This window comes from Odocoileus virginianus, chromosome 6, assembly GCF_023699985.2.
Source record: "Odocoileus virginianus isolate 20LAN1187 ecotype Illinois chromosome 6, Ovbor_1.2, whole genome shotgun sequence".
NCBI lineage: Eukaryota > Metazoa > Chordata > Mammalia > Artiodactyla > Cervidae > Odocoileus > Odocoileus virginianus.
Genome location: NC_069679.1, coordinates 50,501,927 through 51,655,359, shown reverse-complemented (window position 1 = coordinate 51,655,359; position 1,153,433 = coordinate 50,501,927). Strand labels below are relative to the sequence as shown.

Sequence of the window (1,153,433 nt, the reverse complement as noted above, 5' to 3'; positions counted from 1 at the left end):
GTTTCACAGACATATACTTATCTCCCAAATCATTAAGTCATATACACTAAATATGTTTTTGGTATGTCACAATATCTCAATAAAATTGTTTTTAAAATATGTCCTATATTCCAGACTCATGTGAGGTATCTTGTCACTTAAAATTCTTAACTCTGGTACAAATCAGTATTGGGATAAGTCAGTGGGCACACGGTGGTCCCATGCTCTTGAACTCAAAAGGACCTGCAAGTTGCCAGCTGAGAAACAGATGTTGGCATGCAGCAGGGCTATAGAGCTGGGAGCACACTTAGTGAGGAACTCTGGTGAGGGAAGTCAGGATTCATTCCTCAGGAATTATATTTCCTATTGTTTTTCCCACCAGATATTCCCAAAATCTCCTGTCCCAGCCATCTTTTGGAGTTTCGAAATGTGGCAATGTAGACCTTGAACTGGAATCTACTAAACAATTTTCTTTTCGAGGACTTTCTTTGATAATTACAGCAACTATCTCTTCGAGTAGAGACAAGTAAAGGGGGCATATAAGAAGACCTTTTACAGCAATGGATTTCTTGACTCCAGAAAATAGCCTCCAGAAAATACACATCAAAATGTCTATCTGAGGCTCTTTCCTGACTGCCACACTGAAGAGGTTCCTCCTGACCACTCGCAGAGCTCATTTCTGCCCTTGATGTAGCAAGTATATTACACAGCCTGAGTATGGAGTAAATGCTCAATGGAGATATATGGGTGTTCAGGGACTAGACTGTTATCATTTCAATAGCTTCACATTATTGAAGAGAGATGCTCTTTTACTTGGGATTATTTTGGTTTATATTGCGAAGGATGCAGTGAATAAGTGAGAATCTTTTAAGCTTTTTCTAACCTACTAAAATCTTGGATTGTTGTGGAAAATGGAAATGAAATAAGAAGGCTTTCTTGATCTCATCACTGAAAAAAATTTTTTCTATCAAAGGCAGAGCTACTAAGCAGAACTGACATTCCAAAATCAGTGGTGACAATAATATCTCCTAAAATAAGGTAAAAATCTCTATTTAGTCTCCATTAATTTGGAGTTTATTATAATATGGAGCCAAACTGGACAGAAGTTTACTTTTAGAAAAGGTTTACCACCAAAAAAATGCAATAAAACAAAATGTTATCATAAATAGCTCATGTCAATTTAGGTTATTTTTCAAGGTTCTTAAGCAAGAGCATTTGCAAAAAAATAATTTAAAAAATTAAGCAAGTAAAGAATAACATGTGATGTTCCTTTATTCATTAAAATGTCAGGATGACCCCTAATAAAAGCTTGATATATTTTAATTTTGGCTAGTATTCATATAGGTACCAATGATTTTTAAAGACAGGATTACAGAGAAGGGACCTGTATCAGTGGAGAGATATGGAGAGAATGTGTTGGTGCCAATCTATATTAAGAGTGGCTGATATTTATTGACTGTTTAAATATGAGCTATCACTACAGCTGCATTATGAAACAATTATTACGATAAACATGGCAGGTAGGCACATCCTTATTATGTTTTATAGACTAAGATACCATAATTTAAACAGTTAAAAGCAACTTGCCTCAAGCCAAAAGTTTAATACACAGACAGACAGGGCTTAGAGACAGATTTGTTTGATACTGACACATGTGCTTTTTATTATTCTGAAATATTATTTCTGTATTTAAGATTACAAAACATTTTCCACGTGTGATCTCAAGTCATAGCATTAAGACATTAATAAATTCACATACAAGAAAGTCTAAATGATGTGCAAACTCATGCATAGCCCATCAGAATTTTTAAAACCACATTTTGATCATTATCAGGTATTCGTTCATATGTGTGTAGTAGGGACCAAAGCACTAATGTTGGGAAGGATATCAGCGGAATAAGTGAGGGGCAACAAAGTGAAAATGGGCAATGCAGGAGGTCACCTTAGAGTTGTTAAAATAAAAAGCAAAAATTTAGTTCCACAAAAATTAGGCTCCAAAGATCCTATTATCACAAGGTAAGGCCATTCCTTACCTTGTGTATAGAAATCATTGGTGAGTATATCCTTTAAGAAGTTACATCAATATCTTAAAAGCTTGTTATTACTTCAAAATAAAATTAGAAAATCTTCTTTGGAGAGAATAGAATATAAATATATTTGTAAAAAAATATTTTCTTAAAATAGCATAAATTCATATATCACTAATTTAGACTATCATTCCCTCAAAAACTGTGAGCTAAATGAACCTTTATGTTGTCCCTGAGCAGAATCTGACTCTAAACTTCTTTGGCACAGCAAACCACTATTGAACCACACTAAAAGAAAAACCACTTAGGCTTTTAGAAAATAGACTGTAAGAGCCTCAAAGGACACACTACTGGCGCTGCTGTCAATAATGCATGGATTAGAGTCTACCCACAGGGTTTGATTTGATAGATTACAAGATACAAATGATCTAAAAAGCACGTATTAATGCATAAAAAGAAAATTCAATATTTGCCTGGACTCATTTTTACACTTCTTTTTTTTAAAGTTTAAGACATAGTTTGCACTTAAGGTAAAAGTTGGCTCTTTCTTCCTCATGATCTTCTCACAGCCCTTTAAGAAATGAGAACTAAAGAGAGAGCAGGGGAGGAAAGGAAGGAAGAGGGGAGAAAGAAAAAGGGAGAGAAGAGAAGAGGGAAGCGAAAGGGGAACTGATGAAAATAATATCTGAGACTTACTTGTCACTGACCAAAGAAGGATAGATGGATTAGTGTATGAAAATCTATGCTCATCCCAAGGAGAAAATTTAGGACTGGATGGGATTTAATTCTCAATGTTAGTCATTTGTCAAGCTAAACTACATGAGGAATGAATATGTACTACTTGGAAACCTAAACCTGGACCATCATAGGAAAGTGAAACTCTGCAAAGTAGGAAGGGACACTGTGTATGATAAGTGACATGATCCAGTTGCCACTATTTCATCAATTTGTATTTGTGACTAGATACCTAACAACCAGATGGGAAACACTGAATAATGATTGAAGAAGCAAATATAAATCAGGGACTCTTCCTTAGAGGAGTTCAAGTCTAGCTAAAGAGATAAGATATATACAAATATAACTCAGTTAAGTGTCCACATGCTATTGATTAAATTGTGCCCACTCAAAATTCATATGATAAAGCCCTAACCTCCAATGGGAGGATCTCTGTATTTAGAGACAGAGCTTTAGGAGATATATAAGGTTAAAGGTTCTGCACAGCCTGACACATAGCTTCTTTGAGTTACACAAACCCCTTCACCACAAGACTGTGATGTTAAAACTACCATACAATTGTGTTCCTTTCATATGCCAGCAAGATTATGCTCCAAATCCTTCAAGATAGGCTTCAGCAGTATGTGAAATGAGAACTTCCAGATGTACAAGCTGGGTTTAGAAAAGGCAGAAGAACAAGAGATCAAATTGTTAATGTTTGTTGGATCATAGAGAAAGCAAGGGAATTCCAGAAAAATATCTGCTTCATTGACTATGCTAAAGTCTTTGACTATGTAAATCGAAACAAACTATGGAAAATTCTTAAAAAGATGGGAATACCAGACCACCTTATCTGTCTCCTGAGAAACCTGTATGCAGGTCAAGAAGCAACAGTTAGAAATGGTCTTGGAACAATGGAAGGGTCCCAAATTGGGACAAGGCTATATATTTCACCCTGCTTATTTAACTTATACACAGAGGACATCATGTGAAATGCCACCTGGATGAAGCATAAGCTGGAATCAAGATTTCCAGAAGAAATATAAATAACCTCAGACATGCAGATGATACCACTCTGATGGCAGAAAGCAAAGAGGAACTAAGACTCTTGGTGAGGGTAAAAGAGGAGAGTGAAAGAACTTTCTTAAAATTCAACATGAAAAAAGTTACAAACGTGGCATCTGGTACTATCAACTTCATGGCAAATAGAACAGGAAAAAGTGAAAGGACTGACAGCTTTTATTTTCTTGGTCTCCAAAATCACTGTAGACGATGACTGCAACCATGAAATGAAAAGATGCTTATTCTTTGGATGGAAGGTTATGACAAACCTAGACAGCATATTAAAAAAGCAGAGACATCACTTTGCTGACAAAGGTCCATACAGTCAAAGCTATGGTTTTTCCAGTAGTCATGTATAGATATGAGAGTTATACCATAAAGAAGTCTGAAAGCTGAAGAATTGATGCTTTCAAATTGTGGTGCTGGTGAAGACTAACAGTCCCTTGTACCACAGGGAGATCCAACCAGTCAGTTCTAAAGGAAATCAACCCTGAATATTCATTGGAAGGACTGATCCTAAATCTGAAGATCCAATCCTTTGGCCACCTGATGGGAAGAGCTGACTCTCTGGAAAAGACCCTGATTCTGGGAAATATTGAAGGCAAAAGAAGGGAGTGGCAGAAGATGAGATAGATAGTATGAATTTGAGATTTGAGCAAACTCCAGGATGTAATGGAAGACAGTGGAACCTGCCGTGCTGCAGTTCATGGGTTCACAGACAGTCAGACACAACTTAGTGACTAAACAACAGCATAAGGTAAAAGGAAGCCATAAGAGTGGGATCCTAATCTGATAGGATTGGGGGCTTATAAGATAAAGAGAGAAAGCTCTCTACATACACACACACCAAAGAAAGGTCCTGTGAGTACACTGCAAGAAAGAGGTCATATGAAAGACAGGAAGAGAGCTCTCAGTAGGACAGACTAACCAGTCAGTACCTGGTTCTTGGACTTCCTAGCTCTCAGAACTATAAGCAACATATGTCTCTTGTTTAAACCACTCAGCCTATGGCATTTTGTTATGGCAGTTCAAGCAGACTAATACATTACATAAAGAAGGAACTTATTTTTGACCAAAATAAATGTTATAGATAATTCAGAGAAAACCATTGCTGGGAAATTCAGGGAGGCTTTAATGGAAGAGGTAGGTCTTGGGCATTCCTGCTTTAAGGAGTAAAACAAAGAGTTGGATATATATATGAATTGGACCTGGGAGAAGGCAATGGCACCCCACTCCAGTACTCTTGCCTGGAGAATCCCATGGACGGAGGAGCCTGGTAGGCTGCAGTCCATGGGGTCGCTACAAGTCGGACATGACTTCACTTTCACTTTTCACTTTCATGCATTGGAGAAGGAAATGGCAACCCTCTCCAGTGTTCTTGCCTGGAGAATCCCAGGGATGGGGGAGCCTGGTGGGCTGCCATCTATGGGGTCGCACAGAGTCAGACACAACTGAAGTGACTTAGCAGCAGCAGCAGCAGCATGAATTGGACCTAAGAAGGGAGAGGTGGGCTGAGCATGTGTAGAGGGATGGAGGAGGATGGAGTCACAGGACTAGAATGAAACCAGACCATGGCATTTTCAACACCAGGCTAAGGAATCTAGATGGAGCAATGAAACAAACTAAAAGCTGAAGAAGCATATGGGGCGGATGTGTATTTGAAGGATTGGAGATGGAGTAGTGGTAAAGCAAAGAAACCAATTTCAATGGTTTGCTTTAATTTAATCAGGAGATAAGGAGAGGTTTCCCTGATAATGACAGCTAATCAAAGCTTACATCGTCTCATGAATTAGAAGAGAGTAAATATAACTATTACATTTTCATGACACCAACTTCTGAGGGGATCTAAGATAGTTCTCAGCTCAAGGGAAGCTGTGAAAACAGCAAAGATCAAGGCACAGTCCAAGGAGTTCTGAAGGAAAGCACAGGACCATGTACAAAGCTACACTTGAAATTTATTATTGAATGGTGATTTTATTTTCCTGACTGGTACTTTAATTAACTCCTATAAACATTAAGGATTTACAAATTTGTTCTCTAAATTATACTTATATCTTTAGCTGTTTCAAGGAGTTTTCCCAGTGCCTTACTGGATGCCCCATGAATATCAGAGCTCTCCAGAAACCTGGAACCAACAGGATGATAGACAGATAGATGGACAGATGACAGATGGGCTTCCCTGGTGGCTCAGTGGTAAAGAATCTGCCTGCCAATGCTGGAGATTAGGGTTAAACCCCTGGGTCAGGAAGATCCCCTGGTGAAGGAAATGGCACCCACTCCAGTATTCTTGCCTGGAGAATTCCATGCACAGAGAAAACTGACAGGCTACAGTCCATGGGATCACAAAGAGCCGGGCATGACTTAGTGACTGAGCAGGAGCACAAGATAGATAGATTGATAGACAGACAGACAGACAGACAGCTAATAAATAATTGGCTCATGAAATTATGGGGGCTGAGAAGTCCAAAGATCTGTAATCTGAAGGCCTGATAACAGGAAAGCCAGAAGTGTAAATTTCAGTCTGAGCCTGAAGGTAGGAGAAGACCAGTGTCCCACAACAGAAACCATCAGGAAAAGATAGTGAATTCTTTCTTGCTCAGCATTTTGTCCTATTCGGGCCTTCAGTGGAGTGGATGAGAGCTGCTTACACTGGGAAGGATGGTCTGCTTTAGTTACTCTATTGATTCAAAGGTTAATATTATCCAGAAACATTCTCACAGACACCCCCAGAATACTGTCTAACCAAATATCTGGGCATCCTATGGCCCAGTCAAGCTGATACACAAAATTAATCATCACAAAGTAAAAATCACTTCAAAATCATCACTTCATGATTAGTAAAACATTATAAACTGAAATGACCTTTTCCATTAATATGGAAATAGGACTCTATATCCTATAGTTCTATCCAATAGGTCCTGTATCTACATGAACAGAGTCACCGCCAACCCACCAGCCCAAGCTTCATGCCCCCTGCCTTCTGTATAACATTCCACTGCCTTTTCAGATTTCTATCTTCAATGGAATGGAATATTGCAAAATCTAACTTCTTGGTCTTCTTGCTTCTTTTTCTAATCTTACCCATGTTACAAATTTTTCCATTACCATAAAGACTAATTTTCCTAAAATGTAATTCTGACTATGCTATTTCTCTGTTTAAACTCACCCTTGATTCATCATTATCTGAAAAATAATTCCAAACTCTTTACTATGACCTTACCCAAATTTGGATTTTGACTACCTTCATAGTCACATATTTCCCCATTCCTCCTGGTGCATCACTTTACCCTATAGTTGAATCAAAATGCTTATAAATCCATGAATACATATGTTATGCATGAAATTTATCACCCTCAAGTTCATATGTTGATGGTCTAACCCTGAGCACCTCAGAATGTGACTATATATGGAAATAGGGGCTTTAAAAAGGTAATTAAAATTAAGTCTTTAGGGTGGTCCCTAATCCAATATGACTAGTGTCTTTATTAGAAAAGGGAATTAGGACATAGACACATAGAGGAAAGACCTACAGGAGAAGACAGAAAAGATAGCCAACTGTAAGCAAGAAGATTCTTTTCAGAAGAAACAAACCCTGTTAACACCTTGATCTCCAGAATTGTGAAAAAATAAATTCTTCTTACCTAAACCATGCAGTCTGCTGTACTTTCATATGGAAGCCTTAGAAAACTAATAACAAAATAACATTCATTCAACTTAATTCATTTAATTAAATTCACTTAATATTGTCCAACACAATGTTTATTAAATGTTCTTTGCCCTTAAGCTAAGATTCTTTTCCATGTGTTGTTGCCTTGGTAAAATTCCAATCATCCTGCATGACTCATTTCAATTTCATCTGAGAAATGCTCTCTTTGTCCTCTATGAGTACTTTATATACCCTGTTCTTATGGCATATATCACATTATGCTTGAATTACCTTGTTAGTATGATTTCAATTGGAAGAATATTTTGGACTAAGAATATTTTGGACTTAATGTACTACGGAAGTCTGGAGTTACAGAATTTCCAGATTAGGCAAGATATTTTAGTGGATTTTTATTGTAATAAACAGAATCATGTCATACTAACTTAGACTCCTTTGTTTCAGACTGTTTTCCCCTTCGTGTCTACTTGATATTCACGATGAAAAATTCAGAGTGTTTATTTGCTTATCTATTAATGCTAAATAAGAGGGAGAGATCAAAGCAATAAGGTGTTTTAGCAAAACTTAAATGAGCGATACCCTTGAATGAAGTGTCAGAAGAAGATGGAAGATAAACTCCCAAGACGAGCACAAACCATTTTACAATGATTAGAATCCAGTTTCTACTGATAATACTTTCTCTACCCACTTCAACACCATATCACAAAATAATTGTTATTAATTTAGGGAAAATGTTGACAAATATTATCTGTAGCAACAGATAGTATGTATTTTAAGCTCTGTGGGACATATATCTCTGTTGCATGTATTGAAAATGGCCATTGTAGCACAAAGCCATCATAAGAAGTATGTGAATAAGTGTTTCAATAAAATTTTATTTAGAAAACTAAAAGTTTAGCTTGATGAGCCAGATTTGGCTTGCAAGTCTAGTTTGCTAATAATTTGTTTGGGGAATAGTGGGAAAAGTGAAAGGACATTCCTTTTACTTGGCCAAGTTAACTCTTAGTGTGTTGTCTTAGTTGCTTAGTCATGTACAACTCTTTTCAACCTCATGGACTGTAGACTATTAGGGACCTCTGTCCATGAAATTCTTCAGGCAAGAATACTGGAGTGGGTAGTCATTCCTTTCCCCAGGGGATCTTCCTGACCCAGGGACTGAACCCAAGTTTCTACATTGCAGGCAGATTCTTTACCATCTGAGCCACCATGGAAGCCCAAGTCAGCCCTTTACCGATATATTAAAAACAACAAACTCTAGGTATTTGACATTATTAGTAGAAGCCTTTCATAGAGAGTAACAGAAAGATAAGTCTTAAACTTAATTCTTAGAATATTGCTATGATGACAAGTCAAGAAGAATAAATGGAAGGATAAAATAGAGGTTGGCTAGATGAATACGCTGATGAAGAAATCTTCTTAACCATAAATCCCTTTTCATAGTAATTCTTCTCTACCTCTTAATTCATATAATCCATGTCTCTGAGTCAGGAACTGTGTGTTTCAACCCTTTATAAATTCAGTCACAGTTGCTTTTTTACAGTACAGGAATGCCCTTTTGATTCAACAGTAGGCTCTGTACTGCCTAAAATATGTAGCAATACAAGTAAAAGACAAAGATGAGTTCTAATCCACTCTACATGTTCTTTACTAAGAGCATCCCAAATTTGTTCAGAGTAGCAATATACTTGGCTAAGAATTCCAAGTTCTACCTTACCACTTAGCATAGCCAATGTGAACTTATCTGGGCAATGACATAAATCTGAAAAGGCTGAATGGGCCTTCTGGAAAAGCTTTGCAAAGATGTCATTTTGCTGTCTGCTCACTCATATCTTCATCTTCCTCCTTCTTAACATGAGGATGAGTGGAGCTACCTTACAACAATAAGAATGAAAAACATCTGCTAAGAATAATAGAGCAAGAAGCTAAAATGAGTCTGGGTTAGTGTGAAACACTTGGACAGCAGCACCTGCCTTGGGCTGCCTAACTCTGGATTTCTTGTTACACGAGAAAAATGAAACTTTATCTGTTCAAGTCAGTAGTAATTGGACTCAGTATTTTTTTCTGCCTACATCCCAAACTAATAAGATGGTTGTACCAAACAATCCATGGTTGTACCAAACATAAGAACGTGGCAGTATTAGTTTTCTATGTCTGCTGTGGCTACCAGCTTAGTAGTTTGAAACAATTTAGACTTGTTGTTTTATACTTCTTTAGGTCAGAAATCTGATGTAGATCTCACTGGGTTAAACTCAAGGTGTTGGCAGTTCTATATTGCATTCTGGAAACCCTGGGGAGCTTCCTTTCCATTTCCCAGCTTCTAAAGGCCACACATATTTCCTTGGCTCATGCCCACATTCTTCATCTTCAAAACCACTCCTTGGTAGTTGCCTCTCTCTCTGACTCCAGCCTGGAAAGGTTCTTTGCTTTTAAGGACTCACTTGATTAGACTGGGCAGGGATAATCCAAGACAATCTCCCTACACTGGGGTTCTTAATTTAATCACATGTATAGTTCCTTTAGCCAAGTAAGGTAAATTCAGTTTCTGATAAAAATTCAGTTTCTGGTGATTAAGATTTAGATATCCTGGGTTATCTATTATTCTATTTACCAACAACTACATAAAGAAAACCATATAAGATTAAATGACCTTATTTCTTGGTATAACTCAATGTTGTTGTATAGAGTTATGCAAATAAGAGAGATAATAAAAAATAATTATTTTTATCAGACATAAGAATTATTACACCATTTTTTAAAAATTCCATTCTAAAGTAATATTATTATATCAGCAAAATCTACCTTTGCAGGATGGATAATGAGCCTGAACTTCCTTTAAATTGGGAAAGCTAAAAATTGAATTAGGCAGAAAAAATGAAAAATTTATATTATTCACACATGGGTTGCTGTAATTTTTCAGCAGGACAGATACAGAGGTAGAAAATTTTATAGAGCAAATGACTGTTTCTCAAAAAAAGAAGTAGTTGTAGAAATCAGGAAGTGAAAATTTATATAAAAACTTATGTAATAAGTTTTAAAAATATTTTACAATTTATAATGTGATTTTTTACACTATTCCTACATTTTTCCTAGTATTATTTGATTATTCTACTCTCTCTTCCATATATTGTAGACCACAAAATTATTTGATAATTTTTCAGGAAATCCTTCTTGTTTCCATGCCTTTGCTATATCCACTGTCAACAATCATGCCCAAGAAAGACATAATTTAGTTTTTATATTGCCTAGTCTATTTGATCTTAAAATCTTACCCCTATATTACACCCCACATGCTGTTGTTAGAACAACCCTAGAAACATAAAGTTTTACAATATTTTAGATTTGTAAAGGATACATTCATTTAAGGGAAGTTTGAGAAGTAGCTATCTATCCATTGGTTCAAATCTTCTAATGACAGGTAATGTTGTTTTTCAAAGTTCTCTATACTATGCATCACTGGTAAACTTTCTAATTATTTGGAAAACGTCCCTTCCTATTTTCATTTATCTCTCCATATTTTTGCCTTTTAAAGCAATATGCTCTAAATAAACTATTTCTCCAGCATAATATATTTTCACACATTTTAAGATAGTTATCATATTTATTTCACAATCATATATTGTCTCAGTAAATTTTTCATTTATCCAACTCATCCTTGTTGCAATTGGAAACAAGATTTTTCTGTTCTCTTCTGAGTACATCACAATTAATCAGTGCGACACTAAAAATATTTTTGATTGAGTTAAACTGAGTACTCCTAAGACAAGCATACTGCAGTATATGGGGAGCAGGTAAATCTGGCCATAGTTTTTTATATTGCCTATGATTCATGAATTCTGTGATTTCATGTTAGATTTTCTTCCATGACTTTCATATGACTTACTATCAAATGTTCTCTCCCATCTTGATCTTTTACAGTTTATATTTTTTTTAAAAATATGTCTTATTGCACAGGCAATACCTATTCATTGTAGAAGATAAAGATAAGTAAAATGAAAAAATGAGAAAATTGGCATTCAAAGAATTATTAACCACTTGAACCTAAATGTGAAAATCATTTGCTTTTTAAAAGTAGATTAAACAATTTGATCAATCTTCTCACCAAGGACAACTAGAACAATTTGATAGATAGAAAGATATAAAGGTATATAAATATCCTTAAGCACTAATAAAATGAAGACATTTTAATGGTAGAAATCTAAAGACAGCACTTGGAGCAGCTTTTCTGCTGGTAGTGTCTGACATGCTGAGAATGTGAGAAGCACTTCTGAAAACATCTTGGGGCAGGAAATAAATCTTTGAAGTTCAGGGTTCAAAAAACATGGAAGTCTTAGTAATTCTAAAACTGAGGATGAGGACTCTAAAAGGCTACAACCTAGCAAAAGAGTGACCTGGAAATAGAACTAAATAGACTCACACAGAAACTTTGAAAAAAAGCTTCAAATATTCTCAGTGCCTAGGAGGGAAATCGAAGAGGGAGGGGACATATGTATACCTATGACTGATTCATTCTGATTCATGGCAGAAATTAAGACAATATTATAAAGTAATTATCCTCCAATTAAAAATAAATTTTAAAAAATGCCTGGGAGTTGATTAAATTAATCTCAGATTGCTAGTGTCCCCAGATACTTAGCAGAAGTAAAGATGAGTACTCCATGTAGGATTATGACACTGTTCTAATCCTCAAATCATTACTACAAAAAAATTTCCAAATACAATGAAAGTTACACAATCAAAATGATCAAGCCTACAGGAGATAAGATTACATGAATGACCTATCACTTAACACAGATCATAATATAAATTACTACATATGACAAAACTCAGTTTTAAGCAACTTGCTTAATGTCTCACACTGTAAGGCTCCTCTGTCCATCCAGGCAAGAATACTGGAGTGGGTTTCCAAGCCCTCCTCCAGGGAATCTTCCTGATCCAGGGATCAAACCCACGAGTCTTACATCTTCTGCATTGGCACGTGGGTTCTTTACCACTAGTGCCACCTGGGAAGCCCATAAGTACAGAAGTAAGTTTCAAACTAAGGCAACGTGACTGCAGCATCTGTGTTTTAATCAATATAATAAACTGCTTCTTAATCAAAATGTGTAGGTGAGAAACAAAGGAGAAGAAAGCAAGTGTGTTATCTGGACTGGAGTCAGATTCCTTGGGCTTAGAATTTGGCTTCATGCCCTTATGTAAGGTACTTTACGTCACTTTCCATCCATAAACTGTGCATGTTGTTAGTACCCACCTCGTATGAATTCTGTAAGGATTCATGAAAATTGTGTACAGTGTTTCCATCACCATACACATATACATATATATACATACTAGTATTTTTTATCAATACGTGCCCCAAACAAAAGCCATAACGTTTAAAATTTGTTTTGGAAGAAGGGAGTCACCATAACTGACTTAAAATATTAAAATAAATGTAAATGAGGTAGAAAGGGAAACTATTTCTTGAACTGCCTTCTACAGAAATGAAAAATTACAAAAAGAGAAAGAAAATTATAAAAGGAACAAACCTGTCGAGAAAGACTAAAGATAAAGAATATTGGCCACTCTTATAGTTATCTCACTTATTATTCACTTCAGTACCACAGGAAAGTGCTTTTATTCACATATTACATTGAGAACATTATTCTGTTGATTATTACACAGTGAGTAAATGGCAAAACCAGGAGGATTTGAAACCATATCTCCCTGACATCATAGCTCTAATTTAAAAAGAGACAGAGAAAGAGAGACTATATAAATGAAAACTAAAGGAGGCAAAAAAGAAAATAAACAGAGTAAAAGGGGTTCAGATATTGGAATTACACCTCACATAGTTTAATATAGGAAGTAAGTTGAAATAACAATATGAAGGGAGATAGATTTGAAACAAAAGAAAACTTTTATAACTTTTATAAAAAATAATAAATATAAAATGAAGGATCCAATGAACAAATTTAAGAAGGTAATCTCTCTCATAACATAAAAGCAAAAGTCTTTATTAATGAAATATTAGAACATTGAATCCAACACTAAATTAAAAGGATAACACATCATGACAAAGTGAATTTTTTCCAAAAATGCAAGTTTGATTTAACATTTGAAAACAAATCATTACAATTCACCTCCTCAGTAAAAAAAAGGAGAAAAACCATAGTGTTCATTCAATTACAGCACAAAACAAAATTGATAAAATTTAATTTATTCTAAAAACTCTCAGCAAACTAGGAATATAAGTAAAGGTCCTTAGTTAAGTTCAGTCGCTCAGTCATGTCCGACTCTTTGCAACCTCATGGACTGCAGCATGCCAGGCCTCCCTGTTCATCACCAACTCCCAGAGTTTACTCAAACTCATGTCCATTGAGTCCGTGATGCCATCCAACTATCTGATCCTCTGTCGTCCCCTTCTCCTCCCACCTTTGATCTTTCCCAGGATCAGGGTCTTTTCAAATGAGTCAGCTTTTCGCATCAGGTGGCCAAAGTACTGGAGTTTCAGCTTCAGCATCAGTTCTTCCAATGAACATTCAGGACTGATCTCCTTTTAGATGGACTGGTTGGATCTTCTTGCAGTCCAAGGGACTCTCAAGAGTCTTCTCCAGCACCACAGTTCAAAAGCATCAATTCTTTAGCAATCAGCTTTCTTTATAATCCAACTCTCACAACCATACATGACTACTGGAAAAACCATAGCTTGACTAGATGGACCTTTGTTGGCAAAGTAATGTCTCTGCTTTTTAATATGCTCTCGGGTGGACAGGGAGGTGGGAGGGGGGATCGGGATGGGAAATACATGTAAATCCATGGCTGATTCATGTCAATGTATGACAAAAACCACTACAATATTGTAAAGTAATTAGCCTCCAACTAATAAAAATAAATGAAAAAAAAATATGCTGTCTAGGCTGGTCATAACTTTTCTTCCAAGGAGTAAGCGTCTTTTAATTTCATGGCTGCAATCACCATCTGCAGTGATTTTGGAGCCCAAAAAAATAGTCTGTCAATGTTTCCACTGTTTCCCCATCTATTTGCCATGAAATGATGGGACCAGATGCCATGATCTTAGTTTTCTAAATGTTGAGCTTCGAGCCAACTTTTTCACTCTCCTCTTTCAATTTCTTCAAGAGGCTCGTGAGTTCTTCTTCACTTTCTGCCATAAGAGTGGTGTCATCTGCATATCTGAGGTTATTGATATTTATCCCAGCAATGTTGATTCCAGCTTGTGCTTCTTCCAACCCAGCATTTCTCATGATGTACTCTACATATAAGTTAACTAAGCAGGGTGACAGTACACAGGCTTGACATACTCCTTTTCCTATTTGGAACCAGTCTGTTGTTCCATGTCCAGTTCTAACTGTTGCTTCATGACCTGCATACAGATTCTCAAGAGGCAGGTCAGGTGGTCTGGTATTCTCATCTCTTTAAGGATTTTTCAAAGGTCCTTAATCAGACAAAAATTCCTATCAAAACTGCATCTAATAATCTACTGAAAAATTTACCTTGATCCAGGAATAAAACAAGAGTTTTATTCAAGGTCAACTATACTGATTTGTTTCACATATTATACTGGAAGTCTCTGTCAGTATAAAAAAAGCCATAAAAAATGTTTCTGGTTTTGGCTAAGATAAAATAGCCCCATTCTTCCCAGGCATTGCCTCTTCCAACTGAAAACTCTGGACATACAAAGGACAAGCCCCAAAAGGCCCAGAAAGGTAGAAAGACGAAGGCAAACTGCATAGGGACCTTGGAACCTGAGGACTGGCAAAAGAGTGAGTTCCCTGGCTTCCTTATTGATTGCCGTACATCCCAGCAGGGTGATGCAGAAGCCTTCAACCCAAGACCTACAACAGGCAGAAACAGAAAACAAAATAAAAAACAAGTTCCAATAAAAGCCTATTTTACTAGTCTAAGGACCAGAAATATGTGGCCTCTAAACCAAAGTCTTTAGTGGCAATACCCAATCTACTCTGGTCAAACACCAACAGAAAAAAGTGCATGACTCACTGCAAGATTTCAGAGGCTGAACAGGAAGCTAATCATCTACCAACCCTATCCCAGCCAAGCAGAAACCAGGCAGCAGCTTTCCAATTCTCTCCCCAGTGGTAGGCGTGTGGTCAAGCTGGGAGCTAAACTTTCATCCGCAAACTGGCCAAAGCTGGTAGCACTCTAATTCCCTGATAAAATAGTATCATTGTTCTGAGTCTGGAGCTCATCTTCTGTGCTCTGTATTCCTACGGGGGATAAAAGAAGCGCCAATTCCCTGATCTCCCACCCGGAAGCAGGTGGCACTAAAACAATTCCACCACGGTAGTGTCAGTGAGGTTCAGCCACAAGCTGAGACTCCACCTCTTCAACAGCACTGAGACTGTATAGGCAGCGTGAGTTGGGACTAGTCAATACTCTAGGTTTTCCTCACCCCTGTTGTTTCCAGTGCCCACAGGGAGCTGAACCTCCATACCCAACCAGCAGCAATGAGGTTGAATGAGGCAGTTCAAAGTAAGGTTAACTGATGTGAATCCTGGCCATCTCCTAGCATTGGTGGGGCCCGGTGGAGAGCTGAGCCTCCACCTCACCTAGCACTATGAGGCAGGATGAGCTTGTTGGGACAGGCATGGCTAGATGGCACTTGCTTCCTCTGCGCCCTTTTAATGGTGTCTGTGGGGTCCAGCAGCGAGCTGAGCCTATATCCCTACTTGGAGGCAACAAAGAAGTATAAACTGATGTCCCAGTTTTACCAAGAAGGTGTCAGTGTGGAAGGGAGGAAACTTGAATTTGTCTGAATTAATGTAGTGTGAGTTGGCACTCCATTTTTGATAGGGTAGTTTAGGCAGGGCCTTGCCTGAAGCAGAACAGACACATTTATTAATACGTGCCTCAGGTTCCAGGCTTCCTAGGTGGCTCAGACAGTAAAAAAAATTCTTCTGCAATGCAGGAGACCCAGGTTCAATCCCTGGGTTGGGAAGATCTCCTGAGGAACTAAATGCCAACTCCACTCCAGTATTCTTGCCCGGAAAATTTCATGGACAGTGGGGCTTGGTAGGCTATAGCCCATGGGGTTGCAAGAGTTGAACATGACTTAGGGACTAAACTACCACCAGAAGTACACCTCAACAGGGTACAGTAAGTAAGGGTACTGCTACAGTAAGAAGATTATACAGTATCCAAAGTTTCATAAAATAATATCCAAAATATCTAGGGTACAGTCAGAAATCACTCATCTTACAAAGAACTAAAAAATCACAACCTGAATAAAAATATACCAGAATATAACACTAATATAAATCATATGTTGAAATTTTGTGTAAAGGATTTTAAAGCATCCACCACGAAAAGGCTTAAAGAAGCAATTGTAAATCTTCTTAAAGCAAATATAAACATAGAAAATATCAACAAACAGAAATTATGAAAAGGGAAACACTGGAAATTATAGCACTGAAAAATGTAAAATTGAAAGAAAAAAAAAAAACTGTTTGATGGGCTTAATAGTAGAGGGGCAAAGACAGAGGATAGAATCAGTGAAACTGACATATCAGTAGAATGTACCCAATCTGGACAAAATGAAAAAAAGACTGAAAAATAAAACAACAACAAACCCAGAGTCTCAGGAACCTATGGGATTATAGCAAGAGAATTAGCATTTGGAATAATTAAAATCTTGTAAGAAGGGAAGAGCGAGAGTGGAACTGAAAAACTATTCGAGGAAATAGTAGTTGAAAACTTTCCAAATTTAGTGCAACATTTAATTCTACAGATTCAAGAAGCTGAGCAAACCCAAAGTAGGATAAACCTCAATACCAAATGCTGTCAAGGATATGGGGAAACTTGATTATTCATATATTGATGGCAGAAATGTCAACTATACTCTGGAAAATAGTTTGGCAGTTTCTTAAAAAAAAAATTAAACATGAGCTCACCATATGGCTCAGGAATGGCATTGTTGGGCATTTATCCCTAAGAACTAGAAACTTTTGTTTACACAGAAATCTGTACATGAATGTTCATAGCAGCTTTATTCATGATAGCCCCAACCTGGAAATAACTCATTTGCTGTTATGGTTAGGGAATGGTCAGACAAAATATGATACATCCATACCACAATATCAGCAAAAAGAAGGAATAAACTTTGAAACAATTTACATATTGTATGATGGGTCTATCACAAGATCATTATGCTGAGAGGAAAAAAAAAACAGTCTCAAAGTTTTCATTCCATTATATAACATTCTTGAAATGAATGAATTATAGAAATGAACAAAATTATAGAAATGAACACTGGATTAATGGTTGCCAGAGCTGAGGGCAGGTAAGGGGTTGCAGTCAGAGTTAGGCAACTGTAACTATAAAAGGGTAGCACAAGGTATCCTTGTAGTAAAACTCTTCTGTTTTGACTGTGATGGTGGTCGCACGATAGCATAGAACAAAATACACAGATACCCAGGTGTCACTAGTGGTAAAGAACCCCCCTGCTAACGCAGGAGATATAAAAGAGGTAGGTTCGATTCCTGAGTCGGGAAGATCCCCTGGAGAAAGGAATGGCAACCCACTCCAGCATTCTTGCCTGGAGAATCCCCATGGACAGAGGAGCCCCACAGGTGGGCTACAGTCCATAAGGTCACAAAGAGTCAGATATAGACACACACACATATACAAAGGAGCACATGCAAACTGTTGAAATCTGACTAAGATTGATGGGTTGTATCAATATCAGTTTCCTGATATTGAACTATAGTTATGTAAGATCTAATTGTAGCAGCAAACTGGATGAAGGGTCTATGGAATTGTACCATATTTTTTCTTACAACTGTATGTGCATATCTAATTAACACAAAATAAAGTTGCAAAATGAATAAAAACATAAACTTCATAAATTAACAAATTTTATTTGCAGATGACAAGATTGTGTGTATAAGAAAAATTATCCAGAAGAATTTAAACTGTTGAAAATAATCAAAGTTTCAGGATATAAGTCAATATTCAAAAATAATAGTTCTCTATACCAGCAGCAAATTTCCCCTGATAGCTCAGATGGTAAAGAATCCACCTGCAATGCAGGAGACCTGGTTTCAATTCCTGGGTCAGATCCCCTGGAGAAGGGAATGGCAACCCACTCCAGTATTCTTGCCAGGAGAATTCCAGGGACAGAGGAGCCTGTGGGCTATGGTCCATGGGGTTGCAAAGAGTTGGACATGACTGAACAACTAATACACTACACTATATACTAGCAGCAAACAATTATAAAAGGACATTTTAAAAAATGTATCATTTATACTGGTTTGCCTACGAGTAAATGTAATACAATATGTGTAAGAATTATACACCAGAAACTGCTCAAAAAGAATTTAATAGCCCAATTTTAAAGGATTAGAAAACCTTATATTAGTATGAAAATTCTTCAAATTTCTCTCTGAATTCTCTACAAACATAGCCTATTGGGGGCAGGACTGAAAAGCTGATTCTGAAATTTAGATATAAGTGGAAAGAACCTAGACTAGCAAAGACAACCTTGATGATGAATAACAAAGTTGGAGGAATTCCACCATAAAATTTTAAGACTCATATTAAAACTAGTATAAATAAGAAAGCCTAGCTTGGCATATGCATAGAAACACAGACTAGTGTAACAGAATAGATAAGTCATTAACAGATGTGCAAATGAAGAGCTATCAATGGCTCCAACTCTAATTCACTGGAGGAAAGGATGTCTTTTTAATAAATTATATTGGAACAATTGCCTATTTATTAGATAAAAAAGAGGAAGATAGACTCTTACCTTACATGCTCATGGGATAGGTACAAGTTTACTCAAGATGGATCATAGGACTCCCTGCAACTGGTAAACAATAAAGCTTCTATAAGGAAAGAGGACGATATTTTCATATCGTTGGTGTGATTAGGTAAAAGATTTCTTAAACAAAACCCCAAACCACTAATTAAAAAGAAGATAAATAATCCTTTGATTTTGTGAAAATTAAAAATTTTTACCAATCAAAAGATACCATTAACTAAGTGAAAGATCATAGACAGGGAGAAGATACTACAATTCACATTTCCAACAAAAGATATAACTAGAATATATAAGTCACTCCTGTAAACAACTGAAAAAATAAAAACACCTGATGAAAAAGGGCAAGTCTTGAACAGGGACTTGATAAGAGGGAATTCAAATAGTTAGTAAGAATAGGAAAATGTGCTCAACATTTTTACCCACAAAGGGAATGCAAGTTAAAACCATAGTGCCATATCACTACACATTTCTTCTGAAAATTCAGATTCCAAAGAGTCACAATACTAATGTCAGCAAGAATGTGGAATAACTGGAACTCTCACAAATCAGTTAGGAGTGTAAATATTTACCATCATTTTGGAAAATACTTTGGCAACATTTGCTAAAGTTATATCACTCCTAGTCATATTCACAAGAGAAATGACTAGATAAGTTCTCACAAAAACATAAACAAGAATATTTCATAATAGCCCCAAACTGGAAACAACCTTAATTTCTATCAGCAGTAGATTAATAAATTGTAGAATACTGATACAGTAGGATGCTACAAAGCAATAAAAAGAAACTGTGAATACATACAAAAATATAGATGAACCTCATGGTTATGTTGAGTGAAAGGAGTTAGGCATTAAACATACAAATGACTCCATTTATATTAACTTCAGAACAAGCAATACTAACCGATGGTGGGATAAGTAAGAATATTGAATACTCCAGAAGGATGAGAGAACCTTCCAGGCTTCAGAAATGCTCTATATCCTAAAATGAGTGGTAATAGATGAATGTATTTACAATGTATATGAATTTATTTACAATGCTGTAAATACATTCTATAAATACAATGCTGTAAATATGAAGGTATTTACTAAGCTGTACACTTAATGCCTTTTATACAATCAATCTATAACATTTAAGTTACACCTCTATAAAACAATTTTTTAAAAATCATAAAAGCTCTTGACAATACCATCTCCCTCCAAGGAGAGCTAAGAGTTTTCTGACAAGCAGATAGACTTCTGGCAGAGCACTGTGATTGTATAGAGGCCTTAGGCTTCCTTAGGACTGCTCTTCAGAGTTTCCCTTACTCTCAAGCTATTAATTTTTTTCCTTTGGGGGAGGCCCTAATTCTTAGGACATGGCCTTTCTGGAGTCTCACCTGAAAGTCCAATGTGTTTATGAAGCCCCCTTAATTTAAATGCTTGAATTCCAACTTTTGTCTCCACAGCACCACATAGATACTAAAGTCTCTGTTCAACTTTTCAACATTCTATATTCATATTTTACTGAATTCTAAAGTGATTTATGATACATATAGCTTAAGCATTGGCTGAAGATTCACAGGAGTATGCAGGCAGATTTTTCATTGTCTTTCCTGGATTGTCCTTCTGTCCAGAATTTAGTCTGTAAAGTACGAACAGATCTGAGTCTTCTCAGTCAGTTAATTCTACCAATTTCCTTTCCCTAGCAGCACAGTTTGGAAAATGCCCTCAGAAGATAAAGTTGGGATAAAAATGGAACTCGCCTTCTCTTTTTTTTCTTCTAAAGAATCACTGACCATAAAGCATTGCTCTCCATTGTCTTTCAATGTATTTTTCCCCCTGAAACTACTTTCTCCAATTCTGTATTCCTACCTACTACTAAACTTCCTGTTCCCTCAGTTGGAAAGTTAATCTGATACAAGCTATTCTGTCATTGTGACAATTTGAAGTCTATTTATTTTCTTCACACATGGAATATAACAAATTTAGGAGTAAGGAAACACATCACATACCTTTTCTGTTCTTAAATTACCTAATTCCTTTTTCAGGTCACAGTTTCTGCTCAGAAAGTTTTTTGATTGCTTCATTTGTGCTTGAATAAGAGGCAGGAAAACTGTAGGCAACAGTTGTCAGCAAATTACTGTGACAGTGAGAGAATCTCAGTTAAATTTAATATTGGGTAGAGAAGGACTAATCTTGTATCTCTATCTGTGGGAATGAGCCTTCAGTAAATTATGATTCTCTAATGCCTCTCTGTGCACCTTCCATGAAACAGTGCAGAACAGCAATCACAATTTCTTTTGCTATTGTATTTGTGGTCCATAAATATAAATATATACTTTACTGAGATGTTTTAGAAAAAATATATAACAGGTGAGGAAACTGAGAAACAGAAAGAATTGGAAAAAGTAGAGAAGGGAAGCCAACTGTCATTGAATCTCCACTGAGAATCACTGTGCAGATTTCTTTTACATAGTAACTATTTTAATTCTCACAGCCATCCTAGGGTTAACTGGTTTGTAAATTTCAAAGGGCTTAGTTTTTCCCCCAGCTTCTCAAGTTGTAATGAACTTGAGTGCATCTGGAACTTGAATATATCTTCTAACTTATATTCCAGTGCAGGTTCAGATAGAATATTAATTAGTGCACACTGACTGTAGAATAAAGCATGAAAAAAAACCCTCTTGAATATCAAATTTGAGGGTCTTAGAAACAAAATGTCTAAAAATAACAAAAACTGCTGATTGACAGGAAATTTAAGAAGTTCTTTGTGATGCAAAACCATTAATAAAGAATTGAATACCAATGTGTGTTTTGAAAGAACTCTATCCTTTTCTAAACATACAAACATTATTCAAATGCTACATCCAGTGTTACATGTAAAACTTGAAGATTACTTGGAAGATCATACAATAAAACTAGAAAATATGAACCTGACACCACATAATGTCCAATATTTTTTCTTGTGTATTATTTTATCTAAAGGTAAATTGTTCCCACTTGACCTAGATCAGCACTGTGAAGTAACACAGACACTTTAATTGAAACAGAAATTTTTTAAAATTACTAAAAATTATAGGCACTCTAAAATGTGTTTACAGTTGATCAACAAGATCAACTCTTGTGACAGTTGGTCACAAGAGTCAGGCTGACTTAGCAACTAAACCACCACCACCACAGCTGATCAAAGGATTTATCGCATCATATCCTTAATATTTGGCCCTTCAAGAAAAACCATAACCATGTTGGAAGTAAGAATTTTTTTCTAGTGCATAAAAATGATTTTGATAATTTCAAGTAAATGAATTCAGTAAAGGTTGTATTCTTTGATTATGAAGTATCATAAGGATTTTTCAATTTCCCACATGTGCTTCAACTGCACAACTAGATTTTGATTAGGTGTACAAATGAGGGAGCCTGGAGAGCCAGACAGAGGGATAAAAGAACATTCTGGCCTTTCAAGGCTGACCTGCTCCTCTGTGTGCTTCATAAAAATTGTGCTAGGAGAACCACCTTCTCTGGGGAGACCTGGCCACAATCTAGTCTGAATTTCACTAGGTCAAACAAGGATTCTTGACTTTTAGTAGAGAAAACTTGACCTTGCAGCCATTTTTTTCTTCTAAGGTATAAGATTTTTCTGCTAAGTTTTAACACTCCAAAATCTAAGTTGTTGACACTGAACTCCTTCCTGAAACATACTAAACTTGCAAAGATCTAAGGTGATCTAGCTGTTCCAATGAATTCTAAGAAAGCCTAATTTAGCAAACAAAACCTAATATAGGGCCTTGTTTATAGAAATCCAAATCCTTTGACATATTATTATATCTCATTTATCAAAAAATATTATTACAAAAGATTTTTTCTCAGAAAACAAATACATATCCATTCTTGCAAACACAGAGTATTGATATAGGTTCTAAGCTACCACAGTTTTAATAATCCCTTTTTAAAATATGAAACCATTCATGAAATATAAAAAAAAAAACTGGTGATATGATTCTAGTACCATGCTTACTATTTGCAGATAAACTTTTTCTATGCTACTTCATATTTTCATCTAACATTTCTTTTAGGGAATTAATATTTTAAAATGTCATGACTTGCAGACATATTTTATGTTTAGCCTTTCTCACTGGTACTTGTTTTTTTTTTTTTTTAAGATTAACTCTTCTTGAAATTTCAATCTTTGTGTCTCTGGAACTTCCAAATTGTCCACAGGATGCTCTTCCAAATTCTTGACATTAAATCATCCAAATGTTGGTACCTTAGTAAATGTTCTCTTCTCCATAAGGAACTCTTTTCCTTGAAACTCCATGCCTCCTACTCTTAAGTCTCTCTCTTGTTTCATACTTTTGACTAAATTTATTGACAGTGTGGTTTATGTTCATTAGTTTCTTATTTTTTCAATTACAACTCACTCCCAGGATGATTTTGTTTTTCCTTAGTTTGTTTTTCATTTCATCAGCTATGACCTCTTAATGGCCCAAATCTATTTTAGTGGCTAAACAACAATGAAAGCAAATTCTGTTATTAGTCCTACACTATTGATCATCCCCTCCTCAGGTAAGACCTCTGCTCCCTTAGCTCTTGATACACTATTTTCTCCTAGCTCTTTTCCTCACTTTTATACCTATTCTAGCCAAAATATTTCCATCCTGCTACCCCTTTTAAGGTTTATGCTTTAGAGGTAACTGCCCTTTGAAGTCTCTTTTTACAACAAATGCCTTTTTCAAGATCTTTCTATAGGCAGACATTTTATAAAAGCCTATTTTCTGAACCAACTCCCCTCTTGAACTGCAATTATCTACTGGATAGCTGCACCAAACTAGTACTTACAGATACCTAACATACTAATTGCTGCAAGAGGCATTTGATCACATAGTTTTATACTTCTGTACATCTCAAAGATTTCATCAAATGCACCGATCAGTGTACTTCATTTCACTAGTATACCATTCCATTTCACCAGTGGCAAAAGTTTGACAACTGCATGCTATCCTATTCCAGAGACTATCTTTGCTACCACCAATGATGTGTTCTGCCTTGCTAGATATTAAATTCAAAATCCCATTTCAGAGCTATCAATTGTAGAGCTTTTCATATTACATACAGTGCTAACACATATTATTTTGACATAAAAAGCTATTATAGCCATTACAGTAAATTTAAAACAAGTTAGATGGTTTTAAGAATAACTATTTTTTAAGATCAGTATCTGCCAGAATTTCTATTTCCAGCCTGAAAAATATGGAGGTATAGGGAGAGATTTAACATCTGTATAGAAAATTTAGAAGTAGAAGGCTCTGTAGGAATTAAGAGAAATTGTGTTTGAATCTTAGTTTCACACTTTAAAACAGTTTTAAATAAGTCACTTAATATTCATCATTTGTAAGGTGAAAGAAAGTTGCTCAGTCATGTCCAACTCTTTGCGACCCTGTGGACTATACAGTGCATGGAATTCTCCAGGCCAGACTGCTGGAGTGGGTAGCCTTTGCCTTCTTCAGGGGATCTTCCAAACCCAGGGATCAAATCCAGGTCTCCCACATTGCAGGTGGATTCTTTATCAGCTGAGTTACAAGGGAAACCCAAGAATATTGGAGTGGGTAGCCTATCCCTTCTCCAGTTGTAATAAGGTAGTAAAATACTATTGAACTGTTTATATAATATCTGCTTTCTCTGGCATGTAAGAAATACTCATTAACCATTCATTTACAAGTTGTTCTGGGTGTTATTAGCTATTTTTGGTTTTGCGATCATATTTGCATTGTTATTGGCTTTATTATCATACTTTATGAATACATAGAAAGAAAAGGAAATTATCACATCTACTTATTTACCTCCTGACCCACCTTAAACCTTTGGAGCTTTGGTAGAGAGTTTTCTATAAATCCTTAAGTTTTATTCTAGTTGAACCATGTTATTTCATGGTTAGGCAAACTTCCTGATTATACAATTAAAAACAAATTATCAAAATTGGCAAATGCTGTTTATTTCTGTTTGTTTTCTTTAAATATCTAGCAGTAGAGAATAGAAGTATAAACGAGCAAGACTAGAGCTTGCAGTTTACTGATACGGTTTTAAATGCTTTGATGTTTGACATTAGAAAACTTATTTGATTTCTTTCTGATTCAGTTGATCTGTGAAATGTGGAAGAATACTAGCAACTACTTTCTAAAGCTGTTGAGAGTTGAATGAGTGCTTAGAATAGAGGACGGCTCAAAATTAGCACTCAACAAATGTTTCCTCTTCTTCTCAGAGTACTAGAAGATAGTGTCTAATTTACCATATATATATATATGAATATTGTTACTTTAAGTTTACTCACTGGGTCACTTTTCTGTTGAGTCCCACAAGGATGCTATGATCCCCAGATAGTCCAACATTTTCTTTTCAGTTATCAAATGGATAGGAGTTCAGACTTCCTTTCTTCACTAGCAACGCCAATGATATAAAACTACCTGTCTTCACAATTTAGAAAGTGAAGGCTACATGGACGATAACCAGCAAAAACATTTATTAAATATTCTACATTGTCTTTTTCTTTTTAATCAGAACAAGATTTTTATGGGGCATAGATTGGAAAAGGACATAATTTTGGTTATAAATAGAGTTTCAGGGTGGTGTCTTCTGTAATAAGATTGAAGGTATAAAGATTGAAGGTATAAAACACAGACCCTGCAAACCATCTGAAAAAAGATCCCAGTTAAGCATTATACATATTTCAACAGTACTAGATCTCACTATCTCAGTCTTGTTTTTAGTTTTTTCTTGCTAACACTACTGGAGAAGTAAATGGCAACCCACTCCAGTGTTCTTGCCTGGAAAACCCCATGTACAGAGAAGCCTAGTGGGCTACAGTGTAAGGGGTTGCAAAAAGTTGGACACGACTGAGCAACTTAACATTTAGCACTGCTAACACTTTCTATTTTATTAAGTTAATAAAATATTTTTACACTTGGTTATTTGTTCTATTGCTTTGTCTTTAACCACTCTGCATTTGCTTTTATTGACCTCAGAAATAGTTATCTCTGTATTCTCCTTAGTATACACTATTGTAATAATTGGTGAAAGAATTTGATACTGTATCTCAGTCTTTTTATTATTACTTTTTATTTATTTTATTATTACTCTTATCTTCATTATATATCAATCAGCTGTTAATGATAGGTGACTTTTATTGAATTCATATCATGAGCCAAGATGAACTTTATATGTTATTTATTTTTCACAAATTCCTTTGAGGTAGGTGCTGTCTACACCATTTGCAGATAAGATAACTGATGTTCAGATTAGATCAGCTCTTGGTGCTATATTTTCTCTTAGTATATTCTGTACCTTTTTATAGCATTTGTCATAATTTATAGTTTTGGATTATCTAATCCCCCACAATAATATAAATATATTCAGTGAAGGGACTTAGTCTTTTTTATTCATGCTTCTTTTTCCAGTACATAGCACAGCACCTGGTATACAGCAAGCATTTAATATTGAATAAGTAAATATAAATGAACTGAAAATTGCTTTAAAGATTTTTTTTTTGCCTGATAATCTCCCAAGAGGGAGAAACGTTTGTCTCTGCCATCTTTCTAATGAAATGGTCATTATTTCCTACCATAAGAAGATCTAAACAACCCAAGGAGAGTCAAACACAGCTGAGAATTATTATAGGATTTACTTAAAAAACAGACAAAATTTTCTATTCTGATATAATTACAGATGCTAGGAAACTGCAAAAGAAATGTACAAAAAGTCCCAGAAAATTATTTTTAGTACATAATTTATGTTCATCAAAGAGAATTTTTTAAAAAGTATAGACCAAAATAATGACAGAAAGCAGTGACCATTGTTGATGTTTTAGTGCATTGTCTTTCACAATTTTCTATGTGTAAGCATTTCTACAAGAATGAAATCAAATCATACATGATTAGTATCCATATTATGAAATGAGGTAACTCTGAAAAATGCCACTATAATACCTAACCAGTATCACTTGAAATGAATGTCATAAATAATTTACTCATTCTATTATCATGGAATAATTGATTTGTTCATAATTTTACTATTAAAATTATATAATTTGAAAAATCATCTATGACAAAGTTTTACTTGTTTAGGGTAGACTCCTTGATATATAAATATTTTTAAATAATATGATTATATTAGGTACTCTTAATTTGAACTGAGAAATTTCTTTCCAGAAAACTTTAACTTGTTTATTTTTATGCAAGTCGTTTACGGGAATAATTATGTCAACTGATCTTTATCAAAAATTTATATAGATATAATAAAATAATAAAAATAAGAATAAAGGCTTTGCTAATTTGATCAACAAAAAGTAGCATTTTATCTATTGTTACCTGGGGCTTCCCTGTGGCTCAGATGGTAAAGAATCTACCTGCAATGCAGGAGACCTGGGTTCATTCCCTGGGTTGGGAAGACCCGTTGGAGGAGGGATAGGCTACCCACCCCATTTGCCTAGAGAATTTCATGGGTAGAGAAGCCTGGCACGCTATAGTCCGTGGAATTGCAAAGAGTCAGACACAGCTAAGCAACTGACACTTGTTCCTTTTCACCTGAAAAGCATACTATCAATGGTGGGAATGGCCTTGTTTTGGAGCCAGCAAAATAGCTGGTGTATCTGGGTCCAGGTAGCAAGCTGCATCTAGAATTACAGCACTATATGAAGTTAGCAGAAACACCAGGCTGCCTTTTAGAGATGACTTCATCATATTTCTCTAAATATTCAGATCTTTGAAGAACAATACTAAAGAACATTTAAGGACAATCAGACACCAAGAAACCATCCAATGGCATTGGATAGGGTCAGCACGCTAGGCAGAATAAAGACAGAAAACCCATCATGTAACCAGGTCTTTGGAAAGAATCGCTCTCAGCGATGGTGGGCATGACTGCATCCTAGGAACAAACACTCCAGGAAAAGGTGACCAAGTCAACCTACCTCACAAAAGAATCTATATACCTCCAGCTGCTCCAGCTGCTGACGTGTTGTGAAGAGTGCCTGTCATCCACCCAGGAATGACATTCACTGCTCAAGCCAGCCCAGCTCCTTAAACTTTCATGTGGGGATATTTTGGGAGTTTTTTCCTGGAGCTGCCTCTGCCCCTTAAATTTCATGCGAAACAAATAGGGTAAGGTCCCATTCTCTTGCCAAATGAACCTCTGGGGCTTCAACTAGGAATTTCCTTTGGGTTTTTGCACACAAGGAGGAACAATGTTTATCAAAACCAGGTTTTGAGTTCAGTATTTTTCTACCCAAGGATTCCTCTCATACAGAACTGTGCTTTTCTACATTCCTTTATCCCATAACTAATTCCCCAGTTACCTCCAGCCCTGATGAAGTCTGCTGCCACAGTTTTGAGCACTTATTAATTCCCCTTATAAAACATTCTGAAAAATAGGGAAAATATAGCCTAGTGATTACTTACTGTGAGTTCTGCCAGAATATGCTTTAATCTTAACTTTATGTACTTATTAAGTTTATTAATACATACTTCTTAGTTCATAGAACATTTATCATTAACTCAGGCAAGGCCTCTCCTTTACTTTTTAAACTCTTTAACCCCAAAGCACAATGCTACCAGTCACCTATCAGGTTATATTTCACAAAGATCCTTAACAATGTACACACATAGAACATCTGTTTCTGCTGTGCGGAACAACTGCCTTGCCCTCATGCCGTAAGTGATTAGAAATGACACAAAAATATACTAAACAACATAATTTGACTGTAGTTATTGCATGGCAGTGATTCCTGAGAGAAAGAAACAAATGAAGTGAGTTCTATGATCATCCTTGTTTTCCACATGGAAGACCATTCCGGTCTGTGAAAGAAAGACAGGGAGTTTGAGCAGAGATTAGACAAGGACAGGGGAAAGACTAAGGTGGCTGGGATTTATGGGGTGGAGAAAGGAAGGGAAATCAGCAACAATAGCTCCAGAAATTGGTGAATTGAAAGCCCTGAGTCTGTTCCAGACCATAAATTGTATGCATATGGTGAGACTGCAAGCAGCTGGCACCAGCAAAGAATTATAAGCTGAATAATTTCTAAAGCTTAGAGTACAAACTGTACACTTAAAATGGGTGATTTATATTGTTTATGAATTATAATTCAATAAATGTAATTTAAAAAATGACAAATGTGTATAATCTTATATATAATGGTGTTTCAGGTGTATGTTTCTAATGTAACTAAAGTTATACCATAAATCTCATATTTTTAATACTTTTTTCATTCAATAATCTTTCCCCAATATCTCTGTGTTTATTATTTACTGTTTCTGGGTATTTAAATTGTTTGTAAATAAATTATGATTATGCTTATAGTAGATATTTTAAATCTGCTATTTGTATGTTTAGCTTCTTATCTTTCCTAATATCATATGTGTCTTCCTCTGGTTAAAAAAGGAAATGTCAATTAAGTTTTATCTTTTAGTCTTCCCTAAGAAACAACTTTTGTCTCTTAGTCTTCTCGTGAATCTTTTGCTCTATAGCTGACTGATTATTCCTCTAATCTTTACATTCTTTCCCCTCATTTATTTCAGGTTTGCATCCATTTTTCACTTTCTTGGGTGAGACATGTAATTAATAAATTTTATCATTTATTCTTTTTAATAGAGATCTGTAAATTTTCCTCTATAAGTGCATTCTATTTGAGTGTATCCTGTAGTTATGTGTATTTTCATTACTGTATTTTTAAAACTAATCATTCTTAAAGCATTAATAAAAATCAAGTTGCTATTACATTTGTCATTTATCTACAGTAAATAGCTAATGAAACCAAAAATTATCTTTGCACTTTTTTTTTTTGCACTTTTACCTATAGGTAAACCATATATATGTTGCTGTTGTTTGGTCGCTCAGTCATGTCCGACTCTTTGCAACCCCATGGACTGCAGTCATGCTTCCCTGGCCTTCACCATCTCCCAAAGCTTGCTGAAACTCATGTCCATTGAGTCAGTGATGCCATTCAACCATCTTGTCCTCTGTTGTCTCCTTCGCCTTCCACCTTCAATCCTTCCCAGCATCAGGGTCTTTAATGAGTCAACACTTCACATCAGGTCACTAAAGTATTAGAGCTTCAGCTTCTGCATCACTCCTTCCAATGAATATTCAGGACTTCTTTCCTTTAGGAAGGACTGGTTGCATCTCCTTGCAGTCCAAGAGACTCTCAAAAGTCTTCTCCAGCACCACAGTGCAAAAGCATCAATTCTTTGGTGCTCAGCTTTCTTTGCAGTTCAACTCTCACGTCCATACATGACTACTGGAAAAACCATAGCTTTGACTAGATGGATCTTTGTCGGCAAAGTGATCTCTCTTATTTTCAATATGCTGTCTAGGATTGTCAAAACTTTTCTTCCAAGTAGGAAGTGTCTTTTAATTTCATGCCTGCAGTCACCATTTGCAGTGATTTTGGAGCCCAGGAAATTAAAGTCTGTCAGTTCCCATTGTTTCCCCATCTGTTTACCATGAAGTGATGGAACCAGATGACATGATCTTAGTTTTTAAATGTTGAGTTTTAAGCCAGTTTTTTCATTCTTCTCTTTCAGTTTCATCAACAGGCTCTTTGGTTCCTCTTCGTTTTCTGCTGTAAGGGTGGTATTATCTGCATATCTGAGGTTATTGATATTTCTCCCAGAAACCTTGATTCCAGCTTGTGCTTCATCCAGCCTGACATTTTGGAGTGATGTACTCTGCCTATAAGTTACATAAGCAGGGTGACAATATAGAGCCTTGATGCAATCCTTTCACAGTTTTTTTTTTTTTCTTTTTTTAATGCATTTTTATTTATTTATTTTCATTTATTTTTATTAGTTGGAGGCTAATTACTTTACAATATTGTAATGGTTTTTGTCATACATTGACATGAATCAGCCATGGATTTACATGTATTCCCCATCCCAATCCCCCCTCCCACCTCTCTCTCTACCCAATCCCTCTGGGTCTTCCCAGTGCACCAGGCCCAAGCACTTGTCTCATGCATCCAACCTGGGCTGGTGATCTGTTTCACCCTAGATAATATACATGGTTTGATGCTGTTCTCTCGATAAACATCCCACCCTCGCCTTCTCCCACAGAGTCCAAAAGTTTTTTCTGTACATCTGTGTCTCTTTTTCTGTTTTGCATATAGGGTTATCATTACCATCTTTCTAAATTTCATATATATGTGTTAGTATACTGTATTGCTCTATGACCCACCTCCCAGAATTTTGGAAATAAAAGCACAAATAAACAAATGGGATCTAATGAAACTTAAAAGCTTTTGCACAACAAAGGAAACTATAAGCAAGGTGAAAAGACAATCCTCAGCTTGGGAGAAAATAAATAGCAAACAAAGCAACAAAGGATTAATCTCAAAAATATACAAAGCAACTCCTGCAGCTCAATTCCAGAAAAATAAATGACCCAATCAAAAAATGGGCCAAAGAACTAAACAGACATTTCTCCAAAGAAGACATACAGATGGCTAACAAACACATGAAAAGATGTTCAACATCACTCATTATCAGAGAAATGCAAATCAAAACCACAATGAGGTACCATTACACGCCAGTCAGGATGACTCCTATCCAAAAGTCTACAAGCAATAAATGCTGGAGAGGGTGTGGAGAAAAGGGAACCCTCTTACACTGTTGGTGGGAATGCAAATTAGTACAGCCACTATGGAGAACAGTGTGGAGATTCCTTTCCCAGTTTTGAATCAATTCATTGTTCCATGCCCAGTTCTAACTGTTGCTTCTTCACCTACATTCAGGTTTTTCAGGAGGCAGGTAAGGTGGTCTGATTAGCATAGTCAATAAAGTAGAAGTAGATATTTTTCAGGAACTCTCTTGCTTTTTCTTTGATCCAATGGATATTGGCAATTTAATCTCTGGTTCCTCTGAAAAGGAGAAAGTGAAAGTGAAGTTGCTCAGTCGTGTCCGACCCTTTGCGTCCCCATGACCTGTAGCCTACCAGGCTCCTCTGTCCATGGGATTCTCCAAGCAAGAATACTGGAATGGGTTGCCATTTCCTTCTCCAGGGGATCTTCCCAACTCAGGGATCGAACACAGGTCTTCCGACTTGCAGGCAGATGCTTTACCCTCTGAGCCACCAGGCAGCTTGAACATCTGGAAGTTCTCAGTTCACATACTGTTGAAGCCTAGCTTGGAGAATTTTCAGCATTACTTTGCTAGCATGTGAAATGAGTGCAACTGTGTGGTAGTGTGAACATTCTTTGGCATTGCCTTTCTTTGGAATTAGAATGAAAATTAACCTTTTCCAGTCCTGTGGCCACTGCTGAGTTTTCCAAATTTGCTGGCATATTGAGTGCAGCACTTTAACAGTATCATCTTTTAGGATGAATTGCACTTTAAAGGCATTATCTTTTAAGATCATACACATAATACTCCACTAACTGATATCATAAAGGAGTAGTAATTGAAATTAAAATTAAAATATAAAAACTCACACATAAGATTAATGTATAAGTAATATTTACCTAAAAGTTTTCTGAAAGTATAGTTCCATCTAACTTTAATTTGAATAAAAGGGTAGTCTCTTAAGTAGTCAGCAATTTCTAAAATTGTAATAAAAGAGAAATCTAGACCCATCTTGATGATAGAGGAAAATTTCTCAAGTTTTTTTGAGTATATTTCTGGAAGAACAAACAGTTGGTTTACTTAAAGTTTGAATTAAATTTGAAGAGAATCTCTCTATTTTCAGGACTGAAGTTGATGGAAAAATCAAGTCCGTAGAGAAAAAGGACTTCCACAATATACCCCCACTTTTTGAAATGAAATTGAGCCAAGGATAAGCATTATGGGTAGGTGGTATGTCTCTTGGCTCTATTTTTACATTTTTATTGATGTACTATATGCACACTCTCGAGTGGTCTTTCCCTTAGACAGATCTCTTCTATTTATTTTTTACATTTGTATTATTGATGAGATGAGACATCCTGTGAGGTATACATATGGATATAAATGTTCCTCTGATGACTGATGTAACTGCATCCAACAGAAATTTTGATATGTGATGTTTTCATTATCATTCAGTCTGAAGTATTTTAAAATTTTTCTGGAGAATTTTTTGACAAGTTATGTAAGAGTGAATTATTCAATTTCACATGCTTCATTCTATCTTTTTAATATGGCTACCATAAAAATCTTAAATTATATTGGGTTAGTCAAAAGGTTCCCTTGTTTGTTTTTTTTTCCACTCCCAATGCAAGGGGCATGAGGTTGATCCCTAGTAGGGGAACTAAGATCTCACATGATGAGTGGTGTAGCCAAATAAATTTTCTTTTTAATTTAAAAGCCTAATTTGAAACAATTTTGTTAGACTACATTGTGACAGCTGTCATACAGCATGCATTTTAAAAAACTTAACAAAATTGGTAAATTTTTGTGTAGCCGTTTTATACTGAAGATGGAAAAAAAGGAACATTTTTGGTTTAATATGCTTTATTATTTCAAGAAAGATAAACACAACTGAATCGCAAAAACAGATTTTTGCAGTATATGTAAAAGGTACTATGACTGATTGAACATGTCTAAAGTGGTTTGTGAAGTTTCTTGCGAATGACGCTCCACAGTAGGGTAGACCAGTTAATAGCGATCAAATCAAAACATTTATTCAGATCAACATCATACCACGTGGGAGATAATCTACACACTCAAAATATCCAAACCAGGTGCTGAAACTTTTTTGCACCAGCTTAGTCATATTAATTGCTTTGATGTTTGGGTCCCACATTAGTTAAGAGGAAAAAACCTTCTTGACCATATTACCACATGTGATTCTCTACTTAAACAAAACAAAACTGTTTCACTTTAAAAACAAACTGTGACAGGTGATGGAAAGTGAATACTGTACAATAACATGGAGCAAAAGAGATTGTGGGACAAGCAAAATGAACCACCAACATCCACACTAAAGTCTGGTCTTCAACCAAAGAAGGTGATGTTGTATATATGGTGGGATTGGAAGAGAGTCCTCTATCATGAGCTTCTTCTGGAAAACCAAATGATTGATTCCAACAAGTACTGCTCCCAACGAGACCAACTGAAAGCAGCACTCAATGAAAAGCTTTTGGAATCAGTCAACAGAAAATGCTTAATCTTCCACAAGAATAATACAAGACTGCATGTTTTCTGATGACCAGTCAAAGACTGTTACACCTTGGCTGGGAAGTTCTGATTCATCCACCATAGTCACCAGACATTGCACTTTAGGATGTCCATTTATTTCAGTCTTTAGAAAATTCTCTTAATGGAAAAAAATTTTCAATTCTGTGAAAGACTGTAAAAGGCACCTAGAATAATTCTTTGCTTAAAAACATTTTGGTAAGACAGAATTATCAAATTACCTGAAAAATGGCAAAAGATAGTAGAACAAAATGGAGAATATATTGTTCAATAAAGTTCTTGGTGAAAATGAAAATTGTGTCTTTTATTTTTATCTTAAAACCAAAGGAAATTTTTGGCCAACCCAATACATGAAGAATTTAAGTTATTGATTCATACTACATATGAGCTTTACAGCATGTTTCTATTAAAGAGCACTGTTTTATTTTTACTAATTTTTAGACTGATTTATGAGTTATAAGAGAGGTATGTTTGACTTGTATCAAGTTAAAGATTATCTACTGTATTCCTAGTTTTCTGAATGTTTCATCATAAATATTGCTGAATCTTATCAAATTATTTCCCTGAATCTACTAAGATAATCTAATTTTCTCCTGCAGTCTAAAGGACTGGTTAATTACATACTAAAAGGAAATATCCTATTGTTGATTTAGATTGCATGTTAAATCAACAGTTAAACTAAAAATTGAAGACAGAGTATGAGAATTCAGAGTAAGAAAAATAAACTTCAAGATAGTAGGAGTCAATGAAACCAAGGCTAGAGATTATTTCCCCTCCATTGAAAAAGAATGAATATTCAACTAAGGAGATTACTAAAGGATCATTACAAAAGTTGTACAACACAAAAGGCAAATCTGAAAGATTGATTTTGCTGTGATTTTGTGGAGTAACCCAAAATAAAATGATTTGAGGATATGGTAGAAGGTGACAAAATAAGAACCAAACTTTATCATCCTCATTTATTCACCTCTAATCCACAGGTCTGTTTCATGAGGAGAAGAAAATCTACACCATAACAAATCTATCTTCTTCATCCTAAGTATCATCCACCCATTTCCTCACAGACACAGGTCAAAAGGAAAATTTTCCTTCATGTCTCAGAAAAATAATATGCACTAGAGAGTTAACAGGTGCAAATATAATTGTTTATCATCCTAACATAGCATGCTCTCAGACACTGCCTTCAATTTCAAAAAGCTATTACCATAAATATAAAGCAGAAAGTTCTCAAGAAAAAAATTTCTTTCTATATGTTAATAATATTTTATGAAGTAAAGCCTCATGTGATCTTCAAACAGAGAAAAAAAGGTCACATTTGGTAACCAAAGCCATTTTCCCATTTCTTATAAATAGTGAGCTATTATATTACTTCCCTATAACAACCTAATTCTCATTGATATTCTACTAAGCTCTCTCCAAAACTAAGATGTTAATCAAGACATGGATCGGAAAATGATGTAAATCTTTATGTTCAACACCATGACTATCTTGTTTATTCCTATGTAATGACTTAAATGATCTTACCCCCCAGGCTTTAGACCAGTAAAAAATACTATGCATTATTTACTAATGCATAGTAACCCAGTCCTTATCCATCGTTAATGTTAGAGGTATTTTGAAGAAAAAGCATTTAAAACAGTAATGGGATTTATAACCTTAATGAATAAATTATCTTTTCAATATGCTTCTATATTTATGATACAGTTCTTACTTTTATATTTTCCTGTCCAATGTGAATTTTGAGATATTAGATGATAAACCACAAGCAGTTTTCAAATTTATCATATTAGGCTCTTTTTAAATTCTTGGCAAACTTCACTGCTTATCCACTTCCAAGACTTGATGCTAGTGTGTTTGAAATCACATAACCAAATATTGATAGGTGAGAAAAAACAAATACTGTACATAAAAGTTTCACTACGTTTTCTGTTTTTGAAAGGACTAAATAATTATCTTACATCAAAACAAAATATGAACTGTCATGCTTTCCTTATCTTTAATTTTTTGTTATAGGTAATGGAAATAATTGATCTTTTCAATCACTACTTACAGGAGGATATAATTGTACTTGTAAACTATAATAAATCTAGAAATATTACATTTTGTGATTGACTTTACATGCAAATAAAAAAATTCCTTCCTTGATATATATTTGTATTGTCTTTATAAATTTTAGAGCTATTATGTAATGTATTAAACTGAGTTAGAAATTATGCTATGCATCTTGTATTGCATTACTGAAATTACAGGTGCTAAAATTACACAGAAATGAAAATGCCCACTTTTCATAAAAATTCCTTTTTAAAACAAATTTATGTCCAGTAAGTCAGTAAGGCTAAGCTGATATGTCACCACCACACATGTATACCAATATATAGAAACATCAGATAAAATATGGGAAACTATTTATACAATAGAAGTAAGCTTGAAACTAAGAAGAAAAATATCTAGGTACCAAAAATGTTTTACCAATGATTTAGAAGAGAATCCAATTCCATATAAGAGAGGAGTTCAAACTAAGTATCTGCTTTATATGATTAAAGCCAGGATATCCCAAAACACTTCTCTACACAAAAATAAAGAATAGGAAGACTACCTACTGATCTATAAAGGAAGCAAGGAGGTTTGCCATCCTTCTGGGGCCATAGGTAGAAATAAAGTACATAGCAAGAACACTGAAGTTCCTTCCTGTGCCACATCCACGTGTGAGCCAAAACACACAATCCTTGTGGTGCGGAATCTCAAGACAAACATTTAACATAAAATAGTCTAATCAATAAAATACATTAGGCCTAACAGCAGAAAATATGAAATCATCTCTTCAAGTGACTTTTATAACTTGCAAATTGCAAAGAAAATAAGTATCAGTGATTTTAATTCATAATAAAAAATCACAATCCATCATTTGTGAAATAATAGACAATTCTATACCAGAATTACTAGAGTATTTAAAAGTGACATTTAGACCAAGGATCTCTAAATGTTCACAGGCAATTTAAAAAATGAAAAGGAACTGTAAAGACACTACGAGATAACAGAGTAAGTCTTTAAGTTAAACGTTCAAAAAAGACTAACATGTGCCCCTAAAGATTGGGATCAGTTTCTGAATCTAGTCTGAAAAATCATAAAGGAATGGAGACTGGTGGACCTCCTGATGTGAAGGTCATGCTGAAGGTAAAGTGCTTTGCCGTTTTAATATAGACTCTCAATGTCTTTCAGGACCACGGATGCATGAGTGACCCCTTTGTACTGGATGTCAGTCATGCAGAAGAGAGAACATTCCTAGAGGAATAAACATATTTAGAATTGGAAAGCTGACATATTGCTAGATAGACAGGCATTTAAGAAAGACACAGCAACAGGCTCTAATCAGAAGACATTCTCCCTAATTTACAAAATGCAGATGGGAGTTTCCCATAAATTAGGTGGGGATGAAGGAAAGAAAAGAGAAAATATTTGGAGACCCATCAAAGTACTCAAAGTGAGAGAATTAGAGTTACAGATTTGCTCCTGCTTTATACTCTTGAAGGCTCACCCATATGAGTTACCTCAAGCCTTTAGCTGTTGACTGATTTCAGTCAGAGGGAAAAACCCACAGGATATTTGGGAGTTTGAGAAGAGTGGGATGAAACAAAACTTGCTTTATTTATTCTCTTAGTTTCTTCTCTGCTTTCACTGTGGCTTGGCAGTGTGTGTATTTCTCCACCTCATTCCTAAGCTGTTAATGGGTGACCAAGTATGGTGGTGGATCTTCACTCTTCCTAGCCATGAGGTGTTTCACTTTTCCTTTTAAAACACTTTTCGGCAAGAATACTGGAGTGGGTTTCCATTTCCTGACCCTGGGATTGAACCAACATCTTTTATGTCTCCTGCATTGCAGACAGTTTCTTTACCACTGTACAAGGGGCATCCCTACCTACTTTATATCTTTTATCAAAAATCTTAGATCTAAAGCAGCAATGCTAAACTTTTCAAAAAATTGTGGATGTGTGGTATATGAATATTTATTATATTATTCTTAATTTTTTTTAAATTTATTTTTGGCTTTACTGGGTCTTCATTGCTACATGTGAGCTTTCTCCAGTTGCAGCGAGCAGAGGCTGCTCTCTAGTTGAGAGGGGTGGGCTTCTCATTGTGGTGGTTTCTGTTGTTGCACATGGAGCACAAGCTCTAGAGTATGGTCGTTAGTAGCTGTGGCACTCAGGCTTTGTTGCCCTGCAGCATGTGGAATCTTCTGCATGGGATCGAACCTTTGTTTCCTGCATTGGAAAGTGGATTCTTAACCACTGGACCACCAGGGAAGTCCCTATCCTTGATATTGTTTCCTCTCTCTTTTTAAAACTGGGCTTCTTAATGCTAAGTCCATATATTCTTCATCTTCACAAATTTCACTATTGTTTAAGCCACAAAAGCTTGTTGCTTTATTCAGCCAGCCTGAGAAATGGCTACTATCATTTCTTAGTTTACAATCTGCTTGGAAACTTCAAGGGTCCTCACAAGGCAGGAATTCAAAACTCTACTGTAACGATATAAATGCTAATGGGAACTAAATGACATTGTTAACTACAGCTAATTTTGCAGTTATAATTAGGGGCAGCCAGACATGGGCCTATAACTCAAGAATTTAATGGGAATCCCTGAAGCAGAACTGCTGAACTGACAAGTGTGTCTGTAAGAACTAGACAAAACATACTGCAACAAGGCTCTTTCACTGAAATGACTTCCTTGATCTGGAAATCGACACTTGTCCACCTTATGGCTTCAGTTATGAAAAAGAATTTTCCTTACTTCACAAACCACTCCAAACCATTCAGTTAATATTAAATTGCTATTTTCCAATTTTTTTTAAACCTCCATAGAAGCATTTTTGCCTTTTGACAAGACAGTTCCCATGATTTGAGAAAGATTAATGTGCACTGAACTTTGATGTGACCTAATTTAAACTAGGCCATTGGTTGGCCAATGCCAGCCAGATACCAAAACTTAAAGAAACTAATATCAACACCTTACCCTCACACCAGAAAATAAATCAAACAAACAGAAAAACAACAGAATAATGCAGTGTAGTTCTTGAAGCCTACTGACAAGAAACCAAAAGAGAAATTATATTAAAAAAAGCAAAACTTTCCAAAAATTTTATCTAAATCTAGCATAAATTGCTCTCATAACATGGTACCTACTCCCTAAACTCTCTTCTTCTCAACATTACTATTTCTACCCCACTCCTGTTACTCCAACACCTCCTCACATCTATTCTGCCCTTCAGAAAGGACTCTCACATTCTTTCTATTCTATAGTGAAAGTATCCCCTTTTACTAATTATTTAACCTCTTCAATGCAAAAACCCAAGTGGAACAATAAAACCCGTGTTCAGTAGATCATAAAAAGAATTTTCCTAGGAAAACTTGGTAGAAGGGACAGAAACTTGCCAGGTTTTGCAAATAAAGATACAGGATATCAGTTAAATGTGCATTTCAATTAAAAACAATTATTTTTAGTATAAGTATGTCCCAAAGAGACATTTTGAAAGTGTTTATATTAAAAATACATTTTTATATGGAATTAAAATTTAACTGATGTTCTTTATCTGCAACTTAAGAGGGATTTGTAAATATATTTACACTGTGTTTTTGTTCTTGTGAAACCTATAAAACACAAAGATTCAAGTAACACCTTATTCATTTCAGTATGTTGGGATATAAATTATTTATGATAGGACTACTTCAATTCATACAGAAGCCTAGGTTTGTGTGGTTTAGTTTCCTAAACTTTTCACTGGCATTTCTTGATATGTTTGATGCTTATAGTAAAATTCTGCACATCACTCCAGGAAAATATTGTCATTTTTTAATGCCCATTCTAAACAACAACAAAAAATTTATAGATGAGTATAAAGAATGTCATTCAGATAATTCCATCATGGACAGGAAAGGGTCTCATTATTGTATTTGCAGTCAAAACCTGCATTAATAATACTAGGGTCTTCTCAGACTATAAAAGAGAAAGTTAAAGGAAGTTAGAAGAACTCAACTTCTAAGATACAGTGAAACTGAGCGTAAGCCTCATTGATGTGTTCTAGAACATTCATATTCTATTCCTGAACAGAATTAGATGTATGCTCCAAGTTTCCTTCTTAATTTTTCTCAAAGAAAAAATAAAACCTCCCTTAGCTCCCTTAGTTACTTAATGGCTAGAGATTTTATAGTAATTGACTTAAAGTTCCCTCCTCTAGTGACTTTCGTGCTAATGTACTTGGGCCAAATGATTTTAAGTTGTAAAGCGACAGACCGAAGACAAATTCACTGTTGTTATATGTCATTGCTAGTTACACAGACCATGTGCACTATTAATTAGAGGGGTAAAAACACATCTTGTGGCAAATAGCATAGCACATTTAATTTTAGAAGTTGGATATACAAAGGTTGATTGGAAATTGAATATGCTTTGACTCTCACTAATGATATATTAGCTAATGGATAGATTTTAAGGAGAAAAAAGAAGCAACAAGTTAATAGCCACAGAATTTATTGTTTTTAAAGCATATTCCATTGTTTGATTTTTAGGTTTGAAAAAAGAGGGAAATGATGTACTATTGAAAGTTCACTTATAACAACAGCATATAGATAACTCTACTGGTTCGTGGTGCTGTTTTATAGGATACAATGTGCCATTTAAGATAGGAGCCATAATATGGTTCTATTTTCTCCTTAGAAGCCTAGGTACCAAAAGAGGAACTGATTTTTCTATTATTCCTGTTAACCCAGTTGAAGAATCTGATTCCTGTTTCTACAACTTTGAGCTCAATGGATTTACAGATCCTAAAGCCCAAGAGAAGAATGTTTTTACCAAATACTATCATGGTTCAAGGGATTTGGATGCTGCAGCCACTACTGGCCATTTTAGCTCATAATGTAAACCAACATTCAGAGAAGGGGGTCATTTGACTGATCAGAGTGGTTGATCAAGATTACTTAAGGCCAACTGTATTCGTGGTTTTTCCAGTGGTCATGTATGGATGTGAGAGTTGGTAAAGAAAGCTGAGCACTGAAGAATTGATGCTTTTGAACTGTGGTGTTGGAGAAGACTCTTGAGAGTCCCTTGGGCTGCAAGATCTAACCAGTCCATTCTAAAGGAGATCAGTCCTGGGTGTTCATTGGAAGGACTGATGCTGAAGCTGAAACTACAATACTTTGGCCACCTGATGCGAAGAGCTGACTCATTGGAAAAGACCCTGATGCTGGGAAAGATTGAGGGCAGGAGGAGAAGTGGATGACAGAGGATGAGATGGTTGGATGGCATCACCGACTCGATGGACATGGGTTTGGGTGGACTCTGGGAGTTAGTAATGGACAGAGAGGCCTGACGTGCTGCAGTTCATGGGGTTGCAAAGAGTTGGACGTGACTGAGCGACTGAACTGAACTAAATGAACACAAGGAACACTGTTTGGATCCCAGGTAACTGATAGTATTCCCTTTCTCAACAGTCAAGATAAATGGGAAACGGCAGCAACCTCATAAAGATAAGGCCATCAAGAACTCAGGTCCTATAAGAATGAAGCACTGTGTCACCTAAGAGGTATGTATCACTGTTCAACTTATATGCTGGCAGATGGGATGGGCAATATGGAATGAGTGTTGGAAGAGTATAGGTATTATTGTTGAGGAGGAGTACCTCTCATTAGCTACAGAAATGGTAGCAATGGTCTGTGTAGCAGCAGCTGAGAGGGTAACAGGCAGGAAGGCCAGGGGTCTCCAAATGGAGGAAATAGGCTGCAAATGCCAGACATTTTTATCTCTCTTAAGCGCAGGAGGAAACAAACTGGCAATATTTTTTTTCCTTCTCTATACAAATTTAAAAGGAAGTTTCTCTTAAAATGCCGTGTTGCCATGACACCTGGTTTCACCTGAAGCTAACTATTCTCAAACCCTGAGTTAACCAATACATTTTTTCTTACAGAAATGTTTGTCTTAAGCTATGTTAATGTACCCCAGACTCTGTCTTCAAGTTCCGCCAAATGGCTCAGAACCTACTTGACAAACCAGTATGTTATACTCAGATATTGTTCCCCTAATCTATGTAAACTAAACTATTTGTATGGTAATCTGCCCTTCTACAAGATTCAAGTCAATCGTTTTATGGCCTGGGATGAATCATCTAGTGTCAGGATTATCACAAAACACAATTTATGGATGAGGGGCCTGGTGCCATTCTGAGTTTTAAGACATTCCTTTCTTTTCATTAGCAGACTGCTAATGACTATATAACATCCAGCTGAAGACTAGCAGGGGGGGTACTCTTTCTGCCCCCTTCTGATGTCTATGTCAGAAGCTTTCTCTATCTCCTTTATACTTTAATAAAACTTTATTACACAAAAGCTCTGAGCGATCCAGCCTCGTCTCTGGCCCTGGATTGAATTCGTCTCCCCCGGAGGCCAAGAATCCCAGCGTCTTATCGTTCAGCAACAACCTTTCACAGCTATAGTTTATGTTGATTGTTTTATGATCCTTGGTTTTTCCATTATATAAATGTGGCAGCTAAGCTTTTCAGTTTTAGACAGAAGTATAACTAAATTGATATCACTACATGATGGTATGGTAATTGACATGACTTTATATGCTCTCTGTGTTGGGTATGTAAATTTTTTATCAGAGTAAGTTAAGGATGTGTGTATAATGAAAGGAATGGGGTGAGATATGCTAAATAATTGCCTTTTACCCTCCATCCACCTTCTACTTTCCTCAATCTTGCAAGGGCTACATATTAGCTTGAAAAACCATGGGAAAGGTATTCAACTTTAAAATATAAAATTCAATGTGCTGTTTTATACATATAAAGACATAATATTTACATAAATCTTAAGACATGTAAAGAACCAATATTTACCTGTTTTAAAGCTTAATTTAATTTTTTAATTTTTTTTTTTTTTTTTTAAATTTTGGCTGCATCACACAGCTTGAGGGATCTCAGTTTCCTGATCAGGGATTGAACCCAGACCATGGAAGTGAAAGCACTGAATTCTAACCACTAGAGCACAAGGTTAAAACATGAGCCTTGTATACAAAGAAAAAAGTAGAATATGGCCATCATTTTTAATTTTGTACTTTTCATTCCTTTGCTTCTGGTTAACTTTTACAAGCATTTGTTTTCTCATATATAAAAACTTATCAACCTCTTTATCATAAAATCTCATTGGTTCAGTCTTTAAAATATATCCAGAATCTGATCACATTTTGCTACCTCTACCACTTAAACCCTAGACTCCCAGGTCAAGTCACCATGATCTCTTCTTTCAACTACTGCTGTAACTTCCTAACTAGTCTCTCAAATTTGTCATCTCCCTGCCTTCTATTCACCCTATAATAGCTAAAATGGTTCCTTCAAAATATAAATCAAATCATGTACCTCCTCTGCTCAAAACCTTATAATAATCATTTCCCATGTCACTCAAAATAAAATCCTAACTTCTGGCAGTGGCTTAGAAGGTGCCACATGTTCATGTCATTGCCTCCTGCTCTAACTCCTACTTTTCCCACTCTTGCCTCATCCAATCCACTTTAGCTTCCCTGATCGTCTCTACATTTCTCAAAACTGTCTGTTAACACTCTAACTTTTGTATTCACGTTCTTTCTGACTAGAATGTTCCCACACATTTCCCCAAAGTTCATTACTTCCCTTCGTTTAATTCTTTATCTTTTCAAAAGCCACCTTCAGGCTTCCCTGGTTCCTCAGTGGTATAGAATCCACCTGCCAATGCAGGAGACAAGGGTTTGATCCCTGATCCGGAAAGATTCCACATGTCACAGAGCAACTAAGCTCGTGTGCCACAAATACTGAACCTATGTTCTAGAGCCTGGAAACCACACCTTCTGAGCCCACAAGCCACAACTACTGAAGCTGGTGTGACCTAGAACCCATGCTCTGCAACAAGAGGAGCCACCGCAATGAGAAGTCCCCACCCCACAACTAGAGAGTAGCCCCCACACTCTATAACTAGAGACAAGCTGGGCAGCAACAAAAAAAAGCCATCTTCACAGAGAAACTTTTCAGATAACCCTACCTAAAATGGTACTGCCTTATCTCATTATCTCATCAACTCCTTATCTCTTTTTCCTATTTGCCCTCTATTTTGTATTTGTTGGAAGTATATTATCCATGTTTACAATGTAAACACAACAAAGACAGGGACTTTGGCTCTGTTGTTCACCACCGTGTTTCCAGTATGCACTGCAGTGCCTGGCCCAAGATAGTGATAATTGATATGCTTGACTTTGGGTGGCTAAAGCCCCCAGCCTGTTTGCTTGAAGTGACCTTAAGTGGTCACTACAGTGTACTAAATATCATTGCCTAAATGTACTGCAATATTATAATGCAAAGTGCTGTATGGGCTTGATTACAGAGAATAAAATAAGTATAATATACACATTCAACTCTTATGCAAAAACTTTTATGACAGTCATGCAAAACCTGTGAAAACACAGGAGACGAGTAAACACAATACACAAAACACTGTGTTAACACATGCTTAATTCACAAGTGAATAATTGAAAAATGAATGTTTTTCTAGGCATTCAATTTGATGATAATGCACCAAGGGATGACAACAAAGCTTTTTGAAGGAGAAAAAGTTGACATATAAATATCCATAACAAGATTTTAAAAATCTATGAGATAATGAACCTTTAAGTGAACACTAAAAGATCAATGGAAGAGATTTTAAAATAATGTAAGAAGTTCCTGAAGATATTTTTTTGATATGCTGTTTATTTCAAAATACTGAACATTTACAGGAAGGGCACCAAAGCTAAATGGCAGAAACAGGTTACTTTGGTTTCTTTGAAAATATAGGTTTACAGTCAGATTTACATTCACTTTAAAAGAAAACTTATCCCTGGAAGGAAGCCAAACAAACACGTCTTACAATAACTGAAGGCATTTTAAGGACAAATTCCATAAAAGAATTCTTTCAGAAGTGTCTAAATATAAATCTTCAGAAAAACAATTCTGCATAGATACAGATAATTAGAGATGTTTGTCCTTTTTATAAAAATCTTCTGAGAGTATTCAAGTACTATAACAAAATATTCCTTTCATTTCAGCATAAGATTTCTCCTATTTTTGAAAGTCTTCACAGTGAAAAATAAGAGCTGCATTGTCAGCTACCACCATCAACATTTATTTTCACTTCTGCCAAGTCAAGCAAGGAAAAATAAAAATATAATAAAGATAAAAATTTTTTAAGGCACGAGGAACAGAGTGAGAACCCAGGTTATAGCCTAGGTAGTAGCACACAGTGTATGCAAGGTACCCAAAGAAAATAGTTTTCAGATGATACTTTGCAAACCCTAAAATGTGTGATCTTCAGCTCATTTACCTTTACTTATGAAGTATCTGTGATCTCCAGTGAACAATACAGAGCTCAATCAACTAGCCAAATTATGACCAAGAAGCAAAATGTTTGTATGTCAGGTATACAACATTCACTTCTTAAACTATCCACAAAATTGCATAAATTCAACTATAATTTTTTTTAAACATGAAGGCAACATAATTATTTTTTACTTCTGTCAAAATATTTTCAATATTGTCCTATCAGTATTAGTATCTTTGTCATAGACGCTTCATGAATTTTCAGCATAAAATGGAGCACAGATGTTACAGAGGGGTTATTAATCTATCAAGTAAATAGTAAATAGTGTTAATTTCAAGCACATATACTGTCATATCACAATCCATAAAAATTACCAAGAAATTCTAAACACTGTCAAGTAAATTCTGACAGTATCTCACTATGTCATAATGAAAGGATATATATATGGAAGACAATTCTAAGAGAACTTTGTTGGTATATTTATGGTGAACATTGTATAGTGACAATTCCTATAAATTATTTTTATTCAAAATTCATGTAGCAGTCACTCAATAATAGATTTTGTATTACATATTGTTTACACTTTAAAAAAACCAGGAAGAGCTGAGCTGAATTATTCATTTTGTGTGGGAATTATTTGTGTTTTGTCTCAAGAAATATTTAATATTTAATACAATTTTTCTTATCTTTTATGAAGACAAACATGTCAATAATTTTCATTAGAAAAGTATACCCAAAGTCATAAAAAAGTATACCCAAAGTCATAAAATTCAACATATTAAAACAGGAAGAAGGTCCTTACATTTAGAGAAGAAAGTGCACAGAATTACGTATCCTCATTTTTCTGTTACTATTTATTTTAAAACATCTCCAACTTGTCAATATATGTTTACTCTCTTAAATTAATTCACACTTCATTTAGTTTTTCTTTAAACTATTCCAATTCTTGTTGTACTCAAAATGACTCTATTTTATCATATACAACAGCAAATTTTTAGACTCTGATCTATGAACTTAATCAAAATCATTTGATGTATTCAGTCACTTCATCTTTCTTGAAACAATTTCTTTATTTGGATTTCAGGACTCAATATTCTGATTTTACCCATAACTCAACGTCTGTTTTGCTTTTTGTTTATCAGTGTCTCTTGTCCCAGACCTCTGCACATTAACAGCAGCAGAAGAATGTCCTCCTTGATCTCTTTTTTTCCTCTGTCTATAATCATAAATTAATACTGCATTGAGTTCTATGGATTCAAATACAATCAATATACTTAGCAAATTTGTACTTTTGGTCCTCACCATTTCTCTAAGTTCCAGAATAATATCCCAGCTACTTACTAGAACTCTTGTGCCAGATATTTTCTACTTGCCCCTCCAGACTCACTTCTCAACCCTCTCTACTCTGGCCTCTATCCTGAGAAGCTTATGTACTTCATGTGTTTGGCATATATAAACAGTGTCTTTATGACCTTTGACTTCCATTGCCTTCACATATTATTAGAAAAATGTTAGTTAAAATCATACTGTGAAACAAATATTTAAGAGGCAAATTAGCCAAAATGAGAGAGGGGCCAAGGGTAGATACAACGAAGGTATAAAGAAGTTAGAACTCTCTTACACTGATGATGTGGGGTACAAATTAATACAACCACTTGATAGCTTAGAATGCAGAGTAAATCTGGAAATATAAAAACCTTAAGACCTTTTAAATTCATTTTTACATCAGAGAAGACATACACAAATCAGAAAACTGCAGCTTTTAAAATCAAAAACCATGGACTAGAATGTTCATAGGCTACATTTAGCAATACTTTCAAATTGTAAACCGCACAAATATCTATAAAGCAGAGGATGGGTAAAATAAGTGTGGTATATTCACACTATAAGATATTGTACAGTAACAAAAATAAATTACTTCTAACATCATGTAGCAATATGAACCATTGACATACACATAATATTAAGCAAAAGATCCAGAAGAGTATATATGCATTATTACATTTATATAAAGTATAGAAAGGGGCAAAATTAATTATACTGTTAAAAGTCAGAATGGCAGTTACCTTAATTGCCAGGAAAATTAGTTATCTTTGTAGAAAAAAATTAATTAAGTCTCCATCTAAAGCCATAAAATAGATCAATTCCAGATGGTTGAGATAATAATGGAATGAAAAACAATCAGGACTTGAAAATCATAAGATATCTTTAAGCTTTCAGGGACTTCCTTGAAGACTCAGTTGGTAAAGAATCTGCCTGCAATGCAGGAGACCTGGGTTTAATCCCTGGATAGGTAAGGTCCCCTAGAGAAGGATATGGAAAACCACTCTAGTATTCTTGCTTGGGAAATCCTATGGATGGGGAGCCTGGCTGGTTACAGTCCCTGGGGTCATAAGAGTCGGACATGACTTAGTGACTAAACCACCACCACTACCACCAAGCTTTTAGGGGAGAAAAAGATTTCTTTAAAAAGATTAAAAAATTTAAAATATTACTAAATTTGGACATATTAAAATTTGAAATCAGTTTTTCATCAAAAATAAAATATAATGAATATAGAGAGGTAAAACACAAACTGGAAGAACATTTTTAGAAATCATTTAATCTAAAAATATCACTTGCCAGATTATATACAGGGATTTTATATGGAAGTTAAAAAAAAAGAGATAATATAAGAATGTCTTTGAAGGAAGAAACAAATTAATGGTTATATATAACTACCGCACAATTGCACTCATCTCACACACTAGTAAAGTAATGCTCAAAATTCTCTGAGCCAGGCTTCAGCAATATGTGAACTGTGAACTTCCAGATGTTCAAGCTGGTTTTAGAAAACGCAGAGGAACAAGAGATCAAATTGCCAACATCTGCTGGATCATCAAAAAAGCAAGAGAGTTCCAGAAAAACATCTATTTCTGCTTTATTGACTATGCCAAAGCCTTTGACTGTGTGGATCACAATAAAGTGTGGAAAATTCTGAAAGAGATGGGAATACCAGACCACCTGACCTGCCTCTTGAGAAACCTGTATGCAGGTCAGAAAACAACAGTTAGAACTGGAAATGGAACAACAGACTGGTTCCAAATAGGAAAAGGAGCATGTCAAGGCTGTATACTGTCACCCTGCTTAGTTAACTTATATGTAGAGTACATCATGAGAAACGCTTGGCTGGATGAAGCAGAAGCTGGAATCAAGATTGCCGGGAGAAATATCAGTAACCTCAGATATGCAGATGACATCACCCTTATGGCAGAAAGTGAAAAAGAACTAAAGAGCCTCTTGATGAAAGTGAAAGAGGAGAGTGAAAATGTTGGCTTAAAGCTCAACATTCAGAAAACTAAGATCATGGCATCCAGTGCCATCGCTTCATGGCAAACAGATGAGGAAACAGTAGAAATAGTGGCTGACATTAGTTTCTGGGGCTTCAGAATCACTGCAGATGGTGATGGCAGCCATGATATTAAAAGACACTTACTCCTTGGAAGGAAAGTTATGATCAACCTAGTCAGCACATTAAAAAGCAGATACATTACTTTGTCCACAAAGGTCTGTCTAGTCAAGGCTATGGTTTTTCCAGTGGTCATGTATAGATGTGAGAGTTGGACTATAAAGAAAGCTGAGTGGTGAAGAATTGATGCTTTTGAACTGTGGTGTTGGAGAAGACTCTTGAGAGTCTCCTGGACTGCCAGGAGATCCAGCCAGTCCATCCTAAAGGAGATCAGTCCTGGGTGTTCATTGGAAGGACTGATGTTGAAGCTGAAACTCCAATACTCTGGCCACCTGATGCAAAGACCTGACTCACTTGAAAAGACCCTGATGCTAGGAAATATTGAAGGCAGGAGGAGAAGGGGACAACAGAGGATGAGATGGTTGGATGACATCACCAACTCAATGGACATGAGTTTGGGTAAACTCCAGGCGTTGGTAATGGACAGGCAGGCCTGGCGTGCTGCGGTTCATGGGGTCACAAAGAGTAGGACACAACTGAGCAACTGAACTGAACTGAACTGTTAATATATATGTGGGCTTCCCTTGTGACTCAGCTGGTAAAGAATCTGCCTGCAATGCAAGAGACATGGGTTCAATCCCTGGGTTGGAAAGATCCCCTGGAGAAGGGAAAGGCTGCCCACTCCAGTATTCTGGCCTGGAGAATTCCATGGACTGTATAGTCCATGGGTTCACAAAGAGTCAGACACGACTGAGTGACTTTCACTTCCAATTCCATAACATATATGTTACATATATAGTTTATATATGTTACATATGCTTCATATATATGTGCATATATGAAAGCAGTGATAAACTTCATAAGTAATGAATAAATGTGAATTAAAATCACAATGATAGCCAATACATTGGTAATAAGTAAACAAATGTGATAAGAATACAGGCAGAACAAGTTGTAAGACAACAGGAGCTATCATTCACCATTTATAATTATATAAATTGGTGTGATACAGTTAGAAAACTATTTTGAATTATCTTATAAATATATAATTGAGTTTAATCATAATTTAAAAATTCCACACCTATGCATATTCCTTGGACAAATATGTTTATGTGCTACAGGAAACATGTTCCTATATGCATTATCTTTAATAGCTAACATGGGGAAAGTTCAATGCCTATCAAGAGTACAATAAGTACATTGTTTTACGTTCATACAAAGAAATGCAATGCAGCAATAAAAAGAATGATTCACTGATATACATGGTGATTCTCAAAGGCATAGCAAGCATAAAAAATACAAGCCACAAAATAGTATGTCCCATATATACATTCATATAAAATGAAAAAAAGAACAGAAAAAATTTCAAAATTCTTGTCTTAGACATGATGTAGATGGCAAACCAATGAAGAAAAGCAACGGGAGGATGGAGGAGGGATCTGTTCATGGAAGGAGCCACATGGAACTTCCGTACCAGTCACATTCTTGTCTTTCTCATGCTGATGTCTGATAGTGTTAACTTTTATTATATTTTACATTATTTATCCATTTTACACCTTGGATAAAAACTAAATGTCACTAAATAAAAACAAATATGAAATGACAACCTTTAACATTCCTATGGAGATTCCCATTTGAAGATAATGATAAAAACTTGACAATCTCTAGTTTGAATTTATCCAAGTGTTACAAGAATTTTTTTTTAATTACACAGTGCACTGGCTATGTGTAAGGGACACAGATAAAGAATACTCAAAGCATCACAGAGGAGGAACTGCTGCCATAGGCAATGGAAACAGGAAGACATGTTCTTGGGAGAATGAGGAGAGCAAACACTGAAGCTAATCATAACAGAAAAATCAGCAGCATTACTTCCCGCAGTTGAAAAGTCCATCCTAAGGCATACACCATAAAAATCTATCTTTGTAAGAACAGAAAAGAATAAAAAAAAATTTTATTTGCTTAGATTCATGAGAGAGGAAGGACTGTGCTGGACATTTCTTTAGCTCTCTGTCCTGTCAACTGCGGCAGGCTAGTGTCTGAGCTGGATAAGAAGTTCCAAATACAGTTGACTCTTATCCTTGGCCTGTCTTTCTACATGGCTAATGCAGGCTTCATCCCAAAGTAGTCTGACCTATTCCAGGTGGCTGGCTTAGTAGTGAGTTTCAACATTTCTAAGGTGGATAAAAGCAGAAGTTGCAGGTCTCTTAAAGACTGGCCTCAGAAGCCGTACAGTATCAGTCCTATCAATTCTGTTAGTCAAAGACAGTCACAGCCAGATTCAAAGGGAAGGATGATACCGCCATCACTCAGTTCTGGTGGAGTGTGGCAAAGAACCTACAGCCATCTTCAATCTACTACTCTACAAGAACATAATTCAATAAAATAATACTGAAAAATTAATGTTATTTCATATGTTGAAAGTACATCCTGTGTTCCAGGAAAAACAGAACCTAAGTAACTGCCATTAAAATATCAGCTTATAATTTTCACAGACTCCAAATTATACAAATAAGCTATCACGTACTAAGACTGTCACATAGTAGCTATATGCCAGACATAAAGTTGCCAGATTTAGCAAATAAAAATGTCTCATGCAATGCTTGAGGCATACTTACACTGAAAAATATTTCTTGTATATCTGAAGTTCAAAATTTAACTAGACATTTTATATTTTATGTGGCACACTTTCTGAGCAGTAATTTAAGCAATGTACTAGAGGTGGAACTCTAGCCAACTGAAAAATAATCATAAAACTAGGATAGGACTTCGCTGGTGCCTCAGTGATAAAGAATCCACTTGCCAATGCAGGAGACATGGGTTCAGTTCCTGGTCTAGGAAGATCTCGTATGCCGTGGAGCAAATAATCTGCTGCACCACAACTGTTGAGCCCATGTGCTGCAACTACTGAACACTACATGCCCTAGAGCGCATGCTCCTCAGCAAGAGAAGCCCATGCATAGCAGCTAGAGAGTAACCTCAGTTTGCTACAACTAGAGAAAAGCCCATGTAGCAACAAAAATCCAGCACAGCCATAAATAAAAAAATATTTTTTAAAAAGTAAGTAAAACATCTGGCAATAAGCATTAAATGTATGTAAGAGAATGGCAAGATAATAATATATAGTGATATATATATATATATGTATGTATGTATGTATGTATATAGTTGACTAAAACAGTATATTCCCTGACTATGTAGAAAACATAACTAACAAAGGGGTGTGAAAAGTGAGTGGTAGCATAAATGTGCAGAGTTCTTCATTTTCTATACCAGGAATTAGAATTTATAAGTTAGAGGTGACTATTCAAGTGACAGGACTTCCTCGATTGCTCAGCAGTAAACAATCTGCCTGCCAATGCAGGAGACACAAGAGACTTAGATTCAATCCCTGGGTCAGGAAGAATCTCTGGAGAAGGGAACTGTAACCCACTCTAGTATTCTTGCCTGGAAAGATCTCATGCACAGAGAAGCCTGGCAGGCTACGGTCCATGGGGTCCCAAAGAGTCAGACATGAGTGAGTGAGTGAGCATTCAAGCAACAGACCTGTAATCACAGTTAACAGCACAACAATAGACACTGAGAAAAATCTCACAATTAGTTAAAATCTGGCATTGTGGGAGAGTGACAGACAGAAGAGAAAAGTAATTATGCTAATTTTATCATTTCTTATAATAGGTCATATCAGTCAAGGGGCCCAGCAGGAAATAGATGGCATACTAAAAACAGAAAAGTTTGAGGTAGGTTTATTTTCAAAGGAACAATTTTAAAAGTGTAGGTTTAATGAAATAACAAGGAAGAAAGCAAGAACCAGTGTTCCTACCTTTAGCCTAGAAAGAATGAGCGAAGCAATACAGAGTATTTATTTAGAATCAGTCATCGTAAGAGAGACTGTGATGGTAGGTCAAGGGACATGACTATTATCTCCATCCATCTTATTTCCTGCCAGTTGTCATCAATGGCTGAGCACAACCAAAAGACAGACGTCATGGAATTTACTGATATAATCCATTGGGTCAGACTTCTGGACCAAAGAAAGCAAGTTAAAATATGGAAAGTGAATCTGGAGGGGCAAACAAGGTATGTGTCATAGATAATTAACAAATAATGCTGAAGAAATAGACAGATAGAGGATAATATAACATTATAGTTATAAAAATATGACTATGGCAAAAATAAATGTATCAAAGGAAATCTAAGTTAAAAAACAAAACAGAGAAAGAGCCAAATCAAAGATTTTTACAAGCTATCAAAACGGTTATTTTAAAATACTTCAAGATAACCTGAACACATATGCCATGTCAATAAACAAAAATGGCTTATATTCACTTGGTAAAAGTAAAAGACATTCCCATTACCTTACAAGTAAAAAATACTGCTTACATCAGTTTTTAAGACACAATTGAAAGCAAAGTGATTTGGAAAAGTAAGGAAAAGGATCTGCAAAGAAATGTTAGTAAAGTGCAAACAAACAAAAAAGAACAGCGGGTATGATCTTCATATCAGATAAAGATACATTCATTTACAGGCATCACATAATCATAGAAAGGTACTTGCAACAATTTAAAGCTAAATGTATGATGAAGTAGCAGACACGGTTACCATAACAGAGCACTGACAACCTTAAAGCAAAGATTATAGGAGTCAAAACTAACTGATAACAAAAAATCAATTAGCAAAATATTTTACTTCATTAATGTCATTCTATAACAGAGCAAATGAATATTAAAAAAAAAAAAACCTAAGAAAACAAATGACTTGAATGCTCAATAAGTTGTATGCCTATCTAAAATGAGTTGGGAAGAATACCCACCATTCCTACTTTCTGAGATGGTCTATTACTGGTATTTTTCATCCTTAAATATTTGATAGAATTTATAAGCAAAGCTATGCGGCCTTAGAGAAATATTTATATCTATCAAAACTTACTCTAAAGAAACAGAAAATCAGAAAAGACAACCATAACAAAAGAAAAGATGTCACAGAGCTAGTCCCCAAAAAGCACAAAGCTAAGACAATTTTAAGAAGAGATCTACATTTCTCAAAACCAGACAAATTAATGCTATTTAAATTTTTCCAAAGCACAGAAAACCTTCCAAATTCTTAGTGTGAAATGAGGATAATTTAAAAACAACAACAAATATCACAAGACAAAGTAATGTAAACAGATATCACCATGATAATTAGTAATAAATTCTAACTAAATTATTTAAAAAACAGAAACAAGCAGCACACACACACACACAAAACACTAACACCAAGTGGGATATTTTTCCCTAGAAGCTCAAAAATGGTTAGAAAGAAAAAAGAAATCTATTTATATAGTTAAATAATAGTTTACTATTTATACAATTTAATTAAATGCATTAATAATTCCAACTGTAAAATTAAGTAATCCCTACAGATCATTAACAGATATCAGTAATATTAATCATCCATCCCTGATTTCAAAATTTTAATAAAATAGGATAATGCTATTATCATGACTTATACAGTTAACTCCAAAGACAGCATATGCATAATGAGGAAATATTCCCCCAAAACTTGGAAGCAAAGTAAGATGCCCATTGTCACTACTATTACTTAGCACTGTTCAGAGAATACTATTATTGCAATTACAAAGTTAGGAAAGGAGAATGGTGTGGAATTATCTCTACTTTCAGTCACCAAATTCTATATCCAAAAAGGGGAACTATCACTGAAAAATCAGTAACAAATATAATTCCATAAGGTGAGTAGATAATAACCTCATGCACAGAAATCTGTAGCAGCCATTTATTAAGACAGCAAGAATTTAAAAGATAAAGTAAATGTTCACTTTTGGTAGATAAAAAATGTTGAAGTATATTAGGCATAATTGATTAAGAAATATTTAAGATCTATATGGATTGAGCATGACATTTTTCCTGAGAGATTGCAAATAAGGCTAATGGAAACATATCATTTTTTCTTAAATTGGAAAATTCAATATCATAAAAAATAAAAGCTTTTTTAAGAGAATCTTTAAATTTAAAGCATGCAAGCATGCTGTCACTTCAGTCCTGTCTGACTCTGTGCAACCCTATGGACTGTAGCCCCCCAAGCTCCTAGTCCATGGGGATTCTCCAGGCAAGAAGACTGGAGTGGGTTGCCATGACTTCCTTCAGGGGATCTTCCTGACCCAGGGATCAAATCCACATCTCTTATATCTCCAGCATTGACAGGCAGGTTTGATAACTTGCCTGAATGATCATCTCCAAAGAAGAAGATGTAGCTTTGGGACCAGGGACCAGGCTTGATCACTCAAAAGCCTTTGGGTAGCAGAGTTTTATTATAGTGAAAAAAGGACAGAGTAAGCTTCTGACATAGACATCAGAAGGGGGACAGAGAGTGCCTCCCTTGATAGTCATTACAAGGGAGCAATATACTTTTTTAATTAGTTATTACAATAAAGCAAAAGAATCTCAAGGTTGTAAAAATTTTACCAGATCCACTCCCACAATTTACATGTTAAGTTGACAGGATTAGAACGAACAATAGAAAGATCTTACTAGACTCACTCCCACAATATATATTTTGAGATAACAGGATTAGTCAGAAGGTTTTCAAGAAGGACAAATCATCCTCAAGCAGGATACATTATTGTTATATATTCTTCAGTTCAGTACAGTTCACTTCAGTCACTCAGTCATGTCCAACTCTTGGCGACCCCATGAATCGCAGCACACCAGGCCTCCCTGTCCATCACCAACTCCTGGAGTTTACTCAAACTACTCATGTCAATCGAGTCGGTGATGCCATCCAGCCATCTCATCCTCTCTCATCCCCTTCTCCTCCTGCCCCCGATTCCTCAGAGCATCAGGGTCTTTTCCAATGAGTCAACTCTTCACATGAGGTGGCCAAAGTATTGGAGTTTCAGCATCAGCATCAGTCCTTCCAATGAACACCCAGGACTGACCTCTTTTAGGATGGACTGGTTGGATCTCCTTGCAGTCCAAGGGACTCTCAAGAGCCTTCTCCAACACCACATTTCAAAAGCATCAATTCTTTGGTTCTCAGCTTTCTTTACAAATCCTTAGTACTTGTTATATAATCTTGTTAATGAACTTCTAGATGTTCAAGCTGGATTTAGAAAAGGCAGAGGAACCAGAGATCAAATTGACAACATCCACTGGATCATCAAAAAAGCAAGAGAGTTCCAGAAAAACATCTATTTCTGCTTTATTGACTATGCCAAAGCCTTTGACTGTGTGGATCACAATAAAGTGTGGAAAATTCTGAAAGAGATGGGAATACCAGACTGCCTGACCTGCCTCTTGAGAAACCTGTATGCAGGTCAGGAAGCAACAGCTAGAACTAGAAATGGAACAACAGACTGATTCTAAATAGGAAAAGGAGTACATCAAGGCTGTATATTATCACCCTGCTTATTTAACCAACATGCAGAGTACATCATGAGAAACACTGGGCTGGAAAAAGCGCAAGCTGGAATCAAGATTGCCGGGAGAAATATGAATAACCTCAGATATGCAGATGACACCACCCTTATGGCAGAAAGTGAAGAAGAACCAAAGAGCCTCTTGATGAAAGTGAAAGAGGAGAGTGAAAATGTTGGCTCAAAGTTCAACATTCAGAAAACTAAGATCATGGCATCCGGTCCCATCAGTTCAGTTCAGTTCAGTTCAGTCACTCAGTCATGACTGACTCTTTGTGACCCCATGAATCACAGCATGCCAGGCTTCCTTGTGCATCACCAATTCCTGGAGTTTACTCAAACTCATGTTCATTGAGACAGTAATGCCATTGAGCCATCTCATCCTCTGTTATCCCCTTCTCCTCCTGCCCCCAATCCCTCTCAGCATCAGGGTCTTTTCCAATGAGTCAACTCTTTGCAGGAGGTGGCCAAGTACTGGAGTTTGAGCTTCAGCATCAGTCCTTCCAATGAACACCCAGGACTTATCTCCTTCAGGATGGACTGGTTGGATCTCCTTGCAGTCCAAGGGACTCCTCAAGAGTCTTCTCCAACACCACAGTTCAAAAGCATCAATTCTTCAGTGCTCAGCTTTCTTCAGAGTCCAACTCTCACATCCATACATGACCACTGGAAAAACCATAGCCTTGACCAGATAGACCTTTGTTGGCAAAGTAATGTCTCTGCTTTTTAATATGCTGTCTAGGTTGATCATAGCTTTCCTGCCAAGGAGTAAGCGTCCTTTAATTTCATGGCTGCAATCACCATCTGCAGTGATTTTGGAGCCCCCAAAAATAAAGTCTGACACTGTTTTCACTGTTTCCCCATCTATTTGCCATGAAGTGATGGGACCAGATGCCATGATCTTAGTTTTCTGAATGTTGAGCTTTAAGTCAACTTTTTCACTCTCCTCTTTCACTTTCATCAAGAGGCTCTTTAGTTCTTCTTCACTTTCTGCCATAAAGGTGGTGTCATCTGCATATCTGAGGTTACTGATATTTCTCCTGGCAAACTTGATCCCAGCTTGTGCTTCTTCCAGCCCAGCGTTTCTCATGATGTACTCTGCATAGAAGTTAAATAAGCAGGGTGATAATATACAGCCTCGACGTACTCATTTTCCTATTTAGAACCAGTCTGCTGTTCCATGTCCTGTTCTAACTATTGCTTCCTGACCTGCATACAGGTTTCTCAAGAGGCAGGTCAGGTAGTCTGGTATTCCCATCTCTTTCAGAATTTTCCACACTTTATTGTGATCCACACAGTCAAAGGCTTTGGCAGACAAAATAAAGCAAAAATAGATGTTTTTCTAGAACTCTCTTGCTTTTTTGATGATCCAGTGGATGTTGAAAATTTGATCTCTGGTTCCCCTGACTTTTCTAAAACCAGCTTGAACACCTGGAAGTTCACGGTTCAGGTATTGCTGAAGCCTGGCTCAGAGAATTTTGAACGTTACCTTACTAGCGTGTGAGATGAGTGCAATTGTGTGGTAGTTTGAGCATTCTTTGGCATTGCCTTTCTTTGGGATTGGAATGAAAACGGACATTTTCCAGTCCTGTGGCCACTGCTGAGTTTTCCAAATTTGCTTGCATATTGAGTGCAGCACTTTCACAGCATCATCTTTCAGGATTTGAAATAGCTCAACTGGAATTCCATCACTTCCACTAGCTTTGTTCATAGTGATCCTTTCTAAGGCCCACTTGACTTCACTTTCCAGGATGTCTGGCTCTAGGTGAGGGAGCACACCATTGTGATTACCTGGGTCGTGAAAATCTTTTTTGTACAGTTCTTTTGTGTATTCTTACCACCTCTTCTTACTATCTTCTGCTTGTGTTAGGTCCATACCATTTCTGTCCTTTATCGAAACCATCTTTGCATGAAATATTCCCTTGGTATCTCTAATTTTCTTGAAGAGATCTCTAGTCTTTCCCATTCTGTTGTTTTCCTCTATTTCTTTGCACTGATCACTGAAGAAGGCTTTCTTATCTCTCCTTGCTATTCTTTGGAACTCTGCATTCAAATGGAAATCACTTCATGGCAAATAGATAGAAAAACAGTGGAAACAGTGGCAGACTTCATTTTCCTGGGCTCCAAAATCACTGTAGATGGTGATTTGCAGCCATGAAATTAAAAGACACTTACTCCTTGGAAGGAAACTTATGACCAAACTAGACAACATTTGAAAAGCAGAGACATTAATTTGCCAACTAAGGTCTGACCAGTCAAGGCTATCATTTCTAGTAGTCATGTATGGATGTGAGAGTTGGACTATAAAGAAAGCTGAGTGGTGAAGAATTGATGCTTTTGAACTGTGGTGTTGGAGAAGACTCTTGAGAGTCCCTTGGACTGCAAGGAGATCCAACCAGTCCATCCTAAAGGAGATGAGTCCTGGGTGTCCCCTGGAAGGACTGATGTTGAAGCTGAAACTCCAATACTTTTGCCACTTGATGTGAAGAACTGACTCACTAGAAAAGACCCTGATGCTGGGAAAGATTGAAGGCAGGAGGAGAAGGGGATGACAGAGGATGAGATGGTTGGATGGAACACTAACTCAATGGACATGAGTTTGGGTAAACTCCCAGATTTGGTGATGGACAGTGAGGTCTGGCCTGCTGCAGTCCATGGGGTTGCAAAGAGTAGGACATGATTGAACAACTGAACTGAACTGAACTGAATCCTTAGTACAGAGTTTAAACTGAGTTGTTTGTTTTATAATCATCAATTCTGGGGTTAAAGAAAAAGACCTTTTATGTGACTAAGACTAAGGAATGTAAAGGAAAAAGGACCTCCTCCTTGAGAATTGAGATCCTTATCCAGACCTCCTCGAGAGCCCCAGGCCTCTTTCTCCTCATCTTCAGTGACCCCAGCCTTCTCATCAACCTGCTGAGGAATTGACTCTGTCTGGTTCTTTACCACTAGCGCCACCTGGGAAGCCCTTAAATATAACACAATCACAATTAAAATGTTAAGAGCATATACAAGGTGATACCAAGGTCATATGGAAATAATCAAGGATAGTCAGAGGACATAAGAAAAAGAATATTGAGAAGTAATTAGCTTAAGCAGATATACAAGGATATTAAAAATATTAAATAACAAAACCAATACTGATTTTGTTCATGTAAAATAGATATATCAAAGGAATGGAAAATTATATCAATATTAACAGATCCAAAACCAGATAGCAATATGATAAAGTGAGTATTGAGATTAAAAGAAGAAAATTGAATCATTTAACAAAGTATGTTAAAAATCTATATGAAAACAATAATTTTATCCAGTTCAAGATCCAAATAAAGCAAACATTTACAGCTAAACATGTAAATAATAATTAAATAAAACCATAGTATTATTTGAAGAAACCATAGGAGGATTACAAAATTATATATGTATGTGTTTGATTGTATATGCTTAAAATATTTTTAGAAAAATATTTAGAGGGCAGAAATACAGTTTGCCTATAGTAGGGGAATTACTTGGCTGCAATCAAAGAAGAGTTGAAGATGCTTTGCTAAATATTTTTATGTAATGTTTGGATTTTCTACCATGTATATGTATTACCTATTCAAAAATATACACAATTTAGACAAAAATAAAATAAAATGCACAAACTGAATAAAAGTAATTCTTAATCCCAGATAATCAAATCATTGGCATAAATATTTCATGCATATTATGGAAGGTGTTCCAATACCTAAAATTACTTTCCTGTTTTCTTTCTGCTTCCTCTGACTACAGATTTTAGCCTAAAAGATTTCTGGTTTATAATGTCCTATTCAGCTCCTATATTTTAAGGACATCTGATTTTATTGAAAGATGGAAAAAAAAAAAAGAGCAGTTTACAAATGTTTTTTATCTTCTTTGAATTATTGCAATTTAAATGAAAAAATACAAAGAAAAGTTAATATATTTCACAGACTATATTAAACTTTCCATAAGCATAGAGATTTTGATATTGAGAATTTTATTTCAGGAACCTGGGTCTGGATGGAAACCAAGTACCCACTGGCAGATGTATCTGATGATCTCAGCCAAGGTCCTATTAGAATGATCTGAGACTCCTTTGTGGATGGTTGCCTCTGATACAAAGCAGTCTTAAGTCAGGATAGATTTATGTGCGTTGGCAAAGCCAAGTAACAAACGAAACATGTTCTCACAGTATGTCTGGCCTGAGCCTGTGTGATTAAATTCTGACTTTGATGAATCCCAGACCTTCAGGGAAGAGAAAATAAAGTCCAAAGACAGTTGGTTAATAAGAAATTACCGAATCGGCCTGGATCTAAAATATTGTAGCAAAAGGAACAACATTTAATAGGTCTGCAGAGAAATAGAGGGAAAAAACTAGAAAATAAAAGTTATATTTTTTCCAAAAATGATAGTCCATCTTCCCCTCAATTTTGCTTTCATCACATTTTGTATATTATAGATATGTAGAATATTTTATGATCGAAACTGGATCTTTTATTAAATTCAGAGAAGTTGCTATTAATAATTATATAAGGACAACAAATATAATCTAGGACTGCTCTGGGAAAATCGACTTATATATGGCACTGATTCCAAAGCATTAAAAAGACAAAATCAGAAAAAAACTTCAGCACTCTACAAATTAACCAAAGGCTAGCAGAAAAACAAGATCATTTATTCAAGAAAAACAGCAGAAAAAAAGTTTAAAATATTTAACTTACCCTAATCCTATCTTCCCTTCCTCCTAAGCTTTGTAGTATCTTTGAAAACCAAAACCCCACCATCACAATAAAAATGAATAACTTAATAATCACTAAAGGGGGCCATAAAGGGTTGGGGCTATTTCAAAGGCCCATTCGCAGAGAATTTTTATTATTGACTGGTCTGGTATTTCCTTGGGATATCTCACTTGCAAAGTTTTCTTTACTTAAAATGACCCAAAGATTATACACAAGAGGCTCACCAAAAAGCTTAAAAGAATAAAGCATAAGACGTTAATAGGGGGTTTGGCAAATCCCTGATATATTTCTGGTAATATAGAATGCCATGCATGTAGGATGTTATACATTCCCAGGGCTATTAACTAGTTCAGGACATATGTGAAAAGGTCCCTACCCTCTTCACTACTAGTTATCCCTAAAGCTCTGCACATGCAAGAAATGAAGGCTAAGGCCGTTTTAAACTCCCCTGGCTGAGTGTCAAAGGCTTCACTAACATGTATAAGCAAAAGTGGGATGTCAAGTTTTGTTAATGACTATTCTGCTTTGTTTTTATTCCACAAAGATATAACATATTCAGTTTGGGTTAGAATTCACATCAATATAGTGAATTTCCAAGCCCCCAAATGAGGATGGGGGCTTCCTTGGTAGTTCAGCAATAAATGATCTGCCTGCCGATGCAGGAGACTTGAGTTCTATCCCTGGTTTGGGAAGATCCCCTGGAGAAGGAAATAGCAACCCTTTCCACTATTCTGATTTTTCCAGTAGTCACATATAGATGTGAGAGTTGGACCATAAAGAAGGCTGAGCGCCGAGGAATTGATGCTTTTAATTGTAGTGCTAGGACGCTGGGGAGTCCCTTGGACAGCAAGGAGATTAATCAGTTAATCCTAAAGGAAATGCTTCCCTTATGGCTCAGCTTCAGCTGGTAAAGAAATCACCTGCAATGTGGGAGACCTGGGTTCGATCCCTGGGTTGGGAAGATCCCCTGGAGAAGGGAAAGGTTACCTCCTCCAGTATTCTGTCCTGGAGAATTCCATGGATCATATAGGCCATGGGCAGCAAAGAGTCAGACAGGACTGAGAGACTTTCACTTCACTTCACTTCACTTCACTCCACTTCACTTCAAAGGAAATGAACTCTGAATGTTCATTGGAAGGACTGATGCTGAAGCTGAAACTCCAATACTTTGGCCACATGATGCAAGGAGCCGACTCACTGGAAAAGACCCTGATGCTGGGAAAGATTAAAGGCAGGAGGAGAAGAGGGTGACAGAGGAAGAGATGGTTGGATGACATCACTGATTCAATGGACATGAATTTAAGCAAATTCCAAGAGAAGTGAAGGTCAGGGAAACCTGACCTGCTGCAGTCCATGGGGTCACAAAGAGTCAAACATGACTGACTGACTGAACAACAAAATGTATACAGAGCACTTTGACAAACATTGAAAGAATTCTTGGTTTCAAGCATCTAAAAAATCTCTGGGCAATCATTATCTGACCACTAAGCTAACTGAGCAGAAGCCTTAGTAACCACACCTGACAAATAATACAAACTTAACAGAATTAGTTCAGAAAAGTCATTAAACAAACTACAACAGAAAGCAAAAGCAAAACCCTGATAAGAAAAACAATGTTATTTTCAGAGTTTCCTCTTTTCAATTTAAGAAGAAAACAAAAGCAAACAAACAACAAAAAACTATGTGGCATGGAAAGAAGCAAGAAAATATTGCCCATGTTGCAGGAGATCAAACCAGCAATCAGAATCTGCCTCTGAGAAAGCCCAAAAGTTGGAATTATTTGACAAAGGCTTTAGATCAGCTTTTCAAAATATGTTTAAAAAACTAGAGTCCATATCCTAAGAAATATAGGAATATATGAGAATGATAGAGGATATTAACAAAGAGATGAAATGACAGAAATGAAAAGTTCACTAGAGAAGCTCAACACCAGATTTCAGCAGGTACAGGAAAAGATCAGTTAACTGGGAGATAGCTTAATTTATTATCCAGTCAAAGGTTAAAAGAAAAAATAGTAAATAAAATCAACAGAGCCTCAGAGACTCACAGGACACCACCAAGCATATCAGGGTACACATAATGCAAGCTCTAGAAGAAAAGAGAGGAAGAGGACAAATGAATTATTGAAGAAATAACTAATGAATGTCCAAAGTTTGATTAAAGCAATGGTCAACTATTAATCCTAATTCCAGCCCCTTCTTCCCTCTGGAAAATGGGGTGAGGGACTAAAAATTCCAAGCTTGTAAGCATGGCTTTGTCTTTGCGGTGACCAGTCCTATCCAGGAGCCATTCAGGACCCCACTCCTAGCAAAAGAACGAAGGGCATTCCTGGAACCCAGGAAATTCCAAGGAATTTAGGAGCTCAGTGTCAGCAACCAGTGCCAAAGAGCAAATATCAGAAGAAAAGATGCTCCTAATGTTCTTATCACTTAGGTAATTATAAGAGTTTTAGGAGATTTATGCCAGGAACTAGTGGCCGCCACCGCCGTCAAGTCGCTTCAGTTGTGTCCGACTCTGTGAGACCCCATAGACGGCAGCCCACCAGGCTCTGCAGTCCCTGGGATTCTCCAGGCAAGAACACTGGAGTGGGTCGCCATTTCCTTCTCCAATGCATGAAAGTGAAAGTGAAGTCGCTCAGTCGTGTCCGACTCCTAACGACCCTATGGACTGCAGCCCAACAGGCTCCTCTGTCCATGGGACTTTCCAGGCAAGAGTACTGGAGTAGGGTGCCATTGCCTTCTCCGCCAGGAACTAGAGATAGAGACAAATATATTTATTCCCTATTATTTCACAAAAGGTTTTGTATTCTATTAAATTTGAGTTGATATCAATCTAAATCAGATTTCTATGCATCAAAATATTATTTGCAAATCCAAAAAAAATTATTTTTTTTCTTCAGCTTTGTAAAACAGTTAAAAAATGGTGGGAAAAAATGACAAGAGGATAAAAATGGTAAAGCAGAAAATGTCTATTTAACATAAAGGAAACTAGTAATGAACGAATAGAAGAAAAATGTTTAAGATATTAAATATAGGAACCTTACAGATATAAATCCTATCTTATCAGTTCAGTTCAGTCTCTCAGTCGTGTCTGACTTTTTGCAACCTCATGGACTGCAGCATGCCAGGCCTCCCTGTCTATTATCAACTCCTGGAACTTGCTCAAACCCATATCCATCCAGTTGGTGATGCCATCCACCATCTCATCCTCAGTTGTCCCTTTCTTCTCCTGCCTTCAATCTTTTACAGCATCAGGGTCTTTTCCAATGAGTCAGTTCTTCGCATCAGGCAGCCAAAATATTAAGAGTTTCACCTTCAGTATCAGTCCTTCCAATGAATATTCAGGATTTATTTCCTTTAGAATTGACTGGTTGGATCTCCTTGCAGACCAAGGGACTCTCAAGAGTCTTCTCCAACACCACAGTTTAAAAGCATAGATTTTTTCATTGCTCAGCTTTCTTTACAGTCCAACTCTCATATCCATACATGACTATTGGAAAAACAATAGCTTGGACTAGAGGGACCTTTGCTGGCAAAGGAATGTCTCTGCTTTTTAATATGTGGTCTAGGTTGCTCATAGCTTTTCTTTATAGCTGTAAACACCTATATTAAAAAAGAAAAAAAGAAATATGAGAAATAATCTTCTACTTTAAGAAATCAGAAATAGAGAAGGAATTATGCCTTCAGTATGCAAAAGGAAAGAAATAATAAAGATTAGAGTAGAAACAAGTGAAATACACAAACCCAAAAGATGGTTCTATAAAAGCCAACAAAAGTGATGAAGCTATAGCTAGATTATACAAGAGAAAAAGAGCAAAGAATCAAATTATTAAAATAGGGAATGAAAAAAATGGGCATTACTAGAAATGAAAATTATTGCAGAGAATACCAATCCTTTACAAACTCTTATAAAAAATAAAAAGAGAGGAAATATTTCCCAACTCATTCTGTAAGATTAGTAAAGAGACATAGAAAAATCATTTGATAATATCAAACATACTTATATAATTAAAAGAAAAATAAACAGTCAAGAAACTAGGAACCAAGGGAAATTCCTCAACCAGATAATGGACATCTAAAAAAGAAATAATTCCAAAACTAATATCGTGCTTAGTGGTAAAAGATCCAAGTATTTCCACTATGATTAAGAAAAGATGAGGATTCCCACTCTCACCACTTTCATTCAGCATTGTACTGCAGTCCCTGGGCAAGAAAATTAGCAAGAAAAATAATTTAAAAAGCATCCAGATTAAAAAAAAAAAGCATCCAGATTTAAAGGGACTAAATAAAACTGTCTCTCTTTATAGATGATATTACCTATAATATAGAAAATCCTAAGAAATCTAGTAAAAAGAAAATTATTAGAGCCAATAAATGAGTTCAATAAAACTGTAGGATACAAGATAAGTAAACAAAAAAAAAAAGTAAGGCATATTCTGAAATCATTGGAAGAAATTAGATACCTAGATGAATCAAAAGACATCATGTGTTGAATGAGAATGCCTTAATACAGTTAATGCACCAAAGTTAATACTTTGTTAATACAAAGTTATACAAAGTTAATACTAATACAGTTAATACTCCCCAAAGTGGTCTACAACTTAAATGCACTCCTTCACACAATATCATTTCTTTATAGAAATTGACCTGCTTATTTTAGCATTTATATGAAATTTCAAAGGACTCAGAATAGACATAACAATCTTGAAAAAAATAAATAGTAGAAGGAATAACACTTCTGATTTCAAAAGTTACAAATATCTGTGGCAATGAGGATGAATGGCTCTGGTCAAACACTGACATATAGATCGGTGGAACAGAACTTAAACTTCAGAACTAACCCCAGATGTTACTGTCACTTGATATTTTAGTAGTGTGCTAAGATCATTCAATGTGGAAAAATGGTACTTTGAATAAATGATGATAGAACAGCAAGACTTCCACAAGCAAAAGAATTAAATTGGATCCCTAACCAACACTATACACAAAAATCAAGATTAAAATGAATCAAAGACCTTAATATAGAAGTTACAAGTATAAATTTTTTATAACAAAATATCATGGTAAATATTTGTGGCCTGATAAAAGTAATTGTTTCTAAGATATGATAACAAAGCACAAGGAACCAAAGAAACAAAAGTAAGTTGGATGTTATCAAAATTAAAATCCTTTGTGCTTCAAAGTACATTATCAAAAAATTGAACATGTAACCCACTGAAAAAGAAAAGACAAGAAAGAATGAAAGTGAAATTGCTCAGTCGTGTCCAACTCTTTGTGACCCCATGGACTGTAGCCTACCAGACTCCTCCGTCCATGGGATTTTCCAGGCAAGCTAGAGTGGGTTGCCATTTCCTTCTCCAGGAGATCTTCACGACCCAGGGATTGAACCTGGGTCTCCCTCATTATAGGCAGATGCTTTACTGTCTGAGCCACCAGGTAAGTCACAGAAAGTGAAAGAAGTCAAAGTGAAGTTGCTCAGTCATGTTCGACTCTTTGTGACCCCATGGACTATAGCCTCCCAGGCTCCTCTGTCCATTGGATTTTCCAGACAAGAATACTGGAGTGAGTTGCCAAGAGAAAATATTTGTAAATTGTAAATCTAATAAGGGGCTTATATCTAGAACAAAAACAACAGAGGACTCTCACAACTCAACAATAAACCACAAATAATCCAACTTTAAAATGTTCTAAGAATTTGAGCAATAATTTCTCCAAAGATAAACAAATGGCCAACAAACACATGAAATGGTTCTCAACATCATCAGTTATCAGGGAAATATAATTAGAAACCACAACATGATATCACTTCACACCCACTAGAATGGTTGTAATCAAAAGACAAGCAATAACAAGTACTGATAAGATTGTGAAGAAATTAGAATTCTCATATATTGCTGTTGAAAATGTGACATAATGCAGCCACTTCAGAAAAGTGTAGGGCAGTAGTAAGTAACTCAAAAAGTTAAACAATTGTGTGACTCATCAATTTCACTCCTCAGTACATAACAAGAAAAAAAAAAATATATATATATATATACATATGTATCTCCACACAAAAACTTACACACAAAATATCATTGTACAGTTTCCAAACCCAAAGAAATGTACAAGAGTGAACTCGAGGGAAACTATGGGACTTTGGGTGATTATGATGTGTCATTATAAGTTACCCTTGGTAAAAAAATTACCATTCTGGTGGGTGATACTGACAATGGGGGAGGACATGCATGTATGGGAGACAGGGAATATATGGGAAATATCTGTACCTTCAACTCAATTTTGTTGTAAAACAAACTGTTCTAAAAAAACAAAGTCCTAATTTAAAAAAAATTACATTTATGAATACTATGGCAATATTATTCATAGTAACCAAAACATGGAAATTATTCAAATGTCCTTCAACTGATGAATGGAGAAATAAAATATAGTATATCCACAGAATGAACTATTATTCAGTAATTAAAATTAATACCATACTAACTGAAGTCATGTGAAGAGCTGACTCACTGGAAAAGACCATGATGCTGGGAAGGACTGGGGGCAGGAGGAGAAGGGGATGACAGAGGATGAGATGGCTTGCAACCAGCTCGATGGACATGAGTTTGAGTAAGCTCCAGGAGTTGGTGATGGACAGGGAGGCCTGGTGTGCTGCGATTCACAGGGTCGCAAAGAGTCAGACACAACTGAGCGACTGAACTGAACTGAACTGAACTGAACTGAACTGAAGTCAGAAAGATGAATGCCATATGATATCATTTATATGTGGAATACAAAATATGACAAAAATTGCTATCTACTTAATTAGATAAAAATTAGATAAAAAGTTATCTACTTAAAAATAGGAAGAAACTCACAAAGAAAACAGATTATTGGTTTCCAAGGGGGAAGAGGGAAGGAGAAGGATGGATTGGGATTTGGGATTAGCAGATGCAAAATATTATATATATAAAGAATAAACAATAGGTCCTACTGTATAGTACAGAAAACTATATTCAATATCTTGTAATAAACCATAATGGAAAATAATAAGAAAAAAATTAAACAAAGAAAAAGAGAATGAAGTATTGATACAACATGAATATATCTTGAAAACATTATGTTAAATGAAGGAAGCCAGTCACCAAAGGCCACAATTGCATGATTCTACTTACTTGAAGTGTCCTGAATAACAAATCCATACAAATGGAAAGTAGATCAGTCATGATGAAGGTTGGGAGAGGGTTGTCAGGGAGTGAAAGCTCTGAGCTGAGAAAAATGTTCTTGAATTCAGAGATGATGGTTGTAAATTATTGTGAATAAACTGGGAACCACTCAATTGTATACTTTAAAAGGCTGAATTTTGTATTATGTAATTTATATTTCAAAAAAGTATAAGAATTTATTAATGTGAATCACTACAGATTAAAGAAAAATTACAAGTTATCTCAATTTATGAGGAATAAATATTTGATGAAGTTTAATACAGTAATAATTTTTTAAATTAGCAATAAACTAATAATAGAATGCCCTACTTAAATTGATAAACAGCATTCAACAACATAGCAAATAACCTAAAAATAAATCCAGAGTCCACAAAAAACTTCTACCACTAAAATTTTATAAATCTGACACTAAAAACATATCATGTACATACAAGCTGTTAGAAATATGTGACCAAATACCATGGAGTGAGGGGAAATTGGGACACTATAAAATTAAGCCTCAAAATTAACTTAAATATTAACGGTTGCAAAATTGGACTTTAAAACACTTATGATTAATATGTTAAATGAAATAACTTACAAGGTAGAAAACTGTGCCAGAGGACTCATAACAAGAATATCAAATGTGAATTTTAGAACTTAAATTACTATAACTGAAGATGAAAATGTAGTATACAGATTTTAAAACATTGAAATGTAGCAGATGAAAAAGTCAATTGATTAATAATAATTTAATAGATTATATCCAGACTGAAGCACAGAGATAGAAGGGTATGACCAATTATCAAAAAGAAGGTAATAGATTTGTGGACCATGTGACAGAAGAGAAGTTCTAAAATACCTAGAAAAGAAGTTTCAAAGGAAAATAAAATAATGGACAGGATAAAAACAATAGTTGAAACAATACTGGGCAAAAATCTTCCAAAATAGAAGAAAACATACACTTAGAGGTTTAAGTAGCTCAATGAATCATAACAAACAAAAATACAAAGAAAAGCATGCCTAGACAAAGCAGAGTCAAACTACTTAAAGCTAAAGACAGAAGAAAATTTTATAAGCAACTGAAAAGAAAAGATAGGCACATTGCCTTAACAGAGTAACAAACAAGGCACAGCTTACTTTCTAACAAAAATGATGGAAGCTAGAAAAATAAGAAATAGTTTCTTTAAAGTGCTGAAAGAAAACAACTGCCAAACTAGAATTCTATATGCAGTGAGAATGTTCTTCAAAAAAAGGCCACATGGTACTTCCCTGGAGGTCCACTGATTAGAACTCCACACTTTCACTGCCAAGAGCCCAGGTTTGATCCCTCCTAGGGGAACTACAATATTAATCCTAGAAGCCACAGGGGGGGACCAAAAAAACAAAAAGCCATAGGAAGATACTATTCAGAAAAAAGAAAAACTGAAAGAGCGAATTCTTCACCTGCTGAACCTTAGTAAAAGATGTAATAAAGGCACAAAGTGAATTCTTTGGGTAGTAGATGAAAATACAATGGATGCTCAATGGAAATACAAAAAAAAAAAGAAGGCAGATTTTAATGGTACACATGTGGTTAAGTACAAGTAATTATTGACTATATCAAAAAATAATATTAATTTTGTGGGTTAAGTTTATGAAGAATTAGAATCCATGACTCTAAAGTACAAAAGCTGTAGGCAGATAAGTAGACCTGTATTGTAAAGGTTCTAGTTTTATCAGTAAAGTTGCAAACATTCTAATTTAAGTTTTAATATATCAAAGATATATGTTGTAATCTAATGGGTAACCATTAAAAGAATTATTTTAAAAATATATAACTTTTTATTTAAAAAAAAAAAAAAATAACACAGAATTTTACAGAATAATTGATTAATCCAAAAAGGTCAAAATACAGCAAAACAATATAGAAGTAGCAAAGAAGAAATAGTATGATTTAATTCCAAATATATATACAATTATATGTGAATGAATTAAATGTTCAAATTAGATTTAAAAACAGCATTGTATTACATATGAGATAACATAAATGTAAGAATATGAAAAAGTTAAAATAATGCAAAAATGTATTGCATGGAAACACTAATGAAATAAATGCTAATACAGTTGTACTGTTAGACACAGGAGACGCTGAGACATAAACATTATTAGATATGCAAATTATTTTCAAAATAGTAAAGGATCAATCTTTCAGAAAGATATTCTAAATCTGTATGCACTGGATAATTTAAAGTCAGAAGTTATAGGGATATACGAAAGAAGGTGCTCAGTCACTCAGTCCTGTCTGACTCTTTGCGACCCCATAGACCATAGCTCACCAGGCCCCTCTGTCCAAGGGATCTTTTTCAAGTAAGAATATCGGAGCAGGTTTCCATTTCCTTCTCCCAGGGATCTTCCTGAACCAAGGACCAAACGTGCATCAGGGAAAGAATACTGGACTCAAAAAGTCAAGAGTAGACATCCATGCACATAGATTATTTACCCAAGTATAACCATATGCTGGAACATAAAGAAATCCTCAAAGATTCTCTTTGATAAAAGTAGAAATAAACTAGAAATCTATAACGAAATGATGTCTGGAAAACCCTTAGATGTTTAGAAAGTAAGTCTTTTACTTCTACATCACACAATGGCTAAAGTAGACAATATGAGGACATTAAAAATTGAATAATAACTGAAGTATTGCATGAAAAAATCTTTGATATATACAGTTAAATCATCTTAGAGAAAACAGAGATTAAAATTCATATAAAAGAAATAAGGCCTAGAAATTAATGTAAGTTTTCATTTTAAAAAGTTAGTGAATGCCAGAAAATGAAATTCAAAGAAAATCACTAAATGGAATGACAGAATAATAGCACCCATTAATGAAAAAGAAAACAAAGGTACAACAGGGAAAATAAATAGTGATAAATATTGGTCTTTGAGAAGAGAAATACAATTGATAAGCCTCCAACAAGAGTAACGAAGAAAAAAATCACATAAATTAAAAATGGGACATTACTGCAGATTCTACAGTTATTAAAAAGATAATAAAAACAGACCCTGGAGAAATTCAGCTAGTAAATACCTGAAAAGTCTATTTTATTAAATAAATCAAAATAGCATTTAAAATGTTCCTACAAATAAAGCCTAAAGCCCAGATGCTTCTTTTCAGGTTCTTTCAAAGTTTTAATAATGAATTAACCTCAATCTTCTAAAAACTTAAAGAGTATAAAAAACAGTGGAAATACTTCCACTTCATTTTAGGTGGCCAAAATGAACTCAAAAAACCTGAAAGGACCACAACAGGAAATAAAAATGTAAAACTAATGTTTTCATTTCCAGTCACGAATTCTATTCCAGTAATAGTTAACTGAATTTTATAATTTATATAAAATACAAACAGTTTAAGTTATTCCCTGAGTATTAGCTTGGTTCAACACTTAAAAATAATAACAAATGTAATTCACTGTGCTAAAATAAAAAAGAAAAAATATGAAATCATTTTAACATGCAGTAAAGTTTTTCATCAATTTAGTTATTTGTGATAGAAACTCTTAGCAAACTACGTAAATAGTCATTGAAATATACACTTATGACTTGTGAACATTTTTGTACATATGCTAATTTTCACTGGCAAGTTTATATTCTAAATAAACAGACGAATACACTTGAACATCAGTTCAGTTCAGTCACTCAGCTGTGTCTGACTCTTCGTGACCTCATGGACTGTAGTGCGCCTGGCATCCCTGTCAATCACCAGCTCCTGGAGCTTGCTCAACTCATGTCCATCAAGTTGGTGATGCCATCCAACCATCTCATCCTTTGTCGTCTCCTTCTCCTCCCACTTTCAATCTTTCCCAGCATCAGGGTCTTTTTCAATGAGTTTGTTCTTCATATCAGGTGGCCAGAGTATTGGAGCTTCAGCTTCAGCATCAGTGCTTCCAATGAACACCCAGGACTGAGCTCCTTTAGGATGGACTGGTTGGATCTCCTTGCTGTCTAAGGGATACTCAAGTGTCTTCTCCAACACCACAGTTCAAAATCATCAGTTCTTTAACACTCAGTTTTTTTTATAGTCCAACTCTCATATCCACACATGACTACTGGAAAAACCATAGCTTGGACTAGATGGACCTTTGTTAGCAAAGTAATGTCTCTGCTTTTTAATATGCTGTCTAGGTTGGTCATAACTTTTCTTCCAAGGAGAAAGTGTCTTTTAATTTTATGGCTACAGTCACCATATGCAGTGATTCCAGAGCCCAAAAATACAGCCTGTCACTGTCTCCATTGCTTCCCAATCTATTGGTCAGGAAGTGATGGGACCAGATGCTTTTATCTTAGTTTTCTCAATGTTGAGTTTTAAGCCAATTTTTTCACTCTCCTCTTTCACTTTCATCAAGAGGCTCTTTAGTTCTTCTTCACCTTCTGCCATAAGAGTGGTGTCATCAGCATATCTGAGGTTATTGATATTTCTCCCGGCAATCTGGATTCCAGCTTGTGCTTCAGCCAACCCAGCATTTCATATGATGTACTCTGCATATAAGTTAAATAAGCAGGGTAACAATATACAGCCTTGACGTACTCCTTTTCCTATTTGGAACCAGTCTGTTGTTCCATGTCCAGTTCTGTTGCTTCTTGACCTGTATACGGGTTTCTCAAGAGGCAGGTCAGGTGGTCTGGTATTCCCATCTCTTGAAGAATTTTCCAGTTTGTCATGATCCACACAGTCAAAGACTTTGACATAGTCAATAGAGCAGAAGTAGATGTTTTTCTGGAATTCTCTTGCTTTTTCAATGATCCAACAGGTTTGGCAATTTGATCTCTGGTTCATCTGCCTTTTCTAAATCCAACTTCAACCTCTGGAAGTTCACGGCTCACGTGCTGTTGAAACATGGCTTGGAGAATTTCGAGCATTGCTTTGCTAGCGTGTGAGATGAGTGCAATTGTGCAGTAGTTTGAGCATTCTTTGGCATTGGTATTCAAATGAAAACTGACCTTTTCCAGTCCTGTGGCCTCTGCTGAGTTTTCCAAATTTGCTGGCATATTGAGCCCAGCACTTTCATAGCGTCATCTTTTAGGATTTGAAATAGCTCAACTGGAATGCCATCACCTCCACTAGCTTTGTTTGTAGTGATGTTTCCTAACTCCCACTTGACTTCACATTCCAGGATGTCTGGCTCTAGGTGAGTGATCAGATCATCATGATTATATGGGTCATGAAGATCTTTTTTGTATAGTTCTTCTATGTATTCTTGTCACCTCTTCTTAATATCTTCTGCTTCTTTTAGGTCCATACCATTTCTGTCCTTTATTGTGAATGACCAAATTCTCCCTATTTATTTTCTTGCTTCTAAAAAAGCAAGTAAAAAAGTAACCTAAAAGTTACTTTATCCAATCATTCATTCCCTATATTTGAATTATGAGTACCACCAGTATTTGAAGAACATCTAGTTATTGAAGGTACAGTATACTGTCTTGTCCATTTTATTTGGTTTGCTCATGTGACTGCTCTGATCCTGCAATGTTAAGGAGCTCTACCCAATAGAAGCTTTTCATATGCTGTAATGATTTAATTTAGTCCCTCATGTTTCTGCCACAAGTCATGAGAAGTTCATGTCCTGGGTATCACTGATCCAAAGAGAACAAAAAGACAGTTTTGAATCAAGACATCAGCCAGGAGCAGACATCAGTGAATCCCAAACAAAGTTAGCAGAAGTATACAGCCTGCTTGTACACTGTGAAAAAGAAATAGATGCTCTTCATGGTGAACCGTGGAATTTTAATTGTTTCAATGCAGTGCTATTTCAGCTGAAATCTGATCAATATAGCTTTCAAAGATTTGATGGACCCATGGTTAATTCTTAATTTACATCAGTAATTCACAAGGCTTTTGTGAAATTAAGCTAGAGGTCATGACAAGACTGGGAAGTCAAATAATACTGGGTAGTTGAAATAAAATAATATTTTAAAATAATTAATACTTCATGCCACTGTTTTATAATATTTCACAAATTTTGGTGCATTAATATATAGAAGTATATGTGTGATTATACTGTATATGTGGTGTTGGGTGCTGGTGGAGGGAATGCTTTCTTTCAATAGAGTAATCCAACTTTGCCATTCCTCTACCTCTCAGTGAAAGCTAAAAGTATTGGTAGAGTTCTTATTTACTTCTGGTGACATTTCTAACTATTCCCCTATTGTATTAGTGCGGTTGGAGGCTGTAAGTAAATGCAGGGAGAAGCTAAGAACAGACATAAAAATTGGTTCTCTGCTTTTCTTTGGAAGCATTTGGAATATTACAAGGTGCATTGCTGGTTTGCACACACACATATGCACACAGATCTCTGACTCTGTCACAGCCATCAGTCTACTGCACAAATGTTCCTTTTTATATATCTTCACATGACTGAGCGCACACACACACACAACACAATGTGCCATATTCCTGTTTCTTCCTCAATCATATCCACCAGAGCTGCTACACAGGTATAATTTTATCACCTCTTCCTCTATTGCTGCCAGTAGCAAATGAGGTAGCAAATCCATTCTAGGCTTTCACACCAAAGTCTATTAGCATTTTGCAAAGCCAAAACACAGATGGGTACTATTTTTAATTTAAAAGCACAGTCAGATGTTGAAAAGGATAAAAATTATCCCTCTAAACCACTAAGATAAAGAAATATATTTTTTTAAAAAAGACTCATCATTTTTAATTTGCCCCAACTTATAATAGCCAGTCTTATTTTTAAATATCTTAATTATTATTGGAGAAGGAAATGGCAACACACTCCAGTATTCTTGCTTGGAGAATCCCATGGACGGAGGAGCATGGTAGGCTACAGTCCATGGGGTCGCAAAGAATTGGACACAACTGAGCGACTCACACTACCGCACAATTGCACTCATCTCACATGCTGGTCATGTATGGATGTGAGAGTTGGACTGTGAAGAAAGCTGAGCACCGAAAAATTGATGCTTTTGAACTGTGGTGCTGAAGAAGACTCTTGAGAGTCCCCTGCAAGGAGATCCAACCAGGCAATCCTGAAGGAGATCAGCCCTGGGTGTTCATTGGAAGGACTGATGCTGAAGCTGAAACTCTAATACTTTGGCCACCTCATGTGAAGAGTTGACTCACTGGAAAAGACCCTGATGCTGGGAGGGATTGGGGGCAGGAGAAGAAGGGGACAACAGAGGATGAGATGGTTTGATGGCATCACCGACTCGATGGGCATGAATTTCAGTAAACTCCGGGAGTTGGTGATGGACAGGGAGGCCTGGTGTGCTGCAATTCATGGGGTCGCAAAGAGTCGGACACGACTGAGCGACTGAACTAACTGAACTGAGCAACTTCACTTCACTTCACAGTCTTGTTTTATTCACATTGTTACAGTGTAAAATACTTATCTTGTTACACAAATGTGAGCATAACCACACACATCTGTTATAAAAATTCCTAATAAGATGTCAATTAAAAAAAGAAAATATAAACTTTTATTGCTAATACCTATGTTAGGTGCCAAAGAGGTACATAGCAATTTTCATTTCATTCAGCTCTCTTATACTGTTTAATGCACAGAAGTATACAAATGTTTTTCACATTCTTAAACACTGCAAACTCTGCAAATCAAAGTTTATTTCTTGTAGTTGTGAATAATTATGACATTCACTCATCTAATCATAGAACTCAAACCTACTATATATTTGTTGTTGTCCTATATTTTTCTCTATTCAGAAGATGAAAGTAGGAATAATTTGGGGGTCTTTTTTAAATTACAAAATCCAATCAGACTTAACTAAGATTTATGTTTTTTTTTTAAATATAACATTTTGTGATACATGCTGGTGCACGTATAATTGTAAAAAATATCACAGAGATCTAATGTTCACTTTACTAATCCCCCACCACCTCAAAAAGCATCTTTTTTAAAGCATTCTATAAATAAACCATAATACATTATCACAATTACGATATTGATAGTGATACAGTCAAGACATAGAAGATTTTCATCACCACGGGCCTCCAGTTGCCTTTTATAGCCACCCTCACCTTCTTCCCTCAGCCACCTTCTCCGTAACCTGTGGCAAACATTAATGCATTCTCCATTTCTATAACTTTTGTCATTTAAATAATGTTATATAAGTAGAATCATGCAGTATGCAACTCTTTGGGATTAGCTTTTTCACTCAGTATAATTCTTGGAAGATTCAACCAGGCTGTTGCATGTATCGATAGTCTGCCCTATTTTATTCTAAAATAGTATTTCACATTGTAGATGTATCATAGTCTATTTAAACATTCACCCGTTGAGAGAGATCTACATGTGTTCCAGTTTTTGGCAATTATAAAGCTTTTAAAAACTTACATGTACAGATTTTTCTGTAAATAAAAGTCTTTGTTTCTCTGGAATGCATACCTAGAAATATAAATGCTGGGTCATATGGAAATTGCATGTTTAGTTTTTTGTTTTTGTGTTTTTAATCTAACAAGCTATTTTTCAAGGTGAAATCAGCCTTTCATGCCTGGAATAAACACACCATAGATACCATATACAATCTTTACTACTGCTAGATTCTGTTTGCTAATATTTTGTCAAGGACTTTTACTACTATATGTATGAGGAATATCAGTCTGTAGTTTTCATTTTTTGTATGGTTTTTGTCTGGTTTTGATATCAATCTAGTACTAACTTCTAAAAATTAACTGGGAAGTCTTCTCTCTTCTATTTTCTGAAAGACATTACGTAGAATCTGTTTCATTTCTTTTTAAACATTTGGTAGATTTCAGTAGTGAAACCATATGGACTTGAAGATTTCTTTTTTGGTAGTTTTCAAACTACAAGTTAAATTCCTTAAGAGGAGTTTAAATTAGGCAATTTAAATTGCATATTTCATAATGGTGAGTTATGGTAATTTGTGTTTTTAGAGGATTTAGGCTAATTTGTCAAGTTAACATACAAAGTATAGGGATAGTCTAAAAGGGATTGTGTGTGTTCTTACTCATCCCAATAACCAGCAGTCTGAAAACTTCAAATTCTATATGTTAAAAAGAGTTGTTTATGAATCTAAAAGCATTGGTTGGAGTAGCAGAAGATGGTGGAAACACTTCCTGGTGATGGAGGCAATGAAGATAACATTGTCCTCCTTGCTTAACCTGCTAGACAAAGCAGAAAATCTTGGACATGAGAACAAGTAACTGAGGTACATCCTGAGTGTTGCTGAAACCAGAGAGTTCTGCTAGTTGCAGCACTCCCTTCCTCCCTGGTTGGGATAGCCTGGCATGAATGATTGAGGCATTCTCCTGCTTCCTAGTTAAAATCTGCAAGTGTGAGCTACCATGACACTCTCTCACCCTCTGGCTGGGCCTAGCAAGTATGAGGAGTCTCAGTATTATCCTCTTCCTGCCAAAAGTCAAGTCAACACTCTTTAGTCTTCTGGTTGGGGCCAACGAAAGCAAGCAGTCATGGCATCCTCCTGCTACAATCAGAAAGCTGACATGTAGACACAAATAAGGCACTATCACACTGCAGTGCTGAAGCCCACAGGCACATCATTTTCCCAGTGATTTCCTAGAACAAGAGAGCAAGCCTTCCCCCTGCACTTTCAAATTTCCTAGCTAAAGAAAATGGGTATATGCAATCCACACAAAGGATACTCCTTGACTTCCTGGCCCTCGTGGCCAAGGGGACTGGTGATTCCAAGCTCCACGGTACCACAACAATCAGAAAGAAAGTTATTGGCAAGCTATCACAGAGCAGAAATTTCACAGATAGAAGACAAACACAGTCCCAGACTTCCTGTGAAAAAGGACTGATAAGAAGAAAGACTAGTGTTTGTGATCTTACCCAAATATCTGCTAAAAAAAATCTCCTAGCTATTTAACAAAATGTGATTTTTTTTAAATTCATGTATTCAAGAGAGGAAAACATTAACGATGGAAACGACAGGAGTTTGAGTTGGGTAAGACAAATGGACAGAACTGGCATTTACTGAGCATCACCTAACTGTTATGCACTGTGTTAGACAACCTAAAGTATTAATCACTTTTTCACCATTTTCTTATCTTTGTTGCAGAGGTGAGTAAAACTAAAGATGAAGGAAATGAGCCAGCTGGCCCAAGATTACACAACTTGTGAAGAAATTCATCTGCAAAATCCATGATTATTCTCTCTTTCTAATTTATTTATTAAATTAATGGTGGCTTTGTGATTGACCTGAGATATTTCCAAATATCAATAGATATGCTAACAACTCTAAATAATTTCCTAAGTCAACCAAAATCATATCAAAATTGAATGCCAAATTCATAACTTAAAAGATAAACTTACCTATAAAATGAAATCTTAAATACTATCTTTAGAAAACATTATTTACTTGGAGAAAACTCCTTGGTTTTCAATATTCTTAAATTTAACAAATAACTGAAAAACAATATTCTCTCAACTGGACATAAGAGGCCAAAAGATATAAGTCCCAGGATAGGATCAACCATAGGGACTGAGAGCTAAGAGAAGAAGTGGTCAGAGAAGCTCAGTTTGATCTTCCAAAGGAACAAGTGCAGCTGGGGTGGGAGTTTCATCAAACTGCCTCAGAGGATGAGTACTAACTTTATTATATCTGAGATCTTCAGAGTCTCAGAGAGGGAAGGGATGATGAACTCATCACTGATGGAGAGACACTGACAGGCTGTTATTCATCATAAAAAGTTGACCTAAACTAGTCAGTAATTGTCAACAAGAAGAGGGATAACAGAACTTAGAACAGGGAATATAACTTTTTTCTAGCAAGTATGAAGGAAGAATCTCAGCTCAGGAGAGCTATTATACTACTCAAAGAAGTAGTCAGTGAAGAACTAAACATTGCTATTTTTCACAATAACTAGAAAGGGAAAGACAAAACTTCAGATGGTAAAAGGAGATTGCAAGGGAGACTGCTATGGAGGTCCTCCAGAGTTCAGGTTTGCGAGTCTTTGAAACACGTTATTACTAGGTGTTTCATTATGGAAAAATAGTTAACCTTTCTGAGTCTGTTTCTCACCTGCAAAATGGACTATCATGAGGACTGAATAAGGTTTTTAAATATAAATATTATAGTGTGAGCTAAGAGGTTACTGAATACAAAGTGAGCACTCAGAACATTTTTGCTATTAACTAGGGACAGAATGTGAAGACTGGAAACATGTGATCTGGATAGCAACGCTATTCTGTCACATGAATCTCTCCACCTCTCTTTCCTCTGACTCTTCCTATAGCTGCATTTGTGCATGCTCAGTTGCTTCAGCTGTGTCCAATTCTTTGCAACCCCATGGACTGCAGCTCTCCAGGCTCCTCTGTCCATGAGATTCTCCAAGCAAGAATACTGGAGAGGGTTACTGTTCCCTCTCTCCATGATCTTCATCACCCAGGGATTGAATTCACAGTTATTATGTCTCCTGCATTGGCAGCCAGGTTCTTTACCACTGGAAACCCACGGACTGTAGCCTGCCAGGCTCCTCTGTCCATTGGGATTATCCCAGCAAGAATACGAGAGTGGGCTGTCATTTCCTTCTCCAGATGTTACTACCCTAACACCACAAAAATGTTGGCTGCCACTGGGGGAGGAGAAAAAACTCCTTTTGTTCTCCAGATGCTGCTATGATATTTATATAAAGTAGAATGCTACTGCCCACTGATACTAGCAACGGAATCAATATCAACTTGTCCCTCACCACCAGTAAAAGACCAAGTTAGGCTGCCATGGGAATGGAGGCAAGGGGAAAGATAACCCATCCTTGTAAAAGTCACAAGTTGTCTACCATTAGAGAATGGGAAAAATGGAAAAAAATCTACCCCTGCGATTTTGTCTGCCTCACACACATAATGTCTGCTTCAGACTGTTGTATTAGAACAGAGATATCTCCCTATAACCACCATGATCCTTTACCAAATCCTAGGCAATAGCAGTCTGACAAAAAAAGGAACTAAAGCAGAATGACTTTGTTATGAAAGCATATAGGGCAGCACACAGGGCCTGCTGAAAGCTTGGGGTAGAGAAGAAATACTGGGAAAATCCTCTGAAACTCCAGCCCACAGACATGGGCAAGCTAAGACAGTTCACTACAAAAGAAGTCTGAAGACTTTGGTTCACTGAAGGTAATCATAGAAACAAAAAATGTAAACCCAGTACAATTACTAACAAGATTGACTTTAGCTACATACAAATGGCTTAACAGAAGTGTTATTTATGCCCATTACTGGGCATAAGTAATATATACTTCAGTTTCTATTGTTCTTTTATCACAATGTACATCATTTTTCAAGAATTATAAGACATACAAAGACAAAAGAAAAAAGTCAAGAAAAATGAACCAAATGTCAAGAGATAAAAGAGTTAACAGAACCAGGTCTGCATATGCCCAGATATAGAAACAATATTGAAATAAGCATGATTAATATGTAAAATGGCTTCGCTGGGGTCTCAGATGGTAAAGAATCCAACTGCAATATAGGAGACCCAGGTTCAAATCCTGGGTTGGGAAGATCCCCTGGAGGAAGAAATAGCAACCTCACTCCAGTATTCTTGACTAGAGAATTTCACAGACAGGGGAGACTGGCGGGCTATAATTCATGGAGTCACAGAGTTGGACACGACTGAGCAAATAACACTAACTAATATGTAAACTAATCTAGTGGAAAAACAGGACAATAAACATAATCAGAATTTTTAAATGGAGTTAAGAAACTATTAAAAAAGATCAAATGTACATGTTAGAAATTTTTAAAAATACATCTGACTGAAGAATTCCTCTGCTGGTTTTATTAGCAGATTGGATGCAGCAAAGGAAAAAAAAAATTATACTTTAAGATAGTTTAATAGAATGATCCCTATGAAACAAAGAGGGAAAACAATTTTAAAAAAAAGTTAGCTAACAGTAACGAAGAGAAAAATGCATTCAAAATCTGTGAGACAAAATAAAACATAATAAAATACCTATAACTGGAATCCCAGAGAACTGAAGAGAGAGCCAGACAGATACAATAGGGCATACAAAATTATTTAAAGAGAAAGAGACCATGGTCAATGATTTTTCAATATTTTCATATGACAATAATATACAAATTGAAGAAGCACAATGGATCCTAGAGAGAATAGATTAAAATAAAAAACACTCCTAGGCATTTAATAGCTAAAAGGTGAAGATCCAAAGATAAAAAGAAAATATTGAAGACTGCCATAGTGTAAACATTTCAGTCAGAGGGACAAAATTAAAATTATAGCATACCTCTCCTCATACACTTTCCAAGTCATAGAACAATAAAATATCTTTAAAGTTCTAAAAGAAAATGTCAAATTAGAATCCTATACACAGCAAACACATCTTTTAAAAGGGTATGATTAAACAATTGTTGAGAAAATTTATTGGGTTCAGTGGGACATTGAATCAGAAAGTAAGCTCATGTCAGTGACTTCATATCTTGCTTTAAAGTTTGACTTTATTTGGCGGGTTATAGGGAATCTCTGAATTACTTTTTACCTCGAAAAGCAGAGGTCTACCCTCCTACACTGTTGGTCAGAATGTAAACTGGTACAGGCACTGTGGAGAACAGTATGGTGGTTTCTTAAAAAAACTAAAAATAGAGCTACCTGCAATCCTATACCTGGGTATAGATCCATAGGAAACAGAAGAATGGATGAAGAAGTGGTACATATATACAATGGAATATTACTCAGCCACAAAATGAATAAAATACTGCCATTTGAAGTAACATGGATGATCCTAGAGATTGTCATATTGAGTAATATACAACAAAGACAGATATCATATCATATCTCTTATATGCAGAATCTAAATAATAGTACAAATGGACTTATCTACAAAACAGAAGTAGAGTCACAAATATAGAAAACAAACTTAGGGTTACCAGGCAGTAAGGGGAAAAGGGAAGAGAGAAACTGAGAGATTGGGATTAAGATACATAAACTACTATATATAAAATACATAACTAAAAAGAGAAAATAGGTAACTAATAAGGACCTACAGGTCACTCTACTCAATACTCTAATGGTCTATATGGGAAAAGAATCTAAAAAAGAGTGGATATATGTATAACTGATTCACTTTGCTATACACCTGAAGCTAATACAACACTGTAAATCAACTATTTTCCAATAAAAATGTGAATAAAGTCTTTTAGATATTATTTAATTTATTCCTAAAAATAGTTCTATGAGGCAGATGCTATTCCTCCTGCATGCAGAACACATAAGCAAGGCCCTAAGACATTAAGACAGATGATGGTGAACTGGGAGGCCTAGGTACTCTGGCTCTTTGTCTAATCCCCGTTCTTTCTGTCTCCCTCACCACAGATGCACTTCCCAGTCTTTCCCACCCTGCTGGGACCCTGGAAAGCTGACTTGAGAGTATGGACTCCAGAGAAGATTTCTCTTCCCTCCATCTTCTGGTTATGTTCAACCAATAAGGAGAATGGAGGAGAGGGATATCTGCATATTTATTCCTCTGGCTTCCTCCTTGTAAGGTGGCTGCTGGCATCAGGCTTTCCTCCATCCAAGGTTACTTCTATTAGGTGACATATCCTCTCTGAGTTCTGGTTAACTATTGCCCTGACCTCATTACTCTGGAATTTCTAGGTATAACACTTTTTCTTTAAAATATAAGGCACCTAGAGTGCTTACACACACTTCATATTGAGTGTCTTCTTAAATTTTGTGCCTTCAGTCCTTAGCTCTATCCCTGGTCACTCACTATCTAGCATTCCATCTGTTTTCTGCTGAGACACTGACCAGTACATGTTCTAACCATGATCTACTGATCTATTCTGCCTCCTAAAATGCTAAGAAAGAGTAAGTTAAATAGCCCTGCCAAACGATGACCATGGGGTCAAGGCTAAGAGACTCAATCTAGAAGCAACACATTTTTAAATAAAATAATAAAAAGAAGTAGCATCTGCCAAGTTGATTTTCATGACAAAATTACCTGTCTACTCTGGAATGATTTGAAAACCATTGTGCCTCTTTCCCCATGTAGTTTTCAAACATTACCATTGAATTCAAAGCTTTTAGCAGCACAGGCATCATCACTGACAGTTATTTACACCACTTATAAAAACTTCCATGTCCATTGAAATTATCTTGGAGTTTGTAACATGCTGATCATCAAGCAAATTGCACACAGATTCTACTTTAGTAGCTCTGAGGTGGGATCCTGAATCAATATTTTAATAGGCATTCCAGATGATGCTGATGCATAAGATCCATGGATTACACTTAAAGATACAACTAGGCTATTACTCTACTGATGGTTCATAGGATTGGCATATCTTTTGCTAATTCCATAATATTTTACTTTCTCAATTATCCATACCATCACCAGGTGCAACTAGGTTCAGTTGATAGAAGCAATGGAAATGTTAACTGTGGTGGCCAGAAGATAGGCATATTCTGGAGTGTAGTGGAAAGTCTCACCTCCAATGGAGCATAAAACAAAATAAAATAATAACAAAAACAATATACAGTATTAGTGAATAACAAAGACTTAGGAGTAAAGATTCAAAATAAAGATAAAGATTCATAATAAAGATACTTTATTAAGTGATAGAATTAAGGTGCTATTATAGTTCAGTGGATGAATCTGTTTTTAGGTAGACTGCCTTTTTACTGGCACACTAATCTTATTTCATGGGCCTATATAAATCTGTCAAGTTCACTCTGGGTATATTACTTGTTTAGTTGCTAAGTTGTGTCTGACTCTTTTGCAACTCCATGGACTGTAGCTCACCAGGCTTCTCTGTCCACGGGATGTTCCAGGCAAGAACACTGAAGTAGATAGCCCTTTCCTTCTCCAGGGGATCTTCCAGACTCAGGGATTGAACAAGCATTGCAGGCAGAATCTTCACCACTGTGTCACTGGGGAAGCCCATGGTATCTTACTAAACAAAGTTAGACAGATCTTCAAAAGCACTAAATTTCTATCTTCAAGTTTCAGTAGTTTATGAAGATTAAAGATAAGAATAAATGCTATGAAATATATGACATAAAATGATTATTATTCCTTGTTGGTCCTTTAATGGACCGGAACCTGGAGGTCTGGAGTCGAAGATGAGAGAGTGAAAGAAGTAAAGAGGCTAATATTCCCTGGGTTACGCAGCTGGCTTCCGCGCTCCAGGGAATCAGCCAGAAATAGACAGAGAGAGAGAGAAAGAAAGAAAGACACTGGGACCAGAGCTCTGATGGAGCAAAGGTGTTTTAATCAACATGGTGTGAGCATATATACTGTAGTTATTCTCAGCAAAGATAAAGATTAAAATTCCAGACTTACAAAACACAAGGCTATCCCTATTAAAGAGAGAAGAGGGTACTTATCACCACAATGAGAAACTAACAAAGGAAATGCCTGGATTCCTCAGCGCTGGGAAAGGTGTGCCTCTCCTCTTAATTCCTGAATATTCAGGAATTAATAAGGGCCAAAGGTTTCCTGACAGATCCATAACAGCACACGGGAAGCCTCCTGTTAAATGCTTCCTGACACTTCCTTTATATACTCTTTTCCAATCACATTCATTATAACGACATTTATTATCTACTTAAAATAGTTCCTATACTTCAGTGAAAAAATTAAAATAAATATAAATAAAATAAAATATTTCCTTTCTTTGCAATACATACTTTTCATAAATAATATATATGAGAGAACTCTGAGTATAAATTCCTTTGTTTTGAATGACAGTTTGCATGTTTTGGTAACTTTTGCTTAAACAATACAGCATTAACTGCCCTAGAGGCTCTCTCTTGTAGTTGTTTTCTATTTTGCATGAGGAAATTTGCAAGCTGAATGCTATAATAACATATTCATTTAATGAGGCCATGAGATGACATGTAAAACACTGACTGTCCCTTCCCTTCCAAATATTTAAATAGAAAAAAATATTCAAATTGTAACGTTCAAGTTTTCTGTCAAATGACATCATGCAGCAATTTAAGGGTAGATTTGGTGAAGCAATAATACAACTTCGTCATCTCACTTCTCTCAGTATAAGCAAACCAGGTTCTGTTGCTAAAAGTTTTGAAAGATTCTAATTTTTTTGGTAAAGAAAATAACTGGAATTGTGATGTTTTAAAGCTACAAAGCAAATAATGTCAATCTTGGAGAGCACTGTTCTGTATCACCTGACTTTCAGAAACAACTATTTCATAAAAGCACCATTTACTTTTGTTTTAATTTATAATTATTGAAATTTTAATAAGGATTTTGCAGCAATATCAGCCATCACATAATGCCAGGAAGGAATTATAACTTTATTGCAGCCCACACTGACAGCCAACTCATAAAAATGAATGACATTCTATATCATAACATCTCATAGGCTGTTCAGAATGTTAACAGCTTACTTCATCTTTCTTTAGCGGAATGAGGCAGACAGTGTAACAATACTCAATGTGAAAATGAAGATTAAGAAAATCTGAATTAAGGTAGGAAAGTAACATTTAACAGGATTCAGACAACATTCAGATTAAAAGTTTCAATTAAGACACTGTTAGCAAGCTTTTTAATCACAAAAGCAAAGCTTTGTCACCGAAGACCAATCACTATTTTGAAGAATATTTATTTATCTGTAGACACACTTAGCTCTTCTATTCTTCTATTTTTCACTCAACTTCTATTTATAAAATGTTACAAAGTTACTACCAGCACTGCAGAATTCTTTGACTCAGATGGAACTATAAAAGGTCACTGAATTAAAATAACTGCAAAAGAACCTTATAGACACATAACTGAAATAATACTTATCTCTATTAAAACCATTCTTTAATCCAATAGCCTTAAACTTCTACACATTTTTAAATTCTATAGTTTACCTTTGGATTGAGATAAATCCAAAGACAGATGAGTGTACACAAGTTTTTTCTTAAATGTATATATGATTTATAAATATAAATTTTATATAAATACAAAAATATATTACATAATAATATGCTATAATATATATGATTTATCAGCCTTCTCCAATGGCTTAGAAAGTAAAGAACTTGCCTGCAAAGCAGGAGACACATATTTGATCCCTGGGTTGGGAAGATCCTCTGGAGGAGAACATGGCTACCCACTCCAATATTCTTGCCAGGAAAATCCCATGGACAGAGGAGCCTCGTGGGTTATTGTCAGACACGACTGAAGTGACTAAGTGACTGAAGTGACTAAGCACATATAATTTATAAATATAAATTCTATATAAATACAAAAATATATTCCATAATAATACATTATGATATTACACATATATAATATATATGTGTATATATTATTATAATATATTTAATATTATATAATAATATAATATATATATATTCCAGTTCCATGTTTATGGGACTAAAAATGTAATAACCATGAATAAATAAAACAAAGTGAGATACTTCTAGTAGCACATAAAACTTGAAACTGGTTGTTCATCTTTGTAAAACTATACAGCAATACAAAAATTGAGTATTTTTAAATCTCTTTAACTTTGTATTGAATTGAGAAATTCATTTTTGTCATCTTGCTATGCACTACACAGAATTTTTTAGTTAGTTGGGTTGCCCAAACTGCTGAAATAAAATGGGCAAAGAAAGCAGTCAAGGTTAGTCACAGATGAGGCATAACAGATTTTTCATTCTGAAGTTGAATACAAATGGGGGGAGGTAAAAGTGATTAGAGGGGCTTCTCAGGTGGCACTAGTGGTAAAGAACCTGCCTGCCTATGCAGGAGACATAAAAGATACCAGTCCGAACACTGGGTCAGGAAGATCCTCCGGAGGAGGGCATGGCAACCCACTCTGGTATTCTTGCCCAGAAAACCCCCATGGACAGAGGAGCTCAGCTGGCTACAGTCCACAGGGTTGCACAGAGTTGGACACATCTGAAGCGACTAAGCACACAAAAGTGATTAGGGACAAATTAGCTGTGCCTAATAGACTTCCCGGAGAAGGCAATGGCAACCCACTCCAGTACTCTTGCCTGGAAAATCCCATGGACGGAGTGGCCTGGTGGGCTGCAGTTCATGGGGTCTCTAGGAGTTGGACACGACTGAGCGACTTTACTTCCACTTTTCACTTTCATGCATTGGAGAAGGAAATGGCAACCCACTCCAGTGTTCTTGCCTGGAGAATCCCAGGGACGGGGGAGCCTGGTGGGCTGCCATCTATGGGGTCACAGAGTAAGACACGACTGAAGTGACTTAGCAGCAGCAGCAGTAGTAGACTTCTACTACCACTAATATAATAAGAGAATGATAATGTGTCATTTTTGAGAGTTGTCACATTTCTTGTGTGGATTATTTATGATATAAGAAGAAACTAAAATACTAGAAAATACAATAATGTTATTTCATACTTTAAAACAACTAAGATTTATTATCATGAAATTAAATTTGTTCCTCATTTATCAAGGTGTTAGAATAGTGTCAATCCCCTTTAATGAGTGCTATGTCATCATTAGCGATTCGATATTTTCAAAAAACTTGTCTATTTAGTAACATTACTTAATTTTTTTTCATGCTTCTTTATTTGAATGATTTTTTTTTTCTATTCAGAGGAGTGCAGAATTTCTTGACCATACCAGCTAAACATTTTTAAAAATTTTGCAACTTATGCTAACTGCACATTTGTTTTCATATATTATCTAATTGTAAGAAATCTTAAAAAAAAGTTTGCATTTTCATTCAGTTCTTCAGTTACCATGAACTCTTATGGATAATTAAAATTTTTCTGATGATACAATTATACAGCTACTTTTAAACATATTTAATGACTTGTTGAAATCTTTGAATTTATCAAATTATGTTAATTTTTCTTGGAAAATCTCCCTATATCCTTCAATTGTATTTAATATTTGTTCTATTAATGCATTATAAATTCTTTTATCTGTGACATCTGACTATGAATAAAGGGAATACTTGCTTCCATTCTCTTTCATTTTCATTATCAACCTAGCTTCATGCACTATGACACAAACTATATTTTGGATCCTAACCTTAGGAAATCAAAGTTTATCCTTCCTTTTTAGAAATGGTGACCCCTAAACTTTATCCTTTTACACAATATGTTTTTGTTTTTATTTTTTTATGTTCCAAATATGATGGGTTTATTTTATTTTATTCTGATGCAAAACCAAAGATTCCACTATTGTACAGAGGCAAATATATTACAAGGTCATAAAAAAGTGGTATATGACATGTAGAATGTGATGGACAACTGGAGGGTTGGATCAACTTCTTTCTAACATGACACTACACTATTGCTGAGGAAGACATTTAAAATAGCACTGCAGAACTGAACTGAAATGCAGCAGGAAGGTGACAACTTCAAGACATTCCTTCAAGTACCTCCCTTAGGATGGACTTGCTAGGTAGGCCTCAGTGTGGAGAGGATTACAATTCTTCAGAATAATAAAAAGTTCACACTACTGAAATTTCACAGAAGAATTTTAAGGCCAAATATAGTGGGTTCATTTCTATTCATCTCTAGGGACAAAGCTGATGCTTTACTCAAAACGTAGTTCAAAACCCAGCCCAAACTTGTGGCCTCCTGCATTGAAGTTCTTTCCATCAGTTAGAGCTGACAGGTGAGTTCACTCGGGGTCAAAGTGTCTGAGTATAACCCAATCCAGTCAGACTGGTGTTATTTATCAGATAGAGAAGTTCTATATCCAGGTTATACTTAGCACAGATGCCGAAATATCTGTCACCACTGCTGGTCGTCCACATTAGGTTTATTGGTGTTTCAATCATCTTGTTCATCTTTTGGTAGATGGACCCTCCAAATTCAGTGCCATTGTTCATGTGAGTGTGCAGCTGGAAGTCTGCAGCCACGTAACCCAGGGGAAAATTAATTTGTGACTGTTTGGATTTGGCTGTGTCAAAATTCATCCGATAGCGTGCAAACAAACTTTCAAAGGCCAGCATAGCCCAACCATAGATGGTTGGTCTAGAAAAATCTATATCAATGTTACTGTCAAGACCGAAACAATCCTGTTCATATGAGGCCTTTAATTTCCCACTCTTCTTTTCTTTTCTTGATACCGTTTTTAAAAACGGTATCAAGAGTCAGTTTCAATCCTTCAGCCAACTTATTCTCCAAAGAGATTTCTCTTCCAAGAGTACTGTCTGTGTACCACTTTTGGGTGAGGGTCAGTCCACAGTTACAGATTTGTATTTGACCTCTAGGTTGCCCTCCCTATATTGGTATAAGCATGACCAGAAGTAGGAAATTCCACTCCACTACATAACTTGGTTCTCAGATCTATCTGACCATGCCAAACCCCTATCCTTTGTTGAAGACATCCTTAGCAGCCTTTTCTAGGTGACAGTAAGTCAGTGTTACACATATCTCCAATCACAGGGCCTGACAGTTAAGTTTTAAGTGATATCTACCCAGGTGGCTCAGGGTTAAAGAATCTGCCTGCCGGTGCAGAAGACACAGTTTCAGTCCCTGAGTCAGGAAAATCCCCTGGTGAAGTAAATGGCAAACCACTCCAGTATTTTCGTTTGGAAAATCCCATGGATGGACAGAGGAACCTTGAGGGCTATGGTCCATGGGATCACAAAAGAGTCAGACACAACTTAGTGAATAAACAACTATTGTTAAAGAACATAATTTAGCTGTTCACTCTCACAAAGACAAAGACAACATATACTTTCCAAAGAATTAAAATGAAAAGAGAGACCTCAGCTTCCTTTGCTGGCCCTAGTCCTCCTTGCTGATACCTGGATAAGTAACTTGATATTTTTGAACATTAACTTATCTCACACATAACATGGGCATATCTTTTTTGTTTTACCTTGGTAAATAAGTATGCTAGATTGAGCTATTTTTCCCTCCTTTCTTGTCAAATTTGAGCAGTTTTAAACACTGCTAAATTTCACAAGAGTAAAATAATTTTCAAGAATGATGTGGATCAAATCAAGGAGGGAAGGTGCAAAGAAGGGGCAGGGCAACCACTAAAATAAAACAGTCCAGAAATAATGAGTTAGATGTCAAGTGTGGCCCAGAAAAGCACACATTGTGGTGGCTAAAGAATGGGTTTTAGAGTCATTTGGACATTGTGGCTTTTGACACATTGTCGCTTACCTCTTTGTGTGTGGTTTTGTTTTGTTTTGATAAATAAAATACGGATAATAAAACCTGCCTCTGAATGTGGGTATAAGAATTAAATAAAATCATGGAGGTGACGCATTTGGCACAGTACCTAGCAAATAACTATTTGTATTTCTATTTACTAGCCTTCATTCATTTCAGACTTAATGACAAGATGGCATGAAGCAAAGAAAACACAGTCGCAGTATAACCCAAAAGTGATCTTTCTGTTTCAGAATACTTTAGTACAGTTTCCCACCATATTTGAGAGACTTCATTTATGCAAAATTCAAGCAGCTCATCTAAGAAACAGCTCAAACCTTGTGAAAAATGCATCTTTCTGGAAGAAACTGAAGATGATGAATGTAAAACTGTCTAGATGTGCAAATCTAGATGTGCAGTTTTCCAATGCAGCTGTAGAATTAATCTAATAAGATAACATTATAAATCACTGCAAATGTATACGTGTAGTTTCTAAAACTTAAATTGACATTCTTGTCTGAGTTGTGAAAATTATGTAATATGGCTTAAGCTGTTTCAAGTAAATGCTTCTGGTGGAGTAGGGAAAAGAAAGATGTAAACCAAATCTATCTGACTAATGATTTAAATAAAGGTATAAGATTTAATTTGAATCTCATTGATCCCAACTCTAGTCAACTTTGGATTAGCTGTGAGTGGAGATGCATAAGGCAAACAATTCAAATAATTTAGGAACTGATGTAGCAAATGATGTTATGTCAGTCAAAGAATCTATAGCCTCTTACTCTATGAAAAGAGACTGGCTACTCACTAGAAGTCATAAACTAACTTAAGTGGTATTCAAGAGATATATCCATAGGTAATGACAAAACAGGTTTATCATTTGGATGACCAAGTCATAGACAGTATAGTAGAAAGAAGATAGCTTGGTTAGCTTATGAAGTAAAAATGAAAAGGGAAAGAAAAGACCAAAGAACTCATAGATAGATACATCATCTGAACAAAACTTTATGGCAGTACCCTGGCTGGCTGAACTCATTGGCATGGGATCCAACCCAAATTCAATTTGAATATTTACACAGTCACTTATTAACCATGCTATCTATAGTAAGTCACTTAATATCTCTGAGTCTCTAGTTTTGTCATCGATAAGAATAATAACACTTCATCTGCATTGTTTTAAAAAGGTCTACAGATAAAATATGCAAAGCCTATTACCAAAACAGTAAGTACTTCATAAATGGTAGCTATTCTTATAAACTGATAATATGATGATTACCCCTTGCTACAAATTGCCCAATTTTGAGAGCCCTTAAAATTATTTTCTCTTGGGAGGCTGTCCTTTATGTTTAACTGGATTGCACTTACATATAAATGAATGAAAATAGAAAATAAATTTGAATTTCTAGAACCTTGTATTTCTACCGCTCATGCCAACCTCCACTCTGGTTGATACTTAGAAAAGACAAGAAGCTTATGCAGAAAACATCACCTTTATTCTAATCAAGCCTGGTCAAGAATGGAGAAACCAAACCTCATTAGTTATCTTCTACAAAATTAAATGAAAATACTTATACATGGCAAGCTTGTAATTATATAATGTGCTAAGTCACTTCAGCCATTTCCAACTCTTTGAGACCCAGTGGACTGTAGCCTGCCAGGTAGCTCTATCCATGGGATTCACCAGGGAAGAATACTAGAGTGAGTTGCCATTTCTTTCTCCAGTTACAAAACAAGGTCATATTATTTGTTAGTCCTGAAATTACAGAAACACAAAATTGCATCCCAGTATTCTGCAGCAGTTTGTTCATTGGTCTTACTTCCCCAAATAGTTTCTAGATTCCTCAGAGTAGGCATATACATTTCACTTCACCTGAAGCACAAGGTGAACTACCTATTGCACAATGACATATTCTTTCCCAACTGCCCTTATTCCAAAGGCATTAACCACATAGTTCAGAGAGAAAAACACCTCATGTCCACAACCCCAGTTTATCTATCCAGTCCTCATTTCTTGTCTCCTCTCGCAAGAAAGATTTATACTCAGCATTTCCAAAGCTCTCAAAGGATACCCATCTCCACATCTGAAGGCGAACCTACTTGATGGATATCCATGGAATGATTCTGGCACACACAATGGCAGGATATTATATCCTAAAGCTAAGTACTGATCCAGTTTTGGGACACCAGTTCTGGTCCAGGTTGAGCTTCTGTTGCCCAGCCCAATCTCCTTTTTACTATTTTTCCACTGCTCTGGGGTGAAAATCAGGTTTGCATACCTTTTCTTACTATCTCTGTGACACCTGTTGCCAATCTAATAAAATGACTTGTTGGACAAGATAAAATACAAGCATTCCTCCCAAGAGTAAATGAAAATTTTCAGGGATGATGAAATCTAAATGGTTACATAAAAAAGAAACCATTACTTGACCACAAGGGAGAATATCTGCATAGTCAGACTCCTATTCACATGTACGAACCAGAATACTTGGCTTTCTAGTCTTAAAATATCTATTCACTGATTTATCACTGATTTTTAGGAGGAAAGTTTATATTTCTTTTGAATTTCAGGGATAATCTGTAACATTTCTTAATAATCTACATTAAAACTTTTGACCTTCAGTAACACAAAGAAAAACTTAAAGGATTCTTTTTTAACTCATGCCTTTCTCAGGAATAATTGTTCAATACTTGCTTTATATTTGCATAATTAAAGATCACAGTTTTGCAATTTTTTCATTAAAAAGAGAAACCTCAAAGGTAAATTCGTGTCACAACCTCTTTAATACAGAAAACTGCCCAAAGCTTTGAAATTACTGTCTTCCATAAACATTTTAGGAATTTTTTTTAAAGTAATATTTTTTAAGAGTCTCATTACAAGCATTGAAGAGAGGTAAATAAAAGAAAAAAAAAATTTCCATGCTAATCTAAATAGGAGGTTTGCCTCCAAGAATAGAAGTCTGAGAGAGATTTGATTTAAGCTGGAACAAAAATAAGGCTTCCAAGGTAGAATGTGCATGTGTACTCAGTCACTTCAGTCCTGTCTGACTCTTCATGACCCCATGGACTGTAGCCCACAGGCTCCTCTGTCCATGGGTTTCTCCAGGCAAGAATGCTGGAGTGGGTTGCCATGCCCTCCTCTAGGGGTACTTCGCCACACAGGGTTTGAACTCAAATCTCCTGTGGCTCCTGCATTGCAGGGGGATTCTTTACTGCTAAGCCACCAGGAAGCCCAAGGAAAGAATATATATCAGGGGGAAAAAAGTGTTTTTTCTGGGAATCAAAAAAGCAGAAATAGATAAAATTGATTGTGATCCTTATGAATATACTGCATAGCAAAGTAATATTAATCTATTCACAGAACTCAGCATGATGTGCTTTTCCAATTTGGCATAATGATTTTCAGTCCTAAATCTTTCCTGCTCTAACTACTGAAGCTACTGTAACATTTAAACAAGTGTTAAGAATATGTGAGAAATATCGTAAGAAGAAAGAAAGAAGAAATCTCCCTTGAAATGTGCACTAAAAGATGATTTTTCAAACTACAGCAGTCAGGTTCTGGGAAGAAATACACGATACTCTTAAATGGGGATATTTGAATACAGTATAAAAAAATGAGCTATTTACAAGTTGTGAGTAGATACACCAAAAAGTATAATGCTGCTGTACTGTGCAGCTGGTACTGTCTCTAGGCCTAAAGGGGCAGAGAATAACAGACTCATCACAACCTGGAAACAAGATGTCTGTGTGAAGAGAGCCACCTTGAAGAGCAGTGATTTTTCTTTTGAGGAAGATTCCTGCTGTGATCACCCAGAAGAAGAGAGATCTTTTATCTCCTTCCTCGATGATCACTGACAGCACCCAGCCAGAAGTCAGAAGACAAGTGAGCACATTGAGCTGCTCCGTATCAACAGATTCCCAAGCTACAGGAGTACATGCGAAACAATCAAGCATGTTCACACACTCCACTTGCTTGGTTTTGAGCCATTCAAGACATGGTTTGAAAGTGGAAGAAGGCCATAGAATTGTGGATTGGTCTACTTAGTATATATACTTTCTTATATACAATTCACACAAACATGTAGAGTTTCTCCATTATAATTTTAAAAACAGAATTAGAATACCTGAGAGTGTCATTGGCTCAGAGTGTAACTAACTCAGAGGTAACCACAAAAGAGGCAAAATAAATTTTAATTTTCATGTGTTACAATTTCTCCAGTGATACTTTGAAACAGCTCTGTCAAACACTACTATCTTTCACCCATGGTTAGATTACTTATAATTCAAACTCTATATTAACATCTGTCAAAAGAATCAAGCTAGGGACCCCTAGATGGGAGAACACTACAGAATGTGTCCTTGCTATTATTGCTGCACACTATCATACCCATGCATAGACCTCACAGATAACCCCAAAGAGAGTAAATACGTATCACACTATTTTGAGGAGAAAACACTCCAAATAATCCATCCTTTTTAAGAAATGTGTTCTTTTTATACATCACATGTTCTAGTTATATGTATTTGATTTTTATGTGTGTGCCAATTTATTATATATAAACGTAATGATTAGAGATGTCCAGCAGATCACATTGTTATAGTCTCTCTCTTTTCTTCCCTTCTCTTCATTCTGTCTTTATCTCTCTTTCTTTATATATATATATATATAATAAAGATGTATATATATAGAACGAACATATATAGAGATGTTATGCCCGATGTCCGAATCCCCGAGCGGGAAGAGAGAAAGCTACCAAGAGACCATGCAAAACGCAAGAAGGAAGTTTATTGCTAGCTCGAGCTAGGGCCCCCGCTGTGTCCAACGCAGTGGCGCACAGGCTGAGAGCCCCGAGCCCGGTTTTCTACCCATATTTATAGAACATCCAATTTCAAACATAAGCAGGGGTCATTTAGCGAAGCGGATTGGTTACATGTTCGCGGGGGTCTTTTCATTGGTCAGACATTCGCGCGCGCGGGATCTTTCCGTAAACAAGTTCTGATTGGCTGTATCTGGGTGGCCTGATAGTCTCTGACTGGTTGTGTCTTGGTGACCTGATAGTCGCCTTAGTTGCCAGGGTGAGGGCCTGGTCTTCCTGCTTCTGCCTCCTATCATGGCGTTATGTTTACTCTTCCTACATTCCGTTTGTTCTTCCTACAGAGAGAGAGAATGAAGAGAAGGGAAGAAAAGAGAGAGACTATAACAATGTGATCTGCTGGACATCTCTAATCATTAGGACCATCCATGGGTCAGCTCCACAGAACAAAGATGCAAAACATGATTAGCTAAAACTAGGTAGTTTGTATCTCCTTCACATTAAGCCTACACTGGTATGGCAGCCTGCATCACAGGGTCATAAGAAACCAGGTACGGATATGGAGCTCCATCCATGCTGCAAGGATCCAATTTTTTTCTATGTTGCCCAAGAACGTTGTACCACCACATCTTTATCATAGCCAGAAGGTAGGGGAATATAGAAAGGAAAAGACACATCTGTTCCTTTCAAAGGCATAAATGTGAAATTGCCCATATCTCCTCACTGTCTCATCCTTTTGTCCAAAACTTATTCATAGGGCCACATCTTTTGGAAAGAGGCAAGAAAATATAGTCTTTTGGGGGATGGCCCACAAATTCAACTACAGAAGAAAGCATGGATATTGAGGAAAAGGAGCCAAAGTCATTTGGAGTGACTTACCAGGCATTTGCCATGAAAATCGGTCCCTTTGTATAGGAAAGGAATGTCACAGGGATTCATTCTCATTTTTACCTAAATATACCCTACAAGAATTGTTGACCAAGCACCAAAATACTCAGTGCTCACTGTCTACTCACATAAATTGCTCTTAAACATCATATAGATGAAAGATAAATTACTACAAACCAGAGAAGGAAATCATAAAGAAAAATCATTAGCATTGGCAAGACAAGCTAGGGTAGAAAAAAGGAAGCTAGAAGCAAAGAGTGGGGAGCTGTGACAGTACAATAAACAACAAATCTAATCAAGCACTGGAGATATGGAAATGTAAACATATCTTGATTTTAATTAAGAATGGCAAAGAAGAGAGAAATAAATAAGATGCAATGAAATGTACATGAATAAGTTATTTACTACTGTGTGTGATTATGCTGGAGACTCTGAAAGATATAAACATACCTATAATTTTGACCTTATAACTGTCCACCCAAGTAATGAGAAAACTTGTGTTTTACTTATGATTTCCTGATTTTATTTACTGAGTATTGTACCCGGAAGCATCAACTTTCCAGCATTTATTGTCTTCCAGGAAGAATGACCAAAGAATGCCCTCAGGTAGGAAGGTGTGGAAATAGAAAGTTTTTGGAATATAAAAGAAGGGTCAACTGGAGGTGCAGGTGATTTCTAGGATGGCCTCAAGAGACATGAGTAGAGGATGAACAGCATCTGTTAGAGGAAGTGACCAAGATGTACAAAATGTCTACTTTTGTGGATTTTATAATTCATCATAACACACAAGTAAATAAATATATGGGTGAGATAATTCCTGGGAACAAAAGACATTTGCTATACAAATAAAACAGAATCATGTGATAAAGAATGACTGGAGGACAGGATGAGCGAAAGAAAAAGGAAAGAGAAGCCAGATTAGGTTCAGTTATCAAAGGAAGTTTCTGAGAAAGAGGAATTTGACATAAATTCTGCAAAAAAACAGGGAATAGAACATTCCAGAGCAAAATATAAGAACAAAAAAAACCCAGAGGTAGGATCAATCTTGGCATGCTCGACAATCAGAGAAAAGGAAGCAGAATTGGGGAGGTTGACAGTGATAAGAGATGACATTGAAGAGGGAGTCACATTACATGGATCATTATAAGAATTAAAATGGTAAAACTCATTTATATTTTTTTTAATCAGTTGGGTACTCTGTAGAATATGCATTTTATGGGGGCGAGAAGGAGGGGCATTATCACAGTAAGTAGTCCAGACAAGAGACAATGTTTGCTTAGACAAGACTGGCAGCTCTGGAGGTAGATCGGGATATATTCATGATCTTCAGTTCACTATGTTTTGATAGATTGGAGCACAGAGGGTAAATGATATTCTACTCTTCACTGAAAGAGAAATACAGAGGGAAAAAATGGAGTGTTGGGAGTTCAGGAGACTTAACTCTTGACTTGACTCTGAACCTATCTAGCTGTTTAATTGGAGAAGGCAATGGCACCCCATTCCAGTACTCTTGCCTGGAAAATCCCATGGACGGAGGAGGCTGGTGGGCTGCAGTCCGTGGGGTCGCTACGAGTCGAACATGACTGAAGCGCCTTAGCAGCGGCAGTAGATGTTTAATCCTAGGTTAGCTGAACAGCTGTTTTAGGTTTTCTGCTTTCTCACTTCTGAAATGGTGTCTATCAGTAATAGCATCTCTATGCCAGAGTTTCTAAACTTCAAAACTATAGAGATAAAAGAGACCTGACAATTTCAGTGTGCTATATAAACTTAAGGTATTATTAGGGATGTCCTAAGTTGCTTTTAAAATATTGTATGCTATTATTTTTATAACCTTTTATTTATGATAATTAATGTGATTAGTGTGTTAATTTTCTACAGCTGCGCCCTGGGGCAGTCATGCAAGTTGTAATTTAAAAAATTCGGCAAATAAGTAAATGTCAACCTGTAATAAAATCCAAATGAGTCCCTGATGAATGTTGATGGCAACTGGTAATTTACCTTATAAAATATTGTAACTGCCCAGTTACCTTGGAATAGCTGACTTTTCAAAATAAATACCTTGTTCTGCCTAGTGAAGTGTCATCTGAGGGAGTTTTAACACATAGTGGTGATTTTTAATTTGCTGATTTAAATATCATATTTATTAATGAAATAGTAACATTTTAATTTAGATTATGTACAAGGAGAGAAATGCATGTTACACACTATAGAGTGCCCTGTTGCAGTGATAAGGCCCGCCCTTGGTCCTTTGTAGACAATTAGCACTGCTGTGACTTACAACGGAGTTATATGTAACTGGTACAGTAAAAGAGGGCTGCTCATTTCTTACATGTTTTTAACTACCATTTATCAAAAAAAAAAAAAAAGAAAGAAAAAGAAAAACGCTCCTCCTAATAAAGATAAAATCTTATTGGAGAAAGAACTAAGAAGCAAATGAATACAACATCCTACCTGGAACAAAAAAAAGTCTTAAGTCTGAGACATGACATATTTAAGAAGTCAATCTTTAACTTTTTATTTTCTGAGAGTCATATGTTATTTCATTAGATCTGCAAACAAACTATAGAATCATAGTGACGGTATGGAGTTCTAATATTTGCTATGATAGTGTTCACTGCTCATCAAATTTTTGACTTTCGGTTAACTTTCTGTTTTGCTTTTTAAAGCATAATTCTCACAGATATCATCAGTTCAAGAAATCCAGGGGAGGTGGGGAAAACAGCTTAAAATCCTACTTGAAAATGAGTTAGTCATATGACCCAGCAATACCACTTCTGGGCATACACACTGAGGAAACCAGATCTGAAAGAGACACGTGCACCCCAATGTTCATCGCAGCACTGTTTATAATAGCCAGGACATGGAAGCAACCTAGATGCCCATCAGCAGACGAATGGACAAGGAAGCTGTGGCACATATACACCATGGAATATTACTCAGCCATTAAAAAGAATTCATTTGAATCAGTTCTAATGAGATGGATGAAACTGGAGCCCATTATACAGAGTGAAGTAAGCCAGAAAGATAAAGAACATTACAGCATACTAACACATATATATGGAATTTAGAAAGATGGTAATGATAACCCTATATGTAAAACAGAAAAAGAGACACAGATGTACAGAACAGACTTGTGGACTCTGGGAGAAGCCGAGGGTGGGATGTTTCGAAAGAACAGCATGTATATTATCTATAGTGAAACAGATCTCCAGCCCAGGTGGGATGCATGAGACAAGTGCTCAGGCCTGGTACACTGGGAAGACCCAGAGGAATCGGGTGGAGAGGGAGGTGGGAGGGGGGATCGGGATGGGGAATACATGTAACTCCATGGCTGATTCATGTCAATGTATGACAAAACCCACTGAAATGTTGTGAAGTAATTAGCCTCCAACTAATAAAAACAAATGAAAAGAAAAAAAAAAAGAAAATGAGTTAGAGAATCATAAAGTAATTCCCTGGAATAAGTGTATGGAGACTTGGATAAATAATTATAAAGGGACCAAAGTAGACTGAAAATTAAAATAACATTTTTTAGCATGTTTGGGAAAACCTCCTGAAGATGTTCTTTCAGCATGACCAATAGTAGCTAAAGATCAGTTTTGGTTTTTATATCCAGTCCAGAAAAATGATAAATTCTCTAACAGCTGAAAAGCTCTTGTCTCTTGCTCTTCAGACTTTTAATCAGTAATCACAACTTTACACATTTTATTGGAAATATATAGATTATAAAATACTATACATTGTGTATGTTTGAATTAACCCTTTCAGTTATTTGAAAACTAAAGATGTAAAACATTAGCAGAATATGAAATAATCATCTTTTAATTTAAAAATTAAAAGGAGAAAAAGACCTGAACAAATGCTTGAGCAAAACAGATTTACAAATAGCCAGTAAACACACGAAAGGACAATTCATATTTTTATTCATTAGAAAAATGCAAACTAAAACCAAAATTGAATGGTTTTATGAAGACACACAGGACCTCCTAGCATTAACATTCCCAAAAAATGTCATTTTCATTATAGGGAACTGGAATGCAAAGTAGGAAATCAAGAGATACCTGGAGTAACAGGCAAATTTGGCCTTGGAATACAGAACGAAGAGGGGCAAAGACTAACAGAGTTTTGCCAAGAGAATGCACTGGTCATAGCAAACACGCTCTTCTAGCAACACAAGAGATGGTCAATACCAAAATCAAATTGATTATATTATTTGCAACCAAAGATGGTGAAGCTCTATACAGTCTGCCAAGACAAGACCAGGAGCTGACTGTAGCTCAGATCATGAACTCCTTACTGCAAGATTCAGACTTAAATTGAATAAAGTAGGGAAAATCACTAGGCCATTCAGGAGGGACCCAAATCAAATCCCTTATGATTATACAGTAGAAGTGACAAATAGATTCAAGGGAATAGATCTGACAGAGTTTCTGAAGAACTATGAACAGAGGTTTGTGACATTGTAGAGGAGGCAGTGATCAACCATGTAACCACCAGTAAAATCAAAATACAGAATATTTCCATCATCCTAATAAGTGCCTTATGTACTAAATCCCCAACTTCTACCTGTGGGCCCTGGTAATCACTGATCTGATTTCTGTTTCTATAGTTTCCCCTTCTCCAGACTATCATATAAATGGAATGAAATTGTTTGTCTTTCTTGATGTCTTCATGTAAGATTCATCCATGTTCTTGCATTGATTTGAAGTTTGTCCTTTTATAATTGCTAACAATCTATTGTTTCTATGTATTACAATTTGTTTATCTCTGGCTGATTGATGTACACTTAAATGAAAAAATGAAAAGAAATAGAGGATAAAAATAGAATGGGCAAGACTAGAGATATCTTCAAGAAAATTGAGAGATCAAGGGAATATTTCATACAAGGATGGGCATGATAAAGGAAAAAAAAGATAAAGACCTAAAAGAAGAACCATATATCTAAAAAGGGTGAATTTTAATAAATGTAGATTATGCATTAATAAATATGCTATTAAAATTTTATTAAGATGACTAATAACTAAGATGACTTTATTAAGATGATTTATGACTACTTTTATGGCAATAATTTAAACATAGTAAATAGATAAATATCAAGAAAAATACTACTTACTAAAATAGACACAAGAAAAAATCTGAGCTAAGTGATATATTATGAAATTAAATGTTTACTATTTTTAATTTTGGAGTACTGATGCCTGAATTCACTTATAAAATTTTTTAAAGATTTAAGAAAATAATAATTATTGTAGGCTAACATTTACAGAAAATAGAAACTGTGAAAACCCTTTTCAGAACATTTTATGAACTCAACATAATCTTGATAGAAAATCTGAAAATGTACCTACCACATGAAAGAAAAGTACAATCTAGCCTTACCATAAAAATTGATGCAATGCAAAAATCCTACACAAAAATTTTACAGAAAAATGCCAGTAACATATAAAAATTCAAAACAGCCTAAAAGATTTCTTTTTTAAAAAATTAATTTATTATTTTAATTGGAGAGTAATTACCTCATATTATTGTGATGATTTTGGCCATACACTGACATAAATTAGCCATGGGTGCACATGTATCCTCCCATCCTGACCCTCCCTCCCGCCTCCCTCTTCATCTTATCCCTGTGGGTTGTCCCAGAGCACTGACTTTGAGTGCTGTGCTTCACGCATTGAACTTGCACTGGTTGTCTATTATACATATGGTAATATACGTTTCATTGCAATTCTCTCAGATCATCCCACCCTTGCCTTCTCTCAGAGTCCAAAAGTCTGTTCTTTACATCTGCATCTCTTTTGCTGCCATAAGATTGTCATTACCATCTTTCTAAATTTCATACATATGCATTAATATATGGTATTGGTGCTTAAATACAAAAATGTTTTAATTCTTAAATAGAAATAAGTAAACTTTGATAGTTGTACTTTTGATTTTGACAGTTGTTGGGGAGATATCTTAGGAGAGTTCTTAGGAAAACAGACTAATTATTAATAAATGGATTAGAGATACCAAGGGAACATTTTATGCAAAGATGGGCTCAAAAAAGGACAGAAATGGTATGGACCTAACAGAAGCAGAAGATATTAAGAAGAGGTGGTAAGAATACACAGAAGAACTATACAAAAAAGATCTTCATGACCCAGATAATCATGATGGTGTGATCACTCACCTCGAGCCAGACACCCTGGAATGTGAAGTCAAATGGGCCTTAGGAAGTATCACTATGAATAAAGCTAGTGGAGGTGATGGAATTCCAGTTGAGCTATTTCAAATCCTGAAAGATGATGCTGTGAAAGTGCTGCACTCAACATGCCAGCAAATATGGAAGGCTCAGCAGTGGCCACAGGACTAGAAAAGGTCAGTTTTCACTCCAATTCCAAATAAAGGCAATGTCAAAGAATGCTCAAACTACTGCACAATTGCACTCATCTCACACGCTAGTAAAGTAATGCTCAAAATTCTCCAAGCCAGGCTTCAGCAATACCTGAACCATGAACTTTGAGATGTTCAAGCTGATTTTAGAAAAGGCCGAGGAACCAGAGATCAAATTGCCAATATCCACTGGATCACTGAAAAAGCAAGAGAGTTCAAGAAAAACATCTATTTCTGCTTTATTGACTATGCCAAAGCCTTCGACTGTGTGGATCACAATAAACTGTAGAAAATTCTGAAGGAAATGGGAATACCAGACCACCTGACCTGCCTCTTGAGAAACCTGTATGCAGGTCAGGAAGCAACACTTAGAACTGGACATGGAACAACAGACTGATTCCAAATAGGAAAAGGAGAACGTCAAGGCTGTATATTGTCACCCTACTTATTTAACTTATATGCAGAGTACATCATGAGAAACGCTGGGCTGAAAGAAGCACAAGCTGGAATCAACATTGCTAGAAGAAATAGCAATAACATCAGATATGGAGATGACAACACTCTTATGGCAGAAAGTAAAGAAGAACTAAAGAGCCCCTTGATGAAAGTGAAAGAGGAGAGTGAAAAAGTTGGCTTAAAGCTCAACATTCAGAAAACTAAGATCATGGCATCTGGTCCCATCACTTCATGGCAAATAGATGGGGAAACGGGAACAGTGGCTGACTTTATTTTTGGGGGCTCCAAAATCACTGCAGATGGTGACTGCAGCCATGAAATTAAAAGACACTTACTCCTTGGAAGCAAAGTTATGACCAACCTGGATAGCATGTTAAAAAGCAGAGACATTACTTTGCCAACAAAGGTCCATCTAGTCAAGGCTATGGTTTTTCCAGTGATCATGTATGGATGTGAGAGTTGGACTATAAAGAAAGCTGAGCACTGAAAAATTGATGCTTTTGAACTGTGGTGTTGGAGAAGACTCTTGAGAGTCCCTTGGACTGTATGGAGATCCAACCAGTCCATCCTAAAGGAGATCAGTACTGGGTGTTCATTGAAAGGACTGATGTTGAAGCTGAAACTGCAATACTTTGGCCACCTTTTTCGCCATTTGAAAAGACCCTGATGCTGGGAAAGATTAAGGGCAGGAGAAGGGGACGACAGAGGATGAGATGGTTGGATAGTATCACTGATGATGGACATGGGTTTGGGTGGATTCCGGGAGTTGGTGATGGAGAGGGGGACCTGGCGTACTGCAGATCATGGGGTCGCAAAGAGTCGAACACGACTGAGCGACTGAACTGAACTGAACTGAACTATGGATAAAGGGAGCAATGTTGCCAATTACTCTGCTTTAGAAAGAAAAAGAGTGAAAACCATAATGGGGAAAATTTATGCATTTGGAGAATCTGAATGTATGGGAGTTTTTTATATTTTTCTTGCAACTTTCCTATTAGTTTGAAATATTATCCCCTTTCCCAAATTTGCCAAAATTAAATTTAAAAATCAATCAGTGTAATTCACTAGTGAATGAAAAGAAATATCTATGAAGAATGGCATAGATTAGAAATAAAAACCAATTCAAAGTCATAACCAACTTATACAAAAGCTGAGAAAACTATAGTAGATTTTTAATTTGATTAGCATCATCTTCAAAAAATATGAGAAAAAAATCTGAAATTTTAAAAGTTTTCCTTCCAAGATAAAAAGTGAGGCAATATTAGCTACTATCATCATTTTCATTCCATTTCATTCTATTTTACCCAAAGCCAATGCAAAGACAAGGGATAGAATAGTAATGATGAGAAAGGGAAAAATTTCACTTTTGATTGCAGTCTATACATTTGTGTTCATATACAAGAGAACTTTCTGCTAAATTATTATAAATAACATAGTCAAGCAGTAAGGTTAATATTTAAAATGTTATTTCTTTATACAACAGAGAGAATACTAAAATAAAAAATGATACTTTTTAGAATAGCATCAAAACATCAAATACCTTGAAATAAATCTAATCAAATTTATGTAAAATTCCAACAGAAGTATAGAGCATTATTGAGTAAAATTTAATCAAACCTAAATAAATGAAGAGATAAAATATGTTCACATATTTAAAGCCCAAATGTATAAACGTGACCATTGTCCTAAAGTAATCAATTGATTACAGTGGCAATCATAGTTCTAGCAGACTTATTTACTTTCAAAACTGACACATTAACTCTAAAATTTAGATGAAAATACAAAAGCTAAGAGTAGCTAACATCTTAAATAAGTAGACTAAAGTATTCATAGTACAAGATATAAAGACCTATCATATAAACTGAAGACCTATAGTACAAGATATAAAGACCTATCATATAAAATGAAGAGAAGAAGGATTATTGCAAGGGAGAATAAACCAATATGACAGAATACAGTCTTGAAAGAGAACAACCTGGTTCTTTGACAAAAGGGGCAATGTCATATAGGAAAGAAGATCTTTTCAATAAACAATTTTTAGCAATTGACTATCCATAAGAAAAAACAAAAGCAGATTTTTTTACCACATATCAATCCTCAGAATCACTTTCATTTATTATAGATCTAAATGGGAAATGTAAAGCGATTATAATTTTAGAAGATAACATGGTAGAATATCTTCAGGGCATTGACAGGCAAAGATTTTTAATAGGTAATAAAACATTAATAATTTGAACTATATTAAAATTAAATATTGCAGTCCTGCAAAAGGTACCAGTAAGAGTTAAAAAGCAACCCAATTAGAATATTATTTGCAACTCTTAGAGGTGACAAATGGTTTGCATGCAGAATACACAGTCTCCAACAATGAGGCAACTTATCAGAAACATAGTAAAAATTTTGAAGAAACATTTTCAAAAGAGGCTCTACAAATACCCAATAGATACTTGAAAAAATACTCAAGTTCACTAATCCCCAACTAAATGATAATTAAATCTACCTTGAGAAACCACTACACACCCACCAGAATACCTTTTAAAAATGGATACATGTATGACTGAATCTGTTTGCTGTTTTCTTGAAACTATCACAACATATATTAATTGGCTCTACCCAAATACAAAATGAAAAGGTAAAAGGAAAATTTAAAGTGTTAATGAAGTTTTGGAGCAACTGGAAATCTCTCACAGAGCTTCTGGGGATGCAAACTGAACAACTACTTTGGGAAAGGGTTTCATGTTATCCACTACATTTTACACTTACTGTATGACTCAGGAATTTGGTTTCTAGGTATCTTACCAATAGAAATATGTGTATATATGCATTACTAGAAATATTTATAAATGTTCACAAAGATTATTTATAATAGCCTCAAACTAAAAACAATGTCTAACAAGAGAGATAGAAAAGAAAAAATAGTATGATACACACATATTGGACTACTAAACATCTAGCAAAATGAATATGATAAAGATACAATCATGTAAGTGATTCTCAGTCATAATATTAAGCAAGAGGAGTAAATAAACACAAGCACATTCTGTATTAATACACTTATATCAACCTTTTAGGTTTAAGTGGTTCTGTCCCATTAGAAATCAGGACAGAGTCTACATTGTGGCAGAAGGGCCAGGATAGTGATTAGGATGGGCAGGAGGAACCTTTGAGGTCCTGCTGGTCTTCCACTTCTTAACCTAGTGTGTAGATTCAACAGTCTATTCACTCTGCCCTAATTCACTGAACTGCATGCTTATGATTTGTATAATTTAATATATGCATATTATATTCCATTGAAAAGTTTCAAAAAGAGAAACATGATAAAATGTCATCATTTTATTTAGTGGAGAAACAGGATTATGTCACAAAGATAGAAAGGTTTCCCGCAGGTCAACTGTGTGACAACTTTAGCCTCAAAAAGAAAAATGATTTTAGTGGGTTGGAACACACTGGATCAATGAAAATCCAAGAGTCCATAATGATTTTTAAAAAAGAAATGCTAAAAAAATTCGTTTGTCACCCTTTATCCTTTGAGGCAGCTATTACAACAACTCCTTACTTTGAAAATTGATAACAAAAGATAAAGATTTAAGTACTCACATTGCCCTTCCAGTAAAAAACTATATTTTAAGGTAACAGACAGATAGAAATGGAACTATACCTTTATGTATAACCTACGGTAACTTCCCCTATGTTATAATTTTGTATGTTTACTCTTTTATGTTGCTATAATAAGCATAAATATTAGCTTATATATATTAATTTTTAAATTTTAAATTTCGGATTAAAATTTATTTTCAATTAAATATTGGCTTTTGGATTTATTCAATAGTTATACATTATACCCTTTTATATTTTGTAATTCATTCCTTCCCATTTCCACTTTTAATTCTCATGTATCCTTTTTTTTGATCCATTTCACTGTAATTTAATTCTTTACTTGAATACTTTGTTAATTTAAGTTTTTCTTTTTTATGTTAAATTATTTATTATAAATAGCCTCTGAATGCTGCTACAGCTATGCTAAATTTTTAAATCATGGTGTTTCATTATTACTTTCTAGTTAGATTTCAGTTATAATTTGGATTTGTTCTTTGATCCAATAAGATGACAGAATCTTCTACACCAACTGGTATAAATGGTTTGCTTACAATTGTTATCATTAATATCTAGTCATATTACATTATCATCATGGATTAAGCTCTGCATTGCTTCTCCTTTTTTGAATATCCTGAGGTCTTTCTTGAGGCCCAATACTTTGTTGACTTTAGCTTGGTCCATGAACATACAAATGAATATCCACCTATTAGTTCTCCCCGCAACAGTTATTTTTACCCTCCTTAATCTCACTGTTTTGTCCACTTGATCATTCATTAGCTGAGAAAAGAGCACTGTAAATTTTCTCTTAAAAATATGTTTCTACTTCCTGAAGTTTTTAATTTATAAATTTTGTAGACACAGTATTTAGTAAATTAATATTTATAATAGTTATTTGTGTATATCGTCTTTGTATTAAAATATGTCTGTATTTGTCCATTTTAGCCTCCCTTGAGGCTCAGTGGTGAAGAACCTTCCTGAAAGTGAAGGAAATGTGGGTTTGATCCCTGGGTCCAGAAGATCCCCTGGAGAAGGAAATGGCAACCCACTCCAGTATTCTTGCCTGGGAAATCCCATGGATGGAGGAGCCTGGTGGGCTACAGTCCACGGGATCACACAAGAGTCAGACAGGATTAGAGATTACATAACAACAACAACAATTTATCCTTTTAATATTTTTTACCAACCATGAATCAATCTAACTTGATATTAAGATTATGATCCATGCTTTTCTCTTAGTTTCATTTGCCTGCCTTGTCTTGACTGAAGTTTCCCTTTCAAGCTTTTTGAGTTAATTTTTATTACATTTCTTATACACAATAAATCAGTGGCATTGATACTAGAGATAATTCTGAAAGAAATCATGATTCCTCTCTGAGGTTCAACTGTAAGAACTAAATAAAGAGCTTGTTTACAGAATTATAGCTAGGATTTTAAAAATTCATGAGAGAAAACAAGAGATGCTTGGGAACAGAGACACAGCAACTGCAGTAAGCCATAAAGGGACAAAGGGATGGAAAGTGTCACCAAAGCGATTGCTGGAGCTATGAGGAAAGGCCCCCAGCAGAAGCCATACATGGAGACATGCTGCCAGAACACAGGACCAAAGCAGGGAGGAAACAGGGAAGAAATACCTTCTTCTCCCTCCTCCGAACTTGAACCCTGCTGACGTCACCCACTGAGAGGATTCTGCTAGAATTCAGACCACAAATGGACCTGGATGACCAGTTCTGCATCCATGACCTAAAAGAAAGCTGGAGAAGGAAAGAAAATAGATCTAGAAAGCAAACAGAAAAGTACCAGATCACTGTGCCCACTTAGTATTCATTTTTGGCTTTTACTGAGATTAAGAAAATTGTATCCCCAGTGCAGGGAAAACTACAGTTCATGATGACTTAAACTGTGACAGAGTATCAGAAATTCAGCCATACTTCCAGTTGAAATTTAAATTCTAATGTTACCCACCATCAGTAATCTTCCTATAAGATAGAAAAGAGTATGGTAAGAGGAAAGAAATGCTCAATTAACATAAAATAAGCTAATTAGATGCTACTGTTCTTGCCTTTGATCATGAAGCCAATTTGGTCGTTAGAATTTTTTTCTATTATCCATTTCATGTTCAAAATACACTTTGCTAAACTTCTGAAGGACAAGAATATTTGTCTCATGAGATGACCCAAATCTTCTTCTCATAGTCTTTCACAGTCTTTGGCAAGTCTGTCTTCATTTGGTGGCCAGGTTGTTTCACTGACTATTTTTATGGGACATGTAAGTGATAAAAGGCTGTGTAGTGAATCCCCTAGACTCCAGACTAGTCCTTCTAGCTCAATTTTCTCTTGTTACAGAATTAATCATAGAGTAAACTTCATTGTTGCCAGTTCGGTCACTGGCATTAGAAGCGAAACATCATAAGAGTATAGTTTTAAAACCCAATTTAATAGATACATAGACAGAAGTCTTCCTTCCTTGGAAGAAGAAACCCCCAAAGTCACCTAGTATGTACAAGGTTTCAGGAAGAGAAACAAAATTTTATAACTAGAATATTAGGTAAAACAATGAGAAAGATTCCTCTCAATTATACCTCTTAGTTCCAGGACCCTCATGTTCTGGCTTTGGGGCATATGGAAACATGAATTGGCTGATGGTATAAACCATTAGGCAGTACTACAATTTCAAACAATGTTGTCTCCCAGCTGGCACTGTAATCCAGGAAGCCATCCCATCATTCTATCAGGCCAGCAGCTTACTGGTGATTGGACATGTGGGGAAACTTGAATTTTATGGCTATGTATCTGTTGTAACAGTTCCTTGTTATAAAATGAGTTTCCCCATCAAAGGCAATATAATGTTGGACATTATGGCAATGAACAAGACATTCTATAAGGCTATGTATGGTGATACTGGTAGAAACATTGAGGGCAGGAAGAGTAACCCATTTCCAGAATGCATGTCTATTTCTATGTGGAAAAATCACTGCTTATTCCATAATGTAAAGAGTTTAATGTAATCACCCTGCCACCAGACTGGTGGTCCCTAAGGAATGGTAGCATATTAGGAGCTCAGCATTGCCTCTGGTAGTAGTTGGCTCGACACTGGCAATAGCTGCCAAATCAGACTTACTAAAGGGTAGTCCATTTTGTTCAGTTCATGCATATTCACCATCCATGCTACAAGGATCACCACATGGACCCAATAAGTAAGCACCAGAGTCACGTAAAAGAAGTTTACAGATAGCCATCCATGGGAGAGGTCATACATCTGACTCACCTGATTACTGAACACCTTCTCTTCAGATGATTATTCTGATAAATACAAATGTGGGTTGAGGGAGATTCAGCAAATAAGTAAGCATACACTGTAGGAGACTGAATTACCTGCTTATTTAATGGACTTGTGATTCCCATACCTGTTCAGGCCATTTCATATAAATAATTTCCATTTTATAACTTATAATGCTAATGTACCTGCACTTTAGGATTTGATAACTCAGAGAGCAATAACACTCAGTTGGTATAAACACTTCAAATCACATAGTTACCCAGTATCCCATTCTCAAGCATTTTATTTATTCCTGAGCCCATTAGCAAGTCAGAAACTGCTTTTCATACAGAGAATATTTGAAAAGTAGGTGTGGCTTTGCTTCAAAATCTTAGCCAAATGAACTGCAATACTCCTCTAGGAGCTAGCTGGAAACTTCAAACAGCATCACTCTCAGTCTCAGAGACTCTCTGCACCATTAGATCTAATGAGTCATAATGTCTTCATGGCAGGGGAGCTTACAGGACCAACTGGACCTGCTGCAAAGTGCTCTTTCTGCATGTTGGGCAGTACAAAATGCCATTGCTTGGTTTTCTCTGTAAAAGAGAAATTCTTCCATACTTCACTTTGTAACAGCCACTATATCAGTCAGTATCCTTGGAAGAAACCAATTTCTGCTTCAGTGGTCCACCTTACAGACTTAAGTGAAGGGTCTATTTTCCTCAGTGTGAGCAGAATTTAGGGACTCAGCAAAGGGTGCTACAGTACTCAGAGACTAGAAATCGTGGAAAACTTTTAACTTAGACCTGAAGAGACAAAGGGTATAGATAGCATTATTTAAGCTCAGAAAGAGCTGGTCATGTTAAGAAGGGCTATTTGGTAGAAAGTATAGTCATGCAGAATCAGCAGGGAAATAAAGAAGAAATGCCATGATTTTTCTCTCTTCATGCTCTCTGATCTCCTGCTAGTACCTTGAATTAACCCAATTTGACTAGAAGCCAGCTGGCAGGAGAACGAAGTGATAGAGTTCGAAGTTTGCCTCCCAGAGTATACAAAGGAGCAGCAAAAGTTGGAGAAGGGATCTGGTGGAAGAAATGGAAAAACCAACACTTTTTTCTTGTCCAATATGAGTATTTTTTTCTCTCATTTTTATTTCATTTACATATACTAGTAAAGATATGTTTGAGTTTTGTCACCTTATGTAATTGTTTCTCCTTTGAAGGGTTCTACTTTTTTACATGTTCCTATAATATATCCCTGTATGTATACATTTGAGTTTATTTCCTATCATTTTATCAGACTATGAATCAATGTGTATGTATTTGTTATAAAGGTTGCTAGCAAAAAAAATTAAAACTGACTTTTAAATATGCAAATATCTATTAAGTAGACATGAACCAAATAAACGTTTGGTCAGAGGCTGAGCATCAAATTCAGCGTTCACCTGAAGCTAAACATTACTATCATAAAATTAATCCAAAATCTTATCAAATTCAGTTGTAACTAAATTTGTTATTGAAATTCTGCTAATGACTACATTTTCCATTATTGTACTTATGATGACATTGCCACAGAATTATTACTTTTTCTCCCTTTATGATATTAAAGAACTAGGGTACAGGTATGAACATTCTGGATCCTCAAATGTGGTTGATGGTACTGATACGGTTTTATTGGTGCAATCCTGTTAGGGAACTGCTGACTCAAACTGCCCACCTTGGCCAGGCACAATAATAATCGCTTGCATGAATTGTCTCACAACAGAATGACCTGATAAGAAGCATGGTACTGCCTCAGAAAACTAACTGGCAGAATTTGGGAGGGGCTACAAGCAGGGAGGAGATGCCAGCCCATAACATGTCCTGCCACCTCCCAGAACATCTCACACTAGAATCCATCTTGGCTGAGAGATGCATGAGTTCCCAGGAAGGAACCTGAGTCAGACCAAATATGGACACAGGCAAGAAGACTGGCCAGAAACAACCTAGAAAGCAAACCACCACCATCAGACCGGAGACTGTGAGCCACATGGCAGAGAAGTTCTCCTGGGTTCCCTTACCCTGCTACTGTCTGCCTGGGTGCCATTTTGCAATAAAGTCTTTTGCTTTGTCAGTGTGTTTATCTCCTTAGACAATTCATTTCCAAGTGTTACACAAGAGCCCACTTTGGGGCCCTGGAAGGAGTCCCCCTTCTGGTAACAATCCCACCAACCAAAGCTTTGCACAATGACAATATTTTCAGAAGCAGAACTAGGATTGTTACCCCAACTTAAATCTTCTTATTTCTGTATTTGCCTGTACTAGTTGCTCCATGAAATCACTTCAGAATAATTGTCTATAAGTCTTGGTTTTTAAAATGTGGCAATGGAAGAATGAATTTGATTTTTAAGATAAAACACTTGTCCCTGAGTTTTCAGCCACATTGAAACTTTCATCATACACACTAATTTACCCAGGTTAGGATAACAAGATGGTCTTCACAGCAGGTATTTTATAAGAAATATGTACATTCTATTGGCATATTGCATTGGATATTTTCTCAGCAAATTTCAGCAAATAATTAACTTCTCTGCAAACAGGCACTGGATGTCAACAAGTCCTTTTATGCAAAATACTGTTATTAAGGTATGGTCCAGCAGACGTTGTAATGTGTAATTGTTGCTGATTCATATTACACAGATTCGTGATAAACCAGTTCTAAGACTGTATGCATATCACATAGTATGTCTGAAGATTTTAAGGTTCCAGCTAGACAAATCAACCTTTGAAAGTAAATATTCAAATATTTATAGTAAATCTTAAGGATTTTAAGATCATTGCTCCCGGGCAAGTTCAAGGATGCCAGAAATGCAGGTAGAATAGGTTTATCTAATTTGGTCTCCCAAAGTTTGAGGGTAAATCTGAAGGCAAATGGAGATTTGAGCCAACACAGAGTGTTAAGCCAAATGTTGGTGCATTTTCTTTTTTTAAAAGGAAGATAACTGTAAATCTGTACATTTTGTAGCTTTCCTGCAAAGCTGGTACAATTCAACTCAGTAAGTTTCTTTTTCTTTCTTTCTTTTAATTTATATTTGGCTGCCCTGGGTCTTTGTTGCTTTGTGCAGGCTTTCTCTAGCTGCAGTGAGCAGTGCAGGAGCGTAGAGAGGTACTCTTCATTGTGGAGCACAGGCTTCTGGTTGTGGTGGCTTCTCTTGTTGTGGAGCACTGGCTCTAGGCATGGGCTTCAGTAGTTGCAGCAAATGGGCTCAGTTGCTCCCAAGCTTATGGAATCCTCCTGGACCAAGGATGTCCCTCATATTGGCAGGCAGATGCCTAACCACTGCAACACCAAGGGAAGTCCATGTTGGTGCATTCTTTGTGCATGTGAGTGTGTGTGTGTGTGGGTTTGTATATAACTGTGCACACATGTGAGTGTCTACATGTGCTTATATGAGAAAGGAACTCTCCAGGGCCTGGAAAAGTAGTGACTGAGATAGCCTATTCAGGAGCACATGAACACTGACATTTTCTTTATGCATGGGAGATACTGGTTCATGGGCTAAATCAAATTCACAGAGAAAGATTCTGAATTTCCAATACACATCAAATAATTAAATGAGGTATTGTTGAAAGCTCACTGCCTATTATAGTGGAAGGAAAAGCTCAAAATAATGGCATTATGGATGATTTGATGGCTCTGTTAGTATCCTCCACCTGGTACCAGTAAGGGTGAATTTCCCAATTTTTGTGAATTTGGGTCTTTGTTCTAAATTAGGAGTTGTCATATTTCTGGAACTAAAGAGAAAACTACAGCCAACCAGAATCTAAACTTTCAATCCAGCCAAGAGTTTACTTAATTCACTCACTTAAAATGTTAATTCTTTATAATACCTATTCATAATCTCTTTAAGCCCATATTTTCTCCATTATGTACAACTCCCACCTATCATCTGTTGATTTACAGTGAAAGCTATTTTTTAAAATAGTAGAATTAATTTTTGAACATGTATTCCCTAATTCTATAGACTCATAAAATCCATATTCACCTCTGTTTCATTGCTTATCCATCCAGAAACAGTGGTCAGAAATAAGATAGAGTGTTTCACATATAACTCATTCACCACCTTTCTTATTTCTTTTGTTCACTAGACAAGGGAGCATCAGGGAGCAACAGGACTTGGGGAGGAGGGCAGATAACTGAAAAAATTTATGTATGATCCATCTCTTGAAAAGGTAGTCTAATGTCCTACAGGAAGACGATCCTACACCTCTATCTGTAAATCATTAACAATTCTTCCAGTTACCAGAGGGAAACTTTTATTTATGTTATACATTGTTTAACTTGGAAAGGTAAAATAAGAACTTTGGAATAACACCTATGATAACCATCTCATAATAATTGGTGTAATCAAGTAAAATAATCTGTTTTGGAGTTTAAGATTACTTAAAAAAATTGAGCTACAACTGTGGAATGTTTGATGTAAGGAGTAGAAACCAGGTTATACATACCAAGAACAAATAAACAATTAGAGATGTTTAGCTTGAAAGAAAGATTTTATGATGATATCAAAGCTGTCTTCAAATATTTGAAGACTTGACAGTAGATGAACTTGGAGACAAATTACATATTGCAATAATGAGTAGATAAAGGAATGATATATAGGAGTTTTAGAATAGTAAATTTGAACTACTATAAGGAATTAATGGTAACAATCAGATAATGATTGCTTTCAGGGGTTAGGAATACAAATAGAAAGGTCATAATAGAGTTTTGTTGTTAAAAGATGCTGTAGAAGAAATTTGGGCACTGAAATTTGGGCATTTGGGGAGTTAAATTAATTCAATTTATTGACCCTTTCAATTCTGATGTTCTGTAATTGTATGAAATTATAGAACTAACTCTAGCAACTTGGAATTAAAATATCTACCAAAACTGGGCCTTAGTTCTTGTGCTAAAAATGATGATTATTATACCATCTATCTCACAAGATTATTATGTGAGTTAAGTCAGATAGAGCATATTCAATTTAGCAGCACTTAAAGATGACCTAATGTGTGCCAGACAGTCTTACAGGCATAGACTCAAAGACGAGCAAGATGCAACTACAGCCTAAAATTCTGCTAGGGTTTATGGCACATAAAAGATAGCTATAATTCAACAGGGTTAATGCTATAATAGAGGTGAATCAAAAAGCATTATATGAAAATATAAAGTTGGGAAAGGAGGGTGGGTTTGAGAAATGAATTGGGGGAAAATGCAGAAAAAAAGGTGCCATAAATCCCTTAAGATAAACAGAATTTAGGCAATATGCAAATAGCATACCAAAAATATTCAGCATGAGAAAATGCATAGTGGTGAAAATAGTCTGCTCAAGGTCTTCCTCTCTCCCAAAATAATAAAATGTAAACCCTATCTGGTGAATAGCAAATAATAAAGGCTGATTTGATTATGTATTTGAAAACATTTAGTATGGTGCACAGCAGAGAGCAGGTACATAATATGTGCTCTTTTAAAACCAGAGTGTTTGATTTCTGGTTCTAGTCATAACAAAATAATGGATTTCAGGCTATTCTTCTGCAGTAAACGACTACAATGCTAGAAAAAATACATGATGCAATAGTTTTCAAGCATTGTACAGCAAACAATACAGAGTTGTGATTCTTAAAGTGAACTCCATATTCAAGGTTGAGTTTCTATATATAGTTACTTTTAAAACTGCAATAAAGGAAGGAGAAGACCAAATAGATAAAAGTAATTTTTCTAGATAGGGAAAGAGATTATAGGATGAAGCTGAGGTGATTGGAATTTATGAATATGAGCAAGGTCCCAGAGAGAAACGAGCTGCAGCAAAGAGGAAATCCAAAACCATACATATGAATCATCTTGAGTTTTCAACTGAATACTAAATTTCTATGGACACTGAGTAAGATTTCACAAGGCCAGCGAGAAAACATTTACTGAGCACCAATTAACTGAGAGGCTGTACAATGTTGGGAAATATTAGAGTTTTCAACTAGTCAAAGTGAAAAGACCTCACTAAACATCCTCAGGTGTTTAAGAATTCAGAAGAGTAATGCATAATTAGGGACAATCTAGCCCTATCAAAAGAAATGATCTAAGTTTTAGAAAGCTTAAAATCAAGTATAACTGAATCAACTTTACCTGAGAGTAAACTAACTACCTGCTCAGAAAAAAAGTCAACACAATTTCATAGAAAACAAAAATCAAGACATTCAATAACATAGCCTGAAAAATATCAAGCATCAAAATTTAAAAGTTATTAAACACAGAAAAAAACAATAAAGAGGAAACTGAAATAATCAGAACAAATAAGCTACAGAAGCAGACCTGTAGATAAACAGAACATTGTCAATAGAAGATAAGCTCATATTAAATGTTAAAATATGGCAAAGATTTAAAGTTTAAAAAAAAAGAAAGAAAAAGAAGACATAAGGAATATCAGGAGAGAAATGAGAATTTTATATTGTAAATATATCCAGCTGGGAAGACACATAATATAAAAGTGAATGATGATAAAGAATACTACTAACTTCTTATCAGAACAAATTTATGCCAGATAACAACTGAAAAAATATTTTAAGCACTGAAAAGAAGTATCATTTCAGACTTACATACCTAGCAAAAACAACCTTCAAAAGCAAAGGCAAAATTAAAAATTTCTGGATTAAAATAAAAGGTAAGAAAATTTGTTACCAATGGAACAGCACTAGAAGAAATATTTTTAAAAAGATCTTTGTATGAGAAGAGTAGTGATACAAAATGTAAACTCAAATATACTAAAGACATAAAGAGTGTCAGAAATGAGAGATATGTGGATAATATTTAAAAAGATAATTTTCATAATTTATTTAAAAACATGACTGTTCAGTTAAAAACAATAGTAATTTACTGCGTGGTATATAACATATGTAGAAATAAAATGTATGATAGATGTATCAGAGAACAGGAATAAATGGATACAATCACACTGGCACAAAGACTGGCACGTGTGTGGACATGTACCTTGCCTCCTTAAGTATGTCAGTCCATCCTAAAGAAGATCAGTCCTGGGTATTCATTGACGGGATTGATTTTGAAGCTGAAACTCCAATACTTTGGCCACCTCATGCGAAGACCTAACTCATTTGAAAAGACCCTGATATTGGGAAAGACTGAGGGCAGGAGAAAGGGATGACAGAGGATGAGATGGTTGGATGGCATCACCGACTCAATGGACATGGGTTTGGGTGGACTCCGGGAGTTGGTGATGGACAGGAAGGCCTGGTGTGCTGCAGTTCATGGGGTCGCAAAGAGTCAGACATGACTGAGTGAACTGAACTGAACCCGCAAGTTTATATCGCTATGCATGGTGACAGTCCCAGTGCAGGAGATGTGAGAGATGCAGGTTCAGTCCCTGGGTCAGGAAGATCCCTTGGAGAAGGAAGTGGCAACTCACTCCAGTATTCTTGCCTGGAAAATCCCACAGACAGAGGAGCCTGGCAGGCAACAGTCTATGAGGCTGCAGAGTCGGACATGACTGAGCCACAAGTTTAGGCCACAAAGTTCTTTAATGAAGAAACATTTCCTTGATCAAACATTAAATGATAGTTTATTCATGAACATGTTTGCTATTTACCATTTTTTAAAAGGGTAATTATAGAAAGACACCTCAATTTATTGGTTTTAATTATATATTTTTATTCAATACTGATGTAACTTAAATAAAATTCACAGAAAAGATCCTTTGCATGTTAGTACTGACTTACCTGTCTACATATGAATATTCATATTCTATTGCAGGTAAACCTGAATAAGAGAAAGAAAACTACAAAATTTCTGATAATTTTTTTTTTACTTTAAAGCAAAGATTTTAACACATTTGTCCTTTAGATTTTTAATTCTTCATTCAAATATCATTCATTACATTTGTTAGTAATTCATTATCAGATAGTGCTGTTTTACTTGTAAATAAATTTAAATAATTATGGCCAGTTAATTTTCTTACTATGAGGCTGGGTTTCTACACAGGGTATCTGAGACTCAGTGTCAATTTTTCATATTTTTGATATTAATTCGAGTTATTTAATACATCAGTATTGTCATTAAAATTTTAAACAAAAGCTATGTAATTTCAAAATAATTTAAGAAGTGAGGTTTATATTTTGTTACACAAATATTAGAACATGGTTTGCTGAAGTTTATTTAAGATGAAGTTCCTGATGGTTTGTTATTCTATGTAAATATCTTTTTTTACCCTCATAGAGTGAGAACAAGCTTAGGGAGTAAAATAAATAAGTTTTCTCTTTTTCCTTTGTTTCTCTTTCCACAACTAAAAACACATTGAGATTTTAGAAAAAGCAATATGAATTCCTAAACTTGTGCATCACCACAAAAATTTATCTGAATATTGGGGTTTAGATCAGGAGTTCAGTTCAGTCGCTCAGTCGTGTCCGACTCTCTGCGACCCCATGAATCGCAGCACGCCAGGCCTCCCTGTCCATCACCAACTCCCAGAGTTTACTCAAACTCATGTCCATTGAGTCGGTGATACCATCCAACCATCTCATCCTCTGTCGTCCCCTTATCCACCTGCCCCCAATCCCTCCCAGCATCAGGGGTTAGAATAGGTTTAATAGTCCTATTGATTATTTCTCGCCTTCTGTTATAAGTAACAAACCAACTCCTTCCTTTTGCCATGTTTGAAGTATTAAACTGTTTTTATATATAACTGAGCCAACTCCAAATGAAGAAATTCTATCATTGAGGTCTATATAACACTTTATGATCACAGTAATAAGACACTGGCAGAAGCATTAGAATTTTTTTTCAGTTCTATATGATAGAATATCTGACAGAATATACTGCGTGTACCACATTGTACCAAGTTGAGGAGTAGGAAGCAAAAGAGGAGAATAGAGAAATGATATTTATTGCTTACATTATGGACTAGGCTTGTGATAGATTTTTCTGTACATGTTATTTATTCACACAAGAACCTTATAAGCTGAAAATCACTCTCACGTTACATACAAGAAAACTGAGACTCAGACAAGTAAAGTAACTCATCCAAGGTCATATTAAGTAGAATTTCTATCCATATTTGTCTAATACCAATGCCCATTATCTGACTCTCAGGAAGGGAAACAAACTGGAGAGGATAAAGAATAAATATAGCAGTGAAGTAAGGAATCTCTAAATTCTGTAATTCAGTCAGGATTATATAGGCATCTTTCTGGACCTACTACACATGAAAATATAGCCCTCTCCCAGTATCTCTTACCATGCCTTTGTAATATACCATTTCTTTGTAATAAGCTACAGAGAAACATAGGTCAAGGTCTCATCTGTTGGTTAAATGCTCCTAAGTGAATGTAAATGTAAAATCTCTAGGTCTTGTGCAGGCCCTGATCTAGGGTGGGCCAGTGAGGCCCTTGCCACATGTGTGGTGCCAAAAAAAGCTAAGCACTCAAAGTAAACAATATTTTAATGTAGTATTTTATTAAATCAAAGTTTATTTTAAAAAAAAATCTATGATAAGCAACATAGCAATATTTTTTAAAAGACACAATCAATATTACCGATTTTTCCTTTTCCTTCAGGCTCCCACATGACTTGGCAAGGTACTGTTACCAAGCCTGTCAGATTACTAAGAGTATCTGCTAGAGATAACAGGTAAAAAGGCTGAGTTGAAGATTAGGCACATTATAAACTCAGATAATTATCATGTTTAATAACTAACTATGCCCTTTTACGTTTTAACAGATTTGAAATTAGAATGTCTCTCAGAGTATCCTATATTGCAATCACTGATGGTAAGGCAGCAGTCTTTCAATAGTTGTCACTGTTTCAGTTCAGTCGCTCAGTCGTGTCTGACTCTTTGCAACCCCATGGACTGCAGCACGCCAGGCTTCCCTGTCCATCACCAACTCCCCGGAGTCTACTCAAACTGAGTCACTGAGTCAGTGCTGCCTTCCAACTATCTAGACAGAACATTATACAGATTCTATAGAAAGGAAACAGTTTACAAAAGATATTCTAGTGGTCCCAATTAGTACAATAAAAAAGAATTTACATTTAAAGAATGTAAACAAATGAATAAAATAAAAAGAATTTACACAATCAAAATAATTTACATTTATAAAGACTACAAAGAAAATATAAATATTTTAAAAGGATCTGGCTATGTGCAAAGATCCAAAACTAACTAAAATCAGAATTAAAAGTAAGTTTAAAATGGTAGCTGAAATTATGACAAATGCACAAAAAGTAAAAATTGCTTACCTATACATAGGCAATTGGAAAATAAAATTTTTTAATGTCATTTAAAGAACAGCAAGATTATATAATTATACACAACATCAACAAAAGATGTATAAGAACTTTATACTGAAAACTATGAAAGAGTACCAAAAAAATTAATCAGATCCACAAACAAAATAGACCATACTGAAGGATTAGAGGGTTGAATAACATTAAAGTGCCTATTCCTCCAATATTCAACACTTTTATCATAGATACAGATATGGATTTAGCTTTAAGTGTACATCTAAGGTACAACAAAGTTGGGGGAAAAGGAGAAAGAACAATATGTTATGTATTATAAGTTATGTGTGTTTTGCTTGCAAATTAGAAATAATGCACCAAAAATGGGAAAAGAAAGGAGAAGAAATAATTCCATCCTTTTATTGTGTACCTACATGCTTCTCTTGACTCATCCTGGTATTGGTCCTGATATATCTAATAAACACAAAAATTGTTCACTATTCATTAGGGAAATTCAATTTAAACTATAAAGAGATACCACTGTACACATAGTAGACTAACTTGTATTAAAATACTAACAACAATAACTATTAATTAAGATATAGAACAATAATTCTCAAACAATGTTGGGAAGAAAATAAATGTGAGCTACTCACTTACACATTTACACTATAAGACAAGTGTATATATATTTAGATATTCACAGCAGCATTATTTGCCTTAAATAAGAAAAGGTAGAAAAAATTTTAAAACTCTATATTAAATATTATATAATGAAAATCAACAAATTAGAATTTCACTGATTAAAAAAAAAAGGACTCTATACTAGTTTACTGTGGTTCTTCTAAAAAATTACAATAAGTTTAGTAGCTTAAAATACAGAAATTTATTCTTTCATAGCTCAGGCTAGATGAGGCTGGAAGTCTAATGTCAGTTTCCTTAGCCCAGTTTCACATAGCTACACTCCCTATGGAGACTCTAGAAGATAATCTGCTCATTGCCTCTTCCAGCCTATCAAGTTACATTCCTTGATGCATGGCCCTATATTACTTTTCAAAACGAGCAGCATCACACTTTCAAATCTCTTTGCTTTCACTGTCACATTGCCCCCTGCCTTCTTTTATTAAAAAAACTTGTGATGACATTTAAAGAGCATCAAGACAACCCAGGACAATCTCATCTCAAAATCCGTAACTAATTAATAAACTTTACAGGGATTAAGATGTGGGCATATCTTTGGGATCCATTCTCAGCCTGCCACATAGTAGATACATAAATTCCACAACCAAGGAAAGAATACTCTGAACAGTGGATACCTTTGAAAACAAAGTAAGAAGTAATGGTATATTTTTCAGAAAATGTTTCTAATAGTTACGGAGGTATTTGTTTTGTGATAGTTCCTTTAATAGGGTAGATTTTGTGCACTTTTAAGTTTTTGCTATATATATGTGTGTGTGTGTGTGTGTGTGCATGCACGCACATGGTAAGTTGCTTCAGTTGTGTCCAACTCTTTGTGACCCTATAGACTGTGGCCTACCAGGCTTCTCTGTCCATGGGATTCTCCAGGCAAGATCTAGGGGATCTTCCCAACCCAGGAATCAAACCTGAGTCTCTTACATCTAACTGCATTGGTAAGCATGTTCATTACCACTAACACCACCAAATATAATTAAAATTTAACAAACCATCATGACTCAATCATCTCATTTCTCTTCTCTTAATGAAAATGTGAATTTTACAGGAAATAATGCACTAAAGGAAATAAATATACTACTTTTACCTAAAATAGATTCTCAGAAATATCTCTTATCTTTCGTTACCTGTATATGTCTGTCTTTCATACACACACACACACACACACACACACCAATCAATCCATTCAAATTTTTAGGATATATGAAATTTGAACCAGAGACAATTTTATAGCTTTTATAATGATAGTTGTGTGTGTGTGTGTGTGTGTGTGTATGTATGTGTGTGCGTATGCATGCACACAAGTGTACTCGGCCAAGTCCAGTGCTTTGTGACCCTATGGACTGTAGCCTGCCAGGCTTTTCTGTCCTTGGGATTTTCCCATCAATGGAGCAGGTTGCCATTTCCTCCTCCAGGAAGTCTTCCTGACCCAGGGATTGAATCCGTGTCTCCTCTATTGGCAGGCGGATTCTTTACTACTGAGCCATTAGAGAAGCCTTATAATGACAGTACATGCTTATTATTTTTAAAATTTAAACAATACCAAAAGCTACTAACAGGAAACAGAAAAATCACCAAAAATGAACTTTGACACTTAGCACGATTATATCTGGCAATTTCAGGATAACGTGTTTCTTTCTTTTTTGTACTTTTTGGATATTGTTCAAATTTTTAAAATGATAAGCATGTAGTATTCAAAGGGAAAGTTATTACTATAAAAATCACTTAAGCGAAACGGGCTTCTCTGGTGGTTTAGAGGGTAAAAACGTCTGCCTCCAAAGCAGGAGACCGGGATTTGGATCTCTGTGTCAGGAAGGTACCCTGGAGAAAGGAAAGCCAAGCCAATTCAATATTCTTGCCTGGGAAATCCCATGGACAGAGGAGCCTGGCAGACTATAGCCCATGGGGTCACAAAGAGTCAAACATGACTGAGTGACTAACACTTTCACTTTTTTCATAGATTATAACAGTGAGAATAACAAAAAGAGGGATTGCTTTTTACATAGCAACTTATTTAGTACCTAAAGTATATTATGAATTATTTTATGTGATTTTAATTGTTTTCTAAACATGACAATAATTTGATAAGAGAGACATGTAAAATAGAACGTCTCATCTACACTATATAGGTGAGGAAGCAGAAGTGCTTTGTAAGTAAAAGTGGCACAACCAAAAAACAGTTATGACTGAATCAGATGAGGTTGCTGGCATTTCATAGGTATAGTTGTTCAGTGAACCCATCATGAATTATGTACATTTCTGTGATGTACATTATGTGATGTACATTATGTACATTCTGTGATCTCCCTAAATCTTGCACTCCTTCTTCATCCTCCATTACCTAACCCCTCCCACAAAATACACATGTTACACACAAATAACAATTGTTCCTTGGTGGCTCAGGGGTAAAGAATTTTCTGCAAGTACTCTTGCCAGGAAAATCCTATGAACAGACGAGCCTGGGGGGCTATAGTCTTTGGGGTCACAAAGAGACATGACTGAAGCAAATGAGTGTGTGTATATATATATATATACACACATGCAGAAGCACTGGACCCAAAACCAGAGCTTGGATAGTAGACAAGTAATCTCTTGCCTGCTTCCTATACAAAAAGATAAAGTCCATGAAGCCCATAGCTGCCATATCCAGAGGTTACAACAGCGCCACTATAAAAGCTCTCACTACTATTATCATAGTTTCCATTAAGTGAGGTCAACTTAAACCGAGGAAAGGCAGAAAGATTATCAAACAAAAACAAATAAGATTCTGACCACATTCTCTCTTTCAAGAATTTGCATCTGAGAATACCATAAAGGAAAGCAATTCAGAGGTAACTGCTTGTTTAATATGCAAATCAATAACATGCTAGTCTAAAGCTTGACTTCATGAGATTAGTGCTATATAAATGTAGGCAAATGGCAACCCACTCCAGTACTCTTGCCTGGAGAATCGCATGGATGGAGGAGCCTGGTGGGCTACAGTCCACGGCGTTGCAAACACTTTCACTTTCAAATGTAGGCAAAAGAAAACCACCAGGAACCAAAACTGTCTCTTATCAGAGAAAGTGCATAAGTCTGTATTTTCACAAAACTCCAACTAGTACTTATTAAGCCAATATGAATGCAAAGCAGCTACAGCCACAATGTTCAACCTGCATGAGAAAACATAAAAACAATGAACTCAAATTTAATATTCCTAATTATCCCAATGTAAGTAACAGTCAATGAAAGAGCATACAGCCCTTTCCAATAACAAAAACACCCTACAGGCAAGAATTCTCCAACCTACGTTTCAACATTATGTGAACTGAGAACTTCCAGATGTTCAAGCTGGTTTTAGAAAAGGCAGAAGAATCAGAGATCAAATTGCCAACATCTGCTGGATCATAGAAAAAGCAAGAGAATTCCAGAAAAACATCTACTTCTGCTTCACTGACTACACTAAAACCTTTGAATGTGTATCACAACAAACTGTGGAAAATTCTGAAAGAAATGGGAATACCAGACCACCCTACCTGCCTCCTGAGAAACCTGCATGCAGGTCAAGAAGCAACCATTAGCAAAGAACAAGGAACAATGGACTGATTCAAAATTGGGAAAGGAGTACTTTAAGGCTATATACTGTCATCTTGCTTGCTTAACTTATATGCAGAGTACATCATGAAAAATGCCAGACTGGATGAAGCACAAGCTGGAATCAAGATTGCCTGGAGAAATACCAATAACCTCAAATATGCAGATGACCCTTATGGGAGAAAGCAAATAGGAATAAAGAGCTTCTTGATGAAGGTGAAAGAGGAGAGTGAAAAAGCTGGCTTAAAACTCAAGATTCAGAAAATGAAGATCATGGCATCCCAGTCCCATCACTTCATGGCAAATAGATGAGGAAACAATGGAATCAGTGACAGACTTTATATTTTGGGGCTCCAAAATCACTGCAGATGGTGACTGCAGCCATGAAATTAAAAGACACTTGCTCCTTGGAAGAAAAGCTATGACCAACCTAGACAGCATATTGAAAAGCAGACACATTACTTTGCCAACAAAGGTCTGTCTAGTCAAAGCTATGGCTTTTTCCAGGAGTCATGTATGGATGAGAGAGTTGGACCATAAAGAAAGCTGAATACCAAAGAACTGATGCTTTTGAACTGTGATGGTGGAGAAGACTCTTGGGAGTCCCTTGGACAGCAAGGAGATCCAACCAGTCCATCCTAAAGGAAATCAGTCCTGAATATTCACTGGAAGGACTGATGCTAAAGTTGAAGCTCCAATACTTTGGCCACCTCATACAAAGAACTGACTCACTGGAAAAGACCCTGATGTTGGGAAAGGTTGAAGGCAGGAGGAGAAGGGGACCACAGAGGATGAGATGGTTGGATGACATCACCAACTTGATGGACATGAGTTTGAGCAAGCTCCAGGAGCTGGTGATGGACAGGGAAGCCTGGCGTGCTGCAGTCCATGAGGTTGCAAAGAGTCAGACACAACTGAGCAACTGAACTGAAATGAACTGAAAGGCAAGAATTTACAAAATGTATTTATAAAAATCACTAAAATGAATGCACCAAATGATTTCCTTTCACATTTGCAATGTTTTCTCAAGTTCAGATGATCTTCTCATAAAATCAAGTTCCCCCAAAACTAAGTTTGTCTGCTAAGTTTATAATTAAACTCTCTATCCAAAAATATTCCCTTTCTTGTCCCAAATCTGTTCCCCTCAAGATTGAGAACTATCAAGGGAAAGGAGGGATTGAAACCATATACAAAACCCTGTGTTCCTTTCCTTTGAAGTAGACTTTTGCTTTATTTTCCCAAGCTTCTTCTGAGTCTCAAACAGCTGGTTCAAGAGTTTAAAATTTAGACTATAAATCAATCACACAGCACAGTCACTGAAATCCCAGTTCCCTGAAAGATATAAAGGACTGACACACTTCCTCAGTTGTTTTTACATGAAGCAGACCCATCCCCACCCACCCAGGTGAAAACTGCTAACCGAAAGCATGTAGGGCCATGATAGGTTGAAACCAGAAGACTGATAACACTTGAAACTTCACCTTGATGCCAGTACATCACACAAAGTTGGTTGACTTGAGCATGAGTTGATGATATGCCCTGAAGCCCCCTCCCTCACACTGAGTTTTTTAAAACCCTACCCTGAAAGCCACTAGGATGCTGGGTCTTTTGCACATAAGCTGCCCATTCTCCTTGCTCTGTGCCCTGCAGTAAACACCATGCTTTCCTTTACCACAACCCGGTGTCAGTAGATTGACTTACTGCCAGCAGGCAAGCAGATCCAAGTCCAGGTGTGGTAACACTCACTGCTGTATTTTTTTTTTATTTCTATATATATATTCATGTAATTATTATTTAGAAATATTGAGCTCTAAAAATATTTTCCTCAATTAAATTTCTTAGAATCAGGAATGTGAAAAGAATTCTAAGATATAAACATTCTTATAGACTAATAACTAAATATTACTCCTAATTGAATTAAAATGTACCTTTTATCTGTGTTCCAAGTAAAATAAAATGGAAGAAAATGAATATTTTAAGAAATGCCAGTTTTCAGCATTTATTTCTCTTTGCACCTAGTAATTCACTTTTGCATAAATAACCGCTCAACACTCTTCAAGAACAACTGTCACTCTGTGCTGTGCTTAGTCACTCAGTCATGTCCAACTCTTTGCAACGCCATGGACTGTAGCCCACCAGGCTCCTCTGTCCATGTGGATTCTCCAGGCAAGAATACTGGAGTGGTTGCCATGCCCTCCTCCAGGGGATCTTCCCAACCCAGGGATCGAATCCAGTGCCCACATTGCAGGCAGATTCTTTACCAGTTGAGCCACCAGGGAAGCCCAAGAATACTGGAGTAGGTAGTCTTTACCTTCTCCAGGGGATCTTCCCAACTGAGAAATCAAACCGGGGTCTCCTGCAGTGCAGGTGGATTCTTTACCAGCTGAGTTAGCAGGAAAGCCTTCATTTCATTCTGACAAACAGTCAAATGAAACAGATACAGGCTTTCAAGGTGGCACTAGTGGTAAAGAACCTGACTGCCAATGCAGAAGACTTAAGAGATGCATGTTCGATCCCTTGGTTGGGAAGATACCCTGGAAGAGGGCATGGCAATCCATTCCAGTATTCTTACCTGGTGAATCCAATGGACAGAGGAGCCTGGCAGACTACACAGTCCATTAGGTTGCACAGAGTCAGACATGACGAAGCAACTTATCACGCACAGATATGCCATCCTTGCCTCCAGTAAACAGCAAAGAGTAAGAGACAAAACTGACAGACAGTGGAAGAAAGATGATTTGTTCTCAAAGACAAACATGTAAGGTCAAGGTATGAATTTTAGATAGACAGGGGAACAGTTTCTCTTGTGAAAAGAGAAAAAAAAAACACTTGGTGATATATAATACACTTGCAATGTCAGAAAAAATAAAGTATTACATTTCAACTTCAAAGTATCAGGTATGGTACAATACTTAACTCAAGGGATGTTAGTTTTAGGGAGAACAAAGTGACCAAGAGCCAGACTTGGCTGCACTGCTTCCAGATGCTTCCTCTGAGTCTTAATCAAACTAAGGACCTGTTACACTTGGGAAATCACCACTAGAACTTTAATCGACTTTGTTGTTGCCTTTCATCTACTTTGCTGTCTCAGAACTGGATTGATTTATTGATTTTGATTTTGAATTGTAAGAATTTCAAGAAAGATCTTTTAGTGCCAGACCAAGGTATCCAAGTTAAAAGGTGCTGGAAATATTTTGTGAAGATGCTGCCTTTCTACTGAGTTACTGAAAAGCATTTAATTGGCCCCTAAAATAATAAGTTTGATTTAGAGGCCTGATGCCACGTTACAAAGTGCCGGATGGCTTAGATCTGTCCCTTTCAAACTTAATGAACAGTCTTTGTTCAGTTTCCAAACACACCTTATGGTTCATACTTGATAGAGCACAATATTTTCATTCAGAAAGGAAAGATCAATACATTTACTCATAACTCCTAATTGAACAGCCAATTTAGAGTCAAAATTTAGTCTCTATGTCTCTATTAATGTATATATTTAGGGGAGTTTTAGGTTCACTGGGTTCTGAATCAGTTGTATAGAATGTGCTGCCAGAACGTGTGATTGATTTGGTTTCACTGCTGATATTCACAAAATCTTGATTTCCTCTGACGTCCCACTCAGCAAGCTAGTAGAGAAAAGTAATAGTGAAATGACGTAGTACTTTTCTTCGAGGAACACAAAGTTTTTTTCCAAATATATCTTCATTAATCCTTACAACATTCCTATGACGTTAACCAGTAGAGAGATTATTTCTGTTTTATAATAGGGACCAAAACCTTATATATATAGCAGTTCAGTTCTGTAGCTCACTTGTGTCCGACTCTTGGTGACTCCATGGCCTGAAGCAGGCCAGGCTTCCCTGTCCATTACCAACACCTGGAGGCTATTCAAACTCATGTCCATCGAGTTGGTAATATCATCCAACCAACTCATACTCTATTGGCCCCTGCTCTTCCAACCTTCAATTTTCGCAGCATCAGGGTCTTTTCCAATGAGTCTGCTCTTCACATCAGGCAGCCAAAGTATTGGACTTTCAGCTTCAGCATCAGTCCTTCCAATGAACACCCAGGATTGATCTCCTTTGGGATGGACTGTTGGATCTCCTGGGAGTCCAAGGGACTCTCAAGAGTCTTCTCCAGCACCACAGATCAAAAGCATCAATTCTCCGGCTCTCAGCTTTCTTTATAGTCCAACTCTCACATCCATACATGACTACTGGAAAAACCACAGCCTTGACTAGATGGACATTGTTGGCAAAGTAATGTCTCTGCTTTTTAATATGCTGTCTAGGTTGGTCATAACTTTCCTTCCAAGGAGCAAGCATCTTTTAATTTCATGGTTGCAGTCACCGTCTGCAGTGATTTTGGAGCCCAGAAAAATAAAGTCAGCTACTGCTTCCATTGTTTCCCCATCTATTTGCTGTGAAGTGACAGGACCAGATGCCATGATCTTAGTTTTCTGAATGATGAGTTTTAAGCCAACTTGTTCACTCTTCTCTTTTACTTTCATCAAGAGACTCTTTATTTCCTCTTCGCTTTCTGCCATAAGGGTGGTGTCATCTGTGTAGCTGAGGTTATTGATATTTCTCCTGGAAATCTTGATTCCAGCTTGTGCTTCATCCAGCCCAGCATTTCTCATGATGTACTCTGCATAAAGTTAAATAAGCAGGGTGACAATATACAGCTTTGATATACTCCTTTCCTGATTTGGAACAGGTCTGCTGTTCCATGTCTGGTTCTAACTGTTGCTTCTTGACCTGCATACAGATTTCTCAGGAGGCAGGTCAGGTGGTCTGGTATTCCCATCTCTTTCAGAATTTTCCACAGTCTGTTTTGATCCACACAATCAAAGACTTTGGAATAGTCAATAAAGCAGATGTAGATGTTTTTCTGGAATTCTCTTGCTTTTTCAATAATCGAACAGATGTTGGAAATTTTATCTCTGGTGCCTCTGCATTTTCTAAATCCAGCTTGAACATGTAGAATTTCATGGTTCATGTACTGCTGAAGCCTGGCTTAGAGAATTTTGAGCATTATTTTGCTAGCATGTGAGATGAGTGCAGTTGTGCAGTAGTTTGAACATTCTTTGGCATTGCCTTTATTTGGGATTAGAATGAACACTGACCTTTTCCAATCCTGTGGCCACTGCTGAGCTTTCCAAATTTGCTGGTATACTGAGTGCAGCACTTTCACAGCATCATCTTTTAGGATTTGAAATCGCTCAATGGGAATTCCATCACCTCCACTGGCTTTGTTCATATTGATGCTTCCTAAGGCCCACTTGACTTAGCATTCCAGGATAACTGGCTCTAGGTGAGTGATCACACCATTGTGGTTATCTTGGTCATGAAGATCTTTTTTGAATAGTTCTTCTGTGTATTGTTGCCACCTCTTCTTAATATTTTCTGCTTCTATTAGGTCCGTACCATTTCTGTTCTCTATTGGCCCATCTTTGCATGAAATGTTCCCTTGGTATCTCTAATTTTCTTGAAGAGATCTCTAGTCTTTCCCATTCTATTTTTTCACTCTATTTTTTTTTTGCACTGATCACTGAAGAAGGCTTTCTTATCTCTCCTTGCTACTCTCTGGATCTCTGCATTCAAATGGGTATATCTTTCCTTTTCTCCTTTGCCTTTCACGTCTTTTCTTTTCTCGGCTATTTGTAAGGCCTCCTCAGACAACCATTTTGCCTTTTTGCATTTCTTTTTCTTGGGGATGGTCTTGATCACTGTCTTCTGTACAATGTCACATGCCTTCATCCACAGTTCTTCAGGCACTCTGTCTATCAGATCTAATCCCTTGAATCTATTTGTCACTTCCAGTGTATAATTGTAAGGGATTTGATTTAGGTCATACCTGAATGATCTAGTGGTTTTCCCTACTTTCTTCAGCTTAAGTCTGAATTTGCCAATTAGGAGTTCATGATCTGAGCCACAGTCAGCTCCTGGTCTTGTTTTGGCTGATTATATACAGCTTCTCCATCTTTGGCTGCAAAGAATATAATCAATCTGATTTCTCTATTGACCATCTGGTGATGTCCATGCGTAGAGTCTTCTCTTGTGTTGTTGAAATATGGTGTTTGCTCTGACCAGTGTGTTCTCTTGGCAAACTTTGTTAACTTTTGCCCTGCTTCTTTTTGTACTCCAAGACCAAATTTGCCTATTACTCCAGGTACCTCTTGACTTCCTACTTTTGCATTCCAGTCCCCTATAATGAAAAGGACATCTTTTTGTGTGTGTTAGTTCTAGAAGGTCCTGTAGGTCTTCATAGAACCATTCAGCTTCTTCAGCATTACTGGTTGGGGCATAAACTTGGATTACTGTAATACTGAATGGTGATATTGAATGGTAATATATCAGTTACTTATCCAGAATTTTGTAAACTACCAATGTAAAATCAGGGTGAGCATTAGGTTTCCTATAGCTCAGATACCCATATAATTTATTGTCCAAACTAGGACACTGTGAAATGGGCAATAGTAATAAGAATGTTAATACTAATATCAGAACTACAGTCATAAACTAAGACATACAGTTACATGACATATAGTCCACTGAATGGAATAGGGATAAAGCCACAATGCCTAGTGGAAAGTCAATGGTTTAAAACATACATTTTGAACTTACTGCTATGGAGAAAATATATAAGAACATAAGTAGTAGTTCAAAGGATTTGTTTCATTATTTACTATAAAATTCCACTACTGGTAGTTTGTTGCATTTACTTTTAGACTTGTTCTACACAATTTAGAAAACAGTTGAAATTACACACCATATGTAAGTTAGTCTTCAGAATTTTGAACTTGACAAATCAAAAATATTTTTCCAATTTATTAAAAATGCTTCGTGAACTTTTAAAAGTTACCACATTATGACCCAAGATATTCAAACACCATAATCAATATCAGTCAGTTCAGTTCAGTCACTCAGTCATGTCCGACTCTTTGTGACCCCATGAATCGCAGCACACCAGGCCTCCCTGTCCATCACCAACTCCCGGAGTTTACTCAAACTCATGCCCATCGAGTTGGTGATGCCATCAAACCATCTCATCCTCTGTCGTCCCCTTCTCCTCCTGCCCCTAATTCCTCCCAGCATCAGGGTCTTTTCCAATGAGTCAACTCTTCGCATGAGGTGGCCAAAGTATTGGAGTTTCAGCTTCAGCATCAGTCCTTCCAATGAACACCCAGGACTGATCTCCTTCAGGATGGACTGGTTGGATCTCCTTGCAGTCCAAGGGACTCTCAAGAGTCTTCTCCAACACCACAGTTCAAAAGCATCAATTTTTAAGTGCTCAGCTTTTTCACAGTCCAACTCTCACATCCATACATGACCACTGGAAAAACCATAGCCTCGACCAGATGGACCTTTGTTGGCAAAGTAATGTCTCTGCTTTTTAATATGCTGTCTAGGTTAGTCATAACTTTCCTTCCAAGGAGTGTCTTTTAATTTCATGGCTGCAGCCACCATCTGCAGTGATTTTGGAGCCCAAAAAAATAAAGTCTGACACTGTTTCCACGGTCTCCCCCTCTATTTCCCATGAGGTGATGGGACCAGATGCCATGATCTTAGTTTTCTGAATGTTGAGCTTCAAGCCAACTTTTTTTTAGTATATGTGCTGCCGAAGCGAGCACTAAGCCAACTTTTTCACTCTCCTCTTCCACCTTCATCAAGAGGCTTTTTAGTTCCTCTTCACTTTCTGCCATAAGGGTGGTGTCATCTGCATATCTGAGGTTATTGATATTTGTCCCAGCAATCTCGATTCCGGCTTGTGCTTCTTCCAGCCCAGCGTTTCTCATGATGTACTCTACATATAAGTTAAATAAGCAGGGTGACAACATACAGCCTTGACGTACTCCTTTTCCTATTTGGAACCAGTCTGTTGTTCCATGTCCAGTTCTAACTGTTGCTTCCTGACCTGCATACAGGTTTCTCAAGAGGCAGGTCAGGTGGTCTGGTATGCCCATCTCCTTCAGAATTTTCCACAGTTTATTGGGTCAGGAGGGGCAGCCGTGAGAAGATAATCAATATAACCATATCAAATTACTGCTAATAACATTTTAGATTTATGAATAGTGCTATGATGAGAACTTTAGCATACATTTTTAATACAGTTCTAATAATTTCCTTAGGATATATTTTTTCATTTCCTCCAGCTATAAAGTGAATCCCAATTTACCATTGTTTCTATTTCTTTATGCTTTAAGTTTATATTTTTGGGGAGATTTATGCTTTAATTTTATTAGGAGTTGTTCAGATGTTTGAAGGGAAATTCAGGTTTTGTATCATTGTTATTAAAAAAAATTCTGATAGTTTTATCAGTTGTTCATTTTTTTTTCAGTTTTGTATTATATTAAAGTGTTTTTAAATAATACCATCTTTATTTTACTTTTCTTAGTGTCATATAGATTGTTTTGAATTACTATTATGAACTCTTCTGTTTAGCTTTGATTTTCTTCACTCATGGCAGCTGTTTAATGCTATACACAAAATTCTATGTAGAGCTATGGTCTCTTCACCAAAGTCCTAAAACACAGTGTTGGAGATTTCCTGAATTATGTTAGTTATTCTCTTTCTTTTAGCTTCCCCTTTGAAGGTCTCATTTTGTCAATAGTCTTAGGGCTTTCACTTTTTATTTTCTCTAGATTACCTATAACTTTCAAATTATTACCTCTCATTTTGGTGATATTCAGCATTATTTCAGTTCTTAATCTTGATTGATGGTTTTAGGTTTTCTTATGTAAATTTTGTATTCTAATTTCCAGTTTGGGAGCATTTTTCTATAAAAGATGAACATTTTATAGTTTGGATTTTGATCTCTATATAATTGCTTTGGTATTTAGAGGATCACATTTATTGATATACCTATGGTGAAGGAGGAGATTTGTAGAGTAAATTATGTCAACAAGTAGCCTCAATTTAGTTTTATTTTCCCTGAACATTTTCTCAGCAACTCAGTAATCTGTGGGAATCATTCTTTTCATGGCCAGCAGTAAACTGGTCTGGCTATATCATTAATTTAGCCTTGGAAACTATGACCACTGAGCTCAATATAGATATGAGATAAAAAATCCACTTAATGTCATTTAAATATCTAGAAAAGTTATGACTTTGGCAGATAATAAGAATATAAGATGTACTCTGACAAGAATCACACAATAAATAGATTTTTAATCCAACTTAGTCCTTAAACAATCTGAGCAGGGAAATTAATTAAAATCAAACTGGATATAAGATAATGTGAAGAAGATATTGGTATCATGAATCTAATGAACATGAGTTGTCCCTCCATCACTTCATCCTTCTTCAGAGTTCATAGACTTTGAATCACTATTTATTAGCATAACTTTATAAAAGGTTCAAATTTGTTCACCATATTTATAGAAGAAATCACCCTGAATATCTGCAACTCCAGAAATCAATATCCAAGTGAAATGTCCATTAATGAAGCAGCCTATGATGGTAGCTACAATTTACTTGAATTGAAAAATCCCATTTGCTTAAGAGAGCTTAATTGTTTACATGGTATTTTTTCCCCTGGGAAAAGAATTTTAAAGTAGAGAAATAATTAAATAGATTAAAACCATAATATTCATATTTTAAAGATGCTATACATATCAATAATTGATGTTAGTAATTTAAATATCTACAGATTAGCACTTTAAATTTACACTTTAAGTACATAACTGAGTGATTATTTTAAGCATTGCTTTTTGAGTTGAAAGATATAAGAAATTTTACTCAGTTGGCAGTAGTGTTTTCACATTTAAGACACCTTAAGATTCACCAGGTTATTAGTTTGATTTATTATCTTTATAAGGACTGTTTAAGTACTCTGGAAGGTTTTGTTTTTTAGATAATTAAAATGTTCACAAAGATAATTGAGCACACTAAATTTATAAATGTAGTTTAAAAACTTTAAGGGAGTCTAATTAAGTTGTAAATGGAACCAAACATTAATCAAAGTCCCCCTTTTAAATTATTTTTAAATTTATTAGATTTACATAGAATAAAGCTTCCTAGTTTAAAATATAAAATTGTGTTTAAGAAATTTTAATATGCTGCATGTTAACTTAAAATATTGTACTTACTGTTAAAGACTCCTTTATATATTCAAAAATCACAGGGAAAAACAGTTCAACATGCTCACTGATAGCTACTGTAAAACTCTTGTTAGCTATAGATCCTGTATGGATTTTAATCTACATGATCTGAAGATCACACATCAATTCTTTCTTATTTTATTTTTAATTTTAAAATGTTATATTAATATATCACACAGGTTAAATAGTCAAATAATTATTCAAATCTTATTATGGAAAATGGCAATATCCTATCCCTTGCAGCCTGTTTCTCCCTCCTCAGAAAATACTACTTTCAATTACTTTAGCATTGCCTTTGGATTTTGCTTTTGTATCTCTAAATAACAGTCTAACACTGAAACTTCATTATTGTTGATCATTAAGTATTTTCTATCAACACTACTGTGACAGCTAAAGATTTAATTCTTCTTTCCATACTCTCAATATAATTATATCTAAAAGTTGTTTGGTCAATAGTTAGTGTTCATATTATTATGACTATGTTAATGCTACTCACAACTGATCCATTTAAGTATAAATGATCGTATTTCTTTCCAATATTTTCCTTCCTGAGCTGATAATCCTCTTATTTTTGTTTAGTTTTGTATATATGAATTAAAAAATGAGCTATATCAATATATTCAAAAAACAAATTTTATCTCTTTGAAGATTTTTTCCTTTACTTCTAATATACACAGATTATCACTTAAATATATTCTACTTCTTTAACAACCTGGAGATTCCTTGTACACTGTGCCCTTCTCTTTCCTCGCTTACTGTTCAATTTAGTAGAACATTCTTCAGTAACTTTCTAACATACTATTCACTGGAAGTATCATTTGGAAATCTGAATGTCGAAAATGCTTTTTGTGATTTTTCTCATATCTGTTTAATAGTTTGGCTAAGTATATTATGCTACATTGGAGATAATTTTCCAATTTATAAACTTTTGCTTCATTGACTTCTAGCTTTTGACCTTGCTTTTGCTTTTCATTGACTTTTGCTTCATTGACTTCATTGACCTATTTTTGTTTTTCCTCTCAAACAGAAGGAATTATCTTCTGTTTTTTCTCAAAGAGCTGATTTTTTTTCATTATTATTCTTAGTGTTGATAGGTCTATTTTCATCTACTGGGTTGAACCCTGGTGTAAAAATTCAATTTGAAAACTTATGAACTCTAATTGTTATCCATTAAAAATTATTTAATTTATGTATACCACACTTCATTGTATTATCTGCTCTTTCATTACAGAATTATTTCACTATATATTTTAGTTGCCGCCCTATTGGACTGATCCTTTACTTTACCAAACAGTTCTTTCCTAATATCCATCTCATATTTTTCTCACTTTCTCAGGAAATTCAGTCAACTTTATCTTCCAAATCTATAATACTATTAAATTATATTATTGCAATATTTTTTTAATTTTCAATAATTTTATTTTTAGTGATTCATTTTATGTCACATCTTATTCTTGTTGTGTAGGTGTATTATCTCTGAAGAGATTAATGGTAAGTCTCATTCCTCCCTGTATAAACTTAGTGTATTTCTAGAGATTTTATTTAGTTTTGTCTCTGTCTTTTACCTTACTGGTTATTCCTAGATCCTCATAACTGTTATGAACAATGCAACAAATGTTGATAATAATCTCTAAGTTAATGAGGAGTATTTTTCAACGGTGGCTTCACTACGGGTTAATCTAAATGGAATATTTCCTTGGGACAGCCCCTTATAACATATCCTTTATTCTATTTCACTGGACTAAAGTAGATTATTCAAAGCAGATTCATTTTCCTCCTCTGAAGATACAAAACTAATAGATCTTGATATTGTGAGCCCACAGAGGATTAAAGATTGGAGATATCTCAGCTTTAAGTATTAAATGTTTGTTTTAGCTCCTATTTCATGTATCACCAAAAAGTTGATATCTCCCATCCCAAGATTCCCTTTTACCTGTTCAGAGGATAAACCTCCATTCTTCTGGCAGAGGGGCCAAAAGGCATTCACTAGACTTGGTAATCTGAGCATTAAAAACATACTTCTAACCAATTTTCCTGAGTTTTATCTTTGCTTTTCTCTATACTTCCAATGGTATCTTATACCATTAATTCAAGAGATTTTAGGGAGATCAGATTTCCCCACTGTCAGTGTAAAATTCAGTTCTCTTTAATCTCTTTAATATTTAGATATCCTATCTTCAAAAATATTGCTGTTTTCTCTTTTATCCTGTGAGTGTATATCATTTTATTAAACTATTTACCATCAAATTATGGAGTTTCAAGAGAGACTAATCTACATGTATTTGATATGACATATTTGTTCAGATGTCTGCACCTACTCTTGCCTTACTTTGAAGAACAGAATAAATTGTCATGGCATTGAGCAACTATTCCTCAGAGTTTGCTTAAGGATTTTTTTCATGGTGTTTATTTTTAACATAACTGAGTTTTGTGTTTTTTGTATTCATTTTTTCAGTTGTTTTAATGACGAAAAACTGTTATAAGTCACATTTTACCTCTTTTTATCTTATGTATCCCCTATTATAATCACAGTTATTTTTACTACTTTTGTCTTTTATATGCCAAAGAATTCAAACTACTGCAAAATTAGACTCATTTCATATTCTAGCAAGGTAATGTTGAAAGTCCTTCAAACTAGGCTTCAAATAGTACACGAACCAAGAACTTCCAGATACACAAGCTGGATTTAGAAAAGGCAGAGGAACCAGAGATCAAATTGCCAACATCCGTTGGATCACAGAAAAAGCAAGAGTTTCAGGAAAATATCTACTTCTGCTTCACTGACTACACTAAAACCTTTGGCTGTGTGGATTACAACAAACTGTGGAAAATTCTTCAAGAGATGAGAATATCAGACTATCTTACCTGCCTCCTGAGAAACCTGTATGTGGGTTAAGAAGCAACAGATAGAACCTTATATGGAACAATGGACTGGTTCAAAATTGGGGGGAAAAAGGGAAATATTGAAGGCAGGAGGTGAAGGGGATGACAGAGGACAAGATGGTTGAATGGTATCACCGTCTCAATGGACATGAGTCTAAGCAAACTCCAGGAGATGATGAAATACAGGAAAGCCTGGTGTGCTGCAGTCCATGGGGTCGTAAACCTTCAGACATGACTGAGTGACTGAACTGTCTTTTATATGCCAGCTTTATAAGTGATGAATATACTACTTTTACCATATATTTGCTTTTCCAGTGAGATTTTTTTCCTTCAATGTATTCTTGTTACTAACTAGCACCTTTTCTTTACAGCTTACAGAAGTTGCTTTAACATTTCTTATAAGACTGGCTTATTTCCAGCTTTTTAAGAAATCTCCACACTGTTTTCCATAGTGGCTGTACTAATTTGCATTCCCACCAACAGTGTAAGAGGGTTCCCTTTTCTCCACACCCTCTCCAGCATTTATTGCTTGTAGACTTTTGGATAGCAGCCATCCTGACTGGTGTATAATGGTACCTCATTGTGGTTTTGATTTGCATTTCTCTGATAATGAGTGATGTTGAGCATCTTTTCATGTGTTTGTTAGCCATCTGTATGTCTTCCTTGGAGAAATGTCTGTTGAGTTCTTTGGCCATTTTTTGATTGGGTCATTTATTTTTCTGGAGTTGAGCTGGAGGAGTTGCTTGTATATTTTTGAGATTAATCCTTTGTCTGTATGACCCAGCAATCCCACTTCTGGGCATACACACCGAGGAGGCCAGATCTGAGAGAGACACGTGCACCCCAATGTTCATCGCAGCACTGTTTATAATAGCCAGGACATGGAAGCAACCCAGATGCCCATCAGCAGACGAATGGATGAGGAAGCTGTGGTACATATACACCATGGAATATTACTCAGCCATTAAAAAGAATTCATTTGAATCAATTCTAATGAGATGGATGAAACTGGAGCCCATTATACAGAGCGAAGTAAGCCAGAAAGATAAAGACCATTACAGTATACTAACACATATATATGGACTTTAGAAAGATGGTAACGATAACCCTATATGCAAAACAGAAAAAGAGACTCAGATGTATAGAACAGACTTTTGGACTCTGGGAGAAGGCGAGGGTGGGATGTTTCAAGAGAACAGCATTGAAACATGTATATTATCTAGGGTGAAACAGATCACCAGCCCAGGTTGGGTGCATGAGACAAGTGCTCGGGCCTGGTGCACTGGGAAGACCCAGAGGGATCGGGTGGAGAGGGAGGTGGGAAGGGGGACTGGGATGGGGAATACATGTAAATCCATGGCTAATTCATTTCAATGTATGACAAAAACTACTGTAATGATGTAAAGTAATTAGCCTCCAACTAATAAAAATAAATGGAAAAAAAAAAAAAGACTGGCTTAGTGGTGGCGAACGCTAACTTTTGTGTGTCTGGAAAAAGCTTTATATTTCCTTCAATATTGAATTATAGCTTTTCCAGGTTTTCCTGGTTAAAAGTTTTGTTTTCTTCCCTTCAGCACTTTAAATATATTGTGCCAGTGCCTACTAGCTTACAAAGCTTCTGCTGAAAAACCTGTTGTTAGTCCCTTGTACATAATAGGTTATTTTTCTCTTCCTGCTTTTAATATTCTTTCCTTGTCTTTAAGTTTTGACATTTAATTATAATATGTCTTTATGTGAATATCTTTAAGTTCATTTTATTTGAAATTCTCCATGTTTCCTGGATCTTGATGCTTGTTTCCTTCACAAGATATGGAAAGTTTTCAGCCATTTCAAATTTAAAATTTCTATCCCTTTCTCTCTCTACTACTTCTCTGAGAAGTTGTTATATATAATATTCACAGTGATCATAAAGCAAAAGCCTGTAATAAATACAAATGAGATAAAGAAATATAAACATATGACTAAAGAAAGTCATTAAACCACAAAAGAAGAGAGCAAAAGAGAGGAACTACTAAAAGAGTCAAGAAACAACAAAATGGCAGTAAGTACAAGCCTATCAATAATTACTTTAAATGTAAATGGACTAAATTCTCCAATAAAAAGACAGAGTGGCTGAATATATGAAAAAATAAGATCCATCTATATGCTGCTTACAAGAGATTCACTTCAGATGTAAGGATATACACAAAATGAAAGCGAAGGGATGGAAAAAGATATTTCATGCAAAGAAAAAAAAAAAAAACCTGGGGTAGCCATATGAAATGGAGCAGGAACCTACAGTCCTCCCCTGATCTTGTCTACAGCCCGCCTTTTGTCTGGGGAAAATTTTTAGCCAAAGAATAACTTTAATCAGAGAAATGAGAAAATGCAGAAACAAAAGAAAGCAGTTCAACAAGACTAAATAATAATAGTTTAGTCATTTAGTCAAGGACCTTTAGCTCCTATGCAATGGCTATTTTTTAGATAATATTCTGAGCCATATTCTTGAGTTATCTTATAGATACTAAAACCCCTTCAGGTAAAAGAAGTTAACTATGATGACCAGACTGTGGCTATGCTATAAGCTGCCACAATTCCAATGACCTGTCTCAAAGAGATGGAGACAAACTGACCCTGGAACTAAGGACTAAAAGTTCTTAAAACAATTAAGATGACACTGATCAAACCATTGCATGACTAATATCAAGATGACTATTAGAGTTGATTGTGCTGTTTCTGCCTGGATCCCCCTCCCTCAGTCTATAAAAGCTCTTGCCCACTGATTGTCAAAGGACTGATTGTTGGCCTTTGACCAGGAGTCTGTCACCCCCCATGGTTGCCTGCATCTGAAATAATGCAAATCTTCCTTTCCACAAAACTTGCCTCTTTACTGGCTTTTGAGTGATGAGTAGCAGACCCCACTTAGTAACATACTCATATCAGATAAAATAGAGTTTAACAAAGTAGCAAGAGACAAGGCAGGTGTTACATAAAGGGTCAATCCAATAAGAGGATAAAACTGGTGATCTTCTCAATAGATGGAGATAAAACATTTGACAAAATTCAACAGTCATATATACTAAAAGCTTTAAATAAAGTGGGTATAGAGGGAACATACCTCAACATAATAAATACCACACATGGCAAGCCCACAGTTAACATCACACTCAATGGTCAAAGGCTAAAAGCTTTTCCTCTAAGATCAGAACAAGATAAGGATGCTACTCTCACCAATTTTATACAAAATAGTGTTGGAAGTATAAGCAAGAGCATTTAGGCAAGTAAAAGATATGAAAGACATTCACGTTGGAAAATAAGAAGTAAATCTGTCCCTATTAACAGATTGCATGATATTATATATGGAAAAATCTAAAGGCTTTATCAAAAAGCTGTTAGAACAAATGAATCTTTTTTTAAAATTTTTTCTCTCTTTTTTTTTTTCAAATAAATCTTACAGTAGTGAATAAGTGAAGTCCCTCGGTCATGTCCGACTCTTTGCAACCCCACAGACTGTAGCCCACCAGGCTCCTTCATCCATGGGATTTTCCAGGAAAGAGTATTGGAGTGGATTACCATTTCCTTCTTCAGAGGATCTTCCCGATCCAGGGATCAAACCCAGGTCTCCAACATTGTAGGCAGACACTTTACCATCTAAGCCACCAATCTTATAGTAAACCTATAGTATATAAAATAAACAGCCAAAATGTGTTGCATGTCTACACACTAATAATATATTATCAGAAAGAGAAATTTATAAAACAATCCCATTTAAAACTGCACCAAAAACGAGTAAAATATCTATAAATAAGTTTAACCAAGGACATGACAAATATAAGACACATACAAAAAGAAATGAATATAACACAAATAAATGAAAAGATATTCCATGCTCATGGGTTGAAATAATCAATAGTGTTAAAATAAACATACTACCCAAAGTAATCTATAGATTAAAAGCAATAATCCTAAAACTGGTATGGGCCACAAGCAACTCAGAACAACCAAGTGAATCTTGAGAAGAGAACAAAAGTGGAGGCTTCATGGTCCCTGATTTCAAACTATATTTTAAAGGTATAGTGATTATTAATAAAAGTATGTACTGGCATAAAAACATAGATCAGTGAAACAGATGGAAAAGAAATAAACCTGCACATATATTGTCAATTAATTTATAACAAAGGAGCCAGGAATATTCAATGCGAAAAGGACAGTCTTTTCAACACGTAGTGTTGGGAAAATGGGATCATTATAGCAAAAGAATGAAACAAGACTACTGTCTTATGCCATACACAAAAATTAATTCAAACTCAATTAAAGACATGAATGTAAGACATTCTGAAAACACAAACACAAATCTTCTAGAAGAAAATATAGGTGGTAAGCTGCTTGATATAAGTCTTGGTGATGATTTTTTTAATCTAACACCAAAGCAAAAAAAAAAAATCAACAGCAAAGGAAAAAGGCAACATACTGAATGGGAGAAAATATTTGAAAGTCATATAGTTGATAAAGGGATAATAACCCAAATATATAAAGAATCCATAAAACACAATAACCAAAAAACAAACAGTCCAATTTAAAAGATGGGCAAAGAATCTGAATAGACACTTTTCTAAAAAAAAAAAAATACAGATGACTAAACATCATTAATCATCATGGAAATGTAAATTGAAACCACAATGAGATATCACTTCACACCTGTTTCGAATGGCTATTATCAAAAAAGACAGGAAACAACAAGTGTTGGCAAGAATCTGGAGAAAAGGGAACCATTGTGCTCTGCTGGTGGGAATGTAAACTGGTGTAGGCACTATGGAAAACAGTATGGAGGCCCTCAAAGAGTTAAAAATAACTACCATATGTTCCAGTAATATCCCTTGATCACTGAGTATTATTTACAATAGCCAAGATATGAAAATAACCTAATTGAAATACATTTCAGCCTATTCAGAAATATTATTCAATATATAATACTGTTCAAGAGTATCATTCAAATTCATATATACATGAGTATTCAGTTCAGTTCAGTTCAGTCGCTCAGTCGTATCTGGTTCTTTGCGACCCCATGGACCACAGCATGCCAGGCCTCCCTGTCCATCACCAACTCCCGGAGTTCACCCAAACTCATGTCCACTGAGTGAGTGATGCCATCCAACTATCTCATCCTCCATTGTCCCCTTCTCCTACTGCCTTCAATCTTTCCCAACATCAGGGTCTTTTCCAGTGAGTCATCTCTTCACATCAGGTGGCCAAAGTATTGGAGTTTCAGCTTCAAAATCAATCTTTCCAATGAACACTCAGGACTGACCTCCTTTAGGATTGACTGGTTGGATCTCCTTGCTGTCCAGTGGAATCTCAAGAGTCTTCTCCAACATCACAGTTCAAAAGCATCAACTCTTCAGTGCTCAGCTTTCTTTATAGTCTAACTCTCACATCCGTACATGACTACTGGAAAAACCATAGCTTTGACTAGACAGACCTTTTGTTGGCAAAGTAATGTTTCTGTTTTTAATTTATGAGTATTACTGATTCATAAAAAACAATGAAATCTTTAACACAGACAATGCAGATGGACTTTAAGGGCATGATGCTAAGTGAAATAAGTCAGAAAGAGAAAGACAAATACTATATGAGCTCTCCTTATGTGGAATTACAGAAAAAAAAACAAAAAAAAATGAAAAACCCTGAGATACAGAGAACAGTAACATATTGCTGGTTACCAGAGGCATGAGGTAAAGGGTAACAGAATGTGTTAATTTTTTTATTTAATTAAAAATTAAAAAGGAAATAAATTTGTGAGATCCTGTAATCAAGTTAAAGGGAAATATTTCCTCCAATTTAATTAGCTATGCATATTGCTATGAAAATCAAAATAAAAAAGAAAGCAATCTTAAACACACACATAGATGCACACTTAAAGAGAGAGCTATATTTATTTCCTGTGCACTCACTAACAAGAAAAAACCTTTAAACAGCACAAGAATTAACTTTTCCGTTAATTTTAATAGGGTCTGCTTGAAATATTCATGTGAGCCTTAAGCTATTTGAGTGGTATTACAACTTTTTCCATTTCTTCTATGTTGTTGGAATATTCAAAAAGTTTTAATTTCTCTCAATTCAGACTTTTTTTTTTTTACATTTTTTCTAAAACTTAACCTTTTCACAGACACTTTAAATATGTTGGCCAATATTTACATACTGTATTCTTCAGAACCATTTAAATCATCCAGTTTCTCTTTCTTCTTGATTTATCTATTTATATTCTTTCTCTTTTGGGGTGAGGGGGTGTCTAATGCATTTGTATGAAAAAAAAACCAGACTTTGATTTATATTAAAATTCTGTTGGTTGCTATGGAGGAAGGTTAATATTTTAAATGGAAGCATGTTGTTTTTCAGATTATGAGTAATATACATTTACTGCAACATTTCTTAAAGCAGATAGTGAAATACTCCCTGCTGCCATGTTTCTCCAAAGGTTACACAATTGGACCTTCAGACTGAACAATTCTTCCTGGTCTAGGACTGTCTGGCCCAATGCAGGATGCACACCATCTCTGACCTCTACTTGGTAGTAGCAAGCTGTGTCATTGATTCAACCTAAATACTAGTCATGTCCCAGTCACTGATTAAACCTAAGATGTCCTACATTCCCAAAAGCATGTGAGGGGAGTGGTCCTGAGAAACATTTGAAAATTCTCCACTCCCCTTCTCATTTCAGACCCAATTAAATAATGGAATAAATATGCAAACCAATATATGAAAGGTTTTTCATTATACAATTGTTTACAAATGGATAAAATGGAAATGCCATAAATTTTCATCAATTATAACTTATTTAAATATAGGCAAAAGGAATTTCATGGTGGTCCAGTGGCTAGGACTTTGACTTCTAATGCAGGGGATGTGAGTTTGATCCCTAGTCAGGCAGGGAGCTGGGATCCCACATGACTCAAGGCTAAAGAGCCAAGACATAAAACAGAGGCAATGCTGCAACAAATTTAAGAAAGACTGTAAAAAAAAAAAGATCCATCAGAAAAATCTTAGAAAAATAAATATAAGTTAAAAAAATAGCACTTTACAGACATTTTCAAATAATGGTAAGATATTCAATGTATTTTCTAATGAAATGTCAGAAACTACATATCATAAATAGTATTTATACATATGTATGTATACATATGATGTAATCTAAATTTTTACCAGTAATTATGAAGAGATGACATATGGCACTTGGAATTACACAGAAAATGATATTTTAACTTGTACTTAATCCACTTAGTCCATTCTGGACTGTTAGAGTATTTACAATAATCATTTATAAAATGGTATTTCAATTTTTTTTTAAGGGAATACCAGGTAACAACTGCAGCCATTCTAGTATTCATAAATGACTATTTCTTGCCTTCATGTCATGGTAATGGGTACATATTAGGGAAAGAGGCAGATTCCACACTGCACGCAGTGAGGATATAAGAATAAGCAAAAGGAGGATTACCCAACTATGTGCCCTGGCTTCACCAGTTCCTGAGCAAACTGGGAAGCCACACAGTCCAAGTTTACATATACACTAGTGAAATGTTATTTTTGCCAAAGGACATTTTCTTGGCAGTGAAAACATCATGTTAGGTAAGAAAAAAAAGTACATTAACTATGCTAAAGAAAAACTGTGGTTCAGTGACATTTTCAGTCCCTTCTGAGGTCATGTAGTTACAGCAATAATACAAGCTAAGTCTGTCTCAGAATGATTTCTGGCCTTCTTTTTCCTACCTATTCACCACTATTCTAAAATTTAAGCAAAAACAAATACTAAAATAACATCCAAGAGTATACAATTAAGCTCTATGTTTTAGGGGACGGTTTATAAGTATGGAAAAAACTCAAAAAGGACAGTGATCAAGGAGGGAATAGTTAAGAATGGGAACAAAAATGCAATCCAGTCAATGAAGGATGGCTAATAGTTACTGGCAGGATGGAGAAGAAAGAACATTCTCGGCCAGGAGAACACAAAAGAGAAGTCATGGGTTTGATATAACGATAACAAATAGGAAGAAAGGAACAGAATACTCTATGTGCTTAGGAGCCGAGTTAAAAAACTAAAAAGAAAAAAAAAATCTTAGTTAAGTACTATAGGACCAAGGAAAGGAGAAAGATTAAAGCAATGAAGAAGAATTTAAATATAAAAAAAAAATTGAGAATATTTGTAGGTTTCTGACCAAAAGATGCAATGATTAAAGACACATTATAAATTATTCTATCCACAGAATTAATGATGGATTGAAAGGGATAAAAGGAAACTAACCACAAGTTTCTCTTTTAAGTGACTATAAGTCTACTTCAGAACTTAAAGAATTCACATATCTAAATTAACCAAGTACTTTCTGTATATGATTTACACAAAAGTATCTATGTATACATTTAGAAACCTTCTTAATTGCATGTTCTCTGAAAAAGTAAAATAGGGGATTGTTATTACTTCAAGTAATGTTCATTATAGATCAACCCATGTCTTCCTCAAAAATATCTTGGTTAAGGATTAGACTTCACTATCATGTTTCAGATTTGATTTCCTTTCAAAAAGGTATTATCTGTTACTCTGTCATTTAAACCAAAGGGGCATAATTAATGTGGCTCATAGCTAAATTCAGCTTCAACATAACAGTTGTCTATTGAAACATTCATCTTCAAATGGTTTCCTTCTAACTGGAATCTTTACTTTAGAATTAACTTATATTTTCATTACCGTCTCTACAATGAAATTATTTTAAAATTCTTCTTTAGTTTAAAGAATATGAAACTATTTTGTTTTCATAATAGAGCTAGTCCTTCAAAGAAGGTAGAAACTATTATGACAGGAAGGTTAATATATGTCCTACAGTACACAAAATTGGGTGAAAATTGAATATTTAAGTTAGTGACATGAAACACAAAAGAGAAAACTAAAATTTGTCACAGAATGGAAACAGCCTTAAGTAATTAAAATCACAATGTATGAGTTACAGATTTTGCCCATGCTACTCTGAGGAAGAAAGTAATGACCTTTATATCATCATAAAAATGTAAATAGAGATGTTTTAACTTTTCCAGTGTGTAGTTTGATAACAGTTCAGTCAATTTAGTTCAGTCACTCAGTCGTGTCTGACTCTTTGTGACCCCATGAACTGCTGCATGCCAGGCCTCCCTGTCCATCACCAATTCCCGGGTTTACCCAAACTCATGTCCATAGAGGTGGTGATGCCATCCAACCATCTCATCCTCTGCTGTCCCCTTCTCCTTCTGCCTTCAATCTTTCCCAGCATCAGGTCTTTTCCAACGATTTAGTTCTTCGCAACAGGTAGCCAAAGAATTGGAGCTTCAGCTTCAGCATCAGTCCTTCCAATGAATATTCGGATTGATTTCCTTTAGGAATGACTGGTTTGATCTCCTTGCAGTACAATGGAATCTCAAGAGTCTTCTCCAACACCACAGTTTAAAAGCATAAATTCTTCAGTGCTCAGCTTTCTTTATGGTCCAACTCTCACATCCATATATGACTACTGGAAAAACCATAGTTTTGACTAGATGGACATTTATCAGCAAAGTAATGTCTCTGCTTTTTAATATGCTTTCTAGGTTGGCCATAGCTTTTCTTCCAAGGAGCAAGTGACTTCTAATTTTATGGCTGCAGTCATCATCTGCAGAGATTTGGGAGCCCTCAAAAATAAAGTCTGTCACTGTTTCCCCATCTATTTGCCATTGAGGGACAGGATGGGATGCCATGATCCTCGTTTTCTGAATGCTGAGGTTTAAGCCAACTTTTCACTCTCTGCTTTCACTTTCATCAAGTGTCCCTTTAGTTCTTCTTCACTTTCTGCCATGAGTGATGTCATCGGTGTATCTGAGTTATTGACATTTCTCCCTGCAATCTTGACTCCTGCTTATGCTTCATCCAGCCTGACATTTTGGATGATGAACTCTGCAAATAAGTTAAGTCAGCAGGGTGACAATATACAGCCTTGACATTCTCCTTTCCCGTATTGGAACCAGTCTGTTGTTCCATGTCCGGTTCTAACTGTTGCTTTTGACCTGCATACAGTTTCTCAGGAGGTAGGTCTGGTGGTCTGGTATTCCCACCTCTTGATGAATTTTCCATATTTTGTTGTGATCCACACAGTCAAAGGCTTTGGTGTATTCAGTAATGCAGAAGTAGGTGTTTTTCTGGAACTCTCTTGCTTTTTTGTTGATCCAACAGATGTTGGCAATTTGATCTCTGGTTCCTCTGCGTTTTCTAAATCCAGCTTGAATATCTGGATGTTCGTGGTTCACGTATTGTTGAAGCCTGGCTTGGAGAATTTTGAGCATTAATTTGCTAGCATGTGAGATGAGAGCAATTGTGCAGTAGTTTGAACATTCTTTGGCACTGCCCTTCTTTGGGATTGGTATGAAAACTGACCTTTTCCAGTCCTGTGGCTACTGCTGAGTTTTTCAAATTTGCTGGCATGTTGAGTGCAGCACTTTCACAGCATCATCTTTCAAGATTTGAAATAGCTCAACTGGAATTCCATCACCTCTACTAGCTTTGTTCAAAGTGATGCTTCCTAACACCTACTTGACTTCACAATCCAGGTTGTCTGGCTCTAGATCAGTGATCACACCATTGTGATTATCTGGGTCATGAAGATCTTTGTTGTATAGTTCTTCTGTGTATTCTTGCCACCGCTTCTTAATATCTTCTGCTTCTGTTAGGTCTGTATCATCTCTGTCCTTTATTGTGTCCATCTTTACATGAAATGTTCCCTAGGTATCTTTAATTTTTTGAAGAAATTTCCAGTCTTTCCCATTCTCTGTTTGACCACTTCCAGTTTACCTTGATTCATGGACCTAACATTCCAAGTTCTTATGCAATATTGTTCTTTACAACATTGGACTTTACTTCCATCACCAGTCACAGCCACAACTGAGCATTGTCTTTCGTTTGGCTCCGTCTCTTCATTCTTTCTGGAGTTATTTCTCCACTCTTCTCCGGTAGCATATGGGCACCTGCCGACGGGGAGTTCATCTTTCAGTGTTCTATCTTTTTGTCTTTTCATACTGTTCATGGGGTTCTCCAGGCAAGAATACTAATTGTTTTGCCATTTCCTTCTCTAGTGGACTACATTTTGTCAGAATTCTCCATCATGACCCATCTGTCTTGGGTGGCCCTACACAATATGTCTCGTAGTTTCATTGAGTTAGACAAGGCTGTTGTCCATGTGATCAGATTACTTTTCTGTGATTGTGGTTTTCCTTCTGTCTGCCCTCTGAGGGATAAGGATAAGAGGCATATAACAGTTAAAAAAAGAATTTTAAAAGCTCATTGCTATAAAATGGGAAAAATATTGAATTACAATGTTTATATAATACTAGTGTTCTATACATCATATACATAGAAAATCAGAAACTAATAGAAATTTTCTAAAATAATGCAAATGAAGAGTACTAAGTGACGTTAATGTGAACTTTAGTCATAAAAAATGAAAATTGTGGTAGATTCTCTGTTTAAATAGAATTGCTAACATTATATTAAAAACTTTCTCCAATTATTCATTATATTAAATTGTTCTAAGAATGCCTGCTTACTTTGGTAAAATTATTCACTACATATGTTCAGGAATCAAGCAAACTGCCTAAACTTTATTTTTAGAATTTATGTGTTAGAGATTTAAAAGCAAAGTATAGCTTAAATTCACCCAAGATATTGTTGTATTTCTGGATAAACCAGCTCTCTCTGTTAACTCAATGACTATAGCCATTGAATGAATTTTAAATTAAAAATAGACAAGCTCCTGATAAAACAAATGAAGAAAAGATGTTCAAAGTCAAAACTGAAAGATGGAACTTCTCTGAAATAAGATCTTCCCTAACAATGTAAATCTTACATAAAAAGCAGAATTTATACATTCTTTCACCAAATGAACATACAACCAATTAGTAAGTAGCTGATTTTTACATGAATCTTTATTACATGTTGGTTAAAGTCACAGAACCAGATGATTTCACTGCAGAAATGTGTGCAATATATAAAAAAGAATCAATGGATAAGAGGGTAGCAGAGGATGAGATGGCTGGACAGCATCACCAATTCAATGGACATGAAATTGGGCAAACTCTGGGAGATAGTGATGGCCAGGGAGGCCTGGTGTGCTGCAGTTCATAAGGTCACAAGGAGTCGGACACGACTTGGTGACTGAACAACAACAAAGTTAGTCAGACTTACAGAGGTCAGTCAGTCCAGTTGCTTAGTCGTGTCCGACTCTTTGCGACCCCATGAATCGCAGCACGCCAGGCCTCCCTGTCCATCACCAACCCCTGGAGTTCACCCAAACCCATGTCCATTGAGTCGGTGATGCCATACAACCATCTCATCCTCTGTTATCCCCTTCTCCTCCTGCCCTCAATCTTTCCCAGTATCTGGGTCTCTTCAATTGAGTCAGCTCTTCACATGAGGTGGCCAAAGTATTGGAGTTTCAGCTTCACATTCAGTCCTTCCAATGAACACCCAGGACTGATCTCCTTTAGGATGGACTGGTTGAACCACCTTGCAGTCTATGGGACTCTCAAGATAAAGTAAAATTAAATTTCCCAGGGAAAGGCAGGAGAGAGAAATAGGGAGTTGGCTTTTCAATGAGTTTTATATAAGAAGATGAAAATAGTTGACAATATAGTTGACAATACTGTTCTGTACACTTAAAAATTGTTAAGAGGGTAGATTTCATGTTATGTGTTTCTTATCACTATAAAAATATTTCTATTGAACAGACATTTTATGGGAAAAGACAAATAAACTAGTAAACAGTAGTCTTAAATGCTGTAAGCATATCCAAAAAGAGGAATCAAGAATGTGAGTACAATTTTAGTTCGTAAATATTTCTGTATTAAAATAGTATATGAGCAAAGAACTGGGGAGCAAGGAGGTAAACATGTGGAATGCCCAAGGCATCCAGTAAGACAGACAAAGAAAAGAGTGAGGATAAAGACTGTGAAGGGAAATCATGCTTGGCTTACTTCAAAACAACACCAAGGACACTGGTGTGACTGACAGGAATGATCAGTGGGGAGGCTGGTGAGTTTTCAGAGACATAGCTGAGGGACAGTACCCTAAAGGCATTTATAAGCTCGCTAAGAACTTTGAATTTAATGCTAGATAAAATGGGAAGCCGTAGAAAGCAGATTAGTGTTTTTAAGGAGAAAGGTGAAATGATCTGCCTTATATTTCAAAGGGATTATTCTATTGTAAGGAGCAGATGTTGTACTGCAAAGCTAGAAGCACAGTCAGTTAGGTGCTTACCGCAATATTGTTATGTGAGAAACACTACAGGTGATGAGAGGTCATCAGCCTCCAGCTGCCATTTCTTCCAGACATTAGGCTCAAAGACTTTCGGACTCTCCAGAGTTTCTTCACAGTTCTTACTTTCATTTCTCATGTGCTAACATAATCCTTTTGCTTCTGCTACATCTTAGATCGAGATCCTGTTTAGAGAGTTAGCAGTCTATTTCAGTTTAAATGTTTTGATATTATTTGATATAGTAATATAGAGTACAGTAAAACAGAGGTTAGAGAAATAGTGAAGAGGGAAAGTTCCTCTCCTATGTCAACACCAGCACCAGAAGAATAAAGAGAGATTTCTACACGGTTTTCCTATTGGCATAGGTCCTCATATTCTGTTAGCAAACAATTATTGAATATAAATGAAATAAAAGAGTTTTCTTATTTTCAGGATGTCTTTTCTTTGCCACAAAAAAAAAGAAGTCAAGGCATTTTTCTTCTACTTATTGCTTTTTACAAATTCACCACCATCTCTCATTAAGTTATCGATGCTTTTCCTCAAATTGTGGCATACTGTGGTCCTATATACTAAATTTTTCATGGCCTGAGTTCTCACCTTTTCAGTTCCCTCACGTTTATTTTAGTAAAAAGTTGGGACCAGCTGCAATGGAGTCACCTAATCAGATTTTTTTAATCCACCATAATTTCTGAATAAGGAAAAAACATCAACACCTTTTCTCCTGAATTTGCAAAGAATTTCCAAGGAGAGGAAAAGAAATCAAAACAGCTGCAAAATGTTACAAACCAAGGGACCATATGAGGTGAGAGTTAAAATGAGAAAAATGTCCACATTACTTTGGGCAATATAACTCCAGGGAAATAGTAACTCAGCATCTGAGAGCTAAATAATTCTACAGAAATAAATATATATTCTGATATTCAAGGGGAAAATGACATCATGGAGAGACCGGGTCTATTAAAACACACATTTGTAGACATGTCAGTGTGAAAATTGCTTTCAGAGAAGGGAAGAGGAGAAAAGCTCGTCTTGTTTATCTAATAATTCTATTGGGTGCTTTTCACTAAAAGAGAATCATCCATACATTTATAATAGCAAGAATGTGAATTGCAATACATTTCAAATTACATGAGAAACTAGAGAAAATCTCTCAGTTTCAGGTCATTGAGTAATGCTTTCTTGTTTAGTGTTTGCCCCTAAATTTTGTGATTTTATGAATAATTTAGAACAATGACTTTACCTTCTTTTTTTACCACTGCACTTGGCAAGTTTCCACTTCATTTTTGTTGCAAAGAAACAGCTGAGGTTCTTAGAATGGAAATAATATTTAGAATGTATTTTTTTCATAACAAAGAATATTATGAAAGAGTCAACTAAGATATAGTTTAGAGGTTCTCAATACAGATACTTGGAGAAGGAAATGGCAACCCACTCCAGTATTTTTGCCTAGAGAATCCCGTGGACAGAGGAGCCTGGTGGGCTGCCGTCCATGGGGTCGCACAGAGTCGGACACTACTGAGTGACTTAGCATGCATGCATGCATTAGAGAAGGAAATGGCAACCCACCCCAGTATTCTTGCCTGGAGAATCCCAGCGACAGAGGTGCCTGGTGGGCTGCCGTCTATGCGGTTGCAAAGAGTCAGACAGGACTAAAGTGACTTAGCAGCAGCAGCAGCAATACAGATACTAACAGATTTAGCCTCAAGGAAAAACAGCATCTTGGTAACTGTAAGAGAAAGAAGATAACATTGAGCCAGATGAGAAAGGTGATTCAACTCAGTTACAGATCTGTCACCCAAAGCAAAACAAAGTCAAGCCTGAATGAAGCTGCTATTGATACTGAAACATTTATTTGATACATAGAGATAGTATCAGACAAGTATGGCCATGTGAGTGATTTTATTTTACAGACTTCAGCTACTGGAGGGCTTCCCCAGGGACTCAGTAAAGAACCTGCCTGCAGTGCGAGTTCGATCCCTGGGTCGGGAAGATCCCCTGGAGGAGGGCATGGCAACCCACTCCAGTATTCTTGCCTGGAGGATCCCATGGACAGAGGAGCCTGGAGGGCTACAGTCCATGGGGTCACAGAGGGTCAGACACGACTGAGTGACTAAGCACACATGGACACACTAGTTACTGAAACATGTAACCACAAGGCACTAGGTGACTTATGAGTATATCAATCAAACACTTGGGAGAGTAATGTAGATCCAGCAGGGGAACCGCACTGATATGTAATCAAGGCAAAATGAATTATAACTAATGGGAAAATCCATTAGACTTGGTTAGTAAGAAACTGATGATTCATTGTGAACCATGATGCTGGACTTAGAGCAGCAATCCTATTTCCAGATCTGCCTGAATTCTGGTTCAATCTTCTCAAATGCTTTCAGCCTTTGGCAGGGACTAGCTCAATACTGAAGGTAGTTGAGTGTGCAGGTGTCTACCTGGAGCTGCAAAAGGCCAGGAGAAGCACTATTTAATACTTGGAAAACCTGACCTAGAGTTAATATCAGTCCCATTTCAAATGGAAAAGAAGCGTAATTATAAGAAGCTGTTATCCAATAACTGATGGATAATTCCTTTCTTCACCAAAGTCTTCATTCAGTAGCAATCTTACCACCAACCTCCCAGATAATCTCAAGGGTTCAAGGAAACTAAAAGCAGCTTCCTGTTGATAAAACTAGGAAATCTGATATTGTGCAAGAAGGAAATTATTCTATGTCTTGCTATGACTTTCTTCTAATGTAACCTGCAATCCCTAAGCACCAATCAAAACTGATGCAAATTTTCTAAGAAATTTTCCTTGCATTTCAGTAAGTTCTTTGTGTTTCTGACGTGTGTATTGTCAGGCGTTTAGGTTAGCAGTATGGCTTTCCAAACTTAAATCTATCCCTATCCTCTACCATTATCTTCACTTCTCCCCAAAATTAGCACATTGTTCATAAATGTTCATTAACCCGAACTAAACATATAATTGTTCCAAGTTCCTCAACCTACATAAACACCACATATCTACACTCACCTACAACAGCATAAGATAACTTTTTATGTCAGTTACATATTGCTAACAATTGCTCAAACATCATACCCAAGCTTCACATTAGACATCAAAACTTGCCAAAATACACATATTTAATTTTATAATTTGTATGGAAATACAAAGCACCTCAAATAGCCAAAGTAATATTGAGAAAGAAGAATGGAACTGGAGGAATCAACCTGCCTGACTTCAGGCTCTACTACAAAGCCACAGTCATCAAGACAGTATGGTACTGGCACAAAGACAGAAATATAGATCAATGGAACAGAATAGAAAGCCCAGAGATAAATCCACGAACCTATGGACATCTTATCTTCGACAAAGGGGGCAAGAATATACAATGGAAAAAGGACAACCTCTTTAACAAGTGGTGCTGGGAAAACTGGTCAACCACTTGTAACAGAATGAAACTAGAACACTTTCTAACACCATACACAAAAATAAACTCAAAATGGATTAAAGATCTAAATGTAAGACCAGAAACTATAAAACTCCTAGAGGAGAACATAGGCAAAACACTCTCCAACATAAATCACAGCAGGATCCTCTATGACCCACCTCCCAGAATATTGGAAAGAAAAGCAAAAATAAACAAATGGGACCTAATTAAAATTAAAAGCTTCTGCACAACAAAGGAAACTATAAGTAAGGTGAAAAGACAGCCTTCAGAATGGAAGAAAATAATAGCAAATGAAGCAATGGAAAAAGAATTCATCTCAAAAATATACAAGCAACTCCTGCAGCTCAATTCCAGAAAAATAAAAGACCCAACCAAAAAGTGGGCCAAAGAACTAAACAGACATTTCTCCAAAGAAGACATACAGATGGCTAACAAACACATGAAAAGATGCTCAACATCACTCATTATCATAGAAACGCAAATCAAAACCACAATGAGGTACCATTACACGCCAGTCAGAATGGCTGCTACCCAAAAGTCTACAAGCAATAAATGCTGAAGAGGGTGTGGAGAAAAGGGAAGCCTCTTACACTGTTGGTGGGAATGCAAACTAGTACAGCCACTATGGAGAACAGTGTGGAGATTCCTTAAAAAACTGGAAATAGAACTGCCATGTGACCCAGCAATCCCACTCCTGGGTATACACACTGAGGAAACCAGATCTGAAAGAGACACATGCACCCCAATGTTCATTGCAGCACTGTTTATAATAGCCAGGACATGGAAGCAACCTAGATGCCCATCAGCAGACGAATGGATAAGGAAGCTGTGGTACATATACACAATGGAATATTACTCAGCCATTAAAAAGAATACATTTGAATCAGTTCTAATGAGGTGGATGAAACTGGAGCCTATTATACAGAGTGAAGTAAGCCAGAAAGAAAAACACAAATACAGTATACTAACGCATATGTATGGAATTTAGAAAGATGGTAACGACAACCCTGTATGTGAGACAGCAAGAGAGACACAAATGTATTGAACAGTCTTTTGGACTCTGCGGGAGAGGGTGAAGGCGGGATGATATGGGAGAATGGCATTGAAACATGTAAATTATCATATGTGAAATGAATCACCAGTCCAGGTTTGATGCATGATACAGGATGCTCGGGCTGGTGCACTGGGATGACCCAGAGGGAAGGGACGGGGAGGGAGGTGAGAGGAGGGTTCAGGATGGGGAACACATGTACACCCATGGCAGATTCAAGTCAATGTATGGCAAAACCAATACAATATTGTAAAGTAAAATAAATTAATCAATTAATATAAATAAATAAATAAAAACAATGTATAGCAAGTGCAAACAGAACCCAATAAATGCTTTAGTTTATTGCAATACCTGCAAAATATTAATCGTTCTCCTGATATTGCGTTCAAATGAAAAAGATTTTATCTAACTTGAAAAACAAGGTGTTTTGCTATGTTTATTGAACTGAAGTGTAATTGAATAGAACTCATGTTCTAAGTTTTTCCTCAATGTTAAAATTAAATGTTCTTCCATGTGATTCTTTGTTTGTATTCTTTTCTATTTTGTTGTTAGAATTTGCCTCTGCTACTATGATCCATTTAACATTCTAAGCTGTCTGCTCTTTTTGAATGTATGTATATTTTTGATAAGAACCTCAAAGTTTCAACCTTTGGGCTAGAAACATTTTTGAAAAACAAATAGTATTTGTAGTGAATCACATATTTTAGCAAAAATTTGCCTGTAGAAATATAGCCTCAACCGAAACACCTAATAGCTGACTGACATTTACAATGGCCAAGTATACTCTCTATTCTCAATATTTTATTTTCGAGCATATATACTGGGTATAGGAAAATTGGACAAGGTCAATTGTCTTCAGTCTCCACTTCACTTGTTTTTCACTTCTTTTTTAAACTATGTTGCAATATCTACCTTTATAATATCACATATACATTAAATGTAGAGTTATAACACTCTACTTCTTTCAAATTTGGATTGAGCTATGTATAAAAGAGGTCTTAGTGACCTAGATAACCAAAATGGTATGGTCACTCACCTAGAGCCAGACACCCTGGACTGTGAAGTAAAGTGGGCCTTAGGAAGTATAACTACGAACAAACCTAGTGAAAATTATGGAATTCCAGCTGAGCTATTTCAAATCCTAAAAGAAGATGCTATTAAAGTGTTGCACTCAATATGCCAGAAAATTTGGAAAACTCAGCAGTGGCCACAGGACTGGAAAAGGTCAGTTTTCATTCTAATCCCAAAGAAGGAAAATGCCAAAGAATATCCAAACTGCCACACAACTGTGTTCATTTTCAAATGCTAGCAAGATAACTCTCGAAATCCTTCAAGCTAGCTTTCAACAGTATGTGAAGGAAAAACTTCCAGATGCAAAAGCTGGATTTAGAAAAGGCAGAGGAACCAGAGTTCAAATTGCTAATATCAATTGGATCAAATAAAAAGCAAGATAATTCCAGAAAATATCTACTTCTGCTTCATTGACTATGCTATAGCTTTTGACTGTGCAGATCACAACAAACTGTAGAAAACTCTTCAAGAGATGGGAATACCAGGCCACCTTACCAGCCTCCTGAGAAACCTGTATGCAGGTCAAGAAGCAACAGTTAGAACCTTAAATTGAACAATGAACTGGCTTAAAATTGGGAAAGGAGTACATTAAGGCTGTATATTGTCACCCTGCTTATTTAACTTATATGCAGAGTATATCATGTGAAATGCTTGGCTGAAATCAAGATTTCTAGGAGGAATAACAATCTCAGATTTTCAGATCATACCAACCTAATGGCAGAAAATGAAGAGGGACTGAAGAGTCTCCTGATGGATGTAAAATAGGAGAGTGAAAAAAACTGGCTTAAAACTCAACATTCAAAAAACTAGGATGATGGCATCTAGTCCCATCACTTCATGGCAAATAGATGGGGAAACAATGGAAAACGTGACAGATTTTACAAAACCACTGCAGACAGAGACTGCAGCCATGAAATTAAAAGATGCTTGCTCCTTGAAACCAACCTAGGTATTTTGCTGACAAAGGTTGGTCTAGTCAAAGCTATGGTTTTTCTAGTAGTCATGTACAGATGTGAGAGTTGGACCACAAAGAAGGCTGAGCACTGAGGATATGATACTTTAGAACTGTGGTGTTGGAGAAGACTCTTGACGGTCCCTTGGACAGCAAGGAGATCAAACCAGTCAATTCTAAAGGAAATCAACCCTGAATATTCTTTGGAAGGACTGACGGCTGAAGCTCTAATACTTGGCCACCTGATGCAAAGAGCTGCCTTGTTGGAAAAGACTCTGATGCTGGGAAAGATTGAATGCAGGAGGAGAAGGGAATGACAGAGAATGAGATGGTTGGATGGCATCACTGACTCAATGGACATGATTTTGAGCAAACTCCAGGAGATGGTGAAGGACAGGGAAGCCTGGCATGCTATAGGCCATGGGGTTGCAAAGAGTCAGACATGACTTAGCAACTAAACAGCTGATAATGGCATAAGAATTAGCATTTCAACCATTATTCATCTACTTCATTTTCCTTCTTACTTTCTGAATTTCTGCATCATTGTTCACCTTCACATCAATTGTATATGACACAGTAATTTCATATCTTATATTACCTAACTTTAAAGTATTATTAGAATTTATACATCTACAATTTTCCTCTGCTTCTGGGAAAATACACTTTCATTGGAGCCTGTTTTCTTATCCTTTTTCAAGACTGATTCACAATTATTGTTCAAAGTCCTGGTCCCTGAAATAAGTAAAAATTTTCACTAAATTATTTCATTTAACGTGTCATGTTTTCTCATCTGGATTCAATAGGAAATACTAATAGCATTCCTCAGCTAAACAATAAGCGTTGGGAGTGCATCCAGTTAATGCTATGTTTCTTAAATTCTTCTCTGATCCAGAATAACAAATACAATTGGGTGAGAAGTGGAGAAAAGAAATTAAGTGTATCTACATCTGCAAGCAACTGTTGCAGCCACTTTGTCAAGGGTAAAACAATCATCAATGAGCAATACAGATTGTTTGTCACCAGAATAACTGAATCAAGAAGTTCCAATTCATTGATTTCTTTCATTCCCATATGCTTAAACATCTGGGACACAAAGAAACAGTGCATGTATGTTAATAGGCAATGCAGTGGTAATGACTTCTACCTAAACTAGAAACAGTTATCCATTTTTTCTTTAATATCTAATTTTACATTAAAATACTTCAGATGAATTCTGATGGAAACTCAGGAAGAACAAAGAAATACATGAATACAAAAGATATGTAGCAGTGGAAGAAAGTGAGAGCTTAAAATTTTTTACAAGGACAGTATTGTTAGATAAGCTTTTGATAATTTTGATTTGAAATGCTATACAGCTAACAAAGTATAATCAACTTTTAAATATGTATTTTTAAAAATTCAACAGCTAGGGTTTATGGCAATAAAGAATTTAGAGAATGTTAGATTGGATCTTAGGTTTATTTCATGTTTATTTCTCTTGTCAGATAGTACCACATTTCATCAGGTGTTCAGTAAGTAAACATTCAATCTGTGAAAACTATCACATGAATTATTGTAGAAATATAGTAGGAAATACACATGTGGCTCATTGTATTTTCAAGTTTATAAGTCTGTGTGAAGACTACACTATATGTGTGTAATTATGCTCATAATTGATTTTTAAAACATGCAAGTTAATAATATGGACTGAGTGCATAAGTATGGGGGCACAGCATGAAGCAATGACCATGCAAGTGAGAGTGATCAAGAAAGGGCCTTGGAGGAAGTGAACTCTAAGCTGAATTATATTTACTTATTTAACACTCAATATTTTCTAATTACAAAAATAGTATGTTCTCATGGTAGCAAGTTTGCAAATTCAAAATTTGTGACTTAAAAGAAATTAAGAATCTACTGTCCAAAGATAATCACTATTCAGATTCCACTATTTTCCCCCAATTTTGTTCTTTGACTTTCCTTTTACATGGCTACCATAATATTACATATTTAGAATTATAACATTCTTTATGTTTCAGCAGGGTCTTAAGGTACAGACATTGAGTGATACAAATGCCTCATTAAAATCAAGTTTAATGCCATTCAAAATGTGTCATATTCATAAATCATTTGCCTACAGCTGAACATTAAGGTTTTTCAAAATTTTTGTTAAGACAAATAACTTTAAAAATCATCATTATTTATGCCGTTTTACCCTAGTATTATTTTTTAAGGTAGACTTCATGATCAGAGGTCATGATCATTTTAAGGTTCCATATATCTCTATACCGTCAGCAAAAACAAGACCAGGAGCTGGCTGTGGCTCAGATCATGAACTCCTTATTGCAAAATTCAGAATTAAATTGAAGAAAGTAAGGAAAACCACTAGACCATTCAGGTATGACCTAAATCATCCCTTACGATTATACAGTGGAAGTGACAAATAGATTCAAGGGATTAGGTTTGATAGACAGAGTGCCTGAAGAACTATGAACAGAGATTTGTAACATTGTACAGGAAGCAGTGATCAAGACCACCCTCAAGAAAAAGAAAAGCAAAAAGCAAATGGTTGTCTGAGGAGACCTTACAAATAGCTGAGAATAGAAGAGAAGCAAAAGGCAAAATAAAAAAGGAAAGATACATCCATCTGAACGCAGAATTCCAAAGAACAGCAAGGGGAGATAAGAAAACCTTCCTCAGTGATCAATGCAAAGAAATAGAGGAAAACAATAGAATGGGAAAGACTAGGGATCTCTTCAAGAAAATTAGATATACCAAACGAACAAAGCTAGTGGAGGTGATGGAATTCCAGTTGAGCTATTTCAAATCCTAAAAGATGATGCTATGAAAGTGCTGCACTCAATATGCCAGCAAATTTGGAAAACTCAGCAGTGGCCACTGGACTGGAAAAGGTCAGTTTTCATTCCAATCCCTATGAAAGGCAATGCCAAAGAATGCTCAAACTACTGCACAGTTGCACTCTTCTCACACGTTAGCAAAGATAGCTCAAAATTCTCCAAGCTAGGCTTCAACAATACACAAACCATGAACTCCCAGATGTTTGAGCTGGATTTAGAAAAGGCAGAGGAACCAGAGATCAAATTGCCAACAACTGTTGGTTCATCGCAAATGCAAGAGAGTTCCAGAAAAACATCTGGTTTATTGACTACACCAAAGCCTTTGACTGTGTGCATCACAACAAACTGGAAAATTCTTAAAGAGATGGGTATATCAGACCACCTTACCTGCTTCCTGAGAAATCTGTATGCAGCTCAAGAAGCAACAGTTAGAACCAGACAGGGAACAGCAGACTGGCTCCAAATTGGGAAAGGAGTACATCAAGGCTGTATATTGTCACCCTGCTTATTTAACTTATACATCATGCAAAATGCCAAGCTAGATTCTAGCACAAGCTAGAATCAAGATTGCAGGGAGAAATATCAATAACCTTAGATACTCAGATGACACCACCCTTATGGAAGAAAGCAAAGAGGAACTAAAGAGCCTCTTAATGAAAGCGAAAGAGGAGACTGAAAAAGCTGGCTTAAAACTCATCACTCAAAAAACTAAGATCATGGCATCCAGCCCCATTACTTCATGGCAAATAGATGAGGAAACAATGGAAACACTGACAAACTTTATTTTCTGGGGCTCCAAAATCACTGCAGATGGTGACTGCAGCCATGAAATTTAAAGATGCTTGCTCCTTGAAAGAAAACCTATAACCAACCTAGACAGCATATTAAAGAGAAAAGACATTATTTGCCGAAAATGGTCCATCTAGTCAAAGCTATGGTTTTTCCAGTAGTCATGTATGGAGGTGAAGGTTGGAATCTAAAGAAAGCTGAGTGCCAAAGAATTGATGCTTTTGAACTGTGGTGTTGGAGAAGACTCTTGAGAGTCCCTTGGACAAAAAGGAGATCAAACCAGTCAATCCTTAAGGAAATCAACCCTCAATATTCATTGGAAGGACTGATGCTGAAGCTGAATATCCAATACTTTGGCCATCTGATGTGAAGAGCAGATTCATTAGAAAAGACCCTGATGCTGGGGAAGATTGAAAGCACGAGGAGAAAGAGAATGACAGAGGATGAGATGGTTGGATGGCATCACCAACTCAATGGACATGAGCTTGAGCAAGCTCCGGTAGTTGGTGACGGACAGTTCTGGAAACCTGGCATGACGCAGCCCATGGGGTCACAAGGAGTCAGACACGAATGAGTTACTGAACTGAACTGGTATCAGTATTATATAAGTAATAAAAGCTATCACTTCTTTGTAATTACTTATTTTTGTTTTATATTTGATTGCATTGATCTGAATTCTCAGAAATATCAAATGCTAATTATTAACTCTAAGATTCCTGCTCATTCAATAGTAATGAATTTAATAAAATGATACTGTTCAGAAATTTTATTGGCATGCTTGATATATCTTTAAGGATACTGGTACTTCTACTTTTCAAGAAATTTTTTGTTTCATTTTAAATCAGAAATCAATCTTGAGTTTTGCTCAATAACTTTATAATATTTATTCCAATTTTTACATTACTTTACTTTAACTCAATGTCCCCATTGAAACATCACTTTTATGTAACAGAATAAGAGTGACCTCAGCACACACTGTGAGATATCAATACACTGATATTCAGCTGCATTAAAAATGCAAAATATCCACACAGATATTCCCAGTACCCAATGTGTCACAGCTTGAAAAACTTTGTGATTTTCCAGATAACAAATAACAAAAATTTGTATTAAGATGTGGCAATGGAAATGGTAATGAAAGGATAGATACTAAATACATTTCAAAGGAGTAAGAACTGGCTAGACTTGACAAACAGTTACACAAGGCATGGAAGAATCAGGAAGCAAAAGAGTCTATAAGGATTATGAACCAAAGTGAATGGGAATAATATAGCATCATTTTTAACGGAAAGTTTCAACCTTAGGAACTGAGGCACACAAAGTGTCACAAGGATGTACTGCTGTTAATAAAGTCTCATAATTATGAATAATTTAGTTTTCATGAATTAAAGAGGATTTTCAAGTTTACCCCCACATGCAACAACTTGTTGGACTATCCTACTCCATCTACTCAGAATTAGTGCTCCCTGCACTTTGCACTTGATTCTTTAAGATTCCTTCTTCTGAAATGTGAATCTCTTTTTCATGTTTATAGCTGCAATACCCAGTAGAAGCACAAAACCTAGTTCAGTTACAAAATGGATGGTCTCTGAGGCCAAAACAGTCTTCTGCATTTCACTGAGAAATTTATATTAATTCACATTTCTTTGACAATTAATTTTTATTGATATTAATGAGGATGGGCTATTAATTCACTACTGCTATTGTATCTGTTTTGTAAAAGATATACATGGCTGGCAGAAAAGAAAATACTTAAAAGATAAATTATATGCTTTCTTGAAATAAGACTATATTTTTCATGAAACATATTCAGTAAACATATGCTTTCATTAATATATGCTATTATTACAATTACTTTGCTATGTGTTGACTATACTGATGAAATGAGAGGTAGTTTGAAGCTGTAGACTTTCAAAACTGAAAATGTATATATAATGTACAGTGATACATATCATACATCATAGCATCTTATTATTAATACAATTCTTGAGTTCACTGTCATTTTTAAGTTTAATTATCCTAAATATGACTGGGGGATTTTAATGGCTGGCTATAAGTCAAATTATCTTTTCTATTTTTCTAGCATTATTTCAATCTATTCCTGAAAAATTAAATTTTCACTGTTCAGCTAATCAGGATCCCAACATTGTTAATTTCATTACCCAATCTTTCCTGACTGAAATAATGTCAAACTTATTGCAGTCATGCATTTTACACCAGTTTATTATATCTTATTTAAATCTTAAGGAGAATTTCATTTACTTTTCTATCCTTTAATAAAAAAGAATTGAGTACTTTGACCTTAAATGCAAAAATAATGTTTTCCTAAGTAATTTTTCTAGATCCTAAACAAAATAATTTTTAAGGAAAATATTTTAAAAGATAATATTTTAATTTTTTTAAATGAATATTTATTACGAGAATTTGTTAAGAGAGTATTGGAGGTTTTCAACCAAGTGAATATCTTAGGAAAGATAAAATAATGCAGTACCAGTTTTTAAGTTTTGGATACACAGAACCACAGGTATCTATTTAAAACAATAATAATAATAATACCAGAAAAATTCAAAAGGTAGCTGTTTCTCGTGGTTTAGAACATATTTTTGTTTGGGGTTTTGCTCACATATATTTCAAAGTCATCTGCAATGACTGTATTATAGTTTAATTTTTAAAGATAATTTTATTTACATCAAACTTTGTATGTTTCTTTCATTTTACAGCAGAGACTTTGTAATAGTAGAAGCAACTATATTTAAAAATGGATCCTCATAAAACCCTGATTCTGGACTAGTATAGTATGCCTCCTCAGTAATGAAAGCACAAGATTATAGCTGTAAAATTATTTTAAGCACGGCATACATATATCTATCCTTATTTTTTTAATGCAGATCAATAGAAAAAATATATGGTTTTATATGTTGGATTTCAAATTAAGGACTACATTTTAGACATTCTTTCACTTAACAAAATATATCTGTATTCAGAAAAAAATTAGTTGCTGTGAAGCAGAGTAAAATTGATCAAGTATACAAAACATAAGTTAAACTTATTTTTTAGGAGTTATAGATTATTATCCCCGTTTGGATTTTACACCACTATAACTTCACGTATGTGCACGCTCAGTCATGTCCAACTCTTTGCAACCCCAAGGAATGTAGCCCGCCAGGCTCCTCTGTCCATGGAATTCTCCAGGCAAGGATACTGGGGTGGGTTGCCATTTCCTTCTCCAGGGGAATCTTCCTGACCTAGGGATTGAACCCACATTTCTTGCATGTCCTGCATTGGCAGGCAGATTCTTTACCAGTGTCACCTGGGAAACCCTATACATGCAACCACATAAAAATGGTTCTCAAAGTGCAATCTGGGACAACTGGGGGCCCCCAAATTCAAGACTATTTTCATAACAATGAAAATTATTCAGCTCAGTTCATTTCAGTTACTCAGTCACGTCTGACTCTTTGCGACCTCATGGACTGCAGCACAACAGGCTTCCCTGCCCATCACCAACTCCCTGAGCCTACTCAAACTCAGGCGCATCGTGTCAGTGATGCCATCCAACTATCTCATCCTCTGTTGTCTCCTCCTCCTCCTGCCTTCAATTTTTCCCAGAATCAGGGTCTTTTCCAATGAGTTGGTTCTTCGCATCAGATGGCCAAAGTATTAGAGTTTCAGCTTCAGCATCAGTCCTTCCAAAGACCATTTAGAACTGATTTCCTTTAGGACTAGTTGGATCTCCTTGCAGTCCAAGGGACTCTCAAGAGTCTTCGCCAAGACCACAGTTTAATAATGCTAGGAAATTCTTTTCCTTTTGCACTCTCATTCTGCTATAAGTGTGCAATGGGATTTCACAGAGGCTATATATATGTGATATTAGAACAGATTGAATCCAGACACAATATAAGATTCCCAGGATCTTCCATTAAGCCAAGTTTTGAAGAGATTTGCAAAAATATAAAGCACTGTTAATCTTTTTACTGATCTTTTTTTTCCTTTGGAAAATTAGTTATTGTTCAAAGAAGTCATTTGTTTTAGTGTGTAATAAGTTTATTGTCTATTTTAAATGAAGTAATATACAAGTAATTTAAAAACTTTTAATTTCAAATATGATAAATACAGAATGAACACAAATAAAAGTTTTCTAGATTGTAAAGTTGTCCTGACACCAAATAATCTGAGTACACCTATACCACCAAGTTTAAGAAACCACTTGGTGACAGGACTATTTACTTCTTATGTTTGTAATATTAGATCTAGACCTTCTTCTAGACCAGAGATAAGCAAATTTCTTCTCTTGGCCATGCTCAGTCAGCTGTGTTCAACTCTTTATGGCCCCACAGACTCTAGCCCACCAGGCTCCTCTGCCCATGGGATTTTCCCGGCAAGAATACCAGAGTGGGTTGCCATTTCTTCCTCCAAGGGATCTCAGAGAGGGAACTAGCATCTCTTGCATCTCCTGCATTGGCAGACAGATTCTTTACCACTAGCTCCACCTGGGAAACCCCTGTTGGTCATATGGGCCTATAAATATACTTTAGGCTTTGTAGGCCATATAATTTCTACTGCAACTAGTCAAATCTGTCATTATATTGCTGAAGCATCTATAGATACTATGTAAGCAAATGAGTGTGGTGTTATTCAAATAAAACTTTGTTTACTAAGATAGATGGTGGGCCAGATTTAGCCGCAGACTATAAATGACCAACTCTCGCCCTAGTTTCAAATTTACTGTTTACAGTGTGTGTGCATATGTGTACATGGTGTGGAGGAAGAAATCAGAAAGAAAAGTAACATTTATCTCTTATCTCCTTAGCATTTATTAAGAACTATATGCTTTATAAATTATTTAAATGGTTACACTTCTGTGAGTTGGTTATAGATACTAATTGTTAATGCTATTTTATAGATGAGGAAATTATGATATAAAAATATGACATGCAGTAAGTACAAAAGTGACTTGGATTTGAATTCCAGTCTGTCTGACTTTCAGTTTGGCAGCATGCTTGCTATCATCATCAGCACCAGCACCAGGAGCAGTAAAAGCAACAGGGAGCATCTCCACAGTACTTCTTAGTACACAAGATGCATTCACATAGATTACCTCACTGGATCTTCTTACACACACACACAAAGAGCCAAAGCCTCTGCAACAGGTAGAACAAGTGTTACTATTTCCAGTTCACAGAAGGAGAGAATCAGGTTCAGACAGCAAAGCCACAATTCTGACCCATATACTTTTTTGTTCCTAATTCAAATGCTCTGTTTTTATAGATCACTTTGGAGGGTTTACCCATTTTAAGATTTCTGGAAATCAAATATTTCTCCTTTTTTCTTTTTGATAACTAATCTTTTAGCACAAACTTCAAAGTTATAAAATGTCCATTTCTCTGAAATGTACAAAATGGAACACAGAGTAAAAATGTGCATTTTATCTCCATCTCTATGAAATAGAATTCATGCTGAATCAATGGGAAAGCATCAAAGGTCAAAGAGATGGAAAAGACCTCAGCTTAGAATTAGTAACAATTTCAATGAGGTATTCTTCTTTGAAGCAGAAGGTAATGGGGCTACTAGGACATTCAAGTGACCCAGAGTTATAGTGGCTTTCATTCCTTTATACCTACAATAAATGAGAGCAGAAACCATTGCGTCCTGTAGAACTGTGATGGTAATCTGTGAGCCTCTTATTGACCATTTTAAAAGGCCCCGATATACAAGTTGATATATCTCGTGGTGAAATATGTTTAGAACATGATAATGTTAAGGATCCAGTGCGGATAAATATTTGCTTTAGGTTAAGAACAATTTACAAATCTATAAATTGAAATATAGTTTATATATGTTTCTTCTGAAAACACTGATAGCTAATTTAAGAAAGAACATAAATAGAATAAAATCTAACTTTATCATAAGATTATAAAAAATGAAAGTGAAAGGAATATTTAAGGTTCCAAATCCCCAGCATATTTTCCCGATAGGGTCAATTTTAGCTAATACTATCTTTAATGGCCTTCCCTTATCTCACTAGTCCTTGTAATGAGTATTCCCTTGCTGCCCATTAGCTATGCAGAGATCACCCATTGTCTAGATTTTTCTTCTTCTAATTTAATCTTACATGCTTTCCCCCACCCACTCAAAGAGGAGTTCTAGTAAAATAGCAGTAGGGAAGTGAGACAGATCACTTCCAACTTCCATCATCAAGTCTTCAAACATCAGAGGCCAAGAGATGATTATTTAATGAAAAGCAAGTTGACGTTATTTTAGTCTGTAGTATTTAGTATTTTATGCAGTATTTAGTATTTTAGTATGTAGAAGGCAATATATAAGAAGGTATGAAATAATGAAAAATATATAATCTGGTCTCTTCCCCCTGTATCTGGTATGTTTTCTCTTCCCCCTGTATCTGGTATGTTGCTCCTAAATCCTTTATGATGGCCTAAGACAAGTTTCATTGTTGCTGTTCAGTCACTAAATTGTGTCCAACTATTTGTGACCTCATGGACTGCAGCACACCAGGCACCCCTGTCTTCCACTATCTCACGGAATTTGCTCAAATCCATGTCCACTGAATCAGTGATGCTATCTAATCATCTCATCCTCTGCTGCCCCTTTCTCCTTTTGCCTTCAATCTTTCCCAGCATCAGGGTCTTTTCCAATGAGTCAGTTCTTCACAGCAGGTGGCCAAAGTATTAGAGCTTCAGCTTTAGCATCAGTCCTTCCAATGAACATTCAGGGTTGATTTCCTTTAGGATTCACTGGTTTGATCTCCTTGCAGTACAAATGACTCTCCATCACCACAATTCAAAAGCATCGATTCTTCAGTACTCAGTCTTCTTTATGGTACAACTCTCAGATCCATTCATGACTACTGGAAAAATCACAGCTAAGAGAAGCAGAAATATCTTTCTTTTTCTAATATTTGGTCTCTTTGACCTTGTTTTCTGAAGCTCCCAAATTCCTTGGAATTCATTGGACAACAATAGTGTCTTTAGTTCTAAGGAGACAATTCTTGGCAGGCCCATCAATAACTTCAGGTTGGGGGCTAACCACTCAGACCAAGCCATGATTAGAAGCTAGAAACTCAAGGCCTCACCTTTTATACTCCGGGAAGGGGAGAGGGACTGGAGACTGAGTTAATCATTGATCATGTTTATGTGATGAAGTGAAGTGAAGTGAAAGTTGCTCAGTCATATCCAACTCTGTGACCCCATGGACTGTACAGTCCATGGAATTCTCTAGGCCAGAATACTGGAGTGGGTAGCCTTTCCCTTCTCCAGGGGATCTTCCCAAACCAGGGATTGAACCCAGGTCTTCTGCATTGCAGGGGTATTCTTGACCAGCTGAGCCACAAGGGAAGTCTATGTGATGAAGCCTCCATAAAAAACTCCAAAATACAGAGCTGGGAGAGCTTCTGGGTTGACGAATACATCCAGGTGCTCAGAGGGTGGCACACTCCAAATAGAGGGAGACAGACACTGGTGTACTCAGAACTCTCCTGTACCTTGCTCTACATATCTCTTCATCCGGCTATTTATCTATATCATTAATTATATCTTTTATAATAAACCAGTAAACATAAGTAAGTTTCCCTGCGTTCTGTGAGCCATTCCAACAAATAGTAAAACTCAAGGAAGAGATTATGGGAATCTTGGTGTATACAGCCTGACAGAAGTACAGTGACAACCGGAATTTATGCTTGGCATCTGAAGTGGGGGAAGTCTTGTGGGACAGAGCCCTTTACTTGTCAGAGATGAAGCTAGTGATATATCGAGGCAGATAGTGTCAGAACTGAATTGAATTATGGGACATCCATCTGGTGTTGGAGGACTGCTTGATGTGTGGAAAACCCACATATCTGATGTCAGAAGTGAAGTAGGTAGTGGTGTGAGAATAGAGGACACACAAAGCATATTTTTGCAACTTAGAAGAAAAAATTAAGTTACATACCCGGTAAAACTTTGATCCTGCAACGATTAATCAATTACAGAAAACCGAAAGAGTAGCAGAAACCAAATTGCTCAAATCACTAAATTCAGCAAAACACCTGGCAACCTACCACAATAACCAAAATCTCCCCAGCAGGGTTGAAGCCTAGGTGGTCTAATAGGTGTTTTCCGTCATAATTTTCACACTTCTCTGATAATTGTAACTTTGCTTTCCTGCTATGTTATACTTCCCATTCTGAGAAACTACTTAGAATTCTTGAGTGAAATCTTGTAGAAATCAAGCTGAGAGGACTCTGAGAAGAAATGGTGAATGCTGAGCTATTCAGCCACTTGTGATTATTTTATTTAAAGCCAAATATTACTAAAATTTTGACAAGCTGTCACTGTACTATTATTAAACTGCTTGAAGAATTTCAAAATGGAGACAAGCATAACTTTAGAAATGTGAAAAGCAGGATGACAAAAATCAGTGGTTGATTTCTTAAGCTGATTTGGCCTCTGTGTGTGAAATCATGAATGCAGGAGGAACACAACAGACTATTTGGCAACCATGTAATGGATTTTGTCTCAGATGCAATACAATCTTAAAATGGAATAGCTTGAAAAGAGTCCATCCCATCACAGAGGAGCTCCAAAATTAGGTTTCCTTATGACAATTTCTGTTCCAGAGAACTTTGGCTTTCAACTTCTAGTGTACCTAAAAATTGCTTTGCTTCAAAAATAGTATGCTGAGAGAAGGAAAACAGAAACAATTATCCATGGTGGGTTCCATGTTGATAAGGCTCAAGAATAGATATAACCAACGTATGTTGAGAAAAGTCAGAATTGTGCCTAACACAGTTGAAGTACTGAGAATTGACTGAAAAAGAGCAAGATGAACTTCCTGGGATAACAATAAAATTGCTCTACATCTTGTTCTGGCTGGTCACCACACATAATTTACTACATACAGTTATGTCTCCATAAAGTATTATTTAAAAAATAATCTACTGGCTATCTAGTTAGAAATGCAAATTATTAAAACTCAATTATCATGAATACTAATTCAGGAGATATAGGAGGATGAAGTCCTCAAATCCACAATTTGATCTTCAGTGGGGTAACTCTTAGATCACACTTTAAAATTTGCTGATAGATTGAACAACACTTAACTTTTAAACAGAGCTACCTAGGGCCTTCCAGAGCATATTGGAGATTTCTTCTCAGCTTTAGGAAGATTACACTAGGTTCCCCCCGTCCTATCTCTGCATTAGTCAAGTGGACTATTCTCTTATACCTCTAGTCTTCCGAGGATAATTAAAATGGAATAATAATTTCTGTCTCTTTTTTTTTTTGGAAGTTTGTTTGGTTTTAATTCTAGCCACTGAAACCAACATGGAAGTTATTGCTTAGATAAATAAACCTAGTCTACCAGGAAAAACAAAAGTGGGTAAAGAAAACAAACAAAAACCTCAAAAGTGAAAGACTTAAGCTCCCCAATATGGTAACAGAGTAAACAAGAGAAATTCCTCAAATGAGGACTTAATGGGCCCTTCTGGGCACAGTAAACCCCAGGAAGAGGTAAGATTTTAATGCTGTACATGAAAAGGTGCAAGCGCCAATCCTTCCAAACTGGTGGGAACCCCTGCAAAAATAGTCAGCGTTTCAAACCTCAACAACCACAAACAGCTCTTAAAGAAAAAAAAATAAAAAGTGTTAAAAAATTTTTGTCATTTTTTTTTCTTTTTTTCAAAGAGTTCTGGAAAAATGATCCCGTAAAGAATAGAAATAGCACCGTTCACAGGCTGTAATTTCTGTCTCTTATCTCACTGTTGTGTCTCCTGATCTATAGGTTCTCACATGAGCTGATCATGGAGTTGAATCCTAATTTTCATGATTGACACCAGAGATTGCTGTATTTCCTGTTCGCAAGCTTCTACAGAGTAATTGGCAGAGCTGTCAGGGGTCATGGAAAGATGACAAAATTTTCGAACATTGATGAAAAAAATATATATATACATATATGGAATTGTTATTACTTCTTTTTTCAACAAGAATGTCTATTGTCTGGAAGCTAACAAATCGTAAAGATTGAAAACATGAACTTTAAAATGAGGTATTTTCTATTTCTTCTAGTTTTATTTTTTAAACTCTTATTTTATTGATTTGTTAAAAGTAAAAATGATTGTTATATATATTTAAATAAAATTAAATCAATCTACCTTAATTGATTAAAAACTTTAGATAATTACCAAAATAATTATTACTATAACTATCTATACACAAAAAAGTGCAGCTTTATATATGATTTAACACTAATGAATTTATGAATTAATACAGAAGCCATCAAATTTAACCAAACTATGAAAATACAGCTTTAAAAAAGCATTAAAAATTGGCAACTTTTTACATAAATTTCCAGTATTATTTCACAACTGTGAGGTTTTGGAGGAAAAACCTCCAAAGGAAGAAGTTTTAGCAGAACTGAACAGAGAAATAAACAGTTCTACAAGGGGAATTGGAGATTTCAATACCCCTCTTGCAATAATAGATAAAATAAACAGACAAAAGATAATAGAGGACTTGAACAGCACAATAAACCAACCAGATATAACAGGTATATGCAGATTCTTTACCAAATAACAAGCAAATATATATTCTTCTCAAGTGCACATGGGTTATTTTTCCATACAGGACAATGTTAGGACACAAATAAAGTCTCCAACACAATGATATGAAGTTAGAAACCAGTAACAGCGAAAACAGAGGAATTCACAAATCAGTAGAAATTTTTAAAAAATCAATTAATCAAAGAATTCAAAAGAGAAATTAGAAAATACTTATAGACCAATGAAAACAAAAATACAATATATCAAATTAATGGGACACAGTGAAAGGAGTGCTGCTGCTGCTAAGTCGCTTCAGTTGTGTCCAACTTTGTGCCATCCCATAGACGGCAGCCCATCCGGCTCTGCTGTCCCTGGGATTCTCCAGGCAAGAGTACTGGAGTGGGTTGCCATTGCCTTCTCTGAAAGGAGTGCTAAGGGGGAAATTTTTAGCTATAAATGCTATAAAAAGAAACAAGATCTCAAATCAGCAACCTAACTTTACAACTTAAAGAACTAGAAAAAGAATAACAAACTAAACCCAAAGCTACCAGAAGAAAAGATATAATAAAGGTGAAAGGTTAGTACAGAGATAAACAAATGGAGAACAGAAAAATCAACAAAACCAAAAGTTGGTTCTCAGAAAAGATTAACAAAATTAGCAAACCTTTAGCTAGATGAACTAAGAAAAGAGGAAAAAAGACTCAAAATATTAAAACCAGAAATGAAAGGGAGGACATTACTGTGGTATTGAGATCCATAATAAGAAATATATATTTGATCTTTGGCCCAGTTTCTGACACAGAATTCCTAAAATCCTTGAGATTTCTTGCAATAAATGTGTCTTTTGTTATGTTAATGAGGTTACTTTGGGAACAGGATTGGTTGGTTGTCAGTGGAGCCAACTTCCCACTCCGAACTTTTAGTCAGTCCCATTCCCAACTGCTAGGGAGAGGAGAGGGACTGGAGATTAACCAGTCACCAATGGCCAACGACGTAATCAATCCTGCCTATGTAATAAAGCCTCCATAAAACCCCAAAATAATGGGGACTGGAAAGAGTCCAGGTTGGCAAACACCTAGCAATTTAAGGGACAGCATTGCAGCTAGAGAAGGCGGGAAAGTGCCACACACTACCCCCATACCTTGCACCATACCTCTTCTATCTGGCTACTCCCGAGTTATATCCTTTCATAATAAACCAGTGATCTAGAAAGTAAAACATTTTTCTGAGTTCTGTGAGCTACTCTAGCAAATTGAGGGTTTCCCAGGTGGCTCAGTGGTAAAGAATCACCTGTCCAATGCAGGAGATGCAGGAGACACAGGTTCAATCCCTGGGTTGGGAAAGATCCCCTGGAGGAGGATATGGCAACCTGCTACCTGCTCCAGTATTCTTGCCTAAAAAATGCCATGTACAGAGGAGCCTGGTGGAACACAGTCCATAGCGTCACAAAAAGTTGGACACAACTGAGTGACTGAACATACACACATGTAGTAGAACATTAGTCAAACCTTCAGAGGAAGTCATGGGAACTTCTGAATTATACTCAATCATTCAGAAATATAGGCAACAACCTGGACTTGTCACTGGTATCTTAAGTTCAAGAAAGCTGTTTTTGGAACCTCCAATCTATAGCAAATGGAGCAGAAACACCGGTGATAACCTGCTGATACCTGAGAATTGCTTGATGTTATGTGGGAAATCCCCACATGAACATTGGGATTGAATCCAGAAACCCAAAATAATTACTAAAAATTCTATAGAAATAAAAAGGACTATACAAAAGTATCAAGAGCAATTATACAAGTATAAGTTATATAATCTAGATGAAAATCCTAGAAACACAAAACCTATCAAGACTAAACCAGAAAATCTATGAGACTAACCAGATAGAGAATATCTGAACAGACTTATAATTAGAAAGGAGATATGTACCAAACATTTAAAGAACTAAAATTCTTTCTCAAACTTATCCAAAAATTGAAGAGGAAACTTCCCAACTAGTTCTGTGAGGCTAGCATTACCTTGATAGCAAAGTCAAAGACACTGGGAAAAAAACTACAGATCAATATCCCTTAAGAATATTGTGAGGCAAAACCTTCATAAAGTACTAGCAACTGGAATTTGATCACATATTAAAAGATTATACACTATGACCAAGTGTGATTTATTTCTGGAATGCAAAGATGGTTAACATATAAAAACCAGTTGATTAAATAGATCATATTAACAAAATAGAGGACTAAAACAACACAATCAACTCAATATGTGCTAAAAATAAAAATAAAAAGCATCAGACAAAACAACACATTTTCACAACAAAACACTCAAAAAATTAAGAATAGAAGAAAACTACCTCAATATAACAAAACCAATATATGAAAAACTCTCAGAAAATATCATACTCATTATAAAAAACTGAAAGCTTTTCCTACAAAGTCATGAGCAGAGCAGTTAACCTGCTTTTCCCACTTCTATTCAACCAGTACTGAGATACTTGGTCAGAACAATAGGCAAGAAAAACAAATTTAAAGTGTCCAGATAGGAAGGAAGAAGTCCAATGATCCCTGTTAACAGATGATATGATTATATGTATATATATATATACATATATATATATATATATATATATAAAACTTCAAATATTTAAAAAAAGGTTAACAAAAAACCCTGCTGGAACTAATAAATTCAGAAAAAGAAACGGGATAGAAAGTGAACACCCAAAACTCAGTTCCTTTTTTCTTTTTTCAGTTCCATTTTTATACAGTAATAATGAACACAACTAAAAAGAAATTAGGAAAATGATTCCATTCAATGGTATCAAAAAGATTAAAATACTTAGGAACTAATTTAACCAAGGAATTGAAAAACATACAAAGAAAACTATAAAACAGGTGAAAGACATTAAAGATATTCTTAGAAATAAAGCTCATGTTAGTGGATTAAAAGACTTAATATTACTTAACATTCTTAAAATGATAATATTACCTGAAATGATTTACAGATTTAATATAATACCTATCAGAGTCCCAGTGAGTTTTTTGCAGAAATGGAAAACCCATGCTAAAATTCATATGAAATCTCAAGGGACAGTGAATAGCTAAGAGAATCCTAAAACAGATCAAGAAAGCTAGAGGACTTACGTTTCCTGATTTTAAAGCTAAATGCAAAACAAAACTACAGTAATCAGAAGAGTATAGTACTGGTCAATATAGTCAAATGATTTTCAATAAGGATACTAAAACCATTAAGAAAAAACACAGTTTTTTCAACAAATGGTGGCAGGAATACTGGATATTCACAAGCAAAAAAAAGTTGCATTTTTACCTAACACCATATACAAAAACTACTTCAAAACAGATCCATGATCCAAGCTTTACAATGTCAGATTAGCAACAATTTCTTGGGTATGACACCAAAGGCACAGATAACAAGAGGAAAAATAAACATATTCATGATACTTTTTTAAAAAATTGTATATCCAAAGACACTATCCACAGAGTACAAAGACAACCTAGAGAATGGGAGAAAATATTTGCAAATCACATTTCTGATAAGGAATTAACATTTAAAATATACAGATAACTCCTAACACTCAAAAACAAGCACAAAATAACCCAATTCAAACACAGGCAAAGAACTTGAACAGTCATTTCTCCAAAGAAGATATACAAATTGCTAATAAACACATAAAAAGATGCTCAACATCATCAATCCTCAGGAATATGCAAAGCAGAACTATTCAATACAATGAAATACTACCGCACACCTAGTAGGATGGTTGCTATCAAAACAAAAACAGAAAATAATAAACATTGGTGAAGATGTGGAGAAACTGTAAACACTTGTACACTGTTAACGAGAATGTAAAATGATATAACCATTGAGGAAAACAGTATGATGCTTCCTCAGAAAAATAAAAATTATCATAAAAATAATCCAAACAATTTCACTTCTGGATGTATACTGAGAAGTATTTGAAGCAGAATCTCAAAGAGATATTTGTACATCCATGGTCATAGCAACATTGCTCACAATAGCTAAAAAGTGGAAGCAATTGAAGTCTCCATTGGTGGATGAACAGATAGGCAAATGCAGTAAAAGAAGGAAGGAAATACTGTAATATGCTACAATATGAACAAACACTGAGGGCATATGCTAAGTAAAATATTCCAGTTACAAAAAGACAAATACTATGTAAGTCCATTTATATGAGGTCAGAATCATACAGAGAGAAAATGAAATAGTATTAATAGTTGCTCAGGGAAATGGCGGGGGCGAGGGGGGGGATGGGGAGTTACTGTTTAATGACACAGTTTCAGTATTGTAAGAGGAAAAGAGTCCTGGAAAGGATAGTGATAAAGGTTGCACAAAAATGTGAATGCTTCCTAACTAATGCCACTGAATTGCACACTTAAAAAAAATGTTTAAGATAAAACTGTACATTTTACGACAATAAAAAAATTGAGGACTTCCCTTATGGTCCAGTGGCTAAGAATCCACCTACCAATGTGGGGACATGGGTTGTATCCCTGGTCTGGGAAGATCCCACATGCCTCGGGGCAGCTAAGCTCCTGCCCCACAACTACTGAAAGTCACACACCTTATGTTCTGCAACAAGAGAAGCCACTGCAAGGAGAAGCCCACTCACCCCTAGGAAGAGTAGCTCCCATTCGGCGCAACTAGAGAAAGCCCACACACAGCAATGAAGCCCCAGGATGGCCAAAAATGAATGAATGAATTTTAAAAACTGAATTAATGTACTGTAAGACCACTAAGGGTTGTGCTCTCAAAATAAGTGGAATACAAAGGTATCTGGAAACTTCCAAATGGACATGCAAATACATTGATATGCTAAGTTACAGGTTATTTATTTAACGTACCTTTCATTTTAAAGCGCAGAATACTATTTATCATATAACAAATCATGTAACAAAAATCCTTGTATGTACTATTCATATTTAAGCGACACTTATAGTTCACTATATTTGTTTCAGACTACACTCTTCATTTATAGCAATAAAAATGTACAGATACAGCTAAACCCACAACAGATCCATTTCTCTTCTCTTCTCAAAAGGAACTACTATCCTAAAGCCAGGGAAATGATTTTAATTCATGTTTATATAGTTCTATCAAGTATGTAGGCATCTTGAAACAATACATGTGGGGAGGCTATTTACATAAAGGGCATTTCTCGTTTTTTTTAACTTTTTTTCATTCTGTATCAGGTTTTTTAGTTTTATTTGCATAGATTTGAAAAAAACAAAAAACAAGAAACCTCGTCTGAGTCTGGCTAGGTTACCGGAGCCAACCTGAGCAGTCAGCCTGACAAGACAACTTGAGGGGAAAACCTGAGAAGACCATCTGAGAGCTCAGAATTCACGGGTCCAGCCTAGGAATTGTGGGGAGGCTCCAGAAGTACCGCCAGGGCAAAGGCGCGGTGTGGAAAACCTCGTCTCCTCACAGTCCCCCTCCGGCGTGTCCCACATACCTGACCCAGAGCTCAGAAGACAGGGAGTCGCGCCTGTAGACGCTGACCAAGGACCACAGGACTTCGGGAGCCAAGACCAAGTCGTCGTGGCGGCGGGACGCTCACACGGCAGGCCCTCACAGAGAAGCGGTCATAGCTGCGTCCAGAGAGCACCACAACTGCTGGTTGCACCTGGGACGCTGACAACCAGGGGAGGAGCGACACGCAGAGCGGAAGCGCAGGGAGGCCTGGGTGGGCGTGGTTTGTCCCTGCGCTCTGCCCAGAACGTGGCCTCCAAGAGGTCCCACACCAAGACAGGCTCCTGTCTAGCCTCACCCAGAGAATAACCCAGTAGAGCTAGTTAAATCACTTTGATTTCAGTATAATGTTTAGTTGATTAAATATATCTCATGGTATTAAAAAAGTCGTTTGCGATTTTTCCTGTTAAAATGTTGCAGTAAAAAGAAATCCGACTATATGTATACATGTACAAATTTTTTTCTATGATAGAAAATAAGAGAAATTAATATATCATAGGGGCTTCCCCAGTGGCTTAGTGGTAAAGAATCTGCCTGCAATGCAGAAGAGGCAAAAGGCAAGAACCCTGGATTCCATCCCTGGGGCTCTCTGGGTTGGGAAGATTCCCTGGAGAAGGAAATGGCAGTCCACTTCAGTATTCCTGCCTGGGAAATTTCATGGACAGCAGATTCTGGCAGACTACAGTCCATGAGGTCACAAAAGAGTCTAACACAACTTAGTGACTAAACAAATACAATGTATCATAGAGCATGGTCATCTTAAACTTTAGGAGGTATTCTAAATTGCTCTTCAAAGAGATTACTTAAAATCATTCTTTGTTTGCATAATTCTAATGTATTAAGAAGGAAAGCAACAAATTTCTTTAGAAAGAGACTTGGAAAAGTCACATGGATCAGGCCAACTTAATTAGAAATATCTCAGCACCATTTTCTTCTAGGAGAATTCATATTCAAAAACTGGTTAAGACAAACATGCATCTCATTTAAAATGCCTATTGGTACACTGCTAAGAAACCTTTCTAATGACATGGGAGAGAGAAAAAACTACTGAGAATTCCAACAATAAATTCAAAATATGTCTTCACTAAGGAAATGAAATAGATGCATGAGCAAAGTATACACACAATTGCTCACACTAAGACACTTCAGTAATGTCCGATTCTTTGCAACCCTATGGATGGTAGCCCTCCAGGCTTCTCCGTCCATAGGATTCTCCAGGCAAGAAGACTGGTGTGGGTCATTTCAAGTCAGTTTTCATTTAAAGTGTGAAACATGTGCTAATATGTGTTGAGGTTCCTCTTTTCTTTTTCCCATCTTTTTCTTTTTTTTAAAGTATGGAGATATCCAGTTGTTCTAACACCATTTGTTCAGAGACAACCATTTGTCTATTAACTGGCCTATGCAATTTTATAAAAAATAAACTGATCATATATGTTGGGGCCAATTTCTGGCCTCTGTAATCTGTTCCATTTTCTATGCATTACATCCTTTCAACAACCACATACTTTTTTAGTTACCACAGTTTATGAATAATCTTGAAATTAGGTAGTTTGAATACTCTAACTTCATACTTTTATGCAGAATCATTTTATTTATTCTAGTTGCTTTGCCTTTCCATATAAATTTCAGAATCTTCTTGTCAATATCTATAAAAATGCTTGCTGAAATTTGCATTGAGATTGAGATAAATATATAGATCAAACTGGAGAGAAGTGACATCTTAATTCTCATCTTCAATCCCAGAACACACACTATATCTCTCTCATATTGAGGCACACATAGCAGAAACTGTATTTCTTTTATCAGTGTTTTGTAGGATTAGGAGGCTTTATTTGTATCAATCAGATATGGAAACAACTCAAATAAATGCTCATCAATACATGAATAGGAAAACAGATTTTGGTCTCTGTACAGTGAAATACTACTCAGCAGTAAAAAGAAGAAACTATTGATAGAAACATACAAGAACATATCGGGATTTTAAAAGTAATTATGCTCCATGAAAGAAGTCAGTCAAGAAATACTGCATACTGTATGATTTTATGTATTTAAAGCTCTATAAATGTTAAGCTAATCAATACTGACAGAAAGAACATCAGTTATCCCCTGGGTATGGGTTGGAGGTTGACGGAAGGGAGTAGAACTGAGGATTTACAAAGGAACACAGGTAAACTTTTGGGGATGATGGATATGTTCCTTCTTTTGTGGAAATGGTTTCATGGGTGTACACATAGATCAATACTGATCAAGTTATATAATTTAAGTGCTTACAATTTGTTGTGTAACACATATAACTCAATGAAGCTTGTTTATTTTACTTTGCATTACTAAATTTGGTTCTGCATATTTGACAACACACTAATAGCCATTATATCACCTGTCCCATATTTTCTCCCAAAAGAGGAATTTGAAGACTTCATGACAGAATCAATACATGGAGCTCTAATAACAAAACAGGACCAGTTCTCATAGGTCTACATTTTCTAAATATATTCAGATCACAAGGTAACCACATAATCACACATTTATAACTAAATACTCATCTAAGTTAAAGGAATATTTTTCTCCCTGGAAGTCATAAATTGTAACAATATATTGCATTAGGTAATCACAATTTTGAAGAATAGATGGTGTCCCATTCAGAGTGGTTACTTAGGACATTATAATGGCAGTGTTCCATTCATCACAGCATATAGAAGACATGACACAAATACAATAGAAAGGTCATTAATGTAGAAAGGTTTTAAAACTGTCATCAGATCCATTAGATTTGCTACCAGTATTTTACATAAAAATTGCCTGCTGTGAGAATACAGTACCTGAGATTAGATATTTGAAGAAAATCAAATCAGATACTTGATTGCTAGATGGCATAGCTGTTAAAAGGCCAGACACAAATATATATGAGTAGAAGCTTGATGCATTGAAGGCAGAAATGTCAAGAGACAAATTTCCTTGAGAAATAGGCTGATTCTTTGGTTAGGAGCTGAAATAAGATGGAAACCCATTTTTCAAAACAAACCTGAGGATTATCATTTTTGTCTATCATGGAAAAATATTCATCAATGTGTTCATATACTGTGGGTTCAGCCAAGTAATTCAATCAAGTAAGTTGTCAAAGTGACCTTTGTTCTCTTCTTTTTTAAACCTTGACGTGGAAAATGTCACTAGGAAGCTGTTCAAACTCTTAGTCTCTCAGTGGTAGGCCTCAAACACAATATTAGGTTTTTCTTTCACTCTTTTCACATTGGGGCTTCAGGTGGCTGAGTGGTAAAGAGTCCGCCTGGCAATGCAGGAGACATGGGTTCGATCCCTGGGTAAGGAAGATCCCTTGGAGAAGGAAATGACAACTCACTCCAGTATTCTTGCCTGGGAAATCCCATGGACAGAAGAGCCTGGTGGGCTGTAGTTCCTGGGGTCGCAAAAGAGTCAGACATAACCTAGTGATTAAACAAACAGCAACATTCTGACATTGATTAAGGCATGTACTCTGGTAAAGATCCAATATAAACAGATTAGTGCAGAGTGTACTCCAGTTTTTAATAACCAGTATGCTAGAAGGTGACTTCCCTGGTGGCGGAGGTTAAAGCGTCTGCCTGCAATGCGGGAGACCCAGGTTTGATCCCTGGGTCGGGAAGATCCCCTGGAGAAGGAAATGGCAACCCACTCTAGTATCTTGCTTAGAGAATCCCATGGACAGAGGAGCCTGGTAGGCTACAGTTCACGGGGTCGCAAAGAGTTGGACACGACTGAGCGACTTATTCTATTCTATTCTGTTCTATGCTAGAAGGCTAGTGTGTGTGTGTTCAGTCATGTCCAATTCTTTGCAACCCCTAGGACTGTAGCCCACCAGGCTCCTCTGTCCATGGGATTTGCCAGGCAAGAATACTGGAGCAGGTTGCCTTTTCTTTCTCCAGGGGATCTTCCTGACCCAGGGATCGAACCCACCTCTTGCAAGTCTGCTGCATTGGCAGTCAGGTTCTTTACCACCAATGCCACCTGAGAAGCCTGCTAGCAGGAGGAATTCCATTTAATACAAAACTATATACATCTGGTGTCTGTCTGGCAAGATGAGCTTTTTAGAGTTCTGGAATGAACTTTGTCTTAGCCATTATGTTCAGTATTATCAGAATTATTCGGAATTTCTCTGAGGCTACTACATTTCTTAAGCTCAAAAAAGAATAGATATTTTATAAGGCAACAACTGAAAGAAGAAGAAAGTTTTGCCCAATGGGTTATCAGAATAGGATTTTAATAAATCTATGTCAGGGCAGTGATACAATCTGGTTAATTCTCAGATCATTCTTTCACCTACTTGAAAATTCATTCATACCTCTTCTATGTTTAGGATCACTAACCAGGATGAAGTCACAATTCTACACAGAGCCCAGGGGGTTCTCACTTAGCTAGAATCTGAATGCAAAACATGTGAAAAACGAATTAGAATAAAACCACCAGTGAGTATGCTAATAAAGCACTGTTGCCTTGAAAAGCAATATGGTTGGACTTAAGACAGCCCAAGAATGGTTCAAAGCTATTCCCTCTTGCTCCTGCCTTTTCCCCTTAATTAAGGATACTGGCAGTAGATGGGGTGACTTACAGAGTGATCCCTCTCAATTTACTGGACACCTAGTCCCAACAACCCCTGTACCTTTCTCTAATTCTGTAGTCATTTATGCTCTACCTGTGGACATACAGTTGATAACACTACAGTCTGCATTTATACAGTATAGTACTAACATCAGGGGATTTCTGAATCATTTAAATCACACAATTCATCAAAATGTTCATCACTGAGAAAAAAGACCCTGTGTGGGTTTTCTTTTCTTTTTTCTGCTTTACTCTATATTTAGAATATTTCAAATGAGTCTGCTCTCATTTTTCAAAGAGGAAAAGCCAAATAAAACTTTAAAAGATGGTAAATTCTAAACACAGAAGAGTAGTTAATTACAGGGAAACTTTAAATGAACATTATACATATGACCAGAGAAGGCAATGGCACCCCACTCCAGTACTGTTGCCTGGAAAATCCCATGGACGGGCGAGCCTGGTAGGCTGCAGTCCATGGGGTCACTGCGCGACTGAGCGACTTCACTTTCACTTTTCACTTTCACGCATTGGAGAAGGAAATGGCAACCCACTCCAGTGTTCTTGCCTGGAGAATCCCAGGGACGGGGGAGCCTGGTGGGCTGCCGTCTATGGGGTCGCACAGAGTCGGACACGACTGAAGCGACTTAGCAGCAGCAGCAGCAGCATACAAAAGGCCATTTGGATACAATAATGAAGCAAAAGAGGAAGAGGAATGACCTACCATCTGACAAATCGCTGCAACCTTCCAGTAAACATCTTTAGTTTAGGTCATTGGTTCCTAATTCATCATTTCGTGTAAATGAGAATTTTTACTTTACATTCCTTTGAAAGAAGAAGGAAATCTTTATTTCAGTTGGTAACATTGTTAATTGCAGACTATCTGTTTTGTTTCTGTGGTCAGTCTCAGGAACAGTCTGTGAGCCAACTGGTATTATTAGTAAAAGAGGGTGCATTCAAATGAGAGGCAGAATACTCTTCATAGGTCTAGTTTGTGATAACCTTCCTCTTAATTCTATTCTGTGGTCTGTAAACCATTTAAATATATCCTACTTTGGGAATGTAATTGGAAATACTCCATCTAAACTGTTTTTAAATTGACAATTTAAGTTGGGAAATTGCTCTGAGCTATTTATTAATAACTTATTAGGATTACATAATTCTTAGACTCATTTGTTCATTAATGGTCTCAAATAAATTACAATCCATCATGATTTTGACTCTGATGGTGAAATAATATATAACTTTTATTCCAAATTAACACTTAGTTCATAACATGAACAGCTCAGTTTTGCACACATGAGTATATATATTTATATATTCTGGAATAACCAGTTACACATAGTTGTATCAGTTTATTTCCTTTTAATTCTCTTTTCGATATTCTTTAATGCCATTTAAACCACCACCTCTAGCTGATTAACTGCTATTAAAACTGGTTAATTAGGAATGCAGATTCCTTTGATCAATAAAAATACTTTCTAAAAATATAGCAAAAGTAGAACCTTCTGTCTTTTACATTCAGTTAAAATTTCATTACCTCATAGCCACTTGAAAATATATTCTTCTGCCAATGCTGAAAATATTTCTAATTTTAAAAAAAGAAAGAAAACACCTGTTTTGGGTCCAATTATGAATTGCAGAGAACTATCATTCCTAATTACTAAATAGCTACAGAATTCCCATTTAAGTCAAATCAACTACACTTGAAAATAAACCTAGAATTTAAATGTTATAATCATTTGTAATTCATTCTGCTTCTGCACACAAAAATAAGGCTTGATTCAAAAGCAAGCCAAGGGTAGGACATGTACTTTGCGAATCTCACTGGGTGGTTTTAACATGGATGACACTAAATTCTGAGAAATTGAATGAGAGCTTTTTTTTTTTTCTTCTAGCACATTTTGTAAATTAACCTTAACTTAATCTTAATAGCCTCCTCTCCCCCACCCCAAGAAAAGATAACCTGTAATATTTCTAAATGTATTTTAATATTACCAATTAAATCTTCTAGAACCCCAATATGGAATTATACTTAAGAATTTCTGGGCATAATATAAAAACTTACTCTTAATTTATAAGAATGAGTATAATTAGATCTCAAAGATTGAAACAGATAGCACTTGTACTTTAGGCAAATCAATGAGCCAAAGAAGTCCAATGATACTGTCTCAGATAAAATTACTGAGGATAGAACTTTTAGACCTAAAATACAGTTGATATTCTCTTGGGAAAGACTCCCAGTATCAATCTTTAATGTGTAGACATATTTCAATCCCCCTGAACAATACAAATCAGTTCTCCCAATCTAGGCCTCTTTCATGTTGATTTGTAAAAAAGAGTATTTTAGTCATTGCTTCATGCCATGTATCACTAAAATACATATATTATAATTACATTTTTCTTCAAAAAGGCATTTAACTATACCCAAAACAATATGGGCTGCTATAAGGAATTCTAGTGGGGGGAAAAAGAAATCAATGGCCACTTTTTAGAACTTGGTTTTGTTAACCAAGTCTTCATCTATAGGTTATTTTAGAGATGTTTGTTTGCTGCTACTTAAAATAAGGTCACACATAACCTTGCTGATTATAGAAGTTCACTTCTGAAAACCACCTGACACAGCACATATTCTGACAGAAGCACACCTTGCAGAGTTGATTTATAGAGGAATATGACAATGTTCAGGTTAGGTAGGTGGCAAAGTTTAGCATTCCCTTAAGGCTCTATGTGTACATGCTGATTTACAATCAGTTGAGTGTATCTTAAATTAAAACATGTATATACATCAACAACAAAAACATAAATTTCTGTTATGATTTTTTTTTCAGTTTGCATGCCCCCTTTTCTGTATTTTTCCATGTAAGTAGTGGTGTTTTTGAGTCCACAAATAAAGGAATGGATTTCTAGGCCTGCTGAGAAAACTAGGATGATCCTAGAAATGCTCACTAATCCTTGGTAGGGATTAAAAACAAAGCAAAATAAAGAAACAAAGAGAAATGTTGTCTTGCTCCCGATATGTGGATCTGGGAGGGAGTCAGTCAGTAAATATGCCTCATTCTCCAGCTTTTTTTCTAATAGTAAAGAAATTATTTAAGCACAGACTTTGGAATTGGCAGACATATATTTGAGTTCCGGCTTTGCCACTCACCACATGTGAGATTTCAGTCAGGTCACTAACATTTTTAGATCTTAGTGTTACCCCTCACTAGGATGGTGATAAAAATTGTACCAAATTCTTAGAGAATATATGATACATTGATGAAACAATACATGTAAAGAAATTAGTAGCTGACACACAACAGTCACTAAGTGTTACTATTAGTGTTATTTCTGAAAGTCACAATCTTTTATTCAGCTTTACAACATACTTCACCAGTGAATTTTTACAATGTGTACAGAAACATAACCATGACAATCACCATAAAATAGAACATTTCATCATCCTAAAATGTTCCCACATAAAGTCACAAACTTTTAAGACTTTAAGAAAATTGTATGGCATCTATCCAGTGTCTTTATGTTATACACAAGGAAGCCAAGGTCCTGTGCAGTATAGAAAATTATGCATGCTTAATCTTCTTAATGACTGTTGTATGTCAGCTACTACTGTTGTGTGACACTGCTTACCTCAGTAGTGTCAAATCTGTTAAATATCTCAAATCTCCTTCCTCTGGATTTTGTTCTCTTCTGCTGTACCACACTGCCTCCAGGGAGCCACCCTGCAGGGAAGGCTCAGCACCCTACAGAGCTAACCACAAAAATGTAACAACACATGGGACCAGGACCAATGGACACAGAACCAGTGAGCAGCAAATAATGCCCTCATTTGGAATGTGAGCACTGGAGAGATTTCTTGCTCTTTCAGTCTGGAAGAACCTGCAAAATTTACTTTATTATTGAAGTTCAGAAATGTCAATAGTGTTTGCCAAGAGCAACATATTTAAAGAAAAATAATACATACATTAAACAATGAAATTTGGGGATAATGTGGGTGTACCTTAGAAAAAGACATTGTATTGGAAAAAGAGAAAGATTCCATGTACTGTAGATACAAAACAAAAATCTTATGGGTTTTGGATCAAAGTCTTGTTTTTAGAAGGATCTGATGCTTCATTGTTGGGCGAAACATTGACTCATTTCACGCCAAGCTATGATGACCTTGTATCCTAATTCGGGCTTTTTAAGCGTTTAGAGTAGGTCAGCCAGGATTACAGAATTCCACGCTGCTGGTTCTTTTGAGATAAAAGGGCCCTGCACTTCTATCCTTCATCAAATGTCTAGGTGAAAGAGATGATATCTACACACCATAGATGAAAATAGTGACTTTCTAACATTTTATTTATATTCTCTAAAATAATTTTGAAAACCTATGAATCATCTTGCACATTTTAAGTTGACATCCAAAATTTCCTGTCATTTAAGTTTAAAATAGTATTTAAAATGTATAAGATCTGGTTTTTTAAAAAATATTAACTTTTAAAAACAAAATTAGTAGATTTCAAACAATTGAAACATATTTCAGATATTTTCAAGGAAATCTAATTATAGTTGTGATTTTAATGCCTGCCATCCTCTATTAAAGAAGAAAAAATGAATAAGGTATTTTTTGAAAGCCTACCATCATTCCTTCTCCATCTTTTTCATATAGTTCCATTCTACTTCCATATACAATCTGTTCTTTATAAAATAATTTAATGTACGAAAGTCTTCTCTAGATAATCCTATCACACTTAATTTCAGCTTGCACATATGAACAAATGTATTTGTTTATAATTTTCTATGATCATCTATGTTGACAGAAGCAAAATAAATATATTACCAATTTCAATAATCACTAAGGATAGTTAAGTAAAATATAACTAAGAATGCATTTCTTAATGAAGTACATGATGGATGCTCTTGATTTGTTTCAATTAGTTTATGCACCCTCTTTTAACAATTCAGACTCATTTCTTTTCCCATTTTTTACTTGACATATTCAGTGAGATAACCCGCTCTCCTCTAAAGAGATGAGAATTCAAAGAATTTCATTATGGCAATGAAACAATTCATTGAACTCCTTTCAAGTTATGAGGCAAAATCACATATTGATCTCTCATTAAAAATATGTCTGCAATGATCTAATTACTAGATTAGTTTCTTCACTCAGTTTTATCAAAAGCAAAGAATTAGAAGCCACCGGACTGGCAAAAGAAATCATTTCTCAGTCATCAGTATCATTTAAATTATCCCTTTGATTGGGCCCTCTCACAGAGGTAATGTACCATATGAAGATTCCCTTTGTATGAAATTTATGACTTCCTATGGCAAAGTGGGAGAAAATTAGAAAAGAGTAATTAAGAAAGTATAACAGACAAAAAAACTTTTAGCACGATGCATTGGCCACCAACAAACTGTCAGGCATATTCATTCTAGGAAACCTCACATGTGGCAGGTTGAATATTTGGAAATAGATTTCCCTACAGCTATTCTTGCTTAAGTACCTGGCGGAACATGGACTCCCATGGGAAAGTATATATTCCAGCATGAAGACCACTGGAGTAACAAATTGAAGACTAATTTTATTCGTGCAAATTTTTTTCTATCCTGCTCTTTAGACCTCTATTAGTTTATATCATATGAAAGCTACGTGTTTCCTAGAACCATTCCTCATTGATATATATATTCCTGATTTTGAAGGCCAAACAGTAAAAAAAATCATATACCATTACTAGGAGTATGATAAACTCAAGACTGCAACTTAGGGCCAATTGGAAAAAAAGAGGTAACTTTTAGAGGTAATGTTAGCATTTTCTGTAAAATGCTCATTGAAAATAATTCAGTTACATTCCTCTCATTAAAGTCTCTTGCAATAAATTCTTTCCACTAATTTGTACTAGAAAATTTTTGTCAGTCTTGAATAATTAATAGATTTTATTTTATTATGAATAAAAGGTTATAGAACATTTTGTGCTTCTACTTTTATCTTAACTGCTAGGATACTTACACCCCAATTTAGAGTTAAATCATTGTCAATATTTCTTAACTATAAAATATGCTTCTTCCCATTTCCTTATGATTTTATATTTTTTCAATAGTCTTATTATATATATGCAATTCATTTAAGCCATAAGTCTCTTTTTTGAAGATTTAAGGTATACGTTAGAGAATGGAGGAATTGAAATAGAAATAATTAAAATATTTACAATCTGGCTATATAGCTGAGGAGGTTAGAATTTGTTCTTATGACAATTACTATCTGTTAGGAAAGTGGTATAAATATGGTATAGTCTGAAATGTTTTTCAGATTAGCAGTAGTATACTATACATAATTATTTATAGAGTTGCTATTGGTCTCTGATTGGAGCTGCTACCAGAACTTCTGACAGGACTCATGACCACAAAAGCAACCATAGCTAGAAACAGCAATGGTAGAGACCTCATTCCCTTGCTCTACTTTCCATCAATTTTGAAAGAAAAAGTTCTGCAACCTGTCTAATCCATATGGGTATCAAAATACAAAGAAACAGTTTTGGGCATTGCTTTCATCAATGACATCATAATTTATTGGTTAACAATTATGTGAGTTTGGAGACTAAGATGCCCAAGGTAGAGCCTTGACCCCATTGTGAGAACCTAATCAAAGAAATCTCAGATTTCAGGATCTAGGTAGTGACTCATTTAAAAAAAAAATGGCTGAATATATCAGATTAGAAGTCAGTTCACAAAGCACAACTGTTAACTGGCTTTGGGATCCTTTTAAATTAAGTAACACATTTATATATTTTTAGTCTATTAACAGATTTCTGAAAGAATACTAATAATCTTAACTGAAAGCAACAATAATTATCACATTTATTGTGGTTCTAGTTGTACCTCTAATGCAAAAGAGTTGTTTATAGATTGGATAACACCCCATTCTTTGAATGCAGGTTTAAGAGGGAAAAATACTTTAAATTTAAGTTAATTTAATGAAATTAAAGTCATTAAATCCAGACATACTTGTAACATTTATGAACATTTTATTTTCCTGATAGATATCATTGGATGATAAACCATTAGAGACCTGAATTTAAACAGAGGACTGCAATGAACAATCTAAGTATACACATGATTTTAAGTATTAAGTTGGCTCACACCCATTTATAAACTAATGTCCTGCTTATTTCTTAAGTTCTACTAGACATATTGTACAAGAGAATGCCATAAAAATTATAGTAACCTCAATATAATATATGATCTCAACTCTAAAAAGAGTTCACATGTACATATTAAGTGTGAAAATACTGGAAAACAACATACATGTATTAGTGGCTATTAGAGAATACAACTGATTTTTATTTTATTTTCTGTGTTCTTCTATATTTTACAGATCTACTATGCATGCATAAATATATTGTAATATATAAGAATAAAATTAGACAGATATTTCTAAAATTGACAGGATTCTGACAGGTTTTGGGGGTTGTGTTTGGTTATTGGTGGAAGAAAGAGATTTAAAGTTAAATATAGCATAGTTTCAACTTAACCATTTGAGGGTATATGTCTTTACAGGATCTTGCTTTATTATGATGCCAGATTGCAGTATTGGGAGGACACATCATAAGGGAGGTGGCTTCAGGATCTTCATTACCAAGTTTCAAGTCTGCACCGGTTGCATGTTTATTGAGTACATATAAGATCAAGCTTACCATGCCTAACATGTCCCCCTGTCTCTCCAGCCTTCCTAATACTGATTTGAATGTCCTTGCTCTAGGGAAGGCAAAACATGCAATTATCCCAATGTGCAGAAAAGTAATTAACTGAGTAAAAAATATGACTAGAGTCCATATGAGATGAAGCTTTATCCAAACATTTTCTATATGTTAAGGATAACTAGGCAGAAGATAAATTCTAAACAGTCTAATAAAGTAAAAACAACTGGGAAACCCCCTTGTAACACAAATGCAATTGCAATAGAATCATGTTGGGACATCCCAGCTTAAATAATAGAAAGTATAGCCACAGAAGAGACCAACTCTGGGACCACCTTGTAATTCCACTAGGCCTATAGGATGAAGGAGGGTCCCATTTTTAATCATGCTCTTGATAACAGATGTTACACTATTAAATAACTGCACTTATCTCCAGAGAGAAAACATGGCACAATATGAAGAAAAATGTCAGGTGATCATGACTTGTATAACAATGTGAATAATCAAATTAATAGTGTGTTTAAAAGCATGAATTTTATGAAGTTTTATCAAATCTTCTATCCATTCATTTGTTTATTCATCCATTTACCAAACATGCATTGAACACTCTTTTGGTATGGGGATGAGCTCTAGACAGTTCTAAGAAATAACTGAAAAGCGAAGAATTTGGAGAAGAGTATGCTTTTTTTGGCTTTGCATTCTGATTCTGACATAAACATGTTGTATAGGACAAACTGAGGTTTGGGGGTCCAAAGCTTGTATAATTTATGGGATCTTCTATATGAAAACAAAACGAAATGGGGACTATGGGCCATGCAAGTGAGGAGCCCTGAATCTTCATCAACATCATAGGCATCCACCTTTGTAACTGGGTTTGATCTTGAATTTCAATTTCTTCAATCCATGGTCCTAATTTAAGACTCACGGGTAGTAAAAATCTGTATAAGTGACTGCATCTTTCACATGGAAGACATGCAACTCATTGTTAGTTCTAGATCTGCCTGATCTTTGACTGCGTTTTGTCAATATGTTCACCCAGAACTATCCCTGGAATTTTCTGCCAAAGCAGTCGACAGAGTGACCATATAACAGGGGTGCTGGCTGCTGCTGTTAAGTTGCTTCAGTCGTGTCCGACTCTGTGTGACTGCAGAGACGGCAGCCCACCAGGCTCCGCCGCCCCTGGGATTCTCCAGGCAAGAACACTGGAGTGGGTTGCCATTTCCTTCTCCAAATAGGGGTGTTAGACTCACTCAGAATAAGGGTTGTTAGGCAAACATGTGCATGTTCACTCACTCAGTCATGTCCAACTCTTTTGCAACCCCATGGACTATAGCCTGCCAGGCTCCTCTGTTCATGGATTTTCCAGGCAAGAATACTGGAGTGGGTTGCCATTTCCTCCTCCAGAGCATCGTCCCAACCCAGGGATCAAACCCACATCTCCTGCACCTCCTGCATTGGCAGGTGGGTTGTTAGCACTGAGCCACCTGGGAAGCGCACTATGAAAAACAGAGGACACCCAACTGAACTTGAATTTAAAGTAAATAATGACTAATTTTGTAGTGTAAGCAATGCTTGACTATCCTGTGTTTGCTAAACCTTGCAACTAACTCAGAAGTCCTGTGCTCGATTCTTACCTCAACTGCTTAACTGGTTGTGTAATGTGACCTTAAGCAACTCATTTAACTTGAAACTGTTTTCTGTAAAATGGAGGTAAACATTGTTCCTTACAGTACTGCTGTGCCAGTTAAATGAGACCATAATTTTATGTACAGTGCTTTTCACAGTGCCTGGCATGGGTGGGCTTATATTAAATGGTAACTAGTGGGGCTGCAGACAGAAGCCACAGAGTGAAGCTTCTGAACAGTTTACACAAATCACAGCAGGCATGAGGTGCTCCCTTTATTTATTTATTTTTTTCCTCCCAGAAAGTACATACAGTCTAGCTGACTTCTCAGAAGCCCAGACAAATGCTAGAATGCCCAAATAAGCTTAAACAATGTATTGACGCTCTGGGAAGGAATAAAGGAGTACATCTGGCCTTAGTTACTCTTTTCTGCTCAGTTAATTGGATTCACTGAACTCTCTTGTACAATGACAAAAAGCAAATGTTTGGGATAGAAACCTTTCCTCTGTCTAGTACAACACCACTATTTCAAATAAACATTTTGATCAAACATTTCATCACCTAGACCCTGTTTGCCCAAAAAGAAGCTTCTACACCTATGTGCACTGGTTTTCTCCTTCCCAAAATATTGGCTGGGCATTTTCTAGACACAGATTGAAGGCACCAAAAATAAAATATTTTTATTTCTTTTCTGTTTCTTTTTTTAAAACCATCAATTGTCATTGCTTAGTGATTTTTTCCTTAGTGTTCTAGTCAATAAAAGGTACACAATGAAGAATATTTCACCCTGACTGAATGAAACCTTTTTTAACTTTGTTCTCTGTTTAATTTCCTTACTCCTTAGCTTGAAATTCATGATATGTCTCTTTCTTCCCATGTTTAGGCCGAATTCCACATCCATATTATTCCTCTTCATTGGTCTCATAATCTTGATTATCTTAGTTATTCAGCAAAACTATTTTCCAGATAATGTTTAGACCCAGAAATACCAATAGGCTTCATTCTCTTCTCCTAAGGTGCACAAAGCCTAGAGGAAGACAAAGGAGTAATGATTCCACTATTTTGCTAAAAACTCTATCACAGAAATATATCCTACATATTAGGGAAGTACAGGAGACAAAATACCTAAATGTGCTAGAAGATGGGTTAAGGTTAGAAGAGATAAGAACAAGGGAGGTAAAAATACAGCCAAGTTTTAGAAATTTAGATATGGGTTCATAAGGGCTCCCCTGGTGGCTCAGAGGTTAAAGTGTCTGCCCGCAATGCAAGAGTCCTGGGTTCAATCCCTGGGTTGGGAAGATCCCCTGCAGAAGGAAATGGCAACCCACTCTAGCATTCTTGCTTGGAGAATCCCATGGGGGGAGGAGCCTTGTAGGCTACCAGACCCTACAGCCTGGTAAGGTCGCCAGGGGTCAGACACAACTGAGGGACTTTACTTTCTTTCTATAGGTTCAAAAACAAACAAACAAACTAAGAAACAATGAAAGTGTCAGTTGCTCAGTCATGTATGATTCTGGGGGACCTCATGGATTGTAACTTTCCAGGCTCCTCTGTCCAAGGGATTTCCCAGGCAAGAATACTGGAATGGATAGCCATTGCTTTCTCCAGGGGATCTTCCTGACCCAGGGATTGAACCCTTATCTCCCTCATCATGGGCATGTTCTTTACTTTCGGAGCCACCAACATTAAGAGTGCTGTAATGACAATTAACTGCCAAGTGGGGTGATCTTATGCGAAGCTACAAGGCACATCAGGGGAAGCAGAACTATTTGGTAAATAGTTCGGTAAAGCTGAAGCACAAAGACTCATAAAATAGGCTGTACGTGGATTCCTAAAAGACTTTTATGTTATTCTGAGGAGGTTAGCTTCTATTTTGTAGAAAATTAGGAATTTAAGGCAGGATTTGTGTTTTAGAAGATCAATCTGGCTAGAAGTTCTGTGAAAGCTGAATTGGCAGAGAAATAGATGAAGCAAGGAAAATAGCTATGAAGCAATGTAAATAGTAAAAACAAGAAATGACTACTAAGGCAAGGTAAAGACAGTCTGAATGTGGAGGAGAGGATGAATTTAAATGTTTTCTAGCAAGCAGAGTGAAAAAATTTAGAGACAGGTAAGTTTGGTTGGTTTCTGAATTTCTGCATCTCTTTGTGAGTCTTATAGAGAAATTAGACACAGGCACCCATGCAAATACACACACAACACACCAAGGATAATATGGCTCTAAAAATATGTTGCGTGTATAAACTGCAGTAAAAGTGCCTAAGCAAATTGCACCATTAAATGTGCTTAACCATTTATGAATCTTTTATTAATATTTAATTAGTGTGTTACTAATAGAACATGAGGCAAGAAAGTTGCATGGCAATTTTCAGAAAATTTGTGATTACTTACAGGTTTTATCCCCCCCAAGAAAATTGCCAAGATCTATTAGGTTTTTGAGAAGAATTTGTTTATATATGAAATTTTAGTCTAGCCATTTGCTAAACTGGAGTAAAATTTAATATTTTTTTCTTTCTTTTCATTGTGGTGTTATTCTGTTTTAATTTTTAATGGTTTTATTCATTATAAAATATTTCTGAAATTATATTTATAATGTAATGAAGTATAAAGAGTAATAACTGAGGATCCATGTATTCCCATACCCCACTCTAGAAATAGACTATGGCCAACACTTTGAAGACCTTGTGTTCCCCTCACTTACCTAACAACTTTCATTCTACCCAGCCTACTCATAAATAATACAGATTTGATTATATGGAGTTAATTATCTCTTTAACTTTTTCCCAATATTATCAATATTCTCAGATTCTTAATCAATAGTGATCATTTTATATACAAATTAAATCCTACCTATGTATTCTTGGTGATTTTTATCTTTCACCAGAAAATATATTCCTGAAATCAATCCATGCTGATGTATATAGTGGAGCTCATTCTTTGATACAGAGTGTATGCATGTGTGCTAAGATGCTTCAGTCATGTCCAACTCTGTGACCCTACAGACCTTGGCCCACAAGGCTCCTCTGTCCATGGGATTCTCCAGGCAAGAATACTAGAGTGGGTTGCCTTTCCCTTCTCCAGGGGATGTTCCTGACCCAGGCATTGAACCCATGTCTCCTGCATTGCAGGCGGACTCTTTACCACTGAGCCACCAGGGAAGCCCTCTGTGAGAGTACACCATGCCCGATTTACTGAACAAAGGCACATACGCAATGCTGGAGAAATATCAGGTGAATGAAAGAGTGTTTTAGCCTGCTTTGTTTTCTACTAGGGCCAATCTGATAAACTTATTTGGGTTAACTTGTTCAGGCTGATAAAAAGGTGATCATATTCAGCTAATGCGTGCATGAGTGCTAAGTTGTGTCTGACTCTTTGCGACCCAATGGACTGTAGCCTGCCAGACTCCTCTGTCCATAGGATTCTCCAAGCAAGAATACTGTCATGCCCTTTTCCAGGGGATCTTTCTGACCCATGGATCGAACCTGTTTCTCCCTGCAGCTCCTGAATTGCAGGCAAATTCTTTACCACTGAGCCATTGGGGAAGCCACATTCAGCTGATGGTTAAATATTTAACAGAGACTCAAAACGTTTTTTACAAAGTGTTCTGTGTAAATGCTAAGGAATTTTAGACCAAGTTACCAGGCCTAAGGGCTTCCCAGGTGACACAGTGCTAAAGAATCTACAGGAGACACTGGTTCCATACCTGGGTTGGGAAGATACTCTTAAAATATACTCTTAAAAAATATTAAGAGCATACTCTTAAAAAATATTAATTTAGGCTGCACTGGATCTTAGTTGCAGCATGTGAGATCTTTGTTGCGTGATGTGGAGATCTTTAGTGGCAGCACACAGATTCTCCAGTTGCGGCTCAAGGGCTCCAGAGTGCATGGGCTTCGGTAGGATTTATTTTAATCATTCCTTAAATAAATTTTAACACATACTAAAGAGAGATACTCTGCCTTAATGGGAAGATATTGACAACAGATATAATAAATAAGAAAAGTATGTAATATTTTAGAATGTGTTAAGTGCCATGGAAAACTATTTAGAGCAAAATGAGAATTCAAAAAAGCAGAAGAAAGAAAAATTAAAAATTCATTCATTAATTCATTTATTCATTCAATCACTCAGCCAGCACTTCCCAAGCATCAGTGTTGTCCTTAGCATTTGGAATATAAAGTCTCAGTAGACAAGGCCCTGCTTAGTATAGTTAACACACGTGAACAACAGGAAGAGCCAAACTATTGCTTTGTAAATGCCCAATAAAAATGGGTTTAGACTGCTAACTGGGGTTCCAATAGCAACTAGCAATTCAGGGAAGGATTCAGAGATGAGAAAATTTTACCTGAGATCTTAAGAACTGGGTGAGATTTAATCAATAGAAAGGAAAGAAAGGACAATCCAAATGGCAGAAACAGCTTACGAAACAGAATGGAGATATGAAAGAGGATAACAACCCAGAGAGGTAAAAAGTTTGTTGTTTATAATTACAACAGAAAGCAAACTAGGGAGTGTGTGGTAGGGTCTGGTATAGGAAATGGGAGTCGCTTTGCCCGAGATGAACCTGGAAAGGAATCTATCTTCCCAACACATATTGAGTTTTTACATATACTGAATGCATTTGTATGCTGCCCTGTAGTTTGATCATAGGAAATAGCAGGCTTAAAAGTACTACGGAACAAAGCATTATACTTTTGTTTTTACCGTGGGTGTGCTTGGCTTTAACTTAGACTTAGCATACAAAAATCTAGACCTACAAACAGATAAAATAGGATGTGATTATTTTCTGAATAAAGAGATGCCTAACTTTATAAAAGGATTTACACTCTTTGTTCTCAAATACAAAAGTACTGCCTGAGCTTGCCAACTCTCCGGATGTCAGGAGTCTCCCATAATGGATGGGCTAACTTCTTACAAGCTCCCGATTCTTCAATAGAACTATTTTCATTCCTGCTTTGTTTCTAAAGTTAAAGTTCTCCGTCTACAGAACTTAAGACCGATTCTATAGAAGACACAGATGTGTATTTCCAATGTGCGTCTAGTAAATATTGTGTTTAGCTTCCAACTTTCCCTTCCTTTATCCATAAACAAACTGAAGACAAAAAGGGAAAGGAGTCATTCACGTAACCCCCATGAGGTCAGATCAGAACACCCCCGAGACAGGCCTCGAGAACTGAGAAACAAAGCTTATGGTGGAGATGAGGGTTCACAAGTTTATAGGGAACACAAATGGGGCCGCTGGCACAGTGTAATAATTAGCACCAAAGAGTCCTAGTAATGAAGGGAATTTGGGATATAGGGAAAGCAAGGATAATAATACAATTGTCTTGACTTTCCTGGTTGGTACAAATGGAACGATCACAATCTTATAATGGGCATATGTATCTGGAAGATAAACTTCCCAAATTCCTTAATATAGTGATGTTTCATGAAAACATAATGTTGTTAGTCAGTCTTTGTCAGTTGTTATTCTTTCCTGTTTGAACTTTTAGAGAACTGTAGTACTTTGGTAAATTTAAAAATAACAAACAAAGGTTTTAGGAATGACCTCTTTCATGTACTCTTATGACCACATCTCTTCAAAATACTAGTATTAAATTCCTTAATTTGTTAAAGGCTCAAAACTGTAATGTTTGAGTTGATAGATATTAATACTTTAAAAGTAACATTTAAAGGGTAACATTAATAAGGGTTCAAATATGTAAGCCATTCACCTCATAATCAACCAAATCATGTTTTTCCATATGTTAAAATATGTGTGTGCTTCTTAAATGAAAAATGTAAAGAAACAGAGGAAAACAATAGAATGGGAAAGAAGAGATCTCTTTAAGAAAATTGGACATATCAAGGGAACATCTCATGCAAGGATGGGCACAGTAAAGACAGGAAAGGTAAAGACCTAACAGAAGCAAAAGAGATTAAGGAGGGGTGGCAAGAAAACACAAAAAAATCTTACAAGAATGTTCTTAATGACCTGGATGACCATGATGGTGTGGTCATGTAAGAACTCTATACTTAAAACTGAACAGCATCGAGAGACATTGGAAGAATATTTAAATAAACAGAAATAAACCATTTTCAAAAATTGGAAGGCTCAAACATGGTAAAATGTTCATTTTCCCCAAATTGATCAATGTACTTAATAAAATCTCAATCAAATTTACAGCAGCATTTTTTTGTTATTGTTGGTGACCTGACTCTAAAATTCATATAGAAAAGCAAAGGATTTAGAATAGTCAAAACAATCTTGAAAAAGAACAAAGTTGGAGGATGTACACTACCTGATTTCAAGACTTAGAATATAGCTACAGTAATCATGATAGCATTGTATTGATATAAGGGTAAGCTTACAGAGAGCAATGGAAACAGAATATAGATTCCATTAACACACCATACATATATACATAATATACATATACATAATATATACACATATATATATAACATATCATACATACCATGAGGGCTTCCCTCATGGATCAGCTGGTAAAGAATCTGCCCACAATGCTGGAGACCTGGGTTTGATCCCTGGGTTGGGAAGATCTCCTGAAGAAGGGAATGGCTACCCACTCCAGTATTCTGGCCTGGAGAATGCCATAGACTGTACAGTCCATGGGGTCACAAAGAGTCAGACACAACTGAGTGACTTTCACTTCACTTCACCATACATATATGTCAAATAATTTTTCACAGAAATATCAATTCAGTTCCATGAACTAAAAAGTCTTTCCAACAAATGTGCTAAAACAATTGAATATCCCTATAGAAATTAATGAACTTCAATCCAATATCACAATATACACAAAATTTAATTCAGAATGAACAAAAGACCTACATGAAAAAGCTAAAACTCTAAACCTTCTAAAAGAAAATTCAAGAGTAAAACTTTATATCCCTGGGGTAAGCAAAAATTTATGAGATAAGATATAAAAAGCATTGTCCATGGAATAAAAAGACAGATAACAATCTTTACCAACATTAATAACTTCTTATCTTCAAATAACATTATCAAGAAAATGAAAGGATGATCCACTGAGAAAAAATATTCGTGATACATTTATCTGACAAAGAACTCATATACAAGTCATATAAAGAATCACTATAATGCACTAATAAAAAGTCAACCAACCCAATAAAATATGCACATTCTCTTGGACACCTACATAGGAAAATATTCCTAACAACAAAAACCTCCTTTTCTTTTAACTATTATCAAGATAATCTGAGCTCCAGTTTTTTATCATAATTATTTTTGGTGATAACAACCCAGTGATAGGACCCAATCAGGATGCTCTGAAGTGGAAGCAGAGAAGCCCCCTGAATATAGGTAATAAGGTTTTAATGGGTTCTACTACCCTTGCACATACTCAGCCCATTACAGATGTACCATTTAGCTTTATGGCATCGCAATCATATACATGCTAACTGTAGGACTTCGTACTCTTTCCTGTACCCTGGAATTTTCCTAAGGGTATCCATTAAAAAGTCTGATCTAAAAACCCTACAGAATTGTGATGAGAATTTTATGTTGACTTAGCTGAATAAATTGGCAAAAATACAATCTTTTTATTGGATTAAGAAATAAAGATGTGTAGAACTGTTATTGAATTGATATTAGCATATTAGTATAATCAGATATAATCAGAATATAATTATTTAATTACTGTTTTGTTATATAAGTAAGTGATGTCTATTTAAGCAAGCCTCTTAAGTCTTAATTCATGATTACACAATCCTAAGAAATAAGTTCTTATTATTTTTCTTAGCAGAAAAAGGTTATAAATAGGGACACCTCATACTATGCAAAATACCACCCTCAAGTTTATAAACCAAAGTATTACAATTGAATCAACTCTATTTCCTTCAGTGGTTTAAATTTGGCCCTATATTTTTTTCTGATTATAAAAGTAATATATACTCATAAGAAAATATGGGGTATATGAAAGTATATACATTTTTCTTTCAATATGAAGATAACAAAATTATTTGTTTTATTTTCTATGTATTTTTAAGGCTCTGGAATTTTTTACATAACACTGTAATTACCTGTTTCTTGCAAACTCAGAAAAACTTGCTTGTAAAAATTTCTTAACCAAGGGCTTTTTACAGCTACATATATAATAAGAATTTCAAGTTTTCTCTACTCTATTTTTTTTCTTGCATCAAATTAGGACTTCCTGGTATACTTGTATACAACTATGCATTAAATTGTTGTGTAAAGTTAAAATCTGTCCCCTTTGTTTTTTATACTTAAATTTTAAAATAATTTTCTTTTTAATAATTATATTTCCTAAAGATATCCTTTTAAGAAAAATCTACATATTTTTATCTATCCACACTTTTTTCTATTTAGTAATTTCTAACTTTGGTCTTTCCTGCTTTCCTTGGGGCTGCCTTCTTCAAAACTTTCTAACTTCATAAAAATGCTTATTTCATTCATTTTATCTTTCTTAAATGAAAGCCCCTAAGAATATGTTTACCTTTGAATGTGTATTTTTAACTCTCCCAGAAATTTTGATACATACTATTCTCAATTCAATTATGTTCTAAATACTTTTTAATTTCATTTCTATTCCCTCTTTAAGTAAATTGCTATCTAATGGAATCTTAATTAATTTTTAGTTTCATTTATTCTTGGACAAAAGATGTAATCCTGCCCATCCAGTTTCCATTTTTCAGAAAGTTGAGGTTTTTGCATGGCTTTAGATATGAATAATTTTATAACCACTCCTCAGGCATTTGACAAAATATGTATTTTCTATCTGTGAGTATGCTGTGATATTGCTCATAAGTGTCTGTGCATAATCACTTTGTGTCTTGATTAGTCATAGTGTGATAGTACTAAGCAAAGGCACTTCACTATAATTGTTTTTTATGTCAAATTACTTCTAATATTTTTTGCTATATTTTGTCTCCATGGAGATTTATTACTGTTATCCTTTTATAATGGATTTTATCAATAGAATTTTCCACTGTCTTGGTCAATATGTTTTTCCCCTTGAGTTCCATTTTGATACTATTATTGTGACTCTGCCTCCATCTCTTTCTTTCTTTTTTGCACTTGCAAAAAAGAGGAGTTTAACTCACATATAAATGTCACAATATACTTAATCTCAGTTTTATTTTATAACTTCTCTATTTTTTTTTGCTTACTACCTACTCTTTACTTCTGCATTTAATTTTGTAAACTTTGCCTAATTTCCTTTTCTTTTTAGTTTGCTAGGTATCTTTAATTTCTTAGAAGTTGTCAAGTTTTTCACATATTTTAATGACTTATTTTTTGAAGTTAATTGCTTAGAAATATGCATTTAAAATAAGTGTATTTAAACTGAGACCCAAATGATGTTACACATAATTGGAGTAGGGCACAACATAATAAATGAACGTTATTAATACTTCTCGGTAAAAAATTGAAAAAAGTAACTATTTACTATTGGTCTATAACAGGTTAATAGAAACACTTGTTATGATTGAAGCTGTCAGAGAAGGAAAAAAGTTTGAATCAAAATGATGATTTTCTTGCCACTATTTTCCCACCAAAATGTTATGACCTCCTCCTTTAGATCATGTTGCAAAAGCACCAGTCTTTACAACTCATGCACTTAAAATATATTTAATAATTTCTGTTATGTTTAAGGACTAGAGAACTAATCAAATATGGTTCCTGCCATTATGAAACATATAGCCTCATTGGAGAAACAGATAATAAATAAGTGAAAAAGGAACACACATGTGCACACACACCCCTCTTGTCTTTTGATTGTTTTTCAGGTATATTTTAATGAGGTGAGAACAGACCTCATATATTAAGTAATATATATCAGTAAGCCCATATATTAATATGGAAGTTTTTTCTTCAATGATGCTTTCATTGCTTTGCCTTTCAATGAATTATGATCCTTAATATATTCACTTGAAATTTCCTCTATCAGAATTTCTGCTAACAATACTTTTTCTTTCACAGAGAATGATACATCTGAAAGGGACCTTAGAAATCTTTTAGGCCCAGGATGTTAAACATAGGCAAACTCATACCTCCTATGTTCATGAGACACTGGCAATCAATCTTAATGCATGCTTATTTTGTTTTTTTTAATTTATGACTGGATATAGGCCAAAAATCACTTTCATCATACCATTCTAGTTTGTATTAACCACTTTAAAGCTTTTTAATGAGACTTGTTTGAAAAATTCTTATCTCAAAGTAAATAAACTTGTTAACTAAAATTTAAAAAAAATAGTAGTAAATCCATAAGAATGCCCTTGAATAACAATTTTGTAAGATGAAGTTTTTAAATAGGGATTTATTTGAAAGTGAGGTAAGTTAAAATGTCATGCTGCTCATTCTTAGCCCTATGCCTCTTCCAGACAATTTTTACCACTACTATGGAGATCTTGAACTAGAACTGTGGCATTAGAACATCATATCCTACCTACATTATCTCAGAACAACACTCTTCTGGGGAATGCAGATCCTTTCTCTGATTTTTTCTCTATAATTCACTCTTCATTTCTCATACTATTTAGGATTACACTCTGGTATATCTACATGGCAATGTAAAAACTCATGTAGCCATTGAAGGCTTATTTAAGAACAGACATTGCACAATTGAGAATTTTATTATTTATTCAGTAAATATTAATTATCTTCCATGTGCTAGGCAATGTGCTAGGCTCTTGAGGTACATCATTAAACAGAAACTGAAAGGATTCGGACTGCTGTTGAGCTTTCTAGGTGGACACAGCAGAGGCAGAGACAGATAATAAAAAGAGCAGTAAATTATGTCATATATTAGAAAGTGGTTTTTGCTCTAAAAAATAGTAGAGTAGAAGAGGGAGATTGGGAATACTGAGGATGGTGATGGGGTACGGTTTTAAATAGGACATTATGGTGAAATTTAAGCAAATATTTGAAAGGGGTAAGAGACTTCGCGTACATACAGCTGAGGGAAAGATGTTCCAGGCATAAGGAACAGTAGCATCTGAGGAACAGCAAGGATGCCAGTGTGCCTGGAACAGAGGGAACAGAAAGAGAGCAATAGCAGAAGATGGAGGAGGCAGAAGAGGAGGGGAGGGACAGATAATTTAGGGTGTGTGTGCACAGACAACCAAAATGGTATAACTCAAAAAAAGATAGATATTAAACATGTTGCTGTAGTTACTATATGCATTAAGTGTATTTAGTAGGTTTTAAACCAAAGGACAATAGGAATCGATGTCCTACAGGAATCCCCTCTCCCTCTTAAGCCCTTAAAGTTTTATCCTCATCACTGCTTTAATTAAATGAGTTCTACTTGTGAAATTTCCTTTTCCCTGATCTTTGCAAACTGCGTTAACCCTATGCAACACTTTTCTAAATGCAACCTACATAACACATTTTCATATCGAGGGTTTGTGTTTTTTGACATCAAACGAAATTACCTGTGAAGTATCTTGTGATATTTCTGCAAAATAAATTATATTACAGTGCATTTTGGGCTCCATTTACTACCTAAAACAATTGATTTGAGTCCAGTGCATCCTTGGCATAATTATGTGAACTGAAATGGATGTCATTAAAAATGCTAAAGTGCCTCATGCATACCCTTCAGGCTTCTCTAGTGGTGTTGAAATGAGCTAATGATTTCATGCAAACTCAGCCAGCAACCTAAGTGTCTCTGTACATCTGCATTCATTGCAAGAAGAGTGAGTCTCAGCGCTCACGGAGGCAGCATTATGCCTGAAAATTCAGCATGAGGAAGACATAGCCTTCCTCCCAATCCCCATCCTTCTAGTAAGAGCCGCGCTTCAGCCATGTTCCAGGGCACACAGCGTCCACCCACATCATGGACAGCTCCTGTGTGGCACAGTGACTCTGCCCAGCACTGTGGAGGATACACTAAGATAAGGCAGCCCTCATATTTTTAGCTTTTGTATTATAGATTATAAATTTCAAAACATACTCATGGCTTTACCCAGAAAAGATACACAATATGCTGCCTTTTGTTTTTTTAATTGGAAATAACTGGAGAGCCAATGTTTGCATATGTTAAATAGACAGTTATCAAGTTCCAAACTCTATAGCCCCCACTATAATCGCTCTTATCAGGTGGAGTCAGCCTGAGTTTTGTGAATACATTTTGGGAAGGACTTTATACCTCAACAATTTGCAAACAGAGATCCTGATTGTACTACTTTCTAAATCTAAGACTCTGGATAATTTACTGAAACTCCTTGTGTTCAATCTCCTCATCTGTAGGTTTGGTCCAACTAGAAACCACCACGCCTAATGCAAGGAGAGTCTTAATAAGTGCTTGCACATTAGGGCTTGTCGCCTTGCAACAGCCTTGCTTAGAAGCCAGCCATTATGCTGTAAGGATGCCCAGGCTATACAACAAAATGAATGAAAGGCCAGAAGAAGGAAGGCATTAGAGGTTGAAAGGTCATGGTGAATGTTCCAGACACAGCATATCTTCCAGCTGAATCACCTCAGCTACACCAGGTGGAACAGAAAAACCATGTGATTGATCTCAGTAAGTTCACAGAACCATGAGAAATAATAAAATGTTGCTATTTCCAGCTAATCAATTTTGGAGTGATTTGTTGGCAACAAACGATATTTGAAATAATTATTGTATTCTTCTTTTAATGTTGATATTTAAACTTTTAGTTTAGATTTGACCTTTGCAATATACTTTATTTATTATACTGGTTCAGACAATAGCAAGTCAAGGAGATAAGAGAAAGTCTGTAACTGGTCCTGGGAATGATACAAGAATTTGATGTAATGAAGTGAAGAAAAAAGCAAATTATTTCTGTCTGACAATAGAATTTATTTTAGGCCCAGAATTGCACTTGTTTAAAAAAAAAAAATCCTTTGGTAAGTTTATCAAGTAGGATTATATTTGGCATCTTGTAATAGAAAAACACATGCAACTTAATAATGGTGGCTTAAAAAGATAGATGTTTATTTCTCTTGAGTTCATAAACAAAACCAAGACAGTCTAGAGCTGATACAGTATCCTCTGTTTTTCTGGAAATCAGACTCCTGTATACTGATGCTTTGCCATCTAAATGTATTGACTCATTGTCCATGATAGCTGTTCAGCCCCTACAATTCTGGTCTGTATGTCAGCTAGCGTGGGGGTTGAGGAGGAAGAAAATGATAAACACACAGCCACAAGGAATGAAGAGAAATGTAGTCTTTTACACTGTTACACAGTATGTTATGTGAAGACTTCATATGGCCAATAGCTCTTCTTAAAGAATATCTTATTCAAATTACTTTGTATATATCTTATCTGTGTGTGTGTATTTGGTGAAAAGACTGAGTCATATATGGGAAGATGTGAATGGCAGAGTGACACCAATATGAGAGAAGATCCTACAAGTGTAGGTGACCAACACAATGTAAGCCTCCTGGAGTTTTGTGAATACATTTTGGGAAGGACTTTATACCTCAACAATTTGCAAACAGAGACTCAAGCAATCATTTCTTTCTTTACTTTTTATTGTATAAGTTTTTAAAACATGCACAAGATTAGAAGTAATGATATAATACAAGCGTTAGTCACTCAGTCGTGCCCGACCCTCTGTGACCCCATGGACTGCAGCCCTCCAGGCTCCTCTGTCCACGGGACTTTCCAGGCAAGGATACTGGAGTGGGCTGCCATTTCCTTCTCCAAATAATATGATGAACCCCCTACAAATCCATTATCAATTTCAATAATTTCAAGACATGGCTAATCTTGTTTCATTTACACATCACTAACTTTTCCCCCTCCCAACACTGGATTATTTTGAAGCAAATAATAGATATCATTTCAGAGGCTAATGTTTTCTCAATCACAAAGGATCAAAGACTCTGAAAGCATCTGGATTAAATGTGGAAAAATGTAAAATCAATGATTGTAGAGTCAAAGGGCAGAGTTGGCCAGCATTGAGAAAAAATAGTGGATAGTAAGAATAGTTTAGAGCTGCATAAAAATGATTAGGGTGATTAGCCCTCCCAACTGGTGCAGTGGTAAAGAATCTGCCTGCCAATGCAGGAGACACCTAAGATGCAGGTTTGATCCCTGGTCAGGAAGTTCTCCTCTAGAATAGGAAATGGCAACTTACTCCAGTATTCTTACCTGGAAAATTCCATGGACAGAGAAGCCTGGTGGGCTATAAGCTATGGGGTCACAAAGAGTCGGACACAATTAAGTGACTGAGCATACACATTAGGGTGCTTAAGTAACTGGTACAAGAACAGGCAATGGATTTGTGAAATAAAAAAAAAAGACACAGAAAGAGAGCAGAAAATGATTCAGATACAGAACATTCAAGGAGTCGCCAACTGGATAGCAAACCAGGACCTAGAGGACGAAGATGAAAGGGAAAAGTGAAGATGTCAATGGTAAACATACTTGGTATTTGCCTAATATCCATCTTTTTCTTGAGTAACAGAACTTAACAGTATTCAGGCAGCAATGCGTCCTGCTGAAAGTAACATTTCCCAGCTTCTCCTGTCACACAAAGTAAGTGAAATTCATCTAGTAGAGCTTGGGAAAGATTTTTCAAAGAAGACATTCACCTGGATGGGCTTAGTTTTTACCCTTTTTGCCCTTTATCCTTTTCCCTCTGCCTCAAGCACATAAAGGAGAAGGGATTACGGAGTCCCAACAGACATCATCAGCTAAGAGGCAGTGCAGAGATGTTGGAGTTTGCATTCCTGATGACTGTGGGGCTAACACATTGGATGTGGCCTGCTGAACTCTGCACTCTGATACAGGAGAGACAAATGAAAACCACTTCTGAGGGGAAGCAGATGTTTGTGTCCAATTCACCCAAGACTAATTGATACAGGTACAGTGAAAGAAATAGAGTAAAAAGTCTTTGAAGGAAGAATGATAATTTTTATTGAGCAAAGCAAAATGAATAAACCATTTTCCATTGATCAGGAGATGTTGCTGTTGTGTAGACAGTGTCTCTCCCAATTGAATTTTTAGCTGAAAAAGGTTAAGCATCAAACATTTATTGCAGAGCAGTTCTTCAAAGCTGAGTCAGAATCAAAGATTCAATGGTGTTACCTATTATTTCTTATTAATTATTACTATCAGTACTAACCTCTTAAAATTTGACAACACTGTCAATTTCACAGCACTTGCATATAAATTACCTTATATCCCTTCATGCATTTAATATTTTTGAGCTCTTAATATGTGCAAATCATTGTAGTAGACAAGAATGGGGGATAAAGCACTGAATGGAATCATTGTATCAAGTGAGGCAAAAAAAAATATTAATAGTTACCATTTACTGATTGAGTATTCTGTACGAGATACTGTGTGAAACATTTTACAGGTATTTCCTTATGTAATTTCAAGACAACTTTACGGGGTGATTAGTGTTATCTCTCTGTTTTAAGGTGAGAATTAGTTTAGAGAAATTAAAAACTTACCAAATTAACTCAACTAATAAGCAGAGGAACTGAAATCCAAATCACGGAAATTCAAATCATGAACTATCTGACTCTCTCAAGTCTCCAATTAATTTTAATTCAAAATGGAAAATATTATACATCTGAAAAGGATGTAAAAAATGGTACAAGTAAGAGCTTAGAGATTTATAAAGTATATGTAAAGGGTTTGTGCTCTTTTTCTACAGAAGAAGAAACTAAATCTCAGATAACTTAGTGATTTACCTGACTTGCTTTATTTGTCCCTTATGTTTCAATGAAAGTCATACAAATTATCATCTATCCTCCCCCTCCCCTTTCGTTTCACCCTCTATAAATCCAGGTGCCAGAAATTGGAAAGGATGTGAAAGGGGCAAAGAATATTCATCTACTGCTGGCAAAAGGATTGTGAATGACAGGGGAATACTAGATCAAAAGGAAAGAACAGTCATCAGCTTAATCCAATCTACTATTTGTATGATAAATAGTAGCATGCTAAGATAAATAGTAGCATGTAATCTCTGGCAGTTGGTAATGGACAGGGAGGCCTAGTGTGCTGCAGTCCATGGGTTGCAAAGAGCCCGACACGACTGACCGACTGAACTGAACCGACTGAAACATTCTGTGTGACAATGGGAAATTCCCCCTGGAGGAGACTTATGCTCTGCAACTAAATCTTAGAAGAGTCACATTATTCTCTTTTCTTCCATATGGAGCAAGGCATCAGCCCTAGGCCAGCAGTGAGGGATCAAATCTGACTTTAGCCTTATGTAAAACAAGGCTAAAAAGTGAAAACATATTAGTTACTTTCAATAAAAACTGAGGCAGGGGAAGGGTAGTGGGTCAGGGGAAAGTTGAAGAACAGGAAAATGCACAAGCAACAGAAAAGTCAAACAGGCTTGTCTCATTGAAAAAAATAAATATATGGTACCCAGTTAAATCTGAATTTTAGATAAACAATAACTATTAAGACTAAGCATGTCTCCAAATCCCAAACATTGATGACTCACAACACGTTGAAAAATAGACAATTTATTGTCTCAAATATTGCATGGCACAGTGATTCATACTTAAAAATTATTATCTGAAATTCAAGTGTAGTTGGGTTATTTTATCTGGTAGCCCTAGTTGAAAAAGAAAAAAAAAAAGCAGATAGAAAAATCTAGTTCTTAATTTCAGCTAATAGGGCCTCACAGAGCTTGAGAGACTGGGCCACATTTTTTATTTGTTCTGAGGTTCCAAATATGGCAAAATGTGAAAAAAAGTTTACAAAGTATATGGAGAGTTTATGTATATTTTTCATTTTACGGATTAACACTTCTAACTCAATGAAAATATACTTTTGCTATTCACTAGAAAATTATAGAATATATATTTTTAAACTATTATACATTTTAGGGACTATAAATATGGATAGTGGGAAACAATTTAATATTTCAAGTTTCTTTTTTTTAATTATGAAAGTATGATAACACATTTACAGGGGACTTGGAAAATACAGAGCAAAGTTGCATTATAGTTCTAGTATATATTACAATTATTTTAAGTAGATAAATTAAGATTTTTTAGTTGGTGGTTCAATATCAAAATCTCAAAAATTATAATAAATAGAAGATTTATAAAAGTGTATCTCAGTTTGCATTTATTGTTTGGAAGTAATGACAAGGTCTAAAATGGAAGACTTTTCTATAATATTATGTGTGTGCTCGGACATGTCCAACTCTTTGCAACCCCATGGACTATAGCCCACCAGGCTCCTCTTTCCATGGGATTCTCCAGGCAAGAACACTGGAGTGGGTTGTCATTTCCTCCTCCAGGGGATTTTCTTGACCCAGGGATCAAACAGGAATCTCTGGTGTCTCCTGAGTTGGCAGGAGTGAGCCACCTGGTAAGTCCCTATAATATTGTGCTAGGGGTCAAATGCCCCTCTCCTCTCCCAAATGATTGGTTCTGCCAGCCACAAAAGAGGGGCCTGACCAACTGTTGGAAGATCTTTCTTCTATTTCATTCCCAGGTATAGAAATCATTTCTAGAGGTGGGGATTGTATTCATTTTCTTTGGCTGCTAAAACAAATTTCCACAAACTTGGTGGCTGGAAACAACACACATTTATTTTCATACAGTTTTAGATGCTAAGTTCAAAATCCCTTTCCCGGACTGAAAGTACCAAGCAGTCAGAGCCATGCTCCTTTAGGAGGCTTTGGGGGAGAACCCCTCTCTTGCCTCCTCTAGCGCTGGTGGCACTCGTAGGCTTGTGGCTGTATTACTCGAATCCTTGCCTCTCGTCATACTGCCTCCTCCTCTTCTGTGATGAACGTCTGTCTCCCTCTAATAAGGACATGTGATTTCATTTAGGGCCCACCTTGACAATCCAAGCTAATCTGCCCTCAAGATCCTTAACTAGTCACATGTGCAAAGTCCATTGCTTGCCACATAAGGTAACATTCACAAATTTCAAGGATTAGGATATGGATGTCTTTGGGAGTCATTATTCAGTCCTCTACAGGGACTGAGGGGATGGCTTGCACAGACCAGGGTCCCTGAAGAACAGAAATCAGTTTGTTGGTGGCCTTAGCCAGGGGTCAGTTTAGGTGGGGTTGTCTTTTTAGACTAGAAAGATCTCCAATCCAACCTTGAAGCCTTTGCTGTCTCACACACCTGAAATCATGAGCCTGAATTGTGGCCCTCACATGGTTCAAATACAGGTTACAGGGTGGGTCCATGATACCCCAAAGAAAGCAGTTCTGGTGGTGTCAGGGCCAATCATATGCCATTGATAATGTAAAATTCTTCTCATTTCATTACTGTCTTTTTTTCCTGCTATGAAACTAAGTGTAGATGAATAAATATGCATTATTTTAAAATATTTGCTAACATTTCTTAGGAGCAAGGGACTGTGGAAAGTCACATAGCAGGATGATTAGACAGCAGCTTCTAAAACAGATTGTCAGGAATCTAATCTTTGCTTCACTCATTACTGGCTATGTGACCCTGCTTCTTCTGTCCCTCTGTTTTCCATTTATAAAATAGTCTCCATATGGTTGTTGGGTTGTTGAGCATTAAATGAGATTTATATATATACATATGTCAAGTACTCAGAACAATAACTGGTTGTTAGATGCTGTCTCTAATAAATGTTAGTTAATATTTATTTCAAAGGAGAAACCAAAGAAATAAGAGTCCCTGTGTAAGACACAAGGATAGCTGAGGCAAAATATATGCCAAAAGAATTTTAAGTGTAAGATTTCAGATAATAAGTATTATAAGAAGTCTGAGCATAGATTTTTTTTTTTTTTTTTTTTTGCTTTGAACTTAAGGGGTCAAGAGTTACAGAAGAGGGTATGAAAAGGGTAAATTTTTCTCTTTGGAGGAGAGCTGGTTGGGCAGGTTGTCTGCAGAGCTCGGAGGTAGCTTTAGGATGTAGCACTGGACAGTCAGGGCAGGCTGGATAGTCAGGGCAGGATGGTGATATGATAACACCAGCGCAGCTTATGCTAGCCTGTAGAGACACTGAGCCTCAGTCCAAACACTTAGCAATTCAAGCTTAATGACCATCACCAAGGTAGAAAAAGTAGGAAATACCTACAAATAAGACTCGTTTTAAGTATTACATTAAGGAATGCATGTGAAATCACCCAAATAAAACGCAAAAAGCTTTGTTTTCTACATGACCTATTTGTTGGGATACTGGCGATTCCACACTTCATTCCTTTAAATACTGAGCATATAATATATAGTGGAGACTATACAAGAAGCTGCAAAGAAAGTTAGGGGCATGACAAAGTTCTGCCTAGAGAAAGTTATGGGCCAGTAACAGAGGCAGGTGAAGGGAGAACACCGAATGGGTGGTAAGCACTATCATGGAACTATGAATAGTGCTCAGGGAGCCCTTGGAAAGAAATCCCTAACTCTGCAAAATAGGGAAAAGTGAATATAAAAATCTTTTTATAGCAACAGCAAAAAGAAAGGAGTGGGGTCAGTAGAAAATGGTATTTTGGGTAAAAAAAAGGTGTTCAGGCATTTTGCTGGGCTTTTTGCATTTGGAGAAAGCTGGGCTGACAGACCATCCCCAACACCCAGGGAATAGCTGCTAGGTAATTACTGGGTGACACAGGGAAACAAATGTCTACGAAAATTACATCTTTACATATAGTACTCAATGCCTAACCCATCGCATTAACAACATCAAAAGGATGGGTCCTGTGTCCACCAGGGGCTGGGGGAACACAGGCGAGGACCTAAAGGTCAGTCAGCCGCCATGCTACCCCAGGCTGGACCTGGTCTCCTCTTGGAGACGGTGGGTTCTCCGAGTCGAGGTGGGGGCTCCGGCAGGGGAAGTTCGGAGCCGCCGGAGCGGCAGAAGCACGTGGGCTTAAAGGGGTGGGAGGACGCAGACGGAGGAGTAACGGGTGGAAGTGTCAAAGAGGAAGGAGTGGAGGGCCGCCGAGGTGACAGGGTGTGGTCTGTGGGGGAGCAGGCGGGCCGGGGGAGGAGGGCAGCGAGCCGCATCGGGGCTGAGGAGGCAGCGGGGAGCGTGCCTGCGTCGCTCGGTGCGGGGACAGCGAGGAGCGCGCGCGGGGCCGAGGGGCGAGGGGAGTTTCCCGTGCTCGCCAAGTGGAGCCCAGCTCGGAGCTGCGCCAGCGCCGTCAGCCCTGGGCCCGCGGTGCCTGACACCTGCCGAGTCCGAAGCGGGAGTCCGCCCCCGAGTAAGTCTTGTCTTTTCTCTCAATTCTCCTCGGCCGCCTCAGCCTCTTTTATCTGCGCAGCTCGGAGCTCCCGTTGCGGGGTGCCGCGCGAAAAGCGGACCAGAGAGCTCCGCCGGCGTCCGGGGATGCTCCAGCCTGCGAGCGCGCCCCGGCCGGCACCGGGACCCGGCCGAGAAGCCCCGCCGCCGGGTGGCCCTGCGCAGCGCAGACGGAGGCGGCGGCAGAGTTGTTGGCAGGGATGCGACCCGTCTTTTGTGTCCTGCCGGATCCCAGAGCCGGGCCAGGCCGGGGAGGGAGCGGGGGTGGGGAAGCAGCGGAAGCCACTTTATGGCTCCTGGCCCCACCTCTTGCCCCCACCCCAAATCCTTCGGGATTTCAGCCTGCCGCGGACTCGGGCGCAAGTGAGTGCCTACGCGCCCTTGCCGGGCCAGTTGATTCGGGTGGGCAGCGGCCGGACCACTATGCCGCCCCCTCTTTTGGTTTTCTTTTTAGACACAGCATCTTTAACAGCGGGTGTTGAGAAGGAGGCTGACTGGGTGCTCACGGGAGTCCGGGTGTGGGATCCACCTACCTTCTTGCTTTTCTCGGGGTCTGGAGGGGAAAGGACGGGCCGCTGAAAGCCCCGAAGCTCCAGCGTCCCGCGCTGGCAGGCTCGCGCGCGGCCGGCGAGCAGGCTTTCGCTGGGTGGGTCCCTTGTCTGGCTCATTGTTCGCGGTTACTGTTCTTGGGCCCGGGCTGAGCGACAGACGCCGCTCAAGGGGCTATACGTACAAGTGACGACTCGGAGGAGTGAGGTCAAGGGTGCCTGGAGGAAATGGTTTACCAGTTTGGAAGCGGACTCCTTGGAGCTGGGAGGGCAACGGTAGTCAGTGAAAACCGCTGCTGAGTGTGAAACTTAGCTCTGACTCTAATTCACGGAGACAGCCTAGCGAACTAAACCTTCAGAAACACGGCGCGATATTTCCCCATTGAATTTGTTTACAGAGTAAGGAAGATGGAGTTTTAAGTGTTATTGGCAACTGGCTGCTTTCTGTTGCTGGCACCTGTTTCTCTTCTAAGGTTTTTGGGTGGGGTTTATTTTTTTTTTTTTCACCCTTTCCCCCTCTTTTGGGGGAATATGTGTTTATCATTCTCTGTGCCTTCAGCCGGTCGAGTTGCATGGTTTCGGGAAAAGAATCCGTTTTTAGGACAAGTGCAATTTCCACTTTACAAGGGGCCAAGCGCTGGTGTAGACATTGCTCCCCCACTCTAGCCGCATGCTAACATTCATGGCAGACATGTGCACCCAGAGTCAAAGGGAACCAGCTATCCCTAATTGGAGACGCCAAAACATAACTAGTGTATGCTCATTTTGTTGAATACTAGGACACTCGTTTCCCCAATTCCCTAAATTGCAGTGATACCTGATAGACATCAGGTATATCGTGGTGTCTGTTCCCTAGCCCACTACAAAGGAAGGTGCATTTTCCTGAGAAGGATGTTCCTTCTTTTAGGAAGGTCCATGAATAGTAATCAGAGTAAGCTGATCCAACAAGAGAGAGTTTTTAAAATTATATACATGTATATATATGTGTGTATGTATATGTATATTTCTGTAAATCCCAGTAGTTACTAACACACCTAACCGCGCTAGTTATATTTACTTTGACTTGCCTGATGGACTTGCTAAGTGCATCAGTCTGCTGAAACCTGAAATTCCAGACCCCAGGAGAAATAATATGAACACCTCTCTCTGACCATAGTCTGATTCCACGAAACCATTGCAATAGAGTGTTACTTAGGGTATTGAAAGCTGTGTGATTTATTCCAAGGAGGGAAGCAAGAGTTAGGTAGAAGAAAATAAAAATGGAAGGCCTGAGTAGACATCCAAATCATAGTTCCACAAATATATATGTGGAAAGTATAGTATGTTCTCTCTCCTTTTATCACTTAGTATTTAGATCCTTAATGCTTTTTCATCACAGTTTTGGTGCCTCTTGTTAGTGAGGGATTAGCTTTGAAAAATGGTTATATATTTTCAGTCTCATTATTTTAGATTTTCAATATCCATAGTGTTCATTGAATACATAGACCTATCTTTTATACAGTTCTATTGTTTGTCTCTGCACACGCCATGTCCAGTTTAGTATGGGACCACAAGAGCAATGAATCAACCAGGTTCTAATGAAGATTAAAATATGAAAGGTATCCACAACTATGTATAAAATGTATACTTATTTAACCATCTTCCCACATGACCAGTTTTAGCTACTTGCTTGTTCATCTTCTGAAGTCTCCAGACTCCAAATTCTTACCCAGATTGATTGCTACACTAAATCTTGATTGTACAAAGACAGAACTTAATTATTTTGGTCTCATTTATCAGTCAGCAATGTTTAGTGTTGCCAGTTTAATTATATCATTGAAATATGCATGACTTTAAAGTATGTTGAGAAATTGAGAAAGGTCCTTTTAAACTTGTTTCTTCATAAAAAAAAAAAAAAAGTCCTTGTGAAGCCATAATTTCACTGCTGTGAGGCCCTCTAGCCATTTGTGTTTATGGAGTTTACTCTTCCACATGAAGAAAGAACCATTGTTTTGTTGTCTAGGAGCTGAAGGAAGATGGAAAGTGAGAAAAGAAAATCAAGCACTTTAGAATGCTATTATTTCCTCTACTTGGGAAAATGTTATTTTAAGTAAATAGTGATTATTTTCTTAAAGACATACTAAAACCTTATTAAAGGATCCCTAGGAAAAGAAATTTTCAGGATAGAAATGCTGGCTGTTACTAAATACTCATAAAAGATTGGTGCATACAAGCACATGCATTTTTGAACCAATCTCATAAGACATTTTCTTCTTTCAATAGAATTTTGAAATCTTATTAAGTCATTGTTATTAAAACATTGAAATCTCATCAAAATCTATATTTAAATATACTGTCTTTTTGCAAGTGCTTTAATTGTAATAGCCTGTTTGTTGAGATTAAAAAGAACATCATTGATGTCATGGTGTGCTTTGCATTTTAAAATAGTAGCTAATGAATTACAAACATTCATTACCCCACAACCACTTGCTGAAATTTCTCAGGACCCCCAAATAGAGAATTATTTGTGCTATATACTTCCTATCATTCAGACCCCTTCTGAGTTCTTGTTGATCCCCTTTTCTTCTTCAAAATTAATTGCCTTTTAAATTAATACCCTGTTGGTTCTGAATCTTTTGTTATTTTTCTGTGTCATAAGTTTATCTGTAAATATCTTCAGCATTGTCTGGCTAGGGAATTTGCTGTTGAAAATGTGGGAATTAAGCTTAACACAGAGAGGGCAGGTTTCACCTCAATAAAATTCATTGAGGAATACTTCTTTGACCTTTAAAAGTCCAAGCTTTGTAGCACAAAATTTACATTTGGGTAATTCAGGTACTAACTTCACATATGGTAAGGCAAACAGTAGAAGTAATAGAGTATCACAATGCCTTTGCTTTGTTGCATATGAATGGTGACTTTAATTCCATTTATTTTCTTCATACTAAGTAATGAAAACTACCCACTGCTTTCTTATGGTTTTTCTTTCTTTCTTTTTGGGCCAGGAGGGGTATTGGTGGGAGGGGAGGTTATTGTTATTTATGTACCAATGAAAGTTGTCAGTGCTTATTTTGGAAAAGTTTTATTTAAAAAGTTCAGTTTCTTCTGTGAATTTAGTGCTTATTCAGTGTTTACTGAGGAAGATGGTTTGACACTCAATTTTCATAACCAGATGCAACCAGAAATAGATTGGTTAAGTGATTCAAATTAGTGCATTTAAATCTTAAATTTAGTTTTCCTTCCCATAAACTAATATGAAGAAAAGCATTCAATTAGGTTTTATTTTTAATAATCAATATTCATTTAGATTATCTTGAAAATGGAGATGAACAGGATTAACAAAAATGTAAACATTTATGAAATGAGGATATAAGGGACTGCAAATTAATGATTGTATATACTTTTAATATGTAGCTCCCCTCCCCCCCCGATGAATTAGTATTTTTAATCTTAGGGGTGATGTGAATTTCTTAAGTGATCACATTTTCTCTTTGACCACTAAAAAGCTTAGAGCCAATCAGAGATCTAATTTATTGATCATATAAGGCTCTACAGAATGCATTTGTGTGTTATCTTTCTGAATGACCTTATCTTGTTTTACTTATATATTTTCTCTGTCAAGATGTCCTTTTTTTTCATTGTGGAAGAAGACAGACCATCAAAATTAATTTGAATAAGTGTTTAGAAATACAATTAAGTCTGTAAATATCATTAAGGTCTAATATTGCAAATGCTAAGGGAATGTCAGGGAAACTATTTCTGATGCTAAAGATACTTATAATCTAGCTGGATATAGAAGCCATAAACACATAACAGATTAGCTAATAATGATTCAATGTATATATACACATCTGTTGCATTAAATTGAAAACCTAGACCTTATCTTTAATGATTCTCAGCTTCCACTTTCTAGAAAGCACTATTAATAGTACCAACTGGTAAAGCAAAGTAACCAAATATTTTCATTAGAAAGAATTCCCCTCTGGGTATACTGAACTCCAAATAGTCTGAGGATGATGTGAGGATGAAAATAAATGTTGAAAAGTCATTGTGATTCTGTGGTAATGGACTGGAGACTTCCAGACATTTATTTTTCCTTTCTCTTCTTTCTCAGTCTCCTACTGGCTTTTCTACTTGCTCCCCAGTCAGCCAGTAGCTAGACCTGACTGACAAGTGTGGCAATTCCAGTGTCAAGCTAAACCCCACCAGACTCCTCTTATGAAATTTCTTGCTATGTAAATACAATATTTGTTTTAAGTACCATAAGTACTTAAATACAGTAGTTAAGTTTAAGTGCCCACTGGTTGTTTCCCTTTGTACTTGAATCAACAACCATTTTCAGCTTTTAGAAGGGACTACAGCAAAATCAGCAAAACCATTCTTTTTCACTATAGAAAAACTCAGGGAAAGAAGAAAAAAAAAAGGTAAAACCTGTGGGGAGGGGGGAATAACTAAATTATTGACCCAGGGTGACATATTTATGGCTAAGACCACAAACTCTGAATTAAACTTCCAAATTTAACCAGCTACCTCTGGGTATAAATCTGATTCTCATCTTCTCTGTCTCCCACACACACACCATTTTTTTCAGACATCTCAATTATAGTTAGTGTTAAAAATAATTTAAAGTCTAAAACACAGATTTGTTGTCTTGAAGTGAAGCAAACTATCAGACTATGATAAATACTGATCATTTAAACTTGGTCTTTAAAAAAGCACATTGGGTACAATAAAATACATGTGGTACACTTACTGTGCTTCCACTTATGATATAAATAGTGCACAGAGCTTTAAAATTTTCATGGAATTAATGTTTCACTGACATGCAAATTAAGTACTGACATCTAAGGTGCATGCCATATGATTGTTCCTAATTGGCAAGTGAACCTCAGAGGATTATTTATAGATTACATTGCAACAAAGTGCTGGAGTAAATTCTCATTGTGCAATTCAATTTAAATTGATGTTTTGGCTTTGATTCTCTTTACTTTTTTCACATCCTTTTTGATCTCTAAAAAGTCTCAGAAATAAGCTACCTAAGGTGCTAAATATATAATTAATAACATTTGGGCAAAGAATTTGTCTTCAGATTATCCTTAAGAGATTTGGAGACCAGTTAAGTATCCCTCACTAGTTTGTTCAGACATGAATAACTCTTGGGGCTGTGAATTTGAATTCAAAGATTTGGTAACATTCATTTCTATCCAGAGCGCATAAGATAAATGTTCACATAGAAAAAGTCAAGAAGAAACTTGAATATTTATCAAATGAATTAATTTTTTAAGAATAGCTGCCTTTAAAGATCTAAGTGGAAAGTCTATTTTATTCTCTAATGGCAATTAAGGTTTCTTTTTTATCTGTACTTTTCATTATATTTTGTGTATGGGGAATGCAGTAAGAATTAGAATGTATCTGCAATTCCAATGTTATGTTATTAGGTCAAAATTTGGCTTTTATTTATACTATGTCTTTGTCTGCCTTAAGGTAGAATGACCAAATAAAAATGAAGAAGTAAATTCTTCATTTATTCTGCATATTTCTATTCACTATGGATTTTTGTTCACAATCCAATAAAGCAAAGCTATATAAGCTATAAATTTCTGCCTACAAAGATAAGTTTGCAATTTATTAACTTTCAGACATCTTTTTCATTCTGTAGTCAGCCTGGAATGTTCTACTTCTCCTACCCATTTGTGAAATGCCTATCTTTTTGTAAAGATTTACTTAGAAGACACTTTCTCTTTGAAGGCACCCCTGCCATTGCATTGGAATTTGGCATTTGGGGGGGCAGGTATGTGTATATATGAGTGTGTTTTACAGTCTTATTGTAAAGCTGAAAATGTTTACAAAATTTAAAGAATTTTATTCAAGTTGAAAGTTAATATTTTTCTAACACTTTTGACTAATAGTTGAAAAATTTGTTCTTAGGCCTGTTGCTTGTCATTGACAAAGTCTTCACTAGTCTTGTATGGTGTGGTGTAGTTATGATCAAGGCAACTTGTTTTCTTGCTGATGAAGTCTATCAAAAAATCTATCCCTTAATTACAAGCATTTACTTTCATTAATAAACATCGAATGAGGATTTATTGTGCATTATATATTGTGCATCATATGACATGGGAAATGAGCATAAAAACAACCAATAAAGAGATCCTTCCCTGAAAGAATTGAGTCAAATGGAGAATAAAAATATTGAGTTAATGTGGTAAAATAAATTCTACAGATCATCAAGGGATATTTGGGGAGCTGTAAGGACAGGGGCTATGAGACAGGTGTGTCTCAATTTGAGTGGGAGGGGAATGGTTTAGGAAAGTTTAGTAGGGGATTTGAAGCAAAAAGGGTAAGTACAACTCTAGCAGGTGAAGAAGCAGTAGATGGGGGTCTCTGGCACCAGAGCTCCTGGGGAAAAGAGCAGTGAGACTTATATGGGAAACCCAGAATTTCACTAGACTTAAGACCAGTTTAGTAGATTTGGAGGTTTAATCCTGATTAAATCCAACACTCTTATACTATATTGTGCACTCATGCAGCTCAGCATATCCAGGTACACAACCATGTTGTCATTTCATATTCCTTCATCTTAAATGGATTCTTAAAATTATCAGATAATCTTACTGAACTAGCCTGCTCCATTTACTCTCCAAGGGGACTATATATCAGGTTTCCTCCTATCTCTTCCAAACTCTCAGTACCTCTGTCTACATCCTCACTCTCAGATGAAGCCCCTTCTTCCTATTAACTGATACTGAGCCATCAGAAAAACCTTTCCACAGTCACCCACTACCACATTTATCTACCTGAAAGTATTTGCTTCCACATCATCTACTTTCTTGCAGATTTTCTCACATAACACTGGTGTAATATAAGCGGTTACAATTCAGTGGAATCTGATGTAGAAATATGTAAATGCAATTTATTAGTAAAACTATTCCTTTAGATCTTGAACTTCCATTTTTAGTTGATTAGTACTGAGAAATAATCATAGTTTGAGGCACAGATTTATGGAAAGTATGTTCGTATAATGAAAAAAAATTAAACAACAGACCAGCTCAAGGATAGGAAAAAAAGCTAATAAAGTACAGTACATTGTTATGACAGAATGTTAAGCATCATTTAAAAAAATTTTTGTAAATAATGATATAATGTAAAAAAACCAAACTGAAACTATTAACTATACAAAGTACATGATGCAGTTTTGTTATATGTATATAGAAAGACCAGAAAAATAAATGAACCATGTTAAAAGGTTCTCAATGTCCAAAGAATCTTCATACATTGAGATGAAAATTGTTCTGTATGACAGATTCTTGGAAAATGCACTCAGCTTGGAAGAGAAAGGTTTTTGACGGGAAGATCCTGGTGACACAGAAAATGTCCACTGAATAAACACAGTAGTGAAAGGGTGATTTGGCTGTCATTGAAATATTGGTCCCCATCAGGCATTCCTCTGGCTTGCAACATCCAATCCACCAAGACTCATAGAATTTACTGCTCAAATGTATCACACATTTATTTAATTTTCACCATCTCTACTGCCATCCTTCTATTGTGAGACATCATAATTTTCAGCCTGGATCACTGCCTTAGCTTTCAGCAGGTTCTTCCCACTCTTGCCGTTGCAGAAATAACGATCTGAGAGGCCCTATTGCATAGTGTTCAAAGCTTGGACCCCAGGGGTGGGCAGCCCAAGTATGAATCCCAGCACTGCCGTTTACTGACTGTGAGACTGGGGGCCAGGTACTTGAGAGCTCTTTGCTTTCATTTTCCCATCAATAAGATTAAAAGTATTAGTACCTATCTTTTAATGTTATGATGAGTATTAAATAAATGTCTAGCTTAAAGCAAATACTATTATGTATTTGTCAAGGTCTAAATCAAATTATAACCTTCTTTGTTTAAAATCATCCAAGGACTTCTCATTGCACTTTGAATCAATAATCTAATCCTTATAATCACCTTCATCAACTTTATTAACTCTTGCTAATTTCTGTTTCTCCTTTTTCTATGAAAACATCAAATCCTGTTCTGTCACTGGGCCTTTGCATATGTTATATCCTGTGCCTGATATACTCACATCTGACTCTTCCCATAGCTTCTTCTTGTCCTACAGGTCTCAACGTTTGCCACATCCTCTAAGAGTCCTTTCCTGATTTCTGATCATCTAAAGGACACTTCCTTTTATTCTTTTTTCACTCTCCACATTTTATTTTTCCTTTTATTGTTTTAGTCCTTTTATTGTTCCATTGTATTTTATTGTTTCCTTAATAGTGAAAGTGTTAGTTGCTCAGTTGTGTCTGACTCTTTGAGACTCCATGAACTGTAGCCTTCTAGGCTCCTCTGTCCATGGAATTCTCCAGGCAAGAATACTGGAGTGGGTTGCCATTTCCTCCTCCAGGGGACCTTCCCAACCCAGGGATTAAATCCGGATCTGATCTTTACAGTCTGAGCTTCCTTAATAGATCTTATCATAATGTGAGCTTTTTGTTTGTCAACCCTCCCCACTCCGTGTTTTGCTGCTAGAATTTAAATTCTATGAAGCAAATATATCTGTCATGGTTATTTTTGTTTCCCTGAATACCTACCAAAGAGTCTGGCATGTAGTCCTGAATAAATATTGGATGGCTGGCTCAATGACTGGCTGGTTGACTGGTTGACTGAGATTGTCACTATTGTCATCTTGGAATTTGCATTTCTAGAAGGGCTAGCTTCATATTTGTAAGGTTTGTATGTCACAAAGGAGATATAGAAGGTCAACTTGTTAACACTTGTTATTTTAGCTCTGGTTCACAGGGCCTTAACAATACTCATCAGTACACAAGTGCATTTTGAAAGCGGTAGAGAGTTTGAGAGTGGAGAGAAAGAGCGGTACATGAATTGGGGCACCTGAGATATAAATGCTTCAGACTAAATGGAAGCTTCAGTACTGGGGGCATAGAGTGAGCTTGGGGTGAGGTGATAGAATGGTGGTAGTTCAAGCATTCAAGAGGAAGTGTCAGACCAGCCTTTCACAAAGAACCAGGTTAAAAATTCTACTTAAAGTCACTTCCATATAATTTTTACTTCTTAGCTTTAGAAAATGTTGAATAAGTCTCTGTATATACACAAAGCCAAAATAAGTGGATGAAAGATTTTTTAAGGTCAAGTTAGTTATTTGATGTCATGAAATAAAAACAGAACTGTTTTCTTTCTTTGATTCAACTGGTTTCTGAAATGGAAGTCAGTCCGACCTGAGTATTATACGTATGTGTCTGTCTTTGAAACTCTTGTTTTTTTCAGACAGAAAAACACTTCATTTGGAAAAGATGTTTTCATGTATTGTTTTGGATCATAAAGTTGTAAAGGCTTGGAAAGTTTTGTATCCAGTGACATTCCCTTTCTCTTACCAGGAGGTGTCACTACAGCTCACTCAAACTTACCAGTGCATTCTGTAGGGATAGACTAGTTGCTGGCATTTGATCAGAATGTCACCCACAACTTCTTTACTGAGTTGCTTGAAGGAAATTTGATGAAAATAGAATTCTTTCAGGTGCCTGTTTCTCCTTCAAACAAATGTTCCTGTCATGAACTAGCTGAAAATTTAAAAGACATTGTTTAGTATCCTGCAGACAAACAGCATTCTTACTTTCTTTGAATGTTGAGTAGGGTGGGGTAGGGGGTGCGGTGAGGAGGAAAAAAGTAAGAGTGGGATAAAGGAGCAGAGATGAACTGAGAGAAACATAAAAGCATAAAAAGAAGTGAAACTGAAGTGTTTTCGGTGATAACACACTGCTTAAAGATCTCTGAATACACAGTTCTCTCACCCATCTGACTCGCATATATTGTGTCTTCCCCAGCCTTCTTCTCTGTCCATATAAGACCAGCTTGCGCTGCCAGAACCGTTGTAGTTACATATGTTTATGTGGTATTGAGGTATATACTACCCCAATTATTTATGCATAAACTTCTATTTTTTCTGATGACTTTATAAAATAGGTATTATTACTAAAAATTTTTCAAGTGAAGAAAATGAAAATTGGAAAGCTTGAATGATTTTTGTCATAGACTCATCAGATTTCAAAAGCATATCCTTGTTCTTTATACTATGCAGAGGCCCCCCTCCCCCCTGGAGGGGGAGACTTTCCTAATGTTGTTTCACACCTAATCTATTTATATTTCCCCTCTCTTGGTCACACAGCATCTAGTACTTAGCCCATTGTGAACACTCATCACGGCTGAGCCATGAGCCTCTGTATTTTTTGTCTCTTGCTTCACCCAGAGTCAGAGCATTTTAAGGGTGAGTGCAGTGTCTTGTCTTTAGAACAGAGCATGAAACCCCTAATATTGATCAACTGGAAGGACAAACAAGAGAACAGGTGCTCCAAAAGATTTGCTCCAATGTATATGAGGGTGTGGGTAAAGAAGGGACAGACCATGGTGCTACCAGTCTTGCCCTATTTCTGTTGGCTTCACTTGCTCCACAAGCAACTGAACGATGAAGTGGAAAGCCCCAGCATCTAGGGAGTAGGAAGAACAGGGTTAAGTGCCCAAGAAGGAGGGAGTATTCAACACACCCCACACCTTGCAGCTACTCTAGAACTGGAGGGAAGACTGTCATCTGAAGGGCTGTGTTTCTTGCTGACCTGCAGGTGGCAGCATGGCCCAGCTGTGCGAGGCCGGCTCAGTTCTTAGAAAGCCCTCTGGCTGCTGTGGACTCAGGGCTGTTCTCAGGGCATTAAGTGCCCTGGGAATGATGGATGGCGCTGCCCATTCATTGTACCCTGAGGTAATTGAGCCTGCAGTATTTTGGAGGCTGCAGAGAGACTTCCTGAGCCTCTCTTTATGGTGGGACTGCAACATTTTGGATATTATATCCCTTCAGAGACATCCCAGAAAACTTTGTTGTATTTAGAATGCAGTCATTGGCAGAATGCTTTGAAAGGGGTAAAAAAAAAAAAAAGGCCCACCACCATCCTCCCTAAAATATGAGGAAATTGAATAGTCTTAATGTTTTTTTTTTTCAAATGTTTGGTTTGCTATGCATTCTGTATTCTTTTTTTCTTCTTTGATTCTGAAATAATATTCCTTTCCACCTCACTTAAAGTAAATCCTCTGGAAGGTAGCTTATGTTAATTGATTGAGTATTTTGAAAGAGTGGAGACAGAGCTGTGTATAATGTCTTTATTTAAATAAGATCAAAGCCCTTTTATATTGTAGACTGAGGTATTTAAAAGTAAGATGATTGGAAATTTCTAAAGTTGCACACAGTTCAAGAGAATGTAAAATATTTCAGAAGGAGAAACTGACACACGAGTACAGTGTCCATTTATTCTAAATATACATGTAATATCCATTGTATAAGACAAGCAACAAAAGATCTTAAGCTTGTCAGATTGGGTTTGTGTAACAGCTTCTTTTCATTAGAATTTTTAGTAACTGAGAAAAATGCCAGATGCTAAGCCCTGAAAAAAGGTATCTTGAGTAGGATATACTGGTAGATCTTAGCACTGTTGGGGAAAAAAAGTCACTTGAAGATTCAGAAAACGTTTCCTCATTCATGCAGTCAAATGGGAAGTCTGGACCTCTACCTTTCTGCACTTTGGATTTAAATAGGCTTGGTGGTTGGTTTTAAGAGCTTTTTCAGTGGTTTTTAAGATAATATCACTTTGGTGTTTTTGAGAACAGTTGTTCTTCACTCAAACCTGTGAGGTTTTACTCTCTAACAGAAGACTCTGTTGTGGTGGAATGTGATGATTTAAAGTTGCGTTCTGTATGAGAGGTTACTTTCTAGATGTTTAGAGAGCCAAACTTAACTGGCTTTCCGTGAACTGACACTTTATGCTTTAGGAGGCAATACATTTGGTTTGTTTAATTTCTTGGACTAGAGAAGAAAATCAGAAGGATGATTAGAATGGCCCGCAAAGTCTATTTTTAGATTAGATTGCAGGTGTTGCACAGACTGCTATTCTGTCTGCCTTTGCTTTGTTACATTCCTCTGTGTGTGTGTGTGTGTGTGTGTGTGTGTGTGTGTGTGTGAAAACCTAGGCTAGGAATTAAAAGTGAGAGTTGCAGGTGGAGAGTTAATTGAGATAAGTTCACAGTGGTTTAGTCACAGCCTCTGATTCAACTCTAACAAGAATATAAGTAAGGAAAAAAGCCCCAGCATAGCCTCAAATCCTGCTCGATGATCCACGACTCGTGGAAGGACTTTTTGCAGCCTTCTTGTTGTCGTTCAGTTGCTAAGTCATGTCCAGCTCTGTTTGACCTCACGGACTGCACCGTCAGGCTTCCCTGTCCTCCACCATCTGCCGGAGTTTGCTCAAATTCATGTCCACTGAGTTGGTGATACTATCCAGTCATCTCATCCTCTGCCACCCTCTTCTCCTTTTGCCTTCAGTCTCTCCCATCATCAGTATCTTTTCTAATGAGTTGGCTCTTTGCATCAGGTGGCCAAAGTATTAGCTGCTTTGGGAAACTTATCAAAAAGTCTTAATTTTATTTTTTAATATAAATATCTCCATTTCCATGCTGCCTTTAATTAATATACTGCTGAATATGTAAATATTCTATCTTGCTTTAAGTATCATTATATATACTTTGTATTTTTTATAGTATTTCAAAATACAATTTTTGTCAGTGTCTAATTCATATTTCTAAAAGAACAGTTTTTAAATATATTGATGTCATTTCTGAGGCAGGGTAAAGAGGCCTTAGAAAAGGACACAGTTCGTACTGTCTTAACTAAAGTGTCCATTGTTCAACTTTTCATTTCAAAGTTTAATTTCTTGACTTCCTTAGCATAATAATATTCTTGAAAACCAGGTATTGTTGAGGAAAAAGGATTTTCGAAATCTTTTAGCTTTTAGGAAATCAAGAACCAAGACTGGTGGAATAGATCAGAGAGTTTTAGTGCATTCCAGGAAATAGAACAAACTCAAGATGAGACAGAAGAAATGGAAAGCCCACTCTTTTGGCCCTAAATAAATGTGGCAGGAAAAAGTTATGGAACTAGGGAACCAGGATGATTTATTTAAGATCCTGATCTTATTTTTTTGAGTTCAAGATCAGAAAAAGAGCAGAATTCAAAAAAAATACTAGGTGTAGTTGCCAGATATTTGGCTTTAGGAGGAAACTGCACGATTTTAGGGGGAGACCCAGTATGACCTGGACAACAGCAGAGCAATGGTGGTGATGGTCTGCTTGGTTGATGAGCCTCTAAAAATGGATCCAGAAGACATGTCCCAATGATGGCATAGGGTAGCCAGTAGATTAATGGTAATCTGAGGTCTGAAGGAAGAAGCTGCCTGCCATGGATGGAATCTTAAGGGTTAGGGGTCAGGGTTTGTGCATGTGGACACCAATGAAGGGCACCAGCATTTTCTTCCAAAAGACTAGTTGGGATGATCAAATTTCAGTGGTTTACCCATAGGCCTCATTTTAGCAGGTCTGCCATGGCATGCTTACATCATTTGTTTACATTCAGTGTCTGCTCATTCTGACAGTTTTTATTGAACTGGCATCCATTTTGTTTGGTTGGTGCCATGCCGTACCCATTGTTAAATATTTTGAATTTACTCCAGGTTTTCCACACAGGGAATAAACTGGTCCTTCCACTCTATATCAGGGACCTGAAAACATCTGAAGTTCTGGTGTGGATTGGAGCTCCCTTCCATTCACTGTCATAAACCCGGGGTCAATCCCGGAATTATCTTGGGGAAGAAAGGAAAAGAGGAAGAAACAGAATACTAAACATTTATAATGAAAAGACTATATCCTCCAGAAAATGACTTTATAAATGGCTCTATTGAGGAGTTAATTTTGAATAGAAACAATATTTAAATTTAAGGAGATTGCTTAAGCTTGAACATAATTAAAATATTGTGAATTAGTGAGTGTTTGTGGGCTAGAGCAACTTAAAGAAGAATCGTATGAAAGAAACGAAATATTCTTTTCGCGTGTCTGAATAGGATGAGTAAACTTCCACCTACCTCCTATAAACTCTTGCTGAGCCCTCTGTAGTAATAATAACTTTGGAACTGTGGCTCATGCTGACTTCAGATTCCTTCTGTTTGTACCTCTTGCTTCTCAGATGTAGAGAAGATAGTGAAATAAGAGCAAATAATAACACCGAGGATCCTATCTTTTTCATCTTTTTTAAAAAGTCTTTATTGAATCTGTTATAATATTTTTTTCTGTTTTGGTTTTTTGGCCATGAGGCATGTGGGATCTTCGTTCCCTGACCAGGGATTTAACTTACACCCCCTACATTGGAAAGCAAAGTCTTAACCTTTGGGCCACCAGCAAAGTTTCCTCTTCTTCATCTTTGAAACTCTCTCTGCTTATAAAGGCTACTGCATTGTATAACTCCATGATGAACTTTTAACATTATGGGTATACAAAACAGGGACCTGGACTCTCATTCACACTTTGATGATTTTTTTTTCTTTTGTCTAGGGGAGGGTGAGATGCTTAAATTGTTAAGCAAGAGAGTCAGTATTTGAATTTGAATTTTTTAAAATCTAGACCCCCCCATTTTAATTCTACTTCATTGGCACCAAAAATTTTATAAACTGTTCATAGCAAAGGATAACAAAAATATATCATGACAGGAGAGAGAGCAGTTAATATCAGTATGTTTCTGTATCTCTCTGAAACCTGTAATGAAATTTCAGTGGGTACAATATGGAGTCCCTTGTTGGGAAGGAACTTTCTCTAAAATGTTCGCTCTTAGGACTTGAAACAAGAAAAAGAGAGATGTGGAAGAGAACAGCACTAACCCCTTATGTATCTCTCCCTTGTTGGATTTGACTTTACTCATCATTTGCAGTAGACAGTTGACTCTTAAGGCCATTGAAGGTTTCTAGCTTCAAGTCCAATTGTTTGTTCATTTGTTCCTTGCTCTTTAATTCTGAGCTTTCCATAAAAATGTTTGAAGTAGCAAATCTGTTAGGATAATTCATTGGACCTATTGACTAATAAGGAGATTTGTATTAAGATGGGGAAGAAATTTATGAAAATGGATTGTTTCAGCTGCTTTCATTACCGACCGTGAATCACACCACCTGGAGAACTCTACTATTCCTGTGAATTATAAACAAGATGAAAAGACAACCCTCAGAATGGGAGAAAATAATTGCAAATGAAAAAACTGACAAAGGTTTAATCTCCAAAATATACAAGCAGCTCATTCAGCTCAATACTAAAAAAGCCAAACAACCCAGTCAAAAAATGGGTGGTAAACATATCTCCAAAGAAGACATACAGATAGCCAGCAAAGAGATGCTCAACATTGCTCATTATTAGAGAAATGCAAATCAAAACTATAATACAGTAAGATATACCTCACACGAGTCAGAATGGTCATCATTAAAAAATCTGGAAATGATATATACTGGGGAGGTTGTGGAAAAAAGGGAGCCCTCTTGCATTGTTGATAGAGATGTAAATTGATATAACCACTATGGAGAACAGTATGGAGGTTCTTTTAAAAAGTAGGAATAAAACTACCATATGACCCAACAATCTCACTACTGAGCATATACCTTGAGAAAACCATAATTGAAAAAAAGACACATGTACCCCAATGTTCATTGCAGCACTGTTTACAATAGCAAGACATGGAAGCAATCTAAATGTTTTTGACAGATAACTGGGTAAAGAAGTTGTGGCACCTAAATACAATGGAATATACTCAGCCTAAAAAGGAATGAATCTGAGTCAGTTTTAGTAAGGTGGATGAACCTAGAATCTGTTATACAGGGTGAAGTAAGTCAGAAAGAGAAAAACATATATATTAACATGTATATATGGAATCTAGAAAAATGGTACTGATGAACCTAATGAACCTATTTATAGGGCAGTAACAGAGACACAGACATAGAGAACAGACTGTGGACACAAGGGGAAAGTGATGGTGGGACGAATTGAGAGTATCATTGAAACATATACATTACCATATGTAAAATAAGTAACTAATGGGAAATTGTTGTATAACACAAGGAGTTCAACCCGGTACTCTGTGACACCCTAGAGAGGTGGGATGGTGGAGAGGGAGTTTCGAGAGGGAGCGGATGTATGTATACTTATGGCTGATTCATGTTGTTGTATCGCAGAAACCAACACAACATTGTAAAGCAATTATATTCTAATTAAAAATAAAATTTTTTAAAAATCTGTAAAAAATAATACTTTTTCATCAAGGTGTTTGCTGGACAGCCTTGGTGGGCAGAGCAGGTTTTGTGGTAAACAAGGCAAAACTTAACACAACTCACAACTCTATGTGAGGAAGAGTGCATGTACATGTACCTCACTCAAAATGGCAGAGAGTTCCAGCATTCCTGTTTTACTTGGAATACATTTTAGAATGAACATTTAAATATCTAGGTAGGTATGTCCAAGTTTCTGTGTGTGTGTGTGGTATTTTAGCAAGTCTTTCAAGAAAATTATGCAGTCCCAGTGTGAAAACCTAACTGAGAAAGAGCTAAAGATATATTTTTCCCATCCTGACTCATGGTCAACTCCACCCTGGTAAAGCACTCCTCAAAGAATTCTTTTCCATAAAAACTCACTAATCTGCAGAGGATCCCTCTTATTTTCTACCTTCTCAGGAACAAATGTAAGATTTATTCTAGGGTTTGTGTGTGTGTGTGGATGTGAGCTGAGATGCCCAATAATAAAACTAGGTGAATTTAAGGACTTCATACTATACACCTTGCACTGTGCTAGGTTATGTAGTTGCATGCATTATTTTATTTAGTCCTCATTGTGAAAGGTCATATTGTTAACACTCTTAGGCAGAAGATGAAACTGAGTCTTTGAGAGGTTAAGTACCATGTCCAACATTCGGATGGTTGGGAGTGGAATTGAGGCCAATTTCAGAGACCACACTCTTCATCATTATGTTCTGCTGCCTCCTGAAGCAAAACAAAATGTTCAGTAAAGATGAAAGACATTCCTCAAGGAAGGAGCGCAGAGATGTTATCTATGTATTTAAGATGCTGTGGGAGAAGGGAAATGGCAATGTAGTGAATTAGAGGAGCTGAATTTAAATTCAGCTCCCTTACTTCCTCACTATGTGAATATCTGAGTATTTACTTTGTTGGATTGTTGGGAAGACAGATATGTTTGTGAAAAGTGTTATAAGACTATAAAGGGCAAGACTATAAAGGTACAAAGGACAGTCAACTAACCAAGTAAATTTAAGAGGTACTTCTGGGGGAAGTTGGCAGTCCTTTTCTGGCTGTGGTATTATATTTTTATAAAACTCAAATATCAATTGGAAACAAAATGTTTACTAAAAAGTATAAAATATGCCTGGAGTAAATTCAAAATACTACTTTTAATTTATAATTCTTAGCATCTGTCAGTGTTAGCTATGTTTAACTATTTTATTCTAATGAGTGGCTAAAATACAGGAAATTAATTTTACACTATTCTAACAAGCTTAAAATCCCTGAGTAAAGCCATTAAAAATTTCAACCTGGATTTAGACTAAAATTGCCCATTTAATTTCATTATCTATCCTGTGCTGACATTTTGAGGATAAGTTAAAAATGCGTGGAAGTTTATAAAACTACCCTATAAACATGTAAACATATTTTACACATTTATAACTGTAAAAGATATCAGCTAAAGTTAACTTAGAATGCCGCCCCCAGGTTTTCTGGTTTCTGTGCTCAACAAAATAATTGTTGGTTGTTTTGAGAAAAGTTATCAGAAAAATATGATGAAAATGATTTTTTTCTTCCACCAGAACTGCATGGTTTCTTTGAGTGTGCTTAAAGGGACAGAGAGAAGGGAAGGATAGAATGAGTTGATATGTAAGTGGTAGTCAAGGTAGTCTGTGTCTTCGTAGAACTAAGATAAACCATCTTTCGCCTTGTTTTGTTCATCTGTTTAGCAGAAAGCTTGTGCAATTTGCATTTTAGAATGTGCAGTCCTTTTAATTTACTTGTAAATAATTTGTTTCTACATTATGCTGCTTTGTTTGTAGTGAACAATACTTACACAAGTGTTTCATGAAGTAAAGTGAACTAACACAGCACTCTCCAAAGAGAATTTCAAGATAAAAACCATTAAGGATGAATGGAGTGCATTTCAGAAATCTCTACCATATGTCTGAATGGGTCTTTGTATCACGCTTATTTACAAAATTCAGAGGCACTAATTGTTCTAAGAAATAGGATGCTTTCAAGCCAAAGAAAAAAATAAAAACACAATAAATGTAAAAGACACATTAATAATCTTTTCTGTGAGCATGAGTTTGCTCTACTGGATTATCTATTGAGTCATATCAGAAAGATTTGCTTAATAATATAGAAATTATCTGGGCTCCACAGCAGTTTGGCAGTATGAATTCCTGGAGAAGGTAGTTTGGAGGATGAACTACCAATGTCACTGCATTTATAAAAAAGGAAATTTTGACCAAACTTTAGGAAATTCCATAATCAAAGTATTTCTAAGAAGTAGAGTCTATCTACTGTAGGTATATAAAACATATCTCAGAGACATTTTCCCTAAAGAGACTGGCCATCTCATTTCATTAAAAAACAAAGAATGAGAAAGGCTTATGTAATTAGATACCTGAAGAAGGAACCAGCAGCTCACTCCAGTATTCTTGACTGGTTAATCTCAGGGACAGAGGAGCCTAGTGGGTTATAGTCCATGGGGTCACAAAAAGTCAGACACGACTTAGCTACTAAACAGCAGCAGCAGTTAGATACCTAAGTATTTTTTTTAAGTCATTTTCAAAAGGAGCATGAGCCCTTGTATCTTCAACATCATGTTCTGAATCTGCTTATTTGTGTAGACTATTGAAATGTGTATGTTTTAAGAGTTATTGCATTCATCTCATTGCTTTGTGTATATTATGAGAATCCCCATTTTCCTATTTGTTTATTTAGGAGACTAAATATTGTAAGTTAGTGTCTTGTTTGTATCAGTATTTTTGCATAGAACATAATTATTGTAGAAAGAAGAAAATATAGAGTAGATAATACAAAAGAATTTGGTAGTATAGAATCTCTCAGTAACACTAAGCATTAGTGGCAAATCTCTTGTTTGAGAAGAAAGTGGCATAGCACTTTGGACCATTGGAACTTGATGAAATCTCAATGAAAGAAAAGTCAAATAGTTATAAAAATACAGTTTCCCAGGAATCAAACTGGGGTCTCCTGACTTGCAGGTGGATTCCTTACTAGCTGAGCTACCAGGGAAGCCCTTTTGTCTCTATAGGTGGTCTTTAAATGTTGTTTGTGAGGGACACTCACTTCAGTTGTTAGCACTGTTTAATTTTGACTGTAGTTCAGAAATGATTATCTTAAGATATTCATGAGCACTAAAGTCAAATTCAGCACAAAATTCAACCCACTGTGGCACTATGACTTCCAACTACAATATTAGTAGAGACTTGAAACTTCTCCATGTGAGGTATAGAAATAAACTCACTTTCAGAAGATAATTCATATGTGTGAGGGTCCATTTTGTATGTGTACAAGTTCATTAATGAGCCACAGTAAAATACAGGGCAAGGTCTTATTGCTTATGATATAATTGAGGTCTTATCTTCACAATACTATACTATTAAGTTAATCTTTGTGGAAATGAAGTGAAGTGAAAGTCGCTCAGTCATGTCTGACTCTTTGCGACCCCATGGACTATACAGTCCATGGAATTCTCCAGGCCAGAATGCTCGAATGGGTAGCCTTTCCCTTCTCCAGAGGATCTTCCCAACCCAGGGATCGAACCCAGGTCTCCCGCACTGCAGGTGGATTCTTTACCAGCTGAGCCACAAGGGAAGCCCATGTGGAAATGGTGACTATTTAATAATGACCATTCTAAGTCATCTAGTCTGGTAAGGTATGGATGGAATTGATAGATTTGATCATTTATTTTATACTAGGAAAATTTGCCTAGTACATTTGTTTGTTCTTTTCCCCCCATTTTCGTTCCCCTGAATATCATCCAATAGGAAGTTAATACTGTAGGGAGACTGGACATAGGTACTAGGCCTTTCTTTAAAGCTGGAATACTATAATGCTGCTGCTAAGTCACTTCAGTCGTGTCCGACTCTGTGACCTCATAGACGGCAGCCCACCAGGCTCCCCCACCCCTGGGATTCTCCAGGCAAGAACACTGGAGTGGGTTGCCATTTCCTTCTCCAATGCATGAAAGTGAAAAGTAAAAGTGAAGCCGCTCAGTCATGTCCGACTCTAAGCGACCCCATGGACTGCAGCCTACTAGGCTCCTCCATCCATGGGATTTTCCAGGCAAGAGTACTGGAGTGGGGTGCCATTGCCTTCTCCAGCATACTATAATAATACAATATAAAATCGAAGAAGAGTAGAGAAGGAATTCCCTGATGGTCCAGAGGTTAGGTGCTTTCACTGCTGAGGGGCCATGTTATGATCCCTGGTTAGAGATATGTATGGGATCCTTTAAGCTGCCTGGTGTAGCCAAAAGGAAAAAAAGAAAGAGTTTATAGATCATCTTAATGGAAATCCCAAATCTCTCACCTATCAGCTTTATGACCTAGGTCAATTATATAATTTCTCTAATAAATGGTGTATAAAGCAGATTTTGTAAGAATGACAAAAATTAATATATTCAATGTGTGGCATATTTTAAGCTTTCAATTAATGATATGTGTATTTGCTGTTTTTGAGGGAGGATTAATATTGAGAAGTTAAAGATGTTGGTTTGTGGGACTGATGAAAATTTTCAGTTCAAGAGATTTGAATCTAAAGAAGATAGTGCATAGGCTTGAGGGATGAAGAAGTAAAAGTCATAAAAGCACAGCTTATTAGGTAACTATTATGCTTTGAACACTGTATGTGTGCTTAGTAACTTCAGTTGTGTTTGACTCTTTGTGAGACCGTGGACTGTAGCCTACCAGACTCCTCTGTAGGATTCTCCAAGTAAGAATACTGGAGTGGGTTGGCATGCCCTTCTCCAGGGGCTCTTCCTTATCCAGGGATTGAACCTGTGTCTTCTTCGTCTCCTGCATTGCAGAGAAATTCTTTACCCACTGAGCCATCTGGGAAGTGGCTTTGAACCCTTTGAACACTGTAATGGGCACTCAAAAGAAGAGAAAGCCAATATAAGAGGAAGTAGGAGAACTTTGGAATTAGTATTAGTTCTTAATTAGTTCTTAATTTCTTTTCAAATTTTCTGCCTCTCAAAATACCTATAGAAGTAGTTTTCTCATTCATGACATGATTTAAGAAACTAGTTCTGATAATTGGAGATTTCTAGTATATTCTGTTCAAAATATGCCATGAAAGAAAAATAATGATCTATTTTCTGTCTTCTCCCTTGCTTCTTTACACATCCTAAAACATACTGGGATGAGGCAGTGACCACATATGTTTTCACATAGATTTCTCTCTTGAAAAAGTAATCCATTAAAGGAAAGTATAACTTTTTACAGCCAGGACCTAACATGTCATTATATAGTTGTCCCCAGTGAAAGGTTTTTGAATGCATGAATTAATGCGTGAGTGTGTTAGCATGAATGAATGAATAAATGAATCTCCAAGTTAGGTCCAAAGTTTTAATGAGCAGGGTCAGAACATACTTATTGAGAACCCTTTGTCATACACATCATTGTTACTCTGCTAGTTCTGAAATGCATGATATTATATCATAAAAATGATCACTGTTAAAGATGGTGAAGTTTTGGTTAAAATGATGTGCTGCTGCTGCTAAGTCACTTCAGTCGTGTCCAACTCTGTGCGACCCCATAGACGGCAGCCCACCAGGCTCCGCTGTCCCTGGGATTCTCCAGGCAAGAACACTGGAGTGGGTTGCCATTTCCTCCTCCAATGCATGAAAGTGAAAATTGAAAGTGAAGTCGCTCAGTCGTGTCTGACTCTTCGAAACCCCATGGACTGCAGTCTACCAGGCTCCTCCATCCATGGGATTTTCCAGGCAAGAGTACTGGAGTGGGGTGCCATTGCCTTCTCCGTAAAATGATGTATGCTGGTGGAATTATTAGTTGATAATCCCTTTATAAAGTAACATGAAAGCTTGTATGTAGCAAAAGCCACAAATTTAATCATATCCATTGCCTCTAAAATTCTTCTCTTATGGGAAAATTTGAACAGAAACAAAATAAGCTGAACATAAAAGAAATTACTGTAATCAATATTAATGGCAAAAATTTGAAGACAAACTAAAAGTTCAGCAAAATAATGTTTTTATAAATTATGGTACATCAACACAGTTTAATGTTATGAGTCATTAAGATAATTCTATGGGAAAATCAAGGTATATTTAAGAGATAATATATGTAAAAATAGTGAAATATGAAGTTCTATGTATACCATTATTATAGCAATATAAATACAGTATGGGTGTCTAGATAATATGCATAAATATAGTAGTTGTGTCAGGATAAGATAATTGGTTTTGCATTTTAAAAACATTTATTCATCTTATATTACCTTTCAATACACTTCTAAAATTTATCTTCTTTTCTTTTGTCATAAACAGATACTTTGGTGCCTTTTCTTCTGATAATTCAGTGTCTTTATAGGGCTTGAGATTCATTATCAGTTGCTGTCAACATCCTTGTATTGACAGTTAGCATTACATAGAGGACTGGGTTGTGGTTTAGTTGCTGTCATGTCAGACTCTTGTAACCCCATGGACTATAGCCTGCCAGCCTTGTCTGTTCATAGAACTTTCCAGGCAAGAATAATGGCATGGCTTCCATTTCCTTCTCCAAGGGATCTTCATGATCCAGGGATCAAACATGTGTCTTCTGCATTGGCAAACAGATTCTTTACCACTGAGCCACCAGGGAAACCCAGATGACTGTGTTTAAAGGAATATAAAACTTAACTCCGGCTATATACTTTGAAGTTTGTTTTAAAAAGTAAACTCCCAATATACATTCATTTTCTTATATAGTTTGTTTTTCCTGAAAGTCAACTTAAGGTAAAAAGTCAAAGGCTTTTTATCTTATAGATATAAATATGCATCTGTCTTTGTTAATCTGAAGGCAGCACATTAAAACGGAAAGGAACACTTGGGCAACTGTTTGGATCTGTTGATTTTACAGATGAGGGAACCCTAGGAGGCAGGGATTTGGACCAGGATTCAACGCCAATTAATGGCAGAGCCAGGAGTAAAATGTACAGGTTTAGAGAAAGTTGAGAAGGTTCCCATCCACTACTCAGTCAGAATGCTTTCCCCATCATCCTAAAATGAGCTGTCAACTTCCTTCTAGCTTCAGAGCCCATGACGATTTTTCTATACCTGCAGTGTCACAGCTGTACTACATTCCCATGTCTAAAGAGAACAGGATTTTTCCTCTCAGCCAGAAATTGCTGCTTAGTACACCCTTGCACAGAGGTAAATGCTGGCACTTGGGTAGTCTTGTCTAAATGTACTCGTTGGTTGCCTCTCCTCAAAATCAGGGGTTCTGCTTCTGAGTGTACAGCGTTAATGTGTTTGCCTAGTGATAGCATTCCTATCTGTCTTAATAGCCTTTCTGAGTTCCCTGCCCTGCATCATCCACAAGCAGAAATCCTGGTCACAGGAAGTGGCTCCCACTGGGGTAGCTTCCAAAAATCCAGAAAGAACAATTAGTGTCCTTAATTTGTTTCAGAAACAAACAGCAAAGAAGCCTCTACAACATGCTTGAAAAAGAAAACAAATAAGAGAGAGAAAATAAGTTCAAGGGAAACCTACTGCTCCCTTCTTAAAGAGAGCTCTAAGGAGAAGACTTCAAAAAAGATGAATGATTGCTGAGGACTGCTTGCCCATTAGCCTATGGTAGGCCAATTAGGCCGTAGTGGAAGGGAGGATGAATGGGTAAATTCATTTGAGGGTCCTATGGAATCAGCTTTGAAGGAATTAAAAATATGCTCATTTTATTTGATGAATGTAGTCAAATAGACCTAGGTGATTATATTGAATTTCTAAATTGATATGTAGTCTGTTAAACCAGGCATTATTTAAACATGGCTTCCTCCTTTGCACCCATTTGTTCTTGTCCTTCATGTTCCTTCCTTTGTGATAACGTGGTGATTAAGTCCTCTTGCTGTGTCTCCTATGTACGGTGTTGTGGAGAAATTTATGACTTTTATAATCAGGCCAATAAATAATTATTAGTTAGAGGACCCTTCTTAGTCTCATTGGAAAAACTATTCTTTTATTGCCTTTTCTCAATAATATTCACCCAGAAACTTAGACAGTAAGTACTAACTGAACACCTACTATGGATTAGGCACTAGTCTCGAGATTCCCAGGTGGCTCAGTGGTAAAGAATCTGCCTGCCGAGCAGGAAATGCGGGTTCAGTCCCTGGTTCAGGAAGATCCTCTGGAGAGGAAATGGCAACCCACCCCAGTATTCTTGCCTGGGAAATCCCATGGACAGAAGAGCCTGGTGGGCCACAGGCTGTGGGGTCTCAAAGAGTTGTACATGGCTGAGCACACGTGCACTCCCTTGCCATCATCAAAATCACTGTGGGGGTTAACTCTGGCCATGAAATTAAAAGACACTTGCTCCTTGGAAAGAAAGCTATAACAAACCTAAACAGCATATTAAAAAGCAGCGGCATTCACTTTGCCAACAAAGGTCTATCTAGTCAAAGCTGTGGTTTTTCCACTGGCCGTGAATGGATGTGAGAGTTGGATCATAAAGAGGGCTGAGCACCAAAGAACTGATGCTTTCAAATTGTGCTGGAGAGGACTCTCGAGAGTCCTTTGGACAGCAAGGAGATCAAATCAGTCAATCCTAAAAGAAATAAACCCCGAATATTCACTGGAAGGACTGATGCTGCAGCTGAAGCTCCAATACTTTGGCCACCTGATGTGAAGAGCAGACTGACTGGAAAAGACCCTGATGCTGGGAAAGACTGAGGGCAGGAAGAGAAAGGGGCAGCAGAGGATGAGATGGTTGGATAGCATCACCAACTCAATGGACAAGTTTGAGCAAACTCCGGGAGACAGTGAAGGACAGGGAAGCCTGGGGTCACAAACAATCGGACACAACTTAGCAATGGAACAGTAACAACTAGCCATCATGGAAGATCCAGATTTGACTAATGTTTTGTCCTTGTCCTCAAGGATTTCATAGTGTGAGAAAGGAATTTGAAGACTTCCCAGGACCAGGTGCTAGTTTAGCCAGTCTAGTTACCCTTTGTGTCCTCTCTCCTCTCATGGCTCCTGTGAACACAGGCAGTTTCTTTAATAAATAAGGCAGCCATCCACAAGAGAAAGGCTCTATATCAGTGGCTCCCAAACACGGGTCCTTGGATCTGAACCTCCAGGTGAACCTGTTGTGCTTTTTGAAACTACCTAATTTAGTATAGGGCAGAGTACCTTGACGAGAGGACTACTGTGACTATTATAAAGATGTTCTTAAGGTGATTCTAATACTTCATCAGATTTGGCAATTAACAGTGGATGAATCCATAATGGACAAGAGGGCATGAGTGTGGAAATGCATAAGGAAAATAACCATCAGCAGACATCTACAAGGCAATATACTTAATGGTTAAAGACTTCAGCCTGTGAGGTCAGTCTCCCTGAGTTTAAATTCTGTCTCTGCCACATAGAACTGTGAGATTTGGGGCAAGGTTTAGAAACTAACTGATCTATAGTTCCCACAGTTTGTAAAGTAAGAAAAACAGTATTACCTACTACAGGATTATTATAGGGAGTAAATGAGTTAACATATTAAAAGCAGTAAGAACTGTGCTAGGGAGAAAGTAAACATTCAGTGGGTGTCATTACTACTATTACTACTGGTTATTGTTGTTGTTTTTCTTCTACCTATTATTACTATGATCATATGAAAGTTTATGCTTAGACTCTTCCAAAAATACATATGAGAGATGATAGGAGTTCACCTTTCTGTAACCCCCCACCAGATAAAATAAAGCAAAATCCCCTTCCATTTTAAGCTGGCTATAGTAATCTTGGGCTATGTGGACCAGATCCACATCAAACCAGGACCCCCTCTACCCTTGGGGCTGCCTTGGGTACCACCCTCTCCTGCACCTCTGGCATCTTAGGCTAACAGGGTCTCATCCGTGCATTTGAGTTCTCCCACTTCTCTGGCTCTGACATCATTAATTTGGCCAAGAAGAGAACCAGCGCTAGTCCTGCCATTGAAGGTGCTTGGCAGCCACACAAATTCCAATGGTGGATATGATCTTTGCCAACACGGCCTTGCCAAGGTGTAGCCCTGAATGCCCACACCTCGCTTTGTACACTTTGTGATTTCCATTAAGGCCAACTGGATTGACCCCACAGCTTCTCTGAGGCCGTATTTGTCTCTGAAGTGAAAAAGATGCAACAGGAAACGCAAAGCCCCAGGAGCAGTTGACCTTAGAGCCATATGAAAAAGACCATCTCTGGCCATAGGTGTGTACATGCCACACCCCAGCATGAACTGAACCCCAGCACCATTTGGACTGGGATAGATTGTGTTGCCACTGTTAATAACTACTCTTGCTGATTTAGACTAGGTGATTTTTTTTTTTTCACAATTATGATGTTTATTTAGCAAAATAAACTTAAAGAAAGTTTTCTATTAAAAAAACATGAGAATTACATTCAAATTTTAGTTTCCCCATCTTCTTTGGTATTCAAATCAACAGTCAAATATAAAATATTTTATTTTGAAGTTAGTCATTGGATCTGTAACTGTTTTCCATAGAAGGAAAATAGGAAATTAAGTTACCTGTAATTGTTTTACTTATAGGTGATTTTTTTTTTTACTTGTTCTTTAGATACCTGTAGGCTGTTCTCTGTTTTCTGTGCTCAGTGGGTGGGTAATGTTCAGCCACTACACTGTCCAGTACTCTATACTGCTACATATTCTATTGTTTTCCACTGCTACAGTTCAAAGCATTAGGCACACTAGAAATTATTAATCAAAGAAGAAACATTAAACATTTTTAAAATGTCTTTAATTGTTCATTTCTCACCATGGTCCTAAATGGGCCCAAAGTAACATTAATGTACACTTACATTTGATTCAATCAGTAGTCTTTCTGCTCATCAATGGGCAGAAATTGGTGTGGGCTGCTAGGAAGTACTCTGGTATCAGATTCAGAAGACTGAGTTCTCAATCCTGACCATGAGAGTGGTCTTTGGCATTCATATCTCTGTTATTTTCATTTATAAATGAGATTGGGTTGATCTCTAGGGATAAGTAAAGAGCATCCCCTTTCCTACTAGTAGGTTATTCACTCTGCCTCTGATCCAGATTTGGTTGACAATAAGGCAAGAATATTTACCAATAAGGAGCATAATTACTCTAATTTCAGGATACTGATTGGGCCACAGACCTAGCCTGTGAATCTCTTTTCATCTGCTCTCTCTTTGAGATACTCACTGTTTTCTGTGGTAGCTGGACCCACGATCATTATATTATTACTGACAGAATTATCTTGTGTTTCCTGAAGTATTGTCTATATAGAATATTGATTCAATGAACTATTAATAAATATATCAGGAAAATATTTCCATGATCAAAAGATTCAGAAATAAGACATTAAGCAAATTTAAAATGTTTTTGACTACTCAGAATCTGGAGTAGATCTATACTGTGAATTACCCATATGAAAATATAATACAAAATGCTTCCAAAATATTTTGATCATGGGATCCTAACCTTCAAGAAATATCCCAAGAGATAAATTTTCCATGGAGTACACTTCTGAAAATGTTGGAAGACTATTTACCTGTTTTAGCTTCTAAACAAGTGTCAACCATGTAATAAACTAGTTTTCTCTTAAAGGGTCTATGATGAAAAAGTAGATTACCCTAAGAGATATTCACTGAAAATAGCAAATTTGAAAAGTTTGTATATTTATCCACTACTACAACATAACACATTCTATCCTTTCAATTCAGAGATCTTGGAAACACTGTACAGTTTCTGACTATTTTATTTAAGAATGTATATGAATGTGGGATGTGAGGAAGAAATCTTAATTAAGCCCAAATCATTTCTTGGTCCCTGTTGCCTGGCTAAGTCTGTTGTACTGATCCTCACCAGTGCTTATGTGCCAAACAAAAACAGAACTTAACTCCCTGACAGCCAGTTTCTAAAAGGCTGTCAATCCTGACTTAGTCTTTTGTATAAAAAAGAAAAGATTAAAATTGTTACTCATGTTTGATTCATTGGACCAAAAGATCAAATGCTAAGGGCTCATCAAACTCTTTAAATGTAATGGCTGGCAGTTCTTGTTCCAGAATGACTATTAGATTTTTGTCCTGAATGAAAGAATATTTGCTACACTCCCTTCCTTTAAAAAAGGCAAATAGAATAAAGAACATGAGATGACATCTTTACTTGTAATAGGTGTTCTCTTCCTGGAAAGGTGCTAGGTCTGTTCCTTTGTGACCTCCCATTTGTTTCAATGTAGTTAGCGTCTTAAATTCTATAGCATTTTGTCAAAATAATAGGAGATTTCTTTAGCTTTTACTACATCCAGACATTAGCGGGACCTTGAATAGATTTCAAATAATAATTCATCCAAGCCAGATTTGAATCAAGGAACGTACAAAATAAGGTGAGGTTTCTCAAAGTAGTCATATTAGTGGCTATTATATGACTTCTCTTTCTTTGAAGATGTAAGCCTTGTGTTTTCATTTTTTTCACAATAGGCAATCATGACCAGTTGATGCTTCTTTGACCAAGTAGTTATGTTCCCAAAGCAGTATTGCTCTGTCAGTTTAGAAGGCAGCCCTTCAAAAATATAGTTATTTATCAATGTGAATTTAACAGAGCAAATGATGGCTCAGTTAAACCTTTTGTCAATAATACGAAAGATAGTTTTAAAATAGCATGTACTAAAACAATCAAAAATAATATATACTCAAGTCAGTCAGTCAGTTCAGTCGTTCAGTCGTGTCCGACTCTTTGCGACCCCATGAATCACAGCACGCCAGGCCTCACTGTCCATCACCGACTCCCAGAGTTTACTGAAACTCATGCCCATCGAGTCAGTGATGCCATCCAGCTGCCTCATCCTCTGTCGCCCCCTTCTCCTCCTGCCCCCAATCCCTCCCAGCATCAGGTTCTTTTCCAAAGAGTCAACACTTCGCATGAGGTGGCCAAAGTACTGGAGTTTCAGCTTCAGCATCAGTCCTTCCAATGAACACCCAGGACTGATCTCCTTTAGGATGGACTGGTTGGATCTCCTTGCAGTCTGAGGGACTCTCAAGAGTCTTCTCCAACACCACATTCAAAAGCATCATTTCTTTGGTGTTCAGCTTTCTTCATGGTCCAACTCTCACATCCATACATGACCACTGGAAAAACCAGAGCCTTGAGCAAACAGACCTTTGTTTGCAAAGTAATGTCTCTGCTTTTTAATATGCTATCTAGGTTGGTCATAACTTTCCTTCTGAGGAGTAAGTGTCTTTTAATTTCATGGCTGTGATTTTGGAGCCCCCAAAAATGAAGTCTGACACTGTTTCCACTGTTTCCCCATCTATTTCCCATGAGGTGATGGGACCAGATGCCATGATCTTAGTTTTCTGAATTTTGAGCTTTAAGCCAACTTTTTCACTCTCCTCTTTCACTTTCATCAAGAGGCTCTTTAGTTCCTCTTCACTTTCTGCCATAAGGGTGATATCATCTGCATATCTGAGGTTATTGCTATTTCTCCCGGCAGTCTTGACTCCGGCTTCTGCTTCATCCAGCCCAGCGTTTCTCATGATGTACTCTGCATATAAGTTAAATAAGCAGGGTGACAATATACAGCCTTGACGTACTCCTTTTCCTATTTGGAACCAGTCTGTTGTTCCATGTCCTGTTCTAACTGTTGCTTCCTGACCTGCATACAGGTTTCTCAAGAGGCAGATCAGGTGGTCTGGTATTCCCATCTCTTTCAGAATTTTCCACAGTTTATTGTGATCCACACAGTCGAAGGCTTTGGCGTAGTCAATAAAGCAGAAATAGATGTTTTTCTGAGCTCTCTTTCTTTTTTGATGATCCAGCGGATGTTGGCAGTTTGATCTCTGGTTCCTCTGCCTTTTCTAAAACCAGCTTGAATATCTGGAAGTTCTCGGTTCACGTATTGCTGAAGCCTGGCTTGGAGATATATATATATATATGTACTGTTTTTTAATAAAAAGAAGTAGGCTAACAGAAGTGGATCAAAATGTCAATGCCCATATAATTTCTGATAATACATGATAAGAAAATTTAAACTGTATGTAAGTACAAAATAAAGTATAAGTGTTTCGCCACCTTACCCTCCACAGAGAAAGCTACTATTGACTTTTGTGTGTATGATGCCTAACAGTAATGATAATAATAACAATAACATACCAGAATCCATTCATTGCTCTCTCTCATCTGTCAGTTTGACAACCGTGAAGATTTTCAGGTTGCTTAAAAAAATTATAGCATATATATAGTTGTACATTTGGTTGTTTTCACATAACTTTATATCTTATATCTCTTTCCTTTCTAGTAATGGATTTAGTTCATTCTCTATAGTAGTTACATAATACTCTGCTCAAGATCTAGCATAGATTATTCAATCAGGGGGTACAGTTTTTAAAGTTATCTTGTATAGAAAATAAGGATATATTTTCTTCACCTTCAGTTCAGTTCAGTTCAGTAGCTCAGTTGTGTCCAACTCTTTGCGACCCCATGTACCGCAGCACGCCAGGCCTCCCTGTCCATCACCAACTCCCGAGGTTTACCCACACTCATATCCATTGAGTTGGTGATGTCGTCCAACCATCTCATCCTCTGTTGTCCCCTTCTCTTTCCACCTTCAATCTTTCCCAGCATCAGGGTCTTTTCAAATGAGTCAGTTCTTTGCATCAGGTGGCCAAAGTATTGGAGTTTCAGCTTCAACATCAGTCCTTCCAATGAACACTCAGGACTGATCTTTTTAAGAATGGACTGATTTGATCTCCTTGTAGTCTGAGGGACTCTCACAAGTTATCTCCAACACCACACTTCAAAAGCATCAATTCTTCAGTGCTCAGCTTTCTTTATATATCAACTCTCACATCCATACATGACCACTGGAAAAACCATAGCCTTGACTAGACGGGTCTTGTTGGCAAAGTAATGTCTCTGCTTTTTATTATGCTATCTAGGTTGGTCATAACTTTCCTTCCAAGGAGTAAGCGTCTTTTAATTTCATTGCTGCAGTCACCATCTGCCGTGATTTTGGAGCCCCAAAATAATAAAGTCTGCCACTTTTTCCACTGTTTCCCTGTCTATTTGCCATGAAGTGATAGGACCAGATGCCATGATCTTAGTTTTCTGAATGTTGAGCTTTAAGCCAACTTTTTCACTTTCCTCTCTCACTTTCCTCAAGAGGCTCTTTAGTTCATCTTCACTTTCTGCTATAAGGGTGATGTCATCTGCATATCTGAGGTTATTGCTATTTCTCCCGGCAATCTTGACTCCAGCTTCTGCTTCATCCGGCCCAGTGTTTCTCATGATGTACTCTGCATATAAGTTAAATAAGCAGGGTGACAACATACAGCCTTGACATACTCCTTTTCCTATTTGGAACCAGTCTGTTGTTCCATGTCCAGTTCTAAGTGTTGCTTCCTGACCTGCATACAGGTTTCTTAAGAGGCAGGTCAGGTGGTCTGGTATTCCCATCTCTTTCAGAATTTTCCACAGGTTATGCTGATCCTCACAGTCAAAGTCTTTGGCATAGTCAATAAAGCAGAAATAGATGTTTTTCTGGAACTCTGTTGCTTTTTCAGTGATCCAGTGGACGCTGGAAACTTGATCTCTGGTTCCTCTGCCTTTTCTAAATCCAGCTTGAACATCTGGAAGTTCACGGTTCAGGTATTGCTGAAGCCTGGCTTGGAGAATTTTGAGCATTACTTTACTAGTGTGTGAGATGAATGCAATTGTGCGATAGTTTGGGCATTCTTTGGCATTGCCTTTCTTTGGGATTGGAATGAAAACGGACCTTTTCCAGTCCTGTGGCCACTGCTGAGCTTTCCAAATTTGCTGGCATATTGAGTGCAGCACTTTCATAGCATCATCTTTCAGGATTTGAAATAGCTCAACTGGAATTCCATCACCTCCACTAGCTTTGTTTGTAGTGATGCTTCTAAGACCCACTTGACTTCACATTCCAGGATGTCTGGCTCTAAGTGAGTGATTACACCATCATGATCATCTGAGTCTTGAAGATCTTTTTTGAACAGTTCTTCTGTGTATTGTTGCCACCACTTCTTAATATCTTCTGCGTCTATTAGGTCCCTACCATTTCTGTCATTTATTGAGCCCATCTTTGCATGAAATGTTCCCTTGGTATCTCTGATTTTCTTGAAGAGATCTCTAGTCTTTCCCATTCTATTGTTTTCCTCTATTTCTTTGCACTGATCCCTGAGGAAGGCTTTCTTATCTCACCCTGCTATTCTTTGGAACTCTGCATTCAAATGGGTATATCTCTCCTTTTCTCCTTTGCTTTTCGCTTCTCTTCTCTCACAGCTATTTGTAAGGCCTCCTCAGACAGCCATTTTGCTTTTTTGCATTTCTTTTTCTTGGTGATGGTCTTGATCTTGTACAATGTCATGAACCTCCGTCCATCGATCATCAGGCACTCTGTCTATCAGTTCTAGTCCCTTAAATCTATTTCTCACTCCCACTGTATATTCATAAGGGATTTGATTTAGGTCACACCTGAATGGTCTAGTGGTTTTTCCTGCTTTCTTCAATTTAAGTCTGAATCTGGCAATAAGGAGTTCATGATCTGAGCCAGAGTCAGCTCCTGGTCTTGTTTTTGCTGACTGTATAGGGTTTCTCCATCTTTGGCTACAAAGAATATAATCAATCTGATTTTAGTATTGACCATCTGTTGATGTCCTCGTGTGGCGTCTTCTCTTGTGTTCTTGGAAGAGGGTGCTTGCTATGATCATTGTGCTCTGTTCGCAAAACTCTATGAGCCTTTGCTGTACTTCATTCTGTTCTCCAGGGCCAGATTTACCTGTTACTCCAGACAAATTTGCCTATTCCTACTTTTGCATTCCAGTCCCCTATAATGAAAAGGATATCTTTTTTGGGTGTTAGTCCTGAAAGGTCTTGTAGGTCTTCATAGAACCATTTAACTTCAGCTTCTTCAGCATTACTGGTTAGGGCATAGACTTGGATTACTGTGATATTGTATGGTTTGCCTTGGAAATGAGCTGAGATCATTACAACGTTTTTGAGATTGCATCCAAGTACTGCATTTTGGACTCTTTTGTTGACCATGATGGCTATCCATTTCTTCTAAGGGATTCTTGCCCACATTAGTATGTATAATGGTCATCTGAGTTAAATTCACCCGTTCCAGTCCATTTTAGTTTACTGATTCCTAGAATGTCAACGTTCAGTCTTACCATCTCCTGTTTGACCACTTCCAATTTGCCTTGATTCATGGACCTAACATTCCAAGTTCCTATGCAATGTTGCTCTTTACAGCATCGGACCTTGCTTCCATCACCAGTTACATCCACAACTGGGTCTGAGCCCATTGATAAGATGAGCCAGTATATTTCCAATATATTTCATTATTAAGATACATATATATTCCTTAGGTGTGTAATCCTAATTTGATAATCTTTGAAATATACATAGCCTAAATATCCATTAGCATAAATAGTATCTATAGGAGATTCAAAAGTCAGAATTGGCAGTTATTTTCCTAAATACATACATAGAGAGAATTTGAATAGAAATTTTGTCTTTCTGCAGTGATCTTGAATCAAAGAGGAAAGCATTGAACCAAATCTACTTGCAATCATAATTTATAATGTAATCTGACAGACCAAGGAGATAAAAGTAGGAAAGGGAGAGAAGGAAATAATTGTCAGGTGAGTTTTATGTGCCAATGATTGGGTTAGGTGTTAAAACATATGCTAGGGATTATTGTTATTATTTAGTAACTAGCTTTCATAAAGTTATTTCCAGCCTCTATGAGATGGATATTGTAGGCAGTCAGGAGTCATTATTACTTCCTTAAGTGTACTCTCATCCATAGCAGTTCTGCCTCTATGACTGATGATAAAAAGTAGAAAGGAGAAAATATTAAGAAGGCCAACATATACTGAGATTCTTTCTCATGTTAACAATAACCTGACAGAGCTGTAAAAGGTGCATGAAAATTAAGTTATTCACCCAAACCTACCAACCTAGCAAATTTTAATGTCAGCCTTGCAAATGATTATGATCACCAGATATAAAGCTTAGAGAAAAAATTAACAGGTACTCAAGGATAATTAAGAAACAGGCAAATTAAAATTTAAATGAGGACTTTCAATAGTGGCAATGCATTTCTTCACTGACTGATATTGGACATTATCTATTCTTTCATTACTTTGTTGTGTGTACCTGTGAAAAGGCATTGGGAAATTTCACTTTAAGAAGATAAGAAAGAATCAGTCAGACCTTTCTGCTTCTCCGACTGCTGTTTTCTGTCTGCCAGTGACACTCTCACCTGGACTTCAGAGGGTGGGTGATTATGAGCATGAAGCATTAAGCACAATAAGGATTCAATAAACAATAGCTATTGTTATGATGCTCACCATCACTGCAGTTTTACTTTTGGTAATTCACTCCTTTCTAGCTTCCCTTAATAATGAAAATTTCAGTCATTCATTTTCTCTAATTCTGTTTCCTTTTCAGTAGATGTGCTGTATGCTTAGTTGCTCAGTCGTGTCCAACTCTTTGCGGCCCCGTGGATTGTAGCCCACCTGGCTTCTCTGTCCATGAGGATTCTCCAGGCAAGAACGGTGACGTGGGTTGCCATGCCCTTCTCCAAGGGGTCTTCCCCACCCAGGGATCGAACCCAGGTCTGCTGCATTGCAGGCAGATTCTTTAACATCTGAGCCACCAGGGAAGCCCATGAATACTAGAGCGGGTAGCCTATCCTTTCTCCAGGGGATCTTCCTGACCCAGGAACAACTAGGGTCTCCTGCATTGTAGGTGGATTCTTTGCCAGCTGAACTACTGAAGTAGATAAAATCTCTCAAAAGAATACATTTCATATGTTTGTTGCCTGATATATAAAGGAGCATTTCCTTTGTTTTTATGTGCCTTAATGACATGACACCTCATTCTTTTTTACATATATATTTTACTAATTATTTTTTTAATTTGTAGCTGTGCTGGGTCTTTGTTGCTGGTGCAGGCTTTTCTCTAGTTGCAGCGAGCGGGGCCTACTCTCTACTGCTGTGTACACGCTTCTCATTGAGGTGGCTTCTCTCATTGCAGAGCACGGGCTCTAGGGTGTGTGGACTTCAGAGTAGTTGTGGTTCCCAGGTTCTAGAGCACAGGCTCAACAGTTGTGGTGCATGGGCTTATTTGCTCAGAAGCATATCAAATCTTCCCAGACCACGGATCGAACATGTGTCTCCTGCATTGGCAGGAGCTTCTTTACCACTGAGCTGCTAGGGAAGCCTGACCCCTCATTCTTTCATCTCTCTTTTTTTTTCTGATAAGTCTATGTTGACTGTGTGAATACCATTTGTGATTATATTGATGTCAAGGAGTAGTGGAAAGAGCATGGCATAAGATGTCCTGTAGATGTAGACTCAGACCCTTCTTCAGTCTCTGCTGTTAGGTCAATAGCAATTTGAAGTCTGTGAGGATTAAATGAAATGACATATGAAAGGACTGTAACAAAGCATTTAGCAGATAGTAGGTGGGGAGAAAATATTTTTCTGCTCTAACACCATCCTTATTTCTTAGTTTCTGCCCTTCCTTTTCACATTCTAGCATAAGGGATCCTATGGTCCTAGAGTAGCACCATCTAATAGAACTTTCTGCAGTAGTGGAAATGTTCTATATGGTTGCCTCTAGTCACATATTGCCATTTAAATTTATCTTAATTAAAATTAAATTGAAATTTCAGCTCCTCATTTACACTAACTGCATTTTAAATGTTCAGCAGCCACAATGTTAGTGGCTACACATCTTGGACAGCACAAATACAGAACATTTCCGTTTTCTTAAAGTTCCCTTGGACAGCATTGCTCTCAAACTATAGGTGGTAAATGTAACTCATGTGATTGCAGAATTGAGTTCTTCATTCCTATACTTTTGAATTCATTTTCATTTAAATTCAAATAGCCACAGGTGGCTATGGGCTGCCACATTTAATGGCGCAGTTCTATAGTATCACAAGCACTCGTCCACAGCTTTGCAGATTTTAGTTGGCATTTTTAGATTTTATCTGTTGCCAGGGGTTCTGAGAAATGGGTAGATGAATTTATCAACTCCAAGAGTTGTAATGTGTTTCTGGTTTCCTCTTCTCTAGTATGACTAGGCTAAATTCCACCCACATCTGATGTTCTTACCTGCTTAGCTGTCCCTGGTTTTTAAATCAATAACTTTTATATATCTCATTGGATTTTACTGATCTCACTTATTGTTAAACCTAGCCTCAAAATCAATAAAGGACTGTTTTGTAGTATGCCTAACATCATCTGGTGACTGACAAGGTTCAGAGAAAGTATATGAGAAAATGAAAGTCTGTTACAAGAGGTCTTAAGCACAGAGATACAACACACTCATGAGCTGTGATCACTTCTGAGGTATGCAGAGAGTAATTTGTTGCTGTTAATAAAGTGCGAACATTTGCAAATTATTCCCCTTTTGATTTTAAGAAATTCAAACAGTCAATCACTGGTATAATGATGGTGGTCTTACTTATTTACATCCTGTCATGCTCTCCCTTTTGGGAAAGAAAAGTGTGGTGTGTAGTTATGTCTGGCACACGGGAGTTGCTCCCAGACCTGGCTTTGCTTACGAGACTGTCATTGATCAGAATGTTACCCGTGTGTGCCACAATGGCAAAACTGTTCAAAACATTACATGCAATATGATGGCAGGCAATACATTATTCTGATACTTAGTCACGGGGACTGAATATTTCTCTCTCACTGCCTGAATCTTGTTTTTTAAAAAAATTAAATGGCAGTAATTTAATAATTAGACTGTTACAAGTGTAAAAAGTCTGTTTTGTGTTTTCAAGGTGAAGTAGGGTCAAGGATTCATCTTGTTGACAGAGAGAAGAGCAATGTGATGCAGTGGAATAAGTATTGGCGGTGGGGATTAGGACAAAGTCGAAAAGCACAGAGTCTGGAAGGCTTCACGAGCAAAGAGAGGTTTAAACATTTAATGGGAAAGGAGGAAAAGATCATAGGAAGACATATCTGAAGGTCAGAAAACAATATAATATTGCTAACAGCATGCCAGATGATTATTTAACTGAATTCCCTGAAATGTGTTTATTTATAGACTCTGAAGACACTTGTGTTTAGAATACAGAATGAGGGTGAATTTGGCATTTGTTCTTTTCTAGTTCCTTTCTTTTATTTATGGGCAGAACAAAATTGTGCTAGAAAAAGATGCATGTTAGAAATTCTCATTGGATTCTATAAGCCAGTGAGCCCAGATACAGGTAAATGACCATCTACCAAGAAAACTGTGGAAAACTCTAATCACATTTAATTTATCTTGTTATTAAGGTAAACTGCATCAGAATATTTATATTTCACAGTTTTCTCAGGAAAGAGTCTGAGTTCATTCTGGAAAATGGCAGATGGACACAAAGATTATATCAGAACTTCCAACTGCTGGAGGAAGAGGGAAGTTTGGCTAATGTAGTATCTTCTGCCCATTTAGTTTGTTCTTTATTTGCGGACAGTTACAGGGATTTGAAAGCCCATTGGGGGAAACCGTGTTCTGTCTGTAAGCAGGAAAGTGCATGAGCTGATGACGGTTCTATAAACAGACCTAAGCTTCATTCTAGATAGGAATAAGTTTCATTTCTTTCAGGGAGGCTGATTATAAATGGGAATGATATTCTTTTTGATGGACAATTCAATTGCATTTAAATTCAAATTAACATCTGGTGTTTATGCTTTATATCATGCCATCTACCTGAATCTAGACAGAAGCTATTAAAGATCTATGGCCACGGAATCTTTGTTCTCTGAAGACTTTAAAGGAAAACCAGAGGGTTTTCTAAGCCCTCATGAATGGAACCAAATTATAGTTGCCCCTGAATCTAAGATACTTTCTTTGTTCACTGTGTATTAAAGGGGGTTTTGCAAATATACACAAACACATTTTGCTACTAAGAAGATGCTAAAAATATTCAGCACTTTTCAAATAATATGTGTTTTAAATGAATAACACACATTGTAGTACATATATATTTTTGTTCAGTTACTGTCTTAAGAATTTAGTTTATATATATTTATAAGTACATTTTACTCCATAGATATAGTAATTCTATTTATACATGAGTTCATTTATAGCTATAGTTCATATATATGAACCACATACTTATAGATGGAAATATTTATAGTTGGATGGATGTATGCACATGTGAAGGGGTTGCCATGTGGCTTAGTGGTAAAGAATCTGTCTGCCAGTGCAGGAGACTTGGTTTGATTCCTGGGTCGGGAATCCCCTGGAGGAGGACATGGCAACCCACTCCAGTATTCTTGCCTGGGAAATCCCTTGGACAGAGGAGCCTGGTGGGCTACAGTCCATGGGGTTGCAAAGAGTCTGACATGACTTAGCAACTGTGTATGCACACGCACGTAGAGATATGCATGTGTGTGTGTGTATGTGTGTGTGAAAGTATTAGTCGCTCAGTCATTTCTGACTGCGACACCATGGACTGCAGCCCGCCAGGCTCCTCTGTCCATGGAATTCTCCAGGCAATACTTCTGGAGTGGGTTCCATTCCCTTTTCCAGGGGATCTTCCCAACCCAGGGATTGAACCCAGGTCACCTGCATTGTGGGCAGATTCTTTACCGTCTGAGTCACCAGGGACGTGCATATGTGTGTGTGTGTGTGTGTGTGTGTGTGTGTGTGTATAATATTTATTATATATACAATATTATATTATATATATATTTATATATATATATATAATAAGTTTCTCAAAATTGCAAAACTGGAAATAATTTACTGTGACTCATGGTTTTGGGCATTTTGGTTTTCTTTAAACTCTCGCTCACTTACAGGTCACATGCTAATATTATAGATATTATGAGTTTTAAATGTTGCTAAATGCCTGAAGAATGGGCTTTTCACCTGAAAAGCATACAAAGCACAATGACACCAGAGTAGAGAATCAATACTCAAGGATCACTGTAAAGTTATCAGCAAAGAAGTATACAATCCACATATTACTGTTACTTTTTATTATAGAAACATAAAGCTGGTATTTCCCCAAAAGTAATTAGACAGTTTATAAAATGATGAGAATTTCTTATGGCATTAAAGTTAAGTCCTGACATCTAATTTAAAGCATTGAAGAGAAAACTAATCCTGTTGAATGATCAATTTTTTTCTTTTAAACATAGTACTAGGATGATTTTCCTTATTATTTGATAAGATGTTAATGTGAAATAAGCATAAGGTTATTTAAAAATACAACATATTTTGCATGAACGTGAATAAACCCCAAGATCTTTGAAATATGTAACTACTAATTATTTGCTTGACAGATTATGGTTTTAAAGCTTCAAAATATGTAAACAAATGTTAATCATGAACAGCCCTGAACTGAGATGAGTAAATGTGAGCCTTTATGAGGATCCCAGGATGGGCACAGGGTTCATAGGGTTAGTGTCCCAAATTCCTCCAATCTTCCTTGTGCAGTGTCTAATCTATTAAAATGTTAAAAGCTGTCTCCCCAGAATTCTTACTGGTTTACAAAGACCCAAGCCCTACCTTTACATTTTCTCCTATGGATTCCCAGAATGCTCCTGAAAGATGGAATGAAAGGGTGAAGCAGAGGTTGGGGAATTGCCAGAAGAAGCTGACTGGCTGGCAGACGGGACACATTGAGCCGCTTTGCAAAGTAGCGGGAGCTTGGCGCTAATAATGACCCCCTGTATTGCCCTCAGTCTTGCAGGATCAGAAAATGATTTCTTAGTTCATCAAAAAATGATCTGTCTCTGAAGGAGTACTCAAATTAACAAAAATCCAAAAACAAACATATTTACACAAACACGCATAATTCTAAATTGTTGTTTTTTAGTCGCTCAGTCGTGTCCGACTCTTTGAGACCCCATGGACTGCAGCAAGCCAGGGTTCCTTGTCCATCATTATCTCCTGGAGTTTGCTTAAGCTCGTGTCCATTGAGTCAGTGATGCTATCCAATCATCTTGTCCTCTGTTGTCCCCTTCCCTTCCTGCCTTCAATCTTCCCCAGCATCGGGGTCTTTTACGATGAGTTAGCTCTTTGCATCAGGGGGCCAAAGTATTGGAGCTTCAGCTTCAGCATCAGTCCTTCCAATGAATATTCAGGATTGATTTACTTTAGGATTGACTGGTTTGATCTCTTTTCTGTCCAAGGGCCTTCAAGAGTCTTCTCCAACAAAACAGTTCAAAAGCATCAATTCTTCAGTGCTCAGCCTTCTTCATGGTTCAACTCTCACATCCATACATGACTACTGGAAAAACCATAGCTTTGGCTAGATGAACCTTTGTCGATAAAGTGATGTCTCTGCTTTTTAATACGCTATCTAGATTTGTCATAGCTTTCCTTTCAAGGAGTAAGCATGTTTTAATTTCATGGCTGCAGTCATCATCTGCAGTGATTTTGCAGCCCAAGAAAATAAAATATGTCACTGTTTCCATTGTTCCCCCATCTATTTGCCATAAAATAATGGGACCAGGTGGCATGATCTTGGCTTTTTGAATGTGGAGTTTTAAGCCAGCATTTCACTCTCCTCTTTCACCTCGAGAGGCTCTTTAGTTCCTCTTCACTTTCTGCCATAAGAGTGATATCATCTGCATATCTGAGGTTTTGATATTTCTCCCTGCAATCTTGATTCCAGCTTGTGCTTCTTCTAGCCTGGCATTTCGCATGATATACTCTGCATATAAGTTAAATAAGCAGGGTGACAATATACAGTCTTGATGTGTTCTTTTCCCAATTTGGAACCAGACTGTTGTTCCATGTCTGGTTCTAACTGTTGCTTCTTGACCTGCATACAGGTTTCATAAGAGGCAGGTAAGGTGGTCTGGTATTCCCATCTCTTTCAGAATTTTCCACAGTTTTTTGTGATCCACACATTGCTTCATAAAGGAACATATAACTTTTATACATGCTCAGAATATTCTTTTTAAAAAATAATTTTATTTTTTTGTTTGCACTAGGTCTTTGTTGCTTTGTATAGGCTTTCTCTAGTTGCAACGGGTGGGGTCTACTCTCTAGTTGCAATGTACAGGCTTCTTATTGCTGTGGTTTCTCGTGTTGCAGAACACAGGCTCTAGAGCGAGAGCTCAGTTATGGCCCAAGGGCTTAGTTGCTCAGTGGCATGTGGGATCTTCCCGGATCAGGCATTAAACCAATGTCTCCCATGTTGGCAGGCAGATTCTTTACCACTCAGCCACCAGCAAAGCGCCACACATGCCGTAATATTCTTAATATTATGGTGATTTAGTTGCTAAGTTGTGTTCTATTCTTTGTGACCCGATGGACGGTAGCCTGCCAGGGTCCTCTATCCATGGGGTTTCCCAGGCAAGAATGCTAGGGTGGGTTGCCACTTCCTTCTCCAGGGGATCTTCTCTGACCCAGGATTTGAACCCTGAGTCTCCTGCATTGGAGGCAGATTCTTTACCGACTAAGCTATGAGGGAAACCATAGCATAACCAGAACATGATCTCTTGCAAGCCAATATAAAAGAAAATCAAATCGTAATCAGAAATTTGCTAAGAAGGCAAAGTGGCTGATTGTTAAAAAGTGTTCCAGAAAAAAATATGCAGTACCCATGAAAAATAGCCACTTCCTTAATTTTCAAAGAGTTTGTACAAATAATTAAGAAAAAAAATTAGTGTCAATTTTAAAAATGGGCAAAAATGTAAATAAGTCAAAATAATTCACAGGAAAATAAATACAAATGACAAGTAATATAAAAATGATAAACATCACACATAATTAAAAAAATGAAAATTAAAATAAGGTAAAATTTTTATCTTGTGAGTTCAGCAGAAATTTTAAAATCTAATGATATTTAGTACTGGTGAGGATGTGAGGAAAGAAATCATCTCAAACAATATGAATGAAGTTAGAAACTGAAAGGAAATTTGGCATTATGGATCAAAATTCTAATTCACACAACCTTTGAGCCAGCAGCTTCACAGCTCAGGATCTACCATAGTAATATACTTGCAAAAAGATGCTAAGATATCTGAATGAGATGTACCTTATTAACAGGGGATTGTCAATAAATCAAGCTAATGTACTGAACAGAATACCTTGCCTCGATAAGAAGAGTAAGTTAGACCTACTGGTGATAATAAAGAAAGAGCTTTATTAAGTGATATACAAAGTATCTATTACATGTTCTCCTTTGTGTACATAATTGTTCTTTAGTTCCTAAGTCGTGTCCAACTCTTTCGCGACCACATGCACTGTAGCCCACCAGGTTCCCCTGTTCATGGGATTTCCCAGGCAAGCATACTGGAGTGGGTTACCATTTCCTTCTCCGAGGGATCTTCCCCACTCAGGGATCAAACCCAAGTCTCCTGCATTGGCTGGCATATTCTTTACCACTGAGCCACCACCAGAGAAACCCAAGTAATTGTTATCTGCATGTTACTGGAAGAATACAGATAAAACAATAGGTGGTGGGAGATTTTTAGCTTTCATTTTATACCTTCCTGTGCTGTTTGAAAAAGTTCATATCATTTGCCCAGATTTCATTTAATTACAATCAAATATTTATTTAAATATACACCTTATATGTATATGTATGAATACACATACAGAAACACTTTTGTAAAGTAATACTTAACCAAATAATTTAAAATAATTTAAAATAATTCAAAACTGAATAATATAAAAATGCTACAGCCTGAAGTCTGTTAGCTGAAATATTTTTTCTGGTCACTCCTTGATTGGTCACTGACTTTACAACATTCAAAATGCTCTACTTTCATTATTTTCTTATTTTCTTATGTTATGTGACGGACAAATTAATCTCTCTGAACTACATTGTTTTATTGTGGTTCTAGGTAGAATGAGAGAAATGCCTTTGTCCAGGAGATTCTATGAGCATTAAATAATAAAGCTGCTATGCACATAGTTCAGTGTCTGGAATCTAAAGGACATGCCGTAACTATTAGTTTTTTCTCTCATCCATTTATTTTTTCTTCACAATGCCCCTTCTACCCATCTTCACTACATCTTTGTTTTTAACCATACGGGACTCTGCTCTGAGACCCAGAGTTAAAGTACTTTATAGTCAACCATATTATGGGCCAAATATACTCTTCTGAGGTGGCTTGAGAATCTAACCACCATCTATAAAATTGTTTCCAGAAAGTGACTCACAAATTAAGTTTTGGAACACAACCCTTTGAAATTGGAGGGTGCCTGGACTGTGACTAACAGCATCAAACAAAGATGCATTCTTTCTCCACTTTGCTTATTATCTACAACTCAGTCATGCCTTTCACTTCCTCCAAAGAGTGTGATTGAGCTTTTGATAAAACTCTTTCAATTTAAACAGTATGATAGCCAAAGCAAAGTGTTCATGGAGATTATGCCTTGCCTTCAACATAGGGAACTGGCAATGTAGATTTATTGAACACTTGCTATGAGACAGACACCGTGTCAATTGTTTGATATGCATTACCTCATTTAATCTTCACAATAACCCTATGAGTCTATTGTAGTTATTACTCTTACCATCTTCTAAAACAGGAAATGGGTTTAGAGAAGTTAAGCAACATGGACAAGACCATTTAGTGTATTTTTCCTTTTAAATGAATTTTATTGGAGTATAGTCAATCCTAAAGGAAATCAGTCTTGAATATTCATTGGAAGGACTGATGCTGAAGCTGAAACTCCAATACTTTGGCCACCTGATGCAAAGAACTGACTTACTGGAAAAGACCCTGATGCTGGGAAAGTTTGAAGGCAGAAGGAGAAAGGGATGACAGAGGATGAGATGGTTGGATGGCATCACTGACTCAATGGATATGAGTTTGAGCAAACTCTGGGAGTTATTGGTGATGGACAGGGAACCCTGGCTTGCTGCAGTCCATGGGGTTGCAAAGAGTCGGGCACAACTGAGCAGCTGAACTGAATGATTGTTGATTTATATTGTTAGTTTCAGGTATACAGCAAAGTGAATCAGTTGTCCATACACATATGTCCACTTTTTTTTAGATTCTATTCCCTTATAGGTCATTACAGAGTGCTGAGTAGCATTCGCTGTGCTGTACAGTAGGTCCTTAATAGTTATCTGTTTTATATATGGTATCGTGCAAATGGCAGAATCAAAGTTCATATTCAGATTCTCTGGTGCCAAAGCCCATGCTTTTTCTTTTTTTTTTTTTTGCTTTTTCTAGTGATTGCTAACTGAATGAAGTCTGCCACTCTATAAAGATTTTTGCATTTTATTTTCAAAAATGTTATAAATTTTTGTTGTTAGCGTTAGCATTACAACATTTAACCCATAGATAGTCCTCCTATACAGCTTTAAACTTACTATTTAAGGAAATAAATCTTTTTTTAACCTTGGTAGGGTAATTTCACTGTTTTATAGAGGAATAATTTTTTGGTTGGCAGGAGCCATTATTGTTTGAATCGTTGCCCATCCTCGCATTAAATGATCTGGAGTTAGTAGTAGATTTTCTACAAGTATACTGTGTCAAGATGCTCACCATTTCTCTCCACAGCTGCCAGAGGTAGACCAGGACCTGAAGTCTCCAGCACATTCATAGAAGCATACTTACTAAGATTTCATGAAGGGTCTAGAGGTTTCCAGGTCATAAACACTGTTGTTTTACCATTGCTAAATTCAAGATTTTCAGAAACATGTTTTAGGATGCTTAAGAGTATGTTTTTATTGCATTTTTCTCTTTATGGTTACCTTCCTCATCCTGTACTGTGCCTCGGTCTGTAAGTGTACAGTTGAATTTTTGTGCTACTTCCATTTTGTGTAACCTGTCAAAATCCCCTACTTATTTTTCAAGTGCAGAAGACCTAATTTTATTTTATGCTACCCACATTTCTTTCCATATTATGGACACTGGGACCAGATAGAGTTATATCCTGTGCTTTATTATATCAATTAATTATTACTACATAACAAGTTACCTCAAAAAACAAAATCCATTTATTTTGCTCATGATTGTGCAGTTCAACAATATAAGCTAGGATCTGCTGGATACTTTCACTTGTCTGGGATAGACTTCTTTATGAATTTATGATCTGCTTAGGTCAGCTGTAGGCCAGCTTTACTGATCTTGGCAGGGTTCTCGCGTGTCTGGGGCCTTGGCTGGGACACATGGTCTAATTTGATTCTGATCCACATGGTCTCTCATCCTCCAGCAGCCTAGCACAAGCTTATTCACATGACAGCTGGGCAGGATTCCAAGAGAACTAGCAGATATATGCAAGGTCTGTTAAGGTCTGGGCCTAGAACTCTGGTATCTCTGCCATATATTATTGTCCAAAACAAGTTGCAAGGCCACCCCAGATACGGAAGTGGGGTAAGTATGTTCTACCACTTTAAGGGATGACCTATAAAGCCATGTTACAAACAATGTGGATATAGGAGGGGATGGAGATTTGGGTCCTTTCTGTAAGCAATCATCCAAAAGTACTTTCTTTTTTTTTTTGCTCTTATCTGTCAAGAAAGTAATTTTTAGCTCTTGGGTAATCTGTGGCCAGGTGCTGTTCTGGTGAGCTAGTTAACTGCAGTGACAGATACACAATAGTTTATTTGTGATGCTTAAAAAAGATACATAATGTAAGAGACTGTGATGAGAGTGGTTACCACAAGTTGCTGTTCTCAGTGGAAAGGCTACATGTAAGCCCTCTCATCTGTCCAGGACACAAGCTGACTACTTGGGATGTCTAAAATCCCTACCAGAGAAGTTTGGAGTCCTGAACCAGGTGTGAGGGGATGGGCTCCCCAAAGTGCTGTCATAGTTTGGGCACTTTCTCAACTACCTCTGATAAAAAGCAGGGCAAGTTATTTTTTCTTCACAACATTTATTCTGAACTCTCACTGCTGCCAAATAAAGTTGAAATCTGGTCTTTCTGGTCTCTCACATGTTTTCTAATATGCTTCCCTGGCTAGACAGCTAAATAACTTGATGCAGGTAAAATACATGTCTACAGAAAATCCTAAAGTAGTATCAGGAAACTTGTTCTACAGACTGTTAATCCTCCATGATGTTTCTTGGAAAATGGATCCTAAGACTGCTTTGATCACCACTGCTTATTAAATTAATAACCAATACATGTGCTGAATAGCTACAGTACATTTTTTAGTATATGTTGAAATATCTTGAAAAATCTGCCCTAAAGAATCATAGCTAGCTAATGGGCTAGTTTTCCTGGTGTATCTTCCCATACCGCTCCATTGTCCACCCTTCTGGGCCCTGTTCTGGTCCCCTGGGGACTGTCCCTTGTGAAAAGGCTCACCCAGGCTGTGTCAGCTGAACTTTTATTGGATTTGGCTGATTGAGGACACCTGCAGAAGATAAAATGGGCAAAGGAGAGTGATTGTTTCTTCCCAGCATTTTTGCTTTGATGCCGATTCTCTGGCGGTAGCTGACTTCCTCTATGACTACAACTCTTTTGGGCAGGTCCGATCCTTGACTCCAGCTTGCGGTGGGCTCTAGAAATATGATTTCTTTTTCCCTTCTTTCTGCCCCAGGCTTACCTATTGTGGCTACTCTCTGGGTGCTTCTGCATCCCTTAATTATTTTATTAATCCTACCTGTATTTCCTTAAGCAGTCTCTTCGTTAAAGTCTTTTCCTAGGGATTCTTAGCCTGAGGGTCTAAGGACATCTATAGATAGAAAACAGGGGATTGGAGAACTTGGATGGGGAAAAAAATAAGCTTTGAGGTTGTCAGTAAATTACTCCTTTATTTTCACTAGCCTCTAAAAGAAATTTAGCTTTTCATCCAGCTATAAATGTAGGCAAAAGAGATTAGCAGCACCTCTGGCTTTTTCATCAGCAGATACTGCAGATATTTTCATATCATGCTGTAGGTTTTGTTGATACCTTGAAATAGTATTTATTGTAATTACTACTTTGAAACTGCATTAGTTTTGAGATCTGATGCTAGATCATGTTATTTAAATAGGTCAGTAAAGAAGCATATTTATTCCTGTACTAATATTTGTTTTAAAAATATTTTGTTAATTGAATATCAATTGGAAACCTTTTGTAATCTTTATGTATTTTATTAATCAATGAAATTGATTTCATTGACTTCATCAAACTCCTGAGGGTTTCAACACTTCCCCCTTCCCCAGCACACACACACACACACACACACACACACACACACAAGATTAAGAACTCCTAAACAATCTGAGTGAATTATAATTCCTGTAGGGCCATGACTGATATAACAGGAGATGAGCTTCCCAATTTATTTGACCAGAGAACCCATTTTTCATGTTCATGGATTACTATTTCATGGAACTAGTCTTTCACAAAACACACTTAGGAAAAGACATCCTACGGGAATGACCCATCTTATGATATTTCCAGAAGTAGGAGCAGTCAGTCATGAAGATGTCAGGTCAGAAAGAGACTGTAGCCCCTCAAGTCCCACTGGGTGCAGGACACAGGCTTCTCAGACTTTCCCTGCCACATGTACTTTGCCCAAGTTATTTTCTTTCCACGTGCCAGGTATTTTCCTCTTAGGTTTCATGTTCTTGCCATTTGTCCTTTTCCCCTTTATAGTCTGTGCTTGCACCCCTCTCCAATGTCCGGAACTCTGTTTCACAAGCCCTCCATTTTCATTCCCCATGGTGAGAACACATTTGCGAATTATATTTTTGCTATCGCCAAACATACTCAAAATAAAAATGGTGACCTGATAGTACCAAGAAGGCTCAATGTTCATTTTCAACCTGGAACAAATCTATTAGTGACTCTGCTTTTGTCACTGAAAACATAATTTAATCCTGTCAGGATAGTCAAACAGTGTCACATATTTTTTTCTTTATCTCTCTGGCTCCCTTCTAATTAACCACAAAGAGCTAGACATGACCACTACTGTGATACTGCAAATGCATCGTCCTCTCCATTAACTCTGCTCTCTGAGAGCAACATTTCCTTTCTATTTATTTTAATATTCTGAGGTCCTAATACCAGGAGTTCAATTATGCCTATTGGATGAATAAATGAGATGCAAATTTAAGCTGGGGCAAGGAGGCTTTGCTTTGTCAACAGATTTAGTGACTAAAAAACCATGCTAAGGGAACTTTAAGAACAGCATTCATATTTTATTCATCGTTAGACTCACTAAGGATCATATGCATAGTGTTGAATACTTACTGACTGGGCCATGATCACAGGATCCAGCCATATTTCTCAGAGGCAGAGCCTTTAGAAAGATTAACTACAATGCTGACCATTCTCCCTGAATGTTTTGTTTCTTTGCAGTATTTACAAAATCTTTACAAGGGTTCTGATCCTCTTTGATTTCTTTTTTGGTCCCGTACAGATAAATGCTAAAACCTTTTATGCTAAGGCTAAACTTCCAAATAATATTTCTTTCTTATTTTCTTTAAAAAATAGACAAAGTCTACATTTATTATTTTAATTACATATACATAATGTATCATACTGTATATATAAAATATTATGTTATATATAACTATTCCAGAGTTTTCCTTCTTGGTTAATCATCCATTTTCATTCCCCTGCCTTTTAAACCAGACTTCTTATTTGAAATATGAAAAATTGTGTTATAGAAATTATTAAAGTACTAGGAATCATACCTAATATTTTCATTTATGAATTATTTGCATCTTTTACAGTTAATTTGTCTACCACGCTGGCCCTTTGAGGCATATTTTCTACTTTTCATCTGTTCTTTCTGTTAGTGTTGTAACTTTTTCTACCAAAGATGTTTATAGTGTCTTTTCCCCCCAGGGTTTTTTTTAAGGATCTCACTGAAGTTTGAGTTCTCTCTCAGTTTTCTCCCTTTAATTTTCTTTTTCATTTTCTCTCTTTTGGTCACCTGTGGCAGCACTCTTGAAGGTTTTTTACATTGAAGTCAGTATTTTGAACTGTGCTTCACATGGCCAGTTTCCCAACATCAAACTTTCGTCTTATCGTCTACTGTCAAATGGTTCCAAGTTACTCTTCAACTTTGAAAGGAGAGGCTTGAAAATTGCCATCCTGTGTGTGAGCTCTAACCATTTGATAGATACAGTGATTGTGTGGTTCTGTCTTGCTCTTTTTGGTGGTCACTAGCCTTACTGTGAAGTCCAAAATTCTGTCTGGTTAAGTAAAACTCTAGACAGGTAGAGAAATGATGTTGTCTAACAAAATGTTTGTTGTTATTGTTCTGTCACCTGGTCATGTCCGACTCCTTGCGACTTCATGGACTGCAGCACACCAGCCTTCCCTGTCCCTCACTATCTCCTAGAGTTTGCCCAAATTCATGTTCATTGTATCAGTGATGCCATCCAACCATCTCATCCTCTGACGCCCTCTCCTCTTTCTGCCCTTGATCTTTCCCAGCATCAGGGACTTTTCCACAGTCAACTGTTCACATCAGATGACCAAAATACTGGGGTTTTAGCTTGAGTTTCAGTCTGTCCAGTGAATATTCAGGGTTAATCTCCCTTAAGATTGACTGGTTTGATCTCCTTGCTGTCCAGGAACTGTCAAGAGTCTTCTCCAGCACCACAGTTTGAAGGCATCAATTCTTTGGCATTCTGCTTTCTTTACTGCACAGCTCTCACAACCATATGTGACCACTGGGCAGACCATAGCCTTGACTATCCATACCTTTGTCAGCAGAGTAATGTCTCTCCTTTGTCACTGCTTTCCTGCCAACAAGCAGTCATCTTCTGAGTTCATGGCTGTAGTCAATGTCCCCAGTGATTTTTGTGCCAAAGAAGAGGAATCTGTCACTACTTCCTTTTCCCCTTCTATTTGCCATGCAGTAATGGGGCCGAATGCCATGCTCTTAGTATTTTTTTAATATTTAGTCTTAAGCCAGCTCTTTCACTCTCCTGAAAAATGTAATTCTTGGGTTTACAAGTGACCCATATATTTCTCTGAACCACTTTTTATGTCTCCAGTTACACTTCACTACTCTAATCTCCCTTTACTTTTTGAAGTAACATCTGTAACAATTTATGAACTTCAGCAATAACTGAAAATTATCATTTGTGTGTTTGCTACAAGACTTTGCTGAAAATGCCAGAGCATTTAAATTCTGGACAATTTCAGTATCTAAGGTAGAAAAGATGGAAAATTATTTGTTACTTAATTTCTTTTGCTTCATCTCTTGTCTTAAACCTAACTTCAAGGATCAGTTTGAATATCATCTCATGGGTGATTCCATTCTTACACTTTCCCCATTAGAGTTAATTCTTTTCTCCTCTATGGTACATATATGATCATAATAATATTGATTATTAATATATCCTAACAGTAATAATTGCACTTATGGCACCTAATGTTTTCTAGGCACTATGCTAAATAAATACTTTCCATATACTAACTTTTCTTTTAACAAAACACTATGATCAACTATTATTATCATCTCCATTTTACACATAAGGAAACTGAAGTACAGCTAGACTGTGCAAATAAAATTTGATCTCAGGCCTTTTTAACCTCAAAACCTTAGTAGCCACTCAGGATTGTTATCTCCAAAGAAAGATTGTGACTTACCATTTTATTTCCAGTCGCCAAAACCCTTGTCACGTGGTAGATGTTCAATGAATAACTGTTGAGCAAATGAAGATGAAAGGAAATTCTTTACATCAACGAAAATTATTCAGTTGAACTTACAAGTCTGGGACCTACAAACAATGACAACTCATTAAAAAATTACTTTTATCCTTACTTAATCCCATTTTGATTTCCTACTTCCTGTCACTCCAAACCAATTGTCCTATCTTTCCTATCTTCTATGCACTGTCTTTCCTTCTTACTGCTCTGTGGAGATATGGGGATGACAGAGGAAACCCTGCTTGGTTGTGTGGTGGCAGAAGATCCTTATTCTGATTTGTGAGATTCTAAGTGCTCTTCTTCCTGTCCACATTATACCCTGGCTGGGGAGTCTCTGGCCTCTCTCAGTCTTGGCACAAATAGAATGCCAAGCCCGTGAGTCTTATGGTCTATTTAGATTTGATGGGTTTCAACACGTTTTATAACAGAGAATCCCACCATCTCTGGTATCCTGAGTAGGACCAGGCCTATCTCACAGGGTAGGCGTGTTTACATACACACATAGAAGCCTAAATAGAGTTCCTTTTCTTTTACAGAACACCCCGCCCGCGCCCCCCAATCACAGAAACATAATTGTTCTGGGTTGAGCTGTGTCCACCCCTCCCAAAATTCTGAAGTACCTGTGAATGTGATCTTAATTTGGAAAGAGGACTTTTGCAGATGATCAACTTAAGATGGTGTCATTAAAATGTGAGCCCTCATCCAATACAACTGTGTCTTTATAAAAAGGGGAATTTTGGACAAGACGACATGTGGAGAATGCCATGTGAAGATAAAGGCGGAGATTTAGGTGATGCATCTCCAAGTTGAAGAATGCCAAAAATTGCCAACAAACCACCAAAAACTAAGGGAGAAGCATAGAACAACTTGTCCCTCACAGCCCCTAGAAAGAGCCAGCCCTGCTGACACCATGACCTCAGACTTCTAGCCTTCATTAACTTCTATTGTTGAAGTCCCCCAATGTGTGGTACTTTGTTATGGCAGATCCAGGAAAGGAATGCAATTATCTCTCCAGACCTGACCTACTTCCTATTTACAGAATAGATGAAATCCAGAAATAAATGAAGTATTTGAGTAGCCAAAACAGATGTCATGTGTGTTCAGTCATGTCCAATTCTCTGCAGCAGCATGGTTCCTCTGTCCATGAAGTTTTCCGGGTAAGAATACTGGAGTGGATTGCCATTTCCTCCTCCAGGGTGTGTTCCTGACCCAGATTTCAAACCTGTATCTCTTGCATCTAGGAGATACCACCTGGGAAGCTCATCATAGACATACCTAAATATTTTATTACCCGTAGAACCTCAGTCAGAGCTGATTCACTCCTTTTTAATTTACACTTCTATCATCTGTCTTTCTATTTTTCAAGTCCACAGTTGCAACAGACTATTACAAGGCAAAGGAGTTTCCACATAGACATTGACAGTGAAAGGTAGCATTATACACTGATAAGACAGCAAGAGAGGAGTCAGAGAACCCAGGACTAGCAAACAGTGTATTATTGTATATTGAAGGAACATTAATGCATGTAAGGAAGCTACACAATGAACAAGATGAGTAGGGTCTGGCTCATTATCCATAGACTTTGCCTTGGAGTCTCCCTTTCTAACTCTGCAAAACCCATTCCTCCATCCCATTCCGTATCTTTGCTTTGAGTTGCATCAGGTATTGTGCTGGCTTATTTTCTGGTTTCATTTTTCTAATTGTCCTTCCAGGCTCAACTATGCTTTCCATTCTAAGTTTTTAACCTGGTGAGCCCATTGGTGCAATATGTGTCCTATAACCAAGCAAGATTTTCTTACAAACAACCTCCTTCCAGGCAAGGGAAATGGGACTCATTTGTTAAAGTGCCCTTGACCACTAAATCAAAGTAATCAGAAGCTCCTTAGGGTAGAGGTATATATCCTTGAACATATGATTATCTTTAAGGGCATCGTGGTGTTTTGCAAAATATTATGTTATTATCATGATGACCCTGGGCTGTAAAAATATTAAAAAGACAGATACATATATAATAATGCGGCTTAGAAAAGCTTCCACTTTGTTGTGTAAATTGTTAAAAGCACAGTTGGCTTAGAGGCATGGTGGTTCAAATTAACTCCTTACAGGTATTGGAGAGCTGTTTCTGCCTCTCAGTTTTGTTTTCTTGCTCTTATTCTCCCTCTCATTATCCTTCCCTCTTGTTCACTTCCTCTCCTAGTGGGTGGGTGGAGGGGAGAGACAGAAAGACACACAGACACACAGACATAGACACAGACATACACACCCTTTAAAGATGTAGAACCAGAAGAACATGTATACGGGACTGGAATGAGACTCACCTGCCCTTAAAGAATCCCCACATTCACCTGATTGTCATTCAGTACTATACAGCCTTTTTTTCAGTCTTTTTTTCATTCACACAGTGCCATAGGTAAATATGAATGAAAACAATGCTGGCTAGTACCGAATGGCAATCAGGTGAATGTGGGGATTCTTTAAGAGCAGGTGAGTCTCATTCCAGTCCCGTATACATGTTCTTCTGGCCCTACATCTTTAAAGTGTGTGTGTGTGTGTATTGACCTCTGGCATTGTGTGGGCCTGCTGGTGGCTCAGATGGTAAAGAATCTGCCTGCAGTGCAGGACAGACCCATGTTTGATCCCTGGGTCTGGAAGATCCCCTGCAGAAGGGAATGGCAAACCACTCCAGTATTCTTGCCTGGAGAATTGCATGGACAGAGGAGCCTGGCGGGCTGTAGTCCATGGGATCGCAAAGAGTTGAACACGATTGAGTGACTAACATTTTCACTTTTCATGGCATTGTGTGAGCAAATATTCTTGTGGCAAGAATCATGAGTAAGCGCCCAACTTGGGCTGTAAGTCTCCTACTTTGAACAAAACCAAAAAGGCATGTTGGAATGAAGTTGCTGAAGTTGACATTGTTATACATAAATTGAATATACTTTATTTCTAAAGCAATTATTTGTTATTTCAATTTTATTCATTGGTTTACCACATAATGGAGAAGGAAATAGCAACCCACTTCAGTATTCTTGCCAGGAAAACCCCATGGAGAGAGGGGCCTGGTGGGCTATAGTCCGTAAGATCACAAGGAGTTGGACACGAGTAAAGAGAAGCACTTCACTGCAGCACATACCACATAAATGGTTGAAACATACTGGCAGCCTGGAAACACCTATGAATTAGCTGGTTTGCTGGAAAGAGTGTTAGTTTAGTATTAAGACAAATTCAGATTACTCCTGACGCTTGCATTTTGGACCTGGACAAGTTCACTGCCTACTCCTTGTCTCAGGTTCATCTATGTGGATAGCAAACTGTTGTCATGATGATTATGCAGATCAAATAAGATGATACATCACAGAACTTAGCTTGACAGCATCAATAAGCCTGGATAAATACTTATTTTCTTTCTCTTTTCTTTGTTTTATCTGCATCAATTTCTGATTGTAGTTATTAACACATGGAGGGAAAAAAAGATTGAAGCCCATCTGTACTTTCAGGTTTTTCAACTGTAGCTCCCTCCATGTTTAGGGCTTTGACATTTTTGAGTTGTCAGATGAGTTGATTCTCACCTTGGAAGGCTAAGTCAGGACCCCTAGGGAATGAAATGCAGACAGGTGGAGTTTCCTTGAGGAAACTTACGGGAAGGGTGAAAATAAAGGAGAGGCAGCAGATTGGCTGGAACCAATTCTGGCAGCCTGAGTGCAGTGGACCAGAGGCCAGTCCTCTATGGAGTGTTCAAGTGAGTCTCTCTGTGTAAGGATGGGAAAAAGGGAAAGTATTTGCTTCAGAGTTTTGCCTTGTGATGAATAAATATCTATGAATAATTAACTCTCTTTGTATCCATCACAGCTCCTCACAAATTGCCTTACATATGGCAGGCTCTCAGTACGTGTGTAATGAATGAACGGTTTATTCAATTAATCACTGAGTGTTAAATTGGAAGGGGCCTGAGAAATCATATAATCTCGAACTACCACAGTACAGCAGGAAACTGAAGCCCAGAGACTGTCTCACTTGTGAGGAGACTCAAAAGACCTGGACCCAGGCCTACTAACCCCAAGACCAAGTCCCCAATGCTCTAGCACAGATCTTTATTTCAAGCTAGAATTGGAAAATGCATTGGGACCAGAGATCTACTTCTTTTCTATTTAAAGATACACCAATCATCAGTCTGGTTATTTGTCTTAAGGGCTCAGAATGTTTGGAGACCCTCTGGCATGCTTTGCATTCAGATCTCTCCATGTGGTCCTCATGAAACTGAAAAAAAATAGAGATGGTTTTATATAGAGAGATATAGATAGATACATAGACATTGATGAGAGTTGGTAGTTAAGCTCCAGGAAGCTATATAGCTGTGAGGGAGCTGGCTCTGTCAGTCATAAATATTCCTTTCCTGTTTGCCTGCTGTGTTTTGTCCAGACACTATACTTCATATTCATGCTGTTCTCTTATGCATAGCCTTGACCCCAGCTTTTGACTAATCAAATCCTACTCACCTTCAGGACCAGCTGTGGTCATATTTGCTGATGATGCTTCCCTTCCTAGACTCTTCCAGTTGTACTGGTCTCCCTTACTGCTTCACTTTTAATGCCTTTGCTGTTTGGTCATCCTTTTGTCTCATGTGGCACAGAATATGCTCTATACTTCTATCTTTGTAAGACTGAGGACATATTGAATGTTCATTGAATGAGTGTTTGGTCAGAGTCTACTTTGATTAGAGCTGCCAGATAAGACACAGAACACTCAGTTAAATTTGAATATCAAAACAACAATTAGAAACTTTTTAGTATAAGTTTGCTCCAAATAGTGCATGAAACATTTATATTAAAAAGATGCATAGTTTATCTGAAATTCCAATTTTACTGGGTGCCCTATGTTTTTATTTGCTAATTCTGGCAACTCTAACTTGGATGAATTTTTACCTCTGGTGTCTCCTAAAGAAATTCTTCTTTGGAATAAAGAATATTTGGGGGATTAAACAACCAAGTAAACTTTTATCTTTCAACCCTTGGAGCCCAGGCTCTACCAAGATCTCTTGATTTATCTGCACCAGCTTCCTCATACTCTTATTTGATATAATTTATTGTGAGACATGTTTATTTCTTATACAGAATCTGATATATGCAAAGTTGTATATCTTGGACTGAAATTCACAGTAAATTTTACTAATCTTGGATTTCCATGGTTACATTTAAGAACAATTAGCATGTAAAGTTAAAACAAAACTGACAACAATTGACACCAAAATGCATAAACATGAGTGTTCTGTCTGCTTGAAGAGGGTAAAGATTTGCTGTAGTGCCTGACTCTGTCTCTAATCTCCAGTAACTGGCACAGTTCGTCCGTGCTCTGTAAGTAATTGGCTCTGTCTGCCTTCTCTACCCTCATCCATCCTTGTGCACTCATCAGGCCATCAGGATTTCTTTCTTTGTACCCCGCTTTTCTCACTTGGTGATTCTCAAAATGTGGTTCCCGTACCAGCAACTTTTAGCTATACCTGAGTATGCTCTTGGTAGAGCCCCATTCCTGACCAGCTACCTGAGAAAGCCTAGATGGGGCCAACAATCTGTGTTCTGACAAGCCCTCCAGGTGATCTCGATGCATTCTTAAAGAACTGCTAGGATGGCAATGGTTTCCTATGTGTTTGTGTATAAATTACATATAACTGATGTGTGGATGATTGTCACACTGCTTCATCTACTTGAAACAAGTAAGTCAAGGTAATTAGTCAGTTTGGAATAGATTCTTACTGTTTTACTTTCTTTTTCCCCTCTCCTATTATCCTCCTTCAAAGTAAGTCTTGTTTCTTCCCTTTTGCTAAGTAGATATGTTGCAAAGAAAAGGTCTGGTCATCTTTACTTTCCTCCTCTCCTCCCCATCCTCCTTTGCTTTCTCATTCCCTTCCCCCTTCTCATCACTCCTTTTCCTTTCTCCTTTTCTGCCTATCTTATTTGGTTGAATTTCCACTGGAGCCATTGAAATCCTTCTAGCAGAGAATTCTGCCATACTTGTTTTGCACTCACATAAATGACCCCAGATTAGTATCTTCTTTGCTAATGCTGAAATCTCTTTCTCAGCTCACCTGAACCAGCCGGTCTTAACTAGCCTTTCTTGTCTGTCTTTCTAGTACTCTAGCTTCTAACCACTTCTCTCTTTATCATATTGCTCTGTCTTAATCTTTCAGATCTCTGCTAGTACTTGCTAGGCTAGCAAGTCACCACCTAACAAACAATCCCTATTTGTTTTATGTGTTGCTATTACCAAAATCCACTTTTCACTGCCATTACTCCCACTTTTTCCAGGCAGGGGTACTTTTAAATTGACACAGTTATTTGAAGACAAGAAATTTGTTGCATATACTTTCCAGAATTGGCTGTTCACTAAGCTTCTATATTTCTAATTCATAATTACTTTTGTTTCTTACATAGGAAAATTCTTCTATTTATTATTACATGAAATTGTGCCCCAGCAGTTTATCCCTTCAGGAGATGTCAATTAGAAAAAAAAATATTTCCTAATTCTTATCCTGCATTTGTTGTTCTCAAAGAACTATCTGAGAGTAACCGATAAGCTCGATGGAAAAATTAGAATCTTTCTTTGGCAATTGATTGTTTTTAACGTAAAATTCAAATAATATAAAATTCACCATCTTAAACATTTAAAAGCTTACATCTTAGTGATTTTTAGCATATTCACAGTATTGTGTAAACATCACTATATCTAATTCCAGAACATTCCAGTCACCCCAAAAAGAAACCTCATGATTGTTAGCGTGTGTGTGGGCTCAGTTGCAGCAGTCGTGTCTGACTCTTTGTGACCCGATGGATTGTAGCCCACCAGGCTCCGCTGTCCATGGGGTTCTCCAGGCAAGAATACTGGAGTGGGTTGCCACATCCTCCTCCAGGGCATGTTCCCAACCCAGGGACTTGAACCCGCATCTCCTACACTGTGGATTGATTTTTTACCTTTGAGCCACCAGCGAAGCTCATGACTGTTAGCAGGCAGTCTCAATTTCTTCCTCCTAGCCTCTGAAAACCACTCATCTTCTTTATGTCTCTTGATTTAACTTTTTTGGGCATTTCATTTATATGAACGTACAATGTGTGGTCTTTTCTTTATCTGGATATTTTTATTTAGTAGAATGTTTGAAAGTTTATCCATGTTTTAGCATGTATTAGTACCTCAGTCTTTGTATGGTTGTATATCTCACTATAAAGATATGCCACATGTTGCTTATTCATTCTCACTTGATGAACATATAGGTTGTTTCTAATTTTCAGCTACTATATAGTGAATAGTAATGTTATAAACATTTATGGTGAAGATTTGGTGTGAACAGTTCTCTTGAGTATGTCTCCAGGAATGGAACTGCTGAATTTTTGAGAAACTGTCAAACCATTTTCCACAATGGTTTCCACATTTTACATTCCCATCAGAAATGTATGAGATTTGGAATTTATCCACATCCCCTGTAACACTTACTGTTTTATTTTTTGTTTTGTTTTTTATTATAGCCAATATAGTGGTTGTGAAGTGGTATCTCATTATGGCTTTGATTTGCATTTCTGTAATGAATAATAATGTTGAAACTTTTTTTCATGTTTTTATTTGCCATTTGTATATATTGTTTGGAAAAATGTCTATTTAGATCCCTTGCCAATTTTTTAATTGGGTTGTTTTTATTGTTGAGCTTTAAGTGTTCCTTATATAATCTATATATTTATCAGCTATACAAAGCTACTATACACATATATATGTATCCACATATTTTCTCCCATTCTGTGGATTGTGCTTTTACTTTCTTCATTGTGTTCTTTGACACACAAAAAACAAATTATGACAAAATCCAATTTATTAATTTTTTTCTCTTGTTGCGTATGCTTTGGGTGTCATATTTAAGAAACTGTTGTCTGATCCAAGCTCACAATATTTGTACTTATGTTTTTTTCTAAGAGTTTCATACTATGAGCTGTTCCATTTAGGTCCTTAATCCATTTCAAGTTAATTTTTGTGTATGGTATGTGATAATGGTCCAAATTCATATCTTTGCAGGTAGATATTCAGTTGCCCTGCCACCATTTGTTGAAAAGAGTATTTTCTCCTAATAGTATAGTCTTGGCACACTTTATTAGAAATCAAGAAACTACAAAGTGGACTCTCAATTTTATTCTGTTGATCTCTTTAGCTAGTCTTATGCCAGTACCAGACTGTTTCGATTACTGTACCTTTGTGATAAGTTTTGAAGTCAGGGTATGTGAGTTTCCCAACTTTGTTTTCCATTTTCAAAATTATTACCATTTTCAAGATTATTTTCATATTCAAGGCTTTTGGGGTCTTTTGAATTTCTGTATGCATTTTAGGATCATCTTGCCCAGTTTTTCAAAAGTGGCACTTAAAATTTTGATAATGATAACTTTGTAAATTACTTTGGAGAGTAATGCCATGTTAGTGATATGTGATTTTCTAATCTGTGAATGTGGAATGTCTTTCAATTTGTTTGTCTTCTTTAACTTATTTCTACTATATGTTTTATAATTACTGTGGTACAGATCTTTCATTTTATTGCTTAAATTCCTTTCTAATTATTTTACAGTTTTAAATGTTATTGTAAATGGAAATTATCTCAATTTCATTTTTAAACTGTTCATTGCAAGTGTAAAGAAATATTTACAATGGATTTTTATTTATTGATATTACATCCTACAACTTTGCTGAGTTCCTTTATGAGCTCTCACAGTGATTTGTGTGTGTGTGTATTCTTTAGATTTTTCTATGTAAAATATATGTCATCTACAAATGGAGGTAGTTTTATTCTTCCTTTCAAGTTTGGATGTCTTTATTTATTTTCCTTAAGTAATTGCCCTGGCTAGAACTTCTGGTAAAATATTGAATAGAAATGGCTAGGACATATATCCTTGACTTTTTCTTGCTCTTAGAAGGAAGTATCCAGTGTTTCATAAGTAATCCTGATATTAACATGTGTTTCTTATAGATGCCTTCTATCAAGTTGAGATATTTCCTTTCTGTTCCTAGTTTCTTGAGTATTTTTACTGTGAAATTGTGTTTTGTACTGCTAAGTTCTTTACTGCAACTATTGAGAGGATTATGTGTTTTTTTTAATTATATTAATATGATTTATTACATTGATTGATGTTCATATGTTGAACCAAAATTTCATCCCTGATATAAATCTCTGTTAGTCATGGTGTGTAATCCCTTTAATAATGCTTGATTGAGTTTGTTAACACTTTAGCATCTACATTCACAGAGATTATTAATATGTAGGTTTTTGTTTCCTGTGATATCTTTGTCTGACATTGATGTCAGAGTAACACTGGCCTCGTAGAAAGAGTTGGGCAGTATTCCTTTCCCTTTTATATATTGAAGAGTTACATAAGGACTGGTGTTAATTCTTTAAAAATATTTGGTCAAATTCACCAGTAAAATCTTCTGAAAAGAAAGTCCTGGGATTTTCCTTGTAGTGTTTAAATTACTAAGTCAGTCTCTTTACTTGTGATAGGTAATTGTTCAGATTTTCTATTTCTTCTTGAGTCAGTTTTGATAGTTTGTGTATTTTTAGAACTTTGTCCATTTCATCTGGGTTATCCACTTTGTTGGTACATGATAGCTCATAGTAGTCTCTAACATATACATTTTTTCCCCTGTATAATCAGTAGTAACATTCCCATTTTAATTTCTAAATTTTAATAATGTGGTTATTCTCTCATTTTTTTCTAGGTCCATCTAGCTAAAGGTTTGTCAACTTTCTTCATCAGTTCAAAGAGCCAACTTTTGGCTTCATTGATTTTCTCTATTGTTTTTCTATTCTTTATTTCTATGTTTTGATCTTTACTATTTCCTACCCTCTGCCAGCTTTGGGCTTAGTTTTCTTTTTGTGACTTTCTTAAATAGAAGTTTAAGTTATTGATTTGAGATCTTTCTTGTATTTTTAAAGTAGGCATTTGCAGCTATAAATTTCCCTCTGAGTGCTACATCCCATAATTTTTAAAAATTATTTTAATTTTATTATCTCAAAGTATTTTCTGATTTCCCTTTTGATTTTTCCTTTGACTCATTAGTTATTAAGAAGTGTTTATATAAATCTCTTATTTTTCACATTTGCTTCTCTTACTGATTTGTAACTTTATTTCAGTGTGGTCAGAAAATATATGATTTAAGTATTTTTAAGTTTACTGAGATTGCTTTGTGGTCTAAAATATGATTTGTCCCAGGGAATGTTCCATATGTGCTTGGAAAGGATGCATATTCTTCTGTTATCAGGTGGAGTATTCTGTAGATGTTGTCTGTTAAATCTAGTTGGTTTACAATGTTGTATGCAGGGTTGTACAAGTCTTCTGTTTCCTATCTAATCATCTGTCTAGTTGTTTTATCTACAATTTAAAGTGAGGTATTAAAGTCTCCTTCTATTATTGTTGAAGTGTCTTTTCACTGCTTATTTTTGTCAGTTTTCATCCGTGTTTTGAGGCCCATGACTAAGTACATACAAGTTAATAGTTTCTGTAATTCTTGAAGAATTGACTCTTGTATCATTAGCTACTGACTCAGTTTGATTTTCACAACAATTTTTGTGTTATACTCTATTTTGTGTAGCTACCTTAGCTCTTTTTTGGTTGCTGTGTGCATGAATTATCTTTTCCAACCTTTTAGTTTTAATTAATTTATGTTATGAATCTAAAGTGAGAATCTACTCAACAGCATTTAGTTGGATCTTAGAGAAATTACCAACTCTAGGCCTGGGACAGAGCAAATACAAGATAAGCCTGAATATTTTGTGTCGGGAAGCAGGAGAGTGCTCCCAATTCATATAGCAGCTTTATTAGAATTGATAAACCAATATTAACCCATTATTATTAACTAAAGTTCAGAATAGTTTACATTATGTTCACTCTTGTACAGATCTATTTATTTTGACAAATGTGTTTTGATAATGTCAGTGAAACTGTTCTGTATACTACCAGACTATCTTCCAAAAGGGCTGTGCCATTTTGCATTTCTGTTAGCAATAAATGAGAGTTCCCATTTCTTCATTCTCACTTGCATTTGGTTTTTTCAGTATCTCAGATTTTATCCATTCTTTTAGGTGCGTAGTGGAATCTCATTGTTGTTTTAATTTGCAGTCCCCCATTGGCATATAATTTGGAGCATCTTTTCATGTGATTAGCTGCTGTCTGATTTGTTTATCGTCTTTGGTGAAATGTCTGTTCTACTCTCTTGTCCATATTTTAATTGGGTTATATATTTTATTATTGTTGGGTTTTAAGAGTTTTTTTTGTATATTTGAATGCAAGTCTGTTTATCACGTATGTGTGCTGCAAATACTGTCTTCCACTCTTTGACTTGTATTTTTATTCTTTTAATAGTATCTTTTGTAAAGTAGAGGTTTGTGATGTTAATGAAGTCTAACTTACCAACTTTTTCTTTCATCAATTGTGTATTTTTGGTGATGTGTCTAAAACTCATTATCAAACCCAAGAGTTCCTAGATTTTTTTCTATGTTGTCTTCTAAAAGCTTTATACTTAATTGTGTATTGCAGTTAATATCTATTATTCATTTTGAGTTATTGTGAAAGGTGCAGGATCTATGTCTAAATTTACTTTCTCTTTTGTATATCAAGGTGTTCTAGCGCCATTTGTTGAGAAGACTATCCTTTCTCCATAGATTGCCTTTGCTCCTTTGTCAATATCAGTTGGCTGTGGGTCCATTTCCGGGCTCTCTATTCTATTCTGTAACTTTATAATAAGTCATGAAGTTGAATAATGTCTGTCTTAGGACTTTGTTATTCTTCAATATTGTGCGCTATTCTGTGTCTTTTGGCTTTGTGTATAAACTATAGAATCAGTTTGTCAACATCCACAAGTAACTTGTGAGGGTTTTGATTGGGGTTGCCTTGAAACTATTCATATAGTTGGAAAGAACTGACATCTTAACAATATAAACTTTCCTATGTGAGAACATGGAAAATCTCTCCATTTATTTAGGTCTTCTTTGATTCCTTTCATCAGCAATTTTCCCTTTTTTTCAGTTTTCCTTGTATAGGTCTTGTGGGCTTTCCTGGCGGCTCAGATAGTAAAGAATCCACCTACAATGTGTGAGATATGGATTCCATCCCTGGGTTGGGAAGACCCCCTAGAGGAGGAAATGGCAACCCACTCTAGTGTTCTTGCCTGGAGAATTCCATGGTTATAGGAGCCTGGTGGGCCCTAGTCCATGGTGTCGCAGAGTTGGACACAATTGAGTGACTAAACACATACACACATATAGATCTTATACATATTTTCTTAGATTTATATCTAAGCATTTCTTCCTTCCTTCCTTTCTTTTTTTTTCCTAATGTAAATGGCATTTACTAACCAAAACATTTTGGGAAGAAAAGCTGGGGAATGAGATGTTTTGGGAAATATAAGGACTTTGAAGAGCTCTGACATTTTCCTGGGAGTCTTAGAGGTCCTGTGCAAGCCCAGGGCTATGCATAAGCTCAGAAAAGACCTGAGGAGGCCCAAAGCTCTCATCAGTGGATAACCTCTAGGTTCTGTGCAACCAGGAGATAAAGACTAAAGCAGAGGCTAGAACATTCCAATGTAAATTTTTTTTTTACAAAGTCCAGAGGGGTAAAAGCTGTAAAATTTTAGTTAGATTCTAGGGTTCTGAAATACTGATTCCAGTAGTCTTTACCATGTTTTTCATTGCTTTTATAGAGGGACAAACTTTTAGAGTTCATTAATCTGTCATTTTCTGTAACAGCTGAAAATTTTCTTGAAGAAACTTGAAATCCCTCTTTCTTGGTTAACTAGAGAAGTTGATCACATCCACTAGGTATGCTTAGTCCTGCCAGGAGAGAGAGAATTCATGTGGGGTTCTCTCAAGTCCCCTGTCTCCATATTTATCCATTGTTGAATATAATTCCAAGAATTTAATATTATAATTCACAACATTCTGTATGATCCATATCAGTAATATTATAATTAATAACAAAATCATAAATTTACACAGCCTTTTAGTATTCTAACAGTGATAATGTATTTTACCAGTTTATTTTTTATCTCTCTACCATACTGTATAAGGAGGTTATTTTTTTTTAACCTTTCAGCATAGAGGACAAAAATATTTATGAGGAAATAATTCTGACTGCCTTTAGATAAACTCTGCTATCACTGAAGGTTATCAAGAAGAATAATTGCTCAACAACATTTTGTATGGAAAAATTCTGCTATAGGTATGGTTAGGTTAAGGACCTGTTGCCTTATAGAAAAGGATTAGAAAATGCTTAGGAAATCTTTGCCTATCTTACACATCAGCTATACTCTTCTATAGAAAGGAGATGAATATAGTTATGAAGCAACTTATGCGAGTATCACTGGGCTGGGAATCAAAATAGAGTTCAAATCATGAGTGTGTTTCTAATTTACTGTATACCTCCTAATACTTTCTGAAGCTGGATTTACCATATAGCTATTGAAGGGGTTTATTTAGACCCAAACTACAACAGGAGGCAGTGACATTGTGTATATTCTACTGGTTAATACTCATCTTTTGTTGAATCAAATATATATGCAACAAAATACCACCAGCCTTTGGACTATTTTATGCCTTTGAACAGTTTTATCAGAGTGGTTCAATGGTATCAACAAGGTTATATAATTCAATACCACTCTTAGAAATACAGTTGAAAATTAGAGAACGGCCTAGCTGTACTGTCTAGAATCCTGCTAAAGTTCTCAATGTGGCCAGACTCCCTTTTGGCTGCCAGAGCTCAAGGTAACTAGTAGTTTCATATGTGTTATTCCAAGTGTAAGAATACAGAGTAGACATCTTGGAGCTGTCTGCTTTATTTATCGGTCCAACATGCGGTAAGTATACTAGGAATATCTAACAAACCACAGAAGGGTTCTCACTTGCCAAACTTGGAAAACAGACTCTCATGATAATGTTTCTAATAATTTTGTCTTTTGTCCTTCCTTCAAATTGACCTATGTAGGGAGGCAACAAGCAGTGTAAAGTGATCACTGGACAGAAGGGATAGGAATATTAGTTCCAGCTTCACTGCTACCTAATTCTGCAGCCTCAGCCACTTTCATTGTCTTGTTACTTTGGTTCCTGCATCTATAAAGTGAACTGATCAGTGGCTATCCAGTTGTGCAGAACTCAAAGAGGTCCGTGGAGTTACTTCAGGCTCTTCTAGGATGTGAGGATAGGTCTGAACAGGAGGGACTCCATCTTTATCCCTTTTTCAACCAAAACAATTCTACTTTTGTTTGTTTTATATATTTGAGCTTCTTGATGTAAAGCCCTTGAGGGAAGATTCTAAGGCTCTGAAAGTCTGTTTCTGGATGACTGCTCTTATGAATCTTCTTGGCCCGTTGTCTCTGAACTCCATGTTTCTAGTTTAAGCATGACAAAACTGTACAGCTTTAATAGTGGGGGTTCTGCAAGTAGCAGCCAAACAATCAGCAACACCCTTTAAGAAAAGTCAGTGGTTAGAAGGAATTGTGGAACGATGTAGTGTATAGAGCATGCTTGTCAACCGTGCATTTATTGATAATGATGATGACACAAGTATTCTGACAGTAGCTAGATATTTTTGGTGTATGCATGTTCTTTTTTGCTGTAGTGCATTTTTATTTTTGTCATATTTTGCCAAACAATAAATAAAGACAATATTAATATTCATGAGAGGTTGCAGAAAGAAAATGTTGAGTTTATTTTGCTCTCAGGGACACAAACCACTGAAGAGAAGATGCTGTAAACTCATAGTTGGAGAATAAAATAGCAACAACAATAATAATGATCTATCTAATTCTCCAGGGTACATTAAAAGCACACAGCATTGTCTAAGCTCATTTATGAGAGTGAAACACATTGTAAGGCCCCATATCTCACCTTTATGTGCATGATTTGACCCCCAGAGTATACCTGAACCTGTTAGAATTTTCTCATATAGCAGAAACTTGCACTTGGGTACAGAGCTAAAAAGCCTTCTTAGTATTATACCATGAATTACATACCTGCCAATATTTATATTTCCCCCACTACATTGTGCTTTTCTAGAAGACAAGGAGTCTTGAGTTCCCCAAAGCACCAGCATAGTATTTCATAGCATTTGGCCCATAATTGGAACTCAGATACATGTTTGTCAAAGTAAAAAGCTCAAAGAGGTATAGATCAAAAGTTTGTCTTAGGGAATAAAAGCATTTCTGTGGAACCCATGCAAGTATCATAGTCCTGGTTTACTGGCAGCCATGCTTAGCCTAGAGCCTTTGGCAATGCCTGAGCCCTTAGCCACGAGTCAACTGATAAATCAGTTGAGAACTGATACGAACTTTATTCCAAGCAACAGAGAAGGTGCTAATTGACTCTTTTAGGATTCACTAACATTTGGACAAAAGTAGGCAACTCAACTGAAAGCTCCTTCATTTTGTATGCATGATAAAATGATCACACCCTTCAATGAAAGTCCTGCCCACCAAATGTTCTCCAAGTTATTTAATGAGCAGCCAGGTTGAGAAACATGAAGACTGAGAAAGAATGCTGTCTTTGGAGTCCCAGCCCAATGTTCAGATTCTTCCATGGCCACTCACTCTCTATATGAGACTGAGTATGGAATAGTGCTTTAGGCCTGGCTGTTGGGGCCAGATTTCCTGGATTTGAGGAGGCTCTTTAGCTTCTCCATGTTTGAGTTTCCCATGTGGTAAATGGGTGTGATACTAATGCTTACCTCTAGAGTTATTATGAAAATTAAATGTTATATATGTAAGATATGAATAATGTATAAGAAAGCACTTAGTACTTGGCCCATTGTAAATCCTAAACAACTGTTTTCTATCATTGTTGTTATTGTCTAGGCTTCATCTGTCTAGGCTTCAGTTACTTCATCTATAAAATGAGATTATAATATTTACATTTAAAGGTTACACAAGGCTTTGAAATAACATTTTCAGAGTCCCTAACATGTCATAAGCATTCAATAAATTATTTTTATAGCATAATTATTATAAATTCTGATCTCAGTTATATGATGTATAGTTGGAATAAGCCTGATGTCCTCCTACATATGGAGTGATTTGTCATCCCCAAGGGTTTTGGCTGAATCTCTAAACCAGGACCTCTGATGGAGAATCTGTGGTTTCATAACAGCCACACCACAGTTCATACTGTACTTCACTGCTTTCCTCATATATACATTTAAACCTTTCTACTAGTTTCTTTTTTCTTTTCAAGATTATTTCCAACATCAGCGTTCAGTCTCCACATGATTATATAGGTTTAGTATACATACTGCTTTGGCATTGACATGGAATCTTTTGCATCTTGATTTCTTTTGTCATTAGGGGAATTTTAGTCCAACAGAACAGTGTTTTAATGCTGTTGAATATTAACGTTTATTTTCTCACACTTAGTTAAACCAGATTGCTCTGACTATGGAGAAAAAGGAAGATATTTGAAACATTTGCATAATGATTGCCATTTGCCAGAAATTAAAATTCATTGATTAGTCACGGACAAACATTTTGGGATCATGCTAGGATTTAGGGAAATTAATCCAATTATATGGATATATTTCCTTTGTGAATCTTACTGATGACTGTCTGGGAAAAATAGAATATGAAAACATAAATATGGTTCAGAGAAAAATCTTTTAAGCTGAAACATTATGAAAGGTTTTGCTATAATCCACTAAGAAATTCAGAAGAGTAGATTGTATGTATAGTCCTTGCTTAACCACTAAGGAAATTAAAATACCAAAAAAAATGAGAGATTCATCTCTCTCCTAGCACGGCAGGGATAGAGCCAGGATTAGAATGTAAATAGCACTGTTATCCAGACTCATAAAACAATGTGCAGCCCAAAATGTGTATTTTAAAAATATACTTAGTATTAAATGGTTCTGTTGGAGTGTATTTTCCCTCTAATTTGTCAATAATCTATTCTTATTTAGCTCTAGGAGGCACTATTAAAAAACAGAATGTCAAACATGTAGGGAGCCTTAGAAATCACAACCCATTCCTTGGATTTCTTGAAGGAAATGACTGAAAGCAAGAAAAGGCCAGACTATGAATAAGTGGTCACCAACTACAGGATAGATAAAAAGTGTCCCTACATTTTTTTTTTAATCCTAGAAGGATTATTTTGTTTGTATAAAACTATAGTAGAGTTCTTGTTTTCTGTCTGTCTGCTAGCTTATTTTAGTGCACTCTGGTTTCAGATATATTCTAGGGCTAAGCATATTGAATATAGATGGGGAGACAGTGGAAACAGTGTTAGACTTCATTTTTGTGGGCTCCAAAATCACTGCATATGGTGATTGCAGCCATGAAATTAAAAGACGCTTACTCCTCGGAAGGAAAGTTATGACCAACCTAGATAGCATATTAAAAAGCAGAGACATTACTTTGCCAACAAAGGTCTGTCTGGTCAAGGCTATGGTTTTTCCAGTGGTCATGTATGGATTTGAGAGTTGGACTGTGAAGAAAGCTGAGCGCCGAAAAACTGATGCTTTTGAATTGCGGTGTTGGAGAAGACTCTTGAGAGTCCCTTGGACTGCAAGGAGAGCCAACCAGTCCATCCTGAAGGAGATAAGTCCTGGGTGTTCATTGGAAGGATTGATGCTGAAGCCGAAACTCCAATACTTTGGCCACCTCATGCGAAGAGTTGACTCATTGGAAAAGACCCTGATGGTGGCAGGGGTTGGGGGCAGGAAGAGAAGGGGACGACAGAGGATGAGATGGCTGGATGGCATCACCGACTTGATGGGCATGAGTTTGAGTAAACTCTGGGAGTTGGTGATGGACAGGGGACCTGGCGTGCTGCAGTTCATGGGGTCGCAAAGAGTCTGACACAACTGAGCGACTGAACTGACTGACTGACTGACTGAAGCATATTGAAAGGAAATACCGTAAATGTGACCCAGAGTTGGGCTTGATTTAGATTGTAGAATCAGCAGGGTTAGGGGTAAGGGAAGGAGGATGGTGGAAGGGAGGGAGGGAAGGAAGGGAGAAAAAAGAAAATGCTGAGAAAAGAACTCTTTAAAATTAATCTATGACCCAGAGCACTGCTTATCAGATGTGCATCTGGTTCATGAGAATTCTCTAGTTCTGCTTAAATATGCATTTTTCTCATTAGGTTTCTTTATTCAAAAGAATCTTATCAGGGTGGATATAAGGGCTAGATGATATAGGGAAAGGAACAAGTTTTCCTTGACTCCCTGACTGCTGTGAAAGTTAACAAATTCCCAAGACAGACTAGCAGGATAAAAACAAATGCATTTTATTGAATTTTTTCATGCACATAGGCACCTTGACAAGAATGAAGATCCTAATCGGTGGCCAGAGCAGGGAACTCTTATACCCTTTGACAAAGAAACAATAAATTTATGAAGAATTGACAAGGCAGAGGAGTTTGGGCTAGGGGTAGTAAATGATGAAGCAGTAACTAGGAAGACAAGGGTTAGTTTAATTAAACTAGGGTTTAATTAAAGACAAGGGTTAGTTTAGGTAAATTTTAATTTAACAAGGGTTAGATTAAGTTTGTTTGTACAGATTTCTTAGCTCTCCACTCCCTGTCTGTGTTTATAAAGATGTCTTCTTTCTTCCCGCTACAGGGGGGTACCTTTCACACGGGAGATTTAGCTCCTGCTCTGAAGAGCAAGGGTGGAGGTCAAAGTATCCTCTTGCTACTACCATTTTCTCAGACTCCTTCAGCTTAAGATATTCAATATGCCAAGGTGCCATATTCTGGTGTGCTATGTTCCTGAACCCCACCATTGGATAGAAAATTCTGTAAGATATTGGCTACTTCCTTGCACTTCCAACACTGATTCCATGAGTTTCATGGCGGAGACAGGATTACCCAGTGTGGACCAGCTGGGTGTAAAGAAAAGGACTGGAGTCTGGAGTTAGAGAAACAGGAGTGAATTCCAGTTTTGCTATTTACTAATGGCAACCCACTCCAGTATCCTTGCCTGGAAAATCCCACGGACTGAGAATCCTGGTACGCTACAGTCCATGGGGTCGCAAAGAGTCAGACACAACTGAGCGACTTCACTTTCACCTGAGAGAGTTAGACCATAAAGAAAGCTGAGTGCCGAAGAATTGATGCTTTTGAACTGTGGTGTTGGAGAAGACTCTTGAGAGTCCCTTGGACTGCAAGGAGAACCAACCAGTCCATCCTAAAGGAACTCAGTCCTGAATATTCATTGAAAGGACTGATGCTGAAGCTGAAGCTCTGATACTCTGACCACCTGATGTGAAGAACTGACTCATTGGAAAAGACACTGATGCTGGGAAAAATTGAGGGCGGGAGGAGAAGAGGACAAAGAGGATGAGATGGTTGGATGGCATCACCAACTTGATGGATGCGAGTTTGAGCAAACTCTGGGAGTTGTTGATAGGCAGGGAATCCTGGTGTGCTGCAGTCCATGGGGTCGCAAAGAGTCAGACATCACTGAACTTACTGAACTGATTTACCACCTGAGTGACCTTGGGCAAGTCACTTAATCTCTCTGAAATATCTCTTAAAATGTACATTAAAAATAGTTTGTACTTCGCAAGGTTGTTATATGTTGTAACAGTGACCAGGCTCAGAGGCTAGCAAAGATTAAGTGCTTTAATATGATGACGATGATGATGATGAAGAATGTAGATTTAGATATGTTGAGATATCAGAGACATCAAACCATTCTTGACATTATCTGGATTTACTTTCTGTAGTTACCTTATGAAATTTTCAAGGTTCTCAAAGAGGCAGGATTTTGCTCTCAGTTGTTCCTTCATGTACTGCATAATGCTTACAGATTTGGTTGTGTGTGTATGTGTGTGTGGTATGTGCTCAGTCATGTTGGACTCTTTGAAACCCCATGGACTGTAGCCCACCAGGCTCGTCTGTCCATGGGATTTCTCAGGCAAGATTACTGGAGTGGGATGCCATTTCAGTCTCAAGGGGTTCTTCCCAATCCAGAGACCGAACCTGAGTCTTCTGAGCCTCCTGTGTTGGCAGGCAGATTCTTTATCACTCTAGCCCTGGGAAGTGCTCAGATTTGGTTAGGTTCAATCAATTAAGGTTTTTTCTCATGACTTAAGTTATTATGTGATGAAAAAGGAGTTATGGGTATATGCAGACTTTGAGGGTCAGGTCTGAAGTTTCTTTACACCTTCAAAAAATATATTGAGTTAAATGACAAACTAATGGTTAATTTTCTTAGGGGTCTGAAGGAGAAAAAAAAAATCCTCAGAGAAAAGATTATTTGTATCCTTATGATCAAATATGCCCTGTATTGAAAATACATTTGTTTTCAGGTAATATTATTTCTAATTATAAAAGCAAGCTCTGTTAATTATAGAAAATTTAGAAAAATTAGATAAGTAGAAGTAGACATTCTTAACAAGAGGGTCTATTTTAAGCATTATCTATGCAAATATATTATGCAAAGTATATGTGTATACATACTATATAAACAATTTTTAGAAAACTAAACTATCGTTTAATATGGTTTCTGATTAAACCTCTTGATCATAGATTGAGTATGTGTGTGCGTGTATACTGAGTCATGTCCGACTCTTTGCAACCACAGGGATTGTAGTCTGCCAGGCTTTTCTGTCCATGGGATTTTCCAGGCAAGAATATTGGTAAGTTGCCATTTTCTCCTCCAGGGGATCTTCCCGACCCAGAGATTGAACCTACATCTCCTCCATCTCCTGCACTGACAGGCTGTTTCTTTACCACTGAACCAATTGGGAAGCCCTATTTGAGGATATGGTAGCCATATATTACCTTTTTGAAACTTTCCAATGTAACTTCAAATACTCTGGACACATACACAAACAGGCACTTGTGCACACTCAAAATGCTATATTGAGCATGTTTTGTGAACTACCTGAGAAATGGGAACCTACAAGCCTGAGTGGAGTTTAGAATTTGAGAAGCTACCTGGGGAGAAATACAATTTTAATTAGCAAAGTGGAAGATGATTTAAAGTAGAAAAAACAGCAAAGAATAAAATCCAGACTCGGACATCTCACTGTTGCATATCTAAATTTGTTGACAGTGGTTTTACTTCACTCTCAACATCATCTTAACCTTTCATGGCATCAACTCATGAACTGATTAGCTGTGTATATTTTGTGTTCCAGTACAACTAACTTCTTACCCCATCACTATTTGTGTTAAAATTAGAGAACCTGGAAGGCAAGAACCTGGACAACTTAATTTAGTACTATGCCAAAATAAAAAAGAAATGGTTTGTAATGATCTTATGAGACCCAGCTCTTCAGGAAGAATTGATTTGAACTTGCATAGCTATGTGATAGAAAGAAATAAAAATTTTAATTAGGCAAATCCAAGTCAATATAGTTATGTTCAATATAAAACAGGTGATAATAATTAGAATTTGAAATACACCAAGAAATGAAAAGAGTTAGTTTTAAAATAAAATGGAAATGCTAGCAAAGAATCAGGAATGCCATGATTAGCAGGTATGATTTGGGGTGTGCTAGCAAATGTCAAACATAGTAAATTTTTAAGTAGGAATAGAACATAATCAAAGTGATAGAAAGTGCTTTTACTTCTCTGTATACAATGGTTTGATATGGAAAATGACTAAATGGAATAGCACAATAAAGGGTGATCTCTCTGGCATGTGGGTTTTATGTGCTGGTAAATGGTATCTATGAGCCTTAAAGAAAAAAAGCTATGTGGAGTGTTTGTGTTAAATGCATTTATTTTACAATATTTGTTGAGGGAGAGGATTTCATTCATCCATTCACTAATTTATTCATTCACTCATATATCGTCAAAAATATTTTTGAACACCTGTAGTCTTCTAGGCTGCATAATTTTACAGGCTATAGAAACTTGGATATGGGAGTGGACATAACTGAATGAAATCCTTATTTGGGTGGAGTTTACTCTCTCAGTGGGGAATATGGAAAATAAGAAAATAAATATACATTATGATAATCAGGTAGTGATGAGTGTATGGTAGGAAGAAAAATAAGGCAAAGTTCTCTGATGTGTGGTTGTGATAATTTAAGTAGGATATTTGAGATAAAGGGGAGAGAAGAGCCAATAGTAATGTAAGGAAAATGAACCTTGGGGATATTGGCTGAATACTGGGAAGGGCCATGGGAGGAATGGAAGAACTCAGAATAAAGAGGTCACAGCATGGATTTTAGGCTCAGGGTGTTCTGAGTTTGAATCTCTTCTACTGAGCAAGAACTTTGTGACTTTGCCAAAATTATGTAAATGCTATGAATCTCAGGTTCATTATCTACCAAGGAAAATATCTTTCCTGTAGAGTTATTAAACATTAATTCTGCATGAAAATATATGACTTAATTTTCTTTATAGTATCCTTATCTCATTTACTGATTGTAAATGGGTGTTACAAAGCCCTTTTTAGATACTATTTCATTTAATCCTCACAATAACCCTGTTGTAGATGCATTATCCTCATTATACAGAGGTGAACTTAAGCACGAAGAAGCTAAGTAAACATGTCTAAGTTTGCACAGTTAAATAATGAGCCATGTTTTAAACTCCTAGGAAACCTGACTTCATGATCTAGCCCTTAAGCACTACACCGGCCTACCCACCACAGCATTTTAGGGCTTTAAGTAAAATCCATATTATTTAAAGGAAGGTTCTAGAGTAGATAGGTCCTCACCATAATCCATTCTTGGAATCTGTGATCCATGAGCACAGTGAGAAAGTAAATCTTATCTGAGAAGAAGTGAGGCCAGAACAACTGGACAGGGCCAGACTTGGTTGTTCTGAAACATTAGCTTCTGGCCACAGTTCAGAATGATCTGAAATACTTGGATATTTGTACTAACAAGGAAGGCGATTTGCTGTTTTATACCCATCTTATTATTTGCAGACTGCCTCTCATGAATGTGCCTAATTTGCACATTTTAAATATGGAATGTAGCTTAGCATAGACAAATTCACGATCTTCGTGATGCTTGTTCTGAGAACTTGATCCTCTTGATTTTTGGAGAACTGGATCCTCTTGTTTGTGTTCTAAATAGTAAGTATAAAAGAAGATAAAGAAAGATTCTGAACCTAAGAAACTGCAAGCACAGAGAGTAAGTATCCACCAAGAAAAAATATTTGTGTGTATATGACAGTAGCGAGGGATGAGAACTACTGCAAAAATATAGCAATATCACAGAATAAAGTAGAAAATCATAGACATGCTTCATGGAATGAAAAAGTGATTAAAAAAAAAGGGAAACTTCTTCAGGGATCTCATGATTTCTCATGACCCTCTCCCATCTCTGTGCTAAATGTTGCTCTTCTAAGTCTGAATGAACTTTCAGCAACCTTTCATAATGCTTTAAGGAAACAGGGCTGCTTCGACCTTGGTCCTAGCAGGAAACCAATTAACTTTCAGTTTAGTTCAGTTCAGTTGCTCCTCTGTGTCTGACTCTTTGCGACCCCATGAAGCACAGCATGCCAGGCCTCCCTGTCCATCACTAACTCCCGGAGTTTACTCAAACTCATGCCCATCGAGTCAGTGATGCCATCCAGCCATCTCATCTTCTGTCATCCCCTTCTCCCTGCCCCCAATCCCTCCCAGCATCAGGGTCTTTTCCAATGAGTCAACTCTTCGCATGAGGTGGCCAAAGTATTGGAGTTTCAGCTTCAACATCAGTCCTTCCAATAAACACCCAGGAATTATCTCCTTTAGGATGGACTGGTTGGATCTCCTTGCAGTCAAGGGATTCTCAAGAGTCTTCTCCAACACCACAGTTCAAAAGCATCAATTTTTCAGCGCTCAGCTTTCTTCACAGTTCAACTCTCACATCCATACATGACCACTGGAAAAACCATAGCCTTGACCAGACAGACCTTTGTTGGCAAAGTAATGTCTTTGCTTTTTAATATGCTATCTAGGTTGGTCATAACATTCCTTCCGAGGAGTAAGCGTCTTTTAATTTCATGGCTGCAATTGCCATATGCAGTGATTTTGGAGCCCTCCAAAATAAAGTCTGACACTGTTTCCACTGTTTCCTCATCTATTTGCCATGAAGTGATGGGACCAGATGCCATGATCTTAGTTTTCTGAATGTTAAGCTTTAAGCCAACTTTTCACTCTCCTCTTTCACTTTCATCAAGAGGCTCTTTAGTTCTTCTTCACTTTCTGCCATAAGGGTGGTGTCATCTGCATATCTGAGGTTATTGATATTTCTCCCGGCAATCTTAATTCCAGCTTGTGCTTCTTCCAGCCCAGCGTTTCTCATGATGTACTCTACATATAAGTTAAATAAGCAGGGTGACAATATATAGCCTTGACGTACTCCTTTTCCTATTTGGAACCAGTCTGTTGTTCCATGTCCAGTTCTAACTGTTGCTTCCTGACCTGCATACAGGTTTCTCAAGAGGCAGGTCAGGTGGTCTGGTGTTCCCATCTCCTTCAGAATTTTCCACAGTTTATTGTGATCCACACAGTCAAAGGCTTTGTCATAGCCAATAAAGCAGAAATAGATGTTTTTCTGGAACTCTCTTGCTTTTTTGATGATCCAGCGGATGTTGGCAATTTGATCTCTGGTTCCTCTGCCTTTTCTAAATCCTGCTTGAACATCTGAAAGTTCTCGGTTCACGTATTGCTGAAGCCTGTTCTTATATATTCCTAAATAAAGAGGCTTAGTTTCCCATATTCTAAGATTTAGCGACTCAGAAACAAAATAATTAAAAATTATAAAGGAAAGGCATCCAATAAAGCATCATTTCCCATTCACAAGTAAGGAGTGAGAAAAATACAAAAAAAATTCCCAAAAGTTATGAAAGATAGAATTTGTGCATTTAGGAATATTCATCCGTCAGGGTCATTTCCTGCCATATAAAGAGCACACTTTACTCCAAAGTGCCCAGAAGGCACCACTTTGTATGGGATGGAATAATGAATGTTAGTAATGATTATATTAAATTATCACAGAAAGGTTAAATTATGTTTGCTATGATTTGCTCAAGACAGCAGGGATATATATAATGTATTCTAAAAAGATATTCCTTCAAAATGAATGGTTAAAAATGGTTAAAAATTTAATGGCATTGTGAAACTTTGAGAATTATTTGGAAAGCATAGCTCTCAATAGCTGAAGTTTTATTATACTACTCCACTGATTTACAGTATGGAAAGTCAGAGATGACAGTCAGTCATTTGTCTGGCTTCCTAACACACGTGTGTTTACAGAGTCGAGTCTAAAATAATGGAGTCCTCCGAGTATTGGGTGCCTTGTCACTGTGTTTGGAGAAGTTTGGCCAAACTTGTGTTTAAGACTTGAAACTTTCAGTAGCACAGCCAAGGAGGTGAGCAGCCCTATGAGATGATGCTTAATAAAAAAAATTACCATGTTCTGCTACTTCTGTGAATAGTGTGCTAGTTGTGTTCTAGGATCCTATATTGTTATGCCTAATGAGAGTTCACCTATGTTGCCCACAGCCCATTTGCACACATTAAACATGGATAAATTTCTACCCTGTACCAGGCATGGAGTATTAGGCCTGTGTTAGGCATTGGGGATATAAAGGTAAATAGTGGAATAGCCTGAAAAAAGTGTTGATTTTAATTTTCTGTAGGTTCATTATAAACTCCTACCCTGTCTCACACACACACACACACACACACACACACACACACACACACACACACACTTCAAGAAGTTATATGATGCCATCCTGTGTTCTAGGCCTTCTTATGTTCTAAGAAAGAGCTCAAAGATTTGTGATTTAGAAAGTTTAGATTCAGGAGATAAAGACTTAGACTGTGGACCAGAAACTAAAAGGTAATTGAATATATGCCCCAAAGGTGGAAGGACCTGAGAAAGGACACTGAAAAGATGTGGCCTAGTAGAGCCACTAGTTTTAAGAGACATGGCAGTTAAAGGGCCTTGGCCAAATAAAGCATAGGGAAGGGGATTCTATGAGCAGAGGAGTTTAATAGGATCACTTAAATGTGGTTAATAAGTTTCTCAAAGAACTAAAACCAGACACCATTCTCTATATTTCTGTACAGTCTAAATATCCTGGGACTACTGAAAATCACTGGAAGTGGTGAGCAGGGCAGATTCCTAGTGAGGATTTAGAACAATATTTAATTTGAATTTGAAACATAAAATAAAGTCATATTCATGCTTCCCTAGTGTTGTGATGCATATTCATATCCATCAGAAATGAGTAGGTCGTGGATCCTGCCTTAGAGGAGCTTGCAGCCTAGAAGGATAATTCCTATAAATAATAACTAATCACTGTCCAACTTTACTGACTGATTCTCTGATGTTCATGATAAAACCTGAAAGGTGAAAATAGTCTATTTTACAATTGATGGAACATACAGGATGACACATATTAATGAAAGTGTATGAGATGTCTGTAAATAGAATAACAATAACAACAACAAAGCAAATGCTAAAAGAAAACACTTTTAAGTGTTACTGTGGAGGAATGGCTCCATTATATTTATTTGTTTAAAAACTTTTTTCACACAATTTTCCAAATACTTTGGAAATTGTATAAAGTGAGTGACAGTTCCTTTAAAAACAATTGATGTCAGTAGCTCTCAGTTTGATTGAATGTTATCTTTAGGGAACAACAACAACAACAAAAAAGAGTAAACAGTTTCCACTGTGCCCTAAAGGTCTACCAAAGAAAGTGATCTGTACTGCCCCAGTGTTAAGATCTGAGGACCAGAAGGAATGAAGGTCACCACGTGCGGCTCACTCTGTCAAATGCCAAATGCTCTTTGACACAATTGTGGGAGCTCTAGCGTGAAAAGATGCATGCTTTTGGCTTAAAAATTTTTCACTTGCATTTTCAACAAGGTGGAAGGATTACTTGGAAAGGATCTTTCCCTGGTTCATAATATAGAAAGATATGATGTGAAATAGTTAATGCATTAAAAGACTAAGGAACTTTGATTCTCTTTGTTTTCCATCTTGAAACACTGGATCAAAGCTACCTGAGACCTGTCTTCAAAACAGCTTCTCTCAGAGGAAACTGATATAAAGGAATGGGTCAGAAGGTGCCAGCAACCCCAACTACAAGATAAATGGCAATTAAAACTAGCCAGAGGCCCTTCCTTTTTTAAAAATCAGAATTCTAGGTAAATAGACTTTCAGTTCAGTTCAGTTCAGTTGCTCAGTCGTGTCTGACTCTTTGTGACCCCATGAATCACAGCACGCCAGGCCTCCCTGTCCATCACCAACTCCCGGAGTTTACTCAAACTCATGCCCATCAAGTCGGTGATGCCATCCAGCCATCTCATCCTCTGTCATCCCCTTCTTCTCCTGCCCCCAATCCCTCCCAGCATCAGGGTCTTTTCCAATGAGTCAACTCTTTGCATGAGGTGGCCAAAGTATTGGAGTTTCAGTTTCAGCATCAGTCCTTCCAATGAACACCCAGGAATTATCTCCTTCAGGATGGACTGGTTGGATCTCCTTGCAGTCCAAGGGATTCTCAAGAGTCTTCTCCAACACCACAGTTCAAAAGCATCAATTTTTCAGCGCTCAGCTTTCTTTACAGTTCAACTCTCACACCCATACATGACCACTGGAAAAACCATAGCCTTGACCAGACAGACCTTTGTTGGCAAAGTAATGACTCTGCTTTTTAATATGCTATCTAGGTTGGTCATAACATTCCTTCCGAGGAGTAAGCGTCTTTTAATTTCATGGCTGCAATCGCCATATGCAGTGATTTTGGAGCCCCCAAAAATGAAGTCTGACACTGTTTCCACTGTTTCCCCATCTATTTATCATGAGGCGATGGGACCAGATGCCATGATCTTAGTTTCCTGACCTTTAAGACAACTTTTTCATTCTCCTCTTTCACTTTCATCAAGAGCCTTTTCAGTTCCTCTTCACTTTCTGCCATAAGGGTGGTGTCATCTGCATATCTGAGGTTATTGATATTTCTCCCGGCAATCTTGATTCCAGCTTGTGCTTCTTCCAGCCCAGCGTTTCTCATGATGTACTCTGCATATAAGTTAAATAATCAGGGTGACAAGATACAGCCTTGACGTACTCCTTTTCCTATTTGGAACCAGTCTGTTGTTCCATGTTCAGTTCTAACTGTTGCTTCCTGACCTGCATACAGGTTTCTCAAGAGGCAGGTCAGGTGGTCTGGTATTCCCATCTCTTTAGCAGTCCACAATTCTAGTCACTCTCTGAACTAGAGACATTCTTTCTACAACATCCTTGACAGAAAGTTAATTCTGCCTCTGTCTGAACTCATCCTGTACATTATAAGTCAGATTGATTAATAGGAAAATTGTTGCCATGGAAGTTCTACTCATAGCTCTTGTTTCTAGAACATAGTATGTAATCTACTTCCCCTTTTATATGACAGCCCTTAAATAGTTTAGAGACAACTATGGTCCTTCTCCCCCATAACACTTTAGTCCAAATCTATTCAAATATGTCATTCTGTTTGTTCTCTCATTGATGTGCTGTCATTTCCAGTTTCCTTCTTAAATTGTGTGTAAAGGAATGAGGTATATAATCTGACTAGGTTAGTTGAGTAGAATTATTTCTTATTTTGTACTTTATTGATCTTTCCAAATTAATGAATTTATGATCTTTCAAACAATGCATTAAGAAATTTCAGTTACTACAAATAAATATGAAAAACAAAGCCATAACTCAGCCAAATTCCCTCCACTCATAAATAACTACTTTTCACATTTGGTGATTACTTTAGACATCTCTCCATGCATATATGCACTTGACTCTATGTATAAATTGTATCTTAAGCATGTCTCTTACTCTTCCCCTCTATTTTTTATTGCAGTGATGTGTATAGTTATACCTCATTTGGTTTAAATTTTCATTTCCCTGATGGTTAAGGATAATGAATCTCTTTTCGTGTGTTTATTTACCATCTGTATATCCTCTTCAGTATATTCTCTTCAGAAATCTCTGTTAATGTACTTGTCTATTTTCTATTTGGATTTTTAAAACATTTACTATTGGATTTTAGGATTTCTTTGTACTCTGGATATTATTCTTATTTTGGTTTTGTGGTTTGTAAATATTTTCTCCCAGTGTGTGGCTAATCTTTTCACCCTCTTCACATTGTCTTTCAAAGAGCAAAAGTTTTAAAATTTATCAATTTTAAGTTTTTAATTTTACCAACTTTTTTTATGGATCACTCTTTAGGTATCAAGTCCGAGAGCTCTTTCCTTAGCCCTAAAATCTAGAAGATTTTCTCCTGTAGTAATTTATAAAAGTTTTCTAGTTTTTTGTTTACATTTATATGTGTGATCCATTTTGAGTTAATTATTGTATAAGATGTAGTATTTTTTATTGAGATTTATTTTTATTGCCTACAGTATCCAGTTGCTCCAGCAACCATTTATTGAGAAGTCGGTCCTTCATTAAATTACTCTTTCACTTTTTTCAAAAATCAGTTGAGCATTTTGTTTAGGTCTATTTCTATATTCTGTTCATTAGTCTGTGTGTCAGTTCCTCCACTGAACTTGATTAATGATGCTATATAGTAAACCTTAATATTGGGTAGAGTACTTTTTCTCACTTTATTTTTCTTTGTCAAAATTATTTTAGCTATTTTAAGGCCAGTGTCTTTCCATACAAATTTTAAAATAACCTTGCCTCTTTCTTAAAACACTTACTGGGATTTTGATAGGAATTGTGTTAAACCTATAGATCAACTTGGGAAGAATGGCTATCCTTATTATGATGAGTGTTCCATTCCATGAATATAGTATGACTTTCCATTTGGGTTGTCTTTGATTTCTTTCATCACCATTTTATAATTTTCAGCATACAGATCCCTCTGCAGTTAAGTATTGCGTTTTTAAAGATTACATTTGTTAAGTAATATCTAAGTTATATTTTCTTTGGAATAATTATAATTTAAAAAATTTTTTCCACATGGACAGTGTTAGTATACAGAAATGTGATTGATATTTGTGTGTTAATTTTGTATCTTATGACTTTTGTGGAAGCACTTGTAAAACTAGATTTTTTTTTTGAGGATTTCTTTGGATTTTCTGTGTACACCATCATGTCATCTGCATATGAGAGTTGCTTTCTTTCTTGCCAATCTGTGTGATTTTTGTATACATATTCATTTGTATATTTTATATATTTTGTATGTAAATTCAATTATTTGTCTTATTATGCTGGTTAGAACTTCCAGTGCTATATTGAATAATAGTGATGAGAAAATAAATTTTTGCCTTCTTCCTAATCTTATGGGAAAGCATTCTGTTTTTCATCATTGAGTATGTTAGCCATAGGTTGGTTTTACATATTCTTTACCAAGTTTAGGTAATTCCCTGTATTCCCAAGTCTTATTATGAATGAGTACTGGATTTTTTCAAGTGTTTTTTTCAGTTTTAATTGATATAATCATTTAATTTTTGTTCGTTAGACTGTTGATATTAAGAGACAAGAAGTGATCTCTGAGTTAGGAAGATTTCCTGGAGGAGGGAATGGCAACCCACTCCAGTATTCTTGCCAGGAGAATTCCATGGACAGAGGAGCCTGGTAGACTTAGCACAAACAGCCTGTTGATATAGTGGATTACATTAAATGGTTTTCTAATTGAACTAACCCTGCATATCTGGAATAAATTCTACTTGATAATGATATATAATTATTTTTATACATTTTTGGATTTTTTTTTTTACCGGTATTTTGTTGAGGATTTCTGTGTCTAAATTCTTGAGAGATTACTGGTCTATAATATTCTTTTTTGCATTTTCTTGGTGTAGTTTTAATATCAGAGTAATAATATTGGTCTCATGAAATGAGATGGGAAGTGTTCCCTCTTGTTCTGTTTTCTGGAAGTGATCGTGCAAAATTGGTGTTAATTCTCCATTAAATATTTAGTGAAAGTGTCCAGTGAAATCATCTGAGTGTGGAGTTTCTTTTCCTAAAGATTTAAATTATGAATTCTATTTCTTAAATGGTTATAGTGCTTTTCAGATTCTCCATTTCATCTTGGTTGAATTTTGGTAATTTGTGGGTTTTGAGGAAAGTCATCAAATGGATTTGTGTAAAATTATTTGTATTATTCCTCTATTATCCTTTAAATGGCTACAGGGTCTGTGGTAATATCCCCTCTGTCATTCCTGATGATGATATGGGTGTTCCTTCTTAAATTTTCATTGAGCTTGTTACAGGTTTATTAATTTTTTTTAAACTGCTTTTGTTTTTTATTTTTAATGTCATTATTTCTATTCTGGTCTTTATTATGTTCATTTTGCTTACTTTGTCTTTTCCTTGTTTTTCTAGTTTCTTTCTTTTGGAACTTAGATTATTGATTTAAGAACCTTCTTTATTTCTAATTCAAGCATTTAGTATTATGAATTTCCCTTTCAGAACTGCTTATGCTGTGTCTCACATATTTTGATATGTTGTATTTTCATTTTTACTCAATTATATGTGTTTTAAATAGACTTCTGTTTTTGAACTAGGGTTCTTTATATGTATGTTGTTTACAAATTTTCCTAGTGTCTTTCTGTTATTTGTTTCTCGTTTAAGGTCATAGAACATATTCTGTTTGGTTTTAATTCTTTAAATTTTAAGTATGTTTTCCAATATATAAGGTGTATCTTGAATATAACATGAGTACTTAAAAAAAGTGTACTTTACTGTTTTGAGGTGGATTTTTCTATATATGTCACTTGGATTCTGTTGCTTGTATTTTTTAGATCTACTAATTTTCTGATTCGATGGAATTGCAGGAGTTCTGAAGCCCCCAGCTATAATTATAGATTTGTCTATTTTTCTTTTCAGCTCTATTGATTTGTGCTTCATATATTTGAGACTCTGTCAATTAGTACATACACATCTAGGACCATTGTATTTTCTTGGAGGATTATTTTATCATTATATTTGTTCCTAATAACTTTCTTTGCTCTGAAGTTTACTTTGTCAGATGTTAATACAGCCACTTGTGCATTTTTTATTAATGTTTGCTTATCTTTTTTAATCTTTCCATTTGAAATAAGTTTTCCAAACTTCATTCAGAGTGGTAAACTTTGAATTTCAGCCACTTGTTAGTAGCACATACTTTGGTCAGTTAGTTTAAATCCAAAGTGCAGTCTTTTTCTTTTGATTGATGTATGTTTAGACCATTTACATTTAAGATAATCGTGGTTATGTTAGTACCTGATATATTTATATGCTTAAAGTCATTTCATTATTTGTTTTTCTGCTTGTCTCCTCTCATTCTCTTTCCTCTGTTTCTCTTTTCTTCCTTGCCTCTGCATTATTGGAACACTGTTTTAGGATTTCATCTTTATTTATTAGTATTTTTGAGTACATATCTTTCTACAGTTTTTGTAGTACTGACTCTTTTGTAGTGCTGGGTATTATACTGTATATATGTGATTTATTCCACACTATGGATATCAACATTTTACCACTTTAACTGAAATATGGAAACCTTTTAATAATTGTGTAGACTTTTAGGAATTATCGATTTCATTTAGGTTGTCTAATTTGTTGATATACATTATCATAGTATTACTTTATAATCATTTTTTATATTAGTAGTGTCTTATTTAGTAATGACTTATCTTCCATTTCTTAATCCAGTAATTGGAATCTTCTTTGTTCTTCTCTTGGTCAATATAGCTTAAGATTTATGTTTCCCCTGGTTGCCATTTTATTGCCACAAAATGGGTGCCCTAGATAGCTGAAATCCATTCTCTCACAGTCTGAAATCAAGGTGTGTGTAGGGTCATGCTCCCTCTGGAATCTCTAGGAAAGAACCCTTTTTATGCCTTTCTCCTAGATTCAGGTGGCTGCAGCAATCCTTGGCATTCCTTGTTACATCTGAACTCAGATTGCCTCCTTCTGTTTCTGTTCTCCTGTTTATCTATCAGATCCTCCTATGCCTTTCTCTTATAAGGACACTCGTAATAGCATTTTGGTAACATCTTGGATAATTCAACTTAAGCTCCTTTTCTCTAGATCCTCAGTGTAACCACACTTTTTCTATATAAAGTATCATTCACACGTTCCAAAGATTGACATGAATATTAATTGGAAAGTTGAGGTGAAGAGTGATTTTTCAGCCCTTAACAAAAGTCAATTTTGTTGGCCTGTCCAAAGAAGCAGCTTTTTGTTTCATTTATTTTTCTCTATTAATTTTTTAATCTTTGTTTAATTTCTGATCTAATTTTTATTATTCCTTACTTTAGGTTTAGTTTTCCTTTTTTTCCCCCCCAGTGTTTAAAGGTAGAAGGTTATGTTATTGATTTGAAGTCTTTTTTTTTTTTAAATGTAGGCATTTCCAGCTGTAGTTTGCATACAGTAAGTTTTGGCATGTTATGTTATGTCTTTGTTTTCGTTTATCTCAAAGTATCTTCTAATTTCCATTGTGATTTCTTCTTTGACCCATTCAGTAATTTAGAAGTGTGTTAATTTCCACATTATTTATAGCCTGCCAAGTTTGTGTAACTGATTTCTAATTTCATTCCATTGTTGTTGGAGAATACACTTGTATTCTGTCTGTACTTTTAAAAGAATTGAGGTTTGTTTTATGACCTAGCATATATTCTACTTGGAGAATGTTTTATGTACACTTAAAAAAGATACACTCCTGTTGTTGAATGTAGGTTTATTGTGTCATTCAGGACTTCTGTTTCTTTATTGATACTTGCTTAATTTTGTTACCTATTTTTGAGAGTAGGGTGTTGAATTCCCAACTATTGTTATTGAATTCTCTATTTCTCCCTTTACTTCTATCAGTTTTGCTTCATAATATTTGGTACTCTGCTATTAGGTGCATAAATATTTGTAGTTATTACATCTTTCTGATTTATTAATTTTTCCTATTATAAAGTACCCTTCTTTATCTCTTAACATTTTTAGTTCTAAAGTGTGTTCTCCCTGATATTGTTACAGCCACCCTCTCTTTCTTATAATTGCTGAATATATGATATATCTTTCTTTATCTTTTGAATTTTAATGTTTATATCTTTGAATCTAAATTGTGTCTACTATAAACAGCATATAATAGTCTTGTTTTTTTACTCCATTCTGACAATCTCTGCCTTTGATTGGATTATTTATCTAACCACATTTAGTATTATTATTGAGATAGCTGGATTTACAGATGCCATGTTTCTTTTGTGTTCTATATATTTCATATATTTTTGTGCCTCAGTTCCTTTATTGGTTTCTTTTAGCATTAAGTGCATATTTCATAATGTACCATTTTAATTTCTTTACTGACTTTTTTTCCCTAGCATTTTTGGGAGTTATTTCCTTAGTGGTTGCTCTTGTGTTTACTATGTACAGCTTAACTTTTCAGAATCAGCTTTAGATTTTTACTAACTTAATTCCATTGAGCAATAGAAATGCTGTTTTTTGGGTAGATGTATACCTTTACACCATTTTTGTGCATTGTATGTGATCATATTATATCTCTAAATTTTACAAACACAACATATCATTGCTGTAGTTTCTGCTTTATAAAATTTAATGTCTTTTAAAGAAGCTGAGAGAGGAATAGAGAGCAAGTATGTATTTATAGTTTTTGTTGTATTAACCTTCTCATTTAATATTTCTGATTCTCTTTAGTTGTTCCTGGGGAATTAAATTAGCATCTGGAGTAATTTTCTTATATCAGCACAGTTTTCTTCCCACCCTCCTTTTTGTGCTGTTATTTGCAAATTTATTACATTTAATTTTATATGATAAACTATATCCATGTTGTTTCGTACACTTGCTTTTAAAATTAGTTAAGAGAAGAAATGATTCACTTATACTTTTCTTTTTTAATTTGGATTCAAATTACTGTTGGGGTTCACTTGCTTTCAGCCTGAAGAACTTCCTTTAGTATTTCTTATATATCATTTTCTGTTAGCTAGCAACAGATTTTCTGTTTTTGTTTACCTGATATGTGTTAATTTCACCTTCCTATTCACAAGATAGATTTTTTTTCTATATAGGCTTTTGGGTTGACATTTTCTTCAAGCATTTAGAATATATTATGCTACTGCCTTTTGGACTCCATGTTTTTCTATGAAAAGTTAGCTGTTAGTCTTACTGGGGATTCCATACAAATTATGTGTCCTTCTCTTGCTGTTTTCAAGATTTTCCCCTTTGTTTTGTTTTTGAACATCTTTACTATGATGAGTCTATTTATAGATTTCTTTGCATTTATCCTGCTTGGATTCATTGAGTTGCCTGGGTGTGTAGACTAATGGTTTTTTAATTTAGGAAAATTTCAGCCATTATTTCTTTGAATATTTTGTCTGCTCTTTTCACTTTTTCTGGCTTTTTTGTTACATGTATGTTTATAATCTTAACTGAGTCCCACATTTCTCTGAGGCTCTGTTCATTTTTCTCAATTCTTTCTTTTTTTCCTATCCTTTGGATTATGTAATATCTATTGATTTATCTTCATGTTCACTAATTTTCTTCTGCCAGTTCAAATCTACTGTGAAACTCCTCTAGTGAATATTTTATTACTGTGTTATTACCTAAAATTCCAAAATGTCTATGTGATTCTTTAATTTTTTAAAAAATCTCTTTATTAATATCTTCCATTTGGTATGGTGTTTTCCTCCTACTTTCCTTTACTTTAAACATTGTTTCTTTTTTGTTGTTGTTGACAATTTTGAATGTATTTATAATGGCTGCTTTTAAGATTTGTTAAATCTGACATCTAGTTATTCTCAGGCAGTTTCTGTTACCTGCTTTTTCCTTTTTTTCTTTTTCATTTGTGCATCATTCTTTCCTATTTCTTTCTAATTTTTGTTTGAAACTGTACATTTTAATATAGTCAATTTGGGTATTGATTCTCTACTCTGGAGCTTGCTATTGTTATTTATTTGTTTAGTGACTGGCTGGATTATTCTGATGATGTCTATATCCCTCACACAATATTAAGTCTCTGATATTGCCCCCTTGTAAAGTAATGCTGAAAATTATCCAAGCTAGGCTTCAATAATACATGAACCGTGAACTACCAGGTGTTCAAGCTGGTTTTAGAAAAGGCAGAGGAACCAGAGATCAAATTGCCAACATCTGCTAGATCACTGAAACAGCAAGAGAGTTCAAGAAAATCATCTATTTCTGCTTGATTGACTGTACCAAAGGCTTTGACTGTGAGGATCACCACAAACAGTGGAAAATTCTGAAAGAAATGGGAATATCACCAGACCACCTGACCTGCCTCTTAAGAAATGTGTATGCAGGTCAGGAAGAAACAGAACTGGACTGGAATAACAGACTGGTTCCAAATAGGAAAAGGAGTACGTCAAGGCTGTATGTTGTCACCCTGCTTAGTTAACTTATATGGAGAGTACATCATGAGAAACGCTGGGCTTGATGAAGCACAAGCTGGAATCAAGATTGCCAGGAGAAATATCAATAACCTCAAATATGCAGATGACACCACCCTTATGGCAGAAAGTGAAGAAGAACTAAAGAGCCTCGTGATGAAAGTGAAAGAGGAGAGTGAAAAAGTTGGCTTAAAGCTCAACATTCAGAAAACTAAGATCATGGCATCTGGTCCCATCACTTCATGGCAAATAGGGAAACCGTGGAAAAAGTGGCGGACTTTATTATTATTATTATTATTTTGGCTCCAAAATCACTGCAGATGGTGATTGCAGCCATGAAATTAAAAGACGCTTACCTCCTTGGAAGGAAAGTTATGACCAACCTAGACAGCATATTAAAAAGCAGAGACATTACTTTGCCAACAAAGGTCTGTCTAGTCAAAGCTATGGTTTTTCCAGTAGTCATGTATTAATGTGAGAGTTTGACTGTAAACAAAGCTGAGTGGCGAAGAATTGATGCTTTTGAATTGTGGTGTTGGAGAAGACTTTTGAGAGTCCCTTGGACAGCAAGGAGATCCAACCAGCTCATCCTAAAGGAAATCAGTCCTGAATATTCATTGGAAGGACTGATGTTGAAGCTGAACTGGAAGGAAAAATGATAGGGAGCAGTTCATGGTATTTTGATTCAAATACCATAGACTCTTGGTGTCCTTATGAGGTTTTACTAGGTTTTCTTGAGTAAATGTTTTCTTCTTTTCTGTTTGTACTTAGGACGACTTCCAGAAGCTTTAATGTTGTTTTTAAATATTTTTCACGAGTTCCACAGGAAAACAAGTCCACAAAGCTCCTCTCTGTGTCATACCAGAAACAGAGCAGCCTGCAGTAATTTTAACACGGCTTTCTCCGTTCCTGGGACTTCCCAGGTGGCTCACGTGGTAAAGAATCTGCCTGCCAGTGCAGGAGATGCAGGAGATGTGGGTTCCATCAGTGGGTTGGGAAGATGCCCTGGCGAAGAAAGTGGCAGCTCACTGCAATATTCTTGCCTGGAAAATTCCATGGACAGAGGAGCCTGATGGGCTACAGCCCATGGGGTCACAAGAGGTGAGCATGACGGCAAATGAGAGCACACACACGCTCTATTCCCAGCCTTTTAATTTTCCTTTATGCTTTCGTTTGTTGTAGGTGATGACTAAATCATTTGTTTTTCTGGGAGGAGTTTGTGTGCATATTCTGAATTTTTTCATGATCAAGAGTATCTCATTGTTGTATTTGTTTTTTTTTTTTTTTCCCATTTATTTTTATTAGTTGGAGGCTAATTACTTTACAACATTGTAGTGGTTTTTGTCATACATTGAATTAGCCATGGATTTATATGTATTCCCCATCCCGGTCCCCCCTCCCACCTCCCTCTCCACCCCATCCCTCTGGGTCCTCCCAGTGCACCAGGCCTGAGCACTTGTCTCATGCATCCAACCTGGGCTGGTGATCTGTTTCACCCTAGATATACATGTTTCAATGCTGTTCTCTTGAAACATCCCACCCCCGGGTTCTCCCATAGAGTCCACAAGTCTGTTCTATACATCTGAGTCTCTTTTTCTTTTTTTGCATATAGGGTTATCGTTACCATCTTTCTAAATTCCATATATATGTGTTAGTATACTGTAATGGTCTTTATCTTTCTGGCTTACTTCGCTCTGTATAATGGGCTCCAGTTTCACCCATCTCATTAGAACTGATTCAAATGAATTCTTTTTAATGGCTGAGTAATATTCCATGGTGTATATGTACCACAGCTTCCTCATCCATTCATCTGCTGATGGGCATCTAGGTTGCTTCCATGTCCTGGCAATTATAAACAGTGCTGCAATGAACATTGGGGTGCACGTGTCTCTTTCAGATCTGGTTTCCTTGGTGTATATGCCTAGAAGTGGTATTGCTGGGTCATATGGCAGTTCTATTTCCAGTTTTTTAAGAAATCTCCACACTGTTTTCCATAGCGGCTGTACTAGTTTGCATTCCCACCAACAGTGTAAGAGGGTTCCCTTTTCTCCACACCCTCTCCAGCATTTATTGCTTGTAGACTTTTGGATAGCAGCCATCCTGACTGGCGTGTAATGGTACCTCATTGTGGTTTTGATTTGCATTTCTCTGATAATGAGTGATGTTGAGCATCTTTTCATGTGTTTTTTAGCCATCCGTATGTCTTCCTTGGAGAAATGTCTGTTTAGTTCTTTGGCCCATTTTTTGATTGGGTCATTTATTTTTCTGGAGTTGAGCTGGAGGAGTTGCTTGTATATTTTTGAAATTAATCCTTTGTCTGTTGCTTCATTTGCTATTATTTTCTCCCAATCTGAGGGCTGTCTTTTCACCTTGCTTATAGTTTCCTTTGTTGTACAAAAGCTTTTAAGTTTCATTAGGTCCCATTTGTTTATTTTTGCTTTTGTTTCTAAAATTCTGGGATGTGGGTCATAGAGGATCCTGCTGTGATTTATGTCAGGAGAGTGTTTTGCCTATGTTCTCCTCTAGGAGTTTTATAGTTTCTGGTCTTACATTTAGATCTTTAATCCATTTTGAGTTTATTTTTGTGTATGGTGTTAGAAAGTGTTCTAGTTTCATTCTTTTACAGGTGGTTGACCAGTTTTCCCAGCACCACTTGTTAAAGAGGTTGTCTTTTTTCCATTGTATATCCTTGCCTCCTTTGTCGAAGATAAGGTGACCATAGGTTCGTGGATTTATCTCTGGGCTTTCTATTCTGTTCCATTGATCTATACTTCTGTCTTTGTGCCAGTACCATACTGTCTTGATGACTGTGGCTTTGTAGTATAGTCTGAAGTCAGGCAGATTGATTCCTCCAGTTCCATTCTTCTTTCTCAAGGTTACTTTGGCTATTCGAGGTTTCTTGTATTTCCATACAAATTGTGAGATTATTTGTTCTAGTTCTGTGAAAAATACCGTTGGTAGCTTGATAGGGATTGCATTGAATCTATAGATTGCTTTGGGTAGTATAGCCATTTTGACAATATTGATTCTTCCAATCCATGAACACGGTATATTTCTCCATCTGTTTGTGTCCTCTTTGATTTCTTTCATCAGTGTTTTATAGTTTTCTATGTATAGGTCTTTTGTTTCTTTAGGTAGATATACTCCTAAGTATTTTATTCTTTTTGTTGCAATGGTGAATGGTATCGTTTCCTTAATTTCTCTTTCTGTTTTCTCATTGTTAGTGTATAGGAATGCAAGAGATTTCTGTGTGTTAATCATTGTTGTATTTGTAATTGAGTAAGATTAGCCACTTAAAATATTCTTGGCATATATTTTTGTTTTCCTTACAACTTTGGAGACCCTTCACTTTTCTTTTGACATTGAAATATATTATGGAAAAGTTTGGATCTTGTTCCCCCCCCTCCCCCACACCCCCTCTCCCCCTCACCGCTTTGTGCTAATACATAACTTAATTTCTTCTTGTGTACTTTTCTTTCTTAATTCTTGAAATTAAGTAACTTTTCAAGGATATATTTTAACTTTGACTGTTTTACCTTCTGATGTATATCCTTTAAAGGGATGGATTCATTTTTTTCATCTTTTAAGAGAATTTCTCCATATGTCTCTAAACATTTTTATGATCCACTTATTATATTCTTTAGTTAGGAGATACCCATTATCCAAACTGAATTATCAATAATACTTATGTCTATCATTCTCTCAATATTTGCTTTAATCCTTTTGATTTTTGTTTTTTGTGGTTCATTCTGATTATTTAACAACTCTAATATGTTTTTTTTTATTTTTTATAAGTTTTTATATATCTGATAGTATTTTGGTTCTCTGTCTTTCCCCCTTAGCTTAGCCTTTTCCTTTTCTATTGTTTTTATCTGTTGCTGTACTTTCTTTTTGAGCTGATGTTTTACCCATTTCAAATTTCTGTTAAATTCTGGAACATGCAACAACTTTCCAGACTCTGATACCTTTTCCAGCTGGATTACTTGACTTTCTTTGCTTTTATTTTCTTTATCTTCCTTTGTCCTTTTTTATTTAACAAAATACATTTGCATGATTTCCATGCTTTTCTCCTTTTATTTTTCTCAACTTTACATTATTGGTTCTGTTTAGACTCTTTTTTTCCCCATAGTGTGATCTTCAAACCGGAGACATTGATATCACCAGGTTTATTAGAAATGCAGACGCAAAGACCCCGCCCAGGACCTACTAAAACAGAAACTGTATTTTAACAAGACCCCCCGGTGATACTTTTGCACATTAATGTTTGAGAGGCACTGCTCAAACTTTCACTGTAGTTACTGAGGTAACTTGGGGAGCTTTGAAGAATACTGATACCTGAGATTTTTATTTAATTGGTATGGGGTATGGACTAGGCATGATGATTAATCTAAAATACAGTAAAGCATGATGACCACTGACCTAGATCTTCCATTTATTTCTGGTATTGTGTGGGTTACTTATTTTTGTAAATTTTTCTCTATTTAGTATGTTACTTCCCCTCCATCCTCCTCTGTACACACCCTAAAATTGAATACTGCCTTCTATTTATTCTGTAATCTGAAAGGAGTGTTAAGAATGTGGAGGTGGAAGGGATGAAGGTAGTTCACCTAGGATGGTGAAACTGGGTTCAGCTCTTTCTTCTGAGATCCCATGAAGCATCTAACTTTACCAGCTAGGATGGATCCTAGTTCTTGTGGATGTCATCTTGGAAAATGGCAAGCACTTATGACCATCCCATTTGAATTCCGGGAGTTTTCAAAGATCATTTCTTTACTCATCTCAGGACCTTAAGGATTAGTCCTTTACTCATCTTTGGACCATATCTATGCACTTTCTGGGACTGTTTCTCCCTACGTTGTAGGAAATTAGTGAACAGTTCTTAGGGGTTAATTGATGTGCCTTCTTTTCTTAGTCCTACTTTGGTGGGTTGATGGTTGGGTTAGGAGTTAAGTCATTTTATAAGAGAAATTTCTGTTTCATTTTTTAATATTTATGAGTCAAGATTATCTATCACTCTTTCCTTTTACTGCTGGTGAATTTTCACCCTTTTTCCCCCTTTTTTTTTTTAGAGAATTGATTAGAGAGTCCCTGCTTAATTTTGCCATTAATCTAGATGCCACATGGCTATTCATTACAAACTATACATGCAGTTGTATTTTAAGCAAAAATACTTAGTATTTTGACATACATTAGGCTATAGTACATTCTGTTCAGAATTTCTTTAAATCCCAGCCATTTTATATTTGATTTTAGAAGTTTTTCTGTATTATGCTTTTATTATATATGCTTTAATTTTAAAAATTACTAGGTTATTTAATAGATACAAACATGTTTCTAAATCTTATACATATATGACTGTGTGTAAGCACTATAGCACATATATGAAAATGATTTGTCTTTCACATAAGACTACCAGCATATTCAGGAATGTTCATATTAATACTATTGTCAGTGCAGTAGATGAGCCATTTCCATCTCCAGAGACGAGGTCTATCCAAGGATAAGTAAATCTGATTTATATCTTAAATAGAAGTGTAGCTCATCATTGAAAAGAAACATTAACGGTTAAAAATAGAACTCAATTAAGAGCTAAACACTTATTTTTAGAAGAAAGTGAATTTCATTAGAGATTAAATTTATATCTTAATGTACAATATGGTAAATTGTTTTAATTTACTGTACTTTAATTTGAGATTACTTTTACTATATTTTAGTCTCACTCCCCTATTTTAAAATTATATGAATTAATATTTTATTAATTGAGTTGTTTTCAGCTTTCCTAAAGTTTTTATGGGTCAACAAAGGTCTGCCAACTGAATGTCTAATGAGTAACAGTTCAGCAATATGTCTGAGGTTACTGACAAGATTTATGAACACAGATGACACTGAAATCCAAGTTGCTTCACTAACTCCAAGCTCTTTTCTTTTTTTAATGATATTTTGCAAATTCAGCATATTAGATAGATTCTTGTTAGTTAAAGACTAGCTCTATTGTCTTTAAAAGTCTCCAAGAAATCTCAATATCTGAGTACTCTCTTATACATCTTAATTATTTAACATTTTATTTTTGATATCCTAAGTCTGAGGTCAAGAGAATTGAGTTGAAATTGTGAATCAACTTGAGGAGAATTGACATTGTTTATATATATATATATATATATATATATATATATATATATATTTGTCTAATTCAAGAACATGGTATAGCTTCATTTATTTAGATCTTTATTTCTCTCAGAAATGTTTTTGTAGTTTACAAAGTAGAGATTTTGAATATCATTTATTATATTTATCCCTAGGTATTTGATTTTGTTTGTAATGTTTTAGATGCTATTTTAAACTTTTATTTTCTAGTTATTTGTGCTGGTAGTATATAAAAATATAGTTAATATTCATATATTGGCCTTTTATCCTATGACCTGGGTAAGTTCTCTTACTGGTGCTAGTAATTACTTTGTAGATTCTTTAGAATTATCTCTATAAAGAGTTCTACCCTTTGAAAATTGAAACAGTTTTATTTTCTTTATTAACGATTTATATCTTTTATTTCCTTTCTTTCCTTACTGCACTCAATCCTTTAGTACAAATTTTAATAGAAATAGTAACACAGACTATCTTTGCCTTCTTCCCAATCTTAGAGTAAAAGAATTCAATATTTCACCATTAAGTTTGATGTGAATACTAATAAACTCACCACCGAGATTTCGTAACTACCCTTTATTGAGTTTGCCTAATAACTAACTATTAAAAATTCACTCTTTTATGGATGGATCAATCTGTCTTTTAAAAAATATATTTCAAAGTAAATTCAGATATCCATTCTTCTTACCTCTAAGCAACTTACGTGTTCATATCATTAGCTATGTTTCATATTTATATTCCTTTTTTCCTTTGGGGGTAAAATTTGTATTTCATGAAATACACAAATCTAAATTATATCGTTCCCTGATTTTTTGACAAATGCATGCATCTGTGTTACAGAACTCCATCGGAGGACAAAATGTACTGAACGATTAAGGAGATGATTTTATTCAAGCTATCAAAATAGGGGAAATATTCATTAATGAGGAACATCCTAAAGAAAAGGATGTAGACTAGGGTTTTACAGAGGTAGTTAAATAAGGGACTCATTCAAAAGTCTTACATGAGAGTCATGATTAAAAATAGAGATGGATCTTCTCTGGAAATGTGAGTGGGCAGTGTGGTTATCATGCAGGTATGGGACAGTTTTTAAATCATCTTTGTATTGTGGGGAGTAGAGAGCTCAGGTTAAGTTCAACACGGTCGATCTTCATTTTTTCTAGAAATATTATTTGTTATGGTATGACTCAGAGAAGATAACAGACATCCTGGGTGGGACATAGAAGAGACTCAGAAACAGTCCCTCAAGGACTCTTGCTGATGTCATTTCTATAATCAGACCATCTTTGAAAGCTGATGGCAAATGTGAGTTTAGAGCCCTAGAGATCAGATATTTTAAAAAGGCATGCATGAAATGAAAATGAAAACTATTAATATAGAAAGTTGTGTTAATGTAAAGAACCAGGAGTAGAATCTTGATGGGTACAGTCGATTTTAAGAGCTAAGCAGAGGGCAGTCTTTTGGTTATGCTGCAACACTCAGTGAATTTCTTGAAGCTCTCAAATTTGGATGTGGATGCTCTTGGTGATATTAGCTACATTCCGGGAGTTTGTGATGGACAGGGAGGCCTGGAGTGCTGCGATTCATGGGGTTGCAAAGAGTCAGGCACAGCTGAGTGACTAAACTGAACTGAACTGAACTGTGACCCAAGTATTCAGCCAAACTTTCATTCCAAGGAGAATTTGGCCCCTGCATGACTTGCAATGGTGAATCTGTGGGGGTTTAAGCCATTCATCTTGCAGGACTTCTTCAGATTTTGAGTAAAAGGGCCAATAATAAGGCAGCATAGAACCCAGAAAGAAATCTGGGCAGTCAGATTTTAGGTTTTGGTGAGGATGCTTGGTGAGTCAGGCAAGAGGGGAAAAAACCCTGAAAAGTTAGTTTGGAGGATTGTAGCAAGATACTGAAGAAAGTTGGAAGAACTGAAATTTTGATAAGAACTGTTGATTTGTGCAAGTAGCAAAATCCAGTCCAATGTAGGTCTGAGTACCTAAACTGTTTTTTCCCCACAGTTGGGGAGGAAGTCAATTAAACCACGACCAGATGAGACACTGTGCATATCTGTCAGTTCCCTATAATTTACAAAGAGTTGCAAAAAAAGCTTAAAGACCTTGAATAGGGTTAGACTCTGATAACTCAGAAGAATGTGCTATAGATGATGAATAGTTTTCTGTTGAAACACAATACTTCTCTCTATAGTCACCCTTCTTTTGATCAAAAATAATCTCAAATTAAAAGATACTTCCTCTTTGGAAGAAAAACTGTGACGAAACTAGATAGCATGTTAAAAAACAGAGATACCACTTTGCTGACAAAGGTCCATATAGTCAAAGCTGTGGTTTTTCCAGTAGTCATGTACAGATGTGAGAGTTGGACCATAAAGAAGGCTGAAAACCAAAGAATTGATGCTTTCAAAGTTAGTGCTGGAGAATTGGTGCTAGAGAAGACCCCTTGAGAGTCCCTTGGACAGCAAGGAAATCAAACCTATCACTCCTAAGAGAAATCAGTCCTGAATATTCACTGGAAGGATTGATGCTGAAGCTGAAGCTCCAATCCTTTAGCCACCTGATACAAAGAACTGACTCACTGGAAAAGACCTTGATGCTGGGAAAGACTAAGTGCAGGAGAAGAGGTCACAGAGGATGAGATGGTTGGAACCCATCAATGACTCAATGAACATGAGTTTGAGCAAACTCCGGAATTTAGTGAAGGACAGGGAAGTCTGGCATGCTGCAGTCCATGGAGTCACAAAGAGTTGAACATGACTTAGTGACTGAACAACACCAATCTCAAAGAAAAATGACTCTTGATCACAAAGTAAGGTGGTCATACATAAGTATAGCAAGAATGGTAATTTACATTGTAGACTTTAAACTTGCTTTGCTGAACTTTGTATGGGGAATCTCAGATTGAACTTTTAAAGACATTTTAAGGATAGCAGGCCAAGCCGAGAACTTGCTACGTGACTTCACCTGTGGTATCTGTAAATTAGGGTGAATTCCTTTTTTCTCAATGTCCTTGAAATTTCTTCAGGTTCCTGGGCCTTCTAGGATATCAGCTTCCTCAAGCCTCCTGTAAGGTTGGGAATCTTCTCAGCTTATTCTTATTTATAGCATTGTTTGTTCACTAGTTTGTGGATGCACCATTTACTGTGGTCTTCTACAGAATTCTAAGGGAATATGTGTCCTTAGTTTCACCTTTGATTTCCAATTTTACTGCCTTGAGGGTGAGCTAACCCTTCTGAAGTGGGAACCCTCTTTTGTTCTGCCTTAAAAAGAAAAAATTGGCCTGCAGAAGTCTCCAGCACTTGGTGCCCAAGCCTGTTACCCAGACAACAGCAAATGCATTCGTCTCTTGTAGCCTTCATTTTAATAGAGATTTCCTGGGTTCAGCACTTATAAAATGTAAGAAGGACCTGAGAAAGTATCAACAATCTGTTCTGCCCATGTTGAATAAAAGACTTTGAAAGTGCTAATAGTAATATAGAGGGCAAAAATCCTTACATAAATGAATATTTAGCCTCAGATAAATTCTAGTTGTTAATTCTATAGACTTTAACCAGAGTTCTGTCCTTACTCAGAATATATTACACCCTACATAAAAAAATAATCCTATTATACTTCCAAAGCACTTAGCAACCTTTCCTGTGTCATTCAGGTGTAAATTAGTGGATGTTACTTTTCTAATCACAGTTGCTATCATGATGTATTAATAGGGGAAGTTAACTGAATAGCAAAAATCTTTGAAAGCAAAAATAGCTTTTCAGTCAGTTCTAGTTTACCATATCTTGGCAGCATTTCATTAAATTCTCTGTACAACTGATTATTTAAAATGTACTAATTGACTGTCAGTGGAAAAGAAGTGTTATGCATAGTGGTGGTGGGGAGAGACTACATATTTTATCAGTGGCTAATCTACCTGCTGTTTTTCTCACAGTCAGAGCATCTCCTTGGTATGGGACAGAGGGAAGCTGAAATGTACTAACCCCTTTGTAGAGCTGGGGATAGGGACCTAAAGTCTTCAGAGAAACATAGCACATGCTGGGCAGCCCACAAAGCCCCCATTATTGCTGTGCGGCATCTCCGTTTGCATCTCATTGAAAACATTGACCTGCTCATCAACATAAGCAATTAAAAAATAAAAGAGGAAAAACATCCCCCTGCTTATTTAAGATGCTCAGCAAAAGAAGGGAAGCTTGAGGTTTGAGAGAAAAGGGAAGGTTGTAATATCAAACTTCTGTCCTCACCCCCTCCTGAAACTAGCCTGTGAAGCTACTTTCTAAAAAGCCTTGAAGAGGAGGGGAAAGTTCTGAAAGAAGCTTTCATATCTGCCAAAATGTAGGTTCATTAACCAGTATATAAAGAAATGAAAATTTGGTTCACTTGCTGACATATTAATTTCAAAATAAATTGAATACAGTGTATTTAACATCTCAGGATTTTCCTCCAGGGCATAAGTTCTGTTTATGAGCTCAGTAGGTACATAATACCAAATCTGGATTGATAGAGACATAGAAACATAAAGCTAAGAAAAATTAAAAAAGGAATGAGAGAATTAGGAATGTAGAGTAAAATATGAAAAGAAAATGGGATGAGAAATGAGGGAATGGAACTGCTGTGAAGATTTTAAATGTATGTAAAGCCTGAGGGGAGGGGAAGTAGAGAAGTGACCTTCAGTGCCCGCCATGTCTCTTCCACCTGTCTCCCCAGCTTGGTACCACCTGATGTTCCATCACTTCAAAGGTTTTTCACCTGTGTGCTTTGGACCACTCACATCAATGAAGAAGTTCAAAGATGTTCCAGTTGCCAGTAGGTGGGTTTGTCTATGGAGATGAGGAATCATGCATTACCTAAACTGCAGGTAACTTCTAACAGAGAAGGGCAGGTTCTCCAAAAAGGCTTGTGGGTGCATCAGCACTGTGGCTGCAATTTACAGCTATGGAGAAGGGGGCTGTGGTTTGCACAATGTGAATGAGAATAAAGCAGGCTATATATGCTCTTGATGAGAGTGAAAGAGGAGAGTTAAAAAGTTTAAATGCTGGCTTAAAACTCAGCATTCAAAAACCTAAGATCATGGCATCCAGTCCCATAATTTCAAGGCAAATAGAAGGCAAAAAAGTGGAAGCAGTGATAGATTTTATTTTCTTGGACTCCAAAATTACTGCAGACGGTGACTGCAGCCATGAAATAAAGATACTTGATCCTTAGAAGGAAAGCTATGACAAACCTAGACAGCATATTAAAAAGCAGAGATATTACTTTGCCAACAAAGACCCACATAGTCGAAGTTATGGTCTTTCCAGTAATCATGTATGGATGTGAGAGCTGGACCATAAAGGAGGCTGAGTGCTAAAGAATTGATGCTTTCAAACTGTGGTGTTAGAGAAGATTCTTGAGAGTTCCTTGGACAGCAAGATCAAGCCAGTCAACCCTAAAGGAAATCAACCCTAAATATTCATTGGAAGTATTGATGTTGAAGTTGAAACTCCAATACTTTGTCTACCTGATGTGAAGAGCCAACTCATTAGAAAAGACCATGATGCTCAGAAAGATTGAGAACAGGAGGAGAAGGGGGCAACAGAGGATGAGAGAGTTGGATGGCATCACTGACTCAATGGATATGAGTTTGAGCAAACTCTGGGACTTAGTGAAGGACAGGGAAGCCTGGCTTACTGCAGTCCATGGATGCGCAAAGAGTCAGACATGACTTAGCAACTGACTACCACCATCAGCAACATATGCTACATACAACTGACTAAATCTAAACAAAATAGGCAAAGAAAACATTAACAGGATCTGCTGACATCCAACCTCAGAGGCTATGGTGATGGTAGTCCAGTAAGAAGAAATAATGCTAACTAATCATGCATTACAGAGACAGGTTGTCACATTTGGATTAAGGGTTGCCTGAAGTTTCTGTGACCAACAACTGTAACAGGTTTAAAAAGGACACTTACAGTCATATCACAAAGATGGGCGATACATATATATATGTGTGTGTGTGTGTGTGTGTGTGCTGCCTGAGAAAGTGGGAAGAATGAAATTAACATTATTATTAACAGTCACTGTTAGTTCATATCATTTGTTATCCCTTTAAATTTCACAACACCTCTATGATGTAGATATTCTCCTAATTTTATCAATACAAACAACTAAATTAAAGCACATGGATATTTGCCCCAATTATAGAAATAATGAGCAGCTAAGGTAAATCATAGTTTAATTCAGCTTTGTTTTAACACTGGAACTTATCTTTTCTCCACCACAATGCTATATATTTTTCCAGGCAGGTTTACATTTATCCTTATTACTATAAATAACGTGATAACAGTGAGCCTAGCATCCTGCTCTTTAAACACAAAGAATGCTTGTGTGCAGATGCGTGTGTATGTTCTCCCTGAAAGTAAGACATTGGCTAATTTTGACACGGCAGTTATTGTTTGGAACATCATCAACTCCCCAGAAACCTCGTCACTACCTACCCCCAACCAAGTGTTTTAGCTATATTGACTTCTAGTAGTGTAAATGCTTTTCACCTGTTTATTGAACTTACAAATGGAATTACACAATATGTACTCTTTTGTGTTTGGCTTCTTTTGGTTAACATTATGCTTGTGGAATTTACCTCTGTTTTTTTTTTTACCATAGAATACTATACAAGAATGAGAACAAATAATTACAGTGTTCTATTAGGTTTTACTACAGTTTACTTACCCATTGTACTATGGATGAGCATGTTGGTAGTTTTTGGTTCTGGCTGTTGTGGATACAGCTGCTACTCTTTTGTGCAGTGTGTTTTGGTAAATGTATGGACATATTTCTGTTGGACATATTCCTCAGAGCAGTATGGGTGTAGAATATGCATATATTCTATTTTGTACTGCTTCTAAATGTTCTGTGAGTTGTGAAGACTATCTTATTTCAGTGTTACTCAAGGAAATTTTCCATAAAGGAAAGGTGCTAACATACTCTGAGAGTCAGTTATGTGTCAGACACTCTGCTGGATGCTTTCCTGGCAGCTTTCAAGGTAGATGATGTTTTGGTCTCTTGTCTGTATCCTTCCTATGCTGTTATTTCCAGAATCAGCTCCAAGGTTCAGACCATGTCTTTTCTTGTTTCCAGGTGATTCTTACTAGCAGCATGTTTGCACAGGAACTATGCCTTATATGTGTTCACCACCCCAAACCCTCTCCTCCAGCTGTTTCTCTGGCCCCTCTGCTCCCTATTCCCCACTGTCCTTGGTGCCTTTCAAATCTGTGCAGTCTTACCCTTTTGGTCTATTTACTGTGATTCTGAGATATTCAACATAATAGAATCTAAAGTTTCCAGACCCTGGAGTGTGTTTTAGTCTTGTTTCTTCAGAGGCCAAACTGCAAGTAAGTCTTCCACAGCAGTTTCCTTTCTCTTATTTGAGGAACAGTAGTGTCCATATTCTACCTCATCCCTATCATCCTTTTCCCTAAATTCGAAAGCTCTCTAAATCCCAAAGTGGCAGGACCTGGAGTGTGGTCTTTTGACAGACACATGCAAGAACAAAAAATCAGTAAGAGAAAGAGAGAGAGTATCTGTGTGTGTTTTCACTCAAGTACATGCCATGTCCTGAATCACTAAATTTAGACATCCATGGAGGCTCTGACACCGCTAGAGTCAGCTGTGTGGCATTGTGGGTGCTAGGCAGAGACCAGGTGATTGATCGGATCATCCTTTGGCTTTCAGTTGAAGGCTTTGGTGTTTACTTACAGTTAACATCTGTCTTTTCTCACTCAATCCCTGCTACTGTTCTTCCCATACTCTCATCTTTGCCTAAAACTCCCTTACTTCAGTGACTCTCACATTCTGCTCTAAGTAGTCAGAGGTATCCTCAGGTCTAGTTAACCCCAAGAGGAGAGACAAGCCTCATCAATGGTGGATGGGCTGAGGCTCTGGTTGCTGCTTAAGTTCTCCTATTGTGCTTGGAGGTGTGCCCAGATGGAGAAAATTTGGGGCCAGACCAGAAATACAGCAAGCAAACCAACTTAACACTTTCCATGGTGTGGGCCTCTCTCAGCCTTGTAGAATTTAGTCCTAGCCAGCCCATCTACCCATCCTGCTGCAGCTGGCGCACACAAACTCTTCACAGGCAGCATCTGCCCCAGGCTCTTTTCCTAGACAGGGTCCTGGTTACATCTGCTCTTCTTGCACTTGCCTCCCTGGGGCAGGAAGTCTTGGGTCCATAACCCCAGTTTCTAGTTGACTGCCTATTTTTAACTCCCTTTCTTGCCTTTGTGGGCTTTGGCTTCTTTTGTATTATCAACTCTACCCTTTGGTCTAATTTTGGTTCTCCTGTAGATCCTTGACCTTAGAAATCCCCCAAGCCTAACTTCTGCCACGAAAACTACCACCCATCCCTGCAATGCATCTGATCCAGGGGTTGTAGGCAGTAGTCCTCCTTTTTTAATGCAAGAGCAAGAGGACTGCATTAAACAGGGCATATAGCATTGTAGATGTGACGGGGCTTGCTTGAGCATGTGCTGGAAGATAGACTTGAACTTATTGTTTACACAGTGAAATGTTTATCATTAACATGATATTATTTTAAAAGAATTTTTAAAAAGTCATACAGTATAAAGAGAAAGGATACTAGGTTATGCTGAGTCTACAGTCCTAATCTGTGTCTTCCACTGGGTCTTGGTTTCTGAACTACTCACATAAGTTTATTATAATGGGTGATTCTTTTGGTTCTTTCTAAGTGTATGTCAGAAATACTATGATTCTATCAGCAGTCAAAAATGGTTACTTTAGGATCTAAGTTCTCCTGTAAATTCTAGATTTTACTGTAATTTTTTTTCTCAGTTGCTGTAGTATTAGAAAGGAATAAGACCAGTTTTCTAAGATAGTTACAAAGACCATGTCCTAGTGAGTGTGTTCCAGAGTTATGAAAAGTTCTTACTCTGAGGCACTGGCTGCCATGACATTCTATTGTCAGTTTTTTGCATTATTTTCCCTATCGTCTTTTTAACCCAATTTCTTGTATTTTCTAGCAGAAATAGCACACGGTTTCTTAAAAGTGTAACAACAATGATTTCCTTTATCATTCTGTGCTTTAGAACTTTGCTTCAGGTACTTTTAAATGAGCAGTCCCGAAATCTTGAAATTAAACTGCCAGTTATTAGAGATGATATTTCATGCCTCACATGGGGCGCACCTCCTTTTCATATTGCGTTTGTGATAGACAGTTCTTTGCATGAATAATAGAATGGTCCTGAATGAATTCCCGTCAGCTCTGCCTCAGGGAGAAACGCAAGGTGAGCTCGATGACTCCTAGTGTGATCTTTTGCCTGTTGACATTACTTTTAAACTTTTCTTCCTTAGGCTGCAGCCATGTGTATTAAATAAATGATAAACACCATTTCTCTCATAAGGGCCGTCTCACCCTTTGAGCTACAAAGAATGCTTTGCAGGTAGTTGAGAGGTTAATATTACTGAATTATTTATTTATTCTATATAGTTTAAACATCCCTATTTTCTGCCTTTTTTTTTTTTAACCTTTCTGGTGACTGATTCAAAGTGGAGGAAATATATAATCTTTAGCAAGGACAGATTACAAAGACAGCCTTTGTCTTTGGTGGAAGGGAAAAGAACACAAGTAACAAATCTTGTTCCTTACTTTACTGGAGGGGAGTTCCTTTTTTTTTTTTTTTTCTTTCTACAGGAAAACAGTTGAGAAAATATAGATGTTTGAAAAAGAGAAAAAGAAAGGAAAAAGGTAGTGGGATGTGCTACCGTAAGGACAGACCTCGAAGCTGTGCAGGTCTCCTAAAACCTCTGTTGTATATTATCTCCATCCCCTTCCTGATAGAATTCTTTATATTATTATTATTCAGATGAAAGGTAGATAAACTGAACAAGGGCATTCTTGAAGGGTAAATAAGAGAAGAATTGCAAAAAGCAGCATTCATCCTAAGGAATGAAATTGCCAGGCAGCTACTCTGTATGCTTTATCATTCTTTTTAGAAGTCCTTCAAACATCTCCAGATCTGCAAATAGAAAAATCACTGCCCAGATTCTTTCCTTTCTTTCCAGTCCCGTATCTGTCTTGTCTTTATACCTGAAATGATCATTTTCTTATTTCTTTAGCTTTTACTGACATTTTGTGCCACATTGGACAACCATTTTCAAAAAAGAGTAAAATCTTTATGATCACTTTCACGAGTGACAATGAACAAAGCTAGGCTTATTCACAGCAAAATCATTCCATTCCACATAGTGGTTCTGTTCCTGTCTCAACATACATTTCCCTAAAAGGACTTATCTAGACTTTAGAACTCCCAATTGGTCCAGGCTAGTCCTCATGGTCCCTTATTCCTCTGCTTCCGAACCCGCTTGTCTAACCTGCAGAGAGTATGAGAACTTAAGTTCTGAGTGGACTTTTCCAGTCTACAAACATTCTGGAGTTCCATCTCGAGGTCACTTTCCCAGCTCACAGAAGTTCCAAGGGCTGTATATGATTAACATATTGGTCTAAAAAGTAGTCATTAACTTTTTTGCTCTGAAGAAAAAAAATTATTGAAAATAATTTAAAAGACTGATACTAAATCTTTGAATATCAGAGTTCTAGCTCATATGGGCATCCTTTGTTGTTGTTCAGTAGCAAAGTCATGTCTGACTCTTTGTGACCCCATGTACTGCAGCACACCAGGCTTCCCTGGCCTTCGCCATCTCCTGGAGTTTGCTCAAACTCAAGTCCATTGAGCAGTGATGCCATCCAACCATCTCGTCTTCTGTTGTCCCCTTTTCCTCCTGCCTTCATCTTTCCCAGCATCAGGGTCTTTTCCAATAACTCATCTGTTCACTTCAGGTGAACAAAGTATTGGAGCTTCAGTTTCAACATTAGTCCTTCAAACGAATGCTGCTGTTAAGTCACTTCAGTCGTGTCCAACTCTGTGCGACCCCATAGACTGCAGCTCGCCAGGCTCCCCTGTCCCTGGGATTCTCCAGGCAAGAACACTGGAGTGGGTTGCCATTTCCTTCTCCAATGCGTGAAAGTGAAAAGTGAAAGTGAAGTTGCTCAGTTGTGTCCGACTCTTAGCGACCCCATGAACTGCAGCCTACCAGGCTCCTCCGTCTATGGGATTTTCCAGGCAAGAGTACTGGAGTGGGGTGCCATTGCCTTCTCTGTTCGAATAAATATTCAGTGTTGATTTCGTTTAGGATTGACTGGTTTGATCTTGCTATCCAAGGAGCAGCCTAGGATTTTTTTTTTTTTTTAACTATAGCTCATTACATCTGTTTCTTTACTTGCCCTACTGTCTTCATTGTTCTAGCCATCTGGGTCTGAGAGCAGAGGAGAAGCAAGGCCAGTTGAAGTCAAGGTATAGCCTTCATTGTTCTACCCCAGGATCAGCTCTGTCCCAGCCCTTATCTGTTTGGTTTTTGGTTTAGTTGTTAAGTCATCTCCAACTCTTTTCACCTCCATGAGCTGTAGCCTGCCAGGCTCCTCTGTCCATGGGATTTCCCAGGCAAGAGTACTGGAGTGGGTTGCCATTTCCTTCTCCAGGGTTCTTCCCAAGCCCAAGGATCAAACCCACATCTCTTACATTGGCGGGCAGATTCTTCTCCACTAAGCCACCAGGGAAGCCTGTCCCAGCCCTCGTACTTAAACCTAAATTGCCCCACGGGCTAACTTCATTTCTTTGGTTGCTAGTTCGTCAGTGACATCACCATTCTCTGAGATTTTCCAGTCTCAGAACATTGAGGTATCTTTGACAGTTTCCACTGATTTATCATTCACCCCATTCTAGTTATTTAAGAAACCTCATATCTGTCAATTCTTCTTAACTACTACAGCTGAAATTTCATTCTTATCTTGGCTTTATGCTTGAAATACAGGCAGAAGTCTGAAACTAAATAACATACCTCCAATTTTTCTCCCACATTTCAGTGACACATGGTGGAAGGAAAATTTGGAATGTCTAACCTGGGCAATCACTGTAGTGGTTGTTTTGCATATTCTATTTTATTTAATCCTCACAATATTTATTTAAAGTATAAGTATTGATAACTTGATTTCACCAATGTTTAAGTGAAGATCTAGAAAGTTTAAGAAAATTTGTTTAGAATGGCAGAGATAGAAAGTATTGGAGCTAAGATTGAAATGAATGTCTGGTTCACCCCAGAGTCCATAGAATTTCTATTAACAGCCTGCTGTCTCTCAATAAATACTTAACTGAGTGGATAAGTAAGGGAGTGAGTGAATGAATGAATATATACATTCATGCATGAATGAGAGAAGTAACAGGCAAAAGACTTGTAATAACTTTACGCCCTTTTGCAAACAGAGGACTGTGGCCTGTTAAGGGCAATTATGTAGTAGCTGCTGTCACCACTGCTCTGAATATTCAGCATTCAAATCTGTAATGTTCTTCCACCTGTGTACTCCATAGTCTGCCTTCTTACTTAGGACAGCACAGTGCAACTTAATCAGCTAGTATTGAAAAAATTCCTTTTTCTTTTTTTTTTAAGAATTCTGATTGGGAGCATACTAATGCTTCCTTCAATTAGTTTCCTCCGGAGTTAATCCCATTTACTTTTCCTGTTTGGGCAACCAGCTGTTTGAGGTTGCCGAGCAACCAAGAGTTGAAGAGAGGGCGGTTGGTGAGAACTGGAGACCCCGAAGCTTTAACCAAGGTGAATAGTAAATGAGAATCAAATGTCAGAGAGGATTTATCTTAGGGCACAAATGGATCATTTCAACGTGAACATGTAAAGGGGGAGCTAACTTCAGTTCAGAACTTTTTTTTTTAGTATTTATATTCGCAACATAATCTAGTTTCTCTTCTCAAGCACTGTGGCAACAAAGAACCAAGGGGATTAGATTTTGAGTGAAAGGAAAAAAGTGTGGCTACAAGGAAAGCAAGAGTGATTGTGAAATGGCGGTTCTCCTCTGGGATGACTGTGTTGTTTCTGTAGAAGTGGATTAAGAGCTGAGTGTGTTCAATCCTGCAGAAACTTCAGAAGAACAAAGCAGGAGGCTGGATATTACAGGAAGTACTAGTACTGTGGAGATGGAAATAAATAAGTAAAATCTCACGGTTGGTGGGGTGTGGGGGATTGGACATTATGTACAGACACCAAAGGAAATACAGTCGGGGCATTTATGCCCTAGACCTGTACATTCTAGGTACTCATCCCTCTGCATGTTAATACTGGGAGTCTTGATGGTGTCAGGCTGGTCCTTGGAAGGTGGGTGACACCACTATAACTTCATCCTGGGAGGAAAGAAATAATAGCCTGGGAAAGACAAACTCTAAGATGCATTGACTGAGGGTAAAAGGGAAGGGGGCAGGACAGTAATGTAAAAGTGAAGAAAAATCTCTTGATGATCTTAGGTAAGAAATGTCTTTCTCCTTAGAGGCTCTGCAATATGTCTGCAACATGCTGCCTATTTGACAGAGACATTTTTCATCTAAAAAATACAAGAGGACATTCACATCTCTGGTTAAGGCCTGTACATAACAGAAATAGCAGGAATCACTGCAAAACTTCAACTATAGCTAAAATTCCAAAGCCTACTGAGGTCATTATGTCACCTTTGGCATGTCAAGCACTAACCCAGATTTGAAACAATGCAACATTCTCTTTTCTGAAAATAAAACGAGAATGTTTCACTTTACTTGCAGTCCTATACTCTCAAAGAGCAATTAACGTCCACCACTTCCATGGAAATTTAACTGAAATGAAAGAGAGAGAAGGCTACTGATAAATGGGGAGATTGAGAATTATTCAGTTCTGTGTAACCAGAAGAATAACCTGTTTGAAATATAAACAACTATATGTCTTTTAATTAAGTAATAATGATGAAAACATTTTAAAATGTAAAGTTAGATATGTATAAATTATTTACATGTATATATGCCACTGGTCATCCCTGATTGCTCAAGTGGTAAAGAATCTGCCTGCAATGCAGGAGACCCAGGTTTTCTGGGTTGGAAAGATGCCCTGGAGAAGGGAATGGCTGCCCACTGCAGTATTCTTACCTGGAGAATTCCATGGACAGAAGCAAGCTTCAGTCCATGGGGTCACAAAGAGTCGGACATGACTGAGCAACTAACACTTTCATTTTCATGCCACTGGAAGTGGTTTATATTTAGTAAATATAAATTTACTATGCTATATAATACAGATTCATTTATATAAACATATTTCAAAATTTTGAGTGAATACCCCTTCTATCATGCTAGTATCAATTTGCTTGTTTGAACAAGTAACTGAGACATCAGTGACCACAGCTTCAGGAATTAATACTTTCCATTAGTTCTTTTCTCTCCAATACATACAACCAATATGTGGGACCAGAAATACAAAAAGTACACACTCACACATGTACACAGAGTAAGTAAAACTCTTGTTGCATGAGATAATTTGTTGTAAGAAATTTTCAGCCAAATGAACAGAGTTGTACTAGTCAGGACTAGCAGTAAAGATACGGAAATAGTCGTCTTACGTAGAGCCATTTATATGGTGGTATCTCTTATAATGAATTTCTCTGTTTTGATGAGCATCCCAACTAGCCCAGGTGTCCTATTGGGTTCTAGGTCTTCATTCAGAGCCTTGAGAGAAAGGATCACAGCATAATATTCTTCACATTGAAAAGTAGGTCTAACCACATAATTATTCAACATCAAAATATTTCTTTGGTACCACTTTAAAAAGAGGTCCTTCCTAAAACTTTGAACCAAAACACATCACAAGTCATGGAATTACTGAATGTTAGTGCATTGATTTATTATCTCCCCGTGTCCTTGTAAACATGCCATGTTTAGATGGCTTGACATTATGAATGATTTCTAATATATAGTTTAGTGCCTCTAAGCACAGAATTGGTTACTTACAAACTTAAGCAGTTTTCCTGTCCAGGTAGTATTAACACTCAAGGCTGGGAGGAGAAATTTGGAAGGGACTGGCTCCTGGAACTGAGACACCTACTACTCCTGATGCTTTCTGCATTTTCATAGTTCAGAACAAAAGCACCATAGTAATAGATCCTTGAGAACTAAACAAAAGAAATTTTATCAGCCTGTACTCTGGGTGGTGATTGGCAGCATTTTCTCAAGCCAGAGATCCTTAAATTTACTTTATGATCCTTCTTGTTGATTCAAAAGAAACAGAAGAGCTGGTTGGTTCCCAATGAGTAGTATTGATTGTCCACTGGTCTCTTCGAAACTTGGACCTGAACTTCATGGATGTGGATGGCCGTGGTCATCCAATCATTGTTCCCATGGTTCCATGGTCCCATTTGGGATCCAGGAGGCCAAAGGAACTTATATGTTTTGGAAGTAACTCATAGTAGATATATTTCTGTCTGCAATTATTTATTCTCATGTTTCCTATAAGAGAATTAAGTATTCCTACCTTTACTGGACTTAAGTTGGACAAATCACTTATTAACTTGTAGGACAGATTACTTATTGACTTAAGCTGGACAAATTACTTGCTTTAGCCAATGGACTGTGCAGGGATATAGCTCATACCAATTCTGTGTAGAAGTTTTGAGAAGCGTTGTAGGTTTCTCCCACCACTTTTAATCTTCCCTTTGCATGTTTCAGATTTGGGCTGCTTCTTCATTCCTGAATGACAAGGTAGGTAGAAAGCCATAGCTAACTTGTGTCCACCTTATAATATGAATGAGAAATAAATCTGTGTTTTGGTAATCCACTGAAATATGAGGATTATTAGCTGACTAATAAGATGTTTACCTTAAACTATCTGCTCTTTAACTTCTAAATATAGCTGGAGAACACATGCAGCCCTGATATTATCCACTTTAAAGCATTTTTGCTCATAAGCTATTGCCTGTATTCCTCCAATTGTGTCAGCCACTTTAATTTTTTTTTTAATTTTTATTTGGATATTAATCAATTTTTTAACCTCAATTTACAATGTTGTGTTAGTTTCAGGTGTACAACAAAGTAAATCTATTATACTTTTTATTTAGTTATTTATTTTTAATAGAGTATAATTGCTTTACAATGTTTTGTTAGTTTCTGTTGTACACTGAAGTTAATCAACTATATGTATACATATATCCCCTCTATCTTGGACCACCTTCCAGTTCTGGGTCATCCCAGAGCACTGAGCTGAGCTCCTCATTTTCTATATCTTCATGCCTATTCCTGCCCTGCAAATAGGTTCATCTGTACCATTTTTCAGATTCCACATATATGTGTTAAAGTGTGATATTTGTTTTTCTCTTTCTTATTTCCTTCACTGTTAAATGTTTCTTGTGATCTGGTCACAGTAATGTAAATAAATGAGTTGAAATAAACGATTGAATATTTTCTTAAACTCTTGTACTGTAGATACGAAACAGATGAGACGAAGAATTTGTCCTCATGGAAAAGAGGGCCAGTGAGGATGATAATGCAGTGTGATCATTGTTATGGTAGAGGCACATTCAGGATATTATTTCAGTGCTTTCATTCACTTAGCAGTGAGTGAATAATGAATTCTTCCTTATTCTCCATCTACAGTTTTAAGCTCCACAAATTAAAGGACAGAGTTATACCTGAGGTGACCCACAGACTACTCCAGCTCTTGACTACTCTCTCCCCTCAGCTTCATTTTCTCAAATACCACATCTAATCGTTTAAAAAAAATTCTTGTTCACACTATCTTTAGCAGATATCCAGAATCTACGATCACCTGTCACCACCCCCACTGTCAACTCTGGTTCAAGTTAACAACATCTCTTAAACTGTTACTAGAGACTCCTAAATGGCTTCTCTGCTTCTGGTCTTACCCATCCTTCTCCAGCTCCCACCAACTAATTTCTACTGAGTAACTAGTGGAGAATTTTCAGCTATGAATCATTTAATAGATCATGCTACTCCTGTCTTCAGAACCTTCCATCAGCTCGCCATTTCAATCTAAAGAAAGCCCAAGTCCTCTCAGGTGCTTACCAGTCACCTGTGTCTCACCCTCACAGCTGTCCCTTCTCTGAAAACTTCTACCACACTTGATCCTGCGCTCCCTACTTCATCTGCACTCTCATCTTTGCTGCTCTGGCCTGTAAAAGACAATGTCTTACCTGTGTGCATGCATCCTAAGTCGCTTCAGTCGTGTCTGACTCTATAGTGTCTGTGCACTGTAGCCCGCCAAGCTCCTTTGTCCATGGGGATTCTCCAGGCAAGAATACTGGAGCGGATTGCCATGCCCTCCTCCAGGGGATCTTCCCGACCCAGCAATCGAACCCGCATCTCTCACATCTCCTGCATTGGCAGGCAGCTTCTCTACCACTAGAATCACCTGGGAAGCTCCCTCTTACTTGCAGGACTTCTCAATTCTGTTCCTTCTTCCTGCCGTGCTCTCCTCTCTACACCTGCATGATCTGCTCCCTCTCTTCATTCAGGTCTCTGCTCAGTGTCACCTCCTTACCGTAGATTCCCGTGACCAACAAAGTCTACCCTATGGAGACTAGATTTTACATCCAGAAATTAGATGGAATATTAGAAAAGGAATATTCACCAGGAGATTTTTTGCACATTTTTTTTGGCTAAAAGGCTGATAGCAAAGAACAACAGTTAGCAGTTAAAAAGCAAACACAAAACTCAGTGTTAGTCTCTGAAGATATCTGGCTTAGGTGCAGTTTCCATTCTTTTTAAACAAAAGGTGTGCATGAATAATGGATGAAGTGAAACATTTTCTGGATGAATCGCTCCAACTTAGATATTTGATGGCAGACAAATCAGCAGGGGAAAAAAAACCCCAGGTCTAAAATGGAAACTGTTTGAAGGGCCATGAGAATTTGAATGATCCTGTCTAGGGTTCCTGTCTACTGTCTTGAGTGCTACAGAACAGTAGGAGCTCCCTTTCTCAGAAAAGTTAGAAGATCATATATAGTCTTCATGTCCATATATTGCAGCCAGAGGAGGAGCCTGGACTGATGCCTTTGGTATCAAGTCTATTATTTGAAGCCTCATTATCTTCTCCCCTGCCATCCAACCCCTGTAATATGAGGACTGAGCATGGAGGCTTAGAACCCTGGCACACAGCTTAAACCCATGGAGTCATCTAGGATAGAACCAAAAACCTAACTGGAGACTTTATTCAGCCCATATTCTTGTCCACCTTTTCTTCACCTGCCTTCCTCATCAACTTCCTTTGTTTGAAGCGTTTGTCCCAGTTTCCTTCCTATGAGAGTTTTCGAGGATAGGAATCATTTCCTTTTAAACCAGTATCACTTTTCCTCCCAAATACTTCACTCTGCGCTATGAGCCATTCTGTTGTTCCACCAATATCTCTTGTTGATGTTGTTGTTTGGTTGCCAAATCTTTGCAACCCCATGGACTGTAGCCCCCGCAGGTTCCTCTGTCCGTGGGATTTCCCAGGCAAGAAAACTGGAGCAGGTTGCCATTTCCTTCTCCTAAATCTTCCCGACCCAGGATCGAACCTACGTCTCCTGTTTTGGCAGGTGGATTGTTTACCACTGAGCCATCAGAAAAGCCCTCACCAATATCTGTAACTCTTTTTCCATACATCTGAGTCTCTTTTTCTGTTTTGCATATAAGGTTATCGTTACCATCTTTCTAAAGTCCATATATATGTGTTAGTATACTGTAATGGTCTTTATCTTTCTGGCTTACTTTGCTCTGTATAATGGGCTCCAGTTTCATCCATCTCATTAGAACTGATTCAAATGAATTCTTTTTAATGGCTGAGTAGTATTCCATGGTGTATATGTACCACAGCTTCCTCATCCATTCGTCTGCTGATGGGCATCTGGGTTGCTTCCATGTCCTGGCTATTATAAACAGTGCTGCGATGAACATTGGGGTGCATGTGGCTCTTTCAGATCTGGTTTCCTTGGTGTGTATGCCCAGAAGTGGGATTGCTGGGTCATATGGCAGTTCTATTTCCAGCAATCAGGGCAGAAAAAGAAGTAAAAGGAATCCAGATAGGAAAAGAAGAAGTGAAACTCTCGCTGTTTGCAGATGACATGATCCTCTACATAGAAAACCCTAAAGACTCTACCAGAATCATTTTCTCTCTACACCTTCTACCAGTCACACATTTGACATAATTTTAGAAAGTTATTTTTACCATAATCATTTTTTATGACATCTTAACACTGTGATAGGCTTCTTGCTGTTTCTAAGCCAGATCTGTCTTTAGCTGAATGACCTGTCTTTTCTTCCTCAAGTCAAAGTATGCCACAGTAAGCAGAAGTTTGGCCCCAGATCTTCTGCAAAACCGTTATCATGCTCTTAACTATTGCATTTGTAAAATAAATCTTGGGTGTATGCAAACATCGTACAGAATTTCTACTCTTTATTGCTCAGGAAATCTATTTTCCCCAATATAGAAAAAACATTAAGATGGATACATAAGTCATGTTATTTTGGGGAAACAGAAAGCCAGATAAATGTGTGATTAGAAGATGCATCGTTTCATCTTGAAATATTGATTGAACATTGAACATTGATTGAAAGGCTGTTGTGTTCAGGGAAGTGATAGAAAATAGAAAGTATGTAAAAGTTTTGATACCTTCCTTTTGAAAGGTTTACAGTGGGGTTTAGAAAAAAAAAAAACCTGTACAAGTGAATGGGTGTATATTTGGTTGATACCTACTGGCTATATAAAATTTCTTTTGGACATGTTTCCTGATTCCTCATAAAACAAAGACTTAATAAGTTTGCTTGGCAGCTGATGGGCAAAGTTTAAAAAAAAAAAATCAAATAAGCTTTTTGTTTTCCTTTAAGCAGTTCCTGGCAATGCTTGCTTTCTTTTTTTTTTTTAAATTTTATTTTAAGCAGATGAGTTTTTAAAACAATGATTGCATTTAGGACCGTCAAGAAAGCTTATAAACCACAGATTTGAGGAGCTGGGTCCTGAGACCTGAACTGTGAGCTGGCTTGGTGCATACACTGCAGGACATCAGGAAGGTCTGCTATTTCCATGCACACAGGCAAGCAAGCACAATAAGGGCCCACATCAGCCAAGCACCCTCTGAGTCCTGAGCCTCAGCATATATTTTGCAGCTCTGAGAAACTGGCTTGTTAAACCAGAATCTGGGTCCTGGGTACAGGGTGAGCAATAAAGGCTGACCAGACTTACATGGAAAAAAAAATATTTGTCATTAGTTTTGATAGCTGTTTCATTGAAATCCTATTTTCTGAGTGCACGAGTATACCAATTTAAATACTCGCCAGTCGTTTCATGTTTCTTGGCTGTCTTTTTTCCTTTGTACCGGGACACGTTCGCCTGGTCTCGCAGTCTGTCTCCCAAGAGTGCTCTTGATGAGATTTTTTTTTCTTTATCAGGAAATTGATTTTCTTGCATCTCTTTCTGAGATTACTGAATCCAATCTTGAGGTGAATAACTCAATTCTTGGAAAAATGTCTAATTTGGAAACCTGGTGGCTGATGTTTTTTCCTTCCAGGCCGAAGCATCAAGCCATATGAGCATATACCAGTAACGGGTGAGGTAGATGCCTCCTAGACCGCCGGGTCCTCCCTCGTCTCAACCAGCCTGCCTCCTCTAGCATAGCTCTTCCTCACCCTGGGTTCTGAGCACCCTCTTTCTACCCTTGGCGCGTCCTGCTCCTGTGTAGCCTCTCACTCTCTTTCTCTAGTTCTAAATCTTAGTTGAATTTTCTGCCTTATTTCTTACACATTCTGGCAATTCCTTCCTGGGCTGTCTGCCCTTACAGTGGTTCATTTTTGCCCTTTTGGTCAGAATGGCCTAAGTTCACCACTCTTTGGACTTAGTGGCCCAAACTCTAGATTAATAAAAGCTGTATTTCTGAGTCGAAGACAGGCACAGCTGGTTGCACTCTGGGTCTTTCCAAAAGAGACACTAAGCAGTTTTGTATGTGTCAGGTCTTTGCCATGATACCTTTGAGAGGGACACTTTGTATATTTATATCTCACCTTGATGTTTTATTAATGACCAACAGTTGTTGAGTCTGCAGTGGCAATAGGGAATTGGAAATCAGTCTATGTGTCTGAGCCTAGTTTGCATAGGTCCAAAGTCAGAACTGGTTCGGTGCAGCACATGGATATGATTATTATAAATAATTATGCTGAGAACGCCCACTTTTCTATAATTAAAATGTCCAGTGTTATTCAATTCATTGGCTTTTGCCCTGTAACCATTGTGATGTTTCTATGTTAAAGAGTGCATTCAGTTAAGTCTTGCATGCTGTGTACTTTGTCAATCCAAAAATGTTTTTTTCTCAAGTTGCTTGTGGTGGTGTTGGTATTTATTCTGCAACATCAGCAGTGCTTGGGGGCCAAATGCAGAGTGAGGATAGCAGTTGAAGCAACATTTTTTTTTTGTTGTCCACATTCCAACATTCTTAAGAACAAACTGCCTGAAAAGAAACGCTGGAACTGTATTCTGAAAGTACTTTTCAGAGCCTTGTACTACCAGAGAAGTTAAGAACCTTAGAATTCTAAGGCGGGAAAACAACTGTGGGAATCTCTCTCCCACTCTCTACTTTATGACAGTGCTAACTCATTTAAATCTCTTTCTCAAAACTAAAATTAAAAATGTTTTAAAAAAGAGTTGCTGTGTTGTTTCTGGGTCTGCCTCTGGGTCTCTTCTTGTGGGATTTTACCTTGGTTCTTTGCAGAGACTTTATGTGTTTTCCCTTCTCACTGCAGGTATAAGGTATAAGGTAGAATGGGTGTGCTGCTTTAAGCTGTATTGTTTTCTTCTCAGCTGTTGTCTCTCAGTTGACAGAGACAGAGATGGGAAGCAGAAATCTCAACATTTGAGAATGTTTGTGTCTCAGTTTCTGCCCAGAATGGAACAAAATCTGAAACACTTAATTCTCTTGTACAATATTTCCTTTGTCTTTGCTGCCTGTGTTTTGAAAGGAATCATTAAGACACTTTTAGCCTTAGCCTAGCCCTAGGCTGTTAATGGAGCAGAGGGAGCCAAGAGAAGCAGAAAGATAGCAAGGCTGGAAAGAGGGGACATTGGCTTGGAGTGACAGTTGCTCGGGCAATGGCTGGCTGAAAGGCCTCTATTCTCTGCAACAGTTGAGCCAACTATACAGGGAAGGCAAATAAATGGAATTATTTATTTTATAAGGAGGTTCTTAAAAATTCTATATTTTTGTGTGTGTGAGAGTATCTGGTGAGATCATGTGTGAGAAATCACTTTAAAATCATAGGTTAGATAAATATGAATTACTTAGCTTATTTTCCTAACTTCACGGAGAGCCAGGATTCCACAGTTTGAAGACAGAAGCCTCGTTCCTTCCTACTCTGCCTTGCCTAAATCGGCGTATGGGTTGGCACAGTTTGGTCTTTTTCAAGGTCTAATTTCACTGTGAATTTACAGACTCAAACTCCATTGAGAATTATTGATATATCTTTTGAGAGAGTAAGAAAGACCTATCCATTGAGATAACCCGTGATGCATGAATGAGGAGAGCTGTTATGCACTGAGGTGGAAATCTTTAAGCAATAACAGGGATTATATTCAAAAGCAGGTACAGAATGCCTGTTATGGACCATTTGATTATAGTATGAAAGGTCAAATGTTAGAAGTCAGCACAGAGTTAAAATTTGATGTGATAAATACTTGGCCCCACAGTTAAAAGCCATTTTTGTTGGGGGCCAACCAAATGCTGTATAATATTGTTTCTCCTGATATTAGCTAAGATATTTTTCTTACCTTTTCAGGCACTTGTTACAAAACTGTTCCATTTTTAGCTCCACCTTTAAGAGCTTGTCTCTCTCTCTCTCTACATATGCATGTACAGTATGTACATCCCCAATACTGCCTTGTTGCCTTCACGACTAGCCTGTTGTTCTTCTGCTAGCTCGCAGATCTGGAATTTGGTGGTGTTTTTCTCTTGAACTGGTATCATTAGACCCCTCTTGACCCCGAAGGCTCCAGGCGTTCAGTTTTCTAATTTAATCATGTTTTTATGCTAATATGTTGGAAGTAGAAATCTATGTATCAAGTGTCTATTTTAATTAAGCACTTGCAATTACATTCAGTCCATTCCTGCACCTTTCCATTACTGCCTATTTTTCTTGCCTAGTTTTTTTTTTTTTTTCCTCACGTATAGAGGACTTGCTATCCAGTGTAGGAGGTAACAACTACGGACCAGAGCAATCTAATGATGGTTTTGGGAGAGATGGAATAATGGTGTGTGAGTGTGTGTTTGCTTATATACAGCTATTAGCCTAACATCATTGAGGTATGGTTGCCTGTAGAAAAGCAGCTGCTCCCATGTTGCCCACTTTTCAATAAATATTTGCTTTATGACATTATGAAAAATAGATATGACTTTAATGTAGCGTGCTGAAAATTAAAGTCCTCAAACCCACATCTGTGTATGCAACCAAGCCTGTCTGGATAACCTGGATAACCAACCAACATTTATGCATTCACTGAAGTCTGTGTAGATGAAACAGAAAATAAAGCAAGAGGAAATGTTAACTGAAAAACAATTTATGTGCCTGAACATATTTTATAACACTGTAAAAGTAAAGAACTAGATACTGTTTTAACAGAGGATTCCTTTAGAAAGGCAGAATATAACGTAGTGAGTGTTTTATCAAGATATGAAACTTACACTGGAAAAATACTCTTTCTTTTAATGAATGAGCAAACTCTGCCATAAATATTCACACAGTTGGTCACCAAGTATAATTTAGGGCCCTGTTTGAGGAACATTTTCCATATGAATATGCTTTCACACCTGCATCCCTGTAAAGCTCACTGTTTAGTAAGGGGAACTGATAAGCACATGGCTGGGAGGAGAAGAAGAGAAACAAATGGAATTCTAAAAATCATCTTTATGTTTTTGTCTGTAAAAAGGAAAATGAAATTACTGTAATTATAACACAGCCCTCCCCCCCAAAAAAGAAAATGGTTCTCAAGCCCATTTTAAGAATGTCTTCCCACTTTGTGAAATGAGTCATCTAAGAGGAGGTATTTTCTCTTGTTCAGGGGCATAAACCTCAGCTAAAATCCCTGTTGGAAACATTTAGTGAATAGGTTATCATTAGAGATGCACAGTGAAATGCAGAATCAGGTATTTTAAAATGGAATAAATAACATTTACAAATATGTATTTATCTTGGAAATATTTTGGCCCTAAATGAACTAAACATTTTTATCATTTATCAACTGCTTTACAAAGCAGAATTTCACCTACATATATTTGTTAGTTCTCAGTCCTGTTTCTTGCACACAATTCCAGAAACTCTTTTTTTTAAACAGCTGTCATCAGGTGATTTAGTTCTAATCAGTGATTCTCTGGCTTTTTTATGCAGCCTATTATTTTCTTCCCTCCCACTCTGTTCTATGTGATCCCGTTCCTATCCTCAAATAATGTGTATAAAGAGATAGCATAATTATAAATCATCGTGCTTCTTTGCATAAAATGGGAAATTCTGGAGCAAAGTGTTGGTTTATTCATTCATTAAATGTTTAATCTCTGTCGACTCTGTTCCAGGCACTGACTGGCCTAGATACTATGGATACATGGTTTAGAGGTTCTTCCTCCCAAAGAAGTATAGTTATTATTAAGCAAGAAAATAAATACATATACAAAATGAGTACTTATTGTGATAAAAGTCCTAAAGGTAATAAAAATAGTGATGAGGTAGAGGGGTATTACTAGGGGTATTTTAGCTAAGAGTCTCTTTGTGCAAGGTGATCAGGGAAGCCTTTCTGAGAGTGTGACATTTGAGATATGTACAAGTAGAACTGTGGTGCTGGAGAAGACTCTTGAGAGTCCCTTGGACAGCAAGGAGATCAAACCAGTCCATCCTAAAGGAAGTCAACCCTGAATATTCATTGGAAGGACTGATGCTGAAGTTCCAATACGTTGGTCACCTGATAGAAGAGCCAACCCAGGGAAAAGACCTTGATGCTGGGAAAGATTGAAAGCAGGAGAAGAAGGGAGCAACAGGGGATGAGATGGTTGGATGGCATCACTGACTAAATGGCCATTAGTTTGAGCAAACCCGAGAGATAGTGAAAGACAGGGGAAGCCTGGTGTGCTGCAGTCCTTGGGGTCACAGAGTCAGACACTACTGAGAGACTGAACAGCAACATCAAGTCAGCCAGGAGGGCCAGTGGGAAGACAGTTCCACATAGAGGGGAAAGAACACAAATGGGGAAGGAAAGTGGTGGTGTATGGTCAGGCCTGCTCTCGTTTTATGTACACCCCCTGCCCGATCAGTGCCTGCCTCACCTTTACCCTGCTCACATGACTGTCCTTCCTGCATATTGTGTGTGTTAGTCGCTCAGTCATGTCCAACTCTTTGCAACCCCATGGACTGTAGCCCTCCAGGCTTCTCTGTCCATGGAATTCTCCAGGCAAGTATACTTGGATTCTTGGAGTGGATTGCCATTCCCTTTTCCAGAGGATCTTCCCAACCCAGGGATCGAACCCTGATCTCCTGCATCACAGGCCTGTTCTTTACTGTTTGAGCTACAGGGAAGTCCATGCATATTGGGTTGGCCAAAAAGTTCATTTGGGATTTCTGTACCATCTTACGGGAGAAAAAATGGACTTTCTGGCCAACCCAGTACTTGGCCCATGTCCCAACTCTTTGTTGATTGTTTTTATTAAAGAGTTGGTGAGGAGTATGATGCCTACTGGTTTCCCTGGTAACTAATGAGATCACCTAACATCAATTCCCCTGTCACTGGTAATCTCCCCTTCCCTCCTAGAACGAAGGCTGCCACTAAGTACTGCCCACCAAGTGTGACACACAGTGAGGTGTCACCCCAGGACCTTGCATCAGACATGTAAGCTCCCCTCATCCATTAAGCCATTGACGTCTCTGTTGCTGACTCCAAGGTCTTTAGTTTTGAAGCTGGGCAAGCATAGGCCCTGTAGGCCTGTGGGATGCAGCCCAACAGTTGGTATACTGGGTAAAGAGAAGATAAAGCTACCGGAATAAGGGATAGAGGGGTCCTAGATGAGTTCAGGGGCTTCCCAAGTGGCTCAGTGGTAAAGAATCTGCTTGCCAAGCAGGAGACGTGGTTCAGTCCCTGAGTTGGGAAGATACCCTGGAGAAGGAAATGGCAGCCCACTTCAGTATTCTTGCCTTGGGAAATCCCATGGACAGAGGAGTCTAGCAGGATACAGTCCATAAGGTCACAAAGAATCAAATTCAGCTGAGCACACACACAATGGGAATAGGTGATGAGAAGTGTTCACAGGACACTGACCGGTCCAGGACCCACAGGGTCAGGGGTGGAGCTTGCACTGGAAAGAAGACTGTGTAATGACTGCCATCCTTTACCTTCCTGGAGCACTTAGGCGTGGCTCTTGGTGACCAACTTGGAAATTTCAAAGCTTGGCTTAAAACAGACAAAATTTTTTGTTTTATTTTTTCACTGGACCTACCATACCTTTATTCTAAACACCAGTAAAGGGAAAGTAAAAAAATGACAAAGGTATTTAGGGCAGTTGGCAGCATGAGCAAACATATGTAGGAAACAACTGTTTGATATAGAGTAAGATGAGATGTAAAGTTCTCCACCATGTGACAATGACTGAATTCCATCCATTGGGTGGAATATTTACCCTCAACCTTCCCTGGAAATCATCTTATTTGCCCGGTGGTGAAATGGCCCATTATGTCAGAATAATGCTCCATAAACTCTTTTTTCACATCTAATTCTAGCATGCTGAAGGGTTGGCAAGAGTTCAGGCTTATGGTAATGTTTCAGGTTTCAACCCCAGATTCATTTTCTCACTGCAGAGACTCTGCTGACCCAAGTTCTCCATCGCCCTTCTGTCACCCTGCCCCTTACTTTGTGCCAGTTGGTGAAGAAGAATGATGACAAGAATGATGATAATAATTTTAACCATAATAATATTAACTTGTGTTAATTGAATATTTACTGGATTTCTGACATTGTGCTTCTTTATCTGTATTAACTCATTTATCCATGAAAGTATCCTTAAATTTGAAAGATATAAATTATTCCTGTTTTAAGATGAAAACTGAATGTCAGACTATGATTTGCCCAGGGCCACTGTGGACCAGTGGAACAGGCAAGGAGTCTGGAGGAGAGACAGGGCTCTGCATGAAAAGTACAGAGGGAAGGTTGGGGTGGAAGATGTTGAGGACATTGCTTGCTGGGTGGATACCAGGAGAACATGTGGGCCAGTCTAGCCATGCTGACACTTAGCACATAAATGAATCATGCAGTCTTGAGAGACTAAAGCAGACACATAATTTCTTTCAAATGAATTGTTTTATTTCCCGGTGTAGGTCCACACAAAATAGCCAGTTTGGGACAAAATCCAGTCTGCTTGGAATAACTTCAACCTCGGACCTACTTAATAAGCCAAATATCCCTCACAGCCCATAACCTTTGAGGACTGTTTTTACCCAAATTAAAGCACAAATGGTGCTCATCCAAATTTTCATTCAGTGTAATTTTGGATTCCTTTGGGGTATTTACCTTTGGCAGGGAAAGTAAAGCCAATCTGCATGGCCCATAAACAACAGTTGTTTCAGTCGAAACTGCAGGAGGGCTTTCGTTCAATGAAGATGAAAATAACAAGTAAATTCAGCTTATATGGAGCTTCTCCAAAATATAGACTATAAGGGAATAATTAATGAGTCTGACATAAATCAAAATATTTATGTTGTTATCCCTGATGACAAACCACCCTCGATGAAGTCTATTAAACATACTTGAGTAGTCTGCATTCTACCACGAGCTGTTTCTCCATTAGACGTTACAGTCTACCAGAAGCCATCTTATAATAAGATTCTGTAGATATTGAAAAACTGCAGGCTCATATGTGTGAGCACTGAAAAAACAACAGAGTTAGCATGGAGAACTCTAAGACATTTCCATTAGTTCTTTATTTAAGAAATCCTTAGCAACTGGATAGAGGAGGCTGTCTCCTTCACTAATGACTATGGGGTGTACACATTAACAGATTAGCATAAATTTATCCTTGATGTAGCTATTAGTTGGGTGTTAGAGAGCCTCAGATTTGGAGATTCCTATTAACCTGAGCAAACTTGGAGAACAACGGGCTCATCAGATCTCAGGGAGCAGATGTATTCTGCCTGGTCTGTGCCTTCCATGGCTTGGTTGCAGTGCTTGCCTGCTCCTCATGCTGAGGACTTTCCCAGCAAGTGCTTTTAATGTCTGCTTTTCCAGTCTTTAGGGCATTTCATTCTTGGCTGATTGCTTTTGTATTGTCTGTAGTGCCAAGTGAACTTGGACCACTTGAAAAATCATGAAAAAGGAAATTAAGAGTTTTGCCTTTTTTTAGGTGGGAATAAAAAGAATTCTGTCAAGTTAAAACAATTGTTAAATGCCTGTGATGTGTAATTCCCAGTGTTGAGTCCTGGAGAAGGGGGATTTACGGGGAGACATAGGGATGACCAGAAGGAAAAAATAACACCCAACTTCAATGTGGTCCTTGCGAGTGAATCATATGCAAGCTTATGTCCTTCAATCTTTATTTTTCTATTTGTATGGCTAGGTGTTTTTTTTTTTTAATAAAACGGACAGATTTGACATTTGAAATGATTTCCCTTGAGGCTCTCATTCTGGTACCTGTAGGTTTCACTTTATTAATCGGTGATAGGTGAGTGCTTGGGATCATGTAATTGTGGATTCATTTTTCAGAGAGGTTTGAGGAATATATTTACTTGCCTTTCCCTGATTGCTCACCAGCTTTTCCTTTTGTCACCCATCTGCCTTCTGTTCAGTTCCCAAAGGCTGGTTAGGCCAACACAGCTGTTGCACGTAATGTTATCAAGTCCAGTCCACGGCACTGCATGTTCAATGCCATGTTGTCCCTGATCATCCTTGCCATGGCGCCGAACCACCCACAGAGAGGTACTGCATTTTATTAACTCCAGTATTTTCATCTGTAAGAAAGGAATGTTTTATATTAAACTCTGGAAACAACACAGCTAGCTACTCACCTGCTCCCTCCATGCAGCAAGCTTATCTCAAGATTCTAAGGAGAAGCACTAAGGACTCCAAGTGTGGGTGAGAGAGGTGCCGTAGAAACAGAAGTAAATTGGGAGTAAGATCAAACAGGGTTCTGCTCTTATCGATAGGCATACCACTCCCAAAGGAGCAGCACGGGTTGAAGATTGAATGGCTATATGACTCCTGCCCGCAGAGATCAGAGAGAGGTAAATCAGTGTAAACAGTGGCAGCTAGACTTCCATCATGCCCAGGGCTAGCATGGGTCTAGACATGGGTCTGCTCCAGAGAGAACAGAGGCTTTGGGATCCATGCCATCCAAACCATCCAACATAGCAGATACTAGGTATAGTAGACCTCTAGTATTGAGGTTTCTGGGACTTCACACCAACATAAGAGATGAACTTGAGACTCATCAGAAATTGAGCAGAAGCAACAGCAGGTAGCTGGTGCTGTTTCTTCCACCCAGGATTTCTCTGAAGAAGCAGGTGGCCCTGAAGGTCACCAGGCATATGTCCAGCTGTCCCAGGGATAGTCTGATCTTCAGTGTCACTGCTCACCTGATCTGAGCTCACTGGCTGCCTTTAGCAGGAGGCAGGAGCTTGGCTTCTGGGCTGCAGCCTTTCTCTGTGCAGACAGCTGCTGCTGCCAGTCTGCCAGGTGACTGTCTGTCAGCAACAGCTGAGAGGGAAGAAAAGAGGGGCAGTGACCATAGGGCAGTTCTCTTAAAAATAGCTTCAGGGTTCATGCCACAGCACACAGAGTTGGCCTTTGCATGGATTTAATTTACCACAGTGAGTTCAACAGTCCCCCAAGCTCTGGAGGAGAGAAAAGCAGAAATGTTTATTTAGGTCAGATGCAATATTTGGGACTAGTTTACATAGAAAATAGTTTCAGATATTAAAGTTTTTATTCAGAGAGTAGATTAGAAGAGTTAGGAAGCAAGTGAAAGAAAAATGTTGATGGTGATTAAGAACAAAAGATAACAAAAGTGGCCAATGTAGGCCACTGCCATGTTAATCCGTATGGCACATAGTTTATCCTCTTTAATTCTCATAACCCTGAAAGGTTACTTTAAAGAAATTGAGATTCACAGTTGTCAATTAATTTGCTCCAATTTACACATTATTAAAATATCCAAGGAGGCAATGAATAAATTCCTTCATTTTTTTTTCCTTTTAAAACCGTGTAGACATATGTTGCCTTTTTAGGAAATATCATCTCAGAAAATAATTTTTGTTCAAATAACTGCCCAGATAAGTAAGAAACCTTTCTGTCCCTTGCCATTTTTTGCAGTGACTAATAACAAACTTTTCTTATAAAATTTGATCAGCTTCTGAAACATGAAAAAAAAATACAAAATAGGTATAACTATAGTAGACAGAATAAAAGCCCCCAAATATACATCCTTAAATATACATCTTAAACCTCAGAATCTATAAATATGTTACTTTACATGGTAAGAGACTTTGCAGGTGTAATTAAGTTGGGACTTAGAGGATACACTGGATTACTGGGTGAGTCCAATGTAATCACAAGGATCCTTAAAAGCAAAAGAGAGAGACAGAAGAGGGCCTCAGGCAGAGTAGTAGATATGGCTTCAGAAGCAAAGTCAACTTCTCTTTGTTAAGCTGTGAAGGTGGAGGTAAAGGGCAATGGACCAAGGGTTATGGACAACTCTGGAAGAGAGAAATGGAGAGGAAACAGATCCTACCTAGAGTCTACAGAAAGGAGCGCAGCTCTAGCAGCTGATTTTAGCCTCTACCTTGATTTTAGTCTGGAGAGTCCCATGTTAGACATCTGACCTATAAGATAATAAATTTGTGCTGTTTTTAAGCCACTGAGTAAGTGGTAATTTGTTACAGCAGCTACAGAAAATGAATACACTAACCAGTAGTAAGTCTCATAAAATCATCAGAATTATTCATGGCAGAATTTATGACTCCTACTCTGAAAACTGAGCTGGTCCTGTGCTCACATTTGTTGTTTCTAGGCAGACTAAGGATTCTGATTTAATTTATCTTTCTTCATCAGATTTATTGGAGAAATTGTCCTTTCTTGGAGAAAAAGGAAAGACAGGAAGACAAGTACACCTAACATAGTAGCCAGAGATTGACACAAACCAAAACTCACCACAGTCTTGCTCTCCAGAATCCTGAAGCAGCTGATGAAGTTGTGGAATTACTGAAAGCACAATTCTCAACAGTCTGATACTTTGAGATAGGTGTTGGTGCCTGTGCTGTGAAGCCACATCCCTGATTCAGATGCCCAGGTTTTGAGGTCTCTCATGATCTCCATGTCTCTTTGCACCTGCTGTTCCCATTCCCTAGAATGTTCTCCCAGGTGACTTCCACGTGATTCGCCTCTTCACTTCTTCCAGTCTTCTAAATGGTACCTTCTTAGTGAGACTCTTCCTAACCAATTTATTCAGGATGATGTGCCGATCCCTCCACCCTTGAACTCTCCACCCCTTTCTTGCTTTATATCTCTCCTTGGCTCTTATCACCATTGGATGTAGCATATGTCTGGTATTTATTTTCTCAACTTTTTTCTCCTCCCATTAAGATATATGTTTCCTAAGGGCAGGGTTTTTATGTTTGGTTCACTTATGAATTACCAGCATTGTCTGACACTTAGTAGATAGATACTCATTCAATATTTGTTGAGTGAATAAAGAGAGACTTTGGCGGAATGTTGATGAAGTGTAACTCTTCCCTTCTGAATTATGTAAGTTCAAGCCCACTCTTGGTGATGGAGCTATTTTCTTGGTTCCACAAAAGACCAGTCAAATGATGGGACCCTGAGCTATTATGCCTAAGAGCTTAGACTGGTTTTTGCCACCTCCTTTGATGCTGGAATACTTCCCTCCCCGCCCCCATCTCTACCTGTCCCTTACCCCAACATCATTATCTGGCTAGTCTGATCACAGGGAAATGCAGGTAGGATATTAAGGTTGATTGACTATGCAGGATAGTACATTTAAATAAACTGCCTAAGGGTGCATTTAAATGTACTGATTACAGTGTTTTAGCACAAGTTTTACACCATTATGTGTAAATAATGTTTTTACTCCAGAAAGAGTTGTCATGTTATCTTAGTAATAAGAAGCACCTCTAGGGATTCTCTTTATAAAAGCTTCTGTTAGAGTCCTTAACAGACCTAGTATTTATTCTCATCTTGATTTGACCTGAGAATTCCTCCCAACTGGACTATTCTGCTCAATGTAAAGGCACATATTCTTCCATGACAAAGGACTAAAACCCAGAAACAAACAAAAATATGGTCAATAACCCGTTGATTTTTGAGAGAATCACTCTAGGTCTTGTCCATCTTAGCCACTTTTGTCAAAACAGTCCAAAATGCTTGAAAATTTCACTTTAACTTCTGCTACACAGCTTTACATTACTTATTTACCTATTATTTGTAAATATAAAATTACTATATATTCTCCTGCTCTGAAGATGGATGCATATTTTTCTTTCTTTCGTTGCATTTGAGTGGAATGTGTGAACAAACTCTTATCTGAACTATCACCACACACCTCATCGCCTTTGAGTAAATGTACAGTCCACTATACTGCTGATGACTGAGGCTGTTCTGATGATGTGAAATATGGGAGGAAATTTGCTTACAAGACCTGCCAAGTTTGCAATCAAATATATTCAAAACAATATTCAGTCTTGCTGAATTATTAATGAAGCAAAACTGAAAGATTTACCCTTACCATCTCTACTCAGATGAGAATTTATAAGGCAAACAAGAATATATGCTGAGTGTTGTGATACTAGTACCTGTTTTTCATTTATATCCGTCATAAAGGCCAAAAGAATAACCTGAATTACTTATTAAAAATGTAAATTCCTGGGCCTCTCCCCATACCAACTGAGTGAAATTCTTCAAATGTAGGGTCTGGAGAATCTGCATTTTTCAACAAACTTCACAGGTGATTATTATGTGTTTTAAAATTTGGTCCCCTGTGTTAGAATATCCTGCCACCCTTCTATTGTAAACATTCTCCTTGGTTGGTGACCAGTGGGTGAACAGATTGGTGTGGCACTACCATATGGATTTCCATGGGTGTGGCCCATAGAATGACCTGATGACCGCAAAGTCATTGAAAATATCTGTAAAGAAACATGGCACTGATTTCTGGGTTATAACTTCCTTGGGCCATACCAAAGCTACATGGTGAAACAAAATGTGATACCCCAATGGTTATTTTCCCAGAAATAGCATCATCTGGTAAAGGAGAGAAGAAAGAGCTGCCCTTTCCTTGGTTACGAGATTATGTTAATTAATGGTAAAGCTGTCACATTGTAGAAAGCTATAATTTGTCCTGGTGGTTTTGTTCCATCTTAGTTTTTGTAATTCTGTACTATAATGAATTCAGTAAAATTGCTTTAAGGTAGTATTTTTTTCCTTATGAAGACATTTTATTGGAGAATTTTCCTAACTTGCTGATTTTGTTTTCACCATCATAACAATACTGCTTCAAAGAAGCGCTGCAAGCTCTGATCTTTCCTAACCACATGGAAGCTCTGGATTTTGGACCAGAAGTCAGGATACTTCTTAAGGGTTGAGTTGCCACGAGGGTAGTCAAGAGGAACAGCTTACTCAAAAGTCCTTCCCATGTAGAGCCGGCTGCTCCTTCCAAGCCACTGCACTCTGCACTTGTTCTTCACCTTCTTCTCCTGAGTCACAGTGAATAATAAAATGAACTGCAGGTCTGATGGATAATACCTAAATAACATGTGCAAACTTGTTGCAAACTCAAGTGATGTACAAAACCAAAGGTTTTATTGAAGCAGGTAGGTGAGACTTCTAAGGGAGAGAGAGTCAAGGTTTAGTGGTAACTCATCTTCTAGCTGGCTCTGGTATTAGAGGGTTCTCCTAAGAATTTACCTTCTACATTTTTTCCTTTTTTAAAGGGTTTTAATTATTCAAACAGTAAATATCCATTGTGAAAAGAAATAGAGAATACAATTAAAATTAATAAGCATATGTATATACAAATAAAAATAGAGATCAGTCATAATCTTACCAACTAGAGACAACTGCTAACGTTATCCTTCCTAATTTTATTTATATATATATATATCCCTTCTATAAAATAATTTATAGGACATATGTGGCTCGTAAACTCAATACAGATAGATATATCTGCAATTTCAACAGCAGGTGGATATTTTTTGGCATAATGCTTTATGTATGAGCATATTCTACTTTGGTAGCAGTATATTGTAGTATTAATATTTCAGAACACAAGCACTTGAGCCAAATTTCCTGCATTTGAATCTTAATTTCATCTCTAAATAGATGTATGACCTAAGGTAGTAACTTAAATTCCCTATGCTTCCATTTCCTCATCTGTATAATGGGGATAATTATAGAATCTATAATTGTGGTGAATATTAGTGTGATTGTTGTGAATATTAGTGAGATAACCAATTATGTTAAGCACTTAGAATAGGGCCCTACACATAAGGAATAGTGAATAAATGTTAGCTGCTATTATTAATTAATTTCTTGTTGTTGCACATTTAGATTAAAAGAGTTATTAACTGCAAATGTATAATGTCATTTGGGTAAATGGAATCTCTTATAATTAGCCCTTATATTGTTATGCTTTTGCTAGGAACTGAAGACTGTTAAGTGTCAGGGAACCTAAAAACACAATATTAATCATGGGTTGTACATTTGAGAGATGCATGGTGATGAAATTGATGGGTACTCTCATAATTTTTCTTTATAGTTTTCTCTGTCAATTCCTGCTTAATCCTAGGTCTAAGAAAAAGTGATGAATTTTCTCAGCTCAATTACTAAAAGGATTTTTCCTAAGTTCTCTAGGACTCACAAATGTGTAAAACTGAGAAAGGTAAATGGCCAAACTTCATAACGTAAAGCAGGAAAGATGGTGACTGTTACTATGAATGGAATATTCATTTAAGTCCAGCTGTTTGATATTAGAGGAACGGTTAGGTGAAGGAAGTAAGATAGGGAAAGAAAGCAGTTCTAATGGTTTTGGTCTTTATCTCCCTCTTCATCTCCAGAACGTCTTTCATTTCCTTCCAAGTAAAAAACAATGAGTAACTGTGACTTGTAAAACGGCAATTATGCTAATTAGGCTTCACCATTTAAAACCATCTTCTTGAAGATGATTTACAAGAATTACATAAAAGGGATCTATGTGTGACATACTTGTTGGATTGAAGCATATTTTGTTTACCAGTTTAATTAGAAATAGTATGATGAGGAGAGAAGTTCTGATGTGTTTTGCATGTTCGCTGCCTGCTAAAATGTATGAAAATTTGACCTGGCTATTTTTTTTTTTTTACCCTCAAAATAGTTGAGAGGTAAGCAACTTGACATTAAGCTCATACATTTCAGGACATATTTTATAAAAAGGTGAGACATCAAAATAACGATTTCTCAATGTTTAAATACTGCCCTATCTGCAGTCTTTTCTCCTTGGTGTGTTTTCTACCTAGCTGAAAAGACTTTCAAATCCAAGCCCTTGCCACATAATTATTGTATGCTTTTGAATAAATTACCATTCTTTCTAGGCCTCAGTTTTCTCAGGTGCCAAATGGGAATGTGCCATCGTGGGCTTAAAAGAAAATAATGTTTACTGCATTTGGTATAATTTCTGTCATGTAGAAGATAATAAATCTTAAAGCTTTACCCATCCTTATCTGTTAAATCTTAAATCATTGTCCTTTACCTCTAATCTCTGAAATAAATGAAGGTTTGAGTAGGCTCATCTTCTTAATTAGACAAACCAAGAAAATCTCCTTGAACTCTTTAGAACTAATCTTCTGAGACACAGTTTCATAATTACTTGTCAGAGGAGTCTTTAGACAAATGACTCAAGTGTGCCTACATAACAGTATCGGCAATGGCCTCAAAATATTGGATTGGGCTCTTCATGCACAATGTAAAAAGACCATAGTGATCATTGACAGAAAATTGAAGTCAAATTTTACATTTTTTCTCTTATAACTGTAGAAAGAGAGTTTATGGGAAAAAAATGATGGTCAGTGCTCACTTCTCTCCATCAGATCGAATCTATTTTCAGACAGAAGCTGAAATCAAATAATTGAGTCTGCTCTAGTTATTTAAAAATTGTTTATCCCATTTACAAGTTTTTATTTCCTATCATTTGTTGGTTTTCCATCATATGGATGTGATCAAAGTTAAAACACACATCTGTCTGCCTAAATCCCCCTAATTTAATCTTTCAAGCATAGCATTCAGGTTGTTCCTCAGCAGTACTACAGACTGACATTTACTTTCTGGTACACATTTAAAAAATTATAAAGTACCTTATTCTTAAGGGTGATATGGGATCATGATTCTCAGAAGAACCCTTGACTATAAATCCTTGTACAGGCAAATGGGACATGGTTCATCTTTATACTCATTTTCTGCCTCCTTGCTACAAACTTCTGAAATTCTGGTAAGTGTCTAGTGTGAGAGAGACCCTCATGAACATGTCCTTTTAGGTCTGTGGTAAGTGGAAAAGATTGATGAAGTGCGTCTTTTTCACATGGCAAGTGTTTGCTCTGTACTGACAAAACCATATGCCCAACACTGACTTGGACATGGAAGGGCTGTGAGCTCAGCTTACATTTAGAGACCATGCACTTCATCATAAATATGAACTGGAAGATGAGATAAAAGCTGCCAGTCACAGTGGAGTGTGAGGTGGAGCAGAGATGATGGAGGCTGATGTGGAAAGACTGTTAAATTTCTCATCTAGGTTGTATTTATACCATAGTCTACATTTGGTAAGCTAGGTATGTCTCTATTTTTGTATGTAGTACAGTACTACATACAACATTACTACATTTCTCATTTGTTCCCATAATCTGCCAACACGTAGACTATTTTGAAATAGGTGGTAAGGTTCTGAAGGAATTGCTTTGGAGCAAAATAATGGTCTAAATATATACAAGCATAGTTCATGATTTTTTTTCTTGTTTTTTTCCTAGTTTAAAAATTTTAACCTCAACTTACGCACCCTTTGTATAGTGAAAGTGAAAATTAGTTACACAGTCGTGTCTGACGTCACACAGTCGTGTCTGACTGTTTGCGATTCCATGGACTGCAGCCTGTCCTGTTCCTGCATCCATGGAATTCTCCAGGCAAGAGTACTGGAGTGGGTTGCCATTTCCTTCTCCAGGGGATCTTCCCGACCTGGGTATCGAACCAGGTCTCCCACATTGAAGGCAGATTCCTTACCAGCTGAGCCATAATGGTAGTTATTAATATTGTTATGAAGAATCTACTATGTACTGGACACTTTGATCTCACTTAATCCTGGAAACAGTCCTGTGAGGAGAGATGGTATTTTCTATAAATTACCTGTGAAAAAACCAAGAACTAAGATCACACAACTACTTTGCAGATGTTGCCCTGCCTCATAATCTATGGAGGGACTGAGGTAAAATCAGAAAGAAAGAAATACCTGAACATATCTATGGATTTCACATCTGTGGATTCAAGCAACCCCAGGTCAGAAAATAATTGGAAAAAAATTCTAGAAAGTTCCAAAAGGCAAAATTTGTATTTGTGGTGTGCCTGGCAACTATTTACATAGCATTTACATTTGTATTTACAATCATTTGCATAACATTTACATTGTATTAGGTATCATAAGTACTAATCTAGAGATGATTTAAATTCTAAGGAATAATATGAGAAAGTTATATGCAAACACTACACCATTTTCCAAAGAGCTCTGGAGCACTGGGGATTTTGGTATCCAAGGGTGGTTCCTGGAACCAAGCCCCCAGGATACCAAGGGGCACCTGTAACCTGCAGAATTTGAAGATATTAATTCTAGTTCCTCCATTGTGCTTTTCTTAAAAAATTGATGAAGTGTCCCTACCATGGGTTTATGGCTATAGGTGAGCATCGGATTTCTGAAGATTTATTGCCTAACTTCTTAACTGAAACTGTACAAAACAGTGCAAACTTGGGGAGATAAAATTCCAAATAGTGTCATGGTGCTTTGATTTGGAATTTCAGCCAAGGACCAATCATTAAAGACTTCATTGTCCTCCTCTTACCTGTTCTAGATTTCCTGTCAGCACAACCTGGGAAGAACTGACCCAAAAGAGCTTGACTTTTGTTGCATCATCTACACACTTTTTTCTTTATACAGTGACTTAATGGTTGGTCCAAGCAGTGAAAAGAATGCATAATGCATTATCTTCCATTCAAAGAGCTGCAGATTTAGTTGCCTGTGAGCTCAATATGACACCCTTTGTGATAGCTAGCCTGGTTTTTTTTAAGGATTCAGGGAAGTTATTAATGTAATTGCTATCTCAGAGACACAGCAGTCATTTTAATACTCTTTTTTGTCAAGCGTTTTCACCTCTTGATTGCTAAATACAATCTACTTTAAAGCCAACATGGGATCATGAAAGACATTGAATATAACTCTTGAAGGAGGGATTGTGTGTGTGTGTGTGTGTGTGTTTTAACATATATTTTGATGTGTTCAGTTCCAGAATCAGGTCATCTTGTAGATCAGCATAGTGATATTTACCCTGAAGTAAAAGATGTATCTCCGTCTCTTCTACAAATTAAAAGTTATCTTTTGGATTTGAGCATTTGAATCTTTTAACTTTAACTTTGGGTCTCATTAAAATAACAGAAACAGGAATGAAAAAAAATCTATATATAGCTTTTTCTCTCACACAGCAGTTAGCAACAGAAGTCGAGAAATACCCTAGGCTGTTCACATTTCTTCTCTGCCTATGGGCAATCTCTCTCTGTGGGTTTTATCCTGTGTCTACAAGAGGCAAACCAAATGTCTGCAGGAGCTGAAAGATGCAGGAGACAGTTCCTGGCAATGGCCTTAATTATGGAGCTGTCTTCAGCGACCTTGCTGTTTCCTGAAGCTCTTGTGAAGACTTTCCAGTTTGCCATCTTCAGCAGTTTTGATCCAATAAAGCACATCAAGTGCTTGTTAAGTTAGGAAAATGGTGTGGCCTCAAGTTACCGGTGTCTCAGCTTTGAGTGTGATGTTGACCTGTTCACCCCAATGATGGGCTAAGGTTTAAATTGCAGTTGCAGTTGACCACATTCATTCTTGCTTAGGCATCTTTTTTTTTACAGTCTTTCCTAAGTTTTCCTTTTCCTCTTCCCCTTATCTCACCCTCATCTAAAAATGTATGATTTCATGCTAGACAACAGCCATTGCTCCCGCTGCCTGCTTGTCTTTTGCAGTCCCTTCCTCATCATGTGTACCAATAACATATGTTCTTCCTAAAGCAATGTGCTTGTCATGATATGACCCTTTCCAGGTATTCTCTGTTTTATACTGCATGCATGTTTAGCCACAATCATTTATTATTTACCATAAATCAAATTCACTTCTTTATACATGTTCACCTTTTTGTGTATGTGCTCCAGTCAAGCTATTTTCCTCATCACTGCTCTTTCAAAATAATAATTGATTGCATCTTTAGTGCTTCTGTTTTTTTCTGCTCCTTATCTCAGTCTCTGGACAGCCTTTATCTCCAAACACATGCCTGACTACTCTTGCTTCCCTCTTTACATCTGGAAACTCTTTCACACTGCTACAACTAGAAACTTTAGACCAGCATCAGCCAACAGAAATATAATGCAAGCTATAGATGTAATTACTTATGTGATTTTAACTTTCTAACAGCTATATTAAAAAGTTAAATATGAAAAGGTGAAAAGAATTTTAATAACTTAATCCAGTATATTCAAAATATTATTATTTCAACTTATAATCTGTATACAAATTATTATTAAGATATTTAACTTTTTTCAACAAAATCTTTGGAATCAGGTGCATTTTTACACTTAGTGGCATATTTCATCCTTTTTTTTTCTTCTGAACTTTAAATTTTATATTGGGATATAGCCAATTAACAGTCTTCCCAGGTGGTGCTAGTGGTAAAGAATCTGCCTGCCAATGCAGGAGACATAAAAGATGTGGGTTTGATCCCTGGGTCAGGAAGATCCCCTGGAGGAGGGCATGGCATGTCACTGCAGTATTCTTGCCTGGAGAATCCCAGGGATAGAGGAGCCTGGTGTCGCAAAGAGTAGAACTGAGTGAAGTGGCTTAGCACTCAAGCATAGCCACTGAGCCAGTGTTGTGATAGTTTCTGGTGAATAGCGAAGGGATTCAGCCATACCTATACATGTATCCATTCTTCCCCAAGCCCCCTCCCATTCAGGTTGCCACGTAGCATTGAGAAGCGTTCCATGAGCTACAGCATAGGTCCTGTTTGGTTATCCATTTCCTATGCAGCAGCTAGCACTTTTCATCCCTGCAGCAGCTAGCACTTTTCATCCCTGCTAGCCATGTTTCAGTTTGCCTCCTGGTTTAGTGACTGCCATGTGGGACGGTGGAGCTTGAGACCACTTTATGCCGTGCTTTTCTTATTTGCTCTGGCTTTCTGTTGCCCGCATTTCTCTGACCACCCATTGAATATGTCTACAGAGATGCTTCTCAGGCTCCTCCAGCTCATCATATCCAAGGAAACTTCATGAGTTTCCTCTCTGCATTTCTCATCCCAGCATCATCCACTCAGCAGCGCTAGCCAGAAACCTTCTAGCCACTGTTGAAGCCCTCCTTCTTTACCTGAAGGGTTCTGCTGTTAGTAACATATAACAATTTTCTGACATGTCTTCTTTTCTTCTACTGCCCTTGTTCCATATTTTATCTTTGCAGTAGCCAAAATCATAGCCCTCAGTTTCACTTCATATGCAGCGATTGCTTATTATCTATTTTATAAGACCTGAGTTCCCCAATGTGTCATAAAGTTGCTTCCCTCGCTGGCCCTGATCTGCCTTCCCAGCCATAACCTCTGACCTCTCTCCCTCTGTACCATATGTTACAGTTATTCACACATTTTATGACATCTCACACCTTTCCTCTTGTCATGCTTTTCTGACTTAATACTTGCCATTCTCTATGAGTAAGCAGCCCTTTCTCCCAACTTACGTTCTTTCTCTGAAAATTCCCTATCATCCAATAAGTCTCAGGTCAATTATCATCTCTGCTCTAGTCTTTAAGTGCCACTTTAATACTTCACTACCTGTATTGCTTTCTTAAAAAGTTTCTTAACTAATCCCTTAGACTTGTGAATTCCTTGAACGTAGAGTAAGTATGCTTTTCATTTTTATATCCCTAATACCAAGCAGTACATTAATAACAATGATTCAATATGCAAATCTTTGCTGATACACTGACCTGTCTTTATGGCCTGATGCTTGCATACACTGTAATTACTTTAGAAATATTATTTTTGTCCTCCATGCAGAATTATGAGCTACTTGATCATGAGATTCTATCTGTTGTTACTTACACAGCATTACCAAATACAAGTTAATTTCAAAAATATATACTGTGTATCGTAGGCCTGATTAACTCAGTTCAACCACAGGAATCTCTTCTTTCTGGTGAGGAGTATCTGGTGTGGTCTCATGGATTCACTTCCATGTTTTATGCATCTATCTCTTGGTAGGTCATATAAGACAAAACTGAGTTATTCAAATTGCAGACCTTAGAGCCACCTTAGAAGGGGATGCAGAGAGAAATGGCTGTGGGTTTTGACTGGATATTTTAAGGGTAGATAATGGAATACATTTATTTCATCAGCCACAATTCAACAATATCTACTGAGTGAAAAAGATGGTCATTAGCCACAATTTTATAGTCAAAAATGAATGGTTTATGTCTGTTTCAGTGTTTTCACTCTCTATAGACACCCCATTGTATAAGCCATGTATTATTGTCATCATCTTTATTTATATATTGTTCCTCATGAGAAATGATCCCATAGTATAATGAACATACATTTGAAGAAGTGTTAGTTCTTTATGAGAAAAGTCATTTTTACCTCTTAATATAAGGAGCTAGAGCACATAGTTGCATCATGTTCCTTAATTCACTAGTCAGCACAAATTAATGTATCCAGCCCTTCTTTAGGTATTGGCCATTTATACTGTGATTGATATTCACAGAAAATGAATAGATAAACCCTTTCAACACTATTCAATGGGTTTATTCTTTAAATGTTTATATTAAAACAGTCTCTGTCCCCCTCTGATATTCTGCAGAGAGAAGAAAATTCCTTTCCTGATTGGAGGGCACCATTAAATCAGTTGGAGATACTATTAATTTAACCCTGCAACTTGTGAAGTCTCTTTTAGCTGTGCTGTTAAGATTCAGTGTAAGTCTGCTGCTGCTGCTGCTGCTGTCATTCCAGTTGTGTCCGACTATGTTTATATAAAACAGAAAACTGCACGCGAGGATTTCAGTGTTTCTTTGATATCTATAGAACAAGAATTAAACCCAGAAAGAAGGCATAACAATTTTCCCCGTTTAAATTCTTTAAATGTTCAGGTAATTGAATACTTACTGAAAAGTTCCAAAAACAATACAGAAAACTAATTAATTGTATCCTTAACCTAGCTTTCCCTAAATCTAGGAAATTAATGTTGGTAAAGTACTATTAAGTAACCTTCAGACCTTATTAGAACCACCAGTTTTTTCCTTCCCCTCATGTTATTTTTCTGTTGTAGGATTCATTCCAGGATCTCACATTGCATGTAGCTTCTGTGTCTCTTTAGTTTACTCCAATTTGTGACAGTTCTTCATATCTTGACACTCTTACTGAGACCTGGCTGCTGACTTTGTGCAATGCCTCTTAAGTTTTTCAGAAGTTTCTTCATGATTTAATTGTGGTTATATACTTTGGGGAAGAATACCACAGGGGTAGTGTCACATTCTCAGGGCATTATATCAGAGCATATACATGCTGTCTATGTCTATTATTATTGGTGATAGGAACTTTGACGACTTGGTGAAGATAATATCTGCTATATTTCTCCATTGTCCAATGACTAATTTTCCCTTTCTAATTGATAAATATCTTAGAGAAGATCTTTTAAAATTAATACTAGCATTCTATTTCCTCTCAAACGTTTGTACATTGATTTTAGCATCCACTGGTGAATGTTGCCTGCAACTGTGGTGTTTGCCTCATGGTGCTTTTGTATTTCCCTCAGATGACAATTATTTTTCTCTCTTCCCTGTGAGAATATATTGCTGCATCTACCTAGACACCAAGGAAATAGTCTAATTCAAAAGTTGATATATTTGCAGAATTGGCTAATGTACTGAATTTTTTGGACCTGCTCAGTCTGATGTCTGTCTTACATTTGTCATAGTGTTTTTCTATCTAGCCATCCATTCATCCACCAGACTATCTATTTATATATTCACATCAATATACTCATTATTAAAAAGGTCAGATTATTCAGACCATGTACCATTTACTTAGCCAAATATTATAACTGGTAAATATACATTTCTCACCTTTTCATATTGTCTGGGTAAAGTGTAGCATGTATTTGTACTTCAAATGCCAATTGGAGTTTTGGAAGTCAATACAAAAAAAAAGAAAAGGAAGAAGAAAAACAAAGAAACAAAAATGAAAAGATGGGAGCTAACTTACTTCTCTTTTTGTCCCCTAAAATCATCACCTTTTTGTTTTATCATCTTAAAAGTGAACTTCTTTCTGAGTTGATAAATGCCATTGATGAAAGGAACAGGCATAAGGAAAAAAAAAAAAAGAGAGAAATAAGGGAACAAAAGACATCTATGAATGGCCAGAAGAAAAGGGACTCTCAGGGGAAAAACAGGAATCTGCCAGGTTTATCATGGTGCTGTGGTATTGTGACAGCTAAGAAGAAAGCACACATCTAATGTTAAGAGGCACTTTGTTTGGGTTGTCCTGGTTTTCCTTTTTTTTTTATTAAGGTACATAGACTCAGAGACCAAAATAAATTCAAACATTAAAGCAAGTAAAAGACAATCAATACATAATATATGAGTTCATACAGAATTTCACAATTCAGAGGTAACTGCATTAACACTTTGTTGTGCCTAGTTATTTATCTAAGTGTTTTTCTTTTATAAATATGAATTTGTAAATCAGTAAAAATAAAATTTAGTTTGGTGTCATCTTTTATGCTTCACCAAAACAAAGTGAATTGACCTGTGTTTACATAATTTAGATAATTGTATGTATTACGAAGTCAAGGAGGAAAGCATATTAGCTTCAAATATAAATACCAAATAAGAAGAGTTAGAAACAGATCTGCAAAACTATAGACTTCAAAACTTCATAGTCAATAGCTATCCATATGGAAACTACTACTGTAAGTTCTAAGGTGGATAATAGCAGGTATTTAGTTATTTAAAAATAGTCAATGATTCTCTTAAACACAGTAAAGCCAACTACTATATGATATATATATACATATGTATACACATATATACGTGTGTGTATGTATATGTGTATATGTAGTATATATAAATTGTCTTATATATAAATGTATATTATTTGTGTGCTCAGTTGCTCAGTCATGTCTGATTCTTTGAGATGCCATAGATTATGGCTTGCCAGGCTCTTCTGTTTATGGCATTCTCCAGGCAAGAAATACTGAAGCAGGTTACCATTTCCTCCTCTAGGGGATCTTCCCTACCCAGGAATTGAACCTGTGTCTCATGTCTCATGCATTGTCAGGCAGATTCTTCACTGCTGCACTACCTTGAAAGCCCCATATGTTATTTATGTTATGTACTATTTATAGTTCACATACTTATTATATGTATTTCTAAGTGTGTATGTATGTATATATATATATATATATATATATAGTAGCTGTAGGGTTTTATTAATATGTATATATGTTTATATATGTCTAGATGTAGTTAAGTATAGGATATGATCTTTTATTATCTGCTCTTTTCACTTAGGTATACATTTTAAATCATTCCATACCAATAAATATAGTTCAGTATCACTTTAAAGGTTGTTATTCCATGGCAATGAGATTCATTAGTTTATTTTAAAACTTCTATTCATAGCATTTGATTTTTGGCTTGAGTGTTTGCTATTACAGATAATCTTGTGATGAACATATGTTTGTGAAGCTTTTGAAAGAATATGTCAGTTTTTATACAAATTTCTGCAAGTGCCACTCTAGAAAGGTGGTAGTAATTTACTCCCCTGCCAGTAGCATATGCGCATGCCAGGTGTGCCACACCTTCTCCAAATAATGGTATCACCACTCTTTGTAATCTTTTTGCTAGGAAAATAAAATATAACCTCATTTAAAATTTTTATTTCTCTGTTTTCTAGTCACTTTGAATATTTTCCCTTGTGTTTCTTGGCCATTTGTAATATACTTCTCTGAATTGCTTTGCTCAGCATAATTCCATGGGGGGAAAAAAAAAGAAAGTATTCTCTAAATTGATCCTTATCATAATCCTCCCTTGCTCAATGCAGAGATTTTAGACTCAACCTTGCCGCACTTCCCCAGCTTACTCACTTCATTGTTTTTCTCTGGAGTAGGCAACACTGAATTATTCATTGTTCTTAACTATTATTTACTCTTTGGAAATAAGAGCAGGGGTTAGAGGTTTTCAGATCTAAGATCGGTCAGTATTATTTCCTTTCCCATATTCTAATGACCTGTGACAGAACACCTACCCTTTAAAATGCATTAACTACCAAGGCCTCTGCTCCAAAGATGAAAAAACCTTGAACCCTCTTTCCCATTAAAATCGCCTTTATGTGGCTCCTTGGCCACAAGTACATCCATTTCTTTCATTTCTTATTGTCCTGGCTCCATTATTAGTTGTTGGGTCTAATGTTTAGTGTCTCTATTCACCATACCCTTTCCCCGTCTGCACCTCCTCTGTGCCTGGAGTTGCCAAGTCTTTAATGAAAGGACCGATTTGCATCTTGATATTTCATTTGCAATTGTCGTTTTATCTTGAGAGCTTCTTTTGTAGTCAAAAAATAAAAAATCTAAAAATTGCTTATAAGAGACATGAATTTGCTGCTTCGAGCAGTTGCCCAGGTACCAGGAAAAAAAAAAAAATCAAATCTCATGTAACTAGTTATTAGAGCCTACATCAGTAATTGGATTTAGATTTATAGGAAATTCAGATTTTCCAGAAAAATGGCTGCTGTTAAATTACTTTGAACATTAGGGGTCCAAACCAAAGCGACTGTCCATGTTTCCTTGTGAAAACCTCCCTAAACTGTACCGCTTCAGAGAGGATCCATGTGAGAAACCATTACAGCGATAGATTCTCAAATGCAGTTTTCATTAATTTCTTTACTGCTGAGCGTGAAAATATCAGAAACTAAATTCTGTCACAATCATGCCTAAGATCTCAAAACAGAGCAGTTCTAAAGGAGTTACAAAAATGTTATAGGAAGCTTTATTTCATTTTACTTATGACAATAACCGTTCTGCTATTAACCGGTGCAGCAGTCATAGGACTACTCTCAATCAGGATAAAAAAAAAAGAGCTATCATTTCATCTCATCTGGGCAGGTCTGTTAAAAGCATTTACTGTGCACGTTCTTATTCAAAAAGTGTTGCTTTTTAATGCATTCGCTTGGTGTATGAAGATCAAAATCGCAAATGGGTCAAGTGGGAAGTAAATCTTCTTCCCCTTTCTCAGCGTTTGCTTACTGTCTTCAGCCTGGTTTACATTTACATTTTCATTAGTAAGGGCTGAGTTGTTTACAAGCAGTGTTGCCATGTGAACCTTGAAAATAGATCTGACAGGGAATTTTGAAGATGCCAAGCTGAAACTCAGAATGTGGGAATGAGGTTTGTAACATGTTGGTTGCTAAACACTGATTACTGTAAGAAAAATCAGTGGCTTCCTTAGATGTGTGTTTTAGTAATTGGGGTTTGTCATTTGTCAGAAGACGAAAAGATTTTTCTCATGCCCAATAAATCTTTTTATCTCCCTCCCCTCAGCCTCACCAAAGCCATGTGAGGCTGGCTACTTATGTGATTACAGTGAGTGGGCCACCAACATCTCTCTGGAAAATTCTAAACATATATCCCAAGATTTTAGGTCTATGCCCTTGACATCTAATGCTTCCTTACCTATAAAATCCTGATAACCACCTCTAACTCATAGCATTATTGTAAGGATCAAATCAGATAATAAATGTAAACCACTCAGCCTAATGCCTGGCACATAATAAGCACAAGATAAACTGTAGATATTTTAAATACAGGCTTCCCTGGTGGCTCAGTGGTAAAGAACCCTGCCTGCTAATGCAGGAGACACGGGTCAATCCCTGGGTTGTCAGGAAGATTCTCTGGAGAAGGAAATGGTAACCCACTCCAGTATTCTTGCCTGGGAAATCCCATGGACAGAGGAGCCTGGTGGGCTGCAGTCATGGGGTCGCAAGAGTCAGACATGACTTGGCAACTGAGCATGAGCATGATTTTCATGATATTAATAGCATTGCCCCCATATTTTCTAACTTTTTAATTAAAATTCACCAGTGAGGAGCCACTCTTCTCCAAGATCCACGTTTAGTTATGATATGTTTGAATTGAAGGTTGTGATTTCTTCGTTTCTATTTAAATATTTTAAAGTTGTTTTAAGAAGCTATGTGAGCTGAAAACCTATCATTGTACATACATTCAAGCCTATTTCAGATAGTATTTTTTGTCCCTTAACTTGTGATTTACAAGTAGAAAATATGAATACCAAGGTAAATGTCAGAGAGAATGCAAGCAACAATAAAGGACATTATTATTTAACTGAGAAATGTTTTTCTCATTCAGGAAAGAGAAAGCATGGTATGTTGGACTGGGAAATACTGAGAGAGTACTTCTGCATAATTTTCAATGTTTAGATACGCAGGAGGGCTTTGTCAGCAAACTAAGACCTTTTCTGAGAAGTAGGATGGGGAAAGAAATAATACTTACTGAACACTCACTAAATGCCAGAATCATGGTACTTTTAGTCCTTTCCCCATTTATTGTTCACAGAGTTATACCTGTGATTTTTGTTACCTTTCTGTCCATCTTACACATGAGGTTTCATGGATATATTGCAAGTCAGTGGCAGAACCAGGACTGTGCCAGATGGGCCAGCTTTCAGGTGTCACCTCCTCCTGACTGTGGGTCTTAGCTCACAGTCCAAGGGAAGCCACAGTACAACCTGTTAAAATCTGATAACTCAGATACAAAGACAACTAATCTTGAATATTGATTCTACATCCCTTAGATGGAACAAAGAAGGCAGGAAACATGTTTCTCAGGATAACTATGTAGCAAGCAAGCATGTGTAGGCTCTTCTTTGATGCCAAGCTGAGATGAATTCTAAACTCCTCATCAAGAGAGTATTTCAGAACACTTAGGGAAACTTTTCCAAAACAGTGTTCCTTAGACTTTGTCCCTGAAAAATCTGGATTTTCCCACCCAAAGGAATAACTATACTGATCAAGTTCAAGGTCTTGATGTAGCGTTGAAGGTATAAAGCATCCATTTTAAGTCAGAAATCAAAGATAATACCTGAACTGCTATAGGTCAAAGGGCAGCGTTTATTTTAGACTGTTGTCAGAGCATCTCCCAGTACCCCTCAAATAGGTGACCAAAACATGGTCTGTGGCTCCTCTGATCAGATCTCCAGCTGAGATCCTTCCTATGAATATGATCCACCTTGATGCTGCTGGCAATGCTGTTTCTCTTCATCCCCAAGCTCTGGTGTACCCCTCGGCTCTTGGGGTCCTCACCCTCTCACTAACTTGGTGCTAAGTAAGAAGGAAAGAAGTGGACTATCGCAAAGATGACAATGGAAGACATTCCTATGCCTGTTTTATCATTTAAGTGTTTGGTATCTTGTCATTCAAGTATTCTCCCTTCAGTCAAGTCATTGGAGTAGATTTTCATCAATCAAGATAAGAGTTCATTCATTTTTTTCAGTAAATCTAAGCTGCTTATTTCATGATTCTTCTTTTTGGTTAAATTATCTTGGAGTAGATTTTTATCACTCAATATAAAGCTTATGCATTCTTTCAGCAAAAATTTTCAGAATGTAAAATATATCGGACTCTCTTGGTGTTGGACATACACTGTTGAATAAGACAGAGGAGATCTGTCTTCATGGAGTGTTCCAAATGGTGAGCAAGACAGCATGGTGGGCGTGGCGGGTAGTAAGTAATTTCAACTGTTAAACAAACACTAGAGAGAGGAACTGCAGAGGTTTTTGTGAGGTAGAAGAAGCTGAAGAATCAGCTGAGGGATTTGTGGAAGGAGTGTTTAAAATGAATGGAAAACCATTCTCTTACCGTTTTCTTAACCTCTTCATTTATGAGCCATGCAGCTCATAGCGTGAACCTATATCATGGTTCTCATGGTAGCAGTATATATATTCCAACTTACATATAGGCTTGTATATAAATGGATTTACAAAGTTTCAGCCTCATTATCTCAAAAAAATAAGTAAAATTAATGTCAGAATGTTTTAGCTGAGTACCGTAAATAAATAAGAATTTATAAGTAAATAACATAAATAAGAATTCTGATATAGGAAACTGTACATCATTTGGGTTATTGTAGGTAATTTAGCTCACTGCCTCTTCCCTTCTTTTGTGTCTCTTTTCTTTTTTTGTGTGTGTCTCTTTTCATTCATTCCCTTTATAGCAGTGTTTCCTTTAGGAATGGCCCTCAGATGTATCTCAGCATTTACTTGAGTGGTTACTAAAAATTCTGTTTCTTGACCACTACTACACACAGAACCAAAATTATTTAGGGTAGGAATATCTGCATTTTTAATGAGATCCCAAGACATTTCTCCTGCACACTAAAGTTTGAGAAACATGCTTTAGAGCTATTTATTTCTCCTGTTGTCCCATTAATGTAGTCATCATTGCCTCCATCAGCTGATAAAGATGCTGTTTAAGAACTGCATGCTGCTTTTGTGACCAGTCTGATGCCTCCAGGTAGCCCACTTGGTAAAGTGACAGATTAAAAGGAAATAGAGCTAAGCTGCTCATCCTCTGCTGCCTCTGTTTATAACTAACAACTGGTGGTGCTTTTGCTGACTACACATTTACCCTCTCCCTCGCCCACCAGGGCCCTGTGTCTCACATGCAAAACATTCATAGTTTCTTGTTATGCTTTTCATTCTATAATCTGCATTCTCCATTTATTTATTTATTTTCTTTTTCTTTCTTTTGGCCTGACCTGGGACTGTGTATATGTTTATTTTCATCTGAATATTGAAATGAGTGATGTCTGTGTGTTTCTGTGTGTGTACATGTGCACGCATGTGTGTGTGTTCACATGTTTGAGTGTAGCATGATGTAGGTGACCCACAGTGCATTGGTAACCAGGCACTCGCTTTTTTCTCTGTCTGGGATAAGGCATTGAGGGGAAGATATCTCATGTAAAGGATCATTATGTAGGTTAGAGACCTAAGTAGTTGGCTAGCAATAGTAATAGTGACCAGATGGTGATCAGTGATGGATGGGGAAGCTGGAATGACCAAGGAAGCAGGTATTAAGATGGCAGTCTCTAACTCCATATCTTCCATGTATTAAACCTGGCTGGGAAGCCTGTTGGGTTGATGGGGTGAGTGGCTCACTCTGCATGGTGTTACCAGTCTGAATTGCTCCTTCTTAGTTCTGCCAACATTTATCAAACTTCACGCATATACCAGAGCCAGTAGACCTACAAAAATAAATAAGACATATTTTCTGGAGTATTATTTGAGAGTAATCTGCACACAGAATACTGCTTTCTCAATACAAAATATCATGGGGCCACAGAGGTAGCCACAATTTTCTGGAAATGTAGGGGAAGGCTTCTCAGAGGAAATGACTTTCAAGGTGGGCTTCAATGAGTGCATGTAAAATTCCAGGTAGACAGAGAATTTCTGTTTAGTGGACACGGGATGTGGACATGTGCAAGGACACAGTGTATTGAGAATGCATGTTTAGTTATAGATGTGAAAGCATTACAAGCCATGCTCAGGATCCCGGCCCCTCCTCCATGTTACATATCCTTTTTGTTGTGTTGCCTGATCTGTCTTTAGCTGTTGCAAGAGCATCAAATCTGAATAGTTGAGGTCATGAGTTTAATTTCTGACCCTTCCTCAATCCATAGTAGCAAATTCTTCTTGCCCTTAATTTCATAATGTACTATACCCGTGTCCTAGGTCACAGGGCAGAAGGGTCACCATAGAAAAATCTGAATGTCTTTTGAAACAGTCCAACCCTTGACCACATTATTCTTGTTGTTGTTGTTGTTTTTTAACTTTCCTTGAGCTAACACTCATGAGCATTGACCTGAGACATGAGCATGTGTTTTTCTTTGCCAATCATGTATATGTGCCAAGATATATACAGAAAGATATTCAATCTAGTGGGCTTCCCTGATAGCTCAGATGGTGAAGAAGGAGACCTGAATTTGATTCCTGGATTGGGAAGGTCCCCTGAAGAAGGGAATGGCTACCCACTCCAGTATTCAAGGGACAGAGCAGCCGGGCAGGCTACAATCCATGGGGTCCCAAAGAGTTGGACACGACTAAGTGATTAACACTTTTACTTCTTCAGTGTAGCATTACTTTTAATAGTGAAAAATTTCAAGCAGTTTACCTAAGCAAATATTGTACTTTCATATGACAGAATATGATACAGTCTCTAAATTTTATTTTCATCTTAATTATATGAGAAAATGATTATTGTATTCTTTAGACAAAACAGGATATGAAGCTAAATATATAATATAACTAGTTTTTGAAAAGAAATAGTGCATAGACATACGTATAATTATGAGTATAGGGTCAGGAGTATGTAAGGAAATACGGCAAAACAGAATAGCAGTAGTATCTTCGGATGGTATAATTAAAGGTGATTTTTATTGTCCTGTCTGTTTTTTTCTACATTGTCAAATTTTTCCATAATGAAAATATTATTTAAAAATGAAAAGACTGAGGGGTAAATAAAAAAGGAAGTCAAGTATAGGCCTGTGGTGAATGTTTCTGTCTCTAGCCATTATGGGGAGAGGCAACATAGGAAGATATATTAACAACCTCAATCTGTGTTTTCAGTCACTTAATACATTTCCAGTTCTCATATTGCACCAGCCACAGCCTGATGCAGTGATGACTGAATCAGTTACAGTCTTGGAATGAAGAGCTCAGTAAAACAGCCGTGACGTTGCCCTAAATCTGTGCACAGCTCTGGCAGGAAACTCACCTCTCTTCCTCTTCATTATCATTCTTCCAAAGTGTTGGATTTTGAATGAGAAGTGCTGAGACTAAAGTCTGTTTTTAATTAGCTTACTTATCTGAAGAATGAGTGTAAATGGCATTAACGCACCTAACAAGACATCTTTGGTAATTCTACTTTTCCTTAGCTAATAGCACTGCAGCCTGTGGCAGTGCCAACAAACACTGCCCCCTTGTTTACATGATAACTGAGCTTTAATTGGTTTGTGCATATTAATGTGACCTTGAGCAGAGATCAAAAAGTGCTCGTGAGACTGAAGAAACTCTCAGGTTCCTACCCCAGCTTTGGACATGTCAGCCAGGGAAAGGCGCTACTGGAAAGGCAGGCAGCAGAAACAGTCTGAGCATTGAGTCCGTATCGGAAATAGGTTCTGGCCTTGACAGCGTATTTTTAAGCTCAAGGCTTTCACCAACTGTCTGTTGTCCTATGTTGTTTCTATGGTTAAATGTAACCAGAAAGAACTTGGGAATGTACCCCGGGTGGCACAAAAAAGGGAGATGGCAGCTTTCTTTTACCATTCAAGCTGTTTTTTTCCCCCTTTGGGGATGAAATTCAAGATGATTTTCTAAGTGCACTTAAGCTTTAAATCAAGAGCAGAGCTCTCCCTCTGGAATCTAGTGGTGGCTATGGGGTCAGTCATTCTTAAAGAATGATATGCGTGAGAAAGACATGCCTGTCCACAGTCTTAAAAGCCTTGGCCTACCAGGTTATGTCCCCTGGTGCCCACAATAACCAAGTTTCTTGGATAAAGGATTGTGGGGTAGATTAACCCCATGTGGAATGGGTCCTGAATCACAGAACAGATCTGCACATATGCACAATATAATACCCCAAACATAGGAACCATTCAGCCATGTGCATGAGTATCCGGTCATGTAAGTATTGCCACTCCAGTGGCTGTTTCCTGTCTTTTAAGTTGTGCTACTGGAAGAAGCTGATGGAAGTTACATGGCTCAACAAATTCAAACAACCCTTACTGTAACCTTACATAATTCAGTAATAATAAGATAAGAACTCCATACATGGAAGTGGTCATTTTGTGATTGTTATATATTATTTTTATTGGAAAGACTTCCTTAGTGAGGTGGGAAACTGGGTCTGGCAACTTTTGATTGTTGCTTATGACTTTTTAAGTTCATAAATTTTAAGTATGCTCTATTCAAACCTACAAGGGTTACTCCAGTTAGATTATGGTTAACTATGGCTAATAAAGATTTAATGAGTAAATATTTGTTATTGATAATAGTCCACAGTATTCTGACATGCAAGTCATAATGAAAAATAGTTGATCAAAATCTGAGGAAAATTGGTGAAAAACTTCAAGAGAATGTTTTTGAATTATAAGTGAGACTGAGGCATGCTAATATATTTTCCTAGTTTGGCCTTAATACTTCAGATCAAAAGGCTGTAGACAAGACCTCACTGTTTCCTTTGTAGCAGTTTATCCAAGTGTCTAGATGGCAATAGTCTCATTCATATTGATCCCAGAAGTAATACCTAAAATATGATGGCATGTATCATAACATGTAATGGAAAATTAGGAAGTTAATTTGATTTGATGATATACATCATTTATTCAGTCAGTCAGCAAAGAGTCAGTGAGCACTTCCTTTTTCTACATATTACTCTAGTTGCTGGATATCATCAGGAAAACAAGACAGGCAAAATGCCTGCTCTCATTGAAGTTACCTTCTAACTGGGAAAGACAGAAAACAAATGAGTAAACAAATCAGTTCAGTTGCTCAGAGGTGTTTGACTCTGTGACCCCATGGACTGCGGCACACCAGTAAACAAATAAATAACATAATATTCTAGGTGTTCCCAGGGGCTATAAAGAAAAAAATGAAACTGGATACGGAGAATAGTATTGGAAGCATGAAGGTCACTGTTTTTTATAGGGTGGTCTTTAATAAGGTGGAAAAGACCTAAGTAAAGTGAAGAAGCAAGCTACATGGCTATCTAGGGTAGAAGACATTCTTTGTACTTCAGGGTATAAAGGCCCTGAGGTAGAAGCATGGTTGGTAGTTGTGAAGAAGAGCTAGGATATGGAGCAGAGTAAGTGTAAGTTAAGTGTTAGTCGCTCAGTCATGCCCAACTCTTTGCAACCCCATGGACTGCAGCCCACCAGGCTCCTGTGTCCATGAGATTTTCCAGGCAAGGATACTGGAGTGGGTTGCCATTTCCTTCTCCATATGGAGCAGAGGGGCAGAATTAATAGTTGCAGGAACTCAGGTTCCAGAGGTGTCTGGGAGCCTGCCGATGGGTGACAGGCCATTGTTGCAGAAGAAACTGCTGGAAAAATTAAGAAGGGGGAGAAAACATTGGAGAAGATGGCAGTGATCCAAGTAAATCATTCCTCTGGAACCAGCTGTGTTCTTGAACTAAGCAAAACAGCCTACTTAGGTGCAAATCTAAAAAAAAAGTCAAAGGTTTGCTTGGGACAATGCATAACTGGAATGATAATTCTGCCACACCTTCTCTAGGAAGAATAGAGGACTCTGGACCCTTCTACTTGGTCATGTATTGTTATCTACTCCGTTTCCCCTTTCAGGAAAGTGGTCAGCTCCTGCTCTCAGAAGAAAATAATACGTATTTATGGCTTTACGTCTCTAATTGAGATCATTCTTTTTAGATGATATTTACTTTTTTTTTTTCAGGGGCCTAATCTGGAAGCCCTCAGCTGAATCCATAGAGTTGGTTTCAGTTGGCTAATGGAAACATTGTGTAGATATAAGACTATGGAGTTAAATGGTGTTATTAGCACCATAACCCCAGGCAGTAGGAAAGCACTGATTCAAATAGAAGTTGAAACACCACTCTGACCTGTCTTAGGTTTCTGGTGTTTACTGATTTAATATCCAAAATCCTGTCATACCATTGGAATGGGAGGAACTGTTGGGAGTGTTGAGAGCTGAGAGATTTATAAATTTAGCTTAAATGATCATTCCAAAGCTATCTAGAGCAAGTAGGACTTTTTAACCCATTTTGAGTTTTAGAGTGTTGGACCTTTTCTTCTCATTTAAAAATGTCCATATATATGAAATCATTTTAGGAGACTTAGTGACCTCTCAACCCTGCCAGTGGATTCAGCATAAGTTTTTAATGCTACTAGGGATAAAAAATAGAATTAGAAATGAGACCCGAATTTACTTCTGCATGTTGTAAATAGCACAGGTTTGGGAAATAAAGAGATACGTGTTCATTTCCCAGTTTTGCCATTTAGCAACTTTATAATTTTGGACAGGTCACATTCTCTCACAACCTTCTCATTTATAATGTAGAGATATTTGTAACTCTCTCTCTCTCATTTTATCTCAGTGTTAAAGTTGAGATAAGATGTGATCAAGTTCTTTCTTAACTGTAAAATTATAAATAAATACTATTAAACAGCTTTATGGGATTTAAAGAATCATTCTGCAGTGATCTTATGCACAATTTGAATGAGGCACATTATTCCAGAAATAGTTGCACAAATCTAAATCTATTATTATGGGACTTCAGGGCCCTACTTTTCTGCTTGTGATATTTCTTACAACATCTGGGAAGCAAAGTGTCCCTAATATTAAGCTCATGTTTGCTCCCTCCCCACTCTCCTTCCACCTACAAATTTGAAAGATCACTGCGTGACTCTGCCTGACATATTTGGGCCTGAGCCTTTGAAATTCAATGAAATTGTTCCTTGTTTGCCTTAGACACCAAATTACTTTATTCTCAATCATTTAAAAAGTAATGAACAATAGCATCTATTCTTCAGTAGTTTTTGGAAAACACTATTAAGATGTTCTCAATAAATAAGTTCTACAAATCTCTAAGTCTTATCTCCTAGAGCAAGAAACTTGAGCAAGTGTTTATTGAATTGTGCTTAAAAGGTATTATGATTACTTTCTGTATCATAGTATCCTGAACACGGTTTAACTTTTTTTTTTAATCTACAGTTATCATTAAGAGCTAAATTTATAATGTTCTTTAGTACAGTGATTAGCAAAATAACTTTTGCTGGGTACAGTCCCCTTGACTCTACACTAAATATTTTTACACGGGACTAATACACTACACACAAATTACTTTCAAGGCATCTAGATTTTTTGCTTTCTTCCTAGTGTCACCTATGGCTTCCCGGTCGATCTCCTTTCAGTGTAAGCCCTTACCCACCTTTACTTTTAATTTACTTCCTATTATAATGCTTTATAAACTAACAATTTTAGTACTACCTTCAGGCTTCTTGCCACATTATCAATTTATCAGCATTACATTACATGTGTTACTTTTAAAAATAGACTATTTTTTACCTACAGGATTTTATAAGAAAATTATATCACTTTTGCATTACCAGTGTAATTGTCAGTTGTGTTTTAGTGTACATTAAAAGAAATACATAAGGACTTCTATTTCTAGCCAAGATGAAGTAAAAAAGAGTAGGTTTATAGTCCTGTCTGAAGCAACCAATAAAATGGATAAAATGTATGTAATAACAGTTTTCAAGATGTTGTATGTCAGGCAAGGAAGGACAGTGATTCCTGAGAGATGAGAAAAAAACAAGTTGAATCTGTGATTGCCCCTACTTACTCTCTTTGGAGAGTTTCCTGGCCACAGCACAAGGAGGGGAAATCAAGGAGGAGCCTGATATACTCCCTGAGTTGAGGATATGAAGCTCAAAGTTTCTAGAGTTCCTAGGGCAAAAGATCCCGAGGAGAGAGAATAGAACAGAGAATGCCAGAGATCTGCAGAGTGCCCCCCTTGATAAATTAGTCAGTAATTAATTCAGTTAATTACTCATTAGTGCAATATTATACTGGAAATTCTAGGTGGCATAGTATGGCAAGAAAAGAAAATGTCATCTAAGTAGGAAAAAAGAACTAAAGCTCTTTTAATTGCAGGCAACATGAATATCTATATAGAAAACCTAGTGAAAGTCACTCAGTCATGTTTGACTGTTTGCGAGTATACAGTCCATGGAATTCTCCAGGCCAGAATACTAGAGTGGGTAGCCTTTCCCTTCTCCAGAGGATCTTCCCAACCCAGAGATCCATCCCAGGTCTCCCACATTGCAGGCAGATTCTTTACCAGCTGAGCCACAGGGGAAGCCCAAGAATACTGGAGTGGGTAGCCTGTCCCTTCTCCAGGGGATCTTCCCATCCCTCCGGAATCGAACCGGGGTCTCCTGCATTGCTGGTGGATTCTTTACCAACTGAGCTATCATCAAAGCCCTAGAAAATCTAGTGATATCTACCGAAGGGGAAAAAAACTATTTAAGAACTGAGTTCAGCAAGATTACAATATGTAAGATCAATAGTGTTATGTGTTGGCAATGAATTTTTGTTAATCAAAATAATCAAAGCCGCTTAGAATAACACAAAAATATGAGCTACTTAGTAAATATGCAAAAAAGATATGCATGATCTATACATTAAAAACTATAAAACATTATTAAAAGAAATTAAAGAAGATCTAAATAAATGCATACATATACTGTGTTTATGAGTTGGAAGACTTGATATTAGGATGTCAATTCTCCCCCTATGGGTCTATGGATAAAACACAATTCCAAATCAAATTATAGCAGGCATTTTTGTAGAAATTGAAAACTCATTCTAAAATACATATGGAAATACAAATGACTTAAAATTCCAAAATGACTTTGAAAAGGATAAACTTGGAGGACTGACACTACAGATTGTAAGAGTTATAAACCTGCAGTAATCAAGACAGTATGGTATTAAAGTAAAGGTAGACAAACAGTTCAATGGAATAGAATAAAGAGTGCAGAAATAGATCAACTCATATATAGACAGTTGATTTACAACACAGGATCAGAGGCATTTCTGCAGAGAAAGTATTAAACAAGTGATGTTGGAACTAATAGATAGCCATATAAAAAAAATAAAACAACTTTGATCCATACTTCATACCATACATAAAAAAATTACTAGTAAGCAATATACAAAAAAATTAACTTGATTTTTGGATCACAGACCTAAATGTAAAACTCAAAACTAAAAAACTTCAAGAAGAAAACATAAAACAGAAGAGAAAACCTTTATTTCCTTGTGTCAGGCAACGATTTCTTAGGTATAAAACCAAAAGCATAATCCATAAAAGAAAACATTGGTAAAGTGGATTTTATTAAAATTAAAACTTTGAGTTTTCAGCAGACAGTGCTAAGGGATTGAAAAGACAAGACACGGATAAGGCATCTATCTGATAAAGAGCATAAATCCAGGACTTAAAAGAACTCTCAAAATCAATAGTAAGATAACAAACAACTCAATTAAAAATTGGACTAAAGATTTGAACAGACACTTCATCAAAGTAGATATACAAGTTGACAAATAAACACATAAATGATGTTCTATATCATTAGTCATTAGAGAAATGCAAATTAAAATCACAATGAGATATTACTAAATATCTTTTGGGATGTGAAATTAAAAGACTGACCATGCTATGTCAGGGATTTAGATAATTGGAACTTTCATAATCTCTTTGTGGAACTGTAAAATGGTACAACTATTTGAGAAGATAATTTGTCATTTTCTTAAAAAGCTAACTAAATAAACAGTCATTCTATGCCTAGATACTCACTAAAGAGAAGTGATACCATGTGTTCTTATAAAGAACTGCACATTAATGTTCATATATGTACAATTTATTTACATTTACATTTATTTCTCATGGCCCCAAACTAGAAATGACCCAAACAATTGTCCGTCAAAAAGTGAATAGTTAAACAAACATTGTATAACGATACAATGGAGAACTACACTGCCATTATTAAAAAAATGCACTATTGATATGTGCAACAACATGCATGAATCTTAAAGTAATAAAGTTGAGTTCAAGAAGCCATACCCCCAAAAAATCATATTGTATGATTACTTTTAACAGAATTTTAAGAAATGTGAGCTTATCTATTGTAACAGAAAACAAATCTGTGTGTCTAAATATATATCTTAACATACGGACATTTTATTACATTGATTATACCTCATACAGTTTTAAAAATATTATATACTCCTTATAAAATGTTGGTTGGCAATGTATATACCACCATCAGGAAACTGTTGCTTTCTGTATGTCAAAGGAAGGATGAGACAAAGACTTAGTTTAGTAATTTCAATTTTGCCAAGCCATATTCCAACAGTGAACTCTGTTGGCAGGCATGTCCATCTCTCCTACTAAGTAAAGGGCCCCCAGGAGACTGGCTTTTCATGTTGCTCAGGCATTCCTTTCAAAGGCAGAAAGCAGTTTTGGAAGGCAGTGGAATAGTGTCAGCAGACCAAGGTTGTTGCCCTGGATCACCTTGCCTTCATTTGTTGCCCTGGATCACCTTGCCTTCATTTGTTCTTGTGTCTGAGAAAGTCTTTTAATATCCCTGGACTGCATATGGAAAACAAGGAGCTTAAATTTGATCCCTAAAACTTCTTCCATGACTGTCATTTTGCCTCCAGGTTGTAGCTGTGTTTGAAAGGATTGAGGTGACTGGAAGTTCAACCACCAGATGATAACACAAAGTATAAGGGAGAAGAGTTTCATGATTTTAAATAAAAATCAAATAAAGGCAATTCAAACTTAGAAACAGAATAATTATAGTGATATTCTGTGGTGACATAGTAAGAGTTGAATAAAAGATTTGCTAATCTCTTTCTCTATTTTTATATTTTAAAAAAAGAGTTTTAAAAGTACAATCTTCTCATCTAGGAATGGTGCCAGGTTTCTGTCTTAAGTGAATTTTTGTGGGTTTTTCTTTTTCTTTCTGCATTAAACAAGAAGTTAATACTATCCCACCCAACTCTAGCAGAGTCCCACCCAACTCTAGCAGAACTGGTATTTGCATAAATGATGACAACCTATACTCCTACCATAGCTTTTGTGATTCCATTGAAGCATATTTCTTTTCTTTCTTTCTTTTTCTTTTTTCTTTTTGTTTATTTTTGAACATATTTCTTAACAGAAAGCTGACTTACCTTGGAATGGCAGGGATAATTTTTGAGTAATTGGTAAAAATGAAAACCGAAGTTAAAACCCAACCCCACATAGTTGGCATTTCTTCCAATGAATGAAGACCTATTCACAGCCAATGCTGAAAATTAAATGGAGCAGACTCTTCTCACAGAAAGACATAGCTATTTTCCTCCAGGTAACAGTTGAGAACATTGATCAGAGTTTCTGGTCTTTTCAGACTATAGTGCTTATAGTTACTATGACCTGCTGGGCATCCCTAATCACAGTGCAGGTACTAGATGGCTGGAACTAACTGGAGATACTTGAAAATCCACTGCTAATAATGAATGTCCAAAGTAACAGTGTTTTGCTGTATGTTTTCTTCTATTAACCTAGTGAGAATCTGCTCCTTTGTCCAAAAGAATGAATGCAGGCCAGATTTTTAGAGCTTCCCAGGTGGCACTAGTGCCTGCCAGTGCACGAGACATAACAGATGCAGGTTCGATCCCTGGGTTGTGAAGATCCCCTGGAAAAGGTGATGGCAACCCACTTCAGTATTCTAGCCTGGAGAATCCCATGGACAGAGGAACCTGGCAGGCTACAGTTCAAGAATCTGCTCCTTTTCCTGAAAGAATGAATGCGTGCCATTTAAATAAACTGGATAAGAGATATGTTCTATTTATGTTCTTTCACTCCCTTCATAATTTCTTTTCTCTTTCACCTTGAAAAACCAATAGTCACACATTCCCTGCATTTCTCTAAATAAATTTAATCTACTGCACATAATAAATCATTATTATTTCAGTGTCAATGATCTTGGGCTTCCCAGGTGGCACCCACCTGGGAAAAATCTGCCTGCCAATACAGGAGACACAGGTTCAATCCCTGGATCAGGAAGATCCCCTGGAGAAGGACGTGGCAACCTATTCCAGCATTTCTTGCCTGGAGAATCTCATGGACTTGGTATATTATTTCCAGAAATTCAGCCATGTCCCTGTGGTAGAAGTTAGAAATATATGGGGAAAATACTTTGGGACAGGAGAGTTTCTGAGGTTATTCCATCTTGCTGCATAAATATCTAGATACTCTGTTTGAGGCAGTCCCTGGCTTTTGCCCTTCTTCTATTCCGTTAAAATCTATTTTTAAAAATGTAGTTCAATAATCTAATTGGAATAATTTCAAATTTTGCTTCTTAACATGCCCAGCATACCTATTTAGATATAAAGCTAAAATAATATATGTGCTGCGATTTTTCTACTTCCTCTTCCTTTACTTCACTCAACAAATACCTGTTACACACCATGAGCTCTAGAGCCAGACTGCCTGGGATTAAATAGAACCTGTGTTGGTTATTTGCACTGTAACTTTGGAAAAATTATCTAATGCCTGTATTTGTGTTTCCTCTTGTGTAAAATGGAGACATTGGGGCTTCACCCTAGAATTGGTATGAGGATTAATGACAGTATATAAAAACACATAGAATATAAAAACACTGTACACGTGAGGACTATACATACAGGCCATCACTGCTACTGTTGCTGTCTGCTCCTATAAAGGCACTAATCTCATTCATGAGGGCCCCACCTAATCAACTCCCAGAGTCCTCCCCTCTAAATACCATCACTTTGAAGATTAATGTTTCAACATATGAAGTTTTTGGAGGGACACAAATATTCAGTCCATAACAATGTATAATCTCATATCTCAAAATATCTATGAGAAAAGTTTATAGGTAAGGAGACAGAATTGTTGAGTTTTAAATATTGTGCCCAAGATCGTGCAGCTGGTCATTGCCTAAGCCAGTATTCAAACCCAGGCCTTCTTGATTCTAGCACGTGCATACACACACACACACACACACACACACAGACAATTGTTTCCTGCTATACCATACCATGCGTGCATGCTAAGTCACTTCAGACATGTCTGACTCTTTGTGACCCTGTGGACTATAGCTTGCCAGGCTCCTCTGTCCATAGGATTTTCCAGGCAAGAATACTGGAGTGGGTTCCCATGCCCTCCTCCAGGGAATCTTCCCAACCCAGGAATTGAACCCACATCTCTTATGTCTCCTGCATTGGCAGGCAGGTTCTTTACCCCTAGCACCACCTGGGAAGTCCTACCACCAGTAACGAATTCTACAGGAGGACTTAGGAATACCTTTCAGAGGTGATGTTTAGGTAGTATCTTGAAGAGACAATGAGAGCTGTTCAGTAGACAATGGGAGAGGCATTTGTGATGGAAGAAACAATAGAATTACAGAAATGAGAAACCGTGTGACTGGCCTTGTTCTTAGCCAAGAAGGTGCTGTACTGACCCTGTGGATCTGTGCTTCAGGGATATGGGCTGGGAAGGCTGAGGAAAGGACCAGAGCATCTACTGATGGAATCTAGTGAGGTCCACCTTCCACAAATGCCAGAGCAGATCCTGGAGGAAGGACCTCGGTTTCTTTGTTTTTCTCTCCACTGTGTGAATGCAGAGTGATTCAGCCCACAGTCATTTATCTAAGCCCGCTTCTTCCACACAGAAGAGAGTCATATTCCTTAGGAGCAATACTGCTAGGCATGTTGATAACTTTCTTTAGAAAAGCAGGAGTTTTTGTGGATTTGATTTGATTTCTTCATCAGAGGATGTTATTTGAGATTTTGCAGGTGCAGGGTAGCATCTCTATGAGGCAGAAGTGCTTTGTTTATTTGCTCACTGTTCATGACTCCACCGGGCATGTTGGTGCATCTGGTTAAGCCCAGAGAAGAAACATTTGCAGGATCAAGCCTCACCACCTTATCAATATGCCACGATGTCTTGAATGTAAAGACAGGGAATATTATCAAGTGGTTCTGCTGCTTGAAGGGTCTTTTTCTGTTTTAGAATGTGAATTCTATTTTCATAGAAAATATTGTGTGGGTCTCTAGTATAAGTAAAGTGTTATAATGAATTTTAACTGCATTTAAGCAGTCATTGCTAGTACAAAAAGATGCTAGAAAGTGGAATTGAGATCATTATAAAAAAATATGAATCTAGAGATAAGGACTAATATAAAAACAGATTTTGGTAACTGCCTGGAGTAAATTGAAATTTGGTCTCAATGCTAATGTTATTGGATACATTCAAGAATAAAAGACTGGCTTGATCTTGGTTATTGCTCCTTGGAGATAAACTCCTCATCCATGGAAGATGAAATAACCCTTGAAGGTTTCATACCACTGCTGTGTAGTGCACAATAACAATACAACAACAAATTAACAAAGTAGGGTCTATAATTGGAGAATGATTTCACGTCAGCTTCGGAGCAGTTTACTCATTTCAGAAGTCAGTACAATAAAGAGCATTTTATTTCTCCAACATCACTGAGGAAATATGTGTGTGTGTGTGTGTGTGTGTGTGTGTGTGTGTGTGTGTCTGTGTTGGGTCACATAAGTATGTTTTCATGATAAACCAGTCATGTCCCGTTATCACGAATCAAGTTTCTAATTTCACTGATCTTGATCTAAAAAATTGTGCAATTTCATAGAATAGATATAAAAACAACAACTGGAGATTAGTAAGCTTTTAACAAATTAGTCATTTATTCTTGTAAATGGAGAAGGAAATGGCAAGCCACTCTAGTGTTCTTGCCTGGAGAATCCCATGGACAGAGGGGCCTGGTGGGCTACAGTCTATGGGTTTTCAAAGAGTCGGACACAACTAAGCAACTAACACACACACACACATACACACTTTCTTGTAAAACCTGCTCTGAACTCCTAAACTGGGGCATTCAGTAGGGCAGAAACTCATCTAATAAAATAGGGGCTTATATATACCAACCCTGTATTTTATGTATTGTTGTTATGTAGTTGCTAAGTTGTGTCTGACTGTTTTGTGACCCCAGGAACTTAGCCTGCCAGGCTTCTCTGTCCATGGAATTTCCCAGGCAAGAATACTGGAGTGGTTGGTGTTTTCTTCTCCAGGGATCAGGCTTGCATCTCCTACATTGGCAGATGGATTCTTTACCTACTGAGCCACCAAGGAAGCCCCACTTTACATATGGCATCATATGCTAAGCTGCTAAGTCACTTCAGTCGTGTCCGACTCTGTGCGACCCCATAGACGGCAGCCCACCAGGCTCCCCCGTCCCTGGGACTCTCCAGGCAAGAGTACTGGAGTGGGTTGCCATTTCCTTCTCCAATGTCATCATATAGCAGCTACTAAATAAATGTTGGAAAATGAATTTGGAAAACTGAATTGCAAACAGTAATGTTGAATATAGGGTCAAACATTTGTATATTTTTGGGATTTGATACTCGAGGTATTCTGTTAGCAAGGGTTTATTTTCACGTGGCCTCTAGTGATAGCAGCAAACCACAGACCACTCTGTCATTACCACCAGTCTCCATAGACAGACATGGCCCTTCTATTTAAATATAACTTTCGATGTTTGCTTTATTATATCACTTTCACAGAAATTTGGGGGATGGGGAAGGAGATGAAAATTCATATTTCTAATGCAAAAATTGGTTCACCTGTACTTGCATTTTTATTAAAATACCTAAAATGATTGGACAACTAATGTTTAATAGTAAAACTGTAGCTGTTTTAGTTATTGCTATTGAGCTTAGGGCAGCTGTTGCTGATTCAGACAGTTTGAACTTTAGTGTAAATATAAATTTTAAGAGAGTGGGATCATGAGTGGCTTCTTTAGCTTATCAAACCATTCAGTTTATAATGTTTTCTGTCCCAAGCAGAAGGTGGAACCTTATCACATATATCGCTTAATGCTATTTTGGTTACATGATAACATCCATCATCAAAACTCCTCAACTACTGTACTTTTCCTAGAAAATCACCATCAGATTCCTGTGTTGCATGGATGTAGTGGTACGCCTTGACCTCTCTCTTCACGTACCCTGCCCAGATGTCAAGCTGAGCAGCCTCTTATTCCGTATCAGTACCTGATGCTTTCTTGGTTCTACCTCTCTATACCTCTTCTTCCTTCTAAAGAAAATGACCCCCCTCATTTCCATGTATTTATATCTTATCTCTCTTTAATGTTTTAACTCAAATGTCAAAATTCTTTGAAGAGTCTCCTGATTCATACATTGGACATGATCACTCTCTCATTTATAAAATATCTCATGTATTAAATATAAAATATCTCATTTTGTGATACTATCTTTTCTACTCTACCATTAAGAATGAAGCAACAATAGTAACAACGATTAAACCTTGTTGTATGATATGAAAAATTCCTTGTGCACATTACCTCACACAATCCACAGAACAACCCCATAATGCAAGTGCTATTATTATTCCTAATTAACTTAGGAAGAGTCTTAGAGCAGGCACAATAATTCAAAATCAAATGGATGCTTTTAGATCTGGAATCTTAATTCATAGACCTTATTCTTAGCCAGTAGGCAAGACTGTGCTTCCTGTACCTCCTTTTGCTTGTAACTTATCACTTTCTACTTTGTTATGTAATTACCTGTGACCTGAATTACTATAGTTATTGTTCCTTGAGGGCTAAAATTACGTTTGATTTTTCTTGGTATTTTAAACATGACTCAACTCAGTGTTTCACACAAAAGTAAGGGTGGGCCAAACCTATTTGGTGAACAACTGAAAAATTTGGAACCTTTCATATATCCTTTTATAGCTCTGACATGGAAGATTTCTTGAGAGAGGAAAGTACTATGTTTAACTGTCATCAAAATAAAATGGAAAATATAGCTTTGTGCAAAAGAAATGACATGTTCTGAAAGAATAAAATTAAAACAGGATTTTAAATCTATTATCTAGTCTATCTGAAAATAAACAAGGACAGTTGCCTGATTGAATGAATAAATGTCTTTAAACTTTCACAGTCACTGTGTAATATTCACAAACATGCAGTTTGGATATCTGTTTCCCACTGAAGAGAAAGATTATACTTGACTGAAAGCAGATATTAATGAAAAATAGCTAATATTAATGATATTTTAATAATAAATAGAACACTGAATATTTTCTATTTATTTATATTTAGATCACGCAGAGAGATAACTGATTTTCCTCATTATGATTGTCACTAAATTTACAGAGCCTCAATAACTGAAGCAGGAGAGGGTGTTGAAGATAAGATATCTTATCTGAAGACTAATAACCTTTTTGTCTTTAACGGGCTACCTTATCTTTACTACTCTGTTTTAGAAGCTCAAGAGAGTAGTAACCTTGAATAAACACTGCTATTTCCAACATCGTGTCCTGAGACTGATTCAGAGAGGAAGTGTCTCACTAGAAGGATGGAATGTAGCTCTGACTTATGAAGTAGCAGATGGGGACTTCACATTCTAAGAGTGTAGAACCTTCTGATTTATCTCAGTCATCCTAAATTCACCCCTAGTTTCACAATGAAACTAGGGACTTCCCTGGAAGCTCAGATGGTAAAGCGTCTGCCTGCAATGCAGAAGACCCGGGTTTGATCCCTGGGTCGGGTAGATACCCTGGAAAAGGAAATGGCAACCCACTCCAGTACTCTTGCCTGGAAAATTCCATGGACGGAGAGGAGCATGGTAGGCCACAGTCCATGGGGTTGCAAAGAGTCGGACACGACTGAGCAACTTCACTTTCTTTCTTTTTCACAATGAATGCTAAAAAGAGTTATTTTAAACTTCCTTCAGCTAGGGGCTTTCCTGGTAGCTAAGATGGTAAAGAATCTGCCTGCAATGTAGGAGACCTTGGTTCGATCCCTGGGTTGGGAAGATCCCCTGGAGAAAGGAATGGTAACCCACTCCAGTATTCTTGCCTAGAGAATCCCATGGACAGACCATGGGGTCACAGAGTCAGACACGACTGAGAGATTAACACTTTCTACTTACTACACTATCTCCAGCTTCAGGTGGTTTCTTCAGCTATCTCCTGTTCATTCATGAGGTTAAAAAAAAAGAAAAAAAAGGTGAGGATAAAGGCCTATTGATTGATTTTTAAAATTATATTCTTGAGGGTATAATTGAATAGTGTGTCCTATAAAACTTCCTGAACATTAAGTATATTCCCAATATTGGATTGGAGAAGGCAATGGCGCCCCACTCCAATACTCTTGCCTGGAAAACCCCATGGACGGAGGAGCCTGGTAGGCTGCAGTCCATGGAGTCGCTAAGAGTCAGACACGACTGAACGATTTCACTTTCACTTTTCACATTCATTGGAGAAGGAAATGGCAACCCACTCCAGTGTTCTTGCCTGGAGAATCCCAGGGACGGGGGAGCCTGGTGGGCTGCCGTCTATGGGGTCACACAGAGTCAGACACGACTGAAGTGACTTAGCAGCAGCAGTGATATTGGATATATTGTGCTACAATGATCCAGTCACCTAGGAGGATTTATTCTGATTATTTCTGATGTATACATAGTTAACATCATGTAAACATAACGAGCCTGATTGAATTTTCATGAAATAGTTGTTGGATGTATATTGTTTGGATACTGGGACATCAATATCTCTGACTAGTAATCCTCCATACAAAGGTCTACATGGCCAAATAATGACACAGCTGAAGAGTGTTGTGAGAAGTACTATTAGGGTCCTGATTTACTGCTTTCTTTTCTTTTGACAGTATATATATATATATACATATATATATATATATAAAACACACTAAGTCGCTTCAGTTGTGTCCGACTCTTTGCAACCCCATAGACAGTAGCCTGCTAAACTCCTCTGTCATGGGATTTTCTAGGCAAGAATACTGGAATGGGTTGCCATTTCCTTCTCCAGGGGATCTTCCCGATCCAGGGATCGAACCTGCATCTCTTATGTCTTCTGCATTGGCAGGTGGTTTCTTTACTACTAGCACCACCTGGGAAGCCCATATATATGTATATATACTAATTTCATACATACATACTTATAGATGTATATATACATGCTACTTTCTGTCAATTCTGTTCGTAAAGAAATCTTTTCAGATTACCCCAAGGGCCTCACAAAAGACACTGAATTTTTCAATGCAAATTAAACTGATACTTCCTAAAGAGTTCTGTGTTTTTATAATGGAGGCTTTAGATTCCTTTAGGCCTGCATTGCATTTCTGAGTACATGACCATACTATGGGACTTCCAAGGTGCCTCACTGGTAAAGAATCCACCTGCCAGTACAGGAGATGCAGGAGATGTTGGTTTGATCTGTGTCGGTAAGATCCCCTGGAGAAGGAAATGGCAGCCCACTCCAGTATTCTTGCCTGGAAAATTCCATCGTCAGAGGTACCTGGCAGGTTACAGTTCAGAAGGAGGTTGCAAAGAGTCGGACACGATTGAGCGACTCAGTAGATTTCACAGCCCACGCAGGGAACATGCTAATTTCATCTTTGAGTCCACCATAGCTCTTAGGACAATATCCTAAAAAGGTTGGGAGTAAATATTTGTCAGGGAAAAAAACAAGTGAATTGTCATTTTCCTAAAGACAATAATGAAACCAGTTTTGTACTAATTTGTATTGCTAAAAATAATCGGATAAGGTTGTCAAGATTGTTGCACACAGAATCTTTTCCATTTTTATTGAGGCCATTGACATGGAGACAAGGACTGTGCAGACAATTATGAAGGACATATCTTGAGATAAGTAGTTAGAACGAATTTCAAGGTTATATGTTTCATAAGGAACCAGACTTTAAAATATTATTTAGTTCTTTGTCTATGGAGTTCTTAAATCATCTCCACTGATAAGCACTCACTCTCGCTCTCTGTTTTTTAATCTTTCAATTTCTAAGGTAACTTTTACTGTTTTGGCGTCATTCCATGGTCTTTGATGTGCTAGTACTTTTCTTATAAAGCCCGTTTTGAGGCTATACTTTTTGGTGATTTAGGAATAGAAAGAAGATGTAAACAATACACCTTCCTCATTGAATGTCATAATAGTTTTCAACACAGAGGTGTATTGCTCATGATTCCAACTCCTACTTTTCCCAGGGTAGAAAGAATATAGATCCACAAATACTCTTCCTTTAACTTAACTGTACCATTCTGTAATGTCTTTGTAATGGGAAAACAATGGAAACAGTGAGAGACTTTATTTTTTTTTATTTTTTTGGCTCCAGTATCACTGCAGATGGTGACTGTAGCCATGAAATTAAAAGACACTTACTCCTTGGAAGAAAAGCTATGACCAACCTAGACAGTATATTAAAAAGCAAAGACATTACTTTGCTAACAAAGGTCTGTCTAGTCAAGGCTATGGTTTTTCCAGTGGTCACGTGTAGATGTTAGAGTTGGACTATAAAGAAAGCTGAGTGCTGAAGAATTGATGCTTTTGAACTGTGGTGTTGGAGAAGACTCTTGAGAGCCCCTTGGACTGCAAGGAGATCCAACCAGTTCATCCTAAAGGAAATCAGTCCTGAATATTCACTGGAAGGACTGATGCTGAAGTTGAAACTCAAATACCTTGGCCACCTGATGTGAAGAACTTATTGGAAAAGACCCTGATGCTGGGAAAGATTGAAGGTGGAAGGAGAAGGGAATAACAGGATGAGATGGTTGGATGGCATCACTGACTCAATGGACATGAGTTTGAGTAAGCTCTGGGAGTTGGTGATGGACAGGGAAGCCTGATGTGCTGCATTCCGTGGGGTTGCAAAGAGTCGGACATGACTGAGCAACTGAACTGAACTGAATGAAATAGTTTCTGAATGGTTTGATGCAGGTGTGTATGCTGAATTGGAGAGGAGTACCAAGAATGAGATGAATGTGAGAGGTCAGGGATGGGCACGAAGCAATAATTGAGACTTTACAGTCATGGCAGAGCCTTTACCAATATCTAGTCTGTGGCTCTCAGTCTTAGGGAAAAAAATACTACTGTGCTTCCCTGAACCCTTATGTTGCTTCTTGCAAAAGCTGAATATAGCCTGAATCTTTTTCATGGTTCTCTATTTTACTTTAAATAACATATAGCAGAATGTATCATCAACAAAGTCAGTAAGGTCTTATCCAAGTTAGGTATACCACATTTTCCCCCTCTGTATTACTTACAGCTTCTCCTTGAACAAATTTAGCTGTACCATTTCAGGAAACAAAGGTTAACCAAAATCCTCAAGCACTTCTGGTTTAGAGGGATCTTCACTACAGCACATGCATGTAACACTTTCCAGCATTCTGTATGGTGAGAGGAAATTCTGAGAAATGTACATCCCAAGAGTATGCCTGAATTGTGTCTACCTGATGCGGAGCACTTCGTCAATTTGTGAATAACTGGTAAAAAAGTGTAGAAAATTATAATAGGACATTATGAAAATTGGAAAGATGGTGGATAAAAGTCCAGATGGGTTCACTGATTTTTATCAGTATCATTTCACCATTAATTGACAAAGTAAGGACTCCTGACTCCTGGTTCAGTGGTCCCCTCCATCATACTATTATCAGAAAGTGTTAGTCAGTCAGTCATGTCTGACTCTTTGCAACCCCATAGAGTGTGGCCCATTAGACTCCTCTGTCAATGGGATTTTCCAGGCCAGAGTACTGGATTGAGTTGCCATTTCCTTCTGCAATATCAGGAAGAACTAGCTTCAAACAAATTCTCTGCTGCTTATTCAGATGTTTCTTGAACAGACATAGAAGCTTTAAGTTCCATCCCGTCTTCCACTAAGATGCCTCATTCCATCACTAGAGAGGTCTTACTGTTGTTTAATATAATACTCTTATCATTCTCAAAATCAAGTTTTTTTTAACTGCCACCCACTAGACCTGGTTCTTCTACTTAGGGCCACACACATCGAACCCATTCCTTCTTTCCAATTGCAGCAGTTCAGTTATTCAGAGACAGCTGTGGTTTCCTTGTCCCCACATCCCAAGCCTTCCTGTAATTTTCTTTTCCAGGATAAGTATTTCGGTTCCTTTAGTCCTTCACATGAAGAAAACAGAAAGTTTTTTTAATTTTTTCCCCCACAACTTAATTGGTTAACATTTACCCCTTTGTTTTTAATTTCATATTTTGTCTCTAATTTTTACAAATCACACTTAACAATTCTCATGGGTCAGTTCTCCAGCCCTTTCCTCCCCTGAGTCCCTCTGATCTTTTATGAGGTTGAAATTTAAGATGAGTTCTCCGTTGTTTGGCGGATGAAAGGCAACTTGGGATTTACCATTGAGTGAGAATATTTCCTTTTCCCTGTGAGTTTTCAGTTCCCTTGTCTCCCCTCCAGTGAAGAGGGGGTAGGGGTGAATCCACAGGCTGGTGCCAACAATGATACAAGCACATAATAGTTATGGTTAGAAGTGGCTGCTTGCCATTCTGCACAGAGGAGACTTCTGTGGTCAGCAAAAGGCCTTGCAGTTCACATTGTGTCTCTATTGCTGGCAGCATAAGTACAGGAAGAAAAAAACTTGAAAAGTGGGCTTATTTAACAGCTTTAAGCTGCCTAGAATGTGTGTTTCCAGCCGTGGGGGACAAAAATCATTCAAGAATTTGTAAAATTGTTCCAATGAATTCATCAGATTTTTTTGCATATTATTTGAAACCAACTTAAGAAAAGATTTAAGAGGCCAGGAAGAAATATTTAAATTCATGTGATTAAAGATGACAAGGGTTTAGGATTTTCCTTCTCAGATATCAGACTGTAACTTTGTGTACCAAATTTCCATGTTTTAAAACTCTCTTCTCTTTAGAGATCTTTCTTGATGCTTGGGTTAGAGGGGGAAGAATAAAAGACTGAGGGGGTGGAGAGGGAAGTGGCAGCAGAAGAGATGGGGCATGTAGTTATGGTTATACATGGCAAGTAATGAAGGAATGATTCAAAAAACCCAACTGCCAATCAATTAAATCTAGATAAGAGAGATAAGATAATAAGAGAGATTATATATTATTATATAGATAATATTCAGGAATCAAAGAGCAAAGGTGGGAAATTATTCAGTTTAGATAATTGTCAGAATAAAGATTGTGTATATGTGCCTGTGAAAGAGGAAATTTTTAGGAATGCATTTATAATTGTCATCTTTTTAGGGACAGACATCTGCTCTAGCTTCTTAGTCTTGTTATATCCTGTTACCTTCCTTTCCATTTACTTTATCTGTCAGGATCATGCTTACCTACTTACATAGCTTTTAAATCAGCTCTGAGAAAGGGGGGAAGAAAGGGCTCAGTGCACTTGACAGTGGAGTTAGAGAACTGTCTCTTAAATCCAGCAGCAGTCCCTTGTGATTTACATTGCAGATCAGCATGCATCAGACCTTCCCACTAGGAGGGCATGTGAATTAGAAGGCCATGTTTTCCCAGTGCAAAGATTATAATTACAGAAACAATTTCAGGGGCAAGATTTTGCTGTTTTCAATTGCTCTTCCAAGTCTCTATTGACGATATTTCTTAGTCAAAAGCGACATTCTACTCCGGATACCACTGAGAAGGAAGGAAAGCTGTTGAATTTCAGAGCTCCAAATGGGGACAGTCTAACCCAGAGGGAAATTCTGAGAAAACAGTGGGAGTTGGCAGCCTCCTCAGTCCTCGTTGGTTGTTCCTATTGTACCAAGTTCTCTTCCTTTGGTCTCTGTGTTCTTTACTTTTCTCCTCTCCCTTCTAATTGTTCATTTGAGAGAGATAGGCAGAGAAAGGGAAGAGGACGGGAAAGAGAAAATATGGGCCTAAATCCCTTAGGGAGGATTGTTCTGAAAATAGAAGAAAAATTGACTCCAACAAATGTCATTAAGTACCTAGTAGGTTTCTATCCAGTTCAAGACAAAATAGACAAGGTCCCTTCTCTGCCCACTGAGGAGAACAGAATTCAACAGTGTAGAAGACTTTAAGATTATCTGATAAACACTTTACAACAGTGCCTCAGAAGACACATAGAAACACATTTCAGAGCACATTAATGCTGGGAAAATCAAGAAACTTTGAGCCCAGAGTTTTTAAAGAACAGGCATGTATTTATTTTTGGTTGTGTCGGGTCTCAGCTGCAGCATGCAGGATCTTTTGTTGCGGTGCTTGGGCTTCTCTCTAGTTGTGGCACGCAGGCTCCGTAGTTGCATCCAGCAGGCTTCATTGCCCTGCAGCGCATGGAATCCTGTTTCCCCCACCAGGGATCAAACCTAAGCCCCCTGCATTGAAAGGCAGATTCTCAACCACTGGACCACCAGGGAAGTTCTTGAGCCTAAATTTGAATGATCAGTTCACTAAGGTACATACTATGGGAACATGAGGAGGGAGAGGGGGACAAAAAAACTTTACAGAAGTGTGATCATAGGATGTGAGAGCTGGACCATGCCTTCATCTCTCATTTCACAGAAGGATAAAGAAAAATTGAGCCAAGTTTCTATTAAGGTTCAAGTACAGATGCATAGGCGAGGCATCTATTAATCAGGAAATGCATCCATCTGTCAGGCCTGTCCACACATCCATTTATTCTTTCATCTCCCCCTTCATCCACTTGCTCTTCCATCCTTCCTGAAGGACCCAGAGTATGTTAGTAGTACCAACACCCTTCTCAGTCCACTGCTCATGTATAATCATGCCCCAAACCATTTTATTTCGTCTATTTAGGAATGAGAATAGGGAGGGTCAAACATCAAATGTTCATAGACATGTAGGGGAATAGAGATGTTGATTATGCCAAAAGGTCAGATAATCTTCAAATCCCTTCTATTAGACTGTGGACAGATTTTAATGCTTAGATAAAGTGGGGGTTGTGTATGACATTTTGATAAAACACTCCAAACCAAAAACAAACAAAAACTCCAAACCCCAGAATACCAAGACCCAATGAGAAGATCAGAGGAATCTGAGAAATGTGTACATAGCCATTTGCTGTGTTGACATCATAATATGGGACAGAGGCCAACACCTTTCCACCCTTCAGACATATTAGCAATGCCATCAGCCGATTCAACACAAAAGATGATTTTAGTGGGGAATCCTCTCCACAATTATCCTTACTAGGAAGGCAGATATTACAAGATTTATTAATATATTGCAAACTAACTAAATATATTTAAACTCAGTTTAGAAGAAGTTCCTTGTTTCTGTAAAAGTTGGGAATTTTTAGAGAAACATTTTTTCAGAGTCCCACAATGTATTCTGTGCCCGGGCTCTGAGTTTTCAGTCTAGGCAGTTGATGCTGTTTTCCAAACTCTTCATTTGACTCTCCAAAGAGTGTGTGGCCGCATGTGAAAGAGTGCCTTCCCATATCTTTGAACAAAATAATGTTAGTGGCCTTGGTTGCTTAGTAGTTACTTTTATATGGAGAATGATCACCATGATCCAGAGTTATGAATGTTATTATATAATCACCATTTATTTCTTGGCCTTTTGGTTCAAAATCTGTCCCTATGTGCGTAGTAACTTTGGTCTCTCCACCCCCAGTTTATGTATAAAGAAATCTTTTTGAAAGTAATAATAAAGTGACAGTGTATAGATTTAGTTTTTTACTGTAATTGCTTCCTCATGATGATCCTCATAGAAAGATAGGAACTTACCATGGTCTGTTTGGAAGGAGGAAAAGGAATGAATTAGGATGATAGGAAATATGCTTCTTATTCCTTTATTCCCTGCTTTGCCCCAAAGCTTTCTGAGTCATCTGGTGAAAGGATCATCTTTATATGTATATCTATATATCTAAACCACTTTCCTGGTTTCTGAAATGGATAGGAGACCACCTGGCTCTAATTGACTTCCTGGGCAGAAGTGGTAATGTGTGAATGAGGCTCTTTCAACACCCACATGGGTGGAGATCTGGATTCCATCAGTCTCACAGGAAAGGACTAGGTGTACTCCTTGAAGCAGGGCCCTCGATGGACATCATAGCTACAGCTGCTTTATGCATAAGAGCAGTAAAGTATTTTATGAGATTATTTTCATGTTTTAGACATAAATTTAGGGTGCCCACTGCTGGGGAGTAGAGACATAACACTGCTGACATGTACAGTTCTGGGAAGACAGCAGAGAGAAGACAAGAGGGAATTTTCAATCTCATATTAAGAACAGTTTTAGTTCTGACTATACTTGGTCTGGGCTTCGTGGGTGGCTCAGAGGGAAATAATAATGCCTGCCAATGCAGGAGGTATGGATTCAAGCCCTGAGTCAGAAAGATCCCCTGGAGAAGAAGATGGCAACCCACTACAGTATTCTAGCCTGGAAAATCCCATGGACAGAGGAGCCTGGTAGGCTACAGTCCATGGGGTCACAAGGAGTCGGACACAACTTAGCAATTAAAAAACAACAACAAATACTTGGTCTGCCATGATATCTTTTATAGATAGAATTTATCATGTCTTCTGTTTGGATCTTAGGAAGCCAGATGCATATCTTTTCCCCTCCCTGGAGAGGGACATTCTTGAAGGTAAGAACTGTAACTCCCATGACACCTAGCACAGTAGCAGAGAACAGAACGGGGCATGCATGCTCAGTCATGTCCAATTCTTTGCTTAAGCTTCTGAGAGGAAGCTACTTTGCAGTTAGAAGACATATTTATTATATACTTCAGTCACTGAAAGTTATAAAAATTCAGATACTTTGTTTATGCCAACTAAAAGAAATATCTTCCTAGGGATTAATATCACTTGACAGAATGAAAATACAAAAAGAGTGAAAGAAAAAAATGATAATCACATTTCTAGTTAGGTTATAATAGCTTTTATTCTTGATTCGATTTTAAAATTTGCTTCTGTTTTTTGACAGATTTGCTAGGAATATTGTGAGACTTAGCACAGTTTGGAGGTGATCAAATAGAGCTGGGGAAAGGAAAAACAAAAGCTTTAAGTAGATTCTAATGTGGCTAAAAAAGAGAGTGATGATGGATTACTCTCACACTCATGGACAATGCCTGGTATGATTTGGCCCAAAGAGGATTTTAGAAGTGCTCTGTGTTTGGCATAGTCATGGTCCATCAGGCTAAGAGGGTTTTTTTTTCCCCCCCCCCCTTCCTAGCTTTCTAAACAAGGATATAAATTTTCCGGAATGTTCATTCTGCTGGTAAAATAATGTGACACAACCAGCCATATCAGACAAGTGCATCCTGCTCATCAGTGAAGGGATTCTAAAACTTAATGAATCCTTAAGTCCACTAATGATGTCTGGATGTTACTGAAGCTATTACCCTAGATTGCTTCTGACATTTGTGTCTTCATATCAGAGTGCCAGCATTCTTCAGTTTCTCCCGGTATGCATTGAGCATGCTTAGCAGATAAATATAGGTCTTTGTGAGCAGCTTACATTTACAGAACTTTCTAGACCTGTGCTGTTCAATATATTAGGCATTAACCCTCAGGTGGATGTTTTAAATTAAAATTAAGCAACATTTAAAGTTGTTTCTCTGTCATACAAGCCACATTTCAAGTCCTTATTAGTTATAGATGTCTGCCAGCTACCATATTGGGACAACACACACTGGAAACATATCTATTATTGCAGAAAGTTTTATTGGATGATGTTGTCTTAGATTACAGGTATAAAGCAAGAAAAGTTACCAGTTGCCACTAAAGAGCTAGTTATCCTATTTTAACAAAGCCCAATCTTGGGACTTGCTTGGCGGTCCAGGGGCTAGGACTTTGCCTTCCAGCGCAGGGGTTCAAATCCTGTTCTAAGAAAGCTAAGATCCTACATGCCTCTCATCCAAAAAAAAAAGAGATAAGAAACAAAACAGAAGCAGTGTTGTAATAAATTCAATCTTATGTGTGCACACTCAGTTTGCCCACCTCGTTGTGACCTCACAGACTGTAGCCTGCCAGCTCCTGTGTTCATGCGGTTATCCAGGTGATAATACTAGAGTGGGTTGCCATTTCCTACTCCACGGGATCTTCCCAACCCAGGGATGGAACCTGCGTCTCTTACATCTCCTGTACTGGCAGACAGATTCTTTACCACTAGCACCATCTGGGAAGCCTTATAAATTCCATAAAGACTTTAAACATGATCCACAATAACAAAAAAAACAAAACTGACCTGTGAAAATGTTGGCTTACCAAAAAAAAAAAAAGAATAATTTAGGAATATTTTATTCTCCTCAAATGGCAGTTCATAATAGATTCTATTCAACTACCTCCACTGATGTTTAAGTGTTTATGGATCCTTAATTACATGTAGAGAGCAATTAAAAAAAATAAATATAAAATACAGTGAAATAAAATGTAAGACTTTAATGCAGCACTAAGTCATAAGAAAGTATGAAGCTGAAAAATTTTATCAAAATGGTGGAGTGGATATTTGAAATATATGTCCACATATATATTTGAAACTGGCCAACCTGGATTTGGGTCTTAATTTTGCCTCTTGCTGAATGGAGGCCCTTTGGGGCAAAAATGGGGAAAACTCACTACACAGGATTGTCTTGAGGATTCACTGTGAAAGCATATGTACAACATAGGAGCTTGGTAACTACTTTTGCAACAAAGGGTTTGGGTCCTTTCCCAGTAGCTCTCCTCTTCCTTACCTCCTCAAGGTTTCTCTGCCTTCTTCCTCCCTTTCATCCCGGAGCCTAGAACTTTCAGGCTGGCCACTCTGTATTTCAGGATGCTGCTGTGCTGGCCAGCTAAGCTCTTCTGTTTTTCTGTGGCATCACTTGACCTTATAGATAACACCATGCTTTCATTCCATCAAAATCTGCATGTACCCTTAGGAAGCAACACCAGAAGTGGGAAGCTTATGCCCCGTGGCAGGGCACCGATGGAGACAGTTTGGGCAACTTCACTCCTTGAGTTACATCAACAGGAGTAAACAGCATTAAAATGAGAAATTAGAAGATCTGGGTATCTCAGTGATGACAATGATTTCTGCAAATCCTGTATCTCATGGTAAAATTCCTCATTTATTAAATGGAAAGGTTGGACTAGAAAGTCTCTTGCTTCTCATTTCCATTCATACTTTAGTAAGAACCACTATCTCCCAACGAGACTGGCAACTCTGTGAGGGCAGTGGCTTGGACTGCCTGCTCCCTGCTGTATCTCCCAGGGTCTAGTAAAGTGGTGGTCGTTTAGTAGCTACTCAGGGCATATCCATTTCATTCCAGTCCCAAAGAAAGGCAACGCCAAAGAATGCTCAAACTACTGCACAACTGCACTCATCTCATATGCTAGTAAAATAATGCTCAAAATTCTCCAAGCTAGGCTTCAACAGAACATGAACCATGAGCTTCCAGTTGTTCAAGCTGGTTTTAGAAAAGGCAGAGGAACCAGAGATCAAATTGCCAACATCTGCTGGGTTATTAAAAAAAGCAAGAGAGTTCCAGAAAAACATCTATTTCTGCTTTATTGGCTATGCCAAAGCCTTTGACTCTGTGGATCACCACAAACTGTAGAAAATTCTGAAAGAGATGGGAATGCCAGACCACCTGACCTGCCTCTTAAGAAATCTGTATGCAGGTCAGGAAGCAACAGTTAGACTGGACATGGAACAACAGACTGATTCCAAAAAGGAAAAGGAGTGCGTCAAGGCTATATATTGTCACCCTGCTTATTTAACTTATATGTAGAGTACATCATGAGAAATGCTGGGCGTGATGAAGCACAAGCTGGAATCAAGATTGGAGGGAGAAATATCAATAACCTCAGATATGCAGATGACACCACCCTTATGGCAGAAAGTGAAAAAGAACTAAAAAACCTCTTGATGAAAGTAAAAGAGGAGAGTGAAAAAGTTGGCTTAAAGCTCAACATTCAGAAAACTAAGGTCATGGTGTCTGGTCTCACACTTCATGGCAAATAGATGGGGAAACAACGGAAACAGTGAGAGACTTTATTTTTAGGGGCTCCAAAATCACTGCAGATGGTGACTGCAGCCATGAAGTTAAAAGATGCTTACTCTATGGAAGAAAAGTTATGATAAGCCTAGACAGCATATTTAAAAGCAGACATTACTTTGTCAACAAAGGTCTGTCTAGTCAAGGCTATGGTTTTTCCAGTAGTCGTGTATGGATATGAAAGTTGGACTATGAAGAAAGCTGAGCACTGAAGTATTGATGCTTTTGAACTGTGGTGTTGGAGAAGATTCTTGAGAGTCCCTTGAACAGCAAGGAGATCCAACCAGTCCATCCTAAAGGAAATCAGTCCTGAATATTCATGGGAAGAACTGATGCTGAAGCGGAAACTCCAATACTTTGGCCACCTGATGTGAAGAACTTACTCATTTGAAAAGACCCTGATTCTGGGAGAGATTGAAGGCGGAAGGAGAAGGGGATGACAGAGGATGAGGTGGTTGGATGGCATCACTGACTCAATGGACGTGAGTTGGAGTAAACTCCAGGAGTTGGTGATGGGCAGGGAGGCCTGGTGTGCTGCAGTCCATGGGGCTGCAAAGAGTAGGACACTACTGAGCGACTGAACTGAACTGAACTGAACAGGACATATCTGTGGGATGAAAGGATAACAGAGGTAACATGCCTCCCTCTATGTGCTTTTCTGCTGGACCCAATGTCTCTGTAATCCACTATTCCACTCTATTCAGCCTCCTGTGCCCCACTATTTCTGGTATCACCACCGCTGTACATTTACTTTTTAGAAAGTCCTAGGAGCTCCAGTGCATTGCCCCGTCATTTCTGATTTTTCCATAAAACTGTGGCTGGAAAACAAACTGTACTGTGTAATTATCCTTGCTACATTCTCCTCGAAGGCTTCCAATTTCATAGAATTACCAAGATTTAAAAACATTAAAACAAAAATGAGCTTGTTAGAGTAAATTAGGCTTCATAAATGTGTTTCCCTTTTATTACAAAACATTGATTTCTGTGATCACCTTCTCTAAATTATTGAAAGCTGAGTGGACTGCCTTAATTGGCAAGGAGAAATGTCAGCAAGCAACTACCATGGAAACCAAAGAGGAGATACATGGCATGAAGAAGATATAAAGAAGAATGGGGGACAGAGCTGCTACATGGTCAAGTGAAAGTCATCACAAGGAAACAGACACATGCCTGCCTTGGCGCAGCTCTGTTGGAATATTAATACGAGTCTGGGAGAAGAATGGATAAATAGTATGCTAAGGGTCAGCATAAATACAGAGCCTCATGATTCCATAGCTAGAATAGGAATTCTTGTTTCCCAGGCAGGAAAAATCTTTGCTCCTGATTTTGGAACTTGGCCTTGGCCTTAACACAGACTCATCAGCAGAAACTGCCCTGGGGTCTCACTTCTGCCCCTTTCCAGGATGGCTTTGACCTCTGAACTCTGAATGTCCCCACCTGACACAGGCGGTGATGGTTGCTAACCCCACTCCTCACTGGGCTCTTGTGTGGGTTTACCAGCCCCCAAACAATCTGCTTTAGCCTCTGAGCTTCTTGGAGATCATAGTAATCAGTGTGGAGAAAGCAGAGTGGCCCTCTCTGGAGCCTCCTAACCACCAGTTTGGAGAGAAGAGCAGTGGCTGTGGCCAACCATAATGAATTCCCCATAGGGGCTGACCAGAGGAAGGGCAAGGGAGGGGGCAGCTGCAGGCCTCCGGGCCGCTGTTCCCAGCACACACACAATTTCACCAGTTGGAGATGAGCCCCCTCCGCACTGGAGGCCTAGCTGAGAGAGCTGGCCAAGTTTCTTGAATTAGGTCCAGTGGGAACTTTCAGAGGTGATGACCTCATGCTGCTCATTTGCTCTTTGGGAAATATGCAGGCTTTCTCAGTTCAGTGACCGAGTCCTTGGGAGCCGGCTGACACAGAGTGACTTCTTTAGGAAACCTTCTGAGCATGGCTGCCTTTCAATACCTAGATCAAATTCAACAGAAAAAGATCTCCAAACAATAATGGTAATAATGGTCATAATAGCAGCTGATAAATAGCATTTACTTACTACATTATCAGAAGTTGTTGTATGAACTTTTATATGTGTTTACTCAGTTTATCCTCACAAAAAGTGGATGAGATAGGAACAAATAGGTGATCTGTTCAAGACCATAGAACTAGTAAATGTCAGTAAATGGTGGCGTTTGAAAGTTGAACTTCAGCATTTGGCTTCAGAGTATGGATTCTTAACTACTGCTCAGAACATGCCTCTAAAATTGAACACCCATTAAACACCTATTATGGGCCTGGCACAAAGTATGTCTTATGGGATCTGTGAATTTGAGTTCACCTTCCAAAGTGGGGCTTCCCTCATAGCTCAGTTGGTAAGGAATCCGCCTGCAATGCAGGAGACCCCAGTTAGATCCCTGGGTTGGGAAGATCCCCTGGAGAAGGGAAAGGCTACCCACTCCAGTATTCTGGCCTGGAGAAGTCCATGGACTCTATAGACTATAGACTATATATAGACTATATATATATAGACTATAGAGTCCATGGAGTCGCAAAGAGTCAGACTTTCACTTTCACTGAGCGACTTTCACTTTCACTTCCAAAGTGGAGTAGGGTTGGAGAATACATGTCCCCCTTCAGCACTGGGTAAATAACTTGTTTTTTCCCTTTTTTAAAAAGAATCAAACATTTTAAGATGTTGACATTAATTTAATTTAATGTTGACATTAAACCATGAAGCATTAAAGCAAGCACAGGACCCTTCTGAAGGAGGCACAGATGACATCCTATGAAGCTGGCCCTGTCTCCACCTCCTGGAAAAATAAAACAAGACCTATAGTACAAAGCAAATAACAGAATATTTGTAAAAAGAAAGTTGAGTGAATTTACTTTAGATGAATCTGTCAGAAAGACAGCGTTCAGCCAAAAAGTGGAGGGCACGCCTATGCTAGGAAAGGCTACAAAATTAAGACATTACTTCCCAGTAAAGAGTTGGGAGTTGGGTTGGGTGATGGCACTTGTTCACTGTGTCAACTCTGCCACCCGCCCCCACCACTTAGCTGCTTCATTTAATTACACTTGTTTTGAACCAAAAATTTCTTAAGTCCTGGCTGGGTAGGTGTGGAATATTTTCATATGTTTGGAGCTGTAGGTCAAAACCAGTTGTGACTGAATCCGTGGGTGACAGAAACCCAACTGTATTATGTTATCTCGACTTCAGGATGACCACAGCCTACACAACTGTTCATCTCATAATCAGTCACTGGAAAGATGCGAGAGACCAGAGAAGAAAAGGTCTAAAGGGGATTTTTAGTTCAAATAAGCTAGCTCCAGGGACCTGCTCAGGGTCAGCATGCAAGTTGCTGGGGAAGGAGCAGCATAATTACCATTATTTATAGTCCTGCACTGCAAATGTTGAATTTTATACAGTAGCTGTAATTTGTTTTCTGTGTAACCAACACAAAATGTATTCAAGTCCCTGAAATATGTTAGTTTCTTAGCACTGAAAGTAGAGCAGGCAGCAGGCCATCCCTCCCCATCACGGCCTCCCTCTTGCTCCTGTTACGCAGTGCCTTCCTGCCTTAAGCCTCACTCCTACTTCCGGCCCCCCTCCTCCCCCCACTGCCCTCCCCATCTTGTACCTGGGTCCAGGACACAGATGATCCTGGCCATCTCAGAACAATCTTGCTCCGGTCTGTGTGCTCAGGGCTGCATCTCAAGTAGGTTCCGGGCACATCTGGCTGCACAGCAGGAGTGCCACACTCCAAAGTGCAAGAATAAAACCACAAAAGATCAAAAGAAAAGCATCGTAGGCAAGAAATTACCCTTATCTTTATCTCCATAGAATCCATCAAGTACAAGCATCTAAGAGATGGCAAGCAGTAAGATAACAAAAGGGAAGCCAGAGGAAATTAAAAGCAGCCACCAATCATTAACCCTTCAGCTGGCCTGGTAGGGTCTAAAAGGCTCCAAGAGGGCACCCCACAGATAGAACCTTCATTAGGAATGGACTCCAGCAAAATGAGCAACCTGCTGATCATCAGGACTTAAGATGACAGCCTGTCTAAGCCAAGTTAAGACAGGAAAGCCAATTTTATGTGTACATTGCACACTGTTAGAATGGACTTCTCCTTTGTTTAGGATTTTTGCTCTTACTGTGGTTTGATGTTTTTCTTGTTGCAGTGTGACTAATCTTCATCTCTCTGCACTTAAGGACTGTGCCCAGGGACTCCTGCAAGTAGATAACCCCACTAGAGCCCAAAGAATTCAACCCTGGCAACATAGCATCTGTGAACATCTCTTCCTCTACTAGGAATCTGTGTCAAGCATCAGCATCTAATCTCTTGACTGGGTCAAGTGTCCATTTATGATAAACCTAACCTGCCCAGGCTTGAGCGAATTTAGACATAGTATTAGAATCTACCAAGATTTTTCTGGAGCAAATTTCATTTAGATATGAGTGTGACAGTGACTCAACAGTAAAGAATCTTCCTGCAATGCAGGAGAATCAAGAGACTCGTGTTCAATCCCTGGGTTGATAAGATCCCCTGGAGGAGGAAATGGCAACCCACTCCAGTAGTTTTGCCTGAAAAATCCCATAGACAGAGGAACCTGGTGGGTACAGTCCAAACGGTTTCAAAGAGTTGGACATGATTGAGCGACTCTCTTATGTATCTAGAGAAGATATATGACCTCGGTCAGTTATGAGCTGACTACCCTCTTTATAGTACCAACATTTTATTCAAACTGGAATATTACAAATGGCAGAAGGTTTGGACTAATGGTCAAAACCCTGTCACTCTGATCTCAGTTATGCACATATAGTCATAAGCTACAACTTTTAGTCCATTTGTGGCATATGCATTCATATTTTTTAAATATTTTATTGTTGATACTAGGCAGTTGTGTTCAATTGTTCAGGGGGTGCCCCACATGACTCCAAAAGAGCCACTCATATTTATAATTTTTATGAATGGTGCCCTCTAGAGTTCTACAGATAAAAATCTGCATGGTCATATTTGACAGGTCTGTGTATATCTATTCTATAAGGACAGAAGCAATAATCTATTCAATAGCACAGAGTAAGAATACAGAGATGATGGTTCAGTCCCTGCCCATCAAAAAGAACTGTGACAAAGACAGATAGGGAAAGACAGAAGAATTACACTGAATGTCCTAAGACTCTATTTGTGGTATGTACATGGTGCTGTTGGGAAACAGAGAAGAGAGTTATTAACTCTGCCTAAAGGAATCAAAGGAGACTTCACAGAGGAAATGACACTAGACTGTGGTCTTGAGGGGTGAGTAGACATAGGCTGAATAAAGTATTTCAGGCAGAGGAAGCCTTATGTAAAAAGACATAAGAAAACAAGTGTGCAGCTTGTAGAGGCAAGAAATTCTTTAGTACTAGAAAATGATGCAGACAGTGGATCCAGGCAAGAAAGGGTGTAATGAAAAATACAGTTGGAAAGGTGGGGTAAGGACAGGTCACCAAAAGACCCTTATTCAACTGTTGGGCATCTAAGACAAAATTGTGTCAGTAAATGAATTCAATACTGAATGCTTGGCCAGTTAAGCTCCAATCAGAAAAAAATGACAGCCAATTAAGACTCTGTCTCTAGAGCTTCCCTGGTAGTTCAGATGGTAAAGAGTCAGCCTGCAATGCAGGAGACCCAGGTTCAATCCCTGGGTCAGGAAGATCCCCTGGAGCAGGAAATGGCAACCTACTCGAGTGTTCTTGTCCAGAAAATCCTATAGGCAGAGGAGCCTGGAGGGCTATTGTCCATACGGTCGCAAAGAGTAGGACACAACTGAGCAACTAACACTGCCTGTGGAGGCAACACAATAGTAAGAGCATGGACTCTGGAAGGCGAATGCATGGGCGACCCCGCGTAGTTGTTTAACCCCTGCACAAGTCAGTTTCATTAGCTATTCAAGGGGATTCATGAGAGCGTGTGCCTCGGAGTTGGTGTGAGTTTTACATGAAAAAGTGTATGATGTAGTTCATTTGCCAGTGTGTCTGGTAGTTACTAACTCACAATAACTATTGATGAATCTTATTCTGCTGCCACTTCTCTTCCTGCCCTTACCCTCCCCATATTCCTCTTCCTTTAGTCATTATTAATTATTATTTTTAATTTCATGGAGCACACAGCCCAGATTTTCTCCTTAATCCTACTCCATGTTATACATAACTAGTTTAGTTTGGGTGGACAGCAAACCTCAGGTCATCTGAATATCTACTTGCTATTAACAGCCCTAAAAATCAAAGAAAATCAGGTATATCTCAGGTATTTTTCCTTCTCACATCAAATAACCACTTTTTTGACATTCTTCTGCCTTCTAACATACTCAACTATGGGACATATGAGCTGTTTACTGTTCATTGTTTTACCGTAGCCCACCGCCCCCCCCCCCCCCCGCCCCGCCAAACTATAGCAAAAGTCAGTCTGAACTATTTCAAAAGAAATTTCTGGAAAGGAGAGCCCTTAGTCTTGGATTTTGCCATTATGACTACTTTCCCCTTACCCTTATACATACACATACAGAGTAAGAGAGGGAGAAAAGGAGAGAGAGAAAGAGATGGATTAATACCACTGACTTCTTCATTAAGTAATACTGCAATCCCTGTATTTAAGCTGGCAACACAGTCATCTCTTTAACATTTTAATTAAATAATGTTGGAGAAAGCCTTTCTGTTTTTCTGATGACAAGCTTTGGCTCATCGTCAAAAGCTCTCAGTTTTAGCTTTGACGAGATGAGGACACTTCTGAGAGACCAAGGGCCCCCTGCAGCTTAAAGCTCCCTTTTTCTTTTCATAACATTTGGTGTGTGACTAGAACATGATGTTTGGGCCCAACAAAAAATGGTAGAGAAACAAGCCTTTTACCAGCCTTTCACATCTCTTTCTAAAGATGCACTTACAATTTCTATTTTGTTTTTTAGATATCAGTGTTCATAACCCTAAAACCATTGCAACAGTGTCCTCTAAGGTATGGCAGACCAACAGCATTGTGCCAGCTTCCCCAGCTTTGATAAGCTCTGAGCAGCTGACCGTGCAGCAAGTTAGCAAGGAACCTGGGGGAGGAGATGGAGGCAGCTTCATCAGCTGGTGTTCAGAAAGTTTTAAGTCTGCTAGTCATGTAATTGTTCATAATTCTGATTCTTCAACACCAGTGTCAAGGCAAGCAAGTAGGTTTATCTGACCACTGACATATCCATTTGATACACCTGGACTACCCTTTTGGGTACCTTTTTCTTTTTAGCAGAGGCCTGTGTGTGTGTGTGTGTGTGTGTGTGTGTGTGAACAGCCATGGCCAGTTTTTACTACATTATATTTTAGTCACCTAGTAGGAGTTTCAAAAATGCCACCCTGATCCTTGCATTAATTGCCAGACCTTTCCATTTTCATTTTTACAGTAATATAACTTGAAGCTCAAAGTTCATAGCAGAGGAGCAGAGCAATAATTGGAGCCCAGATTCATCTGATCAAAGATCTTTAACTTTCTGCTACTTTTCAGCATTTAACATTTCTCTCCATATTGCCCCGGGAGAAAGATGCAGTCTCTGTTCGAGATGCTTCTTGGTCCCTTTGGACCCTCTAGGATCGCACTGAACATCCCAAATGATCAGTGTGTTCTTGGCAGAGAGCTATTTCACTGAATTAATCTAAAGGTAATAACTTGGGGGCTGTGTGATACAGGTTTATGTCATAAACCACATAGAGTGAGGGAAGCCAGAAAATATATCCTCTGGTTCCATTTATATAAATTCAAAAGGAGGCAGACCTAATGGACAGTGTTAAAACTTAAGGTAGTAATTATTTTCCGAGGACAGGAAATGAAAAGGGTCCCAGGGATTTGGGGGTACTAGTCATGTTCTGTTTCATAAGATGGAGCTGATGACAGGGGAGTGTTAAGCTAGTGAAAGTTAATCCAGTCACATACCTGTGATTTGTGCATTTTTCTGTATGTATGTTCTAATTCAATAAAAACCGTTCTAAAAGTTGCATCAAACCTAGAGCTCAGATAGTTTTGAAGCAACTTCTTTGAATTATCTGACACTTTTACAATGAAGCAAAATTTTCCGGGGGAAAAAAGACAATAGGTTATAAAAGAAAAAACATTTTAGAAAATTGCCCTTCATATCTTTCCATTATTGCCGATGTTTCATCTACTCTGTTGGGCTTAGAGTGAAAATTTGAATCCCAATATGTTATAATGGTTTAAATCTTCCTATTGAAATTCAAAAGTAATTATTCCTTTTTCTTTGTGCCATAAGATACCGATTTTGATAAAATGTGGTTCATGTTTTAACCTTACTGATCATTATAGTAATCACTGATGTATTTAACGGTACACATAAAAGGTTAGTACATTAGAATTGTGTTGGATTACCAGCTCCTGCTAAAGTGTATGTTATTGCCATAAGAATAAAGGAAGTTCCTACCAAAAGGAAAATTTTGAAATAGTGAGATACATACAATGTAGTAAATGTTCACATCGTTTCAGGAGCCACCTACTACAAAATAAATATGAAAAGAGCCTGCGTTAATTGAATGCTTGTTGTATATCAGACACTGTTATAAGCATATTGCATTGGGTTGACTCATCAGCCTATGAGAGAGGTGTTTTATTATCTCCATTTTACAGATGAGGAAACTAAGGCACACATGTGTTATGTAATTGCCTCAGATTATTATACAGCCAGTTAGAGGAAAGCTAGGACATAAACCTACTCAGTTTGACTCTGTCTTCTGGTTAAGGGCAAGCAATTCATTCTCGAGGTTTCACTCCTTCACTCTCTAATGCTTAAAAAAATCTGTTGATATTTCATAAATAGTTTAAGTGGAAAATGAATGATGAGGGCTTGGCAGCCTTGAGTGAAGAAAAATGGGGCGATAATCTCATAAATTAGAAGGTAGTGATGTTTATACAAAGAGTATTGAGTTCATGGAGAGGAAAGAATGGGGGATAGTGCAGGAGGCAGCCAAGGGAGTGATGTGACTTAGTGCAGCTGTCTGAAGACTTTGATACAGACAGCAGCACTTTGGATGCAACTTGATGCCAGTTAGTGCCCACCACTGGGCAGGATCTGTTCACTGAGTCGAGTGCCAAATGAAACAATGGATGGCCAATATTACAGTTGGCCAACGGTGCCTCTAATCAGTATGGTCTTCCATCTACTTTACCTGTAGGGCTATAATTCAAAACAGCTAGTATCCATGTATTTCCTCAAGCCTAGGATTACATCCTGAAGACTTTTTTCTTTTCATCATATGCTAATTCATCATACAACTGCCCTCAAAGGGCAGCTTTCTGCCAAGTAATGATGACAGACACTTAATGCCTATCTCCATGTCTTGTTCATGACGGAGAAGTTTGTTGTATCTGCTAACCATGTTTGAGAAATCTTGAATGTTTGCTATTGTCTTCCCTTAATAAGAATCCTATCCCAAATCAATGAAATAACATACTTTTTTAAAGAAAACCCTGCTGAAAGTGATGTGAATGCCTGAACTTCAGGAAGAGTTGAAGGAAGACAATCTCCATATTTGGGATCCTTAGGTACCTATGATGCTACCTCAGAGGGATGGGTTCCCTTCCCCTGTGGTGCAGAGCAACATGTTGACTCTTGTCTACTACATTGAACTAATTAGCATATAACTGGTGAGCCATTAAAAGCATTTGGACATCCTAAGCCTTTGGAGGATGATGCTCGAGGCCCTCTCACTTCAAGCTCTTTGCTGCTTCTCACTCTAGTTTAGGTTTGGTGATGATGATCATCATCGATAATATTTATGAAGTACATAATTGCTTATCAGGCACTGTGTTGAGTGCTTTAGAAACATTTTATCAATAGTGACAAGTCCTGTGAGGTAGGCAGTAATACTTTCCTCCAGTTTTAGATGAGGAGATGGAAGCTTAGTGAGACTGTGTAATGTGCATAAGGCTATACAACTGTTAAGTGTTGGAGTCAGTATTCAAGCCCACATTGTCCTGATCCCTAAGCTGGCACCTGCTGCAGTATATTTTATCTGCCTGTAGAAATTCCATATCTCCATTCCTCAGCTCTTCACTCACTGATTTAACTTGTTGAAAGCATTGGCCTCAGTAATTTTGACTTTAGAACTCTTACTTGGTTGGCATCCAGTCTCTGGCTTCATAACTGTATTCTATCATCAAAGTCAGGCTGAGACCCCAAGTCATTGAGTTGGCAACACTCCCAGGCCTTCCCTGATCCTCAGGCAAGCAGGAGACCTGATGTACCTGCTTTGGGATACCTTCTACTAAGAAATTCAAAAACTTTGTATGGTTGAACAGATGGATAGAAGCACATTGAAATTGCTTCTTTCTTTTTGTTTTCAAAGATAGAGCTGGACTTAAAGAAATAGATGCAAAGCAAAACCCACTCCATATTTAGTTAGCCTCAAAATACACATGACCTGAGAGCTCCCTGTTTAGCTCACCTCCTTACTTCTGCTGCAAATGTTTGCTGATGCTACAGCTTACAAAGCACAAATCTGCAGGGGCCTCTGAGCCCCTTTGGTACACTTTTTCCCCTGATTAGGTAAATGTCAGTAAAAATCACCATGTATTTAGTGTTTTAATAAAACTACGGAATTGTTTGTTTTGTGGCCTCAGGTTTCAAAAGGAAAAGAAATAGCCACATTAAACTTTGCCCCTAAAACTCCAGCAACTCCCTCCAGGATACTTATAAATGTTATCCTCCTGCCAGCCGAGCTATGTTTTCACTAGGACATCCTCTGCTGCTAATTCTAGTCGATAATCATAGGACTGGCCAGGGTCATTTTCAGGCTCGAGGAAAGAAATAGCATCCAGATTGTGTGTCACAAGAAACATGACTTTAATTCCTAACTTCCAGTTCCTTGATGACAAGGTCAATGAATGCCAAACTTAGATCATGGAACAGTAATTCTGCCGAGAACACACAAGCATGAAATCTATCTCAGCTTTTATTTCCCTGCCTATACCTCAGAGGGCTTCATCGTCACCTTCAACCTCAGTGTTAAAAACTGGTTTTGTGCACGGCGCTGTCCAGGACACTGATGAAAATGAAGGGGTGAATCAATCAGCTGTACTGGCTTCATGGTGCCCATAAGATCCAGGTGTCTCTGAGATGTCATTTAAGCTGCAGTTGTGTTTGTAGCAGGTTGTCACATGGAGAGTGGGAATTCTATAGGCCAGGAAGCCTCCTCTCCCCCTCTTCCTCCACTTGTTTTCCAGCTCTTACATGTTTCTTAAAAGAAACATGGTTGGAAACTATAGATACCCTGAAGTGAAAATTTACTCCATATTTGAAGCAACACAATGGCATACATTAACTCTCACACATAACTATGATCACCATCTCTTCAGAGAGTTCCTCTTTTGAGGGAAGAGAGAACCCAATGGCTTTGGATACTGGAGTCCTGGAAGTGAGAAGAAAGCTCCCTCCCAGAGGATGAGAAAGGAAGAAAGGGATGAAAAAACAGTGCTATCCTACCTCATTCCTCTTTCAGACCTGTCCACGCGCTAACTGAATAGTACTTGGTATGGTTGCTAAGAACATATGAGGTTTCTATATATGATAATTTAAAATTTGGATATTTGCAACCTGTGACTAAATATTGCTATTTAATTAACACTAAGTAATTAAACTATTATTATCCATGATGCTTTCTAATGAGTTCTAGGTTCTACTTCATAGTTATGACTTTAAAAAAAAATTATCCAAATCTGTGTTTTCTGTATTGTATACGTTTCCTTGACTTTTGAACAAAAGGTCTAAATGGAAGAGCTAATATTTTATTGGAATAAAGGCAAATAATTAATGTCTCTCATTTCATTGGAGTTCTTAGGCATAACCATGAGGAAGGTCATGACATAAATCCATTCAGCAGTAAATAACTTGCTGTCTGTGTAACGGCTACAAGCTGAACCACAGCATGTAAAGATTAGCAGGCAGAAATCAACCTTATTTTGGTGGTGGACTAAGGCAAAAAATGCTGAATATTAGAAAATAAAAAGGAAAACATTCACTGTAACTCCAGATAGTCACTGTATTTCAGTGTTAAGAATAGATAACCGCTTCCTTGTACTCCAGAATAAATAAGGGAATTAATGTAAGGGACTGCAACATTCTTTTGGGAGGGAAGAAATGGGACTAGAATTAGGAAACTGGCTCATGGATGAAATCCCAGGGAATAAGTGGTGGGGGGCTAGTGGAAAGAAGTCAGCTTGTCTCTGTTTACCCTTCCTCACAACTATGAGAGGGAAAAGAACCAAGCAGAAAGTGATGAGGGAGCTCATTCTTGGGGTGAGGGCCAAATCTCCTCCCTTCTGTTGGAGGAACCTCTAGACAGCAAGAATGGCAATGGTCCTCTCTTCTGTGGACAAGATGAATGTGAGCTGGTGAATCAGTGCCTCCTTATCCCTACTGGACCCACACTGTTCTAGTTTCCACTCCTTGGCTTCTTAAGGCAGAACTCTCCTTTTATTCTATGTCTGTGAGTCACCCACCTGCAGAGGCTGATTGTCAGTAGATGTTAAAGCTTGATTTGGCTGCCTTCACTATGTATTAGGGGCTTCCTCTGGTGGCTCAGTGGTAAGGAATCCACCTGCAATGCAGGAGCTACAGGTTGGATCCCTGAGTTGGGAAGATCCACTGGAGGAGGGCATGGCAACACAGTCCAGTATTCTTGCCTGGAGAATCCCATGGACAGAGGAGCCTGGCGGATTACAGTTGATGGAGTCATAAAGAGTCAGACATGACTGAAGCAACTGAAGCACACACACATGCTCTATGTATTAGGGATGCTGTATCACTGAGGGTTTCCTGTGTGATCAGTGAGAACTCTCGGCCTGTCCAAGGTTTATGATTATTGTGCAGGACTGTGTGGATCACACCAAACTGTGGAAAATTCTTCAAGAGATGGGAATACCAGACCACCTGATCTGCCTCTTGAGAAACCTGTATGCAGGTCAAGAAGCAACAGTTAGAACTGGACACGGACCAACAGTCTGGTTCCAAATTGGGAAAGGAGTATGTCAAGGCTCTTTGTATGTATATTATCACCCTACTTATTTAACCTATATGCAGAGTACATCATGCAAAATGCCGGGCTGGACAAAGCACAATCTGGAATCAAGATTGTCGGGAGAAATATCAATAACAGATGTGCAACTGATACCACACTTATGGCAGAAAGCAAAGAAGAACTAAAAACCTCTTGATGAAAGTGAAAGAGGAGAGTGAAAAAGTTGGCTTAAAACTCAACATTCAGAAAACTAAGATCATGACATCTGGTCCCATCACTTCATGGCAAATAGATGGGGAAACAATGGAAACAATGAGAGACTTTATTTATTTATTTATTTATTTTGGCTCCAAAATCACTGCAGATGGTGACTGCAGCCATGAAGTTAAAAGATGCTTGCTCCTTGGAAGAAAAGCTATGATCAACCTAGACAGCATATTAAAAAGCAGAGATATTACTTTGCAAACAAAGTTTCATCTAGTCAAAGCTATGGTTTTTCCAGTAGTCATGTATGGACGTGAGAGTTGGACCATAAAGAAAGTTGAGCACCAAAAAATTGATGCTTTTGAACTGTGGTGTTGAAGAAGACTCTTGAGAGTCCCTTGGACTGCAAGGAGATCAAACGAGTCAATCCTAAAGGAAATCAGTCCTGAATATTCATTGGAAGGACTGATGCTGAAGCTGAAACTCCAATACTTTGGCCACCTGATGCAAAGAACTGACTCATTAGAAAAGACCCTGATGCTGGGAAAGACTGAAGGCAGGAGAAGGGGATGACAGAGGATGAGATGGTTGGATGGCATCACTGACTTCCGATGGAAATGAATTTGAGCAAGCTGCACAAGTCAGTGATGGACAGGGAAGCCTGGTGTGCTGCATGGGGTTTCAAAGAGTCGGACATGACTGAGCGACTGAACTGAACTGAAGGGGGAGGAGCAGCAGGGGCAAAATACAGATGTCTCCACCTTTGGGTTAGATGCCTTACATATCCTGACATCTCAGTGCTCCAGGAACCTGGATATGGGACCAGATCTGAGCCCCCGAAGCAGAGTGGAAATACTGCAGTGCCTGCCTCCTTCTGATCAGATTCGAGGCTGGTTTCTCCAGCTCTGCTGTTGACCTATCACAGAGGCCACATCGCAGCAGCTGATTCCTATTCTTTCCTGTTCCCCAGAGGGCAATTCATAACTTTTCACCTCTGAACTTAAATATCATTGCAGTCTGGACCATTATTTCTTATTTCTTAATTACTGCTTATTTCTTAATTGTATTTTGTCAGTATTGCCCCTTAGGAGATGTCTGAAAAAGCTGACTACCTATGCTAGGAGTCTAACATTTGAGCAACTAGAAGTCTCCAGGTATTGTAGATACTGTAAAGGCCAAAATCAGCTGACTCCAGAAAGATGGGTCAGGAGGCAGCTCAGAGCAGCAGAAGTATAAATCAGAGGGCAGAGGAAAAGAAATAGTGATGTGGGTGTGGAGTAACCTAAAACCTTGAGTGGAGAGCTTTTCTGGTGTCCACTTGTCAACCGTGGAGCCTCACGTTGACTTTTCCTTTCTCTCCTTCTGTTCCTGTTCCTTCCTTCACCTTCCTCTTCCGCTTATATGTTTCTGTTTTCTCAAAGTCTCCATCTCCCCCTCTTGAATATACCTTCTCTATTCCTATTGTCTTCAAAGAAAATTACTTATTTTAATTTTGTATCCCACATGCCCACTGAATTATAATATTGGTGCATATCTTAGTTACTTCAACTGGCTGGCAAACAGTTACTTCAACTGGCTGGGGAGAGGTGAAGTGAAAATCACTCAGTTGTGTCTGACTCTTTGCAACGCAATGGACTATATATTCCATGGAATTCTCCAGGCTAGAATACTGGAGTAGGTAGCCTTTCCCTTCTCCAGGGGATCTTCCCAACCCAGGGATTGAACCCAGGTCTCCTGCATTGCAGGCAGATTCTTTACCAGCTGAGCTATGAGGGAAGCCCAGGAATACTGGAGTGGCAGGCAGAGGACATGACTTCATACCAGGCCAGAGAAGATAAAAAGTCAAATTCAGTTTCCCATCATTTCAGTGAAGAACTGGTCTATTGACCTAGTTAAAATTCTAATTCTTATAAGACAAAGGTGTTGATTTCTTTATAGAAGTCTGTTAAAAATTAAATTGCCAGGGTACATATTAAATATAATTTTTTTCCATTGATAAATTGTATGGATTAGGATTTGTAATGCATTGAAAATAATTTAAATGATAATGGACATTACAAATATATTTATAATCTATCATATTAATAGGAAAAATATGAAAGAATCAAATGCTGGAGTTTCATATATCGAAAAGAAATTAAAAGCTGAGTGTGTCTCTATGAGTTTGAATTCACTCATATTGCCTGTTCTTAGACTGCAGTTCTATGTTGTTTATATCAATAACTGGAGGGTGTATCCCATGTAAAGAGAGCAAACTGTTTAAAATGGATATAGTGCTGTGTCCTCAAACAGTGTACATCATCAAAATGAACTTTAAAGTTGTGTAAATCTTTTTGAGAAGCAAACAGTTCTTGAACACCTGACCTCTTATTTTCAGGGCGAGAACTTCCAGGAGACAATGGAAGGGCTGAGTAACGCGCCCTGGCTGATTTGCATTCCCTTTGCGGCAGTTCTCCTATTCTGAGCTCCATCTGCCCTGTGTTTGACAAATCTGTCTTTTGGGGGTACTCCTTTTAACTTCTTCTCTTCATCACAACCTGCATCTGAATGTAACTAATTCAGCCTACTGCTCAATGCTGAGCACAGCAAGAAATCCACATCAGCACCCCCGCCACCCCCACCCCCCGCCTTGTACTAACTGCCTTCTACTTTTACAAAACCAAATGCCAAACTGGTTTTACAATGGAGATGTTGAACATAAAAGTTGGCTCCATCATAATGTCCACCCGGTGGTTATGTGAATGGCTGCTTATAACTTGTGTTCAGCTTTCTAGCCAAGCACTAGTGTCGCCTAAAATTGCTACTGTGAGAAAACCAAAATGCTATTTTGTAAGCCCAGACTGTTCATCTAAGTTTTGGAAAACTGCTCTTCTTTCTGCAGAGCTTGCTAAAGAAAGATAAACAACTCTACCCAGACAATGGGCAGCTAGGGAGCTGTGGCTCTTTATTAAGTTACATATTACTGTGGAGATGGGCAGAGATGTGTGCTTTAAAGGCCTTCTTGTGGGGTAAAATATATTAAATATCAGCAATCTCCACAGATCGCTGAGTTGACCTTTTATGGATCTGTTACTGAGAAATTGATCAGCCTCTTTTTTCCCATGATCACATCAGAAGCTTAATTTTAATATTATCTATCATTGTTATAATTGGCTTAAAATAATCAATAATTGGTGTCTGACAGCTGATGATCAGTGACACTTTTTTCCCCCACAAGTATTTGCCAGATATCATCTTGACTTCTGAAGAAGCTATGTGTGATGAGTAATTGAATGCCTGAAGATATGTTGGATTTGTGTCTGAGGGCAGAATACAATTTTAAATAATTTATTTGACCTGCCTAGAATTATTAAATTTCAAATGAACAAATTAATAATAAAATCTGTGCAGGATGATAGTAATAATCTAATTCTTCCGTTTAGCCTGAATTTTGGGTCAAATATATAATTTATTCAGTGATAATAAATTTGTATCTTAATAACATGAAATTATTTCAGGGATTGGCTGTCATCTTTGGAGCCATCAGGCAATAGGTACAAGTGGCCTCATGGGGGAACTCAGTAATTCCTAGCAATGCAATCAGATGGAAATAGTAACTTATGTCCCTCACTGCTGCCAAGTGCCTCCTGGACTACAGGGATGAGAAATAGAAGGTAATGCTTAGTGGGGAAGAAAGCTACTTTTTGGAGACCTAAGAATCAGAGCCTATGAGTCCTTGCAGGGAAGTGCAAAGGGCATATGGAAAATAAGTTCTCGTAAGATGAAAAAGTGTTCCTCCATAGGGGGAGGGTTGGCAGTTGTCAAGTATTCTATAGTCCTAACTAATATGGAGTCAATCCCAAAATATACCCAGGAAAGATTGACTATGTCTGAAGTGATAAAGTGTCTGGGAGTTGAAATGGAAAAGTTACTTGAAATACAGGAACTTAGTGCAATCTTATAGATGACTTCTAATAACCCCTTCCCTAAGAGTCTAAGGGGACCGTTAAGGTGTTTATGGCTGGTGAGAGGGCTTGACACAAGTCAGAAAGTTACTGCTTCTTAATTTCTTTTTGGTGGGAGTGTGGTGCCCTTCCAGACTGATGTTTGGGAAACTTACCTGCCTTAGTGAGACTCCTATATGTTTATGTTAAAGTGTTTAGATGGAATTTTATGTTGCCTGGTCACTTTCAATTAAATGTATTAATGGGGAAATGTCCTTAGTGGGAGAAATGCTTAAAAACACATAGTTGGTCTGCATCTTGATAGGATGATAATAGAAGCACAATTCTCTCCTCTCTAGAAGCAGAATATTCTCAGCAAGGGTGGCTTCCAAAAAACTGAAAGAATTGCCATTTTTCCTCTGCTTCCCTGTTTGAAATTTAGACCCCTGTTCTCCATGTTGGGCTTCCCTTGTGGCTTAGCTATTAAAAAAAATCTGCCTGCAATGCAGGAGACCTGGGTTTGATCCTTGGGTTGGAAAGATCCCCTGAAGAAGGGAAAAGCTACCCACTCCAGTATTCTGGCCTAGAGAATTCCGTGGACTGTATAGTCCATGGGGTCGCAAAGAGTCTGACATGACTGAGCAACTTTCACTTCACTTCTCCGTGTTAGTTGAAGGATCTTCATGAGGAAATGATTGGCCAGTTATTTGGTGTATTATCATTGCAATGTGTGCTTTGAACATCTTTTACATTTTAGGTGAACCTAGTCTTTCCATCCAATCTAAGAATTCTCTTGGTAATAAAAAAATTCAGTGAATAGTCTGTGCCTCAGACTTGGTGCCTACTTCCAAGACGGACCTCTTAATGCCTTGCTTATTTCAGCTAGGACAGTGGATTACCTAAAGAACAAAGCTGGCCTAAATACATTATTTTTCACCAGCTGCTGCCATCTACTCCATTAAGTACTTACAGTTCAGTTCAGTCGCTCAGTCGTGTCCGACTCTTTGCAACCCCATGAATTGCAGCACGCCAGACCTCCCTGTCCATCACAAACTCTCGGAGTTTACTCAAACTCATGCCCATCGAGTCGGTGATGCCATCCAGCCATCTCATCCTTTGTCGTCCCCTTCTCCTCCTGCCCCCAATCCCTCCCAGCAGCAGGGTCTTTTCCAATGAGTCAACTCTTCGCATGAGGTGGCCAAAGTATTGGAGTTTCAGCTTCAGCATCAGTCCTTCCAATGAACACCCAGGACTGATCTCCTTCAGGATGGACTGGTTGGATCTCCTTGCGGTCAAGGGATTCTCAAGAGTCTTCTCCAACACCACAGTTCAAAAGCATCAATTTTTCAGCACTCAGCTTTCTTCACAGTCCAACTCTTACATCCATACATGACCACTGGAAAAACCATAGCCTTGACCAGACGGACCTTTGTTGGCAAAGTAATGTCTCTGCTTTTTAATATACTATCTAGGTTGGCCATAATTTTCCTTTGAAGGAGTAAGCGTCTTTTAATTTCATGGCTGCAGTCATCATCTGAAGTGATTTTGGAGCCCCCAAAAATAAAATCTGACACTGTTTCCACGGTCTCCCCATCTATTTCCCATGAGGTGATGGGACCAGATGCCATGATCTTAGTTTTCTGAATGTTGAGCTTTAAGCCAACTTTTCCACTCTCCTCTTTCACTTTCATCAAGAGGCTTTTTAGTTCCTCTTCACTTTCTGCCATAAGGGTGGTGTCATCTGCATATCTGAGGTTATTGATATTTCTCCTGGCAATCTTAATTCCAGCTTGTGCTTCTTCCAGCTAGGCGTTTCTCATGATGTACTCTACATATAAGTTAAATAAGCAGGGTGACAATATACAACCTTAACGTACTCCTTTTCCTATTTGGAACCAGTCTGTTGTTCCACGTCCAGTTCTAACTGTTGCTTCCTGACCTGAATACAGGTTTCTCAAGAGGCAGGTCAGGTGGTCTGGTATTCCCATCTCTTTCAGAATTTTCCAGAGTTTATTGTGATCCACACAGTTGAAGGCTTTGGCATAGCCAATAAAGCAGAAATAGATGTTTTTCTGGAACTCTCTTGCTTTTTTGATGATCCAGCAGATGTTGGCAATTTGATCTCTGGTTCCTCTGCCTTTTCTAAAACCAGCTTGAACATCTGGAAGTTCTCAGTTCATATATTGCTAAAGTCTGGCTTGGAGAATTTTGAGCATTACTTTACTAGCGTGTGAGATGAGTGCAATTGTGTGGTAGTTTGAGCATTCTTTGGGATTGCCTTTCTTAGGGATTGGAATGAAAATGGACTTTTCCATTCCTGTGGCCGCTGCTCAGTTTTCCAAATTTGCTGGTATATTGAGTGCAGCACTTTCACAGCATCATCTTTCAGGATTTGAAATAGCTCAACTGGAATTCCATCACATCCACTAGCTTTGTTCGTAGTGATGCTTTCTAAGGCCCACTTGACTTCACATTCCAGGATGACTGGCTCTAGGTGAGTGATCACACCATTGTGATTATCTGGGTCATGGAGATCTTTTTTGTACAGTTCTTCTGTGTATTCTTGCCACCTCTTTTAATATCTTCTGCTTCTGTTAGGTCCATACCATTTCTGTCCTTTATTGAGCCCATTTTTGCATGAAATGTTCCCTTGATATCTCTAATTTTCTTGAAGAGATCTCTAGTCTTTCCCATTCTGTTGTTTTCCTCTATTTCTTTGCATTGATCACTGAGGAAGGCTTTCTTATCTCTCCTGGCTATTCTTTGGAAACTCTGCATTCAAATGGAAATATCTTTCCTTTTCTCCTTTGCTTTTTGCTTCTTTTCTTTTCACAGCTATTTGTAAGGCCTCCTCAGACAACCATTTTGCCTTTTTGCATTTCTTTTCCATGGGGATGGTCTTGATCCCTGTCTCCTGTACAGTGTCACGAACCTCCGTCCGTAGTTCATCAGGCTCTCTGTCTATCAGATCTAGTCCCTTAAATCTATTTCTCACTTCCACTGTATATTCATAAGGGATTTGATTTAGATCATACCTGAATGGTCTAGTAGTTATCCCTACTCTCTTCAGTTTAAGTCTGAATTTGGCAATAAGGAGTTCATGATCTGAGCCACAGTCAGCTCCGGGTCTTGTTTTTGCTGACTGTATAGAGCTTCTCCATCTTCGGCTGCAAAGAATATAGTCAATATGATTTCAGTGTTGGCCATCTGGTGATGTCCATGTGTAGAGTCTTCTCTTGTGTTGTTGGAAGAGGGTGTTTGCTATGACCAGTGCATTCTCTTGGCAAAACTCCATTAGCCTTTGCCCTGCTTCATTCTGTACTCCAAGGCCAAATTTGCCTGTTACTCCTGGTGTTTCTTGACTTCCTACTTTTTCATTCCAGTCCCCTATAATGAAAAGGACATCTTTTTTGGGTGTTAGTTCTACAAGGTCTTGTAGGTCTTCATAGAACCGTTCAACTTCGGCTTCTTCAGCGTTACTGGTTGGGGCATAGGCTTGGATTACCGTGATATTGAATGGTTTGCCTTGGAAATGAACAGAGATCATTCTGTCATTTGTGAGACTGCATCCAAGTACTGCATTTCAGACTCTTTTGTTGACTATGATGGCTACTCCATTTCTTCTAAGGGATTCCTGCCCACAGTAGTAGATATAATGGTCATCTGAGTTAAATTCACCCATTCCAGTCCATTTTAGTTTGCTGATTCCTAGAATGTCAGTGTTCACTTTTGCCATCTCCTGTTTGACCACTTCCAATTTGCCTTGATTCATGGACCTAACATTCCAGGTTCCCATGCAATATTGCTCTTTACAACATCGGACCTTGCTTCTATCACCAGTCCCATCCACAACTAGGTATTGTTTTTGCTTTGGCTCCATCCATTCATTCTTTCTGGAGTTATTTCTCCACTGATCTCCAGTAGCATATTGGGCATCTACCAACCTGGGGAGCTTTTCTTTCAGTATCCTATCATTTTTGCCTTCTCATGCTGTTCATGGGGTTCTCAAGGCAAGAATACTGAAGTGGTTTGCCATTCCCTTCTCCAGTGGACCACATTCTGTCAGACCTCTCCACCATGACCCTACCGTCTTGGGTGGCCCCACATGGCATGACTTAGTTTCATTGAGTTAGACAAGACTGTGGTCCTGTGTTCAAGTTGGCTAGTTTCTGTGATTATGGTTTTAGTGTGTCTGCCCTCTGATGCCCTCTCGCAACACCTACCGTCTTACTTGGGTTTCTCTTACCTTGGATGTGGGGTATCCCTTCACGGCTGCTCCAGGTCAGGAGGGACAGCCATGAGAAGATACCCCTCGTCCAAGGTAAGTACTTACAGTGGCTTGGAAAGCTAAGATTCTGCTAAATGAATCCAGACTTATCTGAACCAATTCTATAATCTGTAAAATGGGATTACTAGCAGTGGCAGAGAGCTCCATTAGTATTATACTCAGTTTTGACATCACAGAATGTAATGAACTACTCACTGGACCAATATAGATATATCTTACTTTAGACCTACATTGGACATTGTCGGAAGAACAGTCCAGGCAGTTTGTAGTCATTTGGCAAAGACATATGCTGCATTTTCCCATGTAATTTTTTTTTTCCTTCTATAACCAGAGGCTGTTTTAAAATGGACAAAAAGAATAAGATTATGTTGGAAACTTCTTTCTGGTTCTATAACTGCATTTGCCCAGTTCTATAATTTGCAGCCCAGCTATGAATGTTTAAACTTATAAATCCTTCATTGACATTTTTAGCTGTATTTGACCTCTTTCATATTATCTAGCTGATAAATTAATTCCAAATTTCTACATTTCTCTGACCAAATTTCTACAGGTTTGGGGGTAGAAATAATGTCCTTGGGGAACTGTTTATACTTTTCTCAAATCTGGGGTTTGTAAGGAAGGAAATATTTGAGTATATGAAATCATTTATTTAATCCATTCAATTAAACATCTAAATGATAGGTCAATTAAGCCATATTGAGTAACCCCACTCTATAGAGAGGACTGTCAAAGACACTGAAGGAAATTTCAAGACAGAGAAGAAGCAGTCTTTGTTTTGAAAAAACTTATAATCTATTTAGAGAAAGTAGCCTAACAGATAAGAAAAATCCTTAATACTTGACAGTATAAAAAGAAGCAATTGAGATGAGTAGATTGAGATATGTGATAAAGAGATATAAAGCAAAGGTAATTAAATATAAGTGGAATTAATCTGAGAAGCCTTCATGTAAGAAGTGAATTTTCAATAGGATTTTGATAAAAGATTAGTGGAGAGAAACTTTAAGTAAGATAAGTAGCCTTCACAACTAGAGACATGAAATATAAAGCTTTGAGCTGAGAATAAGACATTTTCTCATCTTAAGTAAATGCTACATTTAGAAATGTAGTGGAAACCCTTTCATCTGACATGTATTGGTTGGCTAATCAAAAAAGAACATTTTAAAGGGGATCAAAATATGGAGCACATACAACATTAAACATTTTACTTTAAAGTAAAGCCTATAAATGTATACTCAACCACAATTTTTTAAACATAATGCCAGGATATTTTCTTTTGAAATGGATTCTGTTTATTCCTTTTTCCTTTTAACTTTATTTTTAAAATTCATTTTATTGAAATATAGTTGATTTACAATGCTGTTCGTTTCTGCTGTATAGCAAAATGATTCAGTTACACAAACACACACACACACATATTTTGAATAGGATATATATATATTTTGAATTAGTATGTTATATGTATGTATTCTCTTTCTTTTCTAATGCTTCTCTTGCATTAACCACACCCACATGTTTTATTCTCAGTTTCCAAGTTCTATTGGAAGTAAGATTAGACTCTGAAACATTTGCTAACCAATATGAATATATAGCCTCCTGCTGTGGCTCACCCCCCACCAAAAAACTGCATATAATTGTCCCATCTATACAAAATTTGAAGGTTGATTTTTTTGAGGACACACCTTCAAAAAAAATTTCCAATTCTTTTATTTCCATAACAACAATTCTTTTAATTTTCATGTCTCATTTAATTGGTTAATTTATTTGAATTCAGTTATATAAATGCTGTAAATAAGAATTAGTAGGTTTAGGAACATATAAGTTACTATCAGAAAGTAGATCAACTATCCTTTCATAAAATATAAAAAAATTTTTAAAAAAGCAACAATTTACAGAAAGACATATTATAGATATTATAAGAAAACAAGAATCTTTTTATAGTACTCCAGGCTGTATTTTAGAATAAAATAGGTTACAAAGCAAAAATAAATAAATAAACAGTCAACTCATTTTGAAGGAGTAGAAGTATAAGCATATTTATGGGCTTACTAATAATAACCTGCTGAATGAGGGAATTCATCAAGTAGAGGTTCTCATTTTGTGTATTTTAGAGATGAGTGATATGTTAAGTCAGTTAAGTAAAAATCAGTCAGTAAAGAGATACTCTATTAAGATAGCTACTTGAATACAATTATGAAGGTTAACTCAAAGATGAGCCTAGATTTAGAAGTCGATTAAAAGTGATTGTAGATCTTGAAGTTAAAATAGCTGGAGGTCATCATGTATCACCCATGACTTTAATCCCTAGTGATGATAAATAAAATGCTAGAAAGAGAAAATTAAAACAGCTGCAATCAAAGAGTAAGTTAAACATCTTTGTGGCTCAGAAACATAACAGAAATGCAAAATTGTGAATTAAGTGAGGCTGAAGCTACCAGCCTTCTAAGCATAGTACCAAACATTATTTTAGTAAATTTTACACTTTGAACATCTGGTTCAATATTACAATAGTAAAGAACTTAGACTATGTCTACATAGTGAAAATGATAGTGGATTGTGGTGGATTTATGCTCTCCAAAATATGCCATTTCAGAGCAAATCCACAGGTTCTACCAAAAACTGGTGCAGTCAAACAAACAGTATCCTATTTATGACTTTAGCTCATTGCTGAAATAGCCAATAGGTGAAAATTCTATTTTTGAGCAAGAGCCTATTTTGTGGATCACCCTTGTAGATTAACCAAAAGGCCTCATTCTACAGGGCGTCTTTCTTACCCAAACCAATCTCTAGAGTGACACCTACATAGTTCTTAAACCGATCTAATCCATGTCTTAGACTCAGGGGCACAGTAGCCATACCTATGACCTTGGGGATGCTCCAGTAAAAGGCATTGGGAAGGTGATCCTTCTCTACTCGGGGTGATATGGGGGCTTTCTTGAAGATTTCAAAGTGACCTATCAAAGAGGTCACTTTTATATCTAGAACTAACACCCAAAAAAGATGTCCTCTTCTCTATAGGGGACTGGAATGCAAAAGTAGGAAGTCAAGAGATACCTGGAGTAACAGCCAAATTTGGCCTTGGAGTACAAAACAAAGCAGGGCACAGACTAACAGTTTTGCCAAGAGAACACACTGGTCATAGCAAACACCCTCTTCCAACAACACAAGAGAAGACTCTACACGTAGATATCACCAGATGGTCAGTACCGAAATCAGACTGATTATATTCTTTGCGGCCAAAGATGGAGAAGCTCTATACAGTCAGCAAACAAAACCGGGAGCTGACTGTTCCTCAGATAATAAACTCCTTATTGCCAAATTCAGACTTAAATTGAAGAAAGTAGGAAAAACAACTAGACCATTCAGGTAGGACCTAAATCAAATCCCTTAAGATTATACAGTAGAAGTGACAAATAGGTTCAAGGGATTAGATCTGATAGAGTGCCTGAAGAACTATGAATGGAGGTTCATGGCATTGTACAGGAGACAGTGATCAAGACCATCACCAAGGAAAAGAAATGCAAAAAGGCAAAATGGTTATCTGAGGAAGCCTTACAAATAGCTGAGAAAAGAAGAGAAACTAAAGGCAAAGTAGAAAAGGAAAGATAAACCCAGAATGCAGAGTCCCAAAGAATAGCCAGGAGAGATAAGAAAAGCTTCATCAGCGATCAATGCAAAGAAATGGAGGAAAACAACATAATGGGAAAGACTAGAGATCTCTTCAAGAAAATTAGAGATACCAGTGGAATATTTCATGCAAAGATGGGCACAATAAAGAAATGGTACAGAAATGGTATGGACCTATGAGAACAGAAGATTATTAAGAAGATGGGGCAAGAATACACAGAACTATACAAAAAAGATCTTCATGACCCAGATAACCACGATGGTGTAATCACTCACCTAGAGCCAGACATCCTAGAACGTGAAGTCAAGTGGGCCTGAGGAAGCATCACTACAAACAAAGCTAGTGGAGATGATGGAATTCCAGTTGAGCTATGTCAAATCCTAAAAGGTGGTGCTGCGAAAGTGCCGCACTCAATATACCACCAAATTTGGAAAACTCAGCAGTGGCCACAGGACTGGAAAAGGTCCGTTTTCATTCCTGTCCCAAAGAAGAGTAATGCCAAAGAATGTTCAATCTACCTCACAATTGCACTCATCTCACATGCTAGCCAAGTAATGCTCAAAATTCTCCAAGCCAGGCTTCAATGGTATGTGAACAGACAAATTCCAGATGTTTAAGCTGGATTTAGAAAAGTCAGAGGAACCAGAGATCAAATTCCCAGTATCCACTGGATCATCAAAAAAGCATGAGAGTTCCAGAAAAATATCTACTTCTGCTTTATTGACTACACCAAAGCCTTTGACTGTGTGGATCACAACAAACTGGAAAATTATTTGAGAGATGGGAATACCAGACCACTTACCTGCCTCCTGAGAAATCTGTATGCAGGTCAAGAAACAACAGTTAAAACTGGACATGTAACAACGGACGTTCCAAATTGGGAAAGGAGTATGACAAGACTGTATATTGTCACCCTACTTATTTAACCTATATGCAGAATACATCATGCAAAACGTTGGGCTGTATGAAGCACACGCTGGAATCAAGATTGCAGGCAGAAATATCAACAACCTCAGATATGCAGATGACACCACCCTAATGACAGAAAGAGAAGAGGAACTAAAGAGCCTCTTAATGAAAGTGAAAGAGGAGAGTGAAAAAGTTGGCTAAAACTCAACATTCAGAAAACTAAGATCATGGCATCTGGTCCCATCACTTCATGGCAAATAGATGGGGAAACAATGAGAGACTTTATTTTTTTCGGCTCCAAAATCACTGCAGATGGTGACTACAGCCGTGAAATTAAGACACTTGCTCCTTGGAAGAAAAGCTATGATCAACCTAGATGGCATATTAAAAAGCAGAGACATTACTTTGCCAAAAAATTTCCCTCTAGTCAAAGCAATGGTTTTTCCGGTACTCATATATGGATGTGAGAGTTGGACTATAAAGAAAGCTGAGCGCCAATGAATTGATGCTTTCGAACTGCGGTGTTGGAGAAGACTCTTGAGAGTCCCTTGGACTGCAGAGATCAAAGGAGTCAATTCTAAAGGAAATCGGTCCTGAATATTCATTGGAAGGACTGATGCTGAAGCTGAAACTCTGATACTTTGGCCACCTGATGCAAAGAACTGACTCATTGGAAAAGACCCTGATGATGGGAAAGATTGAAGGCGGTAGGAGAAGGAGAAGACAGAGGATGAGATGGTTAGATGGTCTCACTGACTCAATGTACATGAGTTTGAGTAAGCTCTGGGAGTTGGTGATGGACAGGGAAGCCTTTTGTGCTGCAGTCCATGGGGTCACATAGAGTTGGACACGGCTGAGCAACTGAACTGAACTGCGCTATCGAAAGGTGTCATGGAGTTTATCACACAGAAATAAAAATGTTTTTTAGCAAAGGTAAGACAAAATAATAGTTTTGACCACACTCAAAAAGAAAAAAGCATACAATTGTCTACATATGCAAAGTAATTTGATATTAATGTATAGTAGGGGAAAAATTAGTTGTGAGCCTCCAAATTTTATAGTGACTCTATAGGCACTGTGGACAAACTTTCTGAGTGGTGACAAATGAGGCAGTGAGACTCATATGTGCTAACTCCTCTGGTGTATGGTTATAAACAATTTTTGTTCTACCTGGCCCTGCTTTTTCATTCGTTTGTTCCATGAGGATGTGTTAAATGTTTTCTCTGAGTCAGAGTGTGTTCAGGTTTAGAGGAGACAAAGGTCACTAAGACCTTATAAATGTCCTGAGAATGTTTTGCATTACTTTTCTTCTTGGTAAGGGAATTTTGATAAATAGAGTGAAGAGTGTTCGACTACCACTTGTTTTCAGTAGAACATTGCTAGCTAAACATAGCAAAGGAGATGTAGGAATAGTTTTATCATATAAGTTCTCTTACAAAAAAACAATTACATGATGAATTGAGCTTTAAAATGGGATAATAGCAGTTTTAGGGCTTCCCCAATGGTGAGGGGAATCCGCCTGCAATGCATGAGATGCAGGAGACTCGGTTCCATCCCTGGGTCAGGAAGATCCCCTGGAGGAGGAAATGGCAACTCACTTCTGTATTCTTGCCTAGAAAAAAAATCCCATGGACAGAGGAGCCTAAAGGGCAACAGTCCACGGGGTTGCAAAGGGTTCAACACACTGACTACAAGTCCATAGGGTCGCAAAGCGTCCCACACTAATCGACTTAGCATGCACAAATGAGGCACTTTTATGCTGATGGAGCCAAGTCAGCAAAGGTTTGTAGAGTTGCTCAAGTGCCCACGTAGAATACAGACACGGCTAAGACATGGTTTCTTTCTCGGAGAGCTCATCCTACAGGGCAGGATGAGGTAGGACAGTAAGAAAAGCACAAGATCAGAAGGACAGCCCTCTGATTATACTTAACACTTGCCTGTTAATCTTATAGTACTGTTTGGTGAAGAACAGGTGACATTTTATCTCTCAAAATGATCCAAGGGACTTCCCTCTGTGCCTGTCCTCTGGAGGAGAGTATTTTTTTCTCAGCCCTCTTGTATTGCACAGCTCTGATGCAGTTAAATGATCCTAAGCTGATCCCTTGCTTCCAGGGGTATTAGTTCAATTCAGTCCAGTTCAGTCGCTCAGTTGTGTCTGACTCTTTGCGACCCCATGGACTGCAGCATGACAGGCTTCCCTGTCCATCACCAACTCCCAGAGTTTACTCAAACTCATGTCCATTGAGTCAGTGATGCCCTCCAACCATCTCATCCTCTGTCATCCCCTTTTCCTCCTGCCTTCAATCTTTCCCAGCATAAGGGTCTTTCCAAATGAGTCAGTTCTTCAAATCAGGTGGTCAAATTATTGGAGTTTCAGCTTCAGCATCAGTCCTTCCAATGAATATTCAGGACTGATTTCCTTTAGAATGGACTGGTTAGATCTCCTTGCAGTCCAAGGGACTCTCATCTAGAGCCAGACATCCTAGAATTTGAAGTCAAGTGGGCCTGAGGAAGCATCACTACAAACAAAGCTAGTGGATATGAAGGAATTTCAGTTGAGCTATTTCAAATCCTAAAAGATGATGCTGTGAAAGTGCTGCACTCAGTATACCAGCAAATTTGGAAAACTCAGCAGTGGCCACAGGACTGGAAAAGGTCAGTTTTCATTCCAATCCCAAAGAAAGGCAGTGCTAAAGAATGCTTAAACTACCACAAAATTACACTCATCTCACATGCTAGCAAAGTAATGCTCAAAATTCTCCAAGCCAGGTTTCAACAGTACATGAACTGTGAACTTGCAGATGTTCAAGCTGGATTTAGAAACGGCAGAGGAACCAGAGGTCAAATTCCAAGATATGTTGGATCATCAAAAAAGCAAGAGAGTTCCAGAAAAACATCTCCTTCTGCTTTATTGACTATGCCAAAGCCTTTGACTGTGTGGATCACAGCAAACTGGAAAATTCTTCAAGAGATGGGAATACCAGACCACCTTACCTGCCTCCTGAGAAATCTGTATGCAGGTCAGGAAGCAACAGTTAGAACTGGACATGGAACAACAGACTGGTTCCAAATCGGGAAAGGATTACATCAAGGCTGTATATTGTCATCCTGCTTATTTAACCTATATGCAGAGTACATCGTGAGAAACACTGGGCTGGATGAAGCACAAGCTGGAATCAAGATTGCAGGCAGAAGTATCAATAACCTCAGATATGCAGATGACACCACTCTAATGACAGAAAGCAAAGAAGAACTAAAGAACCTCTTAATGAAAGTGAAAGAGGAGAGTGAAAAAGTTGGCTTAAAACTCAACATTCAGAAAACTAAGAATGGCATCTAGTCCCATCACTTCATGGCAAATAGATGGGGAAGCAATGGAAACAGTGACAGACTTTATTTTGGGGGGCTCCAAAATCACTGCAGATGGTGACTACAGCCATGAAATTAAAAGACACTTGCTCCTTAGAAGAAAAGCTATGACCAACCTAGACGGCATATTAGAAAGCAGAGACATTACCTTGCCAACAAAGGTGCAGGGATATGGAGGACCGTTATTCCCTAGGGTCATGTAGGCAAGAGCCTAGTCTCTTCGTTTATGCCACATCTCATCTGGGAAGAGTCGGGCACAAAGTCTTCTAGTAGAGTTTCTGATTCATCTTGGTGATTCATTAGCTCAGATAGCATACCTGGAAAATGTGGGAGGCTGTCAGATAAAGTGTCTCCCATGCAGAGCAAAATGGACAACAGCACTAGAATGGGTCTCTAGCTCCTCCTGTCCCCTGGCTACTTGCCAATTTTTAAAGTTGCCAGCTCTGATATTCTTGAAGGGAGCATACTCTTCCTCTTTGAGATCAGGCTTCCATTGTTTTCACTCCTGGCACTGGCAGAGGCTCAGAACTCACGAGACAATAGTAATATTTTGTTGAGTACTTTCCTTGGGTCAGACAATGAGCTCATATAAATGCATTACCTTACAAGAATCCTATGAGCTAAATATTATGTATTTATATTATAAACATATAAAATAATGAAATTTGAGGCGCAGAGAGATTAGTCAATTGAGTGGGTTTATAGATGTAGGGGTAAAACTGGTACTTGAACTCTGCTTTTTCTAACTCCAGAGACAGAACCCTTGACCACAAGGATATATTGGTTTCTGGCAGGCGATCAAATTTTAGCACACTCTCAGTTTCTCATAACATATCACGTTTGTTCTCGGAAGTGTCTCTATGTATCTCATGACCCAAGTTCAAGCTCTTACTCTTTGAAACACACACGCATGTGCACACTCACACACATGAAGTCTGTTTTCACTGTCTCATTTATAATAGGCTCAGTTATTGCTTACACCCAATTTCTTTTCTGGCTGGGCCTTTAAAAGCTTTTTAAATGTTAAGAATATCCAGGGACCTTCACAAAATGGTTTAAGACCAAAGTAGCAGGATTTGTGTTCCCACAAGTCAGACTAGGCCACTGCCAGCTTCCACTTGCCGGCCCCACCTCCCCCAAGTGACAACAGTTGTGTCAAAAGAATAGAAAAGCCGAAGCTTTGTATGCATGTTTAGCAATGTGTGAAAGGTGCTTTCAAGGAGATCTGAAGTAAAGGGCAAGTTTCAAATACTTGCTGCCTTTCTAGGGCCTACTCATTAAGTGTTCTCTTGCTGTCCAGGGCTGGAAAGCATGGTTCTTTTCCCACTTCACCTTTTCCTCTCTGAAATATCTTTATCAGCTCCCCACTCTTCCGTCTGTCGGAAATTCCTGTTTTCCTTTGCAATGATTTCTCAGCAAGCTGACCTCTGCAGATTTCATCAGCCCTACTTGCTTGCACATGCTGTGACGCATTTTCACTAATTTGTGCACTGAGGAGTGAGCAGAAGCCAGCAGAGACACTGCTGCCTGAGAAGGACTAATCAGCTACCAATGACGGCAGGAGGATATCTGTGTGGAGAGCTCCACGAGCCTCCTGTCCATAAGCTCCTCCTCCCTCTGGGCCTCCCACTCTGAAGTTTTGATCTTGGATAAGTGCCGTGAAAGCAAAAATCCCTAGCCCTGAGTCAGGCTCACACTACCAAAACCACATACAGGAGTATGGCGTTTCTTTCCCATTTGTCTGTTTCAAAATTAACATTTGATTACTACAGTTTTTTTTTTTTTTCTTTTTTTTAAGTAAAGAAAAAGAAATATGTGTCTTCTAGTCCTGGCAGATCATTTGTTGTTTTTCTCACCCCTCCTGCTTGTCTCGGGTGTATTTGTGAAATGAGCAAAGGCTGATTTTTAGCAGAGGATATTTCATGGCTTAGTTTCTCATCAAGATGATAAATCAGACTGGGTACCTGAATAATTACATTCATGGAGCTGGACTGTAATTTTTTTTACTGCAGAATTCACAAGGCAGTGCTCCGACTCATTATATACAACAGTTTTCATAACTCATGCAAATACTGCATCCAACTTTTGGATAGATAGAGGGATATTTTTAGGAATTTTCATCAATACTTAATAATGCAATTTGCACTACAAACAGAACACTGCAATAAGGAATTCAAGAGCGAATAAGTGCCATTAAGTCAAGTAAGGGGCTTCATAGACCCGGTTTCCATTTACAATACCTTGTCTCGAGACACATGAATATACATTTTGGCATAGTCACAGTAGACATTACACTGTTCCTTTCTGCTATGAAAGCAATGAACATGGTCTTTGCTCTGGGAACTGGGAGTACTGAATTCCATTCTCATTTTCATGAGCAAATTGCTATGCGAATTTATAAAACTTAATTTCTTTTTCTTTTAACAGAGAAAAGCACCACCAGCCTCTACTTTCTCTGAGATCATTTTTCAAAGCCTGTTTTGGTTTTGTCAGAGAAATGTATCCCTCTCTTCCTGTGAACCTGAACCAGAAGCATACAGATCCAGAGGTTCTTGTTTGCTTTTTATATCTGCCACTCCTCCAAAGGCAAAGAAAAAAATCACACACATTAGAAATATAGCAGTTAAAAAAAGAACTAAAAATAAAGGTTGAAGCTAGGGAATAATAACCATACCTGAACTCCAAAGCAAAGGATATCTGCTCCAGTAGGACATACAATTTAGCCCTCTGCTTCCTAGGAGTTGAGATAAGAAATAGGATTAGTTATCTAGCACTTTTTTCTTTCAGCAAGGGCTTTTGACAAGGCTTGGGTAATAATTTGAGCACAAGATTTAGCCTAAAAGCCCAAATTTAAAATAAAGTCTACTACCAACTAGTTGCACAGAACTGAACAAGTCATTTAATTTCTCTGGGCTTCAATTTTCTTCTCTATAAAATGCAATTGATAATGTATACCTGGAAGTGTGTTGATGAGGATTAAATAGATATGTATGTAAAGCCCAGAGTGTAATGCCTGACCCAGAGTGATATAATGTGTCAATAAGTGTTGATGCTATTACTTTCAAGGGGTTCAACATCTGGTGGAGAAGATAAAATATCTACATAGATAACCATAATTTATCGTAAAATAACTTATGAATCCTAAAAGAGGTAAAGATAAGAGGTAACAGGAAAAGCTTCTAGCTGGGTATAGGGGCTTGGGGGAATCAATTAATGCTCTGTGGGAAAGGTGTTCTCTGGAGAACACCAAGCGGCAGGAAACATTGTAAGCTGTGTTAGCTGGAGTCCTTTGAGAAACGTTCACCCACGGTAAATTAAACATATGAGGTCTTTATTAGGGGAAATGCCTTGGAGTGAAAATAAAGAGATATAGGGAAATCTGGGCGAAATGTCAGACCTTGATCCAAGACTGACCCCAGGGAAGGAGAGAGGGAAGGAAGGTCCTCGATGGTCTTGTAATCTAATGACGTTGCAGCAAGACCTTCGGACCAGGAGCCCTGCAGCCAAAGTTGACTCTTAGAAGAGCCTGTGTCTTCCAGGCTGGCCCTGTCTTGGCAGCCGTGCAGTAGCCTGTGCGAAGCGTGACCTGTGGCAGGTCTGGTGCTGTGTCAGCTGGCAGCTGTTGGGGACCCTGGTCACTCATGCTTCTGGTACTTGGAGGTCTATAAGGTGTGTTTTTAAAAAAATTCCCAGGTGGCTCAAGGGGTAAAGAATCCGCCTGCCAATGCAGGAGATGCAGGAGATGTGGGTTCAGCCCTTGGGTTGGAAAATCCCCTGGAGGAGGAAATGGCAACCCATTCCAGTATTCTTGGCTGGGAAATCTCATAGACAGAGGAGCCTGGTAGGCTCCAGTCCATGGGGTGGCAAAGAGTCAGACACAGTGAGCGACTGAGCACACACACAAGGTGTGTTCTTATGGCCACCTCATAAGCAATGACACAAAGACTAGCAAATTGGGAACTCATTATCCCAGAAATATATGTATATATCGTGCAGTTAATACAGTTTTGGTTGCTCAATAAACCTCAGTTCAGTCTGAAGATCTGCTGTTTTCTAGTTCTGTGGCAATGGGCAAGTTACTTCATCTGAAACCTGTGTCATCATCTGAATTATGTGTGTAATGACAGTGAGATCTTCATGAGATTGTTGTAAGGAGGAAATAACATAACTTGTTATAGAGTACTTAGAATAGTACCTACTTAAGTTCTACAGCTTAAAACAGTAGTAAACACTTAATAAATATCATTATTAATATTTAAATTTTTGCATTATTATTTTAAGGATTGTTACTTGGTTTCATCAGTGTTCTCAGGAAGCAAAGAAGAAGAAGGTTGGGAAATGGGATACTCTTTCAGATAGCATTTCGTGATCACTCTCACTGAATATATCACTTTAAAATATTGTAAGTTCCAGAGAACATTAAAAGCAAGCAAACAAACACAATAAATATATATCAGTGAAACTGACTCTATGGAATTTGTAGACATAGTTTGAGCCGTTTTTATATTGACATTCTTTTTCTTAAGGCTTGCCTGAGTTTGTTTCTTATTATTTACATTTCTCTTTGCTTCAAAAGGATTTAAGAAAGCTTACAAAATATATAAAATCCATCATGATAAACTAAAATTAGAAGTAAATGAGAAAGGAGGATAAGTGGAGGCATAGCAGGAATACAGAAATGGATATAAACATGCATGAAGATCTAGACACTTGCTGCAACTAGGCTAGGCATTTGGGTCCAGATTTCCAGGTGAAAGCTATTGTTACGAAGTCTGTCTAGTAAAAAACCTAACATGAGATAATGTTATACCTGGAAGTGTATAAAGTACCTTATTTAGTACAAAGCTTATTAAAATGTTTTCATTTTCTTAAAATAAGCACAGGGATTATTTCATACAAAAGTGAGAAGCAGTTTCATCTACACGTCCAAATAAGGTACCTGTGGTGAACTGACACATTTCAGCATCATCCTTGCCACAGAGACAGTGATTTCTACAGAATTCCTGCTTATGCTTTTAAAGGCAAGATATTTAGCATCTCTGCCTCAGATTCCCTATCTGAAAAATGGGAATAAGTACCTGCTTCATAGACTTCTTATGAGGATTAGATCTATTAATGTAGACAAAGTCCCTAGCACAGTCTGGCACATACAGAACATTTTATAAAGGTTTACTGTTGCTATTCTTAGAAGTCTCAAGGAGTCTGTGACATTTCAACAAAGCAAAATTCATTGCTCTTTGTAGATAGTTTCTTCCACATTCCCCATTAACTTCCTGTCTATGGGAAGGAATGAACTCTCTGGAGAAAAAAGACAAGACACCACTGGAATGCTTTGATCCAGTTATCCCATTTCTAGAATCTACCCTCCCTCCCCCATCTAAAATATATGAAAATTAAATGTATTTAGGTATTAATTGTTGAGTTTTTGGTAAAAGAAGAAAACTGGAAACAAAGCACATTCAAAATAAAGTAAATTAAGTAATCTATGACATGCTAGCTGGTTGTATAGCCATTTACATTATTATTGTGAAAAAAATAGCAATATGGAAAACCAAAAGTGTTTTACTCTTTACTTTGGTTGTTCAGGCTGGAAACCTGGAAGTCACTCTTTAGGTCTTCACTTTCCTTTCTCTCTGAATATAACTAATTCGCCAGTAATGTTGGTTCTGCTCCCAAGATTTATTCAAAATATATTTGTTTCCCTTTTACTACATTGCTACCATTCTTTCCAAATGGACTATTCTCACTGCTTCTTTCTCACTGGCCTCTCACAGCAACTAGAGTGAGAAGCAATAAATATAATTTATATCATATCACTCTCAGTTTAAAACTTTTCAGTTATTTTCCCATAAGCTCTGTAAGATGATCCTTTTATACTCCATCAATTATCCCCATGATAATGCTGCATATCAAACCGTCCCAAACCATGGTGGCTTAAAATCAACTATGATTTAACCTTAAAATCAACTATCACTTAATCTTTAATGATTTACTCAAGCATCTGCAGATCAGCTGGAGGTTGGCTGGTCTAGGTAGGGCTGGTTCAGCTAGTCTAGACTCCAAGCTGCATGTTGGATCCATGTCTGCCACACATGTCTCTCATCCTCCTCTTATTAATGGGCTATCTGGAACATGTCCTTTCGCCAAAGGAACAGAAGTGCAACAGAGTGAGCCCAACTGAGCAGGCCTATGACAAATCTCTTCTTGCATCATATCTGCAGTGTCCCCCTTGACCAAAGAAGTGACAACAGCTGAGGCCAGAGTTAAGGGTGAGCAAAGGTTACCCATCCACTGCGCAACCAGAGCCAGCCACATGGCTGAGTCCAACAACAGTGTGTTCATCCTTGGAAGTGGGCAGGAGGCAGGAAGTGAGTATTTGCCTAAGAGCAATCTTAGGGCTTCTCTGGTATCTCAGCTGATAAAGAATTTGCCTGCAGTGTCAGAGACCTCAGTTCGATTCCTGGATTGGAAAGGTCCCCTGGAGAATGGATAGGCTACCCACTCCAGTATTCTTGGGCTTTCTTGGTGGCTCAGACAGAAAAGACTCTGCCTGCAATGCGGGAGGCCTGGGTTCAATCCCTGGGTTGGGAAGATTCCCTGGAGGAGGGCATGGCAGCCCACTCCAGTAGTCTTGCCTGGAGAATCCCCATGGACAGAGGAGCCGGGCAGGATAGAGTCAGACATGACTTAGCAACTAAGCACACAGCACAATTTACGACATGTGTCTTTCTAACTGCATCTAAATTATTCACCTTGAACTACAAGCCTCACTGGTTTTTTCCCAGTTCTTCAAACAGGACCAGATTTTTCTGGCCTCAGGACATTTGCGAATGCAGTTCCCTGAAGCTTTGTAGGGCTTCCCAGGTGGCACTAGTGGTAAAGAACCTGATTGCCAATGCAGGAGACTTAAGACATGCGGGGTTGATCCCTGTGTTGGGAAGACCTCCTGGAAGAGGACGTGGAAACCCACTCCAGTATTCTTGCCTAGAAATTCTCACGGACAGAGAAGCCTGGTGGGCTATGGTCCATAGGGTTGCAAAGAGTCAGACATGACTGAAGCAACTTAACCCAGCACATAGTAGTGCCAGCTCTGTCAGAATTCACAGGGCTGTTCTTTCTAATTTTAGCTTAGACATCATTTTCTCAGAAAGGTCTTTTCTAGAGACATTAGAACCTCCTATGATTCTCTAGGAGTCCTTCTCTTTGATATAAGCATATATATCAATTTGTTATCTTTGTTTTCTTTCTACCGGTTTTGGGATCTATCTTCCCTACTAAGCTGACATTTTTCTTCCATTTTTGTATTGTCTGATGTGTTAGTTTTCCCCTTGTAATAACAATCAAGAGGTGGGGGTATGGAGATGAGTCAGAAGCAGTCTAGGGCTTCACAAGTGTGCACATTCCACTCAAATTCTGCTATGGCCCAATTCTTTTTCTTAATCCCCTCCTTCTCAATAAGACTCGTCTGTCATGAGCTTATCTTCCTGAATTTGGTCCTTGCTTTCTCAGTTTACCAGTCTGACAAGTTCACCCCTTTTGCTTTGCTTTATCTTCTGAAAGTATGTCCTCTTAAATTGTGAGCTATGTACTGGACAGTGACTCCTGTTACTAATAAACATTTCCACCAGATAAGTATCAGTGACCCCACTCTGCCAAACTGGCTTCTCTCCTGCTGTCTGAGCTGCTGTCCGCTCACATCCATACTGGATGCTGGCAGAACCACGATCACAGCCAGGCCTCCTTTTACCACTACAAACCTCTTTCTTAGCATGGAAAACAGTCTAGAAGCTAAAAGTTTATACCAAAGTTTATACCAAAGTTAAAGTTTATACCAAAAGTTCTGCTCCACTCTAAACAAGTACTTAAAGTAATGAGTCTTCCAGTTTTCTTACTGGACCTTTTGTAATGATCGTAAGGATCAATCCAGCAGACATTGGCTTCTATTACTGATTAAAAGATAATGTCAAGCTGAATGCAGAGAGGCGACTGTCAAACTGGAGTGTTTTGGTTTATAGTTGACTGGAAATTAATATTGAATTGTATATAAACTCTAACTCAGTGGAATGACCCACCAACACTAAATTGAACTGCACATTTCACAAAGAGACCCAAGATGAAATTTGGGGACAGAAACAACTATTGATTTTTTTTTTTTTCAGGAGGAGTGAAACTAGCTATTTTGTGGTTTCTATACACATACATTTTTTTTTTTTTTTTGCTGAATATTTCTTGTGGGAGTATCCACTGAAATATGCAAGGGTCATTAGAATAAAGGCTAGATTTTTAGAAAAGAAAGTTTTTTACAACTTTGATGACTTGCCCATTTTTACAAACAATGAAATTTATGGTACATCAACCATTCATTTTCATATTTTCTCCCACTCTTTTTGCCCCTCTCTTTGTAGATGTATTTACCCCAACAATGCATCTTAAAATCACTGCCATATGCTTTCTGGTCTCACACTTAATTTTTAATGCCCACCTCGTTGGCCTGCTTCTCTATCCAAGTTTCTAAAGAATCTGTAAAACTACTCTTACTAAAAAAATGCCTTGTTGCCTGTTTATTTCAGGCACTGTTTCTACCAAGTACTCTTCTAGAACCAAATTTCCTAAATTTCTAAATCACAAGCATGATTTGAGTGACAGTTTTATCAATTCTTCTGAGAATAATACATAACTAGTACCATTATACTTGCATAAGAGAGGAATTAATTTATTACAAACAAAGGTTGCAGAGTAATACAAAGTTGTCCAGTTCCTAATCTCTGGAACCTATGAGTCTGTTACTGTACATGGCAAAAGAAACTTTTCAGAAGTGATTATGTTAGGGATCCTGAAGTGGAGAGATTTTCCTAGATTCCCTGGGTGAGCCTGATAGAATCCTAAGTGTCCCCATAAGTGAAAGCAGGAGATAGGAGAGCCAGAGTCAGAAATAGATATGAAGCTGTTGTGCTGCTGGATTCGAAGATGGAAGAATGGATCATGAACCAGGGAACGCAGGCAGCCTCTAGGATTTTGGAACTGATAGGGAAATGAATGCTCCCTAGAGAAACCAGAAGGAATACAGTTCTGCCAACAGACACCTTGATTTTAGTTCAGTGAGTCCTATCTCAGATTTCTGACTTCCAGAACTGTATGATAACACATTTACATTGTTTTCAGCTGTTAATTTCATGGTTATTTGTTACAGCGACAAGAGGAAACTAATATAGATGCTTCAGGGTATTAAGGCTTAATTTTGTCTAAGAATCCCAGTTGAGAAAATGTGGCCACCAGGGTAAGCAAAGATTTCTATTGAAAATGAGAAATCTCTCTTGGTTGCCTTTGCCATTCATCCATCCACTGAATGTGTCTCTGGGGAGAAACTTCTCTCCAGAAGTACTGTGTTTTAGTTTTTTGGCTATTTGCATATGGTAGATTGAGAAGACTGTGTGTGTGCCCAGTCGCTCAATCATGTCTGACTCGTTGTGACTGCATAGACTATAGCCCACCAGGCTCCTCTGTCTCTGGAATTTTCCAGGCAATAATAATGGAGTGGGTTGCCATTTCCTATTCCATTGAGAGGACTACATTTATCATTTGATTCTAATCAAGCAATCTATTACTGGCCTCTACAAATGACTTTACCAGTCTGAAGAATCAGCAGCAGCAGAAATGTCTCCTTCAAGCAAATGGGAAAACACATTTGCAGAGAGGGAGAATTCTGGTATCCCATAAGCAATCATAGGTGATCCAGAACCTATGTTACTCTAATGTTATCATACCCTTAACCTTCAAGCTTATGCCTTGGTGGTCAAAAAACTAAGTTGAGATGTTCAGTAATATCTACAGAGTGTTTTCTAAACATTCAGACCCACAGGATTGTCAAAGATATCCAACATCACATTCACTTAGAAGGAGCTGGATGGGAACCTCGCATACCAGCAGCGAGAGCCCCAGACATTTATTGTCTATAGGAGTCTTCACAGAGTTCTATGCAGCATAGGCTAGCTATAAGGAGACAAGGTCTATATCTATAAGGAGATAATTCAAAACCTTGTGCCCCCAAGAGCCTATAGCTTTTATAATAACCACAATAGAGTCATAATTTCCAGAGTATCCACAAAGGACATGTTGGTGCAATTCAGCACACTTAGGAAAGCCCCAAGAATGGCTGCCTATCAGGTATTTATAGTTCCTACTAGGTATTTATATGTATTTTCCTCACCATGAAAATGTAATTTATTAATCATGGGTCACATCTTACCATAAACATTGGTTAGCAACATAGTTGCATATTACACTTAAATTAATCAAGCTTGAAAGTTAATTGAAGGTCAAATTCTCATGGCAAATGGAAAAGATTTTGTGAACTCTTTACCCATAAGTATGTTGGAAATTGTCCGTTTTCCATGTGTGTGTGTGTATATATATATATGTAAAATCATCATTATTCTTAGCAGTTGTTTTTGAGGAGGAACATTTATATAAAGCTATGGGCTTCCCTAGTGGCTCAGAGGTTAAAGCGTCTGCCTCCAACGCACAAGACCCGGGTTCTATCCCTGGGTCGGGAAGATCCCCTGGAGAAGGAAATGGCAACCCACTCCAGTATTCTTGCCTGGAGAATCCCAGGGATGGAGGAACCTGGTGGGCTACAGTCCACAGGGTCACAAAGAGTTGGACATGACTGAGCGACTTCACTTCACTTCACTTCGTGTGCTTTATATACATTGACTTATTAAGTCATCATATGAGCCTTGTGACAAAGGTATAATGAATGCTAGCTTTTCATAAGGACACCAGGATTCAAAGAGGTTGAGCACATTTCCTAAAGTTTTTTTATAAAGTGAATGTCAAGGTGAGTATCTGAATCCAGCTCTATCTGCTTCTAAAGCCCACTCTCCTCATCAGTTTACTATCCTTGCAGCCTCCTCATTGCCAGATTCAAATTGTGGCTGGCCACTATCACAGACACCTGTGTCTTCAGCCAGGTGGACTGGTGCCCCTTTCTTGGTCTTGCAGACCCACCTGGAAATGTCATTAGTGAAGGAGGGCATTCACTCTGTAACGAAAGTGCCCCTAAGACAAAGAATGAATTTGTACATGCTTAGTTTCTCAAACTGAAATGGAGTGTCTTTAATGGTTAAAAAAAGAAAGGAAGAAAAGAGAGGATCTGGGGACACTGAACACTTCAGCAGTTTACAATGGTCTTTTCTCAGTTACATTCAGCAGAATGCAGGCGGATTCTGAAGAGTGCTGGATTTGTATCAAAAGAGAGTGGTGAATTCGTTGGGGAGAACAGTCTTTAACTTCATGTGTAAAGAAAGGCTTGAATGTGGAGGTAGTAAGGGTCAACGGTATTCACTAATCACTTTCCTGACAAAAGAGACTGCCTCCACTTCTTACAGACATCAATAGGAACACTAAATCCTTCCATAGCATTTCAGCTGATTCCTTTCACAGCAGGATCACTACTGTTTCACCTCACTTTTGAAATCCTGCAGTCTTTACTAGCCGTTTGGTGGAGTTATAAATGATTGTCTGTCTCAATCAACAAGTGGTAAATCTCCCTTAGTTATAATTTAATTTAAATTAGCTTACCTGGGAAGCAGATCTCTGCACGTGTAAATTACCATAAACAGCAGCCTTCTTTGACGATTTACATAATTAAATGAGAGAATATTAAGACATTACTGTGAAGTGGCAACCTATGATGCCTATTTTTTTTTAAGTGAAGAAAGGGTAATCCTTCCCTCTTCCCTGTTGCCATTTCATATCAAAGCAAACCTCATTAAGATCCCTATGGTCTTAAAGATAGATTTTTCTGAGATGCTGTGCCCAAAATATGTAGCTTTCCTTGACATTTTTTAAAAACTGAAGAATGCTATAATTCCCAACTGCATAAAGGTAGGATACTACAGTATATCTGATTTATAAAATTGACTACATAGTAGATATTTTGCAGTATAGAAAACTAAGAAAAAGTGCTTCAATTAATTGTACTTTGGAAAATATTTCATATGACGTTGTTCCACTCAGCACTGTGAGGGGGAAGATATTTTCTTCAAAGAGGACTCTTGGGATTTTAAAAATATTTCTGCCTTTGGGAGTGAGGATTTGAAAATGTTGTTGGAAAGTTGTGAAATTTAAGATGCAAAATTGTTACTGGTTTTGCCAATGGAGAAGCCAAGTGAAGTAGTCACATTCTGTGAAGAAAACCCTGGTTTTCAGGCCACAAAGCTGTGAGAAGAGATTGAATACACACTTATTTTTTAGACTTTTCATGGATTTTTAATTGCCACTTGATTTAAAAAAGAACACATGCTTTTGAAAGAAGGAGAAACTACTTATGTATCATTGCTTGTTCCTCTGAAGAATGCACACAGGCTAGAGAAGGCCTGTCCAGGAGGCAGGTCCTGTCATGCAGGGAAATGCCTTGATTTTGTGGTAACATCCAAGGCCACTATCAGGCAAGCTATCTGAGAGGCCATGGAAGAGAAAGACCTGATGTCAGTGCTCAGGTCAATTTAAAACACACAGTAGGAATTGAGGGGAAAGATATGGGGCAAGTTGGCATTTTAGTGATAGAGTGTGAACATGAACACACTACCTGAATCTGATTTACATGATATTCATACACAGGATCAGCTACTCAATTTATAGGCCCATTGCAAGATGAAAATGCAGGGCCCCTTGTTCAAAAAACAGGAGAAAAAGTACCATGAAATGGACTAAGATATCAAGGTTTTCCTTTCATCCATGTATGAACTCTTCTGATACACGTGTTCTATTGTTTCATCAAGTTTTCATACAAGACACAAATTCAAAGATAAAATTATTAAGAATTTCAAGACAGTGGCAGGAGAACATTAAACCATTAGACTATTGTGGGTCTGGTCTTGTGCCCTATTCCTTTGCTGTAACCAGCCTTTACCAATGATAGCCTCGAACAGCTGGTTTAGTTCAGTTCAGCCACTCCGTCACGTCCAACTCTGCAACCCCATGGACTGCTGCACTCTAGGCTTCCCTGTCATCACCAACTTGCAGATATTGCTCAAACTCACGTCCATCAAGTTGGTGATGCTGTCCAACCATCTCATCTTCTGTCATCCCTTTCTCCTGCTTCAGTCTTTCCCAGCATCAGGGTCTTTTCCAAGACAGCTGGTAGAGATTGGTGAAGGGCCAGTTCTGATTTGTACACATTTATCTAGACAGCCCTCTTAGAATCTGTGTATTGAGTGGTTACCCACTCCAGTATTCTTGCTAGAGCATCGCATGATCAGAGGACCCCGGTGGCCTGTTTTCCAAGACACTGTCTTTTCCAAGAACATCTGGTGGAGATTGGTGAATGGCCAACTCTGATTTGTATACATTTATGTAGACAGCTCTCTTAGAACTCTGTGTAAGGAATGGCTACCTATTCCATATTCTTGCCTGGAGAATTCCATGATCAGAGGACCCCGGGGAGCTATAGTCCAAGGGGTTGCAAAGCACACACACAGCAGCTTCTGGTCAGCCCTCTTAGAAGTCTGTGTAGACAATCCATGAGACTACCTAGGTTTAGTTGGGTACATGGGTCTTATGTTCATAATAGAGTTCAGGCTGGAAATATCATTTAGAGATTAGTCTACTTGTAGAGCTTTTTAAAAGCTACAAAGAAAATGAAATCACATAGAGAGATCGAGAGCGAACAGGGACCATAGATGAGAAGAAGATAAAACTTTGCTTTTCTTCCTAGACTGCTAGCTTCATGAAAGCAGATCATATGCTTTAACTGGTTTATGCAAGTCTGGCAATGAGTAAAGAGTCTCACATGCTATAGGTGTTAGATAAATGCACAAAGAATTAATAAAATGCAAACAAGTTATCTGAGGGTATTATTATTTTTCTCACAGACTTTGCCTTAACCGCCTCTAATTTGGTGAGGCTTGCTTTTCCAGCAGAAATTATACATTGACACATTATATGCATGCTTGTTATAGGTAATTTTATTGTTTTATTTCTGTAAGTAATTAACCTGTTTTTCCATGCCTTCTGTGATACTGAAAGTGAAAGTAAAGTGAAGTCGCTCAGTTGTATCCGACTCTTTGCAGCCCCATGAACTGGGGCCTACCAGGATCCTCTGTCCATGGGATTTTCCAGGCAAGAGTACTGGAGTGGGTTACCATTTCCTTCTCCAGGGGATCTTCCCGACCCAGGGATCAAACCCGGGTCTCCCACATTATAGGCAGATGCTTTACCATCGGAGCCACCTAAGAATATTTAGCATGGAATAACTCAGTCAAATGTAACTTCAGCATTTTTTTTCCTCTTTCTCCCTTGTCATTGAAGATATTGTAACATAAATTTGATATCAGATATACATTTTCTCTAGGAGCTTCGTAAGCAATTTCCCGTGGCTATTTGGTTCACTGTTTCTTAACATTTTGTTCCCCTGGAAGAATTTCCATTGCTGTTTTTCATTTCCTTTGGAAAAGGGAAAAAGGAAAAATAGAACAACAGTATCTTTCAAAATGTGCTTTATGAACAAATATGCTTGCAAGACCTGGTTTCTCAAATCATTACACAAATTGAAAGGCTTTAGCACTCCTTCCATCCCCCAACCCCGAGCATTTTCCCTAGCAAAAATCCACAACAGATTCTATCTTAGGAGCAGTCTTTTAATCCCAGCCATGGCATTTGTGACTTGGCTAATTATGAAGTACAATTAAAAGATGATTAAGAATTTTTCCCTTCTCAGCCAGAACTCAGGAAGCGTTCTCTTTGTTCTCACCTATTTAATCACCTTTGCAGTCATTTCCCATCTAGCTTTACTCCTTTTGACATATCCCAAAATAGCCTTTTTAATTCTGGCCGGAGATGTTCTTTCTTCTTATCTGATCTGGCACCGTCTCCTGCTTTATTGGCTGCTATCAAATAAGATACCCTTTCAAAGCATCTAAAGTCGCAGATGCCTCAGTTTTGATGCTGTAAACCCCGAAACTTCTGCTTGTCCTTCGTAAGTCTTCAAAGGAGGACCAAAGGTTCTGGAGTCTCTACCTTTGCCAATAAAATGAACAGGGACTTTTGTTGTTATTCTTGTTGTGTGTTTTTGTTTTTATCAACATCCTGAAATGCTGACAAAAACATTCTAATTCCTACTCCTTATTTCTCTGATGCTTCAACTGAGAATTTTAAAGGACTGGAGAAAGACAGCTTGGCTTAGAAGAGGGACGACATCATAATTTTAGACACAGGCATTTGTGAAGACTTAGAAGTGTGAACAAGGACGTGGTGTTGGGTGATGCTGTGCCCCTACTATAGGAGTTCTGACAGCCGGTGATGGCTCTGAGTAGCTGTCATCAACCTTTCAGGAACAACCTGATGCTTTTGCCCTTGGAACTCAGATAGGCCACCGGTGACTAGAAGGGCCCTCGTCTAGGGAGGAACTTCACTGTAATGACTAAGGGCACCGGCTCAGGAGCCACAGTGCATGACTAAACTTAAACTTGAGTGCGTGTGTGGATGCGTGCTAAGTCGCTTCAGCCATGTGTGACTCTTTGCTACCCTAAGGACCATAGCCCACCAGGCTCCCCTGTTCATGGGATTCTTCAGGCAAGAATACTGGAGCAGGTTGCCATGAACTCCTCCAGGGGATCTTCCCAACCCAGGGATTGAACCCACGTCTCTTATGTCTCCTTCATTGGCAGATGAGTTCTTTATCAGTAGCACCATCTGGGAAGCCCCAGACTTAAACTTACCAGCAGGATAACCTTGACCAAGTTAGTGAACCTCTTTGTGCTTTAAAATGGCCATTTCAATACACCACTGGAAGATTGGTGTGGATATGTTTTAGTCAACATTTTTGAGCCACTAACCTTGCCAAACACATTGACATAAATTCTTTACATGAGAATAGTTTGTGCATTTATAGACATTTAAAACATTATGAACTGTTATACATTTTCTTAGTTGAAAACCTTTGTAGTTTTTATTATTTTCAATTATTTTCTGCATTTTAGTGATGGGAAAACAACAGAGAGTGAAAAGAGGTAGAGTGTTTTGCTCAAGGTCACATAGCTGGTAATTCTAGGCTGCACACCCGCAGTGAGATTTCTAGTCCAGTGAGATTCCCATGACAACTCCACTCTCAACAATCTGCTTTTAATCAATTGCCAAAGCAGCATTCAACTTCCTGGTTCTCTTACCAGCCATCATTAGGCTGAATCTCTCCAAGAATTTCTTTCGACCCAGAGTTTCATAGCTATATATCAATCAGCCACCTGAACCTCTTCTCTTCCCAAATCCTGGCCTCCTGGATTTCAATTCCTCTGGCTTCCAGGCTGATGCCTTAACATCTGCTTTCTGATTGTACACAGTTTAGAAGACTAAAAAAAAAAACAATTTGTTTTTGGTGGTTTGAGAATATGTGCTTCCAACAGTTATTACTTGCCATTATCAACAGGGAAGAACATACCCTCTTGGCCAGTACTGAGACCCAGGCCAATGTCTTATGGTGGGGAAAGGACAATCATGCTAGACAATGTCCTGCAGGGAGAAGCTGGGCTCTAAAGGCATGGAACAAATTTGAAGGATAATTATATTATCTCACTCATTAAATTGGAATTATGTGAGGATGAATGTCAAACTAAAGGACAGAATATCAGAAGAAAAGACATTTGGCAGAACTTCCCTGACAGATGAGGCATTTGTTGAGGTCAGTCAATGAAAACATCATTGTTTTGGACAGCTTGGGCTCAGATTTGGGTAAAAACAGGGTTGTTTCAGTAAGTGTTGCTGAGTTTGAGTCAGAGAAGGTTTTAAATAAGAAGAATTGGAATTTAGGTCATAGGCTGGGATGTGTTTGTTTTTAAGAATTGCATGTCTATGGTACCCTTCTGTCCATTCTTAAAATGTTTGAGAGAGTTCAAGTGAATTTTAGGAAAGGCTTTGCAAGACTCAGCAAACCTTGTATTGGAAGATGACATTTTAATTAAAGTAACAAAGATTGTCACAGCAAAAGCTACTTCTCAGTGAACAACTTCTGAGTGCCATACACAGTGCAAAATCCGTTCTACACATTCTTTTAGTGTTTCTTACAAACCTATGAGATACACATTAGCCCTATTTTCTAAAAAAAGAAGCTGACTTTTATGAATGGTGGTTACAGGCTCACTGTGGTTGAGGTTGCCCTGAATAATAGTCACATCTTGATTATCCAAGGGAATTCTGAACCAACCTTTCACATTATACATACTTTATCAAGCATTGGCCCATTTCTATCCAGATGACCTTCTATGGGAAATTTCTAGAGCACTCATACTGGCTTCTGGCTTTCATGGTATGAGAATATTGTTTTAAAGATCTGTACTTAAAATTATTTTGAGGCCATGATGTGATGGGAAATAATTCAATATAAAGTTAGGCAGACTTTGGTCAAAGAATGTCTACCAGAGGCAGAACTTAGAAACTGAATGTATAGATTCAAGAGTCTGATGGGTTTTGAATCCCAACCTGTTACTTAGCAGTTGTGTGACAAGTTATTTAACATTTTGTGCCTTTTTCTCTTATCTATACAAGGGAGCAAGTAGTGGTAGCCTACCCCACGGGGTTGCTAATAGGATTAAATAAATTATCTTATTTAAATCATCTGGAATCATGTTTTACATGTAGTTAAATACTCTATAAATATTAGCCATTTTTGGAAATTATTGGCATCGCTGATTGTCTTGTGTCATTTCACTGTACAATATCATCATTTTATTATTCTGCTCAGATACTTTGGTAACTCCACATTCCTTATAGAATAAATTATGATTTTCAATTTTGATTATTTAACATGTGCCGTGCACTGTGACAAGCACATAGTCTCGTTTAATCCACACAATAATCAGAAAAGGTTGGCAGTGTTATTAACACCATTTTACAGAAAGATGGGATTCAATGAGATTTTAAAACTTGCCAAAGATAATAAAGCTAACAGTGGCCAATTTTGAGTATAATCCAGCTTTATGTAACTTCAGTGTTCATCACTGCGTTATATAGTTTGTAACCTTTTTTTCTTGCACCACCTGCTCACCCAATACCTCTCAGCACACTGTGACATCTACTTTGCCAGCCTGTTTGCACCCAACTTTCCAAAAGTGTACACTCCACTCCAGGAATGCTAAATGCCTGTGGCATGCTGAGCTCTTCTCTACCTTGTGACTCTGCATGTACTCTTAGCATCTCCAGTGCCCTTTCCACTTTGTAAATCAGAAAAGTAGCTTCATGCTCCAAGAGTCACATCCCGTCACCTCGCTTTGAGGTCTCCTCTTACTTTAGGTGAGATTTGGCTGTCTTGTCTCCGTGCCCTCCTGTGACCCATTGCACAATGTCCAATGTTTTATTTTTATTAAATATTTGTCTTCAGCCTTTCAACAGTGGAAAACTTTTACTTTTTATCTTTGCCTCCTCCAGAACTCAGAATTTAGTCTTTCACAAAGTAAGCAAGTTGTAAAATTATAAAATAAATGAATTAATGAATAAAAATTCAAATTACTTTCTAGAGCAGCACTGTCTGGTAGTAATGCTCTCGAAAATAATTGTGATGATGAAAGTGTTCAATATTTGTCCAGTATGGTAACCACAAGTCACATGTTCCTGTTGAAACCATGAAATGTGATTGATGCAATTGCAGAACAATAATTTTAATTTATTTGGTTCTAAGTAATCTAAATTTGAAGAACTGTATGTGGCTAGTATATTGGAGGGCACAGTTGTAGAGTTAGAGCTGGAGGAGGATTTTATTCAAGGTTCTTCTGGTATTTGCCTTGTCTGTAATTCATTCTTAGTTGCATTCTGCATCTTATACTTGGTCAAAGTCTTGAAGTTACATCTGTTGGAAAACAGAGGTTTTTAAAGTGCGGCAATGAGACAACATCCTTCCACTAACACAGTACAGTTCCCTCTGAGTAAAGAATAATAGCTCTTCAGAGGGGAAATTTGGCCTCTTAGAGCCACTCAGGAGTTTCTGTGACAGGGTTAGCAGTCTTCTCCACAGCCCTTGGGCTCACAGGGAATGTTCAGGGACTAAGTAAAATGTCCGTGTTCGGTGCACTCAGGTTCTCTGGAGTTTACAGGTGGGAAGAGACATCAGTCTCTCTTTATATCCTTTCACTGGGCCCTTTTGGCATTGTGCACAACTGTCTATTTTCCATTTGTCTTATTTTACTGTCATTATTTGCCAATATTCCATCCTGTCCCATCCTCGGTGACTTCATTGAGAGCCAGACTCTTTTTATTATGCACCTTTATTTCCCTAAGACTTACCATTGCATGTGACAAAAGGAAGAGGGTCAATACATGTTTGATAAATGAATAAGCCAACATTGAATCAAGGAACAAGGTTGATTCTGCGACTCCAAGAGGCCGAACACATCCATCACAGAAGAATGACTGCGGAGGAAAACCAGCCTGCAGCAGTGCCATCCGCTGGACAGGGAGACATGTGAGAAGGGAATCCTGTCCTGTTTGCGGGACAGTCACAAAGAGAAACAATCATACATTCTAGGCCAGTCCAGGCAGTCAGATTGGGTGAAGTTTCAGTCAAGTTGGCAGTACTGTCTTGCCATCTACCTGAGGGAGTTTGTATTCAATGAAGAGGAAGCTGCAAGATGTCTTAACAAAGCCTTTTTTCAGAATCCTCATGTTGGCTGGAGAGCTTGCCCAGCCTCCCAGAGTGCTGAAATGCACTTGACCCATAAATGTGCAGCTCTTCTTTTTTGTGTAATCTTTGAGAATCTCTTGGAGAAAAACATGAAAGTGGTGAGGAAACCCCAGAAACGCATGTATACATGCACACATACACACATCCTAGGAGCAGGCAGTAGCAAGTTAAATGTGGACATGGAGCATGAACAGGGATTCATCTCAGTTCACTTTAATTCAGTTTAGTAAAAAATTAAGTGGGTATCTACTATGGGGAGATATGAGGATAATTAAGACTCAGTTTCTTCCTTTAAACAATTCACAGATTTGTACAGAAAAAAAAATGTGAACAGATAACTTGTAATAGATTGTGATGAATGCAGTAGTAGAGGTGTGCTGGGTTCTGTGGTGCCGCATAGGAGGGGACCATTAGGTCTTCTTGATTTCATCTTAAACAATGTGTAGAAATTCTTTAGCTGTACAGTTTGGGGGTGTAGTGACTAGGAAGGGAAGGAGAAGACCCTTCAGTTGGAAGCAAGAGCATCGGCAAAGGCACCGAGATATGACCGAGCATATAGGGGATGCTTGGGGGAAAGGTGCCTGCCTCTCCCAGTGGGGGCTACTTAATCATTTCATTAAAAGATTGCTCTGCCGTTCCAGAATTTCAGAGATGATGTTTACCATTATATATGGGATGCATTGACAAAAGGATAACATCTAAATATAAAGGTCAGCTGGGAAGCTGGTATAACGATTTCCGGGTGAGAGGTTTAGGGTTCCAGTTGTTCTGCCCGTAGTCCGAGTCCCCGGTCAGGAGAGAAGACTCCTCGAAACAATGCAACTTGCAATAGGGGAATTTATTACTGATTCGAGCCAGGGCCTCCCGCCCTCACCAAGGGTGTGAGGACGAAAGGCCCCGAGCCCCAGTTCTCTCGTGTATTTATTAGGTAAAAAAAAAAAAAGCAGCAGGTAGTTGGCGCAAGCGGATTGGTTACACAGTGGGTAGTTGGTGCAAGCAGATTGGTTACACAGTTGCAAGGAAATTTTTGTTGGCCCAACGTGGGGCTTTCAGCTTTCTTCTGATAGGTTCCCTTTTTCTTGCTAGGTATATGTTGATTGGCTAGCTCCAGGAGGCCTGATAATTATGTTACCCTGGGAAACCAGGCCTACTCCTAATCTAGGCTGCCTGTCATGGCATTAGCCGTGACAGCCTCACACAGTCAGAATTATAGTTGTAAAAATAAAGAGCAACACTTTCCAAGGTATATTCTAGAGAAGTGATTCTCAATCTCCTGTCTGATAATTTCTGAGAAAGAAAGCATAACTTTAATCTGTAGTAGTGATTGTATACCACACATATGTTTCTAGAAAGGAATGTGGGGATATAATTTGGAAAGTCATTCTAGATAATTCTAGTATAGAAACCACCTTTGAACCACCCCATCAGGGATAATCCCTATATTCTAGAGACTGAAGATGTAAAAATATAAGTGTTACAGTTTATTAAGAGTGTACAACGAGCAAAATTTTGGCAGCTGTAATTTAGCTTGATCTTTACAACAGCCTTATAGAGTAGGAATTCATCCTCATTTTACCACGGGGCGGGGGGGTGGAGGGGAGGACACCTGAAATTCAGCTAGATTTTGAACCTTGCTGCAGTTCCCATTATTACTAAAGACCACGCCTGGATTTGAGCCAAGGACCATCTGATTGCAAAGCTCCAGATCTTTGCAGCTCTCTCAGGGAGCTTTAGTAGTGTGACCTGAGAAAATCCTGGCATCATAATAGAGGAGCGTCACTTACAGGAAAGAAAAAATTGGCAAAAGGGATAGACTTCAGAACAGAGGTGCCAGGCCAGTACTCTGATCAATTCCCTTCTGCAGTTAGCTTTGTTCCAACATTATCACTGGAGTGTATCAGTGTATGATGAATCACGTGCTGGACTGCTAAAAGCACATGGGAGGGAAATGAAGGAAGCATCCGTTCATTTTTTTTTTTTCCAATCAACATGTGTTTATTAAGCAAATATGCCTTGGGCACTTTGCTCCATATAAAAGATAAAAAGGTCTATTTATAAACATTGCTTTTGCTCTTCAGAAATCCACAGTTTTGTGCAGTCTAAACTTCATAAATTGTATTTCTAGTGGAGAGTGCTAAAGTGGTCAAGTACAGATGAGTATCAAGTGTCATGAGAATACAGCAGAGGGGATGACCAGCTCCTTGCTAGAAGCTGAGAGTCTTCACACAGCTAGTTATGTGGCAGTTGTTTCTTAGAGAATGAGTTGGAAATGTGCCCAGTGGAGAAGTGAGAAAGGCATTCCAGGAGGAGGGGACAGCAGGGCAAAGGCACAGTAAACTGAAAGTGTTTTAGGAGATGGAAGGAGCTCCATGTGGCAAGAGGTGAAAAGGCAGGGCAGGATTTTAAAGAGATTTGTATTCTCTCCTAAGGAAAAAGATCCCATCCTTGAGTTGGGGGCAGGTAAGGGAGTGCGAGGGAGCAGGGAGATGGCAATAGCTTGGTGTTACAGAAAAAAATTTCAAGAGCAAATGGGGAAGGATTTGATTGGAGGTGGATGGTGTTAGGAGAACAGGATCAGAGCCTAAAGTTCCACCTCAGGCAGAGCCTGGTTCGTCCTCACTTCCCAGCTTCTCCCCTAAACATTTCTTCTGAGCACCAGGTAATTTTAGAAGTCAAGTGTAAATGCAGAAGTGGTTTTGCCCAGCACTTGGAGAATTCAAGGTAGAGGGCTGCACACCTGCCTATAAAATGAATCAATGCCCCCGGGCCTTCCCCATAGCAACAAAATTAGTCCTTGACACCTAGACATTCTTCCTTTGTTTTTTTTCTCCTGTTGCCTGAAGGCTCTTCTTTTGACTTGCATAATTCCTTCATCTAGCAGGGGGCCTCATATAAACTCTGCCGCACTGCTAATATTTCATTGTCGTTTTCAGCTCTATTACGTCTTTCTCTCAATCATTCTTTAGAGCAGGAGATGTCATCTAGAGGGGTTGTGCAGCTTGCATAAATGAATTATGAATCCTCACGATTTCAAGTAGGTTACCAAGCCCCTTCCAAGCAGAACCAGGCATCTGGTAACTCCAAAGTGTGAAAAGGACATTATGCATATGTATGCAGAGACACATGCCCTACAGCGTTTCTGAAGTGCTTGCCACATTTTTACTTACACAGGCACCATATGCAAGGGGACCTGAGAACCAACCACTCTTTGAAAGGGAAGTGCTTTCACATATCCTTTCCTTTCTCTCTTCCTGTTACAATTCCTCAGTTTATTTATTTTTTGAACCCATGAAGGGAGTGAGGAAAAGGATTTTCTGAGCCTTCTCATTATGTGTGAAGCTTTGCACATATTCAGGCTTGCGTGTGTGCTAAGTTGCTTTAGTCATGTCCCACTCTTTGTGACCCCATGGACTGTAGCCTACCAGTCTCCTCTGTCCATGGAATTCTCCAGACAAGAATACTGAAGTGGATTGCCATTCTCTTCTCCAGGGGGTCTTTCTGACCCAGGGATCGAACCGGTGTCTCTTACATCTCCTGCATTGGTGGACAGATTCTTTACCACTCGGTTCAGTTCAGTCACTCATTCGTGTCCTATTCTTTGCAACCCCATGGACTGCAGCACGCCAGGCCTCCCTGTCCATCACCAACTCCCGGAGTTTACTCAAACTCATGTTCATTGGGTTGGTGATGCCATCTTTACCACTAGCTCCACCTGTATGTAGGCAGGTAACCATCATAGAGAAAAGCAACAGAGCTTAAGTCTACAAGAGCATAGCAAGGGAAACAAAATGAAGTCGCTAGACTACTTTAATTAAAAGACACTCCTTGGAAGGAAAGTTATGACCAACCTAGATAGCATATTAAAAAGCAGAGACATTACTTTGCCTACAAAGGTCCGTCTAGTCAAGGCTATGGTTTTTCCAGTGGTCATGTATGGATGTGAGAGTTGGACTGTGAAGAAAGCTGAGTGCCGAAAAAGTGATGCTTTTGAACTGAGGTGTTGGAGGAAACTCTTGAGAGTCCCTTGGACTGCAAGGAGATCCAACCAGTCCATCCTAAAGGAGATCAGTCCTGGGTGTTCATTGGAAGGATTGATGCTAAAGCTGAAACTCCAATACTTTGGCCACCTCATGTGAAGAGTTGACTCACTGGAAAAGACCCTGATGCTGGGAGGGATTGGAGGCAGGAGGAGAAGGGGACGACAGAAGATGAGATGGCTGGATGGACATGAATTTGAGTAAACTCCGGGAGTTGGTGATGGGCAAGGAGGCCTGGCATGCTGCGATTCATGGTGTTGCAAAGAGTCGGACACAACTGAGCGACTGAACTGAACTGACTGAACTGAGACTACTTTGAAGTAGATCGTTTTGTCTCAACCACGTGATTTACAGAAAGTAATACTAAAAATACAAGAAAGAATCTTGACTTCAAGTTTCCAATAACTTGAATTTTTTTAATGTTTTCAAATGTGACACAGAGGCCACAGAATCTCAGACAAGTGAGGCACAGCAGGCTAATGAGCCTGGACACTCAGGCAGTAAGGACCTCTCTGGAAGTTAGATTGCCTTATTTAGACTCATGGTCAGATTTTGGTTGAGACTCTGGGCTTTGACTTAAATGTAGATTTGAGTCCTAGCTCTGTTATTAACTTGCTCTATACCTTAGGCAAGTCATTTTATCCTCTGTAATCCTTAGATTCCTCCTTTGTCTGAAGATGGTAATACCTGTGTCATGAAGTGGTTATGAAGATTAAGGGAGCAGATTTATACAATCTTTGCAGTCTATGATGTGGCATCCAGCAGGTCCTCAATGAGTACAACTTGTGTTGTTTTTACATGATTACACATCATCTTGATTTACTAATTACACTTCACTTCACTAATTACACTTCACTTAGCTTCAACTTCCTTATTTCTAAAGTTGGACTAATAACAACTGTCCTATTCACTTTATATAGTTTTTGTGGAAATTAAATAACAGTGCATGTAAAGATATGTTGTAAAGTGAAAAATCCTAAATTTTCAGAAAGTGTGGTAATTATTATCATTATTTTAGAGGTATTTAGGCTGTCACAGTCACAAGAATATTTGAGAAAAATCCACTTGAATTACTGATCCACAGAGGAATAGCTGCATTCACCCATGGAGCCCAATCCCTGCCCCTTTTTTCTTGTGAAAAACTGTCGAATACCTCCTATGTATAGAAAGTTGATAGTATTTGGAAATAAAGATTGGTAAATTCTCTTTTCCCTTTATAAGTGAAATACAAGGTGGAAACCTGCATTTTTTTTTTTTTTTAATTATACAACTAGTGATCTGTTATCATTCCTGGAACTCAGAAATTGAACATGGTTAACAAAGCCCATCTGACTGATAAGCAGTCAGAAGCTCAGACACTTGCAGATTCTGCCAGTCTTCATGGCTTTCCTTCCAACAGTGATGGTTCTCATGTCTTTCTCCAGCCTCACTGCCATGTTGTAGGGGAGGGAGGGTGGATCTCAGAAGTAAGCCATAGATCTGGCCCTTGACCAAGCTGCTTACCACTTGGGCTGACTAATCCCCTTTCTCAGTAAATTTCAGTACTTTCACTTTTCAGCCCCTCCCCCACAAGGAAGTAGAAAGGGTGAGGAGGGGGGTGGGGAGGGGCGTGGGGGAGAAGAACTGGTCTGGCTTCCTGGGATAGAGCTGAGATTAAAGCCACCTCTGTCAGCTACTACTTGCAGCTGTTTGACCTGGTTTAAATTATTCTCTCTGTGACTTGCTTACTGCATCTGTAAATGGGGATGGTGCTGTATCTACTGAGCAGTATATTTCTGAGAATTAGAGGAAATAATGTATTTAAAATATCTTACAAAGAACATAGCACCAAACAAATGCTTAACAAAAATGTACTCTCCTGTTCTTTTCCCTTTGATTTGTAATGACTCATGAACATACTTGGCAACTTTGTCTTTCTAGACCACTCTTTCCTTGTGGATAAAATGAACTCAATGGTTTATAATTCCTGTGTACTCATGAAAGTCTAGAATTTCTATAATTCAAGTGCTCTAAGAGAGGAATAAATGAGATTGCTCTGTACATTCTTAAGTAACTGGAATAAAGTCATATTGGGAGATTGAGAAGGGAAAATTTGATCTAGGTATTTTTTTGAATAGGGGCTTCCCTGGTTTTTGAATAAGTAGGATTTTGATAAGCAAGTAGGAATCGACAGAATGAGGAAAGATATACAGAGTTTAATGTTTTATTAAGTTTAACAAAAGGTATTTGGATAAATGGGTTCACACTAAAGTAATAGAGATTCTCTTGAGCTGTGTTTATAAATTTGAAAAAGGGCAACCCAAAGGAAGCATAAGCCCCTGTCTTGATGAGGCGATGCCGGTCCCTGATGCTTGGTGCACACAGGCAGGAGTGCAGCAGGCTTCTAGGAGACCTTGGTTCCTTCCTGGACAGTGATCTGCATGAAAGCAAGGACTTGGTCTAAGTTGCCAGGCATGCTTGCTGATTGTTGAACTTCAGATGAGTAAATGAGTATCACCGATGTACCTAGAATATTAATGTCTGAGTATGTAATAGGATCCAGGAGGAGAGACCCTAGTGATCTTTTTATAATAGCAATTTTCCTGGAACACTTTCTGAAGATACCCCAGAGCGCTTTTGAAAATGCTGATTATTTTTTGTAGACAGCTTTTTCTTGCCTGTCGTACAGCTGTGAGCGTGAGAGCCTAATTCTCTCGGGACCTGAGCATATGTACTCTCCCTGAGAAAATCTGCAAGAGAACCCCTAAGGACACTCTGTACCCCTCTCCCAGCCAAGACAGGGAAAGCCTGCCTGAAATGCTTCCTCGGCCAACGAGTAAAGTGTGATCTGAGAATAGAGCTTCACAAACATGGTGTGTGTTAGGATGAGGAGCGAATTGATGTATGAGTGAGAAATTCTTGGTCCATCCTTGATCTTCACCATAAGTATAGTATGAAAACCTCCCTGGGCTTCATCTTCTCCCCCACAATTAAGGAGATTAAGCCAGTGGACACGGGAACATATCTTCCAATTCGATCCTCCTAGTTTTATGTGTATTTCCTAGATTTGTCAACCTGGAAGGATAGATTTCTCCAGTTCAGCTTTCTCATTTCACAGATGAGAAAACTAAGGTGCGCAGAGGTGAAGTCATTTGCTGAAGGTCACAAAACCAGTTAGAAGCTGAGCTAAGATTAGAACCTACAGCTTTAGACTGCCAACCCAAAAGTTCTTCACCTTTTATGTGTCAAAGTTCACCTTGAAAATCCCATGAAAGCTGTGGGAGATGGGATGAGGGCAAACACTTCACACACAAAACACATAAAATCTGTAAACTATTTAAGGGGAGGGTTCTTGGATTTCAGGTCGAAAGCCTTTATGCTACACTTTACTACTCAAAGTAGATGCTGAAATCAGATGTTAAAAAGAAACATAATTATATGTGTTATAAAGCATGCCTTTGACTTTTTTGGTTTAATAACTTCATTTGTGCAGATAGCAGCTCAACACAACTGGAAGAAGTTTGGGTTTATATCTGCCCTCCAAACAAGCCTTACTCACTTGCTTTGTTGATGGCCTTTTCTGATTTTCAAAAAGCCAGTTCCCCCTTGTAAATATCACAGCCTTGTTTCTCTTACATATACTTATGCTAAATTCAGTGCTTGATTTATGTCAGCTGTAGCCAAATAACACAAGAAGGGGGTTGGCTAAAACAGAAAAGGTTTTTTCATTAACTGGGTCTGACGGTGACCTCTAATAATGAGTTCCTTTTTCAGCTACTTCTCACCCTCTTGTCTTCAGGTTTTGGATTCTCAGGTCTTCCAGAGAAAGAACTTGAGAAAGGAGAAAGGAGAGAAATATCCTCTATGTTTCTATTCAGCTGCATCTGGGTTCAGAGCCTTCTGTTGCAGTTGTATAGTCAGATCCGTCCATTCCGAGGCTTGAAAACTTCTATTCTAAGGGCAATCAAGAGAACTTGGAAGCTTCCCTTGTAGGCCTATAGGGTGTCCTTAGGGTCTTACACTCACTCTAATGTGACACGCAGTCAAAGTCCAGGTACTGTGTACTCTCTGATGCTTGGCCTGTAGAATGCCCGCAGACTTTCTAGTCATGTAAGCACACGCTTCATTAAGATTGGATGGGTTCTTTTTTTCCCCCCACAGAGACTGTGTCCCTATTGCAGTTTATTAAAACTACCCATGCAGTGTACCATTATTCTTCCTGCTTGTATTCATGAATGGCCAGGCCTCAATAGGAACATCCAGGTGGAGATCAATAATCAGTCTCTTAGTGAGGGTAGGAAAAAAGAAAGAGAAGAAAAAGAAAATCTGTTGGTGCACTGCATTCAGCTGTGTTGAAGAGGTCTTATCATTAAAGCAGCAGCAGGCATTCATAAACCAAGCTTGCTGGGAGTGTTGTACATGCAGGATTAAAATAATTGTCCATCAGGCTCTGTCTCATCATAAATGTTTTCCTTTGACTTTTGGCAGGATCGCCAACCTGAGCATATGCCAGTTGACATGGGGACACTGAGGCCAGCAGTTTAAGGATTTTCACATTTGCTTGCACTGGTAAGATTTAAAGACATAATAATGAAGGACATTAAATGTTACTGGGTCCTGGTTGTTTGCACTAGGTATGAAATTAAACTTGTTTAGGTGTTAAGTTTTTTGACCTAGATAGGTCTCTATTCAGTTACTTTGCAAAATCACAGTAAAAACAGGAGAAATCTATAATCCATGAATTTGAGCATAGTTTCATTGGTATTGGTGGAAATATGGAAACTGAATAATATCAGATTTTTTTTTTTTACTTCTGTACAATTGGATCAAGTGGGATAAACGGTTTCCCTTTTGAACAATGAAACTGTCTATTCTAAAGAGATCTGATTCTCAGAGCACAAAGGGATACAGTGTTTAAGGTCAATCTGGAGAAAGAAAGGGGCTTTCCAGGTAGTGCTAGTGGTAAAGAACCTGCCAATCTCTGCAGGAGATGTCAGAGACCCTGGTTCAATCCCTAGGTTGGGAAGATCCCTTGGAGAAGGAAATGACTATCCACTCCAGTATTCTTGTCTGGAGAATCCCATGGTGGGGTACAGTTCACGGAGTCACAAAGAGTCAGACACAACTGAGCAACTTAGCACGCATGCGTGGAGAAAGAAAGGGAATGTAATCCTGTTTTCAGTAGTCAGTGGACAGTCATGCCTTTAATATGGATGCAGAGACTGGATTTTAAAAGAACCAAATCTGTAGTCAATTACAGGATTGCTTGAAAATGAGAACTGCCTGACGCCGAAGGTGTGGTGTTCCCTGGATGCTTATTGGTATCAAAGGCACAACCATATGACGTTTCTTAAAAAGAGAGGCATAATGGTGAAGATGTTGACAGGTGGATAGCAAATTGTGTTACTGGAAGATAGTTTTGAAAAGAGGAGTCTAAGATCTGAGACCAAGATATAATATTGATTTAAGTAATAATTAAGCATTCCATCTTTTATGGAAGAGAACAGAGTCTCTGGACATATTTTCAATATAAAGTAAAAAATACACCATGATGTGGCTAACTGAAGTTAAATAAGAAAATATAGGCCTAGATAGATTCTCTGGATCCTGACTTGTTGAATTTAATGGATTAAATTCAGTAATAATACTCATTCCATTACCTTCTTCAAATTGAGTCAGATCTTCATGGGATGAAACTGCACTCAGCACCTTTAATTCTCTGAGGGGTACCATTCTAGCATATTTTCTACAAACATTCAGGTCTCCATTTTCATGTGACCTTGTAGCAGGTCTATGTACAATGAGCAATGTTTGACTTTTAACCAACTTATTTTCCATTTTTTAGTACTAGACACCTTAAATCTGTGAATTTTCAAAGGTTGTATTTTGGTAATTTAGCATTCATGTTTAGTCTTCTAAGTGTCTTCCTCTCAAATTGCCCTGCTGCTTTATTCAGTTATATTATTACAGCAACTTTTAGTTTAACAGCTTGTATTCGCATAATCTATTTATGGAACAATGGAAGAATGATTGTGAAATAGCCTGGAAGATGCATTACTTAAACGGATACCTGAAACTGACGATACAGCTACACACATTTATACATATAAAAGTAAATGATCATACCATTATGGTTTCTTTTATCTGAATAACACATTCCTCTTTAAAATTAAATTACTTTGCACTTGAGTTTAGTGCTTTATTTCATGATTTAGATGTACTTTCTAGGAACTGCTGGCAAACCTGAATTCCCATACATAAGTCACGGTTTCTCATATACACATGGAATTCAAGATAACATCTTGGTTAGAGAGTCATTAAATCTCAGATATTAGAAAGGCGAGAGTTAGAACAGGGCTTTTTAAAGTCCTCAAAGCTAAGCAATTTGAGAAAAGAAAGAAAAAAAAAAAGAGAGAGAAACATGCATGTGATTGGTCTTAGTGAAACAATAAACTCAATGGAAGTGGTACTTCTAATAACTCACGTCTGGACCACAGAAGTCATCATTTCATCTGAGTTCTGTATATCAGATTGTGCTTCTTGTTATCAAGAGTGAACTGCTACCAAAGAAACCCGATAGATTGTGTTAAACTGATTTGTTTTATTTTGGTTGTGGGAAGGTTTTCTTGAAGCTAACCTTGAAGCTCCTCATCTCTGCAGAGAAGCAGATGATACTGAATCCTGTGCCACTTCTGTGATACGAGGATGCTTTGTCAACCAGATAGGCTTGTTTGAGAAAACATCCATTGACACAGAGTGGCATGGTAGAAAGAACCATGATTTAGTAATCAGTGGACACCACTGCTGATTTAGCATTTTTTTTCTTTTGCCTCTGAGATCTTAAATCGTCACTTAACTGTTGAGTCTTAATTTTTAATCTGTAAAATGAGGTTAACAGTCACTGTACTTACTCCTCTGTAGATTTATCCAAAGATAGGATATTAAATAGGAAACATTGAGAAACTAAGAATTACTGCACAGAATTTTGCATTGCTTTTAATAGAAAGTTGATTCCTTATTAATAGCACTTTCTGATTTGAAAGTTATATATAAAAAAGCATCTTCATGGATTTTCATAGGTGTCTTTACATTGAACAAAGGCTAACAGTAGCTCTAATCTACTTGTTTTTCTTATTAAATTATGATAACTGCAAGAGTTCATTGAATAACTTGTGTCTGCCTTGTGTCTGAACCTGTCTCTGGTGTTTATGCTGCACTGATATTAAATTTCAGTGTCCTAGAATCACTCCAAAAGGAGAGCATGGGAGAGAACGGAAGAAATGCTTACAATACAATCCCTGTCAGCAAGATGGGGAGGAAAGAGTCTCTGGGGTTGATCCTTGAGGTGAATCAGCCTTTCTTAGACCTCTTTCCCTCTAATTCTTTTCAGATGTATACTTTTTACTTATCTCTGCTTATCTTCCTCCCCTTATCTTCCTCTCTCCACCCCCTCCAGTCTCCTTTCTCCTCTCCTTCACACCTCAGAAAGTCCTTTACTTGTTTACAATCCAGGGTTTGTTTTTTTTTTAAGCTATTGACCCACAACCCTCTGCTTCCATAAATCCTGCTTTAAGTGTTTGATCTCTAAGACAAATATACCCCTATAGCCCCGAGTTTACTCTTTGACTCTGTTTCATTACAAATGCTGTAGACAATCAATATGAATTGAGGGGGGAATGTCTTGGGTCAAAAAACACAATTTGCTTGAACAAACCATCATCTTTGCCCCTGAAAAGAACTGTTGATCACGTGTCCTTTAAGAATAAAGTTATCATTATTGGAAAATGTCACCTATATAATAAACAGGAAATTCCAACAATTACATGTTATAGAAAATCTTCCAGAACTCCCAGTTCATGTACTAATGTTGAAAGCAATCAAGGACTATGAATAATGGATGAAGTTAAACATAGTGGTCCAAATTTTTTATCCAGAGTGCTAGAAAAGAGCGTTAACATAATGGATGTGGGTCAGAGAAATTGGCTGACATATGAAATACTAACCAAGATTATCATCCATTTAGGTTTTTTTTTTTTAATGGATAAAATTTGAACACCATCCAAAGTTCACCATTGTGGAGATATTTACCTATGTGTGCTGCCATTTTCTTTCCTGATTCCAAGACCCCACAACTACATGGAAGCATCATTTATACCTTCTCTGATGATTAAATCCACCCTCATTCATATGAATTTATTCTCTAAAGGGAACAAAAGTAGCAGTCTCTTTAAGTCTATGGTCCATTCTGTCCTCATGTTAGAACTTAGCTTCAACTTTCTTTGTGTCGCAAAATGCTGTGACTAATCTGAGAAAGTAACTAAAGAGAACTGAGATAGGAATCAAGTTAAATATAGGAAAAGTTATCTCAAGATACACTATGCAGATTTCCTTGTGTTTGTAAGTAACCCAATTAGCCTAAAAATTAGTTTTTATTCATTACAGTAGACCATACTACTAACAACTCAGTGAACTAATTTTCTTGAGATATGACTAAACTGGATACTGTTACTTCCAGTGTACTCAACTAAAAGGTAATTTCTCTTTTCAATCATTTATCTCTGCTTCTCCCCAGAGTCAAAATGGAGTTGAGATATAATCAGCAAATAGGGATCCTTAGGTCCCTTCCCAGTAATGGGTTCATGAAGCAATGTAAATTGGTAGAAATTCAAGTACAGTCTCTCAACTCTCAGCTGCTTTCCTTAGCATTTCACTGAAGCTCCAGAAAACAGCAATTATTTTCTATTCCAGTCACCCACTAAACTTTGCAGCTGATCACAATAACCCATAAGTAACAATAGGAACCAGACAACCACCATATATACAATGGTCCCATCTATCACTCAGACATTCTTGGTGTAATAAAGTCAAAAGTGAATTTTCTCCTTTTATTTTCAAGGTTTGCATCTGACATAGTGTCATTAGAGCACTGACTTATGGAAAATTGGGGTAGATTGAGAGCTTTTGATAAAAGGCAGTCTTTATATCACTGAAAGATTCTAATGAATTGAGGGAGAAGGGGAGAAATAGTTTTTAATGATACATTTTCTGATGTCCTATTGAACATCTGCAAAAATTCTAATTGACTATCTAAAGATACATTATAAAAATATGTTGTAAATCACAAATAGGATCCTGAAAAATATTTAAAAGCTTAAATATATAAATGTTGAAGGGAGTGTAGAGGGCAAGGAGAGATGAGAAACATTAAGTGTGTAAGCATATTATGGGTTGCATCTTCATATCGAGCAAGAAGACATGATCTGACATCCCATGTTTGGGTCATGTACATCAGCTTTTAGATTCTGTGTACTTATATGCTCTGTGGGGGAGGGGCGGGGAAGTGAGGGGGAAGGAGGTGGAAGGGGGGGAGTGTCTTAGCATGTAGACAGTAGATATCATCAAAAGTGAAACTTCCATAGATTACCTGTAAGGGCAAGATCTACAAAATACCTCTTTCCTCAAGGAGTGACAATTACTGCTAAGATTAAATATGACAATTTTAGAATTCTTCAAGGATTTACTTTAGCTCTTGGTGCATTTTGTATTGCTTGATGAGCTATATTGGTATATGGTCATGGCACCACTATAACAAATACTATATCCTAGGATCCCGCTGAAATCCTGATTTCTTAAACAGGAGATCTCATAGTGAAAATAGACATCTCCAAATATTAATTTTCTGGGTGAAAAAACATAACTTTCTATTTTCTCCTTCCCTAAGTCATTCATTTATCCATTTATTTGTTGACTTACTCATTGAGCAAATATTTATTGATCACCAAGTAAGTATTTACTGGGCATTGTTTTGTGTAATGGGGATACTGAAGTGAACCCAACAGATAAAATTCCTTGTCTTCATGAATCACTTTCTAGTAGAGGAGATAAGCAAGATAGAAATCTAAAAGATACGGCTTTTATATACTTCATACTCCCATGTGTACTTTATAAATAGATGAGTGCTAAAGAGGAAGAGTGAAGTAGGGAAGGAGGTATGAAATGTCACGAAAGGTGTTGGTAGGTGTTTGAATTGTAAGCAGACAGATGTAGTAAAATTTCTCTATGTAGACTTTTTTTATTGTCATGTTGTTGCTGTTCAGTCACTAAGTCGTGTCTAACTCTTTGTGATCCCATGCATAATATTTATTGAAGACCTTCCTTAAGGTAGCCATGCCGCAGATTACTCTTTTTAACTTTTTATTTTATATTGGAGTATAGCCGATTAACAAATGTTGTGATAGTTCAGGTGGACGGCAAAGGGACTCGTACATATACATGTATCCAGTCTTCCCCAAACTCCCCTCCCCTCCAGGTTGCCATATAACATTGGGCAGAGTTCCCTGTGCTACACAGTAGGACATTGTTGATTATCCATTTTAAATATAGCAGCGTGTTCTATGTAGACTTTTTGAAACAAGACTTGAAGGAGATGAGACAGCAAATCATGCTGATATCTGGGGGAAGAGTTTTCTAGGCGGTGAGAACAGTAAATGCAGAGGCTCTGAGACAAGAGAGTACCTGACATATTTGAAAGCAGCAAGGAAGCCACTGAGGTTGGATCAGTGTGAAAGAGGCAGAGGTAATGGGGGATGACATCAGAGCGACAATGTGGAGGGATCTTTCTGGCTGCCAAGTTGAGAGTTGACTGCAGAGATGACACGTGGGGTCAGCAGGGAAGGCAAAGGTTGGGAGACCACTTAGGAGCATGCTGCAGTAATTCCAGTAACAGAGGAGAGTATCAGGTATAGAGCCTCAGTGGAGAGGCTGGCCTTGACTCAGAGCAGGGAGAACACATCCGTGCTAACAGAAGAGAGGTGGGTAGGTGGGCAGATGTGATAATGAGAGCCTGTGCAAGTTTTTTTTTCATTGTCTACCAGATAACAGGCACAGCAGGCTGCATGAGTATAAGCACTGAGTGATTGCTTGAGTGACTTTTGTGAGGGCTATGATTTCATCAGGAAAGTTCACTAAAGCAAAGAGGGAGCCAAGATGTAATTATAATGATGGAACTTGGAGCTTGAGCTGGAAAGGAGGCAAGAGAGGATATATCATTGGGAGAGGTATCTCAGGGACACTGAGGGTATGGATTTTAGGTCCTGGGGGATTGTAGAATTATAGAATTGGGGATGAGGGAATGAGGAAAGACCCTGATGTTGCAAATAGGGAAAGATTGAAGGCAGGAGAAGAGGACAACAGAGGATGAGATGGCTGGGTGGCATCACCAACTTAATGGACATGAGTTTGAGCCAACTCCAAGAGATGGTGAAGAACAGGGAAGCCTGGCGGGCTGCAGTTCATGGGGTTGCAAAAAGTTGGACATGACTGAGTGGCGGAACAACAACAAAGGAGTGAACAAGAAAGATGAGAGGCCATGATCAGAGAAAGGAATATTTGAAATTTGCAAGGGCAGCAGTTATTGGTAGCAATTAAGTGAAGGGTATGACTGTAGAAGTGAGTGGCTTAGGAAGAATGGCTGATGAAATCTTTGGAAGAGAAGTCAGGAACTGGGAGCACAGGTTAGTGGAAGGATCATCTCATTGGATACAAAAATGATAAAAAATTGAATAGGTGTAGTATTAGAGAGAGTGATCATTATCCAGACACTAAGATTTCACTAAGCGAGTGTTGAGTACAAGATTCAAGGGTGATGAGACAGACCTTTCAAAGAACATGAAGACCTATCCTGAGGTTCCCACCTGACTGTTGCTAAGGAAGCAGTTGCCCTTCCTAGAGTGGTATGTCTCAGAGCAAACACACAGATACTCTATTAACTTGAGCCAAGTAGAGGTCTTCAGTGATGTGGTCTTACGTGGAGTGGGCTAGTTCCCTCTGAATTCAGCATTGTAAAACCCAGTTTTTCTTTCATCTTTAATCAGAAGACCTCCTTAATTCCCTTTATCAGAAGAATATTTTAGTACTTGGCCCATCAGATTCAAACTTAACTGTGGAATTTATTATTGCATTTTCGTGGCATTCTTTTGTGATCTTTGCTCCAGCTTTTTCCCACCTGCCTATTTATAAACCCTTTCTTGTTGCATGCATGGTAAGTCGCTTCAGTTGTGTCAGATCCTGTGACCCTATGGACTGTACCCAGCCAGGCTCCTCTGTCCATGGCATTCTCCAGGTAAGAATACAGGAGTGGGTTGTCGTGCCCTTCTTTAGATGTTCTTCCTGACCCAAGGATCAAAGCCACATCTCTGGCATCTCCTTCATTGGCAGGCAGATTCTTTACCACTAGCACCACTCAGGAAGCCCAAACTCTTTTGCGCTTCCCCATTTTTCTACCTTGTTTCATTCCTTCATGCAGTGAATGAATGAATAACTGTCCACATGACTGTAACTTCCACTTTTCTTTGAAAGTACGGCATTCTCTCATTCTGTACATTTTCTGACATACTGGTCACCTACCAGTTCTGCACATCCTTGGTGCTCTGCATTCTGAGCTCGGTGAAGGTATGTGCTTTGCAAGTTCTAGTGACCTTCTCTTCATCCTGACCTTCTGTCTTTGCAAAACTGACTTGAGAACTGCAATGTGAATCATAAATGACTCTTAACTTTTTCTAAGACACTTCTAAAGTCAACATTGTTTTGGGAGGGATGGTAATAGTCATACAGTATTTGGAGCCACTATAGTTGTTCAGCCATTGTATGAGACTAAAATGCAAGTTGTAATTAAATCTAAAGCCTTAGGCTTAGTATCTTTGAAAAGCAAAGCTGTTTTAGATTTGTGGTTTTAGGAGTGGCTATTTGGTTCTCTGTAAAATAAAATATATACATATGAAATAGATATAAATAGAATGGGATCACAATTAGTGACACACACCATCAGTACCATTGGGATTATTACAAATTATAAAATTGCTATTTCTCTTCTTTTCCTACAATGTAGAGATATTGCAAGGATTTTAGAGAGTAATATTATTGTCCTTTTTATGGGAAGCAAATGCTGTGAATCACTGAAGAATACATGATTTAGATGAATGAACTTTTCTTAACAGTTAAAATCATTCATTATTCATTCACACCTGTACCGTTGGTTATTTCTCATGCCCCACTCCAAGATTCAGTCTTCTTATTATTCCCCTCAATCTCCCTTAATATGGTTCCCACCACCTGCAGTTTCTGAGGCAGTCTGATAGAGGGAAGAGCATAGATTATAGCATCAAAGCGTTGGTATTTGAATTCTGACTTTGTAGCTTATCAGCTATACAGTGTCAAGGAAATTACAAGAGTGCTACTATCCCCTACTTTCTTATTACAGGGTTACCATGTTAATGATTGTAATGTATTTGAAAGTGCTAGGCATCTCACATAATCAGTAGGTGCTCAACACATATGCATTGATAGTGCTTTATCATTTGCTCCTTGATTTTGGACTCAGATGCTTGGTTTGTTTTCCTGTTTTATGTTTTTCCATCCCCCTCAAGTCTTTACTCCTTTTTCTGCTTAAGCACTTTTTTTTTTGTCTTTGTTTTCTGTTCAACTGGTGAGTTTGTACCATGTTAGATTAGCTATATGATTGCAAAAGGAGATGTTAAAGAGTCTCTCTTTTAGGTAAGGAGGATCTGAAGGAAAGGTACTAATAACATGTATGAAAAAATTAAATATTTATGAGGAAGAAGGAAAGATGACATAATGGGAATCTGAGTGTCAGCTGATGGTGTAAAATTTTCACAAACCCAGAGTCTAGCAATGTTCACACTACCACAGGGTGAAAATTTGGCAAATAACATTGACTATATTTTTTAGAATCTGTCAATCAATTCAATTATTTAATTGAATTTAAATTGTTCCTATTGTTTTCATATGGCTATGAATACATAATTTAAGACAGGTAATTTTATTTCTTAATATGTCTTCCTCAGCACATAGGCACAGCCTAGAATTAAGAAGACTCTCTAAAAATGTTTGAGAACTAAGAAGACAGAAATTGATCAACCAACAGCCAGAACTTAGTACCATAGTGTTTTGATTGCTTCTTTTTGATTCTTCATTTTTTTTTAAAAAGTATTTTGATTCTCCCTTTTTTTTTTAGACAATGAAAACAAAAGGGCAGGTGATTTGAAATTAACACTTTCCTATCTGGACTTTTTTTTTTTTAATTTGGCTACATATTGTTAGAGTCTTTAATCATATATTATTAATTAAAAACCAAACCAAGTAATCACCATCCTTAAGTGATGAAATATGTGAAATGAAACTCTAAACAGAAGAGACAGTTGAAACAGATTAGTTTCCAAGCTCAGTTTTCTTGGTTGATATTGTCTTTTCAAAACAGTTGGGTATTCCATGTCGTTAAAGTAGCAGGGAAAAAAGAATATATTCTGCCTGACTGTGTCTCTTTGGTCATCTTTTCACACTCTATTAGAGGCTTTATCTGACTTTTGTATTCCAACCTTATTGTATTTTTCCCGTGCTAGAAGAAACTTCAATGAGGACATGATAAATGGCCATATTAAATTGGATCCCTCGCCCCTTTTTAATTAAATTCATTTAAAGTTAATTTTGTAATTTTACTTCAGTAAACCATCTGACTCCAGATGTTGGATGCACTTTTTCTTATTTCTGTTCCCACATAATTGTACCTGTAAAAGATTTATAGCTGCCGGAGACATTTTGGAACCTTTTAGAGCATTTTTGGCATATGTTTCATGGATGACTGGTAACATGAGCAATTAACATCCTAGAATGTTGTTCTGCTCCCCAGAATAATTTTAATAGGATAAGTTACTTTTATTAGCTTGAACTTTAAACAAATAATCATCTTAAAGGAAACATTATCATCAAAATATCTCAGTTGAAAAGGAAGGCCAGCTCTCAAAGGAAATTGGTAAGAGTGGGGAGAAAAGACCCTCGGGCTAAAAGAGCCTTTAACAAAGACATAAATAAGAGGTGAGGATTGGCCTTTTGCTAAAATAAGAGCTATGAATTCCTGTTCCCTCTGGTTGACTCCGAGTCTCTGTACTGTGTGTGTTGTGCTGCGTTTATAATAGAATGATGGGTCACACCTCTGTCCTTGGGGAAGATTTAATCCTGGCTTTCAGTGATAGAAAATAGCGAACCACTCAAGCATCATCTACTTTGAAGGAGACCAAAGATGGAGGTTCTCATAAGTATATTTATATGTTTAAGGAACATATAGTTGCCATGAAGCCTAGAACTCAGACTTTTTACTCCATTGATAAATGATCTTTACCACCAGCTCCTCTCAGGCATTCTTAAAACAACAAACAAGATCACTCATAGCTAAGCTTTCTTGTTATAAGAATTATTTGAATGCTTATGATCATTCTGAATCTGCCTTCTTACTTTCTTAGTCAAAACACATCTAATAACATAGTTGATAGCTCACCTGGGACCTTGTCTAATGAAATTTCTAGTCCTCATCAAAGAAACATAGATGACTACAATCTAACCTTTAGATGACAACTGAAGAAAAACAGCAACTACAAATCCACAGGATAAAGGAATCAATTTCTTCCCTCAAGTGAAAAATTATGCTTCATTTTTTTTATATACTTCATTGTGTCTTGATGTGTATGAAATATTCACACTGCAATAAACAAACTAGAGTATGGATTTTTGCCCAAACTTAAGGGATTTAGTGAGCAAATTATCATTCTTTTCTTTTTCAGTCTTGCTTCACCAGGGCAAGTATTTATCTGTGCATTGAGGGTGGGAGTCCTCTAAAAACGATGGTGTTTGACATTACTCATTACTGTTTCTGATTTCTCATTTTGCTTTGACTACCAAATGAGACTAAAACCATTTAAAAATAACACCAATCACTGGGAGCAGGAAAAAGGTGTTTGTCCATAATTGACCAACAAGAAACTCACAGTCTACCTAGTTTCTAAAATAATATAACAAAACAAGCTCACAAAATGATTGTTATTCAGACTTTTACAACTTTACTAAATTTTAAATGGAAAATCAGTAAAGGCCTAGAGAGCAACCAACGTCTGAAGCAGCAAATGGCACATGGCACATAGAGTATTATGAAACTGTAAGTTACTCAATACGTTTGTTTAGAAAGTAACTAGACTAATTAGGAAAGTGCACTTAAGAGTGTGTAGTGACTATTTACCAATAGGTCTGATTCCTGCTGGGAATTAAAAATATATGTCTACAATGGAACTATAAAGAGAAGAATTTGGAATACATATGAAATGTTAAAACACTGCATACATTCTAAGTAATAAAAAAAAGTAATTTATTTTGAAAAGTTTAACATGCATTATGCTTTCAGTTACTTCTGGAGATCATGCATGATGAAATAAAATAACTTTTAATGAAATACAATTTTTACCTACCATAAATCTTGGTTAAATTAGGGCCTGGATTAAATGTCTGAGATGCTATATCCTCAGTTTATTTTTAAATTTGTTTATTTATCCATTTATTCACCTACTATCTACTGTACACTTTTTGGATCAAGGCAAGTGGTAGAACTTGAAAACCCTGAAATAAAAATCAGAGATGGATCCTACTGCTTTCATCTGAATGAGAGAGAGGAGACTATAAACCATTAAACAACAATGAATAAATCTTTTAAGAAGAGGTTGAAATGAAGTGTTAGTCCTTTATTCTTACTTGGATCAATTTTCTAAGTACAAAGATTACTATAAGCTATAACCTGACATCTTATACACAGGCATCAGTTTTAAAAAAATATCTACATATGAGAGATACCCCTCAACAATATTAGTCAATGTTAAACCTTCTCATCAGTTGGGCACTTGGTACTGTTGCTTTATGGTATAGGTAGAATACATCTGAATAAGAAGGATGAATTCTATCTTTAACTTCTCTGTTGGCCTGCAAGGCTAATGGGCTAATGGAGTCCCCCTCCCACTAAGAAATGCTAATTCCTTGTACTGCGTTTTAGCCCTTTAACCTCTTGGAATAGTACTGCTGTAGTTTGACATCCCTCACCTTCTCTTGAAATGCTACAGGAATTTATTTCACTGGACTCGAATAGTAAAGGAACTTGTCTTTCACTTCCAAGTTTTCACAGAATGCAAGGGCACTTTGGGGGTGTTTCTTTAGTGAATAATCCAAAGATGCAAAGTCTCCCTTCTAATTTTCCAGCCCAGTAAACACTTGTTCTAATTGCTCTCGCTCATTCTCTGCTGGAGATTTTTGTGTGTGTATTGGCTATTGGTAGGTGTTCCATAACAATTGGGGCTGGGGGGAAGCCCTATAAAAGACTCCATGTTTTTGCTATTACATGCTAATAAAAGGGCTTCCCTGATGGCTCAGGGGTCAAGAATCTGCCTGCCAATGCAGGAGATGCAGGTTCGACCCTTGGATGCAGAAGATCCCCTGGGAGGAAATGGCAACCCACTCCAGTATTCTTGCCTGGAAAAACCCATGGACAGAGGAGCCTCGCAGGCTCCTCTGGGGTCACAAAGAGTCGAACACAACTAAGCAACTGAGCATGCATGTACTAATAAACGTTACTGTGTCTACCTGTCTCATCCCTTGAAAGCCTTTCTGCAATTTTATGCTATGTTCCCAAATTCCAGAAGCATATCCACACTGATTTTTATATTACCTAACACCTGGGGTAGCTTAGTGCAAGAGTTTTAACTATAATATTTGTTTCTGTTTTATTTGATAGTGCTGTCTAGTGATTCCCCATTTTGCCACACAAATTTGCAGAGCTTCTGATGTAGAGGAAAAAACAATGGATTCAGTTTTGATCATCAGTACCCTGCATGGAAGTATTTGGATTAATTGAACCAACTCCATTCTGACCCTGTCATGTGGAACACATGAGGATGTGGTCTGTATACAGAGAAAGATAAGGCCTTAAGACTAAAATCTTTTTTTCCCCCAAGTTAAAAGGCATGGAGATACAGAAGGAAATATTTGAAGAAAGACTTGGGCCTTTTATTAATATTTTCTTTAACATATAAAAGCGTATTTGTGATGTGTGCTTCCTGCAGGGTAGGGAAACTTGATTTCTCTGTTCCACATACATATGTAATGCCAAGTATTTTTCCCCAAGTGGAGCCCAACACTAGCAAGGACTAGTTTCATATTTGTTTTGTAATATCCTAAGGGCTGCTGTGATTCTTATTCTTGTTACCATTGTGGTAATGAACTGTATAAATTACACAGTTTTTCTCTGCCAGATGCAACTCATAAATCTGAAGAGAATATTTTCTGTTAAAAAGACATAATGATCATTTTACTCATAGAGTTTAAATGGTAGAAATCACCTGCTTCTTTATATGGGTTAAACTATTATAAACATAAATTAATAACTGAAGTACCAAATGCAGTTTCAAATGCCAGTAGGGTATAAGACATATTTGCATTTTCCTTTGTGGTCTTACTGAAGTAAGATACATTTTCAGTGTATCATTTCCTTTAAATGATTTCCTTTAAAGACATGACATCATTTCCTTTAAAGACATGACATAGCAAGAATCCACAATAGGAAACACTTTAGTAGGGAGAGAAGAGATGCTGATAGAGATCAGAACTACCCAAAGTGTGTGTCCTGGGACACAGATCTCAGGAGATATTGGTCAGTATAATGATCCATTGGTCATATAAGTTTGAGAAACATTTCTCATATTCCTGTTATATACTACATTCTCTGCAGTCCAAAAGGTCTGGGAAATGTTGCACTCATGGAGCATCCCAACACACAACAGTACACAACAGTAGGTTAAATGCTCTGAGAAATATTGCAGCTTAACACTTTTAACCTATTGTTTCCCAAATTTATTGGACTTCTTTTGTTTCTGTTACATTTTATAGCATCCCATGGAATTATGATTCCGTGGAAAACACTTTGGAAAACATTGGTTTCAGTAATACTAGCTTTTACATATTATACGTGAATTATTTTAAAAGGAGAAGAAACACACACATGAGAAAGAACATTGAATGTGAGATTAGAAAACCTCAGTATTATGTAACAACCTCAATGGAAAAAGAATTTGAAAAAGAATAAATACATGTATATGTGTAGCTGAATCACTGTGCTGTACCCCTGAAACTATCACAGCATGGTTAATGAACTCTACACCAATATGAAATACAAAGTTAAAAACAAAACACTTAGATTTCTGCCTGTGTGTTGCTAAATGATGTTAGGGATATTTCTTAAGCTTGCTGTGAAATGGGAATAGTGTTCTCATCTCTTACTCACAGGGGGCTACTAGATCCAAATTCTTAAAGAAACAGTACTCTAATTTGTGGCCTTACTACCACTCTACTACTACTATTATCTACAAAAGCTACCCCTCAGAACTAGCCAAGAAATTTACTTATCCTGCTAGAATCCTTCCTGACTCCCTGAACTGTCTTCTCAAGTCTCTGTGGAGGCTAAGGGAAATTGTATGTTAGAAAAATAGAGAAACTGCATCTTAGAGAAAAAGAGAAATGGGGTGTACGAAAAAGGATAATCAAATACATTTCTTCCAGATAAATTACTTTGAAATAGTTAGCTCCCTAGGAGATGTACAAGATTCAGATGTTTTATCAGGTTGCACAACAGACTTAGGCTAAAAAATATAGGAAAAGAGAGAAGTTGAGTATTTTATTAGCAACCACAATATGTAGGTGAATTTAGATGTAATATTGTCCATCTACCTGCCCATATTGCAACCAAGTTAAACAGAACAGCAATTAATTAACCTGTGAAAATTTATTTAGCACATATGATGGAATATGAAATGCTCAGCACTATGGGAGATAAAGAGAATAATATAATTTTTGTGTGTTAATCAAAAGCCTTGCAACTGCCCTGGGGAGCCATTATGAACACATGGTGTAAATACTGATCAATCAATCCCAGCTTTGCAAGAGACCAAAATATTTCCAGTGATGACTACATGCTGCATTTACAAGAGCAAACGGAGTTTTAAGAATAGAGGCAGAAAAGTCTTCAGGAAGAGATTTGGACTTCAGCTGGCCCTTAACAAATGGGTAAGATGGCAGTCATGACTTGTCTTCCCATCACTTTGGTATCTGTGTACATTGAGTATTGTAGGTACTCAGATACTCAATACATAATTGTGTTACATAATTGGGTGAATAGACAAGAGGATGGAAGGAAGGAAGGGAGAGAGGGAGGGAAGGAGGGAAGAGGGAGGGACAGATGGAGAACAGTTAAAGTAAAATAGGACATTCCAGCTCTCGAAGACGTAGAGCAAGTACTAGAATATGCCAGGCCTCCTGTAGAGCAGAGGTCCCCAACCTCTAGGATCTAATGCCTGATAACCTGAGGTGGAGCTGATGTAATAATAATCAAAATAAAGTTCACAATAAATGTAATGAGCTTGAATCATCCTGAAACCATCCCTCCACCCCATTCCATGGAAAAACTATTTTCCATGAACCTGGTCACTGGTGCCGAAAAGGTTGGGGACCACTGCTATAGAGGATATGTGAGCCCAGAGCCTGCCCAGCCCCCAGGAACAAGCAAGCTGGAGGCAGCTGTGATACAGAGTAGACAGAACCGAAGTTACCGCTAGGACATGTGAGCTGCCCAGTCCCTGGCTCTGCCGCTCCCTACCTGTGTGGCCTCAGTAAATCTTCCACTTTCTGCATCCTCTCATACAACAATGTGCTCTCTTGTCCGGGTTCTTGTAAGAATTAAATCACGGTCTGGGAAGTTCATTAGTAAACTGTTAGACAGCTGTGAGACAGTCTTGTTACATACAAAAGAGATGAAACTCCAGGAGGTCATGAAATATCCAATCTAGCCAATCCTTCAAAAATCTGGTGTGACGTTCTGAGGGATTTTATTTGACGTAGATTTGCAATATCTATGAGAGGTGTGCTATGGTAAGGTAATAGAACACTAACAAAATTGTGTACTTGGCTCTACAAGAAACCCCTGCCTGAGAAGGAGTATAGTGGTACAGACGGTATACTTCTGAGTGTTTTATGGCCAAGACCTCTCTGCTGAGTCTTGTTGAAGTCCATCAATAACTAAAATAGCTTTAAGAGAATTTGTTTTTAAGGTGTCTGTTCTTGGTCCCCAGGAGTTTTAAGGCTCTCAGATTTGTGGGACCAAACCCATTGACTTTCCCAATAATTAAAAAATTCAGAGTCTGTGGACCTAGTGGTCACTTAGCAGACATCCATGAAAAGGTTCACTTACTTTTTCGTACCTTTAAATGATGATGTATCTCATTTAAAGTGTCAAAAGTGTCTTGTGTGTTGGTTCGGAGCTAATCACTATAAGGGACCCATACAGCTGTATCTGACAGTGAGAGGCTCATGTGGCCGGCTCATGTGCTTTCTGACCTGATTCAGCAACCCCTCACCTAAGTATCTCCAGACTCTTACCAGGGAGGGGAGGTAGCGAAGATGCCTGTGCCAGCTACTCTTTGATTTTCACATTAAATTCTTACTCCTCCTTCTTTCCCGCTTAACCCCATTCTCTAAGGAATCTCCTTCTTGGTATGCCAAACCATTTTCCCTGCTACAGAGAGAAAGAAAGAGAATTCCTTTTTGCTAGCATAGGAGCCTAAGGCTAAGGAGGAGCCGAGCAGTCACATTTGGCCTGGGGCCCGTTTCTACTTGCAGGATTACTGCCAACTTTCACTTCCTCAGTATGTGTTTGTTTTCTCCTTGTCTGTGATCATCCAGGAAGTGCTTTTCTCTCTTTGGCACCTCATCAGGGCAGGGGCTGGTCTGGGAAAAGCAAGTTAATTGCACCTCCTCCAATATAAAATATGTATAGTTTTTAATGAGGCGTATGGAAGGACAGAAAACTTGGGACAGAGATGGGCTAATGTAAGCTGGGTCTCCATTTGGCAGGTCAGCGAGTTCAGTGTCTGTGCCTGGAAGTGCTAAAGCAGAGTGAAGAGACAGGGAGAAAATGTATAAAATACTGGTAAACAAAGAACATACATTTCCTTTCAAGGTTATAATTGGCTCCCCCTGCCTCTGTTCCCACCCCAGCCTTGCACATGCCCAAGGTAATGTCTCAAAGTCCAGATGAATGTTGTTAAGATATGAAGATGGCTACATACCTTCTGAGATGTATGTATACATTCTGTTTGTTTGCTGTCTGTAAAGATGCATTTTTTAAAAAAAAAAAAAAGAAAAGCATAGAAAAGTTATAAATGTCATCTCTTGAAAAGACTACCAAGACTGTCAAATGCTGCCACCCCCCCCTCACTCTTCACCATCCCTCTGCCATTTCAGCAATGTGGCTTCTTGGATGGGCTGGGGCGGGGTACTAAAATGCAGTACTGAGCACTCTTGCCTGGGAAGCCCAAGTCAGGCCCTGCAAAGCTGTCTCAGTTAGGAACCCCAACCACTGAGTCTTCTTGTGAAGCAAGTTACATGGATCACAGACTGATGCTCATTTCTGTAGCTATTAAAGAACCAATGACCTGGAGAGATATTAGACTCTGTTTAGGACTCAAGATATGATTTTTCCTCATCTTGCTTGAAACAAATTTTTACTTTAAAAAAATCTTTTTCTTGAAGAACACAGATGAAACATACTCGGTGCATGATGTGAACACCTGGCTATGGTGAGGTACCTGTGGCTGTGAAATTTGGGTATCACTTTTTCCACTACCATCATTCTAGGCCTCTGTTTTGAGAATAGATGGCTATTAATGTGCAAGACATTTTGTAATGTGAGTCTTAAGCCTTCTCTTTAAAATCTTTGATTTCTGATGTTTTTACCTTATAATTGGGTATCATTATCATTATTACTTTATTAAGTTAAATTTAATAAACAATAAACTAAAATTTTATTTAGAAGGATATCCTTCAAGTTAGGGCTTCCCTGGTGGCTCAGCAGTAAAGAATCTGCCTGCCAATGCAGGAATTACGCGTTTGATCCTGCATCCTAGGCCGGGAAGATCCCCTGGAGAAGGAAATGGCAACCCACTCCAGTATTCTTGCTTAGAGAATTTCATGGACAGAGGAGCCTAGTGGGCTGCAGTCCATGGGTTCCTAAAAGAGTGGGACATGGGACATGACTGAGCAACTAAACAGTAGTCCTTCAAATTAACATTTAAAAGCACAATTTGAGTATAACACCAGTTGAAACACTATCTTTCTCCGTTTCTAACATTGCTTACAACCTAAATGGTTCCAGGTCCACGCTTTGCTCTGTATCCTCATTACGAACATAGTTTTCGCTCTGCTTCTCTTTCCACTCTTCAGCAAACTTGCATCCTCCCATGGCGATCCCAGATTGCCCACAAAGCATAGCTTCCTAGTTGGCTGGATGGAGCTGTGGGCTGGACGTGGTGCTGGCTGGCAGCATTACTGCTGTGGGCAGCAGGGGTAGTTTTGTCATTGTGCCTTAAGGTCCAGCATGTGAACTGAGTGAATCATGCTGACCTCAATTCCAAGGGCATCCACAAAAATGCTTCTTGGGTGATGTTTTCAATACTCCCTCTAGATTCACATGCACATAAGAACTGAACAGTTTAGACAGATACAGTGCAGTTGAAAATGCCTCTTACATCAAGATACATCTTATGTGACTAAAAAATATCTTAGTGTGTCTGTTGAAATAAGGATAATAATTATAAATAAGCCTCTTATTTATTTTGTAAAGGTGTGTATACACAGGACTTTGTATTTATTGAGACAACCTTGATATGTGTTAAAAATATCAATGGCTTCTTTTTATTCTTTTAAATATTTACCCCAACCATCATCAAGGTGACATGGCTCTGCTGGGATAGGTTTTTGTTGTGATGAGCAATGCCTGAGACTGTTGAGGCTTAAACAACATTTTCTCCTTTAAGAGGAGAGCTGCATGTTCACAAAATCATTAATGAGTCTAAAAAAGCCAAGAGTAATTTCAGACCTGGTAATGCCCTCAATGAAAACAACTGGCAGGAGAGCCAATGTCCACTCTACAAAACTATAGGTTTGATTTTAAATTTTCTATAACACAGAGATAAGAAGAGAGAGTAGAAGGAATTCCCTGGCTGTCCTGTGGTTAGGACTCCATTCTTCCACTGCAGTGGGCACTGGTTCAATCCCTGTTTCTGAAATAAGATCCGAAACAGGATCCTTTTTTTTTGGGTAGCCAAAAAAAAAAAAAAAAGAAGAGAGTGGAGAGGGTAGGGGCGTATTTCCGTGAATAAATATGGCTTATAAATATAGACCAGTAGAAACAAAGCAATTTAGGTTGGTGAATTTTAGAAGGCAGGATCTTTTCTTATTAAAATCTGACAGCTTTCTGATTCATTCTCTCCTTACCTTCCCCCTCTTTATATGTGTGTGTGTATGTATGTGCATGAGCTTGTTGCTTGTGCATGAAGCTAAGTTGCTTCAGTTGTGTCCAACTCTTTGCAACACTATGGACAGTAGCCCACCAAGCTCCTCTGTCCATATAATTTTTCAGGCAAGAATTCTAGAGTGGGTTGCCATGCCTTCCTCCAAGGGATCTTCCCAACACAGGGATCAGACCCACTTCTCCTGCAGCTCTTGCATTGCAGGCAGATTCTTTACTGCTGAGCCACCTTGGAATCCCCCTTTATATTTTGTTGTTGTTCAGTCGCCTAATTGTATCCAACTCTTCAGCTTCAGCATCAGTCCCTCTAATGAATATTCAGGACTGATTACCTTAAAGATTGACTGGTTTGATCTCCTTGCTGTCCAAGGGACTCTCAGGAGTCTTCTTCAACACCACAGTTCAAAAGCATCAATTCTTTGGTGCTCATCCTTCTTTATGGTCCAACTCTCACATCCTTACATAACTTCTGGAAAAACCATAGCTTTGACTACACAAACCTTTGTTGGCAATATATATACATGTATGATGTATATATATGTAATGTACACATATACATAATGTATATTAGTTTGGTTCAGTTGCTCAGTCATGTCTGACTCTTTGCAGCCCCATGGACTGCTGTACACCAGGCTTTCCTGTCCATCACCAACTCCCACAGCTTGCTCCAACTCATGTCCATCAAGTTTGTGATGGCATTCAACCATCACATCCTCTATCGTCCCCTTCTCCTCCTGCCTTCAGTCTTTCCCAGTACCAGGGTCTTTTCCAATGAGTCAGGTCTTCACATCATGTGGCCAAAGTATTGGAGTTTCAGCTTCAGTATTAGTCCTTCCAATAAATATTCAGGACTGATTTCCTTTAGGATGGACTGGTTTGATATCCTTGCAGTCCAGGAGGTGCAAGGGGCTCTCAGAATCACAGTTCGAAAGCATCAGTTCTTCAGCGCTCAGCTTTATTTCTAATGTGTATTATATATACATATATTTTCGCACACACACATATGTATATAGGTGCATACATCCACACACAGTTAGTAAGTAATCAGCCAAAAAAAAAGGCTGAATTACTTGACTTTGCCCAAGAGGAAACATAATAGGCAAATGTGCTGAAGAGATCATGTGACCACACTTGAGATAAAAAAGCAACTCTAAAACTAACCTCTCCAAATTATTAGTTGGTTTTGGCATCCCTTGTGAGAACTCCTGTGTTTTCCAAAATGAAACAATTCAGCTTAGAAAAACTGAAACTCTAAATGATCAAATGTAAGTTCATTTTGCTTTGGTGAGAAGTGTACATTTTTTAGATGTGAAAAATAATTTTTAAAACTATGAAATAAATAGGCCATCAGTGATTTGTCAAAAACATAATAGCTTATATTTAAAGAGTGGGTAAGATGATTCATTTATTACTTGTGAATGGATTCTTCCAATGTTTGTAGGGTACTCAAAAAAAAATTCATTCATTCCACAAAAATTTTCTGAATCTTTATACCAGAGATTGGGCTAAGTGCTGAGCTATAGTGGCAAAGCACTATTTACAGGCTATAAACAAACTCTAATCTATAATTACCAATTGTGATAAATGCTATTTGTTCTTTAGTATTTTAGATATTATCACTTCCATCTTAATTATACTCAATTTCTTTTGCTAAGCTTTTTTCAAGGACAGTGCAGATGTAAGTTTGAGTCAGGCCTTGCGTTATTTACATTGTTGGAATACTAATAAAAGGTAGTGCATTTATTGATTCTTACACGTATATCCAAGCATCTTACCATTGTAAAATGTGCCTTCTAAACAACAGCTTGTCATACAGACTAACAGCAGTAAAAGCAACAGTGGAGTCTTCAGTGACATTTTATTAACCGATTTCTCCAGCTAGGATAAATAATGATTTTTTTTGCCTCAAAATACCAGGGTTTAGATTTTAATAAATATCAACCCTTTGTATAGATGTTTGTGTGATTGCTGAATTTAATGTATCTTTTGCCTTGTTTTTCCAGAACATTTTTCTGTCGAGCACTGCAATTCAGTGTTTCATAGATTACGCATTCTGGACCTCAATTTTAGTTGAGGTTAATGATTAATGAGAAAAAATAATTCACTGAAGTTGTGGAGTATAGTAAGAGTCTGATTTACATAGATAGGGGCATACTTTCACTGCCTTGGAATCCATGGGTAACTCTTAGTCTCCTGGTAAAACATGATGGAATAAACATAAAATATTACTTGGATGTCAAAATTAATTTCATTATAAGATGTGGAAAAGATTAAGAGAAAGAAATCATTAGTTCTGTGATAGTCTCATTCTATCCAGAGTTCCCTTAATGCTTTTGAAAATGTAACCTATGAAATGGGCATGCAGTGATTACATCAAAATTCTGAGTATTAAGATTGTTAGCAAGGACATAAGTTATTATCTCAATAAATACCAACATCCCAAAAAAGTAAACTAAAATCATAAATGACTATGTGAAGGTGGCAGACTAAAAGTGAGAAAGTCAAATATGAAGCAATGACAGCCACCTAGACTTGCAAGGATGAAGCCTCAGTTACGATGGTTAACAGAAAGGGAGAAAAGTTATGCAGTAAACCTTGGGCATAGTAGTTTGGTTTGGGAACTGAAAGAGAATAGCAAAAATAAGATAACTGTTGTTTCAAGTCTGGTAATGAATATTGAAAGGACTGACAAAAATAAGAAAGTTGGGAGGAAGCAGTTTGAGAATAGGAGTTTAATCCTATTGAAATGTGTATGTTCAGGATTGCCCAGGTTGACATCCCCCACAGTTTGACAGTGACTTGACTATGAAGCCAAGGAAGAAAGGTTCTGGCTCTAAAGGAATAAACTCTCTGAATCAAAGCAGATACTTTTTTCTTCTTCTATCTTCTATCTCTCTGTCTCTTCTTGCTACATGCCATCCTGATCGTTTTCTGCTGTTTTCCTTATTTTGGTTGCCTTCAGGAGCAGTGATATATAAATATAACTTTGTTTTCCTCAGCCTTCAGAAAGATTAACTAAAGGCAGGTGACAAACTATTGGACTGAAGCTAATTCATGAGTCAAATCTGTGTTTGATCCAACTTTGTATCCTATGCAGCATGTAAGTAGTGTTTGATATGTAGAATTCATTCTGCAAATGAATAGTATGTGGTCCCACATGGCATAACTCCCTCTGAATCATATGTGAGGTCCCATTGACTAACCCAGAATCAGTCCAAGGGCAAGACCTGGTGCACAAGAGGAATATGTGTGTTTATATCAGTGTGTTCTTTGTAAGAAATATGCCAGATGGGAAGAAGAAAGGAGCCTTCCTTTGACCTTTAAGAGCGACTAAACACAGTTGGTCATCAGAAACAACACACACACACATATACATACATAGACTACAGTTCTTTGACAGCTTTATCTTGATTCCAAAGAAAGATAATAAATGTTAAAAATAAATCACTGGCTTGCAAGTTAGTGGAGAATGGCCAGATTTTAAACTCAACTATGTTGGAAACACCATGTTCAACTTTCAGTCCCTTTTTATACTTTGCCGTATTCTTCATAGATTTTTATGGTTAGCTGTAGGTGGTAGGGAAGCGGGGCTTCTTAGAAGATCATACTTAAAAAGACTGCTTCCCTGAATGAAGAAGAAAATATTCTAAACAACAGCCTGAAATTTCTGTGAGGTTGCTACAGGAGAAGCAGCCTGGTTTATAGAACAGTCAGTCCCTGTCTTTGATTCCATGGGTCCTTCAAACCCTCAGTGACAGAGATGATGGTCTCCCTCTCCTGTCGCCTTCTTTCATGATAAAATTTGGCATTATGGTAGAAACTCTGTTTTCCACATGTTCCTTGTGTTCTGTAATGTACACACTCACAGGCCATGGTGAGAAACAAAGAACTGCATATGGCAAATCTGAAGATGTGCGATTCCCTATGCAAGCAGGCCAGATTCATCTCCTTCTGAGCACGTTAGCTGAGAGAGGTGCTGAGGTGGGTGTCTGCTGACTCCTCAGAACGCTCTGGCTCAGTCTGCCTCAGTATGATCTGGATCTTGAGAGAGGAAAGCTCTTTCTGGATAGAAGCACTACTGACTGGAATAAGTCGATCCTTTCACCTGATTTTTATGAAGAAGTTCAAGGGTTTTTTTGAAATGGTTTCCAACCAACTTCTGTGTACATCTTAAAGAAGAATCATTCTGTGGGTTCTTTATAAACAGAAAGATGGCATGGAAAAGAAGAGTACTCACCAAATACTTCTTATATTTCTGAGTAAGTATCCTTGCAGTTTAGTAAGAGTGATATGATTGGCTTTGGCCTAAGGGCTCTCTGAAGAGGTGGCATGATTCACTTTAAGGCTGAGGCAGAAAGAAGCCTATGCTCAATTAACCAGTCTCTTATCGCCAAGGAAGCTGAGTATTCGAGCACTTTGGTCTCTGATTAACTCTAGAGAGGATAAGTCCCCAGCATATTAGATAGCATTGTTGTTCAGTTGCTCAGTGGTTTCCAAGTCTTTGTGACTCCATGAACTGCAGCATAGTAGTAGTAGTATATAAATAAAAGCTTCACTTCCTATGTTAAGATGCTGAGATTTGGAGGCTGTTTGTTACCACGTCACTGATAGCCTGACCTGGTTAATACAGATAATAACCATTTGTGATTCTTTAATAGACTCTAAATGATTGATACATATTTAAAATATTTATCTAAAGTAAAAATTTTAATCTTTTCCAACCTATGATGTAGAAAAATACTATGGAAAAATGATGGCTGGGAACCAGCATTAAAAATTGGTGGTTTGGTTGTCCCTCACTGAAACTTAAAAGAGTATTCCTTTTCTCATCCTAAAAGAGGAATTTTCAGTAGTTCCTTAGTCAAATACCTGGTTAACCCATTGCCCTCTTCTGCCTATTCCAAATTGTTTTCTGTGCCTGTGCAGAGTATTTTGAAGAACATCTAGTCTCCTTATCGGCTTGGAAGGCTTACAGTGATCTTGATAACAAGGTCTTGTCTTACTATGCTTTTTATCACTAATACAGTCCATGATCCTGTGGAACAACATTAAACGTTTACTGTTGAATAAATCAGCATGCCAAAATCATTAGTTATCTACAAGTATGTAGGAAAGTTTTTGAGTAGTCAGTTCAAATCCAACCAAAAGTCAGTTGTATAGACTTCCCTTTGCACATTTGCCTACATAATATTAATTCTATTCCTTCATCCTAAATTATTCCCCACCTTCACAGTCTGAAATTAACAAAGGAACTAAGCACTATCTAGTTATTTAAGTGGGAAAAGAAGTGATCTGCCACCTTGAATACCAACCTGGATGACTGGCTAGCTCTTAGTCATTTTCATTCCCTCTGACTGAAGACTTGACTTCAGGAGGCCTGGGCAGCACTGATTTATATGAGTCAGAGCCCAGTGCAAACAATCCAGCCAATCTGCTATAATTACTAATTATCTTTATTCCTATAGGTGAGACAAAATGAAAACTTTGGGCCTGATTTTTGTTTTTTTTCCAAAAAATGTACTACATTCCCACTCTTTCTGCTCTTTGCTTTGGCACCATCACAGATAACACCCTAAAAATCTCTTTGACTCAAGAGCCAACTATGGTTCATTTTCTCACTCTGTGCCTTTGTTGTGACTTAAGCCTCTACCAAAATCTGGAATGAGTTAGGGGGTGGCTTATAAAAGCTATTTCATTCTTAGGATTTCTAATTTATGACTGCTACCAAATTTGGGTAGTGTGAATGAATTGTCTGGCATCATGTATTCTAAAGTGAATTTCCAATCTCTCCCCACCAAATTCATTCAACTTGTCGTCTTCTCCGTGTCAGTTGCCCAGACCAAAGTATCCTGGAGTTAAACTGTGATGTTCTCTGCTTTCACATCTCACATATAATCTTTCAGAAAATCCTGTTGACTCTATATTCAGAATATATCCTTAATATATCCCTACCCCTTCATCACCTTCATTGCTACCACTGTGGTGCAATCTTTCACCATTCTTTTTTTCAAATTGGAATATAGCTGCTTTCCCATGTTGTTAGTTTCTGCTGTACAGTGACGTGACTCAGCTACGTGTGTATATGTATCTCCTCCCTCTTGGACGTCTTCCCAGTCCCTCTGCATCCCACCCATCTAGGTCATCACAGAGCACTGAGCTGAGCTCCCGGGCCACACAGCAGTTTCCCACTACCTACCTGTCTGACACATGGTAGTGTATATGTATCAATCCTATCTCCCAATGCATCCCAGTCCCCCGCCCCTCCTGTGTCCACATGTCCATTCTCTACATCTATGACTCTGTTCTCGCCCTATAAATAGGTTTATCTGTACCATTTTTCTAGATTCCACATGTATGTGCTAATATACCATATTTGTTTTTCTCCTTCTAACTTACTTCACTCTGTGTGACAGACACTAGGTCCATCCACATCGTCTCAAATAACCCAACTGCATTCCTTTTTATGGCCGAGTAACATTCCATTGTATATATGTACTGTTTCTTCTTCATCCATTCCTCTGTCCATGGAGTGCACTAACCTTCTGAGTGGTCTCTCTGCTTTCTCTCTTGATTCTTCAGAACCTATCTCAGCACTACAACAAGAGTCATCTTTTAAAATGTAGTGAAGACCTTGTCACTCCTCTACTCAAAATGCCATAATAGATTTTCATCTCACACAGAGTAAAAGCCAGAATCTTTATACAGCCTATTTGTTCCTATAGGATTTAACTCCTTCTGATATCTCGCCTCTCCTCTCATAAGATCTCCTACCTCCTTGCTCATGGTGCTCCAGCCACGCTGGTCTCCTTGCTGTTCTAAAGCCCTCTTTACATGCTCCTGCCTCTAGTCCCTTGTACTTGCTCTTCTTCCAACACGTATGTTATTTCCACAAATGGCCAGGTCCCTTGCCTCCTTTGCTGCGGCTGCTAAGTCGCTTCAGTCGTGTCTGACCCTGTGCGACCCCATAGACGGCATCCCACCAGGCTCCCCCGTCCCTGGGATTCTCCAGGCAAGAGCACTGGAGTGGGTTGCCATTTCCTTCCCCAGTGTATGAAAGTGAAAAGTGAAAGGGAAGTCACTCAGTTGTGTCCGACTCTTTGCGACCCCATGGACTGCAGCCCACCAGGCTCCTCTGTCCATGGGATTTTCCAGGCAAGAGTACTGGAGTGGGTTGCCCTCTGCTCAAATAACACTTTTATGAGGCCTACGCTGATCGTTGGCCATTGTCCTCACCCCAAGAGTCCCTTATTCTGCTTATCCACTTAAATGTCTCATTCGTTTCATTTGTTGTTAGCCTGCCTCCTCTAGAGTGTAAACTCCATGTGGGAAAGTGTTTTTATTGTTTTGTCTTGCTGTTGTGTCTCAAATGCCTGCAATATTTTCTGTAACACAGTAGATGTACATTAATATTTAGTGAATGCATTTGATATGTGACTCTCTCCCAGCAATATTGTGCAGTAGGTAAACTGCTGGAGCCTGCGGCGGGGGCAGTGGTCGGCAGGGAGAGAGTGACATTTTAGGAAAGAGTCAAAGGGGAGAGAATAAAAACATCTGAGTCTACCAGTTTAAAGAGAGAAGCTGAAAAGTAGACACCTGAGAACTGGAGCTTTGGCAAAATTTTAATTTCTGATTTCTGTTCAATGAAAGAAGGAAATCACCTTGTATTCTTTGCTGTTATAATTGGAGCACTGTGCCAATTAATTTGAACATGTACTCTGGGAAGTATTGCATTAGCAGTGTTTTATTTTTGTAATCAAATAATAGCTATGTATCAAGATGTGAGTAGTTTGTGTACATATTTAATAATGTTTGTGAGTCAGAACACTCCTATTTTAAAAAGTCTGAATAACTGAACACTTACAGTTTCTGTATTTATACAGATCAGTTCTTTAGAAGTCTTTAATTATAAGCTGCTCAAGATTCTGTGCTTCTGTTTATATAGTTACTAGAAACAACTGATAGATTTGGGCCTGAGCTGTGCCAACACTACAATTTTGGCTGTACTTTCTTTTCTGAATGTGTGAACTCTCCTTTGCAGGGAGAATTTATCATGTGACCTAAGTGGTGATACGATCTGTACAATATCCTCTTGGCCATGGTGTATCTTTTCATTACAGGCTTTTCCGTGTGGGATTTCTCATTCACTTTGCAAAGGCAGAGCTAAAAGTAGACAGTGCGTTATTGACTAAGCGCTGATGCTGTTCACACGAATGAACACTTTATACCTAATTTCTGCCCTGTGGGTTTAGAGGCCAAGTTCAGCAGACAATAAAAAATCAGATAAAAAGTAACTGTGAGGTCTCCAAAAAAAACCAGGCTCACTTAAATCTCTAAAAATCCATCACCAAGATACCACTGAAAAATTTTTTTTCTGAAAGATCACAGTTGCCAAGAGGAATTTCAATACAAAAAGGATGCTAGTTTCATTTGACAAAAGTATTCCAAGCACTAATGGAAAAGAGGGAAAAATATAATCCATCCAAGATATACTCTCAAGTAACAGGAAATGTCAGCCTCCAACATGTATTGAGTACACACTTTATGACCAGTCTGGAGAGTTACATAAAAGCAAGTTGCTCAGATGTAAGTTGAACTCTTGAGAACAAAAGGAGGGATGGAAACCAGGGGGTAGTCAATATGCTAGACCAGTTGTGACTGTGTTAGAGATTGAATGAAGACAGCCATTTCAGAAATAAGAGAAGAAACATGTCTAAGACCTAAGAGTACGATAAAAATATAGAGACTTGGCAGAATGGAGAACAGAAAATGAGAACTTAAAGATGGCCTCCTGTGAGTAAGGACACAGAGAGGCCAGAGATTATCCTCATCATCAGCAAAGCCAAAGAAAATGACATGAAAGGGAGCGTTTGTTGTAAACTGGGAATAGTGGTTCTATAACGAACTTGGCTGTGGTTATATTTCACTTATTATTGGCAAGAAATCTGCATGATGACAAGCTGTAGCCAATAAGAAATATTGGGCTGAGGATTGCATTGGGAGAGTCAGAGGCAAACATGGTTTGGGTGGGATTGTGGGAACTGTTGACTGGAAAGGAACAGAGCACTAAGGGAAAAGTAGTGCAACTGAACTTCAGAAGAGAACATTCATTCATGCTTGAGGGAGATGGGAGAACCACTTTTTAAGAATGGCTTTCACAGGCATCAAATTGGAAACAAAAAGAAATGTACAATGTTTCTGAAGATTAAGTCAAGGAGATGGTGTAGAATGATATCTAAGATAACAGAGGCTGAGCTCAAGAACAAAATAGGCAAATAAGCCAGGTCATTGGTGACCTCTGTGGACTTCTTGTTAATCCAAATGAAATGTAACCAGATTGTCTGGGATGAAAGACATGAGTGATGAATACTTAGAGGCAATTTAGTGAATACATGAAGGTCATTTAGAATATATGTATCCAGATAGCTTAGCATATAAAAAGAAAAAGAAAGTGAGAATTGTGATAAGTTTTTGCGGAACCTGCAGAAGAACCTATTGTTGGGATTCACATTAATAATTCTTTTCTTGACCTTTAGGAGACCAAACATGACAACCAAGCTATCTGTTTGTAGTCGTCTTGGATATTACTTGCTCCTTCTTTCTTTTGCCCTTGAAATTCCACCATCCTCTTATACTCTGCTTGACACTTACCTTTTCATGCTATCTTATGAGATTAATCATAAATAATTTCCTATTAGCTTTTAGACACTCTCCTTGTGTGTGCATAAGTCATTTCAGTCATGTCCTACTCTTCACAACCAATGGACTGCAGCCCACCAGGCCCCTCTGTCCATGGGATTCTTCAGGCAAGAATACTAGAATGAGTTGCCATGCCCTTTTCCAGGGGACCTTCCCAGCCCAGGGATCGAACCTAAGTCTTCCTGCATCTCCCAGATTGGCAGGCAGGTTCTTTAACACTAGTGCCACCCAGGAAGCCCAGCCACTCTCCTTACATCATACTATTTTGCATCTCTTCAGGAATCTATTTTGGTCTTTCTTATGTATAAGTGAGTGATGTCATCTAAGTAGATCACATATTCTTCAAGACAGATGTCTGTATTTCCTGGTCAATTATGTCTAATCCCCGAATATGTTTTTTACCTTGCAGCAAACATTTAATTAAAAAATAATCAGGGAAATGAAAGAAAAGTTAAACAGAGAAGGGAAATACCAAGCAAATAATGCTAGGAAGAAACTATAGAGTGGACCAAAAAGTCTGAAATAAAAGAAAAAAAAAAAAAAGAAAGAAATTGTGATACAAATAGGGAAGATGGGAAGAAAGTATAGTGAGAAATGACCAATGCAAAGACAAAATGAACTGTTCTTGTAATAAGCAAGATAAGTGATATGTTTATTACTTTAAAAGAATGTAGACACAATGTCATTTATATGATATCTTGATGTACCATTTGTCTTTTAAATGTTTATGGGCAGGAGTTTCAAAATGCACAGCTGTTTTTTCAGTCTTAGATGTTGCATGGTTTTTGGCAACAGCAGGTCCCAGTTGACTGGATAAAACTGGCCTTCAAACACTCCATGTACTGAAAAGTTTTATAGAATCATAGCCAATACACTTTATTTTTTAAGAGGGTTGACTTGAATATATTCCAAATTCAGATATATGGGAATATATGTTTATACAAAATCTTTCAATTCAAAGAATAAATCAGAGAAAGCATTTGTAGCCTGTCTAAGGCTGATTTCTGTATGGTCCCTTTGGTTGGGAGGGAGTATAGGAGTGGGAGAATCACATCTCTACACTGAGAGATCACTCATGGCCCCGAATTCCTTAATTTATTACTGATATTTGTATACCTAAATAATTAGCCAAGTTTTTAGTTGACAGATTATTAGCACTTTCTATCTAATTTACACACCTTTCTCATCATGTACAATTCGTAGCATTTTGAAAGCAGCTAAAATTCTCCCTAATTGCATTCAGTATATTATAATTGGAGTAAATAGCTTGGAAAAAGATTCTGAATAACTAGCAAACCCTGTATTCACAATACATTGACAAGATTTCTGCTGAAGTTTGGTTAAAACCAGTTAATAACATTCTGTATATTATGCACATCAAATTCTGAGAATCAACAATGTTTTCAAGGTTTGTGACTGTCTTTTTGATAGTCTTTGAATCACTAGAACCCCAAGATTTCGCCTCCCCTTCCTCATCCTTTGAGAGGAGTGAGCTATAGTCACACTGTCATGCTTTCAAAGGATACTCTTTATGACGTACAGAAATGGGAGATTCAGTCACCTTGTCTATGTCTCCTTATGTCTCTATGGCTGTGTCTCTTTAGCCATAGAAAATTTTACACCTATCCTACCCCACAATCCTGAGCAGGAAGAAATCCTAGCCTGCATTTGTTGGTCCTGAATTCCTATTTCTGCTTTCTGCCACCAGCTAGCCATATGACCTGTGCCACTAGACGTCTTGAGCCTCTCCCATTTCTTATCATTCTAATGAGAGTAAACTTGCCTGCAGATTATGAAAATATCTGTGGAAGTGCCACGAAAAGTTTACAGTTTTAAGTCTTACAAGTTGACATTGTTTTAACCACCTTTTAGGGCAGAAAGCGCTATATAAGCCTACAGTACTGTTATCACCTGGATTAGAAACGCCCAGACTAACAGTACCTTGGTTTTGGTCCTGTGTCACAACGTGCCAAAGCCAACCTTTTCTGGGTGTTGGTTCATAAGCTTTGCTATGAAGTAGGGAAAACCCTGCTTATATAGAGCGAAACTGTAAAACCTATAAATCTCTAAGAATTCCAAATTGACTTGAGTTAGTATTTATTGTCCCTTTCCTCTAAGCCTTTTGTGTGTGTACCAAATAGCATTTTCCAAATGCTAACTGGGTAATCCTTCGCTAACTGGGTACAGTTTCAGATTTTTACAAAAGAGTTCACTCACTAGAAAATTAGCTTTCTTCTGCCAGTGATGATAGAAAACTGCTTTACAATTTAGCAAATGAATATGTTGTTAATCGCATGGAATACATTGACAAATATGTCTCCATGTGACAGATGGTATTTCCAGAGATGGTCACGACTGTATCTCACATCCAAACGTTTCTCCCGATGAGAGGTGGGGTCTCTGTTGTACCCCCTCCCCTTGAAACTTGGCAAGCTGTCATGACTGTGTTGGCCAAAAGAGAACAGTTAAAATGACCTTTTAAGCCAAGTTTTAAAAGACAATGTAGTTTTCACCTAGCTCAGTGGAAGTAATTCCTTTAAAGCCTTTGGCTGCCATTCAAACAGTCTGGCTCTGACACTACCATGCTGTGAGGAAACCCAAACTAGCCCGGGGGGGGGGGGGGCGACCACATGGAGAAGTCCTGAGACTCCCTGAACAGAAAGATGACCGACCAGCTTCTAGCTAGCACCTGCTGTCTCAGCTCCAGTCACCATCCAACTGCAGCCTCACAGAGACCAAGCCAAACCACCCAGCTGAGCTCTTCCCAAGTTCATGGGAGGTAATAAAATTATTACTGTTTTAAACCTTCAAATTTTGGGGTGTTTTTTACAGTGCTAAATAAAGACATGGAAAAAATTAACATTTATGTTAAATTTTTGTTGTTGTTGTTAAAACCTTAAGGAAAAATCCATTAGCAACTTTGGAAGTCCTGCAGCTTTTTGAAGGTAAAGGGATACATTTGCACATTAGGTAGTTTAGGAAATTACTTACTTATGGTCACATGTCACGGAAGTTTGTCTTCTCAGAATATCTAAGAACATTGTCTTTATTAATAGCCCAGTTTCTAGATAAAAGTGAGTGCAAGAAAAGTAAATAGAGATGATAAACAGATGATCTAGAAGATAATCAGTGTCTTTGGGATGTGATCAAATTCCAGCTAGAGGCTCACTTACCTTTAACTTATTTTTTATTGAGGTAACATCGGCTTATAATGTATATGGGTTTTTTGTATACAAAGTTATATTTCTACTTCTGCATACCCTACTGTGTGCTCACCACCAAAAATTTTGTTTCCACCTGTCATCATACCTTTGATCCCCTTTCCCCATTTTACTCTTCCCAGCAAGCCAAAGCAGACCACATGCAAACAAACACATAGATGCAGAGGACAGAAGAGAGGCTCACTTACTTTTCGGAGATGTTCACAGCCCCCATTCTGGTTATGAGCTGCATCTGGCTGAGATGTGACTGTGCTGTTGTCTTTCTCACCAGTGACTGTGTCTTGGACCTTCCCCCCATACTTGTTTGCGATATGCAGGAGAATAACAAACTCTAATGGAGTTTATAATTAATACACACACACATGTGCACACATACAGAGTTACCAGCAATACAAATTATGACCCCCAAATAAGTAGTATTGATAGTTAGGCTGTGGATATTCAAAAAGGAGAAGATTCCATGTTAGCTAGAATGAGTAAGGGTGATTTGTCAGTGGAGGTGGAATATATAAGTCTTCAATAAAGTACTGGTGAGTGAAGAATAGCTGAGAGTGTAGAGTTAGCTGATTTCTTTTAACTAAACTAAGATAATTCCCATGACACCAGGATAAGCTGTCAAGGCTGGAAGACTACTTCTTCACCCTTAGTCCTTTAAGTGTTAGAAGTACATGCCATCACAGAGATAATGGAGTAGATATTCAGTTTCCTCCAGAATGAGCTGGGCCAGTTCATTTTGGGGGATAACTAGTGAGAATTGGACTGTGAAGAAAGCCGAGTGCCGAAAAATTGAAGCTTTTGAACTGTGGAGTTGGAGAAGACTCTTGAGAGTCCCTTGGACTGCAAGGAGATCCAACCAGTCCATCCTAAAGGAGATCAGTCCTGGGTGTCCATTGGAAGAACTGATGCTGAAGCTGAAACTCCAGTACTTTGGCCACCTCATGTGAAGAGTTGACTATTGGAAAAGACTCTGATGCTGGGAGGGATTGGGGGCAGGAGGAGAAGGGGACGACAGAGGATGAGATGGCTGAATGGCATTACCAACTCGATGGACATGGGTTTGGGTAAACTCCAGGAGTTGGTGATGGACAGGGAGGCCTGGCATGCTGCAATTCATGGGGTCGCAAAGAGTCGGACACGACTGAGTGACTGAACTGAACTGAATTGACTGAAAAGATTACCATACACCAGACAAAATTCATATTTACATGTCAGATTTTTAAAATATTTTAATTTATATGTTGTGCTATGGTCATATTATCATTATAATACTGTAATCAAAGAAAACCTGTGGAAAATAGGAAAAAGAAAAAGTATGTAAAACTCAGTCATCTTCCCACCACAGTAACATGTCAACTCTTTCACATTCAGGTCTGTTCAGGATGTACCCATTCTTGCATCTGTTTTACATATTGGTAACTATGGTATATACCCATTTGTAGTCTATACTTGTTGATTTAGTGTGGTAATTTCTTTAGTACTAATTTAGTAGCTTAAATTTGGTAGCGTAGTATTCCTTTATTCTATGTGCCATTATTGAGCCATTTCCCTTTTGTATGATGCTTAGATTATTTCCAGTTTAGTAAGAGGGTTATTTTTTCAGTTTTCCATTTTTACTATTCTGATTCAAATTTACAACTTAAAATGACAACAACAACAACAACAACAAAAAACCATCGCATTTCAGAAGTCAAGGCCTGTTCTCCTTCCCCTCATCTTATGTTCATTTCCTCCATTCAAGCTCCATATACATGACAATATCATTTTCAAAATGTTCTGTTCAAAGGGTGATATGGCTTACTCTGACACAAGTTATATCAAGAATGCTCTAGCAACATGATTTATACTTGGTTACAGATAAGTGTTAAATATAAAAGTAGTTTGGTTCACAAAGAATGCACGGTGATTACCTTCCTCTTCCCTTCTCCTAAAGGAAAATAGGTGATCTTTGTGCAAGAGAAAATAAATAGGTGTGCACAACTGTTTTCTTTCTTACATGGAGACTTCCTCCATTCCTCACCCACCCTCTGCTTCTCACACTCCACTCAGCTCTGAGTGGAGTGATCGGCCTTGGGTGAGCAGCCTTGCTGGTTTCTTCCCTAACAGCCTGTCCCCACGCTTGTGGAACAGAGAAGCACTGATCATTTCCAGGAGAGGAAGGACTCCTCCTTGACTTGTGTGGGGGTGTCTAAGAGAAAGAGCCCATAGCCCTTGGGACTGCCAGCCTGCACCACTGAGGGTGTTCCTAGGACGCGTCATTCTTTATGGGCCCCAGGGATGAACTTGAGTGTATTTTTCTTAGTGTATTTATTCTTTTCTTTTTTTTTTTTAACTTTTTTGGTGAGGCCACGTGGCATGTGGAATCTTCCCAACCAGGGTTTGAGCCTGTGCCCCCTGCATTGGAAGTGCAAAGTCCCAATAACCACTGGACTTCCAGGGAAGTCCCGGTGTACATATTCTTACAACCTGTAATTGCATTACCAAATTATATGTATATACTATATAGATAAATTATGCATACATTTCAATTCTGCTAACAAAGTGGGTGTTAGGGCATTTGTAAGATATGAGCTAAGATATGAGCTACTAATGTAAATATCTGTTTAAGACAGTAGTGGTCACTTACTGTCATAACTTACTGGCAAGCCCCAATCTGTTGTAGATCAGGTGTTTAGTTACTCATAAGTAATTTAGTAATGAACCTCACACGTGGTTCATTTTTCTTTTCAGTATCTTTAAAAATATCAGTATCAGTATCTTTAAAGAGAAATCCACTCACCTTTGCTTGAAATCCAGCAAGCTTCCTCCTGAAAGAGAGAAAGCAATGGAGTTATAGCTAGTGTGTTCAATTAAATGTAACATTCCTAGTTTATTTGTAACAGTGTTCCATGGAAGCATGCTGCTAGTGGGAATATCATATGTTATGTGTGTTGTAGTGATTTTGAGAACTGCTGTTTAGAAACACTAAGCAAAGTGATAAGGAGTTCAACAGGCCTAGTCCATTCTAAAATACATTTACCTTCTTAAAAACCTTCAGTAATTTCTACTTGCATACAGGATAAAGCCCAGAAATCACAGCATGACACAGAAGGCTTTCCATGGTCTTTTCCTTGCCTAAATGCCTGGCCTTTTTCTCTCACCATATCACCACAGACACTCTATGCTACAACTGTACTGAACAAACACCCAGGTCTCCATTTCTGTCATGAAATTTGATATATTGTTTCCTTTACTGGAATATTTCACTTCCTTTAACATGCCTGCACTGCCATTTATCCATCAAGACCCTCTTGGCTCTGTCAGTATTTCCTTTTTGAAGTATTCTCATTCAGCATGGCTTCCCAGGTGGTGCTAGTGGTAAAGAACCCACCTGCATTTTCACTGGACATAAGAGATGAAGGATCAATCCCTGGGTCAGGAAGATCCCCTGGAGGAGGACATGACAACCCACTCCAATATTCCTGCCTAGAGAATCCCATGGACAGAGGAGCCTGGCTGGCTACAGTCCATAGCGTCCCAAAGTGTTGGACACAACTGAAGCAACTTAGCAATCATGCTTTCAGCATAGTTGACCCCTTTTTCACAGGTACCTCTATTGAACATGGCATACATCTGCTTTCATACTTCTCTATTATTGTGAATTTAAACTTCTGTCACCCCCTCCATTATTTCAAGCTTTTTTTTTGACAGAACTTGTGCCTTACAGGCCTCTGGTGCTATTTGTGGTTCATAGGATCACTCAGAGAATGTTTGTTGAATGAATGAATGACCTGGCAATGTAGCTGGATCTTAAAGCCAATGGCCACACGTAGGTAAAATAACACCCACATCCAGTCTTTTCAAGTTACATGGAATACTTCCTTCTCCAAAAGAGTGTGACTAATGTCTTCTCAGGGTAGGGCTAAAACTGTAAAACACTTTCAGAGAAACCAAGAAATCCACCCAATTATACTGTGCTTGTTGAAGGACACAAAATTCTCCAAGCTAGGCTTCAACAGTATGTGTACTGAGAACTTCCAGATGTTCAAACTGGATTTAGAAAAGGCAGAGGAAACAGAGATCAAATTGCCAGCATCTATTGGATCATAGAAGAAGCAAGAGAATTCCAGAAAAACATCTACTTCTGCTGCACTGATTACACTAAAGCCTTTGTGTGAATCACAGTGAGCTATGGAAAATTCTGAAAGGTAGGAATACCAGACCACCTTACCTGCCTCCTGAGAAATCTGTATGCAGGTCAAGAAGCAACAGTTAGAACCGGACATGGAACAACGAACTGATTCCAAATTGGGAAAGGAGTACGTCTAGGCCGTATATTGTCACCCTGCTTATTTAACTTATATGCAGAGTACATCATGAGAAACGCTGGGCTGGATGAAGCATAAGCTGGAATGAAGTTTGCTAGGAGAAATATCAATAATGTCAGCTATGCAGATTATACCACCCTTAAGGCAGAAAGCAAAAAGGAACTAAAAAGCCTCTTGATGAAAGTGAAAGAGGAGAGCGAAAAAGTTGGCTTAAAACTCATCATTCAGAAAACTAAGATCATGGCATCTGGTCCCGTCACTTCATGGCAAATAGATGGGGAAACAATGGAAACAGTGACAGACTTTATTTTTTTTGGACTCCAAAATCACTGCAGATGGTGACTGTAGCCATGGAATTAAAAGACACTTGCTTCTTGGAAGAAAAATTATGACCAACTTAGACAGCATATTAAAAAGCAGAGACACTTTACCGACAAAGGTCCGTCTAGTCAAAGCTATGGTTTTTCCAGTAGTCAGTTATGGATGTGAGAGTTGGACCATAAAGAAGGCTGAGTACCAAAGCATTGATGCTTTTGAACTGTGTGTGGTGTTGGAGAAGTCTCTTGAGAGTCCCTTTGGCAGCAAGGAATCAAAAGTCAATCCTAAAGGAAATCAGTCCTGACTATTCATTGGAAGAACTGATGCTGCAACTGAAGCTCCAATACTTCGGTCACCTGATGCAACGACCTGACTCACTGGAAGAGACCCTGATGTTGGGAAAGTTTGAAGGCAGGAGGAGAAGGGGACGGCAGAGGATGAGATGGTTGGATGGCATCACTGACTCAATGGACATGAGTTTGAGCAAGCTGTGGGAATTGGTGATGGACAGGGAAGCCTGCCATGCTGCAGTCCATGGGGTCACAAATAGTTGGACATGACTGAGCAACTGTACTGAACTGATTGAAGGACATAGAAACTACCCTTGTCATAGAGGCACTAACATTTGCTTCATGAACCTTGCCTTCCTGACGGTATGTGCTCTCTACTCACCTACCCCTTCCTACAGTTCTGTACTTCTTTAAACATATCCTCAATCCAGGCCGAAAACCCAGTGTATCATGAATCCTGGTCCAGGACCTTTCTTCATGTCTGTGTGGCAGCTGAGTGAAGAAGATGTGGCTGTTTTCCAGAAAAATAGGCTGAGTATGATCTGAGCTCAGGTTATGGGCCAGGCTGCGATGCAGGCTATGCTGGGAGGCCTCTGTTGCCTGTGGCATGGCCTTGGCAGTTTTTGGAGATTCTGGCTGCTGGCACCTGAACCCTTAACAATAGGGCACACTCTTTAAGCAGATAGCCCTCCGAGGAATAATGCCAGATCAATTGGTTGTTTCTCAGCCTGCCATATTGATGGAACTCAATAACATTTGTCACATGAAAGGGTGCATGGATCTATTTATCACTGTGTCTTCCTGGTAGCAGGGCTTCACTGCGGAAAGAAATGAGGGCCATGGGGACTTAATTTGGTGACCAGAGAGGGGAAGAGAAAGAAGCAAACAGGGCTGAAGGAAGAGCCCGGCTTTGGCATTTTGCTCGGTTCACAAAAGGATGCTTGTGGTGAAGGGACTTGTTCTGTTGTAGAAGCCACTGAGGTTGATACCTTCCTCCGGGAAGAGGACTGGAGTCTTCAGCTTTGTTCTCGAGCAGACTCTGCCAGTGACTCAGGCAGGGAGAACGTGACGAATCATCTTCACCCTTCCACCCTACCCTTTCTGGGGGTCATGATGCTTTATCCATCCAGAATCTCACTCTAGTGAAGAAACAGATGAACACTCACCCTCTGTCCCTTCACTTGTTGTCAGAGACAATTGCTGCTGCATGCTGCCATGACTGCAGGTTTTGACTCCCTTCTGTTCTTATGTTGATGAGATCATTGGGAAGCAAAGAAACATCCTAGACAGGATGCAGTGAGTGAGCATGCTTTCCAATCTGGGCTGGCTTCTCCCAAACCAGGAACCTGGTGATTTATTGACATGTGGAAAAAAGTATTAGCACTATGTATTCACATGTTGCTTAAAAGTAAGATATAAATTAAGCTTTACTTATATTAAATATGTATACTTTATGAAGTATTTTACTCCAGTATATTTTACTCCAGTATGTATACTGGAATAAAATACTTTAAAGCATATTTTGTTAATGGAACATATGATCATAAATGCTGATATCCATTGTCTAGACAATAGTAAGCTGTATGTGTGTATAGCCAAAAGGACCTCACTGAGGAAGGGGCTGAAGAATCTGATGCAGAGATTTGGTATGGTCATCCATCTACATTGAAAAGAGGGTGGTCCCATGTCCTACTTAGAACGTAGGAAAACCTTTCTTTCACAAAATGCTTTGAACCTGGATGACCCAGTTCATGAAGACTGTGTTTGCCCATTTATGGGCTGACATGTGAGCAACTGTACTGCATTATTTATAAGGAAAAACAAAGTATGCTGAGCTCCTCCTCACATACTTTGTCTTTGTGAAGAATGAGGCTTCACATCGTATGTGGAATTTGAGATTCTCCATGGCTCACTGACAGTGTCTCATTACCATCCCTTATCAGACATCCTGGACAATCAGGAAAATATCGTGAATTTTTTAAGAGGCTGAACATATAATGCAATTGAGCACAATCCTTCCAAAGGAGTTATTATAAAGCCCTTTATTCATTGTAAGAAAATCCCTAAATATATATTTATAATATGTATTAAAAGTCTCTAAATGCATATTTAGTCGGCAAGTTCTATGTCTAGCTATCCCAGAGTACTTGTTTTAAAATGTTACAAAGAATTAGTGAAACTCCCAGAGACAACACAGTTTCCACAATTATGAAGCCAGAGAAAGCTGTTTGGAGAGTTTCTCACCTCTAGGGACCACTTGGCACCATTTTAATTGTCTTTTTAAAAATAGGATTAGAAATGGAGCAAAGAGAACACCTCTTTGTGCACCCAGTGCACAGGCTAAGACCCTCCCAAGGTAAACTTACCTTAAATACATGTTTAATAAGTCAGATAACCCTAGTTAAAATAAATCAAAATATCTAACTCATTCATTCCCCGTTCTGCCTAGGAAACAGAGGAAACAGAATTTCCCACTCTTCATGTATTCATTCAAGCCATGGTTATTTATTGATTCCCTAGGATGTGCTAGATGATACTGGGTATGATGCTCCTCCCATAGCCCCCATCACCTGCTCCAGTATGGTGGGCACTCTGCTTGTCAGTGACACCTTGTTAGTGCGTTACAGTCAGCTGGTTCCTAAAGCAGGGTGCTGCTTTCCTGGGAGCCCCCGAGGAAGGGGTTAAAGGCACAGGATTCTCTTCTCAGAAATGGGTTCCTTCTGGCCATGCCAGATAGCTTCTCAGTTTTATGAGCTTTTCAAATGTCCCGATTTTCAGGTGTGTATGCAGGATACTTTATATGGTGACTTCAAGGGGTTTCCCTGGTAGCTCAGCTGGAATCTGCCTGCCATGCAGGAGACCCTGGTTCAAATCCTGGGTCAGGAAGATCCCCTGGAAAAGGGATAGTCTACTCATTCCAGTATTCTTGGATTTCCCTGGTGACTCAGCTGGTAAAGAATCCGCCTGCAATGAGCTAGTCCTGGGTTCGATTTCTGGGTTGGGAAGATCCCCTGGGGAAGGGAATAGCTACCCACTCCAGTATTCTGGCCTGGAGAATTCCATGGACTGTATTAGTCCATGGGTTGCAGAGTCGGACACAACTGAGCAACTTTCACCAGCATACTTTATTTCAGTTATAAAAGGGAAAGGATAATTTGACTTGAGGTACAGTGTTTTGGGATATGAAATCTTAGAAATTATAGACATTATCCAATCCAGTCCCTTCTCATTTGAAAGATGAATGTATTAGGGCTGCCCAGAGACATTTGTGACTTCTTCAACATTATACCCCCTCATAGCTATTGGGAGGGGGGAAAAGGACTAAAGACAGCACTAGAATATCTTACGTGGTCTTCATCCTTTACTGTATTGCTGCTTGACAGGCCATACATCACTTCCTTCCTCTCATATCTTTTTTTTCAGAGATATATTTCCTTGTGTAACATACTTGGAAGGTGTTAAGCCCACAGAATGCTTTGTAGAGAAAGTGCTAATGTAGAATATGATGCAGCGGCTCTCCTGGTCCCTTTTTCACAGGTTGAGATATTTCTCCCTAGTATGCCCTGTGCAGGAAGATGCAGAAAAACACAAGGTTATGGGAGGATTTTACTCTGAATACCAAGGACATTCTTTGGATACCAGGGACAGATTCTGGGGGCCCTGTGGACCACCTGAAATGGAATGCAGAATTGGTTCTGGGTGCATGTTATTAGGAAGAGAATCAAAAGCTTCCTCAAGGATGTCTGTGATCCCCCAGAAGTTTAAGAACTACTTGAATAGAATCTTGGTTAGGGTTTATGGCTCTCTGGGATGGGATGGTGGTTGGAGGTATCAGTTTACAGCTTCCCAACACAGCAGAGTTCTGCAGATGTCATTTTCCTCCTATAAATATAAGCAATATATGGGCCTGAGGTTGATAATGGGACAAGGAGACCAAGAAATGACTGTTGAAATGGAGGAGGTTTACATGGGAGAGCAGGTGGCTTCTCCTTTCCCTTCCCTGCAAACCCAACTCATTTTTCCTTCCTTGCTTGGAAATTTTATTTAGACTTATAACCTGGATTTCTAACAGTTGGGAAATTTCATCTGATTTCAGTCTTCCCTTTTTTCTTGCTATTTCCATTACCTTCTTCTCTTTTCAAATTTTAAAAATCTTACTAGATCCACCAAAGTAGAGTGGTTATATGAGGCCATGGGTAGTAGGAGGGATCGACTGCAGAAAAGTTGGAGGGGATTTTAAGGGTGATTAAAATGCTCTTGATTATATTGGTCACTGAAAGGCATACTGAAAGTGGATACATTTTATTATATGCAAATTACACCTCAATGTAGTTGATTTAAAACAAAAACCAGAAATTGGATGGTTGTTCACCTGGGTTCCCAGCTGATCACTTCCTTTTGTGAAAGCCACTGGTACTTAGAACTGGTACTTTTGTTTTGTGCACCCTTAGATCCTCTGTCTAGTGCGTCCACTCCTTCCTTTCCTGGCGCACCCCTGTGAGCCTCTCAGTTCCTTAGGGCCCAGACCACAGCTTGCCCTTTTCACTCTTCCTTGAGTTCTCGTAGCTGTGAGCACTGCACTAAAAAATGCCGGTCACTAATAATAATGATGAGGCAAATGAAAGAAGCCCTTCAGTGTCACTAAATCACGTGGAAAATTGTCTTCATTGCATTTGCAGAAATTGAAGAAGGGTATGTTTCTTGATTAACCAAAGAGTGGATTCAAAGAAAGGCCAATGACTTGCAGTTAAGCCCCAGCATTGGCAGTTAATCTATGTGTTTTGGGAAAGTTACTTAAATTCTCTGAGCTCTACTTTAAATGTAGGAATAAGAAATATTTGTGTTATCTACCTCTTCCAGATATATATATGGAGATACCTCCACAAATTATAAGACTGTATGAAATTAGTGTTTTTATAGTGTGCAATTAGCTAATAACAATAATCTTTTCTTCTAAAAATAATTGTTTCTTTTTTCATTTAAAAACTACTGATCTTTTTAACAAACGGAAGCTCTATTATTGAATTTTAATGGGGCAGTTTTAAAAAATATTTCCTAAAGCTTCAGGAATACTTTTATTACGTGATTATGTAAGCAAGCATGAACAAGTATTTTATTTTATTTTTTTTTAATTTTTTATTAGTTGGAGGCTAATTACTTTACAGTATTGTAGTGGGTTTTGTCATACATTGACATGAATCAGCCATGGATTTACATGTATTCCCCATCCCGATCCCCCCTCCCGCCTCCCTCTCCACCTGATCCCTCTGGGTCTTCCCAGTGCACCAGGTCCGAGCACTTGTCTCATGCATCCAACCTGGGCTGGTGATCTGTTTCACCCTAGATAATATACATGTTTCGATGCTGATGAACAAGTATTTTAAGTTATAAATAGAAAATTCTGTTTGACCTGTTTCTTCACTTTGGCATATTTGGGAGATCTTTACTTAGTGTCATTACCATTGGTAAAGTATTAATTTGGTCTACTCAAAAATGTATATTTCAATTTCTTTTCAGTTGATTTATTATGTTTATCAACATCAAATAATAATATTTATTAAATAACAATATGAACTTGTTTATATTTTTAAGTGAAAATATTTACAGTTGAAATCACCCCTATGGATGGTTTCTATTTCAGTTGATTTTTATGATCTCATTATTTCTTAAATGTTACTCTCTTCTTTGTAATTCATTTAAAAAGAAAAAGTAAAGCTCAACCATAACAAATAAATTTCCAGAGAATCATTATCATTTGTTTCAAATTTGGTTTTTGAAAATAAATCTGTGCTTTTTCAACTTTGTTCAGGATCTAAAACAACTCCAATGTTTGCCAAGTTAGAAAGTAAAATATTAGGAGAAAATTTAATTTCCAAGTTCCCAAAAGGTCATGTAGAAGCAAATGAGGAAGATAAATTTAATTCATTCATTTTAAATAAAAATGACTTAAGTGCCCTTTAGAAAAAAGCACTGTTTCAATAAATGTGTTTTAAACGGAAGTGACAATATCTATTGCTTTAGGAACAGATATGAAAAAAGTAAATCAACAATGATAAGCCGCACATAATAATCCACAGTGAGTCAGTAGAGGTTATGACAACAGCGGCCTGAAGGATACAAATCGACTATTAAAATGTCTGAGTTCATTATGTGTACAAAAGCTTTGTATCCTACTGAGAGGAAAGACATGGGAATGGTACTTAGGGTCTATCTGTATTTCGTGTTCAGGATAGAGTGCAATTTTAAGTAGTAATAGCATGTCTGTGAGTTTTCAGTTTTATTCCATGAACTAAAACAAATAGTCCCACTCCACAAAGAGGCAGAATCAAATGTCACTGATTTGATCTATTTTAAAAATCTTGCTTTATCACAGGAACCACTTCTAACAACTCTTTTCAAAAAGATGGCATGGGAGGGCGTGGATCAAGAACTACATAAGTCTCATCCTGTGACCCAGACTGACACTCCACACACAAGTTTGAAAACTATTGAAGAGGAAGCCACCACGTAGAGAAATCTCAAACAGAGATCTGTTGGAAACAGGAGCCCTTCTGAGATGAGACCCAGAGAGCCATGCTCTGCGTAAAGCTCATTCCCTATTGCTAATCTCTTTGACCATGAGTATCTTGATGTCCTGGTGATTGTGGCCACCATTGCTTCATAGGACTACAGAACTAGTGAACAAAAGCACGCTGCTGCAAACTAATGTTCTAAGTATGCAAGGCCTATGCTGCAGCCAGTGGAGAACACACAGTTTTAAACAGTGCAGGTTTCATGCCCCATGCAATACAGCCGTAAGAAAAACAAAAACAAAACAGTACAGCTTTTTCATGTACTTGCTGCTCATAAAGAGCCTGGTGGTTTATACTAGGCTCTGTGCTGCTAAGATTCAAATATGAATCACAAGCTATGAAGCTCTGTCTTCTTAGAATTTTATAAGTTTTGGTAACTGAATTCTTGCCTATTAAAGATCCTGAAGCAGCTTTTTTTTTTCCCCTGGATGTAGCTTAATTTCTTCATTACACTCATGTTTATTTAATACTTTTTACTAAGCACATTTTGGGGGCAACAGATAGATCACTGCCCATGAGGACTGCCTGTTGTGCTGTGAAGACTAAATAGCAAGAAAGTAATGGTGGACTTTGAAGCCTTTGCATTCTGAGAGTTCAACATTTCTGCATACTCTCTCTTTCTTTCTCTCTCTCACACACATGCAGCTTTTTATTCACTATTTACACACAGGACCTGCTGATGTTTATATGACATGATTTTTGTTTACCTCAGCTACTTAATATACCACCCTTTTATTTATATTTCTTTGATTGTTGAAGGCTTTTCATTATACAGTGACACTTTCTGAAATGCTGATGCCCTCTAAAATTGAACCACCCCTGAATTTTATTCCTACTACAGTAGGGTGGTGAGGTGACTAAATGGTTTTAAGCAGAGGCTCTGGAATCAAAATGCCTAAGTTTGTTTCTTTACACCACTACTCATTAATTGTGTGACACTAAACACATTTCCTGTGGCCATCAGTTTCCCAATCTGTCAAATGGGGTGATGATAAAACCTGTATCATGGAATTGTGTAAGGGTTGATTAAGATGACACTATAAAAAAACAGGCCAGGGACTTCCCTGGTGGTCCAGTGGTTAAGACTCTGCCCTACCAGTGCAGGGAGTGTGGGTTTGATCCCTCTTCAGGAACTAAGACTGCATTTTGTCAGGTATGCTGCCCAGACATGTCCATGCGGCCAATTTTTTTTTTAATAAAATAAAAGAAACAACTCAGAGCCTGACACACAGTAGCACTCAATAAATATTAGTATTCATATTATTATTGTTATTTATTATCATCATCATTAGTTATCCACAAACACCCCAGATGGAACCAGAGATTAGTAGAAATAACACTCTAGAAGTAGAGAGTGTGTGTGTACTGTCGCTTCAGTTGTGTCCAACACTTTGCAACCTTATGGACTGTAGCCCGCCAGACTTCTCTGTCCATGGGATTCTCCAAGCAAGTATCTAGAGTGAGTTGCCATGCCCTCCTCCAGGGGATCTTCCCAAACTAGGGCGTGAACCCATGTTTCATGTCTCATGCATTGGCAAGCAGGTACTTTACCACTTGCACCACCTGGGAAGCCCCAAAAAGGATAGGAAAGCATAATTAGAGGAAGGGTGACAGGAGTTAGCAAGGCAGTTGGAATGGCATTAAAGAAAAATTAAACACATCACTTTCCCTCTTCACCCTAGTATACTTGACTCCCCTACATCCTAGCATGAGAAACATTTGATTCAGTGGTTAAAAGTTTAAAAAATTTGTAGCAATATCCAGCTTTAAGGTTTTTTTTTTTCATTCTCCTTTTTACTTCTTTTTTTTTCCCCCAAAAGAGACTTAGGAAAAAAAAATTTCATTCATTGTTTTGATACATTTATGTGGAACATCCACTATATGCTATTTGCTAGATGGTGGAAATAGAGTGAGAAGTAAATTAGGCAGGGACCTCTGTTTCCTATGCTGTCTGTCACTGGTTCACTCTAATACATCTGTTGTTGGGAACATGGAAAATAAATCTCTCTAGGAGTCAAACAGTCAGGTTGGGGCTCCAAAGATCAAGGCAAGGCCCGATTGTCTTCTCCTGTCTTCACCACCTCTCTACATTTCCTCATACCATTACCTCCGTGTTCACAAGGACAAAGAGGTTACTCTAGCATCATGAATAAGTGATACAAATTATGAAGGTGAAGAAGAGGAGAATGTCAGTTGGAAGCAGACTTACCATGAAATTAGTGAAGTTTAAGTTTCAGGAATCCTAGCTTGCCCAGGAAGCTTTAAGGCTCTAGGAAAAACCCTAATAACAGGTTCTTATAGTCATGGTGTTGGTGGTTTAGTTGCTAAGTCATGTCTGACTCTTGCAACCCCATGGACTGTAGCTTGCCAGGCTCCTCCATCCAAGGGATTTCCCAGGCAATAATACTGGAATGAGCTTCCTTTTCCTTCCCCAGGGGATCTTCCCAACCCAGAGACTGAACCCATGTCTCCTGCTTGGCAGGCAGATTCTTTACTGCTGAGCCACCAGAGTTTTTCATAAAATTGGCAAAAGGAAAATACTTACTTGATTTTCCTTAAAAGAGAGCCCTCATATTATAAAAATTTCAGTCTCTCCTCCCAACAAAAATGGTCCCCCCATGATAATGATGCTGCTGATAGTTACTAGTTATCTTACTTGGGTTTACCAGGTGCCAAACACAATGGTAAATGCTTGTCCTGTTATCCTATTTAATTCTACTGTCTTCAGGCCCTCACTTAAAATAAGGGTATAGAACTAACAGCAAGATTGAAAAACTAAGGTGTTAAGGCAGCAAATTCTATGAACCATGACTTGATCCCCAAGATCAAAGATTCAGAGAAATTTCTCTACAGCAGTATTTCTTCTCGAGGGGTCCATATGATGTTCACAGATATGGCAGGAGTCCATGAAGCTAGATAAACAAAATATATGTCTTTATTTTCACTAACCTCTGACTGAAATTAACATCCCTTCAATTATGAATACAGTATCCAAATCTATATTATTAGCAGTTCTTATGATTTTGTTACCAATAGAAATTGAAAATATTTTCATAACACTTACAGTTGTTGTAGGTATCTAAAAATATTAATTATGCTCAACACTGCTTCAAATTTTAGAAATTATTAGACCAGATGCTAGAATTTTTAAATGTTTTAATGTAGAAGCACATATATTACTGTAATGCAATTATTTTAAAAATATTTTGATAAATGTGTCTCAGGATAATTGGTTTATTTTGTTATCCTATGCTTTGGTTGTATGAATTTAATGACCTTGCAAGAAGAATGCGTAGATTTCACAAGCTTGCTAATAGAGGTCATGACACAAAATGGAAAGATTAAGGATACTAGCTCACTTCCACTTCTGGTAAGAATGAGGGACCAGAGACTGCATTTATTCACCTTCCTTCAACAACAAGAAATGGGCAACAGTTTTGAAATATTGGATAATAGGCAATGTAAGACAGTGATACTTTATGTAAAGGAAAAAAAATGAGGCAAGTCCTATAATTGTTTCAGTTTACTGCCTTAAGATTTTACAGGAAAGGGGACCCAGACAGAGCCCAGTAATTCTCACTGGACTGAAAAGATGGAGATGAGAATTCAGGGAGGTCAAAAGGTTAGAATTTGTAGGACAGAATATTGGAGAGAGCAAAGGAGCAGAGAGCGAGGACTTTTGAGATTTCCAAAGTTTTCTCCTTAAGTCATCTGCTTGATTCTGCTCACCAGAAGGATGTGATGAAACCACCATGTCTGGAGAAAGAGCTTGTAATGGACAGCTAAAACAGTTCCAGGATATCACAAAACACTCGTGATAATTTTTGTTTTAAGAGCCGGGGTGGAAAATCCTTGTAATAAACAAGGCTTTGGGTAAAGTACTTAGAGTTGTATTGCTTTAATAGCACTGAAAAATTAGCCTTAAGCTGAAGGACACTGTGTGTGCATGTGTGTGTCATGCTCAGTCATGTCCAACTCTTCTTTGATCCTATGAACTGTAGCCTGCCAAACTCCTCTGTCCATGGGATTTCCCAGGCAAGAATACTGGAGTGGGTTCCATTTCTTTCTCCAGGGGATCTTCCCAACCCAGGGACTGAAGCTGTGTCTCTTGCATTTCCTGTATTGTAGGCAGATTCTTTACCACTGAGCCACCAGGGAATGCTCTGGTACCTCATAAAAAAAAAAAAGCTTGGAAAACTTACCAAGTAATTTATTTGTGTGACAGAACAAAATTCAAACATATATAAAAGAATATGAAAATATCCACCATCCCTCAAAATAAAATTCATATGTCAAGCATCCAATAAAAGTTTACTGCAAAAAAGTATAATACACCCATTATTAGAAGAAAACGTCAATACAAAAGACTCAGAAATGATATCAATGAAAAAGCTATCACACAAGAATATTAAAATGATCTTATAGATGTATTTCATATTTTCAGAAAAGTAAAAGAAAGCACAAGCATGTTAAGTAGAGACTTGGAAGATATTTGAAAATACCCAAATAAAGAATTAATATGAAAAAATAACTTTCTGAGATATAAAAATACATAAAGAAGGCTGAACACCAAAGGACTGATGCTTTCAAATTGTGGTGCTGAAGAAGACTATTGACAGTCTCTTGGACAGCAAGGAGATCAAAGCAAGCAATCCTAAAGGTTATCAACCCTGAATATTCTTTAGAAAGACTGATACTGAAGTTGAAGCTCCAATACTTTGGCCACCTGAAGTGAAGAGCCAATTCATTGGAAAAGACCCTGATACTGGGAAAGACTGAAGGCAGGAGAAGAAGGGGATGACAGAGGATGAGATGGTTAGATAGCATCAATGACCCAATGGGCATGAGTTTGAGCAAACTCTGGGAGATAGTGAAGGACAAGGAAACCTGGTATGCTGCTTGCAGTCCATGGGATGGCAGAGTCAGATATGACTTAGCAATTTAACAACAAGAGTGACATTGGCCACTGCATAAGAAAAGATTAGTGAATTTGAAAACATAGTGATAGAAAACGATCATAATGAAACACACAGAGGAAAATAAAAGACTGAAAAATTAAAAATACGAACAGAGCATCAGTGACATATGGAACAATTTCAAACAGCCTAATATATTTGTTATTGGAGTCCTCAATATGGAGAGAGATACATAAAAAAATATTTGAGGAAATAAAGGGTGAAAATTTTATAAATTTGATGAAAAATATAAACCCAGAAATCCAAGAAACTATTTCAATAAATATCAAGGTAAGAGCAAGAAGAAAACTTCATCAGGCACTTCATAAACAAATTTCCAAAGCTGTTAACAAAAAGAAAAAAATTTTTAAGTAACCAAAGGAAAAAAAGACAAAATACATACATGGGTACATCAAGTACATTAAAAAGTTCATAAAAATACAAGAATGATTGCAGACTTCTCGTTAAAAACAGTGTAAGTCAGAAGATAGAGGAGTGGCATCTTTAAAGTACTAAAAAAGCAAAATTGTCAACCTAGAATCTATGCTCAACCAAAGTGTCTCTCACATATGAAAACCAGCTTAAAAAATGTTTTCAGACAAAATCTGAAATATAAATTTACACAAAGGAATGAAAAGCACTGGAAATGATAAATATGTGAGTATTTTAAAACACTTTTTTTTTCTTATTTTTAAAATACAATTGATTACCTAAGACAAATAATGTTGGCATATTGAGGAGATTTATTATTTATATAGTAGTAAAATGTATGACAAAATAGTAAAAAAATGGGAGAGGTTGTAATGGTTGTAATGGTCTTATATTCTACATGAAGTGACATAATATTACTTGAAGTAAATGATACTATTTCAAAGATGTATGTACAGTGTTAGCTGTGGAGCAACCACTATAAAAAAAGAAATGTAACTAATAAGCCAACAAAGTATATAAAGTAGAATAATTTAACAATGCATTCCACTGACTCAAAAGAAAGCAGAAATAAAAAGATGTCCTAGTCTGCTTAGAATTCCATAACAAAATACCATAGACCCATACCTTAAACAACACAAATTTACGTCTCACTGTTCTGAAAGCTAGGAAGTTCAAAACCAAAGTGTCACCTGATTCAGTTCCTATTGAGAGCTATCTGCTGATTTGAAAATGACCACATTCTTGTTATGTCCTCAGATATCCTTTCCTTGGTGTGTACATCATGTGCAGAGAGGGAGGGAGATCACTTTCTCTTCTTCATCTTATAAGGCTATTAATCCCATCATGAGAGCCCCGCTCATGACTTAATCCAATTTTAATTACCTCATGAAGGCCCCAATCACAAATACCATCACACTGTAGGTTAAGGCTACAGCATCTGAAATGGGGCGGGGCAGGGGGAAGAGCCTATTCAATCTGTAACAAAGGGAGAAAATAAATAAAGAAGAGATGAGACTTGTATGAAAAAAAAGAATGGCCTGATAGATTTAAATACAATGATACTGATAATTACACTAAATGGAAACAGTTTAAACACCCAATTAAAAATGAGAGATTTTCTAGACCTGAATAAAAAATTAAGAACCAGGATATGTTGCTCATAAGATACTAACTTAAAATATAAAAATTGGTTAAAAGTAAAATAATACAAGAAAGCAGAGACGTTACTTTTCCAACAAAGGTCCATATAGTCAAAGCTGTGGTTTTTCCTACTTTTGCATTCCAGTCCCCTATAATGAAAAGGACATCTTTTTTGGGTATTAGTTCTAGAAGGTCTTTTAGGTCTTCATAGAACTGTTCAGCTTCTTCGGCATTACTAGTCGGGGCATAGATTTGGATTACTCTGATACTGAATGGTTTGCCTTGGAAGCAAACAGAGATCATTCTGTCATTTTTGATATTGCATCCACGTAGTGCATTTCAGACTCATTTGATGACTATGATGGCTACTCCATTTCTTCTAAGGGATTCCTGCCCACAGTAGTAGATATAATGTTCATCTGAGTTAAATTCACCCATTCCAGTCCATCTTAGTTCGCCAGTTCCTAGAATGTCGATGCTCACTCTTGCCATCTCCTGTTTGACCACTTCCAATTTGCCTTGAATCACGGACCTAACATTCCACGTTCCTATGCAATATTGCTCTTTACATCATGAGAAACACTGGGCTGGAAGAAGCACAAGCTGGAATGAAGATTGCTAGGAGAAATATCAATAACCTCAGATATGCAGATGACACCACCCTTATGGCAGAAAGTGAAGAAGAACTAAAGAGCCTCTTGATGAAAGTGAAAGAGGACAGTGAAAAAGTCAGCTTAAAGCTCAACATTCAGGAAACTAAGATCATGGCATCTGGTCCCATCACCTCATGGCAAATAGATGGGGAAACAGTGGAAACAGTGGCTGATTTTATTTTTTGGGCTCCAAAATCACTGTAGATGGTGATTGCAGCCATGAAATTAAAAGATGCTTGCTCCTTGGAAGGAAAGTTATGACCAACCTAGACAGCATATTAAAAAGCAGAGACATTACTTTGCCAACAAAGGTCTGTCTAGTCAAGGCTATGGTTTTTCCAGTGGTCATGTATGGATGTGAGAGCTGGACTATAAAGAAAGCTGAGCACTGAAGAATTGATGCTTTTGAACTGTGGTGTTGGAGAAGACTCTTGAGAGTCCCTTGGACTGCAAGGAGATCCAACCAGTCCATCCTAAAGGAAATCAGTCCGGGGTGTTCATTGGAAGGACTGATGTTGAAGCTGAAACTCCAATACTTTGGCCACCTAATGCAAAGAGCCAGCTCATTAGGAAAGAACCTGATGCTGGGAAAGAGTGAAGGCAGGAGGAAAAGGGGACAACAGAGGGTGATATGGTTGAATGACATCACTGACTCAATGGACATGAGTTTGAGCAAGCTCTGGGAGATGGTAAGGAACAGGGAGGCCTGGCACGATGTAGTCCATGGGGCTGCAAAGAGCTGGACACAACTGAGCAACTGAACAACAAAATGATAGAAGAAATTATACCATGATAGCACTATTTATTAATAAATTTATTGATAATTTATTAATAAAAGAAAACAGAGTGGCTCTGTTGATAACAGAAAAAGAATATGGCCCATGGATAAAGTGCATCATTTCATAGACAAAGAGGTTAATTTATCAAGAGAACATGACAATTCTAAATATTTATGCACTTAAAGATTCCAAATATATGAAGCAAATACTGATAGTATAAAAACAAAAGGAGAATTAGACAAATCAACAATCATAGTTGGAGATTTCAACAACCTTTTTTCAATAGCAATACAAAATGTACATTAAATTAAGCTATAGAAGACAACACTATCAACCAATTTGCCCTAATTGACATTTATGGAAGACTCTATCCAATAATTAAATGGTACATGTTGTTTTTCAAGTGCTCATGGAACATTTACCAGCATAAACAATATTCTGACCATGAAACAGGTCTTTTGAATTTAAAAAGGACCTTAGGTATTTTAAGTATATTCCCTGACCACAAGGGAATTAACTTAGAAATCAATAACAAAAGGTAACTGGAAAATTCCCAAGTATTTGGGAACTAACTAGCACAGTGCTAGTTAACTTGTGTATCAAAGAAGAGATCAAAATGGAAATCAGGATGTTTTTGAACTGAATGAAAAGAAAAGCATGATAAATAAAAATCTGTAAAAGGCTGCTATCACAGTAATTAGAGGTCGATTTATAGCAACAACCCCCTTTATTAGGAAAGACTAATGGTCTCAAATAAATGGCCTATGCTTTCACCTAAAGAAACTAGGAGGGACAAAAGCAATTTAAGCCAAGTAAGCAAAAGAAAGGAAATAGTAAGAATATGAGCCAAGAATACTATTTAAAAACTGTAATAAATAATGTCAGTTATAATCTGACAGGAAGACCTTAAAGTAAGCCCCAATAATTCCCACCTTCTTGTGTTCAAGACTTTGTGTAATCTCCACCCCTTGAGTGTAGGTGGAACCTGTGATTTGTTTCTAACCAATTAAATAAGGTAAAGGTGATGGTTTGTCAGTCCTGTAATTAGGTTATGCTATATGACAAAGAGATAGGGTATAATGCTTAGCATAATGTTGCAATATATAAAACTCTGTTTTATCAGACTCAAGCCAGAGACTCATCATAGGCTTGATGGAGTAAGTGGATAATTTGGAGAAATCCATGTGGAAATGACATATAGACAGCCTCTAGGAACTTCTGGTGGACACAGTGACCTGATAGCAGTCTTTAGCCAACTTCCAGCAAAAATCCAGTTCCCTTAGTCAAACAGCTGTGAGGAAATTAATTCTGCCAATAACTTGAATAAACTTGAAGTCAGATTTGTTTCAGCTGAGCCCCCAAATAAGAACGTAGCCCAGCAACTCCTTGATTGCAGCCCTGTAATATAGGTTTTGGACTGAGTTACTAGAACTTGAAGATGAATTGTATGCAGATAGAGTTATGGGAGGGTCTGAGAAAGAAGAGAATGAAGAGTGACCTAGCTTGACTTAGTATTGGGTACATGGTGACTTACTAAACTGAAGACCATGGGGTAATAAATGGGATACTGAGTGTGGGAATCAAGAGTTCTGTATTGACTGTACTAAGTTTGAGATACCTGTAATACCTGAAAGAGAAATTAAAACTTGTAAAATAACCACAAGACAAATGATACATTTTCTTACTTTTTCCTGCAGCCTTTTATTTAAACCAACACTAGATTTTATTAACAATAGAGAGAAACTCTTAAATTCTTTTGAAGAAGATTTTGTCTTTGTGACAGTACCATGGATAACTGTCTGGGGTACATGTGGAGTAGTAGAGAATATACTATATTTGGTGCTTCTGCTTCCATTTTCTAAATAACATGTGAATTTATGAAATAAAATTTATTACTAAAAATCAATTTCACTAGCTCCTCCATTGACCTTTTAAGCTCTTTAGATCCCTATATTCAAATCCCCAAGTCAGAGAGTTTAAAAATCTGACACAGAGACTAAGAAAAATGTATGTTTTCTAGGTTTTGTTAAAACATAGTTAGGTAAGGTTAAAGTCTTCCTAATTAGCCATCCCACAGCTGTGTCTTCTCATTTGCAAACAAATGACACTCAGCTAAGAGGAGAAATTCTCCTTTTGTGAATTCTCAGAAATTATTTAGAAATTACTTAGAATCTAATTTTTATACCCAGGGATCCTAGTAAGTCAGTCTCATTACTGCTTATCAGAAATTACTTTTCTTCTCAAGTCCTTTTTTACCCTGAAAGAGCAATTTTGATAAGAAGTGAAGATTTGAGTCAAAGAGAGGGGAAAATCATTGCAAGGAGTGATCAATGAAGTCCAGTTAGCCAGGCTTATTTAGAGTTGCTGAGAAATCTTCTTGCCAATGTCCAAATCTTGCAAAATAATAAGTACCCTACTCAAAATGTGCTTTGAAAGCACTGGAGAAAAATCATATATCTGTTATGATTAAAGCTACATCATGATAGCGTATGCTTGAGGACTGAGTATAAGAAGGAGTAAAGACAACTGTAAACAGGTGATTTGTTAGTGTTACATGATTTGGGGCTTTGTTTCTCTGAGTCCAGCCTTTTGTGTAGATAATTTTGTGAGATGGGGATGGGAAACATTGAAATGTACTAAAATATCCCGTAATTTTTATTTCTCCAAAGAAGACTTACAGATGGCCAACAAACACATGAAAAAATGTTCAACATTGCTCATCCTTAGAGAAATACAAATCAAAACTACAATGAGGTATCACGTCACACCAGTCAGAATGGCCATCATCAAAAAATCTACAAACGGTAAATGCTGGAGAGGGGGTGGAGAAAAGGGAACCCTCTTGCACTGTTGGTGAGAATGTAAATTGATGCAGCCACTATGGCTACTATGCCATATGAAGCCACTATGAAGATTTCTTTAAAACACTAGGAATAAAACTACCATATGACCCAGCAATTGCACTGCTGGGCATATACCCTCAGAAAACCAGAATTGAAAAAACACATGTACCCCAGTGTTGCTTGTAGCACTACCTACAGTAGCTTGGCTGTGAAAGCACCTAGATGTTCATAGACAGATGAATGGATAAAGAAGTTTTGGCACATATATACAATGCAATATTGTGTGTGTGTGTGCTCAGTTGCACACTCATGTCCAAGTTTGTGTGACTGGGGCCTGCCAGGCTCCTCTGTCCATGGAGTTTTCCAGGCAAGTATATTGGAGTGGGTCACCATTCCCTTCTCCAGGGAATCTTCCCAAGCCCGGAATCAAACCCACATCTCCAGCATTGGCCAGCAGATTCTTTACCACTGAGACACCTGGGAAACCAATGGAATATTACTCAGTCATAAAAAGGAATGAATATGAGTCAGTTCTAGTGAGGTGGATGAACCTGGAGCCTGTTATACCCAGTGAAGTAGGTCAGAAAGATAAAAAAATATTGTATAATAATACGTATATATGTAATGTAGAAAAAGGTACTGATGAACCTATTTGCAGGGCAGGAATGGAGATACAGATGAGGGGAACAGACTTGTGGACACAGCGGGGGAAGCTGAGGGTAGGACGAATTGAGAAAGTAGCATTAACATATATACACTATCTTGTAAAATAGCTAGCTCCTGGGAACTTGCTGTGTAAACAGGGAGCCCAGTCTGGTGCTCTGGAACAACTGAGAGGGGTGGTATGGGGTGGGTGTGGAAGGCAGGTTCAAGAGGGAAGAGACATACATACACTTATGGCCAATTCATGCTGTTGTATGGCAGAAACCAACGCAACATTGTAAAGCAATTATCCTCCAATTTAAAATTTTTTAAAAATCCCTTAATTATTATGTAACTTGAAATAGGATCATCAAACTATGAAAACAGCAAATCTCAGTTTTGGTAAATGTTATATTTTTAGTAAATATTCAAATAAGTATCTAAAATGTAAAATGTTTGTTACCTGTGAGTATTTTAGCATGTAAGAGCAGATAAAATAACTTTGAGATTAATTCAACTAAATTTGCCTGTATCTTAGGAAATTACTGTTAATATTTGTCCTAAGCAGGCATACTGAATCCTTTCCATGGCCCACAAGGCCCCAGATGATCTAAGTCCTGCCTTCCTTTTCCTGCTTCTTCTTAACACCTCTCTCTCATCCCGCCTCAGTGGTACTGACCTTCCTGCTTATCCTTGAACGAGCTCACGTCCATCCTAGGGCCTCTGTACTTGCTCTTTTCTCTGCCTATACCACTGTACGCTTGATCTTTGTATCATCACCTTCATCCAGTTACTAGAATGTGATTTCCTCCAAGAGACCTGGGGTGACTACAGCATCTGAAGTAATTGCACTCCCACTTCTGCCACCCCCAACAGTCCGTCTCCATCTCATCACATCATTATTATTCCCACATAGCAGATACCTCACAATCCGAAGTGCCTTTAGTCACTGTACCATGTGTTTGTTGTCTGTCTCTCCCCAACACAATAACACACACACACACTTGAATGTAAACTCTATGTACACACAGACCTTATACCTTCCCTACCACCACCATTATATCTGCAATACCTGAAACATTATTAGTATAAAGAAGGCATTCTGTAATATTTATCAGATAATGGTTAAATTGAAACTGGTAGAACAAGAATCTGAGATTTGTCTGTCAGATTTGATAATCCTATGAAAATATAATAGATGGCATGGGACCAGGTTTCCATCATTACAACTTGTCGTAGTCATGCTTCTATTGCTCTCTGAGTAAATTCTTCTTGATAACGTGAAGTTACAGGATATTAGGAAGAGGCTGCTTCTTGGAAATTTCATTGCTTTTTGTTCTTAGATGAGTCATTCTATTTGGAATGGAAAATCTGGTCCTTCTTTGTTAATTTAAGAAGGATGAACTAAGGTCAGTATAAACACACAACTAGTCCCAAAGGGATAAGATCCATAAGATTAGAACTTCCACATGCAGGACACATTTGTATAATATATGGAGAAAATATATGTTGCTGTTTCCATACTGACATTTATACTGTGTTGGAAGGAAAAGGCTATAAACTTGCACTGGTTCAAGTCAGTATAGCAGATTTGACCCAGCTGCGTGAGAAATGCAGTCCTTGTGTATTACCAGAGTATATTGAATATTCATAAGGGTATCATTTGGTGATTCTAGATATTGATTGTTTTTGGCTTTTTACATCCATCTAGCGTAATTCATTTCCAGTCTTGGTACTGACATCCAGACCACTCCAGTATGATATGTTCTCTCCATTTTTTCTGACATCCTGTAGCAATTATTGATAATTAAACATGTCCTGTCTTGTGCTATTTTTGTTGTCTTGAACTTTTATCTGAGGTTCTTTTTGTTTCAATTGTTTGGGGCTATTAAAATAATAAGACATCATTTCTTGTCTACCCAACTAGAATTTTTGGGCAGAGATGACACATTTAGACCTTTTTTATTCCCCAGTACTGTGCCTTATGTAGCAGGAAAGCACTATTGTATGTCGCCTGATCAATGACTAGAAGGTGAAAGCCAGACCCCAAATGCTCCATCTCAGCTTTGATCTTCTCAAGTGGAAAACGTATAGTGTTTTTGCAAAAAGTGAACCTATTTCCTATGGTATCTCTGAGTATTGATCTTAGTGATGCTGTTATTACCTGGACATAAACTTATTTCTTGCTTCTCTGCCATGAGAGATTAAAATGTTAGCTGTAATGAGCTAGAGTTAAGACTACCAAGTTGTTCAGATCCTCAGAGAAAATGAAAAACATATTAAATGTGGTGGTTTGTTATTGTTTTTTCCTGCTTCTGTGAGCCATAGCAAATTGTAATTACTCTGTTTACAATGAATAGATAAAAGGCCTTCTTCTTCTCCTTCTTTGTTAAGGTTAGGCAGGAATATAGGTAATTTTATCTCTCATGAAGATGGCCTAATTCACCCTCAGTGGAGAGGGTGAAGTGCTGAAGTAAAGCTAAAACTTGTTTTTTAAGAACCCAGTATTTGTGCCCCTGTATGTTGCTGGTCTGGTTTGTAATTCACTAAATCCCTTTGCAAAACAGATGGCATTGAAAGAAGCTCATGGACAGAAAGAAAATGCCTGACCGTGAAGGATGTAGATACAAAATTGATTCAGTAAATGACCTTGGATGTGGAAGAGATTTTTTTAAGAGAGGAATCTTCAGTAAGTAAATAAGAATACCTCAGATTCTAGAAGGGATAGTAACAATCCACTGTAGTGATAACAGAAACAACCAGGATCTAAATCTAATCAGGTTTTCATTTTAGTACAAGACTTCCAATTGCAAGCTGGCTGGCACAGTGTACTCTGAATGGGGCTTGTAATTTTCCCCTTGAAATACTATTCAAACTGTCCTTCAGGGCCTGCAATGTTCTACCTGGTCCTTCACAATTATCCAATTATGTGTATCATTTTTCTCGTAACTCGAAATCTTCTCTGTCATATAGTTTTTCCTAATCATAACAAGTTCTCTTGACTCAACTGTTGAAGCCTTTACATTTTGTTTAAATCATAACATATATAGCAATTTTTAGTGATTTCCAAATATAAAGTGGTTTAGTGGTTTTGGCTAAAGTAGATGGTAAGAAGGTATCTTGAAAGACCCAAGAGCTGTATGGCTATGACATATGTCGACGCCATATGGGAGGCATCCCAGTGGGCCCAAAGAGACAGATTTTAAAGTCATACAAACTTTGATTTGGAACATCTCTCTTCTTCTCGCTGGTTAATTGTGTAACTTATATTTTTTCCTCTAGTTTTTAAAGCAAATTATCATAGACTGAGTGGTTTAAAACAAAAATGTATTTTCTCACAGTTCTGGAGACTGAAAGTCTGAAATCAAGGTGTCAGGTTTTAGGAAGAATTTGTTCCTTGCCTTATCCAACTTCTGGTGGCTCCAGGCTGTGACTGCATCACTCCAATCTTCTCCTCTGTGGTCACATTGCCTCCTTTTCTGTTCGTCTCCCCTGTATGTCCATCCTGAAGTTCCCTCTACCTCTCTCTTATAAAGGTACATGTGGTTGTCTTTAGGGCCCACCTAGATAATCCAGAATAAAACCCTCCTCTCAATATCCTAAGCTTAATCACATCTTTTGCCATATAAGTTAATATTCACAGATTCTAGGGTTAGGGCATGGATGTATCATTTTAGGGGGCATATTTCAACCTATGAGAAAAAGAAGTGAAAGTGTGAGTTTCTTAGTCCTATCCAACTCTTCATGACCCCATGGACTGTAGCCCGCCAGGCTCCTCTGTCTGTGGAATTCTCCAGGCAAGAATACTGGAGTGGATTTCCATTTCCTTCTCCAAGGGATCCTCTCGACCCAGGAATTGAACCTGGATCTCCTGCCTTGCAGGCAGATTCTTTATCATCTGAGACACCAGGGAAGTCATTCAACTTATATGGTGCCCTAACAAGAGATTTTATTTTGGAGGGTTATAGTTCTTCATCAGTAAAATAAGGACCATGAGCTTTCATTGTCTTGACAATTAAATATATTTTCTGTGTAAAACATGTTTTCCAGATTCACAGAAATAATAATAAAAAGTATCAATGTGGATGGACCATTCACTGCTCTTCTGATAAATTCAGCCCCTGTAGCATAGTGTCCCTAGGGGTGTCTTGTGTGCATGCATGCTCAGTCAGTCAGCCGTGTCCAACTCTCTGCAACCCCGTGGACTGCAGCCCGCCAGATTCCTCTGTCCATGGGAGTCTCCAGGCAAGAATACTGGAGTGGATTACCATTAAGAAGTGTCTTATTTGCTCTGGTTAAGAAATGTATTCATAATATTATATGACTGGGTCGAGAAGGTATCCTGGAGGAGGGCATGACAATCCATACATTCTGCTACAGTTGCTTTTGATGATACCTGTGTTCTTTGCTGCTGCTGCTAAGTCACTTCAGTCGTGTCTGACTCTGTGCGACCCCATAGATAGCAGCCCACTAGGCTCACCTGTCCCTGGGATTCTCCAGACAAGAACACTGGAGTGGGTGGCCATTTCCTTCTCCAGTGCATGAAAGTGAAAAGTGAAAGTGAAGTCGCTCAGTCGTGCCGGACTCTTAGTGACCCCATGGACTGCATCCTACCAGGCTCCTCCATCCATGGGATTTTCTAGGCAAGGGTACTGGAGTGGGGTGCCATTGCCTTCTCCACCTGTGTTCTCTGCATCATATCAAACCACCGACTAGTACTAGTGCTCAGGTTCATGCAAGGGCAAGCTTCCTGATACACCCCAGATACACCTGCAGTGTATCCCACGACTGTGTCTGATTTTCACTTCTTTGAGATTATTGGTTTGAGGAGCTGCTGGTATGCTGCCAATGCCAAGCTCTCAAGATGCCCAAGTTATAGCATATCCTTTGCAGTACTCCATCTCCACAAACCACCTGCACCCTTGCTAAAATGGAAACTCACTTCTCTCTCTCCCAAATTTAATTTAAATACCACTTTAAAAGACAAGTGCCATATACATGGGTTCATGCACAGTTAGGTCAGGCCATAAGCCAAAGTGACAGTCCCATGGGTTGCCCTACCCTACTGATAAATGGAGTCTTGTTGTGGACCAAGTATGTCTGTCTGAATTAGTACTCCAGTTTTTAAGTCTCTTGTATAAATAGAAAAATAACACCACAAGATACTCATGAATCCCACTGATGAATAACACTGAGACTCAAACTAGAAATCTGCCCTCCTCTCCTTTTACACTTCCTCTTTGTCCTACCCCACAACCCTCACTGCTCACATATATGCAAGAAATTCTGCTGCACAGCATCTAGGATATAGTAGGTTCTCAATAAACACAAGAACTTCATCTGTCCTATACCCCCAGTGCTCTGCACATGTTAAATAATCAATGCATATTCTTTGACTAGTGATATATGGATCTTTATTGTATAAAAAATGGAAATATCCCTCATAATGCTATAATCACTTAAATTGTGCCTTTAACTTCAACCTCTACCACTCTTAATTGTCTGGTTATTAATAATAAGCCCCTAAACATAGACCTCTGTACATTCATATGTGTGTAAATAATTGTCCACATGCCATTAAAGTTCTTATTTCTTGGACACTCACTTTGCAACATTGCTAGTGGTACTAAGCTCTCTTATAGCCTATGAAAGAGAAAGGTACCTAAGTTTCTGTTATAAATCCAGGGAGGAGTCTTGCCAATTTTACAGGAATATTTACTTAGTGGTTTTCTCCAGGAAAAAACATACTTTCCTGATATGTTTTTCTTTTGGCATACTTTGAAGATGCCAAAATGTTCATATTTGTAATTTTCATGGAGAAAATTCAAAGAAAAGAATTATGATCCTTGTTTTAAAAAGAAAGCCTGAAGACCTAGAAAATCACTTGCATCAGGGAAAAAGCCTTGTGCCCTCCTTTTAGTTGGGATCCTTTTAGAAGTGGTGTGCCAAATTTCCAAGCATTTATTGTAATTTATGTTTCATGGACCAGTAATCATCCCTTACCCCTGAAATCGCTGTGGATTGACATACTCCAGGTCTGCTGGGGCCAAGGGAATTAAAGTAATTATGGTGTAAACATACTGGTATTTATGCTAATACTTGCTGGAAAAGGCTACCTAGGGAAGGTGAGTTGACTCAAGGCCTTATATACCCAGTGTATTCTATGAAGGCTGGAAATGCAAGAAGGTTGGCAAATGTGAAGGAAAAAGCACTTTGAAAATGTTAGCTAAACGGTAGATTTAGAAGCAAAGGTAGGGATGGAGGAATTAAAAATGATATTTAATTAGGGATAAACTAATTTAGAGTCCATCTAGATATGTGGGAAATGGGAGTTGGATGTTTTATCTATCTCACCACATCCCTTTTACAAAACATGACATTTTGCTTGGAATAAGGATTTTGTCCCTTTGCTTTCTCTAACAGGATGCTAAGGGAAATTTGGTGTAGTGTTTTTGTTTTTTGTTTTTATCATCATGGGTTTCTGTAGGACCTAACCTAGCAGCATTGGTGCCATTTAGCAGATGTGCCTGCTAGAGTGGCAAGTAGGAGAAGACAAATTTGAACCCCATCTGTGGGCCTTAGTTTTCTCTCTCATCTGTAGTGTGGGAAATGATGACATCGACTGGGCTGTTTTTAGATTCAAATTACACAGTTTCTGTAACAGTACCTGGTGAAGCATAGGCTTGTATACATGTTACTAAATAACAGGCTTGTGCCAGTGTTTGTCACTTGCTGCATTATACCTGGCTGCCTTCTAGTTGGAAATAGAATACAGACAAGGAAATCAGAAATTTCAACCTCCTTTCTAATTTAAATAATATGTGATACTATATGCAGATATATATGTATACCTATACACATATATGGGGCTTCCTTGGTAGCTCAGCTGGTAAAGAATCTGCCTGTAACACAGGAAGACCCCAGTTCAATTCCCGGGTCAGGAAGATCCCCTGGAGAAGGGTTAGGCTACCCACTCCAGTATTCTTGGGCTTTTCTGGTGGCTCAGACAGTAAAGAATCTGCCTGCAATGTGGGAGACCTGAGTTTGATCCCTGGGTTGGGAAGATCCCCTGAAGGAGGGCATAGCAACCCACTCCAGCATTCTTGCCTGGAGAATCCCAAAGGACAGAGGAGCCTGGTGGGCTACAGTCCGTTCAGTCACAAAGAATCGCATACGACTAAGCACAGTACGGTCACCTACTTCTTACTTTCATCATTTTTCCTCTATTGATATATCAAAAGTAATATTGTTTACTTAAATTTTTTTTTAAAAATTGACTCACTCTTAAATTTAAAATCATTTTAAAAGGAAACACTTTATCTCTACCATAAGTAGATAAATGAAAACTCCTATGGTTTGTGAGAAATATAAATGCAATGGAAACAAACATGATTAATAAGAACTAGTTGAATCTTGTGATCTGCCAAGACCTATGTTAGTTAAAAGAGAGATTGGCAAAGTTAGAGACATACTTTAATCAAAATAAGACCTTTCCCTTAAACTCACCAAAACAGCTAAAAAGATATTAACAGTGTCATATGTGCCCTCATGTTACCTCACCCATGTCCTTGTTCTACCTAAAACAGTAATATTTCCTATAGTAACCAGGTTGCATCCCTTCTAAGGTCCAGTACAAGGCTCTCGGCTCACATATTGATTCTGTGCAGAAATATTTTTGGTTGAAGCCCTTGAATTGCTTATATAAACTGGGATTATGAACTTAGTTCCCATTTATTTTCTGTTTCTTGAGTAAACTTTAGGCAATACATTTTCACTGCATTTGTAGCTATTTCAATGTCTTTTTATTTGTTTTCTTTAATTTCCTATAGAATGCAGAGCCCTGGATCTCTTGGCCAGTAATTGAGAGCCTGGAATCCTGAAGAAGACCAAGCCTCCTTACAGTAAGACATGGGTCTTTTGCAATTTTGTCTCTTCCACATGTGTATATGACTACTTGATTTGAGTTTGAACTTGGAAGTTTCATTCTTCTTAGGAAAATATCTGTCATCTAGTCTGGATTTGTGTCTCAACATTAGCACTGGGCTAGCATTAACTAAGTGTTCAGCTTGGATTAGCTCTTTAGATTGAATCCTTGATACAGTATGGATCAAAATTCAAGTTTTATCATGATTTTTTAAACCTGCATTGCTAATTTAGAAAAAACAGAAATAGAGGAGGATAAGGATAAATAATAGAGGTACTGCTTCAAAGCATAACGTTTGAATAATAATCTAGGTCTGTTTGCTGCATGCCATAATCTAAACATGCTTTACAGGGGTGTTTCCAAATTTAAATCAACATCAAGTGCTTTGTTTTCACAGCCAAATGTATATATTGTAACAGCCATGTCTGGCAGGCAGCTGATGGAGCAGAACAAGTTGTGTGGTGTGCATAGGGGGAAATGGCTTCCCAGGTGGTGCTAGTGGTAAAGAATCCACCTGCCAGTTCAGGAAATGTAAGAGACATGGGTTCGATCCCTAGGTTGGGAAGATCCCCTGGAGTAGGAAATGGCAACCCACTAGTTTTCTTGCCTGGAAAATCCCATGGACAGAGGAGCCTGCTGGGCTACAGTCTCAGGGTTGCAAAAAAATGGACACAACTGAGCAACTAACACTTTCTGTAGAGGAAAATACTCATGATTATGATCAAGTGACACAAGAAGCAGCAATCAAGTACCAAAGAAAGACGGTTAATTGGCTGGGACATGAGACCATTTTTGTCTCTTGAATATCAGGGCAGGAAGCAGTTCTACTCAAACAGTGACATTGTTATAGGGTGACTGAGTGAGCATCTATTGGGTGACTGAGTGAGCATCATGGTGACTCAATCTGTCCAGACACCGGGAGATATTGATAGACTGTTACAGTGATGGTGTTGAAATCATTGCTGACTGAGTGCAGTTTTAAGTCTTTTAGTCCCATAAATGGGTCTCTATGATTCTAGTATTTTAAAGTTCCCACGTCAATGGGGGGGAAGAAAAATGATGGAATTCAGAACATTCAGGATTCCTCTCTCTCCCAAGGAACTTTTCTCTTATTTCTTGAATTAAGTGCTGATATATTCTTTGCTTAAACTACAGTCTATCCAGTCATTCTCTGGTTATTTCTAAGCTTCGTGTCCTATGCAATCTGTTATAAAGACTGCTGCTCTGGCGGACAGGACCCTGTAATTTTTATGCCTGCTTTGTCAGTGAGGCCCTGTACCAAAGGAAAAGTTAATTCTCAGAAAAAGGCTGCCTCACCATGAGATGGCAGTAGAGAGAAGCCTGGAAGACAGGCCCAGGTTACTTGGTTTGGGGGCTGGACTTGGTGGGGGGAGCTAGATTTCCAAGGTAGGTGGCTTTTGATTTTGTCCTTTGTTTTCATCTAGAGTGCCTCTCTGAAGAAGGTGCTCAGCATAGCTGATAAGGAAAATCCTGATAGTAACATCTGAGGTTGAGAAATCAGGAGAAGGGGAGATAGTTCCAGAAATATACCAACCTCAGATGATCAGAGTTATGTTATGTTATGCTGACTTATGTTGTTATATTATGTTATGATCAGAGTTATGTTGGACTGTCTGTCTCTCTCTGTCTCTTTCTGTCTCTCACACACACACATGAATAAAGATAAAGAGAAGAATAGAGAAGAGATGAGAAAAGAGAAGAGGATAGATATGTCTTGTCATTGGAAAGCAGGGCTAACTGAAACCAGCACGAAGCCAGAAGACAATTATCATTGATGGAAAGCCTCTTGACAGCTCAACTCTGAGGCCATATACCTTGGCGCTGCCTCTTCCTTCCTTTAAGAGCCCAAAGTGCCACTAGACTACACACTAAAATGGGTTCTAATAGCCTGTGCATTTTGATATTGTACAGAGAAATCAGAAAATGTTAAATATGGATGTCATTTTAAAAAATCACAGCCCAGGAAGTGTCATGTCTTACCCAGGGTCATTTAGTTGACTAGTGGCAGTATTAGGTTTAGAAATCCATGTGTCCTAACTGTCACTAGCCTATTCTTTCCAAGTCATAAGAGCTGGGGAAATTTGATATTTTCTCTCAAATATAAAACACATTAAGAGTCTGAAATTCAGTCATTCTTATTTTCCTTCATTAAAATTTTGATCTATGAGACAAAATTTGGGCCACAAGGGAGTATGGGGTATCATCACTGATTGTCTAGTAAGTTAGCATGGTAATCGATTAGTGTGCCATAGGATCCCTCAGAAATCTTATCCTTAGAAAATACTTCAGCAATCATATGTTGCTCTGCTATTATTTTTTCCTAAGCAGTAAGCCTGAAATAGAAGGACAAGTGGTGTATTGTTCTATGGTCCAACTTTTCTTATCTTCAAGGAAAATCTTTCATGAGAACCCAATATGTAAAGCAGGTAAAGTAAATTTGGAAGAAATAATGAGAACGCTTGATTAGAGTCTTACCTGCTTCCCAGTCATGCAATCCTGCTCCATCCAAAGTGGCTCCAGGATAATATTGGAGGAATGTGAATCCTAGAAGAAAAGGAGCTTGCTGACTAAAGATAGCTGCAGTCAAATCTTGCTTGCATCTTTTATAATCTGTGCAACACTGATCTTGTTATTTGACTTCTCCTTGAGCTTCAGCTTCCTCATCTAAAAAATATGAGTAACACCAATATAATAAAGTTTTATTACAGATTAAATGAGATATGTGTATGTATATGTGTGTGTGTGTGTATGTGTGTGTGTGTGTGTATATATATGTATATATATATATATAAAGTAACATAACGCCTTCCCTTGTAGCTCAGTTGGGTAAAGAACCTGCCTGCAATGCAGGAGATCCAGGTTTGATTCCTGGGTTGGGAAGATTTCCTGGAGAAGGAAATGACAACGCACTCCAGTATTCTTGACTGAAGAATCCTATGGACAGAGGAGCCTGGCAGGCTGCAGTCCATGGGGTCACAAGATTCAGACATGACTTAATGACTAAACCACCATATATATATATATATATATACACACAAAATAGTGCTGAATAAGAACTAGATTTTAACTTGATGCTGAAAAATGTTGATTTGATGGTTAAAAATGGTTTCTGCAGTCCACATTAGAAAGTCAAATCATTTTTAAGATTATGTGTACTTTTGCTTTGTCAAGAACTACTTGCCTGGTGACTAATAATTATGCAGTCATAGACTGCTAAGAGATCCATATTTCTGGAGGAAGAGCTTCAGAGGACATTTTTGCTTTGTCTAGGACCTTGCGTTAGAAACTGTAAATGAGTTTGACAGTGTTCTGTCCCCTTAAGAATCATGGGAACTTCCTAGGAAAAATGGATGTAGACAGTACCTCTTCTCTTAGGCTAGTTTAAGAAAAAGTATTTTGCTAATATTGTTGGAGGCCTTGAAAATGGGGGACATGGTTAGTAGAGGAGAGTAGCCAGTCACTCTTCCATAGAAAGGTATGGTGGCCTCCCACTGGCCACACAGACTGGACCTTTCTCACTGACTGCTTCAAAGGTAGCTTTGGTGCGAATCCAAAACTGGCCCTGGAACAGATTTATGATTTTTGGAGTCCAGTGGATCCCGGATATACCCGGCCAAGTCAGAGAATCAGTACCACATGAGAGAGGTCTGTGACTGAGCCAGGCAAGTTTCTGGGCCAAGAGACACCAAGACTAACCTTGGAGGAGATCCGTACTACAGACACAGTTCAGTAGTCATGCTGGAGTCCATGGGGAAATCAGAATGCAGTCTGCAGGGACGGGTGTCTCTAGCTGCTTTTTCACCCAGTCCCCAGGAAGTCTGCTTCTTAAACAGAAATCTCATACCAGTGTCTATGTATCTCCATGAAGTATCAAATTTTTCATGTCTTAGAGTATTGAGGTTAATGTGCAAACAGAAAGCTTCTCATAAAATAAAACTAATGAAATGTGGCTTTGAACAGATTTCAGAAATACATCTTCCAGCCTGCCTGGGGTCCCTTGGAAGGAAAAGGTTTTCTCTGATTATCAGCAAACTATAGCAAACCATGACTACACTGCTAGAAACTTGCCATCGTCTTTCTTTTCCTTTGACCCAGAAATTCTTTCTTCCCCTTGGTCTCTTAAAACCTCTATTAGTGACCATTCTGTGACAGTGGCTTTGTAATCTCCCGGTTCTGGCTCTTGAGTAGAAAAGAAGGGTTTATTGGCAAGCTCACAGGGGTCTGGAAAGGCCGTTCCTTTCCCAGCTGGCCAGGAGAGCCGGAAGCCTGGGAAGGCTGTCCACGGGGCTGTCTGGCGAGGGTAAGGGAAAGGGGAGGAGGAGGCTGAATTCCTAGCTGGCTGCATATTGGACGGTGGCCTCCTTTCTCTCTGGCATATAAGGGAGAATAGGAGGCCAAGAATCCTGGCTTAGTTCCTGTCAGCTTGTCGCCTTGTTTGTGGGCTTGTGGAGGGAACCGAGTCCGGAAGAAGCCTGAGGGCTGCCTGAGACAGGCTTACAGCGGAGGCCAGAGGAAGGCAGACCCTCCCTGTCGCCACTGGGGTCAAAATCTCTTAGCCAGAAGTCTCTCTCCTTTCAGTTTAGAGAGTGGATTGAGGAGTAAATGGCCTAATGAGTTGTGGAATGTTTGCTCAATACCTTGGGGATCTTTTCTATTTTCCCATGAAATTACCATAAACATAAACTAAAAACACTTTTATTTTTGTGCATCCCTAACCTAATTGTTGGAGAAGGAAATGGCAACCCACTCCAATATTCTTGCCTTGAAAATCCCTTGGACAGAAGAGCCTTGTGGGCTACAGTCCATGAGGTCTCGAGTCAGACAGTACTAAATAGCAACAACCTAATAGTTTGTATCAAAGGGTACATGGCATTAAGTCTTCAACTTATGAGTATATATATATGTGTGTGTGTGTTTTGTTTTTTGCAGCAACTGTTACATGACTCCAAAGAGTCATCTTGAAATATGATTATTCTCAAAAGGGTTTGTGTTACCTCAATGAAATGCTCATGTATGCAACATTACTATAGGAGGTATTAGCTTTATTAAAACCATTCAGTATCTATGCAGTGTGCTACATGCAAGAAGGCACTAAATCTTAATCATGTTGGTTTTCCTAGTGCTTAATAGAGTACTTGCAGCATTATCGAAACGTAACTTAGACGTATGTAGTGTATACAATTTGATAATTTGGGACATATGCATGCACCTGCGATACTATCACCACAACCAAAGTAATAAAAACATCTGTTACTTCCAAAAGTTTTCTTGAGCTGTTTTGTTTTTTTACTGTTTCTGTTTTTGTTTTGGTGTAAGAACACTTAAAATAAAATCTACTGTCTTAAATTTTTAACTGTGCGATACTATATTGTTAGCAATAGGGACTATGTTGTACAGCACCTCTCTAGAACTTATTCATCTTGTGTAACTGTAAATTTATATCCATTGGAAAACAATTCCCTGTTTTCTCCCCCCATCCCCTGGAAACCACCATCCTGTTTTCTTCTATAAATTTGGCTATGATAAATGCTTCATATAAAGTGGCATCATGCAGCATCTGTCATTCTGTTACTGGCTTATTCCACTTAGCATAATCTCTTGCAGGTCCATTCACATTGTTGCAAGTGGTGGATGGACCACTTTTTAAGGGTCTTTTTAAAGGGCTGAATACTATTCCACTTATGAATATACCACATTTTCTATATCCATTCATCCGTTGATGAACATTTAGGTTGTTCCTGTTTTTTGGTTATTGTAAATAATGCTGAAATGAGCATGGGAGTGAAATTATCTTTTTAAGGCCTTGATTTCTGTTCTTTGGGTTGTATATCTAGATGTGGGATTGCTGGGTCATGTGATTAACAGGTGTGAAGAGATATTTCCTTGTATTCAAGGTGTGCATTTCCCTGATGATTAATAATCTTGAGCCCCTTTCCATATACCAGTTGGCCATTCATATGTCTTCTTTGGAGAAATATCCATGCAATTCCTTTCCCCATTTTCTAATTGGGCAGTTTTGTTTGTTTGTCTCTATTTTTTGTTTGCTATTGAGTTGTTCCTTATGTATTTTGGAAATTAATTGTTTGTCAGATATATGGGTTGCAATTATTTTTTCCCATTCCAAAAAGTTGCATTTTCATTCTGTTGATCATAGCCTTTGCTGTGTAAAAGCTTTTCAGTTTGACATAGTTTATGTTTGTCCATTTTTGCTTTTGTTGCCTATGCTTTTGGTCATATAGAAAAAATCATTGCCAAGACCAATTTCTGGAAGCTTTTTTCCTATGTTTGTTCTAAAAGTTATACAGTTGAATGTCATACTCTTAAGTCATTAATCCATTTTAATTATGATAGAAGGGTACAATTTCATTCTTTTGTATGCAGGTATACAGTTTTCCAACACAATTTATTGATTAGATTATTCTTTTCCCATTGTGTTTTCTTGTTACCCTTGTCAAAAATCAGTTGATCGTTTATTTACAGGTTTGTTTCTGGATTCTGTTCTATTTCATTGATCTTTATATCTGTCTTTATACCAGTATCATACTGTTTTAATTACTATGGCTTTATAATATATTTTGAAATCAGGACACAGCTTTATTCCTTTCTGTGAAAATTGCTTGGGCTATTCTGGATCTTTTGTGGTTCTATATTAACTTTAGGATTGTTTTTCATATTAATATAAACATGTCATTGAGATTTTGATGGGAATAGCATTTAATCTATAGATTGCTTTGGGGAGTATGTCCATTTTAACATTACTTTGATAGAGTATTGAATGACAGACAGTAATGCTTAGCATTCCCTTTGTTCTCCTATATTACTTGATCCTTCTGCAATTAGGCAAGGTGCTGTGACCAGTTCTGGACTCTGTGTGAGTGGAAGTGATAAGCATGTCACTTCTAGACTGAAGAAATGAAAGTCCACATGCAGTTCTTCATGATTTTACTGTGTGATTTAATGGCATCTTTTCCGGCCAAAAGCAGGCATGCGTTCTGGATAACATTGCTATAGGATGATGGAGTCACCGTCAACTTGGATCCCTCAGTGACTATGTGGAGTAGAGTCTTTGCTGACCCCATACTGGATATAAAGTACAAGCAGGAAATAAACTTTTGTCATATTAAATCAGTGAGATTTGGGGGTCAGTTTGTGACTTGCATAATGGAGCTTGTCCTGACTAGTATGAGTGCCAAGCCAGTAGTGAGCACTTCCCTCAAGTTGCTCACAATGATACTGCTAGACATCAGGGCTCTACTGTGAGTTTGTGCAGAGTATGGTTAGAACAAAGAGAATTGTTAGGGGGAGACCTGTACCACAGAGGAGATGATGTGTATCCTAGATCTTAAAGGAGACATGGGTGTGTTTCAAGCAGAAGAGGTAGGGAGGGCATTTTAAAGAAAGGCAGACAAAAACAGAAAAAGAGACTCAGATGTATAGAACAGACTTGTGGACTCTGGGAGAAGGCGAGGGTGGGATGTTTCAAGAGAACAGCATTGAAACATGTATATTATCTAGGGTGAAACAGATCACCAGCCCAGGTGGGATGCATGAGACAAGTGCTGGGGCCTGGTGCACTGGGAAGACCCAGAGGGATCGGGTGGAGAGGGAGGTGGGAGGGGGGGACCGGGATGGGGAATACATGTAAATCCATGGCTAATTCATTTCAGTGTATGACAAAAACTACTGTAATGATGTAAAGTAATTAGCCTCCAACTAATAAAAATAAATGGAAAAAAAATAAAATAAAGAAAGGCAGACAGAAAAATGATCTGCATTTCAGATGTTGACACTTCATTCATTCATTCATTTAGCTCTCTTCTCAAGACTGGTGATTAAACAGATTTCACAGAAGGATTGATAGAGAAATAAACTGTAATAGTTATTAAAATCAGGTTGGGGGATGCACTGTTTATCTTATTCTATTTATGGAGGATTCTAAATGACTTTTATAACCTTAAAATATAGGCTTTTATTTGATGAAAGAAGATGGACTTAATTATTGTACTCATCTTATGTATGTGAAGAATCTGAGAATTTGATATACCTTATTTTCAAGTTTAGTTCAATGTAAATCAGTGGTGGAGCTTAGAAAGAGTTTGAGTTAGGTCCTATTTCTTCCACCTATCTATTATTCTATCATTTCTTCCAAAACAAAACAAAAATCTCCCAAACCTGAAATCATTTTAGAGACAAACACTGGGATTATGGATGGACGAAGCACAACATGCCCGGCAAACCGTCTGACCTAATTCAGTCAATTGCTTAATTTTTTGCCCATGGACTCACCCCATTTATCCAAACCTAAGACAACTCCTGCTCCATTTCTTAGATTTTTCTTAATTCTAGCCAACTTATTTTCTTAGTACACCCTCATTTCCCTGCTTCACCAGGAGGCCTTGGGCAGATGATATCTCTAAGTACAAATCTATTTTTCATTCCAAAAGATCTTGGCACTGGCAGTAATACTAAGCAGTCTTGTAGAAAGGTCATATTGTATGATTAAAGGTTCATGCTGTAGGAACAATGTAGAAGAATCAGAAAACTGATTTTTTCATAATGTGGACTATATTTTCTCTAGAATGTAAATTCATTTAACCAAAATTTGTCCACTAGATTCACAAACTAGATAAGTCCCAAATTTCAGGAAAATGTGTCATTTTGGGGGATTAATTACAATATCTGGGTTCTTATTTCTCCAGAAAGGTGCATGTTTTCAAATACCACATGAACTCCTACAGGAAGCAGCATGTAAATTATATTATCAATCCGGTCCTAATAGCCTGGGTCTAGTATCCAGTAAGGAACACCTGGGTACGAATGACACCACCTTCTTGAGTTCACCTGGATAGATAACACATTTATATTGTTTTTCCATAGCTACAGAGAGCCCACGGGCTCAGCCCTGGCCAACTCTCTCTCCATTGCCATTAGTTTACAACAGGGAAAGATCACAAATGTCCTGGCATAACCCATTTTCACCACAAGAGAAACACTCAGATCACAAATTCCAGTAATTAGGGATAAACATCATCATTTTATATTTGGAGAGCATATTGTTATCATTATGAAAAAAAAACCTAGTCTATTTAATGCTTTAATAAGCAAGAGAATTATGCTTGAAGTATCTGAACAGCCACAGAATTCAATATTTTTACTATTTTTTTTTTTTTTTGTGAGAATGATGTAGTAAGGAGCATCTGACTAACCATTATCTATACATTTCATTTTTCTCAATCTTGCAGTTGGCTTTACTGGTAAAGCTGACCACAAGACAAAACTAGAGAAACTGTTTTTATACTAGATATTGTGATATAATCTAGTAAACTGTGGCAGAGAGAATATTGTCCTAGTCTCCTCAAAGTTCAGCTCTTTCCGTGTAAATGCCCAATCAGGTGCTCATAAAACTGAAATTATGACCTTCATTTTCTGTGGCTTGAAGTTAGAGCAAAAGTGTTCCATCAATAAAATCTTCAGTGCTTTTTCGATCCTCATAATATCACCCAGCAATTCTCTCCTTGAGTTGAGATAATAGCAGCAATTAGGCAGCTTTTATTTCTCAACCCCTTTTAACTTTTGCTGTCTTATAAATGAGCACACTGTGTATATATGTAACCACTATAGAAAGAATGCCAGCCAGTGTCAGAGGCAAGAAAAACAGTTTGCCCATTCATGAATTATCCTTTATTTTTTACTTTAGCCCCAAAGGTTAAATGTGAATGTGTGAGTTGCCTCACTTTCTATTTTGACCACATGTGAAAGCTTTGATGGAGTTCTGCAGAGAGTAAGAAAAGTAAGGTTTGTGAAAATCAAACGCACTTGCATTTATTAATGGTCACTAATGGCATGTAATTAAAGTAATTACAGGAAGGCAAACAGACAATTAACTTGTTGGAAGTGTAAAGAAGGGCAATAACAGAGTTTAAAGTTCTCATCTGTCTGGTTCAAGTCTACATCCCGCATATTTCATAAAGAAAGAGTAGTGCTGACCAGGAGGATTGGGCTAATATTAGACCTCTGTGAAGCCACCATGGGGCCTGTAAGGGAAAAGTCAAGGGACAAAGCCAATATGTTGGGGGTAGTGTGGAATGGAAGGAAGAGAACTTGAACCAAAACAGGCTTTGAGAATGAGGATGGCTTTATCAGAGCTTTGGCAAAGATTAACTACCACAGATGACAAACTTCCTGCTTCATCAATCTATGTGCTTCAGAGTTTGAACCACATTCTTCAGTCCTGATTGGTCTTGGTCAAAGTCATTTCATGTGTATATTAACTTTATATTGCTAATTGTCTTGTGGGCCAACCTTTTCATTTTAGGGATCTTCCTTGTGTTCTGCCACGCTCAGTATAGAGTTGAGTGTCATTTGTTGAAGAGGAGTCTCCTGAATTGCCCATCCACCATCCCCATTCCCAACCATATTCTATATGCCAGGTTCAGTGGGCAGGGGCAGGAATAATGCTAAGTGTTAAGAAACTTATCTCATCTATTGAGATTTACCTCTTATGAGCCCTAAATGCAGCCACTTAACACATAAGAACTCCACTAACATTGCTACTAAATGTGTAGGTATCAATTATCTTTTATGCACAACACACTTTATTCTTATCTTATCAGAACAACTCTGTAAGGTTCTCTTACAAGAGGTGGGGGGAATCTGATTTCTGCTATGTGTGTGTAAAATAAGTTGAAATTTTAGAGTATCAACGTGGAAACCAACCTTTAGTAAATTGGGAGTTCTTTTATTATTAACTGAATAATTGCTATACAGTAGCTATAGGGACCATTTATAGTCAGAGGAGTACGGCAATAAGAAGAGAGCCCCTGTATCCTTAAATTAAGGAGAGACAAATGCCACCCATCTAGAGATAAATGCCAGCAGATTGCAATTCTGTTAAATCATACACTGCAACATTTCTTAAATTCATTATTTTCTTATCATTGTTACTGCACTGCCTGTCCTCTTTATTTCTCACCTAGAGGAAAGCACTGCCTTTAAAAAGTGAAAAAAGTGAAAGTCACTCAGTTATGTCTGACTCTGCAACCCCATGAGCTGCAGCCAGCCAGGCTCCATTGTCCATGGAATTCTTCAGGTAAGAATACTGGAGTGGGTTGCCATTACCTTCTCTAGAGGATCTTTGCAACCCAGGGATTGAACCTGAATCTCCTGCGTTGGAGACAGATTCTTTACCATCTGAGCCACCAGGGAAGGCCTTCAAAGCATGCTCCTTAATTCCATTTCCCTTTCTCCAATTTATCTGATGTTCTCCTGTGTAATGGGTTTCTCCTATCTAATGGGTAACTCTGATCGTGTTACTGTCTCACTCAAACACCTTCAACGGCTCCCTGAGGTCTGTATGACAAAATCCAATCACTTCATTCTGACAGTCACAATTACCCACAAGCTGGACCCAATTTCCTTTTGTAAGTAATCCTCTATTACTTTCCTTCAGACATCATATGTTTCCAATTTAAATAGCACTTTTCATGTGCTCTCTACCCTCCTTGAGCTTTCTAGCCTCCATTCTCTGGTTTATGCTACCTCAGCTGTTTTTTCTGCCCCCCAATTCTGTCTTTATTTCAAGACCTACCTCACTGTCACATGAATGACACACCCTCACCTACTTATCTCCCCACCCTCTGTCTCTGCCTCTCAAGTTTCTTATTGAGAGGCATTTTGGAGCATTTTAGTTTCTGTGTCTGTATTTCTAGATACAACCATCTCTATAATAACACTATAACATTCTTGTGGAGGACAAAGTAGACCGTTGTCCTACTTCTCATTGTATCTTCATCATGAAAACCTAATAACCTAAATAAACACAAGTCCGCCAACCCTACTACCTTCCTTCACCTAGTAAATTCCTGCTTAATTAGGAGTACTCAGTTGGAATACACCTCTTGCAGAAAGTCTTTCATAAACCTTCAAGGCTTTTTGAAGTGTTCTTTTTTGTGGTTTTTTTTTGTCTTTTATTCATATTTTCATCTTGAATCTAGATCATTATAATGAAATTATCTAATTATAGGCCTATCATCACTAGTAGACTCAAAATCCCCCCAAGGAATTATCTAGTATTGAATTTCCTGAGCCTTGAACATCATTGCTGCTATATTGTAGATGCTCAGTACTTTTCTAATGATGTTTTCAGGGCTCAGATCCATGAAGCTTTCTTCATAAAACAGGAGACAATAGATGAGGGCAGTTTAGATAAAAGTAGAGAGCCCTTTTTGAGGTGAATAGCCACAAAACTGCCAGCTTTCAGGTTTGTAAAATTGTGTTCAGCTTGGGCTTTGTCATCTTGAACTCCACAGCCACTCTCATTTACAGCTACGAAGTAACTCGGTACTCAAGGGCATGAAGAGGATATGTACCTGTGACAGATTTGAAAAGAGTTTGGATGGAGTTTAGAAAGAAGCAAATGTTTTAAACTCTTAAGCTGTTTTAGACACCTGAGCTCCAACTATTTGTACTGGGACATTTCCCATGCTTCTTTTTCTCACCCTGGCTATGACTGTTTTCAAGAATATGAGACTGATAGAAACAAGTCTCTTTTAACTCACAAACACTGTAGTTTCCAGACACCTGGCCCTGAAGTTGGGCCACTGCCAACCCCAGTCACTTCCAACTTGCAAATCTACTGAGCTCCATTACTATGTCTGCAGAACTCCGAAGAAGGAAAGTGATGTGGCTTTGTTTGTAATTACTGTGGCCTATTTCCCTCTCTGGGTTTCCCTAGTGGCTCGGAAGGTAAGGAATCTGCCTCAAATGTAGGAGGCCCAGGTTCAATACCTGGGTTGGGAAGATCCCCTGGAGAAGGAAATGGCTACCCCCTCCAGTATTCTTGACTAGAGAATTCCGCTGGTAGAGGCGCCTGGTGGGCTATAGACCAGGGGGTCGCAAAGAATTGGACACAACTGAGTGATTTTCACTTTACATTTCCCTCTGTATGCTAAATCCTGACGCTAGTGCTAGGAAGGAGTACAGGTACGTGCTATGTATAGTTTAGCCCTGAAGGTATGTGTTTATGAACGAAACCATGTCCAAAAAAAGTAAAGCTGAATGTACAAGTCCTGAGGAAGGTAGAGATGTGACCTGTCAGACATGGTTAATTATAGAAAACTTCCTAGAAGAAGCCATTTTTTCTGAGAGATGAGGGAAGTATTTGGTAAGGAAAGGGAGAATAACCATTACAGGTGCAGCACGTCATGTGGTGGAAGGAGGCTTCAGGGCAGTGTCAAGAAGGATGTGCAAGGAAGCAGGCAGGCCCTTTGGCTAGAGCAAGCATTCTGGATAGGTAAGTCATAAATGGTTAAATCTCTGAGAATGGAAGTTTCAGTATAAGTATAGAATTTAGGTTAAACATAAAACTTGACATGATGAGGATAAGGAGTCATTATAAATTATTGAGTGAGGGGAAAGAAACATGGTAAAAGATTTTTGTGAAAGATTGTTTTAAAACTTATTTTAGTAAAGATATTAAAGAGAAAAGAGCAAACACTTGGGCTCTGTGAAGGAGTTTGCTACATCAAGTGTGTGAGTTGATGAGAGCTTAGACCAGGGATGACACGTCATCCTTACCTGTTTCATGACAGGTATCCATATTTCAAAACAGAACACTTTCAGAATGGCATCAAAATCCTTCTCAATACAACTCTCTGGGAAGCTTCTACCAAGCAGTTTAAGTTGGCAAGCTAGGTGATGCCTAAGTGCTATTGCTGTTTTAGACTGTGGTACAATATGTGGAAGTGATATAACAGGAGCCATCATATAGGAATGCTAACAGGAATATGCAGATATGCTAATAGGATAGCATGAACATAGAGGATGAGGAAAAGGAGATGGATAAAAATAAAGAAATCTAAGGACTACAAGAGTTTCCCAGGTGGCTCAGTGGTAAAGAATTTGCCTGCCAATAGAGAAGATGCGGGTTCAATCCCTGGGTTGGGAAGATCCCCTGGAGATGGAAATGGCAACCCTCTTCAGTATTCTTTTGTGGAAAATCCCATGGACAGAAGAGCTTCACAGGCTACAGTTCAAGGTGTCATAAAAGAGTCAGATACAACTTAGCAACTAAACAACAACAAGGGACTACAAAGAGTTGTTCTAAGATTTTAGTAGAGAAACATGGGAGGAATTCTTGTTTTGATAAGAAAGGAGTTATTTATTAATCCATTAGGTTTAGGTCCAGATGAATGTAATTCACTAGATGGAAATGCGTATGAAGAGTATGATATATAATATTGAGGTGGATAACATTATTCATTCAACACTTTTAATAAATATATTTTGAGCAACTGCTTTGTATCAGGTACATTTGGGGGTGTCGGGATGCATCAGTGAATAAGCCTGGGGCACAGAGAGGAGACAGACAAACCATAATAGACACAGCAAATAATCAGGTAGTTTATTAGAAGATGATAAATATAGTAAAATAAAGAAAAATGTATAGCAACATAAGAATGATCAGGAATTCAGAGGATGTGTAGGGAATGAGGAGTCATTCATTTAGCCTCACCCTTTATCCTACTGTCAGAATAGGTGTTAGGTCAGCTCCATACGATTTAAAATATTAACAATTAATTTTTACTCTGATTTTAGAGACTCACTGGCCATAGGCCCTTCAGAATACAGAAATGTGTGCTAGGTCTTTTTTCAGAGATCAGAGATTCAACATCTTGACTCTTACACCAATCTTATACCAATCATAAAAGGAAAGAAAAGTCCAGGTAAACTCCAGTGATTGAATAGAGTGGGACATTTAGCCTATTGAATTTTTGTATTGCTTTCATGAATAAATTTATGTTCCAAAGTCTGGTGAGAGCAGATTGCCTGATTTTGTCCACCTAGAGTCTTAACTGTAATAGTCAAATACAGTCTATTCAAATTTCTGTCAATTATTATACCTGCAGGAGATTTTTAAACTTAGGAATTTTTGAAGACCATGGCAAGATTTATTGAGGGATTAAATCTACTCTTTGGAATGGGAACTAAATGCATTTTACTGTTCAGTTACCATGAGAATGTCTTTACCATAAGATGATCATCAATAACAGTGGTGTTGAGATTTCCATCTTCATGCTCTTCTAGTTTGTTAAAATCTCTCGACTCTCATGAAAGAGTGATAATATCTATGCTAGTTTACTTTGAACTCTTTTCTTCTTCTGTTGTTCCTGTTCTTTGTAGCCTCTTTGGTTTGCTATGTATATATTTGCTTTGCTATAATACAAATGCCTGCTTTATTTCCTTATACTAGGATATGGGTTTCTTATTTCAGGGTCTTTACTGATAGTTCTGGGGCTTCCTATCTACAGAAGCTTAAAGTTAACTTCACATTGAACCTTTACAGAGATTCTTGTTTAGGTCACCAAAATGCTGACTGCCTGTTTTGCATGTTAGTCTCATTAATGGCTTTGGTCTATTTGCTTGGCCCTGAAACTCCTCACATAGGAGGACTCCCTTCTCTTCCCATTCTTTTTGGCACAATCAGCATTTTCTCTGCATTTTCAGCATTCTAAGTGCTCTCTAGCAGCGGGAAGGGTATTTTCAGTCTCTTTTTGGCAGTAAGAGTCATCCTTTGCCTGGCACCAAGCTGAAAACATTCCCCATCGTGGAGTGCTTCCACAGTCTCAGCAGTAGCAGAGCAGAGCTACTTCCGGTGTGGCACTATTAAATGTCCCTTCCCCATCAACAGTCCTCCAGGGACGTTTCCTGTGTGTAGTACTATTGAAAGTCCTGCCCCATTTGTGGTAATGCAGGGATGCTTCCGTGGTTCTTCAGGGACACATCCTGTGAAACAGCATTACAGTCCTTGCATCGAGCCACATAGCAACTCAGGATCCTTATTATACACTTCATTTCTGTAATATCAGAGTTCTTCACGAGCACATGTATGACAAAAACCACTGCAATGATAAAAAAAAAAAAGAAAAAAGTTTAAAAAAAAAGTCAAAAAAAAAATACTGTTACCAGTTAGTTAATCTAATAATTTATTTCCTTGTCAGAGTCATTCAGGCAATGGATATTCAGGCATGGAAATGATGAAATCTGATCAGTTTCCTTATTCCTTAACAGTCCACAGTAAATACAAATACAGTCTAAATCCTATCGTTGTCAACAGAGTAGTCAATCAAAGAGAAGTTTCAAGTCGTGCAGCTATGGGGAAGGGAGAAGAGAATGCCATGTGATTTCCTGTGGGATTAATCCTGACTGTTTAGAAAAGGTGTTTGTTAAGCCTTTTCCATTTATTCTTCAAAGACTACAGGAATATCTATCTATCTATATGTGTATATACAGGGATATACATCACACTGAATGCACAAATCTTAGGATAATATAGTTATCTATGATTGTTTATAAATATCCAATCCAGAAACTACACTAACTTGGAATTCATACATAGGTTTTATGCTATAGAAGATATAGATTCACCATGCTCTTAGATAATATAAATGCCATATCTTTATCACCATGACTAAATTAAATGAGATTAAATATATGGTCAAAATCTGAGTCACTCTGACCTGCAAAGCAGGCACAGGAAAGATCAATATTTCTTGATCCACATTAAAGTAATGGGTCACACTGAATGAAACCAACCAAAAATTTTTTTGCATCATGTCCATGGTTCTTATGGTATCTAGCATGGTTTATTTTTGGAAGAAGGAATAAACATAAAATAGCCACAATTAGATAGACATAACCATGCCTCTCAAGAAAAAAAAAAGATGAAGATCATCAGGCACAAGTACACAGTAAAACATTTTGTACAGAGAGTGAAATACTCTGATTTAATTATAATTCAGTCTACACCAAAGAGAGTAATACAACATTTAACCCAGAGAGAGTTTCATCAGACTCAATTTTGTTATCTATCCAGCTTTCTAGAATGATGTCATTAAGTTGGGTTAGCTTGACCACAGTCCAGAACTGGTGTCACATGGAAAGGAACAGAGCAGAAAACCCAACCACACTAGTTTGTAAATCTGTCCTGATAGAGGCACATAGGCACAGCACTGAGCCGAAAGCGTCACAGTCAGGTCCATATTTTATGGAGGCATGAGACGTGGCATTGCTCTCTATAGAGCCCCTAATGCTGACCATTTTCATCAGGCTCAGTTAACATAATAGGAGAAGGCAATGCTGTTTTCAAAAGCAGCCAGAAAGATTCAGTCCACGGGGCCAGCAACACTTTTAATGCAAGTCCACATTATTGGACTGTGTTTGTTTAGATAATGAAAGAAAAGAATTGCCAAAACACCGCTTTATAGTGAACAAAAATTGGGCAGTAGGGCCAGGTATGAGGGTTGTTGTTAAATGTACAAAGAATCTAATAAAAGCCAGAGTCTGCTAAAGTTCGTCATTATGGCTAGTGAAAAAATAGGATTGTTGCTAGTTAATGACCAGAGCTAACAACTCATTTTTAGTTAAAGCACAGGCTATGAAAAGGACAGCTGCAGTCAATGTTCCCACTAATATTTTCCATCCGTGTACTGAGTGAATTTGTAATGTGCAACTGATGTCAAGAAAATAAACAGATGTGCACCACAAGCAAGAACAACAATGAAAGAACTTGCATGGGTTTTATGAAGATTGAACTTTTGATGTTGATCCTGCCTGGTGAGACCATATTGTTGGAAAAGGTCTCCTGTTTGTAAAGTTGTTTTCTATTAAGGAAGATGAAGACGTTGATATGCCCCAAGAACCCAAACCATTTGAGTTCTTTCTGGTGAGTCTGGGCCAACTCTGAAACACCCTCTTACCCATTCCCATCATGAGCTCCAGTGCAAGCTTGCCAGACAGCTGGAAATGCCTAACAGTGAAGAAAAGAGGCCTACCAAAAAATCACATCTGTTATCTTGGCCTCATATGCACCCTGCTGAAATCAGCTTCTCCACCTGGTCAAAGAGATGGGAGACTATAATTATATTTTAATTAATTCTTGGCATTAGAAAACTATATCTGAGTTTGTGCATGTTATAGGAAGAATACTAGAAATTTCATTGACATCAGTGCTAAATTTATACTATTGTTGACTATGAACATACCACATGACTTCATACATCCTTCATAATTTGTCCCTATGTGTTTATCTCCTTTATTATTCCTTCCATTTCCCACACATCCTACAGTTGAGCCATATATGTGACTTGACATTCCCATAACATATTGTAATTTTCAATTAAATATTCATTGAGCAACTATTATACAGTCATGAACCCTGTTTTTACAATGGTATTTGCCCTGAAATCTAATAGTCAAAAGAATAATAAGCAAATATACAAATAGATATTTAAATCAAAGTGTGACATTTTTATATAAGCAACATATTAATAGGGCTTCCTTGGTGACTCAGCAGTAAAGAATCCGCCTGCCAGGAGATGCGGGTTCAATCCCTGGGTCAGGAAGATCTCCTGAAGAAGGAAATGGCAGCCCACTCTAGGATCCTTGCCTGGGAAGTCCCATGGACAGAGGAGCCTGGTGGGCTACAGTCTACAGGATTGCAAAGAGTCGGACACAACTTAGCAACTGAACAGCAGCATACTGGTAGTTGTTATTGTTCAGTTGCTAAGTCGTGTCTGACTCTTTGTGACCCCATGGGCTGCAGTTCACCAGGCTTCCCTGTCCTTCACTACCTCCCAGAGTTTGCTCAAATTCGTGTCCATTGAATTAGTGATGTTATCCAACCATCTAATCCTCTGTCGCCCTTTCCTAGAGCCACTACCCTTCATATTGGTAGTGGCCCTAGAAAAAAGAGAATGCTTTCTTCTCTCATTGGTCATTTATAAAATTTCAGGGAAGGACCCTGATATGGTCCTCTTAAATCATAAGACCATCTTTACTAATCCTTGTGCAAGAGAATGCATACTATAACTGGCACCCTCATAAGAACCTTAGAAGAGAGGGAGAAGAAAAGCTCCCTAAAGGCAAGTTGAGTGAATAATTACTGATCAGGTAAAAGCTATAGATGCTCACCCCTCCAACTCCACTCTTCTAAAGAAGTCATTGTTGTAAAAGTTAGTTTTTGTTTCTCTAAACTTATGTCCACACTTTTCTAATACATGCAAATATATAAATTTATTCACACACTGTGCGTATACATGCGCATATTTTCATATGTGTATATATGCAAACACATATATATAGCTATACATATATATGTATGTTTATGACTTTCTTAAAAACATAAATTAGATTATATTGTATGTATTATTTTATAATATTCTTTATTTGGCATTATATAGTGAAGACTCTTCTGTGTCACAAAAAATTCTTGTATATTTTTCTAATATTTCCCATGATTTTGCTTTTTATATTTATCCCTTTTCTTCATCTGAGTTTTGATGACTGTTAGAGGCAGGAAACTATTATCTACCTCCCTAAGCCACCACCACAGAATTGTCAGCCACTTGCTTCAGCACTGTTTCCTGAAGAGCCGATCCTTTCATGGCTGATCTGAGAGGTTAGATACACCAAATACTAAATCTCAGATATGTGTGCCACTGTTTCTAGCCTTTCTATTCTGTTGTACTGATCTATTTGTACACTCCTCAGTCATACTATACTTTTTTGTTTCTGTCATTACTATTTTTGTAACATAAGTAATACATAGTATTTTCTTTGCTCATGGTTGAAAGAATACGGAAACATCTAGAGGAAACATGAAAGACCCTTTTTCCCCCTCACATTACTCCCCCTGCCTTCCTCCCAACTGTCAACAATTGAGAGTTATTATTCTCATTTCCTTATGTGTTTCCATATATACATAAAACTATATAGACATATCTGGTTTTGTTTTTTATTTGTGTAAATGTGAGCATGCTATACATATGATTTCAGCTTGCTTTTGTCGCTTAACACTCTTAGAGATCTTTTCATATCAGTGCATAATCAGACCTTATTATTTTTTTAAACAACTGTTTAGGATTTCATAGTACTATGAGATATTTATGTACTCTTCTTTTTCTGAAGACACTAACTAAAAGACACTTAAAAAATTGGAAAGCCAAAAACTGGTGAGATGATATTCATAAAATAAACAATTGAAAAAAGATTAGTATTCAGAGTTTATAAAATATTTAATCAGGCAAATAAGGAAAACACAAATGAAATACTTAAAAGTGAGTTTAGGCATTTTAGAGAAGAATAAATATATTTGGTCAATAAACATATGAAGATATGCTCAATCTAGTTAGTAATCAGAAATGCAAATTTGTAATACCATTTAACACCATTTCAACTTGAAAAATATCTGATAAATTGACAAAGTCAAGTACTGGAGAAGATATGGTTCAGTGAAGTCTTTTTAAAATTGCTAGTGGAAATGTAAACCAAAGCAACCACTTTGGAAATAATTGAGCATTATCTCATAAAGTTGAACATTCAGATTCTCTATGACCTAGCAATTATATATATACACATCCATATATAAAAGGAGTAACATACACCAGGAGGCTTATATAATAATTTTTCAGCAGTAAAATAAAGATAACCCTTAATCTTGCCACCAATCCCCCTTCTCAAGTAAGTCCACTATTAGAAACAACCAAGATATCTTTTGACAAGAGAATCTGACAAGGTACTGGATAAATAACTTGTGATATATTCTCACAATGGAATATTATATGGAAATAACAGAATAGGAGCTAGAGTTACAGATAACACAGATGACTCTTAGCAAAATGGTGTAGAATGAAAAAGGAAGTCCCAGAAGACTGTATGATACTCTTATCATAAAACTCAAAATTAGGCAAACAACAATATAATAGTACTAAGCAATACATTATTTATGACATGTGATTTCAAAACTATATTATTTAAGAAGTAGGCAAGCTATAAACACAAAATTCAAGATATGGTTTACTTCTTCAGAGAGGGAAGGAATAAAGAGGTGCTCATTCATAGATCTAAGTTAATGATAATGTTTTTAGTTCTTGAATTGGCATTTATAATTTGAAATAAGATCAAAGAGGGCCATCAATAATAGCATCTTATAAATAAAGATTAGAATTGGCCTAATTAAATCTGTCCATTTGAAGTTTATATACATATATATGTGTGTATGTATATATATGTATACCTATACACATGTACATTATGTGTGTGTATACATATGTGTGTGTGTATGTGTATGTGTGATTCCATTTCAAAATGACCTTGGCTACTAATTTCTGCCAAAGAAACTCATCCTATAAAATTTATCTTCTCTTTGGTCAGTGCTCTAATTATTCCTCATTACCTGCTCCCTCCCTGGAACAGAAAGCAGTCATTAATTAAACAAAAAAGTAAATGCACTGGTTGAATTAATTCATATATCCATGCATTTGGGTTCTAATTCTTTCTATTAGAGTTAGTTATTACTTATATAAGAGGATGGATCTTGATAAAAAATACTGAGTATTAGACTTCAGAATTTTAGATTCTGTCATGATACACACATGTGGAAATTCAAGAACATGATGATTTTCCATTCGGTGTCTATGATTGCACTAAAGGCAGGTCATCTTAATGTAAGAAAACGTGTGAGTAACTTTGGCTCTAGAAGCATAAGAAGATACTAATTAGAAATGTCCAATTCAAATACTCTTATATGACATTACTCAGAATGAAAGAGAAAAATCCAAATTAGATGGAAAACTAGGTGTACTAAATTTGACTGAAATAAGAACAGAAGTAAAGCAAATAGAAATGTTTTTCATAAGATCCCACAGAGCCACAGTATTGAAATATAGAATTGTTTCTATAATTCCTGGCAAAGGAAGCAAAAATAAAAATGTGATTAATACTTAAAAAGTTCTCTCCCACTTCCAGTCCATGAGGGAAGGAAGTAGACATTTCTGAGGTAAATGTACCAAGTGCTCACTCGTTGCAACTCTCTGAACATTTGATCTTTAGCCAGGACCTTAAAATGTGTGTACTTACTACACAGCCCTCACTGTATTTTATACCTTTCCAAGCAATATATAATGATGCTTTGAAAAACTACTTTAAAACCTTAATGTAGCTTTGTTTCTTTTAAGTTTAAAAAAAAACTCTGGAAACACTTATTTAAAGTGCATTTTTAAAAATATACTCAGATCTTGAGATTTGTAATATCATACTCTATATCCACTCTTTATCCCATTTTTGTAGGTGGCTTTTAATGCTTGGATACTAGGGGTTTTGTGATGAAAACAGTGGCATAACTTTAACTGATGTCCCTTGAGTGGGAAAGCGCAATGTTAGAAAAAGTTGACAATGAACATTTTAAAAAGAAAAAGAAAAAAAAGAATCATGTTTTACATATATTTTTTATGGTTGTTTTGTTCCCAACTTTTGTTTAGGTATTTGCCAAGTAAGACTCTTTGAAGAGTCCTCAGGGTATTAAATTCTTCCATATCCATTATACCAAAGTCTTTTGAGGAGGGGAACAAGAAAAGAAACTTAAGAACTATTCCTGTGTCCAACCTTAAAGGCTGAGCTTGGAAAGAAACCCACTTGGATTTCAAATTAAACATGATTGGTTGCAGAACAGGAATTGAATTAATATAAGAATCAACCACCACAATGAGAGGTTTCCACCCCTCATGCTCGGCGTTCTGTAACAGGGATGGTGACACATCAGTAGAAGGCATGGGTGAACAGTGGCCCATTCTCAGAGTTTGGTACTTACGTGGGGACTATGCTTGCTGAAAACACAGCTCTGCCAGAAAAACATGTTACGTGAGACTTCATCAGCAACACTAACCTCTCAGTCTTTTCATCTTGTGGTCTTTTTGTTAACAAGTAACAGCATCATCAAGGTCAAAGGTGGATGTTTCTCTTTAGAATCAAAAAGTCATGCTAGTACAAGGGCTTCCCTAGTAACTCAGCAGTAAAGAATCTGGCTGCCAATGAAGAGACTTGAATTAGATCCCTGGGCCCGGACGATCCCCTGGAGAAGGAAATGACAACCTACTCCAGTATTCTTGTCTGGGAAATCCCATGAACAGGGCATTCTAGTGACCTACAGTCCATGGACACAAAAGAGTTGGACACGACTTAATGACTAAACAACAACTAGCAAAATATCTTAGCTAGAAAATGTCATTATATCTCAAGCAGTTACGAATGCTGTGTGTTGGAGCCAAATATATCCTAGACTTCACAGAGACGCTTGATAGGGAATCAGTCAACAAACTGAACAATAGTTTACAGAAAAGGCCTTTGATGTATGTGAGTTCATAAGTATACTACATAACAGCTCTGAGTGTTTTATTTGCCAGAGTCTCTATTATCTGCTTTGTGTGTATTTTTTCATTTATTTCCCAGTGTATCCCTGGATGGTAGAAAACACAATGATCTCACTTTAAAAGTGAGAAAACTGAAGCTTAGAAAACTCTGCTCAGAGAAACCAAGTAATTTATCTTAGAACAGTTAAGATTTGATCCCAGGTCCCTGGGAACTTTGGTTCCTCCAAAGTTCATCCTCAATCATCCCACTACTCTGCCTACCCTAGATTTTTGGTTTGAAAGTGCATTGGAGTTCTTTGTAAAATTCATGGTCAGATGTTAGAAATGGAGCGTAGGTTGCAAAACTTCAACTTGTATAGAATCTGCAATGGAAAGTTGAAGTCTCAAGCTTATGCAACATGAAGTCTTCAATAAGACAAAGAAACTCAGCCAGAATGGTGTTTCGTATACTTCTGTAACATATTTTTCAAAGTAGGTTCCATTCCAAAAAGTAGAAAAACTGCTCACTTCAAAGTATATTGAGGATCTGAGTGCTTGCTTGTTCAGGCCTATCTACAGTTGACAACATGTGCTACCAGTTATTACAGTGGCCTGATGATCACCTTGGCACCGTCTTCTCTACAATTTACAAATGTCCATCAAACAGTTAATAGTAAGAATTACTATAAATAGCAGTAGTGCAGTTTCGATGGCTATGGCCTTCTGTATTCTAGAAATGTAATCTTACACTCTACCTTAAAGTTGGATATAGCATATGAACTCCTTCAACCAAGCAAAAAGTGAAAATGTATATTATAGGCATCACTGCTGTCTATAAAACAGCTGATGAAGAGTCACAAAAGGAGTTTTAAATGTCATGAAGAAATTTCTAAGCAATGTTAAATTCACATATAGAGAATATAGCAGAAGTCTTTGTGTACTAGAAATCAGCCTTCAAAAGTTTTTGTTAAGTTGTATACATTTTGGACATAATTTATTAATATATAATTTGAGGAGCTTTCCATTTATATGACCAGTGAATAGAATAGTTACTGTAACTTATTCTTTATGATAAACAGCTGCTGAAGAATTTGACAATATCTTCTATTATAATTTTTTAAAAATACTTGGATTCTTTTCCCTTATTTTTATTCTTATCCCCAAAGTGCAATAAAAAATCTGGAGATTATGTAAATGTAATCTGTTATATATATATATATTATACTAATTATATTTTTTATACTTAATGATGAATCATTCTGCACATGATAGCAGGCCATTGTTTGATTGCTAGCATATATATTTGCATTTGACCATAAACACAGTTGTTGGAAGAGTAATAGGGTTCCTTGTGGAAAAAGCTTTTTTGGCTTTGGGGTTTTGTAATAATGTTTGGCTGTTCCCACGCTGTGATTATCATGCCAGTATCTCAGGGGAAGAAAATACAATGGACAGTCAATAAAAATACTGAATTTTTAAAAGGTCAACTACATAAGGGACTAAGCTTCTGATGCTTTACCATTTTTATTTTTAAAATATGCTGTAAATGGGAAATAGAAAAACTGGAAGCGATTCTTGTGACTGTACGTGATTAAAGGAATTGTACAAATAATAACAATTCTTGCAGCTGTTCAGAGAAATGGTAGTGTTCCTTACTATAAATTATTTTTATTTAGAAAAAGAAAGAAAAGTAAAAGGAAGAAAAGCTCCCTGATTTTCTGTTTACTGAGGAATTTTATTCTCCCTCAAGCCTATTATGCCTTGATTGTAAATTGAGACTTAGAGAGAGTAGACTTTGTTCTGATGCCTTCCTTTCCTAACTGAGGGTGTAGAAATGAAGAAAGGTTAGCTACTGCAACTCAAGGGCTGACTTCAATACTTTCCCTATGAGATCCATTACTATGTATATTAGAACTCTTTTTACTAGGTCTTGTTAATGACTCTGTGAATCATAAATGAGTGTATTTAGAATCCCCAGTGGCTCAGTAGTAAAGACTCTGCCTTCAGTGTAGGACACACAGGAGATTCTGGGTGGGGATTGATCCCTGGGTCAGGAACATCCCCTGGAGGAGGAAATGGAAACCCATTTCAGTATTCTTGCCAGAAAACTCCCAGGGACAGAGAAGCCTGGAGGGCTATTAGAGTTGCAAGGAGTCGGACACAACTGAGCGACTGAAGACACAAAAACAAAGAGAAGGAAGGTTCTAGGACTCTTTTTAAACGTTGCTTCTATTGGCCTTTCCTTTAGCCTAGTATGGTGTATCATTCTCTTCATGAATAATTTAAAAAATTAAACAATTATTGACTTATTTTTACTTCTGAGTAATCTTTAAAAAATAAGTAAGGTACAGAAAGAATGGCACATTTTAAAGTTCTGAATGTTAACTTTAGTCTTATAAATACCCAGTTCTCATAAGAAGTATTTAAAATGTGCCCTTCATTGAACATAAAAGTATTATTCAGCTTGGTGTAGTTTAAAGATCTACCTAATGCTCTTAAAAGGTTAATCAAGTTTAATGAGATTGTTAAACTAATCAATAATTCTTTTACAGAGACTTTTTTCACTTGGGTTCCAAAAGGAGATAGATAGAAACAATGTTCTTTATGAAATAGAGTATTATGAAAACACTAGGGACTCACCTCCATTTTTCCATTAAGCTTCTTTTTTATATTTCTGATTACAGATGCTAATGTATCCTAATGGAACACAGAAGCCAATTTATTATGCTTTCAGATTCAATATTTTTCTAGTTGGTCCAAGACTAAGCATATGATTTCCATGATTAGACCCAACCCATATTTTGTAGTGTTTGAGGATGTTGATACTACCTTGTCAGAGGCTATCCAACCACTGATTCAATCAATGAAGTGAAATGTTTGCTCTTTGTATATTCATAACATCTTCATTATTTCATTGATTCATCAACATTTTCCCAATATCCTCAGTGACTTCAGAACCCAACTCTTAGTTACCCTGTCTACTTGGAGCTCATCCTCCTCCCTAAATTAAATATCAGTATTTACTCCTCTATTTTTCAGTTCAAGGAACACATTTTTCATTCTACTTCAGAAATCAGTTATTTAGTCAACATCTTAGATCCCATATTTGAAATGGTCCTAGTTCACCTCTGGTAAAAACTCCCTACCCTTTACCTAAACCCGATTTTTATCCTCTGCATCCTTTCTGGTACTTGAATCCTCACTTTCCTGTATTTTTTGTTTGTTCAGTTGGTTGGTTGTTTTATGCTTTTTTCTTAGCCTGAATTCTCTTTCAGAAAATTCAACATCCTAATCAGAACTTGACCTTCTACCATCCCACCTTGCTGATCTCCAACCCAGAAGATCTTTGGATGTTTTGACTGCTGGGCAACTGAAAACAACTGAGAAAGCCTTTTTCTCTCTCTCCTCTCTTGTGCCATTATGGCTATATTGCAGTCTCGTTATTAACCACTAGTTGGTATCAGCCAAACTCGTGGCAGTGATTTTAAACACTCTCCATTGACTCACAATCCCATTCTCAGTTCTTTCTCCACACTTTCAATAGATAAACTCAGACCTGGCACAATTTCTTTAGTTTTCTGTCCTATGCTTCATGCGTAATCACTCATTTGAGGTCTTTTCTGTCTCTGTCTGTAAAACAGAGGCTTCCTATTCATTGCTAGAATTCATCTTTTCTTCCCTGTATCTAATTCCGTTTCTTACTGCCTCTGTTAATCTCTTGCTCCATAAACCCTTCCCTTATTCTGGTATTTTCAACATAATTTTAATACTGTCTTCCTCCACACTAAAAAAAAAAAAAAAAAAAAAAAAAATTAAAAGAAAAAAAAGCTTTTTTCAAACTTGTTGCTTTCCCAAAATGATGTCTTATTTTTTCTCCTCCTTCCCTTCAGTGTCAAGCCAAAATCTTGGCTCCTCTTCTTTGTCCTTTTTTATTCCAGTGATCTTTTTTTTTTTTTTACCTTGACACTGCTATTTGGCTCCTTTCTGAAATTTCTACTTTCCTGTCATTATTGTCTCCTGATTCTCTTCTTTGACTACTTTACTCCTTTAAATATACACTTTCCTTCATCAAATTAATTTATTTTCCTGGTGGCAAGTGTCTCCCGAGTAGATGACTCAAGTATATTTGTGGGCTTCCTTGGTGGCTTAGATGTTAAAGAGTCTGCCCACAATGGGGAGGACATGGGTTGGATCCCTGGTGTGGGAAGATCCCCTGGAGGAGGAAATGACAACCCACTCCAGTATTCTGGAGCATCCCATGGACAGAGGAGCCTGTTGGGCTACAGTCCTTGGGTTGCAAAGAGTCAGACACAACTGAGCAACTAGGCACACACACACAACCTCCTTAACACAGTCCCAGATATCCATTCCCAATGCTTCTCGATCAATTCTGTAACAGCCTTCAGCACCTCAGCCAATTGTGTAAAATGTGTAAAATCAAGCCTGCTTTCCACTGTAAACTACTGTCTTTTAATTCTACTTACTGTAGCACCTTACTCACAATTAACTTCCATTGAAGCCTTGCAGCCGTCCTAATCTTCCTGCTCTTTCTCATGCTTCTTTCTTTGACCTCTAGTCAGTTTCTAGTTGGTTCTACTTCTGCAGAAGTTAACTCTCTCCTTCTGATACAAATGCTACATCAAAACTTCAAAGCTTCCCCTAGGAACTATTGTACAATAAATCTCCTCTCTGATTTTCTCTCTTCGTGCAGTGCTGTCGGATTATTTTATTAAAGCATGACTCAAGTACCACTACAGCCTTCATTGATTCCCCACTGTCTTTCAAACTAAGACCATATTCCAGTGTGTAAATCATTGTCTTCACATTTTGGCCCATTCTATTTTAACAACCTTACTTCCCATGTGTCTGATCATTACATGGATTTCAATCTTGAGGTTATCATTTCAGATTCCCAAGACTTAGCAATGGAGTGACATAGACTTATAACCTAGGCTTCCCAAAGAAATACCTCCCACTATCATGAGGACTAAGAATTACATACCGGCCAGAAGAAAAATTGAAAAATAGGTAAATTCGATGTGGTACCTCTTACCGCCCTTTCTGTATCTTTCACCAAGCTTGATAACTACATCAGGCTATCAAATCCATATCCTTTTAAAAAGCTACTAGATAAGAAGTCTTTGAATGGGAACAGGAGGCCCTTTATGGGATCTTATTTTAAAATGAGGAATCTCAAGACCCTGAGTCCCTCTAGGTTACAGAGTTTTTTCAGAGATAATAATACTGTCAATTAAGGTCAATCAAAATACATTTTAATCTCCATATCACCATAAATTATGAAAACGGATAGACATACTTTCACCAAATTTGGAAGATACTCTATCAAAGGCCAAATCAAGTATATGTTATAAATATTGGGAAAGATTTACTTTGGGGGCCCCTGAAAAACACCTCAAAGAAATTGATGTTATCTTTCTAACAAGTAACCTAATATACAAGAGACCCTCATGACTGCAGACTCAGAGAGTCTTGATATGATCAAAGAGGGGACAGTGACCTCAAATATGAGCTGGCATTTAAAAGTTGTAGGGTCGATATTCCAGGTAGATTTGTAGTTGTACTGCTCATTACACTGTTACGTGTTTATACTATGCACTGTAGTTTGCAGCAACAATACACATAATTATATAAATTACTGTTACCACTTTTTGTGTAGTGCTGTGCACTTTACTTATCACTTTCTATGCATCATTTTAATTTAGCTCCTAAAACTATTTCATGTGATTATTATCTTTGACGACTTTCAGATGAGAAGACTGAAGGTCATTGTCTTAGTCCATGTAGACTGCTATATTAAAAATCACAGTCTCAGTAGTTTATAAAACAACAGAAATTTGCTGTCAGTTCTGGAGATTGGGAAGTCCTAGATCAAGGTGCCAGCACGGTCAGGTTCTAGTGGAGGCCCTCCTCCTGGTTGATAGCCAGCACCTAGTTTGTCCTCCCATGGTGGGGGTGTGAGGGGTCTCTCTGGATCCTCTTATTTATTTTTAATCTGGACCCTCTTTTATTAGAACACCAATCTCATTCATGAGGGCTTCAGCTTCATAATTTAAGTACCTCACAAAGACCCCACCTGCTAATAGGCATGCAATAGGATTTCACCATTGGAATTTGGGGTAAGGAGGTCACAAACATTCAGACCATAGCAGTCATAAAGATTAAGAAACTTGTTCAAGGTTGCACAGATAGTCAATGATGGGACCAAGACCAAGTCTAAAATTAAAGAGCTCTTCTTTGCCAAACCTCTTGTCTGTCCCAGAAACAGTCTGTCTTAGCTTTCACCCTTCTCAGGCTCATTGCTTTGAAAATCCCATGGACAGAGGAGCCTGGCAGGCTTCAGTCCATGGGGTCACAAAGAGTCAGACTTGGCTGAACACCCACGTGCACACACACACACACACACACACACACACACACACACACACAGGCTCAGTCACCTAAGACTTGCCCTTCTTCCCTCTTCCAGGTTCTGCGTATCTTCCACAGTTTATCTGCAAAGCCAGATAAGACTAACCACAAGATAAAATATGTGTGTCATTTATAAAATTAAAAAATTAATTAGCAGCTTATTAATGTGTAGCTTTATCAAATTATAACTCATAGTAAACATTTGATAGGATTATTAATGTCATTGTGATATTTTGTATTTAAATATTCTGCTTCATAAAATATGATGAATAGATCATCTTTCAGGGTTAATTTAAGATAATGTCAAAGCTTTTAGTTACATGATTTTAAATCATGTATTTCTCAGGAATATGTCTGTTATGAAACTTGGGGTTCAGCTGTGTTTATAAATTGCTTACAGTTTCTTGGATGGGAACAAAAAGCTGTTTAAATAAAAGATCGAGCTATGTCTATAAGGCTTCAGATGGCAGTTCTAAAGCTTCTGCAGGTAAATCATGTGTTTATAGCCTGTTATTTTCCCCCCATACAGCAGCATACTCACAGATGGTGATATGAGTGATTGTCCCAATGATTCAAGCTTTCTTTTTTCTCTGGTGAATAAAGGCAGCACCAATCGCTACCTGCAGAAATTTTTTGACATCACCATGGCTACTTGAAGGGCAGTTGTTCATGGTCTGGCTCTTAACCCACCAATGATAAACCCAAACCCTCTTCCCCAGCCAGAATTCCTTTTGTGCTACAGTATCACCACTGTTTCTGGTTCCCTGAGAAGCTATTTTCATAACTAGTCAGAGAGGACACTAGTAGAATGGCTCTTCTCATGGAAAGAGGTGGTTTTGACTGGTTAGGAGCCACTCTGCCCTTGAGAAAGCTCTTAATAAGTGCTTGATGGTCATGCAGAACCTGATTATACTCACACTGCACTTCTGTTTTGTCTGTAGCTATTCAAAAAATGCAGCCAAATGTAACTGGGCAGCTGAGTTACAAGTGGTAAAAATATAAAGACACCAACATCTGCTGACAATCTCTAAATTGTGTGTTTCTATGCCTAATAATTGTGATGATTGCATATATTTGTATAATTTAAAATAAGATATTAATTTGAATTTATTACTTATGAATTTATTACATTTTATATCAAATAAGCAATTGAAGCAATTTTATATTAATTTAATAAAACAGATATTATTCTAATCCCCTTATTCACTGCTTTCAAATATCCCACTAGCTAGGATTACACTTCAGTAGTTTAAGTAGTTGTTAGAATGCCTTGGAGAATTTTAGTGCGTAAGTTCTACCTAGCAAGGCTCTGGTGTAAACAGTATAAAATCGAACCCAGGTAAGGGTGTATATGTATTTTGGGTTTCCCTGGTGACTCAGATGGTAAAGAATCTGCCTGCAATGCAGGAGACCTGGGTTTAGTCCCTGGGTCAAGATCCCATGAAGAAGGAAATGGCTACCCACTCCAGTACACTTGCCTATAGAATTCCATGGATGGAGGAGTCTGGCAGGCTACAGTCCATGGGGTTACAAAGAGTTGGATATGCCTGAGTTGGACATGACTGAGTTGGACATGGCTAACACTTTCATACCTTCACTTTCTGCTCTTCTAAATCTATTCAGAGGTTTCCTTTTGCCAGGCCTCACATCTTCACCTAACAGTCAGTTCGTTAAGATTTCCATTCAAAAAGGTAAACTTGCCTACACTTACATATAGATGTTATTCAGAGGTGAGATAGTCTTGAACCATTATTAAACTTTCCTTTTCATTTTACTTTGCATGAGTCAGCTTACCACTTATGCCTCAGTTTTTTACATCTGTGAAACAGGTATACTATTTTGTATGAATAATTCTGGTTGACTTATGTTGTAGAGTTACTTCCAAGCAGTAGAGGGAAGTATTGACCTGAGTATTTCTAGAACACGGCAATGCAGAGAATTGAAATAAGTTCTGGCACCTGGGCAAATGGGAAATCCCATCAACATTTTTTTCCCCTCCTCATCAGTTCATAAAAGCTCCTCAGTTCTTTAATTTGCATTGGAAATCTAGCTTTCAGGGTTCCAGGCTTGAAATTAAATAGGGCCTTCTCTAAGTGTTAGGAGATATATCACTGTCTAGAGTTCTTTTGAGACTTCCCAGGTAGGTAAGTGTGTAAAGAATCTGCCTGCAATGCAGGAGACATGGGTTCGATCCCTGGGTTGAGAAGATCCTCTGGAGGAGGGGATGTGACCCACGCCAGTATTCTTGCCTGGAGAATCCCATGGACAGAGGAGCCTTTTGGGCTATAGTCCATAGGGTTGCAAAGAATCAGACGTGACTGAGTACACACACACACACACACACACGAGTTCTTTTCAGAGGTAGAATTTTCTCTTTCCATCAAGTTTCTGGCTAGTTTTTCACTTCCCTTCTTTAATCTCATGTATTACTTTATTCTCTACTTCTTTTTCAAAGAAAGTGTAAGAAATTATGAGTAGGAGAAAACATGAGGACTGACCAGGGGAATATCTTGGAATGCATTTAGCGTAAAAGATCCTATGTGAGACCTACATAGATTTTCTCTAACATCTTGAGAATGAGACACCATTCTGTCTTCTTACTTTACAAGTTCAGAGTTGTTTGAGATGTAGGGTCTAGTTCAAAAACTAGATCTATATTTTCACTAGATACATTGGATCAAGCTTGTCCCTTTCTCTGAAAGTTAGGAGGATGGTGTAGTCAGCAGAGGGTGCCTGGAAATTGTTAACAGCATTAACATAATGAACTGGTTACCCAGGGCCAAGGAGCAGTATATGAGTTCCTTAAAATGCCAGTATGTGATGCAGCAGAAGAAATTAAATTATATCACTTAAATTATAATAATTGACAAAGCAATTAGCAAGCTGTTCATAAAGCCCAAAGTAGCCAAACATTATAAATTGTGGCACCACCTGCTGGCTGGAGGAGTTTTTTGTTTCTGTTTTTCTTACTATAAGCTTCATTTATATCATTATTTCTCCAGCCACGGTGAGGCATCTGGCAGTAGATGCGCCTGTCACTGAATTGCCTTCTTGGCCATCAGTTACTCTGGTTCAAAGATCAGAAGGTAATTTTGGCTTTTAGCTCGCTGAACTCAGATTGGAATAAAGAAAACATGTCCCCCGCTTTACTCAGTATTTAGTATCCACACTAACAACAATTTCAATATTTACCCAGAGACAGATGAAATAATGAGCCTAGCAAATCTGTGCCAAACACATATTTCAGCAGTGACTGTAAAAAGACATCACACTTATCACATTCAGCTCTGTTCCCAAAATACATTTTTTGACAGAAGACAAATTAGACCATCGCACTGCATGGTGATGGGATCCATCTCTCTACAAGGATTTGATTAAATGCCTTTGACCCGTGTCATTGACCGCAAAAAGGAGAGAGAGAACATAAATAAATTCTGTGATTTAAAAGGATATACTACAGAAAGTGGGCTTCTCTGGAAATCTGGAGCATTCAGCCGCACGGTCTTTGCACTTTGTTTTGTCCTGCCCCCAAATGAAAGGGCTTCCTGGGATAAAGACACATGGGAAGAAAGAAAGGTGCTACCCTCCCACCTCTGGCCTGAGGTGTGAATGGAAGAAAATTGATATGAGATGGAGAAATCTAAAGGCTATGTGATAATTAGTAAAATCTATGACCCAAATCACTTGAAGATGACAGGAGCATGTCACATCATCTTTGAGAGATGGTTCTCTTCTACCCAAATGAATGGAATATCTTTTGCAGCAAGTTTCCAAATCCATTTGGACCGTGAAAATGTTCACTGGTTCATGAAACGTCTCTTGACACCACCTCCACGTATCACTGCTGTCCCTGTCTTCCACTGTTCCTGAGTCCTGTGACCCAAACTGTTAGGTCAAAGACACTACATGTGTACATTGATTTTTGAGAATTGTTTTCCTCAAACTGTATTCTCACTGTGATTTCCCCATAAAAACTGAGATAAATAGAAATGAAAAAGAAGGGTTCACTGTGACCTCCTCCTACCTGTCCACCTAACCTCATTTTTGTTTAAAACCAGGCCTCATTTTGTGTTTCTATCTTGACACATGATACAAAATATCAGTAAAATCAGTAATTATGTTTATTGTTGTATTCACGTACCTTTAGAGCCGATTCAATTTTTTTCTGCCTTGAATGCTATTTTATTGACTATACAGTTTGTTATACTTGCTTTCTTCAAGTAATATAATACAAAAATCTGCACTAACTAGATTTTTGGAACTCATATTGTATGTTGAAAAGCTTGATCTTTAGTGATATCTTATGATGATTTCTGAGATAAAGCTCTAATATCCTTCTGCTGATACATCTGTTTAGGGGGAAAATGTTTTTCTTTTATATGTTGATTTTCTTTGAAATGATATATACCTGAGTTACCATCCATCATATTCATTCCAAGTGTAAACCCTTCTTTTGTAAGAATGAAAAGTAAAGCAAGTAGAACCACACCAGATCCCTATAAATCTGTTGCTCATAAAAATTATGAGGTTGTCATTCTGGTGAACTCAAAAGAGGATGGATTTTGGATTATTCCAACTGATCTGTCATTCACAAGCAAGACGGCCTTGGGCAAGTTGAAGTTCCCATATATTTAAAATGGGGATAGTAAATAATATTGGTAGACTTTTTGTTAAAATAAAATAAATCATCTTTGCTTGATTCTTGCCACTTGCTAAGTGCTTAATAAAGGGAATAAATATTTTATAAATTGATATCAAGGGGTAAGAATTGCTTATGGGGGCCACTGACCAGGGCAGGATACCAAGAACCATCCTAACTATAGATCATTACAGATGTTTTTCAGACTCAAGCTTTCTCATATATGAATATCCTTTACATTGGAAGATGCTGACCAGATATGGGAAGTTGGAGCCTCTCCTGGTTCTACTTTTATTTCAGAGACACATCTGTGCTATCTATTTACAAGTGTCCACAGACTAGTTTGGGCTTCCAGGTGATGCTAGTGGTAAAGTACCCACCTGCTAATACAAGTGATGTAAGAGACTCGGGCTCAATCCCTAGTTCTTTCCCAGTCAAGAATACTGGAGTGGATAACCATTTCCTTCTCCAGGGCATCTTCCCTACCCAGGCATCAAATCCAGGTCTCCTGTAAGGCAGGTGGTTTCTTGCATGGCAGGCAGATTCTTTGCAGACTGACTCGCCAGGGAAGCCCTTTCTTTCACATGATCGTGCAGAACTCAGATCCCTCTCATTCTAGCTAGAAAGCCTGGGCTTTAGGCATAGGTTCATTTTTTTTTTTTTTTTTGCATCCCCTGCTAACTGCCTGTGGAAGAGGACCATAAAATAAAGAATGAAATGGAAGCATCACAGGGAAAAAATAAACAAAATGGCATTCGCAAAACAAATTGCAAGTGTTCAGCATTTAGCTGAACCTGCACCTTTTCATCATGTCTATATACATAGACATACACACCTACAAACATGAGCACATGTACAGTCTATGTGTACGGAGCCTGTGTGTGGTTTTGGCTTCTTCTGAAGACAAACTGAAATCTTCCTCTTTATGGTATCAAGCTTAGGAGAAGTTCCGTAACTAAGCGAATGCCACTGGGCAGCAAAAAATGCATTAACTTAGTCACAGACTGCACACTTGAGTTTTGCAGTCTTGTAAATTACCACGAAATTTCTACGCCTCCTTTGTTGTTTACCATATATGCAAGTATGATAGAAATGCAAGATTTTGGTCCTTTCTGTATAATTTAGAGTATTTGATGAGCAGAGGGAGAACATAATATTTAAAAGTTTAATCATGTCTGTCAAAGGTCCATGTGTCAAACTGTTTTTCAACATGCCTTAATAGTTTAAATGTCCAGAAAGGCAATTTTCTAACTCTGTATTAATGCAGATATTACATAAAATTGAGAGTTTTTGTTTGAAAACTTCCCAAGTTATTAAAGCCTCAAAAGCCTCCTTTGAAGACGTCCTCAGATAACCCATGTCCCTGGCATCACTGACCCACAAACATTCACACAGAAAACAATGGCAGATACTTTCTGGTTAATTCAGAAATCTAATCCAGTCCATTCAATTATGCAGATGAGAAGCAGAGGCCCAGTAAAGCTTTTTGCAATGTAACAATTGATTATCATTGATAAAGCACTACCCTCAGCTCCAACCAACCAAATTATGACATCCTCAAACAATAGCACAGGATGGTCTTTATTGTTATCTTATAAGTGAGGAGAATGAGATTTAAGAAAGTCAAGGAACTGATCCAAAATCATCAAGTTAATAGGTGACAGAATTGTGTCTAAAACCCCGTGCTGCAGCCTGGATGGAAGGGGAGTTTGGGGGAGAATGGATATATCTATGTGTGTGGTTAGGGCTTCCCAGGGGCTCAGTTGTAAAGAATCTGCCTGCCAATGCAGGAGACCCGAATTTCATCTCTGGTTTGGGAAGATCCCCCAGAGAAGGGAATGGCAACCCATGGCAGTATTCTTGCCTGGAAAATCCCAAGGACAGAGGAGCCTTGTGGGCTGCAGCCCAAGAGGGTTGCAAAGAGTGGAACACAACTGAATGACTGAGCACACGCGTATGTATGACCGAGTCCCTTCGCTGTTCACCTGAAATGCTGTGCTTCAGTCGTGTCCAATTCTTTGCAACCGCATGGACTGTAGCCTGCCAGTGGAGGTGGAGATGGAGGTGCTGGTACACACAAAATTATTCAAGTGTTGGCAGCCGTGTAGAGATGGCATAAACATTGAGTTAACTATCCTTGGGGGAAACAGCAGCATCTTTGCTTATATCTGTAGGTGTGCATGCGCTTACACACACACACACACACACACACACACACACACACACAAACTCACATCATACCCCTATGAGTAACAGATCAAGGCCTAGACATTTCCACCTGTGTTTTGAATATGGTATCTTTTCCTTTCATTTCTTCTCAGACTCAGAGATAAACCAAACATCATTCAGCATAATTTAATGTCTTAGTGATATAAGCAAAAGGCTGAAAGACCCCAATCCTTATATTTTCTACTACTTCACCTTCTTCCCATCCCTAAGCCCCAGCTAAAAACAGCCTTTTTTTTTTCTTTATATCTAAGGGGGAGTCTGTCCTAGAAGGACAGCTCCAATCACCTCCTAGTGAAGAAGCCCATGCGTCTCCAGAAAGCCCAGTAGGAACATCAGTTCTCAGTTCCCATAGCAAAAGCATCCACCCTTGGCAGCTGGACACAGAACCTTCTGCTGCTCCTGCTATGGTCCTGCAACCTCCTACCCTAACACCAGAGATGATGCATTGCTGGCAGTATCAGCCAGATATGCCCTTTCATCAGAGTTGAAAATGAGAATGAGTTGCTGTCCATCTTTGTCTTCTGTACACCTGCTTATCAGAATCACAAACCTCTCCTCCCACTTCTGAATTCTTCCAAGGAGTCTCCCAGCAGGCCAACTGGCTGGGGCCTGTGTCTGGCCAGCTGCTTCTGTCCCCAACACCGACCCCCACTGGAGTGGCCCTGAGGTGTCCCCATTGTCCTACAATGCAGGCCACCCCCTGTCTCCCTTATCAGGGAAGAGCTCAGTGCAAGCTTGGTGTTCGTTCCACCCAATGGCCAGGGCAGTGGGAAACCTGTGCGGCTCTATTATGGTTAATGCTCTGATAGAAAAGTTGGGGATTCAGAGAGCCAATAAATAAGACCCTTTTGCCCTCCTGAGATGGAAAACAGCACAGAATTGCAGGCATCAGACAGATAAACATCAAAATAGCAGCTTTATTTTTCATGAAGCCAATTAGAGAATGTACGAGGGCTTTGATGCACCACCCAACAGGCACCTTACACTGCCCTCTAAATTGAACGTGTCTCCCTCACAGCACCCACCACACACACAGACACACAGAGAATGCTGTGAGTGTGTATGCGCGTCTGCTCAGACAGGCGGCTTAGAGCAAGAGAGGAAGGAGCTGCCTGGGCATGCTCGCATTTGTCCTCCAGTTTTCCTAGTCACTTCGCAGAGCCTGCATGAGTCCGTTAGAGTCTCCCCATAACTCTTCTCTTTGTCGGGGGGCATGAAATTCTCTGTTCTGTATGGCAGTGGTCCCCAAATTTGGCCATTTTCATGGAAGACAATTGTTCCATGGACCAGGGGAGGAGGGAATGGTTTGGGGATGACTCAAGCCCATTACATTTGTGGCGCATTTTTTTTTTCCTGTTATTATTACATCAGCTCATCTTCAGGCATTAGATTCTGGAGGTTGGGAATCCCTGCTCTATGGGAAAAAGAAGAGTGGGGAGTAAGGGCTGGCTTCTCTCAGGAGAAACTGTCTCCTTCCTGTCATCTGAGCCTGGAAAGACACAGTAACCAGGAAGATGTGTGGATGGAATGCAGGATTCCAGCGGCTCCAAGTGACTGTTTGCATGAGAAGTGGGGATAAACCAGAAGCAAGAAAAGAAGTCAGGCCTTGCATAAGCTAGAGATATGGTGTGGAAGAGCTAAGGTGAAGGAAAGAGAAGGAGCCATGCATGTTCTATTCTGCCCCTTTTCCTTGGTTGGCCCCAAGTTGAATGTCTTCTCTTTAGCAGGTAGGACATCCAACATCTTCATTCTTTACCTGTTTAGTAAGGATAAGAACATAAGTCTTAAGTATGCCCAACAATGTTTAGGAACACTGAGGAGGTAGCAAAAAGGATAAGACTTAAAGCAGTAGGCACATTCTGCAGAACCACTGGCTCAGACTTCCCTAAAGATCGATATTATACATTAAAGACCTATACAGATGCTGTGAGACTGTTGGGGAAAATATGGGGCTGTATATTAGCTCATCATAGAGTATCAAGGTTAAATTTCCAACATATGGTGATTGTATTTGTGGTTATCTAGGTAGTATCCTTATTCTTGGGCTTCCCAGCTGGCTCAGTGGTAAAGAATCCACGTGTCAATATAGAAGACAATATGGAGATAGGGGTTCGATCCCTGTTGGTCCTTTAATGGACCGGAACCTGGTGGTCCGGAGTCAACGATAAGAAAGTAAGAGAGAGAAAGAGGCTGATAGCGCTTGTTGGTCCTTTAATGGACTGGAACCTGGTGGTTCTGAGAGTGAGAGAGAGAAAGAGGTTGATATCCCCTGGTTTACGCGGAAAGCCAATAGAGCCCTGATCGCGCTGCTGCGCGGAGGCACCGGCGAGAGAGAGAGAGAGAGAGAGAGAGAGAGAGACACAGGGACCAAAGCTCTGATGGAGCAAAGGTGTTTTAATCAACATGGCGTGGGCATATACACTGTAGTTATTCTCAGCAAAGATAAAGATTCCAGACTCACAAAACATAAGACATCCTTATTAAAGAGAGAGCTGCAAACAATCACCTTTTACCTTATGGCTCATAAAAAGGAAGAGGGTACTTATCACCCTATTGAGAAATGCCTGGATTCCTCAGCCCTGGGAAAGGCCTGCCTCTCCTCTTAATTCCTGAATATTCAGGATTCAATAAGGGCTAGAGGGTTCCTGACAGATCCAAAACAGCACATAGGAGGCCTCTTGGTTAAATGCTTCCTGACAGGTCCCTGGGTTGGGAAGATCCCCTAAAGTAGGAATTGGCAACCCACTCCAGTATTCTTGCCTAGAGAATCCCATGAACAGAGGAGTCTGGTGGAGAGTCCATGGGGTCACAGAGTTGGATATGACTGAGCAACTGAGCGCACACACGCACACACACACATCCTTATTCTTTGGAGATGTGGAAAAACTTAGGAGTCACGATGTCTAACTGACTTTCAAATAGTTCAGCAACAAAAGCAAAAATAGTCCTTATATGTATGCATGCATGTGCACGCGCACACACACACACACCCATAAAGAAAGAGAAAAGGAAAAAGAAAGTAACTGTGGCAAGATGAGAATAATTGATGATTTGAGGCAAAGGCTTTAAATCTGTTCATTGCTCATCATCTTATTCCTGCAACTTTTCTGTAGATTTGAAATTTAAAAAATAAGTTGTGGAAAGTGGGGAAGAAGTACTAGAAATTCTGATGGGCCAGTCAAGAGGAAAGGTGAAGTGGGATATTATTGCCAGGTGATCAAAATCTCAAGGAGCAGGGAAGTGGTGGTCAGGATGGCAGTGCACAGAGGACTTCGATCTGCTGGGGACTGTACAGAGTCAGAGAGAAGGAGTTGGGGAGGGGAGCAGTAGGATTCCAGTGGGGAAATGGGCAGCCTGAGAGGCGAATCTTGACCTTTTATCACTGTTTCCTGGGGCCAGAAGTCTATGAGAGTACAACCCTGGGCAGCCACATTATGTACTCTGAGCCTCAAAAGAGAACTTTCCCATATAAAAATTTAAATATGTACACAATGGCCAATTTTATCCCTTTGCCTTAACATTTTTTCCCACCTCACACCATCAGATCCCAGAGAGGCACCTTTGAGTTTCTTTGTCTTTTCCTTAATCCATCAAGTAACATGCCTTCATGTTAGATTTTAGAATCGTTTTGTGACTGTGGTGGCACCAGAGAAACCTTTGCTAAATTTAGCCTTGTTGCTAATTAGGAACAGAGGACATGTTAAGCTTCAGGCTTAAATACAGAACTTGGCAGGCTACCAAAATATGGAATCAAATCGTCATTTCAGGCTGGGGGAAATTCCAAGGCTGAATGATTGTGGTGGGTAACCTCATATATTGTCATTTTCGTCTTCCAGACCTCCTAAACTGTGCAGGCATCTGCATACACACACACACACACACACACACACACACACACACACACACACCATTGTTGACTGTCCTACAGCCTCCAGTATTCCCCATGCCTCCTTTTCTAAATAAAAAGGCAGTGGATTCCAGGGATAGAAGCAGGGTTAGAGAAAGAGTGTCTATGTTGACTTTATACTGGAAGCTATTATTGTATGGAGTGCTGTGTATAATGACATGCCATTCCCATTGAGAAGAGGCACTGACCACATTCTCAGTTACGCTACTGCAAGAGTTGCATTATTCCTGTTGCCATATTTACATCACTTTAGATCCAGACAGTGACTGCAACCACAATAGCTACACTCATCCTCTAATCCAAGCATAAAGTAGGTCTTTCAAGTCAGGCTTTAGGCATCTACACAGCTGTATCTAATGCTACAGTGCTGCCAGTATTTAAGGAAAAAAGGGAGCAGTGCCTGAGATGTTTGTCACTCTCCAGTCTCTATGGTTTAACCAAAATAACTTGAAAAGGGTGTTGTTCTCATCTCCTAGAGTCATGTGCATTTCCCCAGGGTGTTAGGGGGGATCTTGGAACTGTCACTCTCTACCCTTCCTTCCTCCTTCCTAGATCTCACCATATTAGAATGGTGATGGGAAAACTAAATAGGGAAATAAAACAGAATGGAGAAGAAAATATAGGCAATAAAATAAAGAGAAACTGCCATTATCTCCCTTGTCTTGTATTTTTCTGCCCTTCCACCCAGGCAACTAGCTCTTCTGGGTTCTCAGGTAGGATCCTCCTAGTATTTGCTGACTGAGTGCAGAAGCTGGCTGGGCCCAAGATTGGCTTTTGGTCCCCACTGCAGAATTGCCACTCCAGGTGGGTTTCTAAGTGCCAGAGATGGAGCAAGAAAAAGGCAATGCGCTGAAGCCAGGCTTGCCCCTCCCATGTTGCTCTCAAGTACGTCTGTGGAGGAGTATTTATCATAAAGGAAGAAAACAGTAATAGCCCAGAACTGTCTGTTTGTTCAACTCCAACTTGACTGATACCAAAGATTAAATCTTGGTTTCCAATTGTTTCATGCCAAGGCTGTTATATTTAAGGTCCAAATATGTGCACCATATGTCATACTGTAGCTTGACAATTACCTCAACAGGCAGTGTCAGACAGATGGTAAACATTACTACCAGGCATACGTACATTTAGAATTAGACATTTAAATAAATTCAGGCCTGTCTTAAGCTTATTAAAAGGATTTGGGTCTGTAAAGCCATTTCAGGCATCTGCATATGTTAAAGTGTCTTTTGCATCCTGAACAGATTTGGTTTGATTCAGGCACCTTCCAGCTACAGATGGCAAGTGACATGCATTCTCTTTGAGCCCAGTACCTGCAATTAGGCCAATAATAGCAATTAAGCAGAATGTAAAGAGATTGAAAGTTCAGTTCTTAGTATCGCAACCATGCATTCCTGCCCATGAAATGACAGAAAATCCTCTGCAGGGAACATCACCGACCTCTCTTAAAAGCCCTGAACTTCAGAGAGAGAGATTAGAAAGCTACAAAGGTACCTGCCTCAGGACCAAGTCAAAATCTCTCTGGTTTAAACCTCAGGCTACAGCAAGCTTTTGACATGAATCTCACAAACTGAAAATAAAGGTTAGCATTCCTTGAGAGAATTGAAAGAAGTCTTCAGATGAATGTGTTTTAAGATATTTTTCCCCCATAACTATATAAAAGCCCTCTTTACACTCTCTTCTTCCAGGAGGTTTTGAATCCTGTTTGGCATTGCAAAAAGCTTCAGTATGGTTTGTGATAGGAAACTGAATGAGGCTGGGAATGAGGTCCTGGAATTTATTAAGTCGCAAGCGTAGCCAAAGCGGCACCTGAGTGGGTGGCCTCGTGGACTGGATTGATCTTTGGAAGCCCCTGTGTACTGGCCGTGCACGCAGTTCACTGCTAAAATTATTTCTCTGCTTAGAATAGTTTCTTCGCTCCACTTTTAAAAAGAAGCAACAGTCTATGTGCATAGTGCCTGATAAACCATGGGTGTTCAATAATTTGAAAAGAAAGGGAGGAAGGGAGAACAGAAGGGAGGGAAGAAGAAATGAGAGACAAATCAAGACTTTAGTTTTCAAATACGTGCGTAATCTTAGGAATCTTAGCCAATTGATAGGGCAAACCTAATGTAGTGGTTTAACACACAGATGCTGATACCTGGCCTTTCTGAGCTCATATCCTGATTCCCCTTCTTAATAGTTGTGTGACTCTGTCACGTTTCTTGACGTTTCGGAGTCTTGGTTTACTCATCTGTAAAGCGGGGGTAATAGTCGTCTCTTTGGGGAGGATTAAATGACATAGCGTATGTATTGTATTTAGAACACTGGTATTATGTGTTGGTTATTTTTATTTTGGGAGACAGAGCTCAAACCTATTTTTTTTTTCTTCCTCTCAGACAGACTTAGAGGGTTCAATACAATTTTCCTCCTTTTTAGGTCTGCTTCGTAGATCAAGTTATCATCCTGGACAGCTCCTGACTTGAGTAAAAGAACTATCTTACCCTGTGTGTGTTGTAATGCTTCCACACCCAGGCATTTAGCACTGGGGCTAAATCCTCCTTTCAGAGCTACAGACTTTTATAGGTATATGAGGAGTAATGTTCTAAATTCTAGTGTGCCTGTGTGTGTGTGTGTGTGTGTGTGTGTGTGTGTAAAGAAAGCAGAATCTCTAGGCTCTGGGGATGGCCAAATGGAGACCTTTGTCCTACTTACTCAGATTAGCTCTAGAAACATATGGAGCAGCTTTTGGAAGAACACCTGTTCTATCCCCCTTAATAAAGACAGATTGGCTTAGTGGCTTAATTATCAAGCCCTCTTGTCCATTACTCTATTGTCTCCTGTTGTCAGCCTCTTCTAGGAATCTGTATTGTCTTTCTTTGTTCTATTTACATTTGTTTCAAATTTTTTGGACTCTGTATTCTCTATTGCCCAATAAGTAATCCCAAGTTCCCTGGTATGACATTGAAGCCCTCCAAAATAGAGCCCCTCAATCCTGGTAGTCTTAATGTTTGTTGTTGTTTTTTTTAAAAAGCTGTTTGACATCCCTTAAACTTTGTAGGTGCTTCCACATTCTCTCCCTTTTGTCATACTATTTCTTTGGCCGTGACCTCCCCCACTCCTTTAAAGCAGGTGAAAGTAACTGCTGAAATGCTTTTTCACTGTTTTGGGCTTATTTGCCCTTTGGGTTTCCCAAGTGGCTCAGCAGTGAAGAATCCACCTGCATGGCAGGAGACCTGGGTTTGATCCCTGGGTTGGGAAGATTCCCTGGAGAAAGAAATAGTAACCCACTCCAGTATTCTTGCCTGGGAAATCCCATGGACAGAGGAGTCTGGAGGGCTATAGTCTGTGGGGTCACAAAAGAGTTGGCCATGACTTAGCAACTAAGCAACCACAAAAATTTGACCTTTACCCCAGTGGTTCTCACGTGTTGCTGCTGAGTGAGGAACTAGTTCATCACCAGGACACTAGTGGGAAATGCAAATGTTCAGGCCATTTCTAAACTGAATAAGAAACTCTGAAAGTGGGGCCCAGCAAGATGTGCTCTTCATGTGAATCCAGTGTGTGCAAAATTTTGAGGTCTACACCTTAGCCCATCATTTGAAATGAATTGCTCTCCTCTTTGATTGCAAAACAGTTTGTTCTTTTTTCTTTCCGTTATCTTTGTGTCTTCTTGATTGAGGACATGTCTTTCTTTTCTTTCCCTTGATAAATACTTAAGACAGAGATTCTCTAATCCATTGTTGTATCTCCCAACCTGGCCCATAGTAGAATCTCACAAATCTATGAAATTGATTCTCTTCAAAACATATTTCTTGAGCATTAAACATATGTCAGCCTCCAGTGCCGGGTCCTTGAAAAGATAAAGGAGCAGTTCATCATGGGAACTGAAGGAGTTTACAATCTAATTGGATGTCAAGAGCTGCATATATGTGATGATTAGAGAGAAGCATAAAGTGGTCAGAATGCACAGTGGCATCATGAGGTGCAGGCAGGGAGAGCCCAGGAAACCAGGAAGAGGAGAGACTGCCAGCTGGCTTGGTGGGGGCTGCTGCTGCTGCTGCTGCTGCTAAGTTGCTTCAGTCCTGTCCGATTCTGTGCAACCCCATAGATGGCAGCCCACCAGGCTTCACTGTCCCTAGGATTCTCCAGGCAAGAATACTGGAGTGGGTTGCCATTTCCTTCTCCAATGCATGAAAGTAAAAATTGAAAGTGAGTCACTCTGTCATGTCCAACTCTTCGCGACCCCATGGACTGCAGCCTACCAGGCTCCTCCGTCCATGGGATTCTCCTGGCAAGAGTACTGGAGTGGGGTGTCATTGCCTTTTCCCTTGATGGGGGCTACTCACAAGCAATGGAGCTCAAGCTGGGCCTAAAGGGCAGAGGGTGTCAGTGGGCCAAGATGAATAAGGATTCATTTCCTTGAATGAGAGCAGGGAGATTCATCTACGAACCTCACACCATCCTCTGACACCACTTTCCATATGGCGCTTAGTTCTTAGAGGGCTGAATCAGATCCATAAATACTTTATTTTTATGACTCAGATTAATGTGATATTAATGCCTTGCTAGAATTAACCAAGTGCATTATAATCTAATTTATGAGAGGAAAATCTGGGTGTATAATAAGCATTCATGGTACCACCTTCTGAAAGAATGCCAACATGTACTGCTTCCAATTTCCTTAGGTTTTAAACGGTACCCATGAAACCACCTCTTCAATTACACATGGCCGATGTGTGAGCACCTACTTTGTGTGAAACATTCATCTTCCTTCAGAGCTGCCCTGGGGCAAATGGTTGAGGAGGTGGAGTCAGTTTGGGATATTCTTCCACTGTTGTTAGAGATTTCTTTAACATCAGTTTAGTCTGTATCCCTGGGCTATCCAAAGATCACCACTGTGGGACAACATGCTGAAAATGCATCAACATCCAGATTTATAGTCTGCAATTTTAGAGATAGAAAGTGCCTTATAAGTCATCTCACCAACCTCCTTCATCTTTACAGTTGAAGGGGCAGGTGCCCAGACTCATAACATGGTTTCACCAAAGCTGCACAGTTGGAAAGTGGTCTAACCTCTCCTGCCTCTCAGATCAGTTTCCTCTCCCACCAGCCAGTTTTATTAGGTTGTCCTTATGTCTTGACATTGGGCTTTCCTGGTGACTCAGATGGTAAAGAATCCACCTGCAATGTGGTAGATTTGGGTTCAATCCCTGGGTTGGGAAGATCCCCTGGAGGAGGGCATGGCAACACACTCCAGTATTCTTGCCTGAAGAATCCCCAAGAACAGAGATGCCTGGCAGGTTACAGTCCATGGGGTCGCAAAGAGTCAGACATGGCTGAGCGACTACGCACAGCATGGCACAGAGTATCTTGACGTTATGGTCTCCTTTCCTTCCAACCACCTGGCTTGAGATATATCACTTCAGAAACTTACGTATGAACCATTAAGTCAATAATGCAGACTTGTGTTAAGATAAATACCTAAGTAGGTTTCCTAGATCAAGATTTTTGGAGGAGGTTAGAGAGGACAGTGAGAAAATTTAGTAGGGCTCCAATTCAAATAAACCTAAAACCTGATTTTAATGAGGAGGTATGCTCTATGACAGGTGGGCGGAGGAGGTGATTGAAAGCAAGAATGCCTGCACACCTTCAGGCTACACCCCAGGCCACCCATGGGCTCCAAGGACCATTGCATCTGAAATATGTACTATCATTTAGGATTAAGCCACCTGTCCTGGGCAAGCAGTTTCAACCAAGAAAATTTTAATTCATATTTTCTGTTAAATTATTTAACATTATCAAATGTTTGAGATTAGGCATACTGCCCCGCTTTTTCCCTTTGAATCTGACCCTGTTATTAGGTTCCAGCTAATGTTTATATGGGGCTTCCCTGGGGGCTCAGCAATAAAGAACTTGCCTGCCAATGCAGGAGACATGGGTTCGATCCCTGGGTGGGAAAGATCCCCTGGAGAGGGAAATGGCAACCTGCTCCAATATTCTTGCCTGAAAAATTCCATGGACAGAGGAGCCTGGCAGGCTGTAGTACCTGGGGATATGGCTTAATGACTAAACAAGTCTAAATAACAACAGCAGCAAAACATTTATCTGGCTTTAAATCAGGATTCTGAAACTTAAATGCTGATGATATGTTAAATACTGATGCATGTGCTGATCACCACTTAACTTGCTGTACGCACAATCACTTATTAATAGTTGTGGTTCCAGGATGTCAGGCAGTAGTTACCATCAGGATCGCCGAACAGTACAACTCCAAGGGGTGCCACTGATGTTGCAATGCCCTGTACCTCTCAGACGTTGCATATGGTGCACTCTGCGATTGAGCAAAATGTAATCTGTACGGTGGTCAGCAGTGGCTCGGGTTAGTGCTCTTTCTTTCTCTTGCGTATGTGTACGTGATAGAGCAAGTACCATCCACACATCCATCACTCCCTGCATCCACACAGTTAAACCATCGACAGCAGGTGGATCCAACAGGCAGTGAGTGTGGAGGGTCAGATGCCAAACACTGTGTGGTCCTGGCAGATGGGCAGAGCACAAAGCTTCATGTGGGATCATCAAGCAGGTAAATATGCCAACAGGTAGCATCAGGACACATGGCGATTCTGGGGTTCGGGGGAAAGGATTCCCATCCCCTGGGCAGAGGCCCTGGGATAAAATGACAGGAAATATTCCTAGCAGGCTGAGAGTACTGGGACGGTTACCAAGTTGGGCACTTTGATACAAAAGAGTGAGACAAAGATTTTGCCAGAACTAGGGTACAAGGTGGGAAACTGATCTGAGAAATAAAACAGAAGCTCCGTTAGAGAACTGGGTCATGTGATCTTACAGAACTAGCAGCTATGGTGATTTGGTTCAGAGTCACTTGAATGTTGAAGGAGAACTCTTAAATCATTGTGATTTAGATAGGGTTGATGCTAGAATCTGAGACAGGGCTTGGTCTATGGGTGGGAGGAATGTGTCCCCGGCAGTAAGAAGTGGCAGGCCGTGGGAGCAGGAACCAAAGTAGGCCTTGACAGATGTCTTCTTCATTGTCATTTGCCAGTGATGCATAAAATGCTATGTCATTACCCCCAGGAGGTAGCACATTCTAAAATGTCAATAGCTTCAGGAAAAATATAGATAAAATTCATGGATGAGAAACCCAGAGTGTGGGTTATTAATAGAAACTAAGAAGTTTTAAGGCATACACTTAACCTTTGGGTGGATATCAGGGGATGCCAATCGTTTCCCTCTAAAAAAAAAAAAAAAACAAATGGTGCCATAGTCTGAGGTGGAATACAAGGCAGAATGGACCAAAGGGCCATGAGTTACATGATAGTGTCTGCTACTAATGCCCACTTCTGTGTGTAAATCAAGATATAGAAACACATATACATACTCTGACTCATTTTTCAAGCAACCTTAATGTTAATCTCTGTTACTGTTACACCCTAATTTTCTTACCGACAGTACCCGAGTATCTCTAGTCCTGAATGAGCAGAGGTTTACAGCTTCACCTTCTGTGGGCCTTGAGGACTGCTTCTAGCCTCAAGCATAAGTAGAAGTGAGCCAAATATATAATCCAGGAAAACAGATGAACCTAAAATTCCATTAGCAAGGTGACAGGTAGTGAAGGGATAAGTCTGCAGCAGAAGCTTGGCCAGATGGAATGAGCAGGTTCAAGAAGTGAATCCAAGATAGATTCCCAGGCAATAGATGGGGTGTGTGTGTGTGTGTGTGTGTGTGTGTGTGTGTGTGCGCGCGCGCATGCGCACATCTGTGTTTAGTACATAAAGCATCTTAAGCCAAGCTCAGCTGTTAAGAGTACTGAAACAATTAGATTAGTAAGAACCACAAGTGATGTTCTCCATAGTTTCTATTTTGTTTAGACCAGTATTTACACATTGTGTTGCTCACTCTTTGTTGTTGAATGAATAAGTAAATATTTATACTGCTACTTCAAATGGGTATTTGTTCTTCATGTGTTTCAACAAACTGGAGAAAGCTCCAATGTGTTGACCACTTGAATGATAATTCATGCAGATGTGGCTTCATCTTAGAGACTGAGTTTGTAGAAAGGAAAAGTACACCTTTTCACGCTGCATTTGTCCAGGAGTCATTCCTAAAGGCCGTGTTACCTGCATGACGGAGCTGTGGGAGACCCAAGGAGACTCTAGACACTCAGGTCACATTGGAAGCACACTCAGGTTCCCTGCTTCCAGGAAACCCTAAGAGAGAATTCTCTTTCCAGCCTTCTTCTGTGTTGTCTCCTGGGGGCAGGAGATCCCTGACAGAACTCCAGGAGGTGAGTGCCACAGGGCTATTCTGTCTACACTCGCTCTTTGGGTGATCTCCTCCAGTCATAGGACTTTTTGTATCTTCTGTCAGCCACTCCCACGTTCATCTCCAGTCCAGTCCTCTCTTCCAAGTGCCAGACGCTGCCTTTCTAACATCACCAAATGCATTATATGCAAACTGAACTCATATCTACTTTCTAAATCATGTTCCACCTGCAGCAGTTTTCCCATTTCGTGTGGATGGTCACTCCGTTTTCCAGTTATTCAGGTCAAACACTTCAGTATCAGCTTGGTTCCTCTCTCTCACACATAGCTTCTAACCCATCAGAAGATGATTATAGTTCTACCTTGAAAACATGTCCAGAATCCAACTGCTTCCACTGAGACCTCCTTGACCCAATCCTGCTTATCTCTTGCCTGTGTTACTACAATAGCCTCCTAGCTGGTCTCCCTTCTTCTCTCCTTTTCCTCCACCACAGTCTTTTCTCAATAGTTTCAAAATCTTCCAATGGATCCCCATTTTACTCGAAGTCATTTGACAGCAGTCAAAAATTCTGCTTCTTAAAGCGTGGGCCATTCAGCAGCAGCGCAAGAGGCAACTAGGAACTTGAGATACAGCATCTCAGGCCCTACCCCAAATCAAGTAAATAATGGCTATTCATTCCACAAGATCCCAGGCGATTAACATGCCCCTGAAAGTTTGATGAGCACTGCTCTACGAGATCCCACAGGAGCTGGACTCCTATTACTTTTTGATCTTATCTCCTACCCCTCACCCATCCCTCTGCAGTCATGCTAGAAGGGCACACACTGTTCTCTTAGACTTTCTCAAACGTGGTGGCATGCTCCTGACTTCCTCGCTGAGTGTTTTTTCTGCCTAAAATGATCTGCCTCCAAACATCAGTATCACCAGTTATTTCACCTCCTTCAAGCCTTTGCCCAGACATTACCTTCTCCAAGAGTCCTACAGATCTACCCTATCCTAAAATTGATAACTGCTCTTCTCCCATAATTCCCACAGTCACCCTTATCTGGTTTTTATCTTTAATTTCCTAACCCTTATCACCTTTTAATACTACCATATTCTATAATTTACTTATTATGTCTCTTTTCATCATCTGTCTTCCCACTGCCTCCTGCTCTGAATGTCAGCTTCACAAGGAGCTTCCCTGATACATCAAGTGCCTAAAAGTATCCCTGGCACATAGCAGGCTCTCAATAAATTCTTGTTGAATAAATTAATAAATGTAGTAGAAATATCCTGTTGCTTGCTAATCTGGAGATGGATTTACATTTCTGCAACAATCCTCCTATAATCGTAGGGATTCATCCCCAGATAGAGTACAAAGGTCTAAGTGTATAAAGAAGAAGATAGGACCCCCTCCTAGAAGCAGCCCCAGCAGAAATGGAGTTTGCCCAGAGAATTTTCCTTTCCTTTTAGAGAGTCCCTGAGGAATTAGAGCAAGTCTATCATGTCCCTACAACATGGAGAGGGAAATGGCAACCCACTCCAGTACCCTTGCCTGGAAAATCCCATGGGCTCAGGAGCCTGGTAGGCTACAGTCCACGGGGTCGCAAAGAGTCGGACATGACTGAGCGACTTTACTTACTTGTCATGTCCCTACAACATGGTCTACAACAGGCTACTGGGGGCATATGTCTTCAGTTAGTGGAAGGCATGAGCCACACATAGGACATCTTTTCAATGAGGCTTTCTTGTGTCATATTGATATATTTTGACTCCGTGGGCTAGACTTGGAACAGAACCAGCAATTACCTTTCAAAAATACATTTTTCACTATGCAGTCATTCTTCCAACCCTTATTCACAGCCAGAGCTGTAGTTTGGGTGGATCTGAAAGGGAAGACGGAGGTGGAAAGTTACTTTTGGAAAGCAGAAAACCACAACTCAAATTGTGGGCAACAGGTTGGCTGCAGAAGGGAACCTTAGACTTGCTAGCTATAGTACTGGATTCTACTTTACAGTAACCTCCACTGAGCCATGTGGAATCAGTGGCTTTTGTATGGTAGCTACACAATCATTTATAGTGACTTCACAGACTCTAATATTGGGAGTGCCAGAGTCGTTTTGTAATTGTGTGAGTGGTATCAGTACCCCGTTACCATCATATAAACTGAGCTCATCATCACACTGAGCCCCCTGGTACTTCAGTTCAGTGCCACAACATGGGGAGTCAGGTCTCACAACAAACTTAAATGAAATTACAAAAGGATCTTCTGGAATGAAATGGTCTGCCTTGTCTGCTTGCTCTCAGATGATCACAGCAACCACAGGCACATCAAAGTGACAGAATCAACTTGCTTTTCAAATGCCATTGATGTCCCAATTTTGAATTTAACCGTTATTGTCAAGCTGAGTCTATTTAACAAAAACCTAATTTACTATCTCATCAACCTGTTGTATCTTTCCAGAGAATAGAAGGGAGACTAGAATACTAACTGTTCGGAGCTCTCCCCCACTGCTCTTTTATGGACAGACAGCTCAGGGACAGGAAGGTCCCACCTGCTTGGTGGGGACACTGTGAATTAATATCTGTCCTAGAACTGTGCCCCTGGCTACAGCTCTACCAAGCTAACAAGTGAGGTGCCTCGCCTCGCTTCTTTTAAGAAATTAAAAGGGGACATCATTAAAGTGATAAGTATTGATGAGTCGTAAGACTTGCTCATGCAAAATAATTGCCAAGTGCCAAAATATTCTCCTAGCAGCTGATCCTGAGCATTGGGTCTTTAGTGAAGCAAGGAGTCCAGACTCAGAGGTAGCTGTTCTGAATAATACATTTTGTTTAATTTCTTTAAAAGGGAAACAATTTTTTTTTAATAAACTTTAAGTGCCCAAGAAGAATGAAGGTTTGTCGAGGGATATGCTGGACTGAAGCAGTATCATTGGGTACACAGCAATGCTTTCTAGAAAACCACTCGTTTCAAGAGCCAGTGCTACTCTCTGATTTTGTAGCTTTCAACTGCAGTTTTGGGAAAAGTAATATCTTGGTCATAGAATTTTTAGGTCTTTAACTTTATAATGAATGAAGAATGAACTGTCATCTATTATCCATACATATTCAGGGGAAAGACACTGTTCTAGGCAGTTGTATGGAAACCCCTGATTCCCTGAGTGCTTGATTTTTCCATTGTGATCACATTGTTGGTTATTGCTTACCAGGAGTTTTCAAAGTGGGTGTGTTGGAAATTAGATCATAGACTCTCAGATTGGAAGGCAGATGTCTTCGAGGTCAGACAGTCTCACTCTGAAATCCGCCTACTTGAAGGACTCTGGCATGACATCTGAGTTGTTTTTTTATAGAAAAAAAACCTATTTGCTCCCTTCCATGCATTCATTACACACCTATATTGTGGTACAAGGAATGCAGTGAATTCTATTTCAAGCTTTCCTTTTTCTTTTTTAGAGGTACTGCAGGACACTGAGACTAGGAGCAAAATATAGCCTAAAATAAACATAAGATGGAGAGGTTATGTGTGTCTGCTGCTCCTGTTTATTTGTTTCCTTCCCTCCTATCTCCCTCTTCCCAGCTCCCACTGGGAAATTTTTATCTGGGAGATTCTTCTCCTGACCTTGGAATGACCCTTAGCTGTTGTAGTTCCTTCATGTCACTTCTTTTTTTGTTGTTGTTTTTAAAGAAGGGTGATCTACAGGCAATGCCTTTGTGGCCTTACCCAGACCCTCCTTAACCCCTCATCGGCTGGCCTCTACCCTAACAGCTAATAAAACTGCTTTATTTTTTAGCATCAACAAGTTGGGGGGTGCTGTTTTTTCTTAATCTCCTGGAAATGTCTTGAAACCTTCTCCTCTTTAGGCTTCCTGCTTATTTTCCTCTCCGAGTGCACACCGATCTTCTGCTTGTTTTCCAAGCTGGGCCATACCAACTCATTTCCAGAAACATTTGCCCCAGGGCAAAGACTTTGGCTTGCTACAGCTCTTTCACTAGTTCTGACTCAAACTTCTGTTTAGTTCAGTCGCTCAGCTGTGTCTGTCTCTTGGTAACCTCATGGACTACAGCACGCCAGGTTTACCTGTCTATCACCAACTCCCGGAGCTTACTCAAACTCATGACCATCGAGTCAGTGATGCCATCCAACCATCTCATCCTCTGTCGTCCTCTTCTCCTCCCACCTTCAATCTTTCCCAGCATCAGGGTCTTTTCTAGTGAGTCAGTTCTTTGCATCAGGTGGCCAAAATATTGGAGTTTCAGCTTCAGCATCAATCCTTCCAATGAATATTCAGGACTGATTTCCTTTAGGATAGACTGGTTGGATCTCCTTGCAGTCCAAGGGACTTTCAAGAGTCTTCTCCAACCCCACAGTTCAAAAGCATAAGTCCTTCAGCGCTCAGCTTTCTTTATAGTCCAACTCTCACATCCATACATGACTACTAGAAAAACCATAGCTTTGACTGGATGGACCTTTGTTGGCAAAGTAATGTCTCTGATTTTTAATATGCTGCCTAGGTTGATCATAGCTTTTCTTCCAAGGAGCAAGCGTCTTTTCATTTCATGGCTGCAGTCACCATGTGCAGTGATTTTGGAACCCCCCAAATATAGTCTCTCACTCTTTCCATTGTTTGCCCATCTATTTGCCATGAAGTGATTGGACCAGATGCCATGATCTTAGTTTTCTGAATGTTGAGCTTAAGCCAACTTTTTCACTCTCCTCTTTCACTTTCATAAAGAGGCTCTTTCGTTCTTCAATTTCTGCCATAAGGGTGATGTCATCTGCATATCTGAGGTTATTGAAATTTCTCCTGGTAATCTTGATGCCAGCTTGTGCTTCATCCAGCCCAGCATTTCTCATGAAGTACTCTGCATATAAGTTAAATAAGCAGGTTGACAATATGCAGCCTTGATGTACTCCTTTTCCAATTTGGAACCAGTCTGTTGTTTCATGTCCAGTTCTAACTGTTACTTCTTGACCTGCATACAGATTTCTGATGAGGCAGGTCAGGTGGTCTGGTATTCCCATCTCTTTAAGAATTTTCCACAGTTTGTTGTGATCCATACAGTCAAAGTCTTTGACATAGCCAATAAAGCAGAAATAGATTTTTTTCTCAAAGTAGATTTTTTTTTTCTCAGAAGTAGATTTTTTTTTTTTTTTTTTTTTGCTTTTTTGACAATCCAGCAGATGTTGGCAATTTGATCTCTGGTTCCTCTGCCTTTTCTAAATCCAGCTTCAACATCTGGAAGTTCACAGTTCACGTTCTGTTGAAGCCTGGCTCGGAGAACTTTGAGCATTATTTTGCTAGCGTGTGCGATGAGTGTAATTGTGTTGTAGTTTGAACATTCTTTGGCATTGCCTTTCTTTGGGATTGGAATGAAAACTGACCCTTTCCAGTCCTGTGGTCACTGCTGAATTTTCCAAATTTGCTGGCATACTGAGTGCAGCACTTTAACACCATTATCTTTTAGGATTTGAAATAACTCAACTAGAATTCCATTGCCTCCACTAGCTTTATTCATAGTGATGTTTCCTAAGGCCCACTTGACTTCACATTCCAGGATGTCTGGCTCTAGGTGAGTGATCACACCATTGTGGTTTTCTGGGTCATGGAGATCTTTTTTGTACAGTTCTGTGTATTCTTGCCACCTCTTCTTAATATCTTCTGCTTCTGTTAGGCCCATACCATTCCTGTCCTTAATTGTGCCCATCTTTGCATGAAATGTTCCCTTGGTATCTCTAATTTTCTTAAAGAGGTCTCTAGTCTTTCCCATTCTATGGTTTTCCTCTTTTTCTTTGCATTGATCAGTAAACTTCTGAGGGCTCATTAAATGTTGAGAGCAGTAGTGAAATGAGGACGATTACAACTGCCAGGGATATGGCTATTTATTTATTTTTTAAACTGGAATTTTGTGTGAATCTGAAAGGTATGATTTAGAACACAGAGAGGAATTTAATTTTTAATCATAAAGGGGAAATAAGGAAGATGTCGAGGAACAGAGGGAGTGAGAGGCCAAAGGAGAGAGGGCGACATTTAGGCTAGGACAGCCTTGGGAAAAGACTCTATTTTCCTTGTTTTTAAAAACGTAGAGACTCAGCCTAAGCAGTGCTTTCTCCCATTCTTTTTAAACACAAAAAGAACCTAAGAAGAAGAACTCAGATGGCAAGCAGGGAATGAGTGATAAGTAGTTGTTTACCTAGATGACTATCAGAGGGTTAAGGGGAAATCCAATAATCGCTAGTTTGTGGAAACCAGGTTTTATGCAGTAAAAACACATCAGGATGGCAAAAATGACTTTCAAAATATGAGACCCGACAGGCCTTCATCAGTGATAAATGGTTGTCCAAAGTGCCATTTATAAAAGTCAGGTGCACCAACTTGTTGGGAGGCCTCCAAGGAGTGTAGCTTCTGGCCTGAGACTGGGCCAGGTCCCCTCCCTGCCTTTTGCTATAGCTGCTGTTTGGTTACAAGGGGCAACAGACAACTCATAAGGCTCTAGTTCAATCTGATGACTCCATCTACTCCTCCATTTTTATCATAATAGTTCCTGCCCTCTTCCTCCCTCATGGGGCAGTGGCAAGAATGATTAACGTGAGGCCCATGAAATTTTTTGAGCTTCTTTGAAGAAATGCAAGAATTGTCCTTATTATCATCATCACAGATTGTGAAAATGTTTTCACAATGTGCCTTATGCTAGGACAGACCCTGTTCTCATCATTGGATTCTTGGCCTATGCTAATCTTTCTTCATGCTACTGACCTTCCAAGTGAAAAGTAAAAGTGTTAGTTGCTCAGTCATGTCTGACTCTGTGACCCCATGGATGGTAGCCCACCAGGCTCCTAGAATACTAGTGTGGTTAGCCTATCCCTTCTCCAGTGGGTCTTCCTGACTCAGTGATTAAACCCGGGTCTCCTGCATCGCAGGTGGATTTTTTACTGTCTGGCCACCAGGGAAGCCTGGTGGACCTTCCAAGGTCTTCCCTAAAGGAGTTGAGAGAAGATGGAGAAGAATTTCTTAATTAAACAAGAGCTTTCAGAAAATGGTAAACAGAATTGCCAATCTTTTTTTTGCCTGTTTTTGTGTGATTCTGTGTCTTCATGAAACCTGTGCAGTTCTCACCAGGTAAGACAATGGAGAAATCAGTGGATGATACAAAATCAATTTTCCCTGAGTTTTAAAGTATAGTTTAAATTTTACTTTAGAGAATGATGCTGTGGGAATTTATTCACACATAAGAAATCCTAATAGTAGGAAAGAGCAATAAGGAAATGGAGACCCAAGGAAGCTAAGGCCCTGGGACCTCAGCCATGGGTAGCGTGATGAGTGGAAACCAGGTCTCCTGGGACGAGAAGTAGTGCTCCTTTCTTTCTCATCATATCACATGCTCTCACCCTGAGAGGACATAAGATGGACAGAATGTGCTTTAACACCTTTTTACTCATGTCTTGGGCAAGACCTATATAATGTAATAGAAGGCTGACTCTGAAAATGTTCCCTCCAATTGCAGCTGTCAGAATACAGTACAAAAGAATAGCTAGAAGAAGAGATATGCATTTTTTGTTGGTTTCAGAAAATTCTTGGAGATAGTACTCTGGGCTCTGCAGGTGTCTCCAGATCCTTGTAGAGGAGACCTTTCCCCCACCTGCCGTTGCTCAAGGCCCAGGGCAGTTGCTCTGCTTAGGGTTCCTTCTTATCCTGCCTTTACATTCTAGGCAGTCTTCTCAACTAAAATGTAAAATTTTCAAGGCCTTTCTTGCCTTGTATCTATCTTTATATCCCCTGTGCCTGTGCCAGAGATGACAAATAGCAAGCATGCAGCCAATGTTGGCTGAGTGAATGGATGACTCCTTCCATGATTGTTCCTTGATACCAGTAAGAAGAGTCTTCTTTTCTTTGAGTATAACATCACTCCAGATTGCAATCTCTTTAGAACACTGGGCAATAATAAATTATTTTAACTAAAAGAAAATCCTTCCTCAAGCCTAGAAAACAAATGTATCATAAAGATTCATTACCGTGAATGCACTTTAGTGGGACTATATCCCTTTATCTACCAGTAATCTAACTACACTTGTCCAGCTTGTTCCAAGCCACAGGTAGCTAGTGCAGCTCTGTGGGCATCTGGTAGACTGTACATCGTTTATCCTGTGGAGCTGCTGTGAAACCAGGGAAAGTATGCACTTGGGGTCCAGAGGGAGTCTCAAAATATCATGTGCTTTCCAAGAACAAAGCAAAACAGTTGTAACTCTATTTCAAAACCAAGTTTATTAGGTTTTTTTTTTTAAATACAGAAACCCATATAGGAAATAGTTTCATCTATAAACTTTAGGATATTTCAGAAATCTCTTGACACCATGCATTTTTCCCTTGCACCATTTTCCACAATTATAAATTATCTGTCTTGTTTATAGTCTGATTTCCCAAATTGGTCTATAGGCTCTATGTGGTCAGGGACCGTGCCTGTCTTGTTCACACTCTGCCTCCAGGGGAAAGCATGGAGCTTCAATACGTGTTTGTTAGATGATGAATAAATGAAAATTTAAATGTGTCAGCCTCTTCCCCAAAATGTTTAATGGTATCTCCTCTTGAAGAGGAAGCAAAAGGGGTCTTTAGATGGTGTGAATAGTGACTCCAACTAGTGGTGGTGGTGGTAGTGGCAATGACTTTGTGTGGTCTTCTTTATTCATCATGGGCAGAATTAGGCAAGGCAGTCACATCCATTAAGGTCCCAGCAGGAAACAAGTGAAAACTCTCAAACCAAGTAATTAGGGAGAATGTAATAAATTTACCCTTACTAAGTTATGCACAAATCAAGAGAAACCTCTAAGAGATGATGAGGTCATCTGTACCTCACAGTGAGCAGAGTCACGGAGTCATAGTGCTGTCGGAAAAGACTTGTCAAGAGGACATGGTCTTCCAATAGCCATGGTCTTCCACACAGCCACCCCATCAAAAGAGATGGGGATTTGGTATGTGGATGTGAATATCCTCATCTCACTCTTGGCTTCCATCTTCTGATGGTTTCCTTCAATGGCTGAATCCAACTGAAAGTCAGAGGGCATGGGCACCTTGGAGACAGGGAAGTCAGTTTCCCAGGACATGGAACAGGGTGCAGAAAAGTAGAGAATAGATCTTGAAGGGTAAATGGAATATCCAGAAAAAGGGGGGCATGGCAAAGACCACAGATCTGCTGGAGAGAACTTGTAAATAGCTTTCTGAGCTTAAAATAAAAAGCCCCAAACAACAAATTTGAACAGCGAAGCAAAGTCCTGTAGTTTGAATATGCTCTTTCAGTATTCTTTCAGTAAACACTTGATTGAATATCTCCTCTGTACTAGGCATGTGAGGGCTGCTGGGGACAAAAAATTGAATGGATAAAGCATGGTGCCTACCTTCAGGAGGCTCCCAGTCTAGTGGACAGAACTGTGCTTTAAGAAGACCCAGGTGATAAGGTTGCTGAAAGGGGACTCCTCCAAATTTCAGGCTTAATGAGCACTTCCCAAAGGAGACCAACATGAATCATGTGAAGCTGTGATTCAAGGCTGGGAAGGGGTCAGCGTGGAGTAAAGGAAGATAGGAGGAGTGGCTGGGGAGGAAGGCAGCTTTCCATTTCCAGGAGGAAATGGAAGGTGCAGAGTCAGGAAGTAGAAGAGGACATGATTCTTTCTGGAACTCTTGAAGTGATGCCTATACCTAGACAGGGTGGCTTGATGATTCTCAAGGTTGGATATTTACTCCACAAGCCTGCTCCCAGTTTACTCTTAGGAGAAAGATAAAAAAGACTTGATGGGTTCACTGCATGTTTAGAAAAGCCTGATTTTTATGAGCATTCACTTTTGTGGATCAACCAGAACACTCCCAGATACCCACTCAGTGATGACTGTCGTCTCCTCTATGTGTAAAAAGGAGCCAGAGTTTCTGCCTATTATTTTCAGATTGCTTCCTGTGGAGGAAATTGTGTCAATTTATTTGGACTTTTGTGGTTTCACTGTACTCCCCAAGCCATTACATCATGATGTGGTAACTCAGAACTCCAGGGGCAAGTTTATCAGAGGCGACTATTTCTGGAAGCTAGGAGATAACAAACAAAGCGGCTTCATTTGGCCTATAGGCATGTTAAACACCCTCAGCAGTGGAATACAAATATGCCTTTCTCCTGACTTTTATCAAGGAGAGGCGAGAGACGTGGGATAGATATAAATTATGTGCCCTGCGCAGCGTAGGATCTATCATAAAATCTATTGCCACCGATACAAACTGGTTTCGGCCTATAATTTAGTGACAGTTTTGTGCATTCTGTCTCCACGCTGACAAGATTGCTGCATGGTGAAATGTTGCCGTATCTAGGTATGGATGGAACTGCCTAGGGATTTAAGCTATTTTATTCCATCCTGAATTAACATGCTCAACCTAATCCTCATCTCCCCGGGAGACTGCAAACCGTGCAGGAGGTTGAGCAGAAGGCTTTTCATGCAGGTGGCTGGGGCCTGTGTTTCCACTTGCCTGCATACCATTCCCTCTTGTGAAGCTGCTGATTGAAACTTACTTGAAGATTACCTTGGTAATAATTTGAGCCTTATCGGGGAAAAAACACAACAAATTAATGAGTTTTCTGCCGATAAAAAAAATATATAAAGGGCTTACTTTACTAAAGATGCCTGATACCATGGATAAATCACAGACAAATAGAAAACTTGCTGTAGTTTATGCCTAATTATAAATGACTTAATACCTAGTCAGAGCCAAAAGATTCAGGAGTGTGATCATTCTGAAACCTAATTAGTTACAGGGAGATGGTACTACAGTATCAAGATTTCTGTTAATGCAAGGAAGTCTCTTTTCCACTCATACTTAGCATTATCCCAGTGGCAAATAGGGAAATTTATCTTCTTGAATAGATGAATTCGACTCAGTCTACTGAAATGTATTGCTTAGTAATTGTTTTATTGTACTAGGCCAAAGCAGCAAATGTTAGGGCCTTTGCTAGGACCGGTGATAATAGAAGTTGTCTTAGTCATTTCAGGCTGCTATAAGAGAATACCATAGCTTAGCTGACTTAAACAGCAGATATTCAGTTTTCAGTTTTAGAGGCTGGAAGTCCAAGATCAGTGTGCCTGTATGGTCAGATTCTTGGTTTAAGTGCTCTTCATGGTTTGCACATGGATATCTTCTTGTTATATCCTTACATAGTGGAGAGAGAGCCTGCTCTGCTCTCCTTCTCGTCTAATTCCATCATAGAGACTCTCCCTGTTACTATCTTGTTCAAATCTAATTGCCTCCCTAATTTCCCACTTCCTTATATCATCCCATTGGTGTTAGGGTTGCTAAGATGACTTTTGAGGAACATAAACATGCAGTCCATAGGAGAAGTCGTGTGTGTCTAGCAGAAACCAGGTAGAAATGAGCAGAATAATGAGATGACAAAGTATCTGCTCGTGACAGTGTTAATGGACCAAATTTTCCTACCAGTCATGGTGACTTGAGCATCTCTCCAAGCTGTTCTCTTCGCAGAGGGGGGCTGCCTGTGCAAGAAATGGACTCCCTGTTGCTTCTCTCTTTTCCTGATCACAGAGTGTCTCTCCTCCTGCCCAAAACAATGACTTCACATGTCATTCTGCCATGTGGCTTTGCCTCCGGCCACTAATTCAGTCTCTGTCCTTCCCCCCCTTAGGTGATATGGATCAATGAGAATAGATGATTTAAAGAGATAGAGAAGATGAAAAATGATTGCCTCTAAGGGAGCAGAAATAAGGGATTTATACTTGTCTGAACACAGCCTCAGCACAGCCCTTACACCGTGGGCCTTTTATGTAAACCTAACTGTAGTCCTCATGTTTTTGCAAGCAACTGCTTCATAAATGAGACCTAGAGATTTCAGGTCAAGCCAGAGAGGGATGTTAGCTACTTAGTTGGTTATCTAAAGAAAGTCTTCTGAGCTTCTTGGACTTTGTAAATTATTCTGCGAACTGAGTAAGTAGCCCTTCCACTTTCTTACTCTATCAGTCTCTCCACCCTCTCCCCTTTCTCTTTTATCAGTGCTTGCTTTTCAGACTGGATTTTTAAAACTCATCTAAAAAGAGGGGTCAGAAGTTGAAAATAAGTATTATCATTTTAACGGGGAGCCTCACTTCCAAAATAATTGCTCTCTATGACTCATCTGCTTGAGGAGGTTAAGGAAAGGCCTGGAATCGGCTGGAGCTTGATTTAATATGCTGTCAGACATCTGACCCCACCGAAATATCCTGTAATTCTTTCTGTACAATTTCAGCTGCCAACAGGGGAGTGAAGGCAAAAGAGCATCACCAGAGTCTCTGCAATCAGATAGACAGCTTCCTAGGCCATTTATTCTTACAGCCACTTAAAACAGTCTTTAAAAGACAAACAACAACAACAACAAAGTAGTCCAGTGGTGTGAAAGAGGGGAAGAAGCAGACCACCTACTATAGAAGCTCTCTGCATTTATGGGGAGGAAAAGCCAAAGAACACTCACATTTTAGTTGGACATGACCGAGCGGCTCACACTTCCACTTACTTTCTTCATTGAGTTGTAGGATTTCAGCAAGCAATGCAGTAAGACATGAAAATTTGTGCTTTTAAACTACACTTTAGGCTCTTCTCCAGAGTCATTATTTGGCATCATTTTACCTCCAGTGTCTGTACCTTAATTTTTTTTTAATTTCCGTCCTTGTTGCTTCCCTCCCTGCTACCAGCTGGCAGCCCATTCCTACAGGGCTGTGCCCTCAACCAACTGCCACATCCATTTTCCTTATTATGAACTACTAAAGGCCTATTGGCCACTCTTCTTAATACAATTTGACTTCTATTAGGAAACTTGAAAAAAAACCTCTAATCTTTCTCTCAATCATGTAAGATAATAGAGAAAGAACACTGAATGGGAGAACTTACTGAGGACTGATTGCCCGGAGCAGCATCTCTAAAAATGTTCCATGGAAGTGAACATCTATCTGTTCATAAAAGACTGGTTTACAGATAGGCTGCAGCTAGAGAAGCACTACTGGGGACCTGAATGTTATTGATAGTCCTCCTCAAGGACTGTCCTTATTCAGATCAAAGCATCTAGCCCATCCTTTGGGGACATGGCCAATATTCAGCAATGCCTGGTAGACTGTGATGTACCTTTTAGTTTTAAACCTGTAATCAGTGGATAGAATCATTACGGCAGTGGGCAAATAGCTGTCCTGGGCTGCTAGAATTGTTCTTTGTTTGTGGTTTGGGTTTTTGCTCCCCTGGTGGCTCTGTGGTAAAGAGTCTGCCTGCCAATGCAGGGGACACGAGTCTGATCCCTGGGTTGAGAAGATCCCCTGGAGAGGGAAATGGCAACCTGCTCCAGTATTCTTGCCTGGGATATCCCATGGACAGAGGAGCCTGGTGAGTTAGTCTACAGGGTCACATAAGAGTTGGATACAACTTGCGACTAAGCAACAAGTGTATGTTTGGCACCAAAATAGAACAGTGATTCTTAACTGGACTGTCCTTCATTTACTCAGTGTCTCAGGACTTTGCTTAAAACTAGCTTCTGGCAGGAATTATCCCCAAGAGAGGACTGTTTCCCAAGTTCTTTAAAGTCCTGTCAGATTGAGTGGGTGCAAACTGGGCTTGAACAGCAATGGTTGTGCTTTTCTGATAAAAAGGCAGAAACAGACAAAACAGTCCACTACCCCAAAAGTGATGCTCTAATTTTCAAACTGGCAAGTGACACAGGAAATATATTCATTTTCTAAGAGAAACTTTTGAAAAGAATACATGTTTTGTTTATATTATCCAAGTGTTTTTAAAATGTATGCAGGGGATTTCCCTGGTAGTCTGCACTTTCACTACTGTGGCCCAAGTTCAATCCCTGGTCAAGGAACTAAATCTCACAAATACTAAGCATGGCCAAAAAAATAAAAAATAAAGTATGTATATATTGGGTACATATTTTGGCAAAAGAGTGCTCTGACCAATAATTGTATGGAAATGCTAAAAAAATTTGTGCTACCACATGTAGATTGTTCTGGAGTTTGTGGTTCCAAAGGAGAACAAGAAAACCAATGTCTCAAAGGTTTTCTGTGAAAGTAATTGATGAAAGGTGTTCTTGTGTAGGTGTGTTTTTGTGTTGGATTTCTTTTCCTAGAGAAAATAAAGTGTTTTATTGAGTTCACAGCACAGAATGAGGAAGGCAATTCTGTATGCCAATCTTATAAAACTCATAGCCTTACTTTATTTCCCCACTACATTTGTTCCCTTTAGGGCATTCTGAACAGTGGGAGAAAAAAAGAAAGAAACTAGAAGAAGGGGAAAAAATACTGGAAAATGCATGTGGATTTATTTCATGAAAATTTCCGTAAAATAATCCACTGTTGAAACTGCTAACAGCTGTTTTTTCACACCCCGTAACCCCCAGCAGGTAGGAAAACCCCTGCAGATTTCAAGAGATTGCATGTCAGTGTAGTAAAGCACAATTCTTTATTATTATTTTTTTAAGACCTCATTTCCAGTATTCCTTCAACAGGAAAAGTTCCTATGCTGTGTGAGTAACTGTTTCTTAGCAGACAAAAGGTAGTATCAGTTTATTGCTGGCTAGACTCTGGGTGGGAGGATCAGCGTTTCAACCTCTCATGCTTGATTGCACCCAGAACAAAGCTGAGGAAAGTGGAAGGCACCTGGTTGATGTAATCCTGAGTCTCTGTTTTAAACTTTAATGTGGATACTGCATTCATTTTACCTGAGTAAGAGCAGTGCATCTTCAGCTCTCCCCACACTGTTTCACTATATACAAGATCAGAGGAATAATCAATTCCCATGTATTTTTACTTTTGTTTTTACTTAGGTAATAACTAAGGAGAGAATTCTCAAGAGAAAAGTCCAACTTATCTAAATCTTTCTCATCCCTCCATGCCTCCTAAGGTTAGACTGTCCAGTCCTCTTCTCAAGGTAACTTAGAGAACAGTCCTCAAACTCAAGGAAGAGGATCTCAACTTGAAAAATGCTGGAAACTAGAAAAGCTTCTCTGTAGAACCATTAAACTGTCTTACCTTTATCGTTTTATTCCCCTCCATCCTTCTCAGTTGGACAGCATTTTAGGAGACATTTTATTCAAAGCCTCAACCATAATTGTGGGATGAAGGAATATTTTCCTATAGAGAGGGCATTTTTAATATGCGTAGTCCAAGAAGGCTGACTGCTATGTAACAGGATGGAGGATGGGAAAGACCTCTCCTGTAAGGTTACAATACAAAAATTTGAAGTATATTTTCCTCTCTTATCTCATTGGCCAGACCTGGGCAATATCTAGCTGCAAGGGAAGCTGGGAAAGACAGTCTATCCTGGGTGTCTATGTGCCCAGCTAATAACTCTATGTTATGCAATAAGGAAAAGGAGATACTGAGTAATAAGACTTGAGCTGATAGGGAAGGCTTGGAGGTGGGAGGACAAGAGAATATAGCCTTCAAAATAGGCTGTTATCTACTTACCTAAGGCTAACTCATTTGCATTGAGAAAAGAGTTTTCTATTCTTCAGGGTCTTTCCCTATTTTAGCCCCAAGTCTCTAACACTAAGAAAAATCAACCTTCCTTTGAGGCATATTGTTTTCCTTTTCTTAACTTATTTTCTTCATCTTTAATTAATGATGTCTTCAGTTGCCTTATTTGGAAAGAGATTTTTGTTCCACAAATGAGAATCATTGGTATAATAAGCCTTTTGGAAATGGTATGGTTTGGGGAAGAGTAGCACATTTATTTCTTCAAAGCCTACGTTTTTCTTCATCTTTGTTATTTCATGTGAAGGGGTGATTGTTCCATCAATTTGCTGCAAGTTTGGAAGACCGTGTTCCAGGAAGATATTTAAAGCCTCACATATTTTGTCTTCATTCTTTGGGTGATAGTCTGTCTGAAATGCAGCTCCCACTACAAGTGGTAAATCGATTGCGAGCTTACGAAGCTCTGGGGGGAGGAGGAGATGGTTTCCATAGCCCTGATAGGCTGTCAGGACAGAAGCAAAGGGATCGCATATCTTGATGTCTTCCCTTGCTTTTGGACCAAGAAAATGCTCCTTGGTTGAATCTCCCAGGCCCTGAATTTCACGGCAAAATGGGTGAAGCTGTTTGCTGTGACAGCGTACACATCAGAAGGGCAATTCCAGTTCAACAGAATCTCTGTAAGGAAAAGTGAACTTCGTATTTTTAAAATCTTTCCCACATTCTTACCTGTCATGAAAAATTCCTTTAGATAGAACATCTAACTTCTGAGTGATCCAAAGAGACTTGAACAGATGCATTAACATGTTTCATTCTGAATGCCCAAATGCCCTAATTTAAAATCACAAAATTAGGCACTTCATAATTAGCCAATGATCTCCTAAACTGGGCCATTTGTATGAAAACCTGTTGTTATATATAATGTACAACTAAACTCAAACTCCTTCTGTTCCTTTAAAAATATCATCTAGGATTATTTTTTTTGACATAGTTAGATTGTTAGTTTATATAATTAAGATCACAAGACAAAATCCATTGGATGGATTTTGAATGCAGTGTGTGTACTAAAGGGCATTTCTAAATGTTACATGTCGGAGTAATGTTTTTAAGATCCATTTTCCCAAAATAAAAATTTAGGCTTAAATCATCTTCCTTTAATTGGGTCTATCTAGAGAGAAGCAACTCAGTAGTGCTGATGGTAAAGCTGGAAGACAGGCAATTTGGTTGAATCTTGCCACTGCTGCTCATTAGCTGGGTGATTCTGGAGGATGTTATAAAACTTCCCATAGCCTTGATTTCCTTAATTACAAGATGTGATTAATTAATGATGCTTATTCCACATGATTGTTGACAAGTTCAATTAAATAATTCAAGTTAGAAACTTAGCACGCTATCTGGCCAAGGTAAATATTCAATAATTGTACATTACAAGTGAAAGTGCAAGTCACTCAGTCATGTCCAACTCTTTGCGACCCCATGGACCATACAGTCCATGGAATTCTCCAGGCCAGAATACTGGAGTGGGTAGCCTTTCTCTTCTCCAGGGTACCTTCCCAACCCAGGGATCGAACCCAGGTGTCCCACATTGCAGGTGGATTCTTTTCTAGATGAGCCACAAGGGAAGCCCAAGAATACTGGAGTGGGTAGCCCATCCCTTATCCAACAGATCTTCTCAGCCCAGGAACTGAACTGGGATCTCCTGCATTGCAGGCGGATTCTTTACCATCTGAGCTATCAGAGAAGCCCAATTGTACATTACTATTGGTATAATTATTTTACTTCACATATTTATATGTAACAACAAACTTATACAAAAAGTTAAAAGTAAGCCAAAATGAATCATGAAAGTCTATCCAGTTTGCCTTTATACAGCCAAAACAAAATCTACGTGAAAATAAAAATAGGTCAAAGATGTGTACTATTTATGTGTGTGTGTGAAAAGTTTCCTACCAAATTAGACTCTGGTGAAGGAAGCTTTGTATTGTCAGTTTGCTATAAATACTCATGTAAAAGCAGACACTTTACAATTATATGTGCAAAATATATGCCTGGCATTAAGATTGTGATTTGAAGTGTACAGAAAACTAGGATTCCAACAGAAATCTTCATGATAATCACATTTCTGCTCCTTGCCTCCATATGCATAGACAAATTATATTTGGGTTCTCATTATATGGCCATACACACCGAACTCTGTAACATAGTTTTGACCAAAATTATCAGGTATTACAAAGGAGCTACAATTCAGAAGATGCTATTTTAACTAGCATTCTGTATCATTGCATGTATTCTCAGGCTAAAGGACATAAGCATATATGTGTATGGATTTATGCAGCTCTTCCTTTGCCAAGTGAATCAACAGTTGAGCCAGAGAAGGAATAACCTACCCACTCCAGTATTCTTGGGCTTCCCTTGTGGCTCATCTGGTAAAGAATCTGCCTGCAATGTGGGAGACCTGGGTTCCATCTGTGAGTTGGGAAGATCTCAGGGAGAAGGGAACAGCTACCCACTCCAGTAATCTGGCCAGGAGAATTCCATGGACTTTGTAGTCCATGGGGTCACAAAGAGTCAGACACGACTGAGTGACTTTCATTTTCACTTTTTCCTCTCTGAATGTTCATTAGAACAGGCTAGATGGGACCAGGATAACAGCTTTTCAAAAAACTTACCCCTGGAAAAAAAAATGGCAGTGAATAAAAGCGTTAATTCAAAGGCTACAGTAAAGCCTCATAAAATCCAGTTTCATGAAGTCTGGCTGTCTTGCCCCCTCTTTCTCTGGGTTTGCAATGTTGTTCACCTGTGTTGTACACTGGCTCTTTTCTCATCACTGCACACTGACTTTTCTCCAAGGCTCTTAGATCCGGCTCTTCATCGCTTTGGGTTTCATGAAGCGCTGAGTCGTTATGGCACTGATTCTGACCCCAAACCTTTATCAAATGTCAGAGTTTCACCCTACCTTGTTATTCTGGTTCTCTCAGGTAAAATTCTTAAGAGGGATGTTTAATTGGTGGCTGGTCAGTGAGCAGATTGAGTCTTCCTGAGTCTCTTGTCCATTCCTAGCCTAATCAGCAGGGGCTGGTAGAGATCCTGTGAAGATGTGCCCTTCAAGGCTATCATCTGTGGCCAGTTAAACAAGAAGGGTAAGTTGACTATGCCTGACAGATTGACTCAGTATCTTGATTTCACTCTAATCTTCTATTAAGCTGAACATTTCAAATCTCAATAATTCTGGATAACAGATAAGTTCACTGTATATACATTTCAGTGTTCTCATTGCTTATTTCAGTTGGCATGGGTTTAAAGTGAAGTGTATATCATTCAGCATGATGCCATTCCATTTTGATCCTTTAATAACAATTGCTTGAAGATACCTATGATGATGATAATGATGAGACTGCTAAGCCTGAGGAGGAATAGGCCCATCTTGTATGTCACATTCACAAGTAAAATAGAAAAAAATGTCCTCAGATGCCACTAATATTATATGTATTACCACTGGTAACCCACAGAGACTATGATAAGATTGAGAAGCCCTGCAGTGCAGGAGACCCCAGTTTGATCCCTGAGTCAGGAAGATAACCTGGAGAAGGAATGGTAACCCACTCCAATATTCTTGCCTGGAGAATCCCATGAACAGAGGAAGCTGGCAGGCTACAGTCCATGGGGTCACAAAGAGTTAGACATGACTGAACGACTAACAGTTTCACTTTCACTTTGTATCAAAACTTTTTATTCCTGAGATAATGTTGTGTTTTCTTTTCCTATCTGTATAATAGTACTGTAGATGATAAGAAATTATAATGATCACTTGGTTGAAAATTTGCAAAAAAGAAAACTTGAATCTACTTCAGTAGATGTAGATATAAGTCAATAAACCCAATAAAAAAGTATCACAAGGGAACAGAGAGCTGTACTGTTGTCTGAAAATTGTTAACATGACCTTTAAAATATTTCTTAGAAAATCATGAAAACACAGGTGACAGTAAATTGAACACAGGATTTATTTGTAAAGCATATTGTGGACTTTATTAAATTAATAATACTATTTATGACTATTTCATTTTTGGAAATACAGAGGGTAGAGTAGTCAGCAGAGAGTTTTCATTAGGTCATTTTCTTTAAAGCTCAAAATAAAGTCTGTAGATTTGCTCTCTGTCAGATGTGTAGGAAGTATAGGAAGTGACAGCACACAGAACTGACGACCACTGAGCTGAGATGGACTGTAAGGGGAGGATGGCTTCCTGAGGGGCGAGGGCTTAGTGCTACCAACACGGCGCCCCTTGACTTTGCCCACACTCTACCATTATATTTTATTCATGAGAGGACAGGGAGCCAACTGGAAAAAGAGTGTGCAGAGAGAAGTTCTTTGACTTCTTCAATGGATGGGAGATGTATGGAAATTGTTTATTGAACTTAACATAGAAGCCAAAATTGGTCTACAAGCAATAAATGCTGGAGAGGGTGTGGAGAAAAGGGAACCCTCTTACACTGTTGGTGGGAATGCAAACTAGTACAGCCGCTATGGAAAACAGTGTGGAGATTTCTTAAAAAGCTGGAAATAGAACTGCCATATGACCCAGCAATCCCACTTCTGGGCATACACACCAAGGAAACCAGATCTGAAAGAGACACGTGCACCCCAATGTTCATCGCAGCACTGTTCATAATAGCCAGGACATGGAAGCAACCTAGATGCCCATCAGCAGACGAATGGATGAGGAAGCTGTGGTACGTATACACCATGGAATATTACTCAGCCATTAAAAAGAATTCATTTGAATCAGTTCTAATGAGATGGATGAAACTGGAGCCCATTATACAGAGCGAAGTAAGCCAGAAAGATAAAGACCATTACAGTATACTAACACATATATATGGAATTTAGAAAGATGGTAACGATAACCCTATATGCAAAACAAAAAAAGAGACTCAGATGTATAGAACAGACTTGTGGACTCTGTGGGAGAAGGCGAGGGTGGGATGTTTCAAGAGAACAGCATCGAAACATGTATATTATCTAGGGTGAAACAGATCACCAGCCCAGGTTGGATGCATGAGACAAGTGCTCAGGGCCTGGTGCACTGGGAAGACCCAGAGGGATCGGGTGGAGAGGGAGGTGGGAGGGGGGACCGGGATGGGGAATACATGTAAATCCATGGCTAATTCATTTCAATGTATAACAAAAACCACTGCAATGTTGTAAAATAATTAGCCTCCAACTAATAAAAATAAATGGAAAAAAAAAAAAAAGAAGCCAAAATTGGGATGTCACATAGACTTGTGATTCTCAGGCTGAATATTCCTTGATCATTCTAATTGGATAAAAGACTTAAAATTCAAAATGGCAGAATTGTGTCAGATTTGCAAAGAATATAAGTGTTTTTAACTTTTACTGGAAAATGTTACTGAGACGTTAACTTTAACTAAGTTACAAAGACATAGCAGTATATATTGAATATTTGATATTAAATCATCACATATGAAATCAGTCCAAAGTTATATAGTTATTTGTGGGCAGAGATAGTCAGGGGTGCTTATCACCAGGAAAAGGAACAGTGCAGAGAGAAAAATGTTGAAAAATGCTAAGTATGTGCCCATCTGTGTACCCACTAGCAAAAATGCATCTAGGCCAACAACTATTCCTTAAAGCTAAATGCTAAAGTGGCCTAATAATTTAGTTTTCATTGAAAAGAAATAGAATAGTTACTAATGTTAATATACTAATTATACCTTCATGTGTTGACTGTGACAAACAAGTAGTTTGGGCTGACAGTACCCACTGTTGAAGAAACCATGTAACACTTCTGAAATTTCTGATTCTTCAAGAAGTTTCCCATGTGGAAATGATATTTTTTCACTCAGCCTGAATTTTTCCCCTATCACACCCCCTCTTACCTGCACACACATACACAATTCCTTTTGTATTATCATTTCTACCACAGTACTGTGTCTTCTCTATCTCCCCTGGCCATACCAATAAAAAAATTTGCACATTATAGATCTACCACTTTGTTCTATATGTGGACATTAGCTTATGCATAATAAATGTAAATGTAGCTATTTGTAATATTAAACTGGAAATAAACTTCTTATGGAATAGAACACCTAAGGGGGAAAATCATTCAATACCATATTGTTCAGTGTCATGCAACTGAGAGGAATGAGAGGAAAAAATGTGACAGGAAGTCAGCCAGATGAAGGGGAACAACCTTTCAGAAAATTAGTAATGGAACCTGAGAAAACTTCTCTGAGGATTTGAGCTAAGTGTATATGATAGTCACATAGTACCAGGGACTACTGTTTTAGGTTCTTTATATGAAGGTGAAGTGAAAAGAGGGGGCTTCCCTGGTGAATCTACATGCAATGTGGGAGACCCAGGTTCGATACTGTTTTAGGTTCCTTATATATTACTCATTAAATTCTAAACCCTATGCAGTAGTTGTGAGTGTTACCACATTCTTCAGATAAAAACATGGAGGCCGACAGAGGTCAAGGAACTTGCTCAAGGTCACTGGCTAGGAAGAAACAGAGATGAGATATGAACGGAGTCACTTTGCTTCAGGGTTTTATGCTATTAACTACTAGAGTAAACAGCCCCTAGTCCTTATCTCTATAATGAGCAGAGAATCTAGACGATTCTGAGAAACAATTCTATTAAAATTCAGCAAATGCTTTTTAAGCACCTACTATGCATAAATATTAGATACCTTAGGGAAATAAACAAAAAGTTAGGCCACTACCCTAAAGGGGATTAACATGACTAGGACCACCATTCTGATATGTGGTAGAATGTGAAATAAACTTTTTTTTAAAAAGGGAGACATTAATAGTCCTCTATTCAACATACATTGAATAGTATGGGAGTTGTTGAAAAAGAACAATTAATTTTTTAGCTACTACTAGAGGTTAAGGAATGTGGGTAGAGAGGAAAGGATATGCTATAAATCTCATGAAGGGGACATTTGGAAGGTGAATTGAATGTAGATATGTGAATGTAGATATGTGTAGATATGTGAATATTTCCCTGAAATATTCAGGGAAGAAAAAAATACAGAAAAATTGGGTTGGATATGGGGAGCAGAAGGTAGTTTGTTAGTCTGTGTTGTCTTCATGAAGAGAAGTGAACAGTGAGGCAGGAAAGTTTGGATTAGGTTCAGGCCATGAAGAATCTTGAATGTCTTATTAGAGTATTTAGATTTTATCTGATTGGGAACTATGAAAAAGTTTTCAACTATGTTTTGAGAAGATTAATCCATTATTGAGAATGGCATGGCTACTTAAAATGCTGATGTCTAGGATCAATAAAGTTGTTCATCTGTGTTCAGTTCCATGGAAGAAACAGTTATCTAGAACTTCCTAGGAATATGGTGTTGTAGTGGGTTTGTGGAGTATAGAAATAAGAAGATATTATTGTTGACTTTGAGGGGCCTTTTACAGGATGTGCAAAGTTCTCTGAGGGCCAAGAGGAATGGTATGTTAATTCTGATGGGGGCACAGTGAAGGTTTGTGCAGGATTCACTTGTGGCTAGCCTCTTCTGACTGCCTTAGCCAATGCAAGCTCAGTCACAGTTGTCAGACTGTACAGTTGACTTCCAGCTTGGACCAAATGACATGGCCTCACTGAGGGACAATTTGGGAGAATTACTGGATATGAACAAAAATCAGTAGTGATGTCCATTTCTTCACATAGAGGGTACATCTCATTGTTGGTCCCAGGATGTATTTCTAGGATAAATATTGATTATGACTATCAAAAGAAAAATCAGTGATCTAACATCTGTTTGATCCAGCTAGAATGGATTTAGGTGTCTAACAGTAAAATCCACAATTCCCAATGGCTGTATTATTCTACAAAGCAGAAGTCATGGAAGAACCTGGCAAAGTGGAAAACCCTGACAAGGTGGAAAAACGAAGAAAGTTACTGGGCTCAGATGAGCCATCTCTGAACACTTAGGGAATTATCTTCTCATGTACAAGCCCTGAATGCTTTTTAAAACTTCATATTGCTTTATCTTATAAAGTATCTACTTGTATATACTTTTTCTAATACTCTGTATCCACTTTGTATTCCCCAGATCAAAACAGGAAATTCTTTGGAACCATTTAGATTTCATTATCAAATATCTTTATTGCTTATAAAGAGTATAAGTAATTCAAGCCATTGTAAATTGTCTAAGTTAAGGAATCTTCATGATACATTTAAATAACAGTGCATGGAAGCATTTAATTAAGAAGACATCAGAGTGATGCATCTATAAGCATTTAGATACAAAAGTCACAAAGGATCAATTTGTGTAAGAAGCATCTTTTATGAGTAGAGCCTGTGACAGGGAAGGCTAGTCATCATAATCACTTGGAGGTGGTTCATAGCTTAGAAAATCACAATAAATATGATTTAATTTTACATTTAAAAAGGACAAAAGCAAACATTCTTATTCTCATAACTCAAATAATACCAAATAAAGCTGGACAAATACAGCATGGCTAGTAGAGATGGATTTAAACAGATTATAAAACAAGAAAGTACACCTAAAGAAAACATCCAGTCTGTGTGGGTTAAAAGGATAGGGAAAGATATTCTCAGGTCAGAGAACATGGCAAATCAAAGTACAAGACAGAAGGTAGAAATCAGTCCAGCATCAGAGGGAGGCAGTGGGGAGATTGTTTAACTAGGCTAGGCAAAGCATTTAGACAAGATACCTTAAGGTATTGGGAGCCATTGTAAGTTCTTAAAAAGGAGAAAGTCATGTTTAAAATTTAATTTATGGAATATTAAACAGATGTTTTTAGAATATATTGATGAGAGAGAAGTCCCAGAGCCTAGGAGAACAGACCAAAGGCTGTGTCATGTGTCAATCTTGAAACCTTGTTGGCCTGGGCCAGGATGTTGAATGAGAAGATGGAGTGAACTTGAGTGTCATCTCAAAGTCATGGGACTTGGTGATAAACTGGCTATGAAGGCACAAGGATGCAAGTATTCAAGGATGACCAAATCATGCCTCAAGGTTTCTACTTTTGTGTCTGGGACAATACATGGCCATTAACAGAACTAAGGATGCTGGCTGGAGATCCTGTAGAGAGGGGAGAGTGTTTAAAGTTTATATTTAGATGTATGGAGTTATAGTTGCTGACGGATTATCCAAATTTAAAATAAGAGACTGTAGTAATACAGGAGAGCAGTAGGTTTGAAAGTCAATGATATGGATGTGGTCATGAAAAGTACTCTTCATGGGGGTGATTCTGGAAGAAGCCTCAACCAAAGCTTGAGGGCACATGCAAAACTGGGGCCCACATAGAGAGCCAGAGGAGATGGGATCAGATAGGTAAAGAGATAAGTATGATGAGATGTTTTCCCAAAACTTCTAGTCATTTGATAGAATCATCTATCTTCTGACTGCTCAAGACCCAGAACATTCTGAATATAGTCAATAGTCCAAACTGCTACTTCTTCTTTTAATCCAGACCCCTCCTGATTCTCATTTTTCTACATATTCATCTCTGTTCTGGCCCCTTCTCTTTTATGAATATTACCTTGTTCCCGTCTCCTCACCAGCACAACCAGATGGTGTGAAGATCTAGATGGTGAAGTCTGTTGTGAGAAGTTCTAGCAACTGTACTTTCCTTCATGTGTCTAACCCCCACCTTTCTTTTCTTCCTCCCCTTTTATTTCTTCTTCTGTCCTTCTATGTTTCTCTCTATATTGTCTCATATTTTCCCACTTGTCCTAAACCCTCAGCCCTTTATGCTAATCTTCTTAACCCTTCTCATCTTTCTACAGTAGAGTGACTAAAATTCATTATCAGTTACTTCCTGTTTAGATCAAATCTGTTATATACTTTTATCAAATCATATTTCTCTCCTTGGAAGCATCTGCTGCAGGTGAAAAGTTTTTAGTATGATTGTCTTAATACCATGGTTTCTTCCATTTGCTCCTGAGTTACCTGGGAGCAGTGAATGCATAGGCTTATAATATGTTCCTCACATCTGACACAGTGACTGGCCTATAAATATTTACCAGAAGAAAAGTGTGAAGAACCTGAGAGTTGTCACAATGGGATTAGAGACCTTTGCCGTGTGTCTCAACTTCCTCTCGAATTCCCATAAGACCCAGGAGCAGATCAGGCAAGTTGAAGGCGAGGAGAGCCCCAGGTATTTTATAGAGAAGTTAAAAATTCAAATCAAGGCCTAGTAGTAAACATGAACTATATCAACTTTAGAAAAGAAAACCAACAGCTTGGCAAGGATATCTTATAGAGTTGAACCAATTATCTGTACAGGATCCACTGGTCTGTTGATAGGGGTGTAGAATGAACACAACAGCTATTGACACTTATCATAATATATGAGAAGATGATTGTTTAAACAGCAATGACTAGGCTTAGATCAGGCAAACTTTAATGTTCTAATAAAGAAGTGGTTTTTTACTGCACTTAATAACAAATAACCTTTTCAGGATTTTCTAGTTGTCATAAAATCTATTAAAATTATTATTTGGTGTCAGTGTATGACACTATTTTGATATATGACAAAATCTTAGCAAATAAAGTTTTGAAAACTTAATTATTTAGAGAGGAAGAAAACACAGATACACCTTTAACAACCATGCAGACAATGTAAACCCAGAGGAAGAGAGGAAATAATTTCCCTGGTATCAAGAAGATCTACTAGAACTCATGGGATAAAATTGAGAAAAGGGACATTAAACCAACAATCCTGGAAAAAAAAAAAACCGTCTTCTTACTGAATATGTTCAAGCTGTGACTTAAGCTTCAGGGAAACTGATAACCATGTCTTTCTTGGACAAGGTGTTAGAAAGCATATTGTAAGAAATATCCTGCTTTGCTGCATTTTATGATCTAGCCAGACAATTTAGGATGTACAAAATTTATTTCAGTGTTTCTTATATTGTGATATGCTTGTCATCACCTGGTACTGCCACTGAAATTTCTAACATCTGCTTACAACTATGTCACTAGCTACCACATACCATGGTGACAATTAAAACGTTGTAAATTTATTCTCAAAAGAAATGGGCTCACATAATCAAGAGACTAATAATATTATAATAATGTAATTTTTAATACCTCGGAGACACAGGCCATTCATCCTGTAACGCTGGGCTCAGTTTTTTTATGAAGGAATTAAATATACTAAACAGGAGCAAAGAAAGGAAATACATCAGTTGATTTTGTGCTTAATTAACCCCATGGAAAACACAGGTACAACTGCAGAGAAGTGCAGCCAAGAAGATAACAGACAGAAGACCTGAATCCAGGTTTGATCCAGGCAGCTGTGGATCTGGGCCTATCAACTTGGGTCATTATCAAGTTGCATTTCACTGGTCAAAGCATTGATCCTATTGGTTCCTATTTTCTCATCTGAAAAGGGGATGTTACATGCTTCTGTAGTTTTATAAAATGCATGAGAAGACACTCTGGAGAGTCTAAAGAACTGTACCCATGTAAAAGATAAGTAGGAGCATGATCTCAAAAGCTTTTATATTTAACTATGTATTGTGCTTTTTAAATTTTTTGTGCTTACATTTAAATCTGGATGTGTCTCTGGTGCTCTGGGAATTCACAACACTTCAAGCCATATAATGCAGCCATACTGTGAACACTTAATTAACTTATCGTAGGTGCTAATTCTTAAGAACTTTAAAACGTGTTTTATTGTGAATAAACCATAATTCAATTAGAATCTACTCACATATAAATGAGATTTACCTATAGCTTAGAAAGATCCACTTTAAATAAGATCTGAATAAAACATCTGGAAACTTTATTTCCAGGTTTCTATGGTGAGTGACTGATAAATGTAAGATAATATTTCAAAATTAGAAAAACATCCTTTGTCACCAATAGACGAGTTAGTAAGTTATTCCATGAACTTGAATTAAAAAGCAATAGTTGATTCATCCATCCATTCATACATTCTTTCATCCATTGAATCTCTGTTTGCTCAGTAAATGGTAAATAGATAATATTTCAAAATTAGAAAAAATCCTTTGTCACCAATAGATGAGTTAGTAAGTTATTCCATGAACTTGAATTAAAAAGCAATAGTTGATTCATCCATCCATGCATACATTCTTTCATCCATTGAATCTCTGTTTGCTCAGTAAATGGTAAATGGGTCTATGAGAGCTGCTGGTACTGGTGGTACAAGAAGGCTGCACTCAGTCAGCATGGCCCAGCGCAGCTGAAGGAGGTGTGTGGGGCGGTGTCCTAATTGGCCAATGCCTCTATATCACTTCTGAATGCAGGAATGAAAAGGCAAGGCTCTGGCCCCAGGGAGTGTTCTATCTCATTGAAAGGCAGTATGATCAATCCTATATTGAAGTAATTCACAGTATTCTCAAGAAGAGCAGAGAAAAAGACATGTAGCACTGCCCTGCGGAAGTAAAAGAAGACTTCAAACGAAAGGTCATAGTGAACAAGAAGGAAAAATGGAGGGGCCCAGGCAGAAATGGAGAGCATGTTTCAGACAAAGGAAAAAGTTTTCAGAGCAGAGACGTGTGAGCTAATGCGAAGTGTCGCAACAAAACAAGTGTCCATTTTTGGCTGAGAAGAAAACTCTTGGAGTAGAGTGCAGGAGGTCAGACTGAAAAGGAAGAAAAGTCAAGTGTGAATTATAAGATTTGTGACAAAGATAAAGAAGAACCATGGAAGAATTTTAATGACATGGTCACATTTGTGATGAGCTTAGGCAAGGATGCTGTGTGTAAGAAATGTAGACGGTTTCCTAGGGAGCTTTCTAAAGTTTGGACATGATAAAGCACTCAAGTGCAGTATGCTAAAGAAAATTGCAAATAAGAAATATTCAAGTGTACGGTTCTTTGAGTGTTATTAGTGGTGGTGGTTTAGTCACTAAGTCATGTCCAACTTTTGTGACCCCATGGACTATATGGCCCACCAGTCTTCTCTGTCCATGGAAATTTCCAGACAAGAATATTAGAGTGGGCTGCCATTTCCTTCTCCAGGGGATCTTCCTGACCCAAGGATCGAACCCAGAATCTCCTGATTGCAGGCACATTCTTTACCAATTGAGCCACCATTAGGTGGACGCAAAATGGACTGAAAGTTTTCTAGAAAGGTGTGTTAACTCCACTATACTAAAAATGAAGGAATTTGACTCCCATAACTTCTAAAAGTGTTTCCATGAAGACCATGTGAACATAAACAATTATCCAAAGAATTTGAGATGAAAGAATCCCCACAGTAAATAAAGAACTTTCATTCCCAAAATAATCCAGATTCTCTGTTATTCTGAGCCTCCAAAAATTGCTTGATCTCAGTTGGTTTTGTGTAGACTTATCTGAAACTGATGTTTCTAACAGCAGTTTCTATGGAGCTCAGTAAAATTGTGCCAGAGATACAGGAGAGAAAAGGTAAAGAGAGAAAAAGGAACTGTGAACGAATTCTGTTTGCAATGTTGGCTTTTCTTCAGAGATGGCCATGGTCTTTTCCCTTTGCAAAATAGCATTTAAAAACAGAATCCTATATCTACAGATGATCTGAGGGAGTAGCCCAGCTGTGCTTTTCATATATGCACCTAACTTATTTCAATGGTGTTTTTGTTTTATTTTTACAGCTGCAAAATGTTAGCAATACAAAAAGAGCTGCCAAGAGTACAATCAGATGAATTAGCTTAGGGCTGGTTTTCGTGGTATATTCAGGGATGTTCTAAATAAGTTCCCTGTGCAGTTTCTGAATACCCTGAGTGATCAGATCTGTTTCCCAAACAGAGATGGAATGGTTATTTCCCCATTTGCAGCTGCTTATTTGATTTTTAAAAAGACCCCTCGAAACATTTTCACATTCCCTTAAAAAACTGTTATATAGGCCTATATACGAGTGAGGTTGCTGTGTATAAACTGGAGACACTGACAGTCAGTGAAATCCTCATGAAGACCAATCATAGAGCTGAACTGCAGGTGCACCTGTTTATGGATATGTTATAATAACCAGCCAATCATAAATTCAAATAATATTACATGCTGCTTTCCTCTGACTTCCACCATAATATTCAAGAAATATTCCTCTCCAAAGTGAAATAACCCAGGGGTCTAACAGGAATATTTTTGTTGAGAAACTGGTTAAAAGGCAATCCTGTGGTATCTGGAATATATAAACCTTGGAGAACTTATATGGCTTCCTGAACTTGGCAATAAGTCACCACCCTTTGGATTTCCTTTCTGCTATAGCTGCACTTCCTTTCAGCTGACCATGGAGATACATCTTTTTCCTGATCCTACACATGCAGTTCTTGGACACTAGGTCTTGTGAAAGTGCTTATTTTGCCTGGTGACTTACAACAATTGGTCAAACCTGTGTGCGATTCACTAGTAGCGACACATTGAACATGTGACCTATTTTGGCTTCACATCTTACCAAGCTGGAGGCATTGGCCCTCCTACTTTTCCTTCTTATCCATTCTGAAAGTGTAGAATACTATTTTTTCTTAAAGCAGTGCTATTCTTTTTTCTGAGATATTTGGGGTTTTCTTTAGGTCAGTTTTTTCTGCTGGTTATAGTCAATACCCTATGGAGAAGATTGCTAGAAAGTCACAAGAGGACTAGTGTGACTTTGGGGGAAACATGACCAGTAAGACAGATGTTCTTCTCAGCAATGATTCCATGTGTCTGTTAGGTTAGCCCTAGAACTTAGAAGAGAAGCCTCAGCTCAGGTGTTTTCTCTGACCTCAGATTGAGTTAGGTGCCCTGCTAGGTGGTTCCACAATGCTCTGTTTTTTTATATTGCTGGGAGTGATTTGTCTAGACATATGTCTCATGTATTATATTGTGAGTGCTTTGAGAGCTGGGGCAGTGCAATAGGGCATCATCAACCTAGCACTGTCTTGTGTTCCTGCATCACCAAGGTTTTAACAGTGTCTGACACATAATAGATGCTCAATAATAAGGGTTTTGAATGAATTAATAATGAATACTATGGATGAACAATTATGCTACAGAAAATTTATGAAATAGGATTTAGTGAGCCTAAATTCTAAACTAAACTTGCTGTGTCCCTCTGGATGATTTATTAAGTCAAATCTGTTATTTCTACTAAAGGGTTTGGACCAAATTATCTCTAGTGTTTCCTTCCAGCTCTGAAATACTATGATTGTTGCAGGGTTATTTCAGACCTATGAGTCTATGATAAGATGTTAACCTAGTAAAATTGATTCTGGGTACTGTCACATTGTCAAATTTGGGGGCTTTCTTCTAAACAAGTAAAAATAAAGCAAAAATGATGTATGTGAAAGATCAGAAAATTTAGAAGTTGCCATGCTAGAAGAAGAAGTTATTCAAATAAAGAAACTGTGGTTGGTTGGTAGGCTTGACTTGGATATTCAGAAGTCTACTATTGGTTAGAAGCTTCACTATGCATCTGTAACATACCATGTGAGTATGTGCTAAGTCACTTCAGTTGTGTCTGACTTTTTATGATTCTGTGAACTATAGTCCGCCAGGTTCCTCTGTCCACGGGAATTCCCAGGCAAGAATACTGAAATGGGTTGCCATGGCCTCCTCCAAGAGATCTTCTTGACTCAGGGATTAAACCTGCATCTCTTGGCATTGGTTGCATTGGCTGGCACGTTCTTTACTACTAGCGCCATCTGGGAAATCCCTAAAACATAGTATCAATAAATAAATTTTATTTATAATTGTGATCATTGAACTCAACCAAACTAAAGAAAGTGGGCTCAAAATTTAGGTTTAAGTCAATTAGAACATTTTACTGCCTGCTAAATGAATGTAAAAAATAATTATTATTTAATAATAAAATAAAAAATAATAATAATAATAAAATATATTTGTGTGAAATTGATTTTATTAGCCTTACCTTTGGTAGTCCAGGCATCCAATATCATGCAGAATTCAGCATACCTTCTGGAGTAGCCTAATCCCCAAATACTCCTACAAGTGTGCTCTGAGTTTTGATAACACTATCATCTTAAACCCTTTTGTGTTAAAACTTTGAAGTTCCTTGTTAGAATGCTAATAAGTATCCTTATTCATTAATTCAACAAATAGCTGTTGAATACTTATAATGGGCTCAAAATTGAGGACTAAACTATTTGCCTGGCATTGTGCTGGGAACTTAGGTCTCAAAAGTAAGTTAAAATAATATTGTGGTTCATTCTTAAATTTTAAAATACTGATGCATTAATACCTTAGGTCATCATCATCATCGCCCATTATTTCTATCTAATAATTCAGGTTAGTTTTTCTCATCAACCAGTTCTGGGAGGATGGAACTTGTGATGAATAAAGCCTTATTTAAAAAAAAAAAAAAAGGAAGGTATCTAGAACATGAAGGACCTTGGAAACACAGAGCAGAATAAGATTCTTATATATGTGGTTCCATAGACAACAGCTTTAAGAACTCTAGAAGAATCAAACAGAGGGAAAAACATATGGGCAGGGGGACTTGTATTTCCTTTGGATAGCCTTCAATACAGCTACAGCCTGAAGTATGTTTTGTTTTAAGAACTTAGATCAGCTATCCATTAAGTGACCTGAATGGTTGTGTCAATCAGTAAGTGGACAGACACTTCTTAACGACAACTGTATGGAAAAATCTAAACCTGGAGGAGAGCATGTTGTCATTAAAACTGTAGATTTATCTAAAACTTTCATAATAGGAAATTATTATGTGTGAATTGGTTTCTTGGCAAGAAAATTTGGGGTGGAGGAAGAGGAGGTGACCTGTATTTGTACAAATGGGTCAGTAAACCAACAAATCTATAGTTCAGAGCTTGCCAGGAAAATGTAGACATATACCAAGGAGCTGACTTTATTTCTAAAATAAATGATGCTTTAGGAATCAGAAGGGATGTGGGGCAACACTTCAATCTGCTCTGATTGAAAATTGATTAGCACTTTGGGGGAAAATGTGTAACCAATTGAATTGCAAATTAAGGTAAATTAAAATAGGCTGCTAAGTTATTCATCACTGGGTGAGTACAGTGGACACTTATCGATCTGCACTCTATCTACCAATACATATTCTTCTGGATTGCATGGTCAATAACTAAGGTTGTTGGTGGTCTGTACTGAAAGACATTCCTTAGGCTATAATATGTCATCAGATTGGAATTTGCTTCATGCTATGTTAGCCTTACCACAGGACAGTAGCAAGATGTCACATTTTCTTGATATTGAGCTATTAACTCAGAGTATCAACATGTATTCCCAATTTATTAGTTTCTGAATTGAACTGAGTTTTCTTTTACTTTGTATGTCCATGAATAGGTTACTCTAAATCTACCTTCTGAGATTTAAAAAAACATGATCAATTTTTAATATATATATCCATAATATCCCTCTCGTATTTTATGAAAAGCTAGGGGATGAAAAATATATATCTTCTGCCATTCAGAGGACAGAACAAATGAAAGTGTCGAGGAGTGAACATCTGAGGACCTTCTGTCCTTTCCCAGTTCTGAGTGGTCTTCTGTCCTTAGTGTGACTCCATCTTTTCCTAGTTCTTCTCCCTCATGTTCTTCTCCCCACCCCCTGATGTGGTGGCAGTGCTGGGCTGTGTGAAAGGTCCCTTCCAGACAGAAGCAGAAAGCTGCATACGACTCAAGGTGAGAAAGTATAGGGCCATGGAGATAATAAGTACTGCCTGGAGCTCTCGTAGACAACACGTTACACCTGTGCACACACTTACTACATTTGTATAGAAGTTAGGAATGGAGGTGATTAAAATTGACCCTGCTGGGAGGGGTAGGAGAGTGTTCAAAGTTTGTTACTAATATACATAGGGAGTTTTCATTTAAGGAAATGTAAAACCATGTGAGAAGAGTGGAAAATAGTCTGAGGAAGGACAAGGAGGAGTTTGGAGTATCACCAAGTGGGAAAAAGACAGTTAGCAACCATTTTCAGGTTTGGGAAACTGAGGTTCAGTAAATTGTTTAACTTTCCAAAGGTTATTCAACATAAAGTAGTATGAAGTTGAGAGTCTAACTTAAAGTTGACTCCAAAGTTACATTTCTTTTTTATTGCACTATCTTGCCTTCCTAACTAAATGAAATCTAGCTAAGAAACCCATATTGGATAAGATGTAGTTGTGTATCTGTAAATATATGACATTTTTCAGTATTTCGAGACAGGATTCTCTCTCAGTGCAGAACATGGTTTCCAATTACAATCAAACCTCGGCTTAAAAGTTCCAATGTGGGTGATCTAGAAATTAATGCCATGGAACCCGAAAGAGCTTTCTTTTCAACCCCAACCAGTCCTTTACGTTTAGACCTTATTACCATCACCTTGTGGCTGTGAAGGAGAAACCCACAGTGGTGTGATGTGTGCATTTGATTTGTGTCTCAATGGGCTTGACTGATCATGCCAAACCATTCACACTTGGATTTCCCTTGAGATCTACTGTATGCAGTTCACAGTCAATGACCTGGGGGCATCTGTGGCCCTAGGATACACTTATATCCTCTGTGCAAAACTGATTGGTATCCAGCATGTGACCTTGGCCCCATCACTCCACGTTCCAACCCAATTCTGTCTAGTATTTGTGCTTCAAGAGCCAGACATCCTAGCTGACAAAAATAACCTATTCTTGGCTTAGCCTGCTCTGGGGAGAGTCAATGGTGGGATCATTGCTTATAAAAATACACACACACACAAATAACAGACTTTATGTGCACTTGTGAATGACACTATTTTTACATGTAAATCAAATTATGATACATACACATAAATACCTGGGGGGATTGTTATTATTTCTGGGAGATCCTGATGTACATGATGGGAGGAAATGAGGAAAATACACTGTTCATATCAAAATCCACCAATTTACAAACAAACCCTCATACCACACAAACCCCTAATCTCCTTCCAGAAATATTAGCAACAATTCTGTTAGCACTAATCGCAGAACAATTGTTATGGGGCTAAATTAATCTTTATTGCTGAGTTTAATATAGCTCAAAGCCTGAAAAAGACCTTGCTGCAGACTGAAATACCTTGTTTTCAAACTTTCCTACTATGGTTTGTTAAATATCTTGACTAGTATTTTTGCTTTTGTTCTTGTTTTAAACATCAAATATTCTAGCCACTGCTCCAGTTTCTGTGCTATATTGGTTTTCAACTTTTTTTTTTTTTACTTTCAAGATTTGGTAAGTCCCAATAAAATGGAAGAGAATGTGTTCATCCATCTTTGTTCTTCTTTAATAGAGATTTGTTTCAATCATGTTGCTATCTGCACTTGAAAATAACAGGCTCATAGAATTTTAGTCTGAAGTTCAAAGATGTGCAAACAGCATAAAGGAAATCTTAGAAAACCAGCCACGTTTGCCTAAGGCTTCCAAAACCCTTATAAAAATGTATTTCTAAAACACTATTAACATCCATCTCCTACCTTCATGAAAGCAATCAAAATAAAGTCTGTTTCAGCTCACTGTGGCTCTCACCTACATTAACCAGATAAAAAAAGAAAAGGAGAGTCCATTTTTCTCACCTACATGTGTGCTAAGTTCAGATCCAGAAACACAGAAGACCCTGGAATTTCCTTACCTTTGAGGTTGTTTTCCCCCCAAATATGTAACTGCTGACACAGTCTTTCTCTGATTCAGTTTTATCCATGTCCTTTTATTTGCCACAAACCTTTTGAGGAAAAGGATGTGCTTACCATAAAACAATATTCTCTGCCCACCCCAGTTGATGGGAACTAGTGTTGAAATCAAGAGCTTTTCAAACTTTCTTAATTTAGTAGTTGGGAATTCCCAGTGATAGGCTGAATAGAAAGAAGATCAAGTGGCTGGGAACACAAAAGTGGGTCTGCTTGGTTTCTGAAGCCAAGAACACTTCCAAAGCAGGCTTTCGTAGGCAGCGTGGAGAGGCAGCTGGCTGCTCAGCTGAGGGGACTGCTGGTTGCTGCATGTTTTTATTATCTTAAAATCCTCGCACCTGCCAGAAACACCTCCCTTTGGAACAAGTTCAGCTCTTTCTTGGCCCTCTCCCTCCTGGAAGCAAACACAGAAACAGGGAAGTATACAAAGTATAGGCAAGGGAATTTGCACATGTTCAAAAATATGGAAAGAGCCATTACCCTTTCAGTGTAGCTTTCATGGAACTCTCCTGAGTCATCCCAGTTGCCATTTGGACATTCTTCAAAGCAACATGAACACTCCTAGGACAGCACATTATGCTTGCAGAAATGGTTGTCAGAATGAGAGAATTTGCTTCAGTATGATGATTGATACATATATCACACATACACATACATACACATATATATATATGGAGATTATCACATACACATATACATGTAAATTTTTTTTCTAAATCTAAAATAGCGTGTCTGTTCTAAACATTTAGGAAAATATAGGAGCATGATCCCATAAAATTATAATGGGCTTTCCTGGGTCACGAGGACTCCTTATTTATTACTATCATCATTATTATTAATTATATGTCATTATTATCATCAGTATTATTAACAGCACCAAGCATGGAGCATGAAGGATGGCATCCATGTTTTTCAAATCACCTCATGAGTCATAAGGACCTACTGCTATAGATCATTACACTTTGATCTGAATCAACTCATTCAACCCTTGGGGCTGAAAAAATACATGTTCACTTAACTATGTGTATCACAGGGTATTATTCCCCAGCCCCTGTGAAGCCAACTACATACTTCTTTCCCATAGCAGCGGGCAAAGGATGCTTGTGGAAGGAGCTCCTACCGGAGCGAGAGTGGGGGCCCCAGCCAGGATTCCTTGCTAGAGGAATCCTAGGGAACTTTGTGCCAGCTGTGTGCGTGAAGCAAAGCTGCTCAGACTCTGGCAACAAAGTCAGGGTACCCTCGAGGGTCCTTTTCTTTCCTCAGTACAGTCTGCTGATTTCCTGTGATGCTCCCATCAGATGAAGCCGCTCTATGACAAGTCTGTGGTGGTGTCAGATTCTCCATGACTACAGTGCTAGTCCATGTCATGCAGCTTTTATTGAGGGCAAATTCACTTAATCCCATCTTACAGGAAATGGAAGATATGTTTTAAATATGATTTTTAAAAGTCTAGAGTATCAATGAATTTTTCACTGTGGGTTTTATGCACAGAAAATAAATTTGTGTGCTACCAAATAGCATAACCAAAATCAAAGTCAGTTATAACTAAAGAGACTCTTGGAGAAGGAAATGGCATAACCAAAATCAAAGTCAGTTATAACTAAAGAGACTCTTGGAGAAGGAAATGGCAGCCCATTCCAGCGTTCTTGCCTGGAAAATCCCATGGATGGAGGAGCCTGGTGGGATACAGTCCATAGTGTCACAAAGAGTTGGACACGACTAAAAGACTAACACAAAGAGATGAAGATGGAGATTATAAACATTTATAGTACTGATTTGTATAACCTGCCTCTCCACCCCAGGTCTTAACGTAACCCTAACCCTAACTCTTCATAACTAAGAAAATGAAAGGGATTCCAGGGATGTGAAAGTAGGTCTTTCTTCACTGTGAGTGAGTGAGTGAGTGAAGTCACTCAGTCATGTCCTACTCTTTGCGACCCCATGGACTGTAGCCTACCAGAATCCTCGAGGAGATCTTCCCGACCCAGGGATCAAATCCGGGTCTCCCGCATTGTAGGCAGATGCTTTACCATCTGAGCTACCAGGGAAGCCCTTCTTAAGTGTCATTCACCCTTGAGAGTCTCACTCTTTTTATTAAACTTGCCTGAAGTCGCCAATACTAGCCTGAAGTTGCAGAGGTGATATGACAAAGGTCATTGAAATCTGGATTGCTCACTTCGTGTTCTTTCTTCCTTAAAGGACTCTCTGGGAAATCTAAGTTCTCATTAAGGAGACAGAAGAAATGTGTCACCACCCACATGCTGGTTTGTTTAAGAGAATATAGAGCACATTGTTATGGTACATTGTAAACCTTTCAAGAGACTTTTATATATCACGGGAAGCTAAAATTGAAAAAGAGTGAGCAAGTGAATGAAAAAACAAATTTTTGAGCCACGGTTTCTTCCTTCCAAGTCTTTCTTTTATAATGTTTATTTTTATTTATTTGTTTGACTGAGCCAGGTCTTAGTTACAGCACATGGGAGCTTTAGGTGCAGCACGTGGGATCTAGTTCCCCAGTCAGGGGTCAAATCCAGGCTCCCTGCATTGGGAGCATGGAGTCTTAGCCACTGGACCACCGGAGAAGTCCCTCCCTTCCAAGTTTTGAAGTTTTGAGCGAGGGGAAGAATGGCCAGTCATCTTTTCTGAGTTTGGTTTTGAATATTCAAGATGTAAAGTAAAACAGAACTCAGATACTCTTCTAACACAGCAGGAGAGGTAGGGAAGGCAGAATCATCACAGAAGAGGGAACAAAAGAGAACTATAGCAGATACAGTGTTCTCTTTCACTTCTTTCCATTAAAAAATAAGTAACTCCATGCTATTTGCTCTTGATTTCAGTTCATTTTGTATGTAGATTTTGATAGAAAGAACCTCTTTTTTATAAGATACAAAATATGTCCCCTAGTGTGAGAACCAAACTGCTATAGCAAAAGAATCTGGAAATACGCTCATGGAGAATCTCTGTGACTGAATTCATCTCCACTGTTGAGCTGATCCCACTGCTTAGTGGAACCCATTTAGCCATTCCTGCAGGGCCCATTCTTAACTGCAATAGACAAGTGAGCATCATCTTCATCAGAGGTATTGAACAGTTCTTTTTTCAAACTCAAGTAACCCTCAAAGCTCATTTGCAACATTTGTTACAGAGCTGAGCGCTGCCTGTATTATTATCTCAGTCACTCTCTTGTGGCTGAGACACTGATATCCCGTAACCCCAAGAAGCTGACCCTTATGATTACAGTCCAAGTAGAAACTACGCAAAATGGGAGCTAAATTCTGTGTGGAAGACAATTTAAAAGTAAATATGGCATTATCATTTTGGAAAGTGCACATATGCTGTAAAACAGATATGCATTATTCATAACATCATAATAAAAATTAGACTAGAACCATCATATATGAAAGGTTAAGCTATGATTTTTTATGAGAGCTAGAACAACTCTAGATATCTGTAAACTTTGCTCCTTGCATCTCTAGTTATATGGAGCTTTTCGCCTTTTGATTGTGTTGATCCAAACTTATTTCTGTCTTAGGCTCCTCAGTGACCCATGTGCAATGAGCTGTGGGCTCGGATCCAGTCTCTCATGCTCAGATGACCACAACTCATGAGCCGTGTTGGTGGGAGCTCAGAGAGGTCACCACTGCTTGGCCAGCCAGGAACATACTTACTCCTGTGCTTCCCTGCAGTCCCCAGCCTGTGCCACGCATGCCTCCATGGTCCATCCTTTGTTTATTTCGTTGGGAGCCAGTTTGTAGGGTCGGGGAATGGAGGGACTGAATATACACATATTTGCACTGTGAATTTCAGAGGAAGGTAACTATGGCAAAAGGCCAGGTGAACCTATGGTAATGTATAAAGGCTGTTGTCCTGCCTTGAATAAAAGAGGTACAGCCCCTACAGGAGCTAAAGTTTAGGATTGAAGCAGTGCGTTAATGAAAAGAGGTAAGGATGAAGTAAGAAAGTGTGTAGTCTGAACTCCACATACTGCATTTCGTTCTTCTCTGCATCTTTCTGCTTCCAGTATGTGGGGGTATGTGTTTGATTGATTTCTCTACCTCCCCCCAGTGAAAGTCTAACATCTGGGGCTGTGTGTATGTGTATGTGTGTGTGCATGTGTGTGCATGCACGCACTTGCATGTGAATGCTGTGATATTAACACCCGTTAAAAACTGCAGGAATCAAAGACCTTAACCAAGGCCAAAGATTCAGAGGCATAGTAAATACCTTAGAATTTGGTATAATATCATCGAAGCCATATAAATAAACATGTTTCTGTGAAATAGGAATACACTGAGGTATAGAGGAACTTATGTATTGCTAGAGGTCATTTAGATTGATACAACACTTTGAAAAGCAATTTGACCTTAGGTATCAAGAGCTATCAAAGCAAACAGTGCATACATTTTAACCTGGTAACCCTACTTGTAGGATTGTAGCCCAGGGAAAGAGAGTAAAAGAAAGAAAGCCATACACATAGAAATGTCCATCACAGTGTTCTGTACAATAGTGAAATACTGGAAACCATCTAAGTGCCCAACAGTAGAAGAAAGAATAGTGTGCCGTCATTCAGAAGACCATTTCGCAGCTTGTTAATGTGATGGTTGTGAAGTCTACGTAACAACACTAAAAATGCATAATATAAAATATTGAGGAAAAATACAAAATTGTATAAACTATGTAGTTGCAATTGTGTAAAAATGTAAATGTACATGAGCAGAGACAAAAATGGTAATGAACAACCATAAAACAGCTCCATAAACGATATGATAGTAGGTGGTTTCATTCTTTTTATGGCTTATGGATTCCAATGTACTTTTTAACAAGAATGAGGGGGAAAATGTGAGCTTATGATTATCATCAAGAAAAATGGCAAAAAATTATAGGGCAAGGCACCAAGCAATGCATGTATGTGTGGATTCATGTATGCCGTGCACTTATTTCAGATTCCTCAGGGAATGATGGCATTTTTAAATTTTAAGTTCCAAGCTGTGGTTGTTTATAAAATAAAAATTTTGAGCATGAGAACTATGACAGTGAGACATTTTATGAGCACTAAATTCAAGTGAAATTACAAGGAAGAGATAAGTTTGATTTTATTTCACAGTGGCAACCTGTTTCAATTTTATGCCCTTAGTCATAGAACTAATCTTTCAAAAGTTGCAGGTGAAATTACTTAAAAATTTGTCACACTTCAAATGACAGTTTTGGAGCTCTAAAGAACATAAATATTTTTACTTTATCACATAATTGCCTCTAACTACCAGTTAATTTAACTATATGGCTGTAAAATTGTTTTCTAAAGTGATGATGTCCCAGTGGGGTTGTATAAAACACCTTTCGCCCACACCCACGCCTATCACCCTTACTTTTAGCTGGCCTAATACAGCCCTGCTAATAGCTCACATTTCCTGCCTGAAAGAGACATTTTAAAACTACTAATGTATTGTACCAGTGAATATTGAACTTGAAAGAGAGAGCACCAGGGGGGTAAAAAGACCTTAAATCATGATTAGAAATGAAGCTGAAGTTTTATTAGGGGTGCAAACCAGGCTTCATTCGGCTATGTGTGAGACCAAAGCCTTTTTTCTATCTTATTCCCATCTTAAGAACGGCATTTCACTATTGTTTGATAAGACAAAAGAATTGTAAAATATGTGTAAATGAATAAATTGCATCTGACAGGCTTTCCCAAGCTTTTTATAAAAAGTGGATTAAATATAAAGATGTACTTCTTATTAGAGAAATACAGGGTCCAGGAGAAAACAATGCATTCCCCGTGTGCTATACTCTTCAGTTCACTTCAGGTCAGTTCAGTTCAGTCGCTCAGTCGTGTCCGACTCTCTGCGACCCCATGAGTCGCAGCACACCAGGCTTCCCTGTCCATCACCAACTCCCAGAGTCTACTCAAACTCATGTCCATCGAGTCGGTGATGCCATCCAGCCATCTCATCTTCTGTCGTCCCCTTCTCCTCCTGCCCCCAACCCCTCCCAGCATCAGGATCTTTTCCAGTGAGTAAACTCTTCGCATGAGGCAGCCAAAGTATTGGAGTTTCAGCTTCAGCATCAGTCCTTCCAATGAACACCCAGGACTGATCTCCTTTAGGATGGACTGGATGGATCTCCTTGCAGTCCCAGGTACTATCAAGAGTCTTCTTCAACACCACAGTTCTACATTCTTAGAGATCTATTTTTGGAGGAAGGGTGACAGGATCAGGGTGACTCTGATCACAAATATGATCAAAGGAGAAAGATGAGAAGGAGACAGGCATCAAAGGAGAAAGATGAGAAGGAGACAGGCTATAGTCCAGCATGAAAAAGAAAACAGACTTCTGTATAGGCACCTTCTGTGTGCCAGGGGATATCTATGTGTTATCTCATTCAACCCTCTGTGACCACACCATGAGGTAACTACATATGTCTTGACAATATTGACGGAGAGCTGACAAACCTGAGGGTTGAATTACTTGACCTAGGTCACACATCTACTGAGTGGTGGAGACGGGATTTGAACTCAGACTCTCCAACTTAAGAGGGCATAAGGTTCTGTTTCTGCCCTCCAAGGGTCTCTGCTTCCCCCAGTCCTGCAGAAGTTCTATAGTCAAATCCCACTGGCCTTCAAAGTCATATTCCCTGGGGATTCCCAGTCCCTTGGCCAGATCCCCAGGTTGGGAAGCCTGACATGAGGCTCAAAACCTTCACAACAGTGGGAGAACTTCTTTGGTATATTTTTTCGTCCGTTTGTGGGTCGCCCACCTGGCGAGTATGAGATTTTATTTTAACATCATTGCACCTCTCCTACCATCTGTTTGTGGCTTCTCCATTGTCCTTGGATGTGGGGTGTTTTTTCTTGGTGGGTTCCAACATCCTGCTGTTGATGGCCATTCAGCAGCTAGTTGTGATTTTGGTGTACTTAAAGGAGAAGAAGAGTGCACATCCTTCTACTCCACCATCATGGGCTTTTCCCCAGGAACCCATATTCATAACTATCATTCTCTCTAGCTTCCTTACATAGTCATGAGCAAAGAGTCAGAAGACTGCAGATATTTAGCCTGGAGGAGAACAAAAACAGGTATGAATGCAGGTTAGATGAGAAAATGAGTATAGTCCATCAGTACGTTTTTACAGAACAAATGGTTGGCACTCTGGGGAAAAAAGATGCTCTTTGGGTCGAAAAGTGTATAGCAATGGAAGAAAACAAACTGTGTCACAGAATAAATCTGCTTAGGGTTGACCATGGTCCTGCTAGACAGGAAATTGTGTTAATGATTTCAGCATTCAGTTTTCTTTCAGTGCCCAAGAAAGCAGCTTTATGTTTTCACTCTTTTTTCCATCCTGCTGCTCATTTTTAGCAAGACATGTGGCTGTGAAGCCAAACCCAAAGTGACACATAGATAATGAATGGTGGCGTTACATGAAGGGTGTGCAGCCCCCGAGGTCCTCTGCTATATGTCACTGCTGTAGGTAACGTCTTTGATAGTCTCAGGTAAAGGTTTTGTTTTGGTCCTGTAACTTCTGTGTGTTTTCTCTAATAAGCACTCAGTGGGGAAGTGCTAAAACAAGGAGGTCTGTGTTCTCAGGAGGATTATGGCAAGCCTAGGATGAAACCACACTCAGCAGGGCTCAATCCAGGATAAATGATTCATAATTATACGTGAAGACAAGGTTTGAGTTGCATATTAGTTTTGCTCTGAAAATAGTCTTGCATCTCATAAGAAGGCAGTGTTTTCTGGACAGGAATTGAGGCTTCCGAGAAGATCCATTTTGGGTGTTAAATTCCTAATGTGTGTTCAGAGAACAGATACAGCCACCTTTTACTTGGTAACAAAGGCGGGTAGACTGGAGCCATTTCCCAAGGAGAACATTGAACTGGTTTGAATGCATAGCATGCTGGTTTATGCAGTCTTAGGTAGGTAAGCTTTGCTTGCAGGCCCCAGAGTGTCCTAATGCCACTTACCCCCAACTACATCTGTAATAGCCTCGCCCACCCCATAGTCAGGCTTCATCTTCTCATAACTGCTCTCCACTGTTAAACTCTCAACTCCCAAACCCTAAAGAACTTGACCCTTCAAAGCAAACTGATAAATTAATTCAATCTAACATGTTAATGGCACATAACATCCTAAAACACAACCTTTTCTGTGAAACATAATTACATTTAAATAACTTTCATTGTTTTAACCTGGAATAAAGTGAGTAATATGAGGTAAATGATCAATCCTTTCGAGACCCTTTGGCCAGTGGACATTGGGGACAAGCTGGAGCTGTTTCATCCAGGGATTCTCAAAATTTACTCATCATCAAAATCACCTTGGAGGGGCTTATTAAAATCTGGGTTTGTGTGCCTCCCCAGTTTCTGATTCAGAAAGACTGGAGGGCTGGGATATTTGCATTTCTAGCCAATCCCCAAAGTTTCTACCTGGGGACCACACTTTAGAAGCCACTAGTTCTGATCTTGCAGTGCCTTTGGTTATTATCAAATCGCATGGTATAACAGATGATGACTGCAATTTGGGTTAAACTATGGTAAAGAAGCCGAAGTATAGATGCTCTCATGGTAGTCAGTGTAAATTATTTAGAAATGATCCGCAGAACCATGCCTAGTAGGCTTTCAGGCACACAGATGACAAAATGGTTTCCAGGGGAGTGCCTGATAAGATGCCCTGGACCCCTCAGCATCCACGTGTTGAAAGGACCCTCATCAGTGCTTCCCTTCATTCACATAGTTGAGGGCTGAATGTACTTTGTGACAGTAAGGATAAAGGACCTTCATAGAAGCCAGAATTCTAGCAGAAATAGAAATGCCATACTTATTCTTCCTGATGGTGTTGGCACACACATTACACATTTTATTTTTAATTGGTATTCATTGTTACATGTTTAAAATTATTTATTGCACAAAACAACACCATTATAGATTTAATAGGAATCAAATTGAGAGAAATATGTCATCCCACAATCCTCCCATACAAATCCCACCACACTTCCATTTTTATACTCCCTTCCAACTTTTTCATATGTACTCATAATTTTTCCTGGTAATTATAGTGTGGATAAGATTTTATTCTCTGCTTATTTCACTTAACATTATAACTGTGTAATGAACAGACAAAATATTATTATGTGAAATAACCAAGAAGTCCTTATTGAAAATGTCAAATTTGTATGTGTGAGGCACTATGCCTGGCACTGTGCATATAATACAGCAATAAAAGTTTTCTTGGCTTTCCCTATATTTCTATTGTTATTGTCTTATAGACCATACTATAGAAGTATTAGGGCTTCCCAGCTGGTTCAGTGGGTAAAGAACCTACCTGCAATGCAAGGGACTTGGGTTTGATTTCTGGGTTGGAAAGATCGCCTAGAGGAGGGCACGGCAACCCACTCCAGTACTCTTGCCTGGAGAATCCCATCTACAGAGGAGCCTGCCAGGCTACAGTCCACTGGGTCACAAAGAGCTGGATACTGTTGAAGCAACTGAGCATGATGCACACATAGTAGTGTAAGCCGTGAATAGCTTTCCAAAGATATTTGGGCATATAGAACCGAAGGAGAATAATTATTCAGAGTCCCTTTTCCTGGGTTGCTTTTCCCTGTTATGTAACCCCTTTCCCCAAAAGGTGAGCCCTAGGGGACTATGGCAGGGCTTGGGTTATGAGCTTCTTTTCCCTGACAGCAGGACACAGAAGATGGAGAACAAAAGCTGGGTGTGATACCTTTGGGGCTCTCAAAGTCAAAATCAATGATGAAAATACAAAACCAAGGTATCAGTGCAAAAGCTGTCGGATGGTCAAAACCTATCTTTGTCCCTTTCTGGCTATAGGACTCTTAGCATGTCAGTTCATTTCTCTGAGTCCTGTGTGCCTTATCTTTAAAATGCTTGTAACAAAAATGCCTAACTTAAAAGACTCGTGATTAAATGAGATGATGTAGGGCATCTAGAAGAGAGCCTGGCGTGTAAAGCATCCTTAATTAGCAAATGCAATTATCTCTAGCTGTAGCATTCTCATATGCTACGGGAGGTGTCAGGATGGTGCAGAGGAGCAGAATGGTAAAGAAGAAGGGGACCTAGAACAGGTTTTATAATAACTTATTTTAAGATGTAAATATGGTCCGTTTTTTAAGGGACAGAAGGGAAATGTCTCTCTATGGGTGTGTCAGCCACACTCTGCTGGTACCCTTTCCCAAAGTACCCCACCTCATTAAAATGAAAGCATAAATTTGGCAGTTAGCTACCTAACAATTTCAAGAACCTACAATTGTGACTTTACATTTCTTTAATTTGAGGTTAACGTTCGCTTAAACATGAACAGTATGACAAACACAAGTGTTCTGCTGTTAATTCTGAATCAGATATGTAGATAGGCTAATTCTGAATCAGATATGTAGATAGGCTTTTTGCTCAAATTTGATTTTTTGGGCACTGCCTTCATTAAGTATAACTAGAATATGGCCCACATTAGCTCGCTAATGCTCGGCCACCTGCCAAGTGCAATGAAATCAGCCTGAATTCCAATCTTTATAATAGATGAACCAAGGAGTTACTATTGCCCTCATCAAGCAGAACCGATACTGCCATTAAAGTTTAGTAGCTCTACACTTCACAGACAGTGGGGTCTATTTGCTCTCTCTTTTGGCTAGGGAAATCACATCAGGTTTGCATTTTCTTGTTGGTTTTGAATTTACTTCCTTGTTAAGGGCCAGTCAATACATTGGGGTCTATTAATATCTTCTCATCAAAGGAAAAGCCTTGATTGTTAGACCTGGTAACTCTGCTATTGGAGTGGGCCCATTTATTTGTTACTCTGCAGTGAATGCAAGGTCAGCTTTATTGTTGGTGGTAAAAGGATTGAATATAAAGTCATGGACATGAAGAGAAGCACTAAATGAAACTTGGAATCCTGATAAAGTCAATAGTTGCTTGTAACAGATATAAAACCATAGTTTTAGTCTGCATCCCTGAAGGAAGAATGAGCAAAAATATGCAAGGAAGTTCATCAGCCATCCAGAGAACTTTGCTGTTTGTTCCCTGGATCAAGTCAGTTTCTCTAGTGAGACCTCAGTGATCCCATCTGAAAAGAAGCTCTTCGAGATCATCTGTAAGTTCCTTTTAAGTGCTAATCTAATCTCCTTCAGCTTTACAGGACATCATATTTTCAACAACTGTACTCTGCAAACTGAGTGTAACTTATAAAACCAAGATTGAACCTCAATTCATTCACTCATTTATTTAGTATACAAGTACCAAGTTCATTGTATACTGTAGCATTCTACCAATGAAGTCACAGGGTTAGTCCTTGCCTGAAGCTCATGGTCCTATCTAACAGAAAAAGGCATGAACATAAAGCTATGATGCAGGTCAGAAAGTTATAAACACCACAGGCAAAGCACAGGATGCACTGAAAATTCAGAAAGGAGGGGAGCAGGAAAGCTTCATGAAGGAGGTCCTCTATCTATAGTTTGAAGAGTAGAGTGATTTAAGCATGCAGGGACTTGCTGTACCATGTGAAGAGGAGTATGAAACATCTTTTATGATTCCAACATTTCTAAAAGTATAGGACATGATCACCAATCAGGCAACCATTCACGATATATTCAATTCAACCTACTAACTCTAAATTGTGCACTAGTTCTATCTAGGATTTCAGTAAAATCTATGAGACATGCAAAATAATAATAGCTTTGCTTCTACCTTCAATAAATGTGATCTCCCTGGGGAGAAAAGAAAGAATAGTGCATAAAAAGAATAGCTAGGAGAAGAATATATTATTGAATCTGTATAACCTCCAAAAATAATGGCAAAAATAAGAATCAAAGAGTTCAAAGAGAAGGGAGGTTGGAACGGGTTAAAGTAATTAGACATGGCTTTATAAGAGAGAGTGATCTTGCGCAGTCTTAGAACAGTAACTGGTTTGAAGAGGAGGAGGTAGCACATTCCAGTAGATGAGAAAACTCATGGGTTCTTAACTAAACTGGCTATTTTCTGGAGATAAAGTAAGGAATTGGAAATGAAGGTCCTATCCATTTTGTTTGTCTCAGTCACCTCTAGAATTTGTTTAATCTATATCCAAACTGCTAGGATCAAAGGAATGAAAGAAAACATCATGGTTAGGGCACAATGGAGTTAATGCACAGTTAAAATACTGTTAAAAAGCTACTAATATGAGAGCTCATTCTCTTCAAGCATGATGGAGTGAGGTGGTAAACAAGCTGATCCTCCCAAAAGCAATGATACAATTGAATGACAGCCTCCGCAACAATCATTCAGTGCTCTGGAAATCAACCAAAAGCACAGAACTCACTAAGAATTTGGACTTCTCTCATAGCTCAGTTTGGTAAAGAATCTGCCTGCAATGCAGGAGACCCTGGTTTGATTCCTGGGTCAGAAAGATCCCTTGGAGAAGGAAATGACAACCCACTCCAGTATTCTTGCCTAGAGAATCCAGTGGACAGAGGAGCCTGGCGGGCTACAGTCACGAGTCAGACATGACTTAGCGACTAAACCACCAACCACCATTCTTGAGAAATACAGAATTTTGGCTAAAAACAGTGTCTTTGGTATTCTTGTCAATTGCTCCTCCCACCTATTTCCCAGCTCTATTAGCTCATGAAAGGGGCAGCCCTGCTCCCATGCCGGAGAGTGCTCATCTGTACTGGAGTGGTCAGCTTAGTCGGGAGATCTAGGGGCTTCATTAGCCCAAGGTTACAGTCTCAGGTGGGACAAGCAATGGACTAGATCATCATAAAAGCCAGAGATTTGACAAGAAATTTTGCAAGGTGAGATAGGCACAGGAGAATTGATAAGCATTCCACGTGTCCCAAATTGACTGGACTGTGCAGATGTGCAGGAAAGATTGTGAAGGCTCAAGCCATTCAAACATCCCTGGTTGATAGAGCATTCAGACATTCTCAGACGGGAAAAAATAGCATCTCGAAGGAAGGAAAATTCAGGACAAACTTGGAAATGACCTGAAATTTGAAAGCTATCCTAGCCTACACACAGACCCATTAGCAGGAGTAGAACTTTACTGGCTCAAAAGGTTTGAGCATAACTTCTTACCATTCTTTGCCTGAACACCATGTTAAGCAGACACAGGGTTGATACCTAGGAAGTTAGCTTAAAAATAAAACCAAAGCAAATGAAAACAATGAGTAGAATCATTAGCGTTTGTAACTTACAGAAAAGACAAAGTTCACAGACTTAGTCCATGTAGATTACTAACCAGAAGAATAAAACAATGACAAAAATTAGTATCTCTTATAGGAGAAAAGTTAAAGTCCAAAATTATAACATATTACATAAAATGTATTTGATTAAAATTCTAGAATATGTAGAGAAACAAGGAAATTTGGTCAACATTTAGGGGGAAAAGGCAGTCAATAAAAACTATTTCTGATTATCCCCAGATGATGGATTAACAGACAAAATACATCAAAACAGCTTTTGTTAATCTGTTCAACAAACTAAAGGAATCTATGTTTAAACAACAAAAGAAAAGCATGATGACAATGACTGAACAAATAATCACAATAAAATATAAAAATTATAAAGTGGGACTAAAAGGGAATTATAGAGTTGAAAATTATAATATCTGGAATTTAGAAATTTCACTAGAGAGCTCAAGAGCCAACTTGAGTGGAAGAAGGGGTAAAAGTGTGGATATGAAGATAAATCAATAGAGATTACTCAGTCTGAGGAACAGAGAGAAAGGATTGAATTAAAATAAGCAAGCCTGAGGAACCTGTTAAACAACATCAAACATACCATCATATATATAATTGGTGTTCCAAAGGAAAAGAGAGAGCCAAAAGAACATTTTATGCATTGAATTTTGTCTTGCAAAAAGATGGTGAAATTCTAACTCCCAGTACCTGTGAATGTGACCTTATTTGGAATTAGGGAGTTTGAAGATGATCAGGTTAAGATGAGGTCTAGTGCAATATGACTGATGTCTTTATACAAAGGGGAAATTTGGACACAGAGAAAGACTGCAGAGAAGGAAGAAGTGATGACACAAAGAAGGCAAGATAGCCTGAAGCTACCAGAAGCTAGGAGAGAAACTTGTGAAGTTTTCCCTCACATCCCTAAGAAGGATCTAACCCTGCTGACACCTTAATTTCAAACTTCTAGCCTCCAGAACAGAGAAACAATAAATTTCACCTAGTTAGAGCAGCATTTTGTTACGGTAGCCCAGGAAAATAATTTAGAGCATAAAATAATATTCAAAGAAATGATTTAAAATTTCTCAAATTTAATAAAAATATTTATCTACAGGTCCAAGAAGTTCAATGAATCTCGTTTAGAAAAAATGAAGGAGACCCATATCTAGACACATTAGGCTAACTGTTTATAGTCAAAGGAAAAGAAAAACTTTGGAAAGCAGCAAGAGAAAAATATCTTGTCACATAAAGCAGATGATTAACAGTTGATTTATCATCAGTAACAGTTGAGTTAAGAAGTCAGTGGAATGACACCTTCATATGAAAGAAAGAAACCTTGTCAATCATATATTCTATCTCCAAAAGAAGATTCTTCAAAAATGAAGGTGAATAAAGATATTTATAGATAAACAAAAACTAAAAGAATTTGTTGCTAGAAGACATGCCTTATTACAAAACTGAAGGAAGTCATACAGGCTGAAAGGAAATGATACTAGAGAGTAACAGGAATCCAAAGCACTGAAAAGTACAAGAAATGTTAAATGTGGGCAAATATAAAAGATTCTATAACTGCAAATTTATTTTTTCTAATTTCTTTAAAATAGGTAAGATTGTAAAAGCAGTAATTAAAATTTCTATTGTTGGGTTTATGACATATATAGATGTGATATATGTGATAAAATAGTGCAAAGAGGGGGAAATATATTGGAACAAAGTTTCTATACTTTTCTTGAACTAAGTTAGCATTTTTCTGGAGTATACTATGATGAATTAAGATGTATATTATAGGGACTTCCCTGGTGGTCCAGTGACTGAGACTTTACTTTCCAGTATAGAGGGTACAGGTTCAATCCCTGATCAGGGAGCTAGGATTCCACATTCTTCATGGCCAAAAATCCCTAAACATAAACAGAAGCAGTATTGTAACAAATTCAATGAAGACTTTAAAAAATTCATATTATAATCCCTGGGGCAATCACTAAGCAAATCATAATAGATAGATAGCTATCAAAAGAGCAATGAAAAAAGTAAATGAAAATATATTTAGTTAATATAAAAGAAGAAGATAGAGGGAAGAACAAAAAGATGAGACAAATAGAAACAGCATAATGACAAATGTAAATGCAATGATAATATTCTTAATCACAATAATTCTGAATAGACTGAATACCTCACTTAAAGGTGAGAGATGATCAAACTTGACTGAAAAAGAAAGTTTATGCTGTCTATATGGGACATACTTTAAACTCAAAGACAAATAGGTTGAAAGTAAAGGATGAGAAAAGACAAACATGCAAGCAACAACAATAGCAGAGCTGGAGTAGCTGTATTAATAACAAATAAAATAGATTCCAAGATCAGAAATGTTACTAAAGACAAAGAGAGACATACATAGATGCAAATTCCTTGGCAAAATTATATGACTTCTATAAAATATTTTAAAAGTTCATGACCAAGTTAAATTTATTCCAGGAAGGTACATTTAGTTAACATCTAAAACTAAATTAATATACATTTTATTATTAAACCAAAGGGTCTAAAACACATGATTATTTTATTTTTATTTTTTTAATTTTTATGAATTATTTTTATTGGAGGATAATTGCATTGCAATATTTTGTTGGTCTCTGCCACACATCAACATGAATCAGCCACAGGTATACATTTCTCTCCTCCCTCCTGAACCTCCCTCATATCCCAACCCATCCCATTCCTCTAGATTTTGTTTTGTTTTGTTTTCATTTATTTTTATTAGTTGGAAGCTAATTACTTTACAATATTGTAGTGGTTTTTGCCATACATTGACATGAATCAGCCATGGATCTACATGTGTTCCCCATCCTGAACCCCCTCTCCCGCCTCCCTCCCCATCCCATCCCTCTGGGTCTTCCCAGTGCACCAGCCCCGAGCACTTGTCTCATGCATCCAGCCTGGGCTGGTGATCTGTTTCACCCTTGATAGTATACTTGTTTCAATGCTATTCTCTCAGAACATCCCACCCTCGCCTTCTCCCACAGAGTCCAAAAGTCTGTTCTGTACATCTGTGTCTCTTTTTCTGTTTTGCATATAGGGTTATCGTTACCATCTTTTTAAATTCCATATATATGCGTTAGTATACTATATTGGTCTTTATCTTTCTGGCTTACTTCACTCTGTATAACGGGCTCCGGTTTCATCCATCTCATTAGAACTGATTCAAATGAATTCTTTTTAATGGCTGAGTAATATTCCATAGTGTATATGTACCACAGCTTCCTCATCCATTCGTCTGCTGATGGGCATCTAGGTTGCTTCCATGTCCTGGCTATTATAAACAGTGCTGCGATGAACATTGGGGTGCACGTGTCTCTTTCAGATCTGGTTTCCTTGGTGTGTATGCCCAGAAGTGGGATTGCTGGGTCATATGGCAGTTCTATTTCCAGGTTTTTAAGAAATCTCCACACTGTTTTCCATAGTGGCTGTACTAGTTTGCATTCCCACCAACAGTGTAAGAGGGTTCCCTTTTCTCCACACCCTCTCCAGCATTTATTGCTTGTAGACTTTTGGATAGCAGCCATCCTGACTGGCGTGTAATGGTACCTCATTGTGGTTTTGATTTGCATTTCTCTGATAATGAGTGATGTTGAGCATCTTTTCATGTGTAGAACACATGATTATTTTAATAGACACAGAAGTAGCATGGAGAAAATCCACCACTCATTGATAATAAAAAATTCTAAACAAACTAGTAGTGGAAGAAAATTTCCTCGATGTGATAAATGACTTCTACAGAAACATATGGCTCTCATCCTTAATGCTGAAAGACTGAATGGTTCCCCCCTAAAATCAAGGACCTTTGACAAAGATATCCATTTATGCTGATTCCATTCAACATTGTACTAGATTTTCTAATCCATGACATTAGTAAACAATAGCAATAATAAAACAATAATAAACCTTCTAGATAATAAACCAACTAATAAACCAACAATAATATAACCTTCTAGAGTGAGTAGATGAGTGTGACAAACTCACAGGATACAAAATCAATGTGTAAAGATAATTTTATGTAGTTCAACAAATATAAAACTGAAGATGAAATTAATAAAATAATTTCATTCATAGGAGCATCAAAAATAATAATAAGTTCAGAATGAATTTAACAAAATAAGTATAAAATTTAAACTATAAAATCTTGATAAAATTACTGAAAGATTTAAAGATGTAAATAAACATATTATTTCTATCAGTTTAATGATTCAGTTCTTTTTATGATAACAGTTCTATCCAAATTTATCTATAGATTCAATGAATTCCCTATCAAGTCCAGAAGGTCTTTTTACAGAAATTGGCAAATGGTTATAAAGTTCAAAGGACCTAGAATGACAAACACAAAGAACAAAGTTGGACAAATTACACTACCTGATTTGAAGTTATATTATTAAGGCATAAAAATAGACAACTTAGTCAATGGGACAGAGTGGAGAGCTCAGAAACATACCCACATGTACATGGTCAACTGATTCTTATCAACAGTACAAAGATAATTCAAAAGAGATGACATAGTCTTTTCAACAATCAGTCCTGGGACAAATTGGTTTATCAGTTTGCAAAAAAATAAAATGAACTCTTCCTTCACACCATACCAGGAAAATTACTCAAAAATGTATCATAGACCTAAATGGAAGAACTCAAATTATGAAACTTCTACAAGAGAACAAGAAGTTTTTATGAATCAAGGAGTTCTTAGAATCAACACTAAAAGAAATATCTATGGAAATGATATATCTGATTTTTTAAAATTAATAACTTTTGTGTTTTAAAAGTGTTAGAAGGGATATGGAGAAACAGAAACACTCATACCTTGTTGATAGGTATGTAAAATGATATATCTACTTAAAAGATAGTTTGGCAGTTTCTTCAAAACTTAAATATAAATTTTCCATAAAATCCAGACATCTTAGTAGATTTAGTAACTTTGTAAGAGAAATTAAAACATATATCCAAAGAGAAATTTGTTTGAGAATGTTCATAGCATTATTTCCACTAGCCAAAACTTGGAAACTATGTAAATGTCCATCAAGTGATGAATTTGTAGACACAATGTATCCATGCAGTGGAATACTATCCAACAACAAAAGATGTCCTACTGATGTATTTACAAGTGAACCTCAAAAGCCATAAGTGAAAGCTGTCAGATGCAAAAACAAAAATATATGTTTTTATTTAATCTATTTCATTTCATCCATTTCTTCTTTTCAGAAAAGGAAAAATAACAGATCTGTGGTTGCTCTGGGATGCGAGCAGGAATTGAGTGTGAATGGGCTCAAGGAAATCTTGCTGGGTGGTGGAAATATTCTAAAACTGAATAATAATGATGGTTGCACAACTTCATAACTTTACTAAAAATCATTGAATCACAAAGTCTTGAGGTTCGTTAAAAGTTGAAGAAAAAAATTGAAGAATTAGGGAAATAAATAGGGATTATGTGATGAGGATTATAAATAGGGGCATTTAGGTCCTCTTCTAATACAGGATTCTGAAAAAACCAACTAGTTTTCACCCTCCTTGACAAAGACAATAGTGAATATAAACCTGTATCAGCTTTTCCTTTACCATATTTTCTTTGAGAGGTTCTGCCTACCACCTTAATTATGAGCTCAAAGAAACCCAGCCTGCCTTTGCTGTATCTCTGCACAATCCCCTTTGTGCCCATGGTAAGCCTTGGCATTCACTTACCCATAGGCCTGTAGTCTGTGTACCATGCATGTGTGCTGTGTCAACCCTCCTAACTTATATTAAAACTACAAAACATAAATGTCAGCTTATTTAGCTAAGTTGGCCCTCCATCTCCTTGAGAGAAGTAACCCCCTCACTGGAGACAGAAATGAGAAAAGAGGGCTGTGTTTAGGTCTTTGGTTTCTGCTCCCATTTCTGGCTTGGAACTGTGGGAACTTAGGCAATTACTTAAACTCTAAGCCTCTATTTCTTCATTTGTGATATAATAATAATAATACAGGATATTAATGTAGATCCCCAATCCCTTATCTGAAATTTCAAATTCCAGAAATCGCTCAAAACAGAGCTTTTCAAAAATAACTCATTTGATGTCAAAACTTGACCTAATCTGAACTTGGTTGGCTGAAAAACCTTACTTGAACTGATATGGGGCTATTTATAGTCTTCATTTAATTCCACTTAATGAGAATATTCATATCATTTTTTGCTGAATAAATGCAAGTGTGTTTGATTACAGGATGATATCCCAGATGCTACTGAGAATGTTTTATAATATATGATACATTTACTGTATTGCTTTTCTAAAAATCTGAATAATTCTGAATCTGAGAGACATCTAAGATTTGCAGGAAGTCAGCAAAATGTGTCTTCTTTATCCTTTCATTTCCCTTTGAGACTGTCTCTCCACTTTCAGTGTTTCTCTCTTGGCTATTAACCTTGTCACTACACATATTTTTTTCCCTTAGTTTTGAACTGAATTATAAAAGTTCAGATATTTGAAAAATATCTCAAAACCCCAAAGACATACTCTAATAGTGTAATAAAAGAAGCAGCTTATTATACCAGGGCTTCAGCCCTTCACAGTCACTCCCTTAGAACATGACCTTGGGTTGATCATGTAATGTTGAAGAGTCCCAGTTACCTCATCATCAAAATTGAGATAATGTCTGACACCTGACAAAGGCAGATGGCTGGATGAGGTCCTCTCTTGAGGTCACTTCCAACTCGAAAATCTGTGAGTTTCTGGGTTCACAAGAGACCAGAGGACATTCCCAAAGTCTTTGGATCCCAGCATTTGGGCCTCCCCCTGCTCTTACAGCCTCACAATAGGCCCAACTCAGGACCCACCATGCAAACAGGAAGAGAGGAAATAAGAAGAGGAGGTGGTGTTGAGACCTTCTTGCCAGCAGGAATGAATGGAAAGAGCATGAGGCAGATAATGGGGAAGAGGAGAGACAATGAGGAGATGAAGCTGGAGTGTGTTCACTGGAACTGAGTGCGTTTCGTACCACCTGCATGTTAAGGAATCACAAAATTACGTGCATCAAGGATTCAGAGCCCAAGATTCTTCCCAATGGGCTGGGGCAATCAATGTATTCCTGGGGTTTTGGGAGTTGAAGGGAAAACACAGAGGCATTCTCAAGAGCTTCTTAGGCAGGTCCTTTCGCTTTCATCCTAAATGGGTTCTGGTTTGAGATCAGAAGCACTTGGCTTAGATCTGGGCCATACTACTTAAAACTGTGAGCAAGTCATTTAAGCTCCCTGAACCTGAGCTTCCACATCTGGAAACGGGTGGTAATAAATAAGTCTCCCAGGACCTTTAGGAGAATTCAATGAGCTAATACACAGAAAGTGCTTTGCGTAGTGTCTCACATGATTGTGTGCAGTAAAGGCTAGCGATTTAACCCTAACAAAAATCTGCATTCTAAAGGAAGATGGAAGATATTATTTGTTTGTTTGGGAAGGAAAGATGGTGCATTCAGGAAAAGAAAAGGCCTTACCTTTTGCTCTTTTGGACAAAGAGTGAAAAATATCCCCTTGCCTCTACTGAGTAGGATGAGAGCATTATTGGAAGCTGAAACTTGCTCTTTGGAAGTATTTTGCCATCTATATTTACAGTGGCTTTAGAGTAGCATGGAAGAAATCACTAGGAAAAAAACAACCAACTAAGAAGTCAACAAAAATTTTAAACATGTGGTGCATAGGTGAGGCATGGCCTATAATCACGGGAAAGATCCTCAACTTCACTCACAATGAGAGAAACGCCAACTAAAACAATAACATGATGTTATTTAAACCCCATTCGATTTCTAAAATTTAAAAACAAGGCAGTCCCAAATTTTAGAAGGACATAGGTGTATCAAAACTTTCGTACATTGCTAATATTTAAACCCCATTCGATTTCTAAAATCTAAAAACAAGCCAATCCCAAATTTGAGAAGGACATAGGTGTATCAAAACTTTCGTACATTGCTAGTAGGAATGTCACCTGGAGACAAGAGTGGTTGTATCCAATAAAACTTACTATGCTCATACTCTGTAAACGAACACTGTCTCCTCTAGAGAAACTAAGTTATGGCCATGTTCATCTTTGTAGTGATTTTTAAAAAAAAATTTTGGAGTATAATTGCTTTGCAATGCTGTGTTAGTTTTTGCTGTACAACAAAGTAAATTAGCTATGTGTATACACAGATCACCTCCTTCTTGGATCTCCCTTCCCCCGACATTCCACCCTTCTCAGTTCAGTTCTGTCACTCAGTCACATCCAACTCTTTGCAACCCTATGAATTGCAGCACACCAGGCCTCCCTGTCCATCACCAGCTCCCAGAGCTTACTCAAACTCATGCCCATCAAGTCAGTGATGCCATCCAGCCATCTCATCCTCTGTTGTCCCCTTCTCCTCCTGCCCCCAATCCCTCCCAGCATCAGGGTCTTTTCCAATGAGTCAACTCTTCGCATGAGGCAGCCAAAGTATTGGAGTTTCAGCTTCAGCATCAGTCCTTCCAATGAACACCCAGGACTGATTTCCTTTAGGATGGACTGGTTGGATCTCCTTGCAGTCCAAGGGACTCTCAAGAGTCTTCTCCAACACCACAGTTCAAAAGCATCAATTTTTCAGTGCTCAGCTTTCTTCACAGTCCAACTCTCACATCCATACATGATCACTGGAAAAACCATATCCTTGACCAGACAGAGCTTTGTTGGCAAAGTAATGTCTCTGCTTTTTAATATGCTATCTAGGTTGGTCATCACTTTCCTTCCACCCCTCTAGGCTGTCACAGATCCCTGAGCTGAGCTCCCTGTGTTGTGTAGCATCCTCCCACTACATGGTAATGTAGATCTGTCAATCCTAATCTCATGCAGTAGGAAACCTTCAAAATGCCCATCAGTAGGAAAAAGGATAAATAAATTGTAATATAATCAAATTATGCAGTATTATCAAAATAGCAGTAAAAATGATGCAGAGCTGAGTGGCAATGCAAATTTGACATGGAGTATGTCTTAATAAATTAAAAATTTACAAAGCTCTTCTCTATATCATTTATAAATAAAGCTAGAACCTGACCCACATTACATTAATTATACTGGTTCCTGTGAGGAAAAAACAGAATGAGATCTGGGAAGAAAACACAGGGAACCATTTTATTCATAATTTTTTAACAATTACATCTCAAGTAAATATGACAAATATTCATACTTATTCATTTCACGTGATAAGAGCCTAAGTGATAGTTACGTGCTCTCCATATTCTTTTAGTATTTTATTTTCTCAGATTACAAAATTTTGACAAAGTTAGGCACCAAACTTACTGGCACTGTATCCAGGACAAGTTGCTTTATCCTAAAAATTAGGATATCTATGTTAACTTACTTCAGGTTATCATAAGGAACAAGCAAGATAACATACAGAAAAGAGCTTTTTAAACTGTAAAGCAACATGTTATTCTCATTATTAATGCTATCATTATCACTATCATCAATTCTTCACTAATGGTCACTAACTAGAACAGCAGCTTTAAAGCTGTGCTCAGTGGAACTCGAGAGATTTTTATGGAATCCCAAGGCATCAATGAAGCCTCTAGACCCTGTCTGGGGGGTACAAGAAGACAGGATTTTAGGTCTTGTGACCTCTTTCAATCTGAAAAGTTTCAGTTTTTACCTGTTTTTACTTTGGGCTTCCAAATAAGGTTTCCTCTAAAGAAAAATATATAGTTTTATAGTAATCATACATATTCAAGAATCATGTGAAGGTGCAAGAAGTGTCAAATTATTTTTTAATACATTAAAACCAATTCTGATTCTAATTTTGCAACTCCATGCCACCCGGCCAATAAAAAATTCAGTATCTGTTATTCATGGCTCTCCCTTTCTGCCCTGCCTAGATTCATGAAAGCTTCTGGAGGTCTTATGCAAAGCAGAACGTTTTGAAAGAATTCTCAGGCCCACAGTGCACATGGTCATTGATGATAAACTTTTCACACAAGCCGATATGAGCCCTGAAGTGGTTCAGTGGATCCTGAGCACAAACAGGTCTGGAGCACAGAACATTTATAGCAGCTGGAGATCGTGTGCTTGGGTCTGGCCACCCAAAGGGACCACCCAGCAATTACCCTGAGTGGACCAGACACCACTGCATAGCACCTTGTAGCTGCCAAGCAGAGACCCTTGATACTCAAGTGCCTCCAAGCACCTTCCTTTTCTAGCCTTGGAGCTTCACTCCCGCAGAAGCAACTACGCCCACTTTTTTAGGAACAGAAAAACACCTTCTCGGAATGGAGGAAAGAAATGCATGAGGGAAATACACACATACACACACACACACAAATTAATATCTAATTATTTATCTTGCAGTGGATATTTTTACGAAGATTTGAAAGTTGCTGACCCAGAGCAATGTCTCCTGTGTGTTTTGTTTTTAGTGCAAGGTCACTTTTTAACATCAGAAAGTTCAAAGCCCTTTGCTGCTGAAGCCATCAGTCCCCAGTGTCCCAGCAGTCACTTGCGTCTCTTGACTTTGGAAATACAGAAATGTAAAGCCCTTCCAGCTGGCTCCAGCCTGCATGTCCTGTCCCCATGCAGGTGGCCCACAGGGCCATTACGCACATGGATCAGGCATTTAATGTCATCTTTATGTGAGGTGATGCACAAAGTTAGGGGGTATACTGCCAGGTTATAATAAGCGGTCCAGACTTCAACTTAATTGTGACCCATTACTAATCACACTGCTTATAATGTACTCTACAATGATATATTTGTCATAAATCCTATAATTACTTTGTGAACCTTACAATTATATGGATATTTTGTAAGTTAAGTCTTTTTTGTTTTGTTTAAATATAAACATTTAAATGTCTTCCCTTGTGGCTCAGCTGGTAAAGAATCCGCCTGCAATGCGGGACACCTGGGTTCGATCCCTGGGTTGGGAAGATCCCCTGGAGGAGGGGAAGGCTACCCACTCCAGTGTTCTGGCCTGGAGAATTCCATGGACTGAGTCCATGGGGTCTCAAAGAGTCAGACATGACTGAGCAACTTTCACTTTCAAACATTTAAATATACTATAATTGGTGAAGTCTCATTTTGACTTTTTTCTATTTTTAATATGTTTTAGAATGAAAAAAAAAAGTTACGCTTAACTCCTGAGATTTCCCTAAGCCTCTTTGATTCATAAAGGATTGGGCTGCTAGTTCAATCATCTCCCTTACTAGTCAGCCCCAGCGCCTCACCCACCCTCAACCCCCTGTGGCCGCAGCCCTGGCTTCATCTGGTTGGTGACATTCTCCCTTCTACTACCAAAGGCTCATTCTATTCAGTTCTGAGTCCAGGAGGTTGTCATTTGATGCAAGACAAATTGGAGTACTTTACAGCTCTTCCCAAACTGTTCCATCCCACATGATTAAGCTGTGGCCAAAAGACAAGGTCCAACCTAATGCTTTAGCTGGTGGGAAGAGGCCAGGGAGTTGGTGATGTAGTGGCCTGGTGCTGTGAGAAAGGCTCCATATGTTTCAGCTACTCTCAAAAGAGTCGCTGAGGTGTAGATGCTTTTTGTGCTCAGCCAAATTTACATCTAGGGCTAGGAAGTTTCAGACTCCGTGCACAGATCCAAAAGCTGATATAAATATTAGACCATGAGCACTCTAAAATGGTACAAAACAACAAACTTCATCCAATTTCTCTCCCATCCCTGCCCCCCTCTTGCCTGTCTGCACACTGTGCCTCAATTTTTAGTGGCACATTCATCATGACTTTTATTCTTAATTGACAGGGTCTTAAGTTCATTTCTCATGGAGAATCATTCTCCAGCCCATTTATTTAAAATATATTTGAGGCCAGTATTAAGAGCATAGTTGGAATAAAGCTCTTAAAATCTCGGAGCCCAGCTTAGAAGAAAGCATTTGAAAATCAAGCAACGGATATTTTCAGAGGCTGATGTCCGTGGAATTTATACAAGGCCATTGGCCTTGAGAGTGCCAATTACAGGTATTCTGCTGTCTGATTAGAGAACTCCTGAGTTCAGAGGAGTACATTAAGTCAAAGTGTGGGTCTTTGAATTCTGATTAATGAATTTGATTAACTATTTTTAATTACAGAGTGATTTAAAAACATCCCAGAATCATCATTGATCTTTAATATGGGTTTAAGAAAGCTGAATATCTGATGCTGAGAACTATTTTGTGGCTGGGATGGTTTCCTGAAAAAGCATTGCAGAAAATATTCTGTTAAATAGTTTTACTTAACAGCTGTGGTTTAGGCATATTTAGAGTTCCATAGACCTCAATGGGTAATGTTCACAGGAACCACAAAATATTAAAGTTTTGTAAGATCATTTTTTGGTAAGGAATAGGAAATTGCTCAAATGTTGGTTAAATTACAAAAATATGGGTTTTGAAAATTGATTTTCTGAGATTATACGAATGTGTCTGTGTGTGTGTGTCTGTGTGTATGTGTGTGTTTACATGAATATCCTTTAGTTCATCCTTACCTGGAACTAAAAATGATTTGTTCTTCTAGCAAAAAGTCCTTGAAAAACAAAACCTATTATTTTCTGCTTGGAGCTGAGCTTCCTATCTAACATTAAGTTCAAAGTATTATAGAAACAGAAGCCAAATTACACATTGTCATCAGTTTAGCATAGCATCGCTTTGACTCTAGATGAAGTTGAAAATTTCAACTTAAGAAACACCTCCTTAATCATGTGGCAGTACATGTCCCTGAAAATAAAGGCCATCAGGTTAGTACAGTCATCTCAGGATTAGACGTTATCTTTAAGGAATAACTACATCCGAAATTTTTCTTAAATGTATCTGTGATAGTGACTAGTTTCCTCTGACTAAAGGTACATCAAATTAAGTTTATAGGTTCATCTTTAAAAGAATTTTCCAGCCTCAATTATTTTTAGTAATAAATTTTTTGTGTGTGTCACTTTCTAAACATATTATTTTGATATACATACAGAAAAATGCACACATACTTTGTACTTCTAAAATCATTTTACTTAAATTATTAGCATTTTGAAACAAAAGATTTGATTTAAATGGCAATTTCTGTATTGAGCACAGAGGCTGTGATAGGCCCTAGTTCTTCCTGTATGGGCTCAGCTCTGTCTCCATCTGTGTGGAAGATGCCTACCACCCTCTCTCCTGCTTTCCTGGAGCACTGGGATCAACTTTCAGAAACCGGCACTCCTCTAGTGACACGTTAACAATCAAATCATATGCGTTCAGGCACACTGGTGTGAAAACCCATAAATATGTTTTTCATCCAATAAAAGAGAAACACAGAATATGATCTCTGTATTAGTTTTCCAGGAAGTATTAACATACATGGACACCTGGACTCGTCATTTTTAATAAGAAAATAGTTATTCAAGTAAATAAACCTTTCATTCATTCAATGAATGTTGCCCAACCTTGGCCAGACACTGTGCTAGAGAGACACAAAGACATGTGTGACAGACTCTGTCCTCATGGAATTACATTCTAAAAACAAGTTGAACCAGGACATTTGAAAAGCATTATTAAATATTATTTTAAAATTCTTGACTCTTGGGAAAAAAAATCCTCATTTTTAAAATCGGGTTAATTACTGAATCAATAAATGTTCTATGTGCCCAACAGTTTGATAAGCATTGTGTGTAGTAAAAAGAAATAAAAATGTGTAATATGTAAAGTATCTTAAACTCAGGAAGAAACAACCATCACAAAATAGCAGGGGCAAATGAAATTTGTAAGTTAAATTAAAAAACAGGGAAACATGAAGATGTTTTCATATAACAGAAAATCAATAGCTGACCTGTACATAACAGTTAAGAATATATCACTCTTTTACAGTTCTAATGAGGTGGATGAAACTGGAGCCTATTATACAGAGTGAAGTAAGTCAGAAAGAAAAACACCAACACAGTATACTAACGCATATATATGGAATTTAGAAAGATGGTAACGATAACCCTGTATGCGAGACAGCAAGAGAGACACAGATGTATTGAACAGTCTTTGGACTCTGTGGGAGAGGGCGAGGGTGGGATGATATGGAAAAATGGCATTGAAACATGTAAATTATCATATGTGAAACAAATCGCCAGTCCAGGTCCGATGCATGATACAGGGTGCTCGGGGCTGGTGCACTGGGATGACCCAGAGGGATGGGATGGGGGGGAGGTGGGAGGGGGGTTCAGGATGGGGAACACATGTACACCCATGGCGGATTCAAGTCAATGTATGACAGAACCAATACAATGTTGTAAAGTAAAATAAATAATTTAAAAAATAAAATAAGTAATAAATAAATAAATCTAGAAGAATATATCACTAATTTATAAAAAGATCCTTTTTAAACAACTGACAACTCACAAGTTCTTATTCTACAAAGAAAGGAAAGTAAGTTAAAATACTAAAAATAAACTTTATAAAACAGGCAAGCTTTAGTCACCAAATGCATGGTAAAGAACTTATTTGAGCCTTCCAGTACATAGAAATTACTTTAATATGACAAACTTTCATTGAACTAAATACATGCTATTCTTATAATTCCTTAAATGGACCTTCATATCAGTCAGTCGCGTTCTGTCGCTCTCCCTTTTGAGACATCATGAAACATGCCATCTTGTCCATTCCCTCTGCTACCAGCGTAGCTCGGTCCTTCATGTTGAGCCTCGTTGAGATTACTGTGGTGTATCATTGCTGCTTTTCTCTTCTCCCATCTCACAGCTAACATGGCATTAAATCTTTCTAAAACACCTCTGCTAAAATATGTTCCAGGCTCACCCTCAACTGTACTCTTTACATCTAACGCACCAGGTGTGAACTCAGCCTGGCTTTAAATTTCCTCCAGAGTCAGCTCTACACATCCACTCTATTCTCCACCCCTTTTTACTGTAAACCCTTAATCTTATAACGTTGACATCTAAGTGACACCCAAACTGCTATATCCATTTCCTACTTCTTGCTTTTGATTTCACTGTGTCCTTCATCAGTGATGCCACATCTACTCTACTGAGACTACCCAGCACACATCCATCAAGTCTTCTGTGGCAAAGCCAGTCTGCACTGGGCTCTCCTTTTATTTCCCATAAAGTATATCATTTTCAAGAGGCATTGTCATTTCATAGGACTTAGATATTTCTCCACCCAGTACTTGTGAACTTGGCTGTAGTGTCAAGCAAACTGGGTTTAAATTCAGGTTCCACCGATAACGTTTGACTCTAGAGAAACCACTTGACTTTGATCGTCTACAAAGATGAGAATAGAGGTGCATATCCCAGTGGGGCTGCTGTGAATTGATGAGATGCTGAGCATGAGACTTGTAGTATGGTGCATTAGAGCTCTGTAGCTGGTAATTATCTGAATTATTAAGCAAGAACCCAGTGGATCTTGCAGGCTGATGTGCATTAAGAGAATTAATGATAATATCCAAGTTCTTTTGGATAGAAACTGATCTCATCCTCAGGTCTCTAGTGTCTCCTAGTTGCCCCACGATATTAAGAATGATCAATATTCATAAAGTAGTTTTTGTTTGGTGTTATTTGGATCTGAAAGTAAGACCTACCCGGGAAATGACAGATCAGTGTTAGTTTGACTAAATCCTGGTTCAAATTGTAAAATCCAAAGAATTCTCAGCTTCTTAACAAGCAAGCATAACATTAAAAATATGATGCCAGGTTGTTCATTGAATGAGAGGATGTTTGCTCATTCAAATTGTGTTTGCTAAGCTGTACCTTTGAAGTGAAACCGGATCTGGTGATCAGATCACTCAGCTGATGGAAACAAGGGCACTGCAGACATAATTGTCATTACATTCATTGAAACAAATTAATCGTATCAATTATGTAGTAATCTATCTCGTAATTCTTTTGAGGATACTGAAAGGGGATCTGAGTGTGTATGGCTTTCTCCCAACATGCAGTCTTTCTTAAATAGAGAATATCATAAAGCTGTTGGGCAGGCAGAGGGTAGAAACAGGGTCATTAAGAGAGTCAAGACTGTCTTAGCTCAAATTTCAGCAAAGCCTGGATGTGGGGTGGGCTAAAGGCACCCCCAGGCTTTAGAAGGCATGGAAAGGTGCAGGTGGATGGAGGGTAGTTCAAGCCTAGTGTGGTTGCTCTTGCACTGAGGGCTTTGAGGTGGCATTCAGGAGATGTCATAAAGATATGGATAAACATTATGGTATCTCACCATTGTAGGTGTAGAAACTGGGTGAATAGTATGAAGATTTAAACGTTAACAGAAAGAAACATGTTGGAGATACTCTGTATATATTATTTAAATAAATGCATACTATATTTTCCACCTCTTAAGTTTTTCCAGTCTGGCTCCATAATGAGGCTATGATAGAGAAAATTCTGAATTTACCAAAGGAGACATTTTCATCACAAATTTTTTAAATGTCTAAATGATTCTCAATGATATTCCTTTAAACTACAAGTTTCTGCCTGCATTACTAATTGACTATGATCTATTAAAAAAAGGAAAACCTACTTTGTAACCAATTTATTGTCGGTACTTATTTTAATTTTGACTGAAAGTCACCTTTGGAACGTTTGAGAGTCTTGTTTGGAATTTACCCTTTAAAAGGCAGAGTAATGGAGATATAAATGTGAAATAAAGAGAATCCAAAATGATTCGTTAGAGACCATAGTCCAAATACAGCTGAATTCAACACATCTTCCCATCCATAGGCAAAGGAGGCCAAAGGACAAATATCTGCAAATGGGGGTTAATGCAGGACCAGGCTCCAAGGCAAGCCCCTGGGTGTAGCTTCAGACAAAAAAGAGAAAAAATAAAGATGGTATTGAATGCCAGTAAGAGGTAGGGCACAGTGGCCTAATCAGCTGCCTACTTTTGATGAATTTATCTCAGATCTTGGGCCTGCTGGCATCCACCCATGGCCCCAGATCAGGACTCCCTTAGTCTGAGTCTCCTATTACTAGGCTCAGAAGCTGACGTGACTGCATTGAATCACCCTGCTCCTGGGCCAGTGGTCACTGGGGCATTCATTCTACTGGCAAATCTAAGATTGTGTTAAAGGACTGTTAAGGCCTCTTTCACTCCTGTGATTCCATGACTTCTTTTATTCAAATGCTTAGCCCTTGGGCCTGGGCTAGCACCAGAATACTATCAGGCAGGGCTTTCTCTGGCTTGGTAAAAAGGAATAATCCTCTTTAATTCTCTGTGTCCAGACTGTATCATCGAAGCCTTTTCTACATTGCCTAACAATCCAGAACCAAACGAGTCGTGTGGTTCTCAGATCTGAGGTTAGATGTCCTCTTTGGTTTTTTGACCTCTCTTTGCCTGTGATCATATTTTATGTGCATGTATGTTCGTGTACTTACAGAAATACATCTCAGTATTTCTGCACACGTGTAACGCTTGCTCTTCCCCATGGAAGAAAAACCACTAATTGTGTTTCTGTTTATGCTTCTATTCCCCAAGCTAGGACTTTTGTTTGAGGAAGAATTTGTGCCTTAATTATAAAACGGTAGAGGTGAAAAATGTTTGCATTTCACAAATATATAGTTTCACAATCTTTTTAGCATCAAATCAGGTTCATGAAATAGAATATTTAGTTGACTATTTTTTTCTTCTTTTCCCCAGATATTTTCCCATCAACAACCAGGGTGAAGAAAGTTATACAAGCAGATGGTTTCACCCTAACAATCATCATTAATCTTTGCTTTCCTCATCTTTGTTTACTATAAGGCTGAGTTAAAGTATATCTGGACTTCCTCAAATTTTTTTCTACAGCAGTGCTTCACATTTCTGAAAAGTCATTTTCAGCAAAAGATGGCAGGAAAGGTACATGGTTGCGTGTTTCTGAGAAAAAGACAAAGATAATTTGCAAGTGATAGAAAGCTGGTATTTATGGTGTTTCAGATATTTTTGAAGCTAGGGCATAAGCATTTCTAATTCACCAGAAGAGGAGAGAGAGCTGTTGTAGAATTACGTCCCTCCCTCCTAGGATTGAAGGTGCCCTGGGGAAGCAGTCTTATGCCTGCCTCACAGTCCAGAGAGGATGGGGGCAGGCAGGGAGGAGTGTGAGAGGGACTGGACAGTGATTGAGGAATGATGGCTAAAATTAGTTCTTGCTTCCCCTCCCTTACCATTAGCAGACAGTCTGCTACTCCAGCTGGCTTCTCTTGAAGTCAAAAAGTTAACCTTTTCTGTGCCTTGGCAAGGACAAAGCATGCTCTGCTCTTGCCTGTTGGTACAGTTAGTTTTTAAAGTGTGAATGGAAAGATACGTGTAAAAATTGCCTTATTGATTTTGCTTTTCAGAATAGGACTAAGAAAGAAAATCCAAGTGTCAAAAAATGAATATAGTATTTTCATGTTTCCTACATCAATAAAGACTAATTTTTTGAGACTTTTATAGACAGTAGCTGTGTCTTAAGCACTTTTCAGGCATTATGTTATTTTTTTCCTCAAAGTGGCCCTCTGAGATCAGCATTGTTATCCCTAATGGATAATGATGACAGTGAGCACGGAGGTGACGCATCCGTCTTCTTGCTCAGTGCAGACTGCTATAACAAAATGCCACAGACTAGGTGGCTTATCTACAACAGAATTTTATTTAGCACTGTTCTAGAAGCTGGAGGTCTGAGATAGGGTGCCAGCATGGTCAGGTAAGGATCCTCTGGGGAGTCACAGACTTCTAATCATATCCTCATATAGTGGAAAGAATGAGGGAGCTCTCTGGGGTCTCTTTCAAAAGAGCACTAATCCCTTTCACGAAGACACTCCCCTCATGACCTTATCACCCCCCAAAGGCCCTACCTACTAGTACCATCCCCTTTGGGGTGTAGGATTGCAACTTAAGAATTTTGACGGGGACACAAATATTGAGACGTAGCATCCATGGTTTCCTAACTAGTAAATGGTAGGACTGGGGTCTCCTGATCCTGGATCCTATACTCTTAACCACTTTGGTAATCTATCTCAATTAAGGAAATTAGACATATTGAATGAACAGCTGTAGAAAGTGAACTTACATGGCTTACAGTAAGTACACAGGAAATACATGATAAATAAAATGGGCCCTTGTTCTGACCATGAGGCAAATCACTCCTGGGCCTCTAGGTCTTCCTCGTACTCCTGTCCCTCAAATTGTGCGTGTATGTTCACTAAAATTGAAAAAATCTAAATTAAATGGCATGTAAATGATCCCTGTATAATAGAAAACAACTCACAGTGAGTTCTCAACATGTAGAAAGACTTTTATATCTTTGCAACTGTGGATTTAAGGATATATGTCAATGTGAAATCTAAAAAGAAGAACAGAAACTAGTCAGTGAAAAACAGAAAAATGTTTGCCACATAGGACCCACTTTTTCCCATCTCTTGTGTTTGGAGTGTAACCCTGCTGATCAGAGTAATTTGTGACTCTCTGGCAGATGCTTGCTCACCGTAGTACACATGTGAAGCACCCCAGACTCCAAAGCCTCAGCTTCTAAAGTGGAACTCTCTAGGTCTGGGACTGCGCTCTGGACATCTGCATTCTTATTGAGCATCAGCCCTTGAGAAATGTTGATCTTGCTCATTGAAGAAATGCCTTAAATTAAGAAGGGCTGCTTCGGTTTCCTCTTCTAAGTTAGGAAGGCAGGTCCCTGCACTTGACTTCATAAAACCACATGCATGGTTCTGTTTGCATTAAATAAAATTTTCACTGTATTCATTTTGCTTGGTAAGTGGCATGTAACTACAGTACATAGTAATTACATGTTCCTGAAGACTACTTGGTAATTTGCACTTAATAAGACCAAAAATAATTACCCCGTACTCCAATCTAGAAAACATAAATAATCGTAAATATATGGTACTCACCATGTAATTACTTTGCCACTCCACTCAACTCTCCATAAGATTGAGCAGTTACTGAGGAAATAAAGAATCATAACAAAATATTCCCTGTTTTTCCTGATAAATTAAAGTAACTCAACCACAACATTTGCATTTCAGGCACATTTTCTTAGGTTCACAATTTAAATCAGAAAAATTTTAAAGAAAAAGTGTTCCTTAGCTCTTCTTGGGCTTTCTGATATGACCTTTCACTTGGTAGTGCTAAACAATTTCCCTGAAATTTGAAAAATTTTCAAACCCTTTAGGAATATGACATAGTCTACCTGTCTAGGATGACCTTTCAAAGTCACTTCTAATTCTGTTCTGTGACTTAGTAGAGTGATTAAATTTTAGATCTGAGACACACATGTGGAAAGAAGGGACAGAAGTTGGAGTTTCCCAGCAAATTTGCCTGCTTACAATTAGATTTGAGGCTTCTTTCATTCCTAGTAGAATGCATTCCAAGAATCCTTCCACATAGCACAGAGGAACTTTTTACTGTTTCTAGGTCCATAGTTCTACACTGACTCCTCAGTATAATCCGTCATTAAAATCATGTATTTGTAATGGTCAGGAGGCTTAGAGGTCTTTGATGACTACAAAGGTAGAGGCCCCTGTGTAGATATTATTATCATTTGTAGTTTAGGCTTTTGTTGTTGTTCTGTCACTAAGTTGTGTCCGACTCTTTGCGACCCCTTCAACTGCAGCACTCCAGTCTTCCCTATCCTTCACTATCTCTCTGAGTTTGCTCAAACTCATGTCCATTGAGTCATTGATGCCATCCAACCATCTGAACCTCTGTCACCTCCTTCTCCTCCTGCCCTCAATCTTTCCCAACATCAGTCTTTTCAATGAGTTGACTGTTCTCATCAAGTGGCCAAAGTATTGGAGCTTCAGCTTCAGCATCAGTCCTTCCCATGAATATTCAGGGTTGATTTCCTTTTATGATTGACTGGTTTCATCTTAGATTTTTTTTTCTTTGCAGTTTTATATTTGTCTTCAGGGAACACATGCCCCCTCCTCCCAACACAGCAATTCTGAAGCTCCTCTGATCTTACTATTATCTCCTCACCACCACACCAGTGTGGACTACTGTAACCCTTGAAAGGCTATCACTAGAAAGTGGGCAGAGAAGAAATTTGAAAAAAGATTCATTCATTCATTCAACAAATGATAGTTGAAAGCCTACTATGTGCAAGGCTATTTAGATGTTGGAATATAGCAATGAATCAAACAGAAAAGCTCCCTGATCTTATAAAGCTTAAGTTCTAGTGAGTAGAGCAAACAAATCCTGTCAGATCTACTATAATGCTTATTTTGAAAGTGAGAATATATTCCAACCTAGTTGATATGTTAGAAAATAATTTAAGCACAATTCAAATTTTATGTTTGCATATGCATAATTTCTTCTGTGAGAAACACTAGAATGCAGAAAGCTATACCAAACTGAATCAAGTCACACAGGAATACGTAAAGTGGACGTGTGTAAGCACCTCAGACGTCTACCAGCTACCTCAATTCTCTGAGTGTGTTATGAGCCACATCTGGTGTTAACATCTGTCTAAAAGCCTCTTTGCACCACTTCACAATAACTCACGAGCTTCAACCCACACCATCCCCACGACTACAAGCAAACTTCAAGTCTTTTTCAAGATAAAGTGATGTGTTTGTTGCAGTGTGGCTCAAATGGTAAAGCGTCTGTTTACAATGCAGGACACCTGACTTCAATCCCTGGATTGGGAAGATCTCCTGGAGAAGGAATTGGCAACCCACTCCAGTATTCTTGCCTGGAAAATCACATGGACGGAGGAGCCTGGTAGGCTACGGTCCATGGGGTCACAAAGAGTCAGACATGACTGAACAACTTCACAGTAGTTATGTATATTTTGACCAGAAACATATATGAAACTATGATGCCATTTTTATTGTTTGAATTTTTTAAAAATATGCCACTGGTGAAGTTTTTGAGTGTTGGGCTCCCAACTCCATTTTTCCTATAGCTCCATGATTAATAGTATGTAGTTTCACATAACTTGATGATTTTTTAGGAATACATATGTCACTCATAGCAGAACTATTCATAAACAAGCAAACTATCAAATAAGATAATTCCAGGTAATGGTAAATGCTTTGAAAAATTCTATCAAGGAATGTGGTTGAGACTGTTAGAATGAAATAGGGAGGCACTCCTTTAGACTGATGACCATGGAAACCTCTCTGGGAAGGGCATGTTTGAATTGACACTCGAATAACATGAAGAAGTTAATCATACAAAAAAAAAAAAAAAACCCACTACCAATAACAAACAAACCTGTGGTAACAGCATTCCTTGTAAAGAGGTATGAGGATGGGGGGTCATGGGCAGAGAGTTTGGGGAATGGGGTTTATGCAAAGGTCCTAAAGAAAATAAGCTTGTCAGAGGAACAAAGAGAACAAGAGCAAGAAATAGGCAGTTGAGGAGAGTAGCCAGAGCCCAAATCACCTAGACATGGTGGGACGTTGTCAGTCATTGGAATTTTCATTGGGGGATTTTTCAATGCTAATAGAACTCACTGCATTTATAGATGAGTTCTGGGATTTATCCTTCTTATGCAAAGTTATATTAACCATTAACGGCTAGAACCTAAGTCGCACGTCCTTTAGAATGGAGATAGATGTACATATGGAGCCATCCTTAGAAGAGTCCTTTACGTGAACTTTGGGGAAGAAGATACTGATTGGGAAATTTTCCCAGATTGCCCCCAAACAGATTCTGCATCCCTAAATTGCTTTCTCTAGCATGATGATATTGGGAAGAAGTCTGGTTTTAACAGGTTGTATCCAGTGTCCTGTTTCACTCCACTGAAAGGAAAATAGACCAGACAAAATGTCAACTAAGCCATCCTAGATGACAGCAAGATTTGTAAGGCAGCCAGCCTAGCTTAGAGCAACTGCCAGAGCCCAGATCTACCCACGCCAAGTAGTGCTTTTAAGAAACCTAACGATGCAGTCAGTGGACATGGGGACTGCTCTCTGTTCTGCTAACTGACATCGAATGCGAGGCAGGAGAGTTTCCTGACAGTGAATTACAAAGCCCAGCAATGAGTCATTGGAAGAAGTTGTAGGATTTCTTCTTTTAGATACATGGACTTTTTTTTTTTTTTTATCAAAGCCAGTCATAAGACAAAAGAATAAATTTAACCTGACAATGAACTGAATGCCACAGGCTAAATGCCTTGGCCAAAAGCAACCTGTTTGGAGTTTTGCTCTGTGCCAAGCAGAAGAGGCAGCTGCATCTGGGGTGTGGTGGCAGGAGCTGCTCAGAATCCCTTGTGGGTCAGAGGAGGCGTCTCCACCCCCACCCCCAGAGTGCACTGCCTGCAGCCTTGATTTACCTGCACTGCCTTCCGCCTCAGCCCTGCAATCCCACCTTCCCTTTCCCGGTCTCCACTTCTCTTTCAGATCTTTCCTCTAGAAGCCTGGGTAGTGGGGAGGGTTAAGTGATGAGATGCTAAGTAGCTTTATGACCCTTGGGCTAAAATTCAAAGCATTTGTTCCCACTCTGACCCTGAGCCGCAGCCTATAAACTTCTTGAGGACAAGGCAGGCTCTGCCTGTGATTCCTAGTCTCAACTAAACTAGTTCTCCACAACCTCATTCCATATTTACATAATCCAGAGTCCTTTCTGCAGTCATTGCTGTGCCAATGTTCTCCAATGTTTCATTCACCAAAAAATATGACCAAGGCCTCCCCTCTCAGGGTGCCAGGAGGCAGGGCAAGTCCCTAGGCATTAATTAAGTCAGCATATTTACTGTATGGTCAATCTGAGCTCCGTCCTGTCCAAGTGCTAGGAGTTCATCTGTGAACAAGACAGACATCTTCCTGCGCTTCTGGACCTCCTCCCAGAATGTGTGTCCTTTTGCCAGTGTATCTCAGGGGTGAGCCTGAGCCCACCTCCCCAGAGGCTGCTGTGAAACTTGTTAAAAATGCGGATTCCAAGACCCACTCCAGACTTCCTAAAGAAACAGAGTTTCCAGGGATGGAGCCTTGGAATCTGTATTCTTTCAAGTTCCCCTGAGATCCTGATATAAACTGAAGTATACCCACAGGTATACCTATGGCTGATTCATATTGATGTTTGGCAAAAACCAACAAAATCCTGTAAAACAATTATCCTTCAATTGAAAATAAATAAATTTAATTAAAAAAAAAAAAGAATTGCTGCTCCAAGGAATGAAGGACTGTAGCTGAAGAGATTCTTTCTTCTCCTTATAGGCTGGAGTGTCGTCTTCTATTGAGATCCTTCAAGGAAGTTTTCTCTGGGGACTCCTTGTTTTTTAACTAGAGAGAGCTAGAATTTATTAATATTTTGGTCCTGGGTTTGAGGACACCCAGAAAGCTCTCGCACCAACCAGAGGCCTCCAAGAATCACATATTTTGTCAAGACTGTGCCAGGCCTGACTCTCTTTTAAAATCAGACACTCCTAGGCATGACACGGCTACAGATAATGGCTAGTTATTTCTACCTTGGTGTAGATAAGAATTCTGTATCCCACCAATGTCTATATTGGTGACCTCCAGCATAGCTGAGTCCTATAGAAACGGGCATTTGTCAGCCAGTGGCATGCCAGTCTTCGGGAAAGGTGAAACCAGGCAGTTGTGACAGCAAGAGGGCTTGGGGTGTCCAGATGAGAAGAGGAGAGGGCAGAGGAGGCAGAGAGCACCAGGAGGGCAGAGAAGTGCCTGGGAAGGCTGAACTCTCTTTCGCGACTTTGCCTGCAGTCTGATCTGCTTCAGCTCGTTTTTCTTTAGGACACACCATGCCATCCCCTCGAACCTTCTTCCACTGCAGTCCTCTGCGACTCACCCACAGCACTGATCCCTTCTACCTGGCTTAGCTTGGAGTATTCAGGTTTGTGTCTTATCCACACACACACATTGATATCACATATGCTTGCCCTAGGCCCCCTACACTTGTCCACTAACTTCGTAAAGCGAGGGCAGTGTCCACACGTGATTCATTTTTACAACCCCCACACTGCCTAACAGCACTTGCGTGTGAAATGTGCTGAATAAATATTTGTCAAAAGAATGAATGAACACAAACTGAAGGGATGGAAATTTACGGAGGTTAGAGCTGGCTCTGTCTGATTTATTCAGCCCCTGGCATAGCATCCCATGCAAATAGCCATTTAATACTCATTTTTGATGATCATGAAAGTGATAATGAAACCCTGCAAGGGATGACTGAGGACAAGACTCTTTATTGTCGGTGTCTTTTGTTGTAGGCTCCCTCAAATCTTTTTTAGAAGGCAGGGTATAAATAATTAATAAGTTAGTGGATAGAACTTTAAACCCCTGGGGCCGATCTAGACTTTTCAGCCCCTCTCATACCCCTGGGGCAAAGCAGCCTTCTGGGGATGGGAGGTGAAGAGAATTTTTTCCTTCATTCAACAAATAAGTTTTGAAAGTCAGACCATGCTTCTCCTAAGCAATGACCTTGCTCCAAGGTTTCCAGACAGAATGACACCTTGAGGTCTCTTTCAAGGCTATGATTCTTGATTCTGCTTAGAATTGTTGGGGATATTGATTAAGTAATATTGACAAAGTCCCACAAGCATTAGAAATTTAGTGAATATATGCGGGCAGTGGGTTTCTGTCGTTTCTCTGTCTATCTTAATATACTGGTACCTGGTGAAATTGCTCTAAACGCTTTGTTTGGCATCTGTTTATGTCAAATCAGATCTTCTCCTAACACCCAAATTAAACGTGATGTGACCTCGCATAATGTAGTAGATGTGTCACCTTGTAGCAAGCCCTGAATAAAGGTCTCACTTGATTTTTCAATGCATCAAATGGAAATTATTTATGATCAGATTTACCTTTCCTAAGCATTTTGCTTCTGGTGGTAGCTAAATTATACCAGCTGATTATAATAGGCAATCAATGTCTGCCTGTCAGAGGTGTCTTAACTTGCTATATATACTTTTGGTAAATATCACAACATTATTTTAATCTGTAAATCGGATTTGTCAGGTCTGATTCATTGAAATGGCTCACACGCCCCAAATTCTATCTGACAGCCCCAATGTGGGAGCCTGTCCTCATCTTGAAAAGGTAATATTGCCTGGGGCTTGTTGCTAGCTTAATAGAGGCAAGAACATTGTGTAGCACGAAATTAAAGAAAGACAGACCACCTTTCTTAAAACAGGTTTCTGCAGGCACCCTACACCTCAACCATGCTGCATCTTTTCACAGAAATTGAGAGACTTCTGACGGAGGTAGGGGAATGGTAAAAAATATATTGTTTATATCAATAATGCTATTGATAACAGTAACAAAAGTTTATCCATCAATTGCCATGTGGTATGTATTGTTCTGCTCTTCCCATGTGGCACTAGTGGTAAGAACCTGCCTGCCAAAGAAGGAGATGAAAGAGACACAGATTCAATACCTGAATCAGGAAGATCCCCTGGAGGAGCGCATGGCAACCCACTCCAGTTTTCTTTCCTGGAGAATCCCATGGACAGAGGAGTCTGGCGGGCTATGGTCCATAAGGTCACAAAGAGATGGATGCAACTGAAGTGCCTTAGCATGCATGAATGCATGCATACACTGTTCTAAGCAGTTTATAAAAATAAATTATCCTATTCAGTCTCTATATAGCAACTTAGTAAAGTAAGTACTATTTTATAGGTGTAAAAGCTTAAGTTGAGAAAAGTTTAGAAATTTTCTCAGGATCTATCTGGCTCCTATCTATTTATCCTATGGCTTTATCTATCCATTCTGCAGCCCTAATCACCAAGCATATGACCTCTTTATGTAAAGTTATGATTGGTTGACTTTTGAATGAATGAGAGGGCCATTTGTTCAGGATTATATTCCTACCCAAAAACCCTATGGTTCCCCCAAATCTTATAATCCCTACTTAGCCTATTATTTGACTTTTTCAGCCTTGAAAAAACATATACTCTTAATATTTGTTGATCATAACAAATGATAAAATGTGTCTTGTAAATGAGTTAATTATATTCTATTCATCCTGGCTTCTTTGGATGTGTTTATGATATATCCTTTATTTAGTACTTAGACAATGCTTAGTGAGCGTAAGAATTTAGGTTCCTACTACAAGAAATAATAGTTCATTATGAGATAAACTAGCATTCTAAATTTAGAAAATGCAATAAGAATGCTAGGGAAAATTCTAAGAACTTAGAAATCAAAGTCTTGGTTAGTGTACTAACCTAGTGTAGCCAAGGTTAACAAGACAGTTAACCTTGAGGAACCTAATTTACTTATTTTTCCCCATGAATAGAATTTTACCTACCTCTCAGACTGACTGGGAAGACCTAATACAGTAATCTCTGAGAAAGTGCTTTTATTTGTTGTGAAGCATGACACAAATACAATACAAAGGGTCATATCATCCAAATGTTCTGATGTCCAGTCATTGCATAAACAAGATTTTCCTTTGGGAAGATAAAACCACTTTAAACCAACACCACCGTGGTTTGGAATTCTAGGAGCTGAGCTTCCTGCATACCCCAGCAGCCAGCTCATAGTAACAGTGATTGACTGAATTAAATGAATTTTCTTCAATGAAAAATCCTACAGAACAAGGGCACTCACAAGCCCCCCAACCCTGTAGCCATCAGTTTGCAAAGAAAACCCTGTTTTGCTACTTGTTTTGTGCTAGGACTGTATTTAAGTGTAGGCCTAGATTCTGAAAATGATATTTGACAGGTTTCTTACAAGCCTTGCCCATGCATGTGCGTTTGCTCTTTTCTCCCCAGGGAGCTTCCAGTGGGTTGGGAAAGCTGCCAGAAGACTAGGCTGGAGATGGAAGTCTCTGGGGGAATCTGGGCTTGAAGGCAAGGAAAAGCCGAGGGCGATGGCAATATAGGGGCAACAGAGAGGGAATATGGGCTTTGGTTTTCTGCATGGGTGACCATGGGAGGAAGTACCTTCCCACAGGTAGAGGAGCAGAGATGAGAAGGCAGGCTGGCTAGAAGTGGGGAAGAGTCCCTGGCGACAGGCTGCCCTCTGCCCTGCCTCACCCCACTTCTCAACTGATTCCTCCTGGTTTTTTGTTTGTTTTCTTGCTTTTGGATTTTTGGCTGAGCCACATAGCTGGTTGGATCTTCCTTCCCCAACCAGGGGTTGAACCATGCACCCTGTGCCCATTGCAGTGGAAGCAAGGAGTCCTAACCACTGGACCACCAGGGAATTCCCCATCCTGAGTTGGTAAAGTAGACTCATCATCTGGTCCTCACACCTTCCACCTGAACATCTGTGGTCTCGTCTGTCCTCTCTCCACCTTTCAGCCCTGCAGACTTCAGGGTCCACACCAGGTCCTGCTGGCAGCATTCCAGACCTCTCTGAAGAGCACCGTTTGTTGGAAAATGAAGAGACCTAAGTGTGTAGTCTACAGAAACTCTCAGTCTTACACTTACAGTATAGCCGAAGCACAGAGAAAAAAGCAGGCTACTGAATGGTGTATTAAAAAAAAAAGAAAACACAAAAAAACAAAAAACTTCGGCCTTCAGTGCTCTGGAGCTGGGTTGGCAAGCGTTTTATGCAAAATTAGTTCAGTTCAGTCACTCAGTGGTGTCCAGCTCTTTGCGACCCTATGGACTGAAGCACTCCAGGCTTCCCTGTCCATCACCAACTCCCGGAGTTTACACAAACTCATGTCCATCGAGTTGGTGATGCCATCCAACCATCTCATCCTCTCTTGTCCCCTTCTCCTCCCACCTTCAATCTTTCCCAGCATCAGGGTCTTTTCAAATGAGTCAGTTCTTCACATCAGGTGGCCAAAGTATTGCAGTTTCAGCTTCAACATCAGTCCTTTCAATGAATATTCAGGACTGATTTCCTTTAGGATGGACTGGTTGGATCTCCTTGCAGTCCAAGGGACTCTCAAGAGTCTTCTCCAACCCCACAGTTCAAAAGCATAAGTCCTTCAGCGCTCAGCTTTCTTTATAGTCCAACTCTCACATCCATACATGACTACTGGAAAAACCTTAGCTTTGACTAGACAGACCTTTGTTGGCAAAGTAATGTCTCTGCTTTTCAATATGCTATCTAGGTTGGTCATTACTTTTCTTCCAAGGAGCAAGTTTCTTTTAATTTCATGGCTGCAATCACCATCTGCAGTGATTTTGCAGCCCCCAAAAATAAAGTCTGACACTGTTTCCACTGTCTCCCCATCTATGTCCCATGAGGTGATGGGACCAGATGCCATGATCTTAGTTTTCTGAACATTGAGTTTTAAGCCAACTATTTTACTCTCCTCTTTCACTTTCATCAAGAGGCTCTTTAGTTCTTCTTTGCTTTCTGCCATAAGTGTAGTGTCATCTGCATATCTGAGGTTATTGAAATTTCTCCTGGTAATCTTGATTCCAGCTTGTGTTTCATCCAGCCCAGCATTTCTCATGATATACTCTGCATATAAGTTAAATTAGCAGGGTGATAATAAACAGCCTTGACGTACTCCTTTCCCGATTTAGAACCAGTCTGTTGTTCCATGTCCAGTTCCAACTGTTGCTTCTTGACCTGCATACTGATTTCTGAGGAGGCAAGTCAGGTGGTCTGGTATTCCCATCTCTTTAAGAATTTTCCACAGTTTGTTGTGATCCACACAGTCAAAGGTATAGTCAATAAAACAGAAGTATATGTTTTTCTGGAACTCTCTTTCTTTTTTGATGATCCAATGGATGTTTTCAATTTGATCTCTGACTCCTCTGCCTTTTCTAAATCCAGCTCGAACATCTGGAATTTCATGATTCACATACTATTGAAGCCTGGCTTGGAGAATTTTGAGCATTATTTTGCTAGCGTGTGAGATGAGTGCAATTGTGCAGTATTTTGAGCATTCTTTGGCATTGCCATTCTTAGGAATTGGAATGAAATCTGACCTTTTCCAGTGCTGTGGTCACTGCTGAGTTTTCCAAATTTGCTGGTATATTGAGTGCAACACTTTCACAGCATCATCTTTTACGATTTGAAATAGCTCAACTGAAATTCCATCACCTCCACTAGCTTTGTTCATAGTGATGCTTCCAAGGCCCACTTGACTTCACATTCCAGGATGTGTGGCTCTAGGTGAGTGATCACACCATCATGATTATCTGGGTCGTGAAGATCTTTTTTGTATAATTTTTGTGTAGTTCATATACAGAGTGTTTTCTTGCCACCTCTTCTTAATATCTTCTGCTTCTGTTAGGTACCTACCATTTCTGTCCTTTGTTTATTGTATTTATGCAAAATACAAGTTAGTAAATATTTCCGACTTTGCGGATCGTATGATCTCTGTCACAGCTAATCTATGCTGTCACTGGAAGTGGTCAAGGACAGTGTGAGTGAGGCTGTGTTCTGATCACACTTTATTTACAATAGGTGGCGGGCTTAGAGTTTGCTGCCCACCACTCTAGAGTAATAACAATGTATTTGTTTTTGGCTTTTTTTTTTTTTAATGAAGCAGCACTTTGACATCTTGGTGAATTATAGGATACCTCGATCTCCTCCCCCTTCTCCATTTCCACTGGAGCAAGCTCACTGTTAGTAGCTAAATGAGAACTGAATAGGCAAGATTGATTTACTCAGACTGATGTGTTCCCTCTGAAAAGGGTGGGTGGGAGGTTGCATGCGTGCATCTACTTCCATAGGAAAGCCCTGAAGAAAGATAACCGGAAGCCTGACTAATGAAGACATTCCCCATTCCCCTCTGCCTGTGGAAAGAATAAACTAAAGGGGCCCCTTCTCCCCACTCCTGTTCCTTCCACACATGTCCAGGGTTTGTGTGGGAGGTTGACTGCTGGAAGGATCCCCCCAAAGGACTCCAGCCATGACCCAATCAAGTCTCTTTCTTCACGCTCCAAACATCTCCTTCTACTTGACCTTTTCAGGTCAGGGAAGACAGGGCTTCCTCCCAGAAACAGGTACGCTTGTCTTTCTTGGAGACCTTTCCTTTTCAGAGAGGAACCGTGAACTCCAGGGAAACTCCAGCAAAGCCAGCTGTCCAGTGGGCACTGTCTGCCTGTTCCTTTTTCTACCTGGATCGTTCACTAAAGAATTTGCTCCCTCCACTAACTTCAGAGCGATCGAATCCTTGGTGTCTGCCTCTCCGCCGCCAGCTCCTGCCTTTCCTTTGGTGAGCAACGCTCCTCTGGCTCAATGCAAAGAGATTCATTGCTGAGAGAAGTTTTGAGTTAGCACAAGAACTGCACATTTCTGAAATCACAGATCACACGTTTGAGACGGCAGAGAGCCTTGCTTGCAAGCATCTGCAGGTGCAGTGTGAAGACCCACATCTGGATGCTGTCTGAGAGCCCATGCCTCCGTGGTGCCTCTGCCTGGGTAAGAGTCAGGTCCCCAGAAGAATTTAGAAAGTGGGAGTATGGGCTAAGCAGGCTGGTACAACTAGACATGACCAGTATTTCACAGAGGATGGAGTTTTATAGTCTCCTAATAGTAAGCAAGAGTCAAAGATGGGGCTTGTTTGCTGTGAATTAAAAGTAATAGTTCTCAGTAGGGGAAGATTTGGCCATGTCTGGGGGCATTTTTGGGCTTTCACAACCCTGGGCGTGGGGAAGGCACATATTTATGGCATCTTGTGGATAGAGGACAGGGTGGTGCTTGTCCTACATCCTACAATGCACAGGACAGACTCCCCTAACACAGATTTGTCTGGTCCCAAGTGTCAATAATGTCAATGATGAGAAATGCTGAATTAGAGGTGTCTCATACGGAACAGCTCGGCACTGTCAGTGGTGAAATGACATCGTGAGTGGATAGGCTGGATCATCACATGAGGGTCCCCTGTGAGCAGGCTTAGCTTTCAGGGCCTGATGGTGGCCTGACGGATGAGGGCACCCCACCCACTTGGGTGGTGCGCCAGAAGAGGGTGAATGGATGGGAACCAGTTCATGGTTCCTGCCCCAGCACTGGCCATGTGTCCCTCCCTGATTTGTCTCCTTCCTGTCTGTGGAGCCTTGCCTCTATCAAGGAACTGCTCCTTTGCCCTTCTGGCCCCCAAAGCTAAGGTTGGAGCCCCCACTAAAAGGTTCCACTTTATTTTGTAACATCCATAGGTGAGGGAGCATACCTCACCCAGCTCTTCTGAGCAACGAGGGAGACAGACCCAGGGAAGGGAGACTGGCTCCGACCCTCACAGTTACCTGATCCTGTGGGTTCTGAGGCCCAGGCTGTTTCCCACATTTACCACTATTTCATAAGTTCTCTCCTCAGCCTCCTCCTGGATTCTCTGGCTGTGTTTTTTGTTTGTTTGTTTCAATTTATTTCTATTTAGTTGGAGGATAATTGCTTTACAGTGTTATATTGGTTTCTGCTATACATCAGCATGAACCAGCCACATGTACAGATTTCCCCTCCCTCTTGGACACCCCACTCACCTCTCCCCCCATCCCACCCTCTAGCTTGTTGCAGAGCACCCGACTGAGCTCCCTGTGTTACACAGCAAATTCCCACTGGCTGACTGTTTCGCAAATGGTGATATATATGTTTCATTGCTATTCTCTCAATTCATCCTACCCTCCCCCACAGCGTCCACAAGCTCATTCTCGGTCTGTGTGTCTAGTCCTGCCCTGCAAAATAGGTTCATTGGGATCATTTTTCTAGATTTCATATATATGCATTAATATGCGATATTGATGGTTCTCTTTCTGACTCACTTCACTTTATAACAAGTTCTGGGTCCATCCACCTCTTTGGAACTGACTTGAATTCGTTCCTTTTTATGGCTGAGTAATATTCCATTGGAAGTGTATACCACAACTTGTTTGCCCATTCATGTGTTGATGGACATCTAGGTAGCCTACATGTCCTGTACTGTAAATAAAGTAGTGGTGCAATGAACTACTGTAACTGTACAGTTGCAAGAGCTACTGAAATACTGCTGCAGTGAACATTGGAGTTTATGTATCTTTTAGAAATGTGGTTTTCTCAGGGTATATGCCCAGAAGTGGGATTGCTGGGTCATATGGTAATTTTATTCCTAGTTGTTTTAAGAAACCTCCACACAGTTCTCCAAAGTGGCTGTATCTATTTCCATTCCTACCAAAAGTGAAAGATGGTTCCCTTTTCTCCACATTCTCTCCAGCATTTATTGTTTGTAGATTTTTTTGATGATGGCCATTCTGACTGATGTGAAGATGATGCCTCACTGTAATTTTTATTTGCATTTCTCTAATAATAAGCAATGTTGAGCATTTTTTGACGTGTTTATTAGCCATCTGTATGTCTTCTTTGGAGAAATGTCTATTTAGGTCTTCTGCCCATTTTTTGATTGGGAAAAAAAGAAGAGAAAAAAATCCAGAACCAACTACAGAACGAATGAAAATATAAGAATAATATAAATGTTTTTCCCAGATCTCAGCTGTCAGCGTCCTTCACCCCACTGTGAGTCCCAGCCCACTTCCACCTAGCTAATAGGTCCTCCAGTTCCGTGGTGGGCACTGCATAAGCTCAAGTCTACCTGGTTGAACATGTGGATTTAATCTGCAGCTTATGCAGCTGGTGGAAAGGTTTTTGTTCTTGCTTACACTCCACTCCTGGGTATCCTAGGGCTCTACTGTGCTTGCAGTTGCGGCGCCAAGTGCACAGGGAAGCCGGCTGCATACGGCACTGTTATAATCTTTTTCTTGCCCCTGGCAGCTGGTGCTCAAAGGGCCTCTCTGACTGGTCCTTTTCTATTGCTTGGGGCAGCAGGAACTCAAAGGGCCGCCCTCTCTGGGGTCTTCCTCTGTTGGTCAGCTGCCAGTGCTGGCGTGTGGGGAGAGAGAGGCTACAGCAGTGGCTCCAGCCCTGGACGTGACTCAGCAATAGCGCCCTGCCTCCATGCTGCCCGGCGTTCCTCCAAAGGCACTCTCCAGGGTGTTCTCCTCCCTCCCTTTCCCTCAGGCCATCTCCCCGCAGTCAACAGCAGTCCTTGCTCTGGGATTGCTCTCCAAGCCCTATGCTCCAGCTCCCAGCCACTGTGTTTTCTGGTGGACTTACATCCCTGTCCAGGGTGCACAGGGCCACAGCACAGATTGTCTGTGTGGTTCCCACCCCATTCAGACTGTTATAGATTAGCTGCTGTACTTTCTGACAGCCTCAAATGCTTCCCTTCTGTCCCAACTGACTGTCCCGATGTGGGAATCTTACCCCTGCTTCAGCTCCCCCACCTTCCAAGTGCAGGTCTGGTCCTGCTCATTCCCCTCCTCATTTTCCCTTCCTTCCTTCATCCAACCGAATTTTGTGTGGATCCACATATTCCTTTTGGGTGGTCAGAGACTCCTGCCAGCTCTCAGATTGTGCTCTCTGGTACCGTCTGCCTCTGAAAATGTATTCCTGATGCATCCATGGGGAGAGACGTACTCCACGTCCACCTACTCCTCGACCGTCTTGTCTCTAGTCTCTGGCTGTGTTTTTACTTTCTCTTTCAGTTTAATTCTGCTTTACATTATTAAGAAATCCTTCAAGTTTCTGGTATGCTGATATCACCCTTTGTTTTTTGAAGATCTGATGAATTTATTCTCGCATACAAAGTCTCTTGTTATTTTAAGAGTAAGAAACAGTAAGAAACAGAGGTGGATGTACAGACATACCTTGTTTTATTGCGTTTTGCTTTATCACACTTTGCTGAGCCTGTATTTTTTTAAGTGTATATGATTATTCTCATGTTTTGTGGGCTGAATGGGTTCAGCTGAGTGGTTCTGGACTGAGGTCTGTATGAGCTGAATTTTGTCCCTCAGAAACATATGTTGAAAGCCTAACCCCAATGCCTAGAATGTGACATTATTTAGAAACAGGGTCTTTATGGATAGAATCAGTTAAGATGAGATCTTCCTGGGGTAAAGTAGGGTGTTAGTTCAGCATGACTGGTCTCCTTATAAAACCCCCAAGGAGAATGCCAAGTTATGACAGAGGCAGAAACTCTGCCTCCAGGTCGGGGGCTGGGGGGTGGCGCTGGACACAGTTGCAATTCCAGGAATGTCAAGGATTGATCAGTGCTAGTGAATCCCCCACCAGAAGCTCAGAAAAGGCAAACAAGGACTCTTCCCAGAGTCTCAGAGGGAGCACGGCCCCACTGACACCTTCACTTCACACTTCCTGCCTCCAGAACTATGAGAGAATAAACTTCTGGTGTTTAAAGCAACTCAGTTTACGTATGTTACTAATTTGTTACAGCAGCCCTCAGAAGCTAGTGCAGTATCTCCCACGTGGTTGCAGTCAGATGTTGACTGGGGCCAGAACTGTTGGAAGGTTCTATTGGGCTTAAAGTCCAAGAAGGCTCCTCACTCCAATGGCAGAGGCTCACCTGGGTTGATAGGAACTGCTGGGGGCTAAGCAGGCAGCCCTGTCATTCTCTCTTTACACCTCCTCCCCACATAGACAGTTTGGCTTTCCTAAGAACACGGCAGTCTCAGGCTAGTTGGACTTATTGCGTGGTAACTAGCTTCCCTTAGAGCAGGTTCCAGGATACCCTGGTAGAAAATGCAAAATTTCTTTTGACCTAATCTCAGAAGTTATACAATGTCCCTTGGTTGCATCCTTTTGCCCAAAAAGTGAATCACATGGCTAGTTCAAAGAGAGGGAACAAAATAAGGACCTGAAGACCAATGAACCATTGTAGGGTCAATTTTGTGGGCTGGCTGACGCAACACACAAGTTGGAAGCAATTCTTTAAGGAAATTTGATTTCTAAGGAGTAGAAAGGTTAATGAAAGTTTTGATTTGAGGTACCGATGGGAAAGAGGTACTAAAAGTTGAAAATTCGGAAGAGAAGAATTTTGAGAGGATAGAATCAGGATTTAGTTAGAGGGTTCAGTTTTAGACTGTGGGAGAAACATCTTTTTCGTTGAATCACGATAGGGGCAGGTGAGGATGGGTGCAGACACAGAAAATGTATAGATGAAGAAAGGGATGAGGAGGTAGATACAGAAGTTCCACCGTGTTGGGAGAGTTCCTACGTATTGGCTTCTAGTGTCCCTGAGTCTGGAGAAGCAAGATTATCTGCTGACACTGATAAGAAATGTAATAGAGAGAGAACTTGGGAATAGTGACATTTTGGAAGAGCCACAATAGAGCATGGAAAAGAGAACTAACTATAATCAACATGTGCCAAAAGACCCCAGTACCTTTTCAGATAAAACTCTGCATGAATGGGAGTGAAATCCAGGGGGGAGCAATTGTTCCTGCAGTTCATGGCATTCTTGGTGACATTTTCTGAGTTTTCCAGCCCTAATAGAAGTCTCTAACATGAACTAGATGTTATTTCTAAAATCAAGGTAATGGGAGCTAGAAAGATATGGTCATTGTTTCATAAGTACCTTTCATTAAGAATCAATATCTTTTTATTTGGTAGGCTATAAGAGAAGGGTTAGTGGGGATGGAAAATGTTGTGAAATAGAGTTCAAGCACCTCATTCAAGCATACTTAGAAAATGTCTTACCCTTTGTTGTGAATGAGTTCTCCCCATCCTTCTTCACTGCATTCAGCTGTACTTGGAGTGGAAAAGTCAGAACCTAAGATATGAAATTTTCTGGCTCAGACAGCACAGATTAACTGTGTCTCATCACAGAATTGTCATGTTTGAGGCAATTTTCTGTGATTGACTTTCTGGGTGTGGGTAAGAGGCAGATTCATTTTTCCCGGTGTTAATTTCATTTGTAAGTGTGGCCATTTTTGTCAATGACCATGGAGTGAGTTTCTGTGATTAGTCATTTAACTATATGGTAATTGCAAGCTAAATAGAGTGTTTACAACACACTCTTTGCTTAGGAGACAGAGTCTATGTCAAATTATATCCTATGAAAATTACATAAATAAAAATTTCCATCTAGAAGAGCCCTTCATGAAAATTATGAAAAGATTGTGGAATTTTTTATTTGCATTGTATAGTAGCTCCATCATTGACAAGCAAATTGTAACTATCGTCCATAATATTTTACATCCAACAATTATTCATCATAACTGCTTATATATTGCTTGGTTCATTCCAAAAAGTAACAGTATTGGCAATCACATTGATTGTTTCCTTTATCTGATTAGTGACAAAGTACCATACTGAACATAACCTTACAGAATGGATTCACTGATCGAATAAACAAAGCTAGATCTTGGCACAGGACAGACCATAAAAAGATTGGCTTGCCCTTTTGCCTCTTCCTGGGAGCCCCAACAGTACCACTTGTCTCTGCTAAGTGTCCTTGATTCCAACTTGGTCTGAAATTTTAGAAGCATTTATTACTCTCTCTCCCATGATTAGGCAACAAAAGGTCTCTACCTTCAATCCAAACAGGGAATTACATGAGAAATTCTCAAAATGAACATTTTCATTTAAGCTCTTGGGCTTGGACAATTGCCTGGAGAGACTTTTATTTTTTAAATAATCAGACGAAAAGCTTTACACATCAGGATATTCTCCCTTCTTTCAAGAAATTGAAAGGAGAGATTTCAGGGTGAAGTGGCACCATAGTCACTGTGCCTGTGGGAATTTAAATTCATCTGTGCACAGACAATGTAATTCACCGTCTCCTGCTCAGCACAAGGGCCAAGTGCCATTAAGTCTTACAAATTTGGAAGGATAATATTTGTTTCTCTGTAGAGCTGAAATCACTATTACAGGACTTGTTTTCTCCTATATTCCCAGGTACAAATACATTCCTTGCTTTGAGCATAGAAACTTCACATTTTTTGCCGTGATCCCAGGTTTTTTTCTCATTTCGCCTCCTTCTTTTGCTCTTTATTATTTTTAAAATTTTAATTTTTTTGGGGGGGGCCACACTTGGATGCTTGTGGGATCTTAGCTCCCCAATAAGGGATCAAACCTGTGCCCCCTGAACTGGAAACATGGAGCCCTAACCACTTGACTGCCAGGGAATTCCCTTCTTCTGCTATTTAAAGGCCAATACTTATTCTGAAAATATTTTCTCACCTCTGAATTTAGCAGATTTAATACATTACTAATATGCTTCTATGTATGTTTCTCAAGAACACCCACAGGTATATTATAATCATTGCTTCCTTGAGAGAATTTACAGAGAACAGTCATGCATTCATGCTTTGAATTAGTCATTTTTGGGTACCCATCAGACACTGACACTGTGCTAGTCCCTAGTCCTCAGGATATAAACTTCCAGGCAAACAGTGGACATTTAATGTTTACTGAATAAGTAGCAGTACCTACTTTCAAGAAACTCCCCCTCAAATCTGGAAGGCAGATTTGTACACAAAAAATTAAAATACAGTGTGCTAAATATTCTAGAATAAGTAGGAATAATTACAATGGGAACAAAAGAAAGTGAGTAACCAAGCATGGAGAAGTGGAGAAAGGAAGGCCCTGAAGAACTGGTGTGTAGATTAGATTTTGAAAAATGAGCAGGTGTTTATCAGTTGAAAAAGATGTCTGAGCACATGTGTGTGAATGTATGAGTGTGTGTGTGTGTGTGTGTGTGTGTGTGCGCGCGCACACACACAGAGGAGCATGAACACAGACATTCCAGAAAGGGAAATAGCATGTGTTAAACCGTGGAGGAGAAGGTGGTGTGGTAGATTCTGGAAAGAGTATTTACTGCAGCTGGGATCTAGAAGGTCTCCAGATGAGGGGGTAAGGGATAATGAAGAGGAAAGACAAGTGCCAGAAGTGGAAAGACTCTGTGACCTTCCTTGCAGAGTTCAGGTTTTGCCAGTGGGAAATCAAATGATAGTCTAGTAAGAAAGAGACAACAAATTACATTCTAAAGAAGATAGCCCCCTAGCTAGGTGGGATGAGCCAAGTTGAAGAGAATCAGTGGACAGAGGCCATTAGAAGACAGTTACAGCCATCCAGGTGGGGTTGATGGAGTGCCTGAGCCAGGCCAATGGCTGAAGAGCTCAGTGTTAGCTGCTAAGTCATATCCAACTCTTTTGTGACCCCATGGACTGCAGCCTGCCAGTCTTCTCTGTCGAAGGGATTTCCCAGCAAAAATACTGGAGTGAGTTGCCATTTCCTCCTCCAGAGATCTTCCAGACTCAGGGATTGAACCCAGGTCTCTTACATCTCCTGCATTGGCAGACAGTCTCTTTACTGCTGAGCCACCAGAGAAGCCTGGAATTAACATACACACAATATACTATATAAAAATAAATAACTAATAACGACATACTGTATGGCAGAGGGAACTCTAGTCAGTAATCCGTAATGACCTATATGGGAAAAGAATCTATTGATTAAAAAAAAGAATGCATATATGCATATGTATAACTGATTCACTTTCCTATACAGCAGAACCTAACACAGCATTTTAAATCAATTATACTCCAATAAAAAATTTAAAGAAAGAAAACAACAAAAAGAATTTGCATTTCTAACAGTGTCCCAGTGATGCGACACTGCTCCCCTGGAGCTGCACTTTGAGAACTGCTGCTCAAGACTATGTAGGTGAGAGAGAAAAATTACGTATATGAGAGAAAAGTTAACATTACCTTTCCTGCACCACTGTTATCTTGGTGTCCTTACACACAGCTGAACCTGCTGAAGTGATCAGGAAGAAAGAGGGCCTAAGACACATGAGTTTCTCTGACGGGCCTGGGAGGATACCATCTCCCTCATGAACACCAAGTTTCCTCCCCACAGGGCTTTATTCTGAACTCGCTTGGGAGCCTGCTGCCTGCAGCTCTGGGCTCACTTCCAGTTCACTTAACTAATACTTCTTGAGTGTAGGTCAAAGCTTCCTCCAAAGCTACTACTGGGGAGTGGGAGAAGGGTGGTCCTATTAGGTATAATTGGCAGGTCAGGATGTGGAGTTGATTTCAGGAAAATTATAGACTACTCTGAGAATGTGATATTCAGAATACTAGTTTTGTAGACTGTAAATAGGTGCTATGTGCAAAAAAAAAAAAAAATGTTTACTGGGGTAAATGATATCATTTTCTTTAATGAGAGAGGAAATACAGGTAACATTTTCTTTATTTCAAGAGAACCCTGAACATACATTATTCAGTAAGAATCTCTGAAAGGGGTTATACTGTGAAGCACCACCACCACCACACCTTTTTGCTCTAAAACCAGGAAATCTTTTATTTAGAAGCATCTCAGGGGATGAATGTTGTGTGAGATAAACCCACACTCTAAGTTCTTTGTTGAAGAACTTTACAGCAGTGGCTCCCAAAGTGTAGCTCATTGATTGGCACTGGGTCCATGATAATTATTATGAATCTATAGCAATGTGGAGAATGTAAGGACAATGAGTTGAGTTTTTTAGGTTAAAGGTTATCTTTGTTTTGAAATTATGTATTTCCTGTGCTTTGAGGTTAAAATTTTCCTTTCCAGTAAAATGATGGTGGTGGGAGAAATAATCATTTCTCAAATGTTTTTCTGTTTTAAATTAAAACTTGGCATCTTTATATACATCCTTTTGTTTTAGCTTAATTGTATCATACTGTTAGATTCTTAGATACCATCTAGTCCAAAACCAATGTTTATAGATAAAGAAGCTCTGAGGCTGTTACAAAGAAAATGATAATAATATGCTTATTATAATTTATGCAGACCCTCTGGTTGTTGGAAATGGCCATCACACTCCAGGCCTCACAGCACATATTTGGGCACTTTGGTGCCTTTCATAGCATCAGTTATAATGGGAGGTTGAAAGGTTTGTGCTGTCACAAGCAAAGCATGAAATATTTAATGAATTGTTAGAAAATTAGAACCAGCAGGATGCCATGTGTCCATTTCAGTATTTTGGTTCTAGGCAAATCCAAGACAGCACATGATTGATTATGATTAATTGTATTTACTAACATAGTTCTTTTTGTGGATATTTCCATCTGAACTGAGAAAGGGTAAACATTAAGCAGATGCATGGAAATTATTCAAGATCACAGCTAAAATTTTCCATTTATCTTTTGAATCACCCCCATTTATAAAAATAGTTAATCTCTCTGCATGGAAGCTTCTTCACTTGGAAAAGTGAAATGATTGGACTAAGTTTTTTGGTTTTTTTTCCCCTGAAGTCCATCCAGCTATAAATTTCAAGGATTCTATGATTTACTTCAAGTTAAACAATAAATAAAGGCCACTTTAATTAGAGTTGTCTTACTTAAACTTTCTCATTTTTCAGTGATTTATAGGTTACTCCTTGGAAGGAAATTTATGACCAACCTAGATAGCATATTAAAAAGCAGAGACATTACTTTGCCAACAAAGGTTCATCTGGTCAAGGCTATGGTTTTTCCAGTGGTCATGTATGGATGTGAGAATTGGACTGTGAAGAAAGCTGAGCGCTGAAAAATTGATGCTTTTGAACTATGGTGTTGGAGAAGACTCTTGAGAGTCCCTTGGACTGCCAGGGGATCCAACCAGTCCATTCTACAGATCAATCCTGGGTGTTCATTGGAAGGACTGATGCTGAAGCTGAAACTCCAATACTTTGGCCACCTCATGCAAAGAGTTGATTCTTTGGAAAAGACCCTGATGCTGGGAGGGATCGGGGGCAGGAGGAGAAGGGGACGACAGAGGATGAGATGGCTGGATGGCATCACCGACTCGATGGGCATGAGTTTGAGCAAACTCCGGGAGTTTGTGATGGACAGGGAAGCCTGGCGTGCTGCGATTCATGGGGTCACAAAGAGTTGGACATGACTGAGTGACTGAACTGAACTGAACTGACTTAAACTTTGTCATTTTTCAGTGATTTATAGGTTACAGAAACAATGTAATGCTAAGGCAGGCCAGTTATCTATTTGGAAATCGTAAAGGAAAAGGAAAAACATTTGCAAGTAAAGAAGGTACTGTACTTATGTTCTGTATACTTATTTTTCAAACTTAAATATTGAATGCATTCTGAGATGGGATATCAATATAACAGACCTACCCCTCCGAGACCTGACACTTGGTACAGACTGATATCACTTTCCTGTCTTCCTAAGTCTGTATTTCTCAAAATGACCATTCGATCAAAGTCACCCAGAAAATAACTGAAAATGAACATTCCCAGGCACTAACCCTTTAGAGATTCAGATTTAGTAGAGCTGAGCTAGAGCTCAGGAATCTGCATTTTTAAACAGTTCCCCTTAGGGAATCTGATGCACGCTTAAATTTAAAAACCACTTCCCCTAAAGTATAAATTATTGTGCTGGGGGCCTGCTGCTTCCAGCTGCCCAAACAATAGAACAGGCTCAGAGTAAAAGAGGATTCTTATTACGAGGTTCTGGTAGTTCTTCTTACTTTATTATGGCCAGTGGCAAGGGGCTGGTTGCTTCTGTCTTTCACCCCCTGCCTTTTCTGTCATTGCTGCTTAGCTGCTGAGTCGTGTCCAACTCTTCTATGACCACATGGACTGTGGCCCGCCAGGCTCCTCTATCCATGGGATTTCCCAGGCAAGAACACTGGAGTAGGTTGCCATGCCCTCCTCCAGGAGATCTTCCCAACCCAGGGGTAAAATCCGCATCCCCTGAATTGAGGGCAGATATTTTTACTGCTGAGCTACTGCTTTTTCTGAAAGATCAGCAAACTTTCCACTTAAGGAAGCCTCTTCCTGAAAGTAGTTTTGAAGTCAATATGGAACTAGGGGTGGACAGATGTAGTAGAAATTGTGGATTTATTGGGGAAGTACCTCAATTTTTCTTTTCCTCAAAAATATATGTAGTTTAGAGAAACTAAGCTGGTAGTTAAACTATCCAGATAAATTTACATGTCATCATGTAAGTACATTTCCAACTAAGATAAAGCAGCAGTATACACGTAACAATTCAATACAACTTAAATGTGAGATTTTAAATATATAGGAATTTCAGTATGCTTTCAGGCCTCATGTGTGTGTGTTTAGTTGCTCAGTCGTGTCTGACTTCTTGCGACCCCACGGACTGGAGCCCTCCGGGCTCCTCTGTCCATGGGATTTCCCAGGAAAGAATACTGGAGTGGGTTGCCATTTCCTCCTCCAGGGGATCTTCCCAAATCAGGGGTCAAACCAGCATCTCCTGCGTCTCCTGAGTTGCAGGCGGATTCTTTAATCGCTGAGCTCCTGAGCATTTATTTTCTTCCGTTTTTGAAGTTCACTGTATTCTTGAATGTTGATTTTCTTTTTCTTGTTTAAATCCAGTCCACTATTGTGTACAAAGTGCTGTTTCTGCCCTAAGGCTAAGAATGTTCTAGGTGAACTAATCAATCAATTTTTACCCATTAAGAAAGGGCACCAAAATAAAAAGAATGCTAACCTTTTGATTGATTTGGTACCAGTTTGCTAGACACTTTTTTTTTTTTTTTGATAAAACATCATGAGGAGAAACAGTTTCATACCTTAAGGAAAGGAAAACTTCCAGGTCCCAGGGAATTGTGTGACATTTGGGGAAACTTTTTTCAAATCCTGGAGTATTGATTAACTTTAACACAACTTGGTGATAGTGGTGTTACTTTTAATTGAGTCTTTCTAGCCTAAAAGTTCTAAGATACACATATTTAAAATGTGAAATGTTTACATTCTGCAGAGGAAACTGAGAACAAGACGTGGTGTTCACAGCTTAACTGAACATCTAACTCAGCATCAGCTTTTGAATAGTGCTGTTCAAAAATACCTTCCTTCAATTTTCAGACTCTTAGGGCTTATAGAATTGATGGAATAATGATTTACTGTGTAGCCTGTGGTGCTTCCAACTTGTTATTTTCAGGTTTAGGGTGTTATATGGCTGAACCTGTTGGTAATGCATTCTCTTCTAGCCTAACTGTTAAATTAGAGCGGTTCATGAAGAAAAATGAGATACGATGTTGAATTTCATGAAACCGGATGTCTCAGCACAAAGAAAATTTTTTCTCATCTCTGGAGTGAGATAAAATAAGACATAGCAGAGCAGAAGTCTTCAGGTGGTTAAAAGTTTAAAAAAAAAAAAAAAAGTTTTAAACTACCCTGTGTAGCCTGCCATAGTTTTTTCCTCAAGTGTGTTGGTGGGTGCTTTTCCTCATCTGAACTTATTCTGAACTTTATAGTGAAATTAAATAGAAAAATTGGATTTAGGTTAGACTCCAGCTTGGCTTAAACCTTTCTATTACTTCCAGCAAGAGAAAAACGACATGTGGATTTACTAAATTAATAGGCATACCACAACTATGTTCACTGTAGTATCATGGTGGCAAGGTTAGAAGTAATAGGGAATTAATCCTTTTCTCTTTGCTTTTTTCAGGTTTTTGACTGTACAAACCAACCTTCTCCAAGGTAAAGAGCATTATATTTTTCTCTAATTTGTTGGAAGAACCAAGCATAATTTTATTGGCTTTGAATATATTGTTACTCGGCGGTGTCTCTTAGTCATGAGTGTGACATTCAAATAGTGCCCAGAATTAGGCTTTTATTGGTGGTGTTAGTGATGAAAGCATCCTACGAAAATGGCTTGATTGGCTTGACTAAGGAGTAGACCACAAAGAGAGAGAGGAGACACTTCTTCTTGTTGGGTTAGCCCTTTTATGAGACAGCAGATGCTTTGTCTTGGTCTCTGATGTTCAAGGATGGAAGGTTTCTTTGTGAGCAGCTGTGGTAGAGCCTGTTCAATCCTGGATCCTACTGGGAAGAACTGAAAAGCAGAGCATGGCCCCAACTCTTCATTTGGTGAGGCGTTCTGGTCCAGGTTCAGCAGAACAGCTTTCACCAAGTTGTTCAACTTTCCAGGAGTATCTGTCAAAGCTAGCAGTTGAGGATGCATTAATCTTGTTAAAGAACACAATAGGAACCCTTTTTTTTATTTCATTAGAAAATCAGGATGCATTTGATGTGCACCATCTGGTTTGTGAATATAGGAATAAGTTTTTCAAAAGGGCACATTTCCAAGTTCTGTGTTTCATATGCTTGGGAAGAAAAAAACCCGCAAGCAGCTCTATTTTAAATGAGAGCAGTGCTAAAGCTAATAAGATTGGGGTGGGTTTCCACTACGTGTCATTTCTCCTAAATGACATGTGTTTGTAGTACGTTTGGCAGACTTGTCCTGTTTAGAGGATGGGCTTTCAATTGAAAAATTTTAAGTTCTCCATGTGTTAATTGGAAAATAGAAAGAGGCATCATTGTAGCAAAGCAGCTGGCTTCCTAGGTATTAATTATGGTTATTTCATAAGGACTATTTTCAATTTGTCTCCTGTTATTTATTATATTATTTTCAGAAATGGTAAGTTTTAAACCATAGAGAAAAATCAAGTTAAACTTTACTGCATATTATATGCTTCAAGTTTGTTTTTGTTTTTTTTAGATTCAATCACCAGTAATAACCAGTAAGCAGTAACTAAACAAGAAAAAACAGATTTGCCATTGGTACTCTCTGTTAAGATTTTTTTTATTTAAATAAAAAATAGAGCTCCATAATGTAGCCATCTCACTATATACTGTAGGTCTATGTAGGGATATTTTGGGGTCAGAAAACCTGCTTTAGAGGAATAATTCCTTCAGCTTCACATGTAATTTTTAAAATCCTATACAGTAACAAACATGATTTGTGAGGCAACATGACGCACTGCTTAACCTCTCAGTAATTGGAGGCATCTTCTATGTGTATTCCACAAGTCCAGCTCACACTGATGAAGGAAACATAATTACATTACAGGCAATCTCGTCTAAGGTAATTACAATTGTCGCCATCAATCCAATTAAAGAGGATAACCAGCTCTACTGAGTCAGAGCTGCAAAGCTTTCCAACTAAGGCCAGGTTTTGAGATGTGGGTGTGATTGAGGATTTTGAAAATTTTTATTTGCAAAACACAGTTGTTTATGAAAATAGATAGCAATGTTGAGAGAGGGGGTTAGTGGGGATAGATTGAATATTGGTAAAGTTTTTTTTCCCCCATTTAACGTTTAATTTCTCATTGCTAAATACACAAATCAGTGTAGAGCCTCAACATCAGAGCTTTAGCCTCATAAGATCTTTATGAAAAGGTTAACAAAGCATTATCATAATGGTCCATGGTACCCATCTGGCATCTCATTCTAAATTGGCCCTCCATCCCATTATTCCTTCAGAGACCTTCTGTTTTCTTCCATTTAAAGATACAATGCACCATTTCCTGTCTTTGCCTTGTGTGGAAGGAAGTTGGCTTGAAAAATGCCTCCTTGGAAGCTCTTGCTCTGGTTTATGTAGGCTCAGTGTAGGTGGTGATATGGTGTACTAGTAAGAATTACAGAGGCATAATGGCAGGTGAAGATGGTGCATGTCTTAAAGACTTCACCTATCTATGTGGTCTAGACCAGAATACAGGCTTACCTTGTTTTACAGTACTTTGCAAATACTGCTGCTTTTTTTTTTTTTTTTTTACAAATTGAAGGTTTATGGCAACCCTACATCTGAAAAGTCTTAATCACTGCCATTTTTCCAAACAGCATTTGCTCACTTCATATCTCTGTGTCACATTTTGGTAATTCTCATAATGTTTCAAACTTTTTCATTATTATTGTATTTGTTATGGTGATCTGTGATCAGCAATTTTGAATGTTATTATTGAAATTGTTTTGTGGCTGTAAGAACTCCACCCATTAAGCAGCAAACTTAATCAATAAATCTTGTGTGCGCCCTGACTGCCCCACTGACCAGCTGATCCTAGTCTGTCTGTCTCTCCTTGGGGCTCTCTATTCTCTTAGGAATATTTGCTAAAATTAAGCCAATTAATAACCTTACAATGACCTCTAAGTGTTCAAGTGAAAGGAAAATTTGCATATCTTTCACTTTAAATCAAAAGCTAGAAATGATTCAGCTTAATAAGGAAAACATGTCAAAAACAGAGTTAGGCCCTAAGTGAGATCACTTATGCCAAACAGTTAACCCAGTTATTAACACAAAGGAAAAGTTCTTGAAGGAAATTGAAAGTGCTACTCCAGTGAATGAAAAGAAAGCGAAATGGCCTCATTGCTGATATGGAGAAAGTTTCAGTGGTTTAGGTAGAACATCAAACTAGCCACAACATTCCCTTAAACTGAAGCCTAATCTAGAGCAAGGCCCTAACTCTCTTAAATTCTATGATGACTGAGAGAGGTAAAGAAGCTCCAGAAGAAAAGTTTGAAGCTCGGATCATGAGGTTTAAGGAAAGAAACCATCTCCATGACGTTCAAGTGCAAGGGTTGATGCACAAGCTATAGCAAGTTATCCAGAAGATCTAGCTAAGATCATTAATGAAGGTGGTTACACTAAGCAACTAAATTTCAGTGTAGATGGAGCATACTTATATCGAAAGAAAATGCCATCTGGCACTTTCATAGCTAGAGAGGAAAAGTCAGTGTTTGGCTTCAAAGCTTCAAAATCACTAGCTGTGTTAACCCCTAACTCTCTAGTTAGGGGCTAATGCAATTAGTGAGTTTAAGTTAAATTCACTTAAATCAAGTGAATTCAGTGCTCATTTACCATTCTGAAAACCCTCCAGCCCTTAAGAATTATCCTAAATTTGCTCTGCCTATGCTCTGTAAATGGAACAAAGTCTAGGTAAAACCACATTTTGTTTACAACATGCTTTACTGACTATTTTAGGCTCACTGTTGAGACTACTGACCAACAGAAAAGATTTCTTTCAAAATATCACTCTTCATGACAATGTACCCAGTCACCCAAGAGCTCTAATGGAGATGTACAATGAGATTTATGCTGCTCTCATGCCTGCTAACACAACATACATTCTGTAGCCTAAGAATCAAAGAGTAATTTTGACTTTCAAGTCTTATTCTTTAAGAAATACATTTTGTAAGGCTATAACTGCCAGAGATAGTGATTCCTCTGATAAATCTGGTCAAAGTAAATTGTAAACTCTCTAGAAAGGATTCACTGTTCTAGATGACATTAAGGACAATTGTGATTCATGACAAGACATCAAAATATCCACATTAACAGGAGTTTGGAAGAAATTGACTCCAGTCTGCATGGATGACTTTAAGGAATTCAAGACTTCAATGGGAGAAGTATCTACAGATGTGGTGGAAACATCAAGAGAACTAGCATTCAAAGTGGAGCCTGAAGCTGTAAGTGAATTGTTGCAATCTCATGATAAAACTTTAACAGATGAAGATTTGCTTCTTATGGATGAAAAAATAAAGTAGTTTCTTGAGATAGAATCAATTTCTAGTGAAGATTCTTTGAAGACTGTTGAAATGACAACAAAGGACTTAAGAGGATTACATTAACTTAGTTGATAAAGCACTGACAGGGTTTGAGAGGATTGACTCCAATTTTGGAAGAAGTTCTACAATGGATAAAATGTTATCAGACAGCATTGCATGCTGCAGAGAAATTGTTCATAAAAGGAAGAGTCAACTGATGCTACAGACTTCATTGTTTTAATTTTAAAAATTGCTGCAGCCACCCCAGCCTTCAGCAACCACCACCCTCATCAGCCAGCAGCCATTAACATTGAAGTCAGATTTTCAACCAGTAAAACGATTGACTTGCTGAAGGCTCAGATGATAGAAATTTTTATCAATAAAATACCTTTAGTGAAGGTATGTATATTTTAGGCATAATTCTATTGCACACTTGAGACACTATAGTATCAGTTCAGTTCAGTCGCTCAGTCATGTCTGACTCTGCGACCCCATGGACTGCAGCATGCCAGGCCTCCCTGTCCATCACTAACTCCCGGAGTTTACTCAAACTCATGTCCATTGAGTCAGTGATGCCATCCAACCATCTCAGTATAAACACACCTTTTATATCACTGGGAAAGCAAAAATTCATGTGACTCACCTTATTGCAATATCCACTTGATTGCAATGGTCTGGATGTAAACTGGCAATATCTCCATGGTATGACTGAGCCTTGGATATAGGACTTAGAGAACAGGAAATGAGAATGATGTGACTAACTGTGTCTAAGATTTAGAAAGGGCCCAAAGAGCCAAAGAGCGATTGTATATGCCTAGATTGGGTAATGTTCTACTAGCTGGAGATAGTGGTGACTATTTTCCTGGTAACTATTTATGTATGAAGAGATGAAGGAGCTAATCTTCTAAGTCAGGGGGTGGGAGGGGAAATTTTGCTGCCTCATATCAATAGCTCCCTTAGTCGCCACTTAGCATTCTTTCACTTTTCCACACCCTGGCTTTTCTCTTCTGTATCTGGAACTTGGTCTTAATTACATCCTTCTCATGTATTTTTCAAATTCTCCCACTGCTCCCCAAACTCCTTGTCACATTCAGAAGCCTCTTCTCTTTGTCCATGTAAATGCTTCCAATCCTGCTTTAGAACTTAACCTCTTTCAGGGAACCAGTTCACCCAGAAGTGGAAGACGAGGCAGAGAAAGGCCTTGGTAGAAGGGGAGCTCAGTTTCATATTCCACTCCTAATCAGCCCTGTGATACTGAGCAAGTCAACAAAACTACCTGAGGCAGTTTCCTCATCTGTAAAATGAAGTTAACTTGTGTCCTACTAACTTCATTGTAAAGAGTACTTCAAACAAATTTATAAATGTGGAAAAGTTCTTCATAATGTATAAAACTGCATACATATATGAAGGATTGTATAAGCATATATTTACTGTTATTAAGCCCACTCTATTCCCTTCATTTTCTTCTGTGGATTCCCCCAGCTCTTGCAATTTAAGTGGTTCTTCTTAACAATAACTTGCTTTTATCCCTTAGTGTGTTGTTTTTGCATTTTCTGTTTCCTGTTGAGTATTTAAGAAACCTGAAGGCTGGCACCTAGTTGCTTGTTCCTTTTCTTTCATTTAATTTGTTCTCTGACTCCCTGCCACAGGATACTTTGTTGAAGGACTATGTAGTGTTTTTTCTCTCCTAAATTTCCTCCCACCGCTGCAAGCATATAGCCCAGGTTGGGCTAGAAGAAAACATGCTGCAGTATCAAAATAATCATATAAAGGGCCGGGGTGGAAACTGAAGGCCAGAGACCCTCCCTGATGCTTTGGCAATGATCAAGAACTTGGGCAGATGCTGGGAGATGGAGAGGAGGAAGCCTCAAGACTGAGATTAGATTTCTTATCTGTCCAATGAAATAGATATCAGGGACCAAATTAACTTGATTTTTTAAAAAGTGAAAAATCAGATATTTTTTGCACATCTGAGATTATGGACTAGAACTTCACATAAAGAACTGCTCAAAATATAATTTTAATTAAATAATACAGCATCTATAAATAATCTAGAACCCATCTGGTTGGTATAAACTAAGCATTGAGAAAAAATAGAGCCTAGAAAGTCTTGATCTACTTAATTTCTTAAGAGTACAGGTAGATATCCTTTCCACTGCTTGTTTAAAGATAACTAAATAGGGTGCTAATAATTTCAATGAAAACAATAGAAGAAAATATTCTAGGAGAGCTACTGAAACTTGAAACTAGGTGATGGTGAATTAGCTATTGTAAGTATTTGTGATTTCTGCTATTAAATGGTATATATTAAACAGACCGTATATTGTATTTGAAAGTTGGAGTGTAATTTTTTTACTTCTTTCTGTTTTTTAAACTCTAGGATCCACCTTTGGTGGATTTTATAACAGTGTCTTAAAATGGAATAGATGTAAGGAATCATGTATTGTAATAGTCATCTATTGCTGTGTGACAGATTACCCTGAAACTTAGCAACTTACAACAAGCATTTATTATCTCACACAGTTTCTGAGGGTCTGGAGTCTAGAAGTGGCTTAGATCAAGATCTCATGAGGCTGCAATCGGGTGTCAGTCCTACAGTCACTCCCGCAATGGTTCATTAACATGGCTGTCGGCAGGAGGCCTCAGTCCCTCCACATTCAGACTCTCCATAGATTACTTGAGTGTTCTCAAGACTTTGCAGCTGACTTTCCCCAGGTTGAGAGATCTGAGAGAGAGGAAGAAAGCAAGCAAGAAACCTGAGAGTTATTTTTTCTCATACCATCCAACTGTATATCCAAAACCTCAATGCAATTCTGACACCAACTCCTAGAGTTAGTGGAAATTTCATAGTTTTAGGGCTCAGTCCCACAAGACTGTCTCCACTTTAGACATCAAGCTACCCATATTTCTGCCCATTCAACTATAAATGCGGGAGTTTGCTAGAATGACTCACAGAACTCAGGAAGGTGTTTTACTTACAATTACTATTTTATTATAAAGGATCCAACTCAGGAATAACCAAATAGAAGAGGTGCATTAGGAGAATATATTCTGGGAGAGGATGGTAGGGTATGGAACATCCATGCCCTTTCCAGGCACACCTCCCTTGAAGCATGTTGATATACACATGAACCCCATTGTTTATGGGTTTTTGTGGAGATTTCATTTAATAGGCATGATTAATTAACTTAATCATTAGTAATTAATGTACTCTCCATCCCCTTTCCCTGGAGTTGGTGCATGGGGCTGAAAGTTCAACTTATAATGAAGGCTTGTTCTTTCTGATATCCAGTCCCCCTGCTGAAGCTCTCTAGGGTCTTCCAAGAGTCATCTCAATCTCCCTTATCATTCAGGAAATCCTAAGGGTTTTAGAAGCTTTCTGCCAGGAACTGAGGACAAAAGCCATATACCCTTTATGACCTAGCTTCAGAAGTAACCTAATATCACTTCTACTGTTTACTATGGGTCCTACATACCATCTCTGATACAAGGTGCAGGGAACTACACAAGGGCATGGGTACAAAGGAATAGGGCCTCAGAGGCTACGTAGGAGACTAACCCCACATCTGCTGCACTTTTTCTTCCTTCAGCTACAGATGTGTCAGGAAAGTCTGGTGTCCCCTTGGCTGTGGTTTGAATACAATCAAGAATGTTATTTCTTAGTTAGATGATGGTATAGTATCCCTTTATTTTACTAACCTCTTGGTGGCTCTTGACATGTAAGCTGTTGAAATAAATCTGTTCCTGATCCTCAGTGGGATTGTCAAGGCCTAACCATGGGCCATGTGTCCAACTCAAACATCTGGCAATGGAAAGATGACTAGGCACGGACCATGAGATCTGGGCTATGGTCTTATTCTTCCTCTTGAGTTATGCCACGACCTCAGTTTTCCCATCTCTAAAATCTAAGAGTCAGGGGAGATGACCAACACTAAAATGTATGCATTTCCATGAAAGTTCAAAGAAAATGCTTAAATCAAGTGATAAAGATTGCATCAGATGATGTCAGGGGTCTTAGAATCTCTGTTTAGTTGATTTGAGGGGAATAATAGCTTACACTTCTTTTTCCAAAAGTATAGTAAATCATATATGATCCCTCTGGTCAGTCACCTTTTACTCTAACAGACCCTCCAAATGGTATCTCTGGTATGACATTTTGGAATTGACTGGTGTTGATGGATCACAGATCATCAAACTAACAAACAGCCTTGTACATATCCTACTCTCTCAATTTAAAGCTGTAGAAACTGAGGCCCAGAAAGGTTAAGACACTGCCCTAAGGATGCAGAGCAAGGTGTTGGCAGCAGCAGATTGCAGCAGAGAACCCCTGAATCTTTGCCCCTCCTACATACTAAGTATACCAAGCAGTTGGTATATTTTTCCTCTATTACCGTTAAGTAAATATCTGTTTATCTTATTTAAAACAAACAAACATGCATGTCAAGAAGTAGAGCATTATTGCTTTCAAGAGGAAAGTGCCAATGTGTTAAAAAAAAAAAAAATTCTTTGAACAGTGCAGACTTAATTATGATGTAGTTCCTGATTTTGTAAATCTTGCAAATGAAAAATCTTATTCTTATGAGAAGCAGTTTCTTTGGAGAATCACACAATATGGCCTTATAGTCTGTTTATCTTGACATGTTTGGTATTGATGAAGCACTGGCAGGGGTTCGCTGGCATTTCTTTGAGGAGAGAGAAGCTGGTGGTGGATGAACAGTGAATGCAGACAGGCAGAAAGCCTGGGGGAGAGATGAGGCTTATGCTAGGCTTCTGCCAAGCATTTCTCTGGCCACTTTGTTTTCCTGTCTCTTCTCTTTGTCCCTTTCTTATCCCTTTTCAGAACTCTTTGTACTGTCTCTGACATAACTGAAATCATAATTTGGCCTCAGACAGTGTAGTATACTTACAGTTCTCAAGATTATTATTTAAGAGCTCCCAGCTTACATGTAAACAAAGATTCTGTTCCTTTTGCAATCAAGATAATATTATTATGGAATGGCTCATTTGCATGCCAAATGGGAGTAGACTCTGGTTCTCGGCCATTTCCTTAAGGTGCATTATGGCAATTTACTTATTTAGGTAATTTTAAAAGATGTCAAAGTCTTTAATCCATAGATTATTGATTTATAAACTTCTCTTCCTTATGCTTTATCACTAACAACTACCTTTTCTAGATTAACCTAAATAACCTGATAATTACCAAGAACTAGACTAATTATATATTAATATATATATTATGGTTGATTTTACTTGTAGAGGAATTTTATCCATAGATTTTAGCAATAGAATATGAACTTCCTCCTTATCTCTTTTGAAAAGAGAAAACAGTTCTACAATACATGATTTGCTAGATTTCCATTAAAATTGAAAATTTACCATCTATTGTCTAGAAGGAAGAAGGCCACTTTTCTGTTTTTTTCCTCCATTATTCTCTTTATAATTTATTTTCCCACAGTGAAATAACAGTGTGTCAAGATCCTATAAGCATCAAATAACCTCCTGTGTTTGGATATGAACATATATATTATTATTACTTATAAAAGTGTATTATTTACAAAGTAGATATGTATAACTCTTATATAAGATTTTTTCTGGATCCACATTCAACAAACTGTATCTTACAAGGATTAATATTTCACTTACCTGACATATATCTATTTAAACCATACTTTCAGCACTGCATGTGTATCTGGTACAACTAAGTGAACATTTGTATGTTGAATATTTTCCCTTTGAAATCCATGGTGAGCTCTAATATTTCCTAAGGAAAAAACTATAAATTGATGAAAACAGTGATAAACACATTTACTCCTAGAATTATTACAAAGCATTCTGCTTTTTTCAGTCTGTGCTCATATAGTTTATTGTGGTTCACACTTTCAAAAGTAAATTAGGCAAACATTTTAGGATTTGATGTGTTCTTTCTATAGTAAGTAAAAGCACATAAACACTAAACACAGTAGTTTAAAACTGTTTTGTGAATTTTCACCAGTGACCGACTTGACATGTTTCATTGCCCACACTAGTTGTTCTGCTGGTTTGGATTGTGTAACACAGAGAAGCATGGAGTACCCATAAGATTAATGACTGTTCCTTATACATCTATGTTATCTGTACAGTCCATCACGTAGAGCTTAATAAATAAAACTTTAAATAAATGAAACAAAAAGGCATGGGAAAGGCAAAGGTAGTATATACCGCAAAGTGTTAAAAGTGAAAGTGTTAGTCGTTCAGTCCTGTCCAACTCTTTGCGACCCCATGGACTGTAGTCCACCAGGCTCCTCTGTCCATGGAATTCTCCAGGCAAGAATACTGCAGTGGGCTGCCATTTCCTCCTGCAAGGGATCTTCCCAACCCAGTGTTCGAACCTGGGTCTCCTGCATTGCAGGAGGATTCTTCACCACCTGAGCCACCAGGGAAGCCCATATATACCATACTTCAAAAGGAAAAAACGTGTTGAGATACATATTTAGGGCATAATTCACTAGTTTATTGCTACCATCATATCCCTATGTATGCAGAACTTTATTCATATAATGTATGAATATGGATTTACCAGTTTAAAAACAAAACACAGAAGCTTTATTCAGAGGCCATTTTATCAGTCTCTTCCAATTTAAGTTCACATTAGCATAGCTGCCCCTCCATTGAGGAAAGATTCTCTTAAATATTTGAAGGTACATATGCAGGTCTTAATTGACCCCGAAGGAGGTCTTTGAAGTTCACTGCTTCTAAAACTTATTTAAAATTGAAGTCTTTCTGCACTAAAATAGCATATGTCTGTGATACATAAGTCGTAAGACTTAACTAAATCTCGACACCTATAACCCCATTAACCTGGCTCTGCCCCCTCCTTGTTCATGCAGGAACCCTGGTGTGTTGTAAACTCCCTCCTCCTAATTCCCCCTGGGAGTTCCCAGGTGGTGCCTTATGTGTGCTTAGGAGCAGCTTTCATAGCACATGTATTTACCTGCAGCTCCACCGGGGGTGACACCACCTCCCACTTCCACTGCTGACCCCACTGCCTTTTACAGTACCCACTAGACATTGTACATATGCTGGGTTCTGCCTAACAGCCTTGTCTTTCTTCTGCCTTATCTGTGGTGGTTTAGTCACTAAATAGTGTCCAACTCTTGCGACCCCATGGACTGTAGCCCACCAGGTTCCTCTGTCCATGGGATTCTCCAGGCAAGAATACTGGAGTGGGTTGCCATTTCCTTCTCCAGGGGATCTTCCCATCCCCGGGATTGAACCTGCATCTCCTACATCACAGGCAGATTCTTTACCACTGAGCCACCAAACTTGGTCTTATATCCTGGTGGCTGCTTTGGAAAATACCCAGATTGTCCCATAGCCTGTAAGTGCGTTAAGAAGACTGGATTTCTTCTGTAGTTAAGGAAGGTCCTAAGAAAGTGGGGCTTGAACCGCAGTGAGTTGGCTTATATTCTTTCCATTTTAGCTTCCAGTCCTCTCTTTTCCCAGAACCCTGCCATATTTCCAGGATTCTGGGTCAGAGACCGATTGGAGTGAGAGGCACTATGCTGTGGGTAGACTTCCTGCTCCTCACCAACACCCAAGACTTTTACATGAGTACGAGCATCTCAACTGAGTCTCTCCTTCATTGGGATGGCTTCTTCCCAGGTAAATATTTAGTGTCACTGCCGACCTACCCCTACTGGACTTCTACTGGGCCACCATGGAAGTTCAATGGCCACTCCAACAGTGGGTTCAGCTCTAGCCACATCCCCCACCCGCAAGAAAAACACTGGGTCCCATAGGAACTAATTTTTCTTGTGTCTTCACTACCAGTGTGATAAAGATTTATAGACATGTCTGAACCTTCACAGAGGGGAGTAAGATGCTGAGGCTCAAACTACATCCCCTCCACAATGTACATTTATAGTTTTTCACTCTTTTGAAGAATTTCCATAATAGGCTTCCTTCCTAGATTTATTATCTTATTCATAGTATAGTAATTTATTCTTGGTACAATTTTTCTTTCAAACTCTTAATAGCAATACTCTGTGCTGAAATATTAAAAAGGAAATTTTTTCAGCACTTACTTATTTTTCTACTGCTAAAGAATATAGTTAATAAACTGTAGAAATGCCTGCTATGATTATTTCCAATGTAAGATGCAGAATTAAAGAAAGCAGGATGGGGAAAGGAAACAGATACTCAAATAGCTTACTTCAAAGTGGATTTAGTTATTTAAGGCATGACTTTATGTTATATAGTAGCTAAAAAGATTTTTAAACAGCTAGATGTGTTCAGAACATATGTCTTTATACAGCAAATGGCACACAGATGACTGAGGTCCTGTCGTCATTCCTTATGTGTGCAGTACCTGAGTGAAAGAATATGAAAGCCCGCTATAATGAGAGCAGTAGCTAAGGTACTTGCGTCAAAGTCACACATAATTGATTACCTATCAACACCAACCTTACTCCACCACACACACACACAGGAGTCCAAAACTCAGCTTCAGAATTCAAAATACCACAGTTCTTTGCATTCTTATGGGTTTCAGCTGCAAGCGTGCATTTTTTAGATCCTAAATATATAACAGTAAAAGAATGATTCAACAATGGCAATGATATATTGTATGACAAAATTATATGTGCTAAATTGTTTTGAATAAGTTTTTAATGATATGGGAAAATATTTAAGCTACAACACTGAGTGAAGAACCAGATTGCATAGCTTCACATACATTATAATCAACATGTGTGTGTGTGTGTGCGCGCATGCGTGGTGATGCATGAAATGCACGACCTGCTTATCATTGAAAAGTGAAAGAGAAAGTCGCTCAGTCGCATCTAACTCTGAGATCCCATGGACTGTATAGTTCATGGAATTCTCTAGGCCAGAATAACTGGAGTGGGTAGCCTTTCCCTTCTCCAGCGGATCTTTTCAACCCAGGGATCGAACCCAGGTCTCCTGCACTGCAGGCGGATTCTTTACCAGCTGAGCCACCAGGGAAGCCCAAGAATCCTGGAGTGGGTAGCCTGTCCCTTCTCCAGGGGATCTTCCTGACTCAGGAATCGAACCAGGGTCTCCGGCATTGCAGGCAGATTCTTTACCAACTGAGCTATCAGGGAAGCCCACTGCTTATCATTAGGCTGATGTAATTACAGGAAATTTTTAAGTATATTTTTCCTGTATAGTCTGGATTTTCTGTAATGAGCATATATTAGATCAAGGAAAACCGTGACACAATATAGAAACTAAATCTTATAATAGAACAGTTTTTACAGATGGTTGAGACACATAGGTTATTGCAAAATTCATAGTCCTAGAGTGCTAGGAAAAGCATTAAAAAGTTTCCGAGGAAGAAAATTTCATCCAATAAGACCCAATGAGGTGGAAGTTGAGAAATCAGCAGTCAAAAAGGTTTGTTTTCAGAAAGGCTGCCTTGTGGATTAAGCTGAGGTAAAGTGGCCGCCTTTCAGGGGAGCCAGGGCAGGAAGGGGCATATGCATAAGAACTGGTCACTAGTAGCATGAGGAAAGAAAGAAAAGAAAGTGAAGTCGCTCAGTCGTGTCAGACTCTTAGCGACCCCATGGACTGTAGTCTACTAGGCTCCTCCGTCCATGGGATTTTCCAGGCAAGAGTGCTGGAGTTTGGTGGAATGAAGACAGGATGAAAACAGAGTGCGCGGGAACAGAGGGGAAAGAAGCAGGAACAGGAAGGAGGGGTGGGAGTTTCTGCACTTGGCGTCTCCCAGGTTTAGGTAATCTCGTCTGTAGATTTGGAATTAGCCGGCTGAGAGTTAAAACTGATTGTTAAGTGCTGGAATAGAATGTTCTTGAGAGAATGGTATACCGAATACAAATTTTTACAGCAAAACACTTCCCTGTATGTTGTCCCTGTAGCCATACCTTTGTCCCTTTGCATGTTTGGATTGGTTATAGACTCCTTTAAAGAACTGAAAGTGAATTGAATTATGACAACCAAACCTCAGGGCTCACAGGGACTAAGGCAGAACTTTCTTCTGAGAAAATGAGCATTTTTTTGAAAATAAAATACATGAACAATGCAATCATCTGTCCCTTGCCTGCCTGAACAGAAGACATTCAATATATTTCTTTCTTTGGGGCAAAGTTAACACAATAAAGTTTTGCATTGTAGAGTAATTCCCTTAAATATTGGTGTGGTGCTAAGTGCTCTTGTGCAGAATAATTCCAGAAGGGCTATGTGGACACCTTGTATTCCTTTTCGTGGCTATTGCTACTTTAACTTTCTGGCTTTCTGCTGCCCATTCTCACTGTTCCCAGCAAACCTCAAGCCCTCCTCATTTGCCCTTTGCATTTTTCCTGGTTTGGAAACTGCTGGCTAGTATCCTGTCAGAGAGCCTGGACCCAGAAGCTGCTGTGGGTAAAAGGCATGGGCTTTAGCAGTCAGACTTACCAAGGCTGTTTGACAACATAGAGGCTTTTTGCTTATTTTTTTACTTTTTTTTTTATCCTAGATAATTGAGATTGACACATATGTGGCTTTTGTAAGAAAAGTGACTTTCAAACATTGTTCTCTCAGCTACTTGCTACAAATCTGGGACTTCTATAGCTTTGTTTCTGGAACTTGGAGTTATAAAAACCTCAAAATGCTAGCGTAGAGTGTACAATGTAAAACACATTTTAGAACCGATGTAAATGTGTTTATGAGACACATAGATAATGCTGTTTCATGGCAGCGAATTGTAAGCTATATGGAGCCTAAAACTACAGATTATTTCTTTTTCCATTATTTTAGGGAGAAAGAATGCCACCAACTATTCTAAAATCTAAGGAACATAAAAAAGTACATTTATGTAAAAGCAGAGCTAGATAACTGACTATAAGCATAGTACTGAGGAAGATCGTCCCCACCCCCAATCCCCTCCCCTCCACCGCCAGCCCACACACTACACAATAAGCAGATTTCATCTCAGCTCCCTCTGTCCTACTTCTTCAGTTGTTGAGGGTGGAAGGAGGTCTTTGAACCTCATTTATTCATCCATTAGGAAATGTTTTATGTCATTACTATATTTCTAGCACTGTTTTAGTTAATATGTCATTCATTCATTATCAAATATTTATTGAACTCTTCTATGTGTCGGGCACCCCTCCAGGTGTTGGGGATGCAGGAATGAACAAGACAGATAAGATCGCTTTTTCTCATGAGCTTGAATCTTAAATCATTAATGCAAAAATGCTAGGTAGTGCTCAGTTTGAGGGAGATACTAAGATTAGTAACACTTGGCCTTTACCATCATGGTGCTTGCAGAATGTGTTATAAATAAAGAAGATATTTATGAATACAATATATCTGGGCCATTAAGAATATCCTCTTTAAAATGGATGTCATTATTTGGAAGAGTGTTTGAAATTAGTACACTTCGAACAATTAGTACTATATGGTGGTTAAGCCTTTTTATATCCAGTTTTAATTACTTTAAAAATTTCAGCTAGTACATAGGTAGAGGCCTGAAAGATCTATTTTCAGAAACATAAACAAAGATTGAATCAGGGAAAAGAAAAAAATCACAAAAAGTCCTGTACTGAAACATGACTAAAAAGTGTGTCCCAAACCACTCCTTTGGTGCCATTCTGAGTGATCAGAAGTGGTGCATCTTTGCTTGTGAGCACCTTGTGCAGCAGTGTTTTCGCCTCATTCCCATCATGGCAGGCAACATATAACCATTCAGATGTTCAAGTGAGTCAGCATTGCTATGGTTTGCCCTGTGTGTGCTTAGTCACTCAGTCGTGTCCAATTCTTTGAGACCCCAAGGACTGTAGCCCACCAGGCTCCTCTGTCCGTGGGATTCTCCAGGCAAGAATACTGGAGTGGGTTGCCATGGCCTCCTCCAGGGGATCTTACAAACCCAGGGATCAAACCCAGGTGTCCTGCATTGCAGGCGGATTCTTTACCAGCCAAACTACCAGGGAAGCTGTGGTTTGTCCTACCAAGTGCTAAGCCCCTTCCTTAAGTTGAGAACCCTGGTTTCAATCTTTTCAGCTCAAATTCCTTTTCCCCTCCAGCCTCTGAATTTCATCTGAGAGCACAGAGCTTCCTGTGTTAAGTTTCTCAGATCTTGCACGACCCAAAATCCCAAAGCAGCCCTTCAACAAGTCCCTCCTTCCTGCTCCACTGTCTAACACACCTGTCTTTATAGCCCTCATGACTGTACCAAGTACCTTTTGTATAGTGCATCAACTCCCCAGTACGATGCAAGCTCACAAGAATTCAGACCCTACAGTCCGTGTGAGTCCAGGATCTAGAACAGGGCGGGACATATGGTGACTGAAACACAAGGTTTAGGAGTCAGACCAGCCTGTGTTTGAATTCAGGCTCTGTCATTTAGGATGTGTGACCTTAACAATTTGCTGAATCTTTAGAGCCCTGGTCTTCTTGTGTATAAAACAGGATTAATAGCAGTATCTGTCTTACAGGTTTGATTTAATGATAAAATGAGATAAGATCACCATGTTTGCCAGCATATGGCCACTGTTTTTTTATTAATATTTGCTCAATACATTCAACAGATACTTTTTTCAAGGTCCTGATATGTGCCAACCACAACTTTGTTAGGAATAAGCCTGAAATGATGAGAACACTGGATGAATCCCAGGATCATTCTAGAAAGTTTTTTTTTTTTACTCCAAAACATGCCAACTTTTATGGCTCTACCATAGTTCAACTTCCTCATAGTTATAACTGTAAAAATTAAACTACATTTATACACACACAAACTGAGTGTTTAAAAGAAGTTCTCATGTGTTTATTTTGCAAAATGAAGAAATTTTAGTTTTTATCCACCTAGTCAAAAAATTATCCTAATCAAAGAAAACAAATAAGGAAGACCCAGGGGGTATAAATTCTAATATATCTGAGTACTTGGTTTCAAAATCTTTTATTACCATATCAATCCAGATGATGATAATAAAAGGAAAAGGAAGTGTGTCATACATATATAAGAAGGAAATTCTATTTTATTAACACTCAGGAAGGCCTGGACAGAAATTTTCTGTTGTGAAAGCATTTGCATTAATAAAGCAAAGAGATGGAAACCATTTCAGATGGGATGTTAAAAATCTGACATGTGCACGAGTTTTGCATTTTAAATCAGAATATATACAATGTCATGCAATAGCCAGTTACTAATGAGTGCATTTTTCTCCTGAATGTTTAATAAATTCTTAACACATTTTAGGATCCCTGGGTAAGGAAGATCCCATGGAGAAAAAGGACTTCCCTTATAGCTCAGCTGGTAAAGAATCTGCCTGCAATGTAGGAGACCCCAGTTCAATTCCTGGGTTGGGAAGATCCACTGGAGAAGGGATAGGCTACCCATTCTAGTACAACTATGGTCTTCTTTTTGACCAAAAAAAAAAAAAAAAAAATCTATTTCAATACTTTACTTGGCTGTGGCACAATGTGAAGAAAAAAAAGCAGAGTATGTGAATTGTGAACTGCATGCCATTGCTCTCCAAAGAGCTGAGCCTGAAGACAAAACTGTAAAGGATCCTGAACGGGGTGTGATTTAATTGTGTAATTATTTTGTGGGCAAATGATGCATGCAAGACAGGGCTTAGATGTGTTTTTTTGCATGCTGGAACTTCTGGTGTCTGAGATGGAAAAGTAGATAAATCAAAAACAAAAGACTATACACTTTTCTTCCTTAACTCCTCACTCCCTTCTCCCTTTTTGGAATTCAAGCCCCAGACTTCCCATCCTGTCTCAAAGGTTCTGACTTTCAAACACTGCTGCACATTTGTTGAGAATGTATTTTAGATTCCCTCAGCTGCTTCAACTCAACTGCTAAGAAACAGCTGATTTTGGCACATGTGCTTTTTTACACCTGAATTTCTAGTCACATATTAGCCCAGGGCCAAGACTTGTAGCTCCCAGGCGTGAACATTAGTAGGCGTGAACTATTGCCTTCAATGAGCCCAGCGGTGAGCTGCTTGCTGAAGTCCTCACTCCACCTTGATCTCTTTGTTAGTTGAGTTCAGGATTTCTCTCAGAAAGTCGAGCCTCATTACTGTTTCTCCAGTGTCTGCTCCAAGGTTACATCGAGTCTGTGGCAGAGAATAAGAAGAATTCATCATCTTTCAGACTCCAGTCTGTTGCTTGAAGACTTATAAGAAACCGACTAAGAAAATCACAGTTGTTAGTAGTTGATTACCGTACAGTGAAAACTGAAGGCTCTAATGGGACCATGAAAAACAGTCGCTAATGGAACAAAGTTTGGCAGTGTGTTGTGTGATGAAAGTCACCCTCTTTGCTGTCACTTTAGGAGGATTCACTAAAATTTTAGTTTTCAGAGCTGCTGTAGACAAATTTTTATTTGCTTTGACTGTGACACTGTAACAGAAATAGGCTTCAAGGAAAGGAGAAAATAACAGTGTTTATACATTTGATTTATACATTTGGTCTTTCTGTATTTTTTATTCCACTCTAAAACATAAATAAATATTTTAGAACATTCGTTCTTTGAGAACCATTTAGCACAGCACCTAAGCATATCCTGCAGAGTTAAAAGTACTTCGTTTAGATCCCAAATCTGCTGCCCTAGGGGAAAACTACCCTGATCAAGACTCAGTTTTTCACCATTTTATGGGACCAAACTAGAGATTAACTGAGTTATCTACGTGAACACTTAGAACCATGCTTGGCGCAAAGTAAAGACTAGGCACGATACAACTATTAAGTACTCTGAACATCTCTCTCTCATTTGAGTCCATTTCCTCCAGTTGAGATTTCATGAGGCATCCATTTGGTATGGTCCTGATAAGATGTCTCTTCCTATTCCTCTCTGTTCTTTCTTAATTGAGTTGATTCTCAAGGTTAATGCATTTTCATTGATTTATCCCTGTAAATGCGGAAGACAGTTCAGAGTATATTCAAACTGGGAGAAACAATTTTGGCCCCAGTCTAGCTTGCTGGGTGACCTAACCCTCCCTGGGCTTTAATGCCCTGTCTGTAAGCCAGTGATAACTCTATTGGTCCTCTTTCAGTGCTTGGATTGCTAACAAAAAGGAGCATAATAATTTGTAAATGTAAAGAATCAATAGGTACTTAGTAATTGAAATAAGACTGTCCTGAAAGACAAGCCTACTTGTTAGAAAAGTGATCCATTCCAAAGAGAGGTGCTCAGATCCTGACCTAGGCAGGCAGACCTCTGACCGAGTCTCTAAAAGGACTGCCTGAGGAACCAAAGGACGCTGGATGAGCAAACCGATTGGCTGCTGCCATGGTAACACTTTCAGAAGAGACTTGCCTGTGGCTATGTCTACTCAAGCCTCTGAAAAATAGAACATCCAATCAATGAGTTGTATTGTCCACTTGACTCTTCAGCCGATCAATGTGGCTGATCTCCTCACTGAATTAATTGGGTCGCTTTTCTGTGATGTTGCTATAGGGATTTGGGGGTGTTTTTCCTATTACAGAAATAGCAGAGTTAATCTCCTCTCTGTATTTAGCTTCACGTTTGACCTTTGCTACCTTTCTGTGTTAGAAAGGGTAGAAAGAGGAACAAAACCGAATGAGAGTATCTCAAAAATAAGTGTATGGTGCAGCCAGGGTAGAACGACTGCTGTGACATAGAAACCCTTCTGGGTAACACTGAAGAAGTTGGCTGAATGTACATAGTTTCTTTATCTAAGAAATGGAGCTACTAAGAACTTTTTCCTAGGGTTGGCTTGAAGATTCAAAAAGACCATATTTGTGGGCATGCTTTATAGGTAATACATTCTAATACAATGTGAATAACTCTCTCTGTCCATCTGGGTCACTTCCTGGGTGGAAGTAAAAAGTTGTGTTTCTAGTGTAGAACCTGGGCCAGGAGAGGTGTGAGCTGGTGCCCTTTTCAGTAAAGGTGTATTGAGGAAGAATTCAGCAGATAACTCACTGGCTGCAGGACTTAGCTACTGGCAATTCTGCAGGCCAGGTGGTTTCCAAGGCAATAAGTGTCTGGCAGAAACAGCCCAACCACTAAAGGAAGACCCATATTAGTCACCATTTAGTCTAGACAAACACCTCTCCCCTGTCTCTGGAGCCTCCCCTCCTTATCCCCACATTTCTTCTTTGGAACAAATTAAGCTATTAACTCAGTGAGTTATGTCGGGTCGGTGGTGAAGGAGACCAGTATATTCACCTTCAAACCTTTGATGAAAGCCATGCAACAGAGGATGGAATTGTTCAAACCCAGGGATGACGTAGGCTTTGATGTGCAAGTAGGAAGGATGTGGCTCTGGTGAAAAGTAACACTTGGTCACTGGGTCTGCAGGCCTGTGTATGAAGAAGTGTTGTGTGACCCTGGACAAAATAAGTACAAGGTGGTGAGCTGTAACCAAACTAATTCTATTTGGTTTTTTTTACAGCAGTGTTCCCACAGACCAGGAGAATCTGCATGACTTGGGAACTTGTTAGAAATGTAGAATTTAGACTCCCCAACGTTATAAATCTCTGGGAGTGAGGCCTAGGAATCTGTTTTTAACAAGCTGTCCTGGTGATTTAGATGTTCTCTGAAGTCCGAGAAACTCTGGCTTGAGGGACTGCACTTTTGTCTGAATTCTGGGCATTTGAAGGCTTTTTTAAGGAAATGATGATAGAAGTAAGTGGAGTTTTTGTTCTGTGTGTATTCCTTACAGGAAAAATAGGGCTTCCCAGGTGGTGCTAGTGGTAAAGAACCCATCTACCAGTGCAAGGAACATAAGAGGCGTGGGTTTGATCTCTGGGTCAGGAGGATTCCCTGGAGGAGGGCAAGGCAACCCATTTCAGTATTCTTGCCTGAAGAATCCCATGGACAGAGGAGTCTGGTGGGCTACGGTCCATAGGGTTGCAAAGAGTCAGACATGACTGAAGTGACTTAGCACGCATGCAGTAGAAAAATATAGATTAGCAACCCTATATTGCTTTTGTTGGCCTGGGAAAGCCAAAGGTCAAAGACCTTCCAGTGTTCAAATTTTATTATTTTAATTATTTTGCCTCCCGGTTCATGTTAACAACTGTTGATCAATACAGGATGTGAGGGAACTACGTGTCTTAGAAAGCTGATGACAGTGAAACTATGGGCTTAAAATATGTCACTCAGACCTGAGCTCAGCTTTTGAGATGTGGTTCTAGCAGGTCACAGGCCAGTGAGACTCGTATCTTGTTTACCTGAACCCCAAGCACCCGTGAATGCAAAAACGTGAGAGTGCACTCACTTCCCAAAGAGCCCTCTCACAAGGCTGGTTCCTAGTGCACACCCACCCTGGGTCTGTGCAGATGGCATTTTTGAACTCTTTAAGTGGGCATGTTCTTTCTTTTTTGGCCTCACTGCTCGGCATGTGTGATCTCAATTCCCCGACCAGGGATCGCACCCTTGCCCCCTGCATTGGAAAGAGTAATCTTAACCACTGGGCTGCCAGGAAAGTCCCTTGTTGTTGTTCTTGTTCGGTTGCTCAGTCACGTCTGACTCTTTGCGAGCCCGTGGACTGTAGCCCGCCAGGCTGGTCTGTCCATGGGATTTCCCAGGCAAGAATACTGGAGTGGGTTGCCGTTTCCTCCTGCAGGGGATCTTCCCGACCCAGGGATCCAACCCACGTCTCTTGCATTGGCAGGCGGATTCCGTATCACTGAGCCATCCGGGAAGCCCAGGAAAGTCCTGGGCATGTTCTTTTGCAAGGCTTCTGATCAGCTTGTGGGGTGTGCCAGGAGGGAGGGCAGCAGTAGTTGTAGCTGCGGAGACGGGGCATCAGCTTCAGCGCGTCAGCACTCAGCTCGCTTTGTTCTCCATATGGAGGCAATGGAGACTCCTTATAATTTCAGGGCACAAGGGGAAATAGTAACTAATATTTAAAGTTTAGAAATGAAAATGAACATGCAGCCTCTGGTTACCTATTGATCCATTCCTGGGTTATTTTTAAAAAGCAAATCAGCCAGCTGTGCCGACACTCAGCGTGTTCATCTTGCCTACTTCATCATGCTGTCAGCGCGCCATGATCTAGTGGGTACTACCGGCAATAAATTAGGGATGGTTGTTGTGGCTGAGTGGTCCTACTTGCCTCTTTTTTTAATTATCTTACATTTGTGCAAATATTATTTCATTGTGGATGTATTTCAACCTTGGGATTAGAGAGGTTCAGGGGAATATATCTTAGCTACCCATTTCTCCAATGTGGTAAGGGAAAGCTGGGGCAGAATGAAGTCTACTCTGACCCACAGCTGGCTGACTGGTGACCATTGCCAGAGCAACCCAGCCTGAGTACCCTGCTGTATGCCATCCTGTGTGCCAGCTCTTAACAGTATGGATCTGAGTGTGTATAATCGGAGGGACCTAGTGAAAGGCTCAGAAAAGACCCTTGTGTGGTACACATAAAGGCGCATAAACTCACATAGATCTTAAACCTTTGCTAGTTTACACTCAGTAGTAAGAAAATATCCTCAAAATAACCTAGCCTGTTCCAGTCCATGTTATTAGCATTTTCTCAAACCTCCCCTGCATGAACCCTTGTGCAACCATTATACCAACAGGTGAGGACCCCACCAGCTAAAATCTGCAATGCTCATAGATGCTTGCCCCTAACTTTTTGCTAAATAGAACAAAAGAATTGCTAAATGTCATGAAGCACAGTGACAACCAGAAATATAAACATGGGAATTATAAGCTCTACAAGTCCAAACTCTTCCCCCAGAACATAATCTTTATTTTAGCTGAATTAGCTAAATACCTAAGCCCAGTGAATCAACAGAAATGACTCATTTTAAATCTTCCTTGGCAAGGAAGTCTAGACCTGTGCAAAGAGAACAGATGGGTCAGAAAGAGCCAGTTTGGGGCTGTGGGCAATTTCTGGAAGCCCAAGAGTATCTGAGCTCATAGTCATAATGTATCTTGCTTCCACATGCTGCTCTTGGATGCTCAGTGTCTTGGAGAATGGAGAAGTAGTGAGGGTCTCATCCCACACTTGCCAGCCCCATTAACTCTGCACAGAACACACAGTATGGATATCCTGGTTCGACTTGACTCTGAACTCCACATCTTCCCTTTTGGTGGCTCTCAGGACTTCACTTGACCTGTCTCCGCCTCAGTTTTCTCACCTCTTAAATGGACACAATTCAATTTATTCCACCTTCATCACGATATTGTTATAAAGAGCTACCAAGATAGCACATGTGAAGCACATTGCATCATGAAAAGTTTATAAAGACTAAGAAATTATTAGTCTTCAAGCATGACACTTTAACCCCACCCCTGATTTCCAGATTATGAAAGCTGGAGCTGCTGCTCTTTGACAGGCAGAGTAATGAGGCAGAAGCTCCTAGTGGCACCCCTGAGAGTGCTGATTCAACAGGACCAAAACCTCACTCAGGAATCATCAGGGTAGATTACTGGTGGTTGACGTTATAAATGACTTCCTGATCCAAACCTTTTGTGGTTTAACAAGTGAGCCTCTTGAATCTATACTGGGCAAAACCCAATCATTGAAAATATGGGAAGAATTGCTGATTCAGTAACCCTCATTCAGAGGGAATCTCAAAACTGAGAATTATAGTAACTGAAGTTCAACTTCCTTATCTCCAAACAAGGCTGAAATTCTCCTTGCTTTCCATGAGATCTCTTCTGTCTTGCGTCTGTCCTGAACATGAAAGAGGAACATATTAGAGCCAAGGAAGTTCAGTCTATCCAAAGTAACCAGTCCAGAAACTGCTAGAGAGTCTGTCCAGGACTGGAGCAGCTGCAGTTGTCTTTGATGCCCTTGGCCTTTGAACTTCTCTCTCAACTTTCCATCTCCTTCCTCCCAGCCCCTGTCTAGGAGGTTCTGGAGAATCAGACCCTGAAACAAGCATGTGAGTATGGTGATCTACTAGGGAGTAAGAAAGAGGGAAGCAGTGAGGAGAAGTTAAGAGTGTGAGTTCAGGCAGAGTTCCAACCCCAGCCTAACATCATGGGGAGCTCTGAGCATAGACACCTTAGGGTTTGTTCCACTGAAGCTGAGCTTTCTTCGGCCTGTACAGTCAAGAAGCCCATCGAGAAAGTCCATTTGTTAGTTGCTCAGTCGTGTCCGACTCTTTGCGACCCCATGGACTGAACAGCCTGCCAGGCTTCTCCTTCCATGGGATTCTCCAGGCAAGAATACTGGAGTGGGTTGCCATTTCCTTTTCCAGGGGATCTTCCCAACCCAGGGATCAAACCTGGGTCTCCTGCATTGTAGGCAGATTCTTTACCATATGAGCCACTAGGGAAACCCATGGTGAGTTGTAAATGTGCAGGCACTTCTGGGGCAAGTGCAGGCCCAGAGCCTCCAATAGCCCTTGGATAGCTCTTTGAAGAGAGCTGCAGACTTTTAGAAGTTAAAGAACCTAGAATCTGGGGAAAGGGTGCATGGAAGTGGGAGAAGGGACCGAAGGGGGTCTGGACAGGGCTCAAAGTCCAGTACCCACTCTAGTGTCAGCTCTTAGCTCCAAAACTACCCTTCTCTTGCCTTCTTGCCCCTCTCACAGGTGTTTTCAAGTCAGAAGGAGAGTTATGGCAAGTCATGTTTCTGTCTGCTTGAATGGCATCAATAGCTTTACTTGTAGGGTTTTAGCCAAGCTCCATATTGTAGCATATGAACCGTCCCTGACCTGTCCAGGCCAGCTTCTCAGGGATCATCAGTTGCCCTACTCAGGTTCAGCCCTGTGTGTTGGTTGAATCTTCTGTTTTCTGTAGCTAAAATAAATATCATAATCACAACATGATACTTAGCATTACTTCCCTTTATGCTAGGCACTGGTTTATGCACTTTACTCACATTAACTAATTTAATCCTCAGAAGTATCCCATAATATAGGTAAAACCATAATCTTTATTTTACAGATAAAAAGATCCAAAGCAAAATAATGTTTTCTGATAACCAATATACCTTAACTGATATGCCAACCAAACAGCCATTCTTAGGAATATAGTAGGGTACACCATCACCTGAATAATGAACAATGGCTTAGAAAAGGAAAGCTCCTTTGATGCTAACAGTAATTTGTGAAGACTGTTTAGTTTCATTTTCTCCTGTAATAGTGGTAGCCATGATCAACAAGGGAGACAGTACAGATGTGATGTGTCTTCTTTCCTCTGCTCAATAAAATATTTTCAAGGGCTTATGCCAGGTGACGGAAGAGAACCAAGAAACAGACCTGTGTCCTGTTTCAGAGGACTTGTAGCCCAGAAGGGAAGATAAGACATCCATACAGATAGCTGTAATATCACCCTGCTTCAAACCTTGCCATTTGTGTAACCCATTCTTCACACTGAAAGGAGAATCATTTTTAATTTTTCTATGAAGCAATCTGAGGGTGTCAGGATCCTGCTTTAAAAGTCCTTTAATGCCTCTCCATGACCCAAAGTCCAGACTCCTTACTCTGGCTGACAAGGCCTCTTATAAACTAGACTTGCCAATCTCTCCAGCCTTATGTCCCACTGATACCCCGAGTCCCCTCTGTCATACAGAGCTGCTTGCAGTACCCAGAAGAGATAGGATCTGTCTCTCATCTTCAGATCTTCCTGCTTGTTGTCTTGATTATTTATACCTTTTCTTAGAAGACATCCATGATTTCCCAAGACTGTAATAGGAACCATACCTTCATGTTCCATAGTTTCTGGTACTTACCCATCTTACTGCACAGATTCACTGCTTTGCACATTTCTTTTAGCCTAAGGAAGGAAGATAAAAGGAGTTATTAATGTCATTGACCTGGGATGCCCTATCAAACTACTTTCTGATAGGGAATGTGTCATTTTTTATCACCTCTAAGAAAAACTGACAAATATATTCATCAAATTTGTACATATTATTAAATAAGATGGGGTTACCAGAATTCTAGAGGTGAGGAAAATAGAAAGTGCTCTTGATAGATTAGAAAATGATTTCATCAACAAAGCTGAAATGTAGTATGGCAAACACCCAGTTGTCCTCCCAGGAACACAAATCCAGTAACACAAATATAGGCTGGCTAAGCATAAATATAGTGGAAAAACACTTATGGTGCATAGCTAACCATGAGATAAATGTGAATCAGCAATGAAGTGCCATTACAGAAAGCAAATGCAGGACAAATTCATATTTCCCAGATGCACTAAATGAGGTTTGATGTATTCGGCTGGGAAGGGATTTTACCTCCACCATGGCTTCAGCAGAGTGGAGCAACCATTTTCAGTCACTGAGTCATAAACTAATAAAATGTATTTTTAGGAAGTATTGGAAAGAAAATGGGGTTATTTAGCATAGACTGGAGAAAGGAATTACTGTTTCTGAGAAGCAGTGTCTGGATTTTTAAAATCCGTTCCAATTAACATGCTACATTAATGAACATTATCTCATTCAGCCTTGCAAGTTCAATATTATTGTCACCATTTCACAGATTTTCTTTTTTTTTTTTAATGAGAAGGTTGAATTGTTTCTTTTGTGTTCAGGAAAGAACAAATGAGCTAAAGGTTCTGGTAGACAAATCATTTTTCTCCCAAAGATTCTTTCGGGGGAAAAAGCTTACTCGTGGAGAAGAAAAATAATTCTAAGCCAAAGCCATTTACCTAGCTTATACCCTAATGGTTATATGCTGCAATAATTTTTAAGTGATTAAAGTGAATGAATACATAGTCGCAGACAGTGATAAAATATTTAGGTTAGTCAATACTGAAAGTTGTAAAAACCTTTCTCCTTAAGAAGATAGGCAGTCATCTGCCAAGCATGGTTTAGATGGGTAAATTCCACATTTTTGTTATTTGCACCTTGACTGATGAACTATCTGCTGATAATATATACAAAATACAAACATTTATTTATAAATTACATGGATGATTATGTACTACTAATCTTTATATAACATTTACAAAAAGGAACTTTTCAGGATATGATGAACTGTAAACAACTACAACTTCATATATTTTCCTCCTTTCCCCAGTATAATGGTTTTCATAGCCCTGAGGCAGTCACATCTCACTTTGGAGACCACTAATGTAGACATCCACTAGCTAGATTTCTCAGGGCTTGAAAAGGAAAGGGATTATGAAAAGCCAGGAGGGGGGTGAGAGGAGAGAGAAAGAGGAAGAAAGAGGGGAGAAAGGCAGAGACAGAAGAGAGAGAAAGATTGAGCATTGGCAGACTTTATAAAGATATAGCTGATGCCAAAATCATCCACTTTCAGGTAGATAGACTTTCTAAACCAGAAGACTTCTTCAGTCAGACTATCTGATAAGAGTTGACCCCTGGGAATGGATATGCATTGCTCACCTCAGGAGGTTGTGAGGTGAGGGAAGAAAGTATCGGTTTTATTGGAAATTAAGGCCCTATCAAAGTCTACTTCCCTAACAAACCCTCCCTAACAAACCCAGGGACAGAAGAATAGGCATGGAGTTCCCTGGTCTGTGACAAAAAACAATGTGAGTTCTCTGAGTGTGTGACTGTCCTCCAAGGACTGTATCACTGATACTCTAACTGGGAAGTGCTCTTCTTAGTAAAAGTGGCCAGTAAACTGTGTGTGGTCTTTCTTCATGACTATTGGCATCAGCTTCCCAAAGGCTTTGAGAAACTGAAGTCATTCAATAAAACCCTACATTTGTCATCTTAAAAAAAAAAAAGAAAAGTAAGAATTTCAATAGTTTTCCATGACCAGTTCAGTTCAGTTCAGTTCAGTCGCTCAGTCGTGTCTGACTCTGCAACCCCATGAATCGCAGCACTCCAGGCCTCCCTGTCCATCACCAACTCCCGGAGTCCACTCAAATTCATGTCCATCGAGTCGGTGATGCCATCCAGCCATCTCATCCTCTGTCGTCCCCTTCTCCTCCTGCCCCCAATCCCTCACAGCATCAGGGTCTTTTCCAATGAGTCAACTCTTCACATGAGGTGGCCAAAGTATTGGAGTTTCAGCTTCAGCATCAGTCCTTCCAATGAACACCCAGGACTGATCTCCTTTAGGATGACTGGTTGGATCTCCTTGAAGTCCAAGGGACTCTCAAGAGTCTTCTCCAACACCATAGTTCAAAAGCATCAATTTTTCGGCACTCAGCTTTCTTCACAGTCCAACTCTCACATCCATACACGACCACTGGAAAAACCATAGCCTTGACCAGACAGACCTTTGTTGGCAAAGTCATGTCTCTGCTTTTGAATATGCTATCTAGGTTGGTCATAACTTTCATTCCAAGGAGTAAGCGTCTTTTAATTTCATGGCTGCAATCACCATCTGCAGTGATTTTGGAGCCCCCCCAAAAAAGTCTGCCACTGTTTCCACTGTCTCCCCATCTATTTCCCATGAAGTGATGGGACCAGATGCCATGATCTTAGTTTCTGAATGTTAAGCTTTAAGCCAACTTTTCACTCTCCTCTTTCACTTTCATCAAGAGGCTCTTGGTTCAAGAAACCAGGAAAGATGAATTCAAGAAGGACCCTGAAACAGTAGGTTTGTTATTGCTGTGGCTGCTGCTGTCGTGTTTTCCTGAATTTCCCTTCTATACACACCTTTCCTGGGTTTTCCTTGTCCAGTTTTGTATTCCGTTAATTTTGGAAATGTATAACAAGTCCTTTTATTCAAGAGGATTGGATGTTAAACAAGTAAATGGAGTCAGCCATGAATTACCTACCAAAAAAATACAGTGCTTTGACTGATGGAGATGTTCCAAAATGCTTGCCGTTTTCTGTGTAAGGGATGTTCAGAATTTAATTTCCTGATATTTAAAATCATTTGACAGAACAGGAGGCACAAAGGAACATGAACAGTCGGGACATCATATGAAACAAGAAAGAGAAAGAATTCCTCACCAGAAAAGTTCAATTCGACAAAAGCAAGCTGGTAGCAGAAAAAGAACTGTTTCTCACCACAGGAAGCTCTCCTTGTTTAGAAAGATGAGTGGACAGCTTTCTCAGGTGGTGGCACTGACTTGCTTAGCAATTATTGCCAACCTCCTCCCTCCCTGGTGATGTGGGTTGAAGTTGGGGAGAAGGTGTAAAGAAACAAAAATAAATTCATCTTTGCCTTTGACATGGTTTATTTGCAGATCCATTTATAGCAAGTGCTGCTTTGAGATGAGTGTAGATCTTGGAACACCACTGAGAGTATTTAAAATATCCAATAAGCAAAAACCAAGGTGGTGTGGAATTAAGTAAATGAAATTATTAATTGATCACATTGATCTGTCATCCAGTGTTTATTTTTGTTTGTTTGTTTTTCAATTTGACCATGGTTAACATTCTAGCTCTGACCCTATCAAGGAGGGCCTGGCCACCCACTCAAGTATTCTTGCCTAGAGAATCCCATGGATTTAAGAGCCTGGCAGGCAATAATCCATAAGGTCACAAAGTCGAACACAACTGAAGTGACAGCACAGCTCACAGCACATACTAACTATATACCTCACACACCAGAGTGGTGAATACCAGAACATTGAATATATTTATTTTGGTGCTCAATGATTTTTTTAAATGAATCCCTCTAATTACTTGCCTACTTCAAATTTTTTTTGTAGAGTAAGTGAGGAATAAAGAGCCTTTATTAAACATATACATGTATATCTGGATTTTCAACAGAACAGTTATTTTTCCTCCCAGGGTAATACTGTAAGACAGCAGATTTGTCTATGAAATTTGAGGATAAGTGAAGTGGCAGCCTGTTCCAGTATTCTTGCCTGGAGAATCCCATGGATGGAGGAGCCTGGTGGGCTACAGTCCATGGGGTCGGAAAGAGCCGGACACGACTGAGCGACTTAACTAACTAACTAATTGTTAGTATATTGGAACTTCAATGCTATTTAACATTCTCTACCTACAACAAAACCCTTGTGCACACCAGGACCCAGGGAAAGGAGCAGTGACCCCCACAAGAGACTGAGCCCGAACTGTCTTTGAGTGTTTGAGTGTCTCCTGCAGAGGCACGGGTTAGCGGGGACCCTCTGTGGAGACAGGGGCTCTGGGTGCAGCACCTGGGAAGCATGGTGTGTGGCATAAGTGCTCTTGGAGGAGGTCGCCATTAGCTCTAGCATAGAGCTGCTGAGCAGATGACCGGCAAACTGGAGAACAATTATACCGAAGAAGTTCTCGCACTTCTGGAAAAGTTCGAGGGCCCACAACCGATTTCCCAACCTGGAAATCTGGTAAAGAGACAGAGAATCCCCAGGGTATTTGACTTTGAAGGCCAGTGGGATTTGATTATAGAACTTCCACAACAGTCCTGGGATCTGCAGCCTGCTGGCATAAGTCCTTTTGAAGGAGGTTGCCATTACTGCTATTATATCTACCACAGTTTGATCTCAGGCCAAACTAGAGGAAGGGAACATAGCCCCACCCATCAGCAGAAAATTGGATGAAAGATTTACTGAGCATAGCCCAGCTCACCAGAGCAAGACCCAGTTTACCAACCAGTTTACTGACCCACAACCAGTCTCTTCCATCAGGAAGCTCCCACAAGCCTCTTATCCTCATCCGTCAGAGGAAAGACAGAATGCAAACCACAATCACAGAAAACTAACCAAACTGATCACATGGATCACAGGCTTGTCTAACTCAATGAAACTATGAGTCGTCATGCAGTGTAGGGCCACCCAAGATTGACATATCATGATGGAGAGTTCTGACAAAACGTGACCCACTGGAGAAGGGAATAGCAGACCACTTCAACATTCTTGCCTTGAGAAGCCCATGAACAGTATGAAAAGGCAAAAAGATAGGACACCAAAAGATGAACTCCCCAGGTGGGTAGGTGCCTAGTATGCTACTGGAGGAGAGTGGAGAAATAGCTCCAGAAGGAATGACGAGGCTGAGCCAAAGTGGAAACAGTGCCAAGATATAGATGTGTCTGGTGGTGAAAGTAATGTCAGATGCTGTAAAGAACAATATTGCATAGGAATCTGGATTGTTAGATCCATCAATCAAGGTAAATTAGAAGTGATCAAACAGGAGATCACAAGAGTGAACATCAACATCTTAGGAATTAGTGAACTAAATTGGACTGGAATGGACAAATTTAATTCAGATGACCATTACATCTACTACTGTGGGCAAGAATCCTATAGAGGAAAGGGAATAGCCCTCATAGTCAGCAAGAGAATCCAGTGTGCAGTATTTGGGTGCAATCTCAAAAATGACAGAATGATCTCTGTTCGGTTCCAAGGCAAACACAGTTATCCAGTCATCCGTGCCCCAAACACTAATGCCAAAGAAGCTGATGTTGAAAGGTTCTATGAAGACCTACAAGACCTTCTAGAACTAACACCAAAAAATGATGTCCTTTTCATCATAGGGGACTGGAATGCAGAAGTAGGAAGTCAAGAGATACCTGGAGTAACAGGCAAGTTTGGCCTCGGAGTATAAAATGAAGCAGGGAAAAGGCTTACAGAGTTTTGCCAAGAGAATGCACTGAGGATAGCAAACACGCTCTTCCAACAACACAAGAGATGATTCTACACATGATTCTACACATTGATTCTACAAATGAATCTACAATGTGATTCTACACATTGATCTACAAATGATCAATGGACATCACCAAATGGTCAATACAAAAATCAGATTGAATGTATTCTTTGCAGCCAAAAATGGAGAAACTCTATACAGTCAGCAAAAACAAGACTGGGAGCTGACTGTAGCTCACATCATGAACTCCTTATTGCAAAATTCAGACTTAAATTGAAGAAAGTAGGGAAAACCACTAGGCCATTCAGGTATGACCTAAATCAAATTCTTTACAATTATAGAGTGGATGTGACAAACAGATTCAAAAGATTAGCTCTAATATACAGAGTACCTGAAGAACTATTGTAGGAGGTTCATAACATTGTACAGGAAGTGGTGATCAAAGCCATCTCCAAGAAAAAGAAATGCAAAAAGGAAAAATGGTTTTCTGAGGAGTCCTTACAAATAACTGAGAAAAGAAGGGAAGCTAAAGGCAGAGGAGAAAAGGAAAGATACAGCCATTTGAATGCAGAGTTCTAAAGAAGAGCAAGGAGAGATGAGAAAGCCTTCCAAACGATCAATGCAAAGAAATAGAGGAAAACAACAGAATAGGAAAGACTAGAGATCTCTTCAAGAAAGTTAGAGATACCAAGGGAACATTTCATGCAAAGATGGGCACAATTAAGGACAGGAATGATATGGGCCTAACAGAAGCAGAAGATACTAAGAAGAGGTGGCAAGAATACACAGAAGAACTGTACAAAAAAGATCTTCATGACCCAGATAACTACAATGGTGTGATCATTCACCTAGAGCCAGACATCCTGGAATGTGAAGTCAAGTGGGCCTTAGGAAGCATCACTATGAACAAAGCTAGTGGAGGTGATGAAATTCCAGCTGAGCTATTTCAAAGCCCAAAAGATGATGCTGTGAAAGTGCTTCCCTCAATATGTCAGCGAATTTGAAAACTCAGCAGTGGCCACAGGACTGGAAAAGGTCCGTTTTCATTCCAATCCCAAAGAAAGGCAATGACAAAGAATGTTCAAACTACTGCACAATTGCACTCATTTCACATGGTAGCAAAGTAATGCTCAAAATTCTCCAAGGTAGGCTTCAACAGTACATGAACTGAGAACTTCCAGATGTTCAAGCTGGTTTTAAAAAAGGCAGGGAACCAGAGATCAAATTGTCAACATCTGTTGATGTTGCAGACAAGCCCAGAAAAACATCTATTTCTGCTTTATTGACTATGCCAAAGCCTTTGACTGTGTGGATCACAAAAAACTGTGGAAAATTCTTCAAGAAATCGGAATACCAGACCACCTTACCTGCCTCCTGAGGAACCTGTATGCAGGTCAAGAAGCAACAGTTAGAACCAGATATGGAATAATGGACTGGTTCAAAATTGAGAAAGAAGTACATCCAGTCTGTATGTTGTCACCCTGCTTATTTAACTTATATGTAAAGTACATTATGAGAAATGCCAGGCTGGATGAAGCACAAGCCAGAATCAAGATTGCTGAGAGAAATATCTATAACCTCAGATATGCAGATGACACCACCCTTATGGCAAAAAGTGAAGAAGAACTAAAGAGTCTTGATGAAAGTGAAAGAGGAGAGTGAAAACACTGGCTTAAAACTCAACATTCCAAAAACTAAGATCATGGCATCCAGTTCCATCATTTCATGGCAAATAGATGGGGAAAAAATGGAAACAGTGGCAGACTTTATCTTCTTGGGCTCAAAAATCACTGCAATGGTGACTGCAGCCGTGAAATTAAGACGCTGGCTCCTTGGGAAAAAAGCTATGAAAAACCTAGACAGCGTATTAAAAAGCAGAGACATTCCTTTGCCTTTGCCGACAAAAGTTCCTATAGTCAAAGCTATGGTTTTTCTGGTAGTCATGTTTGGATGTGAGAGTTGGACCATAAAGAAGGTCAATTGCCAAAGAATTGATGCCTTTGAACTGTGGTATTGGAGAAGACTCTTGAGAGTCCCTTGGACTGCAAGGAGATCAAACCAGTCAATCCTAAAGGAAATCCGTCCTGAATATTCATTGGAAGGACTGATGCTGAAGCTGAATCTCCGATACTTTGGCCACCTGATTCGAAGAGCTGACTCATTAGAAAAGACCCTGATGTTGGGAAAAATTAAAGGCAGGAGGAGAAGGGCATGACAGAGAACGAGATGCTTGGATGGCATCACCAACTCAATGGATATGAGGTTGGGCAAGCTCCAGGAGATGGTGATGGGCAGGGAAGCCTGGAGTGCTATAGTCCACAGGGTTGTAAAGAATTGAACATGACTGAGTTACTGAACAACAAAAACCTACAACATTTGAGTCATGTTTCTAAACCCAGCCCACAGGCCCCCACTCTTTTAGAGCCTTCTTCAATCCCTCCAGCCAAAAGCAACTTCTTGTTTATAAATAGTAATGTATGTTCTTATCATATTTCCTTGTTTTATAACATATGCACCCATTTTTCTGGTCCTTGATATTGTTATAAATCCCTGGAGAAATTGGAATAAGTTTTTTTTCTTTGTAATTGCCATAAAATCCAGAATAACCCCTGTTTTGTGTATAGAAGGTGATCAAGAGATATTTTACAGTGATTATAAACTTCAGCTATAGTCAGACCTGCCTAGAGTACTTTATAAATTATCCATACCAAGAGTCTACCAAGATCAACTAGATCAGAAACTAGATACAGAGCCCAAGAACTGGGACTTTTCAAAATGTCCCCATTTATGAACTTTTTCCCCGGTTCCTGACCATGAGCTTCTAAAAGCTTGAAATTCCCTGAGTGATACAGTTGATAGGAGCATCCTTTGTTCTAATGAGATGGCTCTTGGTAGTCCCTGTATAGTTTCAGGACATAAGCTAGTCACCAGAAAAATCAAGCTTGTTTAGAAGTTTGGACCTTTCAACCTTACCTCCAACATCCAGAGAAGAGGGACTGGAGATTGAGTATGTCACCACTGGCAAGTGATTTAATTAACCTAGTATATGCAGTGGGAACTTTATTAAAGCAAAAAGCCTAAATGATGAGGTTCAGAGAGCTTCCAGGCTGGTAATCACATCCATGAGCTGGGAGAGTGCCGGCCCTCACATCTCTGTGGGACAGAGGCTCCTGCACTTGGGACCATCTTGGACATCACCCTGTGTACCACAGCATCTAGTTGTTGATTTGTAGCCTTTATAATCAACTAGTAAAAGTAACTAAAGTGTGCGCCTGAGTTCTCTGAGCTGTTCTGGCAAATTATCGAACCTAAAGAGAGGATCATGGGAATACTTGATTTGTAACTAGTCAGTCGAAAGTATAGAAGTTCCAGGACTTGTGATGGGTATCTGAAGAGATAGAAGTGGGGGCAGCCTTGTGGAACTGAGTCTTTAAGCTTGGAACTCTGGATAGTTGGTGTCAGAATTGAATTGAATTGAGTTGTTCAACACACAATTGGTGTCTGGGAAATCAGAGGCTTGGTTGTGGGTATCAGAAAATGTCCCACACCAGGGCATCAAAATGTGCAGCCAAAATTGGGGATTTTATTTTTGACAGGCAGGCAGCCATGTCAGCAGGTACATATGACAGATGTTATATATATTTTAACTAAATGCAGGATGAGAGTCAGAAATTCTCTGCTGGTTGTCAGTATCAATAAAGACTACCCTTGACCAAAAAATAAAAATTTACAAAACTTAAATGCGAAACAAATCTCATTACTGAGGAAGATCATTTTATTTAAGAGGGCCTCAAGCACACATTGTTTTCACAGAGGTAATCTTGAATATTCAACATGTTAAAAATTCAATATTTCTTTTGCTCTCAAAATTGATGCAGATAGGGAGTGGGATTGACTGTACACAGGCACAAGAAATATTTCAGCGATGATGGAAATGTTCTAAAACTGGATTGTGGTTGTTTGATACACACCTTTATAAATGTATTAAAAATCATTCAACTATAAAAGATAAAACAGTAATAAGATAAATTATAAAACACTATAGATAGAATTTACTCTTTCTTAAATTAAGAGCAGTTTTTCAAACTTGAATTACTTTCTGAAAAATTAATGTTGACCATGGATGAACCAGCATAACACTCAGAGGGAGCAAGGCCACACACCTCTTTGTCCCTGCTGTGGCTCTTATTAAAGCCAAGTATGGGCAGAATTGTGATTGAAGTCCAAGCTGTTTGCAAGGTTCTCTCTGTTGCTCGTGCTCTCTCTCTCTCTCCATCTCCCTCTCCCCTTCTCTCATTTTCAATAGGACAAAATCCAGTATACTGACTTATTCACTTTGACCCTGGTGCAACACTGCCTGGAAAAACCAGCAAAACTACAGTGGGTTCCAAAAGGAGCAATTCACCTCAGCCATGAGATATTCTTGTTGTTAGGAGTCATGAAATCATATAAGGAAATAGTGGAAAAGGACTGGCCAGAAGGCATCACGTGAGATCTGGGTTATGGCAGAGATAGAGAGCTCTAAGAGTGTACTCCAGCCAAGGCAGGCAGGTTCAACTTGATTAAAGACCTGAAATATTCAACAGACCATAACCAGAATAATATCAGAGCAGAAGGCTTATGTTGCTGGCACAAGCAGATTATCTGTAGGGTATGTATCATATTAGCAGATTTGACCAAGAATATGAGGGGGGAAATTCATTTAATATTGTATTGGTCTGGTGACTAGCTATCTATGATGCTTGTTTCTCAGTTTTGTTTTGCTTATATAAGAGAAAACCCCATTTTCTTAGTTCCCATGACTCTAGAACAACTATAGCAGTTTCTCTCTGGGAATCCTTTGGAGAAATGATGATATGATGGGTGATGATGCCATTTGTTAGTAATATTCCCTGGTAAAGTGAAACTCCTCTCTGAAGGCCTTGCCCTAAAGAAGATAAAAGGGTGCCTAAGACAAAGTCAGCATGTGAAATTCTCTGAGATCCTTCAGTGATAAGCATGGTTAAATTGAGGATTATTGTTAGACATTGTGTATAGCTCAATAGTCTTGATTAAACTTGAGATTTTTAGAATGATATCAGACTACTCAAGTCACTACATTAATAAAACAGACACTAGCACCCCTTAACAACGTAACAAATGTGTATGAATCATTTATACATTTTTTTTCTATCAAACGATGTTTGACAATAATCAGATGATAATGAAATGTATAATTAATAATAAAAATGCCAACATCTGTTAGCTTGTTATTACAGACTGATTTTTCAGTGTACTATTTCAAATGTGTCACCATTAACCTAATTTATATTAAAATCTGCTAAATACAATCTGCTTTCATTAGTTGTTAATTTAGGCTGGCACATGACACCAAGAGATGCTTCTGTCTCTGCTCTCCCTCCCTGTTTTTCTCTCCAGTCTGAACCAAAGATTCCCCCAAATGTCTTTAAAAACTGGCTGCCTCAACTCAAACATTCTGTCAGCAGATGGGTCAGGTTGTTCTCAGCGGCAAATGATCAGTTCTCTGAGTCTGAGAAGCTAGAACCAGGTCTCGTGAAGAGTGTTGGCCGTCAGCTGCAACCTTCTGACATTCTTCTGTCCAATCACCCGAATGTCTTTGACATCCTGCCTCACTCACATCCACACCCACACAGAGGCACCTGGAGCCTGGCCACTTTCTTAGTCTGGAGGAAACGACTGGGCTCCCACCAGATACCAACCAGTGTGGGGTTTTAAGCTGTATCCATTCTCAGGCTCATCCAATGACTGAGGACAAATCTCTTTAAAGGGGCAACCACTGTTGACCAGATGTTTCCCACCAATGGGAAAGCATGTGTATGAGATGAACCTGGAGCTTTTGAAGTGTCAGAAAGTAAGGATATGCCTGAAATAATCAAAAACAATTAAACCAATATATTGATAGGGATATGGGAAAAGGGCCCAGAAACCAATGGAAAGCTCCCAATAGCCAAAGCTGGAACTATTGAGGAGCAAAGTAATAAAGTACTATTGACTTATAATTCAAAGTATAAAATAAATATCCATGAATATATGCCATTATAAATAAGTAACTGTATTAATAAATGGGAAATAAGAGTCAAACCTCCCATACAGAAGATTCCAGGTAATTTATGGAGGTACCTCATCCTCAGGGAGGGGAACATGACTCCCCACTCCTTAAGATGCACATGGTGACTTCCTTCCCAAGAAGATACAATGGAAAGGAGAGAAAAAGAGTAAGTAACTTTACAGTGGAGAAACCTCACAAATCCTGCCTCAGCCAGGTGATCAACACCAACATCAGCATCAAAAATCATGTTGATAGTTTGTACCTTCGATATGATGTGATGAAAATGGCACTTCACCTGTATGGTCTTCTTCCCAGTAACACCCATAGCTCCCACCTTATCATGAGAAAAGCATCATATAAATCCCAACAGTGAGACATTCTTCAAAATACCTGATGAGCACTCCCCTAAACTGTCAATGTCATCACAAACAGTCTGAGAAACTGCCACAGTCAAGAGGAGCCTAAAAAGACCAAACTAAACATAGTGGGTTGTCCTGGATGGAGTCTTGAATCAGAAAGAGAAAAGAACATCAGGTAAAAACTAAGGACCTTTAAATAAACTATGGGCCTTAGTTAACATAACATCACAAGATAGGTTCACTGGTATTACAGATACATCGTACTGATGTATGCTGTTAATACTAGGGACAACTGGGTGTGAGGATATGGGGGAAGTCTCTGTAGCTATCTCATAAATTTTCTGCATATCTAAAACTGTTCTAAAAATAAAGCCTACTTAAAAAAATAAAGGCATGTGTGATTCTTTTTAGAAATATTGGGCATGAGGGATAATTCATAGTGTGAGGAAAAAACAGGCTGGAACCAAGGCGAGATTCCCATGTACCAGTCGTCTCACCATCTGCAGGGAAAGCCCTGCAGATGGATGAAACAAGGTGTCTCAGGAAGAGAATTACAGAGAACTGGGTCTGCCTTTTAAGATACAAATGTGTGTCTGTTATTTTCAAAAGCTTGCTATGGTTTTAGAGCCACCCTTGAAATCCTGCCTAACTTCACCTTAGAGTGAACTTGTGAAATGATCTGAGCCTGGAGGGAGCTTGAAGGAATGTCTCATACTTTAGTGAAATCAGTGGTTCTTTCATAAATAGGAGAATTAGCACCCCTGAAAAAGTTGTCAGGGCACTTAAGGGATCACCATAAAGGAAGTTGCTTATTAATTAATTACAATGAATTTGTTACACCTATGAGATTTTGAAAGTATTCTGTCTTATTACCCTTAGATGTTGCAATGGAGATATTTCCTTCTCTCTTTTATGAACTGGGTGCCCTCAGAATTGGCTGCCTGACTCCTTACTACTTAGTGATGAAGTAAAGATTTTGTTACATAATGTACTTCTCAAGTCAAAAGTTAACTAGTCACAAAAATATCCTAATTATGTACACCCAAAGGAATATGATATTAATGTTAAATATGGCCATAGGCCAGTCTAGGAGAAAAGCTGAAAATTCCATACCCTTTTCATTTTTAAAGACTGCTTCTTGAACAGAAAGTGGTAATAATAATATTACACACCTACACAGTCTTTTATATTCAAGAAACCTCAAAGCACTTCACCAATTATTCTTCAAATCCACAGGGCTCACATTTCTTGGGAAAAGAAGTCACTAGTGATAAAAACCCGATCCCCAATGGTCTGCCTTTTCAAAGCCAAGTTAAATGGAGCAGAGTGGGAGGGGGGAGGCATTGCTCCAGATCCCCACCGTTTCTTCTGGCCCCGTGGGGCCCTCCTTTATCCCTTCCCAAATGTTTATGCAGCTTGGGGACCAGGCTAGAATAATGAATGGTCATGGTGAGGGGCAAGGACAGCAGGAAACGAGACTCTCTTACAGAAATATCACGGCCTTAAGCAGATTTTTAAAACACATGGAAACTCTTCAAAATGTAGAGCTAAGAGAGAGTGAGAACTGGGTTTGTTGGCAGAGGGTCTAGCTGTGAATTCTGGGTCTGTTATTTACTGTTCATGTAGCCTTAAGGGATGTCTGTCTCTCTGTTTCTCTATTTTTGCCTCTCTTTGTCTCTCTGTCTCTTTGTCTCTCTGCGTTATCTGTTTGTCTATCTCTCTGCCATTTCCAAAATCTCTGATTCCTAATTCCTTCCTGCCTCATGCTGCTGAAAGTACTTAAGGTAGTGCCTGAAGTTCAGTAAAGCTTAGAGAAGCTACAAGATCCAGGTTGGCCAGGCTCTTCCAAAAAGCCCTGGGCCAGGAGTTTGTGGGAAATGTGGATCCTTCTGTGAGGAAGAGGCAGTTCCCTTGGCATGTGGCATCTAAACTCCCATTCCTTAGCCAGGCATCCGGCTTGGCAGGACCATTGCTTCTTGCTTCTCTCAAGTCCTATCTGCCTTCCCACCATTTAGCTCTTCAGCCACACTGAACTGTTCCCATAAATCTGTGTCTGTACCCACCACTCACTCTGCCATGAGACACTGTGCTCCCCAGCCCTGCAGACTGGTACTGCCCACTCTAGAAAACACGCCTGAACCAGCACCTGTTGGATAATACCTAGCACTCCGGCGCGCCCTGCATGCTACCATGGATTCTTCTGTCTGCCTCCCCTCTAGCCTTCAGGGCTGTATCACTAGAGCTCAGCACAGTGTCTGACACACGATAGCTACTCCACTCAGTAAGTATTTGCTGAGGGAATCATCATCTGTTTCCCCAGTCTTCTTAATGGAGTGGTGGTGGTGGTTTGCTTGCTAAGTCATGTCTGACCTTCTCGAACCCATGGACTGTAGCTTGCCAGGCTCCTCTGTTTATGGGATTTCCCAGGCAAGAATACTGGAGTGGGTTACCATTTCCTTCTCCAAGGGATCTTCCCAACCCAGGGATCGAACCCATGTCTCCTGCATAGCAGGCATACACTTTACCACTGAGCAACCAGAGAAGCCCACATAGAGCTTCCAGGGCCTGCATGTTCTTTGCTTTGGAAGGTCCGCCAAGCAGAGGAAAATATGTCTTGCTTGCACAATGCAACCTCTCAGTGCCCCCAGCAAAGCTTCATATGCAGGTTTGAAGAAGGGCAGGGGCAATGGGTTTTAAATATATAGGCAGTTGTAGTGTCTGACATGGTAGAGAAGATCTTCTCAAACTTCTGTTTTTCCTTCCAAGAATGAAGGTTCTGATTGAGTCGATCTGTCCTAGGGCTGAGGATTCTGCATTCATAACTAACTTCCAAGGGATGCTGACCCTCGTCGTAGGCAATATTTGTAAAGCATGTCTTTTAGGACAGTCGGTTAATCCCCTGTGGTCTAGATTAGTGACTCCCGTCCCTGGGTACACTTATGCGTGTGCTCAGTTGCTGTTGTGTCTGACTCTTTGCGACCCCATGGACTGTAGCCCTCCAGGCTCCTCTGTCTGTGGAATTTTCCAGGCAAGCATACTGGAGTGGGTTGCCATGTCCTCCTCCAGGGGATCTTCCCAACCCAAGGGTTGAACCCATGCCTCCTGCATTGACAAGTGGTTTCTTTACCACTGAGCCACCTGGGAAGCCCATGGGTACACTTGGGAAGGCTTTTAAAAACTACTTATGCCAGATCTCACCCCAGCCTTTCTGTTTTATTTGCTGTTAAGTTTTGGAAAGCATTCAAAGATTAAAATTCTTGTACCATTCTTTATTCTCCTACTTAATATTTACTCCCTCAAATATCATATACTTTTTTAAAAAATCGGTTTCTGGCATATGGTGGACTCTCAATGCACAATTGATGAATGAGTGAAAATGATGTACAGATGTTAAGTGCATATGCAGTTACACAGTGTTAAAAATCACTGTGTCATGGATAATGTCATATCATTTAAGTAAAACTGTTTAATTGCAATAAAATAGTATTGCATCAACTATAGACTTTGATAGAATTAATTCTAACTTTTCTTTCACTTACAGTAAGGAGGGCTTTTCCATGTCTAATAGTTTGTACACGTGGGTCATGAAAACAACTGAAGTGTCTCATTGGTCCTGTCCAGTTCCTACCAACTGTATGTATTTCCTTTTGGAGGCCTGGTTTAGTCTCAGAGGGCCAAATGAAGCTTAGTAACATTACAAGAAGGACTAAAATTAGCTTATTGGAGATTTTCCAGGGACACAATGTGCTGATTTTGTGTCCCTAGAAGGGAAAACACATCTGTTCCCAGGATGACGAAAGAATACACATTCTAGTGAAGATGTTGAGGGCAGCCTGTCACAGTGAACTAAGCATGTGGGTGCTGGGACTCTACTGAGATGTGGTTGGGTTCCAAATCGATTTCACTGCAGGCCCCTTTAATAATCCAAAGAAGAAGGGAAAAGGGAGCTTGGCCAAACTGTGTGATACTTTAGCCCCTCATTGGAAACATCTTTAAGGAAACAGTCAAGTTATAGATAATGAGCATCTGCCTTTCATCTCCTTCTTCCTCTTCTCCTCTATTATGTCATTGCTGTTGTCATCACTGTAACAATTTCCAACTGAAGGGGCCCCTCCGCCCTCTCTGAAGGCACCAGCATATGCTATCATGTGTAATTCACGAAACATCCAGGAACCCGTGACTCCTTCCACACTTGCTCCTTGTCCATCCCACTCCCTGGCCTTCTCTCCCAGAATTCTCTTTATATAGACCACCTTTCTCGTAGGTGGTCGCAGAGTGGGGGTGAGATGTGTACCAGGCACACTGGCGAAGGGTATTTGAGGTCATGATGCCTGTACAGACATGAGAATTGACTGAAATCATTTGGAAGTATGTCCATTTTTAAACAATAAAAAGACACTTCTAAAGAAGGATACATTAATGAAATCATTTAAGGGGAAGGGAAAAAAAAATCTCCCAATGGTATTTTCAAGATTTTTAGCGTGGAAAGAAGAAAATCTAATTGCTATAGGCAGGCTGAAAATGTCCTGTGGGCAGCGTGATTGTGAATGGCTGTATTCTCTCGAAGCCAGCGAGACTAAGGATATACTGATCCATATCCATGCTTGGGACAAGCACTCACCGTCTCAGGTGTGATGACAAAAGCAGCAGGAAGTTGTTCAACTTCAGGATGAGAGTGAGAGGAAATGACTGCTTGTGTGAATAGCACTGGATTTACTTATTCTCCAGGCAAATGTGTCCCCTTTGGCAAAACATGTCACTCGCTGAAAAATGTATCACTATGCTCCATCTTCTCAGAGAGAGAAGTGTGGTAAATGAATTTCATGAAAGAAAAGGATTTTCAGAGACCAGAAAGGTCGGCATTTAGATTCCACCCAGACTGAAGTTCTGAACAAAATAATCGAGCAGATCTGTGGCTAATTGTGCAGCAACCTACTCCTTCCATATTCCACTTAATCCCTGGGTGATCTGTTTGTTTGTTTGCTTCTTGTCACTGCTGCTTCAATGACAGGTACAATTTTAGCTTAGTGTGGGTTTTCCAAAGACAAGACAAAGCAACACAGTTTGGCTGTATAGTCTAAATGCTGTAATTACAATTTTCCTGTGAGAGCAATATTTTGGATATAAACTGTACTTTACAATGTAGTGGGTTTTAACCAGCAAGATATACACCTTTCTAAGTAGGCCCTATTAAAACAATTTAATAGAATGTCAACAAGTACCAACATGAACATAAAGATAGAATTGTGTGGTTTGTTTTCATGTAGTGAGCTAGTTCTGCTGGGATCTGTCAAGGACTACTAAAGCTCAATTTGAGCTAACAAGATGACATGATTGGAATTGTATTAATTGAACGCCTTTATTTTTCAGGCTGACAAGCGCAATGCCTGATCAGTTGTAGGGCGTACACTTAAGAAATATGGAGTATTTTTTGCTTGTGTAAATGTGTTTGTGCATATGTATTTCCAAACTAGCACAGGCATATTGATGTTTTTGTGAAAAAATACATACATTTTTTAAAAAAGAGGAAAAAATAGGTCTACATTCATCCTTAAATCAGTCTGGTCAAGTACTGATGAGATTAATTTCATACATTTTGAATCTTTAAAGTTCTCCTGAGTGGAGTTTTCCTAGATCAGAATTCACACTGAGCACAGTCAATTGCAGACAAAGGAAATTGGCACTGACAGCCATCATGGAGGCAAATTATGCAGTGGATTTAAATAGCCTGAATGTATTCTATAGATTGTAAGATGGTGATAGTTTATTACCTTGCACAGCTCAGAAGCAGTGGAGCACTTCCTATGACTGGAATAGAGACCATGTTGCATCCCAAAGCAGAATAGAGGGATGGTAGCTGAAATATTCCTTTTCACACACTCACATGCTCATATTCTGGACAACTAGGGGATATAAAATCCAATAGATAACAAAAGAAGAATGTAAACCTGCTTGATGATACAAAACATAGTGATATGTAATATACATCCACCTGTATACTTACGTATAAATACATGTAAATATATGTGTATTTTTAGATTACTATTTTAACATGTCAATATAATATCAATGATATAATATATACATGTATATAAAATACATCCACATGTGTATTTATGTGTGACTCTATGTATATCTGCATGTGAATGAGTGTACATGTGTTTATACTTTGAGTGGGCCTATTTTAACATATATTTATAATATTGACATGAGGAACCCATTTAATAATGGGAATAAATGGTCATCCCTGTAGCTCTCTGTGGCTGTCTCAATGGCATAAGGAAGAGAAAGGCTATGGAAGGGCTTAGATGTAAGAAATTAGATACAAGGCTTTATGTGTCCCTTAAACAGAAACATAGAGCCAGATAGAGGGAAGAGACACACCTCAGAGATGTATCTGTGGGGCAAAATGTACTAAAAATGAATGCCAGACACAGACAGCACCGATTCACTCAAAGCTGAGCTGCACTGAGGCACCAGAACAGTATCAGCAGACGAGAGAATGACTATCCAACACCAATCGAAGGGGCCTGCACAGAAAGGCTTCACCCAGAGACCTTCACAAAAGTGGAGGGAAAACAGGGTAGGCAGCCACAAGCCATCAGAAGACAGGGCTACTCCTCTTCCTTGTGCAAATGCCTGCAGCACCGACAGATGGCAGTTCACTTTCATAGAAGCCAAATCCCTACAACTTTTCCAAGATATTGCCACCAAATAGCTCCTGTAGATAGTTTCCATAACGAAACAGTGAGAGATGGTAGTGTACTCTGAAAACGTTCTTGTCTACCAAAGTCCCAGTTAAACGTTACAAAAAAAAAGTATGGGCTATGCTGAAAGTATTTCTTGTGAATAAAGCTGCTGAGCATCCCCAGGTAATAAAACAAAGGCTGGAGGCCAGGTTATTGGTCCCTGGTGTCCCTTCTCAACCACCGTCACCTGCACAGGGAACATATACTGAGCACCTGTGATGTGCCAGTAACGCGTGAAGCCCGTGGTGGCACGGCCTCCCAGCAATCTTGGGAGGAAGATTCTAGCCTCAGTGTAACTGACTTGCACAAAGTTAAGTGGCTAGTTAAGTGCAGGGTTCAGGATTAGACCCAGGTCTGTCTTACTCGAGAGACCCAGAACCGCTGTGCTCCACACCCTCATTCCAGTGTGGCCATGTGCCAGGCCACAGATGATGCCAAAGTGACCTGGGGAGGGACTCATGGTGCAGAAAGCGTTGGCAGCATCTTGTCCAAGAAACCACTTTGGCTGTTTGAGAACTCACAGCTGAACGATTTTTTGTTTAATTTGAATTTGGAAATATACTGCCTAACACATAACAGATACTTAATGTAAAAATACTAATATATATTGCAGTATTTATGTACTCATATGTGTTTGTGCATACACACAGAGACATAAAGCTGATCCCAACTCAGTAATTAATTGCTTTTAGTTGCTTTTTTCCCTCTCAGTAGATCAAGGTATTATGCATTTTTATATTAGTTTGTATCACACATAGGTTTCATTTCAAAACTCACATTTATTAACTCATTTTATTCTTATAAAATATTGAAATTTCGGCATAACAATCCTTTATGTCTCCACCACACAGATCAGGAAAATGAGGCTCAAGGGGATTTAGATAATTCTCCAAAAACCATAAGGTTAGTACCATACCTACCTGAGGCATGAGTGCAAAGTGGTATTTCTCTTACTCTGCTGCATCTCAAGTCTGCTCAGATTGTACTTCCCTGGGAAACAGGAAAATGGCATTCCAGTTTGCTGACATGTTCTAAGAAGGAACTTTAAATATCTGAAGTTAATACTGATCAAACCGTGTCATTAGAGCAATCAATGTTTGTATCTGTTCTTTACTTACTACTTGCTAGTGAATGTTTGTAGTCATCTGTATGCTGTCTTATTTCTGAATTTATTAATAACTTTCAGCAATAGCTTTACCTTAATGATATAAAGGGGTAAAAGTCCATTTTCCTTTTCCTTTAATGTATGTAAACCTATAAGTGATCAAAAACTTAGCGAGCTCCAATTAATGGGGCACAAACACAAAATAGACTAATCCTGCCCTCGAAAAGCTTCTATGAGTGGAAATTTTTCTGGATCCTAATCCACTTATGACTGGACTGGTTGAGATCGTTAAACTTCACGTTATAAATCTTGGCAGGTCAAAAATGTTCTAGAGTCAGGCAATCACTCAGGACGTTCCCATGCCCTGCCTCTATTTTCAATCCTAATTTCTCAGTAGATCTTCTAGGTCAGACCTCCTGCTTCTACTGTATATTCTTCCCATGCTACCTATTGGATTTTGCATCCTTTCTGATGTTCATCTCAGCAATTTTGCATTTTGTGTCCTACACATTTTCTGATATACTATTAACTGTATTGATAGCATTTAGTAGCACCTAAACCTTTTAATGATAATCACATTGGTGATTATCACAATTATTATCTGATTATCACAGATAATCACAATGGTGTGATTACTCATCTAGAGCCAGACATCCTGGAATGTGAAGTTAAGTGGGCCTTAGAAATCATCACTACGAACAAAGCTAGTGGAGGTGATGGAATTCCAGTTGAGCTATTTCAAATCCTGAAAGATGATGCTGTGAAAGTACTGCACTCAATATGCCAGCAAATTTGGAAAACTCAGCAGTGGCCACAGGACTGGAAAAGGTCAGTTTTCATTCCAATCCCTAAGAAAGGCAATGCCAAAGAATGCTCAAACTACCACACAATTGCACTCATCTCACACGCTAGTAAAGTAATGCTCAAAATTCTCCAAGCCAGGCTTCAGCAATACGTGAACCAAGAACTTCCAAATGTTTAAGCTGGTTTTAGAAAAGGCAGAGGAACCAGAGATCAAATTGCCAACATCCAGTGGATCATCAAAAAAGCAGGAGAGTTCCAGAAAAACATCTATTTCTGCTTTATTGACTATGCCAAAGCCTTCGACTGTGTGGATCACAATAAACTGTGGAAAATTCTGAAGGAGATGGGAATACCAGACCACCTGACCTGCCTCTTGAGAAACCTGTATGCAGGTCAGGAAGCAACAGTTAGAACTGGACATGGAACAACAGACTGGTTCCAAATAGGAAAAGAAGTACGTCAAGGCTGTATATTGTCACCCTGCTTATTTAACTTATATGCAGAGTACCTCATGAAAAACGCTGAGCTGGAAGAAGCACAAGCTGGAATCAAGATTGCCAGGAGAAATATCAATAACCTCAGATATGCAGATGACACCACCCTTATGGCAGAAAGTGAAGAGGAACTGAAAAGCCTCTTGATGAAAGTGAAAGAGGAGAGTGAAAAAGTTGGCTTAAAGCTCAGCATTCAGAAAACTGGCATCTGGTCCCATCACCTCATGGGAAATAGATGGGGAGACAGTGGAAACAGTGTCAGACTTTATTTTGGGGGGCTCCAAAATCACTGTGGATGGTGACTGCAGCCATGAAATTAAAAGACGCTTACTCCTTGGAAGGAAAGTTATGACCAACCTAGATAGCATATTAAAAAGCAGAGACATTACTTTGACAGCAAAGATTTGTCTGGTCAAGGGTATGGTTTTTCCAGTGGTCATGTATGGATGTGAGAATTGGACTATAAAGAAAGCTGAGCACCAAAAAATTGATGCTTTTGAACTGTGGTGTTGAAGAAGACTCTTGAGAGTCACTTGGACTACAAGGAGATCCAATCAATCCATCCTGAAGATCAGTCCTGGGTGTTCATTGGAAGGACTGATGCTGAAGCTGAAACTCCAGTACTTTGGCCACCTCATGTGAAGAGTTGACTCATTGGAAAAGACCCTGATGCTGGGAGGAACTGGGGGTGGGAGGAACTGGGGCAGGAGGAGAAGGGGACAACAGAGGATGAGATGGCATCACCTACTCGATGGGCATGAGTTTGAGTAAACTCCGGGAGTTGGTGATGGACAGGGAGGCCTGGCGTGCTGCAGTTCATGGGTTCACAAAGAGTCGGACACAACTGAGCGACTGAACTGAACTGAAACCTTTTAAGGAGCTTTCCAAGTTGTTCAAGGGTAAAGAATCCATCTGCAGTGCAGGAGACTCAGGGGATGTGAGTTCAGTCCCTGGGTTGGGAAGATACCCTGAAGGAGGGCATGGCAACCCACTCCAGTATTTTTGCCTGGACAATCCCATGGACAGAGGAGCCTGATGGGCTGCAGTCCATGGTTTCACAGAGTCCCACATGACTGAGCACTCACACATGCACGCAAAACTTTTAAGTCTTCATTTCTAGTTCACATAACAGTTGAGTTAAACTGTATTATAAAGTAGTCCTTTTCAAGAAAATCCTTTTTTAGTACGTGGCTTGTAGAATTTTTTTAAAAGTGACCTTAGATTTGTTTTTTCATGTGGGATGCAAATGAGTACTATCAGAGCCTCTCTGCCATCACTATAGTGTAATGTCATTATTTCACCACACTGAAATGTGTTCAGATTTAGATCTTGTTTTTAGCTTTATTCTTTCTTCAGAAGCGTTTCATATGTATTGATGATACTGTTCCTTCTTGAATATATGAACACTCAGAAGTGTTTATATTGGGGAGATATTATGAAGCAATCATATTTGTAAAAGATGATGGCTGTATCTGTTTATATTCAGTTTTTCACTTACATTCTTTTGAGGGTGAAATACATTTTTCTTGCTGTTCAGTGCTTTATCCTTTTCATCTGTTGCTCTGTGGTTACGGTGACTTTAGCTATATAGCAGCTTTCCCCAAATGTATTGAGTGTAAGAAATAGTTACTTAGCAAGATCTGACCAAAAAGAAGAAAAAAAAAAAAATCAACTTCACAATTTCTGATGTGCTATTGACAGTGCTACCTCCAATTGTTTCACATTAGGACTCCTTGCCTTGGTATCTGGTTGCAAGGAAACCCTCCCCTCTACCCCCACGAAGGGCTAGGGTTTTAAAGTACCGGTTCATTTCCATAGGACAATACCTATATCATAGGAGATACCCATTAATGTTTGTTAAATAAATAAATAATCCAAAACACATTACAACACAAGCTTTGTATAACAACAACAGAACAGTTGATCTTCACCATTAATACCTCCAGGAAAGGAAACTGTAAGGTACTGATAGATGAATGAGTAGTACCCAAACATGAGTGTTTTTTAGATCTGGAAAAAAATCATACATCAACAATTTACCAATCTATTCATCAGTATTATTATTTTGTATTCTCCCCTCTTCTAAGATATACATGTTTTGCTAAACAATTACCTAAAGCAGTTATATTTCAAGTGCTTGATAGAGGATTATCTAACAAACATATTTGTACTTCCCTAATACTTGTCTAGTTAATATGAGGAGTACAGTGAAAATAAGCTATTAATAATGTCTCACATTTAGGCACTTAAAGACATGGAGATAAAAGACTAAGACTCAAGAACCATTAAGAGGGACTCCCCTGGTGGTCCAGTGGTTAAGAATCTACCTTCCAGGCTGACGTGAGTTCGATTCCTGGTCACTGAACTAGGATCCCACTAGAGAGGGTCGAGAACCTCACCTCCCGAGCCTGCACACTCTTGATCCTATGTTCTGCAAGTAGAGAGAGCCTGTGTGCTGCAACAAAGACTCAGCACTGCCAACATAAATAAATAGGTTAAAAAAAAGAAAAATAAACAAATAGAGAACATATTGGTAAGCAATAAACTGGTTACTTGCTTTGGACAATGTGTTTCAGGAATTCAGAAAAGTGGAAGATCATTAGTAGAAGTCTCATAGAAGTCAGGAGTTGAATGGAGTCTAGATTATCCTCTTGCCCTTTGTACCATACTATTCAGATCTGTCACCAAGACCTGGATGTTTATCCTTTACCATCTCTTTTCTGTCCATTTCCTCCTTTTCCTATTGCCACCATCTCAGTTCAAGGATGTGAGGCCTAAAGAAACAGTTGGGACTGTGGTGACTTGGAAGAAACCTGGAAGCCTATAGTTCTGGTTTTGCCAAAAGAGGGGCAAAATTCTCTGAGTCTAGTGAGATAAATGTGAAAGCGTTTCATAAAAGGTAAGTTTCTCTAGAAATGTATAGGACGATTGCTCTCAACCCCTTGTCTTCAAACAATAGCTCACATCATCAAGGCAATCATTTTCTTAAAGTGTCCCCTTGATTATTTACTTCTTTCTAAAAAAGTTAATTTCACTGTATTTATTTATTTACTTACTTGACTGCACCAGGTATTTGTTGCAGCATGCAGGATCTTTAGTTGCTCCATGTGGGATCTAGTTCCCAGACCAGGGATCAAACCCAGGCCCCCTGTGCTGGGAACACAGTCTTAGCCACCGTACCACAGTGAACGTCTCTGATTATGTTCTTCTTAATGAGAAAGACGTCATCAGGCTACACAGTTAGGTCCCAACCTCACCTCCCTGCTCAACTTTATCAACCACTGCCACCCTGTGTGATCCTTCCTTGTGCCTTGCAGCCATTGCGTCTTGCCTCTGCCTGAACACATCTTGGAGCATGAGAAGTTTGTGTGCCCATCAGGAATGGGCTGGTTGAATACTAGAGCACTTCCCTAATTTCTCAGTTTGGTGGCCATCCCCTCCTACTCTTTCTCTTCATAACCTTGTTTCCTGAATCCTTTTTTTTTGTCCCTGACATCGTATTCTGCTCTACCTTCACTAGGAAATTTTAATTCCTGGTGGTCAGGAAATAATTCATTTGGAATTCCTTACTCTTTTTAAACAGTGCCTTGCACATAGGCACTTCACTCAGTTTACTATTGAGTGAGTGAATGCTTCTAAGATATAGGAAGATAAGAGAGAAGAACAAAAACCAAAGTATATTGTTTTCAGAAGCTATGCCACCAGAACTTTCTGGGGATTTTTTGAGCTTGCAGAGGACTAGTATGTAAAGAGTTAAGAAAAGTTTTACTAACAACTGCAGCTGTTTGTGGGGGAGCTCAAGGACATTATGAGATTAGCAGGAATAGGACTTTGAAGTCTGTACTAGTCTCTGGAATTCCCCAGTCCCCCTCTCCACCCCCAGCTCCCGCTTCTCTTCTTCAAAATCCCCACCCCTCTCCACTTCCCAGGGAGTGTTAAAAATGCAACTATGGAATTATGTAGCTAGATAATACTGAGTACTTTCTGAGTCATATTTACACAAAAGTCCTTGTTGGGCATTCCTTGGTCCTCTCCAAGCATAGACTTACTGTTATGGAATGTAGTATTAAGATAATGATAATAATAATAAAATTTTACATGTTGCTTATGTCCCACTCATCTCACAAGAAAGCAAGGCCCAAACAAAGATTCAGAGATTCAGTTGGCTCATTGGTGTCTCATTTATCAAAGGAAGTAATCGTTTTTGGTCTCTGATTTGCCTCAGAGTTAGATTTTCACCATAATACTGTTCCCCACCGTTGAATGGAAGTATTTTTTGGGAGCCTTCAGTCCAGCTATAATAAACCTGATTTTAAATTGAATCAGCATTCAGTTACGGCAACCAAAATTATTTAAATACTGAAACATACAGAAGCCTAGTCCTCCTTGTACATGAAGTTTGTGGTGTCAAAAACTCAAGAACCCTGGTAGATGTACCCTGCGTGCATACTTAATACTCCTAGTTTTCTTGTCTAGGAAAGGGCATGATAAAAATACTTGTCTTCATAGCAGATAAACATGCCCGTACACCTGGCAAGATAGAACTGAGGGAAGATCGGTTTACAAGGAAAATGCAAGATAATGAGAAATTTTCTTAAATCAAGGCTTTACATAGAAAACTTTAAATAGAACTGTAACCTGAAGCTATTCACATGTAAGCATTCTTAATGTGCGATGGAATCTGCACATAAAAAGAAACTTGACTCCACAGGAATAATAGAGACTCTTCAAATAGACGATGAAAATTTAAAAAGTCACAAGAAGCAGAGAAAATCGACTGCTGGTACTTATTCCCTAGAACCTGTGCACTCTTCCCAAACCCAGAAAAAATGCCAGCGCCTTCACAGCAAAGCCTGATGAGAATAGAGCCGATGCCATCGGCGGCTCCTTACTGTGCTGAATGTTCCTTTGACGGACTTGCTCTTTTCTATACAGAGCCTGAAGGTTCTCCAGCAGCCACTTAGAGGCTCAGTGCCTCTGCAGAGTTTTGCCTAAACCCTCTCCCAAAAGCAGTAATTATTGTCTTTGTGATTCAAAGAGGTGCACTTAAAGTAGTTATTTAATGTGCATTACCAGTATTTTCTATGCCTTGTCCGCACAACAATAATGTAAGTTCCTTGTGGGGTTTTTTTTTTTTTTGGATTTTTAATTATTTTGTATTCTTCATAATAAATGGTTCCATGGTGGCTCAGATGGTAAAAAACTGCCGGCCATGTGGGAGACCCAGGTTCGATCCCTGGGTCGGGAAGATTCCCCTGGAGAAGAAAATGGCTGCTCATTCCAGTATTCTTTACTGGACAATCCCATGGACAGAGGAGCCTGGCGGGGTGCAATCTATAGGGTCGCAAAGAGTTGGACATGACTAAGCGACTAACACTGTTCACTTTCACAGTAAACCACCACACAGGGGACATGCTTATCCATGAAAAATGGAGAATTAATCAAGAATTAAGAATGCCTCATCCATTCCTAAATCAACATAAGGCACCATTAATACATTCAGCACATAATTAATGAGACTTACTTATATTGTTCCAGGTACAGTAACTAGGCTCTGAAAATTTAGTGGTGAAAGAAATAGGATATCTGCCCTTGGGCATTCAGAATGATTTGGAATTTTATCTTCCATATCGATAATATTGATGATTATAAATCTTCTACCAAAGTCCCACAAAACGAGTATTGTTCTAACCTAAAATGAGGAAGAAAAAAAAGATGATGATAACTTTTCCTCTCCAAATTGAGAGACTCATTCTCTTTCCCTTTAAGTCAACGGTGTTAGATTAACATTCACGCCACTGTTCAGTCAGTTTTTCATTATATGATGTATCTTTACCCTTCTGTATATAACTTGCATGACCCCTTTATTGAGATGATGGAGTGAATGGGCTTGAATGGTTACACATTCCTTGTAAATCAATGAAGCTAAACCTGGCTGTACATTTAAATACCTTAGGATGCTTTTAAATACATTACAGATGCCTAGTCCTCACCCACAGAGAGTCTAATTAATTGGTCCAGGGTGGGATTTGGGTGTTCATATTTTCTTATTTCACTTCCTAGGGGATTCTGATGTGAAGCCAGGGTTGAGAATCACTGTTGTAATCCCTGTCTGTTCATAAGTATATTCTTAAGTCTTTCTGAATAGAAAATCAGGAACCTAACAGGGAATAGTATGTGCCTAGGTATTGTTTCTATAATTACTAGTATCTTAAATAAGATTATAAGAAGTCCAGGGAAATTGCATGGATCAATATCATATTAAAGTGACCGTGCCCGTTATTTTAAATGTTGCAAAAGTTTGAAAAACCATTGTAGGAAGGACAGAGGTTTTAGGATTAAACAAACAAAGCTCTACAAATTTTTAATGTGTTCTTGAAATTCCTCTATTTCAAAGCGTCTCATTATCTCAGCTTTCTCAAGTTAGGGATACCAAGGTTTATCTTGGAGAGCTCTTTTAAATGTTAAATGAATATTCAAATACAATTGATCCTCACTATTCCCGATTCAGTAATTGTAAATTAGCCTACTTGCCAAAGTTTATTTGTTACTCCAAAGTCAACACTTGTGGCATTTTCCTGGTTAATTGTGGACATGCAGAGTGATGAAAATTTTGAGTTGCATTCCCAGCTGAAGTTGGACAAGACTATACTCTGCCTTTTCATTTTCAACCTTCCTACTGGAAATAGTTGTCCTTTCACGGCCTATTTAGTGCCATGTTTTGTTTGTTTGTTTTACATTTTTTGCTTTTTGTCAGTAATTTCACTATTTCACAAAATGGCCCCCAAGCACAATGTTCAGGTGGTATCTGGTGTTCCCAAGGGCAAGAAGGCTGTCATGTGCTTTACAGAGAAAATACATGTGTTCGATAAGCTTCACTCAAGCATGAGTTCTGCTGTTGGCCATGAGTTCAATGTTAATGAACCCATGAGCAGTGACAAATATATAGTAGATGAGGTGCCTTTGAACAAAAACACATACATATAACAAGGTCATATATGGATCCATTGACGTGACAGGCTCACAAGAACCGAACTCTGTGTTTACTTAATAAGCAATGGTTCAATATTCTCTACTACTTTGTAGTGACTTTATAGAGCATAACTGTGTTTGTGGTAACTTTATAGAATATAACTACCATGAATAACATGAACTGACTGTATAAAATGTCTAGCATCTTGCCTAGAACCTAATTCTTGCTAGAAAATGTTAGTTTCTCTGCTCCTCTCATGCATTATTAGTTTTCACCTTTAAATTATTTTCAAATTGAGTCCAGATATCAATGGATGCATTGATTCTATTTGTAATAAAATCCTTATCTGTAAGGACAATTCCATGTGAGCATATGCTGTCCAGAATTGAGCCTTCTATAATAGTGAGACTTCAAGAAATTTTTCAAGCTCAACAACAGCTAGAAAAATGTTGAAAAATCTTTTATCAGCAAAAAAGCTTCCCAGCACCAAATGCTACTAATAAAATCTGCCTCATGGATGGGAAGAGCCTCTTGATGAAATATTAAGCCCACAAACAGCTACAAAACACATGGAGAAGGATGGTGATCGTGGATGGTAACATCAATTAGAAGCACAGACAGGCATGGGAATGAGTAGTCATTCTTGACAGTAGAAAATAATGAGTGACAAGAGGCAAAAAAAGAGAACAACTACAACTATTAGGATATAAAGAATGCCCTATATAATGCCTGTAACCCTAGAGAGTATCAAGCTGCCATGTTGAAAACCAGTCATCAACAAAGTACTCTCTTAGTCACCCATTTACTGAATGTCAGAACGACTCTAAATACTGTGCTACTCTGAACACTAGAATATGTCGAACCTCTGCAATAGGTCAGAGCACTGGAAAAAAATATGCCGTTTGACTTGTCCTCCTCTGGTGAAAGGCAAAAGATGGGAGTAAAAAAGTAATGCTGATAACATTTATAGGCAAAAATGGGTAAGCATAAATAAATGATAACAAGTCAACTGAGTAGTAAGCTTTTAAGCCCTAACAGCAGAATTAAGAATGGAAATCTATTAAATATTTGTAGATTCTGAGTATCACTGTACATATTGACATATTTAGGATTTCTAAAGAAGCAACATGATTCCCCTTCTATTGAAGTTGTTTTTATGTCCTTTAACAGTTTTGTGGTTTTCTTCAACTTGATCCTACTCATTCTTAGTTTTTTCCTACGTTTTTAACACTGTTAGTGTTGTCATGAACAGTACTTTTTCTGCTTCAACTTTGAACTAGAGGTTACAAGAATACAAGGAAGTTAATGATTTTTGCATTTCCTATTTTTTTTAAAATGTCTTTTAAAATTTGATTCAAAAAGAGAAAGAATATATCTAAAAGCAGTGCATATTCTCCTCCTTTGCAACATTTATACCTTTTCTGATACAATACTTAAGCTAGCATTTATAGGAAAACTTGGGCTTCCCTGATAGCTCAGTTGGTAAAGAATCCGCCTGCAATGCCAGAGACCTGGGTTTGATCCCTGGATTGGGAAGATCCCCCAGAGAAGGGAAAGGCTACCCACTCCAGTATTCTGGCCTGGAGAATTCCATGGACTGTGTAGTCCTTGGGGTTGTAAAGAGTTGGAAACAACTGAGCAACTTTCACTTTCACAAAATTTATTCTGTGCAGTGACAGAAGGATTTAATTTCTTTATTCTGACTTGGATGTAACACTTGTCTTTTATGAGAATTATGGTGGTGGTTGGTTTGAGGTAGATATCTTTATGATGCTAATGAAGTGTTATTCTTTACCTAATATGTTATTGCTTTTTTAAAAACTGAGAAGACCTTAAATTTCATACAAACTTTTCAACATCTCAGTAAATTTATACACTGTATCCTTTGAACAACAAATGTTGTTCATATTAATCATATTAATAAATATACTAAACCATCCTTGGTTTCCTAGAGGAGGAGGAAAGAGCCTTCACAATTATAATGTAATATTATAGTATTTTCTCAATTCTTAGAGGCCATCAATTATTACAGCAAAGAACCTTTCAAAGAGAAAAAGAAACATGACTATTACATGTGGACTATATGATGCTTCTCAATTTCAAAAACATTAAAATGTAAGAAATGGATAGCTTAGAATTAAAGAAACACAGTAGAAGGCTTCTGCATTTAAATTGCAAAAATTAATTTTTATTTTAGCAGTAGAATTCATAAATGACAACAAACAAAGCTATCTTTGCTCAAGTTTGGTATTGAATTATGCAGTCTCTCCTCCCCATACTTACAAAGAGTTGATCCATCATCTTCTAAAATCTGTAAGGATAGCTTATGCAACCATAAATTATCACATTCATCACAATACTTTATACAACAGTAGCAATTTGTGTTAAAAGAAAAAGTTAATTATATTAGGCACATTCTGTTTAAGAAAGCATAGAAGACTATCATTCAACTTCCCTAGATATGCACACAGACACACAGCAGTTTAAAATATAAAAAAAGAAAAGATACCCTTCTAAATAGCAACAAAAAATTACTAGGATTAAGCTTAACAAGAAATCAACATGATTTGTCAAAACTATTGAGTAACAAAAAGGGCATACCTTATCCTTGAACAGGATATCTTAGCATGATTAAGATGTCAGTTTTCAAATTAGTGAATATGATAGAATCGAAATTAAAATACCAGTGGAATATTTTAAATTAGAAAGAATCTAAAGTCCTCATGGCAAACTGAACACATGGAAATAGCCAGGAAAATAGAAATAATAAGTGAGGTATAACTCAACTGCTGTATAAAAGTATTTCCACATTAAATAATTTGGTACTAGCACATTATATGCAAACAAAAAAATAAAATCATATAGAGTACAATTCCAAATACATATAGAAAACTTGGTATATGATAAATTTAATGTTAAAAATCAGTGAAAAACAGGACTTGTCCAATAAGTTGGTAGTGAGAAAGTGACTAGCAAACTGCAAAAGAATGAAGCTACTTCTGTTCCTAAATACAAATGGACCCACCAGCCAAATGGTTTTTAAAAATGAAAGTATTAGAAGAACATATGGGATCATAGTTTTTGTGGGATTTTTTTTTTGTTGTTGTTTATAAACTTGGGAGTGGGGAAGGTTTCATAAGCACAGAAATGTTGACTGATAAATTTGATTAGAAAAATTAAAAGTCCTCACATGACAAAAATGTTTTTTTAATTAATTTATTTATTTTAATTGGAAGATAATTACTTTACAGTATTGTGGTGGTTTTGCCATACATCGACATGAATCAGTCACGGTGTACAGGTGTCACCCCACCCTGAACCCCCACCCACCTTCCTCCCCACCCCATCCCTCTGGGTTGTCCCAGAGCACCAGCTTCGAGTGCCCAGCTTCATGTGTTGAACTTGGTCTGATCATCTGTTTTACATATGGAAATATACATGTTTCAATGCTATTCTCTCATATCGTCCCACCCTCACAGAGTCCAAAAGTCTGTTCTTTATATCTGTGTCTCTTTTGCTGTCTTGTATATAGGGTCATCATTACTGTCTTTCCAAATTCTATATATATGCATTAATATACTGTATTGGTGTTTCTCTTTCTGACTTATTTATTCTGCAAAATAGGCTCCAGTTTCATCCACCTCATTAGAACTGACTCAAACACATTCTTTTTTATAGCTGAGTAATATTCCATGGTGTATATGTACCACAGCTTCCTTATCCATTCGTCTGCTGATGGGCATCTAGGTTGCTTCCATGTCCTGGCTATTATAAACAGTGCTGCGATGAACATTGGGGTGCACGTGTCTCTTTCAGATCTGGTTTCCTCAGTGTGTATGCCCAGGACTGGGATTGCTGGGTCACATGGCAGCTCTATTTCCAGTTTTTTAAGGAATCTCCATACTGTTCTCCATAGTGGCTGTACTAGTTTGCATTCCCACCAACAGTGTAAGAGGGTTCCCTTTTCTCCACACCCTCTCCAGCATTTAGTGTTTGTAGACTTTTTGATGGCAGCCATTCTGACCGGCATGATTTGTATGCCATAACAGAAGAATGATTTCCTTTATGTATACAGAGTTCTGAAAATTCAGTAAAAGAAAGGGTGAAAAAAAAAAAAAAGGGCGAAGGTCATGAATACACAGATTACAGTGCAAATGGCTTATCAATTGAAGAAAGATAGTTAACCTCACTTAAAATTAAGCATAAATTAAACAATAAAATTTTTACCCGAACATTAGGAAATTTTGAGTATACATGTTGGCAAAGGTGTGGAAATATGAGAGTGTGATACTCTCATATTGATTTGATATAACTTCTGTAAAGAGTATAACTTTGTGATACATGTTAAAGTTTGACTAGCACATACTCTGGAACCCAGAATTTGCTCTTTTCAGAATTTACATAAAATATATAATTGCACATGTTCTCAAATACAATAATAAGAGTAATAATGATAACTACCACTTATCAAGCATTTGTTATAGAGCAATCATTATTCAAAGTGCTTTATATATAGTACGTATTTAATCCACTCAAACATCCTATAAATTATACATCAATTAGGAGTGCTATTAGCTGCAAATAATTAGTAAATTCTGTTTCTTTGAGAGTTGGACCAGAAAGAAGGCTGAGCACCAAAGAACTGATGCTTTTGAATTGTGGTGCTTGAGAAGACTCTTGAGAATACCTTGGACAGCAAAATGAAACCAGACAGTCCTAAAGGAAATCAGTCCTGAATACTCATTGGAAGGACTGATGCTGAAGCCAAAGCTCCAATACTTTGGCCGCCTGTTGTGAAGAGCTGACTCATTAGAAAGACCCTGATGCTGGGACAGATTGAAGGCAGAAGGAGAAGAGGGTGGTAGAGAATGAGATAGTTTTAGATAGCATCACCCACTCAATGGACATGAATTTGAGCAAACTCTGGGAGATAGTGAAGGATAGGGAAGCCTGGTGTGGTGCAGTCCATGGGATCACAAAAAGTCGGACATGACTTAGTGGCTGGAAAACAACAACAATGCAGATAGTAGCACGTCATCTAATTAAACAAGAAGTTTGGAAGTAACTGGTCCTAGGTGCAAATCTGTGGTGTAGCATTCTGGGCTCTGGTTGATGTCTTAGCAGTTCTTATGGCCTTCTCATGGTGCCAAGAAGGCTGCAGCAGCTCTGATCATCTCAGTTTCACACATCAAATGGTAGCATTAGAAGCAGGGAACAATCTAGTGTCTCCTTAGTCCATCTCTTTTGATCAGGAGCTAAAGTCTTTCCAGAATCCTTACCCAGCACAAACTTTCACTTACATTTCACTGGACAGTTAATATTAATTGTAACACTTGTTGAGCACTTAAGAATTATGAGACCCTGCTATAAGTTTTTTATATACATTCACTCACTCCTTTAATCTTCACAGCATTTTTTAATGCAGTTCAGTTCAGTTCAGTCGCTCAGTTGTGTCCAACTCTTTGCGACCCCATGAATCATAGCATGCCAGGCCTCACTGTCCATCACCAATTCTCGGAGTTTACTCAAACTCTGGTCCATGGAGTCAGTGATGCCATCCAGCCATCTCATCCTCTGTCGTCCCCTTCTACTCCTGCCCCCAATCCCTCCCAATATCAGGGTCTTTTCCAGTGAGTAAGCTCTTCGCATCAGGTGGCCAAAGTACTGGAGTTTCAGCTTCAGCATCAGTCCTTCCAGTGAACACCCAGGACTGATCTCCTTTAGGATGGACTGGTTGGATCTCCTTGCAGTCCAAGGGACTCTTAAGAGTCTTCTCCAACACCACAGTTCAAAAGCATCAATTCTTCGGTGCTCAGCCTTCTTCACAGTCCAACTCTCACATCCATACATGACCACTGGAAAAACCATAGCCTTGACTAGACAGACCTTTGTTGGCAAAGTAATGTCTCTGCTCTTTAATATGCTACCTAGGTTGGTCATAACTTTCCTTCCAAGGAGTAAGCGTCTTTTAATTTCATGGCTGCAATCACCATCTGCAGTGATTTTGGAGTCCCCAAAAATAATGTCTGCCACTGTTTCCACTGTTTCCCCATCTATTTCCCATGAAGTGATGGGACCAGATGCCATGATCTTAGTTTTCTGAATGTTGAGCCTTAAGCCAACTTTTTCACTCTCTTCCTTTGGGGACTACTATGATAATTTCTTGCATTCAGTGAGTTTAAGTAGCTTGTCCAACTTTACACTGCTGGACCCAGGATTCTGACTTCACAGTCATGCTTTTAACTGATGCACCACACCATATCTCCAGATCTTGTGTCTCTGCTTAAACTTCTCACTGACAAAGGGCATTGTCATTACCAATTTTGCTAAAATAAATCATTGTTTATCCTCTAGAGCTAGAAGAGGGACTCAACTTGGCTGAGTGTATTGTATGGCCACCAAGACAAAAGTCAGTGTTCTAAATCTTAAACAAGGAGGAAATAGCCATTGGGTAAACAATCAAAAGAATCTATGATAAATAAGTGCTATTGTTGTCCCCAGTAAACAAATAAGGAAACTGAAACATAGATTGAGTAACTTGCCTCAGGTCATGCTTCTTGTGAGGGACATGAGATATTTCTTGAAAATGTCTGGAAGTGATCTAAATGTGTATGAATAGGAGACCAAGTTAAATAAATTATGGAGATTGGTATAATATGATAATTTGTGATTTTTTTTTGAAAATGGGATAGATCAATATGTAAATATATAAAATGGACCCAGTAACTGGGGAGTGGAGAAAAATTATTTTGATGGGATAGTTTTATATAATATTTGAATTTTTGCCATATGCGTGTGTTGCTTTTTCAAGTAAAATATATAATTTATTTAAAAACTAGTTTTGATGTTACAAATGGTATTTTTCTGTATCATTTTACAAACTTCCTGAAGATGCTGAAGAGTTGATTTTTCACTATATTTCTTTACACTTGTTTGGACAGTTTACAGGAACTCATGTTTTCAAATGCAAATTTAAATAATTTGAAAAGCAATCAGAGTCTGCTGTTTTCATCTGTTAATAAAGTCAGGTTTTGGATAAAGAAACACAGTATCATTTGCCAAATGTCTTCTCAAAGCAAAGGAGAGCCAGTCCGTTTTGTACTCTCAGTGACAGATATATTCTTTTCGTATTTACTTCATTTTCTTAGGAAACCAAGTAAAAGAAAAGTAGATTTTCTTTCTTAATCCATTTTAGATGCCAGTTTCATCCTTGTACATTTCTTAAAGGAAAATTTACCTGTCAGGCTCTTTCCCTCCTCCATGAAATTTCCAATATGCTCTTCCCCCGGGAAACTGTTTCATAAGATATGTGTATGAAGATTGAACTTGACTCTATTTGTTTTTGAGATGGCCTATTTTACATGGTTCCTTTTTAGATTCTTTTACATCTTTTTTCCCTACTTAAACAAAAAAGAAATCAAAATTGATGATGATGAAAATACTGATGGTGTAATCTCTGCCTACCAGACTAAATTAAGATTTTCTAAATCCATTTTTGGCGTCGACACCTTGGCACTGCCCTGCTAAATCTACAGTCCTTAAGATTTTCTGGGTGAGGGGTGAAGCTATGGAAACTGCATGAAGAGCTGGCTTCTTACATTCTCTCCTGAAGGGAGGAACTCAGAGAGAAAAGCAATACTAGTGAAAAGCTCATTCCAGGAAGTGAACAGAGGAACTGAAGCTCTGGCTCTGTGGGAAAATGGAGACTTTGAAGGTAATAATGCTTGTGCGTCCAAGAAGAATAATGACCAGTTTGTGTCCTGAGAAGGTGATGCTGGAGTCCTTTTGTGTAAAGAAAAGCCACGTTGCCTAGTTACAGAGAGATTTTGCTCTAAGTGTCAAAAGTTCAGGCAGGAGTAGAGTTAGAACCCACATCCCTAAAATAAAGCAAAAAGATTTTTAATGATGCTAATACAAAATTTTGTTATTCAAACACAATTCTTGTCCCGATTGGACAATTCATCCCAGGAGTCTTGCACAAATCATGGTTGAAAGTACTCAGGTGCTTCTTCATTTCATTATTTGATATTCCTAACACTAGCAATAAATTGACCTGAGGCCCCTTCCTAACTAGTCACTACAGACTTCAAATGTGATATGCAAATCACAGCTATGTATCTGACTTGCTTCACCTTGGAAGCGCAAGAAGAGCCAGAGTGGTTGTATGTTAGAGTGAATTCAGTGTGTGTCTAGGTGTTTGGGGAAAAGATAAGTTGCAGTCTCCAGTGCTGTGAGTTCAAAAGAGATGCAGTGTTGGAGCAGTAGTATTACCCCCAATCTCCCTCTCACAGGCAATCATAGTAATGTACATGTGATTGTGTTGTGTTATCACAGTCTTTTAAGTACCATCTCCCAGAGCAGCAAGACTAGTAACATCAGAATGAAAGTTCAAATCATCTCTGTGATTCTATCATTCTCTTTGAATGAACCAGTGAAACCTAAAATTAGCCGTCTTTATTAAATAGGATTTGTCTCTTTTATCTGCAAATGAGAGCACTATAAAATTAGAAAGACCAGAAAATTCAGTTATTAGCTCATCACTCTGTGCATTCTTCTTAAAATGTACCTTCCTTTGTCTCTATCGGAACTCCAAATGCATCTGAATACATTTCAGCAGTAGCCTTCCCCAATAGGCATTCTCTATGTTTACATATTTACATCACTTCTTAGGAGTTCATTTCTTTCAAACTTGTATTGTAAACAGACAATATATGAATTCAATTCAGCTCAATACATATATTTAGAGTTGAATAGAGCACAACATTGAGTTGAGCAGAACACAAAACAGATTTTTTAAGCAGATGTCATTCACCTAGATTGCAGGGTTCAGTTGTGAGAGAGAAGATGGAGCTCAAAGTGGTTATTGTTCACAGACAGAGACACATTGACTACAGAGTAACAGTCATAGATATGAAAAGTCAAGAGTGTGTATATTTTGGGAATGGCAAATAGTTCAGTTAGAATGAAACAGCCCTATGGTACATGTTCGGGAGAAGTAGACTCGAAAAGTTAATTGAGATCAGACTCCAGAAGTCCTCGAAGATCAGAGTAAAGTACTCATCATATATTTAAAGCAATTTTGATGATCAGATGAAGTAACACGCATAAGGTATTTAATAGTGCCTGATACAATGTAGGTGCCCAAACAAACACCACCTGCTTTAATTTTGTGGGTAGTTGGGAGCTTTTAGAGATTACACAGACACTAACAATTTCCAGAAGGAATGCTGCAAGAACATTGTTCACTTTGAGAAAGGCCAAGCATGTTCCGCAAGGGAAAATTACTTTGTTCCAACTAGCAAGGTACTTGAAATCTTTCTCTCCTTTGACCAGTGAACTGTTTATTCTGACTTGATACAGTGTCACTAAAACTGAATTATCTTATTTCCTGATCCTGAATTAATCCTGGATTGATGTCTGAAGCACTAGATTCAGGATTTTGCTTTGTTTTGTTTCCACAGTAGTAATGGGGTCAGGAGCTTTGAAAAGAGACCTTTTCATGTAAACCAGTGCTGGACCTTCTGGTCTCCGGAAATAAAAACCTGTGAGACTTGGTGTCACAGAAAGGGAGTACCTGGAATACAGCAATCATAGTTCTTCACCCAAATTCTGAAACAAGATCCATCAAAAGACCTTGGTGCTTCTTTGAATTCAAGGCAGCCTGTGAAATGTAATTTGAAAACTGAACTGCTGAGTTTTCCAGATGTTATAGCAGTGGATGAGAGAAGAGGAAAAAAAGTTTGAAAATTCAACTGTCCTTCACAAAAATCTAGGCACACAGATATGATATTGAAACTTGTCTAACCCAGCTGTCTTGTTGGGAGATCCAGCTCCACAAATCAAATTGCCCATGGATGCCCAGACAGACTATAAGGAACATTCATGGCGTCAGAGCCTGAAGTCCTTAGACTTCTGGGTCTGTTCATATTTATTGTGTCAGACTTCTTCATCTTAGCCAAATAAGTAGATATTTTTCTTATGAATAAAAAAATCTAGAAATCAGTGTTAGAACAAATCTGAAGGCAGATAACACTGGATACATTAATAGAGCCTCAAAGCAAAACAATGTTCAACACAAGGTATTATATCTACAGCAGATATTACTTATTAATAGTTAGTCCCTCTCAACTAACATACCTTTATACCCACATATACACACACATAAAATGGTGACACTCATTTTACATTTATAAAGTGTTTAACTTATGCCTTACAAATGTGTGTACAACTACAGAGGCATTTGCTCCGATTGGGTTCTTTTTGAAGATTCCTCTATATTACAGTGCCAGGCAAAATTCTAGGGAGCAGTAATTCTAATTAAGAAGCCTTCTTAAGTTAAAAAAGGCAATAAAATAATTATTTAAGATCCAAATCAGTACTGTGACATGAACTGAACCGTTTTCATGTATTACATCCATAAAATGGGGCTTCCCTAGCAGCTCAGTGGTTTAAAAAAAAAAAAATCCACCTGCAATTCAGGAGACATGGGTTTGATCCTTGGGTTGGGAAGATCCCCTGGAGAAGGGAATGACAACCCACTCCAGTATTCTTGCCTGGGAAATCCCATGGACAGAGAGCCTGGTGGGCTACAGTCCATGGGGTCACAAAAAGTCAGACACAACTGAGCATACACGCACAGCCATAAAATATTCAAAAACAAATACCATACTGATGTAACTGTAATTTGTACCATGGGTCTAATAATCCCTCCTCAACAGAAAGTGACCCTGGGCAGATCTTTTAGCATCTCTGTGAAGTCATTTCCTTAGGAAGAAATGAGATGTCTCTCCTTAGGAGAAATGAGATCCCCTTCTTGGTCCTGTTTTTCATTTCCCCTTTCCTCTGTGTCCAGTTTTCACTGCTTCTGTCCTCTTCTCTTGAACCTCACCAATCTGTAGCAAATAGTCACTTCCTAGGGTCAGAACTGAACAGCTAATTGCAAAGTTTACAAGCATTATCTGTGTGGTTGTTTAAAACTCGTCTCTAGAGTTGGGTTTTACTAGTCAGTTTTTTATGCTGTTCACAGCATTTGCACGGATTGGACAGATCGATGCAAATGCTGGGCAGTTTCAGTCGACATATGCAACCGTGGCTGTTACAGAATGCTGTTACCATGGAAGGATTGTATTCATCTCCCCAGCTCAACTGGGGAGTGAGGGAAGTAGGCAAAAATTCCCAGGCTGAGTGTCATGCAGAAGATCCTTTCTCCTCTCAGAACCACTTTATACTTCAGAAGTTCATTTCTTTCTCCTCTATCCATAGCAAATGTCCATTGACTAGGTGTGGTTTGTATTTGACGTTTCAATTTATATTGTGTTTATGAATGACTCTTGATATTCTCAGCCCTTGAGTAGGAAGAATGGAGGGTCAAAGAAAAATTCTTCTCCACTCTATATGTGGCTTTAGATCATCTCCGCTGCTCTTGTGTTACAAGGTGCTGCTTTCCATCTTCCCATTCTACCCTTTCTGCCTTTTCTCCTGTTCATGTTTTGGTGTTTCAGCTCCTGCTTTTCCTGCCCAGCCTTTCTCCCATCTTCTCAACTTTTCAACAAGACAGAACAGCAGGTGGACAAAGAGTAAGATGTTAGAGAGACGATATGGGCAAACTTTTCAGTCCCTTTTTTTTTTCCATTTATTTTTATTAGTTGGAGGCTAATTACTTTACAATATTGTAGTGGTTTTTGCCATACATTGACATGAATCAGCCATCGATTTACATGTGTTCCCCATCCCGATCCCCCCTCCCACCTCCCTTCCCATCCCATCTCTCTGGGTCATCCCATTGCACCAGCCCTGAGCTCTTGTCTCATGCATCCAACCTGGACTGGCGATCTGTTTCACACTTCATAAAATACATGTTTCAATGCTATTCTCTCAGATCACCCCACCCTTGCCTTCTCCCATAGGGTCCAAAAGTCTGTTCTATACATCTGTGTCTCTTTTTCTGCCTTGCATATAAGGTTATTGTTACCATATTTCTAAATTTCATATATATGCGTTAGTATACTGTATTGGTATTTATCTTTCTGGCTTACTTCACTCTGTATAATGGGCTCCAGTTTTATCCATCTCATTAGAACTGGTTCAAATGTATTCTTTTTAATGGATAAGTAATATTCTATTGTGTATATGTACCATAGCTTTCTTATCCATTCGTCTCCTGATGGGCATCTAGGTTACTTCCATGTCCTGTCTATTATAAACAGTGCTGTGATGAACATTGGGGTACACGTGTCTCTTTCAGTTCTGGTTTCCTTGGTGTGTATGCCCAGGAGTGGGATTGCTGGGTCATATGGCAGTTCTAGTTCCAGGTTTTTAAGGAATCTCCATACTGTTCTCCATAGTGGCTGTACTAGTTTGCATTTCCACCAACAGTGTAAGAGGGTTCCCTTTTCTCCACACCCTCTCCAGCATTCATTGCTTGTAGACTTTTGGATAGCAGCCATTCTGTTCAGTCCCTTTTTAATAAATGTTTACCTTTAGTGACTAGAAGAACTTAACTAGTCAGCATTAAATCAGTTTTAAGACTCACATTTTTACAGATGAAGAAACAGCCTTAAGGAATTAAATTTGGCAATAATACAGCCAAGAGTATCCAGAATAAATTCAGAGTTCCAGAGTTCTTCCTATTGTGGGATCATGTGTCCCAGTTCTTAGAGTGTAAAAACAATGCTGTCCTGAAATCAAGATGCTGTTACTAATTCTTAGATGGCCCCAGTAGCAAGAGAATTCAGGTTTCTAAAACATGCATAGTAAAATGTTCAGCCAGCAGTTAAACAAAATTGTATATGACACCTTTTTCTGAACTTACAAAAATGCTTTTGTTTACCAGTTCCTACTTGAAAGTCCTGTTCTAACAACGTTTGCATCTTCACTCCATTATGAGAGTACTGTGAAAGAAAACAAGAAATAGAACTGTCATCCTCATTCAGGAAGTTGGGCCCAGACATGTCTCTGTATGTAATGGCAAGGCCAGTGCCCTAAGAAAAACCCCTATTTTACTCCTGTTGAGTAATTGTACTAAGAATTATATTCAGCACCAACCTGGCTAGGGTAAATTTATGACATTTAAGGGATAATCCCATGTTTAGTCACCAACTCCTTTATTTTCATTTAGGAGAATTGGGGAGGCTGCACCTAAGAGAATACTTTCAAACAAGGCAAGTATTATGTATTTGTGGCATCTTTCCAAAGGCAGAACCGTGTAGGGGGAGCTATACAGAGACACGGATCATAAGTATTCACAACCCTTAGTAGGCAGAGTACAGTACAATACAGAATATAGTAGTAAATATTTTCTGCTCTCATAGAATTTTTTTTTTCCTTAGAGTTATCAAAATGCAGCTAAATTACTCCCACTATGACCCACTTGTAAGAAACCCCTGCTCTTTTTGGTTCTTGCTCCCTAGTCTCTACAATTAGCAAATGAAGCTTTACAATGTGAATGCATTTTGCATCATCTTCATCATCGTGACCCTTACCTGGTCCTAAATGGCCCTAAACAAACTGCCACGTAGGATGTCCAGCTACCCCGAGGCTGCCATCCTGAGAGACAGCCCAAGCCACATGGAGAGGCCACCAATCAGCAGTCCCAACTGAGCTCAGCCTTGGAGTCACTGCAGCCTGGTCATCCAACAGGGGAGTGAAGAAGCCTCCAGATTATTTCAGCACCAGCTGTTCAGTCAACCCCAGCCTTCAGGTCTTTCCAACTGAAGCACCAAAAATCCTGGAGTAAAACCAAGCCATCCCCACTGCACTCTCTCCTAATCCCTGAAGCCCACTCTCTGCCTGCATAATCAAAGAGTTGTATTATGACACTGTATCTTGGGTGGTTTGTTAAAATCAAGAATAATTGATCAGCCTCGTCATCATTAATGAAATTGTCATTCTGAAGTTTTGATTTTCTAAAGCCCTAAATGGTTGTACAGACACTGGGGGGTATTTACAAATGCTCTTCAAACATATACCCATGTATATGTATGACTAAATTTTCACTGCTGGGTTTTCACTGGCTGTTCACCCTGGGTTGTCCACCTGAAACTCTCTCAACATTGTTAATCAACTATACTCCAATACGAAATAAATAGTTTATAAAATAAATAGGTAAAAAAAACACTACTCAAATACAGCATAATCAAATTTTGTGTGGATTCTCTAAGCATTCCCTAGAGCATCAGACCTCATGCTTCCTAAAAAGCTACACAAAGATCAGATTGAGTGATCCCCATGAAAACCCAGATAGTTCCATAAACAGTGACACTGAGCGAGGTATCCAGGTTCTGGGGACCCAGTTGGGCTCCCAGGTAGGAAAGTTTCACCTTCTTTTTTTTATTCCATGTGCTTATTCTCTGTTTCTGTTCTGACATTTTAAATAGTCTTAATTCTCTGCTTAAAAATCTTAATATACACAATTAATTAAAATGTTCATGTAATTTGTTTTGGAAAAATTAAAGCCTAGTATTACTACTATGCAGTATTTCTTTATCTCCAAACCCACTCCCAAGTGTCATTGATTTTATTTCCCCTTTGATATACCTTGTACCTTGGAATATACTCTGTAAAAACAGTAATCTAAAACAAGGCATAGTATTAATGGCTCTGAAATGACTTGGGTCAGTTTGTTCTGTGTCATACTATAAACATCTTGTTGATCTAACACTGGAGATCGTTAGACTGAAATGAAGTCAGACCTATTCCGGCCTGGTCTTGGCCAACTAATTCCCACCCTGCTGTTTAAAACATATACGCTATTCCAACAGTTTATGTATAAAGAGCTGGGTAATATATAGGCTCTATTCTGTTTCTGGCTGCTTTCTCTGGTTTCATACATCTCGGAAATTACAAAATCAATGAGATAAATGCCTCCCTGCCTTCCATCTACCTCTCTCTGCGTGATCCACTTCAAGAAACCAAAAGCTTATTTGAACCTGCAGAGTGAGACCCTCTGAAGATTGGGAAGCAACAGTGTCTTCCCTTAATATCTTTGTTCCTAGACCTAATGAATAGTTTCCTCTTCCTTACCATAGCCAGCCTCTGTCTGCCACCGCAGCTTCATCTCTCCCAACTTCTGCACTTTGCACTGAGATGCTACCCTTTCTGAATGCTCTTCCTTCAGTTATAACCCAGGCAGAGTCTTGCCTCCACATTATTCCTCTGTTGGAGAATTCTTGCATCTTCAGCTTTCCCTCCACCCTCAGCCTTCACCTACTCACAGTCAGCCCCATTCTCACTGTAACTCATTGATTTATGGCTGTGCTGCATGGCTTAAAGGATCTTAGTTCCTCGACCAGGGATTGAACCCAGGCCCTTGGCAGTGAAAGCACAGAGTCCTAACCACTGGACTTCCAGGGAATTCCCACTCCTAAATATTCAAGCATACAGAAAATTTGGAAAATATTACAACGAACATCCATATAGATTCACCAACTGTTATTTTGCTACCTGTGGCCTCATTTACATCTTTCTTTGTTTTAAACATTATTGAAGTGTGGTTGATTATAATGTTGTGCTGATTTCATCTGTATCTTTCTGCCTTTCCCTTTTCTGAGTGGTTTGAAAATATGTTGGACAGAGCAGTCAGGCCATTCTTCTTTCCCTGATTCTTTGGGCACAAAGTTCCTCAGAGCAAAGACTTTTTAAAAGCACCATCTTTTGAAGTCCTTCCCGATACCCTTTCTCTCCCCATTATTCACACATACACCTTGATTCTAGCATCGGTAACTCGTATTGATAGAATTGTTTATAAGCCTGTATCCTCTTAATCAGCTGTAAGTTCCTAAGGGCAGGGCTCCTTTTCTTATTATTCTCTGTCTTGTCAGAGCCTAGCCCAATGCCTAGCATATGGTACATGTTTATTAACTGTTAGTCAAATAAATGGCTGAATGAGGGTCATCCTCCCTTGGTTTCCTGTCCCAGGACTCCAAACCCCTCACCTCGTTGGGCATCAGCCATTCCTGCCTTGATAATCTGGAGAATGCCTTTCTCATTCCCAGGGCTACTCTTCAGAACTCATCACTCTCTCACCCTAAGCCTTGCTTCTTTTACTATCAAAGGATGATCCAGCCTCTCATTTCACATATGTCTGTCAATTTTCTCATCAAAGTCCTTTTCCTCCAATGCCTGTATCTGGCCTTTCCTTCTCAGTTATTTCAGAGAAAGAGACACCTTTCTTGCTTTCCTGCGGACACTCACATCTGTGCTTCATCACGTCCTGTTCTATGTCATATAGAGCAAGCTGCCACGGGGTCTGACCTGAACTTGAGTCCTAGCTCTAACATTCTGCAGCTGTTTCCAGCCTCTCTTCTTCCAGAATATGGGAATTATATCATTACTGTAAGTAACTGTAAGTTTCACTTGCTGCTCTTGTGAGACAACGACCTGGCATGCACTAGCCAGTGAGTTTGCACTAGTGCACATCCTTGCTTGGTTCTTTTCCTTGTTGGGTATCTTTGGGCATGTCACCTTTGTCTGAAGTGTCCCTAGCAATTCTCCACCTGGAGAAATTTCTGCCATCTTTCAATATCTTGCTCAAATAGCACAGTCACTGCAAAGCATTCCTAGAGTGTAAGCCTCTCTCTTCTTGAACATCAGGAAACAAAGACTAGACTCACTCAGTCCTTCTCTATACGCTCTTAACCTTCCATAAACACTTTTGCAAAATATTCCCTATGTTACACTGTGAACACCTGCCAAGGGTCTGTCACACTCACTTCTCTGAGATCTGTCCATATCTTTGTTTGTCTTACACACCCATGTACTAACTCAACACCAGGAACATGGTCTGTTACTCGAGAAACAATTATATTTTACAAAGTGTCTTGAGTGAGAAGGGTACAGTTTCTGGGTGTTGGTTCTTGCTTGGTTAGCAGAGAACCTTACTGAAGAACCAAGGTGAAGACTCCTGGGGAGTCTTGGCCAGTGCGCAGTAGAAAGCGTGAGATCTAAGGAAGCTATGCTTCAGTGATGTCTTCCTATCACTGTACACTCCCTTCAAACAATGCTTAGAAAGTTTTCTATTCTCGTGATGAGTGTAAGAAAAATCTTCTAAGGGATGAAAATGGTGAAGGAACTGAAGAACAAAAGGAATCTCCAGTGCATCCTTCCTAGACGAACACACACTCTTCAGCACCTAGGAACCCAACCAACTCCTTTTCTTTCACTTGTTTGTAAAGGGCTGCTATTAAATTCCCATATCCAGTGCTTTCCTTGTAGATATCTGCTTTTTCCTCCTGTTGTGTTAGTTACCCAGCAATAGCCATTCCTATTATTTTTTGTAATGAGAAATATTACACAGTAGTATTTCATAAGAATTTTGGTTTCCATTTAATTACTTTCAGTAAGTACCTTTAGTAAACCAAGTTAGCATTCCTGAGAAAAAAATGGTTTTGTCAAGATGATAGCTTTTAGATTATATTTTGATAATAGAATATAGAAAAAAATATCCTTATGTTTTTATTCCATTTTCAAAGAAATTGGTGATAGGTTTTTCTCTTCTAATTTAAACATTTCCCTGCAGTGTTGATAACTCAAAGCAAATCTCATTATACACAGTGCATAAGAACTAGAAAAAGCTGCTGAATTGAGTTGAAAAATGAAAGTGAGTAGTTTTGCTTAGATATAATAGCTGTTCCAAGAATTTTAAAATACCTATCATTTGGCTTCTCACTATACTAGGCAATGTAGCGTATACAAGAGAACTGTCAATAGTGGCCCATGCTCTCAAGGGTGTATATAAATGTGGGCACATGTCAAATTATAAAAGAATGCAATACAGTATTTATTCCTATAGCAAGTGTCTACAGAGGTATAGATGAAATCCACAGGAAATGGCTGAATGAGAAACTTTTGAGCACTAGAAAGAGAAACTTAGGCAGGGGAGCAGGTAAGGTTGACTTCAGACAGAAGAAAAGTGATCATAGCTTTGGGAAGTACAAGGAATAGACCAGTCCTGTTGGAGTACTGGGTAATGGAAGGAATAATATATTTGAGGCTGAGGGATGGAGAAGAAATGGCAACCCACTTTCCAGTATTCTTGCCTGGAGAATCCCATGGACAGAAGAGCCTGGTGAGCCCCAGTCCATGGGGCTGCAAAAAGTCAGACAGGACTGAGCAACTAACACTTCAACACTTCAGGGATGGAAAGCTTGGGTTGACCAAGTAAGGAATCCAGACGGTGGGGATCCAAGTAGTAAGTGAGCAGCAAAAGCATGTCTTAACTGCCACAAAGGATGGATTGAAGTTGGAGAAGATTGAAAGCAGGAGTTCAGAGACTGTTACAATATTTTAAGTTTGAAAACCTAGTGGTGGTAGCAATAAAACGGAATTGAAGAGATGTGAAAGAAGAAGCTATACAGCTTGGTAACTGGATCGATATAAGGGCAAGAAGAGAGAAAACTTGAGTAGAGACGAATAAAATACTAGTGCTTACAGTGGAATAGGGAGTTGAGACATCCAGCTTTAAGGACAAACATATGTGGGTATGTTTGTAAAAATAACTACTACTATTATTTGAGCATTTACTGCATGCCAGGTAGTCTGCTACTAATAATAACAAACATTTAAACTGGAGTCCTATGTGCCAGACACTGTTCTAAAAATGCTACCTATATGAATTCATGGAAGACTTTTAAATAAATCCCTATGTGATATTATTATCACATATAATCCTTATAATATTTCTACATGATATTTTTATCTCCCTTTTACAAAGGATTTCCTGGTGGCTCAGATGGTAAAGGGTCTGCCTACAATGCAGGTGACCCGGGTTCAATCCCTGGGTTAGGAAGATCTCCTGGAGAAGGAAATGGCAACCCACTCCAGTATTCTTGCCTGGAAAATCCCATGGACAGGAGGAGCCTGGTAGGCTACAGTCCATGGGGTCGCAGAGTCAGACACGACTGAGCGACTTTACTTTCCCTTTCACTTTACAAAGGAAGGAACCAAAGTAAGAGAGGTTAAGTGACTTGCTGAAGGTCACACACAAAGTCAGGACTCAAAACCAGGTAGCCTGACTCCACAGTCTGAACTCTTAACCACTCTGCTGTGCTGCTGAGCATTTTACATACCTCAACTCATTAAAATGGACAGAGAAAACAACAGTGAGAAATGGCTTTTCTGATCATTCGTATTTTATGTATCAAACACTGACTCTTTGAAAGTGAAGTATTGTGAGGAATGCCAATACTCTATTGAGTGTCTGTGCATGCTAAGTGATTCCATCATCACCGACTCTTTGCGACCCTGTGGACTGTAGCCCATTAGACTCCTCTGTCCATGGGATTCTCCAGGCAAGAATACTAGAGTGGGTTGCCATGCCCTCCTCCAGGGGATCTTCCTGACCCAGGGATGAAAGCCATGTCTCTTACATCTCTTGCATTGGCAGACAGGTTCTTCACAACTAGTGCCACTTGGGAAGCCACTCTATTTGTAGACCCCCAGCAATTATGAGCAGAGAAGGCAATGGCAACCCACTCCAGTACTCTTGCCTGGAAAATCCCATGGATGGCGGAGCCTGGTAGGCTACAGTCCATGGGGTCGCTAAGAGTCAGACACGACTGAGAGATTTCACTTTCACTTTTCACTTTCATGCATTGGAGAAGGAAATGGCCACCCACTCCAGTGTTCTTGTCTGGAGAATCCCAGGGACGGGGGAGCCCAGTGAGCTGCCGTCTATGGGGTCACTCAGAGTCGGACATGACTGACGTGACTTAGCAGCAGCAGCAGCAGTTATGAGAGAAGACAAAACCCAAGATCTATGTAAAAGTCAACCACATGGAAATTGAAACCCTCAAAGTAGTGGAAATAGAAACATAGAGTTAAATCTTAAGTTTTAAAAAAAGTATATGCCAATAATACTTTAATTAACTTGAAATAATTACATTACTGATATAATTTATTCTATTACCAAGTTGTATTAAAATGCTTATTGGCAATCGTGAGTACCTGTATTAATGACTTCAATAAAAACATTTGGACTAGGCTTTATTTTCATAATTGCATCAGCTTCTCTATCTGGTTAAATAATGATAATTATATAAGGTAGATGTGAAAATTTCACTCAACCTGAGTTGCTTCTTTTTATTTTCCCACTGTAGGCAGTGTATTAATAATTATCAGAATAATTCAGTGAAACATAATAAATATGACCTAATAATATTTAATCACATGAATAATGTAAGTGGCAAAAATTAAATGACATTCGGAAATGTTCCTACAGTTTTAACAAATCAGTTGGGTTATCAGAAAGGCAAGGAACTTTTTCAAATGGGATTTGTATTGCAAGCCAACTCCTTTAGTTTCTGATGCCAGAGACAGAAAGATCCATTATCCTTCTGGTTGCTGTTGTGAACAGAAAAGGACCACTTCTGTGTGTCTCATCAGGTCCTGAGCAGCTATGCCCCTGGTCTGGCACTCTTTCCTACCCCTAAAAGATCCCCCAGTGGCCAGATATCCATTTGAGCCACATCCCCACGATTACTCTTTGTGAAGGGGAAAAAAAAGGACTAAATTATTTACAAGAGTAAAATCTGTACCCAATCATAAGAAGCCTGAGGCTAAAAATCTGTTGTATACTTTTCTCCTTTCTGAAATAATATTAAGCTTGGGCATATATAATTACATGGAAACCACTAGGCTACGAAAGATGAGAAAATATAACACAATTATCTCTTCACAAACCTTTACTGAAATCTGACAGAAATCAACAGGAGCAGAGAACACCCCCCCCCCCTTTTCCCTCTGCAACTTAACCCCTGCTTTCACATGGCTGTCTACCAGAATCCACATCTGGGAACGGTGCCTCCACTCCTGTCACACAACCGCTGGGCTGGTCCAGAAAGCATTCAGCGGGAGATGCACATTCAATCCAGGGATAAGGTTTGCAGGGAAGTTTGTTGTTTTGATGCAATGGCAACACTGTGAGCTTCATAATCAGCTGAAAACCAGCCCAGTACTCTGGGGCAAAGCCAGCTCTGCTCAGGAACTTGCCATGATGCTGTAGGGAAAGGAAGGAGAGCTGTTATGTGTGGATGTGGGGGTGGGGTGGGGAAATGAACACCAGGATAATTGGGAGAAGAAAGAGAATGAAAAGAAACCCAGGAGTTGATTTCTAATTTCCCAATTAACCCGATGCCTGCAAAAATGCCCTTCTGTCCACATAGGAAAACTGGCAGGCATAGTGTATGGATGTCTCCTTGCGAGAAGCAGTGCAGTGCTTCCTTCCCTTTGGATAGGTGTTTGGGCTGGGCCCTCGGTGAGATGCTTTCTCAAGCTCCTTTTTTGTAACACCTCTGACTCGCACTCTCCGTAGCTCTCCGGCCTCACTTTGCAGCCTACGGGACAGCCCCAGCTCCACACCAAACCAGCTCTGGCTCCCGGGACCCTGTGCTGGGCAGAGTGTAACCAAGGCACATTGGCTTGAACCCTTGAAATTGGGAAAAGTTGGTAGTAGAATCATTTCCAAATAAGAATTCAGTGTCTATTTCAAAAATCAGTTTAAGGGTAATTTTCAAATCTCTGAAATATCCTCAAGCCTGACTTTTTCTCCTAGTAGAAAGGAGAGTGACAAAGAAGAGTTGGAAGGAAAGTACATTGTGGAAAGTTCATCTGATTGCTTGGACCGCATCATCGTCGTCAGAAGTCACTGGGGGCACATTAGACCCTTGTGATTCTACTTGAATAAAACACAGTTTTGAGAAAGCTTGATTCATGCTGAAAATATCATCAATTTACTATTGTTTGATTAAAAATGGATAACTTGAAATTCCCACCTACTGGGTCACCTTTGCCTCCTTCACTGATGTTCTGACTGCCACAGCTCTCTCTCATCCTATTTGTAGCCATGGTGGTTGGTAGGATGAGGATTCTGTTTATCATCACTTCAGATCACTGATTAGACTTTGCCTTTTCAACCAGAACACTAAATTATAATGCATCTTCAGAAGCAGCACAATCCAGCCAAAAGCAAGCTTAAAGGGGAGGGATGGCAGCTGGACAAGGTTGGGGCTTTTTTGGTTTCAGAACGAACTGTGTACATGGGGATTAAGGTAGAGCTAATCATAGGAGCAAACTATGGAAGCAACACCATTTTAAAGCTGCCCTTTGATTGAAGATTCACAGGGCATCTGTAGCGCATCAGTAGCAGAAGCTGAAATTCCTATTAGTTGGGGGATTAGTGAATAATTAGCACCTGCCAAATTCTAGGTCTCTTGGAAGATCTCCTGGCTCAGAGATCTAAGTGAAAAACTAATAGTGGGCCTGCACGTAAGCAAATAAAACAAGCTGAGTACCTAACAGCATATCAACAATGCAAAATACAGAGCAGGATTAAAAGGTGTTTGATCAAGAAGTGACCATAGTAAAGCCATGTAAAAATGTTTCTTAGATTATTTGCTTATTGGTATTATCAACATGATTATTTCCTAGTTAGTGTATATAATTTAACTGACTCAATTTTCCAATTTTCTGATTCTTCTCCTTACCCACTGCTATTGGCAGAACTGTGTGCCCCTAAAAATTCATGAGCTTCCCAGGTGACTCAGTGGTAAAGAATCTGCTGCCAATGCAGGAGCTGCAGGTTAGATCCCTGGGCAGGGAAGATCCCCTGGAGAAGGAAATAGCAACCCACTCTAGTATTCTTGCCTGGGAAATCCCATGGACAGAGGAGCCTGGTGGCTACAGTTCATGAGTCACAAAAGAGTCAGACATTACTTAAGGACTAAACAACAACAACGAAAATTCATACATTGATGCCCTGGCCTCCAGTACCTCAGAGGTGACACTATTTGGAGATAAGGGCTTTAAAGAGGTAATTGAGTTAAAATGAAGTCATTCAGATTGGTCCTAACCCAATCTAACTGGTGTCTTTATAAGAAGAGATATTTGGGGCACACAGAGAGACACTAGGTTGTGCAGACACAGAGAATAGATACCATGAGGACAGGGCAGGAAGGCAGCCCCCTGCAAGCCAAGGAGAAACCAAACCTGCCACCGCCTTGATCTTGGCCTTCCAGCCTCCAGAACTGTGGGAAAATAAATTTTTGATGTTTAAGACCCCTCATCTGTGGTATTTTATTATTGTAGCCACAGAAAACTAATATAATCCCTCCCTAAGAAGAATTGATGTCAATTAACATTGTGTTTTGCTATATATAAGAAGAATTCCAAAATAGCAACTTTCCTCCTAAGTCCATTCAATTGTGTCCAATGCCATGTGACCCTATGGACTGTAGCCTGCCGGGCTCCTCTGTCCATGGGGAAATAGCAACTTACAAGGCAATCAATATTTATCTTGCGTGGCGATTCTGTGATCATCAGGGGTCAGTCACCTTCTGTCTTTCTGTTCCCTGTCCCAGCTCTAGCCTCTCTGATGGTTTTGGACTCATTTGTCTCAGAGTTTCCTAATGCTTTCCCTGCTCTTCCCTGTGCTGTAGGGAAACCGACTCCTGAAGCTTGAGTTCGCTTGGTTCCTGGGATCATAGACTTCTGGCTGCATTTTTGAGCTGGTGAGAGGCACTGGCTCGAGTCTGGGGCACAGGAGGAAGGAAGAAGCCTTTCTGCCCTGGGCTGCCCCTCTGAAGCAGCTGTGTCTTCCTGGGGCTCCAGCTCCAGCAGGGCAGGTCCATGGTGTTACAGGTGATGTGGGATGATTCTGCATTCTGGCTCTAGCAACACTGTCTCCTCTTTTGCCTTCCACTGTGGCGCTGGTAGTGATTACCTCCTCTTGCTAATCTTCAGGTCTTCTCACCATTCTGTTTAAGCCTCTTGGCTTTTCCATATGCTTTTCTTTTTTTTTTTTTTTTTTTTTTTTTATTTTTCTGGGAAAAGAGAAGCCTGACCATGCCATGGGGCATGTGAGATCTTCCCCAACCAGGGATCAGACATGTGCCCCATGGATTGGGAGCGCAGAATCTTAACCTCTGGACTGCCAGGGAAGTCTGCCTCTCAGCTTTTCCAATACCTGTTGAAGCAATTCCCTGCTTTGAATTCCATCAATGTTAAATACAAAGTGTAGTTTTGTTTTCCTGGTTAGACCCTGCCTAAAGCAACTTTTGGGCTTCCCAGGTGATGCTAGCAGTAAAGAACCTGGCTACAAAGAAAACATAAGAGACCCAGGTTCAATTCCTGGGTCAGGAAGGTCCCCTGGAGGAGGGCATGGCAACCCACTACAGTATTCTTGCCCGGAGAATCCCATGGACAGCGGAGCCTGGCAGGCTACAGTTATGGATCCACGAAAATGTCGAAGTACTCCGGCATCTCCAAGCTTGATTTCTTTCTTATTAAGCTCTATGAGATCTGATACTTTTAAGGACAGAAAGCCCAATATTTCAAGTTTTTCATGCAGACAAAAGATGGAAAGTTACAATCTGTACAGCTTCAGGAATTCTGACATTGAGTTGTTCCTCCAGTCAGACTCAGATAGGCTCTCACTTTCAATTCTGTGCAATGATGGAGGGCTAATTAGATTACTCTGCTAATCCCAAGTAACTCTTCTCAAACAAGCTGTTAGTGTGGAATCTGAGAACCAAAGAAGGACAGAGAACTATTCAAATTATCTGATTTATATTTCAGATTATCTGAATTATACTTTGCAGCATTAAAATTTCAATTGCTCTATTACAAACCACTCCAAAACTTTCGTCTTGAAACAAATATTCATTTGTGGTTAGGATGGACCCAGATGGGGTGTTCCTGTCTTAAGGTGTCTCATGGAGTCACAGATGGTAACTGGGGGATTTCAGTCTTGTGAAGTTTGGCTGAGCTGGACATCCAAGAAGACTCACACTCTTGGCTAGAAGTAGGTACTGGTCATGGGCTGGGAGCTGAGCTGGGGCTATTGACTTGCATAGCCTATGCATAGCCTCTCCATGTGGCTTGGACGTCTCACACTAGAACTGGGTCCTAGAGGCTCACTAGAGCGCCCCTAGAGGCTCAGGCTGAAGCTGCTCAGATCTCTTACCACCTAGCCTTGCAAATTTCCCATGTCACTTTGCTGCATTCTATTGGTCAAGCAGATTCAAGGGGAGAAGAATCAGCCTCCATATCTTAATGGGAAAGTGGCAAAAATCACTACAGACACACGTGTGGGAATGGATAATAAGCTATAGCCATTTTAGAAAATGTAATTTGTCATAGTTACTAGGAATCAAGAGTTTGGTGTCCATTTCTGTGTGACTTTAGTTTCAATGTCTTCCCTCTCTGAGTCCCAGAGCTTCAATTCTTAACTAAGAGAATTGAACAAGATACACTTTACAGTTTATTCACACTAAAGACATCCAGCGTTTGGCTCCTTGTGAAAGACGACATCTGTATCTCTCTGAAAACCAAGAAATAGTATAAAAGGCACAGCTTAAATTGCCAGCAATTCTCATAATGTAGCTTTTAGACAGAGAATGTAAGAAATTAGATGATTAAAGACTTTTCACAAAAGCACACCATGTTTGAAAGCTGTAGAGCAGCAAAGAAGCATTATAATTCTACTAAATTAAAAAAGCCTCGGTAGAAAAAGGGAGTGTGAAAATGGGGAGTATCCTTTCTCAACGAGAACCACCCTGTGAACATTAATTTTCTCCTGCAAATCTCAAAGCATTTGACACGTTCACTAGCCTAAGGTTTTACTATTTTCTTTTTATTGGAGAGGCACCACTGGCACAAAGAATGTAATTTTATCATAGAAAATTAGAGCTGAAGGGGACCTCAAGGTCATCTTATCCAATGGAGTGATACAGGGCAGAAGAGTACAAATTATATACACCCACTGAGATCGTAATCTAGAGATTAGATGATTTCCTCAGCACCAAACAATGAGTCAGTGGCTAAGCTGTGTCAAGAAGGTAAAGTTCCCAGCTTCTCAGCAACAGACTAGCAGAAGTTCCTTTCTTAGCCCCTGACATTCAAAAAATGCTGTATGATTTTAAGGTGTTTTTATTTCCTCCCTCCCCCCTTCCCTTCCTTCCTTTTTTTCCTTTCCTTCCTGTTTTTCTCTATTCTTTCTTATTGATATATTATGTATCAGAAAGTGCTACCTAAATTATTTCATTTTATCCTTACACCAACTATGATGGTGCTAAATACTATTGTCCACATTTTACAGCTGAGGGAAATGGGTACTTGTAAGTGAAGAGACTTACCAAAACCACAGAGCTAGTAAGCAGCAAAGTGTTTCAGGTGAGGTAGTGAAGTATCGACTTCTATTCCAGCCCACTTTTTCTTTCCTTTTAGTCCTAAGTATTGTTCTAATCGCAAAGATTTACTAAGTCTTTTCTATGTGTTGGGTTCAGTATTAGTTTATTTTTTGTATTTTATTTAATCCTACACATAATTTCATATCTTGTATAGGACTTGCTGTTCTTACCTCAAAGAAGTGAGGTCAATGGCATAAATGAAAGTTACCTTTTCACATCAAAAGTTAGATATTTATTGGTAAGTTGAAGCTTTGCCCACTGCTCAAATGACTCAGTATAGACCATTGCTAGATGGTATAATAGATATATGCAAAATATACCTCTGACAGGGTGTTAATATCTAAAATATACAAGGAACACGTGTATCTCAATAGCAGAAAGACAAATAACCTGATTTTAAAATGTGCAAAGAACTTGAGTAGACATTTCTCCAAAGAAGATATAAAAATGACCAAGAGACGTGAAAAAAATTACTCAACATCATTAATCATCAGGGAAATACAAATCTAAACCACAAGGAGATATTACCTCACATCCATAAGGATGGCCATTATCAAAACAAAAAAGAAAACATAGCAAAAGCATAAAACAAAGTTGGCAAGAAAATGGAGAACTTTAGAACCCACATACACTGCTGTTTGAAATATAAAGTGGTATGTCATCTATGGAAATTAGTGGGGAAATTCCTGAAAAAATTAAAAATAGAACAATCATATGTTCCAGCAATCCTACCTCTGGGCATTTATCTTAAAAAAAATGAAGTCATGTTCTCTTAAAGATTTCCAGCTTTATTGCAGCATTATTCACCTAGCTGAGAGATGAAAACAACCTTTAATAGCCATTGACAGATGAATGGGTTTTGAAAATGTAGTATATACTTACAATGAAATACTATTCAATCTTAAAAAGGAAGGAAAATCTGACATGTGCTACAACATGTATGAAAAGTGAAAGTGAAGTCGTGTCTGACTCTTTGCAACCCCATGGACTGTAGCCTATCAGGTTTCTCTGTCCTTGGGATTTTCTAGGCAAGAGTACCAGAGTGGGTTGCCATTTCCTTCTCCAGGGGTTCTTCCCAACTCAGGGTTCAAAGCCAGGTCTCCCATATGGCAGGCAGACACTTTACCCTCTGAGCCGCCAGGGAAGCTTGAGTACATTAAATTAGGTAATATCAGTTATGCAAGATGAAAAAATTTTAAAGATGTGCTATACAGCCCTGTGCTTATCATTAACAGTACTTCAAGGTTTGTTGAGAGGGTAGATCACATATTATGTGTTATTTATCACAAATAAAAAAGAAAAACATTTGAATGAATGAATAAATGGATGAATGAATGCCTGCTTCAGATCAGCCTTTGCTACTCAATCACTGTATGACATTGGACATGATATTTAACCTCTCCAAAGTGAGAGCTGGACCATAAAGAAGGCTGAGCACCAAAGAATTGATGCTTTTGAACTTGGTATTGGAGAAGACTCGTGAGAGTCCCTTGGACTGCAAAGAGATCAAACCAGTTAATCCTAAAGGAAATCAGCTCTGAATATTCATTGGAAGGACTAATGCTGAAGTTGAAGCTCCAGTACTTTGGCCACCTGATGCAAAGAACTGACTCATTGGAAAAGACCCTGATGCTGGGAAAGATTGAAGGTAGGAGGAGAAGAGGATGACAGAGGATGAGATGGTTGGATGGCATAACCGACTTGATGGACATGAGTTTGAGCAAGCTCTGGGAGATGGTAAAGGACAGGGAAGCCTGTCATGCTGTAGTCCATGGGGTTGGAAAGAGTCAGACACGACTTAACAACTGAATAACAACAACAGCAACAACAAATCCTTAGATAATAACATCTTTTTTAAAAGTGGTGATGTGTTAAAGATTGGACTTGTGGTTGCCAAGGGGGAAGGCGGGGAGGAAAGAGATGGACTGGGAATTTGGGGTTGGTAAATGCAAACAATTGTATTTAAAATGGATAAACAGTCAGATCCTACTGTATAGCACAGGGAACTGTATCCAATCTCCTGAGATATACCATAATGGAGAAAATCTTTTTTAAAAATGCATATATGTGTACAACTGAGTCATTTTGCTGTATGGCAAAAATTAGCATTGCATTGTAAAGTCAAATATACTTCAATAAAAAATTAAATTAAATTTTTTTAAGTGGCGGTATGAAATTGAAATGATTATTAATTGTAAAGGATTATAAAATGAAAGATAAGTTTATTACTGTTATCATAAATTGTATTAGCATTTCCCCACCTGAAGAAAAGATCATCATGGAGATGTGGTTGATGTTGGCAAAATTTTTCAAGTGTAATCAGTAATAAAAGTATTTATCATAAAAAATACTCTCTAAGAAAAAGCTGTTAGGTCTAATGGCCTACTTGTTTCAGATAATATTCAATTTTTATTATAGAAGCCAAGTTTCAGCTCCATAGCATTAATCTTACTAAATGTCACCGAGTAAGGTGTGATTTAGGGGACATATATAAACCCTGAAAGGGTAAAGTGAGCTCTTGGGTTTCTTTTCAACCAGTTAATATGTCAGGAGACAAAGATGCTGCAGCCTGACCTGAATTTTTGTGTCAGTTACATCTGCAGTATTCACATCATTTTAAATTATATCAAAAGAAAATATGTGAAGAATTGGTGACCCCAGTGACTTGATCCCCTCTTTATTCTCCCATTTCTAAGACTTAGTTTGCTTATCCCGCATATCATCTTGGATGGTTCTTTACCAGGATGGCTTAGCCACATCATCCTGTGCAAGCAAAAAGCCAATTAAACTATTGCAGATCAATTGGTGTTGTATTTTAAGAATGATACAACTCTGTCAAGTAATAATATTCTAGTTAAGCTAAAAATGAAATCAGTTTTGGTGTAGTTTATATGGCCTGAGCAGTACACAAAACTTTGCTCACAAATGTCCATAGAGAGAAATGAAGATGGAAACCCAGACATTACACAAACACCATTGGAGAGGAAGAGGAAAGCTTTCCCAACGACAGATCATGCTCAACACTAATGCTGAGCACATAAATGCTGTTGATTGATTTCCTGAACACAATGAACACGCTCAGGTTTAATTCCCATGGCCACATCAAGACTCCAAACAGCAGACCATGAAGAGAAATGATTAGTCTGTGCACATATTTTTATGTCAATTTCTCCACCTAAAAGCAATGATGTTTAACTTCTGAAAATAGAAAAGCTGGTAGTTTACAAAAATTGAAAAATTCTTAAATTTGCATTATACTATAAACTCTGCATTAGGAAAGCATGGCACTTTGGTATTTAACACCTACTGAAGGCAATATTAGTTGCATATCTTCATTCTTCTCAGAAAAAATCAACCTTTAACATTTTATTTGTATTGATATTTGCCTTGATTTTTAATAAGTAGACAGTATACATCTAATGTATTATTATTAGTGTTAGCATCGCACACCAGTTTTTAGCATAGCTGTGCTAGCACATGAATGATTCATTCTTCTCTGTGAGTCGAGGCACTGGGGCCATGGCTGAGGGAAATATTGACTTCACAGAAGAAATACATTGTGTCTTCATTGAATTTAGTTCTGGTAACATGTAATGAATCTTACCATTTTTCAAGCAGCATGCATTTAATGACCCTGTTAATACCTAACAATAGCAAAATCCAAGAGATGCTGAGGACAGATGATCAAGAGGTAGAATACTTGAAGGGATGGATATGTTTTGTTTCAGCTGATACAGAGTCATCCTCAGGAAGACAGACTCAATAGTCTTCACACTTAAGCAGTTTCAGCAAAAAAAAATGCATTTACAGGCCCCATTCCCCTCTTCCTAAAAGATGCTGATACCCTCATGCAGCCACATCAAATGTTGCCTGCATCAAGAGAAGAGTCATGCTTGCATTAGCTTCATGTGGGCTATGCAGTTTTATGGAGTATTCCCAGTCTAATAATAAAAATAACAGCAATAATAACAGCTACTAACACTTATTCGGTGTTGACTATATGTTGTTTGGTACTGTCCTAAAAGTTATGGGTATAAATGTGTGTGTATCTATATATACCTGCATTTAATGACTATATATATATTTTATGACTGTATCATATATTATCATTTTTTTTTTTCTTTTTGAAAAGTTGAGCTAGGGACTATATCCATTTTACAACCAGTAGGGAAGCACAGAGACATGAAATAGAATGTAACCTCCATGAATGCAGGTTTTTTTGACTGCTGTTTCCTATTCTTTTATAATGTTTGAAACATACCTTGTTGAGTAAATGAATGAATGAATATAGTTTGTCTAAGGCTACTATGCCAACAATTATCCAATTATAATGGAAAGTTAAATGTTTAGCAAATTGTAAGACCATTTAATATGAAGATTCTATTTTTAAAAATTTATATTTGAAAATTTATCACAATGATAATCAGTTTCAATGACGAATTCCTTAATTATTTATTCCCATGATATTAATTAAGATTAAATAATGCTTTGAAAGACTCACAACCTTATTCCAGGCCTTTCAAATGTTTCTACAAAAGAATCCCTATGATCAGATGAGAAGGAAACTTTCTCTTCAAGGGGTCTTGATGTATATCATGAAAGACCCATTGAAAGCATTAACTATTTTTGGGTGAGTCATGTTTTGTCATAAAATTCATGACAGTTTTGTGCAATATCATCTAATAAGTTTTCTCAGAATCCCTAGAAGACAGAGCCTTTAGGCAGATTCTCTCATGTTAATGCTTCAGTGTTGTTAATGCAATTCCAGGGAGCAAGAGGGAAGGAGAAAGGGGATGAAGCAGAGAAGAAAAAGTAAAATGCAGGACATTGCCAAAGTAGCCATTCCCTATAGCAAAGGAAACTAACGTGCTTATCTGACAGAAGTCTTTTTAAAGGCAATATGGGGACTACTGTTTTGCAGAAAAGTTCATTGGAAGGGGTGAGGGGAGGAGATAGGGAGGAATTTATCTACTGGTCCCTTTCCATATTTATTATAGTCTGTCCCAGTGGGAGTTAACCCCTCTGCACTCTGGATTGGACCATATAGACCCTGCAAGGAACTATGGAGCAAGCCATATCTCCTATAGGTGTGGTAGTTCTTTACCTGAGTCCAGAAGTAAGAGGAAGGTCCTGAGATCACTAGTGGGAGCCTCAAACCAAAACAACTAGGATCCTAGAGATAGGTGAGGCCCAGAGGGTCTGAGGCTGACCATATGAGAAGTCTAACATAACTCGTAAGTAAAACTGATGTCAAGGAGTGCCACATTCCTGTTATGGCTTTGCATCTCCTTTAGACTCCACTCAATATCTTTAGAACTAGTAACCAGAGGAAAAGCACAGCCTGATTATGGGGAGCATACCTGAGAATGGGCCAGTGGAAAAGTATATACTTACTGCCACAGAGCGCACCGGAGAACAGGTGGGCTCGCAGAGAGGAATAGAAATGACAATGTTGGATATTGTTTATTTAAACGAAAATGTGAATATTTACTCTCAGCCACTGTCCAGATAGAAGAAGTGGATGGGACAGTCCTGCACAGTGGCAAAATATGTTATTAAGAGGACTTTAGTCATTTATAATCTACCTGGCTCTTAGGTTGATAAGTCATATTATAAAATCATTTGCAATGTTTCACAAGTAAATTCAAGTCCTGAATTGGGGCCAAAGAGAAAAACTTTCAGCGTTTACCTGTTTTAGAAGAGTCATTTAAGTAAGTTCCAACCTGCTAAAATTTTTGAAAGTGCTTCAATGACAGTTTCATCCATAGACACGAAGAATTATTATCTAAACATAGTTAGACTAACTTCAAAAGATTTTCAGAGGAATGATACACATAATTACATGATATGAGATGCTGCAAAAAAAAAATTATCTCAAAGAGGTTTAGGACATTCAGTAATAATGCATTTACCTAAGTTGCTAACATCGTGGACATATAAAACAGTGGAAAAGTATCACACAAGTTCTGTGTTGCCGAATGTGGTGAGGCCTCAGGGTAGCCCCATTGTCATTGTTTTCGTCCTCCTGGCCAGTCACCCTCCCGCTCCCTCCAACTCTCCTTTCACAGTTGTCTCCCAGCATATGGCCTCGTTGTTATTTCCATATGTGTGTCAGATTTCTTGAATGAACACATAAAAGATAGTCTTATCAAAACTGTAGGTGACATAACTAAAGTAGTGTTAATTATGACAGACAGAACAGCCCAAAATAATTTGAAAGACTTAAGCAATGGGACAGACCTAGAAATACCTTTTTTACAGAGATAAAATGGAAGCTCCTACACTGGTGAACTTCTACAAATAATTCTGAACATTTGCTATAGGCTGCCACTGGGTCTGTGCTAGGGATACAGTGTTGGGCAAGACTGAGAGTTTCCCTGCCCTCGAACATCTTACAGTCCAGTAGAGACTCTGAGCAGGGAAGGAAGATCATTTAGCAGAACTAAAATGTGTGGCTAAGTGCTATAGGAGTAGAAACAGTGTTGGGATACCTAATTTATCTGGTACATATCTTCCAAATCCCAAGAAGTGCCATTTAGCTAGAATCTAAAGAAAGATTGGGAGTTAGTAGGTAAAGCAGAGCTGTAGAGTGATTCAGAATAGCATGTGTCATGGTTATTCAAAGAATTGGAAAACGTAGCAAAAGTCAGACCATGAAAGTCCTCTTAAGCCACAATAAGTGATTCCATTTTACTAAAAAAGCAATGGGAGCACACTGAACAGTTTTAAGCAAGAGAGTAATATGATCAGATATGAGTCTTGGAAGTATCAACCTGGAAGCATGTGGAAGATAGACAAGTGTAGGAGAAATCCAGGCAGAAGAGTCTGATACCCAGTAAGAACAGAGAGAAGGCATGTATTAGGTTGAAGCAATTGGATATGTTTGCCTAGTTACTGAATATGAGATATGAAGTGGTGGGGAAACTCATTGATGATTCTGACATTTCCAGCTTGGGTGTGTATGCTTATGCCATTTGGTGAGATGAGACTATTAGAGGGACAGCAGTTTAAGAAAATAATGACTGAAATTTAAGTCATGTGGAATTTGACATTCTTAGGGGCCATCCAAGTGCAGATGACCAAAGTACAGTGGGACATAAGAATCTGGAGCTCCAACATCACTCATTATCAGAGAAATGCAAATCAAAACCACAATGAGGTACCATTATACGCCAGTCAGGATGGCTGCTATCCAAAAGTCTACAAGCAATAAATGCTGGAGAGGGTGTGGAGAAAAGGGAACCCTCTTACACTGTTGGTGGGAATGCAAATTAGTACAGCTACTATGGAAAACAGTGTGGAGATTTCTTAAAAAGCTGGAAATAGATCTGCCATATGACCCAACAATCCCACTTCTGGGCATACACACCAAGGAAACCAGATCTGAAAGAGACACGTGCACCCCAATGTTCATTGCAGCACTGTTTATAATAGCCAGGACATGGAAGCAACCCAGATGCCCATCAGCAGACGAATGGATGAGGAAGCTGTGGTACATATACACCATGGAATATTACTCAGCCATTAAAAAGAATTCATTTGAATCAGTTCTAATGAGATGGATGAAGCTGGAGCCGATTATACAGAGCGAAGTAAGCCAGAAAGATAAAGACCATTACAGTATACTAACACATATATATGGACTTTAGAAAGATGGTAACGATAACCCTATATGCAAAACAGAAAAAGAGACTCAGATGTATAGAACAGACTTGTGGACTCTGGGAGAAGGCGAGGGTGGGATGTTTCAAGAGAACAGCATTGAAACATGTATATTATCTAGGGTGAAACAGATCACCAGCCCAGGTTGGGTGCATGAGACAAGTGCTCGGACCTGGTGCACTGGGAAGACCCAGAGGGATCGGGTGGAGAGGGAGGTGGGAAGGGGGGACTGGGATGGGGAATACATGTAAATCCATGGCTAATTCATTTCAATGTATGACAAAAACTACTGTAATGATGTAAAGTAATTAGCCTCCAACTAATAAAAATAAATGGAAAAAAAAAAAAAGAATCCGGAGCTCATGAATGAGGTCTAAGTTCATTGACTGAGCTATGTCTATGAGAGTCAACATATACATGATGACTAAAACTATTGGATTAAATGAGGCCAGAGTATTAGAGATAGAATATATAGAAAACAGGGCTTGACTATACATTCACTAAGTTCACAGAGTCAACAACTCAATGTGGCTAGCAAATGTGAAGTAATGATAGGATGCATAGATGCACAATATGGCTCCAAAATAAGACAAGTGGAGAGCTCTGTTCTTCTTGGGGGTGATCAGGCCATGCTGAGCATCATGTTAACTGGTGGGTACCACACTACAAGCAGATTCAGAAGAGGTGGTGGTGATGAAGAGATGGAAAACCAAGCTAAAACATAAGAATTACTAAGAAGCAAGCATGAATGTTCAGCCTAAATAAAAGATGTTTCTTCAAATATTAGAAATGCAATCATATAGAAGCTGAGTTAAAATTATTTTAATGATAATGATAAAAATAATATCAGTAAAAATATTCATTTATTCCACAATTATTCGTTAAAGTCATGGAGACAGTACATTCCTTGTCACTGGGGACATTTAAACATCAGCTCAGTGAAGACCTGGTAAGGACTTTGTGGCTAGAACGACAAGATCAGGTGGATGGGTAGGTTAACAAACCTTTAATGTGCTTTCCAACCTTGAGATGGTTTACTGACTGGGGATGGCAGAGAGACACATATGAGGCAACATAATTTTAGTGGACAGCCTGAACAAACACTTATTTTCTCATTTTGAGTTGACCATTTAATAGTGTAATCTGGCAATTTCACCAGGCTGTGCTTGAGTTTCCTCAGTGAAATATGAGAAACTGACAAAATGTTTGCTAAGATCCTTAAATTCTGTGAAGATTTTGCTAACATTCCTGGCTACACTTTCTATCCATATGTAACTAATGAGTGAGTGCTCCCTTGCTCAGTTCATCTCTTTGCAATTCCATGGACTGTTGCTTGCCAGGCTCCTCTGTCTGTGGGATTCTCCAGGAAAGAATATTGGAGTGGGTTGCCATTTCCTTCTCTAGGGGATCATCCAGACGCAGGCATCGAACGCACATCTCATACATCTCCTGCATTGGCAGATGGATTCTTTACCACTGAGCCACCTGGGAAGCCCCCATATGTAAGCAGTACCCTTCAGTTATTCAGGTTTATCACACACATGTGTTGGTGAGATGAAAGGACTTAAAAAAAAGAGGACTTCTGGGGAGGCAAAGGAAATGAGTCTTGGCTGATTGTGCACATTGGCAAAAATGGTGTAAACCGATTGAATCATAGATAAGCCATTTTAATCATGACAGTTGATTCAAATATTTTAATGGATTTAATACCGCTCAGAGACCCACCCAGGAAAAGGAGAGGCTCCAATATGGTGGCAAATATCAGTTTAGACTTGACATTGCAAGATGGATGGATGATGTATGTTCACATTCATCATCCTCAACAGGTACACTTATATTCAGATTTTTTAAAAGTATGCTTCTAATTTTAGTCACCCCTTTGAATATCATTTTTATATGGATAGTTGGAATATCTTTAGGCCCTGCTGACCTGTTTAGAAAAGGCTGAAAACTTAAATATTGCTCTAGGAAGGCAGTCTCAGACAGCATGTGATTAAACTCCATGATAAAAATTGGTTTGGTTCCTTTCTGAATGAGCATGTAAAATTATACCAATCAGATGGCAACTCCCAGAGAATTTGGTCACAAAAAGGCTTAGCCAATTGGTTATATCTTAGAGTGGGGATTCTGGCCTTATAAAGTCAGCTTCTAGTTCAGTGTGGTGATTGGAAAGAACATTAGAAGGTAAGCAGATGGCTGGATTGCTTTCCTTAGAGTCTTTTCCCTAATATCACAATGTAAAGGCTTGCCCTGGGCACTGAATAAAATGAAGAGCTTTCAGTGAAGAACCCCCATCAACACAAAAGCTCTAGCAAAGGGTGAGAAATGGCCTCTACAAAGCCTGATTTTCTCTGGCCCCACCACCAACCTACAGCCACTCTGCCAACTTATTTGGGAAGTAGGCTGACTACAAATTTCAGAGCAAAGTCCTGACTCCATTCCTGCCCCATCTCCTTGGCAGGCCTCTCCTCAAAGCCTCGGCTTCCACAATGTCTGATGACGTGAGCTTGCTGGGGCACACAGCTTCTCTCTATGCGTGAATCTGCTCATCATCTCTTTTCTGTTCACAGCTCCTCGGGGGTTTCCTGGGCAGCAGGAAATTTGCTATGGGGCGGGGAAAGCAGGGATTTAGAGCAAAGTGTTTCCCTGAAACATACTGCCTGGGCAGGCTGGTTCTGCTGTTAAAAGCTCCTCCACGGCCATATGCCTCCATTCCGCTATTAAGTGGAGTGTTGCTGTCATATGGACAGAGGCGCTGGCTCCCTCCATCAGTTACACCCTGTGCTGCCCATCTGCACGCATGGCGTTTTGCCCATTTATGAGTTATAGACCAGCTACAATAGGAAACAACTTGCATCTACTGCAAAGCTCAGAAGCTTCAAAACCTAGGCAGTTCTCCCTCGTGGATTTGAGAAGTCACCGTTTCCAGTGCCTGGCCCCTCGTTAAATGATTGTGGACCTGTTCTTGATCTGTTTCAAGCATACTGTGTATGGTGCAGATAGGGAAGGAGTGGCATCTAAATGAGTCAGTCTTTCATAATAGATGGCAAGAAGAGGAACTGCAAATGTTAGAAGTGCTTTAGTTGTTACATAGACAGCATCCATCCACTTCCTAGCTTGATTTCAGGCTTTATCCACATTTGCCACAAGGAATTCCTCATTTTCCCAAGAATGGTGGGGGTGAGATGGGAGTAGGGGAGTCAAAGACTGTCCATTTCCACTGATATGTGTACAGATATCCTGTAGACTCTACAAGTTGTTTCTTTTGACTCCTCCTCCAGGAGACACAGTAATAACAAAGTATTAACACATTATACCTTCAAAATCCACTCAAAAGATTTTGGCACTGCAGAGTGGGTCCCAGTGGCACCAAACTTAGAGTTCCCAAATCATAAGCAAACTTTGTTCCAAACATCCTCTGTAGATTTTTGTTTTGGAGTTAGTTTTTAGAAAGTTTTGGAATTTTTTTTTTTTTTTTGTAGAAATGATGCTGTTTCTTAACATTTCATTTCATAATAATTTTGAACTTTAAAAAGTTACGAAAATATACGCAGAGTTCTATTATACCCTTCATCCAACTTCCTTCTTCATGTTACATAACCATGGAACAAATAATCCATAATCCAAACCCAGAAATCGACCCTGGCACTTTAGTATCAGTAACTATTCTGTAGACTTAGTTGAATTTCATCAGTTATCCCTCTAACAGCCTTCTTCAGGTTCGGGAGGTCGTCCAGAGTCCGCCTTGATCTTCCTTGGTCTCCTGTAATCTGAGACTGTTCTTCATTTCTACAGGCCACTTTTGAAGAGTACTGACTAGTTATTTGTTAGAATTCACCTCAGTTTGAAGTTAGCTATGTTTTCTCTTGATTGAAATGAGGTTATGCATTTTTTTCCAAAAATTCCAATGAAACAATGTTGAGCCCATCTCAGAACATCCTATCAGAAAGTGCTTGAAGTTAATATGTCTTATTACTGAGGATATGAACTTTGATCTCTTGGTTCAAGTGGTATCTCCCAAGTTTCCCCAATGTAGAAGTTACTATTTTTCCATTTGAACTGTCATTTTTAAAAGCTAGACTTTCAAGATAACACTCAAAACCTATGTAACCCATCATAGTAAACACTGTGCACCTCAGGGTGCTTGAAATAAACAGAAGACAGAGAAGCTGAAGCATGTTTTTTCTCATCTGTATCTATATTTACTGAAGGTGGTAGGCAGTATAAAAACTCACTCTGTCTCTGTCACTGTCACTAATGCTTTTGTCTGCAGTTGCCGAGTAATACATTGAGTTCAGAAGCAGTTGTTACTCTCATGATAAAATGAGAATGATGCGTCAGATCATCCTCGGTTTGAATCATAGATCTGTGGCTTTGGACAAGTTATTAACCTTCTCATCTACAACATAGTGATAATAAGATCTTTCTTGCAGGATTGATTTGAATATTAGACATCATAAATTCAAGGTTCCCATGTAGGGCTGTGCCTACAGTAGGTACTTAATAAAAAGTATTAACCACGTCTGATGGGAGACGGGGTGGATGTCATGAACGTTGGTCAGCTGTCCATTTTCATGAAAGCTTTATTAGCCTGGTTTGTTCATTCTTTCAGTCAGAAAAATTTATATTGAGTGCCCACCAGAGGCTAGGTGCAGGTCATATAGTCCTTGCCTTCATGGAACTTACTCTCTAGTGAAAGAAAAGCCAGTAAACAAAAGGCAAACATATAAAGTGTGAAACTCTTAGAAGACTGGAAGAGGGAACATATGTTGATGGAATGGTAAAAGAAAACATTATTCAGGAGCTGACATTTACTGTGAAGCACAACGGATAGCAGAATTTCTCTGTGCAAAGAGACAGGGAAAAGCATTTCTAATGGACAGAACAGAAAAGGCAAAAACTCTTAAGATGCTTGGGATGTTTGCAAAAAAGAAAGATGGCCAAAGTGACTGGCACACAGTGAAGAATTTAACAGCTACCTCTACTAAAAGCTGAGTGCCAAAGAATTGATACTTTTTAACTGTGGTGTAAGAGAAGACACTTGAGAGTCCATTGGACTGTGAGGAGATCAAACCAGTCAATCCTAAAGGAAATCAGTCCTGGGTGTTCATTGGAAGGACTGATGCTAAAGCTGAAGCTCTAATACTTTGGCTACCTGATACGAAGAACTGACTCATTGGAAAAGACCCTGATGCTGCGGAAGATTAAAGGCAGGAGAAGGGGACAACAGAGGATGAGACGGTTGGATGGCATCACCGACTCGATGGACATGAGTTTGAGCAAGCTCCAGGAGTTGGTGATGGGCAGGGAAGCCTGGAGTGCTGCGGTCCATGAGGTTGCAAAGAGTCAGACACAACTGAGCAACTGAACTGACTGACTGCACTAAAATAGCCCAAACTCTTCAGAAAACTTATTCACATATTTTTTCCTCTTAGTTAATGACTGTTTAGCGTTCTGCTCAGCTTTAGGCATTTATCTAAGTCACGGGTGGTGTTAGAAATGCGTTTTTAGCCCCACCCAGTCCTTACCTTAATTCTGCTCTTAACTGAAAGTGTTATTTATTCCAAGGAATTTTCCCTTCTCCACTGTGAACATATAAAAATATTGAATGTACACCTACTTACCATCTCTGCTTTCCTGTGTCTTCCATGCCTACCACCATTCTTCTGCCCTGGTAATGATCTTGCTTAGGTCCACTTGCTGATTACACAAATTTCCTCTGTTTAAAAAAGTCCCTAGGCATGCTGCAAGCAGCATTCCTTCAGCACAGAGAGTTAAGCTGTGAAAACAAGGTTGTCTAGCTCTTTAAATATTGTCACGTTACATTAAAAACACATTATACCTGACTCTCCAATGCTCAGAGGAAAGCAGAGTCATGTAAACCTGTCAGAAAATTCTTGGCTGGCTGAGCTGGAAAGGGTGTTTCAGTTTTCTTGGGGTCTGGTTGCAGATGTGACCATCGCAATGCATACTAATGACCATCTCTTTTCTCATTATGTAGCAATGACCCTGAGACCTCATTCTGGTATCTCACTGCTCTGCCTCAAAAGCATCTTATGAAAAGCACAGTCTGCAATCACTGACAAAGAAGACAATATTTACAAACGATTGATTTTCTACAATTATAAAAAGCTTTGATTTGAATGTAAATTTTACTAAGAGTCTCCCTCCTGAGAATATTTGCCATCTTATAAAGAACAGTATTAGTGTTGTGTGGATTGAATTGTGTTCAAACCCCCACCACCAGCCAAATTCATATGTTGAAGTCATAATCCCAAGAACCTTAGATTTTGACCTATTTAGAGATAGGTCTTTACAGAGGCAATCAAGTTAAAATGAGGTCCTTTTGGGTGGGCTCTAACCCAATATGTTGTTTAGATGTAGAATCGTGCCTGATTCTTTTGTGACTCCATGGACTATACCCCGCCAGGCTCCTCTGTCCATGGGATTTCCCAGGCAAAAATACTGGAGTGGGTTGCCATGTCCTTCTCCAGGGGATCTTCCCAACCCAGGGATCGAACCTGTGTCTCTTGCACTGGCAGGCAGATTCTCTACCACTGAGCCACCAGGGAAGCCCTAATCCAATTGGCATCCTTATAGAGAGACATTTGGAGACAGAGATGGGCACAGAGGGAAGGCAGTGTGATTAGACATAAGGAGAACACCGCCACCTACAAGCCAAGGAGAGAGACTTGGAACAGATCCTTCTCTCACAGCCCTCAGAAGGAACCGAACCACCCCTGACAACACCTTGATTTTGGACTTCCGGGCTCCAGAACTTTGAGACGATAAATTGGTATTGTTTAAGCTCCCGATCTGTAGTACTTTGTCACAGCAGTTCTAGAAAACTAATGCAGTTGTTTATCACCTGGGATAGAAGAAAAATGAGAGGGAGAAATCTTTGAAAGTGAAATAGGTCTTCTATCTCAAATGCATTCCCTACCCCCACCATCACCAGGACCTCTCTGTTGCTCTAACACAGTGATTCTCGGTTATGCCTGAACATTATTAGAGTCACTTGAAGAGTTTTGAAAGAAAATTGACTGCCTGGGCACCCCAGGCCAATTGAAATAGAATGTCTTGGAGCAGAGCCTGGGATCTGGTGCTTTTAAAAAGTTCCCGAAATGAACCCCATATGCAGATAGGTTTAGAAAGCTTGCATTAGTTTCATGCAATACAAAGTGTGGCACCCAGGCCAACAACATGAGAGTCACTTGGGAAACTGTTAGAAATACAGAGTCTCAGGCTCCACATCAGACCTACTGAGTCAGAAACTCTTGGAGTTGGGTTTCAGGAATTGGTGTTTTAACGAGACCTCCAGATGATGCTGATGCATGCTCACATTTGCAAAGCACTGGTCCAGTCCTTTGATATTTTACATGATGGTAGCTCATAAGAATCTGAAAAATTATGCAAGTTTTCCACCAACAAAAATGTATATATGCACAAAACTTTGTGTTTATATCTGTTCCATGGATGTCTCAGGGTCAAAAGATCCCAGCTTAAGAACTTGAGACTTTTTCTCTTTACCTCCAACCCACCAAACCATAAATAGAGAAGAGAGTTTTTTACCCTTTCTTAATTGCAAAATGGGCTTTCCTAGTGGTTCAGATGGTAAAGAATCTGCCTGCCAATGCAAGAGACACAAGTTCAATCCTTAATTCAGGAAGATCCCCTGGAGGAGGGCATGGTAACCCACTCCAGTATTCTTGTCTGAGGAATCCCATGGACAGAGGAGCCTGGCAGTCTACCATCCATGGATTCACAAAAGAATCAGCCATGACTTAGTGACTAAACAACAGCAAAAATAATTGCAAAATAAGCAGACTTCCAGGAAAAAATCTTCTGCCCTGCCCTCCTCACATGTCCCTCTCCAGCTAAATCAAGCGTTGCTTGGCAGAAACCTAAGCCTCCTTCTTTGGGCCGTCGATCTCCATACTGAGGTTTGCATGCCTGTAGCTGAGCTGTGCATTCACTCACCTGATAACAAATGGTGATATTTTTCCTAGGCTCACATGAGTACAAACAACCCAGCTGTGCAAAGATCAGCGCATGTGTCTGTTGTGGTCAGTGAGCTGCAAGTTATTGTTTGCAGCAGGGCACAGGAAGAAGATGGCAGCTTTTCTTAAATCAGAATCATTTTTATATGAAAGTGACAAAGATGAAAAGTCATGGTAGAGAAGGTTGGTAATTAAAATGCATCTGTAGCCAATTAGAGTCTGTGTTGCAGTTACTGAGATCGTGAAGTTTGCTGGTTACAGAGAGAGGATCCAGAACCCCAATCATGATGGGCTTTTGAGCAGAGCATTGCCTTAGGCCAAAATTAAGTTAATATTGATGGAGATTATTTATTCATTAAATGGCAACATGGTGCCTGACACATTCCCCCCGGGCTTAAAACCTAAGTTACGCATATACACATATAGGCAAATTGCCTAGCCACTGGTGGTCAATGCTTGTTTGGTGACTGTTCTCAAGGAAGTCCCTCGTCTTGAGTCCAGATGTAAATCAGATTTTTGTGGACTCAAGCTGGTTTGTGATACCAAGGCCAAATCCAATTCTACTTTTTAAAATTGAGAAAAGAAAAAAAAAAAAAGTAATGTGTTCCTTTTCCCGTTTGCCTTTAAGAATCATGCTATCATAGCCATGTAAATTTATGTTCCTTTCAATGAAGCCTTATTTCAGGCCCTAGTAGATTATGGGGTTTTAAAATGTAGAGACAGTTTGGGCATCTTTATTCCCTTGCAAGGTGCCATGAATGGTCTCAGCTAAAAGCAGCTAGAAGAGATTCACTCGTTTGAATTTGGAAACCCTGATAATCTCTAACTAGGAAAAGAGAAGTTATGTACACACATATGCACAGACACACACACACGGAGATTTATAGATCTTGTTAAATGAAGTTCTTAATTCTTATCATCATCTGATGCCTTCCTTTCAACTGTCAAAATTTCCAAATGTAAAATCTAAACATAACATTTATAATTTTTCTATCTAAGAAAATACATAATGTATTTTAATCCCCAAAACTAGTACAGGAAGAAAAAACTGAAGTCACATGAGTGAAAGTCCATATTGGTGTGGGATTTGAATGTCTGTATGTGACAGAAAGTTGATTCATATTGGATTTTTGTATATTTTAGAGCCTGTAATGAGTTATTGATCTGTGATAGAGCAAACTGACATTTTTGTAACCCCGTATGCCATCAGTATATCCAGTAAGCTCAAGTTTCAGTAATATATTATTAGGATCAAGTCATTGGTAGTTTTAGCAAGCATTTGCAAACATTTGTTGCAGAAGAGAGCATATACATATTTACAAGTAAAAGTGTTAGTTGTTCAGTAGTGTCTGACTCTTTGCAACCCCATGGACCCCAGCCTGCCAGGCTCCTCTGTCCATGGGATTCTCCGGGCAAGAATACTGGAGTGGGTTGCCATTCCCTTCTCCAGGGAGTCGTCCTGACCCAGAGATTGACCCTGGGTTTCCAGCATTGCAGGCAGATTCGTAACCATCTGAACTACCAGGAAAGCCCCATATCTATAAATTTTCAAGTGTGCATGTGTATCTATGATGTTTTATTCTCTTCTCTACCTACTAGGAAATATATTTTTCCTTAACATAAGTTTTCTCTTCTCTCACCTCAAATGTGCTTCCTTGACATCAGTTGATGATAGGTTAAGAGGGTGATCTAAACTTCACTTTTCCCAGGCTTTTATTAGGGACTTAAACACTTGTTTTCAGTCCAGACTCTCTTTAGATGACTCAGCCTTCAAATCTACCAGGTTACATTATGCATTCCAGGTATTAGTTGGAAGTTCTACCATCTCCAGCCAGCCCCAGAGTCAAAGTTTCCTGACCTGCCACCAAAATTCTGAACATTTCCTGAGCAACCAGCCCACTTGTTCAGTTCAGGAGGGAGGAAGGACTTGCAGGGTTTCTCTCAGCCTGAACAATACACTGCTCCCTGGGATGGGACTGCAACTCTCCACGGCTATTTTTAGAAGTAGGGGAGGGAAGGGGGAGCCAGAGGGGTTCTCTGTGGTGAGAAAAACTTGGCAGAAGCTCCTAAGTAACTTCTTTTGCTGCCAAGATGAAGAGAAAGGACGGAGGCCTGCTAAGGATCTAACATCTGCTCTGCAGCTTCTTGGAGGCCAAGCACTGTCAAAAGCGCTTCACCCACAGCCTTACCGTGTGGGAATTAATGCTCTCATTTTGCACACAAGACACTGAGATTCCAAGGGTTTGGTTATTTTCTGTGAGTCACACGAGTAGTGATGGACCCGGTATGAAAACCACTGCTCTAGGGATGGCCTGCACATTTCATGGATATTCATACAATAATGATGATAATAATGCCTCTCTCATGGATTTGCTATAAACACTCACATTTGTAAAGTATCTCTTTAAGCGCTTGACACAATAGGGACTCAATCCATGGAAACTGCTATTATTATTATTATCATCATCATCATAACCACCATTATCACCTTGTTAATACTACCCAGGCTCCTATTACTATGTGATGGTGTGCTTGTCCCTTCAAAGTGTCTAGTAAATTTTATAAAATTATCTAATGACCAAATAGAAAAAGATGTCTTTCCTGCTTCTCTTCACTCTCACACCACACCCAGGTTTTCAAGAACATGCTAGAGCGTGTCAGGAAGGGATTCCCCAGTGACGCAATGGTAAAGAATACGCCTGCCAATGCAGGAGACTCAAGAGACATGGGTTCGATTCCTGGGTGAGGAAGATCCCCTGGAGAAGAAAGTGGCAACCCATTCCAGATTCTTGCCTGCAGAATTCCATGGACAGAGGAGTCTGGCAAGCTACAGTCCCTGGGGTCACAAAGAGTCAGACGTGACTGAGCGTGAGCACGGATGCAGGGTGTGTCAGTAGCACTTCTCCTGTGCAGGAAGGGTCAGGGCAATGCATGTCTGTGAATTGGCTGGAGACAAGAGGACAGAATGTGGGGACCTGAGAGTATCTCTCCTTGCTGCCAGAGCCGAGAACCACAAGAAGTCCATGACTGTTCACAGAGTTATCCTGGTATGTATTCTGAGGATTAGCAGATACTTGCTCTCCTAAGAAGATCAAATCCTGCCTCGCCTTCCCCTCTAAACTCTCTGGAAGAACTTCCCAGGAAACCCAAGGAGCCTGCAGTGATGGCTTGTTGTCCTAGCTAACCTCTTGCCTTTTCTTTCCCACGAGCAAAGGTTGTGGCATTCTGTCCCATGGGTTGATTGATTCCAAGGTTGATCCTATTTTTACTTATTTTCAGATAATAATCCAATAAATTATATTTGTTAGAATTCAGACTCCAAAATCCCTTTAGCCCATTGCTTTTCAAGTACTCCTCAGTCTCTTTCAAAATCTTTTTTTCCTATATCGAGAAGTTTGCTGACTTGAGATTTATTCTAATTAATCTAATTTTATGTGTAACAATAATTAAACCTTTCTCATTTTTCCACTTCAACCTACCTACCCCTTTCCCTTAGATAAGCCTCCTAGCATCTTACTGCATACACTTATCATCTTATTTCAGACATAGCACTGTTTAGGGGCAGCCCTATATGGTAGGAGATGCTATGACTGAGTGCCAAGAAACTTGGATTCTATTTCAACATAGGGCTTCCCCCACTCACTAAAGCCCAGAGATCAGTAACCTCCCTGAGCCTCAGTTTTCCCATAAGTGAAATAGAAAGCTTAGTCAAAGATAGTCTAGAATCCATTCAGGTTTTAGCCTATTCTATCAAAAAATCACTTAGTCTAGAATCCATTCAGATTTTAGCCTGTTCTATCAAAAATCACTTGACCTTTAACATATGCATGGAGAAACTATGTGCACTTTTCATTTTCCCCCAGAAGAACTACCACCTATTATTAAACTATGGGTTTGGTGAGATCCCTTTGGACTTGCATATTTTTGCATAATCCATGAAATTTAATATTTGGACAGTGCTTATGATGAAGTGGGGGAATGAGCAATAAACAGTTAAAAACAAGCTATGTAAGATGTTCTGCCTTTGTCTTTACGAAACCAATGGAAGAGATGAGAAAATGAGAAAAAAAGGGCCAGAGTAAGCTGAGGTATTTTTTAACAGGTAAAATGATCAAACTCTCTGATGGCAAGAACAAAATTTTATAAATGCTTTTTGCTTCTACTTTAAAACCTCTAGCAAAAAATAAAACTTTCTTAAGACTTCCTTAAGGCATGGCTATTAAAATCTTCCTACCAAGGAAAACTTCTCAAGAGAGAAATGAAAATTTTTTTGGTGTGGATGGAACCTGAAAAAGTGAATCTACTAAGTGAGAAACATGTATAAACTTGATTATTCTCTTCCTGTCTGTAAATCACCTGTTACTTTCTCCCTTCCTTTATTTGTTCCTCTGGTTTAGCTGATTCACACATGTGAAATAGGAATACATGGCACGCAGACATCCAGTCCTTCTTGCTGTACCCACGGCAGGCATAACTAATCAATCCGAGTCCTCTTTCCCCATGCTTTCTTCTGCAGCCATAGCATCTTTGCCAGTGCAGCATCCCATGCAGTCACTATCAGAGTTGGCATAATGCATAACACTTACTTGCCCTCCAAGAACTAGAGACTAACTAGGTCCCTAATAGTATGGTTTTCTAGGCCTGTCACCCCCACAGTAGTAGCTTTGTCCATCATATCATTCAACAAAGTTTAAAAATGGCTGTGAGAGCAAAGGCAGGTATAAGGGAAGTTACTATGATTATGAAAGAGGGAAAATGTGAAAAAATGTGATTAGTAAATTGCTTTTTTTCCAGTTATCTACATGAATTTATTGAACATCTACCCTGTGCCCAGGTCAGAGATGATGAGAAGGGTAAGCCTATGCCAGCCTTTTGAAGGCCTTTATTTCACTCCTCCTTTAATTCAACACTAGTCAGGACTTCCCCTGTTGTCCAATGATTAAGAATTCACCTGCCAATGCAGGGGTCATGGGTTTGGTCCCTGGTCCTGGATGATCCCACATGCCATGGGGCAACTAGGTCCATGTCCCACAACTACCCAAGTCCATCCTCTAGAGCCCAAGAGCTGAAACTACTGAAGCCAGTGGGCCTAGAGTCTGTGCCCCACAACAAGAGAAGCCACTGCAATGAGAAGTCCATGCACTGCAACTAGAGAGTAACCTCCACTCACTGCAACTGGAGAAAGCCCACATGCTGCAATGAAGACCCAGTACAGTCAAAAATAAATCAATAAAAATTTTAAAAACCCACTATTCAATGGCTACTTATATTTCATCTTGAAGCTAATCTCTGTATAATCATAATGATCTCAGAGAGAGCATTGAGCTGTCCTGAAGAGACATCTTACTAGTTCCCTGCCTAAGAATTGAACCTACCCGCTAGTCCATCAGTGGCTAGAGGCTAGAAGCAAGATTCTCTGGTTCTTGAAAGTGAAAATGTTTCAAGGAGGCAAAAAGTGTAAAACCAAGTACAAAGTTCATTATTAGAGCTATGGCACAGCGTATGGGCAAGCACACACAGAAATAGTTTGTTCACTGAAGATTGAAGCTAGGCAGGACTACACCCTCAGAAAGGGTGTGGGCATCCTTCCTAATGAAGAGGAGCACAGTAAAGAGACGACTTCAATCTCTTATGTGAGACAGTCCTTCTGGGTCTTTGTTTCCATTTGGCCAATTATCTCATTTCTTTTCCCACACTAGGACCCTGCCCAACATGCATGAGCAACTTTTTCCTAGGATGGATGTCACTGCAAAGGCCTGTGGGGGTATATCCACACTTACTATAGAGTGGAGCCCCCTCCCTTTTGACCGCCAAGGAGCCTTCGTGCATCTGTACATATAGGAAAGTTTTCCTTGACCTCAGGAGTGGTCATCTTACGTTTTACTTCAGCAGAGCTCAGCTTCTGTCACTAGTTTTGTCTTTGGAGTGTCTGGGGGTGAACAAAACTTCAAATTTACTCCACTTTAAAAGCACCAGTTGTCCAGTCCAGGGGCCCATCTATCTCCTACCTCAATAGGATTTAGGTAAAAGAGCATGAGACCCAATAATTATTGGAAATCTGCTGTGTGCCAAGTACTATGCTAAGGGCTTGACCAATGTGACATCATTAAGTCTTTAACAACCCTTTGAGGTTTGGCATTATTCCTGTTTTATACATGAGAACATTAAAATTCACTGAGGTAAAGTAACATTTCCCATACCAGACTATTCCAAGGACTTGGGATATAAACCCAGCTTTATCTGTCTCTACGCAGTGCTCTTTCCGCTATACCAAATTACCTCTAAAAAGACCTTAAACATTTGGCACTCTTTTTATTAACGTATCAGCAAACTGAATCCTGGAAACATAAGTTAGCAGCAACAGCGAGTAATGGCTGTCTCTCAAAGCCATGCCTACACATGTAGCTTAAGTTACCCTCTTATATCTAGTATCAACTCAGTAGGAAAGGAAGGGAAATATTTAGGAGAGCAAAGCCAACATTGGAAAAACAAGAATACCCAATTCAAGTTATTCCTACTTTCCAATCACCTTCTTATAGCAGAATGTTTGTCAGTGCTTCCCCAAAATGACTATGGTATAACGTGTGTGTATGTTTAAGGAAAAGGACAGATGGGAAGATTTTGAATACGGCTCTATGAGTTAACAGTAAAATGTTCTTATTTCATATTTGCATTTACATTTTTAAAAAAGACACAATCTAATGAAATAATACCCTAAAAGAACTGATAAATTCTAAAGCAGGTGTATATATTGTTAATCAGGTGCTGAATATTTACTCTAGTTAGCCCATTAGCTTTAGCTAACTGTAATTTATGACCTGCTGTATTGTAGTTTTATAGGCTATGTGTTCATTTTATAGAGCTTTAGAGCCTTTTGTGTAATCAATAAAAATATTTTCATGCTATTTTTATAGGACCAGAAATATAATTTCGCTATTTAAAGTAAATATAAAGGTTTGCATTTGCATATTTGAATTTATGACATTGACTGCTGCTGTGACTTATATCATACTCGATAACAACACATATTTGGTCTGCTATGCAAATGTTCATGTATGTCACTATTCTTACGGGAAAAAAGAAAAGAGCCCATCATGAAACAGCTCACTTTCTGACGACTTCCAGAAACTTCCTGGAAGGAACGATGATGCCTGTAAGATGGCTCTTTGAACTTGTATTTTCATGAAAGAAAGTAGAAAATTAATACAGTAATATAGATATGTGTGCATGCATGTGCTAAGTCACATCCAACTCTTTGTGACCCCATGGACTATAGCCCACCAGGCTCCTCTGTCCATGGGTTTCCCCAGGCAAGAATACTGGAGTGAGTTGCCATCTCCTTCTCCAGAGTATCTTCCCAACCCAGGGATTGAACCTGCATCTCTTGCATTTGTAAGCATGTTCTTTACCACTAGTGCCACCTGGGAAGCCCACAGTAATATAGATACATCTGGCAGAAAAGACTCCATGAAATATCCAAATCCGTAATAGAGACAAGAATAACCGGCCCAGTTTTCTTTCTCTCATTTTGGAGAGAAGGGAAGATGGAGTAGGTTTATATGTGTATCATTATGTGAGAACGTACTGAAAAGTTTTACAAAGTTTTAGGTTTTCTTAATCAAGATGAAGCTTTTGTTGCTAATAAAATTAATCCCTACTCAATGAAAGAAGAAAAATTCTGATAGTACATAGATGTGTGTTAAAGAAAGAAAATTACGTTTTAAAAACTTAGGAATTTTAACATTTTGATTTATACACAGACACTCTCCTTGTTTTGGTTTTGTTTTTAAAAAATGAAAGCATATAAAATAAGAGATTCTACAGCTTATCTTTACATATTAGTATATAGTAGATATATTTCTATGCACAAAATATTAATGTTGTATCAAATTAATACTATCAATATTAATAGTTGTATAGTGTTCCAATGACTGAATACACCCGAATTTAAATATTCACCCATTAATAGATACTTTAGGTTGTTTAAAAATTATTTTTATCATAAACAGACTGAAGTATATGTGTATGTGTATGTATATATATATATATGTATAGCCATGGGCAGTTGCCTAATTCTTTTTAAAAGAAATAGTTCACAGAGATGGACTGTCTAGTTAAAAGGATCAGCACATCTTAAGTTCAAATATATAGTGTCAAGTTGTTCCCATCAACACATTCAAGAATGCTTGTGTTCCCATACATACTGAACATTCTATTCTTTTAAATTAATGTCAACCTTATTGAAGAGAAATGATAACTCATTTGATTTGCATTTTGATTAATAATGAAAATGTTACCCCTCTATAGATCAGTTGGTTGAAATTATCTGCTCACATCATTTGCCTTTTTTTATTAGCATATTTGTATTTGTTATTATTGAAGTATACTTAATATATTAAGAATATTAGTCCTTTCACTTGCAAAAGAATGAACATAAACCCCTACATCATACCATAAAAAATTAATTCAAAAATGAACCATAGTGTAAAAGCTAAAACTATTATACTTTTAGAAGAAAACATACAAGTAATATCTTGTGACCTTGGTTTAGGCAGTGGTTTCTTAGATATGACACTACAGCACAAGCAACAAAATACAAAGTAGGTAAGTTGGACTTCACTGAAATTTTAAACACTTGTGCTTTAAAGGACACCATCAAGAAAGTGAAAGACAACCATGGAATGAGAGAAAATGTTTGCAAATCATATATCTTTTAAGGGACTTTCATACTTAATATATAAAGACCCCTTATGCCTCATTAATTAAAAAGGCTAATAACCCAATTTATAAATGGACAAAAGAACTTGAATAATTTCTCCAAAGAAAATACACAAATGGCCAATAAACACATGAAAAAAATTTCCACATCTTTAGTCGTTAAAAAAATGCAAAGCAATAGCACAGTGAGATTTTGTTTTGCAACCACTAAGATGCTGTCTAGTCAAGGCTATGGTTTTTCCAGTGGTCATATATGGATGTGAGAGTTGGACTGTGAAGAAAGCTGAGCACCGAAGAACTGATGCTTTTGAACTGTGGTGTTGGAGAAGACTCTTGAGAGTCCCTTGGACTGCAAGGAGATCCAACCAGTCCATCCTAAAGGAGATCAGTCCTGGGTGTTCATTGGAAAGACTGATGCTGAAGCTGAAACTCCAATATTTTGACCACCTCATGCGAAGAGTTGACTCATTGGAAAAGACCCTGATGTTGGGAGGGATTGGGGGCAGGAGGAGAAGGGGACGACAGAGGATGAGATGGCTGGATGGCATCACTGACTCAATGGGCATGAGTTTGAGTAAACTCTTGGAGTTGGTGACTGGACAGGGAGGCTTGGCGTGCTGTGAATCATGGGGTCCCAAAGAGTCAGACACAACTCAGTGACTGAACGGAACTGAACTGACTGAAGATGCTATGACCAAAAAGATAAGACAGTAGCACATGTAGGTGAGTACATGAGAAATAAGAACTCTCACACATTGCTGGTAGGTATATAATATTATTAAGCCAATGTGGAAAACAGTTTGGCAGTTCCTCAAATAATGAAATATAGGGTTATCTTAACAATTCAACATCTAGTTATATACCCAAGAAAAATGAAAACATATGTCCGTGCAAAATCTTATGTATGAATTTTCATAGCAATATTATTCATAATAGCCAAAAAGCAAAAATAACCCAAATATCCATCAACTGATGAATAGATAAGCAAAATTTGATACACCTATAGGAGACAATATTGTTCAGCCATAAAAATAATAAAATACTGACATGTTATACAACATGGATGAACCATGAACCTTGAAAATTTTGTGCTGAGTAAAAGGATCCAGACACAAAAGGCCACATATTGCATGATTCCATTTGTATGAAATGTCCAGAACAGGCAAACCTAAAGACAGAAAGTAGATTCATAGTTACCAGGGGCAGGGGAAGGAGGGATGTGGAATGCCTGCTTATGAGTACAGGATTTCTTTTAGGGCCGATGAGATGTAATTAGACTGTGCTGATGAATGCACAACTCTGTCAATATGCTAAAAACCACTGAATTGTATACTTTAAGAGAATGAATATTTTAATTTGTGAGTTATATCTCAATACATCTGTTATTACAGATGAGAGATGTAATACATCTCAATATCTGTTATTTAAAAAAATAATAATAATAACCCTTTTGTTCTTTCAGTTTCCAAGTGATATTTTCAGGTTTTATTATATTTTCCACTGTATATAAACTTTTGCATTTTTATAGTAAAAAGCTAATCTTTTTCTCCGATTTTTGGTTTTGTGTCATATTTAGAAACTTTATCCCTATTTGAGGTATGCGGAAACAATTATTTACACTCTTTTTAAAATTTAGATATTTGATCCAGTAGAAATTTATTTGGAGGTAGGCAATCAAGTGTGAAATAGGATTCCAGCTTTTTTTCCAAATTGGATATCCAGTTTTTTAGTTTGGTTATTTAATAATTTATCCTTTTGCTGTTGTTTGACATGCTACTATGTGAATTTGCATCTTATGATGAATTTAATTTGTACTTTAAAATGTGTGTCTATCCCTATACGCTACTCTTGTCCATTGACTTGAATGCTTCTTCCTGCATCACTGAAGCACTGTTTTAGTTGTTTTAGCTTTAATATGCACATTTTTGCATGAGTAAGCAGGAGTTATCTTCTGTCTGAAACTGTTATTCTAAACGTTCTTTAAAGTAGTCTTCAGTACCTCCACACACAAAAAAAGCGTTGGGAATTTAATTGCAATTACACTCTATTTAGTCCTAAGCTGCTTCAGTTACATCCAACTCTGTGCTGCCCTATGGACTGTACCCACCAGACTCCTTTGCCCATGGGATGCTCCAGGCGACAAAACTGGAGTGGGTTGCCATTTCCTCTTCCAGAGGATCTTCCCAACCCAGGGATTGAACCCACATCTCTTATGTCTCCTATATTGGCAGGCGGGTTCTTTACCACTGGAAAGCAGACTGTATTTAGTGACTTTCCTGGCAGTTCAGCTGGTAAAGAATCCACTCATAAAACAGGAGACCCCCAGTGAATTCCTGGGTCGGGAAGATCCCGTAGAGAAGGGGTAGGCTACCCACTCCAGTTTTCCTGGCCTTCCCTGATGGCTCAGCTGGTAAAGAATTCACCTCTTGGACATAATTATCACATTGAGACTTCTTATATAGAAATTAAATCTCATTTTTCATTTACCCATCTTTCTTATGCTCCTCAAAAGAACATGATAGTTTTCTTAGTATATATCCAGCACATTTCTCCCCAAGTGTGTCCTCAGGTAATCTATGTGTAATTTTCCTTTGTGAGTGCGGTATTTTCCCATTAAACATGGCAATATCTGTGTGGTATTTGGCTTATAGGAAAACTCATGATTTTTACATTATTTTATAAATTATTGATCTTGCTAAACTCTCTTATCCTTCTATAAATTTTACCATGTTTGCTTCTTTCTTTCTAATATTTATGATTATATTTTACTTTTCTGATTTATTGTTTGGGCATCACATTCAAAATCACAGCATATAGTAGTAGCAATAGATGACTGATATCTATGGCTTTTTATTTCTTTAAGAGGAGTTCTTGGATTTTAACGCTAAGAACCATATTGGATTTTTATTCGAGCAGTTTACATTTTCATCATGGTAGAGAATTATCCTATTCTAGTTTTGTTTCAGAGCTGTACTTAAGATGTATTTAAAAATTTTAATATCTGTAGTGTAGTCATAGGAATACATTCACCTTTCTGGTAATCATCTCTGTGTTATCACTCAAATTGTCCTTTCAATAAATTTGTATTTAGCCAAACACTGACCTAAGCACTAGGGATACAAATATGGTGCCCGCTTTCTAGCACTCATTGCTGAAGACAATTTCTTTTACACTCTTTATACTCTGAAGAGCTAATGGGACACAATATAACAGTGAATCACTAAAGCAGTGGTGTCCATGAGAGAGGAGAGAAAGACACTGGAGAAACAGGTCATTGATGAAGAAGGAAAAGAGAGAGGGGCGGTGCATAACATTTATCAAAACATCCTATGAGCTATATGACCATGTTGGTCATTGGACTTTAGTAATGCCTAACCTTAATATGTAGTTTTACAGTTTTACTCTATAAAACTCACATACATTCTCACAAAATTATTCTACTCCTAACTCCTACTCATGTTACATATTATACCAACATTACAGAAGAGGAAACTGAAATGGAATTGTTGGGATACTAAAGCTAAGTAAAAAAAACAAAATCTGTGCTCCTTGCAATCACTCTAGTAAAATAATTGAATAAAATAATATATGGTTTAATGATTTCCATAATCTTTGGCAGAGGGTTTTAGAACTCATTCTTCCCTGATTTTTTAACCCCCTTCTTCCCGCAAAGTCCCCATTTCCCACTTCAACCAGACAATCACTTGTTAATCACACCAGGCTTCCCAATCTCTGCTTTCCCCAATGCCTCTGAGCTGTAGGGGTCCCTAAGGCCAGTCTTCTGTGCAAGTCCTGTGTCCTTGTGCCACCCTGACTTGTGCTGATCAAAAGGCAAGGGAGGAGGTGCTCCAATCAGGACCAGACGCTCGGCTGCGGTATGAAAAGGCACTGGTTTTTCCATCAAGCCCTGAAGGCTTAAGGCCATTAGCAGGAGTCAGAAACCTTTGCAGGGTAGCCATGCTCCTCAAACCAAGCAAAACCTGCTTCCGCGAAGTGGGAGTTGTCTCAGGCCCAGAGTCCTTTTTCCAGTCCTCTCCTTTGACAGGAGTACACATAAGAGACTGTTTGGGCAACAGGATGTTGTGTTTTTCTGCCTCTCTCCAACTTAAGGAGTATCAGAGGGAGCAAGTGGTAGAGGGAGCCCAGGAGGCCAGATCAGCAATTTAGTCCCTGGTGAAAATTGCTCCAGATCTCACAGCTAAAGTGGAATCTTGAGAGCTCTCTGGCATATTAAATATTCATCAAAAGCCAAACACTACTTTTTCAACATTTGACTAATAAAAGTGTAGTTTTGTCCCGTCTCTACTCTTGGGTTGATCAGATATACATCACGCTAAACTACAGTTTTAATGAAGTCAGTTTAAACAATAAAGAAAGAATCCTTTGTAGTTTATCCCTGCCTTTCATTTCCTCTTAATTTAACCGTAAACTAAATGGATTCATAAAATGTTTATAGAGGGCAATAAAGTGATGTTTTTAATGCAAAGGTTGCTTATGTAATTAAGCATACATTCTATGACATTCTGTGTAATTTGAAATAGTTTGCATGAAATTAACAAATACTTATATCTATATTATTTCTTCTTCTGTTAATGGCAAATAATAAAACAAAAAGAAAACAAGTAAGTTCCTGCCTATGTAAGTACCTACACTTTGGAAATTGAAACTGCAGATGTTGCTAAAGACTTTATTTTTTCTTGGAAATGTGTCGTTAAATTTAACTAGATTCCTTATTTGTCTTCCTTTTCTTTCACTCTTCTGCTCTACTTTTTCTTTTCTGCCCATCTCTCCTTTTTCTCTCCTCTCTCTCCTCTCTAAATGTTAGGAAAACACCATATATTTTTAAGTGACCTACATTATATAGATGAAAACTAATCACTATAAGAAAAAATAAAGTGGCCATTTTTCTAATCCTCTAAGTTTGACAGTATAAATTTTCTTGAAAATACTATTACTTCAAAGTTCACTGTGATCATTACATAATATGACAATAATCATGGCTACCACACTCACTTGTCATAAACTTCCTTTTTCTAAATAAGAAGGAAAACTGTCCTTGAAGAATTAAAGTCATATTCTATTTTATCTAGAACTTTTGTAAGGAGAATTGGAAGTGATCTAATCTTTATCGTTATAGCATTTCATCACCTAACTGTCAAGATGTGATTTCTTACTCTGAAATGATCCACTCTCTATTATATTTCATGTTAACATTTCAAATCAAGTAGAATGGTGATGTTCATGATGTCCAAGATAATTTAGAGAAGAAGCCACTGAATTGTATTCCTCCAAGTTCATTTAGAGTTTAGCAGCAAGTACTGATAATCAGAGCCTACAGATGCCTAATTTTACATGGAGTGAAAATGGTTTAAGTAAACTAATTTGTGGACATTTTTCCTCATCTAAGAATTAGATGAGAAAGGACACTAAGAAAGACAGACGTTCCCTTAGCAAATCTAACATAATGATTTTGGATAGTTTCACAGAAAGTTTTTAAAGTATCCATCAGCTTTTTCTGTAAAAGTGTCAGGCTGAAAAAATATCACCAAACAGTCAGCTCAAAAAGGTACTAGATAAAATATGATGAAGTGCCCTATCTGTTTTTTTCTGTGTTTGCAAGACATGAGTGAGAAATGGGAATAACCCCGTAATTCTCCACTGTGTGGCTTCTGTGTTGGAGGAAACAGTCCAGAAGTGGGAAGGGTAAAAGTTTCTCACCTCGGTGCATCTGAGGACATGTGACTTGAGAAAGTGTATTTGTTAGCCAGGGGCTGCCCTGGTGGTTCAGATGGTAAAGAATCTGCCTGCAATGCAAGAGACTGAGTTTGATCCCTCGGTCGGGAAGATTCCCTGGAGAAACCCATGGCTATGCAGTCCAGTATTCTTGCCTGAAGAATTCCAGTAGTCAGAGGAGCCTGGCAGGCTACAGTCCGTGGGGCCACAAAGAGTTGGACACACTGGCCAACTACCACTTTTACTTTCAGTCATTCAGCGATTTCCTCTTACTCTCTCTAAGTATTTAGCTCATTTAGATTTTGGAGTTTCTCTGGAAGATAGAAAGTTCCCTTGTCCACTAACTCTAATTATAAAAACAGTTTCCAGTTTTCTGTTGGATATCTCCTCAGGGACACCATACCAGCACTTCAAGCTCCACTTAGCCAAAACTGAACTTAATTATTCCCCCTGCAAACCTGTTCCACTTCCTATATCTACATCACTTATAATATTTCAACATTTCTAAAATTCAGGAAGACAGAGAAACTTGGAAACATCTCCCACATCTCCACCTCTGACATTCAAAGATCAGCCCACTGTGCTGCATCACTGGTATATATAATCCTACTTTTCCGTTGACTCCACCACTGAAGTTATCTTCTGTCGTGACCCCTAATAGCATCCTGATTTCTCTGATGCCTCCTGATTCTCCAAGCTGAGAGCTGTCTCGCAAAAGTACAGCCTAGATTAGGATGACCTTTTCCTCAAAACTATATGATTTCTAAACTCTCTGAGTAAAATTTTCAAATTCCAGCAAGTGCCAATTCAGAAATACCATACAATGATCCTATCCTGTGCTTTCAGTCACATCTCCTCCTTCTTTGCCTCCAGAAACAACAGTCATGCCCCAACTCCACCATGCCCCCCACCACCCACTTCCACTTTTGCTGTCTTCGAGGTCCACAGTACTTCGGCCACAATCCTCCCCCTTTGACACCTGTCTCTCAGAGTGCCGGGCTCAGCTCATGTGATCCCACATCGTTAAGTCTTTCACAACCACACTGTTATTCGAGCCTTCTTTTTCTGTCTCCAGTACTCTTTCTCTGCTTCTGGATGTAGCATCTCCAGTGTGCTGCCACATGTGATGTTAGCCTCTTGCATATTTTGTTTCTCCAGCTAGGATGCACACTCTGTCACTCATTCCATTCATCAAATGCGTCCAGGGTTCCAGTCCCCATCACTGTTCTAGACAATAATGATACAAAGACCTACTTCTCTCTGTCCAGAAGCTCAGTCTAGTAAGGGATAAAACAGGTCAGTAATGTGATACGGTGAAATAAGTATAATAAGGAAGTCCAAAGGGCAGGGAATAGGGAGACCCTGTGATAAGCACCAACTTAGATTCAGAAGACTCAGGTTCAAGGTCTGGCTGTGCTATGTTAAGTTGTGATAAACCAATCTCCTTGTTTCAGTTTTTTCATTTGCAAAATTAAGATCCCTACCACTGAGTGTTCTTGAAGGCTCAAAATAAAATTAAGTAGTGCATTTCCATTTGTTCCACCAGATTCACTCTCTGTCCTCTTCCTCTACACCTTGCCTCTAGAAGTTGACCTCTAAGAGGGGGTTCCCCTCCACATCACCACCATGTCTCCAGGTTCTGCTAATTGCTCCCTCCTCTGGCTGCTCAGGTCCTCGGGGTAATCAGGCCCCAGGGTAACTCTCCCTTCTGGGTTCCCTGCACCTTTGCAAATCATTTCTTTATTAAAGGTTCCTCAAATTGCCCAAGTCGAATGTGCCATCTGTTCCCTGCCAGGACTCTGACTGATAAAACTGCTTTTCAAACTTGACGTTGCTGTCTAAATGCAAGTTATTTCTCATTTATCTCTGCACAGAGCTTTACACAAAGCAGATTGCTGCTATTAATAACAAACGGTAAAATGAATGTTTGCAAGGATGAATGAGTGAATGATCCTACCCTCTTCCACTTCACTTATGTTTTTCTCTGGGGAATATCTCCTTGTCACCTTGATTAGATTTTGTGATGCCCTGATCTGATTTCTGTTCTCCTTGGAACTCACTGTCTCTTAGGTGAAACATTTCTGCAGATCGTCTAACTCAGGCTTTGTATGTTCCTAGTGGTTTAACTTGGAAGGGTTAACTTTGTCTGAAATATCTAAAATATCTGCCTTCAATAGTCTGCACACTTACCTGATATCAAAATGGATTGCTTATTTGTTCATTTGTTTGTATTTTTTGTTCATCAACGTAAAAGTTGGCAAATAAATCAAAAGGAAGCAAATTGATTGTTCTCCTATCACTTGAGAACCAAGAGCATATTTAAGGAGTTAGTAACCCAGATTGAGGTAATTTTTTTCAAAAGCAGAATAAATAAATGTGGGGTAAATTATTTCCTCCACTGACCCCTTTCCTAGGTAAAATCCAAGCCAATGAATGGACAATTGGGTATCTTCACCAACTGATCTAAACAAAGATAAATCTCAGAATTCAGCATCTTGATATTTATGAAGAGGTGAGATGATGATAATTAGACTTTAATATGAAATTAATTTATTTACAGCAATTACAGACTATCGTTTTTTCCTGAATCCTCACGTATCTCAATAAAACAAGAGACAAACATTTACTCCTTTTTTAGCATTAGGTGGATGACTTAAAAATGTGAAACTGACCTATGGAAGCTATCTTTATAAAACATAATTTTGAGTAAACATATTTAATGGTATGCTTTGATAATGAGCAGGTATTATTCATTAGCAAATAATTGCATAACTAGAATTCTTAATTAAAATTTGTGATGAGAAATGAATCTGTCTATCCTGTAATTATGACCCAGAGATTCAGAACATATTGGGATAGATTATGAGCACAATTCCCCAAATTTTAATATAATAAAAGAACTCACAAAGCCTTTAAATAGGGACTCTTGGAGGAAAACTACACATACAGCATGCATAAGCGTGGATTCAGATGCAATAATATTTGAAAAGTCTACTGTTGAATATAACTATTAATATAACATGGAAATATTCTTACCTAATGATGCATGATACTATTAAAAATCTCACTATTAAAAACAGTACTTCTGGACCTCTCTGGATTTTCCAGAAAGGCTCTTAGCCAATAGTTTCTTATTTCAGCTTTGTAACTGAAATACAAATTCAAACAATTGAAAACTCTGTGAGACTCCTTTTTAAAGCTTTCCTTAATAATACATTTGAAGCAGTTGTTCAGTATCCATCACAATTCACGCTTTTAGAAGATGGCCACGCAGGAGTCCATCCTGGCCCATAGTCAGCTGAATCAGATAGTGTTTAAATCTAACTTGGCTAACTAGGGCCTCCCTGATAAGAAATTCTGTTATAAAAATGAAATAGGCCTTGTTGTTTTTACTTGCTGACTGTCAACATGTGATAGGTTCTAGGTTCGAAGACCAGAGAGATCTGGGGACAAGGAGAACATGGGTGCAGAGTACCCTGTGGAACCAAGCAAAGCCTAGATAAGCTGAAGGTTTCTCCTAACCTCATTCTAGAACATAAATGAAACCCCTGTAACCGGGGCTGGTGGAGCAAGCATTACCTCCTGGCACCTAGCTTGTGCCATTGCTAACTCAATGGACACCATACCCCAGACCCGGATTTAAACACTTGTTACCCAGGTATATCTCCTGTGTGCTGCTGGGTCTTGCCACTTCATCACGGTCTAATAGGGCACTGGGAATTTTAGACAACTCCTCTAATTACAGTGGAGCACTGACAGTGTTTGCTATTGATTTTTATCCCACAATGTCAACTTCTTCTGATCCTCTGTACACATACTATGCTAACTCCCCTGCATATCAGTAGTGTAATTTTTAAATGACTTTAATATATTTAATATTATCAAAATGCCCGTCATAGTAAGCATCCTATCTGAGAAAGCGAAAAGAAACAAAGGAAAAAAAAATGTATTGTGTGCCTTTATTTTGAAAGACAGGCATTACCCAGAATCCTATTCCCTTTTTTTAACCAATAGGTGGCGCTAGTGGTTGCTGTCAATACCTCCGCTCTGTAGCTCTAACATGTAGAAGTTCTGACACTTAAAGGATCATCATGATGATGATTTTGTCAAAACTTTGATCACATAGCCCTGACCACTAACTGGTTGTAACCTAACCAGTAAGGTTGATTTTAATATAAATTCACATGCTGCTAAACAGGTCTATTTTCTCTTTATTTACAAGCAATCCAGGGAAATTACATGGGTAATAGAATACATATAATGTATATAGGTTTAAGCTATGTTTTAAACCCCATCAAAGGATTCCTGACACTAGTTTATAGGTAACAAACAAAAAATAGCAAAGAATTAGAAACTGAAGCACACACTTTAACCTTACTCTAAGTATCTAGTTGAGGATTTTTTTTAATGTTTTTATTTCCTTTATAATTCAAGACATGTTTTTTTAACTTATGCTCTTTCCATTTTTCAGAGCATAGTGTCCTTGAAAGAAAATTAGGCCTGAGAGCCAAACAGACCTGTATTAGACTCTAGGCTCCATCATCTACTGGGGCTAAAAATCCTGACAAGATGGTTAACTTAAAGAAAGACGGGTTTCTTCGTTCCTAAACGATGCCTGTCTCCAAGAGCTGTGTCAGAATTAAGTGATGCTATTATGGCTAGTCACAGTTTCTTCTCCCTTTGTTGATTTGAATTTTAACATCGACTTAAGCAAAGATAATAATAATAATAGGAAAGGAGGTCTATTTTTAAAAGCAAAGTAAAAAGTTATATATTTTTGAAACAGATGAAATTTTCTAATTCTCTGCCCCTTTTGATTGTTTTTGTTGTCTTTGTCCTTGGTTAAGGCATTCTAACATTTATTAGGTATTATTTGGTCCCAATTCTTCAAGGTCAGAGGCTTGGTTACTGTAAATTTGTGGAGAGAAGGCCGTCAGGAACTTACACAGAGTCTCATAAGCTGACCTCCTTATATCCTAAGCTTTCCTCCTCAACGTATGTATAAATAAAATTAAGCAACTCAAACTGAGTTAACACCTCTTTATTTGACCTTTCCTTCAGAAAGTTTATTTTGCTTCTGTTTGTTCAAAAGATCTTCTATAAAATGTTGATAGCATCCTGCCTCTTGTCTGTTTTCAAGAGCACTAGTATTATTAAAGGTTGTTTGCTGTTCATCCTTGATGGAAAAAGAAAAGCCTGATTCTTTTTATTTGTTGTGAGCATTCAGTGTCCTTCCACACAGTGGCACCTGAGGCATCATTAGCAAAACTAGCTAAGTAACTGATTTACTATTTCCATAAATGCGTGGTGCATCCCCCTTCCTTTGGAGTGCACAGCAAAATTAGTCATGCTAAGATGGAGTAATCACAATGACTAAAAAAGCACATTTTTATCATTCCAAACATAAGCAGAACTGTGGTGGTATGCTATCATAGTACATAATAATAGAAATGAATTATGTCAGTAAAATCTTGAGGTTTAAGATTTATCATGATAAATATTTTTCATTAAAGTGAAATATCTTGGCAGAGTCACTTTCATATGCAGACTGTTGACACAGGAGACCAGCTGTGCCTATGCAGATGCTAAGATTTGGGTCTATATTATTAATGATTTATCATGTCATGGAGAGCATAGATTAGTTTCAAAAGCAATCCCTTGGCACAAAAGCACTTTCTATAATGTGCGAACGCAAGGAATACTATATGTGCATTTCAAATTAAAGTAATCACAGAAGCTATAGCTACCTTTGAAATTTCAATACCTCTAGCTTTTTATTTTGAAACATGAAATCCTACATTCTAAACTGTATGATTCATGAAAATTCATGCAAAATGTTATTTCATATCAACTGCATAGTAAGTGGTATATCTGAATTTATATATATATATGTATATATGTATTATACACACACACACACATAGATGAGGAAATTAAAGCAATGGATTGGAACAAAAGTTTATTGCAAACCCATTGTGTACCCTGTGCTTTTACCCTAAGTCTCACATTTAGTGTGAGGTTGGATTAAGTTTCTAATCCAATTCTGCAGGATTCCAAGGTTGCTCTGCCTACAGGGCATGTATAATAACATTGGCTAATATTTATTCAGTGCTTGCAGTGTTCCAGGTAAGATGCTAAACACTTTACATGCATTATCCCATTCAGTTTTCATAAAATCCATTTGAAGTATTGTTATGACTCCTGTTTCACAGATAAGAAGACTGATGCACACTGTAGTTAAATAAATTATCCCAGGAGAGGGGGGAGTCTGGATTTGAATCCAGGTTGTCTAATGTTTCCAAAACATTCACTATTTACCACTGCTGTTAACTGTGACCTCAGAATTAACCACTGTTATAACTAAGTAAGAGGTTAGGTTTCTCTTACACAATTACTACTGGCGTGGCCTTAGGCAAGTCACTTAAACCCTCTAAGCCTCAGTTTCCTCTTCTGCAAAATGTAGGTAATAATAATACTTAACTCATAAAATTGTTGTGCACATTAATATTTTTAAAATGCTTAAAAGAGACTGACACACAGTAAATACTAATGTTTTATTTAATAGCTGTAATAGTTAAGGAGTGGTATTCTCTGACAATTGATAAACTTTTACTATTACACACTGATTTTCTATAATTTTCAGATGAATTTTATTGTTAAAGCTGTATTAGAAATGAAACATAGAAACAAAATTTTGACCCTTTCCTAAAGCAAACAGACAAAAAAATAGATTGTAAACAAAGTTATTACTTATCACATCACTGCTGGGAGATGTCTACAGAAAACACAAAAGCATAATCCTTAACCATCTAAAGCACAGACCATTTTAAGTATTCTTTCTAGGTGTTAAAAGAGCCAAATATCTTCTTTCTTTCTTGATTCATTCATTCTTCACTCAGTCAACAAACACCCTTGCATAGATACTATGCTTGCCCTGGGGATACAAATGAATCAATCCCTACTGTGGAGAAGCATACAATCAAAAGATAACTGTATTCTCTGGTTCAGCACATAAAAGAGTATGTTGGGAAAGTTGTGGCTTCCCTTGCCAGATCTGTTTAACAAGTACTTGTTGAGTGTCCACTAAATGTCAGGCTAGGCACTGGGGGTTATCCGGGTAAATAAGACAAGATCCTAGCAGTTAAGAAGCACCCAGTAAGGAAGACATACTGAGCAATTATTTTCCCTTCCATTTGGTAAATTAAAGAAGTGAACGTGCTAGAACACAGAAGAGAGGTGCTTATATCCCTCTTGGGGGCTAGTGGGCTAAGGGAAATTCTGACAACTGAGTGAAATTATTAAATTATTAAAAGTCAAGAAAAGCAGAAACTAAAGTACCTGAAGTGATGGAGAAAGGGTACCCCAAGAAGCAGACAAAAGTGAAGACATGTAGACAAGAGACAGTGTGACGGGGGAACTTACACAGCAGGGCTATGCCAGAGCCTAAGGGCTTCCCAGGTGGCACAGTGAGAAAGAATCCTCCTGCCAATGCAGGAGTTAGAGACTTGGGTTTAAGCCTTGGTTTGGGAAGATCCCCTGGAGTAAGAAATCACAACCCATTCCAGTGTTCTTGCCTGGAAAATTTCATGGACAGAGGAGCCTGGTGGGCTACAATTCACGTGGTCGCAAAGAGTTGGACATGCCTGAGCACGCAACAGCAGCTAGAGCCTAAAGCATACTGTAGTGTGAGCAGAGAAAGTCCAGTCTGACTGGAGAAGTAAACGGCTAAAAGGTTGTGTAAAATCAACCGAAAGGACAAAGGCTAATAAACTGCACAGAGTGAGCAGTTCCCTTAGATTTCTCTCCACTAAAACCCAAACAGAAAGAGTGTCATTTTCTTGACATTCAAGACTCTGGGAACCAGAGAAATGACTAATATTTTTATCTGACCAAAAGTAATATTTTGATTCTTTTTTTTAGATTTCCACTGTAATGTGTTATTTCTAAAATACATCTGAAACAAACACATAAAATATTAAAATGTGTTGAAGTTGAGTGGTGGGCATATGAATGTTGTGCCCTTTAATATATATATATAGCCTTTAATCTTCTAGTTGTTTGAAAAGTTCTTTTTCTTACAAATTACACCTTGAATATAGGGCCTGAATAACACTCTCCTAGGTCTGCACTTTTACTTGGTAAAAGTAACGCTCAGTAAAATTGTTCTTTACCATTCTTTTGGTGTCACTAGATTGTCCACTTCCCTCTCTCTCTTTCCCTTCTGGACCAAATATGGGGATTGACTCTGAGGTGTACACTGCTACTTAGACTGAAAACATGTCTAACCCTTGGCTCGAAATGACCTATCAGCATATTCTTCTGCAACCTAAAAGGTGTTTTCGTTCTTGAATTTAAGAACTCAGCCTAAGGTAAATGGCACTCTCTGGGGTGGCACTCTTTAAAGCTGGCCATCGCAAAATTTCAACAAAGAATTCACAGATCTGGAGAACTGAACTTTTTTTTTTTCCTTGGCTGCTACTGCAGACAGAGGACAACTCCTAAGCTTTCTGCCTCTAGGTGGGTGGGATATGATTCGTCAAGCCACTGGTCACCCCTTTGCATATTCATTCAATGCACAGTGCTCCTGCCTGCAGCGGGGCTTGCTCTCTTGATGGAGAAAGGATAGAATGACTGGATAGGAGTAAAAGAGGCGAGCTTTCTGGGTCAGAAGTTGGCTGCAGAAGGGCCCTGACTGCCAAGTAACTTGCAATGATGTCAGAGCCCAGCACAACCCGAAAACACCAGCCAGCCAGCCAACAAAAGCCTTAACAACAACAGAAAAATCACCAAGTTGTGTTGCCAAAGCTGTTCTTTCCGCCCCTACCCTTGACTTGGAATAGGAAGAACAGCAGGAGAGAGTTTATATTGTAAGACTCCAGGTCCATCCTCTTTCTTCCTTTTGGTAACAAAGTGTTAACTAGTCAGGAAACAGTTCTTCCGATGAGTCCTGCAGCATTTCCTTGGGGTGTCTTTTTTGGGTTCCTTTTCAAGGCTGTCTGTGGAAGTTTCAGAAATTACTCAGAACAGGGTATTTTTTTTTTTCTAACTGTAAACAGTAACTGTGCTTGGGAGAAGCAGGAACCATTGAGGAAAGGAAAATACTTTGCCCCCTTCTCTCTTTCACGGTAATTAACCATACTCAAATGAAAATTAAAAGTTTGGCGGAAAAGCTTTCGTCTTTTTCTTTAAATGAGGGCATCATGGTTCATTCCAGCCATTTAGAGCCCTCAGTGATTCATAATTCAACTGGAAATTTTAATAAAACAAACCTGTTCTTGGATATGAAGTTTGAATTAAAATCCTCTCGTTTTTAAATGTGTGAGTTTTTTCCTTTCCTTTGTGACAGTCAATTTTAAATGATGTCACTTCAAGGACATTTTCATTTCTCCCACAACATATTACACGAAACACTTGCCTGTAAAACCGGCTCATTAGCCTGCAAAATTATACTGTACTGAATGGCTTTCATTCAAAGTAGAAATGGGATTTTTAGTAGGCAATTTCTGTATTTTATAAAGATAAAACAATGTTTGATTGCTTCTCCCCAGCTGTTTTGCTTAGTGGTTATAAAGAGAAGTTGGGGGGGGGGGGGACGACAAAGGTCATATGGGGGCGGGCTTGTAAGGATGTGCTTAAAAAAATAAATCTTAGATCAGGAAAGTAAGGCATAACTTTATGGAGCAACTGTGCCTGCAGCTCCTCTGGGCTGCAATGATTTGTCCTCTAGATGTCTGGAGGAAAGCTCTGAAAAATGTTTCAGAGAGAGAAAAAAGAGGGAAAGAGGGGGGAAAGCGAAAAGGCTGCTTCGCAGGCTGCAGCAGCCGCCGCGAGCCGGCTGACTGAGGCGCTGGGAGCTGCTGGAAGGAGCAGCTCTTGAGAGGTGGCGAGAGGGAGGGCGCGCAGCCCAGCGCCGGGGAGGAGGGACGCGGAGGCCACCGAGGGGTCAGCCTGGCCGCGGCGCCGGGCTGGGGGCCTCCAGGCGGCGCTGGCCGCGGCGCTCGGGCAGGCGAGCGCGCCGGGCCGCCCGCGCCGCCTGCTGTCCGCGCCCGGGGGTGGGCCCCGCGCCGCGAGCTGCCGAGCGCGGGGAGGGAACGAGACTCCAGCTCGCCTGACGGATTGACTTGGAGATGGATCGAATTACACCATTTGCCGTGCCTCGATTTGTTTTGCTCCCGCTTGCTCCGGCTGCCGCTGCCGCTGCTGCAGGGACTGGTGGCGACGAGTTTCAGGATTATACCGAAGAAACCAAAACCTAAAGAGACACAGGGATATATATGTATTTCAATTTTTTATTTTCATTTCTCCTTGAGCGTAACACGCTTTTATTATTTTTTTAAACCAAGTCTCCCCCATGAGGTAAGACAGCCCTATAAAAATCTGCTAATGCTCTAGGCGCCTGGTGGGGATCGGACCCAGATCCTTAAAGCCTGAATCGCTTCTAGTGTGTGTGTATGTGTGTACGTGTGCGGGTGTGTGTGTGTTGGCACTGGAGAGTTGATTTCTTTTCCAAGCAGCTCTCCGCCTGCCGTGCAAGAGACGCGCAAAAGGCTGGAGGTTTGGTGGACGCGTCAAAACTGGCATTGCTGGAGGCTTGGGGGGAGGGGCCCTTCAACATTGTGCACCCCCTCCCCCCCGAAAAAAAGGAGGAGAAGGAAGGGGCTAGCAAAAGTTTCTTGCCAGGCAGCGCCAGCTCCGCGCTCCCCCACACCTTATCAGGGGGAACCCGGGCTGCTTAGGTGTCGGGCACCACGTCTCCAGCTCTCGCCAACGCCGCGCCGAAGCTAAAGCAGCCGGCTGCGGGAGCTGCCCCCGGCATCGCCGGGCCAGGCAAGCAGTGGACGGGCGACCACTCGCCCGCGCCAGGAGAAGGGGCGCAGCGCAGCCGCCCACTCCCGGGCAGCTCTCGGCCGACGCCGGCTACCTGTCGGTGCGCCTCGGGCTTGGACGGCCCGCCGGTAGTGCCGAGGGGCGGGGGCTCGGGGGATCGGCCCCTCCCCAGCCCCCGGGCTTCGGCCCCGAGGGCGGCCACTTCCCACCCTCCCTCTCCCCCTGCTGGCCGAGCGCGCCGCGGGCGGGCTCCGGGGCCCGGAGCTGCCCACCGCCCACCCCCGCCTCCCACCCGGCGCCCCGGTTTCTCTTCCCAGCCACTCTCCCCCGCAACTTTCCGAGCTTTGTTCTCCCGCTGGAAATGATTCACGGAAGCGTCTTGGACAGGGTCTCCGCCAGGCGGCAAGAGCCCAGCGCTGAGATGTGTTACGTTCTCATCTACCTATCAATTATGGATGGAAACAAATAAGGAAGAGTCAATTTTGCATGAGCCCCTTCGGCGGCCAGAGGCGTCCGCAGCCGGGAGGGAGCCGCCGCGCGCGTCGGCAGTCGCTGGCAGGGGGATGGTGAGGAGAAGGTAGGGAAACTTTTATTTCCCGTTTTGACAGCGGTGGTGTTTGTTCCAGGTCTGCAGAAACTGATACTGCAGCTGCCTTGGGTAATTTGGAAGGGCTTAAAGCTTCCTCTAACGTGTATAACTCTTGGATTGAAATAAAAGGTCATAAGGACTTGAAGGTGTGGATGAGAACTGGGTTTGAAAATGTTTTGCCGTCTAGACTCTTGGGACCACTGCTGTCAGGTGATTCTTTAAATCGCGAACTTGTGAAGAACTAAATGCCAAGGAGCTGGAGATGAGGGGGAGGTAGCAGTGTTAGAGAAACTCAAGAGTGCTACTCCCCGTTCCCAGGTGACCAGTCAGTAACCGAAGTTCCAGCATCCCAACCTCTCACCGCGTTCAGCTGGGAGATTCACACAGAAGGATTATTATAGATCCACAGACTTTGTAAACAGTCATTGCCCCTTATGTCCATTGCTATGGGCGACTGCTTTCCCTTAAAAATAACCGTAGTGTTTCCAGTTACTTGGGAGAAGAAATGACTGGGACAGTTTTCCCAAGGACTTCTGGCTCCTAAGAGTTTAAATCTGCAGTGAAATGTTGAGTTGCTTTTTAAGACTTATCCTTCCCTCTACTTGATATTTGGGCCAGTAAAGTGGGTTCTTTTATTCAAGGCTGAAGTCCGAGGGAAAGGTTTAACATTTTTCTAATCTGCTTTGGTCTCCCCTCCCTGCCCAGAATTGGACAAATACTTGTTTGGAGAAAATTTTCAAGGTTTCATTCTTATAGAATTGCGAAATCTTATCCCAGACAGCTCAAGGTGAGGATTTTACTGTTCTTTTGGTGGTTTAACAATAGGTTTTGATGCTGGCTTATTCATGTGGTTGAAAAATCCCCTCCCTCTCTTTGGTATCTAACTTGAGAAATTAAGTTGTGTGTAGTCATGTTTAATGTAGTAAGTGACAGGCATATTCTGTCAGGCTGGTGAGTACTATACAGACATTTACCCTGGCTCAGATAAATAGAAATTGCTAAATAAGTTCTGAGATGTAAGCCTATGTTACCATGAACTTGAACATCTTTTTTTTTTTTTTTTTTGAACCTCACCCCCCCCCCCGAACTTGAACATCTTTAAGTAAATAAACTGTAGCCCAGCCATAACTGAGTTTTATATTTTATAGTTAATGTCTATACTTTGATTTAGGTCCCTGGACTGTTCTCTTAGAAAGACAGTGAAGTAAAAAAAACCCTGAGATTTCCAAATGTATTGTTTAGCAGACTGTATTTTTCCAGTGGTATATTTGGTGAGATTTTAACAGCCAGCACCTAGTTCAGACTGGATACTGGTTGTTACCTGTCTTTGTTTCTATGAGGGATGCTACGTAGGTGAACTTTTTTTTTGAGAAACATTTCTGTGATTCAGGACAGTGTGCTAGGATTATTGTGGCTTCTCCTTCAGCAAACAGCTAGTTGACTTGAATTTGATTTAGATTTGTGGGCATTCTGCCCTTGTCCTCTTTTATTTATTTATTAGTTACTTACTTATTTTGAAGTCCTCTAATAGCACCATCTGGCCTTGTCTCCCCTCATTTGATGGATTTGAAAGATGGTTGTGACGTAAACTGTAGAGTGGGGGTAACTTACTTAGAAACCCAGTGGACGTCAGTTCACTCGCTGCTTGCTAAAAGGAAGGATCTGTCCAGTACCTTGCTGGGGTAAGTAGGCCCCTGAATCCTGTGTGGTGATTTCTATTTCTTTAAACCACACAAGCAAAGTAAGCAGGAATCAGAGTTTGGATTCACAAAGATACCCATAATTGTTAAGGACTTAATGAAACTGGAGAAGTTCTTCACTTCTTGCTGCTCCATCATAATAAACCTTGGTAATTAGCTTAGTCATTGTTCTTGCATTTGAGTTTCACTAAGTTACAAAGAGTGAAAAATACATCTGAAATAGGGTCATTTTTCACCCTTCTGATGCATTTTATGCAGAGTTAAGAGCCTGGCTGAATGCCTAACCATTATTGGTGTAAGAGTAGGTGAACACCTTCCTTAGCATATTGCAAGATAAAATATTACCTTTTATTTCAATTAATAGATTTTAAGCCTGCCCATTTTAGATTCATTCCTAGAGGAAGCAAGAGGCACTTGGGGTATACCAGGCAGTCAGCATTTATTGAGTCCCTGTCATTTGCAAGGAGCTATGCTAGCCAATGTTCCAACATCACGTGAGGCAGACATGTTTCTCTACGTTAAACTTAGTAAGAATCTAAAGAAACAGAGGATGGCAAAACTGGATCATTTGGTGAGAGATGTAAATCTGCATCTTTTTCTGAAGCATGTTATTTCATCCTAAAGATTTTAAGGCATGATTGTCCATACTAGACATTTACAAGGGGCCAATCTTTCTGCCTTCAACAGTAATAATGCAATGTACTAGTAGTGTAATTCACATGTTGGAACTGTCAATGGAGCTGGAGATCTCGCTGTCAGCAGCTCCTGTGAATGGAGACTTAGTGTTAAAATCTACCAAAGCCAGTGTCTTAGGTTGCAGCATATTTTGTGAACAGCTGCCAACTTCCAGTTGGGGGAAAAAAGTGTGTTTTGATTTATTCCCATGACACGTGGTGAGAATGAAAATCATATAACTGTATTAAGCATATCGTAACCTTTTCAGTTACGGTGGCTATTGTCAGGCTGACTCTTTCCCCTCAGACCTGACAGCAGTGGTTAGTGCCGCTGATAAGTGAATCTGCTTCCATTCATCCCGACAGGAAAACTGGGAAACGTTCGTACTTTGAAAAGCAACTGTTTATATAACCAAGAGCGATCGAATCAGTGCTCCACGTAGGTACCCATGAGGTATACTTATTTCTCAAACTTTTCTATTAGGCTTTTGTTAACTCACCCAGATTAGCATTTTAACAACCCTGAAGTGAACTTCTGCCATTCTCTCTACTTGGACACAGTCTGTAGATCATCCATCATTCTGTCCTTGGCTACAACAGGCTGCTGGCTCCATCACCATTTGGAGCTACACAGAATCCATCCGACTGTGAACAACACAGCTGGCTACAGCAATTTTTTCTTCCACACCACTGGCAGCATTGTCTGGCTGTGGTAACTAAAGTTAACACCCAGAACAGGAAGTTTCCATTGTTTGCCAACCTGTGCTGGGCCCCTCACCCACTTTGGGGGGGGGGGGGGGAGGCGGCACACCTGCAGAAAGACCCTGCTGGCTTGCTGTGGCCTGTTCCACTTAAGAGGAGGCTTGCCTCAACCTTACAGGGCTCACAGGAAAGCCTCTTCAGATTTGATACAATTAAATCACCAGAATTAGAAGGAGTCACTGAGTCGTCACTCATCCCAGACCTTTAAAACTCAGACTATCGGAAAGGGGAAGAAAAGAATGAAGTGCCTTTAGCTGGTGATCCGAATGACTGAAACAGAAAAAGACCCTGTCTGGTTGTTTGAAGAAGTGAAGGTATCACTGTTTTATCTCTTATCACCAAGAATGTGTAATGGACCTAAAATCTGGGACCCAAGCCTAATGGAACCCAGTGCACTCTATAACTTTTTTTTTTCCTCTTCCTTTTACTCAGTTAAGATACCTGTTACAGTAGTGATTGCTTATTAAAGTGAGAATGGCATGAATTAGGTGGACATGTTTGCAAGGTTATGTTGCCAAGCTTTTAAAAGAAAAAGATTTTATAAGTACCGCTTTTGGAGTTTGATATAGGAAGCAGAAAAGACCCTGATGCTGGGAAAGATTGCAGGCAGGAGAAGGGGATGACAGAGGATGAGATGGTTGGATGACATCACTGACTCAATGGGCATGGGTTTGAGTAAACTCCGGGAGTTGGTGATGGACAGGGAGGCCTGGCGTGCTGCAGTCCATGGGGTCACAGAGTCGGACACAACTGAGCAACTGAACTGAACTGATAGGAAGGGGAGAGGGTATCATAATTTGGTGGGAGCTAGTCTTCTCACCTCTTTTTCTAATGTTTACTAATGAAATCAGCTGTAAGATAGCTGGGATGATGTGATGATGATGATGGAGGAGGAAGAGGAGAAAGCAGCAACCTTGACAACTATCACTTATCATTAGTCTGCTTACTAATTTCTAGGTACTACGCTAAGATCTTTATCTTAATTATGTCCTGTAACACTCAGACAGCTGGGATGATTGAGGCGGGTTCTGTTATTATCATTGCTTTATCAAAAAAGCAGGAAAAAGAAACTCAAGCACCTGAGAAGTCAAGTCATTGTCCTGAGATCATAGAGCAGGGAAGTAGTGAAGTCAAGATTTGAACTCAGGTCTGCCTGACATCTCAGCCCACTGTCCCATCACTGCACTGAGTTGTTTTCAGGAACCCGGACCCCCAGGCAATTTTCTGACTCTTTGATACTTCTGACATTCTTTTTCAATAAAAGAGTTCTATTTTGAGGGAAATCTTTGCATTGATTGAAATGATATGTGCAGAATATGTATGCTCTTAACTTTGACCTTTCTCTGAACGAAACTGTATTGACACACTCTTCTTCATTTTAATTCCTGTTAGGCAAATAATTATGACATACCCTTCTTTTCAAGTGTCCTAGGGTAGCATCTTCTCCCACCATTTTTTCCCTGTTAGGTTTTCCTGTCCAAAATTGCATGGCCCAGGACAAATGGCAATATTCATCATTCTACCAAAAAGTGCTTCTGCATCAGGGTGCAATTGCCATTCATTTCCCTGATCTTGGCAGGTGAAGATCCATTATGTATCTTTGTCCCATTTCCCAGGAGTATTTATGGGCCCCATCAGCAAAGACAGTGAGAGCTGCAGCTGTTCAGGCTTTAGTGGCAAGAGGATGAAAAGTGTATTACTGAAGTTTGACTGCATATTATACTATAATATACACTTTTCTTATTTATGGCTGATGAAGAATCCTTTTACCTTTGTGAGTAATCAGTTACGTTGTTTGAGAAATCATCACCCATGCATCAGCATTTTTGGTTGATCTTTCTGATTCAGGATTCCTATGGGAGGGAAAAAAACAAATACACATTACCACTACCTATAGTGCTGAAATTTAAGGTTTTCAACATTTATTTATGGAAAGGAAATACGGGTTTTAAAAAGTCCAATATGTTCGTACATGTATAAAAAGTCCTTGGGAAGATCTGTAATTACTTAGCCTATTATTGGAGTCTGTATTTAAAAATAAAGTCAGGAGTTTCTACTCAGGCGAGGAACTGGCACATATGAACCAGAGCAGATGAAGCTCTTTGAGAAAATAACACTTCAATTCCCAGGAGCCAGCTGTCAGTAGACCAGGGACTCAGACTCCCCCAGCACCTACATTGGTTGAGGCCTCCTTTGGCATTAGAAGGGTCTCTGGAAGCACTTTTTGGTCTGCAGAGTTGTCTACCTATATCAGTAATTCCCCAAACCTCCCCTGGGCAATTGCTGGATCAAGTAAATATATTTTTAAAAGCTATTGAAGAAGAAGGAGGAGAGATAGAAAAAGGAGGGATAAAGAATGTTGCAGTTGCTTCTGTTTTTGTCATTGCTGGGGTAACCATTTGTTCATACAGCTAATTTTTACCAAGTGTCTACTCCTTACAAGGAGGTGCCAGGGTGGGGAAACAGTTCAAAGAGGAACTGACATGGATCCAGAGCTCAAGGCTCTTACTGAGTGGTGTATTGAAGACGAGGTAAACACATAGCCAAAATAAAATGGCCAGTGTCTTAAGTGCCAGAACACACACGGACCTATGGAAATTGAGAGCAGTGAGAAGTTATTTCTGGCTGGGGTGGTCAGGGAAGGCTTTGTGGAGCGCTGATATTTGAGCTGGTCCTTGAACTAGGTAGGATTTGGACAGGTGGACACAGGGGCAGTAGGGGAGGTGCTGAGAGGGAGGGCATTCCAAGCATAGAGAACAGCTTAGGCAAAGGCCCTGGGATGGGGGCAGGGGGTCTAGGTCACTTGTTCTCTTCTGAGTCCTGACCTGGACTTGCGTTTCAGGTGTGAAGAAGCAGTTTGCCATGCAAATCCACAAATATTTATTGAGTGTCTCTGGTCTACAGTACTGAGCCGATCAGCAGATGGCCCTGCAGCTTAAGCCATCAGAATGGATGGGATCAATCTTGTGATGATTCAGGAGTTTGCTTCGTGATCAGAGCTAAACCCCCCACATCAACTGCCAACTGGTTCAGTGTTACACAGGAACATGGCAAAGGATCACATGGTTTGCCTCATATTACCCTGCAAGCTGGTTTCCCCCACAGAGGGGTTTAGAAGAATCAGACTAGAATGTTGCTGCATCATGGGCTTCATCTTTTTGCTTTAACTTGAAAAGACTAGGTGTAGACTCTTAACAAAGAACACGTTGCATATGTAGATAGGGATTTGGGGAGGATGTGGAGATAGGAAGTGAAAGAGAGAGCGGCAACTTGTTGAAATTGTGAGAAAAGCTTGAGTTGGACTCCAGGTGCTCCTTCGACTGCAGGCCCCAGGAACTTAGACTGCTTTATTCATCCCTGTAACTTAGCAGTGTGTGACACATAGTAGACATGTTGCAAATATTGTAGTAAACGTGCTAATTGAGTCTTAACTTCTTATTCGATTGTAGTTATAATCTATCATGCCTGGTGAAGTGTGCAAGCAATGGGGTTGGAACTCTGGCAACCTTCTCCTGCTAGAACAAGTGAAAAAGCAGCAGCAAACAACTTGGAGTCACTAATGTAATACTTCCCTTTGGAAGGCCCCATCCTTTAGTGACCCTGGGGATCTAGCATCCCTTTCTGAGTCTGAGCTTTCAGGGTAAACCCACCCCCCATTAGTGGCTCTTCACCATCCTGCCTTCCCAACTCCCTTACCTTCTCCCTGCTTCCCCCATGCCCATCCCTCTTCTATGTCGGGCTGTTTGGGTATGAGGATTTCCAGGCCGTTATTAACCCCTTGAGTTAATGTAAATTGTAATCAATCCACAGTTACATTTAATTGTGGAGGTGATAAGCTTTCTGGGCTTCCCTGGTGGCTCAGTGGTAAAGAATTCACCTACCAATGCAGGAGACACGGGTTCAGTGGACCCCTGGGTTGGGAAGATCACTTGGAGAAGGGAATGGACACCCATTCCAGTATTTTGTCTGGGAAATTGCATGGATAGAGGAATCTGGCGGGCTATAGTCCACAGGGCTGCGAAAAGTTGGACACGACTGAGCGTCTAAACAACAACATAAGCTTTCTGAAAGGAAATACCAGAAGTTCTCAGTAGTATAAGCACAGGAACACATATTAAAGGAAAAGTAAAATGAAAACAATTGCATTAGGGGATGATTAAGCCAATTGCTTGGCCAAGAAATGCTCCAGTGGTTCAATTTTCCTTGGTATATTTAAGTCTTTTATAAGTTAACGGTTACATGACAGTCTGAGAGCAGATTCTTAGTCTGAAGAATCACTGCCAATGAAAGATCAATCAGAAATGATAAGATAGGTCAATGGCGAAGAAGGGTTAAGCATATACCAATTCAGTATTAGGAACTTTTCAGGAATATTCCAGTGACATAAAGCAGAGAACCTGTTGGATTTCATAATTAGTCTGGCTCCTACCCAATTACTTTCTGAAGTGAAAGGCATGCTGCCTCCCCTTGCATAGAACACAATTGCCTTCCAGACAAAACCTAAAATAAACCATCCTGGCTCAACTTGCCTAATAATAACAGCTAGCCCTCACCGGTGCTTACCAGGTGCTGTGGCACTGTGCCTAGTACTTTACGTATGTTATCTAATTTAATCCTCATGCTACCCCTGAGAGTGGAGGATGGATGAATAGCCAACTCAGAATTAGCATTTATTAAGTACTTACTGTGTGCTTGATACTCTTAAGTGAATATATTGAATCTTCTGGTCAGAATTCTTTAAGGCGAGTTATTACTGTTATTACTTCTTTGCACAGGGGAAAACAGGGATGGGAGATTAAGTAATTTTACCAGGGTCAAACAACTAATGAGTACTAGCACCAGGGGACTTGAGCCCGTGAGAAGCAACTTAGGAAGGTGGTTAAGGACATGAACTCTGGCACCAGCCTATTGGGGTGTGAGTCCTGGCTATGTGATCAATAAACTGTGTGATTTTGAGCAAATTACTTAGTCTCTCTGAGCCTTAGTTTCTTGACATGAAAGGTGGATGATGATGAGTGGTAGCCACCTGGTAGGATGTTTGTGAGACATAAATGAATTAATATTTGAGCGGCACTTAGAATAGTGCTTGGCCTGTAGTGAGTACTATATTTATCTCAGTGTCTGTTAAGTAAACGTAAATGCAGTCTGGCTCCAAGGTCCATGCTTTTAGCCCTTATACTATGCAGTCTTTTCACATGTGGTTCTGTCATATCTCTTTGACTGATATATAGACCTTGAAGCCAGTTTTACAACCAGCTCTCCTCCACCCCCACACACTACACTTGCCACACATTCAGCCAGACTAGAAAGGGGAATTTGGCAGGAGAGCTCCAAGGCCCTAGAGATGTACCCAGACCTTGATGCCTGGTTGCCTAGCCCTGACCCAGATAGCAGCCATTTCAGATTCATGATGTCAGAAATCTGGCTCCACGGATGGTTGGGCTGAAGGACAAAATGTAGGTGATTGGCATGTGTTCTATGCTGTTTGCCCCCAAGCCAATTAAAGCCTGAAGAACATCATGGAAAATCAGGCCCATTGCTGTCATCACCCACATCTTTGATCTCTGCCAGTGGTCCTCAAACTTTAAAATTGATCAGAATCACCTAGGGCTACACGCAGGTTCCCAGGGCCCCAGCACCAGTGGGTCTGTGTTGTTGGGTCTGGCATGAGGCCCCAGTGTTAGCATTTTCAACACACTCCTCAAGTGACTCACATCTATGGTAATTTGACCACAAATGGAGAAATGATGCTCTGGTGTAGCCAGAGTTTCTCAAACCTCAGAGCACCTGCAGTTTGCCCAGCATCTTGTAACATTCAGATTCCCATCCAAGCAAGGTGCTAGACGTCAAGACTAGTGTTGGCAGGCCCCTGGGTAGGAGGTTGTAAACCTCTTGCCCACAACTCAGGGAGAATACATGTGAGCCAAAGGCAACCCGGCCAGCTCATGAAAGAGTGAAGAGAGTCATAAAATCTGCTCAAAGCTGAAGAGACTTTTTTTTTCCCGTAGTTTGCAAAGGATCCTCCCGGTGAGCAGAAATTAAGAGAGAAAAAGGGCCCTCACTCACTTCTGCTGACTGGCGTATATCATTTCATAAATGGAGTCCTGGTCCAGTATTCATAGCAACAGTCTTTGATTTAATGATAAACTGAGATAAGGGTAATCAAACTTCATGCTTCGGGGCATCAGGTGATTGCCTGCTGCGGTCAGGATGAAATCTTTTCCCTTGTGCTTTGCACAATTGACTAGATGCATTTGAGACAGGCCGCAGGCTGTGCTTGCAAGAGCTGGGGCAGGAGGCGCGGGCAAAAAACGCCGCTGGATGAGACCACGTGGGAAATGGCCTGTGTGGGATGAACAACCCCATCATGATTTGGCCTTATCATTTTTGTTTCATTTTAAGATTCTCCATATCCTATGTGTGTATTTCTATAAACCACATGATGAAATCGGCAGCCTGCTGTGTCTGGAATGACTTAAGACTCCCAACTTTGGCCAATACTGGGCTCTCTGAGTGACCTAAGGAAAGCGCTATCCCCCTTGGAGGCTCTGGCTCCTCATCTGTGGACTTGCAGTTAAAATGAGCATCAAATAAGACAGTGTTGATAAAAGGGCTTCATAAAAACCAAAGTGCCACTCAAATGTAAGGGATCATTATGATACAATGAATTATACTTTATGGAATCACCATTTATCACAATCATAACATAGCTATCTCATCTATGTAATGATATCATACATAATGACAGTGAACATTTATTGAGTTCTTCATTTCTGCCAAGCACTAAAGAGTTTTATTTACATTCTCTTATTTAATCCTCATGTCAGCCCTTTGGGGTACATATTTTTTTTACTCCATTTTTTAGGTAAAGGCACGGATGCTCCAGGAGCATCAGTTAGTTTCCTGTTGCTGTTTTAACAAATTACTACAAACTTAGATGTCTAAACAACAGGGATTTATTACCTGACAATTCTGGAGGTTTGAAGTCCCAAATGGGCTTCATTGAGCTAAAGTCGAAGTGTCAGCAGGGCTGTGTTCTTTCCAGAGGCTCAGGGGAAAAATCCATTTCCTTCCCTTTTCCAGCTTTTAGGAGGCTGCCTGGATTTCTTTGCTGTGGCCCCTTTCTCCAAACTCAAAGTTAGCCATTCTATAACTCTGACTTCTGCTTCCATAGTCATGTCTTCATGGATTCTTCTGCCTTCCTCTTCCACCTTTTAAGGACCCTTGCAATTACATTGGTTCCACCCATGTAATCCAGGATAAATCCACCTATTTTAAGATCTCTTGCTTAATCACATATGAAAGTTCCTCTTTCCATATGTTACAGTATATTCACAGATTCTCAGGATTGGGCATGGACCTCTTTGGAGATGAATGGGAACATTATTCTGTCCACTACAATTATGTACCTGATAGGAGCACACAGTGGCAGAGTCAGAATTCATGCCCAAACCTGTCTGACTCCAAAGCCCGTGATGTCAAACCACTCACTATAAAATCTCCTTGATTCATTCAGTGAAAGAAATAAAATCATAGAACGGAAGTAGTGAGGAGGGCCATGTTACTTTTATAATATCAATTGGGGGCTTTTAAATCATTATAATAGTAACAATAAAAAAAATTAACCTTACTGGTCTTCATGTCCTTTGTCCTAAGCATTCTGTATGCAGTCATTCACTTTTTTCTTGGGAGAGTGAATATTATTTACCTGAATAACTGAATTGAATGGTTCCTAAATCCATCTGTCTTTCATGGGGTGACTAAACAAAGGAGTGGGGGGCCAGGGGACCATTTTGGAGGACTATAAGAAGATGTTTTAATGAAGCTACTGGTTCAGCAAAGGATGGTTGATCAAAGGTGATGGAGATAACCAGGCTCTCCTTTGCTGGCTCTGACACTGTCTCTTGGCCAGTCAGATCTGGTTCCTCAGGAGACAATCACCCTGCCCACTCATAGCCAAGACCATCTCCAGTTTATGAGGCTTTAATGTCCTCAGAGGTCAATCAGGAAATCAGAGGCTGTGTTTGATAGGAAGTGTGGGAAGTTATCAGAGATCTCTCCCTCACTCTTTCCTTGTCCTCTCTCCTTCTCTGCCACACACTTAATAGCTAATTTGTGAGGCTTAATGTCATTTTAAAGTTCAAAACATGGTCCCATCACTGAAAAGGCCATCAGAGCAGTTTAAAAAGGAGTGAGAGGATAGAACTGGGAGTCCGGAAACCTGGCCTGGCAACACTATTAGCCAACCAGCTATCTCTGGAAAAAGCCCTGGCCTTCTGTGACCCTAGTGCTCTCATTAGAACAAAGTGAGGTTGGGATGGGCATCAAAGAGAATCTAAATGATTTCCAAGTTTCTTTCTAGTAGTAGCATTCCTTAATGTTATATTTATCTTCATATTTTAATTGCCGTATAGTATCAAATCTATTGGTGATTTCAAAAAATATGAACCCACCTCATGAATGTGCATATACTTATCTGTACAAAGACACACACACACACACAAATAGCCCCACTTCTCAAATTTATTATTGTCATTTACATTTTATGACACTTTGCCCTTTTCTTTCAAGATCACTTAAAACTTCATTGCTGCTAATATAGTTTTTATACTCAATTTTCAGAAATATATACATAATATTTTCAGTTAGCAGTAATTGCACCTCATTCAACTCTCAGGAGCTGATACGCTACCATGGCACAATTTCCCTCTAATTTTCAGTTACATCCCTGAAGAGCCATTCCCCATGGAACACAGGACAGGCAGGGAAAATGAGTTTCAAAGTAGAGAGGCCAAACCTGATTGGTAGTAGGCTGTTTGTGTTGTAGAAATGTGTGGGGCTACATCTAAGGTCAGGGAGAAAAAGGACACCTTGATTGATTTGCAGAGTGTTCTATGCGAAATAGAGTGCTTGGTAGTCCCAATACAGCACATTTGCCATCTTTGATTTAATTTTTTTGAGACATCCATCTCCCTTAAAACACTCACGCGTGCATGCTAAGTCGCGTCAGTCGTGTCCGACTCATTGCGACCCCATGGACTGGAAATCCATCAGGCTCCTCTGTCCTTGGGATTCTCCAGACAAGAACACTGGAGTGGGTTACCATGCCCTCCTTCAGGAGAGCTTCTCTACCCAGCGATCGAACCTAAGTCTCTTACATTTCCTGCACTGGCAGGCATGTTCTTTATCACTAGCGCCACCTGGAAGCCATCCTCATTAATTATCTCTGTATAGGTTGATGAGTATTTAGTGCAGATGCCATCTGGCGCGATGTCTCAGAACAGAGCTTGAATCATCTGACCTGTGAGAAGGCAAATAAGTAACTCAATGGATAAGTAAACTTGGTAATGATTACTTTTGCCAGTTCTTTCCATTTTCTTTGTTGCTGTTGTTGTACAGTGACTAAGTTGTGTCTGACTCTTTGCGAGCCCATGGGCTGCGGCAAGCCAGGCTTCCCTGTCCTTCACCATCTTCCGGAGTTTGCTCAAACTCATGTCCATTGAGTTGGTGATGCCATCCACCATCTCATCCTCTGTCGTCTCCTTCTCCTCCCACCTTCAATCTTTCCCAGCATCAGGGTATTTTCCAAGGAATCGGCAGTCTTGGGCAGAGAATGGGACCACTACGATCAACTTAAATGGAGGAGACTAGTTTATTATTGAATACATGTACAAAATCAGCATTTTGTTACAAACTATTTGCAACTGAACAACAAAATTTGTATTTATACATTGTTATATATGCATGTTATATATACCCCATGTAACATTACATAAACATGTTCATGAGGGCTTACAAGCTAGAAAACTTTGGCATTTGGCCAGAAATATTTTTCTGCCATTATGAAAAAATTTTGCATCCCTGGAACAGCACTTTCATTTAATTAGGCAGTTTAAAAATGTAAAAACTATGACATTGGTGAGCAATGCTACAAAAAAGTAGACAGGCTATATCAAATGAATTTGCTCTCATATTTTTTTTTCTTTTATTTTTCCTCCCTGTGGCTTGTTTTAAAAGATACCCCTGCCAGATTTACACTTTGAAACATCATAATAAATACAAGCCATAATTATGAAGCCACTTCTATCTGGAGAGGTAGAGACAGAAACATTCTCTCTTCTCTTCAGTTCTGAGACAAATGTGAGTCTGTCATCATGAATGTTACCCACATTTTTGCCTTTCTGTCCCTTAATGAAATACATTGCAGACTCCCTGAGTGGAAATCTCAGCCTGGCGAAGTCTTCCTTCACTCTGAGTAGAGTTCAGCCTCTTTTCCTGTTAGAGTAATGCAGTGGATCAGATCCTAAAGCCCCATAAAAGATAGGTGAGGAGGCTCCTCCTTTACTTGTCTTTATCCAAATTTGCAATAAGCTATAAAATTAACCACCTAGATTTTCAATATCAGAAATTTCTACTTTCAGGGTTTTATGACTGCATTTTTGCTCATCAGAGTGAAACTTGACTCAGTCCTTATCAGATAAAAGTCTCATTCCTTAAAGGCAGGCCATAGCCCTTGCTCTGCTATTTTGTGTATAGCCAACCTTCCAAAGAACTATTAGTCTTCAGGAGTCCAAATGGTCCTGCAGGCAAATTCTGTCTGATGTGCCACTCGACCTCTTGTAGCCTTGTTTTCCTCACTGGAAAATCAGGATAATATACCTACTTCATTCACAGCTTGATGTTACGAGGTCTTTCTTCAGGAGAAATATACGTAAGCACTGAGCATGGTATCTGACATAATAAAACTCAACAAATTGTGTTATTATTACTACTGTTTTCAAATCAGGGATGCTTAGCAATATATGAAATACTTGCATCTGAAGTATTTTGTAGTTTTGCACATGGATAGGTTCTGTAAAATATATCTGGATAGCTACTTCTAAACACAAAGAGACAGAAAAAGAACACAAGATCAGTTCTGCTAAGAAGCTGGCATTTCTTGAGCACATAAAAGCACTGTAACACCGCCACAGGTAAACCTCACCGCTCACATTTTGGACATGGTACTGGCAACTTACTTATGCTGGGGCTAGGAAATTTTTTGTGTTGTGAAGTATTTTCAGATTATGAATTGTGTCACTTAAATAATGGACCAAGTTTTCAGGGTGACTTACTGTATTAACTCAACCTGACCCTGGGTCTGAGATGTAATTTTCTAGCTGCATTCTTTTCACTCATTCACCTAGACATTCATTCACTTATCCACGTGATAGATCATTTTTGAGCATATTCAGTGTTCAAAGAGATGTTCTTCCCTTTGGCCTTCAAAGAGTCACAGTGTAGTAAGTGCTGACGTGACTGCAGCCAGGATCAGTTTCATGGATGTTACTTGTACAGTCACACTTGGCCCCATGCTGAGAATGTGCTGCTCTAGCCATATTGAAATTCTTAATAATTTTTGAATAAGTAGCCCCTGTTTTCATTTTGCACTGGTCCCTGCTTATCATGTTGCCTTGCCTGATTGCTCCCTTTTTACCAATGCCATTTATTCTGTAGCATCTGAGTAGACAGACATGAGCTGGAAAGAGGCACGTTTTCTGGGTCTGAGTTCCCTCTGCACTGCACACTCAGGCAAGGCATGTAATTTCCCTGGGCCTTGGTTCTCTCAGTTGTAAATTGAGGCAGAATAGACATGGTGTTCAGGGCCACTGCTAGTAATCTGCACACTTCAAGAGAGTATAAGACATCAGTGTTAAATGACATCAGGCCTGGGTTTGGGTTATAACTGGTGTGACTAGACTCTCAGAACTTAAAATTACGGTATGGGGATTATATGAGATCAACAGAAAAAGTAGAAGTCAGGGCTCTTCTTGCGAAGTTGAGCTGTATAGCTGAAACTTTTGACCTCTAGACTAGGCCTACATGCTGTATGGTAATTTTATAATATAGAGTCAAATTGATTCGGCACTGGAATTATTCTGCTCATTTCATTTGGATCTGTCCTTTCTTCTCTATCAATTTTATGCTGATATCCCAGAGGAGATGTAACTTACTCCAGGACTTTAGCCACGCTTAGAAAAAGAATCTATATCTGAGACTTTAAAACTCTAATATACAAATATTGGCATCCTTGAGAGTTCTCTAATTTACTGCCCCAGTTTTGTATATTACAAGGTGATAGACTATTTAGCCAACCCACTGGCATGGGCCACTAACCAGTTAAAACACACCCCACAATGTGGCGCCAAGTGAATGCTGGTTCGGGGTTTATTCTGTGCAGTCTTTTCTTTAGCATTTTTGTTGGAGCTTAGTTGCTTTACAATGTTGTATTCATTTCTGCTGTACAGTAAAGTGAATCCGCTGCATGCATACATATAGCCCCTCAGAGCACTGAGTAGGGTTCCCTGAGCTGCACAGTAGGTCCTCACTAGTTACCTATTTTATCCACACTATCAATAGTGTATGTACGTCAATCCCAACCTCCCAATTCATCCCACTCTCCCCCTTCCCCCTTGGTATCCACACATTTGTTCTCTAAGCGTGTCTCTATTTCTACTTTATACATAAGATCTTCTCTGCCAGTTTTTTTCAGATTCCACATATATGCATTAATATACAGTGTTTGTTTTTTTCTTTTGCTCACTTCACTCTGATGAGAGTCTCTTAAGTCCATCCATGTGTGCGTGGTAAGTCACTTCAGTCGTGTCTGACTCTTTGTGACCGCATGAACTATATCCCTCTGTTGATGGGATTCTCCAGGCAAGAATACTGAAGTGGGTTGCTTTGCTCTCCTCCAAGGGATCTTCCCAACCCAGGGATCAAACCATGTCTCTAATGCACGTCGTGCATAATCAGGCAGGTTCTTTACCACTAGTGCCACCTGGGAAGCCCAGGTCCATCCATGTCTCTACAAATGACCCAATTTCTGGTTAATCTTAAACTTAGTTATAACTTTTAGAAAAGGTGCCACTCTACTCATGGTGGCCCAAGTATCTAGTTCTGTGGAGACCCAGTCTCTCCAAGATTCAAGAAAGAGGCACTACCAATGAATCTGCATTTACTCTGTGTGAGAACCATTATTTTTCTGGTTCAGTCATTATGACACTTCAGAACACTTGCAAATTCTGTATTAAAACTTATAGCTGTTTGATGGGAAGCACAGATTTCAGGTATATCAGGTTTTTTTTTATCAAGTTGAGGTACCAACTTGATAAGTAAATATGTATCAAATAAATAAAGACTATCAAAGAAAAACAACTTTAATTGAGATGTAACAATTATCATTTTTAGATAGATCTTCATTTCTGCCTGGAGCCACCTTCCACTTGAGCAGATTTTAGATCGCAAGAGAATCTGATGCTCCAGGTGTCTCTCATCACCCACCTAAACATTTACATCATTTAAGTGGACCTTTTCCACTTTACAAACATGTTGTTGGCTGTTTAAGTACAGAGATGGGAGGCTGTTCTGTAATGTTAAAGCCCACAAACATCTCCAGTGTAAGCCACAGTACCATGAGCCAATTAAAATCAAAGTTTTGATGTTTGATGCTACAGACTTCATCGCTTAAATATTAAGCAATTTTTACTTTGACACTGATCAAGAAGTGTTAATGTAGATTCTTTTAAACAACTTGATTTAAGGTGTGTATATGAGAGAAAGAATAGTAATCTTTTTTACTTTTGAGAGCTGGAAGTATCATCTCTGTGGGCCTCCTAAAAGTTACTCAGTTTAAGGGGTTGTTCATTCATTTATTTTAATTTAATTTAGCCTCATTTAATTTTAGTTTATCTTAGTAGAGAACATCGTGACTTCTGCCTGTTTTATTGTGTGTGTGCAATAAGATGCTTAACTTAGGAGCCTTGGAACCAAATGGGAGTTTATACTTTAGCTCCCAAGACTTTTCTTGAGCCCATAATGACTGGCTGACTGATGTGTTTACATTTATATTAGTCTTGAGTGGGCTGATTCAAAAAGGGTTACAGATAGAGCTGATATCTGACTTCTTGTTGCCTGAATACCTGGAGGCAGAATTATGGAATTATCTTTCTCTACTATGGAATTTATTTTATGACTAAGAAAAATGGCTCAATGCGACCAAATTCTGAAATGGATTCAGTGTTCCAGCAGCCATTTATCTTTTAAAGTAAATTGTAAACAGCTCTGCTTGGACATTAGCTTAGGAAAATGTGTATTTAATGTTTGTCTACACACACAAATAAAAGTATGTTTAATGCTTAAAATGGCACTTATGTGGCTCATGGTGGAGTAGGCTGATGACTCCAGCAAGAAGGCTGGCAGAGAAGTCATCCTTACTTCTGGCCACTCCGCTCACCGGGCTGTAAGAGGAAGTTTGGAATTGGAGTGGGCCAGGTCTTTCTTCTCCATTTTCCTTTGCATGTTTTTAGGATAGAGAAAGGAGACCTTAAAGCCAGTGTTTAAACAACCAGAGTAAAAATGGGTTTTGCTTTAAATATCCAAGGACACAATTGCAGTCAGTTGTCCTTTTGTTTTTACTGGTATGCACTTGATCACTGAGAAGTCTAACCAGGTTTTCTTTCCCCTGTGACTAGAATTCTTGATTTTTAATGCAGAAGACAAACACCATCTTACAGCACCAGGAGTGCAGCAGTGATTTTGAATTGGGATGGGTCTTTGTGAAAATCAGATTAAAGTTCACTTTAAAAATAGGAACTGTTGTTGCTGGTTTTATTTTAGCACTTTATATTTTGGAAGCCTAGGAAAGAAAAAATTGAAGGTTAAAAGTGGGGGGCGCGGGGGGCGGCGGAGCATGGGGTGGGAAGCAAAGCCAAAATTATGATATGCTAACTTAACTGAAATCTCTGAATTACCTCCATCTTCTTTTATTAAATGCCCAGAGTGTAAATATGATATATAAAATTATAGAAGACTTATTTTCTAAAACATTATCATCTAAAATAATGTTTTAAGAGACAGATTCCATAGGATCCAAGTATTAGTTCTTGGCTTTGGTCATCAGGTCAATAATTGCCTTCATCAGGAAAATGTTAACTTATTTGGGTTGGAGAGTGATTTTATATTTTTAATGGATCATTACTCCATCTCTCCTTGTATAATGTTAAAAGTATTATTCTTGAAGGGAAGATCCTAAAATAGCTTATTTTTGCCTTTATTCCCTTTTAACATTTGTCAATATGTATCTCTGTTTTTATAGAGTTGTAATTAATGAACATATATTTTTATACTATGATTTCCCCATTTGGTATTACATCATAAACTAAGGATTACTGGTCTTCATTATTATCATCTTAATGGTTGCATGATATTCCATGAGACTGGTATAATGTACCTTTATTTTTACTACTTCTCCATGTTAAATAAGCATCTTCTTTGTTCTTCTTTAGATCTTTTGCTTAGGATAAAGTATAAGAAGTAAAAATCACTGAGTCAGGGTTATTATTGTTAGCATACATGGATGGGAGCAAGTGTGTACACACTGACATTGTTTTCTAAATGGTTGTAACTTTTTTACCCTGCTATGTCTAATATATCAATTAATTCCAATTAACATTATATTTTATCCTTGAGAAAAAAGACATGTATTTGCCTTTTGTAAAAAGTCCCTTGTTGATATAATTTGCATACCTGATTATTAACAAGAAGCCTGCTGTTTTTTAGAAACTGAGACAAGACCATTTAGGAACAAGTTTAGTCCTGCTGACACATAGACAATCTGAAGGCTGGGAATTGTGTTAGCATCTACATTCTGACCAGCAGCTTCCTGTGTCTCTGCCATATACCCAACTCTGACAGCTAATTTCAGTCTTCAGCTGGACCAAGAGGACAAAGCAAAACAAAGCAGTATTTCAGGCCCCAAAGAGTACCTTAAAGGATCTAGGAAAGGATTCTCCCCAAAACATGCAGTATATCAATTATCTACCTTCATTACAGACCATTGCAAAACTGAGTGTTTAAAATAATAGCAGTCATTCATCTGACTCAAAAATCTGTAATTTGAGCAGAGCTCAGCACTGCTCCACTTTAAATCAAGTAGGGTGACTCAATTATGGGCTGGAGGGTCCATTTCAAAATTGGCCCACTCATGTGGGAAGCCCATGTGTGTTGCCTATAAGCTGGGGGATCAACCAGGGCTGAGCCTTAGTCTCAGAGACTAAACCACAGTCTCGTCTCTCTCTACATGGGTCTCTTCATGAAGGCCTGATAAACAGCGTGGGCTTCCTCATACCATGGTGTGTGTGTGTGTGTTCAGCCATGTCCGACTCTGTGGCCCCATGGACTGTAGTCCACCAGACTCCTCTGTCCATGGAATTTTCCAGGCAAGAATACTGAAGTGGGGTACAATTTCTACTCCAGCGGATCATCCCAACCCAGAGATGGAACCTGAGTCTTTTGTGTCTCCTGCCTTGGCGGGCAGATTTTTTTTTTTTTTACCACTTGTGCCACCTGGGAAGCCCCATATTATGGTGGCTGGGTTCAAAAAGTATCTGAAGAAACAGAAATTGGAAGCTGCCCATTCATTACCTTCTGGACCCACAGGTGACAAAACATCACTTCCACCATATTCTATTCTATTCAGGCAAGTCATATCCTAGACTCAAAAGAGGGATCTATATACCCACTTCTAAATGGGAACGGTAGAAAATATTTGGGGACCATGTTTTTGAGAGGCTAAGAATCTAGATATTTGAAGCATCATAGTCTGGGAATTATTATAGCATTGATCTCTACCCTTGCTTTCTAGAATACTCCAGGAATGAGTTCTCCAATTGTTTAGCTCACCTTTCCCACAGCAGGGAATTCAGTCATCGAGTTGTGTCTCTTCACTGACTTTTCCACTAGGGAAAGCTAGCAGCATTCCTTCCATTCCCCAGCCTTCCCTAGGAAGCCAGGTCTCAGGGCTTTTAATCATTATATCATGGCTGTTTTCTTCTAAGACAGATATTAGAAGTGGGCCTGAATATGTGATGTATCTCAAGAAAAAGTAACAACTTTAAGTATACTTGGTGCATTTACACCAGTAAGGTGTTTATCATCTGATGTGCTGGCAGATTCCAAGAGAGAATTTAGAACATAGAAGACCCTGAAATCACCAGAGGTGTTCTTCAGGAAAGATTAGATTATCACAGGGCAGGGAACACAGAAACAGAGTTATGTCAATAATGATACTAACAGCAATAATCATAATAGCTAAGACTTCACTTATTTGCCTGCACACTTTTCAAGGTTTTCTGAATATTAAGCCTGTAACCTTTAAACAGTCCTTTAAGATAGTCTACTTGTTTTCTGTTTTTTACAGGTACAAGGCAAAGTTGGTTTTCCAAGGTCACACAGCTAATGGGTAGTAGAACCAGAATATCCTTAAACCCCATTTCCTCAATGAATTGTATGAGGGTGTTTATTCTCAGGCACAGTGAGAAGATGGGCTGTCATCTCACGGCTCCTTCTTCAATATGGGTTTCCATATTGACCCCCTTTTCCCAGCCATTTCTCAGGGTTGAGATGGAGTATGGATGAGTTTCCTCTTTACTGTTCTCTTACTGGTCATTGATGATAGAAAATAAAAGAAGTAGATGAGCCTTCAGAGGTGCAGACTTTCCTTCTTACATGCTCCCTGCCACATCCACGCTGCCTGGCCTGCTGGACATTTACAGGAAGGGACTCTCAAGGAAACCTTCCTTTAACTCTGAGAGACCCAGGAGCAGAGGGACCTGGTGGGATTTCCAGCCTCAATTTGTGTCCACACAGGAGGAGCACCTGAACAAGAAGGCTCTCTGATTTTGGAGCTGGGTCCCCATTGCACCCCTGCCCTGTCACCTCACCCCCCGCCACACACACACCCAGAAACGACTTGAAGACTTTGATGCTGGGTCCGAGACGGTAAGGAAGAGGCCCCAACCACTTCAAAGTTGGAGGTAGGAAGAAGAGGTGGAAACCAACTCCCAAGACTTAGCGAGACAGGATCTCTGCTCACTTCCTGCATAAAAGTCCTCTTATTATTTTGTTGTTTCATAAAATCTTTTATTTATTTATTTGTCTGCTGCAGTTACCTGCTAGGTCATTAGGCTAGAAGAGGACATGAATGCTGTTTATATCTTCAAATAACAATAATAAAAGCAAGCTCAAAATATGACTATGCTTTTCTTAATAAATTAAAAAGGCCCCTTTCTCTTCTCCTTTCTGTTTCTTCTGCATTATCTTTTTCTGATGTTGTGATTAAGACCACAGACATTGGAGTCCAACTGACTTAAGCCCTATTTAGTTTTGTGACCTGAGGCAGGTTAACTTTTTATTTACATATCTGAAAATTTGGGAAAATAGCATCAGCCTCCTCAGAAGTGTTTATTAGCATAGCGCCTAGTGTTTCCTTAGCATTCAACCGTGGCTTGTTGTGCTCAGAATCATCTCCACTTTTCCAGTTTCTAACATGTGCATGTTACTCGGAGCTCCAGGCTCCCATGAAAATAAAAGAGAAGTATGTTACTAGGCAAACCCTGCTCTCTCAGAGAAGTGGGCATGGGAAATATTTCATGTAGTAGCCTGTGACCTTATTTCCACTAAGAAGTCTCAGATCCCACCTTCCAGGAACTCCGTCTCATCGGAAAGGCTAACATGTAGATGGTCAGTGCAACCTGCCATGGTCAACCCACGGTCAAAATGGATGCAACGTTGCAAAAGGAGAGAAATGGAAAAGGGCTCAAGTTAGTGAAAGGTGCTAAGGGATGAGTAGGAACTTGCCATCAGAGAAGCCATGGAAGTGGTCCCTGGTCCAGAGAACGCAGGAGCCGAGAGCTGGCAGCCCAGCAGGGCCCTCAGCTTGCAGAGTAGCTGCATCCACGGAACAGGAAGGTTAATATTCACCTGAACCAAAGCAGAAGCATGTCTGTACCGTGCTGCTGCGGACTGGGACTAAATAAAGCGCTGATAATAATACTACTACTTCACACGTATAGCACCTTTGCAATCTACAGAGTATTTTTACTCTCATTTTCTCACTTGTCCCTTTAAAAAACCATGGTGAGTTAGTCAGCAGTGATGCTTCCTTATCTCACTTCCATAGAAGCACTGGGCTGGTCTAAGAGCGTGGGAGGCTGAAGAATCCCACATGTGTGAGTGGTACCCTTGCCCTGGGATCCCTCTCTTCCTCTGGCCTCCACCTCTTCTCCCTTGGGCAGGCTGGATGCTGCAAAGGACACAGTAAGCAGAGAAGGCATAAAGGATCACTCGAGACAGAGCTTGGGGCCTGGGAACTTTGGATTAGGGCACCTCTGAAAGGAATGCCCCCACCTCCCTTGGATTGAGGGTCCTGCCTGTTGGTGGCTGCTACTCCTTGATTTCCTGCCACCCTGAGGGCTGGCTAAGGGCATGACCTTAGCATGCAAAGCATGAAAGAGGCAGCTCTCTTTCCCCCAGCTTGGTGTAGACACAACTTTGGAGGAAATTCAGAGGTCCCTCCTGTCTTTCTTCTCCAAGTACCACTTACCAGGTCTCTGCTGAATCTCCTTGTAAGCCCACTTTTGTCCCTGTATCCTTTATATAAAAGACCTCCAACCCCTCCATCTCCCCTGAATTCTTAGTATTTCCTTTTTATCAAGGAGCTGTGAGTTTGTGATGAGGGTGGATGGTAGAAAGGAAAGCCAGCCACACTTTTCCCTCCAAAGGTAAGCAGGCTAATTTCAGCAGTGTTCAGCTTATTTGCATGAATAAAGCACCAATTATTTTTCTATACCTCCCAGGATGCTGCCTGGGACAACGGTAGAATTGTGGGCCCCAGGTCCAAGGCATTGATCATTAAAGGAAATAGGTCGGAGAATATTGCTAGAACATTATTGAAACTCCTGTATATCCCAGCAATAGTAAGATCAGTGGAAGTCCACGTCTTACTGTGGTTAGACCAGCAGTTGTAAGAGACCACCTTCCCCACATACTATAACATCATGCAGTGCTGTGTGTCTGTTCCTTGGTGACGGGGTAACCTATTGCTAGCAATTCACCATGAGTGGGAAAGGTGCTCTTCGGAGATTTTTTAAATTTTCTTTTTTTCTTCAAAAGATACAGAGTTGCAGAGGGCCCATGCTAATCTTCTCTGTATTGTTCCAGTATGCTATACAGAAAAAGAGACACAGATGTATAGAACAGACTTTTGGACTCTATGGGAGAAGGCAAGGGTGGGATGATCTGAGAGAATAGCACTGAAACTTGTATATTATCAAGTGTGAAACACATCGCCAGTCCAGGTTGGATGCATGAGACAAGTGCTCAGGGCTGGTACACTGGGATGACCCAGAGGGATGGGATGGGGAGGGAGGTGGGAGGGGGGTTCAGGATGGGAACACATGTAAATCCATGGCTGAGTCATGTCAGTGTATGGCAAAAACCACTACAATATTGTAAAGTAATTAGCCTCCAACTAATAAAAATAAATGAAAAACAAACAAAAAAAAGATACAGAGTTGCATCTATCAACTCATCTAACCAATAGCCATTAAAAAAAAAAAAAAAACCTATATGGTACTGATGAGCCTATTTGCAGGGCAGGATTAGAGATGCAGACTTGGACATAGTGGGAGAGTGATACTGACATGTATACACTACCGTGCGTGAAACAGATGCTAGTGGAAAGCTGCTGTCTAGCCCAGGGAGCTCAGCTCAGTGCTCTGAAATGACCTAGAGGGGTGGGGAGGGGGAGTGGGGGGAGGTCCGAGAGGGAGGGGACGTACGTGTACAGGCGGCTGATTCACTGCTGTACAGCAGAAACTGACAACATTGTACAGCAATCATCCTCCAAATAAAAACAAAGCGACTATATACCCACCACTTTTTAAGGAATATGTTTATGGATGTAAAGGACATAGTCTTCGCACTCAAGGAATTCACAGTGTGGGGCTGGGCAGGGGAGAGAATGTTGAGAAAATAAGGAATTTTATTTATTCTATTTTTATTTTCCATATTTATATAGATATATTTATCTATATTATCTATCATGTACATAGCATATTGTATGCTATGTACTCTGATAAAAGGTGAGCCCAGGTTTTGGCAACAGGTGGAGGAAAAGAGAGGAGAACCTGGTGGGAAGTGATTTCTGATCAGAAACTGACCACATGAAGCAAAAGGGAGGACAAGAAGGGTGCCCGAGGTGGTAGGCACAGCATGTGCAAGGCCAACAGGCAGGAGAGACAGTGTTGTTTTTAGAATTCAGTGAATTCGTACACCCAGAATTGGGGTACTAAAAGAAGTGTGAGAAATGAGATCCAAATGCTGACCTCTGGACCTTGTGGGTCCTCATAGTTTAAGCTCCTTGGACTGCAAGGAGATCAAGCCAGTCAATCCTAAAAGAAATCAACCCTGAATATTCATCAGAAGGACTAATGCTGAAGCTGAAACTCCAATAAGTTAACCGCATGATACAAAGAGCCAATTCATTGGAAAAGACCCTGATGCTGGGAAACATTGAAGGCAAAAGGAGAAGGAGGTGGCAGAGGATGAGATGGTGGGATGGCATCACCTATTCAGTGGACATGAATTTGAGCAAACCCCGGGAGATAGTGAAGGACAGGGAAGCCTGGCATGCCACAGTCCGTGGCATTGCAGAGTCAGGAGAGCTCTGTTCAGTGACTGAACAACACCTTGTAAATTCACCACTGAATGTCACTGTGGAACCTAGTTTTTTTTTTTTTCTATGCAAATCCACTTTGAGCTTTTCTGACATTAGTCACTGAGGTGATAGAGCAATGAACCTGGAGACAGATGATCTAGAAGCCTGACCTGGAGAAGTTCTTGAGCTCCTCGTCTCTACAATAAAGATTCATTCACTCACTCAGCAAACATTCTCTAAGTAGATACTGTGTACCAGACAACATCGTGGTTGTGGTTGTAAAGATAAAGCAGAGAACAGAACAGATGTAACTTCTGTCCTCATGAAGCTGACATGTTGTTCAGTGGAGATAATAATTTCTGTCTTAAACCTTTAAGGACCAACATAGATAAGGTATGTCTGCTTTAAAAAGTGCAGGACACTATAAAAGTGAACAGCCCATTGCCCGTGGTCTCTGGTTTGGGATGACTGTCACCGAGGGCAGGGAGTTCCTGATCCCTGGCTACACACACAGAAGTTAGTGAAATACCTCCAGCAGACCAGCTGCCAAGTACCTCTGGGAACTCAGAGAAGGGCTCAGAAACTTCGTGGTTCCTGGTGTATGTGACCTGAACTTCCCGCGAGCATGCCCCTTCAATTTAAAGAAGAAATTGAAAATGATCTTTTTGACCAGAGGGAGGGCCCACACCACCTCCTCCCTGGGTCCAGAAGCTAGAGATCAGCATCTAAAGGCAGTATTTCCAAGACCACGTGAGTGTGAGGGGGAAAAAATGCACCCTCTGCCTTTCCATCTGGCTTAGAGTCAGAATGCCAGATCCACACACATCAGCGTGTGTGGAGACGCGTTCTGTGTTGAACGCATCTGTCAGTTTGTACTGCAGAGCCCGTTTGTGGTTTGGTGTTACAGATCAGAGGCAACGATCACAGCTCTCCTGTCTCGGGGTTCAGAGGGAGCATGTGCGTTTTGTATCCTAGGCAACACCAATGCTATAGGAAAAATTTACAAGTGTGAATTGGGAATTCTGTTCCTTTTGGTGAAGAGCCCTTTTCAACTCAGACACCTAAGTCAGAATCAATAAAATCTAATGACTTAGAAGGACCTTAGGGATCATTGATGTTCTAGCCCAATCCCTTGTTTATAGATGAGGAAACTGAAGCCAGAGGAGGTGGGGCCTCTGGGCTCCTAGAGTAGAATCTAGATTTCTCAAGGCCCTGTTATCTCCAGGTGTGTTTGATATGTTTGATGTTTGGTGTGAGATTAACATCCCCTCAGGTGAGTCATAAGGAGAGGCGAGAATAAATGTAAATAAGGGTCATAGAACTACTTGGCATAATTCTCTCCAGCAATAGCTTGAACCACAAAGCCGTTCCTCAAGGTTGTGCGGTTAGCCTTGCACCTTCCTGGTATTCACCTGATCACAGAACAGGATCAAAGGAGCTCAGGGCACCTCACCTCATTAGGCACCTCACCCAGTCCTCACAGCGTCTTTCCCTGAGAGCAGCTGCTAGGTCTCCCCATTTTACGGGGAGACAAGCAGAGGGCAGTTAAGCAGCTTGCCCGAGGCTAATTAAGTGGCAAAGCTGGATCTCCTCCCTGGGCATTTTGGCTTCAGAGTCGTGTTCTCAAGGTGGTACTGCTCTGCTCAGCACTCACTCAGGCTCCAGCCCAGAGGAGGAAGGACCTGACTGCTCATATCCTCTGGGTGTTGAATCGATTTGGTAAAAATCAAAAATTGGCATCAGTGTACCTAGACTCCCATTTTGCTTCTGTGAACACAGAGGTTTCTCAAGCTCATAGATTCGGAGCCCAGACAAAGGGATCCAGGTGACTCCCAAGTAAACTGACTCTGGCCCCGACTGAACCGTCATAGAGCTTTCTCTGGCCATAAAATTCACTTGGGCCATTTATTAGTCCAGGACTGCTGGCTGAACCCTCACTGAAGACTTCATTTGCATCAGTAGAACAAAAGAACATTTTTTAGAAGTTGTTTTGAACGGATTATAAACTAACAGGAAATTGCAACAGTGTCAGAGAACCCTGTACTTTTCACCCAGGAAGTGGATTTTTGAAAACAAGTCACAGTTCTTGAATGGAATACAGATAATGGTAGTGCTATTCTTTAGATCCTTCTGAACAGTTAGTAAATCATTCTCTACATTTCCCATAGGCAAGCAACTGTTAACTGTGTTTTCAAATAGGAGGGCAGATACAAAGGCAACTGGAAGCCATAGTGCTTGGATCAGGAATTTTTGGCTTTACAAATAAGTTTAAAGTGCACTTTTCTTTCTCTGGGTTGTTAAGTTTAACCCTTCTATAAACCTTCAGCAACTGTTTTAAATCATGACATCACCTAGGACCTCTGGTGAGGGGGCTTGCAGAAGATGAAACTTTTTCTGGAAGCCATGAGCTTCTTCATGTTAGAAGATGCGTGGGCAGGGCTGAGAAATGTAGATCACTAGACTCTAGTGACATCTGGGTTCTACACTAGATTCACGACTCCTGGACCTTAAGTCCCTTTATTTATCTCCTCATTCTTTCCTAGGAATAGGAGCAGCAACCCATCCTCAGTCCTTCCTTGCCTGGGTATTTTTCACGTCCTTTGAAAATCCTAAAAACAAAAAGAAAAGGCACTATGGAGGATACTGAACGCTATGTCTCCATAGAGGCGGCATCAGACATGCCAGTAGGATCAGAGCAAACATGTTCTACTTCTGTCATCCCAGCCTGGAGGGAAGAAATAGGCACGGACCCAGGCCCTATTATACTGAACTGAATGTCATGGCGCAGGCCATACGGCAGCCTCAGCAGGTCAGCTGCTAGAAGAAGCCAGTGTTCCAAAGACAGGCTGAGTCCCTTGGCATCTCAGTCATCCCTTGGAACCCTGAGCCCTTCCTTTGTCTAGAATGGTTCCTTTCGCGGAGGCCAAAGGGGAACAGCCAAGTTGGGCTGGGACCACACCTTTGGAGGAGATAACAGAGGAAAAGCTCTTCAGTCTCTTGTCACTAGTCAGCCTTAAAAGCCTTGCGACCCTCCCTGAAGAAAGGACACGCCGTTGTGTTCATTTCTGCCACTGCAACCTTCTGCTTTCTCTCTCTCTCTCTCTTTTCAATTGTAGATGATTCCTATGTTTCATGTTTTCACAAAGCTAGTTCTCATCTTGATTTCTTAAGAAGTTGATGTGTTTTGTCATCTGCCTGGTTAGCAGATATTCTCTGCTTAGATTGGAGCTCATCCTCTCATTAGTTTCTTGTGTTATTTTCTCTTTAAATGAAGATTTTTTCTAGAGTGGTTTAGCTTTTAAAATGTTACCCAATTTGAGTTAGGACGGACAGGCAAGATCTTGCAGGCAAGTTGTCACTGGAATTATGCTCCCCAGAGCCATGGTTCTGATCAGAGGTTGAATTCTGGGATTCCTGGTCAGATTTGCCTAGAATTTGGCAGAGACAGGTTAGATCCTGTTTTCTGTCCCTTCCTGCTCGATTCCTTTTAAGTGCTATTCCTTTTTGAATTATTAATATTTGACCAGAAGCATTACTGATGGGGATATTGTTATTCTTTGCTTTAAGAAAATCTAGGCTTAAAGGGAAAATCTTACATAAGAGCTGCTTTAATTTTCAGAAAACTTCTTTAAATAGCCAGCTTTCCTCATGCATGTAAAATATAATTAATATAAACAAAACTGACCCAGCTTTTAGGAAGACATTGATTACAAAAGCAAGGCATTAATAAAGAACACAACAGGCTTCCATTCCCTGCGGTGTGCCCTTTTCTGCCTTCTGCGGTGTCTGCTGCCACCTTTCTTTCTCTTCTATCAGAATCTAGCCCCAAGGAAAGATCTTATAAATGTATTCATACTGATTTCTGGCTTATGTTATACTCTAGCACCACGTACTTTATACCTGGAAAAAAGGCTGTCAGCCAAAGAAAATAATTTCCCGTTGTAGAGTCTCCCAGCATCGGGCAGCCATTAGGCAGGCTGGTTTTTATTTTATTTTTGCTTGTTGGGTAGTGGGGAGTCAAATAGACTTCCTTTTCTGCCAGTTCCATATACCCTGCTCTTTAATCTCAGGAATAGCTCTGCTTTCCTTTTCTTGTATTGGGAAGACTAAAATGAGGAGGAATTTCAGGGCAGGTTGGGTGACAGAAATCACCTACTCTCTTGGCCTGTGTTGCCCACATCCCTCCCGGATTAAAGAGCAGTTTGTTAATGAGGCGAAGGTGTGAAAGGAGGCATCTGTTGCCATTTGTAAGAACCTGTTGGTTTTGGAGCACCTCGAAGTGCCTGGGGCTGGTGAGGCTTATGTACTGGTGCTGCGAGAGGAAAGTAATAGACCCGAGACTTGGTGCTTGTGGCAATGTTGGCACAGAATTCAAACCAAGGCACCTGTGCCCTCACAGCTAAGTCACTCACATGTGCAGACTTTGTCTATTTTTCCCTCTATCCTTTACATACTCATTGAGGACTTCCTTACATGCCAGGCTCTGTGCCTGATGCAAAGGATAAAGAAGGTGAATACAATGTACTCTTTCTCAAGCAGTCCGGTTTGGTAGGGAAAATGTGGAAATAAGTAACATTATGACAAGTGGTAAGTTCTATATTTACACAGGATCATAATATGATTAGTCATCCTGAGGGAAACAGAGTAGCCTGGGGAGAGAGGGATTTGGAGTATGGGAAGAATGGGAAGGTGGCAAAGGCCAGGGACGTTTTGAGCTGGTAAGTAGACAATTTCCAGGAAGAGCTTTTGAGGGAGAGTAATGTGTGTAGAAGACACCACTTTAGGATCAAGCTTGGAAAGCATCTAAAGCTGAAACAGAAAAGCTAGCAAGAATCAGATTGTGGAGGACCTTGTACATCTTGGAAATGAATTTGGACTTTATTATATAGGCCTTCAGTAGCCATAAAATAGTTTTTAGACAAGGAATTAACATGATGCCATTTGTACTTTGAGATTATTCTGGTGGCTTTGTGGAGAATCAACTAGAAGTCTAGAAGGGCAGAAACCAGTCCAGAGTAGATTCTAGAATGTTGAAAAGAGAGAATCAACAGGATGTACTAACAGGTTGAAAATGGGATGATGGGGCAGGGGAGATCTAGGGTGACTCCCAGGTTTAAGGCTTCAGTGACTGAGCAGGATGTTGAAATACAAATAACAACAATATTGTTGTAACAGTAATTGCAGCAATAATTGTTGTAATTGTTGGATCTATACCAGGTACAAAAGATTTAGATATGTGCTTTGAGTAGATTATTTCACTGAATCATTGTAATATTAGTGCTAAATTATCTTCATTTTATGCATGAAAACTTGAGACTTGGTGAGGTAAAGTAGCACACCCAGGGTCACATTGGTGCTAGGTGATAATGCATGAATCTGAACCCAAGCATTTGAAGCTCAGATTCTGCCCTCTGTAGGGAATTTAACAAGACTACAAGTCAAGGCACAGTATCTGAATTTCAGGCTTGCACCTTCCAAATTTAAGTTGCCTATATTTTATGAGCCAAAATATCTAGCAGGAGAGTTGCACAACTTGATCTGGAGCTGAGTATGGTCTCTGCTGGGCACATGGAGCTGAGGATTCATCAGTTAACTGGTGGTGGTGAAGAAAGTGGGTGTAACGTGGGTGAATCTCCAAAGAGCCAGTTGGAGTCATGAAGAACCACATCTAAGGGTGGGCACGTTTGGACAAGTTTGGGAAGGTTGCTGAAATGGAGTAGCTAGAGAGGTGGGGAGTTCACTAGGAAATCCAAAGGTCCAGTTTCAAGATCTGATGGAGGGACCAACATGACTGAACGCTTCAGGGAGATGAAAGAAGATTTAAAATGAGAATTGAGTTGGATTTGACCATATGGTAGCTGATGGGCAAGAGTTGAAGTTAGACTGTGGGGGCGGGGATTGAAATTTTAATAAAAAGTGAGTAAAGGGAGACAGTGAGCTGAGACTTCTTATCAAAGAAGTTTGGCTGGAGAGGGGGTGAGAGATGGGAGGTAACAGAGGCAGCCTTAGGATCAGGGGTCCCAGTGTGCAAGGGAGTCACTTGAGATGCTGGTATGTGGCAGGCAAAGGCCATATGGAGTGGCAGGTGTTATATACCAGGATGTTTATCTGAGCAGGCAGGAAAGTTAGAATCTGCCATCCAATCCCCAGAAGGAGCTCACAGACTCTGAGAAAAAGTGCTCCTAACACTTTGAACGTACCTGCCTTTTATTACATGAAGAAACTCAAGCCCCAAAAGTGAAGTGACCTGGTGCCTGGTCCCTTTCCTCCCCCGCTGCTGGTGTCAGTGGGAGAAGCAGCCCTAATGTGCCGTCTGGTCCCCAGCTCCCAGTCCTCCAGACCAACTCTTCCCTGCTCCATCAGAAGGCACGCACTTCTAGATTCTGACATGTCGACAGGGCTTCATCTGTATGGGGGCGGGGGGTGAGTCAGAGAGCTGCTTTGCCATTTCCTCAGCATGCCAGAGGGTAGTGTTTAAGTTGTTAAAGTGTCATTAACAGAACAGTGCAGGGAGGAACCATCTCTCAAAGTCAAGGGGCTTTCAGGTGTCTCTTCTCGCCCCAGGGTCAGGGAAGACATTTATTCATACCTGGTGCATGGTCCCCCAGCCCTTGTGCAGAAGAGAACTGGGTGGATATGGGGTGGAATGTCAATTGAGAGTTTCTTAAGTGAGAGAGCAATTGCTCTCCCGAGAGACTCCATCAGTCAAGAATCACTACGTGAGCCTGGATATAAGAAGCTACCTACGCTGCTCAGAAGGACCCAGAGAACCCCCAACTCTGCTTAGAGGTCTTCTGGAATCCGTGTCATCATCCCTTCTTCTCACCTTCTTATACTCCAGAGGTTGTGCTGTCAGCCTGGCTCTCAGACCATTCTCATTAAATACTGATGTTGAGCACCAGTTAAAATCTATGGCCCTACAGAGAATGAACTGCCTAGAATCTAGAAATGTGAGCGCTCTATAAACATAAACTTCTCTTTTGTAATGGACCTTCAATTACAACCCTCTGTGTGTTGGTAGACTCCAAGGAATAACAATTAACTTTCTTCTCTTTGCTCTTTTTCAGTCTACTGAAACCCATTGCTCCTTTTCCATTTTGCCCTGTAAGGCTGTCAAGCCATAGACGTAACTTCTGTAACTCCACGGGCTGTCTTTCTCATCGACTGGCCTGTGGACAGTGCCCCCTGGAATTCCATAGACTGTGGAATGAATGGTGCCCCTTACGCTGCAGCCTCAGGTCCACCCGTGTTCTCTCCTGCTGTTCACAGCACTCTCAATGAGAAAATAAATGCTGTTTGGGAGCAGAACCTGGGGTGCCTGTCCTCCCTGGGTTTGCTGCTCTCTCTGGTTGCTGTTGTTTTGTTTAACAGTATTAAGTAAATCTAAATCAGACAGAAATCCAACATGCTGATCTTGCCCTGAGAGGTTTACTAGAGCCTGTGGTATTCAGGGCACATGATTAGTTCTTTTGTACCTTCCTTCCTGCCTGTACACTTTATTCACAGTTGTGTGGATGTTGACAGCTGTGAGACATGCTTGTCCCAAGGAACTGGGAAAACTCTTCTCCAAGCTCTGGAAAAATTAGGAGGACTTAATTAGGTCAAGGATGGGGGGCAGGAAAGGCCATCCAGAGGAAGAGAGGAGCAAAGACTTGGTGGCATTGAGGTAGCATCCGACACATTCCAGGGTCAGGTGGTAGAAACACAAGTAAAGAGGGAGAGAGGCTCGAGATTGGAGAAGGAGCCAGGACTCAGAACAGGAAAAGCCTCATGGCAGAGATCTGGACTTTGTCTTAGGAGTACTAAGAAGTTTCGGGAGGATTATGAAATTCTGTGATGGGGTTTATATTCTGAAAAGCGCATTCTCACTTCATCTACAGAATGAGTGGGAAACAGACAAGGGGCAGCCAGAAAGTAAGTAAAAGGTCATAAGAATGTGGTAGAAGGGAAGGGAAGGATCTCCAGTGCTTGAAAAAGCTGTGGACCATCATCTGTGTCTCAGGTTACTGAGGGATCCCATGACATAGAGCTGGAAAGCATCCATTGTGTTGAGCTACCTGGAGGTCATCAGTGTTTTTAGAAAGGAATTATGGAAAGAGGAGCTAGAACAGAGGAAGTAGAAAACAGTGAAGGGTGTGGAGATGATGACAGTGAGAATGAGGAATCTTTTGTCAGTGTCTGTGAATGGAAGGAAAGAGGTAAGTTGTGGCTGGAGAAGGATCTGAGGTCACGGAGCTTTTTCACCTTTTTTTTTTTTTTTTTTTTTTTTTGAGATGAGAGTGGTTTGAGCAAATTTAAGTGCTGGTAGATAGTTTTTATGCATTAAAAATTATAGAATATGCCCATAGAGAAAAACATAATCCATGTTTTTGTTTTTGTTTTTTCTTTCCTGTTCAGGGAAAATAGCAGGGATTGGATTTAAGGCACACAGAGAGGAGATGGGGGATGAAATCCTCTTAAAGCAAGAGAAAAAGAGGAAAAACTAGAGGAAGAAGCATATAGGTTGATGTTCTTGATAATGGGAAGGGGGAAGGAATATGGAAGTTCTTATCTTAAGACTTTATTTTCTAGGTGAAGTAGCTGTGAGTAGGGGGGAAGAATTTATAGAGTAAGGAGGGAGAAGAGATAAGGGCCTTGAGGAGAAAGGGGAAAGTTTAAACTTACTGATTTGGGGTGAAATCTACTGATCTAGTAGAAAAATAGTGGACCCCACAGTTTTATACTGTAAGTTACAGTTGGTGGTAACTTGCAATATAACTCTGTGATGTTAGTACGTACCAAGTTGCCATAAACTGTGATCAACTCAATTGCTCAGCTCCTCTGGAACAGGTGCAGAAGGCTGAGTTAATCCACAGTAGGAGCTTTGTGAGAAGCTCTGACACAGAAACAAAGGATGAGGGAGTTTGGAATACAGGCCGAAGTATTATTGAAGTGATTGACTACTGAATTTCATGTGTAAGATGGATAAAGTGTCAAGACTGGGGATGGATAATGGATGAGAAGAAAGTAGCCTGAGGCCCTGATGAGAAGAAAGTGTTGTCATGGTGAAAGCAGTCAGATAAGCAAGCTAGAAGGACGAAAGTTTGGGATCAAAGCATGTAGTGCTTGACTTCATGATTTGGGGGATGAAGAATCTATACCTAATACCAAGTCTGAGAGTGGAACCATGGGCCAGGACTGCTAAAGTCTTTGAAATGTTTTTCTTAGAGAAAGTGACTGGAAAATTATTAGCTAAAAGAATGGAGGAGGGAAGGAACCTCAAGTAAGCACGAGATTTTTTTGTAAAAGGCTGGAAGCTCAAGGTCTCCAGATTTATTTGTGTGGGTCTTCCCAAGGTTTCCCAAGGCACTGAGAAACTGGGAAGAAGCGACTCCCCTTTCAGATCCTGAGGTTGGGGGAGTATGAGTCTAGAAGCACCTGTTGAAGAAGGAGCATTTCCAGGAGAGAGCCAGGAATCTAAAATCAGCGTGGTATTTTTCCTTCTGAGTTCTTTGGACTGGGGAGAAAATTAAGTAGGCCTGCTCTATTTCTGAATTCTCATTTCCTTTGAATTAATATAGTTTTAAGGGAGATAGACTATAGATCAGTTTCTCTGTCTGGGATTCATTAATTCCAAATATGGCCACTATGCTTTAACCATAAAAAGAACCTGTATTAACCAACCCTATAAATTTTCATGCTTAAAGAACTTCCTTTCAATATTTCTTTTATTTTGTGTCTGTTACACAATAGATCTCTCATTCTTGCTTGTCATACACGTACCGCTTCATTTTTGAAGCATGTTTTCACTGATTATAAGATTTTAGGCTGGAAAAGTATTTTCCTTCAGCACTTTAAAAATGTCATTCTGTGGTCTACTGGATTCCATCATTTCTATTGATAAGTCAGCTGTCAGTATTCTTGCTTCTTGAGAGTAAAATATCTTAGCTTTTAACATTTTTTAAATGTTTATTTTTAGCATCTTGACTATGATGGATATGCGTGTGTTTTTTCTTTGTGTTTATAAGTTTTTAAAACTCTTTTAATAGGTGTCGTATTGTCTTTCATCAACTTCGCAGCCATTATCTTGTCACATATTGATTCTATTCATTTTTCTCTCCTCACTCTCAGGGATTCCCATATGTAACATCTTTTTCACAAGATCTTATGTATCTCTTACTCACTGGTCTGTTTTTTCCAACTTCTTTGCTGTCCGTGTTTCTGTCTGATAATTTCTGTTAATGCATCTCCAGTTCACTAATCTTTTCTTCAGCTGTAAGAAATATGTTGCTAAAGACATCTATCAGAAAGATGTAATTCTGTGCTTTTTAGATGGAGAATTTCTGTTTAATAATTCTTTGTCAGTAGATTCTAGGTAGCTGGTGAAATTCTTCATCTTGTCATTATTTTTTGACAAAATAAACATAGTTTTTAAAACTATATTTGAGAATTCTAGTACCTGAGTCCTATTTTCTGTTGTCTTTTTTCTCTCTTAGTTCTTGGAATGTCTTGTCATTGCTTTTGGAATGTTGAGCACTTTGTGTAAAAAATTATAGTCTCTGAGTGATTATCTTTTCTGTAAGTAGCTAGAGGGAAAGGAGTTTACATTCATCCCGTCCAGACTTAGTTTATTAGAGATCAAATTGGAGTTTTTATAAAGCTTGATCAGTCTCTAAAGATCTATACTGTAATTTTCAGAGGTCCAAATGAAAGGCTTTGGATATTTCTAGGACCACCCTCCCTTGTTGGTGGGTCCTAAATTGAGACTGCCAAAAATTTGGCATTTCATTATAACTACAGTCTCACCTTTGTATAATTTAAGAACTGGCAAACCCCATAATGTGAACTCAACTGTTGCGTGTGGGGCTCATTTCCTTGTACTTCCCTTTTCTCCTAAATCCTATCATTCAAACCCTGGCTATCTTGGCAACTCTGAACTCCTTTAAAGAGATTTTATCTTTATATTTAGGCTTAAAATCAGGAATGTAAGGGGAAGCCCATATAAGAAAATCCAAACTATACTTACTCAAGTACCCCTGCTCTCTCACTGAAGGAATAACCTCATATAGGTATGTTCTTTACTATAAACTTATACATTAGAAATGTGGTTCCCTCATCCTCCTTGGAGGCATCTGTGTCTATGAAGCTGTGCCTTGTCCTCTAAGAATACCTCTATTATGATGATGATGATGTATATAGACAGTTGTAGGTAGTTATACAAAATGAAAGAGCAAACACTTTTTCCTTTTGTCCCATAAGATGTAACAATAATATTCACTAAAATGTACTAAAGATTTACTATGGGCCAGATTCTGTGTTAGTTGTTTTGTATAGATTATCTCAGAAGAAGCTGTGCGGTAGTAAAGGTAATTATTCCTAGTTTACCCTTGAAGAAACTGAGGCTTAAAGAGGTTAAGACACCTTAAACAAGGTCTCAGAGCCAGGAAGTAAATGGCACAAGCAAGTTTAAACTCAGATCTTTCTGGGACTTCTTTGGTGGTTCAGTGGCTAAGAGTCTGCATTTCCAATGCAGGGGGCCCAGTGTTTGATCCCTGGTCAGGGAACCAAATCCTGCACGCCACAACTAATTGTTCATGTGCTGTAGCTGGAAGATCCTGCACACTTCAGCAAAGACTGAAGATCCCACATGGTGAAACTAAGACCCTGAGCAGCCAAGTAAATAAACTCTAAAAAAAGAAAATAAAACTCAGATCTTTCTAACCTCAAAGTCTATGTTCTTTACCAATATCTCGTCCTGCCTCATGTCTTGCCTTCATTCCACATATTTGGTTTGATGCTCTTACTAGCCCTGGAACCCTGAGATTAAATATTTCCTTAAATAAGACGAGAACAAAGTAGTCTAAATGTTTTATATACAAACAAATCTCTTTCTTGGTCCATTTTTCTCAGGTATTTCCAAATTCTTCCCTTCCTACATATCTTTGCTTTGATATGTATTTCACATTAAATATTTCCATTTATAATTTCTATGGCAAATCTGAAAGTAGTTTTTTAAATACAGCTTTATGCAGGGACAGGAAGTAATTAGCAGTGGGATTTTATTTTTGGAAGATGAGATTGGTGGGGAGCAGGGTATAGCGAGAAATTGCTTTCTGCAGTGTCAGTTGAATGAGTTATAGGAAATGATGGCTCAGCCAGCAGCTTGGTGCTCGCCAGTGAGTCAGCAGTGATTCCATCCTTATCTCAGTGCTGGAATCACGGCTGTAAAAGACACTTTCCTGGTGAGTGCCCCTCCCTGCCTTGCTGTCTGGGGCATGGAGGTTCTGCCCACATGATGGGAACTGTTCAGTTACCTGTCCCAGTGGACAAAGATTCACAGAATTATCTTGTATTCAGGCAAATGTTTCTATGTTTCTTTAGGATTGATTAGTGTTTCTCATTTTTCCATCTGATACCCAGCAGAAACATCCAGTGTGGTATTGATGTCCTAGCAGAACTTAATTCCTAGGGCAACATTTGATATTTTTATATGTCCAGAGTCTCTTTTTTTTTTTTTTTTGGAGTATAGTTGATTTATAGTGTTGTGTTAGTTTCAGATATACAGCAAAGTGATTCAGTTATACACACACACATACATATATATATTCCTTTTCAGATTGTTTTCCCTTATAGGTTATTACAAAATGTTGAGTATAATTCCCTGTGCTATATAGTAAGTTCTTATTTGCTTATGTATTTTATCTATTTCGTATATATTAGTGTGTATATGTTAATCCCAAACTCTTAACTTATCCCTATCCTCCGTTCCCTTTTGGTAACCGTAAGTTTGTTTTCTCTGTCTGTGGGTCTATTTTGTTTTCTAAATAAGTTCATTTGTATCATTTTTATATATTCCATTATAAGCAATATCATATTTGTTTTTCTCTATGGCTTACTTCACTTAGTATGTAATCTCTAGGTCTATTTATTTTGCTGCAAATGGCATTGCTTCAGTTTTATAGCTGAGTAATAGTCCATTGTGTATGTTCACACACAATGTCCCAGGTGGCACAGTGGTAAAGAATCTGCTTGCCAGTGCAGCAGGAGGTGTAGGAGATGTGTGTTTGATCCCTGGGTTGGAAAGATCTCCTAGAGGCAGAAATGGCAACCCACTGTAGTATTCTTGCCTGGAAAATTCCATGGATAGAGGACCCTGGCTGGCTACAGTCCAAGGGGTCACAAAGAATCAGACATGACTGAGCTCACACACGTGTATGTATATATAAATGTATATTGTTATTGTTGTTCAGTCACGCAGTTGTGTCCAACTCTTTGTGACCCCATGGACTGCAGCATGCCAGGCTTCCCTGTCCTTCACTGTCTCCCATAGTTTGTTCAAACTCTTGTCCATTGAGTCAGTGACTATCTATCTCATCCTCTGCTGTCCTCTTCTTTTGCCTTCAATCTTTCCCAGCATCAGGGTCTTTTCCAATGAATCAGCTTTCTCATCAGGTGGCCAAAGTATTGGAGCTTCAGCTTTAGCATCAGTCCTTAGAATGAATATTCAGGGTTGATTTCCTTTAGGATTGACGGGTTTGATCTCCTTGGGACTCTGAAGAGTCTTCCCTGGCACCACAGTTCGAAAGCATCAATTCTTGGGTGCTCAGCCTCTATGGTCCAACTCGCACATCCTTAAATGACTACTGGAAAAACCATAGCTTTGCCTATATGGACCTTTGTGACAAAGTGATGTCTCTGCTTTTTAATACTCTGCCTAGGTTTGTCATAGGTTTCCTTCCAAGGAACAAGTATGTTTTAATTTCACGGCTACAGTCATTGTCTGCAGTGATTTTGGAGCATGTCTTCTTTAGAGTCTTTAAAATTGACAGAATACTGTGGGAAAGCAAGACAGGGAGATGCCACTTAAGGAGAAGTAGTAGATTGAAAGAGGTTCTCTTCTGTGAAGATTGAAAATATGTGCATGTGGCAAGAAAACTGGAACCAGATCATCATAGTTGTTGGGTTGGGATGGTAGGATTATTCGTGATTGCTTTTTACTTTCTTTTCTATGTTTGATAAATAGGCTCAAGTTGTAAAATTTATTCTAAAAACAACTTTAGTATTTTAAACCTTTGGGAAAACAGTTGACCAAATAGCTTTAATATTTTAGGATGCCTCTTTTCCACTCTGCCCATGTTCTTAAGGTCAACTCAGTCATATGCATGGTGTCCTATAGGATATGAGAGAGGAGGATTTACTTTGCTCAGAATCTGTAGGTGTCAGCCACTTAGTTCTTTCTCACCCAATGGAGAAGGTAGTATTATCCACATCTTATAAATAAGCTATTGCTAAGAGAGATGGAAGAACCTTTCCCAGGTTGATAAGCCAGTAGGTGGTGGAGTTCCATTCAAGCCCAAATCCCATCACCACCAAGTTCTACAGTCTTTCAACTCAAGTACAAGATGATGATGCTGCAGGTTCCATTCCACCAGACTATTTTCAGGACATTTTAAATGTGTTAACTTACTACTCGATTAGTTGTCCATTGAAAAAAATTGTCCTGCAGTATTTTTCTCTCCTTTTGTAAAGCTCAGATTCCAAATGTTGCATATACATACATGGCTTCTACTTCAGTTAAAAAGAGAAATATTGAAAGTGTTACATAGAATGCATGTGTGTGCATTTGTGTTTTTGACATTAAGAAGATGACACAAAAAAAACTAAAGGGATTTCCCTGGCAGTCCAGTTGTTAAGACTCTAGCTGGGGTGTGGATTCAGTGCCTGGTTGGGGAACTAAGATCCCGCATGCTGTGTGGCACAGCAAAAAAAAAAGATGATGATGAAAGAGGTACATAGTAAGTATTAGTTGAGTGGTTGAACTCCCCAAGAATTTGAAGTGATTCTTATGATCCCTGATAAAGTTTTTAGATATATAAGACTGAGACTAACAATATAGTAGCAGTAAGTGACAGTTTTGGTCAAGGAAGGGGGTGATACTGTTGTGAAGCAGAGCTTTTACCATTTCACAAAAATATCCATTGTCCCAGCAGGGCCTTAGTTTATTTTCTTAATTAATTAATAATATTTAAAAATTTTATTAAAAAGTTGCAGATAATAATGTACAATTAATGCTATAAACTTTGTTCATATACTGACATGCAATACACTGCACATATATAAATGTACAACTTGATAAAATTTAGCATAAGCCTACACCTGTGAAATACCACTTCAGTAAAGATAATGAGTATATTCATTACCCCCCAAAGATTATTTTTGTAGTGCTCTATTCTCTAAGGAGAAAAACCCAGTCATTTCATTTCATTATCTAATTTGATGAAAAACGTCTGGATAGAGACTCAGGTGATGTCAGTCTGGACTCTCCGATCTTGCCCTAAATAGTTCCATGAAATTCAGTGAGTCCCTTAATTTTTCAGGCCTTAGTTTTCTTATCTGAAAAATGAGGGGGTTGGACTAGATAGTCTCTGAGGCCCCATATGGCTCTAAAGCTTAATAAAGCTAAGAAGACAGGCATACTTAGGGTATTGGTTTGTGTCCAAATGCTTTCATGTAAAAATATAGACTTCCCCAGTGGCCTGGTGTCAGCTGTGCTGGTCATCCCTGCCTGCTTTGCCTGATTGATTGATCGTGAAATCATTTCATTTCTTTTCATTCTCTTTCACCCTGATTCAAGGTCATTCATGTCATTGCTTTCATGCTGTTCTTTCTAAGCTTAGGGAACTGTTCTACTTAAGAATTTAGGGGGTAGCTTGAATAATGCTGGGAATTTGGCAGTGCCTTACGGGGCTGAGAGGGGCTACAGGCACATCAGCTCCTTGGATACTCTCGAGGCAGCTTGGGCATTTTTGGGGGGTGGGGAGGGCAGAGACAAGCTGTACTGGATTTATTTCAGGGGTGGGGGAAGGGAAGCAGATTGGCATTTAATTAGAATTCTAATCCCAACTTTGCCCATCTTCTTGCCAAGTCAGCAGCCAGCATTTCTGTCTGTGGTTCTGGTGATTTTGCTGTGATGACATACGTAGTTACCTCAGAAACTCTTGCAAATGGGCCTAAGACTTCAATATGCTCACCAGATGCTTTCATCAGGCTTGGCAGAGTGCCGCCTTTGGCCTATGTTTTCAGAGGTATCTCCTCCACCATCACCACCTTTCTGTTGGGAGGGGGACGTTGGAGAGAGCTCATGATGAAAACCGAACTGATTACAAATGACAAAACTCGTTCATCACAGCAGAGATCTTTCCAAACGATTTCTGTTTTCCAGGTAGCTGAGTGGGATTTCTGAGGGGCTGCTCTGCCTTCACCTGGCCCAACCATGAGGTTCTTCCTGCCCTGTGCCTACACGCTGCTGCTCCTGATTTCCCAGTTGAGGGCAGTCAGCTTTCCTGAAGATGATGAACCCCTTAATACTGTGGACTATCACTGTAAGTAATCTAAAGAATACGCGTTTCTAAGAAGGAAGGGTTTTTTGGGTTTTGATTTTCTAAGCATATTCATTTTTAGAAAGAGAATTTTATGTCTTTAAAATGTTTTACATCCTCATTATCCATAATCATTTCCTAGTGTCTGAAGAAAATGGGACAGTTCAGTTAGGCACTTTTCTAAAGCAACCCATATATAGATTATATGTTTTCAGTTAAAAAGAAAAAGACCATTTGGTGATATTCACCATCTCTTATTCATTCATATTCAAAGACCTTAAGAAAAGAATTTAGTTAAAACCCTTCTACAACTAGTATATACAGCTAATCAATGCTGTATATTGATTCTTCAGCTCTGTAATCCTGACTGATGGGTTAGCCCGTTTTTACTTGCAGATTCAAGGCAATATCCAGTTTTTAGAGGACGCCCTTCAGGCAATGAATCACAGCACAGGCTGGACTTTCAGCTGATGTTGAAAATTCGAGACACACTTTATATTGCTGGCAGGTAATTTTCCTCTCGTTGGTTTATTAGATTAAAAGTCTTTTCTCTTGTGGTACTTGCATTAATGTGTCTAGTTCATGAAAAACTAATATGTGATTGTGATCAAAAATTGCAAGTAGCCAAAAATATTCACTTGAGAAGAGTCAGCACTGTGTACCAGGAACAAAATACAGCAAAAGCCTTCAGCGGTCCTATTTTATTACTACCGTCGAGAAATCAGACACCACTCTTTATTCCTAAAGCAGCAGGAGAAAAAAAATTTTTTCTTTAGTCTTTTTTTAACTTGGAATTATTCAAGCAAATATTAAAAGTATGTCTATGCTAATACTGAGTAGTGGTTTGACCCATGCCTGAAGAAAAGGACTTTCTTCGCTCCCTAACCACAGTGATATATAAAAGTATCTCACTAATGAAAAAGTACTCTTTGTTGACTTTGTTGGAGACAGAGAAAATCCAAATGATCTCTGAAACACAATAAAAGCAGCTCTGTAAAAATAAAATAAGAAGCAGCTTAACATTTTTATGTATTCACATGATATGACTTACTGCCTTGTTTCCAACAGAGATCAAGTTTATACAGTAAACTTAAATGAAATCCCCAAAACAGAAGTAATACCAAACAAGGTGAGCATCTGTAGTTGGCAAATTTATTTGCATTCCCTCAGAACTTGGGTAATGTCCCTCTCCCCTCAATATTTAAAATATTGGTTTTGCTTGGTTGATACAGAAACTGACATGGCGGTCAAGACAACAGGATCGAGAAAACTGTGCTATGAAAGGGAAGCACAAAGTAAGTAAAACAAATATAAGCTCACTAGATTGAGTCTGTATGGTGGCTTTAGCCCACGATGTAGGCATATGGAATGTCTAATGTTAGTGTCTTTGTTACTTTCTTTAGGATGAATGCCACAACTTTATTAAAGTATTTGTTCCAAGAAATGATGAGATGGTTTTTGTTTGTGGCACCAATGCATTTAATCCCATGTGTAGATACTATAAGGTAAGTATATTTTATACAATGTCCTGTTTTTAATCAATTCTTCTTCCTCTACTGGTATGGTGTTAGTGTGGAATCCTTTCTTCTGTAAATCCAGTAATTTGTTTTATCTCTAACACTATGAAAGGATAAAGACAGAATTCTTCCCATAGAATTTCAGTACAAATAAAGCAGTATTGCCTTCAAACATGTACATTGAACAGATGTGACACTAGCTATTTATTTTTCTTTTGTAGTTGAATACCTTAGAGTATGATGGAGAAGAAATTAGTGGCCTGGCAAGATGCCCATTTGATGCCAGACAAACTAATGTTGCCCTTTTTGCTGGTAAGATTCTTTAGTGTAATGAATATAAATGATTAATGACATTGAAGGTGCAAGAGGAATTTAAAGGAAGGAAAAAAGCTCATAACTAGAATAGCTATGTTGATATGGGTGTTTCAAAGACTAAAAGGTATGAACAGATTTTTCAAAAAAGAGGAATTATAAGTGAGCATATTATAGGTATTCTGACACTTGGCGCTGTTGTTAGGTCAGTGACCCTGAATAAGCTGAAAGTGAAAGTGTTAGTCACTCGGTCATGTCTGACTCTTTGCTACCCCATGGACTGTAGCCTACCAGGCCCCTTTGTCGGTGGATTTCTCCAGACAAGTACTGGAGCCATTCCCTTTTCCAGGGGAATCTTCCCAACTCAGGGATCAAATCTGGATCTCCTGCATTGCAAGCACATTCTTTAACCATCTGAGCCACCAGGGAAGCATTTTTTTAATAAGTTGCCTAACTTTTGGTGCTCCAAGTTCTCATCGATAAATGTAGATAATACAGGTCAACCTGTCACAAGCTGATTATGAACATCAGGTTTTAGATTTATTTGTATATATAGCAATGATGTCAGTGAAAACACTCCAAAGGATATAACACACTACATGGGATAACATGGGCTTCCTAGGTGGCGCTGGTAGTAGAGAACCAGCCTGCCAATGCAAGAGACAAAGGAGATGTGGATTCGGTCCCTGGGTTGAGAAGATCCCCTGAGAAGAGCATGGCAACCCATTCCAGTATTCTTGCCTAGAGAATCCCATGGACAGAGAAGCCTGGCAGGCTGCAGTTCATAAGATTACAAAGAGTTGGACACAACTGAAGTGACTTAGCACACACATAAGGTAACACACTTATGATAAGTGTGGCTATTTTTATTGAAATTATAACCTTGGTTTCAGATGGGAAGCTGTATTCTGCCACTGTGGCTGACTTCTTGGCCAGTGATGCTGTTATTTATCGAAGCATGGGTGATGGATCTGCTCTTCGTACGATTAAATATGATTCCAAATGGATCAAAGGTATCTTTGAAGAGCAGTACTGTGAGATCGCCAATCTCACAATCGCAGGATGGGTACATGGGAACAGGAGCCCTGGCATTGGAAAGTTCAGTGCATGACTTTATATTGTTAATTTAGAGCCCAGTACAAGCTGCCTTGATTGGCTGCATTAGTGGGAAATGAGGAGACCAGTAACTATGTCTGGAAAGTAGATTTCTATCTTAGGTGACCTTAAAAAAAAAAAAAAAAATCACCATTCTGTGTACCATTTGCCTGTCTCTAAATGCATGCACTACTCCTTGCCCACTTCCTTCTACATATCCTGGAAAGTTTAACCCTGGGAAAGTTAGTTCATATCTTCAGAGTTATTTTGTTCTTTGGAGTCTAGAAATCAAGATTTTTAATTTTCAACATAAGAAGTTTCCTTTACTAGCTAAATAGGTTAATGAATAAATCTGTTGAAACAAAGACCTTTGCGGTAGTTCAGTTCCCTGTAGGCTTTTTCTAGTCCATTAGCTAACATTAAAGACTCTGGGTTCCCTAAAGCTTCAACATACCTAATGGGACTCCTGAAACTCAGTGGCATATCAAAGCTCTTGGCTTGAAAGTAGCAGTGTGATGTCTGTCAGTCATGCCGAGCAGTCGGGATATGATGCTAATTGAATTACCCTTTAGGAACCAGTTTGTTTTCACTTTTCCTTTCAGAACCACACTTCCTGCATGCCATAGAATATGGAAACTACGTCTATTTCTTCTTCAGAGAAATTGCTGTAGAACATAATAACTTAGGCAAGGCAAGTATGTGATTGTGCACTCGTATTGCATGGAACTGAGCCCACCTTGGTAGGATTTTTGCATGCTTTCCAACACGTAGTGCATTTAGGGCCAAGTGCAGAGAGTTGTGTTGCTTAGCAAGAGAATAGTTGCTGGGAGATAACTGAACAATGGCCAGAGTGGGAACAGCAGCCTTGGACCTTGAGAAGGTTATATTTATTTTTTCCTGTTACTACAGAGAATGTGCTGCAGGCACCCTTGAGCTGTGGATGCTTCTTTAACTCTTTAGAAATCTGTTGATAGCTGTTCTTTCTTAGTGTCAAAGGCAGGATGGAAAGTAAGGGCCCCTGTTCATTGTCGAGTACTTCAGTCCAAGACAGTAAGATTCTAAAGTATTGCATCCCCTTCTATGCCAGGTTTAAGGACGGTGCGTTTTCGTTAACAATATGAGAAGCTAAGTGGGGAATGAAGTATGGGAATGGTTGCCATCCAGCCAGGCAGTTCAGTGGCTCACTTCTTAGGGAGCTTGTAGAACAGGAATATGGCCCTCCTTTTTTGTTTTTCTCACAGGTAAATACAGTTTACATTCTTACTCTACAGATCCCTAGAGGGAAGGCTGCCGGAGTCTTTTGAACCACATGTATCTTTTATGATTTTTTGTCCCTCCCTTATCTGGCAGCTTTTTGTTCCCGTTCTCCCTCCATGCTCATGATCCTGTTGCCTTGCTTTTGTCCCTTGGGCAGGCTGTCTATTCCCGTGTGGCCCGCATATGTAAAAACGACATGGGTGGCTCCCAGCGGGTCCTGGAGAAACACTGGACTTCGTTTCTGAAGGCTCGGCTTAACTGTTCCGTCCCTGGAGATTCGTTTTTCTACTTTGATGTTCTTCAGTCCATTACAGACATAATACAAATCAATGGCATCCCCACGGTGGTAGGGGTGTTTACCACACAGCTCAACAGGTGAGAACCGACCCCCGGCGCTTCAGAAGGCACCCTGTGCCCCGTTTGTGGGAACCCAGAATAGGTCTGCTGTGCCCTGATGCGGCTCCTCTTTTCCAGCATTCCTGGTTCTGCAGTCTGTGCGTTTAGCATGGATGACATTGAAAAAGTATTCAAAGGACGGTTTAAAGAACAGAAAACTCCAGATTCCGTCTGGACAGCGGTCCCTGAAGACAAAGTACCAAAGCCAAGGTAGGAAAGCAATAAAGACGGAAAGGATTTCTGTCCTTAACAAAGCCCTCTGGTCACTGGAAGGTGTCCCTGCGCCGCCCTGCAGATAGAAGCTCCGGGCGCCTGAATGTGGGGAGCCCACAGAGTTCGTGGAAATAACGTTACCCAGCGGGTTTGGCTCACTCTCCTTCCTCTCTTGACGTTTTCTTCCAGAATAGACACCTTTTCCCTAGATACAAATTGTGAGGCGGGGAAAACACACTATTTTCCTTTCAGGCCGGGCTGTTGTGCAAAGCACGGTCTTGCCGAAGCTTATAAAACCTCCATCGATTTCCCGGATGAAACCCTGTCATTCATCAAATCCCACCCCCTGATGGACTCGGCCGTCCCACCCATCGCCGACGAGCCGTGGTTCACAAAGACTCGGATCAGGTAAGTCTGGGCAGACACGCAGGCCCGCTCCCATTCAGTAGTCTGCCTTCCCGCTGGCCGCCTCTCTAACCTGATTCACCTCCTCTGGCAGGTACAGACTGACGGCCATCGCCGTCGACCATTCTGCCGGACCCCACCAGAACTACACAGTCATCTTTGTTGGCTCAGAAGCTGGCGTGGTGCTTAAAGTTTTGGCGAAGACCAGCCCTTTCTCTTTGAATGACAGCGTGTTACTGGAAGAGATTGAAGCATATAACCATGCGAAGTAGGTGTATTACACCGGAACGCTTTTCGGGACTTCCAGTGTCTATTTCATCTAGTCATTTCCTTTCAGCCTTCTATATTAGCAGTGGTAGAAATGGGGGTGGTTAGAAGCTAAATCCGGAGAAGGCAATGGCACCCCACTCTAGTACTCTTGCCTGGAAAATCCCATGGATGGAGGAGCCTGGTAGGGCTGCAGTCCATGGGGTCAGGAAGAGTCGGAGATGACTGAGCGACTTCACTTTCACTTTTCACTTTCGAGCATTGGAGAAGGAAATGGCAACCCACTCCAGTGTTCTTGCCTGGAGAATCCCAGGGACAGGGGAGCCTGGTGGGCTGCCGTCTATGGGGTCGCACAGAGTCGGAGATGACTGAAGCGACTTAGCAGCAGCAGCAGTCGCTAAATCATGTCCCACTCTTGTGACCCTATTGACTGTAGCCCACCAGGCTCCTCTGTCCATGGAATTGCCCAGACAAGAGTACTGGAGTGGGTTGCCATTTCCTTCTCAGAGGATCTTTGCAAGCCAGGGATGGAACCCAGGTCTCCTGCATTGCAGGCGGATTCTTTACTGATTGAGCCATCAGGGCAGCCTCACATTAGTAGTGGTTTGGCTTATTAGTATTGTGGTTTGTTTGTTTTTCTCACTGAAGTAAAAACCCGGATTTGGTGTTTTCCTGAGTCTCTTAGGGTTTGGAGGGTGGACAGTGGTACATTTAAAAATAATTCAGCCCTTGTTTGTCACGTATGGAAAATTAGAATATTTTCCCCACCCCTCTTACCTTATGGATCTATTTCAGGATGCTTCATCCGGAACTATGCTACAGCTGGTTGCACATAGACACACACACACATACCCCATAATTCTTGCAACCACTGATATAAAAAATTACGTGAACCATTAAAACAAATGAGATAGATGAGAGTAATGGAGCAAAGAAGACTAAGGAGAGATCTAGAAATATCTGGCACAGGAAGATTAAAATGCATTAGAACATTATCTTTTTTCTTCCCTCTAGCCTAACTTGCTCTTCACAAATGCAGTTCCCCTCTGTCAGCAGAACAGGAAGCCAATCTTTAAAAAACCCTTTGTCCAGCCTGAAATTTAACTAACCATGCAAAACAGTAGAAGATGAATCACATAATTATTACATCCTAAACTGCATACTTGCCTAGTTTGCTACTGAGAGTATTCCTTAACACGTCCCCAGCTCTCAGTAGTTGCAAAAACCAAACCTCACTTGCCTCGTATAGTTCCTATAGCTCTTGACTTACTAAACATCTGTCTTGAAAATGTCTCCCACAATATAGGTGCAATGCTGAAAATGAAGAGGACAGAAAGGTCATCTCATTACAGTTGGATAAAGACCATCATGCTTTATATGTGGCGTTCTCTAGCTGCGTTATCCGCATCCCCCTCAGTCGCTGTGAGCGTTATGGATCATGTAAAAAGTAAGCTGATGTTTCTTTCCTTACCCTGGGTTTTTCAGGATCATGACCTTTGATAATGAGAAAATTCAGGTTACCTCTGTCTGGTTGCATACAGGTCTTGTATTGCATCTCGAGACCCATACTGTGGCTGGTTAAGCCAAGGGGCCTGTGGTCGAGTGAGCCCAGCGATGCTGTAAGTACGCTTTGTCACATTAAAAGAGTTCTTCTCCAGATGTGCTTCTGTTTTCTCCAGGGACTCTAAAACTAGGAATTTTAGAAAAATTCTAATAACACTACTTTGATTTTTTTCTTTTCTTTCTTTCCTTTTTTCTGTTTTGTTCTTGTTGTTGTTGTATGGGAGAAGGAAAAACAAAGAAAATCTGGAGCTATGACAGGGAAAGGAGATTGTAGACAGTTTAATACTTAAGGGAAAGGGATGGATGGTGAGAAAGAAAATAATTCTCTTTTGCTCTCTTAAACACTCTAGTTACCAAATGTTGAATACAACTATTCATCTTAGCAAGCTATGTTGAAATGTCCATTTTTCTCTCTCTGCTCATTCTTACTAATCTGTCTGTGTTCTTGGTTCTGCTCTGGTTGTCACTTGTGTTCCTATGAAGGCTGTTAACTGAAGACTTCTTTGCTTTCCATAACCACAGCGCTGGAGGATTTGAACAGGACACAGAATATGGCAACACGGCCCATCTAGGGGACTGCCACGGTAAGACCGAATCTTCCTTTCCCTCCTGGCGCTTCTTTTGGACCACATTTGCACGTGAACATTATTTTACAATCAGCCTTTTATAATGACTGAGGACACATGCCACCTAGCATTTAACTTGAACTTCGCAAAAGCTGAGCTGTTTGATCATGGGGATAAGTTAGAGAAGAATCTTACTTTTTTTTTTTTTTCCTTCACCATTTACAATTCTATAGGAAATCTAGAGAAAGGTAGTCTAACCAGTAGGTTCATTTTTTAATTTATAGTCCTTTCTTTTGACTTTTTGAGTTAACTGGAATTCGTAAATTTTTGCTTTCTTTTGGTTACTTCGTACTGATTACTTGTTCCTTTAATTCTTTTAGAAATTTTGCCTACTTCAACTACACCAGATTACAAAATATTTGGCGGTCCAACATCTGGTTAGTTTTTTTTCATTTTTTGAATTAACAAACCTTTTCTTTCCTTCAGTTAAGCATTTTCAGCCCCTTCTCCCCTCCTTTTGCGCAGTTTGGCAGCCCCTCATTTTTGTGCTTTGACTCATAACCCCCTGATGGTCCCCAAGACTTTTTCTTACTCAGCACTTCACCTTGTATAGCATGTTAACAGTCCATCATTGACCAAGGCACATCCTTTAAGAAAAATCCAATGGATTAACATAGGCTGCATTTCAGCTGCACGCCCGTCCACCTGAGCTTTCTTCTCTCACCCCTGTGCATCGTGAATGTTCCCTGCGGCCATCTATTTTTAATGGATGGCAGAACTTCATTATTTCCCCCCTCTCTCCTCACCTTTCCTAAGACCTAGTATACAAATACACATTTCCCCAAAATGTGTATTTATAAATTTTAGAGATCTTTTTTGGAATGGTTTGTGGTAATCCCTGGAACCTTTGAATGTTGTGATCTCAGTGGTGTGAAAAAGGTTCCCATCGAATGAAGCTGGTTTCTGATGTATTAAGATGTTCACTGGGTTCCCTGTGCCTCCCCGCCCTGCCTTGTCTTCATCTGTTCTGGAGTCTTTATCTGTGACCGTTGTACCAGTCTGAATTTGGGTCTCTGGAGTTTTCGCCTAAAATCATATGCTTCCATTTTGACGGAAAATCTGCTTGGCAGAACTCAATAATAGACACGCTAAGAGGTTAAGTTACTCCCGATCCTATCGCTGGTTCTAAAATTCACTAGCAGTTTCATTCCTCAGAGGGGAGAAAAGGATGGTAGATCCTATGTATCAAGACATCCTTAATCAGCTCATAAATGCCATTTCTTGCGCATGAGTTGCTTCTTACTCTTTGGAAAAAAAAAAAACAACTCCCTGGGCATTCTGAAAAGCTTCAGTGCTTCCCCATGGACAGTAAGCCTTCAGTGCAGTCAGTAATCACAGATGGGTGGGAGGTCTGTGCGAAAGCAGGACAGCCTATTTGTCAAGTCCAAAATCGAGTGTTTATGCAGAACCAACCAGGTGCTTTCTGATGAAGTTACACTCTAGGTTCCCCAGTGAAAGATATATAGCTTCCAACCATCAATAAAAATAATTTTTTTTAAATGCGCAAAAAAGAAATGATGCCGTCCCACAAAAAGATGAGGAAATCACAGTCTTTGGGATTCATATTACCTTTTCCACGAGTGTCATTAATCACCCCAGAGGTTTCAGTAGGAGTATTTTGAGTGTCTTCAAGTTTGAAATCTCCTTAATGTGTCTTTATGATTAATTTTTAGTTTTTATTTTTCCCTTGAAAGAAAGGGATTTGGTGTAATCTCCTTAGATGTGTTTTGATGAAATCCTCGAACAGACTTTCTCATAAAATTTGCTTAAACTTTACTTGGAAATACAACAGCCCAATCAGAAACAATGGGCTGACACTACCCACGTTAATAAAAATCTGTTTGCCACCACAGACATGGAGGTATCTTCATCTTCTGTTACCACAATGGCAAGTATCCCAGAAATTACACCTAAAGTGATTGATACCTGGAGACCTAAACTGACCAGCTCCCGGAAATTTGTAGTTCAAGATGACCCAAACACTTCTGATTTTACTGATCCTTTATCAGGTATCCCAAAGGGTAAGGCCTCACCAGGGAACTCATCTCTCACTGAGTGGAAACCTGATTCCTAATATCTCTGAGGAGTGGATGGAGGTGAACCCAGACGGAGCCACTTCTGCTATTATCACCGCCTCCACTGGCCACGGTCACTCCGGTTTTCTGTGGTTACGTGGAGTGCATTCCTTAACAGCGACAGAGGTGGAAAGCTGAAAGGGTTGGTGAAACAGCCACTCAGACAACCTAATCCATGTTGGCTTCTGTCTGAAGAAGCTGGACCCTGCGGGATATCAGAAAATGCCGAGGGACACCCGGGCAACATCCCAAAACAAAACTCATTAATTGCAAATATCCTGATACTGGCTGTTTTTTTTAGGAGCCTTTCCCAGTCTTTTGTTTAGCTCCCGTTTATAATGTGATCTGAGAAGTATTGATATATGCCAGGCACCAAGTTGTTTGAATACCACAAGCAATAAAACATAACAGAGCCCTTGTCCGGAACTATCATTTTCGGCCCATAATAGAAGCAGTTATCAAATAGCTGCCTGTTGAATTACCTTATTAGATCTAAGACTCTGGTGGTGGGGGGGGGGGGGAATCTATTCTTTAGTGCTTACTAAACTGTGGTATCAGGTTTCCAATCAGTTTTTATGGCAGTGCATTGTCATTTATGATTTACGTCTGTTGATTTTGGATTTTTATGTTTTCATTGTAAACAATTTTATAATCATTCTTCCTCTTTTATTTTCTTTCATGATTCAGTTTCTACTTTTCTTTGTCTTTCACATTGCCACTGAATTCCAGTGCCCTCAACATTGATTAAAAACAACTAATGTTTGAAGGCCTTAGTACTAACCTAGAGCAACAGAATCTTCAATTCACTCTGACTTACTTTATTCTGGGATAGCTGTGTTTATAGCATGTAACAGACTTGGATACCTCTTAAACTAACATATCTAGATGTCTGTGGTTGCATTAAAAAAAAAAATAATTACAAACTAATTCACTCTTCTTCTTCCAGTCTAATTTAAATATTTCCTAAAATATCTCAAAACAATTGGATAATATCATTTAACTCTAATACATAGTATACTTCCTTAGACTGTCTGGATTTTTTTCATAGCAGTCAATTCAAGAGTGCTTCACTCCAAGATGGAATGAAAGAAAAAGCAAACAGGAAAGGTTGTATTTGTAGCTATCAGTGACTAAGCAGATGCTTTTAGTTTGTGAACAAATTATGTAGTTTCATGCTAATTAAGAAGAGCATAATTGTATTACCATAATTATTTTAGCAAAATGTGTATATATACAGATTCATACATTTCCCTAATCCCAGTAGCTGCCCTTTAATCCTGATTTATGAATTAAGAGAAAATCGTGAGAAAGAAAAACATTTTATGAATTTTAAATGGGCCAGTTAGAAAATATATCATTTCTAGCCCTAATTTTTAGATAGAAACACTTAAAATTTTGTACGTTATATAACAACTATTTAAGAGGGATTGGAAGGGAAAAGACTAATACATAATACAGATCAATGGAAGAGTTATCCTTTATTTGTAGCAATTGTAAGTGTCTCTGGGGACCCTATTGTGATTAAAGAAAAAAATATGTGATTTGGGAGTCCACCTCACTCTCCAAGATAAGCATATGGAGCATGTGAAGGTAGTGTTGATTCAAGGCAAGCCATTTGCTGGCTAATACTGTTTTAAAGAAGCTCCTCACTCAGACTCTTTTCCTGTGTGTCTGTTGCAGGTGTACGATGGGAAGTCCAGTCTGGAGAGTCCAACCAGATGGTCCACATGAATGTCCTCATCACCTGTGTCTTTGCAGCTTTTGTCTTGGGTGCATTCATTGCAGGTGTGGCAGTCTACTGTTACCGTGACATGTTTGTTCGGAAAAACAGAAAGATCCATAAAGATGCAGAATCTGCCCAGTCATGCACAGACTCCAGTGGAAGTTTTGCCAAGCTGAATGGTCTCTTTGACAGCCCAGTCAAGGAATATCAACAGAATATCGATTCTCCCAAATTATATAGTAACCTGCTGACCAGTCGGAAAGAGCTGCCACCCAATGGAGATACCAAATCCATGGTCATGGACCATCGAGGCCAACCTCCAGAGCTGGCTGCTCTCCCCACACCTGAGTCTACACCCGTGCTTCACCAGAAGACCCTGCAGGCCATGAAGAGCCACTCAGAAAAGGCCCATGGCCATGGAGCTTCGAGGAAAGAAACCCCTCAGTTTTTTCCTTCTAGTCCTCCACCACATTCCCCACTAAGTCACGGGCATATCCCCAGTGCCATTGTTCTTCCTAATGCTACCCATGACTACAACACTTCTTTCTCAAACTCCAATGCTCACAAAGCTGAAAAGAAGCTTCAAAACATTGACCACCCTCTTACAAAGTCATCCAGTAAAAGAGATCACCGGCGTTCTGTGGATTCCAGAAATACCCTCAATGATCTCCTGAAGCATCTAAATGACCCAAATAGTAACCCCAAAGCCATCATGGGAGACATCCAGATGGCCCACCAGACCCTAATGCTGGATCCCGTGGGACCTATGTCTGAGGTCCCACCCAAGGTCCCTAACCGCGAAGCATCTCTCTATTCTCCTCCCTCAACTCTTCCCAGAAATAGCCCAACCAAGAGAGTGGATGTCCCCACCACTCCTGGAGTCCCGATGACTTCTCTGGAAAGACAGAGGGGTTATCATAAAAATTCCTCCCAGAGGCACTCTATATCGGCTATGCCTAAAAACTTAAGTTCACCAAATGGTGTTTTGTTATCTAGACAGCCTAGTATGAACCGTGGAGGGTACATGCCCACCCCTGCAGGGGCAAAGGTGGACTATATTCAGGGAGCACCAGTGAGTGTTCACCTACAGCCTTCCCTCTCCAGACAGAGCAGCTACACCAGTAACGGCACCCTCCCCCGGACGGGACTAAAGAGGACACCGTCCTTAAAACCTGACGTGCCGCCAAAGCCTTCGTTTGTTCCTCAAACCACCTCTGTCAGACCACTGAACAAATACACGTACTAGGCCTCAAGTCTGCCCTTCCTCGTGTGGCTTTATCCTGTCTATGTTGTTGAGAGGATGATATGGTAAGGGTACCTTAAGAGACTCGCTTGTATTTCAAGAGAACCAAGTGGCCAAAGAAACTCTTCCTAACTTTGGCAACATCAGAACTTGCCATATGTAGCTACTTCAGCAAGGCTTCTGTGTGCTTGCCTGAAAACAAAGGAAGGTGCTGGTCATTCCGTTTCTTTTGTTTGAAGCTAAAGAGACGTGTGGCTCTGAGGGGCCACCTGTAACCCGTATAAAGAGCTGATACAGTGCTCAGAAGAATCTGTCTGTGAGCAAATACTTGAAAATGGGTTCAACTTAGACTGCCATTTTGTGTGGTCTTCCCATTAAATGTGAACATTTTAATATGTATGCATTCACCTTGCCTCTTGCACAAATGTCAAAAAAAAAAAAAAATGGTAATGTCTCAAAGAAACGAACTTGTAGATTACCAAACAATTTGCTAAAACTTCAGTCTTTGACCCAAACTGTAGCATCTTTTTCATGTGTGGCATTTTTTTCCATGCCACCAAGAACTGTGTTGCGTGTGCGTGTGTGTGTGAGTGTGTGTGAGTGTGTGTGTGTTCTGTCCCCACGAGCATTTATTTGTTTAGGTGCCCATTGCATCTTTTTGTGCTATGGAGTTGTTTACATCGCGCATGACTGAACAAGAGACAATAATTTCTTCCCACAGCAGTCCATTGGGTTCAGCTTTGAGAAGGAAAACCAAGGCTGATTTTGACAGTCAAAATGATTAACTCGACTTCCATGTTACCCAATGCCAGAATGTAAGAGTACTAAGTAATTCTGTGCTGCTATTCACTGAAACTTCTATTACAGTCTTGCCAGCTTAAGGAGATAGAGATGTTAAGCGGTATCCTTGATTTATCCACCAGTTTCAGTAGTAAAATTCACCAGTCCACTGTGAATCCAAGCCCCAATGACTTTATTAACCTTGGACACACTAACAAGGTTTTATTTTTATTGTTTGGTTTCTCCCCTGTGGTAAAATTCCTCTTGTTTTAACTCCCCTCTAACCCCAAGATGGGGGGAAAAAAAAAGAACCACACACACACAAAACAGAAGACATAAGAAGGGAATGTGAGAGGGTCATAATTGGCTTAACAGAAACAGTCTATGAAAACCTAACAGTGGTGTAATCATGTTGTCTATGTTGTGTGATGTGAGAATTTTCTCCTAAATCATGCAGGTAACGACAGTATACTGTAAATATTACATGTGAGTTTACCTGAATCTGTGCATTTTGTGCCTTATTCATGAAAATGATAGAAGTACTCAAATATGTCAAGTGTTTTCAGTATAGCACATCATTTACTGAGTGCCAGTTGTACATGTTTTTCAACCAGCACCTGAAAAGACTTTTCAAAAAAATCGTAACAACAACCTAGAACAATTAACTGTAAAACAATCCATCCAGATAGCCGCATTACATCCTTTGCCATGATAAACATTCCACTCCTGCTTTCACTAAGGATGAATCAGTGATAATGTGAAGTCAAATGAGGTTTCCCGGGTAATGTGACACCTGCAGAAACCATATAGAGTCATTTATTCATAGTTTTGCAGAAGCCACTTACAGTTGATGATGTGCAACCCTGACGACTGTTTCAGTTAATATGCTGCACACCACGGTTTATTGAACCTCATCTAGAAAGTATCAAGGCAGAGGAATGCTCCTGACTTAGTCAGACAAATAAGTTCAACTGATTTCCTGTGATAATATCTATTACTTGGGGGAGAATGGGTTGCAAAAGACCAGAGCATTTTTATACAGAATGTAGAATACGGATGCAGTTATTCTTTTTCTTTGAGAATATTGTTTTATAAAGAACATGATTCCCTGAGGTCTCTGGAAGCTCAAAAGCTAAAACTTCTGTTTTTGCAACACGTCAGCTTTGAAACTAAAATATTACCGATTGATAATAAATTAAACCAACCAACGATAAACACTACTCAGTTCTCCGCCTTCAAACCTGTTTGAATTCACCCTGCCAATATTAATCCCGGCGTGCAGAAAATGGAACAGTAACTGTATGTGAACCCGGATAACATTTTGTAACATTGTGCTGCCTTGTAGTTTGTAATGTGAGTTCTATCAGTATTTATGTTGAGATTTCTAACATAAAATCTAGTCTCTATCCTGTTAATTTAATTTTTAAATGCTTTATTCATTTGTGCAAAGGTAAACACAGATTGTATCTTTTTTAATGGTACGGCATAAAAAGTAACCCTAAAGTGAAGTGGCTCTATACTGTTTTATAGAGTACTTTAACATGTATAGCTATCTTGTAAACTTGTATTGTGGATGTGTAAATAATATGTACTTTGGGTTTTTAACACCGCATGTAAAGTCAAAATAAAATATACAAATCATTATATTCTGCCTCTAGATGTGGAAGAGGTTTATAAGGTGTCATATTTTTAAATATCTTTAAGTCAGTCAACACCAGTGAGAGCGTCTTTTAAAATATACCAAAATATTCTTACCTAGAATACTTGCCACCAAGTCATGGTTATAACACATTGCTCTTCTTGGAGGCCAATACTGATCATCAGAGCCCCTGAAAAATGTACACTACAAAAAAACCAGGTGAACTGTATTATTTAACAGTCAAATTATTCAGGCCAGCAACCCAGTGGCTCAATTTGTCCACGCAACAGGCTTTTTTTTTAACTTTTTTAGAAAATTTATTTTTAATTGGAGGACAATTGCTTTACAATATTGTGTTGGCTTCCGCCATACAACAGTGTGAATCAGCCATAAATATACATATATCCTCTCCCTCTCAACCCCCCCCACCCCCCTTCAGAACTTGCCACAGAGTACCTCGTTGAGCTCCCTGTTTTACCCAGCAACTTCCCATTAGCTATCTGTTTTACATATGATGATGTAAATGTTCCAGTGCTACTCTTAGTTTTTCCCACCCTCTCCTTCCCCTGCAGTGTCCAAAGTCTGTTCTCTATGTCTGCATCTCTATTCCTGCCCTGTAGATAGGCTCATCAGTACCATTTTTCTAGCTTCCATATGTATGTGTCAATATGTTACTTGTTTCTCTCTTAACTTCACTTTGTATAACAGGCTCTAGGTTCATCCACCTCACTAGAACTGACTCAAGTGCATTCCTTTTTATGGCTAAGTAATATTCCATAGTATATATGTACCAAACTTCCATCTTCTTTATTCATCCATCTCTGTTTCTCCCATGTCCTAGCTATTGTAAATATTGCTGCAATGAACATTGGGGTACATGTGTTTTTCAGTTATGGCTTTCTCAGGGTTTAAGAACAGTTGTGGGATTGCTGGGTCATATAGTTTTATTCCTAGTTTTTTAAGGAGTCTGTCTCCATACTGTTCTCCGTAGTGGCTATATCAGTTTACATTCCCACCAACAGTGCAAGAGGGTTCCTTTTTCTCGACACCCTCTCCAACGTTTATGTTTGTAGATTTTTTGATGATGGCCATTCTGACTAGTGTGAGGTGATATCTCCTTGTAGTTTTGATTTGCATTTCTCTAATAATGAGCAATGTTGGGCATCTTTTCATGTGTTTTCTGGCCATCCCATATGCCTTCTTCAGAGAAATGTCTGTTTAGGTCTTCTGCCTACTTTTTTATTGCATTGTTTGTTTTTCTGGTATTGAGCTGCATGAGCTGCTTGTATATTTTGGAGATTAATCCTTTGTCAGTTGTTTCATTTGCAATTGTTTTCTCTCATTCTGAGGGCTGATTTTTCATCTTGTTTATAGTTTCTTATGCTATGCAAAAGCTTTTAAGTTTAATTAAGTCCCACTTGTTTATTTCTGTTTATTTCCATTGCTCTAGGAGGTTGGTCAAAGAGGATATAACTGTGATTTATGTCAAAGAATTCAACAGGCATTTTTAAAATTTGTGATTTGTATTCTCATATGAAATTTTTAATATCAATTTAGTCTAAAGTTATAACTGGTAAATCAGGTTCCTGTGAATATTTCTTGCTGTTTGGTATAAGATGTTTCTCAGTTCCATCATTTCAATTGAATAAGACTGTAGTAAGATATATGTTCCTCAAGTATTGAAATGGGAGATAAAATCATGATTCCATTTGATTCTCTTAGCATGCATGAGTTAGTAGCTGCTGTCATTGGATTTAAAAAAACGAATGAAGGAAGAGACAATAAGGGAAATGTATCTTCAGCCTTGTTTCTCCTTGGCTTTTTGAGCATTGTATTCTCTTTCATATCCATTGTCTATCTCTATTAAGTTGGTGTTTATTATACTGCCTGGCCATCATACCAGTTTTCCTGGGTACAGCGATCTTTTTTTCCTAAAAAGTACATCATCTTTCTCTTTTCCCTTTATGGCAGATTTTAGCCTTTTTCAATCGTGGACATCTTTGATAACTTAAAGAATGGTATGGACTGAGAGCTGAATTTCATTTTTTTTTTTTTTTTCAGAAGATTTACAGACCCCTTAAATCATATCTATGAATCCTCAAGGTAAATGCTTAGATGCCATTTGAAAGAAATGGGGTTAGAGAACTTAGAGCTTTTCATAAGGAAGGCTTTGTAAAGAAACATATAAAATTAATTAACCAAGACATACCAGAGTGGTGGTGTTGCCAGAAATCCCATTGGTTGGCATTTAAGTTACTCTGGGAAATATGACAAATTAAATGCCGGTTCAAGCTAAGAAGAAATGCTGTCTCACATGCAAGGATCACCTAGGTGCTGGCCAGGTACCAGGAGGACTCACCTGCCTGCTGAGAGAAGCTCTCTCTTCTCCTGCCCGCCCAGCTCTTCTCCTTCATTCTCCTTGTCACGGGAGGGCAAAGAACAAGGTCTCCAAAATAGCTCAGGGTCCAGATCTGGGAGCTGGATTCAAATCCTGACTCCACTATTCATCAAGTCACTGCAGCACTATACCTTTCTTTTCTTTAACTTTTTGTTTTTTGTTAGAGTATAGTTGATTAACAATGTTATGTGACTTTCAGGTGTATAGCAAAGTGATTCAGTTACACATATACCTGGATCTATTCTTACTCAAATTATCTTCCCATTTAGATTGTTACATAATACTGAGCAGAGTTCCCTGTGCTACACAGTAGGCCTTGTTGGTTATCTATTTTAAATATTAACAATGAATACATGTCCATCCCAAACTCCCTACCTATCCCTTCCTCCACCCTTCCCCATTGGCAACCATAAATTCATTCTATAAGTCTGAGAGTCTGTTTCTACTTTGTAAATAAATTCATTTGTATCATTTTTTTAGATTCTACATGTAAGAGATAATGATGCAATATTTCTCTTTTTCTGTCTGACTTGCTTCACTCAGTATGACAATCTCTAGATCCATCCATCTTGCTGCAAATGGCATTATCTCATTCTTTTTAATGATTGAAAACTATTTCACTGTATATATATACCACGTCTTCTTTGTCCATTCCTTTATCAATGGGCATTTAGGTTGCTTCCATATCTTGGCCATTGTAAAGTGTGCCACAATGAGCGGTGAAGTGCATTTATCTTTTGGGGCCATTTTTTTCCTCTGGATATACACCCAGAAGTGGGATTGCAAAATATTATAGTAGCTCTACTTTTAGTTTTTTAGGGAACCTCCATACTGTTCTCCACAGTGGCTGTCCCAGTTTACATTCCCACCAACAGTATAGGAAGGTTCCCTCTCTTGATTTGTTTTCTTATTTTTGAAAGGAGATGGTTCAACATCCATTTCTCTGACAGCTCTATGGTATCTGTCAACTCTATAATACCATTAGCTATTTTATGAATGCTGTGCTTAAATATTAGTCTTTCAATAGCTTGGTTTGTAGGCCTTTTATGACTGTGAGAGGCCTATTCCATGTTAGATGTGAGATATATGAGATTGGCAATAAAATAAGGCATGAAAACAATGCATCTTAAGTCAATCAGCTTGTGTTTATATTTGATGCTTACCTTTCTTGCATATATAACATGCAAAACACTTAAATATCTGCTAACATTGCATTCTTTATCAAATAGATGTGAAACCATAAACAAGGAGAAACTGGGCAGATAAGAAAACCAATCTTTAATTCACAGAGGAATCAGGGGATGAGAGGATGGGGGAGGACAGTCAAATCCTGGATATCCAGACCATGGATCTACAGGGACTCACATATTAAAGAAAATAGAATATTTCTAGACTCTGTCCCATGATATAATTCTTTTTAAAATTAGGTATTGATTATTGATTGATAAATCTCTCTACAGCATGTACTTTGGCTTGTTTTAGCTTCTAGTGCTGGGTGTGGGTGAAGAAAAGTGTGATAAGATCATTTGTTACATATGCACTGTTACTTTGGACTGCTATTCACTTGTGTGAGATGGATTCACCTGATGTTACTGTAAAGACTGACTTAAGGCCAGTTAGAGAAGCTGTGAGAGGGAAGATTTGTCAGTGTCAGACAGCCCAGTCCAGCAGAACTTTCTCTACTGATGGAGATACTGTATCTGTGCTGTCCAATAGGGTGGCTCAGTGCTAAAGAATCCACCTGCAAAGCAGGAGGCATGGGTTTGATCCTTCAGTTGGAAAGATCTGGAGAAGGAAATGGCAACCCACTCTAGTATTCTTTCCTGGGAAATCCCACGGACAGAGAAGCCTGACAGGCTACAGTCCATGGGGTCGCAAATGAGTCTGACATGACTTAGCAACTAAAACAACAACAGTAATGCTTTATGTTGGAAAAGGATAAGATTTGTCCTTCCCGTTTTCAAGGTACAGAAATTGAGATCAGTGGGGCTGTGACAACTATGGAAACATAGATGACAGCCAGTTTACAAATCAGGGCTAACTCACGTATTTGCACACTCAGGCCCTGTGTGCAAAGCAGCACACTCCATGAAAGGGCTGAAAGAGAATATCAGTTTTCTATCAGAAAGGGTGGCCTCTCTCTGCATTTCACGTGTAATGAGGAGAGACAAAAAGGGTAGAATAATTACAGTGTCCGGGGGTATGTGCCAAACATGGAGTGAAAAATGAAACATTTAGTCAATCAGTCACATGCTTGGCCATCATAATAAACATGTCAAATCAATTACTTTGAAAAAAAAAATCCCTGAATTGAGTTGATGCAGTACTGTAGGCTGAAAGCAACCAGAGAGGATGTATTTAGAGACGTTAAAAGAAATTAACCTGATGTGACCAAATTGTACCCATCTAAGTTTCTGGGCATCATGCCAGACCTACATCTGTGGATTGTCAGAGAGTCTTTGGAAAGAATTCACTTTATTTCTTATTTTGGAATTTCTTTTACATTAAGCTGGGGTTGTAGATTGGGAGTTAAACACGGTTATAATTTTTTCACTTTTCCCTATGGTTGGGGGAGCTAGAGAAGTCAGACTTCATCTTAAAGGAGAATGTTTTCTGATGATATGAGCTACCTAGCCTTCTGTGAGGTCTGCAATAAGCCCCTAGAAAATGTCTGTCAAAGCATCGAATTTGAGGACTGTCTTGGGGGTTTTATACTAATTCAGGTGGCAGGGTCTGGCCAGACATTTGCAAATGTTAAAGATAGTAAGCATAGCAGAAAGGTATATACCACTTCACATTTTCAAATCAAGTTCCCCATCTAGGGGATTAGAGGATTCTTTAACATTCTGAATGGAGCATACCAAAGGATTGGGAGAGTTTTAGAAAGTGTAAAAAAAGAAACAGAACCTTTGGTGTACTTTTGCAAACTTGAAAACCTCAGGCGCTAGCAGATGTTTGGAGTTTGAAATAGGTTCCAAAATTCAAGGACATTTCAGGTTGAGAGACAGAACCATTCACTGGTCTGGACAACCTGGATATTTGCTGGTCAGTTACAAACCTGCGGCAACTCATGAAGTTTAAATCGAACCTTAAAATTCAACCTGACTTGATGACAGCCTGGTCAGACTGCCCAAGTGAAGGCTGTCCCCTGAATAAGCCCATCTGAATACCAGGAATTACTAATCTATTATTTCCAATTACCTATGCAACACATCTCAAGAAAAGTAGAAACTGTTGAACTCTTGATATTGGATTAATTTATATAACTATTTATCATACATTTATTTAATGAAAATAGTAAAATATTTAACTGAAGAAAGCAATGGAATTCAAATTACTTTAAATATACTTATAGAAGGGAGTCTGGAAAGAAATGCACAAAATACTAAAAACTGGTTGTAATCATTAAAACTAACATATTTTGGTTTTTTTTGTTTTTTTTTTTTTTAATTTTTATTAGTTGGAGGCTAATTACTTTACATCATTACAGTAGTTTTTGTTATACATTGATATGAATTAGCCATGGATTTACATGTATTCCCCATCCCGGTCCCCCCTCCCACCTCCCTCTCCACTCGATCCCTCTGGGTCTTCCCAGTGCACCAGGCCCGAGCACTTGTCTCATGTACCCAACCTGAGCGGGTTATCCGTTTCACCCTAGATAATATACATGTTTCAATGCTGTTCTCTTGAAACATCCCACCCTCGCCTTCTCCCAGAGTCCACAAGTCTGTTCCATACATCTGAGTCTCTTTTTCTGTTTTGCATATAGGGTTATCGTTACCATCTTTCTAAAGTCCATATATATGTGTTAGTATACTGTAATAGTCTTTATCTTTCTGGCTTACTTCGCTCTGTATAATGGGCTCCAGTTTCATCCATCTCATTAGTACTGATTCAAATGAATTCTTTTTAATGGCTGAGTAATATTCCATGGTGTATATGTACCACAGCTTCTTCATCCATTCGTCTGCTGATGGGCATCTGGGTTGCTTCCATGTCCTGGCTATTATAAACAGAGCTGCGATGAACATTGGGGTGCATGTGTCTCTTTCAGATCTGGTTTCCTTGGTGTGTATGCCCAGAAGTGGGATTGCTGGGTCATACGGCAGTTTTATTTCCAGCTTTTTAAGAAATCTCCACACTGTTTTCCATAATGGCTGTACTAATTTGCATTCCCACCAACAGTGTAAGAGGGTTCCCTTTTCTCCACACCCTCTCCAGCATTTATTGCTTGTAGACTTTTGGATAGCAGCCATCCTGACTGGCGTATAATGGTACCTCATTGTGGTTTTGATTTGCATTTCTCTGATAATGAGTGATGTTGAGCATCTTTTCATGTGTTTGTTAGCCATCTGTATGTCTTCCTTGGAGAAATGTCTGTTGAGTTCTTTTGCCCATTTTTTGATTGGGTCATTTATTTTTCTGGAGTTGAGCTGGAGGAGTTGCTTGTATATTTTTGAGATTAATCCTTTGTCTGTTGCTTCATTTGCTATTATTTTCTCCCAATCTGAGGGCTGTCTTTTCACCTTGCTTATAGTTTCCTTTGTTGTGCAAAAGCTTTTAAGTTTCATTAGGTCCCATTTGTTTATTCTTGCTTTTATTTCTGAAATTCTGGGATGTGGGTCATAGAGGATCCTGCTGTGATTTATGTCGGAGAGTGTTTTGCCTATGTTCTCCTCTAGGAGTTTGATAGTTTCTGGTCTTACATTTAGATCTTTAATCCATTTTGAGTTTATTTTTGTGTATGGTGTTAGAAAGTGTTCTAGTTTCATTCTTTTACAGGTGGTTGACCAGTTTTCCCAGCACCACTTGTTAAAGAGGTTATCTTTTTTCCATTGTATATCCTTGCCTCCTTTGTCGAAGATAAGGTGACCATAGGTTCGTGGACTTATCTCTGGGCTTTCTATTCTGTTCCATTGATCTATATTTCTGTCTTTGTGCCAGTACCATACTGTCTTGATGACTGTGGCTTTGTAGTAGAGTCTGAAGTCAGGCAGATTGATTCCTCCAGTTCCCTTCTTCTTTCTCAGGATTACTATGGCTATTCGAGGTTTTTTGTATTTCCATACAAATTGTGAAATTATTTGTTCTAGTTCTGTGAAAAATACTGTTGGTAGTTTGATAGGGATTGCATTAAATCTATAGATTACTTTGGGTAGTATAGCCATTTTGACAATATTGATTCTTCCAATCCATGAACACGGTATATTTCTCCATCTGCTTGTGTCCTCTTTGATTTCTTTCATCAGTGTTTTATAGTTTTCTATGTATAGGTCTTTTGTTTCTTTAGGTAGATATACTCCTAAGTATTTTATTCTTTTTGTTGCAATGGTGAATGGTATTGTTTCCTTAATTTCTCTTTCTGTTTTCTCATTGAAAACTAACATATTTTGAAGTGTACTTCATTCAAACATATATTTTGCTAAATTTGCTTTAGGCTTTCCTATGGTTCAGTGGCAAAGAATCCACCTGCCAGCCAATTTAGGAGATGCAGTTTAGATCCCTGGGAGGGGAAGATCCCCTAGAAAAGGAAATGGCAACCCACTCCAGTATTCTTGCCTGGGAATATTCCATGGACAGAGGAGCCTGGCAGGCTACAGTCCATAGGGTTGCAAAGACTGAGACATGAATATGTGACTGGGCACGTATGCACACGCACAATTTCGCTTTAAAAAGAAAAAAAAATAAAATCTGGGAGACAGCCCCTGATTTTGCTTAGTTGTCTGGTCTCAAGAAAAGGTGACTTCTGTCCACTGCTGAAAAGAACTGTCCATGAAAAAAGTCCATGAAAAGAACTTCTGTCCACTGCTGAAAACAAACTCCATGAAGGTTTGATTTAGCTGAGAGGGAGATGTCACCATGATGGTTGACCTCAGTATGCTTTGACTTCTAGGGTGTCTAAACAGTGTATTTCAATTTTAGCTGGAGATCCCAAGAATGACGTGATGGAATATGAAAATTGTGAAAATCCCAAAAGGCAGAACAGAGGCTTCCAAGGGAACACTGGGGGCCCAGGTAGAGAGGCCCAGGCCGCGGCTGGGCCAGGACAGGGAGCAGATGCTGAGAGTCCAGAGCAGAAGCAGATGCTGAGAGTCCAGAGCAGAAGCAGATGCTGAGAGTCCAGAGCAGCACCTCAGAAAGGAGAAGCTGCCTCAGCCTCCATCTTCTCCAAGGGCATGGACACCCAGACCTGGAGAGCCTACTGTCTTCTCCTCCCTGGGTTCCAGAACAGCAGAAAGCCAGGAAGCACATGAACAGAGAACAGGTAGCTCTGAGGACAATGAGATTGTTACCGTGATGACAACCTGTGAAAATGCAAAATAATTAGTAGAGCAAAACCCTCTCCTCTGAGACAGCATGCCGATTAGGGCTGTCAGGAAAGCTACACCCCTTACCAAAATTCCCTGTGATTCCCCCCTCACCCCTCCCTTTTTTAAAGTGAATTTTCTCAACAAGTTCTCCCTTTGAAGAAACTGACTTTGCCTCTCCTCTCTATTAAAGCATCGACTACCTTAAAGGGATTAAAAAAAGTTTTGGGGATAATTTTAACCAATGTAGCCAGCTAAAATAGAAGTCAACCTCTATATCGGCATTTAAGCTGTATGTATCATGTTTTTTCATTGGTATTTCTGATGGTCTAACCTATGTCGAGTGTGTCAGTAACCAAGCCAATTCAGCATGAAGTTCTTGTTCTCTGAAAATAAGCCTAAAATGCACAAGGGGGAAAGAAACCACTGAAGAGAAAATTACCCCCATTGTTGAAAAAATTTAAATAAATCACATAACTGGACTTGGGTCTTTTAGTTTTAGGTTGGTCACCTACTGCCAGGGAATGAAGAACTATCTGTAGAGGAAGAATACTTTTTCATCTTTCCTGTGAAATCACCTCAAATGAATTATTTTAATTTCTAAATCTCCAGTACCTAAAATGGGTGACCTGGGCACACTAAAAATACATTGGTTAAAACTTTTTGAGATTCCGGCTGCTCTAGGCCTTATTCACACTTATTAGAATCTGATCAGGTGCTAGTCTGACAAAGTTATTGTCCAGTGCGAAAAATTGAAGGTGTCTAGGAGTCAATTCTGTTGCAGTATTTTTTAAATGGTTTTATGCCTTTTCCAGGGATCAGATGTTTTGCTTTTTTTCTTCTTTCTTTTACTCAGACATCATTATATTTAGGGAATTGTTTAGAAGAGATACAGAATGGACTCAGGTTTATTATATATATATATATAAATTTGTTTGACAACTGTTTGGTTTTGTTCACATCTGATTAAAAAATAACAGAAGAGGCCATCACTCCTAAAAACAAACAATGACATAACAAAACAGGACAAAACTCCACAGCAAAATGGTTGTATTTTAGAGCTTTGTGAAGAAACTCCCTTTCATGTTGGAACAGACATGGGAAAAGAAGGAAGGGAGTCTGGAAAAACTGGATTTCTCTCTCGCCTGCAAGAGGGAACTGCTACCCTTTGGGTAGCAAAAGTCATGAGGAAATATGGCATCTTTGGAAATTCAAAACAGCATCTCCTGGGAGAAAATGCATCTTCCAGCAGCTTAGAAGGGACAAGATTAATTACTGGCTTTCATTGGGAAAGTAGAAAGAGACTGAAGGACCTTAACAGCTAAAAGGGAGCATCAGGAGACCCAGACAACTTTTCTAAGCACAAGCAACTAGTTGAAAGAGGATCAGTAAGAAAAGACTTCATAACTATGTTGCCCTGACACCCCAGACAACAAAGCATGAGGCAGGCTAAAAGATCTATACTCACGTTTTTTTAAAGTAGTCAACAATTATTTTTCTTATTTATTTGACCACGCCACAGAGCGTGTGGGATCTTGGTTCCCTGATCAGGGGTCTAATGGTCACTCCTTGTGTTGGAAGCATGGAACCTTAGCCACTGGATGGCCAGGAAGGTCACTGTACTCAGTTTTAATTGGACTCTTTGATAGAAGTTGAAGGAGAGAATGGAGGGAAAACTGAGAAAATTTGGGAAGTAACAGGCAATATTTAGAGATCAATAAGAAAAATATCTCTGTATATACCTTACAGAGTTGCCATAATACGATCCTCTTTTGGTGTATAAAGAAGGACAACCCCCTTCCCACACATAAGTATACGCATTCTTTGATGATTTGTATTAGGCGTTGAGAGAATCACTAAAGGATAAACATCAGGTGCCAACATTTGATGTTAGCTGAAATAAAATAGTTAAAACTATTATAATAACAATAGTAGAATGTGAGCAGGAGAATGACCACAGTAAAGACCATCTGTGATGTAATTCTATTTATGCATGTACCTGTATATACAAATACATGAATATGTATCTTTAGATGAGCATAAGGAGGTGCATGAAAGAATCAAGGTGATTGGTCATCTACCCAGTAACCTTCTACACAGCTTTCCCTACTGAGATTTTGCTAGGAGAGTCCACTTCCCACTACAGAGGCTGAATATACTAGGTACTTCTTTTCCAGTCTCTTGGACAGTGAGTACCTGGAAATGTAACCCACTTCTTGCCAACAGAATTGAGCAAAAGTCTGGGAAGTCTTTGGGGAAGTTTTCCTTCCCTGCTAGAAGGGAATACATGAGGAGAATTCGCTTCCTTTGGATGGTGGCAAGTGATATGTGGTGTACAAATCAGGAGCTACCACCTTGGTACCATGAAGTAACCGGGAGAAAAGGCCACATGCTGAAGATGGCAGAGCAAAGACAGTTAGTTATTCAGAGCTGCTGAACTCACCAGCTATGAAACCCCTCATATCTGGATTTCCCAGTAAAGGAGAGACTAATGTTCTTGTTGCCCCATTGTTGATGGGATGTTGTTTCTTCCAGTTGAAACACCCTACATGATAGAGTCACCAACATGCTCAAGGCAACTGTCTCACAATGCAGGGGTGATGGGATGGACATCTCTCTTATCCATCTCTTTGCCCGTACATAATTTGTTTTATATTAGTGGTTTTCAATTCTGGCTGCATATTAGAATTACCTGGGGAGCTTTTAAAAAATACCAATACCTGGGCCACATCCCAGAACAATTAAATCAATTAAGTTTCAGCATCTCTGGGGTGGACCCAGGCATGGATATATTTGGAGTGTGCTCCACAAGGTTCTGATGTTCAGCCAGGATTAAAATTCCCTGCTCTATGGTATATGTTTCTTGTGTGTCATGAAAATGTTAGTATGTGTATTTGTCATCTAAAATAAACTTGTATTAACCTTCTATTGCTGCCTAACAAATTAGCACAAACAAGATGCTTATTATGGCCTCCCAGGTGGCTCAGTGGTAAAAGAATTTGCTTGTCACTGCAAGAGACACAGGAGATGTGGGTTCAACCCCTGGGTTGGGAAGATGTCCTAAAGGAGGAAAGGCAACCTGTTCCAGTATTCTCATCTGAAAAACCCATGGACAGAGGAGCATGCCAGGTTACAATCCACAGAATTGCAGAGTCAGACACGACTGAGCATACACGCAGAAGCTTACTAGCATGTGATGCTGTAGGTTAGTGTTGTGGGCACGCTGGACTGGGTTCTCTGTTCAGGGTCTTACAAGGCTGTAAGTAAGGTCTCTGCTGAGTTAGGCTCTTACCTGGAGCCTCTGGGAAAGAACCTACTTCCTACTTTTTCAGGCTGTTGGCAGAACTCGGTTTTGGTTGTACAACAGAGAGCCCAGCTCCCGTGCCAGCTGTCAGCTGGAGCCACAGACATTCCCTTTTATGTGACCTCTATCTTTAAGAAAAACCAGAGAAAACTCACTGCATTTAAAGTGCTCACTTCAGCACTTCAAATGATTGCATCAGGTTCCCACCACAGGGTCAACTGACTTGGGGCTTTTTAATTTTTAAGATATAATCTCTCTTTTTTTAATTTACATTTTACTTATTTATTGCTTTTGGCTGCGCTGGATCTTCATTGCTGTGTGCAGGCTTTCTCTAGTTATAGTGTGCAGGGCCTACTCTTCGTTGCTGTGAGTGGGCTTCTCATTATAGTGGCTTCTCTTGTGAAGCAGAGGCTCTAGGTATGCAGGCTTCATTCGTTGTGGCACATGAGCTTAGCTGCTCCTCGGCATGGGGGATCCTCCCAGACCAGGGATCAAACTCGTGTCCCTTACATAGGCAGGCAGATTCCTAACCACTGGACCACCAGGGAAGTCCCTGGCTTGGGTTTTCCTTTATATTTGCAAAATCCCTTCACAACAGTACCTATATACTATATGTGATTGAATAAGAAGAGAATGAAAATCTTGGGGAGACTGTCTTTAAAATTCTGCCTGCCACAACATCTCACATTTAATGGCTGACAGCAATGATTATGTTCCACAACTGTATAGGTTGGCAGTTCGGGGAGGAATCAGTCAGGACTTCTTGCCTCTGCTCCACACGAGGTTGGCTGGGCTTTCTCATGCGTCTGAGTCCATCAGCTGGTGGGGCTGGCTGTGAAGCTGGCTGGTCTCTCATGGCTTCACATACCTTGGGCCTCAGCCGGGATGTCTGGGATGAGCGGACCTCTGCTGTAACAGGATCTCACTCTCTCCCTGTCTCTCGAAGAGGCTATTCTAGCTCATTTCAAGGCACAGAGTCCCAAGAGTGGGACTCACTTTTTGAAAGCAACAAAAGCTTAGTTACACATTAGACTTTGCACAGGTCTTCTATGTGACCATTAGTATGATCTTTCTAAAACAACTTTGATCGCTAAATTACTCCCTGATTGCTCAAAAAGCTTCAGTCATAACCTGAACAAAAAGAATAAGTAATAAAGCCCAAGTTTCTTATTGTTGTATACAAGGCCCTTCCCAATATGTCTTCAGTGATGGGTCTTCATTATCTCCAATCATTTCCCTAAGCCATGCTTACATGCCACTATTGTTTAGACATTTTTTTTCCATCTCTTTTCCTTTTTGGCCACACCTCTCGGCCTGGGGAACTTCCCTGACCAGCAATCAAATCTGTGGCGCCTACAGTGAAGCACTGAGTCTTTACCTCTGGACTGTCAGGGAAGTCCTAGAAGCCAGTATTGTTCATTCAGTAATTTAGTTATTCATTTAGTCAAACAAGAATTCACTGAGCATCATTATGGACCATATATAGTCTTCCAGTTGCCAGAGGTTCAAATATGAACAAAGTATTGTCCTTTCTCCCCCACTACCTGTCAGTGGATTCAAGGCTTACTTGGGGCCAGAAATAAAATCTTAAATGGCAATTAGAGTGCACACAGTGTGATAATTATGATAGCTCTCCAACCCCAGTACCTTTTTGCAAACATTCATCTGTTCAATGGACGTTTAGTGAGTGTCCACCGCTGAGCAGTATGAAAGCACCTAAAGAAACCAGTGAGGATGCTCTGAGCTTAAATTTCCCACTTTAAGTGGGCTTCCATGGTGAATGAAGAAACAGAAAACCACCAGGTAAAGGTCCAGAAGAGTTTATCCATCTTTCCCTAAGCAGTGCATTCCTGTGCAGAAGAGCCTCTAGTCTGAGGAATCTCACAGCACATCGGAGAGTACCGCGGCCCTGCAGCCTGTGAGAAGGACCTGAGTCAAGTACTAGGCTGGGGATGCATATGGAGAGGGTACGAAATGAAACAGGTTTTCACAGAAACTGGTAGTGGCAGACTGCAGGACAAAGGCCATGCTAACGTTCTCTAAAACCTGTCTCCCTTCTGTTTCCCATGTTTTCCGCTTTTGGTTCTTGGAAGATGAGGAGAGAAGCAGGAGAAAGGGGTTTAAGGGATAAAGTAAACAGCCTTTGCTCTGGGGTTATTTTGTTTCTTTTATTTAAAATCAATTAATTTATTTTAATTGGACGATAATTACTTTACAATATTGTGGTGGTTTTCGCCATACATCGATATGAATCAGCCCCAGGTATACATGTATCCCCCCCCATCCTGAATCCCGCTCCCAACTCCCCACCCTATCCCTCTAGTTTGTCCCAGAGCATCAGCTTTGGGTGTCCTGCTTAATGCTTTGGATTCTCACTGGTCCATCTCTTCTACATATGGTAATGGACATGTTTCAGTGCTGTTCTTCCCCGTCAGTTCCCACCCTGTCATGTAATCTCTGGAATAGGCTGTTAGAGGCTGGGAAATCCAGGCTGAGCATCCCTTTCGGTTTCCTCACAGAGCCCCTGTTCACTCCTATTTACCCTTCCACCCAAATCCTTCTCTTATAGAAGAGGACAAGAGCAAATCGAGAAAGTCGGTGAGAGAGGGAAGGGAAAGCACAGCTTGAAAGAAGAAAGAACAGCAGGAGGACAGATTCACAAACATGACAAAATCTACATCCCTTTCATATGCCACAGGCTCCAGCTGAGCTAAACTTCCTAGTTTCTGCACACGCAGGGTTTTCCCAGCGCATCACCAGTGCGTGCGTGAAACTTGGACTGCCTTTAAGGTCCAGGGCAGACAGAGCCACCTCCTCCATGGAATTTCCCCTGATCTGCTGACTGGAAGTAATCTGACGCGAGGACCCCTTAGTCATTCTCTGAACGTCCTTTATGGCCCTTCTTGCTTTCTATGCTGCAACCAAACTGTGTGTGTACAGGTCATTTCCCACTTTCCACCGGAAGCCTGTTGATGCCAGGCTCCGTATCTAGCGCATCTTTGTAATCCCGGACAGCGCCTAACCCAGCCCTGCACGTAATGAAGTGACAGTTGTTCAGTCATGTCCAACTCCTTGCAGTCCCATGGATTATACAGTCCATGGAATTCTCTAGGCCAGAATACTGGAGTGGGTAGCCTTTCCCTTCTCTAAGGGATCTTCCCAACCCAGGGATCGAACCCAGGTCTTCCACATTGCAGGCGGATTCTATACCAGCTGAGCCACAAGGGCATGACACACCCTCAACTGTCTCAAAGACAGGAAACAGGGTTTGAGCTCAGCATCTTTGCCTGCCCCATGTGTCTCTCTCTGCCTCCAAGTGCCAGTAACTGCACTCTGTTCTCTCTCTTGGGTCAAGAGATGAGAAATGCTATCTGTTATTATTAGATGCCAGATATTACACTCATTTCCCTACAAAAGAATTTTATGAACTGTTTTTCTATTAAACTCAACTCCAATAATCCTAATTTGAGTGTATTGTTAATTTCTTACTCGGGCCCTAATTGATGCACATTTTGTTGATGACAATAACAGCTACTATCTATTGAACCACTTATATATATTTCCTCTCCTCTGTCCTTACAATAAACTGACAGCTGAGTACTTTAATTTTATCCTTGAGCAATTCAGGAAGGTTAAGTAATTTATCTAAAGCTGCACAGCTTGTAAGGTCTCAGTTCAAGTCTTACCTTCTTACAGGAAGTCTTGTGCTCACTCAGTCGTGTCCAGCTCTTTGGGGCCCCGTTGACTGTAGCCCACCAGGCTTCTCTGTCCATGGAATTTTCTAGGCTAGAATACTAGAATCGGGTGTCATTTCCTACTCTAGGGAATCTTCTCAACCTAGGGATTAAACCTGCCTCTCTTACATCTCCTGCATTGGCAGGCAGATTCTTCACCACTAGTGACCCCGGGGAGGCTCACAAGCAGCCTTACCTACTTGAAACAACCCCTTCCTCTCAAGCCCTAATGGTGCTTTTTATCCCCTTCATAATACTCATCACTACCAAATATTCTGTTAATTGTTGGTGCTTTATATACTTGTCTTATCCAGCCAGAATGTATGCTCCATAGAGGTAAGACTTCCTTTCACTCATGGCTTTACCCTTGGAATAGACATGATACTCAGTAAGCATGTGCTGAATGAGTGAGAGAAAGTAACTCAGTATGTGCTGAATGAGAAAGAGAAAATGAGCTTCCTTCCGCCCAGGCTCCCTGTACACTCTGTGTCTCTCCTAGTAGCCTGGGAGTTCCTTTCTGTTTGCATCAAGATCTTCAAATCCAGAGTTTAGATCATTAAATTCTATCCCTGTCAACTCTTTGGACCCAAAGTAGGGAGTCTCTCAAATTAATTCTGACATTTTTATGAAGGAAATTAAAGAGCCAGAAGAAGCAAAAGAAGAGAAAGATACAGAGGGTGTTACAGAGAGACACAGAGAGGAAGGGAGAGACCCAGAGAGACAATGGGAAAAGATACATTGAAATTCTCCAGGGCGAGCTGCTTGGGGACCACTTATAAAGGAGCAGCGCAGAAGTAGAATATGAAAACCTGATCAATCACTCCCTAGATTGCATTTAAGATTGGGGTCCTCTGGCAACTCACAAAATAGTGTGAACTGTCCAAAGATGGTTGACACCATGTACCCTAACGCAACAACAAAGTAAAAAAATGTCACATTTAATAAATAAATAATCTTTGTAAGAGTTCAAAACCAAACAGCCCACAATCTTGAAAAAAAACAAATAAGTACAGATTGTAGCACATGTTCTGTAAATACTATACAATCTATTCCCTTGTGAAAAAAAAATTGTTTTCCACATACTCTCCTAAATTTACTGCTTGTTACTATAGTACACACCTACACAATTTCACATTTAAAATATTTTAAAATTTCAAATGAAAAATTTCAAATTCATATGCTTCTATATATAAAGTAGTCATTTGCCTGAAAGATCAGTTTTGAAAAAAATCAGTTTTGTACTTAACTTCTTGGCAATTCTTTAATTTTGTTTCATAAACCACTCTCTCTGCACAGAACTGGTCCCTGTCCACTAAAGGATGAAGCCTTGTTCTGAACTTTTTCTATTCAGAAAAACAGGATTCAGTTAAACTCTCATTTCTCCACTGTGTCCCCTGTTGCCCACTGTGAATTTCCCATAGGTTGTAAGACTTTGAGCCAGGGAACCTAGACCATGCTTGGCACGTTAATGGAAATCAAGTGATTCCATTGGCTGGCTCAAGGAACTCAGGGCTTCCTAGAGGGTAAATGTCTTACTCCTATTGTGCTATTTTCTTACCATAGAAAAGAAGTTGTTGCTATATAAGTCTCTGTAATTTTGATGCTATGTTCACTGTGTAAATGTGAGGACACTTGTTCCCTACAGACTTCCTGATTAAAGCAAGCTCCTGGAGTCAGAATGGACAAGCATCGTCCTGGAGGAAAACATCACAGACTAAAATAGAAGAGTGCTGCATAGACGACAACGTGGGTCAGGAACAGGCCTGAAAGTCCTGTTTCTGGCTATTCATAACTGTTGCAATGATGCCAATCACCACTGAAAGGACCACGGGTGAAGGACGAAAACTGCATATGAGATGCTGCTTCAGCAAACCTAGATAATTTATATAAAATGTTGCTCTTATTCTTATCGGACAGTTTTTGTGTGTGTATCTAAAATCTTTGTAAATGCTATAGAGATGTCCCAACAGAAATCCTGGCGATCACTGTGAAGAGTCCTGAACACACTGTCATTTTTGGAGAAGAAAATCCATGCAGTGTGTGTTCCAGAGCTGGACCCTGTGTGGGAGAGCTGCCTATCACTGTGACTGTGAGGACAGGTCCTGAGAAGGACCATATCCTGCTGAGATTAACTTGACCTTCAGTGAGTCTCTGGGCATAGCACACATGTGTCAGCAGCTCTGTGGCCAAGCCAGTTCTACAAGGGTGGTTTCAATGGGGCAGCCTCACAGACTTGCATAGGAATTGTGAATTATCAGTGATGTGCAATTCCCTGAATCAACCTCCCATTCCTCTTTGGATCAATAAATATAAGTTTCTTCTTTAAGGAAAATAAACACCATGGTAGGTTTTGGGCTGTGCTCTTATATTCTTACATCAAACAATTTCTATCATCACCCTGAGATAAATGTTTTAAAACCCAGTTGCTGATCCAAACAAAAATTACAGCAAGATGGAGGGAGAATACTTAACCCAAGGGATTTTGTTGTTATTTTTGTTTTGCAACTACTTTGTTGTTTTTAAACAATGCAACATAGTTTAGGTTGGAGTGCACAGGAATGGAGGTCAGGATATAGACTGTTTGATGCATGAGCCTGAACCCTCAATTTCCTGAGTAACAAGAGGTTACATCAACTAAGCTCTAACATTTATTTCAAGTCTTGCTTTTGTGAGTTTGTACAGTGGAGCCAGTTGACCTGGGGTTGCTTCACGATCACTGGCATTTATTAGCCTATGCTGGGAAAGATTGAAGGCAAGAGGAAAAGGGGACAACAGAGGATGAGATGGTTAAAGAGCATCACTGACTCAGTGGACATGAATCTGAGCAAACTCCAGGAGATAGTGAAGGGCAGGGAAGTCTGGCATGCTGCAGTCCATGGGGTTGCAAAGGGTAGGACATAACTTAGCGACTGAACAACAGCAACAAGCTATGCAAATTAGCCCTTCTGCAAAAAATAAACCATGCTGGATTTCCTCATTTGTTAAATGGGTACAATAACAGTATATATACCTCTCAGGGAGTTTGTGGAGATTAAATGAGTTCCTATATGTAAAGCGTTTAGGCAGCCCTGGCACTAGGAGTACCCTATGCATATTAGCTATTGGTGTTTACATTTTTGTTATTATTCTGACTTCATTGAAAAAAGCTAAGCCAACATTTCAGAAGTGAAAATAAAAGCTGAAGATTTTGTGAATGTTCATGTAGGCATGGGCTTGAGTAGCAAGGTTTAAAGGAGGGCTTTACGTTTTATGATGGTGAATGATGGAGAAGTGAATGCCCTTGAAACTCTACTAAAGCTTTCGCCTTGTGAACCTCTTCCCAAGGAAGTCACTTCTTTCTGAATAAACAAGTCAGGCTCCATCCAGGGTAAGCACTCCATGAAGCCTCCTTCTTTGTGTGTGATAGGAGTCTGAAATAAGCATTTCAATTAGATTCATTAAGACAGTTATTACTTGGTAATTGAATAGCAACAGATTGCAAAGGAACACTTATTGAGGTCTAATAAGTATGTAGGAGAGAAATCTTCTTCTGTAATTCCATCAGCTATAAACCAGTATAATTAGATTCTTACTAACACATCCAAATTGAAGGGAATGTTGAGGCATATAATTGGCACTTAGGAAGATACCTGCATCACGTTAGGATGCTTTCCATTTACATACTTATTAAGTGTCAGTTTAAGTTGTTAAATAATTGAGACTATTGGACAGTAGTAGGTCAAGTGGTTAAGAATTAAATTCTTAAACATATTAATAAATTAGGACCAGATTTATTTTAAGATATAAAATGCAACTTTACTGTGTCCATAAGTTTGTATCAATACATAAAATATTTCAATGCATTTCATTAAAAATTTCATGACTCTGAATTGACTTTCTCAAGTATGATAGAATCATTCATCCTTCATTTGCAATAATTTTTTGAGCAACTACTGTTTGTAAAAAAGCACATTGTTTGCCCTCAGTTTGATAATGGAGATTAAGATAGGTATATAAGAAAATTTCCTAGTTTGTGGCACAAACAAAGCATGCTGGGAGAGCATAACAGAAGAAAAAATACAGATTCTTTTTATATTCTTTCCTTTTCACGGGACAAAATTCTCTTTGGGATTTAAATTGTCTACAATTATATGGCTATATAGTTCTACTTCCAATTCAAAGTACAAACTTCTGGGGAAGGTCCTTATTCTTTACTATTTTTGATGGAAAATGATGACCAGATGCTATGTAAATAGCAAGCTAAATTAAGAACTTATAAAACCTCAGATAATTTTTATACTGAAAATATACTTCATTTTTGAAGAAATTACATTTAATGCAATTACATTAATAGCCAAAATTTGGATAACTTAGGTTGGGCTTTCATTGAAACCATTCATAAGAAAATATAACTTCTTCTTAAATACAAATGACTCATATCCCAGAATGTCCATAGAGAAACAAAACCTAAAATGACTGGAAACCGAACTTATAAGGCAGAAGTTTCACTTGATTGTCGTTGACAGGTGCAAAAAACTACCACTTTTGTTACCGAAGTCCCCAAGAAGCAAAGAAAAGCCACCAACCCCCTCCATCCTCCCATACCAAAGAGCAGGACTTGATAATACCCACCTTTGATGATTTTCTAATTTATAAGCCTTGCCAGGATGTGTACAGATTGCTAAAAGTTCTTATTGTTGATATTTTCCTTCTCCTCTCTTTTTTAACCACCTATTTATCTAGCAAGGTACAGAGAAAAAAAGAAAATGTCTTTTTTACTATTCTGGCACCATTTTGATTTTACTATCAAAGCCCTGGTAATACCACAAACCATATATTTATAAATCCAACTCCTTATCTAGCAGACCAACCTCACCCTCCTCGCTCATCATCACAGATACCATTGTCTCCCTCGTCTTTCATGCCCACTATCACAGGCATGCATCTGACACTACCCTTTCTCCCTGTCACTAAAAAATGGATGTCACTAAGCCTTGTCACTTTTCTCTACAGCATCTCTAAAGCTCCATCGTAGCCCTCCATGTCTGTTAAACCTTTACCCATGTTTTATCCTGTGTGAAAACATAAAATGGGCTTGTGTGACAACCAGAGGGATTTATCTTGAATATAAGGGAGAATTTCTTGACCATGAAGCATTGGAAAAGGCTTTTATAAGAGTCTGTTATAATGTTTAAGGATGACAGATTGACCTTGGATGGGAACCATTGAAAAGTCTCTGAAACCGATTTTATTCCTCTTCTTATCTGGGGTCATGCTTTCCCTCTCCCGTATGCTGTCCTCACTCTGTTGCTTCCTCCAGCTCCTATTTTCACCTTCATTATTTCTTTCTCAGCCAAATAAGTAGACTTCTCTTTTGTTGATATCTTAGCATTTCTTTACAAATTCCCATTAACATCCCTCTGAAGAGTCACTTGAATGACCATTACAGCAGAAGCTAATCTTTATTAAGCACTTACTATGTGCCTGACACTGTCACTAGCACATTGGTTATATTATCACATTTAATCCTGTAACAACCATAGAAGTCAGACACCATTATTATCTCATTTTCTGAACTGGGGAAGTGAGATTTAATTAAATAACTTGTCCAAGGTCACATGGCTAGTAAGCATTATTACCTGGGTTTACATCTAGGATGTCTCCCTTTTAACTACCCACAGCATAAAATGTCACTTTATTAAATTTCAGATTTGTTTCCAAAACAACTGATGCTTACTGCTATATTCCAGTATGCATCCCCCTTTCTTTCCTTAAAATCACCAAGATTTTTTTTAAATTGTTTATTTGACTGCTCTGGGTCTTAGTTGGGGCACACAGGATCTTCATTGCCACTTGCAGAATGTTTAGTTGTGGCATGCAGGATCTAGTTCCTTGACCAGGGATCAAACTCAGGCCCTCTGCATTGGGAGCATGAATCTTAACCAATGGGCCACCAGGGAAGACCCCAAATCACCCAAATTTTAATGAAAAGCAAAAAAGCCACTCATCCCCAAATGGTCCCAGTACTAAGAGAAAATGACCCACTCACAGCCCCAGTGGTGGACCTCTGTTGGTGGGAACCAATCAAGGAATTCCATTTCCTGGACCACATCATTTATAAGTGGTGGGCACATGACCTAAGTGTCTGAACCTCAAAATCCTTGCTTGTAAGCGTCAGACCAGGAGTGCTCTCCCTTTTGCTGGGTTGTGAAAGCAACAGCCTGGAGCTGCAGTCTCTCCAGAAACTCATCCTATGACCACCAAAGAACCAGCTTCAAGGTAAAGCTGCCATCCAGAAGGCAGAGTGGAAACATCAGAAGAAACTGCTTGAAGCTACTTCAAAGTCTGCCAACCTCTGCAGTTCTCGTTATGTGGCCAGTGAATACTTTGTATCGCTCGAGATAACTCAAGTTGAGGCATTTTAAGGATAGGAAGGTGGCCCATTTGCCCAGGACAGTCCGAGTTTATACATGTTGTCCTGGACTAATTAGCAGTGCCTCCTTTCACTCTCAAAGTGTGAATAATAAATCATAGTCATCCTAGTTTTCCTATAACTGGAAGCAACAAGTCCTAACTAAACCATTCAGTTCTTTCTCAGACTTGATTTCTTTTTGTGCTTTTCACAAATATCCTATAACTTGACATGAGAGGATCAGCAAAGAAAGATGCCTCGATAAATGAAATAGGGTAACTTTGGCACATCAAATTCTTGAGCCCTCCTTGCTTTTAGCCAGCTAGGAGGAGAGGTCTCTTTGTGCCCAGATTGAATGAAAAGGCCATTTAGGGGTTCAGGATCCAGTAAATTACTGGTGCTGTACACCGCCTGCAAACTCAGCTCATCCCTGAGTGTGACCATCAGAATCTAGAAGCATCTCCCCCACATTCATTTTGTCATCAGGTAAAGTCTAGGCTGTGTTTTGCTGCTCTATAAACAGCCAAATGTAGCCCCTTAGAATAGAAAGAACCATGCGTCACTGAACACCATGCTGATGCCCTGGCACCGCACATCAGTGCTGACACCCTGGGAACCAGACTGCAAAGGTGTTCTTGGCATCTGACTCAGAGTTAAAGCAACATACTGAGTGAGCTACAGATTCCAGCTAGGAAAGCTAATTTTAGCAGGCGAAGAGAAAGAGAAAATGAGGGGGAAATGGCTCTAACAGAGAATAATAATTGGGAACATATGGATTTATATCCTGAAATGTAGCACAGGCCTCAGGACTTGAGGTGTGGGGAAGAGAAAACAACAAAGTGATTACCAAGTACAAATAAGAAAGGGTTCACGCACCCAGATTTTTCATGACCTTTCTGACTTTGAATATTTCTTTCTACTCAAATACTAGGAAGAAAAAGAATTTTAAATATTTACTTTTTTCTTATGTTTCATGTTCATCTTCCTTAAAAAAAGAAAAATAATTAAAATAGCAACCATGTCAACTAGGGGGCTTCCCTTGTGACTCAGACTGTAAAGAATCTGCCTGCAATGCAAGAGACCCAGGTTCAATCCCTGGGTAGGGAAGATCCCTTGGAGAAGGAAATGGCTATCCACTCCAGTATTCTTGCCTGGGAAATCCCATGGACAGAGGAACCTGATGGGCTACAGTCCACGGGGTCTCAAAGAGTCGGACACGACAGAGCAACTACACTTTCACTTTCATGGCGACTAGTATGGTAAGTATAAGTGGGTATCCTATCTGGACAGAAGCTGGGTCTCCAATACTTTGAGGGTCTCTCTTTACACATAGTAGTTGTGACTCGTAGGAGAAAAGGTGAAACTCGTCTGGTGAACCCTGGCTGGTGTCATGATGACTGTGTATCTGAGGGCCCCAGAAGGTCTGCAGCCAGTAGAAAGGAGTCTGGTGAGGAGGAGGGACAGACACGGAACAGGGCAGAGTATCTTGAAAGGGAGTGGAGATCTGAACACAGCTCAGGTGATCCTGTAGAATTTGTCCTTATCTGGGAACCCAGGAATCTATTGCTACGTAATAGACTATCCCCCAGCTTAAAAGCAATGACTGCTTTATACAGGCCAGGAATTGGTTGATTTCTCTGCCACGTGTCAAGTTGCCCGGGGTCACTTCATGGCATTCAGCTGGTAACTGGCTTCACCTGGAAGGGCCAGAGGCTACAGCCACATGGCTGGGGCCTTAGCAGGCGTGGCTGGGCCATTCCCCTTTCCGTGAAGTCCCAGGGCCTCTGCACCAGGCTTCTCAGGCAAGGTGCTCGTATTTCTTAGGTAATGGGGCCGGGCTCCGGGAGGTCAAGGCAGAGGCTGCCAGTTCTTTTAAAAGCCAGGGCCAGATCCAGCTTAGATTCACTTCCACAGTCCTCATTCTCCTTGTCAAGCACAGGCCGGCCAGAGCCACGGGGAGCGGTCGGGGGAGGACCAACAGCCCCACCTCTCTTTAGGAAGCCTGTCAGAGAATTTGCCCCACCTCAGTTTTGTCATATCCAATTATGTTATCTGTGTGTGTGTATTTATACATTAGAAGCACATTTTCTAAGTACTTGAGGGCTGCTCATGTAATCTTGCTGTGGTACCTTACTCTCTTACAAACTAAAAATGAAGTCATTCTCTCCCTTGACTTCAAAAGTGCTGCCCTGAGCACGTCTGGCACCCACGTCAACCTCAGTCAGGTAAGGCCACACTCAGTACTGTAGGGAGGCAAGCCGAGTTCCCCCATCAGAACTGTGTCTCTGAGGACGTGCTGGCCTGGGGGCTGCTGACCAAGCTCACACCCCCACACCTGGAGGAGGAAAGAGCCGGAACACTAATTGCTGTGGTATTTTGAGGCACAAGCTGACTTTCTGCAGGAAATCCTGTTTTCCACCCTCAATTTTCCTGGCCCCACCCTCAGCTTCTGACTCTGCGGGAGTGGTGACAAGGATCCCTGGCACCCGGTCAGGAGGTAGTGTTCCACTCTCCCTGACCTGAGGAACAGTTGATTTTCAATTCCTACAGGATGGCCACAGAGACAGCAGCTGTATTTTAGCATCAGAACAGTCCCTCCCCAGAAACATCAAGGCAGGGCTACAGAACGCCCATGAAATACAGAGAAGAAGTTTAGAAAGCAGGAGTGATGAGCCACAAGACCAGTTACCCTAGGGCTGGAGTGGAGTGGGGCAGGCAGTTACGTATGTAAGGGGCTTGGAGCCATTAAGATTTGGGTATTAAAACTTAGTCTGTCCTTACTGGGTGGTGAAGCCTGAGATGGGTGTGTTATACAGATAGGATTTTTTTTTTTAATGAAGAAACAAAGTTAAAATAAAACATCCACTAACTACTGACAGCCGACTTAGCAAAAGGAAAGGTGAAAACAATGGAAGACATGTAAAATAATCTTCATTCCACTCCATCTACCTTAGTTCTCTACTTACACAGTTTGAATTTCAGTCCCAGTGGGGAGAGGTAAATCGCAGGTACTCCTGAGCTCCAGTTACAGGCTTTTGTAGAGGTCCTCGGGGCATCCACAGAACAGTCCGGCTTCAGGCTGGAAACTGGGGCTGAACAGCCCAGTCTTTTTTCCCCTTGGGTTCTAAGTGCTTGAACTGTAAGCCTGAAACTTTAGAGGTAAGGACATCCTTCATAGAAGCATCATTTGTCATCATCTTGTGCTAGCTCCTTCCTTTAGTTTATTTCTCAGAAATGTGAATAATATATTTCACCATGAATGGTACTAGTAAGAAGGGAAGAAATTATTAAAGAGAAGCTATTTGATGATATTTAATCTTCAATTTGAATTGTAGCATAACTTAATGTCCTTTAATGAAGTGAAACTTTTAATAGTAGTCATGGATTCTAATGTGTTTAAAGCAATTCTATGTTTATTTTTTTTTCTTTTCTTTCTTTTTTCCTTTTTAAGATGATTTTTTTTCATAAAAGTAAAAGCAATTTGTACTATTTAGATCTACTATTTAAGGACAACAACTATAGCACTGAGAAGAGAAAAAATTGCTTAAAAGTGATCTTAAAAATGATCTTATTGATTAAATGTTTCAAGAGAAGACACATTGAGATACTGCAAATATGTGTGCAGCCTTATACAATGTATGTATGTAACTGTATGTCTATATATTTTATAGGAAAGAAAAATATTAATAATCACTTTAATTACCTCTTTTTCTGAGACTAAATCTCTCAAATAGCATGATGAAAACTTAATCCAGCTTCTGAAGTGAAAATAAAAACCAAGGAAAATATTGCAATAAAAGATCATGAGTCATTGTGCAGATAGAAATTCAACATACAGACTATCCCTAAATTGTTAAATAAATTTTCCACCTTTACTGAGATGTAATTGACATATAACATAGTGTAAGTTTAAGGCGATGACTTGATACATGTATATATTGTGAAATGATTACCACAGTAAGGTTAGTTAATACTTGTATCACCTCACATAATTACCATTTTGTGTGTGTGTGGTGAGAACATTCTACAAAACCTTCCATAATATATGCTGTATTCACCTGATGTGGATTTAGAACCATCATTCTGAATGACATGAGTCACTGGAGCTGGAGCTCATTCCAGCCATGGGTATAGAGAGACACCTGGACCAGCTTCCTAGGTAGGTTTTCCACCACCGCGTGCAGGTGGGCTGAGGGGCTCACACTGTGAAACAGTGCACCCCCTTTAGCAGCTGTAACCCCAGGTACCTCTCAGCAAGGCTGCTGCCTGGAGGGACCTAATGAGCCTCCCCTGTGCTCCCACTCTTGCTCAGGTGGAAGGCACTGGCAGGAGGGTGTGTAGGTCATAGGCTAGAAATCAACATTAACTACTCCACCACAGCACCGAGACTCGAGGCTGAGAGTGCTAGGGTGAGGGGCAGAAAAGATACACGTGCTAGGACCCAGCCACAGAAGCGGAGGTCACAGACCAGGGGGGCTGACATTGCCTGGGAGCTGGCTCAGAGCTGCAGACTGAGGACAAATTGCCGGGGGGCCTGGTTCAGCATGAGCTCTGCTTCCATAGATGTAGGGTGAGCTCTGAAACCCTGCACTCCTCCTAGCACACTGATGCTGCTCCTACAACAAGCGTGGCTCTAGGGCACCTGGTGATTTCAGGGCAGTTCCTCTGTTTTTAAGCAAGCACTTTTAAAATCGGAAAACATAATTAGATATCCCCATGAAATGGATCTCATTAATCTGGGGACTAAAAATATTGGGATTGATAAGGGGATGGGAGGGCAGATTCCCTGTGGACCAGTGGTTAGAACTCCAAGCTCTCAATGCCAAGGTCCTGGGTTCCATCCCTGGTGGAGAACTAAGATTCCATAAGCTATGTGGTATGACCAAAAAAAAAAACACAAAAAAGCCCCCAAAATCCTATGGGACTTCCCTGGTGGTCCAGTTCATGGGACTTTGCCTTCCAATGCCAAAGACTCAGGTTTGATCCCTGATCTGGGAGGTAAGATCCCATATGCCTCCTGGCCAAGAAACCAAAACATAAAACAGAAAGAGTATCATAACAAATTCAATAAAAACTTTAAAAATGGTCTGCACCCATAAATAAAGAAATAAATAAGGCAAGGGAACTGATAGTGGAGGGAGTGGACAGTGGAGGGTAGAGACTTACCAATCATTCTTCTGGATCCAGCAGTACATAAATCTTAGGGCATCTTCTAGTCATCAAGCCTACACATGTCTCTGATGCTCTGTGTTTTTATATTGTTGTTATTATTTATTATCATCATTATAGCAGCACAGTAATTAAGAGTTTTTAAATAACATGGAAAGGGGTGGTTTAGAAAGATAGCTCCCTGTTTGCCATTTGCATGACCTTGGACAAATCTCTTAGCCTCTCTGAGCTTCTGTTTTTTCTTCTGTAAAATGGCAAGAAAAATTATGCCTGTCTCACTGACTTGTGAGAATGAACTGCAGTTAAGAGATTATGAGGTTAAAGAATAAATGAACTATTCATATATTAATTGTTGATACCGCTCTTATCAACAGTTATATTGCATGGACCCGGTTGTCCTGAATGCACTTAGGTATCTTCTCCTGGGGCCTGCCTGTGTACATGCTCGGTTGTGTCTGACTCATTGTGACCCCATGCACTGTAGCCCGCCAGGCTCCTCTGTCCATGGGGTTTTCTAGGCAAGAATACTGGAATGGGTTGTCATGCCCTTCTCCAGGGGATCTTCCAGACCCAGGGATCGATCCCACGTCTCCTGCATTGGCAGGCAGATTCATTATCACTGAGCCACCTGGGAAGCCCTGGGGCAAGCAATGAGAAATTAAGCCCCTTCTGTTAAAATGGGAATTCTCAAAACCAGTCAGAACAGGGGAATTAATGGAATAAACTAAACAATTTGCCTGAGTCAAAGAGGGAACTATTGATACTTCTAAGGACTCAGAGAGCCTCTGAGAAATAATCGATACCCTCAGATCTCTGGGGAAGGGAGGGTCTGCCTGGGTTTGAGTGACGGCCTTACTTTTTGCCCCTCATCAACCAGTGAGGCCACAGGCAGACCTGCCTTCGTTGTCCTAGTAGCCGAAGCCCACTTCATGAGACCTGCCTTATGTGAAGTCCCGTGCTATGTTGCTGGTACAGGTGAAAATAAATGATGTGGTTAGAAGAGGATAGGAAAGAATATTTAGGAACCGGTGAAAAAGTGAAGACTCCCAACTGGAAGATTTCATCACTTTTTCCTACTACTTGTTAAACTTCAGGCTGGAAGGGAGGAAGGGCAGGGAACTCAGATCTAATTAAAGTATTCTATGAGTCAGTTCTAGATACTATTATCATATTTAATTCTCAGACAACATTATGGGTTAGATAAAATTTCCACTGTTTCAGAATTGAGTAGACTATGGCTCAGAAAGGTTAAATTGCATGTTTGTATAAGCTCACATAGCTCACAAAGGATGAGACTGAGACATAAACCCAGGTCTGGCCGGACTCCAAAGCCTACAGTTTTTCCATCCTATCTTGCCACTTCCTGAAAAAGACAATTTGGGAGATGTTCATGTTGCTACACAAATGGTGTCAACATAGTTTGTGGGTTTCTGAAAAAATTGCTTTACTTAAGGCAGTTGTTCTCAGACTTCAGCAGGCATCAGAATTTCCTACAGATCTGGTTAAAACACAAGTTGCTGGTCTCTCTCCCAGTTTCTGGATCAGTCTGACTCTGGAGAGGTCACAGAGTTTGCTTTTCTAACAAGCTCCCAAGGGATCCCCATGCTGCTGGTCAGAGGACCACACTTTGAGAACTGCTCACTTACGGCGGTGGTTCTCCAACGTGACTGCGCATCAAAATCACATTGGCGGGGGGTGCTTTAAGAATCCCAGTGACCAACCTGCATCCCATACCAATTACATCAGAATTTTTTTTAGGGGTAGGTGGTACCAAGGCATCAGTGTTGTTTGTTTGTTTGTTTGTTTTAATTCTCCAGGTGATTCAAATGCCCAGGCAAGTTTGAGAGTCTTGTGTCTAAAGATACGGACGTGATGAGCCAATCAGTGATACAGTTGTGGAATGGGTGGCCTGGAGCATTTGTGGAATGCAAGAGGGTTGTTGTTCTTACAGTTACAGGATAGGGAGGGGAAGAGGAACTGGGGTTTTGTTTATTTTTTTGGCGGTGGTGGAGGACTTCTTGGGTGGAGAAACTCACTCAAAGTCCACAAACGGGAAGGTCAATCAGGGAAGTCTCCATTCCGTCATGTTTTCTGTTTCCTATTCCATGTCAAAGATAATCTGCTAATTCTCTCCAGCCTCTGTGAGTTGCTTCTTTTCTTTCCTGCTTTCAGGGTAGAGCCTGTGATTTAGAAGAAAGAGAATGCAAATCAAACCTAACTGTGGTCTACAGTTCATAAAATAAAAGAAAGCAAACTTGATTATGCTGATGCCATGTGGTTCAATGTGACAACACCCCAAACTTTGTGATATATTCAGAATAATCAGATGTATGTTGTTGTTTTTTTTTTCCCTAGTCCCCCAAGCCTTCTTGGCTACATTTCTTCCCTGCTTTTTCACCCATGTATTAGAAGCTTATAGGTGCTTAATTTTTAATAAAAGAGATATTGATTTGTTTCACAAAATGCTGTAGCAGGTAAACCTTAATTGACTGGTTCCTAAACATCCACTTGGGCTTCCCAGGTGACTCAGTGGTAGAGAATCTGCCTGCCAATACAGGACACAGGTTCAATCCCTGAGTCAGTAAGATCCCCTGGAGAAGGAAATGGCAAGCCACTCCAGTATTCTCGTCTGAGAAATCCCATGGACAGAGCAGCCTGGCAGGCTTATAGTCCATGGAGTCACAAAAGAGACAGACGTGATGCAGTGACTAAGCAATATCAAAAACAAAGACCCAGGTCATGAAAAAAGCCATTAGACCCCACAATTAGACAATTACACTGATTTTTTTTCCTTCTAACTTCAGAAGACATTATAAAGAATTCCCACCGTGACCTCCTTCAGAATTATTCAGGATCCTTAACAACAGAAGCAGATGCAAACTATTATATATAGGATGGATAAACAAGGTCCAACTGTATAGCACAGGAAACCATATTCAACGTCCTGTGATAAACCATAATGGAAAAGAATATGAAAAAGAATGTATATATGTTTGTAACTGAATCACTTTACTCCTTAGCAGAAATTAACACAATATTGTAAATCAACTATACTTCAATAAAATAAGTAAATATTTATTAAAAATGAAATTCCTGACCTCAGGAATCCTGTCATCTCTAGAGTGAATTTTCATCTCAGGCACTTTAACTTAGCTTAGGGTCTCAGATTTGCTCAGTAGCACACATTGGGGAAGGGGTGGGGAGCAGCAATTTTCTGGGGAATGTAGGAGTCAAGTGCTTCTTGCTGATCAAGGAAAGGGGTGAGGTTTCGGAATGTAAAGGGATTACTAGTGCCTTGTGGCCAGCCTGCTTGAGCAGGATCTTTATGAGATAACTATAAAATCACATCTTCGCTCTGCAGCTTACTGAACTGCCTCACTGGTTGAGAACACAGAGGGAGATGGAGGAGGAGGCGGAGTTGGAGGGTAGGGAGGATTATCTGAACATGATATTCCAGAGTAGGCAACTGTATCCTTGTGCCAGATAATGAAACATTAACCCATGACACTAAAATTTAAACACGTGGTTAATAAACTAATGCAAGAGGCCACAAGGCTAAACAGAAAAGCCAATTTTTAGTTACATCCTTGGTCCTGGGGCTAAACCTTTGGGTTTTGAGACATGGACTGAAATGTTCATTTTTCAAAATATGGCAAAACTCAGGACTGAATGGCACCAGTAAGGATTAAACAGCTTATGAACAAGAACTCAAGAGGACCCATATTCACACTGCAGGTCTAAGTGGCCTTCACCATTCCCAACCAAATGCCCTCTAGTTATCCTGAACAGATCAGTGCCGGCATTCGGTGGTGGGGAAAACCTAATTGTCTAGTTACTGCTTCCTTCGTTTGATTAGAGTTTTCCCCTAGTTTGGCCTACCTGTCATAGTAGTGATTAACCTGTCAAAAGGAATTATTGTATATCATGCAAAGATTCAGTGTGGGCAGCATTTGGTGCAGTGCAGATCAGCGAGGATGAGGCACATTACCTCAAGCAGAATCTAGATGAGATGACATAGGCTGATCTCATCAAGCCAGCGAACCCCAATTCAGCAAATCACTAAGTAATTTCTATGCCCTGGTAGGTGAAGCTAATCTGATTGTCTTTGTTTTCTCTAAACACATACATACACGTATATTTATTTTGGGAAAAATGATAGCAGCTAGTGGGAGAAAAACAAACAGAAGCAATACAGAGTACAAAAGGCTAAGCAAGAAAATCACGTTAAGGCGCCCCAACAGACATAGTCTCTAACAGAGGTATCAGGGAACTTTGGGGAACATCATTTCAGAAATTCATTTACAAATAGAAGAAAGGAGGTTAGGAGATAAGTTTCACAAAAATGAAGTTACTATACAAGTAATTTTTTATAACTATTTTAAGCTTAATTTACATAAATGTTAGCAGAGTTGTTGTTGTGTAGTTGTAAATTGTATCTGATTCTTTGCGACCTCATGGACTGCAGCAGGCCAGGCTTCCCTGTCCATCACCAACTCCTGGAGCTTGCTCAGACTCATGTCCATTGAGTCGGTGATGCCATCCAACCATCTTATTCTCTGTCACCTCTTTCTCCTCCTGCCTTCAATCTTTACCAGCTTCAGGGTCTTTTCCAATGTGTTGGCTCTTCACATCAGGTGGCCAAATAACGAGGATAAATAACCAAAAAAAATAAAACATAACTGATCTTTAGATAAAATTTTTTAACATTTCTAAAAGATGCCTAAAATTTGGAAGTAAAGATTATGAATAACATTAATCATTTAAAAGGAAAAAGACTTCCTATTCTGACTTTAAACAATGTTTATTAATGTTTTATTATAAATTGTAAGGAAATTAGCATCCTACTCTTTCTCTCCATCTCGAGATTATTATTATGATTGTTATTATTATGCTATTCAGTCTGGCCCTACCATTTGTGAGGTCTGTGGCAAGAATAAAACAAAAACTCACTTACCCTGTTCCTAAATATTTATTACATGTGCTAACTGTTAAATGAAATTCTCTTTATCTTCCTATCCTGACAAATATACCTTCATAATTATGAATTTCTGGATAACAGAATGGCAATCCACTCCAGCATTCTTGCCTGGAGAATCCCATGGATGGAGGAGCCTTGGTGGGATCGCAAAGTCGGACTCGACTGAGCCACTAACACTACTACACTAATAATGAATTGGAAACTATGTAAAACTGTAGTTATTAATATGGCAAAGTTGGGAAACATCGTAGAAAAGAGAATATAATTGTTTTTGCTCCTTTTGATGTGTTTTGACATTTAAATGAGTAATAAAATACATAACTTACAAAGCATTGTGGACTTACTTTTGTAATTAAGCCAAATCACATTATATAATTGATACTTTAGATAAATTATGTTATACTAATAGTGTGAGACAAAGAATTAAACATAAAATGTAGTTTTATATAATATATGAATATGTTTGGACCAAAAGTGTAAATTAAGAGAAACATAAAAATAAAAGTCAAAATTATTATTCATATGAATTTTTCATGTGTGGTCAATTGTATTTATCACTAAATGTTGTGAATGGAGAAGTTTAAGTTCACTTAAATATTTTTTCTTATGATTTGCTTGGATGCCATGAGATTCTTTTTTTTAAATTTTATCAGGAGTTACTTTGTTGTAGATCACTTTGTATCAGTTTTGCTGCTGACACAGTTGTTTTTATTATATCTCTGACTACTTTAAGATTTCATTTGTTTTGTATCACATATGAGAGACTCTATAGCATAGCATGCTCAGTTGCTTCAGTCTTGTCTGACTCTTTGTGACCCCATGGGCTGCAGCCCACTAGGCTCCTCTGTCCAAGGGAGTTTCCTGGCAAGAATACTGAAGAGACCTAGACGTCCATTGGCAGATGAATGGATAAGAAAGCGTGGTACAGATACACAATGGAATACTCAGCTATTAAAAATACTCAGCTATTAAAAAGAGTGCATTTGAATCAGTTCTAATGAGGTAGATGAAACTGGAGCCTATTATACAGAGTGAAGTAAGTCAGAAAGAAAAACACCAATACAGTACAATAACACATATATATGGAAATTAGAAAGATGGTAACGATGACCTTATATGTGAGACAGCAAAAGAGACACAGATGTAAAGAACAGACTTTTGGGCTGTGGGAGAAGGTGAGGGTGGGATGATTTGAGAGAATAGCATTGAAACATCTATATTACCATATGTGAAACAGATCGCCAGTCCAGGTTTGATGCATGAGACAGGGTGTTAATCTTTTGAGATCAGGGCCTCACCAGCACAATCTCATTTGACCTCAAGAACTCCCTTAGAGGCTTCATCTCTAGATATAGCCACTCTAGGACGGGGTTGGGGGTAGAGCTTTCATATATAAATTTGGGTGGGGGAACACAAGTGTTCTATCCGTAACAGCCATGAAATGGAGACCTGGTTTATATAGCTATTATAAAGATTAAATGAGTTAATAAAAGCCTTAGAAAATGTCTGACATTTAGTAAACATATAAACATTGGCTATCAATATTATTCATGAACACCTTCTATATATTTGTAATGCTGCTGCTACTGAGTCCTTTCAGTCATGTCTGACTCTTTGCGACCCTATGGACTGTATGTAGGCCACCAGTCTCCTCTGTCCATGGGATTCTCCAGGCAAGAATACTGGAGAGGGTTGCCATGCCCTTCTCATGGTTTAATAACAGAAATGGTTTCAAAGCTATGCTCTGTCCCTTAGCAGATATGTGACATTTTTGTTATTATAGAATGGGCAAGCAATATGACTGAGCAACTGGACTGAGGAAGTATTCCAGTACGGAGGTAAGTGCGACGTATATCCTGGAAATGATTGAAGCAAGTTTAATGTAAAGCCTGTACCAATTTGCAGATTTCTAACAGAGTCTAAGAATATCCAAATGTGGAGTCACATTCATGCTTTCCTGTAAGCAGAAGGGAAACAAGTCTTATGTGAGCCAGAACTCCCTCTTTTCCCCTTCAAAACAAGATTAGGTGGACATATGAAAAGCCACTCTCATTTCCTAAGTCACTGACCGAGGGACACTTTCCTATCTGAACATGTCACTTTCCTTTCAGAACTTGGGTTTTGGGCACCACCCATCAGCCTCAAGACCAGGTACAGTTCACTTGATCCCGTATCTGGCTTGCACATCCCTTTCTCAGGCAGTGCCAGCCACAGGCATAGTCTTGAATCCTCCCTTCTCTGTCTCCCCTTCTCCAGCACCCAGCTCCCTCCCAGCACGTGCCGCTTCTGTTTTCTTTCCTCCAGGTCTTGTTTGCAGCTAGCTGTCATTTAGTTGTCAACAAATTTCCAGAGGTATTACCTGATGGATTATTCTTATCTCACTTAGGGGAATGACATTTTAACAGGGCATACTTAAGGCAAAGACATACCCAAAGACATTTAATACTCAAAGAAATACACCCTAAACAGTGACTTTCAAGCCTCATGGGTAAAAAGGGTGCTGGATAGGGTCAAAGAGAGACTTTTGCAATTAAGAGGACTTAATATTTGCTCATCAAATTACTGCTCACAGGACAAGTCTGCTTTGGGAGTTCAGTCTTCATTCTCTGCCCGCTTCTCCTTCCAGGCTTTCTTTCTAAACCAGTGGCTCCCACTCCATGTCTCCTCCAGGGTCCCTTCCAGCACTCCTATGTAGCTATTCAGATTTATTCATGCCTTCCCCTGAAAAATGCCATTCCTTCCTGTCTCTCTGCCTTCATCTAAGCTGTGCATTTTATGGAGGTGTCTTCCTTACCCTTCTTCTTTCTCCCTTTCCTGAATTTCAAAATCTGGTCAGCATCTAAACCCCAGAATAAATATCTCCTCGCCTACAAAGACTTCCCCTAAATTCTCCAGGCTGAGCTCATGATATCTGACTCCCAGGATTCCCCCTGGATCCCCTGAAGACCTCAAATGGAGCATCTGCTGTGAAGTGTTTAGTGCACTGTACATTCCTGAAGGCAGCCACCTGGTCCTAGTTGACTTGATCGGTTTGGCTCCCAGCACAAGCTTTGCATTCTGGTGCCCAGGAGAAGTCTCACTGGTTGTCTGGTTTTTTTTTTTTTTTTTTTTTGCTGTTGTTAATGCTACTTAAAGTTTCTGCTATGAACTAATTCTACATTGTTGTTGTTTAGTCGCTCTTTGCTACTCCAAAGACCGTAGCGTGCCAGGCCTCCCTGTCCCTCACCATTGCCCGAAGTTTGCCCAAGTTCAGGTCCATCGAGTCAGTGATGCTATCCAACCATCTCACCTCCACCTCCCTCTAACTCTATGCTCTTGATGTAATTATTTCTCTGGGCCTCAGTTTCCTCCATTTAAAAATGAGTAAGTTGTATTGCTAATTATTAGAGAAATGCAAATCAAAACTACAATGAGATATCACCTCACACCAGCCAGAATGGCTATCATGAAAAATTCTACAAACAATAAATGCTGGAGAGGGTGTGGAGAGAAGGGAACCCTCCTACACTGTTGATGGGAATGTAAACATACAGCCACTGTGGAGAACAGTATGAATGTTCCTTAAAAAGCTAAAAATAGATGACTATTGATTGCATATGACCCTGCAACACCACTCCTGGGCATATATCTGGAGAAACAAATGATTTGAAAGAGTACATGCACCTTAATATTCATAGAAGCATTGTTTACAGTAGCCAAGACTTGGGAGCAACCTGAGTGTTCACTGACAAAGGAATGAATAAAGAAGATGTGAGATATATATATATATATATATATGAATATTACTCAGTCATTAAAAAGAATGAAATAATGCCATTGGCAGCAACATGGATGGACCTAGAGAGTGTCATACTGAGTGAAATAAGTCAGACAGAGAAGGAAAAATATCAGATGATAACTCTTATATATGGAATCTAAAAAGAAATGATACAAATGAGGTTACTTACAAAACAGAAAATGACTCACAGACTTCAAGAAGGAGCTTATTGCTGCCAGTGGGAAGGATGGGAGGAAGGGATAGTTAGGGAATTTACACTGCTATATTTAAAATGGATAACCAACAAGGACCCACTGTATAGCACATGGAACTCTGCTCAATGTTATGTGGCAGCCTGGATGGGAAGGGGGTCTACAGGAGAATGGGTCCATGCATATGTAAGGCTGAATCCCTTTGCTGATCGCCTGAAACTGTCACAACTTGTTTGTTACTCGGCTATACCCCAATACAAAATAAACAGTTTTAAAAAATGAGTAAGTGGGAAAAACTTATCCTAAAGCCTTTCACAACAATAAAATTCTATGATACAGTATCATGGCCGAAGCTCACCAAAACAAAAACTATTTTCTTAATAAGTTTGTTTTCCAGAGAACTTTCGACATGTGTTTGCGCAAATAAATATTGCCATGTCCACTGATTCATTTGGCCTGGAACCGCAAGCTCACATACCAAAGAGAATCGAGATGCAACATGAGAAAAATACTTTCAATCTGTCAAAGTAGGAGTGTACCACTCCGCATTTTCATTCCATGAGTACTAGCCATTGTTGTCCTGTCACTCCGCAGAATGGCAGCTCTGGATGGCTTCTCCGGGGAGCACGAGGGTCAGAGACAGCTGCCAAGGCATCAAGAGATAGCATCACACATGTCCTTCTTGTTGACTCTGCTCAGATTATTACAAATGAAATGCAGGAGAACCCTCAAAGGAAATGTGAGGCTTGAGAGGGACTTAGCCTTCTGACCATGACCAGAGAAAGAAATCAAGACAAACGCATTCCTCTGATGGTTTCACTTGGTTGCCTGTTCTGTTTAGTCTTGAAGGGTCTGAGCAAATGCCCATGTCCAGGATAATGACAACAGACCTGATTTTTTTCTCTCTGCCCACTTTGTAACTTTCTTCTCTCTCATGCACTCACCCTCTGCTTCTGTGGTAGATGCCATGGGGGCTGGGCCCAGAACCCCCACTTGCTGTGTTAATGACTCATAGCTACCCCCTTCTCCGGAGACCCACCCTCAGAGGACCAGAGCTGTCTTGCCCAGGAAAATACACTCCCTGGGGGCCTACAGCCAGCGCCTGATATACACAGGCATATAGAAAGCTGCATGACATGTGCTTCAGAACCTTCTCCCATAGATCAGACCGAGGCAGCGCCTTACCAAAGCCCACCTCACTAAGCTTCTCTGCTCGCCCTACCCTGTGTCAGGCTCCGCTTCTAAGGAACCTGACCTGATTCAGCCTATCTCTCCTGGGACTTCCCATAGAACTCTCTTCTAGAAAAGCCAGTCTAAATGGTAGCTAGACTGCTTTGCTGAATAGTTGCTCTTTGGAGGCTTTATGCCATCCTAACAAATGCACTCTGTGGTTCATTTATAATTAATGGGCTAGTGGGTCTCCAACAGTAACATTTTCAGATCCCTGGGGAGCAGGAAATGAGGCTGGTGGTGTCATGGCGGAGGACTGGCTTGGGATAAATGGAACTCAGTCCAGCTCCACTCCCAACAGTCATCTTGACCAGAGGTCAGTTGGTGTGGCTCTTGGGTCTCAATTTACTCCTCTATCAAGTGGAGAGAGGAAAACATGCGCTCAAACGCCCCTTCCTGCTCTGCTTCTCCAGGAGTTTATGATTCACACTCTTCTTTCTGTTTCTATCTGGAAGGAACATACAGGAAGATACACACATGCAGGAAGAGATATGTGGATGGGGTCGACCTTAAACTCAATTATTCATTTCCTAGGTCAAGCAGAGAATCCACACATATATTTAGTGATATTTATTCAGCACTCAGTGCTTTCAAATAATTGGTTTTGTTGAGCCTCTTTTTTGGGGGCGGGGGTGGTGGTAAATAATTGGTTTTGAATAAATGGTCTAAAGTGAGCGAAAGTGTTAGTTGCTCAGTCATGTCTGACTATTTTCAATCCCATGGACTGTGGCCCGCCAGGCTTCTCTGTTTGTGAGATTTCCCAGGCAAGAATACTGGAGTGGGTTGCCATTTTCTTCTCCAGGGGATCTTCCTGACCCAGGGATCATACTTGGGTCTTCTGCATTGCAGGCAGATTATTGACCATCTGAGCCACCCGGGAAGCCCATGGTCTAAGCATCTACTTTTGGGGGAGAGGCTGGCAGCAAGGCTTCCTCATTTCACTCTGGCAACCATTCAACATATTGTCTTCTTTGCTCTGCATAAAACTGTATGAGAGCCTGTTGGGAAAGGTGAAACCTGCTTGGATCAACATAGGACTCATTTGTAAAAAAGGAGGGTTCTTGTTGACTCTGTCATAGACCATAGCATTCACTTTAAGAGAGTTCAAGGGACTTCCCTGAAGTCCAGTGGTTAAGACTCAGTGCTTCCATTGCAGGGGTGCAGGTTCAATCCCTGATCAGGGAACTAAGATCTTGCATGCCATGTGGCACAGCCAAAAAAAAAAAAAACAGTACGGAGTTCACTGGTTTTCTCTTTCCTTTGGATTTTCCAAAATGCTTTCACATTCACTCCTTCATCTGGTGTCCTTACTGACCTTGTAACATCCTGCCTTGTTACTACATGTTACTTTGTAACAATCTTCGATTTGGAAAGCAAGGAAAACAAGGAAGGGTGTGGTTATATGACCTGATTTTCTTGTCACAGTGCTTTAATATCTAAAACAGTTCTAGGGCCGGGTTCTCAGGCTCTGAGTCACCTAAATTCCTACCAAATCACACTGCCTTTCTTAAGAGCCTAGAGTTTGCCCAAGTGTTCTCAAAGGAGCTCACAGTTCCTTGAAAGGTGGATAATTGTTATGCAAAAAGGAGTGGTCTGTGATGAAGTAAGTATGGGAAAGCCTAGCTTAAGCAGGCTGCTTTAGAGTAAGACATCTTGGAGCCTTTCTGCTCCTTAAGTGTTCCAAGGCAAGGCAATGCACATACAGTTCCAAACACACTTAACCATACAGACCTTTACTTCCAGATAATCTTGCATGTTGGAAAGCACTCTGAGAAGTCATACACACTGATGTATATGATACCCACAGTTTGGATATTTGGATGATTTCTGGTGTCAAGTAGGCATAACTACTATTCAAATCATTTCAGTGCCCAGTAACCTAATGCCTTGGTTTTATATGTTTATTTGAGTAATGTGCATGCTTATGTGTTGGCAAGCCTCACTTGGTTGCAACATGATGAGTGTCATCTCTAGTCCTTTGTCTTTGAAAATTTTGTCACTGAGGATTTACCAACCACTCGCAGAACTGACTCAGGTCTCACCTTCTCAGTTTCCAGTAGGCTAACTGGGCTTTATGATTTCCAGCCAACCGGACATTCGAGGTATAATGGTTCTGACACAGCTTGTAATATCTTAATATTAAACCTTATCTAAGTTGCTTTCTCCCGAGAAGTTCCCCAGCCCTCTAAAACATGCTGACAATCATCTATGATTGCAAGGATTCAATTGCCTACATATAATAGAATTTCACCAGTCCATCCTAAAGGAAATCAGTCCTGAATAGTCATTGGAAGGATAGATGTTGAAGCTGAAACTCTAATACTTCGGCCACTAATACAAAGAACTGACTTACTGGAAAAGATCCTGATGCTGGGAAATGTTGAATGTGGGAGGAGAAGGGGACAAAAGAGGATGAGATGGTTGGATGGCATCACCGACTCGATGGACATGAGTTTGAGTAAACTCTGCGAATTGGTGATGGATAGGGAGGCCTGGCATGCTGCAGTCCATGGGGTCACGAAGAGTCAGACATGACTGAGCGACTGAACTGAACTGAACAAAATTTTGAGGACTCTAATCATGGTCTTCACATAGACATATCATACTGCTTTCAATTAAATATGAGGTACCAATGATGGACTCCGTTTATGTATCTCCTCAGTTGGCTCTGCCCCACATACCCCCAAGTCTTGGATTTTGCTCCATGGAGAGCTCTGGCTGCTGCCATCCTATTTCCTATCGCCACTGGCAGCAGCCCAGGCCCCATATACAGACCTTATAAGATCTATGAAGGCTCCTGGAACGTCTTCCACATTCTGCGGCATGATGCTGGGAACTGGCCACATCCCAGAAGGGCTGAGTGACACAACCTGGTGGTATGCGTTTGGGGGGTGAGGGATGGACTAATACCCAGAGAGATAAGACTCTGACCAGTAAGAGGCAGGAGGCAGAAAGAAACTGACAGGAAAACACTGCTCCTGTTCTCTCTTCAACAGACTGTTCTGAGGTGCAGTGGCTCCTCACAGCATCTCCAGAGCCCTAAAAAAAAATTTTTTTTTAAATTATCACCTACACTGGTTCTTCGTTGTGCTGCACAGACTTCTCATTGTGGTGGCTTCTTTCATTGCAAGCGCAGACTCTAGAGCACAGACTCAGAAGTTGCAGCGCACGGGTTTGGTTGCGCTGCGGCACGTGGTATCTTCCCAGACCAGGAATTGAACCCGTCCATGTTCTCTGCATTGACAGGCAGATTCTTATCCTCTGGACCACCAGGGAAGTCTGCAGAGCCGTTGGGGCACCAGTTGTGCTTTCCTGTGGAGCTGTGGCTGCTTCAGAAGCCCCTGCCGTTGACTTACTTGTTTTGTCTGCTTCACTTGCATCACTGTCTGTGGCTGGAATTGTATCCCCGCATGGAAGCCTTAGCATTTAAACTCTGCCTTAAGCTCTGCTCTATGAAACCCAGGTGGGCAGTTGGGTTTTCCCTGTTTTTAAAACCATCATAATCATAGCTCTTGCATAGAGATCCATATTACACAGACTCCCCTCACACACTGTGCTTCCTACTGTCACACTGGAGGGGAATAAAATTGTGACAGGCCACTGTCTGAAATCCTCTGTTTACTCCTAAGGATCCTAAAGTAGATCTTTGCCAAAGTATCTCCTGCAGAGGGCAGATGGAAGGGTTCATTAAGAAAATAAGTGTGATCTAAATAAGAATGTGGCCAGATTTCATCACTGGTAAAGCATGGTTAGCTCCTAATCTTGCAGCTCTATCTTGTTCAAGGGATGAAATGTATTCAGATAAAAAGTGGGAATAGCATGAAGTGAAAGTAAAAGTCATTCAGTCATGTCCAACTCTTTGTGACCCCATGGACTATATAGTCAATGGACTTCTCTAGGCCACAATACTGCAGTGGGTAGCCTTTCCCTTCTCCAGGAGATCTTCCCGACCCAGGAATCAAACTGGGGTCTCCTTCACTGCAGGCAGATTCTTTACCAACTGAGCTATCAGGGAAGCCTGGGAATAACATGTGTACAGGAATCATAAGGACTGTAGGCTTCACATAGGCCTAGGAAGAAAGGTAGATTAGTTTCACTGTAAACTTTAACAAAGCATTGAAAAAATTGGTTAATTTTCTATTCTTCCACAGTAAAATCACAGACAGCTAAATTTTTATAGAAACTTAGTTTTTTCCTGTGTCCTAGATAATATGTATTTTCCTAGACTGGAAGTGAGAAGGAGGTTTTTCAAACCCTTATCTACAAAGTTCTCTATGAACTACCAACATAGACTCCTTCCATTGGCAGCTAGAAGCTCCCCTCTTCTGAGAAGGGATTGGGAGAGTCCAGGAGAACATCATAGATTGTGCTACATTAACAAACAGGCAATTTTCTTACTAGTTTATGACAGTAAACCCTTCCTTCTCATTCTCTCCACGTGTCCATCAGTGGTTAGCAGGGGCTCTGCTCCAAGTCATCCCCACTTTGGAAGCCACCATCATCAGGCCATTGCCAGTCACCTTGGCAGATAAAAGAAGAGGTGGTGAATTATGTAGTAACTCTTAAAGCCTCATAGGAGATAGTACAATTATTTCCACCCATATTTCAGTGAGTATAGCAGGTCAGATGGGCACAGCTCATTTCAAAGTGGATGAGGAAAAAGAGTTCTACCAAATGTCCTAAATAGGGAGTATTAGAATATTTGCTTTCAGTCCTAAAAAACTACAGCTCTTCAGCCCTAATTACTATGGTTCTACACACCATTGCCAAAGGAACAAATTACATCCTGGGAAAGGAAGATCAGCAAAGCCTTTTGTTCCAAGTGCAGCCTGCCCTTTCTGAGGTTATAGGTATCCAGGAGTTCTCAGATATTGGAAGGTGGTGCTACTACATGGGCTTCCCAGGTGGTGTTAGTGGTAAAGAACCCACCTGCCAATCCAGGAGACTTAAGAGATGCTGGTTCGATCCTTGGGTGGGGAAGAGCCCCTGGAGGAGGGCAAGGCAACCCACTCCAGTATTCTTGCCTGGAGAATGCTATAAATAGGGAAGACTGGTAGGGTACAGTCCATAGCGTTGCTAAGAGTCAGACAGGACTGAAGCAACTTAACACACACACACACACACACACACACACACACACAAACACACACACTTTCCTCTGACTGCTTTGTATAAATGTTCACTTAAACCACTCCTATTAGAGGAAGGAGAAGAGGACCTCCCCTCTCTGTGTCGAGCAGCTTCGATGGAGGCAAGATGTAGGAGCTTGTCATCACCATCTGAGGCAGGACAATATTCAGAAATCACTGCACCCCAACTGTCCTCCATGGTGCAGAGGGCTCCCTTCTCTTTCTGCAGACTTGGCCTTGCCAGTAGACTCAAGTACCTAACAATTTGACACCCACTGTGCATGGCCTCCAGATACATCCGTCTGCTCTGGAAAGCTTTGCAAATGCAGTCCCCAAGTTCTCTGCGGACAGCATCCTGTCACCCTGGGAGCTGGCTTGTTTTCTGTGCCACTGTCTCAGCAAAGAACCATTTTCCAGAGGGTTCCTGTGAATGGTTTCTGTAAACCAGAGTTGAAAGACATCATGGCCAGAAGCCTTTTAAGAAATTTGTGTTCTTTCTTCTCTAGGCTTTTAAGAGAGTACATTTCAGAAGTCATTTTCTTTATCTATCTGGGGCTAAGTAGAGAATTCCATAGAGCAGAGACGGAAGAAGAATTTTCTTTATTTAGAAAAAAGCAAGAAAGGAAAAAGGAAAGAACAAATCCTAAAGAGTTTTTAGGTACAGGAACCTAGAAACTTTGATACTGGGTGTATTTTTATCACTCGATAATACGTCTTTGTTTCTTCTTCAGCCTCATTAAAGGGGACAAAGGAGAAGAGCATATTTCTCATTTTGCCCTCTGAGGCTGCTCCCCTTTACGCTGCCAAATATGACCACAGCTTAGCGCACTAGGACCACTGAGCCCCCCGAAGGTCTTGCCTCTCTGCTCACCACCTTTCAGTTCCTCTCTGGCTGCTTGGAAAGCAAGCAGCAGTTTAATGAGACAAGTCCCCCTTGGAGACTCCTCTTCCCTCTAGGAATTCAGTAAGTGCTTTATATAAAACAGTAATAGGATGGTTCAGCCAGACTCTCTGGCTCACACACACTAGCTGGTGTTCCCTGTGGGAAGGAGGAGCAGGTAGCCGAGTGATAAGGCCATTAGGACTGACTGCACTGTGTGCGTGGCTGGTCCCTGAAGCCACTTTTCTTGCCTGTTGTAAGTATGAAAAGACGTCAGGGAATGGCTGATCAGAACAGACTTCCTGGTGGGATGTAAAGATGTCCATGGGCAGAGTCTGGATAATAATGGGCAAAGAGTGATTTAGTATCATGATTATTCCTCAACAGAGCCCGGAAGCCTTGCACCCAGGGAGCTCAGAGGAGATGCAGAGGGAGTGATGAGTGAGAAAGCAGATACACTGGCTCCACAGAGGGGAGACTGCCTGCTCTTGTCATTGGAAGGAACCAAGAGAATCCTCTGGGAAGGCTTAGCAACACCTTGGAGAACACTCGCAGACATGAGGTAAGAGAGGATCACAAATGGGAAGAATTTCTCTCCTCCTTACATATCACATTACCTTGTCGTCTGAATTCATAGATTCTCAGCTTTCTTACAACTCAAGGCCTCAAGGGTACTGGGGCTTGGCTTGTGTTGAGTCCTATTACCTAAGAAGTTGAGAATGTCATAAGATCTCAACAACTGTAAGATCAACAGCTGGAGTCAGGGAGAAGTTCCTTAAAGCAGTGAGCAGTATCAGAATGGCTTACAATGGAAGTGAGTAGAGCAGGATAAAGAGTGAATATGTAGAGAAGAAACAGAGTTAGCAAGGGAGGAAGAGGGGGTGGATGAACTGGGGGACTGGGACTGACATATACACACTCAGTTCAGTTCAGTCTCTCAGTTGCTCAGTCGTGTCCCCATGGACTGCAGCACATCAGGCTTCCCTGTCCATCACCAACTCCCGGAGCTTACTAAAACTCATGTCCATTGCGTCAGTGATGCCATCCAACTATCTCATCCTGTGTCGTCCCCTTCTCCTCCCACCTTCAATCTTTCCCAGCATCGGAGTCTTTTCAAATGAGTCAGTTCTTTGCATCAGGTGGCCAAAATATTGGAGTTTCAGCTTCAGCATCAGTCCTTCCAATGAATATTCAGGACTGATTTCCTTTAGGATGGACTGGTTGCATCTTCTTGCAATCCAAAGGACTCTCAAGAGTCTTCTCCAACACCATAGTTCAAAAGCATCAGTTCTTTGACATTCAGGTTTCTTTATAGTCCAACTCTCACATTCATACATGACTACTGGAAAAACCATAGCTTTGACTAGATGGACCTTTGTTGGCACTAAAATGAGGCTTCTCTGATGGGTCAGTGGTAAAGAATCTACTTGCCAATGAAAGAGATGCAGGAGACACAGGTTTGATCCCTGGGTTGGGAAGATCCCCTGGAAAAGGGCATGGCAACACACTCCAGTATTCATGCCTGGAGAATCCCATGGACAGAGGAGCCTGGTGGGCTACAGTCCTTAGGGTCACAAAGAGTTAGATGCAACTGAGCACACATGTATAAAATAGATCTAATGAGAACCTACTGTATAGCACAGGGACCTCTGCTCAATACTCTGTGCTGACTTAAGTGGGTAGGAAATCTGGAAAAGAGGGGATATATGTATAACTGATTCACTTTAGAGTATAGCAAGAAACTAACACAACATTGTAAAGTAACTATACTCCAAAAAAATTAACTTTAAAAAAGAGTGACAGGAATAGAATTACGCTTTCCTTTTTCTTTTTGTCTTCATTTTAATGTACACTATCTATTGACATCTCCCTATTAACTGCACAAATTAGAAATTCTACTCCACCAGTGAAGTGATTTTAAGACTACAGATTCTTCTCTACATCACCCTTTTAGAAATGGGGACTCATTCCCCTTAAGTGTGGGCTGGACTATGTTATTTGTCTCTAACAAATAAAGTGAAGCCTGTGGTGTGTGATGTTGGAGTCCAGATTATAGAGTCTGTGGCCTCATGCATGTCCTCTTTCACCCTCTCACTTGAAGCATTCATTCCAGGGCGGGGTGGGGTGATGGTGGCGGTGGTGGGCAGCTCCCATGGCATGAAGACTCTCAGGCAGCCTGTGGAAAATTCCACAGAGTAAGGAACCAAGGCCTCCAGCCAGCAGCCATGTTGAGTGCGCCATCTTGGAAGCAGCTCCAGTCAGACCTTGACTCTTTGCAGCCCGACTCAACATCCTGACTGTCGCCTCACAGGGGATCCCAAGCCAGACCACCAGCTAAGCAACTCCCAAATTCCTGACCAGAGAAATTGTGAGATAATCTGTTTGTTGTTTTAAGCCACTGCATTTTAGGGTGGTGTTATACAGCAGTCGATAACTGTGACAACTGGGGTTACAGTCACTGCAACACAGACAGTGGTCCAAAGTAACAGATCGTTAATATAAAGTCTGCACCGATGTTCCATGACTTAATGCCACAGTTTGCTAGCACCTCAAAAGTCTGGGGAGGAAGAAAAGGAAAATAAGCCAAAAACTTTCCATCCAGTGCTTGTCCCTGGCAAAATGAATTTGTTATTTTAAAACATCCCAAGCTTTGTTCTGTGTAACTTTCCTCTGGCCAAGTGAACAAGACCTCAAGTTGAAGCTACATTCCAAGCTGTGGTTTATATATTAATATTCATGTGATCATCCTTTTTGAGTAGTTTAGATAACACACATTTCCTACTCTAGATTTAGACATTCTTAGATGGGCAAAATTGGATCAGAGAGGAAGGAGGGAAAGAGGAAAAGGGGTGGAGAAATGAGCAAATGTGAGATCTGTAGTCTTTATTAGCTCACCTGAAAGCATCAAAAAATAAGGAAATTTCATATTTGAGCAGCTAGAGGAAAGGTGCCCTCCTGCAGTTCAAGTGTTTATGAATTTTGTCCCTAAGCTTTTCATACCTATCTTGATTTATTAGCCTTTCTCAGCATTATATCTTGTAGACCTGCCAGAATAACACGGTGGAATGAAACATCTGGCAAATTTTCCCAGATTCTATTATGAAATATCTTCAATCTTCAATTCAGTGAAAAGTAAACAAGTCATTGTCTTCCCCAGAAGTGATTCACTTTGCTGTCAGAACCCATGAACTGCAGGGGATGGAGGTTTCTGGGTCCCTCCCCGGGCTGAGGGGCACATGGGCCCTGTCTTTGGCAGTCTGGCTTAGCTGAAAGGGTCACAGAACTCAGATGCTTCACCAAAATAAATACATCTGCTTGCTCAGTGAGCTGGTTATTTTTTAATTTCTGAGTGATGTGCTTTGAAGCTGTTAAGGGGTCACTTACAAATTGACATTATATCAGCGAATAGTAATTGCTTAATTTCTGCAAAAACGTCTAGTTTCATTTGCATTCCAACCTTCCAAACCCAACACACACACACACACACACACACACACACACACAGACAATGTAGATAACATGGCTACCTACAGCTGCTTGTAGTATCACGTAGCCAGATTCCTTTTCAAAGAGAAGAATTCCAGCAGAATTTTCAACATCAGCCTGTTCTGAACTTGAATTAAAATGGACACCACTTCTAAAACCTTTGTATTTGTTAAACATAAAACAAAGAGACTGACTATTATGCTGGTGAGTCTATCCAGGGATTTTCTTTTTTTTTTTCATCAAGGCATCTTTAGAGATACAACACACAGCCATACTAAGCAGATACCCTTGACTGACAGACAGGGAGTCCTGAACCAGAAGGATGTGAAACAAGCACAAATCAGCTTTTAAGTTCCCTGAGCCTCTGAGTGACTTAGAACCAGATGATTCTATAACAACACATATGAAGAAATTGAGGTTGAATGTGGGAAAAACATTTGGTCAGTGTTTCAAGTAAGTGATGTCAGTGTGGTGCAAACAATTCAGATATAGGATGTTGGGAAAAAAACAACTCCAAAATTAGAGTGAGTCAACTTGATCCTACAACCACCACTGCTCCACAGCAGAGATTCAGCAATGACTCACAACAGTACATTTTAACTGTTGCTAGCATCTGATCCATGTGACTCCTCCCAGACTGTCTCAGCAGCCCAGAAAGTGGAACCCCTTCTTTCACAAGGAGCTCTGGTTCATTTTTACAGAGATTAAGTTATAAAGAGGTTAAGTGCAGAATCTATGGTTGCCTTTTTGTTTTTATTTTTATTGAAATACAGTTGATTTACAATGCTATGTTAGCTTTAGGTGTACAGCAAAGTGATTCAGTTATATTTTTTAGTTTCTTTTCCATTACAGGAAAAGATATCGAATATAGTTCATGGGCTATACAGGAGGTCCTTGTTAATGACCTGTTTTATATACACTGGTCTATATATTTAATCCCAGACTCAATATAGCTCTCACTCCCCCTTTCCCCTTTGGTAAATCTAAGTTTGTTTTTTTATGTCTGTGAGTCTATTTCTGCTTTGTAAATAAGCTCATTTGTATGATTTTTTTTTTTTTTAGATTTTACATATAAGCAATATCATACAACAATTTTCCTTCTCTGACCTTCTTCTCTTAGTATGACAATCTCCAGGTCTATCCAAATTGCTTCATATGGCATTATTTCATTCTTTTTTATGGCTGGGTAATACTCCATTGATTAAGTCTTTTTAATGGTTCCCATTTCAACCATGGTGCTGGGCACATTTAATAAATGCTTGCTGAGGTGAGAAGATGGGGATAGTTTCCATCATTTTGGATCGTACCTTATATATTAGCTATGTATTTCTTGCCTTTCTTCTTCCTTTTAAAGCTAAAGGAAGGCAGAAAGGGGCTCTAGTACTTCCTAAATTTCCTTCTCAAAATAAATGAGCCAGCTGGAAACTCTCAAACTTTGAATCTCTAGTAATTTTGTTCATGCAGTTCCTCTGTCTTTCTCTCTTTTTGATTTCACCTTAATAAGCACTAAGCCTATTAATGCTTCCACTCAGGGATGCAAGCAAGGGAGAGAAGAGGGAACACCACCTGCATTTTGCCTTTCCTTTTTCTCAGGGAGCCAAATTATGTTATTTTTGTAAAAGCATCTCTCCTCTTTTCCTCTCATCAGCCCCAGCCATCTCTCCTATCTAACAGTGGAGCATCTCAGCACGGTGGCTGCTTATCTTGGTGGGGATCTGGTGGTGGGCTTTTAAAGATGCTCCAAGCTGAGCTGGAGGTCTGCAGTTCTTAGCACTGTTTATTTAGGGAAAAATAAAAGTGGAGGAAGAGTCACTGCTGTCTCTTCTGGTACACTGGTGTAGAAAATGCTAGTGAACATTTTCAGCTCCAGGTTTTTAAGTCCTTATAGTGGAAGAAAGAAAGAGATCAGGCTAGTCAACCTGGGAATTCACAGACCCACACTCATGCCTGGCATTTGTTTTTGTAAACATTGTAATAGGGTTCAGGAATGAGAGACAAAGGCATGGAAGAACATCTCGAGGCAGTTGCTCCAATCAGTACTGTTCTCTCCTATCACAGTTATTTTTTTTGTTAAGCCTGTTTGAAAATGCTGATCCAGATTTGTTTATGATTGGCTCTCAGCCTGTAAGTCTGCAGGCTGGCCAAGCCAGGCAACCACAGTGACCCTGTTCCCTATCCCAGCCTTACCTGTGCGTCACAAGCCTTGTGGAGGACCAGCATGCCACAAGGAAGCTGGGGCTAAGAGCAAACAGCTTCAATATTTTCTTGTGTTCAGTCACTCAGCCATGTCTGACTTTTTGTGACCCCATGGACTGTAGCCCACCAGGCTCCTCTGTCCATGAATACTGCAATGGGTTGCCATAATCCCTCCTCCAAGGAATCTTCCTGACCCAGGGATCAAACCCACATCTCCTGCATCAGCAGGCGGGTTCTTTACCACTGAGCTACCTAGGAAGCCCAGTACCAATATCAGTCCACCACTTACCAACATCCAACAAGCTCTTCTTTTATCATTTGCTGTTGTTTAGTCGTTACATTGCATCCAATGCTTCGAGACTCCATAGACTGTAGCCCACCAGACTCCTCTGTGCATGGGATTTCCCAGGCAAGAATACTGGAGTGGGTTGCCATTTCCTTCTCCATGATGTTTTCTTGCTTTACGTGAAAAAAATTGGCCAAGCTTCTTCCAAACCTGCTTTGGAAACCAGGGTTCCAGAAGCTGTGGTCAGGAAGCAGTCAAGGAGGCTAAATTCAGCAGTGAAGGAGAATCTTGACTCCTCCACCAAGCCCCTCACGTAGGATGGGAGAGGATGGCCATGAAAGTAATAGAATAGCTTATTGTTGTTGTTTAGTCACTAAGTCGTGACTGACTCTTTGTGACCCCATGGATTGAGGCCCACCAGGCTCCTCAGTCCATGGGATTTTCCAGGCAAGAATACTGGAGTAGGTAGTCATTTCCTTCTCCAGGGGATCTTCCTGACCCAGGGATTGAACCCATGTCTCCTGCGCTGGCAGGAAGACTCTTTACCACTGAGCCACCAGGGAAGTCCCATAGAGCAGCTGCAACTATTTAATGCAAGTGAGTGTGCTCCTCATGGGCTGCTGAGCGGCGGCATCTCAGGGACCCTGAGCTGTTGGTCCTGGACTTGGTCCATATACATGGGTCCTGCTGGCCTGGAGGAGAGATCCTCAGTGCCAGAGGCAGACACTAGTTCATCTAATCTCTGTGCCCTTAAAACAGAGAAATTAAAGTCAGACATGAAAAATAAGAAGGCAAAGAGTGGTTCCAGAGCCAGCCAAGAGGACATGCAGGCAGCACACGACTTAGCCGTGTCTCTCCTCCCCGTCCACCTAACCCGGGTTATTCTGTATTCTGGGCTTCCAGAATACGGTAGAGAATCTGCCTGCAGTGCAGGAGACCTGGCTTCCACCCCTGGGCTGGGAAGACCCCCTGGAGAAGGGAAAGGCTACCCATCCAGGATTCTGGCCTGGAGAACTCCGCCATCCGCATAATTCTTAGGCAGACTTCCTCAACCTCCTAACTCACCTCTCATCTTTTCTTCAAATCTCCTTGGCTGTGCAGCAATTAGCAGGCCTGGGGGTGCAGGGCCTGCCGAGCTAGGCGGCCACTCTGTCAGCAGCCTAGTGCCAGCTGAGGCGCGTAGGAGGCTGTGATGATTTATTAGGTTTATTCTTTCCATCAATATGAGTGAGTAATCAGGCCAAACGACTATTTTTTTTAAAGCCAGGAATTAACTACTCCTGAGGTACCATTAAGCTGAAATAAAATGATTGGTAGAAAACTTTATAGTGTACCATTATGCTAAATATGTAATGGTATAAGATTAAATTGCTTAATGCTCTCTGTTCTTTTTGTCTTAAGGTCTGACACTCTGTGTGGTATCATCAGATGATATGTATTTTCCATCATTAAACCAGGTAAAATGTTGCTTCTTCACTGTCAGAGACTTGATGAAATTGTTTCATTTGGGTTGCTTTGTTTTAGTTACTAGATTTTTTTCTGTTCCTTTTACCTATTGCTATTGAGCGAAATTTACATACAGATAATATTTTATAATTATACACCTGTGCTGAATTTACATACAGATAATGAGTTTTATAAATGTATATACCTATATGTGTGTGCTAAGTCATTTCACTCGTGTCCGACTCTGTGCAACACTATGGACTATAGACCAGCCAGGCTCCTCTGTCCATGTGATTCTCCAGACAAAAATACTGGAGTGGGTCATCATGCCCTCCTCCAGGGGATCTTCTTGACCCAGGGATTGAACCCACGTCTCTTAATGTCTCCTGCATTGACAGGTGGGTTCTTTACCACTAGTGCCACCTGGGAAGCCCATAAACATCTGTAACCGTTTCCCTAATCAAGACATAGACTATCTTCATCATTCCAGAAAGTTGCCCTCCGTCCTTCTCCAGTGACTTCTAACTACCGCTATGCCCTGAAAGGTAACTACTGTTATCTTTCAAAGGTTAGTTTCATCCGTTTTTGAACTTCATATGAATAGAAGCATACTCCACATAGTCTTTGGTTGTTTGCCTCTTTTGCTGAGCAAGTCTCTGCACGCATAAATGATTTGTTCGTTTTTATTGTTGAGTTGTACTCCATTATGTAAACGTTCCACGATTTGTGTATTCCTTCTCCTGTTGAAGGACATTTGGGTAGTTTCCAGTTGGGGCTGTTGTGAATAAAGCTACTATAAAAGTTCTTGTGTAAGCCTTATTTGTGGGTATGTTTTAATTTCTCTTGGGTAGCCGTAGAATGGCAAGATCAAAAGGTAGATGTATGTTTAACACTATATGGAACTGCCAAGTAGTTTTCCAAGATGATTGCAACATTTTTCATTTCCAGCAACAGAGTATGAGAGCTCTGGTTGTTCCACATTCTAGACACATTCTTTGATTTCAGCTATCCTGGTAAAATGTGAAATGACAATTCATTGTGGTTTTAATGTTCATTTCCCTGCTGATAATGATATTGAGCCTTTCTTCATGTGATTATTGGCCATTTGCATATCTTTTTCTGAGAAGTATCTATTCAGATATTTTCCCCATTTCATTATTGAGTTGTTTGTCTTTTTAAATTCAGTTATTTGTAGAAGCTTTTATATATTCTAGATACAAGCTCTTCACCATATCATGAATATGTTCTGTAATCTGTGACATATCTTTTCCTTTTCTTAACAGTAGTTCTTAATAAGAAATTTTAAATTTTGGTAGTCTAGGTTATTGACTATTTTCCTTTATATTTAGCATTTTTGTTTCCTCCATAAAACCTCTATATGTTTGGGTGACTTTTTGATTGAAACTGTTAAAAGAACATTTTCTAAGTGTTCTCAAGAGTAAGCGTTTCCTGATTATCCATGTTCACAGAAATTTTCTTTATTTTCATTATTTTTATTTTATTCACCCACATGTAGTGATGTGCTGGTACACTGGCTTTCTTGGCAAGGGAAGCCCTGGATATAGTCTTTGGCCATCTCCATGGTGTAAACACTCCCACAAGGACTAGCTTCCAAGCTGTGTGTGCACTAGCTCAGTTGTGTCTGACTCTTTGTGAGCCCATGGGCAGTAGCCCACCAGGCTCCTCTGTCCATGGAATTCTCCAGGCAAGGATACTGAAGTAGGCAGCCAGTCCCTTCTCCAGGGAATCTTCAGTACTCAGGGATCAAACCGGGGTCTTCGGCATTGCAGGCAGATGTTTTACTGTCTGAGCCACCAAGGAAGCCCAACTTTCAAGCTACCAATGGCTTAACAACTGGATTACAAAATTTCTGAATATTTAACAATCCATTGTCACTAGCTATTTTATGATTTCCTCCAGTACACCGTTGCAAATGACATGTGAAAACAAATGGCAAAGGGTAAACTCTTGGGGAAGGGCTTGATCACAGGGACAGTCCAAAGATGCATGTTTTGAGGAACTCTTGGTGACCCAAACTGGAGAGTCAGTGACCAGGACTGAGAACAGATCCTGACCTGACTTCCCACTGGGGCGACTATTAGCAAAAATGCAGGGATAGGTGATGTGAGAGTTAAACAACAAACACTTAAAATGAGAAACCCAGTTTTGACAAATTAGCATAAAAGCAGAGGCTCTGTGATATTCCAATTATTGGGGAGATCAAGAGGCAACTTCCTCCTAAAGATACGAAAGGACACTGAATGGAATGTTGAAGGACCTTGTAAGGCTGGAGGATGGACATTTAGATTATGAACAAAGGGAGCCGAATAGAAACCAAGACAGTAAGTGGCTCATGAAGAGACCCAGGGAGACATTTTGCCTAGTGAGATCACTTGGAATAAGAATTAAACAATAAATAGCAAAATCCCAGTGAGACGGTAAATGACACACTTCATCCACAGCTGCTGTGGCCAAATAAATGGTCTGCTTGATGATTTGACCCAGGAAATGATCATGGAACCAAGACCTCAAGTCGTGAGGAAGAGTCTCATCCAGATGACTTTCTTTTCATCAAAAAGATCAGAAAATGTATAGCGGTAAGCTATACCACAGCAGTAAGCAGAAGGAGGTGTTTCATAGCAATCATTTACAAAGAATTCACATATTAGAGTAGAAAAAACCTGGAGATTGGCAGCTGTGCATGGTTTTCTGTAGAAGCAACAATAGAAATAGAGCAAGGGAAACACATTTTACCATTTTTATTCTTTCAAAATTAAGCTTTGGCCAATATGAACTAGTATTTAGAAGTATTTCCAGTAAATATGAATACATAGGCTACCCAGGTGGCGCTAGTGGTAAGGAACCTGCCTGCCAAAGCAGGAGACTTAAGAGATGCAGGGTCACTTATACACAGACACACACACACACATACACACACAGGGAAAACCAAGAATTCCCTTCTCTTCAGCGGAATTAAGTAACAATGAACACTGTGTATGTGAAAACCACTTAAATGCCCAGGAATGGATAAATGTGTAATTAATTAGAAAAGAGTAAGTGGGCTTCAAAAAAATATTTAAAAGAAATTGTAATTATATGAAAGTATTTAAAGTTTAAGCAAAAATATAAGAAAATATTGAGCATCTATTACTAAGCACCTATTACTTTTATAATTAGAAAAAAGAATGTTTTCATCATCACCTGAAATAATGGAGTCTACTGAGTGACATAGCTCCCAGGAAGATTATCTGCCATTTGTAGACATCACCATTAGACATGGTAGGTATGATGTGCTCCTGCTTCTTATAGTGTTATGTTTGTAAAGGACTTTTATTATTTTTTGATAACAACTACATGAGCTAGGTTTTCCTGCCCTGCAGAATATAGAAACAACGTAAGATCAGGCAAAAGACAGAGCCAAAATCAGAGCAGTGACTTCGATGACCCTTGTCCAAGGACACTGGCGGTGGGGGAGTCCTCTGTGACTCCTTCATACTTTCCTCTTTCAAGAAACATGGTTGCAATGCACATCTCCACCTCCTGGGAAGTATGGTCATGTGATTTCCTTTGCCAAAGAAATATGAGCAAGAATGATGTTTCACTTCCTGGTAGAAACTTTAAAAGTCAGGGTGCAATTAGTCATCGTCTCTTCCTGGGAATGGGAAATCTATGAATATCCTGGGGACACATTTAAAAATGAAGCTTCCATAAATCTGGATCTCTGAGATCCCCATCTTTTCACCTGCTTTGGCCATGTAGCATGAACAAGAACTAAACTTGCAACGTGCAAAGTCATTGTGATTTGAGGGCTGTTTGAACAATTTAACTTACATTTTGCTCAAAACAGAAAACAGTAAACTGGATATTTCATAGTCCAATCTATTCTCAAAGACAATTGAATATTGACTATTGGTAGAAATAACACATAATGTCAACAAAATTAAAATATTAGATCAAAATAGTCAAAGTACATTTTAAAATTGTTTAGAATAATTTTGCAAAAGGTAAAGAAGTAATTGTTTATATTCAAAGGAAGACATAACAAATGTAGTTTGGAAACAAACTCTTGGCACTGCTTTTTTGCTCCTCTTCTTCCCTTCTTTATTTAATTTTTAATAAAGGATCCATTATTCTTTAATTTCTTTACTCATTTGGCTGTACCAGGTCTTACTAGTGGCATATGGAATCTTTTGGTCTTTGTTGTGCATAAGAACTCTTAGTTGCAGCATGCAGGATCTAGTTCCCAGGCCAGGGATTGAACCCAGGCCCCCTGCACTGGGAGTGTGGAGTCTTAGCCACTGGACCTCTGGGGAATTTCCTCCTCTTCCCTTTTTAAAAACTATTTATTGCAATTCAAGAATGAGTTACAACAGGTTGAATAAAATAGGAAGCCATGAATCCACACTGATATAAATAAATGAATAAAGTAATGAGTATAAGGAGGAAGCTCTTTTTCAGGATAGGAAACCAGCTAACAAATGTAGAAGGAACCATGTTATTGGGAAAACTACTATTTCTATCACAGTGGTAATTAATTCAGGCAAGAGGCATATTGAAGTGTGCTAAAACTTGCAGATAAAAATTGGACAAGGAGTAAAATTTTTCATAGTTTCAAAATATCACCCATAGAACATTTATTAATTAGGAAAAATGTTACCTTACAATAGAGAAATCTGGCAGACATCATCTCAATCATATGATCAAAATTAATACAAGTCACAGGACAAATAGACATCATGTGCCCCTAGACAGGATATACTGAACATAACTCCAACATCTGTGATATTCCTTCCACAAAATAAATAACTGGGGCCTAAGCATGAGGAAGGGCTTCCCAGGTGGCTCAGGGGTAAAGAATCTGCCTGAAATGCAGGAGACACGTTTCAATCCCTGGGTTGGGAGGATCCCCTGGAAAAGGAAATGGCAATCCATGCCAGTTTTGTTTTGTTTTTTTCTCAGATTGCCTGGGAAATTCCATGGACAGAGGAGACTGGAGGGCCACAGTACATGGGGTCACAAAAGAGTCAGATATGACTGAGCAACTAAATAATAACCACAGTCTGGAGGAAGCATCAGAAACCCTAAACTGAGGAATCTAAAAAATTATTTGTTGACAGTCTTCAAAAATGTCAAGGTCATGGAGATTAGAGAAGACTAAGAAACTAGTTCAGGTTGAAATAATTGAGAGACTGACAATAGTCTTAATGGTTGATCCTGTGTAGACCTTCTCTAGAAGGGATGTTGCAGAGACATTTAGCAAATTGTGAACGGAATTCTGGGTCAAAAGTATATAAGAGGTTTCTCTACTATACTTATGACTTTTCTCTAAGATTGGAACTGTTACAACAAAATATTACACAAGTCTCTTTGCCTGGCACAATAGGTTCCCAGAAGCTGATAAAGAGAGAGTTGGGAGCAGGGAACTGGCAGGGAACACTGTGCCTGGCAGAGGCTGGTATGTAGGTGTTAGGCACTCAGTCGTGTTTGACTCTTTGTGACCCCATGGATTGTCGCCTGCCAGTCTTCTCTGTCCACAGGATTTCCCAGGCAAGAATACTGGAGTGAGTTGCCATTTCCTCCTCCAGGGGATCTTCCTGATCCAGGGATTGAACTCGGGTCTCCTGCAGTGCAGGCAGATTCTTTACCATCTGAGCATCAAGGAGGCATCGCCAATATTTCTCAGTCTTGTCCAACCAAATCAGCCTCTTGTGTTCTTCCATTGCTGCATTGCAGTGAGTGGCTCACGGGGACTGTTGATGAGATGGGATGGGTAAAGATGCTTTCCTGTTTCAGGAAACTCTGCTTTGTATAGTCAAGTAAGAGAAGAGTAATTTGGGGAGCACAGGCAAGAGGAGGAGGAGGATGAGGCCACAGAGGTAATGAAGAAGCTCAGAGGAGCTGGGTCCCAGGCAACTGAGCAGAGAGCAGACCCTGATGAGAAAGGCAGAAGTGGTGAGCAATGAATGAGGGGAGAAAGCACAATCAGAAAAAAGTAAGGGAGCATACATAATTGATGGTATAAAGACTGTAATACGTGGATTGTGATGAAGTATAAAGTTGGGAACAATCACAGCCTACTATTCAAATGTGACAGAGGGGGAAAAAAGGGGAGATTTCCCTTTAAAATCACACCCTAAGAGCAAGCAAGAAATCTGTTCAATACCTTAGTAATTAGATGAACATCCAGTGCTCAGAACATCATTGTGGAATCAGAGAGAGCAGAAGGGAAGAGGGAAAGGCTCACCCAGGATTTCTAGTAGGGACCCCAGGTTTCTGATGTGAGCAGCAGGAAGACACACAGATGTCCCTTGCACAGCCTGAGAGCATTCACCTTTGGACACTGAGTACCTAATGCAATTGCCAGTCACCTAGAAGTTGCTCAAAAATTTGTTAACTCTCCAAGGAATGAATGTTTCTCTCAAAGGCAAATAAAGAAAAAAGAGAGGTCTGTATCATTAGGTAAAATCTCTGGGAAGTTATTAGGAATGAATAATTGTATATAGCTCTTTGTGATGACGCAGATGGTTGGGATGTAAGAGTGGAGGTCCAAGAGAGAGAGGATAAATGTATACACACGGTTGATTCATTTCACTGTACAGCAGAAACTAATACAACATTGTAAGGTGATTATATTCTAATAAAAATTAGGTTTAGGTTACCTTTTATATTTTATTTTCAAAGAAAGAAACCCTTGCAAAGATTCTAGACAGTAATGTATCACCCTAAATAGTGGGTTTAGTAACCATTTCTAGCTAGTCTTAAGAGGACTATATAAAAATTCAAATAGACCCTGAATATGGAAAAGAGAATAAATGATTTTGGAGAGAGAGAAATTTTTTCCTGTTTTAAAAGGAGAAGTCGAAAACTGTCATTATCTTATAGGAAAGACTTAATTTAGGGAAACCATCTTAAAAGTCATAGAGAGTGGTAGGCCATCCTGAAAGGTAAGACAGCAGGTAGAGTTATCGATTTAATGACTTCTGTTGACCTCTGCCGATGGAGGAATGCTGGCAGTTGAGAATAAACAGCCAGAAGGGACCAGACATCTGGTTGTCTTAAAGTCACAATGCCATAGACATATCATGATAAGGGACTGTATTGGAGTTTTCCAAGAAATGGAACCAACTGGTTATATAGGAAGAGATTTATTATAAGGAATTGGCTCACACAACTATAGAGGCTAGACAGTCTCACAGTCTGCTTTCTGCAAGCTATAGATATAGGAAAGCAGGTGGTAGAAATTCTTGTCTGACTCCAGAGTTCTGAGAACCGGAGCACCAAAGACATAAGACCCAGTCTGAGGACAGAAGAGCAGTGCTCAGCTCAAGCAGTCAGGCAGAGAGAGAGAGTATTCTCCTTTATTTCACTTTTTTTTTCTCTGTTCAGGCCCTCAAAGGATTGGGTGATGTCCACACTAACAAGAACAATCTGCTTTACTCAGCCTACAGATTGAATGCTGATCCCACTTGAAAACACTCTCACAGACACACCTTGAAATAATTTTTAGCCAAATATATGAGCAACCAATAGTCCAGTCAAGTTGACACATAAAATTAACCATTACAGAAAGGGAAGAAGGACTAAAGAGCCTCTTAATGAAAGTGAAAGAGGAGAGTAAAAAAGTTGGCTTAAAACTTAACATTCAGAAAACTAAGATCATGGCATCCGGTCCCATCACTTCATGGCAAATAGATGGGGAAACAATGGAAATAGTGACAGACTTTATTTTTGGGGGGCTCCAAGATCACTGCAGATAGTAACTGCAGTCATGAAATTAAAAGACACTTGCTCTTTAGAAGAAAAGCTATGACCAACCTAGACAACATATTGAAAAGCAGAGCCATTACTTTGCTAACAAAGGTCCATCTAGTCAAAGCTACGGTTTTTCCAGTAGTCATATATGGATATGAGAGTTGGACTATAAGGAAAGCTGAGCACTGAAGAATTGATGCTTTTGAACTGTGGTGTTGGAGAAGACTCTTGAGAGTCCCTTGGACTGCAAGGAGATCCAACCATTCCATCCTAAAGGAAATCAGTCCTGAATATTCATTGGAAGGATTGATGTTGAAGCTGAAACTCCAATACTTTGGCCACCTGATGCAAAGAACTGACTCACTGGTAAAGACCCTGATGCTGGGAAAGACTGAAGGCAGGAGAAGGGGACGACAGAGGATGAGATGGTTGGATGGCATCACCAACTCGATGGACATGAGTTTGAGTAAGCTCTGGGAGTTGGTGATGGACAGGGAAGCCTAGTGTTCTGTAGTCCATGGGGTTGCAAAGAGTTGGACATGATTGAGCGACTGAACTAAACTAAAGTCTTCTCCTAAAACATTTTTGAGTGGAAGGAAAGAGAGACTTTGTTTTCTCAAGTGATGTAGCTAGGAATTTAACCAAACCAAGAGAGCCACAAGGACATAGATTGATTATAAAAAACCTTTTTAAATACCGAGTTCTACAAACATAGAATCCAAGTAAATGGTGACAGGGAAAGTCATGCGAGAAGAACTTTCATCATAAACCTGAAATATTACTTGAATTCCATTCTGCAGAGTGAAGTGCTTTTGAGGCTAATGAATCAATAAAGAATCAATCTTCTCTTTCTCTTCAGAGAAGAATTCGTCCCTCTCCCCTCTTCTCCCACTAGATTGGCTTTGTCTTCCTAAAATAAAACTCTTGCCTAAAACCTGAGTGGGAGATTCTAAGCAGATGGGAACTCAGTTTCCACTGATGGCCAGGGGTAGCCTTTCTCCCTCAGGAGAAATGTTTGTTTGTTTGTTTGTTTTTAATGTGGATCATTTTTATTTATATAAAGAGCATTTTATAAGTCCTTATTCAATTTATTACAATACTGTTTGCTTTATGTTTTGGTTTTTTGGCTGCAGTGCAGTGGGATCTTAGATCCCTGATCAGGGATTGAACCTGCACCTGCCAAATTGAAAGAAGTCTTAGCCACTGGACGGCCAGAGAAGTCCCTTGGGAGCAATGTTTAAGGAAGAAAGACAAGAAAAACATCAGAGAAGCCAGAAAACCCTCAATTAGGTGGGAGCTGGAGACACAGAGGTGGAAGAAATCTAGGTCTATGTGTTCAACAAGCAAAACTGAGAACTTAGAATGCACAAAGCACTGCTCTCTGCACTCGGGCTCTGCTCCTTACTGAGAATGCTAAGCAGAAGTCACTGTCACTAGTGGAAAGGTATACCTGAGGCATAGTGAAAAGAGAAAGGCAGACTGTGGAGGCTAAGATGAAAAAAGGCTAAGACTTGGTCTGCTAAGAAATGGGAAAGTTAAAGCTGCTGGGCTGTCAAGGTACACAGACGGTGCATTGTTTGCAATGGGCATTCATTGAGGGAGGAACTCTGCATTTTGAGACAGTTGTTTTACTGACTTTCCATTTGGAGCAGCTTACATACTACTACAGGACAGGATGATGGAATTAACTTTTGAGGTCATCCCAGATTTTAAATTCTGTGTGCTTATTTATGTTTCCTATCTTGCCTTACTTGTACACTGTATCTAAACCTGCCTAATGCCTTAAAGGGTCAGTTCAATTCAGTCACTTAGTTGTGTCCGGCTCTTTGAGACCCCATGAATCGCAGCACGCCAGGCCTCCCTGTCCATCACCAACTCCTGGAGCCTACTCAAACTCATGTCCATCGAGTTGGTGATGCCATCCAACTATCTCATCCTCTGTCATCCCCTTCTTCTGCCTTCAATCTTTCCCAGCATCAGGGTCTTTTCCAAAGACTCTCAAGAGTCTTCTCCAACATCACAGTTCAAAAGAATCAATTCTTCAGCACTCAGCTTTCTTTATAGTCCAACTCTCATATCCATATGTGACAAGTCACTGAATTAAGCATCTTGAGGTCCAGAGAATAAAGGAGACATGGCCTCTGACTTTGAGAAGATAAAGTCATAAGAGGAGATAAAGCAAGTGCCAATTTATATTCTATTTTTAAAGTTGTATCAAAACAGTAAAATTAAACCACAAGCAAAACCACTTCAAAACAGGCAATCAAAAAAGTTGTGGTCGACTGCAAAAATTTTCCCAATTCTCCATTCTTCCTATCCATGTCCCATAAAATGTGATCTTGCAGTTCCTCCCATAAGGGGTTGTATCAAGTTTATTGCTCTTGTAACTGAGTTGTACTGGTGATTATCTTTGGCCAATAGAAAGGAGTGGAAGGAATGGCATGCTGGTTCTGAGTTTAAGCCTCAAGGGGTCTTGTACACTGCCTGTTTCTCCTAGAACTGCATCGCCACCATGAGACCGTGTCCAAGCTAGTACACTGTAGTATGAGAGACCATGTATGAGGAAGTCACAGTTGTCCTGGCTAAAACCATCCAGGCTACCTCACCGCCAGCCAATCCCCTTCCACGTAAGAGAGTCCAGCCAAGAGGAGCAGAACTTTGCACCATCACAGAGCTGTCTGTGGATATGTGTGTGAACCCAACTGAGACCAGAAGAACCACGCCGCTGACCCATATATAGCCTCGTGAGGACAAATCAATGTTTATTGCAGTTTGCTCCCACAGTTTGGTTATTTGTTACTCAGTTACATTGTGCCAATTCATAACTGATACCCAAGGCTTCACGAGGCAGTCATCTTTAACAAAGCCACAAAGAACGAGGAGAACTGTGACAGGCAGTGTAAACAGGGAGGATTTCAGGCCAAAAGAATAGCCTGAATAAAACTATGGAGCAGGCTGTCCGAGATATATTCTCAGAACGGCGATAGCTCAGCTCAAAGAAAAAAGTCTCAGAGTTTCAAAATGACTCTATCATGTTATCAGCTCCAAGAATGGATCTAGAAGGGTGGTTGTTCTCTAGACAAACAGCCCTATTGAAAGGGGGTTCATTCTGACACAAGGTTCCTTAGATGCTGGGGCCGTGGAATAGAGTTTACATTCCTCAATGGGCTGAGGCAAAGAAGGTACAAGAGGTGGAAAGAGTCAAATGTCGTAGCTGCACCTGTTTTAACACATGCATCTGAGCAGAGCAAGGAAGCAAACACACTGTCTTGAAGTGAAGATAACATGACTGGATGGTGGAACAGGGACCTGAAACAAGTGAATACAGATGTTTTTGCTGAGACACATTTTTTGTTTCACTGGAACTCAGAAGCACTAGAGTCAGATTTTTGTAATGGCTTGTTATTTTGTCAAGAAACTCAGTTTAGGAGCATGCAGGTGTTGCTGAGATGCTCTCACATTGGATTGCCTCGAAAGTCTTTGGGGAGGTAAGTGGCATATGAATGATCAATAAATAGCTAATCCCTTTCTAGAGACACTGGAAGAAAAACAAAAACACAGTGTTGACTTCCTCACATTGATTGTTTGCTTTTACTTTATGTTCCCTCCTCCCACTTCCTGTAATTGCCAGGATGCTAGGTGACCTCTGTGTGTTTAATTACCCAAAAGAAACATGCAAGAAATGAATGCCAGAGGAAGAAAGATGTCCCTATTCTTCAGCTTCTTGTCAATATAACAACCTTCAAACTTTTTTCTCTTTCAGTAGGATATGTGATGCTTGTTTGAATTGAACAGAAAATGAAATGGATAAAGCCTATGGCTATGAGGCAGAGAAGACGGAATAACGTAGGGACAGCTAAATGAAAACGTGCCTCCAAAAGGAGGAGTCTCAGTATCATTCTTTAGAAAACAGGGGTTCCTAAATGGTTCATCCTTAGGAATCCTTCGAGTAGAATTCTCAACTCAGACACTTCTATCAGAGCGCTCCCAGTCTTTAAATCCAGTTCTCTTGCCTGACCACATGATCATTTCCAACCCAGTTTTTGCGTAGATGGAGCCTCTTGCATAAACAGCTCTGAAGAGAATCAGGGAAATGTTTCAGAGACATTGTTACTGAGTCAAGTGTCACACACTACTTTCTCCAACTAGTACAGAGAAGATAACATTAATTTCCTCTCTCATTGCCTTATTTGCATCAGATGCCTTAGGTGCCTAATAAAAGCTACTTACTGCCCTGGATTATGTCCTGACTTACTGACTCTTTTATTTCACTATTATGGGGCTCAATAAGAGATGCAGGGGGTGATACGGGAGGATTGCAGTTCGAATGATAAGGTTTCTCATTAGATAGTCTAACCCCTGAGACAGAATGGCTCAACTCCATTTCACAGCCCTCCAGCCAGAGTCCACACTGGCAGAACCTCTGAGCATGCGCTTGTCAGGGGACATTGTTTAGGAATATAGAGAGACGACTTGGAAATTCAGAATCTTTAATGGGGATTGAGAGAACAAAGTAGTGTGCGGAGGAGGTAAAAGGGACAAAGAAAGGAATCATGTCCATGTTAAGAAGTCCAGTGGTTGTTTGTTCAGGCTGGAGATTATGGCTTCATTTAGTATACACTCTTAGAGTGCCAGAGCTACATGGATCTTAGGGATTATAACCTCCAAGCTACACATCCCACCAAGGGGAAACTGAGCCCAATAAAAGAAAAAGAAGGTTGTCACACATGGATCCCCACCTCACTCTTCTGGGCACCACTACACCATGAGCTTGATCTGGAGCCAGTCATGCTTCAACCTAAGGACCTGGCTTTCACACCCACCCCTATGCAAACCCCAAGGATTTCTGAGAACTGAACTAGTCATCTCTAGCATGCCATCTCCACAGCCAACAGTTCAGAAGGGCACACATCAGCATGTGTGTGCTTGATTTGCCATCTCAACGACTAATCCAGATTGATGAGTTCCATCAAATGGATGCCATCATGGTTGGGTTCCCTAGACCCAAAGACCTGGTTGAGCTATTTCATATGACCTTCCCTTTATCTCAGCAGATTGTCTGTTGAGAAAAAGGAAATGAACATCATCATTCTTCCTGAACTGGACACTTTCTTCCTGAACCAGCCACTGGAGGAATGTTGGCCGGAGAGTTCCTCCGTGACCTCCATGAGATTCCTCATCCCAGCTGTCTGATCATAAGATCTGGAAGTCTAACCTTCAGGTACTAGGTGGGAAAAGGAACAAGTGGCAAGACTGATCATGAAATGTGATTTCTTCTCTTTACCACAAAAAGGGTATGGCAAAGGTGGTCAGTAAATGGATTTAAAGGGCTGAGATAGCGATTCTTTACCTGTGCTAAGGGAACAATTAATTTTCCCCCAATATTTTTTGTAAATACTAATTTGACTTTGCCTATGAATGACAGATTCATCTGCACAGTAGCACTGTCTTGGCCACCTTAGAAGCAGTGTTGGACATAGACTCAATAGTCTACCTTCTTATCATTGCCTCCTCAAAGTTGCCTCCTCGTCTCCAACTTCCATGTGCAATAATATTGCTTTCTGTGTTTCAGCCTGAGATCCCTGGTTTAAATATTTGTTTTATTTTTACTCCTTTCCCTAGTGTCAGTGTGGGAGAGTTCAGGCATGTTTTCATATGCACTGAGATGTCAAAGAAATTAAAGAAGAGGCAGATTTTTCATATCAGTCAGTTAAAGACTAATTATAACTGCTTTCCAGCAAACCAGTGATTGTAGGCTAATTTTCAGTTATGAAACAGAAACTGAGGTTAATGAGGCTAATTGTGTTTACCAGCATTTTTTTAAAAAATGAAAAGAAGCCAACTTAATTTCGAAGTGAGTTCTTTGTCACGAGCAAATTGGGGAAAATTGCTACAGTTGTATCAGCATTTCCCGAAACTGCTTAGTGCCGGGCTCGGGGAAAGTAAAGGAACATTCTTGAACACAAGCTGGCAGTACAGAGAAACTAGTCCCTAGAGATCAAGGCTTTCCTGTCATTGCTGCATGACAATAGTAGCTGAGTCTTAGAACCAATGAGTTGAACAGACCTTCCAGTGGCCAGCTCTCAATTCTGGCCCATAGTGCAAGAAGGGAGGCAGAAAGAACCATCGTATGCTGATGTCTAATAAACTAAGATCTGGCTTTTGTTGTTCAGTCGCTAAGTCATGTCTGACTTTGTGACTCCATGGACTGCAGCACACCAGGCTCCCCTGTCCTTCACCACCTCCTGGAGTTTGCTCAGATTCTCTAACCATCTCATCTTCCGCCGCACCCTTCTCCTTCTGCCCTCAATCTTTCCAGCATCAGCATCTTCTCCAATGAGTGGACTCTTCGCATCAGGTGGCCAAAGTATTGAAGCTTCAGCTTCAGCATCAGGCCTTCTAGTCAGCAAAGACTGAGGGAGGTGATACAGGCAAGGAGCCACCTGAGAAGAAAACCTCACCCAACTGGAGATTAATATGGTCCTGACACTCTCATGTGAAGTGACTATAGCACCGTCTGTACCCTGTTTGGGATTGCCCATGAATGGTTCATCCATTCTTTCCAACAATTCCATCAAGCTAGAAGATTGGGTATAGCAACTTCTATACCCAATCATCAGTTGAGAGGCAGATTTTCCTGAGGCCATGAACAGCTTACCATGTAATAGAACAAGCATAAGCTGAAAACCGAATTCACAGAATAAAGAAAACTGTTTCTATGATAATGTATAGCTTCAGTCTGGAATAGGCCGCAGGGGCTACTTGCATTTTCTGTGTGGGCTTTGCCCACTTGCTCTAAAGGATTCTCCCCTTTGATTACATAAGATCATAGGGTAGCATTAACTGTGCTCTGGAAGAAGTTGATTTCGCACCAACATCAGGTTACTCTGGTCTTAAATTTAGGTTCCAAGCTCTCAGTGTCTCAAGAGGCCTCTGCAGAGAGTCTTTGTGGGGCATTAGGCAGACTCTAGTGGTTCAATAGTTTCAAAGAGAATGGTAGCATTTTGAAATGCATCACTTTGTCTACTATGATTCTAAACAACCACATTCTGTCTTAAAGGATATCTTGGGTTCTTTAACTGGAGGTTGTTTGTAGTAACCAAATCTATTGATACTAATAGATTGATGATGACAATTGATACTAATTGTCATTGATAAATTGATACTAATATTGATAATGACAATGACAATGATGTGCCCATAACTCAGCCAGGGTTACTTGAGCACAAGTTGTGTAATCCAAGGAATACAAGAGAAAAGGATAACAGGGCTTGCACTAAAAGATCTTATTCTCTTCCAGGAAGATCAGAACACCCTCCTCCACCACCACAGTTGACAAAATTGAGCATGAAGCAAATTGTATATTTTAAAAGACTGTCACATTGTGTTTAATCAAATGCTGCAGTGCAAGATATAACAAATACTGAAAACCATCAAAAATCAGGGATCATTCACATTCTCCAAGCCTTATTTTACATATAAACTCTTAGGTCTCTCTCATCTTTCTAGTCACTGTCAGCCTTATTTTCCTTAGTGTTCCCAAAAGATAGTATTGCAACTTTGATTCAGCAATTGTTTCACCGTGTCTTAACTGGTATACTTGTCTATTTCACTGATTTCTTCTTTAAATTGTAAGCTCTTTATGACAGGGGCCTCAACCTACCTTTATATTCATCACTGCACCTAATACTGACATTAAGCAGGCACTTGATATATATTTACTAAAATAAACATGAATGAAGAGGAGTTATTGGTGTTTTCAAGAGATTATTAGGGAAAGAGTTCTAGTTAATAAGAAAAAGAAGTCAGAGGTAGAAAGATAAGGATTTAGGTAAGAGAAAAAGAGATCGACTTAAAAAAAAGAAAACAGATTGGGCAAATAGAAAGGAACAACTTTTGTGGATGACTGATAGGGAAAGGGTAGGGATCAATGATGGGAAATCTGACATAGATCATAGATGGAGAAAAGTTGAGACAGATTTGGGAGATTTTGAAGAAATTAGGCTAAGTATAAGAAGCTTAGGTTTGCCAAAATTCAATTTATTGATCTCTTCCATCTCTTTCTGAAATGCATGAAGGTGATTCTGGGATGGGCGCCCAAGAGCTTGGAGAGATATTTATGGCTATGAGTTTGCAGCTCTGGATGCCTGCTCCCCTGGTCTTTTAAAAGTTGGAGAATATGGGTGCTTATGTTGGCAACAAAGCTTTAGAATTAACACTGTGTGCTAGGAAGCACTTCTTTAAAAGTCAGACTCGATACTCAGCAGTAAAGGAATGAAATTGGCTCATCTATAGAGACATGGATGGACCTAGGGTCTGTCATCCTAAGTGAAGTAAGTCAGAAAGAGAAAAACAAATGTCGTCTATTAACGTATATATGTGGAATCAAAAAGAATGGTAGAGATGAACCTATTTGGAGGGCAGCAAGAGATGCAGACATAGAGAACAGATATATGGACGTGGCGGTGGGGACCGATTCACTTTGTTGTACAGCAGAAACTAACACAATTTTATTAAGTAACTATACCCCAATAAAAAATGTCAGACCCAGAGTCTAATTATTGTGGGGGTTCACATTATGTCTGCATGCACAAAATAGCTTTGCCACTCTGATTGGTCTAGACTGACTGAAATGCTAACATGGTTTTGGCACCTAAGACCTGAGTACCAGCTCACCAGAGTCAATAGAATTAATCAGTTATAGTCTATCACAGTGGCTTTTCGGATATCACAACCCATGGCAAACCCACATTTCACATTAGATTTCCTAATTTCCCATGGGATCATAGCCTCTGTTCAAGAAAACACAAGCCCATGACCATGCTAGTTTGCAAAGACTCCACAATTGTCTAGGGTGGGAGCGTCCAGGCCTTTTCCTGTGGTCACAGGCCTGAGTGTGAGCATCCCATTCATGCCAAGGGACACTTGGTCACAATAGGGCTTTGAGGTCACTTGAATCCTGACATTCTACTCAGCAATCCCCAGAGCTCTCCACAGCAGAGCTGGCCCAGGAGTGGTTCCCAGTGGGCACAGAGGCTCGACTCATTAACATTTTATATCTATGAGATAACGGCATTTTGTTTTTGAATAGAAAACTAGTACAGAGTGGCACCCGAATTTCCCCATGTCTAGGCTTTCTATGCACCATTGTTTGTAAAATTATTACAAAAAGATGCATTCTTGCTATTTTGTAGGGGAAAGAGGAGGAAGAGGAAGGGGAGAAGGAGGAAGAGGCAGCCTCACCGGGTCCCCCGCCACCAAAATGTAGCCTGATTATTTCTCATGTTTTCCAATCCAGCATTCTAGAAGACTCTCTAGTCTCTAAGTCTTCAGACAGAATTTTAAACTATTCTCAAGAGAGAAGTCTGAAAGTTCTCAGGGAAGATCCAGGGCTTTTGCTCTTCACAACCTGCCTTCTGCAACCTTGACGCCAAGGTCCCTGTCCATTCACCCCACCTGTCGCTCCCCTCTTGTGCCTGTGCTCTCCTGATCTGCTCACTCTGCCCAGGGTGGCAGCCCTCCACTTTCTGCCAAATGCCAGAAGGGCACTGCATTCCTGAAAGCCTGGTTCACATCCCATCCCTTCAGAGAGGTGGGTGGAGCATGTCATTCCCCCGGCCCAGCAGGCCCACGACAGGAAGCTTGGCTCACTTGTGCACTATCTGACTCATTATGCTCTAGCGAAGGTTGTATGTGGATGAATGAGTCCCCTGCTTGCTTGCCATCTAAGTAAGCGTATGGAATGTGTTTACTCTCTTCCTACAGTGGTTGGCATGAAGTTTGCTAAACAGACGAATGAGTGAATGAATGAACATCTGTGTGCTTGGTTTCTAAGACCTCTCTGGTCTCTTTGCAACCCCATGGACTATACAGACCATGGAACTCTCCAGGCCAGGATACTGGAGTGGGTAGCTGTTCCCTTTTCCAGGGGATCTTCCCTGGAGACAGGGATTGAACCCAGGTCTCCTGCATTGCAGGCGGATTCTTTACCATCTGAGCCACCAGGGAAGCCCATGCAAATTAATAATGCACATAAGACCACACATGTACCTGTGAGGTCACTGTGTGTGTCTGGAGGAGGCAGGGCGTGAAGGAAGAATGTGGAGGACATGGACCCTGGATTTGAGTAGGGTTAAATAACACACTACCCACAAATACAGAAAGCAGTTTCACACTGAAAACAGTCACAATAAAATACGAAAATTAAAGAGAAATTACAGATTTCTAAAAACAACTGTAGTTATTAAAGAAAAATAAAGAACATTTTTTATTACAAAATACATGATCCCATTTCTCTCTATATTATTAATTTTATTTCTTTATATTCTTCCATTTTAAAAAGTTAGATTTTTTTTTTTTTTTTTTGGTCTTCCAGGTTGAAAGCAGGGAGGATCCCTAGCAGCCTGTCTCAGCTGAATTCTGTCTTCCCAGCATTAGAGAGGCCAGCACTCAGTGCCAACCTGGCCCAGGGGTCACTAAGTCCATTCCTGGCAACAAACAGGAAGTATAATGTATTGATTTCAATTTTGAGAGATGTGCCTATAATAAATCAGCATTTCCCAAGTCTACTGAGTTCCATAATATAGATAATCTGTCTATTTGTAAGTATCATCTAATTTCATATACAAATATGTAGTTAGAATTTCATTTAAAAAATGGACTGCCATCACTAACATATACCATTCAGTGAAATTAGACTGTAGGTAAGTTCAACATGGCATGTACAATAAAAATTAATTTAGGCCTAACTTATACAACAAAACTGATCAAGAAATAAGGGTTAAAGAGATTCTCTTCTTTATCCCTCTGAAAAGGTTTTCATAATTTTTTCTCTAAAATTATTCATGTAGTTGCCTAAATTATCCTTGTATGTGTAGCTCCAGATGAAAACTTATTTCTCTCTAAAAATAAAATGCTTTCAAAATCATTTTCTATGCCTAAATGAAAGCCAAAAGAAAGACAAAAAATACTATATTCTGTTGGAAGAATGTTTCAAGTCTAATTCAATTACAGAATCTCATGATTCAAAGGAACTTGAGAGATCATCTGATAGGCACCTTCTCTGAATTATTGAATCCTAGCCCAAGTGGGCATCTGTCTCTACTTGGCTCTTCCAGTCGTAAGAAGTGCAAGACAGGGCATCTCATTTGTTTCCTGAAAGTTCTCATTGTTTAAAGTTCTGAATACAATTTGCCTCTTGAAATTCAGCTCTAGCTATGTGTACTGGAGCTCCACAAAGCTTCTTCTTTTACGCGTCAGCTATACCCACCGGCTTCAGCCTTGAGTGGAATTAAAGTTGACAGGAGTGTGTCACTCAAGGCATCACATCCTGAGTAATCACGTGCCATTGTGTGAAAATTAGGACAAGTTCATGGTCAGCACCCGTAAGCTTTTAGGAATCTGTAAGGCTCGTCTGTCCAATAGAGCAGCCACTGGCCATGTGATTATTGAGTACTTGAAACACAGCTGGTCTGAATAGAGATGTACTACATATGCAAAGTATATAGCAGAGTGTGCAGACTTGTAAGAATGTAAATAAATCTCACTAATTCTCTATATGGATTACATGTTAAAAAGTAATATTTTAGATATACTGGATAACCAAAAACATTTTTATCAAAATTAATTTCACCATTTAAACCTTTAAAAGTATAGTTACTAGAAATTCTAAAATCATAGCTCCTCCAGTCATAGTATTTTCATCATAGAATTGATCACAATTTGTACCAATGTTATTGCACGTGTACATGTATGTCTGGAGGAGGTGTGTATGTGTGTGTGTGTATTTGCCTAACATCTGTGTCTAGTCAAATGTAAGCTCCAGGCAAGAGGACATTTTCCCTCACTCACTTTCTATTCCCAATACTTAGCACAGTACCTAGCATGTAGTAGCTGTAAAATTTTTTGTTGAATGCTTAAATGAATGGAATTTACTATATCAAGGAACAATTTCTACACCACTAGAGTCTTCAAACATGTGGTTCTGATTTCTGCATATTTAACTGAGGAGCCATATAAAACCTGGTGATGTCCTTAGACCTTAGTGAGGACAGGGCCAAGACAAGCTGCGAAATGTAGATAGCAAGGGACACAGGCTGGTTGGATTGGGGAAAGACAGAAGCAGGCAAGTATAAAGCATGGGCTAGGTTAGCCTAGATAAAAACAGTCAATCCTAAAGGAAATCAACCCTGAATACTCATTGGAAGGACTGATGCCGAAGCTGAAGCTTCTGATACTTTGGCCACCTGATGGGAAGAACTGACTCATTAGAACAGACCCTGATGCTGGGAAAGATGGAAGGCGAAAGAAGAGAGTGGCAGAGGATGAAATGGTTGGATAGCATCACCGATTCAACAGACATGAACCTGGGCAAACTCTGGGAGATAGTGAGGGACACGGAGGCCTGGCATGCTACAGTCCATGGGGTCACAAAGAGCTGGACATGACTTAGTGACTGAACAACAACTAGACTAGCCTTGCATTTGTTACCTCTTTAAGTAGCTACTTGCCCTTAGAACAATGCTGTCTTATAAAGGACAGGGTTAGCCACATATGTGGGTTTATAGAGAGTCATAGAGAGTATCTTTAAGGAAGTATTATTAAAGGAAAGATCTGGATGGTAAAAAAGAATCATACAGGTGAAGACTGGGAGAAAGAATTTTTCAGCTGTGTGTGAAAGCTTTGAAGTGTGAAAGAAGTTAGCCACATCCGACCAAATGAAAAAAGACCCATGTCATTAAATTGTGGGAATCAGGGGGAGACTAGACCAAGATAAGGTTGGAGAAGGAGGCAGGGGCCATATTAAAGAGTCCTATAAATCATGCTAAAAATCTGAACTTTAAGTAAACTGACTGCCAATAGAAGGATTTTAAGCTTACCAGCAACATGATGATGTCTACTGTTTTCATTTTTTGTTTTTTTTTTAAGATCTACAGCCATGTGTAGAAGAGACTGTGAGGGTCCTTGAAAGGAAGTAGGAAGATGAGTGAGGCTGTTATTGACTAGGAAAGAGATGTGGGTTTTAAACTTGAGGGAATGGGAATGGAGACAGTAGATGAACTCAAAATAAAAATCTGTAGAGTTTGGAATTAGAAATCAAGGACGATTCAAGGTTTCTGCTGCTTGGAAAGAGGAACATCTGCTCACTGAATGGAAAAAGGCAGATGAAGGAGCTGTGGAGGTGAGTCAGGAATTATACTTTGCCAGTGCTTAGCAAGTTGTGCCCTCTATGATGAAGAAAGTGTTGGGGCTGGAGTGAAGGTCAAGGGAATGTGAGGACCCTCCTCACAGATAAGAATTAGCACTGTTTTATGCCAATCTTGCAGTTCCAAGAAGGACTGCCTACCTTTATGACCAAGGGAGCCTGTGCTTACCTGTGTGTAACAGGACTAAACCAGGAGGCCCTGAGACCCATCTAGAAAGCTTTGAATTTGTCTGCAGAGCTTCTTCTTAACTGTTTATAAAAAATATTTAAGAGTTCTGGATGTAACATTGAAGAGGGAGCATTAGGTAAAATGAGAATACTAGAGAGCATCTTACTCGTAAGCGGGAACCTCCTGGGAAGCTTCTAAAGACTGGGCTATTTCCTACTTTTTAGGATAAGAGGAGTAAATCCCTGACCAGACAGAGTCCTTCCTAGTACATAAAAGAGGCATCATATAAATAGAACAGGGCTTCCCTGATAGCTCAGTTGGTAAAGAATCTTCCTGCAATGCAGGAGAATCCCAGGTTCAATTCCTGGGTCAGGAAGATCCCCTGGAGAAGGGATAGGCTACCCACTCCAATATTCTTGAACTTCCTTGTAGCTCAGCTGGTACAGAATCTGCCTGAAATGCAGGAGACCTGGGTTCGATCTCTGGGTTGGGAAGATACCCTGAAGAAGGGAAAGGCTACCCACTCCAGTATTCTAGCCTAGAGAATTCCATGGGCTTTATAGTCCATGGGGTCACAAAGAGTTGGACATGACTGATCGACTTTCACACTAACTTGCCAGGAAATAAGTAATATATCTAAACCTGTCGTCTTTCTTAGAGTCACAAAGAATGATGCAAAGAAAGAAGGAAAGCAACACAAGGGCCCAATCAGATAGTGGTCCACAGAGGATCTTTGATGATTAAGAAGGCAAGTCCACTCAGCAAACATAAGGAGGCCCCCTTTGTGGGCCCATTACATTGCCTGTCACATTGGAAGTTCTTATTGAGAAGGTGCCCAACACATCATTTTGTTTCCTCTCTGCTTTTGTCCATCATCAAATTCTTCAGTGAGGGGCTTTCCTGGCGGTCCACTGGTTAAGACTTTGCTTCCCAGTGCAAGGAGTGCAGGTTTGATCCCTGGTCAGAGAGCTAAGATCCTACATGCCTCAAGGCCAAAAAGCCAAAATAAGAAACAGAAGCAATTTGTAACAAATTCAATAAAGACTTTTAAAATGGCTCACATTAAAAAAAAAAAAAATCTTAAAAAAGAAATCTTCAGTGAGATACTAGCCTGAAACCCAGATTCTCATGTCTTCTGGAGACAGAATGCTGCTTTGCTCCCATACTTTCAGCAGAACTTCTCTCTTCCACACCTCTGTCCTGCCACCTACCTTATATTCTAGCCATAGGTATTATTATTCCAAAATCTCGGAACACTTACAGTGTTGAGCTTCCTATGCTGTGTTAACACTTTAGGCTAATGATGCTATCCATGTTCTGCACATTCACATCGCTTAAGTAAATATTTTTTTTATACATGAAGATTCCAAATTGCCTATGGAACAGTTACAAAATGTGTCAAGACAGAATAAGGACTAGTCAAGTATAAAATAGTACAGAGGAAAAGTGTTTCAAAGGAAACAAATTGACCAAGATTCACAGTCAATTGTTTTGTATCATTAGGATTTCACTAAAGATTGTATTTGTTCCCTCTTATCAAAGTTCTGCCATGTATGCATCCAACTGATCTACAGATGGGAATTAATTGCAGAACTCAACAACTTTTGTCAAAGTAAGAGACTTAGTTTGAAAATACAGTCTTCTGTTGCAGATCTTTGCTGATGATGATTTCTAAAATTAAAATTCAGGAAGAAACAACACCAAAAGCAGAAAAAGAAAAGAGCTCTATGCAAATCAAGACTTGCCAAAAGGAATGTGAAAACCTGTTGTATATTCCACATTGAGCTCACATATACTGCACATTTCAAATGTTTCTTTAACATCTTTATTGGAATAATTTTCAGTGAAAATTAAAATGAATCATTGCTCTTTAGTTGTGTAGATGACAAAAATAAAGACAGGAAATTCATTATTTAATATTTAAATAATCCTAGTTCCTAATCTATTTTTAATATTGTCAGTCCACTTTTTCTTCTATTCATGCATCAAAGGAAATAAATAAGTGCATTTTTGTTATTTTTCAATTAAATATGCTTACTTATTTACTTTTGATGTTTATCAAAGTTATATATATGCATAATAACAACTCAAGAGATAATGGTAAAAATCTTTCATCTCTTTACTTTAGTCCCCTTCCTTGAAAGCAATCAACTTTAGTCCGTTTTCAGTTGTTCTGAAGTTATCACTGTGCCTCTTGAAAGATGCTTGTAATACCATATCTTGATTTGTTAAATTTAGAAGCTTTCTATTGACTTTCAAAAATGAAAGATGAAGATCTGGGTCACTTGCGCTGTCCCCTTCTCCTCTGCTTCCAACATTTGATAGTTAAATGTCTAAAGTTTCTCTTTGTAGCTTTAAGTATGCTATTCTATTTCTTGTCCCATTGACTTTCAATACATTTCTTGACACCCTATTTGTAAAATAAAGATATTTGTGTCCTACTTTTTCTTCTGCCTTTTTCTCTCCTCCCTGTATTTCCCCTTCCATCACTTACTTGATGGCATTGCTAGTGTGGTTTACATTTACATTTCACAAACAAATGTACTTAACTCACAAATTGATATAAACATTTAATAAAACAATAAAACCTATTTATTATGATTTGTGAATTGTGTTCATTGTTGTATTGAACAGCATGCTAGAACTGTGTTTCTTCTTTGCAGGTCTCACCTCAGGATCCTGTGTCATTGGTAGAAAAATTTCTAGCATCAGAGTTTAAAAGCACTTTATGATGTTATACTCAATCAATTACATAAAAATTAAACACCCTACTCTGCTTTGTAGGCCATTTTGCTTTTGTTTATTTTTCTTGGAGTTTCCAATTTGATTTTTCATTTTAGTTTGCATTTTGGCCTTTGTGATATCACCAAGTATGCCCAAGTCATCTTGTAAAGTCATCTGTAAATTTTTCTACTCGGAATCTGAACTCTCATTTTCTGTGTGGGGAATTTTTACTGCATGAGCCTTTTGGGGCAAGGGTGTTAAAGCCCATGTTCCTCTATTGGAAACTCAAAATGCATAGAGTCCACTTTCCTAATGTCCTTTGAATCCATGGCCATGAACAAGCTACCTTGGATTTGCCCATCAGATTTCCCTACTTAGGACTTTGAATTGAGAACTAGTGACTCAAAGGAACAGAGACCACAGAGTATTCGCTCTGGTGGATGGTAGAGTCGGTGGCATCAAACAGGGTGTTTAGTGTCTGTGGACCCCAAACTAGCAGTGTGAGTGTCCATTGTCCAGGGCCCGCAGCATCAGTGAGACAGACTGTGTGGTCAATCTTCTATAGAAGTGGGAATGATTAACTAAGTTGTGACCTAATTTTGGGAAATCTCTGATTGCTATTCAGTCACTCCTTCTCTCTCACTTTCCTCAGTCTGATACTTCCAACTCAACAGTCATGAGATGTACATTTTCTGTGTCATTGATAACTAATAAGGTCTCCATTCTGACCTCTCACTTGAGTGGGCAACAATTCTTAACTCAAATACTTAACAATACTTAACTCAAAACTGTAAAATTGCTTGCGCTGTTGTCTTCTAGAAGCTTAAACTGCTTTAGAGAAGACCAATGGCACCCCACTCCAGTACTCTTGCCTGGAAAGTCCCACGGATGGAGGAGCCTGGTAGGCTGCAGTCCATGGGGTCGCTAAGAGTCGGACACGATTGAGCAACTTCACTTTCACTTTTCACTTTCACACATTGGAGAAGGAAATGGCAACCCACTCCAGTGTTCTTGCCTGGAGAATCCCAGGGACGGGGTAGCCTGGTGAGCTGATGTCTATGGGGTCGCACAGAGTCAGACATGATTGAAGTGACTTAGCAGATGTCAGCCATATTCTTTCTCTTGGAGCCGAAATACTGAGATCTTCAACTGAAAGGACACACCAAATAGTGACTCCAAATAGTGCATAGTAACACTCATCTAGACATAGACTTGAGAATTCAGAACACCAAAACTGAAGAGGAGACCTCCAAACTTTTCAGAAATTATTAATTTTATACCTACAAAGAAAAAAGATCTGCTGACAACTAGAATTAAAAAAACCATTTAGACAAACTTTCCTGGTGGTCCAGTGGTTGAAAATCTGCCTGCCAGTGTGGTGGCAGGGGTAGGGGGGTGGGACATGGGTTCGATCCCTGGTCCAGGAAGATTCCACATGCCTTTGGGCAACTGGACCCATGTGCCACACCTACTGAAGCCCACGTGTTTCAGAGCCCAAGTGCTGCAACTAGACAAAGCCAGAGCACAGCAATGAAGACCCAGTGCAGCCAAAAATAGATACTAAGTACATCTAGGGCACAAGAGTTAGACACTCCAGACCCCTCCCTGACAAGGAAATCTAAGCTCTGTGAGAATGTGCTTCAGAATTAGTTTCCAGTCTGATTTTGTGCCTCTGGCTTGAGAATAAACCAGTTATCCTGTCCAGTGACACAAAGGACATTTCTCCAGAACTGGTGTAACAGCAGCATCGGATCTGATTCATAGAGGAAGCCGTGCAGGTGGGAAGCCAGTTCCAAGGATCACTGCAGGTCTGACTCTACTTACTGATCTCTCTGAACTCTTCTCCCTTGCCTTTTCCCTATGAAGAGAACATTTAACCCAGTCTGTTTTCTACTTCTTGGGTGCAGGGAGATGGAATCTTATAGTCCACAAAGATGGAGCTGCACGACAAGGAATGGTCTCTAGGTCCATCCAGAGACACTGTCATCCTTACAGTAATGCTAGGGAATGTAATTCCTCTTACTGGAATTTGTGTCAAGGCAACAAGATAAAAAACAGGAACTTGATATAGAACATCCTTACCCGCTTTCTCTCCTACCTGGAGGAATTAATATACCTTTTATTTAAGGGTTTTAAAATAACATTTATTTCTTAAAAGTTAATATGTGCATAATAGGAAACCAAAAAAACACAAGAAGAAAAAAACAAAGTCATTGATAATCACAAGCAGTTTACCATTTAAAGTGTCCTTCTAGGTCTCATTTGTGTATTTTCACAACTAAGCATCACTTTTATGTAATTAAGATCATACATTCATGTATCATGCTGCTTCACACATTGTGTATTTGGGGAGCGGAATTGTTAAACGAGTCTAGGAGACTAAGCTGACTATTCAATGGGTGCTGGGTGGCGGCGGAGGGGACAGGGTAGGAATTGCAGAGAGAAGGGCTCAGTGCCCGTCAGTCTTTAAACAAGTTCAGATCATCTAGCCATTGTTCTGTTTGTGCATTTCAGTTAATATTGCTGTGCATTAAAGAATAACCAAGTCCTAATACCCAAAGTATATTAAAAGTAGAGGTGGAAAAATAACCCCTTGATTTATGCCCTTTTGTTGGTTTTTAGGAAAGGCTGTGTCTTCTGGGAGTATCTATGTTAATCCACTTCTTGGAGCTAGATGTAGTCTGATACCTTAACTTTTTTGTGTGGAGAAAAATATGGTCCTTAGAACTGATTCATTTAGAAGTAACCACTAACTAGCTATAAAAATCAATTATGAATTGTGAATAAAAAAGCCCACACAACTTACCCATATTAAGATATAAGTGCTTAATTTTTTCAGCTCACACCTTGCCTCTTAGAGTCATTTAACCATTTTTTTTCCCAAAGGTGTCTGATAGCCTCGAGTCACTGCTGGAGAGAAGAGGCAAAGAATTTCCATGGGTTTATTTGGTGATATTTTACCACCTAGCTCAAGACTTGCTTGTGCCAGAACCAGGAGATGGTGACCTTTTGTAATTGAGGCAATCTCCTTAAAGGTCAATCCTGACAGAAAATGCTGTAATTGGTGTGGTTGCAATTGCTGAATCCCTGGGCTACATCAACCCAGCAGAATGTTTACTGTTTCCTTTTCCTGTTCTACAGACAGCAACCCAACTCAGGCCACCTGGGGCTTTTATATCACCAACTGGGGGGAAAAAATCAACCAAACACAACAGCCACCACTCCTTGGGGGCAAATTTTCTCCTTTTCCCTCATGGTATCAGTAGTATTTAGCCTGGTGCCCAAAGTTTACTAACTACTTGTTCTTTCACTAACTGAATAAACAAATGAAAAAAAAAAAAAAACTTCTTGTAATGAATAGTTACGAAATGCTAGCATTTTCCTGGAGTTTCCTAAGGGATAGACCCAATTTTGCCATTTCCTATAATCATTAGGGCCTCCAAACTACCTGTGTGCGTGTGTGCCAAGTCACTTCAGTCGTGTCCAACTCTGCGACCTTATGAACTGTAGCCCACCAGTCTCCACTGTCCATGGGGTTCTCCAGGCAAAAATACTGGAGTGGGCTACCATGCCCTCCTCCAGGGGATCTTCCTGACCCAGGGATCTAACAGACACCTCCTGCATCTCCTGCATTACAGGCAGAATCTTTACTGCTGTAAAGACTAGGGAAGTCCCCAGGTTATCTGTAATTGAGGAAACAGGGAGATAAGGATCTCCACTGTCTTACCTAGAGCTCTTCTTCATGAAGGAGAGTGCATGCCTCATTACCACCCTTCTCAATCCATGTGGTGATTTTTATTTTATAGAAGGGAAAATTGAGATTTAGAAAGATGAGAGAAGTTTCCAGAATCATGTGAATAAGTACACTTGGACCTTGGATTTGAAATTCCGTTCTGTCAGAACTGACATCTATAGATGTCCTCACCATACCACACTGAGCAACGAGTGGTTCTACTCGTCCCCAAATGCCTCAAGCTTTATCCAAAGTTCCCACCATCTACAAAGATGGGAATGATGTCTCCATTAAGATCTGTGCTAAGTCGCTTCAGGTGTGTCCTACTCTTCTTGACCCCGTAGACTGTAGCCTGCCAGGCTCCTCTGTCCAGATTCTCCAGGCAAGAATACTAAAGTGGGTTGCCATTTCTTCCTCCAGGGCATCTTCCCAACCCAGGGAAGGAAACTGCATGTCTTACATCTCCTGTCTTGGCATCTCCTGCTAGTTCTTTACCACCAGCGCCACCTGGGGAGCCCATTAAGCTCCAGTTCAGATGCAAAACAACATTGATCTAAATGTGGGCCTGTAGCCTTTAATTGCTAGCTATTTTATTGAGTCTAATTTCAGTTAGGATGAACTAAAGTCTGACATGCTCTGGACTAGAACTAAAACTGAGGGTATGGAGCATGAAGTAAATGCCTGAACTCACGGACAGCTTCTTGGGCAAACAACTCTGCAGAGGATCTCCCAAGGCTTGGAGGCAGCGGGAGACCCCAGTCTGGTGCATCTTCCGAGGCATAATCCTAATCGTATCCAGTATCCTTCAGAGGGAGAGGTCCTGGGTAGTGGGGAACTCTGCTAGACTCTACCTTCAGAATTCCACAAACACCCCTCAGGGTCAACAGCCAAGGTCAACAAGATGCCAAAGGGAAGACTCTGGACACACCTGCTCATCCACAGCTTCAAGGGGAAGTGGCACCCCCAGGTCAGCCCTGGATGCTGAAGGCTGCTGAGTGGCCCAAATACTCACCACACTGCCTTTCTTCTAAGATGTGGGTGCAAGTTTCACTCAGAGGGAGCTCTTACCTAGCCCCTGACCCCCTGGAATCTGTAATCAGAAGTCAGAGGCTCCTGGGACTATGACTCATTAGTCCTCTTCCCAACAGACAGGGATGATTTGGTCTGGTTCTTGTTCTACACAAATGCACAGTGCTCTTTCCCTGAAGGTTGCCTATTCCTGTCTTTTGCCTCTTTTGCGTGTGGCAAGGAGAAATAAGATAATATATATGTGATGCTTTGAGCTCCTTGGGAAAGCAGAACTCTCTAAGTGCATGATATTAATAACAGCAATATTTCTGTTACCACGAAGACAGGCTGAGTCCATCTTTCACATGTCCTTTTAAGTCATTTTCCTTGCGGCTGCCTCTTCTGGTAAAATGGTTCCGAATGAGCCGTACAAATCTCTAGTTTTAAAATACTCATTGGGGAAAACACTAGTTGGTCTCCACACTACCTAGGAGGCAAATATTCCAATGTTTGTTTCTTGAAATGATGGTGCTTTGGTAGGTCAAGAAAGGGAGAGCAGTCAATCCCCAGGTGACAGAACTGTGAAAAAAAGCAATTGCTACGGAAAATAGAAAACCATGGAAGCCCTGCCTGCCAGGGTCAAAATTCCAGGCCTTCTCTCTGAAGAACAATGTGGCCAAGTGACCAGATTCTTGCTATAAGAAAACAGACCAATGCCAGGGAGAAGGGCGGCGAGGGAGGGACAAACTGGAGTTTGAGATTGACATGTGCACACTGCTATATTTAAAATAGATAAACAACAAGGATTCACTGCTAAATAAACAAACAAAGAAAAAAATTGACCAAGATTCCTTCAGCCAGGCAGCCAAGGACTTCATTCAATTATAAACAAACTCAAGACTACTATTCCCAACATTGGCAAAATACCATTTTGATGTTGGTAATGATGAGGATGGTGATTTATGTTAATGAGAGCTACCATTTATCTAAATAAAGCCTGCCCCACCCAGAGACCAAGCTAAACTCTGTATATTTTTTTGTCTCATTGTATATAATCCTCTAAATAAAACTATAGAGTTGATACTATTATTTTTAAAATTCAGAGATGTTTAGTTTCATACCCAATGTCATAGCAACAATTTAAAATTAGGGTCTCAAGCTGAGAATAATATGCTGTGACTACTTAACAAAAAAAAGTGGGGCTACTCCTTTTCTATGATCTCTCTCCACCCCCCACCCTGGCCACCTCCCCACCTCCCCTCCATTCATTCAAGTGCATCTGGTACTTTTGTTGTCTGAGTTAGATACTATTAGGTTCTGGGAATACAGTGATGAATGTCTCCATCCTGGAGGAACAGGAACATACCTCATGATAACGTGAGGGCTTGAGCACAGAAGTGAGGTCTCCTTCCTGGTTCGCTGCTGGGACAACCAACCGTATAAGCCTATGGTTTCCATGCATTCAGCCTCTGTGCTGGATTCCCTCTCTCTCCAAAGCCCTCACTCCTTAGGAGGATGCAGATATGTCATTTAAACACCCCCAGAGAACAGGGTGGAGCCTTGGGCAGTAAAGAGCATAGCCTTTAGCGTAAATTAAAGCTGGATTTTAACCCTGGATTTCCCACCTACTTGCTGTGTGACCAGGAACAAGTCTGAGCCTCAGAGGCTCATATTTTAAATGGTGCTGACACTGTCAACTGAGGACAACCGAGAGCACTAAATGAGCTATCGCATCTAAAGGACCCGGTTTAGGACTTGGCGCTGTAAGACCTTCAATTGTAGTAAATGCTCTTTCTATTGTAAAATCCAAGAAGAATGTTCAAAAACAGCCAGGTTTGAAGGGTAAAATCGACTGGAGACTGGTGCAGTGCCAGCATGGCCATTCTGAAGCCCGTGAAATCTATAATATAACCTCCTTCCAGCATCTTGACTTGTCCAAAATTCCCTTGCCCAGGAAGATTGCTAATAAAATGGGAACAAAAGAAATCATGAGGAAACCATCCATTCAGTAACCAAATAAAGCCAGTGCAAAGCCACCTACTGCAGCCACAAGATAGGGGGTGGAGAGCCCTGTTATACAGAGCTCAGAACAGAGGGTCGCTATTCACTGGCTGCAGCCCCCTGAGGGTGGGGTGAGGGTCTCAAGATTGTCCACCTTTTCCTAACAAACACTCATACCATCAATAGAGGATTGACATAGCACTGGGTATAATTAACTGCCTTCTAATTCATGCCAGGGCTGGTCCTTGTTCTTAGGAAACTGTGAATTAATTTGGTATTTTGCCTTAATGAAGGAAAACAAGTCTTATGTGTGAAAAAACTTCTAGCTTTGTTGTGTGGCTGGCAAGTATATCTGGTTTTCCTTGTTCACACCAACCACATACTCTATTTTTCTCTCCTTGCTGAAGACTGTCAATGTGAGACAGACCAAATATGACAATTTAAATGTGTACCCCAGGGCTTAAGTATCACAGTGCCAGAAAGTCTAGTGATCCTGGTTGATACAGACAGCCTGACCCCCAGCTGTGTGCTTTGGAAAAGGAAGTTGTGCAGCCCAAATACAAAATAAATAAGACCTTTTTTTTTATTATATAAATATATATATATAAAGGATTCTGTCAAGTGTCCTTTTTTATTTATCTTGCCTTTTGTCACACTCAATCAGAAGTCTGAATATGAAAATTCTTTCTTGCTGTTCTTGGTCCTTTTCTTAGTAAAAACTTTCCTCACTTAATTTTATAAAACAAGATACATGAACATATATAGTTAATTATTTTAAGGTAAAGCTATAAAATAACAACTGATTACAAGGAAACCAAGCATATTGACATGAGTACTGACATTACTATTGTGGTTTAGTCGATAAGTCATGTCTGACTCTTTGTGACCCTATGGACTGTAGCTCACCAGGCTCTTCTGTCCATGGGATTCTCCAGGCAAGAATATTGGAGTGAATTGCCATTTCCTTCTCCAGAGGATCTTCCCAACACAAAGATCGAACCCACGTCTCCTGCACTGCAAGCAGAATCTTTACTACTGAGCCACAGGGAAGTCCTTAGTAGCAATCTTAGGAAGTTCCACAAACACAATAAAGATGTTGTAGCTAATCCCTGGGTATCAGTGACTTTTCTTCCTTGCTGCCTGGGACCTGACTTGGTTTTGGCATTCTCCTTCCCTTGACGAGTCACAGATGCATCCTGAGTTGCCCAGACCAGCGATGGAGATAGAATTTTTCTTGGTTTAGATGCGGGCATGGACACTAGTCCTGGTCAATGAAATGTGAGGGAAGGCCCGTTGGGAGTTTTCAATGAATAATTTTAAAAAGAACCAACAAGCCCAAGAGCCATCCTCCTTTATAACATTTTGTTAAAGAAGGTAATATTTTTTCCCTTATTCTTTAAGCCTGTTGAGTTGGAGATTTCTTATTTGTCACTGAAAACGTTCAAACTGATAAATGATAACTGCTCAACTCATTTTGCCATCTCCTCAATAGAAAATGCTGTCAGAATCAATTTAACACCATCACAGGGAAATTTGTGTAGCAGTCACCTGTTGTGACTGCTCAGCATCTGTTCTCCTTTCTTAGAAGAACAGTCATGCTTCTCAGACTTGAACGTGCAGATGAGCCATCTAGGGGGTCTTATGCAAACACAAATTCTGATTCTGTAAGTGTTGGATGAGACCCGAGACTCCATATTTCTCCTTGAAGGTAGAAGTTGCTACTCCATAGGCCACTCCTTACATAGCAAAGTGCTATATTTGCATTGGGAAAACCAATCTTTTCCCATTGGCTGTAATATTTAGGTGAAATTAATCTGAGATAACAAGAGACGTCTATTCCTGTACTATAGTTATTGGTTCAAAGATGGGCATCTCACCCAATATGAGCCAATGAGATGTGAGATGGTTGCTGGGAGCTGTTAATAAAAAGCCTTTTTACTCTCCAAGAAAGCTACTGGGACAGTTTTCTTTGTGTGATGTGGTACAAGGATGTGGTGATTGGAATTGTATATTTCTGCTACAATGAGTGGAACCACATGGGGACAAAACCCACCCACTGAAGATGGTAGAGCTGAGAGAAGCACAGAGATATAGAGTCCCTGGGAATGAAGTTCCAAGCTTCTACATCAACCCTACCTACATTAGAGATTCTCTTGTACTTTCCAGTGATGTGATCCAGTAAAATCCTTTTTCTCTTTGCTTACAGCATTTTGGTCTTAAGTTTTCTAATGCACATGTGTATGCTTCGGTCATGTCTGACTCTTTGAATCCTATGGACTATAACCTGCCAGGGACCTCAGTCCACAGGGTTCTCCAGGCAAGAATACTCCAATGGGTTACCCTCCTCCAGAGGATCTTCCTGACCCATGGATTAAACCCTCATCTGCATTGCAGGTGAATTCTTTACTGCTGAGCCACCAGGAAAGCCCCAAGTTTGCTATTCAGCTCAGTTCAGTTGCTCAGTTGTGTCCGACTCTTTGTGACCCTATGGACTGCAGAACACAGGCTTCCCTGTCCATCACCAACCCCTGGAGCTTACTCAAACTCATGTCCATTGAGTCGGTGATGCCATCCAACCATCTCCTCCTCTGTCATCACCTTCTCCTCTCACCTTCAATCTTTCCCAGCATCAGGGTCTTTTCCAATGAGTCAGTTCTTCGCATTAGGTGGCCAAAGTACTGGAGTTTCAACTTCAGCATCAGACCTTCCAATGAGTATTCAGGACTGATTTCCTTTAGGATGGACTGGTTGGATCTTCTTGCAGTCCAAGGTGCTCTCAAGAGTCTTCTCCAACGCCACAATTCAAAAGTATCAATTCTTCTGTGCTCAGCTTTCTTTATAGTCCAACTCTCACAACCATATATGACTACTGGAAAAACCATAGCTTTGACTAGACAGACCTTTGTTAGCAAAGTAATGTCGCTGCTTTTTAATATGCTATCTAGGTTGGTCATAGCTTTTCTTCCAAGGAGCAGGCATCTTTTAATTTCATGGCTGCAGACACCATCTGCAGTGATTCTGGAGCCCAAAAAAATAGTCTCTCAGTGTTTCCATTGGTTCCCCATCTATTTGCTATGAAGTGATGGGATCAGATGCCATGATCTTAGTTTTTTGGATGTTGAGTTTTAAGCCAACTTTTTCACTTTCTTCTTTCACTTTCATCAAGAGGTTTAGATCTTCTTCCCTTCCTTCCATAGTGTGGTGTCATCTACTTATCTGAGATTATTGATATTTCTCCTGGAAATCTTGATTCCAGCTTGTGCTTCATCCAGTCCAGCATTTCTCATGATATACTATGCATATAAGTTAAATAAGCAGGGTGACAATATACAGCCTTGATGTACTCCTTTCTGGATTTGGAACCAGTCTGTTGTTCCATGTTCAGTTCTAACTGTTGCTTCTTGGCCTGCATACAGATTTCTCAGGTATGACATAAGTCAAATCCCTTATGATCATACAGTAGAAGTGACAAATAGATTCAAGGGGTTAGTTATGATAGAGTGCCTGAAGAACTATGGACAGAGGTTTGTGACACTGTACAGGAAGCAGTGATCAAGACCATCCCCAAGAAAAAGAAATGCAAAAAGGCAAAATGGCTGTCTGAGGAGGTCTTACAAATAGCTGTGAAAAGAAGAGAAGTGAACGGCAAAGGAGAAAAAGAAAGATATACCCATTTCAATGCAGAGTTCCAAAGAATAGCAAGGATAGATAAGAAAGCCTTCCTCAGTGATTGGTGCAAAGAAATAGAGGAAAACAATAGAATGGGAAAGACTAGAAATCTCTTCAAGAAAATTAGAGATACCAAGGGAACATTTGCTGCAAATAAGGACAGGAATTATATGGACCTAACAGAAGCAGAAGATATTAAGAAGAGATGGCAAGAATACACAGAAGAACTATACAAAAAAGATCTTCATGACCCAGATAACCATGATGGTGTGATCACTCACCTAGAGCCAGACATCCTGTAATGTGAAGCCAAGCAGGCCTTAGGAAGCATCGCTATGAACAAAGCTAGTGGAGGTGATGGAATTCCAGTAGAGCTATTTCAAATCCTGAAAGATGATGCTGTGAAAGTCCCACAGTCAATAACCAGCAAATTTGGAAAACTTAGCAGTGGCCCTAAGACTGGAAAAGGTCAGTTTTCATTCCAATCCCAAAGAAATGCAATGTTAAAGAGTGTTCAAACAACTGCACAATTGCACTTATCTCACATGCTAGCAAAGTAATGCTCAAAATTCTCCAAGCCAAACTTCAACAGTATGTGAACCATGAATCCAGATGTTCAAGCTGGATTCAGAAAAGACAGAGGAACCAGAGATCAAATTGCCAACATCTGCTGGATCATTGAAAAAGCAAGAGAGTTCCAGAAAAACATCTACTTCTGCTTTATTGACTATGCCAAAGTCTTTGACTGTGTGGATCACAACAAACTGTGGAAAATTCTGAAAGAGATGGGAATGCCAGACCCCCTGACCTACCTCCTGAGAAATCTGTATGCAGGTCAAGAAGCAACAGTTAGAACTGGACATAGAACAAAAGACTGGTTCCAAATCGGGAAAGTTTGCTATTAATTATAATTAAAACAGTCTTAAGTAATGCAGTTAGAATCAATATTTTACAGCAGGGGTTGGCAAACTGTGGTCAGAAATCTGTTTTTGCGTGGATCTGGAGCAAAGAATGGTGTTTACCTTTTTAAAGAATGTAAAAGGAAGGAAGGAAAAAAAGTACGGAAGAAAGAAAAGGAGAAGCAGCCATGCAGATAGTATGTGGCTCCAAAGCATGGATTTGTTAGACTTTTCTGCAAAGAATGAGATAGTATTTTAGGCTCTACAGGCCTACAGTCACTGTGCAACACTCACCTCTGCTGTGCCAACTGAAAGTAGCCAAGTGTGTGTTAGTCACTCAGTTGTGTCCAACTCTTTGTGACACCATGGTCTGTACCCTGCCAGGCTCCTCTGTCCATGGGACTCTCTAGGTAAGGACAGTGGAATGGGTTGCCATTTCCTTCTCTGAAAGCAGCCACAGATAATATGTGAATGAATGAGCTTGACTGTGTACCAACAAAACTTTATTTATAAAAACAGGCAGGCGATCATATTCGGCCCACAGGCCAGTTTTCCTACCCCTGCTTTTAAGCCACAATTATTTTAACCAAAGAGAAATAAAGAAAAAGATTTTTATCTGATCAAATGCTTTATTCAGTAAACCTGTTTTTGAAAGAGCTTGGGATTTTTAAAAAATCAGTTCCTCTCTTACATAGTCATGAAAATTTATGATCAGTGGGAATACTATAAAGGATGAGCCAAAGATCTTGAAGAAGCTCCCAAGAAGGAGTGACCAAAGTGTTAAGCTGTGGCCACATGTGGATCATCAGCAGTCTTGCAGATGTTCTACTTTGAGCTTTCTCCATAGACACACAAGCTCTGGTATGTTTGTATAACCTATTTTCCCAGGCCCATCAGTCACCAGATGTGAAAGGCAGACAGTTAGAAACTCAGCACCAGATTCTTCTGGCTTGACCTCACCACACTTATTCTGTGGGAAATTTGTCCCCTTTCAAAGCTTCAAACGGTTCTTGTAACTATAATCCTTGTCAGCTCTGAACATTAGACCTCCTGCTACATTTTCAAACGTTTTTTGCCTTTTTTGCTCCAGATTTCTTTAGTGATAACAAGAGCAGCAGCTAGCCCAAGCCAAGGGACTACCAGAAAGGCACACGGTTCTACTAGTGTCCTCCCAGCTCAGGTAATAATGAGTCCGAGGCCAAGGGCCCTGATATTTGAGACAACAGTGCTTATACTGTGGGCATCAGTGACTCTGATGAGTGACTCACTATTGCTGCTGCCCTGCCTTTGCACCTGGCTGCCTATGCTAGTCTGCAGCTACCTAGACTTGGATGAAATAAGTATTTATAGTGTACTCTCCCCTGTTTAGGTATGCATTCTTTCAGCTGAGGCTTGTTTTAGGTCAGGCAATAACCCTCCTCTATCCCCAGATAACCCTCAGACCCTAGTTCTTAGATCCTGAGAATTTACCATATCTGGCAAAAGAGACTTTGCAGATATGATTAAGCTAAGGATTTTGAGATGGGACATTATTCTAGGTTATTTTTAGCTCTAAATATAGTCACATGTGTCTTTGGAAGGTTGATTTGGAAAAGGCATGGCATAGAGGGAGATTTGATGACAGGGGAGGAGAAGGTGATATGACAATGGAAGCAGACACTGGAGTGATGTGGCCACAAACCAAGGAATGCAACAGCCACCAAAAGCTGGAAGAGGAAAAAAAAAAAAAAAGAATTTTCCCTAGAACCTCTAGAAGGAACCAGCCATATCTACATCTTGATTTTAGCCTCATTAGGCTAATTTCAACTTTCTGGCCTCCAGAAATGTAAACGTACATTTCTGTTGTTGTAAGTCCCTTAAATATGTGGTAATTTGCTATAGCAGCAAGAAAAAGAAGAAAGAAAAACTAACAAAAGAATGAACACAAGCTTGGAGACAATCATCCTTATATTCAGAATCTTCCATTCCTTCCAAAGTCCTTGAATCATCTCTATTTCCTTAGGTTCACACCCTTGGGACACACATCCTACCAGTCCTCTGAACATAACCAAATATACCTAAATTCAAGCTTAGGCTAAAGCAAGAAATTCTGATAATTATTTGTTTACAAGTTAGTCATATGACTTTGTAAATGACTCTGGAATGTCAGCATTTTGAAATTTTCCTGTCACTACTTTTTCTCTTCACTTACTCACAGGTTAGATTGCATTATAATAAGGAGAGAGATGGTCCATTCAGCTTCTAAAGTTCTTTCCAGGTCAATGTTTCTATGGTTTTATCTTATAAAGAGAACTCAAAGCAATGAATATAACTCTTCCCAAGGGTGAACATCACTGCCCTGCAACAGAGTGGTCTCCTAGGAAGAGGCATGATGGTGCTATAGAGAAGGAATCTAGCCAAAATTTGGCTGAAGGTATCAAAAGACTTTAATAAGGACATATACGCACATACATGCTCAGTCACTTCAGTTATGCCCGACTCTTTGCAACCCTGTGGACTGTAGCCCACCAGTCTCCTCTGTCCATTGGATTCTCCAGGCAAGAATACTGGAGTGGGTTGCCATGCCCTCCTCTAGGGGATCTTCCCAACCCAGGAATTGAACTCACATCTCCTGTGTCTCCTACAATGCAGGCAGATTCTTTACCCACTGAGCCACCTGGGAAGCCCAAACACATACACAGTTTCACCCAAATATGTACTCCTAGCAATGTATTATAAATGAAAAATTTATAATCAAATTAATTTAGATGTGCATGAAGATATATATGCAAGGATGTTTATCACAATTTAGTTTATAGTTGTAAGAGAGGAAAATGATAAGAAATAGACAAAATATAACAGGAGATCAATTAAATAAATCATGGTACCATTTTATGATTGAATGCTATGCAACCATTAAAATGACATTATAAAAGATTAATGACACAGGAAATCTTCACATGAAATTACGAAGAGAAAAAAATCAGGCTATGAAACAGTGTTTATTTTAGGTCACCTTGTGAGTATATTAGTTCAGTTCAGTCGCTCAGTTGTGTCTGACTTTTTGTGACTCCATGGACTGCAGCATGCCAAGCTTCCATGTCAATCACCAATTCCTGGAGCTTACTCAAACTCATGTACGTTGAGTCAGTGATGCCATCCAACCATCTCATCCTCTGTCGTCCCCTTCTCCTCCCACCTTCAATCTTTCCCAGCATCAGGGTCTTCTCAAATGAGTCAGTTCTTTGCATCAGGTGGCCAAAATATTGGAGTTTCAGCTTCAGCATCAGTCCTTCCAAAGAATATTCAGGACTAATTTCCTTTAGGATGAACTGGTTGGATCTCTTTGCAGTCCAAAGGACTCTCAAAAGTCTTCTCCAACACCACAGTTCAAAAGCATCAATTCTTTGGCACTCAGCTTTCTTTACAGTCCAACTCACATCCATACATGACTACTGGAAAAACCATAGCTTTGACTAGACAGACCTTTGTTAGCAAAGTAATGTCTCTGCTTTTTAATATGCTACCTAGGTTGGTCATAGCTTTTCTTCCAAGGAGCAAGCATCTTTTAATTTCATGGCTGCAGTCACCATCTGCAGTGATTTTGGAGCCCAAAAATATAAATTCTCTTACTGTTTCCATTGTTTCCCCATCTATTTGCCATGAAGTGATGGTACCAGGTGCCATGATCTTAGTTTTCTGAATGTTGAGCTTTAAGCCAACTTTTTCACTCTCCTCTTTCACTTTCACCAAGAGGCTCTTTAGTTTTTCTTCCTTTTCTGCCATAAGGATGGTGTCATCCACATATCTGAGGTTATTGATATTTCTCCCAGAAATCTTGATTCCAGCTTGTGCTTCATCCAGCCCAGCATTTCACATGATGTACTCTGCATATAAGTTAAATAAGCAGGGTGACAATATACAGCCTTGACGTACTCTTTTCCCGATTTGGAACCAGTCTGTTGTTCCATGTCCAGTTCTAACTGTTACTTCTTGACCTGCATACAGATTTCTCAGGAGGTAGGTCAGGTGGTCTGGTATTCCCATCTCTTTCAGAATTTTCCACAGTTTGTTGTGATCCACACAGTCAAAGACTTTGGCATAGTCAATAAAGCAGAAGTAGATGTTTTTCTGGAACTCTCTTGCTTTTTCAATGATCCAGCAGATGTTGGCAATTTGATCTCTGGTTCCTCTGTCTTTTCTGAATCCAGCTTGAACATCTGGACGTTCACAGTTCCCATACTGTTGAAGCATGCCTTGGAGAATTTTGAGCATTACTTTGCTAGCATGTGAGATGAGTGCAATTGTGCAGTTGTTTGAACATTTTTTGGCATTGCCTTTCTTTGGGATTGGAATGAAAACTGACCTTTTCCAGTCCTGTGGCCACTGCTGAGTTTTCCAGATTTGCTGGTATACTGAGTGCAGGACTTTCACAGCATCATCTTTTAGGATTTGAAATAGCTCATCTGGAAATGGCTCAACTTTAAAATAGTTCAAGTCTTTGTGTATATACACAAAGATAAAAGACTGAAGTGATATACATGAAAATGTTAAAAATGGTTATTCTTTGGCCATGGAATTAAAAATGATTTTTGTTTTCTTGTATGTGTCTGTATGTTTTTAGGTTTTCTACAATGAGTATGGAATTTATATGACATAAATAAAAAATGTTAAAATAAAAAGTAGATACAGCCCTCATCTGAGAGTCAGAATCCAGAGTCCCATTCTTATCTCCATCAAAAACCTGTTGGGTGGCTTTGGGTAAGTCATTTCACTTCTCTGGGACTCAAGGTCCTCCTCATCAAAAAGATCCCCAGGGCTCACACAGGTGACCAGTGGGAGCTTGACTAAGTAGACCCCCCTGCTTCAGTCTAATCAGCTGTGCTTTTATCTGCTCCAAACATTGGGTCCAATGAACCATATGTTTTGTATGAAAAAAAAAATTTGTTCTTAGTTGTTAAAAATTACTGATCTAGATAGTTTCCAAAATTGTTTCCAGCAATAGCATACTTTGATCTAGTGACTATGATTTCATCTCCATTCTTATAACTATTTCCAAAGCACTCAAACCATATCCTGCTTGACTCTGAGGCCCCTTTACCAATAGACCTGAGTAAAGATGGGGACCCCAAAAAGAGGAGCAAGACAGTTTATCTGTCAGCTTTTGGCACCTGGATGCATCATGTCAAGGCCATTTGGAGTCTGGATTTGGTCATCCATCCTACTAGCCTGTCCTCTGCGTGGTGCCTTCCACAAACGAGGTCCTAAGCTCCCTTTAGGTCAACTCTGCCATCTGTCTGTATGTTCCACCGATGGATGATCACCTGGGTAGTTTTTGTCCTTTTGCAGGACAACCAACATTGACAGCCAGACATGTGAGTGAAGGCACTTCTGGATGATTTCAGGCCCCAGCATCAAGTCACCATCAACCTCTGACCTTTCCCACCTGAGAGCCCAGACATCATGGAGCAGGGGCAAACTGTCTCTAATGCATGCTCTCTGAATTCCTGATCCACAGAATATATAAGCAACAGAAAGTGGTTGTTTTGTGCCACGAAGTTTTAGGGTGATGTGTTATTCAGCACAGGTAATGAGCTTGGCCCTAGACCTCATCAGCTATGGCTTCAAAATTAATTGCATTCACTTTAATAAATCAGTTGCATTCCTCTTGCACCCACCTGTTCATACAGCCCTCCAAATTGTCTTGGAGGCTCCTGAAAAGTCTCAGGTGCTTTTTGCTGGGCTCTCCCCCTACCCATCGTCCTCTGTGATGACCAGTCTGGTCCACTGGGCATTCACAGGATCTGATAAGTACCCTCCTTTTCCTCCAAGCCACCACTGCTCCCCAACCCTGGGCTACCTTGCCCAGGGTGCTCTCTTATCTTCTTCACAAGAACCGAGAAGCTACTCCTGAAATGAAGTGTAGAGAGGTTTATGATAGCTGGGCAGATGAGAATGCCATCAACTGGTAGGTGTCAAGAGTGATAGTCATTAGGGGATGGGACACTGCCTGCTAAAGGGGATCTGAGTGGGACACCAAGAACCTCTGCTTCAGAGAAGGAGAGAAAAAAGAGAGGGAACGTAGTTAAGGGCATGAGCTTTAGAATCAAAATGCCTGAGTTCACGTCACAGCTCCCGTCCTGATTTGCTATACCACTTTGGCAAGTTACTTAATGTTTGTGGCCACCATTTCTTCGTCTGTCAAAAGGGGACTAGTGCACAGGTGCATGCTTATTTGCTTCAGTCGTGTCTGACTCTTTGTGACCCCATCGTCTGTAGCCTGCCAGGCTCCTCTGTTCATGGGATTCTCCAGGTAGGAATACTGGAGTGGGTTGCCATGCCCTCCTCCAAGGGATCTTCCCCACCCAGGGACTGAACCCACATCTCTGTAGCTCCTGCACTGCAGGCATATTCTTTACCACTGAGCCCCCGGGGAAGCCCTGGGGGTACTAGCAATACCTACCTAATGAGAAGACAGCGTCAGGCACACAATCCGGGGCTTGCCCCTTAGCGCTGTGTCCCTGCAGTAGGGAAAGGCAGCCCTTAGACAGCTGGTTCCCAGGACATCTGATGAACTCAGCATGGGCCCTCAGAGGCTGCCCTTCTCCTCCTATACATGGGAAGTGAGGAACGAAGTAAACAGCAAAATATCCTGTAGCCTCATGCATTACTGGGGCTTGATGTTACCAGGAACAAGTGTCCCTAGAGAGGAGCTTTTCCAGAGACACTCAGTGGGGATGGGGGTAGGGGGATGGGGAGAAGAAGGCAGAATTGTTCACTGGGCATTCCTTTAAGTGATTTCTGAGGGCTCGTTTCTAAAGGAAAATACAGCAAACTGGCCCCCGAAGGAGTGACCCAATGTTCCAGAGGCTCCGAAAATATGCAGATGGAATTTCTGGGATTTGAGATGTTGCAATCGGTTGTTATCCTCCCCCCCCCCCCACCCTTTTTTCAAGAGTCAGCCCCGAGGGTGCTGGCAGCAAAGCTCTTCTCAATGCCATAGATAAGCAAAGAGCAGCTGAAAGAGACTCTCTTGCCTGTCCCCAAGGTACAGACAGGCGGGGTGCTGCAGCCGAGCGCCCAAAGGGACACACTTGGCATTTGCGCTAAGAGGCTGTGCAGTGCTAATCCTGTGCCCTTTGACCCTACACTATATTCCGATAGGTCAGAGCATCTTTGCTTGGCTTTGCTAATGCATATTATCCTCTCTGGTCAATAAAATTCCCCTCTGTCTCCATTGCTGACAATAGATGTGAAGGTTGGCTCGCTCCCTCCAGCCGCAACAGAGTCTAAACTGTCGGTGGGAATTTAAATTAAGGATATAGGTAATCATTTCATTGCTTTTAGGCAAAAATGGGAGAGTCTGTTACTTTGACTGCAATCAGATCCTCAGAAGATAAGTGAAAACATCTCTGGGCTCCCACGGGAAAAAATATTTTAAAGTGCCTGAGAGGGTCTCCAGCACTGCCTTAAGTGGCAAATTTCCTAAGCTAGAGACTGTTATATTTTCCTTGGTACAAGCCACCTTCCTTCTCAAACAGTGTCACATCCAATGGATGGAGCAATCTTGACTAGAGTGAAATGACTCAGTGAAAGAGGTGATAAGAAAAGGAAGGTGAGAGCAAATGAGGAGATCACTAGAGAACTGAATGGGAAGGAAGCAGTATGTGATTCAGGGGCCTGAGTCCTGGGCCAACTCTACCACTGCCCAGCTGTGGGACCTTGGATAGAACCATTAACGTCCCTGAGACTCAGCGTCCTTATCAGCAAAATAATTTGATTGAGGTTAAAAGTTCTCTAAGGTCCTTTCGGGTGGGTTCCAGTATTTCCTGAGCTTAAAAGTCATTTCAGCTTAGAGATGTTTAGTGTGCACCAGTCTCATTTTAGACAAACTGGATGAGAGACGTGTTTTGCCCTCAGAATCCTCAAATCCTATAAAGCTGAGCTGGAACAGAGCTCCACAGATTATCCTGTCCAACCTGCTCATTTAGAACATGGAGAAACTAACATGGCTTTTCTACTTGGCTTTTTAAACCAAAATTTCCCCCTTGATCTACCTTTTTCTTTCCTCCCTCTCTTTCTACCTGTCTTTTCTTGACCTCTATTGATGGAAGATTTTCTAATTCAGTTCAGATTTTCTCGAGAAGTCAGTGAGAGATAGAACAGTCAGAGAGAGAAGGAAGTTGGTTTATACTTCTTTAACAAGAACCAGATTCCTATTGCACACTTTGTATACAAATAATTGTAGGATGAGTAAAGATTTAATTGCAAAAGTCCAAACAGCAAAGTACTAGATTAAAATATAGAAAGATAAATATATTTAACCTTGCTATGGGTGACAGTTTCTGACCATGATGCGAAAATCAGAAACAAAAAACGAATAGATCAATATATTATGGTAACATAAAAGAGTTTCTTACACACAAAAAATACCTACACACAATTGAATGTCAAAAGAAAATCATGGATGAAATGTGTGATTCATGTGGCCAATAGAGTTAGCCTTCTTGAAATATAAAGGTTTCTTTCAATTTAAAAAATATGAGCACATAGTAAAAGGAACAAAAGTTGTGAACTGCAAGTCACGGACGTATGAATGACCATAAAAATGCAGAAATACTCTATTTTTAATTTCCAAATAAATACAAATTGTAAAAGCTGCTAGATGTGTTTTGCTTATGAAGTTAACAAGCTTCGCTTTACTTTTGTTTTTTATAGTAACAATACCCAGCATTGGGGAAATAAGTATTTTTAAATACTCTTCATGGAAATGTAAATGGGTATAGTTAGTAAGTGGACAACACACAGCTACTTTAAAACTGAATATGCTCTTTGATAAAATTCACCTTTAGGAATTCTATCAATACACCTAATAATTAATTCCAAGTAAACAACCAGGGATGCGTTATTAAAGCACTTTTGGCACCTACTGCAGGGGGAAGTCACATCTGAGCCTGGGGGTAAATGGGCTCTTGCCAATTCAGACCCACAGGGGTGCCCAGGATAGACACAATTCCACTTAATCTCCTTACCTTAACGTCCCCAACAACATCGTTGAACAGAGACCCCCTGTATGAGTCTGCTGAGGCTGCCGTGATAAAATACTATGGATGAAGTGACAACAACAAAAATGTATTTTGTCATAGTTCTGGAGCCTGGAGGTCCAAGATCAATGTGTCAGCTTGGTCTCTGGTGAGAGCCTACTTCTTGGATTACAGCAGGCAACCTTCTTACTATGTCCTCACGTGAACTGTTCTCGGTGTGTGAGTGCAAATGCAGAGAGAGATCTCTATCTTTCCTCTTCTTATAAGGACACCAGTCCTACCAAATTAGGGGCCCACCTTTAAGGCCTCACTTAACTTTACCTCTTAAAACCTATCTCTAAATACAGTCACGTTGAGGTTAAGGCTTTGACATATGACTTTGGGGAGGACAAAACTCAGTCTATGAACCCCAAATGAACTTACTTATTGGGTCACGTGGTTGTTTATTTAACCAATATTTATCAACCAACTACAACTGCCCATCAGCCTGGTACATCTCGGATGTGTGGCTATTGTGCTTGTCTTTCTTCCCTGACCCACAGAGCACACGAATGTGGGCTGAAGTTGTATCTAACCCAAATTCTCAAAGTTTCTTGCTAAAAACTAGAAGGGCAGAAAATCATGTAGACACAAAAGCCTGCACAGGAATGTTTATAACAATTTGTTCATAATGGTCCAAGCTTGCAAGCAGCCCAGGTGTCCTTTACTAGGTGAGTGGTTACACAAACTTTGGAAAATCCAGGCAGTGGAATATGATTCGGTGATAGAAATAAGCTATCTAACTACGAAAGGACGTGGAGAAACCTTAAATTTATATTATTAAATGAGAGAACCAATCTGTAAAGGCTACATTCTGTGATTCCAAGTATACCACATTCCAGAAAAGGCAAAACTATGGAGACAATAAAAAGATCAGTGGTTGCCAGGGGTTGGTTGCGGGGGGATGAACAGACACAGCACAGAAGATGTTTTGGGCAGTGAAACTATTCTGCATGATACTACGGTGGTAGAGACATGCTGTACATTTGTCCAAACCCACAGAATACATATCACCAAGAGTAAAGCCTTAGGTCAACTATGGACTTTGAGCCATAATTAATGCATCAGTATTGGCTCCTTGGGGCTTTCCCAGTGGCTCTGCAGATAAAGAATCCACCTGCAATGCCGGAGATGCAGGAGATGGGTGTTCAACCCCTGGGTCAGGAAGACCCCCTGGAGGAGGGCATGGTAACCCACTCCAGTATTCTTGCCAGATGAGGGTCACAAAAAGTCAGGCACAACTGAAGCGACTGAGCACGTTGGCTCCTTGATTGTAAGAAACACACTACACTAGTGCAAGATGCTAATAATAGAGAAAATTGGAGGGAGAAAGTGAGGGTATATATAGAACTCTTTATTCTTTCCATTAGTTTTCTGTAAATCTAAAGCAGACCTAAGAAACTAAAGTCTCTTAATGTATTTTATTTGTTTATTATTACTTTGGCTACACCCTGTGGCATGTAAGAATCTTAGTTCTCCGACCAGGGATCAAACCCACACCCCCTGTTTTGGAAATGTGGCGTCTTAACCACTGTACTGCCAGGGAAGCCCTTAAAGTATTTAAAAACCAAAGAAAAATAGAATGGCAGAAAACATTCTTCTCCACACCCTTCCTCCCCTCCACATACACATGTTCACTGAAAGGGCGCCTGCCAAGCTGACAAATCTGAGCAATGTAATATCGGGGCCCTATCCCACGCAGCCTCTCTAGAATGATTCTTCTATTCTGTCCAGCACTGCTAAGTATGCTTGCCATGATAACACTTGTCAAACATGCTGGACAGATTCAGCCACAGTTACCCAGTTTACCGCTACCCAAGTTCAGCACAGGACTGTTAAAAAGATTCCATGAGACCCCTATCAGCCCAGGAAACACCTTTGAAAAAGATGACCCACCTCCCTACTGTTATCTTTTGGTTATTCTTGAAACCGTTTTTAGGCAGGAGAGTTCAGTCAAGCCATAATGGACTTAGCTCAGAGGTTAGTGGTAGAAGGGGGAAAAATTGAAAGGGAAATTGCTGAGGATTTCAAGTTAGCTGATTGTGGGATTTTTCTTGTTCAACTCATGTAATAGAGGCCTGTTGTCTTTAAGAACAGTGAAATCTGAGTCTTTGATGCTTTATGAATGGGGTCAGGAATCTGTTACATAATATACAATTTAAAATTTCAAAGACTTTTCTATTCCATGCCACTGTCAGCCTCTCTGCCTGGTCACCAGACATTCACATGGACCTCAAAAAGCATGGTTCATACTTCATGTCCAGTTGGCAGCTGAGGGCATAGGGCTGACTCTGACTATTACCTACTCAATCCCTCAGGTTCCATGGCTGGTCCTCTGGGCACCATGCAAGGAAACACTTAGTGTGATCTGAAAAGACACAGGACAAGGGATATGGTCCCACTTCCACATCTCTCTTCTTGGGCAGATTAAGGTATTTGATTGCCAATACAATTCTGGGAAAGGAATATACCCATTGACAAGTAAAACAATAACAAGGGATGATTTCTGATACTTATGTTTAACTGTTCTAGGGGTATTAGAAATTTACTGTCAGCACTTTGACCTTTAAAAAAATACTCTGAGAGACCAACTTCGTGTCTTAGCTGAGTGCAAGCCTCCCTCCCTTGCCTTGTAATTGACAAATATATGAGTCCACTCTCCTTTGAGATGGCACAACCGATGATAGTTAGAACAATGTTAGAGGTCAAGCCAAAGTGGCCTTTCCCCATCTCCTACAGAAATGGGCATTTTTCTCCTTGCAAGGGTAAGAGTACATCACTGTAGCAATAATGCATTAAATGGTATTCAGTGCTGTGTGCTTAGTCACTCAGTCATGTCTGACTCTATGTGATCCCATGGACTGTAGCCCACCAGTCTTCTCTGTCCATGGGGATTCTCCAGGCAAGAATACTGGAGTGGGTTGCCATGCCCTCCTCCAGGGGATCTTCTTGACCCAGATATCGAACAGGTCTCCCGCATTGCAGGTGGATTCTTTACTGTCCGAGCACAGGGAAGCCCAAATGATATTCTCAGTGGCCTTAAATAGATACTAAAACCCTCTGAACACCTAACTTTCTACTGAGGAGAGAACCAGACACAGGGAATAATGGGGTTTTGTTTATTATCTGTACCACACTGGCTTCAGATAACCAACTCACCAAGAACTCACTTTCTAGCCCCACAACAATCTCACTGCAAATTGGAATGCATCGAGCATCTCCACCTGTAAACTAGTCAAAACTGAAGCCGTGTCTAATCAACTGGAACAAAAAGACCATGGAGCAATAGAACCCGTCACTTTGGATCACCGTGGCTTATCTCCTCCATCCGGACGGATGTGCTGCATGCGCCCTGACCGCTCAGAGAGTGATGCCCTTTTAAGACAGCATAGCGGCTGGCTCAGCAATGCTTCAGGCTGGTCATCTCACTGCACAGAAGCATGACCTTGAATCAAGCCACTCATTCTTCATGTCTGGCAAACAGTGTTCAAAGATTTAAGTATTTGAATTTTTAAACCGATGGCTCTTTTTCCCCTCCAAATTATATGCCAGGGAAAAAAGAATTATGTCTGAAAAATAACGTTCATCTGTCCCAAAGGCTGCTAAGTAAATGCCTTTATGTGAAGGTTTGCTTAGGGGGAAATAAGCGGAAGTGCTTTTGGTCCGTTCCACAGACTCATACAGCCCTGCTGAATAAATTGGCCCTAAATGACCTGCTCCAGAGCTATGGCCTTTTTCTCAAGTCTCCATTATCCATTGTCCATTTGTCCAGTTGTGCTAGTGGGTGACAGACTGGAAACAGAGTGAGAGTCTGCAGGGACTGGAAGTCTGACGTCAGGCCCAATGTCCCTGGCATCTTGTGCCAGTCGATTTTATTGACATAATTTTTGCCCCAGTTTCAGTATATAATTGGCTAATTTTTTATCTGTGACTGTGAGTCACATTTCTCTTTGATGTTAATTGTATGGAAAGTAGTTGAAAGGAGAGCTCTGTTTTCTCCTCTATCTATTAGAAAGCATGGTTGAAAGTCAGAATAGAGGAAAATGAGAGAATCTGATTAGTCAAATTGCCTTGGGAAGATAAATGGCAGTCATTGATTGTGTTAGGAAATTCGATTTCCAAATGATCCCCACTGCTCAGAAGTGTAGCACAACACTAATTCCATTCAACGGCACAGTTCAGATCAATAATTGATCAGCTTTTAAACAAAAACAAACTCCAGAGTCTAATCAGAATAATTGCTGAAAAGGTGACTCAAATCGTGTTCAGCTTTATTTTATTTTATTTTATTTTTTTTAACTCAGTACGAGTTTATTGAATTAATAGGTCAAAATACATTTTTTAATGTTGATTCTCTGGCGGCTCAGACAGTAAAGAATCTGCCTGCAATGCAGGAGACCCGGGTTCGATCCCTAGGTTAGGAAGATCCCCTGGAAGAGTGAATGGCTACCCACTCCAGTATTCCCGCCCGGAGAATCACATGGACAGAGGAGTCTGGTGGGCTACAGTCCATGGGGTCTCAAAGAGTCAGACACAAGTGATAGACTAACGCTTGATCTTCTCTGGAGTGAAGAAACTTTCCAGATGCCTTCAGGTACCCTCCATAAATGTGTCCTAAGAAATTCTCTCTTCATATTGCGGAAATAATTTACTATATCTGGGTTCTAGTCACTCCATGGTGAGTGAAGAGCAGCCCAATTCAAGAAAACTGAGAAACCAAAGCTATATTGGTTTACTGGGGACTGCATTTCAGTTATATTTATTTATTAATTTACAGTTAGACACATCTTGAGCAAAGTGGTGGGAGCTATGTTAAACTAGTTCTCTGTAAATAATAGCTTCTATAGAGTTTTCCACAGTGGCTGGTGACCAGGAGGGGGAATGTCCATTCGTGCTAAGTCATTTCAGTCATGTCCGACTCTGTGAGACCCCATGGGCTACAGCCCACCAGGCAACCCCGTCCACAGGACTCTCCCGGCAAGAACACTGGAGTGGGTTGCTGTGCCTACTTCCAGATCCTCCAGACCCAGGGATCGAAACCATGTCTCTCTTTTTTTTTTTTTTCCCATTTATTTTTATTAGTTGGATGCTAATTACTTTACATCATTGCAGTAGTTTTTGTCATACATTGAAATGAATTAGCCATGGATTTACATGTATTCCCCATCCCGGTCCCCCCTCCCACCTCCCTCTCCACCCGATCCCTCTGGGTCTTCCCAGTGCACCAGGCCCGAGCACTTGTCTCATGCACCCAACCTGGGCTGGTGATCTGTTTCACCCTAGATAATATACATGTTTCGATGCTGTTCTCTTGAAACATCCCACCCTCACCTTCTCCCAGAGTCCACAAGTCTGTTCTATACATTTGAGTCTCTTTTTCTGTTTTGCATATAGGGTTATCATTACCATCTTTCTAAATTCCATATATATGTGTTAGTATACTGTAATGGTCTTTATCTTTCTGGCTTACTTCGCTCTGTATAATGGGCTCCAGTTTCATCCATCTCATTAGAATTGATTCAAATGAATTCTTTTTAATGTCTGAGTAATATTCCATGGTGTATATGTACCACAGCTTCCTTATCCATTTGTCTGCTGATGGGCATCTAGGTTGCTTCCATGTCCTGGCTATTATAAACAGTGCTGCGATGAACATTGGGGTGCACGTGTCTCTTTCAGATCTGGTTTCCTCGGTGTGTATGCCCAGAAGTGGGATTGCTGGGTCATATGTCGTGTCCAGCTTTAAGCAGAGACTAGTTCTTACTTTGTGTTCACTGAAGCTCTATTCTGATATGGAAACTAGCCAGATGAGGAGTGCCAAGTGTACAGAACATGTGGCAATTTCCACTTTATTTTCAGATTAGCTGGTGTCACTGAAAACTAGTATTTCAGCAACCAAATGGAAAAACCTAGAGGAACTGCAGTTAAACTGCTTGAAAGACACTTGTCTTTGTTAGGTGTTTTCCTTAAAGAATATTTTTAGAGTCTAGAATACAACTCTTCAATTTTTAAAATATTTGCTATAATCCCTTGCTTCTCATTTATACAGGATTGTTTTTTTTCTGAAGTTTGCCTACCGATACCCTAAAAATTCTGCAAAGATAGTTTTGTGATTCCCTGCAACCATATGAGGACACTTTAAATTAGAAAACCAGTGATTAGAAATTGAAACCAATAAACCGATGGACTTATTTAAAAAAATCTAAACTCAACTTGGAGTATCTTTTATGGCTCAAATGTAGAAATGCAATGTGAATTCAAGTATATGATGCATTAGAGAAAACCTTAAAAGTAATGGAATAACGATTAGTACAGCATATAAGGATAAGAATGGCCATATATAACCACAAAATTGATAGAAGCCTCATGTTCATTTTCATGCAATGATCACACACACCTAATTATCATATCTAACCTATTTTTGTTAGAGCTCACATGGTATATTGAGTGCTTGATTGACTAATGGTTTACATTACACAATTGCTAAAGATCATGATAGTAGCAATTTAGAACATATCAGTGGAATTTGTTTGTTGTGCTGAATCAATCAAAATAGTGTTCCTAGTTTCCCTCTGATGGTTTTACTGAAGCAATTTATTCTGCCAGTAACCATCCATCTTTGTCATTTTCTGTTTTGAAAATATGGAAGAATTTTAAATTCAGGGTGTGGTTAGAGATGTATGGAGCTACATATGTATAAATTTGTTCTTATTTTCAATTAAAGCATTTCTATTAACTTTGTTCTAAACTCTGGGAGATAGTGGAGGACAGAGGAGCTTGGCACACTGCAGTTCATGGTGTCGCAAAGAGTTGGACATGATTTAGTGACAGAATAACAATAGATAATTTATAGACAATATCACTTTGAAGTGGGAAATTACTTGATGAAGTATAACAGGATGTTTAGCTAGGCTGGACTAAGGACTCAGATATTTCTGATCAATAATTTGGTAAATAACCCTTTATCTCTTTATATATATATATATATATATATATATTTATTTATTTATTTATCTCCTGAATTAGGCAGGGGCTAGGGAGACTCCTAGGGGAATAATGAGCAAAAACAGTGTGGAAACACATTAATCAAAGTCAATTGGACTACAAAGAAAGCTGAGTGCTGAAGAACTGATGCTTTTGAACTGTGGTGTTGGAGAAGACTCTTGAGAGTCCCTTGGATTGCAAGGAGATTCAACCAGCCCACCCTAAAGGAAATCAGTCCTGAATATTCATTGGAAGGACTTATGCTGAAGCTGAAACTCCAATACTTTGGCCACCAGATTCGAAGGACTGACTCATTTGAAAAGACTCCGATGCTGGGAAAGATTGAAGGCAGAAGGAGAAGGGGACGACAGAGGAGGAGATGGTTGGATGGCATCACTGACTTGATGGACATGAGTTTGAGTAAGCTCTGGGAATTGGTGATGGACAGTGGGGCCTGTCGTGCTATAGTCCATGGGGTCTCAAAGAGTCAGACTTGACTGAGGGACTGGACTGAACTATAATTAATGCCATTGCAGAAAGAACATGCTAAAGGGAGTCAAGAAAGACTTTCTAGAAGTAGTGATGTTTGAGTTGACATCTGAAGAAGTTGATCATATATGAAATAGATCACCAGTCCAGTTTCGATACATGAGACAGTGTGCTCAGGGCTGGTGCACTGGGATGACCCAGAAGGATGGGATGGGGAGGAAGGTGGGAGGGAGGGTCAGGATGGGGAACACATGTACACCCATGGCTGATTCGTGTGAATGTATGGCAAAAACCACCACAATATTGTAAAATAATTAGACTCCAATTTAAAAAAAAGACATATACAGAGAGTGGTTGCCAGGAGGGTAAGGGGGTGGGTGAAAATAAGTGTAGAGGATTATGAGGAATGAACCTCCAGCTACACAATAAATAAGCCATGGGAATGTAATAATATTGTAAAAACTATATGGGGATAGATGGATACCAGACTTATTATGGTGGTTATTTCATATGCATGATAATGTCAAACCATGATTTAGTATATCTGGAACTAACAGAATATTGTATGTCAACTATATTTCAATAGAAAAAGAATCATATGTTAATTCATTCTTTAAGTCTAAAATTAGATAAATGGGACCTAAAAATTTATGTCAGTGTTTGGTAAATGAGATTATGGGATCACTATTTTATGTATATCTATGTTCAAACTATTTTTTACACTAAGTCTGTATTTCTTTCATTAAAAATTACAATAATGTCTTTTGAAGAAAAAAAAGAAATGCAGTAACCAGAAAAAAAAAATAAAGCAAATGAGAATGGACCTTACTAATGTAAAATGTTAATAATAGGGGAAAATGGGTGTGGGGTGTATGTACTACTTTCTATCTTCACACTATCTATGTGCTTCTATAAACCTAAAACTGTTTAAAATAAAAAATTTATTAGCAAAAAAAAAAAAAGAACTTGAGAGTTAAAAAAAAAAAAGTTGGTCATCTCACAGAGGCCTAGGAGGAAATTTATGAGTGGATTGAAAGAAGAATGGACAGGCCAGCTCATGCACAGCCTTTCCAAGGATTCTGGTCCTTAAGAGCAATGTGTGTGTTAGTCGCTCAGACATGTCCAGTTCTTTGTGACCCCATGGATTGTAGCCCATCAGGCTCCTTTGTCCATAGGATTTTCCAGGCAAGAATACTGGAGTGGGTTGCCATTTCCTTTCCCAGGGGATCTTCCCAACCCAGGGATGGAACCTGGGTTCGATTGCAGGCAGATTCTATACTGTCTGAGCCACCAGGGAAATCCCTAAGAGCAATGAGAAGCCACTTGAAAGGGTCCTTTAAGCATGCCCACATTAGCATCTGGATTTCTGTGGGTCAACATAGGAATGAACGGGAGGAAGCCTATTAACAAACTATCTAAGTTGTCCAGGTGAATTATGGTAACTGGGACTAGTAGAGATTAACATGGCTGCAAATAAGTGGACAGATTCAAAGCATTTGCAAGGCAGAATGTCCAGGTTTAGTGATGGTTACTATTTGGCAAGGAGGTGAGTGAGACAGATGATTTCCAGTTTTCTCACTTGCTTAACTGAATAGCTATAATATTTACTAGATAGATAATCCTGGAAGAGGACCAGTCTGAAGGGAGATAAGTATTTGCTTTTTTTTTTTTTAATAAATTAAACTTGAGATTACCTTAAGACATCCAAGTAAGATGTCATATAGACAATGACTTGTATGGTCTAGAACATAAAGAAAAAGTGCGGACTATAAATATACATTTTGATAAAGCTGGTATATGAGTAGCAGTTAAAGTAGAGGACATGAACATGTTTCTTAGGAAGAATATTAGAAGAAGAAGAAAAGAGGACCAGGACTCAGCCTTGAAAAACTTGAATATTAATCATCAGGTGGAGAAAAATATGCAATGGAAAGCTTTGGACAAAGAGAAGCCAGGTAGCCAGCAAGAATATATGAAGAGCATGGTATCACAGTGACCTAAGAATTGGACTGTGAAGAAAGCTGAGCACTGAAAAATTGATGCTTTTAAACTGTGGTGCTGGAGAAGACTCTTGAGAGTCCCTTGGACTGCAAGGAGATCCAACCAGTCCATCCTGAAGGAGATAAGTCCTGGGTGTTCATTGGAAGGACTGATGCTGAAGCTGAAACTCCAATACTTTGGCCACCTCATGCAAAGAGTTGACTCATTGGAAAAGACCCTGATGCTGGGAGGGATTGGGGGTGGGAGGAGAAGGGGACAACAGAGGATGAGATGGCTGGATGGCATCACCGACTCAATGGTCATGAGTTTGAGTAAACTCCGGGAGTTTGTGATGGACAGGGAGGCCTGGTGTGCTGTGATGCATGGGGTCACAAAGAGTCAGACACAACTGAGCGATTGGACTGAACTGAACTGAAGAATAAGAGAACTTCAAGAAAAAAGGGAACATGGTAAATAGTACAAGGATCACCAAGAGGATACAAAGAGCACTGAAAAAGAATCTATTACATTTGGTGACCTGGAAGTATAATAGAACTCTTCTCTAGCACAATGCAATCAGAGACAAGCCTGGAGCAGGTCAAGGAAAAAGTGGGACAGGGGAAAAACAGAACTCTCAGGCAGAGAAAACCTTGTCAACTTGTAAGTTCCTGGGTGGATTCCTAGAAATAATTAAGGAGGGAGACTGTACAAGTGTCACACTGCTGAAACTTCAGACCAATGAGAACTAGGGTGTTAATGTATATATTAATTTTATATTTACTACTTTAGGTTGAAGTTTGGTTAGTATTAAGGCCATTAAGCTTTAAACAGTTAACTAATATATGATCAGATCATGTTTTGCCATCATAAAGCACAGCAAACCAATTGATTACTTGACAGGTGGCCTATAAATGATCAGTCCAGGCAACATTGTCTTTGGTTCTGAACTGCCTCCACCATAAGCACAACCATGCATCCATCAGTGGAGGCAGTCAGTTTTGACTAATGTCAAAGGAGGCTAGAGAATGGTGTTTCTGTGAGAAGGGTGCCCATGAAGGTCAGGAAGGTAATATGAATGATCAAAATGCAACTGTAGAAAACTAAAGGAACTATGCGTGTGTGCTAAGTCACTTCATTCGTGTCTGACTCTGTGATCCCATGCATTGTAGCCCACCAGGCTCCTCTGTCCATGGGATTCTCCAGGCAAGAATACTGAAGTGGGTTGCCATGCCCTCCTCTAGGGGATCTTCCCAACCCAGGGATCGAACCTGCATCTCTTACATCTCCTGCATTGGCCTGTGAGTTCTTTACCACTAGCGCCACCTGGGAAGCTGAGGAAGTATACCCTCTTTAAAGTGCAGTCACCACTTTGTTCAAACTGATTATAGCCGTGGGAAATGCCAGACATCCAAAGTTTTATGTGAAATCTGCCAATAGGCCATTACGTCAAAGTTTTTAAGATATTTCTGGCCTATGACCTGCCAGTTTGTGACTTCTGATGTAGGACTACAAATTTTAATTTAGTGGATGTTTCATGAGCACTTGCTATCTATAAACTGTGATAGAAGCTTGTGGATAAACACAGATGGCATGGCCCCTGCTCCCTGAAAGGCCATTATCTAGTCAGGAAATGTGCAAGAGCTATCACATAAGGCAGAGGGAAAGAAATCCTAAAAGGAAGGACAAATTACAAGCTTCCAAAATGCAGAGGAATGAGCTGTTCATTTTGGCTGGAGAGAGCACCATTAAAGACTCTATAAAGGGGCCATTTGTACTGGATTTTAAAAGATTTCAGTGGGGAGGAAGGAAATGGGAGGAATTCAGTTCTTCTCAGCAGTACCCCAAATCTTCCTTTATAATATGAAATGTAACCTTTGTAACCAGAATCAAAACAAATGCTAGTAAAATATGTAATTTTCTGGGTTAAAAAAGATTTATTTTGGCATTCTGAGTGCCCCCATCAAAAGAGATGGTAACCATGAAATTAATTTTCTATTCCTTGGAAGAAAAGCTGCAACAAACCTAGACAGTGTATTAAAAAGCAGAGACATCATTTTGACGATGAAGGTCCCTATAGTCAAAAGCTATGGTTTTTCCAGTAGTCATGTACCAATGTGAGAGTTGGACAATAAAGAAGTCTGAGCACTAAAGAATTGATGCTTTCAAATTGTGGTATTGGAGAAGACTCTCGAGAGTCCCTTGGACTGCAAGGATATCAAACCAGTCAATCCTAAAGAAAACCAACCCTGAACATTCACTGGAAGGACTGATGCGGAAGCTGAAACTCCAGTACTTTGGCCACTTGATGTGAAGGGCCAACTCATTAGAAAAGACCTTGATGCTGAGAAAGATTGAAAGCAGGAGAAGGAGGCAACAAAAGGTGAGGTGGTTGGATGGCACCACCCACTCAATGGACGCGAAGTTGAGCAAATTCCAAGAGACAGTAAAGGACAGGGAAGCCTGTTGTGCTGCAGTCCATGGGGTCTCAAAGAGTGGAACATGACTAGTGACTATAACAACAACAATTAGCAAATGACAACACTTAGTAGTTTGCTGACTGTTGTTAATAATAACAGTAGCAATCAACACATGTACTGCTTTATAGTCAACCTATAGCATTCAGTCCTTTTTCCTCAGTCAAGGATGCAATTTACCCAAAACTCTCCCAGGCCAGGATGGCTATCTGAGAACTTACCAGAGCTGTCTGTGGCCAGAGCATCCTGTGCTCTGATTATGTTGCTGTGAACAGTGCAGGCTGAAGTGCCAGGCAAGGGCTTACCTCCTTGTACAGTTCCCAGTGCTAGTCTATCTGTTCTTTGGACTCTTTCCAGGTCCTTTTCCATGAGAAGTTTTGGATATTTCTTAATCCATTGAACATATTCATTCTCTATTCAAGAAAAATACAATGTGAAAGTAGGGATGAAGTGGGGAGGGCTGACCCACATTCCGGTTCTTAGGAACAACATAATGTTGTTGCTGGCCGTGAATTCCTAAGCTGCCATCTCACCCCCAGGGAGGATTTTAGCCTGTGAATTCTCTGAGTTGAGCAGGAGACAGAGTGTGTAGGGTAGGACCACTCTGAAATGATATAGCACTACCCTGCCAATCCTCCTTCACCCCCTTGGTGGACCCTTGCCCCAGGGTGATGGGTGAGGCATGTATAAAAGCATTTTTCATGGTTCTCTGAAACCTGCATGGTACTGTCTGCAAGACTACACTAGTAAGAATACTGTAGGAGGGCTTCCACCTGCCAATGCAGGGGACATGGGTTCAAATCTTTGTCTGGGAGGATTCCACATGCCATGGAGCAGCTGAGCGCGAATGTGCAACTACTGAGCCCGAGAGCTACAGCCACTGAAACCTGGGCACATAGAGCCTGTGTTCTGCAACGAGAGAAGCCACTGCGGCGAGAAGCCCGAGCACCACAGTGAAGAGTAGCTCCCGCTAGCTGCAACTAAGGAAAGCCCACGCAGAGCAACCAAGACCCAGTGTAACCGAAAAACAAAGAAAAAAAAAAGAGTACTGCAAGAGCCCCTTGAGCCCAGGGTGACTTCTTGTGTTTCATCACAAGAACAGAACCAAGTTGGTAAAAAAAATAAAAATGGATTTTAAGATTGGCCAGCTCAAAATATTCCCGACCCACTGCTGTTATTTAGATGGCCCTGATGATAGGAGGTAAGGGATAAAAATATCACTGCCATAAGGAGTCATTTCCCCCTAGAAACTGAGTAGAGTGGTGTTTCTTTGTGGCAACTTTTCTCACATCTAAAATCAGGCCTATTACCTTCAATCCTGTAAATTAGTGGTTCTCAAACAGTTCTGACCCCCCCCCAAAAACTACCTAGGTTCTAAGTCGATTCAGTCGTGTCCGACTCTTTGTGACCCTATCGCCTGCCAGCCGTTCTGTCCATGGGATTCTCCAGGCAAGAATATTGGAGTGGGTTGCCACCATGTCCTCTTTCAGGGGCTCTTCCTGACCCAGGGATCAAACCAGTGTCTCCTGTGGTTCCTGCACTTCTGGAGGATTCTTCACTGCTAAGACACCGGAGAAACCCCAAATCACCTAGGCATTGTAATAAATGCACATTCCTAAGACTCACACCAAAAGGTTCAAAGTGGGGACCTAGAATCTAAATTTCTAGTGGAAAGCCCAGTTGATTCTGAAGTAGGTGATAGTGCATGGACTTGCCTTTGAAAACCAGTGGTAAGAATCACTTATTTTCTCAAATCACTTCCCACCACCAGACTGTACTTACCATCATGAACAGGTAGAAGTGAAGTAAGGTGGAGCCCTACCAGGAAAGTGAAAGGGGCAAAGGCCCTTGTGGGCAGGGCCTCCCACTCAATGACTGCCTGAATTTCAGATTCAGAGAGACATTATCTTCAGTTAAAGTTATTTATATATTTAATTATAGAAGTAAACCAACAGAATTGAAAGAAGAGGATGTTCATCAAATAATTTCAAACTTTTGTCCCGTTACCAGATTACAATACATATAGGTGATATAATTTCAGTTTTAAGATAAATCTTTTTGTTACATTTCAAATGGCACAATTTTATTAAACTGTGTTTTCTGTATTGAAAGTGAGACTATCTTAAATGCAAATATAAGAACTGAATAAGCTTTTGTAATTTTTACACTTATACATTTCTTTTTATTTTATAATATACCAAAAGCCCCACTCTACCCTAACCCTATTCCCAAACATAGAAGTGACCTAAATTCTCAATATTGGTAGAGAAGGCAACTTAGGAGAGTAGAAAATGAAAGATAAACTTTCAAAAGGGTTGCTTTCAAGGATTTTAAACATGCACCGATAAACTAGGGTCATTTATTTTGTCTCAGAATTTCAGGCTCAGCATGGCTGAATTTCTTCCCAGTTGTAAACAGTACAATAGGAATTTATCTACATTAAGATGAAGAAAATAACTTTTCACTCCCCAAAACTGAATCAGAAGAAAGGCCTTTCAGATGAAGAAAATATCTTCACTCCCAAAAACTGAACCAGTAAAAAAAAAAATGTCCTATCTCTAGCTGTCACTAAGTTGATCTATCCCTGGACAGATGGTAACAAAACATTCATTTACAGCTAGAAGATCCAGGACATTTACTGCATGTTTACCATCTATTTATGGTCTCCCTCTTTCCCTCGTCTCTCTCTTTCTTGACCTCAGTCACAGCCATACATACACTCACACATATATCCCACACCCAAATATGACAACCAATACTCAAATGACAACCAGTACCTCAGAGGTATAAGCCATTTCCTGTTACTTCTTTCACAATTTCCAGACATCTGGTGAGAAACTCATTCCATTCTGTTTCCTTAGCAAATTCCACAGAGGGATGCCCCTGGTGGATGTTTAGCAGAGCTGTAAGGTTAATGGGCTGCTGGGCAATTTTGTCAAACTAGTTGTTTTCTGGTGACTTATCTATAATACCGAGGGGACTACACAATGCTATCTGTTTGTAAATAATTGGAAATCCTTCCTGAGCTTACAGGAAGAAATGCTTTATGGCTAAATGGAGTTGATTCCCCTGGAAGTGTAGTTTTCTTACCCTTGCTGACTTCAAAACTATGCCTACCTTTTTTCATCCTTTTTCTCCCTGGAGAAGGAAAAAGAAATAAACAAAACCAGACTTGTTAGAATACAATAGTTTGTTAAGAGCGAGCTAGATTAGTTGGTGATTAGTGTTATTTTAATTAAATAGCAAACAAAGACGGAACTCAAGGGAGGTTATTTACCTTTGGTGGAAATAAATTTAGGGGGAGAGATCACTCCTGGGCTTCTACAATGGGAACGGGTTTTGTTTGAATTACAGTTTGAGGATCACTGTTTTTCAAGATTTCAGTCAATCTGAAGACCAAAGGCATTTAGACAATTGTTAAGCATATAATTCCTCAGGGTCAATTAAAATAACAATACTTTGCATTTGTTCTGGGCTTTCCAATTTACAGAATGCTTTGAGAGAGTTAAATTTTTCTTTCTCAGTTGTCTTAAAGCATCAAACTGGGTAGCCTTTATCCCATCCACAGCAATTACATCAAATAATAGTCCCTTGTTGAAACCTCAAAGTTCTTTGAAATGAATTTCAATAGAGAATGGTACTCTCGAAAAATATTTTTAAATTTTAATTAAAATGCTCTCTTTATTTTGGTGTTCACTTTCCATTATGCTATTTTAAAAAATCTGCCACCTGAAAATTATATCTGGTTATGTTCTAGACACAACCCAGTGGAGACAGAAATAAAGTCAACCTTATCAGAAGCCTTCTACTTCTGCAAGACTCTAAGGAGCAGGCAGTTGGAAATTAGTAATTTTCTGTCAGACATAAGTGGATTGGTATCAGAACATGCATCCATTAACCATCCAATGGGCTCAACTCACGGCATTAAGTAACAGCTGGAAACAGGAGCCTTCTGCAATGGCCCCCGACTGCCAAGGGGCTGACCCGTGTGTGGGGGCATGACAGAGCTGTCTCCCTGATGGAAGCTGTCGAGGATTCCAGCATCCCATGCTGTCACAGAGGGGAGTGAGGCAGCACAGTGGCCCTCTGGCTTCTCCTGCTTTGAAGGCCTGCGAAGCCAACCAGGAGTTTGTCTTCCATAAAGGAGAATATTTTAGAGAAAAATAAAAAGGAATGACAGACTTTTCAGAAGTTCAAAATAGCTCAGAAAAAGGTTTGCTGAAACTGGAGTCACAGAAAAGTGAGAGTCACTCAGTCGGGTCCGACTCTGCGACCATGGACTATACACTCTCTGGATTCTCCAGGCCAGAATACTGGAGTGAGTAGACGTTCACTTCTCCCAGGTATCTTCCCAACCCAGGGATCAAACCCAGGTCTCCTGCATTGCAAGGCAGATTCTTTACCAACTGAGCTATGAGGGAAGCCCAGGGTCACAGAAGGAGAAACCAGACTTAAAAATTAGTGCATTAGGACTTTCCCTGGCTGTTCAGTGCTTAAAGCTTCACCTTCCGACGCCAGGGGTGCAAGTTTGATCTCTGGTCGATCCCTGGTCAGGGAGTGAAGATCCCACGTGTCTTGCAGCCAAAAAACAAAACATAAAACAGAGACAGTATCATAACAAATTCAATAAAAACTTTAAAAATGGTCCATATTTTAAAAATCTTTTTAAAACAGTGCATTTTGCTGAGGTTACCCAGGAAATTTTTCCCCAAATTTTGCTGAGGTTACCCAGGAAATTTTTCCCGCAGAGAAAATTAACTTTAAAATCATAATATCAAGGACGCGTCAAAATTCATTTTTTTAGCGCTCTCCTCCCATGTTTCTTGGGAGGTTTGCAGTCAACCCAAGGAGCATCAGTCACAGTAGTAGACATATTTGAGATGGAAAGATCATTTTGTTTCCAGACACCGTATCTAAGGGCCTGGCAGTTGGTAAGTAAACCTCCTGCTGGGAGCAGGTGTCTTCACTTTGACAAGACTGCATTTTATACCGAAGCACTTGAAATGGACTGTAACTGGTAGCAGGTCAAACAAGTTGGGGTTTTTTAAAATAGTTGGCTCACCAGCTCAAGGTAATGAGCAATAACATGGGAAATGAGTTACCTGTTTACTAATGTCAAAATAATTTATCTATTCATTTTGACTGGAGCAGGCTCCTGAGTGCAGCCTGAGGTTCCAGACTGGAAGTCTCAATGGAAACTGTTTGCTAAGAGGACAGTAAATTAAATTGAACACACACACACACACATGCAGAGAAAAACAAACTAGATTTCGGAAAATAATTTCATAGTGTGAGCTAGTATTTTCCATCAGTGGAATATACCACACTTCAAAAAGGTGAGTTTATTACCTTTGAGTTAATGCTTCTGTGGGCTTCCCAGGTCACACTAGTGGTAAAGAACCTGCCTGCCAATGCAGGAGACCTAAGATGTGGGTTCGATCCCTGGGTTGGGAAGATCCCCTGGAGGGAGGCATGGAAACCCACTCCAGTTTTCTTGCCTGGAGAATCCCATGGACACAGGAGCCTGGTGGGCTACAGTCCATAGGGTCACACAGAGTCAGACACAAGTGAATCAACTTAGCACAGTGCTATCTGTAAACTACTCAATACAATTAAAAACGCTTAGGATAAACACCCAAACATGCAAGGAGAGTAGAATGGTTAGGTAAACTGTAATATAGTTGCACTATGGGTGAACAGTTACAAATACATGAAACAATATGGATGATTCTCACAAGCACAAGGCTGAACAAAAGAAGTCACACACAAAAAAAGTACACAAGAAGTCACACAGGCTAAAATTCCTGTTATATCATTGCATTTGTAAGCACAGGCCCGGAGGCACTGAAGTAAACAGGCGCACTTTGGGGGAGGGACTCTGAGGAGCCCTGGTCCTTTACCTCTCGATGCAGAAGGAATTCACCCGGAAACAAAGTGACAGATAAGAAATGATTTATTAGAATGGGATGGTTGTGAGACTTAAAAGTGGGAAGACAGTGTTGCACTGAGCTTAGTACTTAGTAGCTTTCATTTTTATAATCAAAGGAAGAGAGGGTTGGGAGAGAAGACTTTATCTTTCCTGAGTAGCTGTCCTGCTTAGAGCGTCGGTTCCTCCTCCAGGTCTGTTGGGGGAATGTTTTGTCTTTACATAGTCAAGCCTAGGCTGTAAAAATTATTTCAGGTGTCTGACAATGAGAACCTTTCCATAAATTATTGTTTTCATTTGTGCGGAGAGCACATTCTAGGGGTGATTAACTTACTGGGGATTTGGGTCTCAAGCCACCATTGCTTTATGTCTTCTGCTTCTATTGAATGGTTCTGTATTAAGCAAGCCTGCTTTGTTTTGTGGTTAAAGAAACCTGCTTTCTTGCATAATCATTAACTTCAGGCAGGATTCTCCCATATTTTTTCTACTTACAATCCCCTGTGGGACTAACTAATCATCTCCTTTGTCCCCCTACTCTGTCCCTATCAATGTGTGTGATTAGAAGGCTGGATTGTGGTTACTCTGAGGGGTTTGTTAGCAACTGAAAGGGCCAGAGAGGATGCTAGTAATATGCTGTTTCTTGATCTTGGTGTTGCCTACGTGAATGGGTTGTTTGTGATGATTCATCAAACTGAACACTTACATGCACGATCCTGCATGTCCAACTCTTTGAGATCCCACAGACTGTAGCCCACTAGGCTCCTCTGTCCATGGGGATTCTCCATGGCAAGAATACTGGAAGGGGTTGCCATGCCCTCCTTCAGGGGATCTTTCAAATCCAGGCCTCTCACATTGCAGGTGGATTCTTTAGCATCTGAGCCACACCAAGGAAGCCCAAGAATACTGGAGTGGGCAGCTTATTCTTTCTCCAGGGGAACTTCCCGACCCAGGAATCATACCAGGGGAAAGGGCTTCACTGGTAGCTCAGCTGATAAAGAAACTGCCTGCAATGTAGGACACCCCAGTTCGATTACTGGGTTGGGAAGATCCTCTGGAGAAGGGCATGGCAATCCACTCCAGTATTCTTTCCTGGAGAATCTCCATGGATAGAGGAGCCTAAAGGGAGACAGTCCATGGGGTTGCAAAGAGTCAGACACAGGTGAGCGACTAAGCAAAGCGCTATGAGGGAAGCCCTGATGATTCAGCAAACTAAACACTAACATGCAATATCCTGCATGTAGATTTTTGCCTAAATTCAAAGTTAAAACATTACATTCCCCTAGTATATATGATGTTCTTTAAGAACATCTGATTTATACATTTTTTTAAAATTTGGTAAACAATCTACTGGACTGCTACAGAAAATCTATTAGGCTTCATATTTTATTCTTAATGAGTGATGGCGGTGTCCATGGCTTAGAGAGTCCTGGATCATGAACAGACTTGAGACATGAAGCATCTGAATCAAGCAGTTAGTGTCTTGTGGGTAACTTCAAACACATGTTTTCAATTCCCTTCCTGATAAAATTCTAACTATGACCTATCTTCGGTTAACCTTCAATTGAAAATGCACTCTACTTCCATCTTATGTTGAATGTAAAACTGTACCTGGTATATAAAAATAAATTATTTGAGAAAAGTATATTGTGAATGTGGAAGAACAAAGGTTGGACTTTTTCCCTCCTAGATTTTCCTCCTTCTTGCATGAATATTCATCTACCAAATCTTTTTCCCACTCAATGGACTAGAACATAACTTGATTTTTATTTCAGTGGTGAATTGTATCACAGGGCATGGGGTGATAATGAACTCAAGTATTGAGAATGTTGACATTTAATCTGAGGTGTTCTACTCTACACTGGAGTCTTAGGTAAATCACTTCTCCCAGAGACCTGTTTCTTCATCTGTAGAATGGACCAGTTGATTTGGACTACCTCTTAAAAAGTCAGGAATCAAGACACATGAAGAGACAAAAGTTTGACAAAGTTAGAGGTACTATAGTACAAATATTCCACCAGAAGTGTTTCTCAGATTCTTTTACTGGATAATTTTTATGGGATGAGGGGTAGAAAGCCCCTAAGATTGATTAGATTATGGCAGAGAGTTTCCTCACCTGTCCTAGAATAGAAATTACGTTTCGAATTGTATTAGGATGGTGCTAGAAGGTTCAGAAGTTATGATTAGATTTTTCTTTGCCCTCAGTTCTACTTTTATCCCTGGTCATTACTCATTGTTGTCCTCATTTAAAACACTGCAGTTCTTACAAAGAGAGAACAAAATGGCCCCCCCAGAATGGAATATGTCCAACCAGAGTGACCTTTGTCCTTCAAAGTCAAGGAAGTAAGTCTTAACCTGAAGCTCAGGAATCCTGCCATTATAGTGATCCCACCCCATCAGCTTATAACCAGGATTAGAGTATCCACCTGGGCTGTCCTCCCAGCCCCTGGAGGAGAAGTGGTTTATGAAGGACTGGCAGGTTTGAGGTTAAGGGAATAACTCTCAACCTGAGTAGGTATCAAACTGAGCAACACTATTGTCACAAAGGGGCCATTTTCAACACTGTAAACTTTCCTTATTTCTTCTAATACTTAGAGTTGGTGTAAGCTACAAGTCTATCAGCAGAGAGGACTTAAGTCCTTCTGGGCATATAACTCAGGCACAAAGTGGAAGTCAAGGCTTGGGATGTGAGAAGAACTGCTACATCACATGGCTTCAGTCCTGTCTTTCCCTGGCAACTGTGATGATTGAAGGCTGCTGGTCCACTGTTCACGGGGAACTGGAGACAAACAGAAGTGGACTTCCCAGGTTAACGCCCCAAGCTTGGGACCATTTTAATGAGGAAAAAAGCTACCTTTCATCACACTGAACTTTGATCCTCCAAGGCAATTTCAAAGTATTCCATTCAGCCTGTTTATTAGATTTTTTAAAAAATGAGGTGACTGGCTCTGAAGTTCCAGATGATAGTACTCCAAGAGATTTGCCTCCTTCCTTCCTTAAAGTTATCTTCTCTGAATTAGAAATAATTCCAGAAGAATTGCCTATGAGACCCTTGGAACTATCCCAGAATCCTGCCTGCTTCAAGACCTCACATAGTCACCTTAATGCATCTTTTCTGATAGGTGAAGGGAAAGCAACTGAAAACCACTTTGATTGCCCTGAGTGGTTGTGATGGTTGCTTATTTTTAACTCTCGAACTGCCTACTAATGAGACTTATGAGGCATAAAAAGGAAGTGATTTGCCTTTTCCAGATTACAATAACTCACTCAGAATTTGGGGGGTGGGGAAGGCTGTTTTTGGCTTATGTCTGGTGAAGTAAGTCAATAGATGGACTAGTATAACATGGACCTTGTGTGTGAAAGGTGATTACATTAGACTTGAGCTCAGAATTTGTTTTCAATGGGTGTTGCTCCTAAAGTGGTCAATTTTTCCCTTAGGGTGGGTTATTTGCATCAGTAACATATTTGAGTCAGCACAAGTATTTAAGTACTGGGTGGTAATTTTAGCTTTACACCAGTATCTGCTGTCTTCATTCTTTTGAGGATTGCTAATCTCATTAAATGAACTCTTTTTGTAAATGAGTTCTATATTTGACTCTTACCTAATTTCACTTGGGCTCAATTTAGAGTATAACTAGACACTAAGGCTGCCCAAGTGGTTCAGTGGTAAAGAATCCCTCTGCCAATGCAAGAGATGTGGGTTCAATCCCCAAGTCAGGAAGATCCTTTGGAGAAGTAAATTGAAACCCACTCCAGTATTCTTGCTTCGGAAATCCCATGGACAGAAGAGCCTGGCAGGCTATTTAGTCCATGGGGTCACAAAAGAATCGGACATGATTTAGCAACTAAAAACAAACACAAAATGACACTATTGTATTATTAATCATATCTATACCTTTTAAATGCAAAAGGAGATGTTATCTGGTCCTCAGAACACAGTTTTTCTTTATAATAATAATCTTTTAAAAGGATTTATACATGTGAATGCTGCTATCTGAACTAATCTCATCTGATCCAGTTTCATCTGAACTAATTTTTAGGATACAGAATCCAAAATTACCCTTGCAGATATTGTTTGATTCTGAAGCAAATTGTACAAATTGTTCATTACTGGTTACTGAAACAGTAGAATGTATGTGTGTTGGAGGGAAGTTGTATAATCGGTGCCTTTATTTTTGGCTAGTGGAAAAGGGACTTTCAATTAAGGAGAAATAGCTGTATTTGAGTTTGGTAAGTATGCATACATATTCAGAGGGTTCTATGTGCCACTGGGGAAGACCCATTATTAAAATTGCAAAATACTTCCTCCTTACCAACTGGAACCCCACCCCCTGCCCGCCACCGCCACTCCCTGCCCCAGCCCTAAAGTGGCTATCCCAAGGATGCTAAAATCTCCCCCAGGATCCAGCAATTGAAGTAATTTAATCAGCAGAGCAAGGGGCCTCTAGGACCCAGTGTAGCATTAATCACTTTAATCAGCCTCCTTGTCTGAACTGGGGATTCCGGATAAGCTTGGCCAGCACGCATCTTTGAATGTGCTGTCAATTAACAGCATGGGCTCTGGCCAGCATCCTGGCTCCTCTAATGACTAGCTGGGTGACCCTGTGCAAGTAACTTAACCTTTCTGAGCCTAGCTTCCTTAAATCTGTAAGATGAGGATAGTGATAATATTTACCCCATGGGATTGTTGATACAATTAAATTGAGCTTAAGTATGTCCATCCAATGCCTAGAACAGGGCTTGTGTAAGTGTTGGGGGTGACATAGTGATAAAGTGGATGAAAATGATGACTGGTCTAGACGTGAGCAAGGCCACCTGACCATGAGGTGAACCTCTGATTAAGCGGATGTTCAATACCGAATGATGAAAACTAACTTGATCACATCTTCTCTCTTGGGAATTATGATTACTGATTTACACTGAGGGGATTCCTTCTTTGAGTTTGAGTGATATTCCAAACAGTGGGGAGCTAACATTCTTATTCTCCATGAGGACAAGTGATAATACCACCAGGATTGGCATCGCCATTATTAATGTTATTCTGGGTTTATATTCTCCATGCAGCCCATAAGACCATACATGATACAACTAGATGGATGAAAGTTCTGACCAGTGAATCATATATCTTTGCAAAATTCTCATTATTAGAATCTTTCAAAAGAATACCAGTTCTTAGAATGGTGGTTCTCGCCCTTAAGAGTAACATGTGCTGCTCTCCTAGTATCTTCCAGATGACTGTAGACCAGCATAGTGTGGCATTTTTGGTCTGGGTGAAGTCTATAGTCAGTTCATATTTTTAAAAGAAGGATAAAGAATAAATTTTTAAGATGTAATCCCAAAAGAGGAAAAAAAAAAGAAAAGGAAGAGATACCTTGTGTTTTTAGAGCAACTTTTTACCGGTAAAGCTGGAGTGTGAAGGATGGATTCAAAATGATGGTGCTTCCTATTATTACTTGTTTAAATGGAAAGTACACCATGAGGTCGTTTGAGATTAATACAAGGAATGCTGATTGATTAGGTGTAAGGAGAATGAGAAAGAATGGGTGAAAGTATATCTGATCAGCTGGCCTAAGACCACCCTATTTCCTTCCCATCCTGCACTGCCCCTCCCCCACACCCCATTTTCCCTCTCAATGAACCCCTTGCAGGCACAAAAATGAGGTCTCAGGGCACAACCTCAATAACCACAATTGGAATGGATCAGAGCGGACTACCTTTGGGACTGAAGACAATTGAAGAAATCGCCTGCCCTGTGACTGCCTCCGTGCATTTCTTCTATTGTAACAAGCAGGTTCACAAAAGAACATGGAAACTTTGTCTTAAAGAAGTCCATGTAGTCCAAAAACTGCAGAAGGACCATTCTAGGAAAAGCCAGTGCATTTTATGGATCTGCACCATCATGGAGAGCTGGATAGGGAAAAACCCCACAAGGGTAAAAAAGATGACAGGCGAGTGTCATTCAGATGTTTCACCTGCACTGCGTTCCTTCTCTAGTCATATTCCTCATATGCAGTAAGATTATATCTGAAAGATGGAAAACAGCGTTCTCCGTGCACTCAGAATATTAACAGCATCTTTGCACCTCTTCTGCACAAGCATTTTTTGCCAAATCATCAGGGAGCATGGGACGCTGTCATCTATCTTGTTTATGGTTTTAAGATTTCTTAACCCACATCCCTATGAAGAGAAAATAAGTTTACTTTTGGTGTGAGCAAGAATTATATTTACTAAATAATCTAAAAGTACAAGTTCAAATGGGACAAAAAATGCAGGTGCACTGGAGGAATTCTGATCAAAAGAATCTTGCTGCAACATACAGCTTCCCTTATTTATCAGAGCTGAGCAAGAAAGTCGTTCTCTTATTTTCCTAAGTCCCCAAAAATGTCAAGGGCAGGGAGTCCACCTTACCTCTGATTTGTGCAGAAAATGCTGACAGGAATGGAGCAGTATGCAAGGGGAAGGAAATACAGTTAGCAAATTTTCTCCAATCTGATATGCAGCCCAGAACACCCTGAACAGACTTGACTCTTGGCCACCAAGCTCAGAGCTCTGTAAAGCTGCAGAACTGAGGGATCCTTACCCCTGAATTTCTGGTCCACTGTGGAGTCTTTGCTTCATCCAGGGGGAACAAGGCAAAGCTGTCGAGGACATAAAGATTACCCCCAATTGCTGACAGCAGATGGTGGCTAATGGCAAGTGTTTTTAATGGAGCTTTATTGTTCCAGGTTGAGACATTAACATGTCTCTGTGGGGTTTTTCCTAGCTTTATTTATTTATTTGCTATTTTAAAAAGTCACTTTGTAAAATGACAGTGTGACACGCATTATAATTTTTGCAAATGCTGGGCTCCCATGTCGTATTTGTCTTTTCATTTTCCTATGTGTGGGTGGCATTTGGGATCCAACCATAAGCAAGTCTGTATTTTGAGCCTGGACAATTAATAAGGAAAGCATCAATTCTTCCAAATCAGAGCAAGGAACTGTTCCCTTCTTTTCTGAGCAATTGCAAGAGTTTTAAAATCAAAGCAAATACAGCCTGTTTCCATATGCAAGGTGGGTTTCATATCACTCAGTGCAAACAGCCCCAAACCTGTTTGTGCCAGCTGCCACTGTTCAGCAGCCTTATACAAAAAAGCTTCTCACCACTTTAATTTCTCTAACAAAGCAACTTTAGTCACTGCAGATTTAAATCTGATTTCTAGGTGATTATCTTTTCGTTTGATTTCTAAATCCCAAGTATTTCACTGGACTCCAACAAGTTGTGACTAAAGAGCATTAGGCAGTTGATTAATGCAGACACAAAGGAAAGCTGGAAATGGAGGAAAGATCCAAGATCCCTCCTACACATTCCTCCCCATCAGAGTCCATCTCAATTATCGACAGAGGAAAAGCATAGAAGGAGAGGAACCAGCCTCCCTCCCACCACCTTGCTCTAGTCCAGGGACCAAGAGAGTCAGTTTCAGCAGCCCAGCTGCAAATGTGAACACCAGCGGAAAGGAAGGGAGCACTACACTTTCTGAATCCCCACAAATAATTTCTGGGCATAATCTGAACCATATTGCTAGGTTCTAGGCTCTCCCCTCATCCAAAAATTAAGACATATCTTCACACCTCTATAAAACTAGATGCAGTGGGGTGGTGATCACAGTGTATTCTGGGATTCAACTTGCCATCAGCCTTCTGTGGCTGTCATTAGACTGGTTGGATAGAGTGGGGAACAGGAAAGAAGGATGGCTATCTGTTGCTCTGGGTATTTTCCTATTTCAGCAGGACCTTGCAGAACAAGACCTTCCTAGGAAGGAAATTCTGCAGCAAGTCCTTCTGTCTGTCTGGTGCAGACAGCTTGCCTGCTGCTGGAATCCAGACCAGCCCCAAGACCTGCCTGGGGGTGTCCAATACAGCCTCATAGTTGGAAGCCTGGAAAGCCTTCCTTGACCACCAGCTATTTCCAATGTTAGGAGAGAACAATGAACAAGCAAACAAAAGAAAACAAAAGATCGGATTCTTTATTTGGCAGTTATCAGCTGCTTAGAACGGTTGTATTCTCTCAGGAGAAGCTGTAGAAAGTCTCCTGCCCTTTTTTAATTGCAAAACAAGGCGCTCAACCTCTGAGATGCCAATATTGCCACAGGGTGAAGGTGCCAAATAAACAAATTTTCCTCATCTCCCCTTCTTCCCTGCAGTGTCAAGCATCTTGGACAGTATTTGAACCTCAGGAGAAAAGAGAGACACAGTGAATTTTGTACTTTTGATGCCGAGAAAAGTCCCATTACTAATTAAACCACAGCAGCCTGAACTTCGAAGCATCAGCCAGTAAGTACCTCCAGCAGTGTTGGAAGTTTCTGTTGAAATGTGTTATTGGGATTTTGTGCCTCAGATAGAAACAGCTTTGATGTCATACCCCACGACCTCCTCATTTCACATCTATCTTCCCTCCCCACACTAGACTGTCTGGGAAAGCTGGATCCCAACAAATCCTTTTTGCTCGTGGCTTCCAAATCTTACAAGGGCCAGTTAAGTGATATTTAAGCCTAGAGACTTAAAGATTGCTATTGTATCAAGTAGGATGACTTGGGCCGTAAACAATAAACCTTACCTGGCACAAACAAGTAAGGGCAATTATGACTTATGTAACAATAATTCCTAGCATATGTTGGCTCTAGGGGGGCGCCATAACACAGCTCAAGGACATCAAGATCTTGGTTTAATCTTCATTCTACTATGCCAACCTCAGAAAATTGGCCTTGTTCTTTTCAAGCTCCTGTCAAACTCATGAGATGATTTCCAAAACTACAAACATCATCTGCATGTGGATATGCAGTCAGATGAGAGAAAAATTGCGTATTGTCATTTGTCCATTTTAAAGAAGAATTTCTTTGCTAGAAAATGCCCATCAGATCTCCTCAATTCTCACTGGCTCTCATGCCCACTTGCCTACCCAGTTACAGGCTAGGAAACTGGAGCTGCAGTGGTTGACTAAGATGAATCAGGATTTTCAAGAGGAAAGTGGGAATAAAGGCAGAAACCTCAGTGGAATCAGGAATTTGAGAGCAGAGAAGAGTAGATGGTTGTTGGGTATGAAACCAACATACCTGGCCCAGTTTCAAAAGCCAAATAAAGCTCCTGAATGCCACGAATCCAGTATGCCATGAATTTTTTAGGAGTAAAGTCTCCTTTACCAACAGTAGGGGTAAAAATAAGAAATGCTTACTTATTCAGATTTCCTAGTGCTTGTGCTCAAAAGTTCAAGATATAAGCATATGTAGGATCACTAAGACTAGAACAAAAATATGAATAGTATTTATTTCTCTGGTTAATATTTTTATGCTGAAACAGGCTTCTCTGCTGGTGTAGTGGTAAAGAATCTGCTTGCCAATGCAGGAGACACACGATATGAAGGTTTGATTCCTGGGTTGGGAAGACCCCTGGAGAAGGGAATGGCAACCCACTCCAGTATTCTTGCCTGGAGAATTCCATGGACAGAGGCTACAGTCCATGGGGTCCCAAAGAATCAGATATGGCTGAGTGACTAACACTTCCACTTTCATTTGGGGTTTCAGAGACAGTATTTTAGTGAGATTATCTTATTTTAATGATGGAATTCCCGTTGAGCTATTTCAAATCCTAAAAGATGATGCTGTTAAGGTGTTGCACTCAGTATACCAGCAAATCTGGAAAACTCAGCAGTGGCCACAGGAAAAGGTCAGTTTTCATTCCATTCCCAAAGAAAGGTAATGCCAAAGAATGTTTAAATTACTGCACAGTTGCACTCATCTCACATGCTAGCAAAGTAATGCTCAAAATTCTCCAAGCCAGGCTTCAACAGTACGTGAACTATGAACATCCAGATGTTGAATCTGGATTTAGAAAAGGCAGAAGAACCAGAGATCAAATGGCCAACAGCCATTGGATCATCGAAAAAGCAAGAGCATTTCAGAGAAACATCTGCTACTGCTTTATTGACTATGTCAAAGCCTTTGTGCTGATCACAACAAACTGTGGAAAACTCTTAAAGAGATGAGAATACCAGACCACCTGACCTGCCTCCTGAGATATCTGTATGCAGGTCAAGAAGCAACAGTTAGAACTGAACATGGAACAACAAACTGGTTCCAAATCGGGAATGGAGTACATCAAGGCTATATATTGTCACCCTGCTTATTTAAACTTATATGCAGAGTACATCATGCAAAATGCTGGGCTGGATGAAACACAAGCTGGAACAAGATTGCCGGGAGAAATATCAATAACCTCAGATATGTAGATGACACCACCCTTATGGCAGAAAGTGAAGAACTAAAGAAACTCTTGATGAAAGTAAAAGAAGAGAGTGAAAAAGTTGGCTTAAATCTCAATATTCAGAAAACTAAGATCATGGCATCCAGTCCCGCCAATTCATGGCAAATAGATGGGGAAACAATGGAAACAGTGAGAGACTTTATTTTGGGGGGTTCAAAATCACTCCAGATGATGACTGCAGCCATGAGATTAAAAGATGCTTGCTCCTTGGAAGAAAAGCTATGACCCACCTAGACAGCATATTAAAAAGCAGAGACATTATTTTGCCAACAAAGGTCTGTCTAGCCAAAGCTATGGTTTTTCCAATAGTCATGTATGGTTGTGAGAGTTGGACTATTAAGAAAGTTGAGCAGCAAAGAATTGATGCTTTTAAACTGTTGTGTTGGAGAAGACTCTTGAGAGTCCTTTGGACTGCAAGGAGATCCAACCAGTCCATTCTAAAGGATGGACCGAATATTCACTCCTGAATGTTCATTAGAAGGACTGATGCTGAAGCTGAAACTCCAATACTTTGGTCACCTGATTCGAAGAACTGACTCATTGGAAAAAACCCTGCTGCTGGGGAAGACTGAAGGTGAAGGAGAAGGGGACAACAGAGGATGAGATGGTTGGATGGCATCACTGATTCAATGGACATGAGTTTGAGTAAGCTCTGGAAGTTTGTGATGGACAGGGAGGCCTGGTGCGCTGGGATCACAAAGAGTCAGACAGGACTGAGTGACTGAACTGAAAAACTGAATCCTATTTTAAAGATTTTGTATCTAGAATTTGTAGATTTTGTTCCTAGATTTTATTTCTAGAAAAGCAATGTACTTTTTTCACTGAATAACTCTGGTTACTGTGTGGATGGGAGCCTCCAACTTACTTTCACCTAGGATGTGTGAATCCTACCCAGGAGAGCAATTTTTCTACCCCGTTAAAGTTCAGAGACTTCACATACACCTCCTCTTCCAGGCAGTCTCCTCTTCCTGAACTCACAGTTCAGGATGGGGCACAGCATTGGCATGCTGTGCTGTGCTTAGTCACTCAGTCATGTCCCCTTTGTGACCCCAAGGACCACAGCCCACCAGGCTCCTCTGTCCTTGGGGATTCTCCAGACAAGAATACTGGAGGGGATTGCCACGCCCTCCTCCAGGGGATCTTCCCAACTCAGGGATTGAACCCAGGTCACCCACATTTCAGGAGGATTCCTTACCGACTGAGCCACCAGGGATATCATAGCCAGAGCCAATTCTCTCAGAGATAAAAGATAGAATAGACCTGGGGCCGGAGAGCTGGTTATTAGTGTTATTAATAGAGCTCATCTCTTTCTTGCTCATTCTTTTCATTATTTTTAATATTTTAAAAAATTGAAGTATAGTCGGTTTACAGCATTGTAAATATCAGAGATTTTTGTTTGTTTAAAATATGTATTTATCTGGCTGCATCAGGTCTTAGTTGTGGCAGGTAGGATCTTTCTCTGTGGCTCAAGGGCTCTCTAGTTGTGGTTCACAGGTTCCAGAGCATGAGAGCCCAGTAGATGCTCTGCATGGGTTTAGTTGCCCTGAGGCACATGGGATCTCGGTTCCCTGACCAGGTATTGAGCCTGGGTCCCCTGCATTGGAAGGTGGATTCTTAACAACTGGACCACCAGGGAAGTCTCATTATCAGTGTTTTTAAATAAACAAATACCATAGATTATCTAACTCATACAACTGTCAGGATTTTTTTTTTTTTTTTACACTATAGATACCATAAAAAAGAATTTCTTAAAAAAAAAAAAAAAAAGAATTTCTTGTGTCTGTTTCACTAAACAACAATTATATTTTACACTGCACAGCATAGTTTTAGAAATCATTTATAGAAATGGTGAGTTCCACTGTGATGGTTGATTTTATCTGTCAACTTGACTGGGCAAAGGGATGCCCAGGTAACTGTGAAGTGAAAGTGAAAGTCGCTCAGTCGTGTCTGACTCTGCGACCCCGTGGACTGTAGCCTGCCAGGCTCCTCTGTCCATGGAAATCTCCAAACCAGTATCCTGGAGTGGGTAGCCACTCCCTTCTCCAGGTGATCTTCCCAACCCATGGATCGAACCCAGGTCTCCCATCTGAGCCACTAGGGAACTGGTAAAACATTATTTCTGAATGTGTCTGTGAGGGTGTTTCCAGTAGAGCTTAGAGTCTGAATTGCTAAACTTGAGTTTAAAAGATTACCCACAAATGTGGGTAGTCAGCATCCAATCTCTTGAGGGCTAAAATAGAAAAAAAAACAAAAAGGCTGAGGAAGAGTAAATTTGCTCTCTTTGCTTGAACTGGTCTTCAGTCTTCTGTTCAAATAGGTTCTTGGGTCTTTGGACTCTGATCAGCACTTACACCATTGGTCCCTGATACTCAGGCCTTCCGACTTGGACTGAATTACCCCACTGGCCTTCCTGGATCTCCAGCTCACAGACATCAGATCATGGGACTTCTTGGCCTCCATAACTATATGAGTCAATTCCTGTAATAAATCTCTTCTTGTATATACCTCTATACATCATGTTGGTTCTGCTTTTCTGGTGAACCCTAACTAATATACAAAAATTCTCTAGTGTCTGTTGTTTGGCAAACCCATGCCTATCAACTTTGAATCATTTAGAAGTTGCTGTATTTTATGAATTTTATAGGCTATGTTGCTGCAAGGCCAGACAGGCTGGTAAAAACTTGTTTGGGGAGGAGTGCTGGTCTTGGCAAGATGGCAGATGAGATAACATGACAGTCCTCCAGCTATAAAGACAGAAAATACTGCAAAAATAAAAAGTTTAAATGCACCAGGAACTCACAAATAAGAAGAGGAACACCCAAGTTGTCTGAAACAAGGGTGGAATTAAAGTGAGTTGAAAGCACTTGAGCTAATGGATCAAGAGTGTCAGAGTGGGGTAAGCATAGGGGCATTCTAATAGTCTGCGGGGACATGAGACAGGGCCTTTGAACCAAGTGAGGGGGAAGTGGGAACCAAGATTCTAGAATAAAGCCAGGTGCTCCCAAGTGTGGCAGCCTCATTGGAAAGGTCAACTTGAAAATATTATCCTGGTTGGGGGCATGATATAGAAGCTTGTCCATCTCTGCTTGAGATTTGGGTGGGAAAATAATTCTTCCCTAAAGGGGAAAAGAAATTGAAACCAGGCCTGTACTTAGGGTGATCAGTGGTCACAGTCTGCCCACAGTCTATCCTGTTTTTTTTTTTTTTCATTTATTTTTATTAGTTGGAGGCTAATTACTTTACAATATTGTAGTGGTTTTTGTCATACATTGACATGAATCAGCCATGGATTTACATATATTGCCCATCCCGATCCCCCCTCCCACCTCCCTCTCCACCCGATTCCTCTGGGTCTTCCCAGTGCACCAGGCCTGAGCACTTGTCTCATGCATCCAGCCTGGGCTGGTGATCTGTTTCACCCTAAATAATATACATGTTTCAATGCTGTTCTCTCGAAACATCCCACCCTCGCCTGGTTTTAAATCTGAGAGTCTTGGATCCCAGGAACCCTGTGTGTGTATGTGTATGTGTGTGCTCAGTCACTTCAGTCATGTCTAGCTCTTTGCGACCCCATGGACTGTAGCCCTCTAAGCTCTTCTGTCCATGGGATTCTTTAGGCAGGAATACTGGACTGGGTTGCCATTTCCTTCTCCAGGGGATCTTCCCAATCCAGGGATCAAACCCAAGTATCCTGTGACTCCTGCACTGGCAGCGGGATTCTTTACCGCTCTGCCACCTGGGAAGCCCAGGATCACCCACAGGCTTAGACCAACCATGACAACTGGTCACCCTATCTGCACCATGTGTAATAGAGTCATCATAGTTCCCTCTAACCTGTTTTCAGGAGCTCCCACCAAAGAGTTAACCTAATATGGTCTTAAAGTCGGTGATCCCTCTGAGGTACTTGGCAGAAGCAAATGCCAACCCTCTCGGGTCTCACAGCCCTAGGATGAGTTAAGGGCTGGGGAGAAGTCTCTGTTAACAATGGGCCTACAATGAAACTCATCAGAAATACATGAGGTGTCAATCCACCAGGTGCAAACGTCAGCAGATTAAGCAGGATTAAAGCTCCAGAACCTGGAATAAGGAAACTGGAACAGGGAAGTAATGATACAGTGAGGACATAAAAAAACACTAAAGATATAAAATGGATGTGGAGGTGCAAACCCTAAGAAAACCACTAAGTAAAGGCACGAAGTAAAAACACTGAAAGATTTAAAAAGGAAAAAATATGACTGTCTATTTGTCATTTTCTAGTCATAATTCTGTCAATTTTCTTTTGTATATTCTTTGCCTTGTTGGAATTTCAAGTTAGTTATTATACACAACACACACATTACTCCTGATATATGTGGTCCTGGTAAATATTTCCTTTTGGCATTAAATTATGATTTTCTTTAGCCTTAGTAAGGCTTTGTGCCTTCTGGTCTTTTGCTAATGTTAATATAGATAACAAGTCTGTTTTTTTTTTTTTTTTTGCTTGATTTTTTTTTTTTTAATGTTTGTTTTGTGGGGAGGGAGTGGTGTACAAGTCTGGTCCATCCATTGCCTCCAAGATGGCATTAAAAATGCAAGAAATTTATTTTTTTCAGAGAAAATATTGAAGGAACTGAGAGAGGCTGAGAGAACCGTTAGACTACAATGCAAGACTGACCCCCCGAGTGAAGGAGAGTGGAAGGAAGGAAGGAAGGGAAGGAAGGTTGGGCGGAAGCATCTTAGATTGCCAGCATGCATGCTAAGTTGCTTCCATCATGTCAGACTCTGCGACCCTATGAACTGTAGCCTGTCAGACTCCTCTGTCCATAGGATTCTCCAGGCAAGAATACTGGTGGGTTGCATGCCTGCCTCCAGGGGATCTTCCTGATCTAAGGATCGAACCCACATCTCCTGTGGCTCCTGCTTGCAGGCAGATTCTTTACCGCCGAGCCACCGCGGAAGCCCATCTTAGGTATAGTCCAGTTTAAAAGAAGTTCACTTAGCTTATTAGACAGTCCTCAAGTGAGTTACCTGTCAGAGGAGTTTCACGTCTCCCAGGAACCCGCATACCTGCCACATGAAGCCACTGATTGGGAATATACCTGGGGAAGTTTGGATCCAGAGCACATCAGCTGGTTTTCTTGGTCATCTACGCTCCTCCCTATATCAGAGATCTGAGAAGTGTGTTCTCATGACTGCCAAAGTTAGTATCAGGCTTTTATCTTTCATATCACCCCTTTACTTTTAATGTTTCATATTATTTGGCCATATCGATTGTAAACAGTTTGTAGCTGGACTTTCAAATATCCAGGCTGAGGATATTTTTGTACCATTTTGTACCATTTTGTAACTGGTGAGTTTAGCTGATTAACAATAATTATCATTACTGATGTAATTGACTTTGTTCCTCTTATAACATTTGTTCTTCTAATTTACCATACTTTTCTTTGCCTCTTTTTTAATTCGGTTTTTCATTAACTATATTCTAATGATGATTTGTAGGGTCTGTAAAATAGTAAACACAATAATATGTAAAAAGACACTACATGATTGTAAAGATGTCAGTTTACCAGATGGCTGTTTATTTCCTTTTTACTTTGTATTGGTTTAGAAGTTACATGTCCCATTTCTATTTTTTCATGGTTATTCTTTGAATTTTAGATTGTATCCTTATCTCAACAAAGTCTAAAATTAATCAAGTTTCTCCAAATAAATTTAAATTCAACACAGTTACAAGAAAAATATCAGTAGCTTTCTTTTTGGAACTTAGCAAGTGTGCATTAATAATTGTGATATGATTCTAAAATATATATGGAACAGCAAAAGATCATGAATAGCCTAGATAATCTTGAAGATGAAGAAGAAAGGAAGAGAGAGAGAGGAAGGATTCACCTTCTCAGACAGCAAGACTTTCTATAAAACTAAAGTAAGTTTAGGGGAATTAGCACAGTGATACACAAACAGCAGACTAGACAGCTGACACAAACACAGCAGAATAGAGAGCCCAGGAATAGCCTCTCCCTTATCTGCTTTCTTTCCTTCTCTCTCCCTCCTTCTCTCTACCTCTGCTTGCTCGCTGTTTCATGTTCCCTCTCTCTCTCTCACACACACACACAATATGGATGTACAACAAAAGTGGCATTTCAAGCCAATGAAGAAAGGATAGTCTGTTTAATAAAAGATGCTAAAACATTAGATATCTGAAGGAGACTATTAGAGAATTTTATAGAGAGAAGAGAATTTAGATTTTCAACTTATCCCATGAAAACACACACACACACACACAATTCCAAATGAATTAGACTTAAATATGAAAAAAGCAAAACCTAGCATTTCAGAAAAAAAATACAGAAAACTAACATAAGATTATGATGAGAGAATTTTAAAACTAAAAAACAAAATCTATAGGCTATAAAGGAAACATGGATAAATTTAATATTAAAAACTAAAACCAATGTATGATAAAAAGCATTTAAAAAATAGACCTTGAGGTCATTATCACAGATAAAATAGTTAGACAAATGCTGTATTCTATCACTTGTATGTAAGACCTAAAAAGCTTAACTTACAGAAACAGAGAGATGAATGGTGGTTACCAGAGTTTAGGGGTTCAGGGAAATGGAGGCTTTGGTCAAAGGATACACAGATGATACCACCCTAATGGCAGAAAGTGAAGAACTAAAGAGACTCTTGAAGAAAGTGAACGAGGAAAGTGAAAAAGCTGGCTTAAAACTCAACATTCAGAAAACTAAGATCATGGCATCCGGTCCCACCACTTCATGGCAAATAGATGGGAAAACAATGACAGACTTTATTTTTTGGATTCCAAAATCACTGCAGATGGTGACTGCAGCCATGAAATTAAAAGACCCTTGTTCCTTGGAAGGAAAGTTATGACCCACCTAGACAGCATATTAAAAAGCAGAGACGTTACTTTGCCAACAAAGGTCCATCTAGTCAAGGCTATGGTTTTTCCAGTAGTCATGCATGGATGTGAGAGTTGGGCTATAAAGAAAGCTGAGTGCCAAAGAATTGATGCTTTTGAACGGTGGTGTTGGAGAAGACTCTTGAGAGTCCCTTGGACTGCAAGGAGATCCAACCAGTCCATCCTAAAGGACATCAGCCCTGAATATTCATTGGAAGAACTGATGCTGAAGCTGAAACTCCAATACTTTGGCCACCTGATGCGAAGAACTGACTCATTAGAAAAGACCCTGCTGCTGGGAAAGATTGAAGGCAGGAGGAGAAGGCGATGACAGAGGATGAGATTGTTGTATGGCATCACCGACTCAATGGACATGAGTTTGGGTAAACTCTGGGAGTTGGTGATAGACAGGGAGGCCTGGCATGCTGAGTCCATGAGGTCACAAAGAGTTGGACACGACTGAGTGACTGAACTGACTGACAAACTTCTAGGTATAAGTTCTTGGGATCTATCCTACCACATGGTGATTAGAGTCAAATTGTATCAATACTTGAAAATTGCCAAAACAACAGATCTTAAATGTTCTCACCACAAAAAGGAAAAAGAAAATTATGTGAGGTGATGGATGTATTAACTAACTCTGTTGTGGTAATTATTTTGCAATGTTCAGTTCAGTAAGTCGCTCAGTCGTGTCTGACTCTTTGAGACCCCATGGGCTGCAGCTTAAATCATCACACTGTGTGTCTTAAAACTTACACAATGTTATATGTCAATTATATCTCAATAAAGCTGGAAAATTTTTAAATTTTTTTTTAATTTGGGAAAAACACTTGAGATCAGATGATCTTTGCATCTTTGTGATCTGTTTTTAACAGACATAAAATGAATATTTCAAACATGTCTCACAAATTAATGAGAAAAACTATGTAACCCACTAGAAAACAGACAAAAATTAAGAAGGAAATTCACTGCAGGGGAAATGAAAATGATCAATAAAGACAAGAATTTGCTCAGCTTCACTACTAAACAGAAAAATGAATACAGAAGTAAACTAATGAAGCAGAGCCATCACACTGACAAAAAAAAGGTTGTCAGATAACATTGAGTTTTGGGAAAATATAGAGAAATGACAATGTTTATATCTTGCTGCTAAATGTGAACATGTCTGTCTACACTGTTGGTGCGAAGTTTGGCAAAAACTAGAAAGTTCCAGATTTGCTTAACTTCCACGTGTGAAGGTCATCCTTTGGAAAGTCCCTGTTTATATACACAGAGGTACATACAAGGACATCACTACAGCACTATAAGCAGAAGACAAAAAGAACCACCAACTTGTCCATTCACAGGAGGGAAAAATAAAATGAGGCTTATTAATACAATGCAGTGCCACACAGTAGTTATGATGAATTAGATTTACGTGGACCGAAAACCAATGCTGTGTCCTGGCAAACTACTCAAGACAAATGAAAACATCTGTCCACACAACAACAGGTACATGATTGCTTATCACAACAGCCAAATGGTGCAAACAACACATATGTCCATCGACTGATGAAGAGATAAACAAATTGTGGTATATCCATACAATGGAATATTACAACATGCACAAACCTCGAAAACATTATATTAAGTGAAAAACTTTGCAAAAGAAAAAAAAATTTATATGCTTCCATTTATATAAAATGTCTAGAATAGGCAAGTCTACAGAGACTAAAATTTGTTTAATGGCTGCTTACAACTGGGGTTAGGGGGAGGACCGATGAAAGAATGGGGGATGATAAGTGAAGATACAGGATTTCTTTTTGAGGTGATGAAGATGTTATAAAATTGACTGTAGTGATAGTTGCAAATATCTTTGAAGATACTAAAATTCATTCAACTGTACAATTTATTTATTTATTCTTTGGCTGCTCCAGGTCTTAGTTGTGGCATGCAGGATCTTTAGTCACAGCATGTAGTATCTAGTTCCCTGACCAGGGATCAAACCCGGGTCCCCTGCATTGGGAGCACAGAATCTTAACCACTGGACCACCAGTGCGTGCATGCTAAGTTGCTTCAGTCATGTCAGACTCTTTGTGACCCTATGGACTGTAGCCCATCAGGCTCGCCTGTCCATGGGATTCTCCAGGCAAGAATATTAGAGTGGGTTACCATGCCCTTCTTCAGGGGATCTTCCTGAGTCAGAGGTTGAACCTACATCTCTTTTGTCTCCTGCATTGGCAGGTGGGTTCTTTACCACTAGAGCCACCTGGGGAGCCCCTGAACCACCAGGAAGTCCTGAAATTGTGCACTGTAAATGGATGAATTGTATCATATTATATTGTATTCTATTATTAATTACATTATATTATAATCTATTATATTACATTAATTATATTATACTATTAATTATATCTCAATAAATTTGTTTGAAAAAAGATGTAGATTTGACTAGTATAACATTTATGTAAATGAGAAAGCAAAAGTAGAAAAAAATACATGTTGTTTGGGGACATATATATGTACATGGTAAGCATCAAAATAGGCATTGCACTGATGCACATCAAATTCAGATAAAGGTTACCACTTACCACTGTAGTGGAGGACAAATGGGAGGACATTTGAGTATACCTATAAGAGTATTTCTTTTAAAAAGGCATGCCAGAAAAAATATAGAAAATCCACATAAGTTTATACTTCATAATTTACACATAGATACTGTTGAATTATTTCCTGGGTTTGAAATCTTTTAAAACTATTTTTTTACCTTAAAAAATTCTTACAGTCTGTTAAATTCATTGAAATGAAAATTTAACCTTCAAGGGAGGAAGTAAATTTCTCCCTTGCTCTGATCTCGTAGACAATAAATCTGTCCTCTTTTTCTCCCTTTGACTGTGTTTTACAATCGCAGAGGATGGTCTCAAGTGATAGGTGTTTGAGTCCATAAAGTGTGTTTTGCATGAATCACACACCTTTCAAATGAATGTGGTATAATTCCAGCAACAGAGAACTACAAAGTGGTGCTTTTTGTCAGTGTAGGACAGGATTTAGAAAACAATTTTTTCCAAGAGCAAAGATATTCACTAATTTATTTTCCGTGTAATTACCAAAATCAGGAGATATAACAGTAACACAGTTCACCATTCTAGGCACAGCATTTTCAGCTCTTCTGGTCCAAAATTAAAATTAGAACAGATTTTTGTTATCCCTTCAGGAATGTTATGAATTAAGTCATTCTTCTGCCATGATAATGTTAGCACATTTTAGCCTCAGTTTCTATATGGATCACATTGGTTTGTTTTTCCAGAATGAAGATTATTAGATGGTAATGGTGGTAGTAAGAGAAAATTCACTGCAGATGGTGATTGAAGCCATGAAATTAAAAGATGCTTGCTCCTTGGAAGGAAAGTCATGACCAACCTAGACAGCATATTAAAAAGCAGAGACATTACTTTGCCAAAAAAGGTCCATCTAGTTGAGGCTATGGTTTTTCCAGTAGTCATGTATGGATGTGAGAGTTGGACTATAAAGAAAGCTGAGCACAGAAGAATTGATGTTTTTGAACTGTGGTGTTGGAGAAGACTCTTAAGGGTCCCTTGGACTGCAAGGAGATCCAGCCAGTCCATCCTAAAGGAGATCAGTCCTGGGTGTTCATTGGAGGGACTGATATTGAAGCTGAAACTCCAATACTTTGGCCACCTGATGCGGAGAACTAACTCATTTGAAAAGACTCTGATGCTAGGAAAGATTGAAGGCAGGGGGAGAAGGGGGTGACAGAGGATGAAATGGTTGGATGGCATCACTAACTCAATGGACATGGGTTTGGGTGGACTCCGGGCATTGGTGATGTACAGGGAGGCCTGTGTGCTGCGGTTCAGTGGGGTCACAAAGAGTCAGACACGACTAAGCAACTGAACAGAACTGAAGAGAAAATTCAGGAATTTGGACATTTTTGAAAACGAGAAAAGAGTTGTGGTTCTCTACAACCAGACTGTCAAAACGAGAACTTGTAGGTTGTGAAAAATGTAAATATTTTGTAGTCCAACTAAATCCAAGTTTGAAATGTGAAAGCCACATAAAAATCAGTGCTGTGTTCTCATCTCAGAAATGATCTCTTTTATTGCAAACTGTAAAATATATTCAGCTATTCTAGGCCTTCTACAGAGATGTGTTAAATGGATACCTACAATATCCTAAGGATAACATGACTGCCTGCGTGCATGTGCAGTCACTCAGTCATGTTTGAGTCTTTGAGATTCTATGGACTGTAGCCTACTAAGCTCCTATTTCCATGGGATTTTCCAGGCAAGAATATTGGAGTGGGTTGCCATACCCTCCACCAGGGGATCTACAAAGTTCTAAGAATATTATGAGTGCAACAAAGCAAATTATATAAATCTGTGCCATACAATAAAAGAAAACTAATTGCAAAGTATATGCTGTCGGGATTATTTTTGTTGTCAGAAATAGTAGGAATCATTGCATCGATCTTGTTTGGGGAGGTATTTATGACCAACCCCTGCTGTGTCTGAAATCACAGATATAAGATGCTGGCAAAATCCACTATGCTTACTGGCTTAGCTGACCATCACGCCCAAGAGGAAAGGTTTTTATGGAGAAAAGTCTTTTAAATATGTGGCTGACTGCTAATAGATGGAACCAATTACCCAAGAAATTAAAATGAATAGATGGTTAGTCATCACTGCTTGGATTACTGTAATAGCCTGTTTGTGACTAAGACTTCTTTCTGCATAGACAATGATATCCCCTCAAAGGACAAATACCCAAGTTCTAAAAATCACTGATAACTTACAATTTCTTTCAGTGGAAATTACCCTTGGTGGACACTTCTACACCTCTGTAATCCACCAAAATAGTGGTTTATAATGAACTTTAGCATATTCTGTATATGTACCCTGAATTAAACAGTATAAAGTCTATTCTTTTTTCCTGGACCATTTTCAAAAGAAGTTTTTGAGCAATCAGTTTGGTCATAAAATCAATCTGATGTGTTCTTAAAACATTGGATATATTTGAAGGTAATGTTTAAATCACACAGACATTCCCTTGCTCAACAAATTAATAGAGCAGTCTCCAAGGCCTGAGTAATTCATTTCAGATGCAGTATATAAAGGTATTAGACTCGTTCATGATTTTATGATCAACATCAAATTCATATTATGCCAATGAAAAAGCCGAGAGAAATGAAATTTTTAGGAAGTTTCTGACAATGCTGTCCAGATTGGCAACTTGATAAGTAGAATCTAACATCCTTTTGAAAGAATTTCAAAATAACTATTAAAATTAAAATTTAGATACTATTTGGACCACTATTTTTTCAAATGTGTTCAATCTCATACAAGTCCCAGGAAATGTTACTAAAATGCGGGTAGGGTTGAAGGAGAAGGGCTCTCTAATCAAAGTTTTTTGGGTTTTTTTGCAAACTATATATTCTAACCTCTTTTTGAAGAGTCCCAGTGTATATTATCATTTTAAGGACACTGAGAAGTCCTACAACAAAGAAAACTAGCCCTAATGCAAAATCTGATCAATGAATCCTATTTTATTTTATTTTATTTATGGCCGTGCTGAGTCTTCATCGCTGTTCACCAGCTGTCTCTAGTTGCAGCAAGTGCTGGGCTACCCACTAGTTGCAGTCCTTGAGCTTCTCATTGTGGAGGCTTCTCTTGTCGTGGAGTATGCCCTCTAGGCACAGGTATGCCTCTAGGCAGCTGTCGGGCTCTATAGCATGGACTCAGTAGTTGTGGTGTGCAAGCTTAGTTGCTCCACGGCATGTGGAATCTTCCCGGCCAGTGATCAAACCTGTGTCTCCTGCACTGGCAGATGAATGAATCCTATTTTTGCCTAATATTTATTCCACACTATGCACACTGGAAAACATCAATAGAGACTAACATCTCTTATGAATAATGACTTAGAAAGTTTAAGCTACTCACCCAAGATCACACGAGCTCTTAGTTGAAAAATCAGGAATCGTGGCTCCCTATCAGGACTCCTTCAAGGGGAGGATCCAGTTAAGGGTAAGGTTGTCTACATGATACTCTCACATTATATGATTTTTTTTAAATAATAAGAAGTAAAGTAATTTAGGAATTATCAAGAAACCTAAGAATAGTTAGGCACTGTTTTTCTCTCTGGTTTTGAATTAGATGGATAATGGGTAGGACAGAGATCATCCATTCCATGGCAAGTAATATCATCTCACTCCAAGGTCCCTCTCTACTTTCCTTCCTTTCTCACCATCTACATTAATACTGCAGTTCTATGCCCAGATCCCCACTGGAAAGAATTTTTTTCTAAATAAAACAGGGGGTTCAGATCACAGAAACAGTGGTGGGACTGAGACCTTGATAACCCAGAGAAGAAGACTGTCTGGAGGTCTCTTCTTACATCATGCTTCCAATTATACATCAGTACTAGTGGGAGACCCTCAGGAAAATCCCCATCTGTGTCTGAGACCCTCTGACTTCACCATGTAACTATCTTTCCTTCCCATCAGAAGCAGATGGAATTAATAGACTATGACAATTGCCTATTGTTCTAAGCAAGTTGTGCCATGATCTGTATGCCTCTTTCCCAGAAGATAGACGGCAGAGCACAATGAGGAATGAGAATGTGTAATGTCTGCGACTTTCTGGTGAAAAGTCCCTCTTTGTTTGGAAGTCATGCGCTAGCTTGACTTTCTGTGTTCTACTGGTTAATATAAGAATCTTGGTCCTCAGTGTCCCTGATGAAATTAGACTGATGATCGGGTGTCACCAGGGTCTCTCGGTTTTCTGCCTTAAACATAAAGCAAGAGTCAGAACGTCTCCTCCTTTGGAAAGGAAAATTCTTCAGGCCTGCAGACCGCCCCCACCCCTGCATCAGAGAGCCAGGCCCTCATCTGTCATCTGTCCACCCAACACAGAGAAAGCCAAGTCATCCAGGGCTCAGACATTCTACTGATTGAAGGACCCATCTTCAGGCAGAGGCTAGAAGCCTCTGGGTGGGGATAACTTGCTATCCTTTTTTATTTTTAATATTTGGTTGCACCGGGTCTAATTGCAGCATCAGTTCAGTTCAGTTCAGTCGATCAGTCGTGTCCGACTCTTTGCAACCCTGTGAATTGCAGCACGCCAGGCCTCCCTGTCCATCACAAACTCCCGGAGTTTACCCATGCCCATCGAGTCGGTGATGCCATTCAGCCATCTCATCCTCTGTCATCCCCTGCTCCTCCTGCCCCCAATCCCTCCCAGCATCAGGGTCTTTTCCAACGAGTCAACTCTTCACATGAGGTGGCCAAAGTATTGGAGCATCAGTATTCAGCATCAGTCCTTTCAATGAACACCCAGGACTTATCTCCTTCAGGATGGACTGGTTGGATCTCCTTGCAGTCCAAGGGACTCTCAAGAGTCTTCTCCAACACCACAGTTCAAAAGCATCAATTTTTTGGCACTCAGCTTTCTTCACAGTACAACTCTCATATCCATACCTGACTACTGGAAAAACCATAGCCTTGACCAGACAGACCTTTGTTGGCAAAGTGATGTCTCTACTTTGTAATATGCTATCTAGGTTGGTCATAACTTTACTTTCAAAGAACAAGGGTCTTTTAATTTCATGGATGCAGTCACCATCTGCAGTGATTTTGGAGCTCAAAAAAGTCTGACACTGTTTCCACTGTCTCCCCATCTATTTCCCAAGAGGTGATGAGACCAGATGCCATAATCTTAGTTTTCTGAATGTTAAGCTTTAATTGCAGAATACAAACTCTCAATTGTGGCAGGTGGAATCTAGTTTCCTGACCAGGGTTTAAACCCAAGCTCCCTGCATTGGGAGCTTACAGTCTTAGCCAGTGAACCACCAGGAAAGTCCCTGGCTAGTCTTACCTTAGTCTTTGATAGTGGTCTTTGATGGGGAATAAGGGTGAGGCCCTTGCCTTTGGGTTTCTCTGAAATCTTAATCTTACTTTAGGTGGCCTGTACTCAAAAGAATGTCACCCTGAAATTCATATATTGATAGTTTCTAAGTCAGTATGATTACACTTTTTCACAGCAATTAATTATATATAGTTCACTTCTATTTCAATGTTGTCATTGTTGTTCAGTCACTCAGTTATGTCTGATTCTGCAACCCCATGGACTGCATGCAGCACACCAGTCTTCCCTGTCCTTCACTATCTCCCAGAGTTTGCTCAAACTCATGTCCATTGAATTGGTGATGCCATCCAACTATCTCATCCTCCATTTCAATATACAGTTCATTTTTTAATAAGGAAATGTCTTGTTTGTAGTTGTCTATTGATACCAATTATTAATGCTTGTTTAACCCTTGGATTTACAAAAGTTGCTTGCCTAGAGCTCCATATGGAACCTAGGAAGATGGAATAAACTAAAATAATTTTTTGCATCTACTGTGTGTCAGGTACTGTGCTAGGGCTTCCATATATTACTATTAAACTTAATTTTCAGCCTGACCTTGGAAAAATAACCTTCATTGTCATCTCTACTGTACACTATAAAACTAAGAATCATAAAGGATCATTTAGTCTAGTCAGTCAGCATTAACTACCTATTAATTTTAAGGAGGAGGGGAAATAAAGAAGCAGAGAGGCTAAGCTAATCTAAGCCCTTGCTTCTCACATCAGCATCACCTAGATGCTTGTTAGAAATGCAGATTCCTGGGCAGCTCCTGATCTACTGTCAGACTGTGTGATCCACGTGTAGTTTAAAGTCTGAGAGGCAGTATCTACCCAGTTAAAACCCAACCCAGTAGGAAGGAAAGAGAAAGAACAAGAAAGTCTCTATGGGAAAGACAGAAAGACAAAGCTGTGAGACATGTGAAAAAAAAAAGTCTTTAGACATTGGGCTGTGTGTGGCAGATGGAGAGGCCGGTTGGGGAAGTAGCAGTTTAGTATTGTTTGTTTGTTTATATTTCCCTGTGGTTTTTAAATTTTTTCCCCTTTTAACATTTTTTAGGTGAATGCAGTACAACTTTGAATTTCATTTTCAATTATTCTTCATTTCAGGTCTGATCCTGACCTTTCTCTGCACCATGAAGATTCCAGGCTTCCATGTAAGTTGCTACTTAATCAAGCCTGTTGAGCTTCACTGAATTGAAAGACCCGATGGGATTCCTGATTCTGCGTGAAGAGAACCAGGCTTGCGGCGCTAGTGTCTTCAACCTCTCCCATCAGGTTATTAGGTGTGGGATACCTGGCCCTAAAGGGGCTTCCCTGGTGGCTCAGATGGCAAAGGATCTGCCTGCAATGCAGGAGACCCAGGTTTGATCCCCGAGAAGACCCCTTGGGGAAGGGAATGGCAGCCCACTTCAGTATCCTTGCCTGGAGAATTCCATGGACAGAGGAGCCTGGAGGGCTACAGTCCATGGGGTCACAAAAAGTTGGACATGACTGAGCAACTTTCATTTCATTCGGTCCTGACAAGCTTGCTTTCACCTAGAAAAGCATACGGCAGTCAAATTGGGGGCAGCAAACTGGGGTCCATGAGATGCTCAGAGTCTAGGGAGCCAGTGTGCATGTCCTGCAGCCACCCTGGGGTCCCGTAGAGCCTTGTTACTCAATGTGTGTGTCAACAGGCAGGCAGCGCCGGCAGCACGGAGGAACCTGTTAGAACGCAGCCTGGAAGCGTCTTTCTTAGACCTACCGAATCAGAATCAGACATGAGTGACCGTGTGCACTTCAAAGGCTGACAACCCTGCCATGGCAGTATCCACGTTATTTTTTATAACTTCTTCCCTCAAATTGAACCCTCTTCTGAGTCTGCGCAGGCTACTATAACAAAATACCATTGACTGGGTGACTCATTAAAAAGAAAAGAGAGACATTTATTTCTCACAATTCTGGGGGCTGGAAACATAAGTCAGGAGCTGAAGGGTTGGCTGAGGACCCTGCTCTAGGTCACAGACCTCCTTGTATACCCACGTGGTGAAGGAAGGACCAGCCAGCTTTCCAGAGCATCTTCTATAGGAATACCAATTCAATCCATGAGGGCTCCCTCTTCATGCATGACCTAATCACCTCTCCAAGGCCTACTTATTAATACCACCACCTTGTGGTATATTTCAACACATGGATGAGGGCAGTGAGAAATACACCAAGATCACAGCACCTTTCAAATCTTTGCTTGGCATGTACAGAGAGACACGTTTAAAATTCGCCGTATTTTTCTACATATATCTCCCAGGCCAGACCTCCCAAACTGCTTCAGGAGACAGTGTGATGCTGAAGAGATGCCAAATGCAATTTTTGGCAGAGGCGGAGCAAAAATCCTGGATTATCTACTCTGTGCTAGAAGCCGGAGGGATGTTAACCTTTTCTGGGTCTTGTTTACTTAATTATAGAGCCATTTACGCCATAGCTGCTAAGTCACTTCAGTCGTGTCCGACTCTGTCGACCCCATAAACGGCAGCCTACCAGGCTCCTCCGTCCCTGGGATTCTCCAGGCAAGAACACTGGAGTGGGTTGCCATTTCCTTCTCCAATGCATGAAAGTGAAAAGTGAAAGTGAAGTCGCTCAGTCGTGTCCGACTCTTAGCGACCCCACAAGACGGCAGCCTACCAGGCTCCTCTGTCCATGGGATTTTCCAGGCAAGAGTACTGGAGTGGGTTGCCATTGCCTTCTCCGTTACACCATAGGTGTTTCAGCAAATCTGACTCCCAGGTTTGAACCCAAATATAAAAGATTTCACTACTACATAATTTGGAGCCCTAGGGATTTTCATATTCAATAACTACTTTGGTTTTAGTGATTCTGAGAGCAGGGTCTTCTTTTTGTAGATATGTATAAAAATGACTGGCTTTATCACATAACCTGGCAATTCCACTCCTAGGTATACATCCAAGAAAAATGAAAACAGAATCATACAAAACCTTGTGCTCGAATGTTCATAGTGGCGTTATTCACAATAACCCCCAAATCAACACAACCCAAGTGTCCATCAACTGACGAATGGATAAATAAATGAGGTATGTCCATACAATAGAATGTTATTTAGCCATAAAAAGAAATGAGGTCCTGATGCATACTATGAAATGGGTGACCCTTAAAAATATTATGCTAAGTTAAATAAGTCAGACACGAAAGGACAAATATTGTAGGATTCTATTTACATGAAATGTCTATTACAGGCAAGTCCATAAAAACAGAAAGTAGATCAGTGGTTGCCAGGGGCTGAATGAGGGGTGGGGGAGGACTGGAGAATGACTGCTAATGGGTATGGATCTTTTTTTCAGGGTGTTTAAAAAGTGACGATGGTGATGACTGCACAACCCTGTGAAATACTAAACAACAAAAAAGGCTCAATTGTAGACATTAAATTGTACAGTATATGAATTATATCATAATAAAGTTTTTTAGGAAATGACTGACTCTGAGACAAGAGAAGCTCTTCGTTTGAGATGAAAGTCAGCTGAAGGAGGGTGTGCAGCCTTGCCCAGGACAACAGACATGGAGAGATGCAGCCCATGGTAATCAACTTGTGTCTTATAGGCTCCAGCTGAGCACGAAAGAAGCTTCTTCACACCCAAGATCCCAGAAATGAAGGTGATTTCAGCATAACTCCCTGATTGGGGCAGGTTATTTCTGACACTAATCACTTCTTTCCCCCCCACAAAATGAGCCTCACTTAGTTTTATACTAAGTCACTTGGCCAGGATATATCTCTACTGTGGTAATAGTAAAGGAAATAATATCTATTGGAAATATGCTGTTAATTCTCCATGGTTCTAAGTTGAGCTTAAGCTCCTTGTGGGTAGTTACTAAACCCTGATATGTTGCTCAAGTGAATCAACTCTACCTCGTCAGGAAGTCCCACTACAGACTAAGACAAGTGTTGTCATTTGTAGTGCAGATTTCTAGTGCATAGTGAAAAACGCACGGACACTGGTTCATAGGAATTTCAAAACAGTGACTGTAAAGCCAGCACAGGGATCTTCCAAGTGTGACACTCTGTGCAGTGGAACCCTGGGTGGATAAACAGACAAGAGAGAGAGATGGAGAAGCTCCCATTCTTACATACTTGAAAATAATTCCATGTCCCTTATTGGACATGCTATTTCTTGCTAATAAAAGCTACTTCAAGATGGTATATGTATAAGGAGTGCATAGAAGTAATAGTATAAAGTATAATTTGATTTTTTAGGAACTCTCCAAGAATTTCATTAACATAGTCTATTTCAAGGGCTTTACTTTGCAAATTATTTTACCTCCCAACATTACTGTCATGTTGAAAGACAAAATTTTAACATCCATTTTGCTTACAGAAAAATTGTCAAGTAAAGCCTTTTAGAGAGAATATCCAAAGGCAGAGAAGCACAGTGGGAGAGAGAGCATTTTACACTTCTTCTGTTTCTTTTTAGAGAAAGCTATTCTTGCCTGGAGAATCCCAGCAACAGAGGAGCCTGGTGGGCTGCCAACTATGGGGTCGCACAGAGTTGGACACGACTGAAGCGACTTAGCAGCATGGTAAATATGATAGTGGTATGGAGAGACTGCACATCAGTTCATAATATTGATGTATGCAATAACAATAATAATAATTACCAAATGACATGTTATCAAACGTTTACAACGCATGAGGTACTGTGATAATCCCTTTGCATATTTTATGTTTGATTTTTACTCCAAAACTCTTGCCTGAATTGATTGCTTGTTCACTCAGAGCTAAGTACTTGTCTGTGTCAGATTGTGTGCTTGTGTGTTGGCACAGTGTGAGTCTAAATTAGCTTTCATAAGCAGTAACTCTCTTTCAACAGAAATATTTTATGTTAGCAGTTGTAAAATTATCCCAAAGTTGACCACTGATCATATTGTGAATCTAAAATGGCCTCCTGCTTCAGACAGGCAGCATGGTGCAACGGTGAAGAATTCAGGTGCAGGGGTCAGGATGTCTGGGATTCAATCTCGGTCATAACTGCTCACCAGCTGTGCAACCTTGAGCCAGTCAATTATCCTCTCTGTGACATGACTTCCCTTTTTATAAAATGGAGATGACAATAGTACTCACCATGGAGTTATTGTGAGGACCAAATGAGTATATATCTGAAGCAAAGGTCCCCAACCCCTGGGCCACAAACCAGTACTGGTCCTTGACCTCTTAGGAAATGGGCTGGACAGCAGGGGGTGAGCGGCAGGCTGGGTGAGTCATCGAAGCTTCTTCTGTTCCCATCACTCCCCATCCTCGAGTTACCGCCTGAGTCACCCCGCTGCCCCATCAGAGAAATTTTGTCATCCATGAAAATGGTTCCTTGTTCCCAAAGGGTTGGGGACTACAAATCTAACGTATTATATTATAGTGGCATTAACTGTTGCTATTGTTACTGTTATTACATAAAACATCTGACCTTAGCATCACAGGTTATGGAGATTGTCCACCAGTGTTGTTTCTATGTATGCAGCACATCTTGATAACATTAAGTTGTATTTAAGTACAATGCATGGTTTTTCTCTAAGAAGCAAGAGAACAAGCCAGGGCAGAATGAATGGTGGGAAATGATGGGGCTGCAGAGGCTGACTCCTGGACCAGAAAAAATAGGTAAGCACAGTGCTAAGCTCTTTTAAACAGTGCTTAAATCAACATCAATCTTAGTCATGATTCTAGCCATAGTTGGCTTCCAACTGCAGGGTACTAGGGAACCAGATAATCATCATGAAAACCTCTTTCTGGGGAGTAAAATGCCAACAACTGGCTTGGGGTCAGAGGTAAAACTTCCCGTTCCACATAGGAGGAAAAAGTCATCAATAATAAGGCAGGACTGGGGTTTCTGGTGGTCCAGTGACTAAGACTCCATGCTCCAATGTAGGGGGCCAAGGTTTGATCCCTGGTCAGGGAACTGATCCCACATGCCACAGCTGAGAGATCACATGAGTCCCTGAGGATCAAGGATCCTGCATGCCGCAACTGAGACACAGTGTAGCTAAATAAATACAAATATGAAATAAAAAAAAATACTGAGGCAGACCCATAAAGCCCCAACTCTGAGGGCCTGGAAACAGCAGGACTTCAGTCTTAGAAGGGCCAGGAGCTGGGCAGACAGTGGGCTGTCATTTGGGAGAATCTGGTTCCAGGTGTCCCTCCAAGGGCACCAATTAGCCTGTATCTCATTTGTGGGTGAAGGGCAGTGTTAGCAGTCCTGCCGGTGTGGCTGGGTCAGGTCTGTAATGGTAGCATAAATCGGAGTGTGCAACTCTTGGTAGAGAAAGAGGGTATGGCTGTGGACACACCAGTCAGCCTCCATCAGGACTGGCAAAGAACGGAATCAAGACGGAGTCTACAGGGAGGAAATCAGTGGCCCAGCTGTGAGGAAATGGGGACCCAAAGGCTGAGGAACAAGATGGCGGCAGCCTCACCAGCCCAGTCTCCCTTGGTACCTGTGCCCACCTGACCCCTAGTCACCACTCAGACCCTGGTAACCCTGTGAACCCCGTGTGTTGTGACCCCTCTGGTCAAGAATGACCTCTCTGTTTCTCTCCACTCAGGTGAGCTGCACTTGCTTTCAAGGCCAACCTGATTCCACACACATTATATGCTGACCTTCCTTGCTCTGCCCCTTCTTTGGGGGAGTTTGCTGAGTTTCTGGCAGAGACTTAGAGAGGGTGCAGGGGAGGGAAGAGGTAAAAGCTCCATGCGTGTGCGTGCTCAGTCGCTCAGGCATGTTTGACTCTTTGTGACCCCATGGACTGGAGCCCACCAGGCTCCTTTGTCCTGGAATTTTCCAGGCAAGAATACTGGTTGCCACTTCCTACTCCAGGGGAACCTTCCCAGCCCAGGGATCAAACCTGTGTCTCTTGTGTCTCCTGAATAGGCAGGTGGTTCTTTACCATCTTTACCTGGTTCTTTACCAGGTTCTTTGCCACCTGGAAGGCTCCACAGCTGATGCCAAACACTGGAGTTTTATTGGCCCTCTTAGAACCTCCTTTCCTTTGTTGAAAAACCTAAAGGAACGTGGGGTTTTTTTGTTGTTTACTTTTTTATATTTACTTTTTGAAACTTTTTTGGGCTGTGTTGGGTCTTCGTTGCCGCACACGTCGCTTTCTCTAGTTGCGGCGGGCTAGGGCTACTCTTCTTTACAGTGTACAGGCTTCTCTCGTTGCGGAGCATGGGCGCTAGAGCTCGGGCTTCCGTAATTGTAGCATATGGCCTCGTTGCCTTGGGGCATGTGAAATTCTCCCGGATCAGAGATCAAACCCATGTCCCCTGCATTGGCAGGCAGATTGCCTGCACTGGACCACCAAGGAAGTCCAAGCAACATGTTTTAAGTAATGTGAGTCTGTCCTCCCCATCTTCACACTTGCTTTGAGTCTATAGGTTGTCTTTATGCTACTCTTTTTACATTTCAAGATTGAACTTAGTTTTATCCAAATATTGTTTAAATTAAAATATTGAAAGAAACCACAATATAATTTGCCTTGGACCTGAATCTCTGAAATGGCCTTAGCTAGATATTTGCATATCAGTCACATAGTAGGAACTCCAAAATGCTTGTTAATGCATAGACAGATAAAATAATTTTTATTAATATTCAGAGCTTGTATGGGCTATTGTCTAAAGGTTCTGTTGAATGAGAAGAATCAGTATATTAGGATAATATATTTACATAATGAGGTTTCTAAAAATGTTTAGTGTGTCTTTGAGCAGAAATCATCACCTTTATCTTGGATTCTGTGTCATCGTGCCCAGGTGTAAACCTGAGTCTAAAGGAAGAGGCAGAGGGGAGAAGATTCAAGGCCCTGATCTAGGATGGAATCAGGAGAACGGGAGCCCCTGGGGATGGCCCAGCTGTGGTACATAAACGTATAGTTTTAGTTCCCCCTGTTGCTCAAACAGTTTGCCCACATGTATCATGCTAGCTTTCGTAAAGTTCACAGCCCACACCACAAAGGGCAGACGATGCTGAGCACATCCACTAATTTCACAGGGACAAAAATGAGAAGTGACAGCAGCTTCCTGAGAGCTTTGTGAGCTGACACATTAAAACCTGCCTATTGGCAACAGCTGAAGCAGAGGGTGGCGGTAAGCCCTCTGGGTGTGATGTTCTGCGAACAACAGTTTTAGCAGCCTGCTTCTCAGAAGCGGAATGTGCTAAAAATGCCCAGGCCTGAGGTTTACCTCAAAGAACCAGACCTGAGGTCATGAAGAATAACTTTCAGGAAAGTTAGGTAACTTTTGCAATATCAGCAATTTAACCTTTTAGTCTCAAATCTAGCAATGAACATGTGGGGTTCGATAAAGTGATGACATAAAGAAAAACACACATATTGTTTTTAATGAACTATGGTCAGCCTGGGGTGGATATCTGTCAGTCAATAGGTCAGAAATTATATTCACTCTGGCTCTCCAAGGGAAAGATTTGAGAATTTTACAAGATGCAGAGGAGACTCTATTTGATGTATAATGAATTCAGATGGAAATTAAATGGGATATGAGCTGAAATCTGTTATTAAAGTCCAGCTGGATCTCTCTTATGCTGATGCCCAGAATGATGGTCCTAATGGTTCCTGTTTTTCTTTTCACCTCCTAAAATACACTTTTATTGACGTGTTCCCTTACTGTCAGAGGTGAGGGCTTTGAATTGACAATATCATCACCCTCCATGCATGCTGCTACAATCTTAGGAATTACACAGAAATGAACTATTTGTGGTTTCCCTTAAGTCTTTTTATACATGTGCTCTAATTTAGTGCGATTTTCCAGGGATAATTGTTTAGAATCATTTCTGTGTTCCAGAAGGTAATGATGTACCCTAAAGAATGACTCCAATGTCTCCCGTGAAACTACTAAATCATTTACAATAGAGATGTTTGTGCCTAAGAATATAGAATGTGTTAATTAATCTAGTCAATAAATATCTAGTCATTAAGAGAGGCATAATGAAATCCCAATATTTTAAATCCCTGAACACATTTGTGCAAAACCAGAATATATAAACATCATCTTAAATGCTCATCAGTAAACACCAAACACTCACATATGTGAAGGCAAGGTGAATAGCTATATCAGTAAACAAAAATGTCAACAACAAAAAAGTCTCTAAAAACAGTAGAAGTTGAGTAGATATGCCAAAGAATAGCCTAATTTCCCCAATCCATGTCCTAGGTGGATTCATCTTGCCTTTTGCTGGGAAAATCCCAGCTAACCCCAGCAGTCTCCTTTTCATTATGTTTTGTTTTATTTTGTTTTGTTTTTTTTTTGGCTGCAGCATTGGTCATGCTTGTTGGTCAATGACATCAGGCTTGGCCAGATCTCCTGGCATAGAAATCTCTCTTTTATACAATACACAGCAAGCACTCATAAGCCTTGTAACATGATTTGAAGAAGACCACAGGACTACCATTCTCTTGTTACCCTTCAGCCTTACAATCTTGATTCTCTCTCCAAACCGTTTGAAATGAATCAGGATGCTCCCATATGCAAGGGTACACTAAGGCTTTTGTACATGGGATTGTGTGCTCAGTTGTGTCTCCAACTTTTTGTGACCCCATGGACTGTAGCCTGCTAGGCTCCGCTGTCCATGGGATTTTTCAGGCAGAATCCTGGAGTGAGTTATCATTTCTTCCTCCAGGAGTCTTCCCAATCCAGGGATTGAACCCACATCTCCTACACTGGCAGGCAGTTCCTTACCACTGAGCCACCTAGGAGGCTTAGAGCTTCACAGTCCCCTGGTAGCTTTATATTATAATAAAATAATAAATAAATAATAAAAAGAAACAGACCCAAGTGAATTTCTAGGCTAACAGTACTTTGACCCTTGTCTTCTGGAGGCATTTCACATCTGGATCACTTGTAGATAAACCTGGGAGGCCATCTGTGGATGGAAGAGGCTTAGAAATTCACTCTAGATCTACTTTCTTGTGGGAGTATATTCATGTCATCTAATATCTTAGCCAGGAATCCTTGCATTACACCAAACAGAACTCCACTCAAAATAGGCTAAGCCAACCAGGCAATTTCATTGACAGCAACTGCTCCTAAGGATGAAAAGGTAAAGATCAAGAACTGAGGCTGCTTGTCTGACCCTAAGTGAACCCCTACACTTCTCTCTGTAGATTGAGACATTTCTCTGCTTCCCCAAGCTTTCAGCTTGCATGAGATTTTGCTTGGCTCCAAATCTACATGACTTCAGTCCTTATTTCCTCTATTACATAACTCCAGGCTTCTTGAATTGTGTCCACAGACCAGTCTTGCTTCCTCCATCTTCCACCCACAAATGGTGACCCTGAATAAATATCTGGCAACTCAAACTCTGTGTCAGTGCCTGCTTCCACCAACTCAAATTCTCACAGTGTCAATAGATTAAAATGTATGTCAGACTAAGACATACAGGGGACATACCAAGTTCAAAGCATCAGAACTAACCCACATGTAAACCAGGACTGCTCACAAAAGATTCTCTAGGAAGGAATGGCATTGAAATTGAATCTGGAGAATGAATAGATAATTGAGGCAGCAAGCAGCATAACATAATCAGATGCAGAAATGAACTGTGCAAAAACAAGGAAGCAGGTTCTGGGCATAGTGAGCTTTTGTCATTTGGGTCTCATTTCAAACATTGCCTCCTCCAGAAGACTTCTCAGACCTTCTAATTTAGAGTAGCCACTGCTATCCCTGCTCAAGACACTCTCACATCCCATGGAAATGTTTAGAAGTGCAACTAGAAAGTCTATGGGGAATAGACCAGAAAGGGCTGAGTTTCAAAGCTTAATTCTGAAAGTCACAGGTAGGCTTTGGAGATTGGAAGTGCACTTCCCGTAGCATCCGAGCTGTGCCTTAGAAGTGTACTTGGCCGCTACATGAAGACATTAATGAAGTGGGGTAAGAGTGGTGACAGGAGGATCAGTTCAGAGGCTTTGTCCTCATACGGATTTAAAAGATAACAACCAAAGGAAGGTGTGAAAGAATGTGTTAGGCAATGGTTCTCAAATGTTAAAGTGGATCTGAATCACCTGGGCATCTTGCTAAAATGCACATTTTGGAACAGGAGGTCTAAGATGGGGCTCACAACTGTATTTCCAACAAGCCTTTTGATGATGAGAGCACTGCTAGTCTCCGGGGGCATCAAGAATCTCTTTGGCAAGCTATTAACCAGCAGGTGATGTGCTGCCCGAATACAAGAGGGCTACAGATGTTCATAATTCTGTAAGGCAAAACCATGCTCTGATAGCCAATAACCAGGATAGATATGCATAGGTCTTTGATGCATAGACAATTGGAGACATGCCAGTCACAGAGATGGCTATCTCATCTCAAATGACCATAAACCTTTCCAAGAATGATATTCGGGTATGTAGTTAGTTTAACAATTGCTTCATGTCACCTGCTACTGACCAGGAATTAGATAATTTAACTACAAATGGATTGAGTCAGCTTTTGGCTTCTGCTGGAGCTCTAGAGTCATCACAGTTTCAGCTGTTGTTAGTTCATCCAAAACGTAGTTTCCACAGGAAAAAATCCACAGCTAGCCAAATTCTTCTCTAGGTTATAATTAGGAACCTTATTAGTAAAACCAATGATCAAATATGCCTTCAAATGGCAAATTTGGATGAGCACATCTGAACACTTAATTACCCCATTGAAGTCAGCTGTAAAAGACACCTCTATTAGGGTCACACATGAAAACATGCACACCAGCCTTAAGCAGCTCTGCCCATTTTCAGCCTAAACAGTTGATGTCTTCTTCTCTCCCCCTCCTCTCTTCCCCCTCACCTCCCTCTGCCCCCACATCCATTGGACATTTGTCACAGCAGAATATGGAATCCCTAGAACCTGACATTGAACCTCCATTATTTTGAAATTTAGGTTTCTTTCTTCTGTCTTTAAATGTCATTGGAGAAAAGTTGGAAAAGCAACAGATTGTTAGCTTTTAGATTTTAATCTGGTATTAAGTCTTCGTTGATGCCAAATAAAATGGACATTACCTTGTGTACTGATCTTCTATAAATTTGTGTGGTGCCTTAAAACTTCTTCATTCTACACACACACATGTGTTTCTGCATGTATTGTTATAGTAGAACTTGGATTCACACACATCAACATGTTTTAGCTTTAAAAATAAGATTTTTTAAACTAGGTACTTTGGGGGAAGAATACATATATTTACATCTAATTATGCAGCAGTCATCTGGATTTTAGTTTTTAATTGTCTCTTCAGGAAAAATGAAAAGTGTGGTTTTGCTATTTTCAGTTCACATTTGGTAACATGCACTCTGTAAAGAATAAATACTTGCAAATACTGTGAAATATCACTGGGACTGACAATCTCATGCAGGGAGGAAGGACAGGAAATATTAATTATAAGGTTGTGATTCGATTTGGAAGACTCTAAGAGTAGCGTCTAAATTTAGAGTGAATGTGCCATAGGGTGTTAGTAATCTGCCCCTCACTGCTACTCATTTCCGCTTGAATCCTGAACTTGGTTTAATTAAGATTGAACCTTGTGAACTGAACAACACATAACATTGTTAAAAGAACAAAATGAAAGGATTGCAGGGTTTTAGAGTGAAATTAGAAATTCTATATAAGGCTGATAGCCATTTCTGAGGCAAAAATAATACTACAAGTGGGTTAAAGTACATGAAACTGTATTGGAAATATAGAGCATTATAAATGTAGGGGATTATTACTATTATTATTTAAGAATGCTGCGAGAGGGAAAGAGGCCTCTTGGTGGGAGAATCATAAATCTTCAGGCTGGGAAAATAAAATAAGTGCATACCTCTGGCAGAGGAAATAATACAAAGTGTGGAAAGCAAACAGCAGCCAAGTAACACCAGTTCAAATATCCATCACTGAAGTGTTTTCACGTGCACCAATTGGATGTTACAGGCCATTGGAGCTCAGCCACGCTGTGGTTATCACCGGGGGATTTTTTTCATTCCCACAAAATATTTCCAGAAGACCCAGAACAAGGGCTCAGAGTGCTATCATAACATTATTATTGCACAGGCATCTGGGATTTGCATACTGTAATTAGTGGTAGATTTAGTACAGGGTTAGTAAAGCTGAAGATTCAAGGCCCCGGGAATGCAGGGAGTTGCAGGGTATTACAGGTGGCGAGTAGAAAGCAGGTGGCAAGAGGAACCATTTATGTTTAAGTGTTTCTGGCAAATTGCCTGAAGAGATCACAGAAGAATGGGTCCTGAACTGCCAGGGCTCCAGGCATTTGTTGTGATTTCTCTTCTCACTCGAAATAAATAGGTACATCCATACCTGTTTCCATGTTTAAAACAAGGATAAGGCATCTGACTTCTTTCTTTTTGATTCATCTATTTCCATATAACATGAAGTTTACTAAAAGCTGATCTGTCTCAACTATTCAGTAGAAATTCTAAAATGCCCACAAGTTGAATTTACCAATCAGTCTTCAAGTCCTATTAGGAAAAATACAGTAAGTCCCCTACATACGAATCTTCAACCTGTGAACTTTCAAAGATGCGAATGTGCATGCAAGCCCCTGTATGCCAGCTGTGGTATCCACCTCAAGGCAGGAGGCCTGGGGTCGATCCCTGGGTCAGGGAGATCCCCAGGAGAAGGGAACAGCTACCTACTCGAGTATTCTTGCCTGGAGAATCCCATGGACAGAGGAGACGGGTGGGCTACAGTCGATTGAGTCACAAAGAGTTGGACACACCGAGTGACTAAGCAAACACACAGAGCACCCACTGTACTTTTCAAGGTACTGAACTGTAAGATTAAAAATGTTTTTATTTTTGTGTTTTCTTTTATGTATTATTTGTATAAAAGGTATTATAAACCTATTAAAGTACACTTCTATATAGTCAATTGTGTTACTTTGTTGGGCTTCCCTTATAGCTCAGTTGGGAAAGAATCTGCCTGCAATGCAGGAGACCCGGGTTCAATTCCTGGGTTGGGAAGATCCCCTGGAGAAGGAAATGGAAACCCACTCCAGTATTCTTGCTTGGAGAACCTCATGGAAAGAGGAGCCTGGGGGGCTACAGTCCACGGGGTGGCAAGAGTCGGACACGACTTAGCAACTAAACCACAACCACCACCACCACTTTGTTGGACTTAGAAACAAACTGGACTTATGAATGAGCTCTCAGGGTAGAATTCTTTAATATGTCATGGACTTGCTGTTCATTAGTCAATAGACTTCTTAGAAAAGTCCAGACATTTTGGTCTCAGAGACTGGTGTAATACCCTGGGGGTGGTGGTGCATCACCTCTAACATTACTGCAGGGCTTGGCTCCTTGGCCACATGCTCAGTCCAGATTTATTAATTCTCCCTCCATTTCTTTTCACACATCAAACATCTACCTTTTTGCCAGCCCTGCTATCAGTCTTTTCTAGATATATTTTCATGACAACCCTAAAAGATAGGTACTAATATCATTTTCATGTTGGAGAACTCAGGGGCAGCCACAAAGCAAGTAAGTGGTTTAGTCTTGATTTAAAACAGGCGATCTGCCTCGGAGTCTGACATCTTACACCATTGGTTGCACCGCCTCAGTGAGCTGAAGCTCTCATAACCTCCTGCTGGCCTCCCTTTTCCAGTGTATCTTGGTTTCAATCCATGCATTAAACCAGTGGTTCTCAACTAGGGGCTATTTTTTATCCCAGCAGATATCTGGCAAGGATGGAGACAGTTCTGATAGTTAGGATTGGGGAGGTGTAATTGCATCTAGTGGACAGAGGCCAGAGATGTTGCTAAACATCCCACAGTGCACCAGCAGCCCCACATCAGAGAATTATCCAGTTCCAGATGTCAACGGCACCACCGTTTAGAAATGCTATGTTAAATGCTATGTTACTTAGTATTAATAATCCATCTCAAACACATCATCCCTCTATCGCAACTCCTCCTTATTCCTCTCCAGATCAAATGTATAAGCTTCGGACTTGAATTCTCTGCCTCCCGTAAGATACCCTTTTCTATTTTTCCACTTATAGTTTTTCAGTTCTGCCATCACCATCTCCACCCCCATGTAGCCTGTTGCCTGTACACTGACCCGGGAGACTGAAAATCTGGGCTTTGTTCCTGGCTCTGTCGCCATTGGCGCATTAGGTAGCCTCTCCGGAACTCAGTCTCCTCATCTATTAAATGATGGAATTGGGCTAAAAGACCCCTTCTAGCAGGGACACTTGCTCTGGTTCCCCTCAGCAGGAGGAGACAGTCTCAGAGAAAGGCTGGTCTCTTTGCCTGGCACCTGACTGATAACCAGGTTTGTTCCCAGAACAACCAGGAACAGATGAACAGCGAGGACAGAGACCAAGGCTGCAGACAGGAGGGATGACAAGAGGTCCAGAGTCAAGGAAAGAGGTCGAATGTGAACTGGAACAAGACAAAAATTTTGCAGTGAAGGTCATGAGCAAAGACAGGAGGAGTCAAGTAAGAATGAGGAGGCTCCTTCTCAGCCTGTGTTAGACTGGCATTGCTTGCTATGAGTCAAGATTGAAAGTGGACCCTGTGGGGTCTGCATTTCACATGGCACTGCCCAAAGTGACCAAAATGGTGGGGGTGGGGGGTGGGGGGGGAGCTGTTCTCAGAAGAAATGGGATGTGAAGAGTGATGATGACAGAACCTCAGTTTAGTAATCAAAACACTCACCAGATTTAGACTCAATGAGTATAATCAGCAGTAAGCCCTGGCTCCACCCACTATCCAGCTCCATACTGTCTTCTCCTTTCAGAGACCCCTAATGAGACCTCCTGAAAAGAGGCCTCCATGTTGGCTTCTGGCCACTTCCCTGGGATGAAGAAATTATTCTCATTATCTCTCTGTCCCTGAGCCTCCTTGGTACCTTTCCTTCTTTGAGAGACTAGATAATAATACTCTAAACAACTGGAGTGTGTGTGTGTGTGTGTGTGTGTGTGTGTGTGTGTGTAAAACAATCTCAAATGTTCAGAAAAATTGCAAGAACAGTACAAGAATGCTTTTTTCTGAACCGTTGAAGAGTAACTTGTTAACATGATGCTCCATCACTCTTGAATGCTTTAGTATACAATTCTTACAAACAAGGACCTTCTCCTATCGGATCCAATGTTTATGTGCTCCTGCATGCTCAGTTGTGTCCTCACAGGCTCAGAGAAACCTGCAGGCTCCTCTGTCCATGAGATTCTCCAGGCAAGAACACTGGGGTGGGTTGCCATTTCCTCCTCCAGGGGCTCTTCCCAACCCAGGGATCAAACCCATGTCTCTGGCATCTCCTTCATTGGCAGGTGAATTCTTTACCATTGAGCCACCTGGAAAGCCCCACATGACTCAATCCAACCATCAAAACCAGGGTTGTAACATTGACACACCAGTACCACCTTATTTTCAGATCCATTGCAGTCTGACCTGCTGTCACAATAATGTCATTTATAGCAAAGTAAACCAGTCTGAAATCACAAGTTGCATTTAGTTACCATGTCTCTTTAGTGTTCTTCAATTTGAAGACTCTATTCAGTCTTTCAGATCCTGAACATTTAAAAATTACAGAAAAGTTATTTTGTAGATTGGCCCTCAATTTGGGTCTGTTGATGACTTTGCACAATTAGATTCTGATTATGCATCTTTGGTTTTGGCGGGAACGACACCAAAGCAATGCTGTGTTCTTTTCACTGCATCCTATTAGGTGGCATGTGATTTCAAATAGGTGGCAACATGATTCAACATCACATTACTGATTGTCAAGTGACAATCAGCTGATCAGTTGTCTGTTTGCTCACTGCAAATTTACCTTATTTCCTTTGTATTAAATAAGTATTTTGTAGGAAGGTATTGTGAGCTTTTATATTCTACTCTTCATCAAACTTTTCAACACATTCCTTTGCTTATTGATATCCATATGGATTCACAGACACCTCACATTCAGCGGCTTATATTCAATTACAATCATGATTTATTGTGATGCTCAAATTGTCCCAGTTTTGTTTAATAGGAGCCCCTCAGGCTACATTCTATGTTCTTTGACATGTCCCATCATTCATCGGGTATATCATTACTTTCTGGCACTATGTAGTGTTCTGGGATAACTTATAATTTCTCGGCCCCATTTCTGGGGCTTCTCCAGAGGTCCTTTTGAATGGAGAATGACATTTAGTTCCCAAGATCTAGATATTTGGTGCGTTTATTGCTACTGGCTTGTCACTGCTCCCAGACTCTCTTTCTGAGAGAGCTAGAGAATACATGCATGTAACACATTTACACCCAATTATATACCCACTCCAGTGTTCTTGCCTGGAGAATCCCAGGGACAGGGGAGACTGGTGGGCTGCCGTCTATGGGGTTGCACAGTCGGACACGACTGAAGTGACTTAGCAGCAGCATATATCAACAACTCTGATTTCACACCAATATCTCCAATTTCAATCTAACACCATAAGGTTCACTCTAATTTTTTTTCTCTTTTCATATTTATAACTACCTTCCCTGCCAATGAGAAACCTTGTTCCTATTATCTTTAAAATACTTAACTATTTGCCCAACCCTCCTGTCTGTATCCAACACCCTGTTGCTACTAGATTAATTGCCCTCCGCTGCATAGACACCCTCTTTATCCCATTCAGGCTCTGACACCACATGCTGGGCTGTGTCTCCCTCACATGCCCCTCCCTCACACAGATGTCCTCCTCAGCTGTCTCAGGCTCCAACAACCCCACATCAGGCCACCGCTGATGCTGCTGCCCTGCCTGAAGCTCTTCTCACTCTGTCCCACCACCAGCACGGGCTCTTCCTATGTGCACACAGGGATGGCATCCTCCTTCTTCTCAGGTTCTGACATCCTGCACCAACACATCCACACGCATAACTTCCTCACCTCACTGAGCCTCTGATACCTCTGTACAGTGCAGTCGCTCAGTTGTGTCCGACTCTGTAACCCCATGAACTGAAGCAGGCCCGGCCTCCCTATCCATCACCAGCTCCTGGAGTCTACTCAAACTCATGTCCATCTAGTCAGTGATACCATCCAATCATCTCATTTTCTGTCATCCCCTTCTCCTCCTGCCTTCAATCTTTCCCAGCAGCAGGGTCTTTTCAAATGAGTCAGTTCTTTGCATCAGGTGGCCGAAGTATTGAAGTTTCAGCTTCAACATCAGTCCTTCCAAAGAATATTCAGGGCTGATTTCCTTTAGGATTGACTGATTGGATCTCCTTGCAGTCCAAGGGACTCTCAAGAATCTTCTTCAACACCACAGTTCAAAAGCATCAATTCTTCAGTGCTCAGCTTTCTTTATAGTTCAACTCTCACATCCATATATGACTGTTGGAAAAACCATAGCCTTGACCAGACGGACATTTGTTGGCAAACTAACGTCTCTGCTTTTTAACACACTGTCTAGGCTGGTCATAACTTTTCTCCCAAGGAGTAAGTGTCTTTTAATTTCATGGCCGCAGTCACCATCTGCAGTGATTTCAGAGCCTCCCCCACCAAAAAATAAAATCTGCCACTGTTTCCACTGTTTCCTCATCTATTTGCCATGAATTGATGGGACCAGATGCCATGATCTTAGTTTTCTGAATGTTGAGTTTTAAGCCAAACTTTTCACTCTCCTCTTTCACTTTCAAGAGGCTCTTTAGTTCATCTTCACTTTCTGCCATAAGGGTGGTGTCATCTGCATATCTTCGGTTATTGATATTTCTCCCGGCAATCTTGATTCCAGCTTGTGCTTCATCCAGCACAGCGTTTCTCATGATGTACTCTGCATATAAGTTAAATAAGCATGGTGACAATATACAGCCTTGATGTACTCCTTTTCCTACTTGGAACCAGTCTGTTGTTCCATGTCCGTTTCTAGCTATTGCTTCCTGACCTGCATACAGATTTCTCAAAAGGGACGTCAGGTTGTCTGGTATTCCCATCTCTCAAAATTCTCCAGTTTATTGTGATCAACACAATCAAAGGCTTAAGCATAGTCAATGAAGCAGAAATAGGTGTTTTTTTGGAACTCTCTTGCTTTTTTGATGATCCAGCAGATGTTGGCAATTTGATCTCTGGTTCCTCTGCCTTTTCTAAATCCAGCTTGAACATCTGGGAGTTCACAGTTCACATATTGTTGAAGTCTGGCTTGGAGAATTTTGAGCATTATTTTACTAGCATGTGAGATGAGTGCAATTGTGTGGTAGTTGAACATTCTATGGCATTGCCTTATTTTGGGATTGGAATGAAAGCTGACCTTTTCCAGTCCTGTGGCCACTGCTGAGTTTTCCAAATTTGCTGACGTATTGAGTGCAGCACTGTCACAGCATCATCTTTTAGGATTTGAAATAGCTCAACTAGAATTCCATCACCTCCCCTAGCTTTGTTTGTAGTGATCCTCCGTAAAGCCCATTTGACTTCACATTCCAGGATGTCTGGCTCTAGATGAGTGATCACATCATTGTGATTATCTCGGTCATAAAGACCTTTTTTGTAGAGTTCTTCTGTGTATTCTTGCCACCTCTTCTTAATATCTTCTGCATCTGTTAGGTCCATACCATTTCTGTCCTTTATTGAGCCCATCTTCGCATGAAGTGTTCCCTTGGTATCTCTAATTTTCTTGAAGAGATCTCTAGTCTTTCCCATTCTATTGTTTTCCTCTCTTTCTTTGTGCTGTTCCCTGAGGAAGGCTTTCTTATCTCTCCTTGCTATTCTTTGGAACTCTGCATCCAAATGGGTATAGCTTTCCTTTTCTCCTTTGCTTTTGGCTTCTCTTATTTTCACAGCTATTTGTAAGGCCTCCTCAGACAGCCATTTTGCATTTCTTTTTCTTGGGGATGGTCTTGCTCCCTGTCTCCTGTACAATGTCATGAACCTCCGTCCATAGTTCATCAGGCACTCTATCAGATCTAGTCCCTTAAATCTATTTCTCACTTCCCCTGTATAATTGTTAGGGATTTGATTTAGGTCATACTTGAATGGTCTAGTGGTTTTCCCTACTTTCTTCAATTTAAGTCTGAATTTGGCAATAAGGAGTTCATGATCTGAGCCACAGTCAGCTCCCAGCCTTATTTTTGCTGACTGTATCAGGCTTCTCCATCTTTGGCTGCAAAGAATATAATCAATCTGATTTCAGTATTGACCATATGGTGATGTCCATGTGTAGAGTCTTCTCTTGTGTTGTGGGAGGAGGGTGTTTGTTGTGACCAGTGCGTTCTCTTGGCAAAATTCTATTAGCCTTGCCCTGCTTCATTCTGTACTCCAAGGACAAATTTGCTTGTTATCCAGGTGTTTCTTGACTTCCTACTTTTGCTTCCAGTCCTCTATGATGAAAAGGACATCTTTTTGGGGTGTTAGTTCTAGAAGGTCTTGTCTGTCTTCATAGAACCATTCAACTTCAGCTTCTTCAGCACTACTGGTCAGGACATAGACTTCAATACCGTGATATTGAATGGTTTGCCTTCGAAACAGAGATCATTCTGTCATTTTTGAGATTGCATCCAAGTACTGCATTTTGGACTCTTTTGTTGACTATGATGGCTACTCCATTTCTCCTAAGGGATCTTGCCCACAGAAGAATACCTCTGTATAGCATCTTCCTATCCTTCTGTGATTTTGAGGGTCTACACCAGACCACCACCCACCTGTTGGATAACCTCCTCACCCTACATGGGCTACGATGCTATGCCAGGACCCCTCTTACCATGTGGGTGCTTATCCTCCACCCACCTAATGACTTTTGAACTGAAGTGTTTAGAAAGAGAAGGGATGTGAAGGGATGTGGCAGAGAGGAAGGAAAGACAGGGAAAGAGGAAGACAGCCACTGCTCCTGGGGTAGCGTGTTGTGTGCACTCCTAGGTCAGTCAGGGCTCAGTGTTAAGAGCAAACCCCTCCAGGTATTTTAAATAGTAGATATTTACTCTAGGTAACTGGATACTTACAGGCTTCTTGAGGGATGCAGCAGCAGATTCTAGGCTGAGCCTTTGGGAATGATTTCTGAAAATATGCAGGACTGAGGCTGCTGTTGGATCATGCTGGTTGCAGTCCCTTCCACAGGAGTGTCTGGTGGTGGTTTAGTCTGTAAGTCATGTCTGATTCTTTGCAACCCCATGGACTGTAGCCCACCAGGCTCCTCTGTCCACTGGACTTCCCAGGCAAGAATACTGGAGTGGGTTGCCATTTCCTTCTCCAGGAGATCTTCCTGACTCAGGGATCAGACCCAGGTCTCCTGCATTGTGGGTGGATTCTTTACCAAGTGAGCCACCAGGAAAGGCAGCCTCTTCCACAGCAGTGTCTAAGCACCTTAAATCCTTGAAAAGTGAAAGTGAAGTTGCTCAGTCGTGTCCGACTCTTTGCGACCCCATAGACTGTTGCAAAGGGCAGTCTACGGACTGTCTGTCCATAGGCTCCTCTGTCCATAGAGTTTTCCAGGCAAGAATACTGGAGTGGGTTGCCATTTCCTTTCTCCAGGGGATCTTCCCAACCCAGGGATCAAACCCAGGTCTCCCGCATTGCAGAGTAAAGCCTTTATCATCTGAGCCACCAAACCTTGAAAGGACACCTAAAAATGTTATCCACGTATCAGGGAGTCAAAGACAGAGAGTTGCTGCTACCACCACTGTTACTCAACACCCAGGAACTGAAGAATAAATTCCAGAAATTGCCACAGATAAGCTACAATCTTGCTAACCTATGGCAGCAACCTGAAACCGATCTTGTGCTTCTTATTTCTGTTTTCTAAGTCACACAAGTGCATCTTGTTGGGGGATACTAATTCATCTGGGGCTCCAGCTTGAAAAATTTCAGTAGGTGTTTTTGATTCACATAATTTTTTTTTCTTTTGTTCCTTAGGGTTCGTTTGCTTTTTATATTTCCAACCTATTCAAACAGAAGGAAGATGAAATGGAGATCGAGTGGCCAATCCCAGAAACTTCCCTCTCCATTATTATATCCAGTTATTTATAATGTTAGGTGAATCTATGCTTTGTATAAACCTAATGAAATATTGGCATCTTAGTACACAAAATATTCAGATCTTTTTGTGAGTGTTCTAAATATATACAATATTTAATTTCTAAGTCAACATATAATTTATAAGTTCCAAATATATACATTATTTAATTTCTAAAGTTAAACAGAAAATATTACCAAGAAACTCCAAGCCCTGACATGGACACATAGTCTTATGTCCATCCCAGGTTGCTTCTGGCCGTGGAGCCTCCTGATTCATCTCCTAATCAGCAGCCTTCAAATCCCATTTCTTTGGGTTTTTTAAAATATTTATTTATTTGTAATTGATTGATGATTGGTTTACAATATTGGTTTGTCCCATTTCTTCTTTTAATCATCACTTTTCTTTTTCTTTCCAATTTTCCCTCCATCCTCTTAGACTCTTCTTCCATTGGTTTCCTTTTACATTTTCAAGCTACTGCCCACTCATTCTCAGCACACACGAACATGAACAAGATTTTATTTTATGGCTTCTTCTCCACCTTTTACGACTCACCATTGGCAGGAGAACATAAGTCCATTCAGATTTAAGAAACCATAATTGACTTTACCTAAGGCAGTCATCCGGAGAAGACAATGACATCCCACTCCAGTACTCTTGCCTGGAAAATCCCATGGATGGAGGAGCATGGTAGGCTGCAGTCCATGGGGTCTCGAAGAGTTGGACATGACTGAGCAACTTCACTTTCACTTTTCACTTTCACACATTGGAGAAGGAAATGGCAACCCACTCCAGTGTTCCTGCCTGGAGAATCCCAGGGATGGGGGAGCCTGGTGGGCTGCCGTCTATGGGATCACTCAGAGTCAGACACGACTGAAGTGACTTAGCAGCAGCAGCAGCAGCAGCAAGGCAGTCAAGTGAGTTATTACCCATAATAGTGTTTAGTCCCGGGATGCCTGCAGATGCTCCTCCCTGATGCCCTCAAATCCTCTACCATGTCCTGCACCACTGTCTTGCAGAGTGTTTTCACTTTCGGTAGCTGGCATCTCTTTGCCGCTTCTTTGCTAGAGGGCTGCCCTCAGGCTGCTGGAATCCACATTGCCTTGTGTGGAAGGTGTAAAGTCAGCAGTGCCTGGAAAAGTCCATGTTCTTTTCCTGAGCATCATAAACTACGACTAAGGAGGGGAGGAATAAATAAATACTTTAGCTCCTCAGGCACCTGGTTGGGTTTCTGTGAGGCATGACTCCAGAGCAAGCCCAGATGCACCACAGTTACCTTCCATTTGACTTCGCTTGATGTCCCACATCTGGTTGACCCACTTTGCTGCTGCCTTTCTGTCTTTTATTGGAAATATTTCCTAATAAATCACTTTCACATAAACCCTCAGGGACCAACTCTGAAGACTCTAACCTAAGACATTTGGAGATATTGAATCCACTCTTTCAGTTCCCTTCCAAACAGGGCACTGTATAAGGGTACATACTCCTAATGCCTCTACTTCTATCAACATGGGCTTGTTTAACAGTTTCCTATTCGGAGGAACTTTGTATTACCCATTGAAACTATTGTTAACACAAAACAATCAGAGAGGCTAATAAGAATCTAAATTTGCACATGATTTTCCTTTTTAAAAATCTTATTCTTTAATGAGCTGATAAAAATGAAAAAGCTTCAACTTTTCTAGAAATAAAGTAATACAAAGTACAGCCAAGAAGGAATGCTGTTTCTTACTTATCCAATTAACAAAGATTTTATTCCATCTGGCAAAGGTAAGGTGAGATACAGTCATACACTCCTAGTGGGAGTGTAAATTGATACCACCCCCCTGAAAAGCAATTTGTCAAAATATGTCAAGAGTCTCAGAGATGTTCCAGCACTTGGGCTCAATTTATACACATTCAGAAACCTATCCTAAGAAAAATACTTTGAAATTTTGGGTAAAGATTTATGTACAAAGACACCCTCTTTCTTTCTTTCACCTTAACAATTTTGGCAATAAGCATATATTAGTTTTCTCATGAAAAAACATATGCTTTAAATCATCACACAAGTTGTCTACCCCTTTAATGTTTCCAGGACACACACTTTCGAACCATGCTTGTTTTTTTTCTTTATCCTCATAATACCAGTTTTAGGGTTTACTTCAAGAGGAAACTTTCTTGTAAACAATTCATTGAAAGGCAGGTGATATTCTATATTAAGCTCTAAGAAAATGTCTTAAATGTACTCTGCGTACACAGTTCTCTTTGTATATGAGTCTCTCTACTGCTATTCCTTCATTATACATTTATACGGAAAGAAAACTTGTGGAATTTTTAAAGTATTCCTCCATCCTGAGTGTCTATCCTGTCAACCCGGGTCTCCCACATTGCAGGCAGACGCTTTAACCTCTGAGCCACCAGGAAAGCCAAAAACCATAGGAGATGTTATATAAGTCATATAATCCACTCATAATGTTCTTTCAGCCTTCACATTTGCCAAGAAAAAAACAAGGAATGGAAAGACAATGAAATCAGTGAACCTGCAAACACAAAACTTGAGTGAAAAAAAAAAGGTAATGAAACAATATGGTTAAAAAAAAAAACATGCAAAATATAATCAGAACCCTATTCCCTTATGGGATTTATCCAATTTTCTTAAGGACTATGAACATTATAAGGAAATCTATGTTTTATTACTATATAACACTTAATAATCAATTAAATGATATCTGTATATAATGGAAAACAGATTTTTTCTGTATGATAATTCCCAAGGTTCTAGTCTAAATAAGCCTCCTAGTCCCATGCTATCCTAAGCCATCTCAGAAAAGGATCAAATAGTACAATATAAATCTTTTAAAAAATAAAAGATTATAGTGAAACTTGCCATCCTTTCCAATTCTATATTCGTTGCAGATATACTCTGATTCTCTGGGTAGATAGAAACAGTTGACTATAAAGGTTTTAGATGTGATAATAGATATGATGTGTCATCAGTGACTGAGACAAGAGGACAATAAATGAGGAAATAGCAAGCGAATACACTTGGGTAGTGAGTCCCTGAAGTGGGAGAGAGGTTTAAAAGAAAGGATCAGGGAAAAGGATGAGATAAATACAGGAAAATGAGCTGCAGTGGGTGGCCAGGAAGTCAGCAGCTGGTGTTTAAGTGTGGCCAAGAGAGAGGAGAAGAGAGAAAGTAGGGACTTGAGAGATTGAGGGAGCCTAGGGAGAGCAGTGTGTTCAAAGGTCCTGGGAAGTAATCCAAGGAACCATACACTACTTTAACAAGGCCCCAGTGGTTGCTAAGAGCTCGAATTTGGCCGGAGTGGAAGGTTGAGCTTGGAACCCTATAGAAAAGAACAAATAATCTCAGTGAAGGCAGTGCTAATACTCAATTGTCTGACCCAGAAGAGAGACGGGGGGGGGGGGGGGGGGGTGGCGCAGAGAGACAGAGAGGACAGAGGCTGCTCATGAGTTTAACCTGAATCAGTCTAAAGGCTGGGTCCATGTGGTTTTCCTTTTCTCTAGGAGACTTCGGTGGCCAATATCAATATTTCTTTGGCCTCTTTGGATTGGGGCATCTTTGAACAATAGGTGATGCACAATGAAAAGTAGAAGTGATGGTTATGTTTTCTGGAACTCTGAAACCTAACATCACAGAGAGAGCGATGAGCTTTCCTGTGCAACATTCTGGGATGGTGCCCAGAGTTGTATTAATGGCCGCTTTCAGCCAGTGGTATGTTAGCAAGGCCGGAAGGGGTGTGGGAGGATGCTCAGAGTTGCATGGGTTGCCTTTCCCAGGCCACTCAAGGGGCCTTGTCTACAAGCTGGAAGCAATTTTTTCCTGATGGGAGCACTGAAGCCAAGACTTTTTATTCTGCTGTGTATAATGAGAAAAGAAGAAAATGCTCTACGCCCTTTTAAGTGATTCCTGTTTGAGAGGGCCTCACCAACTCTCCTTGCACAGAATCTAGTGCCCCCCAAAGAGGGAAGCAGATCTTAAAAGCTATGAGCAGAAATGTACCCACCTTCAACTCTCACCTGGCTTTGCTGTCAGCATATTTAGATGAGAATTTATAGCTGGTCCTCTATCTCCTTGACGAGGCCCCTCCATAATCTCCCTGCTTTCTCCATCAATCAAAGGGAATTAGAACATTTGCCCTAGAGACAGGGAGTGCAAAGAAACACATTCAAACCTCTGCAACTAAGGTATGACTCTGGTGGGGCTTGACACCGGTGCCTAGCAGTGGTTTGCCAAATGGAGGTGTCAAGCTGTGCAAAGATGAAAAGAAATAGGCCCTGGGAAATCTGTGAAGAGAGTGAGAAAACACAGACGCTGAGAGTCTTCTATTTTTACCTGGCAGTCAGGTGGTTCATCCTAGGGCAAGCTCCCAGGCAGGGAGGGGTCCCAGTCTCCCCAGGAATCTGTTTGTAGCTTCCTGGGATCATTATCTGTTAGAGAGGCAAACACTGAGGGTGCCTTGCTGAGAAGACCTGCTGTGGGATTAACTTTGCATGGTGAGTCATGAAAGGGAGAGGGTTGTTTTAACATTTTTCTCTCCGAATCTGCGCTTGACTTCTTGCACAAATTTCAAGGCACGTTTGCCATCAGTATTTTCTTAATTTCTCCTTTCCATCTCTCCACCCAGTGCTGTGTCCATGTCACCCGGAACTCCCATGCTGGCTTGGCTGCCCAGGAACTCTTTATGCATTGTCTCCTTATTTGTCATTCACACATGGGTTGAATGCTTAATAGAATCCAAGCATTCTGGCCAATCACTAAATATGTGGAGCTGAATAAGAAACAACCCATGCCATTTAGGAGTAGAATCTTGTATAGAGATAGAGAGGGGAAAATATGTGTGCTAGGCTGTAAATCCAAGAATAAAGGTATAGGTATGCTATGGGGACTAAAAGGAAGGGGAACCAAAGTTGAAGAGATAAAGCTTAGGGTTGGGGGGTAGAGAGTCCAGCTAGGTCTTTTCAAAAGAGATGGCATTTCCATCAGGGAAGGGACAGATCCAGGGAACAGCATGAGCAAGGTCTAGGGTTGGACAGTGTACAGGCATTCCAGGAAGACAGAAGGCAGCCAAGAAGGTAAAGTGTGGGATAAAGGAGAGGAGGGCAGAGTGGCCAGGAGGAAGCTGAACTAGGAGGTTTGAGTGTTTGAAGGCCATATTAAGAAGTTTGGGCTTTCTAGACAGTGGCAAGTCTCTGAATACTTTAAAGCAGGTGAATGTTGCTTCTTTAAGAAAGAGCAGTGCGATTGCAGGATGGCAAATGAATAGTAAGAGGAGAAATCTGGGTAGGTGGCTAATTCAATAGACTGGGCATGGGATGATGAGCATCTGAAGTAGGGAAATGGTAGTGAAGAGAAGAAAGTAAAGGGGCTGTTTAGGGAGACAGGTCAGAAAGAATTAACAGGGTGGGTCAATCAGGAAATATGAGTGTTGAGAGAGACTGGAATACCCAATAACTGAGTTTTCTGATTTGTGCAGAGGCTAGACTGAGTGATATGTCCATGGACTGACATGAGTTTGGGAGAAATGCTCACAGGAACTCATGAGCTCTTCAGGACTATAGAGGAGCCTATAAGATGGCCAGAGGAGTTGAAGTTCAAAGCTGAGGAGAGGGCCAGCCTTGCAGGCATCCGTTAGAGAATCATGAGTACACGCATGAAGGAAACAGAGAAAATCAACCAGAGAGGGTCTTAAGTCTTACTCTGGGTAATACCTTATATTTCAAAATTATTTCTATCTCTCCTATGAATTAAAATTTTAATCACTTTCAATCCTTCCATGCCACAATCTCGACATACTTTTAAGGAGAAAACAGGTGTCTATGTTATTTTTTCATACTGTTCATGGAGTTCTTAAGGCAAGAATGTTGCGTGGTTTGCCATTCACTTCTCCAGTGACCCACATTTTGTCAGAACTCTCCACCATGACCCATCCATCTTGAGTGGCCCTATACGGCATGGCTTATAGTTTCATTGAGTTAAACAAGGCTGTGATCCACACAAAATGCTGGGCTGGATGAAGCACAAGCAGGAATCAAGATTGCCAGGAGAAATATCAATAACCTCAGATATGCAGATGACACCATTCTTATGGAAGAAAAGGAAGAAGAACTAAAGAGCTTCTTGATGAAGGTGAAAGAGGAGAATGAAAAGGCTGGGTTAAAACTTTACATTCAAAAAACAAAGATTATGGCATCCAGTCCCATCACTTCATGGCAAATGGATGGGGAAACAATGGAAACAGTGAGAGACTTTTTATTTTCTTGGGCTCCAGAATCACTGTAGATGGTGACTGCAGCCATGAATTTAAAAGACACTTGATCCTTTGAAGAAAAGCTATGTCAAACCTAGACAGCATATTAAAAAGCAGAGACATTACTTTGCTGACAAAGGTCCATCTAGCCAAAGCTATGGTTTTTCCAGTAGTCATGTATGGAAGTAAGAGGTGGACCGTAAAGGAGGCTAAGCATGGAAGAAATGATGCCTTTGAACAGTGGTGTTGGAGAAGACTCTTGAGAGTCCCTTGGACTGCAAGGAGATCCAACCAGTCAATCCTAGAGGAAATCAATCCTGAATATACATTGAAAGGACTGATGCTGAAGCTGAAGCTCCAATACTTTGGTCATCTGATGTGCAGAGCTGACTCATTAGAAAAGAAGCTGATTCTGGGAAAGACTGAAGGAGGAGAAGAAGGGGGTGACAGAGGATGAGATGGCTGGATGGCCTCAATGGATATGAGTTTGAGCAAGCTCTGGGAGATGGTGAAGGACAGGGATGTCTGGCATGCTGCAGTCCATGGGGTTGCAAAGAGTCAGACATGACTGAGTGACTGAACAACAACAAAGTTATTTTTAACTAAAGGGTAAATATGGATTGTTAGTTTGATGAGAAGAACTTATCTTTGAGGTCAAATCTAAAATCCCATGGATAAGGGTGAAGAAAGGTGTAGAAAGAAGAGCAATGTACATACTACCAGAACTGACATCACCACCTTGGCAGTCAGATGGAACTGATATTATTAGTTTTGTTATACAGATGAGTAATCTGAGGCCTAATAATTCAATAATAATCTAAGGTTTAGAATAGTTTAATGGCTGGTATGAATTAATATATGATAGATTTGGGGTTTGAACACTATTTTCCTAAATCCCAGGTGGTGCTAATGGTAAAGAACCCACATGCCAATGCAGGAGACATAAGAGACACAAGTTCCATCCCTGGGTTGGGAAAATCCCGTGGAGGAGGGCATGGCCACCCACTCCAGTATTTTTTCCTGGAGAATCCCATGGATAGAGGAGGCTGGTGGGGTACAGTCCATGGGGTCACAAAGAGTCAGACATGACTAAGTAATTGAATAACAACAAGTCTGCTTTACAAAGACAATATGTAGAAAGGCCAGTATTAGAAAGGCCAATTATTTTTTTAATTGGAGTATAATTGCTTTACAATGTTGTATTCGTTTCTGCTGTACAACAGTATGAATCAGTCGTAAGTATACATATATCCCCTCTCTCTTGAGCCTCTCTCCCACCACCCCATCCCACCCCTCTAGGTCATCACAGAGCACCGAGCTGAGTTCCTTGTGCTATATGCTAGCTTCCCACTCGCCCTCTATTTTATACATGGTGGTGTATTCATGTAATGCTACTCTCTCAGTTTGTCCCAACCCCCCCATGTCCACAAGTCCATTCTCTGTATGTATGTCTCTGTTGCTGCCCTGCAAATAGATTCATCAGTGCCATCTTTCTAGATTCCATATATATGTGTGTGTTAATACACCATATTTGTTTTTCTCTTTCTAACTTATTTCACTCTGTATAACAGACTCTAGGTTCATCCACATCACTACAAATGACCCAGTTTCATTCCCTTTTATGGCTGAGCAATATTCTATTAAGGCCAGTATTCTTGAATGCTATTGGCAATTAAGAAGCACCTTTCTTCCTTAATGTGAAGCAGGAAGAGGGAGGGCAGTGGAAAGTTTATGACAGCAGAAATTGTCCAAGAAACCACATTTTGGGAGTCTTCTCCAGATTTGCTTTCTTACAGGATTTCAAAGTTGGACGCTTATTTCCCCAAAGTCAAGTGTTTCTATTGTTGGCTTGGGTGGGGCCCCTCAGGTCATAATACCAGAGGTCCATTTTGCGGCTTTCTCTCTAAAATCTGCATTGTCTTTCAGTTCTCAAGTGAACTGCAATATATTTATATATATTTTCTACCAAAATCACTCAAATATCAATGCTGAAATGAAAGACTAGCACTTTCAGAGTTATGTGTGTTGTCAATATTTCATAGCTTTCAATCCCAGAGTAAAGAGCATAATCTTAATAGTTTTTCATTCTAATGCCCTGTTATTTACCCAATATGATTGGAAAAAGAGAAAGAGAAAGACCTTGACCTTTTGCAGTTTTCTTTTTTAAGTGCATTTTATAGTCTGCATAACAAGCCAGTGGTTGTTTAGGCTATATTTTGCCCTGTAATTCATGTTAGAGGTAGCTTCACCAGAAACCTGAAATGGAATTTTTATTTGATTTACATTTATAGTGCAATTTTCTCTGGCATGTTACTTTTCTTGTAGTTTGCACCAAAACATGAGGTAAATAAGTAGATTACATTGCTAAACAAGGAACAGAAAAAACATATTTTAAAAAACTAGATTCAGAATAATTAATTTTTTTTAAAGACTGCATCAATCTACATAACTGATTTCTACTTCAGAAACTAGAAAACTTAAAAAGATATAAAATACTAATAATTCTTAAATGGCTTTGTAAACCAGCAAGACACAATTATAGAAAACGTACACCTTTTTCACCACAATCTCACTGGCATTTATTCAGCCAACAGATATTAAATTCTTACTCAGTTAAAATCATTGAGCTGAGTGCTTGGGATAATGCAGTCAATTACACAAAATAGTTTTATTCCTCATGGAACTTTTATGATCTAGCAGAGCAGCGAGAGAGAAGGCGGTCACACATGTATATATACATGCCTCTATTTATATAGGTACATATATATATATACACACACACGTATATACGGAATTACACCTATATTCTACTAATGTGTTCCCCCCCCCGCCGTGGTAGAGTGATATTTATTTATTTATTTATTTATTTTTATTAGTTGGAGGCTAATTACTTCACAATATTGTAGTGGTTTTTGTCATACATTGACATGAATCAGCCATGGATGTTTTAATGGAGAGACTACATCACTTCAATTTTAACTGACATTTGATTTCTATAGAGCTTAAATAATCTTTTATGATTTTTGCCAGTTATACTTCTCCTTAAGAAAATTGGCTATGACATGTGTTACTTAGCTGTGGCTCAGAGATTTTCTTCTCAGTTTGAACGATGTATTTATATAATCATGTCATATTTACTGAAAATGTTTCCCAGCTTCATATACATTTATATGAAAATTCTATCTATATGAACATAAAGAAATTATTATATAATCAACCTGATTAGTCTTGTTCTTTCTGACCTGTGTTTTTATTTCTGAACTTAGAAAATCTCACCCAAAACTCCTATTTCTTCTCCTTCCACCAACCTGAATCCAATAGGAAAGAAGGAAGAAAACAATACCATGTTTTGAGATCCCTACTTCTCTATGTGTTAATCATTCAGTCGTGTCCGACTCTTTGCGACCCCGTGGACTGCAGCCCCCCAGGCTCCTCCGTCCATGGGATTCTTCAGTCTAGAATACTGGAGCAGGTTACCATTTCATTCTCCAGGGGATGTTCCCGACCTAAGGGTTGAACCCGGGTCTTCAGCACTGCAGGCAGATTCTTTGCCATCTGAGCCACCCGGGAAGCCCAGTGGATTGATTTATATGTCTGTGCTATTTAATATGTTATTATTCTACAGACAACAAAAATGTGATGAAAATATATCTTCTATTTTATAAGCTTGATTTTTTTCACCTTTCTTGTAATAGTACATTTTTTCATGTCAGTAACTACTTATCTAATCATATTTTTGAATATATATAGTTTTTATATACCCTCCAACTAATAAATATTTAGAATTGTTTCAAATTAAAATTAAGATTGTTATGGTTTCCAAGAACAAAGTCTGGTATTCATGAAGCCAAGAGTCAGGGAAAAAGCATTTTAAGAAAGAATAATCAGCTGTGGCAAATGAGGTAGAATAATCAATTCACTGCTGAGAACTGACCATTGGATTTGGCAAAATGTAAGTTGCTAGTGGTCTTGACATAACAGTTTCCATGGCATGCTGGAGAGGAAAGTCTGAAGAGGTAAGGGGTGGTAAGGACAAGTTGACAGTGAGTGAGAGCAGATATCTTGGGCTGTTTGGCTTTAATGGAGGGCATTTCTAACAAGGAGGTAAGAGATGGGTAAAGATAAACTTACCCACATTTTTTAAGATGGAAGATGCTGGGGTTTGAGAGAACCAATAGAAAACATCCCTTTCATATCTGCCCAAATCCTGAATCTATGACACATAGGAAACAGGCAGTTGAAGATCAGAATATTACTTTCTGACAAAACTGTTAAGGTAGATGGATCAAGTCCATCAGCCATATACAACTGGTAATATTTTACAGAGAATTAGGTAGACTTACCTGCCCAGTACCTGGCAGCCCTGAACAATTATAAAGCTTCCCCACTGGGATCTGCCCTCGTAATACATAATTTTAAGGAAATGAATAATAGATGGATTTTCTTTAGGCAGGTGGAAGCCCAAGGAGAAAGAGAGAAGCTGAGTTGAGCTTCTCTATTCACCAATCAGATCATTTCCCCATTCCCTGGAGGATGAATGAGTTCTTTCCTAACAAAAGATATCTCACCGTGTCTGCTTACTGATAGAAACAGTAGATTTCTACGAAAAACTGAAGATTCAGGGGAGAAGACCAGAGTTCTTGAGCAGGTTACAGTAGACGAGATCTAGTACACAAGCATTTGATAGGAACTAGGGAAGTTTATCCCATTTAGTAGGAGAGGAGACAGAAGGTAAGGGTACAGATAAAGTACAGTTGACACATTTGGTGTTGGAAAATGCATTTCTCTCTTCTGATTGTTCTTATTTCTCTGTGAAATAGGAAGCAAGATCATCAGTTATGAGTGAAAAGAGGAGAACAGTTTCAAAGAGACAGATGGTGTGAAATAATCTTCTCCAAGAGTGGGAAAGGAAATTGACTAGAGAGATGAAGACTGGCTGAGCAGTGCTGAGGGTCCACTTGAGTTTTGTGGTTATAAATTTAGAGTGAGTTCATGCAGTGTGGTAATAGATTTTTTTCTCCCCTAGCCACACTGCTCAAATGCAGGAAAAGACAAGGCAGAGAGCTTTATTTAACCAAGGCTGTGCTTTTGCCAGGTGACTCTCAGAGAGAGAGAGAAAAATAAAGGGTGTTTCGGTTGTATGCAAGGGGGTGATGAAGCATGGAACTTGGTTTAGTTAAAGAGAGTAAAAAGGATGAGAGGTACAATAAAAAGGAAACAGGGCAAGGGCAATGAACTGAAGTTCCTAACGGGGTCAAAGAAACATTGATTTATGAGTACTGGGATAAATATGTTGGAAAGTTAGGTGTGACTGTTACAGAATAAAGTGCTTGAAATTGAGATACATAAAAGACAATGACAGGGTCCAGAGTTTAGCTCTGAGAGTCAATAGCCAAGGGGGATGGGTTGAAGACATCATTCCAAGTAAAGAGGTCAAGGTTCTGAGAGGAACCTTGTGGGATGGACCACAAGGTTCATCACCACAAGGTTGGATGGGATGGACCACCCATCCAACCATGGGATGGACCATCTACATAACTGCTGAAGATGATGCCAGAAACACTGGGCCAAGTGCTAAAAGCTTCAATGAGTCGTATACCTGAAAGATTAGAGAATGATTTCAGGGAGGAAGAGTGGAAAGTAGCTTTGTCTACTTTTGGGTTCTGGAAGAAGATAGAAGAGAAAAAATATCTGAAAAAAACAATGGCAAATAAGGAGGGCACCAATTATCTTGGGTCCACAGTGTGGAGACTGGGTGAGAAAAAGCAGGTACCACTTGAGAGGGCCTCAACTACTTTCTTTGGCTTTTTTAGATGGATCATAAGATAAAGAGATGAATGTTCATGGGAGAGACCACAGTTGTGGAAGATGATGCCAAAGAAAGAACAAAAGTGATAGAAAGCTGAGTGAAAGGATTTAGATGATTAGGGGACATGGATCTGTATATGTGGAAATGTTCCTGTGTGTTCTTTGCTCACCTGGGTTCCTGGACGTCTGGAAGAGATAAAGGTAAATGAGGCGTACTGGCATTAGTCCTGATGGTCTCTTCGGAGAAGGCAGGTCCTTGAGTCCATTTAACAGCCTTTTTCTTGGTTATAATAGGAGCGAAGTGGAGTATCTGATGATGAGAATGGTGTTCTTACCACAGACTTACAGAAATCTGGAAAGTTCCTTAAATCCAGCTGAGGGAAACATTATAGTATTCTGAGCTATTCACTTTGCTCTTTTCTGTCCAGAATTTTCTCTGTGTCTGGTCTGTTTATTCTATGTAATGTAATGTGTGTGCATGTTCAGTCTCTCAGTCATTCCCAACTCTTTATGACCCCATGGACTATAGCCCACCAGACTCCTCTGTCCGTGGGATTCTCCAGGCAAGAATACTGGAATGGGATGCCATTTCCTCCTCCAGGGAATCTTCCTCACCCAGGGACTGAACCTGCAGCTCCTGCATTGGCAGGTGGATTCTTTACCACGGAGCCACCTAGAAATCCCATGTAATGTAATATTACATTGCAAATTTTGAAAAAAATTCCTCTGGATTTTTGATGTTGATTAATTCTTAAGATTGATTTGAAGCTTAGTAGAAAAATATCAGAATCCTCCTCTTCCTTCCACTCAGAAATAAATTCTCTCCTTCTGAATTTCTTATAACCCTTTACTTAGATCTCTCTTATAACATTTTATCACAATTATTTTTTGTGAATGTCTTATATATATGACATATACAACTTTCTATTACAATGCACTGCCCCCAAACTATACCTTAAATATAGTGGTTCTGAAATAAATATATGTGGACTGTATGAATAAAAAAGCAATGAACAAGCTGGGAATCCAAAAGTCTGCATTTGAGAATCATTCTGCCTCTTACTAGGTATGTAACCTTGAGCAAGTTATTTAACTTCTCATACTTGTATCTGTAGGATGGGAATAATAATGGTCTTCTCTACTTACAGCTGCTGAAGTAAAAAGTGTGAAAATTAGATACAGTACTGGAAAATGCTTTGAAAACTCATTCCAAGGAAGTGATTTAAAAATGACATTTGAAAAATTATTATCATTCATTACAAGACAATTTGATAATTTGCAAGAAGCACTCTATTATATGTCCAACAATTATCTTTTGGCTCAAATATGTCTCAAAGTAAAAAAACCTGGCTAGGACACAGATGGTAATTAGGTCTTTTAATTCCACCGTGAATGAAATACTTTACTTTAAAATACTTTCCATATTTTAGCATGGAAGTACTACTGAAGGTAGTGGCCATGAACTGACATTCAACTCTAAACTCAACAAAAACATGCTATTCCTTCATACTACACAAAATCCCAACATTACTTATTCCCTAGAGTTAAATATTGTCTTTATTCTTGCATTCTATTTCAAAGAATGTAAAGGAAAAGTATAGTACAGTGGCTTGAATTTGAATTCCAGTTTTGTGACTTAGTGGATTTAAAACTTTAACAGGGTTTCCTAATTTATAAAATAGAAATGATAGTATCTTCCTGCTAAAGTTATTTTGAGGACAAAATGTGATAATATTTGAAATATGTAAGTGAGCAGTTTGATGTGATACCTGGCCAATGACAATATCTCAAAAAATGTTAGGCATTTTTTAAATCATCATAAAATGTCTAGTAACATACAAAGGATGATAAATGAAATGGAAAACAAAGAGCTAATACAGAGAATCAACAAACCTGAAAGACTGTTCTTGGAAAAAGATTAATAACCTATGGGGAAATTGATCAAGAAAAGTAGAGCAAGAACACACAAGAAATCCTAGAAATGAAAGAGGGATATAACTGCAGATACAGCATAGGTTAAAATTTAATAAGACAATATTGTTAATGCCAAAAAGTTCAAAAAGTTAGACAAAACAGATACATTTCCAGAAGAGAATTATAAATTACCAAGCTTGGGAAGAAACAGAAAGTTAAAATATTCCTACGAAGGAAGAAAATGAAAGTGCTAGTCGTTCTGTCATATCCAACTCTTTGCAACCCCCTGGACTGTAGCCCACCAGGCTCCCCTCTCCATGGAATTCTCCAGGCAAGAATACTGGGTGGGTAGCCATTCCCTTCTCCAGGGGATCTTCCCAACCCATGGATCAAACTGGGTCTCCTGCTTTGCAGGTAGATTCTTTATTATCTAACCACCATATTCCTCTAACCCTTAAAGAAACTGAATTAGTAGTATCAAACCTTCTTATAACAGGTCAAGATAATTTTATAAGTGAGTTATAGCAAAGCTTCAGGGAGCAGATAACACTCATCTTATTCAATCTAGAGAACAGAGAAAGAAGTAGAGCTCCTCAAACTCACTTTGCAAGATGAGTAAAGCTTTGATGCCAGAACCACAAGAATATGAGAAACTAAAATTGCAGTTTAATCTGACTCATAAACATAGATTTAGTGTCCAACCTAAACCAAAATTTATAAAACAAAGTCCATCAAAACAAACAAAAAATAATACATAGAAATATGTATGAAATACATATTTATCTAAGAAATAAAAGGTTGCAACATTATAAATCTACTGATACATTTTTCAAAATTAATATTTAAAGAAGAAAAATCATATAGTGATCTTAATAGATGCAAATAAGGCAATTGATAAAATTCAGCAACCTTAGCAGAAAAAAAATTGAAGAAATTTTCTTTAACTTGATAAGTGTTCTGACACAAATATATAACAAGCATTGTGTAGTGGTGAAAAATTAGAATCATTCCATTTAATCTTAGGAATATAGTGAGGATACTACTATTATTACTTTGATTCAACAATGTACTAGAGATCTAGCTGGAGCAGTAAGGCAAGATAAAAGAAGATGTAAATATATGGAAAGGAAGTGTGTCTACCTGCTTGGGTTGCTGTAACAACATATGATAAACTGGGTGGTTTAAACAATAGACCAAAGTTCTAGCCAATTTGGCTCCTGTTATGATCCTGCTTCCTGGCTTGCAAACAGCTAGCTTCTTGCCGTGTCCTCATATGGCAGGAGAGGGAGAGGGAGAGAGAGAGAGAGCGGGTAAGCATGAGAATAAGCTCCTGATGTTTTCTTATAAGGTTCCTAAACCCATCATGAGGACCCCATCCTCATAACCTAATGTAAATTACTTACCTCCCAAAGTAATTGGGAGGCCCCATCTTCAAATGCCATCACATTGGGAGTTAGGATTTCAGCATAAGAATTTGGAGGTGAGGGAGGCAATAACCTGAGGCAACAATTCAGTCTGTAGCAAGAAGATATCAAAACTTCTAAATGATTGATTTTCTGCATAGGAAATCAAATGGATCTACAGAAAAATGTTGTTGATAACTGTGATTAGCAAAATGGCCAAAATGGGATTAATATATAAAAATCAGTCACATTTTCTTTCTACCAGAAACAAATAGACAATAAATATTTTGAAATATAAAATTTATAGTAGCAATTAAAAAACCATAAAATACCTAAGAATAAATCTTAGAAAGTATGTGTAAGTATTCATAGAGAAAATTAGAGAACTTCATTAAACAACATTAAGGAAGATCTAAATAAATGGAAAGAAAAGTGGACCAACTACACAGAATAGGGAGCTCAGTATATAAGAGAACTTTACATATATGACAAAGTGAAACCATAAATAAATGGGGAGAGAATATATAACTTAGTATATGGTGTTGGGAAAATTCACTTACTTTAGGAAAAAAAAATGTGGATATCTCTATAACACTGTTTACAAAAGTGAACTATATGGGTGAATTAAAAATCTAACTGTAAGAATTACATTTTAAAATTCTTAAAAGGAAACACACGAAGATAAATTTGTAACTTGGAATACTGGCTTTCCTTTGGCATTAAAAAATTACCACAAACTTAGTGGCTTAAACAACAGAAATTTATTGTCAGAAGTTTTAAAGATAAGGTGCCTGTAAGTTGTGTTTCTTCTGGATCCTCTAGAAGAGAACCCCTTTTCCTACCTTTCCCTGCTTCTTGAAGCCATCTGCATTCCTTGGCTTGTGGTCCCTTCTTCAGTCATCAAAGCCAGCATCATAGCATCCTCAAATCAGGAAGGATAAGAACACTCCTTGACATAAATCACAGCAATATCTTTTTTGATTCATCTCCTAGAGAAATGGAAATAAAAACAAAAATAAATGGGACCTAATTAAACTCAAAAGCTTTTGCACAGCAAAGGAAACCATAAACAAAATGAAAAGACAACCCACAGAATGGGAAAAAATGGTTGCAAACCATGCAACTGACAAGGAATTAATCTCCAAAATTTACAAACAGCTCATGCAGTTCAATATCAAAAAAATAAACAACCCAGTCAAAAAAAACATGGGCAGAAGACCTAAACAGTCGTTTCTCCAAAGAAGACATACAGATGGCCAAAAGGCACATGAAAAGATGCTCAACAATGCTAATTATTAGAGAAATGCAAATCAAAACTACAATAAGTAGCAGTCATAATGGCCATCATCAAAAAGTCTACAAATTCTGGAGAGGGTGTGGAGAAAAGGGAACCCCCTTACACTGTTAATGTAATGAAAATTGGCACAATCACTATGGAGACTAGTAAGGAAGTTTCTGATAAAACTAAAAACTGAGTTACCATATGATCCAGCAATCCCACTCCTGGGCATATATCTAGAAAAAAACATGGTTTGAAAGGATACATGTACACCAGTGTTCACTGCAGCATTATTTACAATAGCCAAGATATGGGAACAACCTAAATGTCCATCAGTAGATGAATAGGTAGAGAAGGTGGGACACATATATAAAATGGAATATATATTCAGCCATTAAAAAGAATGAAATAATGCCATTTGCAGCAACATGGATGGACCTAGAGCTCATCATATTAAGTGAAGTAAGTCAGAGAAAGACAAGGATCATATATCATTTATGTGAGGAATCTTAAAAAAAAAATGATACAGATGAACTTATTTACAAAAGAAAATTCCAAACTCATAAACTTAGAGAACAAACTTATGGTTACTATGGGGGAAAGGTTAGTGGGGATAGTTAGGGAGTTTGGGATTGACATGTACACACTGCTATATTTTAAATGGATAACCAACAAGGACTACTGTATAGCACGGGGAACTCACAACTTTTTGAATTTTGTTGCCCAATAAATCTGATAATATTTTGGTAAAAAAAAATTATGTAATAACCTAAATGGGAAAAGAATTGGAAAAGTAATAGATACATGTTTGTTTATAACTTTGCTGTATACCTGAAACTAACACATTTTTAATCAACTATACACCAATATAAAATAAAAAAATTTTTAAAAACATCTACCTTCTGCCCTCTGCTTCTGCCATTATACCTATTTCTTTAATTCTCACCCTCTTGTTTCCCTGTTTCTTTATAAGGACCCTCGTGATTACACTGGGCCCACCCAGATAATCAAGGAAATCTTCCCATCTCAAGATCTTTAACTTAATCATATGTGTAGAGTCTCTTTTTCCACATAAGATTATGTAATCATATGTTCCAAGGATTAGGATACAGATGTCTTTGTGGGCCATGTTCTGTCTACCACACTTAGAAGTAGGAAAAGGACTCTTGGAAAATATTTCAGAAATCATAAATCATAAGGAGGTAAAACTGCATCAAAACAAAGAACTTCTGAAAGTAACTGCAGAAGACACAAATAAATGGAAAGATATTTCATGCTCATGGGTTGGAAGAATTAATATTTTTTAAATGTCCATACTCTCCAACGTGATCTACAGATTCAATAAAATCGCTACCGAATTTTCGATGTCATTTTTTACAGCAATTGAACAAATAATCCTAAAAGGTGTATGGAACACACCACAAATGACCTCAAATAGATACAGAAATCCTGAGAACGAAGAACTAGAGGTCATACTTCCTGATTTCAAGCTATATTACAAAATTAAAATAATTCAAATAGTATGGTAGTCTTATAAAATAGACACTTAGACCAATGGAATAGAATAAACCCACATATCTATATGGTAAGTTAGTTTCTGAACAAAGGAACCAAGAATATACAATGGAGAAAGGATAGTCTATTTATTAAATGTTGTTGGGAAAACCATACAGCTACATGTATAAGAATGAAACTTAACCACTATCTTACATCACACACAAAAATCAACTCAAAATGAATTAAAGACTTGAACTTAAGACCTGAAACCATAAAACTCCTAAAAGAAAACATAGGAAGTTAAGCTCCTGTGAGGATTTTTTGGACTTGATATCAAATACAAAGGCAACAAAAGCAAAGATAAACAAGTGTGACTATCTCAAACTAAAAACTTCTGTACAACAAAGGAAATCATCAATAAAATTAAAAGACAATCTACGTAATAGGAACAAATATTTTCAAGTTTTGTATCTGGCGAGATGTCAGAAGTTCAGAAGTGACAGAAGTCAAACCAATGAATCACTTAAGTGGTAACTAGTAAAAGTTTATTGTGTACACACCAAAACAGTCTGCAAACCAGGACCACTGAGGTTGAGGGATATTGTTATAGAGCAGTTGTATAGTGAGAAAGCAGTGATCTTTATTCTTTACAGTGATTGGTCATTTCATTAGAATTTTCTTCAGTGATAGGAAATTGGTTAGTGATTACCTCATGTCAGCCTTGGTAAACAGTGTAAGTATTGCTTCTGATCTCCAGAAGCATAAGCAAGAAATGACCCAGATCAAGTTAGTCTTGCAAAGTGAGCTAAATTAAGCTTTGCTAAGATGATTAAACTGGTTTTGTCTACTCAGGAAATTTTCAAGATTGGTCTCCAATTTTTTCTTTTTAATTTTTAACAGGGTTAATATCTAAAATATACAAAGAATTCACACAACTCTATATAAAAAAAGATCAACTAAAACTAGGCAGAGGAACTAAACAGACATTTTTCCAAAGAGGAATACAGATGGCCAACAGGTACATAAAAAGGTGCTAAACTTACTAATCATCAGGTAAATGGAGGTTAAAACAGCAAAAGATATCATTTCACACCTTAGGACAGTTATCATCAAAAACACAACAAATAAGTGTTGGTGAGAATGTGGAGAAAAAGGAAACTTAGTACACTGTTGGCAGAAATGTAAATTGGTGCAACCACTATGGAAAACAATACGGAGGATCCTCAAAAAATAAAAAATAGAACTGCCATATAATCCAGCAATTCCACTTCTAAATACATATATTTGAAACAAGCAAAAGCATTATCTCAAAGAGGTATCTCTACCCCTGTGTTCACTGTAGCATTATTTGCAACAGCCAAAACATGTAAACAAATTAACTATCCATTGATAGATAAATGTGTAAAGAAAATATACTGTTCTTTAAGGTAATACTATTCAGTTATTAAAAAAAAATCTTGCCATTTGCAACAACATAGATGGATCTTGAGGACATTATGTTAAGTGAAATAAGTCAAAAAGAAAGACAAATACTGTGTGATCTCACTTATATTGTGGAATCTAAGAAACCTGAACTCATAGGAACAGAGAATAGATTGGTAGTTGCCAGAGATGCAGGGAGGGGGCAGGGAGAAAAGGGTGAAGTTGGTCAAAGGGTACAAATTCACAGTTATAAAACTAATAGACTCTGGGTAAAATGTACGGCATGGTGATTACAGTTGACAATACTATATTGTATATTTGGAAGTTGCAAGGAAAGCATATTTTATTTTCTTGGGCTTCAAAATCACTGTGGCTGGTGACTACACAACCATGAAATTAAAAGATGCTTGTTCCTTGGATGGAAAGCTATGCCAAACCTAGACAGTATATTAAAAAGCAGAGACATCATTTTGCCCACAAAGGTCCATAAGGTCAAAACTATGGTTTTTCCAGTAGTCATGTGTACAGATATGAGAGTTGGACCTTAAAGAAGGCTGAGCACCAAAGAATTGATGTTTTTGAACTGTGGTGCTGGAGAAGACTCTTGAGAGTCCTTTGGGTTGCAAGGAGATCAAACCAGTCAATCCTAAAGGAAATCAGCCTGAATATTCATTGGAAGGACTGATGCTGAAGCTGAATCTCCAATACTTTGGCCACCTGATGTGACATGCTGACTTGCTGGAAAAGACTATGATGCTGGGAAAGATCGAAGGCAAAAGGAGAGGAAGGGGGGTCAGAGAATGAGAGGGTTAGACAGCATCCGTGACTCAATGGACATGAATTTGAACAATTCCAGAGATAATGGAAGATAAAAGAGCCTGATGTGCCAAAGTCTATGGGTTCACAAAGAGTCAGACAGGACTTAGCAACTGAACAACAACAGGAAACTAGATCTTAAAAGTTCTCATCATAAGAAAAAATATTGTAATTATATAAGGTGATGAATGTTAACTAAACTTGTAATTACTCCACAATATATACATATGATAAATCATTTTGTTGTATATCTTAAACTAATAGCATGTTTTATGTCAAATATATTTCTCCTGTTGTTGTTCAGTCACTCAGTCATGTCCAACTCTTTGCAACCCCATGGACGGCAGCATGCCAGGCCTCGCTGTCCCTAGCCATCTCCTGGAGTTTGCCCAGGTTCATATTTATTGTATCCAGACATCTCATCCTCTGACGCCCTCTTATCCTTCTGCCCTCAATCTTTCCCAGCATCAGGGTCTTTTCCAGTGAGTCAGCTCTTCACATCAGGTGGCCAAAGCACTGGAGCTTCAGCTTCAGTATCAGGCCTTCCAGTGAATATTCAGGGTTGATCTCTCTTAAGATTGACTCATTTGATATCCTTGCCATCTAAGGGACTAAATTTAAAAAATATAAGAACTCCTATTCAGCAAAAGATATTGTAGAAAAAGTTAATAGGAATAAAACATAAAAGAAGGTATTGTCTAAAATAGATAAGGGATTAATATCTAGAATATATAAGAATGCCTCATCCAGCAGTCCTAACGGGAAAATATTCATCTCATCACATCACAGGAAAATGACAGCAAAAGAAATCCAAAAGGGAAAAAATCATGTCAAGAGACTCTAAAGTCATTAGTAATCAAGAAAATAAATGTTAAATAAAGTTATATTCTCTTATACCTACAAGATTAGAAAGTTGGATAATGCAACAGGAAGGCAGGGAGTGGGAACTGCACACTGAAGCCATTCTGGAGAGAAATCTGTCAAAATGTAGTGTTCTATCCATATTCATCATCTGTGGCACAGCCCTTCTCTAAGTGAATAACCCCCAAAGAAATTTACCTCCACACAACTGAACCAGGTTGTTAATGGAACTATTATTTGTGTATATGTGAGCAGGGCAGGGTGAGTTGAAGTTAACTGGGTAGGTGAATAAATGAAATAAAGCAGCTTCACATGTTGACATTCTATGCAGCCATTAGCAAGAACCATCTAGACAGACATAAAAGCACTTAAATGTATCTGAAAAACAGGACTGAGAAGAAAAGAGTAATAAATGATATTATAGAAAAGCATTTACAGAAATTAAAATACACACAAAAGCGTATGTTATAAAAACACAGACCACAAAAGCATATGTTACAAAAACACAGACCAAAAGATTCACATCAAACTAATTAGAATTTTGACAATGATGGGCAAGGGGGAGGAAGGCTGGGAAAGAGGGATGGAGAGAGAAGGGAGGGTGGAAGGGAAGGGGGAGGGAAGGAAGGACCGAGGAACGAAGGAAGAATGCTCAAGGATCTAAACACTGAATATTGTAAATATATCAATTCTCTCCAAATTGATTTATAAACTCAATAAAATCCTAACATAAATTCCTATAGGATTCTAAGTGAAACTTGACAAGTTAATTCTAAAATTTATGTAGAAGAACAAAAGGTTAGAATGGTTACTGTACTCTTCAGGAAGAAGAACAAGACAAGGAGACTGCAAAAATCAAGACTTACTGCAAAGCTTTCACAGTTAAGAATATGATCTTGTAACATGTAGCAGACAGACCCATGGAATATAATATAGAACCCACATTCATAAAACCTGATATATGATAGGGGGCTGGTATATAGACTATGCAATAAATAGTAACATGGCGAGGCACTTGGTTATACATTTGAAGAAAGAAAATGGATTCATTCCCATTACATGTATATAAACCAGTTACATATATAGTGTGAAAACAAAACTTGAAGATAGTCTATTTTGGAGACAAAATAGAATATCTTTATGATCTTGATGGCAGACATGATTCCTAAAGAGGTAGCTATAATAAAATATTGGTAAATTTTGACAGTTAAAATTTAGAACTCCTCTTCATCAAAGGGCTTCATAAAGAAAGTAAAAGGGCATTTATCACATGTAAAATTGAAATATCTGAAGTCTACGTTTTTTACAAAGTATTATATGACAATAAAACTAAAAAGAAAAAAAAAAAACAGAAGAAAAATAGCCAAAAGACATGAATTCAAATAGGAGATATGAATGGCAGATAAACAGGTACTGTTTATGGAAAGGTACTCAGGCTTGTTAGTATTCAGAGAGGCATAAATTAAAATCCTAAGGATGTACTATTTCATACACATCAGAGTGGTACATTTTCTAAAGTCTGATAACATTGAATGTTGCTGAAGAGCTGACAGCCTAGCTTTCATATTTGGCTGGTGGGAATGTACATTTGTATAACACCAAAGCAATTTGGCATTAGGTAGCAAAACTGATGGTGAACCTACCCCATGGTCCTGCTCTTTCACGCATATTTCCTGCCCTAGAGAAACTTTTGCTTGTGTATACCAGGAGTTGGGCAAGAGAATGTTCCCAGAAGCACTGCTCTCATTAGCAAATGAACAAGAAAGAGCACAATGCCCATAGTGAAGCAAAACGGGTAATATACTGGGAGGTAGGCATAACATAAAATCCCCTACAGTGTCTTGAACCACATTCATTCATTCATACTGCATTCAACTACATTCATAATATATACTACATAGATTAACATGGATGAATCTCAAAAATCAGATTGAGTGGAATAAGCAAGTTGTAGACAACCACATTACATATCCTATTCATGCAAATTCTGAAACCATAAATGTAACAATGCTTGTTTAGGGATAGTTACATATGTAACAAAGTCCAAAATGAAAGAGAATTATAAACATTAGATAGAAGCAGGAAGAATTCAACTAGGGACATATTAACATAGAATTTTTTTAAAAACTTTTATTTCTTAAGCTATGTGCTATGTACATGGGGTTTTATTTTTCTTTTTGCTCTGTAGTATATACATACATATATAGACACACAGAATGTATATACAAATATCTGTCATGTTCATTATCATATTTGTATTCACATTCTTTTGTATGTATTATTTCATTGTAAAACTGCAAACAATGAAAGAAAAAAGTGAAACTTCCAGTTGGCATATAAAAGGTTTCCAGTAGAAGCTGTCACAGCTGATGCTCAGGCTCCATAACTTTCCCAAGCCTAAAATTCCCAAATCTTGTGGCTTTATGTAAAAGTAATTCCACAAAGCCTGTGGCTGGGAACATACACTCTTACACAGGTCTGAAAGACACACACAGACACACAGACACACACACAGGTGGCAACCACAGTTGTCACCCTTCTTTCCCCTTTTCGAGCTCCATTGCTGAGACTGACAAATTAGCAGCCTTTTATCTTGGATGGAAGGGGGCACCACGGAGAACAAAGCCAGTCAAAATGCCGACCATCTAGATTTCCTTCTATACCTGAAGGAGACGAGGGCTCAGGCACTGGGGTGGGGGGGTGTGTCTTGGCAGAGCCTAGGGGGTTTTCATGCAGGAGGGAGATGGATGAAGAGTGCTGGAGAATACTGGCCTGTGGGAGGGACATGCATGGAGCTGACGTTCTGAGAGCAGTATTAGGCATATCAAATGTACTCACAGTCCTGAGAATTCCTTCTTCCCTTTGACATTGCTAAAAATGGAATCAGTTGCAAACAGTATGTGACTGTGTATGGTAATTTGGGTAGAGCTTGTCAAGGGTAATATGTAGCCAGAATCATAGTATGGTCTGGGATCAAAATATTATTTTTAAGATGACATCATTTCTCAAGCTTCCTCAGGAGCTTACAAATCTATTCAGAAGATGTACCTGAGTTCAGTCACGTCCACAGTCCAGATAGTCTCATCACCACATTATTCACCCAAGGTTGTGTCCTTGGGAAGCTTCTGGGAGCAAGGAGCTGGGAAGGTAAACAAGCACCCACTCCAAAAACAGGGGGAAGGGTGAGGAACCTTCAAATGCTCAGGTCCAGCTTTCAGGGCAAGCCAGCGGGCAGTCACCTGTTCTTGAAGACTTTCCCCTGACAGATGAAATGGTGTGGCTTTCAGAGTAGCCAATGCTATCTCAGAAGACTATTCAACCCTTAAAGAAAAAAGAAAAAAAACCTTTTCTTTCTCCCAAAATACTCTCCACACCCTGACAGTAGCTAAGCAGCCCTTTCTAGTAAACTGCCATGGTGGGGGAAATATCATCACTCACTCAGCTGTAGGCAGTCCCAGGGGACTACCTTGGACTAACAGAGCCATGTCAGACCTGGAGCAGAGGCCGATGATATCCAGGAGAACTGGGGAGATTTTCAGAGTGATTGCAGCTAGTGAAAACACCAGGTTCTTTCTGTAAGTTTTGTTTTCTTGTGAAGTGAGATCACATGACAATGGAACAAGTTACATCTAGGCCTTCAGTCAAACATAATTTTTGACATGATTTTTCTGCCTCTGGCTCACTGTTAAGTCTACCTCTGCTAACAAATACACTTAACTTTAGATGTTTTGAATTATAGCAATTGTAAAACCAAGGGGTCCCACCCACCAGCTGTAAGAAATTTGTATTAATTCTAGGAAACGGGAAGCTTTTAAAGAAAGATGTTTGGTTTTCTCCCAGTCATTCAAGTGTGTCACCGGATGCAATAAAATCATACCAAATTATGTTTTTATTTTGTCATGAAGGATGCTGACCTTGAGGGACATGGCATAATGTGCCTAAGTAATGGAATTAACTTGAATAGAGTCTGCTTTTTTTTTAATGCAAACCCAGTAAATTGTTAGAATGCCTGGATCTCAAATTGGCTGGATGTCCTAGTCTATTCAGGCTACTTTTAAAAAATTTTACAAACTGGATAGCTTATAAACAATGTAAGTTTCTCATAGTTTTGAAGGCCGGAAGTTCAAGGTCAGGGTGCCAGCATAGTTGGGTGAGGGCCTGTTCAGGGTTGCAGACGTCTTATTCTTTATATCTTCACATCGGGGAAGAGGCATGGGTTAACTTTCTGGATTCTCTTTTGAAAGAACCCTAATCCCATTCACAAGGGGTGATCTTATCACCTCCCCAAAGGTGCCACCTCCTAACACCATCACCTTGGGCATTAGGTTTTCGACATATGAATTTTGGCATGGAGGCACATAAGCAGTTGGATCATAGCACTTAGGTTACTTCCCCAACTTCTTAACTGCTTCCCTTGGATGCATAGTACTAATAAGAGAATCTTTCAAAAGTCAGGAAGAAGAGAAAGAAAAATGAAATGTAAACAGGAAGGACGGATAAAGATGAGAAGGAAGAAAGAGAAGCAAAGATGAAATGAAGAAAGAGAAGTATGAAAGAGGGCAAAAAAGTAGATGAGAGTAGCAGGAGATGAAAAAAGGGAGGTGAAATGCCCATTTAACACTGAACTGAGCAGGTTCCCACAAGGCTCAAGGAGGTTCCCAGTGATATTGCTATGTCCCTTTGGTGGAAGCATCAGATTAAGGGTTTCATTGCAAATTATTTTTACTTTTTTTTTCCCCCTAAGAGAAAGTACTCTATTAGATTAGCAATTTGAGTGCAGAGCCTGCCTGTACTGGTCTAATTAAGATCTAGTTCCCAACAAGTAAAGGGAAGGCTGCTCTGTATCCTGAGCCCATCTGCTCCTGCGTGACCCTTGACCCGCTCAGCAACTCTCAGACAGCACCAAGTGGACAGCTCACAACTGAGGTTTACAGAAACATAATTAAATCTGGAAAGTGTAGAGTATTTTTGCCCACTGAGTTTTGTCTATTTGATGTAAACACACACACATGTGTATAGGCACATACATATACATCAACAAAACGCTTGGATCTAAGGCTTTTCAGATAATTAAGCAGGGACATGTTACCCACCATTGTGTCTTTCTGTAGCACAATAAGATACCAGTGTTTTCAGGCCAGGGGTGACATCTGCTCAAGGATTTCTGTAACAAGACCAGCCCACCACACAATCATTAGCTGGTTGGCTTTGGAGCCCCATTCTTTCTCCGTGTCAGCAGCTCTGAATGACAGTGTCACTCTTTCTTATGGTCCTGAGGACACTCAGGGTGTCTGTCATTTATTCGTTTAACAAAAAGAAGAGCTCATTTCAAAAGCACACAGTGAAGAGGCGCTGGGCCGTACCAGCTAAATCCTACTTTTGTATTTGATGAGCTTTACTGAGGATTTGCATACTCGGTAAGGAAAATTGACAGTCACTCACTCAGCTCCATGTTATTACTTCACATCTTATCAGTACCTCTCTTTTGTCCAGTTTGAACCCCTGGAATATTCCTCTTAATTTTTAAAGTTTTGTCATTCCTGCAAGGATACAATCTTAGCATTACGTTGCAAGGATACAATCTTAGCATTACGTTGCCGGGATGAAATGGGGAGAAACATGATGTCCTTTGCAAGTGATATTTGAAAGGAAGGATAAATTCATAAACTGTTACATAGCTAGTAACCTAAATATTTGCTTGAAAAAGTGAAGTGAAAATTTTAGTCACTCAGTCGTGTCTGACTCTTCGTGACCCCTTGGACTGTAACCCACTAGGCAGCTCTGTCCATGGAATTCTCCAGGCAAGAATATTAGAGTGGGTAGTCATTCCCTTCTCCAGGGGATCTTCCCGACCCAGAGAGAGAACCTGAGTCTCCTGCATTGCAGGCGGATTTTTTACTGTCTGAGGCACCAAGGAAGCACTATTCAATTTTTTACTATTAGATTACTGGAACATTATTAGAGTGTTATGCAAAGGAGATAACAAAAGTTCACAGGTAGAGCATATGTAGCCTGAGCGGCTCTCACACTTATTGGGCCGGTCACAATACTGTACATCTTTACATACTGTCCCTAAGTCTTCACCACTAACCCAACAGGCAAATATCACTGTCCCCATTTTACAGATGAATAGACTGAAGCTTAACAAAGTGAAGAGACTTGCCAAGCTTATGGGCTAGTAAGTGGAAGAATAGAGATTCAAACCCTGTCTGATAGACTTCTCTGCCTAACCCATGTCCTGGATTGGACTGTCTGGTTCAAATCCTGACTCAGCGATGCTGTGTGTATATATTGACATATGACTGCAAGTCAATCACTAAACCTTTTTTTACTCAGTTTCTTACCATAAACCACAAATAATAATAGGAGCTATCCTCACAGAGTTGTGAGAATTAAATGAAATGACACAAGTACTTACAACAGTGTACTTAACCACATGCATGATATGCTTCCATAAATGTAGCTATTATTTAAAATGTTTGTGATGAATAGATATAATCACCCTTCACTGTATGGTACTTGTTCCTTTATCTTGGTTCTAACAGATCTAGTGTACTTGTGTCTTTTAATGAAAGCTTACTCAAATCTGTTTTGGAACCAAAATGGACATAAGTAACAAATGCTTGAATTAATTTCAGATTTTGCTCCACTGAAAGACCTGTTGCAGAAATGCTTCCCCTGTCCCCTTCCAGTGGCCCTGAGCAGGAACTATCCATCTACATGATGACCCCATCTGGTGACAGTGAAATGGTGCCCTCACTGCATTTCATCTCCAGCAAGACAGACAACAGATGATTAGTGAAAATAAAATTTTAGTTGGAAATTATTTGGGAATGGTTCAACTGTCACATATGGATGCAGCCTGACTGGAACTGGAAAGATCTATCCTATTTGGTTTCTTTTCAAGGTCTTGAGAAGAGCTCTAAAAAACATCTCAGGCCATCTGGCCTATTTTTTTCATACGTGTGACTCCTACAAGGAAATGTGGTCAGAGAAGATATATAGAAGTTTCCAGGTGTCTTCCTTAAAAGACAGCAGAGGCTTGCTCTGTGCACCTTTCAGGTCCAGCCCTCCTTCATTATCTGGTTATGTTCTGAACAAGGGACGGATGGCTGTACTTTAAGGCCAGCTAGAAGAAACCCCAAAATACCCAGGCCAGGATTCAGGCAGATACTGGTTTGACTCTAAGTCTATGCTCTTTCCACTGAGCCATTTTTTCAAGGCCTTATTCACAAAAGTTTACTCAGTAAAAGACAAGACAAGTGTGTAAAGAACAGAATGAAGTCTGAGCAAGGTCAGTATTGATTCCACGAACTCTGGAGTGAAAATCTCCCTTATGTAGTAAGTGTAATAATGGGCAAGTAAATAAACCTTTCCAAGCTGCACTTTTGCATCTATAAACTGAATAATAATATTGAAAATATTTAATGAAATAATAGGTGTAAAGTGTTTAACACAATCCCTGGCATAAGAATTATAGCCTCCCTCCATCCTCATCTCCTTCCCCTCCTCTTTCTTACTTTCCAATTTAGAATACATACCAGAAGAAAAGCACTGAGTATTTTGAAGAGAGAAATTCTTCTGATCTGGGTTTTAAGATATTTCAGTTTTTTGAGGTAATCAGTTCCTTTCCCTAGAAACTCTGAAACTAGGCCTAGAAATCTGCATTTTTAAAAGTATCTTTGTTGATTATTTTTCAGGTGGACCATGGACCACATTTTGAGAAATATTTGGTCAGGCAATAACATTGGACAAATAGGTGGAAGGAAAGACAGAGGAAAAAAATACAGGCTATGAAGGTGAATGTCGGACAACCCTAAATGTTGGACTACAAAACTTGAAATTAACAGTTAATGAAGCCATTTTATGTTTTTTAATAGAGTTTTTAATCCAATCTTTTATTTAGGAAAAGCAATTTGATAATTGTATGTTGGAAGATAAGATAATTGAATTAGGCAACTTCTGTGTGTGCTATTGCAAGGTGAGGTAACAGAAGGAACTGATAAACATTGGAAAGATTTTTAAAATGTTGTGTGGGAGGTGAATGATGACGAACTTGGATTTGAACGTGTTCTATTGAACATGCTGTTGGGACACATAGCAGTCAGGGAAAGTGCAGATCTATAGTTGGTAAGGGAAAAGTTAATGAAATCTATGTCACTTCCCAAGTTTGGGAACTTCTTTCTTTTGTAAATATGAACAATAACTTCACCACCAACAATAATAGTTTGCACAAAAAAGTGACTATGATTATTTCTACCTTACACATTCAACTGCATTGGGATCATATGATTGGTTCGAACTGTCATCACTATCAGTTAGCAAGACACTAAGCCACCCTCCAGCAGCTGAAGAGCAGAATGAAGGGGACTGTGTGTAACCCAATGCCACCAGCGGCGCCAACCCACAGAGCGCATACAGTTGCCCGGAGCTGAGGCCACACGCCCAAGCCTGTAACTCAATAATCTTGTCAAAGTAATTGGCCACAGGTGGTCCACACAGCTGGGTGAACAGCTGAGCCTGTTCACTATTTTTGAGGCTGTCTTAACAAGTTGCTTGAAGTTGGGTGTGTTGATCTCTCTACACGGTTCTTACCCTGGAGTGATTTTTGCCTCTTAGGGAATGTCTGAAGACATTTTTTATTGCCATGACTTGTGGAGGTGTTGCTACTGGCACCTAGAGGGTAGAGGCTGTGGATGCTGCCAAACATCCTATACTGCTCAAGACAGCCCCCCGCATAACAAATAATTACTCAGTCCAAAATGTCAATAGAACTAAATTGGAAAAATCATGCTCTGTTAAAACACAGACCTGGGCTCCACCTCTAGCAAATTTGCTTTGCTTTGTTTAGCAGAACGCAATGGCTGGGTGATGATCAGGAATCAAGGAGAAGGTGACTTATCCCTGAACCTTCCAGGCCTTGAACTTGGGAAAGGTATCAGTGGGTCCTAAACTTGACAATGGAATAATGCGTTTCATCTCATATGTGTGCATGTGCCTGTGTGTGTGTGTGCGTGTGTGTATGAGAGAGAGCGAGAGAAAAGAGGAGGGGAAGGGAGGGGAGGGGAGGAGAGGAGAGGAGAGGAGCTGTTGTGAAAAATAATTTGCAAGCAGAGACAGCAATCCAAATCTGAACAAAGAAAATCGTTGAATGCTAAGCCCCGACAGCACATGCATAGCAATGCCAGGATAGTGAATGAGTGGGATGAATCTAACCCAATAACCTCCAATAAAATGCACACAAATGGTATATAAAAAGCATAATCCCTCCTCCCCCCTCCCCTGCAACAGCAAGCAACAAAAAGCAAGTTATGTAAATTCAGTCCTTCACCAACACTTATCCTGTAATTTTCTACAGATTGGCAGTGATAGCAGGAGTGGCATAAGAATATTGAAAGGGCAGGGAAGAAATGGCATTCCCACGGTCAGTATTGGCAGCACTTCACCTCGAAGACAGGCATTGGGAATTTCCTGTTGGGATGTAGAGAATCTGCCCAGTGGGTGGTTCTGGACAGTGGGGAAGTAGAGAGGGCCCTGTGGGGCACAATGATCATGGAAACAGTGGTCTGTAGTACAACTCTTGGTCCAGTCTAACCCCCATGAACCCTGTAGGTATGAAAGCACTGGTTTGGAAAGAGCAGAAAGGTAAGTAAGTTTGGAGGCACTCTGACTGGGTTATATAGGGGAACATTTGTTCTTCTACTTTTCACATTGTTTCCTATGTGTAATCTTACCCCTTAAATCAGGGTCAAGAAAATGACCCAAGCCTCTTTTTAAAAAGGAAAGGTTACATAAGCTATCAGCTCTAGAATCTGCCACCTTAGGATTGATGACTACAAATAAAGAATTTCTTATGAAATTCAAATGGAAGTTGCCAGTGAACTTTCCTTTTCAAAAGAAGCATTGACTTTTCCTAGGATATTTTCTGTTCCTCCATTACTGTGACTCTGGGGTGCCCTCCTATCCCACTGTCTTGCTGTCTGTATTAGTTTCCCGTGGCTTCCATAACGTACTGCTACAAACTAAGTGGCTCAAAATAACACAGATGTATTATTTTGTGCTTCTGGAGTTCAGAAGTCCAGCATGGATCTCACTGGGCTAAAATCAAAGTGTCAAGGGTACTGTATTCCTTCTAGAAGATCTATGGCAGAATCTGGTTTTTTGCCTTCTCCAGGTTCCAGAGGACACTTGTATTCTTGGGTTCAAGCCCACTTTCATCTTCAAAGCCTGCAGTGGCCTGTTGAGTCTTTCTCATTTGGCATCACTCTGACATTGGCTCTTCTGCCTACCTATTCCATCTTTTAGGAACCACTATGAGTACATTTGAGCCCACACAGATAATCTAGGACAATACGCCTATTTTAAGGTCACTTGATCAGCCATCTAACTTCCATTTGTAGACCTTAACCTCCCCCTTGCAATACAACATAATGTATCCATGTAGGTTCTGAGGATTAAGACATAGATGTCTTTGGAGGAGCCATGACTCTGATCACCTTTGCAGCTCTGGGTTAGCAGCTCATGGAGGGCACATGTAGTGCCAACAAGTGTCCATAAATACTATATATATACTTGCCATCAGGACTCAACTCATGCACATTTGTGTATCTCTTAGCTATGGTGCTTAAACTTCCTCCAAGAGAAATAAATATTATACATATGCTTGTGTAAACAAAATAGAAATGGGGCATGGGGTAGGGATAAATTAGGAGTTTGGGCTTAACATATACACATGGCTATATGCAAAACAGATAAACAATGAGGGCCTACTGTATAGCCCAGGGAACTATATTCAGTATCTTGTGATAACCTAAAATGGAAAAGAACCTGAAAAAGAATAGATTTAAATATATATATGTAACTGCACCCCTTTTCTGTACACCTGAAACAAGCAACACTGTGAATCAATGATCCTTCAATTAAAAAATAAAGGGGGAAAATAAATGGAAATATATATATACATGCCAAATGAGTGAATTCAGCTTCGTGACTTAACTATAAATCCTAAAAATAAATGTAATGAATACAGTCTTTCACCCCCCACAACTGATAAAAGCCCTTCAGAGACCATGCGCTCCATCTGCGGGCAGCTTAGCCAAGCTTCTGGCTTCACTTCCGACTTTGGTGACTCCGTCTCTCGGCTTTTTCAGGATTTAGTCATTCAAGACCAGAAGGGGCAAAGTTTTTTTCCCATCTTCCCCCACATAATCGAGGGGGGTTTGCAATTATGCAAACCTTGCTCTTTCACAGCAATACCCTTTATCCATTTGATTTTTTTTAATCACCTCAATTCAGGATGATTCTTTAAAAAAAAAAAAATCCCGTAAATTTTTTCTAACTAATCAACCCCTTTCCCATTCACTCCAGGGTTTGAGCTTAGGAGTTCTGACTTGAATGAGGTCAGTCAGTCACTGTGGAGTTTTTATTTACTGGACTCCTCTGAAAAGTATTGAGCCGGTCTGGACTCAGATTTATTTTCCTATTAGGTTGCATGAAATTCTGACAGCTGCAAAAATAATTATGATGCTAAAATAGAACATAAATGCATGTGTAGAACAAACACATTTTATCCTTTCTCAATTAAAAGAAACGATTTGCCCTTTTATCCTAGAGACTATTAAGGACACATTTAACTCTCTCTGTTCTAAGGGGAGGATTTAATTGATGGAGGTTTTGCTGGAAACATGCACTCCTATGCTGGGCTGCCTCCACCAGTCATTGTGTCCAAAAACTGCCTCATTTAGATTACTGGTTTAAGGATGCTAATTTTTAATATTAGCCTAATCAAAATACGTTCCCAAAATACTGTCCTTATTTGCCTAATTCTATCATCCAACCCCTTTCATCTAATATGTTTACTCTAAAACAGAGGGAATTATGTAAACATCTGGCTACCAGTTGTGACAGTCATTAATCATAATATGTTTTGTGCCCCAGTTCATTAAAGAATAGCATTTGGTCCAAAGTTATCCAACAATCAGTGACAAAGTTAATAGGAAGCTACATCGTCTCGCAAACTCCTTCCTCGGGCTCTGACAAATACGTTCACCAGCATCAACCTACTCCTGGCAGACACTGTGGGTAAAAAGCTACCACTGATTGAGCTTGAGTCCTTCCTGGAGATCAAACCCTCTGTGATGCACTGAGTACATTTCCACTTTATTCTTCACAATCGTAGGGGGCTTGTGTTGTCCCCATTTTATAGATAAGAAAACTAGAGCTTAGAGATAGACATGAATTTGCCCAAAGTCATACCACTAAAAAGTGGCAGAGATAGAAACAATTTTTTAGAGCTCAATAATTCCCAAAGCCCAAATTCTTACTGTTTTTTCTGACTCTTAAAGATATGTTTACTATTCTAAATTGAAAAAAGGAGAACAAAAAAGATTATAATGGGGATTTTTGTTCATAATGGAATGGGAAAATATATTTATGGGGCAAAATTTGTAAAATTATTTTAAAAACATACTTTGGGTAATTCCTTGCTTTGTGCTATCTATAGTCTTTTTGCTATTAGAATGGCTACTTAGGACGTGCTCTATGAGATTTGTCTTCATCTTGGAATTCTCAACTCAGTGTCCTCACTTCATAGCATTGCTCTGTGCTGCAGAGACCTGCACTTTCATTACTGGGGGACAGGGGTGCCCTTCTACATTTTTCAGTGGTCCCCGTCTATCAGAGTGGCATCATCAGTTCTGGCTCTCTGCTGTCTGGACTGCCCCCTTCACCCCCACATTTCCCAGGTGTGCTCTGATCCTTGCTCAGCTGCGTCCATCTCCAGCCTCCTCTGCCACTCCTGTCTCTCCTACATCACCCTTTCATCTGTTGCCTTGCATCCCACCTTTCATGGTCAAGTCTTAGCCAGCTGTGACCCTCTATTCTCTTTCTTAATTCAGCAAATGTCCCTTAAGGGCCCATTACATTGGCACCTCAAGTTCCATACATTCTAATCTTTCTTTTGTTCTTTCTTTTTTTTCACTTTTCTGTCATTGCATCATTCTTTTCTGTCATGCTCCAATAAGTAGCAAGTAGAGATGAGGGGCCAGGCCTATCTGTGTATTTATGTGTGTGCAGCGGAGAGTGGGGTCCACAGGAATCGTGGTCCATGACTGCTGAGGCATTTGAATGTCTTGTGGGTTACTTGAAGGCCCTCTCCATCCCTCTGTTCTCACAGTACATCTTTCAAAACAGTGTCCCAGATTATTGTCAACACCACTTAGTTCCACCCAAGAAACCAACCACAGAAATGTTCTTAGAGGCAGCACTGTTCCTTATAGTCAAAGATGTTAATATCAGCAGGCTGTCTAAAGATAATGTGGGGAGTAATTTTTTTCTCTCAGAAATAAGAAAATTCGCAGTATCTCATAAGGCAAACAAACCTTATGTAATCCTACCCAGAACTTTCTTTCTCAAACTTCAAGAGTGCCCATCCATAACTTGTTCAGAAATTGTGTTATTTTGTAGAAGAATTGCATTTTTAAAATATTGCTCTTTCATGAAAATATAATGGCTCTAAAACAAGGGAAAGTGAAAGTCTCTCTGTCATGTCCAACACTTTGTGATCCCATGGACTCTACAGTCCATGGAATTCTCCAGGCCAGAATACTGAAGTGGGTAGCCTTTCCCTTCTCCAGGGGATCTTCCCAACCCAGGGATTGAACCCACATCTCCCGCATTGCAGACAGAGTCTTTACCAGCTGAGCCACAAAGGAAGCCCAAGTATACCAGAGTAGGTAGCTTCTCCCTTCTCCAGAGGATCTTCCCAACCCAAGAATCGAACCAAGGTCTCCTGCATTGCAGGTGGATTCCCTACCAACTGAGCTATCAGGGAAGCCTGATTAAACAACATGCTCTAACAATTCATCCATCTGTCCTTCAGTTACTAATGCTCCTTTTACGTACAGACGAGATGTTTAGGCATTATGAATAAGACAGAGCATAGTCTACCCTGATCCTTCTCTGAAAGACTTGACAGTTGTGAGGACAGGGAACAAATAACACAAAACAAAAATACATATCACAACTCAGGCATTCTGATGCAAACAAGATGTTGAGAGGAGTCACCCTCCTCTCAATGTAGTATTTTTTAAACTGGTTTATCTGAACACGCAAGCAGTCACAGTCATTTTTAGGGTTCCTCAAAGAGGATGATCAAGTAGAGATAGGTTGGGGGTTCTTGTGTCACTTCAAGCCTCACACTAATCTGACATTTGAAAAAGCCTTCTCCCCATGGCTACGAAAAGCAGTAAACAAAGATTGGACACAAGCGTGATTCCAGACCTCACTCCTTGTTCAGAGGGAGGCCATTCTGCTTCCATTAAGTTTATTCTATTATCCAAATGCTGGGAGCAGTGGCATCCTCTGCCAAGAGCCTAGTTACTGAGGAGGGGATTAAAAAGGAGAAATATATGTTCTCTAGCAGGGCTGCCCAAGTAAGCATGACCAAGAAATCCATATACTGAGAGGAGAAACCCCTTCCTCCTCTCTGAGCTTATGCCAGGTACCAAATCCAATTAGGACTCCTGACCTTGACTCTTCCCTTGCCTGGAATCATGGCCAGCCACTGAAGACAGTAATCTCATACTTCCCTTCCTTCTGTAAGATTTTGATTTCTATTAAAATACAAGGTACCCCAAGAAACTTACTCTTGAGGCTGTGGTAATAATTCACCAATACATATGAATTTTCTACAAAAATACTTCTTCCATGACAGAGACACAAAGGCAAGGCATACTTAAGTGGCAGGGGAAAGGAAGTCCTTTAGTCAGGGGAAAACCCAGAGATGAGACCCCTAGAACATATGCCACCTACTTCCCTATTTTATTTGGAAGCAGCTCTGTCTGTGAAGCCTGCTAAGAGGTAGAAAATGTGTGTTTGTCCACTATTACTGTAGATATTCCATTTTGCTACTGACTGCTCCTTTCTTCACACTGATCTAAGTGGCCAGCTATTACTTGAGAGTGACTCCACTCCCATAAAGTGACTTTCTCCCTAAAGAAGTGTTAGCGACTAATACAAAACTACCCTGGCGCCTCACAAAACCAGCCTATAAAAGAGATGAAGGACGACTGAGCTGGATGGAGCCCTTGAAGGTATTCTCCAGGATAAGAGCTGAAAGTCAAAAGGGTGCTAACAATGTAGGAAGAAGAGACCTTTGTGAGACTAAATGGAGGTGGAATTGGATGGCCTCCTTTCTTTAGTGAATTGCCCACTCAAGGAACCCTTGAAGTATTAGTCATTCAGTTGTGTCCGACTCTTTACGACCTTATGGACTATAGCCTGCCAGGCTCCTCTGCCCATGGGATTTCCCAGGCAAGAATATTGGAGTGGGTTGCCACTCCCTTCTCCAGGTAATCTTCCCAACTCAGGGATGGAACCCAAGTTCTGCACTGCAGGCGGATTCTTTACTGCCTGAGCCACCTTGAACTTGTAACAAACCACAGGCAGGAACGTACTGACTCCAAACCTCTCTGCTCCCAGGTGCCAGCACTTCTGGGAAGAGATAAGAAGCCTTCTTTTCAAACCTACAGCTTCTTCATCAGTAACTATCATTGTCCCAGCAATTCCAAAAGCCAAAACCAGCCTTCTTCTCACCTCCATTCAAGCACAGCCTCCGGTTCCATGGTCTCTACTCTGTCCTGATCTTTCATTTTCCTAAGCCATGTCAACACTTGTAATACACTACTCATGAATAAATAATAAAAATGGCCTTATTCATCATCTCAAATCCTTTGGGGGAATAATTCAGGGTATTATTTAATGTTTCATATTGTCCTTTGTTTCACATGTGATAATCTCATTTCTCTGGATCAGTAATTCTGCAAAGGCAGGACAAATAACCCTCCCTGTAAGTCACAAAACCTGATGGAGATCTTGTTTCCAAATTAAAATTCAAATCATATGGGTCTACAAGTACAAGTTCGTGTATGAAAATAATAGGACGGAATATTCTAAATTTGAGATATCTCTGAATGTCCATGTGGTTACCATGCTCGTATACCCAGGGTCATTATCTTACACTGGAGCCAGTACATTATCAGGGCCTATGATGACTTGCTCGAAGGATGCAAAACATCTAAAAAAAATCTCCAGGAATTTCTAGTATCCAGTTCCACGTGTAAGGAGTTTAAAAGTCACCAATCCATTCTAACAATAAATAACAGCCTATATAGGCTGAAAATTTAACAACTCTTCTTGAACCTGTAACAGAGAGGAAGACACAGGGCAAACCATCCCCCCCAAGACTGGACTGACAGATAGGCAAACACAAGGACTGAGAGTTTACCAGAGCAGAGACTCAGGAGCAGAAACCACCGCAGGAACCAGGGCTGGGGTGGGAAAACCTGAACTGTATCATAACTGACCAGTGGCTAGAGGCATAGCATGAACAACTCTGAGAATTAAAAGCTCCAAAGAGACCCAGTCTTTTGTGGGTTTTATGTCCAGGAGCCCAAGCAATTTGTCACAGTAAATACTGGAGAAAAACTCCCTCCTGTTTTAGGAAGGGCAAGAGGGAAAGGAAGGATTTTGAAATATGCTAGAGCACACTGATCTTGGCGAGATCTGCCCTCACACACACTTGTTAACTAGAGCCTAACCTGCTGGGGTGTTATGGGAGCTTAACTGACCTGAGGGAAGGAAGGCACCTAGCTCCAGTCAGCTAGCCTACCATGTGAGTGAAGTGAAACAATCAACCGTGGTCCACTCTAACTATCCTCTCCCACCTAAGGAGGAGAGTTAAAAAAAAAAAGCAACTTAGTAATGCTTATGAAGTTCATAGTCCAAAGGCTCACTCAAAGAATTAGACCTAATCATAGACAATAAAACTTTTCTCCACTGTTCTCCCACTGACCACCATAATATTGAAGGTCTGTGTACAGCAGGTTCCTTTATGAGTTCATCATGACTGGCTATGAAATTACAAGGCATACTAAAAAGTAGTATACACAACTTGAAGAGACAGAGGAAACATCAGAACCAGACATGGCAGGGATACTAGAATTGTCAGACTGTGAATTTAAAACAAGTATGATTAATGTGCTGAGGGCTGCAAATGGCTAAAGTAGACAGCATGCAAAAACAGATGAGCAATATAAGTGGAGAGGTGGAAATCCTAAGAAAGAATCAAAAAGGAATGCTAGAGAGATCAAAAACAGTATAACACAAATGAAGAATGCCTTTGATGAGCTTATTAGTAGACAAGAAACAGCTGAGGAAAGAATCACTGCTCTAGAGGATTTAGCAAGAGAAACCTCCAAAACTGAAAAGCAAAGAAAACAAGGACTGAAAATAAAAGCATGACAGAATACCCAAGGATTGTGGAACAACTACATATTTAATGGGAATACTAGAAGAAGAAACAGAGAAAGGGACAATATTTGAAACAATAATGACTAAGAATTTCCACCGATAATGTCAGACACCAACCACCAGATATCAGAAAGCTCAAAGAACACCAAGCAGAATAAATACCCTGCCTCCAAATTACACATTAGCATATCATTTTCAAACTACGGAAAATGACTTTTCCTCAGAAAACATGCAAGCAAGAAGATAGTGAAGTAAAATATTTAAGGTGTTAGAGAACCTAACACTCTGTTGTTAGGTTGTAACCAACTAAATTATTCTTCAAAAGTGAAGGAGAAATAAGGACTTTCTCAGACAAACAAAACTTGAAGAAAATTCTGTCAGTAGACTGGTCTTGAAAGAAATGTTAAAAGAAGTTTAACATTTAGAGAGAAGGGGAAAAAATGGTATAAGTCAGAAACTTGGATCTACATAAAGAAAGGAGAAGTACCAAGAATGAATAAGTGAAGGTAAAATAGAAATATTTATTTTTCTTATTCTTAATTAATATAATACATAAGAGTTGGTCAAAATAACAATGGCAACAATGTAGTTGATTACATATGTATATCATTATGTATGCTTATACATAGGTGAAATGAATGACGGCAGTGATACAAGAAATGGAAGGAATTAGGATTATTGGGTTATTATAAAGTGTACCACATGTGAAGAGGTACAGTATTATTTGAAAGTGGACTTAGACTAGCTGTAAAAGGGTATTGCAAATTCTAGGAAAACTACTTAAAAACAAAGTCTACAGTAAGATAGAAAGTGGAATCATATAACATTAAATTAAGTCAAGCCACAATTAAAACCACAAATGGCAGAAAAATAGTGGAAAAATAAGAATAAAGAACAATGGAAACAAGTAGCAAACACTAACAAATATGGTAGCCATAATCCAGCTATATCAATAATCATTGTGAATGTTAATGGCCTAACTGCACCAATTAAAAGACAGATATTGTCATCAGTTCACTTCAGTTCAGTCACTCAGTCGTGTCCAGCTCTTTGCGACCCATGGACCACAGCATGCCAAGCCTCCCTCCCCATCACCAACTCCCAGACTTTACCCAAACTCATGTCCATTGAGTCGGTGATGCCATCCAGCCATCTCATCCTCTGTCATCCCCTTCTTCTCCTGCCTTCAATCTTTCCGAGCATCAGGGTCTTTTCCAATGAGTCAATTCTTCGCATCAGGTGGCCAAAGTATTGGAGTTTCAGCTTCAACATAGTCCTTCCAATTAACACCCAGGACTGATCTCTTTTAGGATGGATTAGTTGGATCTCCTTGCAGTCCAAGGGACTCTCAAGAGTCTTCTCCAACACCATACTTCAAAAGCATCAATTCTTTGGTGCTCGGCTTTCTTTATAGTCCAACTTTCACATCCATACATGACTACTATAAAAACCACAGCCTCGACTAGATCGACTTTTGTTGTCAAAGTAATGTCTCTGCTTTATAATATGCTGTCTAGGTTGGTCATAACTTTCCTTCCAAGGAGTAAGAGTCTTTTAATTTCATGGCTGCAGTCACCATCTGCAGTGATTTTGAACCCCCCAAAATAAAGTCTCTCACTGTTTCCACTGTTTCCCCATCTATTTGCCATGAAGTGATGGGACCAGATGCCATGATCTTAGTTTTCTGAATGTTGAGCTTTAAGCCAACTTTTTCACTTTCCTCTCTCACTTTCATCAAGAGGCTCTTTAGTTCATCTTCACTTTCTGCCATAAGGGTGGTGTCATCTGCATATCTGAGGTTATTGCTATTTCTCCTGGCAATCTTGATTCCAGCTTGTGCTTCATCCAGCCCAGCGTTTCTCATGATGTACTCTGCATATAAGTTAAATAAGCAGGGTGACAATATACAGTTTATGTACTCCTTTTCCTATTTGGAACCAGTCTGTTGTTCCATGTCCAGTTCTATCTGCCCTGCATACAGATTTCTCAGGAGACCCGGTAAGGTGGTCTGGTATTCCCATCTCTTTCAGAATTTTCCACAATTTATTGTGATCCACACAGCCAAAGGCTTTGGCATAGTCCATAAAGCAGAAATAGATGTTTTTCTGAAACTCTCTTGCTTTTTCAATGATCCAGCAGATGTTGGCAATTTGATCTCTGGTTCCTCTGCCTTTTCTAAAACCAGTTTGAATATCTGGAATTTCATGGTTCATGCATTGCTGAAGCCTGGCTTGGAGAATTTTGAGCATTACTTTACTAGTGTGTGAGACAGAGTGCAATTGTGTGGTAGTTTGAGCATCTTTGGCATTGTTTCCCTTTGGGATTGGAATGAAATCCAATCCAGTCCTGTGGCCCCTGCTGAGTTTTCCAAATTTGCTGGTGTATTGAGTGCAGCATTTTCACAGCATCATCTCTTAGGATTTGAAATAGCTCAACTGGAATTCCATCACCTCCACTAGCTTTGTTCGTAATGATGCTTCTTAAGGCCCATTTGACTTTGCATTCCAGAATGTCTGGCTTTAGGTGAGTGATCACACCATCGTGATTATCTGGGTCATGAAGATCTTTTTTGTATAGTGTATCAAAAAAGAAAGACCCAACTCTATGTTGTCTACAGGAAACCCACTTTAAATATAAAGACATATATAGATTAAAAATAAATGAATAGAGAAAAATATACCATGTTAACAGCTAATCAAAAGAAAGTGGGACTGCTGGGCACTCACACTGAGGAAACCAGATCTGAAAGAGACACATGCACCCCAATGTTCATCGCAGCACTGTTTATAATAGCCAGGACATGGAAGCAACCTAGATGCCCATCAGCAGACAAATGGATAAGGAAGCTGTGGTACATATACACCATGGACTATTACTCAGCCATTAAAAAGAATTCATTTGAATCAGTTCTAATGAGATGGATGAAACTGGAGCCCGTTATACAGAGTGAAGTAAGCCAGAAAGATAAAGACCATTACAGTATACTAACACATATATATGGAATTTAGAAAGATGGTAACAATAACCCTCTATGCAAAACAGAAAAAGAGACACAGATGTACAGAACAGACTTTTGGACTCTGTGGGAGAAGGCGAGGGCGGGATGTTTCGAGAGAACAGCATCGAAACATGTATATTATCTAGGGTGAAACAGATCACCAGCCCAGGTTGGATGCATGAGACAAGTGCTCGGGGCTGGTGCACTGGGAAGACCCAGAGGGATCGGGTGGAAAGGGAGGTGGGAGGGGGGTTCGGGATGGGGAATACATGTAAACCCATGGCTGATTCATGTCAATGTATGACAAAAACCACTACAATATTATAAAGTAATTAGCCTCCAACTAATAAAAATAAATGGAAAAAAAAAAGAAAGTGGGAGTAGCTACTTCATTCATTTCAGACAGAGCAAACATCAAAGCAAAAAAAGTTATCAAAGATAAAGAAGGACATTACATAATCATAAAGGGGTCAATTCTCCAAGAAGACATAACAATCCTAAACATGTATGTACCTAACAACAGAGTATCAAACTATATGAGGCAAAAACCACTAAATGTGCAAGGAGAAATGGATAAATCTACTACCATAGTTGAAGACTTCAATACCCCTCTACCAAAAATGGATAAATCCAGCAAGCAGAAAAGTAGTAAGGGCATAGTTAAACTGAGCAACAGTAATAGAAACTGGATATAAACACTTTTAGTACCACAAATAAACAAGTAAAGTTTGAAATTCAAAACTCAATACCATTTACATTGGCATCCCAAATTAAATACTTAGCTACAAACCTAATAGGATATGTAGAAGATTGATAGATCTATAAGGGAATCTATAAAACCTTGATGAATAAAATCAAAGAATAACTAAATAAATAGAGAGATATTTCATCTTTATGGATAAGAAGAAAACATTGTCATGATATCAGTTCTTTCCAACTTGATCAAGAGATTCAGTGCAATCCCAACAAAAATCCCAGAAAATTATTTTGTGAATATTGACAAACTGACTCTAAAGTTTTTGTGGAAAGGCAATAGACCTTGAATAACCAAGACAATATTCAAGAGAGAACAAAGTTGGAGGGCTGACACTACTTGATGCTAAGATTCACTATAAAGCTAAAATAATCAAGACACTGTGGTATTAGTGAAAACACTGATGAATGGAACTGAACAGAGAACTCAGAAATAGTCTTACATACATATAATCAATTAACCAATCTTTGACAAAGGAGCCAAGGCAACACAATGGAGCAAAGAGTGTTTTTAACAAGTGGTGTTGGAGTAATTGCAAAAAAAAAAAAAATCAATCTAGATATAGATAAAATGAACTCTTCACAAAACTAGTTCAAAAGTATTATAGACCTAAATGTAAAATGCAAAACCACAAAACTCCTAGATGATTAATAAGATAGGAGAAAAGCTTAGATAACCATGATTATGGTAATGACATTTTACAGTTGATCTTAGCCAAAAGGCCGAGAAGCGATGGTAATGACATTTTAGATATGGCATCAAAGGGACAATCCATGGGAAAAAAAAATCAATAGCTGGACTTCATTAAAATTAAAAATGTCTGCTCTACAAAGGCACTGTGAAGAAACTGATAAAAAAAAAAAAACCACAGACTGGTAGAAAATATTTGGAAAACATATATCTGTGAAAGGACTGTTATCCAAAATATACAAAAAGCCTTTAAAATTCAACAATAAGAAAACAAACATTCCAAATTAAAAAAAAAAAAATGGGCCAAAGACCTTATTAGACACCTCACCAAAGAGGAGATACAGGTGACAAATAATTATGTAAAATGAAGCTCTATATCCTACTTGATCAAGGAAATGCAAATTAAAACAATAAAAAGATATCATTAGTCATCAAAATCTGAAACATTGATAATACCAAATGCTAGCCAAGATACGAAGCAACAGGAATTTTCATTCATTATTGATGGGAATGCAAAATGGTATGGCTACTTTGGAAGACAGTTTGGCACTTTCTTATAAAATATATCATTACACATTCGTCCAAACTCAGAATGTCTAAGAGTGAGCCCTAAGATAAACTCTGGACTTTAGGTGATTACATTGTATCAGTGCAGTTCATGAAATGTGCCACCCTTCGGGAAGGATATTGATAATAAGGAAGGCTTTGGATGTGTGGGAACAGGGTATATGGGAAATCTCCTTAACTTCCTCTTCATTTTGCTGTGAATGTAAACTCCTCTAAAACACACATACACACACACACAAAATCAATAACAACATAAAACAAAGTCTTTTAAATAAATACATAGAAAAAAATTTTTCTAGGAGCATTGGTTTTATTCCATGGTAAATAATCTAAACATTATTTATACATGAACACAAACAGACACTTTAAAGAGGAGAGTGGATAATTTACACTATTATCTAAGATAAAACTTGATTTGAATGAAATTTCATCCTCACAGCACACTTGACAACTTCCACCGCCTCCCCCAAGCCTGTATCAAGCTCTTCCTGGGGTCTAAGTTCACACTCTCTTGCTTTAAGGTCCTAGTGTCATATTTGAAAACCTCTGCTCTTACACTCCCATGACAGAATGGAAGACAGTAAACACTTGATAAATATTTATTGACAAATAGATTCATCATTTCTTCAAACTTCAGAGCAGGTACAGGGAGTTGAAATGAAATTGTTTAGGTGGAAGTAGAAGGAAACAGCCTTCTTGGCACTGGAGAAGCATCCTACCCAGGAAGGGTTCTAGTTGGCCACTATGTGATGGTCCCCTCATCAGTGAAATGGTGGTGAGAAAGAGAACATGGTTCCAGGGAAGAAGAAACCTTGGAAGGGTGAAACAAAAGGAATGACAAGGCAAGTATGACAGAAGAGAAGGGGGACAGAGCAGAGCTCAGAGACCCAAGCCTCAGAAGAAGCATATGCATTCAAGCAAAGCCACGGGAAAGTCTTGTTTTCCCTCCAAATACAAATATTCAAGACCTCAACGGTTGGTTTTTGCTTCCTTGGGGCTTATTTTGCTTGTGTGCCTTAGAAAGGACCAGAGAAATACAGTGGCTCAGAGGAAACCCTTGTGTCAGCAGGAGAGACAGAACCCAGATTAACCGGCCTGGCGGCGCTAACGCAGCTGCACCCAAGCACGGAGCAAGCACCCTCTCTTGTTTCGAGAAATCCCAGCCAAAACCAAAATTGCTTAGCCAACGTTGCCAAGTGGAAACTTGCGTTAACATGATTTTTTTAAGCCTTCTAATTTGATAATTTTCCAGTTACCGCGACTTCTCCCATTTGGGCTCCATGACTGAAAGGCTTCGCTTCGCTTGCAGCATGCAGACGTGTTGCTGGCATCTACTTATGCAACACAAGCCCTGGGCTCCCTGCATCGTCTCTAGGTAGGATTACAATGTCTCAGGAAAGGGGTGTAGCCCGGCCAGTTTCTCCACGTCACCAGCCCAGGATGCCCCTGGAGACCTCTCCTCAGACCTGGCCTCCTGGGCGTGTTAGTGTCTCTAATGGCTGTGGAATTCACTCAGCTTGTCATAGCCTGGCGAAGATCGGGAAAGGTACTAGCTCTCCTCTAGGCTCCCAGTCTTTGGTTTTAGAGACAAATGGCATTGGGCTGTGAGCAGGGAGTGTTAGCAGTGCGAGAATCAGGGGGGCGAACTGGGGTGAGGGGGCGGTGGAGTGAGGCAGCAGCCATTCCTCTGTGCACTGTACTTGCATGCTGGGGTATTTAACGCTCACACCTTGGGAAGGATCTTAGGGATCATCTAGTAACCAATTCATTATATAGACATCAAAGCTGAGTCTCAAAGAGGTTGAATGATATACCAAAGGTTAAACAGCAAGCTGTTTGTGGGGAAGAAGGGTAGAAATGTACATTACTCTTGCTTTTAGAGGGAATACTCTCAACATGCCAGACATTTTTCTGAATGCTTTGCATAATCAATCTTTTTGAACTTTACAAACATGTGTGGCAGGTAATCTCAACTTTTCATGGCCCTATTTTATGAAGAAGGATGTAGGTTCCGAGAAGGAAGTTAAATCTGAATCAACATCTGTCCGTAAAGCCCGTGCCTTTCCTTCTATGCACCCAATGCCCATGCCCTGTGTGTCTGTGTGTGTATTATCAGTTAGTCATCTCTGACTCTTCAAGGCACGGACTGTAGCAGACAGGCTCCTCTGTCCACAGAATTCTCCATGCAAGAATACTGGAGTAGGTAGCTATTCACTTCTCCAGGGGATCTTCCTGACCCAGGGATTGAACCTGGTCTCCTGCACTGCAGACAGATTCTTTTCTGAGCCACCAAGGAAGCCCCAACCCATCTCCTACTCAGCTGAATTCATTAACACTTTCCCCAGAAATCAACCCAGGGTCGTCTGAGGACTGGGCTTCTGCTGCCATGCAGAAGGCGGTGAATGGAGAGAATGACTATCTCTAAGGCTGCAAGTTGTACCTAAGAATACATTCATACATAGAAACAATGATATAAATTGATATTTAGGTTTGCATAATGAATACTAGACCTATGCTATGTTGAATAGTTTTTTCGGCCCCATTGTTTGAGTGCAAAGACATGCTCTGAGCTCCTAATCTAATTTACTTTAACAAGCTTACTAGAGATGTTATTAAAGGACATTTAAATTCAGTAGATCTGCAGTTGGGTCACAGATTCTACATTTCTACTAGCTCCCAGGTGATACTGAATTGACCAGTCCATGTACCACACTTTGAATAATAAGATTTTTGACAAAATTCAATTCAGGAATAGGAGACTCATTCTAGATCAAAAGGAGCTAATTAAGTTGGAGTGGTTTTCTTGTTTGTTTGTTTGTTTATTTGTTTGTTTAATGGGATTAACACCTAAGCCAGCCATGGTTTCCTAACCATTTGTTTAGAAAAATCTTCCTATTTCCCATGCAGTAAGCCACTGCCCACCCTTAGTATTTCACCTTCTCCAAGACACATCTAGACTCTGCCAAAAATAATCTTCTGTAACTCCACAAGGAAATGCCAATCTTGTGCTCTCATGAACACACACATGTGCCAGCTGGCAGCAACGTTCCTGCTCTTTCCAACAAGAAAACCAAATCTTAACAAGTCCCATCATCAAAGTCTCTGGATGAGCCGTGCGTGCCCTTCTGGAAGTTCCCCATTCTCCTCCCACAGTATGAAGGCCTTTCAGCTCTACCTTCTCAATGAACCCATCAGCTGAGCATTTCAAAGCAAGCACTCTCCTTCCAATTTTTCTGTCTTACATATTTGGCCTATAAGATCCTCTTACTGAGTCATCTTTTTTGTTTGTGTGTCTTGTTTTCTTAACTAAATGTTGAGCTCTTTGAGAGCAGAAGCTCCACTTAGTGTCTCATTGCATCATCCAACAAAGCTTAGTCCAATGTTTTGCTCCAACTATGGGCTAAATAATTATCTTTTAGTTTCCTGAAAATCTTTCTTTTCCTCCTATTGTGTGAGAATAAAAGCTCCCAGTGGTCCTGCAAAGACTGTCTGTGAAGATCAGAGAATGGAGTCTTTAAACACTACTAAGTCAATAAATTAATTTCTTACCTATGCTAAGACAGATCATTTCTATCTTATGGTAAGAAATTATAAAATTCATGCCAGAATTCACATCATTAGTGTAAAAGAATCATAGGAGATAATGCATGTGAAAGCATTTGAGAAAGTATAAAGCCCTCTGTGAATGTAAGATATTATCTTGTTGTTACTATTATTTAACACACATGTTTCTACCAGAATCACAGGATCACCAAGAAATGACAGACAGGCTTTAAATCCACCTCATCTGAAAAGGGCCTTTTTTTCATTCATTCATCCTTGAATTATAAGTCAATAAACTAAGATTCTCTCCTGGGCCAGGAAATGGAGGAAAGAGGAAACATTAGAATAAATTTGAAAACCTATGCTAGTATCACATGGCAACTCCCATTTCCTGAAGCTCAGGGGTAGCTAGGTACAATTTAATATGACCAGGGGAGCTATTTCATGGGCTGTAAGAGGCAGTGAGATGAATGTCATTCACAGCAGGGCAGCATAATAGCATCCATGTGTTTGTCTGAATATACACAGGCACTCCATATGCCTGATTCTTCCACCTTATTGAATAAATCAGGTTACCTCACACTTTCCTCCTGCTGCCAAGACATTCTCTGCCCCAACCCTACTTCCCTTCTCACTGCAGTCTCTTCGTTAGCAATGACTCGCAGTGGTCCTGGGCCCTGTAGCCTAGGCACACTTCTCCTAGAACTTCAGCAGCTCCTCCCAGCTCCTTCTCTTTTGAAGACCCATTTATACTTCCTTTTTGGCTCCATTTTGCTGTTATGGCCAACATCCCATCCTGGATTTACTAGTTACCTTAAACTCAGCACACCTTAAACAGAACCATCCTTCCTGTTGGGGCTTCTCCACTCCTAGGATTTCTGCATCTTAGAGAATGCCACCAGCAGCCACCCAGAGAACCAGAGTGACCAAAACAGGCCAACACCCATGGCTCTCCAAAGCACTGTTTGTTAAATACTGATCTGACATGTTTAGAAGAGTCGTAAGAGCTGCTTGTGGGAAGACAGAGCCCTGCTGAGTTCTGTGCTCCCTGCTCCCTCCTGTCCCACGTCATCCAGCTCTGGCCTCACCCTGACAAGCTGCAGTTAAGCAGACTCACTCTCTTAGGGTGACCAGTTCATCCCAATTTACCCAGAACTTCCTTGATTTTATCCTTGAAAACCCCATTCTTTGGAACACACCTTGAGGGATGCATGTGCTCAGTCGTGTCTGACTCTTGGGACCTCATGGACTGCAGCCCACCAGGCTGTCCTCTATCCACAGGATTTCCCAGCAAGAATACTGGGATGGGTTGCCATTTCCTTCTCCAGGGGACCTTCCTGACCCAAGGATTGAACCCGTGTCTCTTATGTCTCCTGCACTGGCAGGCAGGTTCTATACCACTGAGCCACCTGGGAAGCCCTTATTGGAACGCCCTGCTGCTGCTGCTGAGTCACCTCAGCCGTGTCCGACTCTTTGTGACCCCATGGACTGTAGCCCACCAGGCCCTTCTGTCCATGAGGATTCTCCAGGCAAGAATACTGGAGTGAGTTTCCATGCCCTCCTGCAGGGGATCTTTCCGATCCAGGTATCGAACCAGCATCTTTTACATCTCCAGCATTGGTAGGCGGGTTCTTTACCACTAGTGCCACTGGGAAGCCCTTGGAAACTCTGTGTCATTGTTGTTGTTCAGTCACCCAGTCGTGTCCAACTCTTTGAGACCCCATGGACTGCAGCATGCCAGGCCTCCCTGTCCCTCACCATCTCCCAGAGTTTGCCCAAGTTCATATTCATGGCATTGATGATGCCATCCAGCCGTCTCATCCTCTTATGCCCTCTTCTCCTTCTGCCCTCAATCTTTCCCAGCATCAGGAACCCCCCTGGTCCTGGGCAAATCCAGACAGTTGATTTCTCTCCCTCTCTCTCCTTCACCTCAGAAGGAAGTTTAGAGACCATCTATGCTAGGTTGGGAAGATCCCCTGGAGTAGGAAATGGTAACCCGCTCCAGTATTTTTGCCTCGGAAATCCCATGGACACAGCAACCTGATGGCCTACAGTTCATGGGGTCACAAAGAGTAGGACATGACTGAACAATTGAGCATGTACCTGTGGTTACTTGCTGCACTAGCTTCCCTGGGCTGCTATAACTAAGTACCATCAACTGGGTGGCCTTTACAACAGAAATGTATGTCTTACAATTCTGGAAACTGGGAGTCCAAAATCAAGATATTGGCAGGGTTGGTTCCTTCTGGGGGCCATGAGAAAGCACCTCTTCTGTATCATTGCAAACAGCTTCTAATGAATGGCTTGCTTGCAATTGGTGGCATTCCTCGGCTTGTACAGACAACACCCTGATCCCTGCCTTCATCTTCATGTGGCTTTGTCGCTGTGCATGTGTTTGTGCCCAGATTTTCCCCTTTTAAAATGACACCACTCATATTGGAATAAAACCCACCCAGGTGCAGTATGACCTCATCCTAACTTAACTAATTACATCTGCAATGACCCTATTTACAAATAAGGTCACATTCAGAAGTACTGGAGACTAGGACTTCAACAGATGAATTTTAGGGGAACACAATTCAACCCACAAAATTTAGTGTTGGTTACTTGGGAAACTCAACCTCCCAGGCCTGTTTCAACCATTTCATGTAGTACATGGAGATCAGTTACAGTCAGGAATCTCCCAAAGTGAAACTGGTCAATATGATTTTTTTCTACTTCATTTCATGTTCCATGTTCTTTTGATGATCTTTCTAGATTAGTTCCAGGCAGCTGACAAGCCAGGCCCCAGGCTTTACCCGAGATTCTCCTAAAGTCTCCTATTCACTCCTACCATTATTTGATTTTTATCCCTTAAATGTCTCTCAAGTCAATCTCTACCACCAGTATCTTAACTCAGGCTCTCATCACAACAGCCTAACTCACCTTTGTCTTTGTTCTGATCCCGGGGGCCACCCTGCTAGCTCTCCCTGCACCCTAGTTTCTGTAGTGCACATTCCAACATCCTGCTCCCACACATAAAGACCTCAGTGGCTCTGCAGAGAGCAGGTAGAGTTCAAATGCCTTTGCTTCACACCCAGGGGTTTGGGTGACCTGACTCCTGCCTGACTTCTCAGCCTCACTCCCTCCTGCCTTGTCCTCACACACAGCAAATCCCCAAGACACTCAACTCTGTGGTTCACCAGATCATGCTTGCAGGATCTTAGTTCCCTGACCTGGGATTGAACCAGGCCCCCTGAAGTGGAAGCATGGAGTCTTAACCTCTGGACCACCAGATCATGCCGTAGTCTCTGCCTCCCTGCCTTGGCACACGCTCTTCTCTCTACCCCAGCTGCCCTTCTCCCCACCGCTGGATGTCTAAGGAGCTCGAATTTATCCTTTACACTCTGTTCAAGTATGACTTCTTCTGGGAAGTTGCCCCTGATCCTGAAGAATGATTTATGCTGTTCCCACAGAACTACTCCCTGCACTTACCACAAATCAATACACTTTTTATCAGTCTCTTCCTCTTGGTCAGAGGACAAAAAGTTCATGAACCATATAAAACTATACCAAAAATGTACTTGTACCTCATCTCAAGATGTGTACCTTGGTGTACACATCTCAAGATCTCATACTGCCCTCACTACAAGATGTGTACCTTGGGGCAAATTATTTAACCATTTTAAGCCAAGAGGTTCCACACTGAATGGCAGATAATAAAAGTATCTGCTTATGGTGTGAGGATTAGTACTGAATAAAATAATTAACATAGAGACTTTTACACATGGCCTGGTACACAGCACTTATTCTCAGAAACTGTTGCTGTTATTATGTTGTTCTTATTGTGGTTAATTTCAGAAGCACAGCAGTCTCATATGAGGCTCTAGACTTTCGCTGACTAGGAGTAAATTCTGGTTCTCAACACTTATTAACCCTTGTGTCCTTGGGCTTATGTCTCATCATCTATATATCTGCAGATAATAATAACTACCTTATAGATATCTGAGGATAAAATATGCTACTTTTGAAGCACTGGGATAGAAACTGGCATGTAGTAAGTGCTCAATAAATAATAGCCTGTAATATAATGGGTTTTCATCAGATTCCTGAAGGGTTCCATGACTGCAGAAAATATTGAGAATCAATTTTATAGTCTGTGAACACCTTGAGGAAGTCATTGTGTATTAATCTTTGTATATACTGTAGCACTGGACACACAATAGAGGCTCAACAACTTATTAAATGAATGGACAAATTATAAATTGAGCAATAAATGCTAAGTTAAATAATGTCACTTTTCAAGATGTCACAAACAGAGCAACCTCATCCCCTGAGAACATGGTTGAAATTCAGGAAATGGAGAAGTGTATGTTCCAAAAATGGTGGCTAAAAGCCCCCATCATTTATTCAGAGGAATCATAAAATGTTAGAGCTGGACTAGACTTTAGCAATGATCTATTACATCTCCCTCATTGTGCAGATGAGGAAAATGAGCTGACTCTCAGATCCGATTTCCTCTCCCTTTATGTATAATTCTAAGGTTCGTTATCTGGCTTCCTGGCCAAAGCACATCAAGGACAGCAAATCTGGAGAGGAAAATGCAGAAGGAGAACTATGTGTACCCATGATAAGTACCAACAAGTAAAAGCTGGGCTGGGGACAGGGAAACAACATAAAAAGAAGACACAAAAACTGAAGAATCACCAGAGTCTACAGCACTTGGCATGGGGATAAAAGTGCTCCTTTCTCAACAGATCCACAGGACCTTAATGGTGAGCCAGTCCCAGCCATGGAAGAGATTACCTGATGCTTCAGAAAAGCAAGGTTTGCAAGGAATTTAATGTCAATTAGTTCACAATATTTCTATTAAGAACTCTTATCCCACTGAGTGGATTAGGAATTCAAACCTCAAGTTTTCATAGCACCAAAAGAGTCAGGCACGACTGAGTGACTAACACTTCCTTCCTTCCTTCCTTCCTTCCTTCCTTCCTTCCTTCCTTACCCTAGATGCCATACCTCTGAGGTTACGGCAAAGCTTCCAAGAGATGTCAATAACGTTGAAACACTAGTGGGTTGGTTACTGGGTCCCTGAGTCACCTGCACACATGGGTGAGCTCACTGTAGTCCTCAGCACTCCTGCTCCTCACCCATCCTTGGCTCACTGCTGCTTGGCATCATTCCTGCAGTAATGATCTTCCCACAAAGCTCTGCCTGGCTCTTCTGGAGGCAGCACTTATGCATTCCTGTCCAGGCAAGGGAGGTCTGCATCTCTGTCTCTCTACGTCTCTGTTCCCCTTCTGCCATTCCCCTATTCTCCCCACCCTCTTCTTTCTCCATAGCTTTTCCTTCTCCTCCTCTGCCCTGGGGTGCATATATTTTCAGTCTGAAGGATTATTCTTCTTCATGCATGTTTCCACCGCCCAAGTCTGCTTTCTTTCAGCCACTCTCCTAATCCACTAAGTTGTTCTAAGAACCTGGGTCTTTGAACCACAAAAACCAGACAGATGCACAGTGTATTTCTGCCTTCCACCCCATCATAGTCCTTCTTTGAGACAGTGAAAGAAAACTGATCCTTGGATAAAGGAAAGGAAAAAAGAGAAAAGCAGAGAGGGAAAAACATAGTGCATATCTCAAAATGCATTTTCCCATCACATATGTAATATGTTCCAGAAATGCTGTTGCTCAGATGATATTCAAAAGAGAGTTAACAGCCATAAAAAAGAATGAAATTTTGATATCTGGAGCAACATGGATGGACTTGGATGGCATTATGCTTATTGAAATAATTCAGACAGAGAAAGACAAATACTGTATGATCTCACTTATATGAGAAATCTTAAAAATACAACAAATGAGTGAGTATAGAAAAAAAAAATCAGCAGAATCAGGTATATAGAGAACAGAACAGGTTATTAGTAGGGAGAGGGAAGCAGGGAGGGGCAAGAAAGAGATGCTAACTATTATATGTAAAATAAGCTATAAGGCTCTGCCATGACCTAGAGGGCTGGGATGGGAAAAGGGGAGAGAGGCTCAAGAAGCAGGTGTTATATGTGTAATTATGTCTGATTTGCAGTGTTGTACATCAGAAACCAGGGCTTTCCTGGTGGCTCAGCCAGTAAAGAATCCACCTGTAATGCAGGAGCCTCAGGAGATACAGGTTCAATCCCTGGGTCAGGAAGATTCCCTGGAGGAGGGCATGGCAATCCACTCCAATATTCTTGCCTGGAAAATCTTATGGACAGAGAGAGGAGTCTGGCGGGCTATAGTCCCTAGTCCTTAGGCTACAGTCCTTGAGAGTCTGACACAACTGAGCAACTACGCCCACACACATGGCAGAAACCAACACAGCACTGTAATCTTCCTTCAATTAAAAAAATTGAAAATAAAATAAGCTAAAAGGATATATTGTACAACATTGGGAATATATCCACAATTTCTTAAAAATATATAGTATAATCTTTGAAAATTGTGAATCACTATACTGTATACCTGTAGCATATAATATTGTATAGCAACTACACTTCAATTTAAAAGGAGGAGCTTTTTTTTAAAAAAAAAAGAGAGTTAATTTTCAATCATCCAGAAAATTTATGGCCGTGCAATAGCTCATTCTCCTGCATGCAAAATAAATAAATGCCTTGTTACTGGATGCCTATAATGGCACTGAGCACCATTTCCCAAAACATATAGGAAAGATCTCATTGATATTTTGTACTGATGACAAATTCAAGGTGAAGAAAGGCAGAACTTTTCCATAACATGTGCTGAGGACAGAAATGGGATTGGGTGAGTCAGTGCTGACAAGGAGTGAACAGATCAGTACCAACTCTTAGAGCAGGGGACCTTTATTTTTTCCGTCAGCCTTGATCCTTTCTAATTGTGGTGCTGCAGAAGACTCTTGGGAATCCCTTGGATGGCAAGGAGATCAAGCCAGTCAATTCTAAAGGCAATCAACTCTAAATATTTATTGGAAGGACTGATGCTGAAGCTGAAACTCCAATACTTCAGCCACTTGATGTGAACAGCTGACTCATTGGAAAAGACCCTGATGCTGGGAAAGATTGAAGGCAGGAGGAGAAGGGGATGACAGAGGATGAGATGGCTGGATGGCATCACTGACTCAATGGATATGAGTTTGAGCAAGCTCCGGGAGATGGTGAAGGACAGGGAAACCTCGCTTGCTGCAGTCCATGGGGTTGCAAAGAGTCAGACACGACTTAAAAACTGAACAACAACAGCTTGAAGGGTTTTGTAGCCCAATGCGGAAAGTGACAAAGCTGTCAGGTCCACTGTTTAGTTAGTGGCACGGGGATGCTGAGGCACAGTGCTCTGGGGTCAGTGCATGGGCCCCTGGCTTTATGCTGCCCTCTACGCACCCAGGATGATAACTGTATCTTCAAAGCCACTCAGCTCATGCCATTTGATTGCACAAGAAGTCAAGAGAAAAAGAATCATTTGAGGTACTGGTATCTCTGGCCTTATTTCCAAACAGAAAAAACAGATGATTGAATTATGTCATCTTCCCTTTGTACAGAGAGGAAAAGGCTCAAGTTAGACAAGAAATCACAGAATTGCTTTCTGAAAGATGAAAGGCACTGAAATTATGTAATAATAGGTCAAGAAAGGTGCTAAAATACTCTGGATGCTAACACAGTGAGCTCATCAGAAAGGCACGGATTCGGGAAACTCCTGATTCACATTCCATATACCTGTAAAGTAGTTTCAGTTAGAGAAAGAGTATTTGGACATCTGAGAAATGTTATCATTTTGCAAATGTTATCAGGATCTTAAAATGTAAAATTAAAACTTTCTCATTTATAAGGCTCTTTACAGTATGAAAGTGGAGTGAAAGTCATTCAGTCATGTCCAACTGTTTGCGACCTCATGAACTATAGAGTCCATGGAATTCTCAAGGCCAGAATACTGGAGTGGGGAGCCTTTCCCTTCTCCAGGGGATCGTTCCAACCCAGGGATCAAACCCAGGTCTCCCACATTGCAGGCAGGTTCTTTACCAGCTGAGCCACAAGGGAAGCCTTCTTTACAATATAGCCACTGTCTAAATTTTGAACGACATCTCCAAGTTTCCCCTCATATAGCCTATCCAGGTTTTATAAGTATTTTTGCAGCCCTTAGTCCCATTATCTTTTTTTACTAGTCTATGTCCTGGTGTCTCTGCTCATCCTCCAGTCCACTGGGCAAATATCTATTTCTCCTCTAAGACACAGATCTAGTGTTACCATCAGTGTACAAAATGGCCCCCACCTCTCAGAGATTTGGTTCCTCTGGTCTCTGGGTTCCCATTTTATCTTAGAGAGATATCTGCAGTAGTTAGACAGTGGGATTAAAAAGGGAAGTATTCTTGGAGTTCCTGTCCTTGCATTTAGTTGTATAATCTTGGGTGAGCTACCTAGCCTCTCTCTGCTTCAGTTGCATCTTTAAACTTCATATGAAGTTTACATGACATAAGAATGAGTTTTTGCATGGTGCCTATTACATATGTGTTCCATCAAAATATTACAGTTAATGATTTTCTATTTTTCATCTGAGCAAGCCTTGGTTTGAAGGTCTGCCATATTTGTTTTGTATTCTTCATTCTTAGCACAGTGCCTGATGCACAGTAGGCACTCAAGAAACAGTTTTAATTAGCTAATTAAGAAGTGGAGAGATGAAGGGGCTATGTTTCTGAGGGGCCATGATCTCTAGGAGACAAGGTGGGAGTAAGTAATAGTGTGCTGGGAGAGTAGGTCCCTGAATACCAACAGGACTGGATTTGGCATGGGGTCGCTGGGAGCCAGGAGTCATGAGATGCAAGACCAGCCGTGGAGCTCAGAGACAGCACCTGAGGACATCCCATGAGTACCTGAGTAAAGGATATAACTTTAAGAAGTACACAGGAGTAAATAAAGCCTTGTAGGCTCACTATACAGGAGGGCTCAGAACTCTCTCAGGATGAGGGAGATCAGAGCATATTTGAAGGCTTTGAAAGGAAAGATTCACTGGGGAGGAGGAGTTGAAGAACCTGATGATGAACTGAGGATGGAGGAGAGCAGAAAACTGAGTCCTTAGAAAGAGCTAGGGCCAAGGACACAGGTGAGGGGCCTGCCTCCTATGATAAATGCTTTTTTCTTAGTCTGAAATAAGGGGAAGAGAATGGCTGGACCTCCATGTTCGACATCTTTAATGTTGTCCTCATCACCTCGAGAATCTTAACTTTATACTCTGTCACTTTGCTTTGTCTCCCACCCCCAAGGACAAATTATATAGAGCTGAGGCCAAGGACAGTTCTAAAACTTAATATACAAAACTGAACATAATATACACAACTGAATATCAAATGCTGTGGACTAAATGTGCCTCCCACAAATTCATATATTGAAGCTCTAACCCCTAAAGTGGTGGTTCAGTTCAGTTCGGTCGCTCAGTAGTGTCTGACTCTTTGTGACCCCATGGACTGCAGCACACCATGCTTCCCTGTCCATCACCAACTCTCAGAGATTGTTCAAACTCATGTCCATCGACTCGGTGATGCCATCCAACCACCTCATCCTCTGCCTTCTCCTCCTGCCTTCAATCTTTCCCAGCATCAGGGTCTTTTCCAATGAGTCAGTTCTTCTCATCAGGTGGCCAAAGTATTGGAGTTTCAGCTTCAACATCAGTCTTTCCAATGAATATTCAGGACTGATTTCCTTTAGGATTGACTGGTTTGATCTCCTTGAAGTCCAAGGGACTCTCAAGAGTCTTCTCCAACACTACAGATCAAAGGCATCAATTCTTCAGCATTCAACTTTCTTTATAGTCCAACTCTCACATCCATACATGACTACTGGAAAGACCATAGCTTTGACTAGATGGGCCTTAGTTGGCAAAGTAATGCCTCTGCTTTTTAATATGCTGTCTAGGTTGGTCATAGCTTTTCTTCCAAGGAGCAAACATCTTTTAATTTCATGGCTGCAGTCACCATCTGCAGTGATTTTGGAGCCCAAGAAAATGAAGTCTGTCACTGTTTCTTGTTTCCCCCATCTATTTGCCATGAAGTGATGGGACCAGATGCCATGGTGGTATTCAGAGACAAAGTCTTTGGGAGGTAACTAGGGTTAGGTGAGGCCATGAGGGTGGAGCCCTGATCTTAAAAGGTCAGTGTTCTCCTAAGAAGAGACTATCGAGAGCTTGTGCTGTCTCTCTGTGCATGCACAAAAGAGTGGTCGTGTCAACAAACAGTGAGAAGGCAGACACCTGCAAGCCAGAAACTGTCCTCACCAGAACCCAACTATGCTGAGACTCTTATCTCAGACTTCTGGCCTCCAAATCTGTGCCAAAATTTATTTTTATTGTTTCAACAAACAAGCAAAAACCATAATACAAAAAGAGAAAATGTGTAAGAAAGCCTATATATTATATGGACTTTCTCAGTGATGTAGGAAGCAAAATTGTCTCCTGTGAGAGAAGGGATGGGAATATAAAGATGTGATCCAGACGTCTCTAGATTACCCAGTGTCAAACTTTGACACCATGACCAAACCCTCCCCACCTCCCATGGTCCTGGGAAAATCCCTTTCACTCCTTGTGCCTCAGTTGTCTCATTTGTAAAATGGGAAATACAATAATACCTACCTCTCTCATAGAATTACTAGAAGAATTCAGTGAGTAAATAACCACTAAACACTTATAGGATAGCCTGAACTAGAGTAAGTAGTATAGTAGCATTTGCTATTATTGTTGTTTTATTTTGTTTATTAACATTATTAATGTTATTATCAGAGAAGGAAGAAGAGCCTTCTGTGTATTAGAACATGTTTGGACCAGTCATTATGGGAAGTGCCCATGAAAATCAATAAGAAATCAATATTGTGTAGCACATGTGTTGCAGTGGACATAGCCACATTGTGGTCCTGTGTCCTTCAACAAGCAGGGAATAGAGGCAAGGAGCAGAGAAAGTAGGAATCTGCCCCTGGGGGTGGGAAATAAAGCAAAGTGACATAGTAAAAAGTTAAGATTCTAGAGAGTGTGATGACAACATTAAAGATGTCAAACATGGAGGCCCAGCCAGGCAAGGAATCAAGGGAAGCTGGGCATGGGCTAATGGATCAGTTATGGGCCCAGAGAGTAATCTATATCCATTTACAGAGGCTAGAGTTAATTGCTTTCAAGCTATAGTATAAGTCATTCTCTCAATTCTGTTCAGTTGCTCAGTAGTGTCCAACTCTTTGCTACCCCCATGGACTGCAGCATGCCAGGCTTCCCTGTCAATCACCAACTCCCAGAGTCTGCTCAAACTCATGTCCATCGAATCGGTGATGCCATCCGACCATCTCATCCTCTGTCATCCCCTTCTTCTCCTGCCTTCAATTCTCTACCAAGTGTCTATTAAATTTGGCAGTAAGAACCAAAAGGTTGTTTGGCCTGTAGTAGGTGTGAGATATTCTGAGTAGAAGAACATCTCTAGAAATATAACACAGTTATTCCAGACTTCTTTCCCATCCATGCTCTGTTCCCTCCTTATGAGCACTACCCTGGACACAGATGGACACTGAAAGTAAGACCAGAGCATTGATGGGAGTGGATGACCCAGAAATGCAGAAGGACAAGTTCAGTCCCTGACAGAGTAGAGAGGAGCCAATCAGAAGGCTCTGTTGAGAGGGAGGGGACATCAAGCTGGAGATTTCACTGTCACCTTAGTTCCATCGGTTGGTTTTTTAATGTCGATTTCTTACATGAAAATTTTATTTCCGGGGGCCGGCGGCGGCGGCGACTCTGGACGCGAGCCGGGCCCTTCCCGTGGATCGCCCCAGCTGCGGCGGGCGTCGCGGCCGCCCCCGGGGAGCCCGGCGGGCGCCGGCGCGCCCCCGCCGCGCGAAAAAAAAAAAGAAAATTGTATTTTCTTATCACTTTATTTTACATTTCTTTGATTGCTAGTGAAATTGAATGTTTATTCACATGTGCATCATCTTCATTTTTTTTAACCAGTTTTCCAGTGGAGATCTTAGAGATCTTTCCATTGATTGGAAAAGCTCTTTATACATTTATGATATCAGTCTCTTGCCATATTTATTGCAAGTTCTCCCAGTTTGACATTTATCATTAATAGTGTTTATAATCTATTGTGACAAGTTGAATTCTTAAATTATTATGTAGTCAAATCTACTTTTTTCTGTCATATTTTCTTCTATTGCTTTAGAGAGGACTTTCTGGCCTGGAATAAGTAAACATTTATTTATATTCTTCTTGCATTTTAATGAGTTGCATTTTTTTCTTTTTACATTTAATTATTACACTAAAGTGGGAATTATTTTGGGTTTTGGTTTACAGAGTTACTAAGGGAGAATAATACTATTTTCCAAATACTTAAATAGTTCTGAATAATCTTTTTTTTTTTTTTTTGTCTTGTCTATAAGACACTGCCTTTTAATTAAAGACTTCAGGAAACAAGATATCTTTGAGATATCCTCAAAAGACCCAACACGCAATTTCAGTTCCCGAAACTGTGGTGGGTGAAACAGTGGTGGGTTAGATTTCATGTTTTGAAGGGGACAGAAGGAGGTGGGCAGAGGAAATTTCTCAGCATCTCTCAGATCATCCAAAGGAATCTCTAAATAAGGTTCCTGTGGTTGGATAGTCAATTCATCATTATTGCATTTAAGATCAAGCATCATAAAGGAAATGGGACATTTGAGTTGGATATTCTAAAGTAGAGGCTCTATACAGCAAGGGTCTAGAGGATACTGTTTTGGTTCAGGAAAGCACACATGCATCCTAATTAAATACATAATTAATACACAAATATATCCTGTGTCTATAGGAGTGTAAGCTCCCCAAAGACAGAAACTCCCTCTTCTATTTTCACTACTAGCTCTTCTTCCCTAGTCCTCTATCCCCCTGGTTTACCCTCTTGAATGGTAGAGGCATCAGCGAACTGGTGACCAACTTGAACACTGCTTCTTGGCTCCAGAACCACCTGCCTCAATCTCTTGTCTCAATTCCTTACACTTTCTTCGTTCCTTTGAGTCCATCCCCTGAGACCCTCCCTCCATCTGAAAGAAGGCAGTGCATTTACGAGTGTTTCTGGAACCTCCAAGGCTCCAGTGAGAGAGTGGGCAGAGGGAAGAACAGCTAGTCCCATGGGTTACGTAGCCAGGATGTGGCCACAAGGATGACAATTCAGCTCTGACCTCATTGGGGCAAGATGACCCACTGGTCTTGTGGGTGCCAGCAGAGAGCAAAGAGGAAAGAAAGCTGGGTCCCCCCAGTCATTTTCCTGGGTGGCAGTTGTGATTTCTCAGAGCTGAAAGTGTGTCAGATATCAATGATCAGAGGGAGCTATTTAAAGTCTTGCTTTTCACAGTGATGCAACTAGGTCTAGAGTCTGATAGAAGGGTTTAGGGTGGAAGGAAGGGAAAAGAGTGGTCCAAAGCCAGCGCTGGACTCCTGAAGTTGAGGTACTTGCCAAGTAGGAGGAAGCCCACGTGTGTGGAAGCTTGGCTGCCCCTCCAGGCCCATAGCCTGCCCTGCCCTAGCTCACACACACAGACTGATCGGTATTTACTCTCTCAGGGAAACACAGAGCCAGGCACGGCTGACCAGAGTTGCCGTCAAGGCCAGGATTCCCAAAGAAGCGTGGGAGACAGAGCCCGCCATCGCGTCTGTCACAGGCCAGAGGGTTCTGGGGACGGAAGCTGAGTGTGGGTGATGGATGCATCACAGACACTGACTACGTGCTGGGAGCACGTCTCCCAGTGCCCACCCAGGGTTTTCCCCTGAGCCTGCAGGCGCACTTTATCTCCCAGCTTCAGCATGTGCTTCTCCTTGGAGAGATACCACACCCTTACTGGTGTGGAGAACAGGACTGGAAAGAGCCAAAGAGCCCGAAGAAATGTCCTCCGAATGGGCTTCCCCAGTGGTGCTAGTGGTAAAGAACCCACCTGCCGATGCAGGAGATCAGAGAGTCACAGGTTCAATCCCTGAGTTGGGAAAATATCCCCTAGAGGAGGGCATGTCAACCCCCTCCAACAGGAGGGGCTCCAGAGCTTTGGGGTACATTTGTGAGAGAATCAGTAAGACTTCCATTGATCCTATCCAGGTTTTTCAAGTTATGATTCTCTTTGGCTAAGCCATTGGAAGTCCCTGAATGGCCTTCTATATTCACTATGATCATCCTGAAAATTTTAGAATTAGTTTATCACATAAAAAGAACTTTTTAAAACACATTTTACTTGTGTGAGACTCTACAAATACAAAAACACATTAAGATCCAAACTCTGAGTTCAAGGAGCTTTTGTAGCAGAGGAACCAGGATGTCAAGTTTTAAAGAGCTGAATATAAGTTCTAAATGATGATGGAAGACAGCAACAGATAAACAGTAATAAAGCAGTTCAGTTCAGCTCAGTTGCTCATTCGTGCCCGACTCTTTGCAACTCCATGAACCATAGCATGCCAGGCCTCCCTGTCCATCACCAACTCCCGGACTTTGCCCAAATCATGTCCATTGAGTCAGTGATGCCATCTAACCGTCTCATTCTCTGTCATCCCCTTCTCCTCCTGCCTTCAGTCTTTCCCAACATCAGGGTCTTTTCCAATGAGTCAGCTCTTCACATCAGGTAACCAAAATATTGGAGCTTCAGCTTCAACATCAGTCCTTCCAAAGAACACTCAGGGGTGATCTCCTTTAGGATGGACTGGTTGGATCTCCTTGCTGTCCAAGGGACTCTCAAGAGTCTTATCTGACACCACAGTTCAAAAGCATCAATTCTGTGCTCAGCTTTCTTTATAGTCCAACTCTCACATCCATACATGACTACTGGAAAAACCATAGCCTTGACTAGATGGACCTTTGTTGACAAAGTGATGTCTCTGCTTTTTAATATGCTGTTCAGGTTGGTCATAACTTGCCTTCCAAGGAGTAAGAGTCTTTTAATTTCATGGTTGCAGTCACCATCTGCAGTGATTTTGGAGCCCCCCAAAATAAAATCAGCCACTGTTTCCCCATCTATTGGCCAGGAAGTGATGGGACCAGATGCCATGATCTTAGTTTTCTGAATGTTGAGTTTTAAGCCAACTTTTTCACTCTCCTCTTTCACTTTCATCAAGAGGCTCTTTAGTTCTTCTTCACTTTCTGCCATAAGGGTGGTGTCATATGCATATCTGAGGTTATTGATATTTCTCCTGGCAATCTTGATTCCAGCTTGTGCTTCATCCAGCCCAGCGTTTCTCATGATGAACTCTGCATATAAGTTAAATAAGCAGGGTGACAATATACAGCCTTGACATACTCCTTTTCCTATTTGGAACCAGTCTGTTGTTCCATGTCCAGTTCTAACTGTTGCTTCCTGACCTGCATACAGGTTTCTCAGCAAATGATTAATTGTCCATGCATAAGACACACAACAACCTACTGAGGGATCCATGTCAGGGAAGTTTTGGAAGACCTTTCAAAGTTGGCAGGATTTGAACTGAGTTCAAGATGGGTAGGTCCTGCCTGGCTTGAAAGAATGAAAGAGAAGGGGAAGTCCAGGAGAAATCTAGAGCTCAGAGCAGAAAGCAGAAGCTGTGGTAATGGAACAATGAATGAAAACCTCTTCTGAAGTCTGGGGCTCACGTGTGGCCTATGGGGAGATGAGTTTATGGAATAGCTCCATTCTAAAGAGACAGACATAAAATGAAACACATTTAGTTACAAGAAAGGCTATGAGCATGGAAACTATAGTGAGGGTGATCAGGGCCATTAGGGATAAGTATATGGGTACTGAATCCCCAAGAGATGGGGCACCTAAAAGTCAATGAGCACTGAAGATAAATTTATGCAATTTTTTAGCTTTGCCACAGACCACTTGCAGCATGAAATTAAAAGTCACTTGCACTTTGGAAGGAAATCTATGATAAACCTAGACAGCATATTAAAAAGCAGAGACATCACTTTGCCAACAAAAGTCTGTACAGTCAAAGCTATGATTTTTCCAGTAGTCATGTACTGATGTGAGAGTTGGACCATAAAGAAAGCTGAGCACCAAAAAGCTGATGCTTTTTAACTGTGGTACTGAAGAAGACTCTTGAGTCTTTTGGACTGCAAGGAGATCCAGACAGTCCATCCTAAAGGAAATCAACCCTGAATATTCATTGGAAGGACTGATGCTGAAGCTGAAGCTCCAATTCTTTGGCCACCTGATGTGAACAGCTGATTCACTGGAAAAGACCTTGATGTTGAGGAATACTGAAGGAAAAATGAGAAGGGGGTGGCAGAGAATGAGATGATTAGACAGCATCACCTAATCAGTGGACATGAATTTGAGCAAACTCCGGGAGATAGCAGAGGACAGAGGTGCCTGATGTGCTGCAGTCCACGGGGTTGCAAAGAGTCAGATAAGATTTAGTGACTGAACAACAACAACAAACCTCTGGGGATAAGAATGCAGTAACTCACTCAACCAGAGCAAGCTGATCAGCATGTAGGAGCAATTGCTTATTTGTTGTGAGAACCTAATTGGTCCTTAGTGAAGTCCAAATATTGCTTTTAACAATACTACAAACACAAAGCATGTGACCTGTCCACAGAGAAGCACAGAAAATATCCTGATTGGTGATAAAATCAAATGTAAGATGGCATGTGCACATACATGTTCCATGGATGTAGGAGCGATCTGAACTTCCAAATATACATGCCTATAAAATATTGAGCTCCAACAACTGAAAACCATTGATTTTCAGCTAAGCACCTTCAACATTTTTTTCAGGAGCCATTTCAAGCATCTTAAAATGCATGAATCCACAGAAGTTTCAAAACTCAAGCCACTGTTTTTCTCCAGTGAGAGATCATAGCATGCCTGAGCCTGCTTTGTCTCCTTACCAACACTGGAAAGGAATCTCAAGTTGAATCCTGTCCATTTGTATGGCCATGAAACCTTTTCCCATGCTCTGGCCCACACTGATTTTTCTAGTTTTCTACATATTTGGATACTTAATGATACCTAGTTTTCTTGATCTCTGCCTCTAATATGTATGACTTTTCTGCAATGGTCTTGTCACCTTTAGCATCAGCATCCCTGAGGGGGATGTCAGGAATGCAGAATGTCTTCCTCAGAAAGGTCTTTATGCACTTTTGCCCAAGGTTTATTTCTTCTTCCTGCTCCAGCGCTCTGACCCACCCAATGCAGCGTTTCAGCCTTCACTATCCTCCACGCCCATGGATGCCCCCATTCCTAACCTGTGCCCCATATTCCCCTCTTGCTTGCAATGGCCCTGTTTCCCTGGCCACACCCCAAGTGACTGTATGTTCATGGTCCTCCTGGTTGGGAACGGACTTGAATCTTTTTGATTCTGACTGTTTACCAAGTCTGGATTTCTGTGGGTAACCCAATCAACAGAGGTTGTGTGTTTTTCCTTCTCAAAGACCCGGACACCTAAGTAATGACAACTCCAATCAGAGAAGTAGTTTCAATAAACAAGTGCTGTAATGCTAAATTATGAGAAAAGAAAAGCAGCATCTCAGGCTTCACCCCAGGCAAACTGAATCAGAAACTGCTATTTAACAAGCCCCTGGGAGTTTGGTTGCACAGTAACATTTGAGAGGCTTCTCTCTGGGATACCGGGACCTTATTCTGTATTTCATTTGTATTCACACCCTTCCAAAATTACATGGAACCATGGCAGCCATGACATAGATTGCACATATTCTTGCTAAATTTAGTTGAAATGGTTCTTAATGGCCAACCACTCTTACAAAGGAAATAGTGCCTTAACCATTTTATCAGATTCAAACAATCACCCAGGGAGACAGGCAAAACAATTTTTCACTCCCATTTTATAAATAAGGAAATAGAGGCTAAGAAGGGCTTCAGAACTTCTTAAGGTCAAACAACTAAAATTTAGGAAATACCAAGGACGTTCAAAGGAAATTAAATAAAGTGATAATTAAAAACAGATGGTGACTACCAAAAAGGAAGAAAGAACAATTTGAAAACAAATAGAAAACATTAATATTTAAGAAAAACTTCACTCTGGTTTATCTTTTAATCTTAATTTCAAACTTTTTAATCTCTTTTGCATGATACTCACACGCTGAAGTGATGGTGTGGAATCTCGTAATACTCCTTTAGTATATAAACTCCTGGGCCTTGCACAAGACACACAAACAAATACTGAACTCATGGCATATCCAAATTATTGTCAAGCATGGACTAGAAAGACTTAAAACCTTTATTGGTGTTTCTGACTGCCTTGCCCCAAAATAACCTCACCTTAAAAGTAAAATATCTTTTATTCAAGACATTATTCAGGAAGAAAACAGAAAACCTAAAATTTTTTTATTTTGTCTTTTTCCAGGATGAATGAGACTATTTTCAAAACAAGGATGTCTTTTTTTTTAACCTGTTTTTTAAAGACATAACACAAGAAATGTTGATGATATTTATTTGAGAAAAATACAATAAAATTTCCCAAAAGTTTGATAATAACTTTTTAGAAAAAATAAACATAACAATTAAATGCATTCTTTTAGACCCATTACAAATAGCTAAAGACAAAATAAAATAAAAAGATTATATTACAACTGAAACAGTTAAATACATATTTATTTAATTCAAGACATAAATGACTTACTTATTCAGATAAAAATTAAAACTCATAGTGGGAAAAATAAAAGATAAGAAGAATAATTTGAGAGATATATATTGATCCTTGTTGGAAAGACCATATATAGTAGTAATGACAATAAGTCCTAAGCAAATATTTATAGATTTTATGCAAAACCAAGATCCCAAATGAATACATTATAGACTCTGACAAACTCTCAGTGTAATTCATCTAGAAGAATAAGCTATCAAGAATACTGAAGTATTCTTTTAAAAAGGATAATTACAATGGCTTGCTATACAAGATTTTAAAACATGATTTATAGCAACAATTATCAAAACAATCAGTTATTGGGTTAAAAATAAGAAAAGTTGATCAGTGTTTAAAATCTCAGAATAGCAATTCTAAACTAAGTATTTAATATCCAAATAACCAAAGCAACAGCCACACTACACTAATGACATATTGAATTTATTGTCAACTTAGATTTCAAATCTTTTGCACATATTGTATTCTCTACCCAAGTTTATTCCCATCCTCTATTTTGTTAAAGAATAACTTTCAAAGTAAGGTAAAATTATGATTCTCACATAAATGTAAAATGAAGATTTTTTTTAACTCACTATCTAATAAGGGAACCCAGCAAATGTTACTTTTCATTCAAAGGAGAATCCAAAAAACAGACACACTTATAGATCAGGAATATTGAAATAAATTTGCAAATAGGTGCAAGACTAGTGAATCTGCAGTGTCAACTGAACTTCTACTAGACAAAATTTATTTGCATTGATAAGTCTATAGACAAGAATTACTTTAAACTGCTATCAGTTATCTATTAATACAACTCACATAACTGTAAAATAGTTCAAAGGCAATGAAAGATGCAGACTCTCCATAGAATCAGCATCAGATAGTTCAGAATCATGGGCCCTAAATAACGCATAGTCTGCCACTGAAGCACATGTTTTTCTCATTTGCACGGTTGTTTCTTTTTTGTACCCAGCTGAAGAGCTTTACATTTGTGTTTATTGGACCCAATACTGATAGACTCGGGCAATCATAATCCCCATCCCTCCCAGCTATATCAGTGTGTGTATTTGATCAGGATGTTATCAATACCACTGTCTAAGCCATTGATTTTTTTGTAAACAAGTTGAACATAGCAGAAAATCAAAGCACATATATATCTGACATAACGTAGAGCAATATCCTCCTTTCAAAGAGCAAAAAAACAGATACCAAACACAGAAAACAGAAAGAAGCAGGATGAGTAAAATAGATATGCTATTTCACCTATGTAACAGGTGTCTTTTTGAGGACAACTGGGTGCTAGGTAGTGTCCTAGGTGCTGAGGGCACTATGACAAATGAAGACAAACCCCTGTACTCATGGCAATTTATAGTCTGGGCTGGAGTGGGGAAAACAGACATTGAACAAACAATTTATATGTCGGAATAGTGGTAAGTGATGTGCTGAATGTGGTAAGTGATACCAGAGAGAATTATAGGCTGTTTAGCAAGTGTAGAAGGTAGATATGAACATACTAATCATTATCATTTGTTTCAGTCTTGCAGATATTAGGTCACTATCTTTTATTTTCTCTATCTTTGGGAGTTTGTAAGGATGTTGAAGTGGAAACCAAAAGAGTCCAGAGCTGAGAGAGAACTGCTACTCACCAGCAAAATGAGGATGGCTAGTAGCTTACTTGATTTTTCTCCTCTTTTAGAACAATCAACAGTACCAAGCAATGCTTCCTTTCAGTAGTTTTCTTTCAGTAGGATGTGCATGAAGAAGACAAAGTCTTAGCTATTCGGATTCTATTATAACCAAATGTATAAAGCACTGTTACTACAGACATTAGGATATAAAATAGCTTTGTTATACTGCTATAGAAATGTACTTTTTCCATGCAAACAGAGCTAACTCTGCACATGGATACAATAAATGGTGAAAATATTAGCATAATTTCATGAGAAATTAAAGTTTAATCAAAACTAGTAGAAGACATTTGCCACACATCATAATTGACAAATGATAGGGTACTGGATATTTAAATACTCCATAAAGTTAACAAATAATTCCATAGAAACTGGACATTTCATGAAAGAAGAAAGACTTATGGCCAGAAAGTATATGAAATATGTTCAACCGCATCAAAAGGGAGAATCTAAATTAAAACCACAAGTATTTTGCTCCCACTTGGCAAAAATGTAAAATTTGGCAATAACTAGTGTTGAAGAGAATGTAGAACAATCAGAATTCCTATACATTGCTGGATGAGTGTAAACCATGCTGGAAGGAAAACAATCTGTCATTACCTAATCAAGTGGCAGATGTTTGTTTCCTACTACATCACTATTTGGATCTTGGAAGACACCTGCACATGTGCTCCAGAAACCATGAACAAGAATGCACATAAAAGCATGCACTGTCATTCCTAGAAAGAGCCTAAATGTCTATTGACAACAATATGAAAAAACAAACTGTGGTGTAGTCTTACAAGAGATACCACATAGCAGTAAAACAGAATTCACAAAGCACAAAGATGAGAGGGGGAAAGTTCCAGGAGAATGTATACGGTATTGTCTTCCACTTGTATAAAGTTTAAACAATTTAGGGATATAAATTTGGTGAACACTAAAAAAAAACAAGAGGATAAGAAAAATAATTCAAGATAGTGGTTAGCTCTAGGAGGCAAGCAAGGGATCTGGGCAGGATAAACACCCAAGGTCCTTAGATATGCTTCTTAAGCTTGTTGGTGAGTCCACTGGTGTTCATCATTGCTCTTTACTCTTTCCACAGTATAAATTATATATATATGTATATATATATATGTATACATATATATATACTGCAAAATTATATATATATATATAATTTTGTATGGCTATGTTTAATAAAATAAATGGGAATATTCTAATATATTCATTTATTTTTATTACATATAATCACACAAAATTATGGGCTTCCCTGGCGGCTCAGACAGTAAAGAATCTGCCTGCATGCAGATGCGGAAGACCCAGATTCAATGCCTGGGTTGGCAAGATCCCCTGGGGAAGGGAATGGCTACCCACTCCAGTATTTTTGCCTGGAGAATTCCATGAGCAGAGGAGCCTAATGGGTTCCATATATATATGTAAATAACACAAATATTTGTCAATGCAGTTAACAAAGCTTTGAGGTCAGTCTTCAAAGAATGCGAGCTTTATTTGTTTGTGTGTCTTAATGTGCTCTTGCTCTAGGTATTTTGGTTACTATTCATTACTTCATAGATATGCAATGCTGAAATTCTCCAGGTTTATTTTACCCCAATATGAAAATGTTTCTGAAAATAATTGCTCTAAAAATGCCTTCTCTTCTGCTTTGCTATGGGGGAAGGTGTAATAAATTATCTTAACTTTTGGATGAAAAGGAAATAATTTCTAAAATGAGTGTTATCTGGAAAACTCTTCTTGCACAATCTGAAGTTCTTTAGAGTGATTTCTAGTGTAACACTATCAAATATACCACCTGGCTGCAACAGCTGTGGATAAAACCTGTCTTCTTGCTTTCCCACTGGGTTTGTGCTGTTTAATATTTTAATTCCTACTCCAAATGGATCTTACTAGGAGAAATCGTGTCCATGGGTCTGGGGTCTCCCCCCAGGTCACTGTTAAGACTTCCTCATGTGCTCTCTCTAGTCTGAACACTCGTCTTCCAGCCTGACGAGTCCTGCAGGCCGCCTGGTGGTGTTCGCTGCTCCCTTATAACCTCCATCTGGAAAGTTTAGAAGAAATTAATTCACTGATTTCTCATACACATGGAATCTCTGCTTGCGGGCTAAATGCCAAATGCAAATTCAGTGGGTTCCTTCTTTAAAGATAAATTTTGCTTTCACATTGTTTATTTCCATGTGTCCTGATGCACTAACAGTGAGAAGGCATGGCAGGCATATGAGCCATTGGCACTGACTCTCTAAATTGGATCACCAGGCCTCACCCATATTTGACAGCTTTGCAGTATTGCAAAGGACATGGAGATAGCTCTTTCCTAAAAGACTGCCTCCTATTTACCCCAGTTTCTCCCATTTTGTTCCTTATCACAGAAAACAGAAGGACATGGCACTGGGGATTATCAAGGATGTGTTTCTGGGGGTCATAAGAGATTTTCCAGCACAATCTCAAGTATACAAGTCTTCAGCCCCATGCTCTGCCCTTTTCATGTAATGTAAAGAAAGAATTGACCACTCTTACAAACTGATGCCAAATGTATACGCAGAGCCAAGTTTCTCACATTAAAACATAGGGCATGTTCAAAAAGTTCATTTTTAGGTCAGCCACTGAAATGTGAAATTCATTTTCTTCTAAAAAACAATGTTTGCAGTGTTAGTGCTGACCACAGGCTTGGCCCTAGTACTCTGTCTAACAAAGTATCAGAAATAGCATGCTATTGCAATGAAAATAAGGAGAACACAACATTGTGTACCATGGATAACACAATACCATGCCCAACAGTTGCAAATAAATAATTTTTATTTACTTGAATTCTGGTGATTGAGGAAAGGTTAATTCATCTAGCAGACAAAAAGGCAGATGAAAACTTCTGTAAATATTCTGAAAGAGAATTCAGGCAACTTTCAAAGATTTGAAGATATTGATGACTCTGCTTTTTAGTAGCAGTAATAGTAGTGGTAGGAGGAGGAGGAGGAAGAAGAGCAAGAAAAGGAGGAGGAGGAGCAGGGGAAGGGGAGAGGGAGGAGGAGGAGAATTGTCATCATCATGCAAGCTTTTCACTTCAACATTTCTGTCTTTTCATTGATACAACTCTATCATTTGTACAACTCAAGTTATTGGTTGGTTTATAACAAAATAATAGAGAATCGAAAGGGGTAAGGTTGAAACTGAGAAATGAGAGTTTCTCCTGAATAAACAAAAGAAGCATCTTGAGTAGGATTCATTGATTAAAAACCCACACATGTTTAATCAGCATTCACTATCTGCCCAGCTCTATGCTAGGTCTTAGGGATATAACAAAGAAGAATAAGACAGTTGCTACCACCTTGGGGCCAACCTACTGCAGTGGGTGGTGGAACAAAATGAGGCAAGGGGCCTAGGAGTAAGGATTGATACATAAACATATAAATTATACAATAATGTGCTAAACACTGTATTAAAGGCAGAGCAAGGTACTGTTTGTGGGAGTCTGCAAACACTTCCCCTAAAGGACAGTTTATCTTCAAAAATGAATGAGAATTTTTCAGAAGGAACCGAACATACAAAAGAACAGGCATAAAATCACTTTTAAATGACGTGAGGTCCAGAGTAAGTGCAGGGGTAAAAGGAGGAAATAGAGACGAGGCTGAAGAATTAAGGAAGAAACTAACTAACCCTACATCCTGGAAAGTCCAACAGAGAGTTTAAACTCAATTCCATAGGTAACTTGGAGATAACAGCTTCAATTGATAATAGAATGTTAGAACAACCAATGAAATTAATGGAGGAGTTAATCGATATTTGCATGACTTAAAAGGGAGAAAACAGCATCAGGAAATCATGGTTCTCTCGGTGGAGATAGGAAGGAATGATCAAAAGGTATCAGCTCAGAGCTCTTCTTGGCCCTGGAAGCTACTGAGACAGTTCAGTGACTTTTCAAGGGGAAGCAGAATTGGGAAAGGGATGGGCCATGGGGTCTTTGGGAGGCTGAGTGCACAAGTGTATATACAGTGTTGGATGTTTGTAAGTGCACCCATCAGCCTTTTACAGGATCATTTCATCTTAAGATTGAACACAGAGTGAATTTTATATCTTTGTGTCAGTGACTGCTGAAGAAATGAAAATCATGTACTAGCAGGTCATCTGCAAGTCCTGGGTCATATGTAAATGGGGAATTCATGTTTAATCATTGACAGCAGCTAATGAACAATCACTTACTTGTTTGAACCTCCCTTCGGAATTTCTGCAATGTGGTTCCTAGAATCGTACTTTTCTTTTTCTTCCTTTCTGCCCCCCAACTTTCCCCAGTAAAAGAATGCTTTGGCAGCAAAAACCCCTCCAGTGAAGAATGTTCTCTCACAGTAAATTCACGGCATTTCAACAGGTCCACTTTGATATATCTCCGGTTTTTTGGCTTTTCACAGGTCTTAAGTTTCAGAACTTTGGGCGAGAATAAGAATGTAAATAGCTAAACAAGAAAATGAGATAATTAAAACATCAGAAATTAATAAAACCTCACATGTTCATCAGGCTCCTCAAGTGGCACTAGTGATAGAGAATCCGCCTGATCCCTGGGTTGGGAAGATCCCCTGGAGTAGGAAATGGCAACCCACTCCAGTATTCTTGCCTGGAAAATTCCATGGGCAGAGGAGCCTGGTGGGCTACAGTCCATGGGGCTGCAAAGAGTTGGACACAAATGAGCACACACATATTACTCAGGGACAGTAGAGATCTCAGAGTGCTAAATCCTTTACCTGATTCTGCCCTGTGTGGATAAACTGTCCCAGGCCGAGGTGGAGGGCCTAATCTCTGAAACTGTATGCACTGTAACTTTCCCAGCTCCTCAGGAAATGAACAGGCTCAGATATCTAGCTGTGTTTAAAGAAGGAAGGCACTGCCACCTACAGGTTGTAAAATCAGTGACATAATACATTAATATTTAATTTGTAGAAAAAAAATATTTTATTAATGTAACATTTTCATAGCCCTAAAAGCCTCAAACTTAGCTAGTTTATCCTCCTGCCTCCGGGCAGATCTGTTCCTAAATATGCAGGAATTTTCACTGAGATTAAAGAAGCTCAGTTCTCAGACAATTAAAATCCAAATCAGACTTGCCCTGAAGGAACTGGGAATTACGCTGGACCAGCCAGGGTAGGCAGTGAAGAGGTGGTGGGTAGTTGGCTTCTTATGCACTCTTTGAACTCAGAACTCCTTAGGCCTCAGTTTCCTCATTTGTAAACCGAAATGATGGATTTAAACTGGTAATTCTCAAAGTATGGTCCCTGGACCAGCATCACCAGGGAATTGTTAAATACGTTAAGTTTTTCTGGCCCTGTCCCAGACCCAGACCCCAGACCTATTGAATTGAAAACCCTCTAGGTAGGACCCTCTGAGATTTAACAAGCCCTCCAAGTGACTGTAATGTACACAGAAATGGGAGAATCACTGGATTAGATGATCTAGAATTACCTGATAAATATGCTATTCCACGTCACTAAAGTGGTGTCACCTGCAGTTCAAACACCTGCCTGTGGAGGAGCTGAATCCCTGGGAAAGACTGACCTTGGAGGAAGAGAAGGCAACTGAGGAAAAGCTGAAACTGAAGGAGCGGGTTTACCATCTACCAAGGGAGTAAGTGGCCACATTGAGATGTGGCCATCGATGGACCATCTCAATGATCAACTGGACATCTAAAAGCTAAAAAGATTTTCACCCTAGTTCATCAACATAAAATTGTATCAGAACATCACTCTGCTCTGCCTGGCTTTGTCTAAATTAATCTCTCCCCTGGCTGAACTCCAACTACCAAGTATAATCCTTCAAAAACCAGGTTTTCTCTCCTCTTTCACAAAGACTTTTGTGAACAGCAATATATCCATATTTTTCAATTACTCTGAATCCCTTTGACCCCTCAAGTCTGTAGTAGAAAACTTAGTACTTAATCACCTACCTCCTAGAATATTCTCAAATTGTTTCTCATGATTATCTCATCTCACTGCCCACATCTCCCCAAGGACTTCTGCTTCTATGACTCACATACTTATCCCTAAGTTTCTGACAAGTTCCCCGCATAGCTCTGGTGCACACTGGTATTTAACAAATTGTTGATGGGTTTTATGTGGCTCTCTGAAAATACAGAGTGAGGTCTTTGGATAGATCTTAAGCCCCTCATTCCTTCATGAAGGATTCTGCAAAATGGTCAGGTTGACTTCAAAAATAGCTAAGATCCACAAAAAGCCGCTGAAATGAACGGGTGAGGACCTCTAAGCATTATCTTCGACCCACATGCATAGATAAATGAAATAATCACAATTAAGCTTCCTCTATTATGGGGCATTTACTTGGACAGTTAAAAAAATAAAAAGTGAACCACACTGAACAAAAATTTAAATCATCCTTTCGAAGAGAACTTAAGGAATGTTGTGCTCAAATGTAGTTAGCCCTTGAAAGAAACACAAACATCACTAGTAATTTCTGGTATTGTGACTATAAGGTCATTTATGCAAATAATTACTGAAAACCTCCATGAATTTGTTCTGGATTTCCTTTCAGTAGTAAGAAGGAATCTGAGGACAAGCTGGGATGGCCTTTGGCTATTAGAGTTGTTCTAGTTGTGTGCTCTGCTAAGAGAGACCATCTGTTGTGAAGGAAAAAGAGTCAGGAGTCGGAAATTACCCCAAGCCCCTTCCTTTTATGTAGAGAATGTGAACATCTGAATGTACTTGACTCCAAGGCCAGAAAATGTCCAATTCATGTTAGCCTACCAGCTCCTAGCCCAGCTCTGTCACATAACAAACCCTTCATTTAAACCTAAGTTAGGCAAAAACATACTGCTTCCCAGGTGGCACTAGTGGTAAAGAACCCACCTGCCAATGCAGGAGACATGGTAGACATGAGTTCAATCCCTGGGTGGGGAAACTCTCCTGGAGGAGGGCATGGCAACCTACTCCCATATTCTTGCCTGGGGAATCCCATGGACAGAGTAGACTGGTGGGCTACAGGCCATGGGGTTGCAAAGAGTTGAACACAACTGAAGCAACTTAGCATGCATGTAGGACACATTCATACTAATATAGCCATAGTTATTTGGGGGCAAGACCAAGTAAAGTTTATTCTACCACTCTCAAATTTTATTTATACAATTCCTATTCTAAGAGGCCTAATTGTTTATAGTAAAGAGACCACTTTGAATAGGACAAAAATGGACAGGGTCAAAGTTTGGATCTTCATTGCCAAACAAATCAACATCATTTTAAGAGTCAGTCCAGTTTTCTTAGGATTGGTTGGGAGACTCGTCTGGGTTTGCTGTGTGCGTTTGACAAAAAATCCAAACTTTCTGTATAACTTGTAGGCTCTGTGCTGTCCTCCTGAACGCTCATCAGTGTATGACATTCCAGATGACCCAGAATTGAGAGATGTTTTCTGCACAGCTCAGAACAGCTGTCTGCCAGCTGCACGGCGGAGGTGGTGGCATTTCAGCAGGGCCGGTCAGTGAAAGACCCTTTATTGTCTAGCAGCAGAGGACCGAGCTGTGAAGTGTATTGTGTGCTCGGCAATCCTCTGAGATAAAAGGTGCAGAAGGAGGAGAATGGACTCTATTCAGCTTCGTGGCAGCAGAACAGAGACTGTCTTCATGGGGTTGGATTCTATGCTTTGGGCGGAAGAGGGCACAGGCAGTAGAGCCTCGTGGGTGCAGAGGGGTGAGGGACCCTCTTGCAGCTCCTCTGGGTGGCCCTGAGTCCAGGCCTACACAAGCGTTGCTAAAGAATCACCGCACTGTTGCAAGAAGCATATGTGGTCCCCTTGAAAGACATTCTGTGTGTTTCCATGTGGGAGAAGAGCAATAGAGGTCTCCCCAAAGGGACAAGCAGTGGAGACCACACAGCTGGAGGGATCCTGCGGAATGCCCAGCCCAGACCTCTCCACGGTGATTCCCCAGTTACAGGTCGCTTTCAGAGGCAGACCTCATGCAAGTCTTGCAACACCTCAGGAAAACATACAGAGCAGATATTAACACTTCTGTTTAATAGAATTAAATACTTCTATTTAATAGATGCAGAGAATGAAGTCCAAGAGCTTACATAATTTTCCCAAATTTATGTGGCCAGTGAATCATAAGATCTGAAACCAGAGCTCTTATCTTCGCATCCTAGTTAGTGTTTCATCGTCCACCACGAGGCAGCTTCTCAGTCTGCCTCTCCTGTATAACCTAGAGCCAGAAGCCACAAGGCTCTGTGGTCTGGGGAGGGTGGCCCCACCTTCCTGGTCGAGCCTCCTCTTGACTCCCAGTCACATATGCACTTATCACAGTACACTCTCAGGGTCTAGAAATGGGGGCAGGACATTAAATTGGCAGGACACGGTGACGAACATGGCAGGAGCTAAGGCATACCCATGACCTCAATGGGCTGGTAGTCTTTCTCTTAGAGGAGAGCCACCAGCCCCAACCCCAACCCCCAGGGACTTGTGGAGCCTTCCAAATTTCAATCAAAGGCAAATAAGAAGGCAGAGTCAGGTTGCTGAGCCCCTTCTTTGAAACAAAGGAGATGCACTATCTCCACTGAGCCATATTAAAAAGGAACTTTACAAACAAAGAAAAACTAGCCCAGGGATGTCCTTGGGTGGTCCAGAGATTGAGACTTTGCCTTCCAATGCAGGAGTGCAGGTTTAATCCCTGGTCCTGTTGCTAAAATCCCACGTGCCACAAGGCCAAAAAAACCAAACATAAATCAGAAGCAATATTGTAATAAATTCAAAGAAAATATTAAAACAAAAAATTTATTAAAATAAATAAATAAACTAGTCCAAGATTTCCCACAACTTCAGTCAGTCCAACAGGCCTCCAGAAAGACCATGGGACTTCAGATTGCATGAGATAAAATAGCCTCATTGATGGGGACATGTCTCTTCCTCAAGACTTTACAGAGTTTCTGCATCAGATATTTCTTGAAAATACAAAACTCAGACCAGCCTAGTTCCTGGAGAGCAAACATCTGATTGCTTGGGGAAAGTTTCCTTGTCTATCAAGATGGAGAATGGAGGTTGGACACATGCTCTATCTGCTTCACAAAGAAGTGTATGTGTCTCTGGTAGGACAGATACACTACTTGCAAAAGTGTTCTTTAGAACATAGAGAACTTGACATTTTCCTTTATTGGTGGTAGTAGAGAAATATAATGGCCATCCAAGAAGAAAATCTCTATTTCCATTACCTATAAATCTGGGCAAAGGATGTTTCATTTCTAAATTTTTTTAATGACATAGGGCATTGAGTCTCAAACTTTAGCAGGCATCAGAAATTCCTGGGGACTTGTGCCTGATCAGTGGGCCCACACCCGGAATATCCTATTCAGTAGGTCTAGGGTGAGACCTGAGGATTTTACATTTCTAACAGGTTCCCTGATACTGAATCTACTTGTCTGGGCATCATGCTTTGAGAACCACTAATTTAGGGGGAAAAAAAAAACTGAAGAAGAAGCCTTATTTAGAAAATTACTCTGTCCAACCAGAGTGGCCCAGGGTTGTTAGAGTTCACTTTCACTCTGGGTGACTTTGGAACAAGACAGTTGCCACCTTCTCAATGACACTGCCTACAGCGCTGCAATCTGTTTCCAATTTAAAGGAAGAGGGTGAGTGCTCTGCACGCGCTGAGCTCAATAAACATGTCGTCGACAGGCAGCTCTGCACCTGGAGCTGAGTTGACGTGATGCTCGTGGGCTTCAGAGAACTCGCTGAAGACTGTTAGTGCTGCCTCTCCTTGCCAGGGATTTGTCATGAGTCAGTTTCTACACACCACTACACCACTCGAAAGCCAGCTTTATACACCGGGCCTTTATCTTCCACCTTCTCTGTGCCTCAGCTTTCCCCCACCTGTAAAACTGATCTCTCTATCTCTCTTTCTCCCTCTCCTGCCTTCAGCCAGCACTTCTCAAAATATAATGATCACCCAAATTATTAAAACACAGATTCTGATTTAGTAGGCCTGAGTCAGGGAGGCCTGAGATTCTGCATTTCTACCAAGCTCCCAAGGGATGCTGATACCTCTGGTTTCCAGACTCTGCTTGGAAGCAAGGCAGGAAACAAGTTGAGGCTTCTTAAGATTATCTAAAAATCCTATCTTTCATTCCCTAGTTACCTTTCTGTTAGGTGAGACTAGAGGCTAATGGAAAATTATATCTACTACTGTCATTGCATGTGAACTTAACAACGACTTCTCTTCCTGGTGACAATGTGCGAGAACGTGTAGGATTTCAGAGGCCCCCTCCGGGAATCACACAATAAGAACTTCCAGTCCAGGGACTGGCTGCTGAGATAAAATGTTGGGAGTTCGGGCCAGTTCTCATCATTCCCCTTGTATAGCTTGACCTCCATTTGCTGAGGAAAGAATCAATCCTTAAGGTAGATGAGTTGACCTGATTATTTATTTATTTGCAATTTATATCCTATCTCCTTCTAAAATGGATTTAAGGCGAGGAGATCTGATTAAGGATCAGACTATCTGACCAGTAAAGTCAGGTGTAAAATTGTCCCCTATGTTTTCAATTGTCCTCTTTTTATAAGGAAGGAGGAGGGGGTTGGGGGATGTGGAAACCGCACCTTTCCCCAGTTTGCCTACGTGTGTACTCTCAGCCATTCTTTTACTTTTTGGAAAATTACTGTATCAGATCAAATTCGCAATTGTTCTCTTTCTGTTATTTTATCTGAAAAGAAATGCCAGCTTGAACCAAAATAACCCAATGCCAAGAGGCAAATGAGAAAGATGATTTATCAATAATTTATGGAGTCTTCTTTGACCCTTCATTCTCCCCTGTCCCCTTTACCCTGTCTGTCACAATGTCCTGTCATCCTGCCTTTCACATCTCCTTCAAATTCACTCTCCCTCCCTCACTTCCATGCCTACCAAATAGCCCGGCCCTCACGACCTCACGTCAGAACATCACTTTTAATTTCTGGCGTTTAGTGGCAACTCTTTAGCAGCACTCTGCTTATACATTAACACTTCTAGTTCTCAGTGTATATTACAGGCTTATCATTTTCCCCTTTTTACAGGCAACAAGTTGGATGCTGGGGGTGAATTAACCTATCTCAGTGTCCATAACTAGCAGGAAATTGAGTAGTAGCATGTAATTTTGAACTTAGCTTGCAGTTTCAAGCTCAACCCTGATGCACTCTTCCACAACTACAAAGTACCAACTCCTGCACTCTGGATGCATCTGTCTTTCTGCACATCAGTTCATATGCTTCTTGGTCTTCCTATCTCAACATATTCTCCACCGCCATATGGAGGGGATTAGAAATTAGAATCTATATTGGATTAGAAATTATTATCTATATTAGACTAGAGTTCTCTGGGGGTGGTAAGGCAATCATGATGATAAGGTAATCATCAAAACTACTGCTCTAAGTATGTGAGGTCAGCACTGCATTCCTACACCACTCCACAGGGAGTCCCTATGGTTTAAGTCTCTCTCATACAATCTATTGTCAAACTGTGAAAGCAACTTCCCTAAACACCATATCTTTGTTAGTTCAGGCTATTATAATAAGATGCCACGGATGGGGTGGCTTAAACAACAGACATTCTCATACAGAGGCTGGGATGTCCAAGACCATGGTGTGGCAGAATCAGTTTTTGTTGAGAGCTCTCTTGCTGGCTTGCAGATGGCAGTCTTCTGGTTGTATCCTCACATGAAGAGCAGAAAGGACAGCAAACTGGCACTAATCCCACCATGAGGGTTCCACCCTTATGGCCTAATTACATCACAGAGCTCCAAACACCATCATATTGGGGATTAGAGTTTCAATATATGAATTTGGGGTTGGACACAAACATGCAGTTCATAACACACTGTTTTCCTCACATTGTTCCTCTGTGCTCAGAATGGACAAAGCCTCAGAAGAGAACCCTTGTCATGTGCTTTACTGCTGAGTATCTGAACCCCGCTTTCATGCTTGGGGCATCCTCTCCCTTAGTAAGCAGAGACCACTACTGAAAGTTCTATTGCTAGCCTTCCTTGCAACTAGGGCCTGGGTATATAACCGAGGACCCATCATTAGAAAGCTTCAAATTTTAAACTGAAAAAAGCCTGGGCTTTGCAGAGCTCATTCTGGAAAAGGCTAGTGGTAGCTCTTCCCGCTTTTAGAAGCAAGGGTGGTGGCACATTTAGCAGCAGAGTCCAGGACTGAGCAAGCTGAGCCCAGGTGTCCTGTAATAGTAAGAGAGGTGTCTTCAGTGACCAAGCAGGTTATACCTGGTGACACAGCTTCCAAACCCTCCAGGAGAATCTCAGAGCTTCCTACAACTGTCTGATTATATCTTTTACTGAACTAAATCAGCCAGAGCTGGGTTTTGGCTTTGCTGCTAAGCAAACACGACCTGCTTTAAACCCCTTCCCTCATCAACAGAAGAGTCAGCCACTGCCACCTACAGCATTTGCACCTCAGAAGTAGAATATATATTTAACATGTATAACCAACAAGTACTGTACCATATAGCACAGGGAACTCTGCTCAATGTTATGTGGCAACCTGGGTGAGAGGGAGTTTGGGGGAGAATGGATAAATGTATATGTATAGCTGAGCCTCTTTACTGTCCACCTGAAACTTTCATGACATTGTTAATTGGTTATACTCCAATATAAAATAAAAAGTTTTTTAAAAAAATGGAGCAACAGAGGGAGCCCCATAAGAGCAAACCTTGACTTCTCTTTTGCTTTAACATTTTCAGTGACACATTCGTTTACACTGTCGTGTCCTGACATAGGACACGGAGATCATCTTGAGCCCTGGCACAGGCATATGCTGCAACTACTGCAGGGTGGGCAGGAGGATGCCAGGGCTTCTCCATATCACCACCCCTATCCCCCAGACCCTCCTAGACCCCACACTCCCACCCAGCCGAGATGGTGGGGAAACTAATGAATCGGAGAACCTGGTGAAAAGAGCCCCTCACAGTGCCTGCCCTGCCGCAGCCCCTGCTGACCACATGGGCAAAGGCCCCTCTCCTCTCCCACAGAGTACCCACAGCTGGGGTTCGGGGCACATAACCCAGTGTGCCAGTCCACTGACTCACCAGTAGCCCACACTTTGATGGCAGTGAGTGTATCTTGGGTATTTGCCTACATCCAAACTCATCAAATTGCCCACAATAATTATGTGTAATTCTTTGTATATCAGTTATACTTCAACAAAGCAGTTTTCTTTTTTTAAGTTAAAATGACATGGTACAAAATAAGTATGAGCTGGTAGACTCAGATTTCCTCTTCTGGGAGCTGAAGTTGAAAAAAATAAAACAGATACAAGCCAGTAAGTTGCAACAAAAAATAAAGCTGAAAAGCCATGTTATCAGGCAGGATCAGGGGCCACTGTGGGCCACGAGGATGTCAAATCATGAGAAGGCAGGAACACTGAGTCTGCAGAGCCATAGGGCCAAGGAGTTATGAGATAGAAAGGTGAGAGGCAGCACCCTGGGGAGTCCTCAGAGGCCCATTTATGGGGGAGGTTAGAGTGAAGACCCCAGAACTGCAATGAGGCCTTTGGCCACCTTGCATCTGGAAGATCCGCCCCCCCACCCCCGCCCAGTTCTACTCCCCTCTGCCAAGCTGCTTGCTCTCCTGAGGTCGCCATGCCCAGGCATCTGACCACATAGCACCTAAGATGTGAGGTCACTTGAAGCTGGCTATGTTCTTTTGACCAAACAGCCTATCTGAACATGAAAAGTGAAAGTCGCTCAGTCGTGTCCAACTCTTTGCGATCCCATGGACAATACAGTTCATGGAATTATCCAGGCCAGAATACTGGAGTGGGTAGCATTTCCCTTCTCCAGGGGATCTTCCCAACCCAAGGATCAAATCCAGGTCTCCCACATTGCAGGTGGATTCTTTACCAGCTGAGCCACAAGGGAAGCCCTATCTGAACATGTGGACATACATTTCTGCCAACACAAGGCTCGGCTTCTTGCGCACCCTGACTTCAGCAGAATCACCCTCCTTCCCAGCAAAGTACACAAAGAACCCAGAGGCCAGCCTTTCTGAATGTAGCTCAGGCACCCGGAAGCACAAATGTGCAGTGTGAAATTAAGAGATTCTCGATCCTAGGAAAACAATAATGGTAAGGAAAAATTTTTTAGCACAGTTAAAAAATAGCATAGAATTGCATTCTCCTCACATCTATAGTTTCCTTTTGCTTTTGTTCTAGTTACTTCTCTTTTACTTCCTTTCCATTACCCTGTACAATGGTCTGGTGACTGTGCCATCAGACTTCAAGTATAAACTGATTTTGGGGACACTGACGTGCAGCAATGACTGTAACTAAATGGAGTTTAGGTCCCTGCCTTTAACACAGTTATTCATCCCTGGGCTTCCTAAGTCAAGTTTAAATTCTTCTGCTGCTTTTCAAAGTCCTTCCAAGCCAGGACCCACCCTCCTTATCCAACTTCATTTCCCTTGCCAATAATAACCCATTAACTCGGGCCCCAACTTCCATATTTTATAAAAGGGTTCCATGTAGATTTGCCGCAAGCAGCTAATTTGTCATAACTTCTAAGCACATTATATCCCCGGGACAAGGCTGGAAAAATAACGTCTGGGCCCTTGAAGATATTTCTTTGCCTTGCTGTTGTCACAGCTAAATGGAGTGATTCATTAGCCCTGGTGAGGAATGCCTGACTGTCATTCTTAGAAGATATTACAGTTACTATGCAGTAGCAAGTCAATAGTCAAAGAAAATTGAAATCTCTCCCTTTCTGGAACTCCCTCAGTACTTTGGGTTGATAATTCTCATAGCCCTTATCAGGCAGAGCTTTGCACTGTGGCTATTTCTGCACTCACACAGCTCAGCCTGCTACCAGGCTCCACTCTGAGAGCCGAGACAAGTGTAGTTCCCTGTCTCTAACTGGGCCTGGGACTGTGAAGGTGATATGTGATTGTTTATACTGAAATGAAACCATTCCTGAAACACAGCTTTTCTTTCTCCTTTTTAAAAGAAACTACATTTATTGACCACCTTCCTTGTTTCAGTGTGCACGCATGCTCAGTCATGTCTGACTCTTTGTAACTCCATAGACTATAGCTGACCAGGCTCCTCTGGCCTTGAAGTTTCCCAGGCAAGAAAACTGAAGTGGATTGTCATTTCCTCCTCCAGAGGATCTTCCCAACCCAGGGATCAAACCTGCGTCTCCTGCATTGGCAGCTGGATTCTTCACCACTGTACCACCTGGGAAACCTCCTTTTTTCATACAAGGGACTAAATGACTTATGTATCCCATTGAATGACCTCTCCGAACTCCAGCACAAGCTTATGAGGTAGACATCCATTCTGTGTCTCTGAGCTTGGCTGGCATGAGCACTTCTTTGTTGGTAAACTCACCTCCTACTCTTCTGTTCTTCCGGTGGCTAAGAAAGTAACAGAAGCCCTCAAAACGAGAGAAAGATACAATTTCAAAAGCAAGCAATCTAAATTAAGCTCTTCAACTGGCCTTCAAGTGTTTCTCCATGTGTAGGCCTCAGAAAGCAGCAGATTCGCGGAGATATTGAACAAGAATGTCTATGGGTGATTTAATATACATTAAAATGCAGGTTCCCAGGCCCCACCTCTGATTTACATGATCAGAAACTTTGGGATGAGCTGTAAAGCACTTAAGGTAGTTTGGACGCACACATAAGACCAAATCTCTGTATCAGTCAAAATGGGCTTGGCATGCTGCAGTAAGAAATTGTGCCAAAACCTTAGTGACTGAGTGGAAGCACAATGAAGCAAAGTTAAAATGTGAGTGAGATTTAAAATCTCATTCCCACCACCTGCTGAGGGAATGAATAACTCTCCAGGGGGTAGCCCCATGTGGTGACTCAGTGATCTTAGCTGTACTGATCATGCAGTACCTTCATTTCAATACGAGACAAGGGACGACTTGGTGTCAGAAGAAGGGAACTTGCCTACACAGGGAGTTATGAAGCAACAGTCCATGTTTATAACCTTCAAAAAGAAGAGGAGAACTGGAAATGCTAGTGATCACCAGAAAAATATACCTTAGGAGAGACTGTGTTTATGTCCGCATAAGCACATGCCACCCTTCTAGAAAGCTCTAATTTATTCTCTAGTTTAATGACATCCTAGAGTGGCAGGTGAGTGAGGTATGTAAATTAACATGTGCCTCTTCCAGCTCCATTTCAAGAGCACTTCAGATCTCAGGAGAGGAGAGCCAGAGCAAAAAGTAACCATCATCTGCCTCATTGTTTATTTTTCTTTGTGTTTCTATGTCAAGAAAAGGAAGGAGGTGTAGAATTTTCCTCAGGGGAGGTTCAAAATGATGGAAAGAAGCTAATGTCACCAAGAAACCCTGAAGGAAACCTCCTGCTGATGCATGCTTACCTGGAACCACTTTTAGACCCTAGAGATAACTCAAGGATGGTTCCCTTGCAGGATTTGGGGGTTGACCCATCCATTCACAGTGCTTTTGCTTTTTCCCTCTCCACCCCAAAGTCTTCTTACTCTTTGGTTTACCATGGAAAAAGCAACAATTCTACACAGTTTTTCTGTCTCTCCCATCTTTCTAAAGGAAGCACATATACCCTCTTGTTTGCTGCTTACAGAAGAGAAATAGCCACAGGTCAAAAAAAGAATGAGGAAAGAAAGTGTAAGAAAATCCCTGCCTTACTGCTATCCAAAAGTCTACAAGCAATAAATGCTGGAGAGGGTGTGGAGAAAAGGGAACCCTCTTACACTGTTGGTGGGAAGGCAAATTAGTACAGCCACTATGGAAAACAGTGTGGAAATTCCTTAAAAAGCTGGAAATAGATCTGCCATATGACCCAGCAATACCACTTCTAGGCATACACACTGAGGAAACCAGATCTGAAAGAGACACGTGCACCCCAATGTTCATCGCAGCACTGTTTATAATAGCCAGGTCATGGAAGCAACCTAGATGCCCATCAGCAGACGAATGGATGAGGAAGCTGTGGTACATATACATCATGGAATATTACTCAGCCATTAAAAAGAATTCATTTGAATCAGTTCTAATGAGATGGGTGAAACTGGAACCCATTATACAGAGCAAAGTAAGCCAGAAAGATAAAGACCATTACAGTATACTAACACATATATATGGAATTTAGAAAGATGGTAACGATAACCTTATATGCAAAAAAAGAAAAAGAGACTCATATGTATAGAACAGACTTGTGGACTCTGTGGGAGAAGGCGAGGGTGGGATGTTTCAAGAGAACAGCATCGAAACATGTATATCTAGGGTGAAACAGATCACCAGCCCAGGTTGGATGCATGAGACAAGTGCTCAGGGCTGGTGCACTGGGAAGACCCAGAGGGATCGGGTGGAGAGGGAGGTGGGAGGGGGGACCGGGATGGGGAATACATGTAAATCCATGGCTAATTCATTTCAATGTATGACAAAAACCACTGCAATGTTGTAAAGTAATTAGCCTCCAACAAATAAAAAAAAATAAATAAATAAATAAAAGAAAAAAAGAAAATCCCTGCCTTAGGAATAAGCCCAATAAAATGGAGGTCACACACATTTTTAAAATTTAAGTTTATTTTTAATTGGAGGATAATTACTTTAGAATATTGTGTTGGTTTCTGTAAAGGCATATGTTGCTTTGCCTGAAACTTCTCTCTCCTCCAGGAGGTAGGGACCACATATCCTTTGGCTAAGCAGAGGATGCACGAAGGACAGGATCAGTGAACAGAAGACGGAGGCCGACTGTGTTTCCAATTACATCTCAGGAGGAAGCCGGAGACTCTAGAACACTGACTAAGAGAACCTTGAAAGGACATCTACAATTCTGTAAGCTTGCTCTTTTCTCTCCTCTCCAGATAAGAAATGGCCCCCCATCCTTCAGCCAGACTTGGACGTACTGTGTGTGTATGGGTGTGCGTACATATTAGAACATTCTATGAGAGAGGAAGGAGAGTGCCAGGAACTGGTGTGACCTGAGAGGGGGGCCTGGGTGTAACGATGAGGGAGTCTCCATGGCAGCTCCAACAGGAAGTGAAAAAGCCATATAACCTTTTTTCAATTTCAAAAACTTTTTGCAATAACCACCCAAATTCTAATTTTCAATATAACTGATACTAGACTTAACCTTAATAGTGCTTTCTTTCCTTCTCTGATGGTTGTTGTTCCGTGGCTAAATCATGTCTGACTCTTTGAGACCCCATGGACTGCAGTCGCCAGGCTCCTTTGTCATCCACTCTCTCCCGGAGTCTGCTCAGATTCATGCCCATTGAGTCAGTGATGCTATCTAACCATCTCATCCTCTGCCACCCACTTCTCCTTTTGTCTTCAATCTTTCCCAGAATCAGGGTCTTTTCCAATGAGTCAGCTCTTCGCATCAGGTGGGAACTTCAACTTCAGCAACGGTCCTTCCAATGAATATTCAGGGTTGATTTCCTTTAGGGTTGACTGGTTTGATCTCCTTGCAGTCTCAGGGAATCTCAAGAGTCTTCTCCAGAACCACAGTTTGAAAGCATCAATTTTTTGGCGCTCAGCCTTCCTTATGGTCCAACTCTCACATGCATACATATCTACTAGAAAAGCCATAGCTTTGATCATATAGACCTTTTTCCAGGAGTACTTCCTTAATAAATCACTTGCCCACTCACCTCAGGTACTCCTTCTAAGGAACCCAAGTTAAGACATGGGATAAATACCATCTCCTTTCAAAGCTTCCCTTGGCAGTTCCCTCTGCTTCTGTAATCCCACTGCAGCATTAGTATGACTAATAGCATGCCTACTGGTTTCCATATTTGTCTAGACTGAGTTTCTCAAGGGCAGGAGGTAGGAGGAGATGGAGCAGGGGTGGGGTGGGGATGGATTATCTTGTTGATGTTTATTATTTCCTCAGTGCTTAGTGCAGTCTTTGAAAAATACATTTTAAAAATGTATTTGTTGTACATCTATCTACAATAGCCCTAGAGCAATAGAAGGAAAAAGTTATATGAAGTCACTGACTTCAAAAAGCCTCTGGACTTCACTTTCCTCATATTTGAGAAGAAAGTGATTATCTCCAAGCTTCTCCCAATCTGTGATCTTATATTCAAGCAGGATGAAGATAAATTCTCATCATCAGCCCTGCCAGTTACTGTCCCATATTCAAGAGAGGCTTGAAAACCTGAACAGTTATCTTTTACCCCTGAACCAAGAGGTTTGATTATCCAGGAACAACGTATAAATTCTCAACTTTATAGATGTCCACAAATGACTCAGAGAGGTGCAAAAACATTTTGAAAATTCAGACTCACAAATTTATTCATTAATTTGTTATCCAACAAACGTTGATTGACTTAGTACTCTGCCCAGGGCACTGTGAGAAACGAGGTGAAAAAAACAGCCTTGGATATACAGCAGTTTAAATCCTAATGATTTACAGTTATGCTTTCACACATATTAACTCAGTGCATAATAAACTGTGAGGTGATGGACATGATTCCCATTTCAGCTAGGTCCCACAGACAGGTAATGTGGCTCCTCCAAGGTCATACAGTCAACACACAGAGTTTGGACCCTGCTAGGTCTCTGGCTTCCAACCTCCTGCCATTTCCACTCTACCCCATAGCTCTCCTTTGCAAAACATCCACAAATAGCAGCTATTTTACCACATTTTCTCATTTGTTTTAGCTCTAGAGCTACAGGTCACCTTGAAATGTCTCAGAACACCATCCTGAACATGGAACTTTTAAATGATAAATGTTGAAAATATCTACTAAACAAAGTAAATACTGCTTATACTCATTTAAGCTCTACTAAGTTTTTACAAATAATGTGATTTTATTCCTAAGGAAAAGTAACACATTCTTTGTTGGCACACGTATCAATGGAAAAGAAATGTAGAAGCTTATAATAGATCTTGCCTGTAAATAAAGTTATATATTTATAGATAAATTCACTGTAATAATAAGTCATACATAAGGATACATTTAGTTATAGAAATCTAAACATACGTTTATATGAGATGCCAACATATTTCTAGGTAATGGCATCTGGCAAGAGTGCAAAAGGCTTTAAAGCACTTATTATTTATTTCCAGAAAACCAGGATCAGGTTCAGAGCATTCAAAGAGTAAAGTGGAGAAAAATGGCATAAAACATAAGAAACTCAAAAAAAACACCAACACAGTAAAAATAACCAATAAAAGAGCTAAACTAGAGTCAAACAACATATTATGGGAATTAGCTCTGTCAGCCTCCATGAAGCAGACCCACATTTTAATCTGTCAGAATAAAATCAGATGAACCAACCCTACACTTGGAAGACTGGGTGGAGAGTACAGTAGGGTCTGGAGACAAAAGAGGGTCAACTTTATAAAGGAGGAGCCCAAAATTTTTAAAGGAATGAGAACTAAGGGTTTTGCAATTAGAAGGTCATCAAATCATATATTAAGTTTGCAATGCCGTCTCAGTAGCAATCATGTTTCCTGTTTGATAATGAGGAGAGATCCAGTTTCAGCAATAACACAGCTTAAGGCTTTCTCAGTGAGGTGCTTTACCACCAAATGGACGGTCTATGTGCTTGGGTAGCACTGATTATCCACCACAGGCCACTCTATAGGATGGTGTGGATCTGGATCTGATCTTCCACTAGAAAATACCCCCAGTCCAAATACGTAGGTCTTCTCTCTTAGGTCGGTTTCCCTTGAGAAGAATTTTCCAATCTCCTTCCTGGGGTACTGGGCAGGAACCTGGTTTCTAGAAATCCAGGAGCCCATCAGGAGAATGGGATTGGGAGAATCCCACTCAGTGTGCAAACTTTAATTTAAGCCCCTGATTCCTCCTGTCTCTTGCCAGGCTCTGCCTGTACTTGCCATGTCTGAATTCTGAGCTCAACGGAGCATACGGCACTCAGGTAGTCTGCTGAGATCAGAAAGGAGGTGCCACAGAGCTGAGCTGGAAGGTACAAATGATGTAGGTGGTCTCATGTCTTCCTCTGCCATCCCCAAACCCCACTCATCCATCTAGTTTCCATCTTCCAACTTGTGGTTGAGATCCTCACTGTCTTTTTCTTTGTCCTTGTAGGTTTATATTTCTTTAGTCCTCTACTTTTATTTTTAAAGAGAAATAAATATGTGTGCACCATTTACCACATTAAATCAGAAGTATGATTAAAGGCAGCTCAGTTGCAGATACATAAAGAGAGATTTGCAAAAGCATAATCAAGTCGAACACAGCAAGATCTTAAGCAGCAGTCACAAAAGCAGTGGAGATTTGAGTTCAAGGATAGTTTTCATCATGACAGTGCCAACTCACGCGGACCTTTTGAAAAGGAGTGAACGGGACCTGCCCCAAGCCCAGGCTCCTAACTAGCTCTGTGATGTTGGACTAGGCGTTGACTCCTTCAGTGGCTTCTTCGGAAAACATACGTATTGGGTCAGCCAAAAAGTTCAGTTGGGTTTTTCTGTTAACGGCTTATGGGAAAATCTGGAGAAATTTTTTTGCCACCCGAATAATTGCCCCTCCTTAGGTGGGTTCTGAAGATTAAAGGAGATCATGGATGTGAAAGAGCCCAGCTCAGTGCCAGGCACAAGGGCAGGTGGTCAACCGGAGCCAAAACTGATTCTCCCACATCCCTTGGAGTCAAGTGTAAGCCCAGAGGGCAATTATTTGTCTCCACTTACTGTTCTTTGCCCAACTGGTAAGGGGGTTTTAGGGAAATAAAAATAAAGCAATAAATCACACACACTGTAACCTTCAAAGTCTGAAGAACACTGCCCTAGGCAACTCATGCACCATCCAGGGAAGCATGCTGGCCCTTACACAAGAGGCTTCCCACCTCTGCTCACCGTGAAGAGCGGGACTTAGCGGGAAAAGGACATTTTCCTAACCTCTCAAGCATGATCCTACCCCTGAGGATATGGGTCAGATGACCTCTGGGGAGAGGAGAAGGGAAGGCAAAGGCATTGCATATTCATGTGACTCTTGACCCATTTAAAGGTCACCCCCCCAAGCTGCAGCACCCTTCCTGGGAACTCTCAGCACCTGACTCCCAAGGGGGTGGTTGGCCTCCTCCTTGTGACTTAGTTACCCAGAGGGTGGTTGACCCAAAGCCCACATTCCACACAAGGTTGTAACTGGAAGGAAACTTCAAGATCACGCATTCAGGGCTGACATCTCTATGACATCCTCAACAAGTGGCCGTTTGCCTTGCTCAGACTCACCCAGTGATAAGAAATTAAAGAAATTTTGGGGAAAACTGTGCTGTCTATGGACAGCTAGGAGAGCTGCAAAGTTCTTGTTTAAATCAGATATCCCTTCACTGATTTTTTAACAACTGAAAGATTAGGACCAGCAAAGAACATCAGAATCCGCCCCTGCCATCAGGGAGCTGCATGGGGAGGAGACAGATGTCAAACAAGCATGGAGATATCTGGAGGTAGAAGCAGTGTGATGGGTGTTACGAGACTACAGGGCACTCGGGGCACATTGACCTTGAGGGTTGGTTCTGAACTGTGTTGAGGGAGGGGAGGATGATTTGAACCTCCAAGGGACAATTGGCATCTCCAAAATATTTGGAGACATTTTTTATTGTCACAACTACCAACATTCAGTGGGTAGAGGACAGGGATACTGTGAAACAACCTCTACAACAAAACAAATATCCTACTCCAAATAATGTCATTTAAAGAAACTTTATCTGGAGGATTTAAGGAAGATCCCTTGCTCTGGGCAAGTTTAAGTTGTTTCCCAAAGGAGGAGTCAAGGTTATCCAGGGAGAGTATTGCAGCAAAGGGAACTGCATGCATGTAGAACCAGAGGCCATTCAGCATGGCCAGAGCACAGACAAGGAAGATGATTCAGGAATTCAATTTATGACTCAGCCTGGTTCTACCCACTAGGATCTCATAGGGAAAGTTCAGTCCTCCTTCCTCGAGAAGACCCTCCAAGGCTCTGAGGACAGCTGTGCTGGCCTTGCTGATATTTTTTTCCTCTCTCAGTCCTTCACTGTTTCTCCAGCAGAGAGCTTTGTGGCTCTCCCAATCCCCGTTACATCTTGTCTGCCTATCCCTCAGCTTCAGGGCCATGCTGAAAGCCAAGCGCTCTCACCAAGTGCGAGATGATGGACATGGAGACATGTGGGTCCATCACTGCTTACGGAGGCACAGATGAGATCGTGACTCTGTTCCCTGTAAGTGCTTTTCTGGGTGGAAGGAATTAGCTCCATAGATACGTACATCAGATTTGTCTTGTTTGAATGGAAAATGAACCCTAGCTACAGTTGACCGTGAGTGTTCCCGGCCCTGGCCTGAAAAACTGGGCTGGAAAAACTGTACAAGAGTGAGTCACATAGGGCTGATTCCCATTGTTGTGTGGCAGAAACTAACACAACATTGTAAAGCAATCATACTCTAATTTTTAAAAAAGAAAAAGAGTAAGCCAACCAGGTGCAGGAATTCAAACCTGACTCTGAGGGCAGTAGGAGGAGGGACAGGGAAGCCTGGTGTGCTGCAGTCCATGGGGTCACAAAGAGTCAGACATGACTTGGTGACTAGAAAACAACAGGAGGAGGGAGGGACAAAGGGGAGAAGGGAGGGCTTTCTCCTCACACCAGGCCTGACCTTCAGCCTTTCCAACCCAGGGTGCACACTCACCTGGAGCAAGCACCTCTGGGCTGCATGTCTGCCAAGTGCTTTGTCAACCCATTTCCTGGCCAGGGCCAGCCTCGGTAAGCTTAAGGTAAGGCAGGTTAGGGCAGGACATAGGAGTCAGGTTGGGTTACAGAAGTCAAGAAGGAGTGGAGTAGGGAAGGAGACCATCAGGAACAGGTTTCTCTTCTTGACTTGGAAGAGGCTGGGCCAATGTCAGCCTGAGGGCATAGGTAGAGTAGCATGCACAACTATCTGAAAAGGAGCCAGGACTTAGCAGTCACAGGGTGGGCTGTGTGGCACAATAAATCATCCACAGATAACTCTAACATTTCACATTTGTGATTCAAGTTAGCTTGCATGCATGCATGCTAAGTTGCTTCAGTGATGTCCGACTCTTTGCAACCCTATAGACTATAGCCCACCAGGCCCCTCTGTCCATGGGATTCTCCAGGCAAGAATACTGGAGTGGGTTGCCATGCCCTCCTCCAGGGGATCCTCCCCACCCAAGGATCGAACCCACGTCTCATATATCTTCTGCATTGGCAGATGGGTTCTTTAACACTAGGTAAACAATACTAAGTTAGCTTACCAGTGGCCAATATAGGTTCATCACTGAAACTAGCAATTATTCTCTCTTCAGGTATTTTGAGTTAAATGTGTTTTGTTTTTCTTTAAAAAAAAAAAATTGTTCTAAACTATCGAGGTATAGAAGTTGTTGGTGGGGATATGTGTTCTAAGTTTGAACTGATACATTCATTAATTACTTTTGAGTAGGCTCGGAAGTGGCCTTCTCTGGTCACTCAGCAGTAAAGAAACTGTCTGCAATGCAGGAAACACAGAAGACACAGAATTGATCCCTGGGTTGGGAAGATCCCCTGGAGAAGGGCATGGCAACCAACTCCAGTATTCCTGCCTAGAGAATCCCATGGACAGAGGATCTTGGTTGTCTACAGTTCATAGATGGCAAAGAATCCAACGTGACTGAAGCAGCTAAGCACACAGGCCCAGAAGTAGTAACCATTTAATAAGAACAATACAATGGAACTAACAAATACTAGTCACCTCCAATGTGTCAGGTTCTGTGTTAGGTACTGGGAGGGAGAAGGATGAACAGAGGATCAATCTCCAAGGCAGAAATATACCTTATATGTGATGGCTAAGTAAAAACCACAGAGGTACAAAGCGCTGAAAGGCACAGAGAGTCCCTCCTGAGAGAAGAAGTCAAAGATGTCAGGGGAAAACTTGCAAATTAGCTGGGCCTTGGAGGGCAAGTAGGATTTTGATGGAGGAAGGGAATTTTGAATATGGATAAGGAAAGGAGACAGCAATGAAGAGGAGAAGGAGGAAAGCAGTAAAGGAGAGAAAGATCCAGTATGGATGAAGGGGGTGGGCTTTCTTTCTCTTCTTGCCTGTTAGGTTGACCTGGCTCAAGTCAGAAGAGCTTCATCCAGGAGATGCTGGTATGTTTCCTTGGAATGAGGACTGTCCCTGCCTTTCTATAGGCTCTGAGGCACTCCTGGTTCTGACACTTGTTGGCCTACAAGTCTCCAGGCTGACTGGGTTCCAATGTTGGGTCTCCTAGTTTTACGTCACCTTTCCTTGTGCAATCCTGGGTGAGATAAAAGCTCAGTTCTCTGCCTCACACTCTGACTGGTCATCTGATATACCTCAAAAATTTTTGAAAAAGTGTATGCTGGGGCATTGGAGAAGGGAATGGCAACCCATCCCAGTATTTTTGTCTGGCGAATTCCATGGACAGAGGAGCCTGGTGGGCTACAGTCCATAGGGTTGCAAAGGGTCAGCAATTAACACACAACACACAAATGCTGGGGCATATCCCAGACTTAGGAAAACCCCAGGCTGTAGCCCAGACAACTGTGCTTTGGAATGAGCTTCCCGGATGTTTCTGACACCTATCAAGAGTTCAGAACCACTTCTGTGGTTGGAAGGCTGATGTCCATTGAAGACGCCTGTTGACTCATGGCTATTCTATTCATCCCTACAGAGACCAGTCAGAGTTGGCACGTTAAAATCGGTGCTGAGTGAACACATTTGGGGATAATTCAAAATGGAGAGCAGAGGGGTTAACACAGGAGGGAGCTCACCCTCCTGTTCTCCTCTCATTTCTCACTTTTCCCTGTGAGCTTGGGCAACCCCCTAAGCTCGCTCTCCTCAGTTTTCTCATCTAACCGATGGAGACAGAAGTTGTTTGCCACACATCATGTGCAAGTGAAATGGAATAATGTTAGCAATAAGTGCACTGAAAAGCAAAGGCATATATTTTCTACATATATTTTGTAATAGGACATTATTATTAACTCACCTAATTCTAGCTCTTTGTGGACAAGAAGTTCCATCTCATTCTTCAGGAAGGACTTATCCAGCAGAGTTCTGTACACACGGTCCACGGTGAGCACTTCCACAAAAGAAAATCTACTGAGCTAAGGCTACCCTCTGCCAAGACACAAAGATGTCCCTTTGTCAGAGGGTAATAATTGCAGTTACTATTTAATTAAGAAAGACTTCCAAGGAAGAACCATCAATTTGCAAATTACATTGGGTAAAGAGCAGACGAGGAATTGCTCAGCCATCATGGCAGTCAATGCATACTAAGTGAGGGGAGACCTACAGCACACGGGCCTTCCTGCCCCCTCTCTGCCTTTGCAGATTTACAGTCTCCAGAGTTCATCCCAGCTGTTAGCTCAGGGAATTTTGATGCATCAGTATATTTCTTAGGTCAGGGGCCAAACCCACTGGGTAGAATACTGTTCCCTTATCAGTGGGAGAAAGGATCAGTCCAAAAAGGAATATATAATTCATGACCAAACAGAGCAAATCATTCAATCAGGAAGCCGACACCAGCCCAATTTATGACACGGCTTTACCAACTGTATTCCCTACTGTGTCATCCAATAGCCCATCTCGATCTAAAAACACCTACTTTGGAGAATGGGTCTCTTCAGCACTGGGGGAGAGAGCAAATCACTCCAATCAGCAGCCATCCCTATTGATGGAAAGCCTTGTGGCCCTGAGCCAGCAACATATAAAAGTAAATAAAAATTGAAGTACAGGTCTGAAAGAAACAGTAACACTGTATGGCTAAATAAAAGTATTTATACTCTCAGATTTTTAGACATCCATTATATACAGTATGTTAATAAGAATGCTAAACTGACCTTGGCTGGGACACAAAACTTCCAGAGCCCCGCAAAACACCTCTGGCCTCCCACAAGCCTTCAGTCATGGAGAAATACACAGAGAGAGGGGAACGGACAAACCCCAACTTAGGTCAAAACTCCCAGCCTGGGCTGCTGGGGGCAGCTCGTGACTGGGGAGCAGAAGGACGGTGTTTGAGTCCCAGTTCTGCCAATAATTAGCGGGTGACATTGGGGAAATGACTTCACCTCACTAGGCCTCCATCTCCTTCCTGTGTGCCAGGATAGGATGGCAGATCAGCCAGTCCCAAACGTGGCTACATGCGTTCAGATTTGAAATGAAATATTTGCACAAACAGACTGCCAGACCCCACCCCAGACCTAATCAGAATTAGAAGTGGGTGGGCTGCACCCCCCACCATGTCTCAGATGGTCCAAAAGCCTGAATCCAAGAATCAATGAACTGCCCTCCCCTCTGACAGTCACACATGGCTGAGTCCTATCCGTGATATTTCTAGGTCACCACCTCACCTGAGAAAAATTTAAAATGCTTCTCCTTGCCTACAAAATCAATGGTTCTAGATTTGATTCAGACTCTTACTGTGACATTCAAAGCCCTTTTCAACCTACTTTCCTAGCTCCCTTCTTCTATATAAACTATGCTCTTGCAACTTATTCCCTAAACAAGATATTTTATTTCAAATCTCTGCACATTTACATAACCAACTCTCATTTCCTAGAATTCATCCTCCACCCTTCAAAATACATAATCTTTTCTTCAAGGTGACTTTTTAAAAGATTCTTATTCTTTTTTTTTAAATATGAAAGATCTATGATGATCTTTATTTACATTTTGCCAGATGGCATGTGAAATCTTAGTTCCTTCACCAGTGATCAAACCCACACCCCTTGCCTTGGAAGCATGGAGTTTTAACCACTGAGCCACTAGAAAAGTCCCAAGATGACATTTTAATGCCTGCTTCCATGATTGCCTCTCTTCTGCACTGTGCTGTCATTATTTGTAGGTGTAACTGTGTCTCCCACCAAACATGGAGCGTTCTTGCTCACCTTTCTTCTGATATTCAGGTCTGAGGGTGCACAGGTATACACATCAAGAAACCTGGGATAGACAGGATGCACAAAATGGGGACAACAATTTTCTTTTTAGATTAAGAGACACTTTTTAAATATTAAGCAAACATGGATACGTTATAGAGCCAAGTACAAAATGTCCACAAAATTTCAAACCAAAACAAAAGCCTTTAAACAAGAGACAAGGGAGACTGTGGCAAGATAGTTCAAGTTATGCTGCCCCAACTACCAGCTGCAGTATCCCAAGCCAAGACTGACACCTCCATCTCCTTTAGTCTCCATGACCATCAGAATACTTCAAGGACGTCTGAGAAGCACTGCCAGGACTGACTGTATTCATTACAAATTCACCCCACCCTCCCATTTCTCATCTTCAGCACTACCTGTAGCACTGCATAAATGGCTCAATAAATTTGTATTTGTTGATTAACTGAATAGACAAATGGACATACACATTAGAAACAAAGGATTTTATGCTTTAAAAAGTTTCTTGTAACAAATTCACCCCAGATGTCAAGATTTTTTTCATCCCTCTGGTACCAACCTCTCTTTACTACAAGAAGAGTAATATTTACTGTCGTTGTAGGCTGTTGGTACTAAACGATAGTTTGAAACTTCTATGGGCTGCAATGGGGTGGGACTCTGTTATGCCTCCATCAGATAAAAAAGAAAGCTGCCTGCAGTCCATGTCCACCCTCGCAATCCCTAAGGCACCTGCAGGGTCAAGTGAGACTATTCAGCCAGGAACTCTGCCTAAGGGGAGAACGGCCACTGAGCTGAAAACAAGAACCAGAAAAACTTCAAGCAAACTCAGGTCAGGTCAATTTGCTCAGTCATCGGTGAAATTTAGCAAGGAGAAAGGGTGGGGGGAGTCTGCACAGGGCCAGGAAAGCCACATTCCAGAAGAGAGGGTGAAAACTCAGAGCTGAAGGACCAAATATCCAGGTCCCCTCCCAGGCACCGCCTCACAAACACTCATAAACATGCAGACCTGAGAAACAAACTAAAACAGGGCTGAAATGACCTCTCACAGTTAACCTCTAAAGCCAAACTGCTTCAAGTTGAAACCAAACTGGACAGGTCAGGCTTGGAGCTGCCTTCATAAGCAGAAGGAAGAAAATAAGACAGACACCTTCTGCCAACTCTGGCTCCCCGGCCCTGACTCTTGCTTTCATTCCTGGCCTTCCTGGCCCACCTGGGCACCCCTCTGCTTGATGACTTTCCTTTTCCTGCCTGCTTCTCATTAGCAAACCTGCTCCAAGGCCACACCTCTCCAGTGTTTCTCAGAATCTCCACCTCCAGCCTCCGTGGCCACCACCTCCCTAGTCCAGGGCTGTCACCCATAGCCCACCTGGAGCCCCGACACCTAAACTCAGGTCCCCTGCAATCCTTCTCCAACAAGCAGTGAGGGGAGGCTTCAAAATGCAGCTCTGCCATATCACCTGCTTGCCCAGAACCCTTTGTCTTTTCCTGGCTGATGGGCTTAACGTCTCAAAGCCTGACGCTACCGACCAAGGCCCGTCCTTCCCTCCTTGATCACTTCTCACCATTGTATCTCCTCATTCTCAGCACTCCAGACAGTCTGCTTTCACATCTCCAGAGCGGGGGCCTGGCGCACAGCATTTCCTCCACCCAGAAAGCTCTCCCAGGATCATTTCCCTTGTTGGCCTCCCTTCTGTAGCTCTTTCCTCATCTCTCCCTCCAGTCCTCGTTCCTCTCCTTCACAGTCCTTCCAACAGGCGTGCATGACCACTGCAGGGATAATGTTCATCCAGGTATTTCTTTGACAAACTGTAAACTCCATGAAAACAAAGCTTGTGTCGTTTTGCTCACCATTTGGCCACCAGTATTTTGAACCGTCCTATGGTAGGCGTTCAGTAAACATTTGTTGAATGAATGACTGATTGAATGAGTAAGCTAAAAGCATCCATGGGCCCATGGCAATAGCAGCTGTTATTACAGACTCATCAGGAGCTGAGTCTAACCTTTCCTCATATGGTGGTTGTCAGAGGCCACATGATGAAGGAGAGGAGGTGGTCCCCAGTCTGCCAGCAGCTGTTGAGCCTGGAGCTCATGACTATGTAGACCTTCATGCAAGAGTAATTCTTGATCCCCAAACTGTTCTGCTTTCCACCAATCACCCCTCGGCCAATGAATCTAGCAAATTTTATTGTTTGTCCAGAATATATAGTAGTATAATCTTAGTCACTCACTCATGTCCGACTCTTTGCAGCCCCATGGACTGCAGCCTGCCAGGCTCCCCTGTCCATGGAATTCTCCAGGCAAGAATACTGTAGTGGGTAGCCCTTCCCTTCTCCAGGGAATCTTCCCAACCCAGGGAATCTTCCCAACCCAGGGATTGAACCTGGATCTCCTGCACTGCAGGCAGATTCTTTACCATCTGAGCTACCAGTGAAGCCCCAACTCGATCCTTTGCATGTCCACCCTGTGAGCAGCTAGTCCTGCTTCCTGGTGGGTCAGATGCTGGAAACAGTGGAACTCTTGTCTGGAAGGAACACATAAACACAATCCCCTTCCAGGGTAGGCTTAATCTAGACACTGATTTAGACATAGATAGATGTAGATGACAGAGAGGCAGGACCAAAGAAGGGACTAATAAGATGGCTAACTCCTGAGGACAGATATGGATGAGTTCTATAATTTTTATATCTTGTGCAGCACCTGGGCTTCTACTTATCTCAGTATCTGTTCAGCTAGGTTGACAAAAAAGACCTAAGGAGAGGATGGAGTGATCGTCAGTCACCGGAAACAACCAGGCAACTATTGCTTGTCAAGCCCTGGGCTTGGTGTCATCTATTTCCTAACCGTTCTCTGTTGTGTGTGTGTGTGATGTGAACAAACAGGACAGTGTCTAAGCCCCATGAGTTCCTTAGACTTATTGCAATTGTTAGTGTGAGAATATTATCATAACAGGATTTTAGAATTGGAGGGATTTTAGAAAAGTTTCACACAGCTGAGAGTAATACTCCTCCTCAGGGAACCCTTCTCTTCCTCCTCTTCTTTATCAAACAATGGCACCATTGAAAAAGTTGGTACCAAGAACTGAGAATTTGCATCATCCTTTGAAATTACAACAGCAGTGATCGTATGAAATCTATTGATCAAACCCAAGAAAATCAAAATGTACCTTCCAACTCCCATTAGTTATAAAGATGAAGATTTAGTGATGATAACCTTTCACTTATACATCACTCTCAGTCACATTCATTGGTTCATTTGAAATCTCAGTGACCTTTACTATCCCCCACTTCACAGAGCAAGAAATGAAGACCTACAAAGGTTAAATGTCTTCTCCAAGGTCATCTAGCTAATTATAATACTAATAGCAGAATAGACAGGATTCAAGCCCAGATCTCATTTCAGAACTGGGGCTCATACTACACAGTTTCTCAGCAGGAGAGAATCATGTTCATCTCATTAATAAGGAAGCTGTGGCACATATGCACAATGGAATATTACTCATCTATAAAAAGAAGCACATTTGAGTCAGTTCTAATGAGGTGGATGAACCTAGAGCCTATTATACAGAAAGAAGTAAGGCAGAAAGAGAAAGACCATATAGTAACGCATATATATGGAATCTAGAAAGATGATACCAACAGTCCTACATGCAGGGCAGCAAAGGAGAGACAGATGTAAAGAACAGACTTTTGGACTCAGTGGGAGAAGAGGAGAGTGGGATGATTTGAGAGAATAGCATTGAAACATGTACATTACCATATGTAAAATAGATGACGGGTGTGAGTTCTATGCACGAAGCAGGGCACTCAAAGCTGGTGCTCTGTGATATTATGGAGGGACAGGGTGGGGAGGGAGGTGGGAGGGGGTTCAGGACGGAGGGGACACAAGTATGCCTATGGCTAATTCATATTTATATATGGCAAAAACCATCACAAAGTTGTAACTATCCTCCAATTAAAATAAATAATAAAAGTTATTATAATAAATAAAAGTATCAAGGCCTGATTTGTATATTTATAACCAATGCCCTAAAATTTTAGTATTGAGAAAAATAACATCCATGTGTCTCAGAGAGTAGCTGTTCTGCAAACCAAAAACACGAGTCATGTCCCACCTGTTGAAATGTTTGCCAGCTAGCACTACCCAAACAAAGAAGAAAATATGCTGGCAGTGCATCTTAAGTATTGAAAGATGTCAATGGTCTCCCAGTGAGTGAAAACTCCTGGCCATATACAGACAGATTTTCTCCAGATAGCAAGATACCATACTAAGTGCCAACTCCATCTCACTTAAAATGCTAGGCTAGGAGTTCCTACAAGCTGTCAGTCAAATCGAGCCTGCATGGGCCTTGTGTACTTGAACAAATAATGAACTGTGTTGGGTCCTAGGGAAGAAGCAGAGAGAGAGGAAGCAAGCCTTGTGACTGGCTAACAGAAGCTGCATTTCAAAACAGACATAAAAGGAATTTAGGTCAGGCTAGAGAAAAGCTCACACTTTAAAGAAAATAAATGTTTTTGTTGGGGTTCAAGGGACTTTTCAATTGCAGTATTTAGGCTCAAAAGATGACACTCATGCTATTGTGGTCATGAAGAAAATTGACTACCAGGTGGAATGAAGGAACAGTGCCCTGGAAATCTTTAAAAGTAATCTGAAATGAAGTGCTTTAAACCAACTCACTTCTCAACATAACCCTGCGGATGCTACACAGATGACATCTCTCTCCTCATAAAAGTGATGGAAAGTGCACAACGGAGGTATTCAGAACCAAGGGTTACAAGGGATCACCTTCACGAGAAGTACAACACAGACCTTGGGCTTCATCGTGGGATATCACACTTCTCGTCTCTTAATGTCCACTTGGTCTAAAAAGTCACTGCAGATTGGAAAAGTTATGACTACTGAATCAACAGCAGAACTCGGCGGGTGGGGGTCGGGGTTGTTGTGCACATATAACCTGTATGCAGACCCTGTGCAGAAAGACCAGTCAGGCTTCCGTAAGGAACAGCTTTGGACACTCAGACAGGAGCATCAGTTCTCTCAGATCACTGTCACGCACTCGGTCTCCCCACGCCCCGGGCAGTGGTGAGGCAGAGCACTTACACACAAATAGACAGTGACAGGGTCAGGACTTGAGCTCAGCTCTTCTTGAGCTTCCTTTCGTCTCTACGACCACAAGCTGCCTCTGTGAACGACAACAGTAAGGCACACATAGCACTTGTCTTCAGAGCTTTACAGTCCACAAGCCATCTTCATCACCCTTTCTCATTTACCTTTTAGTAGAGAAGTGCATTTCCACCCAGGTGACCTCCTTTCTCCAAGAAGGAAACCAGGTTTTCCGGGTCTAGTGAATTGGTGGGAAGGTAACTAGGACTCCTTTCTGAATGGTCACCAGAATAGCCATACCTCTACCCTGTACAGACCATGGAGTAGGTTAGGAAGTATCCTAAGAACTTATAAATCATGAAGATTCTCATTTTTTAAAACTAAGCCCTCCAATATCTACCACCACACCACAACAGGATATACCAAGGTCTTCCACTGAGCCAGCATGTTGACATAGTCCAAGTTACCATGAAGAGGGAAATCAGTAAAGTGCGCTACTTTTAGGACACTGTGACCAGCCTCTGGTCTTCACTGCATGAATAATAAGAGTCAACTGGTATGCAACAATTTCTTACGTCAGATAGTGCTTATGGTTTCCAAATTCTTTTACATGCACACATCATTTGACCCCTACAATAGTATCATTGTTGGATATTACTGTTAGTGTGTCTTTATACTTGCATCACTGGCTCAATGGACATGAATTTGAGCAAACTCCAGGAGACAGTGAAAGACAGAGCCTGGCATCCTGCAGTCCATGGGGTCACAAAGAGTCAGACACAACTTGATGACTGAACAACAACAACAATCTTTATACTTGAGGTGATTGAAGTCCAAGGATACTGCACAAACTGCCCATGTTTACACAACTAGGAAACATCAGAGCAAGAGGCAGGTTAGATCCTGGGTCCAGGACTCCCAGCTCCCCCTTAGCGGTATGCCTAAAGTTGAGCATGAATTAAACTCCTGATCCGTCTTCTTCCATCTGTCACTGATCAGACTTATAGGTGCCTGACTCCAGCCTTAACCCTCTTGTACCACTCTTTCTGCTTCCTTTTTTACTTACACACATTACTTTTCTTCAATATTTTTCAACCCCTTTAGTCCTCAATGCAAGCTACTTCCACCTGGTATGGAAGGTGCATCTCAAGAGTTAAGGTTTGGAAAAGTTTGCCCATGTTTATGCATGCATCCTTCCTGGACTCCTTAACAAACTTTTCCCAACGTTAACTCTCCTCCCTGATTGCCTCTCTGATGCAGAAGCAGCAAAGATATTTGCCTGAACACAGGCACCTAGAGACATGGGGAAGGAGCTAAAACAGAAATAGTGAGCAAAGGGGGCCTTTGACACGTTATCAGGGTCGGACAGAAGGTGCTGCCTGTGATCTTGTCTGCTGGAGTCAGGGCTTCTGGCCTTGCTGAAGACAATTCCCCTCCAGCTTGTTCTTCCTCGTTAGTGTTTTCCTGTCCTCGTCCTCAAGGCCCAAGGACTCTGTGAACAAGGTGAACCAGCCTAGAGGAGTGAGGGAGGAGCCACTCTGCCGGGAGAGCACCCCCAGCTGCCAACAGCTGGGTGACTCTTCAGGGGACAAAATGCATTGAGTTTTAGGGACAAAAACTGTATTACAACAGATCTTTTAAAAACTGCCTTTAGAAATCTCATTCTCTACTGGGGATCTTTGGGGAATATTCTCGGAGGCTCAAGAGTTCTTCGAGAATTTAAGTTGGTATCCTCATCTGATGAAAGGCAAAACAAAATTTAAAGTGAAGCAGGCAGTTGCCCATAACTAAGCACTGCCCCACAATTGGAGTATCCACATCTGTTGCATAATGATGTCTCCATGTGCTGCTGAAACAAAGCTTTCACAGCAAGGTGACAGAGGGTAAGGAGAGCTGAGTCAGCCATCACAAGGCACATGGTGGTACCACACACCCAACCCAAAGAGCTATACCCACTGTTCACGCTAGCAAAGTACACACTTAAGTCATGGTTGTATAATACTTTGGGAGCCATTAATAGAATTCACCATAAAATGTAGGTGCTAATTTTATTTCTTGGTAAAAGGTGCATTAAGTTTTATTTTGAGGTACACTACTGAATTGATTGGTTCATTGAATTCACAAATAAAATTTAGTCATTGTTAAAAATTATCCTGATGGTGACTCAAATGGGACAATCCTTATCCTAAAAATCAAGGTGAATTCAAGAAACACTGAAAACACATTTTAGTCACATTAAGTTATGCTAATGTGAAAGCGCTAGAGTTTATAAATTTGCTTGAAATCAATTTGGAAATTTGTTCTGATTTTATAGCTATAAAGAGGTATGAGGGCACAAGGATTTACACTTAATTTTATGTTGAAACAATCATTTATATTTATAATATTAGGACCATAAGATTTTTTTCCTTTTGCACAAGGTTGAGAAGTATTACATTAGAATATTTCCTACTTTTCTTTAATGTCCATATAAAGCAGGAAAGCAACCCTCTGCTGCTGCTAAGTCACTTCAGTCGTGTCCGACTCTGTGTGACCCCATAGACGGCAGCCCACCAGGCTCCCTCGTCCCTGGGATTCTCCAGGCAAGAGTACTGGAGCAAGGTGCCATTTCCTTCTCCAATGCATGAAAGTGAAAAGTGAAAGTGAAGTTGCTCAGTCGTGTCCGACTCTTCGCGACCCATGGACTGCAGCCTACCAGGCTCCTCCGTCCATGGGGTTTTCCAGGCAAGAGTACTGGAGTGGGGTGCCATTGCCTTCTCCAAGCAACCCTCAATACACCCCTAAATTCTCAGGCACCAAAGGGCAAGACTCTGGGTTTACTCTACAAATCTGATTTAAAAATCAACTGAAAAGTAAAATTATCCCCCAGTACCCAAGAACTCTACTGACTCTAGGACTTTCCTTCACTGTTTTGAAAGTGGTATGCGAGGACTGGGTGCAGAACCATGCCTGCCACTCCCACGGCCACTGTGCCCAGACTAGGACCAACCCTCCCCAGCTCTGACACTTAATCCAAGTCACCCAGGAGTTGCCTTCACACTCCTGCTGGCTGCAGAACAGGAAGGCCTTCCCAACAAGCTCTTCTCACCACCAGGAGCCAAAGCCCGTCCCCTGACACATTCTGAGATTCTCAGAAGCAAAGGGAACCCATGGCAGATCCCAACAGGTCTTAACATACTGTAGTGTTCAGATAGCTTACTCACCACAGAAAGGGGTTTAGGGCGCTCATATAAACTGATGCTGCAGTGAAGGGCAGTGCACGTCTCTTTAGTATTTCCTATAGCCATTCTCAACCAGACTATTTTCTAAATAAGCGTGGTAATTTGCCATTAAGTGGGTTGTTATCATGGAATTAGAATAACTCAAATAGAGTCTGAAATCCACTTAAAAGAAAGAAGATACAGAGGTAAAGCTTGCTATGGGCTGAAATGTTGAAATTCTAACCCTCAGTGTTTGAAGACAGGGCCTTTAAAGAGGTAATTAAAGTCAAATGAGGTCATTAGAGTGAACCCCAATCTGCTGTGGCTGGTGTCCTTATAAGAAGAGGAGATGAGGACAGAGCCGTCCACAGAAGAGAGAGCACATGAAAACACTGGAAGAAGACAGCCATCCACAAGCCAAGAAGAGGGACCCAGAAGAAACCAACCCTGTTGACACCCTGATCTTGTATTTTCAGACTCTGATCATGAGGAAATAAATTTCTGCTATTTAAGTTTGCAGTATTTGTTATGGTAGGCCTAGAAAATGAATGCAAGGCTCTACCAAAACAATTTCTTAATTTGTGAACTTCTTTTTAGTTACAAAGAAACTGCACTTATTTTATTTTGTTCAATCCTAACAACTACTCACGGTTTCCCTTTTTTCCCTGATGAGAAATAAAGGCTCAGATTTGCCCAAATTCATAGAGCAAATTAGTGCCAAAGCTAGAGTTCAGAGCCAGATCTCTTTATCTCTACATCAGTGCTCTTTCTACCAGGGCTTTAGGCCTTTCAGCTATGAATTTGAAGTAACAAACCAGTTTGCAAATAATATCTTAAAAATGAAAAAGATCAAACTATTTTAAATGCACCTACATAAACAGATTTTATCAGGACCCTTAGGCTGTGGCAAAAGGGGCCTGTGCTCTGTATACTATATTCTTGAGGGTCCTGTAAAGGATTAGAAAATATGCAAAAAACAGTATTAATACATTAAAGAGAATGTGAATCTCTTTGTCATTCAAGATCCAGCTCTTAGCACTGACACAACCTGACCCAAAGCTTTAAACATCTGCCCTGGTAACTAACACTGTTCAGGTCCCAGACTATCACCACTTTGCATCTCTCACCCTAGGTCTTCAAAACACAGGGCAACTGCATGAAACCTAGACTTACTGTGGTGATCATTTTGCAATACATGAAAATATCAAATCATTATGTCACACACTTGAAATTAATATGCTGCATGTCAATTATATATGGCAAATATATAGAAACAAAAAAAAAGAAAGTGACTGTACCTGAATGCCATAAAGGTTTAAGAATTTTAACACCTGTCCAACACAGGAGGCAGACACAGATTGTGAGGCTGGAAAGGATCTGTGCTTAGGTAAGAGAAAATATTAACATGTCAGATCCTCTCTAAAGGTGCATGAATGCAGTGGGGTGTGCATAATGAAGAACTATTGCCCAGGAGCACCAAGAGTCCTCTTTCTGGCTTCTCTTCATATTCCTGTTTGTAGTTTCATATGGACTTGTGAATTACAAAGGTATTCACAACAGGTGCATGTGACAATTGAAGAACATTTTGCAATATTAAATAACTCACACTGCACTTTGCTATTGTTGTTGTTCAGTTACTAAGTCATGTCCAAATCTTTGTGACCCCATGGACTGCAGCATACCAGGCTTCCCTGTCCTTCACCATCTCCCAGAGCTTGCTTAAACTCATGTCCGTTAAGTCAGTGATAGCATCCAACCATCTTGTCCTCTGTTGTCCCCTTCTTCTCCCACCTTCAACTTTCCCAGCATCAGGGTCTTTGCTAATGAATCGGCTCTGCACACCAGGTGGCCAAGTATTGGAGCTTCAGCTTTAGCATCAGTCCTTCCAACGAACACCCAGGACTGATTTCCTTTAGGATGGACTGTTTTGATCTCCTTGCAGTCCAAGGGACTGTCAAGAGTCTTCTCCAACACCACAGTTCACAAGCATCAACTCTTTGGTGCTCGGCCTTCCTTATGGTCCAACTCTCATTTCCATAACATGACTACTGGGAAAACCATAGCTTTGACTAGACAGACCTTTGTTGGCAAAAAAAAAAAGTCTCTGCTTTTTAATACACTGTCTAGGTTTGCCAGAGCTTTTCTTTCAAGGCACAAGCATCTTTTAATTTCATGGCTGCAGTCACCATGTGCAGTGATTTTGGAGCTCAAGAAAATAAAGTCACTGTTTCCGCTGTTTCCCCCGCTATTTGCTATGAAGTGATGGGACCGGATGCCATGATCTTTGTTTTTTGAATGTTGAGATTTAAGCCAGCTTTTCACTTTCCTCTTTCACCTTATCAAGAGGCTCTTTAGGTCCTCTTCTCTTTCTGCCATAAGGGTGGTGTCATCTGCATGACTGAGGTTATTGATATTTCTCCTGGTAATCTTGATTCCAGCTTGTGCTTCATCCAGCCTGGCATGATGTACTCTGCATATAAGTTAAACAAGCAGGATGACAATATACAGCCTTGATATACTCCTTTCCCAATTTGGAAACCTGTCTAACTCAATGAAACTATGAGACATGCCATGTAGGGCCACCCAAGACAGACAAGTCATGGTGGAGAGTTCTGACAAAATGTGGTATACTGGAGAAGGGAATGGCACACCACTTCAGCATTCTTGCTTTGAGAACCCCATGAACAGTATGCAAAAGCAAAAATATATGACACATTGCACTTAGACATATGCATATTATATATATCATGATGAAATATGATACTGAGCATATTAGCACTTGGATACTGAATGCTAGAAATGCAAATAGTTTTATTTTCCAAAACATCAAATGAGGTTTACTTCTCTGTACAAAAATAAGTTTAAAACGTTAGCTTTATTTAAGAGATTATTTTCAGTTTTTGAGAAAATATGTGAAAAATAATTTTATTTTCAGACTTTGAAGTTAATTTATCTTTTTATGAAAATATATTTAAATTTTATATATCTTGAATACAAGTACAATTTTAATCCTTTCGGTAATCACTAGGAATCTAAATTATGTGAAAAACCACATAATTAGTGACTTTGGCTGAAGTTAAGGGAAGAGAATAAATTTAATGGAATAAATATATGGCAATTTATGAATTATATATTTCTTCATTTGATTTGCCTGCAAATGTCACCAACTCATCAACAGAGATCTCAGACATGTGCATTAATAATTAAATTCAGTCATCTTTAGTATTTTGTTGACTTTTAGTCATTAAAAACAGAACTTTACACGTATTTGGTATTACCGTGATGAAGGAATATTTATCAAGGTTGGAAGAGATTTTTAAGCAAGAAAATAAAGTTAATATGCTTGAATCAAGAAAAGAATGCACTAGAAGTTACATGAAAAATAGATTATAGAGAGAAGTTGGAAGCAGGGAGGTGGAGTTTTGGAGAGCAATCCAGGGAAGAGGGAGGGGCCCAGACATAGGGCGGCAGTGGTGACAGAGTGAAGTGACAGACTTGAGTGACTCTTTATCTTTCCAAGTTTCATTTGTAATTAAAGTACAGTTTCTTAATGTGTGTGTGTGTGTGTGTGTGTGTGTGTGCACACATGACCATGCACGCACACATGGGCACATGCATGTGCCTGGCAAAGCTGTTCACTTGATTCAGAAATCTTTGCTATGCACTCCAAATGGCCTGGCATCCAGGTGCATCTTGAAGCCCGGAGTGTAAGATGACACAACTACTTCCAGGGGTCAGCCATTCAACCATCAGTCTGCTCTGGTTTCTAGAAAACAATCTTCTATAATGAGTAGAAAGCTACTTCTATAAACCTTTACATGCTAGTCCAGTTCTATCTTCTGCAATAACAATTCTTTGCTTTGTTTAGTTGCTAAGTCAAGCCCAGCTCTTTACAAGTCCATGGACTGTAACCTGCCAGGCTCCTCCGTCCTTGGGAGTTTTCAGTCAAGAATACTGGAGTGAGTTCCCATTTCCTCCTCCAGGGGATCTTCCCAACCCAAGGACTGAACTCATGTCTCCTGCTTGGTAGGTGGATTCTTTACCACTGAGTCACCTGAGTAAAAATTCTATCTGCTAGAAATTAGAACTGATAGCTTTTTGCACAATTCAGGTTGCTATTGTAGCAGCTGTTGGTTGTCTCTTTCCAGGTTAAACCCTTCTGGTTTCTTGTTTCTCTCGAACTATTTTCAGGGGCCTCCAGCCCAAGCCAAGCACACCCACTTCCCTCCACCAGCGGCAACACCTCGCCAGCAGCCAGTCACACAACCTTGGATACATTCTGGTTTTTCAGTGTCTCTTTTAACATGCAGCACCTGGAAATATTTCATAATTCACATTTTTCCCTATTCACACTGTCCTTTCTGATAATTAATATAGATGGCTAAGGTCTGAGTGCAATTTTTCATCTCCAGGGCATATTTTTATGAGATTTACCACAGAGGTTTCACTTCTCTACTCAGGATATATGAAGATTTTTAATTTACTCCACCAACAGGGGATAGAAAGGGTGTATTCTTTGTCAAAGATCTGGAATTACTATTTACACAGAGCTCCCTAAAGGAAGTTACTTGCCAACAATGAAGTAGTTGCTAACAATCTTCAGAAACCAGGAGTCTTGCAAAATTGCATTTTCTGTCCTTGCACTACTAAAGCTCCTGTTAAATTGTTTCAAAATATCCCAAGATGGAACTCCTTTCCTTGCCTCATTTTGTTTCTTTTTCTAGGACTCCAGTGGGTAGGTCCTATTTGGGTTCTTACCCTGGCTCCATCACTCACTAGCTATACCACCCTGGGGAAGTCTTCTCACCTCTTTGAGTCTCAGCTTCTCATCTAAAACCATAAAGGAGTGGTCCTTACTCGGTAGGAGTTTTGTACAGCTTAAATGACATTAGACATGGAAATGCTGAGCCTTTTGCCTGGAACACGGTTTGGGATTGCCATAATAAAATATAGGCTACCCAGTTATATTTGAATTTCCCATGAACAATGAGTAACGTTTTAGTATGTGTCCCGAATACAACATCATTGTCATTTTCCTCTTCTCTTCCTCCTTTGTCATCCTCTCCTCTCTTGGTTTTCTTTCTCTTATTCTTTTTCTTCCTTTCTTTATTCTTTCTTCTTCCCCTTAAAAACATACCAGTGGTAACATGATTCCTCTACATTTTAAGTTTTATTTTTTCAGAACAACTATTACCCATTATTAGCAGTATGTATAGTGCGGCAGTCTCAAAGGAAGTCAAGGATATGTAAGATGGTACCTAGCTGTACATGTGGTACATGGGCTGGAGGTTGTTTGCACCTTCTTTTTCTTCTTTCTTTTTTTTCGGAAAGTCTTGCTTCCTAACTGGAAATTTGAGTTTGCCCACTCAAACATATCACCCCTGCCTCCTCAAGCCTTAACCAGAAATGGAAAGTTTTGTCTCTACTATCAGCACACTTTAAAAACTCAAGATATTACAGAATATCTTCTTGTTTTTCCTGCCACCCCTCATCATTTTAGTTTGCTTCTTCATGCAGTCCCCATACAAAATTATGAGGCATATTCAGAAGCACAAAAGTCATGCCTCTCCCCACCCCAAACATACACACTTAACATTCTCCTGCTCTAACCAGGAACAACTAAGTCCCATCACTTCAAACTCTGAGGGATCTGACATATTCATAGGAACTCCAAGAATGATGATATAATTTTACAACTCTTTTTTCCAGACTTTAAATACATCTTCATGCATACAGTATCATGAGAGTCCTGATAAATAATCAAGAATGCCTGCCCACTTTCTAGTGAAACACATACACACTTTTCCCCTTGTCCTCTTTCAAACAGAAGGAAAGGGTAAACCAGGGTTTCACTTTTATGAAAACATTGAGACTTTCTTCCATTCCCAGGATTCCCATTTTTTACCTGAGCATTCCATGAGCCAAAGGGGATCCTATACAGGCATGTATATGGCAAACCACAAAATGCCAGCTGCAAGGAGGACCACACTTCCCTAAACTGGTTCTCCTTCCATTACTCAAGAGACCTACAGCACTCTCCTTGAATGGAAAAAAAATATTAAAATGCTTTATTTCTTTCCCAGGATATACAAATTAGTATCATTATTCTCTCAGAACAAAAACGTGTCTAGATGGATTCAGGATATTCCATTTAAAATATCCATTACCCTCAAATCAAATTTCCACTGCCACTGAGTGGCAAGGGGCAATGCCCTGGGATCAGTGAGCTGCTAAGATTCCTTCTGCTGGAGTGTTTAATTTCATTTCACTTTCCACAAATAAGCATGCTTGGAGCCGCTGCCTTTCCTTCCTCGGGAGTAATCGAAAAATTTAATTCACATTAAGCCAGAGAGGATGGTGTTTTTCCCTAAGGTCACCCAAGGCAAACATTTTAAACCTCTAACAGCCCATCAGTCAGAGATGCATGTCTCATCCTTTCCTGATGAGATGCCTCCTGGAGCCAAACAAAGCCTTCACCCTAGCCCTGCTCCATCCTCCACCCACTGCTCAGCCCCTGAGCAAAAGGTCACCCAGAGAAGCGGGTGGGTACATCTCCAGATTCGATTCCCCCTGTGATTTTGAAGATGCCTACAGTATACCTCCCAGGAACTGCCCCCCATTTGGAGACATGTGAGTTTCTAGGAATCATTTCTGCTTAGAAGATTAATGTGAGTGGGGACTGAAAGCCTCTTTGCTACTGCTATTTGAACTGCAAGCAGCTTACCCGAGAATGCATATTTCACTAGGGCTAGGCGATGCTTCAAATCTTATCATCCCTTCCCTAAAAACTAATAACACTTTGCACTTATATGGTGCCTTTCATCAGCCCCAGGTAATACACACAATGCTAGAGCTCAGAGATGAGTAAATCATTAATTGTTCGTAAGCCTCGCATAAAGCACTTTCAGATGGCCATGCATAAGGATTCGATCAAGCACAATGACATCCATGCATATTTCTCTTTTCCTCAGGTATAAAATGTGTGCAGTGACTTACAAATGACAAATTTCTCATGAACACAATCAGAAGCATATCATCACCAAGATGACCTGGTGCCACAAAGGTGGGAGATATTCTGCTCACGGATCACAGGACTTTTTATCAGAAAGACCAAGGAGATCTGAGGAAAAAGGAAAGAGTAAGAAGCAGCTAAATATCCTTATTTAGAAAAACATCTAAAACACTAGATTTGTCCCCTCTGTCAGTCTAGCATAACATTTCTAAGGCACTTCTCCTTGCAAAGATAATACATTTCTTCTTTTTAAAGGACAGGTGATAGAATAAAACAGTGAGACCATATAAGAAGTCCACCTCATTACATTCCTGGATTTTTCTTTACTTCAGTTATAGAGTTAGAACTCGTGCAGCAGAGGGGAAGCATGTAGCCACAGGGGCCGACTCAGAGGATATCCGGGGCGGGGGAGTCAGCCTAGATGGAGGGTGAAGGTCAGGGGTGTATCTGTTTCAGTGTGAGCCACAGTTATTTCCCCTGGTCTCATGTCCCTGGCCTCAGTGGAAAAGATCTCAAAGAGGCATCAGTGAGCAGTGGTGTGAAGTGAGATCTTATTAGTAATTCCCTGCCCAGAACTGAACCTGGGTAGCCTGGATGAAACCCAGAAATCCTAGCCACCAGATCAGCAAGGGTAAGAATGTATTTTCCCCTGGAATTTACCCCCAGTGAAAAATGCATTTCTCATGTAGGCAAAAACTGTAGATGCAGGTACATAGGTTATTGAGACACAGCACAACAAACGAGACAGCACACCGAGAACAGTTTGCTTAGTGAAGATAGATATAAGACAGAGGTGCACACCCAGAGAGAAAGGGTGTGGGTGTCCCCCTAGTGAGGAGCAGTGCCGTAAAGAGGAGGTTAAAACCTTTATATAGGGCAGTTCTTTCAGGTCTCGGTTTACCTCTGGCCAATTATTTCTTCTCCCACACATGAGCTACCCTAGGACCCTCCCTGACATGTATGTGCAACTTTTTCCCAAGACGGATTCCAGCCCAGAGGCCTATGGGACAGTCTTAGGTTCACATATTATGGTGTAGCGCCCCCTTCTTTTTGATCTCCAAGGAGCCTTTCCACACATATGAAATGAAATGTCTACCTTGCCCCAAAGATGGGAAATGTATGACCTCTTGATTCTTTACTCAAACAAGGTTTAGCACCTCCCTATTCTTGCCATGGGGGCTTCCCAGGTAGGGCAGTGGTAAAGAATCTGCCCGCCAATGCAGGAGACACAAGAGACACATGTTCAGTCCCTGGATTGGAAAGGTACCCTGCCGTAGTATTATAGCCACGTGTTCTGGGAAACAAGCTCACTCAGAAGGACAATGCAGATAGTGGAGTGCAGTTTATTACACCAGCGGGCCCAAGGCAGAGTCTCCTCTTAGCTAAGGACCCCAACCAGAGTTTTTTAAAACCTTATATACCCTAAGTGTATGTGCCCAAACCCACTTCCCCAAATTCCCTGAAACTAGTCTGAACAAAGGAAAAGAAAGATACAATCAAAGTTAACCCATGATTCACACGCCTTGAGCCTAGGTAGTTAACAGTGGACAATTATCAAAAACCCCAATAACCATAACAGCATTTATATTTTATTTGGTTACACAGATAATCAGGGTATTCTCTGAGGCTACGAAGAGTCTAGGTATGAGCCCTGGGGTTCTTCCATCCCAAGGGCCTGGTTTTCCAGTTGGTATGTCGTTTCCATAGATACTGGGCATAGAGCTCAAAGTCCACAGTATGGACCAAGATGGAGTCCTATTTTCAAGATGGAGACTGTCCTGTCTGTTTCCTCCTTCAGTAGGAAATGGCAACGCATTACAGTATTCTTGCCTGGAGAATTCCATGGACAGAGGAGCCTGGCAAGCTACGGTTCACGGGGTGGCAAGGAGTCAGACACAACTGAGGACACACGCAGGCACACACATTCCTATCATGACTATTATCTTAAGGTTTTCATGCAAGACAAAGCCCGGCTTTCTACCCGGTTTTAGTTGTTACTTCCATTTCGGAGAGCAAACAGGAGGTTAGTTATCAGTATCTAACCTGAAGCCCGTGTTTCTCATGTTTCAGGAAATGCAAATAGGAGGCTAGTTTTAAGTGTCTGGCTTGAAGCCCATTTTTTTCTCAATCCAAGAAAAGTAAATAGGAGGCCAGTTATAAGTGCCTCGTCTGGGGCCCATCTATCTCCTGCCTCCATGAGACAAAGCTTCACATTCAGAAACCAGCTCTGCCAAATGCGAGTCTGATGAGTTGGTTTTGCCAGTCATCCTCCAGTTAAGCCTAGATGCACTCCTGCCCCTCCCAACTTTGGTAAGAGTCACTGCTTCACGCCACATCAGTCCCGGGGTGCTAGGGCACCCCAACAACAGTAACATCATCACACACCCTCCACAGAACTTCCCACCCGTCACAGAAACCCCAGATCTCTCCAAATCCCCTCCGGCAGGCCTGCACAGGGTGTGGCCTTCCTGGTGCCCGCCATCTCCCCAGTGGTTCCTAGCGTGGGCTCCCTGGCGGCCGCAGTACCACTCCACAGTAACTCTGGGCCTCCCACCCATTGACACCTCCTTTTCCATCCTGCTGCAGCAGTCACCGTGGCGGGAGCAGTGGGTGAGCTCTCCTCTCACCCAAGGAGAATTCCATTACTGGACTGTAAGCACCCCGGCCCTGCATCCCTGACTTCTTATTACATCTACCCTCCCGCCATACCCTCTCCTCTTAGGATTCAGGGCTGGCAACTAACCTGAGCCTTAAACTCTCCAAATGAAGACCCTTTTTCCTGCCAGTGACAGAAGTCCACTTAATTTATTAAAAAAAAAATAGGCATTTGTCATGTTGTGTATCATTTTTCATGTATGGTCTCACTGAACCCCAGGGCAGGGACACAGCAGGGCCTCAAGTATAGACCAAACCCTGTAACTGGAAGGTCTCTGTGTCTGCTTCCCTGAGTCCCTCCTCTCCATGCTTTTAAATAGATTCACATCACTCTTTCTCACTGCACGTCAGTTTTCTCCACTTCCCACATCATCTACAGTCCCTGCTGAGGCTGAAATCTGAGGCCCAATTGCAAATTTTCAGGGAAGAACCCATGATCAACCCAGCTTCTTGACTAAGGGGCCCGACCCTGGACAAATCAGCTGTGACCAGCAGATCAAGACCACTTCACAGGGACTTCCCGCATGGTCCAGTGGTTAAGAATCCGCCTTCCAATGCAGGGGATGTAGGTTCAGTCCCTGACTGAGGAACGAGAGATCTCACATGTCGCAGGACAACTAAGTCTGCTCCACAACTACTGAGTCCACGTGCTCCAGAGCCCGTGCTCAGCAACAAGAGAAGCCTGCACTCCCCAACAAAGACCCAGAAGAGTCAAAACAAAAAAGACCACTTCATATATGGTTGCTATGGGAGTCAGTGAAGTAGAGAGATAGTTTCCAAAAAGAATGTGAAAAAGGAAATATATTGTGTATATATTATAAAAGAATATATAACTGAATATATGTATCATAAAAGGATATACAACTATATATATATGTATGATGAATCATTCTGCTGTATACCAGAAAATAAGACAACACTGCAAATTAACTGTATTTCAATTTTTAAAAATGGATTAAAAAAAAGCTGCTTGCCACAAAAGTGGGTGCAGTATCTTTTAATACATACTTTTTAAATAAAAAAAAAAAGAGCAGAAACTAAGCAAACAGCTCTCTCAGTGCATAAAACTCAATTGGCCTCCAAGCAACCTTTTGTATTTCAGCTCTTCCTCCCTGCAGATAGAACTCCTTCCCCACACTATACACACAATGGCAGAGAGGCCACTCTAGGCAGGAGATGCAGGAGGCTTGATCCTAGAGACAAAGACTTCAACCTCAGGGTCCAATCACTACTGCTTCATCAGGGCATCCTTGTCCAGCTTCCTAATCCGTCAGCTCCTCCTACACCTGTTGTTTTCTTGTTTTAGTCACTCAGTCATGTCCAACTCTTATGTGACCCCATGGACTGAATGAGGCCCACCAGGCTCCTCTGTCCATGGGGTTCTCCAGGCAAGAATACTGGAGTGGGTTGCCATTTCCTTCTCCAGGGGGTCTTTCTGAACCCCGGATTGAACCCTGACTTCTCCATAGGCAGGAGGATTCCTTAACACTGAGCCACTGTAAAGTCCCCCCCCACCCCACCTCTGCTCCCCAACCCCCACCCGCCACACACACACCTAGAGGGCACTTATTTCATGACAGGTTCACAACCTGCTGCATAGAGCACTTTATAGACAGCCTGAGTTGCAGACAGTGCTTTGAGGTCAGGACATTCTGCTTCTGGCATTGGTTCCATCACTTACCGGCTGAGGGCTATCAGGTTGGCTATCTATACTTTCTTAACCTCAGTTTCCTTATCTACAAATGGACACAATAATGCCCATCTCAAAGAGTTGAATTAACATATGACATGCAGTTAAGAGTGCCTGGTGAACTTCAGGTGCTCAACAGATGGTTCCTCTTGTTATTATTATTTTTTGGTTAATATTAACCTTTATAATAAAACCTACAAATGCCATTTTAAATAGGCAAATCATCTTTAGGTTAATGTCATAACTACAGATGCTATACCATGTTCTGAAGCATTGGATAGCGTATTCTAATAAAAGAAATGGTTAAGAAGCAAAACAAAAGTAGATGGTAATTTTAAGAACTTTTTGTTTGGTTTTTGTTCATATTTTCTGACATCTGTAGAACTCTCTTACTCAGAATTATAAGAATGAAATAATAAAAAGAGCATACAGCACTAAGCACTGCACTTAGGTGTAGAACATACTCAAGTGATAACTGTTGTTTTTATTAGACAGCATGATCATGATTACTATCATTATTATTAGTCTAAAGGAGAAAAATGTTTAAACATTCGTTGACCAATCCTTTAAGGTGATCATTTCATTGACTAGCATGCAAAGCTATGAAGCTTCCTTACTTGTTAAGTTTGAAACTTAATGTGTATGAGTGGTATTAGATATTAATCAATATGGAAAGCTCAAAGTAACTTTTTAAAATATTTCTAATGGAAAGGGAATCACTGATTAACATAGTGAAGATAAGAGTAGCTGCCCAGAGAGGAGCAGGTTTTTTTGGGGGGGTGGGGGGGGGCAGTATTGCTGGCTGAAGCTCCTACTAACTCCCACCCTGCTTTCTTGCTCAGAGAATTTTCCAAGCTTCTGTTGGAAATAAGTGCCTTAGAAGCTCAAGGCAAAAATACATCACTTCCCACCACACTTGAGCAGCCTATCTTGGGTGTCTGTGGCCTAGATTCACCATAACATGAGAGCCAAGAGGGAATGTCAGCTTTTAAAACATGGGACACCTGCCACCACTCTGGGCTTCAACCTGGATCTCTAGGCTGATTTGGAATGAGTTCTAAGGTGATCTCCTGGGAAGGGGTTCCGGTTTAATAAAAAGGTGGGAACATGACAAGAGGGGAAGAGGAAAGAGAAGATACTTCATATGGACCGTACTGCAAAAATTATCTCCTTTGCATAGAAAATCCACAAGGCAGCAGCAGTCATTGCCCTTCTTGGACACAGCCTGTAAAATATATCTTCTTCGGGTAGGCATGAGAGAAACACTGCCTCACAGTGCTGCTAGATTCGCTCTCTGTGTTAGATATTGATTTTCCCTTCAGCGGAATAGCAAAGGCATGAGAGCATGAAGGAAACAGAGGTGGGTTCCCTTCCCCCATCCCAGGCTCCAAGTGATGAGTCAAAGCAACTGTGATCCACTCCTTATCTTTCACGTTCGAGTAGAAATTGAGCCCAGGACTCACCTCTTATGAGAGATAGCTGTGCCAACGAGTGTGCTATGAGGTTCTCAAAGAGACAGTCCTTCCCCTTCTCTTATCACTCTGGCCCCAGTCACATGCTGTCTGTTTAGGCTGTTGATCACCATATTAAAACCATTACCATACAGTTTTAATATCAGTGAAAGCACAGTTGTATCTGGATGCGATTTTCGTTCCCTAGCAGAAAACTGTTGTCTTCTTAGTTTCCTTAAGTTTCTCAAGAATTCAGCAAATTGTTAAGCATATTTATTAAAAGATTTTTCCCTATCAGAGAAAGTCATGTATACTAACAAAGGTTTGGGCTGGGCAATTCAGTGATTCTGTCTCTCCAATGGGGAGAAATTGCTTCTGTATAAGAACTAATACCCACCTGGCTTCAAACCTCAGCCGCTGGCAAATATGTGAAAGCAAGAGACATTTCTTGTTTCTTTGATAGATTGGCCCAGGGCTGAAATTTAATCTAATGTGCCCAAAGTGGTAGGTGGGAGGTGGGGAAGGAGACAAAGAACCACTAAACCTACTCAGATTTTTACAATAGTTTGAAGCCAATGTGGTTATTGGTTAGTCTGATAAGCAATAAAAGTAAACACTATAAAATGAAACAATAAAGAACCCTCATAAACCTCTACATTTGTCTTTTTTAGTGACAAAATATTCATACCAAAAGTAAGATGTAAACATCCACGCCAAAAAACGAATCTGGACACAGACCTTAAACCATTCACAAAAATTAACTAAAAAAAAATATATAGACCTAAATGTAAAACACAAAACTATAAGATTCCTAGATGACCTTGGGTATGGCAATGACTTTTACACCCAAAGCACAATCCATGAAAGAAATAATTGATAAACTAGACTTCATTAAAATTAAAGACTTCTGCTCTGCAGAAGACACTGTCAAGAGAATGAGAAGACAAGTCACAGACTGAGAGAAATATTTGCAAAAGATATATCTGATAAAAAGGACTGTTATCCAAAATGTAAAAAGAACTCTTAAAGCTCAACAATAAGAAAACAAACAATCCAACTTAAAAATAGGCGACAGTCCTGAATACACATCTCACCAAAGAAGATACACAGATGACAAATAAGCATGAAAAGATGTTCCACACCACATGTCATCAGAGAAATGCAAATTAAAACAACAGCAAGATACCACTACACACTAAAATCCAGAACACTGACAACACTAAATACTGGCAAGGATATAGAGCAACAGGAACTCTAATTCATTGCTTGTGGGAACACATTAGATACAACCACTTCGGAAGACAGTTTGGCAGTTTCTTAGAAAACTAAGCATATTTTTAGCATATGATACAGCAATGATGCTTCTTGGTATTTACCTAAATGAGCTAAAATTTTACATGCACACAATTGTTTACAGCAGCTTTATTCATGATTGCCAAAATTTGGAAGCAACCAAGAGGTCTCTCACTAGGCAACTGGATAAACAAACTGTGGTACATCCAGACAATGGTATATTACTCAGCATTGAAAAGAAATGAGCTACCAAAATAGAAAAGTACATGGAGGAAACTTAAATGCATATTCCAGTAGTCATGTATGGATGTGAGAGTTGGACAATAAAGCTGAGTGCCAAAGAATTGATGCTTTTGAACTGTGGTGTTGGAGAAGACTCTTGAGAGTCCCCTGGACTGCAAGGAGATCAAACCATCAATCCTAAAGGAAACTAGTCCTGAATATTCATTGGACTGATGCTGAAGCTGAAAATCCAATACTTTGGCCACCTGATGCGAAGAACTGACTCATTGGAAAAGATCCTGGTGTTGGGAAAGATTGAAGGCAGAAGGAGAAGGGACGACAGAGGATGAGATGGTTGAATGGCATCACCGACTCAACGGACATGAGTTTGAGCAAGCACCAGGAGTTGGTGATGGATAGGGAAGCCTGGCATGCTGCAGTCCATGGGGTCACAAAGAGTTGGACATGACGGAGTGACTTAACTGAAGTGAAAGAGGCCAATCTGAAAGGGCTGTATATTGTATGATTCCAACTATACAGCTTTCTTGGAAAGCTAAAACTATGGAAACTATAAAAAAGATTAGTGGTTTCCAGCGATTATGGTGAAAGGGGGGATGAATAGACAGAGCACAGATTTCTGGAACAATGAAACTATCCTTCATGACTCTATAAAAGCGGATACATGTCATCATATTTGTCCAAACTCCTAGAATGCAAAAGTCTGAGTGAACCCTAGGATTACCTATGGACTCTGGGTGATAATGATGTGTCCATGTATCTCTGTGGTTATAAATGTACCGCTCTGTATGGGATATCATAGGAGAGGAGGCTGTGTGTACCCTGCCATCCCCACTTCAGTACATATAACTCTGCTTCAGGTCCAAGAGCCCTGGGAAGGCTGTACCTTCTCTCTCTCAGGTCCTCATTTACAATAAAGAGACAATAATTCCCACCCTACCTACTGTCCACCCTCCCTCTACAGGCATTTTGAAAAGATAAGTTATCAAATACAATCAGTCACCTTGTATATTATAAAAGTGCATTTATGTAAACCTATCTGTGAAATCCTGTCCCCTAAGAACTTAGCCTTACATTACAAATCAGATTGCGCTGGGTGAAGCTCATTCTCTGATGCCTCTTTCTTGCTAATAGTGCATAATCCCAGGTTTTATCTTCCAAACTGCTTTCTCATATGTGCCACCTCAGCCAATACTTCAGGCTGTTGATGTTGTTGCTGTTGTTATAAATTGATAACAATTACTGAGCCCTTGTTACCTGGCAAGCACTATGCAACACAGTTATATACATTATCTCATTAGTCCTACAACACCATCACAACAATGTTCAGTAACTCCATTTTTCAGTTGCAGAAACTGAACTTCCAAAATGTTAATGAAACGCCGAAGGTCCTAAATGCTGAATAAATGCAGCATCCAGAATTTTACACCCGTTTGGCTAAATTCCCCCAATTATTAGGCTGTACTTGAATCAAATGGAGAATCACTGACTTCAGAACTGCCCAAGGAGAAAGTCACTTCATTGGCTAAACCCTAAAAGCCTGTGGTAGATTTTCCTTTTTCCTACAATTGCCTAAAGTCTCCCTGCTTAGAAATGCATAGAACATGGAGGCAGAGAGGCAAAATGTTTCAAAGAACCCTCAGATGTGCTATGTATCTTTTCGACAGTGCAATTTTTACTTTTAAGAAGATAACAAGGACACCTTCATCTAAAACTTCCTCCAGTGCTCAGATTTCTGTGCATGTGTGTATGTCTGAGTGTGGTTTGCATGCATACAAGGTGAAATACAATTCCCAAATTTTTATCTGCAAAAAGCTGCCATTTAATGCAGGCTGACAGGATAAGGAAGGAGGCATAATCACCAGCTATCTGTGCATTTTTGTAACCACCTAAACAGGGTTATCATCAGAAGTGAGATTAATCCTGGCACCCAAATGCTACTGAGAGACTTTTCCTTCCTCAGGAGATTACCTTAAAATCAGGACCCTGTCCAATGTCAGATAGAAATCTTCTCCCCACCCCGGGAATATTAGAAAACCATGGTAGTGTGGAGCCTCAATTTGATAAAATGCAGTGCCCCTCTATTCCCAGCCCTCTTTTTGAAAACTGGCATTTGTCTTCTGATTTTCTTTCCCTTTCAATTTGTCTTCCTGTCAAAGGGATCACTCCCTGCTCCCCTACTCCACAGCATCACCTGACTGAATTCCACTCGGGGCTCCTCATGGTCTCGTTCTCCAAGCCGACTTGAGGGAGCCCTTTTGCGGGCTTCATAACATCCATCTCTTTGGGCAACTGAAATTGTGCTGCAAAATGTGTGCTACTCCTTGGGACCTCATTAGCACCAGCTCTGAGGGAATGGGCTTCAACAGAGGAGACATTTAGCATCTAAACAGCACACTGAGACAGCAAAGACTTCAAGAGCGTGGCAGACAATTGATAGAAATCAAGTAACTGGTAGAAAAAGCTGGGCAGTACACAAAGGGCCAAGGGAAGCTTTTCAATTTATATTTCATGTTGATATTCCATTTCTTTCTGCATAGGATAGGTCCCCAAAATAGAGATGGTAGAGAGTTTGTGTGCCTCCTGTGGTCCCTAGATTCAGCTGAACTGAAGCCAGAAACAATATCATAAAACTAATTTAGCCATCACACCAATAGGGCTCCTCAGCCATGAGACAGACTGGATAATTATATGTTTACTACAATTTCTGACACTCGGCTAGTTTCAGAAAATGGCACTTCTAAATATACATTGCTTTGTCACAGCTACCTGTCTACCTCATTTTTTTCCTTCAAGCAAAAGAAAATGTACAGGAAGTTAACTGTGATAATAAAAAATCCAAGCCATTTTATCAGAATAATCTAAATTAATTAATGGACCCCAAAGTCAAAGGAACATGAGCTTGGGCAAACTCTGGGAGATAGTGAGAGATAAGGAGGCCTGGCATGCTGCAGTCCATGGGGCTGCAAAGAGTCGGACAGGACTTAGTGACTGAGCAACAACAACAACAAATATTCTTGGTGATCAAGGACTCAAAGTGATCAAACCACAGGTTCCTTTAAAAAAAATTTATTTATTTTACTGTGCCAGATCTTAGTTGCAGCATGTGGGATCTAGTTCTCTGACCAGGGATTGAACCTGTGTCCCCTGCGTTGGGAGCGCAGAGTCTTAGCCACTGGATCACCAGAAAAATCCCAAGTCATAGGTTCTTAAAGTCCATGCCAGGGGTACCATCTCAGGACAATTGCTTTTCCTTGGACTTTATCTGTAAGTGAGGAGGTTGGATTAAATATCCTTTACAGTTCTGCCCTGTGTGGTCACTGATGTTGTGTCAGCCTCTACCACATCCCGTTCAATTGTTAGTGTTTCTCTCTTGTCTGTTGTTAAGACAGAAAGATTTCCCCAGCCTCTTATACTGTCTGTCCATTGGCTGCCCTGAGTCCTCACGGAGAATACCCAATTTTCTCAAGGGTCTTCCAAAATAAATTTTGGTTCACACATCTATTCACACACATTACGAACAATTAACAGTGAAATCAAAAGTTCTCATTTGGCAGAACAGCTGATGTGGCTAAGATAAAAGCAAGGCTGAACCTTCGGTATCAAAGTCTCTGGCCACCCTGGAAGGGGGTTCTTCCCACTGGGAGATGCATGTCCAGCAGAATCTGCCCCACTTTCTACCTAAACCAAAAGTGGGCTGTATAAGACCACAAAGGAAAAACTGCCACCAGGATACACTTTTCCTCTCCAATAACCTGAGTAGGAAAAAAACAAAGATGTGTGATCAAACACTGAGAGTTTCTTTGCTACTACTGCACTAAAGATTTATTTCCTTGCTTCATGATTTCATTATAGTAACTCTATGAGGAAGGGACTGTTAGTAGCCCCATTTTATAGATGGGAAAACCAGGATATAGAGAAGTTAAACAAGTGCCTGAAACCAAATAGTTGGTAAATGAAGGAGGTAGAATTTGAATTGAGACATTCAAATTTTAGAACCTGTCCACTCATCACTACATGACACTAGCTGTTGTGAAGACTTATCATTATGCCCTTAGGAAACACTGATGAAAGCTGCACTCTAATGTGGAAAGCTCTCCTGAGTTCTTAAGACAGGTATCCATCTGGAGTGTGAATATGGATGTTCAGGCATCTGTCTGTTAATAACTGCATATGTTAATTAGAGGCCTAATAGCAATGAGCACGCCGAGAACAAGCAGAGGCTGAATGGCCCTGGGTTCCAGGCTGAAAGAGGGCTATGGAGGAGAAGAGTTACTTGAGAAATGAGATTTAGGAGAATAAGGATCTAGGACAATGGAACCAGCCTACAGTGGTGTAAAGTCACACAGATTTGAGTGCAAATACTGGATCATCCACAGGGTAGCTATACATGCTTAGTGTTTTGGTTTTATTGCTATGTCACATACCACCCTGAAACTTAGTACAACAGTGTTTATTTTGCTTGTAAGTCCACAACTGGGACAGGACTTGGCAGGGTCAGCTTATCTCTGCTCCATTAGGCACAAGCAGGGGTGGCTTGAGGCTGGGAGAGGGGGTGGAATCATCAGAAGGCTTGGCAACTGGTGCTAGCTGTTGGCTGGGACCTTAGCCAAAGCTGTCTGCTGGAACATCTACATGTGGCCTCTCCACGTGGCCTGAGCTTTCTCACAACATGATAGCTGGGTTCTGATGATGAGCATTTCTGAAGAGAAACAAAGAACTAGACAGAAAAATACTCCTTTCACTGACCCAACCTGAGAAGTCATACAAAATCTTTACAACATTCTACTTCTTGAGGCAATCACAAAGGCCCACAGGTTTAAAAGGCAGAGAAAACGGACTTCACCTCTGGATGGCATAGTGGCAAGATGCTCAACAAGGCATTTCTGGACAAAGAAATGCTGCTGTAGCCATATTATGAAACTATAATCTGCCATATTAGGTCAAGTTACTGATTCTTTTGAACCTCAGTTTCTTTACCTGCAAACTTAGGATAATAACACTTTAAAGAGTTCTCAAAATGATTAGGGATACTATATGTTATGTGCATACATGCAGTAGATGCTCAATACCAGTTCTCAGTTCAGGCTGGGGGTAAGATGTAGAGAAGCAGAAATGATGTATTGCTCCCCCAGTGGTTGCTGACACACCTGTACCTGGACAAGCAATGAAGCTTGTCATAACTCAGATAAGACTAAAGGCCAAATCAACCATCCTTCAGGGTCTTCCTCATTACCCTGTGAAAATCTCACAAGGATATCATCTTGAGAAATTATCAGCTCAGTTCTAGAAAGGAGACAGTTAATTTCTTCCACATTATTGCATCTACATTAGGCCATTTAGTCTGAGTGTAAACAGCAAGTAACTAAAAATGATTAGTTAAATGCTGAGGCTTAGAAGGAATCTTAATCCATTTTCAAGTGTTTACTTAAGAGAGGAAAAAAGCTCTTTACAAAAGCTCCAACAGAAGGACTAGTGGCTGTGGCTATTCCCAGAATCCAACATGCTCTCTAAATAAGTCTGAGCCTAGGCTATTCACTATGCTTCACAGCAGACCAGCTTAAAACATTTAAAACACAAAAATCTTATGTGACAAACCTAATTAAGATTCACAAATTTCACATGAGAAAATCCATTGATTTTAAAGACAAATGCAGGGGCTTCCCGGTGACTCAACAGTAAAGAATCCACCTTGAATGCAGGAGACACCAGAGATGCGGGTTCCATCCCTGGGTCAGAAAGATCCCCTGGAGGAGGGCATGGCAACCCACTCCAGTATTCTTGCCTGGAGAATCCCTATGGACAGAGGAGCCTGGTGGGCTACAATCCATGGGGTTCGCAAAGAGTCGGACACGACTGAGCAACTAAACACACACACACACACACACACACACACACACACACACACACCATAATCTTTGGGGGTCACCTGAGTTACTCGTAAGGTGCAAATGAAATCTAAGCAGATGAGGTTTTCTGCATAAGACAGTGGGTGTGACAAATCGGCCCTTCAGGGAAATCATCTCATCTCTAACTCAAGAGAGAGGTGCAGTTCCATGCGAGGTTCCCTCCCCTGTAGCATGAGTTTTCTCTCAGAGTCCAAGGAATGAGAAAGAAAAGCAAAACAAATGGGTGAGCATGCACTCAATCTCAAGACAGTATTCATGAGGAGACCCCCACAAAGAAGCTCTTCAAAGGAAAGAGATGAAAAGGGGTCCGGCTTTGCGCTGGCATTTGAGCTGGCATTTGCAGCATTGCCGTGTGACTGGGAGCAGGGCATGAGAAGCCCTTTGATTGCCAAAGAACAGTTGCACCTCTGTTGGCGTGGTCCTCGTGACTTACAAGGCTTAGCAGCAAAGGAGGGATAAGAGCAGATGAGAGAGGGGGAAGATCACAGCAGAGGAAAGTTACTTGAATACAAACCAAAAAGAGAGGGGAAAAAAGAAAAGGAGGGGGAGCATGAGGACAAAGGAAAAGAAAAAAAGTGTTTGGTATACTCTGGCAGAGTGCCTGTTGTCTACAGGCAAAAAGTACATCCAGGAGGGAATGAATGGTTCCTTCTTCATCATGAAACCAAACAGCATTGCCCAGAACATGTCTTAATGACAGCAAACACCTTCCTTCTTGCCGGGGTCCAGCCTCGGCAGGATCCAGGGGATACCCTCAGGATGAACGGCGTCGGCGAGAGAGAGACCTGAGACCAGCCTTGATAGGGCCAAGTCTGCGAGGGAGACAGAAAGAGAGAGAGAGAGAGTGACCAGACCGGGGGTGCAGCAGGGTCTGGCAGAGTCTGGCAATGCTTTATTTTTTACCATGGCTTTTATACCCTAAATTAGTACATTTCTAAGGGGAAGATAGTTTAACATTACATCAGCTTGTTCTTCTTGAAACCAGGGTGTTTTCTGCAGGCTTCTTTGTTTATGAGGGTCTTGTACATTATCTTCTGGCCTTGGGGCCTATTGACATTTTATGACCTAGGTGAATGCAAAGCTGTTTTCCGTAATCTATTCTTTAATGAACACAAAGGTCAGTCCTTTTGCAGAAGTTATCAGTTAAATTTATCTAAAAGGTTTACCACACAAAGACTCTGCAGCTCCAGTGAGGCAGTGCCTGTTTAGCATTCCTGGTTAAAATGAACAATTCTAAACTCTTATTTTTCTAAATCTTTAACTATAACCGCTTTTAGAATAATATTTTATGTTCTCTAATAGGGCTTCCTCACCCCCGAAGGGCTCTGTACCTATTAGGGCCTTTTGTGTGATCAGGTTCTTTATGCTGTTTATGATTAAGGTGTTGTGAGCAGTCATGTGCATTAGTACGCATTTGCCAAGCAGGCTAGAATGCCAGCAAAGGGGTCTAAATTGAAACACTCCTTTCATCCTGGATAATCTTATAGGATACCACCGTCCGGCGGACATATTAATTAAAGTTCTAAGTTGATTCTGTTTGGAAAGAGATCGGGGAAGGCCTTCTATCCGTGTCACAGAAATTAGGGAGTAGTCTAATATAGCAAGCATCAGAAAGACAGAGATCATCTTTAAGGTGAGCACCGGGGCAGCTTTTCGAAATCCCTGAAGTCCTGATCTGCCTTGCTTGTCAGGTCTCCTCCTCACGACCTTGTCATGGGTGGGATCTCATGTGCTGGCTCCCAGCACCTTCTCTGCCAGTTTCACGCAGTGGAAGCTGGATCTACATTGGAGAGTATGGGAAACTCATGTATTTTTCTTTAAAACATGAACACTTTAATAGCAATTAGAGTGTACCAGGAATTCTGCTGACCCCTTTACAAATATTAGCTCATTTAATCCCTTTGGCAGTCGAAGGCGCCAATAAGGAAACTGACACCCTTGTCTCTTTCAGTTAACCATCATAGTTGTCATCATTTCCATCCATCACCACCATGTTAGTGACTATTAATTTTTAGTCCTTGCTATCAGGTGCTTCTTACATCATTTTACAAACCTCATTATTTCAGTCCTTTCAACAACCCTATACTGTGGGCACTATTTTTATTTCCATTTTTCAGTGAAATGTAAATATTAAGATTTTACGATAACTGAGAAATGTTCACACGTACATAGAATAGTAAGATTAATGGGCAGCAAGTCTGAGGAAAGAACCCAGTTCCATCTATCCTCAAATCCAGTGCCCAAACCACCATCACTCGCAGCCAAGAACCCATGAGGCATGTCTCACACATTAGATGCTGTGAGATACTCTGGTCTCAAGGAATTCAGTCAGAGCCATAAAGTTCCTGCTATTTCCACTCTCCAGTGGGTGGGCACTGAGTCACAGAACATCAGAGTTTTCCCTCTCTACCCCCTTTACACCCACACAGAAAGTGGAGTCTCCAGCCTCAAATAAACTCAGAACCAAAATTCAAAATCTCGTGACTTCAATCTACCACCTCTATCAAGAAACTCCTGGCTCAGAAAAATGAATCTATATTTATCAAGTCAACTTTTTGCCAGATATTTTCATTTTAACCAGATGACAAAGCAAACGGCATGGGTCTAGAACATGAATTTATCCGCTTTCACTGTTAACATGTCTAGGGGCCTTCTTCTGCCCCACTTGCTGGATGCTCCAGAAAGACAGTCTTATCCTATCTTCTGTGGATAAAGCTCCAATACCAAAATGACTTTTGCAAACTTCAGAAATGTACGTAATATCATTAGAATGAATTCAGAATTATCAGGAAAGTGTACAAACATTGAACATGTTTGTCAATTACTTTGTTTACAGATAACAGATAACCACAAACCAAATCTAAGAAGTATGCTGAAATATTTTAATAGTAATCCCAAATTTTAGCACAATCAATTGACTATTGAGCACAATCCTGTGCAGTTTTATTCATTTGTTTATTGAAAACAAAATGTTTACTTCGTACTACTGATACCCTGTGAGTGACAGGCAATGAGAGACACACAAGGACAAGACAGATATCTACCCCCTAAGGAGCGCCCTGTATCACAGGGGGAGCAGGCATGTCTACAAAGAAAATTCAACACAGCATCCTTACAGCAAGTTAATCGAAGACCTTTATATATAGAAACTCTAAGAGCAGGGCTGTGAACAAAGATAGAGTTCAAAGATCTCTTTATAATTCCATCAGTTGGATAATAATCAAATGACCATTTACCAAAATGATTTGAAACTGCAGAATCCCCTGATCTGCCTTCAGAATTAATACTCAGATAATGAATGCCTAGTTCCTTCAGATGTTTAATTACTGAAGGGTCTTACTTTCTAAAAGAGAGGCTATACAAACTTGGGAAGTGACATGGAATACTAATGAGATGTGATCTTGAGAGGTCATCTCATTCAGACTCCATCTTCAGGCAAGACTCATATTTAAAAACCTCAGGGAGAGAAGCTTGACAACCTTCTTTATTGACAGTTTTGACAACCCTCAGATAGGTCTGCAGTGGTAGCTCTTAAAGTAGGTCCTTTCATCAGAGCCTCTGTGGTCCTTCCTGGAAACTTGACAAAAGAAAGGCCTGTATTTATTCTGCATCTGGGACATATGTTCCTGGTCCCCCTCCAGTACAGAGGATTATCTGACTCTCAACTGGAAGGACTGGGGATTGTGGGGCCAAGGCCAGAGCTGAGGGACAAGCAATTGTGTTGCAGGAGGGATGAGAGATGGAAGTGGATTCCTGGAGCCAGAGACAGTAGCTGAATCATAACATTCAGTAAAAACTAACATCTGGATAAAGTTTACACATTGATAAAATTCTGTGACATACGTCATCATTTGGCTTTGAAGGCAAGGTATAATAAAAGCTGCGTAATGTGGATTACCATCCCATTTTACTGAATGGAAAATGACACTCAGAGGGTTTAAGTGTAGATATGAGATGACTATTACTACTCTTCTGCTGTTCCTAATCATAATAGTACTGCAGATAATACTAATGAACAGGTAAACATTCCAGTCACTTTGCATGGAACATTTCATCTAATCTTCATAATGGCCTGGCAAAGGAGACAGTACAGAAGGTGAAACTGGGATTTTAAAAGATTAAAAATTTGCCTGTGGTCTCACAGTTAAAAACTGAAGTGAAATTCAAATCTAGGTAATGCGATACCTATGGGCACCCCTGGTGGCTCAGTGATAAAGAACCCACCTGCAATGCAGGAGATGAAGGAGATATGGGTTCAAACCCTGGGTTGGGATGATCCCCTGGAGGAAGGCACAGCAACCCACTCCAGTATTCTAGCCTGGAGAATCCCATGGACAGAGGAGCCTGGTGGGCTACAGTTCAAAAGGTCACAGAGCTGGACACGACTGAAGCGACTTAGCCTGCACACAGTATGACACTTAAGTCCATGCTCCTGCTATCTTCATGAGCATTTTAGAAAATAACCACCATTTCTACTAGGAAAGGGATTCAAAACCCTAGTAAATCCCTGCCCAAGAATTCCTGATATGTATTCTAACCCACTCTGACAGTGATAAAACCCACATCTCCCTGTGTCTAATGCCCCATCCTCCCCTCCCCTCTAAGAAGCCCTCACCTCCTCGTGCATTTAGTGGCTGGGGTTGACAGTGTCCCCCCTCCACCAACAGGATGCAAAAAAAGTTAAACTGAGAGAGTGGGCTGCAATTCTCTTGCCTTGGGCACCAGGCAAGACCCTCAAAGAATAATATAGGGCCATTGGCAGTTTTCCTTCCAAAATACTTTTTCAATCTAGGATTCCATTAAATTTTGAGTTGTATGGAGATGTCTGATGAGACATGAAGAGGCTAAACACTTGCCCAAAGTACAGAGAACAGGGACTTAAAGCCAGGTCTCCTGAGTTTAACAGTCGGACAAGTCAACTCAATAAGCATTCACTGTAGGCTTTGCATTCAGTTTATTAAGGTTCATAAGGAAATTCTTTCATGTATTTAAGAAACCCTTTCTGAGTAGCTAGAAGTTGCCAGGCACTGCTCGGGCCACTGAAGATATAGCAGGAGACAAAAAAGGGCTGCTGCTTTCTTGAAGCTAACATGCTAATACACAAAGTAAGATAACAAACATATAAACAATGAAATAAATGCATGTCAAATGCCCACATGTGCAGGGAGGGGAAAAAAGAAAAAAAACACATGGTAATGTGGAATGGAAGTTTGAGGGGACAGGAGGACTGACTCCTTTATGTAAAGTAATGGCCTGAATATAGGCAGCACCAGAGGAGAGAGACTGTGAGCTGTGCCGGGATCTGCAGGAGGGGCATCCCAGGCAGATGGAAAACTGAGTGCAAAGGCCTAGTGGCAGGGCATGTCAGCCTCTCCAAGAAAGAGCACAAAGGCTGCTCTGATGGGAATGGAATGGGAAAGGAGAATATCCGTAGATGAAGTCAGATGTGGAGGCCAAAGTAGGAGGAGACTTGGAGGCTCCTGCAAGGACCCTGGCTTTACCCTGAGTAACTGAAGTAGCCAGAGGAGGGTGGACCAGAGAAGGAACAGGGCTTAATTTACATCCTAAGTCCTGGTTGCACAGAGTCAACAGGTGGCTGATGGCCTGGCACCCCACCGCCTCTCTCTCCTCCCATCCAAACTCCTCACTGCCCAGAGCACAGGCTAACCTGGATTCCCTAATCAAGTCTAGGACCCAGGACACGATGGAGAAAGAGAAGAATCATGTCTATTTCTAGCCTGAACAATTCTTGACTCTTTATCATACAGGCTGCCTAAACTTAAGATGATATCCAATCAAGGTCTTACCACACTTTAGAATTTCAAGATATATCCAATATCATGCTAACCTTTTTTGACAAAAAGATTGGACTTGTTTACATTCCCGTGCCTTGTTTGTCCATTATTTATCTTTAGTTCTTTTTTTTTATGTAGTCACAATGGAGTGACCCATCTTATATTTACAGCCTGTCCCTATTAAATTTTATTGTTCGTTTATGGCCACTCACACAACTAGCCAAGGTCTTGGTCTAAGTCGACTGACCAAAACTGCATCTGAAACCCCTAGCCTGAAGTCATCATGCTGTCAGTGGGTATATAGGTCTTATAAATCAGCAGGAAATTTTTCATGGATTTTTTTTTTTTAATCTATGGTAGATGAAAAAGGATCACAAATTCTTCCCTGGTTCTCTCAATGATAGGTGAGCCTATTTCTCTCTCCTTGAACCTGCACTCACCCTGTGTCTTGCTTTGACCACAGAATGCATGGAATGTAACAGAACCAATCCTCTGAAACTTCTGAGCCCACACCTTAAAAGAAGTATCAGCATCAGCTTTTCTCTTTTGGAAGTCAGCAGCAAAAGTGGTAAAGAGGATGGCACTAGATTCCTGAATTATGAGAGACCATGTGGAGAGGGGCTCTCAGAGGGTGAGAGGTCCACCGTCCTGGACATTTCAGGCTCAGCAGAGCTCCCTCCTGACTGCAGTCTCCTGAGTGGCCTCAGCTACATCATGTGGAACAGAAGAACCACCCAGCTGATCTCAGTCAACCCACAGAACCATGAGAAATAAGAAATTGTTGTTGTAAGACACTAAGTTGGGGACAGCTTCTTACACAGCAATAGAAAACCAAACAGCCACGCTTGCTTCAAATACTCACAGAAGGAAAAATGGTAGGAAGGAGAGAAGAGAGGAAGAGTTGGCTGGCCTGACAATTACACTGCAGTTCAGGTCTAATTATCATCATTTTTCTTTCTGCATGAACTCTTACTAATGGGTTCCTAACTTTGGTACACAGGCCAGTGCTAATGGAACAGAATTTTCTGGAAAATTTTCCCTTGGAATTTAGATTGACAAAGTTTGAGATGGGGTCCAGAAATCTTACAAGTCTTCAAGTGATTTTGAGCACACAGATTTGGGAATCTTGGCTCTAGACTATGAACTACTTGAGAGCTGGAAGTAGGTTTGTCCACTTACCCCCACTGACCTGGTGGTGGGCAGGGTGGGAGAACCATCAACTCAACGGACATGAATTTGAGCAAACTCCAACAGATAGTGGAGGACAGAGGAGTCTGACATGGAGTTGCAGAGTTGGACACAACTTAGCAACTGAACAACAACATGGACCTGGTAGAGTATCTACTATTATAACTATGTTCATGATTAGGGGATGAATGCATAAATGAAAGAAAGGATGAATGAATCCTAAGAGAATGGGAATATTTATAGGTATCCTGACACCCCAACAGAACATATATGTTCAGACCATTTCCCATACACTTTCACAATAACACTACCACGTATATCTCATTCTCCCCTCCTCTTTGTTAATGACTGCTATCCAACTGGGGCGCCCCTGGTGGCTTAGCGGTAAAGAATCCACCTGCAATGCAGAAGACATGGGAGAAGCAGGTTCCATCCCTGGACCAGGAAGATCTCCTGGAAGAGGAAATGACAGCCTACTTCAGTATTCTTACCTGGGAAAATCCCATGGACAGAGGTGCCTGGTAGGCTATGGTCCACGGGATCACAAAGAGTCAGACATGACTGACAACTGAGCACACGCACGCACCACCCCAACTAGAAAGCTTCTGAGGATGAGCAGAGTGTGTAGATGGTTTCGCAGTGGAGCAGTAGGTGAAAGATGTAAGGGAGATACGGCATTGCTTGTTTGTTTAGTTGCTAAGTTGTGTCCGACTCTTTTGCGACCCCAAGAACTGTAGTCTGCCAGGCTCCTCTGTCCATGCGATTTTCCTGGCAAGCATACTGGAGTGGGTTGCCATTGCCTTCTCCACATATGGCATTAGGGCAATGCAAATATGTACAAAAACAATACAAAGCAACATGCACACAAACGTGGCACAAGCCTTGAGTACCTGTCTCACCAAAAACAACCCCTGAAAACTGGAAAATAAATTCTCATTTTCTCTCCTTACTTCCCTAGGCAATTCTACTTTCTCTGGGAAGATGTCCAAATTCAAGGACACTGGCAGTTTTCAGAGTTTGGAGGAGAAAGACGTAGAGAAAAGGCAGAGGGGTGTTTGACAGAGAAGAGCAGAGAAAACCCAGGACACTTCAGGAGATGGGAGGGACCGCAGGGATAATACCTCAGCCAAGGCGATTTGCTTGCTTTTTCCACCAAATTCTTTTCCTGTCATGCTGAGGAAAGTCAGGCTCAGGCCTCCGAGACCTGCATTTTAAAAAACCTGAGAACCTGAAAGCCTTCCTCTCCCACTTGAGCTTTCAATCTTCCCTGAATACAAAAGACTTAAAAAAAAGTAAAGATCTTGAAAACCAGTCCCAAACCATTTCCTGCAGCCTAATTCATTCTGATCCACACCTACTCAGATTACATTGGTAACTTTGTTCTCTGGCTGCTTTACTTGCCAAATGAAAGGGCAAGTTTTCTGGATACAGGGAGCAAACAGGCACATACAGGACCATGCAAAAAAGCGATCCAAGTTGAAATTTCAAAAACGAACCAAACTGAAACCAAGAAAAAAATGAAGTCAGTCTAAACACATTTTACAGAAATTGTAAACGTCCAGCAAGGAATGTGACTGCTGTTTTCTATTTTCAAGACTTCATATTTAAGAAAATCTACTCAAAACTTGGACATCAAGTACCAAAATTTGTAATACACAATTATGCTGTGCTGGGCTTAGCCACTCAGTTGTGTCCAGCTCTTTGCGACCCCACTGACTATAGCCTCCAGGCTCCTCTTTTCCATGGGGATTCTCCATGGAGTAGGTGGCCATCCCTCCTCCAGGGGATCTTCCCAACCCACAAATTGAACCCAGGTCTCCCGCATTGCAGGCAGATTCTTTACCATCTGAGCCACCAGGGAAGACATACACAAGATACACAATAATAGTAGAAAAACAAGAATATAAAGTTTAGCAAAAATAGAAAATCTTCCAAGATCCTACCATCTAAAGATGAGTATTGCTAACATTCTAGATATATCTATCCAGATTATTATACCTAAAACTATATTTACAAAAATGTGTCACTACGCATATCTTTTTTTCACTAAATAAAACACCTAAGCAACTTTCTAGGATAATTTAGATATGCATTATCATCATTAATAAGAATATAGTATAGTAGTTGACATATATATATACTCATAAACTCTTATTATCCTTACAGCACAGAGTAAAAGTATATAGTATACATATTTTTTCATGTTTTCTTAAGATAAATTCCTATCAGTAGCATTATTGGGTCAAAACTTTAGATAAATATTGCCAAATAGCATCTTGAAAATTTTCCACTTCTTGACCCTTTCACTACCCACATGACAGTGGCCACGTCCCCACTCTCATCATTCTAGGACAGCAACCTTCTTACTCTTGGCTTAAGGGTCAAAAAGTAAAATGTTCAGATTCTTTGTTTTTTCCTTACTGGTGAGATTGCAAAGTTCTCTTCTCATATATATGCTCTTCTCATATATTTATCAAGAGCCCATTTATCTTGGGCTCTTGAATGTTCTATTGGAGTGTTTGCATATTCAGTATTGATTTGTAACAAATCTTTTTAAAGTAGGGATAGTCACCTTTGGCCTTTGATGACACAGATGTTTTTCCTAGGTTGTCACTGTTCTGTAAATTTGGACTCAAGGTAGTTCCAGGGCTCCCCAATGGGGACAGGGGAAGCCTTCTTTGGGACTGCTCTGCAGACCAGCTTCTGTGAGCCCTGCTTCTTCCCTTCCTCTTTCCCCTGTCCACATGTATGTAGGCATGCTCAGGTGCTCAGTCGTGTCTGACTCTTTGCAGCCCCACGGACTGCAGCCCACGAGGCTCCTCTGTCCTTAGGATTTTCCAGGCAAGAATACTGGAGTGGGTTGTCATTTCCTCCTCCAGGGGATCTTCCCCACCCATGAACCGAACTTGAGTCTCCTATGTCTTCTGCATTGACAGGCAGATTCTTTACCACTGAGCTATCTGGGCATTCCAAATAATGCCTTGAAAGCTAACCTCAGGCTCAGTCAGCTTCCTGGAAGGCCCTATCTATAAAATATCCCCTCTGAAACATAAAATTACTGGAGTTTGAATAAAAATGACATTACATGTCATGATTAATTTGATGGAATCAACATTTTTACAATATTGCTTTCTCATTGTCTACTTCTCCATTTGTTTCTATTTTTCTTATATCCTCAAAAATAGTTTGAAGTTTTTCTTTACAGAGGTCTTCGAATCTCTTTTGAAGTTTATTCCTAATTTTGTCTGTATAAACCATTGATATTAGTGAAATCTGGTATTTGTTCCTCTCTGTGGTGAAAATGAACTTGAAAAGACACTCTTGTAGAAAAAATTACATTTATTCTGTATGACTTCAAAGTCCAGAACAACTGGAATTTGACCTATCCCTCACACCTTATACACAAATAACTCAAATGGATCAGCATACAAATGTAAAATATGAAACTATATAGAAGGAAACATAGGAAAAAATCTTTAGACAAAAAATTTGTGGATATTATTCCGAAAGTACTATCCATTAGGAAAAAAAAAATAAATTGTGCTTGCTTCCTCAAAGTTTTTAAATTCTGTTCTACAAAAGACACTGTTAGGATAATGGAAAGACAGGTTACAAACTGGAGAAAATGCTTGTAATATACAACCAATAAAGGACTGGTACACAGAATAAAGAAATCTCAAAACTCAACAGTAATAATATAAACAACACAATTTAAAAATTGGAGAAAGGATGAAATAGACACGTAAACAAAGAGAACATATGGATAACAAATAAGCAACATGAAAACATGCTCAACATCATTAACCATTAGGGAAAAGCAAATTAAAACCATCTGAGATTACATTATACATCTACTAAAATGGCTCCCAAAAATACTGACAATACCAAGTGTTGGAAAAGATTCACAGTAGCTAAACTTCTGATATATTACTATGGGAATATAAAATTATATGATACTTTGGAAAACAATCTGTTGTTCTTTACAAATTTTTTTGTCTGTGCTGAGAAAAAGAGAGCCTGGTATGCAGGCTTTTCGTTGTGGCACACGAGGACTTCTCTTGCTACGGAGCACAGGCTCCAGAGCACGTGGGAGCTTATTTCCCTGACCAGGGGTCGAACCTGTGTCCCCTGAATTGCAAGGCAGATGCTTAACCACTGGAACACCAGGGGAGTCCCTCTTTTAATTTAAACATATATATATATACCACTGGAGAAAGAAATGGCAACCCACTCCAAATTCTTGCCTGAAGAATTCCATGGACAGAGGAGCCTGGAGGGCTATAGTCCATAGGGTCACAAAGAGTTAGACATGACTGAGCAACTATAATATATATATTATATATTATAATATATAATGACTTATATATATGTATATATATATAACCAGATAATGCAGAAATACTACTCTTAAGTATTTAGGCTAAAGAAATGAAAGCATATTCACCCAAAACCTGTCTAAATGAACTTTTATCACAGTTCTATTCATAATCACTGAAAAATAGAATTATATTGGTTTGCAAACTGGCTTTATACACAGAGGGCAAGGAGAGAAGAAGAAAAAGGCAGGCCACTCCAGATTGGTAGGTGACAAGTTTAATAAGCAAGGAAACTCAAATATAAGCTTTGTCTTATGCTGCTACGAGAAAGTAGATCCTCGCATCCACCTCCCAAGAAGTTAAATGCTCATATAGCATCCTTAACTGGATTTTGTCACATATATTGCCCAGATGGGCTCAACACCATGCTCTTTCAAGGCTGTGTCCTTGGAACAGCTCCCACTGTAGGAATGGTTAGCAAAATCTACATTTTTAGGATGAGGGCAGATGGTGGGGGTCAGGGGGCAGTGAGGAACCGCTGATTACCCCAATCTAGCTCTTGGGTTAACTGTTAGTCACATCCTCTAGATTACCTCCTCCAACAAATTAACCCAGTGCCCTCCAGTGGGTGAATGGCTAAACAAACTGGGTTACATTCATATAATGGAATACTACTCAGCAATAAAATGGCATGAACTATTGAAATACACAACAATTCTGATGAGTCTAAACAAACGCATCATGCTGAGCAAAAGAAATCAGTCTCAAAAGGTCACATACACCCTCACATTTACACGGCATCAGGAAAAGGCCAAACTGTAGAGACAGAGAATAGACTGGTGGTTGCTAGAGTTAGGAGGTGGAGGAAGGGATAGCAAGGAGAAGTTTGATGGGATGGTGAAACTGTTTTGTACCTTGATTGTGATAACAGTTACAAGAATCTATACATTTACTATATGTTTATTTAAAAATTAAGTTTTAATGTATTCAGTTTATTCAGGAAATACTTGTGTCTTCTCTTTTCCAGACACTGATTTGGATTCCAATCTTCAAGGTGCTAAAAAACAACAAACAAGGGACTGGAACATAAATAATTCCAATACACCATGACAAGGGACTGGAACATAAATAATTCCAATACACCATGTTCATTTGGATGACAGGATGCTGAGAAGACGTGTGACAGAAGACTGTAGCTCCACATCGAGCATGATTTGGGCAAGGAGTATACCCTGGCAAGAATGACTGGAAAGTCAATTCAGAGTTTTCTGGTTTGGCAAAGAAAGTGGGTGAAAAATACTAGAAGACATTCCAAATGAAGAAAAGCAAGACCATGAAACTGAGGCTTGGAGGGGATGAGTGCCTTGCCCAAGTTTCTGTAAATCTGGAGCTATTCTAAAATTAAAAGTGTTTTTTTTTTTCTTTTAAAAAAGGAAAAATGGTTCACAAAAGGAAACCAAAAACCAGAAGACAGACCTGAGAGCCAGGGCAAATTATTCCCAGACCTTGATACTTAATAGCAATAGCTAACATTTGATCAGCTGGATTCCAGAATCGCTATTTCTGAAATAGCAGTGACACTGTTTTGTGTCATCTGATTTCCCCATTTCCAGAAGGAATGTCCAGAGCAGTCATGCTGTGCCTGTCTCCCCATTGTGTGTTGGCTATATGTTTCTTCAGTTGCATAAGTAAAGAGGAACTGAACTTGAAGACTTGCATTTAAGGAACTATGCCCGAGGAGACTTTTCCTCTCTGGACCTGATTTCAATAATAAGACTTTGGATTTCAAGCTGATGCTTTAATGAGATACTGTGGAGGAATGAATGTACATTGCATGGGGAAATGATGTACATCATTTAGGGACCACAGTTTCAGAATATGGTGGTCAACCTCCAAGATGGCCCCAAGGAACTCACATACTGCTATAAGACTCTTACGAAGACCCCTCCTCCATCATGTCAGGGTTGATCTGTATTTCCAATATGACACAGAAAACAATATGCCACCTCCAATATTAGGTTATAAAAGCTGTGGCAGCCATCTGAGGCACTCTTATGCTCATTCATGTGGCCTCTGGAGGAAGCCAGTTTCTCTTCTGCATGAAGAACTTTGTTCCAACATGGCAAGAGACAGAAGCCCTCAGTCAACAGCATGTTCATGATCTTAGAAGTGGATCCTCCAACCCAGTCAAGCCCTGGCTGACACCCTGACTGCAGCATCATGAGTGATCCTGAGCCATAAAACCTAACTAAGTCAGTCATAGCTTCCTGGCCCACTGAAACTGTGAAATAATAAACATTCGCTGTTGCTTCAAGCTACTAATTTCTTACACAGAAATAGATAGCTAAAACACTCATTCAGCCTCTGTTACGATCCTAAATCAGCCCACTGCAAGCATCTCTGAAACTCAGCGATGAGCAGCTAAGTGCAAGAAAAGGGAGAATGCTGAGTCAGTAGCAAACTAGTTGGGAAGAGATAAGGAACCTCGTAAGGAAACATTTAAAGCAAGACACCCAGGAAATTGGGGATAAGGATCACCTAGCTAAACAATCATAACACATACCCTGAATAAATCAGGAACCAGAGATTCCAAACTCTGCCTTCCAGAGCAAAACAATCAGGCAGAAGATAACAGGTAGTTGAATGTAAATAAATGGATACCTGTCCAGTTCTCAAGCTCTAGGCTAATTTAAAGCAGCAATAAATTTTTGAGAATGGGATTTTCATCACTGTCAGAACAAGAATAGAATTCAGTTCAGTCCAACAAATACATAGTGGTCACTGATTGTGCTGCGAAAGAAATGACTGATGCTCTAAAACAGAAAATGGATCATCAATAGTATTGTTATAGAGTGTTTAATCACTCCACTGGGCATGGATAATAAAAATGAGTGCCTAGGCATATATATGCAAGATTGCTGTAGTCAGAATTAATAAGACTGAAGCAAGACAAAAGAGAATAGACAATGGAAGAGGTCAGAATTCAGCGGGGAGAGCCTGGTGGGGGGGAAGAGAATAACAGAAAGAGACAAAGACTCCCTTATGAGGATGTAGTGCCAGGAAAAAAATTTTAAACTCAAAAATAGTGTTAAGGGTTAACAGGGAATTGGTATTTTTGAGAGAGTACAGTAAATAGTAATAACCATCATCATCATCACAGCAAATGTTAAGGACTCACGTGCCAGGCATTGTTCTAAATGGTTCTCATGGGTGAGTTTATTTAATCCTCAATAATCCTGAGATAGCTGCTTTATTTTCCTCATTTAAAATGCACTGAAGCATGGAAGCTAAGTGAATATCTCAAAGCCACAAAGCTGCTAAATGGCAGAGCTAGGATTCAGATCCAGATGTCCTAACCCCACAGGCTTCCAAGGTGGCGCTAGTGGTAAAGAACCTGCCTGCCAATGCAGGAGATATAAGAGACATAAGAGAACATAAGTTTCAATGCCTGGGTTGGGAAGACCCCCTGGAGGAGGGTATGACAACCCAATCCAGTTTTCTTGCCTAGAGAATCCCATAGACAGAGGAGCCTGTGGGTCGCACAGAATTGGACATAATTGAAGTGACTTAGCACACACAATCCCATAACCAGTGCTATGCTGCCCCTCAGTAAGGCAATGTGGACTATTGGCCTGTGTTCTCGACCACTTGCCATTAGAGCATGAGCTTATAATGTCACTGCTGCTGCCGCTGCCAAGTCACTTCGGTCGTGTCCGACTCTGTGTGACCCCCACAAGACGGCAGCCCACCGGGCTCACCGTCCCTGGGATTCTCCAGGCAAGAACACTGGAGTGGGTTGCCATTTCCTTCTCCAATGCATGAAAGTGAAAAGTGAAAGTGAAGTCGTTCAGTCGTGTCCGACTCTTAGCGACCCCACAAGACGGCAGCCTACCAGGCTCCTCTGTCCATGGGATTTTCCAGGCAAGGGTACTGGAGTGGGGTGCCATTCCCTTCTCCCTATACTGTCACTATGGGATGCCAAAAGTGAAATGGTAAAAATGGGAATCAAAGGACCCAGAACTACTTTTTTCCTGCTCAGCTCTCCTCCTGGGTCAGCTATGGATGAGGTCCTATTTAAAAATGCCTGAGGTCAACTAACTGCCACGGTTGGTACACCCCTGTCCTGCTTGCAAGAAGGTTCACTCCTCCCCACCATAGGAAGACGGATCCAATAAAAAGGCATCACTCGGGGGCACCCCTTTCTCAAGTTGAGCTGGGAGACTCAACATTTGAACCGCATGCAGAAACCCAGCCCCACCAAGCTGCTCAAGACCACTGCTTTCAGACTACTTAAAAATTAAAGAATCTTTCTTTTTTAAACTCATTCTATGCAGCATCTCTTGAACAAATAATGTTTTAATAATACGTATAAGACAACTGGTAATAAAGCAAAATTTATACCTGTGTGTATAAACTGGTATTAAGACAAAGCTGAAATATTACTACTAACAATAAAGTAAGTTTAAAAAAAGAATAGTTAAGCTGCAAATATAATAATTTTTGTTGTTGTTATTCCTTTGGCTCCTTGTTTAAGTACTAGCAAAAAATAAAATCTAAAATTTTCTTTGGTTGGTTACACATCTGTCTCCTTTGTGACCTTAAGGGAACTGAAAATTGTGCCTCTTTTTAATCCCCTCCACAGGGCTCTAAGAATATCCTTGGAAACATCTCTACCTTCATGTGTACATGTGTGTTAAGTCACTTCAGTCATGTCTGACTCTTTGAGAGCCTATGGACTATAGCTCACCAAGATCTTCTGTCCATGAGATTCTCCAGGACAGAATATTGACCACAGCACACATCTGGCATGTGGCAGCCACTCAGTAAACTTTTGTGGATAGAATGACAGAATATTGTCTATGGCCAGTATTTTCCTTGTTCAATCTACATTTTATCCAGTACCTAAAACTGTGCCCAGCATACAAACAGCACTCAATAAGTATTTGTTGACTGAAAAAATATTGAGTTTGTGTCTCTTCAGTTCATTTTATTGTTTTCTATAGATGTGATTTATTGCTGAGAATACTTTTTAAAGATGTAAACAAATTAACAAACCCGGGAAAAGTCTTCAGTCTTGTGTCCTGATTTATGTGTTAAAACATGAGATTACCCTGCCTTATATCATTCTTGTGATCCACTTGCCTTTGAACCTGCAGCCACCATTATCCTCTTGTGCAGAAGCTTATAAATTAGGCTACCCTGCTGTGGATAACAGTGCTGACGATGTTTGAATATCTGTTTAATAGCAACTATTGCTGCCCTTTTCTTAATGTGGTTTCTCTTGTAATTCTGACAGCTTTATGAATGCTCCAGTAACTTTCAGCTAAATCATCACAGTTTCAATTTCCATCTTTAAGCCCTGTGGATAGATCTGTATCCATATTATGCTAATAAATAACTGCATCTCAGGTGGATGGTGGGAAATGATCTAAAGGAACATACAAGGTAATATTGCTGCTCCTTAGGCTTGAGCTAGCCCTCATTCACTTATTTCCCCTTCAGTGATCAAAGGCGTATTAACCAATTAAAAATAAAACTGGGAAATGGTGCTGACATGATTTTTTTTCTTGCTGCTTACTCTAGAAAGGAGAACCTTTCCAGCGAGTCAGTGCTCTCCCTGCAATTTTCCAGCACCATAACAAAGCACTGGCGTAGAATAGCAGGCTTATATGCATGGGTATGTTTCTCAACTAGAAGAAGAGAAAAAAGCACTTTGCAGTTATTGTTTAGGGAGCTGACATTGCGTTTAAGACATATATCTTAATATGTCCATACAAAAAACAAGGAACTCTGACCTTTATGATTAATTATACTTGAAAATTTCTTATATGTGTACTAATTATTATGTGTAAATAATTACCATTTATTTAAAGGAGACTTGCTTTAAAATGTACTTTTTGTTTCTTTAACATTTCAGTGTTTCAGAGCTCTCAAAGTTTCAGATGTCCAACTGGATAAACTCAAAGCTTTCTACTTTTAAGAAAGAGTTTAAAATACCAAGAAACAGCAAAGTATCTTCCAAATGACAAAATGTAGCATGTAAATGCCTTTCTTTAAGGATCTCTAACTCTCAGCCTTGGAGTCTACCAGGAAAGTTGATATTGTTCCAGAATACATCGTGATTTGTAAAATGAATTTATAGTCCCTATTCAGCAAATTACATAACTCCCTTTGTTTCAAATGCAGGTTACCTTAGAGTTGCTACAACTTCTTATACTGAATCCAGTCCAACCCTGGTCTGCTGTCCTAACCATAGTCATCAACAAGGATTTGCTGATAATCCAGGGGCACATTCCTTTATATATAAAAAAAAAGAATAACTGAACTTTAAAAAAATACGCCTTTAGTTGACTGCATTGGGTCTTAGTTGCAGTACGCTGTGGCATGTGGGATCTTTTGTTGCAATGGGAGCGCTCTTCATTGCAGTGCATGGGCTTCTGTCTATATGTGGAGTATGGTGTTAGCTGCCCCACAGCATGTGGGATCTCAGCTCCTGACCCAGGGATCGAACCCACATCCCTTGCATTGGAAGGCAGATTCTTAACCACTGAACAGGGGCACATTCTTGTGCCAGCAGAGAATGCATCTCTGGCATCATAGGTTGAATAATGATGACTCCCAAAGAGATATGTCTATATCTTAATCCCTGGAATCTATGAATGTGGCCTTATTTAGAAAATCGCTTTTGCAGGTGGAATTAAGCTGAGGATCTCAGATCATCCTAGATTTAGGCTGGGCCTTAAATCCAATGAAAGATGGCCTTATAAGAGAAACACAGAGTAAGAGTTTCAATACAAGGACACACAGAAAAAAAAAAGCCACATGAATCTGAAGGTAGGGATCAGAGTGTGCAGCATCAAGGTGTTTGTAGAATACCTTGAACCACCAGAAACTTGAAGAGGCAAGGATTCTCCCCGAGAGAATTCAGAGGGAATAAGTTTCTGGAAACACTTTGATTTCAAACTTTTGGTCTTCAAAACTATGAGAATATTAATCTCTTTTGTTTGGGGTACATCAGCCCTAGGAATGGAGAAGGAAATGACAACCCACTCCAGTATTCTTGCCTGGAAAATCCCCTGGACGAAGTAGCCTGGTAGGCTGCAGTCCCTGGGGTCTCGAAGAGTCAGACACGACTGAGTGACTTCACTTTCACTTTTCACTTTCACGCATTGGAGAAGGAAATGGCAACCCACTCCAGTGTTCTTGCCTGGAGAATCCCAGGGACAGGGGAGCCTGGTGGGCTGTCGTCTATGGGGTTGCACAGAGTTGGACACGACTGAAGCGACTTAGCAGCAGCAGCAGCCCTAGGAAAGCAACACAATCAGGTACCAAGTTCAAAACTTCATGCTTGAAAACATGTCTAGGATTTGGCTTTCTTGGATGCGTTAGAACCTTCTATTATTTGGACAAGTAGCTCTCCAACTCCAATCACCAAACCCCCTACCATGCCCTGCCAAAATGACAAAAAAATCTACTCTTTCATTTACTTTAGTCACACCCTAGTACAGAATGTTAACAAGAGAACATAGTTAATAATAACTGACAATTTGTTGCTGATTATTAAGTTGGGTAATTATGCCTCTTACCCTTGGGTGGTCCTCCTTGCCCTCCTATTTAGAATGAGAAAGATACTGTTGTCATAATATTTTGAGTTGCTCAGTTGATGAATCAACAACTCTGAGACAGAAGGAAGATCCAGAATGATGAAGAGTATTAACGACAAATTTCAGCCTGGCCCTGGCCTTGAGCATTTGAGTTTCCCTGAATATGTTTATGTAACTTAGTCATTCCCATATATGTCCTATAACCCACGCTAAAAAAACTTGAAAGCAGCATGATTTCCACCCTTGGATGGTGAGTAACCAGTCTCCTTCTCAAAGAAACATTAATTGTAAAACTAAATGCTCCACAGACACACTTCCAGGCTGGAGTGGAGGAGTCACCTAATCACAGGACTCTTGACAGCCGGCTAACAAACCAAGATGTCTGCTAGGACCAACTAGAAACCCAGAACACTGTATAACTGGAAACAACTAAACCACAACTATAAACCACTTCATTGGATTTTCAACTCTTATTCTTGACTTCACTGGCAAAACAAAACAAAATCCTGGCGTAAACAAGACTACATTCAGCCTATAAGCTTTCTGTACAAGACAATATAACATTCCCCAAACATGTCCCATGTCTTCTGTTTCCTTGCCTTGCTCTCCCTGCGTCTCTCACTTCCCCTATGTCTGCCTAATAAATGCCCACTCCCTCCAAAGTCTGGCTTAGATGTCACTTCTTCCACAAAGATTCCCCCAGCTCCTTTCCCTAACTAAAGCATAAGACCCGCCTTTCAAACCCATGCTAGACCCTTGTGTCTTCTTCCTTATTCCAAGCACTGTAGTTTTCGCTGTGTTCCTCTTATCATCCTCCAAAGCCAGGAGACACTGGGGGAGTTCTCAGCTTTGTGACCCAGTGCACATTCCATGTTAGAGTCAAAGCAAATAGCTACTGAATGAAACAAAGTCAAACGAAATCAGGGAACCATCCAAGGAACTGGTGGACCTGGATCCCTTTTTCCTTATCCACACTTCACAGAGGATTCTAAAGAAAATATTCAATAATCTCTGACTTTCTTTCCAGAGAGAACAGCAAGAGCTGACCTGGACTCTCTTCTTAGTCCTCTTCTCAGCTGGAGTAAGGACTATGTTTTCTTTACCTGCATTGTTCCTTTACTGCTTATTCTCATACAAGACACATGGGAAGCACCTGAAAATATTCAATGGAGAAGCTTTCTAGCCAACAGGAATCTATATAAAAGCACAAGATGGTTTCCTGATCCCTCACCTCTCTTTGATCCCCATTAGATTGCCAAATCTTGCTTAGTCTCCCTCAGAACCACTCTCAGTATCTCCTCTTTTCCTTTCTATTCACATTGCTACCACTCTTTTCCTCCCAAGCTGTTTGCTTATGAGTTTCCTGGTCAAGAAGGCAAGATCTGGCTTCTTAAAGTCCAGTATGTTGTCACGGTTACTTATTTATCTACAAGAGAACAGCCTCCAGTGGATATGTATCTGACCAAGTCAAGGCAGAACCCCTAGTCTTGAGTTCAAAGTCTTCCAAAGGCTTGATCTAGCTAACTTTTCCAGCCTTTTCACTCATGATTTCCCTTAAATAATGCAGAGTTTTTACCAAACTAAATATTATTTACTTCCCAATCATACCAGAACTTTCCCATCTCCCTATATCTACTCAGGCCAATACATCCACGTGGGGTGCCCACCTCACCTATCTGGTAACACAAACCCACCTGTCCTTCAAGGCCAATCCAAGTGCTACTTCTGTCTTGGGGTGGCAAACAGGTGGACATGACTTAGGGTCTAAAAACAACAGCAGTATAGCACCAGCACTTGGGCCTTCTCCCTGCCCTCAGAGAAACAGCAACGTGGGAAGACAGAGACGCTTCCTCAGCTGGGGCTCCAAGCCTTGAGGCTTCCCTGCACCACAGAGGGGTGCCAAAGACCACCCCTCAAAGTGCGTCTCCCCCCACCCCACTGCTCACTTCCCTACTCTCACCCCCTTCGGGGCAGAGGACAGAGTAAAGGAGGGCCGGGCCGAGGGAAACAGGGTCTGATAACAAAGCAAGTCAAAAAACAGACCTAAAAGCCTATGTGGCGAGCCCCAGAGGGTGGCAAAGGCAACAGTCAAAACACCAGGAATGTCTGCCCTTGGCTGCCCCATGGCAGTTCCTGTATCTTCAGGGAGGTCTGCCCATCTGGGGCTGGGCTGGAGTCCCAATCCTCTTCCCTGACCTCCTTATCACCGCGGGCATCACAATCCAGGACTCAGAAGCCTCTCCCACTGGCGGCCAGGCCACAGTGCCTAGAGCAGAGGGCTGTGCTCGGCAGTCAGGTCAGGTCAGGCCAGACAGAGGGGGTGGTTTCATGAGGCTGTTTCAAACCCTGAGCTGGGCAGTGGGGAGGGCACCCACATCCTGTGTGGGCAGTGATGGTGGACAGAGCAAAGTGGCGACAGAGTCGTTCTGGGGGACCAGGCCCAACACAGGGAAAAGGGCTTGAACAGGGTGTGGAGGAGCCAAGGGTTTGCCACATGGTGCAGGCTCAGTACCAGCAAGTGTAAGAAAAAGTGCAGGATCTGACTCCTGTGAGAAGACGACCTCGCCCCCACCCCACCCTCACCAGGGGAGGAGCCACGACTGGTGACACAGAGGCCATGGTTCCCTCGTTCCTCATGATCAGAATCCAGTTTCCAGCTCTGAGGGGGCTGCAGGTGAGCTGAGAGACGGGTGTATGGAGGAGACAACCACCGCTGGCTCTGCATGCCTGAGGACTTGTGCTGAACCAGGGAAAGGAGCAGAAAAGAAGAAAAAGTGCCTAACACTGGGATGACAGTTGAGGAGGGCTTGGCAATGGGAGGCTTTCGGGCAGTAGGGATAGCGGAGCATAGCTAGGATGCAGGATCGTCCACGTGCTCTTGGAGGAGAACAGCAGCTCCTCACACAGGATGAGAAGAGAGAACGCTTCGGGGAACCAGAGGAAGACGTGGCCAGTGGGCAGACTCGCTGAGGAGACGCAAAGTAGGCTGAAATGCTAGAAGCTGGATCCTAAATTGGCTTCAGGGCCCAGATGAAGAATTTGCTCAGCAGGCTGGTGTTTTCCAGGCTTGTGGGACATTTATTAGAATACAGATTCCTAGGCTCCTACCAGAGATTCTGATTCTGTAGATGGAGGGTTGAGTCCAGGAACCATAAACTACTAAGAACTATTGAAATAGAAGAGTGGATAAACGAAACTTGGTTGGAGGCTGTCACAGAAAATAGAGCAGTAGCTGTAATCATAATAGGGGCTTCCCAGGTGGTGCTAGTAGTAAAGAACCACCTGCCAATGCAGGAGACATAAGCGATGCGGGTTCAATCCCTGAGTCAGGAAGATCCCCCAGTGAAAGAAATGCAACCCACTCCAGTATTCTTGCCTGGAAAATTCCACGGACAGAGGAGCCTGGTGGGCTATAGGGAAGGTGGGGAGAGAGGAGGGGACCCAGGCTCTGGGAAGTTGAGAGGTTCATCCAGTGAGTTGCAATGGAAACTCATCCATAATGTCCCATTTGTTCTACCTTCTCTGTCAGCTAAGAAAAACTGACACTTTCACCAGAGAATGTGCCATTTTTTTTTCTTTCTGATGTCAATCTAAAGAGGTCCCTTATCTCCTTAGACCAATTAATGTGCAGGCCTGAGAGCAAAACTGTCTGGGAATTAAGCAACCAGAATCAAGAGATTAAACCCAACCTTACTTATCTGGGTCAGACACTTCTCCGGGTTTCTCGGCAGCAATTTGTGTGGTTTTCTCCCATGAGGTGTCTTTCGGATCCCTTCCCATTCAAATGTATTCTGCTGAAATCCTTGGTCTTCCCCCAGGTTTCTTCCCTGCATCTCTAATCTGAATGTTCTCTTCTGTTGCCCTTCCTTCCCACATGACTGTGAGGAATTTGAATGTGGACATGACTCCCTCAGGAGCTCATAACGCTTCTCAGTTTATCTCCAGGGCAGTTGTGGCATGAGAAGAGCAACACTGGATTGGGAACAAAAGCCCAGTGTTCGGAGCCTGCAAAGTGGGAAGGTCATTTCTGGATTCCTCAGAGGCAAGATGGGAACCCCACTGTGAAGGCTAAGAAACACAGTGAGTATAGTCCTTCTTATACACAGAAAGACTTCCCAGGTCGCTCGATGGTAAAGAATCCACCCGCCAATGCAGGAGACACAAGAGACCTGGCTCGATACCTTGATCAGGAAGATACCCTGGAGAGGGAAATGGCAACCCACTCCAGGATTCTTGCCTGGAACATTCCATGGACAGAGGAACCTGGCGGGCTACAATCCATAGGGGTCACAAAGAGTCAGACCTCCGCCCCCCCGCCCCCCCAGGTTGCTCCTCATGCAGATGATTTAGCTTCTCCAGGTGTAACCTGCACCTACGGAGCTCCCTGGGGAAATGAGCGCACAAGCAGCAGGTTAACAAAGGCCTGCTGTAAAAAATCTCCCTACTGTGCAGGAGACATGGGTTTGAACCCCAGCCTGGGAAGATCCACTGGAGGAGAGCATGACAGCCCACTCCAGTATTCTTGCTGGGAAATCTCATGGACAGAGGAGCCTGGCCGGCTGCAGTCCATGGGGTTGCAGAGTGGACACAACGTAGTGACTAGACAATAACAAATATGCAGCAAAGACCTTCTCTTCCCATAAACCAGTTGAGCCTCTCCAAGGTCAGGTCACTATCAAAAAATCAGAGGCTCCTGGTTCTGGGTAGGGTATGTGCATTTATCTCATCATCTTACAGCTACACACAGCAGGTCACTGGAGTTCAGGTTTAAAGGCCTCAGCAGGGTTCGGCAGTGAGTCAGAGGCCAGGAGACTCAATCACCTTTCTTCAGAAATAGCCTGCCTTTGACTAGTCAGGGGAGGCTGGGAGAGGTGTCATTCCAAACACAAAGATGGAAAACTGGAAGACATATATTACTAGGAAGATCCTGGGGGACCTTGTCCCCTCCAACACAGAGGCAGGACAAATCAGCCCATCTCACTCCACCAGCATGTGGGATGCAAAGGCAGAGCACCAGTCACGATGCTGCTCAGAGCTCCAGCCTACTAAACATCATCATCAGTACAGAGGCAACTGGAGAGCACCTGTGCCTGGTGTGGATGCCGTTTTGAATGTTTATTAGGCTGGTCTGGGGCTGTTGTTTATTTCCTAGGAGCAAAATTATCTCCTGCAGTTCTCTGTCACTGTGTATATGAGTTTGGAATATGAATATTAATGAAATAAAATGATACGCCTTCCACTAAAACTTTATTTGTAGATTTTATTTTCTGCTTATAAGAACATTGATGTTAGTGCTTAGGTCTCTGCTGCATTTAAAGTGCCTCTTTAAAAACCTCATTTGGAGTGAATATTCTATTAATGTTTGGTAGTTTGGGGCATTGTTTTTTCTGTGTTTTCGTTGTTTGCTTCCCCATGTCAAGGGAGGGTTGGGAAATGGGAAAGAGGAAGGCAGGGACTTAATTGGTGGTCCAGTGGTTAAGACGCACACTTCCACTGCAGGAGACACAGGTTCAATCCCAGTCAGGGAACTAAGGTCCCACATACACCCTGCACAGCCAAAAAAAAAAAAAAATCTTGGAAAGAGAGAGGCAGAATTCAAGCTGTTGAAAAGGAACTGTGTACAACATCAGGCAACAGAACCGGGTGAAGTGAACAGAGGTCTACAGGGTAAAATCTTGTTATGGTGAAGGCAAGTCTTGTGTTTCCCATTCTCTGCACGGTCCCCTACTACCAAACACCAATTCTTTATTTTGACTATTTTCTGTATTTATAAGCTCACCTTGTTCAAAAATGGATTTAGCTAGCTTCAAAAAGTTCCTGTGATTAATTTATTTTGACAATCGATGAAACAATCCCAAATCTTTGAACAAATGACTAAAGCTCCCTGGGAACGGACAGCATATGGAGCTATCTTCCCAAATAGCTCTCATGACCAGATCAGACCTGTTCAAGGACTCCTGAAAATAAAACTGACAGCTGGGCTGGAGTCATCCCAGAGTTTGGGTGAAATACACCCTCACACAGACTCCTGAGGAAAACCTAATCACAGACATGTCAGCTTCTTTTATCAGAGCTTTTGGAGGACTGGGCAGCACCTCACTATACATATTCCTGGGGCTTCCCTGGTGTCTCAGACAGTAAAGAATCTGCCTGCAATCCAGGACACCTGGGTTCGATCCCTGGGTAGGGAAGATCCCCTGGAGAAGGGAATAGCAACCCACTCCAGGATTCTTGCCTGGGAAATCCCATGGACAGAGGAGCCTGGTGGGCTTCAGTCCATGCGGTCGCAAAGAGTTGGACACAACTGAGCAAGTAACACACACACACACACACACACATACACATACATTCCTACTGCACAAAAAGGCAATGAGTCTTGGCAGAGGGGGAGTTCCCCACAAGTTCTTTGCAGGAACCCAAGGCAGAGGGCAAGGGTGTGGCAAAAGCTCACTGTTTCATGAAGCTGAGCATCCACACAGAGCCCCTGCAGCAGAGGAAAGCCTTGCTCCACCATGACCCTAGAAGGAGGACTCAAAAGCCCTAAGTGCACAGCCAAGAACTGGAGTGTCACAGGTCTTATACTATACGGCTCCTCTGTCCATGGGATTTTCCAGACAAGGATGCTGGAGTGGGCTGCCAATTTCTACTCCAGGGGAGCTTCCTGATGCAGGTATCTAGCCCACATCTCTTGGTGTCTTCGGCATTGGCAGGCAGATTCTTTACCACTAGCACCACTTGGGAAGCCCAGGTTTCATATTGCATAGCTCCACAGAAAGAAGAAAAGCTTCATACCAGGGTACACTTTGAGGACAAGATAGTAAACATTGACCCTAAGTCTCAACCCAAATAGCTCCCATGAATACCAGTCAACTCAAGTCCTACCAAGAGACAGAGAAAAGGTAAAAGGATGGTACAATTGACAGGCTGGGAGGCAGTCATTGCTGGGAGCAGCTCCTCCTACTCTCCAAGGCCATCTGCATGGGCAGCCCAGTCCTCTGACTAATCACGATGTAAAGGTTCCTAGAAACCATATAAAAACAAGGTGAAGTAAAATTGCTGAAGGTAAGGCTGTGCTGTCATTTCTGTCACTTACATGGAATTGGCAGACAAAGTGTGCCCCAGGATGGGATGGGAGAGGGAGCCTGGTCCACCAGTGACTTCCCCCAGTCACTAATATTCAGGAGCCCTAAGAAGGGGCACTTGTTGGTACTGCTCACAGATCTTCAGTAACAGCAACCAGCCTGGCAGCGGGTAAGTCATCAATAATACCTATTGAGTAAATGGTGAATGGAGTCTATCTTCAAGAGAAACCTCAAAAACAAAACCACAGTACCTATTGTGGATTTATTTGTGGTTTGGGAAGGAAAACTCCAAGGACTGGATCACAAACGTCAAGTGATGTCTGAGTTTCTAGGGGCTGAAATGAACATCCTGAGACAGCCCAAACAGGCCACAGAGGAGCATGGCAGTGAGCACAGTGAGGGACAAGTCACAAAGTATCACAAGGAGAACCCTGAAGGGTCCACATGGTAGAAGACTGGCAATGCCATCTTCTCCAACCTCCTTTTGAGTAAGGGGACTCTTTTTCCATAGGATCCCTCCATTCAGAGCAAGAATTAACAGAATCACCCAGGACAGTTTAGGTGACAAACAGATGGCAAATAGTGGTGCTAGTGGTAAAGAACCTACCTGCCAATGTGGGAGATGTAAGAGATGTGGGTTTGATCCCTGGGTCAGGAAGATCCCCTGGAGGAGGGCAAACAACTCACTCCAGTAGTTTTGCCTGGAGAATTCCACAGACAGAGCCTGGCAAGCCATGGTCCACACTGTCGCAAAGAGTCAGACACGACTGAATCAACTTAGCACACATGCATGCAGATGGTAAATGAGTATCTTCCCTCTCCCCACCCCAAATCTTTGCATATAATCAGAAAGAGTAATATCAGAAGAGTATTATCTGTAGACTGAGGAGGAAATGGCAACCCACTCCAGTATTCCATGAACAGAGGAGCCTGGTGGGCTACAGTTCCTGGGGTCTCAAAGAATCGGGCATGACTGAGCACAAACACAAACGCATATTATCTGTAGAATATCTGACTCATTTGTTCAACAAATAAGTCCAATCCCTCTGAGAATACAGCAGTGGTCCAGATCTAAATTCTGGCCTCTAGGACTAAGGTACCACCTGTCTTTGTGAGGACTATCACAGTTTATAAAGTACTTTTAGTTTATTTGATTGTATGGCCACATCAGAATTGTTAGTAAAACTGCTTTAGGGTACAGTCTGTTGAACAAATTTCTTCATGTGTTGGGGGTGGGTGGCCTCCTTCTGGGATCCTAAAACGTAACCACCCATCAGGCATTGAAGTTTCCAGCTAAAGGGCAGCAATCATGAGTCATAGCTTATCCCCAAGGCCCCTCTTTTCCCCTTAATCCTTCAAATCAATAAGATAATTACTGCTCTTGTCTGAAGGTTTTATATTTTCTATTATTCTTGTTGACTGCCAGTCAATTTTTAATGTTTATTTTTAACTTAATGATTTTTGTGGAGAGATTTTCTAGTTCATTGGAGGTTTGGGGTTTTATGGTAGATTTAAAGAAACATAAGAATATAATTTTGTCTGATTTTCTTTTCTGGCCTAAATCTTAATTTGGCGATGTTTGCTAAGGGTGAGTTTTTGTGAGTGTGTCTGTTTCCGTGACCAGTATTTCAGTGAGGGTAATAGAGTTAGCTACAAGGAACAGAATGCTGTTTGGTAAAAAGTAGACAACCACAGATATTCAGGACCCAAAAGCAAAGGCTTGGAGTCTGTTTCATTCTCATGTTCTACTCTTATCCACCCCCTCTCCTTGCCTGTGACCCTGCAGCCCTGCAACTGGGTCCTCCACTCCACTCCAGTCAAAACACAGCATCTCTCACCACCGTGTGACTGGTGGGGATGCACGGTCCTCTCCGTCTGGCTTCTCTGCATCTTATCACTGCAATGAGGCCAAGCTGTACTCCAAGTCACCCTGACATTCAGAGAACGGCTCCTCCCCAGCCTTCTGCAGGCTTCTCCCTGGATTCCTCTCCCCACTAGACTCTGAGCCTCCTCTCTACTTTTCTAAACTGTATTGGCTCCTGCAGATTTCTCCTGTCTTTTTGTCACTCCTGACCTTCTTGCAAGCATAGTCACATCATGGGGCTTTCAGGTCTCTCAAAAATGTCTCCCCTTTTCTTCATCTTTTGTTTAGGCCCACTATCAGGAAAAGTCACCCTCGCTGGGCAGGCAGACACTTGGCAAGAGGAGCAGAAACTGGATTTCAAATCCAACTTGTCCCCAGTATGGGCTTCTAAATGTGAGTTTAGCACACTAAACTCACATTTATATTAATAGAGGTTTCTGCCTCAGATTCAAATATGCTTAGCGGCAGAAGTTGGGGAGAAGGTGACACTCCCAAGATTTCCATTTATGGATTATATCTACCATAGCACTGGGTCCAGCCTACCTGAGCCCCGAGGGAGAATTAGAAGGAATGTTTCATTGTATTGGAGGAAGAGAGGAAAATGAAGAAAGAAAAGGGGAAATGGAAGAGTAGGAAAAAATTAGATTTTCATCTATTTTCCTTTTTTTTTTTTGGTTAATTTTCATGTAAATATAAAATGTCTTTCGATTTACTTTAACCCAATTAAGTAGCTATTTGCTGTTAGGAAAACAAATTTCTATACTGCAATCCCTTAATGCTCTTTTCCTAAGTCACATCTGGCTTTGTTTGGGTCTTGGGATTTCTTTTCTTTCTTTTCTTCCTTTTTTTTTAAAGTCCTCATGACAGCCACCCCAACGCCGCAGTGTCATTAACCCAGTTACAGCTTTGATTCTATTGGCTTCTTACCATGGTTCCTGCAGCCGTCCCAGCCCATTGTCCTCCCCTGCAGAGGGGTCAGTGGAAGCTATAACTCAGGGGCTGAGGCGTTCAAAGAGATATCAGGGAGCCATCATCTGGGTGTCAAAATAGGCAAGAATCTAAATGCTGAGAGTACGTGCTGTGAAGAATCAGAAGCAAGGCTCCTTCTACCCCTGCTGTTGAGGTATCCCCCTCCAATGTTCTGAGAGAATGTGAAGCCCCACGTGTCCTGACATCTAGAAACAGCCTTATCTTCTCCTAAGACAAACCACAGGAGCAGCTTCTAGGTGATGGTACTATGCTGGTTGGGCTTCCCTAGCGGCTTGGTGATAAAGAATCCACCTGCCAATGCAAGACCGACAGGAGATGCAGGTTCAATCCCTGGAGGATCCCCTGGAGAAGAAATGAAAACCCACTGCAGTATTCTTGCCTGGAGAATCCTATGGACAGAGGAGCCTGGCGGGCTACGGTCCATAGGGTTGCACAGAGTCCGACACGCACACTGTGCTGGTTGCTCTACCCAAATTATCTTTCAATATTTTCTTTTTATTTCTCAGATGAGGAAACTGAGGCTAAAAGACAGAAAGTGACTTCTGTAGAGGTCATTTGGTCACCAAGAGAGCAATCCACATAAGGGGAACTTATTGTATGTAAATTAAGGCTAAGTAGGTCCCAGAAAGCAAGGTGAGGCCATTAGGATGTGAAAAGGGGGAGCAAAAGAGGGAAACTGACCCTACCCATCATTAGGCCAGAATTTAGGTATCAGGACATTAACCTTATGATAACGTACACTTGACCTTACTTTGTGCCCTGGTGCTCAGTTGATATTCAAATATTCCATGACTCCTCCGCTAACCCAGTTCTGAATTAGGCAGCAGGTGAGGTGAAGCTAACCAGCTACCTTGCCAACCACCTCTAATCTCATTTGCTCACCTGTGTGCACATGGCTTGCTTCTTAGACCTAAGATTGGTTACACCTACTTTGTCCAGTGTGCCTCTAGCCTCTCAACGTCTCTCTTTAGGGAAGAGATAAAACATCCCATTTGGGGGCTGTTGGCTTCCAGCCCAAAGGCTTCATTCCAAATGGATCTGCATCTGGCTGGCCCCCCAGGGCAGACAAGTGACATCCATACTCTCAGCTTATCCAGACCATTTGCTCACTTCTCAATATACTGTTCTCTGGGTCCGTGCTAAGGCACCATTTAAGAAAATGCTCCTTTGGCGGGGATATAAGATAGATCCTTATTATAATTAACCTGATAGCCCATCAAAATTATTGTGGGTTTCCAATAGAGTCCTAATTTTCTCCATCAGGTGAAAACAAAGAGGAATCGTAAAGTAATAGCTCTTTTTTTTTTAACCTCCTAGACACCAAGTCAATTGCATAAGTCCAACATTAGAGCAGCATTGTGGCCCAATTCATTGATTCCCACAAGCATTGGATGACTTTCTGCCATGCCCAAAGTTTTCTGATAAAAAAAAAAATCAATGGACGCAGTCATGATAAAATGAATTGAAACTCCAAAGGGGAGTTTGAAGAAAAATATGTGGCCCTTATTAGGCTAACTTTGAGTTTTATTTTGCTGACTAGATTTTTTATTCTCACTGGAGAGAGACTATAGACCAGAGGGGAAGAGAAAGGACACAGAAATGCTGCCTGATGTAGAAATGTGATTGTCCTGCTGTATGATTTATGAGGGACTCTTATTTCCAATAAGTGCCTCACAAAACTCTTGAGAAAATCTACATTTTCATCACTGTGTTTCTAGTTTCTCTTTTATGGGAATAGATGCATTAAAATGCTATGTTGGCAGAGTCCGCAAAGGCGGGCCCAGTCACAGGTGTATTACACAAAATGAGATAAACGTGGTTCCTATGCTCAAGTAACTCATGACCTGGTAGGACTGGAAAGACAATTAAAGAATAGTATCAAAACAGGTAAGGCTTTGGTCAGGACCCAAGTAAGGTGCAAAGTCAAAAAAATTCAGAGCAGAACAAGACATTATGACATCATCATATTGACACTGCTGATTCTGTATCATAAGCGCCACTTCTGTTTTTTATTGCCCCATCTGGTGAAGTTGAGGGTGGAGAGAATAAAGAATAGGGTGAGGATGTCTGATTTGTATCTTATTTGATATAACTTGACAATATATGGTTGTAAAAGTAACAGAATATAATGTACATAAAGAGTTCTATCTGTTGGGATGGAGGGACCTCTAAGCATTATCCCAAAGCCAGAAATAATAATATGAAATAATATGATTTCACACATAAACAGACATACATGAACACACAAACTAAGTTAAAAAAAAACTTTTAAAAATTTACAACATATATCACAGACTATCATCTGCTCTCTCTTAAGTTGGTTTAAGTTTGCCTTCATTATGCACTTAGATTCTTACCAAGCTCTACCCTGCATCAGTATAAAAATGATTTATTCAAATGATTAATAAAAACATACATCTGAGAAACTGTCATTGACCAGAGAAGACAAGGGGAAAATGACAACTAAGTCCAATGTGGGATTCTGAGCTGGATACCAGAACAGAAGAAGAAAATGGACCAAGTATATGTTCAGATAATTCAAAAGAAGAAATGAATAAAAATGAATATGGCCAATGGAAAAGAAAAAGAAGTCCAACCTAACTAATAATCAAAGGAAATTGTATACATAATTCATATTCTAAGTTGTATATATAATCCATACTATATAATTTATACTATGCATACACCCCTTACATTGGCAAAGACAAAAAGAGATCAATTATATCCCCTCTAATATTGGTGTTAACTGGTAAAATCATAAAAGCATCCATTTTCCTCTACTTTTGCCTTGATTTCTTATTATTGTCTGTGCTTCAGATTAGTTTAGTGTTATCATCCGTCACTTGGACTACAAAAATAGCCTCCTAACTTGTCAACCTGTGTTCATTCTTGCTTCTGTTTATCAGTCCTTTCTACTCAGCCAAAGTTGTCTTTTTAAAAAATAAATATAATATCCCCAATTGCTGCTTACATCTCTCCTAGCACTGGAATAACAATAACATTTTTAACAAGACTTATGAATCCACCAGTAGCATGCTCCCTACCTATATCTCCAGTCTCATTTTTGCCTAGTGCCTTCCCTCCCTTTCCATGGTCTCCAGCCACACAAGCCTTCTTCAACCCCATGCCCCACCAGAAGCCACATTTGCAAAGGCTGAGGCTGAAAATCTCTTACCTGCCTCAACCCACACGCCCCCCACCCCCAATCTAGTTAACTCCAACTGAAGCATCAGGCCTTATCTGAAATATCTCTTCCTCCAGGAATTCATCCTTGAACTCCCCAACTAGGCAGAATTCACACTACTATACTTTCTCACAGCACATGTGTCTTCTGTTAGTAATACTGACACAGACTCCACAAGGGCAGGGACTACACGAGGTGCTGCTCATCGCTGTACCCTAAATAGTACACAGTACTTGGCACACACTAGGAATTCAATAAATGTTGAATGAATCATAAATCTTTCTGGAGATCAGTTTGGCAACATACACTAACATTTTAAACACGTATATTCTTTGACTAGGGAATTTATTTCAGGAAACTTATTTTTCTTTTATTCTATTACGTGCACACACAGAGCACAGCATAAACACACAGGAGTGTATGGTTTTTCACGTTTCTAAGTACAGGTGACCCTTAAACAATTCAGGGAGTCAAGGGTGCCAACCCTCTGTGCAGAGAACCATCTGCACTCTGGATAGGGCACTCTGTACAGGTGCTTCCTCCCTGCGTCGTTTAATTGCTAAATTGTGTCTGACCCTTTTGGGACCCCATGGACTGTAACCTGCCATGCTCCTCTGTCCATGGGACTAGCCAAGCAAGAGTACCAGAGTGGATTGCCATTTCCTTCTCCAGGGGATCTTCCCGATCCAGGGATTGAACCCGAGTCGCCTGCATTGACAGGCAGATTCTTTACCACTGAGCCTCCAGTGAAGCCCCCTTTGTCCCTATGCCTGGTTCCAAATTCTCAGATTCAACCAACTGCAACTCCCATGAAACTGTAGTGTACATTTACTATTGAAAAAAAAAGCCGTGTATAATTGGACCCATGCAGTTCAAACCCATATTGTTCAAGGGTCAACTGTAAATGCATGTTATATAATCAGAAACAGAGAAGGTATTTTTGCTGGGGTTGGGGGTGGTGAGGGTGTACCTTAATAATGTTTTAGGTAGGTTGTATCTTTTCCCCAGATTAAAACAGTTGCATCAAAGGGCAAAGACATCAAAATATCACTATCATTCCAGCCCCAAAAGGGCCACATGTTAGAAGTCAGAACAGGGGAGCACCCAGAGAGGCGCCAGGGAGGACAGCTGCCCGGCCAGTTCTCCGCTGGCGCCCGGCACACCGAAGGGCCTGCTGCCAGAGTTTAAGGGGCTGCAAGAGGAGCCAGTGGACGGCTTCGGGTGACCCTGGTGTGTGAGGGCGACCTGCCTACTGAGGGGCGCAGCACCCCAACGCCTATTCTGAGGGCTGCTACTTGAAGGCGTACCTATAGATCGCCATCGGTTATCCTGACTCCTGGCCGCCCTTTCGTTCCCCAACCCCCTGCCTCCTACCCCCACCCCCCCCTCACACCCCGCCCCGGGCAAGATGCGGCGCCCCAACATCTAGGAAGATCAAGACGTGTGCATCTCCATCCTTCATTTCCCGCTAGAAGACCCGGGCCAGGGTACGCCCCCAGAACATGGGACCATCCTCCTGACTGAGCATCATCTCCCTCCTTAACGGACTCAACACCGTCTTACCTGTCAACTTGGACACCTCTGTGAGGCACAGGAAACGAGAGGAGGGTGAAGGCCGCAGACGGCATCAGGAGGCAGGTCCTGGGGACAAGCGTGGATGCTGGGTGAAACGGCATGAAGGTCCCACCTCGCGGCCCCACGCAGCATGAAGACCCGCTGCTCAGCCAGGGCTCGACCTCTTCTACCACCACGACCTCAGGATGGCGAGGCCCAAACTGAGGCCCAGAGCTGAGCCATGAGGACTGCTGACACCACGTCCCCATGAATAAGCTTTAAAAATTTTACCTCAGCCGGTCCAACCGGGGCCCTGGGCCTCTCTCGCTGTACTTCCTCTGCTTGGGGGAAAAGCCCCGCCCCGCCTGCGGTCATGCCCCGGGGGCCACAGTATTGCTGAGCTTATGCTCTGGGTCCAGAAGGAGGGGGAGCCTGGGGAGAAGGGGCGCAGGGAGGTGATAGAGGAAGGAGTCAGTGCCTTGGGGCCTTGGACCGCCCCAACTCCACCCCACGCCCCGCCCTGCCGCCAGCTCCCACTGGGTGGAGTCAGACACTTCCGGGAAAGAGGTCCCAACTCACTAGTGGATGGGTTAACTTGGGTGTCATCTCTTCTCTCTGCTTTGGTTTAGAATCTAAAGCAACTTTATGAGAAGCCCCCCCCAAAAAAAAAAGTCAGAACAGGTAGAAATTTTCAACTAAGTATAGGAAATCATAGAGGATCCAATGTCCAAGGATATCTTCAGAAAAAGATAGCATGTGAGCCAGGTTATAAAGGTAATTAGGATTCACGTAGAAGAAGGGAGAGGCTGGGAACGGTGCAAGTCATGCAACAGGAAACAGGATCAGCACAAAGAGAGGTACAGAGATGGGGAAGGGGCAGGGCAACAGGGTGCTCATTTGGCCAGGTGTAAGGCGTGTAGCAAGATACAAGATAGAAAAAGTATGCTGGGGCCAGATCAGCAGAATTTCAATAGCTGATGGGGAACAATCAGAGGATTAAAGTAGAGAGTAAACAAGCTTTACTATTTTTTCATTTCTTTTTTGAGATGGTAAAATATGCTATTATACTCAACACTGCAGTAAATATCCTTATGTTTTTCTCCAGGCAGAAGCTTAAATGTAACTGTAGAAGTTCCTAAACATGGAATTGATGTGTGAAAGGGTATGCACATTCTAAATGTTGATAAATATTCTGAGATTGCCCTCTTTAGAGGTTGCATCAATTTACATACCTCAAAAATGTATAAACGTCTGTTTTCCTACACCTTTGTCGAAAATAGATTGTCAAAAATACATTTAAGAAACTTTGGATATTAAGCAAAAAATACAGTTTTAGCTTATATTTGCTTACTCTGTGGGAACATAGATATTTTTTAAACTATCTTCATACCATTTGTTTTTCCTTTTGTGATAGATTTGTTCATGTTCTTTGCTAATTTTTCTATTAATAGTGTTGATCTTTTTCTTATTGATTTGAAGAAGTCCTTTATATTTTAATAGATTCAGCCCTTTGTCTGACAAATTTGTTGCAAATATTTTTCCCTGTTTATGATTTTAATTTGACTCAATTTGTAGAGTTTCCTACCATGTGGAAATATTTGATCTTAAGAGCCAAACTTATCAATATTTTCTGTTATGTCTCCTGAATTTTATCATGCTTAGAAATTTCTCCTCTATTCCAAGATTATTAATTTTTTCCATTTTTTCCCCTGCAACCTTGGTAGTTTAGCTTTCATGTTGGTAGTCCATCTGGCACTCATTTTGGTATAAAGACTTAGGAGAAATACAACTTTATTACTTGACAGGTGGCTACCCAATTGTCCTAATACCATTTACTGAACTGTAAATATTTCCCACTGATTAAGATAGGCAAACTTTATCAAATCTTAAATTCTTATAAAAACATTGGGTTCAATTTCTGATTCTATTTTGTCTATTGTTCTGCTTGTTTATTCCTGCATGGGTTTAACTATATTAATTACCATCACCTTAAATAATTGTAATATCTTTTAGGATTATTTTTTATTTCTCCATTTCAGAATTATCATATTCTAGCATACTTATTTTTCCATGAGACCTCTCAGATCAGAAAAATATGCAAAAGCCCTGATGGTATTTTTATTAAAGCCCCATTAAATTTATAGTTTAATTTCAGAAGAATTGGCAGCTTTATAATAATTTGTGCTCCTGGCCTTTCCATTTATGAAGTCTTTTTTGGGTGTGTGTCTTTCATTAGCATTTGAAAGTTTTCCTCATAAAATGTTATGAGTCTCATATTATATAAAAAGATTATTTGTCAGCTAGTTAGATAGTTAGGAGACCAACAAAACTGAAGGTGGGGTGGTCAGTTAAGAGATCACTCCCCAGGCAAGACTTAATGCACAGCTGAGTTATAGGAAGGCAGTCAAAGTCAAAACAACAGAATTTTTTTCTATATTGAAAACTGGAAGCCAGGGAGAAAAAAAATTTAAAAAGGAATCAAAGCCTTCTCTAAGGTTTTGAGCTTAAGAATGATGAAGTTGGGGTAGTATTATCAGGAAATGATAAGAAGGAAAAGAATCCAATTGTGAACAGAAAGATGATCTATATGGTTTGGAAAATACTGGCTCTTGGCGTCCAGCAAGATGTCCAGGTGGAAACGTCCATCAAGTAACTGGAAATAAATGCCTGGAAAGTGAAGCCAATAGGATTGAGAGTCAGAACCCTTCTGAGAAGTGGGATTAGCTAGAGAGAGGAAGATGAGGACAGACCTTGGAGACAATCTTGTTTGAGGAGAAGAAGAAAGAAGAGCCAGCAAAGGAATGAGGAAATGAGCAGCAGCTCAAGTAGTGGAAGAACGAGCCTGGTGAGAGTCAGAGAGAAGGGAAGAGAGTGGTGAAGGAAAGCACAGGTGTACTTGCCCTCACGGGGGGCCCTTGCATCAGTGACCAGCTACCTGAGGTTCAGATCTTGCTCCATCACCTAGGAGTTGTATGGCCTGAGGCTAGTCAGGTAAGCTCTCTGAGCCTCAATTTCCTCATCTGTTAAATGGAGATAATAAGAGTGCCCACCTCATAATGCCATTGTATGATTAAAAGAGATACTTCTTTTAAAAGATAGCTAACACTCAGAAATACTAGCTCCCTCCTTTCCTCTGTGTCTGCTGAAGCTCATAAAGGTTAACAGGCATTCTATACACACAGAGCTAAGGATCAGCAGAATCTCTGATACCCGTACACTGGAGTTACCTCATTCTGGAAGAATGTATGGTCCACGGCGGTCAGTGACATCAAGGAGGTTGAGAGTTTGGCATTTAGGACATAATAGGGGAGTCAGTATGGAAAATTAGCTTCAGAACAGTGGACAGAAAAGCCAGCTTAAGAACTGCGTGGCTACCGGTTATATACCCATAAAAATGAACACAGGATTTTGAAGAGATATATATGCACTTTCATGTTTATAGCAACATTTTTCACAAAAGCAAAGATATGGAAACAACCTAAATGTTTATCAAAGAATGAATGGAGAAAAATGCATACACACACACACACACACACACACACACACCCACACATGCAATGGAATATTAGTCAGCTGTGAGAGAGGAGGGTATCCTGCCACTTGGACCTCGAGTACATTTTGCTAAGTGAAGTAAGTTGAAGACAAGTACTGTATGATATCACTTACATACAGAGCCTAATAAAGTCAAACCCATGAAAAATAGGGCAAAAAAAATGGTGGTTACTGGAAAGCAGGAAGGATGTTAAGGCTACAAGCTTGCAAAGAGTAGTAGTTAAGCCATAGTGATCTAATGTGCAATAGAATGAATATAGACAGCAATATCATCTTATAACTACATACTGTGATAAATATAGATAACAACAGCAACCACATTATAATACATAAATGTATCAAAGCAACATGTTTTACACTTTAAAGTATATGATAATTTTAGGACCATTTGCTATCTGTCAAATATATTTGACTTAAATAAATAAATGAGTGGTTTATTCCCTTTTGTGGGCTCTGTTCTTGCTCTCCCGGTAGCCTATTTCTATGTATCCTTCTACAGTTTCTTTGTTGTTGTTGTTTAATCACTAAGTCCTATCAGATTCTTTGTGAACCTATGGACTGCCGCCCACCAGCCTCTTCTGTCCATGGGCTTGCCCAGGCAAAAATACTGGAGTGGGTTGCCATTTATTTCTTCAGGGAATATTCCTTACCCAGGGATCAAACCCAGGTCTCCTGCATTGACAGGGCAGATTCTCATCACTGAGCCACCAGGGAAGCCCAGAGTTTCTTAACCTGTATACAAATGTTACATGGATTAAAGTGAAGTGCATTTTGTACACTGTGTTCTGTATCTGACCTTTCCTAACAAGTGTCCTGGACTTCTTTCCATCTCTGTATATACAGAACATCTTCCTTCTTTTGTACAGCTGCATCCAGTGTGTGGATAATATTATAATTTAATCTCTTCTCTGTTGATGAACATTTGGGTTGTTTCCAATCTCCTGCTTCCATAAATAATGCTAGGATGGTTAACCATGTACACTGCTGTTCCCCACAGCAGTTCTTTCTTAGGATAAATTCCCTAAAATAAAGTTTCTGCAGGACAAGGTCTTAATCAGACCTAAAAAGAGGACCAACCTATAAACACAGAAACAAAGGCTATAATTCTTTCATGAGGTGTCCAGTTTAGCACAGGAACAGATAACTAAAAATCCCTATAGGAAAGATATTTCTTACTTCCTTTCTTTGTAAAAATAGAAAACAAACCCAAACACCCATGATGAATGTGCGTTTCACTCCCCATTTACTGTGCTTGGCTCCAGATGTTATAAAAATCATTGAGTTTGATGTAGTCTGTGATAATTTTTATTCACAATGCTGTTCAAAGTCTTTTGAATAACATCAGGGAGGTGGCTGAGTTTTGCAGGAGTTAATACACAGAAACCTGAGCTGGAGTTCGTTAGAGTGACAGCTATAGAGCCATTTTATGGTTGTACAGCTTCAGCAATCTTCTATCCCTAAATTGAGTTATCGGGTTAGTGGTTGGCAGGCATGCAAGTTTAAATTGGCATTGTTCTGTCTCTCCTTTCCTGGCAGTTTCCAACACACTCAACCCAGAAACAACTATATAACCCTCAATTTATAACAAGGAGCCTCTTCTTCCATGAAGCTTCATGCACTAAGCCAGCTTAGCATGTCCGTGGCTAGGAGTAGAGATTTGGCACTTAAACTACATGGGATAGAAGAGCCAGAGAGACTAAAGAGCCAAGAGGAGGCCTGTTCTGCTTATTCCTGACATCAATCATTTCCTTCTAGATGATTCTGACAGTAAGAGAGCTGAATTTTTCCAGAGAAGCTCCATCCCAGGTCATGTCTTCATAAATCAGAACAAGCTGCCCTCCCACAGTCTACTCCAAGGACTAGCCCTTCAGGCTCAGCAGAAGACCAGCCCAGGCACCCCAAAAGAGAATGCAAGAGGCCCTGTAAGCAGGTGATGGTTGGTGGTTTAGTTGCTAAGACGTGTCAGATTCTTGTGATCCCATGGACTATAGCCCACCAGGCTCCTCTGTCCATGGAATTTTCCAGGCAAGAATACTGGAGTGGGTTGCCATTTCATTCTCCAAGGGATCTTCCTCTCCCAGGGATCGAAACTGCATCTCCTGCATTGCAGGCTAATTCTTTAACACTGAGCCACCAGGGAAGCCTGTAATCAGAGGGACTTGGAAAAGAAAGAACAGAAACAGCCCAGCAGGCAGAAATATGAAAATACCTGAGTCTTGTGCTTTTTAGCACTTTCTTCTTCCAAAGAAGTTAGAAAACTGCCTGCAAGGCAGAAGGAGCAGAGAAATGGACCAGCTAAGCTGGATGCAGCCAACCACAGAACCAGCAACACTACCATCTGAAGATGGTGCCACCTGGTGAAGATTCAGAGTGAAGTGCACAGGATTAAGGAAAGTAGTTTGAGAAACTCCAGTGAGCTAGGAAAGCTGGGGGGAAAGGCCTCAGAAATCAAAGTGCAGCTGTTCTTTTAGCTGTTTAAATCATTATATATTAGCTGCAAATTTGGTTTGTTGGCCAACACTCAGAAGTGACATATGGCCAATAAAAGGTTCGGTGGAGTTTTCCATCTGCTGTTCAACTTTACCATGGCTTCCACACGGGTGGCTCAGTATCAGAGCAGGCTGCACTTCAGAATCCTTTCATGAGCGGCTCACATGTCATTAAATGGGCACAATTCTGTGCTGGTGTATGCCATCAATCCAGCAGAACGTTTGACAAGTTGATGTGCATGTTTCCTGGAACTTGTCCCCTTCTCAGACCTAACAGCCTTCCAGAATCCACCGAACAAAAAGTGTCTGAGTGGACCAGCTCACTAGAGTGTTGCAGGTGGGGACACTGTAGGTTTTACAAATGGAGTTCTCCTGAGGCATCATCTGGACACTCTGCAAAAAACTTGTGAGAGACAGCGACACTCTGGGTGCCCATTAAAACCCACGCCAAACGCAAAGGAACTGGCAAGGGCCAGCAGCTCAGGTTTGGAAATCGTTTTCACTGCTTTTTAAAATGCAGAAAGAAGAGCTTTATTTTCCTGGTCCTCGGTTGTTCATTTCACTCACCTTGGAACTAGAATTGCCTGCAATTGAACAAATGGAGGCAAGCTGGTCGGCTGCATGTTGTACTCACGGAGATCAGCTGGTCCTGCTATCCTCTGCCACTAACATTCAGGGACACCTTGATGGACCTCCCAGTAGTGGGGGACACATTGTTACCCCAAAACTTGGAATGGGAGGAATCAAGATAGTCAAATCATTCGAATCCTCTTAGACGTGGAATGGGGGGATGAATGATGCCCACAGTGACTTCTTTAAGTAAAAGAATAAAACTTGTCCTGCTTGGTGATTTCACTGTAACCCAAAGGGACACTAGCAGGAGAAACAGTGATGCACACCACCGTATCTGCTTGCATTCTGCATGACGCTGTCATTTCTCCTGCCTGCTCTGCACCTGTCAGAAATATACAGTCAAGAGGCAGAGTGAGATTCAGGGCTAGAATCAAAGGAAGCTCTGTCACAAACTCCTGTTTCGAATCTGTTGGCAGAGAGCTGGAGGAAGGACTGGAGGGAGACAGAGAAGAAAAAAGAGACTTGTTGAAATATTACATAGGAATTGATGTAAAAAATGAAAAGTCTGCAGGTCTGTGAGGAGGTGGCACAAATTATAACAATGAATCATTTGCACAGAAATGGGCTTTCAGTTCTGACAGACAGCGAGGATTTAGGAAGATAGATTTCTCCAGGGTTCAGCAAGAAACTAAGGCAAGCAAGCCAGTGGCGCTTGGGGTTTGGCAGAGAGTCACAAACTCTTTCTTGAATGTGCTGACTTGGCAAAAACTCAGTCCTCAAGGAACCAGCCTCTCTGGAGACTGTAATTTTTTTAACCCCTGTGTATTTGAGGGAAAATTTAATCTCTCTGCCTCTGGCTCATTTACACTTAAATCATCAAAAAAAAACGTTTTGTTTTGTGCTATTTGCTGGTCAGTAAGTTAGAGTCTAATTTAGAAACAGTTTCTAGTCCTGGAAAAGGACCCAAACCAGACACAAGATTCAGACCAGCTTCTGCTTGTATTACAAACAGTGGGAGGTTATTTCTTTGGGTCACACTGAGGGGAAGTGGGTCTCTACATTTTAACCCCTAGCTCCCATGTCCCCACCACCCAATGCATACACACAATCAAACACTCACACTCACACACTTAACTAAGGAACTGTGTCTGGTAAGAGATCAATGGAACAGGATGCCTGAATAGCTCTGTCCCCTAAAATTAAACTAGGTCATAGTAAACCTTTAAATATTAATAGTAATGGTGAAGGATGATGGCAGGTTACTTCATCCTCCTGAGCTTCAGTTTTCTCATTCATAAAGTGTGGGCAATGATAATAGTGGCTGCTTCCCAATGGTGAGCCTTAAATGCATTGATCCCCAGGGGGTGCTCAGCACTCTGCACACGGTAAATACTTACCCAGGGCCTGCTTCAGATCAATGAGCTGTAACCCTTCCTGGCAGGTGGAGCAGACGCCCATCAGACACCTGTTGCACCACCTCACCTCTAGGCCTCCCCGACCCTCATCTCCACTATCACTGCAGCTGGAGCACTCACGCAGGCGCAGTAGGGTGGTAGACGCTACATGCTTGTTCCCCGGGCCTCTTGGCTCTTTCACAGCTTCTCTGTGGTCTTTGGTTGGGTTCTCCCAGAAGCGGACTTTGAAATAAAGACTGGAACACTGAGAGAGGAATAGGGGAATAAGATGGGGTGAGAAGAAAGCCCATAAATGGTCTGACAATGAGCAGGTGATTGCTGTGGTAACTGAGGTTCAACCACTGGAAGCCTCTGGAATAATGGACAGCACAGGCTTCATCATTGGTTCACACAAGGATAAAGACACTGGCTTATTTAGTCATGGACTCTCAGCTCTCCACTCTCCGGGATGGTAACTCTCTGGGGAGAGCTATGAGTGTGCTCCCTAGAAAGCCAGGTTGTGGAGGGAAGTCAGGAGCACTGAGGGGCATGGCAGGGCCTGACCAGAGGGCAACAGGAGCCCTGGGTCTCCTCAGGGCCCCGCTCAGGGCCCACGCCTGCAGCCGGGAGGCACTAAGAACCCATGGAGGAAACCTGGTAGCCAGGTCCTGGTGGGGAAGACAAAAGCTGGGAGATAAATTCTCCCCTTCTCCCCTCTGTTAGGGTCAACTGAACTCAGAGGCATCTTGTATCTCTTCCAGGAAAATGGCCTCAGGAGGTGAAGTAACTTCCAGAAGGCTGGCTCCACAGCCCAACCTCACCTTACCTCTCCTCCTCCCTGTCTCACCTCCCTCTGCCCTCAGTCCTGCTCCAGGCATCATGTTCTTCCAGTAAACCTGGGCTTTGGGGGAAGCCAGGCTAACACTGCAGGGTTAATTTCATATTAATTCCAGTCTTCATCACTCTACCAACCTCACAGAGACTAGACTTTACTGAGAGTGCCAAGAGCCATGATGAGGAATATCTATTACCTACTAAGAAGGTAAGACCCGCTAAGTCATCCAGGAGAAAGTATTGGATCCTGGTACCTGGGTATCCCTAGAATGGGAAATACAGCTCCCAGATAAAATGGCCCACAAATGCAAGGCCTTCAGGCCCCCTAATTAAAGAAAGTAGAATTTATGAAGAGTCTGGGAGGTTGCATGACATGGCTTCCTCAACTGGACCTAGAAGCAGAGTCAGGGGCCTAGCCATGTGATTTGTCTACAGAAACCCTTCCCGGTGGCTCAGAGGGGGAAGAATCTGCCTGCAATGGAAGAGGGTTCCATCCCTGGGTCACGAAGAGCCCCTGAAGGAGGGAATGGCTACCCACTCCAGTATTCTTGCCTGGAGAATCCCATGGAGAGTGGAGCCTGGGGTCACAGAGTCAGACATGACTGAGCCAGTTCCACTTCCACAGCAATCCTGGGCCACCCCTGCCACTAACCAGTGGAAAACAAGGATCACATGATGGAAAGTGGTCCTTAACCAAAGCTGTCATAATGAAGCAGACAAGCAGTTAACTTGAAGTGTTTCATGACTAATTCCAGTTTTTGAGATTTTAAACACATTCTGAAAGAAAAAAAAATAAGTGTCTTCTTTTATCGGGTGAGGCAACAGCTGTCAGGACACATAATTGTCCTGTATCTGCCACACTGAGGCAGCCATCGCCATAGTCCTGCTCACTGGTCCTGGCACTGAGATGTTGCTCCCAGTCCCAGGCTGTTTCCACCCCAGCTGGGGATTTCCTGGAAATACTCTACAGAATAAATAATACATCGTTTTGTTTCTGTGAGGACACTTGTCACTGTTTCACTTGCCAAAGCGCGGATGAATATTCAGCGAGGATTGTGGCCTCCGCTGCCTGCCATGAATGGGCAGGGGCAGCCGTGACCCACGTGATGTGATTGCAGAATGCTCCCCCTGCCCGGAATCCACCACAGGAAGCCGCCGGAAACCCGCGGAAGGGGAACAGCCATTATGGAGCCCTTGCCCCGCGCTCTGCAGTAGAGCCTTTCTGTAGTGTCCCTGGGGTGGGCAGTTTCTCCAGAAGGCTCAGAGAGCAGACACTTTAGACTCTGTGGTCCACGGCCTCTGTCAGGAGCTCTAACCTTGCCTCTGTAGTGGCACACAGCCACAGGTAATAAATACACGAAGGGCACAGCTGTGTTCTCCTAAACTTTATTTACCAAAACAGGATCTGGTGAGCGGGCCGGAGTTTGCTGTCCCCTGGGCCAGCTTCTGTCACACTCGTGACTCACGGGTGGCAGGCACTGTCCTCCTGGTGGAGTTTCTCCTCAGGTGCTGCCACTCTTGAGAGAAATTACTCAGCAAATCGCAAAGCTTAGATTTATCATCCACTCTTCTGGAGATGAGATGAGGAGCTCTCCAGAATAAATGTGAAGTACCAGGAGAGGGGGCAAAGAAGGTCAGAGGGAGAAGAGCGGGAGAGGTGACAAATCGTGAGGCTTAAGGCGAGGTGGGGAGGAGGGGAAGCAACGGGCTTTGAGGACACATGGTGACAAGGTCCCCTCACCTGAGCTTTCCTGGACCCTTGTAGGCAGCACCACACCATGGTTAAAAGCAAGGTCTGAAAGTCAATTGATTTGACATAACTGACTTTGCTCCTGACGGGGGGTGGGACCTTGGGTAAATTATTAATCTTGGATGCTAGACTTCTCATCTGTCAAGGGGAGACTCTTAAGATTGAAGGGAGGATTAAATGAAATAATTCATGGAAGGGGCTTGGCAAAGTGCCTGGCATGATGTGAGCATTCAAAAAAGGCCAGCTGTTATCATCGTTCATTACCTAGAATGAGCCCAAGGAAGCAAAGGCTATCAGAACAAAACAGCACTGTAAGTTCACAAATACTCTTAGTGAATATTCCATACAGCTCCTGCCTCCCTTACAAATAAGAAACTAACCGGGGAGCCCACTGGATGGTCTGGACTAATAATCACAGCAGCAGTGACACACTCAGACATAAGCTTCTGCACAAGCCAGGGATCCATCAATTCTTTCCCCAAAGAAGTCTCCCTTCCCCAGTTTGGTACACTTAAATGTATTATGTCTTAGCAGTTGATTACTGACACCATAGGGAGTGCGTCTGTGATCCAACCTAAACGCCAAGGCTTGTTTTTCTAGTCATTTATTATAAGCATGCTTTTTTCAGGGCTTACTGAGGCTTGAGCAGTAATATGAGAGACTACAAATTAGATAAAATATAGTGTGTGAGGTACACAAAATTAATTGCTTTATAATTCCATTTGCATGAAGCCCGGTGATACCCTGTTCACAGCTCTTGAACTGAAGGGGTCAACATATGACAAGAGCATTTAAGACAGGAAATCAAGTTTCTAAGCAAAAGTGTAGCCACCACCAGAAAAACTGAAAAATGAGAATTGGAAATTGAATGTTTCCTGGACTTGGAACGCTCATTTATAGTGGAACCCCACTGGCCTCAACCAATCTCTCCCAGCCTTTCAGGATTCATGCATGTTCTGCATCTCTGGGAAGTTTGTACCCATGCCTCCAGTCTAAACTGGTTTCTGGCTCCTCTCACTGCCCACAGGACAAATAGCAGTGGTTCTCCGTCCTGGAGGCACATTAAAATAATCTAGGGAGCTTTTTAAAAATCTTAATGGCCAGGCCCTCCTCTAAGAAATCTGATTTAGTTGGTCTAGGTAGGACCCGACATTAGCATAGCTTTTCACATTTTATCAAAATAAAACATTACATACAGAAATTGCTCGATACATTTTCACAGTGGGACATGCCTAGGTAGCCAGCATGTAGATCAAGTCACAGAACTGGACTTCTCTGGTGGCCCAGTGGTTAGGAATCTGCCTGCCAATGCAGGGGACACAGGTTTTGATCCCTGATCCAGGAAGATCCCACGTGCTCCAGGGCAACTAAGCCTGTGCTCTATAGCTACTAAAGCTGTGAGCCACAACTACTGAAGCCCGCGAGCCATAGAGCCTGTGCTCTGCAATAAGGGAAACCACCATAATAAGAAGCCCACACACTGCAGCTAGAGAGTAACCCCTGCTTGCTGCAAATAGAGAAAGCCTGTGCACAGCAATGAAGACCCAGCATAGCCAAAAATAAATAATTTTTTAAAAAAGATACTACCCCAGTACCCTTCCCAGACTTATGCCTTCCAGGGTAAGCATCTTCCTGAATTCTAATAGTTTGGGATGAATTTTATCTGTTTTTGACATTAATGGAATCATACAATATAACTCATACTTAAATAAACTTCTGAATTTTGGAGCAGTCCAGATTTGCAACAAAAAAAGACATGTGGATAATACAGAATTCCAGTGTACCCTGCACCTACTTTTTTCTATTGCTAGCATCTTCCATTGTGATGGTACCTTTAAGCGTGACACTTGTTTATCTGGTTTCTTTCACTCAACATTATAGTGAAGAGATTTATCCATGTTGTTGCATGTAGTCAATCTTTCCTTCTCATTGCTAAGTGGAAGTCCATTATGTGAATGATCCATAATTATTTATCCATACTACTGTTGATGTGCATTTGAATAGTCTCCAGTTGGAGCTGTTATAAGCAGTGCTGCTATGAACATTCCAGTAGGCATTTGTATTTTTTAAGAGCTCTCCAGGGATTCTAATGTGCAGCCAGAACTGAAAACCACTCATAAAATCTAGGCCAAACAATTCATTCCTCCGTGGGTTGTTGTTCTTATCCCTCAGATTTTTCTCCTCTGTGACGGGGTGGGGGTGGGGGGTAGAGGGGAGGGGAATGGGAGCAGGGCTTGGTGTTTTCATGCTCCCCGCTGGAGTCAAATAGGTCTTCAACAAATGCTTGTGTGTTGATTCATCAATTGATGACGCTTTCCTATTTCGCAACACCCTTTGTTCCAGGTTAGGATCATTTCTGTGCTTCAGCATCACTCCTGCTGATGCAGCAAGCTGTGTAGCACCCACCTTTGCTTCATCTGGGCTGAAATAAGCCCCCTCTCTGGTCCTCACAAGCTAGGTGCTAAACATGCATCATTAGGACACATTTGAAAGAGCAAATCTCAAGTACCAGTTTAAGAGGAGACAGGATGTTCAATGAGCCCAGGTCAATTCAGGTGATGATCCATTCATCATTTGCCATTTTTCCTTTGTATAGTGATTGCTTCTCAACTTTTGTCACTTTCCTAAAAGGTATTTATCTTTTTATTGATTTGTTTGATAGTGGATCTTCATATAATGAAATTAACACTTATTGCCCTGCATGTTACCCTTATTTTCAAAGTGCTGTATGCTATTGAATTCTGTATGTGGTCCTCTTGGAAACCTCATATGGTAGCCTTTTTTCCCCCTTCCCTGGTCCTCCCCAGAGCCCAGG

The 1,153,433-nt window shown here is 39.4% G+C and overlaps 1 protein-coding gene and 2 pseudogenes across 13 annotated transcripts; 2 read left to right on the top strand and 1 right to left on the bottom strand.

Annotated features, from left to right (window-relative positions):
• Positions 1–88,992: 88,992 nt before the first annotated feature.
• Positions 88,993–94,517, bottom strand: LOC110124367 (voltage-dependent anion-selective channel protein 3 pseudogene; annotated as a pseudogene).
• Positions 94,518–210,678: 116,161 nt separating this feature from the next.
• On the top strand, positions 210,679–822,741 carry SEMA6D (semaphorin 6D). 13 transcript variants are annotated; one of them, XM_070469340.1, is made up of 22 exons: positions 210,679–210,905; positions 440,741–440,821; positions 504,168–504,239; positions 645,112–645,143; positions 807,469–807,628; positions 808,022–808,133; positions 808,694–808,754; positions 808,858–808,920; positions 809,029–809,130; positions 809,364–809,454; positions 810,348–810,467; positions 811,152–811,240; positions 811,964–812,181; positions 812,281–812,412; positions 812,668–812,823; positions 812,915–813,088; positions 814,394–814,534; positions 814,629–814,706; positions 815,134–815,234; positions 815,597–815,653; positions 817,130–817,297; positions 819,032–822,741. In XM_070469340.1, exons 5-22 carry the CDS (start codon positions 807,520–807,522, stop codon positions 820,318–820,320), a joined length of 3,261 nt encoding a protein of 1,086 aa, XP_070325441.1. In that variant the 5' UTR covers positions 210,679–210,905; positions 440,741–440,821; positions 504,168–504,239; positions 645,112–645,143; positions 807,469–807,519; the 3' UTR covers positions 820,321–822,741. The 13 variants fall into 13 exon arrangements, with proteins under 13 accessions (XP_070325441.1, XP_070325442.1, XP_070325444.1 ...); XM_070469341.1 differs by lacking the exons at positions 210,679–210,905; positions 440,741–440,821; positions 504,168–504,239; positions 645,112–645,143 and adding exons at positions 765,136–765,533; positions 766,392–766,581; positions 769,334–769,421; XM_070469343.1 differs by lacking the exons at positions 210,679–210,905; positions 440,741–440,821; positions 504,168–504,239; positions 645,112–645,143 and adding exons at positions 765,136–765,533; positions 766,392–766,581 and having other exon boundaries at positions 817,130–817,285.
• Positions 822,742–1,127,969: 305,228 nt separating this feature from the next.
• Positions 1,127,970–1,140,251, top strand: LOC110126036 (ubiquitin-conjugating enzyme E2 R1 pseudogene; annotated as a pseudogene).
• Positions 1,140,252–1,153,433: the final 13,182 nt, after the last annotated feature.

Excerpts from the sequence above, each read along its gene's own strand:
- SEMA6D (XM_070469340.1), top strand. The coding sequence starts at position 807,520 with ATGAGGTTCTTCCTGCCCTGTGCCTACACGCTGCTGCTCCTGATTTCC. Across the intron at positions 808,134-808,693 it reads ACACTTTATATTGCTGGCAG|AGATCAAGTTTATACAGTAA; the intron begins GTAATTTTCCTC and ends TGTTTCCAACAG. Across the intron at positions 811,241-811,963 it reads AACATAATAACTTAGGCAAG|GCTGTCTATTCCCGTGTGGC; the intron begins GCAAGTATGTGA and ends TCCCTTGGGCAG.